This window comes from Thunnus maccoyii, chromosome 15, assembly GCF_910596095.1.
Source record: "Thunnus maccoyii chromosome 15, fThuMac1.1, whole genome shotgun sequence".
Lineage (NCBI taxonomy): Eukaryota > Metazoa > Chordata > Actinopteri > Scombriformes > Scombridae > Thunnus > Thunnus maccoyii.
Genome location: NC_056547.1, coordinates 20,445,815 through 21,447,758, shown reverse-complemented (window position 1 = coordinate 21,447,758; position 1,001,944 = coordinate 20,445,815). Strand labels below are relative to the sequence as shown.

The 1,001,944-nt window shown below is 40.4% G+C and overlaps 28 protein-coding genes and 6 long non-coding RNA genes across 71 annotated transcripts; 16 read left to right on the top strand and 18 right to left on the bottom strand.

Annotated features, from left to right (window-relative positions):
• Positions 1 to 58,560: 58,560 nt before the first annotated feature.
• Positions 58,561 to 68,899, bottom strand: LOC121913283. Its single transcript, XR_006100285.1, has 3 exons — positions 68,845 to 68,899; positions 60,680 to 61,155; positions 58,561 to 59,222 (listed from the first exon to the last, which is right to left on the bottom strand). It is a non-coding gene; the product is annotated as an uncharacterized LOC121913283 (long non-coding RNA).
• Positions 68,900 to 130,511: 61,612 nt separating this feature from the next.
• LOC121913408 lies at positions 130,512 to 137,128 on the top strand. Of its 2 annotated transcripts, none has more exons than XR_006100314.1 (5): positions 130,512 to 130,580; positions 135,932 to 136,002; positions 136,147 to 136,215; positions 136,335 to 136,435; positions 136,521 to 137,128. It is a non-coding gene; the product is annotated as an uncharacterized LOC121913408 (long non-coding RNA). The 2 variants fall into 2 exon arrangements; XR_006100313.1 differs by lacking the exon at positions 130,512 to 130,580 and adding an exon at positions 133,364 to 133,531.
• Positions 137,129 to 172,385: 35,257 nt separating this feature from the next.
• On the bottom strand, positions 172,386 to 413,008 carry LOC121912866. 6 transcript variants are annotated; one of them, XR_006100161.1, is made up of 5 exons: positions 412,508 to 413,008; positions 368,430 to 368,640; positions 284,209 to 284,265; positions 175,601 to 175,740; positions 172,386 to 174,845 (listed from the first exon to the last, which is right to left on the bottom strand). It is a non-coding gene; the product is annotated as an uncharacterized LOC121912866 (long non-coding RNA). The 6 variants fall into 6 exon arrangements; XR_006100162.1 differs by lacking the exon at positions 284,209 to 284,265; XR_006100166.1 differs by lacking the exons at positions 172,386 to 174,845; positions 175,601 to 175,740; positions 284,209 to 284,265 and adding exons at positions 348,238 to 348,414; positions 361,309 to 361,521.
• On the bottom strand, positions 306,038 to 320,647 carry LOC121912867. Its single transcript, XR_006100167.1, has 3 exons — positions 320,637 to 320,647; positions 312,089 to 312,094; positions 306,038 to 307,177 (listed from the first exon to the last, which is right to left on the bottom strand). It is a non-coding gene; the product is annotated as an uncharacterized LOC121912867 (long non-coding RNA).
• Positions 413,009 to 415,726: 2,718 nt separating the features above from the next.
• ptp4a2b (protein tyrosine phosphatase 4A2b) lies at positions 415,727 to 441,478 on the bottom strand. Of its 2 annotated transcripts, none has more exons than XM_042435353.1 (7): positions 441,322 to 441,478; positions 422,896 to 423,203; positions 422,448 to 422,556; positions 422,270 to 422,362; positions 422,004 to 422,134; positions 419,103 to 419,177; positions 415,727 to 418,404 (listed from the first exon to the last, which is right to left on the bottom strand). In XM_042435353.1, exons 2-7 carry the CDS (start codon positions 422,898 to 422,900, stop codon positions 418,293 to 418,295), a joined length of 525 nt encoding a protein of 174 aa, XP_042291287.1. In that variant the 5' UTR covers positions 422,901 to 423,203; positions 441,322 to 441,478; the 3' UTR covers positions 415,727 to 418,292. The 2 variants fall into 2 exon arrangements, with proteins under 2 accessions (XP_042291287.1, XP_042291288.1); XM_042435354.1 differs by lacking the exon at positions 441,322 to 441,478 and adding an exon at positions 439,920 to 440,776.
• Positions 441,479 to 446,244: 4,766 nt separating this feature from the next.
• col8a2 (collagen, type VIII, alpha 2) lies at positions 446,245 to 569,587 on the bottom strand. Of its 9 annotated transcripts, XM_042435188.1 has the most exons (8): positions 569,499 to 569,587; positions 554,143 to 554,302; positions 522,331 to 522,394; positions 521,854 to 522,007; positions 505,143 to 505,211; positions 494,263 to 494,475; positions 456,068 to 456,259; positions 446,247 to 448,458 (listed from the first exon to the last, which is right to left on the bottom strand). In XM_042435188.1, exons 7-8 carry the CDS (start codon positions 456,228 to 456,230, stop codon positions 446,558 to 446,560), a joined length of 2,064 nt encoding a protein of 687 aa, XP_042291122.1. In that variant the 5' UTR covers positions 456,231 to 456,259; positions 494,263 to 494,475; positions 505,143 to 505,211; positions 521,854 to 522,007; positions 522,331 to 522,394; positions 554,143 to 554,302; positions 569,499 to 569,587; the 3' UTR covers positions 446,247 to 446,557. The 9 variants fall into 9 exon arrangements, with proteins under 9 accessions (XP_042291131.1, XP_042291127.1, XP_042291122.1 ...); XM_042435193.1 differs by lacking the exon at positions 494,263 to 494,475 and having other exon boundaries at positions 446,246 to 448,458; XM_042435191.1 differs by lacking the exon at positions 522,331 to 522,394.
• trappc3 (trafficking protein particle complex subunit 3) lies at positions 566,808 to 573,667 on the bottom strand. Its single transcript, XM_042435198.1, has 5 exons — positions 573,489 to 573,667; positions 570,861 to 570,958; positions 569,499 to 569,598; positions 567,691 to 567,873; positions 566,808 to 567,514 (listed from the first exon to the last, which is right to left on the bottom strand). The coding sequence occupies exons 1-5, from the start codon at positions 573,528 to 573,530 to the stop codon at positions 567,395 to 567,397; spliced, it is 543 nt and encodes a 180-aa protein (XP_042291132.1). The 5' UTR covers positions 573,531 to 573,667; the 3' UTR covers positions 566,808 to 567,394.
• A 701-nt stretch (positions 573,668 to 574,368) lies between these two features.
• Positions 574,369 to 591,339, top strand: smap2 (small ArfGAP2). Its single transcript, XM_042436578.1, has 9 exons — positions 574,369 to 574,813; positions 585,617 to 585,750; positions 586,009 to 586,173; positions 586,272 to 586,331; positions 586,557 to 586,614; positions 586,954 to 587,111; positions 587,276 to 587,456; positions 587,599 to 588,044; positions 588,148 to 591,339. The coding sequence occupies exons 1-9, from the start codon at positions 574,708 to 574,710 to the stop codon at positions 588,271 to 588,273; spliced, it is 1,434 nt and encodes a 477-aa protein (XP_042292512.1). The 5' UTR covers positions 574,369 to 574,707; the 3' UTR covers positions 588,274 to 591,339.
• Positions 591,340 to 591,755: 416 nt separating this feature from the next.
• rims3 (regulating synaptic membrane exocytosis 3) lies at positions 591,756 to 630,687 on the bottom strand. 3 transcript variants are annotated; one of them, XM_042436520.1, is made up of 7 exons: positions 630,377 to 630,687; positions 618,718 to 619,047; positions 600,065 to 600,206; positions 599,840 to 599,952; positions 599,037 to 599,138; positions 598,786 to 598,925; positions 591,756 to 597,959 (listed from the first exon to the last, which is right to left on the bottom strand). In XM_042436520.1, the coding sequence occupies exons 2-7, from the start codon at positions 618,980 to 618,982 to the stop codon at positions 597,747 to 597,749; spliced, it is 975 nt and encodes a 324-aa protein (XP_042292454.1). In that variant the 5' UTR covers positions 618,983 to 619,047; positions 630,377 to 630,687; the 3' UTR covers positions 591,756 to 597,746. The 3 variants fall into 3 exon arrangements, with proteins under 3 accessions (XP_042292454.1, XP_042292455.1, XP_042292457.1); XM_042436521.1 differs by having other exon boundaries at positions 630,384 to 630,687; XM_042436523.1 differs by lacking the exon at positions 630,377 to 630,687 and adding an exon at positions 622,974 to 623,053.
• A 3,964-nt stretch (positions 630,688 to 634,651) lies between these two features.
• nup42 (nucleoporin 42) lies at positions 634,652 to 638,081 on the bottom strand. The gene is made up of 8 exons (XM_042435633.1): positions 637,765 to 638,081; positions 636,946 to 637,089; positions 636,684 to 636,858; positions 636,492 to 636,580; positions 636,298 to 636,374; positions 636,031 to 636,117; positions 635,851 to 635,953; positions 634,652 to 635,649 (listed from the first exon to the last, which is right to left on the bottom strand). The coding sequence occupies exons 1-8, from the start codon at positions 637,949 to 637,951 to the stop codon at positions 635,114 to 635,116; spliced, it is 1,398 nt and encodes a 465-aa protein (XP_042291567.1). The 5' UTR covers positions 637,952 to 638,081; the 3' UTR covers positions 634,652 to 635,113.
• A 2,423-nt stretch (positions 638,082 to 640,504) lies between these two features.
• Positions 640,505 to 647,807, bottom strand: LOC121912985 (gasdermin-E-like). Its single transcript, XM_042435578.1, has 10 exons — positions 647,414 to 647,807; positions 645,798 to 646,035; positions 645,455 to 645,647; positions 645,036 to 645,204; positions 644,790 to 644,910; positions 644,181 to 644,324; positions 643,120 to 643,241; positions 642,508 to 642,697; positions 642,350 to 642,420; positions 640,505 to 641,965 (listed from the first exon to the last, which is right to left on the bottom strand). Exons 2-10 carry the CDS (start codon positions 646,006 to 646,008, stop codon positions 641,732 to 641,734), a joined length of 1,455 nt encoding a protein of 484 aa, XP_042291512.1. The 5' UTR covers positions 646,009 to 646,035; positions 647,414 to 647,807; the 3' UTR covers positions 640,505 to 641,731.
• Positions 647,808 to 653,578: 5,771 nt separating this feature from the next.
• LOC121912719 lies at positions 653,579 to 657,712 on the top strand. Its single transcript, XM_042435070.1, has 7 exons — positions 653,579 to 654,321; positions 654,764 to 655,568; positions 655,698 to 656,010; positions 656,112 to 656,217; positions 656,349 to 656,587; positions 656,713 to 656,871; positions 656,988 to 657,712. Exons 1-7 carry the CDS (start codon positions 654,259 to 654,261, stop codon positions 657,112 to 657,114), a joined length of 1,812 nt encoding a protein of 603 aa, XP_042291004.1. The 5' UTR covers positions 653,579 to 654,258; the 3' UTR covers positions 657,115 to 657,712.
• A 177-nt stretch (positions 657,713 to 657,889) lies between these two features.
• LOC121912717 (oxysterol-binding protein-related protein 3-like) lies at positions 657,890 to 676,719 on the bottom strand. 3 transcript variants are annotated; one of them, XM_042435067.1, is made up of 22 exons: positions 676,648 to 676,719; positions 669,254 to 669,448; positions 668,689 to 668,805; positions 667,613 to 667,666; positions 667,425 to 667,538; positions 667,082 to 667,234; positions 666,865 to 666,955; positions 666,560 to 666,663; positions 666,234 to 666,323; positions 665,995 to 666,154; positions 665,711 to 665,835; positions 665,480 to 665,611; positions 664,756 to 664,849; positions 663,586 to 663,821; positions 662,988 to 663,125; positions 662,417 to 662,480; positions 661,826 to 661,904; positions 661,469 to 661,613; positions 660,636 to 660,780; positions 660,402 to 660,528; positions 659,513 to 659,635; positions 657,890 to 658,696 (listed from the first exon to the last, which is right to left on the bottom strand). In XM_042435067.1, exons 2-22 carry the CDS (start codon positions 669,314 to 669,316, stop codon positions 658,600 to 658,602), a joined length of 2,451 nt encoding a protein of 816 aa, XP_042291001.1. In that variant the 5' UTR covers positions 669,317 to 669,448; positions 676,648 to 676,719; the 3' UTR covers positions 657,890 to 658,599. The 3 variants fall into 3 exon arrangements, with proteins under 3 accessions (XP_042291001.1, XP_042290999.1, XP_042291000.1); XM_042435065.1 differs by having other exon boundaries at positions 665,480 to 665,835; XM_042435066.1 differs by having other exon boundaries at positions 665,480 to 665,835; positions 676,594 to 676,671.
• Positions 676,720 to 685,426: 8,707 nt separating this feature from the next.
• tril (TLR4 interactor with leucine-rich repeats) lies at positions 685,427 to 688,787 on the top strand. The gene has a single exon (XM_042435069.1). The coding sequence runs from the start codon at positions 685,681 to 685,683 to the stop codon at positions 688,201 to 688,203; it is 2,523 nt and encodes an 840-aa protein (XP_042291003.1). The 5' UTR covers positions 685,427 to 685,680; the 3' UTR covers positions 688,204 to 688,787.
• A 925-nt stretch (positions 688,788 to 689,712) lies between these two features.
• On the bottom strand, positions 689,713 to 706,888 carry LOC121912720 (cyclic AMP-responsive element-binding protein 5-like). Of its 3 annotated transcripts, none has more exons than XM_042435071.1 (11): positions 706,746 to 706,888; positions 703,951 to 704,017; positions 703,087 to 703,180; positions 701,412 to 701,521; positions 700,692 to 700,948; positions 696,461 to 696,587; positions 696,065 to 696,136; positions 691,937 to 692,296; positions 691,581 to 691,832; positions 691,387 to 691,495; positions 689,713 to 690,697 (listed from the first exon to the last, which is right to left on the bottom strand). In XM_042435071.1, the coding sequence occupies exons 2-11, from the start codon at positions 704,002 to 704,004 to the stop codon at positions 690,561 to 690,563; spliced, it is 1,572 nt and encodes a 523-aa protein (XP_042291005.1). In that variant the 5' UTR covers positions 704,005 to 704,017; positions 706,746 to 706,888; the 3' UTR covers positions 689,713 to 690,560. The 3 variants fall into 3 exon arrangements, with proteins under 3 accessions (XP_042291005.1, XP_042291007.1, XP_042291006.1); XM_042435073.1 differs by having other exon boundaries at positions 689,713 to 690,691; XM_042435072.1 differs by lacking the exon at positions 706,746 to 706,888 and adding an exon at positions 706,224 to 706,736.
• A 1,714-nt stretch (positions 706,889 to 708,602) lies between these two features.
• On the bottom strand, positions 708,603 to 714,208 carry LOC121913705. Of its 2 annotated transcripts, XR_006100360.1 has the most exons (4): positions 713,513 to 714,208; positions 712,097 to 712,250; positions 711,819 to 711,953; positions 708,603 to 711,562 (listed from the first exon to the last, which is right to left on the bottom strand). It is a non-coding gene; the product is annotated as an uncharacterized LOC121913705 (long non-coding RNA). The 2 variants fall into 2 exon arrangements; XR_006100359.1 differs by lacking the exon at positions 713,513 to 714,208 and having other exon boundaries at positions 712,097 to 712,884.
• jazf1a (JAZF zinc finger 1a) lies at positions 713,015 to 728,941 on the top strand. Of its 2 annotated transcripts, none has more exons than XM_042436466.1 (5): positions 713,015 to 713,285; positions 721,893 to 721,965; positions 724,070 to 724,275; positions 725,618 to 725,787; positions 727,509 to 728,941. In XM_042436466.1, the coding sequence occupies exons 1-5, from the start codon at positions 713,171 to 713,173 to the stop codon at positions 727,683 to 727,685; spliced, it is 741 nt and encodes a 246-aa protein (XP_042292400.1). In that variant the 5' UTR covers positions 713,015 to 713,170; the 3' UTR covers positions 727,686 to 728,941. The 2 variants fall into 2 exon arrangements, with proteins under 2 accessions (XP_042292400.1, XP_042292401.1); XM_042436467.1 differs by having other exon boundaries at positions 713,019 to 713,285; positions 724,070 to 724,266.
• A 3,505-nt stretch (positions 728,942 to 732,446) lies between these two features.
• Positions 732,447 to 765,031, bottom strand: tax1bp1a (Tax1 (human T-cell leukemia virus type I) binding protein 1a). The gene is made up of 18 exons (XM_042434964.1): positions 764,906 to 765,031; positions 751,388 to 751,537; positions 750,004 to 750,218; positions 746,698 to 746,800; positions 745,809 to 745,999; positions 744,505 to 744,660; positions 741,455 to 741,603; positions 740,926 to 741,016; positions 740,608 to 740,793; positions 740,180 to 740,431; positions 739,766 to 739,957; positions 739,584 to 739,656; positions 738,546 to 739,048; positions 735,950 to 736,036; positions 734,965 to 735,151; positions 734,658 to 734,866; positions 733,866 to 733,948; positions 732,447 to 733,017 (listed from the first exon to the last, which is right to left on the bottom strand). The coding sequence occupies exons 3-18, from the start codon at positions 750,190 to 750,192 to the stop codon at positions 732,807 to 732,809; spliced, it is 2,862 nt and encodes a 953-aa protein (XP_042290898.1). The 5' UTR covers positions 750,193 to 750,218; positions 751,388 to 751,537; positions 764,906 to 765,031; the 3' UTR covers positions 732,447 to 732,806.
• On the top strand, positions 751,932 to 775,696 carry hibadha (3-hydroxyisobutyrate dehydrogenase a). Its single transcript, XM_042434965.1, has 8 exons — positions 751,932 to 752,075; positions 755,224 to 755,384; positions 755,615 to 755,724; positions 755,894 to 756,015; positions 767,354 to 767,487; positions 768,334 to 768,410; positions 773,321 to 773,477; positions 774,160 to 775,696. Exons 1-8 carry the CDS (start codon positions 752,003 to 752,005, stop codon positions 774,316 to 774,318), a joined length of 993 nt encoding a protein of 330 aa, XP_042290899.1. The 5' UTR covers positions 751,932 to 752,002; the 3' UTR covers positions 774,319 to 775,696.
• LOC121912670 lies at positions 767,617 to 790,493 on the bottom strand. Its single transcript, XR_006100135.1, has 3 exons — positions 790,473 to 790,493; positions 788,665 to 788,821; positions 767,617 to 768,455 (listed from the first exon to the last, which is right to left on the bottom strand). It is a non-coding gene; the product is annotated as an uncharacterized LOC121912670 (long non-coding RNA).
• A 317-nt stretch (positions 790,494 to 790,810) lies between these two features.
• On the top strand, positions 790,811 to 816,752 carry hoxa13a (homeobox A13a). 3 transcript variants are annotated; one of them, XM_042435165.1, is made up of 3 exons: positions 790,824 to 790,888; positions 807,425 to 808,137; positions 808,691 to 809,790. In XM_042435165.1, exons 2-3 carry the CDS (start codon positions 807,477 to 807,479, stop codon positions 808,936 to 808,938), a joined length of 909 nt encoding a protein of 302 aa, XP_042291099.1. In that variant the 5' UTR covers positions 790,824 to 790,888; positions 807,425 to 807,476; the 3' UTR covers positions 808,939 to 809,790. The 3 variants fall into 3 exon arrangements, 1 of the variants encoding a protein (XP_042291099.1); XR_006100145.1 differs by lacking the exons at positions 807,425 to 808,137; positions 808,691 to 809,790 and adding an exon at positions 816,635 to 816,752 and having other exon boundaries at positions 790,811 to 790,888; XR_006100146.1 differs by lacking the exons at positions 807,425 to 808,137; positions 808,691 to 809,790 and adding an exon at positions 816,635 to 816,752 and having other exon boundaries at positions 790,814 to 790,892.
• On the bottom strand, positions 793,861 to 797,717 carry evx1 (even-skipped homeobox 1). Its single transcript, XM_042435162.1, has 3 exons — positions 797,120 to 797,717; positions 795,897 to 796,132; positions 793,861 to 795,423 (listed from the first exon to the last, which is right to left on the bottom strand). Exons 1-3 carry the CDS (start codon positions 797,475 to 797,477, stop codon positions 794,896 to 794,898), a joined length of 1,122 nt encoding a protein of 373 aa, XP_042291096.1. The 5' UTR covers positions 797,478 to 797,717; the 3' UTR covers positions 793,861 to 794,895.
• Positions 816,753 to 816,769: 17 nt separating the features above from the next.
• Positions 816,770 to 830,901, top strand: LOC121912767 (homeobox protein Hox-A10). Of its 2 annotated transcripts, none has more exons than XM_042435163.1 (3): positions 816,770 to 816,858; positions 828,712 to 829,724; positions 830,545 to 830,901. In XM_042435163.1, exons 2-3 carry the CDS (start codon positions 828,857 to 828,859, stop codon positions 830,817 to 830,819), a joined length of 1,143 nt encoding a protein of 380 aa, XP_042291097.1. In that variant the 5' UTR covers positions 816,770 to 816,858; positions 828,712 to 828,856; the 3' UTR covers positions 830,820 to 830,901. The 2 variants fall into 2 exon arrangements, with proteins under 2 accessions (XP_042291097.1, XP_042291098.1); XM_042435164.1 differs by lacking the exon at positions 816,770 to 816,858 and adding an exon at positions 824,998 to 825,397.
• On the top strand, positions 820,907 to 824,069 carry hoxa11a (homeobox A11a). Its single transcript, XM_042435166.1, has 2 exons — positions 820,907 to 821,848; positions 822,666 to 824,069. The coding sequence occupies exons 1-2, from the start codon at positions 821,176 to 821,178 to the stop codon at positions 822,896 to 822,898; spliced, it is 906 nt and encodes a 301-aa protein (XP_042291100.1). The 5' UTR covers positions 820,907 to 821,175; the 3' UTR covers positions 822,899 to 824,069.
• A 1,423-nt stretch (positions 830,902 to 832,324) lies between the features above and the next one.
• On the top strand, positions 832,325 to 837,290 carry hoxa9a (homeobox A9a). Its single transcript, XM_042436694.1, has 2 exons — positions 832,325 to 835,779; positions 836,166 to 837,290. Exons 1-2 carry the CDS (start codon positions 835,227 to 835,229, stop codon positions 836,405 to 836,407), a joined length of 795 nt encoding a protein of 264 aa, XP_042292628.1. The 5' UTR covers positions 832,325 to 835,226; the 3' UTR covers positions 836,408 to 837,290.
• Positions 837,291 to 840,218: 2,928 nt separating this feature from the next.
• Positions 840,219 to 843,370, top strand: LOC121913730 (homeobox protein Hox-A7-like). 2 transcript variants are annotated; one of them, XM_042436512.1, is made up of 3 exons: positions 840,219 to 840,305; positions 840,483 to 840,799; positions 841,732 to 843,370. In XM_042436512.1, the coding sequence occupies exons 1-3, from the start codon at positions 840,277 to 840,279 to the stop codon at positions 842,043 to 842,045; spliced, it is 660 nt and encodes a 219-aa protein (XP_042292446.1). In that variant the 5' UTR covers positions 840,219 to 840,276; the 3' UTR covers positions 842,046 to 843,370. The 2 variants fall into 2 exon arrangements, with proteins under 2 accessions (XP_042292446.1, XP_042292445.1); XM_042436511.1 differs by having other exon boundaries at positions 840,265 to 840,799.
• hoxa3a (homeobox A3a) lies at positions 840,225 to 873,891 on the top strand. Of its 4 annotated transcripts, XM_042436502.1 has the most exons (6): positions 840,225 to 840,305; positions 843,714 to 843,976; positions 856,119 to 856,255; positions 866,280 to 866,340; positions 870,277 to 870,856; positions 873,091 to 873,891. In XM_042436502.1, the coding sequence occupies exons 5-6, from the start codon at positions 870,394 to 870,396 to the stop codon at positions 873,873 to 873,875; spliced, it is 1,248 nt and encodes a 415-aa protein (XP_042292436.1). In that variant the 5' UTR covers positions 840,225 to 840,305; positions 843,714 to 843,976; positions 856,119 to 856,255; positions 866,280 to 866,340; positions 870,277 to 870,393; the 3' UTR covers positions 873,876 to 873,891. The 4 variants fall into 4 exon arrangements, with proteins under 4 accessions (XP_042292436.1, XP_042292435.1, XP_042292437.1 ...); XM_042436501.1 differs by lacking the exon at positions 840,225 to 840,305 and having other exon boundaries at positions 843,507 to 843,976; XM_042436503.1 differs by lacking the exons at positions 840,225 to 840,305; positions 856,119 to 856,255 and having other exon boundaries at positions 843,507 to 843,976.
• On the top strand, positions 847,244 to 849,770 carry hoxa5a (homeobox A5a). 2 transcript variants are annotated; one of them, XM_042436509.1, is made up of 2 exons: positions 847,244 to 848,049; positions 848,678 to 849,770. In XM_042436509.1, the coding sequence occupies exons 1-2, from the start codon at positions 847,467 to 847,469 to the stop codon at positions 848,926 to 848,928; spliced, it is 834 nt and encodes a 277-aa protein (XP_042292443.1). In that variant the 5' UTR covers positions 847,244 to 847,466; the 3' UTR covers positions 848,929 to 849,770. The 2 variants fall into 2 exon arrangements, with proteins under 2 accessions (XP_042292443.1, XP_042292441.1); XM_042436507.1 differs by having other exon boundaries at positions 848,675 to 849,770.
• Positions 857,691 to 859,896, top strand: hoxa4a (homeobox A4a). Its single transcript, XM_042436510.1, has 2 exons — positions 857,691 to 858,241; positions 858,763 to 859,896. The coding sequence occupies exons 1-2, from the start codon at positions 857,824 to 857,826 to the stop codon at positions 859,089 to 859,091; spliced, it is 747 nt and encodes a 248-aa protein (XP_042292444.1). The 5' UTR covers positions 857,691 to 857,823; the 3' UTR covers positions 859,092 to 859,896.
• A 3,566-nt stretch (positions 873,892 to 877,457) lies between the features above and the next one.
• On the top strand, positions 877,458 to 880,289 carry LOC121913726 (homeobox protein Hox-A2a). The gene is made up of 2 exons (XM_042436505.1): positions 877,458 to 878,691; positions 879,305 to 880,289. Exons 1-2 carry the CDS (start codon positions 878,328 to 878,330, stop codon positions 880,027 to 880,029), a joined length of 1,089 nt encoding a protein of 362 aa, XP_042292439.1. The 5' UTR covers positions 877,458 to 878,327; the 3' UTR covers positions 880,030 to 880,289.
• A 3,451-nt stretch (positions 880,290 to 883,740) lies between these two features.
• On the top strand, positions 883,741 to 886,002 carry hoxa1a (homeobox A1a). The gene is made up of 2 exons (XM_042436506.1): positions 883,741 to 884,513; positions 884,955 to 886,002. The coding sequence occupies exons 1-2, from the start codon at positions 883,907 to 883,909 to the stop codon at positions 885,332 to 885,334; spliced, it is 987 nt and encodes a 328-aa protein (XP_042292440.1). The 5' UTR covers positions 883,741 to 883,906; the 3' UTR covers positions 885,335 to 886,002.
• Positions 886,003 to 964,021: 78,019 nt separating this feature from the next.
• snx10a (sorting nexin 10a) lies at positions 964,022 to 968,288 on the bottom strand. Of its 3 annotated transcripts, none has more exons than XM_042435538.1 (7): positions 968,213 to 968,288; positions 965,768 to 965,815; positions 965,545 to 965,631; positions 965,338 to 965,438; positions 965,148 to 965,246; positions 964,712 to 964,906; positions 964,022 to 964,625 (listed from the first exon to the last, which is right to left on the bottom strand). In XM_042435538.1, exons 1-7 carry the CDS (start codon positions 968,252 to 968,254, stop codon positions 964,481 to 964,483), a joined length of 717 nt encoding a protein of 238 aa, XP_042291472.1. In that variant the 5' UTR covers positions 968,255 to 968,288; the 3' UTR covers positions 964,022 to 964,480. The 3 variants fall into 3 exon arrangements, with proteins under 3 accessions (XP_042291472.1, XP_042291471.1, XP_042291473.1); XM_042435537.1 differs by having other exon boundaries at positions 964,022 to 964,628; positions 968,213 to 968,283; XM_042435539.1 differs by lacking the exon at positions 968,213 to 968,288 and adding an exon at positions 967,381 to 967,730 and having other exon boundaries at positions 964,022 to 964,628.
• A 2,678-nt stretch (positions 968,289 to 970,966) lies between these two features.
• Positions 970,967 to 973,869, bottom strand: cbx3a (chromobox homolog 3a (HP1 gamma homolog, Drosophila)). 5 transcript variants are annotated; one of them, XM_042435228.1, is made up of 5 exons: positions 973,762 to 973,869; positions 972,705 to 972,858; positions 972,319 to 972,475; positions 971,870 to 971,964; positions 970,967 to 971,638 (listed from the first exon to the last, which is right to left on the bottom strand). In XM_042435228.1, exons 2-5 carry the CDS (start codon positions 972,848 to 972,850, stop codon positions 971,512 to 971,514), a joined length of 525 nt encoding a protein of 174 aa, XP_042291162.1. In that variant the 5' UTR covers positions 972,851 to 972,858; positions 973,762 to 973,869; the 3' UTR covers positions 970,967 to 971,511. The 5 variants fall into 5 exon arrangements, with proteins under 5 accessions (XP_042291162.1, XP_042291163.1, XP_042291165.1 ...); XM_042435229.1 differs by having other exon boundaries at positions 973,710 to 973,812; XM_042435231.1 differs by lacking the exon at positions 973,762 to 973,869 and adding an exon at positions 973,553 to 973,624.
• A 229-nt stretch (positions 973,870 to 974,098) lies between these two features.
• On the bottom strand, positions 974,099 to 980,907 carry nfe2l3 (nuclear factor, erythroid 2-like 3). The gene is made up of 5 exons (XM_042435226.1): positions 979,987 to 980,907; positions 977,931 to 978,011; positions 977,263 to 977,376; positions 976,594 to 977,071; positions 974,099 to 976,467 (listed from the first exon to the last, which is right to left on the bottom strand). Exons 1-5 carry the CDS (start codon positions 980,506 to 980,508, stop codon positions 975,695 to 975,697), a joined length of 1,968 nt encoding a protein of 655 aa, XP_042291160.1. The 5' UTR covers positions 980,509 to 980,907; the 3' UTR covers positions 974,099 to 975,694.
• Positions 980,908 to 1,001,944: the final 21,037 nt, after the last annotated feature.

Here is a 1,001,944-nt window from a genome sequence, read left to right as displayed (position 1 = left end):
CCATCATGACTTACTGTAGGCCAAACAGGTCCAGAGGAAAAAAAAAAAAAAAAAAGAAGCTATGATTTAAGTCTACCTTGCTCTCGGCAGGTCGGGCCGCTCTGTGGTGCCCAGCTGGTTTTTGGATCTAAAAGCCGGTGAAAGAAATCATTTTGGTAAATCTGGAGCTCAGCAATGAAAGCAAACCTCTGTACTATCCTGTAGCTTTGCTCATAACTGCTGGCGTCATTTTGATTTTCTCCATTGACTGTGAAGACTAATCAATCAAGACAAACATTTTCAGGCCCCTACCTGCAAATGTTAATTAGAAACATGAACTGAGAGTAAATCTATTTATTTAATTTCACCTCTAAACAAACAACAGCTTGGATATTTTGCATGATATGGACAGAGTGTCAGACAGCAATGACAACAGTAACCATCCATTTTGTGTTGGATTAAGATGCTCTTGATGTATCTATGATGTATTTCTGGTTTTTACAATACAGAAATAAAAATGTTTAATCGTTGATTATAATTCTAGCATGGCATAGAAGAATACATTCTGAATGGTTTGAAGGCACAATCAATGACTTGAATATATATAAGGTCTTGTCCAAGCTTCATGTGGAGCATAACCAGCACTTTAAGCACTGTACTTGAAAGAAGAGCTACTGTAACAAATGATCTCTTAAACACTAATGATCCCTCTCATAGAAAAGACAATGTAAGACAAGCGTGTAAAAGATATAAAACACCAAAGCTCATCAAACGGATTCTGCATCAAAATAGTGGTGTACACTTGTGATTGCTCTCCTTGCCAAACATGGTCCTAATTGAGCATTTATGCCACATGAAATACGGGGGCCTTGTTGTACTCCATCACCACGAGGTGGGAAGAGCGAGGCAATGAATAAAACCTGGTGTGACAGTAGTGATGACGGTTGATCTTGCCCTCTAGGAGATGAGTTAGCAATTTCATGCCAGCAGAAAACACCCATCACCATTAGAGAGCTACACTCACTGAAGAATTGCTGCTATTTCCATCATTTTGACAATACCAAAAGGGAATCAAGATGAGAGTGAAATTGCTTGGTCAACAGGGATGCAGAGTTGTACTTTCAAGGGTGAATAAGTGATAATTGCTGGATTCATGAGAGCAAGTGTAGATCTAGAATGAGTGAGGAGGTTTCCTCTTGGTTAAACTTTCATTGAAAGAAGACAGAAGCGAAGATGACTAGACTGGTTTACTTTCCACCTGCCGATAAACCAATAAGCATCACCCGTGTATTACCAGTTACTCATCTCTGTCTCTGTTTTCTGTCTGCTCTTTTGACGACTCCCCCTCTCTCTATCTCGCTCTTCCTCCCCTCTTTGCCACTCTGCGTTTAGCCTCAAGACAGGTCTTCTATGGGCTCTTAACTAAATGGGATCTTTGCTGAGGCCATTGTTGAGAGCTGGGCCATGGCATAGACAGCACGCTCCAATAACCACTGCAAACACTAAAAGGTAAAGGCCATGGCCCTTAGTCCCAAGTCTGTTTGTGATTGCGTGTGTGTGAGAGAGAGAAAGAGTGAAAGAAAGTCAAAAAGAGACAGGAATGTAGAAGCCATTATCAATAATGCTTCGCATGTCGTACATTCTAGTTGTTTTTTAATGCATTTTGTCGCATAAACATGAATACATAACCTCGCATACCCCCTATTGTTGGATTAATTCTGTTAGATAGGGTTACATAAATGGTAAAACACCGTCTGCATAAAGAGCATAACTTGTGCTGTTTTTAAAAGAAACTTCCATTTTGGCTCAATTTTAGCCTCTAACAGTCGATCCATAATTCATATGTGTGGTATCTTTTAATAGCCGGGCTCAAAAAGAATCACAGCATGTGTTCAGTGACACAGAAAAAAAACATACTGCACACACTGAATGCTACTCATACTCAGTGTTCAGTAGGTCATGAAAGATTTAAAGAAAAATATGTTGCATGTTTTTGTTTGGTAGATAGATGAATTCAATGAGGATAACTTCCTGTCTCAACAGAGGCAGGACTTTTATGACCTCATAAGCACAAGGAAGTAGAAAACCTGTCCAAACAGCACTGTCACATGGTGGTTGACTGCAGTAAAAATTAAATATTTACAGTATACATTTTTTTGGCCCTTTGGAAAGCAGTTTTAAGCCTGAAAGGTTTTGAAGGAAACTCGCTGCCTGTTTGTCTTTTAGCTATTTCTTCTGCTTTTCCATTTTAGCATAACGGCAGAAACTGCAGTATCTGTGCCCAGAACATATCAGAGCATGACATGTAGCTCAGAACTACACTTGAACCAGGATAACAGAGTGGTTATCAAGTGACTGGAGGAAGAGAGTTAAACCATTGCTCATGTAATGGCTTTGCACTGTGTTGTGTAGTTAACAGGAACCACACTGCCTGGGACTGCCTTTAGCACTTTATTGCAAGGCACAAGGAATGGCATCAGCATAGCTTCCTTTTCCGAGGGAAAAGTCCACAATGAAAAGAGGAAGAAAGAGAGCATAATGTGGACTAACATTACAAAAAGTAATTAATTTTCTTACAAAATGAATACAAAAATATTGAACTAGCTAAAGGATATTTCAACAAAAATAGCCATAAACCCAAATGCCTGCAACTTTAGAGAAAAAAAAAAGCATTCACAGGACATGTTTTCTGTGCCTGTGTAATACCATCTACACTAGGTAATATCGTCTCAACAGTACCCCCTAGCACTGCAAGCTACACGGTAGCCGTGTTGCACACATGCCTCAACAAATTTCTCTTCCAATTAGCACATTTATGCATGAAAATAAACATACCTTTAGCTCAGAAACCTAAAAATACACACTCACTTTGCAATTGTTTATGGAAACTTCACACAAAGCATCACATACAAAGACAGAAAATGCCTACCTTCCCAAGTAAAAGTCCTGAATGAAAAGAGGAAGTAGAGCTAGTGGAAATTCGACACATATAGTTAAAATAACACAGTCACTATACGTCCTGTTAAAACACACACAAAAAAATCCCTTTTATAGTAAAGTGCACAAATTCTACATGAAAATATATTCACTTCCATAAAAATATATTGGTAACACTTCAAGAAATGTTGGAAAAGATTTGTTAAGTGGTCCCCAAAATACAAGTCTCCACCAATTTATAATGCCTTGTTCTTAATTGAGTGCAACAACATATGCATTACTACACTTGCAGGGAAGTATTAATTTGAGATGTGGATCATTGTGTGTCACTCAGTCTAAGAAACAATGAAGCGAAAACAGGCTTTTCCTTAATATGACATGACATTTCATGATTGAGTTATTATTTTTTAGTCAATACACAGATTATTGTGAACAAGGATCAGAAAGGGACTCATTTATTTAGAAAAAAAGCAAAAGCAGTATTAAATTAACACAGTCAGTTTCACACCTCATGGAGTAGTTCTAGTGTATGTGAAAACCCCTTGAAGCCCGGGTGTCATGATAAAAAATGTTTTGAAGAGAAAATGCTCCCAAAGTGGCATCCTTCGGGAATGTCCTTTGGAAATGCAATCATGTTTTTTGAGCTCAGCTTTTTCCTTGACATTTTTCTGACATTTTATTTTTTCCAAGCGTGTTAAAAAAGACATAAGAGGAACAAGCATTTAAACAAGTAAATAAGCTCAAGTTTCACAGCTTACAGGTCAGTGACCCATAACTTGTTGGCTTCCACTAATTCCCAGTTACAAACCTGTATATATAAATATATTTGTATATGTGCCCTCAGTCTGTTGTTCTTACTAATGCACACATATACATAATGCATCCCTAAAGTAAAAGTCATAGATCACAACATGGCACACATGGATGCATAATGTACGTTGATGCTGAAATGCAAACGGTATACCTCATGCATTGCTATTTCATTTATGATATGCAGATTGGATTCCTTTATTTTACATTCAACACAATCATATAAGCTCAGTCAACCATGGGATGACATCTAAAGACCCGTTTAGTCTGGCGCGGGTAGGTAGCTAACTTCAAAAGTTGTCATATCTTGGACCTGATGAACTTGTTACAAAATTTAATGTTATTTATTATTTATGTGCTCCTCTGTAATGTTGCATTTCAATGAGCAGAGCCCCACCTGTTTCCCTCAGTCACACACTTGTTGATGTGATAAAAGCATCTGTTTTGTGACATTAAGTGGTGTTTTATGACTGTATCTCATGCATTTATTAGCCTTGTGGAAGGCCGCTGATGCAGCGGTGGCAACTTTTTAATTCGATGAAAAAAGGGAGAATCATGTATTTTTTAATAATTACAAGTGGCCGGGAAACAGAAAAGCAGATATGAATCACGAATCTTGTCACTGAAGCATGTGTTGCGTTCTATGGTGCTGACTGCGCTATTTCTGCTGATATGTACACAACGGCAAAATAAAATAGAAGAAATAGCTGACTAAACTAAAGATATACGATAAAAAGAAATGTGAAAGCAGTTGGGTTTTCCTGGCATGGTCTCCAGTAGGTCTACTTAACCTCTTACAATTTAACCGTAATGGCAGTAAATACACACTGTTCTGAACATTATCACTGTGAAGGATATAGTCTTATCCTCCCTGTAGAACTGCAGCAAGTTAAAGAATATGTGCCTGTTGCAGCAGTTTGTGGTTTCCCAATGCCCTAATTAGAGTTTTAATTATGCTACCTTAATGTCCCCTTTATTTCTTGCTGAAGTACTTTTACTTACCCTCCTTAAAAGAATTTCAGTGCAAACCACTATTCCTTTTTGTGTCTCTAATGGTCTGCCTGATGTCTTATTAAATGCCAAAACTGAAGATGTCTTGTGTGTGTGTGTGTGTGTGTGTGTGTGTGTGCGCGTGTGTGTGTGTGCATGCGTGCACATCTTTCTATCTTTCAGAGAACCAGTTTTATTTAAAAACCAGCAGTGTGAGGACATTTCTGTGTTGTGAAGAAATTTGGGCCAGTCCTCACAACTTTAAAGAGCAATTTGAGGGTTAAGACTTGGTTTTAAGGGTTATGTTTAGGCATTTAGTTGTGATAGTTAGGGTTAGGGTAAGGGGCTAGGGAATGCATTATGTCAATGAGTGTCCTCACAAGGACATAAAGAGAAACGTGTGTGTGTGTGTGTGTGTGTGTGTGTTTTCTTTTTATTATTTCTTCAGATCTGTAAACAGTACAATTCAGGTGGGCTTGGGTAACTTAATATATTTTATCTAGACAGCTGTTGGGTTGCTTTAAGGGTTGTGTTTAAGGGTTAGGTTGTCTTCAGGACATAATATTTTATATGACTGTATGAGAAATTTCCTTCCTGATTTACGCAGCAGCTTTTTCACTCTGCCGTTGTGATGTATTTTTGAGACTTTATATTCTTGTGTTATCTGTTTAATGTTGTTTGTCTGTACTCATCGTTGTTGCTGCCTTTCTTGGCCAGGATACTCTTGAAAAAAGACATGTTTAATCTCAGTGAGGGTTTCTTGGTTAAATAAAGGTTAAAAAACGCTTATATGTCATATGTACTCTGTCCATGATTATGCCTGCAGCAACTCAGAGCACCACTTCAGTCAATGCAGCTTTAGCTGCAGCCAAATAGCCTTGAGGCTGTATTTAAGCGTGGCAGTGCTTTAAGCTAAATGCTAATGTCAGCATGCTAACATGCTCACAAGGACAGTGCTAACATGCTGATGTTTAGCTGGTATAATGTTGACCATTTTTACCTGAGAAACTCACCAAAAGGAAGCCATGTCCTCCTGTTTTCTACTTGCAGTCAATATGGAAAAAATAGCTGGAGGCAGCAATATTGTGTGATGTTTCGTGGATACAGAAGCTAAAAAATATTGTTATGTCTGCCAGCATTATACATTTATAAGCAAGCAAGGTCAAAAGGTACACTGACAATCAATTTTTAAAGGAAAAACATGTTTACACTACAAACTGTACATCTGGGGTGGCATTTGAGTAGTATGTGACTGTTTTAATGGTGGATAATATTATATAAACACTATGAATATATTCACACAAACTAACCCTTGTCTAAAGGAATATCTCAGATAATTATATAACTGTCAGTGTGGATTTGATGTTTTGAAGTAGACATGCTCATCTACTGACACAGAACAGCAAAGGACAAGTAAAAATGAAAAGTAGACCAAGATAGCCACTGGGTTGAGAGGGTCATTACTGAATGAGTTACCTTCAGTGGATAAAACACAGCATGAATAAATGAACAGGCATGTTTATAAAAACCAACCTGAGCAATGATCCTTGCTAGTGCTGTAAAAGCTATGCTGTACTCATTAGTGTCCACACTGCCTTATGGTGACTGTCAAGACCTTGAATTCATATCAAAGTATATATTCTGGTCATTTCTGCTAAAACACCAGAAGGAGCTGTTGGGAAAAAGAAATACAAATATTTGTAATACATAAACCAGTACACCCGGAGCCATATGTTCAAATGATATACATGCACAAAATAAATGAGTGTGATATAATTAAGTGGCAACAGTTTCTCTAAGCACACATGATTTTTTTGCAGTCTACACACTTCAGAAAAACATACCAATCAAACTTCAATTAACTGCTTTTTCGACCTCAACATTTGTCATCATGTGTTGATGTTCTTTTAATTTTATCTTTATTCTCAATTATGTTGTCATTATTGATTACCTTTGATGATAATCAGGTGCATATGAATTAATGACAGTGGGTGCTATGAATTGGCAAGTGTAATGATGGCTGCTCTGGTTTTGTTGGAGACAATGCTATCCTTTTCACTGACAGGTCCAAAGACTGGTGGATCATTCTGATGTATTTATATGCAAACACATCAACAGCTTATCTACATCAATTAATGGGTTAAGTGGGAGAGTGTGCGCACGATTTAACAATGGTTGAGATTTATAAAGCAGAACCATACTTACACAAGGCATACATGTGCATATTTCTGCCTTTCTGTGCACACAGATTACAAGCATTGAACTGACACAGAGTTTTATTCGTCTGGCTCCTGGTGTTAGGCAGTGATTTCCTCCTCTCTGTTTCCGTGTCTGGTTGGCAGCTTGCTCAGTTGGATATGCTATCTGGCTAATGTATGATTGATTGTTGGAATAAGAGACACTCCACTGCCCCCGACTTTCCTCCCTCTCAACATGGTTAATGGGCCAGCCAAAGGCAGGTGCAGCTCTGTGTCTGCATGTATGTGTGTGTGTGTAAGTATGTGTTTGTGGGTGTCACAGACAGACATCAGCGCAGGCATTTTAGCCCTATTATGTGATATTGATGGATATTCATGCCATTGGTGTCTATGTTTGTATTCATGTGAACACACGTAAGCAGGGTGTATCAGTATAAGTGGGAGTAACAGAGTCTGGCCGTGGCTGAGCCAAATGAAGCAGAATGAAACACGTGTTTGACGTGGAACGCGATTGAATCAAACGGCCCACTTATCGCATTACCCAGCCTCCGCCTTCCACCCCAACCCCACACCCGCTAACTCCTACTCATAACCCCCCCCCCACCCCCCCACCCCACACACACACATATACTCCACATCCACCCCTCTCTGCTTTAACCTGTCCTTGAAGCGCCGGACGTGCAGTCCATCAGAGGTCTTTTCCCTCAATGAGTCGGCCTTCACAAATTACTTAAGTATCCACCTTCCTCCATCCATCTACATTCCACAGTGTCTTTCCCCTTCATCTGCACCCCTATTATATGTTTTCTATAATCCTCCCTCCCACCCTTACAATAAACACTGGGGTCAGAGCAATGCTAAGTGCTTCCTGGCAATCATCATCAGTTTAGTGGTGGTATGCCTGTGTGTTATTATGTGTGTGTGTGTGGACTTGGTGGCTAGGGGAACAAGGGAGGGATGGAGGGGGTGTCTGTTCAAATGGCTTCCTAATCATTTTATCCCTGTTTTACAAAAGCGCATAATAAGTGATTTACAAAGGATTATCTGTGTAATATATATAGGTTTTTTTTCTTTCTTTTTTTTTGCAGTATCTTGGCCGTTTTCTTTCTTTGAATTTGCACCCTCCATCTCTCACTCTCTCTCCCTTGCTCCTCTTCAGGCACTTATGTAATGCTGTTAACAAAAGCAGGCCGCTTCACCCTGGCCGTGGAAGGGGAGAGGGCTGGGAAGATGGAGGGAAAGCGAGGGAGAAAGGGAAGAGATGAGTGGAATTTCAACGAGCTGTCCTTGATGACTGACCGGAGTAATGTCATGGTAACACTGCTGTTCTGTTGCAGGGTTGCCCTGGAATCAAATATATATGAATGTGTGTGTTTGATGCGTGGGAGGAAGAGCGTGGGAATGAGGAATAGGTTGATGTGATGAGAAAAGTGTGCATTTAATTCAAGTTTGAATTAGTGAAGGGAAGCTTCATAAATCATCATGATAATGATGTTTTGCTCCCCCTCCCTTCCTTATGTCTCTCTTTCCATTGATCCTGACATACACATCAAAAGGTTTTCCCCTGACATGTGCTAATCATACATTTCTACATCTGCACTTAGATGTAACTGAAAGCATCAAGCTTGCTGAAGATAAATTTAACATTACCTTCTTCATTATGCTTCATAATCTGATGCCACACATTTAAGGCTTCTTTTCATCTAATCATAGTCATCCAACGCATCCAATCAGAGCCTTGCAAGCACACATCTTAACTCTTAGTTTCCTTTGTGGTGGCAACTACATTGTAACCAAGATTTCTCACACAACACCATTTACCAAACAATAATGTGATGGCTTTGAATGTGTCACAGTCAAGAAGTTCTAAATCAATGAAGCAGGTCAAATGTTTGATGCTGGCGTTCACCATCTTGTTCACCCAGTCTTGCATCCACCAGTGGGCCCACTGGCAACACCCCTCTGGTATTGAATGGGAGTACTAGCAAGTAGATTTATGAGGCCCCATTACCCTTTTATTACTGTAAGTAACAATGAATAATTGTTTGTAATCAGGACATTGGGTTGGTGAGAACAGTATTTGGTTCACCTCATATATCATTGGACAAATACTAGTGGTAAGGACAATGAGGGATGAGAGAGTTATTGGGGAGAAACATCTCTTGTTTGTAATTGTTTAACCCCCAAGTGAATATGATCACGTACAATGGCAAGGAGGCACAAAGGCTTGGCACAGATACATATGTGTGCATACACAGATACCTCCACTGCTGACACACACACACACACACACACACACACACACACACACACACACACACGCATACACACACACACACACACACACACACACACACACACACAGATATGTATTCTCAAATTGCTCTAGCAGGCAGTTGTTGGAGGAATTGCCTATTAACAAAGTGCAATTAATCACAGCAATGTGCTGGTCACCTGGGTAACTGAGAACCAGTGTGTACTGAGAGCAGCGGGGAGTGGGCTCCAGCGGTCTCTCTAAATGGCTCTAATATGACACACTGCGCTGTAAACACCGCTGCTTGGTTGTTTGTCAAAAGAACGCCTGGTGCACGCAAATACCAGACATTAGATGACAAACAGACTGTTTCATCATGCTGACGGGACTGTGAGCACAAATAAATAACTGCACTCTGTTGTTCAGTTCTCTTTTGTCTATCCACTTACGACCACATTGCTTTGCATTTGGCAAAGTGCAAATGTGCTTTCAGCTAATGTACTTACAACATATACTCTGCTGCGGCACGCTTTTCAATTTTCCTTCATGACACCAATGTTTGCCAAACCATCACATTTCAGAGGAATAACAATGAGATTTACTGCACACAATAAAACCTGCAATTCCCATACCAGATGCTCCCTAAGGGGTGTTAGCAGGTTGGATGATGAAGGCTGGTAAAACTACACTTCCCAAGGGGCAGAGCTTCATCGCCAGTGCTTCTTGTGGGGGTAATAAACTTCCATTGATCCACTGACAGCCCTGATTAAAATCAATCCTGAGTCCAGTGTGGCAGACTACAGGGACCATCAAACAAACAAGTAGAGATGGTGTGTTAGGGTGTTCTGCTTGCAAATGTGTTTCAATTGACACCCACTAAAACAATGGCTATCTAATTAAAATTTCCCTACTGCCTACAATACCCTTCTCCCTTTTACCACAGTCTCACAGTGTGCCTGTAAAGTAGCCAAGTATCAACTGTCATGGGAAAGTTCAGGTTTTTATGTCACACCTATATTTTGGGAGAGGTCGATGTCCTCACTACAGCAATTGTTTCTTTTTGAGTTGTGTTCACATGCAACTGTTGTACTCTTTGGGCAAAGCATAATTCAGCCTGCACTATGGTTCCTGAAACACATTAGCGATGCACAATTGAGTGTTTGCTATGAACATATGAGAGGAATTCAGGCATAATGTTTATTTTGTACCTATCTGCAAATCCTGGATTATATTTTACAATGAGTGGTTAATTGGACCAACAAAACCAAACACTGAGCTTTTATATAAAACAACAGGCAGGTGCTGTGAGCTCAGCAGAGAAAACATATGCATGGTGAAGAAGGTTGGACTTCATAACATAAATAGCCAGATATTTTTTTCAGAAGTTGGGGAACTAAACATGGCTAAAACACCAGTGAATATTGTACTTCCATTCAACAGGTGGTAAGACAAAGGACTCAACAACAAAGTAGTCATAACTATGTAATAAGCTAAAGGCTTGTATAGTGGTCAAAACTCAGTTAATACAGCTCTGCAATAAAAGAAGATTGTAAAAAAGCATGGTTAACGTATGGCTAACCATGGGAAAGATCACAATCATGGTTTAAAAAAAATGTTTTGGACGCAATCCTACGATGCCAGTGCTGAAAGCAAATGTTTGTATGACCATTCACTCTGGTCTCTGATTCCTAACCTTAGTTGCATTATATGGTCATCACACTACCTGCATTGGTATCAATTGTAATCAGGAGTTGTAAATTGCTTCTACATACACATTTCTATCTAACGATTAGACTGCAGAACAAATAACATGACTAAAAACAAGAAAAAAACAAACAACATTTGGAATATATTGCTTTACTAAAACATAAAATCTAAGACAACCTCAAATTGCATAAGCCTGGCAAAGTTTACAACCGAAAATGTCAGTGAAATGGAAGTTTTGTTGACAAAAGTGCAAATTATTTGGATGTTTTTTGTGAGCATCTGATGATGACTCAGAAATTGAAAGAAATCAAAAAAGTCTATATAAAATGATGTACACAAGTAAATACACAGCAAAATACTACAAAAGCAGGCTGATCTAACAGGATTTCATGGTGATTTTCCTTTCTCGTATTTTCCCTATCCTTGATTCACTTTCCCTGGTGAAGTGATGATGCATCGTGGCCTCCAATATGTGGCCTGTGTGGATTGCATAATAAGGCAGTGAGGGAAACATTCACACAGGTATGCAATAACCGAAAATCAATGTATAAACATATACAGCATGTGACATACAGATGACATAAGCAACACACCCTCATAAAATGTTATTGAATAGAACAAGCTGTGAAACACATAATGTGGTGTCGACATAAATTATATGAGGATTACATTTCTTTGCCACAAACTGGATAATGTGACACCATAAATGGGAAACACTATTTTGATCTGTTCATCATGGGAAAAGATTAGAATGAACATTTAGGACACTAAATCTTTGGTTGGGGATCATCTTCAAGACAATTTGATTAAGGTTAAGGTTATGCCCAAGGTAAAAGAATCTCTCTTCAACAGTAGGGAAATAAAGCTGATTCTGAATGTGGTGAATGGATCATAAAGCCATCTAATAACATACAGTGTGTCTCAGTATTGCTTTGGGTAAAATTTTGCATAAAATATATTAGGTCTGTAACCTGGGGGAGGTTTGGTACTCTCATGTCTCTTATTGCACCAGTGTAGGGTTATTGCAGCATCTGTTATTGATTGGACCATGCACAAGTAAGCCTTGTAAGCTCTCTCAGGCTGAGGGGACATCACTGACGACACAGCGCTGTCACGACTCTGACATATCAGCATCACGGGTTTTGCTGTACACAGCTGACATTTACGATGTGATACTGTTTGCCCTATGAGCATTTTGATTTTGTTGCAGTTTATTTTTTTAGTTATAGGTAGCTATAGCCATGCTGATGACAAACTGAATGTGATTTTATTTTAAACACTTCCTATTTTCTGTGTGAAGACACAGAAATTATTTTCCATCACTGTATGTTTGTTTTTTTGATTATTACACTAGAATACATTCTTGCAATAGTGCCTGCAGCACAAGCAAGAGGTCTCACCCTAATTCTGGGCACATTCTAGAAGAATAACAGCATTGTTAATGCTTTTGTCATTCACTGTGCATCTCCCTGTATTTGACAAAAGCTGACACCAAAGCTTGGCCATTATGGAACAACCAATGTTTAGCTTCCATACAGGTATATAAGGAGGCATACAGAAAGTTTGCAGATACTGCACATTATGACAAAACTGAAAAACACAAAAGCTCCAGAACGGCTACTAAATGGACTTTGTGGTAAATTTGTTCTCTCAACTGCTATTTGGATAAACTTTGAACCTCAGATTTTAAGCCAAAAAAGTCTAGGTCAAAAAGCTTATGTAAAAAATCATCTACAATTCCATGATGAACTCCATCTGGTAATGAAGATCATGTGATCTAATCAAGAGCTCCACAACAGCTATTAAATGGACCTTGATGTGAGATTGTTCTTGATTCCCGTTTCTATATTTTGCTTATTTAATTAATTTAATTAAAAATACACAGTTGTATCATACATGCTTTTGTGAATGGCTGATTAATGTGATCAGTCATGCTTCTGATATAAATGAAATGGAAGCAGAGGAACAGTGGTTTACAATTCATGTGAAGAAAGGATAAAATAGTGTCAGAGAGCGATGGGAGGAGAATCCATGGTATCTAATACTCACCCAGATGGGGTCGAGTGTATCCAGCACTGATCCAATACTGCTGATTGTCAGCGAAATGGTCAGCTTGAGCAGAATACATGAAGCAAAGTGCTTCCAATAACTCTTCCAGAACAGCCTTGCAAAAGGCCTCAGGACATCACATGATGATTAAAAGGAAAAGTGAATCTCTATTATTCCACTGACCCTGATCTTTTTAAGCCATACCCTGCTGATTTCCTCATGCAAATGAGCCAACTGATGGATATAACCCACGTTGGTGCCAGCCTCTTGGCCAGTGACTCATCATCAACACTGGATCCAGTATAGCCTCTGAACTGAGGCAGTTGGGCTCTGAAACCTGGTAATTAGCACAACACTTGCCATTAAATGATGTTATTGGCTGCTGAAAGGCTCAGGAGAAAGGTCTATTTGAACTTGGAAGACTTACAGGCGTTAAGAGTTGGAGAAAAAAGGGAAACAATGCTGCAGGATTCAGGAGAATGAGGAGAAGATCAGCAATGAGTCATGAATAGAAATAACCCAGCTCCCAGTCTCAAAAGATGAGCAGAGTTCTTCGAGATGGGAAAGTTTGATGTGCTCTTGATTGGTTTTGAAGTTGGAGTGCCCCTCTACTTTTGAGAATCGACATGCCTACCCATTGTGCATCCTTGTGATCGATGAGCAAGCACATTATTCGCTTTTGACAATGTTGTGGAGCACACACTTTCCAAACAGATTGATTTTGCACCTGACAAAATGGGCATATGAAAAAAAAGAGTGTTTCAATTTGCTTGGAATTCTACTAGAGCACCTCATTTTGCAAGATCAATATCACTACACGATTTACAACACCAAACTCCAGCATTATCTTCCAGGGAAAAAAAAAAAAAAGTCATTAAAACGAATCTATCTGTGATTCACTAGAGGAACAGGGTTGTGTTTTCCCGAGAAACAGGGGATGATGTACTAGCACTACTACATGTCAGATTATATCTAAAAAGGGGCTAATATTGTACAGATTAAGTTTTTAAACTTGAATAACTTTAGAATAAGGCCAAATTTTACATTTTAGTCATTTGTTATGCAGTTTGATGAGCTCCGCAATCCAATTTCCCACTTGGCTTGTGTCAAAAGACCTGTTATAAACTGTAGCAAGCTTGTTTTAATACTATTGGAGTAGTATTTTTCATGTTGTAACTAACTGAAGCACTGACTGACACTACAGTGAACTGCCATCGCTGCAAAACAGAAAGAGAATATTGTCTACATCTTCCATATTTTTCATTTTTTTTGTCTTGTTTTCCATTCAAAGTAGAAGTGAAAGAACCTTTATTTTTTGTTAATATTTTTGAGGATGCAGCCATTTTGTTTGGGTAAAGCCTTATTGGAATTTATCAACAGACAAAACTGACTGGGACGTATGTTATTGCGTCCATTGTGACCGGTTGATTGAACCATACAGTGTGTGCAAAGAAGTTGCATGTTTTGGCTGTGCATATGGGGTGATTAAAACATGTACTCTAAGTTAACACAATGCACAAAATTAATTAAGTTGCACAGTAAAGTTAGGGTTAGTTTGGTGCATGGAGCTTCTATGGTTCCCAACCACTAGCAAAACATATATCTTTATAGCCTTTCCTACAGTAGAAGACAGAAACAAATGGAATATACTGTATCAATATTTTATGCATGTATCATAAAATATACAGTAGTTATTAGGGAAAGCTCTCTGAAAAATGTCTGACCTATGTACAGTATACTACATGTATGGAAAGCAAAGCAAAAATTAACTTTCAAGTGTGGAATGCATAAACTCACTTGAAATATTTGCAGCACAGGCAAGAACCTAAATCCGTCTTTACCTTTGTCCTCAGGAACTACTACTGCCATGTTGAAATCTACAGTGCTCATAAGCTACTTCATGTATTTCCATCACTGCCCCCAACAAAAAAACACTTTAAAGGTATGCTTTTCATATCCACCGCCGCCCAAGGCTACTACACACAGCATGCCTCAATGCACATAATGATATAATGTTGAATGTGATATGCATATGTAACCCATGTTATTGTATCTTCTCCTTTCCCCCTGACTGTGAACACCTGTTATCCTTTTAACATGTATGCTACACGCACTTATAGCTAGATGAGTCGTTTATATTAGTGCAGCAATTTCCCCTTGACAAGCTCTTGTATGTTTATTGTATATGATGAATAACAAAGTTATTATTCTAACCTGAGGCGCTGCATCAGCATCTCTCTCTGTGTGTGTGTGTGTGTGTGTGTGTGTTTGTAATATACAGTACCAGTCAAAAGTTTATTCACACCTTCCCATTCACTTGAATGAGAAACTGTGTCCAAACTTTTAACTGGTAATATATGAAATACCAAACTGCAACCAGACTTATGTGAGGAAGAAAAATATGTTATTCTTTGACACTAACGCCACACAAACAAGCACACACAGTCTTATGTGTGTGTGTGTGTATGTGTGATTTGATGGAAGGAAGTGAATGAGAGCAGGAGAGAGAGCGACCAGAAACAAACAAATCCCTTTCAGCACCATCTGCAGTTGGTAACAAAACTATTTTAATCCTATAATACTTAACAGATGACTAGACTTTAATTTAGGATTCACAATAAGCAAACACATGCACCTCTAACTAGGCTTAATCTGCTCATATGTTAACTGTAAAAAGTGTCAAAATAGAGAACTATTCAGTGTATATCAGGCATATCAGATGTATGCAAAACAAGACATCAAATTACCTCTTGGTGACAGAAAAAGCAGCCAATTTCTACACCAACACACTTTTTTTTTTTTTTTTTGCATTAGTTGTTGTTCCATGTGTCACAATGCAGGTGTCTCCCAGGGCAACCAGCCTGTGAGCCAACCAGGATTGATGTTTAATGAGGATGACTCTCACTAGCTCCTTATCACAGTCATGCCACCCAACAGTGACACTTTTAATACCGCACGTCACTCAAGATGCACCGCACAATGCCAGGAGGACTATCAGCAACCACTTACCTGCACTACATACACATATTTACACACACATACACACAGAAAAGTCCGCAAAGACATGCATGTATTATGCTCTATATTGCACACACATACACATCCTGAGGCAAGACAAGCAGTGTGTAGTTCATCATCGGCGGTTGCATGACTGCGGTAGAGCAGACAGGAGATAAGGAGCCTAGATCCTTATAGAGTTTTAATGGAACGACATGGCATCAAAGGGGATCAGAGGCCAGACAGACTGATAGAGCAGAGGTATTTAGTTTGAGCCACTCCCTAGGACACCTTGTATTGTTGACATTTTGCTCGGGAACTACATAGAGAAACAGGGCACCAAATTCCATCTTATCTCAGCTCTGTGTTCAACAGGTTGGAGGCTGGTCCAAGTGGTCTTGGCAAATGGCAAAGCAAACATCAGAGCGTTTGTTTGTATGCGTGCACCTGAGCATATGTGGGTCGGAGGTAGCGAGAGTGCTTTTTTCTGAGTGCTGCAGTTGAGAGGTAATTGTCAATTGTGCATCATCTTGTGACACATCAGATCAAAGGCATTATGAGGTGGAGAAGTAGTCAAGGCCCTCGTCCTCGCTGCTGACTCATTGCTGTTTCTCTTCCATTCATGTGACACTGATCACTTTTTCTCTCTTTTTAGTGGCTCAATAAAAAGCGTGCATTGCAAAAAAAAAAAAAGCACTGCAAAACAACCAAAAAGCAACAGCAACAGCAACGTCTCAACACAGACAAACCGAGCCAGCAAACAAATGCAAGCGGCAGTCAGGCGACCATGACATTTTTGCAAAGCATTTCAAGGAAATAGAAGGTGACATTATCCATTAAACAAAACCTTTTGTGACATCATGTGGGATTGCTTCTGAGAAGTTGGAGGTTCTTGGCAAACCAAATCCCCCCAAACCAAGGGCAGCAACCCCGTCGCTTGACATTTCCCTGTGAGTGGAGGAGATAAACTGATGGAAAATGTATGTGAAGGCAACATAATAACTTTAATTAGCTACACAGAAGGATAGACGTGTCCAATAATTATTCTGATATATTAAAAGACACAGCTTTCCCTATTCATTATTTTTATGCCTTCATTTGTGGCCTGCTGCCAAAGAAAAATAAGACGTTTCTATTTTAGGACATTCAATTCAATAAAATAAACAGGTTTGTTTTTTATTTTGTGTGTTGATTTGGGTCAGATATTTGGAGAGATGTCCTCAAGTTCTTTCAAGTTGTACAAGTGTGAGGACTTTCAAGGCCTTGTAATGGGTAAACTGGTACTGCTGTTGGATGCCAGGTGATTACATAGTTTGATTACTCTTTTATGTATGCTAATTAGAAGGAACATTAAACTAATTCTGCTCTGCGGATTGTCTTTTTTTTTCCCTCTTTAGCTGTTGTCCTATTTTTCATATGGTAAGTAGTCCCTTATTAAGATAAAGTATTGTACAAATAGTTCAAAGCGCCATTTTGATCATATAGTAAGGCTCTTCTTTTTGGCAGTTGTGTAGAAAATTATAATACTAATGCTGATAGTATTGTAATAATAATATAATGTAACTGGAGTGTTTCAATATAATAGGCATCATACTAAATCGACCTAATAACTTCTCGATTACTCACGCTTAAAATGTGAAAAATAATAAAAATGCTTGACTTTGTTTTAAATGTGATTTCAAAGCACTGTACTTTCACACTGCAGTAGAATTTACATGGCATAACAGATCAGATATTCAGCGTTAAAGCTGCACCAGTCAATATTTATATATTAACAAGTGATCAAATGACTATGAATAATGTAAAAGGACTCGCTGAAAGTGATGAACATAGGGAGAAATATCACCCAGCTCTGCAGTTCCCTGCTGCTCTACAGAGCGCTTTAGTCTAATTCCACTTGTTTTAGTTTGTTTTAGCATGCAACTCTGCTTTCATAAACCATGTTTGCAGCAGGCAACAGTTTTCTGTGAAAAATCACTGATAAACACAGTAAACGATGCCAACAGACAACGGTAGTGTCTAGTTGGTGTACATTTAGCAGCTAGAGATTATTTCCCCCAGGAATTGATGGAGACCAAAAACAGAGATAAAATTAAAATTATGATTTTTTTTTTTTCCTGAGACTTCATGTCCCAAAATGTATGCTATTGATGCTCTGTGGCTATTTACTGCTTGAATGATTGCTCTGACATTGAAATTCATAGATAGATATTTCTATTTAAAAAAAGAAAAATTCTAAACTCTGTCTGTGTTTTTATACAATGTTGAATTAGAAAACTTGAATAATTTCATCATCCAAAAAAAACCCTTTGTTCATCTTTCCTCGTCCCTCTCACACTGTCACTTCTTTCTTCTTTTTACCATTCTCTCCCAGTGCTTCCCGCACATTGCCCGCCATGTCCCCTCCTCCTCTGTTTGTTAAACACTGTGGCTAATGAAGCCGCTTTTCTCCGTTTTCTAAATACACTCGTGATTAGCATCCACACATACCTGCAGGCAGCCAGCTCATGTGTTGTTGGCTCTGTATTCCACTGATTAAATAAATCTGTCTACAATTTATAACTGTTTAACATCCAAAGATTTATAATTCATTGTTCTTTTGCTTCCGTGGCGGAAAGGGGAGTCGGGGAAAGACTGAGAGAGAGCGAAAGGAATTACCCTGATGCAATGCAGCCGTGAAACACGCTTTGATATTTGAAACAAATATATATGGTGATGACTATTTACAGTATTCTACATGGAAGTATGAGCTGCTTTTGCTTTCTATTCACAAACACTTAAATTAACTTAAAAAAAAAGTTATAGCAAATGCATGAGCTACATTTGCACTTATATTTCTGAAGACAGTCACATCCCTGAGCGGGCCAATTGGAACTGTGAGTCGCTCAGTGACTGACTTAACTGTTGCTGTAAGCTAACTGCTCTCTTTACTCTTGTTTGCTCCCAAACATATCGGGCACCAATTAGGCAACATTATTCAAACATTTTCTGACGGCCTTGGTGTACTGTAGATCTCACTGCAGTCCCCTGTCACTTTGCTTATTATGCACACTCCTCCTTGAAATTAAACATCCACAAACGCAAACCTCCCTCTCTAGGCACGTCGAGTGAGGAGGAAATGTACACATGGATCAGACTTGAATCAACATCATTACTGTGCGCCGTTCCTCTCTGGAGTGGAGCGGAGCTGATTTTTTTTTTTTTTTTTAAGTACATGCTGGTGGCTTTGATCCTAAGGTCTATAGTACAGACTCCCTCCTCCCATCCTTACCACCCGTCACATTTGGTAATGAGACATCTTGGTCAAAAGGAGAGTAAACATTCACAGGCACATATGTACAAGATGCAGACATACATATTTATGAGATCTCTCTTTCTCTCAAACTGAGCCACAAACTGCCGGCATTACAGCAGGAGTTCATGCTCTCTGTCTTCATCCCACTGTTTTTTGTCAGAACGTTCATCATCTTTGTCCCATCCTACATTTTTTATCTCTAACCTCTCCCCTTTTGCATATCATTAATTTATATTAATTTATCTTCATTGAAATCTGTCTAGACTTACCACATCTCCTGCCCTTTTTCTCCTTTCCTCCTTTGACCATGACTCTGCCTGACTTTTTCTTCTCTCCATCTCTGCCCTTTCAGTCATACCATGTTTTCTTGGCATTTTCAAGACGGAGGAAGAGAGCGGAGGAGAGCTCTAACCAATTGTGTAGCTCTCTTTGACAACTGATTTTTTCTCGTGTCCCTGGGGATGTTATGTATTCCAATAAGGTTTATGCAACACTATATAGCCCCGCTGTTTATTTTTGGTGTTATGACAATATATTTTTTTTATTTTGAGACATTGGTATTAGACAGAAGCTGACATCCAGACAAATTCAACAAAGAGCTGAAGTAACAATTCTCTCAAACTTGCACACAATGAAACAAACTCTTAAACTGATTTTTTTTTTGTTGTTGTTTTGCTTTAAAACATTTGCCTGACTTCAAATAATGATTCTTTTCATTTTTGGAATAATACACATTTTTGATTCATCCATTCATTGTTTAGTTCACAAAATGTCAGAAAATAAGATAACAAGAACAACTTTGCCCTGATCCAAAACCTCATCTTACATATCATGGTCTTGAATGGCTCTCTCTAACTCTGGGAATGTTGACATTTCAGTCACAGATCCACTCTTAAGACTTGTTATAGGAACATGGTTGAAAATAGGAACTCCCTGGATTCTTAGTGACCTATAAACTGAGACAAAATGACATCAGATTGGTGCAAAGTAACAAAAAACATGTTTTTTTTCTAACAGAAAAGGGTCTCGTCCTGCAGCTCTGAGACTGAAATGTTCACATTTTGTGAGACCGTGCTATGGTCATCTTCCAATTTAATAGTGATATTAGACACGGAGAAGCTACAAATCCTCACATTAGATAAACTGGAGACTACCAAGTCATTTGCATTTGATAAATTACTTAAAATAATTTTAAAAGATATTAAAAAAATGATTCACAGACTACGATCGAATGGGGGATGGGCTTTTCAGAGTGGAAAAAAGGAGAAATACCGCAAACTGCTACTGTGTTACATCTCTGTCAGGATCCTTTCAGTGATGGTCTAAGAGGGCGAAGTAACAATGTTAGCGCTCATCATGGGGATTCATTTTCTGCAGACATTAAGCCAGATTTATGGGAAAACGGCAATATGCTGTGGAATCCTGATGTGATCAACTTCATTCACTTATCCTGTTACCCACTTCATCCACCTAACGTGCTACACCGGGGGAGTCTGCGCTGAAATCAGGATTCAGTTGGCAATAAGGGGAAACTTAATCACTTCTTGTTCCCTTAATTGGGAACACTCAGGACTCAGGACTTAACCCAGGGCACCACTCTTTCTGTCCAGGAGTAACTTATACTCTACTTAGCTTTAATTAGTGAGAGTGAACCATTTATGGTCCATGTACTATGTTGTCTCTTATAAATATGACAAAATTATATTGAGGGCTATATTCTTTACTATTTTATATTACTTAGTATTCAACTCCCTCATTGTTTTCCTTTTTGTGCACAATAAAATCTTTTCTGCTTGAAACCATGATGGTACTGTACACAATATACACAATACTGCCAGTTCTACAGTAAAAGTGGTTAAATTACTGTCAATCAAGGGTGATGCAGTATGTGTACAGTCTATAAGGTGCAGCTTTTTTGGGTATTTAAGGGCTGCTCGCTTCCCCCATGCCCTCCCTTAGAACCTCCTAATATTTTCCTCCCTTCTTGTCTCTCCTCCTCCTCCTCCCTCTCACTCCTCTTTTCTCAGATTTTACTCTACCATAATCCAATCAGTCTCGTTTGACATTTAAATTGAGTCTCAGTGGGGGCCTATTGGACGAAAGAGTAGGAAAATGAGAGAAGGGGGCAATAGTCACCCCGACACTTTTTACTTCAAGCTTCCTCTTGTTTTTGGAATGACATATTGGCAGGGAGAATACTGTGGGCATATGTGGCTTTTTGTGTTCACTGGCATATATACGTGTATGTGTGTGTGTGTGTGTGTGTGTGAGAGAGAGAGGCATGCCTCCAGCGCAGTGCAATGACAGGCAGCCTAATGAAAAGCTGGGTTCTGATTGACTGGCTGACAAAGCGGCCCACTGCATAATTATGTCTTGAATAATAGATGCACATACTTACACTTCCATGGACGCACTAGCCTAGCCAACTCAGTTTCTCCATCAGGCCAGCAAAGCTCATGAAGCTTAGCTTAGTCATGGCCAGCTTTGCCCCACATCCACAGATTGCACACATTTCCATATCGGCTTTGTCCCCCAAACCACTTGGACATGCATGGGCAATAATACTGTGCACATGTTGCAGCAATATTAGTCTTATTATCTCAGAGCATGAGAATTATGTACCCTGGTTGTGCCAGCTGATACGTATGTCAGTCAGCCTTGCCCCAAGCAAAAACCCAATCTCTAGCCGTACAGCTTTAATAGCAGCAGCTTGCAATGTCAGCCCCAGCTTGACAACTAGCTCTAATTTCATTAGCTCTCACCACAAGCTGCCCTGACTGCAGCTCCAGTTGCAGCACTGTTTCAGTGTATTCACATTGGACCCTTGAGCAGTCCTAGAACAAACTCAGTTACATACCAAAGCTAAAGCTATATGCACGTCACAGACATCTCCCACATCTCCCTTTCTCTCTTTAGACACTTCTGATCTTATGATTAGCTGTCAGCTATTGATTCTGATTAGGGCTGCAACTAACAATTATTTTCATTATCATTTTGTTTCTCTCAATTAATCAATTCAATTGTTTTGTCTATAAAGTGACCGAATATAATGAAAAATGCTCTAATTTCTTAGAGCCAAGGTGATTTCATCAAACGTATGACACATAAAAGCTTCAAATCCTCACATTTGAAAAGCTGCAACCACCAAATATTTGTCATTTTCCCTTTAAAAGTGAATAAAACAATTTGACTTTCTATAGATCAACTAATCGACTAATTGCCTAGTTCTGATACAAGTTGTGCACGATTACTGCTTGACATGAGCAGGGCATTTAATAAGTCTTGAAGACTATTTGAGTAGTGGTGCCTTCGTGGTCGAAACTTGTATTGACAAATATTTTGACTACTTGGGGGCAGCACAATAAGCTATGAACACAACACTAACATATTATCACCTTATAAAGTGGATATGGTCAACATTAACAAACAGCTTCATATTTATACATCCAGCAAACATGAAGTAACATTAGCATTCATTTAGAGTAGTGTTTCTGGTCATGCAGTAAATTTGAGTCCAATATTCACTCTCTCTTTAGCTCTGTTTTGGTCTCAATCAACTCCTGAAGAAATATCTGGCACTTTAGCTGCTAACTGCTCCATTATGTTCACTAACTAGTCACTAACTTTGTCTGTTGTTGCTGGGCAGGCAGTGTGCAGTGGGTTTACTTAGTTTTTTTCACCGAAAACAGCTGCCTGCTCTGTCTGGTAATGAGTTTAATAAGAACCAAAACAATGTAAGTTGCAGGCTGTAAAACCAAAACAACGTGCTGAAAGATGCTAAAACACTGCTGAGGATAACTGCAGCTTTCACATTACACACAGTCAATTGATCCACTGTCAATATAAAAATATTGATATTGTTACTAGGATTTCTGCTTTCTAACATAATTCCTATTTTTCCCCCTTTTTTTACTGTGCTAACTCCACAGACATGTGGCATTGTACACCACTCTGAATTCAATTAATATACTTAAACATCCCCTTCTCTGTGCTGGTGAAACAAAGGTGCTGGTTTCTGGAATGCTAAATCTTTAGTGTATGCATTTGTGATATAATATTATAATATGAATACTTTTATATTGCGGTTCTCTGATTTATGTGGCTATTACAACTGTTTATCTTTACAGTCTTCTGCAGTCAGAATCTTGGCAGAAAAAAGACAATAATCCATACTGTACTACATACAGTCAAACCTTCCATACCCTCCCCTCCCCTAACTGTCTAATTCATGTAACTTCAGCGTGCTCCTACTGATAAACATGACAAAGGCTAACAGCATCCTGTGTTCACTCTATCTGATGTTATTACAGCACATACACTACCAAGCAACCTCTAAACACTAGATGTAGGCTTTTTATCCATCACAGCAGTGAAAAAGAGAACTGCAGGCAGCAGAGCTTTCTAAACTACGTGCTCCCTCTCTATGAAACACTCCCTGCTGTGAATAGACAAAAAAATTGCACAGACGTCTTCAAAAACAAGCTTTACACCAATACTTTTTTTCTCAATTGATGATACTTCACACTTAAACTTGCACAATTACCAGGAGCATCTGAGGCTCTAGATAAAGCAAGGTGAGACTGGGGAGTTATTACTAGTTCAATATATTGTTATTTAGTTTATCTTTTATTTGGTTTAACTTGTGTGCATTCTAACTGTTTTCCATGTATTGTTCATACTGTGACCATTGTGTTGTCCATTAACAGTAATTTAAGGGCTTCACAAACAAGCAGCCGATATGTGATATGATGCATCCAAGGGATGATGAATTGACTAATTTTAGATTAGAATCCGGGATCAATGGTGTGTAGTGGCAGACTGGGAGAGTTTCACAACTGATCCACAGTCAACACACACTCCTCACCACACAAAGGTGTGTATAACACAATATTATCTTTAAACTTGTGTTACTGACAAATATATCAGAATCAAATATTTATGTTGGTATCAAAGGCTGTGCATCAAAAGGTGTCACTCTGTGTATGCATATTTAAGCACAGGAAGAAGTGCAAATCTCCCACAGGGACAAAGCTCACAGGTTAATGGTGGGATGGTGGTGAGAGAAAAGGAAAATCCATATAGAGCAGTGACTGAAGAGCAGTGTTGGCTGCAAATTGGCATCAGCATAATGAACAGATACAGTAAGCACTGAGGTATACAATACAATGTAAAAGTCAGTCTATTTGAGAATACAGCTCTCATGAAAAACACCACCAAACACAAAAATAGCAGCACTGAAGTTGTCTGCCATAACTAGTTTCAAGGCTTCACTTTAAACACCCCCTGTTATATTTAGCCTCTTGTTTATTTTGTGCATGCATGCTCAACTTATAACTGACAATTTCAACAACCACCTGAAGGCAGCATGCTGTTAATTTGTCAGGTTGACTTGGCCACAATTTATGCACAGCCTAATCTGTCTGTCATTGTCAGTTCAGCACAAAAATGGTGGAGTGCACCAAAGAATAGTTGCAGAGGAAAGGAAGATTTATGAGACAAAATCAGTCATCACACACATAGGAGCTGGCCAGCCAGCCTGCAGCACAATAACCAAACCGTCATCTTTTTATATTAGTGTTGCTGGACTTGCCACCAGCCCACAGGTCCACCAACTCCCACTTCAACAGGTGGCCAGTCCACCCCTACTGGCATGGCAAACCTTTACAGTATACTTTGCAAACCAAGCTAAATTAAAACTGATGCAGCAGTCAGAGTAAGTTTGGGTCTTATTTGTCCCTGTTTTGTTGACATATCCTGTTGGTTTCCCTCATTCTCTCCCCTATTAGTGCACAAACATCTCAGTGCCACATCCTCCACTCCTGACTTGAGGTGGAAGTGGATGTGTTAGTGTGCTCAGGATGTGACTCAAGATGATGCAACAGGCTTTAATGTATAAGGTAATTAATGCACTGAGTCAAAGAGCTGAGAATGAGGCCAAATCCAGGAAAGAATCCCAGTTGAATCTATGCAGGCTTCTCCGTATTGAAAATGCCTGACAGTCATATCTTGTACTAATTTTGCTAGGAAATAATGTAATTCACTCCAATCATGCTGCTCCTGTTCCCTTGTCTCAGCAGTTGTCATCCCTCCCTCCCACCTCTCGCTCAAATAAAACATATGACAAGCTGCCCAAAAGTTTACCACTCTGTTCTATTCCCATCCTGCATGTCCCTAATCAAGTTCCAGCGTTAGCTACAAGCCCAGCCCAGAATCTGGTCTAGCCAAGGGCCAAGCCACCTAATAGCAAATCAAATTTTAACCCCTGTGTGCCTGTCTTAGAAAGTCTGACTTCAGCCTGCAGATTCAAATTAACTCTAGTCTCCTGTTTCACTCCAGTCCTGAAAACCAAGTCAAGTCTGAGACCTCAGCTTCCAGCTCCAAAATGGAGGCAGAATCTTGAGTCTAAAAATCTTACTCTGATTTAACCAACTCTGGAGGAAAATAACTATAACCACATCATTTACTGTATGTCATGTATTGTCAAGAAACATAGGCTATCTCTGCTATACAGCTATAAGACAATACTTCATACTATCATTTGGTGCCAGAATAGTTTGCTACTCTGTACCAAAACATTTTCTTAGCTACTTCAACCTCAAATCTGTGAGGGAAAGCTGATGTGCTTTGGTTGAAACTGAAGTGTTTGTCTCTTCTATCTCTATCAGTAGCCTACCAGACATCAGGGCAAGCATCACAGAGTATGAAATACAGCAGTGCTATATGATTGAATGGCTGACCTGAATTTGGCTCCTAAGGGATTCTTTTTGGAACAACTGCCATAGAAAACTGCCACTAAAAGATGTAAAGTCAACAAACTTCTCATTCCACATGTAACAACATACCTCTGCTATGCAATAGGATGACATAACTGTACTTGACCCAGTGCAAACCAGTCTAATTCAAGATTAATTTTTAAGTGTTCTTTGCTTTTATTAGGGGTTTTGCTCCGTTTGTCAGGGTACTGACGCATACCTTACACCCTGAATTATCCTCAAATGAACTCATATCTAAAAGAACAAGCAACATTTTTACATATAATCAACAATGACATGACAAGTTGGCTTCGTGTGATACTTGACCTACTGACCTTTACCAGTGATCACCAGGAAATGCGATGGTGCCAACAAGACCCGACTTTCCCTCCACAAGTCTCTGGCACTGCTTCAGCCTCCCACCCCTGCTGTCTGCTTGCGCTTCAGTGACCTGTAACAACCAATAACATCACGACAGAGACAAGCAAGCTATCTAATCAGAGAACAAAACGCCTTCATTCAAACAGAAACTTTCAGTCGAGTGAAGAACTGATGCATAGTGCATAACACTATACTGCTTTGTCATTTGCTGTATAATATGACTTTTTAGGCTGGTTATCTGAAGTATCTTGCAGCACCCTTTGTTCAATTGAAGCACAGTCCTTAAATGCCGAGGAGAAATGTGAGTAGGTGGGTGTGAGACAGGGATTGTTTTAATCTGCTGCATAGTGGAGGCTGGGAAGTGAATTTTGAAGGTCAGAAATTCTAGTGCACTGAAAAAAGAGAAACAACTGTGTCATTTATTTGAAGTGCATTTTTATATTGATCTAATCAAAAATCATGGTTTCCAGTTTAAACCTGTTTTGTTCAGTTTGCTTAAAAGCAAATAAATCTCCCCATAGAAAAATCAAAAGCAATAATTTTACTAAAATAGTCTTTTCACTTCAAATCAGAGGTTTCCATGTCATGTGACCACATGGTGTCAGGTTGCTCCCAGTCAAGTTTTGCTCTCTGCCATTACCTCACTTTGAAAGTGAAGACCGTCTTTTTAAAGAAGAGAGAAAATGCTTTCAAAAAAGGTAAGAATTCAAAATTTTGTTGTGGGAATGTCTTTTCCATGCACATTCAGGGTGGCAGGATGGACAACTACTTTACAGACTGTCTTTGTATTTTGCTCACGTGTTAACTAATGATAGCTAAACCAGGTTATTTGCATTCATTTCTCATGCAAGAGGCAATGCTTTCGTTGCCTCCATTTGACAAGTGCAAAGTTAATATTGTTGCTAATGTTATTTTGCTGTCACATAAGGAAAAAATAATGTAGTACAATAAGGCTCGTTTTCTATAGTACTTGAATAAACTAGGAGAGGGCCTGTCCTGCTCTGTGTCTGGACCAAACTCCAGGTCTGAAAAGTGAAGCCAACATGGAAGTGCTTAATGGCCAGCAGGGGGCGACTCCACTGGCTCCAAAAAGAAGTCTGATTGTATGGAAGTCTATGAGAAACTTGTCACTTCATTTATTACTTCAGTAAACACTTTCCTAATAAGATTATGATCTCAATCGCTAGTTTCAAGTCTTCTTCAATACAGCATGATATTCATTTTGTAAATTATGGTCCCATTTAGAGTAAAATAGACAATAAAGCAGGGTATGCTTTAGGGCATGGTTACGGAGATGAAATATAAGGTGAGAAACAGAATCTTCTAGTAAAACATTGTTTTAGGTTGATAACCAGCTGTACTGAATGTGTGATATTTTTTTTGTTTGTTTGCAGATATTTGTAAAAAAAAAAAACAATCAAAAGCATGTGTATAAATGTAAATTGATTAATTACTTTTGTTTAATTCGGATTATAATTCTTTTAATTTACATAGGAGTCAACATTTTATGTTGCTGTTCTTTTTATTTTATCCTTAGTTGTGTCACCTTGTAAAGTCGATTTAGATATGAGTGCTACAAACTAATCATTGATTACATTTCTGAGATATCGCTGCCCGACGATGGTTTACAGGTCCATGTGATGAATTAATGATATGGATGCTATAAAGAGCCGCACAGCCGTGGGTAATGGTTGCCTATAATGACAGCTGTTCTGCTGTTGGAGAACCTTGCAGGTGCAGCACAATCGGTGAAACGGCACTTGTGTACACCGACAGGTGTACAGACTGGTGAAGCACGCAACAAACTGATATGAAAATGGCTGGTTCAGGGTGTGTCGTCTTCCATTTATGGCTAATTATGGGAGTGGAAATGAGGCTTGTGCAGGTGCGCCCAGTTCCTCAATGACTAAGATTTATAAAACAGAACCATGCATTCACACCGCTTTATAAATCTGACGAAAAAAATACGTATGCATATTTCTGGCTTTGTGCGTACACACAGTTTTAATCATCAATCTACGCAGAGTTTTATGCATCTGGCCCCTGCAGTTTTCTAGGAGTTTGTTCCAGATATGTGGTGCATAAAAACTGAACGCTGCTTCTCCATGTTTAGTTTTGACTCTGGGAACAGAAAGCAGTCCCAGATGACCTGAGAGGTCTGAGTGGTTCATAACGTAGCTGCAGATCAGAAATGTATTTTGGCCTAAACCATTCAGTGCTTTATAAAACAATAGCAGTATTTTGAAATCTATTCTTTGACAGACAGGAAGCCAGTGTAAATATCTGAGGACTGGAGTGGACTTTTTTGGTCTTAGTAAGGACTTGAACAGCAGCGTTCTGAATCAACTGCAGCTGTCTGATCAATTTCTTTGGGAGACCTGTAAAGACACCGTTACAGTAGTCCAGTGTACTGAAGATAAATGCATGGACAAGTTTTTCCAAATCATTCAGGTCTGAGTCTATGACTACAGCAAGATTTCTGGCTTGGTTTGTGGTTTTTCACATTACCAGTTGAAGCTGAGCGCTGACTTTTGAATTGTTCTTCCTAGGCTCCAAAAACAATTACTTCAGTTTTGTCTTTGTTTAACTGAAGAAAATTCTGGCACATCTAATCATTGATTTGTTCAATGCACTTACTCAGTGCTTGTATTGGACCATAGTCCCATGGTAATATGGTTATGTAAAATTTTGTGTTGTCTGCATAATTATGGTAACATATTTTGGTCTTTTCCATAATCTGAGTCAGTGGGAGCATGTATATGAGCAGAAAAGGCCTCAGAATAGAGCCTTGGGGAGCTCCGCATGTATTTTTGTCCACTCAGATGTGTAATGACCTATAGACACAAAGTAGTTCCTGTCCTTTAAGTAGGATTCAAACCAGTTTAGTGCTGTGCCAGAAAGTCCCACCCGGTTTTCCAGTCAGTCAAGTAATTGTTGTGGACGACTGTGTCAAATGCAGCACTGAGATTCAGTAATGCTAAGACTGAAATTCTGCCACTGTCTGTGTTTAAGTGGATGTCATTGGAGACTTTAACAAGAACAGTCTCAGTGCTGTGGTGTGGTCGAAATCCTGACTGGAACACATCAAAACACTTTTTTAGTGCCAAGAAGTTGTTCTGCTGTTGAAAAATGACTTTTTCAATGATTTTACTTAAAAAAAAACAGAAGGTTTGATAGGGGCCTATAATTGTTTATTAGTAAAGTGTCTAGGTTGTTCTTTTGCAAGAGTAGCTTGATGACGGCATTTTTCAGGGCCTGTGAGACCTGAGAGAAGAGACATGTCGACAATTTGTAGAAGATCTGAGGCCATGCAATTTGAAACATTTTTGAAAAAGCCTGTTGGCAGAATATCAAGGCAGGAGGAGGAGGATTTCAGATGTTGAATAATGTCCTCCAGGTTTTTATGGTTGATTGGATAAAATTGTGTCATACTACTTGAATTGAATTTTAAGTGGATACAGGGACAACACATATCCTGTACCTGATATGGAGGCACTGACTGCCTGTCTAGTTTTCTGAATTTTGTCAGTGAAGGAGGCAAACCCATTGCAGGCCCTGGTGGATATAAGTTCAGAGGCTACTGACACAGGAAGGCTCTTTCTAGATATCATAATGAACCTGGAGATTTGTTTTTTGCCACCTGTGTTCAGCTTTTTGACTCTCTTTTTTCTGTTCTTACCAGTGTGGCATTTCTCTATGGAGATCTTTTCTTACCGGAGACCACCTTGACCTTAGTGGATGCAATGGCATCAATAATTTGCAATTTTAGCATTAATATTATCCACAAGATAATTGACTGAGACCCAAGAGAGGGTGGGTGTGGAAGAGAAAACCTGAATAACCTGAATAAATATTTCACTTTCAAATATACTGTTTTGTGATTACCACTGAACATTTGTATGCATGGAGATAGCACTCTCAAAGAAAACACAGCAATGATCAGAGAAAGCAACATCAGTCACCACAACCTTGGAAATGTTCACACCCTTGGAGATGATTAGGTCTGTGCCCCTTGTTGTGCGTGGGCTCCATCACATGCTGAGTCAGCCCATCAAGAACACAGCACAGTTCTATAGTCCCTCTGCCATGGGGGTTGTCAACATGGATGTTAAAATCACCAACAATATCTACACAGTTAAAGTCAATACAGATTATAGACGATTATAGACAGCAGTTCAGCAAAGTCATCAAAAAAGGTTGCGCAGTATTTAGGTGGCCTGTAGATATTTAGGAACATTGCTCGAGAAGCTGCAATGAGCTGAAGAGCCACATATTCAAAAGAAAAAATTTTCATAAGACATCTGCTTGCATTGGAGGTAATCATTAAACAAAATGGCAACTCCACCTCCTTTCTTATGCACTCTATCTTCACTCATAAAACTGAAGTTGGGATGGGTTGACTTGATAAAAACAGCTGAACTATTACCTTGGTCTAACCAAGTTTCAGTTAAAACCATAAAATCAAGATTGTGCTCGACAATAAAATCATTGATTAAGAATGTTTTTCCTGCCAAAGACCTGATGCTTAATAAAGCTAAATTTAGTGTGTTAAAAGCATTATCTGCCCAATTTTTTGTGACAGGCTGTGGCTGATGAGGAATGGATGCTTAATTTGATAAGTTTGCAGAATGGTTGAGTGCTTCCTGTTTCTTAGCAGATTTAACATTCTTTTTCTATTACCTATCAAAACAGAAATTGAGGAAGCTGCCAGCACATTGAGCCCTGGCTTTTCCTGGGAAGAGTCATGAGTGCCATTAGACTTGCAGCCTGGACACAGCACATATCAGTTAGAGCTTGCTGTATTTTGGACACAGACAGGTGAACGCGCTGTGCTATTATCAGGCTGGGGAGACAGGATGATTTTGATTCCGACATGGAGGGACGTGGGGGGTAGAGGGAAGGTTGTGGGCTTCGTAGCTGTGACAAGGCTTCAAAACGGCAGTCCACAAACCAATGGGTGATGTCACAATGACTACGTCCATATTTTTTTACAGTCTATGGTCCCCCACCACACACACAGACAAACAGAGCTAGCAGCAGAACTAAGTGAGGCAAAGAAGGTGGAACTCTTTGGACACATTTTATCGAACTGACGGCTAGAATCCACGTCACTGTAAGTGACATAAACTTTTGGAATGAAACATGAAAGAACATTTCAACATCATTTATTAAAAATTGTATTTAACAAACAAAAAGTAATTTGACAGAGGTGACACACATTTGCCTGCCGTGTCTTTCATCCACAGCCAATATGTTGACACAGCCACAGCTAGTTGTCTGTTTACCACATGTAATCGTTGAGTCTACAGCCATTTCAGACATACACCTTTTCGTTAATCTGACAGCAATTAAACCTGCTGGCTTCATAATTGATAAAATGCACCCTGGTCACTTTTCCTTAAAAGTTAGCTATCCCCTGTCTGAAAAGGGCAAAAAAAACCCAATGCAGCCCCTGCCCCTAGACCACCACACCTCCCTCTACCAGCGGTACCCTCCAAGCAGTGAATCCATTCAGATTAGCAACAGAGGGAGGGATGTGTGATGATAGTAGGTATGATGATTAATTTGGTTGCCTTTATTATTTGATCTGTTCTCTATGTCTTTCCGGTGTTTTTTTCCCTTTTCCTCTCAGTCTGTCTGTGTGTGTGTGGTGTGGGCATATCTGTCTCTGTTCTGCTTTTCCCTCCACACACTTTCCCTCCACCCCTGACCTGCATTATCCTCGTTAGCCTTGCCCTGCTCCCAGTGTCTTCCCCAGCCAATCAACTCCCAGCCTGCCTTTGTGTCTACTTACCTGTTCCCCATTCCCTCAATAGTTCAGTTTATATTTTAGCCCTGGTTTTCAGTTCAGTCTTTGTTGAATCCTTTGCTCTGGTTCTGTTCTGTTTGTTCAGTCTTGTTCTGCATTCTATTTTGTTCTGATCAGCCAGCTTTGTTTTGCCTGTGATTCTTTAATAAAGAAGTTTCTTCAGAGTTGATTGGCCTGCTGTCCTGCATTTGGGTCCAGTTCCTGCTACTCTTCATGACACAAGGATCCAACCAAACATGGACCAAACAGACGAACTAGGTGAGGTGCTTTACACCATTCACTACCTCTTGAACTTTTACAGCAGCACCTCCAGTATGGAGAAAAAGGAAGCTGCTCTGGAAATGGCACTCAGATTTCTTCATGTTAGCCCCAAGCAGCCAAGCAACCCTGTTTCTTCCGAGCCTGCATATCAGCCTGCACCCAGGACTACTAGCAACCAGTCTGCAGTCCAGTCGATTAGGTTTGGATTCTCAAGCCTGTATTTGCAGCCTGTCTGTCCTGAGCTGGCTACACCACTCCCCAGCACTGCTCCCCAGCTCCGCAGAGTCTCTGCTCCCCAGAGTCTCTGTTCTCCAGCTCTGCACAGTCTCAGTTCCCCAGCTCCACTAAGACTCAGCCCCTGGTTCCCAGCTTTCAGCTCAAGCACCAGCCCAAGCAGCCACCCCAGCTGCTTGAGCCAATGCTTAAGCAACCTCCTGTCCCAGCTGACCTGCAGCAACCCCCTGTTCCTGCTGGGCTGCAGCAATCTTCTGTTTCTGAGCTGCAACAGTCCTCTGTTTCTGAGTTGCACCAGCCCACTGTTTCTGAGTTTCAACAGCCCTGTCCCTGCCTTCCGGAAGTCATGGAGTCCATGGTCCTTGAGTTTCTGTTTAGCTGTTTCCTTTGGCTGCCAAGCTAGTCTGATTCCAGCTTTCCCAAGGAGACTTATTCTCCAGTTCCTAAATCCCCTGTGGCTCTGCCTCCAGACATTCCAGACCTTTAGTCAGTAGTCTCTGCCAACTCACAGCTAGACCTTCAAGACCATCAGTATGTTGTCTTCGCTGGCACTCAACCAGACCTACAGTTGGCTGTCTCCGCCGACCCACAGCCAGACCTTCCAGACCTTCTAGACCTTCAGTTGGTAGTTTCCACCAACCCACAGCCAGACCTTCTAGACCATCAGTTTGTCATCTTTGCCTACACTCAACCAGACATCCAGTTGGCCATCTCCACTTATGGAGATACTTATGGCTGTGGGAGCCAGACCTCCTAGATCATCAGTCAGCTATCTTCGCCAATGCCAAGTCAGATCTCCAGCTGCCCACCTCCTGCTCTGCACCCCAGCAGTCTGCCTCTTCTGCACCATGCCTTGATTTGCAGCCAAATCTTCTGGCGCTGCCTGCCCTTCCTGGCCTGCGCCTTTGTCGCTGACCTCCAGATTGGCCCAGCCTTCACCACTGACCTCCAGTGTGGCCCTTCACATCTGGTCATCCACCTGGTCGCCCTCCAGAGCGTGACTGGAGGGCGACCAGGTGGATGGTCATCCTCCAGTGTTGCAACCATCTGTCCTGCCTTCTGGTCTCCCTCCATAGCGATATCAGCCTTTGGTTCTACATACAGGCCGCCCACCTGAGATCTCTTGCTCTGTCCCCCTTCAGCCCCCAGGCCGCCCACGTGAGTGCAACATTCCTGGTTCCCCATGCTCTGGTTGCCTGCCCAAGCACCATCATCCTGGCTACCTGCACGTGGCCCTGGCCAATGGACTGTCAGTTTTGGCCACCTCCTCCTCCCTTCTTTTGACAGCCATCCATCCTGTGTCCAATGGGGTTTTTTGGGGATGTCTGGGGCCATCCTTTGAGGGGGGAGGGGTTACTGTTATGATTCTGTCATGGTCTATATCTAGCTGGCATTCTCCATCAGTCCTCCAGAGACCCTCAGATTTTTCTCCTTGTTAGTTTGGACTGGACTGTGTGGGAGAGGGCTTATTTTGAGTTGGAGCTTTGAAAGACTATCTGACATGATTACTTTGGTTGCCTTTATTAGTTGGTCTGTTCTCTGTCTTCCTGGTGTTTTTTCCTCTGCCTCCCAGTCTGTCTCTGTGTGTGGTGTGAGCATGTCTGTCTCTGTTCTGCTTTCCCCTCCACACTTTCCCTTCACACCTTCCCTGCATTATCCTCATTAGCCCTGCCCTGCTCCCAGTGTCTTCCAGAGCCAATCAACTCCCAACCTTCCTTTGTGTCTAGTTAAGTGTTCCCCATTCCTTCTTCAGTTCAGTTTGTATTTTAGTCTTGGTTTTCAGTTCAATCTTTTTTGAATCCTTTGCTCCTGTTTGTTCTGGTTCTGTTCTGTTTGTTCAGTCTCATTCTGCATTCTGTTTTTTTCCAATCAGCCAGCTTTGTTTTTTGCCTGCGATTCTGTAATAAAGAAGTTTCTTTAGAATTACTTGGCCTGCTGTCCTGCATTTGGGTACATTTCCTGCTACTCCTCATGACAAGGTGACTGACAGTTTTCTGTGCCCTTCAGACTTTTTTAATCCAGAGTTACTGTTTTGCTACAAGGGATATCTTAGTTTATATGTTGACTTTGCTCTTTTTGCTTTTGAAACAACACTTTGTAATATAAATATTGTGAACTCATTAATACTACTTTTAATCTTTTAAGCATAATAAAAAAATGATGAGAGCAGACTAAGTACTAGACAATGAGTACTGATTAAAGAGGAAGAATTCACATTCTATTCTTTCATCTATCAGTATAATGCAGTATGGCACAATACCACCAGTATGTCTAAGGCCTAATTAATAGTCTGTAGTAGGGGCGGACGATTTGGCCCTAAAATATCACAATATTTCAGGGTATTTCTGTGATAACGATATTCTTGACGATATGATAAAACACTCCTCATACTCAACCAGATGCTTCTACTTGAGGTGGTGAAATAAGTTTGTTGTATTGCCCCCTTTTTTTGTTACAGTTGTCTTGCACTTCTGACCTATTACCATGGTTTGTTGTACATCTTAATTTTGTAACCAAAGCATTTCCACACCACTGAAGTCGCTCCCCTTTTTGGAACTAACTACTCCACTGTGGAGCCTGTAGCAATGTTACTTTCACTTTTAGTCATGTTTGTTGTTTCTGTGCATAACGGTATGACGTCATTACGTCAACAAGTCAGAATATTTCCATTATCATGATATGAATTTTTTCTATAATATTAAAATGATACCGATATTATTGTGAATAATATGATATGGCACACCACTAGTCTGTCGTGACAATTATGGGTAATGCTAAATGTCCCAACAAAAAATTAAACGTGAAAGTTCACCTTGTCCTTTGTGTTTATAGGTTTGCTGTTGTTTCCTGAAAAGGTCACAATTTTAGTTATATAGCTGAATTTAGTAAGTCCCAAAATGAACAACTGTGAACGTTATTTCTTGTATGTTTAAATAGGAATGACAAACCCAAAACAGAAATGCAGCACTTTAGAGAATAGCTTTGAACTTATTACAGATGTATACTTATTGATGTAGTATGTAAATATAATTTTAATAATTTCAATTGCATTTATAATATAGTGGAAAATACAATGACAGAATGAAAATTTAATTGCAGGTTCACTTCACATTAATATGTTTACTTTTTAAAAAAATTATATTTCAACAATTGCCAACACATATAACCTTAAATCAAAACAAATATCAAGAAGTTACCCACCCAGTGTAATGTAAGTAAATTTTACCACGCAGTGACAATAAATAAATAAAATGTTAAGTAATTTCATGCAATTTTAAATATACTTAAATTGATATGAGATATTAAAGGTTAAGAGAATGTAGTTATCGTGCCAAAAAAAGAAATCACTATGGTTTTTTGTGTCTCCTACAGTATAAACCTACTCACCTACAGTATTCTAGCTTTTGAATTGTTGCAGAGTATGTGCAACAAGGGAGGAATTGTCAGAGAGAAGACCTGGAATATATTGAAAGTTCTTGATCAAGTATGAACAGGTATGATCAGGTATGCTCAATGCATTACATTTGCCTTATATCACATAAATAGTAACATTGTAAATAGAAGCAATAGTGTGAATTTTGTCAACACATTTGACCGTGGAATTAGATTACAAGTTGGAAGATTTACTACATTTATCTTCTGAGTTTGACAGGCCTCTTAACTGGTTTGCTCAAAACATTTGTAAATCACAATTACTGTAACTCCAGGTACCCTTTTGTGCATTGTGTAGTTTTTGTATCTTCAGTCAAGTTGCAAAATTGGAAAGCATAATTTTGCATTATGTGTGTGTTTGCACTATCACCTAGAGCCTCGAGGTGAATCTAAAAAGGGAGGGTCTGCTGAAGTGCCTTATTGTATATCTTGGGGAAGACGTGGACAAACTTAACAAGGAGTATCTGGTAAGTAGTTTTGCATTAATCCCTTAAGCTTTAGACAAGATAAAACATTGAATATTTAAATGTATTTAAAGCAAATTTGCTTATGCCTATAATTATTGTAGAGTTCTGTCTCTCAGTAGTCATTAATCAACACAGTTTTTTTGAATTTAATATGTCTAATACAATGACTAAGGTCTCTGTGCTGGTTCATATTGTATATTTTGTAAAACACTGTATAGTGTGGCTATATGGCTGGAACATATTAAGATATTTTAATTACAGTGTGAAATATTTGTCGCTGCAGAACAGCAACAGCAGCAGTGCAGATGGAACAGTGAAAGCCTGGGCATAAAATGGATATTATATCCAAATATTGCACTGTGGAAAGTGTCAGTCTGTGGCCAGATTCTGAAATTAATGAAAGTATTAAAACGCAAGGCAGTTGTATCTTTTAACATTATAGTGAATCTTAATTGAAGTATGTATACTTCTGTGTTGTACTATTTAATATTTTTTGTTACACCAGATGTTATAACTTTCTAGAGAACAGCTATTATTAATACTTGTACCAACACTTTACTTGCAATAAAGTCAAATGTTTGCTGTGAGAAAAATATTTGGAGGAGCCATTGTTAACTATCTGCTTGACATTGCATGTCATTAGATTTTCGCATCACTAGAACCCCAATTTAAGTTTTTTTTATTGAGATTTGATTGGGAGAATTGTTTGTGTAGATCATTTTTTATATTGGCACATCAGACACTGGTTTCATCGGAACAACTTTCTAATAAATGTCTTTTATCAGATTGTTCAGAAGGATGGAGCTGAAACAGAGCTTAAGAAGTGTACAATGGCAGTGTTTGTCATCAGGAAGGAGGAGGATCCTCTCCAGCCACCACATGACACTGGGATTGTTATTGAAGGTGTGGAAGACTTAATGAGTTGCCATCAGTCACACATGAATGTGCCATGTTATATGGCCTCATCTATGTGCTGCAGAAAATATTCATGGAGATAGAACCAAAGAAGATGACAGAGTGTGCAGTCTGAGTGTAAAGCTCTAAATATCAGATTGATCAAAGAAAGACATTTGGATACAGCACATTTTTTGTCTGTTTTATAGCTTGTATTAATACATTCCATGATAATGGAAGAGGTCTTTGTTAAAGGTGAACAAGACAGAGAAACAGACTTTAATTGCACCCCATTAATGAACTGTAATTTTCCTTGGGTAATTTTTTTGGTCTCTTGATCTCGCATTTGTAATGGTTCAAAATAATGTGACATTCATACAATCTGGTCATTTTATCAAAGGATAGCCAAGTTTTAACACTGTTATAAACTCTATTTTTACACTTCTCAATGGCTATTACATTAAATATCTCAAGTTTTAAGGAGAAATGTACGAACCAGTTTTAATTAAGATTTGTATGGTTAAAGTTACAGAAAGATTGTATATGGTTTAAAAAGACCATAATGTATTTGATATTATACTTAAGTTTTTTTTCTTCTACTGTTGATGTATAAGACACATAGTGGATTCAAAAGTCATTGCAGGTTTTGTTTATTTTTTGGTGGGTTTTTTTTTGTTTGTTTTTTTAGTACACAACAGAAAAAGTGATTCATATTTTAAAAAGACATCACGATAAACATTAAGGTCTTTTGAAGGGAATATTTCTGTCTTTACTGATAGTAAGTAAATTAAATTAAACATTAATTGTGACAAAATGTTTTTAGTTTTATCTTGAGTGAAAATTCAAATTTTATATTATAGTGAATTTAGCTTTTGTTTATGGTAAAATTTGAATTATTAAAAAGCAAACAATTTTATTATATTGACCTACATTAAGTAACATTTTGCCTTGTAACTAAAGAAAATACATTGATTAAGGTATAACTAAAAATTATAGTTTGTACTGAATCAGAAATTTAACTTCAGAAGTTAATAAAATTGTCTGTAACAAAATTAATGCTCTAATTGGTTTAAAAATTAGGAGCTTTACCTGGATGTAGTAGTAAATATTAGATTTATCCAAAATGAATTAAGTTATAACACAGTTAAAAAAAAGACATATGGTCTTTATAATAAATAATATTTTTATTTTGTGTGAATTTAATTTTTTGTCTTTGGCAAAATAAATATTTTGATAGATATTAAATCAAAGGTTGTCTAGGTGTGAACCAAATATAATTTGAGAAAAACTAATAAATTTAGGTGTAGCAAATTAGAGCGTTTTTTTTTTTTTAAGTTGATCCAAAGTACCTTTTTTTTCAGTGTGCATGGCAAAGTAATTGGTGAGTTACTGGCATGCATTATTTATACACACATATTATGGTCAATTTGTGCTATGGGGCAGAAAAATCAGTTCCATGGTGGGCGTGTTTCTTTATATTTTTCTAGTTCCACCACTCCATACCAGCGTGCCCTCTGTCCCTGCCCTAGTCTCACCCTTATTATTGGTGAGATGTGACACCAGGGGGATTGTTTATCTTGGTGTGGTTGCCCACTCATGGGTGATTAAATGCCAGACGTGAGTGTAATTAGGACTGCAGACAGACCTGATTACTCACCACTATATGATTATTTGTTCCTGTATGCTGGTGTGAGTGTGGCTTTGTTGAGGCGCTTATGTGCTCGTGTGTGCATATCTGTCCATACAGACGTGATTGCAGAAAGAATGAAAAAAGCATCTTTCAGTTTCTTTTTGTTTGCTCTCTGTCTTTTTGTTTATGCCGCGTGCTTGTGTGAGCATACATCAGTCTGACAAAGTGTCTCTGTGTGTGAGGATGAAAGACCCAGCAAGACAAATAAAACAAAAGAGAAAGAGACAGATAGAGAAAAAAAAAACATTAAGTTACTCATGTATGCCTGTTTGCTTGCATTTGGTTGACTCTTTCCCGTCTGTATGTAGCCCACACAGCAGGCGGAGCACATTAGTGACAGTTTTTGGTGATGGAGAAGACAGAAAAGGCAAGATAATGTACTAAATTTGCATAATAGTTTCCCACAACTTGGCCCAAAGGTTCCTGTAAATCTTTGCAGTGTGACACAAGGTTATTAGTCCTAAACCCTTTTTCAGGTCTGGCTGATGAACAGTATTAGGTCAGACACTTGTGATGAATGTACCCTAGTTTGAGCGGCCTCTGCACTTTCCTCTGCTTTTTATTTCATTTATTTATCATGACTGTTCCGCTCTGGTTGCCCAAATAAAGTCAGTCTCATTATGTGTGTTTGAATTTAAGCTGTTATTGACCAGGAAGCGCATCTACCAGCACTATAATTCAGTACCTGCAGACTCCATTTCCCAGGGCACACTCAAAACTGAACTCACTGGCAATGGATAAGCAGGAGATAAATCAACTGGTTTGTTGTCACCATGGTTACAATGCAATATAATTAACTTTGCTCCTTCAGTACTCCCAAGTATAAAAAACAACTAAATAAAATATGTGAATTAATACTTTTTTGCGATAACAATATGTAAATACAGATGCACCAACTAGGCAAGGGAGTTTGATTGAGAGAATTTGTTTGATCAGCGTGAAGGCTTTATGAATGATTTAACTTTACTTTTCTTATTCAGTCACACACACACCCACGCAGTTCCATCATATCCAAGATGTAGGCGAGAGCAACATTTCGTTCCACAACAAGCAAATGAGCTTGTCAAGAAATTTGGGCCCTTCCCAAGCATTGTGTTTGAACTGAAGCTTAACCGTCTAAACATCAGTCGGCACAAAGAGTGTACTTGTCTTAAGTGAGTCAGGCTTTTGTGTGTGTGTTTGTATTTCTCACTACTAAATCATATAATTAAAGCTTTCCAGACAGTGAATTGCACCAAGAATTTGTTGCAACAGACAAACATCCCGTACATATTCACACAACACAAACTGCGATCACACTATAATGCAGATTAGCTGGGAAATATTCATGAAAACATGTTTTGATTGTGTTAATTGAATGTATTAATGTGACAATTTTCACACACTAGTTTGAAAACTGAGCATGCAGTACTGTATCTACAAATGTACTCAGATGTTTGTGAGGAACAATGTTCACTGTCATGACAGAGGGAGTTTTCTCCCTCGGGGACAAGAAGCAGTGATGCAAGAAAGTCCACAGAGATTTCTCCACAATATGGTAGTGTGTGCATGTGTGTGTGCGCACAATGGACATCACTTCCCTTAAGGAGCTTCAGCCTTATGCCATTATGACTGGAGCAGTGCCCATAAAACATGAGACATGTGTGTGTATTTTGTGATTTTGTGCACAATCATGCGTATGCACTGGCGTTTCTGTGTGTGTGTGTGTGTGTGTGTGTGTGCGCAAGTTGCTGGATAAGGCCATGGGGTTTAGCGGTAGAGCTCTACCCAGCATTGAGCACATAGTGCCACAATACTTGAACCTTATGAGAGGTGAAAAGGTGAATGGGGAGCAGAGAGTTATTACTGGCTCACTCAGGCGAGTGGATGTGAAGGTTAGCTGGCGGGTACAGAGAAGTCAAAAAGAAAGTACAGGAAAGGTCTTTCAAAAAGGCACCACATCTATATTTACTCCAACATTTTCCTACCTGGAACAAAAACATATTGTTGATGTGAATATTCAGATATGAAAGAGCATTCAGAAAAGGAAAAGCTCTACGGGGAGGCAGAGTTGTTGTAATGTGTAAAAGTATAAGACAGCGGAGCGACCACATAGTTTACTCTGCTCTGCAGACAACAAAGAACCAGCAGAGTGTTTTTCCTCTCTTCCTTTCTGCTCACTAAAAGGCTTTGACTTCCCTTTTTCCCTGCCTTAGTCATCCACTGCTCTCACACAACATGCTGTGATTCTTTTGGCAAGTGGAGCTATGTGTATGTTTTCTCCATGTGTGGGCTGTGATCAGGTGCACTGTGGCCAAGTTGGTGTGTGTGTGTGTGTGCATGTGTGTGTGTGTGTGTTAATGTGTTCATCTTCCTGCAGTGCATGCTGGCAGTGGCTTTAACAGGTGGATGTTACTGTGTGTGTGTGTGTGTGTGTGTGTGTGTGTGTGTGTGTGGAGGGAGATCAATCTGCCATTCCCTCTTTCATTTTTAGTGTTGAAGGCAATTACTAGAATTCTATTTCATCCTGTTACTTCCCTCATTCATCCAATTTTATCATTATTTTACAGAAAAGGACAGTATAACAAAAAATATAAACACATAAAAGTAATAGGAATAATGTCACTGACATAAAAAGGAAAACATTTACCTGGAATTGTGTACTTTGGGTTAAAGCATGATGAGCACATAGTGACTGCTATGCTATTTATTTGCATGCAGCAGCTCTACAGGGATGTAACACTGTGGTTGGCTGTGTCCATATCAACCAGCTGTTGGTCTATAAATGGGTGATATAATTCATCATACAGGTATATACACTTTTATATTTAAATTAGCATTGTCACCATCTGGATCTGGTTAAAGCAGTCAGTGTATCTTCTACTGAGCACAAAGTCCTGCATGTGCATTAATAATAGTGTAACATTTGCATACTTACCTAACCCTTCTAACACCATTCTTGTAGACTGTAGCAACAGCCAGCACTATACAGTATCTATACATTCAGTATCCGGGCTTATTTTATATGCATAGATATAAATATCTTTCAGACAGATGACCTCAGTGTCGGTATGCTGCTACTGTGGCATAGCATAGCATCAACCATGACTGTAGCCATCTGTATATAATGGAAAGACATTCTGAACCAACTGGGCATTGCATTTTTTCAAGCATAGACCTCCATAGCTCCATACAGCCTGGGTCTTAGTGAAAAAATGATCTAGTGTTAGAACTGAAAGCAAGAAAGTAGTAGTTTAAAAACAGATCAGTTGCAAATATACATTAATTAATTTGACACAATTTTGCATGTTTTGCATATCAAAATGTATAATTAAAATTGTATATGCAAAAATGTTATAAAAAATATAATACTGAAATTCATAGAGAAGGAAGCTCATCCAGTTTTCCACAAGTGCTGCATTCCTGTCAACCTTGTGATAAATGAGTGGATCTTTTAATAGTATTTGTCCATTCAGTGTAAAGCCCACGGTGGAGTACACTCAACACGGCATATTGTAACAAAGCCCATTCAAGGGGCTTTAACTAGGTCAGGTTGCACAGTGCTCTGCAATCTATTAATATCGTGAAAAAAATGCATAGCACTAGCCCGAGACCTACACTGCTTTCACTCCGTCTGGTCTCCCTCATGACATTCACATGCACATAAATATATAAATAAAATCCATTTCTGTTCTTGCTTAATTCCCAAAGGACGTCCCCTAATCAGAGGTAGAGAGCAGCTACGCAGTCCTCCTTGTATCCCGGAGGGCTTCAAAAATGGAAGCGCAGAGAGGGAGGTGTCAAACGTTTTCTTCTCCTCCCCGACACAACCAATCCAGGAAGTCAGTTTCCCTTCCCCTTCCTCTGCTTCTTTGAGAATTTCTGCATCTCGACGTGGGACTTTTGATGTTTGTGAGAGCATCAGATGTGACATGACCCAATGATTAGAACATATGTCATCATCGGAGAAGTGCTCGGATAGGGAAAGGATGGTTCTGGATGTTTGAATCAACAGTGAAGCTTTCATCCGAGACTGACGCTTCCTTTTATGATGCTGAAGCCTTTGAAATGCACATCCAGGCAGTTCTTTATTCAGCAAGGATGGGGGCATACTAGAACAGCAGTACTGAGGAATACTGTACCTGGATGGGGGGAGAAAAAAAAACCATTCATCATGAAGTGCTGCTGGAGTTTATTTGAGTTTTCTGAACTGCTGTGGTCATGAGAATGAAGTGAAGTGATTTGGAAATCGGGCAAATGTAATTTCAGCTTGAACAACATCAAAAATGTGTAAGGAATCTGCGGCACATTGCAAGACTTTACTATATATACTGTACATACCAGTGGCGGCTGGTGACTCAAAAAATTAAGGAGGACAGAAGGAAAACCAACATGGAATCTTACAACAAACTGCATCAAACTATATCATTGTCCCCCACCTGATGAAATCGGAGGGGTGGGGGACAATTTTCTATGCCAATAAAACAATTTGCTTTCAAAAACAAAAACCCTTAAGTGGTGAAAAGGCTGCTTATTTAAAGACATTTAGCATATACATAATGTCTCTAAACAAAGAAGAGCTCATTTTAGCCATGGAGTGGTTCAAATGTGTCATTTTACCAACCAAGTGAAATTCAAATTTATAGTATTGTTCTATTGTGACAACAAATTTATGTTCTCATCAAAAACAGACAACATATCACGATTTACATGTGTTTCCTATATATTTTCTTAGTATACAGAAATATATAAAGTACCACAAAACTTATAATGTGATACAGGAACAGATCAGTGCTGAATACTAGAAAGACTGAACACTAAAAACATTCACAGATCTAAAAGTGTAGGTTCACATCAGAAAGTATTAATACATGTATCAAATACATGACTTACACACTCTTATCTATGTGCACGACATACAAAATATAGTCTACAAAGCTGACATGTTAACACTAGGGGTGTTAACATGAACACAAAACTCACGGTTCGGATCGTATCACGGATTTGAGTCACGGATCAGATCATTATTAGGATCAGCGGAAAAAAAGGGGGGAGACAAATAAAACTTTGTTTTCCATTTATTCTGTAACACACTTACAGCCAGAAACAGCAAGGAACTTTTGCCCATGGTCTTAAATGAAAACAACATTTAAGATGTCCAATGTTTAAATAAAATAAAATAAAATATACAAAATATTTAATGCTCAGTTATTGCATTATGAGGCATGAAACCTTCCTCTTTTAAACAGTGAATGAAACAGCCTCTGTCCACATCATCAAAAACTTGATGATAACAAATATTCACCGCTAACGTCAGTTAGCAGCTAGATGCTAATTAGCAGCTCAGCTGCAGCACATTAAACAGCAGGTAAACATAACTCAAATGTCACATCAGACCCGTTAGATGCTGGTTTGATCGTTGCTCTTCAAAATCCCTGTTAGCGACACGCTGTCTGCCCATGACTTGTACTTGCAGCAGTTTGTTTACTTTGTCTTAAATGAGACATTAAATTTTGCAATTAATCAGCAGTTCATATGCCTGCGAACCGTTGGGGGCGATCAGTATGGATCACGGATCAACTACAATCAGTTACACCGCTAGTTAACACTTGTTATTCTAGTTACTTTAAGCTTATTACTCAATATATGACTCAGCTTAAAAACGAACTAAAGAAAATGTCAGAAGCAAGCAGCCAGACCTCCTGCACTCATTCACTAATCATACAACATCAACAGGTGACTGAACAACCACTCAATTAAAAATGAATGAATGAGTGAGTCCAGACAGCTCACTGTAACTTCAACAAGCAAACTAACGTTACCCACAACACATTATATGATCTGCATTCTTGTTATGGAGATAAAAAACACAAAAAAGCCACACAGAGACATTTAACCATCAGAGTATGGAGATAAAAAACACAAAAAAGCCACACAGAGACATTTAACCATCAGAGATGAAATTAGCAACCAAAGAGACAGAGAGAGAGAAGCTGTATCTGACTCATGTTATCTGATGTCTTCTTTCTTTCATGGAGATGAAGTATTCATGTCATAACATCCATTTGTAGCTGTTGGTCATCTTGTATGTTAGTTAACAGAACTTTGTGGCTGCTGGTTAACCAGTCTGATATCATTAGCAACAATGACAAACAAGCTAACTCTCCTGGTTGTTTCTCCAGTTGCTTCTCTCTCCAGCCTCCCTGGCGGAGTCCTGCTGCTGCTGCGCTGTACAGTCCAGATCATTTCTCCCGTTAGCTTAACAACAGTCCTTAATAGTCCCTCCATGGATGTATAAAGAGTCCTTCAGGCTGCTACAACAAGCCAGCTGTTGCATTGGCTAACACAAGGAGCTATCTACTCCTGCTACTCTGCCTTACAGTGGAGAGAATTGAAGATGAAATCTGGAAACTATAATTGGACCAACTTGATGTCAATATTGCATTCTGGTTGTTGATTGTTTAGGGAAGAAAGCCTCCCTTGGAACGTCATTTTACGTGTCATGGCCAATCACAGATTAGCATGAAAAAAAAAGAAATGTATGTGATCCCGCCCTGCAGAGGTCAGCAGGCGTCCTCCTCTGAATTGAATACTGTGACTTGAATAAAGCCAAGAAATATAAAACTTCATATGCTATAGTAGCCATATGCAGTATGGCATCAGGACCTTGCTGTATGACAGTAAGGATGGTTAATAATGAGTATAATGTTACTGCTGGAGATTAGGTATTGCATTTTTTCCTATGTTAAAAAAGTAACAAAGGTGGAAGTGACTCCAAGACTGAAACCATTTGATACGCCATGCAGTAGTAAATACAATAGAGACTATACATGATAACAAAAATGAGGTGACTCTTGTTATGGGCTGCAATGAACTTTGCAGAGTAAGTGACTTGGGTTTTATCTTTGTTTACTGCATTAAAATTTAAATATATATCATAAAAAACTGGTACATTTTTACAATGTCCCACACCAAGCTCCAGAGCACTTGGAAGTCGGTTTTAATAATTGTTTACATTTCAAAGAATGTTTAATGATGGCACATTGGGGGGCATTTGAGAGTGTGCTATAATTAATTCGTGGTGTGGGAACTTAAGCGTTTGGACGCTAATGATAAAAAGAGGACACAAGCTCAGAAGATTTGTTTAAGAGCTTAAACAAACCAAATTAAACACTGAGTAGTACTGAATTAACATTTTGTACACAAACAGTGACACAGCGTTGCCGTTCCATGTCTTGCTGCCATTATTGACCTGAATTTGAATAATTTGCATATAAAAAGATAATAAATGAATTAAGTACCAGTCACTGTTGTTTACTTAGTAAACATTCCAAACTATAGCCTTTGGCCTTTCTACCATTATTTTACCATTGCAAGGAAAATGTCAGCTTTCTTGTAAAAAAAACATATATCAAGACATAAACTGGAGCCATAGGGGATTTGGGGGTCACACGATCCAAGGGAAACATTGTAGTTTAATCATGAGTATTGAACAATGATTTGTGAGACATGACAACAGCATGTAGCAGGTCAATACTATAAACACAGTAAACAACAGTAACTGCAGAGAGTGGAAAAAAAACTGGTATCAGATGACTGTAGTTGTAAACTACACTAATTTACCACCAAACCCGAGCACAGTGTGTAGCAATAGCAAAAGAAAAAGCTGCAGACAATGCACCTTCCCTGTGATTCAGTTGTGATCTATCATAGCCTGACAGGAGTTATTGAATAATCAATTGTCCTTGCCAAATGTCAGCACAGAGTGTCAAGTCCAATCAAACCAGCAAATCTGAGCAATATCTGTCATTGTACTCATGTTCACCTCATGTCTGTTTCAAGGACTCCTTTATGCATCTATAAAAGCATCACTCTGTCAAATATGTTGGATGATCTGTAAAAATGTAAATTTAATGTATGTTTCCTAACATGTATGCAACAGGACCAAAGACATACTAGGTTTGGGTTTGTCTAACTAGAAAGATTCTTATCAGCAGTGATCCAGTACAGAATATCTTCAATTCAAACAAACAAGAACAAAGCTGTCAGAAAAGAGGTCAGCAATTAGTTATTTAGCCAGCAGCTGGCAGTTGGAGGGTACCAATAAACTGAAGTTTGTTGCATGCACTGATTAAAACAGAAATTCAAATGCATTCATTCATCTACGCAATTTTCAGGGAATAAAAGGATTGTGAAATTAAACTACTCTTTTGCTCCAGACCCATTTGAAGTTGCCAAATGGGCAACTTTTTCATTTAGTCAAGAAAGTTTTTGACTTTCCCTCAAAGCTTTAATTCTCAAAAGCAACTAGTGAAGGGGGACGTTGACTCTGAAATTGGGAACAATGTTGCTATGGTAACTCCCAAAGTATTTGCTGACAGCTGATGCCAATTTGAACTTGCTTGTCTAATCCAAATATGACTAGTGATTAGTGAGCTTCCCATACCTGGTGCAGCCTGGACTGTAGCACTGTTCATATGCAGATGAGCATATTACATGAACTGATGACATTTATTGAGACTGCAACCCCCCCCCCCCCCCCCCCCCCCCCACCCCCCCCTAACTACAGGCTCAAAATATATATAATAAACTCTAATATAATAATGGAGTTGACTGGAATCATCACCTTTCTGACACAGTGTCAACACATGCTGAACTTTATAGGCCTTACAGAGATAGGAGTTATTGCAGGGCTGTTGTACTGGATTGCATTAGATTGTACAAATGTACCTAATAAATTCATAACTCAGTGTATCAATTAAATTCACTGTACTGACACAAATGCAAATTTAATCAGTAGCACAAACACACTCGACCTCTGACAAAATGACTCATTTCCATCAGTCTTATTGATAGACTGTAGATAGGCTATAGTGGATAGTGTAGTTAAGAATACTGCATAAACTACCAATATTACAATGAAATTGGTCATTTGGTCCAAATTTTCTCTCCTGACACACGCACATATCACACACACACATTGTATCATCAGGGAAGCTGACCCAAAATAGTGGGTCACCCTTATTTTTTGGGCTCTTATTGGCAGCTCAGCTAAGTGCTAATATATCTGACTGCAGTGAAAAATGATAATATATGAATAACCTCTTTCTTTGCATAGCCTGGAATGCATAATAAGACAGTCACCATCAATCAACAATGGCAATTCTTTGAAACCATCTGATTAATTAAGGTAAAACATATCAGCAGTGGACTAACGACCAAGACGTTCATAAGAAGACCTCCTGTCCTCCTGCTATCAAAAACTAAGAAACATGGGGAAAAAATGTCAAAAGCAAGGTGAACACAGATGTTGCAGGCAGTAGAGCACTTTCCTCATTTATGTACCAATTTATAGCGGCCCAACACTGGACAGAGGAGTCATGTTGAGCACTGACTGGACATAATACGGCAAAGGCTAATTGGAAATTCTGGGGCACCTGAGAGTGAATGTCAACGTAACTCCATAAGTCCTCCTAAGTCCACTGAACACCTTAATTCAGTTTTAACACCCTGCTCACCTCAGGCAATCACCTCTTTCATCTGCCAAACCAGTGGGCCAGCAGGCGGTAGAGGTTGATCACCAATCAGTTCAAATCTGAACCCACCATTAATAAAGAGGATGAGATGTATCGGGAAGGCGACCAATATACTCTAATAATTCACTTCCATTGTAAAGAGAAAGAAAAAAACTGGGGAGGTTGAGTAAAAGCCATGAAAAATTAAGGCTGTGGTCAGGGACGTTGCCTGGACTGTTAACTATCAGGGGCTGAGCCAAGATTCTTCTCCATCAAAAAACTTTTAAAAATATACCTCTGAAGAGACTGTTTCCATGCATTTTTCTTCTTGCTTAAAAATGTGAAAATTGGTGAAGGAAGGAAGAGTTTGGATTTGATTTATCATATAATCTGCACATGAATAGTCCAGCCACTCAAATGTCTCAAACCAAAATGACCATCATATCAGATACCTCATACTATTATTATTAGGCCTACATGATGGAAAATCCTCAAAACCCATAACACAATGGCACATATAAGAGTTCAATTCACAAATAAGAGATAATGGCTAACTACTCAAAGTGACAAACTTTCATAATTTGGTTGGAAAATCATTGCTGTTGGACCTACTTGATATAAATCACATTTCCCATGTCAACAGTATATGTAGTAAAACATGAGAAAGATATTGTTACCTGTGGAAAAATGAAGACAATGACTGAATTCTGTCTTCTTAAAATTATATTATTTGGTTAAATTTTTGCTACTTCAGTATTGTCATGACCCAGCTTGTCCAGGCTTTAATATAAGAGGGGAAACAGACATAAGGTTAAGATCTAAACAAGACTAAGCTAGTTTGGTGTTGCTAGCCAAGGGGAGGCACAACTAAGCTAATGGTTTAGCTGGCTACAGAGCAATGCAAAGTGCATTAGCTGTATGTAACTTATGCTCTGCTCATATCATGTTCTTGTAACTTGGAACTCATACAGACATTTACACACCTTGTTTTCCTGGCTCAGCATGAGAGAATGTTTGTGCCACTGCTTCAGCTTCAACCCCCTTACCGGTAAAAAATCTTTGTATATCCATTTTTTCCTCACACTGACTGACTGTGTGAGCTGGCGTTTGCCATAATAACCCCATCAATTAAAGAACTAACAGAGACCTGTCAGCCTAAGACACAAGTATTTCCACGTATTTTCCTGTAAACCCTCTTTGATTGATCTATTCTGTTCACTGGAGATACAAAATTACAACACTGCCAACTTCTATACTGACTCAAAGTGGAGAATTATTCGGAGCTAAAGAAAAAATCTTCAGGGCTACAGTCCTAAACGCCAAGGCCAGGTGACGCCCATGGCTGTGGGGTGAAAAATTGACTTGGAAAAGGTCAAACTTAACAATAGGATTTTAAAACTGCATGAAGAAGTACAGCCACAGAGATACACCGTCACCTTACCAATGAGCAGCAGGCCTTTGGAGTGTATGTTCTTGCTCTTTTAGTGCTGTCGTAAATTTGTCCTGAGGTACCACGCGCTTTGTCTAAAAGATACAGCTGTCATAATTTTCCTATTTCATTATTATTTGCCAAAACCAACAATGAATTTATCCTACTAGTATTTTATGTGTCACTACAGGGTGATATAACATGCTTCTGTGCCAAAGAACCCATTAAAGAACCACACTGTGTCAGGTGAGTTATATTGTATATTCCTTTATTATGATCTCTTTCCTTTCTATAATTCTCTTAGCTTGTCAGAGCAATAGATAAATGAATACAAAGGATCACACAATCACACATAGGCATACATCACCTGATTCAATGATATGACTTTTATGTATTGTGAATATGTGTTGTCTTTGTCCACTTTTCAATTCAGTTCAATTTTACACAACATCATTTGTCAGATAGTTTCCAAATGATCAGATTCCCTTCAGGCAAGAAAGCAGGTTGTTTTTAATCCGTAACATCAGAATTGTAAATGCATTGTCTGGAGAAAAAAACACTGGAGGATGCATCTTTGCATCTGCTTCTGCCATGACCTCTCAATCTGGATTTTTCTTAAGCTATAACTTATTTAGTTTGAAGAGAAAATGTGCTTGTGTCCAAGAGTGTTGGCATTTGTGAAAAAATGTTATTCTATGTACAACATATACATGTTGAGCAGCTCCTCAAAGACCACCAGTTTACCTTGTCTTGCCTGCTACCTCCTACGCATATTGAGAGGCACATACACACATACCTATTTTGATTGCTGTCCTGGTCTCCCACTAATTGGCAATTAAACAGTTCCCACAAAGCAATCAGGCAATGGCCAGGACAGATGTGATGCAGAGAGAAGAAGGCTTGTTTATAATTTTCCCAGCAACAACTTTCAGCTCACTTGTAGAGGAGATGAATCATAATGAGCTGGATTGCACATGAGTTGTGTTTGTTGTTTGCTGTAGACAAGTCAGCTTGTTAGGTGGCTTCCTTTAAATGTTGATGATGATACAAAACAATATCTGAATAGTCGCAAAGATCATAAACTTGATGTTACCCTTGGCTAGAGCTAAATCACTGGGAATAATGGGATAGTAAATACACAAGCCTGAAATGCTTATCTTATTAAACTATGCTGATGGCTGTGGTGATAGAGCCATATAGAATGTGCGTGTATCTGTGAGTGTGTGTTATCTCGTGGAAAGGCGGGGTAGTTTATTTCAGTTCCTGCTCTGCTTAGTATTTTTAGAGCTTACGTTTTTCTTTGAAGTTATTTTTAATTGTGTTGCCCGGATGGGTATTAATTAGGAAACAGTCATTAATCGTAGGCTATGCATTAGCAACACTGGAGCTTAGTCACAAAGCTGCTATTGAAGAATGGAAACTTCACATCACTGCACACTACTTAGATTATTTCTTTGGGAGAGAAAAACAGGAAGTTTCTGCCCTCGTACAGGTGAAGAAATCGAAATAATAAACACATAATAATTGGAGGCTTTGGGAAATTAATACAGATCTTCTAGATAGTTTAACATTCAATTGAAATAAAAATGTACATTTTCTACCTTGTAAATAGGTCATCTTTTGAGGATAAAGTCAGAGCTCAAAATGGAGAAATTTGTACTTCATATTCATTGGTCTCATTACAGGACAATTCCAGTTTATTACAATTTGGGTCTTATTTTTGAAGCAATTGCTTACATGATGAGACATGTTTTACACAAACCTACAGTTCAGCCAGATTACCTAAACCACTTTATTTGGATGCAAAACTGAAAGAGTGCACCCAAAATGTCAGCAATAGTGCACAGGAAAACTGTGCACACAACTACGGTAAGTATGGTAGGTCACAGCTGAGCCAATAAATCGGTCTGTAAATTGTGATAGTTTGAGTTTACTGCTTCCCTGTGTTATTTTCCTCTAAATAGGTTTAGCTAATCTAAGGATTTTAGCAATGTCACTGCATTCCAAAATCTCAGCAAAAAACTTGGAGAGAGCAATATTGCTATTACGGATAAATGTCAAATCTGTCAAATGTCAAAAATAACATCAAGTTCAAAGGAATCTCCTGTTTATGCATGAGCTAGCAGCAACCCTGTTGCCAGGCAAGAACATTAATATTGGATAATTCTGCAAAACTCTGGATTAGGTTCAATAACAACACTTTCTTTTTTTATGCTAACGTTTTTTAAATACGCACTCTCTACAACATCTGAGCATGGCAATCACCATGCCATTAGGCAACTAAACACTTGGTTAGGATAAGATTGATAAAGATCGAGGTTACAGTTAATAAAGAGCCAATGTTAATTGCAGGTCTTTGACAGGATGCAAACTCTGGTCTCCTACCTTTAAGTCAAACATGCTACATAAAGGACTCACTACTTCCTGCTTTAGCACTGGGCGTAAATCTTGACGTGTGGAATTATCAAATAAGGATGTAATTCCTTGGGATACTGGGCTGGCTTGTAGGTGTGTCTTTAGGTATCAATCTACAGTATGTGCATGGAGAACTTCTTTGCATATAGGCAACTATATAACATATTTTAGCATCACTCTAAATGATACCATACCGACCTAATAGTCGCATTGAATTTATCTCCTTTTCATACTGTATGTGCTGCTCTCACAATAGCATTGCAAGTGATACAAGACATGATGATTCAAAGAACAAGTTTACCAATCCATGACAATGTATTGCTTTGAGAGATATTAAGCTCACTTTTTGGAATCATCTGCCTCTGAAGGATACTAGGAGAGTCATCATCATTCATCATTCATATAATTACTTAGTCATTTTTCATTACTTTGCAATCAAATGCATTTTCTCTCTGCTTTGTATCTGCTTTTATTTCAAGTTTTTAAGTCATTTATTGTTTTGTTCTGCAAAGGCTGAGTAGATATTTTGTTGAGTTCAGGCACCACTGTGTCAAAAGTTTCTTCTACTCGAAAAGTCTAATGAACTTTATGAAGTTAACAAAATCACAACATACATACACAGATGAATATGAATCCCATATCAGCTGTAGTATATTGGTAAATATACCAATCGGCAAAGGTCTGACATCTACTGTAGTGACATTTGTGACATTTCCCTGTACCTGTGGGAGGGAATTTGAACTCTTTAAACTCTCACATTATCAAGACTAAGACCAAACTACTTTATGTTATAAATGTCACCAAAGCTCAGCTGAGGCATGTTCGCATTGCAGTGTAGTGTCTCTGCTCTCCGCTGGTTTGGGGGTGGTATTGGATGTCCTTTAAAGTCTCTGCCGCCTTGAATTAGACTAGGGAATATCGATATTAAAAAATACGAGGCAGTGTCAAGAATGCGGAGCAAAGTTGAGGCTAACTTGTTGTCACAATCAGGCCTATCCCTTAGAGAGGCCACAAATCTCATTTCCTATTTCCCACCTCTGTGGCAAGATACCAATTCCGTCATCAAACAGTGCCCTCTTGGGCTCAACAGCATTGGTGGGAGGATTATAGTGGAAAAACAACATCACACAGGAGAAGAAAGAAAACAGTTGTGTTCTTAGAGAATGGCCATTGCACACTAGCCATCTTCATTATGTTATTAAATGTTATATTAAAATGTATGAAATGAAAATGAAAAGAAATCAGATGAAATTCACTCACACTACTTAATGAAAACCTGTACATCTCATGGAGCTTAATTAAATTCAGTGAGGCGACTTTAGATATTAGAATCAAAAACGTTGTTAGGTAATATAAAACTGCAAAGCACAAATGTAATAATAGGTGAGTCAGAGTAGTCAAACAAATTGAGTTATAGAAATGGCTGATGAGGTTCTGTTTAATCAAGCCTTGGTTGCCAAGAATAAAGCAAGAACATTATGCTCTGCTCCATGAGTGGAAATGTGTGGGATGTTCTATAGGTTGAGAATGATGAGGCTACACATGTAGAATTTATAGGCCAATAAGCATGTAAAGGTGGCCAATCAACTGTATATAGCTGGAGAGCAACAATCAGTGCTGATGAAAAATTATGGCTAGATGTTGATTGGGGAGGTCACACAGAGAGGGACGCTGAACACATGAGCGGCCTCTCATCTCTGATGTAACTGGTGATACCGGTCACGGTGGTAAGTGTATCACTCAGTTTGAGTCAAGTGCTGCATTAGTGGGTTTTTTTTTCATTTTATGAAAAGCTGATGATTGAAAGGGAAAAGGAGAAGCTACATAGATATGTCAGGAGTCGAGGAATATGGTTTAACGATTACAATAACATGAGTAATTGCAGTTTAGACTAGTTTTTCTAAGTAAAAGATTATTTTTTTCTTTTATCCTGTTTACAGGTATTATCTAATTGTTTTCCTTGGTGTCTGTATTATTGATGGGCAGGGACATGCTCACATATTGGCAAAAATGGCTCGAACCATGGCCCCTTTGCTCTCACAGCTAAAGGACCAAATGAGTAAATATTATTGGTGTACTGTTATATTGGTATTGCTGTTGTTATTCTCGGTGCTGCTGCTCTTGTAAGCTCCAGTTCATGTCAGCTCTTAAAATCCTTCATCTTCAGTTTTGACTGAAGGAGCTCCATTCTATTCCATTCTTGGAAAGTGCCAAATGAATGGGATGTAATCTGTTTTTTATGGTGATTTACTTGCATGCAGCATGTATGCTTGCCTGAAACTAAGGTTATATGGCTGTTTAGTTCTTAATTGGTTTTCATTATCAGTTCATTAGTGTAGCATGCAGTGCATGGAGGATATTTGTGTTCAGTTATGTGGTCAGTGTATTGTAACTGTTTGCCTTAAACTGCTGTAATGTAGTAGTTTGGGAAATTTTCATTGGTGTAACACTGGGAATTGTTTGTTAAATTGCATTAGAATCATACAGCAGTTTCTTGACATTTTACATGTGTTGGCTACTGGTTAGCCAAGATGTATGTATATAATATAATGTATTTTTGGACAATGATAACAAAAGGGTAATGAAATGTTTGCCCACTATTTGTAGAAGTTTTGAAATAGCTAAATTGCTTTGCATGTGAGGTTTATTCATATATTCATTTGAGGTTATTGTTTTCACTCAGACCACACACACACACACACACACACACACACACACACACACACACATCTGCATGTGTTCTTTACCTGCCTCTACCTTGAGCTTGAGTCAAATCCATAACTGCTGACCCAAACCAGCTGTAGCCCAGCAGTCTTTGTAAAGCGCACCATTTGTGTGAATATATACGCATGTGAGAGATGGAAGCGCGATGGGGAGGAAGAAAAGGGGTGTTGTTTTTGCAACTGAGCCTCTGTCCATCAAAAGACATTAATACGAGATATGTGGCAGATTCAAACAATTCTTGCCTCAAATTACAAATGCATAGAGAGATATTTCTCCCTTGAGGTGGCTTGTTTATGATCCAATAGTTGCAGAGTTGCTGTAAAGGAACAGAGTTCCCAACATACTAAGAAACGCACATTTCTCCCCTTATTTCCTTATTATTCATCTCTGATATTAAGGCTGAAAATCACATTAGAGGAGAAAATCATTAATAATTTTCCCTTTTCTGCACTGCCTTTTACTAGATTTACTTTTATCTAAAGGGCAATTTAATCGGAGGAGGGAAGCTACTTTTATCCCCCAGCGCCCCTCTTCTCTTTGTCTCTCTCTTTTTCTCTCCCTGCTTTGTTATTACACGATGACGCTTTGTTCTGTTAGTACTTTACACATAGAAAAAAAAAGTTCTGGGAAGTGAGTTTCTGAGTCGGGCGCCTGACAGACTCCTCCTGATGTGACATTAAATTAATAAAACAAATGTGGTTTGCTGAGATAGGGCACTTTAAAGGAGGTAAGAGGAAAGAAGCAAAATCCTCTTCCTCCACCTCAATTGCTTCGCTGGTGTCCTTTTTTCTTTCTCTTTGGAGTATGTGCGGTTCAATGTGTGTGGGTGTGTGTCTGTGTGTGTGTGTATGTGTGTGTTTGAGTGCCTCACCTTCATAGAGTTTAAATCCTCCAAATCCTTCTCTGTTGGACGGTGGCCTGTCTGGCTGTTCTATGGTATGGAGATGATTCCTCACAGCAGCAGTTGCCTGCTGTAGTTTGTGGAAGAGTTCCAAAACACACACACACACACACACACACACACACACACACACACTGCAGTTTGCAGGGTGTGTGCCAGACGTACAAAACAGGCATTATTCCTTCTATTTTGCTAAAATATAAAATGTGTTGCTGGATTTAATGGGACTTTCCACCTCTTTTCCACTGTAACCACATACCTGCACATTTGAAGGCCTGCTTGTGTGTGCACACGCACAGTCTCACACACACTGACCTTTACGTCTTCTCATTAAAAAGCGCCATCCTCCCATACACATCTACCACCCGGTGATCAGGGAGCTAAGACCTTCAACCTCATCCCTCTCTGGGGGGGAGGCACTGTGGCAATCAGCCCCCTGCCTGCCTCACATCCATCATACCTGACCAGCACTGAGTGGTAGTTATACAACACACACAATCACACAGTATGACACAACATGTCTTGATGTGACTCACAGCTATATACCCAAACTCTGTCCCCACAGAGTGCACCACCACACCTTCTATTAGGGTATTTTGTAATATTTCACTCAGATTTAAGCCTGAGCTTCTCTTTTGTTTTTGTTTTTTGTGTGTATACAGACCTTGCCACTCACAGCTAGAGACCACCCTGACACAAAATGGCTGATGCTCATACCTGATAGAAGCTGAAAATTGATGGGATGCTTTTTCCTCCCTCCTGTGGACAGCCACACTCTGCAGAAAGAGCATGACACTAGCTAGTGCAGTTTCATGTACTTAAATGTTCTTAATAAAAGCTTTCAAATCTTTTGAATCTGATGTGTGTATGAAAGCTTCAGCAATACAAGAATAAATGTACGCAATTACTGTTAATGTTAACGCACATAATGTAAAGGTCATATTTAATAGTCAAAGGAATAAGTGTCCATGAGTGTATGCATTTTCTTTTTTTATCCCACAGCTTGGTAAATAGACATGTAGTGTTGCTTTGTCTTCATTCTCATCCCCTGTCTACCTTGCAGCCATTACTTATGCACATTTGCATATGGAGTAGTCAGGAGGCACTGCTGGTGTTTTGTGCTTGCTGGTGTGTGTGTGTGTGTGTGTGTGTGTGTGTGTGAGCTCATACTGTATGTGTGTGGATCTGCTTTCATTTATGTCCAACAAAGGCTGACTGAAGAGCTCCCCGTTTCTCCACTTCGTATTGATCCGTTAATTGTGCCGCTTAGGTGTAAACATGAATCAATGCTATGGTGTTGCAACAAATGAGTCACACAGGCTCTAAATTAATTACCCAAAAATAACAAGCGGGGCCCCTAGTGGAACAAACAAAAGGGAGAAGTGGTCCAAAGTTATGATGTTACAGTCAGCTGGGATGTTTCAGCTACAGGAGAGTTCTGTTAGAGCACCTAATGGAAGACTCTTTCATCTGTGGATCTGAATTATCTGCTAAATTAGAAAAGTGCATGTTGGTTGATGAGACATTGCATTTAATGTCTAGTATACGTCACAGGGGACATACATACATATTATATTATATGTAACCGGAGAAGATATTTTATGCATGCTTTCCATGTACTGATATTTAATAATCAGCACTCTGTATGAATAAGAAATGGGAATATATCTCACATATTATTTTAAAAAAGATGAAGCAGTATATCTCAATTTATACATGGACATCCAGTAATAAAGGAATCAATATCTTGCCTGCAGAGGAGAGAATGATATGTCTATGAGTCTGCTAAAGAGGTCACAGCAAATCTGGTCACAGGCAGCAGGCTGAGAAACCTATCATGCCTCGTCGGCTCACACTTTCATGTTTATAAAACAGCTTCATCATTTGGTGACATTATTATGGTGAGCTGTGATCCTTTTTTCTGAGCAGGGCGACTTGGTATTAAAATGTTTCATTTAGAAGAGACATTTGAAGTCACACAAAAGCCCACAATGCCAGATCTCCCAGTTTTCAAATAACGTTGCAATTCTGAAAGAATTGTCTATTAGCATATAACAGCGTCGCAAGCTCTCCTCCATGAAGCATCAAACCATCATGCAGTTCTAAAAAAGATGAAACGCTGAGTTTGTTTTTACTCAAGAACATTTTTTTCATTTATAATACACTCAACACGTTTTTTTTTTTCTATTGTCCTGTGTTTTTAGTCTTTCCTGTGGATGGCTTTTAAGTCTTCATGTCTCTGTTCTTTGCTGCTGCCATCCTAATCCACATTTGCAATTAGTGCAATGAATAATGAACACCCTTGTGCTCTTGATACTTCCTGTCATGTTATTTTATAGATCATACAGTGCCTGAAATAGTACTAAAAGTTGAATTGAGGAGGATTAATTAGTATTTTTTTGACACTGATTAACAGAAAAATACTCTTTAATGTCAAAGTGAAAACAAATCGCTACAAATGGATCCAAAATTAAAAATAATCACAAAATAATTGTTTGCACACACTCTGCCCGACCAAGGTCACATTTGCTCAAGACAAAACAGGAATTTCTCTCTTATGTAACATAAAGAGATAATGACTGGCATGACAATAGATTTTTCAATTTCTGACAAACTGTAACATCCACGATTGCAGAATGCTGACCCTCTCCCACATCCCTCAAAGATAGTGCTGGAGAATAAAGGCCACTTTGACTGCAGTAATTACAGGCTACACATCACTACCCACCAATTACATTGCAATATTTTGATTAGTTTGCTACTACAAACAGGAGCCAAGGCAGTTCTGTGTAAGCTATAACAAGAGGGAGTCTTTCAGAGTAGACACAAAAATATCTGAAAGAATATTAACCACCCCCAAAAGAAAAAGAACAGCAGCAACAACAACAATACTACTACTACTGCAGTAATTATGATTTATTGATTTAGCTGGAAAATTAGCAGACTTTTAACATGGTTGATTCACCCAAAGTACAAAACAAAGCAAACAAACCAAAATATTTTCTCACTGATGTACCTCTAGTGCCATGTAGAATATTTGGTTTGATTTGTTTGGTGTCTGAGATGTCTGTCTGCCTGCAATAGAGGTCTTCATAGGTCCAGTTGGTTCTTAGTAACCAAAACCTGATGTGGAACAGAAAAAGACAGACGGGGTGCAAATCATATTCATTCTAATCAGGTCATGTCAAAATTGCACTCTTTAATGTGAGCCAGACAGTGTAAATTATGACAACCGTGTCTCCTGGAAATTTGGTTTAAATAGTACTAATTTGTTTTCTTAATTATGTTGTAGTAAGAACTGCAATCACTGTCTTGATTATTTTCACATTTAACATTTTTTCAAGGGAAAGAAGAGTTTCATGTCTGTACAAAGGCATACAAAGTGGAGACACTAGAGACCAGGGTCCATATCTTGAGTCCACATGTGTTTAGGTCAAGGCATTAAAAGCACTTAACTGGTTAAAGGTTAGGGGAAAGATGGTGGTTTTTCCAAAACAGTAAACATGTCACATGTGATGTGCTTCAAGTCACTGTGGACTTCTTCTGTGTTAAACCAGGACCACTTTTTTCCCCCCTAAAATACCAATAATGCTTTAGTTGCTACTAATAGATATCGAATTGCAAGCGCAGATTTTGTAAGAAATCATCAAAGCAGTCAATAGAACTTCACATATGATTAAAACACCATCGCTGACGTGTTTGAGCTGTAGCCCTCCTCAGAGAATGAACAGTGTTAACAGCAAGTCACTTATATACAAGACTATCAAGGTAATGACTTATTCCAACATGAACAAATTAAATACATCATCAGTGAACAAATGACTGATAGGTTCAGGATCAGCATTTTGCAACTTGTCAGATATGTTAATTAACAACATTACCTCATTATGTTATTTTTTAATGAAATCTGAGCAGCATCATGTTTCCTACAAACCATATTTGCTGTTGCAAATTAGTTGTATATAAACTCAATTTCTCGGTGACAGGGTTGATTGTTAAGTGCAGGTAAATGTGCTGCTACTGCTATTATTCAGCTTGTTAATTGGTAGGCATTATGTCTGGCAGTCCTCAGGTCCTTTTTGAGTTTTTTTTCTTTAAACTAATCCATGTATGTTGAAGTCTGTTATGTTTCCATGGGTTTGTTCTGTTCAAGTCCAAAAATAAACCTGCACCCACATTGGAAATTAATGAAATAATTCGCAGAGCTCACAGCAGTGAAAAATTATATTAAAAACAATCCACTAATCCATAGAACATGCTCAGGTCTGCAGATATCTCAAACCCTGGGCAAATGGAACCAAGTGACAATAGATGTTTCCTCTGCGGGAACCAACCCTTTAAAGAACTTTATCACACAGTTTGCTTTCAATAAAAAAAAAGTTTTGCATGTGGACATGTATGCACACACACACAGTGCGTCTAGGTGCCTGTCACAGATATTGTGGGGTTGAGGGGAAGTACTGTGATTGGGGTTGAGACCGGGAGACAGAGGGTAAGGTTCCCTTTAGTGAGGAGAATTGGTTTGACCACGTTACACCCCTTTACACAAAGACCCTCACGCACACACAAAAACTACTCACATATGTCACTGAGAAGACACAAGGGACCGAGGCTCAACCTTGGGAGGAAAAGCTTAAATGCTGGTTGTTGGGCCAAGAGAGCAGATGAAAACAACATCCCTCTAAACTGGCTGCTTTTCTTTCTGTCAGCCCTCCTATCAATCCATCTTCTCCTTCTCCTGCCCCGTTCCCAATTCTTCACTCTGTCAGTTTTTCAAGCCATCTATTCTGTTGTTGTGTTTCACTCACTCCCTCTCTTTCTTTTACTCTCTGCATGCTATTCCTGGCATATTGTCCTCTTTCCCAGATGGTAGCTGATCTGGGAGACTTCTCACTCCACTCCCATATGGAGCCCCTTCACTGAGCGGAGAGGCTCTTGATCCCCCCCCCCTCTCTTTCCTTGGCTGGCTGGGGTGAAGCCAAATCCCTGATCAGGTCCCTGTGGAGGACACATCCCTCTCACTGGGTGGCCAGGTACGCAGCACCAGGAGGCTGAGCTAGAACGACACACATACAAATATGCTTACTCACAAATTCAAACTTCTATCCATTTCATGGTAGATATGGCTATGCGTGGTATCAGATCCATCCCATATGGCCTGCTACGGTGTGCAACGCCAGTTAAAGATGCTCATTTTCCCTCATTGGTTCCTGAAGCCATCTGATTATGGTTACATCATTCCATTAGAATATATATTGCATTAATAGATTCAATTTCATGATTACACAGGTAAATATCAGATAATCAGACGGGTGTTCGTGGGATAGTTGTCAACCGGGATACATGATACATATTAACATTTTCCACACTATGCATATGTAGATGACATGATTGAATGCATGGGTTGTTGCTATGGGAGTTAATGGGAATGTGCTAGCAATCGGTTTCTCACAGCCTATTAAATTGCAGCTATATGCGGGCGGACTTAAATGGATAACTAACATGCTTGGTGCATAGGGACAGGAGCGATAGTGAGGGATGACTGTGGGCAAAAGAGAGGGAGGGAGTGACTGCGCGAGTCACAGAGCAAAGCTGAGACATTAGACAGTGAGGGGAGCCAGGGAGACACATTTTGAGGCGTGTTCATAAAGTTTGACTGGAATGTAAAATTTGCTTATTGTTTACTATCAGAGCAAGAGGGAGTTGAAATTGGCCAACAAAGTCACTGTGAGAAGCTGTTATTAATTGCTGTGTGCTTTGTTACCACCATGGGTGTAATGATCAAGTGTGGGTTGTTTTAATCAGGCCTGGCATGATCTGATGAGCCCTGGAAAGTTGATGTTACACACTGATGGATTTATGTACTCAAGAGAGATAAGAATTAAAAAGAGAAATGGCAAAGAAAACAAATAGAATTTAAAAGGGAATGAAAAGAGAAAAAAGAGTTGGAGTGAAAGGGTTGTGGAGACAAGAAGTTACAGAGAAATGAAAGTGGAGTACACTGATTGAGAAAAGGCACACATGGATGAGGGTATGGCTCATACACTCTCTCACATACACACACATACACACACGCCGACTGAGTGAGCAGCAGGGCTGTGGAGTGTAAGCAGGTGTCCTATGGGAAAGAGTGTACCATTAGCAGATCATTTCCCTCTCCGCTCCAGCAGGCCCTCCTCTATCATACCTCTGCTGTCAGCACTGCCTCGGAGGATTACTGAGAAGGAGAGAAAGGGAAGTGAGAGAGAGAGAGACTGAGCAGACGGGTGGGAAAGGAGAGTAGAGTGTGAAATTGAAACTTGCATAGCCCCTATGTGCCCTCAAAACTGTGATTATTACCCGGTAGGCATTCTTTTTTTCTTCAGATCCATATTCCTCCTGGGAAAATATAACCGGAACATAATGTGTATTGTACAATCGAATGTCCGTATTTACTGTATGGTCTTTGGGTCATATTACCAGGGGCTACTATAAAAGTAAAGATGGCAAACATATGAGATATAGCTGGTGACCGCATTGTAGTGAACTTCAAAAACTTGTCCCTAGCCACACAGCAGACACTTTCTAAAAAATGTTTCTGTGGTTTGTTTGGCGGAGTCGGTCAGTCTGTGACACCTCCCCTGATCCCTGACCCTCTGTCTCTCTTGAGAGCTGCGCTGGCTGGAGGCAAAGTGGTGGCCCGGCTGGCAACAAGCCCACTGTCATCAGAGATAAGGACACCTCTCTACAGCCAAAGCCCAGGGACAGAGGGAGGAGATGCTGCGCAGATGGAAGATCAAACAGGAGTAGGTGGATGGACAAAGGGTGAGAGGGGTGAGACAGATGTAATGAAGTGGGAGGAGAGAGAGAGATGAAGGTAGGTGGGTACATTAATGGAAGCCCAAATCCTCCAGTACATAACCCTCAGCTGCTGGATGTTACAGACATGTACATACAGATATCGAGATATCCCATGGGGTGCTCTACTGTGACATAAAAGTAGGCTGCAAAACAGTGGCTAGCTATAAATAACAGTGTGCTAAGCAGGCTCGCAATAGCCCATATAAAAAAAAAAGAAGCTAGGGCACACATGGATTCATACACATGCAAGCGTACATATTGTACACAAGCATTCATGCATGCAGATGCAGGCCAACAGAGTATCTTCTGTCTGTATGAGCACAGTACTTCCTCTCTGATTTGAACATACACACTCCTATTTGCAGTCCAGTCCAGTATCCAAAGAAATTACATTCATATTGGATTCTACAGAGCACAGCAAGGTTCAACATTCAATGTCAATGCAGTAGGTGTTGTGCCCTTTATTCAGCCAGATAGAAAGTAAGAGTGTAGAGGTCATGGTAGTGGATGAGTGGATGGGTATGTAGTGCAGCTACCTTTCATGCCTGTTTTAAACCATAACCCTGATCTCACCCATACCTTTAAAAAAGTGTTTTATTTGCCTGACCTTAAAGGATTGTTCTTAATGTCAACAGAGCTAAACCAACAATGAATTGATCCTACTTACAAGTATTGGGTGTGTATCCGAAGCCAGTTATATCTTATTCCTCTGTGCCATAGACCTCCGTTGTTATCCAAAAACTATTAAAAACACATCAATGAGTCACACTGTTGCACTGGGTGACACATTCCTTCACCACAAAGAGTTTAGGGCATGTTAGTTTGTTTAGAAAGAATAATTTTAGTATAAAGTCAAGAGGTTGTGATATGCAGCACAACAAGCTAGCGTGTGCCGTAGGCAGAACTTCTCTCCAGAGGCTGAAAACATGATCGCTGTTACTAGTGAAATTCTTCTTTCTAAACAAACTAATGTGCCAAAAACTCTTCTTGGTGAAGGAAAAAGTTACCCAGTGCAACGTGTGGCTCATTGACATGAACAATAATGGAGGTCTACAGCACATATATCAGGCTTTAGATCCACACAATACTTACATGAGATCTATTGAAAATCACCAGCAATATCCTTTAACCATACCATAGTTTATTTGCCATAACCACAAGCTTTCCCCATCTTTAACCAAACCAAAAAGAGTAACTGCACCCAGGAAAATAATCAAGCCTGCGCTGCCTGTTATTGGTGATTACATGGTCTTTCAACACTCTATGCAGATCACACCTAGTTGTGATCATGAGTGGAGTCAGAGGTTAAACAGACTTTCAATTCATAGCAAGCAATTCTTATCCTCCATAAAAGATGCAGCATGGAGTTAAGGGCAGCACATGCTGGCAGAGGATGACCCACCAAAAGGCCTGCACCCATTGGTTTATGCATCAACACACTGGCAGCGTGTTGATGCACATCCATGTGTCAGGATACGGACAGGATCAGGGCAACTTCTCTCTGTGTGACACGTCTGATGCGGTCTTCAGGCGACAAATGAAGTAATCCTCTGCAATGTGGCTATTATGTTTTACACAAATATTGTAAAAATGTTGTCTGTTGTCTCTGGAGACAAAAATATGCACATTAACACACAGTTTTTGTCCTGTCCACATGGGGAGAACCCTATGGCAGGAAAGCAGACCTCTGATTGACCTTAGCCAACAGTGTATTTGCTATACATGAACAGTAAACCACAACAGAAACTGATGCTCTTTTGTATAAACAGTATTTGACCTTGATTCTCATTCTCTCAATAGATAAGCAAAATAAATGCTTCAGACAAATAGCCTGTATGATAATTTGAAAAGTGAGTCCAAAAAAGCCCAATAATACATCACATCTTCAGTGCTCACTCTGTGACAAAGCCCTCAATGTCAGAACATCAATGATATGATGAATTAATGATTTGTGGGTTGTCAAACAACAACGTCTCTGTTACAGCTGGCTATTGATGAGCTATCTTGCAATGAAGGTAAATGATTAGAGGTGGAACCCGCTCTTGTCTGGAGTCACTGAAATAAATCACATAAATGCTAGAGCAATACATCTTTATCCGAGGGCTGTTTCTTAAGTGTTTGAAACATGCACCAAAGAAGATTTCATAATATTTTTGCTGGAACAAAAAAATTCATTAAGGGTGGAGGAAAAAGTAATTTGTTATTCACATAAGCCCCTCAAAGCAAATAGCTTCAGAAGCTAGGCAGCAATACAATAAGGAGAACACTAATCATTATGGAGCAATGGAGTTAAAATGTAAATTAGATGACAATCCATCCATGCAGTGTTCTGGTTGGATTAATATGACAACTCTCTGCAAAGAGGTCAGCCAATCAGAAGTTGTTTTGGACAGCCATTCCTTGAAACGGGTGCTATTCTGGGTCCTCTTGTTTAGAGAAATATCGCTCCCAGCTCTGACGGGTGCCTAAGGCCTAGCTTGGAGCCTGCTGTAACTATGGTAGACTATTTCCGCCCAATGAAATAGACAGAGGGAATTGCAGCGGCTGCTTGATCTCATATTCACCTTATGATTCATGGATGACAAGAAATCACGGCTTTGGATCTTCTTTAACCCATTTTAAAATGTAAGGGGATCAAACAAATCTGTAGTGCGACAGTAAACTTTCTCCACATAAATTACAGGATTTTTTTTTTGTAAAACTGTCAATAATGCATAGCAAGGTTGCATTATTTTATACTCACTACAGTATAGCTACATTTGCTAGTTCAGGTGCTGGACACCATATAGGGTCAGCTCTGCCCTGCCTGACCTGACAGACAGAGTGGCTGTCCATTGAGGGGATGCAGAAGTAAAAGCTTCACCCCGGATCAGTGAAGCATCCGACACACCAGTCTGAGCTTTTTGGATCTCTGAGGCAGGAGCTGCCTTTCTGTCACTCACTGTGTGAACCTACACACATAGACACCAAAGAGGCAGAAACAAAGAGCATGTACTAACAACCATACAGTCTTGTACTTAAAATGAGATTTAAGTATGATACAGCAGGATCAAAATAAAGGGGACGGTGAAAGAGTATAATTATATGGAGCTAGGTTGTGTTACACTTATAAAACATAGACAGAACTTTAGAAGGAACATGTGAAACATGACAGAAACAAAACACAGTATGAAAGTCAGCACTTTTTTCCCTCTTTTATCCCTTCATCTTTACCATCTCCTCTTTATGTGCCCCCAAGCTCTCCTGGTTAGCGTGTACCCATCTCCTCACCCAGGAGAGAGGGTTGTGGCTCTGCTGCGAGATAAAAGCTTGCACCCTCCTCCTTTAATCTTTCCCTTCCATTTTTGAACATTTTCCCTCCATCTAAGCCACCCTCCCTCTCCCAACTCACTCCTCTATTTATGACACTTTTATCAATGGGTCATGTTGGTTTGTCTTTTGTTCCTGTCGTAGACACTTGGTGCTTGAATTCCCAAATATGCAATCTGCCTGTCTTTTGATGTCTCTGTCCCCTTTATCCTCCTTTTTTTCCTCCTCCTGCTGTCCCTTGCTGTATGTTTGTCCTCCCATCTCATCCCTCAGCTCTCATCGTCATAGTGTTTATACAATTTTGAGAGTTGATCGGAGGACCTTGGGCGATCTCTTATTCAGCCAGACTTTCATTTTCCTTCAGCTCATACATCAATCTGCACCTCGCTTTGTCTTTTCCAGAGAGATACAAAAGAGACAGCTCCAGCCAAAGAATACCTATTTATTTTTACTTATAAATTTGCCTTCCCAACCCAGGGTCAGGTGCCAGCAGTAAACAGACAGAAATGTTATTTCTTCTCCTTTACTCTCTCATTTCCCTCTCCAGCTAAAAGCTTCTATTGCTTTGTTGGTCTCAGCATTGTGCAGTATAGTGTAGGCTCCTCTATTCAACTGATCTCCCTTTGTGCTTTGCTCTGAGCTCCTCTAAGTGATGGATGGTCATCATGGGCTGAGTAAAAAAAACACCCAGAGCAACAGCCATGTTACATAGATTACAAGGGTCTATTTAAAGTTTCTAAGCTGCATGAAATTAAGCCTGTCCTCCTGAGAAAAATGACCCTATAGATCGTAAATTCAGTCGCCAAAAACAACCTATAGTTATGCTTGACTGACAGACGCCATCTATGCTGTAGTAATTATGACCCCGAGAAGTGACGCAGTTCAGATGACGTCTTTATGAGGTGACTTCCTCATTAGGAGGAGGCGGGTTGGGTGGATGGCTAGATAGTTAGTTAGATGGCAAAAAGTTGACTTAGCTGCAGGAGACCACTGTTTGCCTCCCATTTCAAACTGCAATTTAGGGCATTTAAAAAAAAAAATGTAATGTGGTGTTTACTGTTGCCATGACCACAAAGTTTGCCTAACTTTAAGAAAGTAGTAACTACATTTCAAATGAAAATTTTAACCCAAACCATGATCTTTCTCTAACCAAGTGGTTTTCATGCCTAAACCTAACCAGACCTTAACAGCATTGTCACATCATAAAACATAATTATTTTTTAACAGTGATTTGTAATGGTTTTGCAAACCAACATATTACGCTCCTATGTTGGAAAGCAGCATATTATGCTCTTATGGGTTGTCCTGGAGTACAGATATGGTCATGTAATTTGGAGGACTTGGAAGACAATTTTAAGAAATTGTAATAGACTGCATCAAACTCGCACCAACAAATACAATGCTTTTGTGTAATGTTTGCTGCAGCTCTGCTTCATTTCCCAGTACTGAAGAAAAAAATTCACAAACACTCATAAACTATGAATCATCAAACAAGATTGTCATTGAAGCCTGATAGTACACCCACCCAGGTGTTCAGTTATTCCAGCTGATTAGACCTCTTCTCCGGATTGGGTGGGCGTATACAGACATTTCCTTGACTTTCACAGTGGTTTTGTTTCATCTGGAGTGGGAAAGCTTTTACTGCCTTGCCAGATATTGCTTTTTGGTAAGTCAAGTAAGTAAAATGCATGAAACGATGAAAATACTGTTGCTGAGCAACTGACAACAAAAATGGACATTGCCTTTTGCCTCTCCTCAAAAATGATGACTGTTTTAGTGTTTTCAACAGCACATTTATGAGCAAGCAGGGAATGAGCATGAATGGCAATAACGAACAGAGTCACTATTTGTGAATTCAGAGCCAAAAAATGTACACTTTCCAAGTTGAGAGTACAAACAGTGGTCCTAGTCTCCAAGAAAATATTATATGTTGTAGTAAGAAACATACAGTATTTTCTATTATTAATGTATAATCATTTTGCTTATGTTTACAGGCAACATTTGGGAAGGAGGAAAGCAAAGTGGGAGGGAGGTGTTACGTTTTGTACCATAAAAGTTATGAGGAAAACAGGGTTGATGGTATGCATACAAAGCACAATACCTTGACACTGGAGAGTTGGATTGGCATCCAGAGTCCTGTGTGTGGTTAGGTTTGGTTAAGGTTATAAAAAGATTGTGGGTTTGGTTAAAAGTCAACACCATATAGTATCTCATGCTTCAAGTCTCTGAAGACTTTTTCTTTAATGAACCAGACCATGATCTTTCCCTTTCCCTTAACCAAGTGCTTTAAATGCCTAAAAAGAACTATGAAAAGTTTAATGAAAAAGTTTAACAATGCTATAATTGCTACAAGCCGATATTGTATTGCTTCAGGTGATATTGTAAGAAAACAGGAAAATGAAACATTTAACTGAAATGCTTTTATCCAAAACGACGTACATCTGAGAGCTGATACAACACAAGCAGGGATCTAGTCAGGAGAGAACATGGGTAAGTGCAATAAAGCTTAAGTTTGAGTTCAATAGGATGAAGATGCCAACAGGCGGTGCACAGAGGCAATGCACAGAGTGCATAGACGCAATTTTTTTTTCTCTACCTTCATTTCATCAAGTGTAGAGATGTTCGCGAAAGAGCTGGGTCTTTAGTCTTTTCTTAAAAGACTGGGAGGTACTCTGTACATCGAACAGAGTTTGGTAACTCATTCCACCACAGGGGAACTACAGAGGAGAAGAGTCTAGCTAGCAACTTAGGGCCCTCTTGTGGTGGTTGTACCAGGCACCTTTCATTGGCAGGGCGTAGGCAGTGGGAGGGAGTGTAGACCCGAATGAGGGAAATCAGGTAGGCGGGAGCCGTTTTAGTTGCTGCATTCCGTAACATTTTGCACTTCGATATGTTAATTAACAACACTACAACTACCAACCTAACCCTCATTATGTTGATAAAAAAACCACATAACCAACATAATCTAGTTGGCTTTAAGTTTCCTCCAAAACATATTTGCTGTTGCAAATTAGTTGTATATGAGAGTAATTTCTAGGAGGCAGGGTTTCCCATTCAAAATAACTCCTGAACATAGTAAATCAACTAACTTCACCATTGTTTTTGAAGCTCAGGAGTTTGCAAGCCCTCAGCACAGTGACATGGCCTATCTGAAATATGGTAAGCATGATGTGGTCTATCCCAAACGGTCAAAGAAAAAAAAAAAAGTACACTCAGTCCAGAGTAATGGTTCATCTGTAACAGAAGATGAAGACTTGCCATTACTGGCAAGCTCCAGTTTGTCCAGCTCTAAATCTTCCATCTAATATGCTTTGTGGACAACATGCTAAATTCAATACTGGATCTCACTGTTTGCTCAATTTGCTGTGTGCTGAAAGAATGAAGAGAAGGGCTTTAAAGTAGAAAAATGAGAAATTCAGTTATTGACAAATTAGACGTGCAAAGCATATTTTGTTGTCTTTCCCTTTCATCCTCTGGAAAGCTATGACTAACCTCAAGATAGAAAATTATGGATGACTCTTATTCAGTCTTATATTTGATATACCTAATTTGTGTCACGGCTACAGCCAAGCCTCTAGTTTCTCTTATGTTTCCTTGTGCTCCCACTCCCCTGTATTCCCTTGTCTGTCTCTCTGTGTGTGTGTTTCTGTGTGGCAGGGGTGTGGCGCTTCTTCCCTGAATCTCATGGCTCCTGGTTACATGCTGATTGCACACACCTGTCTTCCATCAAGCTCATCATCCTGCAGCACATCCGCTCTGGCTCTTCATCCACTCTTCACCAGATCGTTGTTTCAACCACAGTGGTAGTTAATGCTTTAGGCCACTCTTCTACTATAGTGATTGTTTCCTGGTGTTGAACTTCTCGCTAACTGCTGTCTCTCTTTCCAGTGCTCCAGGATCATAACTCACCCTCCTGCCTGTCTGCCTGCCTGCTTGCTTGCCCACTCTCCAACCCACTTACCACCTGCCACCTTCTGCCAGCCCACGCCACTCTCCCTCATTCATCACCACCCTCCAGCCCTCTGCCTCAGCCAGCTTCCTCCCTGCTCCTTCCACCTCCATTTCCCACTACCCTACAATAAAATCTAGTGTCTGTCTGCATTTGATTCCACATTACATACTACAACAATTTGAAGTTTGACTGCTATCATGTATCCTATACTGTTTATCACACAGATGGGATACTGGCTTCTCTATGCTTACACAATCTTTACAGTATGTCTGCACAACTTTTTAATTAAAATACTGTGAGTCCAGACTGGGACTTCTAAAACTCATTGACAAAGTCTTAACTACTTTGTCTTAACTACTTTGGAAAACATTGAGTTTATGCCTGAGAATATGATAGGAAATCATTTTGAATGTTTCATGTTTGTACCAATTTAGTTTTAATTCATTTTAAGTGAGGGGATCAAACTAGCTCTATTGGATTTAAGTATCCCTGTATGTGCTGAGCCAATATAAGAGCTTCCATACCAGTCCCATCATTACAACCTTTGAGAGTTTATGGTTGATCACAGTCTCATTTATGGACAAGGCACTGAGCATCTTTCTACAGTATTCACTGTGTTTACGGAGATGAGGACAGAAGAAACTCATTAACGGCTAATATTGACAGCAAACATCACGATAGGGTAGTTTCATATTGATTGTTAAGGTGTGGAGGTTGTTGTGCATAATAATAATCAGCCATGGAAAGTTGCATATGTGTGTGTACGTGTGTGAGAATCTGATTAGAATTTACGGGATGCAGAATAGCAAACAGACATTGTGGCTAACAAGCGTAGGCACTCCTAATCAAGGCCTCCTTCATTCCTCAGTAGCAGCATAAGGTCACCTGTGATTGATTCAAATGAGAGGAAACATCAAGCCATTCCTTGCATGTCTTTAAAGCCTAAAGGGCTGTGCGAGTGTTTAAAATGCAATGGTCAAGCTTGGAGTATATGTGCACACATTATGCGAGTACGTTGATGAATAACAGTAACACAATGGAACAAAATTCATCTGCGTTTTTACAAAGGCCAGTGCAACATAAGTGTTTGAGAACTTCCTGAAATGTGTGGGTGTTTTTTTAATCAATAAATTCTCCAAATCAAAGTATTTAATGAATGTGAATCACTGTTGTGTTGGGTGCTTTTCATATTCAAAGCTTTTTTTTTTCTCCGATAAGTTCATCCACAGCTTTAGTTCAAAGTAGTTCATCTGTTGCTTTTAAGATTTAAGTTTATTAAAGTTTCAGCTTCATCTTTTTCATGCATAGAGGGTTATGTAAGTGCTTTACTAGTTTCTTTAGATATTATAAATAGTGTTTCCCTGGAAAATCGCTGTCTAACACAGTCCTCGGTGTCTCCTATTCATTGTTTCTAGCTTACAACCATTGACTTTGTTGGCTAAAATGATAACCAGTGGATTTTACCAGCTGTACCTAGCTGAGTAATTAATTCTAAATTCATGAGCATTCTTACCAGTTAATGATTCATTTAGATGCCATGTAAACAAGGAGCAGCAATTGTGTCTATTGCAAGGTGAAAGTTGTTAGCCCTAACATTATAGTATAGTTTTGTAAATAAAATATAGTTAAAATGTCATTTCATTCTGACATGAACCTGATTGGGTTGCTTACTGTAGAAAAATAGAGGTTGGATGCTTCATATTTTCAAACTGTGTTTCACAAGAGGAAAGGCTTTGGGGACGAGGACTAAGTGATTAGTTTGACAAACATAACATTATCTCGGGAAACATGTTACTGGAGCGTCAATTTCCATAAACCAAATAAAGACAGACACCTAAAGTCTAATAGCTTCTTGGTTCCTGCCCAGCATATGTTCCAGTCTTGAGCAGGGCTTTTTGTATCATAACCTGTAATCAGACAAAATATTAAGCTAGTTAGCTGGGCATGCTACCGTTTGTAGATAACGTTAGAGCAGATAAACTGTTTAATCCATTCCGTGCAATTTTGCCCTTCTGTTTTTGATTTTGAAAAGGCTAAAAAAAAAAGACATTTAAAAGTCTTGAGAATCTGAGTATTGCTTTTACTAATGTCCCATGCACAGCACTTCAGCATGTGGAGAAATCCAAAGCTTGACTGGTCTACCATGCCCAGTTATGGTTGCTAAGCTATGATTGGTCAATCACAGAGGTTTAGCGAACTGTTGATTCCGTTTCCCCACATCTCTTTCCATTGGCAGTGTTTAGGTAACTTATCTGTGTGATCTACCTGATATAGTAGAAACAAATATTATTTCACCAACAAAGACCAAGCCATTTGTGCAGTATGAAAAGTAGTTGGATTGTCAAGAGGGTTCAGGATTGGATGAGGATAGTGTATGGTGGGCTGACTGGGGGTCAAGGAGAGGGATGAAGGGGGTCGATTGCCGGGGGATGAGTGGGAGCTGAAGGTTGGTCAGGGTCATGTATGGTGGGATGATGGGGTCGAGGAGAGGGATGAAGGGGGACCATGGCATGGGGATGACCGGAGACCAAATGGAGTCATAATGAGGCTGCAATGTCTAGGAACCCAGGGGTCGAGACTCAAGGTGGGGGCATGTCTCGATGAGCTTTCTGCTTCGACATCCCCCTGTGGTTCCTAAAGTAGGACAAGAAGAATTACTTATGCAGAAGTATTAACCCTAACATGCATGTCTTTGATGGTGGGAGGAAACTGGAGCACCCGGTGGAAACCCACGTGAACACGGGTAGAACATGCAAACTCCACACAGAAAGGACCTGGTACGGCCAGTGTTCGAACCCAGGACCTTCTTGCTGTTAGGCAAAAGTGCTAACCACTGAGCCACCATGATGTCCATTGAGAGGGGAAAGAGGAGAAAAACGGGGTTTGGGAGGGAGAGTCGTGAGAACTGAGACAATCGGGAGAGAAATGGGTTAGACATGCCTAAATAGGTATGCACAGGTGATTGAATTTAGTGAGAGAGAGGGGCATGGTCTTGTTCCTGAACCTGACTTAATTAAAAAATAGTCCAGAAATGGAACAGCAGTAACGTATAAAATGTGTGGCTTCACCTGCTTGTGCAGGAGGATTTGTCTTTCTAAATGGATGGAACAGTTTTGTAGGGTTTTCAGGCTCAGTCAGCCTCAATCTCATGATGCAACCGATCTTCAATCAAGAGCAGTTCAGTCAATAAAGGTGTCTGAAGTCAGACATCTGGTCAATATTGGAGTTTACTTAACAAACCTGGTACATCAGAAGATACACATTCTACACATCAGCCTGTGCTTGTATGCAGCAAACTTATGACTAATGCTGATTCCCCAAAAGCTTCAGAAGGATAAGAATAGAATGAGCAGTGCTAAGTTTGGATACTGAAATATGCACAACAGGAAGATGTACGACAACAGAGTGAGACAGGTGTGAGTCATCTTCATATGAGCTACTTAGAACTGATGTGAACATACAGTAGTCAGGAGTTTGCAACAGAGGTTGAGATTTGCAATCATGACCCCTTCATTAGAAAACGAGAGAGCACATATCAAAAATCAAGTTTTGCTCAGAACAATTACCATTTTAATGACTTTAACCTTGCTCAGTGCTCAGTTTTCTGAACTAGAGTATTAAGGATGTCAGGGACTTTGGACCCTAACCCTAACCCACTCTGCATGCCAGATAATAACCTTTTCAATGTAGCAGATTGAAGTCTAAATGAAGCTCTGAACTTCAATTTACTGTCTCTTCATCAGTTCCTGTTTTTCTCTAAGAGGCTTGATTTCCTCAAGTTTCTCCTTTTTTCCCACTTTATTTTCCTCCTCCCTTTCATTTAATCAAAGCCACTGTCTCTTTGTTCCTCATCTCCCACCACATGCTTAGCACTGTCTTTGATGAGATGTCCACACTCACCAAGATGTTTGATCCTTGGCTTGTGATTTTAATTGAAACACACAACAAACCAATGGTTAATCTTAATCTAATTTGTATTTACATTTTAACACTTAACACTCCTTAACAGCCTCATTGATAGTTACAAGGTTTCATATCAAAAATATAAGGGGAACAGCTTTGAATATAAAGTGGCTGAAATATAGTGGAGTTAATATTATTGCGCAAACACTTGACGAACACACAAAACACCTAAACAAAATGAGCAGCAGGCTCCATTAGGCCTCCCTCAGACTAATCTCTCATCTCTCACTTAGAGTTTAGATTTATAATGGGGACAGAGTATAATAGGGTCTCTAATAGACTTTCATGTTATCTCCAGAAAAAGAAAACATGGTATACATAATAGAAAAGCTGAAACTGATCAAATGCCAGGTCTTCTTGTCCTACTCTTGACAGTCAATTGAAACCATTTGAAAATTAGGTGATTTAATCTGAACCTCATTTCATTTTGCATTCAAAAACACATTGTGTTTTAATGAGCTTTAATTAAGGCTTTACAGTACATTTGTCATTGCCCTCATAATAAATGGTGGCTTTCAATCAACTGAAATTCTGGTTAGTGTACTTTTACTGATCTGTCATCCAAACACATAACATGCTGCTTCTACAACCACTATGACCCTCTGGCTTCTGGTGGAAATAAACAACATGGAGGTAATGGCAAGAGACGAAAAGAGAGAGAAAGGAACAGAGTAAAGCAAGGAGACAGCTCATTATTACAGCTAATGCTCTTGAGTCACTTATCACTAAGTAACAGCACAGGTGCAGATGAGCCATTATAAACAGTTGCAAAGTGTGTTGGGATAATGAACGCACCCCTACAGACCCCCTTTACTTTCTGGGGATGCTGGAAACACCTGCAAAGGCAATTACAGACAAGGAGCAACAATGCACAAGATTCAAGAATGTTCACAGCGTGATTTCTAATTAAACTGTAGGGCAGAGGGATTGGGAAAAAAATCCCCATCACATTGTGTTATTGGACAAACAAAACAAGGACAAATCGACTAGGGGAGCGCTTAGATGAGGAGCCGGCAAACTCCCACTTCAGGGACTGATCAAAAAACAAACAAATTTTGAGGGTATATATGGAGCTTCTGACTTGTGTGCTGTATGCTGTTGGCCTAAAGCTGTAACTGTGCCTTTCAGAATGCACCTGCATGAAAATGCAGTTTAATGGATTCATTCTCAACCTTGGAAATTAGGTCAGGTGTATGTATTCTTAGTATGTGCAAGCTTGTGTGAATGTTTATGTATTTGCAGAGCATTCTTTGTCTGACTTAGAGCAAAATGTCCAGGAGACAAAAAACAGAAGAGATGACTGTATGTATATCTTTTATGGTAAATTCCTTACTATGAAATGGGAAATTAAATATGCGCAATCAGAAAATCATACAGGTTTTGAATTGTTTGACATTCTAGAAAATTTATTTGCATTCTTGCTGAGAGTTAGATGAGAAGATAGATATCACTCTCACGTCTATACGTTAAATATTAAGCTACAGCCTGCAGCTGGTTGGTTTAGCTTACCACATAGACTGGAAACTGCTAGCCTGGCCCTTTCTGAAGGTAAAAAAAATCTGCCTCGCAATCACCTCTCACAAATAAACACTTTATATGTTGGTAGTTTAATCCATACAAAAACCAAAGTTTAAAAATGACACATTGTGGTTTAAGTAATCTTCTCATCCACCTAACTCTCAAGAGAGTGTGATGCCCCTCTCTCTTTATCTGTCTATCCTTTCTACCTCTCGAGTTCTCTTCAGTTGTCTGTCTTCCAGGAGTTAAGATGTCTGTCAGAGTCGGTTGGCTGCACCTGAAGAGGGAGTGGTCTAACTATATAAAAGGGCTGCTGTCCTAAGAGTTTCATCCTTTGCTGAGCAGCCAGGACACCTTCCACTTGGCCTTCACTTTAGATCAGTTGTGTTTGTTATTTTCCTTTACTTCTACAACCCATACTTCACTCATCCACACACACGCATTACACCATTGATGACTAACATTACCATATTTCACCTGAGTTGTTATGCTTAGTTTATAAATAACCTTTTCACCTTTCATTAGTCTGTGGATTCTCGTTTGTTGCAAGTCTTGAGCCAGCTTTGTAACAAATGGGGGCTCGTCCAGGATCAAAGGATCTCCGCTATAGTATTTGATAGTTGCTAGTGCTTAGTATACAGCGATGGGTTTATGTAAATCCTCAGGGATCGTCTACTATGGTGAGTAGGGAGACAGTGACTGTTGTTATTGTTTTCTTTGTATCTTTGTAGCTGTAGCCTAAAGCAAGCATTAGTATCGGGGAGAGTACCACACATAGTTAAAGGGTTGTGTAGTGTTTTCATTTCAGTGTGGACTGAGGTTCAGGCTCCCAGATTTGGCCATACCAAATCTAGGCTACCTGCCTGAGAAACTGCTTTGTTTGAAAGTTTTTGTGTTTGCCTCTAATCTGATGTGATTTAGAGACGGCCTAGATAGGGGAACTACTTTCCGATGCCGTCCATTTGTGGACTCTTTGTTTGTTGTTTTAGTTTGTTGTTTTTGTGCATTGTGGCCATAGCATTTTGCTGAGGGTAAATCTCCATGACTGTCTAGTTAGCACCAACATGCTCATCACCTGGCAAAGTCATTAGGCTCTGTGTTTAAATCACCCACCGCAACTATTGCATGAAGACTATGGTCGAGTAAGTCAGCTAGTTTTCTGGGTTAGGTAGATAGCCAGGGAAAAGGATAGTCCACATGCTGTCTGTTGGGTTTGGGGGGTTTACCTTTGTAGTCAGTGTCTCTACATGGCAGTTTAGCCATGTAGAGAGGTTAATGTTTTGCATTGTAGCCTTGGGTTTCATGGTAGGGCAGATTTTTGGGGTGTTGTGCTTTCTAAGTTACTGGTCAGTGTGGTTTAGCTACTGGTATTGGTGTGATCATGCCTGCTGTAGAGAAATTTGTATTTTGTAATTTGCAGAATCCAAGTGAGGGTCTATTAGATACCTGCACTAAGGATCAGTTGCTAAAAGTGGCAGAACATTTTGAAATTGATATTCAGTTGGGATTTTGTCTGCTGTGGTAAAGGGCACTGACACTCAGAGTGTAGTTACTCCTGAGGTCAGTCCTCCAGAGCAGTCTGGAAAATTTGTGTGGCCTGTAGCAGGGGTTTGGGTAGTTCTGACTTTTGAGCAGCAAAAAGAGCTGTTAACTTTGCATCACAAATATGAATTGGAATGTGAGGAAAAGGCTCTTGCTAGTGATTGGTTCCCAAATTTTCAGAAAAGGATCCAGATATATTTTCTTGTTGTTTGAGAGGTTGGCTAAAAACAGGAAGTGGAGTGATTCTGAGCAGACCCTTCTGCTACAGTGTGTGATGACTAGGAAAGCTCAGGAAACTTTTCTACTTTGCCTATAACAGACAGTGGAAACTATTTCAAGGTAAAAACTGTAGTAACACTTTACAATAAGGTACACATATTCACCATTAACTGGTTGCTTATTAGCATGCATATAAGTAGCATATTGGCTTTTTATTAGTCATTATAAAACACTTCATGCCTTATTCTGCATGTCCATATTCTACAACTACTAGGCCATTAACTATCAGTTTTCCCTCAAAAACCTCTCAATTACTGCTTATTGATAGTAAACAAGGAAGTTGCTGCACATGAATTACATTCTTAATATGCTTTGCTCAATATGGGCCTTATCAGGTGGTCGTACAACAAGAATAGTCATTCCCCCTTAATTAAACTTAATAAATATGGTCTATTCAACAAAACACAACACTGCAGGTGTTAATAGTGTCCAAGTAACTCTAAATTAAGTCTTACTAACTCAGAATATGTTGCCCGTTCTAAAGTGAGGTCTTGCTCATAACTAATTCACTAGTAGTTTGACACACTACAGGTTCCCTGATCTAAAGTTGCCTCCTCTTCACACTTAGCAAATCCATTATAGCTCACAACTACTGCAATTACCAGACCCTATTCTCAACTGATGGGTACACCTTGAAAAAAATGGAGGTCTATTGACATGCACAGGTTCTATTCCCATTCAGTGGCAGAAGAACAAAGGCAGCACAAGTAGAAATATCTCCTTTATTAATGGACCACTTCAGAGATTTTCAAACATATCTGTTAAAAGATTTTTTTTCAAGTTTCTTCAAGGCTAAGAACAAATGTACTGCCTAAACTTGCTGTATAATTTTCAGCTGACAGAGCTTTTCAGTGTGTAAAGGGTCACACAGATTTTCAATCCATATCTCTATGTATTTGTTATCATACTGTATGTCATGCTTATATAAATACTGACACTTGTCAATATTCTATTTCTCAGAGACAGGCTCCATTTAGCACCTTAAGTACCACATCTGATGACAGGCCAGACAGCAGCACCAGAGACTACAACATCAGTTTTCTGCCTAGCCTACATCATCAGGCGTAGGATTTGGGATGGTAAACAGTTAGAGTTACTGACAAGACTAAAAGTGTACATAATCATGCCATATAATAAATACAATTGAAAATTGGCAATCATACGTACAGTACCAATACATCTTCACAAAAATATAACTGCACAAAGATAAAACCTACACAGCTCAATAAAACTTTGTTGTCACTGACTGAACTTTTACTTATTACATCGTATCATGATTGTATTGAATCCTGTACCACATATCATGTATCAAATCAGGAGATAAGCAGATTGTCCCATCTCTAGAATATGCTTTATACTTTGTGTAGGTTTTATCTTTTTGCAGTTATATTTTTGTGACAATGTATTGGTACTGTATTTATGATTGCCAATTATCAATTGCATTTATTGTATGGCATGATTATATACACTTTAGGCTTGTCAATAACTGTTTACCATCCCAAATCCACGCCTGATGATGCAGGCTATGCAGAAAACTGATGTTGTAGTCTCTGGTGCTGCTGTCTGGCCTGTCATCAGATGTGTTTTGTAGGGTGCTAAATGGAGCCTGTCTCTGAGAAATAGAATATTGACAAGTGTCAGTATTTATGTAAGAATGTCACACAGTATGATAACAAATACATAGAGATATGGATTGAAAATCTGTGTGACCCTTACACATCGAAAAGCTCTGTCAGCTGAAAATTATACAGCAAGTTCAGGCAGTACATTTGTTCTTCGCCTTGAAGAAACTTGAAAAAACCTTTTAATAGATATGTTTGAAACTCTCTGAAGTAGTGCATTAATAAAGGCAACATTTCTACTTGTGCTGACTTTGTTCTTCTACCACTGAATGGGAATAGAATCTGTACATCTCAATAGACCTCCATTTATTTCAAGGTGTACCAATCAGTTAAGAATAGGGTCTGTTAATTGCAGTAGTTGTGTGCTACAATGGATTTACTAAGTGTGAAGAGGAGGCAACTTTAGAACAGGAACCCTGTGTGGGTTAATCAATGTAAAACTATTAGTGAATTAGTTATGAGCAAGACCTCACTTTAGAATGGAGAACATATTCTGTGTTAGAAAGACTTAATTTGGAGTTATTTGGACACTATTAACACTTGTTTTGTGTTTTGTTACATAAGAATAGACCATATTTGTTAAGTGTAATTGATGACTATTCTTGTTGTACTACCACTTTATAAGGCCCATTTTGAGCAAAGCATATTAAGATCGTAATTCATGTACAAAACCTCCTTACTTACTATCAATAAACAGTAGTTAAGAGGTTAGTTAATAGCCTAGTAGTTGTAGAATATGGTCATGCAAAATAAGGCATTAATAAGTGCTTTATAATGACAAAGAAAGAGCCAATAAAAATGCTACTAATATGCATGCTAATAGGCAACTAGTTAATGGTGAATGTGTACCTTAATATAAAGTGTTACCAAAACTCTTTCGGCAGAAATTCAGGGGTGCAAAGAAATATGAGAAACAGACCTATGTAGAGTTTGCGCGTGAGCTGTCCACTCTTTTTGGATGATGGTGGCTGGCCTTTGAGGTTTAGACTTGAACTGACTGACTTGACTGACTTGAAGAGTTGTGTGAGCTCGTCTTGTTGGAGCAGATTAAAGAAACTCTTCCTGAGCGTGTGGCTACCTATTTGAGTGAAAGAAATGCTAACATTTTAAAGCAGCTGTCATATCAGATGAATATTCCTTGACTGATAAAATAGGACAGAGATAGCGCTGTTGGTGGTCATCAGAAAGGTTCAGGAAGTGAGCTTCCTTCTTTCAAGTCAGGCACCAGTGGTGTCGAGTTGGATTCAGGTCAGACTTGTAACTACTGCCTAGGAAAAGGTTATTGGAAAGCTGAGTGTCCAAAGCTGAAATCAAAGCACAAATCCCAACCAGGTAACAGCCCTGTAAAACCTGTGGCCCTTTCTGCTTCAGCACAGTTGAATGAAAAGGCTGAGGCTATTGCTGCAGTTCAACAGAACACAAAGTCAACTGCAGTAGCTGCTCACACCTCCTTGTCTGCCAAGCCTATGCCCTCTCCTGAGGAATCTCCTGAGCTCTCCCCTGGAGAATCATCCCAAGCTGACATGACCAAAGAAGTTGATCCAGGTTACAAGCCATATGTCATCAGCAGGTTTGTATCCTTAGCAGGGAGTGATGAAAAATCCTGTTGAGATTTTAAGAGAGCTTTGGACTCTTTCATCTTGACATTGGTGTTGCCATTCTCATCAGACATTGACACTGGAGACTTTTTACTGGTTAGTATTATGGCTAACCAATAAAAAGTTATCCTGTGCTGTCACTAGGGCATAGGTTTGTTCAGACAAAAAAAAGTTAGAGGAGAAAAGGGTGAAAAATTTCGCTCTAAATGTTGTGTTTACTTTGCCTGCCTTTCCCTTCTCCCTCTTCCAGTGGCAGAGATAAAAAACGTTACACATGGATACTTCCTTGAGGAGGGCATGTTGGTGAGATAATCGTTGCTTCAAGGTGACAAGTTTGTTGGTGATACCATTCTCCAGATTGTGGTTACAACTAAACTTAGTGCTGGGGTTCTGAGAACTGCTCATGACATGGTGGCCGGGCATTTGGGGGTTAAAAAGACATATGACAAGATTTTCCATTATTTTTATTGGCCTTGGTTGAACAAAGACATTTCAGCCTACATCAGAACATGTCACACTTGTCAGCTCACAGGAAAACAAAATCAGACCGTTAAACATGCTCCCTTGCATCCCATACCAGCAGTTGATCAACCTTTTGAGCATTTGCTAATTGACTGTGTTGGCCCACTGCCCAAGTCCAAATCTGGTAGTATGTATCTTTTCACTGTAATATGTCAAACTACCAGATACCCTGCTGCTTACCCCTTGTACAATATAACCACCAAGTCTATTATGAAAGCCTCAACCCAGTTAATTTCTGTCTTCAGCATTCCCAAGCTCATCCAAAGTGATCAGGGAACCAATTTTACCTCAGGCATGTTTGCAGACATTCTGAAAGAGCTCCATATCAAACATGCAAAGTCAACTGCCTATCATTCAGAAAGTCAGAGCTATCGAGTGGTTCCATCAGACTCTTAAGTCGCTTTTGCACTCTTATTGTACTGAGCTGGGTCGTGACTAGGAGGACGGGCTGCCCTGGTTAATGCTGGGTACCCACGAGGCAAAACAAGAAAGTACTGGTTTTAGCCCTAATGATCTTGTGTTTGGTCACACTGTTCATGATCCATTAGCTGTGTTACAGGCTGACTGGAAGAAGCCTCCTCCTCCAATAAATCTAACAGACTATGTCAATGGGTTCAAAAGATGTTTGTATGAGGCAGGTCAAACGGCAAAAACAAATCTTGAAAATTCTCAAGAGAAAATGAAGCGCTTGTATGATCACTGAGCTGAAGTGCATGTTTTTAGCCCAGGTGATTATGTTCTAGCACTCCTACCAGTGGTGGGTTCTCCTTTTCAGGCAAGGTTTTCAGGCTCTACTCTGTTCTTTGACAGTGGGGTGGAATCTGCAAGGAAAATAAAGCCAGTGGCCTTGGTGGCTCTGGTGCAGTTTCTTCTCCAGCTATGGGGGAGGAAGGTGGTGAAGAGCCAGTCAATGCCCCAGATAAGTGTGTTATGTAGGGCCGACTCAAAAATTCTGAGTCACTGATTAACCTGGAAAAGTTGTTGGGTCATTTGCCTGATATTAAGAAGAAGGAATTGTCTAACCTCATTTTGTCATTTCTTTCTTTGTTTTCAGACAGTCCTTCTCAAACACATCTCATAGGACATGACATTGATATGGGGTACATTGAACTAATTTGCCAGAAATTTTACCATGTTTCTCAAGAAAAACACACTCACCTGGAGTCAGCGGTGAAATATATGTTGGTACACAACATTGCAGAACCCTCCTGGGTTCTGCAATGTTGTGTACAATGTTGGGCATCCCCATGTTGGGCATCCCCATGTGTGTTAGTGAGCAAGCCAGACCAAACCTTTAGGCCGTGCACAGATTTTCGCAAAGTAAATAATATCACAAAGCCAGACTCTTATCCACTTCCTTATATGGAGGATTGTGTTGATCAAGTGGGAACAGTGAAATTTGTAAGCAAGTTTGACCTTTTCAAGGGTTAATGGCAGATGCCCCTGTCCAAACGGGCTTGAGACATCCTCAGGCCTTTATTCCTACACAGTAATAAATTTAACTCTTACCAGTTGAATTATTCCATTTTAGAGAAAGAGGCATTGGCTCTTATTTGGGCCTAGAAACACTTTGAGGTCTCTGTGGGTGGTGGAGGTAAACCCTTGTTGTCTATACTGACCACAACCCCTTCATGTTTTTACAGTCTCTACAGAATCCATATCAGCGTCTTATGCGGTGGTGTCTATTTCGTCAGCCATTTGCCATATAAAAGGTTCTGAGAATGCTGTGGCTGATGCTCTGTCACATGCACTGCCTCCTTAATGGTCTGTCTTATATTGTGACTGTTCATTTGTTCTGTTAAACTGCTCCTCTCCTCCTCCTCTTAATTTGCTTCATCTAGGTACCAAAGTTGCTGAGTGGGAGTGGATAGAGTGGGTGGTTTGAAGGGCAAATTGATTGTTATGGTAACAGACTGAGGTTAATCAAATGTCCTTATATTTTTTGAATGACATGAGTTTTCTACTGCATTTGACCCTTTTGGGGTGTGACGGCCATCTCTTTATCTCTCTCTCCTATCTACCTCTCTAAGTTGTCTGTCTTCCAGGAATGCCAGTGTTAAGAGGTCCGTCAGAGTCGGCTGGCTGCACCTGAAGAGGGAGTGGTCTAAGTATATAAATGGGCTGCTGTCCTAGGAGTTTCATCCTTTGCTGAGCAGCCAGGACACCTTCCACATGTCCTTCACTTTAGATTAGTTGCTTTTGTGTTATTTTCCTTTACTTCTACAAGCCATACTTCTCTCATCCACATACGCTTCACACCACTGATGCTTAACATTCCCATGTTTCATCACGAGTTGTTATGCTTAGTTTAATAAATACCCTTTTCACCTTTTATTAGTTTGTGGGCTGTCATTTGTCCTGAGTCAGGTTTGTAACAATAGTAAACATTTCTTAAAATGTCAAACTATCCCTTTAAACAAAGCTACAAAAATAAGATCCAAGTTGTAATTGATGGGACTATTTCCTATCTAGCAGCATATGCCTAACAGTGTAATTTTATAAAGTTAGGTAAGGATCTGCTGTAGAACATTTAAATTCTGGTACTTCTGGTGCTCAGAAAGACTTAGCAAGGCAAGGATGATTTGTGTGAGCATATATGTGTGTGTCTGCATTTTAGAGCGACATGGCCGACCCTCTTTGCCCGGTGTGTGCAGACAGCCGAGCACCTGAAGAGCGGCAGGTGATTACCAGCCTTAATGGGCTTAACAAGCATGACAACGGGAGGTCTGCTGTCCGTCAATCAGAGGTGAGGAGGTGAGAGGAGCACACAAGCCATTAGAAAGAGAGATAGAAAGACAGTGTTGTGTGTGGGGGGGTGAAGACAAAGGAAGGGCTGCCCAGTCAAAAACAGTAGGGTCATTTAAAGCTCTGGGAACTCAATGTGAAAGGTCTCTTTAAGCTCAAAAGCTCTCTTTCTCTGTACTGTATACTTTCTTTTCTCAAACACTTCTCCCCCAATCGTTCCAAGCTTTACATAAGATCTATAAAACCACTCCATCTAGTTCTATTTTTTCCCTAGTGCTAGACTGAGGGAAGGGCAGATTAACAGATCTGTAATGCAACACTTTAGCCATCCTGCTGCATTTATCAGAGCCAGAGCCTCTCCAGATCTATTTGTCATCATAGCTGTTAGCAGGAGTGGAGTTAGTCAGGCTGTACTTTACCATGATGGGGTGTAATGATCCCAGTTTCCAGCTCTACACAACCTTCCCAGCCCAGATACACTACAGTCTCAGTAAACTGAAGGAAATTTGAGCTGGTGCTGCAGTCGGCTCTCCGGCTACAGAAGCTGCTGAGAGCTCTTTACATTTATTCATGGGGTTCATCGGGGAATGAGTTATAACAAAAACGCATGCAGTATTGTGGTAGAATATACTTTGGTGTCATATGTTTGGCCTTGAGTTTTGCTCCAGACACAGACAGCTAGATAATCACACAATTATGGAAAAAGCATTAATTTCAGTAGCTGTGTGTCACCTACTAACCACCCAGACATCAACTAAAACAGCACTTTCTAGGATTTGTCTGTTAGTACTTGTGTAGTTGGGTAAGAGTAAGGGTCTGTGCAGAGGATGTTATGTGGGTGTGGATGAGCATGGATGTGGATGGATGTTAATCTGCCACAATGTGATGAAAAGAGCGATAACACCAGTGCCTCACTACTGCAGCTCACAGAGCTTTGGATCAGCAGATGAAATATGATATCGTCTCAGGTTTTGGCATCAGAGCCTAGAAATATCAGACCTGATTTCATGTGAGAAAAATGGCAAGGTTGACAACTGAAAGTTACAAAGTCAAAATTAAGGAAAACTTTTTGACACAGTTTTATAATAATATTAAAGTGAAATTTAAAAGTCAATAAATGAGGACAGCTAACGTTACTTGATGGTGAAAGTCGGTTCAACAAAGACGCATAAACCCACCTGGCACATGTCTGAAAATGTTTATGCTGCATCTAACCATGTACGTGAATGGGGACAGACATAGAAAGTTTGTGTAAACTTCTGGGAAGGTGTTGGAAATTTGCACATTTGTGGACACTGCAGCTGAAAGTCATGCATATAAAGTAAGTACTATACAACAACAAATGCCTAAATGCAAAATCTATTTCTGTTCACTTTTTGTATATGGCATAAATAAACCCCAGGGTTTCCTATACATTCATTTATTTGTGGCAGCCCACCACAATATCAACATTGACTGCCACATATTGATTTTCTATTTTTTTTTTTTACTATTTAAAATTGGTAAAATCTTTTTTATTGTAGAGCTGCATGCAGCGCATTGATTCATTTGGCCCCACCTTGCCCTGCTCTCACTCTCTCTCTCTCTCACAAACACATTGACAGATCCGTCAGTGAATAGCCCCTCCTCTCGGTGCACACTCTGAATCAAAACATGATCATGCGTGGGAGGAAGGATTGTTGTTCGCTCTTCTCCTCAGAGAAGACAGCTGGCCAAATTACTGAAGAGAATCAAACCGAAGTTCAAGAATGGTTAGTATCATGAACACCTGTACAAATTTGTCCAAAACTGATGTATTCAAGTTAACTCTGATAAATTGGTCTATGTTCTTAACACCGTCAAAATAACTTTATTATGTGGCAAACACTGAACCCTCACAGTCCCTTAATGACTGTCAAATACCTTAATTTCTTTTCTTTTTGGGGGGCTCAATCCCCCCCCCCCCCCCCACCCAAAGAAAAGTCACTGCAAACAGATTGGTGTTGTTAGCATTTTGTGACTTCAATCTCATTGAATTTTAATGATCATGCAGCTGTATGACAGTCATGATAGGGCTATGAGTAAATATTCACGCCATAAAGCATAGTAAAAACATCCCTTCCATCTGTGAAATCATAATGAAGGATATATTATTGGTGCATTTTTATTTGAGCACAAGGACAAATTAAAACATACAGCAGCTGCAAAAAGAGTCTTGCTGTGTAGCAACTACTATTATCAAGTCATGGGTGTCCTTACTGGATATGTACCAAAAGTATACATCAAAAGTCATTGCCTCTTAAAGAAAAAAACACTGTCCCTGCTCAGATTTTGGATTCATACTTATACTTGCAGCACACACACACACACACACAAAAAGATTTAAGTTACAATAAATGTTGGCCATTGTTTAGAAATGTAGGACCCTTTATTGAGGTGAATTTTGTTTCTGCCTGCTGATTAATTTGTACCGTTTTTATGGGCACTCACATTATATCAGCTCGTCTCTGAGCAGATCAGATCTTTCTCCTTTAAGCTGCTGTTTAGTTCACATTCCCAGACGAACTCCTGTGCTGATAGAGCCATCGAACCTAGCAGATAAGATTCTCTCACAGTTTATGTTTCAGGTTGATTATTTCTATATGTGTGTGTGTGTGCGTGTCTGTGTGTGTGTGTTTCACAAAGTATTTTTGCATTGTGAGTTATCTTTCCAAAGAGCTCAAACGTTACTTCAATATTAAGCTTTTTTTTTCCATATTCACATGCTTTGTCATCTGTATATGATATTTGGCACTTCCTAATTTCAAGCCTATGTAGCCTGAGGTTATTTTTGCAATTTTGCTTGCTTGCATTCGCAACCTTTTAATATTATACTTTACAAAAATGATGGCAAAATGAAAAAAGTATGGGTACCTTTAAAGCGAGACTATACAACTTTTGCTGAGCAGAGTCAACAGCAGCCTCTACTGCCACAAGAGGTAACTACAGGACGTTGGCACATTTAATTCTCTTCATATTTAAGCAGTGAGTACTGCACTACTGTAACGGGAGGGAAATGCTATTTGAAGGAGAACAGACTTCGATACAAGACAGAGAGGAAAGGAAACATGTCTTCAGAAGGGGTGAAATTACCTTACTTTTGTTTCCACTGTTGTGACACCCCTCACCATGCTTACGGCTGATCTCATTACTATGACCCTCGACATCTGAACCCATAGCAGCTATGTGCTAAGATATAGCTGCTAACAGCGAGCATTACACTGAGTGACTAATGGCAGATAAGGGTCTCGCCTCAGCAGGGCAGACAACTCAATCCATGGCAACAGTGAGTGAGTTTCCCAACATGTAATATGTCCCATTAATGTTACAATCCATCTTCACAAATCTAACTTTTTTCTTTTCTTTTTTTACTTTTTGTACATTTAATTGTTACATAGGTTCGCTTTAAGTATCATTAAAGGTTAAAACAACTTAAAACAACGTTATGTAACATTTAAAAGATGAAAGACAAGCCAATAATGTTGCATATACTTACACATTAATAATCATTGTTTTGACAATTTAATTTAAGATTTATTATATATCAGTGTGTCAAAAGGCTGTCAATAAATTTAGGGTAATGGCAGATTTCCATCCTGTCTTGACTTCTGGTGGGAGGGATAACCTTTTGCTTTCAATTAGATCACTGATTGTGCCATTATTAAAACCTACGGTCCTGCAATAAGCACTCTTATGAGTCATTCCAAGGCAATTACAAATTATTGCAAACTAATGTCTATATTTTCATTGAAATAAAACTAAAAGAAATAAAGCTAATCCCAAAAGCTAACTGATCTATGGTTAAGGTTATTCATGGCGCCCCTCTTTTGGTGGTTGATGCAGGTTGGAGTTACCACAAAGGGGTATAGCTGGACCCCGCTATACAAAAATACAGAGGGTAAGAAGAGGCTAGTGAAACAGACACTACCTCAGAAGTGGAGTGGGACTTCGGCCCTTTATACTAACTCAGCACTCCCTTTTCCAGCCCTCCCTTCTGTCCTCTGTGTGAACCTCCACAACCCCTCTGCCTTCTTCAGTTCAAACACTGCAGGCCTGGCCCACCAACTGTTTGAATAAGACCACTGACACATTGACATGTTGAGCCAAATTTACCCAGGCAATTTACAGAGCCTGCTGGACACGATGGCACAGCCAACAAAGCTTAACACTGCCATACAACACATGTGTTTGGTTACTAATTGGTATGGAAGTCATCAGCTTCCCTTATACATGTCACTGACTGCACACAAGCTGGGGGGTGTTCTGCTTTGTAATCCAGAGTGCAATTAACAAGCGACATTACTGGCAAATATGATAGTTATGACTCATTTACAGTATTTATAAATGGAGAGTTAAAAAAGTGTGCGCAGAGCGATTGTGCAGATGCAAAGTGTGTCCTAATTGTGCTGGCATTTTCCATTATCACTTGAATTAACATAGCTGGTCCAGCTTACAGTCATGAGATCCACCAATTCATTCTTTTTTTTTTCTTTGAGTGCATCTACAGGAAAAACAGTACAGGTCTGAATGCTGGACCCATACAGTGAGGGCATCTGGTGGTTCTGTTATCCTGTGGGGGGCATTTTGCTGGCATGGTTTGGGTCCACTTGTCCCCTTAGACGGGGGGGGGGGGGTCACTGCAAATCAATGCAAAGTTGTTCTGAGTCATCATCTTTATCCTATGATGAAACATTTCTATCCTGATGGGAGCGTTCTCTTCCAGAATGACAATGCCCCAATTCACAGGGCACAAGAGGACACTGAAGGTCACTGATTTGATGATTATGTAAATGATGTGAATCATATGCTATGGCCTTCACAGTCACCAGATCACAACCCAATTGAACACCTATGGGAGATTTTGGACTGACTTGTTAGACATCGCTCTCCACCACCATCATCTTAACACCAAATGAGGGAATATCTTTTTGAAGAACAGTATTCCTCAGCCATGGCATTGTCACGAACTGGCTCAGAGTCAGTGATAAAAAAGGGATTCACACATGAATAAAGCTTCTAAAAATGAGATTTATTGTTAACTCAATATAAGATATAAGAATATTAGTCAGTTAAATCAGCCATGAATGCAATGTATGACCACTCCCATCAGGATAGAAATGTTTCATCATAAGCATAACAGAGCCACTAGTTCCCCTCACTGTAGGGGTCAAGCATTCAGGCCTGTACCGGTTTTTCCTTTGATTTGTCACCCGTCTGTATCAGTGCCATCAGTGTTTGTCAGGAATGCTCAATTTCAGATATAAAATACCAGGAGTTTTTCCAATGAGGTTTAATAGGTTTTATGAAAACAGACTATGATATTGTATCAATCACTGAGATGGTCATTTAATGCAGCCAGCAGCTAGAAGTGTGTGTGTGTATGTATGTGTGTGTGTGTGTGTGTGTGTGTGTGTGTGTGTGTGTGTGTGTGTGTTCTGTTCCACAAAGTATTTTTTGCATTGTTAGTCATCTTTCCAAAAAGCTCAAACTTTACTCTAACACATTAAGACTAGATGCAATATTTGCATGTATATTATAAGGAAATGGATTGTATCTGTCACCAAGGTTAGCTCTGACTGCTATTGTTTGCCACAACTTTATGCAAACTACAAATACTTTTTTCATGCATTTTTTTTTCAATGGATCCGTTTAAATGATTGCAAGGAGGAATGGTAAAAGAAGAAATCATACCATCCTGTTGGATGGAAAAGCACATATGCTATACATGCATTAGAAAATCTGATTCTGGTTGCTTGTGGCATGGTGCAGCACAAGTGTCCCAGTCCTATGACTTACATGTTACCTGAGATCCACTGCATTTTTCATGTTACATTTGAATTTGTGTAATCTAGGCTGGTTTTGGGAGGAGATGAATGTCTTTCATTTCATGTTCTGCCCTAGTTTCTGAAATGTCATGTTTGTAGTCAAACCTGTATTTATTATTTATCACTATTTATGCATTTATTTAAACACCTATGTAGGATAATATTTCTGAATGGTAGATCTTGGCTTATATTTGGATATGAATTCCATAGAAAAGGTTGGTGACCACTGGTCTAGGATTGCTTTGTTGTCCAAGAGTCACTTACTGTGTAACACAACTTCCTGAATAGGCCTAAACATATTAATGGGTTGGACCTTGTCATTCACATCCTTATGAATGAGTCCATTGTCTAAATGATTACACACATGCTACTTCATCCTGCCATTGGTCACGAAAGGTCAACTAAAATAACAAGTACCAGTCTGGTTTTAGCTTATTACAGTTTATATGTTTGTTGAGAGAAAAAAGAGGATAAACCATTACCTGAGGCAGCACAACAAGCTGACACATGTCCAACATTTGTTATGGGAGAGAAACGAAATGTGCTGCATGGCAGGATTTTTGTACAGCATTACATGAATGTATAATATATTGGTTCTATTCTTCCATCTTCTGATGTTGTAGCTCAAAATACAAGACACAAGATATATCATATTTTTCAAAAATGTGAAAAAAACAAGAAATTCAGACATTCAGAAGTGCATGGAGGTGCATGTCTAGGTTTATGTCTGTAAAATCAAGCACTGTCTGTCTCGATAGGAAACTACAGGTGGCTTCAGATGTCCGCGAAGAAACATCAGAGTTGTCCCAGTTTGACATTATTTCATCTCATATGTGCGCTCTCCCTCTCTCTTTCTCTCTCCACCCTCCCTCATCTTAGATGTGTGCTAAGATGAAAGAGGCAGACAAGCAGACAGACAGAAAGCAGTTCTGACGGTGTTCATCACAGCAGGCTAAAGTCATATGGGGGGAAAAAGCTGGCCGTCAATATTTTTTCCTGCTCTTCACTCAGTTTTGTTTGCCAGTGGGTCAGTCGGCATCCACGTCAAAGCTCATCCAACGGTGCCCCCCACCACCACCACCCACGTCCCCCCCTCCTCCAGCCTCTTCAAATCCTTCATGACATAACACAGCTCTGCGTCCCGCTAGGCTCACCTGGGTGGCCACCATACATACACTGAGAGAGCGTGCAATCTTTTGAATCAAAGTCATCTGTTATTTGGGTGAAGACTGAAAGACTGAACAAAAGAAAGGGTTAGCTAAAGGTCTAGCCCACTGAGTGAAAGAGTGAGAGACATCAAAGGGAAATTAGTGCAAGACAAAGCCTTCTGGTCTCAATCAGGCTGGTAAATCGTTGAGTGTAATACCCAGCCCGTACTCACAAGAAAAACAACAGTATAGGCGTAAAATTCAGCCAGCAAAATCAACCTATAGTAACATTTATGCCATGTAGCTGCAGTAGCAGTTATGAGCCCAGGGAATTGACGCAGGTCAGATGATGTATGTATAAGGTGACAATTTGCCTTATTAGGACGAGGCAGGTTGGATGGCAAAAAAGTGGACCTAGCTGTAGGAGACCACAGTTTGCTTCCTGTTTCCAACCGCGAGTGTCATGTGTGTTTAAAAAAAACTAAAACCAATTGTCATGGTGTTTACTGTTGTCATAACAACAACTTTAAGGAAGAAGAAACAATGTTTCAAGTGATCATTTTAACCCAAACCATGATCTTTCCTTAACCATGACCAAGTGGTTTTTGTGCCTAAACCTGACCAGACCTTAACCACAGCGTTGTCATGCCATATAACACAATTACTTTTTAACAGTATTACACATAGCATATAACATCCTATGGGTTGTTTTTCAGTGCATGTACAATTGACCTATGTAGTTGTTTAATTATGACAATGTATTGGTAATACCGCTTTCTTAATTAGTCTCTAATAGGAGCACAGTGATAGGATAGCCACTTCACTGCAGGAGTGGGGAGAGTAGCCTAATGGAAGTGGGATTGCCTTTTTCACCAGCTGAGCCCCGTGGCATTGTCTTTTTTTGTCTCAAATGAACAATTTACATGTCTGTACTCCTTCTTCCTGCTGACCACCTTTTTTTCCTTTTTAACATGTCTATTTGGGTTGATGCAACAGGATCAGCAGGGAAAAAAAAAACCTGAACAAAATGAATCATGAGTGGAGGGTAACCTTGAAAACAATCTGGCCACAATCACGACTAGACTTTGAGGAGGAATTGGGAGTAAATGAGCAGGATGCATCCCTCAGTACTTTGGCGCATAATTTGACAAAACAGTTTTGAGTGTAACAGACATTGTCACCTGGGAGACTGCTTGTGCATAAGCAGTGGTCAAACTGCAAATCAGCAGCAAAATACCTAACAAACCATTTCTAGTCCATTTGGCAGAACATTGCTTGATAATTTTATTTATTTTTTTCCCTTTTTATAAAAGCCTGCTGGAGACGCTTTGAATATTGATAAGTCATGGATGCATGCCCGTTCTGCTTCAGACCTCTTTAAACAGACAGACATGCATCATCATGCATATCTGCACTCCTTCACACACACACACACACACACACACACACACACACACACACTTCACTGTGACAAGTGGCTCAGCTTGTGTGGACTGTGATGTATGTGTGTGTGCGGGAAGGATGAAGAAGGGGGAGAAATTCATCAGACGCAGCAATCCGCTTCTCTTGTGTTTTTCCACTCGTCCCCTCATCCCACTCTCATCTCACTCTCTCCTGCCTCTATATATCTTTAGCCATTTAATTAGCTGGACAGGTAATAAATTCCATGTCGTATGTGCTACTTGCAAGTTTATTTATTTATCTATCAACCTTTTAGAGCAGCGTAGAATCTGAAGGCCAGACTCCATTATAAGGCAAGTAGCATCTTCAGCCTTTTAAGGTTTTGAGTCATTAGTTAATCAACCTGACAGCACAACAACCTGACAGCTGTCGCATCAACTTATGCAGCTGTTGCATGCCGCATTTGCACAAAGAGATAGTGTGCACGTACATCTTATGAACACATGCAGTATATAGTTCTAGCACATGTTAGCTTTTGTGTGACAATTATAGGCAAATGAGTACATGTGAGTGTGCTCCTCTATGTGTCTGGCTGGCCAGATAAGAGCTTGTGCAGCCAGGTCCCGCCAGATCGTGTCACATCATTTAAGACTCAATGAGCTGTCAGTGATCTCATTGCTGGAGGACATATGTGTCAACCAATGGGATGCCACTGAGGTCAGGGCGCTGGTTGTTTTCCTCTGTTCACTGGTCCTGAATGGTGCTCTGTCAGCATCTTCACCACTGATGTTTAATTTTACATCACATGCCTTTATATCAGTGGCTCTGCCTTCGCTAATTGAATCAGGCTGAATTTGCAGTGCTTGTTAGTGTAGACTTTGGTGACAGTAGAGTGTGAATGAGTGTATGTGTATGTGCATGGGGATGAGCGTGTGTTAAAATCATTAACTCTCATCTCTCACCATTAGTCAAATTGGCAGAGCTAAAGTGTGGTGGACCCATTGAGGATGTCCTAATTAAATGCTTACAGTGCGGTAAAGTTTAACATGTATCCTGTCATCATAATTGGCCACTCTGGCAAATATCAGCTTTCCCTGAATACAAGAGGTTGGTGTTATCTGTTACACAAGGTACACCGGATCCGTATCTGCTTTAATGTTTCACTTGATGTGCAACAACAAAACTGTGATCATCACAAAATGTTCAAGACTGATACCATTTAATTGTGCCTTTTTCCTGCTTATCTTTTCCTTCTTTAAACAATGTTTTGGTTCATGTGTACAAATCAACAAACATGTGTCAGGTCAAAGCCAAAGAACAATATGAATTCCTAACATTGGGAATGTTGATACTAGCTTCTACAGCCACACTTATAGGCACAGTGGTACTTAAGGTTAGCTAAATGCTAACATCAGAATGCCACCATGTTTTCTTTGGTTTGTTTTGTTTTATGCATTTCTGTGGACAACTTTCATATACAACTTTTTTGGTCATTGTTATTTGTGGGTTAATATCTGTCTGCTTGTGTAGGTTTAAGTTGTATGCTTGTGTTTGTCATATGTCAGTGGGGTGCGTGGGGTTGGGTTTAGAGGAAAAATGTAACTTGTGCAAGGTATCTGTTCATACTTTCCCACACTGACATTTAATAAATATACCTCGAAAGAGAATGCTACCATGCTCAAAATGACAATGCTTACATGTTGATGTTTAGCAGGTATGCAATGTTTGTTTTTGTTCACCATGTTCACCATCTTAGTTTAGCGTGTTAGCACGCTAACATTTGCTAATTAGTACAACAGCTGAGGCTGATCCAGGTATGATAATTTTGCAGGTATGTAGTCATAAACAGAATTCACCCTCAACATGACTTGTGAAATGCACTAAATTTCCATGGCAATCCATCCAATAATTGTCAAGACATTTGATTTTAAACCACAAAGGTCAACCTTATGATGCTAGAGGAAAAGTCAGGGAATCACAAAAGTCATTAGAATTCATCCTCCCAGGACCATGAATGTCTGTACAAAATGTCATGGTAATCCATCAAACTATTCTTAAGATATTTCAGTCTGGACCAACAAAGAGATGGAAATTGCCATCCCAAGTTGCTACCTTGGCTAATAGCTAAATTAGAATTTCAGAATATTTCCACTCTTATACACTCTATATAATATATTTTTTTAGAGACAGAAGTCATATTTGAGTGGATCATTACTAAAGTTGTGATATATTTTAACATAGTTTAACGTTTTAATGTAATATACTGTATATTTTTCTGCACTGTTGGAGGTTCTAGTTCTCTAGAATTTTGTATGACCTAAAGATTCACATATACAGTATGTGTACATATAGTAAAACTTCAGTATGTTTGTGTGCGTATATGTGTGCCTGAGTGTGTATACTCATACTGGCGAGCTGCTGGAGTGCTTGATGGAGGGCCATTACATTCTCGTTAGTTCAGCTTCAGTGCTCTGGGTCTGGAGCACAGCTGCCCCTACTCCCCGAACACAGGCAGAATCTGACCCAAAGGGCCATCCATATTCCCCTAAACATCCCTCCTGTACTATCCCCCTCTCCCTCTGCTTGACTCCTGCGTCCCCACAATTGTCTTTTACTTAATCTCCAGACTCTTTCTCGCACTGTATTTCTTTCACCTATGCAGGAATGTAGACTCTTTCTCTCACTGTATTTCTTTCACCTATGCAGGAATGTAGACTGCCAATTGATGTTTACTTATTATCAGCTATCCAGAACCTTGCCACATTAACTCCTGGCTGGTTACCCATCTGTACTTTGGATTTAAGTGCTAAATCCTTGAGACTCATCAGCCACGGCTCCTATTTCTTGCTACAATGATACACCTTATACTTCCAGTCATTCCCACACCTCCTCTGACATCTTTCTTTCTCACTGCATAACAAAAATTTTTACCTACAGTAACATACTCCTATATTAAAAAGTACAATAGTCTTGGGACTTTCAAAGAACTGAAGAGTACATATTATTTATCCAGTTGGTATGTCTGTGCTTGTATGGAACATACATTCATTTAAGTATGGTAGAGCTTGAATTTTCTGACTGTGGCAATGTTTTTTTGTGAGTGTGTGTCAATATTTTCAATTTAGTATCTGGATTCATATACCATGTCTGCCAAGCATTGTGTTGTTGGATGATGACTCACTCCTTAATCTATCAAGACATTGAAAGAAGGTAATTTTTTTCTGGCTTGACTGCAGCAACATTCTTGTTCAAAGAGTTGTATATATTGAAGAGTAGGAGTCCTTTTTTTGTAAACATTTTCTTTTTAATTATGCAGACATTTCTAGTTTTAGAAATATCAATTGCATCACTAAATGTCAGTCTTGATGCAGCTATAAGACAGCTGGTAATTTAGTTCAATCCTATGTAAATTTTCTTACTTAAATCCTATTTGTAAAATGTATCTGTGAGATAGGCTGTAATATAGATAGCTATCAAGTTCTCTCTTTCTTTTCCTCTATGATTTCTAGTCACTTTGTTATATTTTCTTTGTAATTTGTTTAAATACGATATATACTAAAAAGTTGGTAACAAAGAGCCTTAAAAACTGTCCCTTAGCTGAATTCCATTCTGGAATTAAAGGCAAATAAGAACAAACAATGCTGCTGTGCATCAGCTACCAGATAGAACATAAAGGAATCTTCTGTTTGAACACACATGCATTGGCATTTGTTCTGTTTTTACGCTATTCATATGCCAGGGACTGAGGGTGTAATGGTACGTGTACGGACATTATGGTTCAGTGCATGCAGTCATACAAAGAATACACTCCGTGACCCGAACAGTTACTGTCAAAATAGTTTAACAATCTACTTAGACCAACGTGCGGGACAATTCTAGAGTGCAAGTTTCACCCGGAACATTATGGTAGCGCACCACTAGCATGTTCATGGGTATGTTAGCTGGCTTAGCCAAGGTAGCCTGGGTTACCTTGCTGTCAGAATGAAAAATGAGAGGCCCATAACACTGATGGAGTGCAACACTATGATTGAAATATGCTCCGTTATCTCCATAGTGAAAAGATACCGTGTCTCCTTGTACCCTCCCTTCTCTGTGACAGTTGGCTTTTCACTCCGCCTTTGATTGAAGCCATTCAGAACAACGATAAAAACATTTGATTTCTGACATGTTCAGACAGCACGTCGTACGAACCAGTTCTGAGATAAAATTATAGTTAAAAAGTATTGCAGTAAAAGTAGTGGTTTGGTCCCTTTGACTGATACTATATATGACATCATTAGATTATTAATACTGAAGCATCAGTGTATAAGCAGCATGTTGCTGTTGTAGCTGTTGTGCTGGAGGTGAAGCTAGTTTCAACTACTTTATATTCATAAATAATCATTAAACAGCTGTCAACAGGCTGTTTTCCTGTTCCACTGCAGAACAACTAAACTGTTTCATTAATAGTTTTTGGTTAATGAGCCATTGTTGGATGTTTACATTTTTCAAAATGAACGACCCTTTCTTTTTTTCCCCTGCTGTACCAAAATCATACCAAACCGTGACACCAAAACTGAGGTACATACCGAACCATGAACTTGGTGTACTGTTACACCCCTACCAGGGACTATATAGTGGCAAAGAACACAACAGTGTTAATTTTAACAGGAATTTGAAATTTAGTTCTAGTCTTAGTGGCTTACTGAAAATTATAATTGGTTTAAAGTCACATTTTAGTCTTTTGTTTTGTTTTGTTTTAGTCATGATTTAGTCAGTGGAACTCAGTTTTAATTTAGTCTAACTTTAGGCAATGTTTTAGTTATAATTTTCTCAGACAGTTTCATGATACTGTAATGGATTTTGCTGAAGGACATTTCTCCTGGCTGTAAAAATGCCATTGAGAAGTAAGTGTACCTTCTATGTGTTTAGTCATCTAGGTTGAGAATGTGTTACTACTACTATACGTATACTACGTATCATACTTCTTTCATTTATCATATAAAAATGAATGCCTAAAGTTTGTTAGAAAAAGTGCAATACAATCATATTTTCTTCAGAGGTCGTATTAATTTTCTGCATATTTTCTGCACAACACATACTTGCATTTTTCCCATTTTCTATTAGGGCATCAAAACACCCATCAAACACCCATTCAAATGTGTGCAAAACCTGTTTGTTTCCACAATTTACAGTAATCCTACTTCAAAAGCACATAAAACAGTATTAAAAAGACCAACTAATTACAGTTAAATTGCTCCTTCCCCTATCCTGTTAAGCGGTCAATTATGTGGTTGGGAGGGGAGGGGGCTGTGCATAAATTAATAAGAAAATGCATAAATTGATAAGATGTTTAGGACGGTGTTTGTGTGAGAGAGAGTGAGTGAGAGAGAACGAGCATGTGTCCGTAAACGCAAGTGTCAGTTATACGCTGGACTGTGTGTATGTGTACATGTATGTCGGTGTTTGACTGGTTGTGATGATTGGTTAAAAAGGAAAACAACTGATGCTTTGACATGGCTATGGTGATCTAGGTTGTCCGCCTGAACAGAGCCAGCTATTTCATCTCATCTTTACTTGTCAGGGCATAATGAACAGAGATTTCGCTGTAATTTTTGTTGTCAACATTTTTTCATTTACGTTGTCGTTACAGTTTAGTCATGAAATAAAAGGTTGTGAACGAATAATCATTGTGAAAATCTTCGTTAAATAAAAACAAAATAAACACTGGGTCACAACCTAAGAAAGCTGACAAAAAATCTAGAATCAGATCAACAGTAAGATATCTTATTTATAGGCCCAGGTGGTTTTACCCTGTCATCTTGGCTGGAAATGAATCAAACTATCTGAAAAGAAAAAAAAAACAACCACAAACAGAGAAGACAACAACATACTGACGTTCAAAAAGAAAAGTTTGATTAAAAAAAAACTTTCCTGGCCGGGGTTTTGTAGAGGAAAGTCAATGTGGGGGCGCTGCATGTTGCAGTTTGTGGAGCGGAAGGGAAAGACGCACTGTCATACGCTGATTAAGACAAGAGTCACTGAGACAGAAATTGAATAAGAGTATTATTCATCCATGGGCAGCCTTCCATCAAAGAGCTCTTCCCTGAAAAGCACACACAGGAAGACACACAGATAAAGAAACACACACGCGATGAAAAACAGACACACCCAGACAGACAAATACATGCATTTCTCAATACTCCAGAATGCTCTCTATTCTCATTCAAATTCTGAGGCAAGCAGAGACTTTGAGAACAAGATTTGCTCTTTTTATCACCTGAAATACATTTACTTCAGCAGCTAGTGGAGAAGCTTTATCTTAATGAAATCTATCCCTGCTACCAATCTCAGTGACATTACACTGCTCCACATCTTAAACAAGCAGCCTGATACCAGACCCAAGAAGGTGTTTTGTGTTTGTTTCTGTGTGTGTACATGTGCTCAGAAAAAAAAAGTGACAGAGAGGAAGAGAGAGAGATCTTGTAGCCTAATACCTGTCATCCCTACTGAAGATTGCGATATTTTTGTCAATGTGTCACAGAAAAGTAATGTTTTCTTTTGGTTATTTATTCCTGGTGGAAAAAAAAGGATGACCCTGATTCAGCGCTCCCTGTGTGTGCATGTCTGCGTGTCTCTTTAGAAGTTGCCAATGCACCAAATGTAATTCGAATATTTTACATCTATATGTATTTTTTCCCTATAGTAGTTCAGTCAACACATCAATGTATTCACAGTAAATGAGGCATGACCACATTTATGCAAAACTGAGTTTCAGCTATCAGCTGTGTATACCGTTTATATATCTATATATATATATATATATATATATATATATATATATATGTGTGTGTGTGTGTGTGTGTGTGTGTGTGTGTGTGTGTGTGTTCTTGAGGCTGTGGCTGAGGACAGGGGTTAGTTCAGGACATGGACGTGGAGGCTGGAACACATGCATGCTCTCGTATCTGCATTCTTAATGAAAATAATTGGCTCAGACAAAAACATTTAAATGACGATGAGCAGATGGCATCATTCATACCGGAGTCTAGCAGCCCCGATCTGCTAGAAAAAATAACAGGTGAAACTTCAGAAATCATCCTCTTAACTCAGGACATCACAGCAGTAATCAGAAGTAAATTACCTGGCCAAATAAATCTTTGATTAGCTTTCACTGCGTGCTGTTTCTGTTGTCTCTGGCCTGCTACTGGCCGCTGCAAACACATTACTATCCCATTGTGCCGTGAGAAGTGTGTTAATATAGCTGAATGAGCTGGATGTGATTTTGTCCGAGCAGCTTATATACATGATTGTGAAGAGTATGTCTCACACACTCACCGCGTCTCACTACAATAACTCAACAGCTCTAATACTACATTAAATGTATACAAACATAATACCATATGCATGCAGACTCCGAAGACATGTATTAGAGTTAAGTGTTTGGATAGAGGATAAAATAGCAAAGCTTCAAATAAGAATAATGTTTGCAGAGGCTGGCAGGTAAGTAATCTCTTTCTCCTGGCTCTGCTAATTAAAGCCGGCACCAATGGGACGTAGAGGGAAAACACACTAATATAGGTATGGGCTAGAACAGATGCTGCGCTTTGATAAGTACTGAGGTTAGCCTATCATACGTTGTCTCCAATCCTCAAGAGAGCAGGAGCAAGTTAACTTTAATGATCTGGAGAATATTTGAGGGCTTTCATTTAAAACTACAAAGTACAGTATACACACACTTTTAAATGAATGAGAATGTATGATCAGGAAATGCATTGCTTGTTATCACACATGTTCATGCAATCAATTATTCTGGGAGACAAATTCACTTTCTTCTTTCCAAAGAGGCAAACTCTTTGAGTTACTTTGAGGGGATTTTTGTGTCCTTTCTTTTACTTCTAGTGCATGTCAAGAAGCTATTTTAACAACTTGCTCCAACAAGGATCAACAGATATGGGAAAAGACATTAATTGGGACTGAGTATTACAAATAATGATGATTTGATTCCTGGGGGGAGGTTTAGAAAGAATCCCTAGTGTGGCTCTAGCCACTTTGGTCCAGAATGAAATAAGTCAACAACTAACGGATGGATTCCCATGAAATTTGCTGCAGATATTCATGGTTACCAGGTGATGTATCCTAATGACTTTGGTGATCCCCTGACTTCTCCTCTAGCGCCACCATGAGATTACATTTGCGGTTTTGAGTGAAATGTCTCAACAACTATTGAATGGTTTAAGATGAAATTTTGTACACACATTCATATCACCCTCAGGATGAACTGTATTAATGTTGGTGATCCCCCAACTTGTCATCTAGCACCATCATCAGGTTAGAATTTAAATTTCGTACATTTACGACTAAATACTAATGTTCCTGTGAGCCTTGGCTGTACTTTGTGTTTAATGCTAATTATAAAATAGAAGCATGCTAAGATGCTAAACTAAGATGTTGAACATGGTAAATATTATACCTGAATGTTAGAATTGTCATTGACATGTTAGCATGCTGACATTAGCATTTAGCTTAAAGCACCACTGTGCCTCACAGTCTCATAGAGCTGCTAGTGTGGCTATAGACTTACAGTGTTGTTTGCCTATAAATTGTAGATTTGCCTAATGGTCAGACTGTTTAGAACAACAAACATGTTGGTAATGTTGGGAAAATTCAGTTTAAAGCTCCTGGACTGGGAAAACACACAATATAGCCAACAGAAGAGTAAAATAGGAGTTGATATAGCAATGATGGAAAAAATTGTCATGCCATTTTTTTAAACTTCTGCATTATATGGAAGGTTATATAAAATGGTTATATAAAACACTTTCTGTACAGATTAATTTCTTTCGTTAGAAAGGGTGACCAAGGATGTTGTGTGGTACTACAGTATATAAAAGCTTTATGTGGTATACACATAACAACACCCATTCAATATTACTGGATGCACCCATCTTTGTAATTTAATATTAGAAATTGGATCTTTGATCTTCCTTCCCAGGCTTTTCATAAATACAATAGCGAGGTTCAGTGGGTGACCTGTGGAAATTAAAAAACAGCACTGGTATAATCACTGTCTAATGAGCTGTGTATTTCAGCACCATGGACAGACAACACCTCCCTCCAGACACTGTCAACACCCTGATGTCAGCATCTCTTCACTTGTGAAACAAGTGCGAAAAAAATATATTTGATTAAAGCAAAAACAAGAGCATCATAGAATGACATTAGAATCCTCAGATGTCTCTCAAATTTCCAATAAAAAAGATATTTAGCTTGATATTTAAAAACAGACATAACATATAAATCCAATTTAAAATTCTCCCAAAACAAAACACAAATCCAGTTAACTTAGGCCTAAATTAAATGGAATGATATCATTTTAAGTATTTTTGTTTACTTTGGCTGCAAAAAATAAGTTGAACAGAGAGTTATTGATAACATTCAATCTGCATCTGGAGCACATTCAGCTGTTGCACAATTTGAATGCAGTGAAGTAGAAGCAGTTCATTAACAATACCATCTCAACATGTTTTAATTTAAAAATAAACTTTGTTTATCGACTCATTATACATAGCTTCTCTTTAATTGTGCTTTATGTGATGATCAACAATTACTCCAGCAGTACATCGGTGCTTGTGCTGCATATGGCTTGCAGCCTGTTGATCTATTCGTGATTGAGACTGAATGTGCACAAACATAAAGTGCAGTCCATGCGAATACACAGACAAAAGCTGTGTGTTTCCTGCTGCTCTGGAAGATTCCAATTACCCGAGCTTCAATGATCCACAGCAGCACCGCCTACTGTCAGTGTGCTAATTTAACTTGTGCTAATTAAATATTCATTTCAACAATCAACACCACAGGGGGCTGGTTGTTGGCAGGACCATTGATTGCAGTTGTACAAGAGTATATACTGTATATGTGTGCATGCGTGTGTGTGTGTGCGTATGCGTGCCTCTGTGTGTCACATATGACCTTTAGAAATGTGTTGCTACTCCTTTTTTGTTTTCTTCCTTATCTTTCTTTTCATCCTTTCCCCCTTCTCTTTTTTCGGTTCCCTTGCTTGTCCTAAGGCCCTGCAATTAGTGACTGTGCTCCCTCTCTCCGATGCACTGCTGAAAAGGGGGGACCACCTCTTGTGAGGGGAGCCCAAGTGATCAAGCCACAATCCCTGAGATTTCATTAAACCTCCATTTAAGGTTTCATCTGCCCCAGGGAGACAGGGGGATGGAGGGTTGAGTTTGTGCCATTGGCTGAGAGGAAGGTGGAGAGAGGCGGAGGAAGACAGCAGTCATTCGGATCTCTGATTTCCCCTGCTGAATAGAAAGGGAGGGGGGCAGATGTTGCCTTGGCGACCACAGGTGTGCAGGCAGTGTGCACACATCCACACGAACACATCAACTGCCCTCCCTTAGTGTGGGGTTTCCTGTGGCTTTCTCAGCAACCTCTCTGTCTCTCAGAAAACATAGAGGGAGATATTGTCTTTAACAGGAGGATATTTTAGCTTGCTGGCTCTGTTGCTGGCTCCAGATGATCAAACAAACCAAAGGAAGGATATAAATCTGATTGGAGCAAAACATCCATTAAATTCAGCGCCATAACTTCAGTGCCATGCTGTGCGGCAGGAATGAGGACTTATTTGCATCAAAGGAAAGGTTATCATGCCGTTTCACTGTGCACAGAGGTATTCAAGCTGCCATTTAATTTTTTAATCTCCCGATTCATGTAACTTGCTTCTTTCCGTTGAGCTGAACATGGATGTTTGAAGTAATAAATTATCAATGCAGTTTTTTTCCCCCTCTAAATAACTTACACGCATCACTGCTAGTTGAGCACACAAACACACACACACTTACACACGCACATTCAAAATTGCACAGACACACACTGTGCATAGAGTAATTATAAGAGCCATTATTCTGACAGCCATAGCTTGCTCTTATCCCCTTGTCACACATGGACTCAGACACAGTACTTAATCCAGAGGATTTAAGGTGTTTATCCTTAAGATTGTCATATGAAAAATGGAAGGCCTTTTTTTTCCTCAGTGGCATTTTTTTTTTTTTGGCAGCAGATATCCAATATACTTTGCATTTTGCAAGCCCGTCCCATCCACTATGCAAACATAATGAATGCACAGGAAATGATGTATTAATGCACAGGAGATGATGCATTCCCTATGGAGAAGAGATGCCTGTTGCTAGTTAGCCAGTGGCTAGCCAATGCTTGATGTACCACTGGCTCAATGGCCTGTGGTGGTGACGTATTTTTGAAAAGTGACAAAACCACTGAGTTACCTTCTACATAAAACAATTGATATGCCTCTAACCATGCTAATTTGTTTGCTGTGTGGTTGAATATACCACCCATTGGCACAGAGAAGGCGAAAACAACCATGGTCTTCTTCTTGTAATTATTTTTTGGCAGGATACACTATGTACGAGGTATTGTTGAAACCTGCTGTTAATAAAAAACAAAATTGATTTTTAAATCAATTCTCAGAATTACATATGAAGTCGAAGAGTTGTCAAAAATCCATCAAAACACAAGTCTGAAGGATGGGTTTAAAGTGTCTTATCTATTTTATATTGTACCATACTGATGTATTTCAGAACAGTGTGCTCTGGATCCGTCACCATACCACGAGCGGTAGTGAAAGTGTGATGAACCCATGATAAGGAGATAGGAGGTTGTGTAAATGAATATGAATAATGCATGGACCTGCTTTGGCAGCTGCCTTTGAGAAGGCTGTTTTAAAAGTGGGCCTCTCAACTTGATGCACACACAAACTTTCTCATGCTGTGTTATGTGAGGTGAATACAGCATGGTGATATGTGGCACTGGAGTCCTGTGGAGAAGCATATATTGTCAAAGGCAAGAGTAGATGGCATGAAACACAGGGGTGGTACTGTACATGTGAAGCTCAGTGAGTGAGCATCTTCTTGAGTACACCAGAAACAATTGTGTAGCACAGAGTCTGTGTCTGTGATTTGTCCATTAATTACACTGCATGGTATATTGTGGCTGGATAGACTGAAAAATTATCTGCTATGATTGTGTCTGTGCAAAATGGTAAACCTTGACACCAAAGAAAGCAGATGTTTTGAGGAGCTAGTAGACCAAACCAGAGCTGAATGGCAATAGATTAAAAACCTGAATGTATGAGTGGAGAAATGTAACAAAATGCAGACGCTTCTATACAATCATGATACAATTAAATAATAAACATTGCATCACGCACTGGGACATATGTAAAAATGCTGACCAAGCCCAGATGAATGCCTATGGGAGATTTTGGACTCATTGGGCGCTGACAAGCCAGGAATTGAACCATCAACCATGGCGGGAGATCTGTTCTACCTACTGAGCCACAGCCATCCATGTTTTGCTCCCTAGTGGTAAAAAATCACTTAATATCAGCTTTAAGAGCAGATTTTTAGATACAAAGCACCTCTATGACATCACTTCTCACTCAGTCAGTTCTCATGTTTGACTGTAAGCAGCGCCTGAGTGAGCGCATACATCTGTATATCCATGTACAATCCTGGTCCCAATGCTGTATCTACTTTGGTTGCTTGACCTCTCCATTGTTGTCATGGTAACATTGTTTCTGTGTCTTTACCTGTGTCCAAAATCACTCCAGCATCCACTCATTCAGTGGTCCATCAGTGAGCACTAAATTGAGATTTTGGATGATTATGAATCATTATCATTTTACATCATTACCAGCAGGTGAAGGGTCTTGTGGCTGTAATTTTTACATGTATCAAAGGCGAAGCATTGTGATGGGAATTTTGTCAAAAAAGTAGCATGCATGCTAGGGATACTGAGAATTCAGACACAAATAAAAAGGTAGACAATACAGCATGCTAAGCATAAAGGGAATGACTCCGGTCACAGCTGAAGCCCCTTTTTTTTTCAATAGAAAAAAGTCACATAATTGTCTTCACTGATTACAAATTGCAGCGCAAAATGCTTTGTTCATGATTAACAAAGATGTCCTCAGTATAGAGATTACAAGGATCTTACGGTTTATCACTTTAAGACAAAATGGCATACATTTCACCCACAATAATTCTATGATTCTACTACTGATCAAAGAATGAGTCATTTTAAAACTTGAAAGCTGCATATAACTCCCCCTGCAAAGAGCTCATCTGAAAAGAGGAACGGGTATGAAAAATCACATGCAATTGTGTCACTGGCAAGTCTGATTTGACAACAAAAGCTTTGAGCTAAATAAGCAAATAGGGCAGACTTTTATTAAAGCGGATAGGTATCCGGCATCGCAGCCTCAGCTCTGTTTTGACAGAAAATCTCTGAAACATTCAGATTGAATACATGAATATAAACAGAGACTATGACAGCTGGCGAGGAATTTTGAGTTGGAACAGAGAATGTCTGTGAGAGGAAATGAAATGCAGCCTCAACTCTAATGTTTCCTCTCACACTGTGCATGAGCAGAGACAAATTCTGGCAAAGGGCCTCCCCCTCCCTTCTCCCAGTGTCTTAACTGCTGCTGTCACTACTGGACGTTCACAGCCAAATGATGGCATATGTCAAATAAAGACACCATAAACTAGGGAACTTTTTAAATGTCACAGCTGTTCTTGCTTGCAGTGCACATTTCATATTCCTGAGTTAAACATGAAAATTATATTAATGAATCCATCTGTCTATCTACCCATCTATGTACTATTGCATGCTTATATGAGCTTAAGTCAATGTGATTTTATGTTCACGTCTCTATACATGTTTTCTCTGACAGTTTCACAGACACAAATCAATGCTGAGAGATACTAAAACTATGACTCTACACCCAGGGGAGACAGAATCGATTTATGACCACACTGTGAACACATGAGACCTTTAACCGAGATTCTAACACCACAGATGCACACACACACATTTAGACACATACACATCCACAGTGACACTGTAATGTGCGAATGCTTAGTCACCACAGCCTGTGTATCATCTGTTAATTCATTCATTTCATTCTCGCTACAACATGGAGAATGAACCTCTCCTTGTGAGTATTAAATATGTTTATTTGTTTTAATCTTCAAGCGGGCACAATAATTAAAAAGACCACAACAAGAGAATTAATCAGTATGTTGTCCATTTACCTTTAATCATATGTTTCCTAAATGAGAGAAGCACTAATTGCTGGATGGATGTGTTTTGAAATACTCCTACCGGGTTTGCTTTATTGACACAAAATGAATATGTAACTTTAATATGTCATTTTCAACTGAGAGAGGCGTGCAGAAATCACCAGAAGAATATAAAATAAGACTTAAGTGCAACTTAAGTGGTCACATCAGGTAGTGTCGCATCATTTAACAAACGTCAATTGATGTCCATAGAACACACTGGATGCATTACACAGACATAAGAAGTCAGATAAGAAGTACAATAACGTGGATGTGCCAATTCAGTGAGGGAATGTTATAAATTAGTTTTTTCTGGAGAGCTGACACTACAAATGTGAATTTTGATGTGTGTCAAGATGCCACCGATTTGTAGATTTGTACACAGGAAACAATATGCAGGGTTTGACATTAAATCTTAATTTGACATTTACTGACTAGCTTGTCCTTCCTCAGTTGATAGCGTTTGCTCAGTTGTCATGGAAATAGCTTTGTTGTCATTATGTGACCTACGCATGGAACATAGGCCTATGTGGTCAAGTACTTAGAGATTGTAACCCTTATATCTGTTCAAGGATGTTAAGAATGGCCTCACTGACTCCTGGCTGATGACTTTGACCTCTTTCCATTTAATGCTACAATCAGTTCTGGTCTGGTGTTTACAGTCGATGTTGTGCTTTCAGTATCTTGTCCAGAGTCCTTGCAGATTCACTGATGCAGTGCTCCCTAAATTTGGTGCATGTGATGCCATACACCACTCCAGTCCTGCTCTCTGGGGGAAGTTCTGTCTTGAGGGTGTACTAGCAGAGATCTTAAGGTTTTAAATGGTTCGTGTTAAGTGCTGACAATTTGACTCCCGGACTTCTTACAAACCTTGACAACAGACTGAATTAACAACAAAAACAGAAAAGTGTCTGTGAACACCCCACCAAACCTGGCAAATAATCTATAGCATAAAAACAAACCAAATAAAAAATAAAACTAATTTATTTGTATTTATTTATTTGTCACATCCCTCATGTAAGGGTTCAGATTAATACTTGATGTAACAATAAGACATGCTCTAATATACCATGGGCATTTTACCTGTAGAGGTACTATTCACTGAATACATTACATTTCATTTGGGGAGGTCAGTGAGTTACTATTCACAGCAATAGGGATACCTGGGGGGATTTTTCATATTTTATTGAAAATAGTCTTATTAACTACATATTGTAATACAGAATACTGAAGGCAGATATTATGGGAAGCTGATTGTTCAAAATCCCTCCAGTTTCTCCTGAGGCGAGGTAACTTCTAAAATGTTTCAGCACAATTTGGTGCAAAAATTTCGGCCAAATAATTCTCTGTGACATTTATCAGCATGATCAGATATGTCCTTCTTAATCACATCTGAGTCACATAGAACTGTATTGTAGTTTCTCCAACTTGTTATAAAGGAAGGGGTTTTTTGTGCCCCTGAATGTGATTTTAGTGGCCATAAAAATGACAGAAAAGTACATCACCTGTACAGATTTTTTTCTTAATACGTTTTCATTTCACATCTTCAAGACACAATGTAATAACTGAAGGAAGGAATTACATGTATGTGTAAATGTATGTGTGTGTGTGTGTGCGTGTGTGCGTGTGAGAGAGAGAGAGAGACAGAGGGAGAGAGAGAATTTAAAATGGGTGAATGAATGAATGAGTCCATCAGCTGCTAAAACAATCAATAAAATATTGAATGAGTACATTAAAATGTATCCAACCAAGCCAATACTGCAAACAAAGCTACACTGTCTCAATAACACACCACCTCTTGACTACAGTAAATCAATGCTCCAGTGTTTTTTCAACCTGTTCTCATCCTTCTCCATCTTCCTTCTACATGTCAACCCAAGAGGCTGGTTCCCATTAAAATATCCCCCTGCAGTCCAGTCGCCCTATGATTCAATTAAAGTCACTCTCTGTAACTTAAACTCCTCCAAACGGGGGGGGGGGGGGGGGGGGGGGGGGATGAGAGCAGCAGACAGATAGCTGAGCAGTCAGCCATCAATAATACAGAGCCACATCTCATTGTGGATGAAATATACATGAAAACGTTTCGCAGAGCATCTATGCGTTTCCATTAGAAGCAGGAGGTGTTCTGAACCCTCCTTGTCGCAGAGACCCACTAACACTTGTCACAATACACGGATTATAATTCAGTGTTAAATTCTGGCTTTAAATACCATGTAAAAAGCCATGCCATTGTCATTTAAAGAAAGATAAAGGAGTGGCATTGATACAGAGTTTGACAAATGAGCTATGCTTTTTCTCTTGATTTTAGTCAGCCGTAAAGCGTGTTGTGACTGGTCTCACCAAACTCACTCTGAAATGATTAAACTGGAAACTTGTTTTTCCCCTTTTCCTGTTGAGAACTAATGGCACATGACAGAATGTGTTAGTGGTGCTGTCTGCACTTCTACATCTCCTTCAGTTAATTTTTGCCTCTGCCTTGTTCTCTACTACTTAAGCTCCCACTGCTACTCAGAAACACCACTTCAGTACCCGTTTATCCTTGTTTTTGACTTTTTTTTCTCTGCACACAAACATGCAACATGCTGGCAATCACACACACAACATCCCTCATCCTCTCTGTCTAATGATGGTCCATCTCTAGTGAAGGGCTGTGCCCTCTCCTTTGCTTCCTGCTTTCATCTGGTCTCTGATAGGTTGAGGGTCATGCCAGGTATGATGCATGATTGGTTGTTTACGCCTGCCAAGGGAGATGGCTCTGGTCCTCTGAGAGCGGGACCTCATTACGGGAACATATGAGAGGGCCATGAAGGAGCAGATGAAGGGACACACAACGAGGGAGGGAGGAAAACAGTAAAGTGCCAGCTGAGTGGAAGAGGAAGAGTGGATGGAAACAGAAATGGCTGAGGAAGTGGGAAGACATGCATGATGAAAAGGTGGTGCATGAAATGAGAATAAAGAGGAGACAACACGACACAGGGGTGGAAAGTAGTAGCAGACTTTGACACAGCCAGCTTAACCATCACTGTAGTTTTTAGGGAAAAAAGTCAAAAAAAGAGGTAGATGAGGTTGAAAAATATGACTTTGTTTCTCTGATCTGAGATGAAAGCAAAGTGAGAAAAAGACCGAGATAGGGAGGAAAAGACAGAGACACAAAGAGTGATGAAGAGAGACGGAGGGAATGAGCAGTCGCTAACAGACACGGCACTAATGATACCACATTCGGTGTCACAACTCCAGATAAAAACAACAAGCACACAAAACAAAGCAGAAGCCCCGAACTTCAAAACAATTTAATTGGAAGTGCTGCATGCTACAAGTGTGTGGGTGTTTGGGTTTACTTGCTATGATCTATCTTTTTCTCAATGGTGTTCCCAATCGCTTCTCATTTTGCATTCATTATTACATGTTATTACACACTACATCTGCTGATATAGGCTTTTTATCGATTCTGATTAGACACCCTTTGAAGTACTAACAGGTTGACAAAAAAAGACTCTTTCCATGAATCATATAGCTTTGCTTCATGGCATATTCTGTCTCTCTCTGGTATGGGAGAGTAGGAGGGATGAGAAAGAGTAATGAAGACGAGATGAGGGAAAGCCATATCTGCTGGGAATCCATCACAGGCCAGTGGTGGCGCAGAGGCTCTGAGATGAGGAGCTCTCCAAGGAGCTTTTGCTCTCTATATACAGCAAGTGGTAAAACAAACATTACGGTACTTATTTCAGGCAGTCTTGGCTGCAGTGATGGTGGATGCACATAGCGAGACTTGAACATTTCTGTTACTAATTAAGCCCTGAGATAGTACACCAGAAAAAAAGTTTTTCCAGATCAGACCTCTGTGAGAAAGCCTCTGAGAAAACTATGAAGTTCGGTGTTTCATCCTGAGACTCTAAAACGTGCTTTCTGCAGCCTTAGAATGACTGCATCGTGTAGTATAAATACGTAATAAGCAAGAGGACATGGTGATAGTTATCTATTTCTGTAAAGATGAATAAGCACAAGATGATTGAACATGTATGTCCAGACACACAGACATGTGTTTTGAACTCTTGCCTGTGTGTTTTGAGGCTTTGATATGTCATCTCTGTGATGGAGACAAAGCTGTTTGATGCCTTCAAATATCACAGCCTGCTCTGGGTGTCTTAAGTGTATCTTCAAGCTTGTGTGTGTTTTTCTGTGTATTTTTTCTTACGTAATATTGCCTGTGTTGATCTTACCACAACCTCTCCCATTACTGTTTTTGCTTACATCACATCAGATTGAAACTCACTTACTTTCTTGAGGATCTGACCCACATGAATAAACACACTTTGTGTGCTTTTTATAATTTTAGCTACTTTAGCCTGATAATCAGACTGAAAGGCCATTTTGTTTCAGGCAGACATTGTGTTCATGCTAGCCAATTTCTGCTTGGGTGGGAGGGTTATTTTGGTTTTCCCTGACCAACCATTAGAGAATGACATATCTGTTCTCCTGGCATCATTTTGAATCAACATGGAAGCTGGATGCTACAAATAGTTAATGTAGCACTTTTCACATTGATTGAAGAAGTAAATAGATTCTCTGCATGTTTGTGGCAATTTTGTTTCTCCATTTTTCATGGATGTTGATATTTTCATGCTCTGCCACAGGACGAATGTACCCATTCTAAATCCCTCCCATAGTTGCTGTACACAACTCTGATTTTCTGGGTGCTCATATACTAATTTGTAAAAGCAAATACGTAACGCTGCCTGCATTAAATTTTTTTACTTAATATAATTAGGAAACATTTTTAATGAACATGTCTGCCAAGTCGCAAAATGTTCATACAAAACATAATGTATGAGTAACTAATGAAAATGTTCACAGACAACGTATTTCATTTGTTTTTACTACAACAGATGCTCTTGCAATACAATATCTGCTCATAGCATGATTCAGAGTTTTTATGGTTATGTTTAGGTACTCACAGTACTCAAACATACATAATATATTCTATGGATGCCTTTTCAATTTATTTTCAAATGCACAATTTCCCAAAAGTTGAGAATTAGACATCTGTGTTTACTGTATATGTGCACATATGAACACTTTTGTGTAATTGTCTGTGATGATCATATAAATCCTATCAGGTGGCTACTTTTAAACATAAACCATTCGTAGGTGTTTTAAATTGTCTGCCACCCACTCCAGTGTTTTACAACCACATATACATAAAAATCATCCTTGCAGCTTAGATAACTAAACCATCTTGCAGTCAGGCAGCACAGAGTCAAAGGAACTCTTTCTAGGCTCAGATTATAAACCATAATTGGATTGCATAATAATCCGCTCAAGTGATTTTCTGGATTATGCCACACTAAAGGGGTGAGGGGCAGGAATGTAAAGCCTTGGTGCTATCTTGCCTGATAATATGATTTGTGTGATGGTTTGTGATTATATGATTATACTTGCACAATGCGTCACCTAAATTGACACGTCAGTGTTTCATTACTCAGCCTGAAATTGTTTTCTTTGAGGCTTTATAGGAAAACATATCCAAACAGAAAACATTTTGCACTAATAATGTCATTTTATCAAGTTTGCAGATGATTCTATCATTCAGTCATTCTTTGTTCATGACAGTTTTGGGGTATTATGAATGCTTCCTTGAGTTGAATTTTCACACAGCTGAAGATATGAAAATAGATTTCCCGATCAAACTCCACTAAATCAACTACTATTCATATCTAGGAACCTGTCTGACAGCATATTCTGTTTTGAGATTAATATGATGCAATTTCTGTGAAGGTGCAGTGTTGGTTTTAATAATGGAAAACATTTTATGAGATGGCCTTGTTGCAGAAATGTTTTATTGTCTCGTTTGGCAGTTTAAAGACACACTGGTTGACTATTATCTATTATTAATTATCTATTATTAAACTGTTTGTGGTGTTGAATGTCAAAGCCATCATAAGCTGCCCTGCCAAGTCAATGGAAAAAATTAAACAACAATGCTGATGGACAGGAAAAAGGCATTTTGTTTGCAAAATGTAGGAGTTAGTGACACCTGATCTGTCTGAACCAAACTTTCAGGGCTGATTTTGCATGATTGATTGTTTAGAATTATTGTGTGCTTATTATGGTGCCCAATATGTCCACTAGGACCTTGGACTGCCTTGATGAGGGATATCTTAAATGCCTGACACATGAAAAACAAATTGGCCTATGACAAGTATTCTTCATATCTGTGATTAATCTTTTTCAAGCACAAGGTATATGTATTAGCTAGGTTACAGATTTTTTATTTTATCTGACACTGTTTGGAAAAAGAAAACAGTAGACTAGGTGACCTTTTCACAGAAGAAAGCTGCTTTTCATACTGTACATCAGAGTTTATTTCATTTCTAGCCAATTAGCATTAATCAGTGATTACTTAAAAAAGAATTTCTGTACAATGTGAGCAACTGCTTTTGTAGCTAACTGTTTTCTATGTGATAAAAATATCCTTGCTTCACGACATTTGTTGAATGTACGTACTGTATGTAATATACTATAACTAAACAACTACATGCATACAACTAGATGACACTGAATCATACCCATGTGGACAAAGAAGAGCATATAACATTAAATCAGTTTTCACCAGTGGTCTCATTTTGCTTCAGCCATTATAGTACTGTATGCTATCACATTTATTTTGAGAATGTGCTTAATATTTTACATGTAGGGACCTCATCTTGTGTTCCACAACCCTTTTACATGGTTCTTCAATAACCATCTGTTGCAGACTCCAACCAAGCCATGCTAGCATCCACAGCATCTAGCCTTTTAAAATGACTGAATATAGGATCCCCTTTGTGACTTGGGCACCATGATCTTATTATCTTGCTCCATAAAGAGCTTGTTCCCAGCTTGTTAGAAAGACATTACATCTAAATGATCATTGCCCATACTAGCTGCACGGCTCTTTCTAGAGACGGTTAGCAACCACAAGGAAAGAGAGGGCACATAACACGATACATAAGAGTGGGTGTAATGGAGAAATGGGAAAAAAAACGCATTGGATAATGGATGAATTATCCATACTCAGAAAAAGAAAGTGGGCGATGGGGGTGAGACGGGGCAAGGACAGGGGATAAGCCGGCATGAGAGAGAGAGCAGACACGGTTCAAATATGAAAAACGTTCAATACAATTCCCAGATTAAAGCTAAAAACACAGCCAGCACAAGTGCATAATGAAAAAGAAAAAAAAAATAAAACACTTGAAACATTCACCAATGTACTTGTGAGGAGATACATGAAAAGAGCAAGGCAAGAGAAACAAAAGAGAGATATTTAAAGGAAGAAAGAGATAAAAGGAGGCAAAATGCACAAGAATAAGAGAAAAAGAGAAAAATTGTACATGAGACAGCTAGTATAAGAGAATAAGAGAGAGAGCGAGAGGGAGAGGCTTGCAGCCACTAATCCCAACAGAAAAACATTCTGATTAGACTTATCCTTTCCTCTGAGGATTAGAAGCTTTGATAAAACCTTCAACCCAAACCAAAATCAATTTAGTCAGGGTGTAACATTCACAGGCAGTATCTTCCTTTTATTCCCCCGTAGACAAACCTCTAACACTCAAGACCTGTGAAATGAGCCAGTCTTTTATTTTTTTCTGATTTTAGCCACTTTATAAGACCTCCTCCTCTCAAAAGCTTCTCTGACTGAGCCTGATTAGAGCATGTCCAAAAAGCATGTCGCGATGTAAACTAAAGTGGTCCAGTGGATTTGCGATATTCACTCAACTTGATACTGACAAAATATTAAATTGCAATCAGATAGGGCTGCGTTATGCTTTGTTGTGAGATTTCAAAAATCCCCTGGGTGCCAAAGGAGATTCTCCTGAAAAGCTGGAGGGCCCTCAAGTGCAGCGATGAGAGAAAGGAGACTGTAATCAAAACAAGCCAGGCAACCTTACTGACCCCCTATAAATGATTCATACAAGGACACAATGTTTGTCAAAGTTGTCCATCCTTTAATCACGAAAAAGGTCAGGCCTAATTGAGTTCTCACTGGGAAACAATTTGGATTACTAAGCTCTGTTCTTGTTTGTGGCTAAAATATGTCTCTTTTTATAGCCTGAAAAACATTTGAAACTTGAAAGAACAGTGCCAATTTTAACTACATGAACATTTAATTTACAAAATGTATGGTATAGTAGGTCTTCTCCTAGCATATTGGATAATTCATACATTTTGTAGCAGATTCTTAAATTCTGCTAGCAAAAGTTTCTTACAACCTACACCAAGAAAGTATGCACGCATCAGTTAAGGAAACTGTGTAAAGTTCAGCATACTTTTTCGTACTACAGAGTCATAAACAATTAATTTATCGCAGATTTTTAAAATTTGGTCTCAGCCACTTTCTGCAAATGATCCAAAGCTGACCTTGGGTAAAAGTTTGGTTTTGCCCCGCAGTGAGAAACACCCTAAGGCAATCCACCTTGACTGCTGCTGTAGAACCGTGCCAGTGTGTGTGTTTGCTCCCTTTCACAACAAATCAGCAGAGAAAAACTCATTTTTTCCTCACCGTGGCACTGTGCTGGGAGTTTGAGCGTAGTCCTAACCGTGCTTGGCAAGCAGAACACACAGTGTAGCACAAGTCCTGAGAGACCCAGCAGCTAAAGCTAATCACTGCAAAGACATGACACACACCCACACATCTGCCCGCGCCCACACAAATTTGCACATGCAAATGCTATCCTGCACGTACACACACGCACACACACGCACACCGACTGTTGCACACACTATTAACAGAAGGGGATGCAGAAGAACGAAGGAACGCATTTTCAACCAAATTGGATTAAGAGTGTCATCTAATATGGAACAAGCATGAGAGGGTTCCCTTGAAACTTTGCGGTAAAGGGATAGCAGCGTTGAAAAATGAGCTGCACGCCTTTTGGTTAGAAGACAATTCAGATTCACCACGGATGGGAAAGCAAGGGGGCAGGAGGAGAAGAGAATGAAGAGAGGCCTCTACATCCAGGGAGATGATCCTCCATTTGAGCACCCATCCGATCATGATCAGTGCCCACGCCTCGATACATGCGGACAGCCTAAAAATATGAGAACAGATGATGCATAGGACCACTCTGTCTCTATTCTTCTGACTCCCTCGCTGACTCGCTTTCTCATTTTCCCCCTACCTCTACCCTCTGTCCTTGTTTCTCTTTTTCTTTGCAATTTCCTCCCTTAGCACTGACTATGCGTTTGTGAATTTGCAGTGCAAGCATTCTGTGTTCGCCCGTTCCCTTCTCATATATTCTCCATCTGTTCATATGGGCCCATTTGATGCAGTGTGTCCTTGGGGTGGGCAGAACCTCGGGGGCAGCTGGGGGCATTGATGCCCACTGGCATACCCATTATACTGCCCAAGGCATGCCCATGGTAGAGAATGGCCAAGTGTCCTTCACTGTGGAAATTAGCCTGAATCAAATGGTGCTCCCTGTAACATCATAGGTACAGCAAGAGTGGATTAAAGATTTATGCCCAGCTACAACAAAAAAGGGTGGTTGTGTGTGGTCATTCAAAACTTTCAGCACTTTTTTTACATGCATATCGCCAGTCTGGTTATAAATAACTTATAAATAACTAAATAACTAAGCTAAGATCATGACATATTACTCTCAAAATTACATGTCTATAGCATTAAGGGAACGGCTCACAGATGTTCAAGTATTTATTTGGATAACAGACTTCAATATAAGCAGTTTGCAGATCCACAGATGGATGTAATATTGAAAGGGTATCTGAAATCAAAATGTTGGGTGCCATTATAGACCACAAGCTTTCTTGGAAATCTCACTCAGCTTATAAAACTACAAAAGTGTCCAAAAGTATATGAACAAAGCAAAGTATATGCTGGATTATAAAGCACTTCAAATTTTGTACCTCTCACTTATTTTATCATATATTAGCTACCGTCTGGAGGTACATACAATATACAAATAATAAAAACATCCACTGTATATTCTACAGAAAAGAATTATTTCTAATTCAAGGGAAAAGAGTGTTTATCAAGTCATGTGAAATAAAACTGAATGATTTAGTTGAATTAAAAACTTTGTTAATTTTGTCTGAAGCTACAAATACTCTAGATTGTTGAATATTTACAGTCTTTTAGTGTTAAAGGGGACCTATTATGCTAATTTCCAGCTCTATATTTTTATTTTGGGAGTCCACTCGAGTAGCTTTGCATGATTCACAGTTCAGAAAACTCCTCATTTATCTTACACTGGCCTGCCAAGGGGCGTTTCAGAGTTGTGTTACATTACTACAAATGAAAACCCAACATTTCCTGCTTTTGCAGCTTCAAATTAAAAGCTTTTAAATTAATAAATAATGGGAGACTTTTGTTGTAAAGAATTTGAAGGAGGGCAGAGCTTTGTTAGCGGTACTAAAAATGATAAGATATGGACATATTTGGAGCTCTTTGTTCAGCAGATCAGTTAGAAATAATGAAGGGAGGAATGGTACCAGCGGAAACAGCCACAGTGATGATGATGTTTGATGAAGAGCTGCAGACAACCAGCACACCTCCAACAGGTAAATTACTTATTTTACTTTGCCCTGCTGGGTAATGGAAAAACACTCACAACATGACAGCTCGACTTGAGTCATGGCTCGGCGTGAGTACCCCCAAAACATTGGAAAATGCCATGGTGGTAGCAGAGCAGAGCAGTGATCTCACACACTGTGTGTGGATCAGATGTCTATATAAAGAAATCTGTCATGAGTTGATGTCAGCTCAGGCTGAAAGTAGAAAAAACTGTTGGAAACCTAACATTCAGAGCAGTGTGAAGCTGGTGCTTTTTGCTCACAGGGATTACTTCTTCATACCTTATTGACAATTTGGTCACATTTAATATGAACATCCGACATTGTGACATTATATATATGACCGAAAATAAGGAAAAGGATAATAGGTCCCCTTTAAGATCAGGTGATTATGATCACGGGAGGAAATTTTATTTTAAAACTCAGTTTGCACGTACTTCATTTCAATTTGTGGAGTCAAACTGATCACTCAATTCTCTGACAAAAAATTTAACATGTTTTTTCAACTGTTCAATTTATAAAAATGTATAATTGGAAAAGTTGAGCCCAGTGAGTAATATTTATGTTTAATGTTGATTGGTAAGCATTTGGAGGTAGTCCATGTATATTATAAGGTTGTTGAAAGTATTGGCAGACCATCTATGGTGGATAATTTATGTCACTTATTTTGAGAACGGGGCAGATAGTAGACCTCTCTTCTCCCTGCTCCATTTTGATCATGCAATATGTACTGTGTTGTTACAGATTATAGTACATAGTTTGTGTGGAGTTTTGTTTTTGAAGTGTTCCCTGACAAGACTGAATAAAATAATAAATGAATAATTAATTAATAATTTTACAGTTAAGCATCATTCAGTGACATGAAAAATAGGCCCACTAGACCTAACAGTAAAGCTGACAGACAAAACAGGTAAAGGTGAGGAAGCCATCCCTGCATTTTGTATGCAGCACCTGAGGCTCAAAAGGTGCAAGGTTAACTGTGCAGCATAGGATTGGACCTGTGGGGTTATGGGTAATGTGCGTGTTGGAGTGCATGGAGTATAAAAGCCCATGAGTACGCCAGCACAGAGCTGTCAACCTGTTAAGTGTGTGTATGTGTGTGTGTGTGTGTGTGTGTGTGTGTATGTGTGTGTGTATAGGTACATGCTGTAAAGAGATGTTAAGAAGCTTGTTCCATCATGCTGATGAGCTCCATAATGCAATGTAGTTGCGATTCCCCGACTGAAGCGAGGACGCTTTCCAGAACATCATCTCCATTATCTGTGTATACATTAACCTTGAGCATGGTGGCGGGCAAGTGAAATGTTCTACACACATACACACATGCACAAAACACACACACAGAACAAACTTCTATGTATCCATATACATAAAGATATTTACATCATGTAAAAACTTGCCATTCACAATGGAAAGCAGTTATCCTAAGTACTGTGCAGCGCTGCACTGTACAGTAAGTACACTGCAACAAAACGCTGAATGTAATCCAGCGTTTTGCAGAATTGCCCAATGTCTTGTTCTTGTCTGGCAATAAGGATGACACCTGTCAGTTAAAATGTAACTTAGCATCCACTGAATGTCTTGTTTAGCTGACCTACTCAAGAAGTGTTCAGCACACCCTGACATCCCTGTCTCAGGTGCAACAGCCTCAAACCCTCTGCCGAATCGGTGCCATTTGCATGTTGTAACTTTTCAAAATTAAAATTCATTCTTTATCTTTTTTCAGCACTGTATCTAATAACACACATATTTAAGTATTCAAAAGGTGTAACGGTCAATCTCAGGCCATTTTGTTCATGTTTTACAAGGTTTCTAAATGACAAATACTTCATATGAGTAACAGGACTGAAAGTAACAGTGCTGAGTTTTTAGTATGGCATTAGCAAATGCATGAAATGTAGCCACATGGCATCAAAGCTAATAGCATGAGAACACTTAGCACCTTCAAGTGGTTTGCCAAAGATATCTTAAAAAAAAACAAACAAACAAAAACAACAACAACATAATAATAACTTGAGAAATAATTTAGGTAACAGGACTGGATGTTGAGATTGACATTCTCAGTCTTACTTACAATATGATCAAAAATACAGAAAATAGAGTGAGAAAACTTACTTTTGGTCTTCCCATGGCCTTCAGGAGACTCAAATGATGCTACTTCCTACATCATGTGACTTGTGGAGTGCCCCAAAGTTTTAGAGGAGGGAATGTGTCAGGGTAACAGGACTCAAAAACCCGGAGACACGAGTAGAATGTGTATTTTAACTAACATATTATGATTTTTTTGATGAGAAAATGGATTTTATGTCTAAATGGGAAATAGAGTCACATAATAATTTAAAAATAAGATTTCTAATCATTATATTTCATGTTGAAGTGTAATGTTAGAGAGCGGGGATGGGCTAAAATCCTATTTTTTCAGCATTCTAGGTAGTTTTTATCAAGGTTTTACATGATGTATTTTCAAATTGCAATTTGGACAAAGTGCAGGACACTTAACTTGATAATACTGTATAATGTACTATAGGAGTGCGCAAAAAAATTGATTCACATAAGAATTGCGATGCTATCTCTGCGGATTCAGAATCGATTCAGAAATTCCAAGAATCGATTCACATTTTTCAGTCTTGCCAAGACGCTGTTTTCCATTTTTTCCTGACATGAATTACCTCGTTAAATCCCATAGATGACTATCTAGAGACTAACTTTACTTTCAAAGTTATCAAATGAAGAGAAATGTCCTCCCCTCTCCCTAGTAATGTTTTTGTCATATGGCAGGGTTGTGCAGCGTTACAGGTTGCGTTTCTCCAAAAGTTGATTCTGGTTCAACTTTCTCGCTGTGGCCCCCTCCCCTGCAGCCTAAACGCACAATGCACAACAGGTCTGCTGCCAGCTGGTTATCTGAGGATGGGAATGATAAATTAATTTTCTCTCAAAGAAATACGTCTCCTCGAAGCTTATGACAAACTGCCAAAAAATGAGCCAACAAGATGCAGCAGCGAAACAAGCGTTTAAACAGCTGTTTTGTATTTTGAAACAGTCAGTAAAATTCAGTAAATAGCGAAGCTGCCTGCTTCATTACTTTATATTCATGTAGTAAATACACAAATATCAATTAGATGGTAATCTGCATGAGAAATTAAGAAAAAGAAAAAATTGGTTAGCCTATAATAATCACTTGCTAATAGTGATCAATTTTCTTGTATGCACTTTGCAGCTAAATGTTGCAGTTATTGTTTGTTTGATTTTGTGAATTGAAGGAGGAATATAAGTTATTTGAGGTTTTACACTCAGCAGTTTATCTTTGCAATCATTTGTATTTTTGTATTAATTATTCATTTGACCCTTTGTCTCAAGGCCGCTTTGGTTTCCTATTGACTAAGTGGACTAAAGGAAAATAAATCTTTCTCAGGTTGACATTGAGTAGTAAATGTTTACATTTGATTCAGCATGATCTTTTTTATTTGAGACCTATAAAAGTGCCTACTGCAGGCAAATGGAAAGCGTAACTCAAAACATCAATCTAGAATCAAATCTATGAGTGTATTGAATTGAGAACTGATTTTGAATCGCAAATCAAATCGATTTTGAATTGTGAATCGTTTTGAATCGCAAATCGATTGTGAATCGAATCGTGACCCCAAGAATTGGAATCGAATACCCCTAATGTATTATATAGATACTTTTCATCCATATTTATGCATGTAATGTCCTGGGGACGGAAAAAGGCACCGATTTTCAGCTTGCTGTTAAGTTACTCTCTAATGCATATTTTGTATGCACTGAAAAGACAGATGTAACCATATCTAAATCCCATCCTCATCTTTGATCATTCAGGGCAGACAGCAGGGTTGCAGACTACCGTGCTGCTGCTGTTTAAGCTAAAGAAGTGGAACCAGAAGCGTTCCTTAGAGAGAAATATTGCATAATGAACCAATCCCTCAGTCAAGATCCAATATTGTCAAGGACATACACTGCAAGCCTGCTGATGCTTCTGTTTCATTGTATGTGTGCGTATGTGCACCGCTGAGCAAAAGAATACAGGGCCATCCGAGGTTCACCATGGTTATAATGTCATATTGATTGAGATGCATTCACCATTGGATGAGGCATTCTGCAATCTCCATACAGGTAAACATCCCTCTTTAAAAACAGAGCAAACACAACAAATGAGCCATAGTCAAGTCTTTAGTGAGTGTATCTAAGTGGTTGTGAATTGCTGTCAAATCAGATAAGGTGCACTTCAAAATGCCACAGAGTGTGTGAAGTTTGATGCCTACATAAACCAATGCAAATGAGGGCTCTGACAGATTGTAACCGATGGTAACTGCAGCAAGAAGCATGCTATTGCAATTAGGGCCTGTGGAGGTCCCCCGGGAAACACTCATTCAAGTCTTCACAGTTTTTTTTATGCCGGCAAACACACACACAAAAACAAACATCCAAGCATACAGAATTAGACATTAACTTGCTGGAAAACAATAGGAATTTTATCTGTGTATACTGAAAAATGATGACTGGCATGCATAATATGTAATGACGAGCTCCAGTACACACATGCAATACACACATTTGCATTATGAGGTTTGCTGTTAAAGCAGCATTAGTTGTAATTGGTTTCCTGTGACAGAGAGTTGAAGGAGGGGTAAAGAAGGGTTTATAACTGAACTGTAAACAACCTTTTATTTCGGGTGTGTGAGGGAGACACAGGAAAGCTGTGCATGTTCACCTCCCTGTGCCATTAAAAACACAGAGAAGATAACGTGATCGTGCACATAGCATGAGCTCTGGAGGATGTAGCTGGTGGCCGTTTAACAACCTCCATTTTAAATGTGGTAAGTAATGGGAGGGTGAGGGAGGGTTCCTACTGCGCGCACAAACTAGAGTTATCCTCAGATATCTTGTAATTCATCTTCAAAAAACGCAGCGGTAGCAAGCATTTTTTGATTTAATGAGTAAATAATTACCTTTGCAAGAAGAACGTGAAGTATATTGTGAACTTTCTATGCCGTCACTCAGGGACTAATGTTAGCAGAGCAGAGCAGCGATCAGTAGTAACAAACAAAACCAGCTGACCAACACACACTGCAGCATTAAACAACGTAAACCAACTCTGAGGTGAGAAAAAGAAAAGAGAATAGAAAATAAGAAGAAAATAACTTGGTGCTCAGCCTGTTTCACCTCAAAAACCCTGCACCCACTCAGCATCTTGGACAACGACGTCTTTCCCCGGAGCTAAAGGTGCAGTAGAGATGCTGCTCTCCACTGCTGCAGAAATAACGTTAATAACACAGTGAAGCACTCCTCCTCCCACTCATTTTGTTATTCTCATACAGACAGGAGACTATAAGATGCTTTCAAATTAATTAAATCATTAATTAATGCAGTTAATTTTGGTTGCGGACCATTTATCTTATCTACCAGTTATGTTTCATATATTCATCATCATGCAAGGTCACTGATAAACAGAGGAGATAATAAAACAGTTTGCAGCATTGACACTGAAACCCTGTGTAGGCCTACTTTTTTACCACACAGAAAACTCATCAGGAATTGATAAAGAATCAGACCGCTAAGTAGAATCAATAATGACATTGGTATCAATTAAATCTTAACAATTCCAAACCCTAGCCCTGTGTGTGTCCAGTACGTTACGTTTGTTCTTTTACATTTATGTTAAGCTAATGTTGTGAGTTAAGTTAGCTAATGTTAACAAGCAAAACACCAGCCACCACCAGCCAAACGGTGGTAACATTTAATCTGTTCACAGATAGTAATGTAGCTTGTAGGCTATCTTGGTCAGCAAACAATGATTGTAGCTTGCTACTTTAGTTGATGATAACATTAGCCAAAGACAACTCTACATCCTCTGTTTCCTTGCTCATTGTCTTTGTCATTTATTGATAAGTGTTACTGCAAACACTGTGAGCAAGTCATTGTCTCTGTCATCCATTTCTTTCTTTTTTGTTGTCAGGTAAACACAAACACAAATCCAGTTAATCCACTTAATAGAATGTATCAATGCAGAAGTATCGGGGTATGTCAGTGCGTTATTACTATGGAAATGATCATCTGTGTCTGTACGCATTGCTTTGATGTGAACAGCCCAGTTTTAGAATATTTATAATCAAACATCTGGGAATTCTTTTGCAAGTTGCATCCAGTCTCGTTGTGAATCATTGATCTGAACTCTCCATAACACTTCTTAATTTTTTGGGCATGAGCAGCTATGATTGACATTTTACAAATACCAGACTGATTATAATGGTAAATGAATTACATATATGTCTTCACAAATGCTTTTATCCAAAATGTTTTACATTTCACTCAATACACGAATTTGTATAATTGGCTGTAAATGAAGTGGGGAGGTTTGAGTGCATAGTGCAGAAAACTTTCTTGGTCAAGCAACACACAAGTTCAATTAAGGTTTTATTGTTCATATATTTTGATAGTATATTTCACTTTTCAAGAGAAAAGTCTTAAAGGTTTAAGACTAAACAATGTGTTAAGCAAACATAAAACTTGTTATCCAAGATAACATTGTCTAGAATGTAAACTTCTAAATCAAGAGCAGCTATTGTTACTCTAAACTTATATAGCATCTTGGCTCCCATACAGTGTCCCAGTCAGGAGCAAATTACATTATTTCAAGTTACGCTTGATACATAAGCTAGTAATCTAGTTACCCGAAAATGCTATAGTTTGCAGTTTACATTACAGCTGACAAACACATTGATCAATTCATTTATTACAATTATGCTCAATACTTGACAGGCCTGCCATGCCTCGTTATGATTGCTAAACTGGATGATGTGGATTTTTTGCATTTTCACCAACACATATACATATCCATTCACATATTCCATTCCTGTAGCTAATATATTTTTTCACATTAATGTCTGTGTGAATATATTGTTCAGTAATGCTGGTGTTAATTAGGTCATGCTAGCCATATCCAACAACAAATAATGTCACCTGAGACCACTAAAGAGAAGTTACAGTTCTGTAATAAAATCCTAATCTGTATCGGTCTTGTGTTACTGAATTTGTTGCCATTTGGCAAAATCAGTAATGTAAGTTTGCCAGTGGTATGACAGCAGAAGTGAAGACCATTAATGCTTTGAAATACTGGTTAAACTGCAATAAAGATATAAATTGCCTCTTACTGCTGCAGTCAGCAACAATAAGTCAAACTTTATGTATCTCAACTTCAAATTTTAATAGCCAAGAGTCTCTATCACATTCCTGACTTTGATAGTGACATTTAGACAGTGCATTCCATACTGTATTTTGCAGAAACACATAGTTTTCAAACCCCAAGTGAAAAAAAACCAACTATATATATATAATTTATTTTTATTTTCTCCCCCGGGAGAAAGAAAAGCAGTGACTGTTTACTTACATGTAGCCATTACCAATCCAGGCTCCAGTGCCAAGGTAAAAGAGAAGGCAATGATACGGAATTTATCCAAAGCAGGAGGAGCTGTGGTTTCAATCTCCATGGATAATGTGATGTGGCATGGCCAGATGTTAGAGCCAATGCTTTTGTAGGAAATGCTTCATTGTAAGGTGACTATATGAGAGAGACAATAAAGCCGTTTACATGTTACTACAGAGATGCTGGTTCCCAGAGGAGTTCCTGAAGGAAACAGTACCCTACAGCATTGAATAAATCCTGTGACTGAGCATGCACTTCACATTAGTATACCCCACATACCTACTGGTGAGTAACAGACATGAAATGCACTGTCCAATGGCTCTGTCATGCTGACTTGGATGCACATATAATAGGACACATAGGACATGTAATAGCACTACAACATGATTTGGAATTTGTTATGGATCTCTGTCGTTCTCTGGCTCTCTTCTCCTTAGTTAATTAGAGAAGATGGGCAGATGGTCTCCATTTCTACAGTTTGTGTGGTGGGAACAGGTGTTGATAGTTCACCCCTGCAAAAGGCACGATGGACTACAATGGGAAGCATGGGACACATACAGGAGAGGAAACTAGAAACGTGTTAGTGCAGTATGAATAACTTAATATAAGACCTAAGTTCATTATATTCATAGTGTCATACACATTTTTTGTTTACTTACATTCATAATTTTTCATAGAGATGCAACTGGAATTACACCCACAAGTCTGTCACTCTAAAAATGCCAAAAAATGTAAAATACACAAGAAGGGTGATTTGCCTGCCACTGAAATACAACTGTTCAGGCAGTTTACACTTTAAATGTAAATGTAAATGTATTTGGCTGCCTGTCAGAACAGAGAACGGTCTAGTGTGTGTCCTGCCTCCAAAAGATGAGGAAATGCTGAGTGTGTCATTGTCAATTAGCACCAGATTTCTGACAGAAATACACATACAATAAATATGTACAGTATGCACCCATATGAATGCATGCAGAAATATGCATACATACATGCATGCAAATGCACAGGAATACACAGAAAAACACACACAGATTTTTTTTTCTGTTATTATGATTCTGAGGACATTATAATGCTTCCAAATAACCATTAGGGACAAATACCAACAAATGCAAGAAGTACCTCTTTCTCTCTTGCACAAACATAAAATCAGTACTTAATTATTTTATGTCGTCATTTCAAACTGATACAATGTTAAGGATGCCTATTTTTGGACTGCTCAGTTCTACTGTGGTGATAAATAATGAAAAGCATTGTAGAAAAGAAAGCCCAGAGCTCATTGTGTAACGTCTGCCAGTCTGGGCTGACTAACCAAATCAGTCACCGGTGTGATAGATTTGTTTACCAAATCTCTTGACAAGGGAAACATTATGTAACTGTTCAGGACTTGTGTTTGTTTGTGGGTGTCTGTCTTCATGTATGAAGCGCCATGACGGATATGTAAGAGATACATTAAAATTATGTCTGTGTACTACTAATTTGCAACAGCAAAGAGGAAACTTATCTTGAAGGTCGCAAAAAGTTTACTGACTACATATTTACTGTAATTTGTTTCCCCCACAATATCTGCTAGTAGCAACTAAAGCATCATTAAACATTTTTATGGTTATGTTTAGGCGCTCGCACCACTAACAGTTAAGGTTAAGGGAAGATTGTCGCCATGGTGTAATACTGAAAACATAAATAGTGACTTGAAGCACAGAGCTTGTTCCCTGGAAAATATGTGTTCTCACCGACCACAATCCTGACAGCAGTTATGAATCACTCTTTTCATAACTGGCAAGACAAATTAGTGGTATAAACGCAACAGAATTGAAGAGATAATGCACAAGTTGTCTTGCTGTACAAAAGTAATGGACATGGCAGAGGTAAAGAATGCCACCAATGCCACGTAACCATGGTAGCCTGTGCCAACCATAAAGGCTGCACTAATTTAAAAAATATATTACACCTAGTAAAGTGAAACCTTACTTAAATTGAAGTGCTATTGACATTACGCCAGAGCTGCCTTGGTCGCTATTTGTCATTGTCTGTTATGTCATTGTTGTCATCACTACTGCAATGCATTGTGGGATATTTAAGCTGGTGTAGTGTCCAGTGTTTGCATACTGTAATATTTTTCTGTAAATAGTATGTAATTCACATACTATTGGTTTCATACTTAAGTTTCAGACATACTAAAAAGTCTCACATACTGTTTTAGTGCACTAATGCTGCAATAGCATATTACTATGGAATTTTGGACATAGCAATAGACTAATACTTTACGTAGCCATGGTATACAGGGGTGTAATATTTGTCTTTTGTAATTGGGAGATTGACCATTCCTAATGCTGTCTATTTATTGTTACAACAAATAAAAACAGAATGTATCAATGCTATTGCCTCTGCCTGGGGTAAAATGTAATTAGTAATGTCTGTCAATTTGGCAAGCAACACAAATAGCTTGGCAAATAGCTTAATCTGTTGTCATGTTAAGTACAACCATTGAAAAATGGTTATACACTGGGTCTAAGCCAGTGGTTCCCAACCTAGGGTTCCGGACCCCCAATTAGGTCAAAATATAAATTTGAGGGGTCTTGAGACAATTAATAGGATAGGAAAGAATCAAAAACATTTTCTGCTATATGCATTTTTTTCAGTCTTTTTAATGATCATTGCTATTTTTAATGAACTACTTGGTATTGTTTCCCTGCAGGCTCTTAAAATGAACCAATCTGAGAAGGGAGAACCATTTGTAGGTTAAATCATTGTTGCTAAACCTACAGGGATCCAAGTCAAAAAGGTTGGGAACCATTGGTTTATTCCAACATACTGAACACATTGCTGGATAGGCTTATAAAACCTGTCAGTAACTTTTTAAATCCAGTTAGATGAAAAATAAAGAAAAATATTTCAAAAAACAGGACTAAATCAATACAGTCTATGATTGTACATCAGGCACAGGGTGATCTTCAGCAAATTACAACATGTAATTGCCTTAATTTGGAAGCAACATATGGACACTAGAGCGATGAATCACAGAAAATAATGTAAGGTGTATTGTCATCATCATAATGGCATTGTATAAGGGCAACGATTAAAACACACTTGCTACTTTTGTTCATGTTAGCGTAGAGCACATTTATGGAGCACAAAAGGGTTAGGTGAAGTGGAATATGTGTTGATGAATGATTATCTTCTCAGCCAGTTACATTTACTCTCATAAGTATCTCAAACCTGTTAAACAGCTGTGGAATTTTCAATTTAATTGCACATGATTAAAGCTTATCAGAGAGAAGAACCCAGACTGTTTTGGAAGGAGTGAGGTGCAGGTATTTTATATGTAGGGCTCATTCTTCTTTTTTTCTTTTTTTTTTAAAGAAACCTTGAAATGTATGATTATTTCAAATAAACCAAATAATAACAAAAATAGCCAAATATAATTTTAAATGTACCCTTTGCAGTGCAATTTAACCATTTATTGTTTAGATACTTTGAGGGACTGGAGCATAATCGTTAGTTTATAATATGTAAATCATACTTTGAGCTCTCCTCGTCACAAGAGAGCCTTGATTATTTTAAAGTGAAGAGTGTCTTCTAGCAACAAGAAGCACAACATCTTTAAATAGGTCGAGACACAACATCAAGGTAAATTGGTCTACATTTTAAAAAAAAAAAAAAAACTGAGTATATTTCAGTGCAAATTGCCAAAAAAACTGTAGGTAAGATCCTGTCCTGAACCTGTCCACTGCAGACAGGTTCAGTAATGGTGGAGCTCCATTACAGCACCATGATTTAATGTTTTGAAACAAGATTCCACCAGCTGATAACTGCAGGAACAGACAGCCGGAAAGTTAAAGAGCTACAGGATGTATACAGGATGCATAGAGGATTTCTGTTGTTTTTGTGGCTGCCAGCAGCATCTCCTCCCGTGGACAGTCCAGCAGGTCAGTGCTGCTGTTAGTTCCTGAAGCTAAAACTGTCTTCATGTGAAAATAAACCAAGTTAAACACAGACAGGTTTATTTAAAAATGAATTCTAGTACGTTTAAATGTCATCACACTGTTTGTCTTCCTCCCATTATTATTATTATCATTATTATTCTCTGGCCAGGGGATGTCACTGAGCAACTCCTGCCCTCCTGCCTCTCAGCCCTTTGCCCACTTTTAAGCATCTTTTCAAAATTATGCCGTGGGTGGATTTAGGCCCAGACCTAGGGGTGAAGTTACACTTGAATTATATGGCACCATAAATGTGCTGTCTTCTGTAAAGGCTCTTCTGTGCTATCTATAAGCAAGCCCAAAGTAAATGTGATACTCCTTACACTAATTAAGCATTGTATCTTAAACAATTCTTAAATTTTGCACTGCAAGTATTACATTTCCTTTTAATACAGTTGGCCTTAGAGAGGAATAGAGAAATGTGTTACTAACCTAAACAAAGCCTTTTATAAGGATTAATTTGGCTCCACACAAAGCTTTATATTTGTTTGCATTTCCGTTGCTCTGATGTTCTACAGTCCCTGTCAGGGTAATGGGCCACATAGATAGTAATGCAAACAGCATAGAAAAGCTATTATGAAGTACATTGAATAATAGCTGCTTTCTATAATGAGTACAGGAAATTGTTTAAGAACTAGCGCTGGCCGACTGTAGAAAGACATTCATTAAGAGTTCAAGCCGAAAAAGAAATTCAATTCTCTATCAAAAGTCTGTCAGAAAGTACATTATTGCTTTCCTAAAGAGAGAGTATCTTAAAGAGTGACTGAATTCTGCTACAGACTTGTTTCTAATGACTATACACAAGGCTACTACTGCACAGTCATCTCTTTTACTGTATATCCAAAGTCAGCACTTCTTTGGTTAGTTATTAGTGTAAAAATAAAGGAAATAAAAATGTATTTCTCTCTTTTTGTTGTTGCTAAGTGGTGATTAAATGGAAAAAAAGCTTGATAAATTCTGACATTGCTTCTCAAATGACATCAGAAACCCTGTGACATATGAGCTGCTGCTTCATCCACAGAAACAAACTGAATGGATGGCTCAATATGTGTTGTGCAAACCGGTGAAGTGGACGCAGAAGAGAATGTTCTTTTGCTCAAGGCACATTATGCAGTGTTGCTGTAAGCTATGTATTTATGAGTTGGCATCCTGGAGAGTTCACAGAGAGGTCAGGATTGTAAATGGCATGTTTCTTTGAGCCTTATGTTCACCCAAGTGTCAAAAAAAAAGAGAATCTGAATTAGACGTACCATACGCTGCTGGAAGCATTGGAAGAGGAGAGACACAGAGGTACAGCAGACAGGGAGAGAGAGAGAGATGTCATGTCAGAGGCTCTACATGCCATCATGTAGAGCCCAGAATAATTAAAATTCATTTGATTAGGTTTAGGTTTCCTTATGCATAATTTAGTGCCATACAAAATACTATGACCTAAACCAAACATTTCCCATTGTAATGGTGAGAAGAAAAGTATGGGGGTGAACAGAAAGAAGAGGGAAGGCAAAGACCAAAAATCGCTGCATGTTTGCATGAATAAAATAATTAAATCCATGTTAATTCCAGCCAAACAATGAGATACAACAATTTAATCATATCTCAAAATGCTTCTTTTGTGATGTAAAACCATAAAACCATAAGTCTTTCCAGTCATACCCAACATAATCTCATTATTATTGGTGGTGGAGCATTCATATTATATCTGGATAAAAAGATGAAGCTAGAACCTTTAATCGCATAGTAATTAATGCGTGGATTTCAAATGATTAGTCATGTGTGATGCCGACAAGGATAGAGAGTTGCAGACCGAGTGTGAATACTTCACATCCATTTCTTTTTCAGTTACGGAAAGCTCATTTGAGCCCACATTAATTTCTTGCTTAAATTACGGAAATTCTCAAAGCCTTGGTTGCCTAATGAATTATGGTTCAATTTTCAATCCACCTCTTCCCAGTAGAGTTGAATGAGCCAAAATCTCTCCAGTTTCCAATCCCTCAACATAATGGAATGCAAGCCATTAGCACCTTTCCCCGATGTCAGGCCGGCGATTGTTCTTCAGTAATAATGCCAACAAGTGTTTTAGGTGAGAGCTGCTCTTTGAACTGTCAAATCTGGGACCTGCTTCAGTGAAACATATTGTCTTTTTCATTTTTCAAAATGTCTGCTCATTTGTCTTCTTGCATTGACTATGGTCCCTTATTAATTGACTCCTTTGTCCCGTCTCCCAGTCTCACCTCTCTGCTTGCCTCCTCTTCTGTTTTGTTCTGCCATCTGTACACATTGAAAATCAAAGCCCCCTCCCCTCTCAACAGCCATCCTTTTCTGTCTTGTTCTATCCTTTGTTCTGTCCTCACTGTTGTTAGTAAAAAATGGATATGCCAACACTTTAGGACAGGAAATCCAGCAGTTTGGAAATAAAACCATGGTAGTCAATGGCAGTGCTGCTTTGGTTATGGCCTCTGACAATTCCCCTTAATGAGCCTGTATAAAACTGCTCTTAAAATCCTGGATGTACCTATCACACACATGGACACGTATACCACATTGTACATGTGTCCATGTGCTGAATTTTAACTGATAACAGCTGGACATGAACATGGACTTTTTCCTCTCATCTCCAAAATCTTTGTTCAGTAAATGTTGTGCCATCACAGTGCTGACGTGGAGCATTAGAGCAGACAGGGCAGGTCCATTGGGGGAATGGACACCAGATCACTTTAATATAGTTCTTATCTATGAGGTCTCTCAGTTTAGAGCTAAAGTGACTCACTTAAGTTTGCTCTAGAACCTGTCTTTAATCTTTGTGCCAACAATTTATGGCAAGTTCATGGGTTTTTAAAGACTGAGAACCAATATTATCTCAAAGTTTTTATTATTATCTTGAAGACTCCTTTCACGCCAAAAAAAAAAGGGGAAAAAAGGATCCTGATCCTGCCAGGGTGGAGAAGGCTCTAATACAACATTAAGAACATCAGTATGTACATTAATTTATATTTGGAAATTTAGGATTATACTACATATTGCATTGCACATATGGCCTTATATGGCTATTTTCTTTTTTTAGGATTGAAAGAAAATTGGCCCAGATAGCACATCCAACTGTTAAAAAAAAGCATTAATGATCTAATTTATAGTCCATCATTTTTTAATGTGCCTTCTTACTTTAAATGCTATTTCATTTTTTAAGAAATACATTACAATTGGAAGCAACAAAAAGACGACAGAATGTTCCTATAAATTAAAGTGGAGAGGCTGAAAGAGCATTATAAAAGTTTTACTTTATGTGTTTCAGGCCTGGAATTAAGTCATTTTTAAGGCAAGGCCACTTTGGCCTTTGATAAATACAAATTTATTGGGGCATCGCGGCCAAAATGTAGGGCATCAAGGCCAAAACCAATCATGGAATAACACTAAGTGATAATTACACTGTATGAAGACAGTATACAATCAACAATACGGAGTCAGTGTATTGAAAAACATTATTGAGTTTATTAAAACCGATAATATTCTTGACAGGTTACACATGTCGGTCTATAGGTTAATTTGCATACACACTCCCCTAATGGCTAGACAATTACGTGTTCACAACATCAGATGTGGAAAACTGATTCCTACACAGTGTTGCATTATGGGTTGTTTGTAGCATTACATAGTCAGTCAAGTGTTTCGTTAGTCCAGTGTTTAACCTGCAGGAGTTTCTGAGGGCTCCAGTAATGTGATATCAGCCACAGAGGAAATAAATTCATGACAAGTGAAAACGAGTGCAAAGCGTCTGCAGAAATGGAATATATCAAGCTGCCAGATACCACTGTCACAGACAGGTGTCACAGGCAGTCTTATAAATACTAACTGCCAGAGAAAATAATTTTTGACCACTTCTAAGAGCCTGGTAGGAGAGTGTGTGCCTGGTAAACTTTAAAACACACTGCTTGTGCCTATCACATAACGTTAATTGTTAGCTAATGTTAGCTAGCAGGTTAGCTGTTAATGCTTACGTTGAGGTTACACATATATTTGCAGCAGTGGGAGAATCTTGTGCTACTGTTGATGTCCAGCGTGACGATGGAGACACTGTGAAACATTGAGTTTGTTTATTTGCTGTGTCGCATGTAGTTTTAAATGAGGAAATCCGCAACTTTCTTTTAAGGGCACAATGGCCAGTTCAAAACAGCTGGTATTGGAACTGCCCTGGTATTTATAGTAACTGTAGAAATTACCAACTTGTTAAAACAAAGACCAACTACTGATAATTCATCTAATTAACATGACACCCAACCATAAAAGTTTCATCCTCATGCAGATTGGAAATGGTAAGATAAAAATTTACACATATTCTTCAAAGGGCTTGTGGTCACTCTGTTATTCAATAAAAAAAACATTATGTCACACCGTTCAATCAAACAAGTTCAGTAATAGTACCCCTTTTATTCTTATGGGTTACTTATGCTCTTAATTCACATAATAGCATTGATCTGCTATTTTGTGAATTAAGAGCTGTCGTCCCATGGCTCTCCGTCCATCTGGCTTTACCCGGTGGGTTTTAATATGCATTTTAGTCCTGTGACAACCATTGCAAACACACTTAGCACTTGGTGTGAGCATGAGTAAAGAGTTAGGCTTGACAGACCACTAATGGAATTTTCCCATGAGTCTTTAGAAGCCTTTCATATGTCTTAATGAGAAAACGAGGAACGACTACATAATGTGTGTGTACTACTCTGCGTGAATATGCCTTGTCTTTGGCATTTGTGTGTATATGTGAAGGCATAGCTACTTGTTTCATGCGTGGGGCTAATGCTGCATTAGCTGCTAAGCCTCTTAGCCACTTCCAAGCTAGGCCCTTACTATGTCTGAGGTTAACGCTGTTGTTGAGACCCGTCAGCACAATTATCCCCAATCTTGTCATTCCTGCCCTCCCACCACTCCTCTGACTAAAATACTTGAGCTAAATTACCGACCATGCACCCCACAGCACATATTCCCTTTATTTATCATCCAGGGACCAGCTTATTGATCTTCCCCATGTTAATTGAGGTAAGGGGTCTTTTTCTACCAATTCCTCTATCGATCTGAAATGCCATCAGTCAGAGGCTTAATTAAGTAGCTAATAGAGGGAAATGCCATTGATCCCATGGTGCCATGGCATTTTTGTGTGTGTATATGTGTTTGGGTGTATGTTTATGTGTCTGTATATTCCTGAATGTCACAAGTTGAATATTATATGATATTTAACTATGAAAATGTATCTTAACTAAGACAGAAAAGCTTTTGCAAGAGCACCCTGGATGTCTGTTATGGCTAATTAACAGTTCTGTTGATTAAGCAATAACTATGCAATTACTATGTAGTCAATGAACAGCTTATTGGAGGAATTACCATGAAAAGGCAAGGGCATTACAGAAATGTTAATCAACATGGACAAGCATATGAGCACAAACACAAAGAATTCATGGGAGCAATGATGAGCCACAGGTTTTATGTGAATTCATCTGTAGAAAGATCATTCATTTGACTTAAAGCTAGGGTAGGCAATTTATTTTTGTTGAAATTCTCTGTACATCCCAACAATCAATCAAATGTTGTGACAATAAAAGAGAAATAATTTGTATCTGTGACTGTGGCAGGCCTGTCATAAGCCTGTCCAATCATTTCATTCGGCTGCATGAAATGATTGGACGGCGTACCTGCCTTTCTACCGACATACCTGTATACCTGCGCGCACTCTACCCGTGCACTCTTGCATGAGCAGAGTCATCCACAAGGCTAGGCAGCCATATTGCTAAAGCTAGTAAGCTAGTCGCACATGCATACCTGCCATTGGGTGGTGTGGGAGGGGGGATGAAGTGAAAGATAACCTTTTACTCACGCTGACGACAACTATGCTCGTTAATGTAAGTGCAACAAAACTGTCATGCATAATAAGCCATTAAGGACTTTATCAAAATACCTGTTCAACAATCATAAACATATGACAAAAAAAGAGAGAACGTGCACTTACACAAGTTACATTACCACTGTCACAAGCCGAACAGTGACAAGCTGTGCAACAACAACAACCTTATGACAACAACCTTACGCATGGACACTATGACACTCGTCACCATCTATATCAATCATTCCAGCACAACAATGCACAGACCAGCACCACAAAGGTAGGATGAAAAAATATGCTTTCACTCACCAAATCTGACACCTCACTTTAAGAGAAAGGCGGCACTGCAGTTCTTCCTCTGGGCAAACTTCTTGATGACTTTGGGAATGAAGTCATATAGCTGCTGAATCAGCTGGCTTTCGATGGACAGTATGGCCGATAAGTTGAATCGTGGTTGTCCCATGGTATTGCAAGTGAAAGTTTTTATCCTCTTAAAGGTGGAAAAGTTCCTCTCTGACTCAGAAGTCATCATAGGAGTTGTTATGATAATTTTCAGCAGAGTGACAGTTTCAGCATAGTTGTTCTCATGGACAGATGTTAACTGAGACAGGGCGGTGTTGCCAGTATGATGCTCAGTGTGGCAAAACAGAGTGGTCAGCTCAGACTTCAACTTTTCCTTGTTTCCTACAGGCCTAGTTTCACAGCACAGTCAAGCTCAGATGTAGGGAATGACAGGAAAATTGTGGGAAGAGTGAGCTGTTAACCAGCTTCGCAGTGATCAGGTGGTCACTCTGTAAAAAACCTCTGTTCCACCTGAGAGATAACTGTGTAGCATGCACACATACTCTCGAAAACGCATCTGAATATTCCTGGGTTCAGAGTCTGCCAATTCGTTGTGGCCCGCACTGTTGTTTCACATTTTCCACATAGTTTAATACATGTGATGGTCTGAATGAACACATACGTGTTTTCCTCCATCTGTTATGAAATGACGCAGTAGTGGGGCTACAGGCTGTCACAAGTTTGTGTGATCTACACCAAATACACTAACACTCTGAGCATGCGTATTCATATTTTCCCACGTACAATCATGCATACAATCATCCATACATACAATACACATTGCATTCGAAAAGAAGAGCTAGCTCCACATTCATACTGTGGACACGAATCACAAAAAAGCAGTCTGAAGGAGCAAGGCAGGGACCGATAAACATGAACTAGGAAGAAGATGAATTAGGAAAATGCTATATTCATAGATAATGAATTATAGCAGATAAAAATTTGAAAATAAAAAATAACATTATCACCTGCCCCTAATGACCAGTTGCCAGTGTGCTTATTAATTTATGTAACCCCCCTCCCCCATCACCACCACCACGTCAACTGAGGTTATTGAAATTGTGAAAGCAAACAGGTTTTGCACACAGTTAAATGGGTGAAACTCAAGATTTCTACTTTTATGTATCAAAAGTCCTGTGTTGTGTCCTTGAGAGAATGAACAATTTTATGTCCTGTAATATGATTCAGATGTTATTCTGTAATTATTGTCATTTTTGCAGAGATGATGAGGAGTTGAGGAGTTAGACAACAGCGGCGCTCAGGAGACAGCTATTCAGCAATTGGATGCAAGGTACGGTAATTGTACTGCCAAATTTTGTTCAAATTATTTGCCAAGCAAATTTGCATTAAAGTCTGGGTCCCTGATTTACGTCAGTGACATCTGGTGATGTAACATCCCTTTCAATGTTGTTTTTTATTTTTTCTCTCCATTTAGTATGTCCTCATTGGATCTAAACATTGATGTCATCAGTGCAGATGAATTTAGCAACATTTAAAACTCTATGTAAGTTATTGTGTGGACTGCGGAGATGCTTTTCTTCTCTTTTTGGGGAAATTATTATGTATCGTGAATAATACTCGCTGAATTTATTCTTTCTTCTTGACACATGGTATCCTGATAAGGAGACAGAGTCTGTATCATCGTTACAGGAAGATGAAATGAGGGAAGTAGACACATACTATGACAGTGACGATTAAGAATATATGCCTTACATTTGTGTGCGGTAGGTTCAATATCCTATAGCTCCACTTACAGTCAAGTTATTGTGTTTTGTTTTAGATTTTTCATAGCTATTTTTATTACAACAGGACTGGCGGTGCTCTAAAGACACTGATTTGCTTGGATGCACTTCCTGCTAACAGCATGGAGGACTCTGTGCATTCCCAGAGACAACTAAAGTCCTGGTTGAGGATGAAATAACTGGCCATCCTGCATCCATCACATACCATGACTGTCTGAAGCAGCTACCTGTCAACATGTGTACTGCTAAGGAGTGCCGGTAGAGTGCCGGCACCTAGACCATTCAAGATCAGTATTGAGTCCAGGCGCACAGCTGCTATAATTGAATGGGTCTTTATTTGGCATAAATCTTCATTACATGTTTTAGACTGATTTTTGTATATGTGTCTTACATGTAGTAGTAATTGTTGTTGCCGTATTGTGCTGTCTTTCTCCACCTGTGTCTTTTTCAGATGTGTCCTCATGGTCACACTGTGGAAATGGACTTCCTAGCCAACTTTAAAGTGTGGGGTGCTGGTTGTGGTCTTCTTGTTGGCCAGTAACTCTGAAAAACAACTATGCAAAGTTGTTCAAGTTCATGAAAATGAGATCCAGGACTCCTGCTGTGTGGACACTATAAAGGACTGTTGGAATGAGAAGAAAGCCAAAATCATCACTCGGCTTCAGTCCAAAGGGCCCTGGGTTAGTTTGACAAATACACACACACACATATAACTATCCACCATATAATAGAATTGTATTTTTTCCCAAGAGACAGTATTAGCGGCAGGCAGATGCATGGTGATACAAAGACCAAACAACAAAATCTACAAAAAGAAGTGCAGCACAGACATAAACCTCTAGAGTAAAAGTAGAAATCAAATGCAATAAGATGTGCACAAAATGTCAATACTTTGTTTATTACTTTCAGATCATTGTATATAAATATGGACGACGCGTCTACACTTTCCTACCGCTATGCAAAAGCGAAGCCAAAATGTCTCCTTTCTGGGGGCTGCCATCTTGCTTATGTGATGTCATCCGGAGCCAGAGTCTGCGCAGTAGAGTCGAGCAGCAGCATGACGGCCTGCGGGACATGCCCCCTCAGCCGTCTTGCCGTGTGACGGAAGTTGAAGAGCAGCTGTTACATCTGTCAATCATGACGTAATTCCCCCTTTTTATATCTACAAATAACTAATTGAAAACAAACTAATGAGCACTTGAACAAACATCAGTGTGATAAGAACTACCTTAATTAACAGAAGCATCTTTGGGAAAAGATTATTTGATGTGTTCTTTAATTTTGTAGTTTGGCTCATGTCCCATCCACTAACATGGAGGGGGTGGGACTTATGATCTATATTGCAGCCAGTCACCAGGGGGCAATCAAGATATTTTGTCATAACTTTTGGGGAGCTGTAATGATGTCAATATTTATATAAGGTCAATGATTCAGACTCAGTTGATTGTGAAATTATGCCCGGCTACTTTGGCTTTTGTGTGCTTTTGTGTATTTTTGAATAGGTGTTGACAATATTTTGGTTTTTATTCGTGAGATATGAAGCGCTAGCCTGACCTATGGTTGCTCAGTGTTGTTTCATGCAGTTGGAGCAGCATAAAATGACAAGTTTAGTTCAATATTGAACAGAGTAGTTACCCTTTTTGCTCTCTTTTTGTTCCCATTTCTATTCAAAGGAGATGTTCGGATGGACAGTCTGGTTTCTGTGCACAATATTGCAAATACACTGCCATGGACAATAAATCCAAACAAATCACCCGCATGCTCAATATTGACAAGGGGGAGACACTGAGGAACTCCATTGTCATGGTAAAGGAAGGCTTCATATGTACCTTTGAGAAACTCTGTCAAGAGCTTTACATGACATAGATGCTCATACCCAAATATCATTCCTCTTCAGTGAGTGGATTTATTGTAGTTTTCTTTAGGGGTTGGTGCAACAATCCAAGTTTCTAGATACAGTAGGGTCCAAAAGTCTGAGAATGGGAAAGTGGTCTCAGACTTTTGGACCTTACTGTAGATAGATATATAGACAGACAGCCAGATTTTTTTTAAAATCATCTACATCAACCCTCCTGTCATAAACCTAGTTGATGTCCCATCAAAATTTATTTTGTTCAATGTCCAGGCAGGGCAGCGAAAGTGGTGCTTGCCTTACAATATTGTAGCTTGAGTATGAAGTGGTAACATACTTGTGTGCAAAGGCTAGTTTAAATCCATGTTGTAAAGAATTCCGCAGTGTAAGTTCCACATACCATCTTCAGGTCTGTTTTTACATATTCTGAACCTCAGAACTACTTATAATCTAAAATAATTATCTAAATAAAGTCATGGCACAACCATATGAAATGTGTGGCTTTGTCGCCAAACACAGACATGTTAACAAATCACTGATACAACTGTGAAACTGTTATGAATGTTTGTCACTGCATAAAATACAGCCAAAGTAGTAGTGTTAGCATTCTTTGACAGTAACGTGAGTGTCTTTGAAATGCAATAATTACTGTCAGATATGTAATTGTGATAATCTTTCTAAAGGACAATCACTGTTAAAACAGTAGAAGATTGCCACAGCATCCATATGATGCCACATGTGCAGCCTGACCTGTCAGCCAACATTGACCTGTATATGGACATGCCTTTTCTTCCTTCCTGTATATATATTGTTTATGGTAATTATACATTGTACATATCTCATAGTATTTCTGATATATGTTATATATTTTATTGTGTGTTGTGGCTTGATTGTTTATACTGTAAGTGTAAAGAAAAGGCATTTTTCATTTTCAAGATTTTACTGAAAGAAGTTAGAACAGATTATGAAACAATAAATAAATAAAATCTTCTTTGTATTATTGTCTACACCGTCCTGGAGATAAAAAAAAAGGAAAACTAATAAAATCTGCAATGTACATATGTTCACTCAGTGTAAATATTGGTATTGCAAAATGTAACTTACTGCCTGACAGTACTATTACAGCTTACACCCTACTATGGAGGAAACCTTGTATCGTGCATGTGGAGCTGGGTAATAGTCGCATATCTTCCAGACACAGCAACTGGGTAAAACAACTCTATGACCCTGTCCCTATGCTCCATATTGCCACTGTCTGTTACTCTCCCCAGGCTCTGGAAGATCAGCCTCTGCCTGGATATCATTCCAGATTCATCTGGCAAGGCGCAAGACCCCCTCCTGCAAAATATAGGCTTCCATATGTGGCAGCATGGAAACACATGTCATGATGTCATGATGTTGCCCGCAGCACTTTCTTTCCACATATGTGGGCATTTCTCTGCAATTCTGGCAGACACACCAGGTGGGTTGACCTGTAACAGGATGGCCCTGGGAGGAGCATCCGCTGATATCAAGTGGAGAATATCAAACATCAGGCTTGGGTCACATGTTAGGCAGAGCTCCAGTACTCTGTGTGATTGTTCTAAGCTCAGTCCTCAAATTCTGGCCTGTAAAGCAATAGATCATCAACATGATGAGATATTTTTATTGAATAGAGCTTTATTGTCCTCTAAGAGGACTTGTGTGTCTACAGTACATGCCAAGTCAACATACAAACACAGAGAAGCCACTGACCATCATATCCGCAGGCTAAGACAAGGACTAAGAGTTGTAGTTATTGGTGGTGTTGATGTCAGAAAATTATCCTTTGAGTGTGCAGCTCCTCAACTCGACGTACTGTGTGTCATCTTGTCTGAGAACATCTACTCTTTGGTCTGTCCCACTCTGACCTCCCCATCCTCTGCCTCCACTGCCTTGGACCTTGCTGGTTGCCCTCCCTCTCGCACGGCGTCCTCTGCTTTGACCGCGACCCCAGGCCTGTCCTCTTTTACCAGATGATGTGTTTGGCTCTGGAGTTTACTCATAATCAGAGCCAACAATTCTCTCATCATGGAGGCTCTAACATGCAGATAACGTATTATAATATGTTATGAGTCCAATATAAAATTCACGTTGGTCAATGTGTCACTGATGGTAACAGGAAAAATCACCATGTAGCTAAGTGGGAACTGCAGCTGTTTCGTCAGCAAACATTGTGAATGAAATGCGCTGAAAATTCAAAATAAACATTCAAAACAAACTTTATGTAGTATTGCTACACTAAGTAGCAATACTAGCTTTGCCTGATATCTAACGTTACTGTAGCCAGCTGTTGCTAGCTAGCCAGCAGTAAGTTACTGCATCAAACTCAATTTTCAATAAAATTTCACAATACTAACATGCTAGCTTGACAGCTGTGTGTACTAACAATATGTTTGTTGTCTACATTCATTATGATAATGTTAGGTGTTTTCTTACACATGAATGAGATAATTGGTAGTTGGATACAGTTAGTGGTGACAACGATGGACTGTGCTCAGTAGTAAGGCAGTGTGTGTTCATGTGTTTTGGGGGAGACTCTTTAGTGGGAGCGCTGAAGGGAGGGGCAACGGAGAGGATTTTGTCTGTTCGATACTTTCAAAATCTAGCTGGTTTCTCCAAAGTTGCCTACCTCAGCTTTAATCATGCATTGCTTGTAACTTGTTTCAAAACTTGTTCTACAGAAGGAAGTGATGTGTGCAGTTGTTGCACCCTGGTGTCTCTAGATGAGGACACAGAGATATTTTTGTCAAGAACAGGTAGTCTTAAGGGAGATCAGTAATGTAGAGAGGAGAGAGAAAGAGAGGACCTTTCGAGGAACTATGAACAATGTCCGTGCAATGTCTCCCTTGGATGCCACGTTTACTATAATACTAACAATTTTCACTGCAGAAACTTGAAAGTTTTGTACAGTACCAAGTTGTAACTGACCAGTTAATTGTGTAGATTTAATGTGCCAGCGCCAGTACGACCCTGCAGTATTTGGCTTTCAAACAGCCTACAATCAGTTGTGGATGACAGTAGCTCAGTAGTAGCAACTGAGTCTGGCCTGGTTGGAGCATGAAGACATGGAATAAGAACGGAAGGAGGAAAGGAAAGAAGGATGGAAGGAAGAAGACCAAGTGACAAAAATAGCACAGAATACAAGTGCGCCTTGTGTGGTGTTAACCTGGTTTGATCCTCTTTTCCACTTGGCACATAGCAAGGTACCAAAATGTCAGTCAAAGACAAGATTAAACATCTCTGTGCCTTTGGAAAATATTGTAAAGGTGTCCTTTGTGCTATATGCTTGCATGAAAATAGGATCCTTATTGTAGGCATGATGTTTCAATTACCTAAAGAGCACTATATTTTATAAAAGTCAATAAAAAATTATAACATCTATTGGATGGAAGAACGATCTATGTGTCAAATATGTCAACAATATGTCCCACATTTTGCTCTGCTCTGCTGTTGTTAAAAGGTTTGTTCCTTTCAGAATGTTCTCCGCAAGAACAAAAGTCAGCCTCTTGGATTTAGTAATGACATTAAGTATTAAATCTCAGTAGAAGGAAAAAAAATGGTCTTGTTTTGTCAGTGACAGTTTAAACAGTGCCCCAACTAAGCTCTCGATTAAAACACATGGTGACATTTTAATTTAAGTGGGATTCTAACACACACACCAAGGACTAAATTTGAAGCACTGCCATGAATTGAAGTCCATTCCCTGTGGATTCTATTTTGTAACTCTTTCTCCATCAAACACACTTGTTCGCTGACATTGAGGGCCCACAAATCTCCATTGTGGGTGTGGTGTCTGTAATGGTTGGGCTACATGATGTGTCTGCATATCGGGAAAAAGAGTGTGAAGTAAAAGCTTTTCTTGTCAGGGGACTGTTGTTATTTCACATTTTAGTACTTTCTGTCATCTGCCCTGTTCCTCTCAAACTTCAGAGTGCACCATGACAGAGGAGAAAATCAACCTGTCCTTTTGTAAATTTTAGCCATCATCTGGACAAGGTCAGTACTCTGAGTGTTTTGTGTCCTCGCTTTTTTCTTTTAAGAGCCAAAGACTAGAATGGTCAATGGTCAGTTCAATAATAATGAAAGCTGCAAGCAGCGATGAATGGGCCCTCAACTCGCACCTTGTGTCGGAGGGAACTGCAGTCGTGGTATCGCTACTGGAGATCGGTCAACACAGCTCTGAATTTTGAGGATTATTGGACACTGTAAATGGTCAAGATATTATTTTCTGTGTGCAATATGTGGCGCTGTAGATGACGTTGGACAGTGCATATACATTTGATAAATTATGTGTCATTAAGGTTTGACTTCCTGTTGCCCGTAGGCATTAAACATAAGTGAACTATTAATGCAGCAATACATTTACAGCCAAATGTGAATGTCATACCTAGTCAAACTCTATAAAATAGGACAGACACTACTTTCAGGAGAAATGGTTTGAAGATTATACTTGGTTCCATTACAGGCCCCCTTAAAGGGAGTCCTCTGTTTCTATTGTGCTAAAGACTTTGCAACACAAAAGTCTAAGCTTGTATCAAAAGCAGATTCAGCTTTTGTCAAGACTGGCTTTACAAATTGGAAGAAGGCACTGGAGAAATTTAATGCGCATGAAGACAGCCAGTGTCACAAATTAGCTGTGATGTCTCGGATTCAGAAGCCAAAGTTAATGTGCAAATTTCATGTGAGCTTTAAAGACAGCAGCAACAAGTGAGGAGAAATCTCATAAAGATTGTTGGAGGTGTGAAGTACTTCAAGGTCTAGCTTTTTGAGGGGTTGATAAGAAGAGTGGATATTTTAGCCACCCTCTAAAGTACAAGGCAGAGGGCGATGCATAGCTGACTGCCTGGCAAAAAGATCTCTTTGATTTCACCAGTCCCCAAATGAAAGACAAAATTTTGGGGCTGATGGGCAATGAAATCGTCAAAGAAATTGTGTAAGAAATAACATCGATGCCAGTGGACCAGTTCGCACTTATCATTATTGGCACCCAGGATATATCAGGAGCTGAGCAGGAGTCAATATGTTTGCACTGTGTCGATGCAGATCTACAACCACAGGAAGAATTCCTGGGACTCAATGAAGTGTCATCAATGCTGGCTATATATTGTGACTGTTTTCCACAGTGCGTGACCTTATTACGCAGTCTGCCTGTGTAGCCTCTCTACTAGTCAGAGATTCAATGTGTCTGGTGCATGAATTGGGGGGCTTCTTTAATCAATCTGGCAAGTTCAAGGTGAATTTCCAGGAAATCACAAAATCAGACCATGGTTTCACCTCATTAAAACCACTCTGTCCCACCAGGTGGACTGTTCGCACCCCTGCTATCCGCTCATTTCACACTCAGTATGAGTGCTGACAGCCCTTGAAAAAATGGCGTCATGCAGTTCATCTGACACTTTAACTAAGGCCAATGGTCTTCATGGAACATTTCTAAAAGGGAACACTGTGCTCGGCTTTGTAATGGCTGAAGACCCAACGGGGGATTTGGAGTGCCTGCTCCCTGCAGATTAGGAAACAGACTGTTTCAGGCATGTTTGACACTGGGACTATGTCAAAACAAGCATACAGGACAAGCAAACAGAGGAGCACTTTGATGTGTTCACAAAAGAAACTGCTATGGTAACAAAGTTGGACCTACAACCTATTCAGATGCCTCATGTCCGCAAACCTACAAAGCATTACGTCGGTCAGGCTGCAGCCCATATCCATCCAGATGCCCAGTCATGGTAAAGAGCCAAATTCTACAACGCCTTGGACTCAGTGAATACTCAATTCATAGAGAGGTTTGATCGAGCTGGATTCCACAAGCTGCAGCAGCTTGAAAATGTGCTGCTACGAGCAGACATGGACAAGGTGGAGATGAGTATCCTGAATTGAATTCAAGACTACTGCAGGTGCAGCTGGCAATGTTTGGGGCTAATTAATCATATCAAACGAGCTCAGATGTTGCTTGCATTATTCAGGGAATGGTGACAGAGGTGAGAGGTCTCTTCAGTCAGGTGAAAGCTTTAGTAGGGCTTCTACTGGTCGTCCCTGCTTCCACTATAGAGGCTGAGAGGAGTTTTAGTGCCCTGAGGAGGCTTAAGACAAGACTTAGATCATTGATGAGTCAAACACATGCACAAAGAGAGACTGGACAGACTGGACCTAGGAGGAATATGCCAGTCTTTTATTGGTGTCAATATGCGCAAAAAGATTTGCTTGAAGAATGGCAAGTCAAAACACATGTCATTGCCTGGAGAGGAGATGAGAGGATAAAAGAGGAGAGCAGAGGAAAGGAGAAGAGATGACTGGAGAGGAAAATATGTGAAGATAGGACCAGAGGAGAGGAGGAGAGTCCCAGATAGGAGATGAGAGGAGAACTGAGGAAAGGAGAGTAAAAGAGATAACTGGAGATCATAAAAAAGCCCTAATTTGAAGAAAAAAAAACAGCATTAGGACTAGTAAAGTAGTCCCCCAGCATGGGGTGGTGGTGGTGGTGGGTTAATTAATGAAACAATTTAATAAATAAAAACAAATGAGTGGAGAGGAGAATAGCTGACTAGGGAGCAGGGGAAAGGAGAATATATGACTGGAGAGGAGAGAGGATAGGACCAGAGGAGAGGAGGAGAGACATGGAGAGCAGAGGAGAAGAGATGACTGGAGCAGAGACGAGGAAACACCTGGAGAGGAGAGGAGAGGATGGCTGAAGAAAAGAGAGGAGAGGAGAAGAGATGACTGGAGAGCAGGGGAGAGGAGGAAGGACCTGGAGAAGAGAGCTGAGGAAAGGAGACAAGATGACTGGAGAGCCAAGGAAAGGAGAGGAGAGGAGAAGAGATGACAGATGACTGGAGAGGAAAGGAGAATACAGGACCAGAGGAGAGAGAGCTGGAGAGGAGAGGAGAAAATGAGAGGAGAGACCCACCCAGCATATTTGGTTCCTTCAATGTTGACTCCATGGCTACGACCTTGATGTACAAAGTTTTGGCATGTATACTGCAATGTCAAGAATTTCTGAGTATGCTATCAAATCTTACCTCATCAGACTTACATTTATTTGTTTTAACTACAGGCTTCATGCATGTTCTTTTTGTTCTGCCTTATGTCCTTCTCTGTGTTTTATGTAGTCTAGCAGACATAGGAATTGTGACCTTTATCTGTCGGGAGCAAAGACGGGAGTGATGTGACTATTTTGGAGCCACAAAGTCCACAGAAGGAGAAGGTCAGGATGGGTGGATTCGTCAGCAAAGTGCCGGACTTAAGAGACCACTGTTCGCTTCTCATTTCCTATTAAGAGTCAACTTTGGGTTTTTTTTTACCATGACCATGCTCATTCCCTAACCATGTAACAAAGTAGTAATTTTATCCCAAACTATGATTTTTCCCTAACCAAGTCAGCTTTGTGGCTAAACCTAACTAAACCTTAACCATGGCGTTGTTAGATCATAAAACAGTTTTATTTTTTTAAACAGTGATTTGTAATGCTTTTGAAGGGCGCTGACAAATGATGCTATCTTGTTGATAGAGATGTCAGGTCGTCAGATTTGAAAAGGCTTTTATGTGCTGTTCTGGGGGGGGGGGGGGGCACCCACCACAACACAGATAAGGTAAGTTAACATTACTACAAAGCATGTGAAATATATTGTGATATTGTGGTTTTAGCTGGCAAATGTTAGCGCTGCTGCTGATGTAGTGTGAGCATGCGCGCAAACGCAAGCGACAGGATGCTGACTGCAGCTCACTTAACGGCCACCGTCGTCTTTAATGAGAAGGAATTTCTGATTCTTACATATAGCATCTTTAACAAGATATTTCCCAGCTTACAGAGTTGATGAGTATCACCTAAAACCTCCACACAAGAGATTTTGGAATATTGAGACCTAGAAAGAACAACCCAGTTGAGTTCTTCAAGATTTGGCCAAACAAAGATTGAAGCCTTTGAAATGGGACAAGCTTTATTGGACAGTTATGATGTATTCAGTCTAGAAATGCAGATTTGAAGATGATCCCTGAACTGGGACACAGTGAAAAACAGACCTGTCCTACAGTGGAAAATTCAGTTTCACATCACAAGAAAGGCACAGGTGTAACTAACAACATTAACGATGGCTCTGTCCCATTTAGGTGTACCAGTAACCCATAAGCTAGAGATAGCACACACAATACTAGGACTATGGCACATGGTACATGATCCTAGTCAGGTTTATTCTCTCTCTTGGTGGTGAATCCTTTTAATATGCTGCTCCTATCCAACTGATGTCTAATTGATTTCTCTGTCAGCTTTTGTCATTTTTCATACATGCATACATTCCCTCTCCATCCTCTCTGTGAAAGCCTCCATTATAGATCACAGTATATCCAGTGCAATAAAGGAATTTTCCAAGCAAAGAGAATAGATGAGGTATCAAGTAAATTTTCAGTGAAAATCTGTTGTGAAAACAAATAACACTATAAATCCCTATTATAAAGAGTGCAGACTGATGTTGTATGTGAGCGTGAGAAATTAGTTTGTATTGTTTCATATATTGACAATGTTATGTTGTATTCCATTTACTCCAGTCCAGAACAAATTATATTTCCTCTCAAATGTGTGAGCCAACACTACTTCACTGCTGATGACTTTGAATTTGTTATTACTCTCAAATCCACAATTATGAGGTTTTTCCTGTGTGTATATGTATGTGAGTGAGAGTGAGGACTCACTCTTCATACTACTGGTGTGATCCTAGACACTGTATTATGAATTTATTCCAGCATTTAAGATGATCAGGTGTGCATATGGATCATTATTTTGTAATGAATTCATTTCAATATCTTGCATGAATCATTTTTCTTTGATCATTCTGCCCACCTTCACCACTTATTTTTTCTTTTTTTTTCTCTTTCTTTTTTTTTCTAACTGAAAAAGCATTCAAACATTGCACTGTAGCTGGAGTGATTGAAATTTCCTGGTGATACAAGAGTTATAATTTTGAATGAAACTAAATTACTCTATTCTTTTTTTCTCCTGTAGGCAGGTAAGTCTTCTGAATGCTTCAGTCTCAAGGACTCTTACTCAACCGCTCTGACTGAATACTTTGCAACATTTTACTTGATTGTTTTTCACTCTGTGTTAGGTGACTTGAAACACAACATTTGCTATACATATATATTCTTTGTTAAATCAAACTGGAAGGGCACAGGGATCACGTCACGTCAAGGATCAATCCAGAATGTGACAAACAAAATGATGTGATGCAGGCTGTAATATATAGCGTAGCAGTCTAAGTTGAGTTGAGGGTAGTGCCATGATTCTGACCAGATTTTCAGTCTTCATCAAGAAATTATTTAATGTCTTTTCACTGTCAATAGTTGCTACAATGGTCTCCAGGAGAATGAAAACATACTTAGGCATTGTCCAGTGTCATTTTATGCATCTTCTAAGACATTTACTCACTACTGATGTCTCATACTTCCTTCACCACATTTCCCTCCTCTCCTTCTCCTCTTTCCACTCATCCCTCTATCATCCATCTCCCTTTTTCAGATGCGCTGTGAACATATGGACGAGCTAGTTTGATAGCTGTGAAAAACGAGCCCCTTCAGCTTGCAAGCTGGATATTGTGTCACAGTATGAAGCCCCAAATCCGATTGCTATGCGCGCAAAATTACCATCGATTTGATTTGCAGAGATTAATTAAGTAGCATTACAGAAACCCTCACTGCCTGACAGCATTACCACTGCCGGCTCAACCACTTAATAGTTGTTTCTGGGAGGGGGTTGGGTGACGCTGTTTCTCTCTGCTACACTTTTGACAAGCTGACGAGCTCTTCTGTCTGCCTGCCCCTGCGATTTAAATCCATCTTTTGAATACACTCATTAATACACTGACACACACTTGTGTAAACGCACACCCACAAACACTCAAATGGGCCCACACACACTTATAGCTCCCTTCACTTCCTTACAATTCACGTCTATCATTTCCAAACACTTGTCAACATAATCTTTGAATTTATTCAACAGTATGCATGAGCTTAACACGCATCATTGTGCTCTTCCATGTAAACAGCTTCTGGAATTGCTAATGCTTGACTGTTTACCTCAATGGTTTATGGACTCAATCAGCAAACCAGCATAATTCGCATGAATAAACACTGTCAACTGCCGCAGATATCATATATAAGAAAAAAGATGATTAAGAAAGAAGTTGGTGTGGGACATGTTAAATGACGGAACTCGATAATGAGCTACATGTACGACAAACTTTTCCATCAAAATTACACTTATAAGCTTTTCAACCAATACAAAGTATCAAATGTGTGACTCTATTCAGTGGTACTATATTTATTTATACTATAAAAGTATAGATGGATCAAATGAGTCTTTACTGCTGTTTTTCTAGTCTGATCCTTCTCACATGATGTCCTGAGCCCCCATCTGCTGCCTTATCCAGATAGATAGATAGATAAGAATAAAAACATAGCAGTGAAGTGATAGTCTAGCCACCAGAACTACTACAGAGAGCTGTCACTATGATACAGTATGTGAAAATGCAAGGTGATTAACAGTGCAAGAACAATAATTACTTTAAATAATATAAAATACAAATTGGAGATAAATATATAAATAAATAGAAATTGTGTGTAAGGTTCACATGGCCAATGACTGACAGTCCAGCAGCCTAAGGGCAGAATGCAGGTGAGCATGGATAGCAACGGAGAGGTAATATCGGTCTTAGCCAGCCCATTTTACTTGATAATGTCAAGGCCTCTCCTTCTGCCAATCTGATAGCAGATGGAGAGTTGTTTGGCAAAGGAAAGCTTTCTCTCTGCACCTCCACCTTGAGAAGATCTAATTAGTGTGAATGCTTGATTGTACTTTAAAGCTTTATTTATTCTTCTTCCGTATGTTTTTCGATCGCTAACTGCTTCTGCATACTTTCAGCTACAGAAACCATTAAAATATCAAAATGTTCAGCTCTTTAAGGACAATTATACTATGACTTTTCTTCTTTCTAGCATATTCCAGTAATTTATATTTTTTAAAATATTAAAGTTTGTAATGGAAAGTCTATAGGAGGAATGTTTGAAAGCTGATATCTCAAAAAGTACAAGTGCTTAAGTATTCATACTTCATGAACAGTTGTCCCATGTGGAAATACTTAATATATTAAAACATGGTACCAGTAGTGACACTATGTGGTCAGTTATTTCGTGTTTTATGTTTTGGCTAATAACTCACGAACTGTGAGGCGGAGCCAGTCCCCGCAGTATGGGCGGAGAAATCAGCATCAACGTCATTTAAATGCCTTGTTTGTACGTTTCTTTTGTCCGTTTGTGTTCTTAGGATTCAGAACAAAGTGAGGCATCTGTCCTTGTGTTTAGTATCTCTGCTGCACCTAAGCGTAAACCGGAATTTCGGTGTTTGTTTTGTTGTTAGCGACAGTGTAGCCTTTACACTTTTATTTTCACTTTTTTTTTAATCTTTCTGTCATCTCTTCCTGTTTCTAAAAAGCTTGTTAAACCCTCTGAGCTTCAGTTTGCGGGAGTAACTAACTGTTATTCAGAGTTTCTAACCGTCTAGCGGCTGTTTGTCGGTGTGCGGTGACACTGGAGCAGGAAGTTTGAAAGTGGCTAGCAGAGGTTAGCATGCCGGCCGGCATTTCGGTTTAACCCGTGACCGTGTTCACTGGTGACTTTTAGCTGAATGTGTCGTTGTTGTTGTGGTAACGGCAGCTGTTGAAAACACAAACAGAACATGTAGGTGTCCTAAAAGTCTTATCGTATGTTCAAAACAGTATAACAGCTTGCTTGAGATAAAAGGCTGAATCTCGTTGCAGTACCACACTGATGGTCAGAAGTTAAACAGACGGTAGGCTGGTCAAACCTGGGGAATACTAGCTGTGTGACCACGCAGTTTACACAAACTCTTTTAGTGTGTGCACAATGACAAAGCAGGTTAATTGGTTGAATATGGGCCACTTTCCGATTGAGGATAATGGTTTAAAATTACAAGATAGACTATAGCTGCACTGCCAACTTAGGCTATGTTTTGTTTCCCATGTTATAAGAAACATTACGAGGTGAGCATAGTTTAACTTATGTAAATGGTTGGTGTAGATAATAAACACAGATGAGTATGTATTGATTAAAGTAAAATTGACAAGACTTTTTAGGAGCCAGCTGCCGTCACTGCGAGCAACCACAATGCATTTAGCTGAAAGTTGCCAGTCACACAGTCACTAAATATATTGAAACACTACTTAACAATCAAAACATTAAAATGACACATTAAATTAAAACGGAATCATACTTGACTCAACATTAACAACAATTCTGTTGTCTTTAATAAAATGAAACTTGGTACACAAGTTATCCATGAATGTGCAGGGCATATTGAAGCATGGCACTAATAGCCCCACCTTGTGGCCAGTAGTGAAACACCACCATACTGCTTATTAACTGCCATATCTTTTAAATGTAATATTCCATGGTAACCAAATTCAGCAAAGTTCTACAGATGTGGATGCTGAACAAGTCTGTAGCATTTTCAGCAATGCTTTGCAATTCATTTCAGCTATCAGCATTCACACGCATTTTACGCAGGAAATGCATTTTCTAGTCTCTGCTTGTTATTGACTATAGAGATATTCCAACTGTGGTGTAAATAAATACCTGTCCATAACTTTTATCCTACAAATGTATCAATTATCTTATTGCAGATATGTACATCACAACTATAAATACTTGTGACATATGTCCTCTGGAAACATTATTTGTTTATTGGAAAGTGATGCACATACAATTGTTGATGACATGTAGCTCTTGTTACCATGGAAGTTGAAACCAATTATTGTAAGCCTCTTTGGGCAAAAATGTATGTCAAATAAATGTAATGTAATATATATTTAGGGCTAAAACAGATTCTTTTCATTATTGATTAATCTGGTGATTATTATTTTAGTCAATTAGAAATGGAAGATTAAAACTGAAAAATGTTCACGTCATAATTTCCTTCACACTTCTTGTTTTGTCTCACCACCAGTCCAAAAGCTACAGATTTTCTCAAACCTGAAAATTGAAAAGCTCGAACTAGTGGATCTTTAGTGCTTTACTACTTGGTTTCATAACAAACACACACACACTGGAGCAGTAATCCATTTTTGACTAGAAGAAAATGCCATGATTTTATTATTGTGTGAGACAAATACCTCTGTTTATAATCAGTCCATCACTTTTGACAAAATGGTGAATATAGTTTTGTTAATTTAGGAGTCAAAGGCAGGTGAGATGCTGGTAAAAAATAAGAACAGCCAACTCATACATAGATATACATCAACACACACACACACACACACACACACACTCACATTTCCATTTTTTTCCCCCTTCCCTCCACTCTCCTTCATTGCATAACTTAATGAGGCGTCGTGAATACGTGGCCTGCATATATACGGGCCTATTTGTACTTGCAGAGGAGGAATTTGGATAGATGGCAGAAGTAATTTCACATGAAAGTAATTTTAACCAGGTCCAAACCACTGAGCGAGAGAATATCTGCTTTCCTATCAGCTATTTGTCATGCTATTGTTGGAGGACTCTGGCAAAACACAAAAGGTCACGATGCGAGCAGACGTAACTCAGCAAGAGGAGAAAAATACATCATGAAACAGACATGAAAAATGAAAGGGAAGAAAAAGGAGGGGTAAAACGAGAAAGGCACCAGGCATAAGGGTGAGAGATGTAAGTGTAAGATTTGTTGGTTTTGTCTGAGGCAGTGGTGGCCACAGATAAAAAAAAAAAAAAACACTGAGAGAGAAAGGAATAAGGGAGGGAAAAAAGAGAAGGAGAGAAAGAGCAGCGAAAAGAATGCTCAGAGGAAGCAACATAATGTCAAGCTCTCATCCAGGCTAATCTCTTGTAGTGTCGGTAGTCATGTAGTGGTTGGTGGGTTAACTCCTGTGTCTCCATGGACTGTGGTTCAATTCCTTTCCCTTTGAGCCTTGCAGCTCGGCTAATTTCAGCTGAGCCCCAACCTGAAGACTGTGTGGGGTGATTGATCTGACTCATTACAGGCCTGAATGTTTCCACTCACACAGCCCAGTATTACTCACACAGATAGTTGGATACTGGCAGAATCCACCATCACAGCACCTATACATACTCACCTGTATGGGACAGCTCATAGTAAGACACCATCACACTGGACATCTTAGGATAGTAATTGTTTTTGTGCAACATATTATAATTTTCCCAATGGTGCTCACTTCTCAAGTCTCTAAACCCCTCCCCCAAACAATGATTGGCCAATCACAGCTTAGCAACTGTGACTAGTTTTGGATTTCTCAACATGCCGAGTGCATGGGGCTCTAGTAAAAGCAATACTCTGTATATAAAGGGAAAACCAAAAACACAAGAGCAAAAATGGAAGGTTTAGATTAAACCATATGTAGTTGAAAAATCTATGTAAATTGCTAATATAAGTAACACTAACATAGTATAGGCAAACTATATCATTTTGTTGGGTTACCCACACATTTTGTATAATATGTATATATGTAATATATGCTGTGTGGTGTTTGTATAGGCCTACAAAAACACCATGTGTAGGCTATCATGCTTAAGAAGTGACATCATCAACCTCATATTGCTGTTATCAGCTCTGGCTTTCTGTGTTACTGCCAGTAATCTAGACAGGTGCGCATCTTTACTGGGAGATAAATCTACAACTCTAGAAAGATTTTGACACTATCGCTTGTTGATCACTTTTATTGCTCCAATAGCCTCGAGCTGTCAAACACTTGATATCCACAGGGACAGTTAAAATTATTTAATTTAGAAAAATCAATGTCATTCTCAAAAATAAACAAAAGACTAGCTCTGCAGTAAAAAGTTACAGATGTTCAGTCCTCAAGGACCACAACAGCAGTAACTGAGGGGGCTTAGCAAAGAGTCATTCATAATTCATTTCCAGTGCATGTTTTACATGATAAAAGAACAGTGTTTGTTTTGAAACTTTAATTTTATTTCTACCAGATGGATAATTTGACTTCATCCATCTGGGATAAAAATTGCCACCTTTTGTCTTTCATCTGTCTTCATAAAAATGCTGCTGTTCAGCTTGCGAGTTACACCTGTGGCAGGAGCAGTGAACCAATCAGAGCCTCCCTCAATAGACGCACCTGGGCCACAGGCAAACACACACACACACACACACACACACACTTGTTAGCCCTGTCTGGAAAGTTGATTTATTTATTTTATCAGCAGCACAGGTGTGGTGACATTGATTATTACTTAAGGGGTAAATAAACATTCACATTCAGAATAGCTTTAACAGCTACATAAAAATTCCAAACAGTACCAACTTGATCACAGTATAAATGGCATACTGATGTTTGAGGCTGTACATAACAATGTCATTTGAGCAATCAACTATCTATTTGAATCAAGATGGGATTTTAACAGAAAGTTTTTTCTATTTTACTGAAACTGAAACAAACTGTAAAATTGCACCTATGAATAAAAACTGAGCAACCTCCTCTTCCATGAAAAATCTGTTTGCTGAATTTCTATCTACACCAGGGAGCATGCCAGACTGCAGGGGGAGAAATGTATGAGATCTGTAGGGCAGGGAAAAAAAGAGAGAAATGAGAGGGATGAAGAGCCACTACATCTCCACATCTATATTATATGACCTGCAGTTGTAAAAAAAAAAAAAGGCATTTGCTGTCAGTCTGCTGTGTATGTGCAGGCTGTTCGGTTACAGATAACTCAAAACCCCACACAGGTTTAGTAAAATATTATGTGAGACTGAAGGAGTCTTGAATCCATGCTATGTCTGTATGGCTCCTGCACTGTGGATATTAATACACCCAGCTTTCCCCTGGGTAGAGAGAGACAGAGCTCAGCGAACTCTCATCCCTACTTTATCACAGATGACGTGACACCTGGTTTGGATCGCTTCGCCTCACCCATCCTCACGCTGTCGCGTTCACTCCCACACATATGCTCTGCCAGGCACATGACCCTCTCTCCTCCTCCATCTAACCCTGTCACTGTGTTTTCCATGCTTTTCAGAAACCTAGTCACCCCTTGGAAAGGCCACACACACACCCGGCCACAGCCTAATGCATGAACAGTCTGACACGACCTCATGTGTTTCACTAGTGACCCCTCTCCAAAGCTCCTATGCTGTTAATAACACACACTACCACCCACGGTGACACACATGCTTTGCCCTGGGATACAGAGCTGCAGCCTAGTGCTAAGAGGAGGGAGACTCTTGAGGGACCATTACAATGTGGCGATGGTCATGTGACCAGCGAAGGCAGCCAAAGGTATTGGTAGCCTACTCTTTGGTAGCCTTGCTAGTTTGGCTATTTATATTCTTAAAAGGGTAAATCAAAGAGGAGCGGACAATACTCTTTGAAATTTAAAATTTAGTCAAACACTACAGTAGCGTAAGGGTAAGGTTTAAGGTTTAGGGTATGATTTGTCACATGTACTCAATGTCAAAAAATTTTAAAGAGATACTAAAAGATGATGAGATACAAATGGTACTCAAAGACCTATGGATGGATGGTTTTGCTCACATTTAGGACTTCTGAACGGTGTCGTAATAGGGATTTGGATGATGAATTTTAAGCTATTGGTAATATTGGTAATTCCAGTATGCCATAAATGTGGCATGAAGACTGGTAGCTACCTTAGCTGCTGCCTGAATAGAGGTGCAAAAACCACTTCTATTCAGAATTTTAAAGTCATAAGTAAGGATCCTTTGAGCATGTAAGGTTTTCATTTCTGGATATCTGTTACACTATCAGTGAATTTTCTGTAATCTACTTATAGTGTGTTCAGAATGCCTTGTTGGATGATCTAAAAATGAAGGCACAGCCCAAAGCCAATGACTTTGTGTTGTTACCCACCACAAAGTGCATGTTTTTCCATAATAGCAACGTTTTTAAACAACTAGTGTGGCCCATATTCCATGTGAAAAACAAATAAATTATGTATTTGAGCAATAAATTAAAAACGTCACATGTAGGTCACATGACTTTCTCCTTCATGCCCAACTACCAATTACCATGGCCCTAGAAGGCTTTGTCACCTGCATGTAAACATGTGTGGTTTTGGAGAACTTGCTGAAATTAAATGATTCTGTCATTTTTCTTGGGAAGACAGTCTCAATTATTGATAACACTAATAAATCAAATGGATAAATAGTGGCACACATTTTTGACAAACAGCCACAGAAAGCACTGATAGAAGTGTACTGCAAATTTGATAGTGATAAATGGTGTGTGCGTGTGTGTGCGTTTGTGTGTAATGCACCTGTATGAACTACATCTGACATTGGAAGGCTGAGCAGTGGTGATGGAAGAGCTTGCAGAGTGATAGATCAGCATGAGGAAAAAGGAGAGGTGAGAGGCAGATTTCAACTAAGGTTGTGTGACAAGGAGATCAGGACAGAGAGGATTAAAGAGTGAGTGTCCTGTGTGTGTGTGTGTATGTGTGGGTGTGTGTGTGTGTGAAAAGAGAAAGAGAGAGAAAGTAGGTTTCTTAGAAGCTTTCTGCTGTCTTACAATGCAGGGGCAGGGATGAAAGAATAACAGTAGATGTACACCGCATGAACATGAACTTTCTTTTTTTGCTGCACGTACTGTAAATGTGTATAGGAGTGTGTGTGTGGTTAGAGCTTAAAAGAATAACACCAAAGACGCAATGAGGAAACAGGGAAGATTTTGAAATAGATACAATACAGTGTGGATGCCTATGTAAGTGGCTATGTGACTTCAGGGCCTCGTATGAATCTGAGGATATTCTGGTGACTATTCTCTGCATTAATCAGAGTTTCCTTTGGCTAATGACATGCATTCCTCTGTAATCACGGTGGAAGAGAAAGGGGGAGACGGACAGACTAGATTGCAGCAGGCGTTTTTAACAGTAATACACAAGAATAAAAATGATGTGGTTTAGCCTGTGTAATTTCCCTGACTTTCATCTGTGGAGAAAGTTTTACTCAGACTACTGAATTGAAGACAGGGGGGGGGGACAGAAAAAATAATGGCAGTGATCTCAACTCACTTGATTTATATGAATCTAAAAATGTGCACAGACACAAACACACACACACACATGCACACACGGATGCCAGCGTTCTACTGCTTCCTATTTTGCCAAACCCAGGCAATGCCTATGTTTAATGAGGGTCACACTGACATGTAAGCATGTATGTCTGTCACGTAACACTTCCTCTTGATCACAAGATTCCTGCCCACCATACAGGCTCATAAAATCTTATGCCCACGCCCCATAAAACATGACTATCTGCTCAGGAGAGTCTTAAGGGACCACTAAGGGTCTAGCTATGTTGCCTCAAAGGGTAAGGCTGGCAATATTGTATTTTGTTATTGTCAGCCATCAAAAGACGCAAAACCAACAATGTATTAGCCTGTCACTCGATACCCTCCGACCTCCCTACCTCGCCTGTGGCTCTCAGCCACAAGAAATTCAGCCCTACTGTGGATGTCAGTCTTTAAAACAGCGGGGCGCTGCAACTGCTGCAACTCTCACAAGAAAATAGTGCCTTTGTTGGGGACTATTTTTAGCTGAATATTTGTTAAATTACTGAGTATTTATGGCAGCAAGCAAGTGTATTCAGTATTGACTCGAAATAAACTACAGTGTAACTTCATTGTAATGAAAGAACATGTCAGCCAGAGCAACTGTGTGGCTGATATCAGGCTTTGTCCTCACAGACGATAATTGTTAGAAATAAATTCTTTTATGTAGTTTAGAATGTCATCAACTTTTTCTTCGACTTACAGATCATAATAGGCTATGCAAGCTATTGTTATACTGTTATCTGATTGTTGACAAGTCTGATAATCAGTTAAAGAAATGGTATATGTCATTATGTGTCATATGAGTGGTGAGATAATTAGATTGGCACTCCGACTGCATTAGTTACTATTTTTACCTACAAAAAGTAGATAATTGAAGAACACACAAGCTTGTAAGCGCACTAATTTAAACTGAGGAAAAAAAATGTTTATATTTTCTTTATTATCCCGACCTCATTGATGCCATTTAAGCCTTATCCAACTCAAGCTACTATACAATAGTGCTACAAATTGTTGCAAGCCTTGCAGTATATAAAGCTCCAAAGCAGAGTTTGATCTAAGTGAAGATCCCTGAGGACTGTTTGCTATTGATACGAGGAGACGAGTGGATTGAGCAGAGATCTCACAGTGTATCCGCGTCTCTTCCCAGACACATTGTCAATATCCTCTTTCGCCTTCACATCTTTGTTTTCTAAACGCTCGAACCCATTGGGGGAACACACCTTAAGGCCACGGTGACGTACTGAACAAAAGATAACAGTCCTATTATTCATCAGCTCGTTAGCACCTCACTGGCAAAGCCATCCCTTTCTTTGTCGAAATAAAATTCACTAGAGCAGAATCCATTTGTTTTCTATGCCATTAAGTTAACCATCATCTGTTTTAATCATCCATATGCTCCTACTGGTGTCTTTCTCAGAATGTGTTTGAGTGGGAAAGTGTCAGGAAAATCACTAGTAGCTGCTGGATACAGTTCAACTAATGAGCAGCTCAATATTTCTCACTGGTTGTGCCAGGGCTTTTTTATCAATATGTGAAGCAGTTGCATTTCTCCATCCCTTTGTCCCTTTTGTTATTCAGCATACTCAACTCTGTTTCCTACCAGAATAAATATGAGATGTTGCTTATTCTTTTCCATTTGCTCTCATCTTTCTGTCGCTCTCTGCCTCTGACTATGCGGGAGATTGGAATGATGAAATTACAAGTCAAAAACTTTTTAAAAAGTATGTACTTGTCGATGGACATGTTTTCATATACTTTCATTTACTTATTCATACAGATAGTCTATCTATTTTTAATCAAACTCGGTCAAAGTAATTATGCCCCGGCCTCTCTGCTGAGTTGTTGACAAGCAAGAGATTTTCTGATAACTATTTACATGCTGATTTATTGCCATCTTTCACCCTAAACCCTGCCCTATCTGTCTTCTATCATCTCCCATCTCCCCACAACTTTCTTCATCACCCAAGGGCTTTAAATCTAATTGCAAAAGGCAGTTTACTTTCTCTTACAATGCCAAAAGAAAGGGCATCCTAATAAAGCTCAGAATATCAAAGTGTCCTTTTACGAAAGCAATTTATAGCAAAGGGGCCAAGGCTTCTCTTTACCGCGGGCATGTCCTGTTTACTCCGCGAAGGACTTGTTTTATGCGTCTAAATCATGAATAATAATAATGATGATGGAACCTTCATCTTGGCACTCCATCACAGTTTGAACCCCTGCCATCGCTGGCCACATAAAACCAACTGCAGACGGATAGAGACACAGAGAGAAAGATAAATTTATTTACTAATGTGGTTAGTTTTTTTCTCCTCTTCGTAGAAGAATGTATCCTTTTAGAGTATCCCTCTTAGACATTGTCATGGATCCTACATTGTCCATGCTTTGGCATTTTGGCAAATAATTAGGAAAGATTTTTATGACATTTGTGCCAATAAAGTTTGCTGAACTGATGCTGAACTGAATTGAAAGAGAGAAGGAGAAGACAGATGTGGAGAGAGGGGGGGGGGGTGCAGAAGAGATGGGAGGAGCTGACCAGAAAGGAAACAGAGAGAGGAAGGAAAAGCAGCAGGGGAGGTGTTTGTGCAGAGGAAAAGATGATGGTGAAGGGGAGGTACTGGTAGCAGGAAGAGAATGATGAGGAATGATGCATGAGAGGAGATAAACAGGCGTTGAGGCGACTGCACAGAAAATTTTAGGGGTAGAAGACAGACAGCGATGTGTTGTGTGGACTTATAAATACTTGATCCTGGGATGGAAATTTAGAGATCACAGCTTGGGATGTTCCGCAGGACAGTAAACTGATAGATGGGAGATCACAGAGAGAGAGAGAGGAACTAGAGAGCATGTAGTTAGCTACACAGAAAGAGAGAAAGTGACAAAAATGAAGTAGCAGACGCCCTGCGCTGTCACAGTGATGTTTAATATTTCTCTCCTACACTTGCGACCTTTAAAACTGGACAGCAGGACCTCTAATTGCTGTCATCCTTCTCTCGCCTTCCTTAGATATTTTTTTTCAAAGAAAAATAAGATGTTGCAAATCTGACAGCAGCCACTTATTCCCAGAATTCAACAACACAAAATCTCTTCCCTCTGAGGACCCCAAACAAATCTGCATCTGAAATAATTATATCTGAACCCCCCACTATGATTTATGGCTGTAAAAAAAATAAAATAAAACATAAGCTCCCACTGTGTGCTGATGCACCCATCTGTGTTTCTGAAAGCACTTTCTGGCTTCTTATCACACAAACACACACAAATAATATTTTTGTTAATCCCTTTCTCCACTCAGCCACTGTCAAATAGTCACTTCTGACTACTCACACACACACAGATTCACACTCTTGCTTGCTTATATTCATTGTTGGGCAGTAACACATTACTTATGTTTTGTTGATTTATTCTTAGCTGCCTGGCTAGTTGCTGGTAAGATTTCACACAGGGTTTTGTTCAGAGTTTGAGGATATGTGAACCTCACAACTTGAGGACAAGACTGCTGTATGCTACCACTGCGGCTAAACTAGCTGTTGAACTGTAATGTTAATCTGCTTGCTCATTAAAGGCCCTGTACTGCCACACAGGTGTTCTGAGTTATTCTAGCTGATTAGACCTCTGCTCAGGTCGCACTAATAAGGTTGATAAAGGTCTCATTTGTCCTACCAAAACAGGTGCAACCAAACTAATGGGAGAATAAGAGAGATGTCAATCAAACAGAGCGTGTACACGCCTGCAAAGCCTTGAAAAATGGTCTAATCAGCCAAATAATTAAAATCACCTGTATGAATTTATCATGGGTGTGCAGCACTTTTCTCATGTTCTATTTCTGCATGTGTTAAATACAGAAGATGGAAGTCTTGCAACAAGCAATGTAACTAATTAGCAACACTAGTCAATATTTGTATATTAAGAACTGAAAAAAATGACAACAGTACATCTTGTTTTATGGCCAGTAACTTTTCTGTTGGGTTCACTGTCACCACTCTCATCTCATCACTCACATCAGGCAGCTCTTTTCAGTGAAAAAGCTCTGATAATATATATCTATATTCTGCCTGCCCAGCATGAAACAGCAGACAGACAAAGTTAGCAACTTGTAGTGGAGCATTTAGGAGCTAATGAGCCCAATATTTCCCTCAGGAGTTAGTGGACACCAAAACAGAGCTAAAAAGAAAGTGAAAATTGGATTAACATTCATCAGATTGCAAATTAATGCTAATGTTGCTCCATGTTAGCTGGACGTCTAAATAGGCTTGTACAGCGTGTGTGTTTTCACTTGCTATAAATCCAGTAGGGCAGGCTCCCTCTTTTACTAAGTAAATGGTGCTGGTAGCTGTGTAACTTCGCCAGTTTATGAGAGATATACCTATTTTTATATGTGCTACAATAACTTGTTGATCTTTAATAGTGTGCTGGGTCTGAGAAAACAAACTGTATGACTGACTGGGATGTAATTTTGTTCCTATACAAGTATTTATTTTTATGGCACTGTATACATTATATTAAGACAATAAATGGCAGGACAGAAATAGATGTAAGCTTCCTGTCCATCATTCCTCTACTTAACACAATACATTGCAGAGTCAATGAGTTGTTAGCGAGTTTTGGTGTCTGGCTGAGTTCAGTTACATCAGGTTATAATAAGTCAGGCTTCATGTTTACAGTTTGTGCCGCTGCCCCAGTGGGGTCAAAATCTCTAGTAATGCTATTTTAAGTAATTGGTAAAGTAATGCAATTGCTTTTTCAAACAGTAAAATGATTCATGGATTACATCTGTACCTTGCTCAACACTGCTCATTTTGTACACTGTTCAGGCTATTCTTCATTCTCCTCTTCACATGTATGAATCTGTATTGTCAGTCTCTGCCTTTCATCTCAAGTTGTAAAAAGACCCCGAATGGAGTTATTTCCTTTTGTCAGTTTCACAGTCGGGCCAAGCTTCTGGGAGCTTAGCTGGGAAACTGTAGCAATCGGTGACTCCACAAGCAAAGTGAGCATGTCTCTAGGTGCTGAATGATCATAGCTGGCTGGCTCGACACACCTGGGAATGAGAAAAAGAGAGAAGGGGGAGAGAACAGCGCGGAGGGGTTGACGTGCTCGTTTCATTTCTTGTGCATGATCCAGGTGACAGGTGCTGGTGCAGAAAATGGCAGGCCCCACAGGGCTCCACCTAAGGGGGCTGCCGTCACCGGTGCACAGGTGTATGTGGGTGTATGTGGGTGGGTGTGTGTGTGTGTGTTTGCGTGCACGAGCGCTGCCACAGTATATCATACATCAGCATTTCTACTTGTGTTTGTACACACTCGCTGTTGTGTGTACTTCACTGTGTGCATGTGTATGCATTATGACAGTAATACTGTATGACAGAATGATCACACCCTTCTCCCCACAGCTCCGAGGAGACTCTCTGCTCCGCTCCTCTCCCTCCACCCTCCCCAAAGGAGCTATGTGCTTCCACATATGTCAAAGCCTGTTTCCCTGTGGGCAGCAACACTCCTCTGCATCTTGTTCTCTCTCCTCTCTGCCTGCCCACATAATCTCAGGAGTCTTTCAACGCTTAACAGCTAAACCAACAGAAATCACATACAGAAGGCCATATGGACTCCATGACATGACAACATTAAGCCACGCTGTCCATCTGGCCTGCTGTAAGTTTGTGTTTGTGACTGTCTTCTGTGCTGCCATGCCTGTGCTGCTGCGACACATAACGAGGATGTGGCTTTTTATAACTAATCATATCCTTACTTGTTACTGTTTAATGAGCTGGAATAGCTTGAACCCAGATGTGAAAGAAAAATAAGTTGATACTGTTGACATCTGTATGACAGTACAATGCTTACTGATCTGTTTGCTTGCTTGCTTGTTTTGTTGTCAGTACCACAACTTTTTAACCTACTTACACAGGCACACAAAAAAGAATTACAAGCATTCAGGACACATAAAGGCTTTAAACAATTGCAGTCATCGTTTAATCTTGATGCAAATACAATCACATCAGAGACACTCCTGCAGGGGGATTACATTCTTGAGTGATCATATTGCATATCTCAATCTTAACAAGTAATTAAATGTAGTATTCAAGCTTGAAATCTGTTTTTTTCTCCCTCCCTCTTTCTGGTAAAAAATGATGAAATGTGCCAGCGGGTTGAAATAATTTCACTTGTTTTACTGCTATTCATCTTGTTTGCAGAATAAAAGAAGAGATTGAAAGACCACTACGCCATTTAATTACTTGTTTAGACTTAGATTTTTTTTTTTTGTGCTTTACCATCTTTTTGAACCCTCTCTTCTTTTCTCCCTCCTCCTCTTAAGAATCTTGCAGTTAGCCAACACTTAGACCATAAAGCACCTCACCTGCACTAGTCCATTTCCAGTCAATTACTCCTCCTAAATCACAGCCACCAATAAAAAGTGAACAGATACTCTCAACAGAGGGACGTTGTCTGCAGGTGAATGGGGCTGACTAGTGTCACATCATAAATCTTCCTCCCTCGCTTGGTGAACCATGCGAGGCATTATAAAAGGTGGATGGTACAAAAGTTCCCGTCCTTGACTGCTGGTCCGATAAGGTTTGAGAGGTGCCTCCTTGCATTTCGGCGGGAGTGACGCATGAGGCATTGTGAGTGTAAGCGGGTTGACAAAGAGTCACACAGAGAAAGAGAGAGAGAAAGAGAGAGAGAGAGACGAGGGCTCTCGTTGTGCCTCTAATGTAATTGCCTGGACCACTTCATCATAAACGAAGCACTCGTGTGCAACATTGGCTTATCTCCCCCAACCACCACTCCACCCTCAACCCCTCCATCCCAGGCGACACTATCTCAGAGAGCGGCTTAAGGATGGGCTTTGGGCCGCATCAATAAATGCCAGCACAGATCAACCTGTCAGCAGGAGGGAGGCTTTCATGCATGGCACAAGCCAGGCTATACAGTATGTAAAGAAACAAGTGGGGGAAGGAGTATCTGTGTATCATTTAGAGACGGGAAATATGGCTGACATTATTATCACATGAATAATTTTCCAATGTTGATATATATCACAATATGACAAATGAATGCAAAATTATACTGGACTGATGTTCAGTGCAGTGGACTGTGTTTCAGTGTTATGCATTGCACCAGATGAAAGTCTTTACATACAAAAAACCCTTAAAATTATAATTTTAAGGGTTTTTTTGTAACCAGGATATGTTGTGTTGCCAGCAGCCCAATATTTTGTGGATTTACACTCATATTGGATGAATCTGCAATGAGGCATTTACATCCAGTGCCTATGTTGGTTGTCATTGCAGAAAGAAATATGCCATTTATGTAGCAAAGCAGAAGGTAAGGGTGAAGGTAAGAATGGTGGACAGGCATGTATCAAGATTTTAGTTCGGAGTTTGCATCCTCTCTAAACTTAGCTTTAGTCATGTCTATTATTTTAGTCATTATGTCATATTTTAGTCATTTTGAATATGTTGGTATTAAACATTAAGAAACGTTGCTGTATAATGTAATCCAGGATTTAGCAGAATCGTCAAATATCAGCATTCTTTTCTGCTTATAGTGTTGGTTCACAATGCTGAGAAAAGGTATTGTGTCACATTTTAAGAAAGAAGATTAACAAAGACATTCAGCAATGTCATCTGAAACATTGTTGTCTTCTGGATTATGGGAAACGCACACACGCGCTGGCTTTTGTCGTCTCCCTCCCATCTGATACACGCGGGCATTGTTTCTTGTGAATCCCTTACACGCGAGTACACAATTTGAATCCTGCAGAGGAAAAGCAGACTCCACCAGTAACAATGAAAACTACTACATAGACAGGCAATTACAGAATGCAAGTGCAGTGAATAGCTACTGTTGAAAGATGCCAGCCATAAATAGAATAGAATAGGGAGGTTTGATATACCACTTTTTGGACAACAGATATAAAAAACACAATATCCTCAATCCTATTCTCATGATATGATTCCACTGGAAGTTGATATGCAATAATGTTGAATTGTATCATGCTAATCACACACAACATGGGTCAATAAAATAGTTGAATTAATAAGTAATTCCATTTGTTGATGAAGACCATGAATGTGGTTGAAAGCCCTGAAAAGCTTGCAAATTGACCTTGAGTTGAGGTTATTTTGTTACACAATAGAATAGTAGTTTCTCTTATGGGCTTGTGTTTATCACTATGCCTGCTTCATGTTCTGTAATCTTATGCATATAAAAATGGAAATTCTAAAGATTTACAAAATACAAAATATAAAAATAACCTCATTCCAACTTGCTTTGCACACTTGAACTGCAAACTCATGTGTTCCGGTGTGTACATGCGTCCGATTTAAGGAATGCCTGCCTGCCTTTTATGTATTTGTTGACAAAATGGCTGGGTGGATAGCCTGGGGAAAATTGTGTGTGTGTGTGTGTGTGTGTGTGTGTGTGTGCATGCGCGCCTGTGTGTGGGTATGTGCTTGTTGCTTTTGTGCACCCGTGGCATGATAAGCAGGCTTTGGTTGACTGGCTGAGTAGCCTTGCATTAGACGCAGCCTCAGACCAAGGCTCCTATCTCTAATGGCTTTCTCCTCCCTTCCTATCTGGACTCATGTTGACTGTGTACTACACACACACACACACACCATCCAATCTAGACTGATGTTGACTTTGTACCACATGTAGACATGCACACACACACACACACACATACACAAGCAATACAGAAGCTACCTACACATAGAGATTTGTTACAGCTTTATTTACTTGCTGTTATTTGCATTACAGCATGTAAGTGTTTTGGTCATTCATGTCTGTGTGGAATAAGTGAGCAAAACAAAGAAAAGAAAAAACTTTCCTCTCAGATCATCTAAGTTGATTGATTTCTCTTTCACCACCTTGTCCCCCTACCTCGTACACATTTTCCTGATTGTAGTATGCATGCTGGGCTAAGATTGATCTATTGCAAGGTTTCTCCACCCCAATACCCCCTCTGGCATTTATTTGGTACATGCCAAGTTAAAGTTGATCCATATCTGAGCCGACCGACACCCCCAACCCCTCTGCTCTTTTGATCTCTGTGTCCTCATTGATCCATCTCTCAGTTTGCAAAGAGGAAGGCTGTGAGGGCTGCATAATTGCGCACATCCCTGTTTCTGCACGCTGACACGCGGAGCGGAGGCTGGAGAAAGATGAGGAGAAGTCTGTTTCCCTTTGAAATAATAAAGCAGACTATATGACCTGCAGCTATGATATAGACCTGAATCTGAGAACAACGGACAAACAAGAACATTTGTCTTCGCAAGCACTTTCCTCCCTCCTACCCCAAATCTTTTCAAACACTATCTCTACCTTTGATATCTCTCTGCACATCTTCTCTGGTATTTTTTTTTCCAAGATATGGTGGGAGATTTCTAGCTATGAAGAAACTAAGCCCATCTAACACAATCGAAGAAGTAGATTGTGTGAGATGGGGAAAACATAGTTTAAAAGTATAACAGACAAGGAGAGGAGGCTCGTACTATTCACTGAGAAGAGTTATGGCAGACAGACAGGGATACATGCCAAGCATTGTCTGCACTGCAGTAGGTGAGCAAATAGTCCTCTATAGCTTGATGTAACTGGCATGGGGCCAATGGAGGAGTTAATGCCTTTAATCCTTGAATATCCTGCTACAGTCACTGTGAGAAGAGACTGAAATAATTAAGGTTCCTCCATCAACTTCTGGCCTGGAACTCTTGGCTGATTAAAAATGGTTAACGAGACCATCACACTATTTGATTCAAAAGCCTTAGTACTGTATTACTGCATGAATAATCTGACAAAGTTTAACCTTTTTTGTTTTCAACTCAGTCCACTCGACTGTACAGATTCAGGTGTGTTAGCTAGTAGCAGCTAATGTAGCCACTAGACGCTAGCCTTAAGCTGCGATGGGGAGCAGCCTACAGAGGTCTGGTAACTCCACACTCCCAGTTTTTGTTTTTTTAACTTGTAGTCTTCAGCCCCAGTGGACACTGTCTCAAATGACATCACTTGAGGTGATTCATCAGCCAACCCACAGCTCCCTCTGGAGCCACAAAAGGCTTTATACAACTTTTTTTCACACCAGTGCTCCCCAGGACCTGTAAACAGACTCTGATGTGGAAAATTCTGTGGCTTTCCCCTTTAAAATTGGCCATTATTATGTCTTTTTTTTTTCAAATGCATAATTGTGGCTTTAATAAGAGGTGCATCATTTGCCATAGTGTCCACAGGTTTGTCTCCCTGTCCAAATGTGATACTAGTTATAGCATTAACCTCTTGTTTCATATGTATAAATTCATATTTAGTGTGATATAAATACAAAACATTCACTGTAATTGACAAATTGGGGTTGATGTTTTTTTTTTAGTTCTTTTTTTAAAGTAATTAGACCCTTTTCACGGAAGGCATTTTGACATGTCATGCTAATGCACAGGTGTGTATAATAAAAAAATTAAATTAAAATTTATTCCATTTAGCTGCTTCAGTTGCAGGGTCCTGGTATTGTGCGTGCTGGTTCACTGCCACACTGTCATGGCTTACTGGGACACATGAATAGAACAGAGCCCTCATTAATGTTATTAGTAACACCTGTGCTTTCCCTACAATGACAAGTCAGCCTGGTGTGAATAAAGGCCTGTCATTGCTTATGGATGTGCATTTTGTCTGTTTTTTATTGGAGCTAAATATCCCCACTAAACACTGCAGACTAACACTACAAACACAACAGAAATTTTACCAATTTTGATGTATACAAAATTGCCAGCACCAGGTAAAGGTGAAGAAAAAGTAAGCAGCTGTAAAAGTGCTGATGACATCTCAAGGAGCTAGTTACAACACACATATTACCTGTATAAGTGCAAATTCAATATTCTTAGTTTCCAATAGCTTTAAGAATGGAGCAGTATGGTGACATTTTTGTCACTTTTTTTGAATGTGGATGGTATGGCTTTGTGCTCATTTAACAAAACGTATGGCTGCACATTTTGCATTGGGTTGTATTTTATAAAGCTTTGTAAATAGCCCAGTAAACAAAACACAAGTCAGTGAGTGCTTAATTAAATTTAAAGTTTGAGGATAAAAAAACTGTCTTGTACTAAAATCAATAGTAATTTTGCTGTAAACTCTAAATATGTTTAAGTGTAGACAAAAGTGAATGGTTAAGACATACAACTGAAACATAAGTGCAATTCATGTGACTGCATCTTTCAGGAATCAACTAGCTATTTTTAATTCTGTTTCAATCAATTACCTTTGAAACCTACAGTATGCAGCAAAGCAGAGATGCCAGCAAAGCCCACAGTGTTACAGTGTGATGTTGGCATCCACAGCAAGCAAGCAATAACCTAATGTACAAATAAAATAAAATATCGTGCCGTAAAACATAATCACTGGAATAGCAAAAATGCATCTAAATCAGTGTCAGAGTATGTATTTATGAAATATAACGTACACAGCGAGTAAATAGAGATATAGCCATTACCTAACAAGCACTTAAATAAAACATTTAAGTGAGCAAAATGTCAAGGAATAAAAACCAAACTATGAAATGTAATTCTTGTGAATTTGCTGCAAGGAATTTGTGGAATGTAGTTTTATGCACTTTTTGCATATTTTCCCTCATATCTTGCTGCATAATGTTCGTTAAATTTATTTGAAAAAATATAACTCACAAAGTACCATGCATTTCTCATTCTACTTAATCCCTCTTGAAAAATAAAGACTCAAAAACACGAGTTTTTCCTTTGGGGATCAATGGAGTCTCATAAAAAACAAATGTTAAAAAAGAACAGACAGTGGTGAGTCTACACTAATGGATTATAGTCTCAGACAAACTAACATTTCCACCAACAGGATATTTAAGCTTCAAACAAAAAAAAGAACTTCAAACTAAATCATATGAGCAGCTGACAGAAGTAAAAGTAAAATAGTATACTCTTGTGTATTAGACACAAGATTTACAATCATATTTTATGCAGAACAGGTTTCTTATTCTGATGCGCAAATGAAGCTCTCTCTAAACTAAAGGGCACTGCTGAAGCTCTCCCAGGGGTCAGAACTGTAAACTGGCACATTTTGATGTTTTCTGTTTTCTATGCACCTTCACCTTTACAAAATGGCAACTTTTAGGGCCTAAAAAAGGGGAAAACAGGATAATTATTTATTCAGAACAGACAAGCTTGTTTCGCTGCACCCATCAGGAGTGGATTGATTTGCATATCACCATGCTGTGATTAAAAATGTTAAGTTTATGTGGGTATATGCTTGCAGTTTTCACAAATTAAAAAGTTATTCTTCCCCTGTATATTTAAACATATTGGTTTACTTTGCAGAGGCAATAAACTGACTCAAGTAACACCCTATATACCATGAAGAAGAAGAAATACAGCATCCGCCTCTTCACATGTAAAAATAGTGCAAAACAAAGTGCAAGGTCAGGTAGTCAGTTGTCTCTTGTGTCTTACATTGTTCAGTATTTTTTTTAGTTAAGCCACTTTATTTTCCTTGGAGCGCACCCATATTCAATCGGGCCTTTTTTGGGAAAGAAGATGCGATTAGATGCCAGATGCCAGACGGACAGCTTGGCCGACAACGCATTGTTGGTGTGACAAAAAACAAAACAAAAAACCCTTCAGTGCCTCACTACAAACTGACCTCAGATAAACCAAGTTTGTGTTTGGCACATTTTCTGTAATTTATCAGAATTACAATAAAGCGCTGCTCCCTCTCTACCCACCTCCCCCACCCCTCCTCTCCCTCTGCCTCTTGCCCTATTTTCCTGGAGGCTAATTGTGATTGGTTGATTAAAACAATTACAGAGATAACAAAATCCAATCAACTATGGACGTTAGCGTCATGCAGATATGTGGACCACCTGGAATATGCGCTGGATGATTTACGCGTTCGTCCAAACGTTTCAGAGTAGATAAGACCAAAACACAGAAAATAAAAGTCTGATCAATACCAGTGTCTATTTGAGTCTAAATGAAGAGATTATTTAAAAAAATAATCACACATCACATAAATTCAGTTGATAATATAATAATTTTTGCATATTTTTCTTTGTTCCTCATCTTACAATGTATGCATGAAGCTGCTCATTCTCTCTCTATTTTCACCTTCTTCTCTACCACCTTCACCTTTAGACCAGTGTTACTATGCAGCTTGTCCCTCTGTGCCTCTCTCTTTTTGCACACATTTAGCAGGCAAGGGAGGTCTGGGACGCCCAGATGTTTGCTGAACTGGAAGCCTGCGTTGGCAGCAGCTGCCAGCCCATCACAGAGGAACACAGGCAGGAAGTAAAAATATGAACAGGCGGTTTAACTTTTAGATCTTCTACCCCCGTCTTTTCTTCAGCTTGCCTCCTCCTCTATCATCTCTCCTACCTTTTCTTCCTGCAAATAAGATAAGACAGTGAAATAATTCCAGGGTACATTAACATGCACAGATGTGCGGTGACCACAGAGTGGCCTTCTGTTTTAGTTGTTTGTGGAAAGAAAAATGCAGCAGTTGTTGTGACTGCCAGTTAATCTCCTTATCTAGCCCTCCTGAATACATATCACCTCTCCAAATCCTGAAAATCCTTCCTTTACAATCCTTTACTCCACTGCAAATGCTACCAGTTACTCAACTTAGAGGTCATATTTTGAAGTTGTTTTGTAAGCCCACCCTCTGTGATCGTGCTCTATCCGGCACTCATCTCCTGACATCTATTGTCTGCTGGCCAGATTTTACTTCAGAACACGTGAAATGCTTTGAGAGTGAGCAATGGCTGAAGGGGGGAGAGAGCCATAGAGAGACAGAGAAAGGAAGGGGGAGAGAGAGAGAGAGAGAGAGAGAGAGAGGGACCCTGGCAGGAGGTGGAATCCATTTGGGGCACTTAGTCAGCCAAGAGTCCCCAACAACAAAATTGAGAGAGGGAAAATGACCAGCAGGCAGCAGCCACTGTGCCGGCCCAACCTTCCAGTGGAATGAGAATAAATTGAAGTAAAATGTAACCTAGAAATAACAATCCAGTGCACGCGTGCGTGTCTCTTTGGCTTTCTGTCAACTAGCTGCCTCCTTTCACTGCTCGGCCACCATTTGCTTTTTCGCCACAGCTGTGACACAAATTTCCAAATTTGCACTGCAATAATGATTGTTTTGAGTCTTGTCTCTGCATTTAACACTCAGAAACTGATACAAGTGCTGTGAGTTCTACATGTGGCTGATGAATTTAATGCAGCTTGATCATGATGTTATGATCAGATGTACCCTGAGGCTCTACAGGGCTTGCAGTAGTTCTCAGCTCCTTTAACTGTAAAGTAAGCGTCATTATGTTGAATTTAAAACACCAGCATGACTCCTTTTTATTCCATTAAACTCTCTGTAGTTGAAAAAGTCCAACACACCCTATGTGCTGGCAGAGGAGGTAGTTTGAATTTGCATTTTCTGCCAGCCAAGGATGACTTCAGCTAAGCTTTGATGACAGCACATTAAACACAAAACCCATCTTATATCAGCGTTTTGGGAATTTCTCTCTCTTCTTTTCCAATTTCTTTAAAGATGTTCTTAAAAGATGTCTAAAGCAGAATAAAAAAGGAAGGCTGGCTGACAAAAATTAAGTCCGTTGAGAGTATCTTCGACGCAGTGTTTTAAAGAAAAGGATTGGGAGCTTCTAACGTCTTGCTGAAGCAAATGATGGTGCCAAAGCTGTAGCCCGTCTTCACAAGAAAAATGACAGTATAGGTCTAAAATTCAGCTGGCAAAATTGACCTATAGTTACATTTATGCCATCTAGCGGCCGTGTTAATTATGACCCGTGGAAGTGACGTATTTCAGATGATGTAAATATGATGTGACTCGATAAGATGATTTTTGCCTTGTTAGGAGGACGTAGGTTGGGTGGATGGCTGGATAGATAGTGGACTCTTTGCTGCAGGAGACCACTGTTTCCTTCCTGTTTGCAACCGCGAGTGTCATGTTTCCAACTCTTCCCCTAACCCTAACAAAGTGGTTTTTGTGCCTAAACCTAACAAGACCTTAACCACATGTTGTCACACCATAAAACATAATTATTTTTTAACAGTGATTTATAACAGATTTGGAAAGCCAGAGTCCATTACTATGGCCGCTAGATGGTGTAAACGTAACTATAGGTCATTTTTACCAGCCTGAAATTTAGACCTATACTACATATTTTTATGAGGATGTGTTACAAAGCTGTTGGGTTTAGATACTGAAGTGAACACTAGCCAGTGAAAAATGGCAAAAATCTTCATAAAGCCTGTGCAAGCTTTTTAAGATGGATAATAACAAGAATCTTTCACAGTCTATTCCTCATCTGCAGTTTGTTGGACGGAATAAAACAATTTGGTTTCCAGGCAGTGGACCTAATCCTGTTCACAGTGAAATGGGAGGCTGGCAACCAGATGTCTGCTCTCCTCAGCTGCAGTTCTGCTCATCAGGCTGGATAAAGTCCAGCTATAGTGACATTATGCCTCAAATGTCTGAACAGGGAGCTGAGAGTGCCCGTAGAGCAGTGGACAGGCCATCCTTACTGTAAGCCCTCAGACAGAGAGATCTAGTCGATTGCCAGACCTGGGCTGAGCATCGATCCTCCTGTAGACGTGGGTTGGAATGTCTATATGTGATTTAGAGAGTGTGCCATTATCCACCGCTACAAGGCCAGGTAGACAAAAGGAAAAGTAATTTCAAGGATCCTAAAGCAAGATTCTAAAGTGGGTACTTACTTCTTCAAGGACAGTTAACTCACTAACAGACATGAACATACGTGCACAAACACAAAGATATTTGGATGAAAACAACACAGTTTGTTTTTACACAGTCAGGATTGTGGGAAATGATGACTAATGTGTTCAGAGAAGTAGATCAATACAAATAAAGCCTAGAGAGGAATAAATACCTCATCTGCTGCCACTCACTGTGGAGGAATACTAACGCTGCAGAAAACACTGTACAGTAAATAGGGACAGACAAAATGTTGCAACACATTTAATGTGATGGAATCCAATACAGCACTGCCTCAAAATTGACCAGAGACCAATCATGAACTCTGTGACATAGACTCCATTTGGTTTTTATTAACATAAAAGAAAAAAACACATATTAATGCAAGTGCAAATGCATGCAGGATGCATTCAAATTGGAATGCAATCAGATCAGCCAAATCACATCCCAGCTTGCATTCTGATCAGATCATGGCGGGGTAAAAATGGAACGACAGCATCCTTGGGAGCCTGGATGATGAGGACTGGGATTTAGGTACCTCTAGTTGCCTGTAGCATGTCAACTGCTCTTCTTCTATATTCACCTCAACATTCAAGATTGATAGTTAAGCACACTGTATTGCTACTTAGAGAATAAAAGAATAGAGTAGAATAAAAGAACAACTGGGAACAAGATAGCAGTGTGCATGTATTTTTATTTGTCTTTTTGTGCTAAAAGTTGAGAGGCCACCCAAGTCCACCTCTCTCTGCTACAGTCTCTCAAGCAAAGGCAGTGGTGAGCTTGTTACCAGAAGGTCATCAGTTCAATCCTCGGACTGGCAGGATAAATCTGGGTGGGGAAAGTGAAAATGCAGCGCTTGCCCCTCCTCGTTACAAACAATGAGGTGCCCTTGAGCAAGGCCCTTAATCCCAACTGCTGATCAGTGGCCGGCAAATCAGACTGTGGTTGTGTGTGTGAATGTGTGTAACTGTTTTAATGTGATCAGAGCGTTCCTGCCAAAGAGAGGATTCCTCTCAGTGAAACTTCCCTGAATAAATAAAGGTTTAAAAGAAAGACAGCTACAATCTCACAAACTCCTTCGTGGCCAAAAGAAATATGAAGTTAAATTCATACAACGGCATAGCCTCTCTTGACCTGGGAACTGCCATGTCTGTCACCTCTTACTTTCTAATTTGCATATTAAAGTTACTGTTTTGTGTTGATTTTAGTGGCCCCTGTGGACAAAAGCAGTAGTGTTTTCCCTAAAATGAAGACTGCATGAGCACTACCACCTCATGTCGTAAAGATCTTAGCTAGCACATGCATTGGTTTTGGAAGCGAGTGAAAGAAATCGTCGCTGAAATTGTTGATGTAAACCGTCTATAAACATTATTTGGGTGGCTATTATAAAGTTGCATCCTATACTAATGATAATTAGTAAATGATTAATAAGTGGTTTATAAAGCATCAAGTAACATTATTTGGCCCCATTAAATCTTTTATTGGTGATCTATAAAAGAATGATTATTTGTGCACTGATATCAGAATTGTATCTGATCATCATATTGCGCACATTTATGAACAGAACGTCAATATTAACATGCAACACTGCATCACAGATAAACACGGTGGGAGATGAGAACGATGGGATGACAAAAAGAAAAGTTAACACAACAACTCAGCAATGACAACTTTACTTGAATATAAATCAGTGATGCAGCATTCAAAATGTGTGGGTAGGGGTGCTTTAGAGGCACAGTTCACTTTAAAATAAAATGCTTCATTATCTACTCACCCCGTATTTCAGCAAATTATCTAGCACTGCTCCATTTTAGCCCTCTTCCAAAAAACAGACGCCTTGCACAGAATGTTTGTGTAGTTCATTCTTCGAACATGGCTGCCTGTAACCATTGGTAACATCTTTAGAGAGAAAATGCCCAATTTCTGCGCAGTGGTAGAGGAGGTAGAATATTGGAAAAACATATTACTCAACCACTATGACTTGTTTACAAGATCCAGTAATAAGATGCCAAATTCTAAAATTTTTGTTGATATATTTTTCACATATCAACACATAGCAACTGTTTTGCACATAGCAACTGTTGTTTCTTCCAACATGGAGGACAAATGGGCATTCTTAACATTCTGTGAAAGGCCGCTATTGAAGTGAACATTGATCATTGCTTTAGAGTTCCAAATTAGTCAGCACAGTCCAAGTGTTTTACAGTAAAATGGACCTCAGTGCAGATACTGTAATATTTAGTTCCACATGATCATCTGTCTATTTGTATTGCTTAGCAATATCATGGAGCAGGTGTCCTAATGAACCATTATGGTGTCTTTTTACACAGCCATTCATTCCACTTGATCACAATCAGGTGATCTCTTAGCAGGTCCTTGGTGCGATTCCCTGAGTCTCTTTGTAGCTCCTCCAGGCCCTCTCAGTATGTTCAGTATGGCATCCTGTTTCAGCATTGACATATGCCGCACTGTGGTTGACTGTGTAATGCCTGTAGCCAAATGCAGGCAGAGCCTGACGGCAGGCCCGCCACTCATCGCTCAATATTATGGATCCTGTCCGAACATGGTACAGAATCAGTGGGATCAGCTCTCGTCTGGTCTGTCTTTCCACCAAGCGGAGAACAGGCACTGTCTTCTGTCCTCTGTGCTTTACGCCTATCATCCCAAACTCCCACTTCTTCCTTGTCCACTCACCAGCCAATTTTCCACGTCTGTAATGTCAAAATATTCAAATAGAACACATATTAGAGATGGTAATTATTCACATGATGATGTATGACTAATATATGGTCATACATGACTAATATATGGTAATCATTTGGCCATTAAAACATAAAATTAAGCCAATTAGATTTACTTCAATGAGTTATAAAAGTATGGATTCACCCCCACCACTGCATCTGCAGATCATTCCTGTTAGTGCTAAAACTGGAATAGTTTTCATTTCAATCTTTTTAAATTTGCTATGAACACTCATGACCTCTTGAAGAAGAACTTTTTTATTTTTGGTGGCAATGAGTGCATCTCCTTACCTGTTGGTCATACAATGACAAAACCCAAAGATACAGCTCATTGTGAACAATAAATTTGTCATAATAACTTATCAAGTCTGTCATTTTGGATTTTCCGCCATTTCAGATGTTTTTAAAATCACATTTTCCCTTACTCCTACTACTGTAGACTGTTCATCTGGGTCACCCAAAATAATAATAAAAAAAACAAACATATCTTTCCTCTTACCCAGAGTGCTATCTACCCACCCAGATAGTTTGGTGTGATTTGCTGAGTTTTGGAGATATCTGCCACAGAGATGTCTGCTATCAATCTAATACAATGGAGCTGTATGGCACTGGATTTGTGGCGGGAATTCTCACAGAAATTTTATATGTATGGTGTTTGCACTTACCTTTCTTTCACGTCTGAAGTGGCTTTCATCGATAACCACAAACTTTCTTCGCCCTCCTACCTTTATCTTTGTTCCTTCTCTCCATCGCCTCAACACAGACATCTTGCAGCTTTTTGGCCATCTTTGGCAGTGTAGGTGTGCTCGCAGCAGTGTCGTCTTTCATCATGTTTATTTGTCTTAATTGTAGGCCTTGTGCAAACCTGAAAATACATAATATTAATGGTGAAAATGTTGTGGCCTTATGCAGACAATACTTCAGCAACTACACCGGGGAGGGCATTATTTACTATGATTATGGGTATGACAGTGATTCAAAGTACAGTCCAGCACTGTCGGCATTACCAATGTGCCTGCCCACATTTAGACAAAGTTTCACAATGATGGAACAAACTGTCATGGAGTTATGAACAATGTTGCCTCCCTTCGTAAAACAAATGAAATGTCTAAAATGAAATTACATTTAAGGGGGCATATTTGGATAATGGGTTTAACCTAGTCTTTGTATGGATTCGGCAGTCTGAAATGTTATTTGGGTGCTGGGGAAAAATTAGGGGGACACAAGCAATAAATTAGCTTTGATTAATCAATTAGTTGTGCTTTTTGGAGCCAGGAACAATACCTACTTAATGTACTACCCAGTTTGAAAATGTTTTTTACTCTTTTTTGTGGGGTAGCTAGGCAGGGAAAGAAAAAAAATCATTTAAAATCTGGTGTGTGCTACACCCACCAAAATGAGGCTTGTTCAATACAAGCAAAGAAAGAAGTGCTGGAAAATAAATAATAAAAACTAGACTAGTTCCTTTGCAAAAAAAACTTAACAAACATGTTCCACAGATTCAAAGAAGTTATATAAAATTGTTGAAAAGGTACATAATATCTTTTAGACTAATCAAACTTTATTTTTATAGCACCTTTTGAAACAGGGTTACAAAGTGCTTCACAGAACAGAATAATACATAATTAAAAATGACACACAAAAAACATAAGAGCAAAGGGGAAGATAGCATTTTGTTATCAGAAACAATTGCAAAAAATAAAATGAAATAAAATCAAATTATTGAGTTACCCAGACAGCAGAAAACTGGTCACCTTTGGTGATAAGGCATATTTCAGGAACAACCAGGAGACCCCTACCTGAGGATCTCAGGCTACGCTCAGGCTCATAGGGGACTAACAGGTCTGAAATGTAAATCAGACCCTGACCTTGTAAAGCTTTAAAAGTTATCGGTAAAATCAACTCTAAAAACTACAGGCCACAAATGAAGAGAGGCAAGGATGCGTGTAATATGGTCTTGTCTCCCTGAGTTAATTAAAAGTCTAGCAGCAGCATTTTGTACCAGCTGAAGGCGGGAAGTGGCTTTCTGACTCAGCCCTGAGTATAGGGAGTTACAGTAATCTAAACGTGAAGAAATAAAAGCATGGATGACTTTTTCAAGGTCTGTAAAAGATATGAAGGAACTAATTTTAGCGATGTTCCTCAGCTGGAGAAAACACTATTGTTTGGGTTGGATTTCAGTGAATACTGGGGAGGAGTCACTACTGCTGGCCACACTTCAGGCTCTGCCAAGAGAGGTCTGGAGAAATTCACAGTATAATAAGTTACTAAATTCCAACCCACACATTGGCCCAAAACAAAAACAAAGTAAATAAACACAATACTATCTTTTACAATTCTATCTTTAAAGACCCCCGCTTTGCTTTCTGAACTGGATCTTTTTCAGGTGGTGGTATGGTTAAGACTGTGGTATTTAACTCTCATGGTCAAGTGGTGTTGGTAAGCATAGGGTTCACGGTTCAAGGCCAGTCAGGGTTTTTCGTTCATACACTGTAACAAATTGCTGTAAAAATACAGCCAAATTCCAACAGTAAGGTACTATTCTTTCTATATATGGTAAAATACTGTAAATTCTGATGCTGAGCCAAAACCAAGAACAAACATTAACAGTAGGCTACGGTAACACTTGATGGTATTTTCATTTTTGCCGCTACAGTTAATAGAGGGACAGAGGCCACAGGCAACCATCGACATCATATAATCATCGTTCATCCTCCTTTGTGGAATCAAACCAAAAGGTCAGTAACATCATACTCAGAATACAGAATGACGTTTGTGCATCTGGTTATGCAATTAGTAATTTTGTTCTAATATTTAACTGGTATAATCCTAGCATGCACCTGACAGGTACAAGAGAGCATTTTCAGGTAATGTTCTTCAGTTGGAAGTTTGAATTACCAGTATTTAAACATTATTTTCACTGCTGTTTGCAAGTCTAGTTTAAAGATTATTTTAGGATGGCTGTTTTTTCTTGAAATACACATTAGTGAATGCTAACGTTAGTCCAGCCTGGTCTATACCTACACCTTGTTTATCCCACTTGCATTTCATAATAATTAATAGCATTCTATCTAAAGCACATAACAATTGAAGTTTATTCAACTATGTGGTAAAGTTGATTAAGATATGTTTGCTGCTGAGCCCCAAAAGACAGAGTGGTTATATTGGTCATCTTAGCTCAATCCAAGTGTGTTTCTAAGCTGTAGCTAGGTTGCTGCAAATATTACTGTAGTTTGTTGCCAAGCTGTACTAAAACCTAGGACATAATAGTTGATTTGTTACATGTTGTCTTCAGGTACTTCATTGTGATTAACCCTGAGAGGGGAACAGAGGCTGACCAGGGAAAGAAATGCCTAAGAAGACAAACAAGCCCACAGAGATTCCTTGTCACCACTCTTCTGAAGAACTTGATGTCACTCCTTAAAGGTATGCTAGGTGTCATTGTTCAAAATGTTGATCTCTCCCATTCAACTGTTTCATTTCTCTTTCTCTCACTCTGTGCTTGACTTTCATTCGTGTTTCATTCTCACTCAGTGAGCTGTGAGCCTGGAAACCAACCCTCTGCCAATTATAACAGAGGACATTTGAAGGCATTACAAATTGTGTATTTTTGCCTTTATATTTTAAAAAGTAGTTTGTAAAACAGTTGCTGTTCAGACTCATGACTAAGTTTTGCTGGCAGCTCAGGATATTATGATTAATAGATTTACGTTGACCCCCTTTGAAAGGGCATGAACCATAAGAATTGTTTTTTCAAACATTCTTGAAAATACTCGGCATATTTGAAAGCTTTTGAATAAACGTTCAGTTCCATAAAGCTGTCACTTGTCTCATCCTCTTTCATAATAAATTTTAAGGGTTATGCATTTTAAATGTAAAACTGAGCTGATCTCATTACCGGACCATTAAGCTTGAAGATACATTGTTATTTACAGTATATGTCTGCAATTTATAGTTGTTTTTATTAATATGAATAAGAAGCACACTTTTCAGTTGTGTACTTTAACATTTACAGTAAGAAACATGTAGATTACAATAGCAACACTGTAAAAATACAGTATATTACTGCAGGCCTGGCTACAGTATCAAACTGTAAACCTCACATTCTACAGCAGAATACTGAAATAAACACTTAACTGTTAAATTAAATTACAGTAATGACACTGTAAAAAATGGTAAAATGCGGGCAACTACAGCTGCCAGTAGTTTACTGTAATTTTATAGGGAAATTTGTTACAGTGTAGAACATTTGTAGGCGGCCACCTCCACTGATTTTCTCAGGAAAAAAATGCTGGCAGAAACTATAATGCAATATAATCTAGGCTTCAATTGCTGCCATAGTAATCAATGTCAGAATAACTATTTGAATGTTTTGTTTTCTTTGTTTTTGGTAGTGTTTTTTTAAATCACTCCAAAAATGTTCCTACATCAACACTAGAAATAGCTTGTAGAAATAATAATCTAACAGTTATTCTGAAAATCAGTTCTTCTCAGTCAAAAACATCATAAGAACTATCAGAAAACCTATCTGACACATTGCTCTCATTAACCCACTGCATTGAAACTTTTGTGTGGGAAGAATGAAGCTTTGATTATTCCATGATAATTACTAGTGAAGCCTCAAAGCACAAAAACAAAGCCCTAATATAATCATTACACAACTCCACCACTGTTTCCTTGATTTTAAAAATCAATGATTGTAGTAGTCCAGTGCAGCGCTGCAGCTTTATCTGACTGTCTGCTGAGGACAAAGAAGTCAAAACCAGCCAGCTAGTGTTTCTGCCACAGTCTGAAGGCAAGGCAGCTTTGAGCAGAACACCAAAAAAAGCAATCAATGATCGGAGTTTATTGTACCCTGATTTAAAGGTGCAGTGTGTAGAATTTAGTGGCCTCTATCGGAACAGACTTGGCAGAAATGGAATACAATATTCATAAGTATGTTTTAATTAGTGTATAATCACCTGAAAATAAGAATTGAATAAAAAATAAATAGGGAGTGGCTCCTCTTCCACAGAGACTGCCATGTCGCATTGCTATGTTTCTACAGTAGCCCAGAATGGATAAACCAAACACTGGCTCTAGAGAGTTTCGTGGCCCCCCTAGGTCCTCCTACATGCTTGGAGGGGGAGAGAGAGGGGTATATATTTGGTTGCAATTTGCAACCTCACCACTAGATGCCACTAAATCCCACACACTGGTCCTTTAAGACTTGAACTAATGCTAAATAAGCTTCGCTATAAGATTATGGCCACAGATATATTATTCCTAAATCTTAGCTCAGATTCATAGCTCAGGAGGCATTTGAGCTAATGCTGGACAGTGTAATGGGCGTGCAATGAACGCATTACATGAGAACAACCAACCACCAAGAACCATCACATCAATACATGGATGTTTACAAATGTTATCACAAATTGCTAATATATTTTACCCCTTGCAGAGTGTTTCATGCCTGGCTGGATAAAAGTCTACTTTAGGAAGAGAATTATAGCAAGGAAATCAGCAGGACAGGTGAATGGGAGAAAATACCAACACTGATTGCAACTATTCAGTAGTACACAATGTAATGGCCTTACTAACATCAGATCACCATAAATGGTTGACCATGATTCTAATCATGAACAAGATGCTGTTAATTTATCGTGTTTGAGAGAGGTACAACTGTGGAGTAGAGAGAGAGAGTCCGCTGATCAGGAGATGAGGTTAGGGAGGGTGTAGCTGCACAAATACTGTAGGTGTATGCCAAAGAGTTAGATACAAGTGTGACTGGCACAGATTACGTAAACTATCCAATTATGTCTGTCCTTTTAGGCCATATCATAGATGCCTATGAGAAATTGGCTACCCACTATTCATGGAGGTCTCCACAACTGCTGTCCTTCATCTTCATTTTGTGGTGGTGTTGGGACGGGCAGTAGTGCGTTTCGTTATTAGCAATAATTCATAATTATCATAGATAACGGACGGACGGCAGTCTGTGACGCACGTTGTCTGGTTTTTGATCGACAAAGCAACTTACTTCCTCACTCACAGTGGCACAAACACAGCAGTAGTCCTGAGGGGGACAAACACAAAACAGTCTAGCGTGGTGAACACAACTAAACAGGCAGCAAACTTAAAATACTCCTCGGAGTAAACCAGAGAAAAATGGACTCGGTCGTCCGTCAACTCACACAACAAAACAATAGCAATAAAGCTAAAAAGCTAAATGCTAAACAACAGCAACTGATGCTGAAAAGAACACACAACTAACACTGCCTCTGCCCAGACTTATGTCTCTTAGTTGGTCGCTTCAGAAAGCGAGCAGGGCGTGTAAAAACTTTGTCTTTGGCTCAGATGCAGGCGAAAATCATGGGAGCTGGCTCTGAGTGGCGTGGTGGAGAGAACAGCAGAGTCGACTCGGTGAAGATGAGCGGGGCAGAGAAGTTCCACGTCTTCCTGAAGAAACTTTGTTTCTTCCTTCTCGAGGGAATTTGAGGACGCTGGTTGCAGCAGCGGTCTCTCTTGGATCCAGGAATGTGTTCGGGTGAACACGGGCGAAGTCTCGTCTCGTTCGGTGAGGGGAGTCTTCGATGAGGGGAAAACATGTGCGTGGGGTATCCCCTTTAGTCAAGCTGACTCACAGAGGAACAGAGGTTACCCCTAGCTCAGCGACATGGGAAAGGCGTGTGCTTCAGGGCACGTTCAGCTTTTAAAGGGGCGGTGATGTCATGGCTGCGTCATCAGGACGCTCCGCTGTGCAGGAGCGTCTCCGCCATTGAGAGACTGTATGTTGACTGTTCCCTGCTGAGGTGTGAAAATCGCAAAGCATCCTTGGAAATGGAGTTTGCAATGGACTCCCATTGTCTGTAAGCAGCATTTTGGCGCTATCCTACACATCAGACCAAAACAAAAAAGTAAACAAAATACCAAGCAGGGCTCTTTTGCCTAGAGGTCGTTGTTTGACAGTATTACAGATTATACCTTTAAGTATGTTTTACAAACAATTTCTTCAAGGTTTACAAATTTGGTAATCATTAACAATTACTTAATGTAGTATATAAAATGTTATAATGTGTTCAACAATAAACTGTTAATAAATTTACTAATGTAATCAGTTGCCCTAACACCAGTTGTTATGAAGTACTTTGAGAAGCTCTTACTATCTCATATCAAGGCCGGCATGCCCACTGATCTGGACAGCTACCAGTTTGCTTATTGAGGAAACAGATCTACAGAGGATGCAGTCGTACTTCATACAGCCCTGTCAAACACATATGTCATGATGCTGTTCATTGATTTTAGTTCTGCTTTCAATACTATGATAGCCCATAAACCGGTTGAGAAACTCAACAACCTGGGATTAGCCATTTCCTCACTAACAGACCACAAAATGTCAGAATGGGCAACCACACATCCTTGACCCCCATCCTGAACACAGGTGCACCACAGGGCTGTGTGCTCAGTCCAGCCTTCTTCACCCATTACTGCACCCCATCAACTCCTCAAACACTATAGTGAAATTTGCTGATGACACCACTATTATGGGACTTGTATCTGACAACGAGGAGACATGCTACACAGTGGAGGTCCAACATCTGGCCGAGTGGTGTTCGGACAATAATCTGGTCCTGAACACCACAAAAACCAAGGAGATCATTGTGGACTTTAGGAGATCCAGAAAGACCACACATCCCCCTTTCCACAGAAATAGTGAAGAGGTGGAGAGTGTCAACGACATCAGATTCCTGGGAATCCAAAGATCTCTCATGGTCCCTTAACACCTCCCACTTGGTGAAGAAAAGCTCAACTTTTCTTAAGAAAACTCAAACAGGCCAAACTTCCCTCTCAACTCATAATAAACTTTTATAGAAGTACCATAGAGAGTATCATCTGCTACTGTGCCACAGTGTAATATGCCAGCTGTACTGCCAAGAATTGGAAGGACTTGGTCCGGGTTGTAAAAACGGCACAGAAGATTGTGGGAACTGTGCTCCCAAACATGGACACAGTGTAAGCTAGCCGTCTACACAAGAAGGCTACCAACATCTGGAAGGACCCAACCCACCCAGGTCACGGTCTGTTTGTCCTCTTGCCATCAGGGAAGAGATACAAAGCCATCAAAGCCTGAACAAACAGACAGAAGAAAAGCTTTTTTCTCCAGAATTGTAACCCCCCTCACCCCCCATCCTCCGATAGCAACTGTGGACTGAAGACTGTAAATATTACCACCCACCCCCCACTCCAACTGCTGTTAATGCACTCCAACACTTTATTACATATATCTAACTTGACGTGCAATCCCTTTTTATTATTTATTATCTTTTAATATCTTGTTTTTATCTTGCTATGTTTTTTTTTTATTTTATCTTATTCTCTATTGCTGCTGGTCACTGAGAGTTACCAAACATAATTTCATTGTATGACTACAATAACAATTAAGTGTCTTATGTCTTAATCAGAATGTAATTGTTATTGTTATTGTCTCTTATTAGCTATGATACAATATATAATTTAAAAAGTAATTATTTTATTATTATTATTGAAAACTAATGATAACATAACAAATTTTAGCGTTACTAATAATTAGTGAACATTATTGATTATCATTTCATTGTTTGTTAACAGTAAAATGACTATTACCTAAAGTTTAATTAACTATCAATTTACCATTTATTGAAGATGGTTATTATAAAGTGTTACCATCAACAGAACTGAAGCTTTAAAAAGGTAGGATTTATTGAGGCAGTTTTATTGGATTGCATTAGATTACACAGGTATACCCAATAAATGAGTAGCACAGTATAGTTGCGACATCAGCCGGCTGGCCAGCAGAGCAACATTTGGTCTGACCAGAAGAATAATGATGCCCGCTGGGTCACCTGGCATGAAAAAAAAACAAAACAAAAAGAAACTCAACACCCTGATGGATTGACAATCATTAAAGGATGAGGTGAAACAAACAAACAAACACGTCTGTGCCTAAAAGAATCCTGCACATACTCCATCACTTTGTCCTCTTCTCCCTTGAAATACCGGCAACAAATCTGATTGCTGTGTTTTATTCAATTTAGTTTGCCATTTATTGCTAATTAATCTAAATTTCCCTGCTACTTGATGATCAAAACAAAACAGATTGCCAAGATCAGGTGGCTTCTGTTTATCAACACTATTAAACAGTAATCTCAGTGTTGAGAGGGATGACTTGCATTGTAAGTGATGCAGAAATCTTATGTACAAACCAAAATAAGGCCAAATGAGGATAAATAATTGATCACATGATGAATTGATTGATTAAAACCTAGTTCATTCTGGGATCCAGCTCCAACACATCTGTTAATCCTGTATATGAAAGCAGTTTTAGTACATCTCAATTATATTCACTGAAACTTCTTTTACAGAGTGGAAAAATTGGCCCTACATTTCCCTATTACCCCCCACATATGAGATTTAACTTCTGCTATCTAATTGCTATGCCTCCTCTGGTTTCCAAAGTATACCTCTGCAACCCCAGTGAGCTGGAGATACCAGAGCCTTGCTGTGATCCAGAAGCCACCAGACAGATAAAGTCACATTAAACTGAGTCTCTGCAAGGTGCAAGTGGCTCCATATCATCTTATATTCACAAATATGCACACAGCACTCCACCAGCTTGAAATCGGCCGATTTACAGTGTTTTGTTTCCTTAGTGATTACATTGTGAGTGAGAAATGGTAATTAACTGTGAAATTCCTTGGTATGGTATTGCTGTTGTGCAAAAATGGCTGGTATGCAAAGTGTGAAGTACTGAATAACTATATTTCAACATATAGCAGACAAATAATAGTGTTACAAGATCCAGTTGTCCAAATTGATAAGCAAACCGTATTTAAAAACTGGCAAAATGAGTTAATACATAATATATATGCAGTGATATACTGTATGCATTAATCCACCGTCATCATTCTGTGCAAAAATACAGTATAAAATTAGGTTCAGCAGTCTTAGCCAAACAACTGGGTTCTTATTTTTCATTTTTTTTGTTTTTAGTACAAATTCCCACTTTGTGTTTTTTTACTAATGCAACATGACTATATATGACTATGACTATATATATATATATATATATATATATATATATATATATATATATATATATATATATATATATATATATATATATATATATATATATATGTATGTCATATGCCTCAACTACTGCCTCAACAAATACAGACACAAATACAAATAGTGGGCCCTCTGCACATCCCTAGTAGAAGGAAAATGTTAATGACATATGTGTGTACTTAATAATATCATTCGGCTATCTCAGAATTGTGCTTTGTCCGCCATTTCTTACATTAAAGTCGCACTATGAAAGGATTGCTTTGCACCCCGTATGGGCAAGAGCAATGGAAAAAGTGACCAAAACTATATGGGCACCTAAGTATTGCATTAAGAGAGACTTGCAATTTAATACTGTGATATCGCCCATCACTTGGTAAATTTACTCAACTATTCAAGTCACAGTGCAGTCTGCTTCCTTTGAGCAAAAGTTTTTTCATTTGAATTAAATTAATCACAGATTCATCTCCTGCTTAGTTTTTCACATCCCAATTACCAGCAAAACAGCATGAAAAGTAATGAATTCATTCTCAGGTAGCAGAGGAAAAAGTAATATCATAGACTTGGAGATTGTGCATAAAAGAGGATCTGTATTACAAAACTTTTCTGTTCAGCATTTCCCATTTAAAATAAGGGTGCTCCTCTTTATTATGCAACCTAGGTGAGAAAGAAAGAAAGAAAGAAAGAAAGAAAGAAAGAAAGAAAGAAAGAAAGAAAGAAAGAAAGAAAGAAAGAAATCCTCAGCTAAAGAAGATTGAGCTGTGTCCAGGGTGGAGTTGGTCTCGCTGACTTGAAACAGCTGAGTGACTATGCCCAGACTGAAAGACTGAAATCCTCGACAGGGTGCTGTGACATGGAGAAAATCTCCAGCAGGGTTGATGTAAGTCAGCTACCATGCTAACGCTCGACGCTAAATGGCTGTAATGAATGACTGAATAACTTTTGTGACATCTGGTGAAATGTTATATGTGGGTTATATGTCTCCTTAAACCAAGTCAGACACACAGGAAATAGTGAGCTCAACTTGAATTTTAAACAGTGTGGGCTGGATTCTCAAGATGCTGCAAAGCTCCATTGTTGCTGCAACAGCATCAGAAAGGAAAGCGATAAAACAATGGCTGTGAATGGTAGATACATACATGTTTGCATACATGACTGCTTTTTGCTGCTCACATAGTGTTGCACAAAGGATATTGCAGATGTTTTTGCTAAAGACTAGGTACATACAAACAAGCAGATTTAGTAAAGATACACAGCTTGGCTCTGATTTTTCCCTGCAGAGTGTAACAACCTGTGGTGAATAAAATGAACTAGCCATAAAAGCTTTTTAATTGGAGCTACCTCAGTCCTTCCCCCATTCTTATATTAATTAAGTACCAGTGAAGGTTGTCTGTTGGCATGAAGCATGTGGTGTGTGGGCCAGAGTCATGGACGGCTGTGTTTTCTCTGTGCTACTCTCCTTTTTTTTTTAAATGCCACAATTTAAGATGGAGTGTTGCATACAGCGTGCACACACACACATGCACACACACACACACGGAAACCCCAGTGGTGTAGATGCAGACAAATAGCCTTGAGATGAGAAAGTTGCAAATTGCTCCCATGATAGAGGTAGCCAGAAGAGTTGGATGGATTTTTTCATACTTTGTTAAGGGAGTGTTTATAACATCATTGTGAGGTTAAACACAAATCAGCACTAAAAATGGGACACTAGCCCCCAGGTAGAGTGGGTGCTTATGACTCTAGGTGCAAAATGAATACAAATTGAGACCGTGAGACATGTAGAAATAGTATGTACTGCATACTGTAGGCTACACACGTACACTTATGCACATGTATATTGCAAAAGTGATCAAATCTGGCGACAAAATCAGCCATGAGCTCAATTCATGCTTTGTCACTCTACTCTCTTCCCCATTCCTTACTCCTTGCTTCCTTGACATTTTCCTCACAACAATGCAGCATCTCCGATAGCAGCAGCAATGTAACCAAGCTGCTTTCCAAGAGATGACGATCCGCATGAATGTCAAAATGGAACATTTCACCTCAGGCTGATGCCCTGCACTTAAGGAGACCCACCAGCAGCAGCCAGTGACATGGAATGATCTGAAAGCGGGTGGAAAGGAGTGTGCAACAATGCACATGTTTGTGAAGTGCAGAAGCAGCGTTGAGATAAAATGTAAGACAATTTGAGACCCGTTAAATCTAGCGACTAAGGCTGATAAGCATCTGATTCATCAAAGTGTGTGTGTGCGTATGTGTGTTATTGCTCCTCTTTCTTAATCACAAAGTGAACTAGAAACAGTGAGAAAGCTTTGACCTTTCATTGACCTTCCAAGCATTCAAACTGATATGTGTGTGTCCAGCCATGTTTACGTATGTGGGTGAATGTGTGTGTGTATGTGTGTATTAAAGTGTATTCCCTACATGTGAGCTGGGATCCATGGTGATGGATTAGGGCTGGAACTAATTTGTTCGTCCACCTGTGAAATGAGAACCAGGGGAGAGGGGACAGGCAAAGGAGGGCCCCATCACACTTGCATCAGGCTTCCTACAGACAAAACCTGACACTTTATGATGGTTTGATGGCACACAACCCTCCCCCCCACCCCCCCACCCGCATTCTCTCTTTTCTCTTTTCTTTCTCTTAGAAACCTACAAGCAAAACAGACAGCCACACAATTCTGCAAGTCACTTGTAGTGCAAGACACGTCTGACCACATCGTCAAAAAAGGAGGTCATGAATGAGGTGAACACACACAAGAAAAGAAAAATCTACCACAGTCAATAATGTGGGATTAAAACAGTCTCATCAGTATTCACAAACAAATGACAAGTTATGTAACTCGTAAAACACAGTGCAGAAATAAATACAGAGTAATTTGTATCTGTAAATCTCTATCTGTGCCTCTAATTTACCAATTGTATATCATTGTTTGTATGTTAACTTTGCATTTTTAAATGGAAATATATTTGTGACTCTCAACCTATTTGTGTGGATTATTTTTAGACTGTTCTACCATGCCGTTACACACAAAATCCACAAATGCAGGGAGCATGTGACTCGTAAAATGTCACGTGACTCGTCTCGTAAAACAGAATGCACTTGCACTTTTCATTTATTGCCTATTTTTTACAATCTAACTTTGTGAAAAGGAGAAGGGGAACAACAGGTTATGGAGAGTCCCTTGGGAGCACCTCACATGTGTCAGTAACACCCCAAACTCCGGGAGTGATGTCGAAATTAGGAAATGCAAAAACAAATTATTGGACAAATTCAAATTTTTACCTGCTGTTGGCCCTAGTGAGGAAATTAGGATTCATCCTCTGGTCAACACGAATACTTGAATAAAAATTTAATGGCAATCAGTAGTTTTTGAGATATTACAGTGTGGACCAAAGTAGTGGACAAACTGGCCAACAGACTGATATTGCCATCCACAGAGCCACAAAATAATTGTTTGTTGCAGTTCTTTGAGATTGAATCATGTGTAGTGTGTCTTCATGTATTGGTGAGCCGAGGAAAATTTTCCACCCTGGTGGACAATAAAGATATATTCTACTCTGTTCTATTCTATTTTATTCTATTCTATTCTATACATTTGTTTAGTGGCAAAGATGTAAGCAAACATATGCTGGAAAATTAAGCTTCATGTACAAGTCAAAACAGCAGTGAGGGGTATGGATCAATCATTGTGTTTACATGATTTAAAAGTTGGTGAGAAACAGTGAACAACCAACAAAGCAAAAAAATTTATAAAAATTAATAAATGTGAATAAGTTCATAGCATATGATCTGCAAAAATGTATGCAACATCATCATGCGAGAACATATTGGTTTAAGCACAAGTCAACATCAGGCCTGAATAAAATTGCTGAATTTCTCACATGATAAACACACACCTATCAAATTCAATGCTCATCTTCTCACCTGCATGGATGGGATGGTGAGTGGGGGGATTGCGACTGACTACACCTCTAAACACACTCCTAAACATCTGACTTCCTGTTTTCTTTCATCATTCAAAAAAGGCTTTACTCATGTGCTTATTAGAAAGACGAGCCTGAGGGAGTGCCAGCTTTTAGTTTTCTATGATTACTCTTTTTAAGTAGAGAAGCATGTCTGAAACAGGTTGTGCCGAGTCCATCTGTTCGCTGTCAGGTATCTGAGCATGCTGTTCCTCTGTGTGTATGTGTGTGTGCTGTATCTACAATATGCGTGCACCCCTTGCAGATGTCCAAAAGCTACTTAAGGGCGATAATTTCCCTCTGATTACTCTAATACGCTACAGTGCTGCCATCCTGTCTGTGATTTCTCCATTGCTTGGCAGGACCACACACACACTCCATATGCTTGCTGACTGTCAGGCACTCAGACACACACTTATCACCGAGAATGCAAGCTATGAAGAGATGAAAAGGGAAATGAGAAGGCAAGAGTGAGAGGGGGAATGGGGGTGGGGGGTGGTGGGAGAAGAGCAAGAAAATTGTCTCCATTTTGTAATTTGTGCATATTTTATCAAATTCTCCCATGACAATGCTCGACATTCTTCACTGTGCCTCATTGTGTTGCAAGTTGCAAAACCAGGCTGATAAACAAGGGTGGCAAATTACGTAGTCAGAAACTTTTGAAACAATTGGAGTCTGGGATGAGTTGGGGGGGAATTAATAAATCATATTTGTTCATACATTAGTAAGGAGGGGAGCTGGTGAGGTAGGGGGTGGGCTGAGCCCAACGTCTTTGACAGATCTTGAACATCAATATTTAACTACTGTAAACAGATATGATGCACCCCTACACTGGCTTCAGATCATGTTATGTGTGTTAATGTGTATGTGTGCGTGTGCATGCAAATATGTTTGAACAAGTATGTTCAGAAGCATACGCAAATTTGAGCATATGCACAGACAGAAAGTCTCTTTTTTGCATTTTAAGTACAGAGATCAAATTAGTGATGAAACACAGTGATCTAATCACCAACTGAAAAGATGTTTAAAACACATCTAAGCTGAATTCATCGAAGACTAATGGTACACAGCGAACATTAATGGGAACATTTTGACTGACCACTTAAAAGGTTTTGAATCGGTTAATCATTTATTTCATTAGGACATTTATGGGGAGACTTGAAACTTTGTCTATCGACCATGTATGATCAAAAGTTAGGAGCCAAGTCGGGAGTACAGCTGAGTGGCAGCACACTTGGCTGTGCATTGACATTGACATTGCAAAATATGAGCCGGATTCTGCTCATTTAGGCTGCCAGATGGGACTGTTTGTTATTTATGAAAGGAGGGGGGGTTGGTGCAAAATGGGGGAGGCATGTCAAATTATTTTTAAGCACTGGGGATAGACTTGTTTTTTATTTTGGCTTAGAGGAGGGACATACAACTTTAAAAGGTTGTATTTACTATTTATTTTAAAAGTTTTTTTCTTTTCAAAATAAATGTTTTACTGCTCTATGGTGATGAAACTCACTAAATATGGTATCTCCCACACTGGACCTTCAAACCTGCCTAGTCAGTTTGTGTTGGAATGTGAAGGGTTAAATGAAAGACGCCCCATTTGTCAGCCTATCAGAATTTTGCGCCTCTGCAGTTGCTGGGAAGAAAATGCTACTTACAGCTCTGTGATTGGTGGTCCAGCTATAATTTTACAGAGGGCTGCGTAATTTCAAATGCTAGTAAAATTGACCAATCATAACCATATCAAACTTTCAAGATTAATTTATAATGAAAAGTTGGAGATAATCGGCAAAGGAAGACCTTCACCAGAGCTAATTTGGTGCAGAAAACAAGTAACTTTTTTTTTTGTTTTCAAGTAACTTTCGTTAATGCGATCATCAAAGGGTAAGTTTTTAAAATCTAATAACGGCCGCTGTGTTTATTTGGGAAAGCGATCATTAATGTGCACGTCGCTAATGTTGGCTGTGAGTGCACTGTTATGTGTGTGTGTGATGTGTAGGCTTATTAAAGTTTGTTAGTTTTGTGTGGTAGGAGGGGTGGCTGTCATGCACCCATATTCTGCTGAAGTGCACACAGCTTGTGTGATGATGCGATTATTTGTAATGAGGATTTGCATTTTGCTTAAGAAATTAGCTCTTTTTTTTTGGTGGTAACTTTCACTCCCTCCATGCTGTTTGCTGGTTGCATTAGCTGGACTAAGTTAGCATCCTATTTTTATTTCAGATTTTGAATTGTCATAGGTAACTTTTGCAGTAGTGTAGGAGGGGACACAGTAAGTTGCAGGGTTTGCGGAGGGTGGGACGGGGGGATGTTAGCATGTTATCAATGCTTAGTCAGATGACAGACGCTACAATTGTAAACTTAAAGTGTCTGTTCTGTGACCATCTGCAGCAGCAGCAGCAGCAGAGTTGCACCACAGAGCAGCAGAGTGAGACATTTTTCTTCCCTCATGCTCTCTGCTCTAAACACACGTAGTTGTTAGCGAGCAGCTGCTCTCATGTCTCCCCGGGTCTCAGTGCTTGTTTTTGGCAGAAACTCTCCCGCTCTCTGCCTGCTCAGCCTGCTCTCGGTGTGTCTCTCTCCGGATGGCAGGCGGGTTATTCCGGTTCTGGCTTGTCCCCGCGTCTGTGTGCACAGCGGCCTCACCATCACACAAACGCTCTCTCGCTCTCTTGACCGCACACTCGCTATGCACTGAGCTAAAAGGAGCTACGTTAAATAACTAATGTGTGTAACACATTTTTGTTCAGAAAACATCTTAAATACAAAAAAAAAAATTCCTGATGCTTCGGCTTGGCAGGGGGTCACTCTTTCAATACACTGGCGGAAACCCTGAGTTGGTCTGGTAGTTTGCTTTTTTTTCCTAATGAAGGAAGGGGGGTCAGAGGGCCAACCTTTAAGAGTCACGGTTTGCTATTAAACATAATGGTTGGAAAAGGTCAGCCTTTGCTTTTTATTTTTTCCAATACTACCTAACGTGAATATAATAAAATATGGTTATTTATGGTGGAGGGAGGGTCATACACATTCCCCCAGTCACTCAAGGAGGCTCAAGAAAAAAAAATTGTGGCTCCGGGGAGGGTCGAGATAAAAACAAAACAAAGTCACACCTCAGCTACAATCCCCCTCCTCCCCCCAACACCACCCCCATCTAATAAATAACGAACAGTCCCTTAGTATTTGGGAAAGTGCCAATTTGAGATGTAAATCAGCTCCAGTTAGCAGCACTAGTGCACACTTTGGGCCAGTGTTGGCTGTTAAATTCATCACAAAATATAAAACTAAAACATTCTTTATTCTTTCAGTCAAAAAAGAAGCAACCATTAATTTTTCAGTGTGAGAAGTAGCACCTTTTTGTAGAACCTTGGGCTGATATGTGGTTTGCAGGATTTAGGCTACTTTTGGATCCATTTTTTTGCTCCCTGTGAATAATGTATTGGTTACATTTAGGGTACAGCACCTTTGAGTTAAAACATGCACCCAATCCTGGGATTATGGGGTGTCAGGGTTAATATAAACTTTGGCATTGGTGAAAGGCCAGTGATTAGTTAGCAGAGTAAACCATCGATGACACTGAGGTCTTGTCCTCTGCTATTTTTTCTCTTTTTCTGAGACTTTTGAACATTCTAAAATTAAAAATGTATGAATAGTGGGTGTTTTGGGGGCAGATTTCAGACTCAGTATATTAAATTCAAATACTTTTAGTCCAACAAAAATATATAAATAAAGGATTAAGTATTTTTCCACCAGAACTATATTTCTGGCAGTGTGAAGACTGCTTTGAAACAACAGTTAGTTTAATAAGTAAAATATGAAAATCCAAATAAATAAGAAATTGTAGAGACTTTCTTTTTATGTCTAGTCTTATTGTCCCTACATATTACCATACTGTATCCCCTGGCTGCTGTTGCCTCAAGGTCACAGCGCAGCTAACAAACACATCAGAGAGATGCAACATGACAGGTGTGTTTGCCTGCGTGTTACATCTTGTCATTGACAACACAGGGGATACACAAATGAGAGTCTGGCACAGTCGTGAGGTGTTGGGAAAATAAATGCAATTTCTGTTAAATGGGACAAAGAAATAGATGAATCCTGCTGAAGTTATTAGCACGAACGTAGCTATCATTTAGCCTGGATGTCCAGGTGTCATGACCATTTTTGTATTAGCTAATGAATTCAGTTTTCCCTTGAGCAACGGGATTCTTTTTACAATATCCTGTTCATGCTCATAATGACCAATTGCTTTAACTGAGATAACATTTGCCCCCCCGGGGATCTTCAATACGTGTTAAGAGGAAAAAAGTTTCCATACACCTTTGTGTGTGTGTGTGTGTGTGTGTGTGTGTGTGTGTTGGCGTATGTGCGCAGTTTATGTCCATTAGACTGTGAGACTGTAGCAGAGGAGGAAAAACCCCTCCAGTCAGAGTTTTTTGCTGCTCCCTAATAGTGCCTCTGTGACAAAGATGAGTGGCGGTGAGCAATAACCAGCAGGTCAATAAGAATTAAGGCTGAAGAGAAAGAGAGGAAGTAGAGATACAGAGCTGTTAAAAAAAGTAAAAGAAGAAGTGGCACATGGAGGAGGGGCTGAGCAGTAAAGCTCATCATTTTAAGTCCATCAAAAATAACTGCCCATTCAGAGCAATTGCTGCTAGTTTGCTCCTGCTTCTGTTTCTCTCTTTCCCTCTTAAATGTGACTGAGAGGCATCATGACTCAGATTATTGTGCTCTTTTTCTTAAAGCTTCAAATACGCACTTTCATGCTTTTGTACATAGACCCTTTTATTCTCATCTTCACACCTACAATCTGCTGTTTATGTCTGTGTGTGTGTCTGCTTTAATTATGTAACTTTATATACTGTACCACACAGGCCAGACACACACCTCCTATCTTTCCAGCCATCAAAGATTCCTCTCCTACATCTCTGTCTCTTGGTGACCTTGCATATTAATTATTCACTTTGTATGAATGTTGCCCCCGCCGGAACATTTTCCTTCATTAATTCCAATATGTGCAGTGCTGTGGGCCTGACAACTCATTTACACTCTCAACACTGAAACTATAGCGTTTTTTTCTTTCTGCTGTTTATCATAAACTCTATCTGTATTCTGGATGTTCTCTTCAATCTGTCTTTTTTTTTTTTTTTACACTTTTGCACCTTTTCGTCTGTTTCTTCTATCTTAGCCCTTTGTAATATCACCTTTCTTCACAACTATATTTCATACATATCTGTGCCTCTTCTCTCCTTTTGTTATGGTCATCGGTCCTGCAGAAAAAAAAAGTATATCAAAAAGATTCTAGGAATGTTTTAAGTGTCCATTACTTTTAGATGACCGGTGAACCGGTTGCCAAATTCCCATTACCTATGTCTTACTCAGCTAAAGCCTTATCTTCACTCTCCTTTCTCTTCCCTCGGGCTGGGCTACCTCAATATCAGAGAAAGCACAGTGAGGACAGTTCTGAATGCTCACCCAAAACCCTAAATACCTGAACACTATTTGAGGCTCAGCAAACCAAGCAATCACTGCATTTACTGAACATTTACAGGGGTGACACAAAGTTCCTGGGGGATTTGAATAAAGTTTTCAGTATTTTCTCACAGCTATCAGAGGGTTCAGTGTATAATTAATCCTTTTTTCACCCTTTTTAAACTTCACACTGCCACATTGCAAAATGCATATTCAATGTGCATCACCTGCTGTGACTGGTTGGCAGCAAACATGAATCTTGACTCCATTAGCTGAGAGACAATTAATCAGCTGGCAGTACTGTATCTGCATATTATTGTTCTGGAGGTTTTCCATAATGTTAATGTTGGGTCAGAGTGAATTGTGCTACTACCATGCAAATGATGGTGCAGATTCTGCCTGTAAAAGATCTTGCATTTTGAATTAGACAAGAAGAAGAAGAAGAACTTTATTGATCCCTGTGGGGAAACTGATCCTCTGCATTTGACCCATCCTATACACACTAGGAGCAGTGGGCAGCCGCAGTGCAGCGCCCGGGGACCAGCTCCTGTTCTTTTACCAGTTCCTAGGTCAGGGAACACTGACAGGAGTATTAAAGGTGCAGTGCAGTTGATTGCAGTCTGCAACCTCACTTCTAGATGCCACTAAATCCTACACATTGGTCTTTTAACCCTAACATGCTGTACATGTCTCTGTTGGTGGGAGATAACCGGAGCACCTGGCGGAAACCCACACAAACACAGAGAAAACATGCAAACTCCACACAGACCTGGGATGGCTGGGTTCAAACCCAGGACCTTCATGCTGTGAGGGAACAGTGCTAACCACTGAATCACCCACCGTGCTGCCCACAAGCCGGAATAATGGAAGTTTTTCCCATTTATCCATTGGAAATCTTCATCATACACCAATTTAATTTTTATTCCCATAAGACACTGTACCTTCTGCTGCAATGTTTTTCTTTATCCCCATAGAGGGTTTGAGCCAGAGCATGGCACTGCGACAATGATCCCCTTAAAACATACAGTAAAATGCTCTATTACTACAACCTTCTGGGCCCCATCTGATACCATAAAGGGAGGATCACTGCTGTTAGCAGGCTTCCCATTTTTAGATTTTATAAACTGGAACTACACTGAATGAATTGTTGGCTGTTACCTATAGTAAATGTGCATTGCAATCAGGTGTCTAGTTATCAAGTTAGCTAGGATTGCATCTTTTTGCAGTTCATAAAGTCCAAGAGTGATTGACTGAAAGAGTGATGAGTCTTTCAGTCAATAAATGGCCTGTGACTGTGTATATAATTTTCCAGCCCTGTATGTTGAAGCAAGTCAGCAGCCAAAACACTCCTACTGTATTAACCAACAGCTAATGCTAGAAGGCAGAAAACAACAACCGTAATCCCTCAGTTATACTTTTAAGCACATCACATCAATACCTTAATCAGAGCTGAGCAGCAGCTTGTTCTGTAAATCTGTGAAATTATAACATTATCCAAAGGGGGGATTGAGAAGTGTTAACAGGATTGTTTGAATAACATCTTCAATTTACCAACATTTCTCATTATTACCAGAAGTTGGCAACTGCATATCAGTCATCACTAAATATAATGCCACTTTAAATATAATAATTACAATAATAAAAAAGTAATTTGAAATATCCCAGTAATGCAGGTATTATCACTAAAATATCAGCTACAGTAAATTGGTCTGGTTACAGATGATTTTTTAACTTCCTTGCTGTTGACCTGTTGAAAAATACTAATTTAAATATTTGTCAGTGGCACATCAAACATTGCTGAAATAAACTGCTCATAGCTTCAATACATCCCCGCCTCTAGATATATCATAGAAAAGGCATTCATCAGACTTGGTCAAGTGCTCACACACGCGTATGCAAACACACCTTCTCTCTGGTGTGCAGAAGCTTACACGCACATACCCATAGATGACAGTTTAATTGCAAGATTGGCTGAAAACATATGGAACTGGAAATACAGGGGTCTATTAGTGTATCCTTTGTAATGGATATCAGGAATAGAAAAGGGAATTAGGCCTAGGCCTTGCTACTGACAGAGCATTAGAATAATCCCTGCTACTTAGGACAACAGTCAGATACTAAATACACCAAATCCACTTCCCCTGCTCACAGAGCAAAAGCAAACTAATGAACGAGGCGCCTTTGCATATTCACCATTATAACTGAAGTCAGACAGAGACCATTTATTTTTATGAAGCACCATCCGCGTGCTTTGCCAAACAAACACATAAAGGCAAACAATATTGGAGCGGACGCGCGCGTGCGCTGACACAAGTACGCACATCCCACACACACTTTTTTTTTTTTTTTAAATTATTTTGAATCCTACACCCTTTGAATCCTAACAAGGCTGAGAATTACTGAGTTGTTAAGTTCAAAACATAATACTGGAGTGCGGAGAAAATAAGCCACAACACATAGAGGCTGAGAGAAAAATAGAGGGAAGACACAATAAAAGATAGATCAGGTTAAACCCCCTACCAGCTACGATGGACAATATACCCAAGAGTAAGTGTCATCTTTAATTTCTCCTAACCGCCTTGCCATTTCATTCCACATATTTCATTATAATTTGCAGACCCTTCAATATCTATGCGTGATGGGGGGCTACATTCTATTTGCTGAGATCGAGAGGTTATTGAGAAATCCCCATGCTGACCTTTTAGTTTGGAGGATATGAGTACCTAAGAATGTAGCAAGATCATGCAAGCAGAAATTTAATGTCAAACCCAGGTGGCTAAATGGCAATATTGATACACTGGGTAATGGTTATATCAATACTATCATCTGTAATTGGTGTAACCTGATGGACTGCATGCCAGCTGGAGGGTTTGGTGGTGCTATATTATCTATGAATAAGGTGCTGATAAGGATGTGTGATAGACAACGTGTCTATAGGCAGGGAGGAGAGGACATAGAAAGTATATTATGGCCTTGTTGCTACAAGGTTTCAAGGAGGCCAACTATAATTTCATGTTTATGGTACTTTTTGTATGGTCTTTCTTTGGCTACTTTTTCAGTGCGAAATAATAAAAATAAAAGTAACCCTTTAAAACGAATCACATTAGAAGTCCCCTATGAATATTACCAAAGGAAAGGTGGAGGAAATGGACCTCAAAATGTCTCTGCTATTGAGGGTCAGCCAATTTTTTTTATTTGTGAGGCAGTTGTATTTTACCCATGGTGTAAAATAATTATTGCGGCTCTAAAATCACGAAAGGCAACTTTAATGTAATATATGAGGTCATTCTGTTTCATCGCTGAGCACATTTTAACCAAACTCATGCTATGAAATATTACTGTGGTTGAACAACACCTATGCAGGATTTATACAGGGTGATATTTCCTCTTATTTCCCTGATCTATCAACTTACACTTGACTCCATATATTGCCATTTTTCCTCACCAATGTCTCATTTGTTACTCTTTACAACAGGAAATAACTTTTTTTAAACCAATGACCAAAAATGTAACAATACATACAATCTGTCAATCAATCATTAAGTTGGCCGCAGCAATGAATCCATATTTGATTATATAATAAACACTGCTTACTTGAAGAAGTGATGGACAAAAAATTAATCATCAACAGTTTTGATAATAACTGTAAATTGTAAATTGAATTGAATGAATTTTTATGCTCAACCAACAACCTAAATGACGAAAATAATTGTGACATCATTACATCACAGCCTTTATAAAACACACACACAGGTATGAAATACACATTCTCTAACACTGAAACAAACAAGCCACCCACATTTGTTTCCCACAATAGATCACACACACGTACTGTACTATTCGTGCCTGCACGCACACACATATGGAGTTGTTCTTTTAAATAATGGCTTTGTGTCAGCGTATAACGGATGTCTCTTAACAGTCCCATTTATTCCCATCTCCAGCTAGCCTATGCCTGTCCAAACAACAGCACGAAACAAAGGATGGAAAACAACAGAGGGGAGACAAACACATCAATCTGGCACCAAACCACACACACACACACACACACACACACACACACACACACACACACACACACACAATCACATCAAACATATTCGCCACACAGACAGATAGCCTAATAGAGAGCATGGAGACATAGTTATTCAAGATTTTAACTCATACATAGTCATGGACACATATGGGTGAAGGATATGGAATAGAAAGTGAAAAAAAAACAAAACAAAACTAACCACTCTTCACAAACAACTTGAGGACAATCTACAATCAGCGCATGTAAAAACACACCCATACAGAGCATGGAATACAAAGACACACACAGCCTCTCTGTACCAAACTCTTTCCATTTTCAGTCTTTCTTTCTTGAGGCCGATGGAAGACATGTAAGAAACCGGAGTACAGATCAATCAGCTGTCAGAGCGCTGTGCCTCTGAGGTGGAGAGGGCCCCTCGGAGATGAAGTAAGTCTGATACAGAGAGGGGATCTTTGATTGGAGCCAAAGCGTAATGGGGCTCCGCACTGAGAGTGGAATGGGCTGCAGTATCGCTCCAGCCTCGGGGATCACAGCGCTGGATATTTGATAGAGGCACACACTGCCATTTTATCTGCGTGCGCTCACCTGCGTGTTTCAGGGAAGAAATAAAGAGATCAGCCTCCTCTCAAAACACACAACACACACACACACACACACACACACACACACACACACACACACACACACACACACACAGACACACACACACACACACACACAAGCCAGCTACAAGCACATGCTCACACTCTCTGTTGTCTCATCTCATACTCTGGTTATACTGAACACATGAGCTCCTACAAAGATGCAAATGAGCTACTTTTATTTTTATACGTTTGTCATTACATTCATTGCACTTAATATTGTTTCTCTGCTGTGTTCTCTCCATCTCACTGAAATGCGCTGTCTAAATGCTTATTGATATTACATACCCGCATTAAGTATTGCACAAACACCCCCTCTGTTTTCTTAGTAAACTGTTGAATGCCGCAACAGAATTCAAATACAGCGAACCACAGACAATCAACAGTAGAACAAATAAAACTCAAATACACACAAATAAATGTACGTGTTGAACTATTACAACAACAATGTGTTCCACTAACGTGAATAAGCTTATGCTAAACCCTGCCTGCGCCTGTGTGGCAGCCATTGATTAAAGGCCCTTGTTAGCATGTACGGCCCGTCATATGTTTCTGTTGTGTCATTGATAACGGCTTTGTATTCACACTCGCTGAAGGGAGTCAGCTAATTAAAAACCAGTGACAGCCAGATTCAAGGAACAAAGGCATTGGTCCCACTGTCTCAGATTTGCATACGCATTAATTGTTGTTCTTCTTTTCATCTGGAAGTTTGTACAGTAAGGCTTACACACTCAAGGAGTGACTGGAAGTTTCTCCAGCAAGCTGGTGTTATTACAGAAGTGTGAATATGCTTTTTAACTCCTTCTTGATCAGCACTGATCATTGTAGCTACAGTATGTTATAGTGATAACACACAGAATCAATTATATGAATATAATATGAACTCTTTCGATGCTGAAGCTACATCTGGTGGAACCTATGAAGAGGTAAAATATTTTTGTAGCTTATCAGTGAAAACGTGTACAATGTACTGCATATACTGTGGAAAGACATAAGTCCTTTACAAAGAAGGAGACTTCTTCATTTTAAAGGGCTGAAACAATTACAAGATTACTCGTAATTTGAATAGTAAAAATCCTAAATTCTAATTCCTCTGCTTTAAAGCTTAGTTTCATCATGGAACTACTATACACTGTTTATTGGAGGCACTAGTTGAACATGGACTTCAGTGAAGAGAAAAGAGTGTGAAACAAAGACAGGGGCAGTGAAAAAACACAAGCTATTAAATTTAAATTTGACTGCTTCTGTGCTAGCTGCTGGGCCATGCTACCTTCAAATCTAATTAAATCTAATTTAGTATTTAAAGTCTGTGTAAATCAATAATAAATATGTGTTCTTAGTTTGTCACACCACAGAAAAATGTGTAATTAACCACCTAGCCAAATTTGAATGTTTAAAAAAAAAACATCAACAAGTACATAAAAATTTTTGGAAAAATAAGCAGTACTAGAACAACACTCATACCAAATTCTCCTAAAAAATACACAATATAAAATAGGCCTTGTTTGTGGGTGTAAGGCAAGCAGTTTGGATGTTATTTTAAAAATAAAGTAACATTAGGAGCCACTGTTCGGCACATATTTTGTTGGTAAATGTGAACTTGTTTCTGTAAAAATGTAATTTAAGTGACTAGTTAACAAGTGATCCATCACCTATCATTGTTATATTAAATTGTCCTTTTTTTCAATGGAGTTCAGTTCAGTTAATGTTACTCACTTCTCTGCTGAAAAGCGGCTTCATTGTGACAGTCACCCTCAGAGCAATTGCTTCTCATGCTGCGCTTTCTGGTGAAGTGCTGCCCAGCAAATGCTCTCCCTCTGGCCGGGGACCTCCCAGCTGCACAGCTGGTGCTGAAGCTGAAGACGTGGCTGGTGTTGGCCGCTGCAAGTGCTGCGTCCGTTGACTCTACTCATCCTCCCAGCCGAACAGCCTGTGCTGAAGCCGAAGCTGCTGGCGGATCCACCCGTCAACGGACGCTTCAGCTGGGTTTAAAATAACTCCTTGAGCACTAACGTTTCCCGAAAATCAAATTTTATTTTCAACGACGATTTTGGCTGCCAACAATTATGAAGACAAGATACTCAAGATAAAATTATTTTTGTGCTGCATTCCGTGTCGCAATAACGATCTAATTTTGTGTTGTGTTTTAAGTCTAGCACACCCCTTTCCTTTACAGCGGAATTGGTAATTGTTCATTTTAAAGTGACTAGTTCCTCATAATATCTATATATTTTTATTTTACATTTGAAACAATGACTTAAAAGCATTCTTAGCCAAGTACTTGTACTTAATTTTCAGACAAATCAGTAGTCAGTAGATTTTTTTTTCTTTCTAAGCTATTATGTAATCTAAAAAGTATTCTGTGGGTTTCTTTTAATAAAGTGAAACTTTGTATATTAACTACAGGAGAAGTTGGGGCAGAAGGAAAATATGGGTTTTTATTAGAGATCCCAGCATTTGGAAGTAACTTCTGAATTACTAAAGTTAATCAACAACCTAATCAACCTTTGCAGATATATTTAGGTAATTTTGTTCTATGGGGCAGTAAAAACTTTACTTATTGCCCCTTTAATAGCCAGTATTAAAAGAAATGAGAAATAATGTTGCATAAAACAGTCGTTTAGTGTTAATCTGACTGGCAGCCACCTCACTGTAGAGACATATGCTTGCCGCTCTAATTAAACCATATGCAGCAGGGCATGAGTATGTGCAGTAGAGCACCTCAGTGTGCAGCCAAGCGTTAGCACAGAGGGGACTTCTGCAGGTTATAGAGGTGAAAGAGCCATTTTCCTCCCTCCTTCTCCCACTGCCAAACAGGGAAGCCACTTATTAGAGGATCCTAAGCTGTCAGCAGAATTGCACAATGCAGGCACATATTCTGTCGCAGCAGCCACACACACACACACACACTTTTCCAAGTGTATTTTTTCATATATATACCTCTGTGTGTAACTAAGTTTAGGAACACAGTTCTGTTCCCATGCTTATTTACATATCTTACAATATCTCCAAGTGTTCTGCTCCACAACTTCAACTGCTCAGATGTAATTAGCAATGGGTAGCAACACATATTACTTAATGCAGGGATGAGGACACATGTTGCACATCAGAGAGGAAGAGACTGTGATATGAGGATTGGGATACTGTGTTTTTTAGTCTTTTTCATTTTTCATCAGCAAACTGCAGCTAAGCAAAGGAATAGACACTAGTAATGCAAGACAACCTCGTGCAAGACACCAGCAATGAAAGAAATGGAACCCTGTAAACAAGAATGGGTACAGAAATTCCTTTTAAGACACCAGGTGAATCGCACAAATCTACTGGCTACTTAAATGTAGTACAATCTGAAGATATTCCTTTGGTTCAGAGCTTTCCATTACTTAAAAATACCTCCACCTGAGTTTCATTCAATAATGCCCAAAACATTTACAGAAATGCTTTTTTAAAAATTTAAACTACATTGCTTCTTTTGCCAGAACCACTGGAACTAAAGAGGTGATGCATCAAATTGTCACGCCTCAGTTACTGGCTGAACCGCAATATTGGGGCCATCCCTACACATGCAGTTGTCAGTGAGTGAGTGAGTGAGTGAGTGAGTGAGTGAATGAGTGAGTGAGTGAGTGATGAAGTTGCACCTTTGGTCGGCTGGCTGAGTGTTGGCGTTTCCCTGTTGGTTGTTGCTCTTTCAAAATGAATCAGCAGTTTTCTATTATGCCATCAGAGGATGTTTACAGTGCTCACAGCCAAATTCACATGGATTATGTATTACGTGGGGACCTCGGTGAGAGGAGATTTATGTGGGAAAACATAAAAAATATAATTTTAAAAGGTAATAGTAATCAGTATCAAAGGATTCAGATTCAGTTTGGAGACAGGACATATATCTAACTGGTGGAATTGGTAAAAAGCCCATCAGAATGGACCAACTACTGTGTGTCTGGCTTGACTTGGCACATCATCGATCATGAATGTTTATGGGAGAGAATCTGGTGAGGCATTATGTTCGTGTAACTACACTTGCAACTCCTGTTGGTTTCCAAATGGACCTGTGCCAAAGGAGATGGGATCACTGGGATCACTGGGATCACAGTCTCAGCTGGTGACTCCATGTGTATCAGTGAAAGCGCATGGCTGTCTACACCAGGTCAACACTGGGGGTTACCAGGGACAAGGAGCAGAGTGCATTGGTAACTGGCCATTCCAAATTGAGATAAAAAATGAGAACAAAATAAAAAATTCCAAATTGGCCCGAGTTGTTCAAAGGCAGTTCTGGTGGTATGGAGACCATGCCATGTAATGTGCCAAGTAAACCATAGGAATAAGATCCTAACTGTCTACAAGACAACCATACAACTGTAAGCCTGTCAAGAGATTTTTTTTCCAAGGATAAAAAAATGAAACAAGAATAAAAGTTATAAAAATGAGGGGGAAAAAATTGGCATGACATAAATTATTTCAAGGTAATAACATTTTTAATTTCAAACACTTGTTGTTTGCCAACATTTGGGGGCACCAATAGTCAGCATAATTACCTAAAGCCACTTTAAAGGATAGCATCACTCATCTGTGTTTTCCTTCTTTTCCTTTGTTCCTAGTTGTTTCTGTACATAGTCCGCTTAGCTCAAGCTGTCTAGACTCCTTTGGGGATAAGCTATTTACTGTCATTTGTTCATGTAAAGTATAGAGAAAAAAGACACACTGACTTTAAAATTGCCTGGACTAGATAATCCATCACAGTAAACCTGAAGACTTAATTTGTTTTTTTGCCAAGGTTTCTGTCTGTTTTATCATCACTCCATTGTGCCTGCGTTGAGTATATTCATATTGGTGTGCACATTACATTATTCTCTGCTTCCTGTCAATCACCTGACAGCCTCCTCCTGGAGAGAATACATTAGAACGCTGAAGAAACTTTGTCACACCAAAATATTTGTATTTGCAATGTCTTGATTAGTAAAGGCAGGGGTATACCTCAAGCTTGGTTTGACAATGTGAAATGCATATTTTCCTAGTGACGAACAATGTTAAATGTAATATTGCTTGTGACATTCACCACAGAATGAAAGCCTGAAAAGAATGGGTTGGTATAAGATCTCATTGCATACATTCCATTAATATCAATATTCAGAATTTTAGATGCTTATCATAACTCTGTGTAATATTTGTCTTAAAAGTAGAGAACAGAAGTCATCTGACAGTTTTTGGAAGGAAAGTAAATGGAAAGGTGCCAGACATTGTTTCCCATCCCATCATCAGTGTTAATGTCTGGTAAGAGTACAACAGTGGTCACCAGTATTACACAGCAAACCTGCTCCATGGCAGAGGAAAAAGTATTCCTATGTTTTACTTAAGTAAAAGTAGCAATGGTACAGTATATAATGAGTGGACTCTGTAGTGTGATATTTTTATATACTGTTAGTATTGATTTGCTACGACATATGCAATGAAATGTAAGTAGCACTTTAAAGTTGTAGCTGGTGGAAAAAAGTGTAGTCATACTGTTTCGTAGTTCAATCTAAAATAATGCATCATACTTTATAAAGTGATCATATACTGTATTTCTACACCTGACTAGAGGTCCAATCAGCCAGTCATTAAAAACTCCTGTGTGTGTATGCAAAGCAAAATAAATGGTAACTATAGCAGCAAAATAAATGTGGAGTAAAAAAGTATAAAATTTGCCCTCTGAAATTTATTGAACTAGAAGTATTAAGGCAACTCCAATTCAGAAGCGAACAGTATGTTCATCTGCATTTTTAATAACCGGTCTGCTTCCAAGTTCTCATCTATTTTCTCTGATTTATATAATAGCCCTATTCAACCCTCTAACATTAATGATTTGGTCAATAATTTCAGCAACCTGTGTTCCTTGGTGTTAGATTCCATTGTACCTATTACAACCACATCACAAGCAGCCACCAACTCATCTCTGTGGATAAATGATGCTATCTGTAGCTGGAAGCACGACTGCAGGAGGGCTGAGCGCAGATGGAAGAAGACAAAACTTAATGTTCATTTTCTACAAATGAAAGAGCTTTTTGCTCAATCAAAAAATCAAGGATGCAAGAATAGCTTACTTCTAGGACTTAATTACTACTAATAGTCACAATCCCCAAGCTCTGTTTAGCACAATCAATCAGCTTGTACAACCTGCTCCCGCTGTTATCTCTGCCATCTCACCTGAAGATTGTGAATTGTATTTATCATTTGTTGCCAACAAGATCAATAGAATCATATCCAACATTGTGCCCCCATGCTCTGCTTTTGATCCATCTAGTAGTGTTTTAAATATACTGACCCATTTTGCCCCCATTACCATGCAAAACCTCATAGAGACAATTTCTCATCTGCACCTGTCTACCTGCCATCTTGATATCTTACCCCTCAGATTCTTTAAAGAGATCCTACCTGTCATAAACCCCGCTTTATTCACTATTATAAACATGTCCCTCACCTCTGGTTATGTCCCTGATCAATTTAAGACAGCCAGTGTCCAGTGTTCTAAAAAAAACCCAGCTTTGATCCATCCGTTTTGAAAAATATTAGACCCATCACAAAATTAATTTCATTTCCAAAAATGGAAAAACTTGTCACTGAGCTGCTTCTGCAAGTTGTTGTAGGGAATAATATCTTTGATAAATTTCAATCTGGTTTTCGCCGAAACCACAGTACTGAAACTGCTCTGTCTTACTTGACATGAGCGCTGCCTTTGATACCATTGATCATTCCATCTTCATAAATCGTCTAAATAAAATGCATTGGTATCTCTCTCATGGAAAGCTCTGGAGTGGTTTGTGTCATATTTGTCAAATAGACGTTTTTGGGTCTCTATGGGTATGTGTTCAAGGGTCAATCCTTGGTCCTGTTCTTTTCTCTCCATATATGCTTCCCTTGGGTCAGATAATCAGTCACTTTTGTTGTATATCCTACTATTGTTACGCAGACGACACTCAGCTATATTTTTCAGTAAAATCAGTTGATTTTAGCAACCTAGACACTCTCCACAACTGTTTAGCCATGATAAAGGACCAGATGTCTCTCAACTTTCTTCAACTAAATTCTGACAAAACTGAGCTTCTCTTTTTTGGCTCTGAAAATACTACACATGGCATCATTCAGCATATTGGCCCATTTGTCTCCTATGTCAAAACTAACACTAGGAATCTTGGTGTTATATTGGACCCTAAATTGAAATTTGAACACCATGTCAGCAAATTGGTTCAATCCTATTTTTTTTTCAACTTAGGAACATTGCAAAAATCAGACCATTATTAGTTGCCTCTGACTTAGAACATATCATTCATGGCTTCATTTTTTCCCGCCTTAACTACTGCAATTCCCTTTTCACCTGCCTTAGTCACACTGTCCTGGCACATCTTCAGCTTGTATGAAACGCAGCAGCTAGGCTATTAACTCGGACTGGCTGTAGATCTCACATAACTCCTATTTTATCCTCACTGCACTGGCTGCCAGTGAAGTTCAGGATCGATTTTAAGATTCTTTTAATCACTTATAAGGCCCTACATGGTTTAGCTCTGGCCTACATTTCTGAGCTGCTAAGCCCTTACACTACTGAGCGGTCATTTAGGTCATCCAACCAAAACCTGTTGGCCATACCACGTGCCAAACTAAAAAAGAAAGGCAACTGCACTTTTGCTGCGCTGGCACCCAGACTTTGGAACAATCTCCCCTCCCATTAGATTAACTGAGTCTGTTGACTGTTCTAAGCAACATTTAAAAACCCACTTTTTTAGGGTGGCCTTTCCATAACTTTCGACAACTTAAATGTGTACTCTGGGTGGTGACTGGTTCCTGTATGCTTTCTGTGTTCATATGTGCATGTTATGTCTATATGTATTTCTTAAATTTTTTTTTCTCCTACTTATCTTGTTCTCTTTTTCTTTCAGTGCGGATGTTGATGTAAAGCACTCTGTAACGTGTGTTAAAAAATGTGCTATATAAATAAAGTTTAACTTACTTACTTTAGTTGCATAACATGAAAATACTTAGTAAAATACATTGTGAAGAGCAAGTACTTGAAAATTATATTTAAGTACAGTATATTAGACAGCATCCTACTGAACTGCATCAACCTAAAGCATTAGTAAACTTCCAAAAGAAGCCACAGAGGTCAAGACTGTGGACATGGTGTGGTGTATTTTATGGTGCCCTTTTAAAACACAATTTTAAATAAGGTACCAAGTAATCTAATCTAGTATTTTATTCAATTTTTCTTTGTGGCTGTTATTACCTATTTAGACGCCCCACCATGTCCTTCTTTTCTTTAACACTTCCATAATGCTTTGACAGCACTGAATTATGAGGCAAACATCCTGAGAGCCCCCCCTCAGCCAGAGCTGCTTAATCAAACACTCAGTGGGAACTGCTCAGCACTTGGGCTGATTTAGTAGCCCATAGCTTTTGGGTGTTAGAGTTCAGCGTCACATCATTACTTTTTTACACTTTACATTGATTTGTTTAGTAGGGTAACTGGCCTTCTTGTGGTCTGCAAGGGGATAAAATAAACACTTGAAGAGAGTGCAGTCAATCACACTTCTCATGGACAATAGACTCTGTGGTGGGATGGATAGAACATGGAAGGCATTACCAAAAAGGGAAGAAGAACAGCCACCAGGATCTTCCATCACAGGGACAATATCTTCTTCCATTCCCTAATGTAGAGTACCTTAACCTGTAAGGGTTGTGGTATTTTCTGTCTGGGCAATTTTACACTGTGGCATTTTCTTTGCCCCAGACCTGGCATCATTTCCAAAAACCTTTAATCATAGCTTAAGTGGGCAAAGAGGCAGCGACATTCCTGAATAATGCATATCACTGTATATGACTGTTTTACACTGGGTGAACAAGCCAACACAAAAAGATATTGGTAATTCACTGGAGGGAATTCCGACACACTATAGCACCTAAACAGCATTGTATTCACATTATAATGTGGGTCTTGCATACATGCAACAGTATGTGAATGCACCAACATCAGTCTGGGCTTTGACTGCATTATCCAGCAACAACAGTGTATCTTAAATAAAACTGGGCTTCACAGATGCCAAGTCTCATACAAGCACTGACTAATCTACCTGGAACAGTCATCACACATGGGAATACACTCAACATGGCATCCATACAGGAGACCCATCTGTGAATGATGAAAACCAACTACATGAGCCACACTTGTGACAGCCTGGAAATCAATTCATTGATCCATATGTGAAAGAAGCTTAACACAAAAAGAAAGAAAAAAAACAAAACAAAATGAAAACAAACAATGCTAAATCACAAGTGCGTCAATCAAGATTTTTGGCATTAAACATATTGAATTCTGAAGTTCAGTCTTTATATCATGTCCACTTTTGATTCCTCCTCACAGCGTACCTTGCCATCCTTCCAGTGTGAGCGGATGAAAGGTGTGTCCAATCAGCTCATGGCATAATCATTCCAGAGCGCCATGAAAAATGGATTGCGGGTTTACGGATGGGAGATTGTGAGAATGGTGGAGGACGATGTGTGTGTGTTTGTGTGTGTGTGAGAGTATGTGTGAAAGGAATACGCAGTACTGCATGCAGGTTTGGTTCCCTGGACAACGGCAATCAATAAAGCATTAAAACGATCACAGGAAGGGGAACAAGATGTTGCAGCCATCTGGAACTGGTTATGGTATTAATCCATTTGGGAAGGCCTGATCCCCACATACATCAACTACAAATACAATAGATTCAATAGAACAACATGTCTCAAGTCCCCACTGCAGAGGAAATGGCACAAATGATATTGTTGTTGTTATAATCCTTTGGAGAACTACTGTACATTTGCTGTCAGTTGACATTGTAGCCAGTAGAGAATGAACACACCCTGTAGTCTGAAGAGGCCACAATGGGTTGTTTTTTTTTTGTTGTTGGTGGGGTTTTTCTCAAATGTTATAAGCATATGTGTAGGCTTGCTAATACATGATAATTTAGCTGAATTACTACCTGATCATCATCCTGCACCTCCTCTTTCACTGATATATTCAAGGTGATTTCAAGATACAAAGATGTTAAGTTCAATAACTCCTCCATGCATGTCCCTTCCATGTTCAAACATTAGAAAAGGTTACAATACACCACTTAGTGCAATATGACATAGTGTTAATTTTGTTGATGAAATATATGGCTAAAAATTCTCATCAATGACCTTTTTTAAGGTCTAAGGACTAAGATGAGACGATGATGAGACAGCGCCAACGTCATTAAACACTATTTATTACTATTTATTTTAATTTTTTTAATGCAAGCAGATTGCAAGTAGTGTGTGTACAGTATTTCCGTTGTTCAGAACAGAAAGGTAAGTTTGTCATGTTCTTTCGGCAACCAAAATATTGGTTTCATAACGTTTTATTGGCTGTACAGCTCTCACTGTTTCATAATAGTTTTAAAGAGAGTATTAGGCCCCAGTTGTTGAATCATGTCAGTTCAAAATAAATATGCAAATCAGAACACGTTCCACGTCTGGGTGTATTCCTTAAATTGATGCCATCAGACCAGACACTTTCTGCAAAGCTCCATTTTTAATCATTCAACCTGTGTTTTTCTTCAGATAATTTTAAGATACAATCTTATGTGAAATAAGTTTGACTAAAATGATTGACTGATGAAAAATGATTGGTTTTGGCTAGACTAGATTGACTGAAATGTTCAAATAGTTCGGTATATCTTTGACTAAGGTAAAACTAAAATGCCCAGACTTTTAGTCAACTAAAACTTGGCTTAAGAAAAAAAGGATGAGGTTGACTAAATATGATAAAAAAAAAAAAAAAGTAACAAGTACATTTGGCACAGGACTAAGAATAAGACATCAAGGGGTGGGCTATTGCCTAGCAGGGGATGTGGAGGTAAACAGCTAGTCTAATGTAGGTATGTGCAGTGTGTGATCCAGAATTGCCTAGGAGGGGATCAAAAGGGAAGGATATCTGAAGGACCCTAAATGATACCATTGACAGCTTTCAGTCTCCCGCGGGCAGCTGAGCTAACATTATATTTTCACAGCCTGACAAGACAACCTGCTCCTCAGCCCTAAATGGTTATATATATATATATATATATATATATATATATATATATATATATATATATATATATATATATATATATATGCCTAAATGCTACTACTTATATGCTTAAAAGTTAAACTGGGAGATTTTGACTTCTGTTTACTGCCCGCCAGTGTTATGTGTTGAATAGTTTCTGCTGTCTAATTAGTTGCTAGCCCTGATCTGTGACCCATATACTCTGTATTACTGTTCTGACATGTTGGAATGTTGAAAAACAATATTCTCACTGGATAGTAAGAAATCTTTGTGACTTTAAAGCTGGAAAAGAAAACTACATCAGGCATATGAAAAGTACCAAATAACATGATTTATTCAGACAGAGAAAACTCACTTTAATTTCAGTGATTATAAATTTAGTGAAATCATTTTTAATCACTTCAACCTTTTTTCCCCCAATTTTAAAAATCACTGAGAAGATCAAGTTCTTACCATTCACTGAGTTCATATTTCAATATGCCTCGATAAAAAACTTTATAGGAGGAATAGTGACTGAAATGTGAAAAGTACTGGAGAAAGTCATGCAGGACAGTGTAAGTGATATGTGGCATACAGTTCTTGATCAGGACTGGCTAGCAGCTAATTCTGGAAATGCAACCATCTTCAAACAAAACAATGGCATAAATAGCATACTGAGGAAAATGCCACGATATATGTATAGGGCTGGAATATTTAAAGTGCAGTCACATAACATTAATTGTGAAAAAAATCTAAAAAATGATTACCTTGATTACAGCACTGATTCTGCCCAGGTACTGGAAAATTCTATGTTTTAAGAGGGTTTTTGATACTCACTGTTTCATTTTAAAGCTGCATTAATCAATTTTGGTTTTGTTCCACTGCCACAAAGTAGCCCAAAAAATTATAAATAAATAAATTCATTCATTCATTTAAAAAAATAAAAATAAAAAAACAACAAACACTACATCAAGATAGTAAAAGAAGTATTTATCTTGTTTATTTGTGAGCTATACCCAATGTGTTGGTACTTTATAGCCAACAAGCTAAAGCAACAGGTCCCTTTTACTTTTAGTAACAACGATGCAAAGTTTTTGCATCATGTTGAGTAGTGCTGAGGGCAAAAAAATAGCACATCTTAACCTTGAATGCTGCAAGTCAAAAACCTGTTAACCTGTACAGTAGGTAAAGAGACAAGGCTGTGATAGAGAGAAGAGAGACTGAAAGGTTGTTGAAGAGGCAGGATTTTCAGGATAATGGCCTGTACTTCTACTTTTGGAAGAAAATATTCAGTATGATAGAAAAAACTGGTAACCTTTCTCCAAACTACTTTTGCGTTTTTCTCCCTCTCTTTGCTGCCTGGCATTAATAGCGATTGGTGTGTGCTGGTGGGTTGTACTGGTCGGTAAACAAGCCAACAGCCACTCCTGCCTGGCTCTGGAGCACTCCATTAGGGAGCCAAGTGCATTCTGTTTTTTACACACTGGATGCACAAATATAATAAAGCCCCATGCAGCGGTTTAGGATGCTGCAGCAGTCTGTTGCAAAATGGAGGAGATTGAAGATGTATGTGTCCAGGTATTGGGACAGACAGAGATCCCTCCTCACCAAATTACTCCCATCCTATACACTCGTGCGGAACACTCTGTCTAAATATATATGGCTATACACAAACCCATGGGCACACGCATACAATACAAACATAAGCAGGCACTCGCACGCAAACCATTAAATGTCACATCCCGTAGCAGATTATATCAGTGAGCAATTTCGTGCTCTCTGGCATCATCTGGAAGAACAAAACTGGTGGAAAATGAAAGCCATATTGAACGATATGAGAATGGGAATGGTCAGAAAACCTCCATAATAAGGTTTAGAAGAAGCGCATACTAGAGATAAGTAACTAAGTAGAGACTCCCAGAGATGATACTGCTTACTACACAGGTCTGTGAAAAGAAAGAATAAGAATAACATTAATCCATACATTTTATTTTGCAGCATATCTGCTCAAATTATGTTCCAAGTTTAGCTTTTCTATTGAACTACCTCATGTATTACATTAAGTCATGTATTTATTTTAGTTTGATCTTTTTGGGACTGAAAAAGTTTGCAACTAAGGAAAAGTTTCGCATCTCAAAGTGTGTGGAGCATTGGACCACTCCATGCTAAGGACAACACAGTCTCACATCAAAATGTGTAATAGCTATGTTGGTCCACAGCACAAAATGTATTAGTTTCACAATAATGACTCTAAAATTGTGAGATGCCGACTTTTTTTTTGGCTTATTCTTTTCAATTGGCCTGCGTCCACATTATGTGACTGTCAAGTTTCTGTCTGCCAAAAAAAAAAGGCTGAAATTCTTTTTATTCTCAGTGGAAAATGCAATATTTTAAAATATTTTTGATAACATTTCTAGTGAATGCATATGATGTTTAGTTTGTCAGTTATAACTACATTTTTTCCAGGCTTTCTATCGTTGCTATGGTGGTTGCCATGGATGCTGTTATCACTGAAACCACGTAGTTGTCTTTGCGTTGTGTAGTTATCTGAGCTGTTCTGTTATTTGTGTTATTTTATGTAACTGTTTGATGATGTTCTTTCAATAAAAAACATAGATTTCAAAGTGTTGCCCCATGGATGAATTGAATTTGAAATCCAGAATTTGAAGCTTTGCGACTGGCTGACTAGAGAACCCGCCCAGAAGTATTTTCTTCACCGTCACTGTGTTAAGGTTTTCTTTTAATGATATCTTCAACATTTCTCAACACAAAAACACAAAGATGTTCTTGATAACAAAAAATTATGGTAGGTTATTGTTAAGGCCATCAGTTTTAATCATTTCTCCCTTGATTCTGAGAAATAAACATTAATATTAACCTATTGTATTGTTTATCAAGGACACTTTTGTGTCTTTGTGTTGAGAAATGTTAAAGATATCATTAAAAGAAAACCTTAACACTGTGACATACCATCCATGGTCTATAGCAGCCACCATAGCAAAGATAGAGAGCCTGAAAAAATCTTCATAATAACTGACAAACTAATCATTCACATTCACTGAATGAAGACAATGAAAATCAAATGCACATTTCTCACTAGAAATGTTATCAAAACGCATTTTAATGCTGAAACTATCTTAAAATATTGCATTTTCCACTGAGAATAAAAGGAATGTCAGCTTTTTTTTTGTTTTGACAGTCATGTGACGTAGACACAGGCCAATAGAAAAGAATAGGCCAAAAAAACATAAACATCTCACAATTTTAGAGCCGTTATTATGAAACTAATACATTTTGTGCTGTGGACCAGTGTAGCTATTACACATTTTGATGTGAGACTGGGTTGCCAAAGAATGTAGAATTAAGAGGAAAGTCTTGCAGTGTGTAGGGTGTTTTATCTGTGAACAAGTCCAGTATTACCACCTGCTTACATGCTTCTCACGCCAACAATCCACATCTGTTAGGTGAGTGTGTCAACATAATCCACACCCGCGCATCTGCCCCCGCACATGTTACATGCTGCACGGTCTTTCTCATTTTTGCCTCATCCTTGGCACTACCTTTAATACCTTTCTCCTCTATTTGTCTCTCCTGTCATTAATGAAAATGTAACAATATAGCTTCCAACAGTTCATCTTCTACATATCACTCCCTGTAGTTCCTATAATGGATAGTACAGGTCAGATATTAGGCTTCTATTATTCTCTCTGTGAACCCTAACTGCACTGTCAGATCTGGGACTTCATCTGCCTAGAGAGACTAGAAAAAATAACAGCGGGATGACAGGAATGACAAACTTAGTCATACCTTTTTTTTTCTAGTGTGGAGTGAAAGAAAAAAAAAATGTCAGATGATGCTGCCTAAAGCCACTGAGCAAAAATCATTAAGGGAATTCATTTCCACATGAGGGAAAACAGCTTCAAGCTGTGAATAACACAATAACAGTCTCACAAATTCCCAGAGTTAACCCACTACCACATTTGACATACTGTTTGTCTCAGTGCCTCTTTGATCCAACATCACACAGAGGAAGGTGATGGATATCCTATGCAAGGGTAAACACTGGGCCATCACTTTGTTGGGCATTCAGTTCAGCACCACGAAGGGGTTCCAGTCACGCGTGGAGTGGAAGACAAACGACATCACAAAGATGTGTTGGTGTTTGTGATCGATGCTTACAGTTGCAAAACCAATGGATTCCCCTGCACGGCAAAGCAGACACCAGCACTTCTCTCACTTTCATTTGCGTCACTTATTCTCTGGGTGAGGATAACATATTTTCAATAACACCTGTAGTTACCTGTGCACGTACTTCTCATAGTCCATCTACAGCTGGGGCTTCATCTTTAACTTTGTCATTTGTGACAGAGTATGTGGTGGTGTTGAAAAATTGGCATGTATACACACATACACTTGTGTATGTTCACATACAGACACACACACATACACACACAGAGTACGGCCCCATTGCAGAAATTGATTTGACAAGGAGCGGGTTTGGCCCAGATGAGAATGGCGGTGTTTGAGCACAGCAGGTACAGCACAGAGCAAGGACAGCCGTAAATCAATGGCACTGAGCTGCATGGCATTTTCAAATCCTACTCTACCAGAAACCTTATACAGGTACACGGCTCACCAGGAGTGGCTGGACCACACACACATACACACACACACACATACACACATACAGGCATGAATTGTTCATCTTTCTCTAGTGCACACAAACAGGCCCTTGCTGTTTATAACGGCCTTACATGAGGCTTTTACAAGACTTGTATAAGGGGGTAAAAACAGACACATAAAAATGATCTTCTGTGTTTGGGATAGCACTTATGTATTTTATTGTATGTATAGCCTGTAGTTTAATACAACTATCCTAGACTCAATAAAAGGTTTAACTTTTTCAGGTGCAGGAACCTTGATTGCATGTAGTCTTCCCATCAATCAGCACCTTCACTGAGGAAACAGCAAGAGTAGCTCCTAACAATTCTTACAGTGTGTTATTTTTAGATACAAATAGTGTATGGATCCAGAATATAACTCACTCATATATCATTTATTCAATCAATGGCTCACTCATCGTTTGTCTCTCTGCCCTTTACTGGGTGTGAGGAGGCATGACGAAATATACAGGTGGCACATTGAACCAGGATCATTCGCTTGTATCTTCTCTGCTCTCCCATGAACTGTGAGTGCTTCATATCTAAGTATGTTTCCATCCATCTGTGCATTTTGCATTAAAGTTGCGCATAAAAAGTATAAATGCTGGAAATTTACATTTGGCTGAGGTGGAAATGTTGGTCTCTATATATATATATATCTATATAATTAGTTGCCAAACTTAGTGGTTTATGGTTACTGATTTAGCCATAAAATGTACAATTATAATTTTTTCACACTTAGATAATTTAATGCATAACTATGTAAGTTTTGCTGAGAAGCAGGCTCTGCTGCTACATGTAATAATTACTGTACAGGGCACATTTAATTCTTGATATCTGTGCAGTGAAGGGTACCACACTATTAGAACTGAAGGGAAAAATACAATGCGTCTGGCAATATGCAGTTACTATTAGCAGTAATTGTGTTCTCCTTCCTTCTTGTTCTTTTTATGTTTTATGGTAGCTGGCAAAATACAAAGTGACGCCCTATCACCACCCACTGCTATGGAGTGTGTCTTTGGCATATTTGCTTTTCCCTAAGAACCTTTGTTTGGACACACAGATGACGGTACCTTCAGGAGCACATCTGAAAAATGACGATGAAAGATCATGAAAAAAATTGTTAACTAGTTATAGTTAAAAATGTGTTGTGTTCCTTACCTGAAGCAACATGGAACTTTTGCCACGGAGCATAAAAAGCTTTTAGCTGTGTAAATTAAAAGATTTTTCCTACCTTCCTAAAAGTAGGTACACACAGTTTATCAGGCATTTTCTCACATTCCTGCTCACAGCAACACACATCCACAAAGTGATTGTGGCTCGTCGTGTCTTAATTTCCTCCTGTCTTTTCACCATGCACTTTTTCAAAAAAAAGAAAAAAAAGAAAAAATAATAATATGATTTGCAGCCTTTTTTCCACCTGTAAAGGTATGCTCTGCAGTTGAAATATTTAGCAGCTTATATTTATTCATTACCTTATGAACTGTCTACTTAGCTTAACAGGAATACTTTTATTTTTTTCTCTGGGATGAAACTGCAGTGAATCTATCTGCATAACGCATAATTTCATGCTTGCACCTGGGAAAAGGAGCTATATATTTTGGGGTGGAAAAGAAATGAAAATTAAGTCACCTACTCAACACCCACAAAACATCTATACACACTCTCATACTACATGAAGATGTGCACACACGCATGCACTCTCACAAACACAGACAAAGCATAGGGATACTATAAATATGTCAGTGCAAAGGTATGAACTGTGAATGTATGTATGTATAAACATTACATTCAATAAGAGTATTAAAGTGATACTGAATAGACCTGTTCATACTAAAAAAGGAATTTTTGATGCGACATACACACATACACATACACACAGGTGAACACATCAAATGAAGGTGTTTTAGTTTTTTTTCCTCTCATAATCAGGATTTAGTTTTTGTTGTGTTTGGAGTGTGTGACCTTGTCAAGAGGAGCTGAAGGACCTGAGGTCCTGACTAATCTCATTCAGGCTTGGCCCCAGCCTTGTTCTAATGGACAATCAGCACTCTATATCTGGCTGACATTTTCCTCAGGCTGATCAGCTGCTTTGTCTATGTTCTGGAGTGATGTTTAGGCCTGTGATTACGCCTTGACCTTTAGCTCGACACGGAGATAAACAACACAAAAAGCTGGTACATAACAGCTCACGCACACTCCAGCATATCGTACTCAGGTTCATGTGTTAAGTGAAATCAAGATTTTAAAAGTAAGTTTGTATATTGGTCAACGGTAGTTACATTAGTTGCAGAAGTCCTTCGACAGAAGAGGAAGAAGTCTTCATATCCTTAATGTTATGTAAAAGGGGCGATAACACAATGCAAAACTACTTCATTACAGTTACAGTCCTGCCTTAATTTAGGTAAAGAAATATTATGAAAAGCCGTATTAATAAAATTTTTAGGCCACTTGGGGGAAGCTTAGAAAACAGCTGTATATTTACACATCCAGCAGACATGGAGCAACATCAGCATTCACTGGGAATCATGTTTCTGTCCATCGGAAGACTATACTGTAAATCCAATAGTCTCTAGACTATAGACTCCTTTTATCTCTGTTTTGGGTCTCCAACAACCCCTGGGGGTCTGTCTCTTAAGCTGTGAATTGCTCCGCTACATCTGCCGGTTAATCGCTAATCGCTAACTTGTCTGTCTGCCTTTTACTGCTAAGCAGGTAGTGTAAAGTGGGTTTATTAGAGTTTTTTTTCCCTGGAAACAGCTGCCCTCCGCAGTGTGATGACAGCAGTAAGACCAAACCAAACAGTGTAGGTCCAGGCTGTAAAACCAAAACAGTAAGCTGAAAGATGCTAAAACATTCTGCAGAGCTGAGTGGAACTGCAGATGATACCTCTCTAGGGGTTCATCACTACCAGCGACTCCTTCCACATGACATGTACTTATTTGACTCATTGTTAATGTAAACGAGCATAAATTAGTGTTGCTTTAAGTATAAAAGTTAAAAGTACTCATTATACAGAATGACCCCTTTCAGCGTGTTATATTATTCATATAATTGGACCGTTATTGCTGATGCATTAACATGTGAATAGCATTTTGATGTTATAGCAGTGGGAGGTACTGTAGAGCTCATTTTAAATGCTATGTACACGGTTGGGTAGCTATTTTTATGAGCTGATTATATGCCTTATATGTAAAATCTTTTTTTTTTTAAACTATAGCTGTCGAATAACTGTGGTCGAGTAAAAAAATACACTATTTCCTCTGAAATATAGTGGAGTGAGGTACAAAGCAGCAAAAGATGCAAATGCACAAGTTAAGTAAAAGTGCCTCAAACTTGCATTTAAGTAATTCAGTAAATGTACATACTTTCCACCTCTGGGAAGCAAGGATATGTCCTGAGGTGGAGAATTATGCCTCAACCATGACCATCGACCTCCCTTTTGTATTTGTTATTCACAAAGTTTTACTGTTGATGCCAATGTTAATGTCAACTCTCTTCACAGCTGCTGGTGCAGATCTCTTGCTTCCACAACCCTGTGACTTCACTCCACCTCTCCTCATTTATTATTCGTGTTTGTCCCCGCATCTCTGAACCAGTCCATCCAACGATTGTTGGTTTAGCCGCTTCCTTTCCTCTCTCTTCTCTCTCTCTCATTGATTTCTGCAATCTGCATCTGCAGCCCAAATTAGTGTGATTCTCCCGCTGTTGAATAATCATGTCTGGCTGCCGGTGCACTCATTAATACTTTGTACAACAAAATAAAGTAAACCACCCACATCAAGGCCTTAATTGCCACCACTTGGCTTACAATGAGACAACTGTACCTCTCCTGATCTATTATGACAAATAAACCGCCCCACTAATCGAAGCTTTACCTTGTTGTGCTTCCACAAGGTACACACAGTAAAGATGTCAATAAAAGAAAATACTGCATGCAACTACCATCTGTGTAGGCATTCAGATGTATTCAGTATTTGAATACATTTTTTGGCTAAATACAAGCATATGCTGCACATCTCATGCAAACTAACTTCCCACTTCTTACATACACATGCTCAAGTTGGAGTGAGTCCATAATGACAACATTAAGTAAAAGATGGATTGTGTTAACTTCAGCTCTCCAACGTGGATAGAAGTGCCAGCACAGAACAGCAATGAATACAAGCTTGATTACTGCCCTCCGTCATTATTTTACCATCATTTATTATTGTTTTTTGTCTACTACATTGCACAAGACCCTGAAAGAAACAGCATATCTTGTGAAAATGAACATCAGTCTTGTGGATAGTTGAAAAGTTGGCTAATTTTAAAGACTCTCATCGATTTCTGATGTTTCTACACAACAATACTTTTTTAGCCTAAGTGGCTGTTAGCAGTGGATCAACTGACAAAAAATGTACTTGAATATTATTACTATTTTTAAAGTTAAAATTATTTCAGATGGACGAAATAATTAACTATTCATTAAAATAATTAAATGTGTTTTTGCTAACATCGTTTCAAAAGATTTTTTTTAATTATTCTTTGTCTATCTAAAACTAATTTATTTTGACACTTGGCAGATAGAAAATTCAGAAACTACTTTCAAGTTTCAAGGTTTAATTTTATATTTGTAAAGCCTTCTTATTTATTGCCACATGGGAGTAAAGTAATTGAAATAAATGAGATATTTATGATGGAAAATTGTGGAAATTGATTGACCTTCAGTTTGAAGAATTTCTTTGTCTCTAGTACAAATTGTCTGTATAAAGTTACTTATACAATAACAAAACTGCTAAAAATGCTCTCTGTAATGAACAGAATTGATCTGACAGTTAAATCCAGTGAAAGTGAACTATGAGAGTCGATCTCTCCCTCTGCTCATAAAACTGGTTTTGTGGGACAGTATATATAAAACTGCTAAGAAATGGTCTCGAGAAAATAACGGCCCTGAATTTTGACTTATCTTGGTAAAAAGTAGGACTTTGACGCTTTATATAAAGAAGCTAAAGGTAACTTTAAGTGTGGTTTTTAAGTGCTAATTGCAGTGACTCCTAAGTGCTGTGAAATAAGAAGCCCTTTTATTTATGTCTACCCAAAATGTCCTCACTCATGCATTAAATCAGCCAGTAGTGTGCCTCCAAAGGTGGTAAGTCATGGCTATATCACTACCCATCACAGATCCAACACATTCTTCAATATATTGAAACATACAAGAGGAAAGCTTAGAATATATCCATTACAGCTACTGGATATTGACAATATCATTATATTCTATTCGGTAAATTACTCATACGAATCTTTGCGTTAAAGAGGGGATATAGTAACCAATTTAGTATGGAGTAAAATGTTTTTCAAAAACACAGTGACTGACCTAAAAGCATTTTCATAAAACATTTTCTGGCAAATTTACATATTTAGAATCATTTTTATATGCTATGTCTATATTTTGTCTGAATTCTTGTACTTCACAGTTCAGCCACTGTAATATAATATAGCACATTTTATAATTGCTATAAATGTGGTGTAGAATCACACAAATGTGTGAGCATTTGATCATATTCATAATGAATCCGTGATATGATTAACTTTTTAGGTCCTGGTGTTACAAACATTTCACCCTTCACTTGAAAACCTTAACAAGCACTGATTGACCATTCCCAACAATCATAACAAGTCACCATGTCCTTGCACTTTGTATCTATCATCACATGTTGATACAGAGAACATTAAGCCTATCAGTAGGTTGCTAAGCTACATACTACAGAAGGTGACAGAGTGAGCAGCAAACACTGTTCACTCTAAAACATCCGTTTGAAGTTGCTCTACATGAGATGCATCAACTGTATTGTGCTGCTTGTTAGTTCAGTACAACTACTTGAAACTTTGATTTGAAAAGTGCTCTACAAATAAATTATTGTTCCCTCTGAGCTTGAAAACATGCACCAGTGTGTGAAGACTTAAACGCAGTTGGCTGCTTTGAATTCTGTTCCAGCCCACCTTCAGTCAGTTACACACACTGTGTAACTGATGAAAATGAAATGAGATGAAGAACATGGGTAAAATGGTAAGACAACAGCACATCTCAGAGGATTCTACTATCAGCCAAATTTGAATTTGATTTGATCACATACAGCGACATATTTCTAACATGCAGAATTATCAGGCATGTCTGACATTAAAGGTGAGCATATTGAGATGTAACAGTCTTACATCCACCTGTGTCTTCACGAGATAATAGGAGCAACAGCATCAGTATTGTGCAGACAGACAGCTTTTTTTCTTCTCTGTCTTCTTCACTAGAAAAGAGGGGTCCTTGAAGTCTCACATTCCACTCACACTCATTTCCCCTCCGGCTTTCATCTTCACAGACTCATGGGTGCTGAAGCAGTCATAAAATGACACCTATTTCTCCACTTGTGTGTAGATGCGCACTTGAGTGAGGAAATCTAAGCATTTGAATGTGTGCATGGATGGTAAAGTGTGTGTATGCCTGCACACGCCCTTGTGGCCAAAGAGAGACATGCAATAGAGTCTGACACGTGGCCGCAGTAAATTGGATTGAAGATGTTAGAAAGACAATGACTCACTTGCCACAGGGTCTTTTCCACACAGTGAACTGGACAGAATAGGAAAAGGCCCTCGGAGAGAAGAAAAATCATCAAAGCAGTCAATTCTTTGGGGAAATGTCAAAGGGAGCTGTATCACCACCGCAAATGAGAATACACTGTCTGTCAAGTTAGCTTAATACGGTGCGGCCGACCAGTCGCCACAAAGAGTGGAAAAACATTACACTGAAGAGGGAGGGAAAGAGACAGAGGAGGCATGTGAAGGAGGAAGCTAGACAATGCCGTTTTTTCTTTAGTGAAATGTCTCGTATGGAGAATAGAGCAGGATTTTCCACCCAAACAGATGCCTGTGGCATCACAATAATCTTAATTCACCAAGCACCCCATGAAATAATATCCTCATGTTCCTTCCACCAGGGATTTGTCTCTGGTCTCATCCCAAGTAGGTGGCAGAATTGGCAACAACAATGTCTGTATTTCAGTGAAAAGGCTAAGAAAAGAAACGCAATACACTGTTGACTTCTGTTTCCCAAATTAATTACAGTGTTGGATGGAACAAAGACAAATACTCACACCTCCCAAAGTCAAACAGCAGCAGAGGTGCAGTGTATTGATTGTGAGTGAAACTCAGTAGCTGAGGAAGAATAAGACAATGATTTCCTCTTGATGGAGCTTCTCCTACTGTGTGCTCTCAGAGTGAGTATGAACACACACTCACAGACGCTCACAGATTGATGTCATCCCAGTGAAGCAGTGTGTCTTACTGGATGTCCATGGGTAATTGACCCATATAGGTCCCGCTCACCCTCTCTCACCCTTCACCTCACATTGACAGTAGGGGTATCTCAGACCTGTTACAGTCTTGTTAAAGTCACTGATCTCCACCCCCACACAGAGGAGACACCCAGTCCACTGCATATAGAGTTGGCCTACCTAAATATGAAGCATTTTGACACACTGTTACAGTAGCATGAGGTGCAGAGAATGTGTTTCATTTTGCCTGCACAAATGGTATTATGTTTAAGAAATTAACTACACCATGTGTGGAAGAGGAGCGTTCTGTTCCCTACATTAATGTAAGTTTGTATTTGAAATCATGTTTAATGAATGTATACTGTATGCGTTCTTTTTGATTACACACACGTTTGGTACGTATGTATATTAACCACTACTCTTACTGTGCTCGATGTTTTAATGGTTTGGCTGACACAGCGGTGACAAATATATCCGATCCTATTTGTCAAGCACACGGGCAGATCCAAAACGTCAACAAAAGGAGAGAAAAGCGGGAAGTGAAATGGTGTTGCAGTGCTGTGGGGATTAAAATGTTAGCCTTGCTGGCATAAGGCAAGAGCAGACACTGAGCTGTATAATACATAGTAAATGATAAGCATTTTAAAGCCCAACAGTGCATCAACGTTACAGCACTCTACCTTGCTCAGCAACATAACTAGGTGATGAAGTATTGAGAGGGGAGTGTGCACATCTCCCTGGGGGAGATGCACTCAGTTTGGGAGAGGTGTGTTATTTTATTTCAATTGATGCCAAATGTTACTCTGGGAGAGAAGTACAGTAGACAGTTATGGTGTCAACGAGAGCTGAGTGAGAATCAAGACACACATACACACACACACACGAAGTGTAGATGTAAAAGCCTTAAGTTTCCTGGATGAAGTGACTTAATACTTTAATTATACCTTGATGCCACTGCTAAGATTTTAAATCCCCTGTAGCTTTGTACTCTACCTTAATCATAATGCGGCATTAATAAGCTTTTTTTTTTCCCAGGGAAGTATACTGTATGTCGGTGTTTTTAGAAGAGCACCAACAGTCTTTCTTGTAAGCTGGCTCTTCTCTCTCTCTTTCCCATGCCCCAAGTTCCTCATATTTAATGCATTTCGTAGAAACGGCTAATTCCAAATCTATACTCTATACTAATTCTATACAGTGTGTACTAACTGTAATAATACTGTTCATATACAAAATAAATTACCATGCATACATGCAATGTTAAATGCCAATCAAACTTTGGAATGTCAGCAGGTTTACTTCAGAGGATCATATCACAACCTGTCAACACCCCGACCACTGACCAATCAGATCACCAGAAAAAAGGAGTCATCATTCCTACAGGATCCTGACATGGACAAAGGTCCTGAGTTTACAATAAAGTGACAAGTAAAGAGCAATATATATATTTTTAAAGGTCAGTGGAGACATCTTATTGTTTCAGGCTTTCTATTTCCACTGGTTTGGTTTTAAAACAGAGCTTCTAACAAACAGAGAGATTGTTTATGACACCAAACACATAATGATGATTTTAGCTGCATTTTAATTGTGCATAGTTAATTTTATCCCCGACGTGACAGCTGACAGTGTGGATGATTTTACACTCTGTTTCCATCACTGCAGCTCAGAATAACATGAGACACCTATGTGATAATAACTGGAAATAAAAACGAAAGATTGTCTTTTGTTAATAATCCACACGCTGTTAATTGGCTCACATGATTATAAATGGAACATTTGAGTGAGAGAGGCCTCATCAGTCATTAATTACTTTTCCACTCTTTGCTTCAGTAGCAGAAACAGTCTGACATGACTTTTAAGTTTTTTATTTATGTGAAATATTCAGAATAGTGTGAGTTAGTCACTGAGCTAGTTGACAGCCAGTTTCATGATACTGATTATCCAGGGCGGCTAATGTTAGGCTCAGTGAAGCCAGCTCAACCAAAGAGTGCCAGACTAAGTTGAACTTGCTTTGTAGAACAGGCTGGGGGCCTGTACTACGAAGCAAGTTCAACATACCCAGGATATCTTTTTGTTAGCTGGCTTCACTGAGCCTAACATTGGCCATCTTGGATAACCGGTATCACAAAACTAGCTGTCAACTAGCTCAGTCAGCTCTGGGTTTTCCAACTACGAGCGCATTCATGTGAAAGAAGCGGGGTTGTTAATTATGAGCAATATCATCAGAACCATGAATGAAGTACTTCATTTGATATGAGATGAAACGGTGATACCAAGTACCTGCGGAAAACTTTATGTATGACTTGATGTTTTAGGGACAGCAAAAAGTCATATTCAACGAAGTGAAATGTAAACAACAGCCTGTAATCATACAACAGAATTAGAAGATGCAGAAACACTAGAAATAATTTCCACATATCAAAAGTAGGCTAAGGCTTAAAATACATGTAGGAATTATTATATATGACTGAAGTGTGGAGTGAGTATTTTTTGCTATTTAGTTGGATGATGAAGAAACCATTCTGAATATGTCATGCACATATAAAACTTAAAAGTAATGTCAGACTGTCTCTGCTACTGAAGGAAAGAGTGGAAAAGTAGTTAATGACTGATGAGGTCTATCTGATCCAAATGTTACATTTATAATCATGGGAGTCATTAACAGTGCGTGGACTATATTTCTAATAAAAGACAATCTTTCATTTTTATTTCCAGTTATCATCAAACAGGTGTCTCATGTTATTCTGAGTGATTTTATTCTGCAGTGATGGAATCAGAGTGTTAAATTATCAACACTGTCAGCTGTCACTCCAGGGATAAAATCAACATTGCACAATTAAAATGCAGCTAAAATTATCATTGTGTGTTTAGTGTCGTAAATGATCTCTCCATTTGTTGAAGCTGTGTTTTAAAATCAGAGAGGAAATAGAAAGCCTGGAATAATAAAATGTTTCTATTGACCTATGAAAATATATATCACTCTTTTTTACTTGTCACTTTACTGTTAACTCAGGGCTTTTGTCCAGGTCAGGATCCTGTAGGAATGATGACTCCTTTTTTCCAGTGATCTGATTGGTTAGTGGTCGAGGTGTTAACGGGCTGTGATCCAATCCTCTGGAGTTAACCTGCTCCGGAGAAGGTTAGCTGTTCAGCATAAGTTACCATGGCGTTGTACACCAGTAAAAAGTGAACCCAGAAAACCTGGAGTTAAACCTGAAGTTACCTCGCTAACCACAAATCCTGCTTCATAGTACAGGCCTCTGGTGCCATCTTTGTTTGGCCTTTGGTGACTTACCTGTTTGCTCTGCCTCAACAAGTGTTAGTTAGGGCAACTGGCGACACCTGATGGCTCACAGGGTTGCCAGCTTATTAATGTCTGGGCTGCAGCTGTGGCAGTCTCTCTCCCCCTCCTTTTGCTGATGCTGCTTGCAGCTTTTTACTTCTCCCTTCAGGCACCTGTTCTGGTTTGGTTTAGTTATGCTGCCTTAGTTATTTACTTTTCTTTCATGCACCTTCCAACACTAACACACACACTTATTCTCGACTTATTATTTACTTTCAATTTTTGTTGTTTTCAAAGATCATTCTGGAGCTGGCTGGCTGTGAGCAGCTCCTCCATTTCCTTTGTGAATTGCATTGTGGTAGAACAGTGTCAGTCAACAGCACACACAAAAATCCATTTAGCACGTGCACTTATCTAAGCTCCATCAATCTTATTTGAGTATCCTTCATTTATTCATTTTTCCAGTGTGAACACACTACATAACTCAAAACCTAATTAGTACATATTATGGATTTGGGACACATGTTCAACAGCAAAGCAGTTCTATATGGCTGTGCTTAGGCACAGCTACGCTTTGAGAAAATGTTAATTTCAGCATATTGACATAATCTCAATGACACTGCTAACATGTGGATGTTTGGCAGGTGTAATGTTCACCATGTTCACCATCTTATTTTAGCGTGCTAGCATGCACGCGTTTGCTAATTAGTACTAAACACAAAGTACAGCTGAGTTTGATGGCAGTGTCAATAGTTTTGCAGGTTTTGGTAATAAACCAAAGTATTAGCCAAATTGAAATTTTGAAAGAATTGAAAGTTGGATGATGTTCAGATGTTACCCTTTGGTCACCATGGATATATGTGCTAAATGTCACGGGAATCCAAATGTTGAGACATTTCAATAAAAAACAATATCAACCTCATAAGGTTTCATCACAGGGTTCTTGGGTGTCTGTACAAAATTTGGTCAAAAAAGGTGACCAAAGTGGTGGATTGACCGACCGACACAGTGCTATCCCTGGAGCCCAAATATATGTAACTCATTGATGTAATGGCCATATTTACCAGGAGGTGGGTGGTGATTATGGCAAGCAAACGTGACAAGAGTCAATCGGTTTTAGAGATGGAAAGATAGAAATTTTTAAAAACAACTCCAAATTCTTGATTTGATGAATTAAAAATATAAGTTTAGAAAATGAAATTCAATTTTCCTATTTACTATTTCAGATTTTTATTAAAATGAAAAAATTAACTGATAAGTGTTACGTTACAACATTTACAGCTTTTTCATGGCACAGTTTCTTAGGAGAAATTATAGAGGAATTTATATTTTGACTGCAGAGGATGAATAATTATACATGAAGCATCAGCATAATTTACATTTTGCCAACATTGCTGGGGCACATGTGAAGAAGCAGTCCTGAGCCAGTTGCCTGAATCATGACCAGACTACGTCATAAAACATGACCTGTGCTTTGTCAGTGGCGTGCAGTCAGTTGCTGCTGTTATCTACTGTCTAAAGATAGTGTTGATATCCTTGTGTTGTTGAATGAATAAATTCAATAGCTGCTGTTTTTCCATGTGAGTCCTGATGAACTGCCTGACTGCACAAATCCTTGTACCACAAATGAAGGCTTGAAATGGAGGCTTTAGGCTTGGATGGCAGTGCCAATACAACGCACACACATTCCCATGCAGTCATCAAATGAGACAGTGGGCAATTACAATTCCTTAGGCCTTTTTCAATAACAAGTATGCCAAGTTTGGACTCGGGAGTACAAACTTCCGAGGATGGGAGGACGCAGTACGATTATTCTGCAATTGGAACAGCAGCATATTTGCTGACAGCACCAGTTCAGCTTCAACACAACTACCTGACTACTGTGGAAAAAAATCTCAACTCAAAGCTCCACCAACACTTTTTTTCTCACAAAAAATAACCTCACTGACAGAGAGATGCAGTAAATTATGTTATTCGGTCTATAATGTAGCTATAAAAAAATCAAAACTATTATGTAGCTTAATAAAATACAACAAAATTGGAACAGTACTCTGGCTGCAACTGATGACTTTTCACAACTACACAAGAACACAAGTACAGACAAGAATGCAGATTGAGAAAGGCTTGTATTGGTTGACTGACTTTAATATTTGATCAAGGTTGCATTGTACAAATACAAAGTCACATACACAAAATATAACCCTGCAAAAGGACACACAGTAGACAGTAAGTCATAAATTACATACAGCTGGCATAGTTTCTTAGTTTTGATTGATTTATTGGTGTGTCTGGCATTCCACTGCAGATTAGTCAACCGAGCAACCTTCAGTTCATCAATATAGTCATCACTAAATCTGCCATGGTATTTGGAAATGATGAGCTACAGGCATTTGTGTCATGACTGCAGGGTTTGTGTGACCTACAGCTGTATCTGCAGTAGGTTCAAAATATTATTTTGCCAACACACTGGTCCAATACTTGATCAAATGTCAGATATCGGCTAGTTATGTAATATTATGACAATGTTTTATTGACAACAGCCACAAAAAAGCAGTCTGTCAGTCTCCATAAAACCAGCAATGAAATCTTTTTGTCTGTGGATATTATTTATCCAATTATACATTTATTTTAATTCTTCATTTTGAGGCCTGATTCATCCAAGAGTTTCACCTCCAATGAAATAGATTGGTTTAGTAACCATGCCCTGAAGGCATAGTTTGGAATTTTGGATATAAAGTGGATGTTGGCGCATTGATTTAGTGTCCACGTGGGAGTCCTGTTTTCAGCGATTCCCCAACCAGTTGGTGACTGGCCAGAACTAAATGAGTTGCAGCAAATGGCTGAAATAACAGCATTTCAAGCCAGAGAACAACATGCAATTATATGTTTTTACCATTCAAAACGCAGAACAAAAATTCAATTTTGTCTCCAAATTCTCCTGTTTGTGTGTTGTTAGCCAGTGTATCACTATATACTGTTGCTTGGTTGTATTGTCTCATGCTGTCTATTAACTATTTGAAGGACATCATGCAACAAAGGTACAACACCGTCCAGCTACTAAAAAGTGTTAATTGTTGCACTCAAATTACACAACAGCAGAGAGGATTAAATGGCAAATGAAAATCATCAAAAATATAACAAAATGCGGTTTGAGATGTTTTAAAAACCTGTTGATCCCCAACTTGTAGGGTGATATATTGCATGGATGATATATGATGAGTTCACAAGACCGCAATTGCTCCAAAACTGCAGCAGACAGATTTCAAAGATGATTGCTGCAAATGCTGGAAAAATGGCTTCAGGGTGGTGATTTAAATTTCATGTCTTTCTGAACGAGACATTTCACTGAGTCATTTCTGATAACATCAGCAGCGCTGGTGTCACTGTGTTTGAATGAGCTCCTTGTTTGCCTCCATCTGCCTCAGAAAAGTAAACTACTATACCAGACGGACAGACAGAAAGAGAGAGAGAGAGAGAGGAGAGACACTGTTTTGCATTGTGCCAGACTTCTCCTCCTGTGTGTCTGAGCCTCCAGGGATCTCTGACCAGATTGTGTCCCTTGTTAGCAGTCTGCTGTTTATGTGTGCAAATCTCCCTGCAGGTGTGTGTTTATGCGTATCTGTGTGTGTTGTTTTAGCTGGCTGCCCGAGGCATATTTGGACCCCTATTACCCTCTGCATTTGGAGAGAAGTTTGGGTTTTACCTTTTTAATTGATGGGTGGGGTGGGAGGTGCAGACTTCTCTGACTCTCCGCTTTTTCTCTTTCTGACTGTTATTCCCTCACCTGAGACCTACTTGGCAGCCAAAAATATCCACAACAGATGGCAGCTGGAGAAAATGCCGTCACACACCAACACAGCTACACAGCAACACTCATGGACTCTTAGGCTCTGTTGTACTCAGAAAACACACACTTGGATTATGTAAAACATGTGAATGTGGATCCACTTGGAATATCAGTCCCAGTTTTAGGTCAGTCTGGCTGCTTGTAGGATCCTTGCAATATTGTATGTGTGTGTTGCTGTAGGGGGGGATTTACATGTGAGGGAATCCCGTGTACTGCTACCCAACATTATTGTACCTTGTTGAAATATGTCTAATCAACAGTACCAGATTTGTTTTATTTGTAGTCAGAATCTCAGTGTCTGTTGTATAAAGATGGGAAATTGTTCTCAGCACTATTTTGAGGTGCTGTTGCCGTACATACAGAGCCTTAAGAGTGATCACTTTTAAGAAAAATACCTACTAGTCATGCTTGCAGGCTCACATGTTTGTTTTTAAAGCTACCATGGTGTGGGCTGAGCAAAATCTAATTCTGCAACAATGACTTCTTTTGTTATAGAAATGTTTTCTCACAACTATAAAGCCAGAATAAGAGCTAGACGTGTGTGCAGGCATTAAGCTGTGAAAGTGAAATCAATTCCAAGGGGCTATTTTTGTAATATCAGTTAATACCTACAGTACATCTTTAAAATGTAGAAGATCTAGACTGTGTTGTTATTTTATCAAACAAGCACGCAAGTATCACAACAAATAATATCTTTTTAAATCTTATGCTATCAATCATTTTGTCAGAGTCGGTGCTGCTTCTATTCAAAGGGAAGATATCACGATTGGAAAGAAAACACATCAATTTGGACACAGGCCTGATAAAATGAGTTTGATCCACCAAAGTATAATGCAAAAGAAGACATAAATATTGAAGAGCAAACACAGCGAACAGGCAGTTGTACTGAACTGAAGCCAAAACACAGCAAGTTTATTGACTGTCTGTGCACAAACAGTTACCACGAGATAAATGGCTTGCCATATTGCTTTGTTTTCATAAGTGTCTGGGTGTGCATGACAGTTTTGGTGGTTCGACAAATGGCAGCAGTCGACGCATGAATACCCTTTTGACACTAACATACCTGCCTGAAGTGCCATTATTAATGTACAGTATGAAAAGATGTTGAGGAGCCTTTCTACAGAGTCGAGGAGTAAGAATAAGGAAACCGAACAAGGTAAAATATCCCTGAATCATATTTTTCCAGTTACCTTCAAAGTCACACAGTATATGGACAGTTAACCATCCCACTTGAGCTTAGTTCAGTCCAATAATCCAGCCACTGTCAGGAAAATCCTATTCTTTAAAACATTTTTGGTTTTAAAGCCCTTCAATCAATCACCATTAGCACACCTCTTGGCTCTTGTTCATTCAATTAATTAAATTCAATAGCCCAAGTCAAAGTCTCATGTTGCACTATCTATTATCATTCATTAAGAATGAAAAGGTTTTAAACTTCAATATGCTGCATATTCAGCAGCACAGAGCACAAATAAATTACCAGAGATGAAAGAAATCAAACATTTGGGAATGTGTAATTATCATTCTAACTGCTTTGTTTGCCCACACACACATATATCTTCAAATACCTCTGAGGTCCTAAGAAGTAAAGTTCAACAGATGGAAGACTAAAGCCTGCAGCAGGTGGATTCTTCTCTTTCACAGATACACCCCTTCACATTCATTACAGCCTACAATGCTAAAATGGAGTTACAGCAAATGGGCACCTAGAGCTCATTTTTTTATACTGAGGAGGACAAAGAATATTAACACAATGTTCCTGACAGCTACAATGTGGCAGATCAAACACATTACATATTCTCCTTTTAGGTTGCATAAAATCTTGCTGAAAGGTTAATGGCATGTATTCATGAATGAGCAGTCAATGTTTACTTAACATTTCCTTAATGTGGAGGAAAATGAGAATAATTTCAAATTGCTCAAGTTCCAGTAACAGTCAAGCAAACTGATTTTCTATTTCAAGTTTACTTTATGAGCTTGTAAAACACTTCTGTTCATTCTTTATGGACTGACTGATTACTGAGCCAACGTGTGATAAACTCAGATTTAAAACCCAGCCAGGCACTTCTGCAGTGAATCCACAGGCTCAATTTGTAATTGAAAAGCTGTACAACACTATTAAAGGTGAAGGATTGTTTAAAATCGACTATAAACCGCTTGTGTGGCATTATTACAGACCTGATGTAAGTAATATGAACAGAAAGATAAATAAACTTGATAACTTTTCATCTTGTTCCAAGTGCTATAAATTGAGTAAAGAGAGAACAGGCAAAGTTTCAATAACATACTGTAGAGGGTCGAATGGGCAGGAGAATTAATAACGCAAAAGTGGTAAGAACAACTCCATAAAAAGTGAAGCTACAAAAGTAAGTTCAAATCTCAAACTTACTTAAAAGAATATATTGATTCAGCAAGCCTGATCTCTCCTCAGGCAGACTGTTCCGAAACTGTAGAGGCTTTGATGGAGTAAGGCCGATCACCTTTATTTTTCATTTTTCAAACTTGACTTTGGAACAAAAAAGCCTGGACCAAAGAAATGAAGTTGCACTCTACTGTATAAGGGATTGAGAAGTGTGTGTGCTACATCAATACTCAGCAATGCTTTAAAAGCCAAATATTACTAGCAATTAGGAAACTCACAGGAATGCTAATTCTTCCATCATGAATATGTTAAAAAATATATCAGGGACCTATTCTTCATCTGAAGGTTCTAAGCAAATGTTGCATGACTTTTTCACATATATTTATTGAATGGAATTAGATGAGCACAGGTTACAAAAATGTCTCCAGGGGCCTCCTTTTCCATTCATCTATGCCCCTGAGATCAACTACGCTCTGTTCAGTCATCCCAATCTATTAGTAGGAGTTGCTAGTGCAGCAACACCGACACAATCCCTCACTGGCTTCCCACCAGTGAACACTGTCAGACATGACCACAGGTGGGAAGCCGGTGAGGGATCGTGTCCTAGACCCAACTGATGTGTAGGGGTTGCTAGTGCTAGGACACAATCCCTCACTGGCTTCCCAACAATACACATTGCCAGCTGTGTTCAAAGTGTAGATGGCACCCACTTGAACCCAACCAGGGAGGCAGCTCTAAACAAATAAATTAGTTGATGCTGTACCTTTGTTCTTCTGCAGAAAAAGAAACTGAATATGATATGTCAGGGGAACATCCAGTTCCACTTTGTATGCCACAATTTCTTTCTTTCAATACTATGCTCCACAGTAAAGCATTTACTCAGAAAACCAGTTCTACATAACATCTTCTATGCTTTTGCAGCTGCTTCATGGTAAACAAACATACAGTATAATGTGTTTACATGACTTTTTCCTATGCCTTTTGCAATAAGGAAGTGTTTTAGGAATCCTACAAGTTAATCTACATTACTGTGAGATTACACTTAAAGCAGTCGTCATGTCATATTATGTTTACAAGTATTAAACAATATCGATGGATATCTTGTGCATGAAACATACTCTACATATTACTTCCGCAGATGGTCAGGATTATAATGACCACAATGTTTTGCTACTAATACAAGGTTACCATCATTACCTGAAATGCACAGCTCAAAACTTATGTTGGCATTTTAAAAACCTGCAGAGTTGCCAGAGGAAACCTGAAACAGGCTGTAGATCTTCCATTTATGATTCTTGCTCTTATCACACCCTCAAACAATATGTACTTCAGATCCATCACGTTATTGAAGACTTACATTTGGTGTGATACAGCCCTGTGCTATATAGAGGACTTAAGTACACGAATTGGCCAGATGGCCAGTTTTTGGTTTGTTCGTTTTTTTACACAAAATTCCAGGTCGACTACTAACTAGGTTTTGTCTTGACCCTTCAAACACATTGTATGGTCTTCAATATATGGAGAAATGAGCGTTTCCAAGGACAAGAATTAACTTTATCACACAATTATCCATGGATTTCCTACTGTAGTACACAACTTTGTTTTAAACAAAGCAAGGAAAAATCACACATTGTACAGTACATACTTAAAGGTTCTCTGTGGAGTTTTTCACCACTAGTAGTGCTATGGAGCAATCAGCTTTGCAACTGTTTTATGAGCACAGAAGTGCATTTAACATGTTTGTTAGACCTCAAGGATACATACAAGGTGTTATGGTGAGAAACACTGAATGTAAACATAACTTTTGTTTGTTTACCCAGAGGGTAAACACAAAGCAAGTTCCTACATCAGATATATTTGGACTGGACTACAAAGTGCGTAACAATTTTTTTCTGTCAAACAGAACAGTTGACTCTTTCTGGACCAAAATTAACACATTCATGATATTCATAACATAACTGCCTTAAGCAATATCTTTTGCCCCACAAGGGAGTGTTAATGTTACACAATTAGCATCAACAGCGCCCACATGTGGAGAGGATGTGATATGGGTTCCCTTTACATATCTACAAGTCCTGTACTGGAGTGCCTCTTGACATTAAGGCTTCTTGAGAAAGCCTTTATCTGTGGTTAAAGCTCAGTACACTTTGCAGAATAGCTGCTGTATGCTGCTGCTCTTGGCCTTTCACACCCACTCTGTCACCCAAGTTTAAATGTCAAGCCCACATTAGCTTGTGAAGCCCTGCATGGATACAACTGGTTATCTGACAGCCTGGGTTCAGTCTCACACTAACACAAACACACACACACACACACACACACACACACACACGCACACACACATCTACACTCAGTAATATTACACACTGCATCTAGATTTTACCCACACAATACTGGACTAAACACACCACAAAGTCTCTCCTGGTATTTGAATGTTTATTGCTGATACTGTATATTGAACATATGACATCTCAAAAGTATATTATTGGATTTGTGCTTCACGTTAAACACACACACATACACGCACACACCTGTCCTCAACCTGTCATGGACCAGCCACCTGTCATACAGTCACGGCCAGAGGAGGCAGCAACGATGCGGAACAACAAGGCAAGAGATTCCTCCACACATATATAGTACGCACACACATACAGAATCTCAACACGAACACTGTCTAAACCACACGCATATCCTCTATAGCAGACACCATCCCTCACTTTGACTTGGCATCTCATAAGTCAGCTGCCGAGGCTGGAGGAAGAGACGGAGCGACGGATGAGGGGGTGGGAAGAGGAGAGAGAGAGGCAGGTAAAGGGTAGAGGAGGAAGAGAAGGGATAGGGGAGTGGTGGAGCATGATAACCTAATTTGTTAGCGGTGGATAAATAGAGGTCTGGGAGGTAAATCACCACAGGAAGAGCAAATGAAATAAGGATGGAGAGAAAAGGAGGGAGGGGGGGAGGAGGAATGGGGAGGAATAAACAACCTGGCCTAATGTAAATAATGCCAACCGTGCTTGTTGGTGAGAGGCTATATTTCAATATTGAGCATATAATTGAGCATATAAAAAGGCTACAGAGAGGAATTATAACTGCCTCCGACCGTAGTAAAAAGTTATAAATCACTCTGATGAAGCAACTGACCTATTTTGAAGAAACAGACAAACTTGTCCATTTTTTGGGTTGAATCTTTCTCAGGCTTTCATCTGTTCCTAGATGTGTGAGTTTGTTTAGTATATTTTGTTGTCTGTTCCTTTCTATTAATAAAAACACCTTATTATACCTGAATCTAAATTGGAGCTTAAAAACAATCAATACAGTTTACTCTGGGGACAATAAGCTGTATAGCCTATCTGACATTTTGTACCCACGCTTATTAATGCATCAATAACAAAACAGTAAGATCTGGATAAAGTCACTCATTCAACTTTGTCACTGTGTGCTCCCCAATTAAGCTCCTGAAACACATTGCTCAGCACTTCGCACTTTGTTTGCTGTTGCTTGCCAAAAATCTTTACAGAGAGTACTTTGTTGTGTCGAATTTGCATCAAAATAATGGCCCATAAGGGATGTACTGCTGAATTAAAAAGGACAATGAATTACCTCGAGCTGATCTACCTCAGAGGGAGGAGACAAATTGACTTCGTCTCCCACATTGTTTCATCTTTCACACACAAATCCAACATGTGACATGAAATAACGAACATCCATTCAACCTGCATTTTGATATTTCATACAAGACTACTGATGTTTATAATTGCAATTTCGTACACATCTCTGGTGGTGTTTACCATGCAATCTCAACATCCCTGGCTCTCCCACATTTCTATATTATTATAAAAAAGCTAAATTAATTTTCAAAAATAATAACAAAAGACACATTACTGCTATATCAGAGATATATAAGTCTTTGTACACTTTAATGTTCTATGCTGAACGGGGTTGTGATTTTTATGCCAAGCAAGTGCTACATTCTTTTATTATAATTGAAATTAAACATTTTCTGGTACAGGATACTAATACTCCACACCAGACTCTACAACTAAAAAAACAACAACAATATACCTATTTATAATAACAATAAGTTCAGAACAAAGGCAGAGACCAAAGTTTGTGTCTTGTGTCCGGCGTGTGGTTAAGCTTAGGCCACTAGCTTTGGCTAAGGTTAGAGAGAGATCGTGATTTTGGTTAAATACTGAAACAGTGAACACGTTTTGTCTCATCCCTCAAGTCAGCAAGGACTTTCTCAGTGTTTGAAAAGGACCACCATGTTTCTCTGACCTTGAGCAAGTGCTTTGTGTATCTTAACACAACCATAAATACCGTAATCATGCTCTAGTTGCTTTCCAAACAGATATTGAAGGGAAAACAAGTGAAATGTGTTGTTGCAGGTTTCCTTTTCCTTGAAAATGTTTCCTCATTATGTTGATATAAAATATCATTGGGGCGGCATTATGTTTCTCAAATTCCTCGGGGACAGGGTTGTTTTGCACGTCAGTCGGCATTGACATTATGATCAGCTACTGAAACAAATTACATTCTCCAAACATGTTCAGTCATCTTTGTGTTAAAGATTAATATTAAATTTTATATTAAATTAAATTTACTAGTAAAGCCCTTAAAAACTTCAAATCTTTAAAGGTGCAATATATGACATTCAGCCCCACTAGATGTCGCACTAGCACCAGCATCTCAGACCAAAACAAACGTGCACATCATTTACTCAATAAAGTTGGGGGAAAAAAAAGAGAAAGCAGTCCCTGAACCAACAGCTCACGAAATTCAAATCAAACTGTCAAATTAGGCAGTGCTGATTAAATATGGATCATGATTTTGTAACTGCATTGCCTATTTCTCACCTCAAATTTTTCTGTACTGTTCGACTGTAATTTGAGAAAGTTCGTGACACAGCCACCATGTTGAAAACGGACACAGAGGACACATGGGGACTCACATGCACTAACATGCATGCACAGCTGGACCAGCTACAAAAAACAAGAACAGAGAAGCCAGATTACAACACACAGAGGGAGTGTGACTTAATTCTTTGCCCGCGTCACTAACACTCCGCTATATCTTTACATAGTAAATACTTGCTGATCTAGTGGGACTGAATGTCGTTTATTGCAACTTTAACATTTCTCCAGAGTTAAAGTCTGGGGGCAAAAAACAGTTTATTCAGTTTATTATTCACTAATTAATTCATTATTATTCATTAATTTGCTGCTCTGCAGTGCTGGCAATATAAGCAAACAACCCAACAACTGTGATCAGATTAAGATTCAAATGTTGCTAAACTGGTGCACAGAAGTATGACTCAGTATGTAGGAGCCCATTAGTCATAGTAAGAGGCTGATTGTGAAAATATGTTGTTATTGCTGAGAGGGTAAGACGATGCTGTCATTATGATTACAACGGGATTCGTCAAAACTCAAGTTCAAGCAGAGTTGATGAACCAGGTAAGAGAACACATGACATCCAATTCACACAAAATTGTTTCCTAGTTCCTTTCTTCACAGTGAAAGGGGAATCTTTCACTCTCTCGTGCTCTCGCTCTCTCTCTCCTCTTTACACTTACAACACTGCGGCACTGTGATCTGCATTGAAGGGCCCAGAGAGAACCTCAGTCTCCGTTGTTTGTGCCTGATGAGCTCCTTGACAAACAAACAGCTTGTATCCTCTCCGGCTTCTCCCCTCCACTGGGACTTTTAACCTCAATATTTAGAATCTTTAATGGGGAATCCTGCGTGGCATTTGTCTGGCAAACACTCCCTGCTATTGTCGAGCAATTTTATACAATCCAGATGTCTGCGTAAATATAGTCTCATTCTTATAGGGAATCTAAAGGGTGCAGTTCCACAGCTGCATGGATCACTTTATTTATCTTTGCCCTCTGTAATTCCCCTTTTACTGCGTGAAAACAGCTAACCTAACTCCTGAGCCATTAAATGTATAATCTTTTTTTTTTTTTTGGATACAGATTCAATATGCGTTTTTAAATTCAAACTGTGTTTCTGAATATCAGGTTGAACAGCCAACGAGTCATAATTTGACAGTAATGATCTGACATGACATAAATTATTATATTGATAATCCAGAGAGAATCTTGTAGCTTAGGAAGCATAATGAGAGCACTGCTATTCCAAATGATTATATGATTATACTGTTATTAACTTAAAATCAGTTTACCTCTCTGGTGTAAAGAAAAGCACAGAGGATCGTGCACCTATTTTGCTAGGGTGTGATCCGGTGTCAAAAGTTTTCATTCATTAATTAATTATGCTATACACTCAGTTTGAGCCATTAGCACAACCATGAAATTAAAGATTACAGATGAAGCACACATACCACTGCTGCTGCTTACTTAATGTACACTCTGCCTCCACTGCATTGAAATTTATACAGCAAATTAATGTGCTTTTAAATTTGAATTACCAAAAAAAAGTTTATCAAAGTGAAAAAGGTAAAAGTTTACATACAACATAAAATTATTTTCCTGATTATGGAGAGATGGCAACATGTTCCTGAGCTAACTACAGCTATGAAGCTGTGTGCTGACTGTTCTTGTGTTTACAATAAGAGGTGGTCTGAACAGGCGGAAAGGAAATACAAATGCAATTTTATGCCCATATTGCACCGCATACTATGATCTGTATAAACACAACCTCAGCTGCGACACTTAACCCACCTCAATGTAAGAGGGTTTGTTTGGAACCATAAAATTACCAAACAGCTGCAGATGGAAAAAATGGACTTGCACCTGATAAATATGGCATTACTGCATACATTTAGAGGGCTGATAGCTTTATTTTTTTGTCTTCAAAAGTCCTCTCTTCTTGTGTTGTCACATGAAGGAATCTCCATTATGCTATAAAGCAATACAGCAAATTACCTGTGAAATCCCACATGACTGTAGGCCCTACAAGGGGCTAGTAATCACAAATCTCTCAATTTTTTTTCTTTTCATTCTGACCATATTATAAAAAAGTTAGAAGATGACCTTCTCACTCATCTGGAAGATGCAGTCATAAGAGACTGAATGGCATTTTGGCAGCATACACTTAAGTTCCACCACACTGAGGAACAAGTCCGAGTTATTGACATGTTTGCGTGTGTCTCTTTGTGTGAGTGTTAGTGGGTGCAAGAGTGTCCGCCTTGGGGAACAAATGACTTTGTGTCCTTCTGCTGCAGTTCAGACATGGTGAGATGGAGCAAGCTGGCATGAGGTCAAGGGGGCTCCCTGTGGCTTTGACCAGTCGGCTCAGCACGGAGGGTATAAGTTTGTGTTGTTGTGTTCTGTTTAGAAGTATGGGCAGGGGATTACAGGGTTCAGTAAAGGGACACAGAGAGGCACCAGGATATGTGTGTGTCTGGAAAGTCCTGGTGAGAGTGTAAGTAAGAGTACAAGGTGGCTCATAGCAGGGCAAAGAACAATGCTGGTTGCAGTGGGACTTATCAGTGGAAGGTTCATGTACTTTTCAGCATTTACAGGTCACCAAGAAATACCCATGGACAACACATACACACACACAGAGGCACAAATGTGCTTAAGGTCAAACACTTGGATATATGTGGTCAATTTGAATTGACAGAGGCCAAAACAAATACAGTATGCAAACACACATGAAGAAGCAGACACACATAATGATAAGCATGCATTCTGGCATCTATCAATGTGACTGTCAGAGCTACATGACCTTAGTCGGGTTGAGCTGCGGGAATCTTGACCTCAAAAATGTTTTAAAATCTCGGCTATGACCCTGTGTATTCACCCTCAGATGATTAAAACAAATCTAGATACGCGGACCGTGAACAAATACAAACACAATACATATACTGCAGTTCAAAACTGATTTTAAACAATATGATTCAGTTGTGACTTAACATGAATTCAGCTCAGATTTGGTTTTTTAATTGTTAATAAAGTAAAGAGTAATATTTTATAATAACTTAATAAGACATTTGTTTCATATTAAAGTGCTAAATTAGAAATATGTCTAAAAAATGTGTCTGCTGTCACATGCTGCAGACTGTTTATTTTTTACCTCAGTTCCCATGTCAGTGTCATCCATACATCTATGATCTCAATGTGCTATTCTCAACTATGTTATAGGGGCACATGTCCTTGTAAATAAACCAGCTTATGGATTCAGTTATTACTTGAAACTGGGGGGGGGGGGGGGTTTGTAACCAGTGTGCTTTCCGAGTAACGTTCACATATTTTTGATAAATGAGTCAAGGTTTGTGGTGCTGGTGGCGTATTTTATGATACCGCTGTATGTTTTGATGACTGCAAATGCAATGTAATTCAGGCAGTGTTTGACACAGTAAAATGTGACATTTTTTACAAGCGGGAACATTAGCAGGAGAGGGGCGGGGCGGATCACACACACACACACAGACACACACACACACAGAAATATAAGATGTGCAGGAGAGAGAAAAAGAGAGTAAAAAGTCAACTGGACGTGGTCAAGGTCAGAGACTTAAAAGGCGAGACCGAGGGCTGAGGCGGAGATAAGTCTGAGAAAAAAACATCTCAAGACCAGACTCGAGTACTACAGCCCTGCAACTGTGAATAATGAAATGTGTTTCAATGAGGAACTACTATATACTGTATTGATGAAACACAATACAAGTGGGGAAGATCATTTTTCTATGTTGCATCTCTTAAAGTTTCTATTCACTTTACTTCCTGAATAACAATTCATTTCATGACAGAAAGAACACACTTTTTCAAAAAGTTTTAGGAAAAAGAAAGAGACAGATACAGTATAATATCATATTCAGAGGAAAACCTGTTGAAATTATGTTTTAACCCCCAAAAAATATGAAATAATTTTCACAACATTCACCGCCGCCACAGTCTTCTTGGAAATCAAATTCATCACATCCCTGCTAAAAATAATTTTACTTAATATACCACTGGATACCAACTCACCACTATGAGCTCTCACTATAACCAGAAGAAATGTACAAAAGGTTATGATTCAAATCAATGCTATCGCAGCTCGAGCTCCCAAAGCAATAATCGGGATTAATGGGGAAAAAAATAGAAAAAAGAAAAAGAAAGCTTGATGGATGAAATTCTGCTACACCTGCGAGACATTTTGAATGGGAGTGGTCAAGCTACACTGAGTAATCACTCAACAAGAGCACATCTCTGAAATTAGATCATTCAGGTTATGGGGAAATACCCATGTAGCATTAAGGTCAGGCAACACTGTGGAGCATTCATTTTGCGACACTCCTGGCTAATATTTACATTCATACATCAACTTGCATTTAACCATGTGGTCGAGGAATTTTTGAACAAGGGAGTGAAAACCATTATGTGTCAGCTTCAGGACTGCAGCTGAGAGGAGGCTTGATGAAAGATACAGATATCATCTTTATCTGTCACAGGGGTTGAACCTTATTGCCTATTCTTCACTTGCTTGAAGATATTATCAAAACTGAACCATCCCATCTCTTTATAGATTGCTCCTGTTCTGTCCTGAGACCTGTATTTCTTTGCAGCTTGATAACATCACACTCAATATTTCATGACTTCAAAGAGTTACAGGGATGAATTTCTCTGCAGGTCCCAACGGTGTTTCATATCTGCACAATGTGTTCCTCCCAGATGATTTTTAACAACAAGACAACATAAAGCTTTTAGCGCTATAGCCATATGCTGTTACTGCAGTGCAAAGACTTGTACCTCAAAAGCTGGATTGAGTGGCATAAATTCATATCTGGTTACTCAGGTCGAGGTGAGGGCATTTTTAGAGATTTATACATACAAGAATTCACACAGGTGGTGATGTTTCTAGAGGAGAGGTTTTGAGTGTGTGTGTGTGTGTGTGTGTGTGTGTGTGTGTGTGTGTGTGTGTGTGTGTGGGTGTGCATATGTCTGATGACCCAATTCCCTGTAGGGACGCCATGGGTCATTTGCTCTGACCTTTCTTGTATGCACAAGCAAACAAACGGCTGCAAACAGATTACACTGCAAACAGCCTCACATTCACACTTATACACTACAATAGCACACTGTAATCGCAGAAACATCCCTGCAAGCAGAAAAGATGATATTTGGTTGCTGGATGCATCTGGCCTGAAAATGAAACTGGTATTGACAGGCCTCTGCTGAGCATTATTTTATCTGTCATTTATAACTGGTCAGTTGATAAGTGAGAATAAGTCACAGAGACAATAAAAGACAGCGTAAAGGGAAAAAGAAAGTAATATGAAATGGTTGGATAAACAACAAACACACCAAAGGTACACCTTATGAACAACAATGGCTCTTTTCCACTCTAGGAACCTCTTAAAGTACAGGTTCACAAGTTTTCAAATTTGTCTTAATACAACAGTCAGGTGTCCATATGAACAGTGAAAGAGGTTTTCCTCGCTGTAATCATTCCTCCTGTTCATACTGGCTATTAAAAGATCCCTTTGCGCTTTCAATGTAAGTGATGGGGGACAAAATCCACAGTGTGTCCACTGGGGGTGTTCCCGAATACAAATACAATATTCGGCAAAGCACAATTAGTGTTTCTTGTTTTTTTCTTTTACAAATATTTGTTTCATACAAATATTTTAAAAATTATTTGTTTCTGGGAAGAAGAAAAAAAAGGCAAATACCAGTGTGCAGGTCGGTTACATCACTATCAGTCTCTGTCCTCTGCTCCACTGTTACATCTATCAGCACATGGTGTGCTGTCTCTGTGTTATGGGTGTATAAATAGGTAAAGGTCTGTCTGTAATGAGGTGATGAGTAAAGTTTTAGCTCAGTAGTCAGCACAGTCGTCTGATCTGGGAGAATCCAGTTTGAGACCTGGTGTGGGGACCTTCTTCGTAAGGTATCTTATTCACTTATTGTAACACTTTAATTTTCTAAAATTAAAAGAGTAATAAAAACAAAAACAGGATTTTTAAGCCTCTTTCCCCTCTTATTCGAATACAAATACAAATAATGTTTCTGCCTCAACAAATACAGATACAAATACAAATACTGTGCCCTCTGCACATCCCCATTGTCCACACTGTCATTTTATGCAAAAATGCATTTAAAAGTTGATCTGAAGCGTATATACATATACTATTACTATACATATATGAGGCTTCAGCAGTCTGAGTTAGTCATATCAAGTGGATATCTGCCACATTTACAGTCTTTTTAGTCAGCCTCTCTTCACTGGCTACTAGTGAAGTACAGAATTGATTTTAAGATTCTTCTATTTGTTTTTAAAGCACTACACTGACTGGCACCAGATTACATCTCTGAACTATTCATCCCTTATTCCACCTCCAGACCCCTCAGATCTGCTAACCAATCACTGCTCTTCATTGCATGCACCCAGTTAAAAACCAAAGGTGATCAAGTATTTTCAGTTGTTGGCCCCAAATTGTGGAAGAGTTTGCCACTAACAATTAGATCTTCCCCCTCCATTGATATCTTTAAAAGTCATCTAAAGACCTATCTCTTCTCTTTAGCCTCTTAATTGTCTTCATGAAGACATGCCTGACTGCACTCTGGCTTTTATCTGTTTGTATTTTGTTACTGGTGCAGTGCTGTTTGTGCTTTGATTTTATCTGATTTATGTCTGTGTCGTTATTTTGATCCTGTGTTTTTGTTTGATTGTAATCATCAATCAAATAATCCCATAATTTGATCTCTCTGTAAAGCACTTTGGTCAATGTCTGTTGTTTTTAAATGTACTCTACAAATAAACTGATTTGACTTGACTAAAACTTCACTCTTTGTGTTTCCTCAGACAGTGTTTCCCTGTTGAGCTGCGGTGGAAGTATAGTAACAAAAAGAGGGACTTTGGCACTAAAAAGACTGTGATGTTGAAAGATATCTACTTAATTTGACTCATTTGGACAGCTGAAGTTTCATATTAACTTCAGATAAACGTTTAAATACGTTTACGGAACTCTGTAACTTGACCTGCATTGCAACTATAGAAACATAAATCCGGTGTGGTTTCTTGAACCGTAGTTCTTGCCACCAAAAGAATTTTTGCTGGGGTGGAATTAAAAAAAACTGAACATTGCTGAATGGTCAAAAAGGAGTTGTAAGACTGTCACAAGTTGTGTACAGCAATCCAAAAGCACTGGTTCGTGTTATTGCTATTAGAGCTCGGACTGGGAATTTCTTCTGATGTGACTGACAATTTAACAGCTTTTAAGGAGTCTTCCAGACTAGTCTAAAAAGAGTGAGATGAAGTGAAAACTGACAAACAACAGAGAGTGTGAGAGAAACTAGACTTCTTTTATTTGTTACAGCCTTTCAGAGCAAAAAGAAAACAGAAAAAATTGCTACTTTGCAGACAGGCGTCTAGTCTTTTTAGCATCTCCTATATAATTGTCAAAGAACACCATGGTGACTGTTTTGTTCTTGTATTCAAAAATTACATTGAAAACAAAGATGTGACTTTTTAAAATGTTATTGGTATGTTTTTCTTTATCTTAATTGATTCTCAGACACAGACACACAAACATGAATGCTCACGTGGTTGTCATGGGTGGTGGTTTGGCAAACATCAAGAAGGCTGGACTTAAAACCGGTCAGAGATAGATGCCAAGAAGAGGAAGGAAACAAAACCGCCAATGACTTAACTCCTTTGTTGAGACTGATGGACGATGAATAATGACCCTCATCATTGAAATATTTTGGTTTATTTTTCTGTCTGAGTTTCTGTGTTAACCTCAATGAACTGAAACCAACAACACGCTGTGAACAGTCAGTGCACAATTGGCAACCAGCAAAGAGGATGCTGGGCCGACCCAACCACCCGGCTCGAGTGAAGTGATGCTGCAGGAGGCCAGTCAGACTAACAGGTGTTCAGGAAGGTCCTGCATTCTTTTTTTTGGCATCAAAGACCAATGGCACACACTATATGCTGTGGCCTGTTAGTAGCTGGTAAAGCCACAAGGCTTACTGTTAATTAAATCCCCTCGACATAACAAGAAACAATTTCTCCAATACTACCCGTGTCGAGACAATACACTGAAGGCACCTTTAGCTCCTGGTTTATTTTCTCTTTAAGTTCCTGTGGCTCCTTAGTTCATGTTAGAGGTCTTCATGAGTCCAATTGGCCCATGGAAAATGTGCCTTCATGCTTAAATAGATTTTTTTAAAGAAAAAAAAGGCAGTCTAGTCCAGGGTTTGGGTCTTGGTTACTAGGAACCGAGTGAAACCAGGCAGAGCCCTGTAGTTCCTGAGACTATTGAGAGAAAAAGACCATACACGCAACACATTATACAGGTGTTCATGTTTTTGTGTCAGGCCTTGTATATGTTGGCTGGTGTATAGATGTGTGTGTGTGTGTGTGTGGGTGTGTGTTTGTTTGTTTGTTTGTTTGTTCATGGAATTTAAACTTTCAAACACTTTAAGTATATAAAGAAACCCTCCCTTGACAATGGAGTTTCTTTTCCCTGATTAACTAAATAAGCCTAAAGGAAAACATGTTTAAGCAGCTATATTTGGTGAATTAAAGGAGCAATCTCCAAGGAGACGAACATTTGTACCTGGAAGTTGAATGTATTCTTTATTTGGAAATATCAAACTTAAAAGGAAGGACTATTATACAACTACCTGATTATACATGTGCAGTGTAAACAACCACCTTGGTTGTTGGTGACAATAAAGTGCTGTTCCCACTAGGTGCAATGAACTATGTTTCTCTCAACTTTCCTCAAACTACCTTTTTCATTCCGTATCTTTGCAGCTGTGCACATGTGTTCCTCTGCATCTGCATTTAAAGTGACAAAGCAAGAGAGATTCAGAGGGAAAGCACATACAAACAAAGCAAAGGGGAAAAAAGACAGACCGTATATAAAGCAGGGCGGGAGATATCAGCCAGCCAACCAGGTGGAAACCAGCTGTGAGCGAGCTCAGGAAACATTCAAGGAAGTCTTACTCACATCCCAGAAGGCAGAGCAGATTAGACAAATCACAATGCTTGAAGAAAGCATTAGTCATATCCCAGAGTGCCATGCTCTGGAGAACGGTGTGGCGCTGGAGAGTCAGGTATCATGGCTGAAATGATAACTCTGAGATGAATAAGTGTTTGCCGTGTGTACCTGGATCACCAGCCAGCATCCTAGGGGAAGATGAAAGGATGGCTGCAGAAACCGAGACAAAATGGAGAATGCAAGAGCAGAGAAACTTTCCTATTTTGCATCCGTGCTGAATTTTATGTTATATGTATTTACCCATTTATTTTTCTAGGAGAGATATAAATAAAGGGAAACAGACATTGGAAACAAACAAGCTGTCATCGCAAAAGAAAAGCACAGAGCCCAAAGTGGGTAGAAAGGAAGAGAGAGTAAAAAAATGAGGTAGAGGGCAGAAGGAGGAGTGCAGGAGGACTTTGATGGTTGGAGCGACAGCTGTGTCCCTGGTGAGTGTCTTTGAAGAACAAGAGGAAGCTTCGAAATAAATGCATTAATTGTAGACGTGGGAAAAATGAAAGAAGAATGATGAAGATGAAGGAGAGGAGAAACAGATTGTGTTTGTTGACTCAGAATAACTCCAGCTGAGAAAGATGAAAGGCCTCGCTATTGTCACGTCAGAAGTTATAAAAACATGAACGTAGAGGCGGTGGATGTTGCCCGAGAGAGCTGGTGTGTGGCCACTTATTTTCATAAGTATAGTAACATATCTTAAAATCCTAACTCTAAAATGACACTTTCAGGAGTTTTTTTTATTAAAGTATCACTCCACTCAAAAATTTGTTTTTCTTCTTGTTCCTACAGTTGAATGTTTTAGCTTCACTGTGCAGAATGATGTATGTGCAATTTGACACTGGAAGGCTGTTTTCGAATTCACCCGCTGAAAGTGGAAGTCTTTTCTGTGCTCACTGAAAATCTGATTACAAGAGGTGGGCCTACAGGCATGATTTGTGACATCACAACTAGTACTGAAGCCAAGATTTGGTCCAATATTCAACTTACACAAGTGTTATGTGGAAACTCGAAGCCTCCAGTGCACAAACACTGAGAATGGACTTTACAGAGAAGTAGGAGACATCTTGTGTCCAGGTGTTAAACTACGAAGATGAAATATATTTACATATTTACATATTTATAGATTCTGGGATTTTTAATGAGGGAGAAGGAAGGATTTTAACATGGCTAGGCACGAGCGAGTGAGTGGCTAGGCATACTTTATAATCATGCACATGTGCAAAATGTCCTTCTGTCTTTTCACCAAACTAAAAAAGCTCCTTGACCTTCCATCAATGTAATACAAGCTGAATCCCATGGCACTATTGCAACACTCTTCATTGATTAATTCTGTCTATGAATCAGAAAGTTAGCTTCTTTTTCAATAGATAAATGAATCTTATCTACTGAAAGTTGGGACTTTTTTTTTCACCCCTGAGACAGTTGCCAATGTTTCATCATCCTCAATATTTCGATCTGCTGCCTTGGTCCAACCTTATGCCCACAATAAATAAATAATAGAAATGAAGAAAATAACAGCAGCTGAGGCAAAAGTTTTTACGAAGGGAAAGAAACAGAAGGGGAAAGTGAGACGAGGAGGCGACCAAACTTTATTGGTATTATAAGACAAGAGGTGAGGAGGAGTGAGACCATAAATGTTAACAGTCTCTTCCTAAATCACTTGGTAGTTCTTGTCAAACTTTTCAAAGTGCCTGGATTTCTCATTAAGGTCTACAATTTTTCCAAGCGCCTTCACCACTTTGACGGTGTCAGAACTCTTCCCTAACAACATTGCTTCACTTTTATCTGCTTTCACCGACCCGAGAATCAATGATTTATCTGAGACAAGCGAACTGCACTGCACGCTCAAAGTGGTTGAGGTTGTAGTAAGGGGAATAAAATAGCTGAAAAGCTCCCAGGTGCCTCTCCACAGGGGGACTGTATCTCTCAGGTGATTTCGGAAGCATCCTATCTATAGCCCCGGTGCAACCTAACTGTATAAATATCTCCTCCTTCTCCGTCCCCCCCACCCGCCTTCCTCCTCACACCGTTTCCCAGAAGACGTCCTTTTCAGAGTCTCTCCCCTGCACCCCCTTATTCCAGAGGCCCTGCACGTTCCCATCCTTTTTACCATAGGCATTACCATACCTTTGATCGCACTCGCCCTACCTTCTCTCCACTTCATTGCCGATGCATACATCTCCCTCTCTTTTTTCAAAATATCTTTGTCCTAGTCAGCAGTTAGGAATGTTCATTTAACAATTTCCCTAGATGGAATTATAACGGTAAAAGGAGATGGCTTTGAAATGGAAATTCCGCGCATGGGAGGCCCTGGTGAGCACTCCTACGGTCTCCTGGTTCCTGGTGACGAACACCCGGGTTTCATACCATCTGACATCAGAGGCAGAGGCGGGCATATGAAGAACAAACATGTCGTGGAGAGAGGCAGAGATAAGAAAGACAGACATCCCTGTCCTTAGCTGACAAACAGCTGCATCGCCTCCCTCTCTTCTTTTATCTGCACTGTGGTTTCGCTTTCATCTGGCTCACGGTTTGATGTGATGGTATTATATACTTGTCATTAGAGGCAGAGGAAATTGTGTCTGTCATTAGCTTGATAACACCTCTGCCAGATTAGATGACAGTCAAGAAGCACTGGTGGTTTGATTGGAGGGGGAATGAACCTCGGGGATCAGACTCTGTGGTTGGGTATTGCTTTTAAATGTGGAGAAATGGATGACACACAAAGAGATGAGGAGAGAAGAAGAAGAGAGAAAACAGATCTAAATGACTAACTTTTTGAATTTGTCAAAGTTCTACAGGAAAACAGATGGATAAAGAGATAACCTGTGGTATACTGAAAGAGAAAGACTGGAGGTACACATAAAATGAGCAAAACATATCTCCAAGAAATTAGTAAAGTCCCTTGGATCATTACTCCCAGTGTGTGTTTAGAAATGTGGGAGCATGACTTAGTACAACAACTTCAAATTAAATTACAAAATACAGTGTTTATAATTACTCTCAAGGATGACACAAACATTTTCTGATCTGATGCCCCTATAGGCAGAGTGACATAATTTGTCAGTGCCTTACAAGTGTTTTCTTACCCCTGGGACACACTGGATGCAGCACGTGTGCGTCACAGAACCTCTTGCTTTTCATTTCGGCGCCCATGTCAACAGGTTAGAGCGACCACACTGCCTGCGTGAGACGCTGCTGCGTCACTTCATCTAGAGTTTCAAGGTCTCGCCTATTTTCTCCACGTGACGCACGTAGTTCTCAGCAGGAATAGACAGGGGACATGATAGAAAGATAGGGCTGCCAGTGGCAGAGGCGCCGCAGCAGACACACTTCCAGTGTGGACGCTGCAAGCGTGAGAGACGCAGCAGTTCAGCAACATGCACTGCTGAGGTTCACACATCCAGTGTGTCCCAGGTGTTATCTAGCACAGCTATGATTAAGGTTTGCCTAGGTTTAGGTACATAAATGACTTTGTTAGGTTTAGGAAAAGATCATGCTGTGGATTAAAATAACTACTTGGTAAAAGTGAGGAAACCTTCATCGTCATGGTTAAGATAACAACTACTTGATTAAGATGGGGAATGATTGTGAAACCAACACCGTAGGTAGGAAACAAGAAGCGAACAGCCATGGACTTTAAATCTACTTCCATTTAACAGCAAATAATTATTTGCATTAGCTATTCATCTATTTTGTGATTGACCGATCAATTGAATAATGTAGAAATTGTCTACAAAATGCTTCACAGGTTCTCAAGGTGACATCATAAAAAAAGAGAGATGAAGTCCTGGAGTCACTTCCAGGCTAGACACTGTTGCCTCTGCAACTCATTGCAAATGAGTCTTTCTGAAAAAGTGTGGTATTCTTGCAGTTTACAGTCCTTATTACAAGACAGAGTAAACAATCATCTACCATAGCATCTACTGTTAGAAGCTGCTTTGAGATTTTAATTAATCTAAATGAGAAATAATTTGTTATCATACAAAATAAACTATAGCTTCCATGAAAATTTACCAACATGGCAGCACAGGAACGTTATGTCATCCTAACTTGGTTTAATCCATATTCGTGATATGCAGCAACACTCTTTTCTAATGTAATTTTTCTTGTGTCTAAGAAACATCTCTGTCCTGCTATTATTACAGCAATGTCTGAGCTAGCAGTGGCCACTCAATTTACAGATTAAATCGTCTCTGTCTATTGAGCTCATGAAGTTTAACCTTCAGTGGTCTTATGGTGTTTTCACACCAAACGCGTAGCAAATATTTCGCATGGCGAGAATACATACAAAGTCAATGCAAAGACACAATGGGCAATGCAATTTACACAAAATTTGCAACGTGAATACATGAAATTTGCATCATTTATCTTCACTTTCGCTTCTCAACCTAACTTAGCCGGACCTAACACCAGATTCATGTGCCTCCCTCAGCTGCTGTCATCAATAATAAATATATGACGGTGAATTTATATAATTTTAAAGTTACACTGTATGTAGATATCTATGTGTATAAACATGTCGCTAACATATTTATGCTTTTGAATGACATTTTTTTGAGTGTTGATGGAGTAACTACTGTTTGCAAAGCATAGATCTGATCAATCTCAACTCCATTCAGAAAACAAGCATTTTAAAAGTTGTTTACTTGTCATCTTGCTGACAGACCTGACAAAGCATGAATTCAGACTTTTTACAGATCAGCATCATGATGTAGTTTATTTTGGGTTCATACATCTTTAAGGTCTGTAGTTGTCATCTGGGTCGTGCATTAAATCAACAGATTTTTGGGGGAGTTTTGTGTGATGGGTTATTACAGTTTATCACAGCAAAACGAACAGAAGAGCTCATCATGTATCTCTGTGTTTACAGATAAGTGTCAGTATGACTGTTGTTAGCAGGAAGACTGAGCCGTCATGATGGCAGGCAGGCTGTGATTCAGTAACATCACTGCACTGGTTGGGGACTGGTCGGTGCCTGCCGTTGCTCGCTGGCTGTTTTGGGCGAATAAGCACAAATGAACCTGCAGTTAAACTTGGCCGAGTAACACAAATAAAAACAAATGATCCAGTGATCAAACTCGTGTGAGTAACGCAAAGCGAAAATTCCCTGGAGTGAACACACCATGGCTTATGGGTAATGATGTTTGTTTAAGGCCATTGATAATGATAGGGGATTATTTTCCAAGGATAGATTTTTAGTAGTTTGCATTTTCTTGATTAACAAATCAGTAAGTAAATAGTTTGATCACTAGTCACTCATAACAAAAATGAAAATAGCTAAATTGGTAAGTGTGTGCATGTGTGTGGCCCCCTTCCTCTTTCATTTTCCTGTAATTAGTGCAAGCTCGTTAATTAAGCCACAAGGCACTCAATTATATTTCTCCTTTTAGAGCTGACCTAAACCTGAGGGAAAACATGTTGAGCCGTCTAAGAAACAATGGCCCCAATGATCTTTGAGTAATTATCAATTACTATGCTAATTCATCAGTCACCGTCAATTCCCCGCAAAAGCCTCATGCAGCCTGATGTTCATGCCCCAACTGACGAATTGCATGTCAAAGTATATAAAAAAAAAAGTTTAAGTACTGACCTATTGTTAAGGATTTTTGCTCCTTCGAGGCATAGGCTACTGAAATGCATAGCCTTCTGAAACTGTAGCCCGTGCACTGGAGTTAAATCAAGGATAATGGATAAACTGGACTGGACTGCAAGATTAGGACTTTTGTTTTTATGCTTTGCAGGGGTAGCTAAAGTGTGAAGATTTATTTTGCAGAAGAGAAGTATTTGTGTGTTTATGCATGTATTTATCTGGTTGCTGGACATAGTGGACACTGCAGCTGTCTTGGCAATACAAGATCAACGGAGTGAACTGAAGATGGGGAGAGAAAAAGGAGGAAGGAGAGCTAGATGGAATGAGTGCATAAACTTGTTCATAATTAATTATAAGTCTTGGTCTGCATCCTGTTTCCCAGGGAGAGGGCAACACGCTCATAAGCCCTTCTCATAGTGACACCACCTTCTGATTAATTGGCCCTTGAATGCACAGCTTTAAATCACAAAGTCCTAGGTACATGCAAATGCACACATACACAATTTGACAAGCACGCACTCTGTATACACAGTAGGTCAAAGCACCTACCTACACTGCATTTAATCACAAAGTTAGGCCAAAACACCTACTGATCTTTCCCCATGACAGCACTGGGGTGCAGGTAACCTTGTGTGTTGTCATCAGCAGGTGAAGATGAATGTAGAACACCCACAAGCATGCACACCCTCCTTGCTGGCCTTTTTAACATGGAAATTCCATCTGGAAAACTTAATTTAGTTGTCTAAAGCAGTGGATGTACCAGATGAAATAAAGTACTCCTTCATCAATACTGCCAACCATTTTCCACATGTATTTAATTAAGCTGAACGTTTCAATGATTTACCCATTAGCTACTGCTGGCTAATTATTTCAACCACTTATCCATTACTTTTGGCAAAATATTCCAATCGTTTATCAATCACTTTCAGCTATTTCAACTATTTATCGATTGCTTTTTGATGTCTTTTTCAGTTATCTACAACTTTTAGCTATTCTAACTTTTATCCATTACTTTTCACAAATACTTTTAGCCATTTCACCCATTAATCCATTACTTTTGGCTAACTATTTCAACCATTTATCCATTACTTTTCACTAATACTTTTAGCTTTTCCAGCCTTTATCCAAAAGTTTTAGCTAACTACTTCAACATTTATCACTTTCAGCTATCTGTTTTAACCATTTGTCTGTTACTTTTAGCTAACTGCTTAGACTAATCGGTTAGCTTGCTAACTAGTTTGCACGCACTCACAACCACAATATGTGGATGTGGATTTTTTTTTTTTTTTAATTAAATCGGAATTTCATTCAAATTTTGTCAGTCTTTCCAAGTACCCTGTGGCAACTGCAGAAGTAACCCCCTGGCGTAAAAGTATCCCTGGTTTAGAATAACTGGTCTAAAATTTAGGGATGTGCAGAGGGCCCAGTATTTGTATTTGTATCTGTATTTGTTGAGGCAGCAAAATTATTTGTATTTGTATTCCAATAAAAGTGGAGAGAGGCTTAAAAATCCTGTTTTAGTTTTTCTTACACTTTTAATTTTAGAAAATTAAAGTTTTACAATAAGCGTTCATGACTAAACTATCTTGAGGTCCCCACACCGGGTCTTGAACTGGAGTCTCCCAGATGACAGATGACTGTGCTGACTAATGAGCTGAAACTTTACTCATCGCCTCATTGCAGACAGACCTCTACCTATTTATACACTCATAACACAGAGACAGCACACTGTGTAATGTGTAGGGAAGAAATTCAAAGGCGATTATTGCTTTGCACTCTTGATTTATTGCCTATTTTTTACAACCTAACTTTGTGGAAAGGGGAACTTTGCGTGTGTCAGTAGCTCAGCTTTATCTCTGGGGAGCACGCCCAACTACGGGAGTGATGTCCAAATAAGGAAATGTGCATCATGTAGCAGGTAGATGTGACTCCCCTCATTGAGACCTGCTGATAGATGTAACAGAGGAGCAGAGGAGACTGAGATACGATGTAACCGACCTGCTGATATTTGATATGGGTTTTTTTCTTCTCCGAAACAAATAATTTAAAAATATTTGTATGAAACAAATATTTGTAAAACAAAACAACTATTTGCCGAACAATGTATTCGTATTTGGGCACACACCTACAAAAATGCCTAAACTCTCTTAGTTTTGACCATAGTGTATCAGATTGATGTATTAGGTAGTAGCTTTTGTCTTACACCACTGCAAGAGCTGCATTATGCTTGCAAGGTTTTAGAACAGGCTTACAAGAACACATCTAGACCAAGACAAGTCAATAATAGGAGCATATGGAAAAAGCTGTGTACTTATCCACCCTGTACCATCATATGAAACTACAAACAACTATGCTCAAATGCAAGAGCATCTGATTTTAAATTCCTTTCACTATATCCCATTTTTACCTAAGAATGAGTGACAGACATACACATACACGCCTGAATTGTTATGCTTATTTTACAAAGAGAGGGTAGGCTATCTCAACAGCCACTTTTGTGAGATCAATTTCCTAGATCTATTCTAAGACAACAGGAAGTTCTTAAGAGTCCTTGGTACTGCCCAGCTTTTCCCTCGCCTGGGTAGGCATAGCCTCTTGGTACTGCCCAGACTAAGTAAAAGCTTTCATATGATGCACTCCATCTGTTCCCCATGCTCTCCTCTGCAGCCCTGTCCTCTCAGCCTGCTTATGTATTGATAAAGGTATTGCCTATGAAATATCAGCTCCTGTCTACCAGTAATTGATAGTTTGCAGTTTGATAATACATAAACGTGGAGACTTGCGCTTGTCAGCTGTGCTCTAAAATAAATGCAGCCATAGATTTCCAATTAAAGGTGGCTGGCAGGGCTATTAGTTAGCTCTAAAGGTAGCTGTCAGGGAGCGGAATAAGCCGGGGTCTATAACCACCATGATAAGGCAGCTGTGAGAGGTGTATTTATCCAGCTTTGGACACACAATTTCAGCGCCGCAGACATAAGGAACTCTATATGGAGTGTTAGGGTTGGGTGATAGCCTGATATATACCATGAGACGATAACGGGCTGTCAACAGTAGTGATTTTGCTATGTCGTTCCTACAGGGGTAACTCTACCTTTAAGATCTGTTTGAATCATGCCATTGAAGGCAATGTTGCAAATCAATGAGCAGGACCTGCTATTGGAATATTGGATTTACAGGATTTTTGCATCAATGTGATGAAGTACCTTGATGTGTCAGGTATTAAATCCACTGAATAGACATTATCATCTGATTATTTTGTATATACATATTACTCATTTTAATTTCTGAAAAAAAGTTCTTTATTATGGTACACATTGGTACTGCAATATAATATTATATTTACAATGAGCTTGAAAGTTCATTCTTGTCTGGGTAAATAGTACTTTGACAAAATATTCCTAACTCAAGGTCCACTTACTATAGCTTTTTTCTGGAGCTTTGTCATGTGACCTAAGTATAGAACTTTTGTCAAGTGATCACAGGTGGTGATGAAGACTGAGCCATCTTCATGACAACTGAGCAAACATCATTGCTGATAAAGACCATACAATGTGGTTGAAAGAGCTAGTAAAAGCTAAAAAAAAAAAAAAAAAGTGGACCTTGACCTAAGATTTTCTTTTTTGATCTATTTTTATGTATTTTACCCATCCCAATGGAGAGTAAACAAACCTTACAGACAGACAGATGGTAATGTTGTAATTTAGTTACATGTACATTTGCTTCCTGGTATTAGCAGGTATACAGCACTAATGAGAACAATTATGTTGTAATGTTGACATTACACAACACTGCACACTCACCCAATTTGGCTCAGGTTATCCTGAGCAGGGAAGGCAACACTCACAATATGGAAATGTTCCATGAACTTCAAGTTTTATGGCTATTTTTGTTCTATATGCACCATTAATTTATATTAATTTATATTAAATTAACTAAATGATGAATCAAGGAGATAACTGGCAGCTTAACTGATAACAAATATTACTTGCAGCCCTAAACAGGATACAGCCGTGCTGACCCTTTTTGGGCTCATTTATCACTCTACTGACGATTACATGCATCTTTATCTTAAAGTGGAACAAACATATACTCTATCTGTTTCAAGGATTGACATTTGGATGTTTTGCCCTGAAATGCCCCCTGTGTGCTTTACTGTTGTACAGAGATGATATTTGCATTTTTTCTGGCCTGGTGTGTTAGCTTGAATACATTTTACCACTCTACTGTGACCTCTCGCATCAAAATGGCATTTTTACCCCAAGGACTGCCGCAGCAGCTAACTGGATATTTTTTGGTCACTGCACCAAAAAAAAAAAAAAAAAAAAAAGTCCTTTCTTTCTGGGACGCTAAAAGCAGCACATCAGGCTCTAAGAGTTACAATGTATTCAAAGGGACTAAAATCACAAATCTTGTTCATTTTGACATTCAGTTAACCAGAAACTGAATGTCTGCATGCTGCATTCATGTAGGAGTCTAGACAGGGGGAACAATGTGTGCCTGATCACTTAGGTACTGACTGTATGTTCTGTCATATAATAAAGATGATGTAACTGACTGGAAATTATTTACTATGGAGCAAGTGAGGAGAAAGAAGATACACAAGGAAATGAATGAGTGAACAAATCAGTGAGGGCAAGTATAGAAAAGAACAGTGAGATAGCCGTAGGAACTTTAAAAGAAAGGGGAAAATCTGACAGAATGACAGAGAGAGAAGTGTCTGTCTGTTGGGAGTATGAGTGTCCCTTATCACTCTGTCCCCTGGTGTTGCCTGTCACCCCTATTTCTGGATAACAAGGCTCTTCCAGCTCCATTTCAACCATTCCTCAAAATAAAAAAACCCAGCTTTGACAGATACAGCCTTAGACACACAGGAGGTTAGGTCACAGTATAGGTTACAGTATAGGCTTGTTCTTTGTACCTGATCGTACAACATGGAAAGAGTTTCCTCAAGGATCAAAATAAGCAAAGACGTTACATTGAGAAATGTCACACTAGCAGAAAGTGTCTCCCGGCTGTGTTTGCATTTTCATCTGAATCCCTATCACACACAAACACACACACTATCACAAGAGATCTGATCTTGGTTATTTGATTTTCAAAACAAGCCGATGTCTCAAGAAGTGCCTCGGGTCAGTGCTGAAAAGAGACACCGCCTGTTTAAAAATTCCATGAGGTCTATGCATACTAACACACAATCAAACCCACGTCAAGTCATGTGAGGTCTCACTCAATCAGTAAAGGACATGAAGGAGGAGGGGAAAAACAAGACCCAAAGACGAAAATACTTCCACCCTCACAAACAAAGTGTCACTCAGCTCTCATCTACAGCTCCTTCATCAGGCTTACATTTTATGGAGACTGCTGTTGTCATGGAAACAATAAGTTTGAAGCATTAACCCGTTACATCAAGCTGCCCCAGCCTCCAAGCTGTCTCTCTTGCTTTATCTCACTCTCTCTGTCTCTCTCTCTCACACACACACACACACACACACACTCAGAGAGACACACACACTAAAAACTAATCACCACTTTCTTCACAAATCCCTCCTCATAGATCTCTCACTGCTCTCTGGGGACTCTCCACAGCGTATTAATCAACGTAATTGAAATAGTTGATTACATCACTTCACGCCTCATCCCAGTTTAAGGGACTGTGTGTGCAGCAGGAATTAAATACGTGGTAAAAGAACACTGAGATGTTGTGGTCTATTTGCATGTCTGTGCTAAAAGGCATAAGTGCAGATGTCATAAAAAAGTACACTTGACATAATAAGTACAACTGTCTCCCCATTACTCACTTTTTTAAAAGGAAAGTGCAAGGCTGTTAATACTGCGACACACAATCAAATCATTCATTAACAACCCTTGTATCATTAACTTCAAAAAGTGACTTAAACAGACAAGCTTTTGTAAGTATAATACTAGTCTGTGAGGTATATGTCACAAAGCCATGATCCAATACACGAGAGAGGTGAAAATATTCCTTTTAAAGGTGCAGCGTGTAGAATTTAGTGGCATCTAGCGGAATAGACTTGGCAGAAATGGAATATAATATTCATAAGTATGCTTTAATCCTATGAAAATAAGAATCGTGCTTTCATTAGCTTAAAATTAGCCCTTTACATCTACATAAGGAGTGGGTCCTCTGCCATGGAGCCCGCCATGTTGCACCACCATGTTTCTACAGTAGCCCAGAATGGACAAACCAAACACTGGCTCTACAGAGGGCCACTGTAGGTTCTCCTACACCCTTGTAGGGGGAGGGGGAGGGGTATTCAGTTGGTTGCAGTCAGCAACCTCACCACTAGATTCCACTAAATCCCACACACCGGTCCTTTAAACTGCACAAATACAGTTGTGATTTCCTATTATATGCTATAAACCTCATTTACAGTGTATAATAGGGAAAGCATGGACTTATTTTCTCACCAACTGAAACAAGATACATTTCATCCTTGACACATTTTTATAATAAAGAAGGAATTAATGTAGGGGCAAAAACTGACTGACTATTGATGACCAATTAGATACTTTTATGATGTCTGTAAACTATTTTGGTACAAACATACTCTTCTGAATCATATTCAAACTGATAGTTCAGATGGCAGTGACACATTGGCGCACATATGCATATGTATGCACACATGGAAACACATATGCATACACAGTTTCCTTTAGGAGGTACCCATTGTCATAACACTCAAATGTTCATGAATTGTATTTTTTGGAATTTGCAAAGGTTTCGTATACAGAAGAAAATGACATCTGACTCTCTTCTATTTACAATTTGTGATTTACAGTTGTATGTAAACATTTTAGTCAAGTTATCGATACAAATCATGTGAGTTCTTTAAATGGTGTTGTATAATACAATAAGTGAGACAAATGAGGATTAGAAAACACAGTGACAATGTTCAAGTCCTAAAGTTATAATGTGCAACTACAGACCATCTAATATTGCTTCATTTTGTGATGTTATTTCACCTTGTTTTTGGTGTTGTGTTATGCTGTGATATGTATTTGAAAAACAAGATTAATTAGAATACTGTATACTTTTTACTTAAGGGATGACATTTTAAGGCATATTAAAGTAATTTATTACATTAACCATAATATTTGCACTACTGTATACATAGTATACAGTGACATTTATATATTGTGAAATATACAAATGCATTCTTCTTCCACCTACGATACCAGTCAAAAGTTTGGACACACTTTCTCATTCAAGTGAATAGGAAACTTTTGTTTGGACACACTTTCCCATTTGGCTTGTTCAGTAGTTTGCAATCTGCAACCTCACTGCTAGATGCCACTAAATCCTACACACTGCACCTTTAAGCTTGTTTCATGTATGCTAAAGGCACTCCCAACTGTGTGTATGTAACACTAAAAGAAGAGCAAAATGTGGGGGGTGGGAGGGGGTGGTGGTGGTGGGGTAATCTCTCTTTTCAGGGTGAAAGTACTGTATTTCTTCACTTCCCCTCTTCTGTTTCCACTCCCAATTCATCTTCCTCATATCGATTTGTGGCTTTATACTATTTTTTAGAAGACCACAACCACTCAGCCATAACCTTTTGGCCGGTAATGTCTCTATGCCTCACAAGTAACAAGGTAATTGCTCTGTTTTATACTTACATGCCAACACAAGGGGAAAACCAGGACTTTTGGTCTTTTTCAGTAATCCTACAGATAAATACATACGGTTCTCAAAAGTATACAAGTTGCTCTACATACATTTAACTTAACTTAAATAATAAATAAAATATGAACATTGAAGAGCAATAAATTAGCTGTTTACATTACAAATAAATGTAGAAATATAGATGTTGTTGGCAAGCAGTTTAGCCTGTAGCAAAATTGGCACAGGAACATGCGAAGAAAAACAGGCACACAAATGGAGAGTAGTATGTATGTAATAGTAAAAAAATGTTTCCTTAAGGCTTTTACATGCTTCAAATGAACTATAGTATGACACATCATCATACTGTGAATCAATATTTTGCTCTTCACTCGTAATGAAGAAACTGAAAAGGGGGTTTTGGCCAGAAAATTGATTGTGTTCTCATCAGCTGGAAGGTATTTTTTTACTGTGAAGTAGCTGCAATGAGTTTCTGCCAATAAAACACAGCAAAGGTCACCAGCTCAGAAATCAGTGATTATCCCACCCCTTTGGAAACACATAACATTAAACTAAATTGAAGAATAAATATCTAAATGAGAATGTTACCAAGAGAGACACAATGAAAACAAGATACAAGAACAAAATCTGAAATTGGTTTGACTCATGTTGCCCAAAATACTTAATGGTGGTGGAGTGAATGCTGCCATTAGGTTGCATTAAATAGTGTGAAGTGTTGTTTAGAGGCAGTATGGATGCAAAAAAGTCAATATCAGATAAGCCAGATAGTTCAGTCAGTCCCTGGTAAGTTTTGTGCCATCACACACAGTCGACCTGTACTGTCAGTTCAGAACCACGTCTGTTTGTGGCCAAAAGACACAGACCGATGTATTGCTTTAGTGGCTGAAAAAAGAGCTGACAATTCAGAAGACAGCTTGCTCTTTATCTCTAGTCGACAGAGCTGCTGTGTGATACATTAATACACCCCTTCTAGCAACCAATAAAGGTCAAGGTCAGAGCCACAGCGCCCTGATAATATTTCTGTAAATAATCTCAGGAGAAGGAAGTGCCAGGAAAATAACTAAATAACAGCCAAGTAGAAAGTTATAGTTTTTTTTTTTAGAGCAATTAGAGGTGTTAGAGAGGATAGGAAAATGTTGATGATGGGGGATATGGTGACACAAGGTGCTTTCTGAGGAGATGGGTTTTAAGATAAAACAGGACAATGGAGAATGACTTGCCTGTTCTGTCCAGACAGAGAGGTCATTCATTGTACTTGAAAATGGAAACCAAGCGTTGAATGAAATTACTCTATATTTGATATCTACCTTTATTTTTTGAAGCATGTTTTTCAATGAATCCTTGCCAATAGTACTATAATATAGTCAGTAGGGTAAAACATAATTGTTCCAAAGTCATGAGAATGTGCTTGATATTAGACATTTTCTATAATATATGTATTCATTACCACCACCATATCCCACCTTTTCTAAAGTTACACATCTAAAGTCACATCCAACTGTACTGATTTGTTGGTTTTTACCTGATGTGGGTGTATGATTTGAGTGAGCACCATCAGAGTTGGGGATTTTGTGGTATTGGTATCAAAAGTAATTGACCAAGGTTTTGAAGTCTTGTCCCCAGGAGTCAGGGCTCTGCTGGTTTTCCTGTTCCCAACTGATCCGTGGCTAATTTAGTTCCATGTGTAGGCAGTTATAGTATCACACTTGTAGGATAGTCTTTAGGAGTAAGCACAGACCACCCACTGACTTAGAGCGTGGGGAAGCAGATCCCTTTTTATACACTGCCTAAAAGATTTTGAATCTGATGGTTATGAGGGATAAGTATTTATTTATAGTTAGCATCATATTTCCATATTATCCTGGTTTATTATTAAATATTTCTCATTAGCAAAGGCTCTTCTTACTTATAGTTTTAAACCTAAACTCAACCAGAGCTGATGTATTATATTGTCCACCTGCCATATCTCTGCCACATCTTTCCCATCATTCATTGGGATAATTTCTGGTGCTGTTTTTTAATCTCAGAATCCGTACACATGATTATATTTTTAGCCAGGTTTTTGATGGGAGCTTGGGGACTACATGCTGCATAATACACAAAAACATGGCGATAGCAAAAGATGATTTTCTACCCCATTAAAATTGAACAGTTCCTTCTTGGGTGCTTTTATGGGTACATAATGAATCAGAATACATCCATCATTACCGTTTACTGTGTTTGCTTTGGATTTAGTGATTCTCATTTTATGTGGATATGGTGTGTTTATTCTGTTTACAATAGGATTTTTGTAATTTTGTTTTACATTTCTGCTGAATGAATGACGGAAGTGCTTAAGACAGCTCTGCTTCAGTTTCACATTTTTTTTTTAGCAGGGTTGGTTCATAGGGTTCATAGGGTCTGGGACGCATTTTGTAGCTGTGCAACATAGGGTATTATGGAGATCCACATGACAGGGCCTCAAATCTAAATGACCAAGTAGGTTGTTTGTTATTACCTTCAAAAAACCGACCCATATAAGTATATTTTGTGATTCGCCACCACTATCGTTAAGATGGCATTGTTGGTCAATGCCTTGGTTAAGATTAAGTAACTAAAACTCCTTTATTAAGGTATTTGATCATAAATGAACATAGTTGTCAAGACTTTTCACTTAAAATCACAAATGATGGTGTGAGAAGAAACAGTCAGGGGATTACCAAAGGAAAATCATTGGGGAACCATAAATGTCTGTACAAGTTTTTATGACAATTCATTTGCTAGATCAGGAGATATCACACTGGATCAGTGAAAACTCAAAATATCTGGGTACCATTCATATCTGTTCAAAGTTTCATGGCAATCCAAAGTTGTATAGCTATTTCACCAAAAACAACCACTGTCAACTTCATGGTGGCACAAGAGGAAAAATCAGACAATTCACCAATTCATTAGGATTCATCCTCTAGGGACAATGAATGTCTACAGAATTCCCTTATAATCCATCCAGTATTTGATGAGATATTTCAGGCTGAACCAAAGTAGTGCATAGAGGGACCATTTAGCCACACTGCTAGTGTAGCTAAAAACTATTTGGTTGTGGCTAAAAATAAAAATTATACAACATGTAGTTCCGACCAAGCAATCTGATTGGTCAACTAGACATTTGGAACGTGCTCAAATCAGCATGACAGCACACCTTCATTCTAAAATGAAAAAAGCCTCATCACTAAAAATATTACTCTGCCATTCAATAGAAGTACAGACTGTGTCATTTCTGGGTAGACGACTGGTGGTTGATTTGAATTGCGGAGATATGTGGACTTGGCAAACTTGTTTTTTTTGTTGTCATTTTCAGCCGTAACTGTAACATTTGAAGATACTTAGTTAAACACTGTGGTTCGACCTATCTGACATTTCTGTTGGCTTTATTTTATGTACTGTGTTTGTTTTGTTTTGTGGGGTGGAACCTGCAGTGAAAACCCGCAGCGGAATTTTGAGTTGTCTTTCTTTTATGTTTGTGAAACTGGATTGAACTGAACTGATTAGGGGTTGTGAGGAAAACAAAACAGACCCTTTGCCGAGTGGACTGGACTCAAACTGTGGGACCAGTTACACACACACACAGTCACACACACACAAAACCCAAACCCTTCTTCACTCTTCATTGTTACTTGGCACCCCCATACACAGCAAAACTGATCCATTTTCCCTTCAGTTGAGAGTATACCTGAACTTCCACGCCGACATCCTACATCAGCTGTGCTGGTCCTACAGCGCTACTAGCTTAAAAATGTCTGTGAAGTTTGCGGACAAAGTAGCTAGATCTGTCCATGGAAAAATTATTTTTTCAGCGGATATCTTAGTTACAACGAGAGTGAGCTAGCAAAGCAGTTTTGTGTTTATATGTGAGGTATTTATTCAGCTTGGGAAATGCCGCAATCTCCAGGAAGCATTAGCTGAAGTTGGGTGGCTGAGTCAGCAGGGACTAGAAATCGTCTCGTAGGGTCGACCTACTTGCTGGAGTACTTAACTAGGTTTTATTACATAGGATTCTACTGATGTGAGTGATTGTTTTCCAGGTATTAGTCATACCCAATGTATTTCCATGGAAACGGAGATAACACAAGCAAAAAGTTTTTTTATTTTTAGAGCGAACTCCCTCACGATATGAATACATTTTGTTTATATCTTTTATTTTGTTGGTAAATGTTGTATAATCGCAATATTACACTCGTGGATGTGCTTTACCATATTGTTGGCACTTCAGTGATGCTTACAGAACTCAGCGCAAGTGCCTTGTTCCTGACTGCATCACTGTTGTGCCAACAATGACGGTAAAGTACACCTTCTTGTGTAATATTGTTTAAATTTACAGTATATTTGGTTAAGATCAGGGAAAGATTGTGGTCATGTTGGAGCGTTGACTGATAGCTATCTGATCCCCTCCCCCACCCCTCACCCCCCTCCTTGTTTCCTTCCCAAATGCCCCCCAAAAAATGAGAAACCAACATTGACAGTTGGTAGGATGCAAACAGTGGCACTGTACCATTGGCATTCGAGTCATCTATCAAGCAAAATTCTTACAATAAAAAGCTAGTTGGCAGACTTTGGGTGAACACCAGTCACACAACACAACTAGTCAACACAAGAAATCCAGGGCAAAACACACCACAGCAGACCAGGTAAGAGAGGAGGTGAGAGGAAGAATGAAAAAGGATAGCAGTCATCCTCTCCATCAACTCTTTCAACTCCAGGAAGACAGAATACAGCATGGTGTGTGAGAACAAGCTGGAGCCACATTGACCTGTCTCTGTTGCTGATGCCGCCTCTCTCAGGGCTGCTGACGAGCAAGGATTGACATCAAGTGTGAAGGTTGACAAGCTCCAGTTGAAAACGGTTGTCTCCCTGCTGTCCTCTCTGCCTGTGGTGCTTACCAAAACATCCCAAAGGCTTTAAACTGCTGCTCCTCTTCTACCTCATCCTCTGCTGCTTATCTTTCTTGTTAAAAAAAGAGGGTATAAGGCCATGCAAATGAGTGGGGGCAAGTGGAAATCATTCAGAAGAGTTGTTTCAATACCCAGGAATCATATAATGTCATGTTCATATGCATTTATATTTATCCATACGTCTATTCGGGAAAATAAATCTGTCCTAGCTGTTGTCACCGATATTTACAGTTTTAGTCTTGCATTTTGATTCCATCTGTCTTCTGGGTGGAGAAGTGGCCTTAACTGTGGACTGAATTTCATCAAAAAAAAAAAAAAAAGAATCAACAACATCTAATTTAGAGGGGAGTGGATATTCTGCACATACAATGTCAGCCAATAATTTCTGATGTCTCTTTTGGACACTGCATGATGTATAATACATATCCATCAAGATATAAACATATTTTGCAGGCATTATGCCTGTGGCTATGTCCATTATTTTTGTGTGTGTATGAGCATGTCACTGTTGAGTGTGTGTGCAAAAAAGGTGGGAGGATGGGTGTTGTTTATGTTGCTAAACATTCTTGCAGTCAACAACCACTAACACATGCATGCACGCAAACAACGACAACTTCTCTAAGGTTCTAATTACATGACAAATGAGCTCAGTTTCCCAAAGTCACAGCTAGACTCTGTGTCTGACTTTCCCAGCTCCCTTCATCTTGGGGAGACGAGGGCTGGTTTAAGATGATGTTTATGCAGAGTATACAGAGCATATTATTCACGCTGTGTCGGATAAACAGGCTGATAGTTTAACTCTGCCAACTATTTGCCCTTGCTCCTCAAGAAGCTTTTGAATGCAGCTCAGATACATTCGCTCAGATAACTTTGCTGGGAACCAGCAGAGAGAACAAAAACAGCGTCTGTTGGTGACACTGAACTCTATGAACTAAATTAATTGCAAGTGTTCTTGTTTCTTCATATACATTCTAATAACTTTAGTCATTACCTGACTATGATATGATCTTGAAGTGATCCTGAAACATGGATCCTCACCTCTGCAGCTGATTCAGAAAAACCAACAAAGAAATATGTCCTTCACTTTACAAAAATCTTTCATTTCATTACTGCATGGGCAATCAACACCATAAATGTCTTAATAGCAAATGACTGCTTGCACAAACAAGATGGTTTGAGAATAACAACAGTGATATTTAAGCAGGTGTGGGGAATAAATGCCGTCTAATTAGGGAAGGTCACCAGGAGATTGATGTGGAGACAGTAGAGAGATTCGCACACCTGTTTGTTTCCTCACCATTTCCCACCTCCAGTCTTTCTCAGCATCCCCTCTGCAAACTCGGGCAAGGTTAAGATATTCAACTCTAATGAAAACCAGGGAGCTGACATCACGTCAGGCTGTGTTTTATCATGCTGTGTAGTATTCCATCATATCAGCATAAAATCAACTGTTGTTTGACCTCTCTGGCATTGCTATAGCAGGTAGATGAGTTGGAGCAAGATGAGAAACTGAAGGAAAAGAAGTAACTGGTGCTAGTGGATTATTATGCTGACGAAAAAGAAGCTTGGTTGTTGATGACTGAGACTCATTTCCCATGCAGGATACAATAGATGTCAAAAATAGGTGTGGATTCCTATCAGACTAACAGATTAAAACGTCATCTTCCCCATATGACCACATGTATTAACCCAGATAAGACCAGAAGTGAAAATAAATAAAGTTAAGACATAAGACTGACAAACAAGCTTCTTGTAAACATCAATTTTAAGATGCCTAACCACAGCCCAGAAGACTGATGTAACTCATCTCCGATCATTGTTGTGAATGAAATTGTCACCAACACCGACGCCCTCTCAGGTGATGTGCAGTGGTTAACATTTGAGGTGATGGGGGGGGGGCGGTGGGCATAATGCAGGCGGTGAAAATTAAACTGTCACTCACTTAACACCCTACGATTCATAGTTACACATTTTTTGAATAACAATGACAGATTGCTGCTAGAGCATGCTGGAAGATTTGATGGCTCCTGAATAATGAGAGTGGAGTTTGAATGAGTTATAAATTTTAAGCACGGCAAATTTCTCAGCTTGTATCATTTTAAATTTCACATCATGGCACAATCATGATGCAATAAGCTCCTCATGGGTAAATTGATGTGATTGGGTTGAGAGTGCATGGCTTTTAAAAACATAAAAGTTAATTGATTCACACAGTTAAAATACTGAATGCCATTTGTGCTGTGCTGAGAGGTCGGAGGTCATTTCTGAGAGCTTCTTACTGAAACTTAGAAGTAGGACAGCCAAGTAGTTGGATCACTTACAAATGACCCTGAGGGCAGACCTAACATGTGCAGGTTTCATCTTGGGAGAGGAGGTGGATAAAATGATCGTAGTCTTATAGTCCTTTATGTCCTGCATTAAATGCTACAAAACTGCAGGTCATGATGCTGACAGACTCTGCACATCTTAATAAGCATATCATTGGAAAAATCCTATAAGGATTTAGCATTACTTTTACAGGCAAAGTGTAAAATTTCCTGGTTGACCTACTCTTCCTAAACTGTTGATATTTTCATGGGATTAAATATATAATATAAAGTGTGCATTATGCTCCCTTTTAGGTCTAGAATGGTGAGGAAGAGATGACATTTATGCAAGAGAGACCCTGTTAGTAATGTAGAAGTAGTAGAAGTGTGGTTCTTGTCCTCTATACAACAAAACACAGAGTTAGACCCACTGAATGTACATAATTAGTCCAGTATATACAGTATAGTCCATGTACCAACTGCAGTGTATATTACTAGTGTGGAAACAATTAGTTAATTAATAGAATAACAGAAAATGAACCAACAACAACAACAACAAAATCTGAATTGTCCAAGTAATTTATCTAGCAAACATAATTACTGGTTTCAGGTTCTCAAATGTGACAGTTTGCTGCTTTTTTATGTTTTATGTCATCATAATGGGATATTTCCATCACAGGGGACCAAGAACCTGGAGCTCAGCACCTTTACCTGTACTTTGACAGAGGACCAGAGGAACTAGAAACTAAATTTAGTTGCTGTAGGTGGCAAAAAGTCCCTGTTCGAGGTACAGTACTTTCCAGTGGTTGAACTGAATTTCAGTAATTGGTCCAACACAGACACTGTGGCTGCTTCAAATGGTGTACCACTTAATTCAGAAAACAAGAAAGTACTGTGTGACTATCAATATAAGGACAAGCAATGGGGTTTTTTTGGTGTTTATTAATGTTAAAAACAAAGTTATGTTGTTGCTTCCCAGACTAGTTAAAAATTAGGAAGATTAGGAAAAAGAAAGAGAAAAATGCCCAAAGAGACTTTCCAGTCCCCAGTTCAGTTCCTAAGTATAGTTCCTGTGATTCTGTGTTCCTGGTACTGTTTGGTTGAAAAGGGCTATAAATTGAATACCCCTGAGATTTGGTCTGTTGGTCAAACAACACAAGCAATTTGAAGATATCGCCTTTGACACTCAGAACTTGTGTTTGAACTTGGCTTTTTTCAGTATGTTTTTTTTTTTTTTTTTTACCAGTTTTACCAGTTTAAGCAAATCTTATTTGATTCTCATTTAAAGGAAAATATTCAATAATAAAATTGATCAGTAGTTGCACAGACACATATTACTTACAACACACAAAGCAAACACACACATACACATTCACTTCATACACTGAGTGCTCGCTCCAGTATGATGGAGAGCGCTAATGACAAGCAGCAACCCAGAATGGATGGAGTGAGCAGTGAATTCAGCCCCGGTCCCTCGCCAGGGCACTCTGGCTTTTTTGCAGAGATTTTTTTTTTCTCTCTCTCTCTGTTCTCCTGCCTTCCTCTTTCTCTCACTCCCTTCCACCATTATTCCCTCGCTACTGTACAGCCACTGCACAGCACAGTTTAAATCTCTGTCGAATTCTTAAGTGCTTATTACAGAGTTCAAGAGCTTAGCTGGAGATGAAGCGGGATAGGATTGAGTGTATGTGTGTGTGCGTGTGTGTGTGTGTGTGTGTGTGTGTGTGTGTGTGTGTGTGTGTGACTACAAGAGGTCACACAAAGAGAATGTGTGTGGCATGTGAGTGTGTGTGTGTGTATGTGTTTTTTTCATGACTAGGCGTGTGTGTATGTGAGGAAGAAAAAAAAAATACTTCAGGCCAAAATAAAAAGAGCAATGAGATCAGACGCCTCAAGGCACAATGGTGGGAGGAGACAGTGGAAAGCGAGCACTTCTTATTCTCTCCTTATCTTCACTTGAACTCTACAAACCTCCCTTTCGGATGCAAATGCAGCACTATTCAAAGAGAGGTTGACTTGTTTATCTTGTGTTTCACGCTCTGCGCCCCAATGAATAAAGATGCAGTTCAACGTCCACTGCTCTAAACATGTACTGCAAATGGTGATGGACATATGAGAGCACATAAGGGGAGGAAAGAAACAGAGATTGCGTGTGACATTAAAAACGACTGCTGGGGTAAAACCAGTCTATGAACAACAGCTTTCCTGTTACAATGTCAGATAACATTTAGCAAATTGCTCCAAAGTGACACACTGACTATGCAGGATGAGACTGGCCTGTTAAATCCCTCTCACATCAGCTTTATGAGACCATCGGCCACATTTAAAAACACTAACCAATGGAGTGTGGATACAAAAGGCAACAGGACTTTGGAATCAATGTCACATTATGGTGGAGTCTGTGTATTTCAGTGGTTAATTTGCTGTAGATATTGGGAGCTGCTGGACATAAGAAGCAAAGGACAGAAGTGCTATTTTGACTGAAAATGCATAGTAAACAATCAAAGCAGGTACGCCGTTGGCTAAATTAGACAAAGATGCAGAGGAACAAGATGTGAACCTGCTTAATGCGTTACGCAGAATGACAAATTTACAAGATACTACATTTAACAAAGGGATGTAGACATTGTTTCACATACTGTAATGTTTTTTCACAGCAAGATTAACTTAAAGAGACACTCCACCAATTTTACATATGAGGATCAGTTCACTCTTCATGTGGAGTACTACTCAGCCTGTGAAAACAGATGTATAATATCTTATGTGGCTCTGAAGGGAGCTTTCTAAAGTTTGAGAAAACTCCGTATTTATCTTGTACTGGCCCTTTATGCAGCCCCTTAGTTCAGCCTCTGTCTGAAACAGTCGTTTTAGCTCCTGTCTCTAAAGAAGTTCTCCACAAGATGATTTTCATGCAACTTAATCAACTATATGGTTTTGCGAGGTGGTGATTCTGGTGTTAGTATTGCTCAAGAGGAGTCATTATGAAATATTTTGAGCTATTATTATGTTAAGTAAGTCAATAATTTGTCTTGTCTTGCATTTGGGAGTAACATTTTGATTGCTTTCTCTGGAGCAAGATACAGGCACTGTGTGTTCATTTCCAGCAGCATGTCCATACACTGAGCTGTCAGTTTGTCTTTACAATTAACAAATATAACAAATACACAAGGATCCCAGTGGACTACATATGAGTACACTGATGAAATGTCTTTGATCGCTATCATATTTCATCAACACTTCTCCATTTTTCAGCCGTCATCTTCTCAAATACTGTAATCATTTGCTGTCTTTGCTTTGCTCTGTCACCACATTATTTACCCAAGCACCCTTCAACTTGCAAAACCCACCCACATTCCCTTTTGATCAAAGCCACTCAGGATTAATTAAGCCATGATTTACTTTAAATAGGTCTGATTAGCACGCTGATTAGCATTTTTTTTTTCTCAGGAATGCTTTATCAAAACCACACCTGGTCACTTTGTGCGTGAGACCACATGGACTACATAAGAATTGGTCGACTAATGAGCACACAGTAATTAAGACTTTATGAATCCACAAAAATGATTAGGCTAGTTCTAATTTACAATGTGATGTAAGCACACTTTTACATAACAGACGTTATGTTACAGAGCACGTCTTTCATTCATATGAGCAAACAAAACAAAGCACAGCTAATGCAAATAAGAGCACTGAAAATATTCTCCATAAAGCTTTTGTACCTAAAGGCTAAATCAGATGTTCCTATTTCCACACAGAAATAATCAAACACACAGATCATAACATTCATATCTTGGCCATTTGATCCAGTTTAAGCATGTGTTGTTCTCTTGGTTTACCTTTAGCTGGTTAACCAATGACCAGGATAAATAAAAAAAAAAACATGTAGCTACTCTTTGTTCCACTCCACTGTGCTGTAGGACTGCCGCTGTGCAGTTCTTTGCCCAGCGCATCTTCCTCCACTATCCAAACTCTCAAAATTCTTCCTCATATTTACTTTCTTGTTCCCTTCATTTTATGTCAATGGCACTCATCCTTTCTCACATTTCAAGTTTGCTCTTGACCTCACCCATTTTCTTTAATACTCCTCTACATGTTTGTGCTCCCCTTTTCCTTGATGATCTCATGTTTCATCTCCCTACAGTAAATCCTATTCTTATTATACCCCAAACTCATTGGACTCTATCTCCATTCTTCTCTGACTTAGTAAATCTAGACATAAAGGACCTAGTCTGCAGCTGTTGTTTGGATGACAAACTGGAAATTGATGTTGTGGAAGAGAGTTTATTATTTCATCCATATGCTGTCTGTAATGTAATTACTGGAAACTCTGTGGCACCACACATTGAACACAGCATACAGTAAATCACATGCAGGAACTACAGATACCCACTTACAAGAATTGTTTGACAGCTTGGGAAATATCCTTGTTCATTTTCCTGCCGAGTGTTAGATGAGAAGATTGGTACTACTCTCAAATATCAAACTAGAGCTATTGTCATTTTTACATTTAGTTTGTCTATATTTTGAACAAATGAGATATAACGTGTTCATTTGTAAAACGGAGGTGCTGGTGAGCAGATTTGTTTAACTGTGGAGCCAGAGCCAAGCTAGCTGTTTGGCCATTCTTATAGTCTTTATGCTTACATATGCTAATCACATGCTGGATTTAGCCTCATACTTAATGGATACATATGAGAATTGTATTGATTTTCTCATCTAATTGACAGCAAATCAAATTTCACAAAATATAGAACTGTTAATTTGACACAATAGAACTGGTTGTTACATGAAGATGAAGTACCATTACATGACAGTGCCACAGGCGTGCACATTGATGACATGGTCCTCAAGACCTCATAGTCGGGATTCACATTCTCATAAAAGGTAAAAAAAATAAAATAATACAATTAAATTGTTCTGTACTTAATTATTATAATATTCATTTTATAAGCAGTACAAAAAGCTTTTCTCCTAAGAAAACTTCTAAGAAAACAAAACACTCTGCACAAAGGCAGGTTAACACACCACTGAAAGCTCTTATTCTGAACCTCTTAAATTAAACAGCAGTCTCTGATGAATGCAACCTTTGCACTGACCCAGTCCCTGACCTAGAATTACCAACAACACTGGCCCACATCTGCAAAATGATGGTCCTTTGTATTTTAACAATAGGTAAGCAGAAGTGTGTAATTTATTTCAAAGAGACTATAAATTTTACAGACTGTACTGTATTAAAATATAGTTTTTACTTGTTCAAGAAAAAGAAGTCCAAATATGATACAAGTTACTACAGGAGAGCTGTAATTGTCTTTAAAAGTAATAAATTGGGTGTTGCATGTTCATACAAAGACCAAAACACTCCTTATGCTCTCTTAAAGTTGAGCCTGAGTTTGCCCGTTGCAGGAGGTAAAGCTCCTCTGAACTTTTATAATGCGACTGACAAGTAGGAGAAGAATGGATGACCATTTGTCTTCAAACAGTTTTCCCTCTCAGTCGTATAGTGGCACAGCGGGATATGTAATGAAGATGGTGTGAGACTGGACATCTCTTTTCACCCTCAGATATGCGACTTGGTGGTAATGAGATTTTTGGGGGCCTGTGTCATTCCTGGTCCCCAGCATGTGTCTCTTAGTGGCTCAGAGGAGCCGGTAATGACATTCAGCGGCCTCGCTAAGGACCAGTGATTAAGGGATTGAAGAAGCAGTGGAGCATGGACGTAAACCTTCAGTGCATGAAGCTGTCAAGATTGCACAATGTTCAGGGAGAACATATAGTCACTGCCGCCTCTGCTTGTGTTATGTCTTCATATTTACTAGATTGACTCCGGAAATCTTCTGATGAGACTGAAATATGGACAGAAATTGGAGTGGAGTAGTGAAGAGGAAAGAGAGTGATGGAATGACAGAGCATAAAAGATGCATTTGGAGACTGCAAGGCGCAAGCTTGAGAACAGAATGACTTTATTTGTCCACCCAAGATGGAAAAATCTAACCAAGACATAAAGTCAGCATAAAATTACCATTAGATGAATGTATCTAAATCATCAGCATATTATAGAGGACTCAAATATAAAGTCTGATATTATATGAAAAGACCAAAACCAGTATTTCTGTTCTACAGACCTCCATTGTTTTCCAAAAACTGTTAAAACCACATCAATGAGCCACACTGCACTGGGTACCTTCATTACCATAAACATGGGCAACTGAGTTGATCCCACATATACTCAGTCCTGCTGCTGGAAACACTTTTGTTTTCTTTTAAGGTATTGTGAGACAAAGAAATGAACTGTTGTTTTCGGTCTTCATGGGATTTGTTGGCAATAACAAAAATATAGAATATTGCCAGCCTTATCCTTTAAAGGTAGAGTCAGTCATTCTGGAGGTTGATGATATTTGAACTTAACACACAAACAAATACAACCTGCCCTTCATACTCCTTAAGCTCTGCAAAGATCAAAAGAGAAATATGGCAGAATCCAGAGTGATGCGTCAGCTGTAGAATCACTTCTGTTCCTCTCACACATTATCACGGGTGGAAAAAAATTTCATCTCATGTGAGCACAACAGTCCGTCCACACTCTCTACCTCTCTGCGGCCTCCTCACTTCTCACTCAACCTGCATTCAGTGTCTCTGTCCACAGAAGCAGCCGTCTGCTACTGTATTCATATACCCATTTACAGAGCCAGTGCTGTGTATGGACACAGCACAGCACACACACAGAATGGACAGCTAGCAGACTGTGAGATATTTGCTGAATTTGACAAAAAGTGCATTGGATTAGAATTGCTGACTCTAACTTTAAGTGGGAAGACTGCATTTGCCCAAATTGGTCCAACATATAATGGAAAAATCTACAGGTAATTTTCCAAAACAGTCTGAATAGCATATTATCCTCCAAACAAGAGGAAAATAGTCTAAAACACACCACACTCTTTCTCTTGTAGTTGATTTTTTATATAAACCTTTTGGGTCATTTGGGGGAAATGGGCAACAGAACAGTACTTGTAGTGATTGTGGCTGAAATCAACTTTCCACACAATGAAAGCCTTCCCAGTGGTCCATTATGTTGCTGGAATATAAGTAGACAGTTTAATAAGGAGTCTCAGACACCAAAACTTGATTAAGCTGTTGATTATGATATGTGAAAATACAAACAACATGTGAAACATGTCACTTCCAGTGCACTGGCTCTGTTTAACAAATTATTAGAATTGTGAACCAGGATAGCTGTGACCCAATAAGACATTTAACACTAGATGAAGAACTGTCTCCAATCACAATAAAATATTTTTGTATTTTTCAATGCCCTATTCTTAATGATATATTGAGGGTTCCTAGATATATAATTGCATGGTTTTAAATTTTAACTATGTCCCTTTTTGTTTCATTGGGACAAATTTGGTTTTGCATATTCCATTTTTTTGTCAGTATGCAACATTATTTTGTTTGTACTGGCCTGTTTCTCTGATTGACAATTTTGCAGCAATAAGCACCCATCACATTTTCCTAAATATCCCATAAATCCTTTAGACAAGCAGTAATAGCTCTCTCTGCCCTTGCTGTCAGATCTACTTTGAGTTGGTGCAATGCCAATGCGTTATTACCCACGATATCCCATGGCAGGTAGTCTCCCTTGTCTAAACAGCCCTGCCCACCAAGGTAGAAAACCAACACTGTCATCCAGGGAAATTAGGGCCACTCAGAAACATTCTAATTTTGATGTTTTTTTTGTTTTTTTTATCCTGCCAGAGTCAATATCCAAAGGCAAGCCTTTTAACTGGATCAGTCAGGTGTTTGAGGACGATCGACAGTGCTAGTTGGAGCCAATTGGGTCCACTCGCTTAAGATGTTGGAGTGTAAAAATGCCTGATGTGATTTGGATGAAGCACATAGGTGAGTAATATGCTCTTTGATTTAGATTTACTCAACTTAGCATGGAGAGCAGTGTTCCAAGCCCTAAACTCATCTTGGCCATTCAAGCATCTGTCATGGCTTATTAGTGGAATTAGACCTTCCTTTGCTATATGTTGTGTACATTAGCATAAACATAAGATTACTTTCTTTGACATGCAGGTGGGTGATTTAATTAACAGTGGACCCTTAGGGCTGCTACCACTGTGATTCCATGGTGTCAGGCAGGCTTGTTCCTTGTTCTCACTGTAACACAGAGCACCACGTGGAACTGTTAAAACAAATTTGAATTAATAGCAATATCCCCTTACAATGGTTAATGTCAAATAAGGTAATGAATTCTATCTATTTTCTCTCTGGCTCACTCTCTCTGTTTATAAGCACATGTATAAGACACATTCTGACTCAGAACGAGGCTATTAGTGTAAATGAATGGCACATCCCTACAATGTCAAAGGTCAGCCACCCCATTGTAAATGAATAATTTCCACCATAAAAAAATGCAATGTCACAAGCCTCCAGCTAGGATTCTATTCAGTTTTGACTAGAGGCAGAACTCAAAATCTATTCAGCAGTCAATTTGCCTCCCCAGTTCTGATTATGAGCATAGCTGCAGCAGCAGGGTTTGATAGCTGCTATAATACTGCCAGACAGTCCAATTTCTCCCCTCGCTTCTTCCCCTTGCCATTCACACACACGCAAACACACACAGTCCAGCTCTGTATACATAACCTAAACTAACTGCTATGATACACCATTGACTCAATAACAGACTCAGAAAAAAAAAGTAAATCACTTCCCCGCTTCTATGCATTGGCTATCACAAGGAATCCAAATGCATTGTGCTTCCTCTGATGACGACAAACAAAGGTTTGGAAATGTAGTCAGCCATGACAGTTTGAACAAATTAAAAGTTCTCAATGGTGGTGGCAGGGTTTGTGATAGGCTTTGATAGCATCTCCTTGAGTTTCCTTTCTTTGGTTGTCTCCTTCTCTTTGAGACTCCCTATCAGTAATTTGTCTGCATTGCCAGCCGTGGACTGATTGTAATAATGCTTCTATTGAATAGCACAATCAGCCCTCCGGCCTCATATGATTTTCCTTAGGGATCCCTCGCTCTGTCTTCACAAAATAGAAAAGAGAAGAGAGAGATTTGTATCAAGTGAGCATGCGCAGAGAAAAATTCATTATCTCATTGAATTCAAGCTAATATGCTTACTAAGTAACTCCTTAGATATCATTGACAAGACTGAGGAGTGACATAGGAGAAGGTCAGTTCAAAGTTCATCACAATCATTTTACCACTTATATAATGTTTCTGTGTTCTGAAAGGAGACAACACCATACTTGGGCAGACTGCTAACATTTTTATGTTTGTTTTATAGTCTTGTAATAAAAATGTCTGTGAAGAACCAGCCCATGGCCTGCTCCTTGTGAATTGTGGATGTGGACAATGATAAAAAAAAAAATCTGCTATTGTCTCTGCTGATGGCTAACAGGAGTGACTGCTGTTTGCATGAGAAACACTTCCCCCTGGACCTCAGCCACCCAAAACAGCAAGGCTTGAAATTGAAAATTGTAATCCATCATCTAATGGCAGGAACAGAGTGGGTCTTAAGTGATGATTGAAAGCTTTGGCGCAATGCCCACTGGGGTTCTTACATGAACCCTTTTAGGGTTTTAAGGTCTGCAGCATTTAACACTATGCACAGGGAGAAAGTATTTGCACTGTTTGAAAGCCTTTCTTGTTGCGTCTGTTATCTGCACCTGTGGTGTGGTGATTGTAACCAGTGAAGTAGTGAACAAGCAAATTGAAAAATGGTGTATCTGCTGTTTTTTTCTTTTTTTGTTTCTCTCTTGAGAAAATGCGTGTTGTTTTGTTTACTCAATCTTCAAGGCTTGTTCATAGATGTTTGCTTCTGTACCTGTGTAGCCTTGATTTTTCTTTTAAAGGGTAAATCAAAACTAAATCTAAAACTCCTTCTGCACTCTCCATGGGTTGAAACTTTTTCGCAGGTGCACTTCTAAACAATTCCCCTATCAGGGATGTCAATGCAGTTGTATATTTGCCTCTGACAGCTGATGAAAACACCTGCTGTGACATTACTTTTTGGGGTCTGGCTAGAACTGTTTGAACATTTCAGCCCTTGGAGAATGCAGCAGTGGGTTTCTACTAATGTTAATGAAAACTATGATTAAATCTGTTTGTCAACGACCTTTTTTTCCCTAGCCCCTTTTCCACAGTCTGTTAAAAGCAAGAATGCTGCGCCTTTATTCTGCCTCGCTTTTCTGTATAAAAGGTACAGACACAGAGAGGGGAGGCAGAGTTGCTCTGCCGATAAGCCAGCTATGGAGATAGTCACAGAGCCAGATTGACATCTGTGCAAAAGGGACAGCCGGCGCGGTGTAACAGGGAGCTGACGCTGTTGTGTTACACGTCGCGCCTCTGAATCCAGAACGGCGGCATGCTATGTAAAAGTACACAAGGGGGTGGCATTATGCTGGCTTTGTTTGGTTCAGTGTAAAAAACCAAAGGTGGCTTAATGATGGATCTTCTTTACGGCTACAATGCGGGATCAACAATATCAACTTGCAATATTGTTGAAGAAAAAAGACAAGACTAAAATTTTGTTCCGAAAATAACAAAACTTTACCAAAATATCTCTTTATTTTCATTGACAAAAAAGAAGAGACACGTGAGGTGTAGTGTGAGCAGCATGTTAGCAGAGCAGCAACAGCGGGTGCTCCGTCTGTATGTCTACACTGACGGCGTTCAGGGGCAGTGTTGAGTGTCGGTCATTGGAAGCGAACAGAGCCAAATACACAATGACTGTAGTTACATGCATAAAACTGAGGAAAACAGATTCCAGATCACGTTCAAATGTGCATAGTTCGAGTGAAATTTGAGCCATTACACAGCCTGTGTAGACAGCTGTATTGATTAAAATAGCAGTGCATAATTTTACCGTTCCTTGTCATGTTTGTTGTTAATCTAGCAAACCTTGCCTTGTTGAACCTTTAATACTGATGCCATGTGAACTACCTTGCTAGGCAGCAATTTTTTTTAACCTTATGTCATTATTAAGTTCATGGGGCACATTTTTTTTTCTTTTCTTGTTAACACCAACACCATATTATCTGTTCATTAAGTAAGGAAATACTTAGGATGATACATTACAACTTCTTTCAGCTCTACCTCTAATCAGCTACCATCAGCTTTACCTTTTCTTTACCAAAAGCCAAAGAAAACCAAACCTGAATTGTCAGAGATGTGTTTCAGATGAGGAATTGATCAAAGTAATTAACATCCCATTGAATCCAGAACTGTGTTTTTTAGGGAACTGTACAAATAATAGTGCATGTCTAAAATAATCTCAAGGAAATTTTTCATAAAATAGCTTAATGTGTTGCCAGAAAGTATATAAAAATAGCCTGGAAGTCTTAGCAGCTTTAATTAGATTACATTGACCAATTACCTTTATTAGAGATACAATTGATATATAAAGATGTTATTATCTTTTTTTTTTTTATTGACTTTTTGTGGTGTCTCTTCTTGCTCTTTTTTATTTTATGTGAGGAGTGAAGGGTCTGGTCTTTGTTGGGTATACGCTGTTAAAATTTGAAAGCTTGAAAATAAAGGATTCCAAGTATGTTTGGGGACTTTTTAGTCTTTATTGACAGCAATGGTGGTGGTAAGAAAAAGTAAAAGAAAAGTAAGAGAAAAGTTGTCAGCCATTGGCAAATCCAAACCGAAGGCTCCAAAACTATTCAGAGACCAGTGGAGAACATCACATATATTACATCTGTGTTTTTATGTGGTCTCCATAATCAATGAATGTGCACATGTACATATAAACAATGTACAATATATTCTATACTGTTGCATTTTTAGCTTGCTTAAATCCTTAGAAAACTGTGCTGATTTAGCATTTGCCTACATAGATTAATGAGATTTGGCTATCTCAGTGCTGTGGCAGGAAATGGACAGAATGTGGGCAAGAAATCCCAGGTTCCCGACACCTGGAACCAATCCCAATCCAATATACCTCTATGTCTTATATACAATCCTCTCAATCTTCCAAACCCTTTTCACAGCACTCAAGGTAACTAAATTAAATGTTTTCTAATTTAAACACAGACTTGGTGGTGAGAGGATACCCATCACATTTGTTCTCTATTTAGTGGACCTCTGCTCAGCTACTGAGACATCTTAAATAATGCAGTCCCTATGAGGTGCCCCTGTGATTCCGTATGAATTTTTAAAGTTCAATAAACGTTTCTTATCCACTGGTCATACCTAATGACACCCATTACTATTTTATGCTCTAGTATTTTGTACTGTGTTAAAGTCTATTGCATTGCGCAGCATTGTTACAAGAGTCTCCTTTGTATTAACCAAAATGTTTAGATCTTTACAGCCACGTAAGTATTCATCAATAATAACCGATACACCATGTTTAATGATTATAAGCTAGATGCTGCAATTCCAACAGCTTGTGCTTAGCAAAAGTTGTAAGCAAATTGCAAAATACATGCATTATTGAGTGTGTCACTAAACCCAGAGATCATTATTAAGCTGTCCAATAAAGCCAAAATCTCTTAAAAACAAAAGTTGCATGTTGTATGTGTATTTCTCATGTTTACTTTAGAATTATCTCCATCAGCAGGTCTACTTGTCTCTATGCCAGAGTTGCCATGTTCCCTTTAATTTAAGCCCTTTAATTTTTAAATGCAGTAGTGGGGGAAAATTAGAAATTTAAGGTTGTTTTGGGGGTCTTTTCACATTACAAAGCAGTTGTTAAAAAGGTTTAGCTGAAGTAAAAAAAGAATATTACAAACAACTTTTGTATAGTGCATTTCTAAATCCCTGTTCACACCTGCCATTAACATGCATCTTGGGAGATCCAATCATAAGTGGACAGCTCTAAGTACGTAAGTTCACATCTGGCATTAGAATGCATCTTCACACGCGTCTCAAGTGACCACTTGTGATTGGATCTCACTTCCCTGCTGTATATGCAAATAAACACGTACATCATATCCGTAGGCAAAGACCACATGCAGTGCAGAGGAGAGAAAAACTTAGAAAAGACTCAGCAGCCAGACATTTCTCTGTTAAGAGTGGCTGAGACTATCACTAAAATGAGAATAGCTGGTCCACCTTAAAGGTCAGTCCACCTTAAGTGAGCCTGGTCAGGTTAGGCTAACCCATTGTTGCTAATTTCAGGGGCCGACTCCCTTCACTTTAATCAGCAGGTGGTAAGCAAGACACAGGAGCTTGGCTTGGTTCTTGAGGAGTTGTAGCATTTATTCACTGACAAATATCCTAAACTGCACACACACTGCACTGCTACATTCACAGCTGTACTGCTAATTTCATACTCTCTGCTCCGGTCGCAAGCCCCCTTGTTGTTTCGTACTTTAAAATGATGCCATTGGCATGCAAATAGGAACGTACTTCCACTTACGCAGAGGATGACAGTTGAGTAGGTGGCCCTTCAGTGTGGCCAAGGACACATTCTCATACACCACTAAAAGAATGTGGCCATATGCAGCCCAGACCAACTCCAAATTTGGTCTGAGCGATCGGATCTCAATGCATCCTCGGTCGGTTTTGGATGCATTCATACCTGTATTTAGACCTGTCCACTTCTGATCGGATCACCCAAGATGCATTTTAATACAGGTGTGAACAGGGCCTTAGAAATGCCCTTTAAATGACATTTATGGGCACCTGATTATGTTTTAAAATGGGGGAGCAAGCTTGGAAATATACATAATTGGTGTAACTTAACCTCTTGGTTTAAGTCAAGACACAGCCATCTGCACTAGTCTAGATAAGTGGGGTAAGGGTGCTATGAAAACCAAGAATGCATCAAGAACAGTATGGCTTATAATTGGGTGGATCAGAACAGGGAATGATTGGTAGAAGAATGGCTATTTCATATTTGAAATTATATTTATAAAAACATTATGTAGCCTAACATGGTAGTAGGCTGCAGGCTACAAGGCCATCTTCAAGGTCAAACAAGGAAAAACAATTAATATAAATGAAATAGCCTTGCACCACATCACAATATGATTTGGATAATTAAACTTGGTTAAACAGTGTTAAACCTGAGGGTTGTTATTCTCAATACTCACAAGGCCATCTTCAAAGTCTGAAAATTGCAACAAAGTACAAACAAATTGGATGAATGAAATGGCCTGACAACAACTATCTAATTCCAATCCCACCTGTTTATTTTACACATAAGTTTTAGTGGGAGATATCCTCAATATCACCACTAAATGATGTAGTTGTAATGTTACACAGAAATGAATAGTGATAACTTCAAAAGCAGATCATTTTAATCTTAACCTTATCTTATCTAACATTATCTCAAATCAAGGACTATCTTAATTCACAACCCAGAAGCTGACTTTTGCTTCTCAAGACTTAAAAGGGCCATTTTAGTTGAGGATTAGACCTTACTGTGAAACCACCCCTTATGTAAACTTGCACCTCTCATTTACCGTGTATGAGAAAATGAGAGAATAATCATAATAATGAAAGCACAGTGCAGAGCGGCTGGATGAAAGGAGAGATCATTACATGGAGCAATGCGCCTTCGTATTTAAAAATAATTCCATCCAAAGTCTGACTAAAACTTAAGAAGTCTAAATAAGTACTTTTCATCGCTGAACTTTTGACTGTTTGTTAATTCAGATACTTTCACACTGTGAGGAAAAGCTCCACTCTGTTTGTCTGTTTCTCACTTACTACACTGTCAGGCTGTGCTGATCAATCAGTGACGGGTTCAACCAACTCAAAAGGTGGTCCAAAAATGTGTGCTTTTTTATTACTTGTTTTTGTCAGTTGCTGAAAATCGTAAAATGATCATTGATATAGGCTGCTTAAATATAGTTACCTGATTACGGGGACTGTATCATACTAAGTTTTTAAAAAGAGAAAAAGTGGGGTTAGCAAAACCATAACTTTGCTACCACTAATTGAATAATGGGGATCCATCTGTTCCATTTGCTCTAATGCTTAGGTGCCCATGGTGCTGTTGCAGTGATGTCATCTTAGTGTCACTAAAAATTAAAGTAAGTCATATGCAAAGCTTTATAAAAGAGGGATGAAGGAGGAGATGGAGGTCACTGAGGAGTGAAAGGAACACCATTTGAGGCACAAAAGAAAGAGTCATTTACATTTCTGTGTGAGGATTATTTAAAACTTAAGACCCACTTCCACACTACTGAATGCCATATGTAGGTCATATGCATGGAATTCATTCCTGTTTGACTGGAGGATTATTTTGAGTTGACTGACATGTTATTCTGAGGATTTCCCCTTGCAAGCTGTATCAGATGTATAAGATTACTGAATGTAAAGGCTGAATCAATCCTTTAGCCTCTTAAATATATCTACTTGCTTCAGGATGTTGTGTATTGGGATGAGCACTCAATCCATCTCAGTGAGAAGAACACACAGCCATAGATCTCAAGTTGATGATTTTTACCTAATTTTTTCTGTTAATTTTTTAATTTCACTATTCAGTATTTGAGTGTCAAATGGTACAGATAAAGCTTTAGTTGACCTCTGTCATTTTTTATTTTTATATTTGACAAAACACTGAAAACCTGAGAGTCATTTTAAAGCAGTATTAATGATTATTGTTACTGGCTAAACACAGGCATGTGTATCACACACATACTAATGAACGCACACAGACAATCACTCACATTCACTCATACTGCTAGTTTTCTCCACCCTGTAGTTGGTTGGCTAACTGGTCGCAAGCGTAGCCTATGGCAGATCTGCCATGTGACTAATGATGCCTGTATAGCAAAACAGAATGGAAAAACAACATTCACAATTAATAATAGACATAAGGGCAAATACCTAATGCTAGGAGCCACACTTACCCCAGAACATGACAACAAGGCGTACATAATTTGTTCAATTATCTAAAATATATGAGGACTGTGGCGGTTTTATCCTAGGGCAGCAGTTGGCACACAGGACCATGATTGGGCCTGGCAGTGTGAGGAGTGTGTCTGTGTGCGCCTGTGTGACACAGTGTGTGTCTCATAGAGAGAGAATGAGAGGACACTGTGTACATGTAAATGAATGTGCTGTTATGCATTACTGGCAGGATACTGTACCTGAATGGTGCTTTGATACTCAGCAAGACTACAGAGTTCATACAAGTATATCAAGCTTGAGTGAAAGAGTCGTAGAGAGTGTAAGGATCCAGTTTCACCATGATGATGATCTTTGAGTCACTAGTATTTCCCTCATTTGTCCACTGTGCACTGTACTGTAGGCTGTTGGCATTTCTCACTGAAAGCTAATATTATGGAGAGAAGAACTGAGCCGAAAGGCTAACCTGGTGACTAAAGCATATGCTCAGAATCAATAAAATCTGCATTCTAATTAAGTGATTTCTGGTCTGAAAAAATATACAAGGTCTACCATAAAAGAAAAAAAAAAGTATTTTGGAGAGAAAGAAGTTTACTTTTTATAGAAGTTTTCCAGTTTATCTAATCTTGGGTCTTATTTTCATGGTTTTGGCTGTGGTTTCTATTTCTAATAATGACATTGTACTCACTCGATTAAAGGTACCCTGTGTTGTTTTTTGGCGCTAGTAGCAGTTAGCGTTGGCACACACTACAATGCCAGCAACAGGATACACAGTTGGTCTCCCTCTATTCTACTAATCGACAGCTGGCGGGTGATTTGCAAAGAAACATAGCAATGCGCTCACGAAGTGGAAAGAAAAAGAAGACTGCCAGCTAGTTAAGATTAATGTAAACGATGCATGAGTCAAAACAGTCAGAAAAATTGGGTTTTTTAAAAATGTTTTAAGGGGAGGGAAATGTATGTTTGATCTCAAGGATGATAAGATGTGTATTGGTGAGAAACTGAACATACATGAAAGGTTTGGTTTTGTAGAAGAAAACTCCACAGGGCGCCTTTAATTACTGAGATATGGGAATATGGTGACATCGCTAAAAAGAATTCAGGCAGAGTGTTGTAGCAATGTCACCGTATATCCAGATCTCAGCAATTTCTTTGGTCAGTGCAATGTTATTATAACCCAAATGATGGCCCAAAGATTGAGAAATATGAGAATATGACCATAGCTATAATAAACCAGAATTATCCTTAAAGTTTTCCAAGAGCAGTTGTATGATACATACACACCGTCTGGCTCACATAAAGTGTGCACACTTTGCCCAGAATATATTACATTCAGATGTGTAGTGCAGCCTTTGAGAAACTGCATGTTAATACTGAAGAAGTGGTGGTTCTGGAAAATATTCAATGCTATTTACGACAATAATGTTTCATTCTTGCTGCTTTGTTGGCGCACCATGAGGTTTTGTGCCCTTTTTAATGGCGTCTAAAAGTTCAAAAAAATATCCTCATTCATTTCATTAAAATTCATCCTATTACTGTTCAACATATTACTATTCAATACTTTATCCTATCTTTGTAATGAAATGCAAAACCCAAGAGACAAGAGCCAAGAATGTTATTAAATTATAAGGGGAAATTTTTGCAGTCGTTTTTGGCCTTATCAACTGTTCAAGTGACCTAATCCCTTCGTCTTTCTTCTCTCTCCCCCCCCCCCCCCCCCCCCCCTTCTCTTACCATCCCTCTCCCCGACCACCAGAATCTGTAGTGATATCCTTTTGTAGTTCATATGCAGAGAGGTATCTCTCCAAGATAAGGTCTATGCATTACTCTGACAGTGTGCAGAAGTGCAGAGATGCTACAAGTAAAAATAATCAAAACACAACTCCATTCTGCAGAGCTACACTGGGCAAGAAGAGAGATAGAGAGCGACCTGAAGGTACTTCAACCTTTGCCACACACATACTCACTCACACACTCACTCACACACACACACACACTCACACAAACACACACTTGCACGCACAAATGAAAATAAAAGACACAAAAAAGTACAAGAGGAAAGTTCTCCTTTCTTTTCCTTGTGCTTTAGTGTTTGCCAGGATCAGCTGCTAAATGTTTTATTCAGCAGAACTTGGCTCAATCTTATAGGCCCTTTGATGCACTACACAGGCCTAAAGTGCAGTGCAGCACAATAAAAAAACACTAAGGCACACTGTAAGGGCAAGGAAGTCCAAACAAAGTTTGAACAGTCAGTGTTAAACTATAACCACTCTTCCAATATTGGAAGTACTCTATAATTTTGTAAAACTCCACATACTCTGCATTAGATAGCAAGACTTACAAAGTACTCTGATTATGATGCCAATAAAGTCTTTTACCTCTATCAGCTGCTTGCCGGCAGTGAGTGTCTTGGCGAACACTGTAGTGAAATCGATCTGCATAGAGATAGAAAGGACTATTATGTCTACATTTTATCCTCAAAGAACTTTGGTGAGGTGATACAGCTTTATATGAAATGAATCATCTGCTGTCTTGTGGAACACTTTCACAATCAGGTCACATACCAACAGTTGGCCTTTGATGTTTGCTTCCACATAGACTCCAGACGTAAAGGTCGCATTCGCTGGTGTTCGAACTTAATCTGAACTTGAGAGTCCAAGCTCACGACAACAGGAGTATGCTCAATTTACAATTGATTGTTCGTTAAGCTTCATTACTGTCACTCCACCTGTCAAGCTTTCTGTCCTTGCACAGTTTAAAAAAATAACAGTGACAGATTTACCACTCAAATTTTTGGAAGTTTTTTAAAAGAATGGGTCTTTGATTTAGGTAGACAATAGCAGGTTTCTCATTTCTAGACGACGACCACCAAGTGTTCTGGCTGAAATGACAGCTTTGATTAGCTGTAGCCATGTAGCTCCATGAGCTGGTTAGGAACGCTGTCTTGGGGTGACGTTTAATGTTTCCAAAGCAATAATATTGAAATCTTTGGTTGTTGTTCTTACATACGTGTTTGTATTTTCAAACAGTATGTTTTCACTTTTAATGTTCTAAAAGAAAAAGGCTTTTAGGGTGATGAGAAACCGGTGTGTCAGACAAATGTAATGCTATCTGGGGCAATGCTGGCTGGGGATGCTGAATTGCAAACTTCCACAAATCCAGTAAAAAAGCAGGACAGAGCTTACCCTAAACTCTTATAACATCTAGCACTGGCTTCCAATACTGCTGAAATACTACATATTCGTGAAAGGGGCTTCTTACGTAACCTGTACCCTCACAAACAGAAGTAGTTCGTTAATGATATGCTCCTTGGCCATGAGAGAAATGCTTGGTTTCTACTAACTAACTACTGTAAGGAGTAAGTTGGAACACATTTTCACATATTATCTTGATAAATTGACCTCATAAAATCTCAATCTAAATGTTCAATTTCTCATCTGATAAAATCCCAAAAGATAATTTGGTAACACAGTAACATTTGCAGAACAAAGCTCGAATCTTATGTTGCTGACACAAGAATGAGCATTTCAACACTGAAAAAACAATACCACATTCTCACTGTTTTTTTTTTTTTTTTAAATCTCAAAACGAAAAAGTGTTGGCTTCAGCTGGAATGAGTAATGCCTAATGACTGACAGCACGCCAACACCTTGAGGATATCCTATGAAATCTGGAGCTCCTGAGTTCAGTTCTGTTATGTTTCTCCTCTACTGTACACCTGATGCTCAGTAAACACAAGCTTTACTTTCATCATCAGCTGTTGTTCTCTCCCCCAACACACATTCACCCTCCGTTGTATTTTTCAATTCACGGTGACCGGTATGTGTTGTTGCTGTTCTAGAAATGACACACCGCCACTATCTGTAGAACGCTACTGTGTTAAATAACAGTTAAACAGCAGGTGTACTTGTCCGAATAATCAAAGCATGATGCAACATGAGTTACGCTGTGCCACACGTTGTGCCAAATGAAACTTTACTTGCTATCTTTGTCCTGTTTTTTATTCCAACGAGCAGTATGCAACTTAGTTTGAATAAAACTCTTCAGACGTTGCATATAATTTGGTAAGAGTTGTAAGGAAGCAAAAATACCCATAAGGACTTTCTTTACTGTGACTCAGTTTGGACTCATGCATAACCATATCACTATTTTGTGTACCTATACACACTCTCTCTTCTGTGTTTTATGTGTGTGTTTGAGAGTGGGGCAGTGTTTCACAGCCAAAGGCTTCACCATTATCCAAGCTGACTTATTCAGGGACATGGTGAGGTGTGTGTATGTGTATGTGTGTGTGTGTGTGTGTGTGTGTGTGTGTGTGAGAGAGAGAGAGCGAGAGAGAGAGAGAGAGAGAGGCTGACATGTTGAGCGTGTCATTCTGCAGCGGGGCGACCTCATTCTGTCATAGTGCCAGAGTGCCTACTTCACGAGCAACCCCGTCACCATGACTCACTCATGCATAAACAAACAAACACACAAACACACACACACACACACACACACTGTACACAGCTCATACATCACTGCTCTGAGGGGTAAAACTATACTTTCTGGAGACAACGGGAGCATTAATACACAATTTGTACATTGCTCCAACATTGGTACATCCCTGAACTATTGCACTCAAATGACGCACAATCTAAGTTCACAGAAGTTGCATGTGAACTGAATGTACCATGTGAGGCATTCCTATTTTTGTAGCGTTTAGTCATCATTCCTATCGCTTTTTCTCCCTTTTTTTTTAGTTAATTGCTGAGATCTGGGAAGAGAAGCCAGACAAGGCATGAAACAAGAGCAGTCAGACAATCAGACGGTTAGCCAGAAAACAAGCCAAACCGTCCATCATAAACATCCATCACAGTTTACAGACCGATTCCTGGTTCAACTTTGACCTTCTGTCCCTGCAGAAACTGTGTGAACACAGGTTTCATACACAATGAATGATTATTACCAACATATCAGCCTCCTTGACTTTTAGTTATACCCGTGAGAAAAGTGGTTTAGATAATCTGGAAAAACTCTTGGCTTCCTTACAACTGATTATCCAACTACTTGTTCTTCTTGACCTGTCAGACTTGACTGTACTGAAGTTGCCATGTTTCATATTTCAGTAATTACTTAAAAATGTCATCATAGCCATAGAAATAATGGGCCAAGTTGTAATAAACCAGAATTAATATCTAGTGTTAAATCTAGGAGAACAAACAATGCTTCAAAATCTGTTGAATGGACTTTGAATTACATATGCCTTTAAGACCAGATTTTTTTACATGTTGCCTGTCTTGAAATAGCTCATCTTTTTATCAGAGTGTTGGTGATGAATAAAGTCCTTGGCTGATATCTGGACGTTTCAAACATTTCAACAGCTTAATCATTTGTAATGCAAAGATAGATTTATCAGAAAAGCTACTATATAAAATTGAAAAACCTCCCACTTCAGAATTTGAAAGTCATAAATACAACCGTCTGTGTATTTAAGTACTTAAGTTGCATTTACTTGCTATTGTAGTGACCCAGACCTACTTGACACTGCAGTGGCAGAAAAAAGTTGAGATGATTTGCATCAAAGTTATTGGCTAAAAGTTGCTGTATGCATTACATTTTACAAGCTCAAGTGAATGAAAAAGTACAAACAACTCAACTCTCATGAGGTTTCTGAGCGAGACTTGATTAAACACAATAACAAACAGACCGGAATAAGCAAAAGGTAAAGAAAAACGTTTTATATCTCCTTATGGTCCTTTCCATAATGTCAGACACTTAATAATGACACTGAGCCTGTCAGTGGCAAAAAAGGCACTTTTATTGGACACATATCGACAGGATGCAATTGTCCAAAAGGATTACATTGCAGCCCATTTTGCGGCTGCTGGCTGCAGCTCTCTCGCTCAATACTGGACCAGTTTCAAAAATTGTTGTCCCCATTAGTCACTTAGACACAAAATGATGGGAAAATATGGTCCAGGTTGAAAAATCCCAAAGTTTCCTTTTAAGTTCAAGCAGGAAAACAATTATTCTAATTTTCTTATCACGTCTGATCATCTTCTCTCTAATTTTATCCAACAGACTCATATTTTGTCTAATGATCACACTCCCTGAAGGGTATTTAATAAAAGTAATTGTTTATTTGTTTTGCTTTACAACACTATGAACACAAGCTCTACCCTTTTAGGAGCCAATTCCTGGCTGTTTATCTTGTTGTGGAGATTTACAGAGTATGGCTGTGCTAGCTATGTCTCTTTGTGCTGTGCAGAAATACAAACTTCACCAGTACTTCTACAACCATGAAGGTGAGTAAATAAACATTTATTTCCAATAGAGCTGCAACCTTCAACGGCCATAACAGCTAGCCAGCACTACTGCTGCTGGTCTCTAGGTAGAAACCACTACTACATGAGTAGTTTGTGTACAATATGAGGCATTTTGAGGTGTTTTATTATTAAGTCCTCCTCCACGCAAAAATATGTCTTTGTTCTTGTTCCTTCAGTTGGATGTTTAAGCTTCACTGAGCAGAATGATGCACTGCATGTGCAGAGTTTGACACTTGAAGGCTGTTTTTACATTCATCTGCTGAAGGGGGAAGGTTTATCTGCTCTCCCAGAGAATTGGAGCTTAAAGGGGCGGACCTATAAGCATCATTTGTGACATCACAACTAGTTTGGAGCCAATCATGGTGCAGTATGCAACTTATAAAAGTATGATGTGGAAACTTAAAGCCTACAATGCACATACTACATAGGGACTGGACTTTTCAGTGAAGTAGGAGGCATCTTGTACCCAGCAGTGAAACTTTTGAAAGAGACAATATTTTCATTTTCACAGATCCTTAATTTTTCAATGAGGGAGATGGAGGAGATTTTTATTTTAAGAATTTTTAATAAGTTATCTGAACCTTTTTGTGAAGAAACCATATGAGACATAAATTATTATTCCAAGCAGAGTATTTTTACATCCAAAAACATTCACGTCTTAAAACATGTCTATAGGGGATCTGTAAACATTTGATAGAAAAATCCAACCACTCTTTTTTTTTTTGATATTGTAATAACTCTCCACAATTATTACAATTAAATCAGTCTGCATTATTCCAGTCTCCCACACAGCCTTGCCAGTGAAACTGTATATGATTGAGAAAGGTTATCCATTAAAGTAAACATCATGCTCAGCTTCTCGTTTGTCGTTATGTTACATGTGTCTTCATGAGTGGGTGGGACACTCTGATGTTGGTGACTGGTGAACAACATTCACAAGGCTTTGCAATCAGAAAATCAAATTCAGAAAAGAAACACAAGGAAAGCGGGTAAGCTATGATAAATTATGACATTTCATCAACAAATAACTACTAGAATTAGGTAAGCATCAAACACTGGTTACTGTTCATAAGTGTTTAAGTATGTTAAGGTGAAATTTTTTTGGTAAACAAATAATGAATTGTGTGTATCATTGATGTCAATCCAATGTGTCCAAATGTGTCCTTTATGTTGTTAACTTGCTAACAGCCTTCTTCTTCCCTCCCTTTTCTGGCACATTGCTGCATATCTTGGTGTATTCCCACCACCTGTTGATCAGTGCAATATCAAGAAATTATTGTGTATTGACTGTACAGTGACTGTGTATTGCATCACCCGTGTGCATTTGCGCTCTTGTGCGCAAGACAAACCGAACGAGAACCCACTCATTAAAAAACCTGCTCCATAGTGCTACTAGAGGCCCATCAATAGTGATACATTTAATGAAGCCTAATGACTTCCTTTGAACAACAGAGGCAGAAAAATGCTTGATTCTAACCTTTTTTAGACCATATAGGAACATTTAAATCAGTAACTCATGCAATTTTAACTAACTGCCTTAAGCAGTGCTGGGTATCTCAGTTTCGGCTCAGAGCCGGCTCACATCAGATCACAACCAAACAGTCTCTGTCACAACATGCAAATCATCATTTTTTCAGCACACAGTACATCACCTTTGGGATCTCACAAGGCATAGTTTAAGGTCCTGACAACATTTGCACACATAATGCTGTCACATAAAATTCATCTCTCAGATAAGGACAAAAAGATACGTGCAATCCCACGGGGAAATTTGATAGCAGCATAAGTGCTTGAACAAAATACACTATCAGCAATGTAAAAATAGCACTTAAGTAAAAAAAAAATATATAACTTCAAACAAAGAGTGGATTCTATATAGCCTTTGCATCAATTATGTACATAACTAATGAAAATTAATAATAAAATAATCAGTATGTATGCCATATTGACAGTGAAACACGTACAGCTACAGAAATACCATACCAAGCACACAAATTACAACAATAAAAGAAATATGTGAAAGCTGATGATATTTAAGTGGTTTTTCAGTAGTGTAAATTATGTGTAAATGTGAGTTGTATATTAAAAACTCCACAGGTACACATTCTAATTCATTAACTAACAAAAAAATAGCAAAGTAGCATGCATACAGAAGGTGCCTGTTAACAGCTGTTCCATGTCATAAGCTCCAGGGCAGAAGTAGAATATTTAAACAATGATTTTTATCGGTATTTCCCAAGGGTTATGAACAGGTAAACTGTCATACAGGTCTCCTCATGTGCAGATAATATGTATCATCTCACAGAAAGTGCTGATGGAGATGAAAGATGCCACGGCACTTCAGTTCAGTCCAGCATTCCTGTCATTCCCCTCCCAGTAGGCTTGAACTGGGGCCCTTTAAACATGAAGCATTGAGCAGTGTAATGGTTGTGACACAAAGAAGAGCCTAAAGCACTCAGTCTAACACCTCACGGGTGTCTTCAGCCTCCCACCTCCTCACAGCACAGACAGTTGGGAGGTGTTGTCCAAGATGGAGTTCACTTTAGTCCTGATCCTCCCCGCCTGCTCCTGCCTCCAGGGTGTCCAGCCTTGACAAGACAGCCATCCTTTTTCACCGGGATTATTAATCTTTCCTGCAGCCCCTGCCTTGATGTTTCCTCCCCAGCTCGCGGCTGTAGAGAGCGGTGTGCTGCCCACCGACTGGTAGAACATGTTGAGCAGGCTATTACAGAGATCTGACACTCCTCAGGATGAAAAGTAACTTCATTGTCTTGTTTTTTAAGCCTCCAATGTTATTATGTTAGTTCACTGTTGTATTATTGTTATATTATCATATAAAATCTTCTTTGATTAGAAGACCTTTCCATCTGACAAAGCTGATTTTTTTGACAATGTCTTACTTATTTTTGAGTGGGCTCTGAGTGTGTGTGTTTCCATGCATGAATAGGCACTGCTTTGTTTTCTTATCACAATATTACAGGCTACACACACCAGCACTGTATAGCATACATCATCTCACTGGGAAATGCCACTGTTGTATTTCCATGCATTGATGCATATCAACTCTCTGGTAAAGCAGCATTTTCATCATATTTCCTCCCAGGTTACTGTATCTTGACTACTTCATCTGTTTGTGTGATGTGTCCAGCTTGTGCTATTGACATCAACTGACACATGTCCAATTACCCATAGTCTGTGATGTCTGTGTTTTGTTGCATTTTAGGGGAAGATTGTGGTTTCTGTTACAAAAGTAAACTTGTCTTGTCTTATTCTTCAAGTCACTTATATTTATTCCTAAACCAAGACCACAATCTTTACCTAACCTCAACTCCTTATGTCCACAGAATCCAGCTGTGTCACATTCTAGCCGTGCCATGGATCTGTCGCTGTTTTAATGTCAATTGGAAATGTTTCAAAAGTGGAGCATCTGTTCTTCAGCTACATTTCTAATATAGTTTAGAGTCTTTGCCTCCAGCTTCCTTGTTTTACAAGCATACTGAATACATGTTTGCAGCAGCTTTGCTGCTATCATTACCTGTATTTTTGTTCATTTTGTGAGATGATGTACTGAGCATAAAATATTTTATCTGCAGTGCAGCTTGGTAATGACTGCTGGTTGACAGGTAGTATTTATGAGCTGTAATCATTTCCCACTACTTCCACTACTTCTGTAGTCACTACTTGTGAGGTCTGACAACAGAAACAGAAAAATATGTAAATGAGAACTATACTGTGAATTCAGCTGCTTTAAAAACACAGCGTATGTGATCACAGAGAGCAGAGGACTGAACGGCAGTTCGAACGAGACCATCTTCCTCTCTCCTCTCAGTCTCTCTCTTGCAATACGAACACAAAAAACTAGTTTTACTGTAAATGTGTTGAGACCAAGTCAGTGACAAATAAAACGCATAATTAAATATATATTTTGAGTCAACTGTTAATAAATACAGGCACTTACTGTATATACATTCACACGTGAAATTCACACTTCAGAGACGAATCTTGTGTTCTGAGCATTCCGTCTTTTGTACATAAAGACATTTCCACCTGCATTTTGATCATTGTCATGCTGCAGTGTGTAGCAGCCAGCAGCGGTGTCTCTACAGCATGCAGTCAGGTGGTGAAAGTGCTGCAGACCCCTCTCCTCCTCTAGAAGTTGTGGTGCTGCTTCTGCGTGCTCTAATGTGCTTTTGACCTCCCTTTTAAAGTCAGTCGGCTGTTTCTTTATTTCTTCCAACCTGCAAGCCTCAGAACTTACATGATTAGCTGCATCAGTGACCCTCCGCCACTGTTTGAAACACCACATCCCGGGCCTTCAACCATATCTTCTCTTTCCACCACTTCCCTCTACTTTCTTAGTCTGCAGTTTCAATTTCACAGTCACTGAAACCGTGCTTCTTTAGGGTATGTTCTTTTGGCAGCCATCGTCTGTGACATTTTGCCTAAATGATAATGACGGGAAAATTACACTGCCACTAACGGGTTAATTATTGGCATTTAACAAACCACTTGTGGTTAAATATGAGGAGGGGATGCTTGCTTGCTCACATGCACACAATTCCACTCTGGTTTCACTGCCACAAATTAATTTTATTAGCAGTGGTATTACTCTTAAGTCTGCAAATAGATATGAATCACAACAATCATTAGTCCAAATTAGTCAGCTTACACAGGGTTTATCTAAGTCCAGGAGAAATATGATGCTGTTGCATGAATACTACAGTAATGAAAAACAGGTGTCAAGTCTGATGGTTAAAATCTTCCATTTGCACTTGGGCAAAAAAGAACATCAAATTTAGAGGGCCAAATGATATGCATCAATTACTGCATCCAGTGCCTTCAGGGCTTTTCGTTCTCTGAATGTGGAATGAGAATGCTCAACAGTGCTCTGTGTGTGATGCTTTGTTCACTGAGCTTAAAACTGCCTTTTACAACACTCACAGTAGGGAAAGACTGCTCCTGTGTGATCTCTAACATATAGATTTTGTAACCAGACAGGAAATGTGAGATCAAAAAGCAGTAGAGGCAACAGGACAAAAAGAGAGGGGAGTCATGTCTTGTTTCTGTAGCCCCACTGTGGATCATATCCAGGTACATTTGCCACATCTCTCCTGCACACGGCGGCAGTAATGGTGCCCCCTGGCAAGGACTGTGCACTCTGCTCAGTGCGCTGTGGAAATCACCCGAGGACTGCAGGCAGAAACACATTTTAACCCACGCTGCTGACATCCATCTAGCCCTTGACACCGCAGGCTCAGATCTGTCTCCTCGGCTCAATAACAACATGGTGGATCGCAATCACAGCAACTTGGCTCTTCAGCCACACACAAACACACACACACACACACAGTTGTGTTTCCATCACTTCAAAGGACATTACACTGACATGCATTAATTTCCTGGTGACTTATCTAACCTTAACCACTACTAACCTACAAGCCTAACCCTAACCATAACCCTCAACTTAACCACTGACCCAAAAAGCAGCTTTTTACCAATTGGGGACATGGCCTTTGTTTCTAATTGGACAAGCCGTCCCCAATTAACTGGTCTGAAATTTGTACGAAAGTAGCCTATGATAGACCACACACACACACACACACACACACACACTGCTGAGTGTGTACTAATGAATGCCACAGTGCATTCAGTTGGATGCAAAACAAAACAAAACAAAACACTAACACAACTAAAAACTTGCGTATTCAATTAACTAAAATTTCAAACTTTATGTTTGCTGCTAGCAAATGTGATACTGTGAATATGTCTTGGACATTACATGATGTGTGTATTATGTATGAAATGAGTACACAAACAAACACACTCTTATGTGCTTGAATAAATGTAGACAGAAATACATGTGTTGAAAGTGTCAGAGTGGTCAGATTTCCACATTTCCTTTCTAGGTATCTTTGTTTTTACACATCTGCTGACAGGGTAACAACCAGCAATTATATGTGTTTGGCGAGAATAAGACAAACAAGGTGTGAAGCATCATCCATGTATTTGTTAATGGAACTGAGCAAAATGTCACACTGACAACACTTGAAAAAGCATTACTTTGATGTGTAAAGGCTGGGATGCTTTTTAAACTTTAAGGCAGGTAAGTGCAAAGTGAAGAAAGGCAGACGTAAATTACATGTAAATTTAAGTAAATCTACATAAACATTACCTTAAGCTGTCCTGACAGACTGCATACACTACCATTGAGGTAAGAACATTGTAATCCCTACTTAGAGGCTCAGAGAAATAACCCTGATCTTGATGGCCTTTCTCTTTTCTTGGCTGTTTAAAAAAATCAATTCGGTGAGTAAAGTGTTTGCACAGGTGATTAACTCCAGCTAATGATAATGAATTAGTGTTGTATTGCTCCACCTGCACAACAAATATATGTATCCCTGTTTAACTCCAGGGGACCTCCTCCACTCCATCTCTGTTTGTTTGACATAAAAAATACTATGATTAGTATTTTTTTCCTTCCATGGATCCAACCGATCAAGTTCCAATGAATTCTCGTGTATATGTCTGTCATATGAGGTGGCTGAGACAAAAATAATATATTTATTTATGAAAAATGGAACTGATCACTGTAAAGAGAAAAGAATAACCTAATCTGACATTGCTGACACAATTGAAATTCCAATAGAAAACACAAAAATGCCATCAAAGCAAAAACAAAAAGCACATCATCTCGTGTTTTTGATTTTCTAGGTGAGGAACCATGTGACATGATCAAGACATTGTAATTTAACTCTGCATTTTACTTCCTTATCACAACAAAAAATGAACAGGAAAAACTACATAGTTGCACCATTTTTTGGCAGAAAGTAAATATTGTGTTCTTGCCAAAGCACACCTTGGTTTTCCAAAAGCATTACTTCATGTGAGAAGGAAGAAGTGACTGATATCCAACAAACTGTGCCTACGGACGATGCGGACACCTCAGCGTTGGCTCGGTTCACTGAGTCCACCATGGAAAGCTATTTCCAAAATGCAGATGCCAAATCGATCAAGCATTTATGCACGTAGCTGGCAGTCATTATCTGTATGGAACAGATAACGATTACCCACGGTGAAGCTCCAGAGTTGTGAGTGATGCAAATAAATCATTATCTCTCTGCCTCAAGAAATGTGAGCACCTGGAAGCTATGGTTGCTGAACTGGAGGGACGATATTCGTTTAGCTCACCTGGAAGAAGGAACTCAAGGTGATAATGTAATGGCTTTTTTTGTCTAATACATCACATGTTGGTTCCCTAAACTCTTGCTTACCCTGCCAGATCTGTTTGGACTGCATTGCATTGGCAGAGCGCTTCGTTCCAGCTCTCCAAGAGTGATCTATGCAGCTCAGATAGAGACAGAATCCTCGCCCGAAAAAGGAACATCTCTTTGGAGATCGGTGGCCGCAAAATTAGATTCACAGCACACTACAGCGGCTATATCATGAGAAAGAAGATGCCATGTTACCTTATAATAAAACATACCAGGGATTTGGCTTTCATCATCTATCCAGCCTCGATCAAACATCAGCACAGCTTATTTGAGGGCACGAGTGAGGCGAGAAGTTACCTGGATGTGAACTTACCCTCTGATAAGGGACTGGAGGCTATCAACCAGCAAGAAGCTGATAAAAATTAACTGAGAAGTCTTTAATATTCAAAATCTTCTGTTAGAGCTTAGGTGAAAAAATGTTTCATCTTTCTGTCAACTATAAAATGGCAAGGGAGTGTGGGCAGATGCTATTACAGTGAACACACGCATACACACAGCAAACATTGATCAGTAATAAAAGCTCTTTGGTGTTTTAAATCACCTATCACTATTTGTTCATATTATGATGTAGCACTCATTGATCGGCTGTTGATTAAGCTAACCTAACGAGGGGATAAAAGTCGGGAGGCTCTCTGGGGAGTCTGCTTACCATTTACCATCTCGCTCTGTCTGTGAACGTGCTGTGTGTGTGTGAGTAGGAGTGAAATGACTTGGCCTGACCTCCCACTTGCCTTATAATGAAAAGCTGTCTCTTCTCAGGCAGAAACTCTGTGACCCCAATATCCTTGAAACTTATAATACTGGAAACAGCTGGCCCTCTTCACAGGGCTGTCTTTCTTTTTCTCATGTATCTCCTCTCCTGTTTTTTTACACACATACACTGTACATACAAGCAATCACAAAGGATATTACACTATTCGCCTGATCAATCAACTTCCCAGAGGCGCATGTACCTTTCCCATCTCAATCATGCAGCTAATATACTCCCTTTCTACTTGCTCAATTTCACTGGAGTGGTGATGATGGAATAGTGAACAAGCTGGCAACAACGTGGCGGAGCACGTGCATCGCGTGTCATATTTTATGACTAATTACCACAAAAGAGGGGGCTTGACTGTAATTTCCGGCATGACTTTTCAGCATGTGTTTACGTAGAATAGAAAGGCGGCAGAGAAAGAGGGAGAGCGGAGGGTTAATGGTTTTCTGTCAGTCATCGATGATGAGTGAGTCTCCACCTGGGAGTTACTGTTAAAAAAAAAAAGGAAAAACAACACATGTGATTGTTTCATATAGCCAGTTTGAGTGAATGAATGAATCCCAGCACAAGCTGCCTAATGATCGTGCTGAGTTTTCCTCCGTCTCAAGGGACACTAGATTGAGATTGAAATAGAAAAGGAGGGGGGTGGATAAAAGTGAGGTGAGAAAGAAGAGGGTAAAGGCAGAGGAGAGTTCAACACATGGCAGGGAGGCTGTCAGGTCAGGCAGCCAAGGACATGATGCAACAATGTTGTACCAAAGAAGTGGACGGAGAAGTACACGTCCCAGCTTTTCTACCCGCTGACTGGGTGTTTGGCCCATCCACAGACTGTAAAAAATAATGGCTGTAGCCACCGTGACGTCATCAAATAATCTGTGGACTCCCATTTTGAGTTTGCATTTTGACCATTGCCATCTTGGATTTTTGGAGGCACAAGTGACCATATTTGGACATGAGAGTGGAGCTGACCCTAACGCTAGCTGCTGGCTTTGTTAGCACAGTGCACTTACAGTCTATGGTTAATTGTGATAATGCTAATGCCAATTTTCACTAGCGAAAAACAAGTTTAAAATCATTTTAAAAATTGTACTTACCAGAAAAAACTGAACATCCGACCCCTTTGATTAGTACAATCAAACACTGAACAAGACTTTTTTAGACGACAAAAATGTTACAATTAACTTTCATGAACTGAAAACACACTGAAATGGTGACGGCTATGGCTACGCCTACACTCTGTGAATCCAGGGTTTTGCTATCGTTATGTCACCCAACCAACATTGTTACTGTGGTAGTGACTTGCCTGTGAGGGCACCCACCAGTCATTGGCGGCCGCACCCTTAATTATGCATAACTTTAAGCCTTAATAAAATTTAAATGAGTGAGTTATATAAAAATTCACCCCCGTACAGTTGTCATGAACAGGGAAATTAGGTATAGAGACCAAAACCGTTTTTTGTACCAGGCTGTAAACATGTTTAATTCTGCTGTAAAGTTGGGCATTTTAACATGGAAGGCTATGGGGATTGCCTCGCTTTTGGAGCCAGCCTCAAGTGGCCATTCTAGAAACTGCAGTTTTTGGCACTTTGGCGTTGGCTTTATTTTTCAGCCTCGGAGGTTTCCACTTGGGCCTGCATCCTCCCCTCAGCTTCCTCCCACAGAATGAGGGAAAGGAAAAAAGAAGAAAAACACTTGTGAGTGAAATCGTGTGAGAAAGAACGGCTTAGAGCAGTAGCAACATCCACAGAGGAAATGGCATTTCTCTGGAGGAGGCGGCCTCTCTCCTTTACTTGATGAGATGGGGGAGAGGCAGGAAGCGAGTTTAAGAAAGTGTGAAAGAGGCGGCTAGATGGAGGATGGAATAGGTCAAAGGGAAGATGGTAAGGGCAGAGAGATTGGGCCAAATGGCAGGGACTCATTTCACACACAAACTCTCAGTTTCATGCTCCCTCTATAATTTAACTCAGCTTGCCAGGCATCCTGTAAAACAAGGTTGGGCATCATTCCTCCAAAGTAAAAAATAGTGTTTTAGAACATTTAATTGGAGTAATACCTGAGAATACTGTTTACTCCATATCTCTTTCTATAAAAAATGGAGCCTTGGTTAATTATCTACAGTGAAAAGCAAAACCAAAGTCTTGTTATTCAGTTAATTAGAGTGCCCTCAAACAAACTCACACCAAGTCTAAAATATGTGACAGGAAACTGCAGAATATTATTTCAATAATAATTAAATAACTTGCTGCCATAGCTACTGCCCGAGTTCCTTTTTAGAGGCTGACTGATACATCAGAAGGCACAACAAAATGTCTTAAATAAATTACAATCTTGAAATTGAGAAGTTTGGACTTATTTTTTACAACTGAAACTACATTTTTGTTATTACAGAGAGAGTAAAGTAACGGTACCTTTTTTTTAAAACTTTTAAACAGTAATTTTTATCTGTTGACACAAATAGTAGTTGGAAAATGTTGTCCTGTATTTTAAATCATGATTACTGATAAATGGATAATGTGAATAAATTAATACATGAAAATGCATGTGATATGTCATTGGTAACAGGGTATTTTAACTCTGAAAAATTAGTTTTTCTTGTTCTTGTCTATGAAGAGCCCATGCGAACTTGTCAATTATAGTTAACAACAATAACTCAAAATAACAATAATAATAATAATAATAATAATAATATGATTCCAGTGAAGTTTACTGTTGTAGTTGCTGTTCGAGTTATGTTTTTGACATTAAAATATTTATTTTCCAACTTCATAATGTGATACTCAGTACATATATTGGTCAGAACTCGTCAATAACCAAGTGTAACAGATCCATATCAAAAATGAGTCTTATTTGTTTCTGGTAAAAAAAAAGAAAAAAGAAAAAAGAATATCGGCCGATAAATTGTTATCAGATATGTTAAGCCCTCGAATATTTAAATCTGCATTGGCCTTTCCAGTGTTGGTGGGAGTGATTCTGATCTAGACACTGTTTCTCTTTAAATGGCATCTCCACTATTTAAAGCAACTAGCATCTTTGGCTAGTTTATACTTTATTTATATTCTTCCCTCCCACAGAGCCAAGGTACAGTTATTTTTCTTGGCAAATGTTGACAAAGGATTTAATTCAGTGCGCTGCAGTGTGATTCTTCTGAAATTTTATGTGTAATGTAACACCATTTTCAGCAGGTCAGTGACTCCAGTGTAATTACTGTATTAAATCAAACTGTGTGTGTTACTAGATACAGAAATGTGATTACATTGACACGAAGCACTGCTGGAAACACACCCACTGTAGATTTCAAGGCTTTGTTTGAGAGCGAAAGACAAAATGGTTTTAAGATATTTGAGGAAGTCATGTTCATAAAAGCCAACATATAAGCTGTGCTTCCTAACTTTTTCAAACAGTACCTCACCGGTCTCCACAAGGGGATTTCATAGAATATAGTCCATACATTCAAATTTTCAAATATGGAATGAAAGTTCAAACAGATCTCTGGGCTGCTTTTCTCTTTTTGTTTCTCTCTGCAAACATCACAACAATATGCGGAGAAAATCCATCTGTAAATGACCTCAAATGTCACAGACAATGTAAAATGAGACCAACCTAGACAGAATTAGCGTTTCACTCAAACAGAAGATGAAGCGCACCAGAGAGGGACAGAAGATGGTGAGGGGATAAAAAAGGCGACAAGTGGAGTCCCAGCTTTCTCTCATGTTGTAACGCGACTGCTGTGTTTTCCTCTGTCTCCTATCAGTCAGCCACTAGAGCAGTGAGCCTGTGTGAGCTACCTCCTTCAAAGTGCGCTTCTTGCCTTGGGCTACTGGTGTGTACCTGTCTGTGATTTGGTCTTTATATCCCCCTCCCTGATACACACACCCCCATCACTACTGTTAAGATCCATCTGGGTCCCCTGATCAAAGGAGAGTGAAGCAGGGGGCTTGGAGGATAACTCTGATTACTACTGCCTGAGGCAAGCCTCCTCATCCCCATCAGCCTTATCACGCCATCATCACCATCCACCACTGCAATCAATATGCCGCCACAAGTCCCTGTAGGAGCTACCACCATCCTCACATGAACGCATGTCATACAGACTCACAGTACACAGAAGGGAATGGATCAGAGAAAGGAATACAATTCTGTACACCAGCTGTGTGGTTGCATGCCATTGTCTTCTTATCCATTGTTGCTTACCAGAATTGAGCCCAGAATTACATTATGCTTATAATCCAAGTAACTTTTCACAAGGTCACTACACTTAATAAACAACTATCAGAGAAGATTTCTGCACATTCTGTCTCATTGCATTCGTCCCATGGCTGACTGTCACAGAAATGCAGAGGATAAAATGTACACACCTCACTGAAATGTATAGTGGTGTAAAAGTGCAGCCTGAATAGTAGAATAGTAGAATAATAGAAATTGTTCAAGCTTGTACCTCAAAACTGCACTTAGCAGTGAAAATACTTTCCATTTTTGTATTGAAGAAGCAGGCAGTCCAGATGGTAGAAACATTCAGATTGCATCCACCCTGAGCCTTGTAAATCTGAAAACCATTTCAAGTGGGAAAATGACATGTCCAAGCTAATTTTTAGGTTTGTTTTCCTCAAGATCCCCTTCCACGTTGAAATAACGGAATAGAAAAAAAAAACAAAAAAAAAAAAAAAAAACAGCCAAATCTTTTTCCTGTTTGTCCTTTTTCAGTTGGCAGAGGAGTGGGACAGATGGGTAGTCTGCCGGAGCTCAGCTTGTTAAACCTCAGTTCATTCCCCTCCTGCTCTTGATGGTCATATATACTGTGTTTCACAATTGTCAAACTCACACTTGAATTGTTCTCATTTACATATATTTCTGTGTCTGTTGTCAGACAAATGAACAAGCATAAAACAATACTTTGACCCATTAATATTTTATGATCACAAAGCTGTCTAACAAAATAAACAAGTACAACACATAAGCAGTGCAATGAGTTATACTGACATTTAAAATTATTGATAATAGTGAGGTTTAGTCTGACTTACATCACTGCTGCCAGTACAAGAAGAGTTTGCACACTCGAATCAATCAAAATGCTTCAGCATAAACGTTCATCCTTGACTTTTGAACCCCTACTTTAATATTACACTACTGCTACACACTCCTCAAACTTGTCTGAGCAGCCATATGTCTTCATGTCCAAGATTACATTTTTTTGCATCAACTCTATAATTCAAGGCTGCTGTTTTTATATGTATGTTGGAAAGCATTTTCGACAAGCATAGTGTGGATGTGGTCTCAGCAATCTAATGGACACCAACTCAAACTAACATTTATATGTAGATATTCAACCACACAGACACACAAACACACACTGACAGTGAGAGAGAGAGAGGGAGAAAGGAAATGGCGGATAAAAAGAAAGAAAATTTGTAGGGCAACATTATCATGTTTTACTGAGGCCTTTTTGTCATCTTTTCCCAACATTTCAAGCCAGCATGTAGAATATCATTCAGGCCCCCCAAGGACGCAAATATTAGCTACAGCGCTACCATTTTCATTACACAGACAATATTGCCATCTGTACTTTCTGTTGAAATGCCATCTCATTTCCCTTCCCCTGCCTATTCTGTCCCGACTTTAATGCCAGCACATCTGATTGAGAATACAACACCAAAGAAGCACATGTGCACAGAGACACACTACATCTACAAACACATGTACACATACACCAAGGTTGTGTATAATTAATCAGGAGGCATGCTTTGTTTAATAAGACTAAAAATCTGAAGTCCTATTAGTGTCCCCAAGTGAAACTTCAAAAATAAGATTTTTAGCGCAAACACTGTGTAGTTCATCCATTTTTAGCCATGCAAGTTGCATGGCTCTATGGATGCCAGTGACATCTGTCCGGTTTGTTGGCAGGTCTGTCTGTCATTTTTTATTTTTAGTGACATATCAAGACAAGTGTTCATGACTAAATACTTGCAAAACTAATGACATACCCACAAGCCTGAGCTATACTTTATGTTAAGTGCTAATTAGCAAATATTATGCTAAACTAAGATGATGAACATGGTAAACATCAGCATGTTAGCATTGTCATTATAAGTGCATTAGCATTTAGATCAAAGCACTGTTGTGTGTAAGTACAGTTTCAAAGAGCCATCACTGTGGTCGTTATACGCTTCACTTTCTATAAGAGCTGTCCTCATTGCGCTATAAATTTTGGTCAACAGTGTCTTATTGCAGCAGTGAAAAGCGGAGCATGTCACTCAGTACAACGATGTGGCTCATTGACATGTTTTTGTTTGTTTGTTTGTTTGTTTTTTTGTGGAAAGTTGCAAAGTGGAGTGATTATCCACTTTGAACCACAAATATGCACCGCGAACATGTCAATCTGTCTGATAGATTTCAAGATATATTCAAGGTTGACATTCTGGCCTGAGGGTAGCTGTTGGGGTATCTTACTTTAGACCAGTGTTGGGTGAACAGACAGACAAGCCTGATATTGAATTTGCCACCCCACAGTGCAAAAAACTGGAAATTGAACCAATCTAGAAATAAAGAATCAAAGTTCTACTAATCATCCATTAAACTGCATTTTCCACCTTAAACGTTGTTTTAATTGTATTGAATTGAAGGCTGAAATGAGCACAACACTGAGACACACAAAGGCTATTTATTTTACTGGCAAATATCAGTCAAAACTGCTAGACTGGCAGAACATCCTCTACAAAATGATCCCTTCTCAAAACAAATTACAGAGCTGGCAGATGAGTGACAGCAGCCGGGCGACTTGAACATTAATCACTCGAAACAAGTGTGCACCTCTGTGTGGTGTGTAGGTGCCTTATGATGCTTCAAACATGGCTCACTGACAGTTTCAACTATGGATTCAACAGTCACGCACGCCTGTGTATCTATTGATTTGTTGTATTGATTGGTGGTCAAGACATCTAAGCAATACAATGAATTATTCACTTATTTTATACTTTTACGTGACCATGCTAGGTTATGTAACTCACTCAATTCAGCATACCCAGGGAAGCAATACACTGCGTGTGTGTGTGTGTGTGTGTAAGAGAGAAAGAAGCATTTGTTTGTGCATGTGTCCTTGGATAATATACAATATATTCATGTTTCATTTCATATATGTGTGCCAGTACGCTTGTCTTTTCTCAGAAGGCTCATCACTCATCACTCCCTCAGCTTGTTACCATGTGTCTCTCACTCCCAAATCCTTCAGTATCTCTCAACTGAGCGCTGATTTATCTCCTTTGCTCACACCTCCATTAAAAGCGGAAGCCAAATAATTACTTAAGGTTAAACGGGCGCTTGGGCAGCACATAAAGCTCTCGTTTGTCCGATGCATCACTCAATAATTCATTTGTATTTCTTTTTTGTTAACTTTTGTCCTCTGCCAGAAACTTGCTGGGCTGGCAGATGAGATCAGAAAGCTTCAGTATTCAGGCTCTTAAGATGAAAGTCAATGATAGATGATGTATTGACTGCAAGTCCAATGTGTCCTGCTGGGAGGACACATTGAAGCGTGATGTGAAATATACAGCTTGTTAGATCCAAGAAAAGTGCCTGCTGGTAAATGGGAGACTTTTTTTTTTTTTTTCTTTTTGGGTAGTTTCCATGGTAATGAAAATGAGTAAACTGCTTAGTTCTCTGAGAATGTTGTATCCTCGTCCAAGCAAGTGGAACAAACTTACACAAACATTAAAGCATGTGAGCGCCTACACCCATGCACCTACTTGACCTATTTGTTCACACCTGAGTGAAGCCAAAGTGCTCAGATTATTTTTCTCTTCCCTCCACAGAGTTTTCTGAGATTGCACACTCAATTAAGCTGTGCACCCAGTTCACCTGTTTAGCCCCACCTCTCCCATCGGGGCAGATTAAAGTCCCCCATATGAGCCTGGAATCTGTACTTATTGTTATGAGAAGTTATGCGCTGTGATTTTTTTTAATGATAAACAGACAGACATACTTCAATGTTGAAAATCAACAGTGGAAAGTCAGCATGTGGAGGTCATTATGGTTGGTGGGTAGAAAGTGCACACAGTGTCACAAGAGAAAGGACAGAGGTCGTGTGCCGCTCTCTGAGGCTGCAGCCACCTGTCACCGGGTTATTCACAATGAATAATTGCATTAGATCCAGGCCCTAAACTCAAGAGGCTAAAATCCTGCCCCCGCTCCCCCATCCCCCTTCCCTGACTCCCTCTCAAGCCACAAAGGGGATTAGGGTTCAGGGTCCGAGACCCGCTCACTGCAGAGCAGGACAAAGGCTGGAAGCTGGAAGCTCCTCAACAGGGAGGAGGAATTAGTTAGGGATGGATGGAAGGAGGAGAAGTAGAGAAAGCCTACAGAAAATCAGTGGACATGGAGGATGGAGAGAGAATAACAGAACAGGGATTGGAAAAGAGAGAAAGGATGAGAGCTTTAATGAGGCCTCAACTGATTTCTGGACAGATGACTGTAGGTCACTGATTCGTGACACACAGAACAAGCACCACAAGTGCTGCTCCGAAAATATCGGCACCCCTAACAGGGATTTTTAAAAAATACATTTACAATAATCCACAACTATTTTTTTCTTTCATTATGTGACATACATATATGGTAGTTGTCTAGCAAAGCTTGAAAGTTCAGACTTGAAATAGCAACCTTGACTAAAAAAAAAATCTTAACAGAAGGTCCAACTTAGTTGTTTTGTACTTGTTGTCAATCATTTTGGATCATGTCATTTGTCATTAACATGTGTGCTCAGGGTAAAAATAATATTCACAAGTTTTCCCATTTGAGTCACACAGGCACAAAGTGGGCACACCAACTGCTGTTTTGATTCATATCTGTGGAGCAGCACAAAGTGCTAAAGGTGGGTGAAGTTAAAAAAAAAACATTGGAGCGTGTGGTGATAAATAAATGCACTCTTAGCCAGTCACATCACTGGTCTCATAGTGCCGAGATAGCTCTGCCAATCACAGTGAAGTATGACTATAGTGAATAGTTCAACAAATGTACATATGTGAACAAACAGCACCACAATGTATTGGTTTTTTAACAGTTAATGACCACAATGACAACAGAAATAAATAAGATGCGATGATATGAATTGTGAAGCATCTTTTTCAGTAATTAAAGTATTTTTTGTTGCAGATTTATACACATTTAGCCTAGTGTTTGTTTGATTAAAATGGTTTATTGACATTTTAAGCATCATTCTGTTGTTGCAGCATGTCTAGACTCATCAAATTGGCAGGGGAGTGACATTCTCTAGAAGCAGACATGGTTTTTGAGATGTTTATTCTCAGCACAACATGTAAGACCCAATTTCCACCAAAATACCAAAAACTCACTTTGCGACTTCTCATTTGAATAAACCTACCACCTGTTTGCGCCTCTCCTCCTACCAGTGTAGTGTGTGCTCTGTGTCTGGCACCTAAATACCATAGAGACCGGCAAAGCCAACTTCAAGATCGGATATATACCAAACTGTCATAGCGCTCCAAAATAGAGCCCCTGATGTCTTCTCATGATGTGTGCTGTAACACTGTTTTACTTCTAGTAGCTATATAGTTGTAGTAGTTTATTCTAATAAAAAAGCTCTTAACTTTCTACTCATTTGTTTTGCCTGATTGTTGTCTTACTGTACTTCTTATAGGGACTATTAAGCAACTCTTTTGGACTTTCTGTTGGATTTTAAACAATTTATTTTCCTTATGCTTGGGCATATTTGACTTTGTCTCCTGTGCTTTTTATTGCCAATTTTCTCCAATAGGGGTAATTTCTCAGGTCACATCTCCTTGCTGTCTACAGGTGCCATTTCCAATTTTTAAAAATCCTAAAGCTCAATGGTCAATGAAATAAAACGCACTTAGAACCGAATCTCTTAAGTCAAACATCATAAAATATGTTGCGTTGCTACCCAATGCTAGTTTTTCAACCTCCTCACAAGTAATGCGCAAGAGAAAATCAAAAGTTTATTGCATCCAAATAATCACATCCAATACCACTATCAGGTATGCATGTTATATTCAGAGGGATCAAAGGTATATGAGCCACGAACAAAAGAAAATGACCAAAGCAATTACAGAGCATGGATACAATGAATGGCTAATGCTGCAAAAAAGTGTGAAAAAGTATGAAATATCCAACCAAAAATCCAACCAATATTTTAAGTATAATGATTGCCATTTTGATGTAGGTTAATATATATAGCAATTATACAGCAATAGCAATTACATCACATATCACTAATATCAGCATCACTACCATTAGGATTATAATCATAGGCATCATCAGGCTCTTCTCTTATATCCATGAGAGATACACCAGGCTTTATCTGTAGGTCTCAACACCCACTTAAAATGTTTGAGCTGGGAAGCCTGTAAGCCTCTATTTGTTTAGTAATTTCATGACTGGCTACCCTTCCTTCTCTGGGGCATCTCTCTGACTCAGTTGGAGCCTTCTGTATGTGTGTGCATTTGTGCTTATCAAATAATATTACATATCACCTCTATGTATACACATCTTACTTTCTTTATATCCTTTCTCCTAAGCCCACGCCATCTACAAAATGTTTCTCAGCCATTGCCCACATGTAAACAGACTCTCATGCAGTCCGCATTCTTAAAGCAAAAAAAACATTTTGTCACTATGTGGTTGTTCTTTCTGTACAAGTGGTTTATGAAGCAACCAAGTTGAAGCCATTAAGGAAATGGCCATTTTCCTGCTTAGATATACTGATGGATCATGTTAGCTCGGTCTGCTTGCCTGGCAAATGAGAAAATACCAGACATGTAAAATACACCAAAAAAAAAACAGTTTTCATTTGTCACAGCCGACTAAGCAGTGGTGATGCCTCCAGGCAAAATGAGTCCTTTTCCAATTGGCATATTATTGCCTTCTTAAGCTGTGGCATGCAGCACCATATCAACTGTATTTGCATTTCTACCGAGTCCTTGCAGGAAGAGTTTAGCCCCACGTCACCAGGACCAAAGCCTCAGGGTCCCCAGCCTCAACCGATCTGTGATGACAAAATTCAACATGTGTGGTCATTGAAGAAAAGGTGAAATTACTATGTTTAGCTGTTGTAGTTCCTCTAGCTCTTCCACTTATTTCACAGCTAGAGGCATATTGACTTAGTCTATAAATTAGTGACAGACTTGACTCTTTGTTTGCAAAAACTGATATACAGTGTATCTAGATTGGTGCATGTACTGTATGTGTATGTTTTGTAAGTGTAACAGATTTAAATATCACAAAATAAGATATAGCCACATCCAAACTGAGAAAGACACTAAAGGATTTTCTTGAACGCAGTATGGTTTGATTGGTCATCAGTTGGGTGCTCACACTGGACGTAACCTCTGGTCAGTTTTGTCCATTTGAAAATTCCAGTAAAGTTTTATTCAAACAAAACAATATTAATCTGGAAATGGCTGAGAGGAAGTGGAAAACAGTGACTATTACAAACAAGCCCACTAAGTTTTATAGCAGATCCTTTGACATTAGCCACAGAACAGCTCAAACTGAAAGACACACAACCATAATTTCTGACATACCAGAAATCAATCTGATCATCCAACAGCCAGACTACTGATTGTTTAGACAGTTAATCAGGTGCCAAGATTCCCTTTAATCTGAATGTCAAATCTTGCAGAAATTCAGCCTGATTCAAAATTTAGTCTGGGATGAGCAATTCTGGATTAAAAATCTGGTTTAACCCATGAATGAACCCATACTTTGCTCAGTTTAAGACAAAAAGGTGAAATCAACAGGTGTTTTTTGCAGACTCCCAGGTTCATAATTCAAGATCATTCAGGATAACTCAACAAATCTCCAAGACATGATAAAGGTAAGCATAGTTTGTAGGCATGCCATCCCTCCGGTATAATAGAATCTGATGCTGTCTCTGCCCAGCTCTACTGATAGTTCTGTGCCATACACATTACAATATGTCAGTAGACACCTTAAATTAACTGGGAAGATTGCTGCAGTGATAGAGAATTAGTTACTACTATGGATGTCACAGACATGACAAATAAACCTCCTCCTCCTGCGTCATCTCCACTCTCATTATTCTTCAAGCCAGTGACTATCTCTGCCCATGGAGTTAATTACATTTGCTTGTTTAAAATATTAGATTAAAATAAACTTGAATTGAAGCTTGAGATCCAGTTTCACAAGTTTTCACTGTCTTGACACCATGTAGAAACAAAAAGATTCAACACTTCATTCAGCACTCTCCCCATCTGAACTCTGCTCTTCAAATCTGCCAGTAACAGTAATAGTAGAGAACAGGGTAACATGAGCCACTTTTTACATTTGATGATTTTACTGCAAAATAAAAGTGTATTTGTTTCAGATAATACTTACTATATATACCTCTGGTTGTTGTGTAGCCATGGGAATTAAAACAAGTTATCTAATTATTATGGTTTTAGAACAATGACCCATCAAAAAAAATTAGTCCTATGGCACAACTTACCCCAAGGTAGGGGTAAAATGAGCATGAGAATGGGGTAAATTGAGTGCTCTAGGGGTAATTAGTGCCTCCATTAAATACTAATATAAAAAAATCAAAAATTAAAAATCAAACAATTTTGAGATCATTTTGAACTATAAAGAACTATACTTTCTTAATTCGTGGTCACATGATTACTTTTGTTTATGGTTACCCAGATAAAAGGGGTGGCTCATTTTACCCACTGCCTTGATTTACCCCGTTCTCCCCTACACTCTGGCTGAGACATCTGGTGGCCCAATAAATGATGGCCTGGGTGGGGGACCCATCCTAGGGGAGTCATGGATTTTATGTATGTGTGTATGGCAGGTAGTAGTGTGGAAAGGCTTTGGAGGCAGGGAGTTCTTTCTCTGTTAGTTCTTGTTAATCCACAGTTCACTGGCAGGTGTTAGCAACAGTGTCTCAGTTTCACTTTACAGCATTCTACAAATTCACCAAATGACTTCATGCCGTCCTTCACTCTCTCTCTTACTTACCCCTTACAGCACTCAAACACTGACACACACACATGCACGCCTGCACACCTGCCTCCCTCTCATCGCCATCAAACCTTGGCTCGCTTTCAGTCGCAGTTTATTTGAGTGGCAGGAATTTTTTTTTCTTTGATTTTGTAGTCTGAAACACTGACATATGAGTCACTCAGCTACCCCCCCAGACAAACACGAGCCTTTGTCTCTCGCTTCACATCAATTCAAGGCCTCCAGTCTTCACCAAATGTCTTTTTAATGAAAACTGCTTCGTCTCATCACTCAGTGAGTGTCTAATGGCTCCTGTATTGCTGCAGGTACCAGAGAGAGGTAAGGATGTCTGGCACAAGAAAGCAGAACCTAAGACCAAGACAAATAACACGTGCACACCCTCGTACACCCGCAAACACTATACATTTCAGCTTCACTGAGTATCTAAGCAAATCCAGAAGCGCAAGCAATTAGTTTGGATTCTCTTGCTCCCATGATCAACAGGAACAGTGCGGGTTGTTAGAGCAAGATATTTCAGAGTTCATTTAATCATCAGAGACTGTGAGGTGTGGGGAAAAAAACAGGGAACAGGAACAAAGCAGTTTTCAATGAAATGGAGTGGCTAATGAGCGCTAAGGCTTAAAAATCAGACTACATAAATGAGAGTATAATCATATATATGCACATAATCATGCATGGCAGGTGAAATCTGCATCAGCGATGATTTGATTGCATTGTATATGCTGAATCAAGACACAAAGGGCAAAATCTCAGCTCTCACCTCTCATTTCCTTCCCTGCCCTCTCCTCTTTCCCTCCACATCCTTCCCTTTTTTAGATTCCCCTGTCATCTCCTTTTTCTCCCACCTCCTGTCCATTGTCTTTGCTCGCCTCACCACACCTGCCCCTCCTTTTCCCTTTACTCGAGTCTCCTCTCCGAGTGGAGGATTTGCTTGCTGATCCTGATCCCACACACAAAAGGAGGGTGGATAATCAGCTTCCTCTCTCATCCAGCCTGAATCGGCCCTCTTCAGAATTCCCACGCGATGCCATGCCTTCCGAAACCGGAGTGTTACCCATTATCCCTCATCTACCCAGCCACTCATCCCTAATCTTTGGCTCTCTTATCCCTGCTCCTCCGTTTTCTGTGCTTCCTCATGCCCCCACCGGCAGTCGCAGGATGGATAGTGTTCGGTTTGAGACAATGTTATGATTTTGAGCCTTCGTAGACAGCCAAACACACATTTAGTCAAACCATTTTGAGAAATACTGTATTTACAATCAGAACTGAAAAAGTAGTTCCGGCTGTTTTTGGTTTCCCATTGGTCACCTTTGCTCAGGATTATTTAAAGTGGCAAATGTAAAATGATGCCACATGCATACTAATAGCAATAACAAAAAAAAAATAACAAAATGAAGTATACGCAACAGTCAGTATGCACACTTAAAAACAACTGATTTTGAGAGTGCTGTTGGACATGATTGTCCCACAATACAATGCACAAAGGATATGGAGAAGCTACTTTTACAGGTGGAAGAAATATGAAACTAATTGTGAAATAGCTCCAGGAACATCTCAGGGAGCAAAAAATAAGCATTAAATACTTGTAAAAATATTTTGCTGTCTCTTTGAGAAGTTTAATTGGCAGTGGCATTTTAAAGCTGCTGTTTGTCTGATCGGCACAGGTCTTGTGTCATTTCCTGATAGTACAAAACAAAAACACAAAAACAGTAAGCTATGACAATTAGCATTTAATAGATAACAATTTGCAGTTAGTTTGTAGTATGTTGAGTCTGCAGCCTGGTTAGCAGCTCTCTGAGGCTATACTTGTGTAGAGTTGCACATCGAATTAACTGCTAACAGGATCCTGACATCTTCACAATGACATTCCTGACATGCTGATGTTTAGCAGGTGAAATGTCTACCGTGTTCACCATCTAAATGTGCTTGCTGCTGCTTTTTAGCATGCAAACATTTGCTGATTAGCACTAAACAGAAACTACAACTGAGGTTGATGTCAATGTCATTAGTTTTACAACCAAAGTATCGGACAAATTGAACTCTTACTTGATGGTGGCGCTAGATGAAAAGTCAAGGATCACCAAAGTTATTACTATCCGCTGTCTGGGAACCATGCATGTGTGCACCAAATTTTGTGCAACTCCATCAAGTAGATACTGAATATACTTCACTGTACAGTTTGCCTGCTGATGGCGTTAGCTAAAAAGTCAGAGGATCACCAACATCAATGAGCTTCATACTCTGAATACCATGAATGTCTGTACAAAGTTTCATAACAGTCCATCAATTAGTTGTTGAGATATTTCAGTCTGGATCAAAGTGTTGGGCTAGCAGACTGACAGACATCCCTAAAGGCCTGCTGCTAGCAAAAACTACAAAAACTACAAAGTCTACATGGACCCCACTTACCGTCACTTCATTTGTTAAGACCTCCGTGTAGTTCATTATAATTATATTTGGAATACTTAAACTTTTAGTCTGAGGCAGAGATAAATTCTGCAGTTTCTTTCAATTCAAAGTGCAGTATGTTTAAGAGATTTGTTGACTACATAAATCCCCCATTGAAGTTATGCTTCAATGATGACAAATGTTGCTCTGTTACAGGAAACAAAATGAGGATGGAAGATGAAAGTTAGAGCTTAGGCAGGAAACAACAGATCCTGCTACTATTTAAGCTTCACAACAAAACATCAACTGTAGCTGTTAAATTAAATCAAATGTTCTCTTTTTGAATTTGAGAGACAGTATGCGAGTATTGAACAAGGTTGTAATTAATGTTTTCCCAAATGTCAGGGAACTTCTGTGTAAACTGCTTTTGAAGCATAGAATTCCTGTGTATACTTGCTGCGTTGGCAACCAGTTCCCAAGAGCTCTGCCTCGTGTTCTTACTTTAAATGAGCTGTCTTGTCGACTTTTAAGTGAAACCTCCGACCTCCTCCTAGTCTCCCACTGAAGTTCCTCCTATTGTCTGCCTTCCCCTCTTCATTTTCCTCCTCTTTCCACATCCAAAAAGGGAACCTGTTTTTTATCGATTACATTTTTTCTTGTCTCCTTTTGTGCTTTTGTGTTCTCCTCTGCCTAAACTGGCTGTTCTTTATGCTTTTGTTGTCCTTTTCCCCTCTCCCACACAGCTGTCAAAGATAAAGGAAAGCACACATTGTTTCACCTTTTTAGCAGTTTGAGTGTAAACAAATGATGTAAATTCTTCTGTTGCATATTCGAAGACGCTAAGCTGTTCAGGCCAATCAAGCATAGCCTGATCTTGATGTCTTAAATCACTGGTGGGAGGATACTTTTTCTCAAAAACATGGCACTACAACATGGCATCATGCTGGATTTGGAAGTGACTGAGTAAAATATAAAAGGCAGAATGAGAGAGAATGATATAGTAGCAAGAGGAGTGCATGGTGTGTGTGTGTTTGTGTATGTGTGTAGAGCATTACTGATTCATACAGGCCTCTGATCCCAGGCTGTGTGAGAGTAAAGCCCCCTCTCTCTTCTCCGACTTCACATTTTCAAAATTCATTGCTGGGCTCTTGGTATTCCTCAAACTGTCATACCCTCGGCTGGAATTTAACAACAGCCGCAGAAAGCTCAGATGTGTGTATGCTTGCGTGCTAGAAAGTGAGTGATAAAGACTTAACATTTGAAATTTGCCAATTCAAGAGATGACCATCCCAGGAAAAATGCCCCTGAAGGGATCATTCTGAGGCTGATTCTGTGTGTGTACCCTGTTGTTTTTGTTGTAGTACCTCAAAAAGAAGAAATTATTTAGATTGCATCCTGGTTGCGGCAAAGGAATAAAGGCTTCTAGTCTAAAACCTTTGAATAATTAAGGGGGATAGTTTGATATTGCATCCAGACTGCTGGTAGATTTGATGTAAGGCCAGCTCTTACACAGACGTCCCAGAAATCAAAGCCTGCCTAAGCATGACAGACGTCCTTGATGGGTTCATAAAAGAAGGTTTGGATCAATACACCCCTATTGGTTCACAGTCCATTCACATGGGACACGTCCTCTCTGTCAGCCAGAGAGAAAAAAAGATACATTTGATTGCATCATTAGCTTTTTAGTCCGTTGTCCAGATCCCACGAATAGGTGTTAAAGACAGGCAGATGAATGTAGCTTCAAATCAGAATGACCTCGAGCTTCTTTTTTTCCCTCCCAAGATTGAGCTTTGATGGCTGACTGGGATGAAACAGGCTGAGTTCATGAAATTTAGGAATGAGTTCTGACTGGAATTCTGCTTCAGGTATGTGATAAATAAGTAATTTCTTGGACAGAACATTGCCTTCAGTGAAGCGGCAGTTAGCACGACATCAAACCTGCCACTCTGCTGCTCTCTCTGTTTGTCTTGATCTCTCAGGTGTTTCTGTCAGCTGTGTAGGTGAGAAAAGATTGGTGAAAGACAGTCGATATCTCCCCTCCCGACGCTTGGCGCCGAGATCTGCGAGAAAAATCAATCACTTGTTTCCATTCTCCCATCGGTTTCCTTCTTCTCTCATTCTGTTCTTTAAAAAAGGCCTTCTCTTGTAATTATGGGAGTTGACTCCTGACTTGCAAGAACAAAATACTACTGTTCCCTTTACAAATGGCACGAAAAGGTGTTTACCTTACAGTTTCAAATATTACTTCAACTTTAAGACAATGTCAAAAAAAATCTCTTACCACTTACTCTTTAGGGCACATGGCAAGCCAGTGTGATAGATGTACGAATACATTACGAGACGTAATTATTTGAATTACGCCTTTGACAGGCTCCCATTACTTCATGTTGTGTTTTGTTTTATTTTCTTGCACTGAGGAGTATTGATTTTTCTGAGAAGACTGCGGTGCCCAAATTGAAATGGATAGATTGCCATGTTGTCGGCTTTCTTGCATTATCTGCTAGAGGCATCTGCATTGGCTGATTTTTTAAATTGCATCTTATAGATTAAAGTATTTCAGTCAGCTGGTATTTGTCCTGAAAATGAACAGGGAGGTGCATTAGACTCAGACAGAGAAATGGAGAAAGACAGAAGTTGAGAAAAGAGAAGGAAGAATATGTTTAATGATGAGAAGGATATCCATTTTGAGTCTAGTCTGGTGAAAGGGGATTTTGAGGCTGATTTTGTGGATAATTAGCTTCTTTTCATTTCAATTTCAACACATCTGTAAACAAAACATGGGGAAAAAAGTATAAATTATATTGGAGGCATATTTCTGGTGCTATGCGTCACCAAAGGCTGTTCAACCTCTGGATAATTTTTACTCACTTAAAGTTTCAGCACTCAAGTTGTGCTGCTTTTTTTGTGTGAAAAACACTCTCAAATCTGTCCCGGTTGTCCCGTATGTCAGCCTAAGAGCAGTGGTGAGATAATCTCATGGGATTTCTATCACACAGGTGCCGTTGCTTATTTATCCTTCCCTCGACACGTTCAGTGCCCCCAGCGAGCAGCGCTAACACCGGCTAAGTATCTGTCACTACAAGCTAACAGAGCTTTGCAACTATTGTGCCTGGCCCTCCAGCCCCCTCCTGGGCTCCGATGGCCGGCCCGCTAGTCTGTGTGATCTTCCCCGCAGGCAGTACTCACTCCACAGTTCTCCAGAGCTGACAGTTGCGTGACAAAAATATCCTGTAAGCCAGTGCTGTCCCAGAACACTGACTCAAAGAGATGTCCATTTCTGAGAAAGCAGAGGACTTTGGTTTCGCCTCATTTCTCTTTCTGTTGCTGATCCACTTGGCTATTTAACATTAACAGACAGAGGGATAGAGACGACTGAAAACTAAAAAAAAAAAAAATCTGTGAAACTCCTAAGAGTGAGTGGGCCTAAGCCCTGGGGCAGAGACAAATCACCTGAGGCAGAGTACAATTCTACTTTGTACTTTGGAGACTTTTTTTCTCCTTCAGTGTCTATTTTAGTCATGAATAGGTATGAGAGGAAAATGAGGTATTTCCTTTAATTAGAAACCCTAGGTACATGAAAATGTGATCTTTTTGTTCTTTGCCTAATTAGGCTGCATGTATCTAGAAATATGCATTGTGTTCTTACCTGAGTGTAAGTTTGGGCCACCCTTAAGGGGTTGACCTACTAAAAGTTACAGGGATAGGGTATGTGTGCGTGTGTGTGGATGTGTGTGGATAGGATCGTGCACGCCTGTGTGTGAAAACTACACAGCCATTCAAAGTGAGAAGTGGGTGTGTGCTGTGACAAGAGAGTCGCAGCTCTGTCTGTGAAATGGAAAGTAAAGGAAGAAAATGTCAATTCCCAATGTGGAAAACCATGTAATGATTCTCTCTGAGGAAAAGGGTAACACATCCCCACACACACACACACACACACCTCCACGTGAATGGACACACACTTGGTTTTTACTCTTGCTATCCCTTCATCTGCCCCTCAACAGACAGCAGGTCTTTGGGGAGTCCTGACAAGAAGTGTGTGTGCATGTATGCGTGCGTGTGAGCCAGTGTGTATTCATTTTATCCCTTGACTCACCTGTCAAAGCAAACCAGGTAGCTATGTGAAGGTTAAGACAAGGAGATCTAGTTTCAGAGACAGACAGGAGAAACAAGAGAGGCATAGGGTTTTGTCAGGGATTTTTTTTTTTCTTGTTTTGTTAGCGTTTTGACAAATGCTGTGGCTGACCGGAGCTTTTCTTGTTTTTCAAAAGCAAACCTCCTCTGCCCTCAAACTGTTGGCACTTCTGTCCATCAGCATGGGGAGATGCTTCTTTCAAAATGATAGAAACACCCCCATTGTCTCTGGCTCTCTCTCCTGCTTCTCCATTCCTGACTGAACAGACAGTGCTACTATAGAATATGGCTCAGACACAGTAAGTGTGTTTACATGTTATTATGTAATCTGGTTACTGTCAGCTTTTTTGTGTATTTTCCCCAAAGATTATCCAACAGCAGAGTGCAATATCTGCATTTTTAGGCATTATGTTCAGTCTATGCCAGTGATTTTTGGGGATGAAATAATCAGCCAAAAACCTTCAAACGTCGTTTTCTGAACGTGATTTTTCCTGTGGTCACTGCATTTTGCCTTTGTAAGACAGTAGACACACAACTGTGTTTCTAACAAGGCTTTTACACGTATGCATTTGCATGAATGAGGAGGGATGAAAGGAGAGATTGGCAGTGCTCCTGGTGACTCATATTAATGGTTCCTTGTATCTACAGTAACACAGCCGAACCAAGTTAAAACTGAAACTGACAAATCTGAAAAAAGTTTGTTTACACAGCTAAAGAGCAGACTAGTTATAAAATTCAACATCATGTGCACTGCAAAGATAAAAGTGTAGTCTCTCATCAGTCAAGATGGTCTAAGAAAGAAAGAAATAATTCTCCTCAAGCATCATATATTACTAATGCACTTGCAACACTGCATGCCCACATTTAAATATTAAAGTGTAGAGAAGAAATATCATTAGTGTCCAGCTTCCTGTAAATGTGAGTTTTACTTATTAGAATACATGTAGACATGCTCTCTAATGTCCTGCCTAACTTAAATATCTGCAAAAAGTAGAACCTGCACACCGTTCTTTGCACCAACAATGTTTCTTTATTTACTCTTGCTGTGCAGCTTCTACATCAATCAGATCAGATCTGCTTCAGCCACAAACATGTGAAGAGCTGACTGGTAAAAATGTAAAAATGTCGCACATCAACAGTAAATAAAGAAACATTGTGAGAGCAAAAAACAATGGGCAGGTTGTATTTTTTGTCTTATCTCCTGTTTGGTCCAGCACCTGTTGAAGTGCATTCTTTGGGATATTTCTTTATTGTTTAACTTTATTTCTCACAATAACCTTTCTTTTTTTTGTACACATGTAAATGTCTGTTCATACTGTTTAAGATGTGGAATTCTTGTTTTGCCAAATTCTTAAATTGATGGAAATTTAAATTGGTATAAAAACAAAAGAAAGACAAACAACAAAGATTAACCACATTTTAAAACCTATTATTATCATTGTCTATTCATTACTGCCTCGATTTGTCAGACCACTGAACACCCTCAAAAGCATAAATGACACTTACAAAATCACATACATCTAAAGTCCCTGATGTTTTCACAATATTTCCAACTGCTGTTTTGCCCCTTGCATTATTTAGATAAGAATCAGTGTGTGCACAGCATATCTGCTGAGTGCTGCTGTACTGCTCTACAGAACAGTGAGAAAGAAAGGCATGTTCTGTGAAGTTTCCACACACCTGATATGATAAACTCATGTCTCTTGCAATGAAAGCAGACATGAAAGTATCCCTTGATCTGTGACACATAGAAAATCTCATCTAATGTCATCTCATGTGAGTAACTAACATATAACCTTGATCAGATGTGATCTAATGTGATTAACTCACAGTTCACCTTGATGTGTGCAGTCACTGCTGTTTCATCCAGCCCCAACACCTCCTTACCTCTTCACCCTCTCCGTTTTCTAGCTTCTTTTTTTTTTTTTAACATCATACATATTTCAAGGGCAGCGCTTTCTCCTGCCACTGAGCTGCAGGCCCAAAGAGGGTCTGAAGGAAGTTAGGAAACCGTGGAGAGCCTCTCAGGTGAAACCCTGTCAACAGAGCCAGTCCCTTCTCCTCCCACGGCTGAGATGTGGGAGATGGGGTAAAAGAGCTGCAGATAAACTGCTGAATCATTCACTGTGGCAAGGTTATCTTCATGTGCTGTGTGTGTGTGTGTGTGTGTGTGTGTGTGTGTGTGTCTGTGTGTGTGTGTGTTTGTAACAGAAGTACAATAGGAAGTTGCACCCACAGTGTCATCATTGTATTTTCACCACAGTTACAAACTGTAGAGCTGAGGAAGTTAGTGCCTCTACCATTGTTGTCATTTCAACTTCAACTTTTTGTTGTAGCAGTAAACAACAGTCTTGCAAAATGTTGTGGAAGGAGCTAAAGTTCAGAAATGTACATTAGATTCTGTTCCTTACAGCTGTATTAATCAGTACCTATATATCAAAGGTAGAATCAGAGATTATAGTACACTTTTTGTTAAATTCAACAAATATCTCCTCACAGTTCTGTGTGTGTGCTGAAAAAAAACATCTGGTGACAATACGCAGCACTGGCTCTGTAAATGGGCTGCAGCTCCTGGGTCCGCAGGTCGAGTGAGAAGTGAGGAGGCCTCAGAGAGGCGGAGAGTGTGGATAAACCTTTGTGCTCCCATGAGACAAACTTTTTTTTTTCCACGCATGATAATGTGTGAGAGGAACAGAAGTGACTCTACAGCTGACGCATCGCTCTGGATTCTGCCAAATTTCTCTTTTGGTTGTTGCCGTGGCAATGCACGTCCATGAATTTGGAGGGGCATAGCTTTTGAAGGAGCATGAAAGGAGGGGTGTATTTGTTTGTGTGTTTAGTTCAAATATCAACAACCTTTCTCCAGAATGACAGACTCTACTTTTAACAGTCCTACAGCGGAAATTACAACAGCTTTTAGCCTGGCTCAAAATCTCCACGAAATGCATTCTGGGATACCTGGCTGTCCCAAGCTTTGACCGACCAATGTTGTGACATCATCACTCAGTCAGTCACTCACTTAGTCAGTCAGACACAGACATTCATGTTTATAGGGCTGTCCCCGCTGTTACAGTCCAGCCAAAAAAAGGTTCATTTCTCCACTCAAGCCACCAGCTGCCACTATTTGGCTTGATGAACATTGGACAACACTTCTGTTGTCATTAATATCACTATTTCTCAAACAGTGGGTGGTGTGCATGACTGTGTGACTCTGCCTTTGTGTGTGTGTGTGTGTGTGTGTGTGTGTGTGTGTGTGTGTGTGTGTGTGTGTGTGTGTGTGTGTTTGATGGAACCCCCTAGAGTTCCAACACGTACAACTGTTGACCGTATCTGAGCTGTCTGATTCTGCTCGTGTTAATTTAATGAGCGAATAGCATGCGCGCCAGGAGGTGGTCACAGCATATTATAAAGCCAAATGAGACTTTGTAATAGGCTGACTGGAGCAAAAGACTTTATCAAAATCAATAACTGCAGCAAACAGAGACAAACAGAGTCTGTTTGCAACGTTAACGGAATGTGGATACATAATCAGTGATATATGACTACATTTGAATTGGATCAACAACATGCACGCACACACAAACACACACTATTCTAATGCAGGTTGTGCGCTAGGACCCATTAATGACACTATTTATTCCATCATGCATCCAGGTTTTATACACATACATCATCCACATGAATATCATTAACGTCACAGTTGAACGTGACTGTTGCCGCAACACCACTGTGAAAAACGCTCAAGGTCAAACCTTTTTCTTCCTTCCCAGGAGCATGGAAATGTAGACTTACTTTGCATAACTAATGCATTCCTCTGTTCAATACATGAGCCTGCACATTCATGGATTGGGTGTGGAGATTTGTCTCAATTTACCACTGCTTTTCCATTTCTGTTGCTGCTACGACTGCTTCTCTTACGTCCAGGCATGGTATAATGCCAGATGGACATTTTATTTTATTTGGTTAGAATACAGACTTCACTTTAACTGATTTGATGACACTTCCATTGAAAACGTGTAGGATGAACAATGTGTCTAATGTTTATATTCTCAAGTGTGTTTCTTCTTGATCGCTTAGTTTTCTCTCTAGCTCCTAAAAACATTAAATGTCTTTTTTTCTTTGCTTTTGTGCATCGTATTTCTCTAGAGGACCAACCTAACTTTAGCCTCTCATTATATGCTAACACATTGTTTCTGGTTTGCCTCTCCCTTGCTAGTGCTGTATGTCGGCAATTCATGATTGGGTCCCCTGAGGACAGGTACTTAGTGTGTTTGAGTAGGCAAACACTGAGGAAACTGACTTTAACATGCAAGAGCTACAGTATGGGGCCACGAAAGACACAAATAATGAAGACACGCACGTTTTGACACGCACAAAATACATAATGACGTTCTCATCATGTGGAATGATATTAAACATCAACATTAACCAGTGCAGGTAATGAAAGTGTCAGATACTTGGACATTTCCCTTCACTTCATTTGCACCTCGCTCGTCGTTTGTCATGTCACCTGAGTCTCCAGGGAGCCTTTTCACTGACAGTCGAGAACATGAATGCCACAATGCACTAAAGTCACTCATTTCTCTCCCAAGCTGTCACTTAGCACCTCCCTGAGCTCTGCCTTTGTGCCTACCTGTCGGTTTTGCTGTCGGCTTGGATGTCTGTCTCTCTGTGTTGCTGTCAGAAGGTCTGTCGAAACTTTGTTTTCCACCAGCCATCACAGCCTTTATCCCGCTCAGCGTCATGCCTGCCACAGCTGCTGGGGTGTGCTAATATGTGAGCATGAGGTCTGAGTAGGTGAGTTTTCTGTACAGGCTCACACTCACACACACACACGTATTAATCTAGTCTCTTTGTTGGATACTGTATTTCAAGAGATTTTTCAGGTCACGTCATTCATTGAGGTGACCTGATGTCCAAGCTTTCCAGAGCAAAACTCAGGAGAGACTCAGCAGCCAGACATCTCTCCGTTCTCTTTTTAGGAGCGGTTGAGATTGACACTAAAATGAGAATAGTCCAACTTAAAGGTCAGTCCACCTTAATTGAGCCCAGTCAGGTTAGGCTAAGCCATTGTGGCTAACTTCAGGGCTAACACCCTTCACTTTTCCAGCAGTTGGGGAAACAACAAACAAGACTTTTCTTTGTCTTGAGAAGCTGCAGCATTTATTAACTGACACACTGTAGTCTGTACTGTACATTTACTGCCAGCCTGACAACTGCTAACCTTTTCCTCAGCTCCACTCGTATTCACCGTCGCTTTTCTGCCGCTCGCCCTCTCACACTCAACTACACACTCGCTATGCACACACATTATGCACTGCCTTAAAGGAGCTACGCTACTCATATAACAGTACCTTTCATGTAGATGTCCTTTGAAGAATGAGAAGAGGGAGGATTCTGGGATTTGATGCACTAGTCAATGAAAAAACAATTCCACAATAATAACATAGGATGTTATTGTGCTCGCACAGTGTGAGAAATGTGTTTAAATCGTTAATAGCCCATTGATATGAATGATCATGTCCAAAAGTGTTGTAGACGCGCACATCCCATAAACTTCAAACAAATGCTTGACCAATGAAATGATGTAACAAAGAAAGATGAAGGTCTGCACACTGTAGCTCCCTTAGATGCAGTTTATTGAGATATCCACCAGTGACGTTTTGAGCTACATGCTCTTCTTTTTTTATCCCCTGTACTGTTTTTTCATATTGGGGTAAACATCTGAGGGTTGGATATTGTAGACTCCTATTTAAAAATGAGGGGCATCTTTTTAGAATATAGAGGCACTTCTATTTAAATCTAGCCATATTGAAGCCATATTGATAGCTACTGGCCCAATGTATTTCAATTGTGCTCTGAGGATCATTTCTATATTTCTTTGTATTATATATTTACATGTGTGTTTGGCACATGGATGTATATACTATGTATATAATATGTTGATATCAGTGATATAACAGGTTTTGCATGTATATCATGTGACTGTCATGTGACCGGAGCCTCTGATCTATTTAAGATGGCGACTGTATATATTTTGTTTAGTCTGAAGAAGAGCATGTAGCTCAAAACATCGCTAGTGGATGTCTCAATAAACTGCATCTAAGGGAGCTACAGTGAGCAGACCTTCATCTTTCTTTATTAATGACAGTGTGAAATTTTATCAGCGATGCAATGAATATAGAGGAAACACTGTTTTACAGTGATAATGTACTGATATAAGACTGCACAGACAGTAACAGCCCACACTTTGTTCTATACTTATATTTATTATTTGATCATTCACTGCTATTATCAGCCCTGCCTACACCCCAAAGAAAGTAACACCCTGACAATAAGTGGGACATATGGTTAGATTAATACTGAGGTTCAAACCTATTTAGAAGTCATGCTGGGATCAGACTTCACAATATCAGTCCAAAAATGGCCTGCCGTGACTTAACAGACATGATTGCTGAGGTCTTCTGATCAGGGTTTTCATGATCATTCCTCACCGCAGGCTTAAAACTAAAGGAGATGTGCTTTTGAAGCTGTGGCTTCTAAACTCTGGAACTCTCTCCCTTTGGACGTACTATCTGTGGGCACTATGGCCACTTATCAGGATTCAAAGTTTCGTCTCTGAGGTAAGTCACAGCAGGACCATGATCACCTGAGCCGACAAAAGGACATGACAGTTGTACAGTCTGATCCTGCGGTTTAATAAAACTGTGCAGTAAGAGATCTGGAGCCAGAAGCTTAAAACTCTGTGTAGACTCATGACTAAAACTGTGTGTACACACAAAGACAGACTGTGCATATGCATCTTTTCATCAGATTTATAAAGTCGTGCGTATGCATGGTTCTGTTTTATAAATCTCAGTCATTGTGGAACTGCAAGAGCCCAATTACCCCTCCCACAATTTACATTAATGGATGAAGACATGCCCTTAACCAGCCATTATCATATCAGTATGCTACCCACTCTACCAGTCTGTACACCTGTTGATGAAACAAATGGTGAAGAACAAGTGCAGAAGTTTCAGATTGTGTTGCATTAATTCATCACATGAACCTGTAACAATCTGCTACAATCATTTTTAAACACCAGAAAAGTAAATCAATGATTAGTTTGTAGCGCTCATGTCGAAATCGGGTGTGTCACAATTAAGGATAAAAAAAGAATATTAACAGCACAATGATGCCTCTTATGAAAGTCAGAAAAATGATAAAAATTGAAAGTATTTAATCTATATTAAGCTCATAAATGTGTCTTTAATCGGTATTTTATAGATCACTGTGTAGACCTCATAAAAAAGCACACAATCAGTGTAGATTATCAACCTAAACAATGTTTTAGATTCCGTCTCTTGCCTTATTTTTTCACCTTATCATGTCCCGCAGCTGGCTCTGGAAAAACATGTGTGTGCCTGGTCAGAAGTATACATGAGATGAAGACATTCTCACCGCAGATTCTGTGTTTATATACCAGTTTATGTGTGGGAAATGGTGTATGCATGGTTTTTGTGCGTGCGCATCGTTTATACATCTGGCCCCAGGAATTTGGATTCAGCTTCATTCCTTTCAGCTAAGATTAGACCGTGTATTTGTCTGTCCGTATACTGTCATGAGCCAATGAAGTCCATTGTTGATATTGATGGAGAGTGTCGTTATGATTTGCCACACACCTCCACACAGCTCCATATCTGCCAAATAACGCAGGAGTGTAGTTTTTCTGCTCTCTGTGTGATTTTCACCATGCCAAGACAACACTTTTCAAAAAACTAAAATCTCTGCCTTTAAAAATAGTTTCATTTGAGCCCTCGCATAAAGCCTCTTTGAGATAGACAGCTTCAGACATCTAGGGACATCTAAATTTCTCTCATCCAATCTGAAAGTGGCTGTCGTACATGTAAAACCCTATGGAAGTATGTAAATGGCAAAAGATTTAAGTGAGTACAAAACTAATTTGACTGCTGTTCATTCTGCAAGTCAATATTTTAGACTGCCCAGGCACAGATTAATATAGTAATTGCAGAATTAGATTTGAGCAATCATGTGTGCACTTATCTCTCCTGCAGCAGTTTCGGCATGTTCTGAGCACGAGATTGCAAAAGCTTGCTTGCTAGTCATCTTCGACAAGCTAAAAAAAAGACACACCCACATCTGAATGTTGGGAACATGTCGTTTTAAAAGTTAAAGCCTGCATGGATGGTACATATTGTTGTTTGTCTCCATCTGATAGTTACAAAAACACTTCTGCCCACGCTTTTATTTCAAAAGTAGAAGGAGGGAGGGGTCTAATAGGATGTTCCCTCATTTCAAGGTCAAAATGAAGAGATTTTGCTCTGCTTTCAGTCTGTATTTGTTCTCAGACTACTGAGTGAGAGAATATATCTACTTGAAATATAGTCAGACAATTCCATTGCTCTTACAAATCTGTGCATGAGCACTCTCAAATTTGTTTTGTGCTCTCTCTAGCTTTTTGTCATCTTTATGCTCCTGGCCCAGTCTACAAAGACACACATCTTAACAAAAGTCACAGTACCTTCACCTTCTAGCTGTGACTCCCCTTCTTCTTGTCTGGTTTACATCCCACCCGATCCTCCCAAAACACACACTCAACATGTCATGCCAAAGGAGGTAGGCCACCCTCTACACCCTTCCTCCTCCTCCTCTCACTTGCGCTGTATGAGCTACCACTACTGTCCTGTGTGGTGTAATATTTCAGCATCTGACATGAGGTGTAAAACCTCAGTTAATAGCTGCTGACTGTTCCTGTGAGCTATGCTTTGGGGGAAAGCAAAATTACAGGGTGCGGAGAGTGACAGCCGAGGCGCAGCAGATCCTTTCCCCCTGAGCCCATTTTTGGCTATGGAGCTCTTCTCTCAGGCGTATCAGTGCTAACACCAAATGAGCAAAGTAAACACAGGTACACATGTATTGTAAACATTGCTGGTTTGCAATTATGGATATCCATTCATGCGATAAAATGGCCTTATCCATGCATAAAGCAAACCGGCAGTTTCCTTCGAGAGAAGGGTCTTTGCTCTGTGGTACTTGACTACAGTTGCGAAAAAGCACACAAGTTCAGAGGGTTTATTCTAAGAAATAATACAAGAAATATAAAAAGCAACGGAGAGGAGGCATCACAAAAGGTCCAAGTTAAGAGAAGAAAAGAAATTGAAGGATATTGCCTAAAACTAGGGAAGCCACAGTGCTCACACAGAGTGCTCACGCTCATCCTCAAAAGACAGAGAGAAAACATTTTGTCCATGGCAGGTCAGACTCACTTTGCTATTTTTTCTCTTGGATATCAAACAGCGAGAAGAAATTGAACAGGCGTGAAGACAAATGTTATTGAACAGTATGAGAGGGGAGGGAAAGAAAACACAAAAGCAGAACAAGGACAGAAAGCTATGAGAAAGAAAGGGAGGGCATTATGTGGGTTGTTATGAGCATGAAGCACGCGGAGAGACGGATGGGAGACCAAGAGAGAGAGAACAACAGCGAGAGACGGAGAGAAACATGAGAGGACGTCCATCAAAGTGCTGTCTTTCTGCTGTGCACAGCAGTCCAACACGCTGCAAGTAAAGGAGACAGAAAGAACAGGCTGCCCATTAAAAAAAAAGGGGGAAAGGAAGAAAAGAGATGGGGAGGAGAAAAGGGAAAAACCCACGCTGACTCTCTCTCTAGGCCCGCCGAGAGGCAATGATCAGACTCTGAGATTTACATCAGCAGGTGATGGGCATCAGGGTCCCTCAACCCTCATCAGCTTTCTCTTCTGCTTCAACACTCTTCATCTCTCTCCACCTTTCCTCTGTTCTCCCTGTTCTCCTCCCCCGCAGGCTGCTCCTGTAATTGGCTGTCCAACGGTGCTGGATCTGTGTGTGTGTGTGTGTATACAGTATGTGAGTGTGTATCTACACGCATATATTTCTCCATTTGTTCGAGTAATTTTTCTATCTCATAATTTTATGTTTTGTTTTTTTTTTTGATGACTTTTGGATGATGATGTGAAGAGAGGATCTCTGATGTATATTCTGTTTCTTTCTTTCTCTTTTACACACACACACACACACACATTACAATACTTATTCTAAGAAATAGAATATGTTACAAGTTACCAACATGTAAGGAGCCACATGGCACCTAATATCAAAAACACTGGAAGTACTGGACTATATAATTAAAAGTACTCTGTGAAGATTTTTTTTTAATTTTTTGTAAATAAAGAGTTTACATCCAATATTTCTCACCAAAATGCATGCTGTGTATCCCTGAGGCCCGATAAATGCACTGAATGCATTTCCTTCCTCATAAAACATTTGCAGAGCCAGTCTTTGGAAGAATTTGAAACCTGCATTGTGTACAAACATGTTTGCTCGGTAGCAGTTTTCTTCTTCTTCCGTGCCTTTGTTGACACATTGCTATATTTCTTGGAACGTTACTGTCACCAGCTGTGCATGTGAATCTTCATGTGAGATACAAACAAAACAGGGACCCACCTTTAAAAACAATGCTCCATAGTGTTACTAGCGGTCAAAAACTCTACATCCACGTTGCCTATAGCACACAGGGGAGGCATCATACAGTCAGTATCAAAGTATAGTAGCTTATATGTGCTTATCTGGAAAGTGAATGTGATAAAAAAAATTGCTGCATAGAATCAACATGTGCCAAGGCTGGGAAATAGGACAGTGGCATACCCCGATGTGTTGACACACAAGTCACAATGACGAATATCAATCACCAGTGTGTGTGCTTACACAGAAAACTAGGGCTGCAACTGACAATTCTTTTCATTATTGATTAATCTGCTAATTATCTTCTCAATTTCGATCACTGTTTCCCAAAGCCCAAGGTGGAATCTAAAATGTCTTGTTTTGTCCCAAACAACAGTCAGCAACCGAAAAATACTCTTTTTATTATCATAGATGACAAAGGAACAAGAAAATATTCACATTTAAGAAGCTGGAACCAGAGAATTTGGGATTTTTTAAAAAAGTTTTTAAAAAAATTAAATGATTTATCCATTATCAAAATAGTTGCTGATTAATTTTCTGTCGATCGACTAATTGATTTATCAACCAATTGTTTCAGATCTACAGAAAACCATGTTCTGATATGTGTCATATGCCACCAATGTGTTTTTCCCTTTAGACAGGTGAACTGAATTATGATACAGTATTTTTCTTAAAGAAACATGTAAACCATGTGTTTAGTGGTGTACTTGATTAAGGTTCCTTTGGCAGAAAATATTCATGTAGAAACAGAAAATAATTTAAACTTTACCATAGTTTATCTGACTTTGTGACCATTGTAGGATTGATGCACAGCTACAGTCAGCTCAAGTCATCTTATACAAGGAGTCAGAATTTCTGGATGTGCATGAATTCAGGTATAGTAAAGCCTGCTCAAGTACCATGTTCCATTATTACATTCACATGTACTCTCCCTTTCACAAGTCCTTAACCCACTAAAATTACGCTGAGTCAGATCAGTGACCTTTCATTCATGCAGGACAGAGGCAAAGAGGTCAGGCCTGCCATGCATCAAAGGGATTCAAAGGATTCAAAGGTTTTATTTGACACATACAGGGTTGTACAGTGATGTACAGTTTTGCAGTGAAATGACATTTTGTTAGTTCTAAGACTGTGCAATAATATATAAGAGGAGAAAAGAAGAATTAGAAGGGAGGAAGGGGCTTAAGGGATTATAAAGAAATATAAAAATGAGAGATTTAAAGACACAAACATATGAAAAAACATACAAATAAACATTGAAATACAGACAGATAGATAAATAACATATGTACACTCAATGTATAGTATAGTTAGCAGCAGGTGAGCAGGTGAATGTGCAAAAACAGACAGCAGAATGTGCAAAAGCAGAAACAACAGTATGTTTGATCCATTTACACTATACATACACTATACACCACATTTCTACATACCCTTATTTATAGCTCTGACAGCCCGAGGATAAAAACTCCTCCTCAGCCTCTCTGTCCAAGCTCTAAGGCTGCTGAAGCATCTGCCAGACTTCAGCAGTGTAAACAGTCCGTTACTGGGGTGAGAGGAGTCTTGGGCAATCAGTACCTGTCTGGTGTGAATGTGCTGCAAAGTGGGGAGAGAGGTTTTTGTGGTGCGCACTGCACCCTGTGGAGGGCTTTGTGGTCCTGCGAGGAGCATCTGCCATACCAGGCAGAAATGCTCAAAGACAGCTGAAAGCTGAAGCGTGAAAGGTTTTTGGAATGGCTGGTGACACTTTGAGTTTTCTAAGTTGTCTGAGGTGGTACAGATGCTGCCTGGCTTTTTTTTTTACTATTGCCTGAGTGTGCTGGCTGAATGTGAGCTCCTCAGTGAGGTGAACTCCAAGGTATTTATAGGGGTTCATGGTTTGTCCTGTCTTCTTCTGTAATCCACCACCATCTCCTTGGTCTTGATGTTAAGAGAGAGGTGGTTAGCTTGGCACTAGGCATACAGGTTCTCCACCCCATCCAGGTAGGCCTTCTCATTATTATTAGAGATGAGACCCACCACCACCGTGTTATCTGCGAACTTTATAATGGAGGTGGAGCTAATGGATGTGTAGCAACACAGGTGTGTCAGGGGCTGAAGACGCAGCCCTGGGGGGAATCCAGTATTGAGGGTCAGGCTGCCTGAGATGAAGTTGCACACCTTCACCATCTGATAGTGGCCAGTCAGGAAGTCCAGGACCCAGCTGCAGAGGGAGTAGTTGAGACCCAGGGCCTTTTCCAAAGTAGCCCCTACCCACTCCCACTTCATCACGGAGTGCACTCTGTTTGTAGTCACACTCACAGCTGAATGAAGTTCCCTTCATTAAGGTGTAGGGTATAAATACAGCGGCAAGCTTTGGGAAGAACTTCACTCTCTCCGGTGGAAACAGGAACTGTCGTAACTTTTTGTCACCATGGTTTCCAGTCAGCATCTTTATACTTTATATAAATACTTATATACTTTTAAGAAATCTTTATATACAGACAACGGTTGGGAGCGGCAACGGTTGCCATCATCCACCAGCTGTTGCAAAATGAGAGAAGGAAATTTTCCAGAAGGTGTAGATGTTTTTTTGTGTGTTTTATCTTTTTATTATCAAAAATACAAAAATACATTTCTTGGGTATAGACCACATCACTACACTCCTTGCATAGTGATCCTTTTGTATAAGTTGCGATGAGCCATTTTTCAGACATGCCATTGAAAAGATCCAAGACAACTTACAATGATGCAATTCTGAAATGTTTTCCTTCTAGCTTCATTATTCACATCAAATATCCTGGGTTATATTGTCATTTGCTAAATTTCACATGTAAATGGCAAGTATTACTGAAAGCCTGTTGTGCATTAATATAATTTATCCGTGGTAATTACATTTGTGCACAACCATTAAAGAATGTTTTCCCCCTAAAACAATAAATGTGTTTACCTTTTCCTTTATACATTTGTAGTCAGAAGTATAGTTAGCTCCTGCCACTAACTGGGATGTAATAATCAGAGGTTGTGAACTTCGTTGTCTCTGGAGATATGAAGGATACACAAAGGGACTGTCAAACTTTTTAAAAACGTATTGATGTTCCACTGGAAATAAATTAAACAACTTACAGAAGTTCCTGTCCAAACCAGTTTTGTTTAAATAAAAAATGACACTAATTCCAAACATATAGGTAGACTTCATCATATATAATACTACATATACATATATTATAATACCAAAATTACTCCGAAGCCTCTTTGGTTGCATTTCTTTTCTTTGTAAAAATCTTCTCCTTTTGCATTCTTATGTTTATAAGCTGCTTGTTTTTAGCAACAGTCCCTGTAAATATACAACACGTTACAATCAAATAAACATGTCTACCGTTTTCTAGACTAGAGAATGGTATATTTGATCCTAAATATAATATATCCTTAAAGTTTTTAACAACTGCGTGGCAATATTAACTGCCTATGTCAGTTTGAGCAGTTTACTAGTAAATGTTTGTGAAGGTTGTCGCATGGAACTTAACATTTGTATGCAGCGCCTCCATGATGAACACAATAGGCGTTGCACGTGCTCAGTAAGTCAGCATCAATGCAGGCTCGCTGTTGGAGGGTTTTATAACCCACTTCCACTCCCCACTAGTTGGTTTGGGATGGCACTTAATATGGAGGACCCGCCACATGAATGCGCAAACAGAGTGGAAGTAGGCAGGGAGAGGGTGTAGGGGCTACTTTGGAACAGGCCCCAAGATCCCTGGGCCAGCTGCCTCCCTTTTTTTGGTCTGTATCAGAAGAGCTCTGACACGAACAGCGGACAATCCCTTTCTCCAGGGGTGTCTCCTGCAGCTACGTCATCTGGCTGGCTATTGTTAATGCTGCTAGCCTCAAAGCACGCGTAGAAGGCATTGAGATTGTCGGCTAGCGAGGAGTCAGCGCTCACTATAGCTGGTGTTTTCTCCCTGAAGTCCGTGACAGTTCTCAGTCCCTGCGATAGGTGTCTGGAGTCACCCAGCTGGAATTGCAACTCCAAACTGTCCCTATATCATGAACTAAACATCGGCTCACCGGTCAAATGTGTTTTATTTTCAGCCAGATGCAATTTCTGTCCACTCTGATCAATATTTGTTTGTTATTTGTGGCTCTAAATACAGCTGCCGTATCTTCATTAGCACTGCTAATATACCACCATAAATCATACCAAATTAGTTAAATTCGCTCGAATAATTCATTAGCACAATTTGTATGTGCCAGAAAATAATCCATAAAAATCCAAAATGATCCTCCTGAGCTTTAACTGAACTGTTAATGCTTGTTACCAAATAAAAGTGAAAAAGAGAGACCAGACACCCTAGGCAAAGTAATACAAGGACCTAATTAATAGTACCTCATTCATAGGCTAATAAGAGGCTAAGGGAGGCTAAGCCTCCCCAAAATGTTCATCAAAATATTATGCTGAAGCTTTTCATGTATTACTTGGCTTGCTGATTGTTATTTGGATGCAATAGCTAACAGGTGAGAGTGAGCGAGCAAGCAAGAGAGACAGCTGAGAGACCAAGCGGGAGAGATGGAATCCCCTAGTTACTGATTATAATGACCAACACAGGCAGCACGCCGTCCATTTCCTGAATTTGTGTTGCCTGTCTATGTATTTTGGTGCCAGGCGCAGCACACATGGTGCACAGGTGGGAGGAGAGGAGCGCACAGGTGGGGGGTTTATTCAGATGAAGAAGTGAAAAGCCAGTTGTTAGTGTTGCTGTGTTGAAAATAGATGTCTCAGAACCACGTCTATTTCTGAAGAAATGTCACTCTGCTGGAACCTCAGTGATTTTACCAACAAGAGCAAGCTGAATTCTTTCAGTAAATGCACTGAAATAATGGAATAATGCTTAAAATATAAATAAAGTATATTTAATCAAGCACTCCCCTGCTTTTAGATGGGCATAGAAAATATAAAGTTTAATGTGGTTAAAGCAGTGTTTCTCACAGGTTGAGAATTTACTTGTGGTGGTGGGTGGCACGGCGTGTGATGGCAGGTTCAGTTGCTTAATAAACTAGTCAAACAAAGGTTTATGAATAACTAATTTTGTTTCCCAACAGCCTATTGAATTACATTTTCATTGTTATAAGAGTTTGCATCCTACCTGTAGTGCTCTTTGGCTCTCTCCCCCTTTTTGATGCTTAGGCTAGGAATCTTTGGGAATCTCACGATTCGATTCCCAATCAATTCTCAATTCAAAGCCAGTTCTTGATTGAATGAATAGAAAAGGGGGCACTATTTTCAGTCTCTCGCAACTGTACACTTTTACTTCAGAGTAAAACATTGTACCACCACATTTAGCTGACAGGTAAATGTTACTAGTTGTGTTGCAAGTTCAGATTTTACTCATGAAATATAACAAATAAAATATGATGCATTATTATTCATTAAACTATCCAGCATTATATAGGAATTAAAAGCTCCACTTTTAACACATGTTAAGTACCTGTAAGTACATTGTGCTAATAATACCTCTGTTTCACTTTTAAGGAAAAATTTGAATGCTGACTTTTACTGTGCGGTATTAATGGTTTGACTTAAGAAAAAAGTTTTGACTACTTCATCTACCACTGCCAATACTAACATTCCCAGATAGACAGAGGGTGAAAATAAAGCAAGACAGAGTTTGCCTGGGGCCCCAAAATCACTAAATCCGCCCCAGGGCGGCGTGCTCTGCTGTGTTATTATTAATGTCATGTTTTCAGCAGTGGAGAGCAGCATCTCTGCTGCAGTGTTAGCTCCGGGGAAAGACATCGTTGTCCAACATGCTGAGTGGGTGCAGGGTTTTTGAGGTGAGACAGACAGAGCATTGAGTTATTTTTTATTATAGTTTAATGCTGCAGTGTGTGTTGGTCAGCTGGTCTTGTTTGTTACTGCTGGAGCTCGCTGCTCTGCTCCATTCCGCTAACGTTAGTCTCTGAGTGAGTGACAGCGGAGAAAGTTCACAATATACTTTGCGTCGTTATCACAAAGGTAATTATTTAGTCATTAAATCAAAATATGTTTGCCACTACTGCCTTTTTTGAAGATAAACTACAAGATACATGGATGTATTGACAAGAATCTAGTGTATGCGTGCTGTGGACTGTCCAGGTGCTGCACTGCCCTGGTAGTTGAGTTCATTCAGTCAACATCACATTATTATTTAGCAAAACTATTTTGGACATTTGTGAATTGATTCAGAATTGTGGGAGATAGGAATTGAGATGCTTATGTGGGCTGAAGGTCCGCTGGTCTGTGTGCATTATGCAATGACAATTGCACGATCAGGATTTTATCTACCTGGACGGGCCGCCCAAGTAGAGCCTATGTATGACAAACACTGGTTAAAGCAGTAAAGGAGTCTGCATTGATTTATACATTAATATGATTGATTCTGACAGTATCTGTTGTCCACAGCTTCTTTATACTGTATCAGGTCATTAAATCCCTGCATCCATCTGAAGGCAGCAGGACATATGTTAATTGATCTGCAGACTCTATACACTTCAGACTGGTCAGTTAGAACTTGGCATTCTGCCTGTTATGCAGGAGACATCAGATTACCTGAGCTCTTTAATCCTGTGTGTCATCAAACTTCTTTCCAAATTTGTTTGCAGTTTGCAATGCCTTACAATGCTAATACTGTTGCATCACAGTTTGTGATATGATGTGACAATTTACAACATGAGATAGAGCAGAATTAAGACTGAAAAAGCATCAGATCAATGTAATTATAAACGGCTTCATCAAAGTATTTTTTTCATTATTTTTCTTTAATTGTTAAAATGTGTTGTGTGTTCACATGCTACCCCCCTCCCCCCCACCTCCCATTGCTGACCTTTAGTCTCTCCAAGCATGATGTATTGGTGCCACCTATGCCCTCATCTATTCCCTTCGTAAATGTGTCTCGATTTTACTTCTGAAACTTTCTCAAGCATTAAAACATTAATATCAACTCTCTGTGAGATCTCTGCTTAAGTGCTCCTTTTTTCTGCCACTTTAGTTAAGATTAAAAGCAGAAGTGAACAAAACCTCCCTGCTCCCCTCACCCCCGACACTCCATCTCAGTTTGTGCAGTTTCCCCTTTAACATTCACCAACTCCATTTAATGCCCATCACTCTATAACGACCTAACGTCCTCAGCAGGGGCCACGAGAAGAGGGGGTGTCCGTGTGTTTGTGCTCCCTCATGCATACACATAACCACACTGTGATTGCGAAGACTCCACAGAGAGTAACAAGTCCTATTGAGAGTGATGTCACATTCTCCCTTCCTGCGTCTGCGAACAACAAATCACCTTCTCCCCATCTATAATACATATCCCCATCCACCCCTGGAGGCTTTATCAGCTAAATACCCTTCAGTTGAAGATTCTAAGCATAAGCCCACGTGTAAATTTGCTCTGCAGCTCTGCAGACATGTTGCACTGGGAGACAGCCGATAAAAGCTACCATTAAAACAGCATCTGGGGCCTTTTCTTTGCAATGAAGATGGAGGAAGTGCACTGCTGACAGTGTCGTAAGACAAACAAACCTGGGCTCATTTTGGGCATGGAGCAGTAGGGAGGTTAAGGTCAAAAAAGACAAAAAAGAAAAAAAAGAAGTCCATGCATTTGTGCACATACAGTATGGGTCTATGCATGTATCTGTGCATGGTATGACCAAATTGCTTGACATCCTTGTTGTCGGTAGGTGTATCCAGAAAGTGTACTGTACATGTACTGCAGCTGTAGCAGCTGAAATTTCAGGTGGAAGCCGCCTTGCAGTGGAGAGGATGTATATTTCATTAATTCACAGTAGTGACCTCTTGGGCTGCTCACTGGTGTTCATCAGGCCTGCTGCTGCATCCTAATATCACTCTCCACAGTTACCTCCACTGCCAGTGTGAGTGGTGGAGGAGAGCGAGGCTGTATGGGGATATAGAGGTTGGAGGGTCATTTTAGGAATGCCTCTGCTTATGTCTGTCGATGTGTGTGTGTGTGTACATGTGTGCATGTGTGTGTGTGTGTCTCACATATTTTTTCACTCAGTGCATTGGGAGTTAAAGCGAAGAGGCTCCCTGTTCCTTGGTCAGAAGAGCTTCAGCTGAAGTAGACAGTGAGATGAGCCAGCAGAGGTGATGGGTTATTAAGAGCTGAGGTTAAAAGGTGAGGTCAGGATCAAGACACAGAGGAAACCGAGAAGGGAATCACAGATTGCTTTATGCCGCCTGGAAGATTGCTTTGGAATGTATTGAAGCAGCACTTGAGTTAATAATAAACACAGCTGTGTGTGTGTGTGTGTGTCTGTGTGAGGGAGTCATTAGACTATGGAATAAAAAGTGACACAACTCCAACTTGTACTTTAGAATGTAGAATTTTCTTGTCAGCAGGCACTTGTCGCATAGCAGTGAAAAAGTTTCTGTACTGGCAGTGAAGCAAATATAGAAAAAGGACCTGATTTCATACAACCACGCATTCACATCCTGGTTACAGTTGTTTTCAGGACCTCTTTTAAGTGCTTAGATATTTAAAGGCAATTCTGTTAACCTTACCTCGAGCATCCCTGCATGCATGTACTCAAAAGTAGATAACATTTTTGCCTGTTGTGTGTGTGTTCTCCTGCCAGAGATTTAGCATGCAGAGTAAGCCAGTTACAACAGTGAGGTTGCACAGAGTGTAAAAACTAAAATTAATATGTTTACGTGCAGTGTCACCACAGATTAACGACGTTTCCCAGGTGCTTTGTTAATTTGTTTTATTACCATAGGAGCGATAATTACAAAAGTGAGACCCTGGTTGTAAACAAAACAAATTGTTTCCATACAGAGGAGTTTCCATAAAAACACCAGTCCTCTAAAAGTCAGAAAAAGGATAGATTACTTAATTGCTATTTAATAATAACTTGCATGTTTGTTCTAATATGAAAAACTACAATATTAATATTAGTTTGGGACACTATTGTTATTGCACTACACTACAGTATCTTTACCTATCTTTTCCTTGCCTTGGTCTCACATTTTAGGCTGCTTACAATGAGAAAATTGCTAAATTTAGTGAAAATACTAAAGTTTTCACCGGCCCTGTAGAATAAAATAAAAAAAAAGTAAACTGCAGATAAATGAGAACAAGTAGCATTACAGCTCAGATGGGGAGGCTTAACCTTGAATCTGCGCAGAAACGCTGCCCCATTTAATGTTGGAAAATGGCTTTGGAAGGTATTTTATGACCAGTGGGCAGGTGCTATCACTAGGATGGATGGGCTAAAGGAGAGCTGCAGCGATAGAGAGATAGAGGAACAACTGTGAGCTGGTCTCATCTTTGAGGGGAGATGAAATCAGCGTGGAGCTTGACAGTGGTAGGATGGGATGTTAAGAGGTGGGAATGGGGGAGGTCAGAGGGCTGAGGAGAACGGTGGTGGAGGGAAAGAGGGGGTGTAGAGCAGGCAGAGTGCCCTGCTGGCCACTGATAAGAATGGCTACCTGTGGGTGGTAGCTCAAACGGGTTGTTTACCTCACGAAACGCTGTCTCTCCAACAGAAAGATAAAATACAAGAGAGTTAAAAAAAGAGGAGAGTATAAAGAAGAGAGAGAGGGGGGAGTAGGTAGGAGGGAGAAATTAATGAATTTGTGTTACTTTTTTTTTTTTTTGGTTTATGATGTGGTAAACTGTGAAAGCACTGATTCAGCAGAAATATGCCTCATCTGTGGCACTTTCACAGATTAAAGACCCTAATTCTTTGACTAACAAGCACACCTGCCGGAGAAGAAAGCACTGCACAACAGAAACGCTAACATTGATCCCTGAGATTGAATAAAACAATCATTTTGAAATCTGAATGTAAGAGACCTAGTTGCTATACTCAGGAGTTCACAGACTAGAAGTTTTGACGTCAATTCAGTAAACCTGAACACAGGAGGTTAGATTGTTGGGTCAATTCAATTATATTCAGTCTGGCGTAATTATCGATGATCATTATCATGGGCCAATGATGTCAGGCTTTAACAGGTTGAATAAGTCTTTTCAGAAGGCAAACAAGCTTGATGTAGAAGATTTCAAGTTTAGGAAAGTTGAAACAGTGATGGTGCTCAGCCAACCAGGTAGAGATTTTCTTAACTTCTCTTTCATCAGCCTCTTACTATAAGTAATGCAGTCCTTCGCAAATACACTATTTTCTCACTTGTTTGAAGTGGGCAAGGCTCAGCTGGAAAAAGGTGATGTTGGACTGTATGTCCACAGGTATTCAATGCAGGGCAAATGTCTGTATATGAATGGATACAGGAGAGTGTTAGTGTTCCAGGTATATAAAAATTTGAGCATTAGTAATATCATAAAAATATTAAAACACTGTAAGTACCCATAACAATACCCGTCCCTACTATAGTAAGAACCCACTTAAGTGTTTGGGTTATCCTTTTCTACCAGCTAAAATCAGTCATTAATACAGCTCCATGATCCTAATGCTCTTTAAGGTAGGGATGCACCGATCCGACTTTTCAGCCCCGATACTGATACCTGGGTTTTGGGTATCAGCTGATAACGAGTACCTATCCGATACCAGTATTTAATCGATAAGTTGTATGCCTTACTGTGTGGAAGAGACTTGGATCATTCTTTTATATGTAAGTAACTTTGTAAAACAAAATGTAACAAATAAATACACAAACACTGTCACTGGCACAAAACTATGTACAAAAGAGCAGCTGTCTCTGTTTTACTGCTGTGGGAAGTCCCTCTTAGCAGTGTGCACAGTTACAACGATTCAGAGGTGCACAACCAAGCACCGCAACAACTTGCAGGGCCTTCGCGCTCAACACGAAAGACGCGATGAAGTCATTTTTGGCATATGCACCATCGTACCAGGGACACTGCATTGAGCATAAACCTAGCTTAGGGCATCTGACAGTTATGCCAAGGCCTTATATTTTTTACTGGAAGGCTCAGTGGTACCAGAGTTATGGCAACGCGACCAAGACAGGAAAGTAATTGTGGAGCGAAAAGTGCCCGAAGTGAGCCTGAGGAGCAGAGCTAATGCTAACTGGTCCAACCATTGCTAAATAATCAAACGGAAACTATTAGTCACGTGCTTTGACATAACCACCACAGTTATAAAATAGATAGTTGGGGGATTTTGTTAAGTATGTTGCATTGGATTTAATTAGCAGAGGTGTTTTGCTGTTACATTTTAGGCCACACCCGACTGGTTTTCTCTTAGCAAGATTAGCTACAATAGCGGGTCTTGTTGAGGCTACACCAGTTCCTCGGGACAGCTGATATTTACTCAAGACAGTGTCTAAAACAACTTCACATCAGGCGGTGTTAGTGTTATAAGTTAACGTGTCTAATGGCACTACGGGCCCCGCCAGTGAGTCTTCCTTTCTAGATAATAGATCAGCCAAGATTGGCCCCCTGTCACTGATACCCGATCCAGCTACTTGACTCAGTATCAGACTGATATCAGTATCAAATCGGTGCATCCCTACCGTCTTTATCATAAGAGTAAAAATAGTGATCTGGATTCAGACATCTTGACTTTAATTCCTCTCATTATTTTTCTCTTGCCAGAATGTCAGGCTCTGAGCATTCAGACCTGCATTAACCTTTCTTCTTTCACGACAAACACTTTTTTCTGTGCATGAAAGTGCAGAAAAAGCAGAGAGAGTAAGATAGAGCACAGAGAGAAACAAACACCGCAGAGGACATTGAGGTGGTTGGGTGGGTGAGTGAGCGAAAAGAGAGCCACTTTAACTGTTTGGGATTAGAAATAAAATATATTACCCTCAAAAAATGAAGCACATTATTGAATGGGCTCATGCATTCACAGATGAGAACTCCACAAGCCCACACAAGCACCATGAAATATGTATCAGCCTGAGATATGGTTTTCTCTCTGAATAATAATCAACGCCATGGACAGCACAGAGCAGTAAAGACAAAATCAAATTCCACAGCCACCCGCAGACACAAAGTAAGCCCGGCTGCATTGCAGCCACTAGCAGCACCATCCCGGGGGGAATCTAAATTATGTTCCAGGGGCACTAAGTTCATGCAGGCTAGACAAAGTTGTCATTGTAACGCCAACTGTGCCTGTGAGTCTCCAGCGGCTTCATGCTAGTTTAGCTGTCAGAATATCTGTGTTTCTGCATAGAGAGCACTGTGACAAATGTTTTGGGGATGATTTGCTGGGAAATGTCAAAGGTTTTATTCAGTCTCTGTCTGTGGGTGGCCCTGCACTGTGTATTTTACACATCAATATGTGTATGTTTACAAGACTTGTAAATATTGCCACCTTGTGATAGAATCCTTAACAGTGGTATTCTTGCCATCTCCCAGGCATATGCATATTCCCTGAAATACCAGCATTGTGCACATTGCTTTAAAAGGCTGCTTTACCAGCAACATTCATGGTGTTTACACCATCAATTTTCCACTGTTGGTACTTTGTCAATATCATAATTCCCCATGGAAATGGCTTTCTTTTTTGGCTGAACCATCCACGGACCAGCCCTATAACCTGGAATGTCTGTTCATCACTGTCTAACTGAGTCCCTGAGTGATGAAGTTACACCATTGGTCGGCTGGCCCAGTGCTGGAGTTTACCCATTGGCAGTTGCTCTTTCAAAATGAATCATGCTTTAAAAACACACATTTACCAACCGAAGCGTCTCACACGGAGGCTCCGACACTGACAGAGGCATGAACCCAAAGAGACATGACAGATCCATTTTACCAGTCTGCACAGAAGCTAACAGCTAGTTAGCATGGCTAACTAGCATAGACTGTATAAAAATAAAGTGTAGCCGAGGTGTTTCCAGTTTAACAGCAATGTGCTGGGCAGGTGATAGGTGTGTTTATAATATTTGTGTACTCTGTAATATCACGGCATGGTCATAAAGTTACACAGCTGACAGACTAGCCTAGCCATCCACAGCTTACAGACATCCACAGATAGAAACAGATGAAAGGGCAGGGGGAGTTAACAGATAATTAGAATAGTTATAATTAAAATTAAACATCCCAAGATACGAGTGAAAAGAATTTTTCTTGTAACCGCATTTATACCCCTTTTTTTTTTTACTCAAACATTGCTTAACCATGTCATGTAATATGTTACCTCAGTACACTTTAACAAAAATTACTGGGACCACTAAAGAAAATTGCAGATGAACATTTAATATCCAGGAATTCACATTATAGACACTACCACTGACTATCCCTGTAACAAAGTGGCCACAATTTCATACATTGACCATAAACGGTCCAGCCATATACTATGTTTTGACCTAGTCTTGTTTCTCTTCAGGCAAAAACTGTTCTAACTGACAGCAAGTGAATGTATACATGATTAAATAAGTCCACACAGGAACATAAGCAGTCCACTGTTAAGCAGTACAGGGTTGAAATTGTGAATACTGTCAGATTTGTAGTCTATTGTCAGCTATCATTGGTAACTGACCTTTCAGTGAAGATTCAGCAAAACAATGCAATTGAAAAAATATCTAAACCAGAAAAGCTGATCAATTAGTGGAAAAAAGCTCCATTAAGCGAAATATGGAGACTAAAAATGACTTAAATGACTCTCCATGATGTGATATGTAGTAGAAATGCTGACCCTGCTGACAACCAGCCTCCCAATCTGCAAGCTCCCTGAAGCTTTTAATCACTTTCAGATAATTAGTTTGGTTTGACTAGTTGAGCCCTGATGGTGATGATGATGAAATATCTTAACATCTGCAAGATGGATTGACACAAATTTTGGTGCAGACATTCATGTTCCCTGAGGAACTCTTTTTTTTTTTTTTTTGGAGACAGTAGATCATAAAAACACCAGTGAATACTGAAGTTCAACAACAGGTAGTGTGAAACGGTGCTCAACGGGTTGCCCATGGTGCTCTGCTTTACATGTAAAAGTAGGCTATTATTTGTACCACAAGTACCTCATAGAAATTGCAGTATAATCATGGCTTGTTGTTATTTCTTAAGTTGTTGTTAAGTTAATTTTGGAGTCTTATCTCCTCCTAGTGCTCACAGATCACTTCATGCAGCTGAAATAAAGAATGAAATCAAGAATAGAGTTACATGCACTCAAAGGATGACAGTTACAGAAGAAAATCTACAAGGATCTCATTAGCGTGGGATCAAAGCCCACCTGAGTGAAATCTTCGTAGTTCATGCCTCATCTGTCCTGGAAGAGCAGCAGTTTATGGGAAATACAAAGAAGTGAAACAACCCTCCATCTTAGGAATTCAATTGCTTTTGACATTTCAGTGGCTGTAGCAGTCACTGATAAAGTTAATAGCATTGGGAACTGGGAATTGTGTTCTCTTCACGTCCTGACAATAGAGGTAGAAGAATAATCAATGTTGAAGCATGTCTGTGCTATAGCAGTTATTTACATCTGATCTTTTAGCTCTGTCTTCCTGTTGACAGAAAAGAAATGTAGCTACATCGCAGTTGTCCTCAGTTCTTGGCATTTTGGCTCTCAAAAGACTAACAGCTCTCTCTGTGCCGAGATGCGAGGCATATGGATGTATCAATAGATGCCTAATGTCTTTGATAATAGGTTGACTGGTTCGGGGGTGCAGTGTGTGGGCCGTGGGGGTGGGGGGTTGGTTTTACTGAGCTTATAGTACCATAACGAGTGTAGTGTAGTGTACCATAACATTATCTTCACTTCACCTGGTTCACTGACTCAGGAGACACTAGGAGTGCCTGAGATTGTCACTAAAATGAGATTAGCTGGTCCACCTTTAAGATCAGTCCACCTTCAGTGAGCCTGGTCGGGTTAGGCTGACCCATTGTCTCTAACTTCAGGGCTAACCCCCTTCACTTTAATTAGCAGCTGGCAAACAAGACACGGGAACTTGGCTTGGGTCTTGAGGAGTTGTATTCACTGACTGCTACGTTCACAGCTGTACTCCTAACTTTATACTGTCTGCTCCGATTGCCAGCCTCACCGTCACACACATGCTCTCTCCCTCTCTCTCTATCACACACTCACTACATAGAGGAGAGGAGAGAAACTAGCGCGACCATAAATGACAGCAAAACGCAGTAGAGACTCTCACACTTAGCTGAAATGAAATGAATCTACATAAATTAGGTAAATAACTTAAATAAACATATTTTGTTTCTTTCAGAGGGGCGGGCCGCCCCTCCAAGGCAACATTAGGGGAAACACTGATATTCTTCTTGGTATTTACTGACATGCTGAATGGTTCATGCTGCATGTTCACTGTCACTTCAAATTCCACCTTCAAAAGACAGGGTGTTTGCTCAGCTTCGTTGACAGTGGCGCAGGCTAATGCACTGCAGTATTCACTGATCTGTAATGCTATTTGGACAGTGACACCTCTTTGATGATTTAATTCTTTGCTCTCATCATTTTGACTGTTAAATCACACTGAAGCTATGAGGTTAATGTACCAATAGCTTTCCCCCATCTTCATGAGATGAATAGTTAAGAACATGACAACACCGAAATTGCAGAGTAACTGATATCAGTTGTGACAGATTATTCACTTTTAGTGTTTTATTGAAAAGTCAACTTCAAATAATTTTTGCTAACAACCCAGAAACATCACTGGTGTTTTGACATTCTATTTTCAGATACCTCTTCATTTTCCAAGTATCCCTTTGAGAATTTTGATCTGACGTTGAAGTCATGACAGCATGGAGCAAATAGGAAGGTAAATGGAAGCTAAATTAAAGCTAAAGTCCCAAACCAGCATGTCCCTTCCAGAGATATTTTCAATTAAATTAAGTCAAGAAAATTATTAGGTAAGTAAGGATTTGAGACCCTTGTTTATGGGGAGTTAGATTACCTCAGATTTTTTACTAGAAGTCTTGAAGACCACTTTGTCAATTTTTAAAACTTTATTCTGCCAGTTGATTTTTCAGCAAGAACTAAAGTTTTTAAATAGCATTACTTTTTCATACCTACACCACACTTTCTTCAAAGGTGCAATTATCTCACCTCTCAGATCTTTTGAAATGAGTCTAGCTGAAATTCTGGGGTGTTGTACCTCGCATCAAATTTTCTACCTGTTATTAGCTATGTTGCTATGAGGACTTCTGAATGAGGTTATTTTCATCTTCCTAATCATTTTCTTCACCATCAACCAGACCAATTTCTAGCCACATTTCAAACAGGCACTTATTCATCCTGAAATAACAAACAAACAAAAAAACAACCTTTTTAAAAATCTTCTAACTTATCTCAACAAAATAACCATTCCTGTCCCTAAATAACCTTCTCATTGCTGTGGAAAATGGCTTGTGCTTCATAAGGGCCCTCATTTATAAAACAGTGCGTAGGATCCAAAACCAAAATTGTACATGACACACCAAAGCTGAAAATGGTGTGCGCCAAAAAACAATCAGATTTATAAAACTGTGCACATGCACAAATGCATGCATTTTTCCTTTTATAAATCACATCAACTTGAAAATGCGCACACACGGATGAACCTCATATCCCACCGCCTACACTCCCACAATTAACCATAAGTGGTCAATGCAAAAGCACTCATGAATATTGATGTTGTTCCTGCGGAGAATGGCAGCAGTAACAGAAGAAAGTGTGAGAGGCAGATGGCTGCAGAAGCTGTTACTGCAGTCGGTGCAACAAACGAAACAATTCCCAAATTTAAACAAAGTCTTCATCATCGTCATCATTTTATTTATTTAAAATGCATTTAGAGAGAACCCTCATTTTCAATGGTGCTGAGGTGAAGACTAGGGATGTGCAGAGAGCCCAGTATTTCTATCTATATTTTTTGACGCAGCATAATTATTTGTATTTGTATTTGTTTTCGAATAAAAGTGGAAAGAGGCTTAAAAATCCTGTTTTTGTTTTTATAATGCTTTTAATTTTAGAAAATTAAAGTGTTACAATAAGTGCTCATGAATACTATTAAACTACTTTATGGAGTCTCTCAGATCATAGACAACTGCGCTGACTACTGAGCTAAAACTTTGCTCATCGCCTCATTGCAGGCAGACCTCTACTTATACACCCATGTATACTTTATACACCTATAACACAGAGACAGCACACCGTGTTACGTGTAGGGAAAAACTTTAAAGGCGATAATTGCTTTGCACTTTTCATTTATTGCCTATTTTTTACAAGCTAACGTTGTGGAAAGGAGAAGGGGAATATTCATAAAAACCCACTATTTGTGTTTTGCCGAATAACATATTTGTAATCGGGCACACCCCTAGTGGAGATATACAATAACTGCAGACAACTAAAATCAAATAGCAATAAAAGAAGAATACATGGCTATATCAAGTAAAAACAAGGTAAAATTAACAACACTGAAAAGTACAAGTGTGGGGATTGACAATGAGACAAATAAATAAATAAAACAATAAGAACAATAAGAATAAGAACAATTTAAAAAATTAAAACCAATTAAGCAATTAAATCTTGGAATTGACTCAACGGTATTAATGAGGTAAACTTGAAGTTTTTTTGAAGCATATTCCAAGTATGTGGGTCAGAGTAACAGAAAGCAGATCTTCCTAACTCTGTATGAATTTTTGGTACTTGCAGGGTGAGCCATGTATGTGAGTGGGTGCAATAGCTACCAACATTCCAAGAAAGCAGGGCTGAGAGATAGGAGGGGAGCTTTTGTAAAATAGTTTTATAAATAAATAAAAACAAATGCTGATCCCCCCTCACTGATAGTGCAGGCAGGCCAGTTTTTTGATATAGTTGGCAATGATGTGTCCCATATCTATCTCCAGTAATGAATATTAAGAAGGAGTGATATACTGCATCTAAAGGTTTGAGAGTGGAAGTGGTCGCCCGACCATAAATAACATCCCCGTAGTCCAGTACAGAGAGAAAAACTGCTTCAGCAATTCTTTTTCTCGTAAATAAAGAAAAGCAAGATTTTTTTCTAAAAAGAAAGCCCAATTTCAATCTCAGCTTTGATAACAGCATGTCAATATGGACTTTAAAAGTTTTTCAATGGCCCAAATTCCAAGATATTTGAAGTACTGCACCATCTCTATCATGATGTTATAAAAAAAATTAATTTGAAAACTACCATAGTCAGTATTTCTTGCATTTGAAAACAACATCCATTTTGTCTTTGACAATTTAGGACCAGTTTCAAGTTATGAAGGTGTTTTTGAAGGAGGTTAAATGATAGCTGTAGATTTTGAGTGGCGGCATGAATAGAATCTGCACAAGAGTAAAGGACCATGTCATCTGTGTATAGATGGAAGTTACAATTGTACAGTGAAGGGGTAATATTTTTTTATATAAATAGTGAATAAAAGTGGTCCAAGAACAGAACCTTGGGGAACTCCCTTTGTAACGGGGAGAAAAGAGGACTAAATCTTACCCATCTTGACACCCTGCAACATAGCAGAAAGATAATTCCGAAACCACAGGCAGCTGGTATTGTCAAAACCCAAAGAAGAAAGTCGTTAAATGTGTCAAAGGCTTATGTTAAATCAATAAAACAAGCAGCATAGTGTTTTTGTTATCTCATGCAATGAGACTATATTGTTAATAACTAAAGAAGTAGCAGAAATAGTGCTATGCTTTGACCTTAAGCCAGAATGAAATGGAGTTAGTATGGAATACATTGATAAAAATGATTTCAACTGTTCATTAACAAGTGACTCAAGTACTTTGTGCGACAAGATATTTTTGAGATTGGACAATAATTATTTAATTCAGATTTGCTACCACCTTTATGGAGAGGAAGAGCATAGGCAGTCATCCAAACTGTAAGAATGATGCCAGAGGCAATGCTAAGATTGAAAATATGAGTTATATATTCAGAATTTAGCTGTGCTGAGGATTTCAAAGCAAATGGTTCAAGTTGGTCATCACCCATTGATTTTCATGCATCAATATTGCATAAGGTGTCAGCTACCATCCTACTAGAAACAGGAGATAAGTTAAAGGAGTGGTTTACTTCAGCAGTAGTATTAAGGAAGGATGGCCTATGTTCTTCCACATAACCGTTGGGACCAACACTACAACTGTCAAATAAATGACAAAATGCAGCAAAATGATTGTTAAAAGCAGTGCGAATTGTATGGCTATCAGTTATCTGAGTAAGGCCATTAACATAGGCAGGTAGAGGAGTGCTAAATTGTTAGTGGTAGATTTGACTATTTTCCAGAATTTACTGGGGCTATAAGAGGAATTAGTAAAAGAGTGCAGATGGTAGTCAGTTTTGGCTTTTTTGACAGCAGGAATGCACTTGTTCTCCAACTGTCTAAAGGCAAGCCAATGACAAGGGTCTTCGGTGCGCCTAGCCAGAGCCCATGCTTTGTTTCTGGAATAAAATACAGTAGAAAGCTCTGCAGTGAACCAGGGAGTGGTGGCTTTTTAAAAGGTGCATGCTTATCTAAAACTGAGTTTAAAACATTGGTAAAATAACTTAAGGCTAGTGTAAGTTCGGGGATTTTGAGAATACCAGTGATTGGACTGGAGTAAAGGTCATGTAGAAAGGCCTTGTCATCACTTTAAGTTTCTTCTGACCACTAAGGGTGAATTAGTTTTCCTCCATTTCACATTTCTAATGCAAACAATCGAGCAATGGTCACTAATACAAGGTCAAAAACACTACAGGCAGGATATTTCTCTGGTTTGTTTGTTAATATTAAGTCAATTAAGCTTGACTTGGAGGAATACTTCAGGTTGGGGCAAGTGGGATATATTTTATTTTTGTTTTTTTGTTTTTTTTCTTTTAACATGTTTAAAATAAAAATTGAAATGAAGTGAAATGAAATTAAATGAAAGCGATGTGAAACAAGCTGTGTAAAATTAAGCCAATCTAAACCGAGATCACCAAGGATAATCACCTCATGATCAATCAATGGTGCACTTAATTCATCCAATTTTTCTAGGGCTTCTGAGGGGGCAACTCAGTACAGAGAGAGATGATTTTATATATATTGTCACACCACCTCCTTTACCAGCTCTATCTGCTCTGAAAATATTAAAACCACTAAAAGAAACAGTTTGATTGCTATGTTGCCGGAGTCGAACAGTTGGGGGAGCAGGTTGGGCTGGTCATGATTCACACATAATACGACCTCTTCAAGGTCAACTGCAGTAGTCTGAAAGACACTTTTGAAGTGCCTCCCATGGAATAAATGTCCATGTTATGTTTCATTTTTGAAAAGAGAGCATACAATCTTTGATGATGGTATTTTTTTTAATTCTTTGTACTAATATTACTAGTACTACATACTACAACTACTCCATCACACAATACATTATAGAAAAACTCCATCCCTGTGACTTCGGAAGCTTTGTCATATAAACTTTCCACCCCTAACATTGTATTTTTTTTATCACATGGTGTTAATTCATGCTTTTCATCGCATATGGGATTTATGTTGGATTGACTTGGTACATTTAGCACAGTCATTTCAAGTGTCTGCAAAATAGAGTGGAAATGATGTATCTCCTAAAAACTGTGTGTGCACATTTGAGTCAGCGAGTGTGTATTGTACACACATTGCAATGCTTCTCCTTCTGCCGCAATCAATCCCTTTAATTACTCTGTCGTTGCTGCAACCAAAGCCTTCATCAAAGCACAAAACATTGCAGTCCTGGCAGAGTAGGAGAAAGAGAGAGAGAAAGACTCACGACTAGAAGAGAGAATGAGTGGAAGCTGCTGTTAAAGATATTTCAGGTATATCTCACCTGTCAAGAGTGGCAACTATCATTTCCATTCCTGACAGTGTGAAGTGTTGGATATATATAATATTTTAATGTTTGGACCTGACAGCTTTTATATAATTTGTCTGTTGGCAATCTGCATTGTTACACATTTATAAATCTGTCATTCATGTAAATCAGTTTACTGTATTAGCATGCATTAGCCATTAATAATTGAACACCATTTCCAAATTGGTGTGCATCAATTACTAGGAAAGATGATACTTCCAAATTATAAAGATTTGAGAAAAATAAACTGATGCCATTGGCAGATACCTTTTCTGAGTTCCACTCTGCAAAATTCCATGTTAGACTAACTAATGCCCTACTCCCTAGTAGACCAGTGGATGCCAACCTTTTATTGCTTGTGATCCCTTAAAATGAGGCAATATCTCCTTATGACCCCTTGTCATAGGTTGCATGTCCATATTTTGTGAGCAGTTCAGTCAGAGTTATTTTCTCTTCTCGGATTGGTTTATTTGAATAACCAGGGTAAAACCATACAGATGAGAAAAAAGCAAAAATTGGAGCAAAGTCTAAAAAATACAGAATTTTGCATGGCAGAATGATTGTGGGTGAGCATCTTATGACCTTTTGTATTCATCTTGTGACCACTTGTGTGGGTCTCAACCCAAAGAGATGGAACCTTTACTCTAAATAGCTACATACAGTACAAGTGGTGAACAAAATCCTTTATCTGGACACATAGATATGATCATAAGTTTTGAAATAAAATTCAATAAAAGCCAGAGAATGCACTGTACAAATCACACAGTCTCTGTTTAACTGTTGGCTGGTCAATCCCAACAAAATTGATCTGAAATAACATTATGTTTAGCTGTGGAGTTTATAGCCTAGCTGGTCAACCCATCACAGCATATTATTTTTAATTAAGAAACCCTCTGCACTGCCTGAACATTAACGTCTACAAACAGGCCCACAGTCTGTGTTAGGAATTGGCCTGTCTTCTTCTTAAATGTACTTGGAAATATTATGTTCAGTAAATCCCTTTATAGAAATCGATATCACTTCATTTCACTGCTGCGTATCTCACTTTGCAGCAAAACTCTTCAATCCTTCCCTGCTTCTTATTTGGAGGCAGGAGGCCATAGAGTTCTGTACTCTGGTTGACTTGCTGAGCGTGCAGTACTGTGCTAGCCTCTAGGCAGTGTTCAGAGGCTCGCCCAGGGGTGTTACTTTGCTTTTCATCATTCTCAACCTTTAGAATGTGCCCATAGGAGGTGACAATGCTGTGGCTGGGAACTGGTGTTGTTATTGTTGTTCAACTCTGCTGCACTTTGTTCTTTTTGTCCTGGCAGCTCGTTGCTGCTCTGGTCTAATGAGATCACACAGAAAATACCATAGAAAAATGATTCACACCAAGAGACGTGTTTGGAGGAGAGGGTTTAGTTTTGATGCAGTAGGAGGACAAAATCCACGTTCATACACACACACACACAAACTTTCGTACACATCACAGCAGACTACTGCGTCAGGTCTGGAGTTTCTGCCTCAGTAAGCAATACTTCCTGGCTGGCTGATAGACTGACTGTTGAAGTGCTGTCTGATAGAAAAGGGAAACAACACAAGAAGAAGTTTCATCAAGCCATCACAAGCTAATATTATTCCCTTCCCTCAGTCTGCACCATGTGTCAGGCAAAGTAAACTTCTCTGAGGTGGCAATGCAACAATCATTGCTGAGGGTGTTGTGCTACTTTACAAACTGTTCACTGTTACCATGCACTGAAAGTAATATACTGCTTCTTAATGAATGTAGTAAACAATATGCAGAGGTGAAAAGCAATTAATTACATCTGTTCAGGTACTGTACTTTAATGCAATGCAATGTTTAAATGCAACACTTTATAATTGTAATGGAGTCTTTTCATAGTGTGAAAGTAACTCACTTTTCATACCTTGGCTCATCCACCACCGGTAATATGCAATTGACCACGCAACATATAAGTAAAAAAAGTACAGTATCTTCCCCCTATACTGACAACAAGATGCAGAAAGATAACAAGTGCAAACTATGCAATCTGTATTCTTTTTTTAATGTCACACTCACACATAGGTCCAGAAATTATGTCTTCATAAGGGATGGTGTATGATGAATTCATGAAGAAGAAAGCAAATGGCACGACAATACTAAACTGTGAAGTGCTGCCCACAGGTAATTTTAGGATTTTGACCTTGATGCACTTGAAAGTCAGCACTTGGCTTTTAAGTAACCATTTTCTTTTTCAAAAACCCATTTATCTTTGAGAAAATCTTGTGTAAATGATGTGACTGAATGTATCTAAGTCTATCCTTGAGTGATTGTTGTGTTTGTGCACCCAAGACTTGGATTCTATCCTGCATGTGAATTTCTCTTTGATTTGTGAGGTCAATATCTGTCTGTTATTATCTGTCCATAATGAGGCGACAGTATTTGTCCTTGTTATTAACCTCAGTCACAAACCCAGCATCAATCAATCCAAATCCTCACTGTGTCAGCAGTAATCTGTGGCCATCATGTTGTCCTTTACCACATCTTTTACAGGAGCCTTTTTCCCCACAATCAGTCAACAATCATAATCTTGGCATTTCTTTGTTTTGCCAGTGACATTGCTGCTTTTGTTTTTACTGACAAAATAAATGATTATACCTGTTTGCATTTGTAATTTAGCATTCCTTACACAGTGCATCTACATTGTCACTGTTTTTCCTCTCAAGGAGTCAATATAAAGTGTTACATCAACCTTATGACTAGAGGTGTGGAAATTTCTCAATTCTAAGATGCATTACAATGCGGATGTGGACGATTCTGAATCGATTCAAAAATGTCAAAAAACAACTTTCTAAATGTTAAGAATGTGATGTTTACAGAGCGACGAAGGTGGAACTCAACTGCAAAGGCAATGCAGCACCCGGACAGTCTACAGTACGCACACACTAGAGTTATCTTTCAGTTCATCTTCAAAAAAGGCAGCGGTTGCAAGCATTTTTTGATTAATGACTAAATAATTACTTCTGCTAGACGAACCTGAAGTATATTATGAACTTTCTACCCTGTCACTCAGACACTAACGTTAGCTGAGTGGAGCAGCAAACTCTAGCAAAAACAAATGAGACCAGCTGACCAACACACACTGCAGCATTAAACAACTGAAACCAACTCTGAGGTGAAGAAAATAACTCAGTGTGCACTCTACAGTGAAACCAAAACCCAGGAAATGGAGTCAATGAGTAAAGCTAGTCGAGTAGCCATTACATGTGTGGGTTTTTGTAATATTTATGTACTGAGATCACACAGATACTGGTATTTAAAAGATGCAGCTTTTTATAATATAGACAGTTGTAGTCTGATTTTTATCTATTACAGATTTATCTCACTGCTTGTATTAATTGATGAAAAAGTAGCCATGTGCAGTAACATAGAAAATTGAGGATGCAATACATTGAGATGCATCGTGCAATCGAATTGTTGACAGGTGACTCGTAATTGAATCAAATTGCGAGGCCAGTGAAGATTCACACCTCTATCTATGACAGAGCACTTAACTATAAAAGTGTTGATTTCTGCACTATTTTGCTGTGCATGTACCCCACTCCTGTCCTGACGCGACACTTCCACCTAAATTTGCATCAACCTGCACAGTATTATCCGAGAGCCACCTTGTTCATCCCTAATGTGGCTTAATGATACAGCAGGAGCTTCACTGAGCTAAGGTTTCTTCGTCACTGCCTTCATTTTTCTCTGGTTATTTTTCTCCTCCTGGCTTGTTTAGACCGTGTTTGTTGTGGTCTGTCCTTGTGCCTGTTTCCTGGCACTGAGCAACTGAGTTAGAGCAAGCAGAGAAATTGCAAGAAATGGGCTCCTCGTACACTCACGGTTTGACATTATTTCCATATGGGCATCTGGGGCCAATCAAGAAGCTGAATTGAAGCAGAGGAAGCTCAGGTGCCTGAAAGGCTTTCATAATAAAGAAAAAAACTAGCACACAGGCAATACGAGATACACAAATGGACAAGAATGCAGAGATGGGAGACTGCGCACAAGTGCAAGCACACTTGTTAATGACTCACAGAAGTCTTGCCAACCCTCTCCTTATGTTGTCTCTTTCTCCCGTACCCTCTCCTTCTCACACAAATCTACAGTAAAATGCTCCCTGACCCAGAAGTGCCAAGGAATGAGACTCCATTTAGCTGTTGTGGTGTATAATGCACTTTGATCACGTCTGATCAGAATTTGTGACACTTCCTAGCTCTCTCTATTTTGCCTGCTGGGGATTTGAATAATAAAAGGAACAATCTCTTAAAGTTGCTTTTAGTTTTTCCATTTTCTCTATTTTATATTTCAGTGAGAGGCACATCTCCGTCTTTCAGCTACGTAGGTTCATTTGAAGCAGGCGAGGCTTGAGGGGTTTCCAATCTGGGTGAGTCTTTCAAGGTGAGGTTACGTCAGGAACCGATGCTTAATCCTCAGCTTTTATTGTATATGAGTATGTGTAATTGAAATATGGGCTTTTTTTCCCCTCATGTTCCTTACATCTCTGCATTTTCTTCTGTCCCCCTTTGATCCCAAATGACTACATCTGCCAATCAACTGTGGATATGTGCTGAGATGAAAACGTACTACAGATGAGAAGCTATGGCTACTCAGGCAGTCGTAATGAATCCTATTCCTTTGAAAGTCAGAGTCAGAAAAATTTAACCTTTACCGGAAACTGACATGAAGACAATCAGCCCACCTTTACCTCTATGTCCTCTCCTTTCTTTTTGGCAACTTTTTCCTTTATCTTTTATAGAGACACCCACTGAAAAAAGGGAAACTGTCTAGCTTCGCTTTCCCTTCATGCACTCTTACACACACATACATATTTCTGCCTGTGTGTTAGACACAAAAGTGAGCAAGTGTTGTACTGTGTGACTGTGTGCCCAAAGAGAGAAAGTTGCCACCTTAATATTTCAGAACTGTTGTGGCCCAATCTGGCCTCATGAACTTCTGCACACTGCACCTCTGGCCTTGAGACCCTGCCATGACCTATTGCCCCTACTCTGCAAGTCTGCACAGATGAAGCTGCTCTGAAAACCACAGGACGCTGCTGTGTCACTGTGGTGAAGTCTGGGTGAAAGGGGGGGTCAGGTAACAATAGGTCCCTCGTCCCCGGAGCACAGCGCGAAGCATAAACCTGCTGCAATTAGGAGAGGAGGGGGAGGAAGAGTCGAGTTCTGGGTAGCAGAGAACTGTCTACCTTATATATACCTTATTGGCCCGAATATAAGAAGATGTTTTATTCCAAAAATTACATTTGAAAAAGTGGGGGTCTTTGAGGACTAGTCAATTACATGTTCACAAGATAATGATCCTTCTGAAAGTGTTGTGTTATTGGTTGTTTGTAGCCTTAATGTCACTAGGCTTGTCTCCAAGTTTGTTGTCTGTTGGGGTCAGCACTAAAAGTGTCTCACTCAGTTTAACCAACAGGAGTTTCTGACAGCTCAAGTAACGTGTTTTTCTGCCACGGAGGAAATAAATTCATGATGAGTGAAAATGAGTTCAAAGTGTCTTCCAACATCTTTACTGAAGTAACGGATTGTGGACCGATCTGTCAAGCAGTCACGAATTACCACGGTCACAAATGGTGAGGCGCTCAAACAATCAACCTGAGACATGGTATGTCGCAGAAAATAACTTCAACACTTCCAACAGCCTGACAGGAGAGAGTGTATGTGATTCATAGACAAGCGACACAATTTTGCGATTTACATTCTGCTTTAATGGATTTCACTTTTACGATTTTACTTTTTACGAGAAAAGGCTAAATAATATCTTGGGGAAAAATTCACCAGTTACTAGGCAGGAGAGATAAATATAAACATATTTAGAGTTAAGAGTCAAGTATGCAGGTTCAACTGAGGGGTCTGTCCGTCGGAGATTGGTTTGAGGCTGACTTTAGCTTGAACTCTCCTTTTGCTTGAAAAATGCAAAATATGGTCTTTAGTCACCTTTTCCTACTTAGACCAATTACACCTTATGTTTGATGAGTGCTTTAATTTGCTGATGATTGGTATTGATCTATATCATTTACTGATATGCCAGATGTTTTAGTCTTTGACTTAGTCTTTGCATTTATTGATAATTTTCTCCGAATGATGACTGCTTTGATGAGTGACATAATCACTTCATTTGATAGTTGCACATTGATTGAATTTTATTGAGTAGTGACTGTCTTTCACATGTTGCGATACTAATGAGTAACTAAGATTCAGACAACTCTGAAGTCATACTTTGATGCTATTTTGGTTCCCATTTTACCTTTAGCATAACCTTTGATTGCATTTTGATTACACATTTTATATTTTTCATGCTACATTTTGATCATTCCTCATTCCTCAATTAATTGACATCTTGATTCTGCTTTTCAAGGTTCCTAGTCTATGTTTTTTTTATTTTATTTTAATTGAAACTGATTGATTCAACTTTGATCAATATTACTTTTATTGAGTTTCATTCTATAGCTGTATATGCGGTTGATTAAGATTTTGATACTTCTTTATTTGATACTGCTGGTTTTGATTTGACATTGTTTGAGCTATTAATAATTGCTAAGATGTAATCTAGATTGATTGATTATTGCTCAGCTCTAGAATTTGAGTGTTATACTGACTGGACAATTTTGCTTCATTGACTGAAGCTTACTCAGATTTATATTGATTGCTTTTAATTGGCCGACACTGATTGGCTTAATACTAAATTGTTTAGGCCTATTTTGATTGCTATGTTGATTGACTGATTTAGCTCTTGATTTTAATTCTCAAAGTAGTTTTTCAGCTCACGGATGATTGAATGCACTTTAAATTAGTTCTTGATTTAGATTTATACAGTACATTTATTCAATGCTTAATAAAAAGAAACTTGTGATTCCCCAAGTACAGCTGTTTTGCCTAGTCAATTTTCCCATCAAAAACATACAAACACAGTATAGTCTGATATTTTGGCTTGAATCAAGACTTGCTATGGGTACACTACATCCAAAGCCCTCCTGTCTCCAGAAGTATAGTGTGGAGGAGACACAGTCATGCCACATTATTTCTCTGGTCATCTACTTTTTGGGTGAGTGAGACAGATATAGAGGGAGGGAGGGAGGGAGGGAGCGAGGGGGAGAGAGAGAGAGAGAGAGAGAATGAGATTTTTGCAGGTCGTAAATGTGGCCCAGTTAGTTTCTTCTTTTTTTTTTTTTTTTTTGTAGAACAGGGAAAGGTCGAGGTGAGGCAAATTGAACCTACACGGCTAAAATGCCAGAGTGCTACTTTCTTCTTACTCTCACCTTTTGTCTTAAAAGGAACCAAGCTTTTGTTTTAAAGTTAACTTCCATCCTGTAAAAATGGCAGAACTGGATGAGTCAAATAAAAAGAAGTAAACAGAAAAAAAAAATGCAGCAGCATTTGTTTTTACTATCTTGATAGTAAAATCAACCATTTGATTTTATGACATTAGTGGTGGTAGTTTCATAAATCTGCATTGTGTGAGACTGTTCGTTAAACACACCTGTTCAATCAGTCTTAAGTGTCCTCCCCTCTGATTAACAAGTTCGGAGAGCTGTGTCTGTTTTTAATCACCTTTATAAAACCAAACATGCATGAGGAAAAGTATAAGGAATTGATTAAACAATGTGTTTATCTGATCTGACATAAGCTACAAATGTTACTGTTTTGTGTTATTTGTTGAGTTACAGGTTACACTGTACTGCTCTGTACAAGGATTGGGCGGTAACTATTTTTCCATACCTTTCTGACATTTCACCAGTGTATACGGTATATGAAGGTATTTGTGTAAAAAAAAAAAAAAAAAAAAAAAAAAGCTGAGGGTAGGGGCTTTTTGTTTGTTTTTTTAAAGAGAAAATCAAGGTATGTTAGTCTGCTTTTGTGTCAGCCGAATGGAGCAGCAGTACCTGACAAACACAGAAAACACTTTAAATCATGGTGTGGCAGGAAACGACGTTGGCCTACAGCCAAGTCTCCTTAAACCTGGGAATTCTGAATGAGTCTGGCTGGATGTGCCTTTAGATTGTGTGATGTGTTGGGAAACTACCTTGCAGGTTAAATGGCAGCTTGTTCGGCCGCACGGTGACCTGGGAGAGTTTAAACATACAACCGAGACAAAGTATTCATAGAGATGAGTTTTTAACTACTGATCATCACCACCGACCCCTAGTCAGCTCACCCCGACCCCTGGCCAGCTCATCCTGAGCCTGGCTCTGTTATAAGGGCAACATTATTTTCTGGTTGTTTCACAGCGGTTATGTTCTAAAGCACAAATAAAAATGCCCACACCTCCTCACAACCCTGCGAGAAGGTGCCGCATTTCCGAATTTTGTGTGAATGCAGAGCCTCATACTGTCCACTGTGGCCTCTCTGTTCTGTGTGTGTGACTCAGCCCCACCCGCGAACAAGGCAAAATAATAAGAAAATAAGAAAATACAGGCAGAGAGCAGGGTCTCTGCAAATAAATACACCATCACACACTTCTAGTGGGTCATAAGCGATGATTGAGAGGGATAATTGATGTATGAGTTTATCCATTGTTTTTTGTTTTTTTTAGAAAAATCCTACATAGTATACCTTTAAAGACCTTCCTTTTATATCATCTGAAAGATTTATATTAGGGTGCTTTCACACCTATAGTTTGGTTCATTTGGTTTGGACCAATTGGTTTTGGAAGAAAAAAAAAACTAAATGGTTTTAGTTCTGGTCTGGTCTGTACTCACACTGGCTTTTAATAAACAAACAAACCAAAAGCTGCAAGCATGAAGTTATATAGATTGACAGGTAACTCAATCATTGGACAGCTGTGGTATATGTCATCCTCCCACATGAGGAAATCAAGTTTCAGTGACTCACAGTAAGTCATGCAGCACTTTACTTATTCTTATGTGTGTATTTATGTTCTCTGGTGTCACAAGTAATGACAAACCGAAACAAATACACCAGGGTTCATTTTGACTAAACAGTCAGGAGAGATTCATTTATTCCATACTCAGCATGATCCCAATTTGAACAAGATGGTCTATTCACTTTAAAAACAAACAAAAAGAAACAAACGTAAATCTAGATTACTTTTTATGAACTCCTGTGAAGTTGCAACACAATGATTCTCCACAGAAAACTGTTCATCACACATGCAGGGTGTTTTGGACGTGCTTGATTGTGAAGATACAAGAGTCCACTTGAAGGCTCTTGAAAAGGGCTTGAAAAGAGCTTTAAAGTTTTGGTGAGGGACCTTTCCACCTCCATTTGACGTCTTTAAGGTTAAGTATTGTGAGCCAATCGTCCAAAATTTGTAGTGAACCTAAAATGACTGCTGTGCCCCCAATTTAAATATGAATAACAAGGTCAGGTTAGAACGTGAGTACAGAATGTGTCATTCAAAATGATGTCACTGCTTTAAAGAGCAGTCACACACCTTTCGTTACACAGTAGTTTATGGGGACTATCAAAGACCCATGTTTGTGTATGCACTCACACACGCACACCACTCAATTAAAGACAACCCTGGCCTAATCTTTACCCCTCTAATTAAGCCCTGGTGAATAATGCTTCCAATCTGCCAAGGGTTTCCACGCCGACAACACCACTGTTGCTAAGAGACAGCTAGCCCCCCAAAGAAACATGAATACTTAGTGTCATTACCACCAAGATTCTTCTTCATTTTCCTAAACTGTTGTTTGGATTGCCTCTGCTCTCATTTTTATTTTACTTTCACTCAGTGAATGAATCTGACCTTGAAAAAGGGACACCAATCAAAGAGAGAAAAATCAACAATATTACCTTATGCATTTTCTCTCTCTTTTTTGGAAGACAAGTGCATGGTAGTAGTCAACATCAAACACACTGCAAAATAATCAATTAATGTAGGGCTGTGTGATATAACGATATATATCATGACAATAGAAAAACATCTATCCTTTCATATTATGCTCTATCATTTATGTTGTGTCACAAACCACACTCTTCACTGCAATATTTTTTCATCATTTGGAATCTGTCCATCTTCACACAGCGCAGCAGAGGAGAGAGTGAACCGGGTGAAGTACTTGAGCTGGGGCTGGATGTGAATTGTCATTGGATTATCCCTCTGCTGTGAAAACTGAACAAGAAGTACAGTTCAGATGAATTCATGTGGGGAAGACAAGATGAGTAAGGGAGTATGTTTGTGTGCGTCTGTCTGTTTTTTGTAGAAATGCCTTTTCATGTCTATGTGTGGTTGCTCTTCATAAGTATTGTCATTCAGCCACCAAGCCTGCCAGGAAAATTTTAGGCCCCATTATGAAATCATATTTCACAACCGAAGTTAAATAGCAGTTTTTAGAATGACTGCCATGGTCTATAATAGCTTAAATTACTCACTTTCCCACGTTGTCATTGTCCATGTCTGTCCAACCAAATATAAAATAAATACAACTTTTCTCTCCTTGTGCATTGTTTTAGGGCTGCAATTAACAATCATTTTCATAATTTATGAATCCCTCTAATTAATTAATTGTTTAGCCTATCAAATGCCAGAAAGAAGAGAAAAATGCCCATTACAATCTACCAGAACTGAAGTTGCTTGTCTATTTTGTCCAACCAGCAGTCCGAAAAACAAGGGATATTCAATTTACCATTATATGAAACTGATAAATCAACAAGTGAGAGGCTGAACCCTGAGAATGTTTAATATAATAATAATTATCTCAATATAATTTTCCTTGATAGAAATATAACAAATATTTGATAAATGTTTGATATAATTAAACTGAGAGGGAGAGAGAGAAGCCATTAATAACTGCTGAGTAATTAGGAGATCTATGCTGGGTTGGCTCATACCGGCTACTGGGGGCTGGCTAACTACAGCAGCTAAAGATTGGGTTTCCATGGTGCGGAGCAGCTCTTCTAAGTCACTGAGCCTCGCCTCCATCACAGCAAATAAACTACATTTATCATATGTACAATTATCACTAAAGGAGGCAGTGGAATAGTTAAACATAAGACACACCGAGCGAGAGAGAGTAGGAGAGTGAGCAGAAGATAGAGATAACTGCTAAACTAAGTAACTAGCAGATCTGCATAGCATATAAATAACTGTGGGATTTGCGAGAAAATTGTTAAAAGGAGAGATCTATGAGTGCTTGAGAAGAACTAGTGTACGTTTAAATGCACAGTGGGTAATTAGCCACAGTAAAGAAGAATATAGCAAAATAAACTGGGTTGAGATGCAAAAACACTACCAGTAACAAAGACATGCTGGCACTTGGAATAGCTTTCTGCCGCATGTCAGCTCACAACTTCATCTGGGCAGAGGTGATTTCTGTAGGCTATGTATTGTGGTTGTTTTCATTTGTATAATTTAGTTTGAATTTAAATGCCTACGCTATCATGTGTTACCAGACATGTAACTAATTTTGCAGTCTGAGCCATCTTACATGTGTTCTGTATCACACTACAGCACTTAATTTTTCTGTAAAAATATTTTGTTGAGGAAAAAGGACTGAAAAAGGATTTTACTTAATTTCAGTCATGCATATTTTGATGTTGAAAAGAGATTTTATCATTGTAAGTGTTTTTGAATGTTCTACCTCAGATTTGTGAAATGTCTCACTGTTTAGCAAGTGTTAGTCAAAGAATAGTTTAAAACCACAATTAACAATCTGGTTTATTCAACTTTCACGCTGGAGCAAAAACCTTTAAACTTGAAAGAAATAATGATTTGACATTTATTGTGATAATTATCAACTGATATGAACATTTTTATCATGATAACATTTTTGGCCATATCTCCCAGCCCTACTCAGATGTCAGCAAGACTTTAGTCACACCGTGCTGTTCTCCATGAAAACTGGCCTTCATGTGCCTGTGATCCACCTTTTCAAAAGAATTAACTCAGTCTTCACACTGCTCTTTGGGATGAAGTCTCCTTTTAACTCTCTCAACTGCCAAGACCTCTTATTTAGCCTTGAGCATACAGTGCTTGAATACTGATGCAACAGCATCTTCACTGCCACACAGCAGCAGTCATTTTATACTGTTGATCCAAGCGGGTAGCTCCAGGTCTGCATTCTGTCGAATGGCTAGCAGGGGAAACTCCACTGGCTCCAAAAAGAAGTCAAATTGTATGGAGTTCTATGAGAAAATTACCCTACTTCTCACTTGATCTATTACCGCAGTAAACAGTTTCCTAATGAGTTTATGGTCTCAACCACTAGTTTCAAGTCTTCTTCAATAGAGCATGATGTTCATTTCGTAAATTATGGTCCCATTTAGAGTAAAACAGACAATAAAGCAGGGTATGCTTTAGGGCGTGGCTATCTTGTGAGTGACAAGTCGTTACCATGGTGACAATGTTGCCTATATTCTGTGAATCCAAGATTCACAGAGTATAGGTGTAGCCGTAGCCGTGACTATTTTAGTGTGTTTTCAGTTCATGAAAGTTAATTGTAACATTTTGGTCACCTAAAAAGTCAGTATTTTGTTTGTACTAAAAGATTGGATGTTCAGTTTTCCGGGAAGTACGTTTTGTTTTAATGGTTTTAAGCCTGTTTTTCTCTAGCGAAAATTAGCATTAGCATTATCACAGTTAACCATAGACTGTAAATGCACCATGCTCACCAAGCTAGCAGCTAGCATTAGGATTAGCTCCACCTTCTTGTCCTAATATGGTCACTTCTGGTTCCAAATATCCACAATGGCGACGGTCAAAATGCCTAACTGGAGGCTTCAAAACGGGAGTCCACAAACCAATGGGTGACGTCACAGTTGCTACATCCATTATTTTTTTAGTCTATGTGTTAATGCAATGCTGAATCCATCATCTTGTCATGTGTCATTGTATCAAAAATACTCATAATCATGGTGAGTCTGACCTCCATTTTTTTCCTTTGGTTTCCACTAAATAAACATGTCTTGCTTCTGAATATTCATGTTATGTGACTAAGTGAGCAATTCATCTCAACCTTTCCATGTACAAACATGACACTGCCTCTGTTGCTCGATACACAGTTTCTTAGTGAATGACACATCTCAGCTGACCCCTCCCCCTTCCTGGCAGACAGAAAAAATATTGAGGAGAAGAATATGACCTTTAGCTAGAAACACCAAGCCAAGCTTCATATAAGTTTTTGCTGACTGTTCAGAGTGCAGATCCAACAGTTCTTTCCTTTTCTAGTCAGACTGAGAGACAGCACGAAACAAGTCAGGAAAGAATAGAGGATTATAGAGAAAGTGAGCTGGGCTTCACAAATTGAGAACTGTCAATTCAGTCACTTAAGGTATTATTTCACCTTATCGGAAGGAGAAGAATCTCTGGCTCTGTGTACCTTTTGGGAAAATCTCCCTTTAGAACCAAACCCTATCATTTCTTACCAATTTGCAATTTCTTGCTAAATAAGGCTGTTGGGTGAAAATCTCATACCTCCACAAAGCTTTTCTTGTTTTCTTTTTAGATTGTTTAGCAATTTACATGGCGTTATACAGCATGCAATGTGTCGAGGACCTGCCTCAGTTTTGTTATTTCAGGAGCATAAACAGACGATTGCTTGAGAAGAAAGCAATCAAATCCTTTTCAAAGAATGATTACATAAATCAAGAGTACAATAGACCGGCGCCATTACACGTGATGGGACATGGAACAGTAAATAGGTCAATGGGTACTGTTCATCCATTGGAAAAGCTAAGATTAAATGAGCCAGAGAAAAGGGAAAAATTTATCGGGTTTCAGGTATTGGGTGTTGTTACATTTATTTCCTTGTCTATGTTTGGTGCAGTAAGTGTGTCTTATTCAGCAGCAGTGGTGTGTAATGTAATCTAAGCTGTCTTAATCGCACAAAACCAAAGTGTTATAATGATGTGTAATGGGTTAATCAATGCACTGACCCTTGCATAGATGATGAAAGATACAGTGTAAGTACACACATATTTCAGAAGATCAAAGATAAATCCAAGTGATGTTGACTGTGCCATTAGCCGCCCCTATTGACTCATTGTAATTTGCCCCCAGTTATATGCACGTACAATCTCAATGTGTTTTACATACTGAAACACTAGATTTCAAAACTGTGTATACAGTATGCAAAAAGCCACACAGATGGGTGCAGGCTGATTTTCGCTCTCCGTCAGTGTCTATATGTGAGATGTCCTTGTACATTACAGGAATAGGAGTAAAAATTTCCATTTTAAGAAAAACAACATACTTGGCTGATAGGGGGAGGGGGGTTACTAGGGTTTTCTATCAAATCCAAATTAGATATCAAGCAGATACACATAATTGTATATCATTTATAAGTTATATGTCTTTTGTGAAGCCTGCCCAGTTGTACAAGGTTGCAGTTGCAGGAGATCATAGAAAATAGATGTTGGTGTTGAGCCCATTGCACAGTGCAGTGGTGCAATATGAGAAATGAAAGAATTAAAAATTTATCACACCCCAATGATGGTTACATACCATAACCTTGCTTCCTAGTTCAACCCTGTTGATCAAAGGTGTTAGCTCTCCAAAGGGGCTCTATTGGTTTTCCAGTAAGTTGATGTGGCAACTCTCCTCTGGAGTTCACATTTCTCTTGCTGAGCTCATCATGCAGGTTCATCGGTCAGGAAGGGGTCCATGAATATTGACACGATGAGCTTCCTCTACAGAGGTGTTCCATCCACCGGCATGCTGAGGGGCTCCAAGAAAAGACTATGAGCTGTAGGGAATCTATAACAAGCTGCTGTTTCTGACCACAGGAGTCCAACCAGATCATGAATAATATTTTGTGCATTCATATACAGAAAACACACCAGAATAACAATGTGAGTCTTGATTAATCAATCAGTAAATCAACAGAAAACATAACAACTATTTTGATAATCTATTTATTTATTTATTTTTTAATAATTGAATGTTTGGCATTTTTCCAAGTCAAAATGCCAAACAGGCCCTAGTTTCTTTGTCTCATGTGATAGTTAACTGAATATCTTTGGATTTTGGACTGCTAGACAGACCAAACAAAAAAATTGAGGATGTCATGGAAATTGTGATGGGCGTTCTTTGTTAACAAAAATACTCGTCATCAGTTCATTGTTGCAACCCTGCCTTTTTTTCCTGCAGTTGATAGTAAACACTAAATGTGTAAGTTCAGACTAGACTGGTCAGTGTGAAATATGGTCCATCCTTTGGAGGAGGCCACAAGAGTGATGGTCTTTAAGTAGAAGACTCCTAATTTGAGCATCATAATGCTTTGGGAGTACGTAAACAGTGAGTGGTTTCTTTTCATTTCCTATTTCTACCAAAACAAAATTTTTTATAGTTTAATAGATCTTAAGAGACAATAATGTGAAAAACTAATGCCACATTTCAAAATGAACCCATGCTAATAGCAGGGACTAAAGTAAAAACTGCATTTGGTACATAACAGAAAAAATGGTCATATGTCCTTTTCCTTGCAAAGACTCAGAAGGCCAATGAAAGGAAACAGAAACTGTTATAATCATGATGTGATCTTACTGTATATTCAAAGAAAAGCTAATCACAGCTATTAGTGTTTATATCCTGAGTAATAGTGTAGCTGCATGTCCCTAAGAGACATTCAGGATGGTATATACTTATAACATGCAAATGATGTCTGTGTGAGCTTGTTGCATGCTCTGGTACCAGTTGGTAATTACTGTACACAAGGTGATTAGCATACATCTTTTCAACACCTGTGTAGCAAATGAAATATCTAGGACAGACGTGCATTCACATATATGAGTTGCTCACATCCACTCACGCATGCACACATGCATAAACCACTGTTCAGCACGGGATCTGAGATATTCACCACCATCTGCTGTGCAATCCATGCGTCAAATTGACACTATTGATGACACAAAAAAAAAGTAATTTCTCCAGCGAACATTTGCTCCTGCGTCTTTTCAACACATGCACATGGATGTCATCGGATGTTAAGAATGTCACAGACGTCAGAGAAAGTGACAGTTCCATCAACAGTTGTCACACGTGGGCTTAGATTGCCATCACGCCTTAAAGAGCATAGTCATTTTCAGATGTTGCTTTGACCAAGGTGAAATGTTCACTGGGGAAAGGTTTACTTTTGCCTTTAAGTTTGAAATAAGAGATTGTTTCCTGTTCGAATTGCTTCTGAATGACAATTAGGCTGTGAATAGCAGTTTATGACATGCTCAGTGTTCGCTCTGTTATTGTTAATGTTCTGTCTACACGTTACCACTTTTACACCTCCAGTTGGACTGGATGAATCTCTCCCTGCGGACTACATACTGTATATCATCGTCACACTTTTTTTGATACATTGTCACCCCCACAAAGTGCAACAGTAGATGTCTGACAATGTGATAATTAGATTCATTTGGAGTGAACACAGTCGTAGTTCAGGTTAAGTTCTGTCCGATCAGATTCTTTCTGTATTCATTTGGGAATATAAAAGAAACCTATCAACACCTTGTCATGGCCATGTGAAGACACTGAGGAGTCTTCTTGTTCTTAATGACTATAGTTGTGAACAGAAAATTGAAATACACTCACCTTACTGTTACCCAACTGTGGCAAGGACATGGTAGGAATGAAATGTAAATGTATCCTTAATTGGACAAAAGTGTGATGACATGATCTCTACTTCTTCCCTTTCTGCTGTGATTTTTGGAAAACAGTAGCCAGCAGAGTGCCAGTTCCCTGTATTTAAAATAAGCTGACCAAATATATCATTGTATTTTAAATTACAAGCTAACATTTCAGAGGAAAAAGCCATTTTTAACCTACTGACCAAAATCAGACAGCTAGATCTGGATTATTGATGATTTCACAGTCCCTTTGCCCTTTATCTGCGGATAGTGTTAAAGCCAAATATCCACCTGTCTAAAAAAAAATAGGGAAGGAAGGGTAAATGATACCTGAGCTGTATAGGGCTGAGAAAATGTCAAAACAATTATAGATATTAAGAATGTGCTGTGACCTGCAGGCTTGGGCTGAATGTCAGACTCAGAGTTTTACCTTCTATTATACAAAAAATATATTGCGTATTGTAATGAAATAAACAAGAGATACATGGTTTTAGAACCACAATGACACTTTTAACAAATGGATGATTTGCAGTTATATTGACAAAATTTATGAGTTTAATGGAGAGGATGACTTGTTGCCCATGATAGTCTAATGTGTCAGTAACAGTAGCAAGAGCAGAGGTACAAGGTCTTTGTAGACAGCATGTTCATTTCAACGCAGCTGTGTCTTTAAAAGTCAGATCACTACAGCAGTGTCCTAAATCATGTTCTCATTTACAATTGCCCATATAATAGATACTCAGTAGTTTACTCTTTAGGGAGGAGGAAATCAAGATTTTGGACAATTATGAATCGTCCTTCTGCGTCATCATTGGCAGGTGTTGAGTCACACAATAGTAGTTTTTGCATCTATAAAATGGGATGTATTGCATTGTGGGATTGTTCTCAGAAAGGAGGATACAGGCCATTGACTTTTTTGTTCCATTATTGGAATTTTTCAGGACATTATATAGTGCAGAAAAATATTTTGGACTCAGTCCTGCAGTTGCAGAAAATCTTTGTACATCCTTTTCATACATTTTTTGCGAGTAACTATACTCAGGCCAATAACCCGTAAACAGTCTCCCAACCTCCTGAAGCATAGTTCAAGATAGACTAAAGCTCATTTGATGTTATGAACTAGAAAATTCACTTTGGGCGTCTTTGGCAAAACCTGTCTGTTGCTTATTAATGCCTGAGCAATACTGGATTTTTGAGGCCGATATTACTATTAATATTTTAGTGAGAAAAATCAGATAACAATATATCTGCTGATATTCATTTTTTATACATGACTGTATATTTCTATAAGGTCTATACTATTCTATTTAGAATAGTCGTGATTTGAAATGACCTGATCTGTTTTTCTAAATGAAGATCAGAGGATCAATACATCGTGGTTAAATAAAGACTTAAATGAAATTTCAAAATGCATCAGGTTTGACTTCAAATTAATGCTGTCTACCAATTGAGACACATGGATTATTCAGTCTATTTCAAGGATGACCAGGGAGCACCATCTGCCAGACAAGTACGTATTGACAGGAGCACAGTCAATAATTTTGATGAAATCGGTTTCCAAGACCATTTTCACATTGAAAATGCAGTGATGTTCATTTCACTGCTCAAGAGCAACCTTGAGCCTTGCTACTACTAAGGGCTAAGCCTGTAGCTCGTTTTCATACTGATCACTACACATTTAAGAACATCATTATTTTTGCTACTGTTAAGACCAAAAACCTGTCTGGGGGAAAAAATATGACCATATTACCATCACAATACTTACATTCAGACAAAAGTTGATATAAATTTTATTTTGCAATTACTTTGACTGCAAAATCTGGAATAAAACAAAGAATAAACAAAACCCAGGTGGGCTTATTACAATACAACCTCTATTATGGATTAAAATAATAAACAAATAATAAAATATATAGACATACACACACTCACTCAGGTACAAATATGTGCAAACAAAGTTCTTGTCAAGCTGTGAGTGTGTAGCTTATTGTTTTTGACAGGTACTTTATGAAGCAGAGATGAGGAACAGCATCTCTAGTGACATCTGTAAAGGAGCATATTGATATTCATGTTTGCCTGATCTCAGGAACACAACAAGAGATGGTTGCTTGCTATTGATTGTATGATGAAAGCGCAAAACTGCCTTCGTGGTGAAAACCCTGTTAATAAATAAATAAAACGCCTAAGCAAAAAGCAGAAATAATGTACTTTTTTTAAAATCATTGCTGTATTCACTCACATTCACATGCTCAAGTGCCATGTCTTTCTTGCTCTGCGTGACTAACATTTTTCTGAGAAGTGCTTGCTTTTATTACCATATTAGTCTACATTATGATGAAAGAGCATGTGTGCATATCGCAGAATGTGTGAGCCTTGCTCGCTACAGACTGCCTGCTGCAATCTCATCGTAATACAGGAAATGCATGCTGCCTCACACCCTGATAAAGCTCTCACACACACACACACACACACACACACACACACACACACACACACACACACACACACACACACACACACACACACACACACACACACACACAGGCATCTGCCCAAGCACCTGTAGAGGTTTTTAAGCTTTGCCAGCTGCCTAGCCAGTCCAAGATCACAGTGCCAGTGCCTGTCATAATCTGCAGTGCTGCCTCGCAGAGACGCATTTAAAGCTGATCAAATGTGTGTGTGTGTGTGTGTGTGTGTGTGTGTGTGTGTGTGTGTGTGTGTGTGTGTGTGTGTGTGTGTGTGTGCGTGTGTGTGTGTGTACACAAGAACAGTTTCATAATAATAGCTACATACTTGTGATTTGGAAAATCCTGTTCATTATGCAGCCTTCCTTTGAGGTAGAAGGCGAGTAATTACTTTTTCTTTAAAAACCAGGGATTGAATCTTGCTATAGAAGCTAAGAGTAAACACTTAATGTAAGAGGCTTTTGGTGAGGAAGGAAAAAATAAGTTATTCCTATAACTCTTCTTTGAAAAGGAGTCTATACTTTTGCTGCCACTCACGCACTCACACCCCCTTGCTTTTGCTCTGTTATCACAAAAAGACACACAGACAGTGGGGGATCCTGTTCTTATTCTCAATCTTTTCCTGCCACTTCTCTCCCCCTACACCTCACTATCTGCACCTCTTTATTTTTCCTTGTTCTGTCCTCTTCTCATTACAGCACAGAAAGTTTTCTCATCTGTCTGAGCCCCACCTCCTATTCTTCCTCCTGTTTCTCTGTCATCTCTCAATGAGCCTCTACTTTTCTCTGCCTCTCTGTTTAGTGCTTTGTCCAGGTAATCCTTCACTCTTCATTTTTTTATTTTATCCCTGTGTTCTTTTTAATTCTATCACTCTTTTCCACTTTCCCCATGGAGAAACCAGAAAGTCATCACCAGAAATTCAGCATATTATATCGCTATCTGTGATGCCTTTCTATTAAATTATACAAATTAGAAATTCCCATTAGTTTAAGTGAAACTGATAGGAGATATGGTAAAAAGAAAGTACACTCATTGTTTCATCAGGGATTACATTTTTCACTGACAAATATTTGATAGAGTTTCAGTTCCTGTGCCACTTTATATTTTCCTCAAAGCTTTTCATAAATGAACCTCATATTCATCCATTTTAGTAGAAAAATTCCTCTATGATCTCTTGTCAGGTTTTGATAGCTGGGGAAAAAAATATACAATCCTGAGGGTGAAATAATGATCAAAAGCTGGAGTTATGATATTGGATTTGAGAAGTAAAACATAAAAAAATATTGTTTTAAAATAACACAATCAACCCATGAGATAAGGATTATGTTTACTTTCACACACATTCTCTTATTTATTTTCTATATTTCAAAAGTAGATTTTAGTGAGTATTCAGTCAGTGGTTAAATGAAATAAGCCTTTTCTGTTTTAAATGATATGGTTGCAGGGTAAAAAGAAATACCCCATGGTCTGTACCAACGTGAACAGTAACATCTTCTTAATCTGACTGATTCTGATCTAGATCTTAACTGACAAATCAGCAGGGTGGTATAATCGGCTGAAACAAGTTAATTTTTCAACTGCAAAATGTCCTGCATGCATAGTTTACACTTGTTACACTACCAGTATAACAAGTGTAGAACAATATTTTCAATAAAATTGTCAATCAAGTACATGTAAGTATGGTCAAGTAACTTGACGCAATTTACTTGACCATACACAAACTATCTCACAGCCCTGGTTTTGTTTTTTTTTCTGTTTTACACAATAGAAACTTTTTTTTCATTTGAGTACTGAGCAGGACATTTAACAGTACAGAAAAAAAGAATTGTAAGTTCTCTCTGTTGGACAAACTATGGAAAGTCACCCTGTTTTCAAATGACCTCAAACATATGTTTGGATCAGCAGACATATATGCTGACACCGACATTTCTGTGATAACCCGATATCGGCTGGTACTCTATTAGCATGGCTATTCCTGAAATGATGTGAAACCTGCTCATGCAATCAGAATCCATTTCCACATGTACTTCCTGAGCCTAGTTAACAGCGAGATCATTTCTTTACATTTATAAACTGTTCACTCTATTTTTTGAATTCCAAGAACAGATAGGAGTGTGTCAATGGCAGCTTCCATTAGCCAATGCTAAATGCTACTGACATCGGCATGCAGAGCACATTTACCAAACAGCAGCCAAGAATGTCACTTTGTAATGTTCAGTGGTCAGCTGATGGAATTAATTAGCCAATAAAACGAAGTAAAGGTTTTCATCTCAGCCAGCAAAATCAAAGTTGCCTGTCAGCCTTTTTGCGTCTAAACCTTTGTCTTCTTTTTCTCGGTCTCTCTCCCCCACAGCAAACCCCATACATTAATATGACTGCCCATGTCCTCCAGTGGCTCAATTGCAAGTACTCACACTTACCTTGCTGTGAACAGCATCATTCACATTTTCCCTAAGATTAATATATTCACTTCTACACCACCATCCTGCCTTTCCTCATCATCCCTCTATTATTTCCTTGCCACCCCCCACCCGTTCCTCACCTCCTCATCTCTCCTTTTGAGTCATCCATCCACCACTGCGTCACCATGCCGTCTAGCAAAGCAAGCTTCCAGCAGAGCGGGCCTCATGATTGGGGCAGGGAGCTAGCCAAGAGCACTGGCCCGGGACCAGAGCAGAGATCCTGGGCGGCCCGTGCCCAGATTAGCCCCTCCTCAGAGTGGCATTGGAACTCCCCTGCTCCCTGGGCTCCAGCTGGAGGAGAGGAGATTAGAGCAAGAGGGAGGAGCAGATTGAGACACTAGAGATTCCAAGAGCCGTTTTTAGACTGCCTGTGAAATTGGATAACAGATTACTCTCAAATGTCCTCCTAACACTTTATATTAAGTAGAACTAATAACATTAATCTAATAAATTGCCAAATACTTCAGTGGTGCTCTGAAGGGAGAGCAGGAACTGGGTGTGTTCTCCTTCCCGTCACCAGGCAACACGTGCCGTTGTTGTTGGGTGTTGTGGATGCCATCTTTTATTTAAAGCTGCACAATATTTTATATCTACAATTGATCAAATGTGTAATGTGAAAGGAGTATCTCATAGTGAGGAACCCACTAAAATATTTCAGAGCTTTTAAGCACATTTTAGCTCATTGTTTTGGTGTTATGGCCTGCAAACTCTACTTGCATCAACCCTGTTTCCAGCAGCTGCAACAGCTGTTTTCAGCAAAAAAAAAAAAAAAAAAAAAAAAAAAAGCTCAATTCACTGTAAACTATCTTCCTAACACCAAAATGGCAAATGACAAAGTTAGGACTGGCTGGTGAACATAGTGGATCATTGACCAGCTCAGGAGGCATAAAGCACTTGTACTGATAAGGTGGACACAAACACAGCATCAATTGAATGCTAATGTTGCTCCATCTACAAGATTGTTAATAGGAAATTAGGAATAGGAAGTTTGCTAACAACTTTTTAAGGCAATGTCAGGTTTCAGCTCCTTCTGATCTCCAATGGCCAAGAAAAAAATAATGTAATGCATCTTTAAAACTCATTCTTCACTCAAAGAAAATTACAAAGTGACTGAATACAAGGACAATAAAAAGCCAGAAGACAAAATGCAAACCACACTATAGTGAAATAGATATTAAATTACAACTAATTAACGCATAAAGGTGAGAGAATTTAATAGGCTCAGTGTGTAATGTCAAAACAAACACAAAAAAACGCTTTTCTGTCCTGATGCTCTTCCTCGGGCTACTCAAGAAATTTGTGCACATAGAGTATATTAAATCATCAAATTTTTCTGCATTTAATGGCTCTTCTGCTTTTGTTGTTGTTGTAGATTTAAAACTATTAAAATAATTAGACCACAAGATAAAGACAGAAAAACAAAAAAACAATGGGTAATTGGTAAAAGCTGTAATAAATTATGCCACATTTAACAAACACCTCTCTGTAGAGATTTTGGACCAGTGAGAACCTAAATCACAAGTATTTAATCTCCTACAGCATTTAAATACACCAAGCGCATATACAGACTGTTCTGTTAATAGTGATAGGTGACATTAAAAAGCAGATGATGCTAACGCAAGATACCAATACATAGGATATTTATTTATTTATTTATTTATTTCTGTCACAGTTCCACAGTGAGGTACATGTTGCATAAGGCCAAGAAAAATAAGACTGACACACATCAGCACAGGCAACCACTCACACCATCAATCTTATGTCAGGCCCAAAACACATGCTTGCACCACACATCTTGCCTCCCACAGGAGCAGCATCACCTCATCCGTAGTTTTCTTCCGTTCCACAAAAACTAATGGTCATGCTATAAAAAACTCATGTCATGCTATAAAATTGGATTCTGCTTGTTTGTGTGTGTGTGATCCATCCCAGCTCTGTTTGCAGAAAAGTCACTGATACCAGGAGGTCCACAAGCCAAATCGATATGGATTCTTTGGTGGGGTGAATCAATAGGAAGAAGCAAAGGTTAACCTGCCTCGGAGTGCTTGATGGCTCTCTGCAAGTATCCAGTACCCCTTAACCTTTAGCATGACATAATTCACTACAACTTACAGTGGTGTGCCCCTGTTTAACCAATTGCAGAAGCCTGTCCCTTGAGGTGTGACTAACCCAGCTAGATTTTACCATCTAGTTATAGTTTTATCTACCCCCTGACACACACTTAAACATTCTTATTTCTAAATTTGGCACTATTTGTTTTATCGTTATTGCATTGCCAGGGCTGTTGATTGCTGATAATATTGGCGATGTAGGAATTAAACTGTTGCACTAGCTCACCGGTGATAAGAGCATCAGATAAATGGCTACAATGTGAAATCTAGAAGTCTGAATCTACTTGATGGATCTCATAATGTGGGAGATTATTTAACACCATCCATCTCAAACTGATTATGACAAAAAATAATCCTACTTTTATTACAACCATAAAAAGAGAGGGAGAAGGATTTGAGAGGTACACCGATCAAAGAAACCAACCTTCATGAATACACTGACAGTCTTGCTCTTAAGTTGACACAAGTGCTGTACTTCTATTAACTCCACAAGATACTTGACGTTCTCTAGGTATTTATGAAGGCACTGCAAAGGGACTTGCAAAGTGCAGTTTCAACAAATGGATTAAACTGATTCCAACTGATTTCTACTCTGCATACTTACCTTATGTTGTCTTGTCAACATTTGGGGTAGTATTGGAGCTGGTTAGTGACCTGTCTTGATTTCTCTAGTCATGGATTGCTATGTGCATGTGTCCAGTAACAGGTTATTATCTATTACTATTACTATATTTAAGTAATAATGGAAATGAATGTACAGTACCAGTCAAAAGTTTGGACACACTTTCCATTGAGAAAATGAGCCCCAACTTTTGACAGATACTGTATTTCTAGTCCTTGTTAGAGCCTCTTATGTCATCATTGTTGGTACATGAGACTTTCACATTGATGATTACTTTGGAGTTTAAGAAATAAGCCACTGATTTCTAAACAAGACTAACAGTCTGCAGCCACACTGTGAGGATGTACTCTGGAACAATATCGCTTTGAGCTAAATGCTAAAATCAGCATGCTAACATGCTCACAATGACAATGCTAACACGTAATAACAATAATAAAATAAGTTGTTACAATTCATTCAGAGGGGGACATGAATGTGTGTACCAAATGACATGGCAACCCATCCAACAGTTGTTGAGACATTTCTCAAAAATAAAATAAAAAGTCAATAGGTGGTGCCAAAGGAAAAGTCAGTAGGATCACCAAAGTCAGTAGGATTCATCCTCTGAGGACCATGGATATTTAGATTTTCATGTAAATCTATCCAATAATTGTTGGGATATTTCGCTAAAACCAAAAATGTCAACTTGTTGGTGGCACTTTAAATATTAAGTAAATGTAACACCAAATTTAGTAGGATTCAATCTCTGGAAGCCATGAATGTTAATTTATTTAATATTTTTAAAGCATTTTGGTCTGGACCAACACTGACACAAACATATGAATATACTGTGGCAGATTGTTTGAAATTATAAGTATTTTTGTTTATGTTTTTTATGCTATTATAGCATTGAGCAGAAGTTTTGGTTTGTAGAAAAATTCTATTGGAAATTGATGTTTTTTTCTTTTGTTTTTTTAAATACTACCACAGGATGGCACCTAACTTTAACAAACCTTATTACATTTCAGAAGGAATCTATAATCAGAGAATGAAGTTCAACATTGTGAACCTCTGAAAATGTTACTGTACACAAGAGGAAGTAATAATTGTGGAAAGAAGGTAAAAAGAAGCATCTGGCAACTCCATATACGTTTCCCATTGCAGGGGCTCTATCCTACAAAGGACATGGCTGGTCTGCCAGAGCATGGAAGCAGCATACTGAATCTGTGTCAGTTCAGCAACATGGACATCAAAGTTAATGGTGTATTTGTGTGGTCCAAAAACTTGCAGACTCTGAATTGCCCATAGGTGGAACAGTTGTCTGTCTACAGGGCTGTACGTTTTATTATTAGGTGGTAACACTGGTGCCAGCAAGCTAAACATTTCAGTAGCACAAAGAAAAATTTAGTAGCACACACAAGTGGACGGTTAACTCTTACATACTGTTGATATCCTGACCCTCTGTAGCATGGAGTGGGTCATTTTTGATCCCTCTCAAGTATCCCTTTACAATTAGTCCCTATACCAAATTTTGAACCAAAATTGTATTTTGCATCCATAGATATCTTATCAGTCTTTAATAAATGGGTGAATAATCCTTCATTAATGTTTTAGAGAGCAGAGAGAGTGTTTTCTTTAGGTTTGACACCATTCATTTATAGAAAAAAATAATCACAATCACACTATATTATGACCTCATGTTATCTAAAACAGGAGAACAAAAATTGCACATAAATTAGGTAAATTACATAAATAAACATAGTCTCTACTGCAATTTGCTATGATTTATTGAGAGAGTGAACCAGGTAATGTACCCGAGTTGACAACTACACTTGTTACGTTACTGTAAGTACAATAAAAGTTTCGAAAGTAAAAAGCCAATAAGTGTAATTTAATCCAAGTTGCACATCTTTTTTCAAAGATGAGTCTTGGAAAAAGGGGGGAGGTTGTCTTATATTTGGGTCAATAAGGTGATGTTTCTTTTGCTAATTTTTACAGATGTGACACCAGTTCAACCCACTCGCACACATGTGAGTGGATACATATTTCTCTTCGCACAGAATAATAATTATTAATATAATAATAATTATAATAATTAATTATTAATCATTTTGTAATAGCATATGCAGTCAAAACTGACGCACTGCACAGCCCTAGTCTATATATGTAAGTGCTGTGATGGACTGCTGACCTGTCCAGGATGTACCCTGCCCCTCACTTAATGCCAAGTGGGAGAGGTCTCAGCAAAGGATAAGCAGGTACAGATGATGGATGGAATACTTTAAGCTGAAAGAATGCATCCTTTGTGGAAAATTCAAGTAAATTAAGTCTGACATCCCGGCATTACTTTTCAACCAAAACAAATTTATGCTAATGCATAATAGGTTATTCTATGATGCATGTGAATGTAATTCTTGGGAGAAAAGCTTGGATAAAAACACAATGAAGAATGAGCGTGACACTGATCTAAAGTCCAGTCTGAGAGTTCAGGAAGGCTTTGAAGTTTAGTTTCAAAGGAGCAGAGGATTCTTGCAGCCATGGCCAGACCTAAGGCGGTAATACAAAATCTCATCTGATGCTGGGTGAAAGCACAAAATGATGAATTTATGATCTGCTGTTATGTACTTTTATGGGTTTTATATTTTCTTTGTTCGGCTATTATATATTTGATTCTAGCTAGGCCTTACTTTCAGTTGTCTCACTTAAATAATCCAGTTGAAATATAAGCAGGAGTCTGGTATAGGTCACTGCATGCAGGGATTCTTGTTACAACATCAATACACATAATTGGAGCTAAATAAGTGCTCTGATATTAATAGCAGAAATGTTGTCAATGCCACTGCATAATAGCTGGGGGAACATGTTGAGTATTGGTGGCAGAATAACTGAATACAGTATGCGCCTTATGAATGCATCGATTTCTGTATATCTGTGGATCTAGCTGCATCACTTTCCATTTTCTACTGGCATGAATGTCATAAGGTTTGCAGAGCACATACAGGAAGACTAAATTCTCAAAGTCATAGCAGTTTAATCCTATCAGATGTTTTTTGCTTGAAATAGCAGCCAAAGACTGTCTCCTCTGTCAGACTGGCTTTGAGTGACTTTAAACAAATTCAAAAGGGCCTTTAGTCATCCAAAATGAAAAAACAAATCTTATCATCCATTTATCACAGATATTTCCCTCCTTTTGAATATGTTTGAATGTCATCCTGCACCTTCTTCGGGTGCGCAAGTACAAATCTTTCAAGTGACTATAGATGTAACATTTCTTTTAATGTAATTTAATTTGCTTGCAATGCAAAAATACACACACACACACACACTTTACCCCAGAGTGTATTTGATGAAACTCGAGGACCTACTGTCTGCGTTCAATTCATTTTGCATCTGAGTTTGCCATAGAAGATAAAAATATAAAAAGAGGCAAGGACAAGAACTGTGATGTCTTAATCAAAGGCAGCTGGAAAAGCACATTTGCCTGAATATTTCTCTTGTGATCCAAGGATAAACGAGACAAAGAAATGTTTTGTTCTATTGTTTGTAAGGCACAAGCAGGAACTGGTTGTCAAGGTCAGAAAAGGAAAAAAAAATAGACATTTAAGGAGGTGTGCGCTCATGATTCTTGGCTCACTGCTTAGGTTTTACTGATGCAATTGATGGTTCTGAGCCTTCAGCTGCAAAGTTTACGTAGTTAGTAGCCTTTAAAAAGACGTCACGCACTACGCAAAACCTTCCCTTGACTTTTAAACAGCCAATTATTTAAAAGGGAGTATGTGGGCCTGCTTGTGTGGGTGACAGAGAGAGAGAGACACAGAGAGAGAGAGAGGTAAAGAATATGTGTGGAAAAAGCAAAAGCAGCTCCAACCATGCAATCACAGAAAATGACACATGGCATTTCAAACTCACTTTGTTCCATATAGCAATCCTCGCTGTAAATTACCAAACCAATCACCCATGACTACTTCCTTCTCCTCCTTCCCTCTCTCCAGGCAACACGTGCAAGCAAAGGGAAAAACCTTCTCAGCATGACCTATCTGTAAAATTGGTTACATATTTCAAGGGCAAATGCAACATATGACCTTGGAATGCACTCCATGCATGAGAGGTGAAATTAAATCAATGGGTTGCAGGCTAATGGAGCCGGTAAGATGATTCCAGAGAAGTGGCGTTAATACAGCTGGCCTTTCGTTTGACACCTTTTATCTCCAGTGGTGCTGTTCTCAGTTTATTTCTGGCAACGTCTACCCTTTTTTAAAGTCTCTGTAAAGGAAAATCAGCTATGTCTTTTCAAACACATTATACATGTTGGAAAATAATTGCTGCAAACATGCGAAAAGACTGTGAACTATGTAGTACTGAATTGTGGCGTTAGAGCGTTAAACTGTTTCTCACCATTTCTGGGCGGGCCTGAAATGTTGGCTCGATGATGTAGAGGAGTTACTGGCATGACCCACCCCCACCCACGACTCCGGTCGCCACCCACGGCAGCTGGGAGATCCCCGGCCAGAGGAAGAGCATTTGCTGTTAAGTGCACCGAACTCCACAAAAAAAAAGTCAGTTTAACATAACGATGGTTGGTGATGGTTCACTTGCTGGCTAGTCATTTAAGTCAGATTTTTACTGAAACAAGTCCACATTTACCTACAAAATATGTGCCGAATTAAACAGTGGCTCCTAACATTACTTTATTTTTAAAATATCATCCATACATTCGGATCGAAAATTTGCATCAGGCACAATAATAGGCCTTAAGATATAGATTTAGATGTTCCAGTCATGTTTTGGTGTGATTGTATTTGGGCACCAAAAACAAAAACCTTCAAAATCATGATTCATACATTAAGTGTGAAAGAAAAAGGCTTAAATTATTCAAACCACGTATGCAATGTTTCTTTATATTATAGGATCTAAAATGTCTTATCTGAACCCAAATGTTCTGGTTAAGCTCCATACTTTTCTCTACATGACCGTGTTGATGGTGATATCAAAGTGAGAGTCATGTTTTGCCCCGTCCTTGATCTCCTTTTTCCTCTTGGACTGAGTCATCTCTTATGTCACATAAGAGACTATAAAATGTTGGGACAAGGCGTCTCTGTGTCAATATTTAATGGATCTGTCCATTTAGAGCAAGAGTGATAAGATGTTGTAACCCCTTTTATCTGTCTTGTTTGCTTTTTCCATATCCCTCTCACGCTGCTTTCTTTAAATCTGAGAGGTCAGATTTTGTTAGCAGAATTAGCTGAAAGTAAAGAAGAGGCTTGACTGGTTATGCCCGAGAGCAACTAGACTCTGACAGTACGACTCAATATTTAACACCTCTCCAGTCATCTGAGGGGTTGATCACATCAAACTGAAATGGGAGACAGAATGGGAGAGCAACATAAAAAGAAATAAGTAAAACAACAAAGCCGAGAGCAGACACTTGCCTTTTGGGATTTTAAAACCAGAGCTGCTAATGAATAGAGTCAAAACATAGCCTGGATGGTACAACGAACATGAACCTGCATGTTTGAAGCAGAGTGTGATAACAGTGCGACCATATGAAAGTCTGCTAAAGTTGACAGCGCTATGCTGGTGTGTGTAGCGATCGCTGGTTGTTCAGACGACTACATTGCAGTGTAGCTGATGTATGTAAGAGACGTGGAGCCGCGATGAAGCCAGCCATGAAATTGATCTGAACAGAGGCCTTAAGAGCTCTTACACACACACGCACACACCGAAACCGCTCACACATGCATGTACATTGGGGGGGGGGCGACGACAAGAGAATGCCTTAGAAGATGAAAAGAGGACCTGAGGATATTAGTAAAGCTATGAGAGCTGACCTTCCACGCTCAGGAAAGCAATATCCAACTGACAAAGAGCAGAATGTAAATCCACAGCCTCAGTAATAACTAGGCAGCTTCAGCCATGTGGTGTTTAGCTTACATGGACATTCCCATTTATTCAAACGTCCATTATACAACTGATTTGGACGCACTTTACTGCCGCCTGCGTGCTGCTGATGGCTGCCGGATACATTTTGGAGCTAATGAAAGTGCAATATATCCAATGATTGTCCACGTGTTTGGATTAGCTGATAATATAAGCACTTGTGTGCACATAGAGTCATTATGGTCCTACTCTCTGGAGTTCTCTTTTTTTTTTTCAAGCTTTAAGTGAGGTTTAAAGTATCTGGTTAACAGCTAAAACTCATTTTTAAATCAGTATTATTATTATTCCCTTTTTAATAGTAATGATTATACCTGCTTATCTTATTCCCTTTTTATTGTAATACCTTCTTATCTTATATGTTTTTGTCATGTATGATCCCATTTGTTTTTTGCTTTTTATCTTGAGTCTATGCCTTACGTATGAAATGTGCTTTATAAATAAACTTGATTTGACTATACAGTATGTATTTGCTGTAGATTTTTTATATTGTGTATTTCCGTCTTCTTTCCCTCAGTTGATCAGTATTCTCCCCTCCTCTAGTCCGCAGCAGCGCCCATCCAAGCCTCCCACCGAGAATAACACAGCAAATTTGCAAGAATACATTATTAATTTCCCGTCAGAAATGGCAGCCGCCTCCAATGACAAGTGCTCCTCGCATTTCTTTTTTTTTTTTTCCTTTTTCATTTTCATTTTTCATTTCCTGTAGTGCACCTGAGACAACTACGTGGCCACACTGACATGTCAACCACACACACACACACACAGTATATACACAGTCACACATACAAACATGGACTCAATATCATACGTGTCATACCGTACTCTGAATATATAGAAAAGCAGAAAACACACATAAGAGCACAAAAACAAATGTGCCCTAAACTACTGCAATGACAATCCTATCTGACACAGAATCATTCTGAGATTGAGACGTGATAGTCATCTAGCCTGCAGACCACAAAGAAGAAAACAACACTCTTTCTCTCACCCTCCCTTTCTCCTCTCTTCAATCCTAAGCCCCCCCGTCGCTTTCAGCTCTATATCTGAGAGGTTGTTTTCAGGTCTTGATTCTCTGCTCCTTCCAGGTACACTCAGAGCTTTGTGTGATTCTCGTGATAAAGAGGTATTATTGACAAAGGTCCCCAAACACACCCAGTGCCACAGAAACTAGGTATACTGCACACCAATGGATTTAACTCAAGCAATTTTTTCTGTTTTTTTTCCCCCTTTTCACCAATGATGCACTTGTAAAAATGCTGGTTCTGAATTATATACATCAAATAGGGAAAAAAAAACCCTCAATCATCTGATACAGTTAGATTTATTTCACAGGTGTGCCTACACAACACTAACCTCTGACCAACAGTTTTACCAACATCATGATACTCAAAATTATAGTTGAAGCTGAATGTTCCCTTCAGTTCATGTGCTTATCACAGTGCTGTTGCTTTAACAAAGAGTAGAAAATATAGACAGAATGACATGCAACAAAGGCATTTGTTATTGTTACATAGTTCATACCTCCACTGAGGTATTCACACAGTGAAGTTCAGATCTTCGATTTGGTACAGGTTTAGATTCAGATTTGGTATCAGGAGAAAAAGTTGGACCATACCCACTACAGAGTCGGAGATGGAGCATTTAATTTTTTTTGAGGTTTTTCATGTATACAGTACTCATAACAGACCAAGTAACATTTTCAGGGTCCAGAACATGCTTTGTCATTTGTCCTAGTTTTGTTAAAATTGTACCCATGATGAAACTATTACTGCATTGCACAAGATTCCCAAAGCAAACAAGACAACAAAGCTACAGCACAGGCATTAACATTGAAAGTTCACTAAACAGTAAAAGCATAAAAAAACACTTGAGTTCTCTAACCCAGTGAGCAAATTCATTTTTTAAGTATTTATATAAATATATTCTTCTAAATGTCATCGTGTTGTAGCTTGAATGAAATCAAGGGTTTGGAAATAGTGATGTGAATCTTGTAAACAGCTTTAGTTTATCTTTTTGTGCTAAATAAAAGTGTCTATAACTTATGTACAACATCATAAAGACTTGTGTACTTCAAATGAACCACATCTATTTCTGCAGGATAATTAGTGGCAAATGAGTTGTCACAACTCGTTTATAGTTCTTAAGCCACCATTTCATCAACCATTACACGTCGTTTCTTTCTCATGTGTCACTGCTCTAACTTCATAACATGACTGAAGCAGAAATTAGATTGAGCCGGCTTTTTGCTCATTAGCATTGTGGCTGTGTGATGGGTGATTAATCGGGGGCGTCACCGGTCCTGCATACTGCAGCAAAAAACTTTAAAAATAATTCTGTGAAAGTTGTCTGACTGTTAATATTAATTGCCATAACCCACAGTTTCCCTTCAACCCACAGTTTCCCTTCAATCAAATTAGCCCTGACTAATCAAGCTGTTAAAAAATATTTTTTCCCCCCACAGAAGGATCTTTTTAATGCATTTATATTAATTCATTATTTCTATCTCATTCAATTATTGTGTCACTGGCCCCAGTGGCACTGTTGTGGCAAATTAAAGGCAGTTTGCAAAAAGACACATACACACTTTAGCAACGTTGACAACAGTGACAGATCTTCATTAAAATAATAACGCGCTGTTTATGCACCAACTCATTGACATGCACACATGCTCCGTTTATCAGAGAGTGTCTTTGGTAATAATGTGATTATTTGCAAGTGTAATGCAGTACTGAATGCGATGTGGTGAAGGGGGAGTAGGAGATGGGGGAGGGCATGTACGCATGCTGTTAGAAAAAGGATAAAAACAGAAGAACGAGAGTAAAGTGCTGATTGGATAATTGAGCATTTTTTTGTTTTTGGAGCAAAGCCATAACAATAACTGTTCAAACACTGTGCAGGGTCCAACCCTCCTGAGGGACGGGACAATGATTGTTTACGGGCGATTAGGCAAATTGCTAACTAAAAATATGTGTGTTTAGGAACAAACAAGTGAAAGGCTAATGGAGTTGTCAGGGCACACTTTCCAATGGCAAGTTCCCATTAACGACCCTAAGACTATTAAACGGCCCTCAAGACAAATGTTTTAAAGATAACGGGTCAGCCCAAAACTCTGACTACCACATCTTTCTTGCCACCATTTAGTTAATGATGAGGTTAGCATTATTTTAAAGTTCAGATGAGGCTCTTTTTTTGGCCTAAAGGCTGTTCTAATGGGGGAAGCAGCTTATCTTTCATTGGCAACAAGACTTGTAAGTGAGTCTCATGGCAATTTTCATTGGCCAGGCATCATTATTAAAAAGGTCTTCACCTCTACAGAGAAGGTCAACACATTCAGCGCTGCTGAAATATCTGAACTTCTTAAGTAAATTCGTTGAAACTATGTTTTTTCTTAGCAAGTTTTAATGCTTAAAACATAACTACAGTCTTACCTAAAGCAGTAACAGTCAAATGCATCTCAATCGTGATTGTCAGTTTAAAAAATCTTGCATCTTAGATTTGTCAAATAATTTGATTTTATTTGTCAATATTATAATTAAGGTGTAAAAAAAGGCATTTTGGTAGCAATGTTAAACCATTTAAGGAGGTGTGTGGGCACATATTTTAGTCATGATGTTAGGCTAAAATATTATGCAATGAATTTGAAGCTACTTGTAAAGATGCAAAATCCTAAAGTGATGAAATGGAATGTGAGACAAAGTTTGTAACAAAGTTTTAGACAAAAACCTCAAGAGCAGTGAGCATATTAATCATGTAGGGTCGTCCAGTTTGCATAGGTGAATTCCTCATTGGGAAATGTAATGTCAGGGCTCGTAGCACTCCTGGGAACTGGGTAGGAATTTGTTATGGCCACTAATGCAACTGATTGGACAGTTCATTTGCATATATTTACAATGGCTACATTTAAATCTGCTGCTCTTACTGAAATGAAAAAGATTTAGAGCAGATAAGCAATGTATTTTTTGAAGAAGGCACCCTCTAGCCTCAGTGTTTTTTCCTCTTCAGCCTGCAAGTCATGTTTGATGATACTTTAAACAAATGTCGGCGGAAAATAAAATACACCTCAAGCCAAGAGATGATGTCTAGAAATAGACCCTGTGATCATGGAAATCAAACAAAGGACATGCTGAAGGCTCAAGAATATGCAGAGGCAATAATTCAGATTTTATCAGTATTTTAAAAAAAAGTAATAGATATGTCCACTATGGTATCTACTTATCATAGGACGTAATTTTCTCATCCTCAAACGCAGAGAGCAGCAGAGACAGTAAGAGCTAAAAGAATGCAGAGTATTACATTATTGAGGCTGCATGAAACTATCTAAGATAGGTAACCTTGAGTGAAAAAAGAGATAGTTTTGTTGAACATAAAAAATGGACAAGAGAAATTGAGGGATAAAGTAGCTGAATAAGAAGTTCTGCAGGCAGTTCCTTCAACATTTTGTGAATATGGTCATTCTCTTTCTTGAAAAACTCACGGTTCGGATCGGATCACAGACTTGAGTCACAGATCGGATCATCATTTTCGGATCAGCAAAAAAAAAAAGGGAGGGGGGGGGGAATAAAACTTTGCCTTCCATATATTCTGTAAAACACTTACAGCAAGGAACTTTTGAAAACATTCAAGATGTACAATGTTTAAATGAAATCTTAAAATATATAAAATATTCAAAGCTCAATTGTTAAATTAAATTGCAAAATGAGGCCGTCCTCCTTTAAACATAGTAGTGAATGAAACTTCATCAAAACTTGATGATAACTTACGAATATGAACACACGTCTTGTCCTGCAGCTCAGCTTGTTGAATGAACCACCAAACAAACATTCACCTGGGAAAAGTGCACCGCTAACGTCAGTTAGCAGCTAGATAACTAATTAATGTGCTGCAGCTGAACAGCTAAACAGCGTGTAAACATACCTGCAGATGTCACTGCTGACCCGTTAGATGCGACCCGAAGTTTGTTTACTTGGTCTCCAATGAGACATTAAATTTTATAGTTAATCCGTGGTTCACATGTGTACCGAACCGTGTGGGGCGATCCGTACGGATCATGGATCAACTACGTTCCGTTACACCACTAGAAGCACTCTCATGTCCATATGGTAAATATGAAACTACAGCCAGCACCTGGTTAGTTTAGTTAAGCACACAGACTGGAAACAGGGAGAATCAGTTACACACTGATATATATACACTGATTATAACATGTTTTTAATTTTTTTTTCCTTTAAATTACTATCAGCCCATACCTAGCTACTGTATTTTTTTTAAACTCTCAAAAATCCAAATCCACTATTCATCTGGCTATTATTTTTACACGTGGTTTTTAGTCCTAACTTTAGTAAGAACCAAGCTAGCTGTGTCCCTGTTTCCAATCATCCCTTTACCAAGAATGCAAATTACTCACCAGGAAAACACATATGAAAACCATCCATCCAGATGCTGCTACTGTTGAATGATACTGACATAGTATGTAACATAGTTCAAACTCAGAAAACTCCAACTTTGAGTGCAAGAAAGCAACCAATAACATAATAGTCTAAAACACACATTGCATGGGGAGTTAAGCACTGATGCCCACTTGCCTCATATTATTTTAAATGTCTCAGTGTCGGGAAAAAAATAACCGAGAAAAGGTGCAGCCATATTCAAAAGCAATACTTTTGCTATCATGGTCTTACATTGTCTGTCTCTGAAGGTGTGTGTGTGTGTGTGTGTGTAAGGGCTATTCTAAGGGCCGGCCTCTGTATTATCTAGAGCATGAGCCTGGGGTAAGATGGGGTAATGTTATAAAAATGCCATGCAACATTAATGAACGTGGGCGGCAGGGTTTGTTATATTTGTGGTGGCTGCAGATGGTAAGTCAGAGCAGCATGAGTATGGGAGACTTAACACTGAGATTTTTTTGTGCCATTAAAGAAAGTAAATCCTTTCACTACTCCTGAACAAGACGGCTCTGTATAAGCATGACACAGACAGACATATACCGCCTTTGTACTCAGGAATAATACGAAAAATAGAAAAAAAAAAACCCAGACAAAACATGCACACACAGAAACACAGCAGACTAATCCATGAGCAGTGCAGTCTTGACAGTAATGACAAGGCACTCAGTTTGGGTGAACACGCTCTTATAGGCACACTCAATATTATGGCATTTTGACAAACAGCCTGCCAAAACTGGTCTGTCCACAGAGGGGGACATGAGCCAGCAGAAAGTGCTCAAAGGCAGTGTCCTCCTCCGGGGGTTAAATCTGCTCAATGTCCTGGAAGGCTACACAACTTCAAGGACAAGCCTCCGTCAGAGTACAATGGGTACATTGGCTGCTCCTGTCACGCTGAACTTTCAACATTGTTGTGGATGAATCCATGACCCAAAATTAGAGTTTTGCGTCGGAGGGAGGGTGTGATAAGCTGATGAGGTAGTTATCAGAAAATAGAGTCAAATTAGGGCTTTTCACTGGAGCTGTAATTTTACATGGACCGCTTAATCGCCAATCTGGGAAGGCTGCAGTGTTTTGTAGCGTCTCGTCCAAGTCTCTGATGATTTGAATGCACTGTGCACGTGTTTGTGTGTGTGTGGCAGTGTCTATACCTATTGATCCAACAATTTATGTTTTTCTATAATCAGGAAAATGTGAGGATATGCCAGTTGCCATGACAAAACATATAATAGTGAAAAAAATATTTTAGATCCAATTGTCAACTAAGCTGTAAGGCTTAAAAAACTGTAATTATTTCATTTGTATATATTTTAGTCAATGTATTTTCAGCTCTTTTGACAGTATGTTTATTCTTAGATAGGGATAATCAGGGGAGGCAACACTCAAACCTGAAGCAGGATAATTTTCATGTAAAACTAAGTGCATCATTCCTTTAAAAAAACAAAATAATATGACAGCAGTAGTGATTTTCAGGCTTTTGGCACTCAGCAAAACATTTGAATATTCTTTCTAGCGCTGTAAAACTCAAATACCGTATGATGAAAATTCCTCTTATCAATCTGATCAAACTGGGGGTTAATTTGAATAGCAAAACAAGTTCTGATTAAACAGGAAAAAGTTGCTTTTTGACAGTAGAAAAGAAAATTTGGTAAACACATTTTTATCCCCAGCTCATCCTCCCCCCTTCCTCAGCCCTCACCGATGCAGATCATTCCTGCTGAGTGCAGATATTTGGGCTTGTTTGTTATGGTTGAAGTGTATCACTCACTGAGCTGCATCACATGAATTAATGATGAATGAAAGGAGAGATCGGAAGAGGGAGAGAGAGTCGTGGGGGGCAGAGAGCCGCAGAGAAACGACAGAGAGATGGACAGGAGACAGAAACGTGAGTCAGACATTAGTGAGAGACATTAGAAGAGGCTCATCTTTAGAGACAAAATGAGAAAAAGGATTGGAGAGAGAATGAGACATGGTTTTATCTTCTCCGGTTGTTTTGTGGCGGAATAATCATGGAACTCATTTGATTACAAGTGTCTCATTGAAAAACATGGGTTTTCATAAGTGTGCAGCCAAATGCTTCAATCACAACCGCATGGCATTTTGTTACTGGGGGTTTGTAATGAGGACTAACTTCATGTCTGGATGATTCATCTCATCAGACGTAGTGCCGGGCATTCTTACACTTATGGGTGATTCTTTCATTTGGAGTCAGTTCCAGAAAATGAATCAAACTTTTGTTGTTTTTGCATTCTGTTCATTCCTTATAACTTCTTGATGACATATGTGTTGTATACTGCCACACAGAAGTCAGATCATACTAATTTCATCATTATGATAAATTAACCATGAGGGTCAATGGTCACGGAAATATCTGACAACTTGCACATGTGCTTGATTTAGGGGTCTCTTGTTTTTATTTCTAGTGCACATGGGTCATATGTGGGGCTGGAACGACGCGTCGATGTACTGTAATTGATTATGTCGATTATGTAAATACAGCAAATTGCATGGAATGTGTCGATGCGCTGTAGTGTTTACATTCATGCACCAATTATGGCGGCTCCTGCTCCCGGGCATGCTGAAAATGAGACATTATCCCAAAAAACCCAAACCTGATTGTCAAAAGTGTGGGAATTCTTAAACAGAGACCCAATAAAATGGTGCTCTGCACGCTTTGTAACACTGAGATGGCCTACCACAGCAGTTCAACTGCTATGCACACGGATCTCAAAAGATAACATCCTGGGGCTTCCCAACCTCAAAACAACGTGACAGCAGCTTAAGTATTTGGACTATTACAGTGAGTTTTGTCTGATTACTGGTTGGTAGCCAATGCCCGGGAGTCGTTGTTGCGTCCTTATCTGTTGTGTTTCAGAAAAGAACTCAACGATGACTCCCTAGAGCTGATGATAATGGCTAGTATGGCAATGCTGCTTTCCAGCACATTTGCAAGTTGTAGGCATAAGCAGTTTGTTTATGTGCATATAGACCTATAAAACCAAACAACGTAGATTTCCATTTGCATTACACTGTAAGTCGGTGTAAGCAACCTTTGTAGATAAATAATACAAATGCATTTCTGATTACAATCGGCAGTAGCCATTGAAGTAAATCATACTGAACACTATCTACTGTAATTAATGGCAGAATATAGTAAACAATTTTCCTAATTAGGGTTTACAAAAAACACTTGGTAAGGGTATTAAGGGTAGAAAACTCCAGGGCGAGTGTGTATTTTCGGAGCAGTAGCAGCCCCCAGGACCTACAGGACGGACACAAAGCTTTGGCAACACGCTCACAGCTGTTGTGTTCACTGTAGCTGTCGACATGAACACAAACAAGACACTGGAGGTTTTCTGTGAATAATACAGATCCGGAGTGTTTTGGGGTCAGTTTAATAGTGAATAATGAGGGAACAAGTGAAAGATAATTTATCAGTTGTACTCATCCTCAATTCAGTCTGTTATAGTTAGGCTACAGAGAAAAACTCTTATTAGTTTACAGTCAGCAAGTAGAGCGCTTAGAAAGCTATAAATACATTTAATTATCAGAACCTGTTTGCTTATGTGTGATCACCAGATATTCCTTTAAAACATAGTGAGTACCTTTTAGAAAAAGAGTACAACCAACCCCTGCAATATAAACGATTAAAAAAAAACATGAACAAAATTAAATTGGTAAATTTGACTTTTGGTTTTCCACATTTGAAATATTTAGAGCTCTTAAATGTAGAACAGGGATCACAGTTCTCCTACTACTTTAATTGGCCGGTTTGCATTTGTATAGCTTTCAGCATTATCATTTCCATGTGAAAGCTGACTTTCCTAGCTGTGGTAGTGGAGCTCGTCAGAGGGGAGGGTCTAAAGAGAAGAACATGAGATAGGTCTGAGACTTTCATGAGACAAATCTGAGAAGTATGATCCCTAAGAGATCTTATCATTGTGTCCTCCTTGTCTGATTTATTTCTCTTAAATGTCCAGCTGAAGCTATGTATGAGAAGGTAGCATGAGCATGAGCCAATTAATTAGCTGTAGTAATTAGAATCAGAAATACTTTATTGATCCGGAGGAAACGGGGTTATGTTACAGTTGCTTACATTCTAGAAGAAAAATATATATAAGCATAGAGAATTTATAAGAAAAATAGACCCCAGTGAATGTGCAATGATATCCATCTTCCACAAGCAGCCAAAACCTGGTCATTAAGCCATTAGCTGAGTAGCTTTGTCTGTCAGCCCAGATTCAGTCGTCTCTGTATTGAGAGCTGAAATGTTTCAGCATTTATTTGAGCTGTTTATCATGTCCAATCTTTCCATCGCTGTTCTGACACTCAGTTTTTTTCTGACTGCTGAGCTCCTATGAAACTCACAAGTCAGAAAGCATGTTGTTACTATGACAACCCACAACTGTGATTAATTTTATCATTCTTTTAATTTATACAGGAGTCAACATTTTATTATTGACATGCTGTTAATATTATTTTTATTTTATCCTTAGTTGTGTCACATCTTGTCAAGTGGGTTTAGATATGAGTGCTGCAACCTAATCTTGGATTACATTTCACAGAGATATCACAGCTGATGATGGTTTACAGGTCCGTGTAAGGAGTTAATGTTATGGATACTATAAAGAGCCGCACAGCCGTCGTAATGGTCACGTGAAATGACAGCTGTTCTGGCTGCTGGAGAACCTCGCCGGTGCTACAAAATCTGTGAACCGGCATTTTTTATTTTCCGTTTGTTTCATTGGCAGCTGTACAGACTGGTGCAGCAGACATCACGTTGATATGAAAACAGCTGGTTCAGGGCGTGTCTTCATCCATTTATGGCTCATCATGGGAGTGGAAATGAGGCTTGTGCACGTGAGCCCAGTTTCACAATGACTGAGATTTATAAAACAGAACCATACGCACAGCTTTATAGAAATAGAATAGAATATAGAAAAGAATGCGGGTGCATATATACGTTGCTTTGTGCATACACACAGTTTTAGTCATGAATCTACACAGAGTTTTAGGCATCTGGCCCCTGATGTTAATGAACTTGCCGCTGCTGTTCCACATGTGTAAATGCACACATCACTCTCAATTTAAAGATGCACTTAACGTTATAAACACCAGAGACAGCTACAGGAACCACTCCACTCACTGTAAAAATAACTTTGCTGACATTATCTTATAATACACCCACCGTCTGTATGCGTCTTGTTATATGCAGCACCATATTTCTCCCCCTCCCTCCGATGCTCCACATTAAGTTCTGCTCTATTACATTGAAATACCAGTTTTGAGGAGTAGAAATATGCAGGGCTGTGCTCAAAACATTCAAGCTGAAGCAGTGGCAGCCCACAGGACCCACAGGACAGACCCAAAGCTTTGGCACCACGCTCACAGCTGTTTTTCACTGTTGCTGAAAATGAACACAAATGAGACGCAGCAGGTTTTCTGTGAATGATACACATCAATTGTGTTTTGGAGTCAGTTTAACTCTGAATATTGAGGAAAACAAATCAGCTTTCTTCCAGGCTGCTGCAGCACAGGAGATGACTTGAAGATGGGAGCCGGAGAGCACAGATGATGCACAAAATGTATGCATTACTGCAGCTGCCTTTGACCCAAGATTTCACAAACTAAATTTCCTGCCAGCAGAGTAGAACCCAAAAGTGCAAGTCCAAGTTCAAGCTCTTGCACTGCAAGCAAAACGAAGGGAGAGAGAGGAAACACTCAGCAAGTGCCAAACTACCAGTTTCAGAGGCGAGGCTGGTGTCTCTGCTGGACACTTTGCTTGGCTCACATTCAGATGAACACGGCAACAGTGAGGAAGACAATGGACATGTTCAAGATGATGATACTAAAGGCCAATTCTTGCTTTCTGCGCTCCTTGGACAGCTGTGGACTTGCACGCAGACTGCAGACACGCTTGCGGTTCCATTCATACTTTTTTCGGAGGTCCACGGACACAGACACATTCCACATGTGCCCACTAGTAAACATGGTTGCAGTGTGATAACTTTCCAGAGGTGTAAAATCAAGTCTGTGACTATTACAAACCGCTGTGCTGTGTTCTGATGTGCCTTTAAGCGTACTTTAAAACATGCCCACATCAACACAGCCCCTTGTATTGTTTTACACAGGACTGTTTTCAGTCTGAATGCAGCTGAGAAGTTCCTGTATGTTGCTGAACGACAAGAAGAGGTGGAAAAAAGAAAAGTGACAGCTTAATGAGAAGAGGAATACAGTACATACATACAGTAGATGAGACAGGCATTCCTGTGTGCTTTTCTAGCACATGCGCAGTTGGCATGTACAGTCTACATGGTCACAAATTTTGGGCTGCGTTGAGACATCCGCAGAGGGATCTGCATGGACGGGTGGATGGCAAAATTCAGGTCATGTGGATGTCACGTGAACGTCACACGGACGTGGAAAGTATGAATTGGCTTTTACAGTGAAATGGTTAGGAATGAGGTACTGATATACTTTGGAGAACAGCCTATCCCAAAGGATGAGAACCTGCTCAAATGGTGGAAGGAAAATGAAGCAAGGTTTCTCACTTTCTCACTAACCCCATCTGAGCGCCCCTTCTCAGCTGCAGGGAACATTGTGACTAAGATGACACGTAGACATGCCTACGTACATTCCGCCACTGTTATGCTAATTTTCAGATAATAATGTCTCATGCTAATAATCAGATTTTTTTAGAACCTCTTTTGAACAGTTAGCCTACTTGAACTGATTGACATTTCATTTACTGCACTTATTATGTTTGGCTGAATTTATGTTGGACAGGTGGACATTTTTATTTCTGATAAATGCCTTTTAATTCTTGGCACTTTATTTTTTTATGTTGGGAAATTTTTATTTATAAAATAAGTATTTTTTTGAGAAAATGCTTGAAAAAAGATTGAAAGATTAATGGTAGAAGTTCAGAAAATCAGAAAATAATCAATAGATTAATCGAAAAAATAATTAGTAGTAATAATAGATTAAATCAATAAAAAAATTATTGTTTATTGCAGCCTTAGTCATATGCAGTGGTTAGGTTTACACATTTTCTAATGTTATTAATATTATTTCTACCTTTTATGATGATCCAAGCATGATTCATTTTGGAATTGTGTTTTTAGGACTTATGCGTGTTAGGCAAAAACTTGGAAATGGAAAAGAACAAAAGTACATTTTAGGTCAATATACATGTAATATAAACATGGTCTCATAACAATTAAGTTTTTGCAATTTGTTGTATAATCACATTTTTAGAAAACACATTTTGGAAGAAGCAATGAAGCAGTACATTACATTTTTTAACATAATGAGGACCATTTTTAATTAAGTATCTGCAAAGTTGGAAAAAGGTCCATACTGAACAGAACTTTCACTGACAATGTATTTCCCTTGTTTTCTCTATATGATAAGCTTGTGGCAATTACAGCAGGATTAATGTGTTTATTGGCATTTCTAAGCAACTCAAAGCACTTGGTTAAGCTTTGGGAAAGTTAACTTTGTGAAAAATTGAAATGTCAGCCTCAACTTGAAGAAAGAACAAGACAGGACATTTTAATGTTTTCAGTATGTAACTAAAACCATATGTTTGCCTGACCTAGAGTCAAGTATTTTAGCATATGGATCCTGTAGCCTACATGAATGCCTCTTTCCAAAAAGTGCTATCTTAATCTAACTGGGTATGGAAAGACCCAAGCATAAACCACAATATGTGTACATAGTCAAAAGTACACTAAAAAGTTTGTTACAACACCACAAACAATGTTGTTTAATTAACCCATAAAATATCAACCCTGTTCCAATTCAGAACTCAATCTGCATATCTTGTACTCACTTCAGTGAAACGTGACTATTCTCACCCATCCCAATTACCATGGCAGCTTCTGAGAGATGTGAAGATTGCCTTTTGCAAAGAAGTAAAAACCATCAGCGAAATCAGAAAATGCCTGATCTGTCTTCCTCTTCAAGTGCTATTGTACCATTGTACTATCAAGAATTTTAAGTAATACTTGTGAAATTAATTTATCATCCACCTTTTAGTCAAACATGATTCAGCTAAATAATTTGACTTTAAGTACTCAACAAAGACAAAACACATTAATGTAAATGAGCCAGATTTGGCCAACTGCTGTCACTAAGCAGGATGATGTTGGAAATTTAAGAAAATTATCCACTCTGAAAGAATAAGAGAAAAAAAGGTTAATTAGATCTAGTTGGAGCTGACTCCAATAGTGTCAATGTCATGCACCACTATCAGATTTAAATCCATTCTTAAAACCTTTATGGCACTATGAAGCAATGTCTGTTAAATAAAAGCTTAATAAAGTTTATTATTATGATTATAGCAATATTCTTAAACCAGGGCTCAAGACTAACGGCATCCCATCATCCAGTGGATGCTAGAAAATGTGTTTGGGACAAACACAGATCTTCCCCTGGACGCTTCTGGGATAAAAGGGATTTTTAATTTAGGCCTATTTATTTATTTTAAACTAAAATTAAAATAAACTAAATTTATTTTGAACCGAGTGCTGACTACAACAGAGTGTGTCTTCTCATGCTGTTACCATAGTTACTATCACTGGCTGGCTACTCAGTGCGAGACCTGAAATATTCCTGTGGTACCGGTCCGTCTATCCCCTCAGACGGCCTGCTGGCAGAACCTCGCAAATATGTTGCGCTGGTTAAACAAAACACAGCGCTACCCTGAATGTGTGTGAGTATATTAGCTAAAGCATAGGCTACATTTAGACCATTTCAATATGTTATTATGGTCTTTTTTGTTATAATCTAAGCCTTAAACACTTACAACAACAAACATAGCTTGTATGAGGACAGTAGTGATGCACAGATCGCAGTTATATCCACAGGCATGGGTCGGGCAGGTTGGGTCATAAAAATTAACATTCTGATTAATAGCGGATGGGTCGCAGGTGGTAAAATAATACATCATTAATGAGGAAAATATTAATTACATTCTCTAAAATGTGAACGTAGCAGAGAGCAGAGCAGAGCTGTGGTCTGCAGCGGACAGATTCATTTTTCATTACTGACTCACAACTAAGCAACTAACAACAGGGAATACTAAGAAATATACAGACACTAATAACAATTATTTCTACAGTTATAAAAGAGAGATTGCTGGAGAAATTGGTGCACTCAGCATGCTATAACTGTATTGCAAAGGCACAGTTCATCATGGAAACGTAAACAATTACTGAAAGCAGCATCTCTAATCTTTAAAGCCTAAATCGTTACAGAAAACACTCATACATCAGCAACAGGGGCGGATTAAGTGATTTGGGGGGCCCAGGAAAACTCTGTCTTGCTTTACAAAGTAAAGAAACATTTTGATTTTGAGACAGTTTACATTCACTTTGGGACGGTCAAAACTGTTTTTCAGGACAGTTCTAGGACGGTGGTAAATAAAATTTAAAAAAAGCTAGTCTGGAGCCCCGCTTTAAACTTGAAAACGTTGAGTGACATGACATTTCCAGAATGTCATTCAGTGCAAAGGTTTTAAACACAACTAATGAGAAAGCACTTGTGATAAAGGTCACTTGTTTTGGAAATACTGCAGAGGTTTGGGTTTGAGGATCACACATGCCACTAATCCTTGCCCATGGATTTATAGCCAGTCCTCCCATGTCTCAGTCCCATTTGTAGAAAATAGCCTTTTCAAAAATGTCTGTCATCTTTTATACTTGTTTATTTTATCATTGTGTTGTTGATATGAACATAGCAATACGAAATGCAGGGAAAAAATTAGAGAGAGTGAAAGTCCATGTGAAGCAATAATAAATATGTGTTCTGAGTTTGTCACACAACAGAAAAATGTGTAATTAACCACCCTGCCAAATTTGAATGATTAAAGAAGTTGCCAAGTATAAAAAATTAGGTTTCAAAAAATAAGCATTATTCTCTGCTCTGAAACACTGGGAGCGCTGAAAGCACGGCCCAACTGAACAACCTCTGAGTTAACAACGCTCATACCAAACCTGCGTACAAATACACAATTTAAAATAGGCCTTATTTGTAGGTTTAAGGCAAGTAACATGGATGATTTAAAAATAAAGTAACGTTCGGCACCTATTTTGTAGGTAAATGTGGACTTGTTTGAGTAAATATTTAACTTAAATGACTAGTTACTAAGCGATCCATCACCAGTAATCGTTATGTTAAATTGACGTTTTTTTGCCAATGGAGTTTGGTGCATTTAACATTGCTCACTTCTGTGGTTACACTAGTAATCCCTCTATGTCATAGATCCAACATTTCAAGCCCGCCCAGAAGATCTTGAACACAGAAATGGTGAAAAACAGTTAAACACTCTAACGCCACAATTCAGTGCTACATAGTTCAGTCTTTTCACATTTTCAGTAAATATTTTCTAACATTTATAATATGTTTAAAAAGAAATCTCTGATTTTCCTTTACAGACTTTAAGAAATGTTCTTTCATTCACACATAGCCTATTCATAGCGAACCTTCACTTATGCATATCACTGTAGCCTAAGTGAAGGACTATACTGTTGTTGTACTAAATATATTAATATATATACACATTTGTAACTGTTGAATTTATCTATTCATATGTAATCAATCTTAACCTAGGAAATAATAGTTTCACTAAGTAATCTTAATTCAAGGTCTAAATAGCCTTTTCTGGAGCTTTCACACGCATCTCACAGTCTTCATCAACTGAAGTTCATTAATTAACTGACATTGGCTCAGGTGTGATGGAAATGGCTCAGTTGTGTCACATGTTGACAACTGAGCTTCTTCTTCTTCAAAAATTGCTGATGAAGACCGCAAAATGTGGCAGAATATGTACCAGATCCACATCCTAGTGGAAGAGCAGGGAGATGGATCTTGAGTACTTATATATTCTTATATTTTCTTAAAGGACAGGTTCACAATTTTTCAAGTTTATCTTAAAACAATAATCAGGTGCCCATATGAACACTGAAACAGGTTTTATTGGCTGTAATCATTAATTCTGTTCATACTGACCATTAGAAGATCCCCTCCAAATGTGTTTGCAATATAAGTGATGGGGGATAAAATCCACAGTATTCATTTTTAGAAAAAATGTATTTAAGAGTTTATCTAAAGATAAGATAGACAAGAGTTAGTCAAATAAAGTCTTCTTCCAGAGTTACAGTCTTTAGTAAAAAAATTCCCTCTTTGTGCCTCGACAGACAGTGTTTTCCTGTTCAGCTGCAGTGGAAGGACAGCAACAAAAATAGAGAATTTAGCACTAAAAAGACAGTAACATTGAAAGATATTGACTTGATTTTACTTTCACTAACACTGAAAGTGAATTATGAAGGTTAATTTGGGCATCTGACTGTCATTTTAGGGCAGACTTAAAAAACTGTGAACTTATGCTTTGCATCGAGCTCTCTCAACCACAGTAGAAAAATGTCCGTCACAGTTTCCTAAAGCCCAGGCTGACTTCCTCAACTGTCTTGTTTTGTCCAACCAACAGTCCAAAGCCCAAAAAGATTCAATTTATTATACAGTGCATACATACAACAAAGAAACACAGCAAATCCTCATAATTAAGAAGCTGAAACTTGGTAATGTAGAGATTATTGCTGGCAACATGACAGAAGCGATAAATCGATTATTAAAACAGTTGCTGATTAATTTGCTGCCGATTTTTTTAATTGTTTAATCGACGAAACATTTCAGCTTTAATTAAGATTACTTTCATACAAAAATGATGATGACACCTTTTCTGTCGAGCTAAACAGGAAGGATATTTTTTTCACTTCATAAAAATATGTCTAGTACAGTATTGTTCACAGAATGAAATGCTGTCCCTGTAATGGAAGAGATCCAACAATGAAACATAAGAATTAAAGATATTACAATATTTATTCTTATTGTCAGAAGAGGTGAGCTTCAAGGACAGAAAACGTTCTCCCTCTTGTCAGTAGCATCCTTAGAATCTCTATTTAAATAGTTGTTGCATTGATGTGAGTGTATGTAAGTTTGAGTGTGAACATTGCCATAAGGCCACTAATCATTGCAGCAGGGATCTATTACCTCAAAGCCTGCTGGGAAAAAACATTCTGCTCAAGACGCACTGCTCATCTGCCAGCATATTTTACTCTCTCCCTCTAGAGATGTCTCATAAGATGAAAATGAAATATGAGAGTAATCAATATCAAAGTGGTTTTTTTCAGTCTCATGAAGAGTAATTACCATAGGCACATCTAGAAGAGAGTGTGATTTTTATTACCAGGGAAACATGCTGTAGTCGTTAATGTCTCTATTCACTGTCAAACTCACCTATAAAACAGGTTTTTATATCTCAATAGCGAAGCAAATTAAAGGGTGCCTGCATGTGTGTTTGATTCCAGCTTGCTGTTGTGAACATGTGTGTTTGTTCTCCTAAAGGATGCTGCTTAGACTCATGACAAAGTATTAAATTGTACATATAGGACGTACAAGCGGGATTTCTGCGCTCTCATGTCTTGCAACAAGATTTGCTGTTTTTTTTCCTGAGCTCTTCCTCCATCAAGGGAAGCAAAATTCTCTATTTACAACCACAGGCCTTCCCTAAATGTGAAAAAATAAACACTTAAATGAATAGTTTTAGTAATGAAAAAATGAACTGACAGGAAGTAAATCGACAACAATTTTAATCAAGAGCTGAAACAATTGACAGAATATTCATCTATTTTTATAATCAATCAAACATTTAAGTAATTTTCAGATTACAGATTTTTCAACCTGAATACCTTTGAATATGAGCTATTGGTCAGACAAAACAAACAATTTGAGATTTGTCACCTTGGGCTTTAGTAAATTGTGATGGGCAATACTTGCTATATCTGACATTTTATGGACCAAATCATTCAATAATTAATCAAGAAGATACTACGACTATTTCTTCGCCAGGCACAGTAACTTCCTGGAGTCTTGTTATCACTGTGAGGTTGCCAGGCAACCATTGCATGGCCAAGAAATAGTATATATATTGAATACCTTTGGGTTTTGGACTGTTGGTCGCACGAAACAAGCAATTTTAAGACATCGGCTTGGGTACAGGAACTTGTTATGGGAATTCTTTACTATCTTATCTGCAGCCCTAGTTCACATCATGCAAGCTCACAGAGCCTCTGCCAAAACAAAGAAATGCTTACGTGAAAAAATCCCATGCTACCACTTGGCCCAAGATGCTATTCAGTTCTCTTGCAGGATCCTAACCATTTGCTTTTGGCCCATTTCAATTAAAGTCTTTTGATAATTTCAAGGCTCTTGCACAATAATTACAAAATACCACTCAATACAACACAACACATAACACAGAATGTAAGTTTCTGAACTTGTGAAATGTCAGGTCTTTCTTCAGCGGTGCCTCAATGTGACTCCCGGTCAGTAAATTTCTTTTGAATCTCTAACAGTTCATACTTTCTTTCATTTGGTTGTCTAGTCATCTGATTTCTAAAGAAGCAATCCTTTTAAAAGCCTGTATCAGAAATATATACCGCCAGTACAGCAGGGATGATTAACCACTGTCTGTCTGTCAGTGTGTGTAGTAATGTGTGTGTCCGTGTTCCCCTCGCGTCCCTGATCCTGAGCATTAAATCCTTCCTCTGCTCCATGAGACGACGCCAAGTCCTCCCCTCTGCCACCTCTATGCATCCTCTTTCCTTCACTCTTTCTCCACCGAGTAAGAATGGAATAACAGGAGCGACGTCAGATCCACTGAGAAATGCTTACCCATTGCAAAGTAATGAAGAGAAAGACAATGAGTGGGAGCAGGCAACAGAAAGAACCAGAGCGATGGTGAAAACACACAAGGCCTCAGGCAGCGTTAGGAGCTCTTAACATAATCAAAACTGACAGCACAACACCGGCATTATGGATATTTGATCATGGCCAGAGATGCAATATGCACATGCTCACAGGAACACACACACACACACACACACACACACACACACACACACGTGAACACAAGCAAATTCAAGTATACACAAATACATGCAGGCGCATACACACTTAACTTTTCCGCACTACACTTCAAAAAATGTTGATTTACCATAAATTCTATTTCTGGCACTCTATCTAGAACACCACCCACCCCAAAAAAAAAAAAAAAAAAAAAAAAAAAAAAAAAAGTGAGAATGGGAAAAATAAAAACTCCAGGCGCATTTTGAAACATTTTGATACACATTTTTACATAGTGTCAGCAGTATTCTATCTCCCTCTAATCAAAATATGTCAAACTTAACTTTCCTCCATGCTCTGCTGCAGCGCGAGAAGCCTACAGTCGTACTCTTCCTCCTGGAAATCAGCAACAAAAAAAAAATTGTGACATTTTCTCCTGCATGCCATCAAGCCTTTGTTGGCCTAAAAATAACATGGAGTATTCACCGGCGGCGCAGCACATTTCCCCTTCCCCTCTCTACCACCAGGAAAAAGAACCTGAAAACAAAATTCAATATGGTTGCCCGTGCCAGTGTCAAAATCAGACCGAGGAGGTAATGCCGGCTATACATCATCATTACGGAATCCCCGGGAAAAAAAAAAGTTCAAATAATGAAACTTCTTTTTTGCACTTTGCACTGGAAAACCTTATTATAAATCACACCTAGCTCATCACAGGATCACTCATTTCTCTCCCTACTCTAATTCTCTCCTTCTCTCTGGAGAGTGTAGAAAGAGTAATATATATGAAATCCAATAGATGCCAAAGGTGTTGTTTTGACAGTGTGAGGGAGCGGGAGAGAACAGGAGGGGGGGAGGACGGCGGGGGACTCCTGACATGGGATGATAAATGTATGGCAGAGGTGGAAATGGCTTCCACCTGATTTGATATGGAACGCTCTGCCTGTCCCTCTTAATCTCACATACTCGGTAACATATTCATTGGCACTGTCAGACACACTGCTTTATGGGCTAAAGGTGGGAAGTGTTGCCACATGCTCTTATCTGTATAAACCAATGTGCAACTTTTGGCATTTCTACACAGCGCACAAAGTGCTGTATAGTATGTTCATACAGGGTCACAAAGAAGTTGATATATCATTTGTATATTCAAACAACATCGATGTTTTCAGAGCCGATTAAGTCGAAAACACACATTAGGGTTGTTTTAAGTTGACATTATGAGTGGATTGACCGAGCTGTCTGGCTGCAGGCGTAAACGGATTCTCATCAATCTCGATCTTTCTTTCTATATCTTTCCCTGTCTTTATCTCAGTCTCACTGTCTCTACTTCTCTGACACACACACACACACACACACACACACACACACATATACACACACAAATTCCCTGCCTCTGCATGGAGAGCTGGGTAAGCTGCTGCCGGTGATATAGAGAGGCTGCAGAGGCCCCGGCTGACCTGGGCTATGCTGCGCTATGAATCTTTTATCACATCACCTCTGCAACCGTTGCTTTCCACTCTGCCATCCCCCAACCCCCACCACCCCCATCCCCCCACCCCCACTCTCTGCTTCTTCTTCCATCATACTGCAAATAATAAAAAATGTTGCAACATTACAGAACGTTTTAACACTAATAAATCATTACCATATTAATGAGGAGGCATTACTGTCATTTCTATAAACAAACAAGACCACTGCCAAGAAGACAGTCTTTTTTTTTAATATATTGTCTGCTACTAGGTCGGTTTTCAATAGAAATCAGCTTTATTGCTTTATGGCACCAAGCAGCATTTTTTTTTTTTTTTTGAGATGAGGCTCTGGAAACATTCAAATCTTCTCTTTCTCTACAAAAGCAGAGAACCACTGGAATTTATGATAAAGATGCAAATCCTGACATTTCCTTGCCGCTAATCCCAATCTTGGTCCTTTGATATTGAGTATTTGTAGATACCATGTTCAATCCAATATTTATGTTTCTGCTTATTTTTTCCCAATAATACAGCTGCACATTTAGTCTAAAATAGGCCTACATCGCAGCGAGTAAAGCTTGGACAGACAGGGGGGTTGACATGCAACAAAAGTCTCCCAAAGTTATTAAAAAAATGTAAATGTACTGGGCAGCTGATTTGCTCCGGGTTAAGAAATCACAGCTCGCATAAGAGCTTTCCTTTGGTTGTTTCCTTTAATATTTTGTTTTAGTGTTTTGTATAATATCCAAAGAGAGGGAACAAGTGGAAAAGGTTCTCAAAATAGTGCTCTCAAAAATTACTGTTAACTAGTTTTACTAAAAATCCCACAAATTAATGCTTTGCCATAGCAAGATGTACAATTTACAATGTAAGGAATAGTGAATAAATGTGTGATTGGGTGTGATTTCAGACACGGCCTTGCGCTTTGTATTAAGACCAGTCATGTAGCTGTTGCCCTAATCTGAATCTGATCTGTAAACTCTACACTGTCACTGCAGCTGTAAAGTCTGATGTTCCAGCATCTGGTGCGTATCTGTTTCTATGGGAAACGACAAACTGTCAGATTATGACACGATCACAGCACTTTACACCACATTTATATCCCGCTGCCTCAAGCTGCGGCTTTTTTTTCCCTACAAATTCTATACATCTTTATCTCAAAACCATCCGTGACTTTACCAGGGAAGTTTTTGCCCAAGAAATGTTATGAGAAATGAAAGTCTTGTTTGACAACATTATTTAACCCGTAGTATCACTACTGTGTGGGATACAGAGCTGTGCACAGGTACTGTTATAGAAAACCATAATGATTGTCAATGACATTTTTCATGAGCACTGACTTTAATAAAAATAAGCCTATTTGAAACATGGCGACTAATGAATGGCTTGAAGGTACGATATGTCATTTCAGTATATGAAATACACATATTCATTAATGATTTCATTTTTATTCAGCAAGTCCTATAGCAGTTTTGTGTGTAGATATGGACATATAGAACACTGCATTGTTAAATTTTAATGGACAACGTGCATGATATTTCACACCTTATTTTCACATCTGTCATGATTAGGTGGAGGATATTAATAAAAAATAAGTGTAGCTCTTACTTCACAGGCATATATGGTACAATCACTGCAACACTTGATGCGCATCACATCATTTAAGAAAAACCGAGCTCAGAGACGACAAAACAACCAAAGAAATTGGTACAAACCTAATGACACAGGATATAGCAGCATGTCATGAGCATTTAATACTGCTTCAAAATGATCTTTCTCCATTATTAAAATAGAAATATGATAGATTGATTAAATATTGGGTCTATATGAAGGCCTCTTTGTTGTTTGAGCCTAATGCAGATCAAGAAAAAGAAGAAATAGAGTGAATTTCCTTACATGTGCATTGGTATATTCTCAGTTAAAGGAAAGATTAAAAATCCCATCCTTATTTTGATTCTCTCCTGTTAGCAGAGATGGATGGAAGAGGAGGAAGATAAGGGACTGAGAGAGAGTTTGAGAAAATGACAAGCAGGATAAAGAGTCGGCCTTGCACAACTGTGTAAACACTCCAGCAACACCAGCACATCTCACAAGCTGTATTCAAATTCAAATGCCTCTCTTCTTAACCTCCAGTCATTCTTGACACTGCTGTCACTCCATCCTGTGGCAGTCCGGAGAGAAGGTGTGGTGTTCAATTATCCCTCTCTTTACAGGACGAGTGCGGCGACCTTGGCCACCCCGGCTTAACTTTAAATGAATAACAGAGGGGGCTTTTATGTGAAATGTGAAACAGTACGGCACATGACAGGCAATTACTCTCTGTGATGTCAATCTGTCAAGGGGTCACTCCCGCCGCCATTGTTGTTATGGGCTGCTCCTCCCATTCGCCCGACTCTTGATAGACATTTCTTTAGAGTTTACGCCGAGCGTTGCTGGCAGTTTGTGGCTGCACCTGGACAGAAACTCAATATTGGCCAGTACTGGTATGAATGAACTTGGAAAAAGAGACAGAGGGAGGAGGAAAGAATGCAACGGAGCGTGAGGGTGTGGGACAACAGCTTTAGAAGTGACACAGAGGGAAAGATGGATTTTAAAAATGACTCCGTAAGACTTGAGGAATAATCTTTGCTCTGCGTTTGAAGTGAAATCCAGCCACGTTTACTCACAGCAATGTCTTATAATTTCTATTTACATGCATAACACATTATTCCACATTTAGCCCCGTCCAAGTCCTCCAAGACATCCGCATGATGAAATCTTGAGTGACAGTGGAACAACGTGGCTGATTTTAAAAGCACTGCATCTTTTTAGGGAAAGCAAAAAAGCCCTGCTGTTTCACAAATACAAACAGGCGTCTTATTAACGTGCACAGTGGCATCCCTTTTTTGAATTTTTGTCAACGTAACCTCATCCCATCTCCCTATTGGGCATTGGATTGCTGCTCATCTCTTCCATAAAGAGCAGAGAGAATTTGCAAAAACGGGAGGAGCTCTTTTCCCCTGGGCCCCAATTAAAACTTCCTTTGGCAAAGTGGCAGCTTTTTATCCCTCGCTTTCCCGATGTTTTTTCCGCCACATTTCTTAACAAACTGCAGCAAAGAAGGAGTGAAAGCAGGCTATTAGAAACTAAGAGCCAAGTGAGGGAGGAAGGAGGGGACAAGATAGGCTAGAAGACGGAAAGAGCAAGAAAGCTATTAGTCACGCATTAGTCAGAAATTATGGAATAATTTCAAATGTTAAAACTCCATATCTGGTATTCAGAGTCATTATTATACGGTTTGCTTGAACCTTGGGGAACGAGTGGACTGCTTATGTAGAACAAGAGACACAACTAGTGAAAGGAGTGGAGTTTATAATGCCAAAAAAACCAAGGAACGGCTCCAAGAGGTCTTTTAAGTTGAGCTATTATGGAGTGTGATGAGCGCACAGTGCTCGTGTGAAGCAGAAGTGATTTCTAGCTCAACATACACGTTGACAGTTTGTCATATTTCAAACACAAGTGAAGATTTTGGATCCAGTTGTGAGATTAGTGCTGGATCTTGACAGATAGCACATGCCCAGATGTTTATATTCAAAGCTTGACGTTTCAAGCTCAGGCTGCAAGTGAAATTTCAGCTGATTGATTTAGTGGGGGTATATGCAGCACTGGTCTATATTTGGGCATGCACATTGATGCTTGCACATCTCACAGAGTACACTTCAAGTACAGTCAACTTAAAAATCCTTACATGTTTCTGCTGCTTTGATGAGAGGCAGGAAGCTGAGCGATGATTAGTTATGCTTGTGGGGTTGGGATGGATGGTTAGATGTCTGTGCTCTCTTTCACTGTCTCCATAAGCCAACAGCTCAGCTTGTTGTTCCTAAAAATCTGGACCAGACCGTCAGATTCAATTACTGAGCACAAAGCCCATAGCAGTACAGAACCCCATAGCATTCAATAACAGTTGGAGGTAAATAATATGATTTTATAAAAAAAAATAAAAGAATAGCGAGGGGCTAGTGGAATAGGCTTGTGGTATTTTGATTAAAAAATATCCACTGATTGCTTTCTATCTATCTTTTCTATTTCATTTTTGTGTGATTTGTCCAAGGATCTGAAAGATAAAAAGGGATTCTTGTTCAATTTGTTGGAATTGGACATAAGATTATACAAAGAAATTACAAATTGGGTTGAAAAGGACTTGAAAAAGTTGTCACCATTCTTCATTTATGGCTGGATGTTGAATATGGTTTTTGTTGTAAATTGATCTAGAAAGAAAATAGGAATTAGGTAAAACATTCGACTTTTTTTGGGGCTCTAAAACATTCCAAAGAGGAGTTTCACAAACTGAATGAAAAGGTTGTGCTCTGAGAAAGTCAAATCTTTGCAAATTTGTAAAACATTTTCATGTTTTTTAACAATACATATCATTCCACTGAAATCTGAAAGACAAGTGTCAACCTCTTCCTGGAGTGATGTGTAATCTTTGCCTCAGTGCTTTGCTTTCAGCACATATTCGGCAACACAAACTCAACCAACAAGCTACAATTGTTGACTGTTTGGGCATGGTGCAAATGGGCTCCCATAAAAAATGTTGGCCTTAGAATCAATCACAGATTAAATCCTCTCAAATATTCTTAGTTTTGACATCATGATATCTTAAACTGCATGAAAAAAATCTAATTCAAAGAAATGCCTACATTTATCTGAACTTTCCTGTATCACTATAACTCTCTACAGCATGAAAACACTCCATCAGTTTGAGATGGACATATTAAAGACATTGATCCACAGCTATTTCATTCCGGCACAGATAAGAGAGCCACCATTGCTCCACATAAATGAAATCAGGGACCATATCTCATACTGGTACATGACGCATTATGAAATATAGAGGCAACCATGCAAGCTGGGTAGCTACTGCATTGGCACTGAATATATGTGTGTGTGTGTTTGTGTGTGTTGCAGGGAATGTGACAGCAGGGATCAGATAGCAGTGAATGCATCCCAGACTGGATTTAGAGAGCGCCTGATATAAGCATGGAACAGCGAGATTGTCTCAGATATTTATTGACTGTAGCGCTCGTGGAAGCGATGGTAGCGCTGCGAGCAGGAAAGGAACCTTTTGTCCTTTGCATTTCCACAATTCTAAACTTGTACTGGACTAGACTTTTTTTTCCCCACACAGTTTGATGAAACAAAGATAGCACTTATGTGATGCTCTGCTAGACAATACTCTCTGCAGTATCGAATCTTGCAGGAAAATGTAATAATATTCCAAGCTTGAATTGAACATTCTCCTCAAAAGTCTGTCCCTTAAAGCCACTGATTTGCAACTTGTCAGCAGATAATTACAGTTGTCAGAGTGACATTCGATCAAGTCAACATCCACACTATGCCTCCCCTTTGTGAAGGTTCTGCGAAGGGCATTTCGGGACATACAGTAAGGCCTCTGAATCCTGTCACTTAAGATTAATCCGTGCCACTTTAGCTTCGCTAGTGATGGGGCAAGAAGATAGACGGCATGCTTCAGGGAGAAAGGAGGGTAAAGAGAATGAAGACTCTCTTCAGTCTTCGCAGCCAGAATTAGAAATGTTACAAAGGTCGATGAGAAGAAAAGGTAGAGAGAGAAAAAAGAAAAAGTACACTGGTTATATTGTTGCCTCCTTTTCTGCATGATTGCGTGCAAACTAAGCACAACCCTAGATGTCTGCTTGCCTAGGGTAACCGCACTGAGTTTGTCACCAAGAGTTTATGTCCTAAGAAGTCTTTGTCTGTAGTCAGATTGAGGCAAAGGCCTCAAATGGACAAGTGGCCTGGAGAGAGAGAGTCTGATTAGCTACAAGAGGCCAAGCCCTCGGCAGACCTTTCCCAAGACCTTTTCCTGTCTTCCTCCTCTCGCTACTGGAGACAGCTGAAGAGAAAGCCTTAGGTACCATGACCCGAATGTAGAATAGTCATCTACTGTGCAGCTTTATTTAGCAAGGACATTGCATCATATTTTATATATATATATATACATATATATATATGTGTGTGTGTATGCATACAAACATCCCCAAAAGGCATGCATTTCCTGATTTGCCCTCCCTCTTCAGTTTGTTTCTACATCCTGCCTTTTGTTTGCAATGAAAATTGCCTCCAAGACGTTCATGGCCTGTGCGTATTACCATCAAGGTGGTGCTCCACAAACACATTTGAGAAAACACACACAGAATGGTGCACTAGTGCATTTGCATGAAGACAAGTTCATCAGTTCCTCAACCTCTTGTCACCCTGATTTCCTCCCCAGCCACTCCTATTACCTACACCAACAGGAAAGCTGTTATACACCTTGACAGTGGTGGGTGTTTGCCTGTGTGCCAGTGCAGTAAATGGTTGGAATACTAAATAGGTTTATACTGTGCTTCTATACTGGCTCTGTCACAGAAACAGGGTTGAATTATACATGCATTTGAGATCACTATGAAAATGTGAGGGAAAGAGGGAGAGAAAAGCAGCAGAGGTCGAAGGTTCGTTATGTAAAATCAGCTGTCAGTTACAGTGCCCTCCTATTCACCCACTGCTCTCCCTGTCTCTGGTGCCCTCTGTCAACTGCACTTGTTGAATTTGGATGTATTATTGTTTGTCGTCCCCCCTTCCTCCCCCCAACCACCACCTCCCTCGCTCGGTCCCTCTGATTGCAATCGGAGTTCCAGCCTTCCGGCATTAAGTATGCAAGCCCTGCTGCATGCGGTGCATTCGCTATCAGCAATCAGCAAACGCCACCATCTCTAGCCTTATTCTTACAGAAAGGATTAAAAAAAATCCAACACATGCAAACAGAGAGAAAACCGAACACTGATGGCGGAATTAATGAAAAAAGATGAATGTCAAGGAACACAGACATGGAGGCATGCAATTACATGCAGGCACATCTGCCGTTGTGCCATTTGGGTGTTTAAAATGATATATGAAATTGAAAAAAAGGCCCCTCTTACATCATTATGTCAATACACAGCCTTGAAACTGTATCTTAGGAACATGGGAGTCCTTATTTTAAACCTTGATATTTACATGAACTTACAATACAACAATATTAGACTTCTACTTCTACAAGCTACAGGTAGTCTAATGTCTAATGAGCATACTCCTACTTCTTTATTTTGTTGTTTAAACAGTTATTAATTATTGAAAAATAACAGCTATTTAGACATTTTCTTGCAGAATTACACAAAAAAGCAGAGGTGTGTTTCTTGACAGGTTCACAAGGTTGCTGTCTAAACCTCTTTTGAGGAAGCGTACCTAGAGTGAGATTCTGGATGGTTTGCAGAGATTAAAGGGTTTTTTTTTTTGAGACAGATGCATGTTGTCTGTCACTTAATGAAAACATCAGCGCCCGCACTTTTATCTCCTGAACAGGCAGACGTCACTAATGATCACAGCTACCACAAGAAGCTGTGCAGCACCTACAGATGCTTCAATCTCACACCCTGATGAGCTCAACGTGCACCTCCAACTGTGACAGCTACAGCCAAGCCTGCATTTAAATAACTTTGCTTCGACGTTGCACAGCTGAGTAGGTTAGTGTACTTTGTTCTTTAAGTGATTCATTCACTGCATGTGTTTCTCTTAGTACGTAGAGTGCATGAGAGGAACAGTTTCCTAGCAAAAGTAGGCGACTTAATTCCTTAATGGGCAGGTGACTACCTTCACAGGTGGATCCTCTAAATTTCAAAAATACTGAAAAACAAAATTCTGATGATGTGTGTTTATTTCAAATGAAGGCAAAGTGTGGTCCTAAAGGAGTAGTTCGACATTCTAGGAAATATGCGTATTTGTTTTTTTGCCAAGATGGAACCAAAGTCTATCTACCAATCTGTCTACCAGGACATCTAAAGCTTTATATTTCACCAAGCAAATGAGAGTATTTCCCAAAAAGGTGAACTATTCCTTTAAAAAAACAACAGCCTTATACATGTTGCTGAGACTCTGCAATAATAATGTTTCTCTGGATTGTTCAGGGCCTGATCAGTCCTTTTGAATTTCCATTTTGATGATTTGGGCCAACAACCTTTCATCCGTTAATGGAGGGGCTTTCATACTACATTTGAGTATCGTTCTCCACAGCAATGTGGCATACACGTATCCAGGGGCCTAGCATAAACACCACTTTGATCTGCACACAATAGCAGAGTAGCTTAGGGATAATGCTGAGATCACCTCTCCAACCCCCTCTCATCCACTCCCTGGAACATCACTCTGGCAGTAGTCAATGCGCAAAGCATTGTACCAAGTGTCAATAGTGGAAAAGGGCAGCACTGAAAAGAAAGCATCATTGAGTCAATGATTTGACTATTACTGTGAGATTAGCATTACTTGAACTGCGCGGTTCAATGCGAAGTCTAAACAAGGGCTTTCCTGAGGACACGCTCTAGTGAAGCAAGTTTGTAAGTCAGCAGGAGGACCATTTGTTGTACTGTGATGATGGCTTTGTTTTGATTAGCAGTTTGAGCTTGGAGATGGACTTGGCTTGCTCTTCGTAAGTGAGAGACTTGAGGGGAGTGTTGGCATTCAAACCAGATTCCTTGGCAGCCGTTTCACTCAGCAGGGATCAGCTGTCTGCCAGAACAGATTACACCGGGGATACTGACGCCTGTCTCTGGAGAGTGTTTTGACAGCTGACCCCCGAAAAGGTGATCTCTCATGGAAACACCAGTGAACCACAGAGGAGGAGAGTTAATACATATTAGGTTTAACATTGGTTGAGGAGCGAGGATTGCATATTGATGAATCCAACAGAAATCTAGCCTGGAGTCAATCCTAGAGGTGCTTCAAAGTGTTTGTGGCAATGGACAGTTCAGTTACTACTAATAATTATTTACAGTGTATTATTGATTTTTCTCATCAAGCCCAACCAGTCCAAAAGAGTTGATAAAGTCTGCTTAGCAGATAAAAAGATGTGTAAGTAAGTTCTGGGTGGTTATGCCCTCCACTACATCCCTGTAAACAATCTGCACTGGACATATGGACGAATCTGGGTTGAAGGAGGAAGTAAACAAGCCGCCATCAGAGCAGTGGCATGTCACTTGAAAAAAAAAAAATGTCCAGGAAACCCTGTAGAACATACTCAATGATGAAAACATAGTTACCAAATGCCACTAAAATAAAGGTAAAATAAAAAAATTCAGCAAAAGTTTGTTCAGTAAAGGATAGGCATCTTGTCCTCCAGCAAATCAACAAAACCACATTGTCCCGTGCTGTGATCAGCTGCTCGAACAAAAAAAATAAAACACAAAGTAAAATCCACAAGCCACTGCTCCATGAAATGTACTTATTTCCACTTAGTTCTCAGCTCTGTATTGTGAGTGGCATGCCGATAACAGACCGACCAGGGACAGCTACAGACTGGTGTTACCGATTAACCTATGATCAGATTAACTGGAGGCGATTGCCTGTAGTTGTTTGCAGTGATGTGCATGACTCGATACCACTAAGTTCAGCAGAAAAAAAAAAATCTGTTTGACTTCTCCATCACAGTAAAGTCAAAAAGACATAAAATCAACCAGTGAAGATTTGTCTATACCTTCACTTTACTGCTCCTGTTTAAATGAATACATGTATTGTCTGTATGTGAGTGCACACTCGCTGTATTTCAAAGGGTCAGACCTGGTTTGCCCCTGTCTTTATTTCTTCACAGGTGGTAAAGGAACAAGGAATGGTTGCTAATTAAATAGCACATGCAGTGTGTGTGTGTGTGTGTGTGTGGCCACATGATGCGCATTGCTTGTTTCCAAAGCTAATTAGATACGTGTTGAAGTGGAGGACATGCTCAGGCAGCACAGGAAACCTCCTGCTACTTAAAGTGTGAGACGTAGCAAAAGGAAGACAGGGAGAAAGAGACATACTGTAGGGAAATAGACAAAGATTAAAAACAAAGGAATGCACACACCTGCCTACTGGAAAGGCACGTCTCTAAACGCTAATGGATAAAGAGCTCAAACACAGCCAATTAGGAGCGGTGCTTGTTAAACCACCAACATAAGGCATTTTGTGTCAGGATAGATTGGCCTTTCATGGCTGCTTTGGGGCTATTGATATGGCTGCTGACACGTGCATTAAAAGAGTAAAAAAGCTTTGGGCCTAACCAAGCCCTGTTCTCTTTTGTGAAATCCTGCTCTGGATAACTATGTTATTTTCATGTGAGCAAAAGAAATTAAGGTCGGCCGGCTAAACAGCGACCACAAATCTGCTGTTTACTTACTGCTTCAGTTTTGTCTTTTACCAGCTTGGAGGGAGAGGGAAAGAACGAAGAGGGGAAGGCAGGGAGTAGAGATGGTGCTCGAGGGAGAGAAATGGAACAGTGAATGAGAGATATACAGGGTTAGAGGGTGAAGCTGTGAGGCACTGCAGAGCAGCAAATCCACAGGAAAATGGGAAGATGGAAAGTAGCAGCTGGAGTTGAAGATGAGAGCTGTGCTGATAAGCAAACAGGTGAATAAAGATGGGAAGGAGAAGGGAAGGGAAATGGGAGAGGAGAGGAGAGAAGAGAAGAATGAATTAATGGTGTAGACAAACTAGAGAGGCAGAATAGGGTGGGGAGGACTTGGCACAGTAGAGGGAGGATGGAGGCAGCGCCGTGGTGAGTTGCCACATGGGAGGATGACACATATCTTATCCCCTAGAGAGTGAAGGAGAGGGGCCAGACACCCCTGCTGATTGACTGGCAGCGTCTCAGCCTGTCATTCACCAACCACTCACACTCATCAACACTGGCTGGGCTCCCTACTATGGAGCCAAGGGCAGAAAGCAGAAGCACAATACGATTCACCCATAAAAAGGCATAAAAGGGTCTTTTAAAATATGCTATTCCGTCCTCAGCTCTTTCTCAGTAAACATCCATGTTATTCTGGCAAGATATCTGAGAGTTGTGTTAATTGTTTCAAATATTAACAAACATTTGAATTTACCGTTATCTCAGGGAGGGACTGGGAAAAGCATGTCGCAATAAGTTGTAAAAAATGAAACATTTCCACGTGCCAAGTCAACCTGCAATCAGCTTCTGTTGCTTTTGCTTGTTGCAGTCTCCCCTCCACTCATGTTCTCTGAGTTAGATAAGGATGAGTCCTTCCTTGTTCCACAAACAATAAATGTGTGGTTATTGATTACTGGACAGTCTCTGCTGCTAAATCCAAGTATCCTGAATACAGTGGCAGTATGACTCACCAGATTGGCGCTGTCCAAGGTGCTGCCAGAGAGAATACATCACATTTCTCAACACTGCAACCCACCAGTGGCATCTGGGGGTTGGTGTATTAGTACTGCTCTCTAGTGGTCATTACATGTACTACTGTGCTGCTCATATAGGTCTCTAGCACCATCTGGTGGAGTGGAGAGACATTATGGGGTTTTTTTTTCCAATCTTGGCCCTTGTGTGCTTGACTGCAGACACAGAAAGGTGATGTGTCTCTATGCCCACTGACATTAAGATGATGATGATGACGGATGTAAAGCAGTGTCTTCTGGGACAAGATATTAAGAGGTGAATTCATAATTTTTACAATTTTCAGCTGCCACCGCCAGTTGATTCAAGGACAAAGTCTTTGAATGTCTTTAATATTGAGCATTAATCTCTGGATTCCAGTTGAACAATAGACAGTAATAACATGAAACTAGAAAAGGCTACATTTTCTGAAGAACATTTACATGAGCTTTCTGCTAAAAAAAAATGCAGTTGAACCACTTGAAAAACTGAAAGAGTTGAAAATGTAGTTGAAGTGGAAGCCAAAATACAAACACTGAAAGAAGTCGAATTAGCATTTAAAATCGTGTGTGTAAAAAGTGTAGAAAGGAGTTGTTGGTGGTAAATTGAGCTTGAAGTGTTAGTGAAAGTGGAAATCCAAAAAAAAAGTGCAAGTTCAAGGTATAAACTGAGAGAAGATGTCAGTTCAAAGTGTGCTGAAGTGTAAGCACTGAAAACAGTTGGAGTAAACTGTGTATGAACAGCAGCAGTTGTGCGAGTTAAGTTTTTTAGTTTAGACATTCAATGTAGAGCTGCAACAATTTGTCAATTAATCGATTAGTCAGTCGACAGAAAATTAATTGCAACTATTTTCATAACTAATTAATTGGAGTCTTTTTTTTTTTAAACTGAATATCTTTGGGTTGAGGGCTGTAGGTTGGGACAAAACAAGACATTTTAGGTTGCATCTTGGGTTTTGGGAAACAGTGATCAACATCTTTCACCACATGAGATTTTATAAACTCAACAACTAACTGATTAATCAAGAAAATATTTGACAGATTTGTCGATGATGAAGAGAATCATTAGTTGCAGCCTTGCTTCAAAGAGGTGCAAGAGTTTGCATCGCTAAAAGCAAGCACACCAGTAATTCTTTCAGTACGTTCCAATGTGTTCACAGTCCACATGCTCCTTAAAAAACAGCTACCAAACCCCATCAGAAACCCCACAGAAATTTCTGTAAAAACTAATTACAACTATGTCGATTATAGTTTTCTACCACAACATGTTGTTATTGTAGAGCTTACACTCCCCCCTGGTTGCTAAATGCCCTAAAATCCCAGACGCAAAGTAGAAGCCAGGACCTCGGTGTCCTCAGCGGTACATATGAACCTTGTTGTGGGCCTCCAAGGCAAAATCAGTTCTCAGTTGTCAGTTACTATTTGCTATGCCACACGCTTCGTTGATCCTTACTCAGTCATCCTTCAAGTCACACATTCTAATGTGACAAAACATCCCATTTTACAAATCTGCCTCATTGAAAATTGAAAATTGATAATTTTGTATGAGTGTGCATAGTCTTAAAAGATGCTAAATCCCACTTTGAAAATTAAATGGTTTTGCTCTGAAGCACCAGAGAATGATATGCACCAGTGTAGCCTGTGGGGAGTTACTGCGCGGAAATACTCAGTCTGCATTAGACAGAGACAATTGATCAAAACAGACTAATTAATGTATGTGTTTTACATATATTCATTTCCGTATCAAATATTAATGGAAATAAACGTATTTGTTTTTCAAATGAGCACAAGGCTATCAAATATTTCAGACACACCTCATTAAAGATACAGAGCCAAGAGCGAACATGCATTTTTAAAGGGCCCACGATTCACAATGGCAACGCAGAGCTGGGCTGCTTAGTAGTGTGGCCTAGATCAGCTATGCAGAGGGCTGAGTGTTGAAGGGGATCAAGGACTTCTTGTAAAACAATCTAAACCTATTTGGCCTTTTTCCCTTACGTTCTTTATGGCAAACATAAAAGTAGTCCTTACGCTTTTGATGTCCAGTTTAAAACGATTCACGTGGCTCTTAAGGAGAACTGAGAAAAGCTTTGGCCAAATGCAGTTGCAGGTAAAGTTTAGACTATATACCCAGCACTACCACAAGTACCAGTAGTCCACCTGGATACTAATGCAGTCTAATACATTCAGGTTTTGTAGAGGACTGTTTCTAATATTTTGTCCATTGCCTTTATATCAATAATAGTAGACACATTTCAGAAACAAATATGAGTATAATCCAATACCATTCAACAGCACAGCAAACTACAGCCTCCAAAATGACTGTAAAGCTGGATCAACACCTCTCTCAACAACCATTTTGATAGGAGGATTTATTATTTTTGTAACTTTCTAAGCAAAAAAAAAAAGCCAAAAATTCACTGGTTGCAGCTTCTGAAATGTTTATTATCTGTCAGTTTTCTTAGTCCTGTGATAGTAAACTGATTTTTGGGGGGTTTTGGACTTCAGTATTTTCAGTATTAATTGTGATGGGTGATTTTATAGACATTTATAAAATATTTGACATGTTGAAAACCAGCATTTTGATTAATAAATCAATTAATTAAGAAAATAATTGGCAGATTGATTGATAATGTAAATAATCATTAGATGCACCATTGAACATTAGTTTTGCAGAACTGAAAGCAGGTCTGCTGTATTAGAGTGCATTAGCTTTAAAGGGACTGTTAGTTATTTATCAGAGGGAGGGGGGTGGCTGGGGTGTGACTTTGTTTGTTTGTTTTTTAATCTTGACCCTCCCCCAAGCTACAAATATTTTTCCTTGAGCCTCCCTGAGTGACTGGGGGAAATGCATGGCCCTCCTTCCACCATAAATAACCATATTTTATTATATTCATACCAAAGTTAGTAACTTAGTATTGGAGAAAATAAAAAGCAAAAGTTGAGCAAAAGTTTTCCAACCATTACATTTAATAGCAAACCGTGACTCTTAAACCTCGTTAGTCCTCTGACCCCTCTTCCTTTGTCAGGAAAAAAAGCAAACTACCAGACCAACTTAACTGCGTCCTCTCCTATAGTAACGTTAATGCAAAAGTTACCCATGACAATTCCGGCTCTGAAACAAAAATAGGATGATAATTTAGTCCAACCAATGTAACAAGCAAACAGCACGGAGAGAGTGAAAACAAACAGCTTTTTTTTTTTTTTTTTTTTAAGAAAAATGCAAATAATCACATCATCACACAAGCTGTGTGCACTGCAGCAGAATATGGGTGCATGACAGCCACCCCTCCTACCACACAAAACCAATATTTAATAACCCTACACATTACACACACACGTACATCACAGAGCGCACACAGCCAACATTGTTAGCATGTGCATATTAATGACCGTTTTTCAAAATAAAGTAACATACACAACAGTGGCAGCAGCGGCCAAAATAATATCAGCATTTTAAAAACTTACCCTTTGATGATCGCATTAAGGAAAGTGACTTGAAAACAAAATCCTGAAGTTGAAAAAGCCTTGGTTTTCTGCACCAAATTAGCTCTGGTGACGGTCTTCCTTTGCTGATTCACTCCAACTTTTCATTAAAAGTTCATCTTGAAGAAGGTGTGGATAATCCTCACTAGCCATGGTTACTCTCGGTTTGTTTAGTTTGTTTTCCCGCTAGTTTGTGATTGTGTCTGTTCCATTTCAGTGCGCAGGTGCACCGCTTCGTCTAAAGCCATTTTCACAACCTGACCTGCTAAGAACGCCGCTGCTCGTTTTCACTTGAGGCGACAAAGTATAAAAAAGCCACAAAATAGCCTAAATAGTTACTTATAAACAAAGTTCCAGTGAAATTGTGCCTTCAATGTACAGTTTTAAAACTTACAAGTCGTTTTTTTATTTACTAATCTGTTGTAAATTGAATACCTGACTCCTCTATCCACGTTGTGTTTTGCCGCCACAGGATTTTCCCAAGATGGCAGCCGGAAGTGACATACTTAAAAAAAATAAATAAATAACTTTATTGGGTAAAATTAAGAACATGAAGTACATTCTTGTGAACAAAATGCCAGGGATGGTTCACAAACAGCATATAAGAAATAAAAATAAATTTACATACAAATTAAAATAATAATAAAGAATAAAAATAATGAATAAAAAATAAATACATAAAATGAATAAAACAACAAGTTAAATAAAGACATTAAAAAATACAGCCATTAATAGTTTTTACAGCCATCCCATTAGTGCAAGATTTAATGGTCTGAAAGCAGCCTACTGCTCACGTTCTTTATGAAAAACTGAGAAGAGACTTTTTTTGTTGGCAACCTTACATTTATGAATATGAAATTTATCTAAAATAATAATAAGACTGATGATGTAGGCTTGTTTCTCATTCTTTCTGTTGTAACTTTAAAAGAAACCAAACAGAACATGATTATACAATATACTTTTACAATATCTCTTTTGTTGCATCACCAAAATATCAAGTTTTACTATCATGGTCATTTATGTATATTAATTTCATTTTCCATTCACGTAGACCTTAATAAGTTGTACGATAACATGTTCATGCTTTTCTTGAACCATACAAAATGAACATACTTTGTCACATTGCAGCTGCCCTCCTTAAATGGTTTAAGAAAGGAGCCAACTTGGAAAATGTGTATCTTCTATATAATGCAGCAGACAGGATCATTTTGGTTGCGGTTGGATAGGAGAGTCAAAATAGTTTTATAGTGTTGTTTATCAATCTTGCTAAACAAAAGTGGCATCATACTTGTCACATGCGCCCTATTGTGGACTATCAAAAATAGTAGACAGAACAGATCATGTAGGCTACATTAGCCTTCATTTTGTTTCATTAGCATGGCACTTGTAACCCATCTTTCTATCTTTGGAATCATAATTGCAGTTATTTTCTCAGACCTCAGATAGGAATGATTCTAGTTGATGGGTCTCCAGGACAAGCTGAACCCCAGTCAAATGCCAAGATGTTGGACAATCTGAGGTGAAAATACAAGGTGAAAGTCTTCTTAAGCTGTTGAGGGAGAAACACAGCATCTGCTGTCTTTTGCCCATCACACAACAGGCATATGGCTTTGATTATTCTCTTACCTCACAATGGCAATTATGTCTTTACAATATTGAGAGACATCTGCTGGATCACAGCTCTTTTCAGTGACACCTGTTGGAGGGGAGCATGGCACACAGTGACAGCCTGCCGTATACTAAGTCCATATGTGGCGCTTATGTGTCAGTAAACACATCTCTCAATACTGTTTATCTCTATATAAACTAGCTGGCTCAACATTTTCATCCTGTAACATAATGTCACCATCAGAAAAAGGTCATAACACTACTGAAGTAGTGATGAATAGACCATAAAATGCTTATGGGAAACCCATTTATAGAACATGTAATACTTCAGGTAAGGCAATTGCAACTTGCAAAATTTAAGGCTTCTTAAAGAGTATTTAGGATGAAACAATCTGCATTCTGCACCCTTGTACCAAAACCTCTTTATACCATCTGTCACACGAATATGAATACAGCTGCTCAACTGGGATTCTGAATAAAAAGTTGATGCTTCAATAATCATAGATTCCACAGTAAATGACATTCATATTATTCGATGTAGGCTTCGCAGCGTTGAACTAGTAACCGAAGCTAATTTGTTTGTCGTTTTGCTGCATTGTTGTAGGCAGTGACAATGACTGACATCAGTGTCAGTGCTTATTCGGTCAAAAAAGCCAAACTTCATTGTTTTATTTATGTATGAATTTGTGATTATTTTCCATTGAAAACTTTAAAAAATGGTGGATTCTTTTTATCCATCAATGAATTGATAAATGGTTTAGATACCAGAAACACAAAGATTAGGTTAGAAATGTTGTAGATCTACATTTCAGGCTATGAAAAATACCATACCTTTGACTGCAGACACCAAAGTATACCTTAATGGCACAGTTTCCTACAAATAGTGACAATTCCTTGTTTACTTTTGTGATGACAGGCTTTGAACAGCAGGGGGGGCCCTTTCAATTGGTTCAAGTATTGGCTGGAGTTGTTAGTTGTGGCTGTGAGTAATTTGTCAGTACCACGGTGTCCTGTGCCTTCCACGTGGTGCTGAGTCACACTCTACTGGGGAGAGGACATTTAGGGCAGACTTTAACTGACGTGCCGGATGAGCACAGTGTCTGGGAAACACTTAAGCACCTTTATCACCAAGCGGAAGGTGACAGAATTGTTGCTCAGAATCAAAACAGGATAAAAGTCACACATTAAGAGGCAAAGGTTCACAGCCATATAACCTGCAGTATTAACTAGTAATGTTCATTTGTCTTAAATGTCACAACTACCTGCATACCTGACATACATTAAGGAACAAACTACTATACACCCACACCTATTTGTCAACCAACATAAACCCCACCCATTGAAATGTGTGCAAGTGAGGCAGAGAAAAGACACACAGATGCTTTTTATTTCAATTTATTTATCTTTAAAGAACCAATACGAATTGGGGATGTTTTCAAAATGGGTACGACAATAAAAAACTGACCATTTTCATTCTTCTCCACCTTGCCTTTCAGATTGGATCTTAGGCTCTGTGTACAGTGAATATAAAAAGTCTACACACCCTTATGAAATTGCAGGTTTTTAAGCGTGAAGACAGAAGTTACAACAATGTAAATGTCAGACTTGTTCCATCTTTAATGTGATCTTCCAACAAACAAGAATCCAGAGGAAAAAACCAAACACTCTGATTACATAAATCTGCACAGCCTGCCCAATTTATACTTGTGGAAGCACCTTTTGCATTTATTACAGTGTCAAGTCTTTCGGAGTAAGTTTCTATTAACTTAACACATCTAGACTTAAGAATTTTATCCCACTCTTCTTTGCAAAAAAGTACAAGTTTCTTCAATTGAGAGGGGATCTCCTGTGTACAGCTCTCTTTAGGTCATTCCACATGTTTACAATGGGACTGAGGTCTGGGCTCTGACTGGGTCATTCCAGGACTTTGATTTTCCTTTTCTGAAGCCATGCCTTGGTCAACTTGGATATGTGCTTTGGGTCATTGTCATGTTGGAATGTGAAATTCCTCTTCATCTTCAGCTTTCTGACAGAGGCCAGCAGGTTTTGTGCCAAAATATCTTGATATTTGGAGCTATTCATTATCCTGTCTATCTTGACCAAAGCTCCTAAACCAGCTGAGAGAAGCAGCCCCAAAGCATTCAGTTGGTATGGTGTTCCTTGGATGATGAGCAGTACTGGCTTTGCGCCAAACAAATCTTTTAGAATTAAGGCCGAAAAGTTCTCATCAGACCATAACACATTTTCCCACATGGTTTGGGGTGACTGAATGCATCTTTCAGCATAATTCAGATGGGCTTAGATATTCCTTTTTGTAAGAAAATATTTCCGTTTTGCCACCCTACCCCATATCTCAGACTTGTGCAGAATACGGGAGATGGTGGTTATATGAAAGGAGCGATCAGCACCTGCCAGAAATTCCTGTAGTTCCTTCAATGTTGCCTTTGGCCTGTTGGTAGCCTCCTTGATAATTTTTCTCCTCGTCCTCTCATCAACTTTGGAGGGTCGTCATGATCTTTGCTATGTCTCTGTGGTGCGACTTTTTCTCCCGTATTGATAATGGTTTTGACAGGTACATCCAATGCCTTCGATATTCTTTCATATTCCTCTCCTAATTTGTACTCTTCTACAATTAGATCTTGCAGTTTCTTTGGTAACTCTTTGCGGACCATGGCTCTCCCCGTAGGATGCAACCCCAAACACACAAGCAAATCTTACAGCAACAGTTGACTTGAATCTGGTCTTAATCAGAATCACTTTCATTGATGGCAGGTGTATGCAATTTACCTACAGGCATGATTTTGAATGTGATTGGCTAACTCTGAACACAGCTGGAGCCCCCATTATGAGAAGGTGTGCAGACTCATGCAATCAGGGTGTTGTAGTTTTTTTAAATTGATTTAAAATGTTCCTAATAATTAACTATTTGTTTTTTCTAAGGATTTTCGTTTGTTGGAAAATCACATTAAAGATGGAACAAGTCTAACATTTACATTGTTGTTATTTCTGTCTTTACATTTCAAAAACCTGCAATTTCATACGAGTGTGTAGACTTCTTATATCCACTGTATATGAGTTTAAATATGCATAATTAGGGAAGTCCTATTGTTGCCCCGTTAAGGAGAATGAATGAAAGCAGAAGTACCTATCATAGAGGTTGCCAAGTTTTTCCTGTTTAACTGCCCGGATGTGTATCTTAAGTGTGTGCGTGTGTGTGTCTGTGTGTGTGTGTGTGTGTGTGTGTGCGTGTGTGCATTTGTGTGTCTGTCTGTGTATAGGATGTCAGCAGGGTTTGGTGGGCTTTTCTGAGGTGGACTGATTATTGCACTCCAACAAGATTTAAAAAAAAAAAAAAAAAAAAACATGGCTCTCGGAGGTTAAAAAAAAAAAAAAAACAACAAAACTATTGGATAACAAAGTGTCCTTGCCCCTGCCAAACTCATAACTGCCACACATATCATCTTGTGAATAAATATTGCAGACATATTCAAACTCAGTGAACCCCTAAACTGAAAGTGACTTTAAGCAAGTGAAGGGTAAAAGGAAAACATTACTGCATGTTCAGGTGAACCTTTTAGTTTTTGTGCAAAAAAAAAAAAAAAAAAAAAAAAAAAAAAAAAAAAAAAAAGCGCAACACCCCAATACCAAAATGGACAGTCACAATGTGTGTTCAAAGTTTAAAATATTTTTAAAAGATACATTATTCTGGCCCAATCTTAATATCAATAATTTGTGGAAATAAAAATCAGAATATCATTTTACATTACATCTTTTCATGACCACTGTTTGTGTAAAAAAAAAAAAAATTCACAAAATGGAAAAATGTTATCCCATGATTACAACTGAAACAAAAAAAGAGAAAAGAAACAGGATGGACTCAAGTTGAAAAATTCTGGCCCGTGGTTGACAGTATAACCGGGAAGCGGGCCTATCTGTGTGCTTTGACCTTCCATTCATTGGTTCGGCTGGTGGATCCCCAGATCTGGATTCATTCATTCGATCACTTGCTTGCTCTCTGATCAATTAACCATGACTCAGTGTTAACAAATCATCACAATAATTACTGATAGCACTCTCTTCATTTTTTTTTTTTTTTTTATCTCCCCTTGTTGGAAGATTCCCCACTGGATGCGCATAGAAAGATGCACTGACAGGTAGCCTACTGCACGCAGCAGTTGTGGCCGTTGGTATCCTTGAACCGCAGACGCATTTTGGGTCTGTATTTCTCGAGGTAAAGAAGCTGTTTGGAGTTGAAGGCTCCACGTCTCTTCCTATGAAATGCAGAGAGAGAGAAAAAAAGGAGGGCAGGGATTTAAAACAATGATATCCAGAAAAGAGTGCAAAGAGCACACTGTACTTAACACACTACAGCATTACCGTCTTAATTAACATCAGGCATTTTGCAGGGTACAAGCTTTCTTTCTAGTGGTGCTACCAGACTCTGCAATTACAGTTACAATTTCCTAGTGCTCTGAAAATGCAAAAAAATAAAAAAAATTAAAAAATTTTAAAAAAAGAAATGCACCTTGTTTTTATTCCCACAAACTGCACCATTTACTGACTTAAGGGTACCCTGTGGAGTTTCTGACCTCTAGTTGCGCAATGGAGCAGTTTTTACGAGTGGGTTCCCGTTCTGTCTGCCTCATGCTCCCATGTGCAAGCAGGTAAACATGATACACACGTCTGCCAATGATTTCACAATATTCTACACACTGATCTACAGGGAGGAGGGAAGAGGAGGCCTGTAAACTAATAAACATGAATGTAAACAAAGCAGGTTTTAAAAGTCTGTTTTGCAAATGTTTGAGGGAAGAAACACATTCAATACTTTTGTCAGACCTCAATGATAAACACAATGAGTTTTGGTGAGCAACAATTGAACTTTTGTTTGTTTACAAGAAAACTCCACAGAGCCCCTTTAAGACTTTATTAAAGCTGTAAAGTCAAAAAAAACAGGGAGGGTACTTACTGCCTTATGAACTGCACAGCATCCTCATACTTCATCCCGCACTCAATAAGGGCTAAGGCCACCAAGACTGGAGCTCTGAGAGGTAAAGAAATCCAGTGGACCAGTTGAAGGAGACAGCGAGAGAATCAAAGAAGGAGAAAAAGGAGAACAGAAGATTAAATGCCAAGGTTCACATGGTTCCATAGTAATATGGTGGAGGAGGAGGAGGAGGAGGAAGGGGGGGTCTAAACCTGGGAAACAGGCCTGGGAAATCAACAGGGGTGCACAAGTTCACCGTTGCCCTGCTGGGGCACTGAGCTCACACCCTCAGCCACACACACAAAAGTTACAGTGATAAGTTACAGTAAGACAACCTTCTCATTTCTCACCAGAAAGAGATAAGAGTGAGAAAAAATAAATAAATGTAAAAAAAAAAAAAAAAGAAAAAAAAAAAAAAACAACTTTCTAGACCGCTTGGCAGGTCAAATCTTGGTGCTGACAAAGCATTTCATTGAATGGGTTTTCTCTCACACAAAATTCACGAGGGACAGCATGTGAGAGAGGAAGGACAGACCGAAAACGAGAAGGAAAAAAAAAACTGTGCGATAGTGTGACAGGAGGGGTGAGAATATTGTTCAAGAAAGGACAAACAACAACAACAAGGCTGCAGCCTACACACTGCGGGCCTTAAGAGAAAGCTGGCTGGTGTAAAGTAGATCAGGCCGAAGCACTATGGAAAACCCAGATGACTGCAGTAAACACTGGACAGGGAAGAAGAGAGGATGAATTCTGAAAATGCCAGTCTAACCAATAGTGGGAATTATAAAACCTCTGGAATGCCGCAGCGATGCAAAACGCTGGAAGCCATTGAGAACTGATTGGCTTATTGTGCCTTTGTGGTCAGGAAATACAGTTTCACACTAGCTCGCCTATGTCATGTGCTTCTGCCTTCTTTGTTTTCACACTTTCACACACTGTTATTCGGCATAACTCATTTGTAATTCACTGTCACATTGCTCTGTGAATATGAGCATATCTGCACATCGCCTGTGCAACCTCATGACTAACGGACAGATCACATGCAAATGGAGTTGCTTTTCCTTTTCAAGTCTGCGGAAGCAATGACAACAGACTGTTATCACTACTGATAGGCAACCTAACCAGCTGATTGTCTATTTATGGAGCCCCCTGCGCTAGGAGGAGGCGACATTCAAGATACTGAATGAATCACCAGGGTGTATTTACAGGGAGACACAGGGTGGGACAGACACCAGTACAGTGCAGCATGTTCCGTTTAACACCCAGCCAACCTAGCGTGAGTTGTGTGACCTATACTGAGTGAAGGAGTGAAAAGTGGCAAAGCTAGTAGGAGGGGCTGAGAGTAGGGCTAGACAATAGAGAGATTAAAAGAGGAGCAGACTTACGTAAATACCCATAACGTTTAATTAATACAAGTGTTCCATGGACCCTGTCCTTTGGACAGGAAAAGACTGTGTGTGAGTGGAGCCTGATTACTCTAGGCCCACATCTCTCTGGAGTCACTTTGAGGCAAGAGAAATGAAATGGACTCTGGTCTGAGCACACCCAAACAGCAACATCACACTAACCAGTTAATACAAACAGGAAGTGGAACAGAGGATGAGAGATTAGGTTAAATAGGCTACATTACAGAGAAAACAGCCAGAACTATGGAAGACCTTGTGGGTACTGCTGAGGGTCTGATACTCAGTTTGTGTCGACGCCTCCCAGGTGGTGTTTCTGACCTCGAAGTATAATATAAACCAAATGCGGCTACCGTGTATCATTGACATGATTGATTTGTTTGATGATTAAAAAAAAAAAGCAGCCAGTTAAGGATAAGTTCACAGTTTTTCAAATCTGATTTCAAACAATAGATAGGTGCCCATATGTACATAGAAAGAGGTTTTTCTTTCTGTAATCATTTCTCTTGTTCATACTGACTATTAGAAGATCTTCTCCAAATGTACTTACAATCTAAGTGATGGGGAACAAAATCCACAGTCCTTGTTTTAAGCAAAAATGTATTTAAAAGGTTTTTCTGAAGATAATATGAGGCTTCAGTCTGAGTTAGTCAGAGAAAGTGGTCAGAAAAAGTGGATATTTTCCACAGTTACAGTCTTTTTAGTAAAAAGACAGACAATATTTTCCTGTTCAGCTGCAGTTGAAGGATTGTAACAAATAGAGGTAATTTAGCACTAAACAGACAGTAACTTTGAAAGATGTCAACTTGATTTGACTAATTTGGCTGGCTGATGCACCATATTAGCTTCAAATAAACTTTCAATACATTTTGCACAGAAGGAGGGCTGTGGATTTTGTCCCCCATCACTTATAAAAGGATCTCTTAATGGCCACTATGAGCAGGAGGAATGATTATAGCAAGAAAAAATATGTCTCAATGTGATTATTGTTTAAAGACTTGAAAAATTGTGAACCTATCCTTTAAGGTGGTTCAAGCACCCCCTGGAAACTGCCGTGTGGAGGTATTCCAGACACATCCAGCTGGAGGGATTACTTGGACAGGGAACGCCTTGGGATGCCCCAGTAGCAGCTGAAGGACGTGGCTGGGAAGAAAGGTGTCTGGGTCTGCTGCTGTCGTGACTCGGATTCAGATAAGAGGCGGAAAATGTATGAATGGAAAATCACTGGATGAATGGTCCACACACTTGCCTTTCCTGTCCTGTTCCTATCCTATGTGGATATCTGGCTTTGTTGTACTGAAACATCCATTTTATGTCACTACCTGATCCATATCACAGTTTATGTTACAGTAAGGACTCAAGACAGTTAGTTGGGTAAGTAGCAGAGGGAGTTTTGGACCATAACATACAACAAATCAGACAGTGTGCCTCCTGAGTTACTGTCACATCTCTAGACAAATCATCACTACAAGAAACTCACCGGCCAAGCCCTGCCACACAGTGCACAGCAATGCAGCAGCCGGGTTCCTCTCGAAACTTGTTGTTGAGCAGCTTGAGCCAGTCGTCCACAATCTGGGTGGGAGGAGGGGCGCCATCATCGAAAGGCCAGTCCTGCAGGCAGAACATGCACACACAAAGAAAGAGAAAGAATGTGTGTGTGAGTGTGTATGTAAGAAAGAATAAATGTAGACTAAAAGGCTGCCACAAATGGTCTGTGTGTGTGTGTGTGTGTGTGTGTACTCTTACCAAGACCTGTATCCCCTCCTTCTCTACTGGAGCCTTATCGTAGGTGGCATCACAAACTCTCACCAGCGTGTTCACCTCAAACTTTTTCAGCTCCTGGCAGGCATCAAAGAGAGGGTTTTAGACAGATAGATTACAAGCGGATGTACACAGATATCAAAATACAAAGATGAGGGCATACCTCAGTGAATTTGTTGAGCGTGGCGTTGGTGGGGTTGTGGGTGATGAGGAACCTCATGCACTCGTAGGTGATCTCGACTGCAGCGGGGCGGTTCATGTTGGCGAGACGGCTTAAAAAACAATTACAATACAATACTCTTACAAAACAAAAGCGACTTTTTGGCTCAGAAGTCAGCAAAGACTGCTAGGATTTATGTATTGAGGAAAGGGTTGAATAAATAAAAATGACAACACGTGTAGAAGGATGGTCAGGAGGACAACAGGTGTTCAACTATGGGGGGGTGATGTACACAGAGAAGGGGAACAAAAAGGAATAAACTAGTCCACAGTACTCCGGGATGTAAAAAATAAAAATAAAAAATGAAATAACACCAAACCAAAAAATTTAAAAGAATAAAAAAAGAAAAAAAAGATGGAGAGACTATCCAGGAGTCATCCAATCAGTTTACCCCATTCAGGAGAGCTGTTTGTGATTGGCTGTTCGAGGAGAAAGTGGAAAGCAAAGATCTTTCGTATTGGTTGGGACACGGCAGGGCAGTCGGGCCAAGGACTACGCAATATCCCGGGGGGGGAGAGGGGGGAGGGCCTTTGGAAGAGTCAGCAGTTCCTAGTGTGCTGGCAGTCAGGGGGGTTTCTGGGTAGCGTAGTCCCTCGGGGGGCGGCCGATTCACTTCTCCACAGAGGTGAGGTGCTGTGCCTGGCAAAATTCTCCGCTCACACACGCCATATAGGTACGGCTCAAGTCAACACAGAAACCCTGCCAAGAGAGGAGAAAGAAGGAGAGAGTGAGGTTGTGTGATAATACAATTCACAAACATATAGGGATGAACAATTTATCGTTTTTATGTCAAAATCGCAATTTTGCAATGATGCAATTTTGCAATGGTGCAATTTTCCAAATTGTAAGAGCTGCAATTTTAATTACATAATTCAATGAGTCTTAAGAAGATGTGGCAAGTGAACATTCAGGCCAGCAGCCATTGATTTAAGCAGCTGTAATGACAACTGTCTCCAGTAAACTTTACTCAGCTAATGTTCATGCACGGTGATTCCGTGAGATGGCAAATAACAAATTTTGGCCGTTGCTTTTTGTATATTAATGGTCTAAGTGATCACCAACACAAGCCTGAAGTTTAACATAAAATAATTTCAATTGCAATATCGATCAGAAAAAAAAAAAAAAAAAAAATCGCACAATGTTTTCCTCAAATCATTCCGCCCCTATCCACACCTGATACATCAACCTTTATTTCCGCAATCCTTTTTCCAACCTGTATTTAAACCAGTCTTCTTGATTCACTGAAACACAACCTGCTGCATGCTCAAAGTTGTGGTCACACTGGGAGAAGACAGTTACATCTTAAACTTAAAAGTTTAATTAGCCCTCTGAACCTCTGAAGTTTCCGCTTTCTGGACATTTAACTCTAAATCCAGTGTCCAGAAACTCCACCACCAGAACTTCCTCTTCCTTACAGCCTCTGTTATGAGTCTGCAGTGAGCTGACTACACCTTTGGGTTACATCACTGTCATTTCACCACCTGCCACAAAAATGGAAACTAACAATATGAACAGTTTTGAGCGCGCACACACACACACTTCACACAAGTGTCTTACAGAACAGGTAATGTCTGGTCTGTAACTATCCGGGAGCAGTCAGTCAAACTGTGCCAAGTCCATGACAGTCTAAACCCAGCCGCCACAAACTGGCTGGAACCATCTCAGAGCAACATGGGAGGGAGGGGGAGTAGAGGAAAAAGTGGATGAAGAGAGATGGATATCACTACACACACACAAGGTGGTAGGAGGGAAACAGAGAGAAAGGGCTTGGACTTTAGCACCGTGTCACAGGCAGTAGTCACAAGGTGAGGATTACAGGGTGGGCAAAGCTTCAAACAGGCCGAGCATTTCAGTCCCACGCTCCCCGTTTTCACCTCCTTGAGACTGACACAAGAGTCTCTGTGCTCTCTTTGTCTCTATTTCTTCCTTCCTATTTAATTCAGACACGATTTACTTAGTATATCTACCTTTAGCGCATGAAGGTGTACGCCATTTTTATTTTGTCTCTCCTCCCCACCTGCTTTGCTTCTAGCATGGCTTAAAAAAAAAAAAAGTAAATAAATAAAAGTAAAGAGCCAGCTAAAAGACTTATCATTTTGCAACCCAAAGCCACTCTTCCAAAACCACAAAACCTCTCTCTTCTTTTTGTCTTGCTCCCACCAACTACCCCGCTGTCACTTATCCTCTCAATTAACTGTCAACCACAGAGCCGTTGTCAAAGGGATGTATCAACCCACTCTGCTCTCTTAATTTCTACTTTGCTTGCTCTGCCTGCTTTTCTCCTCTCCATCTTTTACACTTGGCAACAGCCACAAGGGCACTCAAAACAGCCTTGATTTTTTCTTTTGATGGCCGCTATCCTTCCATGACACCTTTAATTACCACCTCTGAGCAGTACTAAATATAATGTGGCATTGCTGTGTGCAGACAAGTGGAGCTTGGACAAAGGGTAAATAAGCTTCTAAGGACTGTTTTCACCATCTTCTATATTCCAGAAATGTAAAGGATGGACAAAGCCAAGAGAATGGACAGTTACCATGTGCTTTTCACCTGTGAAACCTTGCTGTGGAGAAAGGACAGGAGACATAAGGGGGCGTCCAGACCGACATCAGTTCTGTGTAAAAAAAATCCAGCCCTCATATTCATTTGAATGGGGAGAGTACATTTACGCAGCGAGGGTGCCACCGCAGACGGCTCAGTCCGGCAAAAAGCTGAATCAGACTCAGCTTTTGCCATAACAAAATCATTCGGCAAGGCACTGAGTTGACCGATCAAATACATGCAAGTGCACACTCCTGTTGGATTACTTTGTAACGTGAACGCCTTCCTGATCGGTGCGACGAAAGATGAAACAGTTGCCGGTGAGATAACTTTCCAGAGTTGAAAAATCCTGTCTGTGAGTATTACAAACCGGGATCATATTTCATTGTCTCACCGGTACCTCAAACAACACGCCCCCATCACCTAAGGCTCCTTTACTGTTTTAACGCTGGGCTTTTTTCAGTTAACGCGGCCTAAAGTGCAGAAATTCAGACAGTTAAGAGAGACATACATGAGGGAAACACTGAAGAAAAAAAAAACCACCCGACACACCAAGGACACCACAATGACAGCTTATGCTAAGTGATGAAAAGCAACTGAGCTGCGGACGGTTGCCCGGATGCATTAAGTAACTTCATAGATTCCATGTAGCGACTAGCAGGGCTACAAAAAAAGCCAATAAGGCAGACCAGTCCAGAACACAATATCAACGTCAAAACTGGCAGAGCTGGAATAATTAGTCAATTAATTGAATGGTCAATCAAAGAAAAATGAATTGGTAACTATTAATTGTTGAGTCATTTTTTAAGCAGAAATGCTAAAAAAAATAATAATAATAAAAAAAAAAAAAAAAAGCTTCAGCCTCACAAATGTAAAAACTGTTCAAGTCCAACATGTATGTCTGGTAATGTGATGATTGAGACATTCACTGCAGATGACTAAATGACTAAAGGTCTGTGAGCTTGTCAATAGGGAAGTGGGTATACTGGCAGCATCTGGCCTGCCCTGCAGCTTGCAATCATCACAACACTGTCGGGAACACATGCAAATCACTCAAATTTGCAAGCTGATTCTGCAGTTACATGCTGCACAGATGCAGAAGGAACACAACAAACACACACACACACACACCAGATCTGTTTGTGGTAGCAAAACTATGTTAAACCACACAGGAAACAAGAAGCTAAGTGTACAAAAGCTTTTAAAATTGTAGATAAGTCATCAATCTTCAGCTGAGACACAGGAAATAATTTTACAATTTTGACAATAACTACATTTTAAGTCTTCCAACTCATTAAAAAAAAAGTATTTTGTATTCAATCACCAACACCAGCTCAATCAATCACCAGCACCATTCCTATCTTTGTATAAATAGACACATAAACCAAATGAAGTTCAATGTCACCATCCAAAATACAGCCCTAAATACAGGGATGAAATGTAAAAGCCCAATTTTGAAATCCTTGTACACCATCACCCCAAATGTCATAGTATAGTTCAGGGTAGTAAAAGACAGTTACAGTGGCAGGTGCCCTTAAGGACAGATAAAGTTTAGGGCTGCTACTAAACACTATTTTCCCTAGTGATTACTTTCTCAATAAATATTTATTAATTGAGCTTTAAAATGTTGAACGGAGCAAACAGTGAAAAATACCAATTACAACTTCTTAGAGCAGATGGTGGCATCTTCAAATGTCTTGCTTTGTCTGAACAATTACAGATCCAAACAAATCCAGTTCACCATCATATGAGACTAAGAAAAGAGAAAATGTTCACATTTGAGAACCCAGAACCAGTCAATTTTTGCTAAAAAACAAACAAACAATTAGTTAATTATCAAAACTGTTGCAGATTAATTTTCACCAATCAGTTAACCAACTATTCACTTCAGTAATAACTGAGTTAACACAAACACCTTTTCTTGTTGTGGAATCAGTTACCCAGCTGTGGTGGGTACACCTCAGCTAAATAGATATCCAAGTTAAAAAAAAAAAAATTATTTTGGTTACATCGAGTCTTTTGTGCATGTGTGTCTATGTACAAACATATATATAAAACTGGGAGAAAGGTCACTAAGTAACAGCAGAGGCCCACGCAGTGGCCCAGAGAAAGCTCCCTTAGTGCCCTGTTCCTCGTCACGTGCTCTACTGTTGGAGTTGTGCTACAAGAGGAGGGAGGGGGAAAGAGTGGAGAGGGGGACTAGCTGAGAGTTGATAGGGAGAGCTTCCCAAATCAGCTGGCCTCTCCCAGAAACCTAAGCCCCTTTCATGCACTGAAACCCTGAAGTTATCCAGCCATTACCCAGAGGAGCTGTATCTGAGAACGCAAATGTCTGAATCAGTTGGACCGAACATTAAACGGACTTTACCCTGCCCACTCCCTAGTATATAGTCTGTAATATAAAGTCCGATTGTGCCCATTTATGAATACAGCTTATCATTTTCTGGAGAATTCACAGTGAGCAAGTGGGCATGTTGATGATGTTTCTATCATGCAACTGGTGCAAAACCGGAAGAATGAAATCATCCGTGAAGAAGAAGGGTTTAAGTGCAGAGATGATGAGATTCGGGAACTTGTTTTGGTAAGGGCCGATGCCAAAATCGTCAGACAAATTCAAGGAACGGCAAGAGACTTGGTTGTTTATGACCAAATCACAAACCGACTCCGTGACTGTGCATACTTTTTACATCATGGCCTGCCTCATGCTCGCCCTCCTACCCCGGGTGCCACCCCTCACCTAAACCAAACGGAGTATTTCCAGTAGGTGAAAACGTGTCTGACACGGACAATCTCCTGATGTGTGCCACATGTCTGAAAGGGCAACACCAGACAATGTCCAGACCTGATTCTCTGGACACTTTCCGGAGTTCATATGAGAAAACGGCTCTGCGGTGACTAAAGAGAAAGAACAGAAAGAGAACGAGAGTGAAATGGGAAGTGTGAGAGAGCAGAGAGTAGCAGTACTAGCTGATAAGGGCCACAGTATCTCAGAACAGTAAAGGACACGCAAACCTAAACAGGTGATAAAGTCACAAAAGAATGGGAACCAGGGCATGGGTATCCTGCAACTGCTAACTCATCATTTTAGGATGATTCATCAGTCTGCCTTACAAAGTATAAAGACATGTCCGGTTTTAAAGCAATACAATTGGGGGGGGGAAAAAAATCCAATTGTACTGTGATTTACTTTTAAGCAATGAAGCAATGTTTATATGGTTGTAGCTTGTATGTTTTAATATTTTCCCTTAAAATAACTTATAATATCAGCAACAGATTGAAACACTGCCAGTTGGGGTTGTAAACTTATCACAGCTACGTTGCATGGAGACAGAGTAAACAGCTACAGTGGGAGTGCAGATTGAAAGCTTTTCAGTGTGTTAAGGATTTCACTGCCATGAGTCTCCATAATTGTAGACCTAAGGCTGTGGGAAGGTCTTGTGGACACCTGATAGCTGTCAGGTGGCCTATGTCTAGCACTCTCCCACCACTAGCATATACATACACTATGTACACAATGTACATAGTCATGAGGGGTGATGTATTTGCCACAAGGGCAAGGGGGTTGTTCTATAATTAGAAAGAAAAACACATACACGCACACACAAGCAAATGAGCCCAAATGTCTGGATGTGGAATATTCAAACTGGAAGGGCATAGTGGCAAAATGTCAGACTTTTACACACAATGTGGAATGTCTGAGTACATCTTCTTCCTCCCTTGTGAAAGATGTTAGTATTACATGCAACCCTGTCTGGTTGTCTGAGGTTGTGCCTGAGTCTCACTGATGTTTTGTCTGGATTCAGACTGGGCATGACCAGACTGTACTGCCTTGAAGCAGCTGGAGGGCTAATTTGCTGTGTGGGAGCCGAGTCAAGGAGCAAAGGGGGAGCGCTTGTCATCTGTGGCAGGATGGACAGTGAGGAGGGAAGGAGGGCAGGAGCGAAGAAGCCCGGTTCTCCTTCGAGTGGGAGGAGCATGGACGGCACGGGAAAGATAAAGGCCCTGACACCCATGCCCTACAAAACCACCTGCTTGCTACACTTAGCGCTCACACTTCCCTTTTTAGTGTCTCACTCAAACTGTACGCTTCCATAAACAAATACACACTTGCATGAATACGATGTGACAGAGAAGTATTGCATTCTCCTTTTAGCTGTCTGATATAGCTGGCACTGATCTGAGACTCACTGAGGAGAATCACGGGGACAACAATGAAAGTTGCAAACAAACACACACACACACACACACACACACACACACACACACACACACACACACACACACACAAACAATGAATCCATCAGTGTGAAAAGAAATGGGGCCAAGTGTCACAGAAGTATGTTTTCATTCCTGTGGCCTCTGTGAGTGCTAAATAAAAGATAAATGATACGCTTGAAAATGTCAAGGAGGACAGGGAGAACAAAATATGGCGGTGAGATCTGAGGGAAATGTATAATGTGGACAAAAAGACCAGTGGATCGGCAAAGTTAAACAAAAGGGAGAATGAAAGCAAAAAGTTACGAAGACAAGCAAAGGACTAAAGAAAGAAGCTAGGAGTTTGGCAGTAACTATGGCTGAGATAAAGCAGAGGATCACACCTGCCCAATAGTCCAGCTGGCTGCTTGCAGTGACGTCAATGCTGCTGATAGTCTGGGTGGGCGGATCTCACCTCAAATTGGAACTGTCCTAAACCTAACTGTGTGCTCACACCAACAGTGCCAATAAGAGATGAAGAAACTGCAACTCATTCATTTCAAATGGAGAGAGAGGAAAAAAAAAAAACAACGGCTGGTTGGGAGATCTCAATGACTTGGTGACAGGGAAATGTTGAGCAGAGGCCAACTTTATATGAACAGACCTACTGGCAGACACACACACGCCTACTTTTCGGGGCATTTTTCACACTTGGGCTAATTGGAGAGGAGTTCTGGATGCAAAGGCATTTTCTCAAACCTTGGTACTTTAAGCTAATTAATGTGATTGGTTGAAAGTATCCGGTACTCTTCAGTGGCTGATCACTGCAATGAGTTCACTGTCATGGTGTGAATACATGCATTGAACCACAGCACAAAACACACATCAAGTGAAAGCCTGAGCTGTAATGAAAAATGAGAAATTATCTTAGTGTGAAGGTGTGGCTGCATCACCCAGGCATGACTGTTTTTCATCTTTCTGCATGTTAGCAGGACCCAAGTAACAGTATTACAAAAGCATTTTCAGTGTTTACAAATGTAATGTACTAGGCATACTCTGTTGCCATGGATGCCTGTTGCACAATCAATCCACAGGTCAGGACTTTTGTGTATGAAAGTAAAACTTCATTAACATCTCTCAAACAAATTTATTTGGGCCAAGTCTGAAAATGTGCTTAATGTAACATTCAAAGCCCATAGTGGGTCACAAGATAGGAGAATTAACTGCATGCTTAATAAAAGACAAAAGCCTGCTATGGAGTCCTGGGACATAGTCCAAGATTAAAGGGGTCTGTCAACGTGGGGTATGGTGACAGGTCACCACAGCATTCAGCAAACATTGCACACATAAAGGAAGTGGTGTGCACAACTCACCCTTACCATCAGTCATGCTTGAACACACACAAAGAAAAACAGACAGCCAAGCAAGAAAGCAAACACGCACACACAAAACTACAATAAGCTACAATAGTTAAGCTTTTACTCTTTTCTCTGAGCCTCACCAGTTTAACTAGTGTAACAAGCAAGACACTAAAATCCCCAGGCATGCCTGGACAAGACAGCATTTGAGAGATAGAGGCTTAAATGCAAAAGTGAACTCCAACAGAGATCCTAAACTGTTGCTGTGCCTCCCATGAGCTGCACACTCCTCGGATATGAAAACAAGAGCATTGGGCTGAAAGTGATACTTCAAGTCAGTAGATTCTGTGTGGCCTCATGCTTTGTTGACTGATTTCAGATAATGTGCCTGCCTATGGCTTTCTTAGAACGTAGTCATGGATCTGGGAAGGACTGTTACGCCTTTATTCAACACAGCACTTTTACCTCACCTGCCATTAGGGCAGGAAGAGAAAAACTTGGGAGTTTTTATTGTTTGGTCTCAGCTGAGATTGACATTAAAATGAGAATACCTGGTCCACCTTAAAGGTCAATCCACCTTAAGTGAGCCTGGTCAGGTTACCCCTAAATTCCACCGGGCGTGTGTGCGCCGTGTTCCGGCTCCAACGCGGCCGCCGGAGCTGATCGCAGCCACTCTAGTCAAAGCGTCCCAGAAGTGGTTCTCCGCTGCGCTGCACTAAAGATAGGTGCCTCGTCTATTTTTTTAAGGAGGCCGCGTCAAGCAGCACAGAGCAGATCGCTCTAGGCAGGAAGTCAGGCACAGAAACAACATTGAGCAGCCGGTCAATTTTCAAAATAAAACACCCCGTGCAGACTCCTGGTCGTATATATCAACAATAAACACAATTAAAACAGACGAATAAAGAAAGCATTTAACTACGTAGCCTACTTTACCATAGTAGAAGCACAAAAATCAAGGAAAATGACAAAATCAACGAAAGCTGAGCAAGTTAACAAAATTTGGCAGTTTAGTTGCCCTGCTACTGCAGTAATTATGGTAGCCTTAAGGCACTTTATCAGCTTTGACTAGGCTGCTGTAATTAATGTAGTAGGAGTGCAACTGACTTTTAACGGCAGATGGCTTCTCTGCAGTGAAGACGCTCTTCGCTTCACTTCTAACACACTCCCGGTGGAATAGGGCGCTGTGCAGAGTACAAAGCAAAACTGCGTCGGAGCCAGGACACTGCACACACGCACCCGGTGAAATCCTGGGGTTGGCCTAACCCATTGTCGCTAACTTCGGGGCTAACCCCCTTCACTTTTCCAGTAGTTTAGGAAACAACAGACGAGACCTTTCTTTGTCTTGAGAAGCTGCAGCATTTATTAACTGACACACTGTAGTCTGTGCTGTACATTTACTGCCAGACTGACAACTGCTAACCTTTTCCTCTGCTCCGCTCGCATTCACCGTCACTTTTCTGCTGCTCGCTCTCTCATGCTCACTCCACCACACACCACTACACCACCACACACTCGCTATGCACACACACATTACGCACTGCCCTATTCCTTAAAGGAGCTACGCTACTCTTATAATAGTACCTTTCATGTTGATGTCCTTTGAAGAATGAGGAAAGGGAGGATTCTGGGATTTCATGCACTAGTCGATGACTAAAAACAATTCCATGAAAACGCAGGGCGTTATCATGTGGGAAATGTGGGAAAATTATTAATAGCCCGTTGACATTAATGATTGTGAAATTCTGGCAGCTGTGCTCATAATTCTACTGCCACTGCAGAATGAATATAGGGAAAACACTTTTTTTACACTTAAAAAAAAAACAAAAAACAAAACATGCTGTTCTGTAGGTTATACTTTTCTGATGAGGGTTTTAGCTAGGTTGTTCAAGCCAACTTATGAATTATTTATTTAATTTTGACAGTTTCTTTAGCACCATTATGTAGCACAACAAGTAAGTGTACAGTAGAACTGCTGTGGTTACTGCATTACCGTGGTAACGCAATCACGTCATGCCCACTGCAGACTCAAGCTGATGACCACTTCACAACCAAGTGAGCGGCTCAAGTGATGGGACATTATTTATTCTCTCAGGCTTGACATAAAGAATGATGTGCCTGCTAAATGCCGACCAATATTCCTGCTGCAAAGTCGGCCTCTTAATGACAACACTGGAATAGTCTAGACAATTACGTGTTCACAACATCAGATATTCTTTTGAAGTACTTGAAGTAAGTACTGATGTAAAACCGACTCCTACACAGAGAGTTGCATTATGGGTTGTTTGTAGCCTTAATGTTGCTAGGCTAGCGAGTGTCTTAAAGTCTGTTTAGTGCGTTAGAGTCAGTCAGCCCTAAAGGTGTTTCGTTAGTCCATTTTAACCTGCAGGAGTTTCTGAAGGTTCATGTCACGTGTTTTTTTGCCACAGAGGAAATAAAATCATCACAAGTGAAAATAAGTCCAAAGCATATTCTGACGTCTCTACTGCAGAAACAGAATATATCAAGCTGCCAAACACCACTGTCACAGATTATAAGGAGCTAAAAAGGACAAACAGGCAGTCGTATAAATGCTAACTACCAGAGAAAATCATTTTTGACTGCTTCCAAGAGCCTGGTAGGAGAGTGTGTGAGTATGTAACTATAATATGAAGTAAGTTATATTCAAATCAGGGTAGCCTTATATTCGGGCCAATACGATATTTAGGCACCAATTATTTTATAACATCTGAGGTTTATTATTTTTTTTATTGCAGTTGCTGTGACAGTTTGAATGGCTTCATTACTTTGTGCGGTGAGGAAAAAAAAATCAGTACAGCAGCAGCTCTAGTGTATGCCATTTTAGCCAAATCTAGAAAGTTAGTGGTATTTTCAAGCTGATGATGATGAATGAAATAATAAAACAAAGAATAAAATCCAATGTATGAAAAAAAACAACAACCAAAAAACAGAATTAAGACACATTTGCCAGTACATGTATCTGGAAATTGGCCTCTGGCTGTGTCTTCAAAAACAATAGCTAAATACTACCCAATATTGGGGAAAATGCTTAAAAGACACAGTCTGACGTTTTGTTTGTTACCAGGTCGAACTGAGGTACATTTCAAATCCAAAATGAGTTATTTTTTTGTCCAGGTCTAAAAGGGTGTACAGTGAATGTGGTTGCACAACAGCTCTAAATTGGAAATTTTGTGCATTTTCATGAAAAGGAACTTTTAGTATGTACGTGCATGTATGATTTAAAATTGAAAATTATCAGTGAATACGAGCAAAATAATAAGCTACCTGCCTTTCCGGTCTGGTCACCTAATCAGAGCCTTATAATTGTGACGTGAGTCACAACTGGTCATGTCTGCGTTTACCTGCGTAACAATCTGACTCAGGCTTGTGGCTGTCTCGGTTTGAAATATAATAAACCTGTGTTTTTCACAGGGCTATTACTGCAGGCCTGTAAGATATACAGACTCCCCGCTTCGGGTAGTAGCACTTTGAAACGGACCCGAAAACACACCACAGGGCAAGTCTTTTCCTCAGTGGAAGACAAAGCACATGATTATCAGTCCGAAATTCAAATGTGGCAATAGAGCTACAAGAATTTGACAGTGTACTCAGGAAATGCAGGGGTACTATTAAAAATCTGTTAACCAAATTCTTTGGTATCAAATGACAGTAATACTTAGATCTTGCATAGTTGACAAAATGTCAACCTCAACAGCAACGCAAAGAGTATACTGTTAAAAACCATTATATAGACTGACTTTCCTTTTACACTTCCTTGTAAAGAAAGAAACAGCCCTCCTCTTGCAGCATGTATGTGGGTGGACTGTGTTTGATCAAGCCTAGAAATAGGTTGGGGGTAAAGAATGACCCTCTATAAATGCAACACTCTCTCCCAGCAGGCTCACAAAAAGCCTCAAGGCTGCCTACAAGTTAGATTTGTCCAGCCATGGCAGACCTTTCAAAAGGTTTACAGATTCACCACAACGTGTCACCTAGCCTTGCTTGATGCTTTTAATCTGTTCTAAATAATAGTGAAACTCCTTACAGAGGGCATGCAATAAAGCGGTGAAACATCAAAGCCGACAGCACTGACGAATGGCTTAGCGTTAGATTGTCCACTGACATGACAGGAATGCTGTACTAAGGTGCAGGTGAGTCTTAATAAGAATGCTCAAGCAGAGCAAAAACCAGAGTGTATTTCCCACATTAACTACTTTGAATTTTAAAAGCATTTTGGCTTGAACTAAACCTCAAAGAATGCAGAAAGCTCATTTAAGTGCAAAAGAGCATATATTTTTAAATTAAATCCAGCTGGTTAAAATAAATGTTAAACGCACTGATGGTTTTTAAATACAGACTTTAAAAAAAAAAAAAGGTATGATAACATGAGGCCCCATATTTGCACTGACGAGAATAACCTGACTCTGAGGTACAGATGCAGAGCTTTTAAGTTGACCAGCTTAAAATATTAATATGCTTTAAAGACTTAAGGTAGCTTAACTGCTAGATTGTTTCCCTAAAAGACTCATGACTCTGTTGGCATGCCTGAACCATAAAAGGCCAGTCAACTAGCTTTCATTTGAAATATGAAAAGGGAAGACAGTGGTTAATTCTCTAGAAACCATCTGGTCAAGCATAGATAAAACATTTTTTGCATTTCTTCCATGTTGTAAAACATGCCATCTGCATATATGATAAATTCCTGTTGTGTGGTTTGTCAGAATTGGGACAGCAAAACCATGTCTTTATGATAGAGGCTGTGTAACACAACTGTGAGGTGTGCTCATGTTTTACAGCTTCCTGATTAGATCCACTTATCAGTTACTGTATTCCTCATCAACAGTAGCTCGTTATGTTAAGTTGCTGTGAGTGGGTGTGCAATTTAACAGTATATATTATATTTGCTCTGTTATTGGCTTTTAGAGCTTGCAATGCTCTGCCAAGGCTATATTTATTGTGTTATTAGACTATCTGCAGTCCATGTTCCTCTGCAAATTGAGAAAAACACTAATTATTTTACTGAAAATGTCATAAACTTATAATGATTTAAAAATATATGAAGGTAGTTGTTTATTCTTCGGCTAAATGTTGTTGACATTCTGGTAAATGGATATCTTCGTTCTATCACCTATTCAGCACAACAGGTTACCTCTCTCTGTCCCCAGAGGACAGGAGCTAATCTTCCTGCGGAGTACTTGTTGTTCAGGCTTCTTGTGTCCGTGTAAACGGGGCTGGGTAGGTGAGAGAATATGCAAACCCCCACCCTTATTTCCATGAACAGACAAACACCCCCTACGCACGCAGTCACACATGGCAAAGCCCACTTATCACACCGCTTTGCAGCCTCTGAGTGAGCACAGATAACCAGTGTGACGATCAAAGGCCTCTGATAGCACTGAGGGGGAGGGCGAGGGGGACAAGGACTGATCCGTCTCTGGAAAGGACTGAAAGAGACCAGGGCTCACTACCTTAGAAATGGGAATGAAAAGAGGAAAATATATCCAAACAAAGGCCTATTCTGTCCCCTCTGTGGCCTAGTTGCACTTTTAATCACACTTTTACACAGAATTAAACACCAGCACCTGAACAATTGCATTTGAAAGAATAACAAAGTCTGACATAACACTTACATTTGACTATAATTTGAATGAGGGTTAGGAGTGCGAACACAAAGAAAAACAGATTCTCTGCTGACAAAGGAGCCTTAGGTAAGGACTCAACACTGACAAGTGTTCCTGCCAAATGTAGGCTTTAACATGGGCAAAATATCAAATGTTAGCTATATATTTTGACATAGTTTTGTTCAAGATACAAAATACAGCAGCAATGTTATGATCGCTGTTATCGCAGGGAGAGGCACAGAAGAGGACAAAAAATTCTTTAAAAAGTTTGCTTTCTCCATATAACAGTGTGATATGGAGAAGGATATTTTTATACCAGTCCTATAAAATTTAACTAGCAAATAAACTGTTTGTTTACAGTTTAGTTTAGATATTAAAAAAGAAACTTGGGACATCCCTAGTAAGAGCTCAAGTGACTGGAACACCTGTTTGAGCTCAAGTCGTCTGAACATTTTCCTAAAGCTTCAATGGATCACCAAATGACTGTTGAAACTCCTCCACTCAGAATAACCACGGATGTGATGTCGCAATTAATTCTCACATTAAGGTGAGAGGGTTTGAGGGGAGGAGGATACTACTCGTACAGTATAGCTTTTCATCTGCCCACAGCAGCACTTTTATCAGCATGTTTCAGTGTTCTAAGGAAATTGTTTATATTCATGTTATATGTATCACTAATTGTTAAATGTTTTTAAATTATACTGCCATTTCTAAAATTCCTATCTTGGTCTGGAATATGGGTCGAGGGACTATCTCCATCAGTCTCTGAGCTCTTTTAATATGACATAATCTCATGTCACAATCCTAAATCGGCTCCAGGACGACATCTCCCAGCCTAGCCGGACACGTGCAGTACATCATGACAGTGAGCTTCACCTTTACCTGTTTGCCAACAAATCAAGTAAGCACAGACAATCTGTACTGAAATAGATTTAGCAAGAAATTAGCTGGCAAAGCAAAGATCTGCACAGCTATGCTGCTGATCAGAAAACAAAGTGTTCCTTCCACATTCCAGTTTACAGTTAATGCTGTTCTGGCAAATAACTCACAGACACTTCCTGTAAAGCTTAACTAGTTTCATAGAGACAGTTTTTGTACTATGTAGATATGTCTGACGGTGGGTAAATCCAATTATTCAGATGTCTGGAATATGAACTACAGTCAATTTCAGACATTTAAAATGACTGAAATCAACCAAATATTCCAATAAAAGTCTAAATGAAAATAAGTTTCAGCACAGGAGACACTCAGCAGCAGAAAAACCCAGACAAGAGAATGTCTGCTCACATTTTTTGCCGAGGGGTGCAGAGTCCCACTGCGACATCAATTCTTCTGACATTTGGAGACCAACTTGGCCTTCTGACAGCAGCATCAGGGGATGCCTGTTGCCATACCAACAATTATCTCAGCGGTAGCAACAAGTGCTACTGTAGGGAATTTAGGTGTCCCCTGTGAAGAGATCAGAGAAGAGCAATGGTGCTCTCTTTAAACATTCACAGAGCAAAGCTGAAAAAGCAGCAGGAGGTTGCAGCACTGAGGAGGGTCAGGGTTCAGAGGAGACAGCTGCCCATATGCACTGATCTAGGAACTTTAACCTGTGAAATCCAACTTGCTTACCAGAAGTGTTAAATACACCCTGTGATCTTAGATCAGCTGCTGGTAGTAAATCCATCTTTTTTCGATTATGGCCACAATGAACAGCTTGAGGTCATGTTGTGGAAGTAGTCACACATTTCATGCGTTTAATAAGCCGCTTACGGAAATGAAGAAAGGCTACAGTGAGAAACAAAACAGTGCCTAGGTAATAGCAAAACACAGCTTGTTCGTGTGCAATAACCCAGCATTTTCTAAACTATAGTTGCTTCAAAACTAGAACACTTTCTGGATCAGTGAAGGTGAACAGATCCGTACGCCTACAAACAACAGCTCTAATAACAATAACAACACCTTTTACTATAGCATGTTTTGGCAGAGGACTGTTTTCAACTGTTACTGCAGCTCTGGCAGCTGTAGCTAGACAAGGTAGCTGAAAACACTAAGAACAAAAGGAAGATCCTATTCCTACCTGTTGCTATAGTTTCAGTACGCAGCCTTGCAGCAGCATCTAGAAGAGTTGTCAATCTGTCAGACACTGCCAGTGCCACAGAGCCTGTGCCTTTGCTTTATTCCAGTGCTGTGGCAACAACAGTAAACGAACACCGTGCCGACCAGGGCATGATTCATTAACCAACACACAGCACAAGAAATACACAAGGTGCCCATGGCTACTAATGCATAATTATATATGGCTTTTTACTTAATGGTTTGAAATAAGAACAAAAAGTGTGGGCATCTAATCCTAGCTTTCCACTTTGGGCTGATTTCAACACAACAAAATTGTTTTGGAGCCAGGGGTCTTAGCAAGCTAACACATAGTAAAACCAGAGCTTATGTTCCATTCTTACCACAGCCAGACACCCAGGGGCAAAACTAGATTTTAAATTGGCTAAATCTGTTAAGCCAGTCACTGTGGAACAGACCTCTTCAACCCGACCTTTCAACACTCACAGCCACCCTGTGGCTAGATGGGCCGAATGCCAGCAGGCTACAACATAGGTGTTCTTCTCCCCCGGTAACCCTCCTTGATATGCTGGCGTCATGTTACTGTACACTGGGTTCACCTTTCACAGTTACGGTAACCAAGGCTGAGAACTTCCCTTCTTGTCACACTGCCTTTCTTTATGCCACTTGTACACAGAAGAACCACCCTTTAATTGGTGTAAAAAATCATGTAGACATCCAGCTAGATTTAGACTCACTACTTAACACCTTCATTTTAACACACACATACACCCATTTAATCATGTGCAGAAGCCACCAATGCAAATCAAGCTGATGCCATCAGTCAGACCTTTAAGAGGTGACTTGTCCAGCTTTTTGCAAAAAGGAAATATACATTCTCAAAATGCAAGTGTGGTTTCAATTTTAATTATGACTTCCTTCAAACACAAATACTTCTAAGTTATGCATATATATAGAGAGAGGTATTACAGACAGACATGAAGAATGTTTCATCTAAGTCCAACAACAATACAGCACAACAAAGGCTAGGCTTAGCCGTGCAATTTCATAGCTCACAAACATGCACCAAAATAAATAAACACAACTCAAAGACTGGAAACACAGGTAGAGCAATAGGAGTTTGACTTGCTGTGTGCTATCTTATGAATGAGGGCCTCCCACTGTAAAGGTCTGCCTTTAGCTGCAGGCTGTGGACTGCGCACTGCTCTAAGTGGACTGAGCAGAGCTATGCTATTTCTAGATTGGGCTGTGCATCATGTGTCAATTAGCTGTAATATAAAGCAGATCACCAGTATGAGTGACCTACTTCCACAATAAAATGTGAATAGACCGTAAAAGGCTCAAAGTGCTCATGTGTAATAGTTGTGAAATCCAAGTGTTTCATGAAGCGTGTATCACTATTCTCCAAAGTGGGTTAATAGTGACACATCTAAACTCGAATTACCTGAAGTGGTACAATTCCCTGATTTACGTAAAAATATAAGACTTATAAGTATATATTCTGTTACTTCTCCCATAAATTGTCAAACCTTTAGTTTGTTTTGATAACTAATTGCAATAACAAGTATCATCTTCTGACCCTTCAGTAGGCAAATTAGGTCACCTTGCAGTGACTCATAAGCAGCAATGTATAATTAGCTTACCTGTTACACCAGTTACTGATTGACTCATCCGCCCATGTTAGTAGGAGTTTCCAAAGCCATTCATTTGTATTTGCTACACACTAGAAATTATTACCAGAGGGGAGACTCAAACCATTGTAAGGTCATAAATTGAAAACTGAGAGGCATGGGAATGTGCTGCGGCCTTTAGTGTCACAGCTGCTCTAGTCAACTTCCTCCCCAAGTGCATTTCCTCATTTCACTTCAGCCCACATGGCTAAATGGCTGGGCGCTTTCTGTTTTTAGGAAACCAGACAAGGCTAAATTATAGGCCCACCTAACCCCAGTGTTGGCTACATTTCTGCATGGAAGGCTGGCGACTTTACCGAGTAAAACCGGCTAGTTAACAATAGACAATTTCACAATGCAAACGGGCACCCAAGTCCGTGTAACAGACAGGAAATATCGGGTTATGAACTGCTTGGCTTTGTTATTCAAGTGTTAGCAAGGCATATGGCTTAAAATAAATGGGTCAACCATGCTCTGGGTCAAGATTTGTCACAAAGGGCGGAAGGCAGTTAGCTCAGTAGCTATCTACCTCTATTAGCCAAGCTTTTCACAGCTACCGACGTCTGTCGAGACCACTGCCAAAATAAGCTCAAAATACTGTAAAACACAAGCACTGGTTATATTTTAAACGTCAAAATGGTCGTGAACGTCAGCCAAGACCGCAGATAAAACGTCAACCAAAGCATTGGTTAACGTTAAGCTAGATGTTGTCCATGAGAAATGCTACCTTTACTGATTAACCAAGAGCTTCATTGTAAAGCTAAGGGTAACGTTAGCTCTCATTTTGTGAAATTGCGAACGACGTTCAGTTTGGACAATAACATTGCGCTATAGAACATCTAATGTGCTGTGTTCAAATTCTAAATAAAAGCTGATACTAGTGGCCGTAACGCTAGTCCGATTTTTTTTCTTCTTCTTCTAGGAAATAGCCTCAGTCCTAGTAACACAGCTAACGTAGCTACATTAGCTAGCAGGCTAGCTCAGCTCACAGCAACGTTTAGTAACCAGTTTAGAGATAACGTTAACACTTGCCACGTTAGAGTTAACCCACAAAAGGGTGGCAAAATAATACGGGTTGATAATAGTATAGGTTAACACAATTTGAACAAATCTTCGTTTGTCGACGTTGTAGCCGTCCGAGCATTGCTCTGAGGGCTGCCGTTAACTAGTGTGGCTCATCTACTCAAGACAACCACTCGTAGGCTAACGTACAACTTACTTTAGCTCACTTGTGTTGTGCTTATCACCTCACAACATGTACTAACTTTATCCAGGCTCTTGGGGATCTGCGGTGTTTGCAATTGTACACGATCGCAACAGAGACAAGTTACAAGAGGTCAGTTTTAGTTAGTTAGTTAGGTTATTTGCTACTTACAAAGAGCAGGCTGAACATTGAAATCCCGTGACAACCCCGGAGAAAGTGGAGGGAGTGCAGAAACCGCTGTCAGGTCGCCTTTTTTGTTCCTCTTCAATGTGGCAGCTTGGATTCTCGTCGGAGGTCGGGGACTGTTGTTGGGGAGGAGCCTTCTCAGTTATTGGATGCCATCAGGCACTGTCGGAAATATCAGCTACGAGGCAGCGCAAGTTCATGGCACGTTAAACACCGGTAAATACAACTGGGAAAATCAGCTAATTTTTTGTGTACATGTGCGATCTAATTCTGAGACTATTGTGAGAACAAGCAAAAACCTATTTATATCCATTATAACATTCTCAAAATGTTTGTCTTTTTTTGAGAGTTGGGTAAACTTAGGGTATGGGCAATAAGTATGTTATTTTGAAGAAGAATTGTGTCATTTTTTATTCGGAGGAAGCATAAGCACGCCCTAATAAAGTGATATAGCCTTCCTGACAGCATTTTAAACAAATAAAATATCATAACCTAGCTTATATCCTGCTTTATCAATGTGTAATTCCTATTTTGCCTCTCAGCCGTGGGCCTTTTTGGCTCAGTTTCACTTAATTTATGAATTCAGAAAAAAAAACAGATAAATGGAAACAGCAGCTGTTGTTGCTCTCTAGTCTACACACATCCCTTGTGTCAAAATCAAATTTGCGAGTATGTAGTTTGGATGTCCGAGTTTTACCTGGATCCCGCGAACGCAGCGCGAAGTGTCTGGCGTCAGTACGACGTAAGAAGAATCCGGGTCCATGATGACAGCTCACCATGGTGACGACAGTTCCCGAAAATGACCACACATAGATTGTTTTGCAAAATACATTTTGTCCAATGTTTTCATCCAATCAAATTTCTTGTAGATGTTTTACCAAATAGCCTAATGAGTTATGCATATTATTGTCCATAGGATAACCTACAGGGCTTACAGTGGTGGGTCTACAGTATTTCATCTAACCAAAAGTTGTCTGTCATTATCATTTCCTATGTCAGTGTCTCTATTTTTATGTATATTAGATGGATACAAGTATTATAGTAAAACTTTGATATATATGCACCCCATCTAAAATAAGAGACACCCCTTGTAGAAAGAGAGGAGAGAAAATAAAATCATTGTCTCACATGATAAAGTTAGATAAACAAGTCCCTCTGTTCCTTAAGTTCCCCTGAAGTGATTTGCCATTAAGAGTCTTTGAGGATGGCACAGGGAAAACTAACACAAAGATTCATATTGTTAATATATTTTCATTTCAAGTCGACTCTTGTGATGTAATCTGTGATAAATGGACATTCCAAGTGAGTGACAAACACACATTTGTTATCTAGTGATCTGAACTGACAAGTAAAGTTCATCAGTGCAGCTCTGAGCACACTGGCAGATCAGACAAGGATCTTTTAAATGTAACAGAGGCCTCACATACTGATTTCATTATAACTGTATATCTCCCTCTAGTGTCCATTCCTTTACCTGCAACAACCTTATACACCAAAAGTGCCATGAAGAAATCCTCTACCTACAAAACAGAATTTCTAATACTACTACTACTCAAAGGCTACAACTACTACTGCTAATAAAAACAACCATTTTTAAAGATATAGCAGTGATTTCTATGTGTTCCAGTGCACAGAAATAGAAGTGACACAAACGTACAAGAAGGTTTTTATTGATGTGATATCAATACAATCAAGTACTGTAGATTTTGTATAAGCAGACAAACATTTTCAATCAAAAAGAGTGCATTTTATACCCAAATTCTATTGCATAGAGTGCACGCAATAGCCTTGTATGACAAAAATCCTATAAGTAGATACATTGTACATTACACAAATAGAAAATAAAAGTCCACAAATAATCCTTCACAAACAACGCTAGAATGCTAACTACATGTTGTAAATGCTCTTAACTCATCAATGCTGTTAAATACCATTTATACGTTCTAGGCTTCGGTGGTCGGTTTTGGCATCCCTATTAAATTATCATAAATGTATAAATACATCTTCATTAATTCCATGTGCAAATGGGAATGGCCGTTTGTATTTATTGAAACTAAAACAAACAAATATCCCTTAAGAACCGAAGCAAGGCTTTTTTTAAAAACTTTTTTTTTGTTGTTTTTATAAAGAAAAAAAAAACAGAACAGTTCGAAGCAATTTGTGATGGAGACGGTACATGGATCTTACTGACACTTGTTAAATGATTTGCACACAGGGCAAACTCCACAAGCAAGTGACATTGTCTTTAAAAACAAACATAAGGACAGAGAGTAATAGCCACATGTAAGTCACATCACCATTTCATATGTCCAAAAAATAGAAGACGACAAAAAAGGCAACATACAGTACATAACGAGCCTTGGACTGTCTTTTAGACTCACGTAACAATAATGATACATCGCGGTTGTAGGTGTGTTCGTGTTATTAGACAAACAGGGCAAGAACAAGTGCATTGTTTGCATTACATAGATGTAAAATACTGATTAGGCCTATTTCCTAGCACTGCCTTTTCAGAGCAACTTGAATAGTCACTGTTTATGTATAGTGACACAGCATGGTAGATGTTTTATAAAAATGATTGTTAATCAGTCAAAGAGTATACATTCATTCTGATTGCAAAGTTTAATATTTGGCACAGTCTTCCTGTACATTGACATTCCTCCATCATGGTGTAAGGTAGTCCTAAATTCAGTGTAATGAAAGTGTTTGGGCGGCATAAGTTACATTAGATTCCTTTCTGAGCTGAGGCATTTAAAGGCACGGAGAAAGTAATGTTAGCACCAATTTTTCATTGTGAAATAACATCCAACAATTTTGCCCAAACCTCTTTTTCTCTCCCCTGTCTTCGGTAACTGCAACAATTGATAAAATATTTTGTACACTTCACAGAATGTATTTTCTTTTTTGTTCATGACTTGTACAACACAGAATTATTGCACACTGTTATGCCACTCATTGGACTAATATGCAAAATAGTCTGTTCAGTGTTAACCAGTGATTCATGTCTAAAAATGTTGTCTTATCTCAGTGTGTCGATTTAATTTCTGTTTTCTCCCATAATCTATTTATTACATTCATCAATCACTTATTTCATAACTTGTTCCCTTAATTTGCAAAGGCACCATTAGAGTGTCGTAAAATAAACCTATTTGGGATTCCTTTTTTAAAACCCAACAGCGGCCAAACATTTTTAAGTCAGATTTCTTGTGGAACATTAACAGAGCTGTAAGCTCTTCCGAAGGTTTTAATAACTTTACTCAAGTTTATTATTATCCTAGCTGAAGTGTTCATGACCTGAATGCCAGGGGGACAATGTGACACAACTACACACACACACACACACACACACACACACACACACACACACATATTGACACAGTGACAGGCAGAAGGGTACACATACTGGAACATACAAGCACATGCATACACACACAGCGTGTATCTTTAATGCTTCATCCAACAGAAATGAGTAAATACACAGCTCTCACCCTTGGCCTACCACCTCTCCAAGAAATCTGGCAGGGGTTTGTTAAATGTTACGCAACCTGTATTTCACAACCTGTGGGCCTCAGTCAGTCCCTTTACTTATTCATGGAGTAAATGCAGATCGATTCTCATTTCCAGCCATATACTTTGACAATATTCAGCTCTGAAACATCCTGTCCTTGTTGCCAGGGATCCTTCCATTAAGCTAAACTAATTCAGCTATTTTTGACACTGATGTGGTTTGGGAATTATGGAAAATCTTTTAATTTAAAACTACAAATATATCAGAATTGCTCTCATTTTCCCAGCAACCAGTCACGTGCAAGCTGGCACTGGAGGAGGAAGTGGATGAATTTTATTTGTTATCAATTTACCTCGTTGTTTTCTCAAGTTTACAGTATTTTGACAATTTTGTAGCATGTAGTCAGAATGAGGCTTTTACTGTATGGCAGCACGGATTGTTCACTTTGTTAATGATGAGGGACACTGATTTATTAATCGGGAGTATACCATTAGAAAGCAATGATGTCATGGTCAGAGCATGTGAAGAGGATGACTGCAACATGGTGGATTTGCAGTGCATATGGGAAAAGGGAAAAACCATCAGATCGATACAAGGAAAAAGGCCATCGATCCAACTATAGTTGTGCCCTTACTGTCCATTTACAGTTGCTCTCAGTATCTATTCTATGGCATGTAAACATTGACTGTATGCATACATATCGTCCTCAATTAATATTGTCCTGAAAGTTTAAAAAAGGCATTGTCCTTGCATGATGTTGTTGATGCTTTTAAAAAGGCCAATTCAAATTTAATAATTCTAATACTGTGAGGTCATACTAGGTCATACTATTCTTGGACTGTATCTCTAAATTGCATTTCTGGATAGTTCAATAAATTATAAGAAATACAAAGACCCATCATTTTAAATGGTTGGCTACTAAGTTCAGAAAGAAGCAGAAACAGATGTTTATGCCAACTAACTGTCAAAATATATATCTCACTCTAAAAACAAAGATTTAATCCCATTACTAATTTTAATGAAGCAACTGTTTAGAGTACCAAAAAGGTCAAACAAAAGAAAAGTGAAAATAATGGTCTTATAGCACCAAATGCTTTGTTTTACTATTGTTTGTCTATATTTCTAAGTTGTACATTGTATTGTTGCTCTTTATGTCAGTATTGTCATTCACTGTTTAAGTAGGAACACAAGGGGGCGTGGCTGCAGCCAGAGGAACCAATCACCCCCCCATGGTCTGGTGATGTCGTCCTTATGATGTCAGAGCATGTGGACAGGATGTGCAGTCACATGGGAAGGTCTGTTACTAGCACATTACAAAGTAAGGCACTTAATAGTCTGAATCCAATAAACAACAACAACAATGATGACAAGGACCAAATAATAACAATAAAATTATGACAATATAATAATTAAAATAATATAAGCTAAAAAACACCAACATAAAATACAACCCAAAACACACATTTGAAGGACATTGAAACACAGAACACAGTATAATATTCCTTCCCCTGCCTTTTAAATCTTTCCATATTTCATTCAAAAAAGTTTTTTTTTTCTTTTGCTGATATTGTTGAGGGTGAGACAGATACAGATGATGGAAATTGTATTGAGAATTTCATGGGTTTTGTGTTTCTATTATGGCTGCAGGTATTTTAGGTTTAGGGCTGCTCTGAGGTGCCAATACAGGAACGTGTTGGGAATGAAAGGACAGGGTTATGTAGGACAGAGCAGGAATCCTGAGAAGGAGGAATGGATGTATTCGGTGGAATAGAGGCCATTTGCCTGATCTGAAGGCATCTGGACCCATACCTGGTCACCCTCCTTCAGCTCTAGGACAGCACTACCAGACGCCTGGTCCATGTAGCCTTTCTTGTATTCATCATAGGTGTAAGTGGCTGGTACATTGTTCTTGTACAGTGCCACCCACAGGCTAGTTCCCTTTACATGCATGTGGTACGCAAAGTAGTAGACACCAGATATAGGAGCAGTGAACATGCCAGTAGCCGAGCTGTAGGCATTTTGCCCGTTGTACAGGGTCCTGTCAAATTTGATTGGCATGCCAGAGGGAGGGAAAGGCGTGGTGAGGATGGCTGTGAAGGCTGGTGCTATAGAGGCAGAGAGTGGAACTTGACTGTATGCTGGCCCCTTTCTGTCTCCTGGTACTTCACCCCCTTCCAACTGGTCTGTTGGACCTGCAACAACTGTTTGGCCATTTCCTGGAGGACCTGGGGGCCCTGGTGGCCCAGGAGGCCCAGGGTTACCATTGAGCCCAGCAGGGCCTGGTTTCCCCGGAGGACCTTGGGGACCTATGGCTCCCTTATCTCCAAACTTACCCAGCCCTGGTGCCCCTGGAAGTCCGGGTTCACCCTTCAGGCCAGGGACACCCTGTGGCCCCATGGGACCCATGGGCCCTTGAAGACCAGGAATACCTGACTGACCCCTGGGACCTGGTGTCCCTATAAACCCTGTTTCACCTTTTGGCCCAGGAGCACCTGTCAGCCCAGGATTACCAGGAAGGCCAATATGCCCTGCTTCACCTTTGGGTCCAGGTTTTCCAATAGGACCATTCAGCCCAGGGATGCCTTTGTCCCCAGAGATACCAGGTTTTCCAGGGATCCCATTGGGGCCTTGATCACCTCTGAGGCCAGGCAGTCCTGGAGGGCCCTGGGGCCCCAGCTCTCCCTTCTGTCCTGGTATTCCGTGTTTTCCTGGAAGTCCCATTGGGCCTTGAAGTCCTTGTGGCCCTGGTTGTCCGTCAAGGCCTGACTCCCCAATTGGGCCCACCCTTCCTTGATCTCCTTTGTCCCCTGGGAGACCAGGCAAACCAATATGGCCCTTTTCTCCTTTTGGCCCACCCAGACCAGGTTTTCCATAGCCTGGAGTCCCAGGAAATCCAGGAGCACCTCTGGGCCCTGGCTCACCTTTGGGACCTAGTGGACCTGAGCCTCCTGGCAGTCCATCTAGCCCAGGCTTCCCTAACCCAACTGGCCCTGGCAGACCTTGTAGACCTGGAGCCCCTGCCTCTCCTGGTTCACCTCGATCCCCCGGGAGTCCATTATCACCTTTAAGACCAGACGGTCCAGGCAAACCTTTTAGTCCTGGCTTGCCTATACCTGGAAGACCGGGTGGTCCTGTAGCACCTTTTAGCCCAGGTGGACCCCTTATACCTGGAGGTCCTGGCTTCCCATTTCCATTCTCACCCTTAAGCCCGCGATCACCTGGTGGGCCAGAAATGCCCTTTAATCCTGGTTCTCCCCGAGACCCAGGGGGGCCTCTGATACCTGGAAGCCCAGGTTTTCCATTTAGAGACAGGCCAGCCGGGCCAGGGAGGCCTGGCTGCCCTGGGGGACCTCTGGGACCCGGTTCACCACGAGGACCAACCTCGCCATTAAGCCCTTGCATCCCCTTTGGCCCAATCTTTCCTGGGAGACCTGGAAGTCCAGGCTTACCAATTCCTGGAAAGCCAGAAGGCCCCTGAGGGCCTGGCTGGCCATTGAGACCAGGCTTCCCCAGTCCAGGTTTTCCTGGAAGTCCTGCTGGCCCAGGGGGCCCTCTTGGTCCAGGTTTCCCTTGGGGTCCTGGTTCCCCCTTCACTTCCATCATAGGTGGCATATCTAGAAAAAACAAAGGTGATCATGTTGTTAGTGTAATGTATTTAAAACAAAAAAGAAGAGGAGATATCAACAAGATTTATACAAATGTGTCTGTGTACAGTGTGCATTTTGAGAAAAAAAATGTTTAAAATTGCTGTAGGTCAAAGAGATTAAAAAAAATATCAGTATGCAATTCCTATCTACACTGCAGCCAACTTCATCCCATGGCTGCTGCACCAATAAAGGCAAATTCTGGAAACCTCCTGTTTTCTGCTCAGACACTCAGAAGACAACACTGCTTCATCCTAATGTAAGAATTAAAGATGGACACATTACTGCCACTTAAGGCAAGAGTGTTAGGCTTTTTAAAGCAGCAAAACTTTCTCCAGCAATGCCTTATTTTCCTTGTTTAGCAAAATGAGCATGTATGATAAATTAATAAGGAGCCAGTACATGTCAATGTATACACAAGAACAGTTATTCACCCCTACACATGTTGTAGAAGATCTTCTGACTCAAAAGGCTGCTTCTGGTACAGAAAGTGTATACATCCTCTTTGCTGTTGATACACAGAACACAGCACCATCATAAGTGTGAATGCTGACAAGCATTCAAATCTTTATTCTTATTCTTCTGTATGTTTTTCGATCATTAACTATTTCTGCATTCTTTCAGCTACAGAAGCTATTCAAATATCAAAGCCATTGAAATGAATGGACAGAATGTTCAAATCCTCAACCTACTCCATTTTGAAATTCAACTACTTCCATTCAGACTTCATTTAAGCTTTAAACAGGTCACAAGACCTTCAGCTATTAAATTCCTATCCATCTTTTTGAAATCTTATATGGTTTTTACAAAATCGCAGTTTATGTTTTGTAAAATATTCAGCCTTTTTCAGCCCTTCTTTCAGTGTGTGATCTCTAAAAACCAAAGAGTATATGAATAAAAGATAATATGTCTGCATCGTGATTGTTCGCCACAATGGTGTCTACCAAAGAGTATACACATACAAGATAATACATTGGCATTTTGGTTGTCCACCAGAAACATATAAATAAATTGTCATGACATATAAATAAACAAGTCATAAATTGAGTTTTATCCAGCTTTAAGCCACACTTTTACTCTTTAGATCTTGGTCATTTTTAAGTATATCTTTTAACTGGATGAAGGATCTTAGTCATTGGACATCTGGATCTTAAGTTGTCAGAGAAATAAGCTGAGCAAACATTAGCAGCAGCTCGGCTCACACAGAGCCCCTCCCAGACGTCCAGTGTCCACAGAACAGCCTCGGAGAAACACAGATTTTTTACGTGACACTGCTTTATTCAGTGTTTTTACGGTTTTCATCCCTATGTACATTTGTTTTGAAGAGGAGACCTCTGCGGATAATTAGGCTCCCGGTAAAAACCTGCTGAACATCTGGATCTTAAGTTGTCAGAGAAACAAGCTGAGCAAACTCAGCTCAGCTCGCAGCTCCTCTGGACGTCCTGTGTCCGTCCGTGTCAGAGAAACACTGATTTTTAACATGAAACTGCTTTATTCACTGTTTCTACCAGTTTTAATTACTGGATCTGTTTGTTTTGGAGAGGAGGGGACCTCTGCGGATAATTCAGCTCCTGGTAAAAACATCCTGAACTATGAACACTGAAGAAATACTACTTTCAAATACTACTTTCTGTTTACTTCTTATAGTTGTAAAGGACACACACACACACACACACACACACACACACACACACACACACACACACACACCCACACACACACTTCACAAACTTTGCACATTTTACACACTTCACACACACATACTGACACACACACACACACTCTCACTTACCCACACTGTCTTTCAAAATAAAAGCATCAGACAGTAACTGTATCTTAACAGGAAGCTCAGGATGAGGCTTGATTTCCAAAATAAAAGCCCCCAGATGGTAATAAGAGCTTACCAGAGGACTATGGACAAGGCTGAAATGTCAAAATAATTAATTTGAGATTTCTGCATTTTTAGCAATGCCTGGCAATTTATTCTTCTTCTGTATGTTTTTCAGTCAACTACTACTTCTGCATACTTTAAGCTACAGAAACCATTCAAATGTTGAACTTGCTCTTTAAGAACATTTATGCTCCTATTTAACATTTACCTTTTATACTTTTTAAAAATATTATTATTTTAAAATATTAAACTTTTTAAAACAATTTATTACAATAGAAGTGAAAAACTTAAACAATATTAAGTTTAGCTTCCAGCTTTTTTAGCAATGCCTTTAAGCTCATAGCTTTCTTGGATAATGCAGTTCAGCTTCCAATTCTAGCAATCAGCAGTGTTTTGTAACTCTCAGCTCTTTAGGCCAATGCCTTTTGTGTTCCAAAGTGTTTGGCAAATCAGTTCATCTGTGTGATATTAATACAAAGCATTTTTTCTTTCAGCCTTTTCAGACAATTTATTTCCACTTCCAGCTTTGACAGTATTAAAGTTTAGCTTCCAGCTTTTCTAGCAATGTATTTCAACTGTTAGCTTCTTTAGGTAATGTAGTTCAACTTCCAATTCTGCCAGTTTTATATTTCAGCTTCCAGGTTTTTCAGCAGTGCAGTGCAATGCATATGAGCTTTCAGCTTTTTCAAGCAAAATTCATTTCAGATTTCTGCAATTTCAGCAATGCTTTTATTTCGGCTATCAGCATTCACATGCATTTTCCGCAGGAAATGCATTTTCCAGTTTTACTTCAACTTCCTTGGTTCCTTGGCTTGTAATAACTAACAGGATAGCGTCATGCCTGCTACCTCAGAGTTCTCATAATCAGCTGAATGGGTTTGCACACATTCTACTTTGAAATGAAAACAGCTACTACATCTACTATTCTACTAATCTACAATTTTGAGAAGATTCTCTTAGAAGCACAAATTGTTCATCATTTTAGTCATCACCAGTAACTTCTAAATAAACCAGTCCATAAAAGTTAGCTTTACTAAATAGACGATTCATCTGTAAAAAGTAATATGTCTTGGTCAACCAAGCTGATTAACTTCTAAAAACTAGAAGTTTAGTATTGACATCAATAATTTTCATAGCATACATGGCATTTTTTTAAAAATGTGATTAGCTATCGAAGTTTTGGAAGAAGATGTCAATATAGAGATAGTGAATGTGGCAGATACTAAGGCACTAAAGAGAGAAGAAGTAAAATACATCTGGTGTATGAATATATGTTGTAACAAGTTGCTCCATACAAGCAACATCTGACATCACAACATTATTACCTGGGAAATGAAAATTCAAACTATGATGTAAAATGAAAACCTGGAAACTCGGACATCTTGAAATTTAAAACATAATGTCAGAAGACATTTAGACTGTTGGAAATCTAAAAAAAGAAAAGAAGACAGAATATTGTGATATTTTGTAATGTAGTGGTACTAAAAAATGGATGATAGCATTTTTACATAGCCTTGTATGAGTTCAGGGGCAGAGGAGTCTTTTCCTGAATTCCCTTTTATACAGTATCTTTTCCTGACCTGATGATGTTTCCTCTTACATTCTTAGTGATTATTTGACTGTTCGGACCATTTATCCATCCATCCATCCATCCATCTGTTTCTTGACTGCTTGTTCAGGGTCATGTGGGGCTAAAGCCTATCCCAGCTCAGATTGAGCGGAATGCAGAGTAAATTCTGGACAGGTTGCCAATCGATATATACAATATAACAGTACTCTATGTTCCTGAGTTCAGCGGTTGTTATGTAATAGTAGAGTTGGACAGAAGATAACTTTTCTGTTTTCTGATTGACTAACGTAGGGGTCTAATTGAGTTTGAGTGAGTCACTAAAATGCAAATTTCTTGGTTGTGTAACAGAGGGAAAACCAGACTGAAAATGCCACATGTCATAAACTGTCTCATTATTCTTTCCCAGCACAGTGGAGAAGAACACAGCCAGGCCAGAAAGAGCAGAAACACAAGCTTGATCTGCAGAACATTACAATCACCAACACGCATCCACCACAATTTCAGCCAATTTGTTGCTCCACTGTATCAGCTCAGCAACACTATCCCTTCATGTTTAAAAATAAAATAAAATCGGAGCGTATTGTGGAACAACCAATGCTTGAATCCAAACCAGTTTATTCCTTTAGTTTCATAATTAATCTCAGCTGGTCTGTTGTTTAACCATATCCAAAGAAAACGTTATGTGATGTGATAGTTGGCCTCCAAAACCAGGGATACGCCAATACAACTTCAGTATTTATTACTGATAACTGAAGTGCCTCAAGTGTCTCAATAGTAAATGTGAAAACCATACTTTTTCCCTTTCCTTGCAACAATCTTTAAAGAAAATTTAAGCTAGGAATGTTCCCTTTGCACTACTCTGACTGTGACCGTAGGCCACTACTTCCCTCTACTGGCAGTTAATGAGACATGCAGCCTTTTCAATCAATCAATATTTGAAATACAACACAATTCTTCCTTATTGAAAAAATCAGAATCTGTGAATATGCACATATTATTCATTTCAAACATGTAACTGCTGAACACAAGATGTCTCCTACTTCATTAAAAAGTCCATTCTCAGTGCATGTGCACTGGTGGTTTCAAGTTTCCACATCACACGTGTGTAAATTGCACTCTGGACCAGAATTGGTTTCAAAACTAGTTGTGATCACAAATAATGCTGGTAGATACACGCATTAAACTCATATTTAAGGTGAGCACTGAGAAACTCATATCATTCTGCTCAATTAAGCTCAAACATCCAAGTGAAGTAACAACAAGCAAAGCACATTTTGCTTGTGTGGAGAGGGACTATAATGATGCTAAAGAGCATTTTGGTTTTAGTATTGTATCATTCCAAGTATGTTGCATTTGTCATGTTTGTGAGCAGCATGCTGAAGAAAAGTGGTATGACTTGCTGATGGTGGATGCTGCTACATTCGGCCTGTAGTTTGAAGCCAGAAAAATATTTCTGGCTTGTTCAAGGGGACACACACACGCACACATTTTATATTAAGTGTTTTATATTAAGTGATCATAAGTCTGTGAAATCATTATAACTCCTGCAGTGCTTTAAATTTAAATATATTTGGGATCATGGGCATTAGGCCTCAAAACATAGATGCAAAATCAACTTATAGCAAAATATCAATTTTTACAATGCGGGTCTTATTCTTATGGTTGTGGCTATTATTCGTATTGTTTGTGCTAAAACTTTGTCCACCATCTTCATTGCTAAAATCTGTAGGCGGGGATGGGGAACACAAGTGGTGAGAAGATCAGGCAGGTTGTAAACAACCCCACAATTTTACTACACTCATTTGGAAGAGAAAATAATCAGACATTAAAATTAATACCCAAATGTCCATTAGATTTTGCAAACCAACTTCTAGGTTTAACTTTGACCTATTTACTATATTGTACAGGTCTGCTATGATAGGAGGGATTATAACATGGCATTTCTGGTGAGCTCACTTAAAGTTCTGCCTCCAGATAACTGCTTTACATAATATGTGTAGATATTGGGATAGGATTTTGTGTATGTAAGTAAGGGTGCCACACTCACACACACAATTCTTTGCATCACTAGTGGGTCCAAGAATGGCATGGTTAATTTCACTTAATTTTAAACAGCTGCTGAGTTTAGTCTTGTTTCCTGGCATGTAGCTCCACTGTACACTACCTTTCAAATCATCCGGAGAAGAGAATGTGGTGATCAAACTTCAGAGGTTAGCATGGCCTTCTCAATAACTGTTGCAATAACCCTGAGGATTCAGTCTTAAATGACCAGTGTGTAGGATTTAGTGGCATCTAGTGGTGAGGTTGCAGATTGCAACTAACTGAATGCCCCCTCCCCCCCTCCCCTTCCAAGCGAGTAAGAGAAACTACGGTGGCTGCGAAACTCGCAAAAAACATGAAAGGCCCTCTCTAGAGCCAGTGTTTGGTTTGTCCGTTCTGGGCTACTGTAGAAACATGGCGGGCTCTGTGAAAGAGAACCTGCTCCCTATGTAGATATAAAGGGCTCATTCTAAGGTAATGAAAACACAACAATTCTTATTTTCAGGTAATTATACACTAATTAAAACATACTTATGAATATTATATTCCATTTATGTCAAGTTCATTCCGCTCAATGCCACTAAATTCTACACACTGCACCTTCAAAGACTTAAGTTTGCTTACAAACACATGAATTGATTAAAGCAAGAAATTAACTCAACTATGACCTGGTGGCCCTCTTACCTGCTTGGGTGGGCCTGTTGGTTTGCTCTTGTTGTCTTGCAGGTGAAAGCAAAAAAATAGAAACACCCAAGCAGACCAGAGGACCATCAGAGTGCTAAAGTACTGACTCCAGTCCAGATGAGATTGATATATAAAGTACAGGTCATGAAACCTTGTGTGAAGGAAACATTCAATAGTTATTTGGAAAAACTTAGCAGCAAAGGTATCAGTGTCCATTTTCACATGGCCACATTCTCCTCACTAACCTTAAAAGAGATGTCTCTTTGACTTATTACACTCGGAAAATGTTAAATGTGTGGGACACTTAACATCAGAATAATAAGTATCATTAAAACCTATGGTCTGTTTGAAGAGTTGACAATTTAGGATTCAATACTACACCTAATACAGTTATACATAAAGACACAGACATGTATATGATTAATTTAAAGCAATTAAATGTTATAATAAAAGTTGCAATAAATATGTATTTCCACACACTTGTATTCAGGTGGGCTGCTGTAAGCAACATACTACAATTCAAACATGTGATACATTTCAATAGTGATGCAATGTAGACATGTAACCACTGAGTGGCAGTAAAAGCATTGTATTAGTGTGAGCAACAGGCTGTATTAGTTTTACTCCTCCTAATCCAAGTCTTGTTTCTGCCACACATTTTGCAATCCCATTTATAGAAAGCATAACTTTTGATTGTGTAAATTCGTCTGGCAAATCTTTGATGTTCCTGTGAGTGATTTAAATAATACATTTTAACCATGAATTTGCTCTGAATCCAACTGCTGGAGAGTCTTTCTTTGTCAAACATGATTTCATGGTACTGAAATGAAAATGTGTCCCCCATTTACTTTTAAATTTGCTTTGAAGAGGGGGCCTCTGATAATACAAGGCATATTCCATATGATCCAGAACTTGAATTTGTAGTTGGAGTCAAATTTAATAATGCCAGCAATGACAACATGCACATTTTCTCAGGATCATTATTACACCCCCCCCCTTTACCAGCTCCTCTGCCTGAGCTTTTATTTCTTCTATTTTTATTTCCTTCACACTCTCTCCTCCATCCCACAACTGAAGAATATGTGATAAACAGTGAGGTAACAACATCCAGATGGTGGGAGGAACAACTGGCCCAGTGGAGCTCAGCAAACAGTGGGCAATCAGGCCTCCATTAGGCTCCAACTGAGGACCTGCCAAACACTGCTGGACCCACAGGGAAAGAAGACACACACTCCAGTGAGCCCTTCCATAACATCTTGGACATCTTGGGACATTGGAGACATGTTTTGTTCATAAGAAGTTGTTTTTTTGTGTATGTTTCTGTGTAGTTTTGAACTTATTGTGCATATATGATGAGATAACATACTTGCACTACACCCACATGCATTACTTACCAATGTAATGTCCCTTGCCCTCTCGGAACGGGGGTCCAATAGGCCCTTTCATCATGGGCTGCATGTACTTCATATGGGCTACGGGGGGATAGCCTCCAGCAAGAGCACGCCCCCCCAGCATCAGTAGAACACAGACAGGAGCCAACAGCATGGTCACCAGCATCCCAGGCTTCAGATGTCACACACAAAGAACTGCACACATAAACAGAAAAGGGAAATTGTTTGAGAAAACGACATCAGGGATTTGTTCATGTGGACCGAGAACTAGCAGTGTTTTCACTTTTAACTTCCTGAAATCAATGACTATCACCAGTATGAGAGTGATAAAGCAGGGGTTGCATTTACACCCACAGTGATAATAAGTTATAAAACCATACAGGTGTAATACTAAACATCATACAATACCATACATTTGTGGGAAAACACTTCAAAACATTTAAGATTTGAAAGTTGCATTTCATGTAAAACATACATTTGCTGTTTATTGGTTGAAAAGACTGAATAACTCTACTACAAGCCATTTGAACTGATGCACTAACATTAAATCTCAACTTCTGTAAAGGAGATTTGGCTTTACATCATCTTTATCTACAAGCCAGCCACAGACAGTATGGCCAACGGAAACCAAGGAAGCCAAGGAAGCATGTTTCTTGCATGAAAGCATGGAAGATATTCATGCTCAAACATAAATGGACAAAAGGCTGGCTGACATCTATAAAAGCATACATTATATTGCTTTACTATGTCCACAATCTCCAGCACTGGTGAATGATAAGTAGAATGGCCCCTTAAGTTTAATATGTGCAAACAAGTATATAACATATTTATGTCCCGGCCACCAGCTGCTGCACAGGTACTCTGTGGTAAGTACTTAGCTGAGTTAGTGTTTGGCCTAGATGGACCTCAGAAACTGTGACAGGCAGATATGTTGACTTTAATTTGCTTCAGGAAGAAATGACCACATCGTCCTCCGCCAAATATTTTCACAACCGTGGTCAGGTGCGAAAAGGAAACCACCAGAGGACAGTTACTGTGTTTGTGTATCATGAGTGTGCAACTGTGGGTGTCCAGGACTGGCTTGAACTGGTGAAATGATGTGTGAAAATGGCATCAATTTCCACTCCGACTCTCCACCTCCACTGAGTTCTTTTCGTCAGCTTTCTTTGGACTGATGACTGTCTGGAGTTATTTTGTGATACTGTGCAGTCTCAGCCTGTTACCTTTTTAAATGCCAACAATGTCACGCTTATATTAAGCTTGAAATTGTGTGGGAGTGTGTGTGTGAGAGAAAGAACGGTGCATTACTGTGAAAAACTGTATCCTGTAAGTTCCCTCTAGAACAACTGATTTAATTGCTTGGGGTCCAGACCTTTAAATCTGCCAACTCCACCAAGTCGAGTTGACTGGAAATGGAGTTGACAGTTCTGTTTGATATCAGGCACTTGATTTAACTGACATATAGTATTTTCATACACTTAGAGAACAGTATAGGGGATAGGAAGCATTAAACAAAAAAGACTAACAAACAAAATAGACTTGGACATACTACAGTGGGTCTCTAGTTTCAAATATAAATCATATGTCACACATGATATGAACATTTGCATCCCTTTTCTGCTTGACACAAGTCATTTTGTCACTGTATCTAAGTATCAGCCTTTTATTAGCTATTATTTGCAGAGATTGATTCAGTGTAGATTTAAGCAGCAAGAGAGTTCAAAGCTTATTACGAAGCACAGGAGTTACATGAACATGAGTTGACATTTTCTAATTTGAAAATGATCTGACATTTTTTCTAATTTGAAAATTACACCAAATTACACACTGCAGTTAATTGGAAGCAGGGGTCGAGTGTAAACTGGAAGTTCACGGCAGACCTCGACTCACAAGTACTTAGAAAAAGGTGTGTTCATTGCCACCATCTGTGCTGAGATCAGGTCTGTTTTACAGCTTTGTTCTTGCCCTCGTCTGCGATTGTTTAACAGCCGCATAGCGAGGCAGTCGAATTCTTGTTTTACAGCCATTTACCAAAGTGTTTGCCTAAGTTTCTGAGTTAGTTTTTTGTAATTTGTGTGTGTGTGTGTGTGTGTGTGTCTGCGGTATTTGTTTATGCTTGTTTGTGTTGCTCTGTGTTATAGAGTCAACACAAGTCAAAGATCACTTCTTAAATGTTCACACCAAATTAATCATGAAAAATGAAGAAAAACAAAGACAAAGATGTTAAGAGAAAAATAAACGGGAGAAACAGAAAATGCAGTATTGTTAGGGCAGTGTTTGGTGGTTGGCCGACTCGCTGGCTGGCTGGCAGGGAAGCTCGTCTGGTATGGGGGTCTGTGGTTTTGGTGCAGATGCAATTTAACAGCCGGCTCTGGATGCCCACCATTCTTTAAAGAACCAGAGCAGCACACACTCAAACAACAGAAGCTGCACATGAACAGGGATCAGACACAGACGGGCGGCTCACAGACCTCCACAATCTGTTTATCAAATGTTTTCTCTGAAAAACTCTGCAGACGTTGTTAAAAAAAAATCTCACGCAATCCTCTCTGGCTGGCCACCACGAGACTAGTGCTGGACCGAGATCCGTACATGCTCCTGCACACAAGAACACCCACATAACAAAGCACACACATACACACACTCTCAGTATGCATGAGAACACAATGTAGCTCTGGTAAGTGGTTGCGCAGGGTGTCTCGAAAATACTCAAACTCGTTAACTTCCCACCATTTTCACATAAAATCAGTCCATTCAAAACAAACCATAACAAAACTCCGGGTTTGAGAGGAGAGAGGAGCTAATGGTGAATCAAAGCCTCCCACAGTCATTAAACATGAGCAGCATCCAAAGTTACAGTGAAAAAGCCTCATCTGGCAGGCCGAGTGACACTTTATATAAAACAGATTGAAGAGAAAGAAAAAAAAACACCACACACGTTACATCAACAGTTCCAAAAATACACAAAGGAAGAAAAAGCAGAACAGAACTGAATTTTTTCAGCATTAATGAGGAAATGAGGGAGAGTGTGATCCTTGTGTCTAAAAGGGCACCGCCAATTCCATCACCATTTGACTGTTCCTGCTTCCAGACAGCTGTCACATTGCTGAGTGCTATGACATCAAACGCAAAGACACATGTTGGCAAGTGCGTATAATGAACATAGACAGACATTTTTCCCACATAGACTACACCTTACAGATCTCTCTCCAAACCACCTGGTAATATGAGTCACAGAAAACAAACCAAACCCCAAGCTCTCAGTCTTTCTTGAACATGTGTTGGATGCCATTTTAACAGAGCCGAAACACTAATCTGTAAAGGCTTCAGGCCGCCAAAGCAGACTTCAGTGCCTCCAAACCAAAACTCAGCAGCATCTCAAGTGGCCTGATCAGACAGGCAGAAGAGACACAGACACCGCGGCAGAACGCAGGCCAAGGACACACTTCCTTAACTGCTCCGTCTGCTCACTAATGAAATCAGCAGCACCGGGGAGGTGAGGTTGAAGGTGCTCTGCCTCCACTTCCCTTAAGCGGTACATCCAGACTGCCAGGCATTTCCTAAACCACGTGCCACAGAGAGATCATAGGAACACCAAATGCGAGGGTTCGGTATCGTGGAGGGAAAAGCAGGCGGTTGTTTTTGTGGTGAACTTCTGAGCGGCTCCTTGAGTGGAGGAATCATCACCTGAGCATCGTGTACCGCGTAATGCTAGTTTAGGCATTTTACAAAAACACCAAATGGTTCAAACAACAACCAAGATCCATGATCATAGTTTGGTTACAACCACAGCTCTCGCAGAGAACTTGCCCTTAAAACCTGACCACATATTTTAGCTGATTCATCCAATTCTGACAAACCTTGGCCACAACCACAACCATCACCATTCCAGACTTTAACCATGAATCCACATGGTTGGTCTGCTGTTATTCAACCACAACCATCCTTCTTTACCAAACTCTCATCTTATAAATTCAGCTAACAAATGTTGGAAACTTTTTACAGCAAGAATGCATTTCTAGCACCAAGGGAGGAAGAAAGGCACAGTTAAAATAAATTCAATTTATACATCTGTGGTTTCTTATTCAATATGTAGTCTAGACACATGAGCATTAACGGATTTTACAGATTTGTGGGAAAAAAACAGCACCTGCAAACCTCTAGCAAACTCTTAAAACACACACAAACAGGCACAAACACAACTAAGGTGTCACTACCAGACAACAGAGAGCTCTATTGACCATTGACCTGTATGTACGCCTTGTTCTATACGTATATAAGAGAGCGAGGGAAAAACAGAGAAGGGAGAAAGTGAGCACAACAGTTATACAACATGTAGGCAGCCAGAGCCACACTGCCCTTATTGAATCTGAGGGTGTGTGTGTGTGTGAGAGGGGTAGAGGAAATTGAGCGTGAGGGGTTTTATTTAGAGAATCACCTTCTTTTGAATGAGGTAATCCCTCCTGTGGCACTCGGGCCATTACTCCTTTCCGGTGTCAGCTCACCACGTAATATTTGAGTAGTGGTCACAGTTTTTGGTGACTTTGAACGGACCCCGTATTACTCAACACTGCATAAATAAGCACTGGGGAAACAGTGCGGCTGTTCACGTAACGTGTCCGTGTGTGCGTAAAAGTGGCAACTGAACTAATGCATATATGATGAGGCATTAACATCTGCTTTTTTAGTTGCCACCGGCTGGAAAGTATATTGAGGATTTTGTTTGGTTGCTTTTCAGGAAAGAACTGGTCTTTCTGCGTCACCTCAATAAAAGCCCCTATGTTCTTCCACATCACTATACGTATTATAAGTAATTATTTTAAATGTCGAGACATGATGTATAATGTTTACACTTCTGCTGCATCATGCTGATGCACACGCACACACGTGACATATCAAATGCGTAGTCACTTACTCTATATAGCCAAAACTATGTGGACACCCCTATATATTTGTGTGTTTATGGTTTGGGGCTGCTCATGGTTTGAGCTAAGTCCTTCAGTTCCAATTAATAATGATTATTTTTCAGTATAATTTAATTTGAGTTATGTATTTATGGTAATTTCTCAATAACTTGATTATTTTTTTGGTCTATGGAATACTTCAAAATGCCCATCACAAGTTCCTTAAGTCCAAGGTGACATCATCAAATTGCTTGTTTTGTCTGACCGACCATCCAATAGATATTTAGTTAATCATTACATAATACAGAGAAAACCAATAAATCCTCACAATTTGCTGCAAGAAGGGAAGGTTTAGCATTTTTCCTTGATGAATTTGTTAATCAATAGTTGCTGATGAACTTTATGTTGATTGAGTAATTGATTAATCAGTTGTTTCAGATGTAGCTACAAACAAACAAACAACAAACAGTGATATTTTAACAGGAAGGCCCTTTCTTTTTCAACATGACAATGCTCCTGTACACAAGCTAGGCCCATAAAGAAAGGGTTTTGGCATGGAAGAATTTGGCTGGCCTGCATTAAACCCTAAACTCAACCCTATCCAACACCTTTCAGATGAACTGGAAAGACAACAAGTGTGCCATGTCAGTGCTCAGTGATGAACCTAATGCTCTTGCACCTGAGATACAGTGTATATCAAGGGTTGTGCCTGTATATGTCAACAAGACAAGAGATGAGAAAATGATGGTGAGTCAAATTAAGTGTGTTAGGGCAATGTCTCCTCATCCAGCCCAGCTTACTTGTCAGGTAGCCATTGAAAACACAAACCTCATCCATCTTTCTCTCTCTCCTCTCTCTGGGTAGTAATGATGATGATATATACAGTATCTGCACTGCAGATCACTCTTCAACTTCACATATGCAACGCTTGCCTGCTCAAGCACAAGTGCGTGCACATACAATCCTCGTTTTAGTCTCATCATCCATCTTGCTTGTTGTCCTCAGTTGACACTTGGGGATTCCCCTTACAAAAGCATGACTGATTGTGTGCTGTTGGTTTTCAAATGTATCTCTGTCCTAACATTTATGAGATAAAGGAAAACAGAAGATGACATAAAGTGAAAAAGGCACTGGAGGGAAGACAGCATTGGGGCCTCACTTTGCCTCAGGAGAGAAAAAAAAAAAGCAAATAAAACACAGACGAAAAGAAAAAAAGTCTCATCAATTCAGGAAATAGTACCTGTGGAGCAAGGGTTGTGTTTTCCTAACATCCCTTAAGGTCGGAGCGGGTGAGTAGAGGGCTGAGAGACGGTCGGAGAGGGGTGAGTTTATGCCGACAGGGTGGTTAAAGAGGGAAGGAGTAAAACTGAAAGGAAATGGAAAGTGTAGGTGGAGGAGAGTGTGAGGAGTGAGACAGGTTATAAGGGTGTGAAGAAAACATGATGAGGGGAAAGGATTGATGAGGTCAGATAGAGGGTTTTCATTTCTTAATGACTTCATTCAGAGGTTTAATACCCCTGGGCACTCATCTAAGTGCAAAAGCAGACGTGCAAATCGTAAGATGAGGGGTGATAGATTGTGAATATTAAAGTATATGTGTATATGTGTGTCTACTCAGGGACAAAGGGTGAAGCGGTCAAATAGAGGCTAATTAGTCATGGAATTATTAACTTGCAAGACCTCACACATGTACAGTCCCATGTGTTTTTGATGTAACCCTTGTTTGCTCTTCAGCCCCAAGCAGGAACAGTTCAGGCCAGTGAAAGGGCATTAATTACAATATATTAACCAGATTGGCCCCCTGCTGCTTTACCTATTCATGCTCTATCACTTCATCGTTCTGTGAAGCATTTATGATTAGGATAAAGGCAAGGGAGACAGATTTAAAGTCTGCAAAACATTCAAACTAACCCGTAACCTGCCAAGAAACCAGTTACAATATGGGGGAGCTGAGAACGTGAGAAAGTGAGAGTCTGTGGGCAGGCAGACAGAGCTATACCTTTCCGCCTGACCTGCCAGTGCACCTACCTACAATATGAGCATCTGATTAGGTAATCAAGTAAAAAAAGTTAAAAAAAAAAAAAAAAAAACAACTCATAAAGGGCAATCTGCTTCCATCAGTGCAATAAATGTTCTGCTTTTCAATGAAGCAGGACGAGTCTTAAAAGACTGAAAGCGCATTTCCCCACACTCAAAAGACTGACATTACTGGCTTTGTATCATTTACACATTATGTGAAAAAGGAGAAATGAATACAAAGATTTTGAATCAAAGATTTACGGATTGGCATACGTAACCGTGGAGGGGACTGAGTGTTTAAAGGGCACAGAACAACATGTCCTCACCTCAGAAGGAAAACTTTGAGGACACCCAGTAATATAATCCCCTGTAAATCAGAATGATCACTCTGTCTCTCCCAGCCTCACAGGTCTCAACTGGCAACTCAGCTCCTTTCTCTCCCTCTCCAATTCCCCTTATTCTCTCCTCTTTAAGCCTCCCGCTTTCTACGCCTCTCATTGCTGGTGTGAATACTTTTATTGTGTGCTGCCAAGTCCTGACCAAGCAAGGCGTTTCTCCCCCAGCAAGTCTTCTACTGATATATACTTAATTCTCTGTTATTTTTATTTTAACATAACAGCAAAGAGAAGAATAGAAAAGAGCAAACTGGAGAAACAAGGATGGAGTGGGGACAGCAAAGATGACGGGAACTAAAAATTGAGTGCTTCTCCCTGTTCCCTTAGCTTTCCTTTCTATGGTGGCTAATTTGACACGAAATTCCACTCAGAATTCATAGTGACAATGGGTTTTCGATTTCACATTAAAGTAACCAAAAACAGCTTCTGATTTCAACAGTGGATTTTGTAAGATTTTATTAGCTGGGGCTAGCTAGCATAATATAATGCTAACGCTAAAATTCTGTGCGTTGGTTGAAAATTCTCCAGCTGACTTTTTAACATTTCCAGCTGACTTGTTTTAGAACAAGAAGTCTGTAATAACATCTTGAATATACACATACATGAGCTAAAAGACTGAGGCTAAAGCTAGCAGGCCCTAGACAAAAAGTTGTATAAGCAGCATTGCTCTTGTATTTCAGGGTAGAGCTGGTTTGCATTGGTTTTATAGTACAGCGTTATCACTAAAAATGTAATTAAAATGCTAATTATTCACTTTTACAAGAAAAATGGACTTTAGGGTGAAGAATAACCAATGAGTTTGGCAAATGTGACACTATATAACGAAAGTTTGGTTGGGATTGTGTAAATGTTTACTTCCACAAACTGGATAAAGCGCAGGATAGAACTGCTACCATCACTCTAAACTAGCATCTTGGCTCCAGCATGGTGGATTTTCTAGCTCCTTACTTGGATTTTTCTGATGTAATCTGAAACCTAACAAAAAAATCTAACTAGTATCTAATGACATGCCCTTACTGTAGGTAGCAAACTAGTTAGCTGGGCATGCCAATGTTTGCAGCTTATGTTAGACCAGATAAACACAGTTTTATGTATTCCTTATACTTCTGGTTTCATAAAGGCTAAAAAAAAGACACCGTCCTTCAAACTTTGCATATCAGTAGTGCCTCATGCACACGTGTCAGCATGTGGAGAAATCCAAAACTTAACATGCCAAAATACGGCTGCTAAGCTACGGTTGGACTTGCTGTTCTGAGGCGGAGTTTAGCAAATGGTCAAACAGATGGATAGCATGGTGTTGGATTAGGGATTGGATGCAGCACTCTGTAGGGCTCTGATGTACTGGGCCGGGCTTGGTCTGTGGTATGTCTTCGGTTTGTGTGCCATGTCTCTAAGTAGCTGTTACCTTGTTCCCCTGTCTGGGTGGGTGGCTTTGCTTCTTGCCAGAGTGCCTCTGAAATGTGCTGCAGACACACAGGCCAGGGAACACACAGAAAAACTGACAAAAGTGAGAGAAAGAAAAGAGCTCAAAACAAGAATCATAATTTTCTCCATAAAGACTTCTGCAGTGAGCTTTTTGCAACACAGCTTGGTCATTTCCTGACTGTGTGTCAAAATATTCATGGTGGCAGTTCATCCAAAGGCAAAGCTGGCCATGGCGAGAAGTCAAGCCCATGTGGAGAAGGAGTGCACAGGTCTATTTAAGAATCAGCAATCTGAAGGTGAGAAATGTTCTAGGGCGCTGAAATAATGGGGGCTAAACCCGGAACAATCACACACCATCAATTGTTCCATTCTTTTTTGCCAGGACTGGATAAAGTCCCAAGCTGCACGTAGCTGAGGATAACTTCCAGCAGGGAAAAGCCCAGAAAAGTCCTCTAGTAGTCTGTTTTTATCAAAGGATTCCACAGTTTGACACTGCATGAAAATACTAAGCTAATATAGATCACATTGTCAAAAGCGACCACTGGAGTGGTGATGGAGGGAGATGGAAACTTGTGTCAAGGAATGTGGAGAGGAGGACGAAAGAGAGGAAAGCACCTTATGACCATAAACGAGATTGAAGCAACAGGAGGGGAGGAGAGAGACAGAAAGGGAGTGAAACCAAGAAGCCATGGAGGAGACATGAAGTCATTACGACAGGCAGAAAAAAAAAAAAAAAACAGGGAGATGGAGGAGAGAAATGAAAGGGAGCAGAAAGTAAAAGCTTTAGCTCCTGATCTCCCTGTTGACCCACTTCAGATGCGTGCCCTGCCAATCATCTCACTCCTTCCGCTGGCAGCTGAAACAGCTTCACACGTACATGCACGCTTCGCGCACACACAAACACACACATCAGCTGGCAGCAAAACAGAGAGGGAGGCCTATTTTTCTGTCCAAAATGGAGAGAAGAGGAGAAAGAAAGAGAGGTAGAAGGGAGATTATAATTTAATAAGGGGCAGGAAATCTTGGTCAAATCCCCCTGAAGGAGCTGAAATGCCTCCGTGCTGGAGGCTACTGGACTATAGACTGACTGGGCTCAATCTGAATGGACTTCTCTGGCACAGGCAGCAGGGCAGACAACCAAAAAAGCAGACAATAGACCAAGAAGAGAGAAATCCCACTATAGCATAGTTTGGAGTGATATTCCTACATGAAATATCTCACCAACAATTTCTAAATCCATAGTATCAACTGCATGATTTCTGCTGGATCTACTCTGATCAATTTTGTGGTTAGCATGTGAATGCATGAGGCTCAATGCCCAAAGGTTTAAGAAGTACTCCTCCACATTTTCATATGTCAGTTTTTCAACTCTCCATTGCTGAGAGACATGACACAATTGTAATTAAACTTACACCTTATCTAGCGCCATTGTTTGAAATATTTTGATACTGGTATAAAAACCAGTTTCAGCGCTTGTTCAGCAGTGTTAAATGTTGTCTAAACGCAAGGAGAAATACATTTGCCAAAGTTATGACTTAAATCATTGTTAAATATCTGTTTAAAGCGGCTATAATTAATATTTTTCAGAATAATAATGGATCAAAAGACAATGCCTAATGTGAAATGGTTCCCAAGATTCTCCTTAGTCAGTTGCTTGAGACATCAGAACTAGGTGACCTGACTGGGAGTTGAATGGGATGACAAGCAGGAAATGACAAACATGTCTCTTGCTGAGACATGTGTCTGTTACTTTTGTGGTAAAACCATTTAAATGTTTATCTGTGACATGCTTATACATATTTAACAGTAGCACAAACACAAAAGAGCCATAGAGTCAGCAAACTGACCCAGTAACTTCAGTTACACAGAAATATTAGCATAAGCAACATTATCATAAGCTTCTGGTCATACCAGACCAAGTATGGCTATGGCAGTAAAACCCCTGAGTGAAGGGGGAGAAGGAAGATTGTTTTATTTTCTCTTTCAAAAATCAGAGTACAGTTTCTGGCATAACTTCACCTACATCCAAGGTGCACGGGGGAGGGAAAAAAGTCATCCTGACAACGCTCATGAAGGCCACAAGCCAAAATGCATTGGTCTTTCAATAAAGTTGTTCTATATACTACAAGTGTGGCTAGAGTTTTGACCTCTTTAGACTCTTTCCAAAGTAACACAGTCTGTCTTGCTTTAAAACCACAGCAAAACAATGACTTCTCATGTTTCAATAATTGACATAAGAAAGCTTCAGGGCCTCCAATCGCTGTCAGGCCAATATAAAGCCTGAAGCTTATGTCAAGATGACACAAGCTCCTCTTGACAGTTTACAATAAAAGCGATTGGACTAAATGTGTTGTGGGCTTAAAAAAAAAAGAAAAAAAGCATCTACAGGGAAATGAGCTAGCAAGTGAACTGTTATTGCTTGGGGACTGAGAGAGAGTGACACAGGGCCATCAAAGGAGGAGGAGGCAGGATGGGATGACAAAAAATGATGTGCTGTGAGCTCTTGCACAACATCGCAAATTTGTTGCTGTCTTTCCATCGTGTGAGGGAATGGGGTTAATATGTGTGTGAACTGTGCTTGTACTTAGGAGTCTTTATATAACATCGAACATTATTTTTTAGGAAATCAGATGACGCATGTTGTACATTGCAGGTAACGTTTAAATGTATTTTGAACCTAACTGTGACACTTTTCCTCCTTTTTATTCTTCTGTCTCTCCTCTCTTCTTTCTGCTCTCAGGAGCTGAGGGAAACTTGCTGAATCCATCTCCGCCCAGAACTCACTTGTTCTCCCTCCCATTGAGCACTATGTTTTAAATGGAAATTCATTGAATGGTTTGAATCCCAGTTGAGGACCATTAACTGTTCATTGGCTTCCAGTTGATTGATCACCCACTTAAAATGCCGCTGACCCCAGCTGGGGGTTTCAGTCTTCAAACCTTGCCAGCAGAACACACACACACACACACACGCACGCATATTAACCAGACCACCAGCATACAGTGCCTAGTCCCCTCTGACTGTGGTCCTTGCTGAAACCCACCCCACCCATCAGGATCAATGCAAGTCTTTATTAGCTGCTGGCTAAGAGTGCTGGCTGTGTAAGAGGACCCTGCCAGTTCTGGCCTCACACCTCCCAAAATCCACCGCTGGGCTATATAAACATGGTTCTGTGCGTGTGTGTGTGTGTGTGTGTGTGTGTGTGTGTGTGTGTGTGTGTGTGTGTGTGTGTGTGTGAGTGCAAGGTTCTGTCTGTAAGGGTAGCATGAAGATGTAAGATCCAGAGGAAAAAAGAAAGAAATTTCAAACACAAGAATCACACAAGATGAAGCATCAGATGAAGAACAAGAGGATCTACTGTATAAAGAATTAGAGAACAGGGCAGGACGACATTTTTAGTAGGGTTGTTGAAACAGTGCAGTGTCAGTGGAGCAAGCACGTGATAAGTGGGACTTTTACTGTGGCTACATCTGCGCAGTCATAATCAGTCTGCTTTTCTAGTATGAAACACATAAAAGAAGCTATTTGGCTGCTGACTGCGCACCCATGGGTCCATGTAAAAACTGTGAGAAAAACCAAGCGATACCTCCCGTTGGAGTAGTGTACTGTGGGCCCACGCAAGGCCTTATGAGGGTTAGAGGAGCCACCAGAGAGCAGCACAGGTCAGACCAGACAGGATTAGGAGCTCTGGGAAGTGTCAGACACTCGGTGAGGGGAGGATGACAAGTGCAGATCTGGGATCATGCCCGGACATTTTTCACACTACATTGCATTATTGGATGTCTGATACAGTTTGTTATTTCACACTGAGATACGGTCTTAAGTAAATATGCAAGTGGTACACACTGTCCTGCCCATTCAGCATGTACATTCACACAAGCAATATTTGAATAGTGTAGTTTACACATAAACAGATTCAATTCCACTGTATTGATCTGCTAAAGGAAATAAATGAATCTTGGGGCTCACACTTACTTACACAGATCTCTTCCAGATATCACAATATAACTGAAATAATGCAACTATCTAATAGTTTTTGAATCTAAACATGATCTATAAGTACATTTTACATGTTCATATTCATGTAACTTTACACGGGACAGGCACTCTGTGAAAGTTTGACATTGTACTAGTGGATGGTGAAAGGTAAAGCAAATGATTCACACCTCTACAGCAGTATTGTGTACATTGCAATGTATATCACATGGAACGTCAAATAATGAACAGATAAATAATAAGATGTTAACTACAAGGATAAACAATAACCAAACAAATGCTCTTAATGTTGCTGGCACTAACTCAACAACCCCCTAAACACTAAAAATGCCAGCAGTAGCTACCTCACAGAGGTAATAAAGACGTTTCCTTGAGGAAGAACACCGTGTTCTCCAGACCAATCAATTAGAAACAGTCTGACACGTAAACTTGGCACCATAATCACAATAAACTTTCCAACAGAAAATTAAAATGCTTGGCTAAAACCGGCAACAGCCAGCATATTCATAATATGAAATCATATTTGGATTATTTATAGTCATTAGCAAAAATGCGGCTGATTATAGGCAGAAGACAAATTGGGTGTGCTGTTTGCTAATTTGCTTGTGATCCAGTACGGTTTCCGCAGACGTGTTTTGTTAAATATCAAGAAAGGAAGTGAGACAGAGACATGCTGGTTTGCCAGGAACACTGTGTCTTGTTTCAATAATCACACTGTGTACACTGGAGGAAGCAAAAAAGTGACTGAATGAGACGCTGCAGATTTGCCACCAGGCCAAGACAACAGAAAGACCATGCACTGCTAATATAATAGCTGCAGTGTTTCAAAAATAAAGTCAGCATTACAGCTCGCATTGGCAGACTCAGGCCATAATAAGGTTTCTTTAGGAGTGGCAGTTTGCTTGCTTGTTTTTACCACACAGTATTACTCTACAGGCTATCTGTCTCATCTGTCATGTTCTATGCATCATCCTGCCTGTCAGGCAAACCCAGGTGAATGCAGGACAGCGGACAAAGTGTAGAAGATGGACCATGAAGTGTGGGCAACACAACATGTGTGGGAGGTGAGACAAAGAAGGGGAAGGGGAATAAATCTTTCCAAGATGGAGAGGGAGAGGAGGGATAAATCAGTCCAAGCTTGGAGCAGGACAGGCAAAGCGTGCCTTGTAGATACGGGTTAACTCAATATTTCCTCCCTGAAAACTTATAATGCAGATGGGAAGTCGGACATCCTTTTTATCTTTATCTCTCTGTCTCACTCTCTCCCACTCTGACACTGGTTTCTCCCTCTGACCTTCCCTCCCGTGCTGTCAACACCCCTCCACTCTCTTGACACTAATGGCGGTTAGGGTGACTCCCTGTTCAGTTCCCCTTTGTGTGATTGATTTAGTCAGGGATCCTTCTTATATTAAAACCAGATCTCCTTGTTCCCTCTCTCTCTTATCTCCATAGTCCAGTCATCAGGAGGTGATCAGAGACACACAATGGAATGTGTTAGTTGCTACGAGACAAGATATAACAACGAAGATCAAAGGCAGAGCGAGTTGACATTGTCAGTCTGGGACAGTTTAGGGGGACCAAAAGCTCGCTGCATAACAATCCTGCAAATTTATATAATCTGAATATGACTTTTAAACTTTTCTGGAATGTTTGCATGCTTTATGATTACAGCACATTCTAATTTAATGTAATGAAAAGGAATTATATGCACATCTGTTTGCTGTAAACACAAAAAACAGGACAAATTTATGGCTAATTGGCTGTAAAAGTGTCTGGTCTGCTCCCCAGAATGTCCAGTTTGACTGCTGTTCATCAGGAAGGAGGAAAAAAAATGAAAGAGCATTTAATGACAACAAACATTCAGATAATCGTGTAGTGTTGAATGAACTCTATTTCCTTGTTCACCTGCCTCATGGAATTCCTGCAGTGCTGCCAAGAGCCAATAAAACAGCACATTCAACCTCTGTGAGGCTAGACAATAATAACCTTCTCATTATGCATTATGTAGCAAATGGTTGAAATTAAGTGGAAATAAAGAAACACTGAAGACGTAATTCTGTGTTTTTGAATGGTGGGATCTGTGCTCGGTACTTTAATCAGATCATATCAGTCCACCTAGCATGACGGAGCACAGTTTATGAGGTTATGATAAGAGTGAGGGGGACTACATCAGTCCGCATGCATCTAATGGTTCATTAAGGGCTCATTCTCAAGATCAGATATGTGCTTATCTCCGACCTGGCAGCCAGAAGAAGGGGACATTCTTGAGAGTCTGGAGTTAGTTTAGATTGATGGGCCCTCGCTTAGATAATCACCAGACCAAAGGAGTGCTGAAGCAGCTTCTTTGTCTCTGCTTGGCAGCTGGAGGGGACGGGAGGATTGGTGGGAGGAATATGAGAGTTAGAGAGGAATAAAACTTACACCACAGACATGAGAATGAGACACATCCTTGGACACTAGAAGAGCAGTGGGGGAGGACGTCGGGGAGCTGAGAGGCGGCAGAGGCCAGGCTCCTTAAACAGAGCCTATCCAGGATAAATAAATCAAAACAGACACAGAGTCTGGTCCTGTTGTCTTTACAGGCAGCACAAGGTGCACATGTTCTTCAAAAAATAGTTTGGACCTTTCAAAAATTTGAGTGATGAAGCTGTTCTGTCTGAACTTAACAGGTGTTCCTCTTTAAAGTAGCTATAGTCAGTATTTCTGTATTAACATGGCTAGTTGTACATGAACAGTGTAGCCTGTTGTGATGAACTCACTGAGAATTCTCACCCAACTCTGCAGTTCCTCTCAGCTTTATGGAGCTTTATAGCATCTTTCAGCGCACTGTTTTGTTTTCCAGCCCACAATTTTATTGATGTAAAGCTGTTGTCAGTGAAAAAGACTCCAAAAACTGACAGTACACTATCTACCCAGCCCAAAACAGCAGACAGTTGAAGTTAGCTAGATCATGAATAGTGGAGCATTTATCAGCTAAAGAGAAAAATATTCATGAGGTGACCAGAAACATGACTCCAAATTAATGCTAATGTTGCTCCGTATCTGTTTGATGTTTAAATAGGCAAGAGTTTGCTACCAAGTTCCATATAAACTTAAAAGGTGATAATATGCCAGTGTTATGTTCACAGCTTGTTTCTGCTGCCCCCAAGTGGCCAAAAAAATAAGTTACTGCAAGTTTAAGAAGTAACAAAAAGCGGATTACAGTACATTCATTCTTAAGCACTGTACTGTGCAGTATGACACATATTTTAATATGGAACATTAATAAAGAAGACTGTGTGAAAGGTATACCTTTGTGAAGTCAGAATCAGTCCTTCCAGTGAGCTAAACCTCTCCAAGGGTGGGAGTCTGTGTGGTGTTATTACTCCAAACAAACCTAAATGACTGAACTGTCAAAATAAGGAATGACAGGGATGAAGAGAGGATTTGAAGGAGAAGTGGGTGTTGAGCGGCCCTTTCACCAAGCTTGTTTAGAAGTTGTCAGATGGCAAATAAGTGCAAAGTGGAGCGAGGGGGCACCAGGCCAAGTGCAGTCACAATAACGTGGGTCAGGAACATTGACTCAGATTAGCTTGACTATGTGGTCTTGCCCAGTCCAGGCAGATGCCTTCAATCTATGTGCATGTGCGCGAGTGAGATCATAGATGACAAAATGTGTCACTTCCTTTGGGATACACCCTTGTTAATGATCTGTCAAATTTTACACACAGCAGACTTTATGTTTTGTTAAACACCTGATACTTTAACAGCTACAGAAAATGCCTCAGTCCGTTCATCTGTGATTTATTGAATGCAGGCTGCTTTCTAGAGGCAATCTTACTATTCGATTTGAAATAAAAGGCAGTAGAGCTGATCTACATGGCATACAGGTTTAATAGTGTGCCATTTCAACAGTCAAGGCAGAAGACATCTGCATTCTGATCAAGGGACTTAACTGGCTTCCACAGAACCAAGCAAAGTCCCAACTGATTTCTAACAACTGACACAGCAGCTTGATGGCAAGAACCGGACAGACAGTAAAGAGAGAGAGCATGAGAAAGAAGGACAGAGAGGGGGAAATCTGCTCGAGTTCCTCGGATGACACAGAGCAGTCCACTGCGGGAAACCTCAGCTCCTTCACTCACTGTGGTCTGAGAACATAAAAAGCACCACACCGTTTGATCTGCAGACTTGAATACGTCTCAGAGCTTCATAAAAAAATAACACAGCTTTGGAAACCATATTCCTCAATTATTCCCCCATTTCTCCCCCTCTTTCTACCTCTCTCCCTCCTTCCCTCCATTCCACCCACATTAGCGATTCTGCCTTTGATATCAAAGTGGGATGAAGATTAAAGTCTGGGTGAGGAGAAGAGTTGTGTGGTATGGGGCAGCCCGGCACTTTGCCACAGCTTTAGATGGTGCTTGAGCCACAGAGTTATTCGCCCTTTGTCTGCCCACTGTGAGCTCTGTTCTAGTGACCGAAGATGGCTGGGAAATGAAGGAAGGCTTTTGTTTCCTCTCATCCAAGCTGACATACTCATCACAGAACACAACTTGACAGCCTTACATCGGTTTTCCACTCTGGCTCCATGCAAGACACATTCACTCAAGCAAAATCCTCCATTATCCATTCAAACCTCGTGCTCTAACATCTCTGGAAGGATTTAAAAGTCTGTTTCTTGGAGGAATGTGACCCTGCAGCACTGTAAAAGCAAGCAATGGCTAAGCTTCCCTTTGAACCTCTAGCCTGCTCTCCATCTTTACATTTATCAACCTCCATCTGCCCACCAGCTAAGCACTTGTCAGTCAAAAGCTGCCCAACCATCACCGCCTGCTCACTTCCAACTGAGTACCCACTGTGACCCATCATGACCTAGGAAATGTGACCGATTACGAAGCAGTCGGAAGGGTCAGAGGGTCAAATCCCGTGTCAGTCACTTTCAAGGACCATGGTTGTTACCCTTGTCACTCTTCATTGTTCTATGGAGGTCTTTTATCATACATAGAGAGAATGGTTTTTTTACTAGGATATTAAATATTACTTCTGTCTGACTGTGAGGGAAACTGTGACACTTTCCTTTCTTGGAGTTATATAAAGTCAATTCAAATTAAGTGACAATGAATAAATCATCTTCCTTCAACTTTATTGAGTGTCTTCAGAGTGTTGCAAGATTGAAACATCATGCCATTGTTTTTTTGGATTAGATTTTGGCCCTAAAACAGTAAAGCTCGTTTCCTTTTCATATAATTTGAGGATGGAGTGTTTGTCACTCAAAATGAATGTGGATAGCATTCCCATTTCTGTCTATGGTATGTTTTCAGTGGTCTTACCCTAATTGGAGACAGGAATTTTAAAAGCGGGCTCATAAACATACCACCACTCCTTAAAAGAAACACCCAAAAATACGCTAACATGCCCTGATGGTTGTCCATTATGGTACAAAAAATGTTAATAGTCTTATTTCTTCAGTAAGCAAATGTTTAGTTTTCTCACCATTTTTACATATTGAACACAGTTTTTTCTCAATTTTAGGGCTGGATGATGCAAAACAGGTATCATCTTAACAAGCTACAAAGCTATTCACAATAACTATACACAAATTATCACTCAACACCACAAATTTGACCCTCATGGTGGTACTAGAGTGACAAGTCAGGAAATCACCAAAGTCATGAGGATTCATCCTCTGGGCACCATGGATATCTGTACCAAATTTCATGCCAATCCATCCAATAGTTGTTGAGATATTTCAATCTGGACCAAAGTCAAGGACCGTCATTAACTAACCAACACTGCCAACTCTATACCCACGCCACTAGTATGGCTTAAAAAGCAAGAGACTATCTAACATCTCTGGCTTCAACAAAATGACATGATCAAAGGCTCTTTAAAATAAGTAGAATTGCACTTGAAAAACATCTCACCCAACTGCCAGATATTTAGAAAAATGAGCCACTAATAAACAGGAGACATGCATATTTTGAACTGTAAAAGACCCAGACCCAAGCTTAACCACTACAACTCACGCCCCACTAGCAAAAGGCACTTGGGAACATCATAGTTTTCGATAACTATTGCCATCGCTGACTTCAAAGAAAGAAGCAGGGAGCAACAGGGGGAGTATTTGCATCAGTGGAAAGCCTCAACCAATCCTCTAATGCTACCAGGACCGTTTCCATACCACATTCTGGTTTTCTATCCTCAATGACCTCATAAAACCTTTGGAGGGATATCGCTGTTGTCGGGTGAAAACAAAAAGAAAGCTTGAAAGCCATGCATTTCTCAAGTCATTTAATTGGCTTTATAAAAAGGTTTCATAAACCCTGAGCACACATGTTGCTCGAGCAATGAAAGAGCTTCAATTTGAGTTAAAATATGCAAATTTTCATTAGAATATCGAGGTTTTTCATCCAACAGAAACCTAACGCTCACATCAAAACAGCCAGTGGGGTTTCCAAAAACAAACCACATACTGTAAGTATAACTATGCACGATTTTTAATCAATCTAAATATTAAGCAACTTTGAAATAGCAAAAGCATGCATACACATTGTGTTTTCTTCTGAGAGATTCTGCAACACATGGGCCAGAGTGTGTGAGAAACAGCAAGAGAGGAGGAGACGGGGTTCAGGCTGGAGACTCTGCTAGAGCAATTATCTTGTTCCTCAAACCTACCGTTTAATGGAAATCCTAGGCCTTAGCCAAACTACACGCCTGTCTTTAGGTATGAACCTCCAAACTGATCCACGCCCCCTTCTCTCCCTCTCTCATTCCACCAAATATTTTCATAGGACATCTGACTTCAGTGGCTCGCTATTAGTTCCACAGGTGTGGAGAGACAAACTCCATTAAAACACCCTGGGACATTCCACCTCTGCACTTGCCATGGGCCTAATACATGTCATACTTTATCTCCATCTGTCTCATTATACAATTCGTAATTCATAATGTATTTTCAATACCTGTCCAGTCTGCCATTCCCCTGAACACAATCAGTCGCCAGATTTCAAAATTATATCAATTTAATAGTCACACATTTGAGCTTCTCTGTGTATGAACATATGTCTCTGTGTGTAAAGCAGTATGTGTTTATTGCTACAGTAGCTGGAAATATGCAACCAGTCTTCTCGACTGTGAGCTGTTGTTGTTTTAAGCCCCTTGGAGGTCACTGTATCACTCCCACTCAACCTGGCACGTGATACAAACTGCATCCAGATGGAGGGCTTCTGCCATTGTTTTCCAGTTGAGCAATAGCATGCAAGTGGGCAGCACAGAGGGAGAGGGAGGTGGGTATGAGCATCATCAACAAAATCTAAAATGCTTTGAGGGCATGCAGTACACAATGGTAATGGATTGTGTGTCTAGTGTCTCGTCTTTTGTCTCCCTTTTTAATCTCCTGTCTTCTCTCTCCTTGGAAATGCAAACATCTTTCCCTTATTTTTCCTCTTCAAGTGTGGGATAACACTAGAAAAGTAGTGAAAGAGCACATGTGAATGAAGGCCATCTAACAGAGATATGATGGTCTGTCCAGAGTCAGAAAAATAGCTGGCTGCAGCCCGCAATCGACCCCGAAATGACTCACAGTCCCGCGTATGTAAATTGCCCACAAAACCTCTCTTTCCTTTCAAATCACTCATCTGCTGCTGAGAAAGCATAACCCTGGGCCTGTCTGACGCGTCTCTTTAGTGCGACTCTGTATGGTTTGGAAGCCAGCATGTTTACTTAGGTTTGGAGAGGTAGGAGTGAAAACCCCACCACTCTTCCGTATGTGTATGTGTGTCTTTTTTTTTTTTCTGCGCAAAGCAAAACAATATGGCGACAGGAGACATTGACTCACGCTCAAACCATAAGTTTAAGAAAGCTTTACATGTTTTGGAGGTGGAGGTGGTGCATGTTGAGGGTGAGGTTTGTGGTAGGCGGGTACAAAGGGGAACAAGCCAGTGTGTGCTCTGTAAATCAGTGGTAATGGCTTTTGAATAGTCTGAAAAAATGTTCTGAGGTCTGAGCCTTTGGTGTGTGTCAGCATGGCTGTGGGTGTGCACACGTGCATGTAGGCAGGTGTGTGTGCATGCATATATATGCATCACAGATCTGTGTGAGTGAAAGTGGAAATGGAGAAGAAGAATATATTTAGGTAGTGGGCGAAAGATTGCTACTAGGTGCAAAGAAAAGCCAGGAGTCCATTTTAGCAACAACAGCAACAACTTGGCATGGTTCTTTAAGGGTTAGTTCACTTAAATTATTAAAAAATATATACTCTCTCACAATTTTGGTGTTATCTAGCTATGTAGACACTTTTAGTTGAGATTTTTCTGCCACCTCAATGCAAAGAGGGTGAACTGGATACCATTTGTGGTGCTCACAGCACTGAAAAATTACATTTTCAAATGTAAAAATTCAACATCTTTTCTCACAATCATGGTCCTCATTACTCTGGATAATCCCCAGACCTCACTGTGAACAGTTTTTATTGGAGCAACTTTATACTGAAGAAACAGTCTCTATGAAAGCTCCTGATATGAGAACAGGAAGAGGTGGGACAAAGTCATTGTTTTGCAAGTCACAAGTATGTGTCAAGTGTTAGCTATGAAGTCCCAACTGAAGACCAAATTCATTCCAAATCAAAAGGTTAAAGGTTAGTTTTTAAAGTCAAAGTCTTTTTTGATTTTGCCAAGTTTAAAGTTGCCAGATTTGTGACTCAACTCTGGCTTGAGTTCAAGTTATGTGACTCAAAACCACATCTCTAATAACAAGGACATTTTTTTAGAAACAAATGTTGCTGTTGAATAATTTGGAAGTAATTTAAACTTTGAAGTCATTTTCTGAAATCTCATATAAGTCTATCTCAAAACCAGGGCAATTAAAACCAACATTATCTGCATGGTTAGATACCCCTAGAGGTAAGTGGGAAAATGTTTTTCGTAAGAGGTTTTGCATGCTTTAGAGGCTGACTCAAAGGGTGGATGAAATGAACAGTTGGAAGAAAAAGGATCAAGACACAAAAAAGGACACAAGCCATGTGAGCAGTGGTTATCCGACATCTCCATCACCCTGCTCCATATTTGCACTCTTTCAGCTATGCTAACACTGGCCAGGATTGCGTGGTATGAGAGAGCTGTGTTTAGACGGCTTTTCACAGCCCCTCAGTTGAGAGCAGTGCAAATAGACATAATGCCGAAATAACAGTCGTCGGAATGCAACACTGCATATGCGGTTGTTGGGCTTGGATGGAGATTTAAGGTCAAGAGGCAGACAGATAAACTCCCCCCACTTTCCTGTTACATGCCGGTCTGGTCTGTCATGTTTTCTGAGGAGTTTGTTGTCAGAGGGTGGTGGTGGGGTCCCTGCTGTAGTGGGAGTTGAACAACAGTAGCATATACGTGGTAGGTGACACAGAAGTGCTCCACCGGGGTTAAACATCCACTGAAATGTTGTCTGGTAACAAGTTCCCAACATGGGGTCAGTAGAGCAGCACTGTGAACAAAGTTGCATCACTGCCTTCAAGCCCACAGAAGTATACCAGTGGGAAATATCAGTTGTTTAGCTTTGGGAAGAACTAAACAGATTACTGATAGGAGTGGCGGGAATATAAACACTTCGCACCTTCCCAGTATCAGTAAATCATTTCCCCAGACTGGTGAACTTGCCTCCCTCTCTCAGACAAAAGCAGGGAGGGAAAACGACATGAAAAAGATTCCAAGTACAGACTTAAAAACAAACACTGTCTGACTTACTTTTCATGCCGTCTCTTTTCTACTACCCCCCTCACCCCTTGCATGCCCATGCCATAACTTTCTCTCCCTCTGTCTCAACTGGACAACATATTATAACGGCTGTGGTTTCTATTGGAATGACTTAAATGGCCCTTGTAATGCTGTTTGAATGATGGGTGCTGGTCCTCTGCATGTGTGCATATTTGCCTATGTGTATGTGTTTATGCATGAGTGTGTGCCAGCTCCAGACCCGGTTTCCATCGGTTATGCCAAATTTCTTTCACCCATCCAGCACTCCACCTCCACCCCCCACTTCTTGATGTTCACCACATCTCCCACAGCGGTCACACTCATTTTTGCTTGTGTGCGTCCCCCACCGCCTCCCCCTACCCCCCACACCCCCACCCTCCTGCCTCTGCTTCTTTATCCACACCATGGGGAAAAAAAATACAATTGCCCTCTCACACTCATAAGGTAATGGCTACAATTTGCTTATCGCCCAAACACAGATGTGTAAATAAATGGAGTCTAGACTGATAGTGGACACAAAACCCTACCATCTGGATTTAAAAAGTAGGTTTCCCAAAGCATCATAACCAAACAGAGAAAATATGTTTTTTGTTCTGAGACACAAAGTAGTCCCTGTCTGGTCCTGGCCAATCTCGATTTCAGTACTGATCTCTATTTCTGTAGATCAGATGATTTTCTCAGCTAACAAACGTCACCTTCCATTACTTTGTCTGCCTGTCTGTGGTGTCTGCATCTCTGCATATACTCCCACCCACCGTAGACACTTTTGTGTTACTGTCTGAGCTGCAGCCTTCTCTCTTGTTGCAGAAAATGCATTGAAAGTGATTACAGACACATTCCAGACGCCCTCCGTGGAGTGAATGATAGACCAGTACAGAAACATAGGGAGAGAAGATGCAGGGAGGACATAGGATGAAGTGCATCTGAGGTTACACTCTTTAGAATATGCAGAAGAGCAAGGAGACATAAAGGTTAAGTGTCTGTACCAGAAACAGGGAATATATGTGTTTTGCAGATGATGGCCAAAGACTAGAGCGCTGCCATGCTCACAACAATAGACAGAAAAGACATGTAGGCCGCATCTTAGCAAAATGCCAAATTGCAAAAGGACACAACAGAAAACAGAATCAAACTGTGGCAGACTGAATTGAGGCCACAGACAGAATGAGACTGTGAATATGCTGTTGTGTCTGGCAGGGCTGAGAACTATTTAGACAATTTTGGACCCTGGCAGCATTATAACTAATGCCCCCCCTCTCTCTCAATAATCGTATTGAGAGTAGTATAATGGAAGGCTGGAGGATTGTCACATGGAGTAGATTAGCAGATTAATCGATGCAGACTCCATGCAGTGCATTCCTCAACGTTGTTCTCCCATTTGTTTGATATGCATCACTGATCAAGAAAGAAAGCAGGAGCAAGAAATCCCACCGCTCAGCTTCTGTTTTGTAGTGTTTTGGTCCCCTATAGGTCCCTCGCACAGTTGTTCTTTGACTACTGGTGTGTATATGTACATCTACTGCTGAGAGTTTGTAAAAATGAGTTTTATAATATTCTGCTGGCACCACAAAGGTGCATCTTCAACTGGGACTTCTCTAATATAATGGTACCTTTATCCTAAACAAACATTTCAAGATTCGTGAAGCACTTTTTCTGCTTTCTTTCCAACCTTACAGCCAGACAGGAACGTCATTATTGGAAGATTCAGCAAACCCTTGTATTACGCTCAGTGACGATGTTAACTATGGCCATTGCAAATGTTTTTTAAATTCTTGCTTTTCTCAGTATCTGTGCGTGATAACTACGGTATGGTTTAGGTTAGAGAAAGATCATGGCTATGGCAAATAAACCATTGTTGTTAAGGTATGGTTAGGGCTAGGAATCGAAAACATTAGTTAAGTTTAGGGAGAGATCGCATTCACAGTTAAGTAATACGGCAAAATTTAACAGCAGGTCTGTTGGATATGCTACATACCCATACATCACCCTGACCTCCACACTGTTACTCTCTATCTGAAATACTGTCTGATCATAAAAGACCCACTACTTCCTGCATTGGCACTGAAATCGTAAGATGCAGAATCATCAAACATGGATGTAATTCCAGGATAGTGGGTTGTTTCTTTCTTGACATGGTTTCTGTGATCCTACAAACAAAAAAATCCCCCAAAACCTTGATAAGCATGCTGGGCAATTTTGTATCAAACATGTGAAACATTAGATTCAAAATGACTGTCAGTGACTCAACATCTAACACTATATTCTTGCATGTTACAAGGTCAGTCTTGATTGGCTATCTAATGTGTGGCAAATGAAAATATAATGCATTCCTCTCATTTTACACTTTTCTTTTCAATGTGGACCGTTTTGTCTTGGAGCTTACAAAATCTCGACAGGTAGATGGAATTTAGATCTTCATTAATGATTTTCTAAGTCTTTTAACATTGTAGATACATTTAGATGCCAACATAACTGTTGCAATTTGATGAAAATCCACTGTCTCAAAATCACCGACTATTTCCTTTACTATAAGGAGCAGTTGGGCAACAGTACAACAGGAGCATTATTTGTCTTTGGAAAAAGGTCTGCTTTAGGACTATCTGACTATCATCACTTTCTGCTCACTGGGAGATTCCTTTTTGACAGGCAAAACTCCAGAGGAAACAGCAAGACATTTGTAATCAACAGAATTATGCATGGGAACAGAGAGAAACATGAGGCAGAGAGAAATGTCAGCGAACCTGGTTTTCAGATCACACACATATACAGCCCACCGGGGAAAGGTCCTCACAATTCATTAGGGCACTGTTAATGTGCACTGTGCCAATTTAAAGGGGGTCTGCGCACATTCTCCACAAGTGTTGAGGAGGTCTGGATTTGTCATTGTCTCCATGTGAGAGTTGATGGCTGTTTGTACGTTTCCCTGCTTCGTTACGCCTGGCTTGCCTCAGCTGGCCTTCCCCAGCATCCCTCAAGACGAGATGTCCTGGCTGATCCACTCCCAGTGAGGCACTAAGCACACAGATCTTTGGTACTTGTTATTTGTCTGATATTTTAACCATTTCCACACAATGCAGATGTGGTTTATACTGCAAATTAAAAACATCCTACAACAAAAGACAAGACTCAAACTTTGAAATTGAATTTCTGCCTATATGCTGCTAGCTGGTTTCTGCTAGGGGCTCTTCAGTGATTTAGGATTGCATTTCCATTAGGTTGGGAGACTTGCAAGAAAACCCTTAAAATAGTGAAAAACAGTTCAGCAGGCACTTTTTGCTCATAAGTACTACGTTTGTTTACATGTGTTCTTTTAAAAACCCTAATAAAAAGTCAATAACTGAAAAACAGTTCAGCAGAAGCTGAGATATCCTCACTTTTAGGCTCTTGTATGGGTCAAGCTGCAAAAAGGTTGAATCCTACATCTCCTAAAATGCAACTTGATAGCATTTCTTCATTAGATCCTTACTCCCTGGTTAAAACCCATATTTATGTTGAAAATATAGCTTCCAAGCTCATGACAATATAACTCCAATTACATTACAATGCTTATCTTCACAGTCTTTAGAAAGCTCCTCTAGAGCCACAGAAGACATCATACAGATGTTTTCACAGGCTAAGTGGTACTCCATGACAAGTAAACAGATCTTGACATGTAAAATTGGTGGTCACTGTAACACTATTTTGGCAGTTACTATACACAAAATGTATGTATTGTGCTGTTTTGTATAAACAGAAAATGAAAGTGTGAACAAAGTGTGCACCGACACATATCGAACATCTTTGGAACAATAACTTATTTTTCAGACCATCACAAATATGTAACAATATGCTCCTAATTCATTTTTGTTTTCCTTATTGGTAACTGTCAATAGATCTATTGTACCAACACCATTTGTTCAGAACTTGCCTGCAGTAGTTTTCAACCTACTTTAATTGATTTTTTTGTCCACATGGGGGCAGTGCAACAAGCTGTACATACAACACTGACATATTATCACCTTATAAAGTTGATACTGCAAATATATTAGTGCCACATTAGCAAACAGTTGCTTATTTACACATGCAGCAGACATGGAGCAACATCAGCATTCATCTGGACTGTTTCTGTCCACCTGGTGAATGTTAATCCAGTATATAAATCTCATTTTAGCCCTGTTTTGGTCTCCACTAACTACTGAGAGAAATATCTTGCCATTTAGCTGCTAAATGCTCCACTATGTTTACCTGGAGCTGTAATTTTGTCTGTCTGCCATTTGGTGTTTGGCAGGTAGCATTCAGTGGGTTTATAAGAACGTTTTACACTAAAAACAGCTGCCTGCTGCTTCTGGAAATTAAGCTATTGAGAGTAAATTGAAACAGTTAAATTGCCAGCTGCAAAACCAAAACAATGAGCTTAAAGAAGTTAAAGAGGTCCTTAACGCTGTTGGGAAATGCAGTACAGTTATAGCTCATTACTATGAGCAACCCCTTTAACATTAGACGTAACCATTTGACCAATGGTTAATATAAAAATATCAATAAAGTGTAGCTTTAAGAGAAAGATTTCTCTGTGCTACTAAAGCCCGCCTTCAGATGGACATTTTTTTTGCAGTGTAACCATGAACAAATCGCTAACTCCACTGTCTCTCCCCTTCCAACATGAGGTTTGAATCATCGAGCTGTCATATGGCAGGGACGCAGAATTCAGGACACATCCTCTCACTATAACGATCTGGCGGACATGTCTGCATCCTCGTCTTCCTCCTCCGCCTCCTTGTTATCCCTCCCTCTTCCTTCCAGTCTGCAAGGGATACAGAACATGCCTCATCCCTACGATGGAAGACAGTGACTGGAATAGAATGAATGGATCTTGTATTACAGGGCTAAATGAGAAATGATACTGCTGAACAAACTGCAGAATATAAAGGCAGCACTGTTCAAAACTACCCAGATTTTTGCTTTCCTCTTGAGATTAATGGCGTAGAAAGCTTAGCTGATTGCTGGAGTTCTGGGGTATTACCAAGCTTGTTGCTCAACTTGAGGAATAGGCCAGGTGTTCCCGACAGGGTAAACAAACATTGGAGTAGTAAAAAGGTTGTGTCGAACTGAAGCAGAGTAATTCATGGAGGAATGATCTGCGTCTGGGAGCAAACAGACGGCCCCTGCATGTTTCTGTTGACACTGGTTCAAATCCTTGGTCAGATCAAAGACGCCACATGGTTGCTACAAACACAGTGCTCCTCAGACCAAGCTTATTTTCTCTTTTCTGCTTCTCCTGTACTTTCACCTCTCCTTGCCTCTTTCCTGCAATTACCGCCCCTTCCACTGTCTCCGATCCCCATTTTCATCATGTCCTACTTCAATCTTTCTTTCTTTCAAATGGATCCATCGCCATTCCTCTTTCCTAACCCTTCCTGATATTTCCCATATCCCTATCACACTTTCACCACATGTCAGGAAGACTTTGGTTTGTGTGGTTTCTGCCCAGCTTTGGGAGCAGTCCAGCTCAGGCTCCGTTGGGCTGGTTGTCGGTTCGGCTTGTGGAGCAGACCGGGGCCCACGGTTAGGAAATGACCACTTCTCTGGTTCAAATTAGCAATGAGGCAACGCAACACGGCTTTTTGCTGGCGGCTCACAGAGGAAAGAGCAGGAAAAGTGGGAGAGAGAGTGCTTGGCCATCTGCAAACCACATGAAAGCAAGTGGTAATTGATTCAAAGCCCTCCCTAATTAAGTATTATGTTGGTTGGCCAAAGAACATCCTCCCAGAAGTGGTTGTACTTCTGTAGCATTCACTGTCCAAACAATCGCAGACTTGCATGGTTAACATCAGGTAGAAGATGTTTTATTTCTGTCATCTCACTCTGCAATTCATCATCTATAGAACATCCAGGTTTTGACACAGGTCATGTAAATCTCTGACCTTCCTCAGTTTTTAACAAGACAGTTCACTTCTGTGGTGCTTTATGCAACTACAGCTCTATTCCTACAGCCAAAATCAGCTTCTTAATCTTTCTAATCTTGCTCTCATAAATGGAAAAGTGTAACAACATTGCACCCATATGAATGAATTAGAATGAGCTGAATATTGTGTTTGATCTGCAGAAATATACTTTATGTCAGCACTGTATATGGCTGTCGCGTGATGAGGTACCACTAACTGAAATGCCAGTTTTTGTAAGGAAAATCTTTCCGGACTTGCTTGCATGCTTACTTATGTTACCCTATTATGTTTGCATTGACAGACAAAATTGAGAGCAAATGCATGATGTAGAGGCAAACAGTGAGGCTGTCATCCAATTAGTCTTGTGTTTGTTTATCCTAGTCTTCACTGTACAGCATATCAAATGTTCTCTATGAAACACTATTCCACTTGCTATCCCTCCTAAATTGCTGGGCAGAGCAATAACTCCTCTTGTCTTGTGAGCATGAAACAAAATAATTCTTCTTCAACAGCTTCTTTAAGCACTTAGAAATGCTGCCAAACTACATTGCCTCTCCTGTCTAACTCCAGGAAGCATTACATATATTGTAGGGATAAACAGAAACAAGAGAACTCGAGTTAGGGTCATGTACACACACACAATGTAGAACGCACTCAACAACGCTCACACAGCGTTCACCTCAAACGAGCTGGAATGAGCACAAAGTCGCTTTTTCATTTTATCGTTTCACTACTTTGCTGCTGATTACAGGAAATGATTAGGACAAAAGCCTTGAAGGATTGGTTGTGTTGTACACTGCCTAATGCCTCTGAGCATTGCATTATGAAACACATGTTGCTCAATGGGCTCAAAGTCTGTACAGAAAGGATTTAGTCTCTAAGCCAAGGACATTTAAATGAACAGTCTGAGAGAACCAGCACCCTGCACTGAATGATCATGGGATACTGTAATGGATCAACCAAATACGTTTTTGTTATAATTTGTTGTTTTCCATGGCATTGGGGCCATGGTAAATAAGTATCAGTATACAGCAAGATTGTAGGAACCACTGGAGGCTTAATTTGCACTCTTGAGATGCATAATACATTGTGACATAACTACATTTTCAGAAGAAACAACCACAAAGCTTGGGGTGGTCCAGTGTAGGGGATAAGTCATCTTAAATCCATTCCTTTGAGGAACACTGTGAGCCAAGCTAAATTTCAGGTGTTTACCTGGGCAGCAACTGGCAGCCCCCCGCCAGTTTGTTTAAAGCTGGAAGACAGAGGGCTCACAGATGTTTGTGGCCATATGATGGGCACCTGTAGTCACCTGCTAGAGAAAGACTGCAGAGTGATACATATATGTGAAAGGACATCAGAAACATTGACAGTCTAATGTGATTTAATTTCATATCATGCTGAGCAGCATTACAGTACATTTGGATGATAAAATCATTAAAAATGTTAGAATATCAATACTCTGTTTTGACATGAAAACATCAGCTGTCACATGTCTGTAAATAACCTCCTGATGTTAACTTTCCAAGCATATATCTTAGCAACTGCACTACGACTTAAAATGGCACTAATCAATATTTTTATATGAAGAATGGATCAAATAATTGTGTAATATGTGAACGGGCTGCTCATAGTGACAAAAAACCCTAAAAGAATTATCACCCAACTTTTCAGTTCCCTTCAGCTCTACAGAGCATTTTAGCATCTTTCAGCTCATTGTTTTGGTTTTAGAGCCCAAAATGTTACTATTTTTTTCAATCTCACCGCTGTCATTAACGTTGTTACCAGAAGCAGTAGGCAGTTCTTTTCAGCAGAAAAGCTGATAAATGGACAGCACTAAACAGACGAAGTTAATTACTAGCTGGTGACCATACTGGAGCATTTAGCAGCTAAAGAGTCAGATATTTTCGTTAGGAGTTGGTGGAGCCCCAAACAGAGCTAAAATTAGAGTGAGTACTGGACTTACAAGGTTTGCAAGGTGGCCAGAAAAACAATTCTTAATGAATGCTAATGCTCTGTCTTCTGGATGTATAAATAGGCAACTGATTGCTAATATGTTCACCATAACTACTTTATAAGCTGAATGTCATGTGTACAGCTTGTTCTGCTGCCCCCAAGTGGCCAGAAAACTCAATTAATGCTGCTTTAACTGTGCCAGAAATGTTTAAAAATTTCATAATTAAGACATTCTGACTCCCATTGTCTGCAACCATAATAAATGTGAGCGTCAAAAATCAAAAATGCTGAAAAAGTTTTAGATTTCTAAGGTAAAAAGAGGCATGGCATTAGCAATTGCAAGTTTAACTATGAGGTAGTTGCTGGAACAAAACTTGTTAATTGATGATAAATATGAGGTTGCTGTCTGCTACCAAAGGAAAAAAAACCCTCTACTGTGTTTGAGCACACAATACATGTGTCACTTAGTAAGCATTCATTCCCTACACAAGAAAATCTGGCAAAATAAAATACTTTTTTATTATCCTGCTCCAAGGGGACCATAACACCACAATAACCCCAGTCTCTCTCTTTTCTCTTTTTACGAACACCTACGCATACGTCTAAATCAGGCTCAGACTGAACAATAACAAAGTCTGGAGCTTTTCAAATGGTCTCTAAAGAGCTGTTTCCAGACCCTTACTCAATATTGACCCATCAGAGAGATATATCCATCCTGCATCTGAAGTGAAATAATAAAAATAAACAGTTGGCTTGGGAAGCAAGTCTGTAAATAGATGAAAAGAGGGATAATGTGAGTTTTATACTGAGGAGTTGACCCCTGTTAAGAGTTGGCCCGATGTCTTGCTCTCTCTGCTTTTGGAAGCCCCAAACAAAATTCGTGCCAGACAGTGAACTGAGGGGCAATGAAGGAAAGGTAGCAAGTCAAAAACAAAAGGCAAATAAACCTACCCACATGTATTGTGCACATGTTCATTTGCACAGCCTAACTGAACATACAAAACTAAAGGAGACTGTGCTTTTGAGGTTGTGGCACCTAAACTTTGGAACTCTCTACTTTTAGACTTAAGATCTATGGACAATGTGGGCACCTTCAAAAAGCAGTTCAAGACCCATTTGTTTAGATTTGCCTTTGTGTGATTTTTCTGTTTTCTATTTATTTCTGTTTTTGTTGTGTTTCATGTCTCTATGTACAGATGGGTGACATATTAAAGGAAAAACCAACATAAAGTGTCTTAGTAAAGTGTTGGGCCACCACATGCCATCAGAACAGCTTCAATGCATCTTGGCATTGATTCTACAAGTCTCTGAACTCTACTGGAGGAATGAACATCATTCTTCCAAAAGATATTCCCTCACCTGGTGTTTGGATGATGGTGGTGGACACTTCTGTTTAACACGTCAGTCCAAAATATCCTATAGGTGTTCAGTTGGCCAAAACTGGGCCTGCTCAGCATTTTTAGTGCATGATTGGATGTTAATTGCTTAACTCTACCATGCAATGCATCTGTGTGGAAGCATCTGAATTTGTTATGTTTCTCCATTCATTTATTCACGTTTTTCCTTTAATTTGTCACCTGTCTGTATGTTTATGCTTCATTTCTTCTGTGAGGCACTTTGTGACGTCTCTGCTCTCGAAAGGTGCTATATAAATAAAGTTACTTACTTACTTACTTACAAACACTTGTACTGGCACGCACGTCTGGTTCATTCACTACTTCATCCCAGCCCTGCGACTCACCACGTAGCTTTTGTCATGTTATAACCACACAGACAACCAAACATCAAACAATCTTCATTTGGCTTCACTCAGTGTTATGGATTCCCCTTTTTTTTTCTGTAACTGAGACCGGTGAACGTGGGGGTCGTCACACACATCCTCGGGAGACGAGGGGGAAACTCTCACTTCCTCGCATCCAGACAACTGCAGCTTCAGTGGAAGAACACAAGATGTCACATCCCGTTAACTGGGAACAGCACTGTTGCTGGATGAGCGCTGAGGATCTCATTCTTGTTTGTTCCTGTTGGATTCTCTTTGAAAACACAAGCTGCTGTCTCAAAAAACTCCAACACACCATTGGAAAATTATAGATTTGACTCCAGGAAGCATTGCTCAATACGTGTTTTGTCCATGGCGTAGATACTGCGCCTTGTTCAGGCCTCACTGGCTAAAAGCAATGTCTGGCGTTAGAGAACAAGGTTGTTCTACCACAGGGTTTTTAGTTTGAGCGGAGGTTAAATTCAAGAGGATTTGGTCCATAGTCTACACCAATAAAAAAAGATGGAAAGGTGGGGAAGAAGGGAAGAACCAAGGACACGTGGAACAAAGTAAAGAGGAAAGGGATATGTTGAAAGGGGAAAAAGTGGCAATGCACCGATGAAAGCCCCCACACCTCCTCCTCCTTCTGTCTACTGAGCGTGCCTGTGATAAGTTCCCTCTGATAGTCTGATAGCTGCATGTTGAGGGCATGTTGTCAAGCCCCTCTGAGCTTGGAGGCCCTGCTAAGACCAAGCCACTGCTGACAGAGTCAATGGGAGATGGAGGAAAAATAACAAGGGGCGTCTGCCAAGCCTCCCCACTGCTTGCTCTCCCTGTCTCCCTTTCTCTGTCCCCCTGTTGCTGCCAGCCCAATGGAAAAACTCCCTTTGGTCCAGACACAGTTATGAGAGAATGAAAATGTAAGTGGGAGACAGATAAACACAGATAAAGGGGGACAGACAGAGGCTTACGCAAGGAGAAAAATAAATAAGTGAAGGTGCCAAAATTTTAATAGACATAAAACGGAATTAGAATAATAAAAAACTACTGTTTTTTTTATTTGTTTTCCTCCCCTCCTCCTCCTCCTGTCGTCTGCTCTGTTTTTTTCCGAGCTCATACAGAGCTGAGAGCCAAAACAATGTCCTCCAGTACAAGGGTCTGATTAATAACGTGCTGCTCCCTGCAGTCTGGAGGGCCGTATGTTTGTGCAGATTCACTATCTGCCATATAGTTGACCGAATTCCTTATATCAGCTGTGTGTCCGGCCAAGATGGCTACTGGTGATATGCAAACAAGCTTAGAGAGTATAAACACATGAGGCACAGGGAAGTAAAGAAAGACAAAGATGCAAATCTTCATCCGCATGCAAAAATATGTTTTCATCTTTTACTGTCTCTATCTTTTTCTTCTCCCCCTTTTAGCTGAAAAACAAATCCAGCCTATTAATCTTGAATGTTATGGTCCAGGCTCTGATTAAGACCAGGGCCTGTATTCTGTTTCCACCGCCCTTCAGTGCAATTCTTCATTCAGTATATCAGCGGCACCAGTTAGCATGCCTTATAATATGTGCGGAAGAGTGTGTGTACGTACAGTAGTGTGTGTGTGTGTGTGTAGCTGTAATTACAGCCATGGTCTTCTGGCTGAAAAGCACAGAAAGAAAACACACTCTTTGTTGGAGAAGTCCTTAAAGGAGTGCCCTGTTTTCACTCTCTTTCCTTTTTATGCTAAAGTGCCTAAAGAAACAAAAGGTTCTGATAAGGGTAATTTGTGTGTGTATGTGCATGCATGTTCTGAAGGTGTTTGGGTTCCTGGAAAGTAAAAGAATAAGTGGGCGTTTACTTTTCCTTGAGAATGAGTGGCATTCTCCCTCATTTCCTGCTCTCAAGGCATAAAACTGAGAGTTATAGAGGCACAAGTGCCTGCCCTCTATCACACACACACAAACATGCACTAAATGATGTATATAGGGAGTGCAATACAGGGTAATATCATGCATGCAGGTGACACATGAAAGTTCTGAGCAAATACTACTTTGAAAGTGATTTGGCATCATTAAAACACCAAGAGTGAGACCGAGATCTCAAGATAAATTTACTTGAAATGTGATATGACAGCTTGTAAATGAGGAGGCTAAATCCTAATGATTGAAGGGTAACAGAGGAACAAGAAATCATCTTGAATATTTTCAATGTTGTGGGAGAATTTAGTGTCGAAATACATCTGTCAGATGTAATAAGACTAAAGATATCATGGTAATTATTCACTGACGAGTACAAACACTAATAGTTATTCCCTTCACTACAAAATGCCATGTGTATCTGTCTGTGAACAGTGAACAACTTAATATTCTGCCCCCTTGTGGCCACAAAGTGTAGACTACTTTACAAGCCAAACAGAGGGTGAGAGACAGAAAAGGCATCAAGGCAGTCACAGAGCTCATAAGCGGCGGGTGAGGCTGAGGAAGGGGAAGGCTAATATTTGATCAACTATCATACTTGTTCTAACGATCATGGAGGACGACGTTATTATGTTCATAACATATACAATAATGCACAGCCAATAATGCAACACAGTAAAAGTAGGCTGACTACTAAAGTTATGTGCATAAACATATCAGAAATGGGCTGGCATTAAGTGGCTGTGGTGGATGGTTAGAAATTGAGTTTTGATAATCTCACACACAACAAGCCTTGGTTATGTTAGCCAGTGCTGTATATGACATTAGCAGTAGAACATGAAATAACTCCTTTGATATTATATTTTCTTCCCATGAGTTGTTTGTGCCATTCAGTATTAACCTGTATCAAAGAACATAAAGAGTCCAATCAGAACATTGGCATATCGCTGAGACAGATCCAATACTTAAGAACTGTTTTTCCAAACCCCCTTGTGCGGTCTATAAGAGACCCCCTAACCTATGCAACATGCTGGTGAGGGCAGCCCTTCCCCCTCCACCACCCTCACATTTCCTTAGCTCGGTCCCTACTGGAAATTACCCATGTGGTCATTGCCAACAATGTCATTTCACACAAAAAACTGACTCATTCAACCACCCTCACACGGGAAGAAAATACAGTATCAAAGGAGTTATTTCATGTTCTACTGCTAATATCATATACATGCTTAAATGCCCATGTGGACTGGCATACATTGGTAAGACCACCTAAAAACCCGAAATTGCTGAACATCGCAGTACTATCAGAAATAATGTAACAGCTAGTCTTGTGGCTGTACATTTTTCCAAGGCGAAACTCAACACTTCCACTGTCAGATATGTGGGGATTGAGGCTTCTTGAATTTGACGAGGCTAGCCTTGGCCTAAAAACACAAAGTCCCAATTACAAAATGTAATTTATATCAGCAATATTTTTATGTATCTACAGATTTTTAGCCTACCCATAAGACCTTCTACATGCTTCATCCTGGTGCTGCATTGCCACCAGGTGGCTGCAGCGATAATGACACAGTAATACCATAATCCAGGCAAGACAAGGACAACACAGGCATTTTCATTGTTTTAACTTTACCAGTATGCAGTGTGGTGTGCACAATAGCCGTCAGTAAATTTAGGGAAGGCTTAGCCTTCTCTAGTCTACATTACTCGCCGCCCCTTACAGAGCTCCTTTAACTTTTAATAAAATCTTTTTTAAAATGAAATCTTTGTCTTTTGCTCTCTGCTCCTAGAAATGGAGAGTATGCATCCATACTGCTGCTGTTTCCCTGATAAAGCAAGTATGTGAGAGATTGTGATGCAAAGACTGATGTGAGAATGAGTACAGTAAGGTGCCTGAGAAAGTATATATCTATAATGCCATGCATATACTCTCTCCTTCTTCTCTCTTTTGCTGCTCCCCCATGGATGAAAGCTCACCAAGAAAGTCTGTGTTCTTTCACCTTGACATCAGAACAGGTGTTATCCTCAAAGATTTTAAAAAATGGAAGAGTTGATGTTGAGTTTGGAGTCTTAAAAGTCCCAACTTCAACACGTTCTGGCCTATAAAGTTCAGTGGGGCATGAGAGCCTGAGCGCTATATGAGCAGGCGGTTTGGCAAAGGGCAGTGCGAGTGTGTTTATCTGTTTGAAATGTGTGTGTGTGTGTGTGTGTGTGTGTGTGTTAGTGTATGTAAGAAGTGTTAAATCCATGTAGGAGTTTGTATTGCACGCGCCATTAAAGTATGCTGTGTGTGCCACTGTGCTTTCAGCGTGACTGTTGTTTGTGTATGGTTGGTCACACTTGGCACTTTGTATGAAAAGCCTGAATGGGCAGCAGGTTGGAGGCTTGTTAGTTGTGGTTAAATAATGTACCACACACACAAACACACTCAAACTACTCATAGCCACCAGTTGCCGTGTAAGCGCCCAGTTGCCACCCATTGGAGAACACAGAATAACAGTCAGTGGCATGGGGTTGCCATGGTTACAGCACAATGTTGCCATAACCCATGTGCCAGGCATGGAAATACAAGCCAAGAAAAAAGTCTCTGACGCTGGCAAAAGCAGAGAGGAACATAAATTTCCTGACCTATAGGTAATTTAATAGAACTGCAGAGAGTGTGGGAAGCCAACTGGAAACCACTAAATCTATATGAGATGACCTGAACTTTATGAGCAAATACTACTTTGAACAGTACGGCAGACACTGCTGCGCACCAGCAGCTCTGCACCTGAGAACTCCTGTTATATACCTCACTGGCAGAGGGAGAATTCACGCTTTAGTGTGTGTCCATTCACCCACCCCCCTTGAAGATTGTGTAACACAATCCTTGATATTCACACAGATTCAGTCCCCTAGCAGCATGCATGTGTGGCTCCACGTGCACACACAGGTACATATCCAGTCAACTTTTCTTGCCGTAAGCCAGTGAAATAGAGGGATGCTGCCAAATGTTTTTGGATTTCAGAGCTCCAGCCCACTGTCTTTTCCAGACTCTCTCTCCCCCTCCTCTCTTTCTCTCACTCTCTTTCTCTGTGTCTCCCTCCTTCTTTTGCTAAGAAAGCGTGCTGTCGGTGCTCTGAAACACATGTGATCGAAAAATGTATCTCCTCAGCAAGGCATGCATTTTGGAATCTTCTCTTTATTTTTGGATATGTTTTCTAAGCTTCACTAATGTGTTCCTCTTGTTGTTTTTCCTTTTTGCTCATCCCCCTTCTGTCTCTCTCCCTCTCTGTTAGTTTGTCATGTGGGATACCTGAGGAGTCATGGCTATTTCTCTTCTCTCTCTGTTTGTGATGGAGGGATGTCGTTACAATGGAATGCAGCGGCGCTTGCCAGAGGCGTCACAGTGGATGGACAGAGTGAAGCAACGTGGGGATGAGGAGAGGAGAGGATTATCCAGAGAAAGGAAGAGGAAAAATAATACGACCATGTGTCCATTTGCAGTATTTCTTTACCTGGGTACATTCCACTAACAACATAAAATTTAATAAACTAGACTAACAAATCTATCAAACAAGCTGCAGTCCATGCCAAGAGAACACGTGACATGAGTGGCAATGACATTCACAGATACATATCCACATGGTGGACACTCCTCTTAAAAAAGTTAATCAGCATATCTGTAATTGAGGTAAACCCATTGAAATGTGTACCACACTCCCCTACCCCAATATACACACAGAATACACACCATCATCATCAGCTAAAGTCCCAGATGTATGTATGTTTGTGTGGATGCATCAGCATCTGAAATTCAAATATAGAATTCAGGATATCATCACTCGTCAGGGCAGTGAGACACAGAGAATCTCGACTATCAGTGCAGACAAAGTCAGGACACTCAAAGCAGATCAATAGAGGGTGCACAGCTACAACTTTAATATTAGAATTAGTGTCTCTACAGTGTCTGGGCTGGAGCTAATCTGTGAGCTGTTCCTCTGTGCAATAGTTAAAGACTGAAGAGAATTATGCAGGTCCCATGACTAATATATTGCGCCGTCTGTTTTTTATTTTTATTTTTTTCCCCTTTCCTGTTCTCCCCCTCTGTTTCTTTTGGCCTCAGCCACTGCAGCCACATGTAATAAAAGTGAAAAGACAAGAGATGACAGGACACGAGGATGCTGACAGAGCCAGAGAAAATGTGAGGGCAGGTAGGGCTTACCTTTCTCTCCTCAGAGTGTCGAGGGGCAGGGGGGTGCACTAGGTAAGGGCAGCGGTAGGTGTGAGCTTCAGGTGGGTCTCTCTTCTACCTCCCTCCTTGCTTCAGCCACGCGTGTCTCCCATGGGATGCGATGGCATCAGATATTCAGTGAAGCCAAAAAAGAGGAGTGGTGTCCTCCCGGGCAAAGACCTGGCCCCCTGAATTGGTCCAGTGCTGCTCACAAGTGCAGGAGAAACAAATAAAAAAAAAACAACCAAAAACAAAAGTTATGGCAAAAGAAAAAATTGGATATTTTCAACTGCAGGTGGAGCAAACTGTCTGTTTAACTTTTATTTTTCTGCCTCCAGCGAAAAACAAAAAAGTCCATCCATGTGCTTTTTGGCAGAGGTGGTGAAAGTGAGAGAGAGGGGATGAAAGAGCAAATGAAAGAAGAGGGAAAAATCCTCTCTGTGCCGTCTTCAAGCTGTCCAGACGCAGGTCTGAGGAGCACCTTCCCAATCTGTGCGCTCTCGCTCTCCAGGGTGGAAAGTAGGAGGGAAGGAGTGAAGGAGCAGGACAGAGAAGGAGAGAGAGTGAGTAACAGTGGAGTGAGACTCAATCAGTCAGGCAGGCAGGCAGGCAAGCAGGCAGGCAGGCAGCAAGGCAGTGTATATTAAGCTAAAGGCTGTGGGTCCGAGCAGGCTGTGCTCCCACTCCCAGGACTTATAACCAGGGGCTGTGCACCTCGCTGCTCCAATCTCCCTGGCTTACTCGGCGATCCCTCTCCCACTGGCTTATTTTGGGAAAGACAGACAGGATTGTTCATTGGGTTAACCCCCTTCATACAAAAAGCAAGTGTCTGTGGCTGGCTGTGCTGAGGAAGGAGGGGAGTGAGCAGGATGGGGTGGGGTAGCAGCCGGGCAGAGAGGGGTGGGGTAGGATGAAGAGGAGGGAAGGGAACGAAAAGACACTGGGAATTTGGAGGCGTCTCATGCCCTTGTTCTGCCTCCCTAGACTCTTTTACCACTCTCTTCTCCAAACTCACCTTCCAAGAAATCACTCTGCCCTTTATCCTTTTGCTCTTCAAACATGCTCTCACACAAACACACAAATCTAATCACCAAATCAAGATCAACCTGTAGATAGTGGCATGAAACACCCCAGAGATTTTAATCTTAAAGTCTCCCACAAAAACTCTCTTTTTCTTTACTTGCTTGTAGCTCCAATGGGCAATTATTAATCTCTATGCATGACATAACACTGGATAATTGTAATACATAGAGGGGCTTTGTGTTGTCGCCTAAAACCTGCTGCAGTTTGTGTATAATTGTTACATGATAGCACTCTCTTGGGGTTAATCACCGAAGCATAGCAGTAAATGACATCGGTTCACATTTCCCTACTACAGCCTGGCTATTCATTGCTACAAGATGTATTACAGGTATCAGATAGACCTTACATCTAAAACGTGCCAAGCATTTGCCGGGAAAACGCATAAATTCTCATCAACATCGGTAATTGCAAATCATACTTTGGATGTTTGCTAACAGCCTGGATGAACTACAGTCGATCCTTATCACTAACTCAGTAACGTCCAACAGAGAAGAGGTTTACTAAGACCTGTGTGCTTAGTACAGGCTTAGCATTCAGTGTTTAATTGGCAGAGTGTTAGCTGGCCCTGTGCTATGTTAGTGGACCTTGAAGAGAAAGCTGTTCCGTGCTTGTGATTGGACGAGCCGGAGGAAAGCTGGCCTAGCCTTTTCCTGAAAGACCTACTGGGACTAAGCCATTGGCTGAGTTGGAGATCAGATAGAGAATGTGATTCCAAGTAAATATTGAAACTCTACAGAGAGGGGTATAAAGAATTAAGCAAAAGCTCAGAGTCCAACATTTACTATGTTTCTTTGTGGTTTTATTCATCACGTTCTGCCAGTGGGGATTGGTTTATTAAAAGTGCTGTCATTTCGGCAGCATCCACAGATTCATTACTTCAATCACAGCATAAATTCCATCTAGTTATCCACAGCTGGCAGTCCTGCTGCACTTCTCTCATTCATGTTTTGCTTATGAGGAGTAATAAATGTCCCCAGACTGTGTAATCTACCAACCATTAGAACCAAAGTCGGGCTGAACTAAGCTTTTCCTTGCATGAGAACTATAGGCTATGTCTCAACAAGAGCATATTTGGATAATGTCTATTATATTTAATGGGGCCCGCCATTTGAAGAGTGTCATTATGGTACGATTTACAATGCAGATGGGGTTTTATGTGTTTCTTTTGCTCTCTTTTGGCAAATTCCTCCAATATCAAGATAGCGGCGTGACAAAACAAGCAATGCAGGAATAAAGCATGGAACTGATTTAATTTCTATCCATTCACAGAGACGTATTTACTATACTTACTGAAGGTCATAAACTGGGCAACTGTTGATTGTGCCTTCAGAGTCAACAGAGAAGTGTTTCGTTCGCAACTGGAGCCGGCTAAATTGAATAATCTCTAAAAAATAAGCAATAGGCGTCATGTCTGTGAAAGAGCCATGGTGCAGTTGACTGAATGGCTCTCTGAACATGGAAAGGGTGGAGTGACCAGATGCCCCGCGATGATGTCATCAATAGGAGCCCTGTGTGGTAGTCAGGCCTGCTATTCATTCATCCCCAGGTGTGTGTTTCCACGTGCATGTGTATTGTTGATCACACTCTATCACAAAAGAAACAGCTTTTCTGTAGCTCAATGAGACAAAAAATGAGTTAGTGGAGTATCACAAAAACACAAGAAAGCCCCCGCCTCTCCCCCAGTCATGGCTATGCTACAGTTCCACGGAAGAACTCTGCCTCCAGCTCCTCAAAAATCTCAGCTAACCCCTTAATACTCTCACACAACACACATTCATTCCCACTCATACTCTTTGGTCAGCACACACCCCTTGAAAAATCCCCAAACCATTCACTTCAGCACAGTACACAAGTCCCCTCCCACCCGCTTGCTTTTACAAGGTGAAACATTCCCGAAAAGAGGGAAAAAACACCTGGTCGTCATGAGTTTCTCTTTTTTCACTCCACTTTTCCCCTTCGCTCCATTTCATTAGTAAGAGTAAAAACAAACAGCGACCGTTTACTGACTGGAAAACTGTGGCATTGCATCACACAGGCTCACTCTGCCCTTGATGTCCGTCAAAACCCAAAAATAAGCTGTGAAAGGAAGGTTGGCGTCACAGATACACTCCACCCTGTACACCACACCCAGCGCCATCAAACATAGACATACTATGTGTTAACGTATGGTGTCTGTTATAGTCAAAGGTGGGGTGTGTGTATGTGTGTGTTTAAGGGCGGGGTGAGTTTGTTTGGGGGTGCATTCAGCATCTATGTTCCTTGAGTGAGCTGTGTGAATGGTTGGAGTGTGTCTAAGGGTTGAGTTGTTTGTGTTTGTGAGCTTGATTGGAATTAACTTTTGGGTTGTAATATAACCTTGTTTACCTCAGTCAGTGGTCACTCTGTGAGTTAAATATTGTATGGTGGTAACTGAATCAATGGCATAAGCTAATATGGTTTTGACAGTGTTTAATCTAATTACTCTGATGCACAAAAAAGCCTTTAAAAGCTCCCAAATGCTTCGGTTTTCAATACCAGATTGTAGGTTGGCACCTAAAGTTCTTTTAGTTAAGCCCTTTTTATTCAAACAAGGCATTGATATCAAGTAACAAAGGTCAGAGTTGAAGGTTCACACGAGGACAGCAGAGGACAGGTGTTCCTCTCTTCCATCTCTCTCTTTTCTCCTCTGCTTTTATACTCCCTCTTTTCTTCGCTATCAGTCTCTCTTTCCCTCGGGCGACGATTCAAAAGGGCCGTTTTCTCTCAGGTGATGTGGTCCACCTTTGTCTGTTCTAACCTTACAAAGGAATGCCTGGCATTCACCAGGCTGTGCCTACACAGGGCCGTTAAGGAGAGTGAAAAAAGGTGGTGAGGGAAGAAGGGAAAGCAGAAGGCAAGACACTGAAAGAACGGGAGTAAAGAGTTGAAGAGGATGACATAGGTGAAGAAAACAGAGAGTAAAATTGAGATGATGTGGAGAGGATGAGAGGGAAGAAGGAATTCAGAATTTGAAGAAGGCAGCAGACAGAAGAGGGGAAAGAATGGAGAGTGAATGCTAGAGAAGAGAGGGGAGTTTCAGTTTTTCACACGCCGTGGATAAAACTTGAAGCCTCTGAAATTGATATAAATTTCAACAGGGAAATTCCTCTGAGATGGGCTTGGGACTCTGCCACCGCCCTCGGCTGGCACAAGGTTGGAGAATGTGGATGGGGTGATGGGACAGCACAAGAGGGGAGAGGAGGTGGATGGAGGGAGCAGGTAGAGGAGCAATGTTTTTGGCTGGTCTCCCCCTGGCTCACCTGACGCATACTGCTGCCGAGCTCAGTTTCCCCCCGGGTAATCATTTGACACTGATAAAAGGGAGAAGGGGGGACAGTGGAGAGAAAAAGGATGGCAGTGTTTCCACCCTGGGAAAAAGCTCTCCGGAGAGATTAGAGGACAGTCTGGGTAATTCTTCTGAAAAAGAGAAAGGGGGAAAATTAAGAAGAGCAGGAAAGAATAACAGAAGGAGGGTTGCGCATTTTGAGAGGTGTTAGCTGAGAAATCCCCCCCACTTCCTTCACCCAAACACCACATGCACAAATGACTGAAGACATGAGGAGGGGGTGCACATTTTTAAGTGTTTCCACAGTAACTCGTCCACCTTTCTTGCTCTGGCACATACACACCTACGTGCGCACACACATGCAAGATGCTGCAGCACGTGTAAATAGAAGAGTGGCGACTGAATGGTATTTTACTGCTTCTGTATTTATGGCAGGTTATTTTGACCCTGGGTGGTCTCTGTTGAAAGACTTCTAGGGTCATTAATCATCAGTCGGGAATCAGATGTCAGGTGTGTGTGTGTGTGTGCATGAGAAACAGAAAAGGGTTGGTCAGTAACCAAAGAGGGAGCAAGAGTACCTACTGTACTGTATGGTAGAAACAGTAAATGTGCAAGTGTGTGTGAGCGTGTTTGAGGTTAGCCTTGCGTACCAGTGGATATCCTAATCAGCTGAGCTGGTGGTGGGATGAAAGAATGTGAAGATTATTGCCTGGTAATTGTTTCCAGAGTGCAACAGTGCTGCTATATCTCAAAGTGAAAAACTTTCATTGCAGTGCAAATGCACATCTACTGTACCACAAGTCAAGGTTATGGGATACGTGCAGGAGCAGAACTCCCAGAGAAGGGAATCCAAAAAAGGAGCACCAATGCTTTGAGTTGAAGCCAAGCTATCAAATTATGAGTTATATTGTGTATATTGTGAGTTTTAGTGAGTCACAACTTAATTATTCCTTCTCGTCTTTCATTTACCAATCTCAAAGGTGCATACAAACACAAACACATTTTGCAACCGTAATTTCCCCGGCGTCTAATTTAACTGATATCCTGCCAATCTTCTGTTAAGACTAACATGCAAACAGTCAAAACAACACACCCAGAGTTCTGTACTCAACTGATAAGCTCATCACTCCACCATACCAGCTACTAAGTGATTCAAACTCTTATTTTTTTTCTTCCTCTCATTGACAGACTCGTCTCCACAAGCCGGCCCTGACAGGGCAATGAGAACCCACGATCTTTCACAAACACAGAGAGAGACAGAGAAACGTTTAGGTTTGTTTTGTTATAGTTTTTAAAACCATTTTCCGTTTCAGAACCAGCAGGCAAGAGAGCAATTTCCTACACAGCAGGAGCAACAGAATCCTCAAACCCAAACAATCAGGTTAGAATAAATAAAGTCAACTGCCGGAGTTTAGAGATCTCAGCGGCACATCCAAAAACTCCACCCCAGTGAGATATGAGGGAGAAAGGCACTGGCACTCTGGTCCAAGGATGGGCAAAGTTCATTCATGGGTGTCTCAAGCCTCAAGAGTTATTGCAAAGTTATGACTTATGAATTTTAAACCCTCTAAGTACAGTACAGCTGATTTGCATTCATAAATGCATGTAAGCCCGGAGTGACAAGCTTGGCTCATAATCCTTTTAGGACCTTTAACTCGAGATCACATCTTAATTATCTAACTGATTCTTCACATAGAAAAGTTTTCTCATAATCATGACTTAATTATCGTATTATCTTGACATAACAGACTGCAATGTTGTGGTGCCAACAGTCACATTTTTAAGTTCATTTCGTACACCATTTAATTAATTTCAAGCGAACCTGTAAAGTTGCACTCTAAAGTTGTATTTTCTTTTAGCAGTATGGTTTAATTAGTTTCAAAACCCGTGCACATGAAAAACAGGCGCGTGCATGTGATTTGAGCGTACAGAACAGTATCTGTGAGCAGAAAACCAACGCGAGAGAGCATTTCCGCTCTGCGTGCCCAAATGTGGTCCAGCAAGCACGGAGCTGTGATAAATACGAGCTTGACCCTCCCTACGTGCTCGCAACTGCTCAACACATGCTCGCTCGTCAAATTGACTTTTGAGACTTTGCAGGTGGGGATGGAATAGACAGTCCAGTCCTTTGACCAAACTGACATTTGATTGGCTGTTTGGTTTGATCACTGACACAGTTGAAGACAGACAGTTGCCTGAAAGAACAAAAGGAAACATAAATAATGATATTTTATGAGATCGATAATGAGATGATTAAGTCCTTTTCACTAGAAGATGATAGTTAGTTGCCTTTTCTAACAAGATGAGGAGATTATTAAACTGTAATCTGTGAGATAACTGGCCAAACAAACATATGTGACCATGGCCTGCTTCCCCTTTCGAAAAACGAATACAGGGTGGGAAGTGAGGGGATGTTACTGTTTATAGCAGGGTGAGGTGTGCTCAACCTGTCACTTGTTACTCTCTTAGGACAAAAATGAAAATGAAAACAAAAATACAGCTTAAACCAGAAGACAAAACATAGCACTAAACATAGAGTTGGGTTTCAATAGCCGGTTCCGTTTTGGATCTGGATTCAGAAAAACACAAATTTGCAAAACTGTGAGGCCACCAAATCTATTATCAAATCTTTGTATCTCTCCTCACTCTATTGAATCACAACAGCAATGTACAAAAGGTTGCAGTGTTCTACTTTTTACCCACCGTTGCTATCATCAGTTGAAAAAATAAACAAAACCCAAAATCATTGGTTAATATGCTCTCTTTAAGCCAGTGTCTGTACTTGGTTAAAGATTGTTACCAATTGTTAGCAAAAGAAAACCAGCTCACTAGCAACACTCTACAATTCCAAGTGGACAGTGCATTTTTTCAGACAGAGTGGTGACTCTTCTGGAGTGAAATGATGTAGCTGATTGTGTCATTCTGACTCGTCAACATCTCCCCGTTAAATGTCTATGTATAAATTCTATGTATAATTAAAGCTTATTAACTTAATAGTTATGTCATGAGTAAGTGGCTCATAAAAAATACCCCAGATAGCAAAATTGCTGTGGCCCAGATCCGGCCCACAACCAACACTTTCGGCACTTTGATTCGGCCCACATACTGCGTGGAATGAGGGCACTTGGGCGGTCTGCTCATGTTTCCCAGATCTGGGCCACAAGCAAGCTGTATGTCAACCAAGAACAAACCAGATAAAACAGAACTGGCCCACATCCAGAACACACATACTTGAGAGCACCACATCTTTACCAAAAAAGGCCCCCATTTGATTTGGTATATCTGGGCCATATTTGCTATTTTACATGTTTCGGGCTCACATCCATTTTGTCCGGGCCAGAAGAAGGCCAGCAGTGCTGCATCATTGCCTGAAGTGGCCCACTTCCATATGCTATCTGTGACAGTTTGCAAAATGCATACAATATCTATTATGTATCCAATACATATTTATTTGACATTTCATATCTTATGTCCCTCACATTTTTGTCAGGTTATAGTTACATATGGGTAACATTATTAGGTTACAACTCAAAATTGTAGTTTTTCTGCCTCTTCAGCCAACAAAAAGTACAGATCACAAGTGAATCTATAAGTTTTAGTTATTTACAACTTAATCTAAAAATGTTAAAAAGGTAAATATAAATTGATTCCATAAGGGATTCAAAAGGAATTTGGTAAGCAAATTCAATGCTGGATTTGATAAAATGCAAAATTTACTGCAAACTCCCAGGTTGCATCCCACTCCCACTGAGACAACGAGCCTCCCACTCTCCATGGCACTACAACAATCTGGGTTGTGACCTCTTGAGTGGTGGCAATACTTTCCCTGACCTTTACTCTCGGTGTTCACAGTAAGTAGCTTCTGTGTTCCCACTACAAATGCCTTAAGAGGTCACTGTGGTCCTCGCAAAACTGCTGTTGTAAGTTTAGTCCTATTATAACAAACTTATTTACTCACTTGACCACTTGCTGACCCCAGAGAACCTTCTAGTATTGTTTGTTTTGGTGTTACAGCCACTTTAAAGCCAAATATCCCCACTGAGCTTTTCTGTGCGAAGCTGTCAGTAACGTTGTCTGTAAAAGGGCACATGCACGCACACACATGCATCCTGCTGAACGCGCATATGTTCACACTCAGTATATTGGTGCCCTGTCCCACCTGGCTTCCTGTCTAACTATGTGAATGTGTCCTGACCTTGATGCTCACAGGAACCTCCTCCCTAAACAGCTGTTTCCACGTGTCCCACCAATCACTGTCCTCCAAACACAAGGAAACGGAGAAATTGTGCTGTAGTCACCGTCTCTGAACTCCACTCACACACAATATGTGGGTATCACATAATGAATTTCAAATTCTGAATGGGTAAAAGGTCCCGATAAATGCATCTGGGAAAACGGTTTGAATAACACAAAATTGGCTCTCAGTGAGACATTTAGGATTATTAACTGTCGGAAGGGATCATTTTCCCCCTTTGATCATTCTGGGAGTATAAATAGGGAACAATATGACCTTGTTCAGCGTGGGGGAATTAGCCATAAAGCGCTGGTGACTGAGGGACTGTTTGATCCATAACACACCCTTTGGGGAAACACTGTTTTTTCATACAAAATTCATTAAGTTGACTTATTCCTGTGAAACGGAGAAGACAGGGTGGTGCAAGGATGGAAATACGCGTGTGTATATTACACAAAACAAGCTGTCAAAATGGAATATAAATAATGAGGCTGTCAACATGTGTGCCAGGCCTTCACCAACAAACCACAGTTTATGTCAGGGGAGCGGGGCTTAACAAAAACTCTCACACACACCTACGGGAGAAAGTGGCAACTTAGTTTTCAAGGCAGAGTGTTTCTGCTTCTCCACCCTCCTTGTGTTTTTCTGCTGTTTTCCCAGTTTCTTCTCGAAAGCCTGCAGATGTGTAGCTATGAGAAAGAAAACAGGCAGCAGTCCTCCGGCTTTGGTTAGCATGGGGAGACATGCCAGAAAAACAAAGACCTCTGAACTGTACAAACACCACAGCAGAAAAACTTCAGCAAGGACCACCCATGGAGGTGGCAAGTGAGCAACCACGACCAAAACCAGCTTCTTGGATCAGGGTGCTACTAGATAAAGAGCATGACATGCATGGATGGATAAAGAGTCAGAGACAGATGTGCCGCATAAACGGCAATACGAGAAATGAGGAGGACAGAAAAAGGAGTAAATGGGGATGTGGCCATGTCTTAATGCAGCCCAGTATCCTCGGGAATTACATTCACACTAGACGATTCCGCACCTCACAATCGTCCAATTGCAATGCTCAGTGCCAGTAGAAGATAGAGCTGTGCCCTTTATGTAGTAGTGAGGTGTGTAGTAAGGCTGTGCAGGCCAGGGTGTTGGATGCACATGCAGTGCAACTTTCATGCTGGAGAGAGTCATGCAGCATCCTGTTAAATACCTGCAATTATCATTTGCATTTATTAACTGTAACCACAATCTTTCTCCAACCTTAACCAAGTGCATGTGTTGCCTAACAATAACAATAGTATACGTGCCGTAACCTTACCTCAACTGCCATGCACAGATATTGTAGAAAGAAAGAATCGTAGCATTAAACGCTAAAAAACTTTAAATAGAATCATCTTGTCTTGTGATATTGTTGTATATTGAAGCTGAGACCCAAAAGAGGTATTTATCCACTGCAATCATTTGCAATAACATGCCTCCAAATCCTCCTCATCCAGAGAACCCTGCAACTCTCCAACACTTCACCAATTACCACTTTCCTTAATTACATTTGCCTGCTGCAGGCCTGGGGCTGCAGCCTGTCTTTCTGTACATCTGTGTTGGTCTGTTTGCACACCCATGGGTGTTTATATGCACGAGATGTAGGCTCGGACATGTGCAGGACATCTACATTTTCTCTCATAGATTTCCTGCTTTGACTAGCTTGCTAGCGGCAGGCGTGTCTTTTCTTTCCTGAGACAGACGAATAAACATTATTGTTGGACCAAAGGCCAGTAGCTTGTATAGGACAAGGTCATGACTTGTATCAGTTGTGCATGTGTGTCAGTGTGTGTGCTCAGGAAAGACACAAAAAGGTTGGGCTGTCTAAATACATGAAATAACAGAAAAGGGAAGATAAGCAAGAGGGAATACAAGAGAAGTTAGAAAATTAGGCATTACATACATTATCAACAGGGCGTGTAAAGTTGAGTCTGAGGTTGTGAATTTGTTTTTTATGGCACATTGTTTGCTAATTTAAGTTGGCAAATAAATGGTCTTTACAACACTTTCAGTCAGACAGGCTTTTTCCTGCTGTTAGCTGCAGGCTTTCCTTTCCTTTCACAGCATATAGCCAGTCCCAACAAAAACACTGTTATCATTTTGTAACACGTGGCCAAAATCGCCAGTAATCCAGTCGAGTAAAAATTCCAGGACAAACAAACAAATCACATTTTGTGTCTAACATTGTTCTACTTTTGGGCTGTAAAATTCAAATACCTTGTAGTGAGATGGATGGGTGTGTTCTCTGCAGGCCAATTTCTCGTGGGAAGAATGTGAATTGCAGATCTAGGACGTTTTGAAAAAAACATATTAATGATCTGTTAGTGTTGCAATTACAGTTCAATTGCATAAAATTGTCACAAATGCAGTTTGGTGGAATTCATTTAAACACAGACAGCACGCTGGGATTTTATGATGCCATTTCATGTCTGAGTATATTTTAGTGTCTGCACTAGATGTCGGTGTGACAGAAGGCCGTAATAATAAAAAATCTAACAAAAATGCTGCACATTAACTCTATGACCTTTGGATTTGATTTATATAGATGCGACAGTAAATCATGCCTCATCCAATGGGACTTTAACACATACATTTATAGTATATCCGATGATCTCATCTATAAAAAGCCAACAAATTTTATACCAATATGCTTTCTTTTCTTGCTTGGGGCTAATCTTCCCCCTCTTTTTGCCTTATAAAGCTGAATGCTATCCTGGAAAAGATATTAGCCTGTGTTTTGTATGAAACCTAAAGCCACATCACTAACTTTATTCGAATCCCCACCACCACTTAATATAATGTAACTCTACATTCCATGTTAATTTATGTCCATAGCAGCTGGAGTGGATGGAAGTGGATGGAATCTGGGCACCAAGTGGACTAAACACTGTATATATAGAGAAGAACTTGTGTCCATACAGTTATAAAGTGAGTTATTGTAGATCTCTCCACTCGTTACTGACCCTCTGTTCATCATGTATCTCCTTCTATTCTCTTGTTCTCCCTCTCCAACCTCTTGCCCTTCATCCTCCGCATATTTCTCCCTTGCTGTGTGTTTTAAGGCTGAGCCCTCAACCCAACCAGTGGGCTGTGGTTCCCTCCTAAACCATTCACATGGAACTGGTTAGAAAGACATTCCTTCCATGGAGGGAATGTCTGGCACCAAGCGCCTGTAATACAGAAATCATAAACGGGAGGTCCAGCCTAATCACATCCCGTGGCACTCTCACCCTCTCTGAGCTCCCTCTTCCTCCTTCCTCTTCCTCTCATCCTCTCTGAGGAGTTATTAAGAAGGGGATGGGGAGACCGAGAGCATTAGCTGATCCTATCTTTTCCTTTCCTGTGTAATATAAGGGTGTAAATCACTTGTGGAAATCGAGCGGATCAGATTCTGGTGGTTGGCAAATATTCTTGCTTATCTGATCCTCTGATTCCTATTCCAGAGAAAAAGTGCTTCTATTTCCATAAATAAATAAATACATAAAATGTTATGGATTGGGTGCGTAGAAAGTCTGTTGTTTTGTTTTGCAGTTGCTATAACACACTCCCAAAGTTTCTCTGAGCAACAGGGATGTAATGCCATGTTCAACAGGCTATGGTTAAAGTTTGATTAATCAAAGTTGGCTGACAGTCTGCAATGCATTACATATGGGAGAGAAATCTGTCTCTGTACTTTCAACACACTGAAAAGAAAAATCCACAAGTCCATAAAATAAAAACACATCATCCCTTAAAACAAGTGCACATGTGATATTTCTAACACTAGTTTAGTGTTGAAAATATCATTTTGGCCTGAATGTTTGTTTGAATGTTTTAATGATCTTTTGGTTTTGAAATAACAGCCTCAGTTAAATCTCAATTAAATATGACTGACAGGGATTATTGCTAAACCAAGTACACAGAGTAGTAAATCAGGTGAAAGGCATAATATGTGCCAACAGATTGGTAAACTTTAAAGCCACATTAATCAATATTTTCATATCAACAATGGATCAAATGAATAAGTGTAATATGAGAGGGACCACTCAGTGATGAACTCACACAGAATTATCACCTGACTGTGCAATTTTTTTTGCATCTTTCAGCTTATTGTTTTGGATTGGCAGGCTGTAACTTTATTGTTTTGTTTGGTTCACTCTTACTCATGGAGTAGTTTTCAGCTGTTTGCAGTGAAAAAGTTCTGATAAACCTACTGTACCAACACCAATCACAGACAAAGTTAGTGACTAGCAGGTGAACACATCAAAATATTCAGCTGCTTATGATGTTTCAGATATTGCCAAATATTTCCACTAAGGAGTTGGGGAAAACAACCTACAGCTAAATAAAGAATATAGGATTTACATTTGTGGGATGGCCAAAAATACAACTCATGATTATTGATAATGTTGCTCCCAGTCTGCTGGATGTGTAAATAGGCTATTTACACATTCAGTTTGCTAAGACATTTGCCATTAAGGTATTATAAGGTGATAATGTGTCACCATTGTGTTTATGTCTTGCTCTGCTGCCACCAAGTGGCCAAAAATTAATTAATACTGCTTTTAGGTTAACCGGAAACAAGTAGCCCTCAGTCAAGATTGGAGACTCAATGGACTGCTAAGACATGCAGTAGTGCCAAGTTAGCAATAGCACTAGTGAACTAGTTTATGCTTTCCACTGTTAACTTATAACATCAGTTGGCAGTACAAGCTGTTATTACACCATTGTCATGCAGGGATTTGACCCAAAATTATTTTATGAGTTTTCTTTGGGAGATTATCTGAAGATTATGTATGTTGTCTTTTTACCAAAGCAGCATGTTTGATTTGACTTCTCCAGCAAAGTATGGTATCCAATTGTGGTTACTGTTAAACCATTTATAGTTTAATTATCGTATCTTTCAAAAACAAAAATGAGACAATCCTAGTGATAATATGCACAGTATGTGCTGTTAGCATTTTGCCAAGGTGCCATTTTTGATACTACCACTGGGAGTCACCAAAGTCAGACATTTTTTTAATGTACAACAAGTCACAGTATAGGAAAAAAGTGTGAGATAATTGTGCAAGAATTTTTCTTTTGATGAGTTGCAACTCAGTTAAGTCTCCTTAACAAGGGGACACACAGACAGGCAGAAGTATCAACTATGGCTGTGGATACTAAATTTCACAGCTATATTACAAATCAATCACCTCCAATAAACAGAAATTTGGTCCATGCCCTGCTCTCCTCTACACACTGTGCCTTTATCTTCCCTTGGAACTGTGTATTCTCCCTAATAAGCTCCAACAAGTCTTCCTCAGTCTTCCTGCTCACTTTGGAGGCCATACAGATGTCCTGCCTCTGTTTCCTCCTCCTGTTTCTCCACTGCTGCACTTGGCCCCGATTTGTCCTCTTGGATAAAAGCAATGAGAAACGGGGCAGCTGAGGATTGCCTCTGTCCCAGTGCCTCATCCATGAGGACAAACCAGCGCCAAGTAGAAGCAGTGGGTTTTCCACTTCACGTTCCCTCTCCTGACCCTTGGTAGCTGAAATCCTAAAACAGAGAAAAATCTTAACCATAACATGAAACACTTTTTAAAAAAGTGTCCAAACCATTTTAGCTGATAGCTGTTGATTGTGCTGTCTGAAATGACAACTCTCGCTGGAGGATTTTGTCAGCTTTAGGGTCTATAATTAACACTGGTGCTTAAACTGTCCACATGATATTCTTGGTTGTTATTTGGTAACGTGCTCTGTTGCCAGTGTGTGTAATATTTAAATATTTTCCTATTGAAACATATAGACCTACTATTCTGTACCATTTTGGTAAGCAAAGGTCTCTATTTTGTGCCACTGAAAAGCTGGCAGTAGTACATTTGGAGTCAAATGCCATTTTTCTTCGGTGCTAGTCCATTTTTCATTAGCCCATTGACCTTCTCATTTAATTTCCAGTAATACCAGTATTTCTCAAACTGTGATCTGGGCTCAGGGTGGTTCTAAAATTAACTAAAACATTAGAAATGATTAACTTTTCATGTCGAGGTGATTTCATGTGCACATGGGCACATGTTCATCCATACTGTCACCCAGAACACACAAACACACACAATGCTGTCACCACATGTAAGAAAGTGCTATATAGCAGGGAACTGATGATTGCTCTAATTTCAAAATGTTCACCTTTTCTGTCTCACCCTCTCTCCTCCTGTCTCTCTAATGCTTGGTCTTTCTTTGTGTTTTGCTCATAAACTGAAAGTGGCACCTCTACATCTCTCCTGGTTTGGGTTTCTAAAGGAAACACTCCATCAGTGGACCTCTGAAAAACTGGCTGAGGGAAACAATGGTGCCCTTGAATTTCTCCTGCTCATTTTGCATGTAATGATATCTAGATTAAACACAATATTATTGTTGGCCCATGCAAGCCAATCATGATTTTCTCTCACCCATGCATCAAGAGTATGGTGCACGTGGAAATAGTCCTTATTTCAAAACACCAGTCTTACTTACAGCTTCCTGATGGTAGTTTTGGGGAGAGGGGTAAAAAAAAGAGGGAGAGGGTAATTACAGTGTAGGGAGGAAAGGAATACTGAAGCAGCAAGGGAACAAAAAAGCATGTGCAAAATCAACAGTTGTACTGGGCAAGTAATGTTGGCTCACCCTGGCATCTATGTTCATTTTTAAAGCTTCAGCATCAACAGTTTGTGATTGAATTTGTTCCATTCCTGTCAGACATGATGAGGTGATGATGAGCATCCAAGTTCAGAAATGTTCAGTAAGTAAACAAACAAATCTTTATGGGATGAGACTGGTGTTATTCTATATTTTGTTAGTGTCAATAAATCCCATTAAAAGACCAAAACCAACAATGAGTTAGTGCAGTTTATAATACTTTCATACTGCCATCCTGTTTGAGGCACTCAGCACAAAGCTCGTTGATCTTCTACTGAAGAAGTAAGAGGTCATAAATATATTTTATTTTTCAAAAAGGCTAAACAATTTCCTAAAACAGCTGGGCACTGTAGTTTTAAGCACACCTTACTCAAACAGGATTAAACAGTGCATTTATTGGGGACTATTTTCAGCCGTGGATTAATACACATTTGCATTAGTGAGTTATTTCCAGCAACAGGACATTGTATGACTCAAAATAAACTAAAGTATTAGTGTTAATTATAATGAAGGAATATTTCTGTGCAATGGTGTGGCTCACTGATGTGTTTCAATTGTTTTTGGACAACAGTGGAGCTCATATGGCACAGAGGAATAAGTAATATCAGGCTTTGTGTTTCTACACAAGCAACAGTAGGATCAATTCATTGTTGGTTTTGCTCTTTTCACAGTATTTGTTGAAAATAAGGAAATATAAAATATCACCAGCCTTATTCTTTAAAACCTAATCCTCAAGCTGGACTGAATAAACTGAATCATCAGTAGCTTTTGGCTTCCAAGCTTCCCTCACTGGTGATTTAAATCACCATTGTCAGTTCAGCCATGTTACTGCCTGTTTGAAAGACTTTGAAATCCACATAATCATGATGGGATAACTGTTGCAGATACAAGGTTGCTGAGGTTTTAACCTTATAAACAATGCTTATATAGGCCTAGCTTTGTACTGACCTGGGAAAAAAGTTTGAACCTACAACAGCCTGACCTTGTTTAGAATCTGAAAGACTGAAATGAACAATCATAAGTAATGCCATAACATCACAGTGTTTTGGAATGGTGATGGGATGGCTTAGTGGTGTGTGTACTAATGGGCATTTGAGTGGTAATGCATCCTTTAGCTTAAAAAAGACTAAACTACTTAATTATTGACAACAAATCTTTCTCTCCTGAATTGGAGTTGAACAAAATGATTAGAATTAGCAAAGGGATTCATAATTTCCACCTCTATCTTAGCTGAGATGTTGTCAGTCTGGGAAGGTCTACTACAACAGTAGTGCCCAAATACATCAGGATCACCTGCTTTACCATGAGAAGACTCATGATGCACAACAGCCTCATCTACAAACAAGATCATCCCAATACAATCTGAACTTTCACTCCCATTGCTTCATAGTAAATGTGTCCTCTCTACCACCACCAAGCTACCAACATTCTTCCCTTAATTTCTCTCCTCTCATCTATCTCTTCACCTGGGTCCCCTGAATAGCAGGAGCACACAGGAACGTAGGGTAATCTGTCTGGGCCAATGTGCTGGGCTATGCATGGGCTCATGTTGAGGCCAGCCTAATCACCTTTCGGATCAGCATGGAGAACAGAGGAGGCTGTACCTTTTATCCCAAACCAAAGTCAACAAGGCAGGATTCCTGGGAAGCATTGCAGACATTCTTGAAAGCAAAAAGGAGGGGTAAAAAAAGAGCCATTGAACCCCTTCTCCCAAATATAAGAGGAGTCGAAAGTGAAGACAAGAGGGCACATGCTTGGGTGTGTGTTCTTTTGGAATAAGACAAGGTGCTCCAAATAGGCTTTCAACTTACTTTCTTATTATGCGTAAATTAACTCCATAAGCTGCTTCCCATCCTGTGCCAGGCCAAAAGTTTGGCTAGTGACCTGAGGTAATTAATAACTCCCTTACCTAGGTGCTGTTTGCACAGATGGACTTCCTCCTTCAGAATTGGCCACCCTTTTTGCCGGTGCTATTTCCTCCCTCCCGCCTGAGCTATCACATGCTGTGTAAACACTGACATTCGCTGAACATGCCAAGCACAGCAGCACTCCTGTGTGAGTTTGAATGTACGAGTCAGTTTGCCCCAAAGCTGCCCATGTAGAATCTGTGCCCATACATTTTCTGTCTGTCTGTATGTCTGCAGGTCCACCACTTTGGTCTACACTGAAATATCTCAACAACTATTTGATGGATTGCCATGGAAATTTTGTACAGACATTCATGGTCCCCAAAGGATGAATCTAACAGACTTTTGTGATTCCCTGACTTTTCCTCTAGCACCACCATGAGGTTTTGTGTGAAAGGTCTCAACAACTATTTGATGGATTGCCATGAAATTCAGTGACATTCATGTCTCCCTCAGAATAATTTGGAATAACATTGGTGATCTCTTAACTTTCAGTCTAACACAACCATCAGATCAAACTTTCAATTTCTTGATTAGTTTGGTTTATGACCAAATACCTGGAAAACCACTGGTCTCAGCTGTAATTTGTGTTTAGTGCTAATTGGTAAACATTAACATGCTATTGCACTAAATCAAGATGGGGACCACAGTAAACATCACACCTACTAAACATCGGCATGTTGCATGTTAGCATTGTCATTGTGAACATGTTGCATGCTGATATCAGCATTTCACTCAAAGCGCAGCTGTGCCTAAGAACAAACAGAGCCTCTAGAGTGGCTATTAACTCTAAGTCTTGTTCTTTTGTGTGTGACATACCCTTATTAATAGAAGAGTATTCATTATAAATCTTCCGTATGCTCTCCTTCAGGCTCATAATAACAAGTACAACCACATCAAAGAGAAGAGAAAATAGAGAGAAATTGAAAGAAACAGAACAAAAAGACAAAGTTGAGGGTAAGTGGTGGAGAGAAAGTAGAGAGTGGTGGCAGTAGGAGGATGGGATTGGAGACTATTTGGCCAAGGATGTCAGAGAGGAATCAGTGAATAACTTGGCTTGTTTCTTTGTGGTGAGAACAGCATGGGCTGTAGGCTGGAGCCAGAGCCCACAATGTCTAGCCTGGAAGGTTCTCTCATTAGAAAGATTGGAGCGCGCAACCTCCTGGGAACCGCAGCGCCAGAGTGCAGCACTCATCAGAGCCCTGGGAACGCTCACTCTCAAGACCATCTCAGGTATAAAGTTATGGAGATCAAAGATTTACTTTTCCCTATAATGGCTTGTCCTATTTCACGTCACCCTTGTCTTTTGTCTCTGTGCAGCATGTGTCTGAAGTTTGTGGTGATGCTTGGAATTGCCATGCGAATATCCCACCCCTCTGTGTTTGTTGATTGAGAATGTGTCTGAGAACATCCAATAAGACATGCATGGAGTCTCTGTACTGTCTCCAATGCCAGAAAAGTCCCCTTTGAAGGACTGCAAAGGCATGCCAGTGTTTTTTGTTAAAACACTCGTTTTATAGCTTTCAGGGAGCTAAGCTTTGCTGGTTGGCAGGAGAAATGACAAAATACAGAGAGGGAGCAAAAGAGGGAAGGGGAGTAAAAAGGCCAAGGGTACAAGTATTCCAGTGTGGGGTCCTCGGCATACAGATCATCGGACCATCTGCAGCAAGGCCTCAGAGGCGGTCTTTAATGTTCCCCTTAAATGAGGAGAAAAAATATTTGAACCTGTGTACTCAGCCGGAAACCATAAACGGTCAGGAGCCTTAACAAGAGCCATGCACTTGTAATTGTAACAATCAAAAAGTCATAGGGATACACATATAGAAGTGTGTTCTCTCCTAAATTATCCCTGGCATGTTGATCTAATAGCAGGTTGTAAAATGCATGTATATCTGACTTTCCAAAATGTCATTTAACCTTTTTTGCAAGGATGCCCGTATTCTTTAAGGATAATGAGAATACTTTTTAAAGGTCATTATTGAGTTAGCTAGTGAGTTTAACTTGTGGAATGCTATGTGTATGTGTGTTTGCCTAAATGACTGACTGCCTGACAGCATGATTTCTGTATGTGAGACACTCACATGTGCTTAAGTATGTGTGTGGCTTGTCAACGTCTATATTGAGAAATCTGTTGATTATTGTGTAACTATGACCTCAACTAAAGAGGTGGTTATTAAAAGTCATCAAATGGAACATAACTCTAAAGTCAGTAGTTTACATGTTACTGTTATTTTAGTATGTGTGTGATGCTTAATGGGTCCTTAAGTGAATTGCAAGAGTTTTTTTTTTCGTATGAACGTGAAACATGACCAGTGTCTGTCTTTGTTTATTCATTATGGCTGATTATCAGTTCTATACTAAACTTATAATACTAGGTTCCAATGTTGAAAGTGCACTACTTTGGCAAATATTCAGTCCATGCTTCCATCTTTGATGTCAGCCTCTTACCCACGCCTACTGCCTTGTAGTAAAGACTGAAAACCGCATGCTTATTGTTGTTTTAAAGGGAAATTATGTATTGATATTGACTAGCAATTAACATTGATTCAGTATATCATATGAAGTGTCTTCATGGTAAGAATTAAGGGACATTGATAATTTGCTTATTTTCAATTTACTATACATTTTACACAAGACAGTGTCGTAGACTATTCGTGATCCCTTACCCAATGTGTCTTTGAGTAGGCTTTTCAACCCTCCACAGGATAAGCCATTAGTTTTTGAGTTTTTTTAAGGTCAGCATGTAAGCTGACCATGGAGTGACATCTTTGCATTTGCATTTTGCTATAAATGTAAGGTAAGTTTGAGCATGCTGACTTTGGCAAGTGGTTGGGTTAAGACTGACTGAGACTAAGGGCCAGGTTATGCTAGAAAACAACTAGTTTGCACAATGGGTGGTCTGAACACATTGGAAGGCAAAAGAGCTAATGGCTGTTCCGAACAGCCACACTCAAAGGTGGAGTGAAAAGCCGACACACAATGGATAACAGCATAACATTTTTGCTGTCTCTCCTCAAAGGCATTCATAGTGTTGAACTCGGCTGTAAAGAGGAAAAGCAGCAGAAATAGTTGTGTAATTAAATGAAAAAAGAGCAAAACAGAAACAAGTTCAAATCCTGCTTACTTTCACACCTCCACAGGCCTCGCCAATCACTGTTTCAGTTTTGGAAAGTTACAGAAACTGTCAGATGCAGCAGCCCCAGAGATGTGGGGGAAAGGGGGTTTCCGAGGCTGTTTCACTATCCAACAAGCAGTTCTGATAAAGTATACTGGCACCTAAACGTTGCTTTGTTTGAAGACACTAAGGAGAGATGTTAATCAAGACTTTTGCTGTTCTCCAACTCAAAGCAGCAGCCTCAACCTAGCCAATTGAATCTGTATTAATGGAAGAGGCTGGAATCAGTGAACATATAACTTGGCACTTCAACACAAGAAAAAGCTTGCTGTTTTTACTTTTCTTAAGATGTATTATTGAATACACAAATAATGAGATTAGAAGCAAATATTTATTTTTCCATTATGGTCACTAAAATGTGTAAAAAGCACTAAGTGCACACTAAAAGGCCTCAGAGGAGCACTCTCTCCTGAAAGCGACAGGTGTTTTAGGAGTGACTACAGTCCTCAGCAAAAACAGCAGTCAGTTATACATCTGGGGCTTTTAAAGCAGGTTCACTCTTTATTTTAACAAACTTTTGTGGCTTAGTGTGTGTTTTCAGACACGTGGACAGCTGGTTGTGATTGAGCAAAAGTGCTGGGTTTGGTACCAGGGAACCACAGGTGAGTTGTAGCCACCTTGAAGCCATGACTCAGCACTCCTTCCCCTACTTCCATTCTGGAGGCAGAAAAACACCATGACGAAACTGTTGAATAGGGCATGTGTCCAACAGTCTAAACTGTCACTGACATTAAGAGCAAATACAAGCAAATTTTAAAGAACACCATTTATGACTCTCTGCTCCAGCCACTTCTCCCTAATGTTACTGTTTTTCAAAATAGCTGCACTGCAAAGTGTTTAGTTGCTACCCTCATCATTCTCTTCTACGTCAATCCTCAAAGGTTAAGAGCTTGCTCTTTCCTAAAATACCCAGCCAGAATATTTTCAACATTTACCTCATGACTTGTATGAATGAAAAGGCTTTCTGTGTGGAGAGCTTGGTGATTAATTTTGCCCCCAGCATCATAACTGTGCTGATTGTATTCACCCTTGTCATGACTGCCTCAAAAACCGTGGCAAATAACAGGCAGCGACACAAAAAAGTTAGTACGTCAGTAGCATTGGCGTGTATGCGTGAGTGATAAAATAGTGAGTGTACTGTTGTATAGCAAAAGGAAAAGCAAAGACAAAGATGTGGAGTGTGGAGAGTAGGGAGCAGAGTTTCCCCTTTCCCTCTCATCATGGAACACATATGGTGTACTCTTATAGTGCTGTAGTACACCGAGCCCAGGTGTACTTTCCCCCCCCCACCCCCTCATAAAGATGGGGTGCCAACAGGAACCATGACAAAGCAATTTTAACCAATTCTCAAAACAAAATATACAGCCTGCAGGCAACACTCTCCCTCAACCTCAGCACAAGGATCCTGCTTGTACACTCCATAAGTAAGAGGAGAGATTAACACAACACAGGCTGCATTACATCACAATGGCTAATGACAGTGTGTCCACTAACAGAGTATCTGACCCCTTAATGTGGCATATGTCCAAACAATGAGACTGTAACATCAGAGACCACCTAATTAATCTTTGTTTAGGGCATTTCACAGAGTTCAAAAATGTAAGTCGGTTGTGGTCAGTAAAGACAACAACCGGCACTCCTAAACCCACATACACATCAAAATGACACAAAGCTCTACGACAAAGCCCTAGCCCAAAGACAAATGCAAAAGTCTCCTTTTCAATCACAGAGTAGTTAAGCTCCTACCCACCCCCTGATTGTCAGACTGCATCAATACCGCACCTGCCCCCATGTGACTGGTATTCACCTGCAGCTTGAACGGCTTCTCCACACCGGGGGTGGCCAGCTGCACAGCACTACACAAAAGGCCTTGACATTCTGGAAAGCCTGCTGACAAACAGGAGGCCACATATATTTAACATTTAAAACTTCCTACAGAAACTGCGGTAGTATCCTACCATCCCCAAGAACCATATTAGTTCCTTTTTGTCATTGGCAAAGGAAACTGCTTTATAGAAGGCACCTTTTCTCGCACTTGGCCCTGGCCCACAACATGTCCAAGGTACATTACTGTTGCATGAGAAAAATCACATTTTGCCAGATTAACTGTCAGTCGTGCAGCAGCATAACATTCAAACAATAGGTGAATGTGTAAAACATGACTGTCCCAACAGTCACTGTAGACAACCACATCATCCAAATAGCACAACCTTCCAAATCCCCAACCACCATATTCATCAAACGTTGGAATGTTTCTGTTGCGTTCCGCAAGCCCAAAAGGCATCACCTTCTATGAATACAGGCCAAATGGAGTTATAAATGCAGAAATCTCTTGCGCCCTTTGGGACCATGGTACCTGCCAAAATCCCTTAAGCAGATCAAATTTACTCATGAACTTTGCAAATCCAACTTGATCGATGCAATCATCCATCTGCGGAAGTGGAAATGCGTCCGGCTTAGTGACACTGCTGACCTTACAAAAGTCTGAGCAAAATCTGGGGGCGTTATCAGACTTAAGGACAAGCAGACATGGAGAGGCCCAGCTAGAAGATGATGGTTCAGCAGTATTGTTTTCAAGCATATACTTGACCTCTGCGTCTAAATACTTACGCTTATCAGCAGACACACAGTAAAAACACTGTTTGATCAGTTTTGCATCCCACACCTCTATATCACACTCTACAAGGTGGGTTTGTGAAGCTGTGTCACCAAACAAACTTGGAAAACTGCTAATTAGCTCAGCCTACTCAACACGCTTTGACTCTTGCAAATGGCCTAACAAATTATCCAAGTTGTTAAGAGTTTCAGTGTTTTAGCCAACCACACAACAACACTTGATCAAAACTGTGAGACTCTTCCATCTCTGTCACTGCCACTGACTGAGAGAGGGAACCTACCACAGTGCTCACAAGACTGGCAGGCTGGACACACTCAGAACTATGTACCTTTACTCCACTCGGCTCAACTGCAAGAGAGTAGTACGGCTTCCACAGATTGACATGACAAAGCTGTGATTTCTTACTCTGCTCTGGAGTAGAAATCAAGTAGTTCTCCTCTGAGGTCTGATTTACAACCATGTGAGGACCTGTGAACCTGGCCTGAAAGGATGACCCAACAATTGGTAAAAGAGCCAGCATTTGATGGCCAGGACTGAATTGGCGCCGCTAAGCCCATTGGTCATAAACACGCTTCATTTTCTCTTGTGCTGTAGCCAATTTCTCCATTGCCAATTCCCCTGCAACATATAACCTATGCCTGAACCCATTTACATAGTCAATCAGGTTTTTTGGAGGTTCACTACTCTTAAAATTGTCCCTGCCAGAGGACCACGCAGAGAATGTGCAAACACCAAGTCATTGGGACTAAACCCTATGCTCTCCTGGGTTACCTCCCTGGCTGCCAACATTAACCACAGCAGACCTTCCTCCCAATCCCTGCCCAACTCTGTGCAAAATGCATGCAGCAGTGACTTAAGTGTCTGATGAAAATGTTCCAGTGCCCCCTGACTTTGTGCATGATAGGCTGACGACTGAGAGTGCTTTACTTGAAGTTGTTTTAACACCTGTCCAAATATATGGGAGGAAAAGTTAGGGCCTTGATCACTTTGAACAACACTGGGGATTCCAAAGATGTAAATTAATTGCAAGTGCTTTAACCACAGACATAGTTGTTATTGACCGCAAGGGATATGCAGCTGGATAACTGGTGGCCTCAAAAGATACTTTGCTCCTGAACTTGCAGGTTTTCTCATTTTTCTCAACTTCAGCCCGATGCTTTAACTTTTGTTCCATGTTGTTGTTACAACAGTATTACAAATGCTCCATTTGTAACAACAGTAACTACTACTGCTGTTCAAAGGACAAACCAGTACTCTGACCTGTCAGTGAAGACAAACCAGCAGTATCCTCAACAATACCTCCCGCTTCACCTGGCAACACCATCATCTCATACAGGTTAGCCTTTTACAATAGACTTAACTGTGTCCTTGAGCCCTTTGTCACTGACTTCAACCTTATAGTGGCCTGCAATTTTCAACAACTGCTCCTTTGCGCAGCCATCTAAAAACAAGTCTGATGGAATCTCAAAAAAGTCCTCAACATGAGCCATTTTACAAACCCAGACCAATGGAAAGCAGTAGTCAACATGCTGGCTGTAAAAAAGGCAAACACGAGCGTCCCCTCTATCTGCCTAACCAAATACTAAACTAATTCACCCATAGTCTTTATGTGGTTAGTTGCGGCGGGCACTCAAGACTGCTGGTATGGAGAAGTGACCAGTATCTGGCAACCCCCCAACAAACACGGACATGCTCCCGAGACAAAGATCTAACTGCATTCACCCCAACACAAAAAAAACAACAAACCAGCGAAACTCAAAGGAGCAACGCTGCTATGCCTAACAGGGGAAAATAGCTATATCTCCCAAACAATTACACACCAGCATGTCAACACTTTCCTTTGGTGAACAGGTCTTCCAATCCACAACTCCAACCATGCTCTTCTGAACACCAGCAAAGGCACTCAGCTCACCCAGGTGTTTTCTCTGACTTCAATTACACAGAACGAGGCCCAAACCAGAATATGCAAATAAATCAGGGAACCAGGTGGCATACATACCAACCCCATCACAGATTGGTCCCTCTACTCAGACTACCTGGGAAACCCCTACAATCAACAGCACCTGGACACGTTTCAGCACAAAGAGAACAACTGATTAAATGAACACAAACATAACACCTAGGAACCAGAAATAGACGAGCCACCAATTTGTCATGACTGGCTCAAAAACCATGACAAATAATGGGAGGCGACACAAAGAAGTTAAATCAAAAAAACTTTAATTTATTTGAAACAACTAAAAATGTTAAAACACTATTGGGTGTGGCAGTCAGTGAGTCAGTAGCGTTGATATGTATGCGAGAGTGATAAAATAGTGAGTGGAAAAGCAAGTAAAAGGAAAAGCAAAGACAAAGATGGGGAGCATGGAGACAGTTTCCTCTTTCTCTCTCATCATGGAACAAGTGGGGTGTACTCTTATAGTACTGGGAACACCGGGTCCAGGTGTTCCCAATGAACAACGAACTGACCACACCTGCTGGGCATCTGCAACACAAAACACAAAGACAAGCAGCCAGCCCAACAGCCAAAAGAGGTGAGGTCATCACACCCTGCAGGGACAAATGTCTAAGTTGGACTGGTCTAAACGAATGATTTGACATTCCCACTGCAAATAGAGCATTCTGAAAACTGACATGCCCTCTCCAGCAAACTGCCAAGGCAATAACAAAAGCATTTTTTCAATTAAATGGTCTTGACACCAGAGAGGCCGGGTGCTATTTTCAGACCATTTGCTAAATTGGGGGCGCTGCACAGTAATATTGCTTCTTAGAAACAGAGAGCTACTGCTTTAATACACAATTCACAATGTACTAATTTTATCTAAATTTCCTGAAACTCTACATTAAGAAAGACACTTGATATAAACATGTAACACATGTAACATGTGTTATAGTCAGTTTGAAGAAATGTGATCAACATCATTCATTTGGCAACCTTAGCACAAAATGTGGCACTATTTCCTAATTCCAGATCGGGCCTTAAAACATACCTATCAAAGCAAAAAGACTTCTGGAAGCACTTTACTCAAATTAACTACATCTGGCAGAACTAATCTGAAGAAATAATCAGCTAAAATCACATATCATTACCCTGCATATACAGTATGTTTATCAATTGATCTGCACTGGGGAGTAATACGGCCAGTCAAAGGCCTTGAGCCATGAAGGTTTTTTATTTGCATTTAGTTCTAACTTTGATAACTTACCCTGATGTAAATCATACGGGCAATCCACACTGATTGGATCATGCACTATATTTTTTGATGGACCAGTGCTTCGGCCTGGACAAAATCCTACTGCAAATTTACAAAGGTTGCAGTGTTACATAAAGAGAGCACTTGTGAAACTTCATATAAATTATTGCTTTATTGCTGGGGTGGAAGGATACATGAGTAATAGATTAATTGATTACTTATCAGACATGCACCTGATCGATCTTTTGTTTCACTATAATCTTTTTTCCTTCAGTATATGAGGACTGTGAGTATGCACATGTGTGTGGAAATAACAAGGTGCCACACAACCAAGATGGCATTCTAAAATACCATGTTAGCCTGAATATAAGACAACATCTGTTTCTGGAACTTGGTTTGAAAAAGCAGTGGTTCTGTTATATTAGAGGACTAAGCATTAGATTTTATTCACAACACTAGATATTCTTTCTTTTTAAATTGAAAGAGTGTCTCCTACAGAGTGTCACATTATGGGTTGTTTGTAGCCTTAATGTTGCTAGGTTAGCAAGTTTCTTCAAGTCCGTTTCTAGTGTGTCTTTTGGAGTTAGTCAGCTCTTAAAACTGTTTTGGAAGCCCAGTTAAACCTGTGGGAGTTTCTGACAGCACATGTAATGTGTTTTGCGACCCATCTCAAAGTATTTTTCTGAACTAATGCCAATTGTGCATATTCTGTGTAATATGAAACCTCGCTACATCAGTACACTTATAATACATTAAAAATTGAAGAAACAGATGTTTGATGGATAGACTGGTTGTTCTGTTTATATTATTATTATTCATTTGATATCATAACATCCATATTGCATCGACTTATGGGACTCTTCTGGCTGAAGTCTGCACCCCAAACAGACTCTCTGGAGAGTCCACTTGACATTTGTTACATACATTAATACTACCCTCACAATGAATTATAATAACTTTGGTGATGTCTTAATTTTTGTCCTAGTGCCATCATCAGGTCCAAATTTTACTCTGTGCAATACTTTGGTTTAAGACCACATGCCTGCAAAATTAATGACATTCCCATCAGCCTCAGCTGTCCGTTGTGTTTACTGCAAATGTTACCATAACAAAACTATTGACAATGTATGACAACTGATTCTTCTATCTTCCATTAATCCCACCCTGCAGCCATGAAAATGTCAAAAGTATCCCCCCCACTTCTTTACACTGTAGATATGCACTTGAAGTGTGCACATGCAATCCTTAAATTCTAAGCAGACATGGACCACACTGATGCCAGGACAACCATGTTTCAGAGATTTTGCTCCATTTCACACTTACATGAAAGAGCTTCACTTAATTGTGTGTCTGTGCAGGTGTGTGTGCACTGTTATCTGAGTTTCCCTGAGCATGCACACACCTTACAGAGAGTACATCCTGATAAATCAAGGCCTCTGATCTCTCAGCCAGGAATTCCAGACTGCCTGGGCCACACCATTCAGATCCGTGAAATACGGAAACAGCGGCTCCACGCACCAAGAATTCAAAGAATGCCATTAGACTCCATTTGTTTTCTGCAGAGGTGACAAGGAGAGGGAGGGTAGTGGGGTGCAGATATTTTCTGATTTTTTTGAACAATTGAAATAATCCACTTTTAACTATGGCCACATGTAGTGCTTTTGGTAGACCACACACGATCACTGAGACATGCATAAATTAGTCTTCAGCCACATGTAAAAACACACCTACAGTACAAAACACAAAGCACAGAACTTCAAAGCCATAAAAAAAGGATGAATCAAACACTGACATGCAGCCAGAAGTGCACACAGATACACTACATATATAGAAAATGTCTTAACAGACTACTCATCCATTATGCTGTATCAGAACTGACTTTTCTCTAGCAGCTTCCATCCCATCATGCTGTCTTCAGCCAGCTCATTAGCAGGATTGGTGTACTGTTACATCAGGAAAGACAAGGTGGGTGGAACACACAAGGAGCTGAGCAGTATCTCAGCAGGACAAACAGCCTGCTGCAGCCTCTGTATGCATAGTTTTTGATGAATGTTCCAGGTGTTTCATGGGTTCTCGCAAGGTGAAATCACAAAGGAAATGTCAAGTTTTCATGATGAAGATGTGCGAAAGTCTTGCTTGTAGGTTGGAGTGTATTTGGATGTGACCACCAAGCTTCAGACTGCGGGAGTGGAGCATGATTTCATGCTAAAGTAGTTGTGTGATTTATGCATCAGTTCTGATTAGAAGTAAAACGAATAAAAGAAAAACATACCTGATGGAACTACAAAGCCAAATATTTGCTGATGTTCCTTTACTGTGCTGTGTTTGAGACTGAGTGTGTGTGTGTGTGTGTGTATATGTATGTGTGTGTGTGTGCATGTATGTGTGGCAATATCAAAGGAGACACCACAGGCAGAGTCACACAACTGGAATTTGCAAAGAGAGGAGCTGACAGTATAATCTAATGCCCCTGATCAAAAGCCACCAAGAGGACATTCAACCCTGTAATTTGAGCTAGAAGCCCAAAGTTTTGAGCTTGGTTCTTTGTTGTGGTGAGGGCCCTCTTCTGCTTCTATTTCTCCATATCTGTTCAGGGATACATGACAAACTGAGAGGCATGTACCACTGTCAGGCTCTGAGAGGTGAGAAAAAGCCTTATCATTGATTTAAAATGTAACAGGAAACAGTCTGAGTGCCAAAGATGCACTGGTTAAAGGGGCCATATTATGAAAAACTCACTTTTTCAGTGCTTTTGTGTATATATTTGTGTCTCTGATGTGGCTATTCACACACAAATTGTGAAATAAGACAACCCAGTCAGTTTGGTGTGGGTTGTACTCTCATGATTCAACAAGCCATTCAGATTTGATGCCCCTTCTTACATCACATGGGGCTTCACTGAAATTGTACTGTCCCCCATTTGTCTCTATCTGAGTCTCCACCCAATAAATTTCCTGAGGTCCACCATGTTTTTCTCGCAAGCACTGGCTGAGACCAGCTAAACTAAGCTAAGCTAAGCTAAGGGCGAAAAATTTGCACGTATCGCAGGGCTGGACTAGGGACAGAGGCCCTGCTTGCTGAGAGATGGCTGCTGAGCGCCAGCCAGCTCTGATGATGAGAGAGCTGGGGAGCAGAGCCTCGGAGTCCTGCTGCTGCTGCTTCTGATTTTTTAAACTTGGGGCAAATAAACAAATGATCCCGCAGTCAAACTTGTGCGAGTAATGCAAGGCATTTGATGTGTTTGCTGCACCACTCATGGGTACTGCTATGTTTTCTCTGTCAGCCATGTTTCTGCAGGGTTCACACTCAACAGCTGCCTTGGTAGCCGGCACACCCTGTGGAAGAGGGGGGTGAGGTGGGCGGGACAGGCACTCAAACTGTCCATTCTGAACAGGGCTATTTAGACAGGATGAAAAGGCTGCTGTGGTGCTTGATCCTTGTGCTATTTGCTATGTGCTACCAAAGCATGTCAGATACATTTTATTAAGACCCCAGGGAACTGTGTTAACTTGTGGAAAAGGGGTATAATATGGCCCCTTTAAGGTGTTATTCTGTGTGCTGGGCGAGTTCCTGTTTCAGACAAAAATATAAGTCATCAGTGTGACTTCCAAGGTGGACAGTTGAGTTTGTCCTGATCAGCCAGGAGCCGACTTGAACATAATGCAAAAGACTGAAAGCAGATTTGTTGATCCAGTAGAAGCCAAGTCCCAGTAAGGGAAAATGGGATTCTCATCATACATCCTCCTTACTCTTTCCATATATGTCTTTCATTACAAAAGTGGAACAAAAAATATCTTCAAATTGCATTTAAAAATCAGAGTCCGAAGTAAGACTCCCAATCCTATCTTTATTTTCATGCTTGTCAGGTCACTACAAAAGGCCAATGCTGAATAAAAACATTCGCCATTGCAGTGTATCATTGCCTCAGAACATGAGAAGGAGCTGGAAGCTCATCAAACTGCCGCTCTTGGGAAAGCGAGAGAAAACATTTCCAAGCATGTCAGATTTTACTGACACACATTTCACCACCTCAGACTCAGAAAAGAAGATGCATTTCTGAAGGAGATAGGTAGGAGTTTGGATGGGCTTGATGGCATTTGGAAGTAAAAGGTCATTTAAAGGCCTGTTTACTTGAAGTGAAATGAACTTCTAGCAACATCTGTTAATCCAGTTTTATGTTTTTATCAACTTCTTAGAAATAGAAAGAGAGGGTGCTTTTTAAGATTTAGATTTAAAGTTGGTTCACTTGTGAGTTGTTTAGTTTAACTATTTCATCCCAAGTTAATATTTTTTTGACCACTGAAAGAAGTAAGTTTTGGCCCTATCATGACATCTGACCTGCAATTCCAACTGGGGCCACTAAGCCAAAATCATTCCAAAACCCAGGACTGTTCCTGGGTAAATTAATACTAATAGCATTTTAAGGAATATTATCTCTCTGGCAATGGGGGACTTGGGAATTTCAGCATACTTCACATTAAACAATTTAGCTAGCCATTTTTGGGATTGTGTGCCTGTATTAAAGAATAGATAGCTGAGAACTGACAGGAAATGGTCATGGTCAACAACCATAGACTGTATATAAAGATGGACGTAGTGAGGTGTGACGTCATCCATTGGTTTACATTGGGGCCGGTTTGAAGCCAAGAGTTGCTGCTTATGGTCGGCACCATCTTTTAAGTTTGGAGCCAGGACCTTCCAAATGAGGAGGGGTGTTGCCTTTCACACTTTGGAAACATGCCTCGCTACTTCAGACTGAAGAAATAACATCTTACTGGAAACACTAGGGGCTAATGTTAACTACATTAGCAAAGTTCTGCTAACAGGGCAGGTATCATAATGAAGTAACATTAAACTTACCGAAGTATTGCACCAATAGTCGACTCAGTGCAAGCAATAATTTCCAAATGACAACCAGCACACTTATCAGATGCCCTGAATTGAGATTGAGACCATAACGATTCAACACCTTTTGAATGGGACTCAATAGGAGCCAGGGATTTTTTGAGCAGGCATCTAGTGGCAGTGGGTGGTATTGCAATTTAATGCACCTCCACATTGGCTTCAGCCACAAGCTTTGGTAGTTGCCACTTGTCAGCAACTTAACTTTAATCCTACTGACTGGGGTACCCGCAGACCCCAGAGGTTTACTTTTTGTCATATCTCACAGGTGCTTTCTCTATCATTCCAATTTTTCATGACTTTGTCAATCAATTTGTTCCTCAATGACTTCATATCAGTGTTTTCTGTGTCTGTTTTAATTTGTGATTTTTAAAAATACCAATGTATTGGTGTTCTCAGGGACCCCAGTGAAAAGCACCCGATTCCACCTATGCAGTTTTAATTGCTGGAACCATTTAGTGAGTTCATATTCAACATGGGTCCTAATTTAAAGTATCACACACTATCAGGGGAGCACTCTGTCAATCATTTTGAAGGCTTTGTAGAAAGATTGTACTTGGGATAAAAGCTGAAAGAAAAGTATATATTTTCGTTTTAAACAATATGCAAATCAACTGTAACTTTCCTAAAACAATGATAATCTGCTGTTTGTTTCAGGTGACATTAATTACATAACTACTAACAATGATGGTTGGCTATGATGGTTGTTTCTTAGAGTGGTTTATTCTTAAGGTCCTGAGGTACCCGAGTTGGTAGTCCTTGTATGTTAAATATGTTGGTAGGATAAGGGTTGAACCCTTTGGCCACCAGTACTACACCATTTTATTTTAGTAAGTATTTCTCTATTTATTATGTGTACCTCTCAATGTTGTAATTGTTTTGTCTATAGCAATCACACAGCAATCTTTTAGTCTTATGTGCAATTGTGTGGCTTTAAGTGAGATGTTTGGAAAAGATCTAACTTTATCTTTTTGCAGCACTGAAACATTGCTCCATTGAAAAGGTTGAGTTTAAACTACAGTGTCTTATGAACTTCAGTGGAGTTTTGACTAGCTAGTGCTTTAATGCTCTTTTAATGAAGTGTGTCTAGAAGCCTGGTCTCAATAAGAGTTGATTAGTTTTAATGTCAACACTGAGACTAGAATGACAACAAGACCGAAATGAAGAAATTCAAAAAAAAAAAAAAAAACACACATTAACTGTACTATGCACACACACACACACACACACACACACACATACACACACTGGCATGCAAATGCCCAGCCAGGTGTATCCACTCAGGAGGTATAATACATCTCAGGCCACATTTTTATAGGCCCTTATCGCTAATATAAGCTGTGAACCTTTCTATGGCAAATACCTGCCTGCTCGGAGGCAGAAAATTACATGCTAGGCATTAGGTCATTTTGAAACAATGTCCATATTTTTATACTTTTTATTTGAGGTTTGTGGCTTATAAGTCTGAGCCTGTGCATCAAGGGTCTCATATAACCTGTGTTTTAACACGCCATTATGCTGTAATATCCAGACGCCCTGCTTCTGTTGAAGATCATATTGGTTGTTCCCAACTTTGGGTAACTGCTCTTTACCTTTTCCCTTCACTGTCTGCGTCAAGAAGACAAGTTTCATGAGGTATGCCAGTGTGGGCAAAGAATGCTGAAAATGTAGAGGAATTGCTAAGATTGGATCAGAGGGTGCAGGGGGTGAGACTGGAATTTGTTGCCATTGATAGCATCTTGCTCAGAGCACAGTGGAGGATTACACTAAATGCAACTGAGATACGAAGGGTAGTTACGTAGAGTATATCAGCACAAGGTTGAACATAATGTATATACTTTTAAAATGTTACAATAGAAAGTCCATTCACCATTAGATGCAGAAGTTAAGTTCTGAATTTTCCCTTTCATTCTCACAGTTGAACACTCTGACCGTCCCCCTCCCCTCACCATCTCCGTGTCCTCTGGACTACCTATGAAGTCTCTGATTCATGGCTGCAGGTCAAACATTTTGGCAGAGGATCCAGCAATTAAAGATCATTGAGGGTGCTCTTCCACTCTGTTCAAATCTCTCTCCTCTTCTCCCACTCCAGTGAGAACAGCCTGAGGCTACTAAAATACATCTGACCCTTGCCCTGTATTTGACCTGGCAGTTAAAACAAATATATACATCGCTCCCCAGACAGTTTCCCTTTCTCTCCTCCTGGGCTAAATAAACGAAGAAATAGCACACGTGAGTTTCCTCTTCATCATTATGTCCGCTTCCTGATACTATTGTTATCTCACCCTGCATTTCTAAATTTTATTTTCTCTTTCTCTCTTGCTATCAAGGGCCACCATATCCCACTGGCCTGATGAGAAAGAAAAAAAAATCCATCACAGACCAATGCTCAACCAGTCCAGTCATGGGGGAATGACAGGGCCAGTTTGGATGACAACATTATTTGCCAGAGAAAAAAAAAAAAACACATGAATAGTGGCTTGGGGAATTATTTTATCGTCCCAGAATCCCCTGAGGTCTGGCCATGCACTCAACAACGCCAAATATTCGAGACGCCTCACTGCCTGTTCCTTTCACAACAGAGCAATTCATAGTCAATCAGCGGCGTACCTTTCCACTAGGTCTGATCCAGCACATCTCCCCCTGATTTATTTTGACTACTATCTCTGCAAAGAAGTCTAGACACGCACCTCGTCACCACTGATTCTTTTGTAAATGAAAGGCGGTGGAAAAAAAAAGAGAAGAGAGAGTGATGGGAGCATTCCTTCTCATTCCTTAAAAGGGAACACACAGACACATATTTGCCATAGTTCAGAATTGAGGAAAGAAACCTGAAAGAGCATGATGGATAGTTTTTTGTCGGAGATAGGATTATGAGATGAATGCGCCATGGCACGTGAAAAGACGAGTGTAAAGACAGACAGAAGAATGCAGTGTTTGATAAAATAAACATAATCATTTATCAGCCTAGATTTGGCTGCTGTCAAATAGTTTGAGTTTTTGTAAGTTTTTGCTTGAGCATCGTCTAGATCCATGATGAAGCTGTCCTATGAGAGCAATACACAGCTTATCACTGCAATAATGTCATTACACTTTACCTAAATGTATCTGCTATTGTATGCTGGGAGTGAGATAGTGAGAAAGAGTATCTGTGTCTGTGAGTAAGGTCAGACGTTGTGGCATTCATCCGGGTCATGACGACCCAGCTTGGGTGTCTTTGATGGGCCCAGAGTTTTGAGACACCTGTCTCAACACAATGGATCTGAATGAAAGGCTTTAAAAAATTTAGGTGAATCTTTTCTTTTCATATTACAATTATTTCCCAGTTAAAGGTGAATATCTCAAAAGCTTATAAAACCAGAACTAGATCTGCATAGCACAAGAGAGAAAATGTGTTTCTTTGTGATTTGGGTGAATTGACTCTTTAAAGAAAAGGGAAAATTCTGTAGTTTTCGTTATTGTTTCTACTGGTTAAGATAACATTGTACTCACTAATGTAATGACTGAGATCTGGGAACATGGCAACATCACTCCAATGAAGTCTGACAGGGCGAGAAACACGATCAGACAATTTGGCCACATTATTTAAACCACTTTATTGGGAGGTAAAACCAAATCTGAGTGCACCCAAATTGATGGTATTAATCCATAATTGCATAGGAAAACTATTGGTGCACAACTACGGCTAATAGGGTAGGTCAGGTTTAACCCAAAAATTGGTCTGCAAACTGTAATGGCTGCTTACAATGGACAGTTTGGGTAATACTTTTACCATTCAGCTGTGTTTTTTCTTCCCAACAAGTTTGGCTTACCCAGGGGTTTGTTTTTAAACCTGCCTGATGGTCTTGCTGCTTTTTTCTTAGCTTTGTCTCCACAGCCATGTTAGCAATTAACTAGGTGAGCACAATGTTAGTGATATAGACAGGAATGAACAGAAAATTAGTCCCAGACTAACTGGAATGCCCCTTTAAGGCTGTCACACGTTTCTCAGACAAATTCAGTTTTACACTTTCTACTTTGTTGTGCCAGTTCTTACACTCCATGCCAACCTTTTTCACTTGGGCCAGTCAAAACATATACGGTCAGTGCCGCTCCTGTCCTCTCCCAGCACGCCTGATCAAAGCCTGTTGCTGAGGAGCTTTTCACCAGACCCTTTGCAACACATCAGCGGATAATTCCAAAATCCTGTGCAATCCCAGACCGTGGCATCGTTCCGAGCTTCTTCCGGATATATCGATCAAACCTCATAGAGGAAAAACATTTCCAAAGCTGTGAGCGTGGCTACACACCTGAGACCACTTGCTGAAAAAAAAAAGCATGTGATACAGTGGGACACCAGCTTGGAACAAGGAAATAGTAAATATTTATTCTAGTTCCCTGGAGAGAAGGTGGAAAAAACTTGCTTTGTGGGGTTGATGCACAGATTTTACAAGAGGAATAAAAGTAAGACAAATGAATGCAGGGGGAATATGCAAGCTTGTCCTTGAACGACAGAGAAAGGGAAAATGTATTTCATATTTGCAATCATTGCACAACTGAAGTGTGCAACCGAATTCACTGTTTGTTTTCTCACTTTCATTTTCCCTCCTCTATTTTGGCTTAAACGAATTTTCTCATCCTTACCCAAATACACAACTGTCACTTCTCCAAATATTCAATGTCTCAGGGAGAAGAAATGTTGATAATCTGCCCAAGAGTTCTCCAACAGCAGCAACCCCATCTCTTTCATCCGTCATTTCCCATTTATGCAGGAATCCACAGCTATGGATTTAACTGGGCCTGTTTAAACACATTTAAGAAAGTTCTATTGTGCAATTTCTTGTGAGTAAAATATATATATTTGGTCATTTTTTCAGTCAGAAATTATCAACAACATAAATGCCACTGCAGAAATGTTTAAAGAGTCTGGGTTGAAGTAATCCATAATCATGTTTCCATTCAGCTGTGCAGGCAATCTTACATAAACATGTAACAAAACAATGTAATGTGAGTTAGGTGTGCTTTGACTGGCAAAGAAAATAGAAACGATAAAAAGAACTTAGCTGCATCAGGAAACACTTTGCTATAAATGGTGTGCCTACTTATTCATGAAATGTGTTTCCATTGTTATTTAATGTTGAATGTTCACATGGCTTTTCTCTCAAGGACAAACATCCAAAATGTTTTCCTACCACAATGATTTCTTTCGTTTTGGCAAAGGAAAATACTGAATAATGCTGTAGAGCTGAGACTGTAGTAACTACTGTCAAACTCTGTGCACAGTTAAAACTACCCTGAAAAATGCACCATTTATGGGAAGAGAAACATATCCATATTCCCATAAAACTTAATGGGAATCTGCATATGTTTCAATTATGACGAATATACCAGTGGTTCCAATTTGCCAAGCTGCAGGTTCCAAAATTTCCCTTAAGTGCATTACATCCAAGCCAACACAAAACATAACTTGACGCCCATTTAGCTTTATTTCCATCAATCAGTTCTGTCTGTCAGTGGATGCAAAACCAGGATCATCTTGGTGTGAGGACATAGTGCTAACCACTGTGTTGTCTCTTCAATTTTATTTAACAAGAAACAAAAATAAACAAAGTGCAACTAGGGCTTCAAACTCAATTAAATAAGAACAACAAAGCATGCAGTTATGGCTTAAAAACAAGATTAAAACAATATTAAAACATCACAACCAGTGTTGGGCATGTAATCAACTACTACTCATTCCAAACTACAGAAACTTCTTTTCTTTTTCTTGTTCTTTACTCAAAACTACAGCTTCTCAGATACCTCCGTACATGTTTGAGCCAAAATCCCATCTGGAATATACAAGTGGACAACATGGACCCATGGGACAACCTGCTCCATGGGTTGTGTCCCCTTTAAACAACTCAAAAGCCTCAACACCCACATTTGACATCTGTATTTAAAATGAATGGAAATCAAGAACGAGACGTTGTTGTTTAACAAGCGGTCCGCCTGCGGTTTGGAGGTATTTACTGACCACTTTTACAGCTAGCTTAACATTAGCCACGGTGACTGAGCGCAGCACTGCAGAACTCTTCCCACTGAAGCTTCGGGGTTCATACACTATCCAATTCTGAACAAAAACAGGTGATTCCTGAATGCAGCCTTATCATTGGCCAACGTCCGACAGAAGACACAACATGTAAATTACACTACTTGGGAGTTACTGGGAGCATTTATCCTGTTTTGATAGAGGTTAGCTGCCTTCTACTATACCTCCAGCCTCCTGCCAAGCTGACACATCCACTATACAAGCAGACCCTTATACTAAAGTCAAAGTAACAGTGCATTATTGTGATTAGTAACTGTCATGTAATTAGAACCCTTACACTACTCGTTACTGAAAAAGTACTCACATTACTAAGTAATGAGTTATGGCCTGAATTAAGGGTTTCTTAAATGTTTATTATGGGATAACATACTGCAAAATAACTGGTCTGATAATAAGAACATGGTAATAAAACAGTTGATTTGCTGATGATCATAAAGAGATGAAAAGTCATTTTAAAGCTCATTTTCAATGGATGCAAAGTGTATAATGCATCAAACATACAGTACTACACCCGGCATTGATAGGCTACTTGTACTGTAAAGTTCCATGTTGTGGTACTTTAAGATACAAGTGTTCCAGAAATTCTCCCACACTTGACCCACATGCTCGCCACCCACTCAGAAAGGACCCAGAGTTCAAGACCCACGAGTTGGGAACCATTGTAATAGACAATAAATAAACACCCTTCAACACTGCCGTGATGGTAATACTACATAACAGATGAATCCACAGTCCCATGAATACAGTCAGGCAGATTAGAGGTGAAGTGAGAGAACGGCTGACCTCATTGTGCTCTGTCTAGACTGTAGCGATGCTGAGTCACCCATGGGTGTACAACACCATGAGCGCCATCCTGTTTGTGTCTACTTGATATATCAATGTGATGTAAATTTTTCTTGTGTCTGTGCATGTCTGTTTAATAGCCTCACTCTGCTCAGTGTACAGAAGCTTTTAAACTTACAGAATGGGCCTGTTCACATGCTGCCCTGTGCAATATTGGAAAATATGATGGCGACTTTATTGCTCTGCAGGCTTCAGGGACACACAGTGAAGCCTCCTGCCGTGTAACTGGACAGTGATTGATGACCTCGCTGATGGGATAGCGGCTGGACCCCGAGACCTCCAGGTACTCTGGAGTCTGGGGGCCCGCTGATCTATAGTCTGCTCCTCTGCATGTGGCAGCATTAAATCTTTCACACATTAACTTTATATTACGCAGCCACACACACAAACAGAAAGACAAGCGCACAAACACCACAAGCAGACATGTAAAGATATATGCTGCAAGGGTTTTGCATACACACACACACATATACATGCATGCAGCTCTTCCACACACACACCAAGATCCACTGTGCCATAGCATCAGCACAAGCCGAAGTCATAGTTCATTCTATTGGGCTCCACGCACTGAGGCCTTGTCCACCAAACTCTCCTCCAGTGAAGAATTATCAACAGGGAAAAGCGAAGTGGACATTTTCTAAACGACTGCAGCCAGTTCTTTTCACACAGCTGAGCATGGCTGCTGTTGGAGCCGTGTGCGAATAAGCTTGGCACAGTAACTAGTGTTCTCTGTCTTTCTTTCTTTTTCCTCTCCTTCGTTATTTCTTTCTCTCAACAAGAAGGCAGTCGTCTTATGTACCCTGCGGCATTGTCATTAGGGATGGTCTCTACACCTTTTTGCTCATTATAGGCATTTTTTAGAGTAATGACTGTTGAGGTTTCTAAGGGGTTTTTTTGCAACTTTTTCTCTGTTTGTGTTTCACAGAGGAACATCAAAACTCAAACTCTGACTGTCTTTCTCGCAGACTCAGTCCGTGGGCAGCAGGGAGAAGCAGTGGGCCAGCTAATCATTTGCGGAATGTGGCGTGGATATAAGATAGGCCCAGATTGGGAATGCACGGAGCCAGAGGAATGGTAATTACTGTGGAAATCAAACACCATCAATTGTGAGGTTTTTCAACATTTCACAGTGTCCCTCTCCCTTCCCCTCCCAAAGCCCCTTCTCCTCTCGCTCCAACTCAAACGACCCTCGCTGCCACTCCCTCAGCCCTCCCTCCTTATTTTTTCCACTATTTTCCACCCTAATTCCGCTTCTCTACTTCTACTTGCCTCTCTGCCCTCCCATTTATTTTCCTTTAATTTTCTCTGCCTCACTCCACCCTCTCACTTTATCTATCTTCACTTTGTTTTTCCTGTCTTTCACAGCGTACCAATTTATACCTAATCCCTTGGCCAAAATCGCTTTGTTTCCCATCCTATGCGCTCCGCCCACAATCATTTGCACATGCACACGCATACAGGCGCTCACACAAATGACCACATAAGACAAATGACCCTCATCACTGTATGTCTGGAATGTAAAAACACTGAAAAACGGCGCCCAAAACATTTGTTATACATTCCAAATGCTTTTAGAGACTCCTACTGCTTACTTTGCATTTGACTGCTGTCTAGCAAGAAATTCTTCACTAATACTAATGCTCTGCATGCATTTGTCTTGCAACTTAGATGATAAATGAGTGTAAGTATTTCTTTCTTCCCATGTGTCTGTCTGCCTCTTTAATCAGAGTAAAAACCACACACATGCTCGTGTAACCTCAGAGGTAGTTAGAGGATTGTGGGGTGACAGGTGATTATAGGTCGGTTATAAAGTCTCTCCTCCCTGGTGAGTAGTTAGACTGTCGACCTCACATATAGCCACACTGGGTACCTAACACTAGCCCGTCTTACTGCAATCAAAAGCACTTTTTGACAGTTGGCTGTGTGTTCTTGAGCATGCCTACCACTTTGTGCCCTATGTATAGGTGTTCATATCAAAGTGCTGCTGTTACATAACACAAACCCTTCATCCCATCATTCCTCTCCTGTTTGACAAAGAGCAAATGTGAATTGGACAAATAGGGCCCCAGTCAGGGGTGACTTCCAGGGATAAGGAGGAGAAGGTTCCTAGTAGGAAAGGAGGTGGAGGTCGGGCCCACACTTCATCTATCTTCCCCGGGGCGCCCGTGACCCCCGACAACTGCCTTCTCACCCCAGCTCCAGTCGACTGTGTTCTGCTATAGATCATAGATATCCCTTGATAGTCTTCAAGTTGAGACTCAAGTCCTTACTACTGGTTTGGAATCCATTACAATGCTTGTCCAAGCCAGAGATGTGTTACATTTTATTTATTCTTTTCATTTTTCATTTATTCATTTAAATTTTTTGCTAGCTGGAGTGATATTTGTTGATGTAGAAATCTAGAGAGGTTTTGAAAACGTCTGAGCTGGACGAGCTGGTCAGTGAGAGTACTTTATGAGTGCTCAGCGACCTCTGAAGCTTATCTCCCATGAGCCCCCTCTGCAAAGTCAGCCGCCCATTTGTGAGAAGACAAATAGACGGAGGAAGCAACGCATTAAGGAAGCAGGAAAACCCGCACAGACACGGATACGCGCACGCGCGTCTGCTTATTCGCAGGGTGGTCCAGACAGTAACAACGCTACTTGCCAAGTGTCACTAAGCAGTGTTTGTCAGAGCATAACATTCACGCTGCGCCATAGCAACAAGCACTTCCTGTTTCCTGCTCTCGTGGTGTGATGAGACAATCTGAGGAAATCAATTTTACTGCAATGGTGCAGAGCCTAGCAGAAACAAAAACATACATACACACAAGATGCATGGGTGTAATAGCATGAACTTAAGTAAGAAGGTAGTTGAACATAAATCAGTAGTGATATGACTCACACACTTAGTGAAATAAATAATGTTTGACATAAGGAAAGTCAGAAAATGTTAAGTAGATGTACACAAAGGCACTTTTTTGTGTGAATTTCTGAATTTCATACAAGCAAATACTCCGTCACTGATTGTTTTTCAGCAGCGACCTTTCCCATAATACTGTTGACATTTTGATATGAAACTGCCATCCTAATATCACATTTTAAATACGCGTTTTTACTAGATAAAAACACAATCAACCACTTTTCGTGGGCTTGATTGACACGGCAATACAATGAGCTTTGCCATATTCAGCGTCACATAGAAAAACCCAAACATGCTCTGATAAAGACAGCTTTCACCACTTTTAAATGGATCCAGCAGCCATATTTCATCGCTTGGAGAAGCAAGAAAATGTATCAAATTAAATCATGCATTTACATACAATACTGTTGGGGGGAATGCTGCTGAGGTCTAAACAAATCATAATCAAAATAAACTGCACTGTCGCTTGGGTTAAAGTGCTTCCTGTTTGTGAAAGTGTGCCTGTCATAATATCCTGTCTGCAGTCAGGCGCAAATAACAGATTGGATGTTTAGTTATACAAACATTTTAGAGGCAAAGTTGATCTTATTGGTTGAGTTAGAACTCGATGGGTGGAGCCAAAGAATCACAGTTTTTCAATGCATAGTACTGTAATTGACTAGCAAATCTTACTGTGGGAAAAGCACATGTAAAAATAAGAAAAGAAAATAGAAGAAATTTTTGATCTTGGCTTCTGACAAATTTTTGACTCCACCCGTTAATGTCTGAATTAAAATTAGTCTTCTGGACGGTTTTCCTGTATTAACTTGAGGGGAAATCTCAATATTGTTGGTCTCCAAGTTAGCCAAGGCCACAGCCACTGACAGAAGAATGTGCATATTTGAATGATGTAGTTGACATACTTCATGGTAAAGAACATTAATGTTGACTGTAAAAACTGAGAGTCTTATTGCCACGTTTGCTCAAATATTTAGTGAGGTTTTCTACAGCTTTGTCGCTAGTGAATCATTTTGAGTAATTTTAATGTTTTGCTGTATGATTGTAACATCACTTTTAGCTGCAGACTGAAGCTTTCCTGTGGTTGATTTTAAAAGTGTCTGTATCAAAGTTTTCCTGAAGTGCACTCAAAAGCACCTTTGGAGTCTCAGAACTTTAACAGCACCTAAGTTAAAGCTGCTTTAATCAATATTTTTATATTAACAATGGCTGAAATGACTAAATGAGTTCATATAAATCCACTGCATGCTACCTGTCCAGCACCAAACAGCAGACACATAAGGTTAGTGAGTAGCTGGTGGAAAATTTAGCAGCTAAACAGGGAGATATTTTCCTCAGGAGTTGGTGGAGAGCAAAAAAGAGCTAAAATAAGAGTGAGTTTTGAACTTACATTTGTCAAGTGGTAACAAACACAACTCAACATGAATATCAATGTTGTTCTGTGTCTGCTGGATATGTAAATAGGAAACTGTTTTCTAACACTTTTACCATACAGACTTATGTTGATAATATGTCAGTGCTGATATACAGCTTGTTGTGCTGCCCCCAAGTGGACAAAACTCTTCCAGTCATTCTTTCACATCCTTTTAAGATCAACCTCCACTTTTTTCTCATTCTAAGAACCTGAGACTTAGTGCCTCAGTCATACAAAATTAATTTGCACATCCTCACGAAATACTGCTGGAGGCTTGGGGATGCAATGATTACTTGCAGATCATGCATACTTACCTTGTGGCTAGTTTTGTCATCACAAAATTGATCCAAAGAGGAAAACTATCAGCGTTACTTCTCATTCAACAGAGCAGTGTTACATAAAACTGGATGGTGCAACAATAAGAACTGTCAGGAATGTTTGCAATTGGTCAACGGTGCAAAATTACATGTCAAAGTTGAACTCTACCTCAAAGTCCCTGTGCAAATTTTCTTCACCTCTGTGAGTAAATCCACTGATCTCATCAATTCCATTGAAATAAATGATTTTCAGCCCAAAATGTAGCTGTTATTAATTCTAGTTCTACTGAGCCCTTAGCTTGCACCAGGCAACACAGAGGTACACACTTGAAAAAACAGCAACAGTGACCTTGTTAACGACTTCGGCTCATGAGTTGTACTAACCACAATGTGTGTGTGTGTGTGTGTGTGTCTGCAATGTGTGTCACGAGTGGCCTGTTCTGTACTGTGTCACCCACTATATGTGATTACAAGAAACCAGATTGCTGTGACTAAAAACTTAACGACGCTCAAACATGTCATTCAAGCTTTATGGATAACATTCCACTATTAAATTAATCATCGAGGACGCAAGCACCCATGAAGTGAATCGACCCCAACATGCACACACACATGCACGTATGCACACAGACACGGAGGCAAACATAAGGAACCTAATAAAGGAAATCAAAGCGGAGAGCTCCACTTGGTGATGACAGAGTGCCCCAGGCCTCCGTCACACGACCCCCGGATGGTCTGTCTGCTCCCATGGTAACCCCCATGTTCTGATCTCATCTTGCTCATAAACAGCATACGATACCCCAGTAAACACAAACACTGCAGCCAGCATCCATCAACCAGTGGTCAGAACACACTCTTGATTTACAGTTTATTGCTTTGTTGGCTTGTTTTCCCTTTTGTTCCCAGAATTCCTCTTTTTCGTTTGGTTTTGCATTCCCGCATTATGACCACTCGCTGCGTTGAAAGTTTTGTGTGTGTGAATGTGTGATACAGTGACATTCCTTGTGATGAATTCCTGACATTTGGGACGTACTGATATCACAAGAGTAAACCCATTGTGCTATAAAATTTGGTGTGATATATTTTGTAGTTCAGTGATGTATTGCATGACCCCAGCAGCATGACTGCTGTTGACAGAGCATGCAAGCAGTGATAAGCAAATACGTCTGTGTGTACTGTAGGTGTGTGTATGTCTGCATATGAGACAGTGAGAAACAAATTATATCAAATGTCTACCTCCCTCATACAGCAGCTTCCCTTGTAGTCTGAGGTCAATAATTTAAGTCAACCATCTTTAGCTTCCCACACTTTTTTAAAAGTTTAAATAAATATGTGTTTGATAAGAGAAAAATGTACTGAAATTCATCTACTTAGTGAACCATTTAGAAATACTTTTTAAAAATAAACCAAGGGGGAGTCAAAGGAATTCAAATTACTCAAGTAAATGTGAAAAGTGGCCATTTAAAAATATTCTAAGTCTATAAAGCCATGCTTGTGGCTCTGTGAGGCTGTACTAAGGCACAGCAGAGCTTCTAGTTTAATGCTAACATCATCATATTAATATGCTCATAATGACAATTCTAACATAGTGATGTTTTGTGTGTTAGCATGCAGACAATTACAAATGAGCAGTGAATGATAGAAATGTGTGAAGATTTTTGGCAGATATTTGATTATAAACCACAGTATTGGACAAATTGAAAGTTTGACCTCATGATGGTGTGAGACAAATAGTTAATGGATCACACAAGTGATTACAATTCATTCTGACGGGGACATGGATTTATGTACCAAATGTTATGGCAATCCATTCAATAACTGTTGAGACAAAAAATAAATTGTGAACCTCATGGTGGCGCTAATGGAAAACTCAAGGGGTCATTAAATTCATTAGGATGCATCCTCTGGAAACCATGAATATCTGTTCAAAATTATGTACTAATTAATTATTGTCATTGTTGTTATTATATTTTTTCACAATATGTGTAAAATGCCTATATTATGAAAATCAAGTTTATACAATTAGCACACCAAAGTCATTTTTAGTCAAAGAGGAAGGTAGATGACAACTGCCTACATTAGCTATCTAAAGTCACTACTGTACCATAATGAATAGTAGCATGTGAATAGTAGCACATGAAGTCAGTCATGTTTTTGTTTTCCTGCATTTTACAGGGAAAAAAATCGATAAACTTTTTTGGCTATATTGCTCAGTCCTAATGCCAACCCATCTGGTAGGTGTAGAGATATTTCACTGGATAAGTAAAAGCTTTGACCTGGTGGTGCTAGAGGAGAAGTCAGGGGATCACTAAGGTCATTAGAATTCATGAAAGTGTGTACAAAAATTCATGGCAATCCATTTAATATTTATTGAGATATTTCAGTCTGGACCAAAGTAGTGGACCGACCAACACAGCAACAAAACCATCTGTAAAGGCATCCTACTGCTGAAGCTGACAATATCTTGAAATGCAGCATTTACAGATATTCACATGACTTAATTTTATACAGAATCTTGGCAAGCAGCTCACCAACCCTGTGATGTAGTGCAGGGCACTTTCTAAGCAAAGTACATAGAGTCCTCTCCATTAATCTCAATTTGGATGTATATAGCACAAATCCCTGCCACCTCGATTACACCAAATCACTGTGCTCCCTGCCCATTAATCACTGGAATCATGTGCAGAAAGCGTAAGGGATCATTTCAGGAAATTCAGAGTTTTTCCCTCCAGTTTTGTCTCTTGTTCCTATATCGACATTTCACTCACATCTGTCGCTCCAGAGTTTGTTTTGCCACAGGAGCAAGAAATACTAGATTGAGGAATAAAAGTCGACATGACATGTTAAGAAAAAAGACAGGTCACAGAGCAGTGCAGATCGAAAACATGTGCCCAGTGTATACATGGTAATAAATGCTCTGCCATGCATGCAGCCCCTTAAATGAGTTTTAAACCTCATTCTAACTCAGTTTCGCATGTCACTTTATGAGACAGTCTTTGTCTTGCAGCTGTTAATGATCTTTAGCAGTTAAGATTAACATGTAATGATTTGATTTGAATTCTTCTTACTTTTTGTGTAAGTAATTATAAGCTATAATGATACTGATACTATTGCACATATTTGGGAGCATACATTTGCAGAAAAAGTGTCTGACTGGCAGCAGCTGACTCGCAGTCAACTACCATGGTACGCTACTCATATTGTATCTCATACTGTATAGCCTACAAATGTTGATACAAGACATTATTTTCCCTTTTTCAACAAGCTTACAGCTTTGGTGATGTACTGCCAGCTATTTGTTACGTCTGTCCCTTCACAACATTCAAAAATGAGGAAGACCCATCATGCTTTAAGTTCCACTTGGGAAGTCAAGGCTATATAAATTGCTAGGCTAACTAGCATCCACTCATAAAGTGGAAGATGGTTGTCAATGATTCAAACTAGATGTTACTTTTTGCTGAAGTTGCTTTAACACTGTTGAGTCATCAGCTGCTCCTGCACACTCAGTGCTGTGTTGGTCCCACATTATATAAAGGAGAGGGTCTAGTTGGCGTTAGCTGACTTTAGGGGTCCAGGTGTGGTGATGGCAGATGACCAGACTGTCAAAACTCACAGTAACAACACATGTTATCCCATTATTCGACATGGAGTAATGTATAGTCACACAGAAATGTAGTGTGCCCGATCACAAACAAATTACAGCTAAGCAGCAGTTAACAACCTCAGCCCCCAGCTGGTTAACTGTTCATATTACCCTTGCAATTGAAGTGGTATTGCAAATTTATTTTAGAGCCCCTCCACACAGATCTTGCACCAATCAAATATCAGTACTGTGTCAGCAAGAAACCAAATTCAAGCCACATGGAGAACAGTTATGTAGAGGGTGCTATCACTTTTTTGTAATTACAATTTTGACCAAATAAGTATAAAATTCAAAACAAACATCAAAGATACATTGATGTCTTACCAAGAATTAATTTTAATTTCAGTTCAATTTACCAGATGACTGAAGTTAGAGACAAAAAGAAGGCTGGTGGGCCACATGGGATTACATTATAAGTGTTGGTGAAGGCAAACATGCCCAAAATTAAACCACAGCTGAAAACATTGCCCCATACAAATGTGTCTACATGCTGCAGCTTTGTTTTTGTTCGCACACTTCTACTGTAAGCACTGAAATGAAACCGGGATTGAGACATTTGCTCACAACAGTGTGAAAATTGAGACAAATCACAAATTATCACGCATTGGCGGATGATGTGCAAAACATTTCACTAGTCCAGCCAGAAAGTTTGTACATCCCACAACGACCATAACAGGGCACTTGTTTTCTCCACAAGTGTGTTTGTACGAGCAGGCCAAATTCTAGAAACTGATTCCAAGATCAGCCCGAGAGTTGATACATTTTTTAGAATTTCCAATGAGCAAAACACAAAGACGAAAACCCAATGTAGCCTATTCTACTGCTACTATGATTTTAATGTTATGTTAACAAATCCGACTTATCAAGCAAAATCTATAACACATGAATAAAGAAAATCATCTGGGGGCTGAGGTAGTGAACACAAACAGCCTCTTCAGTTTTGTTTCTCCATATAATAAATATTTATACCTGAATACAGAGAAAATACACAGGCAAAAAAGACAATCACCTGGCTCGGCTCACATAAGCCTTAATGCCTGCCAAAGACTCAACGCTTGCATGAGAGTCTTAAGGCTGTGGTGTGTATGAGTCGTTCTCTAAAAGCCATCAACGCTGACTGTAGACCTGGGTCTGATCCGGGAGCTAAAAATAAAAGAGACTGCAATGTACAGTTCTGCCATATTGGCTGTGTTTGGTTACCTAATAAAATATTATCTCTGCAGGGCCTTGGAACAGTATGTAAGCTTTATAGAAGAAGGGGTGACTGGGTTCATAAAGGAGTGACATCCACCTGTATTCTACATACTGTACAACATATATGCATGCAAGATGTACATGCACACACACATTGAAATCGTGATTGTGTAAGGTTGACACAAGCGCAAGTGCACATGCAGAGACATAAAAGACATCCATTCATCCTTTTTCTAAACCACTTATCCCGTTCAGGGTCGCCTTATCTTATATAGCATACATAAACACACACATCCCTACACACGCACACACATACAAGATGTTGAAAACCAAACAGTGCAGACGTTGCCCGAAGGAGCGTTCAGCTGCTGCGCAGATGTGCTGCATAGAGTGGATGGATGGAGTACACAACATACACACGTGCACATATTCACATGCACATCTTTCGCCTGCCAGTGGGGAAGGAGAGGCAGCTTTTAGACAAGGTAAAGGTTCAGAGGGTGAGAGATAAGCATCACATACCCTCTTCAACCAGGTAATATACTAAGACACTCTGATCAAATAGAGAATGAAGGAAACAAAGGAAATATTCCCTAAAAACAGCTGCAGGGTCAGGAAGAGAGAGTGAGAGGAAGTTGGAATGAAAGAAAGAAGGAATGAGGATGGTAGCGAATGGAACCAAGACTCCGACATGCGGTTCAGATTATGACTCGATGCCATGAACATCCTAAAAGGAGAAGCTGCGTGTTGATCCGAGAGAACTGGCAACGAGTGGCTGGAGGTATTCAAGGGGGCATGAGTGTTCAGTACCGCTGGCGGCGTGGTGCAACAGGGTGCAAATAGCGCACAGGTTCATTTATCAAACACAACATCATCACCCAGCCTTGATCCAGCTCTCTGCAGAGAAGGGACATTTGTTTCCTGTGGGGAACCATCTCACACAAACAACATTTACACGCTCAAACAAAACCTGCTCATTCCCCACATCAGCCATTCCTTTCTCCATTGTGTTGCACAAGGTCAGCATGCATCTGACTTTAAATAAACAGTTTGGAAAAGCCAGCTGTCAATTGCAAACAGTATACGCAAAACAACATGAAATTATTCATTGTTTCAACTTCTAATCATGTGTAATCAAGTCATGTCAATTAGGCAATGGAAAGGTTGCTTTCATGGTTTTTGTAACTTGAAAAAGAATAAAGTCTTAGGTACTCTTCTTCCTGAACAAAAGCTCCATGTTTTTGTTTCTGCGGTCTTAATGCATAGCTGATAAACAGGTAACAGAAATTAGGCACAAATTCTCATCTTGAAGCAATCAAAGTGAAGTAGTCTCTGAATTTGTTCCTAACAGGGGCCAGGAGTGTATGCAGACTATTATGGGCCTGTTTCTGATCTACAAGAAAACAAAACAAAAAATTCCAGAGAACTCCAAGCAAAAGGAGGCACCAGCATCCAGAAAAGGACCACCGGCATCATGTGGGCAAAGAGACAGGAAGTTATCTTTAGTGTGTGTCAGAATAAAGGACATGCCCAGGAACCCACATCCTCAGTAACGAAATTATGACAATGGATACACAATGTTTAGAATCATGTCCTCAATTATCATCTCTTTTCCCATATTTTACTAAGATAACCTCTACCCTAAAGACATGAATTCATGATTTCTGTTGGAGTGTCTCTTGTTATTTGGGCTGTTTGCCTTGGCATGGTGAGATGCAAATAATCTGTTCTTGAAAATAATGGGTCTGATCATGGACATACCAGAATACCAACTCCTTCCATACCAAGAAAAAGGCCAGCATCATGGAGGACGGTAATGACTGAGGGTCAAGAGACACAGGTATAAAGTAGGACCCTCCAGCCTCAAGCCCCCTCTGCACCCCTGAGTGGCAGTAGGGAGCCAGGCTGAGACAAAGACGCCACACACATTTGGATGGACCCCACTATCCCACAGATATAATCACCCCTGGAAGAGTCTCTGCTAGTCTGTTTCCCATTTCAAACCTCAATGAATCCCATCCTCATCCCTTAAAAGCGCACAGGCGCACACGCACCATGGCCTGGAGAGATGGTTACACTCTATGTCGACTCAGTGGAAAATTTCAGAACCACAGAAACAAAGGCATTTGGTAGAATCGGGAAATAGAACTCATATATATCAAGTGATTGGTCCTAGAACAATCATCACTGATGTAAAAGTTTCATAAACTCCAAATATCATATTGCTGTATTCGAATGCCAGCTGGTATATTAGGTAAGATGTTCTTGACACTTTTTAAATAATCATTTTTTACTAGATCATAGAGCAGTGTGTCAATGTCCTGATTATAAATCTTTGAAAAACTGACAATCTCCTGGAATGATTATCTTTGTATAAACCTAGTAAAGACAACTGAATGTTTTTCAATTCGGTATGAGGTGTTATAAATAGTCCATTAGAACATTCATCTCAGAGATGCAAAGCAAAAAATCCTCATTCATGTTTTTATGCTAATATGGACGAACCCCAAAAGGGATATAAAAATGGAGAGAACAGTGCAGTAGTCTGACGGCCAATGGGTTTGGTTTCATGACAGTAAAGCCTGACCCTCCAATGAGTTGATCTATTTAAAGACATTCATTAGTAGTAAATCCTTAAGTGCTCTGCTCTTTCCTTTTCCATTCTGTATGTGAGAAGAGATTTCCGCACAATAAGATCTATGTAATGTTTCACTTTATTTTGCCATTTCGGTGTATCAGACCTTCATCAGAGCATATGTGTTGATGTATGTTGATGTATGCTCTGATGAAGGTCTGATAGACCGAAAGCTCAAAATAAAGTGAAACACTGCATAGATCTAACAGTGCAGAAATGGACTCACTGATGCTCCCAGCACCTTAGCAAAGATTTAGCCGGGTGGAGCGGTCATTATCTTCTATTCTGTATGTTACAAAAAGGAAAACGTGTTTGTAAGTTGTAACATTCACTCATATGGGCTTTTTTCAAAAATGGTCTTGGCCGGAGTCTTGTGTTTCCAGTGTGGGTTCTGAGGATCAAAATGGAAACATATTGAAACCTCGGTACAGATCCAGCTCTCTTTTAGTTGTGTACATTCTTCATCGGCAGCAAGCACTGCTGAATCAGAAAGAGTTACATAACAAAGTTGCGAAACCTCGAGGCTAAGGGCAACAATATGCCCCTGGTCGTCACAGTTGTGTGACAGTCTTGCTTCCAGTCCAAATGAAAACTTATAGGACCCTAACCATTTCAGCTGTGAGAAATTTTTTATATATCTCTGGCACTCTCCATTTCAGAGAGCTTTACATTTCATTATCTGCCCTTTCTGCTCCTTTAAAGGAGCAGTGTATAATCAAGATCTGGAATAGGCCTGCACCACCAGTTTGGCTCTGTGGATCCACAGCCACCACTCTTTGTTGCCTACCCATGTAGATTGTGGGTATGATAAAATCATGAATGTCTCCCGTATTCACAATTTAATTGCCAAATTGACCGCATACTGTGCAACCCCAAAATGGGACTACATGCAAGCTTATTCTGCTTGCCTCTGATAGAAAATCAAACTATGCAGTCACAGCAGATTTTACCACACAACAGGATTACAATGACACTAAACATGTCTCATTTTTATACCATAATGCATTCAACATGTGTACAAATCTTGTTACAATTGTTAGTCTTGTTGTTTGTTGTTTTTTTATTTGCATGATTGTTTGCTTTTAGCCACACCGCTAACATGGCGGTAGGGGTGGCAATGTCAGTTAGTTGGTTGGTTTACTTTGTTCCAGACTGAAATATCTCAACAACTGTTGAAAGGATTGCCATGAAATTTCGTTCAGACATTCGTGGTGCCCAGAGGACGAATCCCAAAGACTTTGGTGATCCCTTGACTTTTCCTCTACTGTCATTAGCAGGTCAAAGTATTCATTTATCCTGTGAAACATGTTAACATCTACAAAATGGATTGGCACAAAATGTGGTGGGAACATTCATGGTTGTCAGACATTGTTGACATTTGTTGGTCCCCCTGAGGGTGAATTATAATATCTCTTAACATTTTATCTAGCACCATTGACAGAACAACATTTTAATGTGTCCAATACTTTAGTTTATGACCAAATACCTGCAAAATTAACATCAGCCTCAGTTGTACTTTGTATTTAGTGTTAATTATCTGGTGTTTGCATGCTAACACTAAAAAGAGACACATGGAAAACATTAGCTGTGTAACATCAGCTTGTTAGCATTGTCATTGTCATTGTCAGCATGACACTGACATTTAGCTCAAAGCATTGCTGTGCTGAGTACAGCCTCACAGAGTCTTAAACCCCCAGTAGACTGCCTGTTGTGCAATGAGTTTGAAGTACTTTGTAGTGAGCACAAATTGATGTGAATCTGTGTTGCAATAAATTACAAAAGCATTCAGATTTTCCTTCAGAACCTAATTTTGGTGAAATGTTTATGAGAGCGTGTTGAGTCTGGAGTCGTCTTATGGTTTTCCTTATCGTTTTATTCTTCTCACGTGTGGTATTTATCAAAGCAAAACCATTTGGATGTGTAGACATGATGTCAGAAAAAGCAAAATGGTAATATGGTGCAAATTTTGCGTGGTTAAACGTTTTCATCCACTATCCTCAGGGCAAGCATGACAAATAACACTGAAACTGCCAGTTGCGATTCCAGTATATAATAAAGGACAAGCCTGCCCCTACGTCATTCTCACCGGTCAGGAATCTATCATAAAAACATTTGAATATGAAAAAAAGTTCAAAGTGTGCAGCAGACCAAAACAAACATTTGAAGCACAGATTTGTATACAAATGGTTTTTCAGGTTTTTATTAGGAACATTCCCCCATTGGCCCATACATTTGAGAGGCCGAATCTACAAAATATATCAGCTATTAGGGGGAAAAAAAAGATGTAAATAGGGTCAATGTAGAGTCTCATAAATTAGGGGAAAAAAAGCGTGTGTATCAGAGGCAGATTGCCAAAATGTAATCCGTACTTAAAAAATGCCTGCAGAGTTAAAGAATGAAAGCTCACAGGACTGCTGTGCTACACAACATATCTGCAATAAGACAATTATGCAAGAGTCAATATGTAGTTGGAGAAAGGTCAATAGAAAGTTGTGTATTTTCATCTTTTCAAGGAATATAGTCAAAAATTCACATCTTTCCACTCATACACACACACACACTCACTTGTGCCTCTTCAGATACCATGGTCAGCACCAGCTCAGCATCTCTGCGGAGTTCAGCAGGTAGGGCAAATACTCTTTTAGGCCCACCACTAAAATCTCCAGGGCTTTGGAGCGCGTCATTGGCCCGACGCTTCAAAACACTCCCCAAATCCTGGAGATCACCCTGAGAGGGAACATCTGTGGGCTGGGATGGCCTGTAGATGAGAACAGACTGCGCTGTGTGTGTGCGTGTGTGTGTGTGTGTGTGTGTGTGTGTGGTGTGTGTGTGAGCGAGAGAGAAAGAGAGGTTGTGGTTGTGTGTGGTTGAATGAATAGGTGGGTAGGTTATGATTCATGTCAAACAGTGTTTAAGTCCATGTATGTGCAACATGTATAAGTCATTCTGTGAACAGCTAATTACTGGCATTACTGTATTAGTATGTGTCGCTGTATGTGTGTTCCATTGAGTGGTTTTGACTCCCTAAAATACCACAGTCATCAGTCACTGGGGAAAGTCTGCAGTGTATATAATTCTGTAATTGCGATCATATGTGTGAAGAGAGCAAGAGGAGGTGTGTGTGTGTGTGTGTGTGTGTGTGTGTGTGTGTGCCCATGATGCTATTTCTGTATATTCACATTTTCTGAACTTCACCACACTGGCCAGTTAATCAGTACCGATACAGCAATTCATTGACATGGTCCTACAGCATAATGCTTTATGTTTCTTTATGAGAATATTTATTTATATGTTCTTGCATTTCCAAACACAGATTTTTATGCATTCATATGCTACCATCTAACAGCAAACATGCAACAGCACAAACTACACACAGACGGTACATACAATCGACACATAAATAGCTACAATCATGAGACTGTCCTAACAACAGAAAAAAGGCTTTGGTTGGTTGTTGAAATGCCAAAAAAAACCTGATTTATGTTTATGGGGCAAATGACATCTTGCAGTCGTGTAAATAACTACTGTACTTTCTAAGTAGCAATGGCCGAAGAAGAAGGACCTTAAACAGCAATAAAAGCTCCTACAGAGGAGGTTGTGGTGGAAGGTTTAGGGTGCAAAGCTTGTGACTTTGACATAGACCACAGTTTGCAACCCATCTCATAATAACAGTTAATGTTTGTACAATGACGTTTCAACCATGGAGGCAATTGTTTACCGTAACCACAATCTCTCTCCAGCCTTAACCAAGTGGTTTTAATTGCCTTAATTGAATCAAATTGAACTTAAGAGCAACTAAACACCTCCTGAAAATCTTGTTTTTGCTGACTTCTAGTGAATTTGTAAGCTTTTCACTTTGCTGCAGAAATGTCTAAGTGTACTTGACATCAGTGTTGGGTGTGCTTGTTAGCATTATACAGATTTACAACATACTTTATACAAATATTGTAAAGTGTAAACATATCTGCTGCAAAGCACACGCCTGATGTGCCATACAGACGGAAGTAGTTAACATACAGTAGCTGGGATATGATTATCCAAGGAGTCAATATGATAAAACTGCTTCAGAGTGGATGCTAATCAATGAAGTGAAATAGAACAGTGGTGTATCCTGATGCACTGGTAGGTAGCTACTTGAAAAAACAGGCCGCCCTTGTACGTATTTGCATAGACAACACAGTAAACATTCACCAAATTTATGCATAGTGTAAACACACACAAAAGATGTACACTGTGTGTATAGCATACACTGCATAGAGTTAACAAGAAGCCTGTGCACACTCACACAACATGCCTAAACCCAATTCACACACACTGCACATATTGTACTTCACACTCCACATAATCACGGTACATCCAGATGACCCACACAAGCCCTGCATACATACTGTACTCACAAATCCATATGTACAATGCAAACACACACTGTACATCCATTGCACGTACACACCACCCACACATGCTGCTCTTACAGCCAAGACCAACTCTGACTGACAGCTTAAGCAGATTCAGCCTATCTGTTCCCATCAGGTGTGATGACTGGCGGGCTGAGGGGTTAAATCCAAAACTCCACTCTAAACAGAGAATGGGCGTATATTTAAACAGGTCGTTTCCAACTAGCCAAGGAAAGCAGGACTTTGTGGCCACCTCAGCAAACAGCTCGATTAAAAGGATTTACCATTGATTTCTCGGTTAAAGTTACAGTGGAAATATTTGGACAAAAGGCCGCTATCAACATGAATTACCACTGACATGTTTGCACATTTGAAAAAGACGGAAGGAAAGAAAGAATGCTAAACTTGGTGAAACCTAAGAAAAACAAGAAAGAAAGAATGGGAGAAAGAAACAAGGAAACAAAGAAAGACATAGCGGAGATGAAAGCGGGGTGCAGATTTTATGAGGGGGTCGTGGACGTCCCTGATGTATTTCTCGGTGGGAAGCATGTCGGAGGCTGGGTACACTCTCGTATGTGGTTTTCCCAAGGCCAAGCTGATCCAGCTCGGCCCACCTCTCTCTCATAGACACAGAGTTACACACCACTACTCGGAGGGAGGGAGAGCCAGGGTTTTCCTGTTCATGTGGAAAAAAGGAGGGAAGAGGGGAGGGAAGAATGAGCCGAGGTAACCCTAGCCGCCGAGGTGGCCCTCTGGTAGGGCCCAAATCCTACTACTCTCCTTCCTGAATCTCTCAGCCTCTCTCACTTTCACGTACACATACAAGAGAGCTGAACACGTGGGGCGAGGCGCCGTGCATGGACGTTGACGGGTGGGGTGGGGTCTGGACACCCTCTCCCTGTTTTTGACCACAGTTACGTTACATGCCAGTGGGTGTCTGGTTAAGAAAATAAAGCAGAGCGTGGGCCCCGTCCAGGCTCGTATATAAAGCATATGGCTCCAAACACAGCAATCCAAATTCCAAAGGCAGGAATTTAGCATTTCTCTTAGTTCTACTTCACTGCGGCGTGGAAGCTCTTTCAATCCAAAATGTGATTATCTCCCTTACAAATTGTTTGAAAATAGCAAGAGCACAGGGCCTGATTTCAGCATTGCAGGGTATTGGATTTAACAGTCACTGTCAGACGCAGAGTATTTGTCTCTGTCTCTATCTGGTATTCACTTTCTTTCCGCTCTCTCCATCAATGTGTCCTGCTCTTTCCTCCTCACTTCATCTTCCCCTTTCTCCCTTTCTGTCTCCCTCTGGGGGACACTGTGCAGGCAGGCCTCGGTATTACTGCTCTGATCCCAAAGAGGGCCCGCTGAGGAGGGATATGGATTCCATAAAGCACTCAGCTCTAAAAACGTCTCCAAATCCACATTCAGCACCTGGCTAAATATTATCCCAGCAATGCTTTGGTGACGTCCTCAGAAAACACGGGTGTATTTGCCGTGTCTGATGACAAATTCTCTGTTGTGATGAATGACTGCTTATTCGCATAGCAATAACACTGTCAGATTTACCACTGTTTTTAACAATTTTTAAAACAATGCATCCTTGGTATCTCACAGAGGTAGACAAAAGCAAGCTTATTATTTCTAGTCGGAGACAGCGATTTTGCCAGCTGACATGGAAGATTTTCATTAGCTGCGGCTAGTAAACTAATTAAGTTGAAAACACCGTCTCTGTTTCCTGTCTCAGTTTAAAACAAGAAGCCTATATAAGGCATCTTAAATATGGCTACATACATGATATTGTGCTATAAAATGTGTTTCCCAAAAGTCAGCATCCTCACCAACTGACAATTTGTTCTTTGGTATGGTATGTTTTTACCTTTAGCATTATTAGAGAAAAGGCTGAGGCTGAGGATTAACTAACGTGTTTGGCAAATGTAATGCTTTCTCGGGTAACGAGACTGGCTGGTTATACAATGTGTAAAACTTCCCCAAATCCACCATGACAGAGCCGCTGATGTTTCCCTAAATTCCCCGCAGTGTGAAAATACACAACGGATCTGCTATCATGAACAGGCCTTTATTTTAAGTAACCTGTAACCCTGCAAACAAATGTAGTAAGTTAATGATTTGCTCCTTGCCTTTGGAAGTAATGCTTGGTTACTACTGTAGGTAGTAAGCGTTATTTTCCACCCACATTCCTTGAAAACCCGCCTTACTCTGCCTGTGATTGGCTGGTAGTCGTTGCCTTTTTGGTTAGGTTGGTTAGGTTTAGGCATGAGGAGTGAGATGGTTGGGGTTAGGGTAAAAATATCAGGGGTAAGAGCCAATCAAAAGGCAGAGTAAGGCAGGTCTCCATGGAATGCAGGTGGGGGAAAAAATAATGCAGATAGTAAACTAGTTCGCTGGACATGCTAACAATTGCAGCTTACATTAGAGCAGACAAACACTGATTAATCCATTCCTTACACTTTAGCTCTTTTGTGTTTAGCTTTGGAAAGGCATAAAAAGGACACAAACTTAAACCTTTTAAATGCAGAGAATCTCTTATTACAAAACCATGCACACCACTTCAGCATGCTGAGAAATCCATAGCTTATAGTTTGCTAAGCTATAACTGGACAGTCACTTCCTAGGGGAGGGTTTAGCGATTAGTCATTTATGAGTTGGTAAGAAAAAAATGCACATTTTGGATTGACTGTAAAAAAATTTTTTTTTAAACTCCAAGGGCTGAAAACTGAGCCTCAAAACTACATTTTTTTAAAAAAATGTTTCTAGAATGAGACTTTGAAGATGAATAGTTGAAGGAGCCTGAATAAAGGAGGTTATTTGGACAGCTCCATGGATGTGGAGGGTTCATTTGAGTTAGAAACCCAGGGCTGACATGAGCCTCATCAACCACACAGAATGACCGCAACCATAAAAGCCCCCACAAAAGTTCACAAACAGGACAGAGGGATATGGTGCCTTATGGTTATCCTGAGCAACAGTTCAGCTTCCTGCTCGCAAACCAAACCGCTGTGAGAGCGTTTGTGAACACCTGACTGTGTCTGTGCGGCCTCCAATCTGCTTATCACATTACATCTGGTTCAAAAACGCATCCCATTTGGATCAGTCTGGATGTCAAAAACATCCTGTTCTTTTTTTAAATGGGTTATAATGATGTAAGAAGTTAGCGACAGCCTATTAAGAACTGGAAATGACAAAAAATCTTAAATGAAAACACACCATTTAATGGATCCTTGGCTACTGTGCATGGGAACCAAAGAGCTGCAACAGAAGCATGTGACACTTTCAGCCTCAACAACACTCCCCTCCACATGGAATGACTTATATTCAGTCTCCAAGTGCCAGAATGCTTTGCATTTTGAAGTACAACCACAGTTGTTTTTTTAAGGTTTTATGATGAGAACGTCTCAACTCGGAGACAAGCTACACTGTTAAATAATAATTTCAGGCTTACTGGAAAAGCAGTACAGGCCTGGGGGAAGAAATGGACAAAGAGAAAAATAATGAGAGAGAAATCTCAGTTTTCCTTGTTTGTTAAAAAATCAATTAATTATGAAATAAATTAATAACATCTCATTGGCTTGCAAATCAAAGCCCTGTTAGCAGATCTTGTTGCTGCTACGTTACCTTACAGTCAATCCAAGTCTGACTAGAAATTGTACATACAGTCAACAGATCCCTATCTAGATTTGATTTAATAAATAAGATTGTCCCTTTAGTTCAATCACCAAACCAGGCTCAGAAGTCAAACATGCTCATTTTTAATGGGCTTTGGCGGCTCAGAGCTACAACAGAAAGCTCTCAGGTTACCACAGCTGCACTCTGCACGGTCCACAATTTGGGAAACTGATTTGGAGGGATGGATCCAAGATAGAGACAGGATCCAATGGACTTGATGCGACCTGGACTACCTCAGCCAGTGCACACTGACAGTGATGGAGAAGAAAAACAAAGGGCTGGAGGGAGGGAGAGGAATCGCAGAGGAAATGAATATCTTACAGTAACACATGGTGTGAAAGAAAGAAACGTCTCTCTCGCTGACCTCCTTGTGTTTTTCATTCCTCCCCTCTCCCCACTCCCTCTCACCCCTTCCTCCTCCACCCCTCACTTGTGCTCCATGCCGATTGAAATATGCAAGCATAATAGTCTGGGAAATAGGATCGAGAGGCTTATGAAGGAAAGTGTGTTGGGCTGGGCCTGTTATGGGGTGGTAAGTCCATGTTGAAGACCAGTGAAAGAGATTTATGCTGTGTGTCAACAGCTTGAAGGTAAATTGAGAGTCTCACTTCAAAACTTTAATACCATACAGAGAAGATTATGCAGATGAGAAGCTGAGTGAGTATGAGATGATGGTGGAGCAGAATATTGAAAAGAGAAGAATTAATTAGTGGTTTATGCCAAAAACTGCACAGGAATGACTTAATGGATATAGGGTTTTGCTGTGGTTTCCCTAAATATGTAAAGTGGCACCTCTTTTAAACAATCATGCCAAATTATGTCTTGTAATCTCATCTTTCACATCTTAACCCCTAACTCCCAGCTATCCCAAGGCCTTCCACAGCATGCGATGTCTCTCCAGTTTCACCTCAAAAGTGGCTTAGGTTATGCGTGGAGAGGGATGACTGCTGTAACCCTCTTCTGCAGGACAGCTTTGTTTGCTCTCACTCATCCAGACAAGGATAATGGAGGCCAATTATCTCGCGCCACTGACTTCATAATTACTTTAGGTGGTCTGTGTGACAGATACGCTCCCACCAAAGCTTGTCAAGAGAAAGCAATCAGGACCCTAAATTATACTAGATTGATAAAGCTGGCAATGGACACTACATGGCAAATTCAAGTAGGATCCTCCGTTACAGGTTTTTGGTTGAATGAGGTTTACATCACATGCCTGTTGAATGGTCAATCAATGGATGAAACCCTCCCTCCCCACACCTTTCTGACATTGGAATGTAGAGAATAGGCAAGTTATATGACAAAATTGCTGTATGTGTCTGCATGTGTGCACCGTTATTCACATTTGGTTACGATTATCGCATCTCACGCCTTGTCTACTGTATGACGGTAGGCTTTTCACGCCATCTTTGAGTGTGGCTATTCAGAACAGCTATAAACACTTTTACCTCCTGAAATAGTTGAACAACACGCCATATGAAGTCGATCCTTTTGAGCATACCCTGGCCTTAGGTTTAGCTGTGACTAACTATACACAGATAACTACTTGTACCTGGCTTTAGTTTTGATTAAATCTACCTTTTATTTAAACCTTTGAGAATAAGGCTCTGTGCATCATTGCAGTTTGTTAATGGAATCAAAATTCACCAAGTAACAATGATCAGTGGCTGTCATAAGGTAATAAAAGACAGAGACAGACTGACCTGGCCTGACTTGGCCCCAGACAAGGATTCACATTTCCTACGCCCAATTGAAAGGTCATACAGGTCCACTTCCTTTTCCTACGGTTCCTTTTCCTTCCTTTTGCTCATCTGTCAGCTGTGGCAAGCATCAATACTCCTCCCACCACTGTCTCTGGGTGCTCTGAAACGGAAACATCAGACAGGAAATACTGTGACCATCCTACTGTCATTCTAATATTTGTAGGCTTATAAGAAAGTTCACTGACGCAAGCTGGCTACAATATACATCAAATGATGCACATACAATGTATTTGATCTTGAATAATTCCACATACTGAACAATATTGACGCTTACAAGTCTGACACATGTTGTACATACACATATCGACAAAAATAGGATGTGATTTCCAGCCATTTTAGGAACTGGAAATAATTGTGCATTTCCTTGGAGCTGTTGGTTGGTGCCACAGGCCCACTTGGCCTTTAGGACATCCTGAACGCCAGTAGCAAGGGTGGGTCCACAGGTGGTGTGATGTGTCTTTGAACGTCACATATATTTTGGGTTTAAACCACGTCACACAGCTTGCATAAATACCCTATTGTGTGGAAATGGAAATATCAGATGCTGTTTTTCAAGCATGTTATTTGCTTCCATTTTTAGGTACCTTTTTAAATGAGGTATACAACTCATAAAGAGGTGCTAATGAATGAGTCAGTCTTCACAGGCGCCATCCACTACCCTCACCTAGTGCCAGTCATTCTTTCCTTGCTGATTCAAGCGTCCACACCTTGCACCACTGACCACTGACTACAGTCATTCTGTTATTTTCATCGTAGACATAAATATTGGTGGCAATGCTTACTGTCTCACTAGCTACTCTCTATATGACAGTTCACAGAGTCACACTGGGACTTCTGCCCATTGATCCATCCATCTCTTCATTGATCTCAGTTTCCAACAGCTTTTCACTCCCTCCTGTTCCGCTTTTTCTATTAATCCTGTTCAAAGATCTAAAGGACCATACAGGTGGTTTTGGTTGTTTTAGCCCATTAACTCCCAATGACATTAAATAGGTTTTTAAATGCTGTACCTTATAAAATGTCTTGCTTGTACGTACTTCCATAATATAATAATTCACAGTGATTTTTAAGTCACTTTACTGTCACAAGTTGATACAGTTGTGTTCCTTTTAGTGACTGTTTTAAAAACATTTCCATGGTCGCAAGATCATGGAAGCTCTGTTCAAGATTAATTTGTCAGAAAGTATCAACGAGTTACACTGTCATGAAATCGAATCAAGAAGTCAAACAATGAGCAAACATGGACATTTTGAAAAGCGTTACATAAATTTTTTGTTGTTTTTGCATGACAGTGTTGGGATTACCTTCAGGTGTACTTGTGTGAATGTGGCTCTCAGTATGTATGTGACCAGCATACAGTATGTTGAGTATAAAGGTGTTGAGAGGTGCCTCGTGTGTCACAAGGAACATGGTGTTAGTGTTGTGGGGTGTGCGGGGGGTCAGGGGTCACTGAGGTGTGAAGGAAGGGAGGGGCACTGGTTGAGGGAGCTGACACTGTGATTGACGGCAGCTTGTTATAATTACACTCTTATGTTAAACCCCAGATTTCTTCTGAACACATTCACCCCCTAGGTTATTATTTCATGTTTTTTTTCTCTCCTCACCGTTGTGCGCCAATCTCAGTTATCCTTCACTGACATGTTTTCCCAGAGCTGGTGTTATTGCTAATATGGTTAGTGCTGGAAAACCAAACAAAGCATGACACAGCACTCCATCACCTGGCATGATGATGTCATGATATCATAAATACTCTGCTAACACCGCGGCCCCACCTTCCTCCTAGCACGTGTTGGTGCGCCATGGGCAGGTGTGTGTATGTGCAAATCAGTGACATTTTTTGGAGGTTGAGTAGTGACAGGGCATGTTTTTAAGACCCCCCTTCATGTTGTAAAGTTGAACCAGACCATGCAGCACCGGAGCTGGGTGTGAATGGGGGTTGTGTCACTGAACAGTCCACTCTTTGAGCTTCCATTACCAGGTCCACCCTAGCAGATCGAGCATTCATGGCAGAGGTGTAGCCATCGGGATGGTTGGTGCCTCTGGCCTCAGGTGTTAAAGTAGATTTAGTTGTTCAACCAAATTCTGGATCCAACCTTTCATTACTACAAGCTATAATTATAATTATAATACATTTAATTTGTACCACACTTTCCATTCATAGTGAAACTCAAAGGGCTATAGTATTAATAACAAAGAACATACAACATAAAGAAAATAATAATAATAAGAGTTAAGATGAAATAGAATAGGAATGAATAGAAAGGATTTTTTAAAAGAGTCTAGATATCTGTGCAACATTATCTCATGGGATGGCATATAAATAGCACACCACTTTAAGGACATTTCGCAAGGTAGTGGTGTCAAACAGTTCTCTCCAACTTTTTGCCAACTAACTATCTAGCCATCCACTCAATCTGCCTCCTCCTAATAAGATCAAATCACCTCATGAAAGAAAATAAAGTCACACTATATTGACATCATCTGAAATGTGTCACTTTCTGTCACTCAAACATAACTATAGGTCGCTTTTGGTGACTGAATTTATTACCTAAATGGCGTGAAATGACACAAAAAGTAAAAATGTGTAGTGATGACACGCAAAATGACGTAAGAAATTGGTGTGTTATTTATACACCATTTGGTGAGACCAAGCTGGTCTGTGCTGCCCTCAAATGGTTAGGAAGGCTGTTCCACAAACGTGGTGCAGTATAACATCACTGAGATCATTTTATTCCGCCTTTTCCTCTTTTAGTAGAGTTTTGTAATTGTGTAAAAAAGAACTTTAGGGTCTGGAACTTTTGGACTTTTTTTGTTGCATAAGTTGCATTGTGGATTATAAAATGCATAAATGCATAAAAGCAGTGGATTAGTTAAAATCTAATAAAAAAGTTGTTCAGTTTTGTCCTGCAAGAAGGTACTATTGACATTTTACATAAAACGGTCTGTTGATATAATTTAACTACAGCCATGTTAGTGGGTCTGTGAAACTGTTAGCATGTTAGCATGCTCACAATGACAATACTAACAATCTGATCATTAGCATGTATAATGTTTACCAAGTTCACCACCTTAGCAACACAAAATACAGCTGAGGTTAATTTGTATTAGACAAACTGATATTTTGACCTAGGGATGGTTCTAGATGAAAGTTGGGGGACCAAGTTATCAGATTTTTTTCCTCTAGGTGCCTTAAAAATTTGTAGCAGATTTTACAGCCATCCAATATTTGTCAAGATATACCTTGAACCTCTAAAGTCAGGGGATCACCAAAGTCAGTAGGATTCATCCTTTGGGGACCATAAATGTCTTCACAAAATATCGTGGCAATCCATCTTACAGCTGTTGAACTATTTCAGTGGACCAAAGTGGTGGACCTATAGACCGACAGATGAAAGAATGTCACCCACAGACTGACATTCCTGTCCCTCAAGTCACACATTAGCATGGCTAAAAAAATCTGTAAAGACTGTGTTTCTGATTATATTTATTTAATCTGACTTTTGCATAAGTGATTGTTTTCATCCCATTCATCACTTTTGTTACCTTAAATAAAATACTGACTGATTCCCAAATTTTGTGAGAATTAAAAAACTAAAATAATGAGACCAACAGTATATTTGTGATAACCCTTTATAGACTTTACTTTTAAAGAGGAGAATGTCTTTGACAGATGCTCAGACAGTATGCTCAAGAATTGTCTTTGATGCTATGCTGTAAGAACATTAGGTGTTGACAAAAAATGTTGGATTCACTGCCGTGTGGATGAAGTCATGGACTGGTTACTATAGCCAGATAAACATACTGCTTAAAAGAAATTGTCATCACTTTCATCTTGCCTAATGCATGTCCACATTTTTCTCACAGCATCATCTCCTTGTACTCGTTCATACCTGCCAAGAAGTAGATAAAACAGAGGACCAAGGAAAGATAAAAGCAAAGAGAAACAATGTGAATGTTGGACGCTCCATTGCAGTTCTGGTCATGCTTTCGTCTTCCAAAGCACATCTTCGAGGACATCCAGGTCTCATTCACTCAGCTCCGCTGGCTTTTATGTCCACTGAAAATGTCTCCATGGTGCGTGCTGCATACCGAGTGCAAATAAAACCAAATGTGGTATTCTGAAAACAGACTGTTTTCTGTGATTATGTTTCACTTTGCTCTTTTGGGAATACAATTTTGGTTTAAATAATTATGGTTACGTTTTTGAATCAAAGAAACACTTTCAAAGAATAGAAGGAGTGGAAAGAGGGAATAATTACATGGTCTTGCAACATATTAACAACAAAATCAGTTCGGAGTTACCGTGAAACATAAACCACAGTGCACTCAGATGATAGCTGGAAAGACTAACAAACACAAAGAGAATCTCAGTTGGTGACAATCAGCTACTCACTGTTTACTGAATACAAGAGACCGTTCTGCTGACATGAGGCATGCTTCTGGTCCAGTCAGTCCAGAGAGAAAAGATTTTATGTTTGCATGCATGTGGGGCTGTTTGTGGGTACATATGTGTGGTTGTAACATGGCCGCAGAGCTCAGAATCCGTCTGGCTTTTTAATCCTTACAGGAACCATACGATTGTCCTTTAACTGGCTAACAGATGCGGATGCTGACAGTCGTAGGGCCAGACGCTGACCTGCAGCACGAGAGGCCTGGAAACCGGTTTCCGGGCCTCTCGACATGCAGCACGAGAGGCCCGGAAACTGTCTGACAAAATGCTACACCGCTTTTGACAGGTTCCTCCCTCTCCCTCTCGCTATCTGTCCCTTTGGAGCAGAACCCAGTGGGTGTTTTGTCTGGGTCAGATTTACAGTAGATGTAAGCACCACTGAGCCCAACCTGGCCGGCTAATTGGAAAAAGGTTTGTGCGTTATGAGGCCCACAGAGAGCGCTTTCAGCACCTCCACGTTCAATGAGTAACGAAATCACACAGGGAGGCACATAGGTGAAGCAGATGCACACATGTGTACAGTATGTATGCACACAGACACAAACATCACATTTTTAAGGCCATAAAAATTAAGAAGAACTTTTGGCAAAGTGCTCACATTACTGAATGACATGAGCAAGGAAATGGGAAAGGCAAAAGTTGAACATTCAGCTTGTTTGGCACGCACATTGCCATTTGAGAATACACTTACATTATGCATCCCAAATATATGTATGCATTTGCTGTATTTGAAGGACAATAAATACATGTAGGTGTACATGGCTTTCTCTCTGTCAGCCATATACAGAGGGAAGAACAACTCCTTTCCTCTATTGAAAACATCCTCTCCTGTACTAATGGGCCGCTCCAAAATCCATGTTGTTAGCATAAATCATAATGCTTGTTAAAGCTATATGTTGCTCATTTGTAAAGTCATACACCTCATGTCAGACCATAAAATGGCAGAGAAAATCACTCCTGCTGTACTGGACGTGTCTACTAAATCAACTGATAGTCAATCATTTGACTTCTGATTTTGGATCAATGCAGAGGCAGTCTGTGCATATCGGCCTGTTTGATAAATACACCCATTACATAAATCTCACACTACCCCGAGGCCGTTGTATCTGTGCCCAGCTGGTGAACAAGAGGTCTTAAACTTGGCAACAATAGAAAGACTTTCAAGACTTTACAGTTGGGCTACACTACAGACTGCAGCAATATCAGGATTGAGAAAAATTACACCTGATGAAAATAATATTTGCAGTGAAAATGAGAACAGTTGTCTGACCTCGTCTTTAATGTCAAAAGGTGAAAAAGGTCAAATTTTGCCCCCAGTAACTAGATTTCAAGTACATTTTTGCACAGTATGAGCTGATTATGATTGAAAACATTTGCTAGTTTTTCCACTTTTGTCAAAAAATAAATTACATGATGTCTACAATGGAAATGCATTTGGTCAATGAATGGTGACAGGCCTGGAACAGCTGGTCTGGATAAATTTTTCAATTCCATTACACAACAGCTAAACATGTCCTTGAGAGGTTGTTTGTAAAGTATCTGACCACCGCAACGTCCCAGAAATGTCTGTTGTTATTCCCATTAGGGCTGTCACAGCAGGGAACAAAAATGTTTAATTCGTGTTTAAACTTTTTTTTTTTTTTTAATCTGCCTATTTTTTCATTATGAACCAATAGAAACCACAGATTCAAAGCTTGTCAGAGCAATTCCAAACCCTAGTAGAAGAGGAGCCTCTGCTGTTGTAAATTGTCTTACTGATGTTTCCATAGTTTACTAAATGTGCTGAAACCAGAATTCACTTGGAACTAGCATTAAAATGTGTGGGAAAACATCTAAATTGAAAATTCACCATGTATAAATGGAACAGGCAATGCCTTGTACTCCAGTGGGGACTGTGGCAGTGCTTTAAGCAATTGTTGTTCTCTTAGCTAACGCAAAATGGATAAAACTAGCTAGTGGTGCTGAAATGCATAATTATGACACCAAAACATCTGATATTGTGGGGAAACATTTTGACAGCATGAATGGAAAAAATAATGGATAAATGTGAGGTTGTTTACTGCCTTTTAAAAATTCTACGGACTTACAGAAACACAAACACCAAATCTGAACTTAGCTTAGCTGTTAGCTTGCTAGCTTGCAAGTGAGGCAGTGGAGGCACCATGAATGATTGAAACTATGTCAATTCTATAACATAGTTTAGAATTAGGCTTTGTGGGTTGCTTTCAAATGGATTTTTAAAAAATGATGTGTTAGTTCTCACACACTTCAACTTGGCTTTTTGAAAATGCCCATGTAAGAATCCATCATGGCTGTGCAGCCATTTTTTTTTTCATCTTTGAACCAAACCATAATCACCAACATCTGCTATCAGTAGTGAACAATAACTTTTTGGCTGATACCATTAATTTCTTCAATCCCTTTTTGTTATTTTGTAGGTGAATATGTTTAAATGATCTTGATTAAGTTTAAGGTATTATACTGTAACCAGGTATTATACTTTACCTAAGTAATGCAAACACACAGTTAGTTTATACAATATAGTTTATAATTATTATTTCAGTGATTTCATAAAGTTTATTCAACAGTTAGATGGAAATATTGCTAATAATGCCCCATCATATGTCTCCCAAATTGGGGATTTGCCATAAATCCCAGTCTACCTTTCATATTCCAGTCAGTCTCATTTTCCAGTGTGACAGCTTGAGGTGTTTTATATGGAAAGTCATACTCACAGACCTGAAATGTCTACCCTGCATAATAGGACATCCAGACCCCTTACAATCACACTGACTGGTGTGAGAAGTGCTGGAAGTGGGCGGATAATAAATGACTTGCTGAAGACATAAAGCCATGGAGCTGGTGTCCAGATTTATGCTGTGATATTAGCTCGGATATCATGCTTTGAAAGTTTAGATAGATGGCCTGCTTGTGAGACATGTGTCATTAGAAGTACTTCGCTCTAATCAATGTATGGTGTATGTTTTGTCACTCCAAGATTTTAATGTGACACACACACACACGATCAGTTCATGCTTGGCAGTGGTGAGCGGTGATATCCCGTCCAGTGCAGCTGGTGTGCAGCCTCTAGGCAGCCCTGTGCTGTGGGAGGAAGCCTGGTTTGATTTTAGTCCAGGGCAAACCAGGACTTTCACATTCCTGCTTTTCAATTGGAATTAACGTATTTGTTACTGCCTGGGAGACTGATATAAATATATGCTTACATATGTGCATTTGGAGGTAAAGGGCCTGGAATAATGAAGTCTAAGGTCAGGTGTCGTTTGCCCTCAGGGCAAGCCGGTGTAAAATTATACATGACACTTTTTTTTCTTTCTCTCCCACTCATTCTCCTTGCTCCATCTTCAAGTGAGGCCGTTCCAAGCTGGAAAGTTCTTCTGCTGTTACATAAACTCTAGCTCGAGCGGCTGCGGGGTCAGGAAAAAGGGAAGAAAGGAGGGAGAAAAACAAGAGAAAAGTTGAAGAGTATTGTGGGAAAATGAGGCACAAAGATGAAGAGGATCTGGAATGGGTAAAACCTGTATCATCAGTAACGTCTAAAAACTCCTCTTCATCAGATCCTGGAGAAAAGAGGAAGAACAAAAGGGCAGGAGGAAATTGGAAGCAGAGTGAAGGCAGCTTAGCAGCTCCCATCCAAAAAGCCTGGAAGAAAGGGAAGGGGGAAAACTAAAAACAAGGCATTAAATGGCTCGGCGTCGTCCAGGGCTCGGGGTGAAACCCTCATGGAACTAGCCAGGTCACTGCTGATACAGAAAAAAGACCCAGCTTTGGACTGATTTCAACCTGACATGTCTTCCCACTGAAAAGATGTTTTCTTTGTTAACATGAATCCCTTGTGACACTGGTGATCCAGGATTTTATTGTACGGGTTTGCTGGGTCTGATCCATGCTTTTATTTTTGAGCTTGGAGGGGTTGGTTTTACTAGTTTTGTGTCTGATTTCACCCTTCCTGCCAACAGCCGTGATGACCCAAACATAACTTCAGGAGGCCTGAAAACTTCTCACTTTCTATTGGATGTACAGTCCATGCTAAATGGCTGAGCAAAGCATGAGTTATTAGATTTATGGGAAGTGCTCAACAGTTTGTCTGGAAGTGGGTGATGATTCATATTCCAAATGGCTTGCAGATGCTCTAGCAGATTTCAGTGGGTACATACTGTGACCGAATACCAAATCAACTCATAATTACCTCTCAAAACCACATCCACATTTATTTACTGAGGTGTTTACACACATAAATGCCGAAGAAACATCCCATCAAATCCCTAAAATCACACTTTCACCACGTACAACAGGGTGCACTTTAGTAGACAAGACAGAACCTATAAATTATGTAACAACAACTCTCCAGTTTATGTGAGCATCTTTTCAGGTGTGCACCATCGACATGCTCATTAAATCAACCACCTCTTCCCACCGCTTCACTGCCCGGGAACATTATTCAGTCTGGGTTTTTTTTTTTCCTCTTTGCCACTAATACACTTGTTTGCTGACTCACTGCATTCTCTTCTTCCCTGAAATTTAAGTGCTGTCCATCCTCCTGTCATCTCCCCTCTTTCCACCAGACACAAAACACACACTCCGGAAACCTCTGGAAATCCTGGGTGACTGATTCTTCTGTCAGCCCTTACCTCACCTGAGAGACAGCATGTTTCCCAGCAGACGCGGGAAATTCCCAAAAGGTTGACTATCGCACATCCTTTTCTCTGATTCAGAGGCTGCTACACATCAGTAAAACATTAACTGCACAAAGAAAAATGGGGAAAAGGAGGAATGACTACAACGAAGGGAACGACTGAGAGAAAGTGGGAAAACCTATGAGAAACTGGGTGGAAATAGATGGAGTGGAGGTAGAAGAAAGGGATGCGGTATTCAATAAGCACAGGTCAATACCAGGCTGTGCACTGGGCTTTACTGTCACAGCGTGCCTTTCACCATTTGTTTCCCATAAAGGCCACATGGAAACGTTTAGCTGGCTTAAAGCAGATCGGCGCACGTTGTCTCAGGGCCCGTAACATTTGCTACTTGTTTTCCAGGTCTGTCCTAATAAAGTTTTCTGAAAAATATAGGCAGTTGCGATAAACAATATTAATAATAATAACAAATTTAAATACAATATACAATAAAAACAGCATGTGTGTGGATGTCAGACACTGAAAGAAACTGTGTCTGACATATGAGTAATGGGAAATGTCTCAGTGTGCATGCAGATGTGTGTGGTTTAAACAACTGTGTGTGTGTGTGTGTTTGAGAGAGAGAGAGAGAGAGAGAGAAAGAGAGAGAAAAGAGAGGGGGAAAAACAATAGATAAAAATAGAATCTTTGAAGCAATTCCTCATGGCTCTTGGAGCGTCTTAAGTGCCTCAACAACAATTCTTTTTTTCTTCTCCTTGTCCTTTCATTCTGTGACAACACGTGCGGTCTCGCAAAAGGGAATAGAGATCACAGATGCACAGGTTACAAGAAGTCATAATGGAGCGTTAGTTAGTTTGAAGTCATCATACTTTCTTGTTTAATGGATATAACTGTTGAAACGATCAACACAAAACCCTCACTAGATGTTCTGGTGAAACTTAAAGGGCTGGGAAACAGAAAATGGACTATTCACATGTTTGGACAAGGTCCTTCAAGTGTGTATTAACACCTATTTGTGAGTATAGTGTCGGTAATAAATTCATCCTCGCTTTGGCCTCCATGTACGATGCGTGTATATATATATGTGTGTGTTTGTCAGGTCAAATTCCTGCAAGCATATGGCAGAGTGATACAGGTTTTCACGAGTACACAAACCCAGCTGTCCATCCCCCAGGTACACGGCTCTAATTCTGCCAAGTCATTTACAATGAGCTTCTGCACAAAAACTATTTCCTGCCCGCTCTCCATCCAACATCCACATCACAGGCCTACAGGGTGCTTAGATATGTGCACGTAATGTGTTGAGAGCTCGCCTAATGGCCCACAGGGCTTATTGCATGCTGACGGCCCTCACTGTGCTTCCACTTTCCACTCTTTATCCTTTTAAATGAGTGCTACCCCAGACAGGAGTGGGCAGAGGCTTAAGACAGTAAATAATAGTAAGAAATCCCTTCCTAATACATCTTCCCGCTGATTATAAAGTATGCGCATGTTGTCATCGTTGGTCTGATCTTGAGCCAAATCAAAACTAGAGCCCATGTACTGGCATCGGCCACTCATTATGGATAGTATGGTCTTTCCATACTCATAATCTGAAAATGAACCTTTAATTTATGTTTTCTGGCAGCTCTAGCCCATACTCCTACAAATAAGGGAATGTGTTGCTCCCACAGTATCCATCTTGGGCCAAAAATGTTTAATGTGCATAACTTCAGCCTTATCTTGGAGAACAGTACTGCCCACAGCTGAGAAACGTCATGTACACAGCGCCCTCTGGTGGCTGTTTAACTCTATGCATGTGCCTGAATACTAAAACTGTAAAACCAGAAATGGGTTCATGTAATAGCAGCTATAAAATAGGATGTGTAGAGCCTCAAGGTTTCCAGCAGCTAATAGCTGACAGATTTCTCCAAAAGGAAATCCCTATCTGACAATCTCATCCTCTAAGTGCTTTCAGCAGACACATGAGTTTGGTACTAATATTATTGTTCTGTTACACAATAAAACAGAAAAGGCAAATAATAAGAAAAACATGGCTAATGTTCTTGTAGTATCTAGACCAGATTTTTGCTTTTAAAGTGAGACCAGGGATGATTTGTATATGTGTGCGTGTCTGAGTGAGTGAGTGAGTGAGTGAGTGAATAGCCGTCTGTCGTGTTTTCGGTTATTGACGAGGTGTGCAGTGGGTCTAAATGACAAGTTCTGTTCGTTACTTCAGGGGTGATGTAAAGCCATTCACAGGTGTTGCAACCAGAACCCAGCGCGAGTGAGATTTTTAGAGACGGGTCCTTCCTTCTCTGTGCACGCACACACACACGCACGCACGCACACACACACACAGATTATTTCCATGTAACCTGAACAAACATAAGAGGGGCATTAGGTCTGTTATTGTTTGCCTTTGCAGAGGTTGCGGTACTCCAAAGGAATAACACTCTCACAGTAAACTGAGGCAGAATTGACAAGGTGGTACATAGGACACAGTGTGTATTTGTATGTGTGTGTGACTAGTTAAAACAGTTTCAGATACACCTACAGGTATGTTATGAAGTGTCACATCTCTACACTCTCACAAACGCACGATAAAACCACCGTATGAAACATGTCACATTTATTTGACATCTTCATTAATTTAACATGCCAGACAATTGGCAGCAATATAGAATGTGATTTCATTTTTAAAAAAAGAGGAAAAAAACCAAAACAACATAAAAACAAACATAAAAACATTCTGATGTACAGTTAGGTACTCCATCCTAGAACCAACGGTTAATCATGGCAAAATGAAAACGCATAATTTTGTCAAGATACAAGACAAACTTTAATATGAATTGAAGAAAAACGGTGACTTTCCATGTGGGTGGGTGACAGATACAGGATATTATCTCCCCTCCACAGTGACTGTTGTTATTCAATACAGATCTATGAAAACTTTGTTGGCACTTTATTTTAAAGGTCCTTCAATTTTATACTAATTTCCTGGATAATTTTCTGTGTAATTTGCAGGTATGTAAAGATAAAGCACAGTTTGCAGAACATTTTGATGCAATTTGGTGCAACTTATAAGAAAAAAGTGAAAAAAAGTCAAGTTGGTTTAGCTAATATGTACCACATTTGGGTTCATATGTAGTTAATTTGCAAAAATCCTTGATAAATTAAGTTCTTTACAATTCTTATACAGCAGAAAATACTTTTCAGTGTGTAGTTTTGTCAAACAACATTTAAGCATAATAGATTCTTTATTTAAAAAAAAAATGAAATCAAGTGTAAATCAACAATTTCAGCAACACTTTATTTTATTGACTTTCCTACATTTTTAAGTAGTAGCTGCTGTGTAACTGTTCATACTGAAGACATTTCTTTGAAAGTAAGTAGTTTGGGTAATTTGGGAAATGCATTCATTATAGAGTTTTTAAGAAACACTCCAATATGTTGATATGTGGGGTTTTTTTATTTTTGCAAATCAACAACCCAAATATAATGAGTGGACACTTACCAACTAAACCAAATTAAAACTTTTTTCGTGTCTTTTTTGTAATTTGTACTAAACTGCACCACCCTTCCTGTAAAATGTCCTAACAAATTACCATTAAATACTGTCAAACTACACAGAACACCTCCAGGAAATAAGTATAAAATTAAAAATAAAGAGCCTTTCCCTTAAACTGGACCACAGATCAGTGCTGACAATTTTTTATAATCCACAAATTATTCAAGGTAGCAGGGCCATGTTATGGTGTTGTGCTTCAATAGCGTACAGTGTTCCTTTACACCTGGGTGAATCTCAATAGTCTCTTCTAATTCCTGACATTCACTCCTCACAACACAGATAGAAAAGATAACAGAAGATGGAGATACTAGGAATTGAGGAGGTGTTGCAATTTCAGCCATGACTCTTGAGTGAGTGATCAACACTCTCAGACAACATATAAAGTTGCAAGGAAAGGAAATACATGTTGAGCTATTGAGATGTAACACAACTGATGTTTTGAGTTCAGTTCCTTCATCCTTTCAGTCTGTGTGTGAAGTGTTTCCGTGCATAACTTAATCCTCCTGAAATGAGACAAAGAAGTTGATGAAAGAGTTTCCATCACTCATCTCCTGCTGGGAGGTTTTCTTCAATCCTCTTGATGAACTTCATGCGGATTTCTGTCACGTTGTCCCCTCTCAGAGTGTCTTGGACAAATCTCACATCCACCGCCATCTGGACCTAAATCCAGGTCATAATAAGTTACATTTCCATGCTCCAGCGGCTTTTCTCTTGATGAAATTGTTGTATACTATCACAAATTTGCACAAGAAATCTTAACTTTAAACCTTAAAATGGATGTGTGTGAAAGTGTCCTCATATACATTTAAACTGCACACTTGGTGCCTTGACCTTACCATCTCCAGGGCTCCTCTGAGGACCCCACACAGCAGGTTGGAGTAGATCAGTGTGCTGTGGTTATCGGGCAGCTCCACAAAGTCAACCAGCGGGTTGTTCTCTAGGATGAGGGAGAATTCATCTCCCGCTGGGCTCCAGTTGGTCACACTGGGGGTGACTCCCAGGTACATCTTAAACGCAACCTACCAGCCACCACAACACAGTGAGGAGTGCATAGAAGAGAAAACTGAGCAGGGATTTCTCGAGAGAGAGAGAGAACTGATGTTTCATTACACATTAATTTGGCTGAAACGCACCATCTCTCTAATATATGCAAAATAAATGTTAGATTGGTGAGCTTAAATGATCCGTTAATAATAAACAAACAAGCAACTATTATTTTAATCAATTCAAGTAAAAATGTCAAACATTCCCAAGTTCAAGCTTCTCAGTTGTGAGGAAAACGTGATTTTCACAATTTTCTGACATTTTACAGACTAAAAGATTAATGGTAAAAGTAAAGTAATTGTTTGTTCAAGCCCTACCCTGTTCCTCTGATACTAATCAGTAGAGCTCCAACACAAATGTAGTTGCACCCATAAAAAGTCCAGTGTTATCTTGGGCTCAGGAGACACAGGGGGAACAGGCAGCTCTGGCCAAATTTTCAACATTTTTCTTACTTGAGATTCTCTCCAACATCCCCTGAGCCTGCAGATTTTTGCCAAACTGGCTGACTTATGTAATACTGTAATACCAACCCAGTGACTATCACTCAACACTTCCTGCAGCTGCTTCACAGTAAAAGCCACAATCAAATCTATTATTTGTGAAGCAGCTGCAGGAATATGTTGTATTACTGGCATACTTTACATTAGTATTTGCACAAACCTGCTTTCTGCTAACTGCTGTCTGCTTCTCCTGTTCTCCCGCCACGCTTTGTCCCTGTGATGTGTCACAGGAGTGACCGCACACTCACGCAATAATCAGATTTCAATCGAGCAAGCAAAATTACAGTTGCACCGATCCAACCGATGAAAATATGAAGCAGCACAGGGCAGATTCTTGCTTTTATGTGTAATGTGTATGAATGTGTCTGGAGTCCAGCCTTAAAACTCACAATAACAAGTCTTTCTGTAGTTAATAGCACCACAGCTTAAGTCTCACCTTCCAGTGAAATTATTCATCATGTATAATTGTAGAATATCTGTTTTTGAACACACAACAGACTTCCTCAAAACATATTTAACTGAGGAATGACTGAGATTATTTCAGGGTTTAGTTAGAAGTCACATGATATCCTAAAAACAGGATATCACCGCTCCTTCCAAACGGCCATACCTTAATTTACAGACATGACCCCTCTCTTCATGACGAAGAGCCAGTTCCCTGAGCTAGTGTGGGGTCACATCTGTGGAATGAATCCCCTAGCAACACCTTGAAAACAGCTGGAGTGCTGAACACACAGTCTGAGAGCAACAGCCCTTCATTGTTTGCCTGCGTCCGTCTGTCTTTTAGTTGTAAAGAAAGACTGACTTTTGTGAAACAAGACATGGAAGTGTTACAAGTCTACCAGCCAGCTACATTTTAATGTTTTATTAATGTGTAGCAAGGCCTAAAGTTTAGTGCTGCTTTCTGGGACTTTAAAATTTAGTCTACTCATGTCACAATCATATGTTTTCCCTTCCTTTTCCTCAATTATTCTCTTCTTTCTCTTATCATATATTGAGATGTTTCAGTCACTCTATAGTTTGTCTCCCTCCTTCTCCCTCCCTCCATCTTGGGAGAAGTCCATGGTCACGCTCTGATTGGCCTGGAACCATCCAATTACCTTAGCAATGACATCGGCTGTTTCTCGGAAATCCTGACACCTGCCGATGCTGGAGCGTGCCAGAAAGTCCTCGATCAAACGCACTCCGATGTTATAACCCCTAAGAAAGAGAGAGAAAATAACAGAGATATAATGTCATTCTCTTTCTTCATAGTAGTGGAAAAGTACAGAGGAAAAAATGATAAACTGCAGCACACCGTAAAGAGATAGAAGACAGTTACAAATGCTCCAAGACATTCTTGGTTCATAAACTTGGCAAATGACGATAATTCTGATTACAAGGTCATGTTAAATTATCCTGACTACGGAGTCTGAAGCCAACTGATGCATCCCAATCCTAACATGGTCTGTCTCTGTCCAGCTGGCTGGCAACTGGCAGAGTGGGCAACGCAGACTCACTGCCTTCTAAGGCCAGGTAAGATAAGCCTCATCTAACAGCATGACTTCGCTTGGAGAGAGCTTTGTCGTTGCCGCACAACCAGAAAAGCAAAGTACATCCAGTCCAAAGTCCTGTCAGTATGACAGGATATTTTGAATATTTGAGTTATAAACCAATCTTTTTTTCCCAGGCTTATTTTGAGGGAGTGGTCTTACAGAATGTTTTTTTCTCTAATAAAAACACACACATCAGTTTTCCCTTCTTCAAAGGCCCCATGAGTTCTAAAGAATTACAAGAGCAGAGGGGAACCTCGGACAAAGAAGTATGAGAAATAAAAGCTGATTATGTCATCTCTCTGCTCCAAGTTGTCCTTAGGAGAAATATGAATAGAGGGAAGAAGAATGTGTCTGTATAGTGTGAGGGTGTGTGAGTTCAAGGGAGAAATCTGAAAGGCCAGGAGAATTAGCTCTTATTCCTCGGTTAAACAAGAGGATGAACTCTAATATGCTGGTTAGGTAGTCCATAACCAAAGACTCAATATGTGCATTTATGAACAGAATGTACAGTTCATATACTTCACATTGCACAGAGAACTGCATCTTGTAACAGATAAAAACTAATGTACAATGAGAGCCTATGGCTGGGTTTACAAGAAACTATTCTTTTTTGGAAATGACAATGTTTCCAATTAAAAACCTTGAATGAACCTTGACTGTATATTTTATGATAAATAAAGGAAACTGTGGCATTAAAAAACAATGTAAAGTCTGTGATAATGAAGTAACATTTTGTGTTCATAAACAGTGATTTAAATAAATTTACTTACGGATGTAATACTAATGTAGCGATGATGTCAATTCCCATTTGTTAATGTCACACTAGCTACTTTGAACACATTTGCTCAGTCTCTACACTATTTTCACACAGTTTTTAACTACAGTTGGGTGTGAATATAACAAATGAACATTGACGGGGGTACTCACATCTTGTCCAATTGTTTATTGACTTCCTCGTCATTCTCATAATCTTTGCAAAGCTGGGTGACCAGAGCTCCATAAGTCAGCGTGAACAGCTCAGAGTTCTGTGGGAGAGAAAACAACAGAATTGTTTCACATCATTCCTGACAATCAAATTTAAACGAATGACCCTGGAAGAATGGCAACAAAAATGCTGGTTAGTGAGGGTGGCAAACTACTATATGGTGATGAAAATTAAATTAGTATAATAAAAAGAAGGCTTCATCCTTTATCTTTTGTTACTTAACTACATTTATAGTGAAATGACAGAAGGATAACAAGTTTTTGTGAGAACACAATGATCAAGGCAGGTAGAAAAAGAACAATACATTTCATTTCTTCTTCATTACAAAACACTAAGCCATCCTCAAGGGTATGCCAATAATGAGCAAAGATTGTAATAAACACATCATTAGTGACAACAGTTACTATAATTGCAAAGTCCACCCTGTTTAATCTAGTGTAGCCACTTGCCTGCTGCTGGCAGTCAGACGTTTCTGAACACCCTGCGGTGTAGCATAAGGCCCACTGGATACCTAAGTTTGTCATCTAATAATCAGTTCCTTCAATTTGGACAATAATATGCAAACATACAATACTGTGTCACATTCTGCACCAGGCTCTTTTATATATCATGCTGTGGACAGCTCCTGGTGCTGAAATGTATTCTTAGTAATTAGGGTTTTGATAATTAATGTAACTACTAACTACTAAGTTAATGCAGAACAATAAAAAACTTTATATATGGCACCATGGGAGGAAAGGCGACGTGCCGGGAGCTCCGCACTAGTAAATATTTAGGTGCTTCTAGGTTTAGTTGTAGGTTTTTTAGTGCTTAGTTAAAGCTGGAGTGTGGTAATAACTAATATAATATAAATGAACGTCTGTTACATTCAAGCCCTTGCCAAACAAGTTCACACAATGCCGTAAGTCTATCATCACCAGATAAATCTCTCTGTATTTTGCAGTATACCAGGGTTTTTAAATCTGGTGTCTGTGGCGACATCCCCATGCTGGCACAACAGTAGTGATGTGTTTTCCGTCAACCAGCAATGACTGGTTTGCCAGAGCTGAAGAAAACAAGAGTAGCGATGGAGCAGGCTACAGCCATGGATGTTTAAAGACAAATGGATACAGCATCGAAGGCAGAGCCCCGTTCATTCCTATGAAAGTTGCTTAGTGGTGCATGAAGCCAAAACAGCCACTTCCTGCTGTAAATAAATGACCCGGATGTTGCTCACACTTCTTGATCGTGGGGCTCATAGAGCATGCTCACTAGAGACATCTGCTGGCCGTGCTGGCTAACTTCAGGTTTAGCCCTCCGCTAACTTCAATGGTGATAAAATAATTCAATGGTGCGGTTCTTCTAGACTTTCCAAATGTTATCGGACCGAATGGATCAATTTCTAATAGTGAAACAAGTCACTTCGTGGGGGTTGTGACGCTCAAAAAAATGTATCTACCCTTTTACAGACACCCCTTTTCCCATAATTGTGTTTGGGAAAAATGCTTTCTGGGCCGAAAAATTCTATGTGACGGACTCGGAAGTTGTAATTCCACAGTTTGGCCACTATGTAAAATTTGCTTCAAAAGCCCGGTGCACTTCCTGGGGGCTTGGCTGCAGCAGCTGGGGCGAGGCATATGTGGTAAACACAGTGTTTGTGTAGTTGCTCTCACTGCCAGAAGGGGGAGATAAAAGTTCCACACTGCAGGTTTAAGCTAGGTAGATTAAGTAGTTTTGTATTCTTCTTTATATATATATATATACACACACACACACACACACACACACATATATATATATAAACACACACACACATTGCTTTTATATTTTGTTATTATATTTTATATGTATTTTTAGTTACTGTTTCTACCGTAATGGAGCCTTCCAGCCAGTTATTGCATTTGTATAACCGGTGTGATAATAAACATCTTGAATCTTGAATCGATAACCTTGTATATTTATAATTAACCTTATAGTTCAGAATTACATTTAGTATTCTGACCATGAGCCTGTGTCTTCATAGCAGTTGTAATATTGTAATGCCTTCTCAGTGCTGAACCTTATTATGAACCCTGCTATATCGTAGATAATTAAAATCGCTTTTTAGTAAATTGTCTCAGTAAACTGTGCTGAAATTGTTAAGAAATTTTCACATACACTGTACCCGACGTGTTATTTCCATTTGACCAGATATGAATGCATTTGGATTACACTGTTACACTCGCGTGTTGTGTGTTTTATATGTGTGAATATAATTAATATTTAATATAATATTAACTATCAGAATCTATGATGCAAAGGGCAGCTAAAAACTAGTGTTATACTGTCATTTAGCAAAGCTGGTTTGGTTGCTACAGCGAGCTAACGCTACAGTTATTGTCAAAACTGCTAATGTTCAACAATTAATGATTAAAACTGGTTCAAAAGCTTTGTATATATTTTCCCACACCTGTCAACCAAGTTGAACTACTTGACTGACAGGGAACTACACTAGCCGAGGTAACATTATCCAGTTAGCCCTTGCTGTTTGGCTACAGTTAGCATTTGGCTAGCTCGGTTTGATTGATGTTAATCCTGCGGGAGTCGCCTACCATCTTCTTGCTGTCTGTTGTTCGGTTGGATTGCCTGGACATTGTGGACAGTGTGACGGGCTTACACAAGGTGGTGACTCGATATTAATCCTTTATTTATTTGATTCTGGCTCAGCAGTTATTCCCCTAATCGCCAGTTTAGTCGCTCACTTCCGCCACTGTCAAACTAGTAAGATTAAAAAAGAACACTTCCTGTCTAACATCAAAATTTAAAAAAAATATTGCGGAAAATTTCATGAATTTTACAAAACACAATGATGAGATAAAACAACGTATTTAGGGGGGAAATCAGTATACCAAAACTAATTATTGTTTTGTCACAATCGTAGAGATTTCCCTTTTTAAACGAGGAGAAACACAACATGCACTTTATTTTGAAGGCAATATTGTCTCATTTCCGCTGATGCGCTGGTGAATCTCCGCTAGTTTGATGCACTTTTTCAGTCAGCTGTCTAACCAACCAGCGAACAAAAAAGCCTCCTCTCGGCTGTTTCCTCCCGTTTATCTCCGTCTTGTGTACTGGAGGGGAACACATCGCCACAGGGAAGTAACTTCCTCTGATTGACCACAGGATGGCAGTATAGCTAATATATTGACAGTAAAAGAAGCCCAACTGGGCTGACATGTCTATATAAAACAGGAAAATACAGACTTTTTAAGATATATATATATTACTGTGGTGACTAATCATATTTTGGCATCAGTGTTTTTTAACATCACTGTTTGAAGTGTGTGTGTGTGTGTGTGTGTGTGTGTGTGTGTGTGTGTGTGTGTGTGTGTGTGTGTGTGTGTGTGCGTGCGTGTGTATGAGAGAGAGAGAGACAGATAGAGAGAGAGAGAGAGAGAGAGAGAGAGAGAGAGAGAGAGAGAGAGACGGGGGGGACAGTCTGAGAGCAGGAGAGGACTCAGAGATAGGTTACAGATGCGCTTTAAAGTCGATATTTCATCTCAGATCCAATCCTTGTATCACATGTTTTCCCTACACGTTACGTCTTGATTAGGTTATTGGCACATCCCGCATGCTGGTTGGTTGAGAGACAATCATCCCATCGCGGTGAAACAAACTCGGCTCGCTGTACAACGAGGAGGAGGAAGAAGAGAGGGACGGAGCGCATCGTGTCTGCACACACCGCTTTCATTTTTTTTTGTCAAATAAAGAGGCTTTTTGACAATAGCCGGCACGGACTGTAAGGGGCTGTGGAGGAGGTGAACAAGTGCGATGATGACGGGCAAATCTGTGAAAGACGTTGACAGATACCAGACTGTCCTCAACTCTTTATTAGCGCTGGAGGAGAATAAATTCTGCGCTGACTGCGAATCGAAAGGTAGGTGATTGTCCTGTGTCGGTGTCTGTTGATGGAGCACAGCCTCCCAATGGTCAGCGCATGAGTCGACCCTCTCTCTCTCTCCCTCTCTTTCGTTTACTACGATAGAAAATGCGGCGTTGCATTCATCATCCCTCGACCAATTACGTTGTACTATGGTGCAAGACACGGGGGCCACATCCTCACAAGGCTGGAGCATGGCATGCAGCTACATCATGCCAAGTTCCAACAAGTAAGAGGTTATCCAAGGGAGCTAGGGCCACAAGTGTTTAAGGTTTTTATCTATATGTATGTAGCAATGGTAATTGAACAACCATGTTTCAGGATAAAATTAGTGAATGTAATTAATAGTGACAATTAATGCAACTCTTAGGACACTGCAAGACCTCCTAAGGCTTCCTGAACACTAGTTTGGAAACCACATCAGACATTGAGACACCTGTTCTGACTTTGAGTCACCCTGAACAGACTGTTCCTGCAGTGCAGAAGGTGACACAGGGCAGCTTAATTCTTAACAACAAGCCACTACAATATTATCACATTGTAATGGTCTTAAAGGGAGCTACTGCAAGTCTACGGTGTCCAGTAATGAGTGGTAGTTTAAGATTGATTGAGTTGAGACTAATTGAGGCTGTTGTGACATCATTCTGTACTGTCCTTCATGGGTTTTTTTTAAATATCTTGGGATGTTCGTATATTATCCTTCAGCAACCCCTATTCCTAAAATCTGTTATAAATCTGATATCTTTTTTTATCTAGAACTAGATAAATATGTGTGTCCATGAGAAGTGACCCCTCAGTCTGTTTGTAGCCTTGACAAGAGGCCTTGAATTATGTCATCAGCTATTTGCTGAACCAGTTTTGCCATACTGGTGGGTAAACACTGCTGTTTTGCTCACAAATAGACCAAGAATGATTCGAGTGGGAGGGTGACAATATTGAAGGCTAAATGCTAAAAACAAATTTATATAAATATGTGTGTGTGCATTTATACAACAGGTCTGCACACAGATAAACACTTGACAAGCAGTTTTGAATCCCTGGAGACAAATCTCAGGAGTCACTCAACAAGTCACAGTCTCTACTGACAGTAATTGTCCTCATCAGAGACTTGTCATATATTTCTTCCTACAAAATCATTTGCTTTCTTGCAGGTTGTGTGTGATTTTAGTAGCAACAGATGTATTTTAAACATTATCTTGTTTATGTATCAGCCCATTTGATGCCAGTATCTTTAATAGTGCATCCAAGGAGAGGGCAGCTTTCCAGTGTCCTATGCTAGATTTCATGCTGATGTAATTGAATGGCACTACTGGCGTCGAGAGTGATGAGATTGGCCTCGTGACGCCATAATGTCGTCCGAGAAATGATTCAACGGGGCAGCTGCATCTCCCTCAGTTTCCACTTCCACATGACGGGCACCGCTCCCACCTCAGTCGTACGTTCTCAAGTGGGAGTGAAGGCCCTGCATGCAAATCACTGCAGGCTGTCATGCAGGGGGACGCCCTTAGGATTCCTTATGAAAACTTTATGAATGAGTAAGCAGCTTTCCATTTTTAACAGGAAGTGCAGCGTATTCTGTGGTAGACGCTGCGTTCAGGTTCATATTTCAGTTTGCTGCTGGATAGACAGACACAGTGAAAAGATATTGAGTATTGAAAACGTTGAAATCAATAAGCTATGTTAGCTTTTCACTGGATTCATGTAGCAGAGTGTGTCAAACATTTCTAATGTGTGGTACAAACACGTGTGCACAGGATTACACTCAGATAGGTAGACAGCAGACAGGTTTTTTTTCTTACCTCCAGTAAGTGACCTTAGTCTCAATGCTACCGCTCAGTCTATGCTTTAAATTCAATTTGGATGAAGGCCGTCACGATCCAGGTCTTCTGTCTGTTCTTTTATAAATCTGGTGCTGCATTTCTGTATCTCTTTTGTCTGTATTTACCTGCCAAAGGGGGATCTTGGGTGCTGATGCTAGCATCACAAATATTTAATAAGAGACAGTGCACAGGTCAGGTGGTTGGTGAAAAAGAAAACAACTGTCAATAGAGATGGAGAGCGCATTATTTGCCTTTGGACAGGCATCCTTGTTTAACATAACTGATACAAACTCAAAGAATACCTTGGTCTTAAATTGATTTCACCAAAAAAAGTTAAGTTTTAGCTCATGAAAAATCTGAAATCCATTTGCCACAATGTCTAGTGAGCCAAAAATGAATGTCAAGCTTAGTTTAAATAATGTGACAGTTCAATGCAAACATACGTTATCTGCACCTGAGGTCTTGTGTGTTCCCTGCTTAATTTTCCTGTTTAAACACAAAACTTCTCTATTAGAAGTGATATGAAGTTACATGAAATCTTGTCTTAAACACATACTGTATATGCACGTATTGGACAGAAACCACCTATTATTTTGCATAAATTTGACAGTTCACAGTAGAGAGTGATCAGAGAGATAAGGAGAAAGATAGAGGAAGAGGGAAATGACATATGATGACAACATCCTGGTTGGATTCGTGCTGGAGACACCAGAACACCCTGAATGCTTCGTTTTACAATACAAGGTTTTGTTGCAGTCCACGGCCTTTGGATGGTCTTTTAATAAGATATAAAAAGACTCTTCTGGCACTTGTGACGGTTCAGAAGTTCATTTCAAAAAGCACTGTGTGATCAGGCTCTTGCAGCTTATCTGAAGGCATGACTATTAAACTGCAGTCAACAAATGCAAAGAAAATAAATATTAAGACACGATTTTGGCATTTTCTGGTCCAAGTCAGTGACATGCAGAAAGTGAAAGGGCATTGAAATAATTCAAGTCAGATTTTTGTTAAGAACAAGCTCTCTTTGATATGATACTTCTCACATCTCACTAACCTGTCTCTTTTCTCTTTCTCACACACTCAAACACAAGCAATCATCCAGCATGCCTTTGCATTGCTTTTTGGATTGGCGTGACTTGACTGTGCAACAAACTGGTCTCATTAGACTACAGATGAGATTAGGAGTTAGGGGAGAAAATAGCAACCACACACACACACACACACACACACACACACACACATACACACATATGTTAAGGATGCTGAACCTGCTTTAAAATTATTTAGTTTATTACTATAATTGTAAGCTTTTTTCTGTTCTGCATTTATTGATGGAGAGGTGACACATCAGTCTGATTTCCCACCTTTTTTCATGTAACTGTGCTACTGAACAGACTGTCACTATACTGTAATCTCAGTTGATGCTTAGAAAGGTATTTTACCTCCTTCCTGAGTAGCACATTTATCTTGAATCTGTAAGTGTTACTCTTCTGTGCATTGGATAACAAGCATACACACTAAACCACACACGTGCACACATACACACGTGCACTCCTCAAACGCATCCGTTCCCTCCCTTTCCCTTCTCTCAAATCAGGCTTTTGGCCATATGGCAGTTTGATGTAATCTTGTTTGCTTTGACATAGATCACTGTGCATTTATCACCTCCCTCCCTCTGGGTGATTGAAGAGGAAGTGGCTAGATGTATGTGGCTAAGAGTGTGCTCACAACAGCACGTGAAAACATATGGAAACACACGAACAGAGCTATCAGGCAATCCATATCAGTGTTTACTGTACAGATATCGCAGCAATCTAACAATATCTCTGCTTTTTGACCCAACTTCCTGTCTTTCTCTTTGTCTCTTTTCCTCTGTACCACATGACGTATTATATATATGTTTGTTTTTTCATCACTTCCTCACAATGTGACACTTCTACTGTACATCCTTAATAACAGGAAATAATGAAGGGATGACTGAGGGAGGCTGAGACAGGTGCATAATGTAGTCAACACTTCTACCTCTAGCTTCAGTCTCAAGGGGCTGTGTGTTTGCATGTGTGTGTGTGTGTGTGTGTGTGTGTTTGTGTGTGTGTGTGTGTGTGTTTGCGCTTGCATAAAAGCCTACCTCCTTTATTGTCTCTATTGTACTTGTGTTTACGTACACACCAGGCCCAGGTTGCCATGGAGATATCACCTGGCGATGTCATGCCTTATCCCTTTACCACCACCACCACCATCACCACCATCACCACCCAGCACCCCCCCTCCCTTAACACTCCTTAATCTTATCCAATCAGAAGCCAGCAGGGATTTTCATTGAAACAAGGAGGTGATTGGATGTTTGTGTCCAGAATCACACAGTGCCAAGGAGAGGGTGGCACAATAGTAATGTTTACTGCGTATTTAAGTTTATATGCTTCTCTAATGAGCTGCCATGGCCGTATTAATTCCCTGGGCAAAAGTAAGCTTCTGGACCCGGTTAAAACCCTTGTTCCTCTAACTCTCTGTTCAGTGTTTGCAACATGCAAGTAGAGTATCAGCTGAAATACTGTCTTAAAAATACATTTTGATATATGGTACCTCTGTAGACCAATGCCTGAACCTCTTAAGGCCTGTATCATGTCATTGGTGCCCATATTCCCAAACAAAGTTAGAATTAATCAAGTTACTATAAACCCTGGGTTTTTGGGGGACAGTCTGGGGCCCGCAGGCAGTCTACCCTGGTTGGTAATCCAACATTGTAGAACTATGGGTAATAGAAAAACACACAAAAAATATGATAATGTCAAACACACAAGACATTTTAATAGTTTGCCAAGGCTTGGATTATCTGTTATGCCAAAGTTACACGGAAATTGCCTCACCATTGTACAGGAAGCTGACAAAATACCAGAAACAGCTTGCAATAAATTGCGACAGCACAGTCCCAAAAATGACCATTGAGTCAAAACAACTCGCTTTCACAAAGTTTGCGGTTATTTCAGCAAGTGTTGTGTTATATATTACACCAACAGTAGCTTTCAAGTGAAAAATGGTCGTGTTTTTCTTGTTTTTCTTATCTCTCTTGTTTATGGATTGCAGTCAATAATCGTTATAATAAAAGATTTGTATTGCACTCGTTTACAGATTACAATGTGCTCTAACAGCCATGCAAACACACAATTCCAGCATTACATAAATAATACTATAATAACTGCAGAAGGTACAACAATAACAACAGTAATAGGATCAAATGAAGCATAAAAGCAAATTTGACAAGAACCAGATTTTGAAGCTTACAGTGATTGTGAGTGTCTTACTCATCCTTTGATGTATAACCCATTCAACCTCAATGACTCACCTGCAGGATCATAGTCGTGCTCCTCACATTGTGACACAGATGGTGGGGGTGTATTAGTAAATTATCTATTGGGGTCCATCTGCTTAGCTTAGACTGGGACTGGGTCACTTGGTGGCTCCGGGGTTTCTGGATGGGTTTAGGTGCTGAGGGGCTGGGTAATGGAAGTGGAGGACGAGTGTGTGCGTATGTGAGTGTGTGTTTGTGTGGTGGTGTAGGAGGGCATAGGATCCAATGATGACTGAGGCTCTGTGGGATTAACTGGGTGCATGCAGAGAGCACCGTTTATCCTTGTGGGATATAGGCTAATGAGCCATATGCCCCCTTTCGTGCACGTGTGTGCATGAATAAATGTATTTCTGTGACATGTGCAAATGTATTTGTGTGTCACCACAGGTGTGTATGAGAAAAAGCACCCCTGGGAAGGGAGAGGATGGCACAATTAAATCCAAGACTTATTTCCAAAGTGTTTCTGATGTTAATATAGCAAAGATGCGGGAGTACAGATTGCAAGGGGACATCATACTGTCAAACAAACCAACACAATTACCTATATCATTACCAATACAGTCACTCCAAGTCAAACATAAATATATATATATATATATATATATATATATATATAACTAACTATCAAGTTACACTGTTTACACTGACAAGTTTTCCATAAACCAGAATTTCACCTCTCTAAAATGTTTTATTTTTTTAATACAGAAAAGTAACTCATATCTATATGCTGGCACCACAGAGGTACCCATGTCAGGGTTGAACCTCTGCAAGCACAAGTCTCATGGGCATGATGTTCCCCAACCCTATGAAGGAAGTCTTTGAGATACTCAGGGGCTCTGTTGGTATAAGTGTGACGTACCACACTGAGTTGAGTTGTTGGAAGTGTCTGAATAGCTAATTTTCCCAGACCTTCAAACCACAAAGAGAATGAATAGTCATAGCAACTCAAAGCAACTCAAAGCAATACGATTGGCTCCAAAAACACGAAAAACCTTGTTCACTTGTTCACTTTTTCCAGGCAGCATTTTTTAAGGGATAGTTTGGATTTTTTGAAGAGGGGTTGTATGAGGTAGTTATCCATAGTCAGTGTACTACCTGCAGTAGATGAGGATCGACACCCCTCCAGTTTGGAGAAGCAGGCAGGAGAACCAGCATGGAAGCTAAGCAATGTACTGCTGTAGACGGGGCCAGCAGCAAAATGTATTTTAGCCACCTAAAAAAAAGCAATATCAGTTTAAGTGTTCGCTATATTTACAATATTTTTGCTTTACCTTGCCATCAGACTGACCTTTCCTTTGGCATTATATTTTCTGTATTATGCCGCAGTAGCACTTTCTGACCCAAACAGCTGATCTGCGGTAATACAGTGTGTGGCATGCATAGGAATATGGAAGTTCTACAGTTGAGAAAATGTAGTGCCAAAGTAAAGGGCTGTCTGACAGCAAGATAAAGTGGCAAAAATATTCTAAATATGGTATACAATTGATTTTTTTAGGGTGGCTAAAATACGTTTTGCTGCTGGCCCTATCCATAGCAGTACAGTGCTTAGCTTCCGTGCCGGTACTCCTGCCTGCTTCTCCAAACTGGTGGGGGTGCTGACCCAAATCTACTGCAGGTAGTACACTGACTATGAATAACTACCTCATAGGTCCCCACTTCAAAAAATCCGAACTATCCCTTTAAAGCCACGCTTTCTCTGGCCAGACTACTGTCTAACAAACATCCTACTGTAAATAACAAACTACTGTAGAAAAAATCCAACCATCTAAGACAACGCTGTTGTGTTTGTGCTTGTTAATGCATCATGCTCTATTTCCATATTTAGGATGAGCAAATATCCTCAAAAGTTTGATAAGTGATAAGGTTACCTTCCAGGCGGCCATTGATTTCAATATGCCATGAAAATCTACTAGCAGGCTCTTGAAACTTGTTTGAATTGTGTAATCCAGCACATTAGTTTTTTTAACATTCACATTGAGGTATTGTAGTACATACTTTTCAAATCAATTAACACATAAATGACATGAACAGTTTTACTACACAATGATAACATAAAATTTGTCTCAGAGGGTTTCACCTCAACATATTTTGCGAGTCTCCTAATTGAATTCTATACCACATGAAAATTAATGGAAATCAATGACTGCCCAGATCCATCTATCTATCTATCTATCTATCTATCTATCTATCTATATATTAGACGTGTATGAGATAGATATGTTGAGGGTAAGGAGTAAGAGATCGAATGTAGTCAGTAAAGGTCCTCACAAGTGCTATAATACATTGAATATGTGTGCGCAGGTGAGTGACAGAGAGGTTCATTATAGATCTGTGTTTGCGCTCCCTGCTCGTCATACCCCCTGTACATCCCAGCAGGACATCAAACAGCTAAAGTCCACCATTTGATGACTATAAAAATCCCATCTTGTTTGTCTCTGTATTTGGCTCTGGCCCTGGCTCTGCCTTCTCCTCCCCTGATGTGCTTCAAGCTGCATGTTTGACAACCACAACCACAGTCATTTTTTTGCCAGGATGATTCATCAATCGCCTATGCAAACCCTCTGCTTTTGGGTAGTTTGCCCTCTAAAAACTGAGGACAGATTTATCAGTTAAACTTGGGAGTATTTAATTATACCTCATAAGAGGTGTTGGTATTTGTTCTATGATGACAAAAAAGTAAAGAGGAAGCTTACTCAACACTGTAGAAATGCACACTGCATTGCAAACCCTGTAATACAGAGAATTTGATTTGTAAAGATTGTTTTGTTCAATTTTTCATTCCCATTTTAGACATCTATTCCTCCTACTCTCTTCCTGCTATATCTGTTCAAAGTACCTGGAGGTGTGCTTTGTTTCTGGACAAACATACTGTATATAGGCACTTTTTTCAAGCACTGCATTGATTGCCACCAAAGAGGTTGCTGTGGTGCAGTGCACAGGTGTGATTCACTTTACATGTCTACCATGTAAAAACATCTCAGGCAGGGCTAACCTTCCGCTCTGTCCACCTTTCTCCTCTTGGACTCACTTGGTCGACATGCTACTTAACACACTTGAGCATCAGGACTCCAAACATCCAAAATACCCTGCTACAAGTAGATTAGACCTATTAGACCTGGCGCTAAAGTAAAAGTCAGGGGTCCCCAAAGTCAGTAGGATACATCCTCTGATAACCATGAATGTCTGTCGAGGCCATCAAGTAGATGTTGAGATATTTCACTGGATAAGTGAAAACTTTGTCCTGCTGGTGACTCTAGACGAAAAGTCAGAGGATCACCAATGTTGTAAGGTCCCATCCTCTGGAAGCCATGAATGTCTGTCAAATTTCATGACTATCCAACAAATAATTGATGAGATATTTCAGTCAGGACCAAAGTGGTGGACATACCAAGACCGAAATTGCCATCACTGGTACAATCTCTGAACCCATTGGCTATTTTCTGATGACAATTTAGCCTGTGGGGGCAATGGCCAATCTTTCAGGGCTTCCGGTGTAGCCAGCGGATATCCAAGCCAAGACTTCCTCTTCTGCGTGCCAGTCATTGTTTACAGTCTGATTGGCAACTTGAGATGCATAAATGGAGTTGGAGTTGAGAGACAATGTCTACGACTGGATTGTTTCACAAGTAGCCAGTTTACACTCAGTTAACAGTTTAAAACCAAACAAACAAATGTAGGCATTTTAGGTCCAGATGACATTTTGGCCAATGCATACCGCCTCTTTCACTCCCTACACAAACTGTTTACCTGCATGCAACCAAAGCATGTTCCTGTAGAAATCGCCAGAACGTTAATGTAAGCCAGAACACTTCCAATCCCAAAATCTTGTCCCTTGCCTACAGATTCTGCATTCATATGCAGATATCTGTTTATACAGATTATCACTAGTATGACTAAAAAGAGAGAGAAAATCAGTACAATGGAAACGCAAACGAACACAACGGTGGCTGCAACTGGGCGAAAGCCCAGAAAGTAAGGGTGGAGAATGTAATAGAAAGGGAGAATTAGAACTGTGTGAGAGAGATATGGATGGACAGGGGAGAAGAGGAGGAAGGCGGTGGTAGTGAATGAGAGAGATAAGAATTGGTGGCCAAAACACAGAGGGAGCATTAGAATAAGGATGAAGAGGACAAACTAATTCCTGTGTTCAGGGAGTTCCACACAATTGACAATCTCCTTCTTTCTCTGTGTCAGTGCCAGTGTTTACAGTGGTTAAGCAGGCTTTGCAGAGTAATTTACTATTATTAGCCAGCATGACAGCTAATGCTGCAGCCAGACGGTCAGGATAATGGACATACACTGTCAGTCTGGTGACCCTATGTTTATGCTTTCTGGTTTGCTCTCTGTACTGTTGATTGTATTTTTGCTTCAGTCTGTGCCTGTGCCTTTCCCAATTTAAAAACTGTACAATCCAGACCCACATGAAGCATCAGATCCAGTCTTATGATTGCTTCCCAATGATGCACACAGAATAACAGCTTCTTTTAGCTCAGTTCAGGATGCAACCAAGACAAGGGGCTATTATTTGACTCTGAACCCAGACGCAGTGTTTCCGTAGCTGCGGTAAAGAGGAAGGTTTTGCATGTTTTCTCTTCTGAAAAGTCAACTTCCTCTTTCATTTGCATAGAATGGCCTTTCTTAAACACTGCACTGGGACTTAGGCTTACAGGAGAAGTCCAATGTGAAATTCAAATTGAAAGCTGCTCTTCCATCTAGTGGTGTAAATGCCACAGTGCAACAGCTTCTCACAAGGTTGCAAGCAAGGATTCATAATGGAGATGAGTGGAGAGGTGGAGACAGAGGCAGAGTGGTTCAGCCAACTGGAGTGAGCGAGGGAGGGGGAAGCGGGAAGAGGGGAGGAGGAGGGGCAAGAGAAGAGAGGGATGTAGGGAGAGAGTGGCGCCAAGCACCAGTATTCTCTTTGAAGCTAACTGTATTCTCTGAAGAGGACGGTTGCATAATTTGAGCAGAAAAAATAGCCTGACTGTTGTTTTTATTTCCCCTCTCCCAGAGTTGCCTGTTCAGGGAAGGATCATGATAGCTCTGCAGATAGAAGGAAGATACACAGAGGCATACACACTATATCAAGCTTAAACCTATTCAGCATGGGGGTGAGCATGGGACACTCAAATACATCCATTAAGACACATATGACAATAAGATGGACAAAATGGCCCACGCAGAAAACCATGCGCCCACACACACAGGCTCATGACCAAATGAGTAATCATCCCTGCAGGTATCCAGGCTCTGAGTGCGTGTGTTAGAGTGACTCTCCACTCCGCTTCTCTCCTCTCAGTCTCAGTTATATAGGCTAACCCTCCTATTGGATCCTATTATGTGTCAGGACACCACATGACTTACACAGGATTAGATGTGTTCCCTGCTGAATTCAAACTCATAATTGAGGTCTCAGGCTTGTCTCTCTATAATTGGACTAAAATTAATCAGACTTTTTCTCATCATTCTTCAGTCTCATCACACAGTCTTCTCTTCCACTTACTCTACTTCTCTATTATACCTTTAGATTCACTCTCAGTCTTCTCTCTTAGTTTTTAGTTTCATCACCCCAGTTATTTTATTGGCCTTAATGCTGCAACAACTCTCCTTCTTCTGTCTCCGTTCTGTCAGGTCCGAGATGGGCATCCTGGAATTTGGGCATCTTCATCTGTATCCGATGTGCTGGTATTCATCGTAACCTTGGGGTCCACATCTCCAAGGTCAAGTCTGTCAACCTGGACCAGTGGACACAGGAGCAGGTCCAGGTCAGAGATTTATGTATAATATACTGTCAAACATCACACCAGCAAATCCCAATCCTATAATGACACATGCTTTAAAGCAGTGGTTCCCAGCCTTTTTCCTTAAGGAACTCCTTATTAACCATTGAGTATTTTTTATCATATCATTATCAGGATTCCACCTCATTTTGTATTACTGACAAAACAACAGGAATACTTCCTGGGATATTGTATCTTTTCTCTACTAAACTGACTAACACTGTGAAAATGGTTTGTCCTCAGTGTGTTCAGGAGATGGGAAATGCCAAGGCCAAACGTCTCTATGAAGCATTCCTACCTGAGTGCTTCCAACGGCCTGAGACAGACCAGTCAGCAGAGATCTTCATCAGGGACAAGTATGATAAGAAGAAGTACATGGATAAGGTCATTGACATCCAGATGCTGAGGGTGAGTATGCAGAACAACAGATAAAAAGGATTCAGTCCCAGCATTGGCTAGAAATAACTTGGAGAGAGAGTGAATAAGTATTTGTTTTCTCTGTGTAGAAAGAAAAGAGCTGTGACAACATACCCAAGGAACCAGTTGTGTTTGAGAAAATGAAACTGGTAAGTACATCATACTGTATCGTGTTCATACTGCTTGTATCAAGACATTAATGTAGAAGGACTGACCTCATCCTGTCCTTAAATTGTTTGTGGAGTAACTTAACCTTTTCTTATTAGAGTAGGAAGATTATAATTTCATCACTGCGGGAGCCTGGAGGAAAAGGATTTTGGATTCGTCAAGGCATACGTGTGGCATTAATTGTATCGACTTTTTTGTTATGACAGAAAAAAGACGTCAGCCCGAAGACAGATTCTCAGTCTGTTACGGACCTGCTTGGATTAGGTATTCTACGGCACACACACAACCACACACATATAGTCTATAATGCTAAGACTGCTGCATGATGGATTGTTTCTAGTACATCTAGTGTCTTTCCCAAAACTCACAGCAGCCAGAAAGCAAAACTTTTCAACCTGTATCCTTCTAATATCAGTTGATCTCAATTCTTGCTAAACTCTCAACAACTGACTCGATGTAGAACGTTGTCTTATTGCTTGTCTGGGGGCACACCAAACATCAGTTTTAGAATTTGAGGTATGATAAGACTTTATGTTGAAGAAACAGGTACATAAATGGATGAGTTGTGCTTAAAATAATCACAACCTTGCCTCCATCTACTAGATGTCCCTGCTCCAAGTCCTGCAGTGTCTAATGGTGGAGGATGTGTTCCAGACAGTAATAAGAGCCCAGCGGTGTCTAATCCAGCTCTGGCACACTCTGCCTTGGATCTCTTCAGCTCTCTGCCAGCCCCCTCTTCTGCTTCCTCCACAAAAACCACAGTATGAGATAACACACTTCACAATCTGCACACTGTCTGCTCTCCACAGAACTCTTATGTTTTTTTAATCTACCTCTGTATCTGTTTTCATTTGCCCTCTTTGGCAACCTTGCATCCTGCCATCTCTGTCTGTTCCTCTCTGTCCGTGCTGCCCTGCCTCTCCAGCCTGTTTCCAGCTCCTTGCCTCAGAGCAGAGTGACTGCCTCGGTGCCTGAAAACCTCAGTCTGTTCCTGGATCCGGCGGCCAAAGCAGGGGAAGGCACTGTCAAGAAACTGTCCAAGGACTCTATTCTCTCCCTGTACGGGTCCACCCCCTCAGTGCACGCCAGCAGTATGGCCACTCACGGTGAGAACTGAAGACTCTTCTCTCAGATGCTGTTTTCTCCATATCTCTGTGACTCATCAGGTTGATGAGTTGAGAATGAACATCATTAATTGGCTACCATGCGCCAAAATGACTACTTTGTGTCTGTGATTGTTGTCAGCAGGGTTGTACATGAACCAAATGGGATACCCAACACACCCATACGGTTCATACCACTCCTTAGCCCAAGCAGGGGGCATGGGAGGCACCATGATGACATCACAGATGGCCATGATGGGACAGCAACAGAGCGGCATGATTGGAGTTCAACAAAACAGCATGATGGGACAGCAGAATGGCTTAATGGGTGCCCAGGGTGTCATGGCTCAGCCTAGCGGCGTTGTGGCGCCACCTTACATGACCCAAGGCATGATGGGACAGCAGCAAAGTGGAATGATGGTGCCACAACAGAACGGCATTATGGGACAGCAGCAGGGTGGGATGATGGTGCAGCAGCAGCAGCAGAGCGGGATGATGGGACATCAGCAGGTTGGAGGTTTGGCCTTGTTACCTCAGCAGCCGGTGTATGGAGTACATCAAGCCCAGCAGCTACAGTGGAATATTACCCAGGTGTGTGCATATTACCCACATAGTTTTCTTTTTATGACAATTTTGCAAAAGTGGTAAAAGTGCTGTTAATAATAAAGCATTGTGTATGTTTTGGGCCCTTCAGGTGACTCAGCACATGGCCGGCATGAATCTCTACAACACCAAGGGCATGATGGGATACAGCAGTCAACAGATGGGAGGGTCAGCAACTCCTGGCTCAGCGCACATGACAGCACATGTCTGGAAATGATCTAATCTAACCTGAGAGTGGCGTAATGCCAGTAACCCACAAAACCGAGGGGGACCAGTTGTAGGGATCTGTGGACTAGACTCTCCATAAGACGTTTTCTAATGCAAGGGAGGAGGAGGAGGAGGAGACAAGAAAAAGGTTTGAGAAACCACTACTACCTCTCTTTCTCTCTCCTCACCCATGCTTCCTCTTCCTGTCTCATTCATGGCCATATTTTGCTGATTTCCATGCTTGCCTTCAGAACATTTTCGTATGACGACGTAGACAACAGGGTTCAGAGGCCACTGGTTAGGACTACACATTTTTCTTTGTACCTAGCCTTTATGTGAGTGTGTGTGCACGCGCACATCTGCTGTATGTGGGTGTTCACTAACTGTTTCAAAAAATAGTTTCGTTTTTTGAGAGTTTTACTGTTTTTTCTTACTTACTAATCAAAGTCAGAAAACACATGGATGCATTTTCTGTCTTTTGGTGTCTTTTGAAGGCAGTTTGAAGGTATTGAAGTTAGCCTAGCTCAGCTCAATTGGTCGATCTGCTTGAGTGCTGATGTTAATTGGAACAAGACGAATTTCCCCTAAAAGAAGTAACCTTGTTGTAAAGCTAAAGAATTCGAAATTACCATCCCAATTAGCTGGAACCAAGCCCCATTTGTAACCTCAGCACTTTGAATGTATTGAATGTTATTATTAAAATGTTAAAATGCTGCTGGTTAACAGTTTAAAATAGCATTTTTAATTTCGCCCCAAATGTTTGCGTAGGGAAAGCTATATGACCGAATCACAGAGTAATGTACAGAGTTCTGAGTCACAAATGGGGCTAGCTGCAACTATATTTGTAAAAGAGCAACTATATTTTTTCACGTATCATTTTAAAAATATGTTTCTCAACTTATAGGAGCTGCTGCTAATTAGTCTGACAGAAACATTCAGGAATCAAGCTAAAATAGGCTAGGCTAATCTCGCTAATCATCTCACCTTCAAGCTATATGTAGGAGTTAAAGGCATTAATGAATCTGTCTGCATCTCTGTATGTAGGAAAAATTAGTAAAATCCAATAAAACTGAGATATCCCTTTCTAAATGCTTACTTAAATTTTTAAAAATCCCTTTATGTGTTGATAAGTTCCTAGATTCACACTGTTAGAGGCAAGTTAGAGCAGCTACAGTACAGAAACCTACCTAAACTGCCCTTAATTATGATGTCTTCTGCTCGATTTACCGAGGGCTTCTTTTAGAATCAATATCTAATCTAGATGTTAAGTGTCAAAAGTCCTAAATTGGATTTTTGGAGACCAAAGATCAACACTAGCTTTATTATGGTTGTACAATATTCCAATATGCTTTTTACTTCTGTATAGCCACTTAACTAGTGATTAGTAAAAAATTCAAACCTTTACCAGTATGTTTGGTCATACCTGCTCTCACAGGATGAATGTTTGAGCGAATCAATTCACTGTGCTATTACTTCAGCAATGGTGGGACACTTAAAAAGAAATCACTTGCATGCAACGTCATCACGTAAATGTTGAGTTGACGCTCACACACCTCAAGCTAAGAATCTACCTTGTACAATAGAGGCCTCAAATAAAGTTGAATGTCTGTAAATAAGAGAGAAATATATAGAGAGAGGTGGTGACAGAGACAAAAACAAAACAAAACAAAACCTTAAAGGTACTGATCAGTCATGTTTCAGATGCTTTCACTGAATTGCATGAAGAGAATGTTTATCTAGCTCTGATTGTATGTGCTGTATGTTTATTAAGATATCCGAATGTGTCTCTGGAATGTGTATCTCTGAATGTTTCTCTCTACATGTCGATCCGTCTCTGACCAAGACCGACATGTAACAACAAAAAATCTTGATGAATGTGTGTCCTGAATGTGCTCACGATTGTACTACACTCGCTTTGAGTATACGCACCTGAGGTCTGTTTGTTTTTTGATATCTTTTCACCCTTGTCAAGCAATGTACACGTGTGTCTTTTGAATGTTCTGTGGTCGACAAGTTTGTGGCGAGTTGTTAAATACATCTACGTTTTACAGTAACTGTCTTACTGTTGAGTTAGGAGCAAACTGTGATGCATTTACAGGTCATTCCGGGGCGTTTACAATTCGGCCAAACCACGTTGTGAAGCAAAAAGTGATTGCATGTCCACAATCTGTCACCTCTGAATATTTAGTTAACCCTTCTACACGTCTCCCACACAAGCCCACACAAGCCATCTCTCTGTCCTGATTTATCTAGAAGTGTTTCTAAATATGTTCATTCTTATAAATGCATGAACCCATTAGTGTAAATAATCACAGTCTTTCCTTCTTTTTTTTTTTCAAAGAAGCACTTTGGTGTTAAGTTGCCACTTTGAATATGGGTAGGTAAAAATGTAAGTGGTGCAGCTAAGAAAGAAATAAGTGAACACACACTGGCATAATGAGAGAAGGTTTCTGGTAATTGCTGCCAATAAACAAGCAGCACAGCCTTCTCAATTCAGAAACTCATTGTCTATTCCTGCCTGATGTTCCTTTTCAAATTTAGCTCATGCGATGGCAGTTCAGGTAAGAGCTGGACAGAAGCAAGTCACCTTCCCTGCCAAGAGCAATATTACCATAAGAGAATGTGTCGTCCCTACATTATAACAGCAGATCTGTCATTTAGCAATGAGAAGTTTCTGGAAAAGCTGTGGAGATCCATCTCCGTGTGGGCGACGAAGGCTTCACTTTAGCTTTTTCATTTGCAGTTATCTTTAACTTTAGGTTGCTTGTAATTGGTTCCTTTTTTTGTTTGGTATATTTTCTGTGAAATAAAAGCAAATAAAGGAATGTATCTTTTTATGTACTTGTCAATCAAGATATTGTGTACTTTATTCTTTATCAGAATATCACTGTATAATATGTTTCTTAAACAAAGGTTGTTGAACACGTACTTTACATTAGTTCTGCATTTTTCATATGCTTTGCTCCTTTGATTTCATGTGTACACGTTAGTCAATTCAATTGAGAATATGGATGTAACATACGATATTTGTCTCTGTGAAAATATATAAAATAAATATGGTTTTGATTAAATTCTATACCTTGTGTTGATTTTAAATGTATAACCATGTGTCAACTTGTTTTTGACCACAGAAGGCAGCTTTTTAAAGCAAAAATAGCTCTAAAAAACACATTACACCACATTCCCAGCACCGAACAGCCAATAGACATATTTACCTACTAGCCGGTGAGCACAGTGGAGCATTTATGAGACAATTACACTCCAAATAAATGCTAATGTTGCTCTTTATATGCTGGATGTGTAAATAGTGTTTGTTATCGCCATATCAACTTATAGTGATAATGCCTGTATTGTGTTTACATCCTGTTTCCGAGTGGCCAAAAAGACTGTTATTGCAGGTTAAAAAGCAGATTAATGAGATATACATTTTTTCAGAAGAATGAAGGTTAAAATACACAGCTGAGAAATGTTTGTGATTCAAATAAACTTTATTGACTTTGCGTCCAGATGTCAAAGGGCATGCAAATACAGGCTTCTGAATCCGAAATGTTCTTTTTTTTTCTCAGTTTAGTTCTATTTTCTTACAAAACTACGTGCACCTTAAGTAATCAATTTTGCAGCGTACAAACCACAAAAATACCAGTTTTACATTATCAAATACTGCACATAGAAAACATTTACAAAGCACAGGTATAAAATTACAGCTCCCTTTTTCTTCTTTGCCATAAACTGCATCCTTTCATCAGACGGTCTGCTAGTATGCTTTGCCCTTTAAAACATACTCTGTGAACACTCCTTGGTGGAAAGGTTAAGGCCAGTTAGAGAAGACAACCACTTATCTACCAACACCAGCAATTTCACTGGGCTGAATGTTTTGTTTAACTCACCAAATGAGTCCAGCCATCTTTACATTTCTATATGTGCTTGGGAATTTCATTATGTTCCATTAAATATAATCAAAACTATCAAAGGGTAAACTTTGTTTTGAGGGTCCATATTAGCAGTTAGTCAGGTTGTATTTAGGGCGTTTGCTGGGCTTGATAAGATGACGGTTGTCTTGACAGTGGGGAGGGGAGCTACAGTGGCCTTAATATAATCTGACAGACAGCTAAAAAGACAGGGTGGCTACTCAGGAAACTTGTGCTGTGACATTTATTAATGTGGATGAAGACAAACTGGCATATTCAGCAGCAAAACCTCGCAATTTGCCCATCAGCTCAGTAGTTTAAAAAAAACACTACAAGAAGATGTCTGTTTTGTTCTAGTTGACAGCTGCTACATTGGCAAACAGACATGTGGAATGCATGCGTCTTTAGAAAATGAAAGTACAATAAAAACTCAATAATAAAAATTTGTTGCTCATGGGGGGCTATCATAAGATAGCAGTAATTCACAATGCATTGCATGCTCTGTTGAGTCTAAATTGCTTTTAAGTGTCTGAAAATGGGATTTGACTTTATATCTCATTTGTCACAATGGTAAACTGATACAGATACAGTCTGAGGTCTCCACACCTTCGACTCTCAAGAGTGAGAAAGAGGCCGAGAGTGACGGCCCCAGCAATAGTAAGATGCTACAGCCCATGGTTATTGCCAGAAGAAGTATTTCAGAAAATGGAAGGCTAAGTCCATGCTACTTTAAGATGCTGCAGCATTTTTTGACAATTCTTTTGCATCTTAGTGATTTCTCAATGATGTGGTACTGGGTCAAATTGACTTCATCATTATTGTTGCTTGTCATTATAATAATTATCATTATAGTCATACCATCATAAAGATTAAATACAAGAAAATCATCAGAGTAACCATGCGTCAAACATTTTTGAGTACAAAGTACAAAAATCATAACAATCCCATCAGCTTGGTAGATAAATCGAAAAGTTAAATCGGTGCAGGGGGGGAATAGCAATCCTTCTGCTTGAAACCCATCATGGCGATTCAAATAAATAAATAAAAATGCATTTCGCCAGACAGAATTCATGCGTGTTTCAACCACGGAGCTGTTCTTTTAAATGGATACACAAAGAATAAGACATACAGTATACAGTACAGTTAAAGAAGGGGCTGCCTGAACCAATGCAGGCGAGGTCCCTGGAAAAGTCTTCAAAGAGACAGTATAGCAAACAAGATGACAAAAAAATTACACTCAGTTCAGGTGTAAGGATTAAGAAATACATTCATAAAACTATACATATACACATATATAACTTCAGTACAATATTTCAAGCAAAATACATTTGTCAAAACTTTCAGTTGTGTGCTACAATAGTGAAGCAATGTCTCCGACACAAAATAAGGCCATTGTAAACTGAACAAGCCCTCATTTTCGCAAAAAATCTAAAGGCAGGTTGTGCCCACGCCGCCTCTCTAACCTACTCCTCCTCCTCTGAAGAATTCCTTTCTCCTTACAAAAATAAACACATTTTCAACATAGCACTCAAGAGACAATTCAGGTTGATTGAGGATATGTTATAAATTTTTTGCACACGATAAAATTGGGTTGCAGAATGCTCAATGTGGATTTTAGAGAGAAGCAAGTGAGCGTATGGGTTTACACTTCAAGCATCCGCAGCCTTTACATTCAAACCTCAGAGCTTCTGTCAAATCAATAACATACAGCGTCTCCCTTTCTGAAACACAAGCTCTTCATGCTCCATGCTGTTTCCTGACGTTACAATAAACTCTTCTAAAGTGTCTGTCATCGACACCTTTCTGATTCAACCTGCTTTCATGCAGCTACCTTCACATTCAAAAAAGTCTAAGCATACAAGCTGTAACTCTGCCCCGCGATAGTTTACCCTGCTGCTTATGAGGCTTCCACCTTCTTTTTCAGCTTTATGATCATTTCTTCAACTTGCTTAAAACAATAGTCTGTGTCCAAGTAATTCAAATGACCATGTGGCGAGACAATGCATGGGAATTATGTGCATTTTTTTTCTAATCTATGATAAATGCCACAACAAGAGAAAAAAGGTGTTAATGTTCATCTGAAAACCCTGATCCTTGAATTCTCTTCACTGTGGTCCACAATATGAGTGTTTTTTTTAATAAATATCTACACATTTAAATCTCTCTCACTCACATCTTACCGCTCCGCCACTCATTATGCATCACGCAGTACAATAAACTTATTAAAAGACACACACCCACACTACACTTTGAAGAAAGGCAATATTTCCACTTTCCTTTTGGTTGCAGGAATAAAAGGATTTGGACAAATTTGGCAAATGCTCTCTGCCCTCTTATAAACACGTCTTATAAGATAATTAGACATCACTTTGCATTGTCTCTTTCCCTACTTTCAATCAAAACTGTTAATGTTTTGGGCTAATCAATATACAGCAAAGGGACACACATACAGTCTCATACAAGCTCCAAAACATTGGAAATCACATGGAAAAATATTAACAGTTTTTTTTATAGAGGTTACAAAGGACTGAACATTCAGCAGTGAATAGGGATGTTATACAGGTTGAGAAACTTCTTAAGTTTTATGTTCTTTCCATTTTGTTTCACTCGTCAACCATTTATATATATATATATTTTTTTTGTCTTCTAAGATTCACAAAAGGCGCACACAGAAGAGAGTGTGTGCAAATACCAAGAGCATAAGTCCTTATTTTTACATCATGCCAGCTGTCCACAAAAATAGATACAAATTAATAAGGTACATAAAAGTACTTCATATACATGACCATACAGTTAAGGAATCGCTTCAAAACGTAAAGAAAATCGGAATCCATGACATTGCTGGTTCCTCTAAAAGGGTTGTATACATAGCGAGAGGTGTCATCATCATCCTCCCAAAAATTCAAGAATGCCAGAGATCCCTTTATCCAAAGTTTAAAGAGCGTTGAAACGTGAATTCTGTTGGTCTGAGGTGCTGCAGAGACGAAACGCCTCGGATTTTCCCTTTTTGCAGAAACATGAAGAGAGGAACGAACCGTACAGCTCAAAGAACATCTTAGCAGTCGATAGAACATATGGTGGTGTTAAAACCAAATATGAGCTTGTAAACACACTCAAGCTTTTAATAGCTTATAAGTTAAGACTGTTAACTCTCCTAGTACAACTAAAATATGACAGTCTTTAGTGTTTTTATCCATATACAAGGTTTGGTGTAGGTGTCAAGACAGACAGATTCACAACACTGAAGAGTATATTAAAAATCTTCATCATTAAATAAAACAGTAAACACCAGTAGCTCCGTTTGCTGTCAATGAAGACTCAACTGCTGCACATTTACTACAGCAGCCGACAGGTCAGTCTTACGTTTTTGAGAAAGACATTTTACTCTCAAAAAAGGAAAAAGTAAAACCATCTGTTGTCATTTCAACAAAAGGTCAAAATTGACAGTTTTAAAAATTGGTCTAACACAGATGCAAAAATTAAAAAAAAATATTTTTCTGTCTTTAAAAGACATGACATTTAAAGTTTCTGGAGAGATTGAAATGTTACATATTCCTACTTTATCCTAGTCTATGTTGTTTTTTTTCCCCCTAAGCATTTTCTTTGCAAATAATAATAAATGAAGTGTCAAATCAGTGGCAGAAAGTGCTACAGGTAAAGCTGACCTGTTCCAGTTGTTCTAGTGGGCCTTTCAATCAAATCTTAAAATACACTTGAGTTACATTTCCATGCTGGCATTCAATTAAAAGATTTAGAGATGCACAATGCAGTGTGACCAAATAAAATAAAATAACAATAATTTAACAGGTGGTCAACCACTGCAGTAATTCAAACAGAATACATATTTTACAGTAAAGTGCCATAAACATACTGCCTGACTCTGCTGAATGCTGATCATGCTGAAGGATGTAGTCAGATTGACATATTGCACCTGAAACAAGTAAACTACTATATCCCGGCAGGCTGACAATCACCCTGCTGGCAAAGTAATACTGGCGTAAATAGTCGGATATCAAAAAGAAAAAAACTCATCTGGAATTAAATACATGTTTACACATTTACAGCAAAGGTTTGGTTACAGTAAGTGTGACAGAGAGGTGTGACCAAAGAGAAAGTCGGAGGGTTAAAGGTTGTACCAAGTGTGTGCGTGTTTGCCTGTGGTTGCATGTCTAGCTGTGATTTGAGCAAATGTGAAGAGAAACAGAGGCACATCCACCACTTTCCTGCTTCCTTCATCAATTAGGAAGAGTGCAAAAAGGAAAAAAGAAGATGACATCAAAATGGGAAATCAAAGGAAAGTTCAAACAAGTCTAGGTGCTGGTATACAGAGAGACTGACACTGTGGATAATACCCCGCTGGATGTGGAACACAAAAACCCCAGACTAGAGCTGGACACATTTCCCAGAACGCCTTTTGTGCTGAGTGCCCTATGGTACAACAGTCCAATACTCTGAAAATGAAGGCAGGATCAGAAATTTGTCCATCAGCAAAATGGGGTAGCTGGCTGGCTAATTTGGTTCTCCTCTTCTGCAGAATGGCGATGATAGCGCTCTCCCAGTCACCATCCTCCTCCCTAACTCAGTGCAGTGCTCTTTTCTCAGGACGGATCGCAAAATAAAGTGGCACTATACTCCTGTTACATTGGTCAAGGCAAGCTAAATAAAAAGATTGAAGCACTTTAAAATGTCTCTACAAGGGTCGCAAGCAAACATGCAGAATGCAGCCGATACATACATTAACACAAATAAGTATTTAACTATCTATCTATATATATATATATATATATATGTATATCTATATATAAACTCTGCCCTGTGAAAATTATAGAATAGCAGTGTTGCTACCTCACATAATAGCCATTATGTGAATATCCAAGCCTGTTGCCCAGGTATGTTTATGTGTTTGGCCTACCGTTCTCAGCTCATGTGTGTAGAGTGTATCTTCTTTTTTTGCATTACATCTAAGTCATTGACTCTGCTACATATCCATACTTTATATTGTATACTAGTTCACCTACTACTTATAGTAATAATAACAACAATAACAATTGCTTTGGTTTTAAAAAATAAAGTTTTTTTTTCTTAGTTTGGCATAGAGAGTTTAGAAACTGGCATCGGGATGGCCCTGGGATGAGTCGTGCCACGGAAATCTGGTATCTTGGAATGCGGAGCATGGCCCCTGGTGAATCGTTGCGTCATGGTGGGAAATGGTGAAATGGCAGGGTGAAAAATGCTACATGTTCTGGTTAATTATGTCTACTTCAAGTTGGAGTTGCTAACCGCTATCGCCACTAAAAACACTCATCAGTGAGTGAGAATGTGGGCGTACAGTAGAGTTTAATGTCCAGTATTAGATATGGCAGCATGTGTGTGTGTGTGTGTGTGTGTGTGTGTATGAATGTGAATGAGATCAGGTGTTATGTTTAGTGTATTTTCCTGCACAGATGCACATGGGTGTGTGTGTATGCCTACCTGTCTTGCGCTTTGAATACAGTCGTAGTGTATATACAGTACGTGTGTCCGTGTGTCTGCATGACTCTGCCTGTGCCCGTGCATGTGGGTGCGTACTGGGTGTCTAGGTGCACGAGGGGCTGGTGGCACTCTCCAGGGAGGACTGGGAGAGGCGTCTGGTGAGGGGTCCGATGCTGGGATCTGCCAGAGAGGAGGTAGGGAACAGCTTGTACCAGCCGCTGACTCTTGCAGACAGGTCCAAGTCCTCCAGGAGGATCTGGGCCATTCCCATGAAGCACTTGTGGTCCATACGCCCGTAATCCCCCCACACTATTACCTACAGAGAAGATGAGGCATGGGGAAAAAAATATAAAATTATACTGCAAATGTAACACTGATATTTTAAAGCTGTCTGTATGCTGCGTTATCCAAGTCATGTTCTATATATATAAATATATATATATATATATATATACATATATATATAAAATCCCCTCTCTCACCCCCCTCCCATGGGGGGTGGTGGTGTGTCTTCCTCAAGCTTGGGTCCTCTACCAGGTATATATATCTATATCTATATCTATATCTATATATATATTTAGTTTTTGTTTGGATTATATGAGCAAGGTACAAAGTGATACAAGGTATTTATTAGTGAGTTTCAGAAATTCTGAAGGATTATGTCACCTTTGGACAGAGCCAGGCTAGCTGTTTTCCCTGTTTTCTGTTTGCATATTTTATGCTAGACTAAGCTAACAGGCTGCCAGACAGATAGGAGAGTGATATTGATCTTCTCATCAAACATGGCGCCAAAAAGCGAATAAATATATTTCCAAAAAATATCCAACTATTTCTTACTTTTCATAGATTCCCATAATAAAAAAAATCAGCAGGACTTCCTTTACTCCTTCATGCCAGTTTTTCTAGAAATAATGTCAATATCTTGAATAAGGCTAATCACCATACACTAGAAAATGCTAATAGATTTAAGAAAGTTATTTTTCCAAGTCAGTTTTCTTTGATGGGAGATGAAATTCTCTCAGTACCGGTGGAAGACCTGTTCTGATATTGTCAAATCTACAAGGAGCGTACAAGGAGAAATAAGGAAGGCAGGATGGAATATGGGAAAGAAAGAAAGAAGAAGAGGTGGAGGAGTGGCTTACCTGTAGGACTTTGCCCTGAGGACTCTCATCAAACAACAGAGCCTGCTGGTAGGTGGGGTCCAGAGTCTTCTTCACTACTTTGGTTTTCTTCTTAGCCAAGCACACACCATTCTCCAGGACATACACCTTCACGTACGTCGCTGCAGACACAACATACAAAAAAAACAACAACAATGAAATTCCCACAAACACATACAGGAAAAGCGCCTGACTCTATGACGCAAGAAGCAGATGAAGTCAGTTCACAGTACCTGGTATGTTCTTGGAACCGGGTTTGGGGGTCAACCCTCTGGCCTGGTTGACCTCCACCTCCAGCTGCCCTCCTCTGTCTACCACGCCTACATGGACATCCCCTTCAGAAAGAAAACACATTTCTTACAGTCTTATAAAAACTAAATCAGAAGCAAAAACCTAAAAGTACTGTTGAGTTCTGTTGGGTTTAGTTGACCCTTTTTTTGCAATAAACTTGGGTTCACTGAGGTTGCAATTGCTAGTATCTAACAGCAGAGGGTGAAACAGAGCTATAAGTCTGTCCTTCCAAACAGGCCAATGGTGGAGCACACTGCTCTGTTCAGTTGTTTTCCACAAGCAATGACCTTTGCATAAAAAATTTATATCTCATGCAAGAATAACTTGCTGAGTGAATATACTTGTATTTTTCTTGTATTGTGCTCCATTTTTAGACACTGCTGTATATCTGAATGTTTGTATATTTTCTATATTGGTTGATGTAGATATTTGAATTGGACTCTCATCCTATAGACTAGTCAGTTTAGATACTGCTCAATGATAACAGCATTTATTACCTCTGATTATCTGGTTGCTAATGAATTAAAATTGACTGTGGAGTGATATGCTGTTTTGTCAGTGTTTAACAGATGCTTCACACCTGAATCTTGCTGTTAGAGGGGTGTAAACACAATTAAATACTAGCAAAAAAAAAAAAAAAAAAAAGACAAAATGATGCACATTAACTGCATGAATCACCACAAGAAAACTACTAGAGCAGAGTGAAACCGACTGGCATTCCTGGTCTACATTGCTGGTGGCTTACCCATGGGGGGTGTAGCTAGTGTTTGCCGGCCTACGATCTGAGCTGGGCCTAGTCCATCCAGAAAGTCACTGAACTGGCTCTCAGGCCCCAGGCGTGTGGTAGGGAAGACAAACCTGGCAGAGAAGTAACAGAATTAATACTGGCTTGCTGGCTTGCTGGCTGGCTGGATGGACTGATGGATGGATGGATTGATTGATGTGTATTGATGGATGGACGAATACTCACGTTCCATCTGAGCTGTTTGAGTTGGTGCTGCCATCAGTGGAATCCTTGCTGCCCTGCCGTGTCACTCGGTTCCTCATCTCCACGGCAATGCCAGTCTCTGTGCTCCGTCGGATGGTGCTGCGAAGCTTCTTCGTCCCACCGTCTGAAAAACACAGAGGTCACAGCTCAAGCTTTAACTGCCCTTTTTTCCACCAGGATAATCCACTAAGCCTAATAATCGGAGGAAGCCGGGGGCCTGTCTGATAAGGAAGTCAGGTGTTATGGAGAGCCGGCAAATATATGGTGAGCCATTCACGTGGACTAAATGATTTGAAGCCTTGACTGAGAACCACAAATTTTCTTCTGCAGATGTTAAAATAATAGATGGCTCCAGTTTAATTTAGTAATTTAATTTAAAAGGAACAGTTTATGTCTGTGAGATGTGCTGTGCAAGAACTATCCACAATGTTTACTTTTTACTACTACTCTGGAAATGAAGACAAATTCAGGTTGGCCTTGAGAACAGACCATCTTGCCAGTGTTTATTTTGAAGCAAGTTCACTCAGGCGGGAAGGCAATCTCACCTAATATCCACTGGGATCTCCCTGCACTATTGGAAAATCTCTCCACTTCGTAGGTATTACTACAGCCCATTTTAGACACACAAAGCCCATTCACAATAACTGTTGTGTGTTGGGGGCAATAAGCTTTTTGGAGGACTTGCCAGACTCGCAAGGTAGAAACACACACAAACTGGCAGCAGTGTTGTGGTTGGCAGGGTAGAAAGAAAGTCATGAGGCTGAGCAGGGAGAGAGGGAGAGGGAAGGAGGGAGGGAGGGGTATTTAGGCTTTACAGCTCTGCTGACACTAGGAGAACGGGAGTGAGCTGGAGAGCTAACCCCAGAAGAAGCTTGCAGGGCATCATCCCCTGTAATGACACACTGTATCTGTGTGACTTGACACGCTGAGTTCAAAGTAGTAGGGCGCAGTCGAAGTGCTTTGGGTTCAGGATATGACCTGTAAGGTTGTCCAGTATCAGCCTACAACCCTTCCCTTATCTCTTCTATCACTCCCATCTTTCTCTCTCTGTTCTTCTTGCAACATTACCCAGAATCATGAATTACATTTATGTACACACTCTAGACAATGATAACATGTAAAGGTCTGATTGTAAATATAACAACCATCATTTGGTGTTTATATGAAACATTACAGCCTGGGAACAGGTAGTAAAAGAGGGGAAGGAGATGTAAAAGAAATAGAGACATAAAGGGAATGAAACACAAAGTCCACAACTGTAAACAATAAAAGAATATAGAAACCACAAATTCCTAGAGCTATTTAACACAGTGATCTTTCAAGACGCGTGCACACACTCACGCACAAATGTCATGCTGGCACTAGACAGCACAAGTGTCTGTACATTCACACCTCTGTGCAACATTTACACTCCAGCACACAGTGTCTGCACGTGAGCAGTCTGGGCTACAGGGTGACAGTATAGTCAGACATGAGGATGAGGAAGCTGCTGTGAGGAGTCAGTAAAGCTCGCTTTGTAAAGACTTCAGTCCGTACAAGGCTTGGACTAATTTCTGGGACATCCCTTTGACAGGGGCTTTCTGGGCCGGCATATTTTTTAAATCCTGCCGTAGGGATTGAAATTCCTGAAAATGTCTTAAAACCTCTTCAGTGAACTTGTTAATTTAGAAGTTAATCATTGGTTAACAAAGCAATAGCAAGAGGAACAAACTGATTGACTTCCTCTGTTTTAGTGCTGCATCTGCGCAGCTCATTATAACTGTAGTTGTGGTTGCTGTAGAAACTCGTACATCTCTCCTCTATAGGGGCCCAGATAGTTGAATGGTGCAGTGAAGTCACCGGGGGAGACTTTAACAAGCGGTTGCTCATTGTTGCCAGTTAAGCGCACACCCAGGTACAGCCGTCCCACTTCATTAGCCTGAGCAACTCCAAGCTCATTAAGCATCCTCACTGTGCCCATCTCATCACCATGACAACCACAGACATCCCGCATCATCACCATCGCTATGGAGATAAACAAAGCCACTTGATGAGACTGGGAGGGAGGGGGGGGGGACTGACACAGAAAAGGAGGACAAGTAGAAGGAAGTGTTGAGGAGAGATGGGTGAAGAGAAAGACGAGAATGATGGGGTCCCATGGGTGTTGGAGATGAGGAGAGGGGTGCTGCCTTCTGCTGCCTTCTATTTATAATCCTGCAGTCAAGAATATTTCCAACAGTCAGTGAGTTTGTGTGTCTATGTGCGTGTGTGTGTTTGCAGCATCACACCCAGACAAACTCCATGCACTCCTGCTGCCATGACAACCCTCGCCCTCGGATCTGGACCCAGACAATGCCACCTGAGACAACTGGCGCCATGGCGACAGGCTCATCTTCCCCATCACTTTTTTTTCAAAAAAAGAAAAAAAAAAAAATTTAATCGAGGCAATGTTTCACCAAAAAAATCCTGCACTTTAGACTGAAGACTGGACTTCCACCATCACTGCAAGAGTAATCTGAACCGTCTCCTTGCTGAGAATTAAACCTGGTGTTCAAAATATAGCGTTAAAAGTTATTATTGCAGCATTATTAGGTTACAAGTGTGTATGATCTACGTGTCATGACAGTGAAATGTGTTTATCATGATGCTGAATCTGTCAAAACATCCTTCATATACCGTACAGCAACACAGTGGTATAAAATCATCTTCCTTTGAACTATCAAGCAGCTAGTCATTTAACTTTATATCCACACTTGTTACTCATTTGTCAGCCGACCCCTCCCCTCTCATCAAAACAGCCCCCACCCGTGGTGCGAAGCAGCGATCTCTTCCTTCCTATTTAATCCCCTCCTCCTCGTCTGCGCTTTCCCTCCGTTCGTTTCCATGGCAATGCCGTCTGCATTGCACCAAGAGCCCCGGCCTGCGTGTTCACTCATAAGCCTTTTCACTCGCATTGTCCTCTCCACGAGTCCGACTACTTAATCAGCCACCACTTCTTTTTCCCTCTCTGTCTTAAATTGTATCTCCCAACACTTCTCTTTGTTTTTATTGGTGCTCTTTATCTCCAGCTCTTTGTTTGCTTGCTATCCTTTTTCTGATCCTTGCTCCCACCCCTTTTTCCTACACAAACATACACTCCTTGTGCACTGAACCCTTTATTGTATTTATCTGCCTTTTCAAATCACTCTCACTTTTATTCTGCCTTTTCTGGAAGTTCACCAGTCTTTTGGCTTCCGTCCATCTTTATCACAAAACTCCAATCTCCTTTTCCCGCTCCATCCCATCTGAATAATTTAGCATATGTTCTCTCTCCCTCTAGTGAACTTTGTTATACAATTTTGACATCAAATACACAAACATCCTGGAAGAGGTAATTAGAGGTAGTCTGACATACATGTGGTTTGAGTAGTGTTGAACAGCTAAAATAACAACATTACATAAGATGTTGTGCTTTACTGTGCTAAAAGGGGGGGGGGTTCTTGGTCTATATATGTGTGCCACAAGGCTGTTAAAGTGTCTCATGTTGGCTTCACTATGATGAGTAATACCTCGTCCCTGAGGACATGAATCTCACAGAAATGTGCGGCCCAGGGCGTAAAACGCACATTCTAAACTTTCTTTGTGTGCGCAAAAAGCTAGGTATTCATTGAAGCTACTTATGCAAGCCACATGTTTGATAGTCATGATAAGGCAAGTCACAGGGAAGAAGATCAGGATGGAAGAGAGACAGAAATGATGGGGATGAGGAGAATTAATAGCTTCAGTGGAGAGAATTAATAGCAGAGGGAAATAAAGAAAGGTGGGATTACTAAAAACGCCAACAATGCAGAAAAGAGCCACACACAGTAACTGCACGCACACTCACACATGATATATAGCCTCTGAGTGCGTGAGTGTGTGTGTGTGTGTGTCTGTGTGTCTATGTGTGTGCTCAGTGGATCATTAAAGCCGCTCTGACATTTGGAGAGAACACGGATGAAGCCTTTCTCATTATATGCTGTAATATAGAATGCTGTTTTTAGACTCCCTGGCTGCGCCGACATGCCTATTGGATGCACCGGTGACGGCAACGATCCACCATGCATAGCAACAGTAACCAAGCATGGGTGTTGGAGATGAAAGATCTGTTGAGGTATGTTCTCTGTCGGACCCCTGCTAAATTTGGAAAAGAGGGAGATTCAAGGTAGAGAGTAAAAAACAAAACAAAACAGAGGTTATATATAGATGAATCTGTGATTCAGAGTCATAGTCATGTATCATACAGTTACATAAGATTATATAAAGAATAAAGATAGATACTAAACTAAACTTATCGTTCTTATCGTATCGCAACTGAGGACAGTTTTATACAACTGTCAGCCTACAAATGTCAGTAAGTACTCTATTCTATAAATGAAAAAATATGTCAGTGGAGTTTAAATGGTTTTATCCTCCAGGAAATCCTCCTCCTGGTTAAACACAATATAAACCTGTAATACATTTGTTATATTTGCCTCCCTGGAAAAAGCTGGCCTGGCTCTGTCCAACAGTTACAAAATCCGCCTAACAGTACCTCTAAAGCTCACTTATTTACACTTTAAGTTTCATTTGTTAGTTCTTAATAAAAACAAAGTTTACAGGGGTTATGTGTCTAACTATTTTGTCGAGAGCAATAACTTCCTGGATCCTCCACTGGTTGCCTGGCAACTGTTCCCATCAATCTTCTCATCTAACTTTCAGCAAGAAAGTGAATACGTATATTTTCCAAAATGTCAAACTATTCATTTAATGAATATGATGTGAATCTCCATGTATGTCTTGTTGCTCACGTTTGTGTGTATTCAATCATATGGTTGTGTTATTTGCATGGCGGCATTAATACACAGCATGTACTAAATCCTGTTCTCTCCTATTCTTGCTAAATCCTGTTCTCCTTTCTAAGTCAGTAATTCAGCTCTAACAGAGCATGCAGGAATAAATGTGACAGAGAGTTAAGTGTAGCCTAGTGTACTAAGTGTTATTCTGTCTTTAGTGGTAATGCATTGGGAGTTAAAACAAATCTCCTGTGTTGTCTCTGTGTGTATGTATACTGTCAGTGTGTGTGTGTGAATCACATTAACAGCTCAGGCAGGGATGTAAGGGAGTGGCCAATAAGAAGCGATTAGCCTTTTCTGAGCACCATGTTGCATAGGAAATGATTTCTTGAAATCTAAAACCTTCATGTATGGCAGGATGTCTGTCAGTGAGTTAATATGCCACACCGGCTCCTGTCTAATGACAATTAATTACAATGAGGAAAAGAGTAATCTAATTCAGATGTAATTTCCTCTTGATTACTCAACTCTGTGGCTGATGGGCAAACGATTTATAGGAAAGGAGCAGATAAGAAAAAAAAACAGATGACATTAGACTGCTAGAAACTGACAAAAGTTTAAATTATTTCACAAAACCTTCATTGTTAAGCACTTAACGCAATTTTACACTAATAAAACCAGTGAGACAAAGGGCGAATAGAATATCTGGTACATTTACAAAAAAAATATTACTTATCATGTATTAAAGGTTCAATGTGTAAGAATTGGCCAGAATTTCAGTTTAAAACATTCCAAAATTAATTAAAGTAATCAACAGAATGTTAAAAAATAACAGTTTTGACATTATGTCAAAGACATATATATATTGTGTTGCAGAGATATACTGAAGTCAGCATGCTAAACAGCTAGCCCCGGCCCCATCCGGCCTGTACTGTCTCATAATATCACTTTGTACCTCAGGGGTGATAGTGAGTCACTGTGGTGTCCAGTCTGCCCTCAGTCCAACATGAGAGGATGAAGAAGTAGCGCTGCCCCGAGCCACCAGCAGTAATGGCAGAACCAGGCTGAATGTGGTGGAAATTTTCGCTGTAGGACTGTTAATATTTCACTTTATTAAGTTTTAATATTTCTTCAGGCGGGAAAGTAACCAAGTAGATTCCCAATATGTGGTCAGTTTATCCAAATAATGGCTATGTGGAAAGTTGCACCGACATTGTCAAAGCAGTCGGCTGCTGATGCAGACGCTGGCTGGGTAAGACATCAGTTGGTCATGTCAGCTGATCCGATGAACCTCACTGAGTTGCACCAGCTATGTGTAAGCTGGCCGTCGTAGCACATCGTAGTAAGCTGGATCGATATTGAAATATGATATCAATAAATTAGGTCTCTACTGGATTATGGTGTTGTAAAATAACACGTAATTAATGAAAAAAAATTAGGCTGTGTGGCAGAAAAACTGCTGTTTTACCATTAGTTAGATCTGTGACATTTTATGATTTACACCTACCCTAGGGGCATTTGTGTAACTATTTAGTTGTTAGAGTTATGCTGTAACTTATCTCCGTGGTGCAACCGCTTTCTGATCTGCGTAGCTCTTTTTTTTCCCTTTTTACCACTGGCTCTAATGTCTCCATAGCATTTTGATATCTTACACCATAGCACAGATTCACTGTAAACAGTAATCTTTACACTATATTCAGTGAGTGATACTGGTGGTGGCGTGATGCATTTGGGGGGAAGGGTGTGGGGGATATTGTTGGATCAGGTGGCCAATTCTCACACATTGAACCTTTAAGTCTTAAAATCACAATTCTGTCAGTCAAATTAGATATTTCCAATTCTTTCTGATATATTTTCACTGTGTTTTCAAGTCACGGTGGTAGTATCTTCAATTAAAGCAGAATAATGAACGTAGGTTGAGAAAATTCCCCAGACAAATTGAGTTGCATTGAGCAGAAAGGAAATTATCATACCGGCTTGCAGATTTTTTGCACTCAGGCTCAGTCTCAAAACTAGGCTACATCTCTTGTTCAGTGTTTCCTGCAGTACAGCAGCAGTCTCCCTGTGCCATGAAACAGATTTAGATTTAGAAATCAGCCTGCGTGTATGTTCAAATTGGCTGAGAGGGAACTGATCTCCCGTCCACCTTTTCTACTGAGGCACCAGACGACAGGCAGGCAGCAGGCTTGTGTACGTTCTGTCTAAGTGTGTGTTTACAGCACTCCGTGACGAGAGGAGTGGTAATGACACCCTGATTATAGCTCTTGTACACTCAGACATACACACGCACGCAAACACATACAACATGATGACTCACCTCACACACTTTTTAGATCGGTGACAGGCATTGCAACTTTGTGCCTGCCAAGGCCTTGCTGGGGGGCCACTAAGTGCTCTTGCTCATTTTCGACCCCGGTTGCTAAATCTGAGAGCAGGTTGCCAAATCAGCTAAAAGCCCCCCGACATACATGGGAAATAACATCTCGGCTGGCTCTGCTGTGTAAAAAAACCCTGACATTATGTAGAATACAAAGAAGAAGAAAAAGCAGTTTCATGTTTTTTCACAAACAGAGCTCAAGCTTTTCATTGACAGCTGCATTGTTGTTAAACATTAAAAATTTTCGGAAATCCACTTGTTCGCCCTCTTGCCGAGAGATGGTTGCAAAGATTGAAACCACTCTCATGTCAGTGCATTAATATGAAGCTACAGTCAGAAGCCAGTAAGCTCGGCTGAGCACAAAGACTGGAGGCAGGGGAAAACAGCTAGCTTTGTTCTAACCGAAGGGAACATCTCCTTTTATGCATTACATTTTGTGTTTTTAATCTGTGTAAAAGTGACTTGTTGTGCTTTTGCAGGGAGTTATGTGCAGGACTGTTTCTTGGCAGGATGCAGTAAAGGTCTTGTCACACCAGAATGTTGCAAAATCAATTTTATCTGGTCTTCTTCAAACAATATTTGGTCTTAGAAATTAGGTGACATAGTGACTACTTGCAGGGCTAGTTGATGACCCACAGTAGCTGGTGCGCTAACATGCTAGCCGGACATGAATTGTTAGTTCTAGTCAGTCAAAAAAGCTCACTGACCTTCTTTTTATTTTCTCTTTACTGTATAATTGAATCTCCTGGCATCTTGTTCTTGGGATTGTACATCATTTCATTCAGCAAAGGGTTTTATTGAGGAAGAAAAAAAGCTGTTGCAAATGGACAACAAGTTTAGGCCGTTTATTCAAAAGACATATTTGTACCATCAACTCCTGTGTCATAACTGTCTGTAAACCATTACTCTTTTGTGGAACAGTTTATACTACGGAAGCTTTAGAGCTGAGCTTTAGAGGTGCTGGTAGGTGCTTTGTTACCTTTGGACAGAGCCAGGCTAACTGTTTCCCTGTTTCTAGTGTTTGTGCTAAGCTAAGCCAAGTGGCTGCTCATACAGGCATGAGACTGATATCAATCCTTTCATCTAACTTCTGGCAAGAGAGCAAGTGTCTCTTTCCAACAACTATTTCTTTAAATATAAAATTTGCATCAGATTGCAGTTGCAGTGCAGATAAGTTCACATTTGGTTCAGAGTCAGTGTTTTACACGCAGGAGCCAGTCATGGCCACACAAACACAAACACGCACACACACACACACACACACACACACACACACACACACACACACACACACACACACACACACACACACACACAGTAACAGGAATACAGGAAAGACACATCATCAGCTGAATGGTTCACCGATCTATCTGGCTAAGAATAGAGCATGGAACATGGAGGAGTTGGTGAGTGAGATTGAGAAAACATGATAGACACTCGCAGTGAGAGTGAGATCAAAAGAGATGAAGATGAAGGAAGGAGAGATACAGGAGGGAAAATTAAGATGTCAGTGAGCTGGGGGGGGGGAAACTCAAAGAGGGTGATGAGGGAGAACGGTAAGTGGAGATATGAGAAACAGACAGGGAGAGAAAGTGATCACTGGTCAGCTTAGACGGTGTTTGGTAGCCTCTAAATGCACCGGTGGGGAACAGAAAGCTTTTAGAGATGTGAGTAAGGTTTCAGTTTGCATGTGTCAGGAGAGCCAGTGACTCAATACTCTTCAAAAGAAAAATGAGGTAGTGGTGCTGGAGGTGGGGGAAAGGACACAACAGAGTAGCAGGCCTTCCTGAAATAGCAGCTCAAAAGACACAAGGAGGTTTTTTTTGATTAGTCATATCATGTGTAGTCATCCTATGACATAGTACTACCATAGTTCAGATATATCAGTAAACATCTTCCATTGTTATTATTTAAACACTGCACAGGTTTTTATTCACAAGCCTTTCTTGAGTTGTCTTCATACAGTATGAGAAATATTCTTTTGAGGGGCATATTTTCCCCTCAAAGGATCTGATAACCATAAGCTTTCCAAAATTTCTCTGCCAAAATTCCTTGAGTGTGTTTACTAACTGTGACTCAGAAACAGAGCTAGAAGTAGGGAACGAGTGAGTCACCCCGAAAACACCCTGAGGATCGAAATGCCAGGTCTACTCTCTGGTCCACTGTAATACAGTCTAAAAGAGACATGTTGAGGCTGACTCTCTTTAACCATTGGACGTACTAGTGTGACCTTATGTTGCGTTATTGCTGGGATTCCTTTCTCTTACCAAAAAAACCCTAATCGCTTTTTTATGTGTAGTGTGAATAAATGTAAATAAAAATTGTAATATTGTGAAAATAATACAAGAAAAAAAGCTGGAATTGAATCAAAGCCTTTCATCATTAGAATGGTATATAAATTAATATATATGAACAAGGGGAAAAAACGCAGACACATGGCATGAAATTGACATTTGACTTATTTTTGAATAGAAACAGAAACCACCCCAAAAAGTTATCCAAACTTATCTCCCTTGTGCATCACATCAGCCCAATCTGTCCGGCAGAGCTATCTCAGTGTGGACGGAGTGCAATGACCACAGTGCAACTATTTAGGTCACTACAAAGACTAGTTCAGCCAAACTGATGAAAGTGGAGCGTTAACTAAATATTAACATGCAACAGTTAAAGATAAACAGTATGAGCACTGCTCATATCTTATGAATAGCGACCAGAAAATTGCGGGCTAACATTAGCTAAAGACAGAAATGTCTAAAACAACACATCCTTCTGGAAAAAATCATAATGAGCACTTTTCTAAATGCTAACAAGTACTGCCAACTACAATTTGTGAGCACAATTTACTAGCAGGCTGTAAGCTAACAATAACAATAATAATGTTAACAACATAAGATAAGCAGTGGTAAAAAATGACTGTGAAAGTATCAAAAACATTAGCTAACGAACCAAACATGGATGAAACTGACTAATGTTAGCAACACAAAATTGCACACTTATTGCGCATAAGCTAAGTAACTGTGTGTCATGAAAATAGCACAGCAACATCCACACGAATAATGTGAGTTTCCCTTTAAGTTGTAATAGACTTTGTTACGTTCTGGCAATATATGCCATATAAAATCTGCTTGTCTCTAACTGGCTAGCTAAGGCTAACTAAAGCTACAATAGCCGTGTCATGATTCATGTTGTAAGCATATTTCAAGACCTTTTTGGAAGAGTTTCTGTAGTGAAAGCCTCATATCTTCAGTATGTCTGTTCTACATAGAGAAATAAAGCTTGCAAACATCTAATTTTTTTTACATGATGTTTGTTGACATAAATTAAGTCATGCTACATATGTTTGTGATACTGAGTGAAGGACCAGTGTAATTTCCCTGAAACACATAGAAGACTGAGTCAGAAGTGTGGGTGGGAAATTGGTTTCATAACATTACTGGCAACAAAGCCCCTTCACATATCTTTACTCTTAGGCTGGAGCTACACCTCAAAATTATTTGTTGGACAGTAATACATCCAGAAATGTATTTGCTGTGGGTCTCATAACTGAGTTGGAATCAATTTAATAAGCAAACTAAGAAGTATTATCTTCCTGTGTCAGATATTTACGGTCTACCTTTCCTTCTCTGTCTCTGCTTCTTTTCTGTCTCTCTGGTGTACTTCCAGTATTATCTACAAACACCACAGAAAGAAACCATGCAGAAGAAAGATACATTTTAAGGAATTGAAAAGCGAGTTTGAGAGAACACGAGGATGGGTGTTGAGTGGGTTGAGAGAGCTAAATGGAGCAGAAAAGAGTGAGGTGATGAGTGTGAATGTGCACCAGCCAAACACACACACACGCACACACATAGTACACATGCACGTATATAAGCTGGGAGGGGACTCGGGGTGGAAGCCTTACACTGGGACGCTCACCAAAAACACACACACATCCATGCCTGGTTTCCTTTAATCTAACTCTCCTGTGCACTGCATCTCATCAGTGGCGCTTGTTTCTCGGCAAGCCGCGTCCCTCCGTACAGACTGACAGTGTACAGGGAGACACTCTGCTGGCACTGTTTTCACAGTCATGGATAAACCTGCTCAGGAGATAAGACTGTGTTCAAGGGAGGAGTGACTCACCCATTAAACCGAAAGAAACCGCGTGTGTGTGTGTGTGTGTGTGTGAGTGTGTGAGTGTGAGAGTGTTCTCTCCTCATCGATACTAATAATAGCAGGTAATAAATACAACACAGACAGAACCAAAATGCCATCCCCAACACTTGCCTGTTACAAAACCTAGAATAATGAGGCTATAAATGGAAAAAAAAAAGATGAGGACAACTGAGATACATTATGGAATAAAAACATACAGTACACCTAGGTGTATCAGACAAGCATCTCTATATAAGATCACCTTATAAAACAACACCTGTTTTGTGACAATGTACTGCACATTTATACAACATCTCTTTATACAACTTTATGTTATCACCATAAAGGAACCTTATCTGTATTTTTTATCAGTGTTCAAGTTTATTAAGTTTGTCCTTCATCCTACACCTCTATGCTTTAATGCTGTATTTAACCTAAATTTAAAATGCCTATTCTGATACTTATATTTGGCAGAGACATGTCAGTTCGATAATTATAACGTTAGCTACGGGTCTACACAGTCATGCTTCCAAAATGGTAAACATTTTTGTTTGGATACACCAGGGGGCATAATTAGATGTCATCCATTAACACTACTGCCACTGTCAGAGGTCTCAGCTGCTGCTGGAAAATGTTGACAAGCTTAAAGTCTTGAAAAAATGTCCTTGCCCTACTTTAGAAATCTCGATTCACTCCCTATGATGATGTTTAGATTGGAGTTTGTGGCTAATTGATGTGCGGAGAGTGTTACTGCGACTGAGTTCAGACATTTGCTCTTGTTCATTTTGTATTCTGCACTAAAACCAATTGTGTACACGTTGTTTATTTTCTTGTTAGCTGTATTGATTACATTGAAATTTGAACCCTGTATCGTTTATCATGTGAGCTGATTATATTGATACACCCCTAATGACAACTACTGTAAAAGGCTGGACCATCAGACTGTGATCAAGATTTTTTTTTAATAGCTCTATTTCCCCATGTAATTTGGTAAAGGCACAGGGCACACAACACAAAAGGAATTGCCATGCAAAAAATATACACTCCATGTCAATCAAAAACTCTGTCAAGATGTATCAACATCTCTGTCCACAGTCTTTGTATTACCTAAACAAATAACCAAACAAAAGCAGCCTGTACCCTCTCACCCCCTATACCCTATACCACTTGGCTGCAAAGAGAAAAAGAAAAGAAAAAACAAAAATAAACAAAAAACTAGAGTTATCAAGCTTACCACATAATCTATTTGTACACACATATTAAATATACTCTACATAGCATATGTCTACTGTTGCAGAGTATACAGGATCTCAAAATCCGCAGTCCAGTCACCCAGATGGAAAAACAGATGGTTAAAGAAACTGTACCCTCCTCCCCTCCTTTGCCCTCCAAATCTGTTTACCACCAAAAACTTGAAGTAGTTTGAGCTCGAGTGGCCTTCATCACTGCCTGAATAGATTCTATTTTATCCTCCTGTGCCCAGGCACAAGAAGCTTCAAATGATAACACTAATGTTTCCATTGAAATATGTTAGGTTTGTGGGAAGGTTTCTATCTCATAACCAGGATTTATTTTGCTGCTGTTAAGCCTGCAAACAAAACTCTCTCCTTATGTACAGGTAGGGTTATGGTTGAATAAGCATTCAATAACATGATTTATGGGAGACAGAGTACAGAACTATCCAGTATGGCAAAGAGGATGGAGGCAACCTTCGTCCAAAACAAGTGCACGTTTGGGCAATTATACTAATGTAAGTTTTTGGAGTGCATAAGGGGTGTAAAAGGTTTTGAGTAATTCTTAATTGGCATCTCTTTCTTGGTGTTAAGTAAAATTTTTGAATTAACTTACAGTGCAATAATTGGTTATTATAATAGCAAGAAGAAAGTGTCATATTGTTACATAATCTGTGCCTGTGATCAAGCTGAAGTTGTCAAGAGCTTTCATATCCGAGCAGAGATAAGAGCTTCATTCTTAAAAATAAAAATTGATTCTTCTTTTAAAATAGTTATAGCACATCTATTTTTCGGAAGAATCAAAACTAGCTTGGAAACTGATGTTGAAATGCGGTCATTTTGAAAATAACAAGCAATTCTTGCTTGGACAAGTCTACAAAAACACCTCTTTGCTTGCATAAGAGCTTACCGGGATAGATTCTGCTGATAGCCGTAAATTGACTGGATCCAATTCACAAACTGGAGCACGGCTAGAACATACCCTGCAGAAAGTCTCACACAATAACAACACCATAACTACATTACCTCCTAATAGCGCTTTAATGGTGAGATGTTGACATATTGCCCAACTGTCTTTGTTCACTTTGTCTTTTTTACATCTTTGTGTCTTGATCAGCCGCCTCTGCGTTCAGTCACTTTCTAAATTTCTCTCCATTCATTCGATTAAGTCCTCCCTACAGATTTTATTATTTAGGGTAGAGTTCTCTCTACATTCTGCCAGTACAAACCTAACCAACACACAGATTTTTAGTTAGTAGATAGAGGGCTGATTACCATCTGATCATAAAAGATATAATAGTACAGTATGTTAAAAAGGGTGTAATAAATTTACAATAACGACTCAACTAAACTAAATAAAAACATCCAACAGATTTTGAGGGCTGCTTTGGGTCTTTGTTTTTCCCTCAAGCTTCACTTAGCAACCACCACAACGTGCAACAACAAGTGGTTATATATCAGTTATCAGGCATAAGACTAAGAATTTACTCCATTTATTTTTCCCATTTCTGAATCCAAATTCCCAATTTACCTCCCCTCTCGCAGTCACTCTGCCCAGGGGACCAATTCAGTCTGTGGTTTATTGGTTATTAGCTGACCAACTGAGCAAAGCAGAGGGCAGGCACCTGGGTCGACCCACCCCATCAGCCAATCAATGCATGTGTCACTTGGAACGTGGAGCACTGGCAGCTGACCAGATTGGGCCGTTAATGACCGTCAGGAAGGAACACAGAAAGGACCCTAATCGAACTTGACCAACCGGGAAGAATTTTTGCCCGTCGCTCTGTTCGTCTGGCTGTGTGACCTCCTGTCAGCCTGTCTGTACGGGTCGCCCCTCTAATTATATGTACCCGTTTTTAGCCTCTAGCTGGTGTGAATTATGAGGTAGAGAAAACAACAGATTAGGGCAGATCCTCACTGGGTCATTCAGTTAACAGCCTTGTTTGTCTCCAGGCTCAACCTAGCTACGAAACGGCCAATTCTCAGTAGTGCGGTGACATAATCTCATTGTTGGGTGGATTGTACATGTAAAGAATTTACGTAAAGCATCTATCAAAGCACGTTCTAAATCTTCTGCTACCTCTTTCTTCTGCCAACATTTTGATAGCTGAGTACACTATTGTAGATGGCCAAAACACTCAATGAAATTCAGCCAAGCCAGCCTGAATAATGTGACACTTACACCAATGGCTTGTCCAAAACTGAACAAACCTGAATGCCAAGTAAAAATTATTTCACTTAACCTCATGGACAAATAAAGAATAGCAGTACACAAATTGCCAATCGTTACACATTTTTAACAGTCTTGTTAAATCAATTAAAAGTAATAGTACTGGAACGTTCAATATTTATGCTCATTGATTGAAGTCAAACGTCATTAACTGATCAACTGGAACTCTTACATGGAGCCACAATGCTCAGTGAATCAATACAAGAGAAACAATACAAAATAGAGCCATGAATGGTTTAATTTCACTCTGAAAGGAATGATTACATTGTTTCCCAAATTTAAAATGGAAATGCACGTCTTCAGGAACAATACTTGACAGTCAATGAAAGAATTAGGTTTGTGTTGGGGTTTGTGTGTTGTAATATACCAACCACGATAAACCTACCTCCATTTCAAAGACTGTTGTGGTGAAAACAAGAGGCAAACTATCATGCAGGAGAGTGAGGTTGAGCTGAAGATGAAACCACTGTAGCAAGGAGAGATGCAGTGTGGATGGAAGAAGTGGGAGCGGTGCATGATACTGTGATTTTGTTCCAGGCGCGATGTGTTCCTCTGGCAGCTGAGAACATCTAAATTTAGACACACCCCTCGTCTCCCCTTCCTCTTCTCTACATCCTCAGCCCCTCCTAGCCTCCTCATCCACACTTTCCCCTCCATTGTGCTCTCCTCATCACCACGAACACAGACATGAAAGCCCCTGTGGTGAAACTATCGACAGCTCTCCCTGCGTCAGAAAAGTGTCAGCTGTGCCTGAGAGCGTCGAGCTTTGTGTGTGTGTGTGTGTGCAACATGTAGAGCAACAGCTGTCACAAACTGATGGATGCCAAAAACAGGTAATGATACAGGACTTAGGTGACTGTATGTGCATATGAATGATAGTGTGTGTTCCTGTGTACTCTGCCGGTTAGCCATATGGTGACTATGTCAGAGCTGGCATGGGAAACATGTATGAAGTACACTCGCACATTTTTTTTTTTAATCACCTCTCTTTCTTTCATCCAAATTCCTCTGCCGTCCTCAGAAATGGCCAAGTTTCTTCTCCCTTTTCTGTCACCATTTAATATCAATTTGTAGCTGCCACAGCTATGAGTAAAAGAGAAGTAAACCTGCCTGGTCTTGTTATATTTACTTCAATTGATAAGTGATGGTCCAGTGAAGAGGTTGTGCCATAGGGATTGAAATCATGTCGGAAGTTGATTTCAGTGAGACAAGCACAGAGCTTCTTTGTCTGACATCCAATCCAACTGAACAAATTTAGGATGGGCTATGGTAAAAGGATGGACATCTTGAACATCCCAGAACTAGGGCTGGGTGTGAGCACCAGTCAAAATGTCCCTGTAGCTGGGTTTCCATCCAAATGTATCGTAAATTTTAACAGAATTTTCAGAAAATCAGCGAAAGAAAATGCTAATTTATGCATGTTTCCATCCACTACTCCTATCCAAATATTAGGAGTTGATTCATCGAGATAAGCAGCAGGTGGCGCTAGTTCTCCAGTCAGGTGCCAAGATAAACAAGCACCGGTCAAACTTTAAACAGTGTTTAATAATGTGTGTGAGGCAGGAGGGCAGGAGTTGCTCAGCATGACATCCGTTAGCCAGAGAAGAAAAATAATAATAATGAAAGGAATGCAAACAGTGCGACAACATTTAAACGGACCAGAAGTCATTTCAAATAAACCTGTTTACATTTAACGTGGTTTATTTTCACATGAAGACGGTTTAAACAGCAGCGCCAACTTTCTGGAGGAGATCTGTCTGGGACTGTCTGCGGGAGGAAGAGATGCTGGCAGCCACAAAAACAACAGAAATTCTCTTCACATTTCGTCCTGTAGCTCTTTAACTCTCCAGCGGTCTGTTCCTGCAGTTATCAGCTGGCAAATCTTGTTTTAGAACGTGAAATCACGGTGTAACCAGAGCCGTTACTATCGGCAGAGCTGCTCCGATTCCACCACTATTTTTTAAATGTTATTTCTGTTTTGTAAATTCTATCTTGTTGGTACTATGTTGCTTTTTTGATATTTAATGCTTTAAATGTGAAGTGCTTTGTAACTTTTTCTGTTTTGAAAAGTGCTTTCAATATAAATAAATCTTACATGAAGTTAAGTTTTGAATTTATTTTGACTTGAGTGATGCTATATGCATTTACAATCAAGAGCCACAATGAAAATAAGTCTTGGACTTTGTTGTGTCACCCTTGACATTTTTGTAGTTGCTTTTTATTTAGGGCAGCACCTAGCAATTATCAGTTATTACTCTGGTGATTATTTTTTCGATTAACTATTTAATCTGTAAAATGTCGGACAACAGAGAAAAATGCTCATCACATGTTCTCACAACCCAACGCCAAAGGTACTTCTTGTAGGTATCTACAAATGTCTTGTTTTGTCTGACCAACTGTCTAAAACTACCACAGTGGACAAAAAACAGCAAATATTCACATTTGAGAATCTAGAACGAGTGATTTTTTTAGCATTTCTGTTAAAAAATCATTAAAACGATTAATAAATAATCAAAAATTTTGTAGAGAAACATGTTTCTATACACAAACTAAGGAACTGACTTATTTTGGAATCTGTACAAACATTCAGGTATCCTTATGGTACCCATATTGAAAAATTTCAAACAATACACTGCCTGCTACACAAAGCAGAAAGCAACAAGCCTCAGATCTGGTACTAAGACTGAACAATCTCACAGAATTAAACACACATACTGTACAGACACATAGCAAGCAGGCAAGCAGAAAGAAACATACGGACATGGACACACTGTTCTGAGAAAGTTACAGTTCAGTGTACTGGAATGGAAACAGAATGTGCCACGAGGATGTGGGGATGATGAACAACACGTTTATTGTTGACAGACAGAAGAACGAAGAAAACATTTAACTGCATTGCCACGAGTTGCATCCCCCTGCCCCTCCTGGCCCTGCCTCTCAGCCTTTACCAAGCCTCGGTGTGTGACATGTTTACCCATTTCCCACCAGGAGTGAGTGGGTTTGTGTTCACCATCGAGGCGCAAAGTGAGAAACACTTTTGTTGCAGCTGCACAGTATCTGTAATTATGCCCCACAGGAGACATATTGGAGCACCGCTATCACTGCCATACAGCCACCATGAATACTAGCTGCTACCGCTGCAAAGCCACTTCAGAGTTCAACACGCAACGATGCTCACAAAAATGTTGCAGCCTTTTAAAAAGGACTCATTACAATGATAATACCACAAAAGGTAAAGCCACTGAGAGCTTGTTGAATAAGATATTATAAGTATTATAACTGAGGCAGCACCAAGTACCTTTTGGAGTGAATTATGCTAATGTTATTATCCATACACTAAAACAATCACTGCTCTGTTAGACCACTTTTAGCATCAGTTTAACAACTGCAAAGAAGAATGCAGGGAAGCAATTAATAATTCTAAAGTAATGTGGAAGATTTTGCAAACTCAAGCCAGGAAGGTAAAAATGATTAAACGTCTAACCTATTAAAATGCAATCTTCATTTGGATATGAATATGATTTGCAGCTTGAAACCCAAACCCATATTATAACAAAAGTTTGATATCCTCATACTTTGATGGCTATTAGAAAGATTAAGCAGACAAAGCGAAAAGAAGTTGAGAGGAGGCAAGTCAAGAGAAAGGGAATTAGGACACCAGGGAGGGAAACTGGAAGAGAATGAAAAGAGGGAAGAAAGAAAGGAAAAAGGGACAAAGTGAGTCTGAAGTAGTGCTGACCTAGATGAAACGGTGAGAATGGTGTAAAGGGAGGGTGAGAAAAGGAAAGGGGAAAAGGGGAAGGAAAGCAGCCAAAACTGGGGAAAAAAAAATCTAATTGCACTGGCAGTGAGCATACATCCAACAACAGCACTACAAACTAAAAACTGACCTTGCTGGTTGAGCTGCTGTGTGCTCTTGCTCCACTGCGACAACCCCACAATGGCCACCATCTTGGCGCCCAGACTGGAGCGCCGCTTCTTATTGCCAGCCAGCGACGCAGAGTCCGGGCACCCGCTGCCAGGACTCTTGTCCAGGCTGTACATGGCCCCTGAGATGCTGGATGAGCGCACCACGTTCCGGGCCGCCGCGCTCAGCCCGCTAAGGCCGCTCATCCCACCCGGGCTGGGCACCTCCACAGAGCTGCTGAGCATCATGGTCCCGATGGGCTGGAGGGCCGATAGGCTGGGGGAGGGGGGAGGGTGGGAAAGTTGTAGCTGGGCTGAGGAAAGAACACAAGATAGGACAAAGAAGACAAGGTGAGAGTTGGAAGTAGAGAGGAGAGGGGTAGAAGAGCTCAAATAAAAAGGACATCTTGATGTGCACCGATGAAATACAGTATAATGTCTTGTCTTTCGGCTACGGCAGCTCATCAGGGCTGAAGGACATTGAGTTTAAATTTCAACCATGGTTTGGTTTTCAATTAAATTCCCCACTTATTGCAAAGACAGCAGAAATTACTTCCTATTCCACACCTGAAAAATAAAAAGTCAAAAGCTCTCAAAAGTCTTTTTCATCTCCGATAGTTTTGCGCATGCAGAAAACAAAGAACACAAAGGTCAGCAGGCGAGGACAGTGCAGATGGCAGCAGACTGTTCAAGTGAGTTAAGAAATATCTCCAGCCACACACACACACACACACACACACATAAAAACAAATGTCAGGGCTGGCCTGCTGCTGAACAGTGACCCTGTCAGCTGGTATTTGTCTCGTGTGGTTTTTTTGGAGTCTTATTCTGTCTCTGACCTTAAACAGTGACAGATGATAAACTCTGCAGCTCAAATCATCACTGGTTGGCCAAATCCTGGGAGGAAACTAGTGCACGTGTGCACACAGTCGACAAACTTTGACAAACTTTGAAATATCTGATGGACACACCAATCTTTGCTTGCACAAGTACAGCTCTCCTTGTAGGCCTTTTTCAAATATGACCTCATAGTGGGAAAAGTACAGTTGTTACTAATGACATTAATGATGGCTCTGTTCTATTGAAGTGTCCCAGTAAGCCATGACAGTGTGACAGTCAGCCAGCAGGCACAATACTTGGACCCTGAAACTGAAGCAGCTAATTAGAATTCAGGATTCATTAATTGTATTATTTACTCCTTTGCTTACATGTCAAATTGGAAAAAAAAACGGTCTTCTTCCTCTCTCCTTTCCTTCTCTCTCTCCTAACATCAGAGTGATTATACCGAGGCTAAACCGACAGCCTAGGGGCACATTAAATATGTAGATGCACTGTGGCCATCACACTCCTTTTTAATATTTCTCTTTCTTCAACTCCTCCTCGATAAACCTGCTTTCTAGCCTGGTTTATCATTACAGCTCCTGCTATAATTTTTTTTTGTGTGTGTGTCTGTTTCTGTTTTTTTTTTTGTCACAGCAATGCAGTCTTTTGATGTAAAAGTAAAACTCAGCTGATACCAAAAGTCCAGCTCTAGTGGTTCACATACGTCAACACATCAAAACATGTATGCATGACGTGAAAACATTTTTTACATACTTAGCCAGTGATTGCATGGAATGGTGCACAAATTCTTTATGCTACTGAAGCGCTCGTTCCTGTAGCTGGAAACCATAAATAATACATATACTGTAGGGTGAATTTGCCCTTAATATGTCTTTACAATTGAAGACTCAAATGTACACGCATTGTGCCTGAGAAGTCTCTGTAAATCCTCGTCATTGCCTCGCTTTGTCACACCACTACAACCATAATGCTTACTGCTCACAAAAGTTTGCTGACAGGCACTTTTTGAAGGGTTGCATTTAAAATTGCAGCAATAACCAAAATGGTTGCTATTGAGGAAAAATGAACTGAGGTAGCAAAGGGCAAATTTTGGCATTTTGCAATGAAACTCATAATAATAGCCAAGGAGGAGGAGGGGGAAGACTGCACGCTCTATACAGAGCAACTGCAGTGACATTTGTTATGACTGGACAAAGCTAGTGAGGGCCAGATGGAGAAAGAAAGAGAGGGAAGGTATGGGCTTAAAACTTGAAATTCAGGTGAGCTTTTATGCCCTTTTTTCCCCCTCTTCCTCCTCCCTCTCTTGTCTATTCCAGCCCATGCACACTTCTCCCTAGCTCTCTGGGGGGGCCTCTGTACTGTGAACACACAGCGAGCAGAGCAGGAGAAAATGAGGACAGGGGAGGGATAGAGAAGGCAGTGAGAGAAGGGAGATAAACAGAATAATTCTGCTTTCAGAGCAGCAAGAAGACAGAGAAGAACAAGTGAGGGAGAGAAACGTGGGAGGAGAGGATGCTTCATAATGAATGGACACAGAGAAAAACACTGCAGGATGCCAGGGCCTGATCAGTGTGGGATAATGGAGTGAAAGTAAGAGAAGAATGTGACACTGATAGTGACAACAACTTAGACATGTATCCATTCCTCCCAGCTTTTTAATGATGAGATCCTCTCTATGTGTGTCTTTCTGGTTGAGGACATGCTGCAAAGTGAAACTAAAGCGTACTGTATATAGTATACTGTATATATGTTTTGCCCAGAGGACATCCTCTCTTGCAAAGATGATGGTTGCCTGGTTGTATTGGTTTCCTAACAGTGGAGCTAAAGTTTTCATGCTTGTGAGTTTGACATCCAGAGATTTTTTCAGGTAAAGGGGTAGTTTGATATATTGGGAAATATTTGTTTTCAGAGTTAGATGAGAAGATCAATACTACTCCGTACCTACAAGTTAAATATGTTTGCTTAACTCATCATTAAGACTGGAAACGGGGAAAAACTAGACGGCTACGTGCTAACAAAATCTTCCTACCAGCACCTGTGGTCTCTGCTGGTTGCTTGGCAACATCACGGTGACTCAGGAGGTCTCTTCCCACAGGGTAACTCCAATTTTTAACCTTTGGGTAGACCCAGGCCAGCAGTTTCCAGTCTTTATGCTAAGCTAGGCTAACCATATCCTGTCTCTAGACAGATATGAGAGCATTACCCATCTTCTCATCTAGTGCTAGGTAAAAACTCCAATAAATTTTCCAAAATGTCAAACTATTTCTTCAAATACATAGAAATATCATTGGCTGTTTGGTCAAAATGCTTAAAATGACCTATGTTTACCTTTATGGTGAAGGTCCCTTTTGTGGCACTGACTTTCTATTTTGTTGTTATAGCAGAGGTTAGGTTTGAATTAATTTCAGAATGTAGCCTAAATAGAAACTGCATTTTACTGTCCAATGATCCAGTGATAAAGTCTGTATTTTTAGAAGGTAGAGTCAGGCCAACAATACAAATGGCCTTGATGATATAAAGGCGGATAAAGGTTGAGTTAGAGAGATCCCCAAACCCAAATCCAACTCTGCATCCTCTGAGTCTTTCAATCTCTAATATCTGCCGTGTCACTGCTTGAAGATGCCACCATGTACCTGTCCCCACACAGTGTTTTGCCGGACCTAAAGGTAGACCCGGAGCCCATCTATCTTCATCCCAATGCCAGACAGCTCCGCTGCCATATGTCTCTGTGCTCTCTTAACTTCTCATCTCAGAGCTCATTTATTTCTCCTCCCGTCAGCAAACCACCCCCTCCACCTAGCCTGGTGGCCATCACCTCACCCCTGCCGTGGAAGATCTGGCCTCTTAATTTGTGTGTGTGTCTGAGGGAGTGAGGAAGATCCAGATTTTTGGGCAGGTGAATAGAATAATAATATACAATGTACCGAAGTCCACACACATCCACACAAAGACACACATACAGTGCTCAGTCTTGTGACCATTTGAATCCACAAACCAGCAAGGAAAACTGTGAGCGGAGAGCGAACAGCATACTCTCCAACAGCTACTCAGTAAGACTATAGCTGTAGTGACCATAGTGATAAACTGATTAAAGGAATCTTTTCGAGATTTTGGAATTTCGAAACGATTATTCAAAACTTATTCACTTTCCGAGACTTAGATGAGGAAATTGATACCACTCTTATGTCTGTACACAACATGTGAAACTACAGCCTACAGCTGAAAACAGGAGAAAACAGCTAGCTAGGCTGTGTCCAAAGGTAACAAAATCCATTTAACAGGAAACACAGTGACAAGACTCCAGGAATTCACAAAAATGTTTTTGTGTGGAGTAAACAAACAGGATACAATGTGTTAATTAGTTAGCTTAAGAGGTGCTGGTAGGCTGATGTTTTACCTTCAAACAAAGCCAAGCTAGCTGATTCCCCTGGCTTCCAATATTTATGCTAAGCTAAGCTAAGTGGTTGCTGGTGGTAGCTTCGTTTTTAACGGATTTGTATGAGTGTGGTATTGATCCCAACTCTCTACAAGATAGTGAATAAGCATATTTCCCAAAATATTAAACTCTTGTTTTAACACTTCACATTATTTTGATTATTTTTGGTAGATATAGAAAAAGCGACAAAGCACCTATAAAGTATGTATAATTGACAAAGTGCATGTGAGTGAATGTCTGGAAGAAATTACACCAACTATCTAAAAGAACACTCTGTTGGCAAGCTACAGTGTAGAGGACCAAAACACATGAACTTTAGAGTGACTCAACCAAGCATCACTGTCTACAGTGAGTGAAACTCAGCTTGTAAGCTGAGGTTAAAATGTGATCTCTCTTTTCATTTTCTCCCAAAAACACAAATACCACAATCTTGTAATTAGATGTGGCTGAGCAACTATTAATGGTCTTTTTAAAGTTGCTCTCTAGCAGACAGGCCATGCACTCTGCCACTGCTGACTAGTTAACTAACCTATAATTTAGTAACAAAGTAAATGGTTAAGATATAAGTCTGTGTGTCTTGTTGGAACACAGAAAATATCATATATAATATAAGCAAAGGTATATCTTTGATATATAGGAACCTGTGGGCTTGGGAATTATGGGGTAAGAGCCAAAGACATGCTGGGGAAGTTGGAAAGAATTGAGATGGACCAACACATATAACAGAAGTATAACCAGCTTTAAATGGTGAGCTGAAAATCTCTACTGAGCAGATAATCACAAATAATTCCCACTGTCTCTGTAAAGTAAGAAGAGATCTCTGCAAACCCAAAGAACATTTTTGATTTTGTTTTATACACTAGTACATACTATACATCTTTGACATGTTGTGTACATGTATCTTGCAATGAGTGCAAGAGTGAAAAAGGTTAGAATGAAAAAGAAAATCAAGATCAAGATCATCATGAATAATCACACCGGCAGTGCACAAGGGCAGGCAGGAACTGTAATGCACATCCTGTTGAGGGTACCATGGAAACTTCCCAGGTTATGATACTGTATGTGCAAGCCCGGCGCCTGCTGCCATTGTTGTTGGCCTGGAGTCATGAGTGTGTGTGTGTGTGTGTGTGTGTGTGTGTGTGTGTGTGTGTGTGTCTGATGTATCTCTCTGATCGTAAGGGGTCTCTTAAGGCAAGAAAACAGACGGCCGGTTTTGCAGCTACACACACACAGAGACGAGAGTAAGAGTGCCAGGCTGTGGGATGACTGAGAGCCAAATGGATCATGCACAAAATCACACACAGAGAAACCCAGCGTAGTGCAAACACACACATGCTGTACTGAATTTACGTGCCAGAGTGTAGCAGAAGAAAGCCAAAATATTGAATGACAGAGGGCGTTGACACCAATATCTTGGCTGATGGACTTGGAATAACATCCAAATCCTCTGTAAAACACTCCACTCTGACACAGATTCAATTTCTTCAGTATCATATTGACTGAGGGTACAGTGCATAAGAAAGGAAAAAAACTGACCAGATACAGTCACAGCACCATTAAATATTCACAAATTCCCCATTTCACACTTTGCAGAGCAACATTACAGCTGGTGCACACACACACACAAATTCTAACAGCCATGAAATGAACAGAAAAAGGAGTTCATAAGGAGCTTTCGCTTCGCCTCTCCCATTGGCCCAATCAAATTTTTATCCAATAAAATCTTTAATGAGGTGAGTCATTGAGTCACCCCCTCTACATCACCTTGTGACAGCAGACATAAATTCGATCTGTCACACCATGTTTTCACGCAAATTGGCTCAATCATGTTGAATTAGGCATGGCAGGGAGGCAAAGGTTTACATTTTTTCTATCAGAGCTACAATTAACAGGTCAAATTAGCCTGTCTGAGGTTGTTTAAAATGTTATACGGTACTGAAATGCTCAATCAAAATATGCAGCAGACATCTGTGACCAGTGATGTAGCAGTACAAACAGAAGGATAAGCTATTATGTCTTATTATCAGAAGGCATTTAACAGACCATGACAAACATAAACTGTGTATTTTCATATAAGAATTTGCTTTTTTTGTCTTTAAAAGACCATTTGTCATTAAAATAACATTGATTAAAGTACTCATTAATTGAATTACATCACCATGAGACTACAACTACTGCTGGCTGTGTTCATCTGCATCCACTCACTAAGTTTTTATGCTCCAGGAAAAAAGCACAAAAAATAAATGCTAATATTTTAGCATGCTAGTTGCTAATAGATGCTAAATGCTAATAATGATGATATTCCTTTTAAATACTAAAAATGGGAGCTGTGCTTGTAGGCCCATATTAAGAACATTCTTACTCAATAAAATATTATTTTACCATGCTAACATTTGTTAGCAAGTGTTTTACACAACAGTGTGTATGGTGAGTAGGCCTATTAGCAACCTAATTTTCTGTAGCACACAAAAGTATTAGCCATATGGGCAATAACCATACCATTTTGCAAAAATACACGTGTTGGTTAACTTGCTAATCTTATTATAACAAATATTTGTTTGGTAATCACATAAATAAAAACTTAAAGGTTCCAACATTTGCTATATTGCTAAAGCCAATAAAGAATGATTCAGTTACAAGTTATTTGTATAGCTTTGGCCATGTAATTTCTATCAGTTACTGTATAATAACATTGTAGCTACTCACTAAACTAACTGCTGAGTTCTGGGAACTTGGCAACAACTGCTAAAAACGATGACATAAACATGAGCAGTCAAATGACAAGACAGGCTTTAAACAAGACAACAGTTTAGCCAAATAATCTCAATCACCTTTTTTTGGACATAAATCCAGAAGTGAGCGGAGCCAAACTGTCAATAATAAATGTGCAGAGGCAAATTGTGTACACACAACTATGGCAACAAAGTTGAACCAGGAGATCGGTCTGTAAATTTTGAGTAACCTGGGGGTTTGTTTAAAACCTGTCTGATGATTTGACTGCTCATGTTTCTTGCCTCTTCTTTACTAAAAATTATAATAAGGACCACCATATACTTCAAAGGAAATGCTTGTTGGATTGTTTAAAAGATCACCCCTCACCACTTTTTTGTTTATGGGATGCTAGGTCATGAGCCACACATACACACTTCTACCTTTCTATAGCAAAAAAATGACAGATTATATGAAAATACTTTAATCATGAAATGCTGGAATTTAGCCTCCTTGATAATAATCAAATCACTTCCCCGTAGAGTTCATATAATTTTAAATGTTTATTCACTCATGTATTTGCCCTACTAATCCCTGCACAGCTGAGCTAGCGATATAATGTTTTCATCTCAGCAGTGAATCAATACCTTGTCCAGGATTTGAGCCAGTAGCGTTTTAGAGAAGTCAGTCCTCTTTCATATCATCACTTATCACCACACAGCCTTCTCACCAGCTTACAGTCTCTTCTTCTACACACCACCATGGGGGATCTGGTGTGAAAATGAGACGCACTATGTCACTGTGTTATCTTCTTTACCTCCACACAGTGACACAGACTAAACAAACTCCTTTTTATTCATCACATTTGTTTTCTTCAAATTTAAAAGTTGTTTGGAAAAAGAAAGTACCTTTGGAGTAAAGCACTCCAAAGTTTGACCCTTAATCTCTCTTCGCTCTCTTATCTTGCCGCAATCTATCCAGCACTGAACCATTCTCTTTGCACCCTCTTCTTCTTTTCATCACCATCAAAAGAAGGATGGTAAAGTTACTCTGTCAGCAGCAGGGGGATGGAGAGCTAGCAGAAAATAGAAAAATAAAAAGCCAGAGTGGCCGGGCTGGAAGGAAAGTGGGTTAAGAGGGGTGTGATGGATGAGACTGGGAGCTTTCCTGACTCATGGCCTGCTTTCTCTGGTGACTAATGTGGCCAGTGACATCTCTCTCACTACCCCTCAGCCACCGCCCCTCCTCCTCTCTCCATCCCACCTGGGTTGCTGGTAGCCCGCCTGGGGCGGAGTGGCGCACAGGATCTCACCCCACTTACAATGTCCAGATCACCAAGTCCCAGCTTAAAAAGCAGTGTGGGCTGTGTGGAGCTCAGGATGGGGAGGGGGGCTACAACACGCCCGCGGAGACACAGCCAGGTTCAAACAAAGCATGCCTCTCCGTCTTATTTACTGCTAAACCTCTGGAAGCAATGTGTGCATTGGAACGTGGTCAGATCCTGCGGGAGGACAAGATAAGAGCTGTATATTTATCTCTCCTACTTATGTTTTTAAGACTTCTATTATAGGCTTTCAATTCATTTCTCTCCCATCTCCTTTTTATATGTGACCTCATTTTTGGGGTTGCTTTCATGTCTGAGTGTTTTGCTGATCTGTCAGATTGATAGTGGTCTCTTACTGGAATAGGATATCAGCTGATCAGTATTTTTTTGCCATTAATATATTGGATTTTAAGGCTTTAATTATCTACCATTGCATTTGTGTTCTGGTTTTTTAATCTTGTAAAAAGTAATACACAATTATATTGGCTAAGCAGCTCTGTGAGGCTGTACTCTACTCGGGTACAGCGGTGATTTGAAATGCTAATGCTAGAATGGCAACATGCTCTCAATCTCAACATTTTTTCAGATATTTCTGTTTGGACCAAAGTGGTGGCCATATTTCTTCCAGAATTAACATAAAAGTTCCAGCTGAAATTCCCATTAGCATGCAGTTGTGAGGAGCATATACAAATTGACACGCAATTACCTTTACAGATGTTGCAAAGTAGTATAGTAGTAGCTTTCCAGTCCTAACAGATGATGTTTGATTCCACTGTTGATAGCGTGGCAGACTTGTGTCTCCTAGACAGGTGTTAGGTTAGTAAGAAAGTAACTTGCATGCCTATGTTGGAGGTGACCTTTGAGTATACCCTGCAGCAGCCTCAAAAGCATATCAGGTGTTGAGTGGAATTGATTTTCTGAGTGTTGTTGCAAAGTACCGAATCACTTTGAAAAAGTACAGTGGCATTCAAAGTGCAACTGAATGCTCACTTGACATTGTGTATTGTACCAGAAACTTCAAAAATATACATCAGAAACACATATTCACATCTTTATTGACTGAACCCCTCTGGATATGATTCAATCTGAGTGTGAGCTTGCAAAGTAATCAAGACTGTAGTGTCTCATTAGCATTCCAGTCTTAAGTGGGCAGTGAGGCGCAATAACAACCAACAATTCATTGTCAACCAATCCTAGCCACTCTCTTTGATGATACATACCAACTGGCTAGTGAATTACGCTTTACAGATGGTTGTCTACAAGTGCACACTGGCGCATAAGGTGCAACAACAAACACACACACACACACACACACATACACACCGAAGCCTGCTCATTACTATGATAAGTGTCTGTTGAGCTCTGCTGCTTGGTTGTATTCATTTGATTTTCATTTCAAAGAAGACCAGGACCAGCAGCAGCCAGCCGCAGATCTGAAGTGTGGTCAGATGTGTTAGTGAATACATGAGTGTTTTTGTGTGTGTGTGTGTGTGTGTGTGTGTGTGTGTGTGTGTGTGTGCTGCACTGGACTTTGCCTTTGCCCTTTCAAGCTATCAATTTTGAGATGTGTGTGTGTGTGTGTGTGTGTGTGTGTGTGTGTGTGTGTGTGTGTGCATGTGCGTGTGTGTGTGTGCATGTGTGTGTGTGTGTGTGTGTATTCACATGTGTGCATGAGCAATAGACTCTTTGATGGAAGATGATACAGTGCATAACGGTCAGGCTGGCCTTTTGAGTAGCCAGTTTATCTGATACTATCTGACGCATCTCTCTGTACCACTCAGACTCAAAAATGTACGCTTGTGTGTGTGTGTATCAACACACGCATGCACATATAGTTCACCCTGGTAAATATTTCAGAAGAGCAGGGATCTGTGTGCCCTCTGAACTCATGTGCCACACATCTAAACATTGCTTGGCAAACATACTCATCTAAATGTGGAATAAAACTGTGACACAAATACATGAATACTTCATAAACAGACATGTGAGCTGTGTGGCACAGCTGTTTGAAGACGCAAAATGGGTTAACAGATTTTTTCCTTCCTTTCTTTGTTTCTATTTATTTATTTTAATTTTTGGATGGATAACATTTCTTAATATGGAATGCAGAGTTTGGGAAAATGGCTTCTGCGTTTAAATGTTTGAATAATGTGTAAATGGAGATATAGGAATATGGCTTTCCACAGTACGGGGTTGAGTCTCTTTCCAGCTTTTACTGTCTCATTGCTGTCTCAATGGATTATTGAGAGGATCAAGTGTAAGTCAGGAAAGGATTTCAAGAGTTAAGCACATGGATAATTATTCTCTTTCTCCTTAAAACGGGCCAAAGAAGGCCTGCTCCTTTGGTGCTAGTTAATGCTTCACACTCCAAACTCAACACTAACAGTTACATGTGCCAGAAATATCAAACAGCTTTTCAGAATGTTTTATTTTCTTACTGAAATTCAGAGAAAATCTCTAAAACTGCGCCACGTGTTTCTGCCCCCCCCCCCAATTCTGTGTATGTGTGTGTGTAAACATGTGCGTGCGGCCATCTGATATAATCTCACACCTCAGCATGCACTTGGCCTGACCTGAGTGCTGGAAGAGGACGGGCTTCTGAAAATATCCTTATTCTCTCCCCCACACTCCCCTCCCTCACACACTCTCACACAAATACAATCAAAAAGGCAAGCAGTGCACATCTGACTTATCCTGAGGCACCTTTGTGCCTTTGACCCCACACAGCCCCCTACACAGATAACTAGCACTGCACAGCTGACCTTTGACATGGCTGAACTTTCCTCCAGACATCAATAGAGACAATTAGTTTCCCATTTTTCCAGCAACCAAGCACTTACACTCATACAAATTGTAATCATTTGCTACATTCTTTTCAACTGGAAAAAGTAAATAAGACATCTATGAGTAATTAGGTCACATGACTACAACCTTAATGTGCATCATCTTGTCCATTGCATCTCATATGATTATACTGATCCTTTTAGACGGTTAATGAGATTGACAGGAGTAGGAGAAAGCTGTAAACTGTAAGCGCACGTTGGCACTGGTAGGCTTGTGGTGCTGCTGAGGTGACAATAAAAAGAAGAAACCCAGCTGATACTAATCATTTAATCTGGTGTCCATTACCTCTCAAATAGGCCTAGACATTGTAACAATGAGGACTGAGCCCAGTTTGAGCTCCTCTTATCACTGATCACCTGCTCTGCTATAATTGCATTATTCAGAATATCAGCGCACGTTTGGCGCTGTTATTATTACCCTGTGCGGAAATTTAGCGGTGCGCGCCCCGCAATTAAAAAAAAAAAAAAAAAGGAATCAGAGCACTTACCACTTACAACGAGGAGCGGCGAAGGCAAGGTGTGGGTCGAAAGTTGTCAAATGATTGTTTGCTTCTGTCGTATCTGTGAGAATGTCATCGTTTGGGTTTTATTTTTGCTGTGCTGGTGTGCTGGACGGCGGTTTGCTGGACGGTTTCTTGTCTCGGTGCTGCTGGTCACACTGCATCCAAGGCGCGGTGAGAGACGCGCTGCTGTGGAGAGAGGAGAGGAGGAGAGGAGGAGAGGAGGAGGGAGGGGGGAGAGGAGAAGAGAGGAAAGAGGAGAGAGATGGGATTACTAGCAATAACCCTGGCAATGGAATATGGTCAAACAGCGACAACGTGTGGTCTGGCCTTGTATGGGAAGCAATAAATACTGAGATGGAAGGACCAAGATGCAACATGCCCTGAGTTCATTAATTAGCACCAAGTTCTACATGTGTGCCTGTGTTGAAGCCTGGCAAAAACAGCTTGAGCAGTATTCCACAAAGCTTATACATATCTTTAAAGCTGGTGCACCAAACAGTTGCATAGCCGGATTCACCGGCTGGGTGGCCCTGGGACAAAAATTAGCCATGGGCCCCTGTCCCCCACCCACTTATGATTCTAAACACAACTTGAGTTAGGAATGTGTACTATGTAAATTTTGACACAGGCCTTGGGTTTGTGTGCATTTTTTGAATATTTGGAGGCAACATAATAAAGCTAAAAAAGGGGGGTATCAAAAAAGTATTTCAGAGAACACCAGGATACTAGGATAGACACTATTTTATTAGGGGATTACATTAAAAAACAAAAGGAGCGAAATACGCATTTCACACGTTGCTTCATCAGATTCACTCTCTTAAAAAAAGGGTGTTAAGTTGCTCTTAAAACTTGTAGTGTTTTTGATCATTAGTAGAGCTATGGAGCAATGGTTTTACAGTTGGCTTCCCATTCTGTTTGGGTCATGTACACACAAAAGGACGTATACACGATGCAATACACAATCCTGCCGATGGTCTTGTGCTGTTCCTCTGATGGACAGATGGTGGCAGTAATATGCCTAGAAATGCTCAATCGCAGGGAAGAAAAAGTTCGCATTGCAAACAAAGGAGATTTAAAATTCTTACTAAAATGTTTTATGGGCACCTTTAAAGGTCCTTGTCATTTCTATTGCTTCTCTGCTATAGAAAACCTGCAAACCTGAAATAAATCCAAGCACCACAAACTAACTCACACACAATGAATATGGGACTTTCAGGGTCCCTGAGGGTCTGGAAACCTTTGGGCAGTTGCTCGTTTTGCCCGCTAGTAATCCAGCCTGGCAGAGGAGAGAAACCCTTTGCACAGAGAAGCTCCTAAATTTCACAGTATCTGCTGAAAATCAGCATAATGGTGTTCTGAAGCTGTAAAATCTCATCATAGTCTGAGTTTTATAGCCAGTGCCTGTGGGCATAGCTGAGTTGGAAGATTAAGAATCTGATACACTGGATCGTTTCACAGCAGAGTGTAAAGAAGAACAATTGTTTGTCTTGCACAACCAAGCCTGATTCAAGTAATACACTACTAATTGGGACTTTTGTCAATTGTGGCAATATGTGGTAGTTGTAGCCTGATGCGTGCACTTAAATTTTGTCTATTCTCACCCAGTTAGCCACTAAGCAATCACGGGAATACAGTATTCAGGTTCAAAGATTTATGGATAGCTTATACAATTACATTTTTGAATGTTTATTCCACGTCTGTGCATTGTAGACTTGAAATTTGCTTGAGATTCATCCCATTGTTTCTGTCAGTTACATTATTGTTGAACAGCCTGCATTGCATCATCACACAGAAAAAATCTAACTCTAAAAATCAATTAAAGCAGACAAGATATTCACAGCAAAGTCTTTCTGATTCGTATTAAATACTTAGACACATGCAAAAACACTATCATGCTTTGATACAGATCAGTCCTGTGCAGTTTGCAGAACTTAGTGCTTTAGTACCACTCCAGTTCAAATGATCCAGGGCCTGTACAGTACATATATTCTGTGCACCAACAGCATTTACTCACTATAGTGTTATTACTGTCAGTGTGTCAGGAGAATGTGCTGCACTGGGCTCAATATGAACTCATAAACCCAGGCCCAGACCCATGCAGGTGAAATATGTGCCACTCAGTAACTCATGCGGCTAGCCACTCAAATACACATACATCAGCTGCCTTGGATCAATGGCCTGTTTCCCATAGGCGAACCACTGTGGCACAACACAATCAATTCTACCACAGGATTCATTGTTCCAATTACTAAGCCTTGTTCTCTGCTGCTACAGTAAGGAGGGTCGACTGGAATCAGCACCCCCCCCCCCCCCCCCCCCTATCAAACATTAACACCAGCACTGAATCTGAATCAGCTCATTGGCATTCTGTAGAGAGAGCGGTGGTAGGAGCATCTGTTGCTGTCATCAGCTGATGTAGTGACCACAATGGCTGTGTAATAGCAATGAACGCCGTAATGCAAAATGCTGATCTGGAGAAGCCGGCCATGGACGAGGGATTTTAATAGCTGCAGGCATAAGTCATAATTCAATAGATTGATCCATTCAGAGCTGCAACATACATACATGGCTACAGTATATGGTCTAAATAGGGAATGGAAAAGACAGTCAGACCCTATTGTCCCTATGGAAAAGTGTGTTAAATGTATTAGAGCCATATATACAGTATACGTCTGTTCCATGTTGCTGGAGCCAGGTCACAGTCAATTGAATTACTGCACACATCACATGGTCATGTGATAAGGTTTGTGTAAGCTATGATCTCACAGGAAGGTGGGGCAGGTTGGGGATTAGAGGAGGAGGTGAGGTGCTTACAGTACATGACAGGTGTGTGTGTGTGTGTGTTCATTTCAGGGCAATCAATTTAAATATCATCTCTCAAATTCCAGGATCTCTCTTGGGAACAATCCCCAGAGAAAATGGTTGCATTCACAAATGACATTCCTCCGTTTTAAGTACACCAGGTCAGATAAGTGAGATCTAATAATATATTTAATACAATATAATCGCACGGCAGCATAACAGGTCTTCAACACACCCCAGAGTGATTAAATGTTCCCAATAAAACATCATGTGTGCCGGCATCCAAAGACTCATCCCTCATCTCTAATATTGCCCTGATCCACGCTGTGCAAGCTCATGCATACATACATCACATAAAACACAAGCAGACTGGCAATTTGATGCTGCAGCAGTTAGTGATTAGATCTTCTTATTTGCTTTTGGGAGAACAAAGATGCACAAATGCCCATATTTCTCGACTAGATCTGTGTAAGAGTCAATGCAATTTGTACAAGTTTCAGTGAAATCAGTGTGCAAGTGCCTTTTCATGCGATAGTTTCTGTTTCAATCGCTCATTAATCTGTTGAATTATTTATGTATAAGGCCTATCTGCTAGCGGGGGTGGGGGGGTGAGAGGTTACTGACAGACTGAGAAGTAGGAGAGAAAATAACTATGTGGCACACTGTTGCTGGCACTACCATTTATATATGTGTGTATATAATATTTATTGGTTTTTATGCACAATGCCTTTGACCTGGCCACGAGATACTGACACACACACTCTTGTACTAAGACACACTGGGAGGTGGTTCAAGCTCAGTTTCACCTCTTGCTGATATCACAAACTCCCTGTCAGCTGAAAATATGCTCAGGTCAGCAAATCCGTAGCCCCTATAGCAGCAGAATAGCTTATTGCTGCCTCTTTGTCGCTGTATTACTCTTCTTGTGGTCCCACCGGGTGCTCAGCACCTAATGAATACATATTGAACAGCTTACTCAGTCACTGTCACCCACAAACTCCCACGCTTGCTTCTCTTTGACTGGAAATAGCCCTGAATGCTGGTGTAGATTGAACAGATCTGATGAACAGGTCTGTCCGTAGGATATACAAGTTCAGGAGAATAATGTTTAGCCTGGAGGCTAGTGAGGAGCCGCCTGTTCTTGTCAACTTAGTCCTAAAGCGTGCAAGCTGCACAATCATTTCCACTTGCCTTGTATCTTTTTCTGCCTCATTAAAATTTCATAAATCCAAGGAATTTTTGAGCTTGTATTGTGACACCCTCTCTTGGCTGAGTTGTGGAATTACACTTCTTGCAAATCGACATTGTGTAATTAAAAAATATCATGAGAAACTAGTTAAATATTAAGCATTCATTGAAATGGACACATCTGTAGGTAATTGGATATTTATGTGTGTCTGAACTGTGTTGTGTGGATTTGTGTGTGCAGAGTCTGTGGAGAAAAGTTTCCAACCAAACTGTAGGCACGTTTTTAATGTCTTTATCAAGTTTGAGTCATCACAAACTCATACACATAGTTCCTTATTTCTAAACTTGCTCATCAGCTGTTGATCACTTAACTGTCAGTATCTCAACAGATAGTTAACTATGGCAAAATGATTCACAACAATCCAACCAGTATAAGACATTCAATTGTTCAGTAACTCAAAAATAGTTCTCTTTTTAAAAATACCATTTAAAAAGCTGTAGTGTGTATGCTGCAGGTGTACTTAATGTATAATTTGTAAATGAAAATCCTAATTGGAACCAATGCAAGCACATTCGTGATGTGTTTTTCCTAATAAAACCAATACATTGGCTGCATCTTAAAAATGAGAAATATATAAATTTGCTTTTAACAAATGTTCTATGCAGAAAAAAATCTCACTTATAAATTATCTCTTTATTTCAAATAAAATTTTTAAACGTTTCCCCACAGCATCATACCACCAACATGTCAGCTGGGGGAGGCTTCAAAGGAATCTGACCTAGAGTGAACCTTTTTGCCTTAAACTGACTCAGTTCTTCTGGAGTCAGTTTGCTCTCAGGTGAAAACAGACTGTCCGATGCCCCTCCAGCAGACCCTGCTCCTGCTGCAGGAGGTGCAGCAGCTGTCCCAAACCCTCCACTTGTCTGTCCAAATGAAGTGCTGCTTCCTGTTGCAGCAGGTGCTTCAGCCCCGAAACCACTCCCGAATCCTCCTCCGCTGTTTGCTGTCGAGGAGAAGCTGAACCCAGAGGCGGAGCCAAATCCTGAAGCCGCTGGCTTGTTGGTGGTCGGGTATGCAAAGGAGAAATTAGAAGATGAAGTAGCAGCAGCAGAGGAGGAGCCAAACCCAGAGGGTGGTTGTGTAGGAGCTGCTGCAGGAGCACTGCCGAAACCTGTGGAGGATGATGGTGCTGCTGAAGAACCAAATCCACCAGTTGGAGCAGCAAAGCTGAAACTGCTGGCCTCAGCTGGTGCCGGGGCCCCAAATCCTACATGGTCAGAAAGATTCAGAATTAACACAGGAGAAATGGTGGATATGGATTTGATTAACTAGTAAGGATATTGAAAAAGGACAATAAAAAGCAAGTGGAACCTGCTGCTCAATTACTGTTATCGCTCTTACCATACAGAGATCAGGGTTACTTTAAACCTTCTACTGCTACAAAAAAGTAAGAATACTTAATCCTCACCTTTGCTTCCAAAATTGGATGTAGAGGACCCAAATCCAGTCACTGATGATGAACCAAAATCACCGGATGATGCCTGAGGTGCTGGATTGTTTAACTCTGCAAGCTGCAAAGAAAGTAAATATAATAAATACCAAAACATACTCACTGTACTTAAAAAATAAAATTAAAAAAAAGCCTCACCACAGCTGCACGGGTGGCTGGACTCATAATCTTCAACTCTTGGACTCTGCTTCTCCACTGACTTAGCAACTGATTGATACCATTAACCTGAAGACACAAACCAGACGTTTCTTAGACTCTTATACATTGTAAAATTGAGATATAACTTTTTATCTTTATTTGAAGGGAACAAGCTTCCTTGTATCCATGCAGTAGTTCTCCATTTACTCTGTAATTGGACTAAAAACAAATATTAGCAATGACATTCATGTGCAACACAACACTTACATAGCCCTGCAGATCTCCTGATGCTCTTGTGGAGTAATACTCGAACCTGAGCTCTTCTGGAGAGAGATCAGTGAAACCTGTAGGAGAAGCATGTTAGGGTTTAGTGTCCTGGTGATGCATGCTATGAATCCATTACTTACAACCAACAAAGAACAAGAGAAATCATGTCATTAAATTTATATTTTGATACTCACCAGACAAAGGTGTCTTGAAGCCAGAATAACAAGAGAAGCCCCACTGCCCTGAGCTCTCCCAAATATCCATGTCCATCTGGATCATCTCCCTGGGTGACCGTGAGACAGACATTGCATGAATAAATTCCTTGTCATTCAAAAACTCATTTTAATGCAACTTGAAAAAAAAAAAAAAAGAACAAGCAGACTCACAGTTTTTTGTCATCATCTTCATCACCAACTGCTACTCCAGCCCCTCCTCCTCCTCTTCCTCTTCCTCCCTTGTCAAAAGTGCTGGGAGTACCAAGCGCTGAAAATCTGTTCTGCCCAGAGAAGCTGAATTCAGCACTCTTCACGTTATCCCTCCTCCCTCCTCCACCTCCTCCTCCTCTGCCCCAGTCACTTCCACCTCCTCCTCCTCCTCCTCCTCCTCCTCCTCCTCCTCTGCCCCAGTCACTGCCACCTCCTCCTCTGCCCCAGTCACTGCCACCTCCTCCTCCTCCTCCTCCTCCTCCTCCTCGACCCCAGTCATCACTTCCATGAGAGGAGAAGGATGACGGCTGGATGTAGCTGCCTCCTTTTTGCTGGGAGGGATTCACCCAAACTCTGTTTCCAAAACCTGAAACCAACATGCAACAACAACACCAGTCAATGCTGAGTATTTTGTATTATGTGTCCTGTGTGTTTTTTGCTATGTACTGTTTGTTATTGTGCTGTTGTATGTTTTAATTGTGACCTGCCTAAGGGACTGCAGATGAAAATGAGCTCTAAGCTATCTCTGGTACAGTACATCAAATGGTAATATTTCTGTTTAACACTGTGCATGCAATAAATACATAAATAAATAAGCGTTTAACAGTATCTTCATTACAATCCCCAATATCAAGTACAAAGCTGAACATGTTTGGTGCATGTTGCTATTAAAACGGGTGATATCAAATCCTACCTTCATGAAGAAATAATTGAATTTATGTTCATTTTAAAGGCTATAGTATATGTAGTTTGCTGTTTAAATGTACCGTGTTATACTGATAGAGGTTCAAATGTGGTTTCCTGGAAAACATTACCGCCTTATTTTCCCAAAAAACACAATGGCGAGGAAACGAAACTAAAGGACTTAACGTTAATGAATGACGAACGAAAGCTGACTTCTATCAAGTTCTTCACCAATAAATAAGCACGTCGGTGTGAAATTACGAGGTTTATTTAGCCGACGTGCCATTTCCACTCAAGAGGCCAGCCACAGGAGCACTTTCTTAAGTAGAAAATGAAGTTTATTCCTCCCTAACGTTACCTCCACCACCACCACCTCCTCCTCCTCTGGGCTGCTGCGGAGCAGAAGAGCGGTTGTAGTTGTTGTTGTATCCACCACCTCCTCCACCTCCTCCTCCTCCTCCTCCTCGTCCTCCCCTCGGGTGCTCATTCCAGCATTTATCACCGTAACGACAACGGCCCTGAAGAAAAAAGTTGCACACTGTCATCTTCACACGGCGCTGCTTGTGTCAGATGCAGCGTTTCTTCTCTACTCTGCTCGTAAACTTTCACTGTGTGCGGTGATGTTTTGTTTTCATGCGGCGCCGCCGAAGACACTCGAGCTTCCGTCGGGGGAGATTTACGTCATACGAAGCAACTAACTTTTTTTTTCTTAAACTTTATTAACAGTACAGTAATATTCCAATACAAACATCAACGCAGGGAGTATTGGAGAAAAATTAAATAAATAAAATAAAATAAGCAAAAAAACACAAGCAGTAATAAAATTGTACAATGTAAAAAGATACTGAAATGGTATCCGGCTCAGATTGATAATGTAAAAGTGAATAAGCAATATTGCAAACGAATTTAAATCATCTGGCAATTTTGTCCACAATGTTTCTCAAGAGATGTCTTTAAAGCTTTTTTTTAGTTTGTTTTTTAGACACCCGACAGGCAGAATCAGAGGATGTCTGAAGTTTAACATAAGACAAGTTTTTGTTTGGAAGAAACTGGAGATATCTGGCTTTGTGAAAGACACATCAATTTTATCAAGTTATCAACTTCATTGTTGTTAGACTCTACATTAAAAGATAAGACCATACTTTCTGTAAAAGGGACCAAGACCTCATGAGTCTCCCAGATTAATATGGAAATTTGAGTCCCAAAATTACCTGAATGAGTGCAGACATAAAATAAAGGAGAAAAGGACTCAACCTCCCTTTTGAAGAAGGAACATAAAGGGGAAACATCGGGTCTAAAATTGTGAGTGAATTCATTACATGGATAATATCTGTGTAAAATTTTAATATGAATTTCTTTAATTGAGATGACTTTCAGTCATTTTTAATCCAAGGCGTTGGTTACAGCTGCTGATTTTATATTAGAACACACACACACCAAACAGTGTTTTCAAGATTTTTATACTCCATCGTATTTCTCATATATCAGTGGTTCCCACCCTGGGGGTTGGGACCCAACAGGACATCAATTTCAGGAGTCTCAAGATCATTTAGGATGACAGAAAATACGCTCTGTCATCCTAAATAACAGAACTTGTGTTTTTCTGATTTTTCTTTAATCTTCCCTTTTTTAAGAATAGTTTTACTTAATCAGCAAACTACACTCTTCACTTGAAATGCATGAACATCCTGTGGCATAGAGGTCATTAGAAGCTTGTTTGAGGAACCACTCTCCTAGATCTAAGACCTACTTCACACCACAGAGGCCACAAAATATAAAAAAAATAGGCCTATCTCTCCATTTTTCATGTGGGCTACCTCTGTAACATTTCTACAGTAATTTTGTGTTTGTATATTGCTGCACATTTTGCAGATAAAAAAAAAAAAAAGGCCATACACACTTGCACAGGTGTTTCAATTATTCTAGCTGATTAGACTTCTCTAGTTGGGTAGAGTAGAGCTATGCTGGAAGTTTCGTTATGTCATCTAACTCTTCACTCTGATTCGCTTTTACACTGAGGTATGTATCCATAACAACTGAGTGAACAATATGTGAAGATATAAGTTGTCACACCCTAACATGTATAGCCAACAGGAAAGTCGAAGAAATGTCAAAAATTCATGGTCTGTGAACACATACAGAATACCGAGAAAAGGTCTAATCAGCCATAAGTGAAAACACCTGTGTGGCTGTACAATGAGCGTTGAACATACACACATACCCTTGTACAAAGGTCAGTAGTGGAAAGTAACTAAGTACCTTTAGTCAAGTACTGTATTTATGTACAATTCTGAGATACTTGTAATTTACTTGAGTAAATTTTCTGCTACTTTTTCCCCTGAATGTCTGACTCTTAGTCTTTAACCTAAGCAGATCAACCTACAATATGAAAAATTAGTCTTATTGGTTCACTAGTTTCTAGACAAGGAACTGCATTTTACCTGTGTCAGTTCAGGTCACATTGCATGGAACTTCAGGTCACTGTCAGCACATTCTGGTTTGAATGTCTGATTGTGTCAATAGAATGTACGTATTCACCTATCTGTGTTGTCTAGCAAAGCCTCCTCTGACCTTGGTGACCATGGCAATGCTGATTTACCCTTTATCAGAGAGGTTTCTGCTTTCCCCAAAACATCACAGACAGCTGGAGTCTCATGAAGAGGAGAGAATGTCTCCTTCCTGATGATGGAAGATGGAAAATTCCATAACACTTACTATACTTCAAATTCTGCTACATTTCAGAAGGAAATATTGTACTTTCAACTCCACTACATTTATTTGACAGTTTTAGTTACTTTTCAGATGAAGATTTGACACAGTGGATAATATAACAAGCTTTTAAAGCTCCTCCAAATAGTATTTTTTCCCTCTAAACTTTCTCACATGGTTTCATTTCAATTCATGTTCAAATGATCCAATATTTCACCAAAAATCAATGATTAGAGAAAATGTCCAAAAACTGAAAACAGATTTGTGTATCAGAACTTTGTTTTTTCTTCTTTCCTGTCCCATTAATCATCTCACGACCCCTCAGATTTATCTGGTGAAAAATGCTGTTTGAGATCCTTGAGTCCTGTACATAAAAGTCTCAAAATGAGTGAAGTTTTTAATGAAAATAAAGTTTAATAGTTTGCAGTCTTTTATTTAACACAGAGTGCAAGACTTAACCTCAAAAGTAAACATTCTCCTTAAAGATTTCCAAAATGGAGAAATATGATTTCTCATTTTGTGTCACACTGCTTCATCTTTGGGAGACAGCTTTATATGCCACTACCACTAAAATGATACATTCTGAAAGAGGAATGACACCGACAGACACTTAAATGCACAGATTTTTCAAAATGTACTAATGAAGGTTAAAGTGAGACACGTCCTTCCAAACAACAATAAGTTATGATGCAAAGTAACAAACTGGAAAATGACAATGAGGTCATGGCAAAAGCAGCTTCATAAAACTTCATGTACAAGTACATGTCATATCAAAACATCAATATTGCATTATTATTACTTCATTACATTCTCTTATTACTGCATTATGAATGCTGTAATATAGCCTGTTAGTATTCAATATCAGCATTTTAGGGAATGTTAAATATATATTGCATCTGATAAATATATTTAGTTTAATATAAGTGGCTGTAATAACATGTAGCCTCATTTAAAGTAAAAATTTTGAATGGAAAGAAAACACCTGCACTACAGCTTTAAATGTTACCAATTTTGTGTACCGTTGGCGTGCATCAAAAGTATTTTGTGCACTGAAAAACATGAAATGACATATAAACATTTCTTGAGCTTATAGTATTAACAATTGTTTTCAGCTTAAGCACTTTTTACTTGATGCACGGAGTCAGATTTTTTTCCACCCATTTATGAATGAGGCAAATTTTCACTGTAGGCAAAAAAATTAAAACATATAAAGTAATGACACAGAATTTATACCAAACAACAACTATTTAAAGATAGATTTATAGAAGGTGCTAATCAAGTACCAACCTCCTTAATGGTTTAAAAGGAATAAAAGAGTGAGAACCAGAACAGTGCCACAGTATCACAAATAACCACGTAATATATATATTTCTTTTTTTTTTTTTACAAAAATATGTAAGTGCTTGCTTTAAGTAACAAAAATTATGTAAGAAAAATAATATAACACTATCATCTGATCATAGTGTAACAATTAAACAACATGAAAGTAATATAACAATAAAAATATTTTATGCAAAATCCATAGAAAGCTTAATCCCAATAAATTTAACAATAAAGAAAGAAACAGGTAGAGCATAATCCACAATGAAAGAAGAAAAATGCGCAAGCAGACATGCCTAGTTTTGCCCGCTGCACAGCAAAAATAATCCATGTACGCTGAGGCAGAGGAGCGATGTGAGCACTCCCTGTTCATCTTCTGTCTCTGCCCGCAGCCAGTCGGTGTCTCTCCTCAGGGTCACATTGATGGAGCTAAGCAGCTGCTCTGCCAGCTGGAAGGTCTGGTTGTCCTGCAGCTGGACAGGAAGAGACTGGATGGGGAGCGGCTGTCTGCCCTCCTTTAACAAGCACATCTGGTGGGAGGGAGAAAATTGAAAAAAAATAAGTAGGTTGCTGGTCTGATAGGTTTTTATTTTTAGAAAAATCTCTTTTCCCTGGTGCTCAAGGAGGAGAAAAACATGTTTTTGATTATTCCGACATTAGAGAAAAAATCCTCAACGATGTAAAACTGTCTCATTCACTGTGTTTGCTGGTATATTAAACAGATTTTCTTTGTGCAAAGCCAATGATGAATGAGTGATACATTTATAGAGTGCTCCTAGTAAGACATGCATTCTCTCTGTCCAAGTTTTACCTTATGCACTGAGTCAAATAAAAAAAACAAGTTAATAAGTTTCAACACATGAAGAACAGCCAATAATGTAACAATGTAGATTAAATAAAATAAATCCACTAACCAGTGTGTCGAAGGCCTCCAGAAAATCAGGGTGGCTCTCACTCAGGAGGCTCAGAGTTTTGTCAGGCAACTCTACAAAAAGAAGATTGCTCAAAACACTGTGGAAAAAGCACTGTGGAAAATGTTTACAGCTTTATTCAGATTGGAGTTCCTCCTCACCTTCCATGGCACTGACCAACAGGTGAGCTGCATTCATGCGAGCAGCGCCGCCAGACTGGCTGTTCTCATTGTGACCGCCTGTGCCAATATAGTCCAGTATGGCTGATATCAGTTTTCTTTGACTCTCTGACAGCTCCTCCTCCTGCTTTTCCATATTGAGTGTTTCATCGGTATACAACTCCTCCTCCAGCTGACAGAGAGAGGGAAAGAGAGAGAGGGAGAGGGAGAGAGAGAGGTACAAAGAAGCGGGGAAATGGACAAGACCGAAAATGTTAGAGAAAAGAGTTGTAGCTCAAACTGACATTATGCTTTCATGGTTTTTCACTGTCTTAAAAGGAATAAACAATGGTTTTGTGTTACACAATGAGAGCACAGGAACCAGTTATCCCTATGTCCCCTGTTATAATGTCTCCCTTTAAATTGAGGAACTTGCAAGAGACAAAAACAGGGTTGTAGTTACTGACAGTGGTGAGTGTTGTGTTGGGTCGACTCATAACCCCACATCACCCACATCTTTCAAAATCCACATCCCCAGTTGTAAACCGGGCTTTCTGTTAAAAAGGCTTCAAGCCCAAACTGAGTAGTGGCTTCCGCATAGATCACATCACTCACATAACTCTGCAGATATGTCAGAGCCACATTGTCCCTCAGAGTCTCTTGGAGTTTCAGGAACAAGGCACGTCGAGTTGACTGGGGAAACTCTGCCAGCGCAGAAAGATCCATCTCCTCTGATCCTGCAAAAGAGAGCGAGATACTGCATCAGATTTTAAACTGAAGCTACACTGTCAGACAGTAGCTGGCTGGTAGCAGCTGTTTGATATGCTTAAGACTAGAATATTGTTGACATTTGTTTTTTGATATTTCACTATGCTTTCTTACAAATAGTCACCAAGATCTTGCAGGCTTGACCTATTACAATTCTTGAACATATCATGCAATTACAATCAAATTTCATCACATACAAAAGACACCAGGCTGCTAAAAGTTGTTGTCTTACTTCATTGTGATTGAAAGCTATTTCACAGATATGAAATTAAACACCACACCCTCTGATCTATAATCCATTCAGCCCTCTTGTGCTCTGTGCTGCTACACCTACATGAACCAAACTAGCAGGTGCGCTTGGAGACAGCCACACAGTCTGTGTTCCCAAGACCTCCTGCCTTGCACTTTTGATTAAAATATGGTGCATCAATTCTGGCAATTCCTGCAAAATTTAATAGGTTTGAGTAGGAGTAGGTATTACTACAGCAACATAATATATCTAAATGGCCCATTGCATGCTCATGAGTCTGACTCATGAGCCCTAAAATTCCTTGGATTGAGATGCTCAGACAGTGTGGCAGTATACTGTCAACTCACACAGTATAGAGTGATGTATTGTATCTGTTGCTGTTTTGTTAATATCAGAAAAATAAATCTGATTGACCAGTATACCATGAACAAAAATGAAAGTTTTTCTCGAGTGCTTCCTTTTTTAAGTCATTGAAGCCACAATGTGTATGAGGAAAAAAGGGAAGTAACATCAGTTCCATGAATGCACAACCGTGTTTCACTTCCTCACAAAAAAAAAAAAACCTGACACCCAAGAGAAATGGGAAGGTGAGGGGGTTGTTGAATCTTCTGTCTTTCTAATGACTACCTGGCTAAATATATGAATGAATGAAACAAACCATTTTGCAGCGTACTGAAAGGTATTTTTTCTGGAACGCTCTCATCATAGCACCTTCCGTCCACTTTATTCAAGGAATCTTGAGACCAGGTCCTAACCATATCAGCCTCAAAGCCTCCAATTTTGCCAGGTTGTAGGCATATCTCTAAAAAAATACACACACAAAATCATAGATCAACATACAGAGGAGGAAACACAGGTACAAATGAACTGATGCATGCACACACACACACACACACACAGATACACAACCATATGAGCCAATACACAGTCAAAACACAAGTGAACATCAGCCTGTTGGACATTAACAAATTTATGATCTTATTGCTTACTATTGAGTGAAGATGTTCATACTACCATGTGCTTGACTTCTCTATTTCATGCAATGTTTATTTTAGACATGGTCTTATTTGCTAGGTTTTTATTGCACAATTTTAAAAACACAAAGCTGGAATTTGGTTTTACTGATGGTCAGTTAGAACAATCACAAATGGAGAAGTGAGGTTGTGGGTGACGCTTTTTTCTCTACTACACATTAACCTCATTCTGCCTATCTTTAACAACACACACACACACACACACACACACACACACACACACACACACTTACCATAGTGTCCGCTTTTCTTAATCTCCAGTTCCAGGATGCTGTATGCAATGACCGTACCAGAAGGGATCTCCAAGGAAACATCACTGTCCACCTCAATGTTGTTGCTGTCCTTCACACACACCTGAGAATACAGACATATACACACACACCGTCACTGGTCTACTAATACACTGATGACACTAGTAAGTAATATTAGATGAGAATAAAATGAATTCCTAAAACACACTCTCAACCTGATCCACTCACCTTAACACGGCTCCCCAGCATGCCCATTAGCCCCTGAAAGGTGCAGTCCTCCTTTTTTGTCTGGCTGACGGTGCAGGTGCTGGTGGTGAGGATCCTCTCCTTCACCACTGCCAGCACCTCAGCCCGCTTCTCCAGCTGCTGCACCAGCACGTGCTGCATGTCCACCAGCCTAGTGCAAAAAAGAAGAGTTGATGTTAATATACAAGGGTTGTGTTTAAGTAATTTTTATGAGGCCAGGAAGAGTATGTTCCCATGAAAAGGTTGCGATGTAAAACATGGACAGATAAAGCGCAGTGTATTACTGCAAGAAACATGACACTATAGATCTCTGTGGTTGTGGTTAAGTCACTGGTGTCTAATGTCTGATGTGTACGATTGGTTCCTGTGTGCAAGCAGTATATAAAGGTATTATTTAACACCTGCCACTGGAGTCGCGTAACAGCTTCTTCACATCCAGTTCCTCTTTCCTCAGCTTGCCAAAACATGACTGGAGCTTGACAGCACCCCGCCCCTCCAATGCCACACTAGCAGGGCCAGCCTCGGCTTCCAGTTTCCCATGGAGTTGGTCTCCATAGGTCCCATTGTAGGACAGGAATTCAGCCCCAGACACTCCTGACACGACATGAGATGTTAGCATGCATACAGATGTTGTTTCAAGTGGTGTGCTACTAAAAGGTAGCTGGCATGGAAAATAAAATCGTATATTCCCTTGAGAAATTTCTATTCACTTTGCATGTTGTCTGTATGTGTACATCTACATACCAGGAGTAAGCACCTCGTCGCCCTGCAACAAGTCGCTTAGGGTGAAATCTGTTGGTTGGTACTTCGGCCTCTGCCAGAACCAGATGCGGTTTCGTTTGACGACTAGTGCCATGGGATCCAGTTTTTGGGAGTCGTTCAATCTGGACACGTGGATGAGGCTTCCCTCAGGGTCAATCTGACGAACGAAGTTGGCAGTGGCCTTGGAAAACATGGCTTCAGCGACGAGGACTGCAGACAGCTGGAAAAGAGAGGCTTTCATTTGATCTTATTTTGTCCACTGGAAGGCACTGAGAGAAAGGACAAGAAATCTAATGTGCTGTCATTTAACTACTAAACCACTAGAGGTGATTTACAGTTGTTATTCTCCCCAGATTTCCCCTCTAGATAACATTTATGCATGTTTAAGAAGTCCCAGAAAAGCAGACTGTGTGTGTGTGTGTGAGAGTGCCATGTAACCCCACACGCCCCTGTATCTTACCTCCAGTAAGTAGTGACTCACAAGACATTGAGAAAATCCCCACCATGTTTTTTAACTTAATAAGGTCACCACAGACACGTGCATGCAAATACACACACACACACACACACACACACACACACACACACACACACACACACACACTCTTCTGGCTCAGTTTTCATAGCTTAAATATCTAAAGTAATCAGGCGTAAAGGGGATTTGTGCTGTCAGGGAAGAGAGGGAGAAAGGATGAAAGAAAGTTTGAGCTGTTTCCCTTTTGGTTTGAAGAATGTTAATCAAAAACAGCAAAGCTGGACAGAGAGAGGAACCAGTTAGGGACAGTAAATATGAGAGTAAAAAGAAGAGTGCCAGGCCTTTGAAACATTTCCCCCGAATAAAACCAAGAATGTCACCACTTTCCTGTGCAAGCTACGATACAAGCTTCACATGACTTCACATGGTTTCAGTGTGTTGAGTCATTGGCCTGAATTATTAACTGCAACGTCAGTGGGGACCTTTCTCTAATAGAAAAAAATGTCTTCCAATAGCTCAAATATGCTGTTTCTAAATATTTTATGTTTCTTTTGTTTGGTGTTATGTGGACCAAGGAAACAGGAAACAGAAAAAACATGATAATAAAAATAATTTAACATGCACCATAAAGCAAACACAGAATCTACCAAATCAGCTTCTTTGAAAGCTCATGTTTCCTATGTTTTTCTATAAAAATTCATATTAAATTACTTTTGTCAGTTTGTTTGAAGTGGATGCTATGTCACAATTAATCCAATTCAGGAAAAAGTTAAAAGTACAATACATTTATATAGAAAACTCTTTGACAAAATAAACAGTGGGTTTCCCCCCACTACATTCTTGCCGTGCATACTAAATAGAAACACACACACACACACACGTGCGCCAGCGTGCTTACAGAGTGAGGTCAGCTGCGCACAAACCTTACGGACGCATGAGTCTGATTATGAATATTAAATCCATGAAATGAAAGTGGAGAAAAGCCATGCCGTGACCGCAAAAACATATCAAACTGACCACTTGTTTGGACGTCACTGACAGTAGACTATATGGTGGCCATCTAACTGACGAGTTTGATTGGTATTACAGGAATAAGTCACTCAAATATCTAGTTATCGCTTACCTCTAATTATCTTCAGTATAAGTCAACAAATTCAGGATTTTTTGCGTCGTTTGTTCAGAGCTCCCGTCCGCCCAGTTGTCACTCCTGGAATATCACCGATGTTTCCATGCGTAAAAATAGACCAAGTTGTCCAAACACACACACAAGTAGTCCTCTGGGTTTAACAAAATCAGTTGGCTCGCAGTGTTACTACAAAACTGTAAGTATAGCGACGAGGATGTTGAGGAAAATCACTGACAACAACACAGTTCAGTCAGAGCTGTGGCTGAATGGTGGGAGAGGGATTGACTATACAGTTAGAGCGCAGGATAGAGAGACCTCTGCCTCCTCCCACTCTCTCCACAGCTAATTATAATCATACTCTGGCATTTGTGTATGTGTGTGCCTGCGTGCGTGTGTTTCAGGACAAGAGCAGACTTGCCTCATTGATTTCTTTTTTCTTTTTCTTTTTTTTTGTATAAGTAGAGTATCAATAGAAATGTTGCAAATCATATTGATCTGCTCATATATCACCTTTGCTGTTAATCTGCATAACGGTGGTGGTTTGTAAGTGGTTTATAAAAAATGTTACCACCAGGTACACAACATCCTGTTTAATGTAGAACACCTCCTGTACAGTTCAGTTTAAGTTTATTAAACGTGTCACTCTTAAAAACTATAAAGAAAACATATGAGTAAGTCTTTACTGCCCATGTGCCTTGATGCTGAAAGACTGGTACATGCTGATCAAGCACTGACCTTACATTTCTTAAAATGGATTTTATTTAGGGAAATGAAACTATAATCTGTGCATATGTTGTTTTTGCCCAGAAATCATATGTGAGAGTTCAGATTTAAAGTAATTATGAGAGGATGGTGTTACAGGAATATGTGCATGTGTGAGTGGGTGGGCACATTTTAGTCAGTGTGTTTGCCAGTGGTGATAAGTAGTGTTTTTGTCAGGGAGTGGTCTCTCGCATGTATAGATAATGCTCATCTGTTCCCCTGACTATAGCTAGTCCATGGTTGCTTTAAAAGGCTGCTCTTGGCAGAGCAAAAGTACTAACATCACAAGTAAAAGCAAAAGCCCCAAAGTGTTATACAGGATTATTACTGTATAGCTGATGTATTAACATCTAAACAATGTTTAAATGCTGTAGCTGGTTGAGGTCTTCTCATGTGAACTACTTTATACATACTGTTGGGTCATTTAATCTATAAGGAAGCATTATATATATAAACTGATGATGTCTTTTCTATGTAAAATCTTAATCTGCTGAAGTAAAAACTGTGAAATCAATGAAGTGGAAGTAAAAATTGGTGTCGTGCTAAACGACACTGGAAACACAAGGAGCCAGGAATAAAACTACCAACCCTGCAATTAGTGGATGCCATCTCTTATAATAATCCATCAAATCTGTACACCATCAAATAAACAACTGTAAAGTTTATTTTAATAAATGGCTTTTGGTCCAACCTTATTCTTGGAGTGGTCAAACAAGCCATCAGAGGGGTCTTCTGATGAATTAAAGAGTTATAGAGAGAAAGCAAGTTTGGTGCAAGAGGAATTTCCACAACCTGGCAACCCAAAAGTTATTCTAATCAATGGTGTATAAATTAACTTTAAAGCATTAGTAAATGATTTATTAACCATTAATAAAGAATGTATTAATTAGAACATATTTTCCCTCTTTACTTTATTCAAAAATGGCATTCAGAAATGTCAGGCTGGCCAGTGTATTCTGTTTCAGTTCATGATTCATGATAATATTGATTTAAAAAATTTAAAAATGTTTTTTGATATATATGCAAGTAGGATGTCAGGATTGGAATGAGAAAAAAATGTATTTTTCATTTCATTGTGTCTTTAATAGTAGATTGACATTTTTCAAATATGCAATCACTCAAATATTATAACTCATATATAAAGTAGTGTTAGTTTGCCAGAATGCAAAACTACTAGCGTAGACACTGAGGGAAAAAGTGAGAGTAAAGATAGCTGCTGATGTGCTGCAGATTAATGACAGAACAACTTTTTATTCAATTCAATTCAATTCAATTTTATTTATATAGGGCCAAATCATAACAGAAGTTATCTCAGGGCACTTTTCACATAGAGCAGGTCTAGACCATACTCTTTAATTAGCAGAGACACAACATTCCCCTATGAGCAAGCGCATGGTGACAGTGGCAAGAAAAAACTCCCCTTCAATGGGAAGAAATCTCAAGCAGAACTGGGCTCTAGGTGGGTGAAGATGGGGGGTGGTGGGGGGGAGGAGCTTTGTGCATCATTGGCAGTCATTTGTACATCCCCTGGCAGTCTAGGCCTATGGCAGCATAATTAGGGGCTGGTCCAAGGCAAGCATGGCTGGCCCTAACTATAAACTTTATCAAAAAGAAAAGTTTTAAGTCTACTCTTAAACGTAGACAGGGTGTCCTCCCTCCCTGATAGCTGAAGGCTCTGCCTCCCATTCTACTCTTGGAGACTCTAGAAACCACCAGTAAACCTGCATTCTGGGAGCACAGTGTTCTAGTGGGGTAATAAGGTACTATGAGTTCTTTAATGGTGATGGTGCCTGACCATTAAGGGCTTTGTAGTAGATGAGAAGGATTTTGAATTCTACTCTGGATTTTACAGCTACAATGCAGCGAAGCTCTTCCTAGTTTTTGTCAGTACATGTGCAGCAGCATTCTGGACCATTTGGAGAGACTTTTTAGGGCAGCCTGATAATAAGGAATTGCAATAATCCAGCCTAGAAGTAACAAATGCATGGACTAGTTTTTCTACATCTTTTGAGACAGGATGTAAGGGAGAACAGGGTAAATAGAGCCAGCGGGTAAAATGAGCCACCCTCTTTATCTAGGTAACCATAAGCAAAAATAATCATGTGACCACGAATTAAGTAAGAATAGTTCACATTATTCAATCCATCTTGGACTCAAGCACATGGAGAGAGTGGTCAGCAAAACAACAACAACAAAAAAAGATTTTTGTCATGCCAAGTGAATTCATCATGTTACTTAAGTTATCAGTCTTGTATTTTAATTAAAATAGGTAAGTTTTGGACATTATTGCATGTTAATTTAAGTCAGTGTAAGCTACAAAACAAGGTCATAAAAAACACTGTAAAATACCTGCTTGTCTGTCACGAAGGTGATGTCAAAAGTGTCCCTCCTTTGAAATAATTCTAGGTGAAATACAGTGCTGTTGAAAGTTTGTGAACCCTTTAGAATTTGCTCTATTTCTGCATAAATATGACCTAAAACATGAACAGATTTCCCTGCAAGCCCCTAAAACTAGATAAAGAGACATCAATTCAACAAATGAGACAAAACCTTAAACATGATCGTTTTTTTATTGAGGAAAATGATCCAATGTTACATATTTGTGTATGGCAAAAGTATGTGAACCTCTAGGATTATCAATTCATTTGATTCAATCAGTGGGAAGACAAAGTGTGAGTCTTGGAGGCTCTGCCTTATTTAAAGAAGAGAAATCTGGGTCTTCGATATCACAGGTTTGTGGAAGTGTGTCATGACTTGAAGAAAGGAGATTTCTGAGTACCTCACAAGAAGAGTTGCTGATACTCACCAGGCTGGAAATAGTTACAAGTTAAGAGTTTGGACTCCACCAGCCGGCTGTCAGGCAGATTGTGCACAAATGGAAAACATCCAACACTATTGTTACCCTCCCCAGGAGTGGTTGAACAACAAAGATCACAACAAGAGCAGGCGTGTAATAGTCCAGGAGGCCACAAGGGACCCCAGGGTAACATTTAGGAAACTAAAGGCCTCTCTTGCAGTTGTTACAGTCAATGTTCATGAATACACCTTCAAGAGAACATTGAACATCAATGGTGTGCATGGCAGAGTTGCAACGAAAAAAGCCACTTCTCTCCAAAAAGAACATTGCTGCTGTCTATGGTTTGCTCAAGACCACGTGGATAAGCCAGAAGACCATTGAAAAATGTTTTGTGGATGGATGAGACCAAAATCAAACTTTTCAGCTAGAATGAGGAGCATTATGTTTGGGGATGAGCAAACACTGCATTCCAGCATAAGAACCTTCACCCACCTGTGAAACATGGTGGTGGCATTATCATGGTTTAGGCCTGCTTTTCTGCCCCTGGACCAGGACAGCTTGCAATCATTGATTGAGCTATGAGTTCTGAGTTGTACCAGCAAATTCTACAGGAAATTGTCAAGGTATCCGTCTGTGAACTGAAGCTCAACAGAAAGTGGGTCATGCAGTAAGACTATGAACCTAAACACACACGTCGCTCTACCAAAGAATGGTTAGAGCAGAAGAAAGTTCATGTATTGGAGTGCCCGAGTCAAAGTACTGACCTTAATCCTATAGAAATGCTGTGGAAGGACCTGAAGTGGGCAGTTCATGCTAAGAAGTCCACCAACATCCCTGAGTTCAGACTGTTCTGTAAATTCCTCCAAGCCAATGTGAAGTGCTGATAAACAGTTACTGGAAACATTTGATTGAAGTTATTGCTGCAAAAGGGGGTCACTGAAAGCAAGGGTTCACATACCTTTGCCTCACACAGTTACATAAGATTGGATAATTTTCCTCAATAAATAAATGAATAAGTTTTATGTTTTTGTCTCATTTGTTTAATTGAGTTCTTTTATCTAGTTTCAAAAATCTGATCACGTTTTATGTCATTTATGCTGAGAGAGAGAAAATCCTACTGATAAAAACTAAGACGTCTGGCAAACAGCAGGAATTTCAGTACGATCTTTTTGAAAGACCAGAGCAAACATCTGAAGCAGACACCTGTGTAGGTCCTGTCCTTGATCCTGTCAGGTGTCGTACCAAAAAGTTATTCATTGTCCACCAGAAACTGATTGTCGTCCACGGGAGTGCGCACAGCCCAAAAGCTGTATTGCCCAGTTTTTATACACCTGCAGTTGCTTTTATCTGGATCAAACCATCAATTGATTGAATTGAAAAATTGAAATTGAAATTGAAATTGATCCCCTTTGCAATCATTCTAATGAGTAAGCATTTTTTCTGCTTTCTGTTCCAGATAATAAACCACCCAGTTTTGTTTTTTTTACCAGTTTAAAAACCTCTAAAGGGCCAATACAACCAGTGACATGCAGTTTTTTACTTGCCAAAAAGTGATTGCAGCTCATACCTTGTTACTCAAAGTTTTTTTCTCCCTCAAATTAACTCTATTTCACTCATCTGAGTTACATTTTAAAGGCTGCAAACCACCCAGCCACTTTTTTCTACCCATTTTAAAACCTGTAAAGGGCCAATACAACCAGTATCGGGCAGTTTTGTTCTTGACAATAATGCCTACAGCCCATACCTTGTTACTGGAAGGTTTAATACTGCCTCCACACCAGGAGAAGTATTTAAACCATGTTGCATTATGTTGTGTGAACAGTGCATGCTGCTGAAATTAAATCTTATTTTCCTACCAGAAATTTAAATTTTAATGTGTGAAATCAAATATACTTTCATATCCAAAACCTTAACCTATTTGATCATGACAGATTAGTATTTACAAACACAAATAGGTGGCACTGCAGTTTTAACTTGAGAACAGCAACAGTGCTTTCAATGAACCATAACTGCAGCAGGACACTGTTTGATGTATGCCTCTAGTCTTGAAATTACACACAGGACATTGTTTGTGAGTCATTTTTATTCAAATAAATATTTTAAATAAGCCATAACTCTGTTAGCTCTCACTTACAATTGAGAAATAATGACATCTGCCATAAATAAAATGGTGCTGGTTAACAACCTCAAAAAAACTGGCCCATGGTTGAACCAAACTGCTGACCTGATATACAAGATAGCAGGGTACCTATATTTACATACAGTGGTGGTGGGGCTTTACTGGCAAGCTTTTCAGATGAACTCTGAGGTGCCACTGTGGGCAAATCACTCACCAGGTCATCATGTCTTACAACTGCATAAAATAAGTGTGGTTTAGTGTGTACATGTATTATGAAATTTAAATATAATGTTTTATTGCTTTTTGAATGTAAAACATAAGCAGTTACCCAGTAAGTGTCACCATCCTGCTCACAAATGACACATGTTAGTCAAGTCATCAACAAACACAAGGGAATCATTTGAGGCTAATATTGTAATGTATCCAACAAGATGTCCAGCAGTATAAATACTGAAATGAAATTTTTGCATAATCATAGATTCTGTTTTTTTCAAAGAGGGATAAAGAGTAGATGTCATTTTAAGAATTTTTAACAAGGTAATTCATGGAAGGTTTCAGCAGACAGATTTCCTGCACTAAGCAGGAAGAGTAAAAAAAAACATATAACTGTGTTACCATGTTTATATCGCAATAACATTTCCGGGCAATTTGAAGTGAAGAATACATACAGGTGATGCAAAAAATGTGAATATATTGGAATATATTGCTTTATAATGAGATATGGTCATTAATTTACTTTGTTCAATATGTCAATATGTTTTTTTTGTGCAGTTAATCATGCACAAAGAAATATGACCTAAACACACAGAAAGATGTTGGATGATGCAGACTAACACAGATCAAGATTAAGGCCACATTTTGATGAGAGAGATGAGGGAGCACTATTTTGTCTGAAATGTTTCAATAAAATGTATTTGTACATGCCATGATTGTCAAACTGAACACTTTTTTGGTGATCATCAACAGTCCTTTTGAGCGCCTATGACATGATTAGAATGTTCCAAGGTTCCTTGATGACATCACATCTCTTTATGTCAATGGAACGCCTTCAGATATCAAACAGAATCCAGATCCTGTCAGACAAACACTGAACTTGTTGAGAGCACCTACTCACAGTTTTGTTACCACTTGTTGACGATTTAGTCCGTTATCTTTCTGATACTCATGGCTAACCGAGAGACATCAAAACACCTCCTGCAACGGCAGAAGAACTTCATTGATCATGATGTAAGTAACCAACTGTGTCAATCTCATTCTGTTCATAGATACAGTTTTTATTTTGGTGTCAAGTCAGCACAAGCATTTTTAAATCACACTACAAACACCAATTCAGATAAATTACATAATTGATTTTTCAGACATTCATGTCCACTACAAGGTTATATATCAGAATAAAATAACAGAATAATAAATTAGAAAGCTTTACACAGTATGATATGTTATTCAACTTTTGCTCATTATGTGCCAAAGATAGATTTCAGTACAAGTATAGTTTCCTTAGACTACTATGCCAAATGATATAGTGTAGTGTGGTATAATGCAATGTAGTATGCAATGAGATAGTAATAAAGTATATTAAATTTATTGGAGTAGAGTGCTCTTTAATATAATATAGTATAATTCAACTGTGTAATTATTCCCAATGACTCAATCTATATTCTTTTCACAGACACCTGAGAGTTACAGGAGAGAACATGGCCTCAGCGACAGGAATGTGCTGAATGAACGCGCAGAGAGACTGTGCGCTTCACAGAAAGCCCTCTGTGATGCTGTTCTGAAGAGACTGGGACTCTCCAACCAGCAGGACACCCTCACCTCATCTCAGTCCCCAGTTTCACCCAGGAGGTGCCCTGAATCCTCTCTACAAGGAGGGAACACCAGTCGGCCAACCAGCACTAACCAGACGCTGAATGAACGTGCAGAGAGACTCTGCGCTTCACAGAAAGCGTTCTACGATGCAGTGCTGGAGAGACTGGGGATCTCCAAGCAGCACGAGACCCTCCCCTCACTTCAGCCACCAGCTTCACCCAAAAAAAGCCCTAAATCTTCTCTGCGAAGAGGGAACATCAGGCACGGTCTGAAGTTACCCCCCATTGTGGACAAGAACAGCAGTCAGAGACCGTGCACTTCACAAGAAGGCCTCTACCATTCAGTTCTGGAGGGACTGGAACTGAATGACGAGCATGAAGAGGACCCCTTCTTTGAGGAGAAGTTGCGTGTGGGTAGCAAGAGGGCAATGCTTGCCTGTAAGCTGGCTAAGACTGAAGCCAGAAGGCCAAGTTCAGTCACCTCCATCTGCTCTGCAGACAGCCTCAGCTCTGTGGACAAACACACTCCCAGTGAGCTGAGGGCTATACCGCAGATACGAAGCCCTGTTTCCTCACCCTTCACCCCTACTCTTCCTCCCACAGCAGCTCCATTAACCAGGAGAGCATCTCGTCTCCCAGTGATGTCTGCAAACCTTGGTGGAACACGTAAGTTCATACTGTTAATTGATAATGACTTTATTTATGCTAACTTGAATGGTAATAGGTGAAGATATGATTACAGCAAACAGGTGTAAATTTCAGTCATAATAAATATTTTCTTTTTCATCTAAACAGTCAAAGAGGTAGCTGATGGATGCAAGTTGTGGTCACATAAAGGTAAGGTTGAGGAATTAGTGCAACGATTCCAGCTCGTCAACCTCCCTTCACCTCAACCACCAGTGGCTGCTAGAAAGACGGCAGCAAGGACCCCTGTTGTTCCAGCACCTCCAACAACAGCTGCCCCACCCAAGAGAGGAGGACCTCGTCGTGGGACAAACCTCCGTCCCCAAAAGACTGACAAAAGAGCATGTCAGGATGAGCTCCAGCCCCTGGCCATGCCTTCAGAGAGCCTGTCCCTCTGCTTCAAGCAGCTCAAATCAGATGACTGGTAAGACACTGACACTACAGATTTAAACAGTTTATCCAGCAGTATGTTGTTTCTGAAGCAATGATTAACACTTTTCAAAAATGTTTGTCATTTAAATATAGGGAGGAGAAAATTAATGGATTAAAATCCATTCAAGCTCTGGCAAGACACCATCCACAACTTCTGCAGACTAAACTGCATGAAGTCTGCCTGGCTCTCATAAAAGAGGTGTTGTAGACATTTTCCTTTTTGTCTCTGTGTTTGTCTTTGTGTTGCATGCAGCTCTCATTTTCCTACAAGTGCATCTACCTATACTGTGCACACTGAAGTACTGACTGATGTTCTTTCTTATTATCTAGGTGAACAATCTGCGCTCTAGTGTGGCCTGTGCTGCTATGGAGTCTATAGCTCAGCTCCATATTTACCTGGGGAAGGCCATGGACCCAGAGGCAGAGGTGACAGGTCGCACCCTGCTGCTGAAGTTGGCACAGACAACTAATGACTTCATTCACCAGCACGCCAATCATGCCTTGGATGCTCTGGTGGAGGGCTGCAGTCCTGGTAGAGTCGTGACCGCTCTACTCAACACAGGGCTGAGGTAAGAGGGGATAAACTGATCAGAATTTAGGAGGAAGTGTAGTAGAAGCAACATTTAAAGTGAATGAAATGAACTGTAGTCGCAGGATTAGTCTCACATTCCCGTCTGTCTTTGTTCTTCTTTAGTCATCTGTGTGCTGCAGTGAGGGGGAGCACAGCCAAGCACCTCCACCTGCTGGCAGAGATTGTAGGGGAGGATCACATCTTGACAGGAGGGAAGATGTTCACAGAGCGTTTCCTATCTGCTGTCTGTAAGATGTCTGTGGATGCTGCACTGGACGTCAGGTGGGTTACTAAGTTTTGCATGATCTAATGTTAGTGGTTCTTGTGAAAAATGCTTTCAGTCTTAGTCTTATATCTTTCTGTTCATGGTGCTAAATGAGAAATGTATTTCTGTACAGGCATTACGGACACAAGATGCTCCAGGCACTTGTTCTCCAGAGGGAGTTTACCGGCCTGTGGAATAAGGTCATCCCAGTGAAAGACAGGCATCCACTGGAGAAGATCATTAAGAAAATGGTGCAGTAGGGGTCATTAGGCTGGCATGGAGGTGCAGTGGTTAGCACTCGTCTCACAGGAAGCAGGCTGTAGTAAGAACTTTAAGACTAGCTGGAGCCTTTCTGTGTGGAGTTTGCATGTCCTCCCCGTGCCAGGTGGGTTTTCTCTGGGTACTCCAGTTTCCTCCCACAGTCCCAAAGACATGCAGGTTAGGTTAATTGGCCACACTAAATTGCCCCGTATTTGTGAATGTGTATGTGAATGGTTGTCTATATGTGATAGACTGGTGACCTGTTCAGAGTGTATCATGAACAAGTCACCAGTCTATCACAGGGCTTAAAGCTTAAAGCTGGGATAGTCTGCAGACTCTACCCCACAGACCACTGAACAATTGGCCTAAAACAATAAAAAATGTAACAAAATGTTCTGTTTATATATTCGTCATCATTCAATCATTTACTAATGTAATATTATCTCTTTCTGTGCTTTTTAATTGTCTTGACTGGTGTTCAACATGTTGCAAATTTAATTTTAACAGTGATCCATTTTTGGGAAAGTAACAAGGTGGTTCCTTTCTATGCTGATTTTCTGTGTTGCTTTACTATTAAACACAATCCTAATATCACAATTCTTACAGTATTTTTCACTTATAATCATTTCAGGTCAATTCAAGGAATGACACTTTTTGGTGATCATTACCTTTTAGAGAGCCTTTCTTGTTTGTAGCAGTGACAGAAACTAGCAAGCAACCAAAATTGTGGCTCATCCCTCACTCATACAAAACCAAACACAGTGTAAAGCAGCATAATTTGTCCATTCATTGTACAGTTTATTATCTTTGAACATGGAGTATTATTGCTGTTTACCTCAGTGATAAATTATATCCACAGTCATCACATGATTATAACAAGGCAGCATACTGAAAGGCTGAAGTCACTCTTTTATAATGAGAACATCTGATCACAAGGTAGTTTAAACAATCCTACTTGTCACGATGTTGACAAATAGACAAATACTTGAGCAACTTTTGACCTTTTGAAAAAGTTCACTTCCATCCCTGATCCTTTTCTCTCCAGTAATACATACTGACATCATCCAAAAGAGCAGTTTTTAAAGTCTCCAAATAAAAGTGTTTTTGCATAACTGCTACAGCAGTTGATCAAGTGCAGCACTGCAATAAGAGGCACTTTGGTAAATGCTGAGATGCAACAGAACATAATCATATAAACATTTAGTTTACACTGACACCGACATGTAAATAACAACTGTGGTAATGACAAGAGAAAAATGTACCCTAAAAGATAAACATAATAAACGGAAACAAAACAGACAGAAGTCCTACAGGCTCTGCTTGGTCCTAAAAGGGGAAGCAGGAAGTCCATATTGATTTGGTTACCATGACATTGAGTGATTCATTTTGACCGGGTCAGGACACCTCAAGGCTGGTCTCAGGTCAGTTTTATAATTCCCTCTCTATGATAAGTTGTAGTGGAGAGGTTTGGTTAAGTCCAGAGGTCACCACAACACAGGGAAGTCCATTTTACTGAAGCCTGGGTCTCTGCGCTGCTCCCAGTACGTGTTGCTGCTCACCCATGTGTCATCCTTTGACTTCCTGCCGACACAACACAAACAAAACTGTTTTTATGACCAATGTTTGGTGATACATCACTCAGTGACATATTATAATTTAGTGTTTGTGAGAATAATGAGAAGAATGTGAGCTAATTGGAATGTGAGATTAATTTTTAAAAAGCTAGATTATCAAATTAAGTTTTTGTGTGTTTATATGGTTCATAATATTCTGTTGATGAGCTTATGTCAGAGAGGTGTCTTTAATTTGAGTAAAATGACTTCTGATATCGTGTTTTTATTTAGATAAAAAGGTCTCACTCATAACATCTATAAATGTAAGAGGGCTGTATTTTGAATTTCCTAGGTGGGACTAATTGACTAATGATGAGTGGAGCATAAATACTGTATGAGTTGCTACTGTATGTTTTGCTTTATATGTTTTTGATGTTGAAATGTTGTTTAATGCTTGTATGTTGTTTGAAACACTGTATTGCTGCTATGTTGGCCAGGGCTCCCTTGATAAAGAGATCTTGTAATCTCAATGGAACTCATCTGGTTAAATAAAGATTTAATTAAAAAAAAGAAAGATATAATTACTTCTTAGATAATGATGAAGTAATGGACAATGACATAATGGATAAGAATTACTTTTCTTTTGTCATGATGAGCCCAAGACTTATTTTAACAACCCAGTTTGTTAATCACAAGGGTGCAGACAGTCACAGACATTAATACCTTGAGACACAGCGGATGCTATGGAGCGGATCTTTGATCATATTGGACTGACCAATTATGTAGAAAAACACATGCACACTCTGTGTCTGATCACACACATAACGAGTAAACAGCAGCATACTTGAAAAAGCGTGGCTGGTGTGTCATGTTGTTGTCCTGCAGCACTTTCCTCCTCTCCCTCTGGAGCTGCTCTAGCCTCTGTTTCTGCTCCTCAGCTCCTTCTATGTTCCCCTCCTCCAACAGCCTGGACAAAGAAGACAGAGAGAGAGAGAGAGTCAGGATGGAGAAACAGTAGAGATTTGCTCCTACTAGAACACTGCCACCATTCATCCCACCGTTTCCACCTCACGAACAGGAAAACTTTGGCTTATGGGTAGTAGCAGCAATGGTAGTGGACTTTATGTATTCTTGATATTTAGGCTTTAGCCAGTGTGTGAAACAGTATGTAGAACATACTATTGTAAATGCAATTAAAGTATAGCTATAACAGAATTTTGGTAAAGGATCTGCAGATTGCATTTACATGAAAGGTTGACAAATTTTCTTTAACACTTATTCCACTAATATATTTTATTTATGTACTTCTGTGGACTAATTGAAGAATGTTGCCATTAAATAACCTTTTATATGAGTGTTATTCATCCAACTTGAATTGTTTAATCTTACTAATATGAATTCTGTCTCTGAGTGGACATTAATATTCTTGTGACTTAATTCACATAGATCTTAACGCCATGGTCTGTTGCCATGGTTACATTCATATTTCAGACTTTTACTGCTTCACACCACATGGGCATGATCAGACTTTTTCCATAAAAATCATATTTTTCACAAGTAACTAGTGAGTCCAACTAGTCAGCCTTTCTCTCACTTAAACGACTGGCAACTAAAGATGCCATCAATTAGGCCAGAAGATGATAAAACATTAATAAAAATAATAAAAGTACAAAGTTTCTAAAATGGGTAGGGATGAATCAACATAATAACAGGCAGATAAACAGTTTGCCAACCTCTGGTCCGGCCTGAAGCGTGTGTCTGTGGGGGGAAGCAGAGGTCTTAAGGTGGGATCCAGCTCATTCAACTCCACCGCAAACTGGGTGAAGCCATAGTACTGCTCTTGGTCCACCGGCATGGGGTCTACACACACACACACACACACACACACACACACGTCAAGCTCAGTTTTGTTGTTTGAAGTGCACTGGTGTAAAAACTTGTGACATTTCCAGGGATCAATGACTCACTTGCTCTCCAGATGCACGTGGCGGATGGCGGGTCCCCTTGAAAAATGGACTCGTGCCATTTTCCAAAAATTGAGTGTACAACTTTTCCATTTGAATCTGTAACCACACCCTCTATCTCGTTCACTGTAGAGCTCCAAGACTTTGCCTGAAAACAAAGAGGGTGATCATGAGGGAATATTATTATACAAAATGGGAGTAAACATTGAACGTATCACATTTTACAATATTGAGTAATAAATACTGTGTGAGTTATGTAACTGTTTGGGAGGATTTGATTCATGTTGCTTGGTTTTCTATGTTTATGATTTAATTATTTGAAATTCAGTACTTCTTTTTGTCCAGCAGATGCTGCTGTTTGCCTTGACAGTGTTGAGGGCAAAGCTTATCATATCTGTGTTGCAGCATACAGAGAGTGAGCATGTCTGTCTGAACAGGCAGCACTGCACTAAAGAAAACTGCAACAATCTTTTTACATAGGAACAAACACATAACAAGGGTCTACTTGGAAGATGACTTAACTAAAATCAGACGCTAAAAGCCAACCAACCGTAATGATTACAAGAGACTGACAGAGGTTCATGTGAATGTGACAGACCAATACACACTAATAGGGAAGAAACAACAGCACAGAGTTTTGTAAAATTAGCTACAGTGTTTCTACAATGGCTCTACACAAGAAATCCACTCAGGAAGCAAGTCACATGCCGCAGTGCCTAAAGAATTTTTTCCGCATTGTTAAACCATGAAAAACAAATTTCCCTCTCACAATCATTTGTGAGATTCCCTCATTTACACACAACAAAGACAGTCATTCAATGTTTGTGTTCTCTAACCTTAACAAATGTGACTTTACACTGGCAGGTGTTGCTGTTGATATTTTTGATGGCCATCTCTCCGTAGTGTTCGATCCAGCGCTGACCGCTCAGGATGTTATGAATACAGGACGTCACTTTGTTCCATTCATAGTGGTCCCCAAACCTGGAGAATACACACACACACACACATACACCATACATACTATTTAAAAATGTATGATGTTTCATTCCTTTTACCTACAGCATATACTGGGCATGATGATGTAACACTCATGTTAAACATACAAGAGTGGACGCACAAACACAAAAGTACAAACACTCATGCACATGCAAACACACACCAACACACGAGAAGCAAATGAGTAAAGGACCTACGCAGGTAGTGTGACATGAGTGGTTCCCATGGGAACTATTTCCATGGATTTGCCCCAGAATTTATTTTTCCACCGAACATCTAAAAGAGAATGGATCACAAAATAACAGATGAGTGCTTGTGAACATGAAAATTACTGTATCATCTTAATTAAGATCTTCATGGTTCTTTCTCTTCAGCAAACAGTAGCGTCTTTTTATAAATCAGCTTCTTTACTCATGTGCACAGGGGGAAATGCAAACAAGGCCCCAGTCTGCAGTTTCTTTGAATACCAATGGCTGATCAGTGTCAGAGTTAACAAATGAGGTCAGATTAGTAGAATCTTCACAGTAATCAGTATCTTTCTTAGTATCTACAGTATGAACATAACAAGCACTAAGTTGTCACACTATGGAAAGTTACAGAGTGCTCACCAATGCCATATTAGGTTACTTAATCTTCCACAACACCTACTTTAACCTGAAATATGACCTACAGCATGTAACAAATAATCAGAAACAAAGGTGTGGTGGTAGTGGTGCAATCTACTAGTAAGCCCAGCCAGACAGAGGAGAAATACTGTGTTTATTCCAAACATGCTCTCTCCTGCTCACCTTGCCAAAAGGTGAAGTTCTTTGAATCAGAGTGACATGCTGACACAGGTGGGTGATGACTCACCTTGGAAATGCAGAGATAAAAGATGAGATAAAGGCAGTTTATTAAAAGCTTTGCCATAATATGTACTGTTGGTGTGTCATGAACAATTCAAAAACAAAAAGGTTAACAATTACTACATTTATTTTGAGAGGTAATTTGAGAGACCATAACAGAGAAGAGTGGTACAGTAGGTCAGTGCACATCTTCACTGCTCTGTGTTGTTTGCTACTGTTTGAGAAGTCTAGTGAATTGCTTTAAAGCACAGAACAGGAAGAGGGCGCTGTTCATCCAGTGCACACAGTCTGACATGAGACAATCTTACCAAGGTGTCACAATAAATTTGAGAATTACATATCAGTGTTTAGAAATACTAAATGTAGCACCTTTAACTTAATTATATAGAGATACATAGAGATGTATATGCAACACCTTTAATCAAAAATCACTTCACATATTTCATTCAAAATGTTCATTTTTGTGTTAAAAGGTTCTTTTATTATGATGTGTTGTAAACTGTGTGACCTCTACCTGTTCAGCTATAAACCTGAAGCCTTTATCAGGTCTGTCACACTCATACGTCTCCCCCAAGACCGGGTTAAAGGGTTTGCTTCCTGCTCGATGATAGGTGGATGCATATGCAGATATTGCAAACGTAGCGACATACACCTGCGTAGAAAATCAGAGAGGATGAATGAACATATGCCCTCTGACAAGACAAGAATTGTGGGATTTTCTGAATTGAAACATATGCGTAAAAGTATTGGCATGTGTGTCTTTGTGTGTAAATTACATTTTGTGTTCATGTGAGTATGGGACTGTAAACAAAAGTGTACTGAAGATTGTGAAGGTAATATTGTGCGTTTGAATGTGTGAGGCCACAATGGATTTCAGATTCTAACTGTGTTTACATGAACCAAGGTCAAAACTGTGCAAACAAGTAAGAATGAATGAAAATATGAGTCAGGGTTCAAGTCAGACTAGTTCATGTAGGTATATAAACAAGTATATGTACCTGAGACTATGTAAAGTGCTTTGGTAGAACTTGTACATATGCGCAAGGCCCTATATTTAGTTAGGTATGTACTGGATAATACAATATTAATATATGTAAGTTATTTCCTCTCACCATGCGCTGGTAAGGGTCCTGGGTCTCGTTGGCGGTATCCAGCAGCTCGCTGTACTCGAGTTCCTCACACAGCCTCTGCAGGGTGTTGAGTGGCTCATTGAGCTGTACTGGCATGGCCACCTTGGACAGGTCCTTACCGATGTTGTTCCTCAGGATGTTCCACAGGCTCACGCTGCCCGTGGGACTGGGAGAGGGCAGTGTGGAGCGTCGACGAGCCAGGGGAACCACACCATCAACTGGGGAGGAGAAATATGGGAAGTGGTGAGACAGGATATTTTATAAGAATCCTGTCAAGTAGGACAAAGTGTGAAAGTTCAAATGGGAAAAAAAATGGTTTCTTGAATGTACTGGGTGCCTAAAATCAGATGTCTACACTAAAAAATATGTTCAATGCTGACATGATGGAAATGAGGATATGATGTATGATTCAACAGGCGTCAAGGTGGCATTTAAAATCCCAAATTAAACTTGTTTCACACAACTTGAAAGAGCTATGAAACAATTTATTTTCATACATTTTAGTGACACATTGTAGTCTCCCATCATGATCTAAATATTGTTTCAGAGCAGTTTTTCTCATGACAAATAAGGAAATTCAGGCAGAAACACCAAAAACTTTTTTTTTTTTTAAATTATAATTATTTCTTCTGGTGTGAAAATAGTCAAATTCAAAGGAACAGCACAAAATACTGACACATCAGCTATTTATTAGCATAGTACAAAAATACTGGTCATATATGTACAATATAAGACTTCACATCCAAAATAAAATTGTAAAATAAATAAAACTGAAGAGCTCGAACAACAAGCATCTTAAAAATGAGTTGCATTAGTCTTTTACCCCTTGGGTCGGACAAGCTGTACTCATACTATCTAATCAAGAAAAAAAACAAACATTTCTATGTGAAACTAAACCATCTCATTAATATCCGAATTTTCCAGTCTTTGTTTACATAAAGGGAAAAATGTTTATATAAAACAACCACCATCTGCAGCAGTGAATTAATGATGCCTGTTCACAGATGCTTTGTCACATACTGTATGATGAAACATCGTACTGAATTTGTAAACACATCCTCTCTGCACTGTCTCCATCTGTCTCCGCTCAACGAGTTCATATGTCTTCACGCGCACATACAGAGATGCAAAAAGTGTTACTGTATCATGTACCTGAGTTGTGTCTCTCGCTGCCTCCCTCATTGCTGTAGGTATCCATGGAGACGCTGTCACTGACATCACTGATGTACGAGTCATCGTCGGACACCTGGAGAGAGACAATCACCGGTGAAAGGTCAGTGAGCGACCAGAGGACAGAGTCACAGGACACACAAACCCAAAAGTCTCTGCGTCTTCAGGATAGAAGGAAATTTTAAAAAGTGCACCCAGTGTACAGTATATTTGTTGTGTAGCAGGTATTTGTTTTGTTAAAAGTGGAAGTGTGGGACTACACCCAATTTTAGGACTAATAAGTAATAATAAAAAGATTACTTTCCCTGCAACAATTACCGTTGAGTAAAGTTGACAACGATTTGTATGTCTGTAGTGCTGAAACAGATTAATTGATTAACTGATTAAGTCAATCAACAGAAACATAATCGCCAACAATTTTGATAATTCATTAATCATTAACATTACATTAACATTTGCTGGTTTCAGCTTCTTAAATGTGTCGATTTGCTGTTTTTCTCTGTTTTAAAACTGAATATCTTTGAGATTTGGACTGTTCATCGCACAGAATAAGTCATTTAAGGACATCACCTCATGCTCTGGGAAAATATGATGGGCATATCTTCATTTTCATCACATTTTATATCCTAAATGATTCATTGATTGATCACTGCAACTGGTTTTAAACATGGAGAAGAAGAAAAGGATGATGCAGATAATATCTGACCTCATTCTCAGAGGAGGAGGAGGAGAGGAGGTACTCCTGAGCATCAAAGAATTCTGATATCGACTCTGGGATAGATGCTTTGCTCTCATTGGACACCTGGTGGACCAAGGAGTGGGAGCCACCTGTACATTCCTGATAAGATGATAAGAAGCCACATGAGAAATTAGACATGTAGTGTACAGTGGTGAACATTTGTGGTGCAACCCTGCAGAACCATGCATTCTGACTCACTGAGGCATAGGCAGTCTTCAAGCCAATGACCTGCGCTGGCTGAGGGGGCTGCATTTCGATGGTGTGCCTCAGTCTGTCTCTTTCTGCTGACAGAGAACTAAAGGCTGATTTCAGTGTGGTGTGGACTGGAGACAGAAAAAAACAAGAGGGAGACATCAGGTACAGAGTTGTCATGGAAACTATCTTACCATATAGAAGCAAACACATACAAAAAAAGCATCTTTTTCTATCTACAGCAAAAGGATCTCCTTGGCAAACTTGTGCAGACTCAGGCATGGACTCACTGTTGTTGGCCAGCCTGCAGAAGTCTTCCTGTAGACGAGACACGTCTGTAGGTGAGTCTGGGGATTCAGGACAGACCTCCTGGGTGTTGGACTCAGTAATGGAGAGATTGGGGTGGGATGCGTGGAGGCGAGGGGACTTGGAGGAGATACAGCTTGGGACCTGGAGCACAAACAGAGATTAAGGTGAATAACTGTATGCATTGATTTTAGCTTTCTTAAATAAGAAGCTGTACATTTACCTGTAGTGTGGCTTTGGTTTCTTTGCCATTGTTCTTGGATCGCCATCTCCTTGGCCTCTTCTCCTTTTTAGGAATGTCATACGTAGACGCCTGTGTTACCAAAGGGAACAGAGATATTAAGGAAATAGTAAAGAAAATGACTTCTAGTATTGACCAGATTACCCAAAAAAGTATTCTTCATTCTCATCTTAATTTCACAGATAATGTTATCACTTCATTCATCCTTTTTGATTACATCCACAATTTTGGAAAACGTATTCTTATTGAACTCAGAATACCTCCACATTTTGCACCATGGTTAACTTAGTCTACGTGTGTGTGCTTACTTGTAGTGCACTGATGGCTGGGGCTGAGTATGTGCGGTGGAGGACTTCCATGCTCTTCAGCAGCAGGTTGAGTTCAAGTAAATACGATTCGCACTCCTCCAAGTCTGAGTGAAAGAGAGATTATTATTAGATAAAAGCCTGAGTGCGTGCAGGCACGGTGATAAAAGATAAGATGTACGATACACTGCATACAGACAAATAAAACTGTTGACAAAGCAGAGTGGCGGGTAAGCAAGGAGATAATTAGTGAGGAAAGTAAGCAGAGATAATCGGAGTAACGGATCGACAGACAAACAGAAACCAACCTTTGCAGCACCTGTTCATGTCCTCTGAGGAGTGGAGCCAGGAACTGACCTTATTCTGGTGGACTGATGTCTGCTTGGTGACAGTAGTCCTCTGTTTGAGACAGATGAGAGAGGATGAGGCATACAACCTCACATAACCTCAACCCTATAGCATCAAATTTAAAGTAGCAACTAAGACTTTGATGCTTTCCTACAAATGAGGACTGGGACACCTTACTTTTCTAAGTGAGTCACTGAGGGACGGGGAGGACGCGGCGTGGGGGTGGAAGAGGTGCCTTTCATGGGGATACATGGCAATCTCGTTCTGCCGAAACACTCTGTGATGACGCAGCTTTGACACCCACTCCTCAAACAGATCTGGGTTCTTCACCTGGGTGACATGAAGTCAAATTAGCAACAGTAACTCAGAGAAAGCTGCTGTGAGAGTCTTTGCACGAACAGTGAATGAGAGAGAAAGTGTGTAGGTGTTGAGACATTTGTATACTGTACACCTTTGAGAGAGAGAGAGAGATGACACTGAATCACATTGAATTCAAACCGATGTGAGCCTCAAGAGCTACCTTTAGGTGAAAAATGTTGTCTTCTGTGTCCAGGTCGATGCACATGGCTTTCTTCTTGATTGACATGACGGAGAGGCCGACGTCGATGCAGCCGTGAAGTTTTCCCTTCTTCAGCTGTGAACAAAACACTTTGTTAGCGTGTGTCTGAGGACAAGAATGACAGATGGCTCTCTTGATGTGATACCTACATCTGCTTCACGCTTTGCATACTTCAGGATGCCTTTCTCCAACACAAAGTATCTCTAAGGAAGAAAACAGACTCGATCAATACTTGTTTACAGGAATGATTCTGACTTGACTTGTTCAAGCATCTCCTGCTTGATATGTTTATTACAGTCTTTAGTTATACAAATTGTTCATAACACCAGTAGAAAATGATTTGTGGACATAATAAAATCACTTTCCTTTGATCTCACCATCAAAATTTAACAACAGCAGCAGTGAAATGAGTGATTAGCAGTATATATAATGACCGTGTATAGACATAGACATAGTTTACAGTTTTACAATACAAAAGAGTACACTGACAAGGCACTTTGACACTACTTAAGACCTCCTTGGCCAGTTAAAATACTGCCTATTAAAAGAGGCAATTCAGTCATGTTGAAAGGCAGAAGTTTCCAGGTACGCATGAGCACACTCAGAGACAGAGGGGGGGGAGGAGGACGATGAGTCAGGGTTACAGTAAAGTCAGCTGGGAATGAAAAGAAGGAAGTTAAGAAGACTATGGTGAAGAGGAGGAAACATGGAAATAGCTTTGAGGTATTATAAGACAGCAGGTCAGGACTCTAGTTACACATTCAGGAAAAACTAAGTATTGCTGGCTTAATCTTAGTAACAACGGGAATGAAACTACTATTAAAACCCCTGTAAAGTATTCTGGCTCTATACTATTCTCAAGTAATGACATATGATATGTGTAGAGGTTGCTTTTGGACATACTGATAGGACTACTGACTGTAATTACTGTATTGCTTTACCAAAATAGAAATAACATTTTTAGTAATGACTACCACATGCATTGAGTTCAGATGATTAAAAAAGTTATTCAAAATAAATTCCACTCCAGGGTTCAAAAACACAACAAATGTAAACAAAGCCTTTCTAACCTAAAAATATAAGCAAACCACTGTAGCTATCCGACACCCCTTGTATCAAAACAATGAAGGGAAAATAGGTCTTGGTTCAATAAAGGCAGCAGCAGTGTTCTATAATAAGAACTGTTTCCTGTCTGAGTCTTTAAGAGAGCTAGAGAGGTGCTCACCTTATGCCATCCCTTCATGGGCCACTTCCTCCTTTTGAGCACGACACCCTCCTGTCCGTCAGGCTCCTGCATGCTGGCAGGAACCCCCCTGAGCCCCTCCACAATCTCCCAGCTGTCCTGGAGGGGGACACAGTAGCAATACTGTATGAGTTAGAGAGACAAGTGCATTTCTTTCCCTCAAGATAAGGAGGAGTGGCACAATGTCAACAGCACATAAAGCATTGACATTACAGATACTGTTATTGAAATACTGGTTATTGTAAAAACAATTTTTTTGCACTGAAAGTATTTTTCAGTTTTTAAGTGGTGTGGTTTATATTTCTAGGAAGATTTGAATGGTTGATTGGTTGCAGAGATCAACCCGCAATAAATGAACAACACATACACAGATACTCATGCAAAACACACAGTAAAAATATCAGACCTGCTTCACTGCCTCGGGGATATCATGATACATGCTGCATTTAAATTCAGCAAAGCTGAGGTCAGCTGGTATTAAATGAAAACAATGCTAACAGTGGCTGCAAGCAATTTTTGTTCACACAGCAAAAGCAGACACACAAACCTGGTTATTGTCATGCTTCAAGGAGCCACTGCTGTCACTGTGAGTGGGTGACGGTGATGTCATCTTTTTGCGACTTGACTGCTGCTTTCTGCCGACCGTTGTTTCGTTTCTGTGGAAACTGCAGCAACAGAGATCACAGCGGAGTCGCCAGGAGCATCACTCTGACCTTTGAAGGCCACGCCACAACAGTCAGCGCTGCAGAGAAAGGTTAATACAAACTGATGTCAGAGCAGCACAGAGGTGTCACTCGTTTTTAAAGAGAACAGCATCAGCACATGGGGCTAGGCAGATAAAAACAGAGAGGAATCACTTACTCACTGTGTGTCTGACTAACTGTAAACATCCTCATTAAGGATATAAAAATTCCCACAGTCCAAATAGCTTTGTTTTAAGGAAGCTAAGACATGAATATCCCGGACAAAAACACAGCTCCCTTATCAGGAGCTCTCACACACACGCCGTTCAGGGTTCATCTTGTACTGTGTGTATTCATGTGTCTGGCTTTGTGTGGACTGCTGTGATAAATTGCAGCTACGTACGCAAAGAAACTCAAATAAATGTTTAATCAATGTTCATGACCATGGCTGTACCATACAAGATATATGATCAAAGAACCTTCTGTAAACAAGCATGTGAGCATGAAAATTGAAAAAAAAAAAGTCTCTGGAAGGGGATGAACAACAAGACAAGACTATAATAAGACTAATTTCGTAGCATAAGTTATGACTCCAGAGGCTACTTCTGTTTCAGTGGGTTACATGCAATTTGCACTGAATATACAGTTCATCTCATAAAAGAATAAAGGATGTTCTTCATATTAGAATAAAATCACAATCTATTTAATCACAATCACGATCTAAATTGAGATCTTTTTTTCTCAATTTTGAAATGCCCTGTTTACTATTAGCCAGACTTGAAATAGCCTCTGAAGGTCTCCATCTGCACCATTAAAACACAATACTGCATTAAAGACACTACAAGGGTTTCCGAATGGTGATTCAAACCTGAGATTAATTTGAAGTAAACAGAAGCCAAAAGATAACATAATCATAAAATAACACTTTTCAAGCACAACTCAAATAGAAAACTGACGTCGAGTTCTTTTTAGGCACAATCTTCTCGTCCACCATGCCAGAAGTTATAACTCACGTTGCACTGTTTACAACACGTCACCAAAGGAAGAGCCACGTGAAGTAATTCGTCCAATCAGTATAGCCATCTAGTTGGCTGCATTACTCTACTGGTTTGTTCATGACACGTAGAGCGGACCTGCTAGTCATCTGAGATTATGTGAAGTTTGGAAACAGAAGTAAGAAGACATCAAATATCGCAATCTCTACAATTCGCCTGAAAAGTAGATTGTGGACACCTTCAAGATCAATCATGATCTAAAATCGTCGCACTCCCCTACTTCATATGCAAAATGAATATTAGTCCATGTGCAAAACATGTCAGCCCGCCTTACAGACCATGTCATTCTAGAGACTTAAATAAGCCAAGCCAGGCCAATACAGGTATGTAAACATTTAGCACCCACTTCATCTGCATACTCCAAAAAAATGAGAAATGAATCATTACTGCTGCACCACTGGTTCCTGCACCTCCTCAGCCTCCTCCTGTATCAGCATCACACTGCTCCGCCGCACCATCACACCGCCACATTAAAATTGTGTATTATTCAGGTTAAAACCTTGATGCAAGTGTTCTGAATAAAGTCAACATTATGATTTACTGACTTTCAGTGCAATTCCACCTTGATAATATGATTGTATTATAACATTTTACAAAATCCTGCTGCCCCAATTATTGGATTCAAGCAAACCTTAATAAATACTAACTGAATTACTTTATTTTGCTTTACACGTGTATTTATGGTTGTATAAGGGGAGCAGGGAACATCACATTCTCACTGTGATGTAACATTCATTCCTCTCTTTGCCACATGCCAATGACAGGCCCTAACCTGGCTGTGTGAATGTACATTAAACCACAACCTTTTAGTCACTCCCTTTGTGTGTTGTATATACTTCCAAAGACTTTATGTGTGAGATGTAGGTTAACTTTGTTATCTCACATCTCACCAGACAAGGACGTGCTCGACTCACACGTCCCTGTCTGGTGGGATAACAAAGTAAGGAAATGCTTGTGGGCTTTGTGTGCTTGCATGCATGCATGCAAATTTGTGTAAACTTTTGGATTTTAAGTATGCTGCTAACTACACCCTCTGCAAACGTTCTGGTGGTTTCAGTGAGTGTGTATTCTGTAGTTCCCCAAGGCCCCGCTTACAGTCAGTACCATGCCCAGGACATGAGTCATCAACAGGAAAGAATTTGCTCCGTGCTTCGATAGCCCCGACACACCATAACATACAGCTAGCTACAGTCAACACTCAGCTAAAAGCAGACTGAAACACATGGGCAGCCCACTTACTTCACAGCTCTGGAGCACAGACTAAAAAGGACAGACAACATATTTGAGTAGGCTTCAAATGATAAACTTGGGGCGCTGGAATTAGCTTATCAAGCGGTTGTGTTCGCACTTTTCAGGTTGTGACATGCCTGGCATCTTCAGCAGCATGTGAAGCTTTATGAATGTAAATCAGTTCAGCAGTTCATCACATAAAACGCCTGCATAATTACATCTGTGTAAATACATCTGTATACAGACTAGACCGTAAACAACAATGGTGCATCATCCAACTGTTAAACATACTGTATTAGCATGTAGGAGCTCAGGGACTAACTGGTAAATTTCCAGCTCCAGTCATTGGTCATATACACGATGAGTGGTGAGTAAGGGCAGCGGTACCTAGCACCAGTTTACATAACACACCCAGCCCTGCCTTTCAGTCCTCTTTTACAAAACTCAGCAGCAAAGTTTGCAAGAAAACACTTCCTTACAGCAAAACCTCAAAATCTGCTATTGCACGCATGCACAGATTTTGTTTGAAGTGTCACTACCTCATAACACTTCCTCATTTTAATAGCGTAAAAGCGTGTATGAAAGCTGTGTATTAGTCTGACAGCTATAAAAGACTATCTGCCATAGATACACTATAACATTTGTAAATGAAGCTGGAAGATGTGAGTCCCCAAACATCTCACTGCCAGTGCCCTACTTACCCCCACTGAGTGATTTCTATAGTATTGTACACTGTACACCACTGAGGCACTGTAAGACTAGAAGTGCTGGATTTTGCCTTCAGTCTTACGTAATGGGAGTCAATCATTAATGGCACAACACCTTGTAAATGATCTGTTAAGACGGAAAGGGGTCATTCTCACAGTGAGGGCCAATGCCACATAGTCACAAGGCCCAAATGAGGTAATAAAAGGTTTAAAGGTGATGAAAAAGTGACTACTTTGTGTGTTTGTGTTTTTTCATGTGTCAGCATTCATGAAATCAGCTGATGAGTTAAAAGATGGAGAAGATGCAAATGCGACATGATTTTGTTTTTCCTGGCATGTATAACAGTGTCACAACAGTGTGCCCCGATGTCTGACACCAAATGGCAACATTTTACATTACATAAGGCTTCATCAGTTTTATCCAACCAATCATTATTTATAGAAACTTAAGAATGAAACGGTGCATTTCTTTCGGTCTTTCCCGCATACAAAACAACTGTGGAGTAAATTGCAACAGTTTATTGCTGATCACATCTGAGCTGATAGCTGAGCTTCGCATGGTCTTCAATTAATTTTATTTTATTTCCGCGTTCCCCTGGTGTATCTGCAGTACCAGTCAAAAGTTTGGACACACCTTCCCATTCCCTTGAATGAGAAAGTGTTCCCAAACTTTTGACTGGTACTGTACATATGTACTAAAGTTGTATTGCCATTGTAAATGAAGGTAAATCGTGAGGCTCTTTGTTTCCTGTGTTTTAAGCATGTTTTCTCTTTGACTGCGCTGAAGGAAAAAGTACCTATAAGTCCCTTAAAAAGAAAACAGACACCTCCTCTAAAATCTACTCAAGGTTGCAACTTCAAATGATTTTCTAGGGGGAGCTCAGGCCTGAAATGCACACAAGACTGGGAAACAGACCTTTCTTCTACTTGTCCAATTCCCAGTGACCAACAAAGCGCTATGCCTCCTGACATGGCCATCACACTACCAGCTTTCAAACAGCACAAAATCTTTGTGCTTAGACAATAGTGAACTTGAATTGCTCAGGAATGCTGCTTTTGAAGGCGTAATACAAGAACAACTCAAACAATGCTAATTCAACAAGTCATTACATCGTCTTTGTGTTCAGCATGGCTACAGGCAATAATATGTACTGCATATTTACAGAAAGCTCTGCGTCTTTCTTAAAGTAAAGCCTCATCTGTTGCTCACCAGTTTCCATGACAGGATCTCAAGACAACGAGGCAGAAATCTGAGGAATTGTCAGGCTGGAGTTTCCAGTCCTGGCATGCCAAACACACAGACGTTGACTTTGCAGCCAATCCATCTGCTTTCTGCTTATACGCATTCTTGCAACAGCGCGACTGCCATCAACCTGACAGTCAACAAAGTTGTATATCCCCCCTCCCCCATTACTGGCTGACTGGGACTGCAAAAAGGTCCTCACAGATGGCCCATGTGAGACTTTACCTCCAATAATGCACCAGAATCTTCTGGTAAAGCTCCTTCGCAGAATTATCTATGCATGATGCACTGATAATCACACTGAGAGCCAGCATAAGTCGCCTTAAATAGACTCACATCTGACAACATTATCTGGCTATTTCCTCCATCAACACCCACATTTTATAATAAAATAAAGCATCTGATGTGTGGTGGAAACATATGGTTTTAAGTTGGTTGGTGGCAGTAGCACTTAGCTCATCTTATCTGACCTCTGACATCATGTCTGAGTGTAGCAGCTGATAGCAGGATGTTTTTAACATTTTTCATCTGAAAGTAAATACAGTGCCTGTGTTCCTTCTACGCACACAGAGAAAAAACATATGTGGGCATCAGTGAGTGATCAAAGGGGTAAAAAGCAGCCCCAATATGCTATTCAACAATCTTGATTTGAACTCAGAGAGAGACCAAAAGAGAAAAAGCTTGAGATTGATGTATTTTTTATTTTAAAAAAGCCTCATCATAAAAGATGTCTTTCTGTCCCCTTCCTGTTGAGACAAGGGACACTTTGTGTTACTGCTCAATCACGGGTTGCTATGGATACAAAAGAAGGCAAAGGCAAGAATATATTCAGTTTGTTTGTTCTTTATGGAAAATCTGAGGGCATAAAACATGGGGCTATTTATAGAACCTGTGCGGTTACCAGCTGAAACATCATTTCACATGAGTCTCACTACCGACCAGTTGGCTTGGCTGGAAGTAGGACACAACATCATATAACCTTAAAAAACCATAGGAGATCACAGGCGGGTTATTCTCAGAGTGGTCACTTGGTGTATTAGTCAAGGCAGGAGTGCTTGAATGTTTACCAGCTTTTAAGTGGGTGTTGTGTCAAAGGAGAGAGTGACAAAGAGATAACTCAGTGAGTCACGTCGGCCACGCTGGATGTTTACGCCCTGAAATGTTGCAGTAGGAATAAACAACTTTGGCTGAACTGTGAGCGGCTAATTGAGAAACAAGATTGATTCCCTGTGGTGCAATCCTCCATTGGGTTGAGATCATCACAGTGCGACCCTAAACAGTGCCACCTGGAGCCGGCAGTCAGTCTCAGTGTCTTGCTCAAGGGCACTTCAGCAAGACATTTGCAACACTTGGTGTTTAAGTCCACGTTGTTGGCTGGTCTCTTACCACTTGGCTACATTGTTTAGACCTGCAACCAATGACTAATTTCATTATCGCTCAATATGCTGATTATTTTATTGATTCATTGATTACTTCTGCCTGGGCTTATGAGCGACTATCAAAGTTAATTATCTGTCACTCAACTAATTGACAGAATACTGCCTGCCAGATAAGAAAAAGAGCAACCACAGTCAATAGTTGGCATAAAGGCCTTTTTGGTTTGTTTAGAACTTATACTTGAAAAAATGTTTTTCTCTATCATTATTTCCTGCAATGTAAAAATCTACACATATTCCACAAAGTCATTACAGCTTTATGACTCCAGCTTCACCTTCCGTTTAGATGCTTTCACAAAAAACTTAAGGGATACGGTTTTGTTTACACTCGCTGCAGTATTGGTGTGCCAAATGTGTGCCCACAGGCTATCTGTGAATGGCACAGTGACAGTGATGCCATCACCACTCATGCATAAAATGATCCTGTCTGTACTAAGAGGTGCTAAGGCCAAGTATTGGTTTACAGTATAATAAACACAAAGTCACTCAAGCACCAAGAGAAAGTGCTAAAAGGTTAGCGATCATTTCATTTCATGAATGGCGTGTAGCAGCGACCAGCTATTATTTATTACTGTTTAATCTGCAATTATTTTCTTAATTAATTAATAAATTGTTTGACCTGTAGAATGTCATAAAATAGTGAAAAAAGTCCATCACAACTTCTAAAGTGAGGTCTTCAAATGTTTTGTTTTCTTCAACCACTATATATCATTTTTTATTACAAAAATTTAAAGAAAACAGCAAATATTCACATTTGACAGGCTGCAACCAATGACTTTTTGGTATTTTTCTGAAGAAATGTCATGAACAATTAAATGATGCATCAATATTTTCTGACATTAATTAATTGACCAATTATTTCAGCACTAATGATGTGTGTAGCTTGCTGGGAAACATACTGTCATCTGTACTGTAGATGTAAAACATTAGTATAGGCTATCTAAAATACATACATACATAGCTACATACAGTTTTGGATGAATGAGTGTCTGTGCAGCCCCCAACAACTCAGTTACCCAGAATTCATCACGATATCACCACAATCTCAATATTGAATTCCTATAAACATCATTTTTTATGCCGGGAGTGATGTCAGCACAGAAACCCATGCGGATTGGTTGAATTAAACAGTGATTAATGGGGACAAACTCTATAGGTTGAAACCACAGGTGTCCGCTCGGCTCCTGTTGCCAGCAGCCAACACAGCAATTCAAACTTGTCAGCACAGACAAAATGTCCAATATATGTGCTCGTAAACCCGGCGCTCACACAGCCACGATACAAAAAACACAATATCACATTTAGCTTGTACGTGGAGGCTTTAACACGTCAATTGAGCACCAAATGTCATGAGGAAGTCCATCAATAATTCTATCGAAAGCGATATTTCACTTCAGCGCAGAAACAGTGAGCTAAAAGCCACGACAGGAGACAACTCTGCCGCTGAATTCAAACCGAGGTTTGGCTATAACAGCAACAACACAGACATCATTTTAACACCACATATCAATAGTAATGAAATTAAATGCTTACGGTCAAGTGTCGAAAGCTACAGCATCATATCCTGACAGTAGACAGATACAGTACCTGGCTTTCGGCTCCTGCTCCTCGCTTCACTCCCCGGGCGTCGTGGACGGGGAGGAGTTTGATTTGTGGGCGGGAGTGACTGACGCTCGTTTCAGCCAATCGCAATCCAAGATAGAAGAAGGGGGGGCGTACACGTTTTTTGAACGCGCCAGTAGGTGACGTAGACAAAAATGCCACAGACAGAAAAAAAGCAACATCAAGGTGAGAGTTTAGCCTTCAAACAATGGAGTACCAGGTAAACTCCAGTGACGTGAATCCAAGTCATGTGAATCCAAGTCATGTGAGTACATGATTTAGTGTGACTCTATGGGGGAATATATCATTGTAGTTTTCTGGATTTTTTTTTCATCCTCACACTCATTTATGGGTTCAAGACATTAATTGTTAAATCAATTACTGTCTCTTAAGTTTATTCTGCCTTTAGTCACACGCTAAATGTTCTGCTTGATTTAAATTGAAATTACAGCCACCAAAGTCAGCAAGGCCACATTGTTTTTAAATGTCTGACCCCAAACACGTCATTGTACAGTCTGTGTACTAAGACACAGCCTATTATCAACTTTTAAAGAACACTGTAGGCAGCTTCAGAGGTCAGATAAAGTCATTCTCCATCATGTGACAAACCCCCAGCTCCAGAAATAGGTCTACAAGGAATCAGGGATGCAATTAATTTGATTCTTTTCCTGATTAATCAATTAATCGCCTGATCTAGCCTATTCAATGTCAGAAATTAGAAAAAAATGTCCAATACGATTCTCTAAAGCCCAAGTGATGTCACCAAATTGCTTGTTTTGTCTAGTTTTGTCAGTTTATTATCACTAAAGAATTCAATTCAATATCAAACTAGGGAATGTTTGGTATTTTTGTTTTTAAAATGACTTAAACAAGTGATTGACTATCATTAGTTGCAGATATCTGTAAATGGAATACATTAATAAAAGTCTACAACAAACTCCTTTCACATTACTACTTGTTGTGGATTGTAGGAGGCACTTTGTTCATATCTAAAATCCAGTGGGAGAGATATAGTATGATCTGTTTGGTTGTATTGCTTCATAATACTATACACAGTCCAATGACAGATTCTTAAGTTATTTTCCTCAGACATTCTGGTTGTAAAAGATGTTGATGAAACGATGAGTAAGTGAGAGAAGTTGTGATTGCACCCGGACAGAATGAGTGAGTGGGTGAACGAACGAGCATGTGTTGTTTTTTCTTAATGCCTGTCTTTACCTGATGCAGTTATGCTCCACATATATTTTTCTAAGAAAAGCCCTGTCCCCACCCAGTCCACCTCTATTGTCCTTGTGGCTCTTGGTACCACCTTCATGCCTTGGATTTGTTTATCCAACAAAACAAATTTCCTCCTTTGCATGGGCATGCGTCTGTCTCCTCCTGCCTGGGCTTATTTCTATGGCAACAGAGGGAAAGAATAACATAAAAAGGGGGGGAAAAAAATGTCTTTGAAAAGGGAGAGTCAGAGTTGGGTGTGTCCTTAAACTTAGAGCCGACAAAACTAATGGCAGTGTTTGGAGTTAAAAAGGAATGTAGACCTGTATTAATAGGACTGAGTGTGAGAGAGAATATGCTGTATGTTTATTGTTGCATGTAATGGTGTGAAGTTCAAGTTGAACAAACAGGAGAGATTAAAGGCTATTATCAGTGTTTAGATCACAGCTCTTGTCAAAGCCAAGTGGATTCCCTTGTACTTACCTGAGCAATGCACTGTTGTATAGCCACAAAGGAACACACCCTGCCTTACCTGATGGCACACTGAACCACACCTGTCTACACACATACAGATACAATGAGGCAGCACAATATGAATCTTATGTAAGAAAGATGAGACAGAATCAGAAGGAGACATTCATTAATAAAATAATATAACGAAAGGTGATGCCTGCATAGCTATTTATATCCCCTATCACCTTTCTGTCACTCAAACATACTTTAGACACACACACACACACACACACACACACACACACACACGCACACACACGTGCACACACACACTCACGCACACACACACACACACACACATGCAGATTGCGTATGACAGTGGCACCTATAGGTTTGATATGGTTACTGCACGCTGAGCAGCTTGTGTTCGTGCAGGGAATGTAAACTGTCCTCACTGCACTGTGTGCTGCCGAGTCATAAATCAGCTGATTATGACTGTATTGCTTTGGCTGATTGTGGACTTCTGTTTTTCACGAAAAGGCAGAGAGAACTAATTGTAGGGAGCGGTTTGATGCTGTTTTTCACTACACAGGAAGGTCTTTAATCTACTGAGCTACTTGCACTGTGCAATTTCACTGATGAGGGGCAACACCCTTGAACTAGAGGACTTCTGTTTTAGAAGTTGAGTGACAGGGACTCTGTTCTGTAGCTGAACTTGACCTCTGACCCTAGGCCGGATTAACCCATTAGGGGGACCCCCGGCCAAAAATGATCCATGGGCCCCTTCTGACCCCCTGTTTCTGCCACTCTGCAAGTAGTGTATTGTGTTAGTGAGTGATGAGTAATTTGTTAGTGGTCACTTGATTAAACACTATTTTAGTTAGTAAAATACAGCCGTGTACACAAAATATACTAAAACAAAAAAGAGAACTTGAATCACATTTTGGGAAAACATACTTATTCACTTTCTTGATGAGAGTTAGAAAAGAAGATCAATACTGCTCATGTGTAGTGAATATGAAGCTAGAGATTGCATCTGGTTAGCTTACCTTAGTATAAATACTGGAAACAGCTACCCTGCCTCTGTCCACAAGTAACAAAATCCACCTATAAGACACACGTAAAGCTCACTAAAAACACATTTTATCTTGTTTGTTCAATTCATAAAAAAAACGAAGTGTAGAAACAACTCATTGTGGTTTAATGGGGAGAAACAGTCAAAGCAAATATGCAACTTCCCAAAAGTTGAACTATTACTTTAAAGAGTTCAGGTAATAATGCAGATGTTGTCTTATGGTTTCAGTTAATATTAATGTAGTGGTGGATACAGTATTGAAAAACAAATTAATAATTCAATATCCCCAAGCTAATTGTCACACAGAGAACCCGGAGTCCTACTGTGTTACATTAGTGTACTGTGGCTTCCTCATGCCATAATGTTGTGTGTCTGCAGAGGGCGATGTTGCACAGAAGCAATGCAGTGTGGGACTCTGAGTCGACAGCTGCAGATCAGATGTCTCAGCTCTTTACTGACTGACGACTTTGTTTTAATGAGTCATAAAGCCTACATTTTTTTTGTACCCCGTCTTTGTTTGTGACTTGTTTTGCATCGTGTCGGACTGAGTGATGCTAATCCAGATTTCAATTGCATACGTGCGTGTTTTGTTGGGGTTTTTTTGTTTTTCACATCCTTTCATGTTTGTGTGTGCTCGTGCTACTCTGAACAGCCTATCACCGTTTTCAGGGTGCTTGAGTTCCTGAGTGTTATCTTCTCTGCAACTCACTGATCTTAAGATCTTAAGGCATTACATTCTCTCTGTGTCATTATGTGATTGAGGCTGATTATGTACATGCAGACAGTTTCTATCAAACTCTGTAGATCAAAGAGTCGCCCTGCAAACACACACACACACACACACATACACACTCAATATCCTTTACACTACCCTCCTTATTCTTCTATCTCCCCCTCCACTCTCTCCAGCCTTTCAACAAGGCAATAGCATGCTCTCTAATTTTTTCCAGATGTCGAGTACCTCCCTTCCTCCCTCCGCCCGCTCTATTCCCTCCATTCTTACAGAGTCAACTGAAACCCCGATAGTTCTTCCACCCCTCCTTTCCTCTCTCTCTCTCTTCTCCTCCCCTCTTCCCCCCCTTCCCGGCTCGTTCGACATACTCGTCTCAACGACAAAACATGACCTCTGGAGGTCAGGCAGACTAGAGCTCTCCCAAAGCAGAAAGGAATGCTGATGCAAATGTATTTCCCACGTTGCATGAAATCCTAGTGTTGTAAGCAGTTTAGTACAACTTGCTCATTTGCATTGATTTTAATGAGATTGTTTTTTATGGGGTTTTTTTGAGCAGAGTGATGATTAGTAGAGTTGCTGCAACTAGGCTGTCTGTCTCCTCTGCTGTTTCCCTTCTATCTCGCCCTCCTTTTCTCCCTCCTGCAATGGGAACCAGCTGGGGAGCACTGGGAATGTGGAGGGTTGACGGCATGGGGCCCAGGTGTTCCCTCCCCTCTTCTTCTATCATTAATATACATTTCGGTGCACCTAAAATGTAGCTGCTGTGGAACATTCAGTATGCAGACGGTCTTCAATCTCTGCGCACATGCAGCGACATTTGTCACTGCAGCCGCAGACACATGTTGCAGACGGGATAGAGTCTCTCTCACCATCTCCCTCTAAGTGCATAAACACGCTCACACACTCACTCATCCCGTCACATACACACACACACACACATATACACACACAGACTGTTAATGCAGGCGAGCATAGAGTAGATCTATGATTCCCGGCTCTAGCTAAAGCACTTAATGATCCCAGCAGCTGTTGCTCATGTAAACTCTCTCCACACACACCCACACACACACTCACGTGCGCACACACACATACACACACAAACGCACTCATTCCCACTTCCTCATCGCCCCTTTCTTTCTCTTTGTTTTGCTCTCTTTAAGAATATTAATGCTTTGAAGTAACTAAAGAATACATCAAGTAGTAGACTTCACACAAAGAAACACTTTACATGCTCCTAAACGAGCAAAAGCACACACACACACACAAACACACACGCACAAATGGACCCCCGCATACGTACTGGCGCTGCCACACACAGTGACAATCTGTTCTTTGTTTGAACTATTTCCTATTGATTAGAACACTGTTGGAGGGCTAATCTGAGGAACTGAGCTGCTGTTTATTCTCATTGTGGCCCATCCTTTATACTGATTACTATGATAAGCCCCAGATATGTGCTTGTTTCATGCAGTGTTACATTACCAGGACTTCTCCCATATGGATTTTCTCTCTGGTGCATGTCAGACCCTCAGGGTAAAAGTGAGGCGCTGAGATCCCTGCATTTTGAGATACAATAGGATGCACATGTTCCCACTAACATCCCTTCCTGTAAGTTTGTGACTTTGTCACTTACTCTATCCGTCATGCTGTGTGTGTCTATATTGTATGTGTATGTATGGTATACATGATAAATGATCGCTTCAGAAGTATCACATCTGATTTTGTGTTCCTGTGTACAAATGTGTGTATGTGCTAAATCCTATTTGTGAGCATTATCTGTCATGGTGTGGTACAATGCAGCATTTGACCTCTTCTTCTCATTTTAGCCTTGCAGCAGTGTGTGGTACTTTTAAAGGGGTATTGCATCATTTATTCATTTATATTAATCAAAAATACAGAATTCGGCAAGTAGTGTCGGTTAAGAAGCAATACCACGACAGAAAAGTGCTAAATTAAACAAGTCTTCCTAATTAAATGACTAAATACGTCATTTGATCATGCACTCCAGAACGACACATAGGAGCGATTCCTAATCTGCCGCCCCTAACGGCAGTAATTGGCGGGACAGCATCATTTGTCTGCGCTTTCCAAAACCATTACATGAAGACACTGTGGTATGGTCGAAAGCTCTAGAGCAAGTGAGTGGACCTTGATCCTTATGATTTATTCATTAGACTATCTACAGCCATTTAATAATTTGGCCTTGTTCACAACAATTATTTGTACATGTTACAGGCCAATGATGGATAATTCCATTTAGCTGCTTCAGTTTTAGAGTCCTGGTATTGTGCATGTTGGCTCACCGTGACACTTGAACATAACTGAGCCATCGTTAATGTGATCAGTAACACTTTTTCCTACGATGACAAGTCAATATTTCTGTTGTGAAAATGGCCTATTGAGGAGAGTAAAAAGCACAATATCTAATTTTGCGATATAGTGGAGTTAAAAAAGAAAAGGCAGAAAATATAAAAATGTTTGTAATTACTTTCCAGTCTGCTCAGGATGCAGATTATGAAATATAAACCATGTAGGCCATCGTGATTCTTATTGTTGCTGACTTTACTCCTCCCTCCATACACACACACACACACACACACACACACACACACACACACACACACATTTGCTCTCTCCTTCTGTCTCTCACCCTCATTCATACAAAAGCTGTTTCGACACGTGAGGACTGTGCTGGAGAAACGTAACACTCCCAGACGACCTACATACACTGCAGCATCATCTCATTTACATGTACACTTGTGCATGCACGCACACACAAACTCACCTGCACTGACATTTTTTATTTCACGCACGCACGCACACACACACAGAAAATTTGTCAGTCTCATGAAACAGGGACGCTCAGGTGCAGACAGATATACAAGCCCTCCTCTTTTTCTCTCTCCCACCCTGATCGAATTAGGTTTCCTTCGCACATACACACTCCCTCTCTCTGCTGAGAAACTGAAATGTCATACGGCCGGGTGATTGGACACTGAGAGGCCCGCTGGGAGTAGAGGGAGGCTGATGAAACCAGTCTGCAGCCTTCATTGTGTCCAGGCAAAGTGGCAGACAGCTCTGTACGGGGTCCTCAATGCTGCCTATTGTGCCAGCATCTCTGTGAATCTGGGTCAACTCCAGAACACTTTTTCCCTCACAACAATCTTTTCTCAGACTCTTTTTAATCTTTTCTTTCCATGTTTCACTTCATCTTCAATCAGCCCATCTCATTTACACACTGAGCTCTCTTGGGAATAAGTCCTTGTAAGCACAAGTTATTTCTGACCCTGGTGTGAAAGCCAATCTATGCCGATTTAAAAAAAAAACTTTTGTGTATTCACTTTAACTAGACACAGACCAGGCAACTGCCATAAAACAATTGGACTGGTCCCACTGTGTCTGAGGCCAGTGTTTTCTCAATGTGTGTGTTCCTCAGAGAGAGAGAGAGATAGGGGATACAAAAGAAGGGGGGAAGAGATGGAGAAATACTATGGAGAAATGGCCAGACAGGAAATGACCTCCCAGAGAGAGGGGGCTTCCCCGAGGGCTGTATTTCTCTCTGTCGCTCTCTCTCTCTCTCTCTCTCTCTCTCTCTCTCTCTCTCTCTCTTATACACAGACACTCACTTGCTCACACAGAGAGCTATAAGACTAATGTCTGACTATGATGTGTACCAGCAGATATGCACGAGAATGAGGCCAATCAGGGAGTGTTTGGGACTTTTGCTCAGTGCTGGAAATGCAAGGAGCTACAACAGTCATCCAATAGCTCGACTGTGGAAACCATTGCATCACTTGCTTCTCATGGGTGGTTGAAAAAGCTTGTTTGTGTGTGTGTGTGTGTGTGTGTGTGTGTGTGTGTGTGTGTGTGTGTGTGTGTGTGTGTGTGTGTGTGTGTGTGTGTGTGTGTGTGTGTGAGAGAGAGAGAGAGAGAGAGAGAGAGAGAGAGAGAGTTATGACTCGCTTGTCCTTCCCACGGTTGACAAATCTTCAATCATAGTCGTTTTAAAGCAAAAGAGAAACAAGTTGCGTCTGTCTCTTGCAGCAGACTGCATGTAAAGAAACTCCCATTCAGCATATATCTGTGCTGTGTGTCAATGGGTAATCACTCTACCTCATGTGCCATAAATGTGCAGATGTCTTGGCACTAACTTGCATGCTTTGCAGACTGGAGCACAAAACCTTCATGCACACTGCAGAATATCATTCTTCCGTCTGCAGAAATTGTGCGCAAAGCCTTCACACGCTGCACTCGCCCCGCATTTATTTCCCCACTTTCAAGTTGGAGATCTTTAACTCAGATTTGGCACCTCTCCTCTCGTCGGTCTTAACACACACTTCACGACCCGAATTCCTCATCTGCAAATGTGAACCATCTGTGCCCCTTATGGCCCCGTGCAGCAACACAAGGCGCGTTAATGAGAGAATGGTAAATTACAGCCAAGCTGCATGATGATGGCGTTCCTACTGTACTGAGTGCTTGCAGGCTGGCCTGTTGATGTGTTGATTGTACAGTACTTACTCCCTTTGTGTATGCTAAGTCTGCACTGAGCAGACTGAATGTCCCGTGGGCAGTAAAACACATCACATAGCTGTTCACTACAGCTGTTTTATGAATTATTTGTCATAGTTCATCAACACCAACAAAATATGAGTCTGAGTGTTTTGTTATACTTGTTTCATGGGTGATTCTGGTTTGCTTTGTATACACGGGATCCGCGGGAATCCAGGGCTTTGGGATTCTCTTGGGGTTCCGTGGGAAGGAAATCTTCCTGTCTGCTTTGTCCATACCAGGGATCCGATCCAGATCTCAGACCCCCGGTGGCTGCGGGGGCACGCAGAAAACTCGGTCAAAGGGTTTCTCAATCTCTCTCTCCCCCCTCTCTCTCTCACCGTAGAGACTAGTGTGTGTGTGTGTGTGTGTGCGTGTGTGTGTGAGAGAGAGAGAGAGAGAGAGAGAGAGAGAGAGAGAGAGAGAGAGAGAGAGAGAGTCTGATTACCTGCGTGCACGCGCAAAACTAGATCCCGTGCGTCAAGACTTGTGCACATCTGGTTTTGGCAGGGTCGCAGAGTTGCGGGGGAGGGACTATTTCAGTGTGTGTGTGTGTGTGTGTGTGTGTGTGTGTGTGTGTGTGTGTGAGAGAGAGAGAGAGAGAGAGAGAGAGAGAGAGAGAGAGAGAGAGAGAGAGAGAGAGAGAGAGAGAGAGAGAGCACGTTCTGCGCCTGAACTCTGCTTTTTTTTGCGGAACTCTGTAATTCGCAACAGATGACCACTTGGGGGGATGGAGACTTAGCGGGGAGGTGAGCGTTTCCTCAGACAGCATCAGAGCGCACTGCACAAATTAATTTGCTTATAGATGATGCTGCTCAGTGATGGAGCCTTATGCTTGATGCGTACAGCACTTTTCTCGTCACTTTTCGGTGCAACAAGTGGATTATGGACGAGTCGGTCTCCAGCGTGAGAGAGGAGAGGGGCGACTGCACCTGAACAACACAAAGCGAATGCCGCATCAGTCTCTGGCTGTGCCAGCCGCGCTGTGGGAATGGATACCGGCAATTTCCTGGCGTGGATGTGCCTTTTCCTGTTGTCACTCGAGGGATTCATCTCGTCTTCACCTGCGATGGACTTTTGTCCCGACCGCTGTGACTGTCAGCACTCGCAGCACCTCATGTGCACCAACCGCGGGTTGCGCACTGTGCCCAAACCCGCCGCGCGGGTGCCCGAGGAGGTGCTGATCTTCAGCCTTGGGGGAAACTTCATTGGCAACATCTCTGCCTTTGACTTCACACGGTACAGTAACCTCGTCAGGTTGAATTTACAGTACAATCAAATACAAACTGTTCACCCCAAAGCATTTGAGAAGCTGTCCAAGTTGGAAGAGCTGTATTTGGGACATAATCTTTTATCAACTATTCCCACTGGGACTTTACAACCCCTGAAGAAATTAACTATTCTCTATGGCAACAATAATGATATAAAGAAAATCACACCGGGACTCTTTGCCAACTTGGATAATCTTGTTAAACTGCGCCTGGATGGCAACGCAATAGAAGTTCTGCAGGACTCTGTTTTTAAAAGTTTGACTAGTCTACATTATCTCCATCTGGAATCCAACCGGCTGCATCATATTCACAGAAACGCTTTCTCTAAACTCACCAACCTGCGCTTTTTAAACCTGGCCCACAACAAACAGTCAGCCGTGCGCAATGTTCTCACTTTTTCCCAACTCAAAGCTTTGACAACTCTGCTGCTGTCTGAAAATGAAATTCAATACGTCTCAAACCACGTCTTCCAAAATCTCAAAAAACTATCCAAACTGTCCCTCAGCAACAACAGAATTTCTCGTCTGGACAGCGGGGCTCTGAAAGGGCTGTCCAGCCTTAGAGAGTTTCTGATTGACGGTAACGAGCTGGAGGAAATCCCCGCCGGTCTCCTCGACCCTTTGGAGCGCATCGAGGAGCTGGACTTCAGTCGCAACCGGATTTCCAACGTTGATTCTTTGGCTTTTACACAACTCAAACATCTGAGGGTGCTGAAGCTGAAGAACAACATGCTCACCAGCTTGTCCGGGGACATCTTTGCCCTCAATAATGTGCTTTACGACCTGGACCTCCATGGCAACAACTGGACGTGTGACTGTCGCCTGGAGGAGCTGAAAAGATGGATGACTGCTGCACATTCTCAGGGCAAATTGTTGACTGTTTTTGTGCAGTGTCATCACCCAGTAACTCTGAGGGGAAAATATCTGGACTATGTGAACAGCTCCCAGCTGCAGCCCTTAGGGAACTGGACACATTTGTGTAGGAGCCAAACTGGGCCTGAGGAGAGTCGGGGAGGGGGCGTGTTGGTAAAGGTGGAGGGCAATGGGAGAGGAGAGGCAGATGCAATAAGGCAGGAGGAGGGAGATGGAGAAGGCCAGGTGGAGAAAGGAGAAGAGGTGGAAGAGACAGAAGTTGTAGATTTGAGACAGCAAAACAAGGATGGGGTGATGATGATGAGGAAAGAAGTAGAGAAAAGGAAAAGAGAGGGAAAAGAAGAGGTTGGAATCCAGGGAGACCAAGGAGGCCCAGAGGTGGCAGAACCCTCTCCTTCACTGGAAAGAAAGAAACCAAAGAAGGAGTTACTCAGCCCAAGGTCACGACCTGCAACAGAGGCGGCTGGGAAACGTGCGAAAGGGAGACGAAGGTCGAATGTCGTTTCCAGAACAGATGCACCAGCCTTTTCCACACCAAGTCATGCTAGTAACCATGAGATCACCCCCACTGATCCAATCACAGGGTTCACTACAAGTTCTCCTGTCCTGTCAGGGGAGAAGTTTGATCTTCTGAGGTCAGATCATGAGGAGGGTCTACCTGTAATCATGGATCCATGTCTGTTCAACCGCCACTTCATCACTAATGTATCAGTGGACCAGGTCACGTCCAATACTGCCACTGTCTATTGGACCACCAGGGATCATCACCGCTACACACCAGGACCTGGGCCGGGCCTAGACGAAGTCCACTACCGGATTCTGTTCGACCGATTTGGCACACCAGACCGTTTCCCCCGCTACGTTTACGCCCGTGGTACTGCTTACTCTGTGACCCTTCGAGAACTCAGCTCGGATGTGACCTACATGGTCTGTGTGGAAGGAGTGGTTGGAGGATCTGTGTGTCAAGTGGCCCCCCGTGACCACTGTGCAGGATTGGTCACTCTCCCTGAGGGGTTTGACCGTGGAAGCACGCTGACCACTGACCTCCAGCTGGTGACAGTTGCGACACTGGCTGGGAACGCCGTGCTGCTGTTGGTCATCGGTGGGGTCTGGCTGGGGCGGAGCCTGAAAAAAAGATTGCAGAGGAGGAAGTCGGCCGTGCACGTGCGGCACATGTACTCCACCAGGCGACCGTTTCGTCCCACCATGGCGACCGCCTCGGTGTCCACTGACTTCACCAGTTACCAAAGCAGTCGTCCAGCACGACTTGCACCACTAGAGGAAGGAGATCTCATTGAGTTCCCTTGTGACCGCTTTCTGGAAAACAGCAGCGCTCGCAGAGACAGTGACATGCAGAGGTTCTCTGACTAGAACCATAAGAACTCTAAAATTATTGACAAGGAACACACTGCACGACAGGAACATATATGAATTGGTTTATGCTCTTTGGTCTCATCCTTTATCTTGACACAGTGCAGTATCACACAAAAACACGGGTGTGTGTGTGTTTGTGGCTAAGAACAAACCAAGGCAAGTATCTCCCCACTTTGTGTTTTTCATTTGACAACATCTCTCAGAGTTAAAGTGACAATAGACCAGCTGAGCTCATCAGGGCCTTTTCAGACACCGGAGGAAGTCAAATCCCTCTGACATCCTCTTCCCGCCTTGTGCCTTTCCTCTTTCATTTCCTTACACCTGCAAAAGTGTCTCAATGTGTGTTTTGTTTTGAATGCAAGTGTGTACGCATGAATGATGGATCACTGATTTCAACTATGGTGCTAATACTGAGTTCACAGACATCATAATGTCTCTTCATACAGTAGGTATATGTACAGTATATAATGTTGGCTGCTGGTTGGCAGGAAAAAATACTTGTTTTGTATCACATCTATCATGTTTTATACTTTATTATGGAACTTTGTATCATTTTGCATTACATGAACAAGTAAAATCCCCAACAATGTGACTGATTTTGTCATTTGAGTGTTTATAGATGAATCGTTGTCTTTCTTGGAACAATATTTTCCTCTATAAAACAGATGTTACTGTATCTCTGGTTTTCAAATATATATTTAAGACACTGATTATGAAAGCATAAGGGGATATTTAGAGTGATTGGGAGGATCTATGAAAAGAATAAGATATTCACACACAAGGATTACTTGTATTTACTTTTTGAACTCGAAGATGTTTTTCACTCCCTTTATTTCTAGTCTTATGAGGTTGTCGCTAATGTGTCAGCCAGACAGCCATATAATATTTTCAGGAAAGGAACTGACTACCCGGAAATACCATCAGTTGGCATGTGAGTGGTATTTTCTCCTCTGCAATTGATATTAAGTGCTTTAGAGTGGGATCCAAGCAGTTGTTAGGGCGAGGAAGATAATAGCAATGGTATGTTACACACACACATTCATGCACACATGCACGCATACAAAATTTTACTCAGAATTTACGTCTGAGATTCAATATTCTGCAGAGCAGAGTCGGTTATTTACAGATCTTATTAACATTACGTCCTTAAGTGTGGGACACTTTCCTTTACTGATGGTAAATGTAGTCAGATTAAACCCAAATGAAGATACATTAATTGTTTCTTTATTTATTATATAATGAGAAATACTTATGCCTTTGTATTGGCCAAACATAAAACAGGCTATGATCTACTTTACTGACCCTTCCAGTTAGTGTCAACCACCAGTCACTAGATGGCAGACTAGACGTACTGTATGTACAGAATCAAACTGATCACAGTACTCTGACTACTCACAACCACTGGCTCACTGTGTCAAAAAATAGTGACACATTTTACATAAAGAAGATTAGGTTCTCTATAAATGATATAAATAACCACAAGGAGATACCAGAATAAGAGTTTTTATTTTAGCATTAGATTTACAGCGATTGTCAACATCTTTACAGTACAAAAAGAGTAACTTAAGTGTAAAGTGTAAATTAAAAGAAACAGACAGGGATTGAGTCATGAAGTGCAGTTCATAGATATTTTAGTGTTTTAGAGCAGTTGTGTTAAAAAAAAAAGACCCTGAAAGGAAATACTGTACAATCAGGTTTTAAATGGCTTTCCGAGACAGACGCAGGTTTGATTGATTTTTATTTACATACAATGAATTTGAAATCTTAAAATAAACCCTTTTTGTCTTAATTTGAATTATTTGTAGAAAAATACATATGTATTTTTGAGAAGAGAAAGAGAAGGCAAAAGGTGTGCACTTGCATTTGGCTATTAAAAATATTAACTAGTATAAAGGATTTGTCTTTCAAAATTAGTGCAAGATATAAGAGCAAGAGGGACTGAAATGATGTGTTATGTTTGTGTGTATGTGTGTGTGTGTGTGTGTGTGCGTGTGCGTGTGTGTGTGTGTGTGTGTGTGTGAATAGTCAGTGGGTAGCAGGCAATTGTGAGATTGCTGTCAACAGAAGCAGACACTTTCTGAATAAACACAGGATCCAGTTGCCATGTAACCATCACAGTTTTTAACAAGGCTTTCAGAAAATGTCATTTTTGCACCTCCACAACATACACCAGAAAAAGATGACAATGTTGAAAAAAAAAAAAACAAACTGATTCATAAATTCACCTATCCAGTTCAGTGCGTACAATGTAAAGAGGCACGGATCCACAGCTCAGTGAGACTTATGTGTAGTTATGACAGAAACATATTTCATCCAGTCATCCAGTCTCACCCCCCTCCTCTATACGATGCGGGCTAGCATCCAGGCTGGGGGTCGGGCCCTGTGTCGCCTCCAGCGGTCGAGGAGGTCGAGATGCTGTTGTGTTGGATGGCCTGCAGTTGAGACCCAGGCTCTACAGGGGTGGGACTTCCTCCTGGGCACACCTCTGCAGCTGGACACAGAGACAGCTGTCAATCAAAGTCACTGATCCTGTGTGGATTGTCCGTTCTGTGAGTGCGCCTCTGTGGGTGGGTGTCGTGCATGTGCGACAAACGAATAAAAACCCTTTTACAGTTCAGATTAAAGGAAAATATCTCTTTTATTTTAACAAATGAATACTGTACAGACAGGTAAAAAGACAACAATAGAAATATATGAATATACCAACACATACCAATATTGCATCCCTCTTTGTTCTCTGAAGCGCAACACTTAAAACATAATGGCTGTTTCCATTTAAGCCACAAGGTGCAGTGTGTTTTTAAAAAATATATCTTTCCTTTCAGGTCAGTTACAGGTTCAGTAATTGTTGAGCATTAACTTTAGCCTGCCTGGAGTGCAAGATGGGCATGGTCTGTATTTTGTTTAATGTATTTCAAATACCATCAAAGCCAGGGCAAACTATGGGGTTAAGTGCTGTGTTTTTTCGCACATGGTAAGATACAGTTTTAGGTCCCTGTGCGTTGAGGGGTGGTTTTGTTATAACAAGACAAAATGTAACCATGGAGTATCCCCTTATGTGCACATATAAGGTATCTAAATTATACCCTCGGTGATGGATGGAGATGATTGGTATCAGACGTCTGGAAAAGCTGCTGAGATTTCTAGAGGGGAGCGGGGTGGATAGGGGGTTTTACTCACTGGGGTACCCCTGTGCCTCTCTCTGCCGGGCGGTGACAGGACAGTCCTTATGGGTGAGCAGAATCTGCTTCAGTTGACCCACCTCCGACCTCAATGACGTCACCTCGTTCTGGGAACACACAGAGAAATAAGCATCCTTGAACTGCAAGTTGCACTTGTGTTCACACTTAGTTAGTTAATAGAGCGTGTCCCACCTGTAGCTGCAGGTTTGTGTGCGTCAGCTCTTCAGCTTTCTTCTCCAGCGACGACACCCACACTTTCCTCTTCTGTCGGCAGCGGGTGGCCGCGGCTCGGTTACGTTCCAGAAATTTCTGCCTGCGCTCGTCTGGGTCCTGCTCTGCTGACCTCCTGCGCCGGTTGCCGCCTCCTCCTCCTCCACCACTGCAGCTACCGCCTGCCTGCACTGCATGCTGGGAGGGCTGCATTTGCTGTGGCACCGGTGAATGCTGTAAACAAATAACATTTTTAAAGTCACCTCTGACTGCAGAAATATGAACAAGGTGTTGCTTGTGACATCATTAAGCTGATCAGTAAATATAAAGCATCATACCTGTGTGGGAACAGACAGTGGAGGTGCTGGTGGTGAGCCCTGGTGCAAGTGGGAAGGTGGTGATTGGTGAGCCTGAGCGTGTGGTACGTTGGCTTGCTGGTGAAGCTGGTGGCTGTGGGAGCTGCCCAGGTGCTGTGGAGGAGGAGCGTGACATCGCTGTTGGTAGGGGAGGGGTGGAGCTGGAAGCTGCGGATGATGATGATGATGATGTTGTGGTTGGTGGTGGTGTTGTAGCGGAGGTGCCTGCTGGCGCTGTGACATCATCTCCATCATGTGACCCATGGATGTCACAGGGTTGTTGATGGCGACCATTCCTGGGTGGTGTTGTTGGTAATGATGGCCCATCGTCTGTTTGGATCTCTAAAGAGAGATAAAAAGATTTAAAGATTACAGATTTAAAAATTTAAGGGACTTTATAATTGCTAGTATTACTTTGGCTGTGAGCCAATTCTTTTTTCATACTTTTATTGCAATTAATTCATAATTCAGTACACCCACAAAATGTCCAGTATATTTTCATGTTCTTGCAATTATTTTTTGTATTTTATACTACAGGTGATATAAAGAGAAGAAGAAGAAAAAAAACGGCTGTGGCTGTGAGCCAGCTCTAAACCCACAGAGAGAAAGGGCTGTACTTTTTTTTAAAATGGAAAGATAAACACTGTGGTCACTGGAGCTTCAGTAATTGACATTCTCATTATAACTATATTTTCACATCATCTCATCTAAATTGCACATTCCACTCTTTACTATGGCCTCTAGGAATGGTAGAGTTGAACAACCAAATTCAAGCCTGAGATAGATCAAAGACTGGTATTGAACAGGAGATTAAAGTAGAATAGAGTCCATCAATTAGTCAATCAACAGAAAATTCTACAACTATCTTGATATCTGATTAATTGTTTCAAGTCTTTTTGAAGCAAAAACACTAAACACTCTCTAGCTGCAGCTTCCCTAATGTGAGGATTTGCTGCTTTCTCTGTGTTTTATATCACATGTAAACTGAATATCTTTGGATTTTAGACTTTTGGTCGTCAGACAAAACAAATAGACACTTAAAGGACAAAACCATTAATCAAGGAAATAACAGCAGATTAATGGATGATGAAAATAATCATTAGTTGTAGCCCTAAATAAAAAACAGGAAGATGAGTAATTGCATCTGATTTCCAAATAGCCAGGTGCGTGCTGGGATATCTAGGTTCCTGCTGACATTAAATAGAAGCAAGTTACTGCAAAAATAAAGTAAAAAATCTCAAGTATTATTTCTGGAAACTGCTGTTTACTGCTGCTAAACACAAACATCTTTTTGTGTATCATTTAATAAAGGGCAACTTTTGTACTTAAAAGCAATGGTATTGAGCACTTTAATACCTGTTGAAGAACATGTTTAACCCAGAGCAAACAAATTAGAAAATACATGAAACAAACATGTTTCAAATACATTATGTTTCATTTAAATATTGCCTCTCACTGTCACTATGTTCCCCACAGGTTTACTCAGTCATTTTTGAGTTGACACGACACAAATGGAGCAGTAAATATCAACAGCTTGTGATTTTCCATCTCATCTCATATTGTCTGGGGTGTGTTTGACCCCTCCAACAGCTAAATTAGTAACAGCAGATCAGCTCCTTAACCTACAAGCCACTTCAGGTCAAACAAGCCTCACTTACAGTATTTATCCTAATTAGCTGATCCGCTTTCTAGATACCCACAGTATCCTTCATCTATAGCAGCAAAACATCTCAAAATGACAAAACCAACACAGTAACTGACTGCTCTCCAACCCCCCCCCCCCCCCCCCCCCCCCCCCCCCCCCGCTGAGTTCTGCATCGCCATTTCTCCTAATCATCTGCAACCGTGAAGACAACTGTAGATAAGAGGGATAATGTGTTCCAATAAATGCTGCCGTCTGCAGCTTGATACCTTCACACTTGATCATTCCCGCATATCATCTGACTAAACACACTGTAAGAGCTAAATTAAACCTCATCTCACCTTTCTCCTACACTCAGCAGAGGAGAGAGAGAGAGAGGGAGAGGTCATGTTTGGAGCATGACATCACCCCCCACCCCACCCCCCCCACCCCCTCCCTCCCTGGCAATTTTGCTATCTGCTCCCTGTTACACAATATTTCTTTAAGAGAAGAAGCTGATCCCCCCCCCCCCCCCCCCACCCCTCTCGACCATTCAGAGACGAAAAAAGGGAGCACATTTAGCGGCTGCCAAGGATGAGGTCACCGAGCTGTCTGTGCCAGCTTTACCAGCCAGCCAGGCTGCCAGTCAAACACACACACACACACACACACACACACGCACAGCCGCACACACTGAACAGGACAGGACACGAGTATTTCAGCTCTGTTTACTACATAGAAACACCCTGACACTGAGGCTTGTGATTACATCATGGATCTCCTTGGCCTGGATGACACACCACGTTGATATTTCTGTCTGGTTGGATCAGTTAATGAAGATACAAAAACTGTACATGAAACTCTGATCCACTTGTCAAACGTTTACTTTCCACTTGAGCTGACTGCGGAGTTACTGTGCAACAGAGGCATGTTAATACACCGTCTGTGGTTTTTTACAGAAGCAGAGTCCTATTTCACACCTTGGAAAAGCAACTAACAAGACTAAATAACAATATATATAATAGTAGCTATGGAAAAATGTGTGTTTGTGTGTATATGAGAACAACAGAATGAAAGAAGTTCAGATTTGAACCTGTGGTCCTGAGTGGCTCTGAAACCCGAAACCACTTTTCATTAAGTCATGACCTGTGTATGTGTGTGTGAATGTGTGCAGATGCGAGGCGATTTCACAGTTTTCCGTCTGAAGTTGCCTTTGATAGCACACATACTTTAAACAATTCATACTACATGCACCTAGAAAGAGGAAATGTAAAATTTACAAGAGGGAAGATCGAGAGCATGTCGACACAAGGAAAATAAAACAACCAAGAAAGTCAGGGAGAACATGTAGATCGTGACTTCCTGTGGTGTGTGTGTGTGTGTGAGAGAGAGAGAGTGTAGAGTTACACTCTGTTTCCTGTCTATCCTGATTACAAAGGAATAAGCCAAAGGCAGAATGTGTGGAAGAGTGTGTTTTAGAGTTGCACAATAAATAGGACCTTTTCTGAAAGATCACACAAAATATCAGCCATTCTGTGTCATCCATCTCATCCTGAACATTTAAAAAAAAAAAAAAACCATTACTTAATATCTAGTGTGAGTAAAATGTGCAACAAAACCTGGTTCTGCTTGTCATAAGAAGCTGTTAATTCAACAAATGTCATTGTTTTGGGTCACAGAGTAAAATTGTGTCACATCACATCATTCTCTAAGTGCAGTTTCATCTGTTTTTTCAACAGTACCAAGATTAAAATAATGTGGAAATAATTGAATCCTCATGTTAGAGTAGGAGTAGAAAAGATGTGCTTAAAGATGGAAAGGAAGGTAAATGCTTCAAAACGAAGTGATTGGAAACTAAAGGTAAGGTTGGCAATGTTCAATATTTTTCTTGTTGTCAACAAATCCCATAAAAGACAAAAGCAAACATGTGTCTGTCTGTGGCAATTCATTCCTACTGAAGATGTAACTATTTAAACATTGGTCATGAATATATACTTGTATTACTTTAAAAATAATTTCCTAAAACAGCTTGGCACTGTATTTTTTAGCAAACATTACTCAAACAGGATAAATAGCGCATTTGGGACTGTTTTGAGTGGTAGATTTGGTGCGCTAGTGAGTATTTTCACCATGGTGTTTGTGGGATGTTCACGGTAATGAAAGAACATGTCACCCAGTGCAGTTGTGCGATGCCATGATGTGTTTTTAATAGTTTTTTGGACAACAATGGAGCCCTATAGCAAATCAAAATGAGCTATATAAGACTTATGTTTGCTTTTTACGAGGATCAATCCATTGCAGGTGTTAGTCATTTAATGGGATTTGTTAACAATAAATACAGGATATTGCTAGACTTATCCTTTACTATAAACATTCAGTAGATCATACAGACACAGTCTTTAACGAGGCATAATGTTATTACCAGAGGAGGAAGGACTTATCTACAAACACAGGAAGAAAATATCTGCTTCAGACTGACTGGTCTGTACCTGCGGCGAGGAACAGGAGGGGTTGTGTACAGGACCTGGTAGACCCATTACACAAGACATCTGCTTCTCCATCTGAAGAAGAGAGAAAAAAAAATTGACACAAAAATAACCTTTCAACCGTGACAAGAAAAAGCTTCAGCACGCACTTAACCTAAGTATGAAGAGTTCCCCACAGGGTCACATCCATCTGGAGTTTGACACTTGTAATTAATTCATTCACAAGAGTGAAGTGAATTTTTCTGTCAGCCATGAATATTTCTAACTCGGGGATCTTGACCACTTTGGTCACTATACTTGCATCTATAAATCATAATGCATGCATGTCTGAATGCGGCTGTATGTGTGTGTGTGAGCCTGAGCATGACAAACCCCCCCCCCCCCGTCTCTCGTACTTACGGGCATGTGCTGAGCAGATGCCCCTTGCATGGCGGGGTCTGGCAGGGTGCCAGGCAAGGAGGCTGGCAGCGGTTGTCTGTGTCTGTTCCGCATGTGGAGGAGGGAGGACAGCGGCCCAGGAACCGGCCTGTGGTCAGCCACAGAGAGACACAGAGAGAGAGAGAGAGAGAGAGAGAGAGAGGGAGAGAGAGAGGGATGGGTTATGCCAGAGAGCTACACACAGCTAAAGTTTCACTAATGCGGGTTGAGAGAGGTGCAAGTTGAAACATTTATAGCCGGGTCTTGATGGCAGATGGAGGTGAGACTGAGATATATGAAATTAATTAAAAATGTCTGTGCGGGAACTAGCGATGGATGAATGGATGACATAAATTGAAGAAGTGATAAAGAGGGATTAGGTTAATATCGACTTGATGTCACACTTTAAAAAGTTGGTACAACAAAAATTCAAAAAGAAAGATTAAACTCAGTTTATCTTCTTACTTACGCCAAGTGGTATCTAGTCAGAGAAGAAGTGCCAGTACAACAATGTACAATTAATCCATTACAAGTAAAAGTCCTGCATTCAAAGTTTTACTTAAATAAAAGTACCCTACCCCTGCAGTCATCATTCTATTATTTATAACATTAGGCTGTTAATATTGATGCATTAATGTGAAAGTAACATTTTACAGTTACAGTTGTAGTGGGTCCACGTGTGACTAGTTTTAACTACTTTATAAACAGTTGGGTAGTTAAATCGGGAGTTGGGCCCCTTCCAAACAAAAATCTGCTACACAAATTTATATTCGTGTTTGGATTTTTCTTTAGTCTTTGCTTAAAATACTAGATGATTTCACCACATTGAGTCTCAAACAGCTTTTTAAATGAAACCATCTGAGGTGTTTAGAGGAGAAATCACTCTTTGGAGCTCGCTGGAACTTCTAGCAACATATTGACTGACCTATTGTTGATCTGCAACATGACCAGGGCCCTTACAGACTTTGTTTTTATCACAAGTCAAAAAGGTTGGACACCACCTGGTTTAATCTTTAACAGCGCATTGTGTTTTATACACTAATCCAATATTTTTAATATAAAATAACTAGTAACTATAGCTGTCAGATAAGTTTAGTGGAGTAAAAAGTACAATATTTTTCTCTGAAATGGTCGTAGTTAAGTAGAAGTATGAAGAAGCAGAAAATGGAAATACTAAAGTAAAGTACAAATACCTCAAAACTGTACTTATAGTATTTGAGTAAATATAATTAGTTACTTTCCACCACAGGAGATTTCTGCCTCTACCTCAATACAACGGATGTGATTGGAATTTTGAATGTGGTGTTCAAAGCAATTAAAAAATATATTTTAAATACAACACAATGTGTCTTCTCAGAAACAAAGTTTCTGTTCCTATGCACAGTTTTCTCTGGAACTACTTTCTACAGAAGAAATCCTTTAAAAACTGTTAGGAGTGTGTTCTGTGGATTACCCAGAATAATGGAAACAATGACTGTTTTTGAACTTTTTAAATGTAATTTTTCAATGCTATCAAAGGGAAATGTCAGAGGTAAATATTTAAAAAACTTAAAACCGAAACAATCTGCATGGCTATAAAACACTAGAAGTAAGTGAGAAAATATGCTGTTATGTCATTTGGGTGAACAAACACTCTAAATAAATCTGGACAAAAGCATCCACTGCATGAAAAAAATTTCTAAATGTTATTGTATTTGAGTAAAAAAGCATAAACAGAGGTTTGAGGTGAAGCAATGACAATGGAAAGCTTGATGAGATGAAAAAAAAACAGAAAGAAAACAGATATGGAAAAACGTGACAGCTTGAGAAGGAGGAGGGAAGCTGAGGGATCACAGCGGGGGATGGAGAGACCCAGGATGCCATGTGCTGACCTAACCGCCCTGGCTATCGGCCAATCGGACAGTGTGGGCCTCCGTGGCTGTGCTGAGGTCATCGGTAATGATGTCATCACTGAATCTGGAGTATGCAGCCCGTTTAACGTACAACAAAGTACAGACAAACCAAAACAGCGTTTCCTAACGTAACCACAACAGTTCTACTGGGCCAACATCCAGACACTCAGAGACCAGGTCACTATGGAAACCGGTGGTAAACACGTGGGAGAAACAGTCAGACACTTGATCCACGGTTCATTTAGTAACACTTAGCTGGTTTCGCTGTCTCACATGCTGTCTGGATTCAGCTGGCACTGATTTACTGAACCATAATCGACTGTCAACTCACTCCTCACTGTCCTGTCTTGTCCTGTCTGCTCCTGGACAGATGTTTGGAGCTTATTATGGCATTGACTTACTTCTGGTACCTTGACTCATCTAATCAACCACAGAGATGGGACAGAGAGTTTGTTTATCTATAGTATGTGATAGAGCTGCAACTATTAGATAATTAATCGCTTAGTCGATCAACAGAAAATGAATCACCGATTATTCGCTTTGAGTCATTTTTTAAGAAAATACGCCAAAATTCTCTGATTCCAGATGGAACGTTTGTTGAGACAAAACAAAATTTTAGGACGTCATCCTGGGCTTTAGGAAACAGTGATTGACAAACAACTAATCGATTAATCGAGAAAATAATTGACAGATTAATTGATAATGAAAATAATTGTCTGTTGGTACACAGAGGAGGAGGCTTTTTTTTTGTCTGGATAAAAGAAGAGTTTAAAATTCTCCTTAAGCTCCAAAGTATGAAGAACAGTGTGACAAATGTGAGGCACCTTGGTGGCAACGCTGACCATATAATCACAACATCCATTTGTTGAACCTTTGTTGCATGTCACACCCACACACACACACACTTCCTGCCTGTCTTTACTGTCTACAATCCTAAAAAGGCATAAAAAGGCCCAAAAATATAATAATGACACAACTAATTTAATTTATTTGGTGATAACTAGACAGTAGACACAACCATATAAAAAATAAAACTGAAAGGACTAAATTTCATGTGCAAATCAAGTGTGCCCACAGCTGAAAATTTGAAGTTGCAACACTTCAAACACTTGAAATAAGTGGAAGCAGCAGTTGAAATATAATTAGTAAAGGGAACTGAAATGACAGTCACAATGAAAGTGTTAAAAGAAGTTTCAAGTTAAGTGCCAGCACTGAATAAAGTTCAATTGGTACTTTAAGTGTAACTGATAAGATATAAATTTGAGGAAAAATATAATGAAGCAAAAACAGTGTCGTTCTGTTTTGGTTTTTATTCTATTTTGTAGAACCGTTTCATAAAAATGAACATAATTTATACATGCTTATAACTGGAAACATTCATTATAATGTTATTTACCAAAACGTTCTCAACCAATAACAAAATTTGCACATTAAAATTGTGGAATGTATAAATGTTTCAAATGTAATCTACACAACGTCAGTGATGTACATTTTTACAGTTTAAGAGCTGCTTGTATTGCCAACTACAGCGTTACTATCTTTTATTCCCTAAAGTCATATGGCATTTTAATCAGTGAATAGCTGAATAAATTAATTTTGACATGGCTAAAATATACCAAAACAGGCTTTTCTCATCAAATAGCATGCTATAATTAAAACTGGTGTGAAACATCTCATTAAACCCGAAGTACAGTATATGTATTTATAATCAGACATTCAGATGACAGAGTGTCTACAGAGTTCCACAGAATTCAAAGTTACAACGTCTAAAGGAAAGCAGCTGGTGGGAGCTGGTTAGATGAAAGACAGGAACTCTTCTAATCTGTCTGTTGAACTGTGTGATAACCAGGGAGCCATGGAAGCTGCACAGGCGCTGAGAGACTCCAGTCTGGTTCTAAGTCTTAACAGACATAACAGACGCAGTGGTTGGGTGGCGGGGTGGTAGTGTCAGTGAGTTTGAGTGGGTGTTAACCAGCGGTTCTGCATCTTTTTGCTATAACTTTGTTCTCTCGGTCAATTGATGTTTGATTTTTTTCCCCCTCTTTTCTCTCAGTTCATTAGTGCAGTGATAAATTATGCAGGGGGAAATGCCAGTTTGTGCCAGACAGAATGAGTTATAATACCTCCAAAACAGGATGGGCAAGACAGGGTAAAGGAGAGGAAGAAAAAGTGAGAAAAGGCAACATTAAATGGAAATGTGTGTGTGTGTGTTTTTGTGATGAAGGAAATAGATATTGCTGCATGAATGAGTGGATCTGTACTGTATGAGTGCATTCGGATGCATGTTGGTGTGTTATGTGCACACCAGTAACCATACTCACCCTGAGTGTGAGAGGGTGGAAGGAGCCTGGGTGATGACTGATCCGGACTGGGAGGAGGACAGAGTTTGCTGGGCAGCCAGGCTGCAGCTAGGGCCCATCATGGGGCCATGGGACTGGGTGTGCTGCAAGGGATGGGTCTGGGGATGGTGCAGCGGTGGCTGGGGATGTGAGTGCTGAGGCTGGGGTGGGTGCTGGAGCTGAAGCTGGGGTTTGAGCTGGTGCTGGTTCATACAGGACGGCCCATTATGAGAAAGCGTCTGTGGGGAGAAGCGGGAGCGACAAACAGCTGGGACCATTTCGAAGTTGTAAGGGCAGTATCTAATGCTCGTCTCACACACGCACACACACACGTGCGGTGTGCGTTTTTGTGATGATGGTGTGTGTGTGTGTGTGTGTGCATGCATGCGTTTGTTTAGGTGTGTGTGTTTGATGCCTAGCTGTTTAATTTACAGGGGAGAATGTGATCGCCCGGTGTGTCTTTCCTGCAGCAGGTCAGATATCTGCAGTCGTCTAATTGAGTCTGACTGCTTTTATCTCCCTCACGCTCAACTGTCACTCAAAACACTAACCTGACAGACTTAACAAGCAAACACCTATCAGCAATAAGGCACAAATCAGCATTCTTGCTTTCTATTCCTTTTTGAGTTCACCTCAGCCACAGGTAGCCAAAAAACAAGGAAATCTGCTTCATTTTGGTTCATATTTTTCTGTAAAATTTACCTGTTTGCTCTTTTCCTCTTCTTGTGCCTGCAGAAACTCCTCCTCTATCTCCTTGAACAGACCAACCTCTTCACAGTTCTGCAAAAATCGGGTTGGCGTTGGAGTCTGATCTGGAAGCATTACATGCAAATGCACAAGGACATGTCAGAAAAGATGCTTTATAGAAAGGGGTTCACACTCATGTATCACTGCACTTTTGTCACAACAGTCTGTCCCGTCTGAGCTCATTTGTTTCTAAAATCAACTGTCGTCCAGGTTATAATGCCAAAAGGAGGAAAAGAGTCTCCTCTGAGCCGCACTCTCTGTCTCTCTCTGTGATAACATCAGTCTGTCTATTTGAGCTGTCTAAACATGTGGGGGTCAAAGGTCAGCTGGGCTCTTTGTTTAGACATGAGATTTCCTGCAGGAGGCGTGACAGGCTGCAGGACACACACACACACACACACACGGAGAGAGAGACAGATGCAGAGGGAGAGTCTGGAGAGGTTGGACGTCTTGCTGATGTTTACGTCCAGGCAGACAGCTGTTTCTATGGTTACAGAATGTGTCACGTGACAGTGTTTTTGAACATGAATCTCTACTGCGGGCGGGATCAATGGTAAACAATGCATTTTCTCTGCATTGTTTACCATGATCCACATATGGTAAATACATAATGACTAAAGCTACTTGTAATGCATTCACCATGCATCCTTCATTAGCATTGTAGCTGCTTTTACATTTACAGACTTACAGTTATTAAATGCAACTGAATAGGTGAACTGAAGAGAAGCTGTGTCTCAAATAGTTGAGAGATCATTCTTTATGTCTTTGAATGCCTACAAATCGCTATTTTTTTCCCATTTTAATGTCTCAGTGTACTGAGAACCATATAATTGATAATTCACTTCAACATGAAGTGCATGCGAAGAGTTTAACTACATTCTTTGAGTTTTTGGAGCCAATTTTTCCAAATTCTTATTTTTATCATTGCAAAAAAAAGGCTTTCAAAGCAACATCTCAGCCATTAGGGGACATTAAAACTTGCAGCTGAATCCCAAGATAATTAAATTCTCTTTGGGTTAGTAGCTCTTCAAAGCAGGGTGACCCCTTGTCTATTCACTTGTGGAGGAAATTAAGCCTGAAGAGTTAAAAAAAAGGTTTTAAAAGTCAGGAGATTTCATAGTTTTATAGCTTTTACATTTAATGCCTAATGTTCAAACCCTGGTGCACTGAGGAAAAAACTGTCTAGAAAAATATGGTTACATCCTTCCAATCCTACTAAGAGATTATCTTCTGTACCTGCGCTCCTCACTTCTGCCCAGCATCTAAATAAAGAAAAAAACCAAACAGCTCTTCCCATATTTTTAAATCAAAGTGGGTCTTCACTGATTGTGCTATCAGTATGTTTGGTCTAATCTGATGGAGTACACTGTACATGTTGCAACATGAGCAGCTCTGTTTCACAGCACAGACTATCTGAGGAAAGAAATCCTGTATCGAGCTTATCTGATTTCATACTGTATAACATAGCGTCATCACTTTTTCATCAAGCACCGCTCTTGAAAAGAGGTAACCACGCACACATACAGACACACAAAACCCAAACAGCTGCCAAACTGAGTGACATGTAGCACATTTTCTTATTTCTTTATCTTTCTTTGTGCGGCTGCTGGTTTCCTCTGCGCACTCTCACCTGTAAAAGCCGTATCCGTCTTGATGGCGGGGAACTTGAGGGTCATCTCATGTTTGTGTCTGTGGATGATCAGATGCTCCTCTAACTGGAAGCGCTGCAGCACACCGACAGAGTGAGAAAGACATGAAGAGATGCATGCAGCTGTGCGACATGACACACGAGATGAAATGTTCCGTTAAATCAGCTGATGCTTCTTCACTGACTTATCAGTCATAATAGTCTTAGTTGTTTGAGTATTTTAGAATATTTATCACTCAACCAATGAATGTAAAATCCTATAATTATCAGCTTGGTGTGTCCACTCTCCCTTATGAGTTGACCCATATAACTACAGTTATAGTTTCCACAATTAATAATCATGTGATACCGACCTTTCTACAACAATCGAGCATTTTGTTTCATTTACAGTAAATCATTTTATAGTGTCAGGTTCAATAATCAAGCAACTAGAGCTGCAGCGATTAGTCAATTAATTGATTAGTAGACATTTTGAGTGATTTTTTTTTAAGAAAACAAGTCAAAATTCTCTGGTTTCAGCTTCTCAAATGTGAATATTTGCTGGTTTCTTTAGTCCTCTATGAATATGAGTAAAGTGAATATTTTTGGGTTGTGGGCTGTTGGTCAGGACAAGATTAGACATTTGAAGACGTCACCACTGTGGGAAACAGTGGTCAACATTTTTCACAATTTTCTGACATTTTATGGATCAAACAACTAATGGATGAATCGAGAAAATAATCAACAGATTAGTCAATAAAGAAAATAATCGTTAGCTGCAGCCCTAATGATAATCACATATTTTTTTGTGCAAAATTATTTTTATTGTAGCCGTTACATAAAAAAAACACAATGTAACCAACTGACCTGAGAGCAGCCCGGGGCCCCGCACACATAAGGCCTGTCCTGTTTGTCATTCATGTCATACACAAGCCTGCACAAACAAACAGAGAATGAGATGAACACATTAATCTGTAACATATTAACATATATACTGTACAGTATGTGGGGAACTATCTCTCTCAGGTCACTGTTACTTTGTGATGATTTCATCCAGTAGGCAGCCTGCAGTTCTCTGCTCTATATTCCTGTTTACACAGAGACAATGCCCTCAGATAAATCACATAGTCTAGGCTAGTACGATACAGTTATCCTCCTATTATCATGCCTTTACTGTGGAAGCCGCGCGTAATGAGGTAGATGCCAAAGCTGATGGATGTTTTTGCCCTGAGACGCAACATTATCTTGAGGAAAATGATCCCTTTGGTGCCAGTGGGAGTGCAACAAACACTGGCTCGGGTTCTGGCAGCACTGCTTGTATAGGTAGTCATTTTTATTAGGGCAAGTTGTGTAATACACACAATCTGTTTTGTGCTTTTAAAACCTTTCATTACTCATTACTAATAATACGTAAGCAGCAAAAAGGGTCATATAACTCTTGACACCATCAAGATCTTTACTTTTCATGGTTATTATGTAGCAAAGTGCTAAGTGTAGTGCAATTGTTTCAGCCTACAATTAGGCTTTCATCAGGGCATCAGTTAATAATACGAGTGTGATGATAGGATGCATGCCCGCCGTGCCTTACATGAAAATCAAGTCATCATAGGATAAAAATATCAACACCAATGTGGAATGGAGCACGATATTAAACCCACTTGCAGAGCGTTAACCCGAGCCTGACCCAGTTAGCTCTTCAGAGGAGATATTAAGCCAGTGATGGGGGGGTAATTATGACTTGATTTGAAGTGCTACTGCTGCTGGCCCTTCATTTTCCAGTGAGAGCAAAGCAAGCCTGCAACTCCTTGACCTCAGGCATTCCTCTGAGCTGTGTGTGACCACACAAGATTCACACACTTGTAGAGAAGACCGAGAGGTCAAACGGGCGACCCTTCCTTCACTTTTCATCCTCGTCGTAGGCTGACACTGATAACTGTAGTGAGCAAGAAGAAGTCGTCGATTTCGGGTGGAGATGATGGTGATGAGAAGCTTGTTAAATATTTGGTTATCAAAGTGAGCGTATCTAAAGCTGTGAAGACACATGGACACATATTCACAGGTGCACACATACTCTGAAAGTTTGCATGAGTGCTGAGAAGACACTAAAGTGGGTCCTGATGTTATGGGAAAGTAGTGAGAGCTAAAGAGAGGAGCAAGGAGGGAGAGAGAGGGCAAAAGTACATGCTTCCATAAGAAATGGAAAGTGTGTTGGGGAGGGGGAGGGGGGTGAGGCTGTGGGGGTGGGAGGGTGGGGAGTGACATCAAGGTGATGGAGAGGGGAATGGAAAGGGCAAGTGGGAGAGAGAGAGAGAGAGAGAGCTAGCGAAAGAGGAGGACACAATGCATGGAAGAGAGAAGGAATGAGGGTGGGAGGTGGCAGAGGGAGGGCTGCACTGTAGGCCTACTCTAGACAGGTTTGAACCTGCCTCAGCCCCCATTTTCCAACCCCTGGCAAGTAGAGGTGACTTCATAGGTGTGTGTTTGTGTACGTGAGCATGTGCGTGTGTGCGTTTGTGTGTGTTGCAAAACGATAAGAGCAAGCAAGTGTGCAAGAGTGTCCAGAGCAGCAAATTTAGATAGATAAATATAGATGGATAGATAAACAAAATCAGTTGAAAACACAGGAGGTGTCATAGGTTTACACTTCTTATGTAACTACAGTATATTTAGTACATTAGCCTCAACTGTAGTAATAATATTTCATAGTCTGATATTTCATAAATAGATATATCAATTTCTACATCATCATCTTCTTCTTCTTCTTCTTCCTCCTCTTCTTCTTCTTCATGTGGCACCTGACAGTTTCTACATCCCTGTCTTCTTTCAAGCAGCACTTGTAAGCAACGAAATGAGCAGACTCAGCACATTTCCAGCAAAACCTTCTGTCAGTGTGGTTACATCAATGCAGAATGACGTCACCTTTAATACATAAATCCAACAACCGACCAGACAACATATTGCCAATTGAAGACGGATTAATATCTGTGTTGGAAAAAAAAAAATCTTTGAGGAAACTAAATTGTACCACTTTTTTCCCGCCTCCTCCTCTGTCATTGCGCTTCATCACAGAAATGATGATTAATGATGACATAATAAAACACACATGCATAACCTAGGCAACACACAGCTTTTATGATCACCTGTGCGCGTGATTCACCTCTCCAAATGTCCAGCCTCAGGAATGATCCGATTTAACAACTCTCAAAGTTCCCATGTTCGATGGATGAATGTCAACATCGAGCTCAGCTCACATTTTAACAGCGGTTCTGACCAGCAAATCCTCGGGCAGGCGAGTCTTCAGTTGCCTGTGTGCGACTCAAGAACATGACCCGGTGTGTTTCCCTTCCAACGGCTCCGTAAAGCAACCTGTTCAACTCATAAACAAGCGCCCGGCACAGCTGTATGCATGGAGAGTGCTGTCACACCCCCCAAATAGACACTCACGCTCAACCCGTCCGCCTGATGATGAGACTTTACCGGGACAGCTCGCCAAAAACCTCCATTTAGTTCCCGGCACCGTTAGAAAAAAACACACACACACACACAAAACCTGAGCTATAACAAGTTAACAACTACTTCATAAGACTGAGGACGGCGTCAGGAGAGCAGAGAGCTGCGGAGGTTTCAAGTTTTGTGAATGGAAGTAAATTGCAGTGTCTTACCTTCAAGTAGAGAGGGACAAGCGGTGCTCCAGAGAGGAACCACGTTGGACTGGAGCGAGATTACAATACGATCTATTTACAGAAGCATTACATCACCCGCCCGGTGACGTCACGTGGGATTCCTGAACTTCTAAATCATTGCGGTCCCGTACGAGGAGAGAGAGAGAGAGAGGGATTGAGGGGGGCGGGGTTACGACACCGGCCGGTAGGGGGACGGCCCGGGGACGGAACGGGACAGCATGCTGGGACCGACAGCAACGTGACGGGACACGGGGCAGACCGGGTGGGCGGATAAAAACCCAGTGTGGGTTTTTTCTTCTTCTCCCCACTTTCTCTCTCTCTCTCTCTCTCTGTGTGTGTGTGTGTGTCTAGAAGCGGGACGTCCCAGTGTCGGTATCGAGTTAATACGTCAAAATGAGCAAATGCCCCCAAGGTTTTCTCAAAACTTTTATGAGGGCAATGATGTAATTGTATTTATTTTGATATCGTATTGTTATGAAATGTAAACAGGTGAGGAAAAATTAGGTCATAAAATAAATCAAAAGAATAATAATAATACTACATTTAATTTGTACCGTACTTTTAATTCATAGTGAAACTCAAAGTGCTACAGTATTAATTACATACACACAACATAAAGAAAATAGTAATAAGAGTTAAGATGAAAAAGCCTTCCTGAATAAAAAGGTTTTCAGGACTTTTTAAAAAAGAGTCCAGGGTCTGTGCTGCCCTCAGATGGTTAGGAAGGCTGTTCCACAAGCATGGTGCAGCAGAGCAGAAGGCTGGATCCCCCATGGTGCGGAGCTCGGTACTGGAGGCCTGGAGGAGCAAGCTGCTGGCAGATCTGAGGGCGCAGGGGGGAGGATTGTGGTGTGATCAGTTTATGTAGGTAGGGAGGCGCATGTCTGTTGATGGATTTGTAGGAAATATGAGTAGGAGGACTTTGTAGTCAGCACTGAAGGAAACAGGGAGCCAGTGCAATGAAAACAGAATCGGTGTTATATGTTCGTGTTTTCACACTCCTGGGTCACTCCTGGCAGCTGGTCTGAATGTTCTTCTTTGTACCGAAGTGATCCCGACAAATGAAACTGAATAGAAATATGATTATGAGTCCTCCTCAAAATAATAAAATATATAGCCATAGTAAAACAGCATATACTGTAGGCTATATAACATATATTATGATTATGATTATTATATTTGTCAAGTGGCCCAAGATCTCTTTTTCAAGAGAGAACCGAGGAAAAAAATATTAGTCCCACAACCATCATACAAGAAATAGCATGTGAAGTAAAGAGGACAAATTAATTAAAACTATCACAAGACTCTTAAACACATCAGATAATAAAGCTGTAAAATCTCCAAGGGGAATATAAGAATCTAGCCTGAAAGCTGTTGGCAGTTCATTGAGTTTAAAAGGTGAGTACCTGAATTTAGTTGTACTAAAGTTAGTGGGAAAACATGGGATGTCTACAGTAAGATTAATTTGAATTATATTTAAATGAGAGAGGAAATGTGAAGTAGTAGAGCCTTATCAGTAAATCTCATGAGAAAATTAATTACCCCCCCCCCCCCCCCCCCCCCTGATGATTATGATCAATAAAGTCAAACTTTGTTTGATTAATAAAGTTTTCATTAGTGATACAGTAAGACAATGTTATAGACTTGGGTTTAATGTTACCATCCACACTCACTGTTGCTAGTCATTGTGTTGGAAATATGATGTCATCAGTGATGATCACTGATGGTGACACATTTTTATACAGCACAAGCCTCACGGTTTAAAAAGTTATTTGTTTTGTTTTTGTATGAAAAGGAGACCTTTTAAATAATAAAATATATGGTTTTGCGGTTTTTGATAAATATTTGCTGTATTTAAGCATCTATTAAAATGTAATGAAATGTAAAATGTTTTTTTGGTCAAGTTGCACTGAACACCTACAGACTCGCTACAACTACCACACAACAACTACAGACCTTGTTTCCAAAAACAAATGTTTTGAAATGTGTTAAACTTATTTATATGATGCCATGAAATCACCAAACAACAGTAGGGATTTTGGTCATTCACATCTCCATTGAGCTAAGTCATGCAGTAATATCTCTGCCATGTTTGGTCAGGCTTTCCGGCGCTCCAGCTGGGCTGGAGCTGAACAGAGGAGTATAGTTTTGTTGTGGTTGAAGTGCGAAATGGGACCAAACCCTACTGACTCATCATCCACCAATGGCCTAAAGTATGCAAATTCCAGTAGCTATGGCAACAAGAAGAAACAGGAAGTTGTGATGATGTCACTTTGTGTTTTGAGCTCTTCCCCCCGTGTGGATATGAATCACAGAGTTCTGTTTTCAGCGAAGATAAGGGATGTTTTACAGCACATGTGTGTGTGTGTCTGTGTAGAGTAGAGCCACACAGTCACACTAAAAAGTGTATGACGGCAGCCAGGAAGTCTCTGGCTGCTGCCCCGGAGCAGACAATGCCACTGAGATTACAACTCCCTCAATAACTCAGTGGCTATACCAGCCATTACCATCTGGCATCTTCACCTCAGCATGGCTTTTAACAGCCAGACTGGGAGCTTTAGAGAGCTGCCTGCTCACAGCCTGATGTCACCTGCTCTGTAAAATGATGGTGTTTTAGGTCAACGGTCAAACAAACTTTCTGACCTCAGTCCTCATGTAGCATTATCCTCACTGTGGCTATACATCACACACTTATTGACTGTCTCTATCGGTGAATTTCAGAGTAATGTGGCACTTGAAAAGTAATTTGGAAACAGATACTTTAAACAGCATCTAAGTATACAAGTTACAGTCATCTGATTATGTAATGCAATGGTTAAATTTACATCTAACTCTGCACTCCACTCAAGAGTAGACCACTAGTGTGTGTGTGTGTGTTACAGCATGTGAACACTTGAGTTGTGTCTTCAGTGGAAAAGGAGCACAGCTGATAATCAGAAAATCCAGTTTGAAATCTAGCCCAAACTCTTAACACTGCGCGCCACCCACAGACCTCAGATCAGATGATGTCATGCACCATAAACTCTCTCTGTGTCTCTCCCTCTCTCTCTCCTCTCTCTCCTTCTCCTTTCACAACACATGCTACCACTTCTAATGTACGTAATGGTGCTGGCAACTGCGTCACTGTCACAGTTCTGACACACCATGTGTGTGTAATGAGCATGTTTTTGTTGAGTGTGTGTCTACATGTTTGGGTGTAAGAGAGAACATCTGTGTTGGGCTGATGAAGTCACCGAATTTCTGTACTGTATGTGTGAGAGACTGGGGGATGACGGTGATGTCATGTTGTGAGTGTGTGTTTGTGTATGTGTTTGTCTGCAGCCGTGGATAAGAGTGTATTTCATATTTTGAGTTTGTTTCATACGGCTGAGTGGACAGAGGGGCGGTCAGAAAAAGAGTGAGTGTGTTCCCAGGTCATAAGGTTGTTTGCTGAAGTCACTGGCCAGTGGTTTATGACAGGCCATTTTAACGCTCGATTAACAGGTCCAACACAGGCCAGCCGGCCCTGGTTAGCCAACTCCAGTGATTTAAGGACATTCTCCTCTCTCTGGGAGCCACACACACATACACATAAACACATTGCAAAGTTCTCTCCTCACCACTGAGCCATTATAGGGTAACATTAATCAGTAAACTTTATGGATGTAATAGATGTTGTTGTCAATGGGTTATGAAACTGTTAGAACTTAAATATTGATACATACACACAGGCAGTTGTACTATAATACCCCTTAATTTTGAGAAATTTTGGATGACTTCCTCAGTGATGGAAAATAAACAACAATAATTTCACATGATACAAACAAAGTCTCCAAAAGTCCACTTAGATCTGTTATGAAGCATTTGCAAGCTAAAGCAGTGACATGTTTTATAAACATGTTGGATCCAGACTTATGTAGCAATTATTTAATATATTTCATTGAAACAAAAAGTCAAAGCAAGGAAGGTATTTATATGGCACATAGGTGATTACACAATACACCAAAGATATTAAAGTAGAAATACAGCAAAAGATATTTATGCTAAGCACATTACTGAAAATGAATGTTTGGAAAAAATCTAATCCATCATTACCATAGTGAAAATAAAAAGAAGAGGGTTTTCAGCATCTGTCCTGTTCAGAACAAGCTGATATTCTGGGATGCTGCTACTTGAGTCTGGATGAATGATCAGGTCTATTATTTGGCAAGCTCTTAAGGTTCTTATGGGACTTTTAGTCAATGTTTTGTTACTGGTTGGTCCACAGAACCAGTTAAGCCTGGATATGACTCTTAAATACTATACAGTCATACTGTAGTGTACATTATATGCCACATGTGATCAACATCTAAAAAAAAAGTTTCATGCATTTGTGAATTAACACGTGTTCCTTATATATATTTAACTGAAGCATTTACAGCTAATTCATTTTCAGAATCTTCAAAAGATGTGACTTCTCTTGGTAATAGCTCCATGATAGGCTCCAAACTAGTTGTGAGGTCACAAATCCTGCTTGTAGGTACACACCTTAAGCTCAGATTTTTGATGAGCACAGAGAAACTTTCCCTCTCCACCAGATGAATGTCTTCTAGTGTCTTCTATTGTCAAACTCTGCACACACATCATTCTGCACAGTGAAGCTCAAACATCTAAGTAAAGTAATAATAAGAAAAGCACATTCATGAGTGGAGGGGGACTTTAACTATTTGCTTGAGATGCAGCCAAAAAATCAAAAACACAAGGTGTTGTAAAAATGTTAATTAAGATAACCCAACTTATTCAGCCTGGCTTGATCAACAGGAGCAAAGAGATAATATCTGGAAAACAAATCAGATTCACAGCATAGCAGTATGGAAGCCTATAGAGGACTATATTAAAATGATCACGTAAATTGGAAAATGAAAATGTAATTCCACAATAGCATTGTAGTTGTCCACATATGTATGTAATGAAAATGAAAATGAAAATGCAATAATCCGATTTGTCATTTTCACATACTCTTTTGCATTTACATTTAAATTTTCACCACGCTCTTTTGGTGTCAAAATGAAAATGTAATCTGTTAGTCCTCACATCAAGGCGGGTCTTCAGTTAGGACGTCACTTTCTCGTTTGTTGATGATGTTGGATGTTGACCAGTCGATCATCTCAAGAGTCGGGCTGCTGAGATGATCAGCTGGTCTCACCCAGCCAGCGGCTCCTCACATCTCTGAAAATGTGGAAGCAAATTTCCAAACAAGTATTATTTGGATAAACTGACTACAAATTGATAATCAAAACGGTTACTTTCTCAGCTGAAAAATATTAAAACTTAATAAAGTGACATATTAACAGTCATAGAGCAAAACTTACAACAGCTTTTAGTCTGGCTCCAAAACTTCTCCATTGCCCTTGGATATCTTCACCGGACTGCGAGGCATACTGGGTATGCAGGCCCAGCAAGGCCGAACCAAGTCACTGAACAAGGAAGTGATGTCCTAACCGAAGACCCGCCTTGATGAGAGGACTGACAGATTGCCTTTTTTATTTTCATTTTACCACCAAAAGCTCGTGGTGACATGTAAATGTAAATCCAATAGACTGGTGACGCTGTTTCGCTTTTTGCATTTGAATATTGTCCACTGTACAGCAGGTTAAGTCTTTGCAAATTAAATGTCAAAGGCTGTTTTCATTTTATTTTAATTGTGACTTAATATTGCTTGCATAAATGGAAAATCAGGTTACATTGTTTATATTTTATTTTAATTTTCAAATCTGACTTAACATTTGAATATTGTCCATTGTACAGCAGGGTACGACTTTGAAAATTAAATGTCAATCATCTTTTCCATTTTCATGTTAATATGGTCATGGAACGCCCCTTCCGAGTATGTGAAAATGCATATTTGATTATTGCATTTTAATTTTAATATTTACTCAAATAACACATACATATGTGGAAAATTACCATGCTATTGTGGAATTAAATTTTCATTTTCAAGTTTGCATTATCATTTTAACACTGTCCTCTATAGGCTTCCATATAACAGACACACTTTCCGTGATTTGCATATATGGTCGATGTTGTTACTTTGATCTCAGCATAACTCATGCAAATGTACATTTTGATTCAGTGTGTGACGTTAATATCATATCACAGTCCTCGAGGGCACAGATCCCAACAGGTAGGCAGGTCGTGACGTAGGCTGCCACCAGCCAGCCCTCCTCCTCCTCCTCCCCACCACCGCCACCCCCACCCCCACCGTCCCGCCTGCCTCCCAGCTGCGTCCGCCGCTGTCCTGTCTGGCCGCCCCGGTGTCTGCTCCGTCGCTCCGCACACCCTGCCCCGCTCCCACCCCGGACCCGAAAGCCTCTGCCTCCTCGTTCACCACCCCGGCTCTCCCACACCCGCCCCCCCTACCCGGTGAATGCACCAGCGCCGAAAAGATGACGGGCATCGCCGCCGCTTCTTTCTTCTCTAATTCCTGCAGGTTCGGGGGCTGCGGTCTCCAGTTTGAGTCTCTCGCCGAGCTCATCGTCCACATCGAGGACAATCACATCGGTGAGTCGGGCCAGAGGGGGAGCCGGAGCTAGCTGGCGTTAGCTAGTTAGCTAAACGCAGATAGGCTCGGCTGTGCATTCCGCTATTCGTGCCGCTTGCTCTCCGTCGAGGCTCGTCGGAGTGCGAGTTTTCCCGCAACACGGGACTTTAATTCTTCTGAAAACCATTGCCGCTCAGTGAAATGAAGGCACCGCTTGTTTTGTTTTTGCAATAGCCTCAATAGTTACCTTTTGCAGCGGTAACTCGACTTCGAGGGCCGCGTAGGTCTCATAGGTGTAACTAGCATCCCGAGCAGGCAGCGGTTTCACAGCTAACGTTGCAGAAGACCCAGTGTTTACGTTCCCAGGCCTGATGCGGTGCAGCCGGGGTTCCCCTCATACCGCTTGTGTGTATTTGAGCCGCCAAAAAAAGTCTGTCGCTTTTGCCACCTCAGGTGTCATCAAGACACCCACCTTTTCCATTGATGTTCGATTATGTCGGTGTCACTTAATTACCATTGACGTTGTATCAATGAAACCAAGCTGCTGTGGCAGACATGCTCTGACATAATTAGATTTACTTCCATATGCACAAGCTTCAACTTGTTGCACCGCTTATTACGTTTTCATCTGACATTAAACCTTCTGATAACTGTCACCTGGCATGCAATAGACTCCTGCCATCAGTTTATCCATCATTTAACATTTGATAGACAAAAGTGATTACAGACTGGAAGAGTATCAAAGTAATGCAGTTGTTTTTGCACAGAAATGAAGTTGTATTTTTTCTCTCTTGGTGGTAATTGATCACATATATCCACTTATATTTAAAGAATTACTGAATATGATAAATGTGGCCGTCTAAGAAGAAAAAAGTAGACATGCAGAAATGATGCAGACAGTAAATAAAATATTAGCAAGATTCATTAGCACTAGTGCTGAGTGTACAGCTGCAATGATTAGTCAATTAATCGATTAGTTGACTGAGTTAGTTAAAAATAAATAAATCAGCAACTATTTTGATAATCAAATAATGGGTTTAGTCAATATTTTAAGCAAATATGCTAAAAGATTAGCTGGTTTCAGCTTGACAAATGTGATGATTTAATGCCTTTCTTTGTCATTTATGACAACAATTTGATTATCTTTGGGGTTTTGGACTGTTGGACGAACAAAATCAGACATTTAAAAACTTTACCATTGGCTGTGGTAAATTATAACCAGCATTTTTCACCATATTCTGACATTTTACAATGAAAATCAATTAATTGACAATAATCAGCAGATTAATTGATAATGAAAAAAATGTTAGTGGCAGCCCTACATTCAGATGTAGCCTAATTAGTAGCCTGAAATGTAATGCTTGTTAAAATATTCAATACTTTTGGAAATGCTGATCAAACTCTGGCTTTAACATGATATAATCCACTCTTGTAGATTAACCTATAATCCACCATAACAAATTACACCACTGGACTCAATAATGTGTAACAAAGTTGATGCGGGCTAATCGTTATTTGTGGCGTGTATTCATCCTCAGGAGGCTGCTTGAAGGGGACGAGGGGGGTGGGGGGTAGAATGGATGCTTCATTGAGCCAGTCTCCATGGCAACTGGCTGTCTCTAAAGGGGTTGGGGGCAGTATATTGGCTGAGTTATTGCACACCTGCCGTCTCACTAACAAAAGAGCGCTCCCGTGCAGCCAGCTGTGGTGGGGACGCCCGACAAGATGAGGACAGGACTGATGTGCTGATGTTCAGAAAGGGGTTTTTATGATTGTAGGAGAAAGTGGAGCAGGGTTGGATGGTGATGTCCATTTTTCATCCCACCATATGCTCCATGGATCACTTCCAGATTAACTAGAGAGGGGAAATCGACACTATGAAAGTCCATCTGATTGTTTTTTTTTATCTCTACCGATCTCGTGACAAAGACCTGTGGCTATTTAGATCACAGCGTTTACCCAAAACCAACCAGTAAACAATTAAAAGATATTGATGCAAGGATACATATTCTCTCCTCAGTCCCTCAAACCCAACCACACAGGAGCTGACATATGCCCCATCTGGCTCTTAGCTTGACCTTTGACCCCAACCGTCAGCTGAGCAGAATGGCGGTTTACCAGTTAGATCACTTGGATTAATGAGTTGCCCCTCTGCCTGCTTTATACTGCAGCTGGTCAACAGCAGCGTCAAGATCACACGGACTAATCAATACCGCTCACAGATCAGTTACCACGGGGATAAGCGTGACAGATGGAGGGGATTGAGGATAGGCCGTGGGAGACGAGGGAGGGGTAGCGGGTACATATATTTTTTTTTTGCTTTTGACTTCCTCTTTTGGTTTTGAAGTGGTGCAGCGGTGTGATCAATAATCAATCAGAAGATAGGCTAATTTGATCCCGCTAGCTCCTCCGTGTGAGATAAGCTGTTTGAGGCTTTGTAGATAACAGATCGTGGTGCATCCTGCGGAGTGCAAACAGATTATGAAAACGACGGCGCTGACCATAAATCAGATTATCTAGAGGTGACAATGGGCTTGTGCTAGCAGACATAAATAGCGGTAAAAGTGAGTCAGTGGGTCTCAGGTCAGGGTACAGATGAGTGAAGGCTTGTGCTAGAAACATTTGGTCATTTCTGTAGGCAACAGTGTCCTCTTGTGGTAGGACATCCCATGTGCTACATAGTCAAAACAGGCATTTCTGCCTGCTGGTTTGGTCCCCCTGTGTGTATTTTAGCACTTTATTTGGGCTCCTGCCTCCTCTGACACAGCACTTAACAGCTGATGGCAAACACAAGTTAACACCAGATGAGCTCCTCATGATCCTTTCCGTGAGAAAATCGTTTAATGTGCGGGTCTGCAGCGTTGACCTCATCCTGGAAGAAAGGAGGCTTCCAATAACATGCCCGCAACTGTTTAGATTACAGCTGAATGCAGGAGGAAATGGATTTGGTGGACTGTGTTTAGTTTGGTGTTTGGTTGTTGTCGAAGGGCTTTGTGCGGTGACTGGTAAGGTAAGGTCTGAGGAATGTAATGATGTCAGTCTCGTCTGCCTGTGTGTACAAGGCAGCGTCGCGCTCTGTTCTCACCTGCACAAGCACATACCTGCCTCTTACCTCAACAAAGAAGCGCAGGCAGGGAGGGAGGGGAAGATAGATAGAGATTAAAAGTGGAGAAGAGATTTGAAGGAGAAGGTTAAGAAAGGAAAAATCTGGGGGCGAGCACAGGGAAATCCCAAACATCTCAGCTTTGTTTGGACAGAATTGACCTTTTTTTAAATTTATTTATTTTTTTGTTCATTTGGATTTGGCTGAAATCAAAGCCCAAGCTGTGACTTGATGCGAGGAGTCAGGCCAGCACTGTGTTGTAATAATGTCGGCCCTGCTCGAGCATGCTGATGATTAACATACAGTAACTTTTAAAGATGTAATCATTCAGCCCACAGGCCCAGCTAGGCTGTATTCCTTTATCTGCTGCGGCTCAGAGAAAAGGTAAACACAGTATAGAGAAACAGTTTTTACTTGTCTAACATTAACAGACAGGAAAGCCCCTTTCCTTCTGTTGTTAGTCATTTCGAATAAAGATATAAGTGCATAGCAGAGGGGGAATTTGTTGAATCACCAGAATTCATCTTTGTATTTGTTTCTTTGTGTGCCTTCAGGGCAGGGCAATCATTGAATATTATCGTTTATGATAATATGATCTTATCACGTTATCTTTTTGTAAATTTCTGTTTTCAAAGTTGAGGTTTCCAAGCCGACTGTATATATTATACAGGTAATTGAAGGTTTTGTATGCCACAAAAGAAAAATGGTCCCATATAACGTATAACAGTGCAGCACAGCTAATTGTTTTGAACATCAGTTTTATTATTTTATATGTAGGGCCGCAACTCATGATCATTTTTATTGAGTAGAGCTACAACTAATTATTTTTTTATAATTGATTAATCTGCAGATGATTTTATTAATTCATCTTTTTTTCTGATATAATGTCAGAAAATAGTGTAAACGCCTGTTTTAATTTCTTAGAGACGTCTGCAGATATCTTGACTCGTCGAACCAACAGTCAACAATCCAAAGTTATTCAGTTAAATCATCAAATTTGAGTCTGAAAGCAGCAAATGTTTGGCATATTTGCTTAAAAAAGACTAAAACGATTATTTGATCATCAAAATAGTTGATGAATAATCTTCTGTCAAACGATTAATCAACTAGTCGTTGCAGCTCTGTTATTGAGATTACTTTCTTGATTGATTACTTGTTTGGTATATAAAATGTCATAAAAAGTGAAGTCCATGATGAGACTTTCAGATATTGTTTTGTCCAACCCGGAGTCCAGAACCCAAAGATATTCCAATCACAAAGATAAAATGAAAAAAGCAGGAAATCCTCATAATTGAGGAGCTGAAACTGGAATTTTGGGCATTTTTCTTTGAAAAATGACTTCAAAAGTTATATTTATGGAGTGGAGTAATCCTTTCAGCTTTATTTATATTAGATTTTTCATATATTTGTCATATAGTTATGTTCCTCGATAATCAGACAATTACCTTATTAATAAGTCTGTAATATTTTTTCCACCATGGAGCCCTAGTTGCCAGATTGTTTCCCATTCTACTTTCAGAGGTGTGACACGGGAAGGGGGCGTGTGTGTTTGTGCATGTGAGAGAGCTATGTTCACCATACTTCCTAAATGACCTGTCAGGGTGTAGCGGAGCAATTAGTGGATCGGCATCCCAAACTGGAAACTACAGACGCTCTCTTTTCACGCTACACATACATCCACATACACACACACACAAGGTCACACAATATGGCTTTTGCGGAAGTCGCAGGGCCCGAGCGCCCCACCAAGCACTGGGAAGTGTAATTACAGAGAAGTTTGGCTTTTCCCCCACCCATATCCCCTCCTGTTCCCTCTCCACCTCCTCTCCTCTCCCTCCATCCGGCTGCCTGCTGCTCTAGAAACACGTTAAAATGCTCTCTGTGGCTTAATTAGCAGCCTGCAAAACAAGCCATGCATTCTTGGCCTGGTTTCAACACACACACACACACACACTTCTACAGACACACACGCAGACCCATACACATGTGCACATACACACGGACACATGCACACACTGTGTATTCAGCAGGGGGCAGCAGTGTGCTACTAGTGAGAGATGGATGTCTGTGTTGAAAAGAGTGGAGCTGCTGTTGATTGGTTGCTGCTTTTAATGACAGCAGTGCTAATTAGGGAGATATTTATAGACCCTTGAGAATTTGAAATGTCTCAGACTTGCAGCACACGGAAACACGCACATGCAAATGCGAAACACACACACACACGGAGCATTCTGCTAATGCACCGTAATGTATGTAAAGAACTCAGGGATTAAATCAGTGAAAATGGATATATGTGTGAGTAAGTGTGTGTGTGTCTGTGCATGTGCAGGTTCCCTCCTGCTCCAGCAGCAGGATCAGCAGTGTGTTAGCTTCCTGTCCTGCTAGGTGAGCGGAAGTCGTAAAGCCCGTGAACATTTACTGCAGCGCTCGCTCTCTCTCTCTCTCTCTGTCTCTCTCTCTCTTTCTCTCTTTCTGTGCACCTGGCTCACTCCATTTCCACCGACACCCCGCCTCCCCCCCTTCCTCCCTGCAAACACATGCACACACTTACCTCATCTCAAAGTAAAATCCCGAGCTGCTTGCACATCTCAACTTATTAACTCAGGCGTCTCTTCGTCCGGTACTTGTTCTTTTATACCTGGCTATTTACTCTATATGTTATATATGACGTTTTTGCCATTAAGCTGACTTCAGACAACTTTTTGCTACAGTCACAGTGTTCCTGATAATGCTAAAATGATCCTGATATATAGAAGTGTGACCCTGGTTCTTTATAGTGCACAGATTCTACGAGATTCTATAAAGATTAATTAGTTAGTCAGCAGAAAACGTATTGGCAACTATTTTGATTCTATTCTATTTGAATCTATTAATCACTGAAGTTGCTTATGAAGGAAAATGACAAACATTTCCCGCTACCAGCTTCTCAAATGTGAGGATTTCTTGTTTTTCTCAGTGTTACAAGATAGTAAACGGAATATCTTTAGGATGTGGACAAAACGATCAATAAAGAAGCCATATTAAGGCCAGTTTAGACCAAACAGTTTTCGAATGTCGCAGTGGTGTAAACTGGCCAGACTCAGCTCGACTCAAGTCGGCTGGCGGTGTCAGAACGTAAGGACGTCACCTGTTTCAAGAGTCAATTAGCTCACAGTGAAGTCAGCTTGTCAAGTCAGTTACAAGCTGTCAGCTGGTGGAAATGGTAGAATTTTGGACAGAAGTAAGAGAGGATCACCTCATCAAGTTGTTTGAGGAGCAGCCGTGAATGTATGACAAAAGGCCATAAAATTTGCAGTTTGCAAATCTGCAATAAAAGTGCAATTCAAATTCTCGACCCTCATTTTTTAAAACGTTTTTGCGGTTTTATTAATACTACAACTGTAGTGTTACATTTTACTAATACTGCAACAGTAGCAAATAACTCACTATCACTATCTTCAGTCATATTTTAAGACGCTACAAAGTATCACATCTACAAAACACCCTGAAAAGCCAGCAGTCAGAACAGAAGTACAGAGTCGTTGCTATGGAAACGATACACCATCTCGACTGATTGCATCGGTGTAAAATGGCAGGTTTCAGAACATTACAGAGCAGCGCGTTGCAAGTAGTGTCAAGTTTCAACTTCTCTTTTCTCTGAATCTTTGATCTAAACTGGCCAGTTTATAGACTAAATGATAAGTCTAGTTATTGAAAACTAATCAACATATTCACTGATAACTGAAATAATCATTAGTTTGTGAAATCAGGCAAGATATTGTTTGAAGTTTGGTAATATTTTGATTTGACTGGTCTTGTGGGCATCATTACAGTCTAAAAGTGACAAATGAGCTTATTTTACTGTTCCAGCAGTTAAATGAGCAATTAATGCCTCTCTCTTTGATATCCACATTACATGTATTTACTTTTCTCTTTAATATCATCGCATTATATTGATCTATTGATGTGGAAAAAATGTGCTTAGTTGATTTCTTTTTTCTACCATTATTGGCCAGATCTGCTACAAAAAGACTCCAACTCAGTGGTTTTTAAAAAGGTCAGACTTACAGATGCTGCCAGCTCTCACTATCCTGTCTCGTGACTCAGCCTCGTCATTGATGTAGGTCGAGGTGTGTGTGTGTGTGTGTGTGTGTGTGCTTATCCCTGTGCACAGAGCTCTGGTCTCTACATCTGAGCAGCAGGTAGGATTATTAAGGTTCAGCTATAAAAGACTGTCAAAGACCACCTCTGTGGACCACCTCTGATGTGTGTGTGTGTGCGCACATTTGTGTGCAAGTGTGTGTGTGTGTGTTTACGGATGCATGCTCCTGCTATCCTGTTTCCTTTACCTAGCCTTTTCAGTGCTGTGTGTTTTTACATATACTCGCATGTATAGGACTCTAATCTGTGCAGCAGCAGCAGCAGCGGTGTGTGTGTGTGTGTGTGTTTTTTTTTTCCTTTTTCCTCTGGTTGTTTTCTTGTTTGCTGGTCTCCTTGGTGTTCTCCTGCGCTGTGGGAAGTCTGCATTCTTTTTTATTTATGAGGTGTGAAAGCCTGAAAACCAAAGGACTAAGATGGCCAACACGCAAACACACACACACTCGGGACCGTTCTGTTAATTGTTGCACAGAGATGATCCAGTTCTTGGATCCGAACCGCAGCACATCTGCTAGCCATTACGTATGCAGCTGCAATTATGTCTATATGCACACACACACACTCACACAGACGTAGACATGCACGCTATGGCACAAACCTACTAGTTGTTTTTGGTTCGAATTCCTCTGAACGTTCCCCCCGTTGAACACTTGATGGCACTGGTACTTCACAGAAGCCCCACCCGCAGTGTTTTCATGCACACTTGCTCCTGTTTTCCAGAAGGTGGGAGGTGGGGCTTTGAAGTTAACACTGCTTCCCTTAGGCAGTGGAAGTTGCCTACTGTAGTGTTACTGACTTAGCAAGTCAACTGGAAAAAGCGTGTGTGTGTGTGTGTGTGTGTGTGTGTGTGTGTGTGTGTGTGTGTGTGTGTGTGTGTGTGTGTGTGTGTGTGTGTGTGTGTCTCCAGTAATACACTGTGTACATTCATCACAGCCTCCGAGTTGCTCCTTCACTCTTGGATGAATTTCTTCTTTGCCACATTCAGACCCCGGCAATGATTAAGCAGCGTCGGAGGGGGGCGGGGGGGGGGGGGGGGGGGGGGGGGGGGGGGGGGACATTGCTAGTAAATTAGCGAGGGTTTGGCGTTGGCGTAATAATGTGCTGCTTATGAAAGTATCTGAAATATATGTGCGGCTGCCACACATTACGGACTAATACAGAGAGCGCAGTGTGAGAAAGATCCAGTAATCTATCATTGAATCTGGCAGGAAGAATAGATGTATGAGTGCAGTCTGGCAGGAAGAATAGACGTACAGTATGAGTCAGCTACATACTAGGAGTATTCACTCAACAGTTTCCCTCCGCAGAGAGGAGTGATTCATCTAAATGTGTCTCTCTCTCTCTCTCTCTCTTCCTTGCTATCTCTCTCTCACTCTCTCTCTCTCAGACACAGATCCGCGGGTCCTGGAGAAGCAGGAGCAACAGCAGCCCACTTACCTGGCCTTAAGCTACATCAACAGGTACACACACACACACACACATTCACACACACACAACCAAATGTGTCCACCTATAGAGGGCAGCATTGCTCCACCAGTGAAACTCTGTCTGTCTGTACGTGTGTGCGTGAGTGTGTGTGTACATGTGGCTTGCGGAGAGCAGGCTCGGATGACTGATGTCTTCCCATAGACATAGCAGTGACTCATCCACAGACCAAAAAAACCACACAAGACAATCACTCCTGACTCCCGCGCTCCAAATGGCACAGCCAAAGGCGGCATCGCAGGATTACAGCTTATGTGTTTTTGTGTGTATGTGTGTGTGTGTGTGTGTGTGTGTGTGTTTGTGATGAGTGCGGTGAACCGATGTGTCACGTCCCACTTAATGCCCCATTAAATCACTCCAAGACGCAACGTTTAGAAAGATAACAGTGAAACTGAGAGAGAAAGAGAAAGTGAGGTTTGTTTTCTGTGGTAATTGTCCAAGTGGCAAGGTTGTAAATGTCATCCGTATTTACTGTATAATGTTGTGATGACTGTATATTTAAAGGGGGCAGTTCACTCAGCAGCTCAGTAATGTCTTGTAAAAAAATCAGACTTCCCACTCATAGCAATAATCTGCAGTGTAGCCATAATTTGATGAGATGAATCTTTAAAGGCTCCTATTAAAGCAAGAAATAACACTGTAGAAAATAAGAGAGAACGAACTAAAGTAGAATATAAAGATGGCAAAGATGTCGGGTCTTGTTTTCCTAGTTCAGCCATCTTATCGGTAATTATAACAAAGTGATCAACAAGTTGAGTACAAGCTGAGATCTGGGAATGCTGCGACAACGCTAAAAAGACACGAGCAGTCAGAGGAACAAAACGATAGTGAACGATGAAGTTATCAGCCAAACTGTCTGTTCTAAAGATGTGTCACATCATAAATCAACTTATTTTTTCAACTTTGACTCATTGTAATTGGTACTAATTGTAACCATAGTTGTGTACACACTAGGACTGTCACTTTTCCAAAAAGGCAAGTTTGAATAAATTTGAACCAACAAGTAATTTGTTCGAATTAATTCAAACTCAGTCCATATACTGTGTCGGAGATACAATTTACTGTGACTGTTCTAAGCATATATTGCCAGCCATGTCCATCCATCAGTGGTCACAGAACGTGACTCAGTTCAGTATAGTCTTTATATCTTCACGTGTGGTGTCATACAACTTCACTGTGTGTGTCAGACGAGGTTGTAGAGTTGACGTCGCTCCGCTTGTTTGATGCCTCCGCTGCCTCACTTGTGTGGTAAGCTTACCGGTCAGTCCTCAGATTTGCTGTCGTTGTAAAGAAAGGCAGCTGCTTTTTACAAAGTTGGCAAACAAACTGATCTTTGTTGATCATGTTGCCCCCCTTAATGCTTCCACACACTGCTGCTCAGATGCTTCGGTGTCGTGATTATCTGATCAGCACAGCTTTGCTCGCTAGAGTCCTTATCCATTTTTATTTATTAGCTTAGTTTACTGATAGGTCAAAGAGCATGCAATAGGTCGAGCTGATAGTGACTTTTAAGAACGCCCTCTACTGGATCACAAGGCAAACTACTTCAAATGATCTGTTGCACTTACAGGCTGTAAATTTTGAAATCAAACAGGTCATTACAGTTTGAATATTTAATTTTTGCTCATGTAGGAATGAAAGTTTGACTTTTGTTAAGAAGTGACCGTCCTAGCACACAGATTTTCAGTTCAATGAGGGATTAGTAGTGACTCACTTTCCCTCACTTTTGGTTTTACTTCTTACTTGTTGTGATCTAGCAACGTAGATTTGCTTTGAGATTTCAGCAGGTACTTCTATGAATACAGTCAGTGTTATCATAGTTATTAGAGTGGATGGCCAAAACTACAAAAATAAAACCCACCACCATGATGCTTAAATTTACAAATACTGTAGCAAATATTACAGTTATGTTTTGAACGATGTTTGGCATCAGTAGGTTCACCAGCATTGTCTCCATTTTAAGGGGTTGAAGTTCGCATCAACATGGCTACGAGGTGTGAGGTTTGTTGTTGAATGACATTAAACATTGCCTTGTCATGGTATTTACTGATGACACACACACCTCTGGCTCGTTGTCAGGTTCATGACGGATGCGGCGCGCCGGGAGCAGGAGACCATGAAGAAGAAGGCCACTCCCAAACTGTCCCTGTCCATCACGGGTGGCGTGTCCAGGAACAGCACAGCCACGCCTCCTCGCCACACCAGTGGTAACCTGACGCCTCCAGTCACACCCCCCATCACACCCTCCTCCTCCTTCCGCAGCAGCACACCTACAGGTACGACAGGTGTGTGTGTTTGAAATGTCATGTGGGAGGAGGAAAGACGGGTTGCTTGTACATGTGTGGAGTGATTGGAGGTGTTGAAACTGACTAATGAAATTAACGCCACCGGCTGTAACAGAAAAAAGCTACAGTTATTGTTGCGCCATCGGGAGAAATGTTCATCCAGCTCAAGCGGCGCTGTGATGAGCAAATGAAGATATCTGTAACCCAAATGGAATGCAGGTCATTTCATACCTGGTGAATGACTTCATCATGAGAGCAGGAAAACTGGCATATAACTATTTTTTGCACTAACTAACCTCTTACTCAGTAATACAAACTGTAATTGCAAACCTCAAATTATTCACATTTAACCATAAAAAAGTGGATTTGTAATTGGCTGGATTTGTTGACTTTTCATGCCAATATTTCCTCCCAATTTTTGAAACATGAAGAAAATCTGCTTTTGGAATGGAAAGTGGAAGAGGCTTAAACTCAACCACTGTCTGCTGCTGTGCTTGTGTGTGTGTGTGTGTTGTTTGTGTATTAGGTTTGGTGGCTCCTGCAGTGAGCAGACCAGTCAACACTCTGCTAATTACATAGCAGCTGTCACGCTGTGTGTTTGCATGGGGCCGTGTGTTGCACAGCCCAGAAGCAGATGTCCAATTCCAGCCCAAATGGTTCCAAACGTAGTGTTAGGTCTGGGCTTATACACCAGCACAGCTACACACACACACACACACGCACACACACACACACACACACACACACACACACACACACACACACACACCCTCTTTCAACATGTGCCAGGGTGCCATCCATTTCCTCATGCTGAGGTGCAGCATTTCCTGTGAGATGGTGGGGGGTCAGTAGGCCTTTATGTGTGTGTGTGTATGTGTGTGTGTGCACCTCAACATTTCAGTAATGTGGTATGTGGATGCCTGTCTGTGTGTGTGTGTGTGTGTGTGTGTGTGTGTGTGTGTGTGTGTGCGTGTGCGTGTGCATGTGAGTGGAAAATATTCTACACTTAGCAAAGCACTTTTTCCAGGCTGAGCAATGGGGATCACTCCCACTTAATGATCTCTTTCTTAGTGCCAGCCCCTGGGTTTTGACTCACAGGCACAAAAACACACACGTGCATGCACACCACTGCTGTTATGTCTGAGCTGTGCTCTCAGTGACATGTGGGCAGCTAACACACCACAGTAGGAGCAGAATACAGAGAAAAGTATTAATAAAAAGTCACATATTTCTGTTTGGTAAATTCCCAAAGCATGATGTCCTTTTGGGTATGTCCCCATCCATATTTCATCCGGAATGACTGTAATTGTTTTTGTTCTGCGTGTCTCCATTCTGCCTCCAGGCAGTGAGTATGATGAGGAGGAGGTAGACTACGAGGAGTCGGACAGTGATGAGTCGTGGACCACAGAAAGCGCCATCAGCTCTGAGTCCATCCTCAGCTCCATGTGTATGAACGGGGGAGAGGAGAAGCCATTCGCCTGCCCCGTCCCCGGCTGCAAGAAGAGATACAAGGTAAGGGAACACCAGAGGACGACAAAGTCAGTCCCAACAACGCAGCCGTTGAACACGAGGTTTAGTGGTTTCCGATGAGGTCCACACTGGAGCTATTGTCTGAATATCACATGCCTGGACATAAAGTTCGAAAAAGCACATTGTAAATCCAGAATGTCGTGATTGGAAGTAGTGATAAATATATCATGTTATATTTGCTTTGGTTAAATTTTATTATAGCTGCTAACAAAAACCTCATTCAGCTTGTTGCCCCTGCTCTTTTAATAATGGACAGTGTGGGAACATTTCTCTCTTATGCCCTTTTCAGTGACATGGTATGAAGCCACATTTGCTTTTTTTTGAATAGGTCAATATTTGTTATCTAACCCTGCTTAAAACCACCCTACATCCGACCTGTGTGTGACGCAGGTTTGATATTGTTCAACTTTTAAATAAAAGGCATAAGGGGGGTTTCTGTATTGAATGATTAAAGGTCACTCCAGGGTGATTATGTTAGTGGCCTCTTTCATTAAATCATAAATTGCAATCCTCTCAATCTCCAAGATTCTTGAGAAAGATTGTTGAATGTGCCTGAGGCTATACTCTGTCATACATACTGTGTTAAAGGACTAGTTCAACATTTTGCCTATTCACTCTCTTGCTGAATTAAATGAGAAGATCGATATCACTCTCATATCTGTCAAATATGTCAAATATGAAGCAACAGCTAGCAGTCATTCAGTTAGCTTAGCTTAGCTTAGCATAAAGACTGAAAACAGGAAAGAAGCTTGCCTTGCTCAGTTGGAAGCTAACAAAAAAACCCTAGCACTTCTAAAACTCATTTATTTATATTTTGCATCTTGTTAACAAAGACAATTGAGGTTTTGCAAAGATTATGTGCTGGACTATTTCTTGGCTGGGTGCAATGACTTCTTGGAGTCTCTGCTGGTTGCCAGGCAACATCACAGTGACGACAAGTCTCATGGTGACTTCCTGGAGTCTTGACAAGTTATCACATGTTAGTTAATTTTAGAGGTGCTGGTAGATGGACTTTGTTGCCTCTGGACAGAGCCAGACTTGCTGTTTCCCCTTTGCTTCCAGTCTTCGTGCTAAGCTAAGCTAACTGCCTGCCGCTGTAGCTGTGGCGGACTGATATGACTGGTATCGATCTTTAAATGTCTCTCCATTTCCCTAAATGTCAAGTCAAAATGTCAGATCCTTAAGAGTACTCCACCGTCTTAGCAATGCACTCCTATGACATCGTCGGACTCCTGATGGACTGTCACTTCAGGCAGTTTATCAGATTTCACGCAGCTGCGGTAGCACTCCACAAGACCTGACCACAGACTTTGATGTGCAAAATCGTTGGAGTTCCCCTTTAAACCTAAAACCACTTTCAGACTATCCCAGTGACACAAGTTTAAACATGATGGATCAGTTTATGAGTTGCACTCCAAGAACACTTTGAGAATAGTTTTGAAGAACAAATTCTTGATTGTGCAATAATAGCAGATTATGATCTGGTGTAATGCTGCGGTTTTGGCAGTGATGGTGTATGATACTACAGCTGTAGACCTGTGTCTACCTGTCAACCTCTGACTGCAGTCAGGGTCAAACACAGGTTGCAATATCGCGTGTCAAAAAGATCAATGTTGTGTAAAGCGGTAATTGTAATCTTCCTCTACCTTCCTTATTAATCTCTTTACTCCTCTTCTCTTATTCCCCCCCCGTCTCTTCTTCAGAATGTGAACGGTATCAAATACCACGCCAAGAACGGCCACCGCACGCAGATCCGTGTGAGGAAACCCTTCAAGTGTCGCTGTGGCAAGAGCTACAAGACCTCGCAGGGCCTTAGACACCACACCATCAATTTCCACCCACCTGTCTCCACCGAGATCCTGCGCAAGATTCAAGGCTAGAGCTCGTGGTCGACATCCATCAACTGCCCCAAACATAGCCCTGTCCTGACTTTCCTTACCTGACCCTTTGATACACATCCCACACACTAAAGGATCAAGTGCATGCTTTAAGTTGTTTTATTTTATTTTTTCTTCATCTTTTTGTTTATTTGTGTCACATATTTTTTTTTTTCTATCCATGTTATATCACTTGTATTTTTGAAAAAAAATGTATCTTTGTAGTATTTTTATCGTTGTACATTTGCACATTTCGTATATGCTATCACGTCAGTTTTTCTATTGTTTGACTTACATAAGGTGCTAACTGTAAAAAACAACAGAAAGAAAAGACAAAAAAACAAATGAAAGAAATGAGGGGAAAATGCAAAAGAAGGAGATGTGAAAACTGAAAGCGCAAAACAAGCCCTGACCCCCCCCCCCCCCCCCCCTTCTCTGCTCGTGTATGAGCGGGATGAAGTTGACTTTTTAGTGCTGATCTAAGCCCAGTGGTTGTTACACTCCTTTACCGTTAGACGCAGAGAGTTGGCTGAGCCTGGATCTGTGCCTTCACAGTAACTTCTGGGGGTTTAAGTGAGAGAGTTAAGTTATACTTTAAATAGATATATTGATATATAAACAATAGACAGATACTGTATGTATGTGTACATAAAAATATATAAAAGTATTCATGAGCATATACATAAATAGTTACATTTTATTTTCAAGCTTTATTTTATATATTTTTGTCAGTGTTTTAGATAGTGTTTTTTTCTTCTATGTATCAGTAAGTGTTCCTTTCATTCCTTATTTGCTGAGACGGCCAGTTTAGTCACCTCAGAGGTCAGATACAAGGTCAAACAGCTGGATGACTTTAGGTCTGGAGAATCCGTTTTTTTCTCTCGCCACATCCTAGAGTTTAGGAGCTAATACGCCTTTTTTTGGTTTGACACGCTCTGAGCGGTGTACGATATTTTACTGTTGATCAGGAAGGGGGTATAAGAGCATGGCCCAGGCCCAACAATCCATATCTTAAACAGTCCACTGAAACATTTCATCCCCTGCAGAAAGCCATCCACGTATTTCACATCTCCAACGTTTCCAGATAGGGTTTCTCATTCCGAGTGCCAGAGCTGTATTCCAGAGACTTAGCCGCGAATGCAGGTTAAGCATCATGCTGTATTCCAGTTGCCAAGATCTTTGTTGTTGTTTTGTTTTTCCATGATCGTTGCCAACAGCTCTCCACTGCCAAACATTGACCATACCATGTGCCTGATGAGGGAGGGAGGGAGGGAGGGAAGGAAAAGGGGGGGGAGGGGGAGGGGGGAGGGAGAAGGGAGAGAAAGAGACTGTCGTAATGGTTTCACCGTGGAGGTCGCCAAATGTGTGGCAATGATTTTCTTGTTCATCGCGCCTCCAGAATGAGTCGATGTACATTGAATGTTTTTTTCACGCATGCTTTTCTGTGTCGTAACGGGAGAAATATGTGTGAAAGAAGAGGGTGTATTTGTATTTTGAAAGAGATTACCATCTACAACCTGTCATTTTGTGTGTGTTGTAGACAAGAGCATTCCAGTTCATTGTATGTACAGATGTATGCGTGTGCGTGCGTGTGTGTGTGTGTGTGTGTTACTTTTTTCAGCAGTATCCAAGTCATCAGCCTAGAGTGTTATTGTATGCTGTGTGTTTCAGTGCTTGGATCTGTCATATTTCTGTGCCAGGCCGCTGGTTTTAACTCCTGTGGAGCAGGATGGCTGGCTGGCTGGCTGGCTGGATGGCGGTGTTGCGTCATGTATTGTTGCGGTGGCCAACTTGTTGCCCCTGACAGGGATTTCCTCATTCATTGCCTCTAGAAAAACAAGAGTGGTGCAGTGCCCCGTGCCAAGATACATTCATCCATGACATCATTTCCCTCATCATGCACAAAGTTTGTTTTCTGTCTCTTTTGTTCATTTGATGGGTACGGTGACCTCTGACATGCACACATCCTCCTTTCCTCCAGTCTGATGTTGCCGTGGACACCACAGGGTTAGCATGGCAAAGGGATCTTTTTGTTAAATCCTCTTTGGTAACTTCATTTTGTACAAGTAACCCCCTAATTGCTTTTTATATTATACCAAGTTAACATACACCTGTGACTATTACTTGAAATGCTTTCTATTAGTGTGCTGCTCAACAAATAAGCACAAAGGTGGCCTGAAAGACATCCATGTCTACTGTGAAGCACCAGATCTGTAAAATCTTGGTATCAGTTTACATCAGAGTACATCTGTGGACTTACTAACCTAACAGTAACCCTGACATAATGGTTTGCGTGCGATAGGAAAGCTTCATTCCAGAGAAAGAGTTTCCGTGGCCAGGATCAGAGCAAAGCAGAGATGGACAGAGACGCAGAGTCTCCGAAGTCGAGCTCTGTCAAACACTCGTAAAACCATCCCCGCTTCACGGACACAGCTGTCACCATGGCAATAGTTTCAGCTTTGAGGGTAGGGAGGAGGGGTGGGAGGGAGGGGGGCTGCAGGAGCGGAGGCTGTGTGCAGGAGGAGGAGATGAGGGAGGGATTTCAATATACCGTGTACAGTGAATGTATTGTGACGTGCGTCTGTTGTCAAGTTGCTTTTAAATTATATTTTCGTATGTAACGTGGAGACCAACGTTTCCTTTTTGTATGGGGGGACAACAGGTTCTGAGCAGAGTGACTTGTAAATGATGTCAAACTGTCTTTCTATATAAAAAAAAAAGAAGCTGCTTAAATGCAAACAGGAAACACCTGGAAAAAAAAACTGCAAAATAAAGTAAAGAGCTCTTAAGCTCAAACTAATGGTCTTTCTTGTCTGATGTGTGACTTCTGACCCTTTTACACCCAAATGATGGAGGACATTTCAGTCAAATGCGTTTAGACAAGCTTACTTTATTCATAAAGATCTTTGCAGTTCACACCTAAACCACCATCCTGACATTCTCACATGGAAAGGGCTGCTTGGACACAAGACATACACACATTAACCTTGTGATTACTGGGCATGTGCAATTTTTAAAGCCTGAATACAACACTGTCAGGGGGGGGTCACTTTGTAATGACAGAAAAATAGACAAAGCGGTGATATGGAGCCATGTGGATACACACACATACATACATACATAGAAATGACATTCACTCATGAGCAATAAATAACTTTTTCCTCACAGTTCTAACTTTTAAAACGTGGCAGTACGTAACAATAAGAGTGTCTGTAACTTAGTGTCTTTCAGTCTATTTGCTTTAAACATTTTACAATGTCTCTCCAATAAAATAAAGAGACCAGCCCAGCTTCCAGAAAGTGCACACCAGGAAGTAAAACATCATTGGCCTGTCATTCGTTCATCACAAGTAACAATGAGGGGGAGACATGGTCACAACAGTAATTCACAGGTCTCTCCACAACTTATACTTATTTTCATATGTACAGTACATTCAGAATAAAGCCTTATTTAGTGCAGATACATGAAAACGTAGTGCTGTTTTTATTTAAACCATCTGACGTCTTTGTTTGCAAAAACACTATCGTACGAACGGTAGTACTGTAGTTTGGAAGAAATCAAAGATCACTTCCCATTCAAGTCAAAAAAATATCCCCTTCCAACGACCTCCTTCAATTATAAATAACAGATGTCTTTTTTAAGACATCACATATTCAGATCTTGCTCTGCATTTACACTTTTAAAAAATCATCTTATCTCTTAACCCTTTCCAAACGTCGATACATGTGGACAATCAAAAGATGAAGCAATGTCTTGGCTGCTTTGTCACAAGAGAATCCTACTTATTGTAAAGAAATATTTACCGTAGTTAAGAACATTTGTGAATCCAAGATACTAAAACGTTTTTTTTTCTTCAAAGCCCTGGTTCAAGCTCCTGCTACAATTCACTCTTTTAGCTTGAACATATGAAATTTTGTAGTTTTAAACACAGAATATACGCATGCACTACCAATGGTGCTTTAGTCCCTTGAAGCAGAAGGATGAGCATTAAAAATAATAGGAAACTAAAGGAGTGATCCAGCACTATTCCCCAGTGTTAATGATCCCTTACCCAGTGTGTGTTAAAGGGGACCTATTATACTTATTCCTTATCTTCTGTCATATATATAATGTTAGTGTTGAATGTTCATATTAATCGTGGCCAAAGTCTCAAATAATGAGGTAAACGTATGTAGAAGTAATCCCTGTGAGCAGAGAGCTGATCTGAATGCTAGGTTTCCAATGTTTTTTTCTACTTTTGAGATGAGCTGACGTCAACTCGTGCAAATTTCTTTATATGGTCATCTGGTCCAGGCACAATACATACGGTGCAAGGAGATACTATACATCTGGTAACAGCAGAATAACATTTTACTAGCTACGTTACTTATGTTATTTCCTGACAGCAGACATTTTCCACTTCAGTCGGTATTCCAGTGCATTCCCCACATGTAACTTACACCATTATGTCACAATAAGCAGGTAATATTTACCAAACAGAGACGCCCTGCTGTAATCTTTGTTGCTGTGGATGTTTGTGCTGTCCACTCTCATATTCCTGATCAGATGTGGGCTTGAACATGTATGGATGGATGTGGGAAGTTGACATTTGGAGTAATAAAAAAGAAGTGAAATCCTGCTCCTGCAGAAGTTGGCCGTGACTCAGCTTCCGGAAGCTAACCAATCAGAACAGAGTGAGCTCTTCGGGAGGGGGGCCTTAAAGAGACAGGAGCTGAAGCAGCCTGTTTCAGACAGAGGCTGAACTGAGGGGCTGCATAAAAGGCCACTATAAGATAAATAAGGACTTTTTTTTTTAACTGTGAATCATGCAAAGCTATTCTAGTGGAGTCCCAGAATAAAAGTATCGAGTTGGAAATGAGCATCATAGGTCCCCTTTAAGGTGGAAGCTAACCTACATGATAAACACCTTGGTGGAGATGCTGCCAAAGGATAAACTGCTTCCTTTCAGAAGTAGACTACATTCTTTCTAACCTTTGTTAAGATTGCAAAAAAGTGCTCATGATTGTATATTAACAAGACAACTTAACCAAACCTCCAATTGAAATGAACTAACAGCTGAAAACACACATTAACCCATACAGTATGTCACAATTCTAGCTCCGCCTTCTGCCGACCTTCACCCCTTCAGTCAGTCTGCTCGAAGTTGAGCACGTGGCCGTCGAAGTGCGTGAGGACGTGCCTCTCGAAGAGCTGCTGCTGACAGTTGAGGGGGAACTGCTCGGAGCAGACGGGGCAGACCTTCCAGTGGCTTTCCACGTGTTGCTCGAAGCTGCGCTGCTCAAAGTGGGGCGGGAAGATCACCTCGCATAGCGGGCAGCGCTTGTGAACGTCACTACTGGAGAGAGGAAAAGGAGGGAAGCAGTGGAAGCAGACATGTCAAACAGTGTGACCCAGGCTGGCACAACAAAACTACAGATATCCCCAAGGATTGAGGGCTATACAGATTGTAAAACCCACATTTGTGATTTTGGGCTATATAAATAAAAATGACATAACTTGTTGAATCACTGGTATTAAAAAGGTCAGTTCAAATTACAAAAATTCACAGTCAGGCAGTTTTTATAGAGACTATTTTTTTGGTAGCAAGTAGTTCTAATAAAAACTATCCACAGCGAGGTAATTGGATTATCCAAAGTAACCCTTACATAGATTCTGAAAATACGTATTTTAAATTTAAATGTTACATATTAGATGATTTTCCAATGCCCTCAGCCCCAAAACAAAAACATTGTTATGGTGTGAATTCACCATTTAATCAACACAATATCATCAGCATTTTGTGCAATGGGACAAAATCGTACTTTGTTGCTTTAAAGAGTCTTGAATCCTTGAATATATGTATTTAGCATGTAAATATAAAGTAAGGGGATGAGAATGAACCCTAAGGGGGACATGATCATGAACACCTCTTTACTCTGTGAAGTCAGCTAGCTGCCTGGGATTTGCATTTCATATTAGCCTTGTTTGGTTCATCACTGGCACAGGGATCGACTGGCTTACTGGAAAAACAAATCCCTCCCTGAACCCTCTTCTGTTTTCATCTATGTCCTCCTCTTTGCTTGTGTAATCTTGTTTCTTTTTTGTTTCTTTAAGAAACACTGATTTTTATTTTTTATTTTTTTTTAAAAAAAAGGCTATTTATTCTGAAGTCATTATTTTTTTGTTTTTAGGTATGCACACTACCTTGAGTCAAAGCAGAAGCTGCTCCTGGCTTCACTGCGTCTACTGGACTGATGGTCACAGGATGGCTGAGCCGCGTCACCCACCTATGATGCACAACACAAGCACACACACAAAAGGATGGAAAATGATGGCTGTGTATTTGCAAACACAAACACTACCTCCAAAGATCTTAACCAAAATAAGAGGAGATGGGTAGGAAGAGCCATGAAATGAGCCAGTAAAGACGAGGCATGTGCAGCTATGTTTCTAATTAAAGAATACAGTAAACCTCCCTCCCTGATCTCTGTTCAATTTGCTCCCAAACAAGCACAGATATAATCCGGCCGACACTAACTGATCTAAGGTCCGTCCCTATGCAAAATCTCACCTAATTACTCTCTCAGCCCTCGTTATCTTCGTCTCTCTTGAGCTCTGAGGGAGTGACGTTAATTAGAGCTTTATGCAAATGAGTTCAAAGCTTCATCTTTTAAGGGCATGCTACCATTCCCTTCGTTCAGTGACAAGCACTCGAGAGACGGGGAGAGGCGAAGCGAGTGAGGGATTACCATGACAGGAATTCATTGGCTGCTGAAAACACAAAAGCGAGGCTAGGACACCAGAGGCTGGGATCAGTTAGATTTACAGTATGCTGCTTTAAAATATGTAATTTACATATACATTAGAATTACAACCTTAATTGATACGGATACTCCAAAAAAATCCAATAAAGAATCATCCATTAACTTTCTAATAAATGTCACACCAGCCAGTGTTATAGTTTGGTGGAAGAGTGTGTTATGTGTATGCGCTTACATTACGTGGCTCCTCTGGTGATTGGTCCAGGCTCTCTGGGGGGCTCGTGGTGCGAGAGGGCTGGATGCAGACCACCTCTCTCTCCCAGCCCGGCGCCCCGGGGCCTGGGCTTGGGGGTGTGATTGGGGGAGCGCATGGAGGTGCGCAAGGTGGGGCCTCAGGCGGAGGACGGGACATGTGCTCGGGAGACAGCGCGACATCCACCCGCTCTAGAAAAACAGCAAGACACGGCGCCGTTAGGGTGCTGACTGAAGGAGGGAGAACACAGACGGCACGAAAGGATGACTGATTCAAGTTTCCTCCCAACCTTTTGTGGTGTCCGTGGAGTAGGGATTGCCGTACTGCAGCTCAGCAGGCCTTTGTGGCACCAGCGGTGGAGGGGAAGGGTCCTGGGGGTAGGGCAGTGGGTAGCGCAGCACCATTGGCTGCCTGACTTCAGCACCTTGAACACCAGTCTCCTGCTCCCTCTGCCTGGACGCATAGCGCTGCAGCTCCTGGGGGGACAGATAGAGACAAAATCCATCCCTGGTTGTCATAATACATCAACACTAAACTGCACATTATTAACATGTCATATAAAATATCTCCTGCTACTGTATCTTGCATTCTATGTTGTCCAGTTAAGCAACCAAACTTGCTTAAAAGTTTCTGTTCCTGAAAACAGGAAACGAGGAAAGCTGTGAGAGAGAAATTCAGTTTGAATGGTGCATTTTCACCGCTGGAACCAAGAAGGGAGTAAGTGCTTAACTCAGAGTTAAATATCCCTCTACATTGTTGCTGCCCTTTGTGATTATATCTGAAGCAAGAGCATTAGTACCCTACTCATTACTGTAATGGGTGTCAAACTCTGGCTCCCTCTGCTCCTGCTTTGCTGATAGAGGCGCTCGCCCTCTCCCTCCTTTACCTCCCTCCATCCTCCCTCTTCACTCCACCCGACCTCCTCTCTTGATGACTTCATTAGTGCGCTGCTATCAGGTTTAACATTTAAACCAGGGTTGGGAAGGTGAAACAGACACGTCGCGTGGCATTTGCACTGTATAATGGCACTGTACCCATGGGCGAAAGAAGCAAGTATAGATGTATTAATTAGTGGGGAAGGGAAGGAAGCTACAAAAGAGTTAATACACTGAACCTAAAGTGCTCATGAATATATCTGTGGACTTCTATTCAGAGCCGACATCTTATGCATCCGTGATGTGAATTCTACAGTGGAAATTTCACATTATTTATCAAAACCTGATTTATTTTATAAAGCACATACACTACATGTGCACTTGATGGTGCTGCTTTACCTCCTGTAGCTGCTCTTTGTCTCTCAGGGCTTGGGCGAGGTTGCGTTTCAGCTCCGTCACCTCACTGGCTCGCTCTGCCATCTGCACCTACACAGACAGGACACACACACACACACACAAGGAAAAGAGAAAAAAAAACAAAACATAGTTCAACATTAGTTCTTAATGATGCATCAGAAAAATATTGACATCCGTTTCAGTAAGCAGTCGGATTTTCTTGAGAGGTATCAGGTCTGCGTCCAACCAAACTAAACATTCCCCCAATAACAACAAACTGCTCTTCTTCTGCTATTCCATCTCTTCCTCCTGAAGTTATATGAAACACAAGTTCTTTGTCTTTGCCCTCAGTCATGTATGATGGCTTTTTGGCTTTTTCTCTTAAATTGCAAACTGGCTTATGAGTGATAATGAAGGATAGTATAATATTCTAGTAGGGTGGAGAGGGTACATAATAAATACAATACCTAGGGCGACAACTGCTAATTATTTTAATTATCAATTAGTCTCATGATGATTTTCTCTCAAATTGATTAATCATTTAGTCTATAAAACATCAGAAACATGACATCACAATTTCCCAGAGCCCAAGCGACATTCTCTTTTCTGACCAACAGTCAAAAACCTGAAGATTTAATTTACTATCACATAAGACCAAAATATGCAGCACATTTTAATAAAGGAATCTTGGAATGGCATTTTTGCTAAGAAAATGACAAATAATTAATCAAATATCAACCTATTTTTTCCTGAGTAATTGACTCATTGACTAATTGTTTCTGCTCCAAACATAACAAACAGATATTCAGAGTTTATGGAAAGGGTGAGACGTTTCTTGTGCAGATAAAAAACTCTTTTTCTTGCTTTCAGGTTGGACTTCCACTCCATTTATGTCAACTGACCATCACTAGGCATACATACAGGGAGGCAAGTGAACAAAATATTTGGTCGGTTGGGTTTTATTTAACCTGGAGCTCTGTCAAATGTGTGGTACTCGCTGTAAAACACACACAGCTAAAGCCAAAGAAACGAGGTCTGTGAGGAGAGCAGACTGGAGGAGCGCTGCAGACCGGAGCGGACCAGGGGATCGTAGTAAATCTCAAGACTTTCTAACAGGACTGACCCTGTGGGATAATTTACATGGCTAGTTGCCTGCTCTTCTCTCATTTCATCCCATTTCAAGGGTTCAAAAATCCCCTCCTCTGCCGCGGTTTCTCTTTCTGCTTCATGTCTGTCTGTCAATCCAACTTTTTTCACTCTTAAATTGTGTTTGCTTCTTTCACTCCCCCCGCCCCTCATTCTCTTTCATCTCCTTTTGTCCTCTCTCCCCCCTCTCTCGGGGATTTATGCCGCAGCATTAGAGAGTAAAGTTCAGGTAGGGAGTCTGCAACAGTGAATTTCTGTGCCCCCCCCCTGCCCCCCGGCGTAGATGTAAACAGCCGTAAAGCATGACGCTCTGCGGCTGCCTCTCCTGTCAGTCTCCGGAGCCATTAAGAGCAGCTCGGGACCTGAGGCACTGGCCTCAGACGGGGGGAGAGCCTTATTTACAGCGCCGATAAACACGCAATCACTCATGGAGATTAAATGCCAGTAGGTACTTTGGCGGACATCCACATGCAAAATGCAGCAGGCCCACATGCTTGAGTGCTTGTATTGAATCACACACACATGCCACACACATTGGCTCATGTGTATACAATCTGGATATTCTGGTTAAATGTGTGCTCAGGTAAACTGTTGATACTCTGTGACACAATAATTCTCTTGCAACAACACATACATCTATCCAAGTGCTGCCACCAGTAAAGCCTCCCTTCTTGAGTCAGCAATGGTACTTTTGGTATCAAATTCTATTTGTTTTCTGTGTAGGAGAGTTCTGGTGGCCTGTGGGCGTGAGAAGCTGACCATATAATTGCAACATCAAGTTTGGCCAGAGGCCTTAGTTGCATGCCATTCTCATTTCCTGTTTGTCTGTACTGTATCTTATCTAATAAATGTTCAAAAATATTCAAATTGTGTAATGCTGAAACAGTTATTTGATCGAGCAAATAGTTTGTGGACAGAAAAGTATTTGACACCAAATTGTTTGGTTTAAGTAATTTTTAAAGCAAACTCAAGCTTCTCAAAAGTGAGGATTTGATTTTTTTTCCTGTTTTATATCATTATAAATTTAATATATTTGGGTTTTTGACAGTCGGTAGGGCCAAACAACCTATTAGGGCTCTGAGAACGTGCCAAAAATAATTAACTGATGAAGCTGTAATACAGTTTTAAAAAATAGATATAGGCTCATAACACGGTGGTTTGTTTTGCTACAGTATTTTCTGCTGACAGCAAAATGTATTTTCATGTATATAGAGTCAGTCAGAGAGAAGTTAAAAGGACAAAATAACTCGTCTTATCTGAGGGTAAACCAAACATTATAACCAGGCTCATTATAATTGGAGTGTAATCTTCACGGGTCAATTCAAAAGACTGGATTTCTCTGTGCATGTGACCACAGCAAGTGAGAGATATTATCATTCTAGAAATGATAGAAGTATGCTTAATTAATATGCTGAGCTTAAGGATACTTTGTGTGTATGTGTGTGTGTCTCACTCTGAATCGCTCCTCCTCATTGGCCAGCCGCTGTTTGAGCGTCTCGTTGATGGCGCACTGCTCCCTCCACTTCTCCTCCATCATTGCCAGCTCCTCCTCAACCGAACGTGTCTGTTCCTTTTCTGCCTCCCCCATGCTCCTCCCCTCCACCTCCAGCAGCACCTGCTCCTCCGCGCCATCTCCCACTTCCTCTACCCCTTCCGCCTCGCCGTTCTCCCCGACGCCCTGCCTCTCGTTCTCGACCTCCACCCAGCTCGTCATCTTCAGGCTCTCTTCCCGCAGGCTCTCCCTCTTCTCCTCTTTTTCTTTTATTTTTCCATCTTCTCCTTGGTTTACTTCTCTCTCAGCCTCTGCCTCGCTGCTCTCCACCGGCGCGCTCTCTCTCTGCTTTTCTTCCTTCTCTGTGCTGGTGTGTGCGTCAGTGTGTGTGAATTCCCTGTTATTAAGTTCTGGGATGATTGTCATTTCAGCGGCTTCTTGAAGGACTGCGGTAGCAATATTTCCTGTAAAAACACAAAGGGTTTAGAAGATTATATAGTCAAGAGGAAATCCCCTTCTTTGAATCAGGTATGAGTTAATTACGCATATTTTAATAGAATGACTTTATACTTGATGAAACTTGTGCGGTCTAGAGATATTTTATAATAGTGTTGTAGTTAACTACTGTGGTGTACCCACTTTCCTTTTAACCCACTGTGCTTCTAAGCTTATGGATTTCCAACAAGAAATATCAAAACTAAATTAGGATATTGAAAATCTTTATAAAATGTGGTAAAGCAGGAGAAAAAGTAAGAGAAAGAATGTCATCTGACTGCAATGCATTATGGTCTTTTGAGGATACAGTAGGTGAAAAAAAATTGTATTTCTTCCTCTTCTATAATGAATCTTTTTCAGGATTTAATTGAACAAAAGTGTAGATTTTTATGTAAGCAATAATAGTAGAGTTCAGTATACACTATTGTCATGACATACATATTCAGGGGTTTAAGTGCATTTTCTTTCATTTTCAAATTTAACCCCATTTTTATTCTTGTGTACCTGCTGTTGGTGACTCTGGACTGGGGGTCAGTGGCTCCAGTGTTGTCTCAGTGGATGCGTTTCTCTTTGGCTCCTGCAAAATAGCAACAAGAACAGTACTATCAACAAACTGTAATTGTGGTTTTGGTAATCTGCACTCAATATTTCAGCTCTGTCTCTTAGTTTCCAGCACAGTAACTCACCCCCTGTGACTCAGTTGTGTTCAGTTTGGCCACCTGCCTGCGGAGGCGCTGGCACTCTCTGTACTTTTCCTTATAGTGCTCAGCTGCCATGTGGAGACGCAGCTTCAGTTCCTCCACCTCCCTCTGCAGCTCAGCCTCTGCCTCCGACACCACCATCATGCTGGGCGTCACCTCCCCGCCGGTACCGACACCCTGGAAGCAGAAGGACGTAAAGAGGAGAAAAGAATGAGACGTATAACTGCTAATCCAATGTCTTCTTTGTTGTGATTGCTCATTCATAAAAATGTGCACCCCTTTAAAAAGTTTTTTCCAAACATTTGAAAATTCTTTGCTTCAGAATTCCCTCAACCCGGGCCTGTCAAAGTACATAGAGTTGAAAGACAGAAATACAACTTAATGAAGTCAGACACTGACCACTTCCTTCTGTGCGGTGCTCCTCATTCGGTCCAACTGGCTCTCCATGCGTTGGCACTCGGCCTGAGCATCAGCCAGACTCGCACGGAGCTTGTCTGCCTCCAAGCGGGCGCGGTACAGCTCAGTCATCGTGTGGTCGCGGGCGCTGGCTGAGTCGCGGAGCTCCGAGGCCAGCAGGGAGGCCTGTTGCCGGGATGCCTGGAGCTGCTCCTCGGCTTGACGAAGCTGCTCACGCACACGGGCTAGCTCTGCCTGAAGGAACGAGGAGGGAATTCATAAATAGAAACAGGTTTTATAATGCAAACACACACACTGTACTTCACGTGCATGCTCACACAGACAGGATAACGGACGTACAATTTGCTTTTTATATTTTAGCTTTTGAGTTAGCTTATCCTAGCAGCAACAGTCACTGCAAACACTACTACCTTGTCAGCCTTGTGTGCCAGCAGCTCTTTCTCCAGGTTATCCCGCTGGGCAACACAGGCCCTGAGCCTGTCCAGCTCCTCCTGGAACTGGGCAATAGTCACTTCCCGGTTCAGCTCCACCGCCTTCAGCATCTGCAGCTCTGCGCTCAGCTTAGTGTTCTCCAGCTCAGTGCTGCGCAGGTGGGCCTACACGTGTAAAAATACACAGAGACAAAAAATGTGCACAGGCCAGCGCTACACAGAAAAACAACGGCTTCATTAGTTAAAATGCATCCTATCTTTTATCCTGCCTTTTTCCTGTAAAGAGCTTTGTCTCACCTTATAGAGGTCTCTCTCATCCTTCTCATTCTTCAGCTGACTCTCCAGGATGTCTCTCTCTGCTGTCAGCTTCTTCAGACGGTCACGCAGACTGAAACACAGAATAATGAAAATAAGTTTTGAAAAGCTTTAGAAGGTCTTATTCAGTAAAATCTGTTTGGCTGGCATATGTCTATTCAATATGTATGCTTATTGCTTATTTATGTTTGTTTGGGTGTGAGTGCACATGCATGCAAACATAAATGGGTGTGATTAATGCAATCCAATCCAATATCCCTGCATTAAATAATACCTTTATGAAGCTTATGATGTGTCATTTTTGCAGAGACAGAGAGGTGCTGATCAATTCAGAGGTTATTTTTGAATTACTTCGTCCTTCCCGTGTGGACAAGTTTGATGATAAAGATGTTGAAAAAGCAGAAGGCAGGCAAGAAATCTCCCTCAAACACCATTATTTCAACAGTCATGTCCTCACAGAAATGGATGAGTTGGGATGATTGATGATCACGCCTTAGAAGTCTCCACTCACCAATCGAGCTCCGTCTCCTTTTGTAGGCCTCTCTGGGTGACTCCCAGCAGGTCCTCCTCCAGCTGGCGGACCCGGTCCGTGGCCTCTGTCAGCCTCCTCCTCACCTCCTCCCTCTCTTCTGACAGCCCCTGCGACGAGCGCAGCAGCTCCTGTGGGACAGAGAGGTAGCTCTGATCACGCTGACAGGTGCTACGGCCAATGACAGAAGCCGATTCAGCAGCCCGAACAAGGCATCAGAGAAAGAATGCTGGATAAATCAGGAGCTTATGCAATAGTCATGATTAATCACTGACACTAATATTTCATGGGAAACATGACAGCCTCATTCCTTATGTATTATATATGTTTCACTGCTGTACATTCATTCACCTTTCATAATTACACGTTTTATGAGGTACAAAAAGGTAAAACTACTGCATTAAATCCTACCCTCATGATGGTTATAATGTTCAGTGTTGACTTTTACTTGAGTTTCTGCTGAAAGAGGGGGATGTTGATTTAACTTTTGGTCATTTTGGAGGCTGTAGTTTGTGGTGCAGTTGACTCATATTCAATTATATTGAGAGGTGTTTCTAATATTTTGTCCACGCCATTTATATCAATGAGAGGAGACAAACTAATGCCTCAAAAATGTCCATAAAGCAGAATCACAAACTCTCTAGAAAGCTTTCAGAGTTGCACTACTGGACAAATGTATGGATATGTAATGCATTTGACATATGGGATGTCTGAATTTTGTTCATTTTTCCCCCTCTATTTTATTTAATAATTTCATTTGGCTCATTTCTTATGCTGCTCTAACATGTGAATTCCCCCCCCGGGGATCAGTGAAGTCTTGTCTTGTCACAAATCACTGGTTACAAATGATGACATATGTGAGCGTTTTGATGGATGTTAATCACACTCTCGATATGTGAAGCTATTTAGAGGCACAGTAGCCTCAATAACAAACAGTAGCGGTACGTAGTGAATGAACGCAGGAGTAACCTGTCTAGTATGAGTGGATTCCTTTAGTGAAACAAATTCCTGGTATTGTACAACAGATCATCTTAGTTCTGTTTTCTGCATGTGGTGTGCCTCCTGAGGAAATGCCTTGTTTGAACTTGCTGCTTATCAGTAGCAAAGGCCATTAAATCATCCATAGCTAATATTGGTTGTGACAGAACAACATACCTCTCTGCACACACCCTCCATCCATTTGTAGCATGTGCACGCACATACTCATCCACACACCCGCACACCGAGGAAGACTGACACACAGCTACACATTCAAGGACATATGGAGACAGGCAAGTAGCACAGAGTACACCCATCAATCCAAAACAGACACATGCACATGCACACACCAATGCATACTCAGGCCTGTCTCCCTCTGGGCTTGGCTCTGCGTAGATTACTGTATGATTTTTACGGCTGGCGTTTGGGAAGCACTTTAGCAGTGCATAAAGACCTTATAAAAAGTGTAGTCGTAAAATTAGCAGCCACAAAATATGTACTTATGTTTTCATGTTAAACTCAAAGGATATTTTCATCAGCGTGGCATGAACTAACGCTCCTACTGTAAATGCTCCACAAAAGGAGTGTGCTCGCACACGTGTTTACACACACACCTACTCACACAAGTCGTATATCTACAGATGGACATGCCTGTTGAAGGAAAAGCAGCATGGTAATAACAGTGTGTGTGTGTATTACCACGTAATTTATGGCGATTTTGTCCTTCGTAAAAAAGGAGCGGCAGACTAACTCAAAGCAGCCTGCTCTCACTTTGGGCCTGGACCGGACAGCTGCACTAGGGGGCGATAAGAGACTAGATTCAAAACTCTTGGCAAGTTGCAGTGTTTTACCTCTCCTCCACCCCCACCCCCCTCCCCACCCCCCACCTCCTCCTGCTTTCATTGAGTTTCCTGAGTTGACTGTTTTTAGGCGTGTGTGTGCTAAACTACTGCTTATCAAATGAGCAACTCATAAAATGCTAAAATCTGAAATCTGAGTCACTCTGGTGAGCGAGCACAGAGGAAAAAAGTAGATAAAGATCGATGCAGAATTTTAGTGGTTTTTAAATATTTGTTTAATTCTGATTAATGCTCCCAAATGTATTTTTAACATCAACCTCACTTTAGCAAATTAAGTTTCCTGTCATGCCAATACTGAAATGTAGTATTGAGAACCGAGAGAGAACCGAGAGAGAAAGACAGGGACAGACCGACAGACAGAGAGAAAATAGACAGTGAGAAAGCAGTGGCCACTGAATCGCGTGACTGAGTGGTGTTTGTCCCTGAGGCTGGGCAGGGCTCTTTTTTCAGGCAGGCGGTTTTGCGGACTACCCTCCTCTCATTCCACACACAGACTAAAAGGGTTTGCAAGCGGGTGGCATAATGAGTTTGTTTGTGTGTGTGTGTGCGCGCTTGTGCATGTGTGAATGCACATTAGAGGGACCCTGTGGTGTGGGACCTGAATGTGAGGGTGAGAGTGAAGGGGGAGGAGGCGGCGGGGGGGGGGGGGGGGGGGTAGTTTGTGTATGTGCATGTGTGTGCGTGCGTGCGCGCGTGTGTATGTCTGCGTGTTTGACGTCATGTTTGTTCACTCTGTGGTTGCGATGGCATCGTCCCTGACGCCAGATGCCCGAGAAAACCGAGTCCCAATTCCGTTCTGCCCCACTGAGTCAGGTCGTTAAAGAGGGAGAGAAAGACTGGCGTGCGCACACACACATGCGCGCGCTGCAGCTCCTTGTGTGTCTCTTAAACATAGACACAGATTATTCATAAATTCGGGCCTTTGAAGTTTGCAGACCTGTGATCACTGGTGAGGAACCGGCTCCACACACACATGTGCAAATAGCGGCTGTCCGTCTATGAACACACGCCCACACGCTTACATACAATTACACACATGCACAAACGCACTGAACCCTCCCTCACCGTAAATCTCAATGTTGCACAAATACCTCTTGATTGATAATAATAAATCTTCGATTAATTTGCTCTATGTGCAGAGCATCATTTCTGTCTCTGCATGCCTTTCCTGACATCACTCTACCTCTCTCTAACCTGGTTGTGTGTGCGCAGCAGGCAGCATGTCTCCCTCTCCTGCTCCCTCTCCCTGGCCAGTCGCTTCTGTTCCTCCTGCAGCTGCTGTTTCTCCTCCTGCAGGAGCCGCATGGCCTTCAGCAGCTCCCTGCGCTCCTGCTGCGCCTCCTCCACACGCTGCCGGCCAGGAGGTAAGGTGGGGGAAGAGAGGAAAAAAAAAAAAGGTGAAAACCGTACCAGCTCATTGAAGAGTTTTTTTAAGTGTATCCTCCTCGTCCTGAGTTGTATATAAAATTCTATTTCTGTTGTGTGATATGTTGTGTGTTGTATTAATGGCCATTTACACAGACAATAAGGTAAAGTAACAGTTTATCGATGCCAAATAATGTCCCCGCTACTCAGTGACTACGTTTACATGCACACTAATATTCCTAACTATTCCGAATGTGACAATATTCTGAATTTGATACTTGGCATGTAAACAGCATATTCCGTTTGGATGTTCCGATTTAGGCCTTATTCTGAATGTATCATTTCCCGATTAAGACATGTGGGATATACCAATATTATTCAGGTTTTAGGAGCATTCTTTGGACGTGTACACAGCGCATTCATAATATACATCTCAATTAGGGTTTTTAACCACAGTTTGCAACACATGGCCCTCTTGCGTGTTTACCCCTGCGCAGGCAAAATGACATATGCTGGAGCAGGAAGGCAGACAGAGGAGAGGAATGAGAGGGAAAAGGAGTGCTGTTCAGGGCAGGCTGGAAAAACAGAGCGCGCCTTCTCGACGGGGATGGAGGGGACTGGTTATTATCCCGGCTGACTGTGACGACTCGGTGTGATGCGCCAAAAACACTCAGCAGTGTAGTAAACATCATGGGAAAACCTAGGTACTGTGCCTGTAACTATAAATTTATAATATCAGTCATATCAATATCCCTTATGAATATCAGGCAGCAGCTCACTAATGTTTATCACATCGCTGGTTTACTTCACTGCCTGCGGAGATCTTGTGATTACCATTGCCACTGGAGCAGAGGAAAACCCCCTGCAATCCCCCTGCATGTAAATGGGAATATTAGTGGAATGTTCATTTTCATTAGCCATGTAAACAGCTTATAAGGGATGTTTTCTTCTTCGGAATAAGGGCAACAACCAGAATATTTTGTACATGTAAACGTAGTCAGTGAGATAAGTGGTCACAGTCATGTATGGATCTAGTAGGGATCTAATGCTTTGCTGTAGTACCCTTTAGCGGGGGTCGAGACCAAGAAAAAAGGAAAATAGAACGGGAAATGTCTTCATCTTGCGTGGCCTACCTCTAGCAGGCCAGTCTTGGTGGTGACGACCAGTATGTCGGAGTTGCTGTCATCCTCGGTAACCGTCAGCAGCTCCTCGGTGGGTGTGGCTGACCTGAACTGGAAGGGCGTGCTGGCTCCTCTGATGTCGCCAGTGTGTGTGACATAACAGAACTGGTAGAACTCTCCGTCGGATTTAGGAACATAATAACCTGCCAGGAGATAAGAGTCTGTGGTCAGTTTTCTTTTGTGTTTCATATTATTTCATCTTCAATAAATCGGGTAGTATTTACTGTATTTCATGAGCGTGCTTGTCCAAAACTACCCCTACAAAATCAATAACTGTAGAGCATCAAAATGGAGAGATGATACTAAACTGTATGGAAAACAATAAACACTACCCTTTACACAGCACAGTAGCAGGTAATTTTATTGGAAAAAATCAATGTTCCACTAGGTAACACATCATTTATATATACACTAACATTTCAACAAGCCCATAGCTATTCCCTGAGATCTGACTGGAACACTTAATTCACGTGTTGAGTCCGATTCTCTGGGATGGAGAGAACAGAACATCCGGCAGCCAACCGGTTTTTACTGACTACTGACACACCACAGCATGCTCTCATATTTTCACTGTGTAATATCTGACCGTTCCAGGCCCAGTAAAACCAGTCTGCAGGCCCTCAATGTGAGTGTATGTGTGTGTATGTGAGTGTGGTTAGAGAGGTGCTCAGGTCCCAGGCCGCCGTTTGTGGTTGTGTTCCCTTATTAAATAAAAGTGCTGGTTTTTATACGCACCGTAAAATGGAGGAGTTACTTTGGAATACGCTGGGTCTGTATAGTGGTTTACATAGTGTGTGTGTGTTAGTGTGTTTGTGTTTGTGTGTTTGTGTGTGTTCTGGACCTTGGAACACCACTGTCCTGTGCACAGTACTTCCTGGTTCGTAGTTTTCAGGCATAGGAGACCAAAGGAAGGTGTAGTAATCCCTGGCTGTGCTCCAACCCACCTGAGGACACATCGCAGACAACAAGAAAATGTTGATCCGCAGCAAAATATAGTGCACAAGTAAGTGTAAAGCATAAGATTTAATGGTGAAAAATCATGAATTTCAAATATTTTACATTAATGTAAATGGTTAAAAGCCAGATGACATTTAAATAGTATGACATATCATATAGTTTTTAAAAAACACACCTCAAAAAGAAAGCTGCAGAATTACATACAATGTTCAGGCAAGAATGGAAACATTTAAAATTGTGCCCCCTCATTCTTCCACACACCTCCTTCTCCTCCTCCTCCTCTCTCCTTCCCCTCAGTTCCTGCCTCTTTCAGGCTCACAAAAAAAGAGGGGCAGTGAAGGTGTGAGAAAAGGGTGGGAGGGCAGGGGTTGTATGTAGCTTCGCGTGCGTGCACACACACACACACACGCTCGAACTCGTGAGACGGCACAGAACGACCCACGTGGAAACGAGAAAAGGGGGAGAAAGAAAAAAAAAAAAAAAAAAGAAGAATGAGGGAAGAAAAGGTGAAAATTTTACACAAAATGGCAAGGGAGATGTAATTCCACGGATTTCATGTGTTGTTGGGTGACAGATGATGAAAGGGAGTTTTGAACATCATAACTCAGGTCCTGCGTCGTAAATCTGTCGTGGAAAACTGCACACTCTCCCTGTCTGGGCCGCTCACGCACATACACACACCTCGTTTCAACTCACATGTGCCGTACATGTTTGTGACAGGACATAACTGCGCTTAAGCTGTGGATAACTGAACCACCTGTGGCAGTACAGGAATTTTTTTTTACATTTCAAAAAAACGTTTCTCATTTGGACAGCTGCCACATAGCAATCATATAATATAACAGTTTAAGCAATTAGTCTACTATGCTGTACAGGAAATTGTAGGATGCACGAAACACAGGGTGGAGATACTTGCTTTTACTGAATTTTCAAAGCTAAAATTGTCAATTTTCCAGTAGATTTTCACCAGAATCACATTACAGGATTAAATATTTCAATAAACATCAATTATATTAACAATTAAATACATTTGAGTGACAAGAAAATATAAGCTATCCAGGAAAAAAAAAAAGAAGGGCCGATACCTGACAAACCATTTGGAAGCTTTAACTGGAAACAGTAAATCAAACGAGCTCCTGAAAACATTTGTCAAAATTTCAGGTCTGATAATGCAGGAATCATAATTGCAGTGTTTGTCTTATCAGCCCATTAGCCCCAGTATAATGTTATTCCAAACAAATGGTAATTGTCAGCGTGGAAACCTGCTCCAAAAAAAAAAAAAACATTCTTTCCAGCTCCGACAGTATCTCAACGAGAGGCTAAGCTGTGATGGACTCCTGCCAGGTTTGCTTGTGTGCTCACGTGTGTTTGCTTAAGAGAGAACAGACATAAATAATTGTTTCTAATTGCAGAGTGAAGTTGACTGACATTTGGTTAGGTATGGTATGGCATTCCAACACGGGAGTGATGTTATAAAATAATCACAGGCAAAGCAGCTATCAATCATTCATCCGAGGTGTGAGGGAACAGCACGATGACACCTTAATTATACACTGAGACAACAGGTTTCTCCCTGCTGACCCAACAAACATGCCTCAACCAAAAACCTCCACAGGGTTTTTTTTTTTAGCGTGATGTGTATATATGTGTGTGTGCGTCTAACAACATTATCATGAAACTTAACTAAACCAAGCTTTCAGTGAAAAGGAAAATAAATATGTTTAATTAATTAATCAGGAAAGTTAGTTACCATACTAAAAAACAAAAGACGTGACATGCTTGATTAGAGTGCACACTGTCTGGTGTTTACAGTATACAATCTATGTGAGCACTGTTTTAAATGTGCCACCATCTATGAGCTTGTTATACCAGGATCCTTCTAAATGGTGCTATGAACATTTTCAACCACTAGGGGCTGTCTGTGCACAACTCAAAATGAACAGTGCCTGCATGTACAGTCTGAGTCATCCTTGAAGCCAGTCAGCTTCTGGCTCAGTCTCTCTCTGAAACAGGTAACGCCTGTATATGTGAAAGGTAAGAGGGTGAAAATGTTCTCACCCTGAGTCATCTCCGCACTGAAATTTTCTGGTAAGCTAACAAAACATCATTGTCAGCAGTGCTCAGTGGGAGAGTCTAATCAATCATCAGGCTTTTTCTTTTGCTTAATCCACATAAACATGCACATTTTTTTATATTCCAAACTTGCGTTTATCCAGATACGCATGATGGCTTTAGCTTCTGTCTTATTATTATTTGCAAAAGCACACATGAATAATTACTGACCTATGCACCACTGACATCGGTTATATAAACATACACACACACACGACCGAGTGTCTGCTAAAATTCATGTGTAAATATCCCTATGAACGCACAAAAAGACAGACATGTACGTCAAAAGGATTAAAGAAGCGTGGTCTGCTCGTTCCCTGACATGAAGCACTAACCATCAAACAGGTTTCATTAGCGTGGATAACAACAATTAAATTTTCCAATCGACTTTTTCCAAATAAACCCAGCATCTTTATTCCTTTTTAATTGAGCTGGTGGATTTGAAGTAAGTTCTTAAACAACGATAAAATGTTTGTCTTTGGACTTTACGAGACATTAAGTTTCCTAGTTCACATTTCCTGTTAATTACGTGTGAGATTTGATGGCCTTGATAAAAGAGCGGTACGGAGGGGAGGGTGGTTAGCAGGAAGCAGGGAGAAGACTGATGGAAAGACAGAGGGGAATGAACAAGTGAAGTGTGTGTATGTGTGTGTGTGTGTGTGTGTATGTATGTGGGGGGGGTCCTAATAAGAATCAGAGTGATTCATAAAGAGCACCAAATGTTTGCCCCCCAGCGAGACCTACTGCAACCAGCCCACCGTGTACACTCTTCCTCTTTGTACATGCAGAGCAACCACACCAAAGCTTGCGGTGAGGTTTTAGGCATGTAGTGAAGAGCTGAGCCATTAGTGTCAAGGCGGATGTATGTGTTAATGCACCAACTGCTAACCTATGCCCAATTAATAAAACCCTAACACATAATTCATGTCACCAACACTTATGTAATGGGCTGGGAACGGTTCCAAACTCTTAATATCTGTTTGAATGAATAATTCAGATGGGTAAAAGTTTGGTCCATATTGATTATGCTCGCAGATGTATTGTCAGAGTGACAGTGGCTGTAGTGTCTGTGACTCACCTTAAAGATGCCCACCCAGTCTTTGGGGTGGGGAGTAATGTAAGGGGTCAGGGTGTAGCAACACTCCAGGGGCGCCTGGGGCAGGAAACTCTTCCCCACATTCTGGAAGATGACATGGGCAAAGTTGGACGTTTCCATGACGCTGACACTGCTGCCCGGTGACGTGTCCACCACCTGGAATGATGACATTGTATCCTGTTGGTCACTTCATTTGTCTGTAAGGAAAAAGCAGCAGAGGGCAGAGACACTGAGTATCAAAAACAATAGAGTGACGGAAAGCTGTAAGTCTTTCTTTCAGTCATACGCATGCACACACACACACACAAACAAACAAAAGACAAATAAATGCAGTAAAAATGCAGACTGCTGTACATATGCAGGTACGAAGCATATATCCATCTTTGGGCAGTGGGGGTTTACTGTATTGGGCAGCCACGGAACGGTATGTATCAGTATCCATCTTGCACAGCAAGGCTGCAGAAAATCATGTTACAGCCAATCATTCAAGATTTGTCACTTTTTTTGTCACTTAATTTCAGCATGCTGCCTCCCAGGCAACAGTACACTGTCCTGAAACAATACTAAGCCTTGGTAGATGCACTGTCTTATGGATACACTCTGAACAAAAATCCCTTCCCTTGTTATTGTCCCCTGATCTGTGCAGTTTGTGAAGGCATATCAAATGGAGGAGTAAATGGATGATTTTTGAATCCAGAACTTTTTTTTATTCTAATGGAGAATTACTTTTACTTAAGTGGAGCAGTTATGCTTAAAATGAAAGAAAAGGATCTGAATTATTCTTTCACATAATATATTACCTTTCCACTGGAGTTTCGGGCATATAGAAGCTACTGTAAACAAACCCATCATGTACCTAAGGGCGAGGCACTTGATTTCCAGCTAAATGAGCCTCTGGTGGTGGTCAAGAGTAGAGCAAAAACAGGTGTGAATGTGTGGTAGCTGCTTTGCATCATGTTCATCCATTCATCTATTCCTGGATGAGAATAAAGCTAAAAACCAAACCCTCTCTCCTGCCCTACATCTCCATATTATCAGACCCTGGACTCCATTACCTGAAATAAATTAAAATCAAAGTGAAACAGTTGCTGCTGCTGCTGAGATTAAGCTATGCAGCTAACAGAACATCGTCACGGTATGCACACTGAGCCACACCTGAAACACCAAATGTTTCGCAAAAACCTTCATAGGACATCCCTGCTGTTTACAACGAGCTCACTTATCCGGAGGATAATCTTATTTACGGTGACTCGGCAGCTAACATTAGCTCTGAACAGGCCATGTCGTGTCAAGTCACTAGCTAGCTACACATGGACCAAGACACAAACATTACTGGCGTTAAATTAGCTTCAAATTGAAATAGTACCCTTTTCCATATGAATTCCACTTGCAAAAACAGGAGGATATGTCTGCCGCCCAGGCCGATGTTTGTGGCCCCTGTCCCCCGTTGTTGTCAAAGCACTGACGATGCTGCGTCTCTTCCTGAAGGAGCAAGTGATGCTGAACTTCCGGGATGCTGAGGAAGAAAGAAAGAAGAAGAAAGCAGAAAGTCCCTACGATAATAATTATTTAAGTTGTTTCAATCAGTTTATCAGTTATTTTCCCCTTGCTTCGTTGATATTCGCCCTGTGCCTTAAAACAATATCAGTGGATACTTGTCGAAACCATCAGCATTTATGTGCCAGACACTGCAAAAAACAAAAAAATATTTGTAGATAGAATTTCGACATTGTTATTTTCATTTATTTAACGTTTTTGGTGTTTTAGAGTGAATACTGTATTGACAGTAACAGCTATAAGGCATTAACAAGTAGAAAAAAAGTACAGGATATCCCGCCTTTGGTTCATTTCTATTGGCTGCAGGAAACCCTCTCGAGAGCTGCGATTGGGCGAGACTCACAGTCAATCATAATAGTTCCCGTTAGGCTTTCCTGGCTTGACAGCTGTCACCGTACGCCGAGGTCAAGGGGAGAGGAGAAGCATGGCTGCGTTGTTGTTTAGAGGGTCTCGAAATGTATTGCTAAGGTGGAATAAGCATGTCGACCTTGCCTTCGGTAACGTATTCACTCACATTGTCGGTATTATTTCGTTTTCTTTACGGTTTCGAGTCTGTGTGCGGAACACTCTCTGCTCCAACATGTTTGCTAGCTTGTTAGCCCTCAGAAGAAAGTGTGAATACTGCCCATGTTAGATAATTGTTACAGTGTGGACACAATGTCCCTGAGTTGGCCCACCTGCTGTGTGTTGCTCAGTCATGCAGTACCTTGAGGACAATGTGCTTAATAGACATGAACAATCTGAAATGTGAAGCAATGGTCAGCAGCAGCTATTTTTAACTGACAATGACTTGTTGGATCCCTATTAGCTATGTGTAAGATCTGTGTTGGGTCTCTCATTATATTATTCTGCTTTCATCTAGATTTAGCCATTCACAATACCATAGTCAGCTTTACCCTACACATATTCATGCATTAGCCTTGGTTTCCATCACTGTGACAATGCCTACTCCTGCCCATCCTACAATGCAAGACACTTAACAGTTTCCTAAATCAGCCAACAGTGAATATTTATTTGAATTATTTTAGTCTGGATGCAAATTTGAAATACAGGGAAGTGGGAAACACTGGCCTGATATTTTATTGCATTGGTCCCTGCTTCCTTGCGTGTGTAACTTTATGGTGTTCAAATACATTGTGTGTGTTATTGTGACCCTGTTGTGAACTCTTGTATGTTATATTTCTCTTTGATTTTTGCTGGTAATGCATTTCAATATGGCTACAGAATCTTTTTTTTCTATCAACCCTGTGTGTATCTGTTGAAAGTTTGAATTGAATTTCTTTAAAGGCCCCACACTTTGGGGCCCCAATACAGTGCTTTCCCTTTCCCCTGGTAACGCCTTTTACTAAGCAGACATGGTTTTGCCCCAGTCCTGTAGAGCAAGTTTCAACGTTCATTGTAAAGTCATGCCAACAAGTGCTTCAAGTGGGTGGACATACCTGGGTGAACATATTTTGCTAACACCCAACAACTGTTGTCTTACAGTACTGTTTATACCCAGTGCTCTGATCAGAAGAGGGTCTGGTGTATTTGAATTAAAAAAACAGATATATTTCTAGACCTCCAGTAGCCACAATGCCTCGCACAGTATAATAAGTATATTGTAATGGGTTGCGTGGCCAACAGGAAACGGATAAACTCCCAAGCCTTATACTTAAAAGCTCATGTAAAGAGTAAGAGTAAATTATGATTAAAGCAAATGAATTTGTGGCAGTGAATAGTTATGCTTATATTGCATGCTAAGATTAAGATTAGTGTTGAAATGGTGAGTTAACAGAAAATGAATAACAGATTGATTAATCATTTAATTCCAGCTTCTTAAATGTGAGGATTTTCTGCTTTTCTCTATTTTATATCATTGCAAACTGAAAATAATTTACAATTGTTTTGGACTCTTTAGGTTCGAAGAAATTGTAGAAATAATAAACCAAACAATTATTGGAAAAAGAAAACAAATAACAAAAAAATATCTGAAAAATAATCAATATATTAATTAGGGCTGCAACTAACAATTCATTTCATTAATGAATAATCTGTCAATTATTTTCCTGATTAATCGATTAGTTGTTTGGTCCAGAAAATAGTGAAAAGTGTCGATCACTGTTTCTCAGAGCCCAAGGTGACGTCTTCAGATGTGTTCTTTTGTCCACAACAGTCCACAACCCAAAGACATTCAGTTTATTATCATAGAGGACTAAAGAAACCAGAAAATATTCACATTTGAGAAGTTGGAATTAGAGAATTTTTATGTTTTTTCCTCAAAAAACTGATTCAAAACAATTGATTGTCAAAATAGTTGGTGATTAATTTAATAGTTGGCAACTATTGGATTAATCAACTAATTATTGCAGCTCTAATACTAACTGATATTTGGAAATATTAATCAGCTGCAACCCTATCTAAACTAATTACAAATCATTTATTGTATTGTTGCACACTTGAGTATACTACCAAAAGAGTCAATGTGTGATCTAGAAAATTCATAGTTCTGTTGAAAAATAACAATATGCCTGAGATTGTACCTTGCAAATACAGTATCAGTTTATTTTAACATTCAAGATTATAATATCTAAGACTACAAAATAATACAATTTGTTGGTTCACCATGTGAAACTTAGTATCATACAATATGTTGTTGTACCCCTACTTAGGCGGCTTGGGCTTAATAGATATATTTGGACCATCCAGAAATGGGGTAAAAAATGAGATGAGAAACAAAGCTCACTTTATCAATTTTGAAAAAAAGTATTAGACGAGAATGTTTCAGTTCTCGGGGCATTTAGGAAAAAATGGGTGCAGTGACAAAGGACTGCACTGTTGTGTAAGACACATTGAGGGCTGAGGAAGCATCTGTTAAATTGCTTTTTTATTTTATAGATCATATCATCATAGCTGATGCTCATCTTACTCGATGTTGGTGTTTCATTGACACAAACTGTATTCTGTTAAGGGGAAGCACCATAGCATGGTGAGGCACTGTTCTTACTTACACTGCAGACAACTGTTTATGATCAGGCGGTGCTTAAATCACTATTAATGAAGTAACAGCTCTGTGATATGGTACAGTATGTTGAGGGTTTGACTGAATTTAAAGTAGGCTTTCTGTTTAGGCTTCACTATCCAGGCTTAATCTTGTCGGTGTAGTCTGGCTGGTTCATTGCCAGTGTTTCCACTCTGTTTAGTATTGTTAACCTGCCTGGACCTTGGCTGAGCCAGCAGTGTTTAATAGCCTGGCCAGACTTCCCAAAAGCTGGTTGTAAGTTACAGCATGAAGACTTGCTCTGTTGTTTTTAATTGGAGCATATCCTGCTGGAAAATATTAGGATATTACTCTGTTACAGTAGTTTTTTATTGCCATTTAATCTGACAATCATTAACCATGCAAAGTGTTTTATAGCACTACTAATGGTGGCAAATACTTTTTACTGAGGAGGCAGAATCAAACTAATCACCTACACTATCACAGCTAAACAGGATATTATTGCAAATAACTACTGTATGTGAGGGCATAAATCCTCTGTGAGGTGATGGTCAAGGTGTTGAGGTTTGAAATGTTTGATTGGCTGGACTTCAGCTAAACAAAATGTCCCACCCATATCCACACATATCTAACATCCTTTTTGTTTTGTTTTGTTTTTGATTCAGTGTCAAAGCGATCAATGGCCTCAAAAACACCTATTGGATTTATTGGTCTGGGAAACATGGGCACTCCCATGGCCAGAAACCTGCTAAAAAATGGTTATCCTGTTATTGCCACTGATGTCTTTCCTGAGTCCTGCAAGGAGCTGCAGGACATGGGTGCCCAGGTAACATACAGTCAGTAACATTGAGACACGACATTAACATATTAATAACACATTGCATATTGTCGAGTATTTGCGAGCTGATGCATGCACATAGATGCTTTCACCACTTGTTCATTGAATCTTCTTAGAACAGCTGCAAAGTAAACTATGTGCTTTAATACATTTAATTTATTCATGAAGGTGTTTCTTTTGTGTTGATGTTATTGTGCAATGATGACTCCAATATTCAGGTGGTGGACTCCCCAGCAGAAGTGGCTGAGAAAGCAGACCGCATCATCACAATGCTGCCCTCCAGTCCCAACGTCATAGAGGTCTACACAGGCCCAAATGGCATCCTCAAGTAAGTGTCTCTGTTCCTGACTTTCCGATGAGCTCACCTTGCCTGCTGAATACTGCATGCAAGAAACTCTGTAGTGTACAAACAAAAAATCTTGTTTTTTGGGCCGGTCAAAATATATTTTATGCACAGTACATGAAATGTTCATTTTTTTTTGTCTTGCCCTCTTCAGGAAGGTCAAGAAGGGAACGCTGTTGATTGACTCCTCCACCATTGACCCTGCTGTATCAAAAGAAATGGCGGTCGCTGCAGAGAAGATGGGTGCTGTGTTCATGGATGCTCCGGTATCAGGAGGTAATGGCCCACCCACCTTTTTTATTTGATTTCCTCATCTCCATCTCTGCAGATACTCTGGTTTGGTATAGTGCCAAATATTCCATCTCCCATATAGTGGTTACTTTTTATAGTGGAAGCTGTGTCTCAAGAGATTGCAAGCTTCATACAAAGGAAATGAGACCAAAGCAGTATCAGATAGCTGGTTTGTCCATTTGAGAATACCAATCATGGAGTTAGGCCTATGACCCCTCTGCCTTGCTTCTGATTTGTCTCACACTCTTTTGTATATCTAAACTATTGGACCTTTTGGGTTAGTGCTAGGACATGGGTTGTAATTACTGAGCAAGCCGGCAAGTAGGTGCCCTCTTGAGGTTTTATTGCTGCTTTTGACCGGGGGTCTTAAAGGCTAGGTTAAGGTTTTAAGTCCTCATTATGTTGGTGCTGTCTGCTTGTGACGGCTCCTTGACAGAGCACAGGATCACCAGTCGTCCTTAATGGGCTGAGCCGCAGTGGAGAATCCGGTGTCAGAGCTTTTCATGTTGATGGAGCCGTAATGGCGGGTATCCCATGTTAGTGCCTTTCATGTCAGATAAAGAGTCATAAAGAGGAGAGAAACTGCCCTCACATGGAGTGCAGGAGAGGAGGGAGATAAGACATGAAGGAGACACATCGCAGTAAAACTGTCCATCTCTTTGTCTTTCTATGGCTTTCTCTCTTTCTCTCTCTCTCTGTCACATACATGCAATTCTTTTGATTCAGGTATGCAGTTAAGGTATGCTACATCCTGACACTCCTGCATATCTGACTATTAACTCTGATCACAGTCTATTTGCTTTTTTATTACACAATCTTTAATTCATGCACAATAGACATGGTAGCTCTCACCCTCTCTCATACAAACACAGACTTGGCCCACACTGGCATGTTTACCAGCTGGCGTCTGCAGAACAGACCAAGTGCAGTCAACAAGATCAGAGTCTTAAGCCAGTTACTCTCCCTTAACACACACACTGTTTACATACTATAGACAGTGAACAGTTTGTGTGTGCAGTCCTCTGTGAAGGTTCTTCCTCTCCTGTCTCTCAGCTAAGCCTCTTTTATTGGCCTGAGATGACCAATGATTTACCTGCTACCTCTGGCTTCTCCGACTTACTCTGCAGACACTCTTCTTTCACACACATGCACCGAGTACCCAAGTAGCACCCAAGTAGCTTAGTTTCCATCCATATGCACTGGAAATTTTAACAGAATATGCAGAAAATTGGCAAAAGAAAATGGGAATTAATTTGTGTTTTCTTCCAAAAAAGACTTTTTGTATGATTTAATTTCCAGTGATTCCACTCAGGTTTTTTTTTTTTAATGGGCAAACTAAAAATGCGTATAAAAACAGGTGGCTTTTGTGTTTCCTCCAGACATCCCTAAGCCATATCCATAAGTGCACATAGCTAGTTTATTGCACAAAAGCAGAAACTTCTCAGCAGGAAATTAATCTTAAGTGTAATTTATCAAGTAAAAATGCCAAATATTCACTAGTTCCAGTGGATTTGCTGATATTCTCTGTTTTATATAACATTATAGTAAATTGAACATCTGTTAACGTTTGTTGGACAAAACAAGCAATTTGGAGACATCCCCTTGTGCTTTGGAAACTTGTGATAGGCACTTTTCACAATTTTGTGACATTTATAGACAAAACAAAATTGATTAATCCAAAAAAAATTACACAGATTAAACAACAGGGAAAGAAATTGTTAGTTGCAGCCCTAACGTTTTCAGCCCCACTCTGAGTGCCCAGTTAGGGGATGAAAGTTGGTTGTGCTGGGGTGACCTTGATAAGCCAGGCTTAACTTGCGGAGACAGATTTCCAGCATCTGGCACCTCCATGGGAAACAGTATAGGCCAGAATACCCCCACTCCCCCCAATTTCCACATCTCTGGGTGGGATATGACAATACATGCTCTGTTCCAACCAGGAGATGGCACCCTACTCAAATAGGGCACTATCATACTCATGAGGTTTGTGCAAGGGAGAAAAACATCAGCTCAGCCCTATGACCAGTAGTTGTCATGTTATTCATGTAACAAATGTTACCAGTAACACCTGTGCTTTTCCTACTATGACAAGTCAAAATGTCTGCTGTGCAAAAGGCTGATATTTTTGTCCATAAATGTCACCCAATATTTCATTAAAAAAAACAAAAACTACTGGCATTGGTCAGACACATAACAATATAACATTCATATTAGGGCTGCAACTAATGGTTATTGTCATTATTGATTAATCTGCCATCTGCCATTTTCTTGCTTAATTGTTTGGTCTTTAAAATGTTGAAAAAAACATTGAAAAAATAGAAAAAAATCACCATTTCTCAAGAATCTAAAATGATGCCTTTGATTTGCTTGTCAGTTCAGAATCTGAAGATATTCAGTTGACTGTTATAAATGTCAAAGAAAAACATCAAATTCTCACATTTAAGAAGCTGGAACTAGAGAATTTTTGCTATTTTTGCTTGAAAAATGACTGAAACATTTAATCAACTAGTAGATGCGATTAATTTTCTGTTGATCAACTAATTGATTAACTGCAGCTAATTGTTGCAGCTCTAATCTATATATTTATATAAAATGTATATCATAATATTTATTGACTTAAGGAAAGAACTTAAAGGTATACTATGCAGGATTTGTCAGTTGGTGTTTGTAAACACACAGCATTCAAAGTTGGCCCCTCCTCCCTGGCTCAATGAGCGAGAGAGAGAGAAGAGAAAGTGGGCAAGCAACAGTGGTCAAGCAAGCTCAAGAGTGAATGAAGAGAGCGTGCAGTGCTGGCAAGAACAAAGCAGTGAATCAGATGAATAAAACATTATTTTCTGGTTGTTTCACAGTGGTTATGTTCTAAAGCACAAATAAATACGCCCACGCCTCACACAGCCCTGTGGGAATGTGCCGCATTGCCGGATTTTGTGTGAAAGCAGAGCTTCATCCTGTCCACTGTGGCCTCTCTGCTCTGCGTGAGTGTAGCTCAGCCCTGCCCTCAGTCAAGCAGACACACAGACCTGCAGCTCTTTATACACCAATGACACAGACACAGAGAGCAGAGCGGAGAAGAGAAACAGAAGACGGTGATGTAACCTGGTCGCTACGCTACGAGTCCCTACCTCACACCCTGTGTGCTGTTATTAACTGAGAGCTACATACCCACTGCCCAAAGGTTGATGCCCAGAAGTGTCCCAAACACAGCAAAATAATAGGAAAAGAAGAAGAAGAATACAGGCAGAGGGCAGGGTCTCTGCAAATACAAACACCGCCACACACTTCTAGTGATTGAGAGGGATCACTTTTGTATGAGTCTTTCCATTGTTTTTTTTTTAGGAAAATCCTGCATAGTAGGCTATACCTTTAAGGGAAGGCACTATCCAGTCAAAATTCATCTAGGGATAACAACATTCAGCACTGACATGGCCCACTTGCTGTGATCACTGGTATTCTTAAAGTTTTGCTGTCACAGCTTTTTCTTTGTGTGGTTTCTGTATTTGTTTTTATTTTAATTTAGATTTCTCTTTTGATATAAAATGAATACTTTCGTGTGTGTGGTGTGCGAGGTGGCGTATTTTACACAGAAGTGTGTGTTTGTATGTTGTGTGCGTCACTAGAGGTTTGGCAGGCAACCGTGGGATCTGAATTGCGGAGTCATAACCCTTTTTAAAAAGAGAGCAATCAAAAAAAACTTCCCTCGCCATCTTTCACTTACTTCTCATGGGCATCCCACTGGCTTTCAGTCTTGCAGATTGACCAGTGTGCTGGCTTTAGCCCTGCATGACCCAGTTGTGTCCTGGTACACACATACACACACACACACACGCACACATACACACATATATACACATCCAGAGTTGTCCTGTCCTGCATAGACACAGTTATATTCACATAGAGTCAGGCATGCTAGCATTTGCTTGCACACACACACACACTTCTACCACTGTCTGGTGTCATTAAAAGTGTCCGCATGCAAAGTTGACCCACAACAAAACAAGCTCTGATGTCACAGACCCAGGGTGTTGGCACAGTGATGGCAAAAATAGGAGGTCTGGCTAACAAGCGGCGGGGTCGTTAGCAGTAATTACCCAGAATGCCTGTGTTTGTGTCTGTGTGCCCATGGTGGGCTGCCACATTGCTAACGGACGATGGCTTTAAAAAGGCCCTAAAAAACCTTTCATTGTGTTTTTCCCAGCGCTGGGAAAGTCAGCTCTCGCTGCAAATGAAAGCAAGAAGCAGTCTAGCTGTTGTGGGACCATGGGCAATCGGGCTAATGTTGCTTGTTTGCGAGGTCTTATAATCCTCAACTAACTACCTATTTAGGCTGAGTCTCAACACCACTCTAATCATATCCATACCACATCAACTGAAGCCTGAGTGTTGCAGTGTGTCATTTGCCGACAGTTTGAACGTCATCGTCCAGCCTGTAGGAGCTTGTTCAAGCCAAGGCTGGCACCAGTTGGTTCGTCACTGCCAATCCACTCCACTGTATGATCTAGGCTCTATTTCTCCCTCCAGGCCCTCAGGACCTGAGGCTGCTTCGACGAAGATCATCTTTGACTATGGTTTTAACAAACAGTCACACTTGTGCTAAATTCAGATAGTTATTTTTAGTTTCTGTTATTTCAACAGTTGCTCAAAGCTGTTAAATTCATAAGCATGAAAGTTTATTCTTGATCTTGAAAATAGTAGCAACAGCAAAACAGTCCCAACTTAAGGTCCACTCACTAACTTTTTCTGGAGCTTAGAACTATATCACACAGTCTTCATTAGTGGATAAAGTTTGTTTTTTGTCAAACTGCTATGTGCAAGGTGATGAAAGAACTTTCTTGCCTGTCTTATAAGGTCACACACATAGATATAGATATTTTTATATCTTTGATCACACAGACAGGAAAGTTCCAAAAATATTATCAATGAAATGGCTACTGAGCTCACATTTTAACAGATCCTGCGCAAACGCCATTTGCTGAATAAGTACCTGTGATATGGTTGAAAGCACATGAAAAAGGCAATCTTAAGCTAATGAGTGGACCTTGATTCGGGATTGTATTGTCAAACTGTTAAATTCTTGACTGTTACATTTGCTAGGATTTCTGAATTAATTCCAAACTTTCAAACTAAACACATTGCTGCTGAATGAGCAACTGTTTTGGGCCATTCAGATCCGTTCACTCCAACAGAATACTTCTCTGCCTGTCACAAAGACATTTTACCCTCTAGCAGTAACACAATTAAAAATATATCCAAGTGGTTACTGTGGTCCCATGGAACCATGTTGTGCTTTTTCAGTCAATCGACAGAATTCTGCAACAATTTTGATAATCTATTAATTATATTAGTAATTTGTCAAAATGTAATTCCCAGGTTTCAGCTTTTCAATTACAAAAATTTCCAGGTTTTATTTGTCTTTTTGTCACTTTGTCGATTAAACATCTGTGTGTTTTGGACTGTTGGGTGGACAAAATAAGACATTTAAAAACATCACTGTAGGCTTTAAGAATTTACACTACATACACAGAAAATGTATTAACAAATATTCAAATATTTTAAATTGGAATAGAATAAAACAATAAAATTGGTAATTAATTGACAATGAAAATAATCATTAGTTCAGCCCTACAGCTGTTTGCCCAAAAAATAAGCTGTTATGATGGTGATGATGCGGTGACAACCTGATTTAATTTTCACAGTATCTGTTAAAGGCAAAGTATTACATTGTAGCATTTATAGCAAAAATGCTGACACTACTTTCACACTAAGAAATTGGACTCTCCACAAATGATAACATGGCAGAAAGTAAATTTAGTGCACCTAGTAGAGAATAGAGAGTGATTCTGGACACAGCTTAAGACTTGCCTAACTCTGTAGACCAGTTTAACTTTGTAACTAAAGCTTTGTGAGACCTGCCACTGGTACGCCTGGTCAGAGGAAGTAACAAGAGAGCACTCAGGCCAACCTAATCCAGTCTGAGAAAAGGATTAATGAGAAGAAGAGTCTGAGAGCCTGAAGGAAGTTTACTGAAGGTTGGTGATGATTCTCTGACACTGACTTAAGTAATCGGGTTGGATGGGCAGGGGGGCGGTTCTGTCGCAGTCTGTCATTCTGATGGCTAACCAGTACTAGAGAGACAGTGGCCCAAAGACTAGATTAGCATAACAAGCCTTTCACTGACGGGAGAATGGGGGTGGTAAAGTGACCAGGGATGGTGATGATGGAGGGGGGAGCTGAAGGGGGTACCCGAGCCTATGCTCCAGATGGAGGTAGACCCACAGCAGCTGGGGACTGGCTCTTGCGTCTCTGCCCCTATGTCATCTGCTGTGTGTGTGTGTGTGTGTGTGTTTGTGTGCGCGCATGAAGACAAATAGTCAGCTGGTGTATGAGTCATACAAAACATGTCTGTCCTTCAAACACAACCCCAACGTCACACAGCATGTCACTCATCTAAAAGGGAATTAGCATTCTGTCTATGTGATAGACAGTTTCTTCTTCTCAGCCATGTGAGTGTGTGTGTGTGAGTGTGTGTTTGTGTACGTCTGTGTCCCTCCCTGCTAACAGCCTAATTGGGGATCATTATTAACTTGCTCTTTTCTAGATGAGTCTCGTTGGGCCAGGGAAAGGATTGATCGTGGATCTCTCCTGCCCCCTTCATTCTCTGTCACCTACCATTGACCAGCCTCTCCCCTACGGGACAGGGCAGTTACTGATGATGATGATGATAATGATGATGATGATGATTAAGGCTGGCCTGGTGGTCAATGGACAGGCATTGCAAACTAAACCTTTAAGGTTGTAGTAACCTAAAAACACAAGAAACTATGTTGACGTTCTAAACTGAATTAAATCTTCTTGGGTTTTTTTCTCAAAACCCAAACTTTCTCCAGTTGCCTACTCGCTAGAGGTTCTCATGGAGTGTTTATGTGCAGGAGTCAGTTCTCATGGCTCTGCGCTTGTTAACTGCAGCCGATAAAGAGTCTGTTTTTAACATAACAGAGCAGCATTAGCAAAGTTGGCAGATAAACTGTTGAAAGTGCTGATTTTTTTTTTTTTCTCTTTTTCCGTTTTTTTTTTATGTGTGAGCACTTTTGGTTAACGCACACCCTCGTACCGTTTCACTTATTTACTCGATATCCGTTATGCTTTTTACAGGCCCTGTTTGGGTTTTTAATTTGTTTGAGAAAAAGATCTGCCCCTGGGTGTAATTATAATGGTGGACCACATGAGGCTGCGTTGTTGGCCTGTAAACATCCTACCCCCACTGGCTTACACTGCAAGCAGTCAACACCCATTGACTCAAGGCTGTCACACCATTAAGTGTGAAGGCTCTTTGAGTCTGAATTATAGTTGATTGCAGCCGAGCCAAAACTTGAACCTTACATGTGAATATTGTTAAAAACTTAGTAGCAAACAGGGTAACATATTGCCAGGACCAGAGTTTGTTTACACCAACTACATTTGGACTCAAAGGTGTGACCTGTATCCCTAAATCTCTCCTTGCATTCTTGCAGTTATATTATCATTTGAGGAAATGAGGTGTTTGGGGCAGCTTTAATGATATTTTAGGTGTTGTTTTGCTTGAAGTGTTTTTCCGTATTCTCTCGGGGTTAGGGGTGGGGGGGGGGGGGGGGGGGGGGGTCAGGGTTGCGGCATGTTGTCAAATGCGTCATTCATTACCCAACTCTGGGAACATCCCTTTTGTGTGTGTATGTGTGTCTGTGACTGTGTGTGTTGTTTGTGTAGCCTCATATTCACAAATGTAGTTTAATTTAAACCCACCACCAATAAAAAGTGCCTACTGGTTTACACGCGGCTCGTAACTCCGAGACACGGCCTCAGAAGCGCCAACTGACGTCTTATTGGCGACCACGCTCTGGGATCTGCACCTGTCCTTGGTACACATACACACACACACACACACACAGCTACTGCATGCACATGTAAACAGACATTCTCACTTACTTTGTACACACAGACACCACTTCAAAAAGAGCCCAAGTTTAAAAGGTTATAAGGCTGTCATGAATTGCTTTGGTTGATTCTTTTGTGTGTAATGAAAGAAGTGCTAATGAACTTAGTGTTGGCTACAAACCGGCCAAACCAAAGTTGTTTCTCTGATCTTCCTTTGCCTTCATACAACCAGTTTCACCCTCTTATGTTTATGGTTAATGCCTGACTGGCGTGGAAGCCTGCTGTTTAGCATCTGTCCTAATAGTGTTTGATTGCCTGTCTATTAACTTGACTCTTGTTGTGAGAGATGATCAGATGAAGGAGATGCGTATGTGCTTCTGTAATTGAATGGGAACTAACTCGCACGGGCCACACACAACCACACGTGCCCACACACTGTGCGATGCCTCTCCATCTGTCATGCGACATACTGTAGAAGCCACTTTCATTCTCCTCTCCTCCTCACCCATGCACTATAGACATTAAAGCCATAGAGTAGCTTATTAATAGTCCAGCCAACTTCAGCATCTGAGAATATTTGCATTGGTGGTTTTGGGGGTTTTGAGGTGGGGCACCACTACCCAGTCAACCAAAACTTGTTCCTTGGAGCTATTTGAGAGAAAGTGACCGAAGAGAAGTGGTTCTTTCCCAAGGGAATAACTTCCCAAGGAAGGATCACCTGTTAGACGTTACAGTGGCATTTTTATTAGACTCAATCTACTGTTTTTAGCACTGTGGTATAATTTATTATGCTTAGTCTATTAAGTAGCATTTGGTGTGGCATTATAACTTTCTCTCTTGTGGATGTCTTCTTAGTATCGTCATCCCTCCTCTTCTTTTTCCTCTCCATCTCTCTGCCCTGTATCTTCTATCAATGGTGCCCCCCACCCCTTATACACACACACACAAACACACACACACACACCTTGTCTCCCCCCCTAGGGGGCGTTGTGTAGTTGTGCAGTGCTAACGATCCAGGACTGTCACTCCCGCTGGGATGGATGAGCCGGCGGACCCAGCGCTCAGGAAGCCTCATTAGGATTCTTCTTTAATCCGTCTCTGACAGGACTGGCCCGAGAACGGGACGTCCCCTCACACACACACACACACACACACACACACACACACACGCATATGCACAGTGAAAATGTACACACTACATAGACATCATGTAGAGAGAATTACACGTCACACACACACAAACACAAATGCACTCTGGTACATGCACAATGAACATACTCACTGATTCCCCAACATACACACACATACACATTGTTATGCTAATGAGGTGTTATTCTTCCAGCAACAAGGATCTTCCATCATCCCTGTGTCACTGCTTATAGAAATCCACTACAGATCATAAGAGCTTATTATGGGTGATTAGTTAATTTGAGGGAGGGAGAGTTGGGCGGGATGCCGGGAGGTAGGAAGAGAAAGATCGTTATCCTTCTCTGCTGTTGTCTCTACATCTCTCTCTCTCTCTCTCTCTCTCTCTCTCTCCGCTCGCTATTGTCTCACTCTCCTTCTTCTCTCTCTCCTCAGTGAGATATATTGATCAGCGTGTTGACTGTGTTATCAATAATCTCCTCTTTAGTCGTCCGCGAAAAGTGATCTCCACTAATGAACCAGCACAGTTGTCACACTGCTCTTTCTGTGTGTGTATGTGTATTTGTCTCTGTCTATGAGAGAGAGCGAGAGAGAGAGAGACGCTCAGGCTGCAGCATGAAAACTAGAAAATGAATTGGAAAAAATAAGGAGGGAACTTAGTTGGACTTCTGCAACTACCTGTTATTTAATTAATTGTACTTGATTTTTGTATCAATTCATTTTAATGTCTCCAAAAGTATAATGACAGCATTGTCAAGAGTTCAGCACTACATTATACATGATATGGGTGTATAAAAACCTACCAAGTTATTTGGAATCTCAAGTCAGACTTAAATAAAATGAAAAACATTACATAAAGTAACATGAAAGGAAATAAATCTATCATGCCCATGGTCTGTGAACCATATGCGTGTATGATTGGTGTGTGCGGTGGCCTTATGTTAAGCGTGTGTTTGCGGTGGTCCATAGGCAGGTGTCGCAGCGTGGGCTTCAGGCTTCATTATGAGGCCCTAATGACCCGCTGACAGCTCATCACTGACACGCACACACATACACATGGTGTAGTGGCATAATCATACATTTGACAACAGCACAGCCAATTAAAGAGGGGGGAGGGGATAAAGGGATGTATATTTATGTTTATGGGTAATGGAAACATACAGTAAGTCCCGTCTCTCCTCTGTCTTCATCTCCCTTCTCCTCTCCTCAGGTAATGTGATTTCAGCTGTTTTGTCTGTACTAATTCCCTTTTAATTATTAACACAGACATTATTAGGCTTTCAGTATTAAGAGGCCTTTCATTAGAGCTAGACAACACCCTAAAGAGAGATTTGAACTCCCTCTCCTTCCCCCTCTCTTTCTTTCTTTCTTTCCTTCTTGCGAGGAACTGGAAGTCTGTCACTTTATGTGCCTGATCCGGCAAGGTGTTTCTTTCTGAAACTTCTCAGTCTTTCGGCATCTACTGTACATTCCAAAGTATTGTGGGGACATATGTTTTTACTCCTCTGTGTGTGTGTGTGTGTGTGTGTGTGTGTGTGTGTGTATACCAACGATTCATTGTGTTAATGTCTGCGGCTATTCAATGAAGCATTTAAGGGGAAGTGCCATTGAAGAAGAGGCTCAGGCCGGCAAGGTCCAGCCCACTCTGAAAAGGGGTTATTTCTGCATTAAGGACCCTGTGGAGGGGGTGGGGGTGGGGGGGTGAAGTTGCCTCCTACAACATGGCACGCTCCTTAAGCCATCAGGCATGGGGAGGGACGCCTAATTGAACATGATAAAGTGTAAAGTTAATTACCCCTCACGCCTGTCACTGATACCCCCATGGGGGGGGGTCGCCTCCGGCACAGCTGTTGGGGTGTGTGTGTGTGTGTGTGTGTGTGAGACAGAAAGAGTAGGGGTGACAGGACAAAAGGCAAGGGCTCCCACGAGGATTGTGCAGTGGATGATGGCAACAATCGGCTTTTAAAGATACCTCCGTCCCTCTGGTGCACCACTACTTAACACGCCTGTCTCACACACACACAGAAAAGTACACAGCTGACCTTTTAGACACAGTTGGTTGTGTTGAAACAGTCAAGTGGTTGATATATTATGTTCTTTCATGTGGCAAATATATATACTTGCCATACACAGTGCTTTAGTTGGGTACACCTTTTGCACGCCTGCAGTGTGTTGCAGGTTAGTGTCGATATTTATGTGTACTATCAAGTGCGTGTTCACCTCAGTTAACCTCAACATTGTGTTTGAACATGTGGTCTGTGTTTAGGTGTCGGGGCTGCCAGCCTGGCCAAACTGACCTTCATGGTAGGTGGAGTGGAGGAGGAATACCACGCTGCGCAGGAGCTGCTCACGTGCATGGGAGCCAATGTTGTCTACTGTGGACAGGTTGGCACCGGACAGGTAAAGACAGATACATACCAACATCCTAACACACACTCACAGACAGAGTACATGCTTTCCTGTTTTTTTTAAACTGCACCTTCACTCACAAACACACAATTTCACTCTTTTCAGTAACTTAAATACATATATTTCCACACATATAAATACACTCACATATACTGTATGCACATTAATAGTTAGTTAGTTTGTTAGTTAGTATTGTGTCATGCATATACAAGGGCCCAGCCCACATGGATTTATAAGACACCAAAAATACTGTTGCAGCGTGCAAAATGTGTCAGAGGAAGATAACTTCTTGCGTAACTGTACAAATAAAATAAGCTTCCCTTTTTACTAAAAAGTGTAGCCCATTAATCATGATATAATGAGCAATAAAACACAATTAAGTGAAACACAAAACACATAGCGCACACAGAAATATTTGGCTTTTGGTTAAATTCAGCTTCATGTAAGGCTCTACACTATAGTTGTTTTCATGAGGCAATATGTGTGCAATTTAGGCTTGTACCAAAAATCAACAGATCATCTTTCCTTATACATAGTGAAAACTGTATGCTGAGCATCATGGATTACACTGTTTTGAGTAATAAATAAATACTAAAAAAATAAAGATTTCACCTCACTAATCCAGAGATGTCAGGGTAAAATGTCCCAGTTAAAGATCTTTCTAGTGAGTTTCTAGTGTGTCTGGACATATTCATTTGTCTGTTCCCATTATCTTATGGTTATGATTATGCCTGACGTACCTTTTAAATGACATTCTGTATAACATGTTGTCTTGCGAACCTAGTCATATACACACAGTAAAAGTGCTATTTCCTCTTTGTGGTCAATCCCCTCTAGGCAGCAAAGATCTGCAACAATATGCTGCTGGCCATCGGAATGATTGGGACCGCAGAGACCATGAACCTTGGCATCAGGTATTGTCAGCCAATGCTGTGCTTAGCCAATTCCTTCCTGCTATCCTAAAGGGAAAAAACAAGAACGAAACAGTGTTAACAGTGGCTGCATTTACATGGGCAGAGTTAATGGAGCTGTAAGAATAGGTGGTAGAACACAGATAGAAACAGACACAGGGATACTTGTGAACAGCTTATCCCAGCCTTAAATAGGCAATGAGCTAGAAATCACAATACGCTGTTAAACATGCTAACACAAGGTTGGAGCCACATGAAAACAGCTGTGCAGTAGATCCACTGGGGTTCCCTTTTCTTGTTGAGGTATGTGGAAAGGTGGACTTGTCTGGCTGAGGTAAGAAAATGCTGAGTTTTCAAGTCATTTGGATGGATCATTATAAGAGCAAGTGCCATGAACTTAAAGGTGGCACGTTTGAGTCCTCCGCATTTTAGCTACGCATGATTTCATCTACGAACTACCTCTTAGATATAGCCGTCACTATAATTACTATACCAGTGATGTGGTTGTAACTGTGGCAGTAATTTACTACTTCAGTAGAGGTTCGGAAATGTGTGTGTGTGTGTGTATGTGTGTATGTAGTTTATGGAAGTGCAAAGAGGTCAGCCCAGCCCCAAGTCAGGCCCAGCTCTGCTGGAGAGAGATGGATGAGGGGGTGGAGCCACAGACCCTGATTTACATCTGCTGATTGAGCTCTCACCAGTATCCTGTCACACCCCTGTCACCAAGCAATGCCTAGAAGTCCCATCATTCATCACACCTTGTCCTGGCATAAAGGCCTTTTTGAGCAGGAGGCTGAGAATGATGGGATATGAAGTCTTCTGAATTAAACCAATATAGTCTGATATGGCTTGAATTATCAAGATGATTCAAATATGTCTAAGTCGTGTCAAAGTGCAGATTCTGTTCAGAATCTCTCTTTTTTTGAGAGAATTTGAGGTTTTCTACAGTAAACCCATACATCAGTTGTCCCTTAGATGAATGAAATTACTAGATCCATCAGTTAAGTTTTCCACTTTAGTAGTGTGAATTTATTATCTTTCCAGTTTATACATATTTCTCTTGTCAATAATGGACTGTTTCCTCTGTTCACTGTGTTACTATTATGTGTTTTTATGGGTTTTGCAACTTAAATGGTGTGTGCATCCAGTTTTTAGTGTGTGTGAGTGCGTGTATGTGCGTGGATTGCTCTTCTCACAGTGCAGCTGTGTTAGTGCAGCTGATTTATCTGTGCTGAGACAGAGGAGGAAAATTGGCATGAGCAGTTGCACATAAATCCCCCCACTAGGCCTCTGAAATATGGAGGCATTAAGGGAGAAACACAGATTTACACATTGCCACACTGTCTCTGATGCACACATGCACACACACACACACATAGACACACAGATTTACATCCAGAGACACTGAAGACAGCAGTTTTCTACCAAACTACAACAACTTGCTACTCACTCCACACATCATCATAATCTATTTAAAAAAAAAAAAATACTTCACCTTGAATGTGAGATATTATTTCTATCTTTACAAGACTGACCCATATTTAGTTTTGATTGTGAGTACATACATACATGGTGTGTGTGTGTGTGTGTATTCCTGTGTGCCCCCTGCTTCTTACTAGCCAATCTCTGGGGCTTTATTAGAGGGTTTGACAAAGACTGTCATCGTTTAGAAAGAGCCCACACCCGTAAATCTCCCATGCTGCATTGCGGCCCAGCCTCTTATGCAGAGAGGACGCTCTCTTAGGCGTCTGTGTACCGACCCACACACTGACACAGTCCGACACAAAGGAGACTGAGCACTCACAGCCAATTTACAGGAAAACGGCAATAACATTTTATCATGGTGGACTCAGGCCTGATAGAGCTGCCCTTTCTTCAAACGTGTGTGTGTGTGTCTTTGTCTCTCTTTACCTGTAAACGCAGGCAAACACACACACACACACTTACACACACACACTCACACACACACACAGTTCTGTTCGTGGAGCTAATTTGTTGATCTCAGATGGAGGCTTGGGCCGTCTCCAACAGAGCGTGACGTTCTCTTAGTGCAAGGAATGGCCACGCATGACAATTATGAGCACACACACTCACACACACACACTCAAAAGCCACATACACACCCTGTCTTTCTAGCTCCTTTTCTTTCGCTCTCTTTCAGCTTTTCTTCCCCGTCCCTATTTGCTTTACCTCATTTTATTCTTTCCTTTTAATCCCTTCATCTCTCCTCTGCCTCTTTTGCTGTCTGCTGTAATTTCTGCATGCAGCCAACCAGTCAGTGAAAGAGGGGGGCGAGAAGCTGCAGAGAGTAGAAGAGAGGGGCAGCAGTGATTTTAATGATGCACATGAAGATGAAAGGAGAGGAAGAAGAGGATAGATGCAACTGGCTGAGGAAGGGAGGAATATTGTGGGGGTTTTTTTTAACAGCTTACGGGTTTCACTTTGCACGCCTGTGTACCTGCACTCATTCATGCATTGAAGATCCACATCGTCATTGATGCCCGAGCAGGCAGGCACATATTTGCTCTTGTATTCATGTTACAGAGAGAACGTTAGGCGAATCAAAGGGTAACAAGACGCAACGCTTTTGTGTTGCCACAACACACATGAACGCAGACGCACATCTCTCCTCCTCCTCCTCCCATCGCGGCGTAAATGAATTGTGAGCATATGTTCCGATGAAGATTAAAGTTGGGTGATAAATGCGCTTGTTGCCTCTATAAATGAGATAGTAAACGCTTGTGTGTGTATATGTGCTCGTTACATCTTTAATGCAATAATAAATGGGGAATGGGTTGGGCTTCCTCTCTTGTGGTATCAGATGAGGACGAGGAGCTAATCGCAATGAAACAGACAGTTAATATCAGTGCTGCAAATGAACTCCACCTGCCAGAGCTCCCGGCACATAAACACCCTCCCCTCTTATTTTCATCCCATCTCCGTCTCACATTTCTTTAATCTGCAGCGGCATCGCACAGCAACACGTTTGTCTCACCATTTGTGTCTGCGTGTGTGTTTATCCATGTCAATCTTGTTAAAGCGTGACATGTTCTCTTCTTCACGCAAATTACCGCAGGCGAGGAACAACACCACTGCGTCAGCTAATAACCACAGCCGTGTGAGCGTGGGTGAGTGGTTGTGTGTATGCGTGATGGGAGCAGGAGGGGAACTTCATTGATTTATCGTTAACAGAGGACAACAGCTCCCCGTCAGCGTCTCTGGTCGCTATAACAAACGATCTGCGCGCTCGGACGCGCTTTATTGTAGCTCAGCCTGTAACCTTTTCAGCTGCTGACCCAGAACGCAGGGAGGGGCTGCCTGCTTGTGTGTGCGTGTGGAGAGATTGGGGGGCGGGGGGGTTCGTGTGCGATGTCAAACATATGTCCCCCAGAGTCCTCAGACAGGGAGGTGTCAGCAGGGAAGACGAGGGGGAGGAAGAGAGGAGAGGAGAGCGAGTAGAGGCAGAGGAGAAGAGGGACGGCGAGCACGGCGAGGGATGCTTACAGACATAAACTAATCATGAGTGAGACTGCCATTAAAAAAATTGCAAGCTAAAACACATGTTTACACACACACACACGCATGCACACACGCAGTGTTAGTTATGCCACATTTCCAAAACAGTGTGTTAAAAAATGAGGAGGCTGAGCGGACACAAAAGAGACGCAGGGAAAAGGAGGAGGGAGAGACATGGAGAGCGTGTAAATGCAATTCCCATTCTTAATTAGTTAGTAGACAGCTAATAAAAACTGTGGTAGTAATGGCAGAATGAGTGCCAGAATGAGTGCCAGGTGGAGGGAGGGAGGGAGGGAGGCTGCTGGCCTTAAGGACCTATGATGGTTTAATAGTCATATTGAGAGCAGAATAGAGTTACAGGCCTGTAAGTAACACTGAACTGAGGCAGCCAGGGCTTGATGTGGTCAGCTTTACACTGGCCTTTAAACTGTTAATACACAAAAGCTGCACTACACAGGCAGATTGAACGACCGACACAGACGCTATAGTTACACCCTTCCTACTGTAATGCTTGGCACTTTGTTTCACTCCCTGCTTCTGTCTGTCTGTCTGTCTGTCTGTCTGTCTGTGCTCCATCTCTCTTTGTCTCTTTGCTTTCTTGCGTCTTCTTTCCACAGCATGTAGATTTGTCTTCTTGCATATGAAAGTAGGTTGCTGCAAAATGGGGCAGCAGAAGTAAGCGCTTGCTGCTATACGTGACAGAGAAGTTTATGGCTCCCCTGTGCTGCTTAACCACTTCTCCTCCTCCTCCTCCACTTTCTTTTTTTTCATGAAAGAGGGATGATGAAGGATAGATGTACTGGTAAACATCAATACTGCATTAGCCAGCATTACAAAGCCTTCAGCCATTAACACTGAGGAATGGTCACAGCCAGGCATAAAGTTCAACAGGGGTCACTACAATCACCAGCCGCCCCGCAACCATCTTTCTCCATGTTTCTCCATGTTTCCCTTTCACTCTGTTTTGGAAATGAATTCCATAAGTGGCGCTCTCATCCCTGTCTGTCCTATTTCCTCACTACATCTTACATAATCCCTTTTTCCTTTTTTTACTGTTTCCAGAGTTTTTTCACCTTCACCTCATCATGAGTCACTCTGGATAAAAGCAAGATTTGTTAGTATTCCTGCATGCTTATATAGGTCCGTCCTGTTTAGGAGTCATTTTGCACTGCATCTTATATAAGGTAATGTTTTTGAGGCTTTCACCTGCTAATATTATCAGAAGTTCCTTTGTTTTCAGGTTTGTGGACAAAGTAATGCTCCAAATATGGAACCACAACACTAAACTTTTACATCAAGCAAAGCTGGTTGAACTGATTGGATGATCTACTCATGGATTTCACAAGTAACGATTCTGAAAGGAGATACTGACCTCTTTCTTCTCCTTCTTGTCCCAGACTGGGTTTGGACCCCAAACTACTGGCAAAGATCCTCAACATGTCCTCAGGCCGCTGCTGGTCCAGTGATTCGTACAATCCAGTCCCCGGAGTCATGGAGGGAGTCCCCTCTGCCAACAACTACCAGGGCGGATTTGGAACCACACTAATGGCAAAGGTACACTTTCTGTCTTTGTGTCACTTTTTTATCTTCATGGTTTTGATTATTAAGTTAACTGTTCATTTCCATTGAATTTTCTGAGAGTCCAAGGTGATTTCTTCAAATTGCTTGTTTTGTTGAGCCAACAGTCCAAAACCCAAAGGCATTCAATTTACAATGTTATAAAACAAGGAAAAGCAGTAAAACCTCACATTTGAAAAGCTGCAACTAGCAAATGCATTTTTGCTTAATAAATTATTTAAATGATTATATGTCATAAGTGTCGACTAATTGTTTCACTACCAGTCTCTCTTTGCTTAGTCTCGTTGTTTTGTCAGTCTCTCAACCCTCTTACTGGCTTTGTGTCACATGTGACTTCTTTTGTGTCAGAATCACACTCCTGCCCTCATTTTTACCAGTCCATCTGTGACTTTTTGTGTTTCACAGATTTTATTGTCACTGCTGTAGCTCTTCTGTGTGGGTCAGTCTGTGTCTGTGGATTATTTCGTACATCTGGGTGTCTATTAAAATACTTGCAACGTGTGCTCTGCATACATTAGCCTGAGTAGTTCTATCACACTCAAACTTAAGAAATCTGACAGAATTATAAATACTCTCTTACAGCTAAAACAGTCATTAGATTTTGTGTTAGTCCACCTATCTAACACCTGCCTCTTTCTCATTGTGTCTCTTTTTCTAGGATCTTGGTTTAGCCCAAAACACTGCCACCAACACTAAGACGCCCATCCCTCTGGGTTCCCTCGCCCACCAGATCTTCAGAGTCATGTGCTCCCGTGGCTACGCTAACAAGGACTTCTCATCCGTCTTCCAATTCCTACGCGAGGAGGAAGGACAGTGAATGGAGGGGGAGCGTAGTTGATTGTGATGTTACCATACACACACACACACACACACACACACACGCACCACAACCACACACCCCAGTGCCCCTTATCCCACTATGCTCAGGAGAGACTAAGGCCTTGCCCTCAGGCACAGATCTGTGGTCCAATTAACATACTGTATGTCGACACATGTCCCCTCATTGCATTAGCTGAATCATATTTTCCATTCATGACTCTCCTTCTGCATGGAGGAAATGCTAAAAATGACCTTAGATCAGTATCTAGAGACAAAGCCCTTCCTCTTTAGCAACTCTCTTCTCTATTTGGCCTGAGAAGCCCGAGTAGGGAAATCAGAGATAGGATGGGATGAGGTGCTGCAGGTTTACATATAACAATGCAAATATGTGTATTTTTTTTCAGAATGATTGAGAAGTAATAATTGCATGATTGTTAAAAGGTTAAGTATGTTTTTGTCGGGTTAGTGCTGTTTGCCTATTACTCAAATGTAATGAGGACAGTAAAAAACCACACAAACTACAGTGAGAATTTACATACTGATGGAAATGTCATTGAAGAGACAGTGCAAGGGAGTGCAGAGTTTGGGTTGTCCTTTTCTAATGGAACAAAAAATCCCATATTCACAGCACTACATGTGAAGGCACCAAACTGCTGGCTCAAAGTTTACTTATTTTGTTACATTCATCTGTTTTTGGCAGGATCCACTCATTTACGTGTCACCCGAGTCTTCCAGCCATTTTAAATTTTTTCATTTGTTCATTTCAGTGTTCAATCATCTAGTTTTTTTTACCTTGTGAATACACTAGAGTTTGTTTCCATTGGTACTACATTTAAGTCACTACTTACTGATTGGACTAGTTCTGCTCTGTTAAATACTGTGAGATATACCTGGTTATTTTTGCACTGTGTGCATCGCGGTGCGATGTGCTGGACCATTTTGATACAGTTACACAATCTATTTGAACTTACCTCTGCTCTGCTGTCTGCATCTGCTTATCGAGCCACTAGAGTATTATTTTGTGTCCAACATTGTTTAAATTTTATACTGTTCACTACAAAATGTTGTTCTCACTCTCTGGCACTTTCCGTTTTACTTTAATTAAAGTCTATCCTCACATATTGCTCCTCTCTGTCTGTCTGTCTCTCTACTTGTACGACATCTGTGTAAAGTGTCAGCGAGGAAAGGTTCCTCCCTGCTCTAAGCAAATGTACATAATGTATATTTCATATTGTTGTCTAGTATTGAAAAGGAATCTAAAAGAATTGTCTTTTTTTTTTTTAGTAAAAGTCATTAATAGTGTCTACAGCTTGTCTTTGCTCTGTGAAACAGATCCTCAGTCATTCTGTGGCCTAAAATAAAAGTTGTTCTGTGTATTTTGTATGCGTTTGTCTGGTTTGTGAAGAAAGTGTGTTGCAAATTAATGTATATAATATTCGTTAAAGATTAGTTTGATAAAGAGCTTTGGGAACAGTGGCTCAGTGGTCATCTTCCCTTACCTTAAGCATCTATAGTCCCTCTATACTTTACCATATACCATGTTACACATATTGCATGTCAATATTGTTTCCAGTAAAGGAAAAACAGTATACATCAATAACTCAATAATAGTAATAACTCAATATAGCTGATGTAGCCATATTTTATTGAAAACTAGCCCAGGTGATGATACACATGTTAATGCACCAACTATATTCACTCACTATGTCTCTAACATATTTTTGTATTGATTTTGTATCATCTGAAACCTTTAGCAGCCTATTTCAAATTTACTTGTAAAATTAGCTTTAGAGCTACTTAAATTCCTAATGTTCTTACTTTTGAGATAACGCCAGTCAATGACTGTTACTAGACTTAGTGTATGTAGCAAAATGAACATTTGCTGAGTTTTCCTCATCCAAATCAAGGGCCTAATATCTGCCATATGTTGAACAGATTGTAAAGTCCACAGAATTAAAGTGTTCTTGTTGGCCCATGTAAATTAACCTGACTTGATCACCTAACAGGTAAGGTGACCAACAGGACAATAACACAAAACACTGTAATTCTTGGGTTTTTTTTTTAGTCAGTCACTATTGGCATGGCTTTAGGCATGGCAGCGTTGGTTGTTTGGTTCACCACTTTGGTCCACACTAAAATATGTCAACAACTATTTCCATGGTCCCCAGAGGATGAATCCTATGACTTTGGTGATCTCTGACTTCTAGCACCACCATGAGGTTCACATTTGTGGTTTTGAGTGAAATATCTCCACAACTATTTGATGAACTGCCATGAAATATGTTCTACTCAGTATGAATTGTAATGACTTTGGTTATCTCATATTTTCATCTTGTGCCACCATCAGGACAAAATTCCTTTGTCCAATACTTTGATTTATGACTAAATCCCCACAAAACTGATATCATTCCCATTGGCCTCAGCTGTATACTGTGTTTAGTGCTAATTTACAAATGCTAGCATGCTAACACACTAAATAAAGATGGTGAACATGGTAAACATTATACCTGCTGAATGTCAGCATGTTAACATGCTGAAGCTATTATTTAGCTCAGTACAGTCTTGCAGAACCAATAACATGGCAACAGACTCTTACTTGTGTGATTCTTGCCATGTGAACACCAAGATGTTCTGGTTCCCTGTTTTTAAGACTATTCGGAGCCATCTTATGCAGCTTAAACTTTGCAAATCAGCCCATGATCCAGCCATCGTGCCTTTCAGTGGGCTGTTATTCCATTGTTTCTCAAAAGCTCTTCAGCAGGCACTCATATAACGCCTAACGTCAGTCAGGGAGAAATAGCACTAATCTCAGAATGATGCCCTTATTTCCATCATTACAATGAAATGGGAGGAAAAAAAACAAATGCGGTTTTGTTTAATTTTACTCTTTTTTTTTCTGAGGGCTGGCTTTTCTCTGCGACATTTTATGGAGCTGCTGTCGTCTAAGTGGCAGCCACAGTTGTATCAGACTGTGGTGAGCCATTGGTGGCAAGAGTTGTGTAGTGGGCTTGTGACTCACTCTGTTATTGTTCTTTGGGAAGTATGCACTTGCCTTGGCTCTGCGCTTTGAAAATCTTCATCTGACTGTAAAAGAGAGGAATTACTTCTAGGTTGAGATTGAGAAGCTATTTATACAGTATCACATATCTCTTCCTATGAAAAAGCTGAGGTAACTTGTCAAGCAGGATTTGGCATCTTTTAACCGCTAACACCATCTCGGCCTTTGCAGACAATAGTCTCTGGTCTTCCTGAGGTCTCCCTAAAGAAGAACTACGCCTCTGGACTGGTCTGCTGAATTAGGCAGCGTAGCTGATTCATATTTGGGTGTTTTAATTTGCCTGTGTTTTATAGCAGGCTGCTGAGCCTGCGGTTTCCTCATTAAAGGACACATGAAAGCAGGCTGTAAAGGAGCCGCGGTGAGACCGGCCTGCGCTGACGTCTGAAGGGGATGCGAGCGACCGAGGGACCGACAGAGTCCCGAGCCAGCCGGTCTGAACTGGAGGGCCTCACCCTGTCAGCCAGGCAGCCAGTGGTGGGACACCAGACACACCACACTGTATTGTGTCCACACTGGGCTAAAACACAGTCTGATGTGTCACTAAGAGTTCACCCTCTGATGCTTGTTTGCATTGTGTGATTTGATCAACAACCTTGTCTTACAATACTGAGCTGAGAAAAATACTGTTTTTTTCTTCATGCATCCTGCAACCTGCCCATGATCACTTTTACTAGTAACGGGGAACCTGAAGAATCCTGAGCTAAACTAATTTTGAATTTGAATTTGTGTACATTATACGCAGATGATCAAAATTTACATCTATTTCTGCTGGTGTGTTCTCAGACTTTGAAGTTAATTGCCCACCTGGTAAACCCCCCTCCCTGCCATTTAGAGAATAAAACAGCCTCGGCATAGAGAGTTGCTGCTGTGATAAATACCTGAGGCAACTGCGTTCATTATTTCCCCATTATAACTGCTGGTGGATCCTCTCAGCTGTTTAACGACTCGCTCTTTAAGGAAGTGAGAGCAGTGGGGTCACGGCGCAGGGAGGGGGGTGAGGCTCCTCTAAGCACCCCGTGATTCATATCAAACACACGTTAAGTGGCATGTGGCTAAATTAGTGGCTGGAATCTAGCAGGTATAATAGCTCGCCCAGCGGTGCGTAACGAGCCCATGTCTCACTGTGTAGCATTATGGCCTTGATATCTTTTCCATGAACCCACCAATAATAGTCCAGATCCACACCCACAGCGTCTGCACATCAGCACAACACCCACACATGTCTTCTTCCTGTTTTGTAGACAACATTCCCCCATCCTGAGTCATTGACTCCGCTTAGGTTCATTAGTGAGGATAATTCCATTGCAGACAGCGGGTCAGCACATAACATGTCACAACGACAGCGAGGCACATAACAGCAGCTAATTATAACTATGAAGTCCTCATTAGAAAATCTAGGGGCTGCAGTTGTGGAGCATTGACCCACTACCTGGTTAAAAGGTTGCATCTCAACAATATGAGTAAATATCTGAGGGAGAGGGGAACCTGCTTGTCTTGTCATGCTGTCGTCTTGTTTTCACTCACTTTCACCCACTTTACGTGCCTTTTTAACCTCTTCACCTCTGTTACTTCCTCTAGGAAGCTATACATAATGGTGTTGGAGGGGATGTAAATATTTTAATCAACACATCCCCTGATTTCAATTATGTTAACACACCTCTATGTTCCAACATGATACTGATACCGTCATACTTTCTTTTCCTGCACTGGCTTTCTATTTCTGCCCTTTCCTCCCCTTCTACAGTAAACTTCCTTCCTCGCATTACCCCCCACACACCCTCTGTCACCTGTGAGTAACGACAACACACACTCTCTATTCATCACACCCTGCTGCACATGCTCAGTAGCTCTTCATTATATTAATTACTCTCATTGGAAGAATGATCATCAGCCCCGTCAGAATCTATCACCGCCCGGTTCCCACAGAGACCCAGGCCCGGTAAATAATCACCGGTGTCGGTAACAGGGCCCCGGCCCCACCATTCCTGTCGGACCCACCAGGGTGGGCCCTAAATACCCAGGGGGGTGCAGCGCCTGCTCAGCCACATTCATCTCTGCCACCAGCTGGTGGAGAAGGTAGCTGGAAGGCCTGATCCAGAGGCTGCCGGTGCTGTTTCAGACCTGTAATGGGTGAGAGTGGGTGAGAACAGAGTAAAGGCAGCCTGATTGCAGCTCAGCACCCAGAGGGGAATAACACATTCTGTTTTACAACTTCTGGAAAGTTGTATAAAGATCTGTGTGTGGTAATAATGGTTTCAAATGAAAAATGAAATCTTGAGTCTGTAAGAAATCAAGTGACAGATCATGAGGGAGACCACAGGCTCTAGTTCACACCAAGCATGCTTTTGTAGTTCATCAAACTTTGGAGTGTTAACTCCTTGATTTCAGTTTTTTGGACAGGTGAAAACAATGCCACTGAAATTCAGGTGCACACTAAATGCAGTAAGACCATCTGGTATTATGGAGCAGTTTCTATGACAGTCTACAACAACAGTAACAGCTTTGTGAGGCTATGCTTAGGCACAACAATGCTATGAGCTAAATACAAAGGGCAAGAATCAACAACGACAATGCTAACATGCTAAGCAGGTACAATGTTTACCATGTTCACCATGTTAGTTGAGCATCTTAGCATGCTAACATTTGCTAATTGGCATTAAACACAAAGTAAAACTGAGGCTGATGGGAATGTTTAACAGGTATTTGGTCATAAACCAAAGTATTATGGTGCCAGATGGAAATTTAAGGGATCACCACAGTTATTACAAGTCATCCCGAGGGGAACATGAAATAATGGAAATGATTAAATAATGGTCAAGACATTTAACTCAAAACCACAAATGTGAACCTCATGGTGGCACAAGAAGAAACTCCAGGGGATTACCAAAGTTATTAGGATTCATCCTCTGGACACCATGGACATCTGTACCGAACTACATGGAAACCCATCCAATATTTGTTGAGACATTACAGTGTGGAACAAAGTGGTAGGCTGACAGACCAGACGACACTGCCATCCCTGTGGCCATGTTTTTTAGGAGTGAGAACACTGTAATCGGAACCACTTATTGATTTAGGTGGTCATCTGATAACTTACAGTAACTCTACAGTGACTGTAAAGTGGAACGAAACAAACTGAATTAAGGTTTAACCACAATCTTGATTGATTTTCAGCCATATTATCATCTTTCATGTATTTATACAGTAACTGTTACATCCAATGAAACAAAATGAAATTATATTACTTCAAAGAATGAAGACAATTCAGTTGTACTTGGCTAAAGGGACTGGCATAATTTTTTCTGACACCAAAATCTTAAATGGCAGGTTACCTGAACACTGTAGGCCCATGTGTGTTCTGTTTTAAATCTATAGATTGTAACTAGGCAAGGTTAACCAAAACAAATCAAATATAGAAATTACATCTAGGTAAAACTTCTGCACCAGGGCTTAACAGCAAATAAACAATAGGTGGGATCATCCTAGGAGTGTAAAAAGGTATTAGAGCCAACAGATGTAGAGTACAGGTTTACACCACTTTCCTTTCACATTTTAATTAAGAATTGAAAAACTTTATGAAATACAGTTCAGAACTGAAGAACCATCTGAAATGCTGATAAAAAATTTTCAGGACTAAGTATACCAAACTCCAGCCTGTACGATTTCGTTATCCTGAGCATAGCAACTCTGTGATGGCCTCATCTTGCTCTGCTTTAAGCTCTCTTCATGGCCAATTGACCTGATACCTCATTCTCATCTCTTGCTAATTGAACAGAGAAGGAACAAGAGAGAGGGAGAGATAGAGGCAGAGTAGAGAAAATGAGGGGGGAAAGAGTGATGTGATAGAGGACGAGTGAGAGGAGAGAAGCGAGGGGTGGTGTAGCATGCAAGACCTCATTGATTAGGTGGTGAGCGGTGCAATGTTTCTCTCCTGACGCTTACACACATTAAAGCTACATAAACACCCATAATTGGTTCGTTTAGGGTAGAGTGGAGGGAAAGAGCACATACACTCACAGACACACACACACACACACACACTGCCATCATTGTTTGTATGTGTGTGAGGAATACAGAAAGAGAAGAGGAGCAAAATTAAATGCTGATAAAAAGCATTTCAAGTGGTTTGCTTGCAAAGTGGTTGGTGTGGGTGGATAGATGCCTGTGAATGTGTGTGTGTGTGTGTATGTGTGTCTCATAATGTCCCAGTGCTGTACTAAGCAGGAATGATAAAACCCATCCTCAGAGACTTGGGATGACAATAACACTCACTTCAGGGAGAGGAAGAAATGGGAGGGATGCTGCTGACTGTGACAAATTAGCTCTCAAATATTGAGGTAGCCGATTGGCTGTGAGCGTCAGGAGGGAGAGATACGTTTGGCTGGCTGAGGTGATGGATAGTTATTATGCCATTCTAATAAAAGAACATGCAACTTTGGGGCTTTTCAGCTCAATGATAGTTGGGGAGGGCTGTTCAGCACTGTCATATGGGATGCTGCAAAGTGTGTGTGCACTCTTTGCATTTCTGCACTTGTACTGCAACATGAAAGACAACTGTGGCAAACCAAAAAGACACACATGTGTAAATAAGACAGCTGTGGGCTCGGCGTTGTGCCGCACTGACCTCACTGAGCCCATCTCAGTTCTTGTGTATAAGGATGACAGTGTGTGTGTGAAAGGCAATATTCAGGGTGTTCCCTGCGTCCCGTAGCACCACATCCATCAGGTCATAAGACCCCTTGACAGGGCCTAACTGGCACCCCACCTCCTGCCCCACCCCGGAGGGCCGTGTCAGTGGCTGAATGGAGTGCTCCCTGGACGTGGAATGATGGGATTCCTCGGTCTTGGCTGTCATCTTTAATCCAACACTCTCACCCACACAGCTGAATCTTCATCTCTCTGTCTCATGCTGTGCACCACATGCACACACACTCTCTCTCTCATACACACACACTCACACTCAGTGAACTCTCACATTTTGGGCCACAAATAAATTTGCATTCTCTGCCAATTCAGATGCTGTATCAACATCGCTGAATCTACATATCGTTGACGTGTCCGGGTGCTAAGTCACCATTATGTCTCTCTCTCCAAATCACACACACACACACACACTCGGACAGGCAGGTCACAGTGGCCCCAGAGCACTGGACTGTGCTAAGCAGGTAAATATAGCGAGGACAGGCTTTATTAGAATAGAAAAAGCTCTGTTACTGTCAGGGGTAAGCATGACCGATTGGGACAGATCTTTACCTCCAGGCCCTGCGCCCCACAGTCGTCCTCAGCTATTCCGAGAAGCCTCCACACCTCAGGGTTGTGTCTTTTCTGTGCTATTCCAAAAGAACAAGCTTCTCATAGACATGTTACTCCTTCCATTTGAATGATTTCATTTTAGTGGTTTTATTTAATATCACAGTTTAAATAAGGAACCTGGGGTGTGATTTGTGTACAGGAGCGTTTGTGTACACCTTCTGCAATTTACTACTAATGTTCTTGGTCTATAAAAAGGGAGAAGGTGTGTGTATGTCATGTCTTCCTAATGTAACTGCCCAGCAGATTACCGCCTTATTGCCTCCAAATCAATACCCTCGAGTGGGTGAAAAATAAGGTGCATGCTTCCATCTCAAGTCACCTCAGCATCTGTCACACATAGCTACTCATACACAGCTTCAATATGTGCAGTTTCACATGCACGTTCATTATGATGTTGAACATAAAAAGATTATTGGCAAATGGAGAGACAAAGAGTGGAAACAGAGAGATGATGAGAGAGATGTGGAGCCCAGGTTGTGTAAGATCTCTGGCCTTGTCACCACCACAGAGCCTACACAAGAAACCATCCATTCTTGATCCTCTAAAGCTCATTGATCCTATCAACATCTAGACAGAATAAGGACCTCCCCACCTCCCCCTCACATCACCCGACACTCACTCTATAACTGAGATCAATATTGATTATCATCTTTAAACTGCATGTCTTTGACCATGTGCTTTCGGAGCTCCTATACACTAAAAAGGTACTGTGGAGGATATTTGAATAAACAATAAAAACCGCTGTGATGAGTGTTATTTTTTGGGCTTATCAATTTGGGGGGTTTTGTAATTTAAAGGGAAAGTGGAAATGGAGCAGAGGAGATGAAATGGAGAAAAAAGATGTTGGGGAGAGAGCCTGATATGGATATGAGAAGCAAATCCAGTCTTGAAAAATGAGGCCTGTATATCCTAGCTTAGCGTGACATCACTGCGTTAGTATTTTCGCCAACAATTGCTCCGAAATTAGTCAGTCGCAGAACGCTGCACACTTCAGGCTGTTATCAGCATCAATGTCCAGCTACTTTCTGTCCTTTATCTCACTCTCCCACCCCACACCTCCATCCCGTCAATCACGCCTCTCAGATAGCCCCATGATCGCAATCGACACTCAAATGATGGAAGTGAATAAAACTCATTACTGACAGTCAGCATGAGTCATGGCCGGGCATTAAAAGTTGCGTCTGGCCCTCAGCCGTCCATCCCTCAGCCGTGCTTTATGATGGGAGACCTGGTCGGGTTCCCGTCGCCTTTCGGCGCCAATCTCCATCAATCCACAACTACAGAGCCCCCTCCCGCCACCCCTTGCTCACCCTCCCACCTCCTCCTCCTCCTCCTCCTCATGCACCTTGTGTTGTCAGAAATCTAACCGTTGTTATCCTGGCGTGGCAGAGTTTTTAAGTTGTGGGGTTTGAGTGAGTAGTGTCACAAAGTCTTGGGTGTCTGGAGTTACAAATGTGGTTGTAGTAATAAAACAAATGAGCTTCTAGTTTTTTTTATTTATAATTAAGCTCCCATTGCCACAGGAAAGTGTAACCACTCACACTGGTAGAGACAATGGATGGACAAAAAAGACCTCTGGGCAACTTCGCCTGCTTAACTCCTCTTCCATTAAGCCATTATCCTGCTTCTATACTCTCCACCTGACTATACTAACCACTGCCTAAACAAGTCTTTACCTAATGTAAACTAAGACAGACCAGTGACTCACCCACCATTTTAGACCTTTTCCTAACTGGTCCTGTCCTCATAAACCCAGTGCAGAGAGAGCAGTGTTTACAGAAAGACAGGAGCGGCTCACTTCTGATCTTCCTTGCGATATGGGGAAAGAAAAGAGAATGAGAGACAGAGAGAGACGGAGAGGAAAGGAGACGCCAGGGGTTACATGATTGCAGGACAAACTCATAAAAGTTCCATTAACCCGCGAGGAGTTAAAGAGGCCCTGTTTTCATCCAGCAGACAGCCGTCACAAACAGAGCATCACCATAAACCGTATCCTTCTTCCTTACCTCCATCTTCCTCTTGATCTGTAGAGCTCTCGCACCCACAATCTGTGTTTCGTTTTCCTTCCTTCCTTCCTTCATCCTCCCTCTTCTTTGCTGGTTTTTAATATTCGATAATTTGCTCTTTCCTATGTGCACAGCGGTCAGGCACAGATATACAAACACAGATCTATAAAACAAGGATTCCCTATTGTCTCTCCTCCTACACTCTTCTTCTCCCTTTGCCTCCCCCTACTCCTCCTCAGCTGACCTAAACAGGACTCCCTAGTTACGCCCTCTCCCCCTGTTAATCTGTGTTCCTGCTCCGTGAGTCACAACCTGTAGACGCCATAGGTTTATCATCTGTCAGCGTCAGTTTGTCTGTCTTATTAAACTGTCTCGCCGCCCATTCATGCCTGTTCACTTACTGCTTTTAAGTTCATATAACTGCTTTAAAGAGTAATCTGTATCAAAATATACTTGATTGTGAATATAAGTGATTGTGCTGAGCTTTAACACATAAACAGAATAATTTAATTATCAAGCATGCATGCACACACAATGTGAGGATATTTTGTTGTCTTAAACGTGGTAATCTAAGATTGCGTCGCTATAATTTTGTTGCCATCTTTGGGCTTCACTATAAATCTAGTCTTTTCTTTGTGCTTTCAGTTGTGCTATCACTTTTTACGTATGCTAAGTAAGCACTTCTTCCTTGATTGATTCCAAGCAAACCACTGTGTGCTGCCAGAAATAAAATGCATCACTTTCTGTTCACCAGAGGAGACGCCTAACACTGACCTAGCATTTTATAAACAAGCTGCAAATGTTCCGGTTCTCCTGAACAGGGTGATATAAGCAGTGATTACTACAAGTAATAAGAGCTAAATGCTTTCTATCAAAAATGTCAAACCCTTTCATCTAAAATTAGAACTTTTTTGTAATCTTCTAAATATGTTGAATTAAAAGCTGGGCAATTATTATGCAATCGCAATTTTTTTTTTTTTTTTTATAAAGTTAAACTTTATCCACTCTGGTTTCTCCGATACATCAAAATCTCTTTTGCAAGTCAACAAATTACATTCCCCTCCTTGTGAGACTATCTCTACACTGCAGCAAGAAAGCACAAAGGAATTTCTTACTTAACTTTGGAAGATATCCACTTTATTTGACTAATATTGTGACTGCTGAAGCCTCATATTAGCTTCAGCTAAACTGTGGATTTTATCCTCCATTTCACATTGGAATTGTGACAGGAAGGGATCTTTTCACAGAACCGCAAATAAGTAGCGGCCAAAGACTCTTTCAATGCACTGGTAGGAAACTTTTAAAACTTTAATGGACACTTTAATCCAACATTTAAAATTTTTTCCTGTGACGTCATCCTCTGAAATAATCCTGATGAGCTTGTTTGTGGAGATATTTTGAGCTAACACTGAAACACACACACACACACACACACACACACACACCTGACCCCACCTCTACCTTGTCAGTCACCACAGTTTTATAGTTCTTGGGGAGGTCTGCTCCCAGCCAAACAGTGCGAGTGTTCTTTCAAACCATCCATTAAGGCACTAAGCACAGGCTCTTAGCTCCTCTTCTGATGCCTTCACTATCTGGTACCACTATCTCCTCTGCTGCTTTTCCCATGGTGTAACCTTACCTCCCCAACTTAGTCTGACTCTGCACACACACACACACACACACACACACATGCCCACAGTGATACACAATATGCCATTCCTGACCTGCATGATAGGAACTTGTATCAAAATGCGCAGTAGTATGAGCTGCTCCTGTGGGAATTTCTTTCCAGATAAACATTTGGGTTCATCCCTGTTGCTTCACTCCATATCTTTATTATGAGGTCACAAGCCCCGACCCTCAGTTAAGCTAAGAGTATTTTCCCAACATAAGCTTTTCAAGTTCAGTCAACGGAGTTAATATCACAAAACCACAACCATTGATCAGCAGCAGTCAGAGGTCAGCAGGACAACTCTTCACACTGCACTTCACGGTGCAGGTTGGGGGATGGAGAGAGTTGGAGTCAGAAGGGCAGGGGGTTGGGAGATGGAGGAGCGGAAAGAAGGGGAAGCCCAGACACCCCTGTCTCCTAGGAGAGGACCAGCGAGTGGGTGCGGTGGTCACGGGACGGAGGCATAATGAGGATACATCACTGCGGCAAGGAGGTACTCTATCACAGGCATATGCAGACACACACACACACACCAACAGGCCGGTACAAGCAGACACACTTACAGTACTGTATGTGCAGCTACATGCAGCTATATAGGCACCAAGGGCCCACACAGACATCAAATGTTTCAGCTAATCATAGCAGAAGACGTCAAATAAACTGGTTGTTGCCCAGCACCACTGTAAAAGACAACATTCTGCATTCTGAGTGATGCAAGTCCAGTGAGACTGTGGGAACAGGCTTTTTCTTATTCTCTGCTGTGGAGTCTGTTTGATGACTCTCTGGGAAAAAAGGGGCACAACTTTTCCTGTCGCCTTCAGCCACCACTGTTGCCGAGCATTAAAGCGGCCTGCGTGCAGTAAAGTAAAATGAGGTGTGGAGAGAATTGGACTGATCTGCAAAGCCATTGGCTGCCGAGAGGGTCGTAAAATAATAACACTCCGTCGTAAAACAAAGTGCTTATTAAATCATTTTAAACAATATCGCACAATGCTGTGTGCTCCGTTATCGGCTCCACAAAACCAAAAGATCTCATGGGGAAAGCAGCTGAACAATCAAATGAAATTTAAGAAGTTGATCATCATCACAACGCTGAGTAAGACTTTTGGGAGACCTTGGCGGCTGAGCTCCTACCAGAACCATCAATAAAGTGACACTTGACCATTATGTGGCCATTATGTGGACTTTAAGTGACAATTGCACATCAGAGGGAGACGAGGAGTACAGCCTTTCCTATATTTCTAAACTGAGCTTGTGGTTGGTTTTTTTTTCCATGTGGTGTTAAGAGGTGCACCCACACACACAAAAAAACAAGCCCATTCAAATGTACACACAGTGTGTAGATTACTGGTATATCATTGGATTTTCAGCCTGAATGATGCGTATAGTCTTTTGGGCATAGACATTCAAAAACACACATGTCCTGACTCCTTTCTGCAGTCACTCTCTCACCCTTGGATGCTGGTGAAATAAAAACACTTGCTGCACAGGAGGGTCCACATAGATTTGTTTACTTAGTACAAATAATGAGAGGGTGTAGAGTCATTGGGCTCAAAGAGAAAACATGAGCTGCACTGTGGTCAGAAGAGCAACATTATCGACTACGAAAGTTGCACTTATTGCAAGTCATGCAGCTACAGTGCTGTGTACTTATCATGATGACAGAGCATCCACTCTGAAATCTTTTAAGGAGAACTGCATTTCCTGCTTCTTTGGCCATGGCACTCATTAATTTCTTGCACACCTTTTTCACACCTTTCATTGTGCCCTTCCAATTGAAAGACTTCTATTTTGATAAAGACCATTCATGGATTATATAGAGTTTGTTACCTGAATGCCTAAGGATACTCAGGATACTGTAAATTGAAACATTTCTTGAAACTGAACTGACTCAAATTTTAGCTGCGAGTATCAATTAACTTCCAGAAAGGGACAAGACGTTCACTAGACTCTAGATTACTGGAGTACTTTTGGTTTCCCAGAAATGGCAATTAAAGGGAGAAAGTGTCAACAGTGATGATAGTGTGTTGGATTTGGGTGCAGCTTTTGTGCTCATTACTCCAAAAAGTTGGTGTCCCTTTAAATATTCTTAAATCACTCCCTGTCCTGATGTTTCCTGTCTGTCCAATAAAGATAAAATAGCAAAATCTTACTTTAGAAATAAAACTTTGCCTATTTGTACCAAACAATTCCAGGGATCTGTCATGTATTACACTATTCATTTTCCATTTCAATACCAAAATTGGTAGTTGCATCCTGTTATATTCAGAAATAAGCATAATCCATTTGCCTCACCTGTACATTTCAGTGGGAATGATCACAGAAATGGACAGCATCAGTGTCAAATCATCTTGTCCTTTTCAGTCAAGGCAGAGGGGATACTTCCACCGGGAAAAAGGAATTTATTTTTGTGGCCCAGTAAGGTCAGGCTACAACATGTAGTATCTGCAAACTGAAATATGGAAAGGAGAAATTTGTGAAAATAATTAAAAATTAGAAAAATTGGCTACATTTTACTAGCTTACAGACTCACTCCTTGAATCCAAATTTTGCTCACAGGTCTCAATCATAAGTGCACAATGCTTACAGCTAAGACCACATGGAGCATCATAGACACACAAGTTGACTGTTATCAAGCTGCTGAATAGGCGTTATCATGACACATAGAGGTGTTGACTCCCCTTCATCTGCTCCACAGATTTACACCCACTGGTGTAACGATGAACCCATAAGCAAAATTCCACATTATGCAATTAAACACTGAAATGAGGAACTGAGGAAGTCCAATACTGGTGAACTTCTGTAATATTCAAGGCTTATACCATCTATCCCAATCTGAGTTTAATCCAGGTCAAAGAAATCTAATGATGACAACGAGGATAAAAGTGTGGAGAGATCAAAACCGAGATCTTAATAAGGTTGCCCCAGGAGACTGTTTTGGTTCACCTCTCATCACCCAACAGCTTTTTTATAATAGATGACACTAACCAACCCTGTCTATGACCTAAACCATTGATTTCAATATAATCAATGGACAATCAAACTGCTTTCTATGACATATTCACCATTTTGTCTTTGTTATCTGTGCAAAGCCTTGTCAGCACGGCCCTTATAAGCCTCAGAAAGGGATATTTTCCTGTTTAATTTGCATCAGAAATCTTCTTCTACACAGTATTCTTGCTTCATGATGTCATGATACACCCTTTCAGTGCTATATGGACACTGACATCTTTGTTCTGCAGCTGCTTTAACAAACTAAAGGTCATAATTATAAACACAGAAGATGGGAATCAGAAGTAGTCGCCCGTATGAAGCTATATTATTGCTGAGAAGCAGAGGGAGAATGAAAGGAGACTAAGATGCTTGACTCATGTAACAGCTCTTTGAAAAATCTTTAAATATTAGAAATTCACGTGTAAGGTCAAGGTGCAGCATCTCAGGAAAATCTAAACCATCCATCCACCTTGTCCTATATTACTAACAGTAACAGATAAAGATTTATAATCATTATTTTAAACATGGGTCAAAATCATTATCCTTCTTGTCAGTGCAGACAAATGATTACATGCACACGACAACAATGATGCACTACCAAACATGTTTTAAATATGCATGTTTTTGAAGGAAAGAGCTTGCTAAAGGCTCTTGGAGAATATAATATAACATATATACATTGCCGTTCCCAACCTTCAATTGTAAGCAACACAAATGTTTGATACAAATTATTACTATTATTAGTATTTGTCACAGTATCCTCTACTTATTGACACAGAACACTGATATTCATATGACAATAAATATTATCAGTGATGAGGTCTAAGTGGTGGTGTAGGGTCTGGACTGGCATCATATCTTTATGAGCAAGACTTTTTTTTTTGGCGATCAGGTAACTATCTTGAAAAACAGTGAGAAAATCTTAACACATGTATGTGGAATAAAACTACGATCCCACGGCCATTTTACACATTCATGTTGCACTGGTCAGAAGCAGATATTACCTAAAGAGAATACTCGGTGTCAACAAGCTTCACTGCCTTTGCATTTTTGTGTGTTGCTAACTTAAATTATAGAGGAGGACAGTACGGTGATTATTTTTCACGCACCTTTTCAGCAGAGTGTGGAGAACATGGCGTCGTGAACGCCCACACACCTGCTTAAAACCTCCAGGAGTGAACCATATTAACAAGGAGGGGAGATAATGTGCAGGTTTAGCTCCGATTTGTGATTATATTGGTTGTTTTGTGTCACTGCATCACTTATATGAATTAGTTTTTATGTATATATTTAGTCTGTTGTATTAAATCTATATTTAGTGTTGGATTTATGTAAATACTTATTGTCTTGGTGTTTATGGTGTTCCACCTATAGAAATGGTATTTTCCAGTTACCTGCGCGCGGGAATCTTAAAAAACAGGAAGTCCATTTCCGGGTTCTTTAATGATACATTTGTTTGGCGCGTTTCAGTTGATGTCATGGGGAGTTGCAGCCGTCGTTGGACAATTCGACAACCTCAGCATGTGTAAGTAAGCATAACACTTTTTATTAAGCATATGTTTGTCTTCTTTTTGTTTGTCCCACTTTACATCAATAGGCCTGCACTCAAATAAGTTTACTTATGGCAATTTTCCTGGCGCTCGTGAGTTTTGGGGGTAGGCCTGCAGACTACTAGCCTAAATGAACTGTTAGTGTTGTCAAAGTCAGTTTTAGATAAATGGACATTTGAACGACTTTAATGGTTTTGGATAGCTCACAAACTGTGAAAGATTATTGTGAAGTAAAGAAAAAGCACAGTCCAAACCTGATGCATCTGCTCTGAATGCAGTTTGCTAAAGTAGGAGAAAATTCCCATAGGCCTAACAAATGTAGCCCACGATAGGCCTAAATCAGATTTGCTGAGTTTTTTTGTTCACATTACACGAATGTGCCTCAAATTTCTCTGTATGTAACATTTTTGTCACTACTTTGTAATTCTGACCCTTCTTCCAACGAGCTCTGTCATATTACACATAACTCCTGTTTAAAAAAAGCAGTCTGGTGTCACTAAATGGCGTATGAATAACACGCGAAAAGCTTAAAGTGCTAATACATGACAAGCAAAATGTCCTTAAAACGGCTTGCTATTTATACGCCTCCCCACGAGACAACGTTAGCCTATGAGTTTATTTGGTCTGGAGATGTTGACTTACAGTCAGGAAGGGTCATTTTTATCACAAATGTGCACAGAAACCCTGAGAAACCTCTTACAACCAAATGCGAGGATTTAAGAGGATCTTAATATATCCTGAATCCATCGTGCTCTGTTTTTGTTTCTCTTGTGTGTCACATAAGCACGTAGCAGCAGGGCCATTTTCCTGCTGCATATAGCTGTCTCCGGTGCACCGTAAATAATGTTGATAAAGACGCCGCCGAAAACGACTTTCACGCGTCCCCCGATTGATTTAACGTGACCTCCGTTTCCAAATGATATTGGAAGCCTATTTAAACAGATGAAGGCTTAAATTGTCTTGCTTGTATGCGCATTAATCTCCCATTCATCATCATTACTGTGTGATTGGTCCGTCCACGCCTCCGCCAGCCCCTTGCGTTACGACAAGGGCCTGTAAATTAGGATGTAATCCAATTTAAACAGCAGCAGCAGCCACAGATCCATTTGGTGTTTTTTTTTTTTTTTGAAATTGCTGTCGGTGGACAGCTGCACTGCACCGCCCTTATCAAAATGCTTTGTGCTAGTTGTGGGAGCTGGGGGAGCTCTGAGCCAATTCTCACTAATAGGATCTTATAAGGCTGATGTAATTGCTGTTATGTGCGAAATCTATGAGCCCATCATATCTTGAAGCTCAGTCATACGCAATCTTCCAGCGATTAAATGGCATGTTGATGCTGGATTAGGCCGCAGAGGATTCAGCCGTATGCAGTGAGGAGAGATGGGGATGATCCATATGCGTCGCTGGGTAAATGTGGTTGTAATTTGCCTCACTTGTGTCATTCTGGCAGTGTGACGCGGGTTTAGTAGATGATCGTATAGTGCTGCTGCTGCTGTCTAACCAAATAGGCTAAAATAAAATTAAAAAAAACAACAACAAACCGCTCCAAGCTTTCCAGACTTTTAAAAACAACCCGCTATGAAACCAGGGTTTTGGACAGACTGCTCCTTTTGAATATTCAGCTAGACTGATCTGTTCATCTTTATTTTATGGTGTGATTTTATTATGCACAAACCAAAGCCACTTTCCTGCATGACCCGTGTCCCTATCAGGCTTAAAGACACCGGCTGATAGTTTACATAAATCTGCCTTGTGGTTTCGCCCCGACCCGGGCGGCTTAAACGGTGTATTATTCCAAACATATGCATTTTAATCAGCTCGGTCACACTTACAAGAACTCCAGTTAATAAGGCCATCAATCAAACGCGTGTACTGGAGGGCGCGGATGGGAGAGGGGGGGGGGGGGGGGGGGGGGGGGGGGGACTCATCGGTGCAGTGTGAATGGGTGCAGCACTGTCTGATTAGGATGAACCTTTTACCTCAGAACGCATCAGAGGAGGATGAAACCCTACTTTATAAGACATTTTCGCTGCCTGGTTTCCATGTTTAGCAGGCAATTTGTGTTCATTGCGGGGATAACTTGCAAAGATTAATGTGCTTTAAGTTTATTCGTTAGTATAGAGGCTGGGTGACAGTATCACATGTAAAAATAAGTACTTTTGAAAATGCTTTCGTTAAAAAAACAGATATGCTTGTTAGATTATAGCAGCAATTAGGTGGCCACTATTTTTTTTCCAGGTGGACTTTAAGGCTCAGGCTAAATGCCAGCTATTTCTCCGCACATTACTGCAATAACTTCTGATCTATCCCATCTACGACGTAAAAATCCCCTTTTTTAAAATGTGATTTGTACGTCTCTCTGCGGGCCGCAGTATCTCGCCAATCCTATTAAGCTCAGAAAACTCTTTTAATTTGCGCAGCCCCGGTCAAATGCGGCCAATTAAGATCCCGCTGATTGGTGGCGGGCCACTGAACCATCGATCTCTTTGCATTTCCAATATCTTCAGACAACTAATTCTGTCGTGTCTATTAAGTGGTCGGAGAGAAAATATGAGTGGCGTTAACGGAGCCCGGGGACCACTTAACTGTCACGGTCAATCTAGCGATCCCATCAGGAGATATGGGGAGGGGAGGGGGGCACATTCTAGTGTTTTGACATCGACCACTTGAGAACAAAATTAGTGTTATTATCGGAGGGGGGTGGGAGGAGGTGGCAGACCGATTGTGAGTGTGGAAATAATGGCCAACTTGTGCAAAACGAAATAATATGATCTGAAGGAAACAAAATAGTTTTTTTTTTTTTTTTTTTTACTCTTCGTCTCGGATAAGTACTAACATTTAGATTTTATGAATCCTCATTTGGGCTGTTGGCAATTTAAATAAACCATAAAGGTGTTTAGAAGACAAACACTCCATTGATTCTTTGACAGTGTTTATTGCAAATTAGACGTTGAGGACATCCCAGCCAAAAAATAAACCCACAAAAAGAAAACAACCAACTAAAAAAATGTATTTAAAAAAACAGACAAACATAATCAGTCACTTGTTAGTCCGCTTTCTCCATGAAATGCCACTAAACTGGTGCCACTGTAGCGGTGCAAAGCGAGAAAAATATTTTTAAAATATAGGTATATATTAATCACATTTTCATCAGATTTAAGAACTGGCTCTTATGTCGCAGAGGGAGAAGTGTTTGATGGGCTTAAAAATGTTTCATTCTTTTTTTTTCATTTTGATTGTCCTCTCTCTGGCTCTCTCCATCCTCTTCTGGGTCCTTCTTCTTCTCTCCCCCCCCTCGTCAAAACCGTGAGCAGCGGGCTGTAATCCGTTCCCCTGGCGCCTTGTTACCTTTTGGCAGCAACGATCCCTTCCTGGTATTATCATTAATTCAACACTCAAAATTCACCGGGTCGTACATATACATCACTTACTAATTTCACTAGCATCTGCACATTTCGGCCCGGGGCCGCCGTGAGGGCCCCGGTGTGGAGAGCTGCTTATAGCTAATGAGACCGGCCGCAGTCTGTTAACAAATCCCCTTGTTAAAAAGAGAGATGGAAAGCATCATTCTCGCGTAACTAACAATACATGTAGGTCGTTTTGGACGCGTAAAGAGACGACAAATAATGATAAAAGCCTTAACGCCATCCATCACAGAGATTTAAACGTTTCTCTGGATATTTCTCCCTCTTTCTCTCTCTCTCTCCCCTCACATCAGATTAATCTTCTAAAAATCAAATGTGGTTTTGTGTCCTTGCCGTCATATTTCAGCCCACTGTCCTGCCTCTGCAATGGGATTATTTTTCAGTAACGGGAGCTCCATTTGTGCGTCACATAGCTAATTATCTTGCCCCAAGTTTACACTGACTTTCACTGCTGACAGGCTATCTCTTCATGCTGTTTCAGTCCTGATCATATAATATGTTAGGTTAAAAAGCTTATGGTAAAGGCTAATATAGAACAAGAGTTGGTGGTTTTGGTTTTATCTGGTCAGAGGCACTTCTTCCCTCTGGTCTAATGTCACAGATGAGGATTTGCTTAGCACTGAAGGCGTGAAAGTGACAAAGGCATCAGTCCTGCTGGTTGGGGAGCAAGCGAAGTCCGAGCCAGAAGGCCTGGATGAGATACCGTTGGATTGACTGGAGTGGCAGGCCAGACAGGAGCAGGGGCTTCCTCCGGGACCGAGCCCGTGGGTAGGACCCGGGTACAAGGAGGGGTGTCTGAAGGCGCATAGGAGTTCCGGCCTCTGGTAGGGGTGAGACAGCATCCGGAAACTGTCGAGGGACCGCAGGGGGTTGGAGAAAGGGGTGGCGGCCGGAGCCGAGCCAGCACCGACACCTAGGTGGGAGTAATAAGGTAGCGGCAGGTGGGACGGGAAGGGGTAGGGCAAGTTCCCTGTGGCCGCAGCGTGGCTCATCATGTAGGTGTAGAAGGCCGGGTCGGCAGGGTGAGGCCACGTCATGGCGAGACGCTGACGCTTGTCTTTCATCCTGCGGTTCTGAAACCACACCTGGGACAGAGACAGGCCGAGTCAAATATTAACAGAAACCCCACTTACAAACAGATGAATCACAATAACAAAACCAGACATGGCTCATACAGTAGTTTCCGCTTTTACGTACGAATGTGTGGTTGGGAGGAGGAGTTGTTTTCATATTATTTTGTTTGATGGATTAAATGAATTTTACTATAAACATACCAATAACAGTTTATACTTGTTCTAATGCCATCTGAAAAAAAACATTTCCAAGCCTCTCCTGCCAATAAACGGTCAGTCTGCAGGTTTTATGCTCATATCAACATTTGGTTATGGCCTATTCTTGTCTGGCCTACTTTATGATGTGTTTTTCCCTGTAGCCTATTTTCTGTATCTATTTACAAAATAACCTTTCCAAGTCAGTTTTTAAATACGAGCTCACAAAATGTGAGCCTGTATAAGAGGGCCTGAGTCAGCTCCACTCTTTTACAAACAAGTAATCTTACTTTGATGGTGGTTTCAGGCAGATTTAAGGCGGCTGCCAGTTCACATCTCCGCGGCCTGGACACATAGTTCTCCCGGTAAAATTCCTTCTCCAGCCGTGCGATCTGCTCCCGGGTGAATGCTGTCCGGTACCGGCGAATTTGGTCGGCTGAGTAGGACAGAGAACCCTGACCCGGGATGGCCTTACCCGGGTCAGCACCAGTCTCACTCGGATGACCCGGAGAATCCCCATCTCGACCTTTTAATCAGCATGCAGAGTAATTGATCAGTTATAATTAGCATGCAGTCAAAAACTCACAAAGCACAATAATTGACATGGAACAAAAATACCTCTTTTGTGTGTTTTTATTTTTTTTATTCGTTTTCATTCACGTTTAATGAGTTTGCTTTTAAAGGAGGCTATTTTTTGAATATAAATCTGCCTGCACTGCTTTACTGTTAAAGGCCCTCTTGACATGCAACCATTGCTTTTAGTCTATTTTTGAACACCTAAAAACTACATACTTATATATATTTTAGAAAAAGATAATATTTCATAAAAATATGAGTGCACAGTATATCGATGTGATGCTGAATCCTGACCACACATATAAATAATTAGGCTGTATTACTGTAATTCGTTTCCCCACGTACGATCCTTTTGATTTTAGGCAAACAATAACTGCAAATTATTTATATTCATATTTTCACACATGATTTCGCTGTAGGACGTAACACATTTGCTGCATACAGTCCTGGATCTTTGCATCTCAAAAGATGCCAAAGAAACACCACAGAAAATACCTGTTAGTGGCTTTCCCCTCAATTTTTTTTGTGCTTGTGGTTTCCATAAAATCCTGCATTCTTCCTCACGCCTCATGCAGTAAAATATACGTTTGCTATACGAGTAAGTGATTGTCAAACTCAGTGGGGAAAATGCATGCTTAGATTGTGCGTGTCACCTTCGCGTGTCTGCAGCCACGCCGGTCACTTGACAGAACAGCTGTGCTGCACCGACTGCAGTTAATTTCTACGTTATTATGAAGGCTGCTGTATTTTACTGGGTGCATATTTTAATTTTCGATGTAACCGTACGCTTCTATGTATGCAGTCTTTCAACAGTCATGGCTGCATCTGACATTTTTGACCGGCATAATCCAGCCGATGGCATTCGATCAACTTCAATAGCAAAACTATGCCATAACAGAAAAACCTGCAGTGCTGCTCTCAAACACAGCCTACCTACCTTTAGCTGTTGGGTAGTCCATGCTTTCAGGCGTGCAGCTGACATCAATTTCCTCGTAGAAGTCGGACTCGGTGTCTGAGCTGCTGCCGTCTTTATGGGGGTGATCAGTCCGGTGCCTCTCTCCGGAGGAGGACGTGCCAAGTGGCCTCATATCGGCGCACATATTCCTCCGTGCGCTCTCCTCCACCACCACCTCCGTCCTGTCCCGGGAGTAGGGCGCAGCTCCGGGGCTCAGACAGCTCCTGTGGCCCGGCTTCCCTTGCGACTCTCGCATGGGGCTCCCTTCCGACAAATTAGAACCGCTCTTGCCAAGCTGACCTCCCTCCGCCAGCATCACCATCTCCTCTCTGCTTTCCATTACAAGCACGACTTCAAAACCTCGACTTCGCGGGAGAGTGCAAGCCGTCAACCAAGGCGATGATTTTCAGGTTGGAGGGGTGTGTGTATGTGTATGTGTGTGGTGGTGGTGGGTGGGGGGATTGGAGTCTCACGGAGAAGGAGAGGCTTCTGGAAAAGAAAGGGATGCAATCCGGTCTGACCCTGAGAGAAGAGCGCTCCAGAGTGCGGAGAAGGAGCTCTGGGAGGGATCACCATTTACCCTCTCTCTCTCTCTTTCTCCAGAGCTGTCATTCTTAATAGGCCAGTCGTCATGATGGTCCCCCCCTGATGACGACACGCATTGATTGGATATGGGTAAACAGAAGGCGCAATTGTAGCGTGGAGATGGAGGTGGGGGTGTCAGAGGGCACAACAAGCAGCTATGAAAAGAAACAGAGTATCTCTATCTATCTGTCTGTCTATCTATCTCCATCTCTCTCTATCTACATTCAAGATATGCAATTTATTTTATATTTATTTCTTATTTAAAGGCTAAAAGCTGCAGTTTTCATTTAATAAAAAACTCATTTTTATTTTCTATTCTTTAGAATAGAAAATTCAACATGACAAAAATAATCACAATAAATTATAATAAATGTAATTATGATAAAAATCATAATACATTTCCCCACTCTGCTTGAATAATGAATTAAGATGAAGTCTAAATGAATTACTTATTTGCTGTTTACCTCCCCCCTCCTCCCCACTTCCCCCCACTTCCCATTGGTCTGTCATCTCTCTGTCTCTTGCGCCTCTCTCCTCACCTTAAGTGGAGTCAAGTAAAATCCTCAAAGGTCAAGTCTTGAGGTCAGAGTTTAGATAAGAGGCCATTTGACACGAAGTCTTAAAAGTCAAGAACATGGACAAGAACAAGACCTAGTCAAAAAAAATAATCTTAATTTATTATTTGTGCCTCTTAAGTAAGTTATTACTTTTTTCTTTGTAAACACATGATAAAATGTAGCCGATACATAGGCGATTTTATTCTATTAATTAATTCAATTGACAAGGAATTAAAAAAAAAAATCAACTCTCACTCCACCTCCATCTCTCATTATGACGATGACTCACATACACACACTTAAACAGTGAAAATAATAATACGATGTGTTGCTGTTGCAATGCTTCAACAAGAGGAGTTGTTTTTTTGTAGTCTTGTGGGGTGGTCGTTTTTTGTTTTTTCTTCTTTGATGTAAGATAGGCAGTTTCCAGTAAAAAGTCACTGAACAGTGATGAAAAGAAGAGTCACGATTACGTTGTATAATTACAAATAAGTGCCTACATTTCCTTTAGGCGCGGGGGTTGGGATGATGATATCACATTTTAACTTCCTGGCCTCAGGGAAGAGATATCTTCACTATGGGGACAAGGACCTGACCATGGATTAAACACAGTTGTGGCAAATTTAGTTTCATCATATGCTTGGTGCTTTAATGGTAAAGAGCACAGAATGTCCACTGGATGTAATAGGTGATTACAATTGCAGCTTGTGATGAAGTTCAGTCAGTTTATGGCGCTGATCCGTCTTCACTCCCACCTACACCTGTACGCACAGCGTCAGTTGGGTATGTCTATTGGCTTCTTACAGCCAAACAAGTCTAAATTTGTCTAAATTTAATGTGTCATTATTGTAATTGAGATCAGATATTATTAAGAATTACCTTGCAGAATCCATTTGAAAGCTATAGTTAGAAAAAATATTGATGAGTGTTTACCTTAGCGCTAATAGTTTGGAGACCTGCAGGTGTTAACATCTTTGAGATATTGCTCAACTTGGTCCTTGGATATTTAATATGTTTAAGTAGGGTTGCAGGCTGTGGTGGCAGATGATATTAAGGGGACCTGACCATACCTGACGCTTCTGGAAACAGCATTCCCCCCCTCCCCCGTTTTTGTTCTGATTCAAGATCTGCAGCTGGGCACGGCGGTATATTTGCATGGCGAGGATGTTGTGTAGAGAGGTGGAGTCAGGGAGGCTGCAGACTGTGGAGCTCCAGCAGCCTCCGCTGTCCTTGTGCGCCCTCGCCTGTCTGAAAGAGGGAAAAGGCCCCAGAGGCGGCCGTCCCCTCCCCCAGCCATCCAGTCAGCCAGCCAGTCAGCCAGCTGAGGAGTGAGGGAAATTCCTTTGGCTTTCTCCCCCGACTCTTTCATCTGGCCTGCAAAGGATGAGGAGAAAAAGAGTAAAGATCTCTCTCCCTCTCTCTCTTTGTGTCTCTGACGATTTGATGTTGCTGCTTTTGGCAGTTTGAAAAAGATTAAAGTGATAACATCTGAGTGTGGTTTTGCGAAGCACATCTCTAAATATTGATGGTGAGAGATAAATTTGTGGTCATAAAAAGTCACTTCTCACTCTGTTTACAGGCCTCACATGCTTGATTAAAAGTTTCATTTTATTTATTTTATTATTTATTTTTATGACCTGCAATTTAAATTACTTCAACACATGAGTATGAAGTTTGCGCCGCTGGTCAGAGTTAAAGATCAGAGACTGCAGACTGTTAATGAACCACAAACTAAAAGAATGTCCCAGACTGGAGCTAAAGGAACCATAAATATAGTCCTGAGTCAGAAATGAGAATGCATATTTATCTTTTTGATAGCGAGGTAAAAAGTTAGTCACCTCTTGTAACTTATGGTTAACTCAGTCACTTTAAAATGAGCCATGCAGTGACTAAGAAAGGTTTTCTTTTATATCTGTATGTTATGTGTAGCCAATATTATAGAGGCTATATATTTTACCTGGGTTGATAAGAGTTGATTTAGATAAGTCTTTTTGCTGGACTCTCTTACTTCTACTTTCAGAATCATAACGATGAGTAAACATGCAGTCTAACATGAAGCGCAGGAAGACGGCAAAGATCCCATTGTTTTTGCTGCTTACAGGAGTTATACAATAGGTCGTGGCCAGGGCAGATGGGATCTTGTGATCAAGCAGAGATAACACATGGAGAGGCTTTTGCGCAACAGATAAACGACCTTGGTGGTTTACAGTAGTGTCACTTATATTGTATGTGTTTTAGATAATGGAGGACAGCGGAAGGCTTTGGAGAGTTTCATGATTGTGGAACCTATTTAGACGAAGAAATAACCACTCTATGCATTCCAGTTAGTTAATCTTTAGAACATATCTTAGTCCAAAAAAACCCCCTGCAAATTCCTAGAGGCAGAGGAACAGAAAACCGGACTGCAGTCATAGCTCTGCTTCAGTGTCTAGTTTTGCAGGGAAAGATCAAAGAGGGGGAGCGCCCCCCGCGGCAGACACTGCAGAATGCGCCCCTCAGTTTTACTAGCCAGCCCAACTTGAACTTGACCATGGAGCCTGCGCAGTACGCATGTAATCCAATCCATGGCCATGGCAGTGCAGACCTGCCAGAATATTTGCCTTTTTAGCACAAAAAAAAGTGTTTCAGTATGTGATAGAATAGCGCATGAATGGGGTTGCTGGATGTTCACTGTGCCGCTGGCTGAGATGCACCGCGTTTCGCACAAGGGGAGACTGAACCTGGAAGAAAATAAAATATAGCCTAGCCCTCATTATCGTGGCCCCTCCCGTCTCCGTTGCTTCAACTTGGCCTTGAAACAGGATGACGCAGCTACCAGAGAGTTAACTCGCTGACCTTGGAGCGAAACATGTCCTGATGACTATACAGCTGGAAGTCTCCGCGCTGTAAGACCCGTTTTTATCGCTACTTCCCTGCTCCATCCTGCAAAACTCCCGTGCTATTAGACGAAGGGTTTAGCAAGCCACTGAGATCATGCCTGTATTACCCTATTAAAGGGGGAGGTGGGGGGCATCATGGGGTATGACTTACTACCAATTCTGCAAGGTAGCAAGGCAACACATCAGGTGCAAAGCCCTGACGTTTCACAAGAGTGCATGTTATTCTTCTGGCTGGTTTGTGTGTCTCTGGCATCTTTTTGAGAAAGTTGATATTTACAAGTTCGCCTGGTTGCAAATAGATTTGTTATTTTTAGAGTGTTGCAGCCATCAGTTCCATTGGGAGATTATGTCCCCTTTGTTTTCTTTATCTCTTCTCTAGAAATTTCTCATGTTTTTCTAGCAATTAAGCGGCTGACCAGAAGTAGATGCTGAAAATTCTATTCATATTTTTCGAACTGTAATTTCAGCGGGTTTGTGATGATTGCGGTTCATATTGTTGTGTTGTGTGCAGTGTGCGTGCAAAGATATATTCAGTCTGTCATCCAGTTGATATGCATGAGATTGAAGGCGTGTTGCATTGCAGATAGCTGCAGAGTGGACTAAGCAGATTGTTTCTGAATCGCTGTTTTTCAATCTTTCATACAGACTTACAGTACGAGTCAAAAGTTTGGACATATCTCACATTCACATGAATGAGAAAGTGTGTCCTAACTTTTGACTGGTGCTGTGTATGTTACAGTATTTCCCACAACGCACTTCACTATTTCATGAAATACGGGAGGTAGAAATTACGAATGTAAAAATGGTGTTATTTCTCTCAGTTGTATGTGTTGAATTACAGAGCTACGAAGGGTTTTCCAAACATTATTGGAGAGAAAAAAATAAGTGTGCATCTTGAACACACCCTGAGCCGAATTCTTGTAATCACACATTCCAAGAATTCAGGAAACGTGTATTAAAATAAAATAAAAAACGACCAATCACAAAACATAAATCATATGTATGTTTTATCTATTAAAAATATCAACCCACCCATGAAAACAATGGGTTGCATTTCCAAGAAGTTGATGATGCTTTTTTAAAGTAATGAAATCAAATTATTTTAATATTTAGGCGATATTTTAAAATGGATATCTAGTTTAATTCTGGATGAAAAAAAATCAAGTTAGTTCAAAAATATTGTGTCAATGTTATAAAATGTTTGTAATTCCGTCGTTTAGACTGATGAGAGCGGTTTTATTCATTTACATGTTTCTGACAAATGGTTGATGTTTTAGAACTGCTCAGATGCTGACTTGACTTTTGCGACTATTTTCGTTTTGTTTAGCCCGACAAGATTTTAAAAAGAAGCTGAATTAAAAGTGACGGAAGAATCTTCACGTTCAAACAAGCGGCGCCGCGTTATTTCTCCCCAATAGGCCCATAACGGTAAAATACCTAAAATGTAACAGGTGAATATGTTCAACCACTGTGCGCAATATTTGACGCATAAAGTTGCGTCCCATTCTCTTTCATTCGTTTTTTCGTTCTTTTTCTTTTCTTTTCTTTTTTTTCCTTTTTGCAGCTTTGGGTGTATTTGAAGGTGGATACTGTGATGCTGCTGAGGGTGGAGTCAAATATATAATTTCATTTATTTTGGCTCTCTTTCTTTCTTTTTCTTTTCTTTTCTTTTCTTTTCTTTTTTTAAAAATGCAGGTTGCACAAGTCAAAAGGCCGAAGTTTAGCAGGTTCTTTTAGTCGCATTGATGACAGTGAAGATGATAATACAACATAATAATAATGATAATAATAATACTGATATTATTATGATTAATAATAACAGTAATACATAGTAATAATAATAATAGTAGCAGTAATAGCAGCAGCAAAGCAGATTCTGCGATGATTGGACCTTAAGTTTCAATTGAATTGTAGAGGGCTTAATTGTTTTTTTTCGTGTCTGTATGGATGTGTGAGTGTGTTTACTGCCTGGTTATTTGTTTGTTAAAGTCCAGACTCAGACTGGCACAGACCTCTGCCAGAATGATGGCATTTCCTGAGCATCTCCTCCATCAGACACATCCAGTGGCCTCTACAATCAAAAATACAACAGATGTGGAACTGAGTACCGGCTGCACTTTCCGTGAAACGAACGGCAGGCCTTTATATTTACTGAGATTCCTGTATGCCAATAAATGATTTCACATGCAGCTTACAGGCTATAACTTTAGTAGGCTGTTAACGCAACATTTAAGACTTCTGCTGGAGAAATTGAAACAGACGGAAATGTACAGCCAAAGTGTCACTCAAAGCACACATCACCAACACCTTTAGAGTGAAGCTTTCCAATTAACCGTGGACCTTTCGGTGGCTTGGGGTGTGTGTGTGTGTGTGTGTGTGAGAGTGAGTGTGTGAGAGAGAGAGTGTGTGTGTGTGTGTCCGAGAAAGAAGTCGTTTTTTCTTGTTATTTTTATGCAATCCTTCATAATCACACCGCAGGCGACCAGAAAATATGGAAAAGTCAAGTGTGTGACCGCCCTGTGGTTCACTGCTTTGACCACAAAAACATATTGGCTGTTATGTTTTGACAAGTTTTTGACAGCCGTCTACTTTAAACACATGTCATCAGCAAGACTGAAATCTGACTGCATGCATTTCGTCTTAGCAAGCTTTTTTATATCGCAATTTATGCTATTAACGATAGAAATTTATTGCTGAGCATAACTTTATATGGCCTAGACATTTCCCTGCTTTACCCAGGCTGCAGGCGTTAAGGAATAAATGTGCTCTTTCTCTCTCTCGCTGTGTAATTTGGATGCCAGTACAAACAGGGGGTTGGACTTTGATAATGACCTCGAAGAAAAAAAAAAAACTCCAGGCTCTGCTGCCAAGCAGTGGCTCCCTAAGTGGAGTCCAAGGAACCTCCAGGGATCCTTCAGATGGATCAGGCGGGTCCATATCAAAATCAGGAATAGTATAATTTCACGATTACCTGGTGATCCTCATTACAACTGGCAAAAAATACAGTTCTCATAATACTTGAGTCTGATTGTAGCTGTTTCCATTGATTTTCTACATAGTTTAATAAGAATTCAGTGTTAAGTGTCTTCCACGAGGGTTCCTGGGATGTAATGTTTAAGTCCATGGTGAAGTGCGCGTCTATTTGGCGGGACACTGTGGGTGCCCCTGCTGTAAATTGGGTGTTCATTGTACTTTGGGATGTCTCATGTCTGGACTGACCACATGCGCGCGCCGGCGGCCACCTTGGTGAGGACGCGCCATTGTTGTGAGAGCAGGACTTGGACAAAGAATGAAAAGCCAGGATAAAACATAAAGGAATCATGCATGAAAACAACTCCAGTGAAACATATTAAACAAAACCAAAAAGGCTTGATGCGATGGCCTCTAGGTACGGATAGATATAAAATAGATATATAAAATATAACATGACATGAACAATGTATGGAACAATTAATCATCAATAAAACAGTGTTTATATTGAACCTGGATTTGCCTACATTGAAGAAAACGCCACAGGGCAGTAAACGCGTAACAGGTTAGGAATTGTACAGTTACTTCATGACTCATGGGTTGTTCCTGCATGTTGCTGCTGAATGATATCATTACTTAAAGTTTCTTGCATGATAACATGAAGACACATCCAGACTACTGTGATAGTTCAGAATGAATCACTTCATGTTTTAGCTGAGTTTTCTTCCCCGCAAACTGCAAAAGAAATGCAAAAAATATGTGAATTCAGTTTATTAATAATATGGTATATGATCAAGCTTGATTTGATGAAGTGTCAACTAGAAAAATGGAACATGTGACATAATTTAGGATAAAAAAATACATCTTGAACGAGTGGAGTCCTAATAATGCAAAAGCAGAAAGAGATATTTCACATTTTGAACCCAAACGGTTGACAAAAGCCTAATGTGTTTTCTAATCGTGCACAATTAACTCACCTGGTATAAAAAGTAAGTGGTATAAGCGTATGTTGACTATTATTTCAAAAAGCAATCCATTTATAATCGTTTACAATATACATTTTATTGTAGACATTCAATATTTGATTAAAACCATAATTTTATTCTATCATTTGGATCAAATGCGGCATCTAATTCAGCTGACTTTAAATGGCGAAGACAAAACGAATGCAATCCCACGATACTTCCATTATATTCAATAGAAATGATGCACTATCCCCGCACACAAAATAGAAAGTACATTTTTCCCTTTTTAAAACAACTCTCATCCCGTTTGAATGTTGCTTCTTGTAAAGTAAAACAATCTTAGTCCATCACTGTTTGCTCTTTGCGGCACTTTTTTTGTTTTTTGGCCCAGTATTGTTTTTTCGGTTCCATTACAAGACACAATACTCAAAATAGTTTTGAATATTCCCGTGTACAGCTTTAAACAGACACAGTAGTTTTTAGTAGTTTTTACCTGTTGTATATGAAAGCCTTTTTTAATTTCAATGGAATTTTAAATAATGTATGTGTTGTTTAAGTTAATGTTGTGTTGAGGTTTACTCTGTGGAAGTTTAGCTTCTGATGTATCAAATGAAACAGATGAGACCAAACAAGCTTTTTTTTAAAAATAATTAGCATAAACATTATATGTTAATAGGCTGGTAACCAAACGTCTGCATCAGTGTTTTACGCACCTGAGTGACGGAGTCTGTTTGGTTGTTTTTTTTATTATTATTATTATTTTTATCTTCCAATAGCAGACAGCATACCGACACAATTACACATAACAAGGCCAAAAACCCCATGCTGGATTTTGAAACCCCAGTGAAAGCCCCACCAGGTCCATTTCCTCCAACACAGAATAGACGAAGAGCCACTGGTCGTAAACACGAACCAGCAGACCAGACACACACACACATACACACACACACACACGTACACACATATACACACACACGCACACGACGTGTCTATCCCTTCCCTCCTTTTCAGAGATCACATCATTTTCACACGTATTTACCAAAAAAACAACCTCCAAAAGATCAGCAAATAAAAAAACAGCAACATTCCGTTTTATATTTCCAACGCAGGGATACAAAAAATACCACCACCCAAGTGAAACGGGCACAGACTAGTTCGTGATAATAAACGCTGGAGAAAACAAAATGATAGTAAAACTTAATGTCCTCCAATAGCTTTCATTGGGACAGGAATTCTCACCCCTCTTCCGCTCTTTTCAAGAGCTCAGACGGTTCCTTCAAAGCCTGAATAGCCCGACAGGCTGGATGGCTAGACAGCAACTTTCAACTTGACCTTGGCCTCCAGCCGCGTCTACCTCCTATGTAAAAACACTTACGCACTGCCAAGCCAAGAGCTGTGTTCTGTCTTTGCATATTGTAAACATGTCGGAAGTCGAGCATCTGGAATATTCACTTAAAACCACGACATTATATTCGATTTTTTTTGTTGTTGCTAAAACTGGAAACTAGATTTTTAAAGGAGGCCCTTGTCTCTGACTGTGTTTTGCAGGCATATTTTCATGATGAAATATGTTAAGTCATACTGTTCTGTATCTTCTGCCTCCTTTTACCCGTGCTGACTGTGCTGTTTAGTACAGAATACGGATGCACAAGTATAACATAGTACATAGTGTATCTATACATCAGCAGGCGACAGAATTGTAGTTAATTCCCTCTCGACCATGTCTAACATATTCAAACAGCATAGGCCTATCATAACATTATGTTTTTATAAATGTGAATCCCTTTGTGTAAATATATATATAATAATACCCATTTCCTGTTACCACGAAGACAAAGGCTGGTCAGTGTGCGTGCGTAAAGGCCATAGGCTGTGTATAAGTCATATGTAGATGATGAATCACAGCTGTCTCTAGAAACTGTCGACCGTTTTTAGGTAATCGACTCTTATTTGGACTTAACAAATGAAAAGATGTTATATTAAATCAATATTTTGTGATTTGAACATTTGAGGTTCTGAAACATGATCTCATATCAATTAGATATAGTGTTGTCTACTCTTATGTGTATCTTGCTTTTTTATTTTATTTTAAGGCACCACATTTATCGAACTGAAGTAGACACGACATTAGCTAAATCCCTTGAAAGGTACGGTCACCTTACTTCGCCGCATTTTTCTCCATTTAATTATCTGTACTGGGGGATGTTTACCGTCCTCTTTGCATAGCCTGGTCACGTGTCAAGATCTGGGCCAATGGCGGCTCAACCCTGGGCGCTCTTGTGCGCGTCAGAGTGGCTTTACACTCTGGGAACCAGTATCTCCTTTTTTCAGTCTCTGGGCTTTTTAAAAAAGAGCCAGAAGCTTCAATGTTGGATGCCGTGCTATGACAACGTCACTGCTCCTCCGTCCTCGCTGGGTCGACCCGTCGGTGATGTTCCTCTACGACAACGGCGGCGGATCCGATGAAGTGAGCAAGAACATGGAGGGTTTTGCTGGTGGCAACTTTGCTGCAAACCAGTGCAGGAATCTGATGGCGCACCCCGCGTCCCTGGCACCCAGTACGGCTTACTCGTCCAGCGACGTGCCCACCTCCGGTATGGGAGAGCCAGTGAAGCAGTGCAGCCCCTGCTCTGCAGCACAGAATTCATCCAGCGCGTCCCTGCCTTATGGGTACTTCGGTAGCGGTTATTACCCGTGCAGAATGTCGCATCACAGCAGTATAAAGTCGTGCGGAGCGCAGCCCCCCTCCGCGTATGGAGAGAAATACATGGACACCTCCGCCTCGGGCGACGACTTCACCTCTCGGGCAAAGGAATTCGCTTTCTATCCGACCTATCCTTCAGGCCCATACCAACCTGTCCCCAGTTACCTGGACGTTCCTGTGGTGCCAACTATCAGTGCGCCGTCAGAGGCCAGACATGAGTCCCTGCTGCCTATGGAGAGCTACCAACCATGGACTCTCGCCGCCAACGGCTGGAACGGCCAGGTTTACTGCGCCAAGGAGCAGCCGCAGCCTGGGCACATGTGGAAGTCCTCCATACCAGGTAGGATACATCCCTCAGAGTCCAGCCTTTACAGGACAGAGCTGTTTGACATGTTAGTGTGTTACTACATAGCCAACAGGATACACATTGTACAGAATGAGTGTGTGAAATACAATTTACTCTGTCAGCCTGCAAATCTAATAACACAACAGTCTGATAATTTGGTTATAACAAAAAGTCAAATAATTATAGCTGTGAGTGTGAAAATGTTTAGTTTACACAACAAGTGGAAAAACAAAAATCTAACAATGCGCCTAAGTGATTTTATAAGTTTCCTTTCCAGAAAAAAATGTTTTTGTTAATCAACTGTCATTATCACGGACTAGTTAGCATTTTCACCTTGTTTTAGGGATTTAACGCTTTATTTTACATAGCAAATCTTGAAAAATCTGATTTTCTTTTTTATTATTTGAATGAAGTGAAAATGTGTGGCTCAGCTATGAACAGATTTCCATTTATTAGGAGAAAAAGTATAAATGTGACAGTTAATGTGAGTTTTGAGTCACTTGTCTTGAATAAGTTTATTACAGCTTCTTTTCTCTCTTTTTCTCAGACGCAGTGTCCCATGCTGGAGGAGAGTCCGGCTCTTATCGACGTGGAAGAAAGAAGCGCGTGCCATACACGAAGGTGCAACTGAAGGAACTCGAGCGCGAGTACGCCGCCAATAAATTTATCACGAAGGACAAAAGGAGGAGGATATCTGCCCAGACCAACCTGTCTGAGAGACAGGTCACAATATGGTTTCAAAACAGACGCGTAAAGGAGAAGAAAGTTGTCAACAAATTGAAAACCATTAGCTAGTTCCTCTTTTTTTATTATTATTATTATTACGGACAATATCTACAACATCTATGGGAGATAAACTACTAGGCCTACACACACACACACTTACACACACTTACACACACACACACACACTTACACACACACACACACACATACACACACACACACACACACACACACTTACACACACACACACACTTGGACTCATGGATTGGAACATCACAACTCCTTCCTGACTGAAAATGATTCATTTGTATGTTGTCAAATGATTTCCCGGAGCATCTGGAACAAAATTTTCTGAGGCCTATGAGTGCTGGACCCTCCATTTCCTGCCACTTGTTGTTAAATAGCCTACTGTTTACGGAGTAAAGTGGGGGGAGAAAAAAAAAGAGAAAATATATAGCTGCAGTATGTGTGACTTTTGCTCACTCACAACGCAGGAAAACTGACCCCATCTCAGAGAGGTGTGCGCCACCGAGCTTACACCTTTTTTTATCTGCAAGTTTAACGAGAGTGATAAACGCGAAGATTCAAAGGAAGTGACGGTATTTCGGATTTGGACCTTGGGAATGTTAAATATTAATCTATCTTGCCTTCCTTTTTAAAACCTAGTCACATGCTTAGCTTGTATGAAGTTTAGTCTTATCATATGAATCCGTGTTGTCATTCATATCCAGTCCATGGTGCAATTCTTATTATAATGCTTAGATAATCGTCCGGGATTATGTGTTCTTATCAATCATAGCTTTTTATAATGTATGCGTATTCATGTGGTTGTGTATATAAAGTCAATTCCGGCATGATATCCAGGTTATTTGTGTGTGAGTTAAATATGTCGGTGTTAAAGTCCGTCCCAATAAAATATGGACTTGGTTGAATTTTATCCAAGTTATCTTGAAAATTGGCTTGTTTTTAAATCGTATGAGACCATGGTTATATATTCAACCACAATATAGTTTGGAGAAAATGAATCTCCCATTTTTTTACTTTTTTAATTTTGCCACAACGGAATTTAAAATAGTACTTATAAGGTCTCTGTAACAGTGTAGTGGAGCTGTTGTGTAGTGCTTTGCTGGGTTTGCAGTCGTTTACTTTAGCCAGATATGTTATAAGCTATAGAAATTCTACTAAAATTCAGATATTTGAAATGTTCAGTAGACCTCTGGGAAAAGAGGAAATAAGTCAGTTGAGGTTGGAGTGCGCTGAAATATAGTCTGACATCGCCATCTAGCGACGAGTTCGTGACTAATTCAAGAGGATTCTTATGAGTCAAACATCCCAATACAGAGCTCAAAAGCCTTCTTAATAATAATGACAATGATAATGATGGTAATAACAATAATGGTAATGATTAATAATAATATACAAGTTTCAATTTCATTCTATACAATGACGTCAGTATTTTGTGTCTTTTACTGTGACGATAATAAAACACGCGGGTGGAAAGAAAAGGGAAACATCATTTATTTTAATAATAATCATACACATAACACTGCAAATGTCCCTCCTGACTCGCCGTCACTGCGGCTGTACAGCGAAAGCAAACATTTACAGCTCAAAATTATTTAAAGTACATTCAATCTTGAAGGGCATTGAGGTGAATTTGTGTTTTTTTTTTTCTCTCCAAATGTATTTCTTAGTGCTTAAAAAAAATCCATAATATGTTTAGGGTAAAATTCATATAGCTCCAGGTGACTTTCGATAGGCTACATGTAACCCTGTAATAAACGCTCTAATATTTATACGTTGCGTTTACTGAGGTGCAGCTGTTTTCCACGTATTAAGTTGTTCTGTTTTAATGTTTTCTGATAAAAGAAAAGACAAATGTGTTCGCTCATCTTGACTCCCTAAATGTTTATTACATTTAACATGGTTTCAAATGGCGCAGGCCGTCGTTTATCAGTCTGTTTTTGTTCTGCAAACTACAATATAATGTGATCGTGTGAATTCAACTGCCTTATTTCTTTTTTTCCTTTTGATATTTAAGAATATATGCAACGAAATTTAGAAGCCCAGTTAGCTCTTTGATTATAGAAATTTTCCGTACGCTTCCTGTGATTATTAGATGATTCACAGCCAAGAATTAAAATATATAAACTGCCGAAATATGCAATTAGGGCGCTGAGTACTAATTTTTTTTTTTAAAAAAAGAAATTGAATGAAATTCTTCCCTCGTTTGGTGCATTTTCTAGATGATTCACGGAAATGTTTTTGCGTGAAAATGTGTCATAAAAGAAAAGAAAAAACAAATGCATGAAAATATTTTTTATTTTTTTTATTTAAGAGAATTTGAATTTCTGACAGTTCAGTGGTGTTAAAAACAAACAAACAAAAAACACAATTGCTTGTTATAATAATATTTACTCCACCTCGGTTCATCGCATCGTTCACCATCAACAATAACTTGGTAGCAGATTGTGAATATTCAATTGGTGGTCTAAAAGATTTTCGTTTTGAGTGACTATAAGTGCGGTTGTGACTGCAACTGCAGCCAAAACCCCATCATCCCGGTATGCGTGGTTTGGCTGAAACCATGAATATGATTCAACAAGTCAAATGTCAGGCATGAAACCAAACCCCTTCTTATTTAGAGCCTCAGCTCCTCGAGCTTTCACACCTGTTAGGATGACTTACGGGCTTTAAGTTTGCTGGGGACATTTTTTTGTCGAACGGCCAAAATAATTGTGTGTGTGTGTATGCACTTGCTCTCTATCACTTTTCTCTTTCTTAGGCACATGTGCGTACACACACACACACACACACACATAAAGAGGCTGACTCTGCAAAATGTTTACATTACTGGATATGCATTTGATAACCTGAAACCAGACTTTTATCATGATTTTTTTTCTGATTTTTACATTTTTTTTCTTGATAGACTACTTAACTATAAATCTGAGACCAAAATTAATATTTAAAAATAACATATCATAGACTCACAAGGAATGTTACAATAAAATAAATGTATATAAACCTGTAGGTAATGTGCTGCTGTGTAACTCGCTGCTGTAAGGTTTTCAAACCTCATCTGATATCCTGTCCTTCTTTCAGTTTGTGGATTTGGGCGACACAACTCAATAGTTTCATACCAGAACCACAGTGATGCTCAAACATATCTCTAAATCATCTCAAAAAACTTCTATTTGTATTATTTTTCATTCAACTCTTGAACTGTGACTGCGGCTCACCTGTCTGCTTGTCTCTGTGAGATCAGAGCTCACCTGTCTGTGTACGTCTCTGCGCTGCTGCGGACAGGATTTTGATAATAAAATGATGCCTGATAGTCACAAGCAAATGAGTTGGACAGGCTGTGGCTAATTTGGCTTATAAATAATGTTGATATCTTAATGACACACATGCGATAATAACTCTGCTCATGGAAAAGGGGAGAGATGGCGTTAAATAGTAAATATTTCTCCCACTAATTTCAAAGATTAATGTTTGGATTGATTGCAGAACATTGTTATTAACTAAGCTCAACTCTTACTGACACTTTGGTTCTTCTTTAAAAAGGACCAGATGTCGTAATTTGCTTTTGGGAGGAATTTTCACTAACAGTAATAAAGTTTTTTTTTTTTTTTTTTTTTTTTTTTTTAAATTGAACAGCATGTCTGAGGAATAATCACAAATTAGCTAACAACACCTAACGCCTGAAATTAAATGTAACATCAAATGACCTTAGTTTTGTCCACTGAAGTCGTTTTCAGTTCTGTGACGTTTAAACTATAAATACTAACCGCTTCAGACTCTCTGCCTCACCGGCTCCACTACTACTGCTGCTGCCGGGCTGCTGCTAGTCAACAATGCGTACAGCTTCAAGTTGGGGGTTGCCAGATCATCAGTTCGAGTATCCCCCATATCCTGCTCTTTCACTTTTTTATTATAATAACGCACTGTTTTTTATTTTTATTTTATGTTTTTTTTTTTTTTTTCAGCAAACACACCAACCTGGCAACTCTGCATAAATCTCACTGTTAACATTACGGGGAGTTAAAGCTGCTAGATTGTTTGAGATCGGAAAAATAGGCTATTGTTGAGGACAACCCAGCAACGCCTTTATATCTACGCCCATGTGACTTACTGATGATGTAACTAACAGTTTCACTCATTTGTTGTTATTGTTTTTATATGAGCTTCACAGATTGTCTTCTGTCAATAATATAAAGCAATAAGGCACAGGCCTGCTGGTTACACTCATACACAAGGTGTACAGCACCAGGTCAAAGTTTGGACACACCTTCCCCATTCACTTGAATAAGAACGTGTGTCCAAACCTTTCACTGGTACTGTATGTATCCAGCTTGTTTTCATTTTTTGCAAACTGGGAACGTGTTGCATATAATACGCTATGAAGACTCAGTATAAATAGCTTGACTGACTAAAAGACAAAGATAGTTTACTGCGTGTACTCTCCGTTCAAAAATGCTTAGATAATTCAAGAACGTTTATTAATCCTGACATTGCCAATAAACAATAAAATCATTGTTATTATTAAGAAGAAGTATTAGACCTAATAGTTGTTATTTTGGTAGCTGTGGTAATTAATGCTGCTGTCCTTGTAAGTTGTAAGCCTTATGGCTAGATTTTCCAACTTAACTTGTAACAAATGTAATTATGTTTATCTTTAAAGTATATAATATTTAATGGGTGTCTTTCAACATTTCAAATCATTTTTAAATAGACTATGGCGTAATTAATATGAATTTTATTTCCTATTCATAGCTTACTTACAAGTAATTAGAATATTTTTAATAGTTTTGTAAAAACAACAAATATTCAGTGAACAAACATTAATCCAATTTTAAACTCATGACTGAAGGCTGGATTGTAGCCTCTAAGTGTTTAGCTTGTGCTTATGACATGGCGCACGCTGCCAGCTGGCCAGCAGCAGGAGAAATATGAGACGGTACGTCCGCGAGCACGGCATGCCAGCGTCGCCGAGCTCTCACGTCCTCTGACGTAAGCACGGCGGAGCGCGCACGCGTTACACAATAAGCTCAGAGATGAGAGAAAAAGTGCGATGTCTCACTGCTCAGTACATCCTGGAGACATCCCGGAAGAGACGAAACCGTGAGCGGAAGTTTACCCCTGTGCCATGAAGAGAGGAGCAGTTTATTGGCTGCGAAGAAGCACGGCGGCGTCCCATTGGCTCGCTGAGGACCAAAACAAACCTGCAACTCCCGCCTCCAGCCGGAGACATAACGTGACGATCCAAAGCTCACAGCGGAACGCTCCGCCTATTCCTCTCTCCTCACATGAGCCATCTTTGACTGTGGCAGGAAGACGCGGCAGTGTGCAAGAATTGAGTTCTGCTGCCACACTAAGGCAAAAGAGTGAATTACAGTTAATTTCAGTGCTCAAAAAATGTTCAATTAACCTCCTCTTTATTGCAAAACACTTTAGATTATCTGTACCTTCATGAATCACTTACATTTACTTTAAACGCAAGTGGAAAAGTGAAGGAAACGATTGTCTGTTTAAGTGCGCTTTCAAGTAACATATGTTAAAGAATGCGCCTTTTTTCTTTTTCTATTTTTTTTTTTTTTTTTTTTACTCTTCAGCTCCTTGTTACATCAATAGGGAAGTGACTTTTAAAGAAACCACCAAAAGAGGTCGTAATCGTCTGTTTTCGTCAAATTAATTAAAAAACCAAACATTTTATACTATCTTTATAGCCTCTCTATAGACTATACATAGTTTGATATTGAATCTAGTCTGGTTTTATTGGATAAATTGATGCCTTGTGTGGTTTTCGGACCAATGAATATGTGTAATAGAGCACATAAGCAATAAGCAGCCCGGTAAGTCTCTCTGCTGCCTGTCAGACGTGGTTGGACACAGACAGGGCCAACACTAGGCTATGCTCTTTACATTGACCTTCGCTGTGTCTGTGCGTAATGAAAGAGCGGCCCGCAACCTTCAATCACTGAATAATATACAGTAGCTCTGGTCAAGCTCGAGAGCTGGAGTTTGGAGGATAATCTCGTAATACACCACAAAGACCTCAACAGACATAAACTGATCCAAGCCCGTGGCAGCGGTCAAATAGAAGCACTTGACCGAGATTATGTGAAAGCCTCCTCCATGTCCCAGTCGGCTCCTTATTCTCCAACAGACGGTATTTTCCTGTCCTGATACCCCCGCACATCAGCTCATTTGGTTTGAAATATAAATGCCAGATAATTTACTGTGCTCATATATGATGGCTGTACATAGTAGGTGTGTTTTTTATAAGAAGGATCCAGAGCGAGTCCATCTGCGTTAGAATAAAAGCAGAGGATTTGCTTGCTTCGCGTGTCTTCTTTTGTTGCGTAGGCATAAAATTAATCTTATTCCCTCAATACAAATTCATACTGCACGTTATTCAAAGTCATAGAAAAAAAATCTAAATTTTCAGAAAATTTAAATGTCTCTCTATGTAACAAACCTTTGTCTGTTAGGCAGCACATGACCTGCAGCTGTTTTTTTTCTTGAAATGTTGATTCTCTAAAGGGTTTGCATATTTAAAAGTAACAGTAAATATGATAGTGTCACAGAAAATGTTTTAAAAACGCTGCTGATGCGTCACATTCGTATCTAGTCGAAACGATCATCTGAAATTACATGGCGATCTTTTAGATCCGTAATGAACGCGTTTAGAGGCTAACACCTTTTTAATTGAACATGTTTGGGTGTATTTCAGGTAAAGTAAACTATAGATTTGACTGACATCTGAGATTTTCTCTGACGAGTTAGCGGAAACGGTCATTGTATAGTGACCTGAATCTATGGGGACCTGGATCACTGAAGATATCTGTGATTAGAACAAATTGGCGCAATCGTGAGATTCTCTTATCAATTTTTGAGCTTGGATCCAAAAAATGTAAAACGAGTGTGATTGTATATATAATATATGGTTTGCGTAAAAGGCAAAAGAAAGAAACAAACTCAGTGGCGACGTTTCCGTTGAATTTAGTCCTTCAATCCAACAAATTAGTTGATCGCGAGTCAGAATATATTAGATTTATGACATGTAGTAGTTGACGCAGACTATATTCTGTGTCTATGGCGTTTAACAAAAAATTTCACATTCAGTAAAATCAAAAAGACATGAAAACCCTGATTCGGGTGATTCTAATGTCGCCCTAATTGCAAATTTTCCAATTAATATAGATTGGGCGCTTTGCGCATGTTTGATTTAACATTTTCCAAAATTCTCAACATAAGCGACTGTTATTATTCTATTTTATCTTTTTTAATAGGAAATCACATCTAAAATAAAATGCAGTTAAAATGCTGAACGAATGATAAGCACTTTTTCATCAAAGCATAAAGACGCATCCAGAGGAGGAGTATACTTAAATATCGGAGGCCAACATTTAAATAATACGAATTCCACTATTCATCAAGCTCAATCCTTCTCTATTCTTTATTAAAACTAGTTGAATTTTCATTTTTGTGCATACGGACACGCCTGGTGACAGGGCTGGGATAATAAGAGAAGTGCGAATTATAATATTCTGATTTTTATCCTAATCCTCTGTCGCAAATGTGCAATTAAGACATGAGGGTTTTCTGACGCAATATGTTTTACTTGTTGGGTTCTTTTACCATTAAGTTGAAACTCTGTCTCAGCAGTGTTTTTTTTCTTTCTATTTTTAAATGTCTTTCTTTGTGAAATTTCATTTATTCCCCCCACTAAAGTCCAGTTTATGTCCTTTTGTCCATGCAGGTCCGCTCGTCTTCACGCCTTGTTTCCCATGATACCCTCTGCAGGCTAATCCAGCATTGTGAGTCTCCACTGGTTTGACAGAGGTGCTCCCGTTGACCGTGGAGTTGGTCAGTGTTCCTGCATGGCCCCTGTGTGGTCCGCCTGGCCCCTCTGTCGTCGCCATCGCTGTCGGCCCACATTTCTGTCACCTGTGGATAAATCAACAGATGCGGTCCCTGAATCAGGTTCAAATTTACTGTTTTATTCCTGCTCGTTCATTTTTACGTAATTAAGCGCAAGCTCTAATTGTTTCATGTTTCAGTCAGATGGTTTTATAATCCCCCCGCAACTCCAGCCTGCTATTATTGTAGCAACATGATAACCAAGAGCCAAGACCATGTACCATTCAAGTTCAAACACACTTTTTTGTCTCATAAATGTATAAATATACAAGGTACAAATTAAGTAAACAAGTGAATTAATATATTGTAATGGATGGTTTATCTGAAAGTTACACATTTATTAATAATTAGTTCAACCAATCGTCGTTTTGTCTCGGTTGTGCGACTGCTGGCCCGTGTACAGATTACAAACCTCCATGTTTTCTAAATGTGTCTTTTCTCATCTTTTAATGCATATGCACAGACATAATTGGCACTCGTCTCCTTTTTTTGTAAAGTCAGACTACCTGTGTATCTTCTACGGCCTAGTGCTCAGTAAACTACTAAACACAATGTTTTCTTTTTGAGGCGCAGGTGTGGTGGTTCCTTTTTTTTCTACCATAAAATGAAAACAAAAAACAGCCTGTACTAAAGCTCTGGGCTCTTTATTACACTTGAAGACTTAAACTACAGGAGGCTTCTTTGCAAGACCCTGAATGCGCCTATTTATCCTCCTTTACAGCCTATAGGCCTACCTGCCGTGGCGTTAAAACTGTACTTTCGGATCCTCACACTGAATTGTTTACTTGTTGTCTAACAAGGTTTTATGGCACACGGATTGGACCATCTCTATGTCGTATTCTTTGCCTGACAAAAACAAAACAAAACAAAAAAAAAACTGCACTTACATTACTCCAGATCAAGAGTTACTCTTCATTTAAATTAAAACATGTGCTGATATCAGTGAATTGTTTGAATTGTTTGAGTAAGTGTTTAATTTAACCCCCCAAAACATAAATCTAGTGTGTGTATGTGTGTGTCTATGTATGTATGTGTGCGTGTGTGTGTGCGCGTTAAGGTACTAAAACATAGCGAGAGACTTAAGTAAAGACATGAAGGCCAACAAAATAGTGTCCCTGAGTAAATACACTGGTTGTGTCTGTTCTTCGTGCCTCATAGTCACTCATGGCTCTTTACTACCAGAGGTTAGTGTGACGGTTTTAATCTTTTAGACTAGGTATACTTTTTCTTCCAAAATCTGATAATGTGAAGTAAATATTGTGTTTGCGTAAAGATGTAGTTATTCAATTTGAGAGCTTTTCATGACAAGAATTCTCCAAAAATAACATCAAGAGTATGTTGTTGAACAATGATTCACTCTTCAGAGGTTAAATGCAAACCTACACCAGAGAATATATCAAATGCCTTCATCTCTTATACAGTTAGTGCGAGGGTGAAGTTCATTTGACTTGGCCTTAGCTTGAAGTTACAGTCTCACATTATCGACCAATCTTGTAACCTAAAGCCAGCGTAAATGCAAAAGCAATTAAAGGAACTCCATCCGGGGCACAGTAGGCCCTTTGCTCTCTGTGAAGGACTCTCTCCCTCCCCCGAACTTGAAGTCGACCGTACAGACAAAGCTTTGGCTTTGAAAGCCTTTTACGCAGCGCCAGACTGCAGTTTTGATAGCCAAAACCGCACAAGAAGGATGGTCACAGGATCAACACAACAACTTCCTTTAGTACAAAACACATTTCACACAAAAGTGTTTCTTTTTTTAATTTTAATGCTTGTCTCTATTTTTAAGACAATCACTGGCAAAAATTAACCATTTTTGCCAGTGATTTTTGGTCAAATGGTCAGAGAGAGGCCTTTTTTTATTGTAAGCATATCTTACCTTAGTTGTGTACAGACATGATATGTTTCTAGGTAGTTGAAAATCCTCAGCAGCTGACTTTGAGTCCGTGAAGGTGGCGACTTCCTATCACGCTTGGCCAGTTTTGTGGTGTCTGTCTGGCCGGGGGAGAAAAAAGGCACAGCAGAATACTATAGCAGCTATAAAAACGCAGGTCTGTGCAGCCCTGGCTTTGGTTTTCCTGGGCATCCTGTGCTCAATCACAGCTTAAAAGCTTCAGCACAACTCGTAGAATTTGTCTGGATTGACTGAGAGGCGGAGCGTGTGGTCGCAAAGATACTCAAGTTGTTTGTGCCCCTGCAATTTATCCAAATAAAACGGCCTGTAAGCGGGAAGATGGATAGCACGAGACCAATGTTTTTTTTTCCCTGTTTTGATACACTCATATGGCTTTAGTTGGTACTTGAAGAGTCTTAGTATATGTGATATTTTAAGGTTGTGTTTCACATGTGCCATCAGGAGCCCCTTGTATCCCCATGTGCACGTCGGGCTGTGGGGCCCCGGCCAGCCGCGGCGGTCTTAATCCGAGCTCAGGTCTCTCATTCACAGCACATTAGAGTCAGGTTGCAGCCTCTCCAAAACAAGCTCCACGGTGGCCTCAGAGCAGAAGGGAATGTGCACAATGGCATGTTTACCAAATGAAACGAAGAAATTGAATTAAAAAAAGAAGAAGCTATATTTGTTGTCTTAATTTACTTTAAAATGAAGCAACTGATCCACAATAATCTGAATTTTCCTTTTAGGGCAATTTAGTGTATTCATAATCAGGATTTAAAAACACATTCCTGAAGGAAATTCTGCTTGTTTATTTTGAATCAGAGCTGTAAAATACAGCAGCAGGTATTTTAAAATCCTGTGTCACATAATCCTTCTCCTTTTAATTTTGTCAGTATGTTGGTAAGATTAACGCAAATATATGTATATAGTATGTGTCATTGGAATGGATTGGGGGGACAAACTGATGGAAATAATTATTCATCAAAGCACAAGTGTTCAGTGAATTTCTGTGAACTGACTTTTTTTCTGAACGGCACACATTTGAGTAAACATTTTGCTCCAAAACGTGAAGAAATAGCGGCGCGTAAAAGCGGAGCGGGCTTCAATGTTGCGACTTTTGGAGGTGTTAGTGGATGCACTAAATGTTAATATAAAGCATACCAGAGCAGTAATAGAAGTATGCTTTAAAATAGAATAAGTTCACTATTTTAAAGAGCGAGGCTCATTTGACAAGTAAATCAGTCTGTTTTAATGGTAAATGAGACTTTCACTATCAATTCATGCACATTTTTCTAAATGAGCCTCTGCTTCTTTCTGACAAATCTCTCTCGGATTGTTCTGTTGCTTTGACTGACAGCAAACTATCACACAACTAATTCATCTTAACATTAAAATTTAAAATACTTATTTATTGTTGTAAGATTGTATAAAAAGCCAAAATTGGTTGATTTATTAATTGAATACCTGGGTTTAACTTCTACTAACCGTTAATTTTGAAACCGTCTCCCGTATTTATTTTCTGAAAATGTGAGTTTGGTCTTTGTTATACTCGCACATAGCTGCAGCCAGTTGAAACATTAGCCACTTTGAACATGACCCTGATAACCAAATGCCCACTGAGCCAAATGCTATGTTGTAAAACCACCAAATGATGATGACTAAGGTATTTCTAAAAGCAGACTTTAGAGATAAGCAGGCGGTCTCCTTCCTCCAATTCAGGTTATCTGTGCACAGTAATTGTGGGTTAGTTAATGTTATTGTCGGGTAGTGTCAGACAAGTTAGTTTGCAGAATCCCTTTATTTATTTATTTTTGTATACATAATTTAAAAACAAGGAAAAACGGAAAAAGCTTAAAACCCGCACAAACATTTTCCATGACAGATTGACTGTGGAAGGGCACAAAGCCTCTGGGAAATTGATATGGATATTTTGGCAAAAAGCTTCGAATCTGTCTCCTCTGTTTTAACACGCAGCATCCAATTATACTTTTTTCATCATCTGACTTCGTTGAATGTTAAGGAATTCATTTTAGTCCGACATGACGATAAACCACCAATGTCAAGCTTATAGGACACAGAGCATTCATGTCTCTCACACTCCCACTCACACACACGCACACATACACACACATACACACACTCTTCCTCTTTCCTTTATGTACACACATGCGGGCAGCACACACATAAATACATACACACACACTCTTCCTCTTTCCTTTACATACACACATGTGGACACACACACACATACACACACTCTCTCTCTCACACACACAGCCTGAAAATCTGTCAATTTCTGCGCGTGGTCACGTGACCTCCCCCTCTGTGGAGTGGATGGAGATGGCTCTCCACGTCAGCTTACGTCTCCAAATTTCTGCTTAGCGAACCTGCTTCAAAGAGGCAAGAGGCACGGCGCTTCAGAGCCATGTTCAGGGCGGTTATAGAGGAATCAAACCCCAACATAGAGTTATAGTAGAGGGTGAACGACGATGATGGATTTTGACGAAAGGGTCCCCGTCGGATCGAACATGTATTTGCCCAGTTGCACTTATTACGTCTCGGCGGGGGCTGATTTCTCCGGTCTTCCCTCTTTTCTATCCCAGACCCCGTCCACCCGCCCCATGACATATTCTTACTCCTCTAACCTGCCGCAGGTCCAACCCGTCAGAGAGGTGACGTTCAGGGACTATGCAGCCATTGACGCGTCCGGTAAATGGCCGCACCGGGGGAACTTGCCCCAGTGCTACCCCACCAGCGCGGAGGACATGGTGCACCGGGACTGTCTGTCGGCGCAAACTGCCGTCGTAGGGGACATGTTCGGTAAAAACAGCCCCGCAGCAGCCGCCGCCGCGTACCACCACCACCACCACCACCACCACCATACCAGCGCCGGCTCCGCTGCCTCCAATTTCTACGGGAACGTGGGCAGAAATGGCGTGTTGCCACAAGCCTTCGACCAGTTTTACGAGACGGCGTATGGGAACGCGTCGGAGAGCTCCTCCATGAATGGCTACTCAGGGGACAAAACGGCGACCAAGCAGCCCAGCTCTGCGCCGGAGGACGCACCGTCGTGCCGGGACACTGAAGCAAAGGAGCCGCGGGATGAGACGAGCAGCCCGGAGTTATCTTCCGGCAACAATGAGGAGAAATCCAGCAGCAGCAGTACGTATTAAAGTCAGCGCCTTGGTTATGAGAGAAAGTTTGCAATCTTGCGCGCTGCTGTTAAAAATTTTATATGCTGTTTTATAAGCATATAAGGTTTATAGAGGGCCTGTAGACCCCCCCACCCCCAACAAAACTTTGTTATAAACTGCAGGATCACGTGTTTGGAATTGAAATTGGCCGTGAAAGACATCAGGCCAGTAATTTTTCTATAACACTCCCTGACGTTTCCAAAAAGCACCCAGTTTTGAATGTGAATTCCTGTACAGACCTGCGTTAATTCCATGTTTCACAAACGTGCTTGTTTCACGGCTTCTTAGCGTTAAAAGAGCACTTGCATGTAATGAGGCTGGTTTAGGTTTTAGCACACATGAGCTCTTGTGTTAAAGCTATCATGGAGGCTGTGTTCCCACTTGTAGGCTATATTTCCCCCCTTTATGTGTTCTATAAAACTAATATTTTCATACAAATTGTCTAAAGTAACCTACCCTCCTCCTCCTGTAGCCATTATTTGATTATATTTGACTGTGAGCTTGTTGTTTTTCCTTGCTTGAAGAGGTCAAAGCCCAAGTGTATTGTCTAGAGAACCAGCAGCGAGTGGTTTGGTAATCTTTCAGTGTAATATAATATCACTATATATGACACTTGAAATGTTGAAATGGGAAATATGTTATTAATGCTTTATGTGGAGGAAATTCGCTCATGCGTAATCTGGGTAACATCCAGGGCGTATAAATCTTTGTATAACATAGTCATGGGTAATTGAAATGTTTATATTTTCTGTGACCGGTATTTTCCTTTTTGTTTTGCCTTCCAGATGGGCAGAGAACCCGCAAGAAAAGGTGCCCTTATTCCAAATATCAGATCAGAGAACTTGAAAGAGAATTCTTTTTCAGTGTGTACATTAACAAGGAGAAACGCCTGCAACTGTCTCGGATGCTGAACCTCACCGACCGACAAGTGAAGATTTGGTTTCAGAACCGTCGCATGAAGGAGAAGAAACTGAACAGAGATAGATTACAGTATTACACGTCTAATCCTCTGCTTTAGGGGTCAGAACAGCACCGTCACAGCTCCCAACTAGTCGTCTGCTGCTGGACTCACTGCGTTTACATACTGACTCTCCGGCTGTGGCTCTGCCAGTGTACATTGTGTAGGCTACCACAATGGCCGCGTCAGCAGCAACAACACTGCTCAATGGTTAATTTCAAGTTCGAGGACACCAGTTTCCTGTGATCTGAATAACCTAAAGACTGAGCATGAATTCAAACAGTTTGCGGACTTTAATTTCGCTCTTCAGACTCCGTTTTTGGAAAACACAGACTCTGATATTTTTTGTCCTCGCCAAGAGTGTATGCTCGAGAAGGCCCATGTTAATATTATTGTGATTCACAGACGCCTTGATTATTTTCTCTTCACGCGGGCAAAATTAGCAGTCACTAATTGACTGACCCAGTGTATTTTGTAATCAAAAGATTTATTTGACTTTTTTTCTGTTTTTAAAATCAGAAAAAATGTGGATTTCGGCGAATATGTGATTTTAATAACTGAATCTATACGAACATTGGTGTGACCAAACAATGAGTCCGAAGGGATGAGAATGTAATGTGTTTCTGTTTTTGTGTGCTTATTTATTTTGTAGCCACTCGTTTACTATCTCCTTTTAATGTCACGGCTAACCAAGTCAAAGCCCATTATTAAAGGCAGGCTTCTGGGATTCCGTGTTCAGTCTGGGCTGACCTCAAAACGAGATTTTGTCGTCTTTCCTGTAACCTAACAGAATGAGGGCTGACTATTTATATTTTGCGTATCTTTCAATACCCAAATCCACGTTGTCATTTTGATTTTTGGAGACTATCAGTCGAGTATTGATAATGCAGGCCAAACCAGAGAGATAAGCTTGTCCACTGGATCCGTGTGGAAGTTGCACTGAGGTACACGCCCAACATATTCACACAGGTATATATATGCAGCGGGCCTCTTCGGGTCTGATTATTGATATGCATAACAGAATATTTTTTTCATGACTCGTGATCCTTTGGTACTTGCAGTCTAAAGAAGATAGCTACATTTTCAAGTGTGCTGTCAGTGGGAAGGCTGGTCAGGGTCATCGCATTGAATCAACTGCTTGGTATGCCCAAACTATTGTGTATTATACTATATTTCCAAATAAAAACAATTGAAAAAGATTATTGGAAAAAAAAAATTCTATTTGTGCGTGGTTGTTTTTTTCCCCTCCCCACACGGTTTTTTAAAAAAAATTGTAGGTCTGTAAGATATTTGGTGAATAAAATTGCGCACATGTGAAACATTTTTGCGCACGTGAGATCAACACATTTAACTCCCGCTTACAACAGAATTGTCACAATTAGGTGCCTTTGTGTATATAGCAGGCAATTCAAAAACACTGAATGCAGCAGATCTGAAGGGCTCACATGCAAATTATGAACCGTCAAAACTGACAGAGGTATGCACTCACTGCCTTAGCAAATTAAACATTTTGTTATGTTGATTTTTGTTAAATAAAGTAATAATTTAAATACAGCTGTCAACTCAGCTCAAATAATGTCAAATAATCTTAAAAGTTTAATTATGGGCTTAGATACATACAATATACTGTAGATGGATATAAAAAATGTTTTCATTCTCATGTTCTTAACTTGTGCTGTGTTGTGTTGTATCTTGTACAGTATTCTGAGTCATATAAACAATTTTACAACTCTTGCGTGCCATGTACAGGAACTCTTTATGTGGAAAGCTCATGGGTTTCCCTTTATCTTCATAACATTTATTGTTGCCAAACTTTCAGCATTTCACCATGTATACTTTTTTTTTTCCTGTTCATTTTCTGTTTTTTTTTTCCTCCCACTGTTCGTTTCTCTTTCTCTCTCTATTTCTCTCTCTGTGTGCAGCCTGTGTGTCTGTGTTTGTGTGTGTGCAAGCTGTAATTTCACTGGTTGGGTTTGGAAACAATGTTCCAACAGAATTCTCCTTTGGCTAGGGTCGCCATATTTGCTGTTGTTATCACTGTGTTTATGGGAGCTAGCCGCAGCGCATTGGCGTTCATATATGACAGTCAAAAGGGCCATAAACGCGGGGAGAGAGGCTGAAGTTTATGGTTGTCTCTCTCTGCCATAGTCCGGCCTTGCCTTGCGCATCCTTTACTGCGCGCTGGAATTCCGTCCCTAATTACTGGACATCCTCCCCGTTGCCGCAGCAACGCCGCCATAAAAGCTGTCTGAGAGTCTGGAGCATTTGTACAATTGGAGTGCAGTGCAATAAACCGTCTGAGACCCAAGGTTATTAACTGTGTTACCAAGGAGGCGAGAGCAACGACAGGGAGAGGACGGGTAGGAAAAGCCTCTGCTTGTTGGCTGCATCGACTTCATTTGAGAGGCTTTCCCCTTTGGTTTATCCACCTCGAATCAGTTTGGTGGCAACGGCTGCACTCAGGATTTAGACCTTCCTCTACCACCGGGCGGCGCTATTGGGACCAATGTCATGGCCGTGGATCTTTTCGTCTCCCAAGCTCACCTCGAATGCACGCAGGTAAAAGTAGTTGTCAACACAGCCTGGAGCTCGAATAGTTTGATCTGGTGAGAGGAAAAAAACATTTATGATGTTATATTCAGCTCTCAGTCATCACTTGCATGCGAGGCCTGCTAGTTTGAGATAGGAGCAGTTTTGTGTTTAGTTTCCACATTTCTTTCTGGGGCTCACTGGGCCGTGCGGTAGAGAAAGTCTTCCTGGGGGCCCTAATAAGGCAACACATCTGTGCCAAGCCTCCATGCTGCATGTGCTATTCATTTTGCTGAGCTTGAGCTTTTTAATGGTTGAAGTAAAGCACGGCCGGCTTGTACCTGGAGAGATCTGCAACCCCGTCCAGTCTAACCACAAATGTTTTGGATTTGGAAAACCGCCTTAATTATGTATAAAAAATGGATACATTTAGTTTCTTAACGATACAACAGTAAGCAGTGGGCGTTGGATACAAAACAAGTGATTTCATTTTTCAGATGGTTCTCATGCTACAACCCAATAGCCAGATATGCACTCATCTTAAATCACAGCAGCTGGCTTGTACGCTCATTCATCTTCGTCTTCTTCCTTTTTCTTCCTCTTCAAAGAATCCGCTAACAACATTTGACATCCTTCCAAAACACATTACTCCCTGAACGTGCCAAGTGTATGAAATTTGTTATTAGGAAAAGTCGATTTGATTGTGATAGGGGCAGCAATCGCGTCTCCTTTTCCTTCCTGTCATAGACGGTGAGCTGCACTGAGGCTATTCGGTGTCAGTTCAAGTGGCGAGTGGCTATCCTGGACCTTAATGCGTGTGGACCCGAGTCTCTTTCTCCTTTGTCTCTCGTGAAAAATAAATGCTTCCGCTGGATGTAATAAAACGCCGCATTATTGTTCATAACTGCACTCGGGACGAACATGATACGACTCAAACGGCCTCTTCGGCCACGATTATATGGGCCTGATCAAAGCCAGTGGTCAGAGTAAACTGTTTTGAGGATGTATTAGCTGGGCAGCTGTGAAAATGAAGATTTAATAGCTACAATTAATAACTGTAACAGAAAGATATCGATAGCCCCCCCACGCCAGTACGACACCGTGAAGTGTGCAGGCCAAAACAATTTAATACGGGGCGCACATAATTAATTGGTGTATTTAATTTCCTTATTGGCTCATATGTCCTATAAGGAACAGGACACTGTGGAGAAGTGTAGACATGCTGTGGATCTATTGTTAGTTTGTGTGTATTTAGTAATCAAGCCCTGTAGTGGAATTATTTTACTGTTTTGGGGGAATTTTCTGTACATGCGTATGTAAATGCTCGACGCACGCGGCCTTTGCCTTTTTTAAAACTCCCGCACTGCAGAAAAAAAACTCCTTATTTCAGAAATATTCGCCATATATCGTTTTACTTTTAAAATAGGCTATTGTTTTATATTCATGTACACATAAATAACCTACAACTAACTTCTGGTCATTTAAGTAATTTGAGATATGTGCGTTTTGAGCAGGAACGATTGACAAATGTCCAACGTCGACGAGTTAAAATCTAAGCCAGTGTACATAAATGAGCTGTCATTGAAAGAGCGTTTGAAAAACCTAAATTGGCTCAATTGATGAATTTCTCCCAAATTTCCCCCATTTCACTTCAACAGGCTGCAAACAAACCCGGGGGGCTAGCGGCCACCTGGGTTTGGTAATGGCAAAGCTGGGCGAGATTAACTTCAACCTGGAGAAAGCAATAGAGTGCACATGGCCAAGGACACTACGAGATGGAAGGAGAGTTTTATTGTGGCCCTTATTGCCCCAAATTGGACGGACAGGATGACTGTATGTGCGAGCTTTATGTCTGCTTTGCTGTGGCACGCTGAGTCTGTTCCCTTACAACGCCGTAATCAATAATTTGGCCGTCAAACTAATTTCAATCTTTTTATACTTGATGCACTTTGTTTTAGTTTGTTTATAAGAAAGAAAGGTGCATACTGCGTTAAAATAAAACTCTATTTTTGTGCCAGTAGCCTTTTAACAATAGTAAGTGTTGGTTTGACCTTTTGATGTTTGTGCGCAATGACTCCTCGGTACAGAAAATGTCCTTATATTAAATTAGTGAAGACACACATAAATAGAACTAATACCAATACAAATCCTCACTTAAAATATATGTGTGAAAATAATGATGTTTTCGTGAGAAAAGTAAATGTGCATGCACAAAGCTTTTATATATCATGAGGCCTAAACCTGCGCACGATAAAGCTTTTTAATTCACTAATCACATCTGGAAGTTACTACATGTCCTAATATATATTGTAGTTCAGGAATTTAACGTTTAAAAGGTGCAATAATTCGTCAAATATCAAATGGATATTTTTTGTATAAAGGTTTTTTTCGTTACTGTTTTGTTTTTAGTGATGACAGTGGGGAAAAAATGTTTTGCCGTTGTTTACGCACGGCCATAGCTTTGTCAATATAAATGCATTTTACATAATTCAATATAAGTCCAAACTATGCGGTTAAAAAAAAACCTGCGTTTGATGTAATACAGTCATTCTGGGAGGCACAAATAGACAAGTCAAAGCTGTAAACTGGATATTAACTGTTTCAGAGTCTGTCCCTGAAGAAAAATAAATAAATAAACGAAATATTTTAAGAAATGACTGAAAAAGGAAGGAAAGTATTATGTTTGATATTGCTTTGTTATCTCCAGGCGACATTAGTCCAAAGACCTTTGCTTTTAGTGCGGAAGAGCTCAGGCTGTCTTGAGGCAGGAGGATGCACCATATAAAACGGCTTTTTGCCAAGTCATTTGCCAAAGGCGAATTCTCCCTACAGTTAAAAACACTTTATTACCACTAAGTCCCATGGCTTTGTTATTTTATGTCTTTGTTGGTGGGTTTCAGCAGCCCTATACTTTTATACTTGATTTGTCACCTTGAGGACATATTTTCTTAATGTAAAACAGTATTTTTAGTCTGTTTATAACGAAAAGTTTTTTATTTTTTTCTAGTTTCATATTTGCACCCTCAATACCGTCACTCATACATCAACTCAAAGGTTTGAAGTTTTATTAATCTGATGCTCTTAACTGTGTTGCACCTATTGCAGAGCTTTGTGGTAACATTTGATTTGCATGCATAAGGACAATCAGTATGTCAGACATGTGGTGGTTTGCAGAAGTGTTTCGGGAGCTTGTTGCGAGATTGCATGAATGAGTTCCTGCTTTTACTGTATTTTTAAACTTTGTATGGTGTTGGACCTCGCCCCTTCTACGGGATAATGGTGGTGCATTAAGGCGAGGTGAAGGAACACACTGATTGCTGTGCTGTCTCCTTTCTCTGCCTCAGCTCCATGATGGATATCGCTGTGGCTGCTACGTAGCCTCGGAGTGGGAGGGACTGCTCAGCATTCCAGCATTTCCATTGGTTTTACAGTCCGCACGGCGGAGAGGGGGGGTGCCTCTAATCATATCCAGCATGTTTTGCACAAGAAATGTCAGCCAGAAAGGGCTATCTTCTCCCTTCGCCAAAATACACCACAATAATGTCATGTTCGGACAGCCCGTCAGGAAATGCGTTTTTAGTGGACTCTCTGATCAGTGGCCGCACCGAGAGCGGCGGAGGTCACTACACGGGGAGCGCGGTGTGTGTGCCTCATAGCACCGCTACTGAAGTGCCTTACGGACTACACAACTATGGATACTTCCCAAGTATGGGTAAACGGAGCGAGGTGGGTCCCCAAAACATGGTTACAGCTTCAGGCGCGTACATGTCCAGTATGGAGATGTGGATGGACGCGCAGAGGTCATGTCGAATGGACCAAGAGCACCCGGTAGGTCCCCAGGTCGCGCCCTGCTCGTTCCCGCAGAACATTAAAGAAGAGAGCACTTACTGCCTGTATGAGCAGCCGAAGTGCCCTAAAGCCTCAACCGCCGAAGATCTCACTTATTCGAGGTTAACTACAGCCGGCCTCGGGTCGAGTTCTTGTACAGTTACCGATGGCGGCGGCGGCGGCGGGGGCTCAGTGCCTGTGCCGGGCTACTTCCGCTTGTCTCAGACGCACGCACATTCTCATAAACTTTACAACACCAACGGCCCCCAGCCGAACCCTTCCCATTCTCATTTTGGCCTACACCCCACTGCTCCTGCCCGCTTCCACACGCCACCAACCTCGACTTCTGCTCCAGCCACGGCGCAGGAAAGGAGGAACACCGAGGAGCCCGTGTCCTCGGGAAACGCAGACCTGCAACCTCACGCTGCACCGGGGAACGAGGAAGCACGCGAGTCCTCGGATGCAGAAGCCTCCTCAGCTGACGAGACAGAAGAGCATGACAAAGAAAGACCAGCAAAGACCACTAAAGGTAATCACAGTTCATCATAGGTGTGGTCCTGCACTGTTGTTTTGTTTGCATGCAGCTCAGGTAGAGTGAGGCTTTTTTAATGGCACCTGTCAAGTTTTATTTTACTGGTTAGGCTGCAGTGAGAAGTAAAGACATGGTTTTGGAAACTTTGGATTTACATAAAATTGTCCCTGAGAGAAATAATACAAGTTTATCTAGACATAAATGCATTAGTGTGCAGTGTATAAATATATGAATACGTGCGGACAGATTATGCGTAAAACTGAAAAATGTGTCAGGAGTAACGGGCCAAAGCTAGATTTGGTTTAATTGTCAAATTCTACAGTGTTGTAGAAAATTATGATTTGATTTTTCAAATACTTCTATACATACATACATATATACATAATGCATTTTAAATATATATCGCCTTAGCCAGTTTTTCTGTTGACCGCTGCGTAAAATATAGTACCATGTAGGCCAACATGTATTAATGTACGTCTATATTCTTCTATGCAATAATGTCTCATCTCTATTGTTTCACTCTTTTTTTTATATTGAAAAACTATTTGCTATTGGTTGAAATTATGTTAAATGTAACATAATATTTTCTAATATTATTGGGTTATACTCCAAGTCTGGTGAGTCATAATACACACACACACACACACACCAATACAAATACACTCCTTGATGCTCTCACTTACTCTCAAATTCACAAACACACACAGGCAAACACACAAGCAAACAAACAACCAAGCAAACAAACACATACACATCATGGTCCCTCATGTTGCAGCGCCTCTGGTCTTAAAAAACATTCATTTGCCATTTTCTTTAGGTGACACAAAAAGTGAAAACACGGCCAACTGGCTGACAGCAAAGAGCGGCCGGAAGAAACGGTGTCCATACACCAAGCACCAGACACTGGAGCTGGAGAAGGAGTTCCTCTTCAACATGTACCTGACCCGAGAGCGCCGCCTAGAGATCAGTAAAAGCGTCCACCTGACGGACAGACAGGTTAAGATCTGGTTCCAGAACCGCAGGATGAAACTGAAGAAAATGACGCGGGAAAACAGGATCCGGGAGCTCACCTCAAACTACGGATTTTCGTGATGAACGAGGTGATCACATTGAAACAGAAGAAAATTAGTGAAATCAATGACATACCCCCCCCAACCCACCCCCACCCACCTCCCCCCCAGCACCCCCCACCTCCCCCAGCCTCCCTCACCACTTTGTCCACATAATGACTCATTTCACTGTGGGATACAACCAAGACACGCATAAAGCCGTCCTCTGTGAGCTACTGAGAAAATAAAAGGAAAAATTTAGATTGTTATGGGCTCTCTCTGTTTGTTTTCTGATGTTGTGTTTTTGTATTGTCGACCCGTTTCTGTCACCTCTGTCGTATGGTTGGATAGATGTCGTCAGTGGAGTTAAATTAACGCATTTTTTAAAAAAAACAAAAAAAAGTCGAGCCCTTGAAGGTGGTTTAAATTGTCCACATATTCCCACTGCTGGAAAACAATCCTTTTTCTAAATTTAATCAAACAAATATGAATTTATTCTATTTTAATTGGAGTTGCATGGTATAAAGATTTTCCTACATTTTAGCCTTTTTAAACCATTTTGGAATATAATGCCCATGTATCACCAAACATAAGGGAAGAATAATTCACCTATGACCATTAGATGTAGTCTTCCACGATATAGACCTATTCTATGTATGAGCTAAACGTATAAATTGAGCAACAACCTTTATTCACGTTGAGGACGTTTACACGAACACGGAGGAACGTGTGCAAAGTGAAGGAGGAATGTTTTTACTGTATATTTCTGTGTACATATGACATTGTGTTTTTTTTTTTGTTTGTGTAATGCTTAATAAATTATCAGCTCGCATTAAGGAGAAGCTGCTTGAATTTTTGTACTGTTGGTTTGTATTGTTTTGGTGTGTTATAGAGAAGGAACAAAAAAAAGCTTTGTGTGAAATTCTCTACTCAATATAATATGGGCTCTTTCACCAGAGAGTCTCTAGTTTTTTTGTGTAACAGCTGAGAAATGTTTCAAGAGGCTAATGTAATGGCTATCGGAAATAATTAAGATATTAGGCTATAAGCCGTCTAGCTGCATGCTCAGCCGGCTATTGTAGAGTTTTATGACTGCCTGGTATATGGGGTTTCTCCCTCTCCTCTAAGAGCAGCTTCAGTCGTGTGAGAGCCTTTCAGACGGAGAGGAGGCCCGGCTCCCAGCTAGAAATCTCAACTGTACAGATACACTGTGGATAAAAAAAATGAGCTTCTGCTTTAGTTTGGGAATACTGGGATTAATATTTCGAGGATCGGGTAAGTCCATTCATCATTTGTGAATTTGTCCATTTTGCGCCTTGTTGCAGAGGTTTCACTATAGTGTAGTTGTACTTTCTCAATACAGACCTTTTTTTTTTGGGACACTTGATGACGGGACCGACGACCACGGTGCATTATGAATTGGCTGATTGTGTTACACTTGAGGCCCAGATCGACTGTCGAGTGGTTTAGGTAGTTTCATGTTGTTGGGGTCCATTTATAACTCTGCAACATGAAACTGTCTTAATTGCCCCAGTTACATACATCGATACCAAAAGGAAAGCACATCAGGGACATAAAGCTTGATGGGATTTGTTGAAAATTGTGGAGAGATGTTTTGGAAGCATGTTCCTAAAGCTCCTGGGTTTATAAATCGGGGGAGGGGGTGACTGGCTGGTGTGTGTATATCCCTAACCTGTCCCCTGTTATGTTTTCTTTAGATTTCTCCACTTGTTTTTTCACCTTTAAATTAAACCCAGGCCGGCATGTGTGCAGAATTTAAACGTGATCAAAGCTCGAGCTGCAGTATGCGTCGTGGACTTGGGATTAAGGGGTAAAGCCGTGAGTGTTTTCCGTGAGTAGTAGTGACGCAGACACGCCAGACAAGGCCTCGGTTACGACCACTGCAGTGGAGGGGAAGGGGAAGGTGAATGGGGCAACAGCGACCTCCGTGGGCAATGAGACCGGATGCTTCCGCTGCGCAATAGTGGCTCAGACAAAAGGAGGGGAAAGGCTTTATGGCGATATTTAGATCCGCCAGACAGGCTGTTATCTGCAGAGGCAAAAGAAGTGAATAGCCCCTGCGGTAAACTGGGTGAAAAAACACCGTGATTTAGGTTTACAGCCTGAGAGCCATTGGCATAGTGGCGTCTTTTCCTGCTCTGGAGGTGTTTGTCTATTCTAACTTTTAGGGCACAAATAGGCTCACAGCCGCTCCTTTCTTCCCCCCTTCGGCTTGTTTGAAGTCTGTTGGCCAGATAACGTGCACCTTGTGCCTTCTCTCTGTCCTCTCTCTCTTCTAAATGCAATAGCAACAACAGAGTGGGGAGAGTTCCTTCGTGTTGAATTGCATGTGGCCTTGTGGGGTGTTGGCCAAGCTCTCCGTTTATTTGCTGGTAATAAATAAAACACGCAGCGTTATATGTGAGAACTCAAGGTTGCTGCTGTGAAATCTGCTACGGTTTTAGGTTCAGGATGTCACGGATGTTTACACGCACACAGCCAGCACGTTTTGCAAAATCCACATTGATGTATTTCTGTATATGCTTTAAATCTCATTAAACTTTAAATATTTTATTAGGTTTCACTGGTTGTCTGAAAAGACTAATGTATTTTTCGGCTGGATGCATTTGGCTTCCGTTTATATTAACACAAATCTAACATAATATGTTTACTAATTTCTGCAGATGTTAATACAGTTCTGGCGGGCAATTCATCGTTCATTTATTTTATTTATTAACTACATATTATCATCTCAACATTCACCAGACTACTTCTATTTTATATGTGCTCTTGTATACTGGTGTCCTCGCACTATTCACTTTTAAAAGGAGGAAACCACAAGCGCCACATTACGCATTATTTTTAGCTCTGTTTAAGTGTAACGTTACACCGAAGTACAAGCTGCTACAATCATTAAAGTTTATTCTGTTAATGGCGGTGATGATACCGTCATATAGGCCCGTAAGTGATAACGGCTTTGCAAATAACAAACGGCTTAAATGAGCAACGAGAAACCGGGATACACCAACATGTTGTTTGCAAATTATTTAATAAATTTTCAGCTATCGCGGTTAAATTCAGTGGGTCATTTATAAACCTGCAACACTTATTTTGCTTTCTTTGCTTTATTTATTTTATTTTATTCTCTATGTTCAATTTTACATGGCCATTTTGTAACACGTGTTACGTTATATCTTTATATAGTCTATCCAGTCAATTGACGTTATTTAATTTATTATGTAGACCAGTAGTGTTGTATCGTAATTATAAGCCTAACAAATGAAAGTCTATAGCTGCACCTAATAAGACAAATTTGGGAATAAAATAGTCCTGCTTCATTTTTCTTTTTGTTTTCTGACTGAATAATTCAAAATAAAAATATTTTCTGATTTTGAAGGAAAAAGTCATGTTCATTGATTCCTTTTGTCACATAAAAGTACATTTGGCTTCGCTATTTACATTAAAAGGAATATACTGCCATGCGCTTTATGAGATCTTAGTGCTTTAGGCCCAACATATGCCGTAATGTGTAATATCTTTAGTCTAAATCACTAACTTTTGTCATTGTAGCCTGGAATAAACATGTCCATTTCATGAGCATTATGCTATGTGTATTTGTGTCGGTATACACAACACTAGCAGAGGCAGTAACCTAAATAAAATTGTAATAACTAGATTGCAAATAACAAGGCTATTTTACCCTACAATAAGCTCTGGCAGCATATGCTCGGATGTGTCATATTTATCTGTCAAAAATTTTAAACTGAAAAAAGGGGGATTAAACGGCCACTGGAAAATGTCTGACACAGCCGAAACATGACAAAAATAAATAAAAATGTGGCTCATATAGGCAGGATTTGAGATCCAAACGTTGTTTGAGATTTGAGCTGCTAAGTTTCTTTAATACGGTGGTGGTTACAATGTGTTTTGGTGAAAAGCAATGGTAGGGTGCTTACGTGTCCTATAAAGTACCTCGTAAAATAAGGTTTCCAAAAACATACTGTATCGTTTTGGATAACCAACAAGGGATTTTAACAGCAGCAACTGGATATGATACTGCACAAGTTTCTTTTTTCTTCACTTGTTCATATTTTCCATCTCACAGATAGCAGATCTTTCTCATATCTTGATAATTCTCAGCTTTAAAACTAGAGGTTGTTATAGGAGAGCGGGTGAGTATTTAATGACCAAAGGGATTGATTTATCCTTTATTGTTCAGCCTTTATGATCACGTGTGTCTGCTATCCAATGGCATAGCAGCCTGTCTCCCCATTACTAGCCCACTGTAGTTCTCTGAGGGGCCAAGTTGCTACTTGATTTCTCCACATTGTTATTTTGTGAGGCTGGGTTTACTGCGTGTGTATATGTGTGTGTGGTGTGTGTGCGCGTTTTTACTTTTGCATGTATCTGTTGTATGACTGCGTACATGTGAAAGTATCATTTTTTTGCCATGTCGACATCCGGAACGCTGACTAGTTACTACGTCGATTCCCTCATTCTGCCCGAGAGCGAGGAGCTCTCGGTGCCGAGATACCCCTCCGGTCCTGGGCTGCAGCACGCCAGACAGTCCGCCACTATCAGCGACCACAGCGAGCTTGGGACTTGTACCTTCCCGTCCAAACCGACGGTATTCGGCCCGTCATGGAGCCACGTTCCGGCTCAATTCCCAGGCACCGTCTCGTCTGTGTATCATCACCACTATGGGCATCCCCAAGGCCCGGTCGGTGCAGATACAGATAGTCGCTATCAGTCATGGTTGCTGGAGCCCATGTCCGGTTCCCTGCCAATGACCGGATTACCGACGACCCATCACTACGGAATCAAACCGGAGGGTCTGGGGACGCGAGCTGAAGGCGCGCTGCCCGGCTCCCATACGGCGCTGCTGCTCTCTGATTACGCCAACGGGACGGTGGCCACGGCATCACCAGTGGAAAAGGACGCACTGTCCGGCCAGGCAGGGGACACGAGCGGGGAGGGCGAAGAGAAACCGGGCCTTGATCCAAGTAAGTCACTGCAAAGTCCTTTATGTTTATACTATTTATACCGCATAAAGCTGCGAGGATTTGGGTACGTGATGTTGGGCGCGCGTCTGAACAGATGCTATTCTGAACGTGCCATTTCCTTATGGGGACTGTTAATGGCCCAGCTCCCATTGCTATATTAGATAACCTTTACAGCTTTTAAAGTGAACGTGAGCAGAGGGAGACAAATAGAGGGGTTTAATTTGGATGTTGTTCCGTTTACGCATGTGTAGCCATTTCCCTCTCATCAGAATAGGGAGATTTTTTTTAGTTTTTGTTGGTCTGAGCCGTTATGAGTGATGTGTGTTTGTACATTTGGACACTCAGCAACGGGCCCTCATACCAGTGTCGCACCCCACTCTTTCCAGATAACCCAGTGTCCAGCTGGCTCCACGCGAGTGCCACGAGAAAAAAGCGCTGTCCGTACACCAAGCACCAGATCCTGGAGCTGGAGAAAGAGTTCCTCTTTAACACCTACCTGACCAGAGACCGTAGGTACGAGGTGGCGAGGCTGTTAAACCTCACCGAGAGACAGGTTAAAATCTGGTTCCAGAATCGCAGGATGAAGATGAAGAAGTTTAATAAAGACGGCGCACCGAAAGACGAGTGACTGAACCGTACATATACAGTATTTAGGCTGTTAGTGAGCTTTATGTGTGGAAGCTCTTAACTCTGCTGGACCCTGTTTTTAAACTTCATTGTCTTATTGTTCTATATAACATAAGCTATTGGGCTTATCTGTCTTGTAAAAATAGCATGTTGGGCTTCAGTTTGATGCGACTACCTTTATATTGCACAATTTTAACAGTGCCCACTCGTTTTTAATTTGTTCTTTTTCTTATGTTGATTTGAATTAATACCTCGTTAAAGTGTATTAGTTGGCTTGGTCCTTGTGCTCGTTTGTGTATGGATGTTTCTAGTTGTGTGTGTTCTGGTTTGTAGTTCTATTTGTTGTCTATCTCAGAGTCACCTGAGCGTATAGTTTGTAAAATGTATTCATTTTTATTGTTGTTTCTCTATTATTGTTAGAACTATGACTGATGACCATGATTTTGAATCTAACATTGTCACCGCAGAAAAACAGACTGGTCGCATTTTGAAGTAGGTGCAAAAACCTCAGAAACCTCCTTGAAAATGCTAACTAAATTAAATGTTATAGAAGCTATATTACATGACATGATTGACTACCTATATGTCTATCAACTACCTACAATAACCTATTTTTTTCCGATGGCGAATTATAGTAGATTTGCTTGCATATAGATACTGAACTATGTCTGAATTTCAGGGAGTAACATTTTGAAAGAACATAATGTTTGTTAGTGAGAGGAAATTAAACAAAACACTGTAGGCTACTTATTGAATACCTCACGGTCTGCCGACCGTCTGACTTTTGGTTCACAAATGTAATTTGTACTTTATTTATTAAATAAAACAAATTATATCTGCGAATTCATGCACGTTACATTCTTATTGGATTTTGGCCTGACATAGAAACGAATTGTATGTTTTCATAAAAATCACAAAATAATTTATTGGTGCTTTTTTGCACTGCAAAAAATGTGAAGGATACTTCTGTCAACTGAATGTTAACACACACACACACACACACACACACACACACACACACACACACACACACGCAAATATCTACAGAAAATATACAAAAAAATATGTGTATTTTCGAGTTTAGTGCAGGTCATTAACAAGTTTTACAAATATTTTGTATTTGTAAAATTATTACAAATCTTTAGTATTTTCCAGGAATACATACATAGTTATTCACCTATAGCTGTATGCATTTTGATTAGTGTGTGTGTGTGTGTGTGTGTGTGTGTTTCTGGATTTGATACTGAGCTGCGTCTTGGCAGAGGATGTTGTTAGCTGTATACAGCCATAAAAGACAATTACTGCTATAACCTTTTATGGGGTGCAAAGCGCTGCGAGGCGAGAGGACACAAAACAAAACAAAAGAAAAAAAAAGACATCGAGGGCTTCGACAGCTGAAGCCCAAAATAATACAGCCTGTGTGTTGCTGTTCAGCTCAGATATGACAAGGCCGCTCGGTCTAAAGCTCTGTCATTTAGCGCCATCTCGACAAAACCAACTTACAACAAGCACAAGGATTTTATGAATGAATATTATGAAATGTAACGAGCCGGGGAATTTTGGATTCAAAATAGTCTATCAAAGAAGAGGTCCAAGTCTATTTTTAAAATATGACCTCCGCATCCCTGACTGAGACTGGCTCAAGTCCCTGCATGTTGGAACATATTTGCCACAAAGAAATAGAAAATAGATCCAATGTGAGCTAGAGCTGCAAGGTCTCACGGTCGACCAGAGACAGACACGGCTCTGTCAGATACACCAGGCAATTTAGTCCTCATTAAGGGCTGCACCGAAAAGGAGAGATTATTGTAGTTAGAAGGTAAGACTTTAGTCCAACTGGAGTGCTGTTGTGACGCGTTAGGGGACGCAGATGGACCCAAACTTCAAAGACTCGAGCAGAGACAGTGCAATAAAACGCCTGGTCTGCTATACTGTCTGGCATTCCAGTTTTAATGGCTTTATGGCCGTCCAGACACAATTAGGCCGTTTCCAGAATGGCACCCATTTGTTTTTTCTTCTCTTTCCGTGGGACTGCGCCCTGGACAAAAGGCCGAGCGGAAATGATCAGCTTTATTGGATTCTCCCCGACGGGGACGCGCAGGACTCACGGTCATTTGGAGCGATCTTTTGTTTCTACCTGGGAACCTTCCGCCCTCTGCTCCTTCGCCGGGCCCATCCTAAAGGAAAAAGGAGCAATAAAGCCAGCAGCTAGTTTCAAACACAGTGGTAGGCCTCTAGATGTGGATTATATCAAAGTACATCTGGACACATCTGCCAAAAGCAATCAGCGCTTTGCTCAAAAAATTACAACAAAAGAAACTTGACATTACCTCTGTGCGTCATTTCTCTTTTCTCTACTTTTTTTCTATCTTGTATTTGCTCCCGGGTTGCAGCAGAAAGATAAAACGCCTGCGCACTGCTGCCTCCACACCCTGCAGTCCCTACAAGTCACCAGCCGGTGGAGACACTGTTCCACAACATCTCCCCAGCTACTACTAACACTCCTCTCTAATGAACCTGCACTGTGCAACATACTGTAGTAACATTTTAAGAGTCCAGCCAAATAATTTGACACCTTTTTACAGTCTCAGTGCAGAAGCTGCTTCCTTAGCCTGCGGCTCTGTGGGGATGAATGAATCAGCCAGCACACAGAGACTGTTTGATTTCTGGTTTGGCTCTCTGATCACTGCTGTGTTTTAACTAAATGAACCGGTTTTAATAGCAGGGGTATGTAGCGACACCAACATGAAATATGAACAGATTTTCCCATTACATTTATTATTATGCAGATTTCAATGTCCTAACACATTTATTTGAATTCCAGACATATTTAATTTCAGTTGTGCAGAACACAAAACACAAGATGTCGGATTACTGCTATTTGATTATTTCTAATAGATCTCAATGTCTGCAAATAATTTTAACGAATTTTTGGTGTATTTTTCATTATATTTATACTACTAATACTACCACTACTACTACTACTATTACTACTACTACTATTACGACTAATAATAACAATTTAATTGCTCAGTTTTTGCTACCAATGTTATTCTGACACTTCTCTTATTTTATTTATTATGTTTATTGTACGCAAAGTTTACGCAAATGTATAATTTAGGTAACATTGCAATCTCAGTCAGAAACTATTTTTGTAGGACGAATTCGTTATTATTTATTTGTTTTATTAGGCTATTATTGTTATTATTATTGTTATTAGTAGTAGTAGCAGTCCGTACAATTTAAAAATATTATTATCGTTTTATTTCTATTTAAGCTCAAATTTTCACTTCAGAAATCCAGTCCTGAATTTTATGTGCACAACAATGTTCAAACCTCCTGGGAAATAAACAGTCTGTTTCTAACAACGTAGATCATTCGCGCTATATGTGATATGTTCGCTATGTGCGATATGTAGCCTAATCCAAAATACATTTTAACAGCGGCTCGTGTTGAAAATAGAAACCGACATGATTACTTAATGTCCGTTATTAGTTTATAAATAGGCCGTTAGGCTACAGTTAGTATAGCAGCTATTATAACCGATTATTATGTTTAGTTGTTATTGGTATTATTGTATCCTATTATACTGAGAGTGTAAATTATTAATATCAAGGAGGTTAAAAGTATTTCACGTAGATGCATAACATTTTAGAATCCCTCAATTGATACTTATTTGTAAAGTAGTGTTAAGAAAGGTAACATAAAACTAAATACTATATAATTTAGATACGTAAATTACCTCTTAACACTGGAATTGTGTGAGTTTCTCTCCTGTGTGTTTATATGTGTGTATGTGTTTGTGCGTGAAGTGTTAATCCCACTCTGCAGTCTGCGCCATAATGAAATCCATGTCTGCCTGCTGATTGGATGAGAGCGGCCAGGCCTGAGTCATGTGGGTGAGTTCTTTAGTCCAGAGTGAAAATGGGGTTTGGTGTAAATCTAAGGTGTATTGCTGTCATATATCACGCTACCTCGTAAAAACGACACTGAGGATTCTGGGCCAACAAATCAGGGAGAAAAAATATGAGTTCTTATTATGTGGATGGTCTTCTTAGCAAATATACGGCGAGTAGTTCTCTGTTCCCAAACATAGACCGGGCTTCTTGCGGTATTGGACCCAGTGAAGAGGAGTATGGCTCGGCTCGGACTGCTGCGGCCATCGCGTTTGCCCCGTCCCGATCTGGAGTTTACAACGTCAACAATGCAGTGTACCAGAGCCACCCTATGTTTACCTCGGGCTGTGGCCGGGGGCAGGACGCACACACACTGCATTGCAGCCCGTTTGACCAGAGCCGCCTGTTCACCGACAGCTGCTGCCATCCGGGGCCGGGACCCCTCACCTCGCCGCCGGACAAACAATACCGGATGTACCCCTGGATGAGAGGATCAGGTATGTGCGGATACTATCTCTTGGTCGCTATTTCAAAGCCCTCAGGTCAATGCTTTTACAAAGCATTGGGATAGTTACACTTGCCGTTAGTGGTTCAATTAATTTCGTAAAGCCATTGGTGTTGCATGGAAAGAATCGTAAAACTTTTATTGCGCAACTAATGAGTTCTGCAGCCATAAATTCATTTGGCCAGCGCTTCTGTGTGTTCAGTACGAAGAGACCTTGCCGCTGGGGGTTTTTCTCTGCACTCCTATTACTCTTATAGCCTCTTCTCCCCTTTGTGGTTGTAAAAAAAGACCGGCCTGTTGTGTAAATCAGTTCTGCACTCTGCAGCTCCTTTTCTAATTGGGTCTGCACTGCAGAGGCTCTGGTATTTTCTGAAACTCGTTCGTCCACATTCTTGGATCAATATGCACTAGTATTGTCGGCTACATAAAGAAGTCAGATGGATTTAGAATGCAAGCAATTTGAAACATAGGCGTTGGTTAAAATTTTGAAAGAGAAGGTGTTGCGGCTGTAATCTAATTACTGATGACTCCTTCGGTGAGCAGAACATCACTGGCTTTTAATTGGAAAGACATGCAGAGTATCAAAGGAGGCATGAGCGAAAGACCCCAGCAGGACTACTTTAAACAGATGTAGAGAAACTACCAAAAAAAGAGGAAAAAACTACCCTGCTGATTAGTGTGTGTGTGTGTGTGTGTGTGTGTATGGAAAGTGGGTAAAGTCAAATATGAGCCACAATTAATTGCGCAATCAAAAATAAATTAATGGCACCCAAGATGTTTCCTACAACAAGTTTTTATTGTCAGCACCAGTGTCAACGCCACTTTAATTAATGGTTCATGCAGTCTCATATTTCATACATGCAGAAATATACGCCACATGTCTTTTGCAACTTATATACAGCTGTCGTGTCTTTTCTCCCACAGATCCAAACCGAAAGCGGGGGCGGCAGACCTACTCCCGGCACCAGACCCTGGAGCTGGAGAAGGAGTTCCACTTCAACCGGTACCTGACCCGCAGGCGTAGGATCGAGATAGCCCATGCCCTCTGCCTCTCAGAGAGACAGATCAAAATCTGGTTTCAGAACCGCAGAATGAAGTGGAAGAAAGACCACAAGGACGAACTGGTGCCCACCACAGGGGAAAAGGATCATGATATCCAAGCAGTGTCCGAGGCCGAGGAGCCCGATGCTGGAGACACACGAGGAGCCGGTTTGGAGTCAGAAAAGGCTGCAAAGTAACGAAAGAAACGGACAGACAATTAAATCGTCAATGAAAAAACAAACAAATAAACAAGCAAATAAAAAAGAAAATCGAAACCACACTGTTATTAATGGATAAAGGAAATCTCAAATGCTCACACGCCACTGATGCTTCTACGAGCTTTGTAGGCTGATTAATTGAATGACAGCTGAGGGAAATTATGTAATAAGCATTTAACAGAAAACCCGAAATACATAAGAAGGCTCCGCATGAAAGAGCGATATTATCTACCTAATCAAACTATATTTTTATATATACTAATTTAACCTGACTGTACTACTGAATCAACATTCCTTAACGAAAATCTACCTAATATTCAAACACTGACACAACGAATATCCCTCCTATCCGAGGATTTCACCCCCACAGACGGTTGTATTTCTAAAAGGGAACAAATACAACATTCTGCGTGAATGTGCCTTATTTTGAATATAGGCTAATTAAAAAGTGAATGTTTTCTCAGTCAAATGCCTCCAAACTGTGAGATTTCAGTAAGTTCAAGTACCTGTGTATCATTTTTATTCTCACTGTTTATTAATTAGAAGATCAATTATTCCTGTTATCGACTTATTTATCTTGTCTACATCTTAGGCTTGAAGGAAATATTTGTTTAGTTTTGGATGAACTTCCTACCTCAGATTCCCAGAAAACCAACTTGCTTATGATATTGTAAACAGGAATACCCTAATGTAAATGTTTTGAAGTCTTAGCTGTGTTCTGTAAATGTTGGTATTATTGCATATTTAACGCCTATAGATTTTCAAACAAATAGGCTCAATGCATGCACATTTATTTAGACAGCATTACATTTCACTATCAGATTATTACTTTTTTTTTTTTGAAGTGTAAAATGAGAAGGCTATAGTAATTCAAAATGTGCAACTACTGTGATATTTTTAGGTTCAATGTCCAAGTTTTCAATGTAAATAAGATAATATGTGAAAAAATAGATATCTAAACCTTTTAGATCTGTGTTAAATCTGTAAACGAAAGTATAATAATGGAATAAAATAGTTTCTACTTGTCTATTTGTTTATTTGCTTTCAGCCTTTGCGCACTTAACAATGTGTTACCGCAACAACCAGGTGATAATCATGGTAATTAGAGGCGCTTACAGTCACCAGTAAGTGCCGCTTACAGTGGCCAATATTAGGTTGCATGTAATGAAACATGTTGCAGTCCATTATGAGGGTTAGGTAAACACTGGAGTTGGGGAATGTGAGCTATGAGGATGCGAGATGGGGCAGGCTGCAGATGAAGGGAAATTACTGCTGAACTCTGCATTCCCTCTTCCCTCGGTAAGATGGCGCCTGTCGGTGACCTGCCCCCTTCCTTCTCTGTCTCCCCCCCCCCCCCCCACCCCCCACCCGCCCCCATCTCTCCCTCCAGCGATGGGTCATAAATCCGTTGTTGTTTATGAAAATTTACAACATAGCAATACAACTTTACGACGCGGCTCGGCCTCCGATTGGCCACAGCTGGTCACGTGACGTAGAGCCGTGAACATGAACTTTTTATATATAATTTCCAATAGCGGAATAGAACAGCCTTTCATTTAACGGTCCCGAGCTTCCACACGGATGTTTTCACCAGCGACCTCCTACATTTTATGCCTCTCACATCTCTCTCTCTTTTTTTTTTTGGAGTTTGGAGGGTTTCTTTTTCTTGACGAGACAGAAATTCGCCAGAGGCTCGCCTTGGGACATGACTGGATCATTTGGGTGCCCTAATGTCGGTCCTCTGACACGTTTTGGCAAGATGAGTGCAAGGAGTCCTGGTGCGTCACTGACCCCCTGGAGCCCCAGTTTCCGTCCGGGAACCCAGCTGGAGACTTATCTCAGTAACTGCCCGCCTGCACCTGCCAACTCCCTCCCCTTACCGCCCCTGTTGACAAGATTCTCCAGAAAAGGTAAGACAACCGAAACCTGTCAGTCAAATGCATGCTTGCTCTTTTATCTACCTGCAGTAACCACCAACCTAAGCAAATAAGCATCAGATCTTTATTTAGATATTGAACCGCATTATTTAAATAAACAGAGCTGACAAGTCTGTAAACATGGTTTCATGTTGCAGTTTACATGATTGTGATTTGAATAACAGATGCAACGTGGAAAATCTGATCAGTCTGAATTACACAACCTTGAGTTTATGGAAAGCAGTGTTTCGTGTTGATATGCAGGCTGGTTTTTGCATGCTGTCAAGGCTTTATTTGTTTGTTGTTGGTTTTTAAAGTGGGATGTGCTCTCGGCTGCAAAATTCATTGGGTGGATGGTAGTCAAATGATGTGCTCTTTGACGCCCTCCTGTGGGGACACAGGAGATATTGTGGTCGCAGCTCTGCTTGTTTTACTGCAAATGCCTGCGGTGCAGGATGGACCTCAAGCAGGTCGACCTCTATTTTCTGTTTCTGTTTGTGTCCATGAATACATTTGTAACGTTTTGTGTTTCATATGAGTGCATGAAGGCCCTGGATGCATATTGTATTGATGAATGAGATAACAGCGAAAAAACGGGGTGAAAAAGTGTTTAAATGAGATTTTATTGACACGCAAGAATTTCCCTGAAAATGGAAATTAACGCTGAAATGTTTATCTGCGAAAGCTTCATTTGCACACTATCATTGCACCTCTGTATTGTTCATGGCGTTCCTTAACATACACTCAGCGAGCCAAATATTCTGTGTTGTGACACTGCAGTGATTTCTTTTGTGCAATAAATTATTAGACAGCCAGACAACCTATTTCTGTGAAGATCTAAAACGCAAAGTGTGGACAGATTTCCACTAAAGGTGCGAAAGTGAATGTAAATGCATTCAATGTAATGTTCATTTTCCATTTCGTGTCCGAGTTTAAATATTTGTCCTTTTCGTTGTTTTATTTGCAAAAAAAAAAAAAAAATTAGATTCACATTAATGTTGACTGAAAAAATCGCTGCGGTCTTCATGTGTTTTGAGTGCTGCTGCCTCTTATTTCTATATCTAAAATCTAATTCCTTCCGCTGGAAAGTGTCTCTGCTGCTTTTAGGTGGGAATTATGCTGCTCATTGGGTTTCACAAAATGTTAACAATAATAAATGTGAGCGCAGTGAGTTTTAGTGGTGCTGCAGCCGTGCGCAGTGATATTTATGAATAAATTAGATTAAAATATTGTGGGATTATATTTGCATATCCTCACGAGCGTGAGTGCTAGTGTGTGAAGGTGCCTGCAGAGTGCACTGCCCTCCTTTTCTTCCTGCAGCAGTGACCTCTTTCATTCCCAGCCCGACATGTTTGACATCAGAGCGCACTCACTTCTTTCCTCTCTTTTCTTTTGGTCCTTATTTAGTTCCCGGGTGTGTCCCTCGCTCGACTCGAGGAAACAATTTTCGTGGGAACTTTGTTGCCATTGGCCAGCCATAAATCAGCTGTTAGAGCATGACTGTTTAGCCAACACACACTCCTTAGTTCTTCTCTTATTGTGGACCCACTGAGCACGGATGTGGGAGCCCGGTATTCACCCTTTCTTAGATCGTGCCTTCTGGGTATCTGTTACAGCAAAGGGCACACATGCCTGAACCAGAATATATAATCTATCTCACTGTTTTTGTCAGTAACACAGGATTGGGCTTGCGCTGAGTAAAAGCGCTGCTCTGGGGAAAAAGCATGTGAGGGGGAAAGCAAAGGACAGGCCACTGCCTTCCAGAGACGAAGGTGCCATAAAAATTCCACAAGGAGGTAACCAAACACAGAGCGCTGGACGCGAGGTCTTTCCTTTATGTAGGCTTCGTGTCTGTGTGGGACTCTGAGCGCCTCTCTTGTTTTTTTCTGATCTCACATAGCTAATAGTCGATAATTGATTTCTACTTTTCAGTTAACGCGTTGGTCGAGTTACAATATTACGCAAAAAAATGGAGAGTGCGTCAAGGTTTTTCAATGTAGGCAGCGATTTAAGAAAAAAATGTAAAGGCCTACTTTTACCAACTCTTTTATCTATATAATCAATCATCTTTAGTTTGTGGCTTTGTTTTGAGAACTCTACTCTAATATCACGTATAATGTTGTTTTTATTTGTTAGTAGAAAGTGGAAGAGAAGGAGCAGAAAATGACAAAGACTCTAACTCTTTGTAATGACCAGTACGAATATCTTATGACACAATGCAAAAACTAAAAATGAATTACTGTTTGAATATTGTGGTTATTTCTCATTTTACATTTTAAGTACGTTCGCTTAATTTTAACCATCAATCGTGTCAAACATCCCATTTTCCAGTAGTTTTTTTTTTGTTTGTTTGTCTTCCGTGTCACTTTTAAGTACATGCTTCTACAAAACGATTCTATGTCTTGATATCATGTTGATGTCTCACCAAAAATAAATAAAAATACACAACTGGTATTGGGTTTCATACTGACTGTTTAAAAGTCAATATGAACAACGATTCGCTAGTAAATGAGAAAAAAAAAAATAAAGTCGGGACACGTGCAAAAAGCTTGTAATATCCTCAAAATGACATTGTCGGCATCGTTAAATTTTACCAGCTTATGTGCAGTACTGTGGGGTTTTCTTGAGTTCATATATATCCTATATTTAAAGTTATTCATTCTTGAGTGTGACATAAAGGACAGGCCTTGAGTGGCAGTCCGTGTGACATTATTCGATAATGTGATGCTTTTATCTTCTCCCCCAAACATTTATTCATTAGTGTTTCCCCACATGAGTGGTTGTTCAGTTGTTTTATGACTATAAGAAAAAGTATGAAAAAAAAACCACGCAGCCCTTTTTAGATGGGCTGTTATTCTATTAACTGCACAGTCTATTTACACTCATCGCTTATCATAACATGCATAACAGATTCTGATCGAATTATTTCTGTACACTAGCCTCGCAGAGATTGCACTCTCAGCATGTCACTTGTTGTATTGTTTAGGAGCCCGTTGGTTTTTGCCGCAATGGTCGTTAACCTCCGAATGACCCCGTTTGGAGCCCCCGCCTCAGAAAGCGCCGCAGACAGGCAGTGCAACAGTTGAACCAGAGGATGGCGCACCACGACAATTCAAAACACCCGAGCCTCGGCTGAGAGTTTGCCCTAGCCACGAGCGCATGGAGGCGCGCGCCCTTCACATCCCACCCAGTATTTCCTGCGTGCACGAGTTTACCTCTGGAGGTCACCAAGCAGGATTTACGACTGGTCAACAAAAGCACGTGATTCTCCGCCGTACCCCATATTTGGGTGCCTACGTAAGAGAGAATCAAGTCCATGTCCCACTCATTTCCATAATTCATCATAAATTGTGCAAGGGTGCTATAGGACGCGCTAAACCATAAGAGCCACAAATCAAGCACACAGGTTTATGCTATTTTACCTCCAAAAATAATACAAAACAACAGCAATACTTACAACGAGCAAACGGTGGATTGTCAACAAATGAGCTCCTATTTTGTGAACTCATTCTGCGGTCGCTATCCCAATGGCGCGGACTTCCAGTTACATAATTATGGAGACCATAGTACGGCAAACGAGCAATATAGAGACTCAACAGCCATGCATTCCAGCAGGTACGGGTATGGCTACAACGGGATGGACCTAACAGTCGGGCGGCCCGGTACCGGACACTTTGTGGGCAACGAGCGGACACCGGGATACTCCCCGAGTCACTCAGCAGCGACAACACCCTCAGTGGAGCCGGTCAGGTACACGCAATCCGCCAACAGCACCGGGACCACGTCTTTATCGCCACCACCTGACCCTCTACCGTGTTCCTCGGTCGCCAGCTCGTCTCCGGTCACCGAGTCTCAAACTCAACACCGAGCCGTGAAAAACTCCATAACGACCCCTTGCTCGAGCTCGAACGGAGGCACGCTGCTGCTCAGCCGGGACTGTGTCTCCAAAGCTTCCCCTCTCCAGGAGGAGAAGCCTGCGGGAAGTGCACCGACAACTCCACAAAATGTCACCGACTCGACACAGCCTCAGATATATCCGTGGATGAGAAAACTACATATAAGTCATGGTAAACTGCTTTTTTTAATGATCTTGTATTGATTTTAGAGACCTAGCGTTGTGTTATTGTTTGCTAAAAGACTGATCATGTTTATACCTTATTCGGGACTTTTCACAAGCAAAGCAGGCCTGAATCTGACAATTTACCATTATATTGCTGAAAAAGCAAAACATATATTTACTTTCCAAAGGGGCACGAGCGCCATATGCACCTCTCACCTGTTATTGCCTTAAGTCCTGTCAACATAGAGCAGGTACGGAATAATTTCGTGACGCTACACATAAGGTTAAAATGCGTTTAATATGTGCAAGATACATGCTTTTTTGTTTATTACAGTGTAATTATTATGGCCAAGCAGCGTAGATTTTAAATCTTTTAACTGTGCTAATTCATTCTCGCTACTTGTATTTGGAAAAGTGTCTTTCTCACTTTGTTACTTAATGTTTTTAATTTTTTGGGGATTTCATATGCGCTGTTTAAGAAGAAGTCGTGCGCTATCTTTGTAGCCATTTCTACCTCCAAAAACCATATTGGCAATATCCAAAAAAATGCGAGGAAAAAAAAAAAGTTGATGCACTTATTTTTTAAACATCTGCTGTATCTCATGTGTTTTTCCACTCTTTTTTTCTGCAAGAAGATTTGGCAGGACCAGAGGGGAAGAGAGCCAGGACTGCTTACACCCGGTACCAGACCCTGGAGCTGGAGAAGGAGTTCCACTTCAACCGGTACCTGACCCGCAGGCGGAGGATCGAGATAGCCCATGCCCTCTGCCTCTCAGAGAGACAGATCAAAATCTGGTTTCAGAATCGTAGGATGAAGTGGAAGAAAGACAACAAGCTGAAGAGCATGAGCATGGCGGCTGCAGGCGGGGGAGGCTACAGGCCTTGATACTCACCCCTCCATCCCTGATAACGAGCACTATAAAAATAAAAACAGAGATTGTCATATCAACTTCTCCTCCACCTTATTTCAAAAAGCGCAGAGACTTGTTCACGGGGCTGTGTGCGGGACAGGGGACACCCCACCCAAGCCCCTCTGTATGTCCAACAACCGTCCCATTATATTCCTTAATATTATTTCCTTTTTATTTCCACCGTGGTAATGCTTATGTGAGTAAAAAAAAATGCATTATGTACAGTTCTGTCTAGATTTAGAGGAAAAGGAAACACATGAAAATAAATGTTTGTTTAAATTATTTCTTGTTCATAAGAAAACCGAAAGCGACAAAGCCTGAAATGCTACCTACCGCAAATAAATCCAGTAAAAAGTTGTGTAATGCACTCAGAACAACAACAGCCTAATAAATAGAAGGTTGATGTTGAGCTGCCTCTGTGTTTAGCCTTCGTTTTCTATGTATGTACTGTATATGTATGTATTTATTTGTTTGATGTATTGTACCAACTTGTTCAGATAACTTGCTTCCAAAAGTAGAGCCAGCAAAAAGTAAGCATTGTGTGGTTTTTTGTGTGCGTTGTGAACAAATGTATGGAAAGAGGTGCCGACTCGGTCTTGTATGTACAGTAGCTGTGCCTTGTATCTTTGGGTTTTTTTTGTTGCAGGAGCTGCTGTTTGCGTTGTTCACCTGGGCGCAACATCTTAGTAAAAAAAAAAAACAACGTGTTTTTTGTCTTTGCTTTCACTCTTTTTATGTGGAGGGTCCCACAGTAAAATCCATTGCCTCTGTGTATAACTCCATCGTGATAAGCTTTTTGTAAATGTTTTTCAAAGACTGGAAGTCAAGAATATATTATAATAATAATAATGTTGATGATGATAACGATGATGGCCATTATAATAAACTTTCTACTGGAACGGCAACATCACAGTGACTGTACGTTTTTGTAAAATATTCAAGATTCATTTGCGATTTTTCCACAACTGCTCTTGTGGAAGAGAGGAGTCAACCTTTGCTTGTAAGGTCAAAAAATTGTAAACTCATTAGGATGAGCTGTCTGAAATTGGCAAAGTTTCCTCTAGTTAAATCTTTGAATTCAACAGGTCCCCTTGAATGAAAGCTTCTTGATTTACTCACCTTGCTGTGGTGCTTGGAGCTTTGGGGTCCTTGGCCACTAACAGGCTTCAGGGGCCGGGCGTCCCCTTGCGCACAGACTCCTGGGTTATTCCCGGAGAGTCAGCTCGACTTTTCGAGCTGTAAACTTTATTAGGGCCGATTCTGGCTCTCTGACATTTGGGTGCTAAATGAATGGGGGGTTTTGTCTATGAATTAGATCGTAAAAATCATCCGGAGCGCGGCCAGATAGGCTCACTGGCCATAAAACGGTCACGTGGTAGCCATTAAAGTAAGTTTTATGGTTTTGGGGAGTTGACAGTATATTGCACATAACATATAATCGCACTGACGGCGAGGCTTCGTCTGACTCTCCCTTTGCAGGCTGTAAGTGTTACTTGACCGGTACAGACCGTCTCTTTTGCTCAGTCTGGCTAAGTATGGACCGGACGCTCTCTAGGATGAGGACCGCGTCTCTGGGTAAGTTTCTGCAGACTTGCCGGTAGCCTGAGAACAGCCAGCCTGTGTTAAACAGCCTTATTATTGTATTCGCTCCCTCTATCCGTCCCTATTAGTCCATTACACTAATTTGTCAGTTGTGCAGTGCTGAATAGCTACTGGTCTCGGCAGATGTTGCGCAGGGTTGGGTCCGGTTCATGGCTATTTAATTGCTTCCTTCCCCGTGTAACTTGTTTCCCTCCATCTGTGGTGTAACTCATAATCCATTTTTACATGTTGGATAATTATCTCTGTGTCCATTTCCACCCCCACAAACTTCGAGTTGTTGTCGTTTTATTACATTGGAGAATTCACAGACCGCGAGCCAGAAAGTTTCCAAGGGGTGTGTGCGGTGTGTAGATGTCCATGATAAAGTTAACCGCTAATGCAGGCCTACGGATTTACAGCTAGCTCCGTTTGATTGGATTCTGTACGAGCTGATGACTTGTGGAAGTTGTATAGGTCCCTGACTGAAAAGTTGCAGTCGTTGTTTTGCTGAGCGCTGCGCTCCACATGTTGGCACCATTTTAGGACAGACTATAAACAGTGTCAAGTAAACACAACATGGGAACAAACAGCAGCAGGGAGACATTTCAAAAGGAATTCCGTTTTGTGTCTGTCACGTCGTTTTGGGTTTGGGGTTGAAAAGTTCAGATGACCTCTTTAAAAAGTCACTCTCGCTTTGTGGCGACCTCTTGTTCGGTCAGACCCCGGGAGAACCAGGGGACCCAAATTCCAAAAAACATGGATCGAAAATGGAAAAAATGTTATCGTTTATTTACCTTTTTTGGACAAAACGGCCACATCTTTTTCTTTTACTGAGTTGCGCATCTGTTTTTTCTTAATTGAAGGGTGTGTAACTTGATGCGCCGGTTCCTAATTAGAACTAACCAGACTACATATACACGAAAACACCACAAATGTTACAGATTATGATTCATGTTTAATTTAAATGAGTTTCAGCAACCAATAATATTGTATATAAAAACTTAATCTGTCTAAAAGTTTCGCCTGGTCTGATTTGCAAAGGTTACACAGCCCGACAGTCATGCGTGGTAACGTAACGTACAGAGGCCTCCATCATACTGGCTGGACCCATTTCTTATTATTTCTTACTATTATTCTGTTTTGATGAACTGTGTTGCAAATAAATCAATTTATTTATCTGCGTAAAACAACTTTAGCTTGAATTCAATTTCTGGTCACTTCTGAGTATAAATTCTGGACAGACGAGGTGGATTTTTTAAAAAACGATCCTTTTCATCTTTTCTTTTTATCAAACAGTAAAGTTCTGCTGATGTATTTATTGTCGAATTATTGGAGTAATCCAAACCATATTGCTGATTTCCTCGGTTTTTTGTTCGTTATGTTGCTCATTGTTATGTAAAAAAAAGTCCTCAGCTTATATATACTGTGTTATACTGAGTTTAGACACACATGAAATAAAAAAGACACATTGGGAATGCGGTTATTTTAGAATTAAAACCCTTGCCAATATTTCAAAAGGAGAAATTTCGACATGGCCCCATGTGCGGCATACTGCCAGGCAGAGAGGGAGAGAAGCGCTGTAGGTTCATCTGGAGGTCAGCCACAGCACCAAGATAAATCTGCATCCTCTCTGAGCCACCAGCAGAGCTCGCTTTAGGCCAAGTTCACTGTCACCCTGCGTATAGAAAGAAGAAAAGCACTCACACATCCACAGTACCGCGCACACACGCGCCTTCACGTTAATGACACGTTTACTTGGCGTTGCCCATAAGCATAATGCGTATAAATGAATTTACTGCGGGACGGAGAGCCTGTGGTAACATCCTGCTCTGGAGGAAAAGACTCTGTGCAGGGAAGAGAGGGGGAGTCTGACTCAAAGTGTTGCCTCCAACAAAGACTTTTGGCTTCTTTGGTAGATCTAATGAATGATTTGCATATTTTACGGCCCTATTAGTCTTGAGTGGGAGCCTGTTGGATTTATCTTTTCACTCCCTCGGTAGAAACATCACAAAGCTACAACTGCATTTCAGGTCTTCTGCTGGCATCTTCTCTAATTATGAAATTTGCGGAAATGATCTCCGCAAAGGCATGAGATACACATTATTAAAATCATTTTTTTCGTTTCAAGAGGGGCCAAGATATCTCACCGGGCTGGGGCTGATGAGAGCGAGATAGCTGGAGAAGAGGAGGAAAAATTGGGGTCAAAAGTTTACCCGCTGAACAAGTCTCAGTCATCTGTTCACTCGGAGCTTGATGCCAGCCTTATAATAGCGATCTTGACTCTCCACACAAAAGACAGAATAGCTTTGAATTACATATGTTGCACGGTGCACTCCAGGTGAACCCTGGAAGCGCGGTGACCTCGCGTTTGGGACCGGGGGAGGGGACCCCCCACCCGTCCCCAGCAACAAGATTGAGTGGCTGGCGTTTTATTAGGGCGGTTGATTGGTGAATTTCCTTTGAATAAATCGCATTTGATATGTTTAGGGACGAGGGCAAAATTTGCATTTCCAGGATTGATACTCTCGACCCGGTCACAGGGTAATGGGAAGGCCCACAGCCCCCAAATTGAGCCCCCGGACCCCTTAAAAAACATTTAGCCCCTCTCTTCCTGATCAGCTGAATAGAAGCCTTTTAAGAAAACAGAAATGGCACAGATGTTTTTGTGACTGACAGAGAGAAAGTTTAAAAAACATATATTTTTGTGCCAAAATAAGCCTATTATATTTATGCATTTTATTTTTCACTGGGCCTTAAAGCGCTCCCGAAAAACTAAAAGACTGGACCTTCTGCTTGTTGTGTAGAGATCCAATAAAAACAAGAAATGGATGAAAAAGATGGCTGATGAAAAAAAATCAAAATCGCCACCAAATACTAAATATTTTTTGGCATATTGTTTAAAAAGCTCCAAACAGGGTCTCGCCTGAATCGTATAGCTTCTTATATGCAACACACGACACACGAGATCATAATAGCTGTTTTATTTTTAAAAAATATCTTTATTTCACTTTAAACAATAACAATAAAGCATATCATCTGCAATTCCTCTGCAAATGAAATAAGAATATATCATCATTTTCGATTTTTAGAAACGTCTCATCGTCATATTAACATGAAATGAATTGGAAACAAACACTTTATTTCCGAAACCTCCAAAAATCGAGGCGACTTGATTGTAGAAATGCAACACACACAATGCGCATCATCTCTGCGCTTTGTAAACGACACAAATCTTCAAATGTCCAAACAGTTCAGATAAGAATCCCACATTTGCTCAATCACAAGTTCATTTAATTTACAAATAAGACTTGATGAAGACCAGAATCGGCCCAGTTGGCTGCTAAATAGTTCTTATTAATGCCACAATGCTGCATGTTGTACTTTTCATTGTTATTTTTGTTGTTATTTTGACAATTTTTAATCAGTGAACAACATTTCAGATTCTCTTAATCTTCAATGCAGTCTGGTTACTATATCTCTGTATCTGTACGTGCACAGTCTTACTAATTCTACCTTTTTAAATCTATCTGGCAATATTTCAATCCTTGGTTACGCAGCAGCCACACGCATGGCGTTAGTGTTTGGGAACGTTAGCTGTGTCCTTATCTAAAATATTCAGCCTCATTGCTTTCATTGGCAACAATCTCTTCACTTAAAGCAATAAGGGAGTGGTTCATGCACTTTCTAGAGGATGTAGCAGATTATGTTCACCTCTTTTGACTCGAGGGTCACCGTGCTGTTGGTCTAATCAAACGTTGCAGCTGTAGATGAAGATATGGTGACCACTCTGACTTATCTTGAGAGCTTGTTCAGTCGTCAATATTAGAGTTTTTGCAGGGATAACCAAGCAATGGAAATGACCATTACGCATGAGCCCACTGTAGGAGAGAAAATATCTTATTACAAGTATTTTTTTTTACCTTTATTAAAATATTTCCATAAAGGTATGAATGGTGTTTTCCAACCCGAATCCTCGGCACATATTGAATGCAGAGGGGATTTTTTATTCCCGCCGTCAGGGCTTCGTATAGACAAGAGACCTTGTGAGAGCCATCTGCAATCTGTCACTATCGTCACAGCACTTCTCTGATAATCTAAATTTACAGTAAACTGTCAGCATGATATATATCGGCTAAATAGACCTTCACTTCACAGTATGCTCTGAAAAGCAACACCAAGATCTGTCTGTTCTGAATTCAACTCTTAACACAGGTCTGTAACGGGCTTTTGTTCACATCAAGAGCAAAATAAGAATTTAAATTTCGTGGAAAATGACTGAGATAGTGCAAGTTGGTTTAACACAACAGAGGCTATTCTTTTCTACTCCAATTCTTATCAGTGCTTCAATTCCAACGGTCAATTGCATGGCGATAATTGCATGATTATTTTCCTATTATATTTTGGTATATGGGAGATTTCCAGATGCTTTATTACATTCAAACATCCAGCAGCACCTGGCAGGCCTGCACTAGATAACGGAGGTATTACTAGGACTGTTAACTAAAATGCTTCTTTTGTAGCACTGAATCGGGATAATATCTTTTTAATAAAGTTATTCTCAGCTGAATATGGAAGGGGGAAAAAAAGTAGCAACAAGTAGAATGACCTGCAAAAACTAATAGCCGTTATTCACGCAAGAATAACATACAGTAAGTGGATAATAGCCATGCTGACCTGGCCCATATTTATACAGGACCTATGTGTAATAGAATGGCAGCAGACTGTAAATTTAGATATCATGTGAAGTCGTCTTACCGCTGACATTATGTTGACATATTGCCTCTCAGGTGGTCTCTTGGCCATACGGATACAGTGGATATATGGCGGAAAGTACATCAGCTGCCATTTACAATGAGTTAGGTGCGAGATAGCCTGTGAGATATACACAAGATAGTAGCAGCTGCTCTAACATGGAATAAAAAATGAAATGCCAATTTTGTTGAAGAGCGAAAACTTGGGCCTGTCTGTGGTTGCTGAGTAAAATAATTCACCTGCTTTTAAGTCCTCTGCATCAGCATATCCAAAATCTAGAGGTTCCGTGATAGAGATGGGAAAAAAATGGTTTCATATTAGAGCAGACAGCTCAGATTACAGCAGACCTCGGGAGCTGCAAGATCCCCCTTTTCCACAGATGCATTTTTTAACTCATAGTTCGACGTTTGTGTGAATCTGAGATAGTTGTAGCGGTTTTGCAATTCTTTTTTTTAAAATCCTTTGGGGATCTTCTTGGGTGCTGACCCGCGCTGAGTGCTCCCCCAACTCCCCCCAGAGTTGAACAGCCCCCTGCTAAAACTGAAGTCCAAGTCCGGGGTGAACCCCAGGTCACTGCGTCTAACAGATATGAAAATGTCGCCTCTTTTGAGAAGGGCACGCCTTGTTGTTTAACAAAGACTGTCAATGGGCAAGATTAATCAGAAACAAAATGGAAACGGTGTCACTTTGGGGTCAGGCAGAAGTTATCTCTGTTTAGGGGAGCGAATAGAATAGGGGGACCAGAGGGGAGAGAAGAAAAAAAAAGAGAAAAAAGGAGTGAAAAGAAAGCTTTCAATATTTCCGAAGTTTGGCCTCTTGTTTCTCCATGCAGAGGCCTTGTTGACGTGGACAGTGTGGATAAGCTTTGTGAAGAGCTGCTGCATCTTCAAGGGACACAGATACAGTGTCCCACCTCGGACATGGAGAGGAAACAGGACCTGGACGTGATGGCTGATGGCGAAGAACACGGTCAGAGGCTTTTATATCATTTAACTCAAGCATGCAGTTTAAAAAAAAAAAACGTAGTGGATTTCTAATTATGTTCAAATATATGAGGCTGGAAATTATATTTCTGAATTATTTGCATTGTTTGCAATTGATTTTCTTGAACAGTTCATGTATTTTTAAAAAATATTTTATTACTATTATTGTTATTATTATTATTATGCCTTGGAAAATGTGCCCCTTTAACCCTTTAGTGCCCTCTCTCTTCGAAACATTTTCTGAAATAACTCATGACAGTGTTTCTGGTCTTGCATCCTTGTTTCCATCCTCGTACCTTTTGGTTGTTTACAGTACAGTGGCACAGTAGGAAGCGCAGGAGCCTGTGTCTTAACCTACACGTTTCACATTTGTTTAGAAATGTTGACACTTTGTTTGTGGCAAAAGGCTTTAATATATTTACAGATTTATTTAGATTTATTTTTTTTTATCTGAGATGAGGTCATTTCTGCTGTACACAGTATTTCAGCCTGACGTCTCTTACTGTAAATGGTCTGTGATTTAAAACGAAAACATCTCTCGCTTTGTTTTGCTTTAATGCCAGATATGTGTCAAGTGTACAAGTGTTTGTCCAGTGTTTGGATGAGCTTTCCAATGACTTTTAACACAGGAGATCAGATAATACGTGGAGACCATGCGATCAATGCCAGATGAGTTTAATGTGTTATTATAGGACAGACTGAGACTAAAACAGCTTCAGATCGTTGTTGTATGTTGGGAATCTGCAGAAAACCCCCCCACAGTATTTACATTTATAACCATGGAATCTATTACTAAAGGCCTTGTGCATGTGCACAATCGTGCAACGTGAGAAATGAGGGTTTTCTTTAGTTTACGTGTGTGTCTTCAGCGGCTATTAACCAGTTTTTTTACTGATACACAAGTCATATGCTTTATATGCAGGCTTGGATGTCCGCAGAGCAGCGGCTCGTCAGTGTTTGGTCAGGATGCTTGTGGACTAACACGATTCTTTTTATTGATAATTTCAATAGGCTAAAATACCAGAGAAGGATTCGTATTGTTGTTGTTGTTACTGCTCAATTTTTTGTTTGATTTGATCTTTTTTTTATAAAGATGCAACACATTTAAACTCCAACAACCGGATGTTCATGTTAGTGACTGTCAGAAATAGTCTTTTGTTTATGAATAACCTGCATTTTCCCATGGCTTGAATTTCATATCCAGTTTCTCATCAGTGTTTCAGAGGAGGTGGATTTTTTTTTTCTCACACGGAAGCCTCACCCACATAAGTTTGGCCCCATGCAGTAAACAAGTTAGTTGATTGGTTTTGCTTTATATACTGTGATTTAATAAGGAAAACACCTACGTAAGCCAGTCCGAGCAGTGTTGGTGGTACCAGTGCCATGCTTTCCATTGGTTCCTGTTTACATGATGCCCACAGGACACGCGGTGATTGGTGGCGCTTCACACGTGACCAGGCAACTTTGTACATTTGACAGGGAGTAGGAGGGTTTTGTGGAGATCAGAAAAACGACAGCGCGATAAAAATTAGTATTGTTGCACTTCACAAATTAATGACCATGAGTTCCTACTTGATAAACTCCAACTATATCGAGCCTTCCTTTCCTCCATGCGACGAATATCAGCAGAGCGGATACATCCCCAACCCCGGTGATTACTACGAGCGGCCAAAAGATACGGGCTTTCCCCATCACGACGAGCCATCCTATCCGAGGTCAAACTACACAGAATCGGGCTACGATTACGGTAATGTCCCCGCCACCGGACTCGATGATTTCGGCGATGGGCATCACACACAGCCGCAACCGGTTCCACAGAGCCACGGTCCTCGCCTCACCGCGGCCCCAGACGGTGGCGCAGGGGCAAATGCCAGCAAAGACTGCAGCCTCGCCACTGAGGTATATCCCGGCGTAGCGAAGGGCAAGGAGCCGGTGGTCTATCCTTGGATGAAAAAGGTCCACAGTAACACCGGTGAGTTATCGTCACGGTTTAATAGCAGAGAAACAACCACTGGAACACACGCAAACCTATTGAGGCAGCACTAGTAGCAGCCCTTACAACAGCAATTTACGACTATCGAGCAGCAGGGTCGGTAATTAAGGACCCTCGTAAATTTTATTGCCTGTGTTCGTCTGTCGGGGCCATGTGCCTTTGTTGCGTTTTAACCCAAACTACCTCCACCACTGGAGCCGAGCCAAACTGTAATATCCAACCCCGCTGTTTGTTTAATCATTTCTAAGCTTGATCTGTCCCTGGATGCGAGTGCTTGTATACTCGGTATCTCCACATTTAGGTCATGTCTGTAAACTGAATCAAGACAGAGAGTAAAACAAACAGAGCGGCTGCAATTCCCACCAAACAGGGGAATGTTTTATAGTTTTTCCCAATCTTGTAATGTGTCCAGTGGAGAAGCTATGGGGTTTAGTATTACGCTATCAGCCTGCATGTAACACCTGCTTGCTTGCCTCTGTATGGCTTTTTTCCCCCCCCAGTCAATACCAGTTACACTGGAGGAGTGCCCAAGAGGTCCCGCACTGCCTACACCCGACAGCAGGCTCTGGAGCTGGAGAAAGAGTTCCATTTCAACCGGTACCTGACCCGGCGCAGACGGGTGGAGATTGCGCACACAATGTGTCTGTCTGAGCGCCAGGTCAAGATCTGGTTTCAGAACCGGAGAATGAAGTGGAAGAAGGAGCACAAGCTTCCCAACACCAAGATCCGCTCTTCCAGCTCGGCCTCGTCCTCAGCCTCGGGGCCCCAGCAGCAGCAGATCAAAACAGGCCAGCAGCTTGTCCCCACGCCGTGCACCGCAGGTCTATAGTGCACGAACCCCACCCCATAAAACCTAAACCAGACTGAGATGGCAAATAACACAAGTGGAATTTGATGGACCGATTCTCAGTATTTTACACACATGGTGTTATCTCCTCTCCTTCACCTTGCCTCTGCCATTGGGCCCCTGTCACGTCCTTTGTACCCTTTCCCCTCTCCGCTCGTCTTTCCCCTCTTCAGATAAGCTTGAAATCCACCTTTAATTGCCACGAAGGCAACTGAAGTGTTTATATATTTGTTTATTATTATGAAAGAAGGATAACGCACATTCAAATGTAGGACTTGGATCAAAAATGTATCATTACACTTAAAATTGAATGAGGTAAAAGTAAGTTTGAACTCATTTTTCTATGTTCTATTTGATTTTTTTCAGTTTTTTTTTATTATTGCTCATGGAAAGTTCTAATATACTTGAAAGATATTTAGCGGGACTCTAGATGCCTGTTAGGAAACCAGACGGCTGTTTTAGAGGTATGGCATCAGTCAGAGTAACAGTAGTTTGTGTGTTTGAGTGGACTGGTTTACTGTTGAATGTAGTCAAGGTGACTTTCACATTTAATGTACATAGACAAATCATAATGAAGGCACAATAAGGAGAGCATTTCGTCGAGTAGAATTATGTTTGTTGGTGTTGTAAAGTCTAGTTTTATTTGTGCTAGTGCGTCCCATATTGTGCTGTGTTCTAAACTGTGAATATTTGTATGTGTTGTCTCAGTAATGACTGTTGTGCTGTAGGCTAGTGTAGACTGAATCTGTCCTTGTGAAATAAATATGTACTTCACTTATAAGGCTGACATGGCTTTGGATATTCTGTTATTGCAAATATTGATGTGATTTGAGCGCAACATGTATTGTTGAAGCCGTGCGTAATTTAACAACATGCCAAATGCATTTAGATGCCTCCTTTTTTTTTTTTTTGGATTCCTAATTTGGGGGATTGCAATCCAAAACCTAAATATTTATAATTCTGCTTATTTTCATTTCAGCTCGTGGATTTATATTATTTTTTTTAGAAATTTAATCTAAAATATTTGGATCAATTATCCAGTGTTTGGAGATGCGTGCGTAAAATTGTGATAGCGTGTCCGAGAATTGGACAATTAACTGTGCTACACGTTAATAATACTTAATATATGTTTTTACATTTTACCTAAATAGAATAAAAATCTATTTTCTATATTTTATGATTTTTTTTGCACAGAACCAGAGCTCAAAGTTACGCATTTTCTCTTGAAGTCAGATTTATACTTTATACTGAGGGTAATGTGTGTATCCTATTCAGAAATCTTTCTCTATGCATAAAATATTGTGCAAAAATGTGCTGATATGTATTGTAATGTTAAACTGACTGAAATTCTAAACCGTAAAATATCCATGAATGTCACGCGCATTTTCATGGATAAATGAGATGTGGTTGAAATGCAGGAGGCAGGTATCAGCTGCTGACTTTAAGTGTTTAGAGGCTTTGCTGCTGACACGGGAATCCAAGACCAAACCCAAATTGTTAAATGTATCCGGCCACACATATTGTTCTCACTTGCCATTATAAGGAGATCTCAGCCAACCTTAGTGCACCAGAGTGTGAGCGTTGGTCACTACCTGCTACATCCAAACAATAGAGAGTTCAACCAGGGGACACGGCCTTCTCTGGCCAATCACCAGCCCGGAGCACTCCTTCTAACCCCTGACCTCTCGACACACACAATGTTCAGATCATACATCAGTGCTGAGACCTCCGCGAGCTTTTTCTTCTCATTTAAGATTTACCCGGAGACAGCACGGAAACAAAAACGGTGTTTAGGTGTGAATCTCAGCCATGAATTCAACCAAAATTATTCTTAGAGACAGCTCCTCTGCAATTCATCACAGAAACAGCCCTGTCAGACCGGGGAGGAGAAGGCAGATATGAGCAGAAACATGCTGGTATTGAGCACGTAATTAAGTATGATTTTCACTATATTTAGGCACTAATGGTCTCTGTTGTATTTATGCAATAGCATAATGAAAATGTCTGCAATGCATTTAATAGTAAATTAGATAAAACTGTCTTTCAACAAAATTCCCACATTAAAAGCCAGACTGAAAGATACGTGAAATTTATACATATTATTTTAGGAGTACAGTTTTCCATCTTTGCTCGTATCTTTGTTGCATCTCACAATTATTATTGCAAGCATTTGTCTAAAAAAAGGAAACTGAGGCAGTCTTTGCAGCTTTGTGCAGCACTGCCTGCAGACATGGAAGCTGTGCAGAAGATGGCGTTGGGGCTGATTGACACCGATTTTGCGTAGACTCCAAGAAGTTAAATTAGAGTTTTGAAGTCATTTGATTCGCGAATAGAGGTCACTTCCAATGTACTGAAATTTTAATTTGCCCATTCACGTGACTTGTTGAATAATGAATGCCCCGGGGTCAGAAATAGATCTGAAAATCTGCCTTATTTTCATATTGAAGTGATCCTCTGCAGGGTGCGAGTCAGATCTCTTCTCCCCTGGCAAAACTCTGTCCGCTGGACACAGACCGTCATGACTTGTGAGTAGATTTGGCTGTTTTTTCCGTTTAGTTATGTGGAGATTTAAAGAAAATCTGTGTAAAATATCCCGGAAGTGCAGTGTAATTTATGATCTTTGGGCGCATATCCAGTACTTACATGGATATTATAGGATGATCTGTTTAAATTATATATACTTTTCCCAGCTGTTTATTGCAGTAGAGTTTCTGAGGTTGCCAATTTCACATTTTGCTTGTTATTAAACTTAAAAATCATATTTTCCTCTTTATAATATTATTGAAAAACCTTTTATTTGACTTTTTTGTCAGATTTCTTACTAAAATGAAAATGTATTTTGTGCTTAAATGTTATGTATTAAACATTTTTGGAGCCCTCAGTAAATATTTAAGACAACAGGTCTAATTTTTCATAACTTATTTCATAAGACAAGAATCGAAATGATGACATTCAACCTGCACTTTGCCATTGAACGTTTTATGAGACTAAATAGATTCGCAAATGTGTTTAAAATAAATGAAACTACACACGTTCCTGTAGAGTTACAAATGTAGTAGAGGTGTAGCTGCAACTTTTCTAAGTGTGAAGTAAAACAATCACTTGAAGTTGACATGAAATATAATTTTTTTTAAAAAAAGCTCAGAAAATACTGCATGTCTTTAAGGGTGCAACGTGGCTGTTTAAATTACTTTTGAAAGTTTATATTTTTAAGTAATATATTCATGTCACATTCGTGTAATGAGAGAAAATGTATTTAAACAACAGTAACAATGCAAAGGGAGTATCTCTGGCGTCTAAAAGTTGTCAGGACAACTCAGAATGAAAGGGCCTTTCAGAGAGAGTGCACAAAGGACAATACAGACATGTTAAACATTAACAAAGTCCTTAAGGCATATGTGACAGTGCCGATTATTATTATTACTCCTATAATTATTGTCCTGTTTTGCACTTACCTCCAAAATTTTACTAACTGCCACTTAAATGCCAATTATATGTGATCTGGGGTCATTTTTCAGTCATACAAAAGAGCCAGTAAAATCAACATGGAAATTCAAATGTGCTTTATTACAACCACCTACAAGCAAAACAGTTCTACCGTAGTCCGCCCCAGTGCTACTCTGTGTTCATGAGAGTTTGCTCCAAGTCAGCTTACGGCGTTGAATTTCGCATTACCCTTGATGTTGGCCGGTATAAACCTCGCAGAAAGACTTATCTTCGTCTGAGTGTATCGGTAACCCAAGCCTGGCTGTTAAGAGCTCCGAGTGTCAACATTGTGGGAAGATATGGACAGCCGTCTGGCCAACCTCCAGAGGTCTGCGCCTCTAACTCCTCTTCGCTGACAGAGATAAGGAGCCTTGATTTGTGTAAATAACTCTAAAACATTTGTTCCACGTTAAACAGTTGATATTTAAAACATAATCAATCAACTACTACTTTAGTGCAAAGAGCAAGTCTAAAAAAAAAAGTGTAACAAAAAGTGCAAAAAAAAAAAAGTAGGCTACCAGCTGAAGGCCGTTTGGTTTCCATCTTCTCCTTGTTTTTTGAACCCAAAATAACTCCCCACTCGACTCTCTGCGCCTCTACCCGGGTCAGGGAAAAGTTCAGGTGCACTGGCGAAAGGCGTCGCGAAACTGCCTCTAGTGCACGGTCACGTCGAGCCAAATAATCCCGCTGACAGCTTCGCATCTGTAAATGTAGTAAAACAAAGAACAAAATCAGATACAGACATAAACATGCCGGTTAACAATTCACAAATTTAAAATCTCAAACCGCGCGTAAAAGTGAATTCCTCTTCTCATCTTGCTGAAGGTGAATTAATAAGAGCAGGTCTGCTTCTCTTCCTGTCTTTAAAAGTTTACCGCTCAAGTTGTAGTTTGAGAAGACAAAAGGCTGGTGTGGGAGTGGGATGCTGCCCATGTCCGCCCCAAATGATTAATAGTTGTGGTGGGATTTTTCCACGCCCGCTGCTCGGTGTTGACGGAAAACAAGCGCCAAACGGTGCCGAGAAGAGAGAAGCTCTTCCAGCCAGCACTTTTGGCAATACCTGGGGTTGCAGAAGCCAGATATCTTCCATGGCGCACGCATGGCACACTCTTATGATGTGGAATTGGTACATACTATGCTGGTTTTGGCAAACTACAGCAGGATTATAGCTTGTTTGGGTACTTTTGCCATCTCACCTCCCCCTCCCCTCTCCAAAATCTCCAAAACTCTTCCTTTGCACAAACCTGTAATTTCTACCATCACTCAGCTGGTCATAGGAAACGCGTAAGCGCATGTAGGTCGAATGGGGGTCCATGTACTGATCAGCGGGGTCGAGCAGCCTCACTTAAGGTTGCTTCACCTCCACTTTCCGCTCACTGCTGACTGACACGCACCCCTCACGACCACCAGCAGGCACACCCTCCTTGTGTAGGACAGGTAAATGTGTGACGTTTTGTTTCTATTTATCCAACAGCATGCAGGCTTTTGCTGATGGAGCACCAAAGGCTGACTAAGTGGTACTACGCCCGAACCGCGGGGCTTAGGATGGGGGAGGCAATACTGAGTTCTCTGTAAGGCACTTTATTTCCCTGGCTGTATTGTAGAGATGAGTAATCATTATGCCATCCTTAAATGGTATTTTCGAGGGGAAGCCCTCTCCATCTCACATAGTGCGAATTATCACGCTGCAGTGCAAAACATTCTGGTTTTAACATGGCTCAGAGCTGCGGCTGCACTTGAAACTCAACATAATACAGCAGGATTAGCCTGAGAGCTCTTTCAGGGCGCTAACAGGCACCAAATATATGGCACTTTAAAACTGACAGAACAGTCTTTCCCTCTGAATGGGCGACACGTGGAAAAGCTGCTTCTCTGCGAGAGACTTGCTCCTCTGCCAGATACATTGCAGTGTCACATACCCCTCTTTTTTCTCCCTCCAAACAGATCCGTTTCTCCTCAGGGGCAATGACTGCCTCCATTAATGATTCACGGGCTCAAATAAAAGGGATTTAAGTTGACGTTGCGTCACGTGAGCAGGGCGCATAATACTGCGCGATGTTATGGCACGGGGAAGAAAACCGGAGCCCCGGTCTGGCCATATGATGCTGATTAAATACGGGTTACCCCCACTTTCCGCGAGGGGAGTCCGGGCTTTGTAGTTTGTTTATCGAGGGGAGAAAAAGAAAAGAGAGGCAGACTAAAAGAGAGACGATCCCGGTTTTGTGGATGTATTATACTGCTGTCACGGACGGATATGTTTTTCCACGCGGACAGAGTCAGAGCCTGAGCTTTGGGAGGATGGATTTTATTTTGAGGTATTTCCGCCGATTGTTCATTACTGTCGTGAGTTATTGCTGCGCGAGGCAGAGGTCAGTAAAAAAAAAAGAGTCCAGGGTTTTTAGCAGGGCGAGAACATAGACAGGTAACAAGAAGCTATCGATATTTACTTATCTGCAAATATCTCTGATTCATTGTAGTGAATCAAGCGAAACATAAATAGGCCTACAGAATTTAGACACAGCATATAGTCTATAAGTAACTAATAAAGGGTTTGTCAGGGCGACACATTCAAATCAACGCACTGTTCCATTTTACGCTTCCTAAGCTATACATGAGAATATATCCAGTATTCGTTTCAGTGTAAACTTAGAATAGAGCATCAAGAATTTCTATTTTTCTATTTAATCATATCTTTAATTGGACAAGCAGCCACTGAGACAAGTAGGCCTGTATTAACGTTTGTAAATAAAGCCGCCATTTAAATATCTGCTTCCAAGAAAAAACCCAAACAAAGCGCGCGGCCGCTCCAAGGTGCAGAGTCTGTCCTACAAAAAACAAACATCTGGTGTCTTTTACGTGAGGTTTTTGTGCGTAAATGATACATCAAGATGAGCTCCATAAAAAGTAGGGGAAAGCGGTGGGGTTGTGTCGCTCCGCCAGGGAAACGAGGATATAATGGAAGACGGAGTGCCATACAGGACCGCGCGGCCGCGCTGGGGTCACGGCGCTCCTGCTTGATTTATGGGCGCGGGGACTTGGGGAAGATGGTGCGCGAGAACTAATGACTATTCGATCCGTTTGTGGAGAAAATGCTTACCAGCCCGCGGGGAAACAACAAACATGTTATTTGCATAGACCCATTTTTATTTTATTAGTGATATTACGCCTGATAGGCAGCAATATTTGCTTGTAATGTTTTTGTCCGAGAATACTCTGCTTTTCTACCTTTTTATTTATGCGTTTTGTTTGCTCGTTATATAGTCTTGTGTTTCTTAAAGATGGATATATTCTTTGTTGATGTTTTGTTGTAAAATGTTAAATGAAAATCTAGAATTTATGGTTCACTGAAGCAGCAAAGATATTATTAACCTACTTAAAAACTTAAACATGGAGCCTGCTGCTAAATCTAAATTTTGTACTCAATAATTATCTAAAGAATTCTCCTACTGGATTAAAGTGGATTTAGAATAACCTGTTTGCCACAATTCTCTCTCTTTTTTTGCGCCATTTAAACACAAGGCCGCAACGTATACGCACAACAACGTCTTCCTCTCAATTCCGTTTTCTAACGTTATAGCGAGCGCCTGTCTGTAAATAACATCCACACTAATATACTCTTCCAAACACGTTATAAGTATCATCTTCTGAGAAATGTAAAAATATTTATTCCACTCCTCATTGCAGAATTCCAGCCAAGTAAATTCAGGCCATCGCACGGTCTCCGAGACACCTTGAACTGCCTTCGGTAAGTCCATATATCTTTATTGATTTGTGTTATGAATGCTTGATGGTGATATCCTTATTCAATTTCTAATAAGTACCACACACGCCCACCAAAAGCACTCGCAGGGATAGAGAAGCAGCCCATGGTTTGTACATTTCCTTGTAGCAGCAATATGACCAGGCCGAGAGCAATAATTCCTTCTCTTCCACTTGTCTTTGTGGTGTAATTTGTCACTATAAAAGTGACGAGGGGAATCGCAGCTCTTGGAGCGGTGCCTCACTCCTTTCGAAAACTACTTTCTGTGAAAGCCATCTGCTTGCGCTGTAGTTTACTGCACTGAAGTTTCAAAATATTTTTCTTTCATCAACATTTCAGATATATATATTTTTTCCTTTTTTACACCCTATTATGCAGGCAGCAGGACCCACCACCTCACTGACATTTAACCCTGTGCTCAGGGCCAGATTAAAGAGAAAGACGAATCAGCAGTTTAGCAAAGCACAAAGAAGTAAATAATTATACAATGTGGGAAAAGACGAAAAAGCCGAGTTGGCTAAAAAAAAAATCCTCACCCGTGAATTTTTGTCCCACTCACCCTCCCACGCCGTCCGTGTGTTGTACCATTTTTTTTTTTAATTGTGTCACTGAATTTTGTCCCAGAGCCCGAAAGCAGCAGAGAAGCTGCTCTGGACGTGTTTACAGCCCTGGGAACCTGAGAGGACATAAATCTATTTTTTTTCAGTCTTTCTTTTGGCTGCAACAGACAGCATTACCATGCAGAGGGATTCCCCCTGCTGCCGGCTCACTTCTCCCTTGCTCCTCGCTGCCTGCATGTCCTCCGCTTTGCCTTTTGGTGATGAAACCTCTTCCCATTTTTCACACCCTTCTCCTGGTGGGGTTTTTCCCTTGATATACACCGAACACGGCTTTGATGTGAAGTTGTTGTGCTTTCTAATCTAAAAAAAAAAAAAAAAGAAAAGAAAGAAAGAAAAATATTCATGTGGTATTCTTCATTCAAGAAGCCAAGCAGCCAGACTCTGGATCAGTGGAATACCTGCCTCTGAAATGAACAGGAATTGCGCGTCCTTGTGCCAAAAGATTGAGTAGTATATGTAAAAATGTTGGTTAATGATTAAGCCGTGGTTAGAAGTCCTTTATGTCCCATGGAAATGGAAATGCAGCGTAGTCAGCGGCTGATTATTCCTTTGTATTCTACTCTCTCCAGCATATCTTCCTCTAGGCTCATAATTCCACTCAAGACGTGGAGTAAATAATAACAAAAAGATTTAAAACACTTTGGGGATGGACTTGCATGCTATTTGTAACGTTGTATTATTTTTTTTCTAGACACACTACCTCATTTGGTTGGGGGAGGAGGAGAGGCAGCCACTTGATTTGAACTGGCTTTCCAAGGCGCAACTTCATTTGCATAATTTTTCTTGTCTATGGTGACGCTCTGGTTCGGGGCAGTTCACTGGTGTCTGCATGGTACTGGTGAAGGATCACATAGTCCAGCATAGCCTTGGCTGAGTTTAATATTGCTATGAAGCCCTGGCCATTGCTCTGTAGCAGGACGATAAATTCAATCTTGAGGCCAGATAACTCTTATCTCGCTGACCCGACTGCTCACGCCTGCTTTCGTAATCTCAGTTTACCCATCCACGTCGAGTAGGGAGAGAAAAAAAAAGACAAGGAAAAAAGGAAAGGGGTTTCTCTCGGCTCTTCCCTTTTTTGTTGTGGCTGCTAATGCCTGGTGTATGGCAGGGCGCAGTCTGCTGCTGCTGCTGCTGCTGCTGCTTCAACCCAGCCAGCCCTGCCTTTAAACTTTTCTCTGGATTACTGCTTTGATCGATTTCGCCGCTGAATGAGAAAATATTGCTTGGTGCTCTGCATTCGTCGTCAGAGGATAAGGTAAGCAGGCCAGAAATAGGCTCCCTCGGTTGTAAATGGCGGAGTTTGTGTGTCGCGCGGTGATTTATCACCGTATGACTTAGATCTCGGTTCAGGAAGAGTTCACACACACACAGTCGGGCAGCCAGATTTCTCTAACGTGGAGCAGGGGGCTGCGCAGAAAGCTCAAGTCTGTCTTTTGTCTCTCTTTCTCTGCCATTTATGACTATCGCAATGGTTCGCCTGGAGATAGACCACAAAGCTTTTCTGATATCTTTTCCAGGTCATCATGAGCAGCAGATACAGTGAAGACACCTTCTTTCACTCTGCGGTTAAGCTGCGTTGAGGGCAAGCTGAGGGCTCATTTTTTTACAGCTTTGCTTCTTTTTATGAACGGATCCAGAGTTATCTGGCGTTTTCCTTTTTTGCTTTCCTTTCATTACTCACTGTTTACTTTCTGATAATGCGCTTAGTTATAGCTCTGGTCTGGGACTATATTATACTTAAATAAATATTAAATAAGTAAACTAATGCTTCTGTTGTAGCCTAGTATTAATACGTTATTGTGGGGCTTTGCAATTAAACACAGGTCTTTTTAGTTTCAGCAAATAAAATTTGAGGTTGAAATTGCAATCAAATAATTTAATATTTTATTTAGTTGTTGTTTTTTTAATATTTATTTTATTTAGTCTCCAAATTACCTGATGCCTTGACTGAGGCGGCTGCAGTGGTTAAATCTACAGTTCAAACAAAAGAATTGTATGACTTCAAAACCAAATAGTAGATGAATCCGGCGGGTTTAAAATATGTATTTATATTGAAATGTATTTTATTTAAAAGCAAGGAACACCTATTATTATCCTTATTCTTATTCTTATTATTATCCGTATTCTTATGCTTCTTATTCTTCTTATTATTAACATTAATGTTGTTGTTATAATAATAATTATTATTATTACTATCCGTTTGCATTGCACGTCACTATTTAATGGTTTAAAACATAGTGGCTCCACATAAAATATTCCAAATATTCATTAGTAATGTCATATTATGGAAAGAAAACTAAAAATGACCTGTGGATATGTGTCCATTATCGTTTCTAGTTTCCCAATAATCTTTTACCTCCCCGTGGTTCAGAGTGAATGATGGTAGTTTAGCAGCAGGCTCTAGCTGTTCATCCCGGGTTTCTGTTGGCCTGAGTACGGAGCTTGGCTGCTCACCGGTCCGCTCATTCCGAGCAGGCCGTCCCGGCCCACTGACCCCCATATATCACCACGACGGGCCGCCGCGCAGACAGCACCGACAGCAGCCATTATTATGGGCCTGCAAGGAAAAGTTCACACCGTGGTCATGAAGAACCACGGATGCCCGCCCGGTTTTTCAGGTTTCCTCGTGGCTCTTCCATTTAGTCTATCTTGCAGCATGCAAAGAAAAGAAAAAAGAAGAGAATGCGGTTGTTTATGCTTTGCGCCAGGTGGCCGGGGAAGTACGGCACGTTGATGTCTATTACTGATGAAAACTATATATATATAATCTAATATACTAACAGTGAAAAACAGTGAAAAAAAATGGTTAAAAGCTTGTTGGCCACACGGAATGTTTTCACTTACTACAGGAGAAACAAGATATACTGTTGACAGCTCTGTTGGTAGAATAACATTGTAACAGAAATATTATTTTCCAGTGTGGTAACCCGCTAATAAGTTATTTCTACAGCACCATATATTTTTTACCTCTCCATAAAGTGTGCCGTAACTCTATATTCGCTTTCATTGTTAATAGGCTCAGGGGCTATAAATGTCATGCAGTTTCTTGTTATGTCCTAAAATTGATTTGGCAACCTGAAATGCTTTTGAAAAGGTTTTTGTTTTAATGTTGTTTGGCACAGATGGTAATACAAGGTTAGTACGTGCCTTTGTGCCCTGTGTAAGCCATAAGGTAAACGGTAATAGTCTACAGGACTGTTGGCCCTATCTTGCCTCCATAGTCTCCAGTGTCAGGCCTGTATTGAAAAGTAAGATGGATCGCCACCATTTCTTCTCCTCACAGTGCTTCTTGTAACCCTAGGTTCACCCGAGGAGGCCATTGGCGGAGAGGCGTCACGTGACCACAGGGTGCCAATGTTATTCTACAAGGGTGTCAAGACCCTGTCAGTTTCTGAAATAAATATTGGGAAACGGCGAGATGCAAAAGGCAACCTACTACGACAGCTCCGCAATTTACAGTGGCTACCCATATCAAAGCGCAAATGGCTTCAGTTATGATGCCAATCAGGTCCAATATCCCCGGGCCTCTCATGTGGAAAGTGAGTACCATCGACCTGCCTGCTCCCTGCAGTCTCCTGACGGCTCCGTGGCTCTGCAGAAGCCGGGGGAGATGGCGGAGAGCTGCGACAGGACCACAGCCATTCAGGCGGCGCAGTCCAAGGTTCATCCCGAAAGCAATCAACCGCAGGTGCCGGTGTCAGGCCCACCCCCTTCCTCACAATCCCCCGGTGCTATCAGCCAAAACACAAGCAACGGGTCCAACCAGCCCAGCGCCAAGAACGGCTCCCCGACCTCTTCTACTCACGGCAAACAGATCTTCCCCTGGATGAAGGAAACCCGTCAGAACACCAAGCAGAAACCCACCAGTAGCGCCAGTTCAGGTACCTACAACCTAAACACTGCTGCTGCTGACATACACACACACCCTGATGACCTAACCAAAGAAAGTTACATAAGTTTTGTTGAGGGAGGACATAGTACATAGGGGGTGGGTGGGAGGAATGAGGAAGGGGAGGCAAACCACAATAGGACAATACTGCTCATGTGAAGTGTGTGATTCACTGAGGTAATATTCTGGTTTTTCTTTTCCTGTGCCAGTGTCACATAGGTGTAAATTTAGCTCTATATTTATACTTCAGTGGTTTGTGGTATCATATTTATATATGTTGTTCCCTCAATGGGATCCTTCAGGAAGTACAAAGCCTCAAAAATGACCACAGAGTGCAACCAACACTTCCATGCTTTTATTGTGTGCACATTGTGAAGAGAATCTTGAACATTCTCCAAAATATTGGACCAAATGTGATCTACTTGAAGACTGTACTATACTATAAAAATCATTTGCCTCAACATAAGGACTAGCCTCCACCATTTGTTGTCCCTGTGCCCTGAAGCTGACCTCTTCCTACTGTAAACACGCATCTCCACTGATCACATAATGTTCCCAGAGAGACAACAAACAAACACGCACAACAGTTGTTTCAGTTTGTCCTGATGTTTTGATTACAGGGAAACTTGGTGGGTCAGTTTGGGGGGGTTTATGTTTGGGGGTGTTTATTTACACAGGGCCAACCTAGAAATTCAGAGATGCTCATCTTCCCATGGCCGCCTTATTTTGTAAATTATTTAGCTAATCTTCTAATTACGTTTTGAGCCCTGTTCTACAGTAAGAGTTGACATTGCAAAGAAATATGTTGCCCTTTAGCGTGATTTATGTTTGGGAAGGTGTTTTCATTAGTTTTTTAACAAGATGTTAAGGTGTTAACCTTTATGGAGAGCCCTTTTTACGCACGTTTTACGCACGTACGTAAGCCAGATCCTGCCGTTTTGATTAGAGGGAAACTTGGTGGATCAGAGTGGGAGGTGGTAGTGGGGAATGTCAAAGAGTCAATCTAAAAAGTCAGAGATGTTAATCTTCCTACGGCCTCCTCATTTTGAAATCTGTGGGTAATTGTATAATTAAATCACAGGTACTCTTCTGCAACAAGAGTTGAAAATCCAACGCAGTGTAACGCCACTCATTGTGATTTATGTTGGGAAGGTGTCATTAGTTTTTAACAACACGTTGAAGTGCTAACACGTATGGGAAGCCTTTTGCGCACGTTTTACGCACGTACGTAAGCCACATCTTAATCATTTTATCATGTCCGGTCTGTGCTTAACACATGTAGCAGGGCTTTTACGCACGTCTCCCAAATGTTTCTCTTTTATGAATCAACCAAACTAGCGTCTTTGAAAATTAATTAATGAATTATCATCATTTTTTTTTTTTTTTTAACAAGTGATTGACTTGATTAAATGGGTATCCCCTCCTACTCCTCGTGTTAACTTCTCTTTCATCTCTGTAAGAACCTAATGGGTCGGGTTATGTCATAATGCATTCCTTTTGCTCAAGGTTTGGGCGACAGGTAGTGAAATTTATTAAGTGTTGGCCGCCTGCCACAGCTGTAGTAAGCTACACCTTGCTATTCTGCAGGCAAGCTCCAGCCTCTTAGAAAGGGAGGCTTATCAGTGAGGGCAAGGCGAGCTGTTTTATACACCCTGAGGAATACATAATGCTTGTGTTTGCATTACGCGTGTGCTACTGTATGACTACGGGGGAAGATGAGGGTCAAATGTTTTAGTAGGAAATCCGAGCTCACCTGCTTCCATATCAGATATTGACCTATGATTCTCCAGTTACAATTTTTTTTTGCTTGGTGCTTTGCAGTTAGTGTAGCGTGTACACAGGCGCATTGTCTATCCATTGATTGTTAATTGTCTTATAGAACCTTGATGATAACCCTTGTGCTTTGCAATAGGGAGCAGATTTATCAAACTGTTGAGATGCTTGCACCTCGTGCAGGCGCGCACACGCACACGCGCACCTAGTGAGCGAGGGAGAGGGAGTTGATGATAAAACCTCTATTTAAGTAGTCGAACAGGACATATTTATCTAGTAAACTGTTCTCTTATTATCCAACCCTCCATCCCCACCCCCTCCTCATAGTGGAGAGTTATCAGCTGTTTTACTTTCACTCTCACTCTCCTGTCTCTGCCTCTCTCTCCCTCTCTCTCTCTCTCTCTGTCTGTAATGGATTACTGATTGACATCCTCCTCTCCTCCTCCCTGACAGTGGAGAGTTGTCCGGGAGACAAGAGTCCTCCGGGGTCAGCAGCATCGAAGAGGGCCCGGACAGCTTACACCAGCGCCCAGCTAGTGGAGCTGGAGAAGGAGTTCCACTTTAACCGGTACCTCTGCAGACCCCGGAGGGTGGAGATGGCCAACCTGCTCAACCTCACCGAGAGACAGATCAAAATCTGGTTCCAGAACCGTAGGATGAAATACAAGAAGGATCAAAAAGGCGTCGGTATGATGCCTTCCCCTGGTGGACAGTCCCCTCGGAGTCCCGTGGGTCCGGGCTCTGGTGGCGGTGGAGGATACCTCAACTCTATGCATTCTCTTGTAAACAGTGTACCTTATGAATCCCAGTCGCCAACGTCTTACAATAAACCTCATCAAAATGCATACGGTATGGCCACGTCATACCCCCCTCCTTTGAACAGCTCGCTCAACAACTGCCCGCCCTCCCAGAAGAGGTATCCCGGGACCGACTCGGCCACGCCCGAGTATGACGCGCATCCTCTCCAAGGCAATGGCAACTACGGGACGCACATGCAGGGCAGCCCCGTTTATGTTGGCGGAGGTTACATCGACTCAATGCCCAATTCTGGGGCCTCCGTTTTCGGTCTGACCCATCTCTCGCACCCGCCGTCCGCAAACATGGACTACAATGGAGCAATCACAATGGGCAACAGTCAGCATCACGGAGTGTGTGATCCGACACCGACGTACACAGACCTAACGTCGCACTACTCTCAGGGAAGAATCCAGGAAGCGCCCAAACTGACGCATCTGTAGCTGTGGTGCTGCCCGGATCACTCCGCCCATTGTCTTATCCACCTCCAGACACATTACTGCTTTGTTTCTGCGCCTCCTCAATGGCTCCCACCTTCTCTCTGCTTTTGTTTATGTTTTCTATAGTTTGATGTGTGAAGTAGCGTAGGATAAATAATCACGACTTGCTTGAATTTTTCTCTATTTGCTCGTGTCATTGTCTCACATAGACCTTTATCTGGGCTGTAGGACGTCTAGAGCGGGAGGGAGGGGGGCACAGTATATGCACAGGCCTATTTAATCTTTTTTTTTTTTTTTTTTTTTTTTAAATCTTGTTTTAAAATCGAAACTCAAACAGGGTATTATGAACATATGTTATTCATTTTTAATGTGAATTTGTCCGTATTTTATTTATCCGCAGTTGAAGAATTGTGTTTTGCATTTTGTTGCACTTGTGAGAGGATCCTCAAGAGCCACGAGATGGGATTATGAGGGGAAATAGCCTACATTTTCAATACAAGGGTCATGAGCTTACACGCAACCTCCCTTACTTTCTAATGTTATTTATTTTGTTCGGTGTAAAAAAAAAATAGTCCTTTAGTATTATTTGACACCCCTGTGATCTTTGTATGGGGAGAAGGTTGGTGGATATTAGCGTCTCGGCCCTTTTTCAGCCCATACATGTAGTCTGCAAGAAGCTCCTCAGCAGCAGCAGCAGCAGCAGCAGCAGCAGAAGTGCACCATGTTGCTATTTTCGGCTCTGTTTCCATTTTTCTTCTTCTTCTTCGAGGAGGTGTTTTCTTTTCTCAGTGAATGTAAAATCAATCAGTCATGCAATAAGGGTGGAAAGAAGGACACACGTTAGCAGTTTCTTTATTGAAGAAAAAAAAAAAAGAAACAGACATCATCAATTTTTTTTTCGATGTCATACATTCCATGCTGCTCCAGTTTGAAGAATAAATAAAAGAATTGAAATATAATTAAAGCATATCCTTCCGTTTTAATTTAAATGCATCTCAGAAGCATTTCACATGATGACAATTAAATACAAGACAATTTCTTAAATAAAAATATGAAAATATATTTCTAGTTTTGCAGTTATACATTATTATTGTTGCTATATATTTCATGACGGTATGGAACTGACGAGGTGATAATAAAAAAGCAAAAACACCATTTTTAGACAATTAGCAGTATACTAATAAAATGCTACCATTTAAATAATAAAAATCATGTGTGGTAATTGGTAAATCTACATATTTGCAAATTATTTTTACATATAGAATAACGTGGAATCATTGGGCTTAATTAATTTTCAATAACATAAGAGGACATGGCCGCAGATAACGTCAAATATTGAATAAAGACTACATGATTTCCTTTCCCTCCTCTTGATTCGACGTGAGGAAAACTCTCGGGTGGCCTTCTCCGCTCCTCTCATCTGCGTGGGCACATCCATAATAATAAAAATGTCACCGGGGCCCTTCTGGAGATTCTGCAAGAAGACAACAAGCTAAATGAGAAATCGTTTGAAAAATAATTCCCTGATATGTTCAGTCAGTCAAATGCGGTCAGAGAGGATACAGGCTGAACTGGAGTCATAACGGAGCTTATTTGTCTCATTATTGTGCAGATTTGCAGACAAGGCAGTTCAACGCGAAATGCCTCGTTTATGATGATGGTTACAGAGAAGGAAATGATCACTGGAAAGTTGAAATGTTTATGTGTATGTTTTGCTTTAAATGAAGGGGGCTGCCGAGAAAATATCCTCAATTTTAAAAAGTAAATTGATGTTTTTTTTTTCTATAATAATTTCCAAGCATTGCTGAATGTCTAAAATATAATATTCATGCAGCCAAAATGTTTTGTAATTTTCTAATTCGTCTAGAAAAAGAGCAGATTATTTGGTTGCTTGAAGAGTTTTATACCTTTCTCATCAATTTATCAAAACCCCTATTGTAACATGTTTACTTTTTATGCCTTTGTGCAACTGTACAATAATTGGTTCTCTGATTTTGCACCAAGAAATCATTTTCAATCCCAATCTGATTGATATAACAGGGCATGAACATTACTAGCCCTGACATATGGTTAGCAGGGAAACCTAGAACAATTGAACCATGGTGTGTCAGAGTAAAAGAAAAAAAAAAAAAAAAAAGCTGATGCACTGAGTATTTCTGCATCCAACACAGACACACACACACACACACACATGCACGCGCATACACAGCAAGACACTGATTTGACCCATACGCGCCATACACAGGTAGCACATAAATAACGTTTTAACTCAAACAGAAGATTTGTATTTCTTTCATTGCATTTCCATCCGTGGGAAAGTGGTCTTAAATCAATCCTGCTGTAAAGACAAGTGTGTAGGACAGACTGGGGTCCACTAAATGCCGCCACCCACTCCTTTCCTTGCACACAAAGCCTGTGCGTAATTCCAAAAAAGCCATCCATCTCTTCCCCCTAGCAACTCTGTCCTTCACCACACAGTCTGCTCCTCTCACAACCCTGCGTGTCTACCAAAAAAATAATGTGCAAGTCGTTGTGTAAAATTAGCATTCACATTTTTAAAAAAAAAAAAAAGGTAAAAGCCAGGTGGAGAAGCTGCTTCGCCCTACTCACCGTTGGCGCGTTACCGCCTCCTCAAAAAAGGAAATGGTCGCAGCGTGTGTAGTTGGATTCTTATTTATCTTTTAAAACATCCCTCCAGCAACAACCCGGCTATAACTGCGAGCAGAAACTGGTTCTAATCTGAGTGGCCAGTGTTTCTCGCCGCTTCCTGGCTGCATTTGATCCGGGGGAGAGTTAGAAGCCTTAAATGTGTTGTGAGGGCACCGAGCTGTCAGACCTTTTGGCGAGTAAGATTGATCGCGCACAGGCTTCCAGGACTCTTTGTTTGGTATATAAGCAACAAACTGAGAGAGGCCTACCACTTCTCTTCTTCCCCTCTCTTACTCACTAAGCCATATTTTTTTTTTTTGTTGAATGAATGAAAATACAACATGTACTATTTGACGAAAAACATCCCAAATGTGGCTTTCAGATTATGCTGGAAAAGGCTATGAAACCAAACACTGCGGGGAAGAAACATGCAATAACATTTCCATATAGTCTACATAATAACGTTGCAAATGGATTCGTTGTAAATGTTGGATTGTAAGCGTGGTGGTATTCGCTTTATTGCAATTTTCAGGTAGAACTGATACTGGAAACACAGTAGAAGTCCTTTCTCAGCATTTCAGCCACTATCCTCCCAGTTAACCCAGCTTTAGCCCTGTGGCTTCCCAACCCAACATGATAATGAAACCATTATAAATGTTAGTATAATATATAAGTAAAGGTACTTATTATGGTTGCTTTTGGTTATCGAACATTTTTGACCATTAGCACTTACAAAAGAAAGAACGCAATGTGTTTGTGCGTATATGCACGCACATGGACGCGCATGACCTCATTATAAAATCGACCTTTTGCAAAATAAACAAAAAGCACATGCCGGCTGATCCACATTCTTTAGTATTACGTCTTAGAGCTGCATAGATATAATAATGCAATAGAGTTTGTAAGTGTGCATGCATGTATGCGTGTGTATCTGTTCACACGTTTCTGGGCTATAACTGTACACGTTAAACTGCTGTTATGGCATGAAATGGTCTGAACGTGTCATATTTGTCAGTATTAACTTAATAGATGGGCTTTTTATTGCAACACATGCTCGTGGATGCACTGCATATTTCATTAGTGTACATCATTGAAGAATCACATCTACTCTGAGGTCCACACTCACTGAGCAGGCTGGATTGTTGGGGTTTGTTTCTGTCGAGAAGTCTCAATATCAGTTTTTGGAGTGTGTGTGTGTGTTTTTTTTTTTTTTCCCCAACTCTGACTCTTGCCTATATGAATAGCTACTGGCGTGAAATGTGTGTGTGTCTGTGTGTCTGTGTGTGTGTAGTGGGGGCGTTCTCGACTGACATCCTCAAACAATACGAGAAAGAGGAGTGCACGAATCCGCGCACCCTAGGCTGGGCTCCTTCCCTGTAATAGTGAACGTCAGCCATTCTTAAAAAACACATTTTGTAGCTTAGTGGACTGGACTGGAAGGGCGAGAGGAGGATAAACTGAGCGGACAAAGATGTAAATAAAAACAGTCGTCCCCCAGCTGAGCGAGGCGTTCTTCATCTGAGTTTTTGGATCAATCAGGCAGACAGTGGCTTCTTTTGATTAAACCCCAAATTGTCATTGGGCAGAGGTAATCATGTGACAGGCAATTCGGTCCAATTTCAACCTTGTCTCCATGAATTCAATAGTTTAATAGTAGCTCGGTCCCCATACGGCCGTAATCAGTGAAATAGAAAAAAAACACCACCAGGAGATTTTTTTTAATGATTTTTTCTTTCTCGTCTTCACTGAGCCGCAACGTTTATAAAAATACGCGTGCAAACTTTCCTCGGCTCTCAGGGAGCGGAGATGAATTACGAATTCGAGCGAGAGAGCGGTTTTATCAATAGTCAGCCGTCGCTTGCTGAGTGCCTGACATCTTTCCCCCCTGTCGCTGATTCATTTCAAAGTTCATCAATCAAGAGCTCGACGCTTTCACGCCCGACACTGATTCCTCCTCCCTTTGAGCAGACCATTCCCAGCCTGAATCCGGGCAGCCATCCGCGGCACGGCCGGCCCAGGCACAGCCCCGACGGATGCAGCCCGCTGCCCACCGCCTCCTTACCCCCGGAGTACCCCTGGATGCGGGAGAAGAAAGCCTCCAAGAGGAACCACCTGCCGACTTCTACCGCTACCGCCATCTCCAATGGACCTGTGTGCTTCTCCCCAAAAGGTGGGTGATATCAAAACACGGGCGTTTACAACAAAAAAAATTGTTTACTATCTGTTGCTAAATTGGAGCTCAGTACACAGGCCTTCCCTCAAAAAAAGCGAAGAGGCTATATGCTTTTTATTTTTGATAGATTAATGGATACTAGCTTGCTGTGATTGTGACTGTGGAAAGAAAGAAAAAAAGTTTGGGTAAAGTTTGGTGATGTGAGATGATTTATTCCCCTAGCCGTAGCAGAGTTTTGATGTGTGACAGTAATGAAGAGTGATGGAGTGCCGTTGCCGAGGAGGGCAGCTGGAGTATTCATTAGTATCCCACACCAGCTTGGACCTCACTGCTTTTATAGTGCACTGTGTTTGCTTCACGCTCATACTGGACGTTATTTTATGTGTAAAACAATGTAATGAGTATCTTTCTGCAATCATGATCTTTGGATAAAAGCTGTATAGGCTATAACCCTGAGTCATTAGCTCCAGCGGCCATTTTGCTGCAGCGTGTTGTGAGCCACTCTCTGGTGGTTTGTGATAGCCATAATGTTCAATTCACGGGCAGCGAGGTTATGTAACTGTTGTGTCCTGCGTTTTAATCCCACGCTACCGTGCTGCTTATTTTCCAGGCTCGCCTGAGATTGTGGAGAGCGGAGGGGGAGGAGGGGGCTCCCGTCGGCTGAGGACAGCGTACACCAACACACAGCTGCTGGAGCTCGAGAAGGAGTTCCACTTCAACAAGTATCTGTGCCGGCCGAGGAGGGTGGAAATAGCGGCCCTGCTGGACCTGACTGAGAGGCAGGTCAAAGTCTGGTTCCAAAACCGGCGCATGAAGCACAAGCGGCAGACGCAGAGCAAGGAGAACCGCAACGGGGAAGGGAAGGGGCCCGGCGGCGAGGACGGCATCCACAGCGACGATGAGGACGAGGGCCCCCTGTACGAGCGGAGCGGGGCCTTGCTGGAGAGAGATACCTGCTCCTTTCAGAATAACTCTCTTAGCTCCACACAGCAGCTCCACAATGGCGAGACCATGAGCTTTTCTGCTGCGCCACTGAACAGCAATGACAAAAATCTGAAACATTTTCCCAACCCGTCACCCACTGTTCCGGGCTGCATGTCAACAATGGGCCCCGGCTCGGCATCTGGCCCGGACAATGGCGACAGTCCCCCGGCCCTGGATGTTTCTATACACGATTTTCAACCTTTCTCCTCGGATTCCTGCCTACAGCTCTCCGATGCAGCCTCGCCGAGCTTGTCAGAATCCCTGGACAGCCCCGTGGACATTTCTACGGACAGTTTCTATTTTTTCTCGGAGTCTCTAACTACAATCGACCTGCAGCATCTGAACTATTAATTGAAATCAATCACAATAACTTCTTGATTTTTTTTCGGGACAATAAATATCAGGCTACGATGGTATTAACTCTGATGTTATTTGTATATTCGGCACATTTATTCTGTTGATATTTGACTTGAAGATTAATTCAAGGTAAGGATGAAATTAAATCACCGAAGTAGCTCTAAAAGTGGCTTGTAATTACCATAACAAATTGATCTCTTGGAATGGGAATTATGAGTGTATGTGAATAATTATACAATATTAGGCCTATGGAACCTGGTCGTTTTTATTTTTGTATAGCTTCCAATGTCTTGGATATTTTTGTTAGAATACAATTAACTTGCTACAATCTTTTTCTTCTGGTGTTTTGAGTCTTTTCTTATTCTACTTCCTGACCGAATTTTTTTTTTTTTTTTGCTTGAATTATTCATGTAGAAAATATGCAAAATAAAAGAAGTAGGGCATAGAAAGATAGAGACATTATGCAAATTTAACAACAGGTTGGCAATGAGTATAAATAGTCTAGTGCGCGTTGAGGTGTGAAGGGACACACAGGTTGAATTTTACTTTTATTATAGAATTTAATTTCAGGATGATCCGGATTATTTTAAGAAGTCTAGTTTTTGAAAAGTTTCTTTTTTTAAAAGTCTGTCTTTCTATCAAATGAATGCTAAAACAGTCCCTTTGTCTATTTAAAACTTTGCTGATAGGTCTTTTTTTTAAAATGGTAAAATAACTTTTAAACGTCTGTAAAATAGCAGTTAATTAACAAATTATTGATGCCAAAACTTGTTTTTTTTGCTGAAAATACATTTGAATTATTTATAATTGCACAGAAACGTTAGCACTATTCCATGCTGCCAACAGGAAACACTAATAATTATATTATAATAACAGATTATTTGTTTTCTTTCACATTCAAACTTCATACTTTGTAGAGTAAAAGCAAATACGCCAGCACTGATCTTAGCATGACAGGGCTCTTAACATTGTGTGCATGTTGCAGGCAAATACCCGAGCCATGTTTGCCTTCAGGAGCTCATAAATCACTCCGTGGCATGAATGAGACGGACATTAAGGAGACCAATTGTGGCGTAATGTGCACAAATAAAACCCCACTTACATTTTCATACGGGACTCCCCAATTCCTGAGCTGAAAAGGGGCTGAGTCCCTGCATGCGTTTGGTAATAATTCATTTTTATAGCTTGTTTAAACACGGCTCTGGCTCGGCGACAGCGGCAGCAGTAGCAGCCTGCTCAGATTATGAGGCTGCACTCTTCCCCGCGTGGTAAAAGTAGCCCAAACTCAAAACAGACTACTTCTGGACTAAATGAGAGTAATCCAACATATATTTACTAAGAATAGCTCCCTAACTGCAGAGAGAGGATCATTACGCAATATTTGGTTTACTTGAGAGATAGTTTGTATGTTTTGGGGAGATTTTTCAGCGTCATTGGAGCAGCAGTTAGTGTTGCACTTATATGGAAGGTCTTGGAGTTCAATATAGGGATTATGAATGGTCTTGCTCTATTGTATTGCACTTGAGTTGACTTATGGGAATCAGTTATAAGCTCATGCACAGCTTGACTCAATAGGGGCACTTTAACGGTTTTGTGTGTAAGAACAGCAAACAACCACCGGTTGCGACGTCGGCCTGCAGGGATCGATGCAGAAACTCATCCACACACGTGAGAAATTCATAAACTCGCAGTGTTCAGCGGCGGTTTATCGAATAATCTGGAAGCCATAAGGAGCACATTGACTGGCTGAACATTAGCCTACTGGGCAACTGGAGTGCGTGTGTCACTGTGTGTGTGTGTGTGTGTGTGTGTGTGTTGAGGAGAGGGGGGGGGTGTATAGTGGTTGTGGTGGGAGGGGAGAGAGGGGGGGGGGGATCCTACACTTCTGCACTCCAGCGCCCAGTGATTAACCACAGGTCCAGTATAACCAAATCATTCCGAGACAGCGCGCCTTTTCTGCGCACATGTGTTCACACAAAGAGCCAAGAAAGCTCCAAGGCCTGGCGAAGGTTCCACATGCAGACAAGCAAGCAAGCAAGCAAGCAAGCAGGCAGGCAAGGATCCACTGCGCCCACTCACTCTGTTGCAGAGGCAGCTGGGAAGACAGAGAGTAGAGAGGAAGGGTGGGGGGTATTGACCCCACTGCGCTTTTTTTTCACTGGTGGGAAGTTTGCATCATCTCCCCTCTTTTCAACACTTACTTTAACATATTTAAGCTTATAAGCGTGCAACTTAATAATAATATAGGCTATCACATATTTGACAGACCTTCAGGCATAGATCTACAACTGTGTCTATTTTCAAGTGTTTATATTTGATCATATCTCCAAATGTAATTGAAACATAAGACAACCTGTCAATTGAGCAGTTTATCTAAGTGTCAGTTTCTGATGATTGAGTGTTAGGAATAATGCCACCCCATATTTATAAACAGTGAAAAGTATTTTGGGTGTTAGACCCTATATGGCCAGCGGGGGCGCCCATCCCTCCATCGGGCCCTCTCTCCCTCCCTCCCTCCTCCCTCCGTCCTTCCTTCTCTCTCTCTCCTCCCTTCCTCTTTCTTTTCCTTCCTCAGTGAGAGGTTGGCCCAGCGCTCTGCTATTGCTACTTGCAGCTCTCCCTCTCTCTCTCTCTCTCTCTCACACACACACACACAATCCCCCTGCTCTGCCTTTGCAGCGGTGCTTTTCGCAGCCATTAATTTCTCCAACAGCTTTATTTGATGAACTTAGGATAATCAGCCCACACTCGCACCTCGGGCTATATGGGCGCATTAGCTCCGCGACGGGCTTCGCATTATCACATCATTTGATCACTATACATGCATAATGAATACATGTGGGAGTGAAATCGGAGTAGATAGCAGCCCCCATGACCCTGGGAGAGAAAAAAATTAATACCACATCATCTTTATGTTTAATGTGTTGTCTTGTCATTACATCACCTGTAACCTCCCAGCAAATACACAGCAAGCAGCCAAATATATCTAATGCGACCTTGATGAGGAAACAAAGTTACAGAAAAACTCTCTTTGACCTAACTGTCAGGCGTGTGAAACCTTCTCCCTCACTGTCACACCGTGACAATATTTGCTGAGCAAATCCCTCGCAATGTTAAAGCGTGAAACACTTCGCATTGGAATGGGACACTGATAGCCCACAGATAGCCTGTGGCAGTTGCACACACACTCTGAGCCATCCATCCAGGAGAGAATGACTGCTGCCCCTCTCTCCAGCAATGACACTATTATACATATGACACCATGGTTGTTAAGTACGGACGAATACAGACAAGCATGGAGGGCACACGCGCAACTAGGCTATACGTGTGCGCATACGCACGGACACATGCACACAACCATTCCTCTCTCCTTTCCAAAAATACTGTACCTGAGGTCAGAGTGCTAGGTCGTCCTAGGAGAGGTTACACAGGGTGAAACGTTAATCTTTCCCCGGGCTGGAGAGCACACAGCAGGGGTTAGAAGACGCCGTGTTTGCCGTTCCCCGCTCTTCATGCGACCCCGGAGCTGTCCACCGCCGTCTGCCTCCCAGCTCATTGTTTGCTCGGCCAATACATTAGTGGCGACGCGCGTCACCTTGATCGACGAGCGCCTGGAATTTAAATAGCCACTCAAACACCAATCTGTCACCGGCTAAGGGGATAAGGACAAGTACCTCACTGGCTGACCCGGGCCCACGTGACAACACCCGTTCATTGATATCGGCCCGTGCGCCCCCCCCTCTATCCTCTGATAAGGACGGAGTATAGGTAAAGGTTGGCACGGTCACTCAGGGTAAGAGGGGAGAGAGGAAGAGATCAGAGGGTGTCTGTAAAGCGGACGGTCCCTCGGTCCCGGTAGAACAATGCTACAATGAGCAGCTTCTTAGACTACTCGGTGATGAGCGGTGAAGGTGGCTCATGCTCTGTCAGGGCTTTCCACTCGGACCACGGGATTACAACTTTTCAGTCCTGCGCGGTTACTGTCAACAACTGCGGGGCGGATGACCGTTTCATGGCGAGCAGGGCTTCCCCTGACGGCATCCCTCATCAGCCGGGGTCATACCAGTCTACTGCGAGCTCTCTGGGTCTCGCTTATGGGGCCCACCCGGCCTGTAGCTCCAGCTATGGACCCCAAAGTTTCTGTACTACTTATAACCATTACGCGCTCAACCAGGAAGTAGATTCCACAGCGGGATTCCCCCAGTGCGGCCCACTGATGTACTCGGGTAACATTTCCTCCTCCATGGTCTCTCAGCATCGCCAAGGCTACAGTGCCGCCCCCCTGGGCCAGCTGCAGTATGCCCACGCCGCCTATGGCGGCGGGCATGAGCAAGCAGCCCCCTTTCCTGGGTGCTCAAACCCGCTGTCACCACTGCACGCAGCTCACCTGGAGGCATGCTGTTCACCTCTGTCTGAGGGCGGCTCTTCTGCACAAACCTTCGACTGGATGAAAGTTAAGAGGAACCCACCCAAAACAGGTGGGTGCCAAGTGATGTGTTTATGTGTGAGAGGGAGGTGGTGTCAATGCGTGTGGCATGAACTTTTATGTATGTAAACAATGTAGGATTATTAAATGGGAAGTGCTGTTGGACAATGCTGGCCGATGTTTTCTGTGTTGGACACTTTGATGCACCTGAGTGCAGTGTGTTTCACACTTCCTGTCACAGTCACCTTAGGCCACCTGTACTATCATAATAAGGTCATAGAGGCAAAACCTTTGGTGTCTTTCCAGACCTGAATTACATCGTGTTTCAAAGTAGCTGATATCAATAGACTGATGCGTAAAAGTTGCACCTTGCTGCGTAAAAGTTGCTCCCAGCCTCAAGTAGTTGTCCTATAACTCATGTGTATTGTGAGCAGAGTGCATTTAGTGTATCTTCTTTCTGCAAGTTCACCGTGAGTTGTTTCTCTGTCTGCAGGAAGGTCTGGGGAATACGGTTATGGGGGTCAGCCGAACACGGTCCGGACCAACTTCACCACCAAGCAGCTGACGGAGCTGGAGAAGGAGTTCCACTTCAACAAGTACCTGACCCGGGCGCGGCGCGTAGAGATTGCGGCCGCGCTGCAGCTGAATGAGACTCAGGTGAAAATCTGGTTCCAGAACCGCAGGATGAAGCAGAAGAAGCGGGAGAAGGAAGGGCTGCTCCCGGCCAAAACTCCGTCCTCCGATCCAGGAGAGAGCATTCAAGAGAAAATGGACGATGCAGCATCAGAAAAGTCTATCTCAGCCCCCTCTACTCCATCTCCTTCATCCTCCATGGTGTCTTCCACGGGGGCTGATCCTTACTCCTCCAATTAAGAATCAACTGCCCCTTTACCTCTTTAGGCCACAGGCGGCCTGTATATACCAAAGATAATATCCAGTGTATCAAAGCCAAAGTCCTGGTTAATGGATGACATGTGTGGACATTTAGGATGAGTTAATGCACTATTTGAGACTTTGAACAATAATATGGACCACTTCTGGGTTATAGATTTGTTTTATATTGTATATTGTGTTCGGAAGAACGATAGCATAGCTGTCAAAACAAGTGTAGGCCATGGTTCAAAATGTGTTCTTTTTTTTTTTAATGACATTACATACGCGCTGCGCCACGACTATGATGGCGTAGGAAATATACAGTACTTTCCTTACACCTGCCCCTGACCAGTGCTGCGGAATGTGCCAATGTCAAGTCACAAAGCTGCACCCACAAACAAATACCTCAAATGTGCCAAAGTTGTGCACCATGGCCACGCCGATTGCACTGGATGTCGCCAATTAGGCATCACACAATCAACGAGATGACCTCGTTTAGTAACCGTTACAGAGTGCATTGTTATAGTACCTCCTTAATCATTGTCACATGTGTTTCAGGCCTGTGTGTCTGTGTGTCGCGACTGTCTGAATGTCCATTGTGTAAGATTTGCATGATGCGTAACGCTTTCATGTATTAGTGGCGGGGCGCTGAGTTTTATCAGTTGGGGAACCGGTCATGTGTGGCTTTTAGCTATCTGTTATATATTTAATCAAGCACATACAAAAATGTTTTGTCCAGAGAGACGTTTACGGGTCAATCATGTGTATTAAAGTGCGTTTACCTCTAAAAACTTTTCCTTCGTGTCATTGCTGAGGGGAATCATGTATGAAAGAGACAGAATTAGAGAGACTTTTTAAGCTAAATCCACCCATCAGACCTCTACTTTAAGCTCTGTGGACAAGAAAGGAAGGCTCTGTCTGTGTTCCCACCATTTGAGAAGCTGCACGTGCGCTTTTACGCACCACAAAATCTCTCAATGTATGCGGCCGTGCTCCCTCCAGTCCCTGGGGTAAAGAGTTATTGGCATAATAAAGGCATGTTTATCCATGGAGGAGATGAGAGCGCGGACGTCAGCGTCATTTGTGATGAGAACCTTATCGAGCTCTCGGCTTATTGAGGGGACAAAAAAAAAAGAAACTCTATCGATTAATACATCGAGGTTAGACTATCGACAAGGATGGGGCCCCATTGGCCCTGTCATCGTCAACTCCTCAGTTCCCAAAGTTACATGGAAGTGTCATCATCCCCACCTGATGACAATATGAACAGTGAAAACTTGCAGTTCTGCATGTCACACAGTTAGCTACAATCACGCACTAACACATAACTATTATTTAAAATTATTTAATTTTTTTACGCCTTATTCGTAAATCAGCTGTTTAGGACAATTAATATAAGTGTAAATAGGTGAATATCCATCATATTGTCTTTTAAAATCTATTTACATTACAAGTGGAAATATATACATATATATATATATACTATTAATATTATACAAGTGTGTCTGAACTGAAAATGTGGTTTACATGCTTTCTTTAAGTCAGCCTTTGTCCCATATTCACGCTAGAAGGGGTTTCCTGATTCCTCTGCTGTTTTAATTCCTGGTGTGCAGGATGCGAGTCCATCCTACCATAAAAGGGCAAAAACGCCGAAAGAACCATGATTAATGGGCGACGTTCACCTTTACCTGGGATCCACCTGCAGGAACTGTTCTGTTGGAGCTGTGGAGACCTGCTGAGGCTGCAGCACAGGCTGCTCACACTAATTCAGCTACAACAAACATGGAAAAGGAGAGTAAGTTATGTAGGCAACCTCTCTTTTATTCATTTCAGCTCTCGTTAATGTATGTTTTCTATTGTTTTTACTTTGTATTGGGTGTTTTCTTACATTTCAGGGCAGAGACAACGTTAGTTTGGTGACTGCAGACACCCTCATTTTGTTAAGAGAGGAGTTGTTTCGGTATAAATAGTTAAGCATGGGGTGTTGCTCAGGGGCCTGTTTGTGTTTGTCAGGACAATCTGGATGTGAATGAGGTCAAAGATTCTGTTTTTATATTCCTGAAAAAAAAAAAACGTCTAAAGAAACTTTATGTACTTAATCTGTCAGATTATGAATTCTTTTATTTTAATAAATTACTACAATTTTATTTTTAACAAAAGTTTGGTAACAATTCAAATTATTAATATGTTACACTATTTACTACCTTAGTTAGTTATACTATATATTACCATTTTTATAGGAGATTGGTAATACTCGTCTGAAGATTTTTAAGGCATATCGAAACGCATTTAGTTGTTACCCACTATACAAATACTCCTGATTTTAAGCATTTAACACTTTTCGAAACTTAAGTAGAGCTATTGTGAGAGTTTAGCGTAGCCGAAGAAGTGATACATGGAATATATTTACGAGGATGTATGAAAAATAAATTATGATTTTGAACTGTTATGTGTACATACATATTTTAACAATGAGGATTTAAAAGTCAGTCAAAACTAATCCAAGTAGATTTTGTTCAAATTTTAACAACTTTTAAGCGACATTTTATTTTTCATGTTGATGACTTATAAAAATGACAAACAAGTAAATAAGTTATTTAAACTCAGAATAATAATACTAATTATTAGCCTATTCTAATAACACGAGTTTAGACTGGTGTCTTTGGAAAAATCCATATTTCATACGTGATACAATTAATTTTAAAAAGTAATGTTTACGACCCTCAACAAAAATCTTAATCAGCAGCCTGACTTTTATCATATTTCTATGTTAATTCTTAAGACATCTGGTGTCTTTCTATTTTGCCTGCAATTACGAATTTTCCTGTAATAGGGAACATTTTGGCAAATAACTAATTTGGCCACAGATCCCAAGTTAATTTAATGTTGCCATATGTGTCCTTAAAGCTGATAAGATTTTAGACGTTTAATCAATTTAAATATTAATGAGATAAAACAGACGTAGTAGAGAATAGCTAGGCGAAGAAAGTTAAGTTTCTCTTACAGGATTTGAACCCTCTTTTTTGGCTAATTTCTGTGTATGATTGGATAAAATAAATGCTTCTAAAATTAAAGCATATCTCTGTGTTTCTGGAGACCCCAATAAACCTCCTCAAGGACCCTTGGGTGTCCCCGGACCCCGGCCTGTGGGGATTCTAAGCTCTACCAAGCTCCCTCCAGGCCCCTGCTCGCACGCAGGAGCCACACTGAGTGAATTAGAAACGCAGCTGATCCTCAAAAGAAAGCCCGGGGTCAAACCTCGGTCACAGTTGGAGTTTGTTGTCACAGCACCACCCAAGCCTAAACAAGAGTTTACAGACCACACTGGGCAAACAAGCACCTCAACAACGAAGTCACAGTCCAGCTCCGACGGCCTGTTTGACCAAAACACCTTCAGACTCGTTGCTAAATGCTAAAAACGACCTCAACGTCGTAAAAAATGGTCTATCAGAACGTTTCCACTTGTCCGACCGCCAGAATCTGGCCCTGCGCGGCTGATGGTTCCCATTAGGGCCCTCAGATAAACACATGGACGATGACAGATGTTTGACGCAAATCATTAAGGCTTTGTGAAGGAGGAATAGACGGCTAAAGCTTTTGACTTAAGGAGGTGACGCAGAAATTAGACGGAGAACTCATTTACGAGTCCTTGATGTGTTGTAAAATAGACGTTCGCCTTGTGCCAACCAGACATTTGTGCCATAGAAATGATTGGAAGTCGCCATATGAAAAAATGACTTTTTCACATTGATTAGCCAAATGAGCTTACTGTATAAGCTTTTAAAGCTACTATAACACAGGGGGGATTTTTCAGGCTGTTTCGTTGACATAAAGGTAAACGATTTCTATTAAACTATTTTCTAAATCGAGTATTCTAAAATAAAACAGTTGGGTAAAAAAGTCCGATTTTGAAACTTTATAAAAATCCTCAAATGATGCATGTAGGCTGCATTACTTCCTATAAAATTAAAAGTGTTGACCAGTTAAAATATTTAAATCAATTGAAGATTTCAGATCAAATATAAATATAGCTTATTTATATATTATATTTAATAATAATAATAATAATAAAAATCTCGGATAGCCTAACAAGAAAAAAGGTCGTCACATGGCCTTATTTAGAAGCATTCATTTTAAATATTAACTTGTAAATAGGAAAATATGTCTTGGAAAAAAGCATAGTTTTGTATCTCAGTTTTGTTTATAATTAAGATTTCTTACGCTTGTTTCGATATTTTTACGCAAATGTAATCTGATTTAGATATTTATAAGGGGATTTCGATTTATCTAGAATTGTATAATGTTTTTATTCTCCACGTCTTAATGGGCTTCTATTGTAACACAAGATTAAATAACATACTAATAATATCTTAATCATAACCTGTATATTTTGTAGGATGTCAGAAACATTTTACTTCCTCACATCTCATGCAGGGTGTTTACTGTCTGGGCATAAATGATAAAGACTTTGGGAATCCCTTGCAAATCCCTCACTCAGATATTTCACGATGTATGTGTTCATTTAGGCTGAATTAAAGCAGCTAAAGAATAAGCAGCCTTTGATAATGTGACTCCTTTTCCCTCCCTCAACAGTATCAGTGGACACAGAAAGAAGATTTGTGAGACACTAAGAGGAAGCACAGTTGACAACAAGACTCATCGCCCAACACTTGAGAGTGTACAGGTATTTGTCTCACCACCACACACACACACACACACACACACACACACACACACACACAGAAACAGAGAGGAAATACATTTCAAAATATGTCACCCCTGCAGTGTCAAAGGGATTCCTCTGCCTTTGTGTGTGTGTGTCCGTGTCCGTGTCTGTGTGTGTGTGTGTGTGTGTGTGTGTGTGTGTGTGTGTGTGTGTGTGTGTGTGTGTGTGTGTGTGTGTACAAAAGACAGAGGGAAGGGCTATAAAAAAAAACAACCAAGAAAGAAAAAAGCTTTTACACACAGAAGTTCAGGGGCCTGGGTCATTGTGCCACCCATGGTAAATATCCATTTGGCATTGCCATGAAATCATAATAACCAAAGCTTTTTGTGGATACGCCTCGTTTCTCCAGTGTAATGGAGAAATCATGTGTGTCCTATGCAAATGAAAGGTGCAGGGATATGAACACAACTACAGTCAGTGTGTGATCGGGGCCTCTGTTGTGACAGAGGGCTTTGCATACACCTGCACCGATCCAACTGTGCTTTCACACATAGATCTTTGGTTTGTTTTTGGTCACCCATGGTACTCTGCCCTGGACACGCAAACAAACACACTTTGGCAAAGTAAAAATCAAAACAAAAGAGTTGGACAGACAAACTGACTCTCTGGCTTTTAGTGATCACACAGCAGCAGACAGAAAGTGCAGAACAACAGAGACGCAGACAGACAGAAGTCACTCATCAGGGTAGTCGAGGTATTGGCACATCTGCGCTCATTGACCACTCCGTTGTTGTGATTGGCAGCCAAAATGAATTCCTCCATCGACAGATGTGCGTCTCCATGTGCCGATAAAGGGACAGAGCCAATGGAGGGATTGACAGTATGATGGAGGAAGAGAAGGAGGGGAAGGAGAGCAGAAATGACATCATGTAGTTGTTTGTCTTGCTGCATCTATGTATGTCCGTAATGCTGGTTAGACAATGGTAGCTGGGATATGAGACAGTAAAGCAGAGAGAAACAGCGAGGTGTTTTGTGGGTTTTTAGTGTGAGGAAAAGCAGAGGTTAGGTGGTAGTTAGAGGCTGAGTCTAGCGCTGCACGTCCACAGCTTCGCAGAACTCACCTCAAAGAGTTGTCTGCAGTTTTCTTTGAGCTCCTTTTGTCTGTCTGAAGCAGTCCTACTCAGCCAAACGGAGTGACACAAAGAGATGTGAACAGAGGAGAGCACAGCCTGTACGCTTTAGCAGGTCTGAGGCCCAGAGGAGGAGAGAGGATTGGGAGAAGGGCAGTGGTCTAGAGACAGAAGTCCATCCATCACACATGTCATGACCTCAGCTTGACCCCAGCATGGCAGCCAATGAGGCGCCCTCACCCCCTAAAGAAAGCCCCCCACCATACACATACACACAGAGACACCCACACACACTTATCTACCCACACACACACACACACACATATAGAGGGGATCGGGTGACACTCAGTGGAGTCTGGATGCTCTTTGTGTTGGCCATCGTCGCTTCCCAGAATCCTTTGTTTTTTACGTGACTAATGTGAGTACCAACACCTGACGGACAGGCTGTTCATCCTGTCTCTCTCTCTCTCGCTCATGGACACACACACACACACACACACACACACACACACACACACAGCCCTCAGACAGGAATAACCACTGACAAACATCCTGACTGAAGAACTGTGTAGGTTAGAATAGCTATACATGAACAAGACAGACCTGGATCAGGGAAAGTGACACCGAATGAACAAAGTATTAGTTTTCACTATATTTTCACAAAATCCAGTAAAAAAATGTTTCATTTTCCTTCATTAACATTAACCGGAAAGGATGATAGGATGATTAGAAAAAAATGCACAAGCATTTTTAGGCTTTTGAGTGAATGAAATTTTGATTGTGGAACAAAACAATCAATATTGAAAAACAAAATATTCAAATTGTTCAGAAAATTAATTATGTGATCCAGCTTTATTAAAGTATGGCCAAAAAAAATAAATGTTTTCTACATATTATACAATTTAAGCAGTTTTTTTTATAAATACATTTTTACATTCTGCTATTAATTGAATATACAGGATTCTGGCTCCTCAGTATGTTAGGAGATTTCAGCAAATGTCCCCATAAATGTAATGCTGTAAGAGCAATTTAACCACAAACACAGAGGATTTGATGTCTTAAATTTAGCACAGATCAAAGAAAATATCATTTTATGCTTAATGCATCCTCTCTTTGACAGCTCTGTAAAGCTAAAAACATTTCTGCATAATAACTGATGACATCCAGTTTAAAACATATCAATAATTATTCACACCTATTGCATTTACAACAGTGTTAGGCAAGTTATTTGAAAAATGTAATAAATTATCTATGACATACAATTAATTGAAAAAGTGATTACTAATAACTAAATAGCAAAATAATTAGTCATGTTAGACTACATGTTACATTTCTTTAATTATGCAGCAAATCTCCATCAAAGGCGCCTTTTAAAAACTCAAATTCCTCCACACCCACATGCCACATTTTCCTCATTTAACAAGTGAGGAAATAGAAATCAAGACATTGTGGTTTATCAAGCTGACAGCTTTTGGTTAGGAAACATTTAATGACTATCAGCAGCTAACGTTAGCTTAGCTCCAGTAATTGCCTGCTTTCAGTCCCACAGTTCAGCCATGAAGTAAAGGACAATCAAATGAATGTGAGCTAAACCTTTGGCTAGCTAGCATCTAAAAAGACATAGTCTGAAACAGCTAAAACAACTTTTGAGTTTTCTGAGGTGCATTTCTCTTCCTTTGGTGGAGGCTAACCTCTCACCCCTGCTAACGCAACACAAAGCTAACATATCTCACAGCAGTCTGTCCTTTTAAAATTTAGAAATTCTTACAGTAGTAAGACTGCAAACAAGTCGAATTACCATTTTGTTATCCTTCTTTGGCTAATAACAAAAAGGAATGTGACATTTATCTTTCATTGTCTCATATTTTTTTCACACTCAGATAATACCAACATTTTTTTTCTTCAGTATCTCGGTGTGCCTTAAATCATCATGAATATGTTAAAAACTTGCTTACAAAACTGTATTTTTTCTTTGTCAAGCTTAGACAAAAAAGAGCCAGTTGTTTGGTACAGTATATGTTGTATTTTTTATTCACAGTTGTGCCTTTGGTTATGCTTGTAATTTTCTTACTGAGCCAAAGATTTACGATTAACGCACAAAGCTAAAACATAATCCCTAACTCTAAACTGCATAGCCAGCAACATACTCAACAGCTTTTCCTGAGTGCTTGTCAATAAGCGAGTGTAGCCTGAGCCAAGCCTTGTTGATTGAGCCTTTGATATCAAGGACCTGAGCCTTTGGTCTCATGAATAACTAGACAGGTGAAGTAGCACGTGCTAAAATGGCCTCAAGGAGATAATTGCCAACATATCACAGAGAGAGACACAGTCGCTACTTTCACACACAGATACAAACACACACAGCTCCAGGGCGGAAGAGAGGTTTCAGCACCTCAGATTAAACGTCTCCATGTCAAGGAGGGTTTGTAGATGTGTGAGCGTTGGATTCTGCTGCGGGGGGAGAGGGTGGGTGCAGTGATTGTCGGGACGTTTGAGCTCACCTGACACCGCTTTACCTGAGAACCACCTGTTAGTCCTCTCCATAAGAGCAATGGGGCTCACGCGCGTTGTGACAGAAGACCACTGGAAACACAATCTGGGAGGAATTAGTGAGCAATTTGTGCGTTAACTGACACAAAATGGAGCGCTCGACCTCTTTGATGGTTGCTGACAAGAATTAGCAGACCAGGTCACATCTCGAAATTTGGATATTCTAAAGCAAAATTTGACACAGTTGTTAGATTTGTTAATATATCTTTCTCTTCCAGTTTTTGTACTCATGTGTTAGAGCATTTATGGTGTCAATAGCATTGATCGAAATTAACATAATTTTTGAGACATCAGATGAGTAGTCCCCATTAAAAGCAAAGTCAAGTTTGCTGATCCCAATTACTTGAGTGCTTCAGTGCATTTTATTTTGAGTGTTTTGATGCCAGAAATTACACACAGCTGTAAAGCCAGCATGGATTTTAAAACAGGCAGCGTTAATACAGCAGCTTGTTATTGTAAAGAATGACGGAGATGTTTCAGTGACAGATGTAAGGCTTAGTGTAACTCTAAGCCTCTCGTTTGTACACGCCCTGAAGCACATCACACTGTGGGAGTCAGAGCCGCAGTGAAACTATGCACTATTAGGCTGCCTGTCCCCTTTAGGCAAAGAGCAGTCTAGATTTGAATCTCCAACACTGGTAACAGTAAGCTAAGCAAGACAAATTGATTCTGAGTAAAAATCTGCGAGATACTGTATGTTTATGGCTGTGTAAACATACTAGATAAAAGCTTCTTATCACATTGTTGGAGTTGAGACACTGACAGAGAAGGCCACTGTTGTGCAAGCAGACATTATCCTAAGTAAGCCATGATGTTGTAAAAGTGGCAATCTTTCTAGTTTTTGTTTTCTTTTCGTACTCTGTCATGTTTCTGCACTGTGCTACTTTTATTATTGTTACTAATACTATTACAGTGACTGAAAGAGCTCAACACAGTGCAACATAAAGACATTTATGTTGACATTTTGGAAACAACACTTACTTACTTTCTGGCGGAAACTTGGGTGGGAACATTGATACATTTACCTGGTAAATACAAGGTTGTTAGCTTAGCACAAAGACTGGTTTAAACAGCTAGACTGGCTGTATGTAAAGGTAACAAAATGCCAGCACGTCTGAAGCTCACTAATTAACACATAATATCTTGTTTGTTTATTATGTACAAAAACTGAAGTGCAAAAACAACAATTTGCTGTTTTAAGGATAGTTAGATGCTTATTTCTTGGCCATGACTAGTAACTGCCTTGAGTCCAGGCTGGTGGCCTGGCAACTGCTCCAAGCCAAGAAGTAGCCATCTAGGTTACCTTGGTTTGGACTTGAGTTTTACAGAAAGCCTGCATTACAAACCGGAGATGTTGGGTTTGAAAGAAGTGGGCATTTAGGGGACAGGAAGGGTCTAACGAAAGACGCTCTTGATTTGCATTACGGGAAAGGTAGGATCCAGTGTTTATTTGACACGTCCGCTGCCTTGATTTTTGACCATTGTTTTTATGCCTCCGTGCCGGCCACAGCCGTGGCTGGAGGCATTATGTTTTTCGGGTTGTCCGTACGTACGTATGTCCCATTTCTCTTATGAATGTGATATCTCAGGAGTGCCTTGAGGGAATTTCTTCAAATATGGCACAAACACCCACTTGGACTCAAGGATGAACTGATTTGATTTTGGTGGTCAAAGGTCAAGGTCACTGTGACCTCACAAAACACGTTTTTGGCCTTAACTCAAGAATTCATATGCTAATTATTACAAAGTTTCACACAAATGTCTAATAGGATGAAATGATGAAGTGATGACATTTTATATCCAAAAGGTCAGCTTCACTGTGACACCAGAATGTTCTACGGAAACACTTTTCTGGCCATTATTCAGCGCCATAACTCAGGAACAGAAGGGGCGATTGTGACCATATTTCACATTTAGTCAGATACTGAATTGGTGACACTGCTGGGTTGAAGATGTGTGTGAAGCATCCACGTTTTAGAATTTGTAGCTTCTTTGCAGCAACATCCATATCTGAAGCATCGTCTACTGTCATGGCTAAAACTTTGTGTTCTATCAGAATCAGCTTTATTGACCAAACATGTTAACACAAACAAGGAAAATAAACGTAATACCTTTTATTTAATTCCTTCAAAGTCTACACTACAAATATTATTTGCAGTGTTTCCCCTTTAATAGGCCCGCCAGGCCAATGAGAACCTCCACCAGGCCAAAACATATTTTTTAATGCCAAAAATAACGCCAAATATCCATTCATTTGGAAATCAGTAGCATTCGGGAGCCTCTGTGCAGCACTGTTCTGAAACGTGAGTTAACCTCTGTATCATTGCCTAGGAAACTCTTGGTAGCATAGCTCCTTTTAAGGAATACAATAGTGCGTAAAATGTGGCATAGCAGGTGAATGAGTGGTTGAGTGAAAGAGCGAGCAGCAGAAAAGTGACACGGAGCAGAGGAAAAAGTTAGCAGTAAATTATCAGTCTGGCAGTAAATGTACAGTACAGACTCCAGTGTGTCAGTAAAAAAATGCTGCAGCTTGTCAAGACCAAGAAAAGTCACGTCTGTTGTTTCCCCAAGTGCTAGAAAAGTGAAGGGGGTTAGTGCCAAAGTTAGCAACAATGGGTTAGCCTAACCTGAAGATGCTAAACAAAAAAATAGAGAACAGAGAAACATGTGGCTGCTGAGTCACAATTGTTGCCCACCAAAATTTCACTTGACTTCAATTCAGTTGAATTTTATTAAAAATGAATGTGCTTTTTGTCATCATTCTGCAGTTGGAACAGCCGCGTACTCGCTGACACCACCAACTCAGCTTCGACACTACTGTACAGTCACAAAATAATCTCAACTCAAAGCTCCATTAACACTTTTTTCTCACAAAAAATAACCTTATTGATGGAGAGATACGGTAAATTATGTTATTCAGTCTGTAATGTAGCTATAATAAAAATCCAAACTGTTATGTAGCTTCATAAAATATGAAGATACGAAGATGAAATTTGATATAGACTGATCTGTTCATTTTAATACATTTATATTTATTGAAATGTGATGATATCTGTATATATAGAGTCCCAGAGGCAGCGCTGTTGTTCTGTCCAGTAAAAACATGAAGCTTCACTTTACATTCAGACAAACTAATGTGGCAACTACAATTCTTAAATTTCACCTGTGAGACCAACATTTATCTTCCTAAAATAAATTATATCATATATCAAAATACTAGAGAGACATTAGAGTCAGCAGTAAATTAACAAAGAACTGCATGAGTTCATTGGATTATGTTCTCCTTGGAATGAAGACGTGGGGCTCGGGCTGCTGCTGCGAGATGACTGGCTGGTCTCACTGGGTGAGCTGCGGCTCCTCACATGTCCGGAAACATTGCAGCAGATTTACAAGCAGGCAATATTTGGATAAACTGACCGCATATTAGGAATCTACATGGTTACTTTATTGCCTGGAAAATATTAAAACTTAATAAAGTGGCATATTAACAGTCCTACAGCGAAAATTAAAACAGCCTTTAGTCTACTTTAAAATCTCTGCAAGGTAGGTGGTCCCTCCCCTTCCTCTATGTAGCCAAGATGGCGACCACTGAGGATGAGAAGTGTACAGCGTTCCACACTCAACTTTTTGAACGTCATGAGTGCATCATCCGGGTACTCATAGTGTACTACATTTTGCCGTACTTGTCAATGTGAGTGCACTTATGCACTCAAAATAGCATATATGGAACTATGTGAATTGAGACAACATAAATCTCTGGAGTATTTGGAGGACTTCAATGTGATATATGCATCGTCTCTTCTCTATTTGCTTTTACTTTGTCTATTTGCCCGTGTTTTCTTAAGTTGCAGTGCAGTGAGCTCTCTCAGCCGCCCTTCACTATTAATTAAAGTCATGTTTGATGCAACATGAGTGATGCTCTTTAAATTCTAACATTATCTCTCAGAAACAAACAAATGAACAATATGCCAAGCTTTTCTTTAGAAGAAATCTTCAATAACATGTTGACATGCTTAAAGGAAATGTGTCACGTAGCAGCATAACTGATCAAAGCACACCAACTTTCCCACACTAATGTTCACATGGTAACACTGAAGAAATCATAATTACCCGGCATCATTACAGACAAATGACTCATTCTAGAAGAACTGATCACCCTATTTAGCATCATGGGCAACCCCATGCTGTTTCTGAAGAAATGTAAAAGAATCAGACATCTTTGAAAACATTTTTAATTGGAAATCAACACTGAGAGGGCACAGGACTGTGAAGTATATTAACTTACCTGTTAATTGGTTACCGTGCACCTGTACAATATAATGCAATTTAGTATAACACTGTACAACACTGTGTCAGAGTTGTCAAATTTGACAGTGATGACTGCACAGCACTTTGATGGAAAGACATGCTGGCCACCACTTACTGCAGTTATTTAGTTGGTAATATCATACCATACACTCAGTTTATCCTTACCTGTCAATATACCCTTGACTCTGAGATTTTGTGCCTACTCTCTTCATGTCATCTGGCTGAAGCATTTTATCTTCATTTTTCTGTTTTTAATTTCCTTACCTTGTTTTAAAATTACACACATAAGTTTTGTTTTATTGCATGTTAGATAGTTTCTCATTCCTGTAAGTGTTGATTTGATGACACAGACAACCCACATGAAACCATGATGCCACTCTTGTGTAGGAAGCTTATATGATCTGTCACCACTAGATCTAAAGTTAGTTCTTACTCTCTGCTTAAGATAAATGTCTGTGACACGTAGCAGCAAAACTGATCAAAGCACACCAACTTTCCCACACTTATATTCACATGGTAACACTGAAGAAAATGCAGCAAACCGGAGGCTCCAACTGTTCAAAATGTTTTCATAATTACCTGGCATCATTACAGACAAATGACTCATTCTAGAAAAACTGATCACCCTATTTAGCATCATGGGCAACCTCATGCTGTTTCCGAAGAAATGTAAAAGAATCAGACATCTTTGAAAACATTTTTAATTGGAAATCAACACTGAAAGGGCACAGGACTGTGAAGTACATTAACTTACCTGTTAATTGGTTACCGTGCAACTGTACAATATAATGCAATTTAGTATAACACTATACAATACTGTGTCTGAGTTGTCAAATTTCTAGTCTTTTTTTAGGCTGATGTTTGTGGTATCATTGTATTTGAACGCCATATATTGAAAGATTTTGTCTGCTACCATTTACAAATATGAGGGGGGCATTTCACTGCTGGTGAGGTATGACTCAAAAAGTCCTGTGTGCCGTTTGTTCTTATGTGTCATTGATTTGACCAACCATTGGTCTTTAAAAAGTTTTATTAGTGTATTTTCCAGTTTTTGGGAGACAGCTGATCCTAAATTTCAATAAATTGAGCTAACTAGGCAAAGCTTACCATCTAATGTACCTTCAAAGTGCAGGTTAAGATGTAAAAGGTCCTTGAGATTGTCTGACACTGGTCAAGATAGAAAAATAGTGAAAGCAGAGAGCAAAATATTCATCATCAGTCAAGAAAACAGACATATGTGCTTCAAGTTTGTCTATTGTTTATGTGAATACTTGTGTGTGTGTGTGTGTATGTTTGTGTGTGTGTGTGTGTGTGTATGTATGTGTGTGTTACGGGGAGCTGACCTCTCCACCACCACATGCTCACCTGCAGACAGCTGGACAGTCACCCTCGTCAACACCTCCCCCTCCTCTTCCTCCGCCTTGCTCGTTATCATTTGAGCTCCGCAGAGACTCCTCTAATGACAGCGCTTGTCTATAATGTCGTTGTCACGGCTCGTGTATGTGTGTGTGTTACTCTGTGTGTGTGTGGGGGTTTGTGCACTCGTACGGGTGCATGTGTGCCCTGTAATGACAGCGGCTGTCTATAACGGCTCGTCCTGGCAGGGATCATTCGGTCCACCCTCTCTCCCACGTCCGCTGTCCGGTGTCACCCGTGTCCGGGTGGACGATGATGTGATCTTTAGTCCCCTCTGCGATCTATAGACTGGCATTTTGCTCAGGGAGCGTCCCCCGGCCCTGACATGCATGCTAAGCTTGCCGCTGTTCTGCCGATATCCCCCCTGCCTGTCCAACCTCCCCCAGTAGGAAGTTAACGCCAGCCAGCACAATATTCCGACAGGCAGCATTAGATACCAAAGTGGCAGTTAGCCACTGAAGTTCGAGCCCCTGTGGGGAAAAGTAAATGGTCTATATGTGTGCATGAATGTGTAGAAAAGTGTGTCTGTTGTTCATGCACAGTAGCAGTAAGTTTGAGATTACTGAAAGGTTTAATGTGTCTATATTATTGAGCCATTTCACTCACAATACTGTGAATGTAAGGCCTACGTTAGTGTGGACGTTACATATATTTATTGAAAATATCTGTATGTCGTTTTTTTCCCATTATTTGCCAAGATAATATCAATTTCCTCTTTTATAGTCAAGCTTCATCTCTTTTCAACGACTCCTACAATAGTGTTCTTTTTTGGGAGTCTTGCAAGCAATCAGTGAGCACATGAAGTTGTTTGCTCAAAAGTAATCCAAAAGAAATAAAAAGGAGCACCTAGCAGCAAATGGTAGACAGCTAGACAAATAGTTAGCTTTTCTAACAAATAACAGTGCACAAATAACCATTGTTTGATTTTTATAGTTAAGTGAAATGTGCTTTGTGGGGTGTGTTGTTTGAGCTATATTAGTTTCTTAAAGCTAACAGCAAGGTGGAAAGATTTTGTAGTTCTCTGATTTTTCAACTCCTCCTTTTGTCAACTATGCGTTAGCTCTGGCCAAACACTGTAATCATACACACAATCATATCAGCTGACAATTATAATGACCAACCAAATTCATTAAGTGAACAGAGTGTGTATAATCGAACAAAGGCCTCACATCACTGCTACTTATACTTCCTCTTACTTCCTTATACTGTTTGTCACTTTTGCAAGACATGGCTATTACTGTGTTAATTGATTCCCTTCCTTCAATATACCATCTTTCTTCTGTATTAATTTCTTACTATGATACCTGGTTATAGCATCTCCTTTTTTGTCTTTTTGCGTATCCCATATTGCAATGATATGTGTCTGCTGTGTTCTTTTTCATGTAGCACTGGCAGTATTTATTGTGCTCCCTGAGGAAACCCCTATGTTGATTGTATTAATTACGGAGCACCCTTGGGAGCAGAACCTATTATACCAAATAAAACTGTTATAACAGGTCCTGCATCCTGTGGAAAAAAATACTGCAGTTCAAGGCCAACAATTGTCATCTAGCAATCAGTACAGGTGCAAGGGGGAGACGGAGTGAGCTCTTACATCACTAAACATAATCTGTTGAGTGCTATCTACCTCTAGTCAACACTTACTCAATCCATATGTGCTGTACCAAGTGTTGGTTACATCTTCAGGATCACTGGAAGTGATATGTTTTGTGTTTCTTGCAGCTTCAACAATTTGTGTGAGAGTGAGAATTCAGTATTTAGCATGAGCAAGACTTAATTTAGGAAGCGTCATCTACATAATCTCAAACCTCAACAGAAAATCCAAACAAATGATGTCAGAGTGAAGAAATCCAGGAAAGTTCATCCATCCACCCATTTGAAATATCTTCCTATCTTGTTCAGGGTCATATGAGGCTGGCGCGTATCCCAGACAATGCCATTTGAATTAAAAAAAACAGATCTTGTAGATTATCACTTTACATTTTATGAGTTATATGTGTTACTCTAAATGTGGTCATCAGATTTCCTTATGGTTTATATTCCTAAAGTGTTTGACAACAGAAAGTCTCTATCTGTCCCTGCTTAGCTTATTGTATTGACATGTTAGCTCTGTTTATGTATCCGTGTTTTCTATCTCTAATGTCGGCTTATATGCTCTTTTGTGTGCCATTCAGTGTGTGTGGTCCACAGGGACTTGCTGTGTCCACTCCTGCATTGATGCCATCAGACTCTCATCTGCATACCTGACAGCACAGACCTTCTTCTTCCTTCTTCTTCCAGCCCCCTTTCCTCCATCTCTCTCCATTTGTGTGCTTCCTTCCAATGTAACCTTTTACTGTCATTTCCTTCTATTTCCCACTTTCTTCATTCTCCTTTCTTGGTTGTCCTTGATCTCTCTTTCTTTCATTCTTTGCCTTTTCATTCCCTTGCCATTTCTCTCTCTCTGGGTCAATACTGTGTGTGTTGAGGATTCAGTGGTTGCAGTTTCTAGATAAACACCCTGTTAGCAGGATTATCCCTGTTGTCCTAACAATGTAAACCCGGGATTAGGCCTGGCTCTCCAGGGATATATGTGCATGTTTGTGTGTGATAGTTTGTGTGTGTGTGTTGCCTCAACTCAACATCTGTAAAGGCTGCCTTTGAGAAGGAATAAGGTCCCATTAGTTAGCTTGTGTGTGTGTTGTCCAAACCGCCTAAACTCGACATCTGTAAAGGCTGCCTTTGAGAAGAAATAAGGTCCCATTAGTTAGTTTGTGTGTGTGTGTTGTCCTAACTGCCTAAACTCAACATCTGTAAAGGCTGCCTTTGAGAAGGAATAAGGTCCCATTAGTTCACAGCACAGAGGAACAATTTAGTGGAGGCAGTGTAATTCATATGCGCGTGTGTGTGTTTAAAGTGTTTACATTATATCTTGTCTTACTTAACAAAATTTATGGTGTGCAAACTCAGCTTTCACTGCACTCCTTTGCATAGCTGGTTTAAGTGGTATTCACACTAAAAAAACCACTGCGTTTAAAAAACAAGACAGGGGGCTGCACTGGTGTGGTGTTTCTGGTACCTGTGAGACAATGAGATACAATGCGGAAGGCTGGATTGAGTTTTAGATTCATGTGTTTGAAGGCTTGTAAGACACACACTGGGCACATCGGTTTGTAGCACTATGAGGAAGGATTTTACAAGTCTGAAAATGCTCTGTATCAACTGTCTCCAGGTAAACAGCTGAATCCTCTAATTCATGTTACTAAGAAATCTAATAGGAACCTGCACTTGTTCATTTTTGATTGGACAATGCCGTGCATTGCCAGATGACGTTGCATTTTGCTGCAGCAAAGGTTTCCTTTCCCTAGTATAGTTTTTTTCATGCAGTGCTAATGTCTTTCTGCACATGGCCCAAGGCACCCTAACATAAAATCATGTTATGGAAGTGGGGCGTTTTCATAGATAAAATATCTAAAGATATTTTGTTTGTAACCATTAGCAACATTTTTTTTTACATTAAGATAAGGTCAATGAACAATCAGCAAAGCACCGTTCAAACTCCTTTTGGAAACCAAGCTGCTGGCGAAGGGGCAGAGGGGAGAGGGCTGAAAAGAAACTAAGGCGGGGTAGCGAGTAAGGGGGTGGTTGAAGAGGCGGGGAGAGGTTTGTGGCGGCGATGAGGAGGTGAGAGGTCAAAGGTCAGCCCCCCTAGTGATATCTCCTGTACCAGAGAGGCAGTCACGACCCGGTCAGCGGAGGTTCAGGTGTCAGTGAAAGACGACTGACTGACGAGACCAAGCGGGACCTCTCCTGCGCTCCGTCCCAGTTGGACCTTTCATCCTTCCTTTCCTCCCTTTCCGCGCCATTCCTCCGTGACCCATCCCTCCCTCCCTTCAACCGCTACCCTCTTCACTCTCTTCACTCTCAGTCAACCCACAGAACCTCAAGCCTGTCATCCTCTCATCCTTTCCTCCCGCCTTTCCCCCCACTCACCTTCTTTTTCACCCCTTAAGCTAAACATTACCACAGGGTTTCACTCAGCAGGCCAGGCTGACTGGGGCAACTCTCTGTGGGGCTGCATGTCTTCAGTCCACCATCATACGCTCAAATTCACAGTCGCACACATGCACATATTGAATATATATGTACACAGGTTGCTGGCAGCGGCACATATAGCCAATGCTGCATACGAAGCCTACACTGGAAAATTTAGTATTTGAGTATTGAGAAAAATTCCATTTATTGGATATTGAGTCTTTTTGTGATTGTTGCTTTTGTGCCTACATTTTACTCAGTGGCAAGATTGGACAAAAACATCTACTTGAGCCAGAGAACATGGGCTTAAAGTCAGTCCCTGAATGCTCCTTTGTGATTCAGTTTCTAGGACTGACCTAGTGTGTTGTTTTTGAGAAGTTGGGTAAAACTGGATTTATTTAAATCTACGTTCGGCTCAAGTTCTGTTGTTCCAGGAGATGCTGTTGTAAAGTAAAGATACCTTCGTGTTGTGCAAAAATGTACCTTTCCTTGTTAGGGTCAATAAGAAAGTCACAACTTTAATTGGAGCAACTATGGAACTACAATATAAATTGATTGAGACCTGTTATTAAGGTTGTACAATGAATTCTGAAAGACAGAAATCAGTATCCAGAAGGCTATTATTGAATCACTGCTATTGACTTTATTAACCTCCACAGATATATTATGGCCATTTTGTGCTGTGGGCCAGCAAAAATGTTATTTATTGGAGCTTTAACACATATAATGCACTCATTCAAACCTTCTCACGCATATAGTAAATCAATATAATATGCCTATTATTGTGGGTGGATGCCATTATAGACTCAGTACCTTTCACTAAGTTGGTAGGGACTGAGATGTACATTTCATCATCGATGACTATTCCCTAATTACGGCGCACTGTATTACCAAGAATCAAAGCTACATATCAGAGAAACTATGCTCATGTGTCAGCCTACCTTGAGAATAGGATACGCTATGTCATAACAATGGATAGTTATAAGTTATTGACTCCCTCTGACCTGGTCGTGAGCCAGAGCTGATAGATTAACCACAGCTGACCGCAGGTCACAGTGATGGTGTCATCTCGTCAGCTGCTGGTGATGGACGAACAAAATGTAGCTATTAGTTATTTAGATAGCAACTATGATGCCTATTGTCTGTTCCGCACTGAAAAACATTCTTCAGAGACTGCCTGTGGAAAAGTGCTACTTAATAGAACCTTTCACTGTTTGCTGAAACATGTGAATAACAGGATGATTTTGCAATTAACCAATGATAAAAACAATATCACTGTTTTGCAAGAGTCACAAGACACAACACCTCCCATCGTTCAATCAAAATTTTTGTTTTTCACTGTAAATATGTTCCTACTTATCATGTCAGAACCCACCATCATTGTCCCATTACTCATTCTTGACGCCAAACTACACTGAGGCCCTGCAATGCTATCACCAGACAAGAATGTCAATATTGGAGGACTCAAAACCTCAAATTACATTTAGGAACAGCATTTTTTTTTTTTATGCCAAAGCTTTTAGGTAAGTTAGGCAACGGAAACATTAACTGCAGGTCTGTAATGCTCAGGATGTCTTCTCCAGTCTCCTGCATTAAAATCAGATGTGCTACACGCCCATACACCAGACCTTCACACCCTTACTTTCTGCCTTGCTACATTAAGGGCACACTACTTCCTGCATTCGCACGGGCCATTTGGTGTTAATTGTGAGGAGCAGAATTTTCAAATATGGACATAATTCATGGGAATACTGGGCCAGATGTCTGTATTTATGCACATGTACAGTACATTGAAACTACTCAGGTTACATTATTGTGGTGGTACATGTCTTAGATCGCTTTGAGGCAAACTGTGTGAATTTCATTTGCTGATTAAGATCATTAGTTGATGACATGTAATGTACCCGCAGCTCAATCAAACGCTAAAACAGTCTCAACTTTTTTGATGGACTGGTATGCAAAATTTTCACAGGCTGCGCTTAGTCAATCATGTAATTCAGCAAGTCTCATTAAAATACATCCTGTTTTCTGACAGTCACAAGGGCTCATGTGAGTGGAGTCTCAAAATACTGCAGAATGTTTTTATTTATTAAAGTATAATTTTTTTCCCCTCAGCTTTTTTTTCTACTGCATTTGGGAACAGTAGTTTATATTCATAACTATTTCATGTCTGCAGAACGGACCACACCCCGAAGGTATGGACGAGTTTCTCATCACTCTCTTGCTGTCTCATCATTGTGTTGACTGGTTGGCACGCCTGAGGACACGAGACAGCCAGACATATGCACTGGCAGGTATGCACACAGACATACACTCCAGCAGGTGCAGCCCGCACGAAGGGCTGGCAGTTTCTTTCTGTGTTGCTTTTCATTAACTTGTCTAATACAATCAAAGACTGTCAGCAAGAGTGACAGAAAGAGAAAGAAAGGGAAGAAAAGGAGAAGAAAGAGATCGCCTCCTTTTTTTTTCACAGATATGACTCTCTTCACGCAGCTGCATCTAAAATTAAACTTCCTTTTTCTTTCTGATAACATTGTGTCTGGCTTTTTGTTGCTCCTCAGGCATTTTGCGCACACAGATGCACACATATCAACTATGCACACACGTACAAGTGAGAAAATGTAGTGATAAAAGCATGAGTGCTCAGGGCAGCATACATTCTACAGTGTCAGCTCATCATATAGTGTATCTCCAGAAATGCACACCTGCATGTTCCAAAAAAAAAAAAAAGAAGAAAAGAAGCATTATTGTTGAAAAGCGACATTTTCAGCAGTGCAATCAGGATGTTTAGTGAAATGCCACAGCTTAATGAAATAACGACAGAATACATTTACCTGTCTGCATAAACCGATGGCTTATTTCTTTGCTTTCGGGAGGCGCGTCACTCTGCTAAAGGTTAAAGGGAAGATATTCTAATCAGGGACTCTTTACACAACAGCAGCTCAATAAGGTCAACTGGTGTCACAACATTCAGGTTGGAGGGAGGAATGTGTGTGTGTATACAAGTGTGTGTGTGTGTATGTGTGTGCATGCGCGCGCTAGTGTGATGGTTACTTTGCTGTCATCCTCTGTTTACCTTTCTGTTGCTCATTTAGTCTTTCTTTCTCTTGTTCCCTCTTTTCATATCTTCAGTCACTTGTCTCTTATGGTGTCACAGCTTCCTATGAAAATGCCATCACTACATCACTCTCTCTCTCACACATACACACACACACACACACTGAGTCACATGTAGAGTGCTGGTGTCTGACGGGGTGATCCGCCGGCCAATCGGCTGTATTGATTATTGGGCCAGGGGAGGTTGGTGGAGCAGCAGCAGTAATTAGGGCTTTTTGGTGTGGATTAGCCGAGAGAAAAGGTCACCCGCTCAACATCAGTGGCAGGACCACTGGCAGGGACAGAGAGGGGTGGCCAAGTGGGGGGGTTGTCCCCAAATGTGATGTCCACAATTGGCAGGGTCACGTATGTAAAGTCTGGTAAGCACATGTAGAGGCAGTTTAAACGCACAATATGTAATTTCTGCCGCTAGGGGTCTCTCAATCAAAACAGCAACAAAATGAGAGTGTGATGACGTTGTGAAGTGGTGTGGGATCATGGGAGTTAATGTCTTCCTTGTTAAACAACCGGCTTCTTCGTATTAAGATTACTCCAGTGTTAATCATTCAGGATGTTTTTACTGGGAGCCGAATTATCCGCAGAGGTCTCCTCCTCTCCAGAACAAAGAGACCTGGTGATTAAAATGGGCAAAAAAACTGAATAAAGCAGTTTCACGTAAAAAAATCAGTGTTTCTCTGACACTGTGCAGCTGGCATCGGACGTCCGATAGGGGCTGTTAGCTGAGCTGCTGCTAACGTTTGCTCAGTTTGTTTCTCTGACAACTTAAGATCCAGACGTTCAGCAGGCTTCTACTGGGAGCCGAATTATCTGCAGAGGTCTCCTCCTCTCCAAAAACAAATGTACACAGTGATTAAAACCAGTAAAAATACTGAATAAAGCTGTTTAATGTAAAAAATCAATGTTTCTCCAACAATATTCGGCGTGTACTGGGCTTCCAGGAGGGGCTGCTAGCCGAGCTGCTGTTAACCTTTGCCCTGCTTGTTATCTGCTAACTTAAGATCCAGACGTCCAGTGACTAAAATCCTTCATCCAGTTAAAAGATATAGTTAAAAACTACCGAGATCTAAAAAGTTTATCATAAAAATGTGGCTTAAAACTGAATAAAAGTCAATTTATAACAGTTTCTGTCGAACAACCACAACGCCCACGTATTATCTTGTATGCGTATACTCTTTGGTAGACGTCATTGTGGCAAGCAGCCACAACGCAGTTATCTTGTAGGTGTGTAAGTTATTCTTTGGTAGATGCAATTGCAGCGGGCAAACACAACATTGATGCATGCATCTTCTGCACATATACTCTTTGGTAGAGGGGGTATGACGCCATTTACAGGTGACCAAATGAAACGCACTGTTATCTTTATTAAAATTACAGATTTCTCTGTACTTGAAAAGTCATGGAAACATTTGGGATAATGTAAGTGCACAACTCAACAAAATATATAACATAGGTCTGATTGTTTTTAGACATTTTAATGTGGAATAGTTACATATTATAGCTTTAAAGGAAATTCTTTTTTTTTTACGGCAACCTGGATTTTATTTTCATAGGTTTGGCCATTGCTTCTATTCACTATGATAATATTGTGCCCACCGAAGAAACTGCTGAGATTGAAGAAGGCAGGTAAAATCCTAAAACTATTGCACCCATGATGTCAGTAATAATCCGTCCCTGCAAAGAAAAACTGTGTGTGTGCACAACCATGTCAAGTACGGTACATCAAAGCTGAACGAAGAAGTCAGTCTGTAGTCAGTTTGCATAATAATTTTACCTTTACTTTCCTTAATTTTCTCATTCAAATACGTTTGGCTGCTTTCACAATTATCACAAATTCAGGGGGCTTTAAAATCTGTAAATCATACAGTATAACACCCTCCATCCTTAGACCCTCAGTCTGGTCAAGAAAAAGTATGAGTTAAGAGTTTTTCTTTATGTGAGTTGACGGTTCAAGTATAGACCCTCCAGTTTTTTTCCATCAGTGGAAAAAAACCCCAATGTTGTTTCCAGATCTCACTAATGAACCTGGTAAATATAATGTTATCATAACCTGTAGAAGGCCAAAACTACAAAAAATAAGATCCATAAGGTAATAAACTGGGATTATCCTTTAACACACATGCAAATAAAGAATATATGCATGTTTGTGTGTACATGGCTTTAAATGTCAATTGAATCACTCCCCAAGTTTAACCTCATGTAGTGCTGCATTGGCAGTTTTAATTGTGTTTTCCTTCTTGTTGTTCTCTCTCTCCAGACCTGCAGGTTGACTTCTCAGTGGTATGGCAGGTCTGAGTGTATCTTACAGGGTCGTGACCCTCCCGGACTGTGACCTAGACAAACAGGACTGAGGTGCTGCAACAGGAGGAAGGAGGAATGCCCCTTATGCCCCTTATGTTTTTGTTTTGTTTAACTTTTCTGTTGAAAAAGTGGAATAGGCCTCCCTCTGCACTTGCAAGAGCAAATTAAATCATTTTCTTGGCAAAGAACGAGGCAGGGTTTACATTAGAAACATTATGTGACTGTAATAAAAATCATAAAAGCTGAGGCAGTGTGTTGTGACTGAGGATGCATTATTCTTTCTTTTCTCTTTGTGATTTCGTCTTCTAAGCCACTGAAATTGTGATTTATTTTAAGAGCAGCACTTTTTCTTTGTGAACATATTTTTGGTGTTACCACAGCCACTTGTCTGCATTACTGTATCTCCTATGTTCCACATTATAGCCTATACTCTATGTTCACTATGCGTCTGGTACCATGTGGAACCAATTGTTTCCTAATAAAAAAAGCCAATGTGAATGATTAAGAAGGTGTCTGCTTGTCTGCATTTACGGGGTGTCAGCTCCCCTTCTTCTCTCCGCAGCAGCTCACTGAGGCAGCAGCAGCTGTGGCACATTTGGGAGTGCTGGTTTTCTGCAAAGCTGCAGCACTCCTAGTGGTGGAAACAAAGAAGGGACTTTGTGTTTCTGCAAAATAAACCAGACAGGAGGAAACAAGTGCTGATTGAGAGAGCTTGTGTGCATGAGAATTGGTTTTGTTTTGTGTGTTGTGTTTTGCAGTAGAAACGACATGTGTGTTTGTGGTGTGGTGGTGGTGGGAGTGGCATGCATGCTTACGTGACTTTCCTTTGTCTGTCTGTCTCATCACACAACAATGCGTGTGTTCCCTTATGTGTGTGCGTATTTGTATGTATGAGACAGTGTGTATGATTTTAAATGGCAGTGAAAATGGCGTGCCATCAGAAGTTCTGAAGAAGTGTTGTGTGACAATAAAGGACAGATAACTGAGAGGGGAGTCGGAAACAAACAAATGAGGGCTAAACAAACCTTGAGTTCTCCTATCAGGCTAGAAAACAGACTGTCTTCACCCTTTTGCCAAATTCACTTTCTTCTAATCGGATGACAGGGAATGTGTATATCTGTCTGAATCTGATATCAACATTTGACACATTTCTCCCACCAGGAAATGTTTGGGAAAGGTGAGAGGGATTGTCCAGCGATCAGCAATTTGATGCATTACTATAACAGAACATGCCTGATTAAAATTCAATGTGCACAGTCAACAAGGCACTGATACATCTGCAGTTTATATCACACAAAACACCCATTTCCTGTAATACTAGGTATTTCTGTTGTCAAAGCAAACTGATGTTGATTAAGACTTTGTTGACCATGATGATTGATTTTGTTGCCATGACAGAAGTAGGCTATGCAGCCCTGATCTTGTCAGGTTGGGTCTTTGCCTGAGAATCTGTTGTCATGGTGTCCCGGGCATATAAAGCGTACAGGACTTCAGCTATATGGTGCTCTATAGTGGCAGGATAGGCAGGGCAACCAGGGTCTATCTGGACTCTGCACGGCTCCTGCATTATAGAGTTCACCAGAGGGTCAAAAGTGTCACCACATACATCACAGCTGTAGCAGAACAGCACACACCGTTGCCATGGTGATCAGCCATTTTTCCCCCCGCTGTGCTAAGCCAAACAGTGGTGGGTGGGTGCTGAGATACGAGAAAAGACAAAAAGGATTGTGCGCCTGGTCTTGTGTATGTTTCAGTATGTGTATGCAAAGTGAGTGTGTTTATTTGTCCAGGCGTATTTCTGTTACTGCTAAAGAGACACATGTGTGCCTTCCTTGTTTGGTTGGACTATCTGTGGTCTCAGCTGTACTCATCAGGAACACTGTGCAACAATAGCTAAGGTGCCCGCGGTGGGAGCTGCACAGTGTGATAAAACTGGCAAAATGACGGTGTCAGAAGCTCCACTGAACATAATCAGGCTGTGGTAGATGGGCTCGGCTGTTGGGTTTGGGACTATAAGTCTGGCGATTAAACATGCATGGGGAGAATCCTTCATCACAGGCGAAACAAAGCCGCCCTGCCCTTCCCACGTGTTCCAACATCGCCATGGAAAAAGCCTGTTTCCTTGGCAACCAAACTGGCTCTCTTTGTCACAGGAATGGGGAAGGAGGAGGAGGAGGAGGAAGGGGAGGAGGGTGAGCGGAGCAGAGGCATGACACTCCACGCTGACCTCCACCTGACCTCTAGGTGAACATGCCCCATTGGTTTCCTGCTCTCCTGGAGGGAACGTTGTGATTGGTCGTTGTTTCCAAATCATGTTTCCTTGCTTGAGTTGAAAAATCCTACATATAAAATTCATTTTTTTAGTTTGACGACGACTCAGCGTTGAGTTATAACAAACACTTACAATGTTTCTGTTCAAAATATCTTATCAAGTCCACACAGTTGCAGGTTAAGAGGGAAGGACATTTACATCGGCTGTCATTATCCCACACTGGTCGACATCTTTTCTTCTACTGCCCCCAGTGGCAGAGTGTTAGGCCAGTGAAGGTGAAACGGAGAAAGGCAGAATGAAAGAGAAATGACTCAAGGCTAGGAAATGGAGGATGCAGTTCAGAAAGCATAGTGGTGAGAAAAAGACAATGGCTTGTTAATACAGGCAGCCAGACAAAGAGAGGAAGGGAGACAAAGTGAGACGCCGCTTTTATGTCGACCCATGGCTGCACCCATCGCAAAAGGCTGGTACTCTAGCTATAATGTTAACAGAGTGTTTCCCTAATGGGCTTAATGACATATGGAGCACAGATTGCAGCAGGAGCCGGTTCACTTTGAAACCGCTGTCGCCTCCCTCAGGGCTTCACAAGCAGTACATTATGAAGACGTGGTGACTAAGGACACAGGTCATGTCTGGTTAACTTTAATGGTTATCAGATAATAACTGACAGGATCTTTTCCTGACCTGGGGTGTCTTTGCAGCTGACTGTAAATGACTCACAACAGGTGTTTTACTTTCTCTTTTTCACATCGCAGAAAACCACACAGATGAAATGCAAAAGATCACTTCTTAAAACAATCATTATCTAAGACACCGCATGATGATACGCCTTCTTTCGTAAATTCGTGCCACTGGCCCGTATGACATCTCCCTAAGCATCTCCCCACGGCATATCACCCGCCATTTTGTTTCAATTTGTTCCCATCACCAGTATCTCTTCCTCCTCTCAGTTCCTTTAGTCTGTCCACATCTCACTTGTCGTCTGGCCGTCATCTTCTCTTGGACTGTTACTGATGATATCGGATTGCTGTGGGCTCTACAGCGCTGGAAAGTGGAGCTAATGGGCTTTCAAATGCTTTATTGTGAATGCAACTTGTCAAGAGGAGAGAGATAGGATCAGATTTGATTAGGAGGCGGAGGGAGGGAGTGGGGGGTGGCAGAATGAAATGTATTTAAAAACAGAGGGTATATTGTGTGTTTTTCTGCATGTCTGTGCTTGTGAGAGAAAGACCAAATAAAAACTAAGTAAGCCTATATTTAGCTAAATTTACTACTTTGCAACAACCTTATTAGATGCCCTTGGATCATCCTTATCTCTGGAAGTCTTTTCATCCCTGCTCTAATTCTCCTTCCCCTTTCTCTCCAGGTTCCCTATTCACATATGCATCCCTCCCCAGCGGAGGAGAGAGTAACACTGCCTCTTTTGGCTGGATGCGGTAAATGTGTTCCTCTCTGGCAGATGAATGATGTCAAACAGACATATTTATATTCATTTAGGACTGAGGAGGAGGAGGAGAACCCATCTGTAACGGATGTGATAGGAACCGATACGTGCGAGTGTGCATGCATTTAGGTGTGTGTCTATGTGTGTGTTTGTGTGTGCGTGCACACGCGTGTTTGAGCATGTGTTCCATCGTTTGTGATAAATGAATCGTGCATTTGTGTGAGTTGATACCGGGTTTGTGGATTTGAGGAGTGCGTGTACAGCTTGTGTGTGTTTGTGTGTGTGTGTGTGCATCTGTGTGCAAGCGAGGTCATTCCCCGGTCACTCGTTCAGGCTGTGTGATGAATGAAGAGGAGAGGTGCCTGCAAAGCCGAAGAGATTTGGGAGAAACATTGTTCCACAGGGTTAAAAATGGTCTTGTGTTGTGCCAGAGGCTGAGGGAATGTTACTAAAAAAAATGTAAGACTGCAATTTAAGTAGATGTTCATCATGTCAGATGTTTAATATCAAGCCCCGCAAAGTAATAAACTAATAAAATATTCATATTAGTCATTTGATTGTTCAAATTTGCTCAGTGAGAAATTTTAGCAAGCAAACGAAGAATCCAAAAAAAGAATCTTTGTCCATTTCTTTCCTTCTTTCCACCAGGAGAAGCGAGATGGAAGCAGTTGTGTTTGGCTTGGACAGCAGACTGGTGGGGTCAAAGACATCTGACTCAACCAGGAAGTATCAGGTTGCAGTCTACAGGAAGTCAGTGGACCAAACAGGAAGGACTATACGCAGAGGAGGCTACTGAAAGCCAGCAACATTCAAAGCCAAGCGTGTCTGTCAGCATGGGGCCAAACAAATAGATTACGTATGTGTCTGAGTGTGAGTGCAAGTAAATTTGCATCAAATATTGAGGGAGAAAAATCAAAATCTTCTTTTTAAATCAAAGTATTCAGACTGACAGTATAACTAATGCAAAGTGAGTAAAAGAGTGATCATTTATGAGGGCAGCTCTGATGATGAGGAACTGCTGAGGATGATGTGTGTGTGTGTGTGTGCGTGTGCGTGCGTGCGTGCGCGCCTACATCCAAATGTATGTGTATGTCTGAGAATATGTGCTTGGGACAGTGTGGTCAGGCAGAAGTGCATTGTGGGATCGATGTCCACACCTCGTCCTAAATTATTCATCCTGTCAGCTGGCCTGTCCACCATCGCCGTGGAAACCGCTGACCAAGAGCTTTACCCTACATCCCAACGGATTCACCTCTTCATCCCCTCCTCGGCCCTCACTTCCTCCTTTCTCTCTCTCTCTCTCTCTCTCTCATTAGCTCCTCTGTGATTCACTAATTTACAGCCTCTCTCGCCCTCACTCCTACTTCCAGTCTCCCTTACTTCTCCAATCTTTTCATCTGTCTTTCTTCTACTCCCATTATTCAGTATATCTGTCTTCCTCATTAGTCCTGAACTTCCACTGACTCACTTTCTATTTCTTTCCCTCTTTCTTTAATCCTCCTCTTTCTCTCCCTGTCTTTCCCCGCTCTGACATTCTCTCCTCTGTTAGCCGCGTGTTGCTGACTAAGATTATAATGTGTTGCCTTTGTAGGATGTTTATATTTGTGCTTTTGAAGTCTGCCCCAGTGGCCTCTTGGAAGACAGCCATAATCCTAGTGAGCCGCCAGAGGTTGTTCAGCATGTGTGTGTGTGTGTGTGTGTGTGTCTATTCATCTTCATACATGTGTGAACGCGTGTGTGCACATGATCAACTCCGAGTGCAGTGTGTGTGTGCGTGAGCGTGTGAGTGTGATTCAGTAATTGTGACATGGCTCATACATCATGGCCAGAGCCCGTTTGATTACAAGCGGAGGGGCCCGGTGATTAATTGTTGGATTCAGCTTCCTGGCCCGAGTTGTGACACTCGGTCACAGAGCATCTGTACTGACACACCCCCCTAGCCCCACTGCCCTGCTCCAGCGTACCCCCATACCGCCTACACCCCTACACACACACACCCAAACACCCCCTGCCTTCCCCTCAATTCCTCCCTAGCACTCCATTACCTTCTGCCCTCCTCTCGCCTCCTGCTGCACAACACACACCTTGCCTTTTCCTTTCTTTCCTCCTCATCTTGTTCTGTTTTATCTTAGCCTTACCCTCCCACTCGATTCCCCCTCTTCCCCACCTCCAGTCCAACCATATATCTTGTCTTTACCACTTTGCACTCCCCACCTCTGCACTTTCTCATCTTGCTCCTCTCCCCTAACCTTTCTTTTTCAAGCCATTCTGTGCAACCCACAGCTTCATATTAACCAAAGCCCATTTTGATCTTATCACCTTTAGCCTTGCTGTTTCCCCTTTTCCACAAGCTTCCACCCTTCCATCCCCTCTCTTCCTCTGTATATATATATATATATATATGTGTGTGTGTGTGTGTGTGTGCGCGCGTGTACCACACTAGCCCCTTCCCCTAATCTGATTCCGCCCCCCTCTAAATGTATCTTAGCTCCCTGATGCACACACAAGCAATCATACTTGCAAGTTATCCCATAAAACATGCACACACACACACACGCATGTGCACACACACACACACACACACACACACACACACACACTTTACTGCCTAGCCAAAAACCTTTTCTCTACTTCCAGTATCTAAAATCATCTCCAGCTCTCTCCACCTGCCAGTAAAGGTCATGTGATTCAAGTCCCTGATGCCCAAAGCAGCCTTTAATCCTAGAAGCAAGCAACCTTGAAGCCAAACCAACTGCCCTTTTGTGCCTCAAATATGGTACCAGAAACTGAAATACTTGGAATTGTATCAAGTGGTTTTTAAACCAGGACTTGTGCTTACCTCTTGAGCCAAGTCTAATAGTATTTTTTAAAATGAGGGTCTATTTGTTTAAATCAACATTTCTATAGTGATCTGGTACTTTATATGCACATCATGAAATTGTTGTTTTATAATTTCTATTATGACTATGTATTTTTAATATTATTATAAGAACAAAAATTCCAAAATTAATTGACAAGAGTAAAAATTAGCACTCGAATAGTGATGGTAGGAAACATACATTTAAAGGATAATCCTGCTGTCATTGTATTATTCTTATTCTTTTTTTATTTTTTTATTGTCAACAAATCCCGGTGCCAACTAATGCACCTCCTAAATTCTCAGAACTGCCAGTGGCACTCACCCAAAGCCCACTGGCTACTCAGCTCATAAATCTTTACAAATGGGTCATGAATATATAGTTTCATTTTTCGAAAACAGTGTTTCCTAAGTTGTTGCTGAAATTTCACATTGTACATTATAAATATGATGAACACAAACCACAGGCACTTTCTAGATTTTGAGCAGCTGACTACAGCTACTGGAGAGTGAATGGGAAAGCTCCTGATAAATTAACACACACATGACTCATGAATAAACCTGGAATAAAATAAAATCTGGAACAATTCTAAGGTAGTTTTAAGTTATTCCATGGAAACAGAGAAAATGTGTGTTAGTATAGGTTCTGGTGTCGTGGGCTCTGCACATGCACAACAGGACCGCTGCTGAAAAAAATCCTAAAGGAAATACTGAAAAAGGATAAATAAATTCTTTAAGCAGCTGGGTAATGTGTTTTTAACACACATTACTCAAACAGGAGTAAATAATGCATTTGTTGCAGATCTATTTTCAGCTGCAGATTTGGAGAGCTAGCTTGATATTTATGATTTGTATGTGGCATCAACTCAAAATAAACTGCAGTGCCCATGTTCATTGTATTGAAGGAACATGTCACCCAGTGCCACAGTAAGTGACACCCATGTTAGAATGGCATGTGACATGTTAGTGACATGTTAGCTACACAGAGAGTATTCGTTTGGAGGATCTGTTGATTTTGGTCTTCTAATGGAATTTGTTAACAACAAAGAACAAAAAAACAAAACAAAACAAAAAAAAACACGTCCTTTAAGACAGGAGAAAAGATTTGAGAGTTATGATATGAAGAAAATAAGGAGACATTGTGAGGAAGTGAGAGATGCAGGATAAGAGTCAATCGGAAACAAAGGAAGCGAATCTGTGAGTGTGAGCAAGCAAGGTAGTGAGCAGCAGAGACTCTGTGTGTGTGTGTGTGTGTGTGTGTGTGTGTGCGTGTTCCCCTGGCTCTCACCTCCATGTGGTATCAGGATGAGGGATGGCCCTGCCAGCGATCAGGCCAAGCCTGGACTCAAGCTCCGCACAAGGATTCCCTGCTGAAACCATTAGTCTGGGCATTAAACACCATTAGAGTGTGTGCGCACACACACACACACACACACACAATTCACACACACACACTCAGGGTGTAAGTACTTCACCACAACTCTCTGCACACAAAAATATACATCCATGGTACGAATGTGTGGTTGCATGCCCACACACACACACATTGGAGGCATACACACACACACACACACACAGACACACACACCATTAGAACAGAGAGCGGAGGAGAGTGACTGCCAGAAAGATTGGCTGAAGCTGAAGGGAGTGATGGGATTGGAGAGCTGCACAGAGAAAGAACGATAAAGAAAGGAAGGATGGGAGATATAGAGTGGAGCATGGAAGGGCGTTGAAAATCCACTTTTCCTTTAATGTCTCATTTCTCTTGCCATCATCTACTCTATTTTCCTTTTCTAATACATAATTAATTAACGACAAGTAAGAAATTAATTTCCTGGATGTCAAGGGTTTTTTTTGTGTAGGCTTACCTCATCTTTTCCCCACACTGTACATGAATGGTTCTTTCAAATCTGTATGTGTTTTTATTACCTGTTTCTGTATGTGTGTGTGTGGTTATGCGTGTCTGTGTTCTCATGTTGCACGCTGGAGCGAGCGTGTCCCCAGCAATCCAGGTGTAATTGGGTTAGTGACAACCAGGACAATGTGACACCTGCAGGTCTCAGCTGTGCTTCTCCCTGCTGAACTGGCCTGGAGTCAGCTGGAGCTCTGTCATCTGGACTGGCCTCAGCTGAAATGGCCATTCTGGGACCGATCCAGGGTTAGAGGCTCCACTAGGCACAACACAAATATCAGTCCAAATCCTAACCTTTTTTTGTCTTTTTGCCCGACAGGAACAACAATAAAGGGCAGAGAAAGAGATTATGTGACATGCCTTTTAGAGTATTAAAACTGTGGCAGAGTAAAACATGTATCTTAAGAAAAAAAAAGACCTTGGTTGCAAATAAGGACAGCTTCTTTTCAGACTTATTCACGTGCACTTTTAAATCATAAAGGAGCTATAGTTGAGAGTCGAGTTTGGTGGTTTGCAGCATTTCGTTTTTACTTTCCCAACACATACTTAGCACACTGTAGCTGTCTCTTTTTGACTCAATTTAAACATGGTGGGGCGGGGTGTGTAAGCTTCATAGGATGTGATTTGTACTGGAGCCAGGGGAACTAAACGTCTGTCTGACCTGCTGCATGCGTGGTTGCCCTATCACTAAACTATATGCTATTGTTGCTCTTTTTGCTAACGCTAAATGGAGAAAACTACCAAGTCTTTCTGAGTAGATAATCAAGACAACGTCTTGATCCATCTGAGTAATGTGAGAAAGCATTTTGGATTTGACGCCTTAGATGTAAAAATGATGGATGAAAGTAAGGCTGTTGGCTGACTTAGAAAACTCTGGTATAACAATGTTAGCTAGTAACATGAGTGAGGAAGCAGAGGCATCAGGAATAAATGGAACAATGTTAATTCTACAACATAGGTTAGCATTACACTACGTGGGATGTGTTCAAATTAATTCCAACAAATTACTTGTTAGTTCAAATTCATTCAAACTTCTTTTGTTGTCTTTTAAGTAGACAGACATAGTTATAGATGGGAAAACTGCGCACTCAGAGCCATGATCTATTTATCTTTGTTTTGACAAACCTCCGAAAAGTTGTCCATTTGTTGAAATAAATGCATCAGAGTTAAGAGTGTGTTTTTTTTTTAAGTGACAGCCATTATACACAGAAGCTTCATATTTGGTGCCCTGTCATATTTAATCTAAACAAACTTAGAGCTTTCATGAAGCTTTCATGCTCAGTTGATAGTAAGGGTACCAGCAGTTCAGCAGCAGCTGTGACAAACAGCCTGTACTGTGTAGCTGATTCTCAGACTTCTGTTCATCTATTGCCCAGTTTAGGTTTGTTTTTCATTTATATGCAAATTAATAAGTTGTGTGAAATATGACTGCATTAACCATTATCTACATAGTGAATTATCAACTCACATCTTGTTGCTTCATTCTATACATCAAATGAAAAACAAACCAGCTTTTACTGAACAAAATCCTAAATAAATGGCTCCTCTCTGAGAGGCATCTTCTGGCCTGAGTGTTATTGACAATTATCACACACAGTCATGCACAAAATGCAGCAAATAAACGCTGCTGGTGTGTGACAGTTTCCCGGATGCCCCTCTCCTCTCATCAGGCTGAACTTGTGATCACAGACTGATATCATCACACAAACGTCTTCCTGTCACATCGGATTTCTGCTGTTCATGTCTGAGAACTGTCTCTCTAGGCCCGAGTGGCGGCAGACCATGCTAACCAGCGCGACGCCATCGGAAGCTAATAAATCATCTGCGGTTTTATTTCAGATTCATTCGGACCGTAATGAAGACGCGACGGGCCTTGGGCCGTAACCGACGGCGACAGGGTGACACTGATGAATGGCTGAAGGTGCGTTCTCTACAGTCGGTAGGAGAGGGACGACTGTCAGACTGCAACAGTGCAGTGTGTGTCTAAGTGTGTGTGTTGCACTCCAAGGATCTGTTAGATCACAAGATAGGCGTATAAATAGTGTTAGCATCAAACATATATAAATATCATATATTACTGAGCATGTGGATACAAGGGCCAGAAAACACAGTTATAAACACAAATATCAACATTGCCATCAACTCTATCATTATCATCATCATCATCCTAACAACTGTCCCGGGGTGGGGTGGGGGGTGGTAGGCCCCATAGATATAAAAACATTTTTACTCCTATGTTAGGCCCTCCGGAAACTACTAGTATTGTTTTGGGGCAGGCATATTGCAGATACGGATACGTGGTGTTGACAGTGTGCCATAGATGTGCGCAGTAAGGCGGTGTTTCATATTGATGTATTTCTCTACACTGAGTTGAAATGAAACAAACGTACATATATTAGTTAAATAAATATTAACGCCAGGTTTTGGTGCGAGCCTATCACGTGTGAGCTTATCGTGCTTCCGCTATCTTGCTAGTATAAGTTACATTTGTTTTTATTTGTTTCTTTCCAAAGGGGTGGGGGGTCCTGCTGGTGGGGTGGACTGCCCCTCAAAGGCAATGGTGGGGGAAACATTGCAGGTCTATATTTATATTCTGGGGCTCTACTGCTATATCTTTGCATGATTTACAGTTTTAAAAAACTCCTTATTTATCTTGTTTTAGCTCATGTTTCTTTAAGACATGCTCAATCCGAGCAGCCCACTCTGCTCTGATTGGCCAGCTCCCAGAAGCTGCCCCTTAGCAGACTTCAGGCGGCTATGGAGGCTACGTAATCAAACAATAGTAGTTGGTTTCACTTTTTTTTTCTTGTTCTTTACTTGATATAGAAACTTCTCAAATACATCCATACATGTTTGAGCCTGAATCCAATCTGAAATATGCAAGTGGACAACGTGAAAAAACCAATGGAACAACCTTAGCAACAAAGGCGTGAACAATGTGATGTCATCAACAGGAGGAAGTAGAAGTAACATTGCCTGAGGTTTTGACTTGCAATGAGCATATTACAAAGGTTCACCTCAACTTTGGACCTTTGACCATGTTTAACAGACATCCAACATCATAACAGTATAAAAATAACAAAAAGTATGATATGTCCACTTTAACCGTCCATTGTGAGTCCAACAATGTTATAAGAGTGTAATGCTAAATTGGAACACTCTTTTAACATTCACTAATCATCATCATTATCATTATCACCTTTATCACAATCACTATCACCTTCACCACCATTACCAGGATTATTATCATCACCATCACACCCTCTCCTCCTCACTGTGTTGGCATTCCCATCACTCTCTCCATGTTGCTGTACTCTATTACACTGACTCTGTTTTGATAGCGTGCTCTTTCTGTGTGTCATCACAGTCCTCTCTGTCAGCCAAGGACAAATCGACTGAGCCAACTCAATGCTTCAAGCCTGGCAGCTTCCAGTCATCTTGTCAATCAATGAATCCATACGAAGCTTGTCTCATCCAGCCCTGACACAGTGTAGCACAGCACTTTGTGAAGAGCACAGAAAGACATGTAAACATCATACACAACACTATGGCAGCAAGGGTGATAAAGTTCTCACCCTGTAAATGTTGGGGAAGCTACTATGAAAACATAAAGTACACTACTAATTAGTCTGGAAATACAACAGAAACAGTTGCGATATAGCAAAGCCCCAGTGCTTTCTGTAGCTTCTATGTTTCGGAAAAATCATCGATAATGTAAATATAACAAGTAAGTTTGAGTCAAAATATAACCTAAAAGTCATCAAATGTTTCCAATGTGCTCCTTCACAGAGGATGGCAGCTATAGCCCGCTAGATTCACACCAGTTACAATGGATTCTAATAGCACCCATACACAGAAAAAGACAAAAAAACATATCAAAACCTCCACAGAAACTTCTCAACCATTCCCACAAAGTAATCAACTTGTCTTCTGTTTATCCGCAAGTCGCAAATGTTTGAATGACTCTTTACTTCACCAATAAATTTGTAAACGGGCTGCTTCCTCTGGAGCTCTAGAGCTATGAGGAGGCAATGGTGCAACATGGAAAAAGAGTTCTAAGTGTAACCCTGTTGAGGAGAAACGCAGACTGTTTGGAACACATTAAACATAACTGATTACAGCAGACCATGATGCTTCTCCTCGAACTGCTAACGTCCTGAAGTTTCCACTGGTTGCTTGGCAACTGGTCCTGACAAAGAAATAAGCTGTGTCTCAATTCAGTGGTCGCATCCTTCAAAGGCTGCATTTGAAGAACGAATGCATCACAGCAGCGTGATCAAGGCTGTCCCATTTTGAAGGCTCCTTCAAATGTGGCCGAGAAATGCAGCCTTCTTTTTCCGAATTTGGAGGATCCAAAGGATGGATCCTTCGTGGCCTACCTGGCCCAGAATGTATGTTGCACCAACCAGCAGCAATATGGGAGAGATTTTGAGCCAGGCTAAGCTGTTGTAATTTTCGCTTTAGAACTGTTAATATGTCACTTTATTAAGTTTTAATGTTTTTTCTGGCAAGAAAGTAACCATTTAAATTCCCAATATGTGGTTAGTTTATCCTAATAGCGCCTATTTGGAAATTTGCTCCAACATTTTCAGAGATATGAGGAGCTGCTGGTCGGGTGAGACCAGCTGGTCATCTAGCAGCCCGACTCCTGAGATGATCAGCCGGTCAATGTCCGTCATCATCCCTGGAAGAACATGATCCGATGAACTGACTCTAATGTTTCTGTAGCATTTTGGTTTATGATATAATTCCTTTTGGAAGATAAATGTTGGTCTCACAGATTAAATCTAACACTTGTAGCTGTCACATTAGTTTGTCTGGATGTAAAGTGAAGCTTCATGTTTTTACTGGACGGAACAACAGTGCTGCTTCTGGGGCTCTGTATGTACAGATGTCACCGCATTTACATAAATATAAATGTATTAAAATGAACAGATAAGGCTATATTAAATTTTGTTTTATTTTATTAAGCTACATAACAGTTTGGATTTTTATTATAGCTACATTACAGACTAAATAACATCATTTACTGCATCTCTCTGTCAATGAGGTTATTCTTTGTAAGAAAAAAAAGTGTCAGTGGAGCTTTGAGTTGATTATTTTGTCACACCACAGTCAGGTAGTTGTGTTGAAGCTGAACTGGTGCTGTCAGCAAGTACGCTGCTGTTCCAATTGCAGAATAACCGCACTGTGTCCTCCCATCCTCGGAAGCCAAAGCCACTTAAGAGAAAGAGGAAGAAAGAGGATGAGCTTCTTCAGCTTGTGAAGGAAGACATGAGGTTGCAGAGAGAGGCAGAGGAGAGGAGAGCAGACAGAGAATGGACAGGCTCTTCTCTCTACTTGAAAGATTAGTTGAAAAATAAAAAATGTTGAATGAATGAACTGAAATAAAGTAATTATTAAATAAGCTACTTTTTTCATTTACAGTGGTCTTTACAACTATTTACAACATAAATAAAGTACATAAGAAGTGGAATAACAGGGTGTCTGGAGGTTGTTAAAAAGTCTTACATTCGATTTTATAAATATTAGGAAATGTGTTTATGTATATTTTGGTTCAGCTGAGCAGGGAGTCCCTGTTGCTGCTGGACCTGGATGGGCTGCCACAATAATAAAACTAAAATTTCTGGCTCCATTTCTACTAACTCTGTCCTCATTGTCAACTGAAGTTGTCAAAGTTGCTAGACGACAGGAGTGGCGCTTCATGATGCAAGCGTAAGGGCGGGAACAGCTGGTGACGCAACTAGGAAATCCTTCGTAGACCAGACCATCTCATTTAACAACGCTTGGGTCGCCACAGTTTTGCACATAACCCCCATAAAATGGCAAAATGTTGTACACATAAAAACACAATTTTATGGATTAAATAAACTGGATAAAATCATGTGCATTAGTGAGCTTTAGATTTACTGCTACCTTTAGACAGAGCCGGGCCAGCTGTTTCCACCTGTTTCAAGACTTTCTGCTAAGCTAGGCTGACTGCCTGCGAGCTGTATATTTACTGCACAAACATGTGGTGGTATCAATCTCCTCATCTCTCTTGGCAAGAAAGCAAATAAGCATATTTCCAAACTATTCCTTTCTGTTAGTTAAACAAGATATGGGGAAAAACTGTTTTATGTTAATGACTAAGAGTACATTCACACTAAGCGGACTAGGACTGAAAATGTATCTTTTCCTGTATCTTAACATGGCTTTTCAAACGCTCTCCAGAGTGGATAAATCTTTTTGTCCCCTCTGACCCTGTGTTTATTTTGTCAGATGACTCTGAGATCATAGAATCATGATTTGATCAGTGCCTCAATCGAACAGCCAGGTTAATATGTAACATTTAGAGGCCGAAATCAAATCACACTTTTATGCTTGTTCTGTTGTCTGGCAACAGAAACAGAAAAATATGTCAATGAGAACAACTAAATCATAAGTTTGACAATAATAAAGCACAGTTTAGATTATGACGGAGCTCAGGAGGTGTGTTTGTACCACTCCTTAACAGATGTTGCCTGTAATGCACAGTTTTTTTGTTCGCCTACTAAAATCGAGAAGAAGAGACTTAGCTGTTTTCCTGTTGCTCAGGCATTTCAGTGTTGATAGAGATCATTACAAAAATGACATGTTAGTGTGGAAGCATGTTTTCAAACCTAAACTGTATTTTCACATTTAGCCGACTTGGTGTCGACTGTAGTCCAAGACCGCCAACAATCTGTTTGTTCCTTCCTAAGGCAGTTCATCATGGAAAAGCAGACAAGGCCAGTTGCTGTCACATTTTAAACGGGATAACAGTTCTGCCTAGTTGGTTTTTCTTGCTTGTAAATTGTATTCCAGACCACTAAAGACCATTCGCAATAAGAAATGTCAATATCTGTTGGAAAATAAGCAATTCCAAGCCTTCGAGCTGTTAAATGCATTGTGGTATTTTTTTGCTGGGTGACTATTTATGTCACAGAAACATCAGAAACATAAGGGTATGTAAGGGCATATGCTTTTGCAGCTGTCTGTGTCTATAGTGTTGTGCACTATATTGTCAGTATGCATTCACTCCATCACACTGTCTCTCTAATTACTGCTGTTTGTCTGTGGTGAGACAACATGAAGGCATTTGGCCTCTCTGGCTGACAACCACCATGAAAGGACAGATAACATACTCCTCCTTTACGCAGGACTGGCACCATCTCTCTCCTTCCATCTTCATCACTCCCTCTCACACACTCTGTTACACTCCTTCACTCTGCCTCTCCATCCCCTTTCTACTCCTCTACAAAGCTGCCACTCAATCGCTGCAGAAATCTCTATCACAATCTCTTATCCAGTTATCTGTCCTGTCTTTCACTGTTCTCTCTCACTTTCTCCTCCACGTTTGTCCATGTGTCTTATGCTGCGTGCTCCCTCTGGCTCTAAATGAAAAGTTGTACTCTGTTTACCATATTTGCAGCACAGTTTAACAAGGTATTAGCATACCCTGTGGGTCTTTAAATTTTAGTTGTCATATGGGTGACAAACATACTTTCATACACGCATAACAAAAGCACACATGCATATGCACACACACACACCTACAAGTGCACAGAGCTAGTTAATTAGAGCTCGAGGCCCTTCTCTCCTAACGAACCTGAGGGTAATTAAAGAGCCCCTGGACACGGGTGTGTCTGCAAGCTGCTTCTAATTAAGCCCCAGTGAGCTGATTTAGCTAATTAGCTAAAGGCTCGGTGTCAGACACCAAAGCATTCCAGCCCCCGCGGAACACAGGAAGTTACAATGTTCCCACATTGTCCCTGGCAACACTTCCATTTCCTGGGGCATTAATCACCAGAGTTACAACTGTCACCATAGTGACTGCCATGTGGGAATGGGGTGGGGGGGGACATGCTGCGACCCTCAGGGTGAGAGGTGTGGACCATTCATGTTCAAGCTCTGGTCTTGAAGAGACCAATCACATGCTGAGTTCGAACCAAGCCAGCAAGGTGGAAGGGGAGGCTCTGGAAACATGTAATACAGTGTGATATTTGATATAAACATGTTCATTACCAAACAGCTAACGGTAAATACAATCATGACTGGACAATTCCTGCTTGATGTGGACAACAACTACTCATCAACTGATCATCTAAATCAGACAGACAGTTTTTAGTTTTAAATGAATACTGTTCATTTCAACTTGGGTTTCACTTTCATGGCGGCAACTGTTGGTTTTATTGATAACATCCAGCAATGTAACATACGATAACATACTCACCACAGTAATTTGCTGAGATCTCGGAGAGCAGCATAAGCATAAGTTAAAAGGTAAAAATATGACACATACTGTTTGTTGTAAACATCCATCACACTTTAGAAATCCAATTTAATGGTTCAACTTTAACCTACCATACTTACCGTAGTCATGCACACTCAATTTCCGATTTACCTTCACATAAAGTGGAAGCTAATCTGATAAAAGCATAAGCATGTTTGTCTGATCATCTGAGCGCTCGTGTTTTTTCCCCCAGTGTATTTTTAGCAGTGTCACTGAGGTCTGAGATCAGAGCAATCACGTTGGTGAGTACAATGTTATCATACCCGACTGAAACAATGGCTGGGAAAATGGCTGAAAATAGAAATAGAAGTTGTTTAGATTACCTCCATTTATATAGAGCTTTTATCTAAAGCACCTCACAATTTTCCTCTCGTTCAGCCATTCACACACACATGCAAGCATAGCTATAAGTAGCCGGGAATCGAACCACTACCCCTACATCATCAACGGACAGTGGACAACCTGTTCCACCTGCTGAGCAACAGCCACTCTGATGTTAGGCTTGGCTGAATTAATATCACAGATTTACAATTTAAATTATATGAAAATTTAAAAGTTTTTAATCACATCTAGACATGGTCTTCTCCAGTGCACCATTTTCAAGGTCAAGAATGAACATGCTCATGCTTTTGTGCATAGTTTTTCAAGTACTTGCACAATGTAAATCAGTGGTTTGCTTATAGCTTTACAAATAAAGTTTATCACCAGTATTAAAAAGACAACCCGCAAAGTTGTGTCTGTCTTTTGCCTTGTGCATAATGTTACCTGCAGCCTTTCTCTGCTCACAGATGTCTGGCATGTGGCCCTGTTTGAAGACTAAAAGATTAAAAAGCAAGCAAAAATGTAGAGAGAGGGGAGTAGGTGCTGTTCTCATATCACAGGCATGTGGTAATATGGACTTGAAGGTTTCACAAGTCCTCCCGGAAATCACAAAAACTTCTAACATCCCAGCGTAGACGTTCATCTCGTTTCATCTGCCTCCTCCTCATTTTCATCTCTCCTTCTTTTCCTCTCTCTAGCGCTTGTCACCAATAACTCAGCTTCCAACTTCATAGCTGGAGCGCATTGGATCCCCATTCATTTCCGCAGCAGGAGAGGGAGAGCTGGCGTTGGCCACTAAGGCCCTGATCAATCATGATCTAGCACGACAGCTTGTATTAGAGATGGAGAGATGGAGGGACAGAGAGATAGAGAGGGAAAGTGGGGAATATAAGATATTCAGACATGGATATTTCTCTTTCGGAGATGCATGTGATTTGTCGACATGACCAGATGCGATCAGATGACGGTCAAAGGAAGAGTGAGAGGAGGAGGGACAGATGAAAAAAAAAAAACACATCCCCGGCCCTGTTCGTTATTAAGAGATTAAATCCCATCTCTGACAGACTTGTCAGTGCGGGAGACAGAATCGAGCACGGCCGGTAATTTGACTAGTTCCCTATCTCCTCACCGCTCAGTTGGCTGATGACAGCCAGGCGACAGAGCGTTGAATATGCAAGATGTCTCTCCCTCTATCCCTCTAAACTCTACCGTCTACCTTGCTTGTGAGTGCTGTCATGGCTACCTCAGAGACATACACACACACTTGCGCTCACAAAAATATATGTATGCACACACACAGCCCTGTGAAATGATCCATTTTCAACCATTTGCATTCTCACCAAGAGGTTTTGACCTCCCAGGATATTGACGGATGAAGCCTCGCAGGTTCATGTCCCACACATGTGCGGCAGCAGTTTATGTAGCAATAGAATTTCTCACTTTTAAGATATATCCCAGGCCCTTTTCTCTCAGTGAGTGTGTGTGTGTGTGTGTGTGTGTGTGTGTGTGTGTGTGTGTGTGTACATCTCGACTGACAGTTCCTTTTAGCCTGATGTGCAGATCCTTCCAGCACACCCACAGTGAATTGGCCAGGTGTTATTTTAACACTCACTTTCGGAAGATGAACGAGGGATGTTTTCCTCCTCCTCTGCCTCCCTCTTCTCTTCCTCCCATCTCACACATTCTCATCCCTTGTTCTCTCCTTCCCTCCCAGTCCCATCCCTCCATTCGGAAAAGCCTGACCCAGTATTACGGTGACATTATGGGGCCACTTACCGCCCTGCTAAAATAAACCCCAGTGAAGGAGGTGTGTGACAGAACGGGGTTACAGCGTGCCATCGCGCAAATTAATCAAACAAATAAACGAGGATTTTAGACTTAAACAGGGAAGTTCTCTCCCTCCCTCCCTCCCTCGTCTTGCAGCCCCTGTTTGTTCTCATCTGCGCTCTGAGACACATGGACACTTGCAGATGAAAAGACACAAACATGCAGACGTGCATGCACACACACATGTATGCACAGCTACCTGCGCAGACACAGGTGAGGTAGCACATAACTCCAAAGTCAGTCAGATATGAATGTTTGACATTCATCTACTCACTTCTTACTTCATTTTGTGTTGTTGGAGCTGTTTCAAAGCCTCAACTTCTTCACAGTCAGGTCATCTATTTCTCCAGACCAGATGTTTGCCCCTGCAGGCACTGATGTGTACTGACAAGCGGGGCTATACAATAAAAGACATTTGAACATTTCCAATTTTTTGTCAAGTGACCTATTTCCTATATCATTCCTGTCAAACTTGATACATTTCAATGCCTATTCTGTCAACAGATTGTAAAATGGTAAGCCCTATAACTCTGAAGTGCTAACAGGCATGACAACTGTAGCATCAATAATGAGCTTGCTGTATGACTGTATCTGTTTCTTTCCTTTTGTAGTTCGCTTCACATAATTGTTGGTCTCCGTCATCTCCTTTTTCTCTGTACGTATTTGTACAGAATTATTAATAAATGCAAAGTTCATTGCAGCTCCAAAGGCAACTCACTTTGAAGATCAAAGACATCCATAAAACTGCAGCTTCATAGCCTTCTGAGATATTTTTATCCACAAACACAGGTGTTGTGAGCATTGCAGTAAAGACATAAAGTCACATGTCTTTTTCCTTGATTGCATTTCAGAATTATACCTTTACATATTTTTCAAGTGTGTCCAAACTTTTGACTGGTACCGCAGCTTACTTTGATGTGTGTTGGTTTGAAGTTTGAAGTCTTCGGCTAATGTTGATTCAGATTTTTTTTTCCATGTATAAAGTTTCCTTCAGTCTGCTCGTCTTCTATATCATTTAATGATTTCCTCAATTTTGAAAAGCCAGAAAGTGGGCATTAACTGTCTGAATTCAATGGAAAAGCATGTGTAGGTGGAGCATATATATTAGGTAGGTGAAGAATGTTGGAATGGAGATAATGATACCAAGCAGCGGGAAAGATTTTCCAGTGGAGAAAAAATGAATTGCACAGTAAATCACCTATAGTCTTGTGGCTGCATTGTATTCTGATTTACTGGGTTAACTGTCAATGAAATTGGTGTTGTCTCTATAAATGTAGATTGTTTAAATCAAAATATAAATCTTTTTTGCTTTGATTATGACACATCAAATCTACTTTTGATTTAACAGGCTCAAAAGCATTTTGTTATTTAACTTATCTGAGTGAATGCATGTAGCTCAATTGAGTGAGAGAAAACACTACACAGCAATAAAATACATTATGTGAGTCACTGAAAGTTGTTTCAAACAGTGTATTTTTCAAAGCATCTATCCACTATTTTATTTGACAAGCAAAGCTGTATTAGGAAAACTAATCACTGGTTTGTGAGTTATGTTTTGATGTTCAAGCTCATTTAAGAGATGTATCTCTCTCTGTATCTTTCTTCTGTCTCTCAACATCCACTACTGCCTCACATTTGTCAATCTTGGAACAATTTTCTCACAGTCAGGAATGCAGAGTGACATCCATGTCTTATGTCCCAGCAAGCGCGCATTCCTTCAAATTACCCCCTTCACTGAATTATGCTATTAGACCACAAAACCCTACATTGTCTTTTTCATAATGTTGCTTTTATTGCAATCTTTTATGTTGAGTCACAGGTGGAATCTGCTCCAAATACTTGCTTATTGTACTGCTCTGGATCAGCTGCATGTATTAAATGAAATATGAAAGCTACTTGTGTTATATCAATGAATTAGATCTTATCACATATAGGTGTAAGGACTCAGGATAAACTGATAAACATAATTTTGCATACAAACAGAAACCAAAAGGAAAAAAAGAAATAAATATGTATTTTTTTCACTTAAATCATTTAGTTCATGCAAACATTCAGTCACAATGTCATCTCACAGCACCTCCAGATTGCTCCCAGTATTACATGTTGGTTACCATGGCGATTGCTCTGAGGCCAATTCCGCATGCAGGCAACATCTTGATTAATCTTGACGATGACAGTGCGACTCTTGATGGGAACGGCTCCACATTGATCCGTAATGAAGCCATTGAGCCGCATGACGAATGGAGGGGAAGGAAATTTGTGAGCACATGATTAATGAAATAATTAATTAAGTAATTGGATTGACTTAATTATTTATTTCTCAATCTTTGAAGTCGGACAAAAGTTTGATTGCATATTCAAATTGGGGGTGGGTGTGCAATGAGGTGAGCTGCGTTATGCTTTTGATTCTCAGTCAGTATGAGGACACATGAAAACAGATCAAACCTGGAGTTAGACATTAATGAGAAAGTATCTCTCATTGAAATATTAGCCAAATAAACTAATTTTTCACCTCTTTTCAGAACAGAAGTTTTCCTCTCCCAGAAAGCAAATTCCTTCACATGACAAAGTGAAAGTGGCCTCCAAAGTTATATTATGATTTGTTATTTATATGATCAGATTAATGAACATTAATGAGCCCTCCAATTGCGGCCAAACACAAGTGTTTCAGTTTTTCATATTGTTAATAATATAGATGATTAACTATCTTAATGAAGAGTTAAGTCTGTGATCCCATTCCCATATGTGTCTCCCAGTACGTCTGGAAATAGATTTTGTAATTCCTCGTTGCCTTTTCCATCTGCTGCCTGCTGTTGCGGGGTGTGTGGGATGTTTCCTGGACCTGCTGTCAGGACTGTGAGCTTTTCCAGGGAAAACATGTGGAACTTTTGGATCTTCTTTTAAAACCTGGCACGGTCTTCCTCCGTGAGCTTCTGCATATGTCATACCTGGCATCGGAGCTTTAACTTCACACTATAACTCAAATGGAAAACCTGTTTGGATTTCCCATAACTCACATCATAAATGGGCCGATAGAGTGGTTCTTTGGGCCAGATTGGTAGCGAACCTTAAATTTACAGCTATGGGATACCACAGCAGCTTATTCTGCTAATGACGTACAGCACCTATGACTGCATGTCTGCAAATCCCAATCCATGCTCTCCTGCTACACATCTTTTCATCACCTTCCTTGTCTGTCTACTGAAATATGTGAAAGTCTAATAAAATAAGTTAACATCATATATTTTTCCTCTTTTACAATCCAGTTTTATCCTGGGAAGGACTTTGCTGAGTATGCACACTCTTTTTTTTTTTCTTTTTAGCAATGCCCCACTTCACAGTTTTACAGTTAGACATATCCACACCTGGGAGCTGCCCACTGCTGCCACAGTATTCCACTAGCCACTGTACCATCTCTAGGAGAAAAAAAAAGTGACTATCTGAGTGCTATTTCTTGTATTTCTGCATAACATCACTCACTTGGAAAATTTAAGAGGCTGTTCAAGTTTCTCCAGACCATATCCTGTCTTAAAAATGAAGAGGATGGGGGTGGATCAACGCCTTGTATCCTGGACCATCAACTACCTCACCAGTACACCACAGTATGTAAGATATCTAACACAGTGTTGAGCAGTACAGGTGCTCCACAGGGAACAGTCTTGGCTCTATTCCATTTCACTCTATACACGGACAGCTATCACATCCAAAAATTCTCAGATGACACAGCGATTGTCAGCTGTATCACCGGTAGTGATGAGTGCTAGTACAGGGGTGTCATCAAGGACTTTACACAGTAGTGCCAGCAAAATTGCCACCAGTTCAATGTAAAGAAGACCAAGGAGCTGGTGGTGGACTTTTGTAGGGCTAAACAGTCATCAGTTAGTCCAGTGTACATCCAGGGGACTGAAATTGAGGCTGTTCAGTCCTATAAATACCTGGGTGTGCATCTTAACAACAGGCTGGACTGGACAGTCGACTCTACCTATTGAGGACACGGAGGTCCTTTGGCATACAGGGACCACTTCTGAAGTTATTCTATGACTCAGTGGTTGCACTAGCCATCTTTTATGCGGTTGTCTACTGGAGTAGTAGCATAGCTTCAACGGATAAAAAGAGAGTGAATAAACTGATCAGCAGGGCTGGATCTGTCCTTTGGTGCTTCCTTGACACCTTGGAGGTGTTGAGTGAGAGGAGGATGACCTCCCCCCTGTACAAGTACCTGTGTGCCTTTGGCAGCTCCCTCAGCAACAGGCTGCTCCACCCACACTGCTCTAAGGAGCAGTTCCACAGATCTTTTGTCCCTGCAGCAATCAGACTCTATAACAGCAGTTATCACTGCTCACAGTGGTCACAGTGGTATCATTAGTATTAGTAATAGTAGTATCATTGTTTTATTAGTGTTACTATTGATGTGTGTCACACTGAACCACCCAACTCCAGGGTCTGTGCTGACATATTCTTGCACTTGCACTCTTGCAATTGTCATCTTTTACATGCTATTGCACTCTGAAGCAGTTACATCTCAGGTCTTACACTTTTTTCTTACACTAATTGTTTGTTGTTTGTGTACATCGTTTATATAGACATTTGTATGTTGTGCTCTCATGTTGTGTATGTTGTCTGATTCGTACTTGTGGCTTGCTGCTGCAATGCCTGAATTTCCCTTTGTGGGCTCAATAAATTTTCATCTTATCTTATCCCTCTTATCTTGTATGTGTGGCTGAGTGAGGTTTAGACAACCTGCCCAGAAGAGGCACCACTACAAGCTTTTAAAGAAATGTGATAAACATAAATTATTCTTTAAAGGATAAGGCTGTTGATATTCTATATTTATAACTGTCAACAAATCCCATTAAAAGTTCGAAACTAACAATGTCAATGTCAGTCTGCCTCTCAATACTTTTAAGATGTGAATTTGGATTTGATGTCCTGCTGAATATCCACAGCAGCAGAATGGTAAGTGTAGAATTAACTCAAAAGACAAGCTTTGAAGCAATAGGTACCTAATTGTTGCTAGAATCAATTAATTGTTGGTTTTAGTCATTTGCTTTTAAAAATCTAAGCCATTTTTGTCTTGAAATGAGTTCATTCAAAGAGTTGATCACAGATGACAAGTAAACAAAACCAGCAAAGGGAAAGGTAGGCAACCAATCATGCACATTTTAAACCAACTGCATCCCATTATGTACTAGTTCCGCCAGAAAGCTTGTGTAGCTGACACTATATGACAACTAAATATGGTGTCTTTGGTTTTGTTTTTCATATGAGCAAACTGAAAAGCAAACTTCATTTTCCCTGCCCTGATTTAATTCCCATAATGACCACTCAAATATTCAGCTTAGAATTCGGGGATGAAGCGATTTTTTTGAAAATATTCCTCTAGAAGTTTATTTGAATCCTCTTTTGTCTAAGTATGTTTTATGAGTATGTACAAATGCATCTTTGTATGTGTGTGAGAATTTGTGTGTGTGTGTGTGTGTGTGTGTGTGTGTGTTTGAATATATGCTTGTGTGTGCATGTTGCATCGTATTGGAGATCATTGTGCATCCATCAGTATGCCATTAAGCAGTGGCCAGTGAGGATGTGAAATGGCTCTCACTTTGGGGTTATCGCTGATCAGTGCTCATAAACATTTAATGTCATAATCAGCTGTCAGCCGGCACAATAACACATCAGCACTAACAGCTTTGGTTACGGATGGCAACACACGAACACGTAGACACAAATACTCATGCACAAAAGCATGCAGAGTCACTTGTTTCGTGTAACATCTCTGGTACATTGAGTATGTATATTTTATGTAATTCAGCTAAGGAGGTGCTCTGCACCACACACACATACACACACAAGCACACACACATTAGATATCTGGCCTCACACATCATTAAACAAACACACACCATCAACCATTTAGGCACTAAAATAATGTGTGTGCTCAGAGTGTGTATGATGTTATGCTATAGTCTGAGAGATGAAAGAGAGAGAGAGAGAGAGAGACAGGGAAAGGGTGAGGAGGAGGGGGGTTGTATTATCGGGGGAGGGCTTTACAAAGTAAGCCAATTTATACAAGGTATCCCGGCTCGAATTAGCGGCTAATGACTCTATTAGCTTTCATTTTTGCACCAAGGAGATTTGCCTGCATAAATTAGGGCCCGATCATTGGCAAAGTGTCACGGCCAAAGGACAGTTTATAAATACAACAGCCAGGCCCTGTCAGCCGCGCCGGGCGCTGATATAGACGTCTCTGCAGACTTTGTCGTTGAGCGCAACAGACTTGTGCCAGTCAGACAGTGACAGGGGACCGCGGGGGCCCCAGGGGGAGCTCTCTCGCCGTCGTCCCTGAAAAGGTCAACTTGACGCGGGCACAGCCCATCGACCTGCCCCCCTGTCGGCTCCGCTGATAAAAATCAGATAAACTTAAGACCACTTATTGATCCAGGCTGCGGAGCCTTAGGCAAATGTTGGCCAAGCTCTCCTCCTCCTCTTCCTCCTCCTCATTCCCTTCTGCTGTGCATATGATTACACACAAGCAAATTAGGATGAGGGAGAGGTGAGTGTGTGTGGGATTAGACAGAGAGTGAGGAGGGAAAGGGAAAGATAGAGATGGGAGAGGGAAAAAGGAAGGAAAGCACAGACAGGAATTCTTGTTTCTCTGAGGAGAAAAGGGAGGGGGTGTTATTAAGAGGTGAGAGGATGAGAAGTGGGAGAGGGGACAGTAAGATTAATCGCAGAAATTTGAGCAGAGACAGGGAAATTTCATTAACTATGAGAGCACTTGTTAGAGCTAAATGGTCAGAGAGAGGCGGGAGGTGGAAGGGGGGAGAGCCAGGCAAGCTCTCAGAGGTGGAAAAAAAAGAAAGAGATGTGCACATGAACATGCATATCCAATTTATAACTTACCCTTCCCAAAACACACGACAGATTACTCATTAATGTATTCCTCTCTGTGTCTTCCCTTTAACTGTAAAGTCTGAGATGGTTACATGGGGATGAGTTCCAAGGGATGAGGACAGAGGCGGGTGGGACAGATGAGTGAGAGCGGCTGTGGGAAGGAATGAAGGTGGGAGGGGGCCCTGCAGCAGGAAGGATACAGAACCGAGCAAAAGGCCAGAAGTCAAAGTTAGCAAGAAAAGTCCAGACTGCTGCAGAGAGACAGATTTAGAGCAAAAATACAGGAGGAGCAAGGGGAGAGATACAGAGGTGCAGCACATCTGGCTGGCAACACTTTCACCTCAGTTATCAGACCACACATCCTCTGCAGTTTCACTAGCCATCCTCTCTCATAGCGAATCTCTATCGCCAGGCTGGGTGTCTGTCTGCTGCCCTCTGCACCCACGCTGTCTTTCCACACTTCCTCCCTCCATCCCTCACCAGGCAACTGCATATCTACCCCTTTTTTCTACACACACACACACACACACTCTGACTCATTGTCTCAGCGTCTCTCTCAGGAGGATGAGCATTACAGCTCAGGGCAAAGAGGTGCTGATAAGAGGACAGGAGTGTGACGCGAGCAGGGGCCGATGACCACAGATAACGCGCTTACTTATTTGTGTCTGTGTGTATGTGTGTGTGTCTGTGTGCATGTGAGGCCCATAGTCGTCAGGGTGTAAGTGGGAATGATGAGGGTAACCCCGTTATCAGCTCCGTCTATGTCAGCGCCTCCATCTGGTGTCAGCTCTCTTGCCAGTGTGTGTGTGTGTGTGTGTGTGTGTGTGTGTGTGTGTGTATGTGTGTGTGTGCATGCGCGCGCATGAGTCTGTGTTGTCACTATAGGGCGATAGTTGTCTGGTGAGCAGGAAGTGCAGTCTGGGTCAGAGTGGTGACACATGCAGCACAGCCTTTAGTGTCTGTCTTGTTCTCCTCTTCTGTGCTCTGAGCATGAACTTAATCAGTGCAGATGAAGAGGAGAATATGTTTGCATTTAAGCAATTTAAGGAAATATATATAACAATAAATATAACAATGCTTTTCAGCCTTCTTTTTCTGCTGTCACTTCATTCTACGTGCCAGTTTTTTCTAATGTTCACTCTGCACAATTGCTAAACTGGTAACAGAACCATATTATAATCAATTTTAAGAATAATAGGGCACACACAGTTTCTTATAAAGTAATTGCTTAGTTGCATTTAGAAAATGTCAAAGAAAAGGAGATGTGGATGCAGGTGAGCATGCCAGCAGCTGAGAGTGAGTGAATATTGGATGAAACCATGACCCACAGCTTTAGTCCTCTGCTGCCAACTACTGGAGAAAATGTGGAATAATAGAAACTCAGAAAGAAAATCCTCTTTTCATGCTCATCTCTCCTCTGAGACTTGCCAATTCTGTTATACTGTGAACATAAAACAGTCATGTGCTGTAACTTTGGTAACAGAGGCTATTCTACATGTAATGTAGCAATCTGTCATATATTGTGACATTTCACATTGTGAAACATCTTTGATTTTCTGTAGTTGGAAGCTTTAAATTCATAGAGTTGGAGGAATCGATCAGAGGTTTATGGGACAGAGACATAAGGGACTTAAAATATTTTGTCTGTTTTGTTAAAAAAAACATATTTTTGGACATGTTATGCCTTTGTTTGAGAGTTGACAGTATAGAGATGACAGGAAAAAAGGAGACAGATGGGAAGCAACCTCCAGCAAAGGTCCGTGGATGGCAGGAACATTGCGGTTCATGGTGGCCACTGTAAACCTTTAGACCACTAGGGTGCCCCTATTTATATTTAAACAGACATTAGATTTAGAAAATATATTTACATTCTAATGTGTGCATTAACCACGGTTTTACAACTTCGAGGCTCTACTCTCCCCGGTCTCCTAAATCTTTTTTAAAGCTTGCATATATTTTGACTATGTGAGATAGTTCAACAAGAGCTTTTTAATGAAATATGATACACTTTTTTAAAGTCACTCAGGCCCCTTTTCTGCACTAATCTCTAATTTTGTTGTGCAATTGTTTGTCGTGCTCTGCAAAAACATATTGCATGAAAAACAGATATGTATCTATCTGACTGCATGGACATTACAACCAAACTATTACTTGCTCTTTAAATGCACAGTAACAAACTACAAACACAGCGGCTCTCTTATCTGAAGCAATTTCACCTATTTCCCAACGCAACAATGTACCGCGTTCCGCAAAACACCTCTGATGCACCACGAAGACTAGACTTTATCATCCTAAATGTATGTATATGATGCAAAAACATGATTCATGTGGACAAATCCTGATATAACTCACAGGAGATAGGTCATTATGATTACACAGAGTGCTCCCTGCTGGCCATTATCATTCAAGTGCATCTTTGCACTGAAGGACACAGCAAACCCTGTTTGGATCTGACACACTGTGGTACAATTTGTAGCTCTGTGTGTGTGTGTGTGTGCGTGCGTGTGTATGTGTGTGTGTGTGTATGTGATGAGACACTCACTTTTTATTTGGAAGAAACAGTGAACCGGTGCACTGAATACTGCAGAGTTAAGTTTTTAAGGACAATCTGATCAACAGTATCATTATCAGCAGAATAACTCAATGCATTTGACTGTGTATATGCGTGCATGTGAGTATGTTTGTGTGCAACTATGAGTTGAGTACGTCTACTTCATCATAAGTTGCATTGGACAGTAAAAGATGCAATAAAATATCTGTTATTTTTTTTAAAATCTAATATCGATGATTCAGTATCTATCCTCTTAATAAAACGTTGAAGTAAATGGGCAGTGGATTTATATATAACCATAACCTGACCATAAGGTTAAGTGTTCCTAATAGTTATAAATGAGAGGCTGCCCGTTACTTTTGTTTATTAGCATGCTTTCTTTGGGTCCCCTCACTGATTCCAGTAATATAACATGTCGCTCTCACCGCGCTGCGAAATGAGATTAGACTCTAACATGGGCCCAGCATCATCCGCCGACGAGCCCGCACCGTGAACTCTTCACCCGGGCACGGCACGACGGCGAGACGACGCACGGAGGCGGAATATCCAAGCAGGCAGGCAAGCAGGCGGGCAGGCAGGCTAGGCAGGCGGCTGCGCGCTCCCTGGAGCACCAGGCGCGCTCCACCGTTCCTGCAAGAATTGTTCATTCAAGTCTGCCATCTAGCGACGGAAAAACGCAACGACGCTGTCAGATGTGAGTGCTGAGGGTGTGTATTTCCTCTTACACTATACTATTATTTTAACAGCAGTAAGGTTTATAAAGAATCTGAATGTTGTGATGTTTTTTTTTTTAAAATGTCAGTATCACCACAATACCATTAAAACAATATTAATGATATTCCTTACTCAACAAGAGTTTGTGTTGCATGTGTATCATACTTCACCACCTCCAAGCCTTTTGTATCTCCTTAAAATTTTGATAATCCTTATATTGGAGTTTTGAGTCATATTGTTATATTTTGGAAATATTGCTCTAAAAGTTATAAAAATAATTTCACCATGGATCTTGTTCATAACATAACTGTATATTCCAACATTGAGAGACTATTATGTATCTGTAAGGTGTCACAATTTATCCCAGAAGCTGCTATCTGTCCTGCTGGGGTATCATTGAGCAAAACGCTGACACCCTCCACTCTTTTACTGTAAGTCCCTCCGGAGAAGATCTTGTAAGTGAGCCGTGGATCAGATTTACATTATTGTCCCTCGTGTAACAGTAATGTATATCTGAATGTTTATTATTTAGATAGATAGTAGCACATATTCAGGAGTCTACACACATACATACATACATACATGCATACATACATACACACAGTACAATAGAGAAGAGAAAGAGCTGCAGGAAAAGGAGAAACAGAGGGCCGTTTTATTGCACTGGTTTTATTGCTCTCACTCAGGACTCATATCCTGAGTTTAACAGGGCTAAAGGCAAAAGGTTTTAAGTGTGTGTGTGTGTGTGTGTGTGTGTGTGTGTAGAGAGAGAGAGAGAGAGAGCGCAGGGGAGAGAAGAAAGGAGAGAAGGTGGGGGTTACTGCCTATTACTGGGGGTTGCATATGTAGGCCAAGGCTGCATTATGCTGGACTGAGCTGCACACAGTAATATGGGCCAAAGACTGTGTAATAGTGTGTATTTAAAGTGATGAAATGTGAGTAATTACAGTATATTTTATGGTAGCATTTCATCTCATTATGAAGAAAATGAACAGCAAACAATTTCCGCTCCAAATGCTGCAAAAAACAGTTTCAAACTTTGAGTCAAACTGTAAGTGAGTAGACTGAATAATTTGGTGGGAAATAGTTCCTAAAGTAAGCAGTCATTCCCATCTTACTGGGTTTGAATATTGTTTGACATGAGCTTTTTCACCAGTTCCAAAATCACAATATTTACACGTCTTGTTCATAGTGTGAGGGATAGTGTTTCCCAGATGGCCAGAGATGCATCTTGCTCTGGATCATTTTACAGCTTGTTTATAACACAAGCAAACAAAAAATTCCTCTGTGTTATCCAATCCATCTGAGAATGGACACAATCACTTTGAAGAAAAAGCGACACAAAATCGTTGCATTGTTTCATACTGATATCACTCTGCAGTAAGAAAGGTCATGTAAGGGTTTGCGGTATGCATGGACTTTAGGGAGTAAATATAGCTACAGTTTTAATGCTCTTTAATGGTCATGTTATCTTTCACATTCTATAAACCATCTTTATGGATTTCAAACTCTTTGTGGTTTTGAATATTTACATATCAGGGTTTGAGTAGGTCAATCCTATGCCTATATTTTCTCTCAGTATTGCTGCTTCCATGAGTTCAAAGTGCACACGGCACACAGAAAATACCTTTGCTAAGAGTTTAGTGGGGAGGTTAGCTTGTAAATCATTACATATTATCCTGACATAATAGTCTGACTTTCTTTTAGCTGGAAATTTAAAGCCTCTTGCATCATATTTGTGGTGATGAAACTGTAACCAAAAAGCAGAAGTTAAGAATGCATTTTTGACACAGAATTATGCTGGATTGATGGTCTCTGCTTACAGAGATTTCTTCCTCTCGGTGCAGGAATGGAGATTCTGTTTACATCCAAAGTAAACTTTTTCTGCGTTTCATAATTAAAGTTTGATTAATATTGACACATCGTAGGAATCTCTTGTTTGGAGGCAAATGAAGTAAAACTTAAAGCTGTATAATTTCTTTCACATTCATTTTCACAAGCTCTTTGTCTGATTGATAGGTCACATCATGTACTTTCATCATACATGTAAGCTACAATTATGCCCTAAACCAGAGCAATTTACAATAATTGCAACATTAAAATAAACTCAGGTTCCCAAGTAAACACCTTTACGAGCAACCTATAATGAAGATTATGTTGACAAAATTGACGAATGACGATGATGGTGCCTTTTTTTTCCAACCAAAATGATAATTCATATTACTATTAGTAGTAGTAGTAGCAGTAAAATGAAATAGAAAGTGCTTCACAATCTAGGATTACAAGAATAATACGTATATTAATAATAATCCTTAATAAATAAATAAAAACAGAACAGAAGAACATATTGATATGGGATCAAAACAGTTAAAAATAACTGGAGGTCAGATATTGGTCTATAATGCGCACAGATCACGTTGAAATCAAGTATGTCAATGGGGTAAAAATGAAACAGATTTTTCAGCCTTCCTATGTTAGGGATATACCTCATCTGCACCTGTAGATGGCAGTAGAAGACAATCAGTGGCTGCCTCACACATTCATCTGACAGAACAGCCGTGTGTGTTGTGATGAAGTTCCTACTTCGCATTAATTGTGCCTTAATGTCACATTTAGCTTACTGAAACACTCACAGAGACCCTGAGATCACATTTAGAAAGATTCCACACTGAATTAACACTAATGTTTGTATAGCCTGGATAAAACTCCATTAGGACTGTTTTAACAGACGAGCATCAGTGGTTTCCCATACCAACACACACACTAAGGACCTATATAAGACACTTACAAAAGCAGAGATAAATTTGAAAGTATGTATGAAGTGTTAACCTTGTTGTACCTCGTTTGTTGATGATAAAATTACTTGGGCCTGGTTGTGTAGGCTATTAATTAATCTCTGTCCCGCTTTGTGTTTCAAATTGATTCCATCTAATTCTATTAAAAGCCGCTAAACCTGCATCCGTGATCATCTACACATAAAAACTATAATTGACAATCTTCTTGGCTGTCGTCATATTAGGGCGGATTAAATGCAACGTGGAGGCGCGCTTCGGGCAGACTATAATTAATATGAACTGTTTACGGCGTCGACGGGGCCACGTTGGTTAATGGTGTTGTTTATTGTGTTCCAGGAGCCCCGCGTTTCCGGTGCATCAATCCTCGTGTCAGTGCCTGGGCCCCGGTGTCGCCGAGGAGTGATGGCCGTGCGGTGATTATAACGGAATAAAAGGACGTAATGAAGTGCTTTCCGCCCCGTTATTTTCGTGTGCCCGGCTGCTTTCAGCCACCTCCACGCTGCCTAGATGCGCCACTCCTCCCCCTCTCCATCTCTCCATCTCATCACTGAGTGCCACAGCCGGCTGCTTGTTTCCTCATTTTTAATTCCTTTTTTTTCCATAAGGTTCATATGAAGTTTAATCGTTTAAAATGCTAATAACTTGACTGGGGCCACAGCTGTATATACTCTGTGTGTACATGTGTGTGTGTGTGTGTGTGTGTGTGTGTGTGTGTGTGTGTGTGTGTGTGTGTGGCATTTACATTAATGCTTGTTGTTTCTGTTAATATTAATATGTCTTTGTGTATTTTCTATATTTGATGTGTCCACATAGCTGTGCAGGCTTTGTGATTTGTGTGCTCCAGAGAGAGAGAAAGATAGAGAGAGAGGGAGAGAGAGAGACTAATGGAACAGGTTGGTGGTGATTAATTGAAGAAATAGAGAGTTGATTGTAGTAATTAAACAAAACAAGGTAAAGCAAACGACTGGGCTGCCATCTGGGCCCGCAGGCTGAGAACACATGCATTTACCCACTGCCAAGCACACCATTTATTTACCCATATAAAGATGCTAGGGGACCGGCTGAGGCTCACTGTGCTTGTTTGTGTGTGTGTGCGTGTGTGTGTGTGTATGTATGTGTGTGAGGCAGAGGGTGTGAATATGAGCATTTTTGTCAGAGAGAAAGATATTTTTATTCATCACATGGCAATGTGTGTACGTGCACGTGTAAACTAATGGTCTGTTTTCAAAGAGACTACTTTAGTCTCTCAAATGGCAATGCTAGATGTGTGTGTGTGTGTGTGTGTGTGTGTGTGTGTGTGTGTGTGTGTGTGTGTGTGTGCATAAGTGTTAATGTGTACATATTTGCATCTGTGATGGTAAAGACATTCATCCAGCGTCACTCTGCTGATCATCCTCACTGGTGTGGTGGATAAACACCACAATCAAGTGATGCTGTGATGAAGAGTAAATGTGCAGAGATGCATATCAGAGACACGGATGGAACCAAAATAATTAACACACACATATTCAAATACAGACATACACACGCATACACATATGCACTTAGCCATAGAAATTCAAATGCAAATGCTTTTACGCAGACTCACACAAAATCAGGCAGACATCTACTTATACACACACACACACACACACTCACAGGCCTTGTGTTATTTTTGAAGTCAGTCAACCATCAACTAAATCTGGTCTCTTCATTTTGCAGGGCGCTTCAGAGAGAAAGCTGTGAGGAGTGGTGTGCGCATATGAAATTGCTTACATTATATGCTGCAATGTTTTTCCAATGGGCTGGAACATATTAAGCTGAAAATGAATAGCAGGTCTTCTCGACACCATGTTGCGCGGTGGCTAAGCCTTCACTTCCCCTTCTCTGAGTGCTCCATCATAACGACAGCTGTCACTTTTACAGCGTGTGTGTGTGTCACCGCTTGTGTGCATATACTGTGTTTGTACCATATGTTTGAGTGTGTCTGCATGCATGTGTGCATTTCTGTGAGTGTGTGCCTGCTACTGTATAGCTGTGTGCTGTGGCCCTCTATAGCAGGTCATGTGTTGAGACAAAGGATCACATCTGCCTGACTCCCGCTGGAAGAGAAGTCATGCATATCTATTTGTTTAAACACTGGTCGTACAAAGTGGGAAGATGTTCAAATGATGTGCATACCGATGATTATCATAAATATGACATCTTTTATATACCCCAGCAGGTATGTAATGTATGCATCTGAACATATGCATGTGTTTGGCTGTGTGTTGTTTTGTGATCTCTGTGTGTGCACATATGCATATTTATGCCTGTGTGTGCATGCTTGCATGTATATATATGTGTGTGTGTGTGTGTGTGTGTGTGTGTGTGTGTGTGTGTGTGTGTGTTTGTGTGTGTGTCAGACAGAGGCTCATTGGTATGCTGAGTGTCTCCGGTTCCCCTGTGGTGCTGGGTGGGATAGGAAGCATCTGTCACCTCTGCAGAGATCCAGCATGCTGCCGACTTAACCCTTAAAGCGCTGCATCACCTAAGGGCTGCTATCTCAGAGAGAGAGAAAGAGAGAGAGAGAGAGAGAGAGAGAGAGGGGGACAAATTTCTATTGGCGGAACCACCCAGATGGGCAGGTCTCCTGTCAGGATTTTGCCTCAATTGATAGATTTTAGGGAGGTGCAAAAGCAGGCAGGCATGGCCTATCCCAGCGGGAGGCGGAGCCTGGTTGCCGCAGCAACCCAACACCTTGACAACCTATTGGAGGACCAAGAAAATTGCTGACATATAGCTCTCTCTCTCTCTTTTCTTTCCCTTTCTAAGTATCTCTTTTTGCCTCTCTCACCCTCACTCACTATATTTTGATCTGTCCTATAAGTGTGTGTGAGGAGTGGTTGACACAGAGTGACAGCAGTTACACACAGATAGAGTCCTACAAACACACTTACTTCAATGCATGAACACGTAGTGTAAGAAAAGGCAGAGAGACAGTTGTATGTTTGTGTATTTGTGTGTGTAAGGGCCAACAGAAGTGATGATGGTGTAACAATAGGAAGAGTTAGAAAAACAGGACGCATCAGAGAAATGATGAGAATGGTGAAATAAATGATTTTTCACAGTACTTTCTGGTGGTCCTCAGTGTTGGCCGATGGGTTGGTCTGTGTGTTTGTACAGACTTTTTTAATGGCATGTGCTATAGCAGGAAAGCCACAGATGTAATTAATAACATTAACAATGGCTGCATTCTATTAAGGTTAGCCTGTTATTGTGCAGACTGGCTCATTAAAACAGACTACACTGGGACATGTAATATAACTGAGCCATCCTTAATCTTATTATTAGCTACACCTGTGCTTTTCCTGCTATAGACCTGGTCGCACCAGAGAGTGGCAGAGTGAAACTAATTTGTGCATTTTGACAAAATATTTGGTTTTAGAGGGTTGGTGAAGTTGTTACTATTAGCAGTGCTAGGCAAATTACTTGAATATTGTAATTAATTACTGATTACACATTACTTATTGTATTTACATTTCTCTTTTGTATTTAACACATGTAGAAATAGAAAATGAGATGTTTCTGGTTTAACAAGCAGGCAGGATACAATTTGGAAGAATTTACTGACCATCGAAAAGCTAGTGTGATGCTGGAAGCAGACCGCCTCCAGTGAGGACACATCTGAACACACTGGACTCGATTTTTTTTTTTTCCTATATGGCGACGTCATGACCCGCCCTACTCTGCCTCTGATAGGCTTACCCCGATATTGTTACTCTAACGGTAACCAATCTCACTCCTCACGTGGAATCCCTAAACCAACCCAACCAATGAAGGCAACAAGTACTAGCCAATCAGAGGCAAAGTAGGGCGGGTCATGACTTGGCCATCATAGCAAATAAATTTGGTGCACTTGACCACTAAACGCTCTGACTGGTGGATGACGTACTGTGAGTTGGGCAGTGCATGGTTTTGTCTCGTCCGTTTTCAGAATGGTGGCCTGGTCAAAAACTTTCTCGTATTACAGCTAAACAGTACACTAAAGTATGTTTCTGAAAACATTCGAGGTAAGAAATAGGCAATGCATGACAGCTGAATAGACTCATTTGCATAAAGTTGAGGTTGACTTGGGTTTATGCAAATAAAGATACTGCAAACGGTCCGTCAACTTGCCGTGGCATATCCATCATGCACCGTGTGACTGCCTCTCCTGCTCTTCATAGAAAATGAATAGAATCCATCGACTTGACAGACGTCATCGCATCCAGTCTGCATGCTCCTTTAGTGTAGCCTCAGTGACTGCACACAGCACTGAAGAAGTCCCAACCTCACAAAAACACGTTACACAAGCCTTCAGAAACTCCTGCAGGTTAAACTGGACTAACAAAACACTTTTAGGGCTGACTGACTCTAACACACTCACTATAAACAGACTTTAAGACACTCGCTAGCCTAGCAACATTAATGCTACAAATAACCCATAATGCAACACTCTGTGTAAAGGTTTTACACTGGTACTTTATCCATTCAAAAAAAAAAATCTGATGTTGTGAACACGTAATTGTTTAGCCATTAGCGGAGTGTGTATGCAAATTAAACTATAGGCCGACATGCATAACCGGTCAAAAATATTCTCTGCAGTTAACCGATTGACGGTTAACCATTGATATCCCTAGTAGGCGTATACGTGGCTAACATTAGCAAGCCAGCTAAGAACACACAACATGTGAATAAGACAAATTTGGAATTACTGCAAGTCACAATTTTCCTCCTCCAGAGCAGTCTGTCAGCTGAACGCAGAGACCACACTGATATCCCTCCATTAATCCTGGTGAGACAGCGAGCACACCGACCCCCAAGTGTAAAAGTAACAGAGCATTACTGGGATTAATAACTGTAATACAATTACTGAATTGCAAACTGTAATCCCTTACACTACTTGTTACTGAAAAAAGTAATCATATGTTACATGTTAGCACTAACTGTTAGTCAGTGGAAATAGCTCCCAGAGTTTCTTTCTATTTTCTCTGTATTGAACTGTTCACTCTCCCTGGCGTTTTGTTTTCAGGATTGTTCATAATGTCATTCAAAGGGTTTTATTGAAGAGAGGAAAAAAAGCTCTCTAAACTGCTTGCTAACTGTCATTTAACTTGTTATTTTGGTTGCTAACGCAGGACAATAAGTTCACATAGTGTATTCAGAGGAGGTATTTGTACCATTGACTCCTGTCTCATAGATGTCTGCAAACAATGCCTCTGTTGGAGCAGCTTATACTGCGACTGAGGAGGCTTAAATAAAAATGGATGGTGCAACATAGCTAATATGCAACGATAGCGTCTTTCATTTTTGACTCTCCCTCAAAGGTCTGTCAACACAGCTTACAATAAGTCAGCACATACATTTGCATATCAAAGTTCACCAAAGATCCACTTGACGTGAAAGATTCAAGTGAATTTACTTTGCCCCCTAGAGTGAATCCAGTTCCATGAAAATAACTGATCGTGCCACGAAATTTTGTCATTTTAAATGTTGGTGTGACCTGGCCTTGAGACAATGTCTGTCATTAAATGGTTCATTGTTGACACTTTAAACCACAGAGGTACAGTACTTTTGTGTGTGCTGTTACATGATTCGGCATAATGTTAATACATGGAATATTTTAAAATACGGTCAGCAAAAGAAATAAACAGAGGAAACATATCCATGTGTGTGTCTCTTTGAGTTTCTCTTCCCTTCTGCATTCATGCAAGTCTGTGTGTGTGTATGTGTGTGGGTGTGTGTGTGTGTGTGTGTGTGTGTGTGTTTGAGTATGTCCTCCGGGTGTCATTGAGCTCTGGTATAAATCAGCTGGGTGTGTGAGCGTCGGGCTGCAGTAAATTAGCCAGGTTTTAATTGTGTCTGTAATAGATGACTATAATTAGTCAAGGCTCTTCCTCAGCCTCTACTGCCCTGACATAATCATCTTCTAACCAAACTACACATCCTTTCGTCTCTCCATCTCTCCATCCTTCATCCCTCTGTAGCCTGAAGGGACAGGAGGGATCTTCTCCTCCTCCTCCTCCCAGGATCCCCCACTCTGACATCTTCTTTGAGAAACCCACCAGATAAAATACCCTCTCCTTTGTCATTTAGAAATCCTGTTCCCCAGAAGAAAATATCATTTTCAAGGCAAGTTTCATCTTCAAGTCAGCAGGATAAGTCACTTTTTAGCTTGTTGTTGTTGGGACAAGGAACAAGTTTAAAAATGAGTGGAGAAATTATTATGATCAGTCTAAGCTACAGTGTAAATACAGGGTACTATAAGTGACTATAGCTGTGTTAACTATTGAGAGTGGCTGTGATTCTTGGATACCACAACTACTACTGATAGAGTTACCTTATAGAGTTGTTTTGAACCTAATTCATCCAGTTATCTGGCATTAGACCACTTAATTTTTCCAGAGCTGCACCTGCTCTTACACTATAACATCAGGCATCCACTTCAGGTTTCTACATACAGTACTCTGCAAAAAAGCAAAAGGGCCAAATACATCAGATTATGTATACTGGAGTTAACAAAATTTAGAGACATCAGTATTTTTAACATAATGTTGAAGCTAATCTTGGTTTTATAGGCAGAAGGAAAGCAACACTTGCTCAGACACATGCCTTTCTCTTCAAGGCTCTTTTTCTGTGACTGAAGCATTTCATAGCCATTTTGCACTGATTGTGTGTCAGCAAAAACATTTTAGCTGCATAAAAGCAGCTTTTTAAAGAAAATACTTTGCTGATCTTCTAAGTTTCCCTGATAAATTGGTCTATTAAGTGGAAATACAGTCTCTGAGGGATTCCCCTTTTTATGATACTGACTTCCTGCTCCTCAAAAACAACAAATGGGTGACATATAACCAACATAGAGTGTCTTAAGGGGTCATTATGCCTCTAACAAAATACCAGTCAGATTGGTAAACAGCACCTGAAATACTTTCCCCCAACATCTTTCAAACATTAGAACTGGGGGATCCGTGTCCAACAATTTTTGTAACTTTTTGTAAGCCAACTATCCAACACATGATTGGCCAGCTGTGCTGAGGCAAGATTTGAACTCACGTCACTTTCCATATGCACAAACAAGTGCAACACCACAAATGCCTATGAGGGGAGACTTTTCTGGAAGTGTGCCCTCTTATCCCCAAATGAACAGTTATCCCACTCTTCTCTATGATGACGTGTAGAAAGTTTTCAAGCATAGCCTGGCGTTTAGTAAGGTGTTGGGCCACCACAAGCCACCAGAACAGCTTCAATGCACCTTGCCGTATAGTGTCCACAATGGAACTCTACTGGAGGGATGAACAGCAGTCATTCAAAACATATTCACTCTTGATGAAACTTGATGTTTTCATGATGGTTGTGGAGAGCACCATCTAACGCATTGTTGTTGTGAAAATCTGGTGACTAATCTGGTATTACATAAGATTCATTTTACACTCATCAAACCATTCAGTGTCCTCTTATGACCTGTATGGAAGCATCTGTGGTCATTGTGTTTCTCCACTCATCAGTATATTCAACAGCTTCCTGGAAGTTCGCTCATATGCTCATGATTAGAAACTAGATAATGATCTTTGTGACACACCATCCCCTTTCCCTAATGATGTAAAAGAAGATAAAATAAATCTTTCAACATTGTTCCTCAAAATAATCTGAGCAATCAAAATGTCAAAAACACATGATGTCATTCATGCATCTGATCTTGCACACACAAATGCAGATTTACTGATCACAGCCTCCGCTTGATAATCTGTAATGCACCTAATCACCAATGGGTGTGAGTGAAAGAGAGGTCGGACCAATGGGATCTGACATAGCTGACGGCCTGCACCTGATAAGGCAGGACAAAACTGAAAAATGTTGCTGCAGGGGGATCCATGCGCTGATTAGGCTTGTGTTCGATTCCTCCGAGTGCCGATTCATCAGTGTCCACTATAGCAGCTGTTTACCGGGCTCTCAGGTGTCAGTGTGGTCACATCGCTGCCGGGACCTCGCCAATCTCTGTCGCACAAAATCAACGTCTGAGAGAGTAGGAGCTCACCCCTGCCCCATTCACACACACACACACACACACACACACACACACACACAAACACACATAGGAAATGCAACAGAGCCTTGCCCCTAATCACAGCAACAAACATGATAAACTGTGTACACTAACCCTGCATGCACACTTAAAGACCACACACACAACTTCAGCTGAAACTGACCACACACACACACACTAGTCCATTTTGAGACGTGACCCCCCTCCCCTGAGGTGCCTTGGTCACCAATCAGGACCACTTTGTCAAGGCACAGGTAACCGTGACGACTCTAATCCCTCGGCAATCGGCCGGTCATTCATCACCGCCAAGGGAAGGAGAAAGAGAGGAGAGGTAGAGAGAGAGGAGGAGGAGAGGGAGGGAGAAAAAGAGGGGGGGGGGGCGGGTGTCACAGACAGGGGCAACGGTGCAGACAAATGGCCCCAAAAATTCAGTATTAATCAGCAACTGATTTGCTGCCCCTTTAAAGCCAATACCACTTAACGACTGGAGAGAGAGAGGGAGGGAAGGTGGAATGATGGAGGAAAGATGAGTGTGAGCTTGAAATGAGAGACAAAACAAGAGGAAGAAAAAACAGGGAAAAAACAAACAAAGGAATAGGTAGAGAAAGATTGAAAGAGAAGAAAGAGAGAAGGAAAGCACCTTATTGGAATCTACTGTTGCATTAGGTGTTCAGTTTGTGACATAGTAAAATGCTGCGTAAGGTGATCCCCCCACCACACACATACACACACACACATACACACACACACACACACACACACACACACACACACACACACAAACACAAGTAGCCCCCCTGTTGATTTGTCACTGGAGTTGATCAATAGCTGTGATGGAAACAGAATCAGCTCAGATGGATTAAACGTCCCAGTGGCTCTGACGTTATTTTCCCATTAAGAGAAGGCTAATCATTACACACACACATGCACTCACACGCAAAAAAACATACACAAGTACACAAACTCACACACACACACACACACACACACACACACACACACACACACACACACACACACACACACTCTAAGTGCATACATATGCATACATTCCCTACTGCACTGTATGAATGCAGTTTCATATCAATTTAAACACAGTCACCAACATAAACAGGACTTTTACACACATAGCAGTGTCTGAAAACACACACACACACACACACACACACACACACACACACACACACACACACACACACACACACACACACACACACATCGCCTGTTAAAGAAGCTGTGAAGTGCTAACAGTGTGACTGTATTGATCCAAGCTTGTTTCCCTCAACAACACACACTTTGGTTTTAAACAAAATACCACTCATCACTTTATGTGACAAGTAACATGTTAAAAGTTTTTCACTCTTTAAAATCCTGTAAAAATAGATTGGACACGAACTTCTCTGGATTATTGCCCAATGGTATACTTTATATAATATAATGCTGCTCTCAAATCCACATGCTTTTGTATGTAAGAGATTTCATTTATGTAAACTTAGATCTGTAATCATTGCATTTTATGGATCAGTTCTCCTGACTTACAAAAATAAACAAATATATCTTCTCACCCATAGCAGTATCTGTCCATGCTGATAGGTTTGGTTTTATTAGCCCAGCTTTTGCGACATTCATCTCTAAGATTTCCACCAAATTGTGTTGGGCTGGAGTGAAAAATCTCAAAAAACTATGCAGATTAGTGACAATATAAAGCAAAAACCAATATTGTCTTAGTAAGGTCTTGGGCCACCACAAGCCTCCTTGGCATAGATTCACATTCTTCCTGAAGCAATCCCCATAAGTGTTTTGATGATGTTGGTAGAGAGCACAGTCTAATATGGCACTCTAAATCTTCTATATATGTTCACTGGATTCACCAAACCATTCAATTACCCCAGAGTAAAAGATTAGGCTGGTGTTCTATATTTTTTGCTTTGTCAAAGTCACAAAAAGACAACAATGCTAAGAGTCCAGTCATGCTAGCAGCTCTGTGAGGCTGCACTGAGACACAATGTCAGCATGCTAACATGCTCACAATGATAATACTAACATCCTGATGTTAAAGGTGACATATTATGCACATTTCCAGGTCTATATTCTTAACCTTGAGTTTTACTGGTATATCTTTTCCATAATTTACAATAAAAAACTTATTTATCTAATACTGACCCTTTACACAGCTGTTCAGTTCAGCCTCTGTCTGAAACAGGCCGTTTTAGCTCCTGTCTCTTTAAGTCACCGCTCAAAAGTGTACATCAACAAACCATGAAGACTATAGTGGTAGGATTTCATGACTTTTTCTTGTTCTTTATTCAAAATTTCAACTTCTCAAATACATCTGTACATGTTTGAGTCAGAATCCAATCTGAAATATGCAAGTTGACAATGCAAACAACACATGGAACAACCTCAGCAACAAAGACTATGAAACAAATTTGTGGGCATGTGCGAATAATCTGATGTCGTCAGGAGGAGAAAGTAGAAGTATCACTGCAAACAAAACTTTCAGAGCAGGTTGAAGCCTGGGCTTGTGACTTTCAGGGAGCATTTTTACATACGTTCACCCCAAGTTTGGTGACATTGACCAAGTTTAACATTGATATCTGATATCATAACAGTATATAAATAACAGAAAACCAGAAAAAGCATAATATGTCCCCTTTAAGCTGGTATAATGTTTTGTTTTGTTTTGTTTTGTTTGTTAGCATGCTAACATTTGCTAATTATCAATAAAAAGCACAAGTGAAGATGATGGGAATGCCATTTGTTTTTTCAGGTAATGGCCATAAACCATAAAATATCATAAGCACTGGACAAAGATTCAAATCTTTACCTGAGGATGCCACTAGATGAGAAGTCAAAAGATTACCAAAGTTATTACAATCCATTCTGCATAGAACAATAATGTGTATACCAAATTTCATGGCAATCAATCCGATAGTTGTTGAGACATTTCACTAAAAACTACAAATATCAATGTTATGGTGAAAAGAAGGATTCATCATCTGGGGAGCATGAATGTCTGCACCCAATTTCATGGCAATCCATCTGATAGTGATATTTAGAAAGATATTTCAGTCTGGACTAAAATGGTTAACTGACAGACCAACAGTGCCATCCCATCCATGCCACTAGCATGGCTCAAAACCAACAATGCCTTTGTCCAGCCTCTCAGTAATTTGCAGCTTCCCCACTTTGTTTGTGGCTCTCAGCGCCAAGCTCATTTGTGCCTGTACAGTAGATGTAAATCTTTGAAAATGGGTCACAGATATATAGTTTCATTTTTAAAAAAGAGTAAACAATGACCTACAACAGCTGGGCACTGAAATTTTTAGCAACCATTATTCAAACAAGAGTTAATAGTGCATTTGTTAGGGACTATTTTGAGCCATGGATTAATATACATGCATGAATACAGCATTTTCAGGACCAATGTGTATGAGGAACAATGTGTAGGACTTATTTATTCTGATTCAAAATAAACTACAGTGCCTGTGTTCATCATAATGAAGGAACATGTCACCCAGTGCAGCAGTGTTGCTCATTAATGTGTTTTTAATATGTTTGGACAATAATGAAGCTCTATACGGCACAGAGGAATATGCTAGATCAAGCTTTACCCACACAGGCTATACTTAGTAGGGTCAATTCATTATTGCTTTTGGTCATTACATGGGATTTGTTGACAAAAAGAAAATCTCACATGTAAACACAGCTGGACAGATCATTCTTATCCTTAAAGACATTCCAGCCAAGTTAACCCGACATGACCCTGCCAGCAGAAGGCGATTTAGGTTGAGTTAAGCGTAAGACTGTAAATAAGGTAAACACTGTACATGACCAAGGACGCTGAGGTGAGGTGATACATTATACGACGTGTGATGCAGGAAAGAACATGAGGCAGGAATGCAGTGTGAAAGAGAAGGAGAGTGATAGCTCTGCAGGGAGGAAGCATGAGACCATCTGCTGTTGGCTACCTGCTGTTCCCCCTCTCTCTCTACTCACCTTCCCTCTCTTCTTTCTCCCCATTTCCCCTGCAGTCTATGAAGGCACTCAGTCAGTTAGTGTCAGAGAGTCGGCGTACACACCAGGGACTCCACACTCACACACACTCAAATGCACATACAGTACAAAACAAGCGTTGTGACTTTATATTTTTTATTTACACTCCCCAGTTACTCCTTTACTGAAGTAACCGTTACTCCTTTACACCTCAGCACACTTGCCTTTTTTTGTCGCTGTCTCTCTGTAACTAAACAAATATGCAGACAAGAGACACACACACGTACACAACAAACACACAAACCAAACCGAGTCACTGTGATAGGGTCTCTCTAATGGATTCTGAAGATTCCAATTTCCCCTCTGCCACCAAAGACAGAAAACCCTCTGAGCTCAATTACCCCTGTCTTTCGCACACCAGACGAGACCTCATGCACACACACATGCACACACACTTGGACGCATCTTCAGTTGTAATCATAGACACGCACACACACACAAGCATATCCATGCACACCTTAAGCCACTGTGACATGCCGAGAATCACACAATCAGAGTCACGCAAGCAAAGTGAGAGGAGTATTAGTCTAAGGTAGATTTTATGTGATAGGAGATAACAGGATGAGGGAGGGGGAGAAAAATTGAGGGTTTGTTGGGAGGTGAGGCGTGGTGGGGGAGGATGGGTCAGGATACACAAAAAGAGAAGATGTTAGGATGGAGGATGGCTAGATGAGAGGATGAAGTCAAAGATGCTGACAGAAATATGGGAGTGAGCAGAGCTGCAGAGGCAAAGAGAGATGTTGAGATATAAGAGCAGACTTGTGAGGAGGTGCAGGCCTCTTGCTTTTACAGAATCCACTCTTCCAGAAACCTTATTAAATTCTACAATTAGCTGAACGTCTCAGGCTATAAATAGGCTCACTTTTCCCATTCCGTGATGTCAGTCAGCGGGCGAGGCCTCGACTGTGGGGGAAACAAAACAATTTAAATTATAGCGAGGCTCTCTCTTTGTCTGGCCACCCTTTTAACGGGATAATTACTAGTCTATTCATTCGTGCTCGGCCAGGGCAATATATCACCTCACTGCGCAGCGGCCTCGCTTTCTGTGATAAACGTCCTTTACTGGGGAAGTGAGGAAGAGAGGAGGGGGGGCGGGGGCTGAGGGTTAACGTGTGCCCGTTGATATCAGCTCACTGTCTGCTGCTGGCTTTCACCAAAAGCCCGTTCGCTAGATTGAATAGCCTCCTGCCAGAATCTGGAGAGCACCAGGAGCGCTGCACCTTGGTTTCCAGAGTGACACCGACACCTTCCCATGGGGCCCGACGATGAGGAAATGAGCGAGAGAGGGAATGAAAGGGAAAGAGAGGGAGCGAAAGGCATCTATTATTCAGCACGGCCCCGACCCCTGCATACGCGCACCATTAAAAATAGGAAATCCATAGCGGAGACAAATGGCTTCTAAATGAAGCGCTACAGGAGGAGAGCGGAGATAGGGACCCCTGTCACATGCGCTTTAATTGTCTCCCAGGGCGATAAGGGGGATTTATCAAATTCATCGTGCCAGTAAGGGCTGTTAGGCCTACGACGGTGACTGGTTGGAGAAGCAGCGCAGCACGTGTTTGTTCGTTCAAAGATACGCGCCACAAGACGGGAGAGGCAATTAGAGCGGCCATAAATTGTGCCAAGCTAACACAACATCAGTGCTAACTGCCTGTTATGGTTAAATAAAATCCACTGTATGGACTAGTCCGACGCAGACAAAAACACAATGAAAGGCAGTAAAGGACTTGCTCAGTTTTTTTGTTGGAGCAACAAGCGATGATCAAAAAGCATTTACCCAGGTATGCTCAACTGCTGGTGATGTCATGAAAAGAATTAGTACCTTCATCACCATTATCAATGTTATTGTCTTCATCAGCAGCAAAAATATGGCCTTGACATCAGACGCACAGCCTCACCTATTCTACATCCACACTTTCGTTTTAAAATGCATAACTTTTGCTACGTTTATGCCAAGCGTCCACACTACTTCGGCATTTTCGAACCCCTAAAACAGAGACTTTTGAAAACGCTGCTGACCCTGTTTTAGTTTGAAAACTCCAGGATTGTGTTTTGGTCTGGACAGGTGGAGACGGAGACTTTTGAAAACAGTGCAGACACCCACGTTCACTTCCTGATTGGGTCTTATCAGTCATGACTTATAATCATGTCATGAGTTACTTTCAGTAATAGTTCCATCTCATCGTCACTCAAAGCAAAGAAATCTCTGGTCTTACTTTTCGCCATTGCTGTTCTTTCTCCGCAATATTTTCTGCAACTAAGCAACCAACCGCAGAGTAGACAATCTGCTTTCTGTTTACACCGGCACGCTCATGCCAAGTGTACATTAATGGTAATGCGATATGCATTTTCAGGTGTGTTAGTATGGACAGAGATTATTTCTGAAATGGTGCTAAAATGTTCATGTGGACTGAGATCATGTCCTTTTTAAAATGCCATTTTAAAAGGACATATTACATATAACATATTAGTGTGGACGTAGCCCTAGAAAGGATCTAAGTGTTAGGGGGCCTATTTGACCTTTCCGAGAAGTGAAGGGCTCCACCTACAGATGCAGGGTGGTGGAAAGAGCCACTGAGAGAGCAAATATTTTTGTCAATTTGCTGTTGTAGGAGTGACAGTATAAATTCTTGAGAAGGAGGAAGGACTGGCAAAAGATGTAACATACAGGGTTAACCTCTACGCCCTTAGAGATCCTTTAAATAGTGACCCCAGAATTATGAAATGGCATGTAAGTGTTTTAAGGGTGTACACAGTTACATTTAAAGATGGTTTTTAGGGTAATGATAGATTTATTTGGCTGTCTTTGGTTTATTCTTTAGCCCCAACCATGAAAATGATATCTTAAGTTAAAGGACAAGGCTAGTTTCTTTTTGTATTGTCCACAAATCCCATGAAAACACTAAAACAAGATTATTCCTTTGTGCTATATATGTCCCTCTCTCTAAGCCACACCATAGCACTGCATAACACTGTTCCTTTATTACCGTGAACACAGGCACTGTAGTTTATTCTAATTCAATCCTGCTTACACTGTCCTGCTGCAGTAAATACTAACACGCATCAGTCTCTGCCGGAAAATAGTCCCCAACAAATGCACAATTTACTCTTGTTCATGTATTTTTTTCTAAAACCTCTAAATTACTAATCATTTTTAAGAAACTGAATATTTGTGACTATTTTTTAAAGATTGATGTCTTCAGTAGGAATGACTTGGTTAGTGCCACAGACAAGGTCAGGAAGTACTGAAAGACGGACAGACAGAACAGTTGATTCAGTTTTCTTCATGTATTTGCTGATAAAATGGAAAAAACACACAACACAAAATAACATCTGCCTTACTGTAGAAATCTTTTCAGAAAAAATGTAATTTAATAATCTAATTTTTCAAAACTATAAATAATAGCATTCGTAGCAACCAATGTATTTTCTAAGAAAAGACATTAACATGGATGCTATCATACCCACATGTGCTTTATTTTTGTGCAAGAAAGCATTTTGTCAGAGGAAGTGTCAGTTTATCTAAATGGTAGATGTCATTTTGGAATCAACTCTCCATGTGTCACCTGCATTCGGGATATCCATAATGTTTTATTATGTCATCTTTTAGACCTACAACATTCACATTAAGCTGTTTGTGAAATGCGGAGTCACAAGACCATACTAGGTCCATGCACTAATCCAAACAAACATTGTTTTTTGACAAACAAATTCCTGCTGTGATGTGTGACACCAATTTCCATTTACATTAAACAAAGTGACAATTGCTCTGCCATCGTATTTTGGGATAAATACCAGCTACCCGAGACTGAAATTCTAATTTGGTGTCATGCTGCTTCTATTCTAGCTCTCCATGCATACATATATCCATATTTGTTTTCACAAAATGCACAGAGGCATGCAGCATACATGGCTCTGTTGTTGAGACATTATAAATGACCCCATTAAAAGTAATGACAAAAGTAATTAGAATTTAATTAGGAAATTAGCACTTTTTTATGATTGTTACAATTAACCCTAACTGATGTTAGAACTGACCCTAGTTGTGGAGTAGATTCTACCAATGTGCCCTTTTGCTTTTGATGCCAGTGCATGTCTCTTTTGAGATTACATAGGATGCTTTGAATCACATTTGAAGTCTCTGGGCAAAATAACTACAGATTAATGGGGTAATAAACCAAAGGCATTTCAGCAGTCCCTGCACTCATTTAGATCTGTATTTGGAAGGCAATTCTTTCTCTAAAATACTTTTGTGACAGTTATGGTTGGGAGTGGAGGCAGAGAGAGACAGAAAGAGAATATACGTGAGAAAAATGTATCAACAGAAACTGAAAAAATATTTTCTTTTAAGTGGAAATTTAGATGAGTGTAGAACAAAGCATGTATCCCAGAGAAAATGTGTGTGTGTGTGTGTGTGTGTGTGTGTGTGTGTGTGTGTGTGTGTGTGTGTGTGTGTGTGCTGACTGTGATGGATGAATGACAGTAGGCATGGCAGCTCATCTCCTCTCAGGCGGCTGGGTGACAGAGAGAGATGTTACAGCGCAGAGACAGCACAACCGCCGCACTGGCAGGCAGGTGTCACACACACACACACACACACACACACACACACACACACACTAAAGCACGCACCTGCATGCAACATCAAGATCCCCTCCTCTCCTTCCTGGCTTTCACCTGCCTCCCATTTCACAACCCCGCCACCTCTGTCCACAACCTCTGTCTACCTGTCTCCTGCACCCCCTCCAACCCCTCCTCCATGTTCCCTGTAAGTGAGCTGTCTCTTGGTGGGCGGTGGCCTCCTCGTCTTCTTCGCAGCCTGAGACCTGAGCCCGTCAAACGCTCACCCACACCCCCCCCCCCCATCCCAATGCCTCCCATCCCAATCAATGGGAGCGCCATGAATATTTCACACACCTCAGGCAGGCGTGAGGCAAGCAGGAGGAGGAGGAGGAGGAGTGTCCCGGTCGCCTGCGGGGGGAGGAGAAATAAAGGTATGGGGGATGGAGGATTGGGGAAGGAGGGTGATTTAGGCTGTCAGGGCGCCAGTGTGGTGGAGAGATGGGGCTTCTCTTCCTGAGTCAGACAGGGCCAATAACTCATTAGAGAGAGAGAGAGAGAGAGAGAGATGTAGAGGTGAAGATGTGGCAGAGAGGAGGCAAGGGGAAGTGGGAGACGAGAGGAGAGCTCCTCGCCACAATAGCAAGGAAATTTTTTTGTTTCTTCATTCTCTCCTCTTGCCTTTCTCCTTCGTTCCGTCTCTCATCTTTTCTCTCATCTGACCCTATCCTGCTCATCTCTCTTTTTTTATTACCCCCCACACACACTCTCCTTCCCCCTCTTTCCCTCAGCAACTCCTGCTCTACCCCCCCTCCTCCTCCTCCCTCCTTCCATCTGTCTTTCTTGCTGCAGTGCCCATGCTGCCAGGCAGTATAAATCACATCTCTGGGCTTGGCTGCAATGGGCCTGAAAATAAAAAGGCATAAAAGTGTCGGGATGAGCTACGGGCTGGGGGGGAGAATTCCTTTATGATGGGTCTAAATCCTCCTCCCGCTTCGTGTCCTCCCCAGCACACAAACACACACACACACACACACACAGATTGCTTGTAGATGCATGCACATGCACAACATATGCCTCTACGCTGAAATGATCCCCCCAAACAGCAGTAGTTTGGGTCCCTCTCTCTCTCATAGACACCTGTGCAACCCCCCCCACCTCCCACCCCACCCCACCCCAAATACACACAAAAACTCTGCCACACATCATATTAAGCTCTTTGTTGGTCGTGATCAGAATTGAGACGTCCTCTCCCCTGTGCTCTGTCTTTAAAGGGACAGTTCAACTAAAAGTCCGGTCTGTGTTGACATAACCCCGTCTCTGTCGTCTGCCCTCGCTCACATTTCTCTAAGCATTTGCAGGGACCCCCGGAGACAAACTGCTCCTCTGTTTCACTCTGAGAGAGCAAAAAGAGATGAAGGATGATAGGGATGTCATCTACTACCTGGTACCACTTTATTACCACTGATTCAAATGTGCGAAGGCAGGATGAAAGAAGAGCTGTGACACGTCGAAGTAGTTCAGTACTTGTTATCACTGATGTAACTGCTACTCAGTGAGGATCTATGCGTTTTGTCCAAAAATGAAACATCTGTCATTAAAAAAAAAGGTAAAGCGACCTTTACAAATTGATGCAGATAGTAGGAGTCACAGATGATAAAAAGATAATGCTTTAGCAGACAGGGACTTTCACGTTTTGGGGCTATTAAATGATGAATTTTCTTCACAAAATTGATATAAAGGGAGCTTGTCTAAAGTTTATTCTTGTAGTAATGAGGGGTAAATGCAATGCATGAGAGTAAAAGTGCATCATTCTTTCTTTACTGTCTAAGATGGATTTTACAAAGGTTTTCACTCTGGATTATAGCACAAAGGAGCGTCACTTCACTGTGTATAACGGTAATTGTGGACAATTTATGATCTCTCTATCTCCATCTATGTATCGTTCTGAGTAAATAAACCAATAAAAAATGATTGAGGTGGCCTATAACATATTGAAATGAACCTGCTGGCAGAGATGTATTGTAAAGGTTGTCTAAATGATTATGGGAATGAAGGTGAGTGAAAGCATGGTGAACAGGCAACTCCATCACCTGCTAAAATCAACCTATAGCTCAAAGTTCTCCTTTAATCTACATCCCGACGTGTACTTTGTCACGTCTATTAGATCACGCTGTGTGTGGTATGAATTCATGCACACACACACACATGCATGCACATACACACACACACGGAGTGATGATGATAATGGTGAGCACCTCCCTAGGTGAAGCCTATTCAGTCACAGTGGGAGCCATCTCAGACCTAATTATGCTTGGTTTGGCGTTTTAACTGTATTGATCAAAATGCTGAAACAAACGAGAAATGCTTATCAAGCTGGAAAAGAAGAGCCCTCAGGAGTTAATGTGTGTGTGCGCCTGTGTGTGTGTGTGTGTGTGTGTGTGCTCCACAGGAGTGAGTGAGAGTGATGGCATAGGTCTGAGAGGTGGTGAGATATTGGTGGTTATAAAAAATTGCAATTCTGAGCTTTTGAGTTATTAATTACAGCCTCCCCTCCTTCACCCCTTTTTTTTAACCAGCCATTAGAAATCACTGCTACACACACACACACACACACACCTGCACAACCACATATTCCTACACATATATACTCATATATGCAGGCCCCAGGACATGCACAATCACAGACACACATACATGCAGAATCACGCTTACACTCACACACACAAATTAGCTCGTCCATACCAGCACTAAGCGTACAATACCCTGCTCTGATGAGCAAGCTCCCGTCGACCTTGGAACTCTCTGGAAAGACAATGCAAGGGGAGCCATGCTGCGAAAGGGAGGAGGTTGGGGGTGGTGGGAGTAGATAAGGAGGGAGGGATGGAGAGAGGGAGACAATAGATGAGAGAAGGAAGGAGGGAGAGAAAGAGAGTAAGTGGAGCTGCTCAGTGTAGGGCAGGAGGGCAGTGCTCCCTCCCTCGCTCCATCTCAGCTCATCTTGAATGCAAATGTGGTTTCTATACGGTTCCTTTGTGCCACTTCTAACTGCTCCAGAGAGAAGCAATTACAACTGCTCCATTCACTCAGAGAGAGAAAGACACACATGGATAGAGAAGGGTAATTAATAAAGAGATAGAAGGAATGAAGGAGGAGGAGAGGAGGTGAACACGTACCTGTGGAGGCTCTTCAAGTGGGATTGGAGGAGCGTATTGATTGTAAAGGCAGCTTTGTTATTGACACACACCAGAAATTGACATGAAAAGCTGACCTGGCCCATAATTTCTGACCAGCTACTCTATGAAAGGTCAAAGGTGAGAGGTCATTCGCATTACATCAGAAGTGTTACGTAGAGTGTCTGTGTGTAATACAACCCTCAGTAAATAAGCTACATCTGTATTACACACACTCAGCTTCATACGAACCGACAGAATTTATTAAATCAAAAGGACTCCATCCAGATATGACATCACTCTCCATTCCTCACCTTCCTTCTGTGAACAGATAGTTGCAGTGCCAGGACCATATCCTATTGCAGTCACAGTGGCCGGGTGGCGCTGCAAGGTATGGTGGGAGTTTTTATGGCAGTCATTTGGGCCGCTAATATGTCATCTCCATTAGCCGACTTTTAACACTCGCAGATAGATGGCCCTGTGACATTTATCTGCACACGGGTCGTATTTTAGCTGTTAAATGGCTGGCGAAGTGCGGAGTGCGTGCAAAATGAGTGTGTGTGTGTGTATGTGTGTGTGTGTGTGTGTGTTTTTTTAGGCGTGCGGATGGTAAGGGTGGGAGAGGGAGAGAGAGGGAGAGAAGGAGAGGGAGATGCATTGACTTTTAATGATGCTCTATGCAATAGCACTTTAGAGGTAATAATCACAAATACAATGCAAGTCATCACCTTTGACCCTACACTCGCCCAGCGCAAAAGAGAGAGTAGTGAGGAAGGCGAGTTGGCTGCGAGGTCGAGACCCGGGCCCTCCTTCCTCAACAGTTAGACAGCTGAGGTACAGTGAGCCAGGCCTGCAGTGTCAGCAGAAAAAAAAAAATACCCAACTACAAAAGAGAACAACCAATTAACTTAGCAGCCAACAGAGAGATTATGAGGGTTGAGAGAGAGGGGAGAAAATGAAAGAGAGAGTTAAGAGTGATGGAGAGACACCATTGGTGCAAAAATAAAGCGCCGGGCCAGGGTGAGAGTTACGCAGACTAATTGCTCATATGGATTTTGCCATTGTTGGCTTTTGTAGGGTCAAGGAGGTGAAGCCATTCCCTGTGGTGGCTTCAGGTGAAAGTCTAAATGAGCTAATAATTTTGACTCGTAAACTAATACTAATATTGACGGCCACCATGTATATCGAAAAGCATTAGAAAGATTCCCTTCCATAAAATAGCCGTAAATATGATATACCCTCTCGTCATTTAGCTCATCACATACGGCGGAACCTTTTCCCCCCTACGCATAAAATCCCATCCACTATGCCGCATCAAAAAACTGAGAATATGTTCTGTGTAGTTATATGTATTGCCTATAGGAGCTCGGTCACCTGTCCAGAGGCACTGAAGTTGACTAATGTGACAGAAAATTAACAATTAAAAATATCACACGGGCCCAGAGCCACTGCATCGTGGTCCGTTCACAACTCAGTGGACACCCTAATTGCTTTGAAATACAATTGGGTTGGGGCTTTGTTTGGTGTTTTGGAGGTATGAAGCGCATCAATGCACACTGGAAATTGAGTTATAAATTACCGAGCTGAAATAGACATGTACCGTGAATACTCAATATCCAAATGCTAGATGTTCTCAACTATAAAATGGCAGATGCGTGCATGTACACACAAACACAAGTTGCCACTTGCAGTTGCATTTCATTTTGTCAGGAAATTGACTGGCTCTGAACCAAACAGTCTGTGTGTGTGACTTTGTGTGCGTGTCGTGCTGTGCGCCTGTCATGGGGTACGTTGATAAGGTCAACCTTAACAGCAAACAGAGATGGAGAGGTCCAACCACAAACCAGTGGGACTCAGAAAATGACAGAGGATGAGGAAAAGAGAAAATGCTCATTCATCCACAGCTTTCCCACCAGTGTATGCCCGCGTGTGTGTGTGTGTGTGTTTGTGTTCACAGCTGTCAGTGTGTTTTCAGGCACGGCGATATGTGTGTTCTGTGTTTGCTGTGTGAATACAGCTCAGTGGCTGGTGTGTGAAGTCGGTGACAGCTTCATTATGGCTTGTGCGCACAGGGAGACAGCACCATCCAGGGGAAGGAGAGAAGAGGACAGAGACGGGGGACAGGATAGGTTTACTGTTGGGCTGGCCCATGTCAGTCCAGCAGTTGGTGGAGGGAGAGGGAGTGGGGGGGGGGGGACAGCTGCTGTCTCCTTTAATGAGCCTTCACTTCTTTCATCAGCTTTCAATTTACGGGGCTGTCCAACACTTCTATACTGCCCCTCATTCCCACCCACACCCAAATCCCTGTAACACACACACACAGAGTTTGAGGCTGTCTCGTTTCTTGCAGGTAATTCCCAAGAGTAGTCTGTAATAGTTAAATTAATTTGCTGTCTTCCTTATATTAGGCCATCTCACCTTGGAAAAGCTGTGACATGGGGCTGAAATGTGACCTCTTCTTGTCAATATCCCAACACTGAAGTTGCTTAGAATTTAACACACTTGGTAGCTTGTAGATCTGATACATTTAGATTGTAGAGCGTATAGTGAAGGGCACTACAACTGGCAGAGATTGGAGTCAGTTACTGCTGTTTGTCACATACGCCCAGGTACCAGTTCATTTGATAAACCTAAAACTAATACATTGTGATACAACAGGCCTGCAGTAAAGGTTAGTCTATAGTGTTCAGTTATTGAAAGTTTTGGTGTTGATTCAAATTTGTGACCTTAGATTTCAATTACATCTTAACTCTCTAAAACAGTTTAAACAAAAAGTGAATATTGATTAAGGGAGGATTTGTTGCAAGGATTTTGTGAGATCACAGTTTTGGCTTGTTGTACCTAATAAACTGGCAACTAAATAGTGTATAGTGTGTATATACTAGGGTTTAATAATCCCATGTTTCCCTCTCCCAAGAGACACATGGCAGATGTCCCACAACCGTAACGCCCACATAAGACTGTAATTCATAGGATTTTATAGTGAGCAGTTGGAATTTAACCAGCATCATTGGATGTTTTACATTGTTCAGATTCCCAAGGAAGTAACTTGAGACTCATATTTCTCTCCTGACATAACACACACCAGTCTCACAATTTCCACTTCACACTTCTCAAGCCCAGTGCAGCTTCAAATATGAAATTGATAGCGACTAAAAACTCCTCAAATTGCACAATTTTAAGCTATACACAAGTTCTATGTGAACACCACTTCGTAAGAGAGCAAATTTTACAATGATTAGTACATGACCCTGAGAGCAATTTTATCAGCATTGTGAGCCTGCATCCCAGTAGTGTTATATACTCAGCTCGAGCTCCTATGATGTCTACACTCCCTCTACTGGGCTGTTACAACAGTGCATGACTGTTGCACTAAGAACATCAAGAGATGCATGTCAGGTGAGGAAAATAAGCCCTGGCACTTCAAATTTGGCCAAATTTAATATTAGATGAAACATTCAATGAACAAGTTGTCAGCTGTTTTTTAAAGACAGTTTATTCATCCATTAACAAATCATAAAAGTATTCTCAAATATTTTAAAAGTCCTGTCCACAATTCAAAACATCCCTTGCTAACCTCAGTACAGCTTCAGTGCAGATAAAAATATATACATTCACACACAGGAAATTTAATAATTTACTGTTATAACCGTAGATTTACTATACATTTTTTTAAAACATAATATTTTTTTCAAGTACACTAAATTAAATGACCAAGGTATTGCTTTATGAGAAAACTAAAGCATATTAAAAAGACAAAACAAAACAAAAACACAAACAAACAGGGAATAATGAAGCCAACAAGTAAAAAAGCTTTTTGCTCTTTGGAAGTTAACTAAGAAAGACATGACCTCTGTGAAATATCATAAATAGGTTGACACATAGATGACCTTTGTCCAAACAGAAACATAAAGTGGCTAAGTACATCCCTTGTGCCTCAGGGCTCAATGAGTTGTTCTTTGGTGGGGGACTCCGAAAGACAGCTGAACAACTCTGGGTCTTTGTCAGGGGACTCGAGGAAGGGGAGGGGGCTTTCTCGCATGGCAGTGTCCACACTTAGCCCGAAGCCTGACGATGAAGAGCTGCTGTGAGAAGAAAAGGGTCAATTCAGCATTAAACCGACGCTAAAACTATTTCAAATGTAAAACCATTACATCTAGGCTCATACCTCTCACAGTCAGAGTCACAGGATGCCTTGTCCTCTAATCTACTGACGTAACCGCTGCTTGAACGCTGTATGGCTTCAGCCACAGTGTACCTGGTCTTACCGAGAGCACACCTTTCAATCTTTGTGAGGCTGAGGTCTGACTGGAGGAACAGATGGAGTCGACTGTCTGATAATAACAATGGCGTGTGAAGAACACTAGAGACGAAAGGACAATTAATGAGATAATGCCCAACAGCGGAGACAAGTGAAGATATGAGAAGATAAAACAGTGCAGGGACAAACATGTTCGAGGTCAGTTTCAAGTATAACAAAGCTCTTGCTTCAACAGATAACAGCCGCTGGGGGTGTGACAAGGGGGAAAATGTAAAACAGTACCACCAGTTGGCAATGCTATAATTTGATGGCTGCTATTGTTTTAGCTACAGAGCCAACTCACATTTCTAAAAACTCCTGCAGGCCCCTCATCCTCTGGGTGACCTGCCCTGTGTTCCTCAGACTGAAGAATGGGTTCCAGGGTGGCAACTTGGGTAATTCTCTGGACAGAGGGGAAAAAAAAGGCCAAAACTCTGATTAATTCATGAAAGCTACCATGTATAAATAGATAAATATCTGGGGTGAGAGCTTACATGGTAAGAGCGTTCTGTTCCAGGCAGTGACGCAGCCAAACAAACTCACTGTAACGCCGCCTCACACGGGAAGTCTTCTTTCGGAAACACATGCTACTGGTCTAAAAGGACAGACATCGGTTCAACAGAATTATCAAACTAACCTTTTAAAAAAAAAAAAAAAAAAAAAAAAAAAGATAACCGAGCTCTTATTGAAGTGGCACTCACATGTAAACAGATCTCATAGTCGACGTGCGTGTGCCAGAGGTCATCTTTATGGAGCCTTGGATCCCGAAGACAAACACTGATAAATTCCTGTAAATTTAAAAGAAACAAAACCGAGGCACCGTCTTTGCTTCAGAGGAGAATGTGCATGCATTGTCTTTTTGCAAAACTATTTTCTACTTGCAACTGCATAAGTCAAACGGGAGGAGCGTACTTGGCTACTTACAGTTTTTGAGAGACTGTCCAGCATACTGTCCATAGTGGGAACAAAAACCTGCAAGAGAGAGAGAAACAAATAAGAGTCTGTCACATGGAAAGACTGTGATCTTTTCCAACTTGTGCATGTCTTAGCATGAAACCACAATAACCTGTGTCATGATAACTAGAGGTTAAATGAGCATTTTAAAAAGTAACAGATCATTTAGCTTCAAATATTATGTCACTCATCTGCATAAAGAAACATTTTGGCTCGTTGGGTTTCAATGCAAGGTTTGTTTTGTAAAGCAGAGGCCAATTAATTCTTAAAGACTCAAAAGTGCAAACAGAGCTAATGCATAAAGAGGAATGAGGGTAAAAGAGGGGGATTTAGCTTGTGAGGGGGAAATCTCAGATTAATATGGACTCATTCACCAAAACAGGATGAAAACTATAAGAAATCCTCTTCTGGCACACAATAGGCAGAAATGCAGGCCAACCATCTCTTTGCACATTCACAGAACACATTTAGCTAAGTTACACAATATTTCATCAAAGAAAAATTGTTGTAGCACTAATTTCCTCTTTGTTTGTGACTGCACCGACAAAATCGATGTTGAAACATGTCATGCAGATACTTCAACAGTGTTCCCTCACATGATGCGCAAAGCAACATACTGGACCATCTGCCTCTTGACACCTTAATGAGACACGTGCCATTCACAAGCCTTGAGTCCAAGCGGAGCTAATCATTAAGTACAAACAATGTTTGGAAACATGTGATCTAAAGCTATCTCAGAGAGGACTCTAAACCAAACACCAGTGTCCAGTGAAATCATATGCCTTTATAGGCTAATCAATATATATACACACCCTGTAATTAGATACTCTGCAGACTGAATGTTCCTGTTCATGACGATGAATTGTTACTATATGGTAGGAGTACTGTATAATAATAATACAGTACTCCTACCGCCTAAAGATTTTTTTAAAGAAAAAAAAGAAAATCATTGCTGTTCAAAGAAATCAATAAATTCCACATGATCTCCTCAAGCCAAATGGGGTCAAAAGGATTCTGCAAGTGAACTCTCAAATGCAGCATTTGAGCAAAGTTCCCTTTTTTCCCCTCCAGGCACCAATGACAAGTTATGGGTTACATAATATAATCACTGTACCTTGCTTTGGGCACAGTTAGTGCACTGAAACACTGATTTATGGCCAAAAAATTATGTCATTCGCTATCCGCCCTGATCCAGGACCTTATGACGGGGCTAAAACAAAAACATCTGAACAGCCAACCTGAATTTAAAAAAGGTTATCACAATTTTTGAGACACTTTTAACTGCAACAATATTACAACTGAAAATACCCATTCAATGAAAACATAAAAAGTAGAATTACAAATAATAGTAAAAACTAATTTTAAAAATGAATAAGATTTACGACTATTTGTCTATTGTCCTAATCATTGTGAGAATAAGAGCACTGCTGTATTGTGGCAATAAAAGTAATGAAGCTCTGAAGTTTCTGCTGCATTTTAGAGAGAGAGAGAGGAAAAATCAGCTTCTGCACAGGCAATAAACCTTTGCAACCGAACAGAAATATTACGATCCATTTCTAATCTTAATTGCAGTTTGTGCCTACCTTTCCCCTTCTTCACTTCCCGAGCAGTGATCCGGTGTTTGAACGACCAGGAGCAGCTCAGTGGTCTGGCTTGAGGCTCAGCTTTGCCTGGACTGAACGACTATTAATACTAACTGCTGACTACTGAGTGTGACCTCTGCCTCCAAGTTTGTTCACGCCTTTTCTACCTGGGTGGATCACGACGTTAAAAAATATAAACGCAAAATAAAAAGTCGTAAAAAACACAACCCCAAAATAAACAATTTCAACTTTTTTTTCTTTTCTTTTCTTTTTTTTTTTTAAATTGAGCCACACAAAGAAACAACGATCCCTCCCGAGAGATGTGCGTTAGGCGTGTCTTTAATGCACACCTGCGCCCAATTCACTGGGGAGGATTAGTTTAAGTGGTATCACCTGGTCAGAGGAGGCGAACTATCGCCTGAAATAACGATCAATACTTTGATATTCATGGATATTATGGTTTGTACAGATTTCTTAATTTTTATTGGCTATTGCCAAGATGTCACACTGAATAGCCTAACATATTAACAAAAATGTTTTAAATTATCCTTGGATTCAGTCCATTTCTTCCTGTTATATTATTAGTATTATTGCTCTATAATTGTTCAGAGAAAGTAAAATCCATCTTTTGACTTGTGAAATGAAGGAAAATCTGTACTGTTCAATCTTATAAAATGTCAATCCAATTTAGAATGTGTGTATATGTAATGAAAAATGACAAATTGTTTCCTTTACTAACTATGTTCAATATCCAACCTAAACCACCCCAACATACTGGACATATCCTATGTAGACATGTGACTTATTTGATATTAACATAATATTTAGTTACCTTGCGAGGCAGCTGGATTCGCGAGATCACACGAGAATCCATCTTGCCAGGCCTCAAGTTATTCGCTCGTGTCTGAACGGCGTCCTATGAGGATTCTCGCGTGATCTCGTGAATCCAGTTGCCTCACAAGGTAAGACGGTGATAGACAGATAGTTCATCCAATCACCTGCCAAGTATCTTTTTTTTTTTTTTGAGAGTGCATGTCCTCCAAACAGTTTTCAAGGACGACTTCTCAGATGGTTCTTTGAGACAAACCATCCGGCGCGTCAGGTTAATATTTATCACCATTTAACAGTTCTCAGTTGAGTGATGCCTTCAACAATGCTACTCGCATCCAGAACCACCAGAAGGGAAGAGAAGACATTTCATACAAGTAGAAGTTATGTTGATTTGATAACAATTCATTGTTGGTCATGAAAAATGAGTAAATATGTAAAAAGTAAGAAGAGTGCAGCTCAGGTCATCCACAACAGCAACTGATAGGAAATCTAACAAAGACAAGCTTGTATTTACAGCTACTAGTGTGTGTCTTACATTCTGCAGGATGCAATGTGTTGCTGAGGTAGTTTGTTCACACTGGACGTACAAAATAAGTATTTCTCATAAAGATGAAAAGAGATAAGTGCAGCATGCCACAGAAGTAACAGTCCTAAAGCTTGTTTGGGTATTGGTTCAAATGCATTAAGGTGACTTTAAACCACAGTATCTTCACATTTTTACTCTCAATTCATTGTTTTCTCAAGTTGCCAAAACATCAGCTCAGCAAGAATAAAATCACAGTGTTCTTACCAAAGTTCTCAGAAGGGTATTCCAAAATCCTGTCCAACCCAGGAGTAGAGCTAAACACACGTTGTGAAATAAATACTCTTCTACCACAGGTAAAGGTATTAAGGAAGGCTAAGGTCAGCTAATTTGCATATAAAGGCCTTTTTATCTTGAAGTCAGCAGAAAGAGTCTTTCACTGGCTGCTGTTCACTTTTACACTGTTAGGATTAGCTATTGGAAAACAACTGATTAGCTATTGGAGCGCGCGCACACACACACACACACACACACACACACGCAAGAACTAAGAAAAAAACAAAGTTGTTTTACATTTGTTTTGCATAAGAATAAACAAATTAGAGGTGCTTGATCATGGGTTGGCCCTTCTCTCCATTGTAAAGATATTATATCAAGATATCATAAACTTGAGTGAACTCTAAGGAAATTTGCATACAAGTGATGACGTTGCTGCACTGATTAGAGGTTTGACTTAATCAAGATGTCGTGCTGTGACAAAGATGCTAAGAATAAATAAGTTTTTTTAATACATTATTTTTCCCCCACTTTCTCTGACATAAAAATACCTATTTGAAGCTTTTTCACACACTGCTCCTCCGTCTTACAAACCAGAGTTTCAGTCCCTGCTAGCTTTTCCACATGTAAGTAAGAGTCCTTCCTGTGCGGTGCATCAGTCATTAATCTCCATATTGATATGAACCCGAACAATTAACATCTCCATAATGTCGTCTTTGTTACAGCCACTAGAAAGACACCTTTTTACTATAATTGTAGGCCAGTTTCACATCCACATTCTTCATTGTTCACTGCCATTATTCATTTGTAATACATCCTCACTGCAGAAATAATAGATTTGAATAGCTTTTTCTTGATAGACATTTTTGGTACTTATATTATATTGAGATAACAAAAAAGGATCTGATAAAGTCTCCTGTTTGGTATTATTTTAGAAAAATTTGAGTCAGTTTGGAAGAGACCCTTATTGTCACTTTGGCAGCCTGGGGATGTGCTATGAGGGATTTTCCGTGGAAACTGTGTGAGTTGCCATAGAAACATCATCTACTGTAGTGCACAGTAGATCAAAGTCCAACTCCCATGCCCTAATGCCAGTCATGAGACTGTTCTCCACAATAACCATGCCATCTGGCGACATGGCTCTCCAAATAAAGTAACAACACTGATGAACATCACTAGTGATCTCAGCTCTTGTATGTGGTGAAATACTGAGATTTAATGATATATGTCATGACAGATTGGGTGGAAATGCTTTACTCATGTAAAAGTAGCAATTCCCTAATTGAGAGATATTCTGTCACAAGTAAAATGTCCTGCGTTTAAAAGTAAATAAGCACCTAGTTTGATTATTACAGTGGCGATGCATCATGGCTAACAAGCTCCTCGTTTTATCAAGTTCTCTTGATGTACAAAAAAATGGTGATTAAATCCAATGAACAAATGTGAAACAAAGTACAGGAAGTTGCTGACGCTGGGAGTTCTCATGTTTACTGTAACTCAATGAACGTTAGAAAGCTTTTCAAATAATCAAACTCAAGTAATATTTTCTAAGATCTCAAAGACTCTGACCTTTAACGAAAGTAAAGGAAAGAAAATACACACAAACGTTAGATATTAAACACTGTGGAAACATGATCATCAGCTCATTATGGGTCAGTGGAAAAATGCTGTCCAGAATGCGGTTAACCATCTACACCATCAGTTTCCTCTCCTCCCAGTATTCTACCAGGAACTGACCAAAAACATCATCACAGAAGGCTTCAGTTTTTGCTGGCCTATAGGCAGACTTTCACATTTTGGATCTCAAGAGGAACAAGTGCATGAAGCATCAAAAATCTGTCTTAACACTTGTGATTTAGTTTCACACATTTGCAACCATTTATCTAGATCAAAACAAACGATCTTATACAGTTTAGTAATTCTTTTTTTTACTTAGCCATGAAGACAGCAGTGAAATTTGGTCACATAAAACCTTTATTAGAACTTCAAACAATATTTACAAAACGAGTATACAAAAACACTTTTAGAACGGAATACTAGCACTAAAGGTGAAAAAAAAAAAAAAAAAAGGATCAAAATCATCATCTTACATCAGATTGAGATGGTGACAACAGGTGGTAGACACAAATAGACCAAAGTAGCCATTCAGAATCTACTAAAGTTAACCAGGAATGAATATGGGCGGTGGCGGCTTCCATCCAAGAGTATGGTTTCCAAACTAACATAACATCATAATCCTTTGATAACGGAAGACTTCTTTAATTATACATGACAACACATTCACCTGCTCTCTCACAATCAAATCAGCCAATTATGTACAACATAGCTCTCCTTGACTGCCATACAATGAAAGTGTTGAAACGTCTTAGGAAAAAAAAAAAAAAAAAAAAAAAAAAAACTAAAACAGCTAAAACTAGAAGGCAAGCTAGAGGAGAAAATTCAGTCCTGAGGAAAAGGGCGCAGGTGGTGCAAGGGACTGCAGGGACCAGAGGGAAGTACTACTACTGAGCTTCATCCTCTGGACAGGAGTGCCATGTCAGTCTCTCCTCATAGAAGGTAATGACCACCTGCGGGCAGCGGGTGTTGGCTTCGCGGGCCGGGACCAAGTCTGCTTCATCTGAATCTTTCCTGCAGCAAGAAGAGAAGAGGAAGATGTTACAGCAACTGTGGACCATCGTCCAGATTACTCATTTTCCCCCTAATGTTAGAGGTTACTTCACGTAAACATGATGTAACCTTTTGTCACTGAGGGATAGGAAGAAAGCCAGAGTATTATTATAAATAAAAAATTAATTAACTGATGGGAATTTTAAGTGGTTTAAATGCACCAGATGGACAAATATTTTCTTCATTACTCACCATTTCATCAAGAACATTAACTCCCCGCTGCTGTCTGTTGCACCGATGATCCTTTCTGGTTCAAGGTTCCTAGCAAATCCTCGTGGTTTCTCAGCCTGTAAGTGGTGACAACAGAACACAAAAAAAGGAGCATATAAAAACCTGGCAATTCATGCATTTTTCTCCAGATGAAGGGTCAATACTGACACTGATACACAGATGCTTGTCTGATTCTGGGCTGAGTAGGTGCTGCATTTTAATAAAAGCTCTTCGTTGGATGCATCGACCATAACAGTTGCTGTTAAATAATTTTGGGGTGGACTGAGCAACCTGAAATGTGGCCTTTCATCATTTACATTTCTCTGCATTTTGAGGAACTGTCCTCAAGTGAGGGATCCCCACTGCTAAATTCAAAAAGGTTTCATCTCTCAGATAAAATGATGGTGGTTGGAGAACTGTGATGTACTCACCACATCTTTCTTTTTGGCTGCGGCTTCTGGCTCGTCTGTTGATGCCTTCCTCTTCACAGGAGCAGGCTTTTCCTTTACTTCCTTCTGTGCTTCCAGAAATGCTGAGATCAACTCTGGGCAATCCAGGTTCTCCTCTGGCTCCCAGGTATTGTCAGCACTGAACGAGCAGGAACAGGATCAGCATTTGCATTTCTAAACATCCCTTTACACTGATTTCCACCATTAAAGCTGCAAAAAGATAATATAAAACTTCTGAAACCAGTTTGTATGCAGAACAGCAGGAACTTCATGCATTCACAGTGACAATGGACAAGCACAGCACGACCCCATACCAGGGAAGCACTTCCAGCTCAGCGTGGGGGGGTCAGGTGTCCCAGGCAACTCACTCTGTAAATCCTTTCCACTTCAGGAAGAACTCTACTTTTCCGTTCACAAGACGTTGGTCCAGCACTTTTTCCACAACAAACTCTTCAGGTTCGTCCTGTGCATCCTGTGAATCCTTCTTAGGTTTAGTATTCTGCTTCTTGCCCATGTTGAGTTCTAAAAACAAGAATATGTGTTAGGACTTCAAGGTTTCTGCAATGCCAGCCAAATAATTCACAATACTGTGCATAAAGCTGATGCTCTTGCCCACATTAAGTTTAAAAAGGACAGGAAAAACACAGAAAAACAACTTGTACCAAAATGACCCTGAGATAAAGGAGCCATGAACCGGTTCACTGTGATAGCCGATATTATTGTAATTACGAAGTAACCGCCGACACTGACCAACAAGACAACGCGTACACATCAGTATCAATATAATGCTAACTAAGTTAGCTAGGCGCCGTCTTAGAGAAAAATAAAAGCTAGTAAAATCAGGAGATAATTGAGTTTAGCCACCGTGCTATCTGCAGCTACTTATTTCAGGCCTGGGTTTTCCCTGACTTTAGAGTGCCACCTGCAATGCTCCGTTCATTCAGATGAGTTGTACGAGGAAATAACGCACAAAGCACAATACAAGTTCGTATTGTTACGCTACCAAGTTAAACGAGCAAAGGAAGGTTAACGTCAGACTCGACAAGATGAAAAAAAGCGTTCAAACAGGCTTTATAGGCCCAGTGATTGGAGTAAATCCTGCACTCTCGTACGCTTAGCTAGCTAACATTAATGTAGCCGAAACAATGCAAAACACACATGAGTTGAGTTACAATACAGTGACAATGCACCCGTGTTAACAGAGTTTTAATACTACCCCACTGTTGCAGCGTTTCTGCACGAACTGCATTGCCTGCCGCCTAAAATGCGATGCCCAACTTGGACAGTCGAGCTACCTTATCTGGGTCGAGCGATCAAATGTGGGTATTGCATGATGCTGCAACGTTTAAATCAAACTATTTCTGCATACGCACCCTCTTCGGTTTGATTAAAACAACAGGAATTGTTTCAGTGATGTCTCCTTACCACGCGGTCAGGTTCCTCTCTTTATCTCGTAACGTTATGTGCACAGCAGCACTAAGGGCAGGCGCCAAAAGCTAATGGCAGGTCCTCTACGGCAGCCGGGAAGGAAATCGCGCTTTGCTCTTTACCTTCCTCTTTACATCCATTAGAAGGTACAAGGCCTATTCAAGGCCGCAAATAGACTCATTGTTATTTTTCAGCATATGACTTAGCTGCACGTGTTTTTTTAAACATCAAAAAGTGTGATTTATGTCATTTATGTTTGTTATTCAGACAGGAGTAACTATTTATGCCCCTAAAACTGTGGTGCAAGAAAGAAACACTAAAAAGAAGACACAAGTTGTTGTGGTTGTTTTGTTTGTTTTTTAATCAGAAAGAACCATGTCTGCAAGAGCATTTTGACTTCCCTACGCAAAATCATACTATCAACATTCAACAATCACCATGCAATCAAAAACATCTGCCCCCAGCAACAAAGAAAAAAAACAGTTTGAAGTTTATACAAACAGAAAAGTAAAATCTTTGTCAAACCAGAAAATGAAATACAAATTTGTGAGGAACTAGGGAAAAAAAAATACTTCATGAGTCACACCATTAACTACTTTGTGCACCTCTCTCCATTTAACTCACTCACTCGGCTGACTATATAAAGCGGAGAGACCATGAATAAGATGGCAACTTCTAAATACTTAATTCAACTCTTTCAGATAATCTCAAATATATAAAAAGCAACATCCAAACAACATTCAATCCTATTAAATAGAGTTGATTGTTTTCATTTTTTTTTTTTTTTTTTTTAACAGGGATAGTTTAGGTCCACTTAGGGCCATTTTAATAATGAGGGATTTGTAGTTGAGTGCACTTAAGTTCCCCTAAAAGGGTTTTGTTTTTTTTAAAATTTTGCCAAAATCTATAACATAAACTAAGGCGTGAGGTAGAATATAATCTTGCCAAAACTCTTAAGTACTTAAAATGAGGGGATTAAACAAAATTGTGCTTGAAATCATATATTCAATAGTAATTTAAATCATAAACCGTAGCCTCTCAAAAACATTTTTGATATGATAATGTGCATCTGTGGATCATGTACACACACACACACACACACAATAACAAAAACACTTATCGAATGCAAATTAAGGCCTTGTCAGTTTAATCATTGGTATACTGTACGTCATCAAGACATAAGGAACAAAATCTATTTTTAGGCAGTTCAATTTCAATTTCTAGTGAACAGTACACACCCTCAAACATCTGAAACAAATTTGTAAACTTTAGATACGTAATGTCCCGATATTCTTAGCACTTTGAGATAAAGTTGCCATTATGAAAACAAAAAAAAGATACTGCCCTTGACAGTCTCATGATGCATATATGCATTACAGGAACGTCAGAAACTTTAATAAATACAATCTTTCACCTCCTGCGTGTACTGTATAGGTATACATTGAGAGGCAAGGCTACATAAAAACAAACAAACTCCTCCTCCACGATTTCCATCTAGTAACTGTCACATTGGCGGCCATGTTGACTTTTAGACATGTCTGGTTGTCTATGCTATCGTCAGTCTGTAAAAACGGTAAGATTCAATGACTTTATAATGTTAACAGGTAGCATCGCCTGTAGCTTAGCTGTTCCCTTAAATGCCCAGGGTGCCATCTCCATCTTTAATAAGCAAAGGATGTCCAGTGTGTAAGCTACATTGTTCCCATGAGAATTTTTATTTACAGAGAATTTTTATTTATTCATGTTCGAGTTTCTTTTTTTTTTTGTGTTTGTTTTTGTTTTTTGCAGCTTTTGCTGTTTTAGGCTCCCAACAGCGGTGAATCCACACACACACTTTAACAAAAGCGGAGATCCCAAAACCAGAGTCAGGCAAGAAAGTTCAGAAATATCCAAAAACCTAAAAGCTTAAGTCTTCGCTGGCAATACTGCATCATTGCTTTTTTTCCTTCTTCCTCTTGTCCGTTTTGTTGCCAGTTGATGTGGAGACAGCGGGCCTTCTCACAGGCTGAACTACGACCCTCCCATTAGCCCCGCACTGCAGGGTGAATCTTTCTGGGTTTAGGGGCTGTCCTGAATCATCCCTCAGCCGGGCCAGGACGTCTCTGGTGAGCTGCTCTATCTGCTGGCCCACAGCACCCATTGTTTTGGCTGTAAGCTGTTTCTCCCTCAGTAACCTGTCTCTCTGAGCTTGCAGCCTTTCCACCTCCTCCTGGAGCCCAGTGATGGCGTCTAGTTTGCGCTTGCGGCAGTTTTGTGCTGCCAGTTTGTTCTTCCCCCGCCTGCGGATGTCCCTCAGGAGTGTCACCTGTTCAGGGGAGAAGCCGTGACCGTCAAGGACCTCCAGAAACTCCTCCACAGGCATGTTGACAATCTGTAGGACAGAGAACGGGATGCACAAAGCACGGGCGCGCAGCTCATCTCGACTCAGCTCCCGCTCTTCTAAACTTGATGAACCATCATCATCGCTGAGAGGTTCCTCTTTGATGCCTTTATGGGGAAGTGTTACTGATGGCTGGTTGAAAAATGCAGGAGATGAGTAGCTGTGGTCATGCCATACACTCTCACTCAGATCCACAGGCGACCATGTTGTGGTGTAGTCCATGATGCCTTTAGAGGGGACTGAATCCACCTCGCTGCTGTAGCCTGTAGCTCCACACTCATCTTCACAGTATGAACTGGATGATGATGACATCTCGGATGAACCTGGATGAGTGAAGAGTTAATTATTTTATTAATATACATACACACACCAACAATTTCTTGACTCCACAAGTCAGGTTTATAAAAGACATTTAATCCTCAAGTACTTTTATTGATATATGAACCAACCTGGGGAGACTGGACCTCCAGAGCTGCTCTCCAAGGAGAGACCGGAGTCTGAGTCCAAGTCCTCGAGGACCTGTGGGTCTATGCTCTCCAAACAGCCCAACAGCTGGGTATCCATGGTGTCCAAGCCCTCCAAACCCAGTTGATTGATCTCGTCAAAGACTGCCTCATCTAGGCTGCCACCCAGTGCGCTTTGCGATGACACATTGCTAGTTAAATTACACACTGAGGCAAAGGGGAGTGCAGCCAGGCCCATGGCCATCCCTGGTGAAGCATCTGATTGTGAGGAGCCAGTGGATTCCAGTCGAAATAGGGTCCTTTGCTGTTGGCTGACTGGCCTGCCGTCAGCTCTCTCCGATGTCACACCAAAGGCTCCAGCACTGGTTACCATGGCATCATGCAAACTGACATCTTGGCTAATGGCGCTGGTGATGTCCGTGTCGAGGTCTGACAGACGCTCAGTAACAAGGGAATCCAACTCCTACACACAAGACATACATTTTAGCTTACTCCATGTAGCATATACAGTAGACCATCATGGGGCACTAACACTCCCTGTTTTAACATACTAATAGTTCCTAGCTCATATGTCTGAACTACTGTCAACAAGCAGATATTCAGCCTTGTGTGAAAGTTATTATCAGGCATCTGAAATAAACACAAGCAACTTACTTCGAGGTCAGTGACAGACAGCGAGAGTAAATGGCTCCAATGCTGGTCAATATCAGTGGTAGGAGGAGGGAGGCGTACTGGATCAGACAGTGTAGTGATGCCCTCAAGCAGGCTCTAAAATAGACAAAAATTCACAGAATGTAGCATTAACACAGTAAGTGGTATGTTTTATTGCCATATTTATGACTCGAGAGTAAATTCAAGCTTTTGTGTCTGAGTTTAATTCAACGTATAAGATTAGAGATGACATAAAAATAAAGAATGAACACTATTAAAATTCAATAATACTATTTATACAAATTTTTAGGAAAAGGAACTGAAAGTCAAGTGGTTCCTTGTGAGACATACAATCATTACTGTGCTTCACCATCCCAAATTTTGCATGGTATTACCAAACAGCACTGTCATCAGAATGGTGCACATTGAGTAAAGTCATGTGAGAAAGAGATTTTCTGGTTAAAATAGATACAACATAATTTTCATAAGTCACGTGACTGTAAATTTCATGAAAATGTGAGATGTTTTGTGATAAACTGCACAACATTCTGGTGCGTACAAGAAAAAAAGAAAAAAAAAGGAAAAAAAGAATCAGACAATGATGCAATTGGCAACACATTCAATAATAGACAGCAATAATTGAAGACAACTGTGACCAACCATGATCATACCTCTTGTTCCAGTGTGGAACTGTGAGCCAGCTGAGTGAGTGGAGCGGGTTCCTCCTCCTCTTTAACTTTAACATCATTGTCCTGGTTAGGCAAAGACAGACAGATGGTGAGAAAGGGAAAAATTGGTAAGCGGGTAAGATTGTAAAACGATTTAAAATAGAAGAAGGGGGAAAAAGAAAAACAGTAAGTGTGTTAGCAAATATCCAAAGACCTTAAAGACTGTTACATTTCTGTTTTGTTCTGACAGAGAAAATGTTTGTTTTAATAAGCAGTTGTCCTAAGTCTAGAAGGAAAAAAAACCCAGTGAACTGATTTGGGTCAACATTCAACTGTTTTTATCATCCTGCCAACTGTGGTCAGGGCCGTTTGGGACACATTAGAAATCTGTGAGCTGGTGCATATGATAACAGTAAAACTAATAACCCTTAGGGATTATATAATCCATATGGTTGTTGTAAGACACTTCAGATACAGAAGTACAGCAATAATGTAGGTTACCAGCTGTCTGCCAGTTACATTCTTGATATCTCCACACAGAAGCAAAAAATGAGTTTCCATGCCTAAATGATGAAAGGGGATAGCAGATATAAAGGTCACCCTTGCAGATCCTCACTTGTTCTGAAAGGGAAATGATTGCTTTATCTGTTTTTACGTTAATGCTAGAGGCAAAAATATGACAAAATGTACTCTGCACCAACCCAGTTCTGTCTGAGCATGTCAACTTCTTCTGGAGTGGCTTTTCCAGCTTGAAATGGCAACATCAATGGAGATCATTACTGATTGTTACTTTCAAATATGACAGCTGTAGTGCTCTCCCTTGCAACATCACATTTCCAAAAACCACAACATCTTGCCCTACAAACAGTAAAGCTATTACTTATTTACACAAAAGAGAGGGTGAAGAATAAAAGATGTGTCAACATCACATTATCCATGTGAACAAGAACCCTGGGAGGAGGCAGCATTCAAGTATGGACCACCGCTTTTGTGTAAGCAAACAGGGTGTGGGTCTAAGCCTCACTTCTCCAGCTCTCAAGGCCCACAGCTGGTGGTTAAGTCTGAAGAAAGGGGATATAGTTACACAATTGGCGACATCAACTGCCCTCAGGACATAACATCCACCAGGCAGCTGTTTCTAGCCTGAGCTAGAAAGACTGGATCACTCACTTTGAAGAAATGAATATAAAAGTTTGCTTGTGATTGCAGTCTTATTACACATGATGACAGTCACAGGTTACAGGTGACAGCTACACTGAATATGATAAAACATACAGTGGGGTCCAAAGTCTGAGACCACTTTAGTGGTCTAGTGGTCTCAGACTTTTGGACCCAACTTTATGTCTTTATGAAAGGTTTCAACAACAACAGCGTGTGAGTAAACCCATACTTCTAGGCAAATGGTGGTTTTACAACTGTGTGGTCACCCAATACCTTGGTCCTATTAGAGTGTTATTTGTGAAGTTAATTCTATTGTCCTAACTATTCAGAGAGGGCTTAATGAGACAAGAAGGGTGACAGGTGCAGCAGACAGTTGGCTGAATACTGTACATCAAACAAATGTGATGCTGTACATGACATGTACCTGATTGTATGGATTAGACAGCTATTTAACTAGACCAGTTCAGTGTTGTTTAAATTGACTTATCAAATTGCCCATATATGAATATAACACCTCTAAACTAACTAGACAAGCATTGCCAAACTTAATCACCATATTGCATTTTGGGACACAGGCCCAGTAGAGACATACAAAGTGAAAGTGAGAGTATATTACAAGATACGTTATCACATTGTTTTGGCCCGTTAAATAGTGCACCAGGAAATGTTACAGCATAATAAATAACTTGTTGAATGGGAACCCATTCTTGTGTAACATCGGTTAGTGCTGCTAGTTAGCTAACGATAGCATTGTCTGTTCATTTAACCATTGAGGAAGTTTTAACACTAGTTCATTAACTATTTCAGCTGGACAAGCAACTTTCCTGATCACACTGCTTAGTTAGCCGCAAAGTCTGCTTAAAATTATGTTAAATTACACACACATACACACACTTGCCTCTTTCAGAAACCCGCAGGCTCCAACGCTACAAGGCCCTTGTCCGACTTGGGGGATTGTTTGGCACAGCTCTGGGCCACTGTCAAGCAGGTGGTCACTGTCATCACTGGCTTCGTACCCGGAGCTTTCCAGCCCCGAGTTGGTGTCAGTGCTGTTGTTGCTGGTTGAGGGATGCCCACAGTCAGCCTTGTCAGTTGCAGATACTTGGTGCACCAGCCACGCGTTCAACTGTGTGGGGAACCGCGGGGAACCAAGAGTCCTCACTTCGTCTAGTAGCCGGCGACTTGCGAAGAAATAGTCCAACTCGGGACATTTTGGGTGCACGCTGTATCCGTCAAGAGTGTCTCTCAAATTATGAAAGGGTGTCTGGGTGTAGGCTGAGCTAGGACCCAAGTTAATCTCTATCAGAGGCGTATAGTAGCCGCTTAAGTAGCTGTCGAGATCCACACGAACTCCAATCAAACTGAGCAAGATCGTCAACTGAATCAGGCCTTCTGTGAAGTATTTTTTCGCGATTTGCATTTTCTAAACACGTTTAGAACTGCAGTTAATTGCGAAATCCTGACTTAACAGTTCCTCTTTCCCGAATGGACAAAGGGAAAAAGCCTAACAAAAGAGCACGCCTTCCCCTGTCAGACAAAGAGGTCCGCCTGTACCGGCGAAATCGTTGGATAGCTAACGTTATGCTAGCTGTTAGCTACCAGCTTTAATTACCAGTTAACGGGAACCTCTTGGTACGAACATAGCGAAAACGCCGTCTTTCAATCCCTTTCAGTGGAGAAGTGGTTCCTCCGTGATATATGGCTATCAGAACCTCCCTAACTTTGCTAATTAAACAGAAAATGAAATATCGGTCAAGCTAAATGCTGTCACAGTAGAGTGCTGCTACTGAGGGAACTTCACTTCAGGATTTGCATAACTCATACCGATTGGCTCACAGCTTTCACCGCAACAACATGTGATTGGACAATAGGAATGACAGTTATATTTTTGACCAATGAGAGCAAGAAAAGGGTGGTAACGGCTGCCAGTGCCCACCCTAAATATAACTACACACATTATTTACACGAAAACACCAGAAATTACACTGATCTCACTGATATCACGTCAGAAACATATACATCATAGTTTTCTTTGACCTTTTAATATCGTGCATCCAACAGGTTATTGATTCCAAAGGGATTTCTCAGCAGCCTTAATTAGGTTGCAGTTCCGGGATGTTTGTGCTACTGACCTGCATTTGTCCCATGTTTGGCCTACAGGTCAGTATCTGAATTACAGTTTGAACTTGTCTACTATGACTCCAAACAACAAAGAGGGAATGTCTTCAAAACACCATCTAAAACAAATCAGTTTATTCTTTATTAATCAAGTAGGCCTCCGTAGGCTAATTAAGTAGGCCTAAAAATGTGTAGATATTTGCACTATATTTGAGTATTTCCATTTTATGCTACTTTCAACTCCCACTTCACTACATCTCAGAGGGGAAATTTTATACTTTTTCTACACTATATATTTTTAACAGCTACATGGCCTAGTTATGTTTCAGATTACATATTCTTTCAAATCATATTAGGTTATAGCCTGTGCATTGTTATAGATTAAACTACCCGGCACTGTAAAATAGTTGAAATAAGCTCCACCTCTACCAATTTCAACATGAAAATGAAATGAAATGCTCCTTACACAGCATCAGTAATAATAATCCAATTATATATTATATAATAATATAACACTCTAAAAAGGGCCATTCTACATAATCACATATTTAAGTGCATTTTTTACCTATAACAGAGTACATTTATATTGTATATTGCTAGTTTTTATTTAAGGAATACTTTTTCCACCACTGCTCTTGATATTGGAATAGTATGGAAAGAGGGGAAACTTTTACCAGTTAACAGCTTAACAGTTAAATCCTAGAATAGGATTTGTGCATTCCTTACTATGGGTCTACGGTTGAACACCCTATAAGATTAAACACAAAAATATACGTTTTTAAATATGATTTGAAAATTAGTCCCTCTCAGATTAAAAAGCAGTCATTCAGACTGATAAATGTTGTTGGTAATGCTATGAGGTCAACTTATCCTTAGCTGTGAAATAACCATTTGGATATTTCAAGGTTGGTCTTGTCAGTAGTTTTATAGTCCAGGATGCTGTCCATCTAGTCTGAATCATAATGTTAATCAGAACGATAGTTTTGGATACATTTATACTGGATTAATTATAATAACTCCTCATTGTCCACATTGCTCATAGTGTACATTTTCCTTCACCCTGAAACTTGTGAAAGAACATGAAGTTGCCCCTTACAACTTTTTGAGTTTTCCCCTCCAGAGTAAGATTAATAGATACTATACAGGGTCCTGCATATTAACTTCCAACTGAGGCACAAACTCACCCTGGTGTAAGGGATGGAAAGCTCTGCATGGTATATTTCTCTATGTCCTGTTCATGATTATTTAAAATTTTAAATAATCATAACTCACACTTTACTCTGCTAAAAACTACTCAGCTCTGTAACCACTGAATCTAAATTTCATCTCATGGTCTTCTAATGAACCCAAATTGTCTTGCTTTTAATTTGACAAGCTTACATTATTAATTTCTATTTAACATTGTGGATATATGTGATGTGCTATTGTATGTAGCTTTGAATTTTGAATAATGTGCCCTGTGTGTTTTTTGCTTTGTACTGTTTGTTATTGTGCTGTTACATGTTTTTTTTGTAAGGGACTGCAGATGAAAATTAGCTTTAAGCTAACTCTGGTGCGGTACATCAAATGTTAACATTTATGTTTAAGAATGTACATGGTCCCAGTAAATACAGTACATAACCATGTGCACAAAACAAATGATTAAGGTTAGACAAAAGCATTGCTTTGGAGGAGCTAAGTCTGTCCTTCTCCAAGATCTTGAGCATAATCTAGTGCTTATGAATAACGGGTCTATGTCTCCACACAATAACACTTGTTTGCTTATACAGTATCTAGTCAATCAAGGACTGTGCAGGCTTTATCTATGTTAATGGTCTAAATAGGGACAACCTTAAGTAAATCAAAAGAACAGAGCCAGCAGACATATCAAATTAAACACAGACACTCACTGCACCTTTAGAAAACATTTATTGTGCAGGAAAATAGTGAAATGCATGTATACTCAACATCCAGTGGAGGGAAAAATATTAATAATACATATAATGTATGTAGTAAATCTTGCAATACAATTTATGAAAACTCATTCAAATAATTCTAAATTCTAAATTTTAGTAATATACAAGTACAGTAGTAAAAACAGAAAACATGCTTAGCACAAAAATGTACTTATCACAAGTAAAACTCTATGCAGAATGACACATTTCAGTTTATTGTTATGTGTGTTGTATGTGTCTGTATGTATTATTGTTTATTCATAGTAAGCACCTTTTAAATATTGAAGCTGATTGAGGTGGAGTTACTTTTTTACATAGTTTGTTGGATTGTTGAATCTATCACAATAATTTACATTTTATATACTGATCACATGTTTTCTATGTGAAATCTTAACATGCAAAGTAACAAACAAGTAGCTGTCAGATCATTTTAATGGAGTATAAAGTATAGCAAAGTATAGACATAAAGTACAAGAACGTAAAAATTAAGTAGGCCTCCAACTGAGTAGATTTATTTAGTTACCTTTCACTACTGTGTATGTGTTGTGGACTATCGTTAAACAAATCTATTTGAAATTTCTACTGAATTCCTGTCTTAATGGTTGATTTATACAGTCAGAGGAACCAGGACTGGCTACAGGCTCCAAAGTCCCTCCAGCTGGACTTTGGTGATACTCAGAACAGTGTCAGTGATCTGGCTCAATTGTGACACCTGCTGTCGAATAATGGTAACAATAATAGATAGAAAAGAGTTTTTCCACTAAATCAACACAATCATTGCAAAAACATAACTTGAGCTTTGTAGACTTGTAAAAAGAATTTAGCAATAAAAAGATGTTCATTAATTTTATGACCTTTCCACGTTAGTCAGGCTGTTTCTTTTGTTGCATATAACAGCCTAATGAGTTATAATCACCAGTTGATAAAATAATGATAAAATGAAAATTATGAATAAATCAAATGAAAACTAACTGAGTAAATATATATAGTAGGTATAGTTCTCTTGGCATATAATATGTGAATAGCCTCTAAGACAAATAAACAAACAAACAAGACAAAACAAAAAAACGTCTATCAAGACTCTGGCATTACTTCACCCCATAAATACGAAGTGAGAATACGGTGTTGATTCCCAATTGGATGAAAACATTTCCTCTGGGTTTCTGTACTGTATAACCTATTTAAAATTTGATGCTGTAATTAAGCTTTTCGGTGAAATAAAAATCCACTGTAAGCCTTTTGGAAACAGTTTACAAAGACAGACATTTATGTGCCATTGCACCACAAGGAAGTCTAGAAAAATCCCATTCAATTACAGGAACAATAATTAGTGGCTAATGCATGCCTGGTTCCTCACGACAACAAGTTCAACACACACTGTCTCTGTCAGCTTGACAGTCTGAGCAGCAGACTGTCGAGTCTTTCTGCAGAGTGTGTGCACGTCTAGTGCAGACAAGCCAAGCGTGGCTGCGGGGTCTTTCTGAGAGGCTCTGGCTAATCACACTTCATTTAGGGTACAGCTGAAACAGTGACTGTTACATTGTTACACCTACTGCAACAATGTAACAGTCACACAATGGGCTACTGTTAGTGGAAATGGCTTATTTGATAATCGTATAGTCCATCAGCAGAAGAAGTGTTGTGTAATAACGTGCTAATCTGTTTATGCATCTGAGCTTTGCAAAGCTATAATAATAATAATAAAAAAAACCTGAAAATAACAAGCGATGTTTACGGTCCGCCTCATGCAAAGCTTTACACATCGACTTGGTGGCCCGACAAATCCAGAGTCTAAACGCTCCAAAGGTGTGAAGAGTAATCTACTCCATCTGATCTGACGCCAGCGTGCAGTCACTTGATTAATCCACAAGTATTTTCATAACGATGTGAAACACATTTAAATCAACTTTGCGAAGTTCTGACAGATTTATTGGGGGAGAGCTCTTAAATCACTCCCACGTGCTTCTCTGACGACGGAGCTGATTGGCGGAGGTATACGTGACGTATGTGGGACTAGCGCGCATGCCCACAAGTTTGGGTCCCGCAAAGACTCACGGGAAACCTGGGGGAAATCGAGGTGACTTCCTAGGGACTATTTTTTCGGTATTTTCTGTGTTTACTTCAAGAATTATAGTTTAAACTCGGGTTGGAAGTCTCTTTTTTTCCCCTTTTTTTACACTGACATCAGGTCCGATTTTAGGTTATGCTGAGTGCAACAATCCAAATTTGACGGTCTCATAGACCCATAGTAATCTTTTAACCTAGATTTTAAAAAATATTATTAGACTTTTGAAGCAGAGAAACATTTATCCCAGTTCCACTTCAATCATTTTGAGCGTGGTCATATTAGCCTACCTGATTTCCTAAACATAGTTATGCCATTACTAGCCTTAAATATTTTAAAGTGAGATGATTAAATTAGCAAAATAGACAGCTGATTGCTCTAAATTTAGTCCTTTTTAATCACTTATGAGTTTGCAGGACTTGTATTATATTTGAGATTTTTTTTTAAAAAAAAGCATAATTATTGAAAAATATTTTTGTAATAAAAATAATTATATTAAGCTTATTCAGAATTATATGTTAAAATAAAATTATACAGTTAGGTGTCAATAGTAAAACAATTACAGTTTTGATACATTTTAGAATAAACATGTATTTCTTAATTAGTGTAAAGAGGCAAATAAAAATACGCCCACTATGATAAAAGTTATTAATGGAAAGTATTAAAATTTTTTGAATATTTAAAACAATCACTGTTATTTCGGTTATTTGTTTTTTGTAGTTTTTTTTGTTTGTTTTTTTTGTAAGTATTAGATAAATTTTTTTCTCTAAATCCCGGTCAATAATTAGGCTTTTTATGGGGAGCTATAACGTAATAGTAACGTTTCACCATAATTAAATATACCCTAAAATATAATTTATTAAAATCTATTAATTTAAATATACTTGATTTAAAAATATATAAATATTTTAGTCTGATTTCATTATTGTATTTAATTTAGTGTTGGCTAATTGTCTTGTGTCTGTGCTCTGCAGCTGTGTGTGTTTGTGTGTGTGTGTGTGAGAGAGAGAGAGAGAGAGAGGGAGAGAGAGAAAGAGAGGGACAGAGAAACAGAGAGAGAGAGAGAGAGAGAGAGAGAGAGAGAGAGACTGAATGGGTTCAGCAGCGGAGCTCTGTCCTCCAGAGAGCAAAACAACAGACTGGCCGCTCTCTGCCTCCAAGACCCCGTCGCTGCTTGATTGACATCCGTGTTTAGCCAATCAAACACAAGAGTCAAGATCCTTACATCCTATTGGTTCACCACTCCAACGCGCCAGCCAATCACAAAATTTGAACCACTTATAAAAAATATGCAATAGCCGTTCTTGGCAGACTCTGTGGCGCCCCGCAGTGGAGACATATGGAAACAATTTTTACATCAGGCTAGTACTCTGCAAATTGAGTTAAAAAATAGACTCGAGTTTGTCATAGCTTTATTTCTTTTCCTTTTCAATACAGGTTTTGTTTTAATGCTGATGGACTCAGCAGACTTTTCTACATAATATGTCCCACTGGTCTGCAGGAAACTGACTGCTTTGTGTTAGCCCACTTAGCAGTGTTTCTGCTTTATTCCATCAGCAGCGATACGTCCTCTATTGACAGTAATATAGGACTGCTGTTTTATTACCACGCTAAACCATGTAAGACACAATAACTTCCAACTTTCATTCTCATTTCAGTCAGTAACGTGATACTTTTTACCAAAAAACTGCTAGTGCCGCCTTGGCCACATGGGGGCGCTACTGTCCAAGTTTTGTGGACTACAAGGTCTATGATGAGTCTTGATCTGAAGGATAATCAGTTCTCACAAATGAAACCTGTGCTCATGTTGCAGCGCCTGAAGGCTCTGTGCTGTTTAACTGAATAGAGACATAATAATGACCAATAACATCTCACTCAAAATTTAAAATTCAACTCTCCTTCAGCAACATTTAGATGTTTTGGATCCCTTCCTCACTCTCTCCTCACCCCATCTCTCAAGAGTCCAGAGGCTGAGGGGCCAGCAGTGGGGCGAGGCGCTGACAAGTTTCTTTTTTCTTCTTTTTTTTTGCAGCCTGAGAAGCAGTCGTGGATTTGATGTCAGAGTCTGAGATGGCTGCCTTGATAAAGTTGGTCTGGCTTGCTGAGATTGGCAGCCTTCTCCTTGGAAAAGAAAACAGAAAGGCCCTACATAAACAGAGGAAAATGGCCCTGGCTGAAGAAAAACAGGCCTGTATGATGTGACCTGGTAACTTTGGAACAATATCAGCTCAGACTTGTACGTGCACTCGCACTTATATATAACACTGGCTGCGGTGCCTTAAAGGACGGGTTCACAGTTTTTCAATTCTGGCTTAAAACAATATACAGGTACCCAAAAGAACACTGAAATAGGTTTTTCTTGCCACAATCATTCCTCCTGCTCATACTGGCCATTAGAAGATCTCTTATAATGCACTTGCAATATAAGTGATGGGGCACAAAGTCCACAGTCCTCCTTCTGTGCAAAAATGTATTTAAAACTTTATTTGAAGCTAATATGAAGCCTCAGCTGTCCAAATGAGTCGAATCAAGTAGATATCTTTCAATGTTACAGTCTTTTTAGAGCCAACGGTCCTTTTTTTTGTTACTATACTTCTACCACAGCTCAATAGGGAAACGCTGTCCAAGGAAACACAAAGAGAGAATTTGATGCTAAAAAGACTGTAAATGTGTCAGATATGCACTTGATATGACTAACTCAGACTGCTGAAGCCTCATATAAGCTTCAAATCAACTTTAAAATACATTTTTACACAAAATGACTGTGTGGACACACTGTGGATTTTGGCCCCCATCACTTACATTGAAAGTGCATTTGATGGGGATCTTTTAATGGTCAGTGTGAACAGAAGGAATGATTAAAGCAAGGGAAACCTCTTAGTGTTCATATGGGCACCTGACTGAACCTATCCTTTAAGTATTTCCTCAGAAATGATCATTATGTGTAACTCCAAAGAAGACAGTATGTATTAATACATACAGGGTGTGTTTTCAGCGCTGTCATGCCTTTTTCTGTGTTTGAGGGAAACCTCTCTGTATCTGCTCTGTTCCTGCAGCTATTGTGTCTGCTTCACTAATGGATTCCTCTCACCCTGTCTCCCTTTCCTCCCTCTTTCTTTCCCTCTTTTTTCTCCCATATCATATCCATGTACTCCCCCGGGGGCTGATTAAAAGGCTTTCTAGCTGGGGTGAAGGGAGAAGAGAGGAGAGAAGAGAAGGTTGGGGGGGGGGTGGCAGTGGAGAAGAGTGGTCCTTATTACCCCATATGTCTGGACAGGAGAGGGTGGAGTGGAGGTCCTCTTCCTGTTAATCAATAGAGATATCGTCCCTGTGCACTCTCTGTGTCTCTCTGTCTCTCTCTCTCTTTCCCTGTCTCCTCTTCCCTCCACCCCAGACTCTCCCATTAGAGATAATGTGTCTGGTATTGACACTGCGAGGTCTGGGTACTATGACAGAAATACAGTTCTGCTCTGTGAGGCTGATTTCCCCGTTAAAACTCTGCGGTCAACGACACGACCTGAGTCATCGACTTGCTGTTTAACCTGGTTGACTGTATGTTACATCCTCCCATTGCTGACCACACGCTATGAGATTTACCATTGAATCAGTGCAATAGATTTCAAAAGCTTATTTGTCGCTGCCTGAAGTCCTTTATCGATATCTTTTGTCAAATTAAGAGGAAATTTAAAGAGATTTAAAGTGCATTTTAAAGTTTACAGTATGTATACACTCTGTACTGAGCATTCATATTCCTCTCACAGGAAAGTTATTGTGAAAGCTATACAGTTATCTGTATTTGCATTATTCTGAAGAAATTACCTGAGATATTCCAGCATTTTGCAGTAAATTGATGTGTGTAAATCCTTTCATCCCATCAGTCATTGATTTCCATGATCTGCACATGCTCACTTTTTCCATATTTATATCATAGTTGTTCAGTCAAAACATAGCAGTTGGCTTCTGTAACTTTAAAACCTTATGTTTTTTGCAAGATAAAACTAAAATATGTCTGTTTATCATGTCAGACATAAATACTCTCAGACATGAATACACACTGAATACATGATGACATGTTAAGTTTTTTCCAACATGGTTGCAAGATGATATAAGTCAGACACAAAATGACACAATAAACTCCTGTTTGGACAGTAACAGAGAAAAAGGTACAAGATGCTGCCTTTTTGGAGACTACAGAGGAACAGTAAAGAGATCACATTAGGGCAGTGGTGGAAAGTAACTAAGTACATGCACTCAAGTACTGTATTTAACTACAGTGTTGAGGTACTTTACTTGGGTATTTCCATTTGATGTATACACAAACCACTATATAACGTAATTAAAATCAGCTCCAGCTTGGCCTACTACAACATTTAAACATTACGTACATGTTGATGCATGAATACTAATTATCCTCCAATAATTTAACATTCTGAAAGTGGCCATTCAACATAAATAAATGGCCTACATTTTACATCCTTTTTTTTACCTACATACTTTTACTTGTAATTGAGTATTGCATTACTTTTACACAAGTAAAGGATCTGATTACTACTTCCATTACTGCATTATGAAGCATGTTATGTTTTTAGTATGATATTTTGCTTTCTTCACAAACAAGCAAAAATGATATTATGTGTGACCATGAGTCATTTGGTAAAAAGAACCCAAAACATATCTACCTAATGCAAAACTGCATGTGAAAATAATTCTTGCGACATGACTGAGGGAACAGACCATGGTTGACTGGAATGGGGGGGATCCCTGTCTTCCCTAGCTGCCAGAGGGTCGTGTGGGTGTCGCTCTGCAGGGCCGCAGGGCTTCAGACACAGAGCCGGAAACTTCTGAGAGATGCCTGGGGTAGCTGCAGGGAGAATGACCTCTGACCTCCCTGACTTGGTAACCCCTGGGGTCACAGAGGGAGGGGCCCAGCGCTACAGGGGATAGGCTGTAATTGATGTGGGGAGGGAGGCTTGCGGGGGCTGCTGGAAGCAGAAAGGGCAGGGAGGGAATGGAGGGGAAACCTGAAGCCCCAGAAAAGCAGGAGTGGGAGAGCTGATGAGGGCTCTGGTCTGTGTCCACGGGTCTACGGTGCTGGTCTGGATCCCGGGGGAGACAGAGTGGCTGAGATGACAGTAGATCAGACCCTCGACTGTCCAAACCACAGACAAATCTTATTAGTTAAACTGACTGGTTAACTAAACAGAAATCAAGAGCAAAATCTTGTACGATTCAAAAATAATATTCTGTCTATTATATGCAACAGCTTGAATTTCCTTGCTGGCAAAAACAATTACAAGTCTTTTAACTGATAATTAGCACAGTTGTGGCGTTAAATTTGGCATTTTTTGCTTGTATTCCAAGTATTCAAACCCTTTCAAAGACTAAATAACCTAAGGGCTTTCCACTTTGCCACATTCTGCTGTAATCACTAATATACAGCTGTACTTTCTTAAGTCTACTTGCACTGGACTGTGAACCATGAGAAAAAGTCTTTGCTGTTAACACTGATTTATCCATATACAGACATGCAACTAAATCAGTCTCCCCTTTTGAGGTAGTCGTCAATGAACTGAACTCTTTGCTAGTTTTTGGCAGAAAGTCACAGTTGCTCTTTCTTCAGCTGAAGGTCAAAGGGCACACTGAATTGCTTGGGTCTGGGGAGGGAGGGGTGGACGAGGGAGTCAATGGCTGACAGATGTTTACAGAGGCCTGACTGCACTTCTGTGACCATAAGAAGCGAGTAGGATTTTGTGTGTGCATGTGCGTGCTTGTGCTATGCCCCACTACCACCACTACCGTCAGAAATCCCAGGTCCACTCCATCTCCACTGTAAGAGACATGAGGTGAATGCTCCGCTTTGCTGTGGCACAAACACCCAAACATTGGGCTCCCCTGTCAGCCTCCTTGGCCCCTACCCTATCCAGATGGCCTGGGATCTTTCTCACCAGGGGCCCAGGCCCAGTTGGTTCTGTGTGGGCCCCCTATATCATCCATTCCATCGATTTCTACCCGCCTCAGTGTGTGGGTCTCTGACTGCATCTCTTTCACAGCCACGGGATTCCTCAGCGCTCCACGTTCTAGCAGCCTGCTCTCAAGTTACCGGCAGCCCAGCACAGATCGTGTCAAAGCTGTTATTTTAGAGAACTGGGTGAGGAGAGGGAAAATGTGTACGATGTTTGTGAGGGAGAGAGATTCAGAGTTTCCTGTCCACATCATAGCACTCTTGAGGATTCTGGTCCTGTCACGGCGATGAACATAAACATGTCCTCCCATAGCTATAAACACATGTTCAAAGAAAATAGATGGAAGGTGTATTGGTCAAGATCAGCACGGCTAATCTGATCTGAGCTTTGGGTTGCTGGACACCCTTAAAATTTGTGAAGGAATTTGTATTTCTCATACCTCTGAGAATTGAAATTTTATTACTTGCATTTGGGTCATCTTTCCATACCTCTTCACCTCTAATGACACTTTTTCCTATGAGAACCTGTTTGAAAATTCAAAGGGAAAGTTTGGAATACAGTGAGTTAAACTTACTGTTGATAAATTCACATAGCCGTAAATGGACCAGGACTTACGTGGTGATTGTGGAGCGGGATTTAGCAGGAACGCATATTAATGGTGATGACCCCTATTTGCCATGCTTGACTAGGAGAAAACAGATGGTGTTATGAGGGAAAAACAATTTGGCTCGCAGAGCATGTTCCCTACTCCAAGACCGCTAGTTCGTTAGGCCACTGAGACAGTATAGTTTGCATGTTTCCAATCCCTGTATTTCAGGGTGGAAACATAGCAAAACAAACAAGCAAACAAAACCTCATTGGAAAATATAACCAGCCAGCCAGATCTGCTTAATGCAGGGCTTTCATTGCCATTTTGTGTCGTGCGTTCAAAATTGATTTAATTTCTTCTCCCAGAGATGGTAAAACAGGACCCCACAGTGTGTGTTGTAAAATGAAATGAAGTGGAAAGAATGCTTCCCACTTCCATAGAACGTGGTGAAACCTATGATGAAAATGAAACAAAATTATAATATGTACCTGGAGATGATTTAAATGCATAAAAATTGGGAAGGATGTTTTACAAGCCTGCATAATCCAAAGTATTTTCCCTGCCTGTGCGGCTACATTACTGTCCTTAGAGACCAATTGAAAGGGAAATACATTTAATAAATAGAGACAAAACTTCAAAGGTATTCATTTGCAGTTGTTACATGATCGGCTGCAAAAGCACTCCCCTCCTCTCTTATTTAAAGCAACTGATCCCCATAGCTAATACCCATGATGGAGCACTCCCTGTGTCTCTTTGGCCCCCATGAGTGACACCATTGTTGGCGGTGGAGGAGGGGTGTGTGTGCTGGGGACACGGTGCTGGTTTCACAAGACTGTGACTGGTGGAGTGTAACACTGATGAAGACTTCATCCAATCTGGTGTGTGCATGATGGGAGAGCAGAGAGAGTGACCCCATCCTCCCTGGACCTCTCAACCTCACAGTGCTATCTCTTTACTTTGCTCTTCTTCTCCCTCAATTTCCTACTCCATCTCCCACACCTCATCAGTGTATCCACATAGATACAAAATTGAACTGTTGTATGAGAAGATTTTCCTCCTTGTCAAGGGTAAAATTCTTTTGAAAACACTGTTGCATGCATATTGTACATGCATGAATGTAAACATACAGACACGCATACATAAAGCACCGTCTATTCCAGCACCTCACCAGTGCATTAACACTATTTATGCTTGCATATACCCACTACACGGAGTGTATTTCAGCCTGTCTTTGTTTGTAAATGGTAATAGAGGAGCTCCTAAAGGGAGATGGAGGGGGAATAAATGGAGGATTTTCAGCTTGTTAAACGGGGCATTAGAGGGCTTGTGACTGGGAGTTGTAGGCTATAAAACCCAACGGTTGAGCTGTACTCATGTTTTAGTGCGTTGGCTCATGGGCTGTCAGCTTTGCTGTTTGGGTGTCGTTTTGGGCCATGCCTCAGGGCATGCTTTACGCTGCTCATTTGGCACAGGGGCACTTTCAGGACCCACCGGAGGCAGATTTAGGGAGAGACTGAGCCCCACATGGAGGCGCACTCCCCTGCACCAATCTGAGTGATATAAAACAGTGAGCGGAGGAGGAATGTCAAACATATATCTCACTTTTTTCAGTTCAATACCATTTCTGCCTTGGAGACTGTGTGTCACAATTTGTCTTGTGTTTTTTTATTTATCTCGATGTTGTTATAGGTTTATGGCTCCTAAGCCAGATGTAAAGCTAATTGTGTTAGCGCTAGATATGATTTGCTATCAAGGTTTCTGAGAAACAAGCAGACATGTGTTTGAAATCTGCACATCTGAGTTCTGTACAGATGCAGCAGCATACATGTGAGCCTTCATGCATGCACACACACACACACACACACATTTATTATTTTTCTCCATGAGGCCTGGAGGTAATTTTAGGGGCGCTTAAATGATCTAGGCTGCCATAATGATGTCCGCATGCTGACATATTTTCATAGTTTTCAATTAAGTATTCCTCTTGTCTGTTCTCCATATAGCACTGAGCCATCTGGAATAACAACATCACTTTAAGCTGCAGAGCCAGGGAGAAAAAAACAAATGAGGGAAGTAAAAGAGAAGAAGAAAGGAATAGAGAAGCCATGAAAAAGGCTCACTCCACTCTGCTTGTGTCTGGACTTGAACATTCCCACTCAGCAGTTCTTACAAGAGATCTCTGGTTTTGTCCATGCCATATATCAGTTTTATTACCACAGTTAGTGCCTAAAGAGTACAAATTTACAGTCATCAGCCTTGAACTCCTTCAGCTGATACATCAGGGCATACCATTAAGAAATAATATCAATAATAGCAGCATATGAATAGCAGCATGTCCTTTTGTGAGCAATAACCTTATGTGATCCGAATGAAATGTAACTGGGAGTAACAGTGTCCGGGCAACCATTCTGAATCCTCTGAGCGTCCTTGCAAGGCATTCAAAGAATCTGCGGACTGTCATAGTGTGTGAACAGCCTCCCGGCTGCTTTCGCCAGTGGACAAAACTGTCAGCAGGCAACACATCACAGACAGAGGCGAGGACATTCACCAGAGCAGCCTGTTCTCTGCAAAGAATGTCTGCATGCCTGTGTTTGATTGGTGTAAACTGAAGATCAGTGGAGCCATACAGAGACAATAAACATTTTTCCTCTAATATCACCAGTGTAAATAAATAGTTGAGTAAACTATGACCTCAAATCAGTGATGATCACAAGGCAATCAAACTAAAATATGAAGAAAAACTGCCCTTGAAAATGTTTTTGTTGAATTTATGTCAAAGATTTATATCAGTGCTATAAAGCTGATAAAAATAATAAAAGGATAAACCGGGTGGACTACATTCCTGCAATATCAGCTAAGCATGTTTATTTAGACTTTATTTAGTCTTAAATCTGTTACTCAATGACAGTGTTTTTATTTTCTTCTTCACAACCTTTAAAATGTCACCTTTTGACCCCAAATCAGAGGCAAGCCAGTGAGACAGAGAGTGAGAGTAATCAGACCTTAAAGACACAAGTAAAGAGAAAGAGGGATTTCCTCTCTAAGATGATACAGTCATCCGTCATAATAGCTGTCACAATGATATGGTTCAACAGTTCCCATTTCCCCATCTGTTGTGTCTGTTTGTGTGTGCAGTGTATGCCTGCACACACACATGCTATATAAACATATATGTGCACAAGCCTGATCTCATGACATGTACATAAATTTAAAAAAAATACTGGTACCTTAAGTTCAGTTGAAAACAACAATACATTCAAAATCTAGCATAAAAGTGCATAGATATTATCAGCAAAATGTACTATAAAGAACGGTATATCACTGTGTATATTATATTTTTGGATAATCATCATTAGTGATGTATTGATCTGTATGTGTAATCTTGCTTTTGTTAAGTATGAAGTTGCAGAAAAAAGTAAATACTTAAAGTACAGATATCTCAACAAAATGCTAAAGTACAGTGCTTGAGGAAATGTACTTGGTGGTTTTCATAGTATGAAAAGTGAAAGTAATTAAGTGTAATATTATTAAATTATTGAACAACTAACATATTTTTTAAACTAATCTAATCATATGTTTTGAATGTAAAATCTTAGTCTGAAAAGTAACTATAGCTGTGAAAAAATGTAGTGGAGAAAAATTTCCCCCTGAACTGTATTGAAGTAAGAATATTAAGCATCAGAAAATGGACTAGTACCTAAAATTGTACTAAAGTACGGTACTTCAGTACTGCATATAATGTTGTACCAATCAAATGTTGGCAGCACGTTCCCAAACACGCTTTAGCTGTGACATTAAGGTAATGCTAACCAGGATTGAAACAACTTTTCCCACAATATCATACGTTCTGTAAATGTGTTCTTTCTGTAGTATATCATACATACAAACCACCATTAGAATACAATAATTTACACATACGTATTAATTTACAAATCAGCCCCAGATTCCTCCCACGCATTGCAACAGCCGCTCACATCTCACCAGTTTATATGTATGTAGGTCCAACCAAAATCCTGCAGTGCACTGCGTGAACCGGTATAGATGGACAGGGTGAATTGTACACTCAAGAGCCAGAAGTGTTTTTCAGCTGACAGTCACTTCATCATTATTCACAAGACGGGCCTTTGTCTCCTTTGTTTTAGTGACCATGTTAAATTAGCTCCAAACAGATGGGTGCCAAGCCGTCTCTATGAGAGCTATGTGTGTGTTCTATGAGTGAGTGAGTGAGTGTGTGTATAGGTAAGCAGGGTTACTGTTACTTCTGCGTTTGTGTGTGTGTGTGTGTGTGTGTGTGCCTAATTACAGCCAAGATGTATGCACAAATCTGCTTTTCCTCCTTGGCTGTCGAACTGTCCAGCTGTCGTGTGTGCAGATGTATGTGTGTGAGTGTATTTGTGTGTGTGCTCTGGTGTGCAGATGTCCTAGGGCTGTTGTCCTGCCAGTAACAAGGGCTTTTGGGGAGCAAAGTGGAGGGGAGGACAGCCAGGGGATTGGCAAGGCCATGAGGTACAATCCACAGGGAGTCGAGCATGAATGTGTGTGTGTGTGCGCGTGTGTGTTGTTGGGCAGTGAAAGGTGTTGATGGTATGTTATTTCCAGTGTCTGAATTTCCAAATTTAACATGTATGTGTGTATGTTCTTTGTCACACATAAAGTTTGTGTATGCGTGTTCCAAACCTGATCTTGGATGATGTCATATGCAGCTGCTGCATGGCTGACTGACAGTTTCCGCACCACAACATGAGGCCCTATGGTCCGCCTGTCAGGCCGATTGACAGGTGAATGACACCAATGAGAGCCAGCCGTCCCTCCCCCTAGGAGCCAGGCACTGAGTGACAGCCAGTAAGCAGCCAGAAAGAGCGTCTCTGAACCTGAAAGTAATCTCTTTAACTCTCTTTTTCTCTCCTTTTTTGCACAGTTCTTCACTCCTTTCTCCTTCCTCCTTCTTCTTGGCCTCCCCTTCATCTGCCTCTCTTTGGCTCTCTCTCATCTTCTCACCCTCTTTTCAAGCAAGTCTCTCTCTTTTTCACTCTTTCTCCGTGGGTATTTTTCTTCTCCGCTGAAGGCCTCTTTTTTTTTCACTGTCTCTCCTCCTCCCCTCTCTGTCTCCCTTTCACTCAGTCTGTCACTGCTCGGCACTGTTTTGTATCACTGTGTCACCAAGTCTTAAGGAGCAGCTTGACTGCCTCTCGGTTCTGCCTCTCAGTCAAAACTGAGATGAAAAGTGTTTAAACCGAGTCAAAATAGGCACAGGGTGGTGTGAGAAGGACTTCAGTTTGTGTGTGTGTGTGTGTGTGTGAGATGGAGAGAGAGATTTTAGCTACAAGGGTGGTATTCCTAATGTCAAACTGTTTATTCTGGGTATAAATCCCTTTGTGCCCAACTCTTGCCATTTTTGCTCAGCTTCTCTTCTCTTCTCTCTTCTCCTCTCCTCCTCTCCTCTCCTCTCCTCTCCTCCCTGCTTGTAAGCCTCACTTTTGTGTTGACACACTCCTAAAACTCTTAAACACTTTTAGCTCAACATGAAGTTGTTCCACCCAAATTTATAAAGCTGTTGGCAAAGCTTTCCTCTGAGATTTTATTGGAGCATCAAATTTTGGAAACATTACACGGCTGGGTTACTTTGATGCTCAGTTGGCTTTAGAGAATCCTCCTGTGTGTACCTCCACCCTTACCCTCTGGACTTCCACCCACCACTCCGTGCCCCTGTCTCCCATCACATAGCCCACCCAAGTGCCTTTCAGCCTGGCACTCTGCCCGAAGCCCACACACCCATATGACCCCGTAGCCACAGGCCCATTGCCCCAACCCCCTTTGCACCCGCTGACCCCTCACCTCTTGACCCACTGTCCCACGCTCCCTTTGGCTTTTTTGCCACCTCAGCCAAACACCACCACCCACACTGGCTCTCCACCCTAAAAATGACAGAAAATGCTTTGCAAACCTGGAGCAAAAGTTTGTTTTGTACATGTGCACTGTATATATCTGTGTGTTGACTCTGTATTTTAGGGATGTGTGTGTGTGTGTGTTGGTGGGGAAGGGTTTCCAGAAGTGTTTAATGAGGCTTGGTAGGATGTCTGGAAGAAAATCTGGTTCCCCTCTCCGTCTCTCTCCATCTACCTTCTCTTTGCCAACTCTTCTCCAACTCTGCCTCCCAACCTCTTTATCGCAATATGTTTCTGTCTCATTTGTCCATCACATCCTTTCAATCCATCTTCATCTGAATGGCGTCTCACTCAGTCAGTCAGTCAGTTTCTATGCCTCGCTAGCGTTGATGTGTCTCCCGGTAAGTCTCTCGCTGTCTGTTTCTGTCTTCTTCTTTGTTGTTTTTCTCTGTGTGCCATTCCTTTTTTGCCTTGTGAGAAACTCTTAAGGGTCTTTGTTATGAGCTCAAGTGACTTCCATGGTGACCAGCATTGACTGACAGCTCTTAAAGAGGTCTCTTCATCGCAGGGGCCAGGGAAGGCATGAAGGAATGTACGTGTGTGTATGTAAAATAGAGAGAGCCTATGTATTTGCGGGTATATTTTACATCTGAGCATGTACACATGTGCATGTGTGAGTGGCTTCTGCTCACCAGTGAGAGCGTTCATCCTCTCATGAGTTGTCGAAGGGTTACTGTGATGTTTATCTCAGTGACATAGACAAATAAACCAAGGCAGAGTCAATCTAAGCTGGGCAATCAGTGCTGAGCCCTCTACGGTTCTGCAAGTCTGTTTGTTTATCCTCCATGTTTCCTTTGAAACCCCCACCCCAAACACACACACATATATATGAACTTATATAACCCAAGGGAAAGAAGGAAATATAGTTAAAGTGCATGTGTGACAGAGAAGTGTGAAAGAGGAATATACAGAGAAAGACTGACTGATGTAAAAAAGAACACCCCCAAAATAATTTTACCACCAATGATGGGGTTCATCCAAAGTTAAGTCACTGTGTAGCTTTTTGTTTGCTTGTGGCTGAGGTTATTTCAGTCCTTCTCAGCTCCCATCCAAAGAGCAAACCCTGCAGGCACTATCTTGGAAATCTGACTAAGTGAAGCAGAAGGAAGCTTTTATGTTAGTATTTTGTAGTAATTATTTCAATCTTCAAAATGCTCAAAACAGCAAAAGACTACGCTCTGCACTTTATGCACTTTATCTTGGCTGGACTTTTTCTGGAACGGGCCTCATTATTCTCTGTCAGCTATTAGAGCCGAATATCTGAGCAGTGATTTTAATCAAAACGATAACATCAATTGCTCTGTGGAATGGAAAACAATTGTCGATAATGAAAGGCTATGCTATAACTACCTTAAGTGGAGTGAATGATAACAAGAATGCAGGACAGGACGTGGTCAGAGGTTGACCTTTTGACTGACAGGAGCCCCGCTATTTGACGGACAAACATGATGGACCTGTGGAGCTCAAGTATGTCGGCTTGAATTTAAACTGAAGACCTGTTTCATTTTCCACAATTCTCCATGTCTGTGCAATGTCTAAAAGATGGGTATATGTATTTGAATACCTTGTATCAGCCCAAGTCAAACATCAACTCCCTGGCAGCCCGAAATTCAAGGCCATACAATAATAAAACCCATAGACATTCCATAGCACCCAGTGAGAGGGCTTGAACTATTGCGAAAACATTCACCGTATAGGAAAAGCCCAGATAATACACAGGTTCAGCATTTGATATTTTAAAAAACCTTACTCTTGAAATAATCTGGAATTTGGGGAGCAGGCCTTTGCAAACCACATTACCAAAATACCCAACTGTCGAAAGAGCGGATTGTTTTGTGGTAAATGGCTGACAATCAAAGTAGTCATACGTCTTAGAAAAGAAGCAAGGAAAACCATCTTGAACTGGCAGCGGATAAGCACGCAGCAGATTGGTGGTCATTCATTTTAGTGTTCCAGTGTTTCGGTTTTCAGTGGGAACCTCCATAATTTGGATGTAATGGAGGAGAGAACACAGATGGGCAAGCAAGCAAACGAGAGACGTAGTACAATGTTATTTATACTTTTAACTTGCCTTGTTATCATGAGTCGTATCTTAAGTCCTTTTGAAGTCAACAGGCTTCCTTTGAAAAGATCCAACGCTGTCTTGGACAGAGATGGAGTGAGTGACCTGAAAGAAGAAAAAAAAAAAAAAACGATGAGTGTCACGGTTTCTTGAAAGTGACAGCCTGCTGCCCCATCTCTCTGAGCTATCAATCTCCGGGGCATTCTAATTATCCATAATTGGTCATAATTGGATTTAATTGGCTTTGATTGGCTGTAATTGGGGCAACGGGCTAATCTGATTGGAGATCAGAGGACTGGGGGTCCTGTGTGGTTTGTGAGTGAGTATTCCCTCGGCCCTCTGCTGACCCGAGATGTACACATCAAACGTATTCGTTTGTAACACAGCTGATTGCTACCGGTCATTGACGTGTGATTTGGGAGTAGAACTACAAAACAAGATTTTATGTGTTTATGTTGTTAGCTAAAACTTCCCTGACAATGTTATAGGAATTCAAATTAGAAATTACTTCCTTATATAAATAAATTCCTGTTGGGTATGTGTGCATATCATTCGTGAAAGTGCATCCATGCATCCAAACACACATGCATACACACATAAAGCGGCCTCAGAGAGAAACTGAGAGGGTGTGAGATGGCAGGAGAGATCATAAGAAAACAGTAATGTAATACAGCACTAATTTGAATCACGTTTTCTTGCCCAGACCTGCTGAATTCCTAATTGTTCATGAAGCTGTCCAAAAGTCATGCTGAATTATAATATCCTGGACAGAAAGAGAAAAGTGACTCTGCAGCATTTTGATCTTTTGATTTGATCTGACGAGGGACTTTGAGAGGAGGAGAGGGGAGGGAGGAGATGTGTTTGTATTGGAGAGAAAAATCCCTCCTGCCCTCTTTTTCTCTCTTGCTCATACTGTCTTTTGTTCCTGATCTCAGTCTACCCGGTGGCTTGACAGGCAGATGGAAGCGATTATACAGTAATAATAAACCATGGGAGGAAACCATGGGAGAGACGGAGAGATGACAGAGAAGGAGGAGGAGAAGGGGAGATCTGCTCAGCGCTCACGGGCCAGCACACGTGTCGATCGGGCCCACGGATCAGCGCCTATGCTCATTTCCATCACCTTGACGGCTCAGACCTACATCACACCCCTGAGAAAGGAATCGGGAACATGGCCTCTTCGCCCAAGATATGCAATTGCTTTCCAAGAGATCTTTGATCACAGCTTGATTAGATTTGATTCAGCATGCAGATGTTTCACACTTTTGAGGCCTGAGCTTGAAAGATGAACTCCTTCTCTTTAAAACAACAATATCATTTTCTCCTCCCTTCATCCTTTCTTCCTCCATGGCAGGTGCTGCTCAGTTTTACGCTGCGGTCGGGCCCTGACAGTAGCCCTGTCGCTTATTCTGTCTCCCCTCAGTCACAGTGTGTTTAACATCTGCCCCGCAGGCCTGCACCTCTCACAGTCTTTCAGCACCCATTGCGGCTTTCTAGAAGTTGTACCGCCACGGTGCCCTGCAGTCGCACTGAAAACATCTCTTATCTGCTGCAACTCAAATCCCATTCAGCGTGGCATCTCCTTCAAACAAAAACCAATGTTTACTGCAACCTGTCAGCCACCATAGAAAGAGAGAGAGAAGCAGACTGGTTAAATGTCAAATCATGCCCGCAGGACAGATCTGGCAAAGACATGAAGCACCTGCATGAAAAAAGGGTGAATAATGCTGGCATGAAACAGTGAAAAGTCTTTGTTCAAAACAGGGAGAAGTGATTGGAGCTTGGGGGGACAGAGGTTGAGTGGGTTAATGTGGAGAGTGTGCTTACGCATGAATGTCAGCATATGTGTGTATCTGTCAGGGGCAGCTGGTGTATGGATGAGGGAGAGAGCCGTCATCCAGAGGCAAGCACCGCACCCTCCCCCTCGCCTCTAACCTCTCACCTTTCACCTCAACAGCAGCATAATACGTCTGCTGAGGGATCGGGGTAGGCAAGGTTGCTTTCTGCTCGCATCAGCATCCTCTCTGTTCTCCAAATTGCCTTTGAAAGCACTGAGTGCCATGTGGGGGTGTGTGGTTGGTATACCCTGTTTTGTTCTGTTTTTTTATGGTTGTTGTGTTAGCATGGCTGAGACATCGACAATGACTGCATGACTTATGGAATCTGTTGTGTAATCTTCA

Bases quoted from the DNA above. Each gene is read 5' to 3' on its own strand.
- ptp4a2b (XM_042435353.1), bottom strand. The intron at 419,178-422,003 runs GTGAGTTTCTTG...TTTACCTCTCAG, and splicing joins TGTGTGGCAGGGCTTGGCCG to AGCTCCAGTCTTGGTGGCCT. The intron at 418,405-419,102 runs GTAAGTACCCTC...TGCATTTCATAG, and splicing joins GCTGTGCAGTTCATAAGGCA to GAAGAGACGTGGAGCCTTCA.
- col8a2 (XM_042435193.1), bottom strand. From the start codon at position 456,230: ATGCTGGTGACCATGCTGTTGGCTCCTGTCTGTGTTCTACTGATGCTG. The intron at 448,459-456,067 runs GTAAGTAATGCA...TGTTTTTTCTAG, and splicing joins GGGCAAGGGACATTACATTG to ATATGCCACCTATGATGGAA.
- trappc3 (XM_042435198.1), bottom strand. From the start codon at position 573,530: ATGTCCAGGCAATCCAACCGAACAACAGACAGCAAGAAGATG. The intron at 569,599-570,860 runs GTGAGTACCCCC...TCTCTTTCTTAG, and splicing joins AATAAACAATTGGACAAGAT to GGGTTATAACATCGGAGTGC. The intron at 567,874-569,498 runs GTAATTGGATGG...GGTGGCTGGTAG, and splicing joins CAGCCGATGTCATTGCTAAG to GTTGCGTTTAAGATGTACCT.
- smap2 (XM_042436578.1), top strand. From the start codon at position 574,708: ATGATGACGGGCAAATCTGTGAAAGACGTTGACAGATACCAGACTGTC. The intron at 586,332-586,556 runs GTAAGTACATCA...TTGTTATGACAG, and splicing joins TGTTTGAGAAAATGAAACTG to AAAAAAGACGTCAGCCCGAA. The intron at 587,112-587,275 runs GTATGAGATAAC...CTGCCTCTCCAG, and splicing joins CTTCCTCCACAAAAACCACA to CCTGTTTCCAGCTCCTTGCC.
- rims3 (XM_042436520.1), bottom strand. From the start codon at position 618,982: ATGATGCTCAGCAGCTCTGTGGAGGTGCCCAGCCCGGGTGGGATGAGC. The intron at 600,207-618,717 runs GTCAGTTTTTAG...TGTGTTTTTCAG, and splicing joins ACAGCAGCTCAACCAGCAAG to ACGGTGGGACGAAGAAGCTT. The intron at 599,953-600,064 runs GTGAGTATTCGT...CTTCTCTGCCAG, and splicing joins TCAAACAGCTCAGATGGAAC to GTTTGTCTTCCCTACCACAC.
- nup42 (XM_042435633.1), bottom strand. From the start codon at position 637,951: ATGACAGTGTGCAACTTTTTTCTTCAGGGCCGTTGTCGTTACGGTGAT. The intron at 636,859-636,945 runs GCAGAGGAGGAG...ACTGGGGCAGAG, and splicing joins AGGAGGTGGCAGTGACTGGG to GAGGAGGAGGTGGAGGAGGG. The intron at 635,650-635,850 runs GTGAGGATTAAG...CTGACCATGTAG, and splicing joins ATCCAATTTTGGAAGCAAAG to GATTTGGGGCCCCGGCACCA.
- LOC121912985 (XM_042435578.1), bottom strand. From the start codon at position 646,008: ATGTTTTCCAAGGCCACTGCCAACTTCGTTCGTCAGATTGACCCTGAG. The intron at 642,698-643,119 runs GTGAGTGATGTG...TCTCTCTGTCAG, and splicing joins TGACATATCTGCAGAGTTAT to CTGGAGGAGGAGTTGTATAC. The intron at 641,966-642,349 runs GTTAGTGGATTT...CCCTCCCACCAG, and splicing joins TGGAGGCCTTCGACACACTG to ATGTGCTTGTTAAAGGAGGG.
- LOC121912719 (XM_042435070.1), top strand. From the start codon at position 654,259: ATGGCTAACCGAGAGACATCAAAACACCTCCTGCAACGGCAGAAGAAC. The intron at 656,218-656,348 runs GTGTTGTAGACA...CTTATTATCTAG, and splicing joins GCCTGGCTCTCATAAAAGAG to GTGAACAATCTGCGCTCTAG. The intron at 656,872-656,987 runs GTGGGTTACTAA...ATTTCTGTACAG, and splicing joins GATGCTGCACTGGACGTCAG to GCATTACGGACACAAGATGC.
- LOC121912717 (XM_042435065.1), bottom strand. From the start codon at position 669,316: ATGACATCACCGTCACCCACTCACAGTGACAGCAGTGGCTCCTTGAAG. The intron at 668,806-669,253 runs GTTTGTGTGTCT...GTCCCCCTCCAG, and splicing joins TGAAGCATGACAATAACCAG to GACAGCTGGGAGATTGTGGA. The intron at 660,781-661,468 runs GTTAGAGAACAC...CTTTGTTTTCAG, and splicing joins GTAAAGTCACATTTGTTAAG to GCAAAGTCTTGGAGCTCTAC.
- tril (XM_042435069.1), top strand. From the start codon at position 685,681: ATGGATACCGGCAATTTCCTGGCGTGGATGTGCCTTTTCCTGTTGTCA.
- LOC121912720 (XM_042435071.1), bottom strand. From the start codon at position 704,004: ATGAATGACAAACAGGACAGGCCTTATGTGTGCGGGGCCCCGGGCTGC. The intron at 696,588-700,691 runs GTGAGTATGGTT...GGCTGACCACAG, and splicing joins TCCACCCTCTCACACTCAGG to GCCGGTTCCTGGGCCGCTGT. The intron at 691,496-691,580 runs GTGGGACACGCT...GTGTGTTCCCAG, and splicing joins ACACAAACCTGCAGCTACAG to AACGAGGTGACGTCATTGAG.
- jazf1a (XM_042436466.1), top strand. From the start codon at position 713,171: ATGACGGGCATCGCCGCCGCTTCTTTCTTCTCTAATTCCTGCAGGTTC. The intron at 713,286-721,892 runs GTGAGTCGGGCC...TCTCTCTCTCAG, and splicing joins CATCGAGGACAATCACATCG to ACACAGATCCGCGGGTCCTG. The intron at 724,276-725,617 runs GTGTGTGTGTTT...TTCTGCCTCCAG, and splicing joins CACACCTACAGGTACGACAG to GCAGTGAGTATGATGAGGAG.
- tax1bp1a (XM_042434964.1), bottom strand. From the start codon at position 750,192: ATGTCATCATTCCAGGTGGTGGACACGTCACCGGGCAGCAGTGTCAGC. The intron at 741,604-744,504 runs GTTAGAGAGAGG...TCTGTCCCACAG, and splicing joins TGCTGCGCACACACAACCAG to GAGCTGCTGCGCTCGTCGCA. The intron at 733,018-733,865 runs GTAGTGTGCATA...TCCTCTCTCCAG, and splicing joins AGCTTCTGCTTTGACTCAAG to TAGTGACGTTCACAAGCGCT.
- hibadha (XM_042434965.1), top strand. From the start codon at position 752,003: ATGGCTGCGTTGTTGTTTAGAGGGTCTCGAAATGTATTGCTAAGGTGG. The intron at 755,385-755,614 runs GTAACATACAGT...TCCAATATTCAG, and splicing joins TGCAGGACATGGGTGCCCAG to GTGGTGGACTCCCCAGCAGA. The intron at 767,488-768,333 runs GTAAAGACAGAT...AATCCCCTCTAG, and splicing joins GACAGGTTGGCACCGGACAG to GCAGCAAAGATCTGCAACAA.
- evx1 (XM_042435162.1), bottom strand. From the start codon at position 797,477: ATGGAAAGCAGAGAGGAGATGGTGATGCTGGCGGAGGGAGGTCAGCTT. The intron at 796,133-797,119 runs GTAGGTAGGCTG...GCTGATTAAAAG, and splicing joins GGACTACCCAACAGCTAAAG to GTCGAGATGGGGATTCTCCG. The intron at 795,424-795,896 runs GTAAGATTACTT...TCTCTGTCCCAG, and splicing joins TGCCTGAAACCACCATCAAA to GTGTGGTTTCAGAACCGCAG.
- hoxa13a (XM_042435165.1), top strand. From the start codon at position 807,477: ATGACAACGTCACTGCTCCTCCGTCCTCGCTGGGTCGACCCGTCGGTG. The intron at 808,138-808,690 runs GTAGGATACATC...TCTTTTTCTCAG, and splicing joins GTGGAAGTCCTCCATACCAG to ACGCAGTGTCCCATGCTGGA.
- hoxa11a (XM_042435166.1), top strand. From the start codon at position 821,176: ATGATGGATTTTGACGAAAGGGTCCCCGTCGGATCGAACATGTATTTG. The intron at 821,849-822,665 runs GTACGTATTAAA...TTTGCCTTCCAG, and splicing joins GGAGAAATCCAGCAGCAGCA to ATGGGCAGAGAACCCGCAAG.
- LOC121912767 (XM_042435163.1), top strand. From the start codon at position 828,857: ATGTCAGCCAGAAAGGGCTATCTTCTCCCTTCGCCAAAATACACCACA. The intron at 829,725-830,544 runs GTAATCACAGTT...CATTTTCTTTAG, and splicing joins ACCAGCAAAGACCACTAAAG to GTGACACAAAAAGTGAAAAC.
- hoxa9a (XM_042436694.1), top strand. From the start codon at position 835,227: ATGTCGACATCCGGAACGCTGACTAGTTACTACGTCGATTCCCTCATT. The intron at 835,780-836,165 runs GTAAGTCACTGC...CACTCTTTCCAG, and splicing joins GAAACCGGGCCTTGATCCAA to ATAACCCAGTGTCCAGCTGG.
- LOC121913730 (XM_042436511.1), top strand. From the start codon at position 840,433: ATGAGTTCTTATTATGTGGATGGTCTTCTTAGCAAATATACGGCGAGT. The intron at 840,800-841,731 runs GTATGTGCGGAT...TTTCTCCCACAG, and splicing joins CCCCTGGATGAGAGGATCAG to ATCCAAACCGAAAGCGGGGG.
- hoxa5a (XM_042436507.1), top strand. From the start codon at position 847,467: ATGAGCTCCTATTTTGTGAACTCATTCTGCGGTCGCTATCCCAATGGC. The intron at 848,050-848,674 runs GTAAACTGCTTT...TTTTTCTGCAAG, and splicing joins AAAACTACATATAAGTCATG to AAGATTTGGCAGGACCAGAG.
- hoxa4a (XM_042436510.1), top strand. From the start codon at position 857,824: ATGACCATGAGTTCCTACTTGATAAACTCCAACTATATCGAGCCTTCC. The intron at 858,242-858,762 runs GTGAGTTATCGT...TTCCCCCCCCAG, and splicing joins AAAGGTCCACAGTAACACCG to TCAATACCAGTTACACTGGA.
- hoxa3a (XM_042436502.1), top strand. From the start codon at position 870,394: ATGCAAAAGGCAACCTACTACGACAGCTCCGCAATTTACAGTGGCTAC. The intron at 870,857-873,090 runs GTACCTACAACC...CCTCCCTGACAG, and splicing joins CACCAGTAGCGCCAGTTCAG to TGGAGAGTTGTCCGGGAGAC.
- LOC121913726 (XM_042436505.1), top strand. From the start codon at position 878,328: ATGAATTACGAATTCGAGCGAGAGAGCGGTTTTATCAATAGTCAGCCG. The intron at 878,692-879,304 runs GTGGGTGATATC...CTTATTTTCCAG, and splicing joins TGTGTGCTTCTCCCCAAAAG to GCTCGCCTGAGATTGTGGAG.
- hoxa1a (XM_042436506.1), top strand. From the start codon at position 883,907: ATGAGCAGCTTCTTAGACTACTCGGTGATGAGCGGTGAAGGTGGCTCA. The intron at 884,514-884,954 runs GTGGGTGCCAAG...CTCTGTCTGCAG, and splicing joins GAGGAACCCACCCAAAACAG to GAAGGTCTGGGGAATACGGT.
- snx10a (XM_042435537.1), bottom strand. From the start codon at position 968,254: ATGGATTCTCGTGTGATCTCGCGAATCCAGCTGCCTCGCAAG. The intron at 965,632-965,767 runs GTAAGTAGCCAA...TTAAATTTACAG, and splicing joins TGGACAGTCTCTCAAAAACT to GAATTTATCAGTGTTTGTCT. The intron at 964,629-964,711 runs GTATGAGCCTAG...TTCTTCTCACAG, and splicing joins TGTGACTCTGACTGTGAGAG to CAGCTCTTCATCGTCAGGCT.
- cbx3a (XM_042435227.1), bottom strand. From the start codon at position 973,026: ATGGCTCCTTTATCTCAGGGTCATTTTG. The intron at 971,965-972,318 runs GTGAGTACATCA...CACCACTTACAG, and splicing joins CAGCCAAAAAGAAAGATGTG to GCTGAGAAACCACGAGGATT. The intron at 971,639-971,869 runs GTGAGTAATGAA...TTCTTGCTGCAG, and splicing joins TTAATGTTCTTGATGAAATG to GAAAGATTCAGATGAAGCAG.
- nfe2l3 (XM_042435226.1), bottom strand. From the start codon at position 980,508: ATGCAAATCGCGAAAAAATACTTCACAGAAGGCCTGATTCAGTTGACG. The intron at 978,012-979,986 runs GCAAGTGTGTGT...TTGCCTAACCAG, and splicing joins CCTGCGGGTTTCTGAAAGAG to GACAATGATGTTAAAGTTAA. The intron at 977,072-977,262 runs GTAAGTTGCTTG...TCTTGTGTGTAG, and splicing joins TGTCTGTCACTGACCTCGAA to GAGTTGGATTCCCTTGTTAC.